The sequence below is a fragment of the Lycorma delicatula genome, chromosome 1 (genome assembly GCF_047948215.1).
Source record: "Lycorma delicatula isolate Av1 chromosome 1, ASM4794821v1, whole genome shotgun sequence".
NCBI lineage: Eukaryota > Metazoa > Arthropoda > Insecta > Hemiptera > Fulgoridae > Lycorma > Lycorma delicatula.
The window spans coordinates 314,417,566-315,570,998 of NC_134455.1; the positions used below are offsets into that span (position 1 = coordinate 314,417,566).

Sequence of the window (1,153,433 nt, forward strand, 5' to 3'; positions counted from 1 at the left end):
ACCATATTTTTATTTCTCATTGACAAATAGGAAGTTAAAATTAATTAATTAAACATAAAAAATAAACATTCAAATATTCAGTGGGTATTAATGAAATTCCGGCCAATATTTTGTTTTTATTTAGTCGTCTGTTTTTTTTTCTCACAAAATTAATTGACGAATCTTTAGACAATGGAATTTTTCTTAGTTGTTTTAAGACTTCCGTTGTTGTTCATTTCCTTAAGAAAGGTACTTCTTTCTTTCTTTTTCCTGTTTAGCCTCCGGTAACTACCGTTTAGATAATTCTTCAGCGGATGAATGAGGATATGTATGAGTGTAAATGAAGTGTAGTCTTGTACATTCTCAGTTCGACCATTCCTGAGATGTGTGGTTAATTGAAAGGTTAATTGTGTGGTTAAGAAAGGTACTACAGTTATTTTTAAAATTTTAGACAAACGTCAGTTGTTGTCCATATTTTGTAAAGAATTTAAACAAATTATAAAAATATAAATTTTAACATTTCTTGAAAATAAAAACGTATTGAAAGATTTTGGAAAATATTTTCTACTGATTTTACCATTTCCCGTTAAAAAAAAAATAAATATGGTAGCAAACAAATATAAAACATTTTTGATTTTTGTCATCCCAGTAAAGTATTCGAACTAGTTCCACATTTCTCAATATAATTAAAAAAATTAGTAGGTATGGTATCAGAGAAGCCACTTATTATTGATTAAAATCATACCGTACCAGGCAAGTGTCTTCGTTCCATTGTTTTTCTTTTTGTTTATTAATATTTGTCTAAAATCTTGAGCCATTCATTGTTACCCTCTTAGCAAACGATACAACTACATGTTACCAAATATAACTATTTGAAAGGACTTGAAAAGTTTAGGTTATTAACAGTTCAAACAAATATTAACTGGACGAATTGTAACGCTCTAACCTTAAATACGGATAAAACCGTTGCATTGTGCTTTTGGGATAGATGTAGAATTGCTAATTCCCATTGCGAATTCTCATTGATTGATTCTAATGATTTCTCATTATTTCTCATTCATTGATTTTCTCTGTTGCTTATAAAATGAAATTTCTAGGCATTTTATTAAATCACAAATTTTTTTGTGATGATCAAATTAATTTCGCTTGCAATAAAATCAAATCGTACTGTTTTGGTTTGAATCTCTTTAATAAACCGCCTTCTCCTAAGGTTCCGTGAAAAAGTCACATCGAATTTTCAAGGTACAAAAATGGGCAGTCAGATCAATGTCTGGCAACCATTTAATATGAATTTTGCAGGTCGATTTCATTAATTAAAAATGTTACCTTACTTATACGTTCATATTTATGATTGTTCAGTCAAAAAGAATTGTCACTTATTCTTTAAAAAACTACCTCTATCAAATCAAATAATAGAACTGTTCTATAACTCATCACAGTACTTTGATTCACAAGAAAGGGCATTATTATACTTTCATTGCTATTTTTAAGGAATTACCGAACCATTTAAAGAACTTCCAGTTTATTTAAATTATGAATTTGTTATTATAAAAAAAAATTGAAGTTTCTTCCTTATGAACAAAATAAAATGGTTTTCATTAACGCTTTATGAATTCTGATTTGTCATTATTTTATAAAATTAGTATTTTCGCTTGAGTACGTGTCACGAGCCAATTGCATATGACTCCACTACTTTATTGTTGTTCTGTACTCGATATATTCCCAGTGAATCCTTCAATGGCCCGAACAAAAAGAAATCGCAGGATGATAGCTCCAGACTGTACAGGGATATTCTAAGATTTCCCAATAAATTCCGTTTAGCTTATCCCGATTGCTAACGGCTGCGTGAGGGCTGGATTTGTCGTGAAGGAAAATCGTTTCTCTGACTTGCTGGCGGAGCCTTTTATTCCTGGATTTTCATTTCACTTTGTCCAAGAGCTGACAGTAGTATGCAGCATTCACAATGCGACGTTCGTAAAGAAAACTCGGAGATAGAAGTACATGCCTTTCCAGTCCCTAAAGACGGTCGCGAGAACTTTTCCAACTAACGGACGCATTTTCTACTTTACTGGGCGAGCTCTCCACTCTTGCGACACCCCATATTCGCCGACTTCGACTCAGGGTTGTACTGTTGGACCTAATTTACCTCACAAGAGAATATAGTGTAAAATATTATTTCCTTTCGTCGAAATCGATTCAGGAATCTTTGGAAAATTTCCTGTTGAGTTTGTTTCTTTTTTTGGATCAAAAACCTTAGAGCCACCATGCACAGACTTTGCGTAACCAAGGTGCTTTGTGATAATGGTATTGGCATTTCTATGATTGATAGCTACTTCCTTCACAATTTCATCAACTGTAAAACGCCGATCGATTTCAATGAGATCGCAGATCGATTTGAATGTTGTTATGACAATATTCGATCGATCTGTCAAGAACAAGAACCCCTACTGTGAGTCTCATTTTCTACAGCTTCACGCATTTTTTTTTAAATCTCCTGTCCCATTTGAAGACTTAAACATGTAAAAATGTCATATCACAAACTGCGCACCCAGACTAGTTAAAGTTTCAAAGAGTTTTCGCCTTCATTCTTAATAATACGTTGCGCCACTCGATGGACGTTTTGCTCTTTTGATATGATGATACTGATCAGAGAGGCGCCAATGCCAAGGCGGTTGGATCGTTCATCCCCTCCCAACTTCTTTAACACCAATATCACTCCGTGCCATCCCACTTATCTGGTCCACTTTTTTAGAAAGAAGTATGCAACCCGTGTAGATAGATGTCCTGTTTTTATTTGACTGACTCGTTATAAAATAAAAATATATAATATAAATACCCCCTACACACGCACGCGCACAACTAGGATGATTAATTTATTTATAACTTCAGTTAGACAGTGAATAATGAACGCTAAAACTGTGGTACAGAAATGGCTCAGACACTAAGGTAAACAATTCTCTGCTACTAGAATGAGAAAGGTCAGAGAAATATGTGATAAGTGTCAAAGTTTAGTCGGGGATTAGGTCGAAAAGTAGCGTTAGTTTTATTGCCATTGAATAAATAATGATGTTTCAACAGTTATTTGTCTCTTTAGTTATGAAACCACTTCTCGTTCAGTAACTAGATATCGATGAAGCTACTTTTTTTAAGGAATCTAAAGGATACCTAAACGGGCAACACAGCTCAAACTTCAATTTTATAAAGGTTTAGAAACATGACTAACAAGAAACATAACACTTTGAAAAAGAAGGGATCGAACATGTTTTCAATTTTAGATTGAAAGGCATTAACATTTCAACCTCTCGTTCATAATTGTTTTAAGAAAAATAAAGTTTTGGAAAAAAATGATTCAAATATTTAATAGTTCAGTTTTATTTTCTTGACTGTAGCTTTATTTCTGCTATTTATTAGCTATAGTGTGTGCGATGAGAATTAGATCGGTCCAAAATTTCGATGCCGGGTTTTTTTGTGAATGTCCATGTTTCACGACTATCTGAGCCAAAAACACATAAAAACATATGTTGATTAATATCTCCGGACTGGCTCAACACAAATGTTTTGAAAAAAATCAAAAAATGTCTATATGTGCGGGGAGGTGGAATTCAATTTTAGGAAAAATTAAACAAAGGAGGGGGTAGTTTTTGCTTTAACATTTTTGTAAAGTGGTTGTAGAAAATTGAGCTTTAGTACGTTGAAAGTACTTATTAAGTTATCTAAAATTCAAAAATTTTAATTCAATCAAAATTAGAACTGGAGGATATTCAACAATATTCTAAACAGTTTTCACCTCATATCTCGAAAACCCAATGACTAAAAGAGTTGTAATTTGACACAAATATATGGCTTTATATATAGAATGAACATAAATTATTCAGCGTTTATTAAGGGTTAATAAAAAATAAACAATGTAGCACGCGTTGATTTTTTTAACCTTTTCAAATCATTTAGTATTGGAACTGGTTATGTACGGCGTCAGTTTTAAAACGCTGTTACAAAATCATTTTATAAGGCATCTAAGTCAGTTATTTTGTTTTATATTCACAAAGGGATCAGTTTTATTATACAATTTGAACAACGTTTATACGATGTAAAATGTTTTATTTAGACTAGAAAGAATATGACCATTTTTTTCTCAGAAATTTGCTTGTGCGTGTGTGAGTGTGACTTGCTTGCGTATTATAATTGTTATGACGATTATGGATTTATTTATTACTTACAAAAATAGTATATCTTAGTAGCAACATATCGATGTATTGAAACACATAATAAATTATGATATACGGCACACACAAAAAAAAGGAATTTGTGGTCATAAATATGTCACTTTTACTTGAGGTCTACAAATATCTTTTCTGACAAATGATATCGGTAAACACGTAACACATAACGATTCGTAATGAATAACAGTACACAGTAAAAATTGTTTTTTGGCAATCTGAATAGCCTTTTGAGTGGTGGGGATTTTTATAAAACGTAGTTTTCTGAATCTACTTTCACTTATACTAAAATATGTTCCTAAACTGTGATTTATGTCACGGGTTTTTCATCATATTTTGCCCAATTTTCAACCGATTTGCTTGAAAGTATTATTTATAAAATCAGCAAACTATGTTTCATAAACACAAAGCAAAAAAAAAAAATTCGCTAATAAAAAACGCGGTAGAAATGCGCAAAAAAAATTCTGCAATTAAATTATCGTAATTTTTGTAATGTTTCAATTTTGTTGTTGTTACAGGCATAAAAAATATCCAATCGTAACGTTTTTTTTGTCATAATCTGTTAAATTTCTTTAATATAGTGTAATTTTATGAATTTTTTTTCACAAGAGGGTAGCATAAGACTATGAAGGGAGGCAATCAGATACCAACATATTTTCGCGGAGCGCTAATCAAGCGCGGATCATTGTGATGGGAGAACGTTTAAACAAAGTACTAGAGTTACTGATGACCTTGAATGAAGAAGCCGGCGCGATGTACGATAGGGGGAATCGTCATCGTCAGTTGAGTAATGGCTACCGTGTAGGAGAAAGCAGTGTACGTACTATGGTTTCATAAAAGCGGATCTGTTATTACTGTTCGTAGACATTTTTTCGTTTAGAGTGATTCTTTTAATACATTCTCTATTACAAGTTCTCTATTATTCTCTATTACACTATTACTATTCTCTATTACACGACTCTATTAAACGTTGGTATCAGCAGTTAAAAGATACAGGAAGTATAGTACACAAAAAATGTGCTGCCTGACCTCCCGTCTCCGAGGAAGTTACGGATCGAGTAAGAGAAAATTTTCAGAGAAACCCAGGTAAATCGACTCATGTTGCTAGTTTAGAACTGGGAATACCCCAGTCAACAATTGTGAAGGTCCTACACAAGTGCCTAAAACTTCATGCATACAGAATTCAGTTGGTGCATGTAACTGAAGATAACGGTAAACCAATTACAGTTACAGTTACAATTTTGCCGAGGACATTCTCGATAAAGTGAACCAAGATAATGCATTTTTGAAAAATTTATCTTCTCTGAAAAAGCTACCTTCCATGTTTCTGGTCACTTTAACCGCCATAATTATCGTATTTATAGAATTTACAAAGTATGAGACCCTCATACCGTTCGACAAACTCAACATAATAGCCTGAAAATTAACGTTTGGAGTGTGTTGACTGCTTATGAAGTGATCGGACTTCAATAAAAAAATTAAAAAAATAAATAAAAAAAAGTTAAAAAAAAAACAAAAGAAGATGAAAAAGTCTGATTCGAACTGATGTGCCTTCCCTTTAAGATCCAAATATTTCATTAATTAAATATTTAATTTTAATTTCGATTGCCATCAAAAAGGAAGGTGCACAACTAGATGTTGCAACAGTGCTAAATCCAAAATTTCAACATCTTACGGCTAATCGTTTTTGAGTTAAGCGAGATACATACGCACACACATACATACATACGTACGTACGTACAGACGTCGCCGAAACTAGTCAAAATGGATTCAGGAATGATCAAAATGGATATTTCCGTTGAAATACGAAAACCGAAATGTTTCGCTATCCCATTACCTCCTTTATTTCGTACAAGGAAGTAAATAAAAGTTATAAAACGAAAAAAGGAAATGGAATCTGAAGACCGACATTTTTGGGGAACATAATACTTTCTTTACTTCGTACAAGAAAGGAATAATTATGGTATAACATCATGCAAACAAATCAGTAAATCGAAATGGACGAATTGACGATTATGTTTGATTCGGTGCATTTCGATTTGGAATCGATGACATGCAAACCGACTACTTAAGTTCATGAATCGAATAGACGCCGTTTTTAGATGAACATGTATGTATTCGATTAGCATGTATTTGACGATATTTCATCAGATGAAAATGAGACAATGAAATGACCGAAAAGACCTAAATTGGTTTGTTCGACGACATTGTCAAATAGATGAATTGACGAATTTATTTCAACAGGTTCGATGACGAATGGGAAGATGATATAGGAAGTCCAACATCACTACAAAATGTGAAAGTGAAAGTAAACGGGATCACTGTTCAAGAACTAAATTTAGTTTATAATAGAACATATCCCTCAAATCATTTTATAGCATATCATTTAAGTAATGATCTCGGAGGTTGTCAAAAATATCAGTAAAGTTTGTAACTGAGCGTAGCCTTTATTTGAATATATACTTTTATGTTAATAATATATCAAATTCTATGTATTATTGTAACTTTGTTTAATGTTTTAATTTCCTCTTTTTCACCAACGGAACTGGATCAGGTTCAGACTGGACTAGCCACACCGTAAGAGTTCAAGATTAAGGAACCCACCCGGTCCGCTTTCACTGTTAAAATGCTTCTAAAAAAAGATAACTATTATTGGGTATAATGTATACATCTTATATATCAAGCCAAAAGATATCTGTTTGTTTGTATATTCTCGTATCACGCGAGAACCAACCGATTGATTGCATTCAAATTAGCAGATACAGTCGTGTTATCCCAGGGAAGGTTAACCATAGAACGAGGTCCTAACCTCCTTGCAGATGAAGTTGTCAAATAAAGATATTCATTAAACAAGAAAAAAGATTAATAATTAATTTATTAATAATTAAAAATTAAATTATTTCTGTCACCATGGCAACAGAAATAAGTTGTGAAGTTTTCCTCGTCAAAGATCTGTCGAAACCTAATTTCTTTTTCAGGTTTCTATAAAGGCTGAATACTTTAATTGTTATTAATCGGTATTATTTTTTTATAACCATGAGGTTAACGAATACTGCGCGGGTCCTGGCTAGACGGGAATGGCGAGCGAAGCGAGGAGGGTCCAGGGAATATGAAAGGTCCCTCTAACTAGACGGTCGGGCGAGCGAAGTAAGCCCCAACCGGCTATAGCATATATATATATATATATATATATATATATTAGAAATTAATAAAAAAAAATTCGTAATCAGCAACCTTTAAAAACACCAAATAGCTTTTTTTCTTTTTCTGTTTAGCCTTCGGAACCACTGTAAGATATTACTTCAGAGGATGAATGAGGATGATATGTATGAATGTGAATGAAGTGTAATCTTGTACAGTCTCAGTCTCAGGTCGACCGTTCCTGAGAAGTGTGTTTAATTGAAACCCAACCACCAAACGACCGGTTTACACCATCTAGTATTCAAATACGTATAAAGGTACTAGGATTTGAACCTTAGAACTCTCGACTTTGAAATAAGCTGATTTGCGATGACGAGTTAACCACTACACCAGCCCGGTGGGAAAATAACATTTCAAATAGATTTGAATGGAAAAGTAATAATAGATTTATTTTAAATGTAATAGATTTAAATCGATTATTTCAAAAAGTTAATGTACTCTTAAACTAATATATCTGGAATTTCCAAAATTAAATTGTGGCCCTCTGAATCATATAAAATACACATACAAAATTTCAAAATATTTGGTCAAATAGTTTCAGAGGAGTATGTAGGAAACAAAGTTTTTCACAAAAGTTGGTCCAAGAAGGTTACGCCTGATTTTATCAGGCTCCGCCCAATAAGCAATAAATTAATTTTGCTCAATGTTCATATCCGATCCATTTGTAGTAATAAAAAGAAAACTGTTAAAAAAAACGAAAATATTGCCCGTCTTATTGTTGTTCAAAATAAGGTGATATCCTGTAAACAATACACAGGCCAGACTGTTTTGGATATAAATAAAAATTTACTCACTTTTTAATAAGATTAGATGTAAATATAGTAATCGTTTTACTAAATCCTGTTGCATATAACCACAAATCAATATAATAATTTCTATAGAAATATTGTTCAAAAAGGATGTGGTTTTATTTCTTCATTACGATGTTATAAATTATATTGAATAAATAAATATGTTTGCGTACGTGTACGCGTTTTGTTATTTTAATACGCGGCTGAATTTTTAAACAAATCACAATATTCTTTCTATAACATAAACATCGTAAAAATGATATACAGCGTGTATCATAAAGAATGACCGGATTTCAAAACCATATAGAACGGATTTCATATAACCATATATGAATATAAACCATATTCAGCCGTTTATTAATTATTGGTAACTGGACATATGTGTAAATCGTAAAATTACCCCCTCCAAAACGTGAAGAACGCATGCGTTACCACCAAGGACAGAAACTCAGCTACAGAGTCGGTACAGTCATACTCACAATTATTGATAAGGGCTTTTCCAGTTGCATTCCCTATTGGTTTCTTATAGCCTGCAATGTAAAAATTTATACTGCTCCTTTGACTAGATAATAAAAATTCCTTTTTTGTAGATCAAGTAATAAACTACTTATGTAATTACGAAGTAATGAAATTTAATTTCTTACCTTTTACGGCATCAACATTACATTTATATTTTTACACTTAAAAGATTAGAATTACACTTTTAAGTTCACCGTTCATAATTATCAAAATTCATATTATCACGATAATCACCGGTGTTCTGATTTGATCTATGTATTAACGATGCAAAAACGAATATCCCAACCCCCATAGGGGAAGACCCAAGACCCCTGCCATGCGACGATTCCGGTCGCCCCCCCCCCCTCGTTACTTGCACTGACGGGCTTTAACGGGAGTCGTCTTTTGCCCTCTAACATTTTACATCTACCAGTTAAGAGCCAGGCCTCGTTGGGATGCTACCGATGTAAATGCCTCGGTAGACATTTGCATTAGTGAGTTAGTTAGTGACTCAGCCTTCGCCTTCGCTGGAGGCTTCTTTCGGACAGCCAAAAATAAGCTGCCGAACTTTACCTATGCTGACAGGCATGGTCAGTAAATGAAATTTGTTTCATTTGAAAGTGCGTGTCCTAAAGTTTCAAGCAACTGCCGCAAGATTGCAATACTAGCTCTCAAACGTACCCTATCCTCAATCGTCAACAAATGGTGTCTATGAAACAGGTGTTCAATTATTTAGCAAGACGATCCATCATCGGCTAAAACCATTCATCGCTGGTACAAATAATTTTAAAAAAATATTCATTTTCCTTTGTTCTGTAATACTGAAAATTTTGTCTCGTTTATTTCATAATTGAAATTTGCCGCATTTCGACATTCTTTATTTTAATAAACTACGAAATTCTTACGTTTGTATTTAGTTTCTATGGACTTTGTTTATATCATTTTACTCAGAATCAAATTCTCTAAAGTTTTTTTTTAAAACCTTTAGTGTTTATTACCCGTTTAACAAAATTATTTTATAGCAATCATAAAAAAGTGTATTTCCGACCACAATCTTTTGCCTTGTCTTTCACCTCGCATTTCTCGAAAACAATTAAAAGTACAGTTAAGATCTATTTTTTCTTTTTCAGTTTTTAAAATCAGATTTCATATAAAACCTCTAAAGTTACTCCTTAATTAGAGTCCCAAGAATTACAGTTTGGGTTAATTTACCTGTAGGCCAAAAATCAAGGCGAATCTTCGTTAACGAGTGTCGGCTAGCGAAAAATTGTTTCGCCAGCTGACACTCGCTAAGGACGCGTTTGCGAACCTATGTTTATGTGGACTTTCTTCATTATTTTCATCAGTAAAATGTGTCCTGAAAGTTTACCACATTCTTCGTGAATAACCGTGTAGATATAATGCATGCACTAATGACGAATTAACAAATTTAAATACCCGTCTAGTTATAGATTTTATTATGATATTTTTTTTAAATAAACTATGTTTCAGCGTTCTACTTTTATTATATTTAATTTACAGAAAATAAATAAAACAGTTAGGAGTTCGTTAATTCCGTAGAAACTGAACTAAAATAAAAATATACGATATTAGCAAATAATTCAATTAGTCTTCCTTCATAATTTTAATTCCATGGTTAGTTGCGCTAACATTTTATAGAAGGAAATTGTAAAATAAAATTGATTGAAAGAAAAAAATAAGGAAAAGGAAACCGGAAATTGTTACATTATTGGAGGAAAATATCGATTTTATTGATTTAGGAATTTTTTTTTGTCTCAAGGTAAAATTTTCAATCGGTTAAACTATCATAAGTAAATATGATCTCATACAATCACATGTAGAAGGCCTTCTATTCTATCTCCTCAAAAATTGCATATTAATATTCCTATATAAAACATTTAATATAAGTACAACTTAAAATTACATCAGAGAACAGTGCTATTGGAAGTTCAACTCAAAACAAAAAAAGATCATAAGAATTTACAAACAAGAGAAAAATGAAATAAAATTATGATGAATAATGAAAGAATAATAACTAAAACTGAACGAAGTGAAATAATGATATGATGGGTTCTAAGTTGATGAAATTCCATCTCAAATCACATAAAGTCACCTAGATCCAACACATGGAGTCGTTTTAGACTTCTAACTTTTAACTTTTTCTAATTCTTCTTCTAATTGCAGCTAGTCAATGAGTGAACTATTTAGCTATTAAATTTTAATAGCTAAAGTTCACTCATTGACTAGCTGCAATTTATATTTTGTACCAAATCGCTGAATTTCTTCTCGAACATACGGTAAACCCAGATATTCGTGGATCTCACTGTTTCTAACGAACCAGTGCACATCTGTTTTGTTTCTCAGTAATTTGTTTTGGAATCGGTGTATAATCTCCACGTTGTCACTGTTTGCTGTACCCCAAAGCTGGATTCCATAAGACCAATTCGGTTTCTGGATAGTCGTATACAATAATTGTTTTTTAATAGTGAACTTTGTCCTCTTGCTCAGCAACTAGTGCAGTTCCTTAAACTTAATATCAGTTGTTTTCTCTTTTCACTTACACGGACCTTCCACGTCAGACGACGATCAAGATGAAGACCAAGGTACCGTACACTTTCAGCACGTGGCATAAGAACGCCATCGAGTTGGATCCATGGGCAGTCTCCTTTCCTCATTGCAAATGTCACATGACTCGACTTTACTTGATTAACCGTAATTTTTCATCTCGACAGCCATCCGTTGATTTGGTCAAATTCAGATTGTAGTTTACTTGTTGCTAGAGCTGGGTCAATATCGACAGCCAGGATATCCTTGTCACCGGAAAATGAAGCGACAGTGACATATTCCATAGTCAGAAGGTCCGCTGTGAAGATAGAATATAAAACAGTTCCTAAAACCGATTCTGAAGAACACCCACCCTAATTTCCTAGATCAAGGAATGCACAGAAAATTTACAATTTTGTTTGTTAATTTAATACTTCACTTTTTAGAGTTAGTTATTAATTTTTAATTAGATAATTTTTATTTGTTTTTTGGTCGTAGAATTTTAAACAAATTTAGAATATATGGTATATACTAGCACCAATTATACTCGTGCACACGCACATACTGAAACGATCTATCTCAATCTCACGCTGTGTGTGTGTCTCTCTCTCTCTCTCTCTCTCTCTCTCTCTCTCTCTGTGTGTGTGTGTGTGTGTGTGTGTGCGTGAACTTATTTTGAAACTCCTGTAAGCATAAATTCTTGTACGAAACTATCTTTGTGGGACTGTTTGTCTTTGTTAGTGTATGCTCAAGAATTTTCGTTACAAAAATTAAAAGAATATAATTTTTTCAGTTTTTATAATGAAAATAAAACCAACTCTTTAGTAAAAGGTTATACGTAGAACGTTATCCGGTACGTGTATCAAAAGATGATATAATCTAGAGATGAAGTTCATCTCTATCTCTATACTGCCTGAAGGTTATTTATTCCACACCCAGGGGTGAAGTGAATACGTAATTGCTGAATAATTACGTATTCATACTATAATAATTACGTATAATACTGATATAAACTGAATTTGATCATAATTGCTGATCATAAATCAACAAAACTTAGGCATCGTCGATGATCTTATTACATACTAAAAAAAAAAATAATTTTAATTCATTTAGGTAATTAAAAAAAAAGGAACAGAAATTAAACATAAACAACTATTAAACGTTTTACTTATCTATGAATTTGTATAAACTAATTTTATTACAAAAAGAATGGAGAAGCTATTTCCTAGTTCGTATCGCATTATGTTGATAATCAGAATAACTAGATAGGATTGAAAAAAATTCCCAAGATCCCCTGGTTTAGCTACGACGATTCGGGTATAAAAAAGATTTACAGAAGGAGGGTAGAGAATAATAGAGATGATAAATGAAAACTCAGAGAAAAAAATACAGGATTATAGGGTGCGAAAAATAGAAATTTTTTGTAGGCGTATGTTAAAGGCTAAGTTTTGATACCCAGTTACACACTGTTTTCTAATTATTTTTCAGACAAGCTAGTGTAAGTACGCAATGAATTTGTATTCATATTGAAACTTTTAGAAGTGTACGATTAAAAATATAGTTTTAAGAATAAAATAAAATAATAAAATAATTAAAAATATAGTGTTATAAATCTTCTCCTTTAAGGCAGTCCAAAACAAATTTGGATATGAAGCTTAAATTAATTTTTCCTCTCAGATTAGAGACACCCACCCCCTTACAGGAATGTTGATCCATTTCTCCGTATACCATTTTTCCAAAATGATATTAGGATCTACACCCACCTTACCAGGATATTATCCCATCTTATCAGGAAATAACCCAAGAGAGACAGAGTAGTAATATGAACTTTAAACGAGTCGGATAAATATCCCATCCCATTCAACAAAATTTAACGGAGATAACTGTTTAATATTCTTACAATAGAAAACTTTCATAAAATGGTTTATACATTTTAAAAGACTATTGGAAATTGGTTCACCAAAGTTATTCAAAAATGAATTTTTCTCCATAATTTTTACTTATAAAGTCTCCAAATATTTGGTTTGTCTTTTTTTTCTTCTTTTTTTTTAATTTTGGGTGATTGCGGATCATGTGAATCAACATTTTGCATTAATCTTTCTTTTGCGCAATTTTTTCTTAATCTTCCAATAGTTCGTCATTATTTCGCTTATTTTTTGTCTTTTCTCTTCTGACAAGACGTTGTCTGTTTCTTTCTTCACCTTCTCTTGAAAACGCTTAAAATTGTTTACAGTTCTGAACGTCTTTTTATCTTGTACTATTTATTTTAAGCTTTTTGAACCAATGAAATCCATTACTTCTAGCCTTTTCATTACAATTATGGTTGAAGATTCGTTTTGTGAGCCTGTTGTCATTCATTTTTATAAGGTGGCAGAACAAATTGGCTCTTCTTTTTCTGATGGAATCTGACATGGGAGAATTAGTAAGTATAGAAAAGCTTAATCAGAACAATTCAAAGTAGGAAAGAATGGCAGGATCATATCATAAAAGGCGGATTTATTAACACATTGTAGAAGGATCAGTCAAAAAAAAAAAATATAAAATAAAAATTATATAGGCGGTGCAAAAGACGATTAGAATTGTTTAGAATTAAAAGATGAAACAGACTAGAGACGGACATACTGTAAGGTATCTGCCAAAGGAAAGACTATGGAATTAAAATTCGGGATACTAAGATTTAAAAATAAAGTTCATAAAATTATTATTTACTAAAAAAAGAAAAAAACTAATACTGAAATAAGTTTACATGATATTCTACGGAAAATGGGGTGGGGGGGGGGAGGTTACATCAAAACACAGCAAAAGAAGAAGGCACTTTACATTATGTAATAGGATGAAGATAAGTTGAAAAAGCATTCTAGGACTTTTTATAACCTTATGTAGATAATATAAGACCTCGGTTTCAGCAAATTTACTATAAATACTCATTCTAACATATTAATTTATTAATGAAATTCGTTCATGTAATTAATCTACGTTCATGTAGTTAATTTTGAACATTATTTACGTCAATTTAGAATAATTTACCACAGTTGACGAAGAAATCAACTGTTTGATAAGAGTTTTTGTCATTATATTGCCTTGATTTATTAAAAACTATATTCTTCTTTATTTAATGTCTATATTAAGCTTTATTTAACTGTAAATATTTTTATCTTTCTCAATAAAACAAATCAATTAATATGACGGTCGTGTTAAAATTTATTTTTAAAGCTATATACGTTAACAATGTCGCTTGTAGAATTAATTTACGATATACTTAGCAAGTGCTAAGTTGCACTTGCTTAGCAAGTGCGACTTCTTAAAACGTAACCAAATCTTGCATGAAGCCAGGTACTGTTCTTGAGATCACGTTGTAAGTTTACAACTTTCCGAAAAGGAAATCTAGAGGTAATATCATAGACAAGGATTTTTTACAGTTGAATCATTGTAGAAAGATGTTCGGTTGGAAGGCTTGAAATTACAAATGGAGCCAGTTATTCATTTTGCTTTAGAAAATGTATACACTGCGAAAAACGTTTGTTTCGAATAAATTCTGAATGTTTTGGAAGTGGTTCTGGAGTGGTCTGGAAGGTTGTTTCAGTACTCTTTAACAGCTTCGGTTTCTGACATAGAATTTTCATTAAAATATTTGTCTCCCATTTCATCCCCCTTATAAATGTAGTTGTCCAAAATTCTCTCTTAGTTGGTGCCTTAGTTATAAAAGCAATGAACTTTTCAAAATTCACCTACCTAGGTTAAGCGGTGTGAGCTATGCGTTGATGAGTCGGTCAATCAGAACACCTTATTTTAAATATAATGTAGATTTAAACGAAAATGGGAGATATCATAGACTCAAACGATTAGCTTAGAGATGGAGATTGTGCAAACAAACTGCCTTAGAAAATAATATAGAATTTCCTCAGAATGAACTGGTGATGATTGGTTAATAATCGAAATGGGCATCAAATTTTAATTTAAAACTTTGTTAACTGATTTTGTGTATTTTTATTAATTTACATTTTATCATAATAAACAGTTTACTACAACTATTCTTGTTTTAAAAGTGTTGTTAATAAAAATTTAAAAAAATATATATATTCCGAAAGAGAAGAAAAAAAAAATTATAACTATTTATTAGTTAAAAGTAAATTGCTGCTGTATTTCATTATACTTTATATGAAATTTAAACAATATTTATTTATAACATTTTTAGTCAAATATTTTCTATTCACACTTTAGGTACAAAGGTTCTACATAATCTATTTTTTTTTAGATTACAACGCTGCATACAAATTAGTATTTTAATAACTAAATTAATATTACACTAGAATATCAGTATTAAATTTATTCTTGTAACTAAAGAAAAATTTTAACTATTAAATTAACTTTTCTTTAATTAAAATTATGAATGTAAAAGTCACATTAATGAGTAATAAGTATTTTTTAGTATCTTATTCGACATAGGTGTTACTGGAAAAAAAGTATACATATATGTGTATATCCTAATATAAATACATATTTATAAAACTGATAATGTAAATAAATAATAAAATAAATTATACACATGATTCATGAAGAGTGTTACAAATTTCCAGGACATGTTCTACTGGTGAAAATAAAGAAGAAAGTCATACAAATATAGGTCCAGAAACGTTTCAATAGCGAGTATCGGCTGGTGAGAGATTTCGCCGTGATTTCTACGCTTTCGGTAAAATTAAGCCAGACTGTAATTCTTGGGACTCAAATTAAGGGAAAACTATAGTGGTTTTATATGAAACCTGACCTGAAAAACAGAAAAAATGAGTAATATTCCATTCACTTATTTAAATGTTTATTGCGTTCAAGTGCAATACAAAAAACTTTAATTGTTGAAATTAGCTGTTAGTATTAACAACTTACGAAATAAATCATTTCAAACAAATTTTAATGAAATTAATTTTTAATTAGTTAAAGATGTCTAATAAATTGTTTAATTCGATTATTCTTTTTTTTTAATTTTGATTGTTTTTTTTTCTAAAATACTTAATTCTTTTGTTTTTTAATATTGGAAATTTTGTTTCGTTTAATACCTAGTTAAAATCAACAATATTTTGATATGCTTTGTTTTTAATAAACTTCGAAAGTCTTGAGTTTCTATTTAATTTCTACTGAATCTATTAATTTCATTTTACTCAGAATCAAATTCTCTATAAAGAAAAGTTTTGTTTAGAATTTTTATGTATTTATTATTAGTTTAATAATGTATTTTACGCCAAACTAAAATAGTCCGTTTTCAACCCCAATCTTTTGCATTTTACCCCAAATTTCTGGAAAATTACTAAAAATACAGTTCTGGGATCTTTTTTTTTAAAATCTATCAGGCTAGATTTCATTACCCCCTTAAATTTGCCTTAAAAAATTACACTCTCGTATAATTTTACCGAAAGCACAGAAATTAGAACGAAATCTTTCTACAGCCGAAAATCGCTAACGATGCGTTTCCGAACCTATGTTTAAATGAACTTCCTTCTTTACTTTCATCAGTTGAACGTATCCTGAAAATTTATTACATTCTTCTTGAATCACCTTCCTTATACTTGAAAAACTGAATATAAAAAATATGATTGTATTATGAGACGTAAATCAGAGCTACTTAAAATGCGGAATAAGTATTATTATTTTTTTAAATTTATAAAATAGTTTTCGCGGAAAAAATTTTGCATTAAAAAGTAAACAAAAATGAGAAAAATAAAAATAACATTTATTAAATATTTCAAACTTAAAAATCCGGTAAAGGGTTGCATAACTTTCCCGGCTTTGTCCTGAAAGAATTTTATTTCGAACACACTATAGGGTTTGTATATGTTAATGGCTGAATTTCCATTCAGCCATTAACATATAATGGTTAAAAACTAATTGTTTTTAGCCATAATTGCTAAAAACAATTGCGTATAATTGCTAAAAACTTAAAAGCTATTTAATCGGTAGTAATGTTGTAAATTATTAGTTAATATGTGTTAGTTTTTTTTTATTTTTTATTTTTTTTATCGGGCATCGACTACCGAAATCATTAGCTCTTGTCAGTTCCTAAAATAAAACCCAACCAAAAGATAACACACTAGTGACATTTAAAAGCTCCCAGTCAGCACGAAACACAGAAAATAATAAATAAATAACTAAATAAATATTTCCTCCGGACATAGAAATATTCGAAGGGGATGCCGTCCAAAATTAAATTCAAATACTCTAGAAAAGACCCGCTGCAGAAAGAAGAGATAGCAGGGCTCTGACAGCGCATTCATCGTTTCGCAAAACCTTCTTTATTCCCCTCTCTACTTTAAATTTGCGACGCAGACCGCCATACACGACGCAATTTTCCAGTAAGTGTTTGACTGTCAGTGGTTCCTGACACTCCTCACAAACCGGTTGACTTTCACCAGTCAACATATAGCTAGATGTTAAGTTCGTACGTACTATTCGTAGCCTTGTTATAACAACTTGTTCTCTCCATGTCATCGTAGAGGGACTCACCCGCTTGCGAGGAGAGTCCTTCATGGCGTTGAATTTCGTTGTTAATCCTCTCCAAACTGTGTGCCATTCACGTCTGACACAAGCAGACATTTAAAATTTAACATCACCAGGTCTGACAGGAATTTTCTCAGGCTCAGGCACGTCAGCAGTCGTTTAAGCTGCCTCGTCCGCAGCCTCGTTTCCAGCAATGCCGGAATGTCCCGAGATCCACACTAGTGTGCATCGTTGCCCCTTCCTGCTTAGCACTTAGAAAAGTGAAATTATCACTTGCACCCAGGGCTCCATTGACCACTTGGATGTGCTCCATTGAGTACACCAGGGGTCATTGTGCCTAAAGACGCTGCACATCAAAGAAGACGTTACACAATAGTGCTCATAATACCTCAGAGTTTGCCAGATGACATACAACTCAGCAGTACAAACGGACACAACAGCCGGCAAGAACCACGAATGAGTAACACCTATACAATGGAAGGTACTACCAAACCCGTGCGCTGTCTTAGAGCCACCCGTGTATAAAACCAGCTCGTGGTCGTGTTCGCTCACAATCTCTCGAAAACGAAGAATTACCTCCAGAGAATTACATTGCTTAAAAGATGTTAAATCCAATCGACAAAGGGTCGACAGAAGTAGCCACGGTGGTGATTCACACACCATTGATTAAAAATTTCAAAGTACAATGTCGTACTGATTCATCAATTCTCGAGCTCTGATTCCGGCCGCCCTGCTATAGGTCTGACGCCGGTTTTAAGCTGCTTGGAAAGGATTTCTTGAAAACCCCGGTCCATTTACATGATGCGACAGTGACGGCATAGCCCAGTAACCAGGATTGTCTCTCCGAAAACGGAGCGGAGACATGTAACGCTATCGAAGGGCCTGGTGCGATAAACTTCAGTCGCATATCGCATTCCGGCGTTATGTACGACGTCTAAGGCTTTTTCATAGCTCTTTCGAGTGGAGGCATAAACAACGCAGCCATAGTCGATCCGTGATCGTATCAAGGAGGTTTACAGACGTAGAATTTCTCGATCTGATTCCCATTTGATATTCAACAAATATTTGAGTATATTTATTGCCCGTTTGCATTTCGCTACTAATTGACATACAAGAGGACATCATGTAACGCCTCTATCGAAGACCAACCCCACAAACCTCAACTGCTCTTTACACGGAACCTCAACACCCTTTATTGTTAGTCGTGGACTAGTGTGTGCTCCTCTAAAGCGACAGAAATGTACGGCGCATGACTTTTCGGTTGAGAACATGAAGCCTGTCATCCGTATGGACGATATCATTGATTGCTCGTTGCAACTTATACCGGACCATTGTAGTCTTCGTGCTGGCATAGAAGATCGCCAAATCGTTCACATGCATATATTTACCAATGTCGATTGGTATCGTTTGTAGAATCCTACTGACGGCAATTGTAAACAGCGTACCACTGAGGGATGATCCTTGTGGAATTCTATTTTGCAATTTCCTATTTGTCGACAGGTCTTGCCGACGCGTACTTTCATAGTTCTCCCGGTTAAACAGCTGGCTATAATCATGGAGAGATTTCCACGCAGGCCTCATTCATGCATTTGTTTCAAGATCCCATGCCTCCGGGTCATGTCAAATGCTTTTACAATGTCGAAATATACGCCTACGAAGTACTGCATGTAAATAAAAGCATTCTGTTTAGCGTTTTCAAGAATTATCACATTGTCTGTCGAAGAACGACGCTTTCTATAGCCGGTTTGATACGATGAATGAAGTTGCTTCCTTTCCCATAACCACACTAAACGATCATTTAACATTTTATGTAGGATTTTGTCGATACACGATGTCAGAGATACCGGCCTGTATCTTTTAACGCCTAAAGAATCTTTCCCTTGTTTCAAAAGCGGCACGACCACCGCTTCTTTCCACACCTGTGGATATGAGGACGAGGCCTATATCCTATTAAGCAAGTGTAATACCCTCGCTTTATCATCGCCTTAAGATTCCTGACGAATGCATATGGAATATCATTATATCCAGGTTAAGTATCACTGGAGTTTTGCAGAACATAATTAAATTCCACGAATGAAAACGGTACGTTGTAAAAAATATCGTTTTATGTGTAAGAAATGTGTTTTATCTCCAGAGCTAGGCTTCCGTACTTCCATTTCTCTCCCATCAATCTTCATCACATTTTTTAACAACGGCACTGCAGTATCTATTATCGTTGCCCTTTTGTTTATTTTGTTTATCAGGACTATATCTGGGCGGTTGTAATCTATAATTTTGTCCGTTATAATTGGTCTGTCCCAGTATAATACCATATCTCTTTCCTCAAGTATGCGGCAGGGAAAGCCTGCCGCATACTGCATGATATACTTGCAGTATATCAAGGAATATGAATTACTTAAATAGGCCAGCCTTCAAAGCTATTTCTTGATGCATTAATTTAGCTATCTGGTTATGTCTGCTCAAACAGGATATTTTTTCAAGCTGGGAGAACCCAGCTATTACGTGCTTTATGGATTCGCCCAGCAAATTACATTTACGACATAGATCCGTTGTGTCTTGTTTCAAAATGTGTTTCTTGTGTTATTTATATTGTATATTAATGGCATCGGAAAAGGCACTGAGTCAAATATTCTAAACTTTGCCGACGATGTCAAATTGTATTCTAAAATTAAGGGTTATGAGGAGTTATTAGCCCTTCAAAAGGATATTGATAAAATTTCTTTATGGTCCAAACGTAATGAAATGACACTTAATTTGGACAAGACAGTAGTGATCACCTTCTCCAGGAAGACTTTAATGGTGAAGTACCGCTATTTAATTAATGATTCGGTAATTCATCGTGCGGAGAAACTGAGCGTGACCTGGGAGTTATTTTGGATGCCAAGTCGCTCCTGAATAGCTATATGGAGGAGATAACATATAAAGCGAGATAAAATCTTGAACTGCTTCTTTGGATAAGCTGGCACTTTCAGCGAATTGATACATTTTAACGCTTTACCAGACCATGGTAAGACCGGAATTAGAATATTGTTCAGTAGTCTGGAATTATAATAAATCAAATACTATCAAACAAATAGAAAAAGTTCAAAGGAAATTCCTATTCAATATGCGCCTGCATGGTTTATTTAATAGAAGTCAAACATATGAAAAACAACACGAATTCCTTAGTTTAAAGATTCAGATACAGGAGGTGCCAGCATGATGTAATGTTTATTCACAAAGCACTGCATGGACCTATGGATGTCGATGTTTCTGTAGTGGGATTAAGGTGCCTTATGTAAATAAACGGAGACAAGTATTATTTGTAAATGAAAGACGAGATACATTGTTGCCTATACCTTGATGTATAGCGAGTTTAAACAAGGTCAAACAAAGCACAGGCGTAGATGTTTTTGACTAAAGACTAGGCATTTTTAAAAATAAAATTAAAGCCATGAAATTATGTGGCTATTTGGAATTGATTTTAATTATACTGATTGGTTTTTATTTTTTGACGAATTTTTTTCGAAATGATATTTTTAAAATTATATAATTATGACGTAAATCGATTAAAGTGTTTAGAAATAAATGATAGAAAAACTAAATAAAGTTATTATATATAGCACTAGGTGTTGGATTTATTTTAGGATATAATTCAATAACGGTTTAATGAAATGTATTTTAGATTATTCCTCTTCCTGTTTCCGGCTAGATAGGGTGTATTATACTAAAGATCTTTTATTCTGTTCTACTGCACTTTCTTCCAAACATTGGGTAGGACGTCTCGCTTCCCTCAGTTGATCTTTATATCTTCCTGGAGGATTGTGGGAAGGCGAGATGTGGTGGGCATCCTTTAAAAATAAATTTATTATTTTATTATTAGTGTTTTTGCCAATAATTTCAACATTAATTATTAAAGTTTGTTGTTATTCGAAGTAATTCCGAAGGAAATACAAAATAAAAATGTTACTAAGTGGCATTTTACTTCTTTTTATTGCTACAACGATTTTTCCGTTTTTGCAGATTAGATTGCTTATACTTAAAAACAAAGACAATTATTAAACAAAAAAAGGGTTTATTAAGGCACTTATTAACAAAGGCGTTGTTATAAAGACATTTATTAATCAAAGGCATTTATTAAGAAAGTATTTTCGCCATTGTTTTTCTCGTTGAAGTTTACATCAAAATCATGTAACACATGCCCCCATTCCTATTTACGTAAAAGATTTGATTCGATATGGCTGATCCAAGATGGCGAACAAAATTAAAACGCACTATAAAGCAGTAATTTTATAACTACGTAGATTCTCACTTGTTTCTACCTCCTAGTATTCCTCAGTTTTGAATTATGAACCCATTTCCATACTTTTGTATCACCTCGTGCATAGCAAAATTTTTGTACCAATTTTCAGTTATTTGGTCAACGTGTTTTCGAGATATGAGGTGAAAAGTTTTTTTAGAACTTAATAATTACTTCCATCCTATAGAGCTCAGTTTTCTACGACCATTATACAAAAGGTAAAAAATGAAAAATGTAGAAAATTATCCCTCTTTTTAAAATTTTTCCCAAAATGTAATGCCATTAATGCACCATATACTGACATTATTTCAGCCATTTTCGAAGAATTTAAGTTAAGCTAATTGGGAGACATTAATGAAAATTCATGTAAAAACATCTACTTACACCATCCAGAAATTTATGTAACTTTTTATTTATTTTTTTGGACTAAGCGGGTATTAAAATGGTCAACATTTGCAAAACCACTGATATTTAAAATTTTAGCTAAACCTTTTACTTTCCCTTTATAGAAATGACGTTCGCAGCAATACAGCTTAAAGATAAATATAAAATAAAATTTGTAGACTAAAAATAAAAAAAAATTCGGAAATTAGCTTTTAGTAAGTAGAAAATTAGCGCAAATCTGCGATTTCTATTAGGGATGCCAATTTATAAAAGAAAAATATACTGTTAACTGAGAAGTTCTCTTGTTGTTATATTTATCTTATTTTAACCTTTTATTTAAAATTTACATTTTCTCTCCGAAAAACCGTTTGCCGATCTGTTACACTTAATAAAACTCAGTTATCATAATCAAATTCGGAGTCCATCATGATAAAAGACATATGGTAAACCAACATTTGAAGAAAAAAGAAATACTATTGAATATTTATTTCGTCAAATGCAATGCATTCTATTTAGAAACTCCAAATTATCTCTGAATAACAAGGTAATAATTTACAAAGCTGTCCTTAAACCGATCTCGACCTATGACGTTAAGTTATTAGGAACATCAACAAAAATCCAGTTAAGTATATTAAAAGGTTTTCAATCCAAAATTTTACTCAGCGTTAGCCATTCACTTTGTTACGAGTATGTATTAAAGAACCGTTTAATAGTTAAAAATATAAATGGCGACAACTGAAAAAGTATTTAATAGAGTAAACTGAAACTATTTAATAGACAGACTGAAATTCTGTTATTCAAGTGATAAATTTGATAACGAAAATATCTAATCCGTAACCGCATCTAATCCGCCGCTGCATTGTATTTATTTTTTTAACTGATTTCCTTTAGATTAGCTTTGTATAAAAGAATAGGATTACCGAATATTTCTACATTAACTTGTAAACCAGCAGCAGTAGATCATTTGATTTTTTTAACAATGAAGCAAAGAACCATTATTATGTTCTTAACTTTTATAGTATTATTTTATATCAGTAATATTGCGTTGGCTGATGATGGATTATACCAAGATACTGACGAAAATCAACTCTATAGTAAGTTATTTGTTTATCTATAGCTATTTAAATATTAAATAATTTATATAAAATTTTATTAATAATTGTTGCACATAATTTTCTTAAATTAGTCAGTTATATACATTTACTTAAGGCTTACCTTAATAAAAGACTATCATTTATATAATTAAAAAAAAAAAAAGTTTTGATAAATCAAAACTCTTTATAAAATGCAAGGGTCGTCCCATTAGTAAAAACTACTCTTGTTTTAGAACAAATTTATTGTTTCTATTTTAACATTTTATATACGCATATTATACTACATTTTTAAGCTATTTTTCCTCATAATCACCTTTTAAATTCAACGATTTATCAAATATTGGCAGATGCTATCGTCAAAGAAGTCTGCCGCCAGTCCATTAAGCCAATCACGAACAGCAATCTGACGTGATCACTTTCATAACGGTTTCTGCCAAGAAACTTTTTCAATTTTGTAAACAGGTGGAAGTTGCTTGGAGCAAGATCTGGACTGTACGAGGAATGATCAAAAACATCCCGTTCGAAATCTTTGAGAAGTTCACAAGTTTTTTTGCGGCATGTGGACGTGTTCGTTATGAATAGATGTTTTCCTTGTCGTAAATAAACTTCATTTACTTACAATTCCTTCATTCATTACTCACCAAATACAACAGTAATTTTTTGATGAATTTGATGAAGCTCATCAAATCATGTCATTAATATCATATTAATATAATAGTCATGTGATTAATATAATGCAATTTACATTTGGTTTCTTCATGAATGAAACCGATTGTAGATAAAGATTGAGACTAAAAAAAAAAACTTTTTTTAAATCATAAAATTCTGATAAAATGATAAGAGACGAAAATACGTTTTTATTTAATTATTATTTATTATTATTTTTTGTTTTTATTTAACTATTAGTTGTTAAAATATTTGGCCTAAATCTATACAAATATGCAAAATAGTTGTTTTCAACTGTTTTATTTCTTTAATTTAGAGTATCAGGTCTAGACAAGGAGCGGATCCCCCTGAATCCCCACTTTTTTCATTATCCTCATGCTTGGGAGAATAACCCTAATAAATAACAGTTAAAGGCTGTTCAATTCATAAAAACTATCAGTGTATTGTAGTTTCTTCAGACAAATAGTTTGGTCAGCGTAGCAATCGAAATTCTGAATGATTAAAATATCTGGGTTTCAGAATAGTAAGCTTCCATCTTAAAAATATAGTTATAGCCAGTTACTTGTTCTTCATACGAATAAAAATGTATTTCGCAAGGTTCTTAGCGTTACTCGACAAACATTACGAGGAGGTTACCGTGAAACTTCGTTTCTCGTATTTTATGATTTTATTTTTCTATTTTATGTGTTTTAGCCAAGTAACTGGAGTCAGGTGTAGCCAGTCGCATCGCACACATAGTAACAGTAACAGTGGCTGTGTTGATGAGTCGCTGTACACCGTCGCAAATTTAAAGTTATTTTTCCCGATAACTGATTGAAATATGGAAAAAGATAAAAAGACGTTTACCGCAGAAAATTTAATTTAAAATATTGCAAGTGGTCTCTGAATTCGATTTGATCAGTTCTGTGGCCACACTAAAGCTAAACATCGGCATGAAGCATAATCAGATTGTTACCGCAAGCCATTAAAACGGCCACAATATTGAAACGGTGAAACATTTCGTAACTGCAATAGTCCAATTTTCTTCCCAGGTTAAAAAACAATGTTGATGCAAAATTCAGCTAATTTTGCATCAGAATTATCCAAGAATTATGGATAATTAACTTTAACAAATGGCCTTGTGCGTAGGAGTACGGAATAAAACTTAGAGTACGAGAAAAAATGTAAATGGCCATGATTCAAACCAGGGATCTGGTGTATGAAAGGTTAAAACGCTGTCAAGCAACAACTTTAAAGGTGTTTGGGAATTTTCATTGAAGAGTTACATAAATAGGAGTGATTTAAAAATATAAGTGAACATTGAGTTATCATTTAGATGATAATAAAGAAAATATAATAATTTTTAGTGCAGGGTAATATTAAGTCGTATTATAATTTTTATATTATTTAAGTTATGATACAAGCTAATAGCGAGTAATAATTTTAGTTGTTTTTATTTTCAGATAAAAGAGTTCGTAGACATCGATTTGGAGGTATATTTGGTCCTGGTTATGGTGGCGGTGGTCAAATTCCTCCGGAATTCTGACAACTTATACGGGGAAGAATGTAATGCAGTGAACTCGCTTAAGTCAGTATGAACATCATCGCATATAAGGTCCATAAATGTTATCCCATATAGTTCAACAGATCAAAATGAATTTTACTTCAATATTTCTATACAAACAAGTAATACATATAAATATATAAAAATTAATGTAAATTTTTGTTTATTATTTTTTTTTTTCATTATAATTTACTCGTATTAACCTATGGTATATTACTCATCACAATTTAAAAAGCGTAAACAAGCAGAGTGCAGCAACGTATTTAATGCTAGTGATACAGAGGTGCTGATATAGGAGGTCGTAAGTAGCAATAAATCCGTTCAACAATCTACTCCCACCTTGCTCCTCGAGATTTTTAAATTTTGATGAGTAATAAATAAATAATTTTAATCCATTCTATTTCCTGTTTTAGCCTCCAGTAATTACCGTTCAGATAATACTTCAGAGGATGAAAGAGGATGATATATATGAGTGTAAATGAAGTGTAGTCTTATACAGTCTCAGTTCGACCATTCCTGGGATGTATGGTTAATCGAAACCTAACCACCAAAGAACACCGGTATCCACGATTTAGTATTCAAATCCGAATAAAAATAACTGACTTTATTAGGACTTGAACGCTGGAACTCTTGACTTCCAAATCGGCTGATTTGGGAAAACGCGTTCACCATTAGATCAACCCGGGGAGGGTTAAATAATTTTAATCCGTAGATTTCCTTAGACAAGTCCGTATAGACGATACGTCTACACGGACTTATAGATACGTCTATATGATTCTTTAAAATACCGACATTTGTTTATTAGCAGAAAAACCTTTTACTCTTTCCTGATAATGAAATTGACTTATCTAAATTAATGCCATTTATATATGCAACGTTAAAATTGTGGATATCAAGCAACCATAAAATACTAATTTTCCTGACATATACTACTTTTTTCCTAACAAAAAAAATTTCAAACGATTTTTATATAAAACCTGTCATTAAAAAAAATGATTAGAGATATATATAAATAATTAAAATCCCGAACTTCCTGCACACCCGTTCGACGAATATACTAGTATTAAATACGTGCTCAAATAATCATTATCAACGTCTGAATATTGAATTACTATTATTATTATTTTTTATATATACATATAAGATTACAGATTTTAAAGATTTTTACGATTTTTAAAAAGATTTTTTTTTAAAGATTTTTAAGATTACAGATTACAGTTTTTTTTACAGATTTCAACGGAAATATCCATTTTGACCATTACTGAATCCATTTTGACTAGTTTCGGCGTGACGTCTGTACATAGGTACGTATGAATCTCGCATAACTCAAAAACGATTAGCTGTAGAAGATTGAAATTTTGGATTTAGGGCTGTTGTAACATCTAGTTCTGCACCTCCCCTTTTGACAGTAATCGTCTGGTCCAAAAGTCTCCAAAAAAGCCCAAAATCCAAAAAAATTGAATTTTGGACTTTTTCTTAACTGCAGTAAACCCTCATTGAAAGCTTGTCAACGACATATTATAAATGGTACTTATTTTCATTGGTTCCAGAGTTAAAGCCAAATTAAATTTTAATTAATGAAATATTTGTATCTTACAACGGGGAAGGCACATCGGTTGGAATCCGATTTCATGTACATATACTTTATTTTAACTTTTTTTAAAAATTTAAATATATTGATTTATTAATATATTATAAAATATATAATATTTATTAATAGGTTGTAATAATTTACAACCTCTGATTGTAAAAAAAATTACAATAAATAATAATTCCATAATAACAATAAAAAAAAATCAAAAAATCAGAAGTTATTAGTGAAATGAAATTTTATGTACCTTTCATTTTAATTCAATAATTTTTACAGAGGTTAATAATTATTAATAAACAAATACATTAAAAAAAAAAAAAAAAATTAAATAAGTATATGTATATGAAGTCGGATTAGAACCGATGTGTCCATGGTTGCGGATCCGACACGTTCTCACTTTCACCACATAACTACTGCAACGACATGAAACCAAATTAATATATAAACTAATATAAAATGCTGACACGGACACCTCAAAATGTGTGATGTCCACCACAATGCAATTGCATAAGTGCCCACTTTATTTAAGAATTGAAGGATCTGTATCTCACTTTCAAATGAAATAAGTTTAAATGAAGTGCAGCAAAAAATGTGTATATGTAATTTAATAGGCGTACATCGCCACATAAGCTTGAAGCTTGTGCGTGGGATATGGAAATTTACTAATTGATTTAAAGTAAACCCGTTATCAAAACATACAAAACTTTGTAGACATAAACGGCTCTACTGTTTGATTCCTTAGTCCTTAAAACTTCTTTATTGTTTAAAATTCCTACCTATTTATTCCTATCTATATATTTTTTTAAACCTGTTTGAGTATTCTGCAGTCAAATTTATCTGTTATGTTGAAAATCGTATTTCATATACAAAGTTTTCAATGAAGAAATTGTTATGGCAAGTAAATTAATGTAGGAGTATACAGAGTGTTTCTAAAATGATGGCTGACTATACTTTTTCGGATTCTACTTGTAAAACTAAACAAAAAATATTCTTAGGAAAAATGTCAATTTCTCCTTCGTTCCCCCCTGTCCGCCATTTTGTTATTTTTATATAAAAGTTTATATCTAAAGTTCGGATAGACGAATCACATTAATATTTGGTAAGCGTCTTGGTAACAAAGTTTTAAAATTATTAAAAAATCAGGAACTAAATACCTTTACAAATTACAAAATGGCGGCGATGTTTATTTTTTAATCCGTTATATCTCTGTAAATATTAGTTTTATCAAAATTTATGTTTTGCTAAAATATTAAGCCTTTTATTTTGAATAAAATGACATTTTATTTTTTTAAATCGGTTCACAAATAGTCCAGTTATGGCAGAAAATTGATGTAATTTTGTGTCTGTTTTCATGTCCTCCACTTTACGTTCAATTCGATTAAATATTAATTGTTTTTATTTATTGTTAATTCTAGTATTGTGAATTAGTATCAAATTAAGCAATAATTTTCTCACAATAAGATTTAATATTAAATAATAATAAAACAATTGATATTAATTTTTCACTTTTGAATAATTTTACACAGCGATTATTACTCATGATCATTTCAATAATGTAATTACATATAAAAAATTATATTTTAAAAAAGCTTTTATTTAACTAATATTAATATTAACATTAATAAAAAAGGAAACAAATTATAAAAACCCTCTAAAAAGTAAAAAATAAGAATTTGTCAAATTGAGAATTTTAAACAAAAAAATATAATGTATTAACAAATATAAAAATGCACTGAAAAGTAAAAAATAAATTATATAAATATCAATAAATAACCAATAAATAAAAAATAAATGTAATAATTATTAAATTTTAAAATTATAATTAATGAAAATATTTAGTTAAATAAAAGCGTGGCGCAGTTTTTGTAATTTATTTAAAACAATACAAAATTTATTTTTACAACAATTAATCTTCATTTTCATTTTCAATAACGACGCGAGGAGGCGGAAAGGTCTGCTGGAACCTCTCCAGTTAAGACTGACTAGCTACAAGTAACAATCTGTAAAAATGCACCCACTAGCTTTCTTTGTACGTGTTCTCACATAGTTGAAGTTCATCTTCGAATTCTGCTTGTAATCTAAACCAAATTGAACGCACTCTTTTTGCTAAAAGTTTCATTTTAATTAATTATGAATTTTTATTTAATGAGTTCATAATTACGATTACAATTATAATAATTAATAATTTTTCACATTACCATCAAAATGTAATAACTTTGTGCAAGATTTCTAAATTTAATTTTTATTATTAATCTTATTAACCCTTAAAGGTCATCTCGGTGCAAATTTGAACCATCAAAGAATTAAAACGTGAGTTATTTTATTACAGATAAATAAAGTATATACATATACTAAACAACCTCATTAACCAAAAAATATATATTTTTATGTCTATAAATATACTTATTCGAAAACACTGTGTTTTAGGACATACGTCCTAAAATGCTTCGTTTGCGAGTTACGACTTCTGAAAGTTTTCGCTCGGGTTTGAGCTTCCCCGGTGAAATTTGGTCGAACTGAAATTTTTAGGACGTTAAATAAGGAGCAGAATCAGTGATGTCTTATGGTTTTTGACTTGAAAAATCTAATAAAATAGGTTTAAAAAAACCTTATCTGCGATAATTTTTGAGAAATCTGGGGTGAAAACTAATAAATTGGAGTAAAGAACCTTGTTTTTTATGTTTGACTTAGAATAACTTTGTTAAATAGGTAACAGACAATAAAAAAATTAAACAAAAGTTGTAGAGAATTTAATTCTGAAAAAAGATGAAAGATTCGTTGAATAAAATAAAGAAAATTTTGAAAAATTCGAATTTTATTTAGATATTACTACTACATTAGCCAGAAAATTACTTATTTAATATAAAAAAAAACAAATTCTGTTCCGGTGATGTAAAATATCTAAAAAGCAAAATTTACTGTTAAAAAGTTTTGTTAAAAAATTTAAAAAAACTGAATAAAATAAAAACGGTCAGTACAGAAGCCTGCCAAGAAATGTGTTGAAAATGCGTAGCTCATTTTTGAATATTTATTATAAATTGATACGAATAATACACTTTGGTCTAGCGTATTGTTTCTTAATAAAATTTGAGCTTTTCTAAATATTCTTTGTTTTATTCAACTTACCTTACACCATTTTGTTCAGAATCACATTCTCTACAAGTCTTGTTTAAAAGTATTATATATTTATTACCCGTTTAACAAAGTTATTGTACGTCAAACATAAAGAATAGGGTTTTTTACTCCAATTTATTATTTTTACCCCAGATTTCTCAAAATATTACTGCAGATACAGTTCTGAGGCCTATTTTACCCGATTTTCAGGTCAAAATTCATAAGAAATCACTAATTTCCCCCTTAATTAGCATCCTAAAAATATCTGTACGACCTCATTTTACCGGGGTAGCTGAAATCCGAGCGATATCTTTTACTAACCGTAACTCGCAAACGAAGCCTTTTAGTACATATTTGTGTGTGTATGTGCGCGCGCGCGCGCGCGCGTGTGTGTGTGTGTGTGTGTGTGTGTGTGTGTGAATACACACGCACAAAATTTTAAATGAATAGGAAGATTTTTTCCAGTGCTCTCAAATCCAAAAAAAAATATTTTTGTCAGGCGTACGTTTGTGCGTGTATATGTGCATCTATGTACGATTTTCTTATAAAAGTTGAAAAAGTTCTTTTTATCCGAGATCACAAGTCACCAAAAACTATTATTTAATATTCACCTCCATCCCTAATGAGTATTTTAATACATAGTATAATATGTTTTCTTAGTATTATGTATTGTGATTTAACTTTCCTATTTTTCCTGTGTTGTGCGGTTTGATTGTTAATTTTATTTTTCTCTGTTATTTAGTTTATATATCGTTATGCTTAGCGCATGTGTTAAAAATTAGTTTACGTATTACAAAAGCTTATAACGAACCAATCTGGAGCTAATAACGAACCTTCGTTGTCGCCCTAAAAAAACCCTCCATCCTTAAAAATTACTTTATTTTAGCTGCATCTTGCTTCACAATAGAAGATAATGGGAGTTTTTGCATTATATTTTCTAAATGAATAGGTCTTCAAACCACCATAAAAATGTTTTGCCCATCCCACTCAAATGGTAACTTTGGTAACAAAAAATATTTTTTAAAAATGTGAAAAATTTAAATGAATTTAAATCCAAATTGCCAGTTACCTGCTGTATTTAAAATATAAAAATCTTATTTTTTTATAGCCCTTACTTTTAGTATTTCTTGAAAAAGAATTAGCCAAAAGGGTTTTCTAGTAAATAACTTTGTTAATTTATAATTATGACTGTATCTTCGTATTTTTTAAACAACTTTAAAGATTTTTTTATTAGATTTGTTATTGCCACTAAGGGATTAGTCTTTTTAAAATTAATTTTGCTCAAACGCTTTTCCTTGACTGAGAGGGCTTCCAAAATGAAGAAAAGCTTTTTATTGCAATTTCAAATTGTTAAAGAGCAAAACGTATTTTGCTAAAAAAAAAAAAAATACTCATAAATAATTTCATTTAACTTAATTGGTTTAGTTAAACTTATAAGTTATAAGTTAAACTTAACTCGTACAATTTATAAGTTAACTTATAAATAAGTTATTTATCTTTACACCCATCCCCTTATGGGAGAATTCCCAAACTTTAAAAAATATTTAGAAAACTTTTTTTAAATTTAAAATGTTATTTTATTTCAAATCAATTTTATTGAATATTTTAATCATTATAAAAAGCTCCTGAAGTATGAGCACCCAAATTTTCAAAAAAATTGAAAAAATACTCGTACTTTTCGAAATTATGATTATAATATATTAATATTAAAAATGTTGGTTATCGCTTTATTTTGTTGAGCATCTTGGCTTTAAAAATTAAAATTAAGATTTAAATACTCGTATAATCAAACTAGTAATTTTATATATAATAATTTTTTTTCTGTGACGTTGAAAACTATTAAATTAACATACATGTTTATTTTTTTAATATTTCAATGAAGCAATAGCTCAAGCCGGTTAATTGAACATTTTTGGTTTTGTATTCACGGCTGTACTTTTAGTTAGTGTATATATTTGGAAAAGAAAAAGAATACAAAGCAGTAAGTAGTTCCACCGTTCAACTTTCATTAAATCCTCCAAAAGTAAAAAAAATAAACATTTTCTTTTTGTATTTATTTATTTAACTATGTATCACAAAATTAGATATAAATATTTTTACATACAAATATGAAAAAAAATTCATAATATGGTTTATAATAATGGGGAATTATTTTATCATAAATACACATATAGAGGTTAAAATGATTAATTACTACTACTTACCGGTTACTCGTTAATTAATCACCACCATGTTAGAGTCCCACCGCATTATTTAAAACCCAAAAAATTTCCTTTACAGAGATATTAGTCAATAAATTTTTAAATAATACCGATTAATTTTTTTTTCTAAAAAACCCTGAATTTTACGCTTACCATTAAATATATATACGTACATGTGCCTCAGATAATTTTCATTAATGCCTTCTGAATTATGAGTTATTTTGTAGTTAGTTTTTATACAGTGAAGTTTCGATTTTCTGGATTGACCCTTGCAAGTTCGAATCCGGATTATCAGATATACGGGAAGTGGAAAAATACAAAAGATTTATCACACATACTAGATATGTCATTTAATCTATAATGGGTGATGCACTTAATAAAAAGACGAAAACAAAAAACCCCTTTCGGCATGCCGGAAGGCGGAGGTATATTTCACCGGTGCTAAGTAGGAGATAAAAAAAATTCCACCTTAAAGTTAAGAAAAACTTCAAATTTACTCAATACAATGGTTGCATGTGAAAATAATTTTCACATGTTTAGCATACGACAAGCCCCATCTTACAATGCCAGCAACATTTTGGTCATCCATTGCCGAAAGGGTTGGTCATATTAAAAATTGTTTCAAACAAAAGTTTTAGGTAATGTTTAGAGGACTTACGACCACCTTAAACCGATTCGATACTGTGCCTATAAGATAGGTATGGTTTTCTTGTCTTCTAAACCTCCATTTTTTTCCACCCCTTGGGCCAATGGTTGGTGATATCAAAAAACTTTACTTAGATACGTTTTAGGCCCTTATCCAACAAATAAGAACTTAAAACGAATTCGATATTTTATTTAATAAGAAAGTTATAGCGATGTTTTGTTTTTTCAAAAAAGCCATCCCATTTCCAGTCCATGGTCCGATTTTGGCCGTTAACAAACTCGACCGAGATTTTGGGTCGAGTTATTTTTAGAAAACAATTTGAAAGTGATTGGCGCAAAATTACGGCAGTTATCGTGTCCAAAAGAACGTGAAATAAATAAATATATATATATATATATATATAAAGTTTTGAGCTGACGGTGATTTTGTGGTCTGGGGGATGTGAAACACGAAGATTTGTCGAAATTTTCCAGAAGTCGAATCATGGTACCCATTACAATTGTAACTTTCCTATGAAATCTACCTAAAATTGTATTTCAGTAAAACTAAAAATTTACAAAAATTATCTAAAAGAAATTATAATTTCCTACGCTATTATATATTAGAAATATATAGAATTTAGAAATTTTACAAAAAAATATTGAAGAAAAATTAAGTTAACATTATAAAATAAAAATTAGTTTTCAAAAATTACAAAAAAATGGTACAAATTGCAGTAGGTTTAGCAGAATAAAATTTGGTAACAGTCAATAATCAAAAAATATCTTTAAAAACACGCTTTCTTTAAAAATAAATCTGTTATCTGTACTTGCTTTAATATTATTTTTTTGTTTATTAGATGCAAAATCAGGAAATTGATTTGTACAAAAAATCTGTGTAGAGTGAAATTCTTTTTTCACTCCAACCAGCTAGCAATAGGTAAACATTTATGACTTTTATTGTGTGACAGCTTTGGATTCAAGTCATTACATCATTAGATTATAGTTTATGCTCTACTGATTTATGTGTTTCCATCAATCTTTTCAGAAATTAATTTTATAGCTAGTTTAACACAGGCCTAAGTTTACATTGTTTTGTATTATATATGTATTGCAAAAGTCAGTAAAAAAAAATCAGTAAAAAATCAATAAAAGTACATTTCCTGTTGAAGTAAAGCTTTATTAAAATATTATTTTAGATTTTTCTAATAGGGTATTTATTATTTTTTAATTGCCTAATGCAGGTTTAAGCAGTCTGGATAGCTGGACATTTGAAAAATCGGTGTTCAGGTAATTGGCATTCCACTGTACTTATTATTTTTGTGTGTTTAATTTATACACTTATCTCATTTGTTTTATATATTTACATTATATTTATATTTTAAATAATTAATGTGGTCTTTAATCACATTTATTTTTTATCTTTTAATTAATTACACATTCCTGACATGATTTATATAATATTTATGAATATATTAATCAGAATAAAATATTTAATTGTTTATTTAGTTGTAAAATAGAATGGTTTTCTGTATATTTTGCATTTTTATGAAAAAGGGCAAGCTTATTACAGTTCTTATGAGGAACTAACAACTAGAACATTCAGTTTATAAACCCAAGTAGATCAAATTTATTTTATTGTATGTATGAGTTTTGTTTCTAAAAAAAAATTTATTTATGAAACAGTAACAAAATTTGATTCGCTCTGATCACTAAACTTATTGAATGAATTGTTCAAACAAAATCCAAATGTTGAATGCAGCTTTTAAAATGAACAAATAATGCACAAAAGCACTTCTCCCTGTCATTGAATCCACTCTAGTAATTTAGCTAATGAAAACATATAACCAGCATTAATACCAACCACAGCATTAAAATCTTAAATATAAATAATGAAGGATAAAAACTAGAAATTAATTAGTAAACTAGACACACAGGAATCATTAAGGTTTTGTGAAGAGGGTGATTTTGGTTTTAATGAATGAATACAGTTTAAAACATACACACTTCAGGTGCATAATGATTAACAAAGATCCTTCAAGACCCAATTCAAACCCCAGTGCCTCATCCAACCATACAAAACATTCATTGCTAATCTGAAGAAGTTTAATTTAGAGAAAAAAGTATTTTAATTTCGGTTAAAGTTTTCAAAATCCACTCTAAAATAAAAAATATTGTAGTTGATATGTATTATATAATGAATTTTCAACGCTCATAAAAATTTATATTAATTGAAAGTTTTCCATTATATGTTTGACACAGTGTTATGTTATTGACAAAGAAACTGTGTACTGTTAAGTCAACAGTCTACCATTAGTGCTAAATATCTCTGCATTCCAGCCCATTAGAAATTACATATAGCATAGCAAATTTGTATTAGGTGTATTATTTATTTATAATATAGTCTGATAATTTGGAGATGACATCAAATTTGATTCAAATCCAAAACATGATGCATTAAGCCATGTAACAAATATTATCTTTAACATCTCATTGTTTATTCTGATAGATTACAGTATTGTTGTTACAGTATTATTACTCTAAAAGAGATTTCTATTTTACTTAAAAGTTTTAAAAAGCAAGCTAATTAAGATAATAAATTTAAATCAGTATTTGGATGTTTTTAATAGATTAAATCTGCTATTTATATTTTGGTCTCAGAAATTAAGAAATTAAATAATAATGGAGAAATTCTAATTTTAAATTGTTTGTGGCAGAATAAAATATTCAGGGATAAGGAAAAATATACTAACAAAAATGAATGGGTTATCTTTCCTTCATGATGTACTGTCTGTAGGGTGAATGAATATAATATTATACACTTTGTTCAACTATGTCGGGCACATGGTTATTTGGTTGTATCTCAATAGTGGTAATTTTGTTGTAGAGAGTATATTTGTCATTTAATTTAATAATTGTATAAGTAATATAAATGTTTTTTTTTACTTTCTTGTACTATCAAAAAAAGGTAAAGATATTCATAACGTCTTTCTAAAATCTAAATCTTTCTAACCTTGTTTAAGTTAAGTAAATAATTAATCTTATCAACCATGTAGTAGTATTGCATTGAGCTATGCAGTATACACCACTATGGTATTAGATTATTGATGTGTTATATTATAAATTGGTATAACAGTTTGCCTCTGGGGTAATATTTCCTCCCATTCATCTCTTTCAAATTATTGTCATTCACATCAATTATCAGATTTTATACTTAATTCTTTATACCATATTTCTCAGACAAATTTGAGAAAAAATTCTAGAACAACATTGGTTCAGAAATCGAGGTAATTACGTAAAGTATCAATATTTTATAGAGAAAAAGTGATAGAAACATTGGGTTCAAAGGAAGTGGGAATGACTAGCAATTTTAGGAGTAAATTAAGCTTATAATTGTATGAATTTTTACCATCAGATTATTGTAACAGTTACAGAGATGTAGATAGGTACAGCTTGTTCAAGTAAACTAGGAGCCAAGAGAGTAATAATATAATTTTATCTGTCTCAATCTCAATAACCAGACTCAAGTTGAAGAATTAATTGGAGTACTGCCCTACCCTAATAAATGGATCAAATTTAATAAGCTTTAAAAGTAAATGTATCTTTACAAAAAAAATCTAATTCATGATAGTTAATAATACATAGTTAGTGTTTATAAGTACAAAGATTCCCGCAAAATAATGTTATTACTTTACTACAATAACTAAAGTTTAGAGAAAAAGTTTCTTTATATTTTAATGCATACATAAAGCAAGTGCTTTTTATATTTCAAATGTAATCTATTAAACCAAATATGTATTGTTTTGATTTACCCGTTTTGCCATTTTTGAGAAAAAATTATAATCCCATCCTGTACAATTTCTGCGTTATCTGTACAAAACTTGTTATAAGTGTTTTCATAGGTATCTTTTAAAGCTTTCTATAAAGACCAAAACAAATTTTAATCTGACAGTGGAAGGACAGGTCTGTAAGGTGGATGCTTCAAAATTTCCAAATCAAGCTGTCAATTTCCATCACCAAAGATGAGTCTTGTCTGGTAGTGATGGATAATAATACATCTCCTAATAATCAATTCTGGTCTCTTTATTTCAATTGCTTGGCGTAATCTTTCCAGCAGTTGACAATAAGGATTGGAATCAATTGCATGACTGGGCAGCAGAAGCAGCTCATAGAAAAAAATTCCTTTCCAATCCCACCACAAACACACTTACCCTCACTTTTCTTGGTATCAATCCTAGCTTGTCTGGTAGTGATGGATAATAATACATCTCCTAATAATCAATTCTGGTCTCTTTATTTCAATTGCTTGGCGTAATCTTTCCAGCAGTTGACAATAAGAATTGGAATCAATTGCATGACTGGGCAGCAGAAGCAGCTCATAGAAAACAATTCCTTTCCAATCCCACCACAAACACAGTTACCCTCACTTTTCTTGGTATCAATCCTAGCTTTGCCATTATTTGCGAAGTTTCACCTTACCTTGATCACAATATTTTCTGTGTGTTACTGGTAATGAATTATCAAATTTTCATCTCCTGTAATGAGCCATTTCAAAAATGGTTTCATTTCATTTCATTTTACCAATGATTCACAATTGTAAATTGGACCCATAAAATTTTTCATTGTTAAATAATGTTAGTAGCACCCAAATATGAGGGTTTTATGGATCCAGCATTCATCCAACAATTTAAACTGTATATGGTTGATTTTTATTTTGTTACTGATATCATGATCATTAATAAAGTACCGGTTTTGCTCAATTTTTTCTGACACCGTTTTACCTGAAAAAAAAACACAGTAAGGAGACCCTTAACATTCAACTGAACTTGGCGTGAATTTATCAGACGTGGTTTTTTAGGAAGCTTCCATGAAGATGATCAGACCTTCATTTCAATTACATTACCTTAAGCTCCATGAAATTGATGGGGAAATTCAACCACATATTTGTCAGAATTTTTAAATTTTATTAATCAATATATAAAATGGTTATCAATTTTTTTTCATTTTGATTTTAAAAATAAAAACCTATCCCCCATCATATTATTTAAAGGAAAGGCTTCATTTTTAAAATAACAAAAAGATGATTCAATGTTATATTTTCATTTTTAAAATATCTTCAATAATGCAAAAAATTGCTGATGGCTAATTTCGAAAATGCTGATTTTAGACACAATTTATGTCATAACTTTTGCACTTAATTTTTTAAACCATACACCAAACTTCTCTTTAATGTCTACTCATCTTTTTAATGTCCTCTTAAATAGCACAACAAGAAAAAGTCTCATGGTGCCATGTCTGTTGAAAACTGAAGCTGCAGTATCAGTATGGTATTATTTTTAACTACATAATCATCAATCAATAGGGAAGTATGAGCTGAAGCATTACTTCATTACTTTGGTGCAAAATCCAAGAATTTTTTGTCCACATTTCGGTGAGTTTCTTCAGATTCCCTCATATAAATGTCATAAATGTGCCAAGTAAGTGCTGACCAAACATTTCATCACATGTTATGATATTGTAACAAGACCGATATAATGGATTCCTGCCAGTTAAGAAAAAAGTAGTAGAAAATATAATAAAAGAAGAAATCCAGAAAAGGGGCTAAAAGAAACCACTTTAGTAAAGCCAACATGCCCGTTTAACAATTTTCCTTTGTAATACTACCTTCTTACACCCTAAACAGATGTTGTTCCATGAGAAAAGTTACCTGACCAGGTTAGAAATGCATGGAAAACTGAAAGGGCTTGGTCGATCATGTGGTACAACCTCAATGTCGATAAGTACAATCTTCTTTGCTTTTAATAATCGAGACGACTGTAAGTCGTTAACGGTTACAACAAATAATCCCATCGCAGTCTTCCTTTAACCGGTCCTCTAGTTGCTTCAGTGACGCCACGTCACTATCCCTATCAGGAAGGAACTGATCTTAAAAAAAATCACCATCCCTTTTTCTTTATTATTAAATACTTAGGAATATGTCCTTCACTCTCAGGTCGAAGCTTCTTTCGATACTTCTTTTGTAGAACTAAAAACTCTTCCTTATCACTAAACTCAAAACTTTTCCTCCTCTTTGCGATGAAGAAATTGGTTCTCCAGAACGAAGGGTTTTACATGGACTTTCTGCCACGAAAGTTGAAGTAGTTTCCATGGTCCTATGCTTCGTTAGTCAATACGTCGCAAGGTGCGGGCGGAGAGACTGTTAGGCTTGCCTAATCATTGATCCTGACTGGGTTCCCCCCGTCAGCCGCCTCCCACAAATTTAACACAGGCCGGGGAGTCTGGTACTGCCTGATCCACGATACCGACATCCCAGGGCTCGCACGCATTAGTAAGGGCTCCGATACACTTACCCATGCGATAATCCCTGCCAAGGGCGGAAGTGACTGGCTCACGCTGGACGGCGCAAGACTTCAGCAGAGCAAGCTAACAGCAGCCCACCCTCAACCCGACTCCGCAACCGAGAAGAGGAATAGGCACTCCCCGACCGCACTCCGTCTAGCGTCGGCAAACCGATCATGGTCATCCCCTCCATCACCGCTGCAAACAGCGAAACCGAGAAGCACAGCCGCAACCAGTTCGGATAGCTCGGGACCGCCAATTGCAGGTACCGAAGTACCATGTCGTCTCCCGCCCCGGACGTGTGCATAGATGGATGATGTTGCACAGACGTGGGGTTGGATTTATCCGAGGGTATTTTTTTTTTTTAATCATCATCTGTACTTTTGTACGTATGTAAGACTAATATATTATAATAAATAGTCTAACTTAATTAACCTCCAATTATTACTTTCATTTTTATGGATTGTAATTAACATTAACCTGAAAATGTATTATAAAAAAATTGCATTCCAAATTGCATATATTTTTAATTTTGTGTTGTTTAATTTATATGTAAATTCTTAACTTGCAATTATTGTAATGATATTGTAATTATTGTATATGTTTTTATGTACTACTGTGTAATATACAAAGGCTTTATGTAGCTGTCCTATTGCACAAAAAACAAATAAGTAAATAGAATAAAAATTATTATTATTATTATTATTGTGGTTGTGATTATTATTGTCATTTATTATTCTTATTTATTGTCATTGTTACTATTGATTTGTCCTATTTTACTTATGTTTTTAAATGAATAAATTGTAACTATATAAAAATCTTAAAATGTTAATCTCTCAATATCCTGATCGAGCCGCGAACACGCGACAGTATGTTTGAGTAATTTTGAATCATCAGTGATGACATCTAACAATAGTTCTGCACTGTTTTTGCTGTGTGGCTTTTGTTGAACATTCAACAGTTTTGGTGTAAATTTTGCTGTTAGTCATTTCATTTCATATCCAAAATGGCTATCAAACGTTTTTTACATGAACTATAAGAGATTCCTACTTCTTAGAAACTTCTCTAATAGTGGATCAACAATTATTGTTTACAATGCCCTTTTATTTTATCAATATCTTCATCGGTTGTTGATGTGTTAGGATATTCAACCTTTTTGTCATCTGTGCGATCTTCATGAAATTATCAATCATAAACCTTTTGGTGTTGACATAACATCCTCATCAATTCTCCAATATCTTTACCACTTCAATGCACCTTATACCATATTTAATACAAATTCTTTGTTCCATTGTTTTCAAACAGAATAAATTGTCACTCATAATTAAACAAATCTCCTAATTACAAGGTTGATAATCTTGGACTACACTATGCTGAAAATATTGATATATATTATAGACAATGCTGCCATCGCATAAAAAAGTAAAAATCAGTAGAAAAACAAAGTGTGCAAAATTAAAAATTTCTAATTTTTTTATGACACATTGTACATTACATGAACGTTTTATATCTGTAATGGTTTAGTGACGCTTCGCTTAATTTTATCATCATGTCTTATTTATTTATGGTTTATAATTTAGGTAAAAACTGCTTGAAACACTTTATGAAACACATAAATGGGAATTTTTTTCATGTAATAAGTCTGATCCTGTGATTTGAGTTTGTAAATCATTAGAAATATTCTTACATGATTGTGTTACAAAATGATTAACTGAAATAATTAGATGTAGAGATGAAGAAACTTGTAGTAAAAGTCCTTCCCCAAATTCAAGCACTTGTTTTATCATGTCACCAGCTTATGAATCCTTCTTCAAAAACTGGCACCACCAAAATACCTCTCTGTTCATTGATTCCACCCATGAGTCATCATTGCTTTTAAAGATTTAAGTAGCTAGTCAATTCTTCAATTTTGTGAACATATGAAAATCAGATGGTGCCAACTCAGGGCTGTAATAAAAAATGGTAAAAAATCTGCTACTTAGATTTATTTAGTACACCCTTAGTGCTAGTGGTGGTGTGAGGCTGTTCATTGTCATGAAAAAACAATCCTATTTATTAGCATAAGCTTTGTAAATGTTACACAATAAACATCTGTCATTATAAGTTATATCTGTCTTCATAAATTCTGCCAATGAAATTACTTTACAGTCCCAAAACATGCAATAATTTTTTTTGTTCAAATTGGTTTGTTTGAAATTTTTTTGGTTTATTTGACGAGTGTGATTAAGCATTGCTTGGACTGTTCTTTTGTCTTGATACTGATGAACCAAATCTAGTCCCATCCCCATTAATAATACTTTTATGCAGTTCATTTCCTTTATTCCAGTATATGTAAAGAAAAGTCAATGCCACTAATTATTTTTGTTTTGCAGGCATCTGTAAATTTTTTCCATACCCATCTTGCACGGTACTTATTAAAACCCAATCCATCTGCTAAATTTCTGTAAAGAGAGGATCTTGAAATTTGAAAGGCCTCAGTTCCGTAATTTCCCTCAGTTCAGTAATTGAGTACAGTAACAATTATCAGGAATGGAACATTCAATTTTTTCAGCTAGTTCATTTTCACAGTGAAATGTCGCCCTTTCTTTCCTCATCATGCACATTAGTTCACCCTTCCCTAAATTTTCTACAGCATTCTCTCACAGAACTATTACTCATTACATTATTGATGTAAAATTATGTACAAACAGCAGTAGATCTCAGCTGCAGGTGTTCCTTCTGGTTGCAAAAATCAAATGACAGCTAAGCAACTGGCAAGAGCTGCTGCACAGTCACATAAAAAAAATTAAAATTATAAATGTGATAACATTCTAAGAGACCTTGCAGTGTGTTGAAACAGTTACTTTTTAATGTCAAGCATCATTGTAAATGCAGCTTAATTTATCATAAAATATTGCTCCTTAAAATTATTTCTTCACTTTTTATCACTCTGTCTTGGTACCAACTTGTTTACATAGAACTGAACAATTAATCTTGTCGAACTGTGGATCTATTCATGTTTTACTCATAGTTTCCTATACAAGTATAGATTCACGTTATGCCTTTTAACCTTGGCTTTTTAACCTTTCAGTTTTAATTATGATGAATGCTTCAAAAATCAAAAACAGAACTTGAGGATCACCTAAATTTTGGAACCAAAATGAATTTTTCATGCAATGTATCTTTCAAAATAGTCGAACCTTTGAAAGTGTTGTTTAAAACAGGCATATGGTCTACACAAAAAACATTATATCATGATCAGACAGCTAAGCATTGCTGAAAAATTTAGATTGCTGGGATTATTTAATCACGTATGGTGGGATGGAATGTACCCGCAGCAGTGGAAGAAAGCATATATTGTTCCAATTAAAAAAAAATAAAGATTAAGATTAAAAAAATAAAGATAAAAATTTGTTGACCAACCCCCATCAGTTATCATCCTATTTTTTTTATGTGTACTATTGGAAAAATTTTTGAAAAATTGTAAATAACTGACTTGTTAGGATTCTAGAAAGATAAAGTCTTTTGTCCATGCATCAAACAGGATTTCAACAGCAACATTCAACTACTAAAAAATATTAAAAATAGAAAGAAGAGTCTTCAGAAAAATATACAGACCTAAAAATCATCAAAATACTTATAAATTAAAAAGATCAAATAAAAAATTTATCCAAACATCTGTGCACTAGAAACAAATTGTAAAAAAAGATTAGGATTTTTTTTTAGACATATGATGTTGAATTAATGAATCTTGACTGAACAAACAAATCTTTGATAAAATTTGTAAATACAAAACCATCAAGGCTGCATCAAACAAACAAAAACTAAAATGCAAAATTCAATCTAAGTGTATCAGACACAGATGAGTTTAGAAATTTGTAATGCACAAGGGGAACAGAAAAAATCCAGTTGTAGTAAATGGACTGAAGAAAAGGTAAAGATCAAATCAGAACAAATGAATAAATTTTGGAAAGAAAGAAGACTGATGAATGACATTTGCATAAACATTTGATAGTCTATTTACACAAAATACAAAATAACAAATATTTATGCAATATTTTTTTTATATTTATTTATATACCATAACACTTTTTCCCTTCCAAAGTTCATGTTAAGGTAATAATTTTTTTTTTTTTTTAAATCACAGTGTAGTTAAAACATATGTTATATATGTTTCTAGTTCTTTTCTCAGATCATATGTTTGGATGAAATAATTATAATTTTAACAACATATTATGAACCTGTTTCCATAACGATGAGGTTTATTTATAAATGAGTGTTATAAATTATTCTTATTACTTAAGTAAATAGATTATCTGTTGTAAGTAAAAATGCATTTTTTATACCAATAAATAAGTAAATCTTTAATTAATTAAAACAAAAAATAGTTATTAAAAAATGAATCGAGGAATTCAAATTACAGAATCAGATGAAAGTGTATTTGAAGAACATGGATATACATTCATCCACGTACTTGGTGAAGGAACGTATGCGAAAGTATGGTTGGTCAGCTATTGTAAGATTAATGATAATAAAAAGAGAGATTTCTTATTGGCATGCAAAGTAATTGATAATGATCACTCACCAAAGGATTTTATAAAAAAATTTGTTCCAAGGGAAATCGATATTCTATCCAAAATAAAACATCCACATCTGATACACTTGCACAGTATATATCAGCGGAAAATGAAAGTATTTATATTCATGAGGTAAAAGAAAACAGTTTTTTAATGATACTTAACATGCTTTTATTTACAAATACTTTGATAAATTATAAATATAAAACTCAACACTACAAACAAAAAAATGTAAAACTAGATTCACATCTTGATTTTTAAACATACTTAATTAGTAACAGTAAATATTATAATTAAATAAAAATATTAGCAAAAACTTAATATGTGTAACGTGTGCCTAATGTGTCTACAAGCTTTAAACTAATAGCAGAAACTTATAGACATACATTCAATGTACACTCCATTATAGGTATAGGTATAAGTTGTTCAGGCTAACAGGGTTGCAGCTGAAAGATAGGCTCTTGTTATTGATTTTCCATTCATCTGTTGTAGGATTTAAAAGAAGTTTATTTAGTTCAGATGAAATTATGTATTTAAACAAAACTATGGTTGTATAAAAGTATTCCCAATTTTTAAAACTAATAAAACAAAATAAAAATGAATCTTTGTTCTGATCAGTATAAGACAGGCTTTAGCAATAAGACATGAATGTCATTCAACAAGGTTCTCTATTTTGTGGGACCCAGAATAGAGATGCAAAAACAAAATTTGGTTAAAAGTTCGTATACTCATTAACATGAACACAGTTTCAAAAGTTTTAAAATGCTTAGATACATTTAAAAAAACATTTTTCTACTTTTCATATTGTATGAAACAGGTTCAAAACTCAGGCTTAGTGTTTCTCATATGAACCAATGCATCATAAATAGTTATGTAAAAACTGATGTATGAAGTGGTACATGTACAGGAGCCAAACAGCAACAGTAATAATCGAAGAACATAAGAAAGAAGCCGTAATAAGAAAGGGAGTCCGACAAGGATGTTCCCTATCCCCGTTACTTTTTAATCTTTACATGGAACTAGCAGTTATGATGTTAAAGAACAATTTAGATACGGAGTAACAGTACAAGGTGAAAAGATAAAGATGCTACAATTTACTGATGATATAGTAATTCTAGCAGAGAGTAAAAAGGATTTAGAAGAAACAATGAATGGCATAGATGAAGTCCTACGCAAGAACTATCGCATGAAAATAAACAAATACAAAAGTAATGAAATGTATTAGAAATAACAAAGATGGACCAACGAATGTGAAAATAGGAGGAGAAAAGATTATGGAGGTAGAAGAATTTTGTTACTTGGGAAGTAGAATTACTAAAGATGGACGAAGCAGGAGCGATATAAAATGTCGAATAGCACAAGCAAAACGAGCCAAACAAGCCTTCAGTCAGAAATATAATTTAATTAATTTAAATGTCAGGAAAAAATTTTTGAAAGTTTTTTGTTTGGAGTGTCGCTTTATATGGAAGTGAAGCTTGGACAATCGGAGTATCTGAGAAGAAAAGATTAGAAGCTTTTGAAATCTGGTGCTATAGGAGAATGTTAAAAATCAGATGAGTGGATAAAGTGACAAATGAAGAGGTATTGCGGCAAATAGATGAAGAAAGAAGCATTTGGAAAAATATAGTTAAAAGAAGATACAGACTTATAGACCACATACTAAGGCATCCTGGAATAGTCGCTTTAATATTGGAAGGACAGGTTGAAGGAAAAAATTGTGTAGGCAGGCCACGTTTGGAATATGTAAAACAAATTGTTAGGGATGTAGGATGTAGGGGGTATACTGAAATGAAACGACTAGCACTAGATAGGGAATCTTTGAGAGCTGCATCAAACCAGTCAAATGACTGAAGACAAAAAAAAGAAGTGGTTTACAAGATCAATGAGCAGATGCCTAGTTCTTCCCAAATTAATTTCTTACATGATCTTTCCTGGAAAATTTCAACTGCTCTTGAGTATTTCAGCTGTTTGGATTTGATACTATCACTTCATAAAATTTTAAATCTCATCCTTTTTTGTTCTGGCACACATGCTGAATTTAATTTCTTTTGAACTTACTGCACTTGATAAAGCTATAAATAACCCAAATATTTAAATCTGTTTACCTGCTAGAGAAATTTATCTTATTAAAACAATTTTAGAATGTATGTTATTTGGCTTTTAATGCCACAATTTGGGATGTCTTCATCCAGAAGTTATGAATCGCTAAATGTAGTTTACTACTCTCTACAATGCCACCTCGTTACCTTACACAAATACTTTATCTGCACACAAAGAAGTTAGTGTATGCCTAATATTGTTTGTCTGGACCAGTTCCATGGCATAGTCTAAATTTCCTCTCCTCAGTGATAAAAGCTCATGATAAAATATAGTTACTGTGTGTTTAGATCTATCTTTGAATAGATCATCTTTCTAATAACAATTATAAATGTTTCATTTAATTTAGTAAAATTTATCATTTTATTGATAATAAAAAACCTTTATTTTTAAATTAATTTTTCTTTAAATATTTTAGAATAAATCTGTAAGTTATTCTTGTTAAATGATAAATCATAAAACAAGCACAGTATGAATATTGAATTATTACAGAATAAGTTCTGAATACTAAGTTCATAACATAAAAGTAAAATACTGAAGGTTAGTAGTATTAATAAAGGTAAATATTTTACAGATTTTGATTAAAAGTTAACATAGAATCTAATAAAAATCTATTACACTGTAAAAATAGATAAAATTTACTCTTATTATTATTATTACAAAAAAACAATATCAGAAATATCATAAATTCCCCTAATGAAGTAACATAAATAATATTGCGCTGTAATTACATTAGTACACAAGCAAAAGGTTTATTTGAAAATGTTTATCCTCCTCAATGAAACTAATCCTCTTGTACATCTTGTGTATAACCTCTCTTAACTTACTTAAAAATTCCCATTTACAATTGTACTTTTATGACTTAATATTGTAGCCGTACAACATTTTTCAAATAAAATTACTTATTCTAGAATTAGTAATTTTAGAATTACTAACAAAAATTACTCATACATGAAGGATGTTATAAATTTATGAAATTTGATCAATTATACATTGCCATTTTAAATTAATTTAGAAAGCACCTATTAAACAAAAATTGGCTGTTTAAATTGACTGTCAAAATTGACTAAACTGTTTTAGTTTAAATCAGTTATTTCATTGTGTACCTCTCCAATAAGGTAGCCAGTCCATAAGCAAATCAAAACAAAAAAAAGTAATTTTTTATTTTGTTTTTCAAGAGATGAAATTATCAGATGGCTGGTTGTGATTGTTACAAATTACAAACTATCTCCTGGTGTGGTGGATGTGTTTAGCTGAAAATGTTGGTGCTTTAATTAAAGCAAAGTGATTAAAGAGTGAAATTGTGTAATGCCATGGTTCTGATTCACTCAGAGGATGAATTTTATGTTTTATATAATTCATTAGCTGAAGTTACAGTATGTAATTTAAGTTATTGTCCAAAGTAAAAAGTTTTCAAAATGGGGTGTAATTTTCATTATTTAACATGAAAATTTACCACTTTTTCTTAAATAATAAAGTGGTTTCGCTTCAATCTTGTGAGAACATATTTATTCATGAATGTAAGAGCTCATACTGCTCGTTGTAATATTCCATTTCTTGTTCAATAGGTATGCAGAAAAAGGCGATTTGTTGGAATATGTTTTAATGAATGGAGAAATAAAAGAAAACAAAGCAAGACTATGGACACATCAGTTATCACTAGGTTTACAATATTTGCACAACCTTGACATAGTACATCGTGATATTAAATGTGAAAATGTTTTAATAACAAAAAACAATAACGTAAAGTTAGCAGATTTTGGATTTTCTAGGTTTATAATTGATTCTTCAGGAAGGAGAGATTTAAGTAGTACTTATTGTGGTTCAATAGCATATGCTGCACCAGAAGTAATAAAAGGTAAGCCATATGATCCAAAGTGTAGTGATATCTGGTCCTTAGGAGTTGTTTTATATGTCATGGTAAATCAGTGTATGCCATTTAATGATACAGACTTGAAGAAACTATATGAACATCAAATGAATAGCGAGTGGTGTTTTAGAAGTAAAGTTGGTCCAAGATTATCAGAACCTTTAAAAGTTCTTATTCATGGTATGCTACGGCCAGATACAGCTACACGATTTTCAATAAATGATGTTGTGAATAGCAGTTGGCTTTTAGCTGACAAAAGATTTAAAATGCTGTTAGAGAAAGAAAAGGAGGCTTTACAATCTGGATTAAAAAATAAATTAGTGATGTTACCAAAGTCACAAAAATTCTCTATCCTATATACAAAAAAAGGTAAGAAGGATGAGCAAACTATCTGCATGACATCACTACGTTTTGAACAATCAAGTGATCAGTTTAATCTTGAAACATCATCTTCTAAAGATGGTAGCATAATCTCAACAGAAGTTGCAGATAGTAAGACAAAGATTAAAAGCAAACATGATATGGAGGAAGTAAATAAAACAATTATTACCACTGAGAGCCCTGCAGGTGCTTCACCTATTTCTAAACAAACAAAACTAAGTTCTACCAAGTTAGGTGAAACTGAACCAGATGATACATTGAAAAAACACTCAATTTCTGGTATTCGAAAACAGAAAGCAAGTTTGTCTGATGTGGTTATTAAACCATCAAAGTTAAATTTAAGTAGAACAGATAAGTATACATCCGTAATAGAAACAGAGGAGTCAGAAAAGCAATCTACAACGATCAGGAGACAAACTAGTTCGGCTATGTCCAAATCAAGTAACATAGCACTCAATACTGATAAAACTAGTTTGGTTACGCCCACATCAAGTAACATAGCACTCACTACTGATCAGACATCAGTCCAAGAAGAGACTGAAAACGAAATAACTAATCCTAGTCAGCCAGTCAGTGAGACAAAAAATTAGCACAAAGAAATTATACCGATGAAATACAAACTTTTGTATTATAAAGGTTTTGTTTTAAATCTATAAACTCCTTAAAATAATTTTTTTAACTTTATATATATATATATATATATATATATATAAATAACTTTTTTTAATTTTATTATAAAATGTAATCAAAAAAAATGAAAAATTTCTCGAAAGTATAATGTATTTTTTATATATTATAAGTTTCTTTTTTATGTCTTTGATGATCAAAGATATGTGGACCTTTACCACAAAAGCCTTCCCTTTTCACTCTGATGGACAGAAGAGAATGTTAGAACAAGACATGAAATATATATATATATAGTACAACTGAGAAGCCTTTGTGGCTTGCATACAGGACATTATATATATGCCCTGCATTGGCATTCAGTTAATGGGATCTTCTGCTTCCCCAGGGTATAACTTAGCCTAAAAATATATAAATACTCAAAACAGAAGGGTATGGCAAATTAGCAGAGAGTAGAGTAGTAATCACTGTACAAATAGCAATCTGTATTTATTAGTTAGAATTATCTAGTTTGTTCAGAGGGTATAAATTGATATTTGTATATGGCAACTGTAGTAACAATCTGCTCAAAATGGTCCAGCATTTGAAATGAAGCATTACTTGATCATCAACCTAACCCCACACCTCCAACTGACTACAGATGGATTCCCTGGGACCAGAAATACATATATTGTTTTGCCTCATAAATACAAGGAAATTTTAATACCACTGAAATTTTCATATTTAATCATATATACTAATCCAAGCCTATTATGATATTTTCATTTTTTGTAGAACCAAGCTTTGTATAGTCAAGATAGTCAGGCAAAAACCAATCTTTTTTACTTCCTTGTACAAAGTTAAAGAATTATTGTTATTGTGAAAAAATTTCAGCTTTTAGATTTCAATGGAAATATCAATTTTGACCATCCCTGAATCAATTTTGTCCAAAATCCAGAAAAAATTGGATTTTGGACTTTTTCTTAACTGCAGTAATACGCCCTCATTAGAGCTTTTCAATGATATAAGTGGTACTTATTTTCATTGGTTCAGAGTTGTAGCCAAATAAGATTTTAATTAAGGAAATATTTGGATCTTACAAGGGAAGGCACATCGGTTTGAATCAGGAGACATCTCCTCTTTTTTTTAACTTTTTAAATATATTGATTTATTAATAATTAATAACCTGTGATTTGTAAAAAATTTACAATAAATAATTTATTAAATAACAAAAAAATATGAAAAAGTTATTAGTGATAGTTTTTTGTACTTGTGTGTATGTAATTTAATAGGCATTATTACATATGTGTAATATTTAGTTAAACATCTGATTATTTAACATTAATTGAAAAATATAATTTAGAATCTCATTATTTTTGGATCGCCTAGTTTAATTTGATTTAATTCAGGAATTTCAGTTTAATTTGTCTACATTAAGTTAACTACAAAGTGACTTAACAAAACATATATACTGAGGCATACATGCCTGATCTTTAATAAATCGCAAAAAATTCTTTATCTTTTAGTTCATTACTTTTAGTTATTGTCTGACAATATTCTCCTAAAACAGAGTTAGTCATAGTTTCATTTATTTTTTTGTTGCCAATCATTTAAACATTCTTTGGTTCAGTATAATTCTTCTGATCTTAATCTGTGTACACGTTCTCTAGTTTTCACATTTTCTCTTCATATTCATCATCCTCTTTTCAATTCAATCATTTTTTTCTTTCCTTTGTCTTAACGTTTTCTTCCTCTTTATATTCATCATCTTTGCTTAATTTTTTTTCTTTCTTTGATTTTAGCATTATATTTCTATGGTTTTATAATCTTCTTCCTCTTTATAATATATCATCTTGTCTTAATTTTTTTATTCTTCCCTTATTTTTAACATTTTCTTCCTCTTCATATTCATCTTCTGGTTGTTTTTTGAGAAATATTTCATGTTATCTTTCATTTTCCTGTACGGTTTGTTTCTTTTTCATTTTTGATTACACTGATAGACAAAAATGTTTTTTAGAAATTGATACCATTTCTTGAATTGCTTTTTTGCATACATTACAGAACTGTAAATACAATTTTTCTATCACCCATAGTTTCAAATAAATTATGCTTCAAAAAAAAGGGAAAATATTGTTAATCTATAAATTTTATAATTTTGCATGGCCATATGTATGTTAGAATGATTTCACTGATGCTCTTTTATAAATAGCCTCAGGCACATCTTGAATTAATGTCCAACAGTAATCGGCTAGCAAGTTAGTATTCCATTTCCCTTTATAAGTGGCTTTCCATCATCAAAATGTCTTGGTGGAAACTTTCAGTGTTCATCACTTACATCTCTGAGATTGTCCTGGAAAATCTAGATGTGAGTGGAAGAAATGTATTTTCAAAGACAAATTGCATCCCATAGCTCTGTATGAAGTAAGAAGTTGATTGAAAATATTGTGGTAATTGTCTTTAAATTAAGCCCAAGCTGCAGTTTGACCAACTCTCTTATTTGAGGAACAACAAATATTCCTTCTTTAATTTTTACTTCATTTACATTCAGAAGTTTTTCCCTTTAAAGGGACTAACCTTCTTCATTGCTTTTACAAAATTTTTCATTAGCCCTAGCTTGATATGGAAAGGGAGTAAACATAATTTTCTGTGTTCAACTAAGGGCTCATGAATAATATTTTTCCCATTTGGAGTTAAGTTGTGTTGTTTCTTCCACTCTTTGGTAATATAATATTTATCCCTAGCTCAGCTGTCCCATTCGCAAAGAGCACACATGTACTTAGTATAGCCTAACTGCATGCCTACCAAATAGCTATAATTCTGAAATCACCACATATATTCCAGCCATGTTTTTAATTTTTTTAAGAAAGTCTTTAATCACATCGTATGTCTCCTTTAAATTAATACCATAAGCAATTTTTATCAAAGGTTGTTACATAGTGTATAGAACCACTTTTGAACTTGTCCTAAGTGCAACATAAGCTCATCAATATTTGTGCAATAAACCAAATTATTTTCATCAATACAGTACTGAGAAAGTTATTTTTGTCTGCTTTGAAAGCCCAAAATTTTTAATTTTTTTTTCAAGTAAATTCCAACCTTTTGCAGTCTTGATCCTAACAGTTCAGCTTGATTTTCTGATAAATTTAAATCCCCAACCAAGTCATTTAATTTACCTTGTGATTTAAAATGTGACTTATTGGAAGATAATTGTTTTCTTCAGTACTGCCTGATTCTTCATCGCTGATTTTGAAACATACATTTACAGGTGGCTCAGGAAATGGAATAATTTCACTGTTAGGTACTGGCCTGATTGCAGATTGCAATGAAGGATATTTTACAGTATGTTTAGATTTCTTTTTAGAAATTCCAGACACACTTGTTAAATAATTTGTTACATGATCCTTTGGTTTATATCAAACCATAGGTACACCAAATGTTAAAGCCTTCTGTGTACCTTTCAACCATTCCCTTAAGTATACAGAACAATTAGTGCATACTATAGAGGAGCCCATGTCTTACCCTGATCACTAATTTTACACTGAAAGTACAAATGATATGCTTTTTTAATTAAAGGTGTTTTTTCTATTTGATTTTATGATAAACTCACCATATACATAATAAACCACATCATTTACACAATTTCAATGCATTATGACACTGCACTGTTTACAAACTTAAGACAGCAATAAGAATGAACAAAATTCATTCCTAAATCCAGTGCTTATTACAAACAACACAGCTGTGTTTTCACCTACATGATACTAGTACAAGATACAAGTAGCTGCAAGATTGACCTGCATAGACGTGATTAATCTTGTTCATGAAGGCTCACTTTTCACTATTAGATGTCATAATATGTGACTATTATATGAGTTCATTGTCTAGTATTGTTAAAAAAAAGAAAAAGTTAAAAAAAAAGACATGAACTAACAAAATACAATATAGGAGCTTAAAATGCTAACTATACATAGAAAAATGAAAAAAAATCTTTAATTAAAATTTAAAAATTTTTCAAAAATTGTGGGTTACAAAAATATTCAGAGTTCAAGATGTTAAGAAGCAAAAGTTATGTTCATTAGTGTTATTCACCAAATAATCCAATAATAAAAACTAAATATTTTACACCATAAGGTTGAAATTAACATTTGTAACCAGTATGCAGGAGTTTACTAAACTGAATAGTTTTATTATTAATCAGCAACTGATGAAGATACTAATAATACTGATCTGGTAATATGAATAATAAAGGGACTTCACTCTATCCTAATATTTCATGTAAGATTGTTGAATTAATAGTTGTATAAAATTGGAGGATTGTATCTCACTTTTCAAATGAAATAAATTTGAAGGGCAGCAAAAAATGTGTATATCATCTGGTGTCCACATCAGATTTTTTTTAATTATGATATATTGTCAACATACTTTTCTCCTGTTAGTGATTTTCTGTTTAGACACTTCTGCTGTGCATGATTTTTTTCTGTCTCTGCTGTTCCACTTAAAAAAGAGCAGTTGCCCTACAGGATTTGATGTGAATTCCTTACTCTTTATTGATTTAATAAATGATTTTCATATCAATGAGATAAGGCATCCAGCAATCACTTCAATATTAAATATTTAAGGAGTACAGCCTTTCTCTGAGTAATTTGTAAATTGTTACCTCATTCTATTGTAAAAATTTTATTTCATGTAACAATTGCTATAACTTGAGATTTTACATTTCTTCATAAAACAAATATAGAGTACTGCTGTGTCTTTGAAAAATGACCTTTTTTGAATTATGTTCTTGTAAGTAATAGTCATTTTTACGGGGTATTTCTTAAAAAAATAGATATTTGTATTCAAAATAAACCATTAACTTACAAGTATAGATTTATTAAAACAATGCTCAGAATTTAGAAACGAAATTTATATTTTTGATTATAACTTAACAAAGAATTTATAAACCTTAACTTAAAAAAATGTTAACAAACCATAAATATTTTCAATATTGTTGTAAGTAAAATAAAATGTTTAAAAAGACTTAACATTTAATATAAAAGTTAAGTGAGCAACAAAATATTTTGAATTGATTTTATATTTGTAACAAGTACAGCTTTGTAAAAAGTGTACTATCCTAAGTTTTCATTAGGATAGATTGTTAAATAAGCTTATTTGAACAGTAATTTGTGTTAATAAATTTCATTAATCTAAACCATGAATGATTTTTTGAGCAAATTATAATTTTAGTTATTGAAAAATACATACTTGATGATGTAAATACTGGTTTTTTAAATTGCAGCATGTGATCATTGGTAAAAAACAACTTGCTTTACAGCGACTAGAAAAATATTACTTTAGTAATTTTATGAAAATAAATTAATACATATAGAAAGTCAATCTGAAAAAACTTATGTATTTTGTATTTGTAGAGATTGGTATATATGTAAAACAAAATTGAAATTTAATTATTTTTGCTTTGACTTCAATTATTAAATATTATCAAAAATTTTATTTAATTTTTAAATGATTATAATTGTAACTAAAATAGATTAGTTACTAATTAAAATAGATGAATGCAAATGCAAATTATGTAAATTCAATTCTAAGTATACAATGTTTAATATCTTGTGATAACATAGCATACATTTTGCCTTTGATTCATTGTATGTTATTGATACAATAATAAATTATTATATTATGCAGCTGTGACATAAAAGGTGCATTACTACCTGCAGTAGTTGTGGCAGCTTTATGGACTATTAAACTATACTGAAAAATAATCGCCTTTACATTTCACAAAAAAAAATGTAATTTAAATTATTTATGGAAATAGACTGTAATTAATACATAAAGTTCATGAGTAGATGTATGTAAATATTTTCTTTTTTATTATAAGAATTTTAACGATTATAAGTCTTTTTTTTTTCTTTTTATATTAAAAAGTATTACTACATTTTTGATTTAAATTAGCCATGTGGTATAACAATTTTTTATTATGTTTGTGCTCTGCTTTTTCTGGTGAAATGTGTTTTAACAGTTGTATTTGTTTCCTTTTTTCAAATACCTTATGATTTGTCTTTGGACTTTGTATAACAATGTGAAAAAATTACGTTCGTCTTTATTATATCATGTTATGTAAAGATTCATGTTATTTATATTTGTGTATATATGTTATGTTCATAAGCGGTCTTATGTTGGAATGTACAATATACAAAGGCTTAAAGTAGCTGTTCTGATCTACTAAACAAATAAAATAAAAATTAACAAAAATTTTATGCTATCATTTGTATTACATAATAAAACTGTTTTGATAATTCTTTTTTATTCATAAGTAGTGGTTTTTCTTATGTTTTTTTTTATGAATAAAGTAAATTTTATTAATTTTTTTTTGTAAATTAAATACACCTAACATTTTAGTATGTTTTATTACTTAAATTGTTGCCAGATATCAATAATATATATCATGTATTGTTTATAAATATATTTAAAGATTAAATGAAAGTACTTGTGAGTATATATTGTCACTGTCATGCCAAAAGTTAACTGAAAAAATTCAAAAATTCATTATTTTGAGATAATGATTTTTTTCTGAAAAACTACATAAATTATCTACATAAATTAACTGCATATCACCAGAAAATAATTGTATCACAAAGTGACTGTGACTTCTTCCAACTATGATGCCAGCTGATCAATGGTACTACCAACTGCACTGATATGGGTGAAATTCGTCAGTGCAGTTACCCTCTAATCTTTAACCTATGCAGCAAGTCTTCTTGTTAATTGACTGATATTGGCTGTTATGTAGAAGTTATTTTAATTAGTTTTTTTTAAGATTTTTTTTAAGATCCAGAAAACAGCAAGGTAAGTGGCAGTACATTTTTAAATATTTGTGGGCGATTCACAAAGTGTAATGATTCTGAAAAAAACTACATTTGACAATAAAGTATTCAGAAAATGGTTCATCCCTTTGCAAAGGTTTTTTGAAAAAAGTATTTCTAATGGACTAATTCTGAAAACTTAATAAGGGAATGATTTTGGGACCTTTGTAGGCATGGATAAAAGTTGTACAACTGCTCTTGAGTTACACTACAGTGGTATTGCATTATTGCAAGAAGAAATTATTACATTATTAGTAAATTACATTATTCTAGCAGCAGAAAATATTTAATAATGCACATTTCTAATGTTATTGTCATTGTGAACTTAAGTGCTCTTCCAGAGAACTATTATCTTTATTAATATACTCATAATGGGAACCTGTTTTGCAGTTTATTTGGCATCTGAAGTAGTTGCATAGTAATGCATAACCTATTTTGTTTTAGATTAGCCAGGAAAACCTTTGAGGTAAACTGCATTAACATTTCATAAGATTGTATTTGTAAGAAAATGCTTACACTAAGTGAATATTGTCAAAATATTTTGTTAAAAACTTAAATATTAATTTTCTGATAATTTATATTTTGAGGCAGAATCTTGAACTCGTGCGCGCGCGCGCGCGCGCGCTGCAAAGATCATGTTCATGAAGTCCTCATTCCAAACAGCTGCAATTTCTCATTCATTCTTACAATACTTCACTCAGACATATATTAAAAAGTGTGAGGGGGGTTTGCAAGATCTCTGCCACAATTTTTTATTAACATTTGAACAGTAGTATGTTTGAAAAATTTTGATTAAGAAAAATTAAAATTGGATTGATCTAAACTTTCCTTTACAGTGTCCAAATATTTACTAGGACACAGTTATATATTTTAGCTACATCCATGAGTATCGTACAGTTCTTTCTTGAAACTTTTTTTGTGTTATTCCCTACAGCCCTAGCCTATACTGAACTCTTTACAATATACACAACAATATTCCAAAAACACCACACAAATTACTATATATACCCTTATGCTACTATACAATAACATCTTACATTATTACATTTACACTTTGTAGTGTTGTCACACCTTATGAAACGCCACTGTAACCCAAAGTGAAAACTACCATGCTGATGGTGGATAGCTCTATGTAGCGTCTCAAAACTGTCTTCTGGGAACCAGGATGAACAGTTGTATGACATTTTTGTTAGCTGAAGATTTAGATTGTAATAAGGAAATTGGAAATTTATTAAGAAACTTAGAAGTGATGCATTGTTGAAGTATGCAGTTCACAGCAATGTCACAAACCTTTAGCCCTTAAGAATATTGGTAAAGAGTGGTAGTGTAGTCCCAAGAGGTCATAGGATGCTAAATTTCAGGAAGGGAGTGATCTTTTACCGTGACTTTGCTGACATTAACTGAAATATCAGAAGAGCTATTGTCGCAGTCTGTGCAGAGAATTGTGAGAAAGGAGAATAATGTTGTGCCAACATCTTCACATATTCTAACTTTTTCTGCTCAAACTGTTCCTCAGATAATAAGAATTGGCTACCTGTCTGTCCATCTGTGACTGTACATATGTAACTTGAGACACTGCTTTCAATATCAGGGTTCTATGTACAACAAAATTGGTTGCACCAAGGAACAAGTTTGTGTGCTTTACAGCTGTATAGTACATGATGAATCCACCATAAGCACAGAACCTGAAGAGCGTAACTGTAAATGTTCGCATTTGGTGAAATCTTGAGAATGCCCTGTTTATAAGGAGGAATAAACTATATTAAGGATTTGTACTGAACAATGTTCTTTCCTGTGGCTTGGGAATATAAAAAACCCCTCAACATGAGAAAAACTGTGACAGCCATATTTTTAGGATTTTGGTTGATGAACGACTAATGTGTGTAACACAAAGTAGCTGAAGGTAGAATGTCTAAAAATGTTAAGACATGCTTAGAGTTCTAATACTCATTGGGGGGAGGTGAGAGTACAGATGTTGCGCTTCTATTGAGCTCCCACCACCACCAACACCGCCCATTCGGTCGCCCTAAAACATAAGACTGAATGTCTGTGCCACAAACAGCTACTGAGCCTCTGAACATTTTAGCGATCACATAGCTCCTAGAGCTTACCTAACAGCATGAGCAGACTAAGCGTGGTGCTGTACACCATCGGCTTATGTGTCCCAACCTCTCACTTGTCATATATTTGTTAAAGTGGGTAGGCACACCCCGTCAACTAAAAATATATGACATTCATAATAAAATTTATATCCTCTATGCAACAAAAAACCTGCCACGCCAGGTTGCTGAATGCCAGCAAGTACCTGTCCACCATTTTATAGCGTTTTTAGCCATAATAATTGGCTGGTGGGCAGCCATATGCAGGGTTAACTTCCCATGGTAAGTCTTTCCCTTAAGCAAGCTACGGATGGCGGTTGAACAAAGCAACGCATCTAGAAACTCCCATTCGGTCCGACAATACGGTTCTCATCACATTGACTCGCCACTTGTGAGTGGCCAATTTTCCCCTTGACCTCGTAAGTACCAGGGTGGCCCGGTCTCTACCACCCCCCCAGAGCAGTTCAGTCAAACATGAGGTGTTCATTTGACTGGACCTCCCCACATACGAACAGCTCATCAGCTGTTACGGGAACCGAAACTGATATTGGTTCAAGTTAGCGTGGTTGGAGAGCACCCGGGCATCGTTGCCGTTAAAAACGAGCTCGAAGCATACAATCCCCAAAATCCTGTATTAACTTATACAAGGATCTTCCCTTAGTCGTGGTGTCTCATTAAAGCAGCCATGCTTTCATCGCGAGGCTCTACAGGCTTTCCCGCAGGCGGAAGATGGGCAACTGAACAAATTTTTAGATCTCGTGGAGCGCAGGGCACTCCTTAACTAAGTCAGGAATTTATTTAAAGCGCAAGCTGAGTTCACTAAGGAAACGAGGACTAAATTTCGTTGTTGCGATCAACATGTTTGGTGGTATGTTGTGTTATTTTGCCTCGAATTACGAGACATTCACGAAATTGGCTCATAACAACTAGAACTAGGCGCGGAGTTCACGCTTCCACGAGTTCGGTTAGCTAGTTCAGAGGGAGACGATGTAGGACATTTAAAATGTCCAGACGAGGCCTACAGCGAGGGCAATAAGCTGACTTAATAAATCACCGATGCAGATGTCTACGGAGGTATTTACATCGGTGGCATCCCAATGAGGCCAGGCTTATTACTATGAGATGTAAAAAGTCAGAGGGCGAGACGACTCCCGTTAAAGCCCAAAAGGGCAAGGAACGGGGGGGGGGGGGTTGTGGCAACCGGAACGTCACTAGGCAGATGTCTTCCCCTACGGGGTTGGGATGGGCACTCCTTAAATTTTGAACAAGTGCTGTATTCATATCCAACCTATGCGCCCAAACGGACGCCTTGTAAGAGGTCATGCTTTCGAAGACACCTCGGTACACCATGTACATTTGACGGCCCGACAGCCCGTAGTCTTTTCGAGCAATCCTCCTAAGTTTGTGCATCATTGAGACGGCGTCCGCCGCTACTTACCTAATGCAGTCAACAGCAACTTATCAAACAAAACACCCAGGTACTTACGAACTCTAACTCGACTGATTACACAGCCTTGGGGGTTACGGGTGTACGATAATTTGTCTACACCTTTGAGAAGCATAAACTTCGTCTTGGGCACAGAAATCTTCAAATTTTGAATGTCCATCCAGCCCTCTGTGGTTAAGAAGGCTGCCTGCGCCCGGTCTTCTACCTGTGGTCGTGAATTACCACGAACTAAAAGGAGATAGTCATTGACGAAAGCCTGGGCCGTGACCCCTTCTGGAAGTGTCAATTCCAGAAATCCGTCGAATACCGGTTTCCACAGCAGGGGACGAGAACGGAACCCTGCGAGCTTCCTCTGGGAACGGATTTTTGCATGACTAGGTGGGCATCCTTAAACAGAATCGTACTGTTAGACAAATAATCACGTACCACGGCCTGCAGGACTACGGGAACATTGCGGCGTTCCAACTCATAGAGGACAGAACTCCCAACACAAGGAAGGAAATGCTGCCTATGTCTATAAAAATTGCCAAAACATATTTACAGTCGGCGCCAACCCCTTTCGTGAAGCCATACTGGCCTTGATTTAGAAAACAGTTCACCTCAATGTTTTCCCAAAGCCATTTTGCTAGCTGCCAGGGATTGTGCTGCAACTCGTGTATGGAGTCTTGTCATAACTTGAGTCTGGCTTCCTTGATGGTATGAAAACACTCATTACGAGCGCGCCGGTAGATTCGTAGAACCTCAACGCGTATGTCATCAACGATAATCCCCGTTAGGGAGTAACGCTGGTATCTTCTCCTAGCGGACCTAACTCTTGCGCCCAGCACCCTAAGGTCAGAAGACCACCACTTTTTCCCGGGTTTCCGCATGCGTTTAACAGACAGCTCACCGGAAGCAACGGTCATGACGGCTTCAGACACTCCAGACCATCCATAATCCTGCCCAACGGCAGGATCCTATCCTGCCCATACTTCGCAAGCAAGCATCGATACTCAATCCAAGCTAGAAGTATCCCGACACCAGTACGACATCGAGCGTACCCCCTCGTGATTCGCACGACGGTGAATTCCTCATCAGACCAATCTGTCATCTAGAAGACAGCCAACGAATCTGAGTCAACTATGATTGGGGAGAGCGGCCATTCGGAACTCGACTATCTTATCCCCGACCGCGTACGCCTCCGGACTAAGAGGACCTCGAGGACTTCGAGGTTGTACTCCTGAAGGAACCTCATGGCTTCTCTGGTGGCCGCCGGGAATGACGCAGGTTTAACTGCCCCAGACGCAAGCGTTCGACATGGTGCAGTCCGTCCTCAAAGGCTTCTCCCAATTCAGGCATCGCCATAAGCTGTATTCTTTACAGCTCGCCTGAGCAATTCCATACGCCCTACACTGCCTACCACTGACCCGGTGTCCAGCATCGCTGCCTTTCACCGAGGTACATGCGGCGCACTTGGCAGGCGCAGACTTGGCAGGGCAATTGGTTGCCCTGTGCCCCGGAAGAGCTCAGTGACCACACACCTACGACTGCGCTCTGCAGCGAAGAGAGGTGTGACCAAAGCCTTGGCACTTGAAGCATCGGGCGACTTCTATATGGTCGACAACCCTACATGAGGTCCACCCGAAAATCAGACGTCCACCGGCCACTAAGACCTGCCGGATCTTAGGCGAGACCTGCCAGATCTCATTCATTATCCGTTTTTCTACAGGTGCGTTTCATTCTAGCCTCGAAGTGTGTGTCCTAGTGGATAGTGCGGAGCCAGCTCTTTGGTAAAAAAGAAAACAATCTGCTCCTGTATAACTTGCATTAATAGGCAACCAAATCATCCAACCTTTGACGCGGTGTTCTCTAACCAGCATCCTAATTGATGTCAGGAACGGCCAAGATCTACTGCCCTGCTAGGCATCCGAGCTCATCCCCTTTCCTCAGCTCTAAATATTCAATTACATCAAATTCCTTCTGTTATTACGAGTATTACCCTTCTTGGCTGCCTTCTTTCGTAAATTATTGCTTTAGTCTTTGTCGGTATCAAAAAGTACACGAATTCAATTATCTTACAAGAAAACTTACAAGAAAAATTTAATAACATTGTAAATAGCGTGAATCCTGATGCCATTATTTATACAGATGGCTCTAAACACTATAACTCAGTTGGTTGTGTTTTTGTGGTTTGTTATAAGACAATAATACATGTTTGACCTTCCTAGCATCGCCAGTGTTTTCAATATACTTAGACCAACATTCCAAACGTATTTATCTGTTCAGATTCCATAAGTGCCTTGCAAGCGATTATTGACATATACTCCAAACTTCCTGTTGTGTGTGAGATTATTTGTTTATTATTTCTGAAATGACTCAGCATTACCCAAGTGTGAGCTTTTGCTGGATCTCCAGGCCATATTGGAACTGTAAGGCAATGAGCGCGCTGATAGTGCAGCAAAAGTGGCTTATTAGCAACCTCCTGTCAAAAATCGCCTTATTTCAGACAATCTTGTCTGTTTTGTCTTGTCTTGTCATCCTTTTGGATTTTTTCTATTACGCGGCATTGCGTCTGAAATTTAAATTAGGGGCTTACATCCGAAATATTATAGGAATTAATATGACAGTGTTACCGAATGTCATGTCATTACTTAAGTGTTACTTAAGGCTTGTTACTTAATCTTTATTTGAATATTTAATTATTAATGTAATATGTTATTTAGTGTTTTATAATGTGTTTTATGTGTTATAATAAAAAAAATTAACCTTCCTTTGTTGTGTGTTTTGATTGTTACTTTTATTTTTTATATTACTGCATTGCGACCGATCCTAATAACTAATCAATGTTGTACACCCCAAAATTAAAAAAAAAATATTTCTCACCGGAGTTGTTTAACGGAAATGGTTAAACAATCAGCAATTGTAAAAATAGGGCTGCTACAGGCTATTGAAAATTTGTTGGATGAAAAACTTAAGTTACTAGCAACGAGGAAGATTTGGGTCAAATTTCTGTTCCAAGTATGGGTTTAATAGAGGAAAATTGGGCTTGAAAGAGGAGGTGAAGATATTAGCGGGAGAAAATGCTGAAAATGAGATCTGCTAGTTAAATTAGAGGATCGTTCTTTGCGAATAACCTAATTTTTCGACTATAGTACAATAGTAAAGGAAATTTATCAGCCAGTACCAAAGTGTGATTGTTCAGTGGTTGTAAACCTGATTCATTGTCTTAAACAAAAAGGGATAATGTACCCATAATTGCTCACTGACCAATTGGTAAGACATGATTGTAAATAAAAGCATAAGAAAAAATCAAATGGTAATGGATTTATAGTATGTAGGAATTATAGCTACAAAAAGGAAAAGGATAGAAAACCTGTAGGAGTTGAGGAGGGAAATGTGAAAATGATGGATGACAGGAAATCACTGCTTACAGTTGACCAGTTATTAGTAGATGACAAACGGTTTTACTGGACTTGGAATATAATCAAGGTGGGAGAGATAATGTGGAGAAGCTAAAGAAAATATTTGATTATGATTTTAGAGACATTGTTAAAAGTGCAGTGGAGGAAAAGCAGGTTGAGTAATGTGAGGTTGTCTGTCAGGAATTAAATAAAAAGAGTGTAGTGAATATTGTGGTATACAATGTAGCAGGACTACTGGGAAAATTGTTATTCCCTGACTTTCTGTTATTTTTAAGTATGTACAAAGTGTTTAGTTTGTCTAAGACATTTGTAGAAGAAGTAAGTGTGAAAGGTGTGAGAAGTTTTTTTTTTTTTTTTACTCAATTTCTGGGAGGTAAAAAGAGAAGGGATTTTAATGTATATAAATTTTATTTATTGGATAAGTTTTCAATTTTGAGCATGTAGGAAAGAAAAATATGGTGAAGATTATTGTTTCAATAGCAATGAAGAGTGGGAAGAAGATTTTGTAGAATTGAAACCTTAGAAGTAATGAGAAGGAAAGAGAAGTGTTACTATTAAGGGATATAATGGCAGGATAACAATATAACAAGATATTGCCAAATGAGTTAATAAATAGTAAGTGAGATTTAAGTGAAGTAAGGTAGTCAAAGGATATAATTGTCACTGGGAGAGGTCATATAGTTCTAGCATTATGTGAAAAATATAATTTAACAGTACTAATTGTAAGAACTAAGGGTGTTACAGTGGGGTAATGAAATTTTTTTGAGTAATAGATTTTCATTGTTTCCAAAAGTTTGTTAAAAATACTGAAAAAGTTTAAGGTGATTTCAAAATGCTTTCTGGATATTTTTCCAAATGAGTTTGTTCTGGATATAAGGATAATGGGGAAAAAGAAAAGCAGGTATTGAATCTGGTGCTGAAATTAATGATGTCAGTGGTGGATGAAGTTAAATTAAAAGTATTTTAGAGTATAAATTTCAAGAGGCTATACAATCAATGGATATAGATCAGGGATTAAACATAAGTTTGAATATCATTAAACAAGTAGGGAAATGAGCATGGTTCCAGCTAAGCAAAAGTGGTTTGAATAGTCTTGAAGAGTGAGGGAAAAAATGTTGCATATCTTTAGTTATATAGAAAGGTTAATGCAGAACTGATGATGATGAAGTATTTAAAAGCAAAAAAGGAGTAAGGGGTAGTTCTATAATCCCTGATAGAAGCATAGAAAAAATCAGAATTTTTCTGTGGGATAAGGAAAAATGTAATAATTTTAGGATTTGTTGGATTTCTGGAGGCTAATAAATAATTTGAAGGTGAAATGATTTAGATGTAATGTAGAGATGAAAGCAGAGAAGTGGGTGGTTCAGGTTCTTTAGTGAGATACTGTATTTTCTTAGGGCTATGCCTATATTTCATATGAATACATATAAAAGGAATGGTTGTTTGGCTCTCATACAACCAAGGGGGCTGTAACAAACATAGTGTGTGTTCCCACAAAGATTATGGGAAATGTAAATTATTATTATTAGTATACATTGGCCAGTTATTATAATAATTTTTTAAATTCTGAATGTTTCAGTACTTTACGTTAATTTTAAGAATGTTATAATGCGGTCATCGATTTCAATTAGATCTGTATTTAAATTGTTTGTTCTAAGGATTGTGTCCTCACTTATAATTGTTGTGTACAGCAATTATAATTACAATCGGCTCTCCTGCGGAGCCATAAGTAAGTTTTCTGAAAAAAGCACGTGATAAGGAGGTCCTTAAGGAACCCCCAAAATAAGTAATACACAATAAATAATTGCAAGTAAACTTAAAGTCCAATATTAAATTTCAAGCTCAGTCATAAATCACAAACCATTAATTTCAGCACCATATAGTCCACAAAACAAACATTAATAACAAATAAAAAAAGAAAGAGAGTAACAAGAAAGTAGATACGACACCACTGAACCTGATGGTGTTAGATTCCAAACTGTTACGCAGACCCTAAGTCGAGTACATGGGCACGTCTCAACCGTCGGACGTCTCTGCTGTTATGCGAGTAGATTAATTGCAAAGTGGTTTACATGATTCTCAAGCCTCTGCAGGTATTTGACATTGCGCTGTTGTGCAATCTCACAAACCGACGGGAGCTCCAGATAATCCTGAATCTCATCATTCCGCGTGAACAAGTGAATTGCCGCTTCGGCAATTACCCTTGATACTTTGTTCTGGAATCGTTGTATAATTTCCACATTACTAGTACTAGCCGTTCCCCACAATTCTACACCGTACATCCAGATTTGGCGCAGGATAGCTTTATAAATTAAGATCTTGTTGAATAACGTGAGGCCTGAGTTCCTGCGTAGCAGCCAATGAAGTTCCCTCTACTTTGCGTTCAGCTGTTTCCTCTTCATCCTCACGTGACACTTCCAGGTCAAACGCCGACCCAGGTGAAGTCCCAGATACCGCACAGTCTCCATTTGCGGGATCAAAACACCATCGAAATACACACCGGGACAATCACCCCTCCGCATGGCAAATGTGACGTGCCTCGAATTACCTTGATTAACCTTAATCCTCCACTTTTTCTGCCACACGCAGACACGATGTAGCGCCATTTATAGATTCTGCGAGGCTAGGCCAGAGTTTTCGTTAACAACAACCCTGACGATGACGAAGTTCGTCATCGACAAAAGTGGTGACGATGCAATCATCCAAGACCGGAATGTCCGCAGCGAATACGGAATACAACACAGGGCCCAGCACAAAGCCCTGAGGGACATCCGACACAATCTCAAAAAACCTTGAAAACACATCATTACAGTTTACCTGAGCCAAACGTCCCTCAAGATAACTCCGCAAGACTAGGAAGTTGTAGCTTTAACTTGTAAAGCAAGCCAGGTATCCATACCTTATCAAAGGCCTGTTGGATGTCTAAGAACGCCTCCGAGCAGAATTTCTGCTCCTCCAGACACCCACTGATGACTCTATGGGATTGTTCGATTGTGGAATGGGCACACCTGAACTCAAACTGTTGGTCCGGAATTATCCCCTTAATCTCCAACACTGGCCTAAGGCTGTGCAGTAGTAGCTTCTCAAACAATTTAGATAAGACCGATAATAGGCTAATTAGTCTGTAAGAAGAAACTTCCTGTGCAGGCTTCCCTGGTTTCAAAATCATCACCACCTGCGACACCTTCCAATCCGCTGGGAAGTAAGACGCCCGCAGAACAGCGATAAACAGATTCCTGAAGTATTCGAAGCCTTTAAGGGGAAGCATGACAAGCATTTTGTGCATTACTAAGTCAAAGCCTTCCTTTGTCGTCTTCCTTGATTGACTAATTTCAGTATCTCCCTTGCAGAGATCGGTTTAATCGGGAAGCTGATTGGCATCGGGCTCTCAAGATATTTATTTTGTATGCTAAAAATCATCTGTTAAAATGGTAATTTCAAATTCTTCATCTGATTCGTGAAATCATTGTCATCATCATTTATTACAGTAAAATCGTTTCGCGGATTAAAATAACATCTGATCCTTCATTATGGATTAATTCTATTTATTTTTTTCAAAAATAATTTTTCTAAGGTGAAACGATTTTTTTTGTTTTTAATTTTATTTCTTGTTACTAGATTTAATTTTAATAGTTCTCTGTTATTATTAGTGTTTTTTAAATTCTCCTTCTCTACCCGTTTGTCTAGTAATATTATCGTTAAGGTTCTTTTAGATTTTCATTTCTGCTTCTATTACTCGCCAGCTGATATTATTATTACTATTATTTACAAAATTAAATTCATTTGCTTTACTTTGGAAGACATTGCTAGACGTACACAACCCATCTGTTGAAAAGTAGTTTAATAAAATCTGTTTTAAGTTATTCTATTCATTAATAATACCAACTATCATTAATTTTAAATCTGGTACTTTATTTTTTTCTAAAATTTAAAAAATTAGATATTCATTTTGGAAATCATCAGGTTTTTCCTTAACATAAAATTTACCGACTAATTCATCATATAAAGTGATAAATTGGTTCAATTTTTAATGGATCTCCTGTAAAATCACGGACAGTGTCTAAATCCTTTTTTCCTAACATTGGTATTGCCATTTTTTAAATATTATTTATATTATACACACAATTATACATCTCATTAAAATTATCGAAATATTTCTTACATACAACTTAAATGTTTTTTCTTACTTACAGTACTACTTTTAACATGGTAAAGTGGTAACAAGTATAACTCGTACGTGGTAATCGGGTTGCCTTCGATGATTGAGTTAACTTCGTTGATAGGGTTGCCCATGATGAAAGTAACAAGGTGTCGCACACCCAGCGTTGCGCAGTGGCTCGTCCCAAAATCCTTTTCCCGCCATGATGTTTAAATTCGTTTATGCGGTTGGCGCACAAACAGAAGCAAGACATCAATGTGATTAGATGCAGAATTATCAAAAATAAACAAACTTTTGAAACATAAAAGAATAAAATTTATAGACGTATATGAAAATTGGCGTCGAAATGTGGATTTTTACTCTAATATTTATAAATAGGAAGTGCCGTACTCACGTGTGCGTGTACACGCACTTCCAAATAAATATGGAGTGTAGGTTTTTTTGTTTATTTTATATAAAATTTAATTGACTGTATGTTGAGTCCAGAATTATGATCTGAATGATTAATTTCTAATAATTTTTCTTAATAAACAATCTACCTTGAATTGATTATTAATGTACTATTAGATACAGAGCGGTTCAGAAAATAATTAACTTTTAATTCAAAATGAAAATATAATGGAAAAATTTTATATGAAATAGTTTTCATTAACATAAAAACCAAAAACGACCCTTTTGCAAATATAAAGAAAAATAAAAAAATGTTAACACAGGACAAAACCAACTAGAGTTCGAAAGAATTCGAAAGTATCCAAAATAATACAACTACATGTCTTATTACCAATTTTTTTTTTTGCATTAAATATCGATATTTTTTCCTTGACATAAAATTATTCATGAGGTATTATAAGAACATTAAATAGAATTGAAGTACGTTATTTAAAAAATTAGTCAATTAAATGAAATTCTATGATAACACTTCGTATATTTTCATATGTTGTAATACACATAACAAATAAAGTAAAAACTCTTAGAAAAAATTCTTAGGCAAACTTAAATAAATTAATACTTCGACTAAAACCTATATTAAAAATGAAACATCAAAATACGACGAACTACGAATTACAAGATAAAAATAAACTTTCATCGTGTTCTTTAACTTCTCACTTATTAATTATCATATAACTTGTGTTTTTTCACGTTGGTAGTTTTCGAGAGTTTCTTCTCTCGTTTTTTTGCGGTGTTATTCTCCTGAATTTGTTTATTTGCATGTTTCAATCTAATGTAAGTTCGCATTTTTACTAAGCAATGAATTACTTCTTCAGGAAATTAATTTTTTGTCTTATTCATGACAATCTTTGTCAATTTATTGAAAACAAACTCTTCTTTTGAAAATAGCTCTCCGTGAAATCTAGCAAACTCTTCGTCCATGATTTTAATTCTCAGTAATTATTTTTCTATACATTTATTTTCGATATTGTAGATGGAAAAAATTGTTCACAGTAATAGTTGATTTAATACTTGAAAGATTTTTATTGGTGATAAATCGATCTTCTATACCTGTATAGAAAATTGGGTTTAACAAACATTATTTTTGACATGGATTTTAAGATTTTTTTGACACAAAATAAAAAACGTGCACAACCCAAGTAAAAATGTATATATGGCGCATATAAGGATCCATATAAGTTGCATAAATGGACATACATAATTTTTTTTTAATTATCCCCATATATAGCACATATATGGTTCCATATATGGACTATATAAGGACATTTATATGGGACGTAAATGGCCCATATATGCCTCATATATAACAAAAAAATATATATATATATATGACCATATATAAGTCATATATGGTCATATATGACTTATATGCGTCATTATATGACCATATATGTGATCATACATGCTTCATATATGTGCCATATAAGTTACCATATAAGTCTTTTATTTGGCTCATATATGTTGACATATATGATCCGTATATGGAGCCCTATATAAATTTTTACTTGGGAAAGTATCCGCAGTTGAGAGTAATTAATGACGAATTTCTTGAATAAATCAATTAGTAAAGTTAAAGATTATCATATTTCATAATATCCAAGTAACTTATTTTATAATATTCTTAATAATTAATACGGAGTTCCAATGCGCAAAAGTTTCAACTAATAAACAGCCAAATGAGTCGTATTTGTCCCTTTAAACACACACCCATTATTAGATAAATTTTTCATATATATTTCACCAATTTCGTAACTTTATTATTTCAGTACATACATGTGTATACGAAAGGATTTACCAAACATGTATTAGAAAAATCAATCTAACTTTATATTGAAGCCTGAGGGGACAATTCATCTATGCAAACATTTAATTTGTATAAATCATATAATTTTTTAGATTAATTAATTTTAGAACTTAAAATTTAATAATAATTGAAGATGAAGTCAATAAGTTCAGAGAAAATTTCATTCCATTGATCTATTAGCCAGTAATATATTCTCTTCATTTTTCCCATACAGGCATTTGAATTCGAAATTTAATCATGTTTATCTCATCAAAATTTAAATTCAGATAAAAAACACACTTTTGAACTTACCATGTTCAATTTTTATATTATCACGTGATTTTCCACATTTTTGTAGCCACACGCTTTGTAATGCTTCATTCTCCGGGAACGGAAAATATTTCACGTTCTTTTTCACTGGCGAATCAGTTCTGCTCAAACAATTGGGGAAATAACACGACGGCATATTTACATTTGTATCAGAATAAATTTTATAAAAAAACAACACTTTTTAAAAGCGAGTAGTTATAAAATCGAGAAAATTCAGAGACAAACTATCCGTGTAAAAGCTAAAACAGAATTGTGTCTTCAGAGAGAAAATTCTTTTCTGCTTTGTCCAGGTAAAAAAATGAGTCACAATTGTAAAACAAAACGGATTAAGATATCAAACCTGAATGCAGAACAATTGTTCTCTTTATTGCACGCGGTTTAAAATGGTTTACCTAGAAAATCCCTTGCATTTCATTTGACTCATTAGAAAAATATGTTTATTGAATATAAAATTATTTTTCACTAAACAACAACTTTTATTTCAGTATTATAAAGTAATATTCATTTTGGTATCCGTAAAAAAATAAGTAATATCTCATTTTCCCGTGTAAATTAGATTATTAAAAGCAATTTCTTTCAAAAATTTTTTTGTGATAATATTTTTAATTAAACTAAAAAATCATCAATTCCGAAGATTGACCAAAATAAATAATATCAGATCTTTAGTTATAAAATTTTGAAATAAGTTATCTCCCATTTAGTTGATTTTTCATTTTAACAGCATTAAATAGTTTCACATAATAAATGGAAAATAATATTAATAAAAAAAAATATTTTATGAGCATAAAAAAAAAATTATCGGTGATTCGATACCGAACCCCACGAATAGCAAAAGTAGTCGTTACCATAGAGCCACACACGCTACACGAAGACTTTGTGTCAGTTGCACTTCATAATGTGTGTCCCCTGTTTGTTTGTTTAGGTTTTCATTCATTATTTTGAATTTTATCTTAATTAACAATCAATTTCTATACTCTTAAGAATCAATAGACTTGTATAAAATATTTATTTTTATTAAGGATTATTAAAAAAAAAAAAATTTATTATTTTTAATAAATATTACAACTTTATCAGTACCAAATAATACTAATTCATATTGAAAGTGAATAATCATTCATAAATATTCGATTGTTAGCCCGTTTAATCATTATCATGTATTTAAAATTTTGTAAAATTTTTGTACAACTAAAAACTTTTGTCCCAAAATCCCTTACTTATATGTTCAAATAACCCGGTAGAAAATGAGATTTTGGGACGAGCGTATACGCATACGCGCCGAATACTGTGCGCAATGCTACACCTTGTTACTTTCATCATGGAGTTGCCGATGTAGAGTTGCATTCATAGATTGTTGCTCTCGTCGATTGGTCTTGCTTTGGATGAGTGGATAGTCGATCAGGATTATGTTCGCTTAATTCTGCCGACTGGAACAGCTATCTCTAAAAGCTGTAGTTCGAAGATTGAATCGATCAGGTAGCTCCCCTAACTACTGTCGATTGCTGACTTCGATATGAACTCCGACGAATATTGTGCTTTTATTCTCGTCGTCCGTTACATTTCATAAACGATTCGATGATCGAAGAAATTATGTTCATTAATTTCTCGAGATGGTTATTTATTTAATACACCTTATTAATGGTTTGAAAACCAAAGTTCGATTATATTCGCTAACCGTCCTCAAGTGTCCTACCGATTGCGCCAGTTAAGTTTCAAACTCAACGAGTTACGTTTTAAAAAACGAACTTTATTTTTATACAATAAATATTATGACAATTAACTGTTAATATCAATCGTTAACTATTTAATATAGATTTAAATAGTTTTACATCACTCTGCCTACATGCTAATGATGAATTAAATAGACGATGATGTGCGTCTAAGTAGTTAGGGGAGCAACCTGATTCTTTACGCTACTAGAGTCTAATTAGAATTGAATAATTATTCTTTACACTTGACAAGGATGCACCTGCATTGCACTTCATCACACGGTGGATTTCTTAATATTTAGCGATATGAAGCAAATGTGGTCAATGAAATGTAGTACATTCACCGGTTTTTTTTTTGGGTTTTTCCATTAATTTGCTGCCGTACTTTATATAGGTTTATTTGTCACATCAAAATAAACTTAATGAAGTATAAACATTGTTCAAACTAATTGTTTTTTAGCTACAGCTGCAAAGTATTCTTCCATAATTCTGCTGAAAGTTCGGTTAATGGTTTACTATAAGTCTACAAACACATTATTGAGCAAACTTAATGGTTTTATACCCAATTTTACATGAAAACTTGAAAAAAAATTGATCCGAGATTTGTATCTCCGGTAGTTTTCATGAAAATTGTTGTAAAACTCAAAAAATTAAAATCGAAAAGTACAAAAATTGAATTTTTTTTTTAAATCCATTTTTATTAAAAACCAAACACAAAAAAATCTAAAAATGTCAGCGTTTTCAATAGTCTACACCGTATCATTCCTAGTAGACAGTTAATTACAGAGTACTCGTAGAAAACTGAAAGGAAGAGGATCATTCGTTGTAAATTTACAACGGAGTCATTGTGTGATTGCGACCATGTAAAACATAATCTTTAGACAACATGAAATTTCACTGAGTAGTTAATGAACACATTTAGAAGAGAGATTTTTATCTTAAAATAAGAAACTTCAGTATACAACAGTTTAAAAATTTTATTCTCATAGTTGTGTTTTTATAGTTATTCTGTTTATCCAACCGGATGAAAAATGTGTAGAAACTAGCTAGAGAATTTCTGCTCAAAATTTTGGGATGAACTTAGCCTGATTTAAAATGAGTTATAATAATAAAAGACAGAATTCTAGTTTCATAAACCTTGGGTTGATAATTTTTTTGAATAATGCTGTAATTAAGGAACAGAAAGACAGATAAAAGTGTAAACAAAATAAAATCGATAAAAAAAGGGAATTTTGGGAAAAATTTTGTTGGAGTCATAAAACATTTCAGTTTATTATTATCAATATATAAAAAAAAGTATTACAATATCTGTTGAATGTTTAAATTTTCACAATATTGAGAATTTCCTTCTGTTTCATTACGTTTAGCAGTTACTCACTTAAAAATTACGTTTATTAACGATTATTTAGTGTTGTTGATATTAATCCCAACTTACTCTTTTAAACAAATTGGGTACTGGTAATCGTAAAAATTATGCTAAAGATCATTTTTATAAAAAAATTCTTGTATAGTTCTGCGCAAGAAGACCGACTTTAGTTATTTTATTTTGTTTCCTTTTGAAAAGGTATCAACTCACTTAAAAAAACCTTTCATTCATAAAAAATGAAAAAAGTCAAAAACGCAGTACAATAAAAAATAATAATTTCAGTACTTGAAAAAATATGTCATGGTTAACTCAACAATAGATACCGATGATAAAGAAACGTCAACGTTCCAACTTGGAGCATCATAATGAACCACACTTCTAACTTGCTCCGCTCAAATTGTTTCGACCTTAAATTTAGCGTAACTCAAAAACGAGTCAACCAATCTTCATTAGATTTTTACGTGCACAACACAACTTCAGATACACTGCTATACCATATCTAAATTTCAATGAAATTAAGTAGTTTTGAATATTATCGAGCCACATAACTTTACAACACAGATATATATATATTCTGTGTGTGTGTGTGTGTGTGTGTGTGTGTGAACACCTATAAAGCAATTTGTCCTGACCGACTGAATGATGATTCATTTTATGAATACCCAGAAATACCCAGAAAAACTACTGAAAATAAATTGATAAAAATTTTTATAGATGTTCTAAATACGGTGTAAGTGAACACTAAGAAAGTACTTTTTGAAATTCCATGTTAAAAAGAGTTAAAATGAAGCAACAATGAAATTTACTATTTTTTTAAATTTATCAGCAACAAAAATGAAATAAAATCGATTTTGGTATGTGTAATTTTCATGTAAATATTTAAAAACCAATTTCTAGATTTTTCGAAATTCAACCTTGAAAGAGGTGATGAAAGGTAAAAAATTTGAACAATTACTGCAAATTTTCCCCATTTCTGACCATACTAAAAGTGCTATTCACTAGATTGGGGCTTGCAAATACTCTCCAGAAAAATACTAAAAACCATTTTCAGGTTTATTGTGAATTCTACTTTTTTAAGGGGTGCGACGGTGTACGGCGCGGCAGCTCAATCAAGACTGCCGCTGTTACAGTATGTGAGACGCGTCTGGCTGCATCTGCCTCCGGTTACTTGACTAAAAAACATAAAATTAAAATAAAGATTTTTTTTCAAAAAATGAGAAGGAAGTACGGTCACCTCCTAGTGGTGTTTGTCGGGTAACGCTAAGGACAGGAAAAAATATAATTTTCGTACGGGTAACCAGCTAGAACCAATATTTTTAAGATGGAGACCGATTGTTTTGAAACCCGTATTCTTAAATCACTCAAAGTTTTGGGTCCTGTACTGACCAAATTGTTGCTCTTGAGAAATTACAATACACTGATAATTTTTATAAGTTGAACAAGCTTTAATTTTCATTTATCATTATTATTCTCTCAAGCGTGAGTTTAATGAATACAGCGAAGCCAAAGGGGCAGAGCCCTCTGGCTAAACGGGAAGGGTGAGCGGAGCGAGCCATGACCGACTAAATATCCCCTGACCATGACGGAAAACACAAGTAACCATATAGAGCGGGCAAAGCCGCGACGGAGATGCTAAAGCTGTTAAAATACACTAATATATTTTTATAAATTGAACAGGCTTTAAATTTTATTTATCATTGTAATTTTTACAGGATGATTTTAATGAACACAGTGGGTTCTAATGGGCAGAGCTCTGTAGCTAGATGGCTTCCCATCTAGTTAAAGAGCAAAGAGCCTTCGCTCTACTCTTATATCTAGCTGGTGAACTCCCATTTTAAAGCCATACACATCATGCGACTCCGTCAGGAAAAGGAGTAAATTGCACATTCCAAAACTAAGGTTCCATCAGGCTAGACCTGTTGGCGTTCCTGCTAGACCGAAAGGCCTTCAGTGGACGGACGAAGGAGAATCACATCAGGGGAAGAAAGCATATCTTGCTAATGTGCCAAGGAAATAACCCTTCAAAAACCCGATAACCCCGGTAAAATACTTCAAAACCCGATCTACAACGGTCTGGAACGCAATCACTAACTCCGTCCACCTTAAACTAAAAATTTGTAACCACCACTAAAAAATTAAATACCCGCCCAATTAAAAAACCCAGTAGCAAGGACGGAAGTACAGGCTCTGCGATGAATAGGGGGATAAAATATCCCTCGATACCCTTGCGTTCCGTTCCGTCTTAAAGCGTAGTACTTGTGCTGTTAACTTTAATACGTAACGTTTACTTTTTTATCATTTAAATTTTATTATTATAGTTTTAGAGAATTTATTCTCAGTTTCATTTTTTTATCCGGTTAAAGTTTTAGAATGAAACCAGTTTAACATAACGTAATACAAAATTTGTAGGGAAAAACTTCCGGAGTCAATACAAATTTATCCAACAGAAAATTGCGGTAATGTTTAATTTTTTTTTCAATTTTATTGGTTAAGGAAAAAATATATAAATTTATAAAAACTGACAACTCAGTTGTAGGAATTTCCCGTCATGCAGCTTTTTTTCTGATGCACGGCTTACACACACACACACACACACAACTTAATTAAAAATATTTATCATCTTATCTAAATACAATATTTTTTGTTTTCTAACTAAAGCGCACGCGCATACCGTTTTTAATTTGCGCGGGTGTGGGGGTACTAGCGGCTACTTTAAATAAATTTTTACACTTTAAATATTTAATTCTACCCCTCACGTGTGACGTCGCAACATAGCTGACGACAACAGCAGTAGTCCGGCATCTAAGTGGAATGTAACTGGGGCATGTAAGGGGCGGGAGGTGGCTGGGTTAAGACCTCACTTTGATAAGGAATAAATTTGAGGATCCACTGAGATGCAAATAGAAAAAACTGGAACGAAAAAACCCACTGTATTGCTTCTACAAAGTTTCAAAATTATTGAAGTGGGGGTGCAATTTAGCAAAAACTTTTTTTACAAAGGTTGTTTACTTTATTAATATTCACAAAATTATTTAAAAAATATATAACCTTAATTATGCAAAATCTGGAGATGATTTCGTTTTCCGTCTGTATTCCCATCCCCTGACCTTTTGAAGTGAAAATTTAAAACCATCAATACCTCTACAATAAAAATATTATAGCCAAGTTTGATGAAAATCAGTATAGTAGTTGTGGAGATATAAGGCTATTTACACACCAACATTCATATATACATATGCCATTTTTCGGTTTGGTGGGGTCCTTAGGAGTCAATTCGTCAAGATTTGGTGAAAACCGGATATGCCCAATTTGACCGATCACCATACTTTCCCTTCTATATAGCTATAGCTTCGCTACAGCTCCTATATAGACGGGAAAGTAAAAATAACAATTAAACCAGCAAGAAATCATTTTTAAAAATAAAATCTGAGTTTTTTCAAATCTTCAATCATTTGTCTGGTTTGATGCAGCTCTCCAAGATTCCCTATCTAGTGCTAGTTGTTTCATTTCAATATACCCCCTACATCCTACATCTCTAACAATTTGTTTTACATATTCCAAACGTTGCCTGCCTGCACAATTTTTTTCTTCTACCTGTCCCTCCAATATTAAAGTGACTATTCCCGGATGCCTTAATACTCGTATGTGGCCTATAAGTCTGTCTTCTTTTAAGTATATTTTTCCAAATTCTTCTTTCTTCATCGATTTGCCACAACACCTCTTCGTTTGTCTCTTTATTCACCCATCTGATTTTTAACATTCTCCTGTAGCACCACATTTCAAAAGCTTCTAATCTTTTCTTTTCAGGTACCCTGATAGTCCAACTTTCACTTCCATGTAAAGCTACGCTCCAAACATATACTTTCAAAAATCTTTTCCTGATGTTTAAATTAATTTTTGATGTACGCAAATTATATTTCTGACTGAAAGCACGTTTCGCCTGTGCTATTCGACATTTTATATCGCTCCTGCTTCGTCCATCTTTAGTAATTCTACTTCCCAAATAACAAAATTTTCTACCTCCATAATCTTTTCTCTTCGTATTTTTACATTCAGTGGTCCATCTTCGTTATTACTACTACAGTTCATTACTTTGGTTTTGTTCTTGTTTATTTTCATGTGCTAGTTCTTGCGTAGGACTTCATCCATGCCGTTTATTGTTCCTTCTAAATCCTTTTTACTCTCCACTAGAATTTCTATTTCATCAGCAAATCGTAGTATCTTTATCTTTTCATCTTGTACTGTTATTCCGGATCTAAATTATTCTTTAACATCATTAACTGCTAGTTAATGATGTTAAAGAACATCATTTAAAAAGTAAAGATTAAAAAGTAACGGGGATAGGGAACATCCTTGTCGGACTCCCTTTCTTATTACGGCTTCTTTCTTATGTTCTTCAATTATTACTGTTGCTCTTTGGTTCCTGTAAATGTTAGCAATCGTTCTTTTATCTCTGTATTTGAACCCTAATATTTTTTAAATGCTGAACATTTTATTCCAGTCTACGTTATCGAATGCCTTTTCTAGGTCTATAAATGCCAAGTATGTTGGTTTGTTTTTCTTTAACCTTCCTTCTACTATTAATCTGAGCACTGAAAATGCTTCACTTGTCCCTATACTTTTCTTGAAACAAAATTGGTCTTCTTATAATACTTCTTCCACTCTCCTCTCAATTCTTCTGTACAGAATTCTAGTTAAGATTTTTTATGCATGACTAATTAAGCTAATTGTTTTGTATTCTTCACATCTATCTACTCCTGCTTTCTTTGGTATAATGACTACAACACTCTTTTTGAAGTCTGACAGAACTTCCCCTTTTTCATAAATACTATACACTAGTTTGTATAATCTATCAATCGCTTCCTCACCTGCACTGCACAGTAATTCTGCAGGTATTCCTGCAAATCCATTCAAATCTTTTGCCATTCCACTCAAATTTTTTAATGCTCTCTTAAATTCAGATCTCAGTATTGTTTTTCCCCTTTCATCCTCTTCGACTTCCTCTTCTTCATCTATAACAATATTTTCTAATTCATTTCCTTTGTATAACTCTTCAATATATTCCACCCACCTATCGACCTTTCCTTTCCTATTATAAATCGGTTTACCATCTTTGTTTAACACATTATTAGATTTTAATTTATGTACCCCAAAATTTTCCTTAACTTTCCTGTATACTCCATCTATTATACCAATGTTCATTTCTTTTTCCACTTTTGAACAATTTTCTTTAATCCACTCTTCTTTTACTAGTTTGCACTTCCTGTTTATAGTATTTCTTAATTGTCGATGGTTCCTTTAACTTTATTCATCACTAGCATTCTTATATTTCTACATTCATCCATCAGCTGCAATATATCACCTGAAATCCAAGATTTTCTACCAGTTCTGTTTGTTCTGCCTAAGTTCACTTCTGCTCATTTAAGAATTTTCCTTTTAACATTTTCCCATTCTGCTTCAACATTTTCTACTTTATCTTTTTTACTCAGACCATTTGCGATGTCCTCCTCAGAAATCTTCTTTACCTTCTCTTCATCAAGCTTCTCTAAATTCCATCGATTTATCTGACAGGTTATATCACAGGTTATATCACATTTATTTATATGACAGGATTTATCTGACGATTTTTCTTCAGGTTTTTAAACCCCAATCTACATTTCATTATCACTAAATTATGGTTGCTATCAATATCTGCTCCAGGGTAAGTTTTGCAGTCAACGAGTTTATTTTTAAATCTTTCCTTAACCATGATATAATCTATCTGATACCTTGCAGTATCGCCTGGCTTTTTCATGTGTATATTCTTCTATTATGATTCTTAAACTGGGTGTTGGCAATTACTAAATTGTAATTACAATAAAGTGAGTTAATTATTCTAAAATCACCAGGCCAAAAGTCGTTTTCCTCTTTCTACCGAACCTCGCTAATTCCTACTATATCTACATTTATCCTATCCATTTCCCTCCTTAAATTTTAAACCTACCAACCTTTTTTAGACTTCTAACATTCCACGTTCCAACTCGTAGAATGTTATTTTTTAATTTTCTGGTGACCCCTTCCTTAGTAGTACCCAGCCGGAAGTCCGAACGGGAGACTAGTTTACCTCCGGAATATTTTACCAAGGAAGGCACCTCCATCATTGCTATATGAAAATGCAGAGACCTACATTTTCTTGGAAAAAAGCAGCTGTAGTTTTCCATTGCTTTCAGCTGCGCAGTACCCAGAGGATTGAGAGTGATGTTGATATGGCCGTTTAAGTCCTCCTGACCTACGCCCTTAACAACTACTGAAAGAGCTGCTGCCCTCTTTCAGGAATCATTCCTTATTCTGGCTCTCAACAGATACCACTCCAATATGGTTGCACCTTCGGTCCAGCTATTCTGTATCACTGAGCACTCAAGCCCCCTCACCAACGGCAAGGTCTCATGATTCATAGAGGGAGAAATCTTCTTTAGAGATTATATTTAAATTCAGCGATTATTTTTGTTATTTAGTAATTCAAGTTGTTTAGTTATTTCTTTAATTAAATTAAAAAAGTAGCTATCAAATACTTGTTTGTTATTTATTTGGTGGCAACTTAAAAAAAGGATACTGAAATTGTTAAAATAATTTCTTAGTTTCAATTGTTTTTTTTAAAAAAAAAAGCTTATTTTAAGTTTTTAATTAATTACTTCTTCTTAAATATGAGTAGGTTCACTAAAATCCACTGCTGGAATGGAAATTCATTCGCAAAACACGCAAACAAGAAACCTGCGACTATAAAAATAAGATAAGGAATACAGAGACAGTAGTGACGAGATTACTATTGAGCATGAGATAAAGTTTGTTTTTGGAATACGGAATAGCTAAAGAGAGAAAGCTGGAAAAAATCGGCTTAATTCAAGATACAAGTGAATTATCAAATGAACAGCGTTTAAAGAGCACTTATCATTTTCACGAGAGTCCTATCAAATCTCGTTTGTTACACAGAATTGTAGATTACAAAAGGAAGTAAGGATTAATAAGGATCAAATGACTCAGAACAGAGGGTGAAGTACGCATTCAATTCTGCATACTGGATTGGGCAATGTATCCTAAACAGTACGTAAAAAAGGTTATTCTTGTGATAAAAATTAAAAAATATCTTCAAATTATCAATAGGAACCAAGCAATTTTTATTTTAAAAACCGTTTTATTGCTTCCACAATTTACTTGAAAGAAACTTGCTTTGAGATTATTGGAAGCACCATTTCTATAAAATATAATCATCGAAATTTGTACTTTTGGTAAAAGTTAAATTTCTCGACTATGTAGCCAAAAAACGTAGAAATAAAATAAAACACAAGGTGTTCGATTGAGAACCTCTTTTTTTTTAATTTGGTTTAATGAATAAATAGACACACATATTTAGAGACCGATAGCTTTATTTAATTTTTGTAAAAAATTTACGAATCAAATTTTTTTTACTGAATCTTGCTTGACATTGTGTAAATACATTTTTCTGATATTCAGTTTCTTATAATATTATTCTCTTCATTTATGGTCATTACAATGGTCCTTGGAAAATAAATAATTTTTTAATTAGATATTCTGATAATAGATTTATTACAAATATTTTGGAGATGTTTATTCGTGATAAGATTTTAAAACGGCGAATGTTAAAAGATGTTCATTGACCGTATTTATTTTTACTTTCAATTTACATTTTGAAAAAATAACAATTATGTTTCCTCTTCTTCAGCGGCACCAGTCAACATCTGGATCAGAGCTTCGGTGTCAATCATACCTTTGTCGTCAATTACCATGCTCTCAAAGGCATCTTCGACTTCCTTCTGGGAGAATTTGTCTCCCCATGTTATTAAGGCGTGTCTTAATCTGAAATAAACAGAATAAAGGCAAAAATTATAGTTGCATTTTCATATAATTTAATTGGAACTTTAATCGACAGATAAAAAGATTTGTAAAAAGAAGTTAATAATTTAAAAAATTTATAATAAGTAATCTATAAATGCAACTGAATCCAAATATAAGCCATAGTCAAATATATTATTCTGTATTAAAATAGAAAGACGGCAATTAAATTGATTGCGAGATAGACGTTATACTCATATGCCACGAAATTCCATATTCCATTCTCACGTACAAGTTTCTTTGTAAGCTTCTGTATAATTCATCAACCAAGAAATAAATAAAATGAAAATATAGGAAGAAAATATTGTAATGAAAAGTCATCTTTTTGGAGAGTTAACTCCGCAAAACAACATGCTAAAGAAACATCCTTCAGAATTATGCTTAAATAAATTTATTTTTCGAAGACCGCAAAGATATTATATCAATTAAATGATAATATTATAAAATAACGTTAAATTATAATTCATAATTCCTAGATTTAGATCTCTTGTAGAAACCCTAATCAATTTTAGGAAAAATAACTATCATTATAAAACGTATAATACATTTAAAATATTTCTTTAGTAAAAATAATGAACTTTTAAATAGAGAAAATTGTCACACGTTTTGCTAATGGCTGCCACAATACAAGATATCTTTCCTTGCACTTCTTTCCAGTATACTACAGGATCGTTTTTAATTAAATATGAGTTCAAAGTCCATTGAATATATACGCTATAGGACAGATAAATAAGATATTACATTCATGTAAATATTTATTACAAATGCATGAAGCAACAAAGATCATAAAAGAGTAATTATTATTTTTTCTGCCTTTTATTCGTATCATAAACAAAAATTTTATAACTTAAGGTAAGTATTTAGAATAAATAAGTGATTGTGAACGCTACTGGAAAATAGCTTTACTCAGCATAAATCATATTAAAAATTATCTCTGCAGCGGAGTGTTAGCGCCTCGGCCTTTTATCCAAAGGTCTCGGGTTCGAATTTCGGTCAGGCACGGCTTTTTCATACGCTACAAGATTCCATTTCCATATCCCATGTACAAGCTTCAAGCTTATGTGGCAAAATTAAAAAAAATAAAATAAAATAAAATAAAAAAAAAATTAAAATTGGTGAATTTTTTAATTCGACTGAGATGTTGAGATGTCGATAAAATATCCTTTACAGAAAATTTCCACATCATTAGATTATATAGTAAACTGGTTTTTTATCCATTCATTTATCCGTTAACAGGATAAATGAATGGATAAATAGAAACACATACCAATAATTTTAACAGATTTCTTTGTTTAGTAGAATAGTTTACTATTTAAAATATTATTTTAAGTTTAAGTAATTATACACGCTGTAATCGCTGTTTTATTGAATTTAGTAGTTTTAACATTTATTAAACTTTTCTATTTAATATAAATTATCACCTTAATATGTAAAATATAATAAGTAAGTTAATATTTAAAATAAATAACCAATAAGACATTTTACTTTTTTACATTCATAGAGAATTAAAGTTTATCACAAAATTAATTATAATTCATATAATTTTACATTCTGGGCATTGTAATTTTATTGGCGTATCGTCAAATTTTTAAATTTGATTTTTTTTTACGTTAAATTTTATGAAGTTATAAACAGATAAAATACAGGAAATGCCAAATTGGATTTTAAGTGTATCCACCGACTCGATGTAAATTTAGCCGTCGTTGTGTTAAAAAAAGAAAGAGAACGTGAGTTCAAAACCAAGGTTAAACTTATATTTAAAACCACATAAAAGTTTATTCACTTACCGTTCTCCATCAATTACTCCGTCATTGTCGAATGTCTTGAAGGCAGCAATGATGACATCATCTTCATCGGAACCTACATTCACATAAAAAGCAATGTATCAATTATTTAGATCTTATAATTTTTTTAGGATAAGTAATAGGTTAAAAAAAAGTTATATCTACAAAAAATGAATATTATCTAAATTCATGAAGTAAAGGCTTTATAACTGCTATAAGGAAGAATTTCTTAGAGGAAATTCGTAAAGTAGTCGTTACTATTTATAGAATTTGTTTAATATTATTAATTTTTTTTCTTTATTTAATAATTTTTCATTTAATGATCTATTCATACTGAGTTATGAGCAAAAATGAGAAGCAGAGTAAGCTTAATTGATTTTAGGTCTGTAGTTAGCCGGCCTCCGTGGCGCGAGTGGTAGTGTCTCGGCCTTTCACCCGGAGGTCCCGGGTTCGAATCCCGGTCGGTCAGGCATGGCATTTTTCACACACGCTACAAATCATTCATCTCATCCCCAAAACTCAGCCCCGGAGGTTAAAAAAAAAAAAAAAAGTCTGTAGTTAACCACCCTCCGCGTGGGTCTAGTGATCAACTCATCATCGCAAATCAGCTGATTACGAAGTCGAGAGTTCTAAAGTTCAAATCCTAGTAAAGGTAGTTACTTTTATACGGATTTGAATACTAGATCGGTGATACCGGTGTTCTTTGGTGGTTGGGTTTCAATTACCCACACATCTCAGGAATGGTCGACCGGAGAGTGTACAAGACTACACTTCATTTACATTCATACATATCATACTCATTCATCCTTTGAAGTAATACTTTACGGAAGTAAAGGAGGCTAAACAGAAAAAGAGAGAGGTCTTCAAGATACAGCTTGCGAGAAGCTCTGAAGCTTGTATTGCTATGAATAAAATCGTCTTCAGGTGGGCATTTAATGACAATCCTAGGGCAAGGAACTTGGCAGGTAGTACCTGTTGTAGTAACTCAAGCTGTCTTATCTTCTCTAAATGTTGGCTATAGGCATATCGATACAGCATATGATTTTACCCAATAGAAAATAAATACTGTAAATATAAAGAAATGTTTATTTAAAATACTACTCATTTAAATTACATTTAACGATCTTAAATACAATTATAAACATTTTATGGTTTTCTAATATTATTCATTAGTAACATTTTAGTAAAATAGTATTGATGCTGAAATTAGAATAAGGACAAACAAAGCAAAAGGTAAAATCGTGAAGATAAGGAATGTGTTTTGTAGTCTTGACTTAAGAGCTGTTGAGATACTTTATCTTTTCAATAATGACGTACGGAATCCAAATCTAGACATCTTATAAAAATAAGATCAGATTGGAGGTTTTTGGAAAGAGGATTTACAGATATATTTTGAAAACATCATGGATCTAAATAGTAACGAGTGTGAAACTAATGAAAAGAAGGCAAAAGGAAACAGAAATCAAAGTCAGAAAACCTCAAAATATTACGCTCAGAAGTATCAATGTTACGTTCTGTAATCTAAGTAACGGAATGTATGGAACGCTGGCGCAAGTTTTGGTAGCGGAAGATGAACGAAAGATTCAACTTTAGATCGAGCCAAATTTTCAGAGAATTCATTGGAGTATCAAGAGTACTTGGCTCCAAATTTTTCTACGCAAGTATCACAAGATGAAGAGAGGAAAAAACCTTTCACTATGTTTTACTTTAAAACACTTTTATATAATGAATAACATGAACAAAAGATCATTTTCTTGCAATTGCAATTTATAAATAAAAGTTACAACTGTTCTACAATAAATATATATGTTTGTTTTATTTAAATATTTATTTAACCTACCACCAGACATTCTGTTGGCAAACAAAGTCAGAAGTTGGGTGAAGTTGATCGGACCAGAAGCTTCGCTCAACATTTCTTCTAATTCCTTCTCTGTTGCCAATTTACCGATCTGATCGAATGTTGCACGGAGGTCATTCTTTCCAATGATACCATCCTTGTCGTGATCCATCATTGAGAAACCCTAAAAAAAATTACAATATCTTAATTAATTCTTCAGATTTCAGTTTTATTTTTTTTTAATAGTGCATACGTTTTTAGAAAAGCTGCATTTCTTGAACTATTTTAATAGTAAAAGTGTAATTATATTTTGATTTTATGTTTTTTACACTCATTTTTCCAAAAACTTACAGTTTTACTAAAAAGTAAAATTTAATTTATAAAGTTTTAATTAAATTTAAATGTATAAAGAACAGTGTTTAAATACAAAGATTAAAATCCGGCGTATGAATAAAAGAGAAAGGAAATAAAAATAATTTATATCTTATTTTATAGAGAATTTAAATATATCTTTAATGATGTATATATAATTAATACAAAAACTAAGCGATATTAGTATTTAAAAAATATACTATAATATTTTTTATAACTATCGTTACACAATTCCTTTGTACTGACTTTTACATTCCCGGAGAATATAGCTAGAATAGGGGAAAGTATGATGATTACGACAAAAATTGAGTTATCGGTTTTTTTGGCAAATCTTTACGTTTTAGGATTCAACTGGTTCATGTAAATCAAAAACACTTATGCACGTAAATATATGTGCGTACATATGTGCTGCGCTGCTTTTGACCTTATAACTCAGGCTATAAAAATCAAAGTAGCTTTGACACCTATATTTTATTCCAGACCGAAAATGAGAAGCATTTTTTCCATTACGTTCATAAAATTTATAGTTTATTTTTTCGATATTTTTAAACAACTCTGTTATAAATTAGAAAAAGGTTTTTTTTTTAAAAAACAATGTTATTTCATCTTTCTGATGTTAATTATAATAATTAAAATTAATCGATTAAATGATGGCATTTAGAAAAAGATTTCTAAATTTAATACAGTTGTACTTTTCAGATATTTTCCGTGATATGGAATAACTCAGAATATTAGATAAAATATATTCCGACAAGATTATTTAAAATAACTCAAGATTGTTATTCATTAAACTCTGTATTAAAAATGCTTACCTCCTTGAATTCGGCTACTTGTCCTTGTGAGAACATAGAGAACACATTACTGCCAGATCTCTTGGCGGCCTTCTTTGATCCCTTTGAGCTCGGCCTCTTTGCTGGTTCGTCAGCTGGAGCTGGTTCTGGGGCAGGTGCATCAGCTGCGTCTTCCTTTACCTTCTTCTTCTTCTTCTTCTCCTTATCAGCCTGTATTTTATAACAATTGAAACGATAAAAGTTAGATAACTGTATTTACTAAGAATTTATTAACAAAACTTTAAAACCTGTAAGCGTAATCATTTCAATTATTTGAAAAAAGAAAATGTTTAATAATAGTTTCCGATCAAATATTAACGTTACAACTCATGAGGGAAGCTTTTGAAAATAAACTTTTTATTGAAGGTCGTGAAATTAATCTAAAATAATTGCGTTTTGTTATTGGAAAACCTACTGAGAAATATGACCAGCTTAAAATTCATATTATTCGACGTCAAAATAAATTTAAAAGAATTTAAATACATTACGAAAGAAAAATTTAAAGAGCGATCAATAGGTAGAAAATTCTAATAGAATATTACTGTTAAGATCTACTTCACAACGTTTGCAACATTGTCTGTATCAGGCAGACAAGTCTTGTTTCCTCAAAATAAGACTGTATTTGCAAAATAATATTCTATCTTATGATTCTGGAAAAAAGTTTACTTTTAATTTTTTACTTTTAAATTGTTTAATTTAATCATTTTTTAGTTTAAACAGCATAAACAAAAAATCGCAGAAGAAATATAAATGAAAAAATGTATTAAACAAAAGCAAGTGCAATTATAATAAAAAAACTACAGGTGAAAGTGTATATTAATTTTCTATTCTTCAGGAATAGGTTTCGTTCGGTATCATTCATTAAAACCGAGTTATCAAAAAATTTTAATTAGAAAAACTAAAATAATGGTAGTAGATAAAACGACCTAATTAACATTAATATGTTGTTTAAAATCAGAATCGTTAAAAAATTGACGGAATCGAAACAATACGAAAATACGGAAAAAGTTAAAATACGTAAAACATTTTTAAGTAGCTACAGAAAAAAGTAATAAAGTCTGTCTTATTAAAAAAATATTTTTATTTTTTCTTCTTTTTAATCGCGTTTTTAAATGCAAACTTGTAAAACTTACTTAATTAAAATTTAATTTCCTTGTTTAAACCGAAGGATAGCGGTATATCTAAATGTATCTTCCACTTCGAATTTTCGAATTAACTATTAAATCATACTCTTAAAATAGTAGTTACCTTACTTTGGTTTACATTGTTACAATTATCTTAAAAATTTTGTACAATTTCATTTTTGCTTATCGATGATTATCATTAACACGGACCATCATAAAGAAGTTAATAAACTAATAATTTATATTTTTCTCTTAATAAATACTTCTTGGTTCGTTTATATAAACAAATGGATTATAAGCGATTGTGTTTCAGTAAAGCAATCTAAAAATACAACTACTGACGATCATTTAATGGGAACGCGAACGCTAACCAACTTTGTCCATAAGCGGCCTCGTTACTGTTTGTTGCTTCAATGGCTTTGGCTGCGTTCCAGTTCTGAAATAGCCCTTCTCAATGTCCGCAGTGCAATCAACACATTCATAGTTTACCACACCCGATACCATTTATATTCAATTTTAATAATTTCTTTTACAATCCAAAATAGATTATTTTTTAGGAAGTAATCGATAAACCATTTAACAAAATCTCAAAAATATAAGCTAATATAACTGCGTTTAAAATAGTAAGAATATATTGATTATCGATATAAATCTGGACTTTTAATTGCTTTTTCTTTTGTTTAATATTTTAATTATATGTTCTTATAATACATCTTATACACTTCACTAATTGCGATGTAATCTAATCAAACTAAATTTATGGGTTTGATTGATAATATTGCTTCAGCTTATGGTTAAACTATTAAAAACAATGTAATTTTAAAATTTAGTTTATACTAATAAGGAAAATGAACTACTTTCTTCGAGAACAGAAAAATATCCATACTTATTTAACACATTCGCTGAAATAATCTAAACTTTAATGATTCCTTTAGTTCTGGCTGATAATTGATTGATGGTAGCTAAATTATTATACCAATAATTATGATAATCAGACAGTGTGAGTTTCCGAGAGAGGAAATTTACTTGTTGCTTTATAACTGTAAATATATTAAATCTTGCCAATTCTACTTAAGCTTTGCTTTATAAAACGGCTGAAATTATCAACGGTAAAATGGAAACTTTGGTTCAAAAACTAATAATACATAGTGTTTCAGGAGAGAGAGAAAGGAGTTATAAAAGAAAGTACTTATTTAAATCAAAATAAATTTTGTATTAATAATTTATAATGTATAAATGAAAAATGTTACTGTTTTATTGGCGAACAAACGTTTTGCACTTATATTAAAACTCGTGCTTTCAAAATATTTCTATCAATCTGTTTCCTTTATTTGTTATCAGTTATTAACATAGTAAATGGAAATGATATAGGACAAACAGCTGGAATAAACCGGTCCAGAGTTGTCTTCAAATAAAGTAAGTAGAAAAGACTAAAGGAACCAGTTTCACTAAATTTTATGAAATAATCTAAATAACTAAGATTATTAATCTATCTAAAATATCAATAATCTTAATATAGACAATATAAATGATAATCAGTAAGTATTTTAGAAAGTAGGCTACAACAAAATAAATTTTTATTTAAATAATATACAGGTATATCAATCAATAATCAGCAACTACACCTGAAATTAGAGGTGTATCAATTGTTTTACTAATAACGCAATTCTTAAGACAACTTCAGAATTATTTATAATCCTATTATAAGCCTTACATAACATGGGGGATTAAATCGTAGATTTCTATTAAAAATTTCTCGGTCTTTTAAAAAGTTTCTAGAAAATGTTTATTATTGGAAAATAAAATTAAATAAACGCGACATACTTTTTTTTCATAAAATAAATTAGTCAATTTCGGAATAGCGTGTAAGTTATTTTTTGAATGATACGTCTTTTATGAAATTCAATAAATTTGAAATCAAAATTATTTTGCAATTTAAATTAACGTAAAGTTACTGGTATAGATATAATTTATCGACAGGTAAATTAATAGTTTTTTATGGTTAAATTTAATTTAACAAAATTTAGTTTATTTCAGAAAAAAATCTTTTCTTTTCTTGTTTATGGTTGATTAGCTGTGCGATGTGTGTATTTATGCTTCTGACAAGTATGGTTTTACTTAGAATCCCATAATCAGATGGAGCGGCTGGAAGAGATTTTATGCTTTGCCGATTTTTATACTTGAGCCCTGATTCTGCAAGAATCGTTACATAATATACTTCTAGTTTCAGGAACAAAAAGGACTCAGAGCCAGAGGAATTGCTCTGCTGTGAAAAACTACAATATCCGTCAGAAGGTGATTAGTTTTGAGTGCAATAAAACAAATCTATATTCGTGAGTTCATAATCGCTGAACTCTCGCATAATTTTTTACAATATCTTGCCGGTTCTTAAATTAATAAAGTATTTTATTCTGTTATACTAACATGCGTAATAGATTACGTAAGAGAAATAGTTCATTAATAAAAAAATTAGTCGACAAATATACAAACTTCCAGCTAATTCCTGGGATTTGTTAAAAAATCTTTGATAATAAATTCACCACACTATCCGTTCCATAAGACAAATTATCAACAGTGTAATAAATAAATGTTCTTTTTATCGAATGTTAAACAGTAAATTTCTCTGCGATCATCCAACGGACGTTAAGTCAACTCGTATAGGAATCTTACGTAGATTTACAACTTTTCTCACAATCTTTTAAGATATTTGAGAGCATTAACTATTATGTAATATTATATATTTTTATTACAACTGCTACCTCAAACATGCTTCTATGCGTATATTAATTTGTGTGAGATTAATGAATGATAAATAGAAAAATGCCAGACACTTGCCGGGAATCGAACTCGGCAGAGTTATTGAATTAGAACCGTGTAATGTTTTTCGTATTTTACTCATACATCCTTTTAATCATAAAATGTTCACGACATAATGGGGAAACTCAATTTTGATAACTATTAGATTATTTTACAACCCGCACGTGGAAAAAAGTTTTATTTAATCTTCTGATAAAATATCAAAATTTCATTATTGCAAGCACATCACGTGAGGAATGATGAAAAATATGAGGTACGTAATTTATTGTACATATTACCAACCGATAATTAATGACCTGTCCGTTGAGAGCAGGTGTGGTCATTTTTTAGTAAAATTTATACGTCGTGTGAAAACCACGGATCGTTTGATTCCTGCACCAGGTTGTATTTTATTTATGATTTGTATACGATGACGCATCACCAGGTGATCGTTAATTACTTTAATTACATTTATCGTTTAAATCTATAGTACTTACCATGTCTGACGATTTGTTGTTTCGGTGATTACTTAGAGGTAAAGGATTGACTGCCCGTGCAGACACTAAACTGAAAGGCTTCCGACGACCGCCGTTGTTCTATTTTATCATCGCGCAACCTTCCCCAAAAATAGCCACAACCAGAGAACAAAACGTCCCCCTCTTCTAACCCCTCCATCGCATCGTGTCTGTTACCGATTTGGCCCCGACCAGGACCCTCTTTCATCCCCCCTCTGCCTTCGATTTGGGCTTACCCTCTTTGTAAGAGAATTTACCCGAGCAAAAAAAAAAAAAAAAAATATATATATATCTTTTCAACTTAAAGAGGGAAAAATTGGCACACTTATTATGATTCAATTTGTCGCTCTCACCTAGTTTTATTCTACTTTAATGATAAAGGCCGAAGGAGAATCAATCAAATATGAAAACTTCATCATTTAAGTAAATCTTAAAGTGATATAGTAAATGACTTTGGTTCGATGTTTTATATTTTTAGAGTATTTTCTGATGATTAAATTAGTAATGAAACAGTAAAAATAAAGATTTTTTTTTTAATAAAGACAAAAGTTTTGGATTAGTTATCGATAACTTTTCCTCATTCCGTGCATATGAGTAATTATATGTTTCATATCTGATACTAACCGCTAATACGTATCATTACAATCATTTTAATTTATTTTATTATGTTACTTTGTCACCATAAAAAGGTAGTTTATTTTTTTATTTATAATTCATTTAAATCAATCATAAGAGCATATAATTAAAGCTTATAAAATTTTCTTTAATTTGACTTAGCTTTTTATCTTTCTACTATGGATATAAAATTCATTACAACGAAATGAATTTTTATAAAAATTTTAATTTTACCTTAAAAAAATATGATAATTTTAAAAGTTTACATAACTATTTTTCAAGAGGTTTATTTTAATAAATATTTATCACTGGAAACTTTCATATTAGAATGTTTTATCGTATTGCTGCAGCCATAATTAAACTGTAAAGTATTAAAAATAATGCAAATATTTTACTACAAAATTTTGATTATATTTCTGACTGCCTGGTCATAGTCAGTGCTATTAATTCAAATAATAGATGTTTGAAAGACAGAATAGTATTTAACAGATCTAAATAGTAATACATAACGCTTACCCAAAAAAAGCAATATGTAAACACTTTTAAATTAATTAAGGTAAATGTAAAGGCCTTTTACAGAAATTACATTGGCAAAATGGAAATTGTTTAAACTACAGGAAGCAACTGCAATTCTTTAAAAATAAATTATCATATACTTTAAATATATATTAAAAATATACCAAATGAGGAAAAATTGTTTTTTCCTATTTAAAACTTTTTCGACTATTACGAAATAAATTAAATCACAAGTGCACCAACTTATTTCTTGCTTAAAACCTAATAAAAACTTACTGAGTTATTCCCAAATCGTATTTTAAGAAATTTATTGCAAATAATTTGGTCGATTTTGAAGAAACAGTAAAAAAATAATGAAAAATAATTACTGTAAAAAATGTATGCAAGTATATATTTTTTGAGTCTCAGTTATTTAATAAATCGCAGAAGTCTAAGGAACATTCTTTCAGGGAGATGGGAATTTTTGTAATTCTCAAATGATTTTAACCGAATCCGAGATAAAAATCAAGTTTTGTGTTCACGCTCATACACAAATTCATGCATATTGAATTCAATAACAACAGTTTGTCCGTTGAAAATTACCACATTTCTCCTCTGCCTGTGACTATCCTGGTTCTTAATAAGCAAAAAAGATTTGTTTCGATTCGCATTTTTACAAGGTTTAACCTAGAATAACTGATTAAAATTTAACTTTAAAAAGGTAATAACATTTTTTAAATAAAAAGCACTAAAATCACGGAGATCGCCGATCCGTGTGGTGGAAAAGTAGCGTATCTGCATTTCATCTGGAGGTCTCGGGTTCGAATTCCATTCAGGCGTGGCTTTTTTATACGCTACAAATTTCTATCTCATATTCCCTTGCATAATCTTCGAAGCCTACATAATGAATTAGTCATAAAAAAAGATACAGTATTCAGTTCTTTAAATTTCAACTTTTTTTAAGGTCAGCAATAGATTAAGAATAATCAACTATCCTCATATTGTTAAACCACACTTTGATACCGATTTAAAAATTTAAAGAACATGCTAAAAGTTAGGTGCGTATGTTACATGCCATAACTACAACGGTATTAACTTGACTCGACTCACGAATCAATCTCGAAAATAGTATAACCATTCTCAAGAATAAAAATCTTCTGATTTGGTCTTATTAAGGAAATTGAGAAGTGAAATAGTTTTACGTTGAATTCTTCATTAAGCCAAAATGACCACTGCATATTATCATGCCAAGCTCATCAAAATGTCGGTGATATTCAAGCTTACAAATTACACTTTCAAACCTTTTCAATACAGGGATTAGTTGTATATTGAATATCATTAAACACAAAAAAAAACAATCTTGATTTGGTCTACACTATCTTAGATGTCTTATATGCATTATAGCAATAAGGAAGACAGACAAATTGTAAAAAAATAACGAGTTCATGATCTGCCTTCTATTTGAAAGAGTATATTATGTATGACTCGACTCATCAGGAAAAATATTATATACTTATGTAATATTATTATGCATGTAAGCATAAATACATCCATGCATTTGTGTCTGTTACACGCACGTACATAGTCCAATATTAATGAAATATCTATTGAAAAAAATTCGGAGTAAATCAAAAATCCTACATTATGTGCTTGTTTGGAAATATTCATGGTACAATAGTAATAAATCCATCAATTTATCCTGACATGATAACCTGTTAATTAATGCGCAGATTTATATAGATGGTAATATAAATTCAAGTATCTTTAATTGATTAAGTTAAAATTTCTGTACGTAATATTTCTACAATAATATTTTTATTTAATTTAATTAATTTCAGTTTTATTTTGAATGATGTAAAAAAAATATATTCCATTTCTTTTCGACAAAATCCGGCAGCATAGTTTTTAACAGCGTTGGTGGAATTATTTGTTGATACATTGTTGCCAACAGAACCTCAATAACAAAGTAAGTAGGGCAGAAGGAGGTTTTAGCCCGGCTCAAGCTATTAAAAAAAGGCAATAAGCTTCTGGCTTTTGCTTAAATAGCTGTTTCTCAGCCTCTATTTGCCAAGCATGCTTCTTATCGCCGCCCATCAGTCTGAGTAATTATTTATTAATAAATTACTCAGCACTCAACAAATTCCATTCATTTCGTTACTTTTTTAATCGATGTTATCCTATATTATGACAAATTAATTAATATTTTAATAACTACTAACTATGAGAAAATATTAAAATGTTAGAATTAAAAATATTAAAGTACGTATTATAATAGTATATGTACAGTTTTAAAAAATATGTACGATATACATCAAAAAACATTTTTTCAATTTTTTTTATTTGATATTAACTTAACCTACCGAAGGCTGTTTCTTATTTGTGATAACATGATAAAACTACAGATGTATACTTTTGTACCTAATTATTACTTTTTAGTTCACATTTTTATATGGTAAATTCACTAGTCATTAATAATGTGTTTATCTGAGGGAAGAAAAGGACTGGCATGTTATTTCATAATTCTTGGTTTAGTACACCTCAGCAGTACTACATAGCTTTTTGTAGCACTGATATATAAAATTAATATTGTAGTAGAATATACTATTTTTATCAAATATTATTTTTGTTAATTTTCAAATTTAACAAAGAAGTTAAATTACACCCAATTTAATTTCATTTTTCAAAAAATCTTTATTAATATTTTAATATTGCTCTTTTTATTTTGATCATTATGTTCAAAGTATAACAAGCGATCAAAAAAATATTTTATCGATTACTTGGCCATTTTTAAAATAATTTGATTTTTCTTTTATAATTCATTATTCCTTGATACTGGAAGTGCAATTTATCTACTTATTCTTTTATTTTCATTAACAGACAAATACAAATAAAAGAAACAAGAATTATAATCAAATAATTACAAAGTTCGTTTTGAAAATCTACTCCTGTAAGATGGGTCGACTCATCTACTCATCGTACTTAGAGGATGAGTATAATATTCCAATTTAGTATAATAGAAATTTATAATCATGAAAATGTACAAAAATAACGATAATAACTAAACTGATAGTAAAAAAAGATGTACAAAAATAGTAATAACCGTAGTAATTAAGAGTAACTCCAGAAGTAATAATTTTCTGTTGTTTTTTCTATGCTTTTTACAAATCGGAACAATTTTTTGAATTAAATAATTCGCCGAAATTGTAATTTATTTGTTTAGAAAATAAAGGATTACAAGGTTTTTTTATGTTAATTTTAATTTTATACTTTGTAGATGAAGATTTAACAAACAGTTCGAGGTATTCATTAAACTAATTTCAATTTCGATGGTATACGTTTTTTAAGAAAAAATTCATTTTATTAGGCTTACTACGGTTTTTAAATAGTTGAAAAACATTGGTAATTGAACACTAAGCTTTATTTCTGAGACTTACTTCCTCTCTCTAATATGAAAACTCAAGTGTTCAGAAACGTGCAAAAATTTTTAATATAAATTATTTAAAACATTTTTCGACTTATATTTCGATAATTTTATATAAAAATGCTGGCTCATTTTTATGTAATAATAATTTTGACATTATTTTTAAAATTCTGTGTTCAAACAAGAGAGATTTCTTCTCGTAATTTTAGAGCCAATGTGAGTTATTTACAGCTTATCAGATTAAATATGCTAATTATATATACAATTTTATTGTTGTTATACCGCTGGTCAAAATTCACTCAAACGGGGCAAGGACAGTGAGAAAAAGATTAGCTTTTAAACAATTAATCGAACAGATATTCAGAAACCTTTTTGATAATTTTAATTGAGGTTAATGTGAGGTTCTGAAAAGAGCAAAAAGTACATTTTTCTTTTGTAACCTTAAGCTTTTTAAAATATAAATGTCAATAATGACATTAAATTGTCCAGGTCAGCAGTCTCGAAAAAAGTAAGTCTAACCTCAATTTTTCACAGTTATTTAAAGCGAGTTGAGCTATTAAGATACAAATTCCTAAATAAGTATATTACAACGATAAGAAAAAAAAATTCAGTTGACTGTCAGCAAACATTTTTTTTATACTAAAATTTGATTTACTGTAGGGAAGACACATAGTGAAGAGAAAAACGAAAGGAAATGTTTTTATAGAAACAATTTTTTTGCGAACTTCTTGCGAATTTTTTGCGAATTTCTTTTTTTCCTCGTATTTTATCCTTTCTACATTTTTTCTAATTATAAAATAAAATAAAATTCTAACAAAATAAAACGTATGAAAACTAATTTTTATCTGAAGTCAGCGACGTTTGTATGACCTTTACAAGTTCCTAGTGATGAAATACCCGTAAAAATTAGTACGGTGTGCAGTTATTATAGTTTAATTTAGACCAAGGTGAGATTGTTTTTTTTTTATGAGATTTTTTGTTGTTTTTTTTTTTTTTTTTGTATGATTATTTAAATATATATTATATGTTACTAAATAGGAAGAACCTAAATCCTGTATTTAAATACATTTTAATAAAGAAAGGACTGAGTTAAATTTTTGGAAGAGGTTGGTATCGGCAGATGAAGAAAGAAAAGTTACCACCCAATATTGGTCTAACAATAACTATGTGTGTGCGAATGCGTGCGCACATATTCTGTGTTATAAGATGAGGGTTCTATTTCAGTCTTTCTCATACCACATGATGGTAGTCAGTTTCTAGTACTGTGTTTAGCGGCGAATCTTTTGTGCTTGCAGAGTACTTCTTTTTTGTAAGGAATCAACCTTAAATAACTTACTTGCATACTTTTAAGGAGCTATTCCCATTGCACCGACTACTTTCCAAGTTTAATATGCTTAGTATCATCATAACACAGGCTCTTTCTCTGTTTTATTAACTAATAAAATTAATCAATTATACTTATAATCATCATAATTATTGAAATTAATATCCTCTTTAATTATTTGGGTGAATACAATGACTTTCAAAAAACTATTGAAAAAAGAAATTTCACCGTTGAAAAATAAAATTTTCAAGAAGAGTTGTTATCATTTAAATTGTTATTATTTTTTCTTAGAAAATTTCTATTCATGAGTGTTAAAATCTATCTATCAAACAACTTGTCTTTTGCGGAGTCGAATATCTTAGAGTGGAATCAAATTTTAAATTGCTACAAGATGTAGTCGGTTATGAGTCTGACTTCATTAAAACTCTACAGAGCCCGCATTAAATCTGACACAGTTTCTTTTTATCCAAATCAATTGCTACTTTATATAATATATAACCCCGAAGCCATGTGAACACAAAACGTTTATTTTGCAAGGCAGATGTGATTGGAAAACAAAGCGTGTAACTAAAGAAAAAAAAATTAACTTGAAATATAATCTTATGTCAATTAGATTAGTAATCTTTTCTTTATTACGTTAGAAAAAGTGCACTTTTTTGCATTCTTCATTTCTCATTGAAAATATCTTAATATATGAAAGGCTAACTTTTGTTTAAATATGCTTATATTTCTAGGGTTCTACAGGGCTCAATTTTAACGCTTTTAGAGATGTTAAATATTTTTCCTGAACACATTTTTATAAATTATTATTTTTTAAGAGTCGTTTTCACGTACTAAGACCTCAGAAACGTACTAATACCTTATCCGTCGAAGATATTGAAATGGAATCTTTTTTAATCTATTATCCGACCCGTAAAATTATTATTAATTTTTATTTGTGTCAAAATATAAAGCGTAAAGTTCGATGCCACATTTCTGAAAAAAATGTTTTCAATTGGTAATGAACCAACCGTTTCTGTTTTTTCTAATAAAATTAAATGCCCTTCCTAAATTTCATAAATCTACTTTTTCCCATACCAAAAAATTCCAACCATTTCAGTCGAAAAATCATTTGGATGGAATTCATATTCCAGCCAAACTAGTGCTAACTCAAATCAACGACAGCTTGAACGACAGACTTCAGACATTTACTTTCACTTCTGAAATATTTACCGATAACATTGTATGTACAAAGTTGAAATTTTTCAACTTTTACAACTGATTTTTAAATAACTGTATAATACAGATTATATTTGCTAAGAAACAACAAAAACAAACAAATGGCAAACCTTACAAATTATAACACCAAAAAAAATTGAAAAACCATTTCAAAAAAAATCAAGCCATTAACAAAATACAATGTAAAAACACAAGAAAAGGAATCCACGTGAGTGCGGAAGCGGTCACTTAGATTAAAACTTCTAATGAAAGAAATTCCCATCAACAGTTTTCTAGTGCCCGTTGTACGTTTTCGTGTTACGGTCTTTATTGATATTACTAGTAAATAAATAAATTCCAAATAAAATTTCGAGTAAATAAACTAAAGTATTATTATTCAATTTATGTGTTTTCCCTATTTTAACTTTTTCTTATTGTAATCTTTATGTTTTTATTTATTAAGTTGTCCAAATAATTTATGATTATATTAATATAAAGCATTTTGTTACTTTCCGATGAAAATGCAAAAGTTTAAGTCCGAAGTGTTTGCAACGCTACAAAAAAAATTTAATCTGGATAAGATTACATAGGCCTGCTGTACAATTTTTTTATCCTTTTAAATATCCTCAAGGCAACCGGTCCCTGCCGGTTGGACGTAATTCGGTCGCCTCAGGGTGTCGTGGCAGCAGCCTGCTCCCCCTAGCTTGCCCCAATCCAAAGGCCACCCACTCTAAGTCCTTGGATCACAAGGACGCCCCGACTCCCTCTTCTGGGGAGCCAAGACGCAAGACGCCCCTCCTCAGGAAGGCTACCCGTTCCCGTTTCTAACCTACTAGGATATGCATTGCGCATGCCCTTTCCCTTACTCGGTCTATTCACACCGAAAGGGCCCCCCCTGCCATCATCAGAAGCATCCCGACTCCCTCGTTCTTGCATGCGGGCGAGCCAGGATGTCCTAGGCAAGGAGGCTGCCTACCTGCCCCTACACGTCGCCACGTTTCGGAAGACAAACAAAATATATAATACAGCAGATCAACACAAGTAGGTAAATCACGAAGAAGAAATCAAAACACGAGACATAATACAAGAAGGCCTACTGTACTTAAAATACTCCAACCTTGGAACTAAATAGTTTGTTTATTTTCGATTCTTTTAAATAAAATTGGAATAGTTTTTTTGTAGGTAAAATTGCTTTTTAAGTTCAATGGTAAATAGAGGTCAGCCAATTTTATTTAAACTGATTGTCCGATTTTAGAAAAATTGATAAACAATATTTCAATTAATTAGAATCATAACTGTATCAACAGATGTAACATTAGATGGAATTATGAAGAAAATTATCAATTTATATGCGTTTTTAGTTCATAAGACATATTCCAAAAGTGAATAAACAATGTGAAGTTTTAAATGGAAACTCAAATTATTTATACTTGAAGATTGTTTACACAAATCAGAACAAAAATTGTATGAAATTATTATCTGTTGATATTTTTATTTATTTCCAAATGAAGGTACAAATCTCAAAAATTTAATCAGATTAATTTTTTTTATTTCTTTATTTTTTTTATTTTTATTTTTTTGACTACTACAAATAAAATATTCTAATATAAACATATAGTATTGTAATTTTTTTATTTTTTTTACTCATTTATTGTCTAATAATAAAACATGCAAAAAATGTTCTGAACTGATATCTCTCATTTTTTTAATGAATGATCACCAAATAAATAAACATCATTTAGGAACATCACTGAAAGAACTATAACACCAAGTCCTCCATTTAACCATAATTTTCCTAATAATTCTATTATTGGCCAAAAAATCAATATCAGGTAATTACTTTATTATAGTAATTGCTGCTTCAAAACTTTATGTTATTTTTTATGGCAGCACAATAAGAGCACATGAAAACTTATAGGAGAAATTATCCCCAGTTAGCACCTTAGGGTCCAAAATTTATAAAGATTCAAGTATTAAATTACTGTTCAATGTTCATGTATAAAACCAATTATGTCTTTAACAAATAAATTGAGGTCCTTCTAGTTCCCAACTGCTCCATAAATTTTACACAAATTTATACACTGTAAACACACACACATATATATATATATATATATATATATATATATGTGTGTGTGTGTGTGTATGTAAAATGCAACAAAACTAACTAAAATATTATTTTCAAATATAGCATGATGTGCTTGGGATGTTTGCTCCATGCTGAAGATCACTGCTCTCTACATAACTGGATAGGGAATCCCATGTATTGTAATTGGTAAAATTTGAAGCATAAACTAGCGCCGCTAAATGAGTGGTAAAACTGGTAGAACTAAATAAAATGAAATGGTGCATGTGCAGAGGTAAGTGTAAGAGTAGGGATAAAAGACTGCCCTACCATCACTATTATTGTTGCGCAAGCATACAATGGTTTTATTTAGTTTCCAGCATCTCATTCTGCAGCGCTGGAGTATGCTTCAATATTGAACACTTAATTGTATTTTACGCCGTAAGGATCCCTATCCAATTATATAAAGATCAATGCTGAAGATGCACATCTTTACTTTGAAAAATGTTCATAACAGCCCACACAGTCAATGCCTTTTTGATTTAATCTCTTTACGTAAATAGCACTAATAGGAATTTAGAAAATGTATTAAAAAAGATTCCTTTCTATTACCAGGATAGAAAAAATGTGGTGCTTTTATTTTCTTTAGCTCTGATGTAACATTTGGTTTCCTTTTTAAAAAATCAAAATGTGGATTATAAAAATTAATTTGTTTTCTTTCACAAAAAATAAATTATGACAATTTGACTTGTCGAAAAAGTAGAACAAGTTTTATTCTTAATTTTGGTAAAAGTCATGCCCTTTGTGATAACTTTGAAGCTATAATATAAAAGGTATAACAATTTTTGTGCAAGGCCATCTCTGCATTCAATGTAACATCATCTTATGTAAGATTTGTCAGGTTTTTTGCATTTGTATTTGATATTGACAATTTTATCAAGAGATTTGTTAAATTAGATCTCTTTTGTTAAGTAGATTGGCTGAATGAAACATGTTAGATAACATTACAGAGCTTGATAAATTAGGAGGGTTTGATGATGTAGTCAGCTCTTTTGAGTAGTAATCTAAAAATTGGAAAGAATTGTTATTTTCAATAGAACCTGAAACTTAATTGGTTAGTACCAATTGGTTAATCGGTTAGTAGTTGGACTCATGCCAATATTTTTAAATAAAATATCTTTTATAAATAAATCTTTTATTCTGATTAGTACACAATACATGAGAAAAAAGGAACCTTCCTAAAATTTGCCTGGATGAGTCAAGTGAAACTATGGTAAAGCCTCAGTCAGAGTAGAATCACAAAATACCACAATTAATTATAAAATAAAAGAGATGTGATTAATGTCTATATTAATTATTTAAAATATAAATAAATATATGAATTAAAGTTCAGGTAATTACGTAAATATACTAAATAATAAAAAATAATTCACAATTCAAAAGCTATTAATGAAAATTAATTGAGCACATATTATACATGTTCAACAGGATGTAAAAAATTCAGAGATTTTAAATCTTTTTAATTAATATTATTTAAAAATTCATTGATAAATTGATATTTTTTCTGTGAATGAAAATTCTTTAATTGCATTTATTTTTTTTTAAATTGGGGATGATTTTTTTTTAAATGGTTCAATAATTTATTAAAAATGTTAATGTATTAATTGAGTTCTATCCACACAATTAGCAATGTTAACCTACCTGAAATATATAATGCAATGGTTTTATTCACATCTAGAGTTAAAATAACTCTACACTCCACCCTTTGAATAAATTTTGTACTGCTAACATAGCATTTTCTAGTTCTTTTAAATAATTATCTTTGGATAGAGATGTAGTTGTGTCATCTATGAAGCGAGTAAAAATTAATGGTTGCAGATTTCGAGGCAGATCATTGATTAGTAATAAGAAAAGCAAATGACTAATGACATTTTCCTGCATTACTCAGCTTTATACTTCCTGAAGTAAGGTCTAAAGTTTTTCATATGAATTCTTATTAGAAAATGAAATTTCAACTATTTGTTTGTAGTTCGTAATGTATTACTTTAATTAATTGTAAGCAGTTCTTCTGATACCATAACGATCCAATTTTTTCAGCAGTAAATAATTTGGTACTACATCAAATGGTTTACTGGAATCATAAAAAATTGAAAATGGAATCTTTTTGTAATCTACACTATTTAAAATATTTTCTAAAAAATATGCGGAAAGTTGGTAAATACATTAAGTTTTCAAGAAATGTTAAAAGTCTATTTTTCATAACTTTTCAAATACTTTGTAAAATAAGGATAATAATGGTCTATAATTTGTAAATCAATTGCTTTCCTTTCTTAAGGATGGGAATAACAATATTAGTCTTGAGGCAGCTCTATTAAGACACCTCTGTAGTCAGGAATACTCTGTTGAGAGATTCATTAATTAAATTTGTAAGAGGGACAATATTGGTATCTACAACTTCTTTTAAGACTCCGCCTGCGATATTAGTTTTGAGTTTTATTTCACTTTTTTGACTTTTGTTTTAATAAATTTTTACTATATGATTTATATTAATTTTAAACCTTATAAGTTTTATTATTTTAGAGTTATTTTACCTTTTTATTAAATAAAATTCCTGGTGATGATAACGCACAGGCGTTTTTCACCCCCAAACAAGAAAAAAAAAAGAAAACAACTTCTTTTAAAATATTGGAAAGAATTTCATCAACACCTGCTGAATTTTTACTCTTTATACTTAAAATACAAATGTTAACTTCCTGCATATCAACAGGAAATAAAAATGATTCAGCAGTAAAACCATTCAAAGGCTGTCGTTAAAATACTAAAAAAAAATTATTAAATTTCTCTGCTACCTGAGTGATGAATGATGATGGAAGTTGAATATTTTTTTATTTTTGGTGAAGTTATCTAATCTGTTTTAAAATATTATAATATTAATTTATTTTATTATTATAATTTATTCTGAAAATTTACATAATTCCCATAACTTTGCCCCTAATTTATTATAATATTATTATAATTAATATAAAATATTAACAGATATTAATGTAATATAAAATACGGTTGTCATATCTGTAGAACATAATCCACTGCAAAAATATGTATAGACCAATCACAAGGCTTTTTCAACATTTTTGATGTCATTTGAATAGAAAATAAATGCCATAAACTTTAAACTAATTTAAATGCTATGTAAATGCCAATTATAGAAAAGGAATTAACATATTAAACTAGATCAAAGGATACACTAGATTTGAGAGACAAACTAGAAATTTCAAGTGATTTTACAGTTAACCAAAGTAGATATTTTTAAAAACTATTACACCATAGTTATAAACGAAGTATAAATATCTCGTCACAGCTGCGAAACCACATTAGTTTAATAAACATTAAGCTAAGTAATAAAATAAACTTTTTTTAAAAAAGCTTTAAACATGGCCTCTAATAATTAAATAACTTTAATATAACAAATATATATTAACTTAGTAATATGGCAGGAATATCATAGAAAAAAAATTGCTGGAGAAGGGATTGTAAATCAAACTGTGCAAAAGCAGAGAAAACATTATTTACATCTTTGCGACACTAGCCATCACATTTTTCTCAAACATCCAAAACATCTCACACTACATCAATGCTTTGCAGACTGTACGAATTCATATTTTAATGTAAACATACTCTGGGGATTGATACAAGATACAGTGCACCCTCAATTTACGCGTAATTTTTTTTTACGCCATTTCAGTTATACGCATTTGAATAATTTAGGAAAATTATTTCCGAATACGCGATAGGTTTCACTTATACGAGGTCATACGGTCATTATCATATTTTGTAAAATAGACTAAATTATTGTAGTGCAGTACACATTTCGACTACAAGGTTAAATATCCGCACATTTATCAGTGCATTTATTCTGTACTAACATGAAATGCCTATGAGTCATTGTAATGAACCGTGGACTACTTTCACAATCATCATTCATTCGCAGTTTATATTAGCCTTCGTGTGCCTATGTAAAAAAACACTGCGTTAAATACGTCTCGTTGCCGTTAATGAGTTTTAGTGTGTTTTCCAGCTACGTTCGTAAGACTATTTTTTTTTGTACTGTACTACTCCTTTACGTACTGTATCAAAAATGAGTGCTGCGTTAAAACCCAAGAAACAAAAATACCGTTATTAGAAAAAAATAAAATTCTAAATTTTCTAGATAATAAAGATACTGTGACGTCTGTGAAAGTTTAACTTAAATGAATTTTGTGGGTAAAATACGGCTAATAAAGACAAAATACGTCAAAGCATCGCGGACAGTGTACCGGTTTGTACCAAGGTCATTTCGTACACGCGAAATCCGATATTGGAGAAAGTCGAAAAGTTGTTAGTAACATGGATTGAAGAACAAACTCAAAAGCATACGCCATTAAGTTCAGCTTCAATCCGAAGAAAGGCTACGCGGCTTTATCGTAGGGTGTCCAACGAAACAGGTAATGAATCTGAAATTTCTACCAAACAGTTCATCCACTATCAGTTTTAATGCTAGCAAGGATTCGAGAGATTTAAAAAAAGACACAGTTTCCACAGGGTGAAAAAGCTTCTGCAGATTTCAAAGCTGCTGAACAATACTCAGCACAATTTTTAAGCATCATAAAAGAGAAAGGTTACTTACCAAACGGGTTTTCAATGCGGATAAAACAGGTGTATATTGGAAAAAATGTCAAAGCGTACATTCCAATTTAAAGAACAGAAAACCACACCGGGTCATAAAGCAGCAAAGGATCGTTTTACGTTGTTGTTGTTGTGCTCGAATGCGTCTGGAAACTGCTTGATTAAGCCGTTGTTAGTTTATAAATCCTTGAATCCTCGCCCATTAAAATACACAAATAAAAATAAACTTCCATTTTTCTGGCGACCTAATAAACGTGCTTGTGTGACTGCCGATATATGTATGGATTTCTTTATAACTGTTTTAAAGCAGAGGTTATAAGGTACTTAACATCCAAAAATCTTGCATACAAAGTTTTGCTTGTCCTAGACAACTGTACGGCTCACCTAGAAGTGCTGATTATTTATTAATAATTGTGTAATAAAATCTAATAAAAACTGTTAATTTATTAATTACTTGAAGTAAAAAATATTTTTGAGATACTGAATCACTACAGTAATTTGTAAATATTTTTTCAACTGAGTATTCTTTTATTTATTTTATGAACAATTGTATATACTTTTATTTCAATTTTAATTCAAATTAATAATATTTAACCTACCGTATTGGTCTAGTGGTAAACTCGCCGTCGTAAATCAGCTGATTTAAAATCGAAGTTCTCAGGTTCAAATCCTAATAAAGGTAATTACTTTTATTCGGATTTGAAAACTAAATCGTGAATACCGGTGTTCTTAGGTGGTTGGGTATCAAACGCAGGCCGACTACACGTCTCAGGAGTAGTCGACCTGAGTTTGTTCAAGGCTACAAATTTACCGAAACAGTTACATTACACTGATAAGTCGCTAATGACTAATTGTTGATGCGACTACAAATAAAAGTATTAAAAAAATAAAAATAGAAAAATAATATTAAAATTTATATATTCATTTTATTTTCTGCTCATCAGCTACTTAGATAAGATTTATAAGATATTACTTTTTTGAATATCATAAAATGGAATGGATAACTTACGTATATCAGAATTAAATATGTATTTCTATATTGCATGTTATCAAAGAGAAGGAAAAATGTTTGATGAGTCACATGTATGTACGGATGAATTTACCATTTCATAATTAATCTTCATTATATGGAATTAAAATTATCTATTTTATAAAGGAAAATAGAATTTATTAATTTTTTTTTAAACTAATTTAAAATACACATTATTTTTAAAAAAATTGATTAATTTTATAATTCAAACGTATCTTGATAACATTTAAATGGGATTTTAGCCCACCGGACTGGTCTAGTGGTTAACTTGTCATCGCAAATCAGCTGAATTCAAAGTCACGAGTTCTAAGATTCAAATCCTGGTAAAGTCATTACTTTTATACGGATTTGAATACTAGATCGTGGATACCGGTTTTCTTTGGTGGTTCGGTTTCAATTAACCACACATCTCAGAAATGGTCGACCTGAGACTGTACATTACTACACTTCATTTATATTCATACATATTATCCTCATTCATTCTCTGAAGTAATGCCTTACGGTGGTTCCGGAGGCTAAACGGAAAAAAAAGAAGTGGGTTGAATTTTATTCCAATTATGTATATTTCTTTCTGACGATGTATCTTTCAAAGTAGTTTACTATATTTTGGTTTAAAAAGACGTGTAGCAAACTAAAACAATGATGATTCTAATTTAATTTAATTTTGCGCAATCCATCCAAAAAAAAAACACTTCTTTTTACTTTTAACATAATTAAATAAAAATATCTTATAATTTAAAAAAATTGAAAATTGTGATAAAATTATACATTTATTATAAAAATAAAAATTTTAGAAAGTGCATTACCGCTGTATTAAAATTTCATCTAGTAAAACCGAAAAAATATTTGTTACCACAATATTTCTTTAGTACCCGGGGATAAGCTACTCTCTGTTGAACTATTGTCATCGTTTCCCAAATTTATCACAATATCTTCAATAGTATTTTCACACAAATTGTCTGCTCCCTTACCACGCTTATTTTTTCTTTAAATACATGTTGAATGCAATTTTTCTACGCACATGCATCTACTCTATTAACACCTATCAATAAACGTTTTACATCACTTAATGTTCCGTTATTACTCCCAATATAGCCTTTCACTTGTGCCCATATCAATTCTATCGGGTTAAAATTGCAATGGTATGAAGGAAGACGCCTACCGTACAATTTTTTGATTTTGCGAATTCATCTACTAGATACTTTATTTAACTGATTTTACTATTTTTCAAAGTTCAAGTTTTAACATGTATTTGGTATACGCAATTTTAATCATTCGGCAATTTCCGATTTTCGGGTCAAAGCGTTTGGAATTTTTTCAGTTTTCAGGCAATGGTACGGCGCACTATCCGTTACTGTGTCGGATCCTTCAGCAATAATTTCCACACTTTTTTAAACTACTGTATAAAATGGTCACCATTCATTTCATCATGATACTCTTGGAAAGATCTGATATACTCATAAACCACCGTTCAAAAGCCCATTCTCACTTCCAACGTGGGTTACTATTAATCGTTCACCTTTTACAGTCGGGGTTTTCACTCCAGTTGACAAACCTTTCATAAAAGCATCTTTTGCCCTATTTATTTCTTTATCCATCCATACCTTTTCCTGCACATACCCTGCATTAACCTAAGTTTCATCTAAATAATAAATTGACTTATCCTCTTCCCGAAATCGCTTAATTACTGTTAAATATTCTTTACGTCATCAAATAATATTTATGCGTTTAATCAATGAAGAATTATTTTTTCTGAATATGGAACGAAAATAACACTGATTTTAAAACATGATGTAATGTACTTTTAAAAACTTCGTCAGTTCAGAATCGGTATTCACGGCATTTTATTTTTTGTTCCAACATAGATTGAAATATTTTCTTTCACTGAACTGAATAATTTTGTTAAGCATTACAAATGATGTTATCTTATTAAACATCAAAGGCTCTACAAAATTTTTAATTGCTTACAATCGGCAAGTTACGGTGTCAGAAAAGTGATAGCTTACAGTATAATATTAAACGCATAGTGCAATAATTGCAGTTGTACGTGGAGTGACAGAATGATTCAGTCTAAACTACTGAAATATTACTCATACACGCTGAATTCATATTTATATGTGCTGCATCATTCCTAAGACGGACCTTAGTTCATCGGAAGTAGGAATGGATATTCGAAAATATTTTAAGAATTTCAAATCGTCTTCTCTTAATTCATATAAAAGAATTGGAACGTTTCCAAAAGGTACCGCTTTTCAACAAAGGATGAGAGACCGTACAGAGTGTAAAATAACTGTTGTTTATTACTCAGTAAGATGAGAACAGCTGACTGGCATTAAACAGTTGCAAAACGTCATTGAACCAGTTCGCTTAGAAATCAGCTGATCTCATATCCTATGTTTCACGTAAAGAATTGGAAGTAAGTAATAAGAAATAGCTACGTTCGACAGAATAATTTCTGTGAAATTTGGATATATCTACTTAAACACTGCTAATTGCGATTAATTGTTGATGTTAAACAAATCCCTTCTGATAATTACTTTTTCATGTATTTATAGGTTATACTGGTTTTTGAGCAATTGACAGCTGTTTTATCAACCACCTGTTTGTTTTGCACGCTGATTTGAATGGACTGAATCCGGAGATTTTAACGCGTTTGTCAATGCTGGTTCTCATTACTTACAGCTTATGTCGTTTTAGTAAATAATGGAATATTTACTTCGTTTTTGCCACGTTGTGTTATAATTTTAGAAGGATTCAATGCTTATCCCAGGAGGTAACTAAAATAAAATAGACACAAACATTTATTTTATATTCTGAAACTGTACATTTTTATCGAAAATCTGTTTTAAGACTCTTAAGTTACAAACATATGCTTATTTATTTAATAAATAATATTTTATTATAACTTTGATAAACTTTGAAGGTTAGAAATATATGCCATTTATGACAGAAGAAAAATGTTGTTTTCAGTTCTCTAATATCTGCTATACATATGCTGATGTAACAAATTTCTCCTTCTCGTACTCACTATGTGTAAATTTTTTACATTAATAGGTAAAGAGCTAATTTTGTCAATTGCTCAACCTAGACGTGTTTATGGGATTTAATCTCTCAAGAAGAAAGTTTGATGTAATGTAGAATAAATTATTTGTTTTTTCTTATGAGCAAAAAATATACATCATTCTAATATCTATTTCTGTTATTCATAAAAATTATTTTAAGGCAATAATGAGGTTACCAATTCAAAGGAAGAAAACAATTGTTTGGAAATAATCTGCTGCTCTGAATTGTCTAGCCGTTATCTCTATCAATTGAATTGTTACCATTTAAAAATATATTAATCAACAACAGAATTAAAAAATAGTTTATTTGTACTCACTAACTGATACAAATAAACTTTTAATTAGTATGACTGGAACATTATTATATCTTAGTTTATGTAGTTTTTATAAATTAATTTATTTACTATTTTACATCTTATTTGTTTTTTACAGCATTCATTTTGACACTTTGTGTAGCCACTTTTGTTCATAGTCTTCATTTATCAGCTAGATTTTCAGAAAATGGATTGGAAGGTGAAATTATCTTTATTCAAGACAGAGGTAATGAGACTGTCTATATACATACAGATCTTGTCACTTATGCTAGTGCAGATGATACACAGTTATCATGGGGGTGGACAGTTCAGCAATTTCCAGTCGACTATACACAAATAAAGGATAGATGTGACGATAAAAATTTAGGAAAACTGTAAGTACTTTGTTTTATTATATTTTTTTAACTGATATTGTAGTATAAAACTTCTGTTAATGCTTGTTTATTAATTTAAATTCAGTTTACTGATTTTATTCCTGTATTATTAAAATACAGGAAGAATAACATTTTATTTATTAGGTCACTTTGAAACCCCTGTTCTATTTATCCTTTTATTGATAGTACACTATTATCAACTAAATCTGTAGTTTTTAACAAAATGTTTGTAGTTTTAAAAGTAAGTTATTTGGCTTCAGATAAGAAATGAGGTATGCATTATCAATGTTAAATAGATTGATTTGTTATTAAAAGTTGGCAGAAATTAAGTAATTTGAAATATGTATTAACCAAAATAATGTTGATATAGAAAGACCATTCTTACCAAAGTTAGAAATTTATGTTCTTACACATAATATACTTCTTTACAAATTCAATAAAAGTAACTGATTGAATAACACAGAATTATGCCCTTTTCCACTTTTATTTATTTAATAAACTGAGATTGGATTATGATTGATGTTACCTTCTTCATTAAAAGAGGAGGTTATTTTACTTTAAAAATAACTTAAAATATATAAGTAAAATAACTTTTGTGATGATCTAATTGAAAGATTGAAAAATGTTTAAACTAAAAATAGCCATCAATAGTAGCATGATGACAGCTTATCTATCTTAATTTCTGTTAATATATTCCACTTCCATATATTTTCACCACATCATTATTGCATGGTTTATTGTTTTCGAAATGAGACCTGCTGTTCCAAGAAGAAGGTTAATGAAAAATGTTTTTCGTGATATGGCTACATCCTGGAGGAGCTTATGGATGTTGTTTCTATACTTTTGAATAAAATTTAAAGAAATTAAATTCTGAAATTAAAAAAACGTTGTTAAATTTGTACAGTACAATTTCTTTTGTCTTTGTATTGATTGAAAATGATTATCAAGTATGAAGCATTTGCAGGATTGTATTTTAATGTTGACAATCTTATTGTTCAGTCTATCTTTGAGAAATACAATTTTTTTTTTGTTTTTAGAATATGTTTAAAAATTTTTTGTTTTATTTTATTGTTTGTTTCAGTCTTGTGACTCTGGATTCTGTAGTTGGGCCGTTGACTGTAAATACAAGTGCTGATTTATCAGGATCTATTGATGTGATACCTCTAGTTGGTCCCCATGGTTTATGGGGACGTAGTCTTCTCTTAAAGAGTTCTTCGGGTCTTAGAGCTTGTGCTACACTTACGGTAAAGCTAATCCTCTTAGTTACTCTCTAATAGAATAAGTATAAATACTAATCAGTATAAGTTTTGAAGCCTCTTCACATGATTTTACTTTTTAGATAGTTGCTGAACGTAAATTAGAAAAAAATTACTTTAGAGTAGTCTAGTGGAATCTTCTCTCACACCATGATATAAAAAGGAATGTTTTATACTTCAAAAATAATCATTCTTTTTTCTGGTATAATATTTTTGATCAATCAAGAAATAATATGAGGCTATTTATTATATAACACATCTAATGTTAGTAATCTTCACCTTTTTTCATATATTTTACACTGATATTTACACATATATTTTACTACATTATTTTATTGAAGAACAAATTCATCAGAAATGGAGATTTTACAAAAAACTTAATTATGTATTATTTAACAACTTATCAAAACTAATGGGCTATACTTGCACAAAATCTTTTGAAGCGAAAAGAGGTAAAAAAAACTCATGAATTCAATAGAAAGGATTACGTGTTTGTGTTAATGTCTTGATATCTCTGAAAGTATGATAAATTCCCTGTTTAATTATTATTTTCCAGGAAACATCTCATGGAAGGCAGCTCATGTCATTTAATATTTTATTTTTAAATAACTCAATTAAGCTGTTTTTGATGTTACACTTGCTTGAGCCAAGTTCATGGAGAAGCAGTCACACAGTGCTCTATGTGTAGGTTGTAAAGTGACTATTCTGCCATGATAATAGCAGAATTAAGCATGGATATGACAATACTGTATGTATGTAATTGATTTATTTCCGGAGAGTAGTATTTTTATTGGGGTTATTTTATATTTTTATTCTGGTATTTTTATTTGGGGTATCAGTAAAATTAATTCTCATTTTATTAATATGGTATCTTTTTGCATGGTTGTGAAAATTATTCATCATAATTTCACTTGTATTATCATTTTTAGAGTATTCAGTCATATTTTTGGAATTTGCACACTTTCCATGTTGAAAATTCCTTCTTTCTTGAACACCATTTTTTTATCTGTATAGTATGGTATTTGATTAACTACATAATTTACTTAAATTTTATGGTAGTTGGTAAATAAATTTTAAACACTCTTCTCTTGGAGGAAAACGGTTCTGTGTTAACTGATCCTCTCATGCTTGGTTACACCGAGCAAGAATTATCTAGACTAACTCTCAAAATAAATAAAGAATAAAAAATAAAGTGATACAATAAAAAAGTAAAAAACTTTTTAAAAAAACAATAATAATTAATACATACATTATTTTTTGTATTTAGCTTTTAAGTAAAAACTTCCAAGTCCAAAAATAAATCTTAATAGACCTGAAACATCTTAATGGATCTAACCATTTAGAGATGTGCTCAAATAGTTTGTTTCTCTTTCATAGTTGACTTTTTCCTTCTTGGTATATTTATATCTATATTCTTTTTTTACTTACTTTTGTGTTTCTCATAAAATTTCCATTATAACATTTTTCATCACCTAAAATCATGCTTTACAAATACATAAGATGCAAAAACAGAATTAAAAATATTTGACTGTAAGATCTTGATCCTTGATGAAACATAGATTGACAAATTGAACGATCTGTTTTATAGATTTGAAGCAACAGATTTTTCTCCACCTCTCTCTCTCTCTCTCTCTCTCTCTCTCTCTCTCTCTATATATATATATATATATATATATATATATATTATCTGTTCATAAAATATTTGACCATGTCATTACAAAAAGTAGCTTACCTGATGGCTGCCATTTGTGTTGTGTTTATCATTATGTTTTTCTGGCTGTCAAATTGGAACCCTCCCAGCGGAATCTTCAGTGCAGGGAAAAGTCGGAAATCACAAGGAGCATTGGTGACTGGTGAGTAATGAGCTTTGCAAGTCTGAGGAATGCCATGTTTGACCAAGGAATGTTGGATCAGACATGATAAATGGGTGGCTGTATTATTGTGATGCAACTTGCTACTTGTATGTTCCCTACAGAACTGGCCTTTTGCTCCATACTTAGTACAGAAATGACACAGAATCTCCAAACATTATTGATTATTATCAACAATTATATTATTGATTATCTGGCCTTCTAGTATGTATTTGTAATACACAATCCCACAGTTAGTAAAAAAAGAACAACAAAATCCTTTCATTTTGGTTCAATTATCATCCTTTCTTCAGCCTTCAGGATAACATTAATTTCCACTGCAATGACTGAGCTTTGGTTTCTGGATCTTGCCCTTACTCACAAGATTCATTATCAATAATCAAAGTTTTAAGGAGGTTAGGATTACTGTTGATACACTCCAATGTATCATCTGCAACATAAAAATCTCTTTCAGTTCAAGCAGAGGTAGTTTTGGCACAAATTTCCAGCCCCTCTATGCATGTTTACTAAAATCACGAATATGAAATCATCACAATCCCGATATCATTAGTAATTTCTCAGATGTCAGCCAATAAGTTTTCTTTCAAACTGTGTAGGTTGTATGATATTTGGCTTTTTAGCTAGATGTCTAGTATGATGGTCATTCTCAATTGAAGTTTAGATTTTGCCCACTTTGAAAACAGTTATACCACTTTAATTTCTGTAAATCCCGTAGCTTTATTCCCAAAAACTTGCTTAATCTTAAAAATAATTTTGCTTTAATTATCAGCAAAGTTGATATTAGAAATACTGCTCAACATGTTCTATCATTACACTTAAAAAGGAAATGCATCAAGGACCTGTTACACTAATACATATTGACTGTTGGATAATTCACGCACTTTGAGTTGCAAAAATCATGCATGCCCAATAGGTACTAGTGGTATGTGCCACCACGTTTTATTGCACTTTCATTCAAAATCTTTTAAAAAAAGTATGGTTGGATATTTTTTGAAGTGTCATTGTTATTACTCATCAAAGTTTAGAAAACACAAATACATAGTTGCACATTATTTTCTATATGTGTATCCAAAATAGTATTGGTGCTGCTAATAGTGCAGAGGTAGTATACAGCAACTGGACAATGTATATAGCAAGAAGCCAGTCCCTAGTCCAGCAATCCATCCCTATCCTACTTGTCCACTGAATTTTCTAAATTTTTGAGTAATATCCCTGATAATACTCAGCCGTATAATACCTGATGATGAAATGGCACACTAATGTCACTGACATTATGGAGCAGCTTTCATTTATTCTTTGAGAATTTACATTTGACTAGTAAAGAAAGTTTTGCTTATTGATGAAGCCCAAAGGTAGAGATGAGTCTCATCTCTCTTCAAAAGATTGTTTAGAAGGTCTGGATTAACATTTATAATATCCTATAACTGATGATAGAAAGCATCATTTTATGTTTGATTAAGGTTTTATGTTTCACCATTTCTAAAAGGTTTATAAATACATTTGATTTTTATAATTTTTGGATGTGTTGAATTGAGTACAAATAATCTTAAAGTAGATGACGGCCATGGATAAGATGCCATAAACTGGTGTCAGACTGTTGAGACTATTCTCATTAAAATAGTTAATACATCTAAAGAAATGAGCCATTTTTCAACCAAATGAGTGGGATTCTAGCCCTTATTGTGCATATCAGAATATAGAAACATCCAAAATAATGTTCTTCAAATATAAAACAAAAAAAAATCAGTTACATTGGTAAGATAATATTAATTTCTGTTCTCCTTTTATAAAGTGTGAATACATCTTGCAGTACAAATAAATAGGTATTAAAAATTTGAGAAGGGAAAGATTGAAAAAGTGCACCCATATCGAAGATGATGTATTATCAAATCGTTTTTATTTATTCTTAATTACTGTTACTTGGATGGATTTCTTTTTTTACTTTTTCAACTGTTAAATCATTGTTCAAAAATTTACTGATAAATTTTTTCTGTTATAAACAGCCAGCTGGTAGTACAAACCTCAAAGTTGCTGAAGCAAGGTTCAATGGTCCAGTGGCCGGCTCAGTTTATTTTCAGTGGGTTGGCAGTACAAAGATTGAAGGCACTGATGCTCTTATATACACAGATCTTTACCACACTAAGCCAAGGACTCCTACAACACAGCACCACTGGAAAATATTCACCACTGATATACTGGATTCAGAATCAGGTATGAGAGTGTATAATTATCTTTTTTACCATACATCCTATCATTGTGAAAGTACATGCAAATGTATTTCGACTAAATATAGATTTACAAATCACTTGGCTACTGAAAATTTTATATATCAACATTGTCATAATTTCTACTTCTGATAAAAAAAAAAAAAATACTATTATTTTTTCTCCCATTCTGCTTCTACATTTTCTACTTCTTTTTTACTCAGACCTTTTGCGATGCCCTCCTCAAAAATCTTCTTTACCTTCTCTTCATCAAGCTTCTCTAAATTCCACCGATTTATCTGACACCTTTTCTTCAGGTTTTTAAACCCCAGTCTACATTTCATTATCACTAAATTATGGTTGCTATTAATACCTGCTCCAGGGTAAGTTTTGCAGTAGACGTGTTGATTTCTAAATCTTTGCTTAACCATGATATAATCTATCTGATAACTTGCAGTATCGCTTGGCTTCTTCCATGTGTATATTCTTATATTACGATTCTTAAACTGGATGTTGGCAATTACTAAATTGTACTTCGTGCAAAACTCTATAAGTCGGTCCCCTCTTTTATTCCTTTTGCCCAGTCTGTATTCACCCACTATATTTCCTTCTTTGCCTTTTCCAATGCTTGCATTCCAATCTCCAACTAATATTAAATTTTTATCTCCTTTTATGTGTTTAATTACTTCATCAATTTCTTTGTATACACACTCTACCTTATCGTCATCATGGGTGCTTGTAAGCATATAGATGTTAACAATCGTAGTTGGTTTAGGTTTCAATTTTATCCTTATTGCAATGATTCTATCACTATGCATTTTGAAATACTCTACTCTCTTCCCTATCTTCTTGTTCATTATGAAACCTACTCCTGCCTGCCCATTATTTGAAGCTGAGTTAATCACCTAAAAGTCACCTGACCAAAAGTCGTTTTCCTCTTCTCACCAAACCTCGCTAATTCCTACTACATCTACATTTATCATATCCATTTCCCTCTTTAAATTTTCTATCCTACCAACCTTTTTTAGACTTCTAACATTCCATATCCCGACTTATAGAATGTTATTTTTTAATTTTCTGGTGATCCCTTCCTTAGTAGTCCCCACCCGGAGATGCGAACGGGGGACTAGTTTACCTCCAGGTAATATTTTACCAAGGAAGGCACTTCATCATTGCTATATGAAACTGCAGAGACCTACATTTTCTTGGAAAAAAGTAGCTGTAGTTTTCCATTGCTTTCAGCTGCGCAGTACTCAGAGGACTAAGTGATGTTGACATGGCCGTTAAGTCGTCCTGACCTACGCCCTTAACAACTACTGAAAGAGCTGCTGCCCTCTTTCAGGAAACATTCCTTAGTCTGGCTCTCAACAGATACCTTTCCGATATGGTTGCACCTTCGGTCCAGCTACTCTGTATCACTGAGTACTCAAGCTCCCTCACCAACAGCAAGGGCTCATGATTCATAGAGGGAGAAAGGTGGTTTATGTAATAATATTACTATGCATTTGTCAAGTTGAGTTGGAGTTTGTTAGTTAACTTCTGTATCTATAACTGTTGTGAAGAGGCTTTTTATGATTAATTTAGATATGACAAATACAACGGTGCCTTAACACATTGCTTTTCTGAATTGTTGGTTTGAGGATGACTCATAGGATTTTTACCATATACAGTCTCACATCTATTATCAAAAGATAAATTGCTAATAATTAATTGTACTTTGCTTTTGAAGAAACTTTTAATGATTATTGAAATCATGATAAGTGTTAGCCCTAGAAAAGACATTTTCATTAAGATTTTTAGTTCTAAATTTCTACTATTAAACTCTCTCTAGTGAAATGTTAATTAGAGAATATTGATTTTCTGTTTTAATTTTCCTAGATGTGTATCTCGCTTACCATTTCACTCAAATATATATTTTTTTCTTTTGTACTTTTATCTGATTTTAATTTTTCTCCTCATAAATAGCCTAAACTCCCAAGTAACCGAAAATTGTTGAGCAAAGTTGTTGCTATCAAATATCTTAATTAAATCTTTTATTACACAATTTCATGGCAGAAATAATAAATCCAATTTTCTGTCAATTAATCTGTACTATTACATCAGCTTTGAAGTGATTGGGCTGTCATTGAAAGCAGAAAGAGGTGGCAGATTTTTATTTATGTTGAATTTCACCTATTTAATTTTTACATTACAGTGCTTACCTGTTCCTGACAGATTTTCTTCAGACATTATAGTTTCTTCTTTGTTATACTGCACTAGTTGAAACTGATTGAGTTTAGTATTTGCTATTTCTGTATTTAATTACAAATTTGTTTTACAGATATAAATAAAGTTAGACCATTTCTTTAATGCAATTTTTATAGTTTTATATTTGTACAGTTTCTGTGGTCCTTATTCATTATAATATCTGTTTATTATACTTAAAAAGGTGAAAAATGACTATGACTTTTTTTAACCCTTTCACAGATAAATCAAGGAGGGACTGTGATTTTCTTCAAGTGGTTTATTCTCCTAACTCTAAAGGATCAGGAGAATTGTCAGATCGCTTGGGTTCAGTCAGTGTTGGTGCAAAAGAGATGTTTAGAGACCCAGATCTTTTGCTTCCAGATCTGAATAATAAACAACGAAATCTGTACCTAGTAATTTTTGATAACCGCCATCCAGAAGTATACCTGGCATGTTCCAGACTAACGCAGTTGCAACCAGTTTTACTGAGGTAGGCTTTTTACTTCTATGTTTCAGTTGTGTGTGTCCGCACGTGCGCACATGGGTGTAGGTTGACTACAGAAGAGTTTTAAACCATTTGAAGAAGGCTGGACACAAAAAACTCAATGTTTGGGTGCCACATGATTTAACAATGAAAAATTTAATGGATTGAATTTCCATCCACAAATTATTGCTAAAATGGTAAATTGTTACAAACCATTTTTGAAATGGCTCATTACAGGCGATAAAAAATGAATCACGTACAACAGTAATGTAAAGAAAGCATTTTGATCAAAGCAAGGTGAATCTTCACAAATGTTAGAAAAGCCAGAATTGACATTAAAAAAAAAAATTCCGTATGTGTGATGGGAATGGAAAGGAATTGTTCACTATAATCTGCTATTGCCTGGTAACACGATTAATTGTAACATCAGTTGTCAACAGCTGGAAAGATTACGCCAAGCAGTCAAAATTAACTGACCAGAATTCATTAGTAGGAAAGGTGTCATCTTCCATCATGACAATACCAGCCCCACACATTTTTTGTGACCTGCCAAAAATTGAGAGAGCGTGGCTGGGAAGTTTTGATGCATCCTCCATATAGTTATGACTTTGCATGATCAGACTACTATTTGTTTTGGACTCTACAGAACTCTCTTCAACAGTGAAACGTTGACTTCATAAAACCACTGAGAAAATCACTTATCATAGTTTTTCATCCAGTAAACAGAAGCTCCACAGTGCATGGGACTATGATTTTTCCTCAAACGTGGCAAAACGTGGTTAATCAAAGAGTCACATATTTGATTTAATCTACTTTATTTGAAATATAAAAAAAACTTTACTTTTGTATTAAAGTATAAAGAAACTTTTTTCCCAACCCTAAAAGTGGTCTGTTCAAAAAATACGTTTTTTGAAAAAAAAGACTAACGTCATAAAACAAAATATACTTTATTTAGAAGTTACTTGTCTGGGTCCCCTTCAAAGTACTCTCCTCCCAACACACACACTTATCCTAATGGTGTTTCCACTTTTGGAAACAGTTCTGGAACGCTTCTTTTGTGACTTCTTCAGTTCCTTCATCGCATTTGCCTCAATCTCGGTAATCATCTCAAATCTTCTTCCTTTCAAAGGTCTTTTGAGTTTGGGTAAAAAAAAGAAGTCACAAGGAGCGAGGTCAGGTGAGTAGGGTGGGTGGGGAAGAACAGTGATTGAGTGTTTGGCCAAAAACTCACGAGTTCTGAATGGGCTGGAGCGTTGTTGTGATGAAAAAACCAGTCACCACTCTTCCACATTTCTGGCCTTTTCCACTGGATAGCATCCCACAGACTTTTGAGAACTTCAATGTAGTAAGTCTGGTTCACTGTGGAGCCTTGGGGATGTACTCATGGTGGACTATGCCCTGAGCATAAAAAAAAAACTGTTAACATCACCTTCACATTGGAACGAACTTGGCGAGCTTTTTTTTGGTCTGGGAGATGTTTCACCCACCCATTGAAACGATTGAACCTTTGTTTTGATCACCCAAATTCATCACCTGTTATGATCCTTAACAAGAACTTTTCATCTTCTTCTGAACGTTCAAGCAATTCTTGACAAGCCTGGAAGCGATGGGCTTTTTGGTCGTCTGTCATCAGGCGTGGAATAAATTTTGCAGCAACGCGGTGCATCTTCAGTGTTTCGGTCAAAATCTTGTAACATGTTCCAACTGATATCCCATACTCTTCAGCAAGCTCTCTGATGGTCAGACGTCAATTTGGTCGAACCAGGGTGTTGATTTTGTATACGTTTAGTCGTCAGTTGACATGGAAGGACATCAAGGCTCATCATCTTCAATCTACTAACAACCATCTTTAAAACGCCCATGCCACTTAAAACATGTCACGCTTCATAGCAACGTCGCCGTAGGCCGTCTTGAGCATATCAAAAGTTTCACTTGCAGATTTCCCGAGTTTAACACAAAAATTCACAGCAACTCTTTGCTCGTTCAAGTCACTCATTCTAAAATCTGCCAAATTAAAAAACACTTCACAAACAACCACGTAGCTAAGTAACCTATAATGATATTTGCAATCAAAAAACTGTATTGTAATCAGCTGATCTGTACGAACATGGTAACGTCAAGCGGATTTGACTGGAACCAATTGGACTTGAGCAATTCAAACAGTCATACTTATTTCTTAAACAGACCTTGTATTTATATATACTAGGTGATATTTAAGTATGGGAACAAGCTTTATACTGCATATCTGAGATGTATTTGAATGGGGTTCTACATACTTAAAAAAATCTGCTTTATGTTGGGTTTTTAATTTTTATCCGCCATCTTGGATCCACCATATTGAACCAAACTTAATTTTTTTTAAACAGGAAGGTTAAATAATGTCATATGAGACATGATTTTGATTTAAAATTTTACAAAAAAAACAGTGGTGATACCTGTTTTTCTGTTAATGCCTTCTTTATCGAGTCATAAGCATTCAAATTTGCAAGGACAGTAAAATTGTGATAACATTAAAACGAGGTAAAACGAGCTGTATAAACAGTTTTATTGCTTTTTATATTCATAATGCATACAATAACAAAATTTAAACAGTACTATAATTTTGATGATAATAATTAACAACAACTAATATATTACAAGATAACAAATTAAATAGCTGTATCAACTGATATTATTTTCTAAATAAAAATTAACTTCAAGTGTTAATATCAGCTGATATTTCTTACTTATAGTAAATGAAACAAATCAGCTGGAAGTACTTACTTAAAAAATATATTACAAATTTAGTTGAGTATATCAGCTGTTAATTTACTACAATGTAGTTTGTATTATGTTGAAACAATGCAACTTATCTCTTCATTTCATCTTCTTAGTTAACATACTTGTAATGGTAAAATTTGATAGTGCTAGTAAAAATTAAGTTGTAGGCCTAGTGGTTCAAATTTGTTTTTTTGGTGAAAGTTTTATTATTAGTTTCCTTTTTCATTTATTTAAACTTTATTAATTATTAAATCTTCAAATAATAATGCCTTCTTTAAGTGAAACCAAAAGAATAACTCTGTTGATAATGTATGGGTATGTTGACCGAGTTCAGCCTTTACAAGAGGTATGTGATTTATTTAATGATAGATTTCCAAACAGAGAACAAATAAGTAATCAACTGTAATCAAGAGAGTACAGCAATTTGAAGAAACTGGTAGTGTGAAGAATTGGCCTTGCCCTGATAGACCAAGAACTATCACAATTGATGCAAACTCATTAGATGTATTGCAGATCTTTGTTGAGGACCCTCATTCATAGATTCAGAAAGCTGTTTTCCAACATGACGTCAGTTATTTTGCAGTTCAAAAAATTCTTAAAACAAATAGATTTTACCCTTATAAGCTACACCTGGTGAAAGAAATTACAGAAGATGATTTTGACTGCCGAGTTGAATATTGTGATATTATAATGATATTATAGTGATATTATAATATAATTAGACCGATGCAAATTTTTCTATTTCAGTAATAATATTTATTGATGAAGCAACTTTTATGTTAAATGGCAATGTGAATAAGTAAAGCTGTCGATATTGGAGCAGTAATAATCCCGAATGGATGTTAGAAGCTCATACACAGGACCCTCACTTTCTGAGGAAGTGAACATTTGGGCGGTAATCATTGATTATTTTATTGTAGGGCCTTTTATTTTAGATGACAATCTTACAGGAGATGCTTACTACCACTTGTTAGTCAATTAGGATTTTATCAAATATCTGGGAAAATGTTGGACAAGAATTAATATCGTATGGTTTCAGCAAGATGGGGCACCACCTCATTATTATCTAAGGGCATGGAAAATTTTAAATGAACACTTTCCAAATTGCTGGATAGGTCATAGAGCAGCTGTAGAATGGCCTGCCCGGTCTTGTCTCCTCTGGATTACATTTTTGAAACATGATATTTATAAAACAAAACCTACAGACATTTATAAATTGAAAAGAAGAATAATTGACGAATCTGCTTATGTACCACCAGACATGATACAACAAGTTATAAACAGATATTACTTGAGGTTATGAGGGGAAGCATTTTGAACATTTATTGTACAGTGGTATGTGTTCAAAATTTATTTCATTAGTAATTTACGATCGAAAACAACTATTTAAAGCTTTAAATTAAATATTGCAATATTTAAAGTAAATAATATCAGTTGATATAGCCATTTAATTTATTGTATTGTTAATTATTAGTTATTGTTTATTATTATCAATAATATAGCACTGTTTAAAGTTCATTATATGTATTATGAATGTAAAATTGTTCATGCAGCGCATCTCGCCTCGATTTATTTTTTTTTGTTAACACGATTTTTCCATCATTGCAACTTTGAATGCTTGTAACTCAATTATAAAGGCATTAAAAGAAAAAGATTTTTCACCATTATTTTTCTTGTAAAAATTTAAATCAAAATCATGTGTCACATGTCCATCTTCCTATTTAAAAAAAATTAAATTTGATTCAATATGGTGGATCCAAGATGGCAGATAAAAATTAAAATCCCACCACAATGCAGATCTTTTTAATTATGTAGAACCCCATTTCTTTCTGTTTCCAAATATCTCTCAGATATACAGTATAAATCTGTTTCCATACTTAAAGTATATTAAGTGTATATATTATATATATATATATATATATGTAATCTTTTTACTATTTTTGCAAAAATTATAATAATGATAAATGTAAGCATTTAAAGTAATAAAAACTTATTAGTATTGTGCTTTTCTTTGACATTTTGAAACCTTGTCTTTGTCTTAAAATTAATTATATTTATAACCTGAAAATGCAGTAATGTTTATTAAACTCTGTAGGGAGTAGCGGTTAGACATCTTAATTCAAGTTAAAATTTGCTTCACATCATGCACATGTTTAGATGTGATTTTATGTTAATGCCACGTGACATATGTAACTAATGCAGAATTAAAGATTTTAATGCTCAGTTTAAATCGTTCATCTTATTCTTGGTTGTAGAATGATTTTGTAAGTGATTTTTTTTTTAATTATTCGTTTTTACATATTGCATTTAGATTGATGAGAGTCTTAGAAGAGTAGCAGACACCTGATGTTATGCTATTGCGATAATTGAATATTAATATTAACAAAACCTTAGGGGATCTCTTCTAATAAAAAGCTGTTCCTAGACAAGATCTCAGTATTAGTGTCACCTCTGTAAGTTACAGAGAAAAATAATGAAATAAAATAATAATTAAATAATGTAATAAGAAAAATAATGAAATAAAATAATAATTAAATAATGTAATGAGAAAAATAATGAAAAGAGAAAGCTTTGAAGGAGGAGGGAGCAATCAACCTGTAGACGAACTACCTCAGAAGCTCAGTGTAGATTTCTGTATTATTACTGATTATTTATGATAATGGGGGGAAAATTAACTTATTTTATAGGAAAAACGTACTATGTACGTTAATCACTATGTTTGAGAATTTGTGACTGTCTTTAAATACAGATATTATAATAATAATATTTTATATATTACCTTGGAATTTTTTTGTATTTGATGGTGACTTTTATATTGAACTGTAAATAATGGATAAAATAAATAATAATAATAAGGGTATTAAAAGTAGTGTTTAGTAGGAGAATAGAAAGTTGGCTTTGTTATATTCTTCTACTTTCCAGTATCTTAGGCACTGGAAGTCAGTTAATTTAATGCAGTGCAATCTACACTGATTGATTGACATCACAGCTAGACTGTGCAACATCGTTTTGGTTTTTGCGAATGTACCTTAACATACAGATCATGATGATCTGATGTTCTGCCTGGCTGCAGGTGCCTTATACCATTGCTGTCTCCATCCATTTCTGTCACTTGTAGTTTTCAATCTTCACATCATCTATTAATTCATTCTTTCTTCTATTGACCCTTCCAGTGCATTTGTCAAGATTCCACTCCCTTTAACCAGTTTCCTTTGCTTTTTTGTATTTCCTGCATAAGTGATCTTTCTTCTTTAATCCTATTTATTACTTTCGCATTCCTCACTTTTTCTATCCATTTTCTTCATATTCATACCTCAAAATCCTTAATCCAGCCCCTCCCTCTTTTTCGTTATCCATGTTTCACTTCTATACAACAAAACATTCCTTACATAGTATTTGACTAACTTCTCCTTAATTCTAAGTCCAAACTTTTACAACGTAGTAATTTCTTCTTCTTACTGAAAGCTTCCTTTGCTTTTCCTGTCCTTACTTTTATTTCTTTGGACTCTTCCAGTCTTGTTACCATAGTCCCTAAACATCTGTAATTTTTACTTTTTCTTTTCTTCCTTTACTTGTCCTTACCACTAAATACTTTTATTTTTTTAATTGTATTACTTTAGTGTCTCATATATTTATTTTCATTCCATAATCTTTCATTGCTTCTTTCAAGACTGTTAGCAGTGTTTGAAAAGATCATTTGTGACATCAGGTAGAATTACATATCATCAGCAAACCTTATGCATCATATTTTTTCAGCCACCTACAACTATTTCTTCTTTTTCTTCTAATAAATTCATTATCATATCTTCATTGTAAATGTTGAACAGTGTCAGAGAGAGACAGCAGTATCCTTGCCTAAACCTTGATATTCTTAGTTACTGTTTGTCTCATGTATAATTCTTTAATTAATTGTCTGGTTTCCATTCCATATTTTCTCTTTGAGTCCATCATTTTTTCCAACCTTCTTCATTTGACACCACTTCACCATTTGACACCTTCTCTAAATCTATGAAACACAAACTTATTCCTTTCCTCTCTCTCTAAAAAATCTCTCTCAATCATTCTTAGTAGCCCAATACCATCTACTCTTCATTTCCATTTTTTCTGAAGCCAAATTGTTAGTCTCCTGCATTCTCTTCCATTATTCTTACCAGCTTCCAATTTAGAGGCTTGTAAACAATACTTTAGTAGCATGGGCTATTAAACTTACTGGTACTAGTTTTCTTTAGAATTGATATCATTACTGGCTGATGAACTCAATTTAAGTTTCTACGCGGTTCAGTCAATTTTAACTGAAGATTTGAACAAGCATTGAGTGACCACAAAATTCATTCTGAGATTGTTGTCAGACCAGCAGAAACAGCACCAATTTGAAGCATGTGAAGAACTGATTAATTGGGCTGAAACTAACCCAGATTTGTTAAATAGGACAATTGCAGATGACATATCATGGATTTATGGATATGACCCAAAAAACAAGAAACAATCATTGGAGTGGAAGGGTCCAAGTTTGCCATGACTGAAAAAAGCATGACAAAGTTGGTCAAATGTGAAGACAATGTTGGTTGTTTTCTTTGATTGTATGGGTATCGTGCATCATGAATTTTCCCCTGAAGGAGCAGACAGTCAACCAGGAATGCTATAAAAGTCCTTCAGCATTTGTGCAAAAATTTTTGGAAGAAAAGGCCTGCACTCTGGGAGACAAGATTTGTGTCCACGGTAGTGCACTGGCTCATCATGCGTTTTCATTCGAGGAATTTTTGGTTTTGATTCAATTGAAGACATCCAGGCAAATATGAAGAAGGTTCTTAACACTCTTAAGAAAAAATATTTACAGGAATACTTCCAAAAATGGAAACACCAATGGTATTGATATGTTTAGTCAGAATGGGACTACTTTGAAAGAGATCCATCACAATAGCCTATAAGAACTGCCATTTTGAAATTACAGGCCCAGTCTTAAAACTTTCTAATCACACCTTGTATTTACAGACAAACTTTCAATTTCATTTTCTTGGTTAGCAATAAAAACTTTTATATATAGAAACAAGAATGTTTTAATTAACTAGATAATTTACTATATATTAACTACTTAAAAAAAACTCATTCTCTCATAATTTTTTTCACTGGAAGCATAATTATGTTTAAAAGATTCACTCAGATCTTAATGTAATAATCATTTCTGTTGAACAATATGTAAATTTTCATTTATAAAACCATGTAAACTTGTTTTGTAAAAGAAGTATTAAAACTAGAATGCTATTGACAATTAAGATTGGTGGGTAAATATTAATTTGCCATTCTTTGCTAATTGACAGTTAATAATCTACAATTCTGTAAACAGGATCAACATTAACATATGCTGTTGCCAAGATGATTACATTGCTCTGGAGATATTACATAGCGTGGAACACTTTGCCAAGAAGTTAAATTATTGCTTATACAACATCACGTTATTTATTTGTTAACATTGTTGAATTTTTTGTTGTGATGTTCGATTATCATTGAGATTTATTATTTAGTTAACACTGTTATACTTAATGTTCTATTTGATTTAGTTAGGCATTTATTTGTTTTTATTTTCTCTCTTTAGAAAAATAGTGATGGAAGAACACGTAGCTTCTACTACTAATGATATGATTTTAAGATATGTACTGCAGAGACCGTGCTGTATTTGAAAACTGGTTTTGTTTTATGTTAGCTGTCAACTCTGCTCAGCTGTTTTAATTTATACTAATATTTTAATATACTCAACTATTCTAAAATACTACTACTACTACTGTTTTAATAATACTATTCAGAGTGGTACAAAAGTCATGCAACTCAAAAAAATACTGAAATCAATAAATAATGAAATGTGTATTAATTTTAACAGATATTATTTATTTTTTTAGAGTTTTGGCACAGAATTATTAATTGTTGAAAAGTTCACCAGCTATCTCCAGACAATACTCATTATTTATTGATCAATTAATAGTGAAGCTCCTGTAATCTTTTCAGTTACGTTTTTTATTTTGTCTTCAGTTATTCAGTGGGACAATGAATAATTAAAAATGGTAATGTGAGATCAGGAGACTTTTTTTCATTGGTGGAGAGGAAAACTTTTATGGGTAGTATGTGATCTCGAACCCCATGGTTGTGTGAGACTGTCCCTTGTGGGCCCACCTTGCAGTATTATCACAGCATCTCATATGTCTTATATCCATCCACACCCCAATTGCTGGCCCCATACCTCAAACTGATTGGGTCCTGCAGTTGTTCTCTTTTTACCTTGATCAGAGCTGGAGACCTGCCCCAAGGAAGACATGGAAGGAATTAGTTACCCTCTGGACTTCTTCCATCATCTTTGTTCAGATGATCTTAATCAACACTGTGGATATGGCATGCCATAACCATTCGGTCTGAAGGATAGTCCCAATAATGTTCTCTGGACTAAACATGCCAAATTCTTTCCCACATGCGACTCTCTGTTGCAGGAACCAAACACATATGAATACCATGTACACATATGTCTTAAAACACTTTTGACTGATAAGGAACTGGGTCAATTTGTACCTCAGTTCCCCATGTTTTCAGCACAGCCATCTCTAAAGGTCAGAGATCAGTCTGTAGATCCATTTGCCTTTTGTTGAATGATTCCATATCCTGCCACCTGTGGACAACTGATGTCTTCACATCCGCCTTACCCCCTCCCTGTACATTCCTTTCTCTTCAGTCTAGGAGATCGAACCAGATTGGTGCTCCATACAAAACTTAAAAGAGCACCCAGCAAGAATCTCTGTTTCAATAAGTGAGGATCCCTGATGTTGGTTATTATCCGACCAATGACAGCAACCATTTTTTCAGCTTTGATGCCCCCGCAGAAAGCATTCATCATATGCAACATTCTGCAGTTTTAGCCCTATTACCATGCCTGTGGAATACTGAAACTTATCCTGATCCAAATTTCTCCCTTAGCAGAACCCTTTTGCCAAACTTAGAGAGAGATAAGACTGAATAATCCTTCTCAGGTAAGGACTGACTTACTACTCTTCAATGCCTGGAAATTCATATTCCATGGTATACTGTTAAATGTTTTCACATCAAACAAAATAACAGCCAGTATCAAACATGCATGCCTTAAGCCTGATCTAGCCTCCTGGACAGTGGTCATGACTCTAGATTTGGCATTAATAGTAATAGTAATAGTAATAGACCTGCTATTACGGAAGCTGAACTGGAGGTTGCTAAGACCACCTGTTGCTTCCAACTCTTTATTATACCTGTTAACCGAACCCTTTTGAAAAGTTTATTTAAATAATCGACCAAGCAGATTAGCCTAAAGGATGCTAGGTCACAGATCAGGAGACCGGAGTGGTAATAATCCTTTTAAATTAGCTGATCTTGAAAAAATTCATGGTTTCAGCTTTTGTATATGCTATGGCCCTATCTTTTTGTAGGTAACACTACCTATCTTCAGCCTCCAAAAGAGCAACTAAATGTCATTTTAATGCCTTGGTAAAACATGCATATTTACAGTATTGTTTAAAAAAAGTTGGTAATGATTTTAATTTACAAAGAGTGGCATACCAAACACTACTCTTTTCCCTATTGTAACACAGTTTTGAAATAGGTGAGGATGTGTACTGTTTCAAACTCAGTTATGTTGTTATTTTATGTTATCACAGTTATTAGTTTTAACGTAATCGCATAGTGTAACCACACTTTATCACTGAAATAGACATTATCCAATATCATAGCATACTTTTAAACAAGTGAAATCACTTATAGTGATTAATCTGTTTAGCTTTATTTAATTCTTTAAATTCTTGAACTACACCAATATTTTAAGATCATAATATCACGCATCATGTTGCTCTTATAACTGTTATTTTAGGAATCCTGTACTGAAAAGATAGATTTACACAATGATTTTCCAGCAAACTGGAGCAGTTTATTTTTAATGTTGTTACCTTTAATCATGATAACATCCAAGATTAATACTGAAGAACATTCAGAGAGGAAATTATTTCCTACCATACTATTTTTACAAAAGCAATTTAGCAGATATACTCCACTAATTCAGCACACAAGTGTCAGGAAAAATATGCCAAAACAATTAATTTTGTTGACATATAACAGTTTTCACATAATATTCTAAAATAACAACTTATTGCTCATACAAAAATCATTTTAAATCTCAACATAACAAACACTTAAAAAACGTACAGCTGACTGTTTAATTAAAGAAATGCTTGTGACATAAAAAATATTTAGTGTTTGGAGTGGTATAACAATAATTCCTTATATATTCCTGCTTGGCAGTCGGGATTCAAGTTAATTTTCAACAATAACAAAAGTTTTTTATTGCATGACATACGGACTGTTAAGTTGTTAATCTACTGAATTTGAGCATAAGTTACTGTTACTTTAAAGATTAATAAGTAACTAGTAGTTTATTATTAGTACTTAATTATTTTTCTTAATAATATAACCGTAAATTACTATATTGCCTCCCATTGTTATTATGCTGATAATTTGTGAGGAATGGTGTTTGACATTGTATTATATATTTTTGTTTTATTTTCAGAGCTATGATCAATTCACAAGGTTTAAAAGGAAATTTAACTATGGAACAAGCATCACCATTTAGTCCCACAGCAGTTGTCTTTAACTGGACATTAACTGGCTCAACCAGAGAGGTAATTGGTGGTTTTAGAATTCATGAGATGCCAGCTGTACCTCCTGTAGGAAGAACAACGAAGATTACCCATTGTGTTGGTATCGGAAATGTGTACAACCCTACTCAGCAAGCAGTAGGTGCCGAGTCTTTATACCCTGGTAAATAATTTTTGAATTTACATTTAGCATTATTTTAAATGTGGTTAGTTACTTGTAGTTTCAATAGATTTTAAAATTTACTTTTTTAGTTAATAAAACGACTTTATCTTTTCAAAATTTTAAAATATATATAAAATAGTAAAAAATTAAATACAATACCCTTTAATTTGAAGGTAAATTATTTTATTTTCTAGTGATTGAGATTTGCCCTAGAAGCATTACAAAACTTATCAGTCCTGAACTGATGAAATATAAATATTGTGTTAAGCTGTTTAAAATAAAATAACTGTTGTGGATAAAATAAAACCATTCTGAATTAAAATTTTACGTAACTGAGATGGAAATGTACAAGAAAAGTAATTCCTAATATCTCATTCTGAAATTTTAAGGGATAAATTATGTAATGCAGAAAAATACATGAGTTATTCTGGTTATTTAAGTTACAAAATTTGGTTTTCATTTATTAAAAAAATGAGAACCAGACAAGTAAATAAAAGAATTATAAATGCAGTTTCTTGAAAGTTATTTATTATCTCATCTAATTGTTTATTTATTTTGTATTTTTCTCTATTTATAATCCTATGTATTTTCAGCCAGTGCTACTCAGGAGAAATATGCTGTTGGTGATCTTTCAGGAAAGCTTGGTTACAATGGTGAAAAAATGTGGGATGTATTTCTGCCATTAAGACGGGAATATAGTGTGGCTCATCGATCACTAGTCATATACAGGCTTGTATTTCAATATTAGTTAGTATAAAAAAGATGATATCTTGTCTCAACAGAAACACTGATCTCATTTTTAGATCTTCCTATAGCTTTTACTGGAGATGTAAAAAGCCTATGGATTTGTTGTAGCTTTCTGATAAAACTAATCATCATTTTACCATATTCAGAGATTAGTTGTTCAGAAAAATAAAATATGAAAAACCTTTTAAAATATTTTTAAAAAGTTACAATTATATAAATCCTTCATGAGTAGAGTTCAGTGGTACTCTTTACCTTCATTGAAACTATTGGTGACAGTTTATGATATTGACTAGTGGTGACAGTTCATAAACTGTCACAAAATTATTATTGTTATTATTGATATTGTCACAAAATTTATAGTGAGAAGATATTAGGAACCAAACTGTTTATTATGTATTTTGAAAATAAACTATTAACATCTCTTTTAATATAGAGGAATAAAAAAAAATTATGAAAAATGTACTTTTAACTCTCTGAGTAAAACTAGACACTTAGATATGTGCTGAAGTTCTAGAACATTTCAATTAAAATTTAATGTTCTATTTAAATTTAAGAAAATAGTTAAAATTTAAATTAGAATTAGGATTTTTATTTTTAAGTGAATTGATTTGAGTTTTTGTATTACAATTATCTTTTTAAATTTTCTTAAAATAGGAATGGTGATGGTTCAGAAGTTCCTTGGGTTTGTTCTACATTAATTAATTACCAGACAGGAGCAAATATTAATCAGAAAGTCCCAATGAACACAGCTCAAGTTATTTATAGGTTTGTATTTCATAGACTGGATAACAAATTGAATTACAAATCTAAATTGAAGATGTTTGTACTTTGTAAAAATCATTTTGTGTAAGTTATTGTATGTATGAAGTTTGTAAACGTTCAGTTTTGGCTGTGAAGTAATAATATTAGATTTTTAATGAAATTAAATTTTTAGAATTACTAATTTAAAAATATGCCATAGTGTTACAAAAATATAGTTATGATCACCTCGTAATGTATGGCTAAATTGTCTGTTGTTATGCATTGTTATGTTGGTAATATAAAAAAGATAAATAAAATAGAAATAATAATATAAAAATATAAAAATAGAAAAAAATTATAAAAACTTATCTTTAACAGCATTGTATTATTTTGTTAATGTATATAGTTTTAACTGAGTTTAATATTGCAAAGATGTTAAATAAATTTTACAGCCTCTAATTTAATTTTTATTTAGTGACATGCTTAAAAAAAAAAATTAACTTAAAAAATTATTTAATTTGTTTTATTTATACAATATTTTTAATCATATATCTTTAATCCAACATAAATATGTTACGTTACATGCAATACAATAATATTTACATTAATGGGCACAAATATACAATAATACATAAAAGACACTATGTCTTCCTATGTTATTATTATACTGTTATCTTCGATCACTTCAGCTTTCATGATTGCATCTCTATATTAAAATAACTAATTAAATAAGATTATAATCCCTATATTACAACATACTATGTTGTAATACTATATAATAAAACAGTTAGAGGGTGGCGGAGAATGGAAGCATCTAAATTTGTAGAAAATATTCCTATTAGACCCACTGACCTTACTACACAATCCATTAACACTTTTACATCTTAGCAAGCCAGTTTATTCTCAAGTTTTTAACAGTGAACATCATGACTAAGTTGCATGTCCCATTGTCACTTATTGTTAAAGTTACAGTTATTGAAGCTAAAGAGAAAAAATGGCACGATTTAATTGCAGGAAAATGTAAATTAATGATTACTTAAGAGTAATCATTATAATGACCTAATTTAATTGTAATGACCTAATTCAGTTTGCAGTTGAGTCAAGTTCATCCTAAATTCTTGAAGACCAATATTTAGATAAGGACTATATTCAAAAGGATTTGCAAAAAAAAAGTGGAAACAAGTTTCTTGTTAGACCTTTGGAAGAGGGCTTAATAGGCCTATTAAGCCTTAAACCACTGTAGAAAACTGCAATAGTTTTCAAATGTATAAGCCTAAAGATATTCTGTAGAGTAGTTTAATGTAATAATAGGTTAGTGTAGTGGAATGAAATGCAGTATGAAATGTAGTATAAGAGAATAATAATAATTATGTGATTGGTAAATGATCTGGGATTTTACAACATGCATCAGTGTTGTAAAAGAATCTATACTCCTAAATAGTGAGAATCTACACTCCCCAAGCCATATACCCCCCTATAGGTATGTAATTACAGTTAGTGTATTTTATTCAGACTTAGAGTAATCTCTGTATACAATTTTGCATAATGCTGGAAAAAATAGTTTGGTCCCTTGCGATTCCACTTTGAACAAGTTTTAGTGTCTGTATATACATATATTTATTTGTTTTAAGTCAATTCTTTTAAGAATCATACTCATCTGTACTATATACAAATATATTTATTTTAATCAACTAATAAATTTTATTAGATCAACAGAATAAATACAGTAGGATGACTTACCTTATTCCACTATATATGCAGGTGCGTTTTTTCAATTTACTCACATCATCAGCTGCGTTACATATTCATACATTCATCTCAGATTTAACTGAATGAAAGTTTTCTTACAATAAATTCTTACAATAAATGATTAAAGATTTTACATTCTAAATAAAATAAATAAATACATGATAAGTTATTTTATTTTATGAAGTTTGTAATGTAATTTGAGATGAATATATGAAAATGTAATACAGTTGATGATGCGAGTAAACTGCAAAAGCACTCACCATATATAATGGAATAAGGTAAGTCATCCTACTTTATTTATTCTGTACTTTGGTTGATCTAATAAAATAAATATATATATATATATATATATATTTTACTGTTAATGAATTTGTAGCTTAGCATGTAGCAGTATGTAATAATTATTATAAATAATAAAAATATCACTTGCTGATTATTTTGCTTAATGTTTGCACATTGACACTTTTATAATGCACACTTTTTCATCAGATGTATTAAAACTTTTTAAAAAATTTTAAAAAGAAGGATGTTACTCCTTAATCAGATTAAAAAATCCTTCTTTATCAGTCAGTTTCTTACAAAAAAGTGCTATAAGATAGTTTAAAAAAATTTTAAAATGATTCAGTGTGATAATTAAGTTTTTCCATAGTTTTTGATCTAATTAGAAGAAATGTAATTATGTTGATTTAACAACTATTACAGATATCCTCTTGCTGGGAGAATTTTGATGAGACAGGTGGCTGAAGATTGGACTGCTGATACTGCTATACTTATTGAGCAGTTGGTACATGCTGATGGCACTTCTGTTAATAACACCCATGACCACCGATGGGGTATAACTGAAAACCCACCTGGTAAGGATTTCTACAACTGGACAGCAAGGTGTGTTTCTGCAGGGAGTACTTATGATCCATACTTTGTAAGTATTTTTGGCACCATAAGTTAAATGAATCTTATAAACTACATCATTGAAAACAACCCTGCATTCATGACCTTGTTGACTATTGTCTTGTTGGTCATTGTCTCAAATCTCTGGTGTAATTATCATAATTCCACTGGGTGTTTTTTTTTAGGTCATGAATTTAATGGTTAATTGTAGTTAATTATTATTTTGTATCAAAATAATTTAATACTGTTTGCTACAATATTACGATAAAACTTATAAAAGCTGTTATTTGATAAAAATAAAATTTGAGTTCATGAAATATTAACATGTGGCCCCAGATTTTTCCCTTTTAAATAAATAATATATAATAAAAACTTAGAAGTAAAAGTAAACAAAAAGGAAATTAAAAAGGAGTTTGGTACATAATTTACTTGTATGTATCTTTTTGAATGGAGACTGAGTGATTTTATGTAATGTTTCAGACAGGAGTATGTAATCTTTTGCTTTGCACTATTCCATATAATTTCTTATCACTGTGATACATATAAAGCATCTGATGTTCAAATGACACCAATCAGAAATTGCTTTCTGTGAGAAAAATGATGTTCATTACACAGTCAATCCCTGAGGTGAACATTTGAAGATGCCCTCTCTTTTTATTCCAAAGAAGGCATGTGAATTTCCTGTTTTTTTATTAAATAGTTTTCATTTAATAAGGCCATAGATTTAGATTTGTTCATGGTATTTATAATACTAATTTAAAAAAATATACATACAATGTATTATATATTATTATTATTATTAATAATTATATATATTATTATTATTATATTGGTTGTGAAATGAATGACACGATTTTTGCAGTGGACTGTAATTAATTTATTGGTTTAAGATTATATAAAATATGAAAATTATAAAACTGAATAATATGACACATGAACAGCCGAAATCCCATCACACAACACACCCATACTGATCAACACCGACTCCCCCAACTCCCAGCCACCGCTACACACTATCGAACCAGTCATCCCCACCACTCACTCACACAACTTAACACTCAAAATCATACATACAAATAAATACGCACACAATATCATCCATGTCTCCCCACCTTGAAGAAGTTACTTCAAAAATACTACATTAAGATATACACAAATAATAAAAGAACAATGTTAAAACAAGTTAATGTCTAATGTTTCCTTAAAAATAAATTGGTAAAAAACATAATTTTTTAATTGGTCTCAGTATACCATTTGAACTCTTGACAGTGACACCCCAAACTTTGTTATCCTCTGCTGGATGAAGCTCTACAATATAGGCCATTTTCCATTGTAAAGGGGGAAGAGAGTCTTCATTGATGATAACCATGTCATCAATTTTTAAATTAGGTGGACTGGTCCACTTATTTCTCTGCTGTAGGCCATTCAAGTAGTCTCATGGCCACTGTGACCAGAAGTGTTCCAACAACTGTTTTGTTGCTAGTGAGATAGGTTATTTGCTGAAAGATCAGATATGGAAAGTTCAGGATTAGTTGTGAGTACATCACCGATTAAGAATTGAGAAGGAGTTAAAGGAGAAAGATCAGTTGAATTATCTGAAAGGAACTAATGGGCATGAATTTATGCAGGCCTCTACCTCTGTTAATAACGTTACAAACTTAATGTAAGGTAAAACTGATGTTTTCATGATACGTTTTAGGTGTATTTTGACATGTTCAACTGACAACTTCCATAAACCTCCAAAATGTGGAGCCTTGGGTGGTATGAAAGTCCACATTAACCCCTCTTGGGATAGAGAGATTAAGATAGAACTCTTGAATTCCTCGTTCTTCTGTAACTCAGCTACTTCTAGCAGTTCTCACTGAGCACAAACAAAATTAGTACCATTGTCCAAGTACACATCTTTGGATTTCCCCCGTCTTGAGATAAATCTTGAACTGCTGCCAAGAAGACTCTAAGATCTTCTACTAGTTTAAAATGTAAAGCCTTTGTACTAATGCAATATAACATTTTACTGGTGTAGCTCCTCTTCGTTTAGTTAATTTAACATAAAATGGATCACAATAGTCTACACCATGGTATAGAAAGGACGAAATGGTGTTCTATATGGTTTTATTGATGTTGTCCAGCATAGATAGATGGCAAACTGTAGTTATGTGTGACATAGTATTGGTCGTTACCTTGCTGGAAATGATCCAACCAAGCACTGTATTTTAAAGGGTTGCAGATGAATCATGAAGTTTTGTCTTCCGTCACGTAGCAAGTCGAAAAATAACTCTGCTCCAATGAGAAGGTCAATGTCACTCAGTTGACTGAAATGAGGATCTGCTAACTGAACATTAGGTGTAATTTTAATGTCTGATTTCTCATTTGGCACAGTGGGTAAATGTTTGGTAATAGATGTTAGGACTAATCAATAGTGGAGGAAAATGTATTAAATCTTTTTTTAATGACACATTGAACAACTTTAGAAGTTTTGTGGATGTTCCAGTTCCATTCACTTCTACAGACACATTTGCAAATGGCAAGCCTAGTTTTCTGACCATCTTCTCAGCCATAAATTTGATTGTGATCCTGAATCTAATAGTGTACGACAAAGATGAGGAACCCCGCGATGATCAAGAACAGACACTAGGGCAGTAGACAACAGCAGTGAAGAAGGAACAACTTTGCTCAATATATATGTGATGTGGACACAATTGATTGATTTTGACTACTGGATTCCGCTTTGGAAATTGATGTATTTGATTCAGGATGCAAAGATTTATTTTTCTTTTCTGAATAATGCAATAATACAGTGTAATGTTTACCACAAAGTTTGCATGAGCCTGCACCACAATTTTTTAATTTTATGATAAAAAAATAATCCTAACCTCTGCACTTCCTTTTCTCTATCATTAATGGAGTTGTCACATAATGATCATTTCTTTATAGAAGATAAGTAATAGGACATGGATATATTATTTTTTTAGTTTTGTTTGCGTTTTGATTGGGAATTTCCAGTTTGAGATTGTTTTAAGGGTGCTGGTTTAGATTCAACTGCTTCTGTAATTTGACATCTTTTCTCTAGAAATTTTATTGAATCAGATAAAACAGGCACATTGTTAGATTCTATCTCTGATTCCCATTGACAGTGAGTAGTTTTATGTAACTTGCTGATAATCAAGTGAATTATTAGAGTGTCCTAGTGTTCAGTGGGTTGACCTAATGTATGAAGGGTATACACATGTTTTTGTACATCATCAATTATTTTTTTCAAATTAGAGTTATACGCTTTGTCTAATTGATTTAGATTGAAAATGGCTGACGTGTTTGTTGATTAAATACCTCTTGTTTTGAAATGTCCACTAAGAGGTATCAAGCAATTTTATAATTTTCAGATGACCCTTCTAGAGAATGTAAAACACTGGCAGCACTGTCTTTTAAAGTCAATTTGTTATAGTGAAATTTCTGATAATTGGACAGATTTGGATTGTCATGAATTAATGATTTAAAACTGTCATAGAATGATGACCATTCGTTATATTCTCCCAAAAATGTGGGCAGCTTGATAGCTGTTAACAAAAAGCAGGGATGAGCCCAACTTGACTCATTATTTTTGTTAGTTGTATCATGTTTTACACCGATACTGTCAGCTTTACTGAGCTGCTGAATTTTAGTTTGGGCTTGCTTAGTTAATTGATAGAATGTATCTTCAGCCAATCATCATCATGGCTTTCAGAATCGTCTAAAATGTCGATTTCGGTTTGAATTTTTTGGAATTCCAATAACAGTTCTTGAAATTTAACTAACCTAATTTTAAGCTGACTAACATCATCTGATTTATTTAAGAACTATTGAATCTTGAATTTATCTAGAACTATTGAATCTTGTCATTTGTCCATTAACTACTATACCTCGTTTTTTAATTAAAAGCTTTAACCGTTCTGAATCTTCCATTTTTAAATTAATAATAATAAAGGTATGATTCACAAATAATTACATTATACGACAGGAGTACTAACAATATTTAAAACAGCACAAGTATAATGATTGGATAGAGGCATGCAAACATAGAAATATGAATAATTAAAAATAGGCTATTGTTTTAAGATGGAATAATATTTGGAATAAAAGGGAATAATATCGTGGAGTAAACGGTTAAAGTAGATAAAGGGTGATTGATTAAAAGAAAAGACAGAATCAATATTGTGAAAGGATTGTTTACGATTAATTAAGATAACTAGAGTATGACTCAAATGGATTATTCTGGTCACGGGGCGTTGCCTCAGTGATTGCTGGATGATAATGTCAGCATAGGCTGCATGTGTAGCTGGCATAACTGGTGATAAGATAAGAGTCACACAACTGCAAGTCACTAGTAGTCAAGTTAAGGTCAAAGCTATGTTGAACTGACCCCTTTCAAACAAACACAACACAGTACATAAATATGAATAAAGAATGATGCACAACTATATGAATACATAATTAAGTATACACATATGTATTGACTAATGCAGTAACTGATATATGATTACACACACACACAGTATGGTAACACTGTTACAGTACATGTAAAGGTTAACACAAACATGAAAAATTACACTTACGTACATTTTTTATTAAACTGATTAATAATGATGGCTGGTTAATGATACACGACAATCCGGTCGATCGAACCAACATGGTGGTTGTGAAATGAAATGACATGATTTTTTCTGTAATTAATTTATTGGTTTAAGATTATAAAATATCAAAATTATAAAACTGTATAATATGACACATGAACAGCCGAAATCTCATCACACCACACACCCATACCGATAGTGTGTATGCAGTGATCAACCACCACCGCATACACACTATCATGTTTGATAGTGTGTGTGTGTGTGTGTATGTGGTGGCCAACTCCCGGCTACCGCATACACACTATCAAACCAGTCATCTCCACCACTCACACAACCAAACACTCAAAATCCCGCATATGAACATTTACGCATACAATATCATCCATATATTATATACAATATAATATTATGTATATATATATACAGTAATATAATATATAATATATATAAATACAGTATTTACTGACTTACTACTATACTGATCCTGACAAGCATTTTCCAGATTTCTTGTAGCTTGAAATTTACAAGCCAGCCCACCACAGACTTCGTCGGTTGACAGGTTGTATATTACCTTTGTCCAGAAAAAAGACTGGATGATCATTTCTGAAATAATCTTTTTTCTCGTTGGTCTTGCATTACCTAAAATATTTAGAATAACACCAAGACTAATACTTCATTGAGTAGAACATTATACCTTTCATAAGACAGTGAAAGCTTGAGAAACATTTACTAATTACTGACCATCCTGAAATGTTGAGGTGATGAGGTACTAGAAGTTGGGAAAAGGCTTATTAAAACCACAAAATTGAATTCAATCAAAACTTGCAGAAAAAACTGCCAAAGAAGAATAATAATTGAACACTAAAGGCAGCTGTGATAACAGTACCAAATCAATTTATATGTTGGCATAGATTTTATATTAACTGGCAAAGTAGCCATACTGTACTGTTATTAATAATAACATGTAAATAATAAGGATCATGCATAAAGTCCTTCCAGTTATCCCCAAATCCATAAAAACATCATCTTACATTGCAAATTGGTTATGGTTTTATGATAATTATTTAAACTGGCATGAAAAGGATTTCACGTGTCAGTTTCCAAGTAATATTCTTTGTATGGATAATTCAGATACTGAACTTTCAAAATGACAGGGATTGAACACTCTTTGAATGGCATTTTAATGATTAATATTACTAGAAATTTATAAGAATCCACTTCTTATTTTTTTCTTGATGAATTAATTCACCGCAAAAGTTTGCAAGCTTGTATGTGGGAATATAAAAATGGAAATTTTGTAGCATATGAAAAAATGCCATGCCTGACACTGGGATTCAAACCTGAGACCTCTGGATGAAAGGCTAAGACATAACGTATATATTTATATAACTATAAATTACTCGATAAACTATAAATTACTTGGTGTTACCCTTGAGAGATGTCTCTTATGAATGATGGAGAAATACTCTGATAATCTCTATGATAAAATAGTAGTGCTTTAAATATAATTTCTAAACCAAGTGATGGTCAATTAAATATAGCAATGTATCATGGCCTGATTTCATCAAATTTTAGGTACAGAATCATTGTATAGGATACCTATTGTTCCAATTTATTTTTTCATTAGACAATAATACCTTTCTGAGTAATGAATGCAGAATTTAATTTCTGAAATTTTAATTTTCTGAGTTCTAGAACCTGCAGTTATGACAATTAATGAACTGATAAAGGCTTTAAATTTTATTTATTTAGAAGATTATGGTGTTATTTAAGAACAAAATATGCTTCATCTAACTTCATAATTCATAAAACAAAGTTTTACTTGACTTCATGATATTTTTATTTTTTATGCTTAAAAGTATTTTTCGTAATGCTTAAAAGTACTTTTTTCATATAGGTTTACATTGTGAATAAGACCTCAGATTCACAATGTGGTGAGGGCGTCAGAGTTGGTTACTGCAGAGTAGGTGCTCTGTCAGAGAGACTGGGAAAATTATCTATTGCTGGTCGAAAATCTCATAATTTGGTTATTACTCGAAAATTATTTAATGATCCTCATACACCATTGAGTGGTCCTAATTCAGTAATTGGACGCTCTTTTGTAATTTATGCTGACAATGGACCTAAAGCCAGAGGAGACAGGCTTGCTTGCAGCAGGTAATTATTTTTTGAAAGGTTTAATATTAAATATATTTCCTTTTGGTGTTTGATAGATCTTAAATTATTTTATTATTAATACCTTATTTATTATCTAGGTTAACTAGTAGCTTAATTTTTTCTTTATGAAATGTACTTACAAACTAATTATGCAGTTTGATTATTAAACCATTACCAATTTTTTTTTTCTAAAATGAACTCCAGATTAAAAATCCAATAAGGCTGAAGAAACATTTTATTGTAGATTATCCAGTTTGAGAAAAAAAAGAAGAATGAACTTTTTTTAAAGCCATTATAGAAACGTAATCTTTATGGTATACAAACCTTGTAAACCCTCTTTACTTGATGTTGATGATTCATAGTTTATCAAAATATTTATTTCTCACCTTTTGTGTTTGATACAGGTGATACAGATGATGTTTTTCATCCAATTGAAATTGTTTTGTAGGCCTATTCAAATTATATGTAAAATTATAATTAATAAACTGGAGAAAAAAAATTTATATCAACTTCAAAAACTTCATAATTACGTAATTATGAAATTAATTATTGTTAACTAATTTGTTATTTTTAAAAATCTCTTTACAATAAATTATTGAAGCTTAAATTTATATGTTGAATTTGTAGACGTATATATTTGTAAACAGTCATTTAATCTCTTTTGCTAAAAGTATAGCGCATTCGGAAAGTCACTATTATTATTATAAGTCACAGTATGATTTAGAATATGTGGTGCATTCTGTTCTTCTGGCATTAGGTTGGTTGCCCTGTGAGTTCATTGGGCACTACTCAGTAATAAACCAAGACATCAGTTGTTGAGTTGTGATTGAACGTGCTTTGTTTCATTTCGTGTTGCTTTGTTTATCAGAATTAGTAGTTGTGGTAAATGTAATAGTTTTTTCAGTAGAGGAACGGATTTTTCTCACTGAACGCATCTTTCATGAAGGTGACAAGTAAACTGATTTAGTGAAACATCAGTTTTCTGAAAAGTCTCCAAATACACCTGTTCCTCATTGCAACTGAACCTCATGCAGTTCAATCGAAAATCTCAGCAACAGGCTTTGTTGAAGATGCTGATAAAAGTGGAAGACCACGTAAACTAAACGAACAGAACCTGCTTAATATTTCAGATGCTATGGCTGAAAGTCAATGCATAAGTTAGCCCAGCAGCAAGATAGTAGACTTGCTACTGTACGTAAGGCTGTAAGAAAAGAACTAAAACTTTTCCCCTGCAAAGTAATGTGTGTTCAAGAACTGAAACCTAGAGATCATGCCAAAAAACTAAATTATTGTCAATGGTTTAAATATTTTATTGATCAAAATTCCTTAGGTATCCTTGACATTATGTTTTTTACAGATGAAACGTGGTTTCATCTGGGAGGGTATATTAATTCACAAAATACTTGACTGTGGTTGACAATTAACCACCATGAATTACACAAATTGGAATCTGGGTCAGTGGAGTAGAACATGCAATCTTTTTTGGGTCTAATCTTTTTTGAAAATGCCAATCTTTACAAATACAAAATCTTTTTTTGAAATATTGTGCTGTTTTAACAAACTTCATTAGTCAGTTAACAGAAGTGGAAAACAATCATGGTTGGTTCCAAAAAGATGGCACCACAACACATATGCTAACAGGTCAATGAGTTTTTTTTACAAAATGGAAATCAATCCAAGGTGAGGCCGAAGTGAGTGCAGGCTAAGGTGAGGGACAGCGAAACAAGCAGTGTATTGCAACAGACCATGCATGATTGACAAACTAAAAACTACAGTAACAGCATACAAAAGAGACAACCCAATATGTTAGCTGGTTAAAGTGTTCGAAAATAATTTAAAATCTGTCCAGTGTTGTATTGATGTCGGAGAATCATTTTCAACACCTTTTATAAACTATTCCAGTAATTTTAATATCCATTTCTATAAAATAATGAAATAAAAATTCAAAGTAATAATTAAGAAATTTTTATCATTACAGTTCCATAATTCCAGTGCACAGCAACTTTCCAAAAGTGCTGTAATTGATTATATATTAAACACACACCACTGCTTATTTTTAAAATGGTGTTTTTCATTAATTATAGAATTACCAATTAAAATGTGTGTTTGTGCTGAAAACTTTCTCTTTTTGCAGACCGTATTCATTAAAATTAAATCTTTGTTCATTAGATCCTATGATTATAAACTGATTTGATCCTATTAGATTATAATTGAAATTCCAGTGCTTCTGTATTATAACTGTGCAGTGCCACATTGATTTTGCTGTAGAAATGTATATTTCTGACATATTTCATCTGAAATTCAATGATTTCAACAAATTTAATGACAGTAGTCCAGATTAATATTAATAAAAGAGACATGTACAATGACAATATTAGTCAAAGCTCATTTTTCTTGTAACTGATAATTGTTATTATCCTTTATTCCTTTTTATTCCTAAATCTGTTCTACGATCATCTAAGATTTCATATTCTGCTGTAATATGTAACTCCAGCATACCATTTCCTTTTTTATGGTGCGTTTATCATTTTGCAAGAATCTATTTGCCATGAGAATAAGAATTTAAGACCTTCCTGCTAGTGAAAAAGCTGCAACAAATTTTTTGCATGATGTGGGCTTTTTCCTGACAAACATATTTACAAAAATGGCCTTGAGGTGACTTCAAAAGAGTGATGACATTGTAACAAGCACATATGTTAACACTAAAATTGGTTTGCAAATGGCAACTAGTTTGTTAATTCAAGTCATTTTTGTATTCGTAGTCATATGAATTAACAAAGATGTGTGATTGTCATTTAAATACATTGGAGTGCACAGTATTCTAACACTGTCTGCTAATCAACCATGTGTAATCAAAAGAAAACCATGTGTAATCATTTCAGCTGGAATGATTACATGCAGTGTTTATGTAATTGTGTTCATGCACATCTTGTGAATGTAATCAAGTTTCATGATCTCAGGAGAATAATTAAGATCAATAAGAGTATGTTTCCTCAGGAAAAAACCATACCAGATGGGTGTACTACCAGCAGTAGGTTTCTTGGAGAGCCTGTCAGGAATCAGAGGAGTACTTACTCATTAAGGTGCCAGACTGATCTTTCACCTCATTAATGAACATCATCCAAGAAAAAAAATCAAGCAAGGGACAACAATATATTTTGATCCATGGCTTATATGTAACACTGATTATATCAAACAATATCAAAGCATATGAAAGTTAACTGCTTGTACAATTTTTTAGACCTACAAGTTGGTATTGCAATCATGCAAATCGTTGAAAAACTATGGGGATCTGCAAAATAATAAAAAATTGAACTTAAAATATTCTGCTGAAATGGAAGAAATTCAAAATAATTCAAGGTATGTTCAAAAATTATCTGACCATATTTTTTTCTCTAAAAGTATTTGAAAGTGAGCAGTAAAACGTGGTAGATCACAGCACTAATTCCTAGTGTGCATGGATGGTTTTTTTTGACCTCATAGAGTGTGTCAGTTGTAGTTAGTAGCCATTGTATTGTTAGTGTAGCGAGCACTTGTTGCAGTTTTATTTCAGGCAAATAATGGAAAATGCTGAACAGCAATACTGGATAAGTTCTCCCAAAAGCTTGGTGAACCCAAAACAAAACGATTCATAATATTAAGCAGGCTTTCAGGGATGAATCTATAGAAAACGGACAAATTAAAGAGAGATGTAATCATTTTCAAAATGCCCAAATTTCAGTTAAGAGTGAAAACTGGTAGACCATCAGCAAGTCAAAATACAAATGTCATTTTAAACATGTGTAGTTTGGTATTGAAAAGATTATCAGTAACTGCCCAAGAAACTGCAAATAAGATGGAAATCAGCAATAGTTCCAAACATACAATTTTAGTGGACAGTTTGAGCATTCACAGAGTTGGTGCTAAACTCATCACAAAACTACTTTTGTATAAACAGAAACAGATTTTATTTTCTGATAATGCACATAACATACTGGAGTACATCAACAGTGATCTTAATCTACAGAAGACTGTGACAACTGATGATGAATCTTGGGTGTAAAGGTATGGCCCTGAAACTAAAATTCAGTTGTCACTGAAGAAGTCACCATAATCACAAGGCTGAAGAAAGTAAGATAATAAAGAACAAAATCAAAATGATGCCGACTTTGTTGATTTTGCAACTACTGCAGGGATGTGCATCACAAAAGCCAAATTTAAAAATAAACTGTTATCTAGAAGTTCTGCATGTCTATGTGATGTAGTATAGCACAAGACAACAGATTTGTGGGAATCACATAGATGGCATTTGTATCATGCTAACACACCCTCCTATTCATCACATCTAATCCACGATTCCTTGGTCAAGCACGTCATTTTTCAAGTTCACCAGGCTCATTATTCACTAGACAAGAGCTTTGTGATTTCTGGTTATTCCCCCAAACTGAAGATGCCATTGAAAAGGTAACCTCTTGGTGGACAGTACACAACCAGGAGGAAACATACAGGAGTAACCAGGAGGACAGTACACAGTTGGTAGCTATTTCAGAGGAGGTCTAGGAAAATGTCTCCAGCAATGGAAGGATTGCTGGATTAAATAGGTGTCAGAGAGGACTAGTTCAGAGATAACGACTGGAAGCCACAAACTACTTTTTTTATAGCTACTTCAGATTCATTCTTTTTTGGAGATATTTGTATCTGTTCTTCTCATCCTATCAACACTCTCTCACAATGACCATCTACATTCTTTTGTTTCTGCATTTCTGTAAAGCAAGATAACAGGCTTAAAATTAAACTTTGTGCTAAAAATCCTCTTAAACTGTGACTTATTGATGACAGCTCAACATTGCTCAGAATATAGGGAAAGAAGTGACTCCATAATTAAATACATTGAAAGCTCTGTTCATTAATTCGGTTCTTCATGGCAGTTAGGAATTTAGAAACAAAATTTCATTGCTTACTGATAGATCATCTATTATTAATCACAGTTAAAGCTGCAATCATTCAGTTTTCTAAGTGAATTAATTTTACATAAATTTCTTAAAAATGTTTTAACAGATTTAAATTTAAATTTTACAAGGAAATTGAGATCTATTTCAGATTATATATTTTATTAACAATATTTTAAGATGATTTTCTAGTAAAGTTAAAGAAATAAAGCATAGTTAAAATATTAAAAGAGGCTTGCTTTTCTGTTTTAAAAATTAGCTGTACCCTTTATTTATGAGAAAAATTACTAGTGTATTATAAAAACATGCTTTATTTTTTGAGAAATTAGTCTTTACAAAGCATTAATAACGTTCTCAGTAATGTTCTAAAAGCATTTCTGATTTTCAAACTCACTAATCCCTAAAAATATTTTTTTTGTTTCTCATTGACACTGCATAAATTAACAGAATGTTGGTATGCAGAAGTTTAATATGATTAAAAATTTATATATGCCATAAGAAATCATTCTATTATAAATATTTTTTTATATGTTCTATACATGTGTTGACATAATTAATTACTACTAATATTTAACTTTATTACATTTTTAATTGTAGTTTGTTAGGTTTAATTTATTGAAAAAAATATTTCCATGCTTAGATCTCTTTTTTAGTCAGTGTTAGAATCATACTTGTTTAGTGACATGTAAAATATTAGAAATTCCATTTAATTCATCATGAGAATGATGATGAATTCATCATCATTTACTCATCTTTCATCATGAATTTAATCTCCATGAAGAATATTTTTTATAGATTTAATGAAATTTATTTCATTTCAATGTTTCTAGATGTAAATTCAGTCATTTTCTCTTTATTGTGTGTTTTTTAAATATTTTTCACTATCTTAATAGTAAAAAAAAAAATTTATTATTTGTGGTCAGAAGTTGAATATTGCTTTAAGATAGAATTATTAAATTTGTGAAGTTGTTAATGTTTTTTAATATGTCAATTCTATATGGATGGGCATTATCATATGTCCTTGGTCATTTTATTATTTTTTCAGAATAACATCAGTGTTTCGGAGGAAAGCTGTAGTTCATGAATGGTTTGGAAATGGAATAATGTCACCAGTCAGTGGTAAAATGGAGTTTTATCAACAGACAGAGTATGATGTTGTAGACATGGAATTTAACATTGAAAATTTAGACAGTATCTCTTCATATCGCATCCATCAAGTATGTTTTGATTGCATACTTATAAGTATTACATTAATACAGTTTTCTTATTTTGAATAAGTTTTCTCAACTGTTGTGGTATACCAGTTTCTCATTTGACTTCTAAAATAAAAATGACTTCATTTTTATAAATTTTTTTTTTTAATAAAACAGGAAGTTTAACACAAGACCAAAGCAATCTTTTTTAGCAGGTTTTATAAAAACTGGATATAATGTCCATTCATGAAGCGCATGCAAGGAATAATCTAGAGACTGTTTGACTAACAGATTATATGGCTGATAGATGATGACTCCTTCTTACATTAAACTTTTAATTGTCTGCCAAGATCAAATCCATTGATTCTGAAACCGGAGTATGAATTTACTTCTTATGAATATTTTAACACGTAACATATCTTTTAAAATTCTACTTTTTAAGTGAATTTTGTATTACTCAATTGATATATTTCAACAATAGTCCTTCAGTTGCAATTATCTTGGTTTAAACTTTTACTAGAAAAAAAATTTGATGAATATTCAGCTTCCCTCTAAGAACACGATACCCAGATCCTGATGTTGCTAGGTATAGAGGTTGTGAAGTTTATTTAAAAGAAAATGAATAATTGGATTTGGTATTAAAAAATGAAATTTTTAAAAGCAAAATAAACAGAAAATATCTGATGTGGATACCTCATGACCTCCTTGAACACCTATTAAATTACATGTCCATATTTTTTTTTTTTTTTAAATGAAAAGTACATATAATTTTATTTCATTAATAACTTCTAACTTCTTTTTAATTTTATTTTTTATTATTGAATTATTATTTATCATAAAACATGTTTACAATCAGAGGTTAATAATTATTAATAAATCAAAATATATGTAAATTAAAAAAAAAAAGTTAAAAAAAAGGAAATGAAGTTTGATTCGAACCGATGTGCCTTCCCCTTGTAAGATCCAAATATTTCATTAATTTAACTTTTTTTGGCTATAACTCTGAAACTAATGAAAATAAGTACCACTTATTATAATTTAATATCATTGAAAAGCTCTCAATGAGGGCTTATTACTGCAGTTAAGAAAAAGTCCAAAATCCAAATTTTTTGATGCAGTTTTGATTTTTTGATTTTGATGCAGTTGATTCCAATCAAAAAGGAAGGTACACAATTAGATATTACAACAATCCTAAATCCAAAATTTCAACATCCTACAGCCAATCATTTTTGAGTTATGAAAGATACATACATATGTACAGACGTCACACTGAAACTAGTCAAAATGGATTCAGGGATGGTCAAAATGGATATTACCATTGAAATCTGAAAACCAAATTTTTTGCGATCACAATACTTCCTTTACTTCATACAAGGAAGTAAAAACAAATTTAATGAGAAATAAAATATTATAAGTTGTAGGAATAAAATTAAATTAGATATTTATTTATCATAATTTTACTAGATAAAATAAAATTTAATATGTTACAATATGTATTCCATTCCATTTTAAATGGGAGGAATATGGAAATTGATCATTTCCATAAAAAATCACATATTTCAAAATGGAGGACAAAGAAATTAATAATTATAAATTGATTGATCCTATTTCAATAACTGCATAAAAATAGTTTTAAATAAAAATCCAATCTAAAAAACTTAGTGTAAAATTTATTGTAATTAGTAAAAGTTGATTTTAACTTCACTACTTTTTTACAATTTTTTCGCATCTTGCACCTTTGTCAAGCAAAAACAGGCTAAAAAATATTCAGAATAAGGGACTTATTCAGTTTGCTTCCTTTCAGTATGTTTAAGATAAAGTTTAGTTGTGAATTAAATTATGTGAGTTAATAGAAAAATTCTATAGAAAAGATATGTTTATTTTCAGTAACTTCAATAATATTATGAAGTGAGTTAAGGTTCAAACATTTAGCAATAACATAACATGATGTTTGTAGAATGAAGATAAAAAAATATTTATAATTTAAGAAAGGATGTTATTAAAATATTGAATGGCTACTTACCCTAAAGTAAACAACAAGGTACATGTAGTCTGTTTTATGTTGTATACAAGGTGTGGCTATTAAATAATGAAACCAATGTTGCTAAAGAAGAATTGCGCTTGTGCCAAATTCGTACAACTGACAGCTGTGTAGTGCGAAGCCTTCTCTTTCGATTGTTACCACTTCAGTTTCTGTAGACATATTAGTCTGGCCGTGGCCTTCATTTGGATGACATCTGTTTTTTAAGAGCTTTTTTAGAGCAAAGAACTGTTGTGAAATTTCATATGAATCTTGGAAAAACTGCCATTGAAACTAATTTTATATTAAAAAAGTATATGGCAATGAATTTATCACGTGCACAGGTTTTTGAGTGGTTTAAGCGTTTCCAAGTTGGCTGGGAAGACATTGAAGATGATGATGATTGTTTTTTTTGATATTCATGTGTACCTTCACTGGGTTCTTAAAGGTCAAACTATTAATCAACATTACTACCTTGAGGGCCTTGCTCAGCTCCATGAAAAAATAAGAAAAAACGACTTAAATTGTCGAAAAACAAGTCATGGGTTCTTCATCAGGACAACTAACCGGCTCACACTGCGTTATCTGTCAAGACATTTCTAGCCAAATTTAATAGCCCAGTGATAGACCATCCACCTCATTCGCCTGACCTGGCACAATGTGACTTTCATCTATTCCTCATGGTCAAATCTGTATTAAAAGGAACAATATTTCAAACCGTAGAAGCTGTGAAATAAAAAGCGGCATGCGTCATGTGAAAGAGCTCATAGAGAAGACTTCTAGCACTTTTTCAAACAATGTAAAATTCGTATGGAACATTGTAGGGATAGAGAAGGAGTGTATATTGAAGCATTAGTCTTGTTATTTAATAGCCACACCTCGTAGATCTACATCATCTTACATCTGTATAGATCTAACATGGAAATAAGTATTATCAAATTTCAAGAAAAAAAAATTTGCAGGATAACCATTAAAAAGTTGATTTAAAAAATGGAATATATATACTAACAAGATCATCTGCGTGCTGGACAGGATTCTCTCACACATCATATAATATATTAATGTGTTCTGTAAGTTCTTGAGAGACTGGTGTGCTGGATCCAATGTAAAACAAGGGAAATGAATGAGTATCGTCATTTGTATTTAGTTTCTGGTAAGAAACACAAAACAAAAGCAATATAAATTTTAAGCAAGGTGTGGTAACAGTTTTGTGATTTATAACAAAAATGGATTTAATAACTATAATCTACAACAGACCCCAAAAAATACTGTTATTTAATACTATGGTACACATTTTAAAGATCCCACAGTTATAGGAATTATTTCCTCTTCAGGAAAATTGGTTTCTGCAAGTACTAAGATTGTTTTAGAAAAAATGGCACTGAAAAAATTACACTTGGTGAGACAGAGGCGAGGAACCTATTAAGGATATACTAAAAGAAGGAAGTAATTTGGGTCACCTTCCACAGAGGATATTCATGGAGGAAAAAGTGGGACGTAAAAGATGGGGTAGAAGAAGTAAAAAATTGCAAAAATATTAAGAAAGATGTTCCAAACAAAAATGGAGATCTCCAATTGATACCAGCCACTAGACACTCACAAAAAATTTTGATTTGTTTGTTTGATGGTTTGATTTTTTTATCTCTTTTTATTACATTTTTTAAACCTATAAGAAATGCAGTACTTTTACATTAATTATTTGTTTTTATTGTTAACGCATTTGATAATATAAATTTTATATCTTTATTTTTATAAATCTTCTATATAATTGCAAATTAATTGATTGTACTTGTGAATTAACTTGTACTCTTTGTTGTTATATATTAAATCTACTGCTATTCTTTTTATAACAGTATTATTTTCAAAGGAATTTTATCAGTGAATCATACTTTGTCATTTTTTTCACCTATTTTAATGCTAGTATATTATAATTTTTTTTAAATAACTTTTTTACAGCAGTTTTTCTTGATTTATTAACGTTAATTATTAAAAAGGATTAATCAAGTAGCAGGTTATACAAGTTGCACATGCCCGGTATTATTATACAAATTTTATTAAATTCAGAAGAAAATTATGATAGGTTTAGATACAATACTTTTACCTATTTATTAAAAAAAGTTAATAGATAAATTAATTAAAACAAATAAAGAATATTTTTAATTAATAATGTATTATTGAGACAGTTTCAAAACATTTTTGTACAAAAAAAAACCAAAACAATTATTAGAGATTTTTTTTACATCATAACTGATGAAATCCATCTGTTAATGACTATATTCATTAAAAATTCATTGACTGCAAACAATGATGGTGTTCATTTCAGAAGGGTTAAAACTTCATTTTAACTAAGCTGTCTCATGAAAATTTGTTTTTCTTGATAACTGGTATTGTGATGAAGATGGATCAAATTATAGAAATTTGTATAGACTATCATTAAAAGTATCAGACATAATTCAAAAAAGAATAATTCAAGATATGCCCCTGTCACAGTTGTGAAAATATTTTATACTTATAAAAAAGAAATTGTTTGATAAAATTTTATGAAACATTTAACATTTAGTTCTTTTTTCAGACTAACATTGGATGTGTCCTTATCATTAGTTTATGTTGACCTTTTAATACTAATGCAGAAATAATAGCTATACTTTTATGCTAAAATAACTAATAATAAATTCTTTAAATTTAAAATTTTGGCTGTTTTAAAAAATTTTACCTTGAAAAAAATTCCAAATATATTCTTGCATTTGTTAATTTTTTTTTACACTTTTGCACGTACTCTGCTAATAACTCATGTATTTCTGAAATTTATTTGTACATAATCATTTACCCAGCGATCATGCAGATATTGTTTCAGAATTTGTTGTTTGCATTTTTTTATGAAATTATATTGAAAGCACATAAAGTATATTCATTCAAATTAATTTACTATTCACATTATAGATGCCTGTACAGGAACAACTTGAGTTTCCCTGTGAACAGTCTGCTCTGAATAGCGAGTATGATCCATTTGGTATTTTATTAAAAGGAAGTGTACCACCCCCAGGAGTAGGAACATCTGATATGTACCCAATTGGTGATCTCAGTGGAAAGTTTGGATTGCTGGATAACAGGACATCCCTTCAAGAAACAGCTTTCAATGATAGCTCCATGCAGCTATTTGGACAACAGAACATTTTAGGGCGCTCAGTAGTATTGCATAAAAGTGATGGGATAAGGTAAGTTTTTATTCAACTACTTGGTCTTTTGTGTACTTATGATTTAACTTTAGTATCCATTCATATTATGTGATATTATAAGTTTCTTTGGTAAAGAAATTATAAGTGTCTTATAAACAAAAGAAAAAAAATTGTTATGTAAGTGATTACTAAGGAAGTAAATTCACCACAGAAGCAGTGAAATTTATATTTCAAAAATTTTTTTAAAGTTTCATTATTTTGGATTTTAATGACAGTTATTTTGTGTAAAACATTAATATATTGGCTGAGTGGTAGATGATAGTGCTTATTAAACTTTAGTAGTAGTCAGGTGCTGCCTTTGCAGATTATTATACAATGTCGTATGACCTAGGTACTTCTAATCAAAACAAAAAATGAACCAGAAGAATTCCAAAAATTAGCTGAAATAGTCTTTTTGAGGTACTAACTTTGAAACATACAAAAAACTTAAATCAGGATCTGTTGAAAAGGTTAAAATAAGTGAAATAAAAAAGGTTTACAAGAATTAGCAATTCATAAAGTAGAAATCTAAGATATCTGTTGCAATATTTATTGAAAATCATAGACTAAAAAATATAAATTTTAATTTGTAGAAAGAATAAAAAAAAAAAAAATTTAAATCAAATTAGTCATGTTGATAAATATTTGTTAATTAACTTCATTAAAAAAAATTTACTTCAATTAATTAATATATGTAATATTGATTTTCTATAATATTTAGATTTGAATTAATTTATGGAATTTATTTATTTATTCTTTAAGCTAGAGGCTGTAACCTAATTATTGTCTTTTATAAAAAGATCCATTTTATAACCTATTAAAAATGCCAAGCCTGACAGCAGTTATAATCAAGCACTTAAAAAAAATAACAAGGAGCTATTAGAAATTTTTTATTAGTAGTGTTGACCATATTTTTTCATTTACTGGTTCTCCCATTAGTACTCAGAATTTGTGGGTATGTACTTATTCTTCACAGAAATATATCTAAAATTATTAACAATAATTTGATGTGGATACCATATGACATCCTTGTACACCTATTAAATCACATATACACATTTTTTGCTCCACTTCATTTAAACTTATTTCATTTTAAAGTGAGATACGATGCTCCAATTCTTTAATAAAGTGGACAGTTACACAATTGCTGAAATATTAGTTTTTATTAACATCAAATACAATTATTAATTCAACAATCTTATGTGAAATATTAGGATAGAGTAAAAGTCCCTTTATTACTCGCATTACTAAATCTGTATTATTCGTATCTTCATGAATTACTGATTAACAAAAGTTTTAGATTTCTGGTGAGTTGTATAAATAAAAGTTAATAATAATTAAACTATTCTGTTTAGTGAACTCCTGTTTAGTGGTTGCAAATGTTAATTTCAACCTTACGGTGTAAAATATTCAGTTATTATTATTACATTATTTGGTGAATAATCAAAAATGAAAAAGAAACAAGAAAATTTGAAAACTAGAGAACGTGTTAATATCAGAAGAATTATATCAAACCAAAGAGCAATTTAATGATTGGCAAAAAAAAACAAATAAATGAAATGATGAAAAAATTCTGATCTCTTTGTTCACTACTCCTTTGATATTGTCGGACAATATCAAAGGAGTAGTGAACAAAGAGATCAGAATTTTTTGCAGTTTAATAAAGATCGGGCATATGTGCTTCAGTGTATGTGATGTTCTTGTGAGGGTCTATTTTTCAGTCACTCTGTAGTTAACTTTAATGTAGATAAAATTAAACAGAAATTCCAGAATAATTAAATAAAATTAAATGAAAATTAAACTGGAAAATCCAAAAAATAATAAGATACTAAATTATAATTTTCAGTTAATACTAAATAATCAGTTGTTTCACAAATCTTACATATACACATATGTAATAATGCCTATTAAATTACATGTACACATTTTTAAAAGTAAAGCAAATTTTATTTCACTGTAACTTCTGATCTTTTTCATATTTTTTTTTTTATTATAATTGAATAATTATTATTTATTGTAAATTTTTTTTACAATCACAGATTAATAATTATTATTAAATCAATATATTTTTAATTAGAAGAAAAGTTAAGAAAAAAGAAAAAAAAGTATAAGTCTGATTCAAACTGATGTCCCTTCCCTTGTTAGATCCAAATATTTCGGTAATTAAATTTTTATTTGGCTAAAACTCTGGAACCAATGAAAAATAAGTACCACTTATGATATATCATTGAAAAGCTCTCAATGAGGTCTTATTACTGCAGTTCAGAAAAAGTCCAAAATTAAAAAAAAAATTGGATTTTGGGCTTTTTAGGACACTTTTGGTTCAGTTGATTTTAATCAAAAGGGGAGGTGCGCAAGTAGATGTTACAGCAGTCCTAAATCCAAGATTTCAACATCCTATGGCTAATCTTTTTTGAGTTAGGCAAGATACATAGGTACAGACTTCATGCAAGGAAGTAAAAACTGCCTATAAACACAATAAAATAGCAAGCTTAATATAAATTAACAATTTATATAAAACGTTTTTCAAAGCGTTGGATTCATCATCAGTTAGTAGAATACTATATCATGTAATGTACTTATGTATGCTACAAGTAAGCACTTATAACTTTTTATGATCAACAGAAATGAATAATAAATAAATTAACAAAACTTTTCACTCAAACTAAATTAAATTACACCACAAGAAAAATTTAATAGTATTAGCATTTATAGAAATAAATTCAATAGAAAACAAATGCAATTTTCAAAAATTTGATTTTAATTCAAAACAAAGCAGACAAATCTGACAGAAAAATAATACAATTTTTAATAGCTCAAAAAAAAATGTTCATAATTCTAAAAAAATTTCAAATTTAATTTAATTACTGACCTGGAAATAATAAAAAAAACAAAACTAAAAATTACATTAATAACTTTTATCTTAAAATGATATATGAACATAATACTTATTTGTGATACTAAAATCTATTCAAGTGTTTGGTTCAGTGGGGCTGCCATTTTGTTGAATAGAGCATTCAGTTTGTTGAATCCATGCTTCTTCAGCACATCTTATAGTAAGGACTATTCTTTGTAGTTGTTGTTGCAACTTCTATGAAGCTATTTTTTATTTTATTTTTTTTATTATATCAGTACATGTAGGATATCAATAGCTCCATCCAACTCCAAGAAAATAGTCTGATGCTTTCATATCCGGAGAGTGTGTAGCCAATAACTGATCATTTTGAACCAATCTAACAATTACCACACATATCACATATTATCACTTAGTACGAGAGAAGTGAGCTAATGCACAATCATCATCCATAAACCACAACCAGTTTCATCTGCATTGGATCTTGCAAGAGTTCAATCAGACTCATTTACAATTAACATCAGTATTGTACTTATGAAACCCAAATGATGATAAGAAAACAGGATCTAATCCCTTTTTAATTGTTTATAACCACACGCTTGGTTATAAACCATTTAGGAAATTATGATTAAGGCCTGCTCCTAATTGGAGAACATAAATATGTAGCATCAAGTTTTTTTTGTTAATAAACAGCCACTAGTTTTGTTTTCAGCATACCTGTTTCTCTGAGATGTCTTCCTTCAGCTTTAAATGTTTTATGATTTAGTATTCTTCAATCTGTATTTTGTTTGTTATTTTTTTTTTTTTTTTTGTACTTAACTAAATAACAAAGTATAACACCTGATAAAATTATTCACATAAAATATTCAAAATGTAATTGTTGATCAGCTGTTATTACCAACTCATGAAATAACTTCTCAAATAATTTAATTTGTTTTAGAAGTTTTTATTTTTTTTTATTATTTATGAAGGTTTTTGTTCTTTTTAAAATTACAAAGGTTTTTGTATCACATTTTGGTCCGTTTTAATTTGTATTACTGTAAAATTTCTGAAACTTGTACTTGTTTTCTATTGAATTTATTTACATAAATTTTTATCAGAATTAAATTCTTAACAAATATTATTTGAAATTATTTGATTAATGGCAATTCAACAAAGTTAACTTATGGGAAACCTAATAATTTTCGGGATTTATTGTATTTTGCTTTGGAATTACTAGTTCTGAGACTTGCATTATTTAATTTTTAGATCGAAACCATGTAAAAACCACCAAATTGTTTCCTTAATTTGAGTCTCAAGAATTTCAGTAGTGCTTCATGTTATCCTTGATGTATAAATCAAAACAAGATATTTTATTAGTCATACCTTGAAAACAGCATTTCTGCTGTTATAATAGGGTTTCTTTCTTATATTAATTTTACACATCAGCTCCTGCAAGTTTTGGCATGCAATTTTAAGCACTTTTATATATAAATTTTGTTGTTATAAATTAATTGTAATTAACCCATTTTCTACAGGTTAAAAAGAATTAGATGGATGTAACGTATCCCTTATGTATTTTGCCTTTAGATAGCGGATTGTTATTTTCATTGATTTGTCCAGCAATTTAAGGTCTATAATTGTAATGAGGCAGAGGTCAAAAAGTATTATATATTTGTTGTTGAATGCTACTTAAAAAATAATTATTTTACAGTTGCGACAGAACTTGAGTTCAAATGCCATTTACTACTGAAAAAAATGAACATGTCAGATCATTCTTAATTGAGTCAAAAAATTTAGGATAAATTCTTTTCCTTTTCAACAACATACTGTGCCATCTACATTCTGTGTGAACTTGAAATGTGGTAAGATGTTAATTTGGCTGTAAAGCAGAGTTGGCATCATTCAGTTCAACGATATTCTGTAGCGTTAGGCAATCATATAGATATTACAGATCAGTTTTATTGTTCCACCTACTTATAATTCAAAAATGTTCAGGAATTACCCCATGAAGTTTTGATATTGCAGAGAAAATTTTGCATTACATTGTTAGAAGTGACACAAGTGCAATGAGAATTTCTCCCCAGTTTTTCCCTTCAGGTAAGGCCCATTTCTATTTCAGCAATTGTGTATAGAAAGATAACTTCAGATATTGATCATTGGAGAATCCTTGTACAATACTTAAGTCACCCCTATATACCTAAAAGATTACAATGTAGTTTGTGGCAGCTTGTTTTCTTATTAAGGTATTACATATTTTAAGATGTCAACAGTCATGCAGTTATTGTAACATCTATACTAAATAATTTTCTTTTTCAAGAATTTGACCAACGTCACGTTTATAGTCATGTGCTATGATACAAGAGTATACACAGCATGAATGGCAATGCAGATTGTTGGGAGAATGTGTCCAGGAAAGATCATAATGGTGATGTAGCCACGTGCTAATCTGATTTATCTCAATTTGACTATATTTTATTGGGTTATTTACATAACAGGTTTTATGAGAATGTTACATCACTGAGAAAATGAAGGAATCCATCAGCTATACCACTCAATGAATTCCACTGGAATTACTGTGCAAGACAGTGGTAGGACCCCCACAGATATATTGCAGAAATTTGGATGAAGAATAACACTCACTAGATGTTTCATTAGGATTTTTTATTAAAAAAAATAGTTGTGAGGCAAAATGGTTTGTTATGGAGTTAAAAAATATTAAAAATTAAATAGCAAAACTTAAAATAAAATATGAATTTGCAATTTAAAATTATCTCATAATTTCTGCTTCACCTGTAAATATTAGGAAAAATCTTTTCAGAGTTATAATGTTGTTCCTACTTTACTATTGCATAAAGTTACTAAATCTTGCAATTTTTATCTTGGTAAAAAAGTTATTCAAATCAATTTATGATATGGGATTCTTGTTTGCTAGACCACAACTACTTTTAGAATGCCAAATTTTTGTATTGGGGCATGACTGTAATGAGTTGTAGGTTAAGTCAGATTTTTATTTTTTTACAATAGTTTTTCATTAATAAAGTTATTATAGAATTCATGTAACAAAAATCTTCATCCTATTAGGATTCTTAAAATGAACATTTTCAATCCATTTTTTTAACCTCATGTTTTATAACTCAGGTGGACTTGTGGTACAATTGAGCGAGGTTATGCTCCATCAGAGGCAAGAGAGTTGAGGGCAATTGCCTCTTTCCATCATCCTTTTGGTTTTGCTTGGGGATATATAAAAATGGTAATTATTACTTATAGTTTTTATATTCTTAATTACAAAACATAGCTCTTCATAAAACTTTGTTTTTGGATAAAAATTATATTTACATATTTATATGAAGTATATACATCTATAAAATTTTGTAAAGAATATTTAATTTTTTTATAAACCTTTGTCTTATCTATTTTAAGAATTAAATATGATAAATACTATCTTGAGCAGTGAACTGTAAGAATGTTTTCTTTTTTCTTAATTATTTTATTTATTTTAGGAGCAATATGCTTTTGAAGTTTTATTCATTATTTATTTTCTTTTTTAACCAATTATAAAGTGTTTTCTTTTTATTTAGCATGCCCACTTATTGAGCACAATTAATATACACTTAGTATAATAGTAGTATAATATAACAGTAAACACTTTGTCAGATTCATTTTTAACTGTGTTATTTATCCAAATTTGTGTGTAAAGACAGATTATTATATGGTAAAACTAATAAAAATTAAAGTAAAATTAACCCCAATTACTGTTTACTGGTTATATATCTGTAAGAGATATTTGGATATTCTCGACATACTCATATGTTTAACATATCAAAATTCAGAATTATAAATAAATAAAAATAATTTATTGAATTAATACAGATAAGTAAAGATCTATGCATTTAATTTTACTAAGCAACACATGTTAGCTGACCTATGTGGCGATTATAATAGTAGCAATATGTATACTACTGCCATTACATATGGAATGTCTTTAAGATAATCTTGAGTGTAGAATTATTATGTTTTAAGGAATGCAGTTTATTGCACTACCCAGGATCTTTGACCTTTTCATTGTTACAGTCTAGTTACTAAAGCTGATATTTAAAATTGAAATATTGTAAATAAAATCTTATTTATTTATTCAATGCTCAGTCTATTGAAACAATGTGATTAAATTCCTGGCCTTTCAGTAGAATGTTCCATCAGACATGTTTCTATAATCAATCAGTTCTTTACATGCTCTTAAATGTCACAAACTCATAACAGAACTTTTACTTCTACAGATAATACGTGTAGGAGATATAAGAATTTTCATCCTGAAAAGATGTTATGCAAGGCAGTCATGACCCGTAGTCATCCTGAAGTCTGTCACAGATTCTCTTTAAGGTTGTCAGGAATTATATTCTCACCTTTGATTAGAGCTACATATTGTTTAATTTCCATCTGAGTTGTTAGATAATTCAGGAACTTTCATTTAAACCGTCAGTTTATATTATTTTTAATGGAGTTGTAAGACAAGCTACATATTTTAGTCATCATTATTCGGGTTCCTCACTTCGCAGAGTCAACCTTCTCATTTCCTTCAATTTCAATGTGAAATGTTATCCATTGAAAGATAACTGAAATGTTTACTTCATCTAATCTATCAACAGACCACCTAATTTCAGATATTCTTGACTTTATTGGTAGACAAAACAATGACATCTCTTGGAGGGCAGATTTAAAATCACAAAACAATACTACTTTCTTGGTAAAGCGATTTTAATTGCTTCCAGCTCTTCATCAAAATGAGTGTGATGTTGTCCTACAAATAAATAAAAACTGAAAAGAGAACCATAGATACCACTCCAACATAACCTCCATTCTGTGTCAAAGAGCCGTCAATATATATATGGTACCATTCTGGCTCAGGATAGTGATCTTGTATAAACTTTTGCATGATGACTTTCTATAGCATCCCACCAACATCTGATTTCCTCAATGACTCACCTAAGTTCAGCCTAGCTTCAATGCTGAATGTATATAATGGACATTCTGGAAGTTTGAGATTTTCTATGCTGTAAAGAGGAAAAAACTACTACCTTATCTGCTTGACCTTAGTATAAAACCCTTCTGTGTTTTAAATGACTTTTATGTAGGCATATCTATGCCAGTAGTTTTGAAAAGGAATCTAGTTAATTTATCGTACTGAAGAATCTCTAATCATTCTATTTCCATTGCCAATGGCAGCTTATTCATAGCATCTTGCAGTATTCACAGCTTCAGTAATAAGTTGCATGGCCTGGTTCTGCACCCATTCCATCTTAATCAAGTTTGCTGACGCTAGCACCTGGCACCCACACAGTACAGAGGTTTAATATAAATCTTGTATGTTAAGTTAAACATTGATAAAGAGCATCCTCACTGCTTCCCAGCCAATTTTTCAAATATAGTTAGTCTATTCCTTACTTTCTCTGACATCTTTTCAACATGTTTCTTCCACTTCATCTTTGTATCCAGGAACAGAACAAGATACTTGGGATTGCCACACTTCTGGAATTGCTCACCCTCATACACCAAATTATCTTTTGGAGAGAATGCATAAGAGAGAGTACATTGTAAAAGTTCTTCTATGTACTAATCATTGTGCCATTCTCACAGGATCAGTTTGCTAGAATGGCAAGGTCTATAGTTATTTTGGTAGATAGTTTGTGTATTTTCCTTTTCGGTAATGAAAGCCACATAACAAGGTCTTCTGCATAAGTGCTGTCCTGATCCCCCCTATTTTTTGTAGAGCAGTTGGCAAGTCATTGATCATGATGTTGAACATGGCAGGACTCACTACAGTTTCCTGAGGAACACTAACATTTTGTATACTAAAACCCGATAACGTATCATTGACCCTCATACACAGAACTGTTGATTGATAAACAAGTAAAGCTACCTTAACATATTCCCCCTAATGTTATTGTTGCATAGACTTCATTCTCCAGATAGAGTCATGTGCATCTTTGAAATCTGCCAGTCATTTCAGATTTATCCAGAGAGTCCTTAATTTCCTGACAACCATAAAAGTTGTTTGATTGGTCAATCAATATTTCCTGAAACCTGCCTGCTGCTGAAAAATAATATTCCTGTTTTCCAGGAAAAAGGTGAGCCGACCATTCACCAATCTCAATGTAGCTTTAGCCAAAATACTGGTCAGAGAAATTGAGTGGAAACTGGAGAGAGTGTCAGAAGAATATTTGCATTTCAGAACTGGTACAATTAATTATTGCCTTCCTGCAGGATGCTAAGACATCTGATTTCCATATTTGATTAAATAGTGACAACAACATCTGCAACGCAACCAGTCTAAGGTTTTTTGAGGAATTCTACCACTAATCATATCACAACTAAGCACCTTTTTATTCTTCAGGGAGCAGACGACCCCTTCAACCTCCTGCATGGTGAACTCAACATTGAAGGGTCTTGACATTTGTTATTCCAAGCCCTGATCATTTGTTGCTTTATATATTTCTCCTACCCCTAAGTTCTTTTGGCAGCTGCATGTACCTTGTAAAGTATTTGTTAAGTGTTTTTGCTAGTTCCCTCTTCTCAAGGATCTTCTGCCACCAATGAATGACTGCTTAGAAGATTCTCAACTGCCATCAGAGAAAGATATAAATTTGGAGACTTTACTGGACTTATCCTTATAGTTTAGAGTACCCAGAAACTTGAAAAAACAATCCTTTTTTGATTTAATTTCTTGTCTAATTACTGCTGTGTAACACCTCCATTCAACCACATCCCTCGCCAGTACAGTTGTCTCTGCCTTCTTCCTGGCTTCCTCTCTTTCATTCCTTAGTCTTGACAAGGTTTTCCTCCTGAAGGGCTTGTAATTGTAGACTTTAACCTTGAGCACATGCTGTCTTCAGTAGAAAGCAGCATAGTTTTTGGGCATTGTTATTAACAGATATTAAGATGAAAACAAGGTTGTCTGCGACTAGCTTTTCTTCTAGGTCTGTCTTAAATTTTTGCCAGTTTGCGTTCTTGAAATTCGAGCTGCACTTAGTTTCTCTGAGAGGTTCTGTTCCTTTCCTCCCATCAAGCCATCATATGATGACCACAACCCACTCCTCCATTGATTTTTCTTTCTGTTCTGGTGGAGACCAGGGTTAAGTCCAGATTCATTGTTGATCCATTGTACTGCAAGTACATCAGTGTATCAATGGCATTATAATAGGAGCTGTATGCAGTTTGTTGACAGAAAGTCTTGAATTGCCTTGCAGCACTGTTAGTATCTTGGTATCCAGTGCTAGGAAAATGTTCATTGAAGTCACTGTAATTAAAGTTTTATTATCCACATTTATAAGATTTATAAGACTGGTATTCACCACATTGTATGCTGAGTTGTACAATCCGTATATTCGAAATTGCTGTTTCTTTATCCACAAATCCAATTTACTCATCTTATAAAGATTGATACCATCAATACTTTTAATAACCTTAAACTTATTCACCTACCATCAATACTTTTAATAATCTTAAACTTATTCACATATCCTCTTCGTACACCAACTAGGAACCATTGGCAACCTGATGAGATTTTGGGAGAAAGTACATCTGGTAGGTACTGAAGATAAAATATTTTAATGTGTCGTCAGTAATGTTAGCTTCTAGGATTATAAATACAGAAATGTCTTTCTTCTGTAATGTTTTCTGTCTTCTTAAAGTGGGACATTCCACCTCCATTCAACTACAATACCTTAAACATACCAAATCCTATGCTATTCGATCTTAATATAGCCCCCTATCATATATCCAAATGGGGGACTGCTTTACATCTGGATTGATAACCATCAAGTTCTGCTATCATGAGCTAATTAAGTAAGCTGTTTAGCATTATCCATGGTGAACCATGGGAGGCAGCTTATAGTACATCCCCTGCATATATAATACTACTTGAGTGCTTGCCTCTCCCACCTAGTTGAATAAAAGAATTGTAGTGACAATGATGTAAATAGGTATTTTTAAGTAAGTCGCCAACAAATTACCAACTAGTAAGTTGATGATGTCGAGTGTTTATTTTTAATTTAGTTTCAGCTCCTAAACTCAAAATTTACACTTAAAAAGTATTATTTTTTATTTTGTAATTAAAATTTTTTTGTGATGTCATTTATCTTTTAGTTTATTTATTATATATTTTTGAATTCATTCAAACATTTTATTAATTTCATTGTATTTTCTTTTTTAAGGTAGTTGGAGCTCATATTTTTTGTTAGTTTGAAACCAGTTCTGGTAGCTAGTTGTATCTCAATTGTTTCTGAAGTAATGTAATTATAATGTTTTATCCTTAAAAATTTTAGATATAAAATTTTTATGAATACAAGATTATAAATTAAATCTCTTTATTTCGTGTTTTATTATGAAATAAAAGTGTAGTAATATTTATTTTCTGAAATAGATTCCTAAAAATATTTAGTATATTTTTTAAATTCACATCTGTCCATCATCAAATTATTTACATTCATACATTCTGGCATCCGATTGTCATCATTTTGTAGGTTCTATCATACCAAAGCTATAAATGGGCCCTTTCCAATTGGCCCCCTCAATACGGTCCCAGAATTTAAAGTGTTAATGTAAGATTTTCATTTTTGTAAATTAAAGATGACTTGAAATCAGTGGATTTAATCAGTGCATTTTGATTTTTTTTTTTTTTTTGGTTTTTAGACTCAATTAATTCATTCAGATGGCAGTCCTAGTGACACTGTTATCGAAGTGACGCTGAGACATCCAGGCAAAACAGATCGAAATGTGGTAAGTAATACTATCAAATAATGTTTTTTTTTTAAACTTAATACATCTGCCTGTACTGCCAGGTGTGTTATGATTAATGAAAAGATGGTTACTGCATAGAAACTGTACAATATAATTATTGTTAAAGCCCTTCCCTTTTTTCTAACTATTTCTTAAATTGTCCTCATATTTTCAAGATTTTTTCTTCAAACAATTATTTATTAAAAGCATAAATGTTCAATATATATAAACAAAAGGTATATTAAGTCTGTTAACATTGAATACAAAGATACTAACAAATTCTAATTTGTTTTTACTGTTTTGTTTTCTTTCTAAATAGAATTATTTATTCTTTTTCAAGTAACTGCAGGCGTGTACCCAATATAACAAACTTAGTATACTCGGTCCACAATCAGAAGTAATATTTTTTATATAATTCCCAAATTGAGATAATGTGTATAACGTGATGTTTCCCATTAAAGGGGAATACATTACTTTTTGTTTTGCACATCCCTTCAGAACCTTTATTACAACTATGGTTCTTTAAAACATCTTTGTTAATAGTTGGTAGCAGTGGTTTGAGTTTGTTTCTTCTGAATGATATTTTTATCATATAGCCATCACTTAGGTGAACAAGTAAAATATAAGTTGCAGGACGAAATATCATCTACGTTTCACTAGGATTGGCATACTGATATCCAACAGAATATTCAGTGAAGGAAGCAATAGGAAATCATTCTGTATTGCCTTTAACACTTTAGCTTTAAATGTAACTTATATTTATCTAATAATCAACACTGAAAATAATCTAAAATTTGAAAATATCTCTTAGTTGGTAAGTTAAGTTAAATTTATTTATTTTTTGGTTGATGAAATTACACAGAAGCTTTAAAGCTTTTTCAGTGTAATTTGATTGTGTAATATTATTGACACATGTACCCATAAAATATTTTTAAAAAAGGTATAATCCTTAGAATGAGGGGTATATAAATTTTATATTTCTCTGTTTGTTAGCTGTGGATAAGTTGAAGTAGAACCATTTTATTTATTAGTTGTGTTGTTTCAACTATATCATTTTACAAGGATGGGCATTTGTAGAGTTATTTTGCATATAAATCTAATGAATTAGTGAAGTCATATTTAGATAGAAGTTTTCTAACTGTAATTCCTAATAAGCAGTTTCTTGTTAAATACATACTTTTGTGAGATTGGAGTTGTAAAAAATCAGAAGCGCCCAGGCTGACCATCCTGAAGAACTGGAAGTTCTTGAACTGAAACAATTTTTACATGCACACCTAGAAATTTCTCAGAAAGTTATCATGAAAAGTTCTTATGAATTAGAATATCAATTAAGAAATGCAAAACATCAATTTTGTTGAAAATGGGATTGAAGAGCTGAATTATATTTAAGTGATGATTTTTGGTTTCATCCAGATGGCTATGTGAATAGTCAAATCATCTGAATTGGAGGGATGAAAACCCTCACATATTTTCATGAACAGTCGTTAGACATACAAGGGTTGTCTGAAAAGTTTTGAGCCTCAACATGAAGATGGCAGCACTCGTCAACAAAAGTTAGGGAATGTATTTGCACATGCGTTGAAAGGTACTCACTAAAATTTCAGCCATTTTGGATGCTCAGTTGTTGTTTGATAATTGTTTGAGTAAGTCATTGTGAATTTTTTTGTGAAAATGGAAAAAAATTGAATATCATGTCCTGATTAAATACACATTTGAAAGGCAAAACCTACCTAAGGCAAAACCAAGTTGAACGCTGTTTACGGGGACTCTGTCCCATCATTTGCCACTGTGAAAAGATGGGCAGCTGAATTTAAAGTTGGTCGTACCATCTTGGTTGATGATGAGTATTCAGGATAACCAAAAACTTCAACCACCACCGATATCATCAAAAAAGTTCACCAAATGGTGCTGGACAACCAATGAATTAAGGTTAGAGAGATAGTAGAGACTATGGACATGTCAAAAGAACATGTTTGTCATATATTAACTGAAGAATTGGATGTGCGTAAGCTATCTGCATGTTGGGTGCCGTGTTTGCTCACTTTGGACCAAAAACGCATTTGAATGAACATTTCCAAGGCCCTGCTGGAGCAGTTTTAAGCAAAACTAGCCAAATTTTTTGTGTTGATTCATAACTGTAGATGAAACGTGGATCCACCACTCCACTCTTGAGACAAAACAACAGTCAAAACAGCAGACTGCAAAGGGTGAAACTGCTCTGAAAAAGGTGAAGATGGTTCCATCGGCCGGGAAGGTGATGGCGACTGTTTTTTGGGATAGTAACAGAACTTTGTTTATTGATTATCTTCAAAAAGGTAAAACAATAATGGGACAGTATTACGCAACATTATTTGACAAGCTGCAGGCAGAAATTGCAAAAAACAACCACATTTGAAGAAGAAGAAAGTGCTTTTCCATCAGGACAATGCACCTCCGCACACTTCGACAGTGGCCATCGGTAAAATTCACGAATTGCACTCTGAATTGGTTTATTACTTACCGTATTCACCAGATCTGGCCCCAAGCAACTTTTTCTTGTTTCCTAACCTTAAAGTTTTGCTTGGAGGAAAGAGATTTTCATCAGACAAGGAGGTTATTGCATACGTAAATGCCTATTTTGCACAGAAAGATGCAAGCTACTATTTGGAAGGGTTAAAGAGGTTAGAGGTTAGATGTTGGAAAAAGTGCATCATCTTGAAAGGAGATTTTGTTGAAAAATAGAACTATATTTGACAGAAAAATACATCTTTCTATATTAGGCTCAAATCTTTTCAGACAACTATCATGCATAAAATTTCAGTTAGTTATTTTATTAAGTACATAAAGAATCTTACTTAGGATGTACTTTCTTTTTCACCATATAAATTGATCATTTATAAATCAATGAGATCATTTATTAAAATTAATGAAAAATTTTAATGAAGGTAATTAATATTAATTAACTTAATGAAATTAATTGCTAATAATGAAGTTTATTGTGATTTAATTCAATTGTTTATTGTGTCATTGAAAGAAGATAAACAGAATGTTGGTTTCATCAAGATGGTGCTACCTGTTATACTGCTAATGAAATAATAGCTTTGTTCCAAAGAAATGTTTGATCACTTGACTTCAAAGGATTTTGGCCACCAAGTTGTCTATTCTGTCACCAAAGATTTTTGAGGATTTTAAAAAATGTTGTATTTTCCATTATAATCCTCATACAAAAGTGAACACCAAGTATAAAGTGTGATTTTTAAATTTTAAGATATGTGGTTGAAAATGTCTTAAAACGATGAAAAACCTGAATCAAGTTTAGAGAAAATCACCTTCAATAAATATTTTGAAAATTGTATTGCATTCTTTTTTAAATTCCTGTTATGTGTATATGTATGTACAAGGGTTGTTCAATAAGTCTTTAGAAAAAGATAGAAAAACAAATTATTTTGTGTAGTTTTTTTTTATTTTTCAATATAATTTCCTTTTAACCCTAGACACTTTTCCAAGCCATTTTTTCAAGTTTGGAAATAAAAAAAAATTATTGGGGGCCAAATCTGGTGAATACAGTGGATGTAGTAATAATTTGAACTTTAATTCCATAATTTTGGCCATCGAAACTGCGCAGGTGTCCACCTGGGCATTGTCTTGATGGAAGATCTTTTTCTTTTTCAAATGAGGACGTTTTTTCTTGATTTCTTTGCTCAACTGGTGCAAAACGACGCATAATATTCTCCAGTTATTGTTTATCCTTTTTCCAAGTAATCAGCTTAGATGATACCACGTGCATCCCAAAAAATCATGGCCATCACCTTGCCAGGCGATTTCACTTTCTTCGCCTTCTTCGGAATCCATTCACCTTCAAAAACCCACCGTTTTGACTATTCCTTTGTCTCTGGAGTGTAGTAATGTATCTATGTTTCATCTGCAGTTGTGTATTCATGGAGAAATTCATCAGGATTGCAAAGGAAAAAGGCCAAAACAGCTTCAGAGTCAACCACACGATTGCATTTATTCTCCACTGAGAGCAAACACAGCGCCCATCTTGCCAAAATTTTTTTCACACCCAATTTTTCATGCAAAATTATAAACACTATACCTTGCGATATGCATGTGACCTCAACTATTTCACGCACTTTGATTCACTAATCACTCAAAACCACATCATGAATTTTGTCAATCATTTCCGGGGTGGTCACTTCCACTGGACATCCCATATGATGTTCATCTTTTGTGGATGTATGGCCACGTTTAAACTCATTTACCCAATTGTAAACAGTTCCAAACACAGGAGCAGATGTGCCATGAACTTCATTCAACTCAGCTTTGATCTCTTTTGGTATTAATCCTTTTAAATATAAATGTTTAATCACCACTCTTTTTCCATTTTTCTAAATGAACAATAGCGTATTGCCTCAATCAACTATGACAATGAACCCACTTGATGGATACAGCTGAAACTTTAACTGCACTCTAGCGACAAATTATGCTTACTAAAGGAAACCATTTTCGATACTACAAGCGCCATCTCTTGGATTTTCTGAGGACTTATTGAACGACCCTCGTGTGTATATATATATAAATATATATATTACTTACACAAATAAATTCAACAGCTTTTATTGGTCTAGTTTTTTGTTCTTTATTTTACAGACCAGAAATCACAATTGGGCAATATATGTCAATCCAGTTAGTGTGGATGCCACAGTCAAAATTCAAGACACTAGATGTACAGCTGGTGGTTATATCTGGAATCCTTATTTTACCCAGCTAGCTGATCCTCTCAATGTAAGTACCGTGTGCTTTGTCATTTTCATTTAATTTTAAGTATAAATCTATCAGTAGTAGTAATAAAACTGTTAAACATAACTAGTCTGTATTCACAGCTTACATAATAGGACAAGTGTTTATTTACTTTGCTACCAACTTTTCTTTTTTTTTGAGATCATGATCAGTTACAATTTTTTTTTAAATAACAGGCAAGCCTACTGCATAATGTTTGTGTTAATTATTATTTTTAAAAAATCAAAACTGAAGATGATCTGGAGACTGAAATACTTATCAGTCGGAGAGTTCTGTTAATCTAATATTGTTTTAAGTGATTTCAACTTAATTGTAAAGAGACCTTACTGCTATGTATTTATGAAACCTTATGACTGCGCATTTGATGCGTAGTGACTAATTTTGATTTGACAATTGTTATTGTTATTAATAATCAATAAAATAAATATGTTAATTATTATGTTTAATTTTGAGTATTATTATATCTGGTGCACAAAAAAGAATTTTGGAGTTTTGTTATAATATCTGTAGAATGAGGTGTTTGGCATTGACTCAAAGAGCAATAAAGACAGTTTTAGTTTCACACATGGGCATAACACATGGTTTCACACATGGGCTTTACAGTGCCACTAGCAAATATGGCAACTCCTGAACAGAAAGCCTTCTATGTTCTGCAGTTTGCTAAATGTGAATTTGTGGTTACAGTTCAATGTATGTTTCATATAAAATTTAATTATGATTCTTCAGGTGACTATAACAGTCATCATTGCTGTAATCTGTTTGAAATGACCCAACATCTGTGTAAATGAAAAGATGATCAAGGGTGCATGAAGAGAATTTTTAATGTATCAGGGAGTCTTTCCTGTGTAGTCCTAAAAAATCTGTTAAACAGCCAGCCATGAAGTATCAATGCTGGTGAACAAAGTGTATATTTTAAGAAAACACTTACATACGCTTCCATACCATTTACAGCTACTCCAGTCTTTGAAGCCTACCGACTACGCTGCTGTCTTAGCAATCAAAATGTTGCAGCATGAAGATGGTGACTTTCTTAATCATATTATATTTAGTGATAGGTCAACGTTTCATCTTAGTGGAAAATTTAACACACATAATATCCATTTTGTTATATTGCAACAAATAATAAATATTAACAAGATTTTTCTAGTAATCAAATTCTACTTAAATATTGTAAGTAAATTCAATAGAAAACAACATAAGTTTCAGAGATTTCACTTTAATTCATAATATAACATATAGTTTTGAACAGGACAATAAATTTTATTGTAATCTTGAAAAATTCTCAAAACAGATTTAATTACTGATCCAGATAAAACAAAATAAAAGATTAAATTTGAAAAATTTTAAATTACATTAACAACTAACTACCTCAAAATGATTTATTATCAGAATACTTATTTATAATTACAAGTATTAGTATACACTGAAAATAATTGTTTGATATGACAGCCATTTTGTTCAATGCAGCATTCATATAATAAATGAATGCTTCTTGAGCACATCTTATAGCAGTAGGACTCTTCATATTACTTACAAATTCTATAAATTGTATTAAATATTAGAATTTTACAAATTTTGTAGAATTTTCAAAATTACTTATGCAAAATTAATTTTGTCTATAACCACATATACATAAATCACATCTACATTCTTATTTGTAGTTGAAAATCAATATAGAATATCTATTAAAAATAAAAAGTAATAACAAAATTGGTAGACTGCAACAGAATTTACTGTAAGGTTGCTGCAATTGACAGCAGAATTTGTGACTGCATCCATATTACGCATCAGATACAGATTCTGGTTATTTTTGGATTCAACTTATATTCATTGTTCAGTTTGTATGAATGTAATTTGTACAGTATATCTTAAGATTTATTAACTGATTTTTGTAATTTGTTGAGAGTTTTTGTTTTTCCAACAATTTGCAAACAAATTTACTCTAAAAAATCAGACTTGCAGTAGACTACCATCAAAATATTTTTAAAGAAGAGATTGCCAGGATTGTTATCATAGTGAAACTAAAGAATTAGTACTGACCTTATACTATCAGCACATATACTTTTTACTTCAGAGTTTATTACAAACCTAACTGTACCTTAATAGGTTTTATTCTGTTCTCTTATTTTACTTGTCATATTTCATACAAGTGACTATAAGCAAAGTGGAAGGGGAAGGTGGAATTGAAGATTCTTTTAAATGAAATTGTGCTAAGTCACAAATATGCAGTATGGAAGCTCTGGTTTATTAACATGTAAAAGCTGTTGAATTTTAACTTAATCTACTTGTGAACATGTCTATACATTTATACATTCAAATAGATTTTAAAGGTATTTTTAATATAAATTATAACTTAAGTTTTTATTTTTATACTTTATAGGGTGAGCTGTATAGGCAAGAATGTGGACCAGATCATCCTCTAAGGTGTTATGTTGGTGATGTTTCAGGAAGACTTGGTCCAATTGATTTAGGTGGCAAACGAAGTGTATTTTCCGATCCAAATTTTCCTCTAGGTAATATTTTTATAGTTCTTTCATATTATTTGTATTGTGATACTTATAAAAAGATTATACCATTTTACATTTGATCATCTTAGAATTGAATCTATGATAAGAACTCATAGAGAACCACATAAACGTAACAAACTTTGTTTTCTTTTAATATAATCTTATGATTAAAGAATACATTTACAAAAAAAAAACTCCTCACGAAAAGCTATGTGACCTTTGTAAATTTTCCTTTTACGATGATACTCATGTTAATCGTACCTCAAACAACAACCTTTATTGTTATAAATAATTTTAAGCATTTTATCTATAAATTTTTATAACTGTGTGTTTTTTTCTTTTACTTCCACATTTAAAGGAAATGAGAGTATAGTGATACAAACATTTTTTTTAAAAATAAACTAGTTCAGAATTATAATCTGTGGCCTTTAAATGCAAGGAATTGTTTTATGTTATTTATTTATTTCTTTTGAGTATTCCAGAAGTCTCCATATATCCCATGCTGTATTCTTTTACAGGACACAAAGTTCAACAACAATGAGCAGGTGAAAAATGGCTCAGACATGGTGTATTTACTATTTAAATAAAAAAGCTCACAGAAGGATGGGACAAGTAACAAAATGTAGCCAGAGATTATCCTGAAAAATAGCTTCATTGAATAATCATTCTGCTAGTCATTATGTCTGTTTACATATTGAACAAAAAGTAACAAACATGTTTACTTATTATATTGTAATATAATAAATATTATAATTTAAATATTATATTAAAATATTTATATTACATTTGAATATTTTTTGATTTAATGTTATTTTTTAATTAACAGTTAGTACATTTTTCATAACATATCTGTAAAACAAGAGTCAGTTTACATTGTAATTTAATTCTCTTTGTTTATTCTTTAAAAATAGAATAGAAACACAGCTATTTATAGCATTTACTAAGTGTTTTAAGAATTCTTTGTCAAATTTTAAAGCTACATTTCTGTAATCTAAATAATTAAAAAAGTGCTTATAAACATTTTGTTTTCAGGTAATAGCAAACAAAAGATTTCACTCAGATTTGTGCCCTAAAGGTCAAATAATACTAATAGTGGACACAAATAATGAAGCAAAATTAGTAGTTTTATATGCATTTTTACATTGGAAAAAATGGATTCCAGAACTGTATCTCCAATAGGTTCCAAGAAAATTGTAAACTATAAAACTTAAGCATACTTAAAGTATGTCAAAAGCATACTTTTTTTTTGGTTTAGTTTGAAAATCTCTAATAACCAATTAAAATTTTAAGACAAAATTTGTAGAGAACTTAATTCTGAGAAATTGATCTATTTAAAATCAATAAAAACCAAATAAATTTAAAAAATGCAATTTTATTGAAAACAAAACAAAAACTTCTGAAAATCTTGCTTTATAAATGATGAGTTAAAATCATATCAGTGATAGATAGACCTATTTCTCTCAAAACAATTTTTGAAAAGAAACCAAATTATTATTTAAATTATTTATATTTATACCATTTGATTATTAAACTGTAGTGATAATATAAAATAAGTTGCTCAAAATATCCACTCCATTGTCATGCACTTTTCAGCATGACAATTTAAGGAGTTTACTGTCTTTTCCAACGTTCTTGAGCAGCAAAAATGATTCTGTGTGATAATTCAGTGGAAATTAATTTTCATTGTGAATCTCTGAGCATACACAAACAAAGAAATTTAAAGATTTAAATGAGGGAAAAGTTCTGTTGTTTAAGATGCTGAGTTATATAACAATCAAAATGAATTGGCACTTGGAATTGCATGGTTTTTGTTCACAATATCAAAGGGTGGGTCAGCCTAAAAAAGCTAACAAAGCTGATTTTGAAGAAAACTTATACAGGCACCCCTCCTTCCCAATAGACATGATACCCAAAATCAGAACATTTGCTAGTATATTGCAGCAGATGTTTATTGAAAAAATGATTTTTGAATTTGTTTTTTTTTTAAAATTAATTCACCACAGAAGTTTACAGAGAAGCTTGAAGTGGAAATATGGAAGTGGAATTTTTTAGTGTGTGAAAGATGCCATGCCTAACCACGATTTGAACCAGGACCCTTAGATGAAAGGCAGAGATGCTACCACTCTGCCACAGAGATTGGTTACTTTGCATGAGATTTGCCATTTTCCAAATATGATTGTTTCTTATAATGATTATAAAATATGTAAACATCAGAAAGACTCCAAAATTTATTGTGTAAGTTTTAATAACCAAGTTTTTATATCATAAAAACTGCAAAGCTTTACTGCTTAATTTCTCCATAACTTTACATTTATTTATTACTTTAAACAATACAATTACCTAATTTGACTTATGTGTAAATTTTGCTTCATCATTGAATACTATTCGCAAATCAGTACAATGATTTTAAGATTAAAAAAATAATAGTTCTGATAAGTAATATACCAAAATCACTAATAAATTACATACTCTTCACACTTTTATTTTGGATTGAACTTTAATACAATTGTAGTGAGTTCATCACAACAGTGTTCAAAAAGTTAACATATGGTGTGGTTTTAAATCGAATATAGACCAATAATTATGTAGACGAGTGCTCTTACCTATTAAACAATACACCTAAAGATAAATAAAAATTAAATACTTATAATAGGAAAACTTTTCAGGTTTTCACTCTTTTATCATGAAAGGTATTCAAAATTTTTTTATATGCTTATTTTTCAGCAAAAATGGATTTAAAAAATCTTATTCAGTTTTTATTGACTTTAATTACACAAATCTTCTCAGTTTAATTCTTTACAAAGTTTTATTTGCTTATTGGCAATTTAACGAAGTAAATTTTCACCAAATCTAAATAAATGTTTTGCATATTTAATATTTCCACTAGGAATATCATAATTGATTCGAGTGTTTGTCTGCCCTTCCAAGCATTGTCGCTCTTAACAACCGTAGTTGATACGTTCGAAGTATCTCCATTCAAAAAGCTACTTTTAACACCAAGTCTTCCTGTGTTGGAATCATTGAATAAGTAGCGATTTAAAGCTTCTCCCACTTCCCATCCCTACTGTCATGGCCACTTTTCTCTTCTGCTTTGTTCCTCCTGCTTTAACAGTTTTACAGTTTCTTGAAACTAATCCTTCTGTTTCTTTATTATAACAGTTTAAAATTTTTAGATATTACATTGGATTGAATGTTTATTTGTTCATTGAGTATCTCCTGTCCTTTCAACTTTAGCTTGAATATTTTCATATTGAAATATAATACATTAGATATGATCAAGCTAAAGTTAAAAAGACAGGAAATAATTAATGAACAAATAAACACTTGATCTGATGTTATATTTAAAAATTTTAAATTGTTAAAATAAAGAATCAGAAGGATTAGTCTCAAGAAAATGTAAAACCATTAAAGCAAAAGAGGCCATTCCAACACAGGAAAACTTAATGTTAAAAATAGTTTTGAGAATAGAGCTAGTCTGAAACGCACCAGCTACAGACAATAGTGACAGTTTTAGAAAGACACTCAAATCAACTAAAAAAATGTACTTTTCGATTCCAGTTTTTTGGGTTTTGCAGTTCCTTTGAAATTATTGGTGATATAGTTCTAAGACTCAATCTTCATGTAAGATTCTATAAAAAAAAAACACTGACTTAGCTCAGTAATTTGTGTATAAGATTTAGTATCTTTAATTAATTAATTTATTAAAATTTATCTATTTATATAGCATTAATTAATCTTTAAAGCAGAAATCTAGGTGAAATCTTTGACTAACTAATTTGAAAGCAAAGTGTTTCTATGCTTTTTAGGCATTTTTCATTATTTTGATAAGAGGAATGTGCCTATAAAGTATGGAAGAAACTTCCAAAAATACTGTCTGCATCTCTACATATTTAAAACAGAGAAATAAGGTACCTACTTTATTCTCAAAAATCTATATGATTGGTGTGTTACATGGATAGATGTTTGAAATAGATATTACACTTCTATTATGTGGCATGTTAAAAATATTTTTCATTACATATTAACGCTTAAGTAAATGGGTTTACAACAGTGCCAGCTGCAATACAGTGACAAAGAGTTGCATAATTAGCTCTAAAAAGATGGGCTAACCCAAATTGTATATATTTTGAAAGTGAGTTGTTTTATACTTTCTTTAAGAAAATTCAAAATAAAGAGGTTTTAAGATTAATAGGAGAGGAAAGAAATGTGTGACAAAATTATATAAAGAAATGAAGTTGGTTACTTGACCAGGTACTAAAACATCCAGAATTAATTTGGAGATTCAAGGGATATGTACAAACTTCAAAGCAGAAGGGCAAAAAGTAGAAGTTACTGTGTTCCATGAATATGCACTAAATGCTCCAGATAGATCAATAGAATTAATTTTCACTTATCCTACCTACATTACATACATTACTGTTAATGCTAATATATTGTGTTTATGATTTTTTTTAACAGAAGGTGATGTATCTGCATTGGGAAGATCAATTGTTATACTTGATAAAGATTTTGGTAGCAGAAGATTTGCTTGTGCAAATATTGAACCGGATAAAGATATTATAAAATATGTAAACATCAGAAAGACTCCAAAATTTATTGTGTAAGTTTTAATAACCAAGCTTTTATATCATAAAACCTGCACAGCTTTACTGCTTAATTTTTCTATAATTTTACATTTATTTATTACTTTAAACAATACAATTATCTACTTTGACTTTACTTGATATGTTTATATCAAATTAACTTGGAAAAACGGTGTTACTACCTGGCTTAATTCACAGGCAGCAAAGTTTTATGACGAGAGTATTCAAAAACTTGTTTACAGATATGACAAGTACCTTAATTTTTACACCAATTATGTAGAAAAATAGCTAAAGAATGTAGCTATAATCTATATAAAATATTGTTTTTTTAACAATTTGTGTTTTTTAATGAAAATCAGAAGTTACTTTCCGAATAGCCGTTGTATAAATGAATAAACTCACTCATCAAAATAAATTTCTCACTTCTCTGTAGTTAGAATACTGAAATTTGAGATAGTTTTTCTAACAGAAGTGTTCAGGAAAAATAGGGAAAAATTAGTTAAACTAAAAAGAATAAATAAAGTATGGGTTTAAAAGGGATGCCAAATCTGAATGAGTAAACCTGGAACTAGAAGTGATAGTCCCTTTTCTTAGTAAGCTACTGCTATGAAGCAATTTTATTCACCTTCTCCTATGAGAATGAATAGCAGAGCAGTCTAATTTTTCAAAACCAGCATATCTCGTTTTATTGACGGTCAACACTGAAAATCTTCAGGAATCAACTCAGTACCATCAACTCCATCAATACTGAAATGTATTACAGTAATCCTTTAAGTTCTTTTAGTAACTAAAGGTAACTTGATTAACATTTCCTAATGACTTATAGAAAAGATTCCTTAGCTTAAAAATCTGGTATTTGTTCACACAAACAATAAATATTATAGATTAGATTGTTAGTAATAAATGTAATATAATATTAGTTATAAAGGACTACATTTAAAGTGAGTTAGGCTAGTTACAAACTGATTGTTGCATACTGTAGTATATGTGTAGTAAATCAAATCATTGTAGTATAAGCATATGCATGTTTGTTTGTAATGATGATTATTAAACAAGTGCATCTTATCAAAATATTTTTAAACAATTTAAAATCCTTCTATACTTATAAAAGAAATATGTATTTAAAACAAACAATACCTTCTCTTATTAATTAACTCTAGGTTAGTATAACTTAATTTTTGTTAGGGACTATGTTCTTTTAGTTCTTTGTTATTTTAGCTTTTTTTTTTTGCTGTGAAAAATTATTTCTTTCTCTCTATTTAATTAAAATTATAATTTTATAAATCATAATAAGAATAAAAAACAAAGAATTGATGCTTATTATAATAATCGGTGAATAATAAAAGTACATATTTTTTTAATTAATATTTACAATTGATATTTTACACATGAGTATTTTCTGTAATTTTATTAATACTTGTTATATGTTTTCTGAAAGTATAATGTATATTTTTTTTAATTAAACAGAACTTCGTTTATTGAAGAAATACATGAAGTAATGGGAATTCCAGAGTGGTTTCTAACAATAGATAATAGGAAAACAAAGATTCTTAATGGTGGTGTTTGTATACAACTATACCTTCACTTTAAAGGTAATAAATCTTTAATAAATTTCTTTAAAAATAAATGTAACCTTTACCAAATGAATCTACTTCTTTGCTTATTTAAATCTTAAGTTTGTTGATCTTATTCAAAGTTAACCATTATTTTATAAAAGCAAAAATCACACGAGTATATAGAGTTACAATTAACATAATAAAGAAAAACGTATCTAATTTTTTTTTTTTTATATTTATTGCGTATATAACAACATTGTACTACAAAATTCTGTAAAAGTATAAACTATTTTTTGTCAGTATGAAAAATAAACTCAAAACCTACTGTACTTTCGAGCAGTTATAAAAATAAATACTTTAAGTCTGAACTCTAGCAAAGTCAGATCAGACCAATAAATTACAGATGTGAATTAACTTACAAATGCCATCATTTAATTTGAAAAAATAGTAATTCATGTGATTTTATTCATGCATTGTGCATAATAATGGTTATTTACATTTCAATTTGGAATGCATTAGTTTAGTATTAGGAAAGATTAATCCTTACAGTGCTATTAAATGACCCACCGGGTTGGTCTAGTGGTTAACGCATCTTCCCAAATCAGCTGATTTGGAAGTCGAGAGTTACAGCGTTCAAGTCCTAGTAAAGCCAGATATTTTTACACGGATTTGAATACTAGATCGTGGATACCAGTGTTCTTTGGTGGTTGGGTTTCAATTAACCACACATCTCAGGAATGGTCGAACTGAGAATGTACAAGACTACACTTCATTTATACTCATACATATCATCCTCATTCATCCTCTGAAGAATTATCTAAACGGTAGTTACCGGAAGCTAAACAGGAAAAAGGAAGTGCTAATAAATTAATTTTATCAAAGTGCAGCAGCAACAAAAACATTAGAATATTTTTAAAAGTTTTAAATAGTTAGAATACTTTTCTAAATTAATAAATAGATAATATTTGATTAGTTAGAATTAAAATTTTGGTAACCCATTTTTTTGCAATTTTGGGTAAAATTTTGTTAGTAACAAATTATATACACATTAATCTCTATTTTGCCAACTATCTGTGGAAAAAAAGGGCTGTAAGAAATTTCTTCTGGTGACTTGCACATACATGATATTACATTTTTATGAAAATTGGTTAAGTAGTGAGATGGTTCCTGTGTAAACCAGAGAGATTATAACTGTGAATATAAGCTTTTTAATCTGTTTTAATTATTCTTGTCTTTAATATTATATATATTCTTCAAATAAAATAAATCATTGGAATTTCCCACATTTAAGAGATACATTTTTCAACTGGCAATTGGAAAAAATAGTCAGATATTTTTAAGCAGTCAATGAGGTTATTCAGCTCAATAATGTAGGTAAATAAAATCAGTTAATACCAAAGTTAGAGGCTTGTTTTTCTGGTAACCACATTAGTATTCACAAAGCAGATGATTATTTAGGTAAAATCAAATATAATCTCATCACATTTAGTAACTTAGTGTGTTCATGTTGTTTGTAAAGCAGTAAATTATCATAACTTAAATGCTTTAAAAATATTCCTATATCCATTTTAAAATGAGAGGTTTTATTACCATTAAAATAATACTCCTCTTAAAAGTATAAAATTTGACCACTAAAATATTTTGCCTATTTTTCTGTTCATTTCAAATAGTAACCATCCTAATATTCTTTCTTGTTCACAAAAAGCAATTGTTAGTTAAAATTACTTTTTAGTAAGGATTAGTGATTATACAAAAGCATTGTTAATTTTAGGTCCGGCTGCTAATAACCTGGAACAAGACTTCAGCCGGCTTTTATCCACTGGAAAATTGGAGTCACCAAGCATTTACATTCCTGGTTATGTGCCGAGCTCAAAACGGAAATCCAAGATCCAGTACAAACTCTGTGGTGGTGATATTGAAAGTGGTATGGTATTCAAGATAAATTTGTAGTAATAACTTAAATACATGCTTTAAACTTTAATTAACTTTCATCTTTAATACTTTTACTTTTTACTGTACCTTTCAACATACACAAGATATCTATGAGAAAACTATTATAGCCCAGCTCTTACTAGTTCTTGATGAAACTAGTATATATTTTTAATTTAAAATTATATTTAATGTTAATAAATCAATCTTCTATAAGCATTTTAATGATACATCGTGTTTATAGATGCCTATTATACTAATTACAAAGTGCTACTATTGATGCAAATCAGAGTATACCACTAAAATTTTATAACTTTGGTTTCTAACTAGAAATTGGTGCAAACCCCAGTAATCAATGTCTTTACTTTAGTGGATTAAGGTATTTTACCCAATCAAAATCATTTCTTATTGTTTTGATTTCCTGATAAATCTAATGAGGCATACTGTAATCCAAATTATTAACATTTATGTTTGTATTTCTTGAAAATATTAAGTTTCATGTGAACTTTTATATAATTTATTTAGTATTTTTTTTTTTTTTACATATGCCTACTTAACATATAATATTGTATAAAGTAACTATATTATGACATGTTTATACAGATCCCATACACTCAGAACAATTCTGCATTTGGTCCATAATATGAATCATCTAGATTGATATATAGTAAACTAAAACGTTTTAACTTTTCTACTTGTTTATATTAACTATAAATATGCCTCTACTTATAATAAAATAAATAAATAAAATGTTATGTTTCTAAAACAATTAATATCACCTCTATTTAAATCAGACAACATAACTGTTTTTGTGTAATTCAACACATTAAAATTTTTGTTTTTAAGATAATAATAATTATATTTGTGCTAAGAACACTATGATTTTTTTGTTTAGTATTATTTACCTTTCTTAGCTTCAATCTTTTATTATATTTGATGCGTTTCAGAGTAATTCCATATAGGAAAACGTAAAGAAAACAAAATATTTTATAAATAAAACATAATGTACAACAGAAAATAAAAATAAAATGGAAATATATCAGAAAGAAATTATTAAAAAATCTAATTAAAGAAAATGATTACAAGTACATTAACATGAATTAACCAGTATTATGAATCTGAATAAACCATTTATTAGAACATAGGTTAAATTTTGACCTGTGTTCTAATACATCAATTTACCAATAAGATCTATAATAAATTTAACTAATGTACCAGCATATAAATTAGCAAAATATTTAACAAATATATTAAAAGACATGGGAATATTGAAAAACAAATATATTGTAAAAAATTCACTCGAAGTAGTAGAAAAATTAAAAAATGTAAGAATAACAGAAGACTGCAGAATTGTATCATTTGACAGAAAATTTATATCCGCTATACCATTAAAAGAAGCTATAAAGATTTTAGAAAATTTTAGAAACTAAACAAACGAAAAGATACTTATACAGATAACATGATAGCTTATGATTTGAATCGCCCAATTGAGCATAAATTAGCAGTTTTTAGATACTTGATAGATAGGGTACATAAAATATCATTAAAGAAACCAGCATATAAAAAGAGTTAAACAGTATTTTTCATATAGCAGAAAATAATGGGTATAAAAAGAACTGACCAGAAAAATGAATAAAAATAGAACTGAAATTAGAATAACAAACGATAAAGAAATCTTTAAATGGAGTAAATTAACATTTATGGGAAAATAAATTTATCCAATTAAACAATTCTTCAGTAAATATAATATAAAAATGGCTATAAATACAAATAATACATTAAAAAAGATTTTTAATAGTAATATAGAAGAAAAAGATATTTATAACAGTAACGGTGTATGCAAAATAAAATGTAAATGCAATGCAACGTACATTGGACAAACGAGAAGGAAAATAAAATTAAGATATAATGAAGACATGAGATTTTCTAAAAATGAAAAACAAGATTCTAATTATGCAACTTATTTGATAAAAGAATACCCCAATGAAATGGTAAGAATCAATGAAATTAATTCATAATTGTACTAAAGGAAGAAGAATGAATATATTTAAACATTTTAAAATCTTCAAATTAAAAAGTAACAATAAAATGATCATAAATGAACAGATCAACAATCAAGTGAATGTCCTTTGCAAGAACCTCAATTTACTGAAAACAGGAAATAGATAAATAAAATTAAAAGTTAAGTAGTTGACACGTAAATAAGAAGAAGGCCAGATAATGCATGACTCAAATAAAGGGAGGGGTGTTGACTTAACATTATATAATGACTAACAGAAATTTAAAAGTACCAGTACAATAAGTTTTGACATAGGAGTTATTCTGAATCACATCATCATATAATAAAAGTATGAAGATAAGAAAGGTAAACAATACTCGACATAGAAATCAATACATTATCTTGACCTAAAGAGAGATCCTTATTATGTCTGTTATTTTTAATAAATTAACAAACTATTTTAAAAAGTCATTCCACCAGTTTACCTAAATCTCAAAAGGGGGATATTTTTTACAGAAATAATATTAGTGTAGATTAATTTTTAGATAATACTAAATTAAAAATGAAAAAAAATGAATTTTCTGCGTTTCAATATGTATATAAATTTAGACTTGAATCCTTTTTATTAACATCTGAATTGTGATTTATTTTGTAGGTATTTTTTATGTTTGATATACCTTCTTGCATTTTCCAATACATTATTCCATGTTTTGTATTTTAAATAATTAATAAGGATTATAATCACATCTGTTTTTTATTTTATAATTAATTCTGTATTTTATGATGCTGCTCTGATCAGAGATTTATTTGGTTTCCCTTTAGCCATTCAAACAAATTCTTTTTACATTTTCACAACAAAAACTGCGTAAAAAGATAAAATTTCAACATCACCAAACACAAAATAATGTTATGTAAATAAATGCATAAAAAGTATTACTCTACACGTTACAAGTGTTAAGTAAAAAAAAATTTATAAATGTTAAGTTATTTATAAGCTCACAAAAATTGCAGAGTAGACTCCTTTAATCAAATATTATTTTAATAATCCTTCGCCACTAGGTTTTAAATATTCTTATTAATGATTATATATTCAACATTGGATATGAATAATACTGACTACTTACGTAACAATGTTTGCATTGTAATATTATTTTGTGTAAATTTTATTTACAACTCTATTGTTAATTATATTCTATTATACATAAATTAACAATAAGTGTTGTTTATTAAACCCAAAATTACATTTCAACAGTTTTAACTGTATTGTACAATACCTTTTGTTCATTAATATAACATAAAACATACTTGACATATTTTCTATTTTTTTATATTCATTCTGGTTTTATCTGTGTTGTGTTTATTGGTTACTACTTTTTTTTTTTTTAGGAAAAAAGCTATTGAAATCATACTCCTTCTCTGCTGGTTCTGTTCATGGAAGTAATTGGCTCATGATGTTGCTATTTTCTGTAAATATGATGATAATAACTACATGAAATCTTAAAAAAATTTATTCTAACTACAAACTTTCCTGTATATTATAATATATTTTTGTACTGTTTCAGAAAATTAATAACATTTTTTTACTGCAATTATGTTTTACTCCTACCCTCTCTAACTAGGACTATACCTTAACTAGGTTCTATACCTAGAACTATACCTTATACCTTACCTTATCTTAATGTTATAGATTATATATAACATTTTTGCTAAGATTATTGTGTAGATTTATATATCAACTTCCTTGTTCATTATAGCCTATGACAGATAACTTGTGACTATTCAAAAAGGAAAAAAATTGTTGACTACAGCATGCAGAAATATGTGATTTTCAAGTTTAGCTAATGTTTGGTTTGTTAGTCTTGTATCCCAACTACTGGTGTTCTTTGGTGGTTGGGTTTCAATTAACCATACATCTCAGGAGTGGTCATCCTGAGACTGTACAAGACTACATACACTTCATTTATATTCACACATATCATTCTCATTCATCCTCTGAAGGAATACCTTACGGCAGTTCCAGAGGCTAAACAGAAAACGAAAAGAAACTGTAGTATCAAAACTAGGTTATATTATGCAACTTTACAAAAACTTTAATTCATTCAATTTATACCTCTAGGAGGTTTCTCAGTATCTGAAAATATTACACAAATAATTCAGAGTGCAAACTGCCTGGGGGTCACACTTCCCACAGATTTTCTTCCTAAAACTTGTACAAGGAGGCCATGGTGGGCTTAGTTTGTAAATATTTTTTGTCAAGCATAAAGCAAAACTAAAAAACTTAAAATTTAATTCCTCTCAGAAATGTAATTCAAAATAAATGTTGAACTTTTATTGGGAAATAGTACATGCAAATTCTAAAACAAAAATGTTGCAGCAAAAAAAAAATCCCTTTCAGCACACTGGAAGGCAGAGGTAGATTTCACTGGTGCTAAATAGGAGATAAAAAATATTTCCACCTTAAAGTACAGAAAAACTTCAAATTTGTCAATACGACAATGGCTGCATGTGACAAAAAGTTTCACATGTTTCACCTAATTCAAGTAGATATTAGGATTTCTTTAAAAGTGTTGTTCATGAGTCCTTAATGAAAGTGTAGAGTAAATAATGCATAAATATTGCATAATATCAGAAATATTTTCCGATTGGGATCAACAATCCACTAAAATAAATATTACGTAAATATCAGAATATTTTCTGATTAGGATCGATAATCTGCTACAATGAGCATACATATATGTTGTATGTACGTACATGTTTGTGTTGTATGTATGAATGTATGCATGTTGTGTGTGCTTGTACATGTATGTAGCATAATAGCCAGTCTGTAAATAGTTTAAAAGTGTAGAGTAATATCAACGTGATGTATTTACATTGATATGCATCTAGCTTGTAACAATATTATATTAATCAACAGATTAAATCATAACATAAGATTACAATTATAACATGAAATCACAATAATAACAAAATGTAATAAACAATATATATTGAAAATTTCATTATTTAAATTATCTACTTATTTATTTAAATAATAAATTTTATGTTAATCTTTAAAAATTGGTAAAAAAACATAATTTATGTATAGGTCTGTTTAGTGAACCATTAACACTATGTATATCTACAACTCTGACTAAATTGTCAGAATCCGGATAAACCTGGGTTACAACTCTATACTTCCAATGCAGGGTGAAGTATTTTCGTTGGTGATCAGAACTAGATCTCCAACCGAAAGGTTACATGTGGGAAAACACCATTTGTTGCATTGTTGAAGATAGTGCAGATTTGTTTTAAATCTGTCTGACTAAAAGTTGATACACGTTACACAAAATATTTTTAGCAGAATGAAAGTTAGCACCGTTATCAAAAAATATTTTAGCAGGTAAACCTCTGCATGAAATGAATCTCTTTGGAAATAAATGACTGTGAAGTCATTTGATTTGAAAAGATTAAAATCAGAAAATAACTCTAAATGAATAGCCTTAGTGGCTAAACATATAGAAAGTCCTATGTAAGCTTTTCTCAATGTTTTAGATCTCTGCCTGCCATGACTAATTATAATTGGGCTACTATAATCTACTACGCAATAAGAGAATGTTCGAGAAGGAATCACTCTAACAGGTGGTAATTGACCAAGTTGTTAGGATTGAGATTAAACACTTATGAATGATTAACGAAATGATTCTTTTTGCATTTATTATGTAGTATCTCTGTTGCAAAGAATGATGTGTTAATTGTACACCAGAGTGTAAGAGTTTTTAAGTGTTCAGCATTAATAACTAATTTCGTAATGATCACACTAGGGTGTAAAACAATAGGATGTTTAACGTGATTGTAGGAGAGAACACTGAAGTCTGTCTCCTACATGGATTCAACCTAAATCATCCAAGAATGGATCTAGTGAACTAAGCTTACTTTGTTTATCAATAACGTGATTATTTTTAAGATTCTTTATCTCATTATTGAAATACATGGATTGTGACTGACATATAAAAAAAGTAAAGAATATGATCTAATTCCTTAGTGGTTAAAGTATTAAAGTTACGTTCAGACGGTTTTGATTTAATGTTGTGAATGAATCTGAAACAGAGGTTAAACATTCGTAATAAAGCATGTAAAGATGAAAATCTTTTGTGTGTAATCACGTAATACATTAGATATACATAAAATTAATATAGTTTTACACCTTTCTAATAAACTTTAATTTTTTTTAAATTGCCATCATTAAAGTTAATATTATGATCTGTAGGCCTATGGGAAGAAGATTGTAATAGCCAAGGAGGACCATGCCACCACATTGACATATCAAGTGATTTGCTTGGTGAGCAACCTCTAGACAATAACCTCCGACAATAAGTCTGCTGGATTGTCTGAGGATTTGATGTAACACCAATTAGTAATTGAAATGTTTTGTTGAATTTTAGAAACTCTATTACCTATAAATGCTTTTCAACTCTATGAATGTTCATGAATCCAGCAAAGTGCTACTGTGGAATCCATGTGTAAGTATATCTCATCAAAGTGATCTTTAACGCTCTAGATACCTTCATGAATAAACATAAAAGTAGTAAACAACCACAGAGTTCAAGTCTGGGTAAAGTGATTTGTTTTAAGGGGTCTAGTTTTGATTTAGAACATAGTAGATTAGATGTAATTATACAGTTGGCGAATAAGGTACGTATATAAAGACAAAAACTTTAGCCCTTAATAGAGGCATCAGAAAATCCATGTAATTGAATAGAGTGAATTTTACTATTATGGTTGAAATTAATGGATCTACTTATCTTAAATGACTTAATTAAATGTAATTATTAGATAGTGAAAGCCATTGTATTATTAATGGTTTAGGTAATATTTCATTCCAGTCAATTTTGAGTTGTCATAATGATTGCGTAAACTGTTTTTATAAAAATATAATAGGGCCAATGAGTCCTAAAGGATCATAGACACCTGCTAAAATGGAAAGAATATTCCTTTTGGTATAAATTTTAGAATTATTAGAATGATGATTTGGAAATTTAGTGTATCTAACTTGTTCCATAGAACTCCTACAGTACATATGTTGTGTTCTTGTTTAGATGGTATGGATGAATTATGATTAGACATGGAATACTGCAATTGTTAGAATACCATGTGTGAAGTGAAAAACCATATAGTTGTAATAATTTGGAGATATCGTCCTCTAATTGAATAATTTCATTTAGGTTATCTTAACCAGTAATAAGATCATAGACATAGAAATAATTTTTAATACGAGGCATGTTTTTAAAGTACAGTTTTGAAATTAAAAAAAAAACAAGTGCACTATTCTTAACAATTTTATTTTTATGTGAAAGCCTGTACTTTAATCTACTTTTCTACATAATTGCCACCAATATTAAGGCACTTTTCGTATCATGCAACCAGCTTTTGAACACAGTCCTCATAGAAGTCTGCTACCTGACTTAATAACCACTGCAACACAGTTGCTTTGACATCAACATTGTCGATAATTTAAGCGTTCGGTCACAATTTCATAGTCAACACTTCTTGAAACTTGAGGAAATTCTTCAGATAGTGAAGAAATCATAAAGCATCTGTTCTCTCTCAGTTTTTTGCCAACTTTCTGCACCAAATCTTCAGTAATGACAGAAGGTCGTCCATTGCGCATTCCATTCCTCATCATGAACATTCTGACAGCCATCTTTAAAAGCTCTAATCCATTTTCGTACCATTCCATAGCTCATAATGTTTTCCCCATACACTTCACCGATCTGACGATGAAGTTCGCACACCACATATTTCACAGTCTGCGGGATTCTCGATCAGTGGAGGCATTTTAAATACTCACAAACAAATGTAAACACAGTTGAATATTTCTGTAATGGCATCTGTGGCTTGCCAACAGATACGAGTACACAGTGTACATGTATGGAATGCAAACTGCAGAATTTCAAAATGGTACTTAATTTTAGAAATGCCTCGTAGCTTTACAAGCTTGTGGAAAATTATTTTCATTTTCAACTGATAATTGAATGAACTCCCTCAATGAATCATGAGACCTTGCCAGTGGTGAGGGGATCTGTTGAGAGCCAGACTAAGGAATGATTCCTGAAAGAGGACAGCAGCTCTTTCAGTAGTTTTTAAGAGCATAAGGGCTTTTTTACCGCCAGGTCGACAGTTAAGTATTGCCTCAGAGGATGAGATGAATGATTTGTAGCGTGTGTGAAAATACCATGCCTGACTGGGATTCGAATCCAGGACCTCCTGGTGAAAGACCAACACGCTACCATTTGCACCACAGAGGCCAGCCAGGAAGACTTAAATGACCAATCATCGCTTTCAGTTATATTTTTATTACATGTAATTCATAACAGATTTAGATACATTTCATTTACTTTAATATTATATTATTAGCAACTTATTTTTGTGAGGTTAATTACGATGTACTGTACAATATTTATATTTTAAATAGTATTATATGTAAGTATTTTATTTAGATCCACATTTTAAGTTACATTTACAGAAACTGTAAAGCTTAAGTTACTTAACAGAACCGAATTAATCTTTAATATATCTTTTATTGAACTGATTTAACTTTAATTACATCTTTAACAGAATTGATTTAACTTAACATCTTTAATTGAATTGAACTAATTAACAATAATATTAAAGACAAAAATATATATTATAAAACATCTTAGAATTCAACTTAGATTAACATATATTTATATGGCTTACATAAGTAAGAAGAAAAGACTTACATAGTTAATTTATCATTAATAAGGAGGACATGAAACTGAACAAAAGCATCAAACCCACAGAAATTTTAACTCATTTAAACCTACACTTTGGAGATGCTACACTGTCCCAGAACAGAGTGTATATGTGGGCCAGACAATTTAAGGGCGGATGAGAAAGTGTAGAAAATGAAAGTCAAGATCAACACCAAAGAAGTCTCACAGCTGAAAACACCCATGTCGTTTGAGAGCTTATCGAAGCTGATCGCCGGTTCACTGTTGAAGAAATCACGTCAGAAGTGGGTATCAGTTACGGGAGTGCTCAATCCACTATCACTGATCCATCTTGGCTTTAGAAAAATTAGTGCTCGATGGGTTCTAACGTTGATAACTGAAAATCAGGTGGAGATCCGTGAGAGACTACTGAATTGATTTTGGCAAGAAGGGAATGATTTTTTGAGGCAAATTGTCACCTGTGATCAGACATGGATCCATCTTACACTCTGGAGTCAAAAATGGAAAGTAAGGTGTGGTGAAGGAAGAATGAGGGCTGCCCAGTGAAGGCCAAAACCCGTCTGTCAGCTGGAAAAGTTCTTGCAATGATTTTTTTTGGATCAAGGGGAATTTTACTCTGATTTTCTCCACAATCAATGAACAGTGAATGTGGCTTACTACTGCCTGCTGCTACAGTCAACAAAAGCCAAAAGACAAATCCAAATCAAAAGACAGGGTATACCCAGCAGAAATGTCATCCTTCTACATGACAATGCGGCTGCACACAGTGATTTTAATAAGGGATAAATGGGGAAAAAATGCAATGGGAAACCTTCAATCACCCTCCCTAAAGTCTAGATTTGTTCCCCTATGGATATTTTTTGTTTGCAGCCTTCAAAGAATCACTTGGAGGGGAACTATTCAAAAACAACGAAGACATTGAGGAGCACATACGCAATTGGTTGCCGACTCATCCTCAAACTTTTTAACAAGAAATATTCAAGCTTTCAAATTGTTGGCAAAAGTATGTAGATCAAGCAGGAGATTATATAGGCTTGATGAAGTGCTAATTCTAGTACTTAATCAAGCAAAAAGCTACTATGTAGTAAGAATGTGGCTACAAACTAAATTCCCATGGTAACCATCCAGATAAAGAGTTCAAGAATCACGAAAAATGGTGCAAAAAATAATAAAACAGTTTATATATAAAAGTTTAATGTGAAATAGTTGCAGAAATTTACTTTTCTGTGGCTAATATTTTATTTCACAAGGTAAAAACAGTTACGCAAAATAAACATATTTTTTGTACAACTATTATTTTAATTCTATTTTAAACAATAAAATCAATGAATCAAATTCATAAAACTTAAAAATTAATATATACAAATATGCAAACAATTTGAAGTAAATAAGGATTTCACAAGTATTTGCTTTGGCCCTGTGAAAATCTTGTATCAAGCAACTGAGCCTTTTTAAAAATTGACTTCTTTTGTGCTTCATCAAACCTATTAGCTTGAAGATCAATATTTCTATCAAAAGGTCTTCGTTCTGGTTTTTCTCCTCTCTTCTTTTTCTCTTTCTAAGAAAAATAACAAAATACACAATATTATAACAGTAACTTATTATTTATAAAGCAATTAAACAGAAATTTATAAATAACAAATGTAAGTTCCATTTCATTGCATCATCAAGTTATAAGCTACTATGTACATACATGTAACTTTTCTTTTAATAATCATACACTATGATATGAAGAAATATTTTATCACGTGCAGAGGAAATGATGTGTTCTTACCAGAAGCAATGCCTTTTTTAATAGACAATAAAAAAGAAACACAAACAAGAAAATCTAAGAGGAAGAGGGTGATGAAAAGGCAGGATCTGGGTACCTTAAAATGTAAAATTTTTGGTCAATGTATGGGAATCCTAACAAAAGTCTCCTAAGCCTCTAAGATAGGTTGCTTAAAAGGCCAGCTTCTCCTTAAAAAATTGTAATTTTTTAATTAAAAATGTAATTTTAATTTTTTTAAAAATTAAGACGTTATGTAATTACTTACTAACCACCCTTGACTACAAGTGGTAATTGTTTATTTTTAAGTTTCATGTTGATTATAAGGCAAAATTTAAAGAATAAGAAAAGAACTATATTTTATAGCTTCACACCATGTACTTGTACAACCATCAGCTGACTGAGAAGACACTTATACTCACTCCTTAGTATAACTAGACAAAAACATGCAGGCAGTTGTATGAAGCCAACTTTAAGCAACAAAAGCTTCTTTTTGTAACTTATGCTGCAGAATAATTTTTTCTGAGAAATATCTGTACAGGAATATTTTATTTTTTGTATAAATAACTTATAAAATGATTTATTATTTCATAAACAGCAATGTCTATAACCCAATATTGTAAATTAAAGTAGTAAAAGTCATAAACCAAACCCTGTCATTACAACATCAAATTTACTCATAACAGTAAATCCTTCTTACAACTAAATTTGATAACAAATAACTAAATAATAACTTTGTATAAGTAAAATTTATAGCGGCCTCTCTGTCTCTCTTTTAACTGACTTGGATTGGACCAGATCATGATCAGATAACAGAAAACTAAATTAATGAAATGGAAGCTCATCTATGACTGTTGAGAACAAAAAATTGGTCATATTTGTAGTAAACACCCACTTTATATCAATAAATTATATATGTATATAACAAAACTGAATAAATGTATGCTGTGTAAATAAGTAAAATAATTAATAAAAAGTTATGAACCCAGCACATATCAAAATGAGTTTAAGATCTCACATTTACAAAAATTATGATAATGTTCATGAATGACTAATTTTAATTATTATAACAAGAAAGAAAATACAGTGCACTTTTACTTTCCCGCTATAGCGATTATGCAGATTATAGCTGTAACAGGAAAGTATATAGATTGGGAAAAAACTGGTTTTTAAGTTTTCTGCTTTAAGAGACATTTAAAAAAAATAGATTTAAATAAATTGTAAATAATTTGAAAAAAAGATTTTATTCCAGTGCAACTAAGTCCAAATAATTTATTTTTGGCAGGCAGATGTTTGTGCATCTGCCTGCCAAAAAATCTTTGATGGTGATTGTATAATTTTTATTTTGTTCTTTTTATTTATTTTTTTTATGGGTTCAAGGTTCATTTCCTCGTTATTGTTGTAACAAACTGTAGATATGTATTATGTATGCTGGCCTGTATTTGGTCCTATAAATCTTGACTCCGTTGACCAATTTTTTTCAAACTTGCATTAGATTTTTGGAAAAAGGTGTAGGAGTGTTTTGGCCGAAATGGAATTTCAAATCTTTACTGGTGCACTTAAGCAAAACTTTTTTTTTACAAATATTGAAGTTTTTTTTTAAGATCACAAATTACCAAAAAAAATAATTTTATTATTTACCCCTCTCCAAGAATTTTACTTTACACATTTTTCTTTTTCTTTTTTGTTAGCTACAAATGAACAAAAGAATTTCTAATGATTTAATACATTAAACTGTAATATTACACATAGATATTATCCCAGGAACTGAGTGTTACAGTTGTGAAAATTGGTAATTAAACTCTTCTTATAAAAAAAGTGATATATATTTTACCATTTTTCAAACATTCACTTTGGTGAAGCAATACGGTACGGCCAAATTTTATATAAAAATTGAACTTGTTTCTACCACATTTTAAAGGCATATTGACCTCATCAAAGTAATGAAAAACACTTTACATAAATATCGTCTTTGCATAAAGATTTCCACTCCAAAGATCAAACCATACTTTAAAAAAAGTTTACAAACAAAAATTATTGAGCAATGTTTGTGGTTTTATTATTTTCATTATTTTTCAGTGTTTTCATTATTTTGATGAGGAAAATTTAAAATGTGGCAGAAATCTTCCATGAGAAATTGAAAAAAAAATGCATCCTAGAACTGTGCATAATACCAGTTGTTTTCAATAAATTATTGTAAAAACCAAATAACTGGCGTCAAAAGCACACATTCTAAGATCTGCTGTGAATTAATATTAAATTCCAGTAATCAAATAAAGCTTCCAGACAAAATTTGTAGAAAATTTAATTCTGAGAAAATTAATAAACTTTTTCTTCAAAAAAAAAGTGGCAAACAGAAAGAAGAAAATGAATGTGAAATCACAGTTTCCTCACTGAGAGGTTTCTTTGTTCATATTGATACGTAGAATCTGAAACTGAATATTCGACACTTTTTTAGTTATACTCTGAATATCTATGCTATATATAAAATAAAGTGTCCTGACTTACTGACTCATTAACACACTGTTAAATCATTTAAGCAAGATGAATTCTAAACAGTACATTGTTTATATAACATAGGCATCCACTACGGATGGACTTTGGGAAACTCCATCTATAAAGGGGGATAAATTTTTCACGAAAATACTATATCTCAGGAACAGAAGGTGTTACAGTTATAAAAAATGGTATTTACATTCTTTTCTAAAAACAAACTGACCCACGTTTCATGATTTTTCAAAAATCCAATTTGGTAAAAAGGGAAGCAAAGTATCCCAGGAACTTAGTGTTACAATTGTGAAAATTTGTAATTAAACCCTTCTTATAAAAAAAGTGATATATATATTTTACCATTTTTCAAACATCCACTTTGGTGAAGCAATATGGTACGGCCAAATTTTATATAAAAATTGAACTTGTTTCTACCTCCTAGTATCCTTCCGTTTTAAAATATGAAGCCATTTTCATATTAGTCTATATATCTAACACACGTATATCAGCACAAGATTGTATCATTGTTTAGTTATCTAATTACCTTGTGACGAATCTCCTTTATTCACTCTAACTTGCTGGTAAAAATATAGTACAGCTATTTTAATTAATAATGAAAGAAATATTTATATATTTTATTAATTAGGATTCACTATTTAAGAAAAAAGAAATTTAGTTTTTATGAATTCTGTTAAAATTCCTTCTCAATCAATAAATTTTTATATTTCATATCAATATAAATATTTAATATTGAATTTATTACCAGAATTGTATGCCGTGATGTTACTTAATTATACATTTACACCATTCTATTACATAATGTAAATTTATTTAACCATTATAATCATTGGTGTATTTCAATTAACTCCAGTCTAATAAATGTTAAACTTTTAATCTAATTTAGAAAAAATCAAAGTTTAGAATAATTATAATCAGCATAACCTAATTCTTAATTTACAAGTATCATTGCACTTATATTAAAAAGATTAAATAATTTTTTTATTTTATAAAGGTTTTGATAAGGTTTATAAGTTAACCTCAAGATAACAGGAATTCTAGAAAAAAATATTAAATCTATTTATTAAGTTATTATTATTTATAAGTCTATTTATTATTTATACATTCCTGTATGATTATAACAATAATTTATATAATAAATATAAAAATAAATTAATAATTTCATATAAATAAATAAAACTAACTTCAAAAGCAAGCATTGGTATGTAGAATACAACGGAGTACCCGAAAAAAAACGAGAATTATTATTTAAATTTTTTATTAAATAATAATATCTTGAAAACATTACAGTCCTTCAAAACACTGTCCATTAGATGATTAGCACTTGTCCTAATGGTTTTTTCTTTGAAAAATTTTTTATATTTTTCTGAATTGATGCTGTAAAGTGCCCCCAACGATTTTTCCTACATTCTGAAAACGCTTTCACTTTACGTTTTTCTTCATTCATGGGAATAAGAATAAGTTGCAGGAATGGTGAGAAACCATTGTTATAATGACTGTTTTTCAACCAACAAAACTCAAAAACTTGTTGTTTTCATGAAACATTGTTTGTTCTTCAGCACTGTATGGTCAGGCGCATTCTCATGATGAAGCAGCCAGTACCCCAATTGCCACAATTCAGGTCATTTTTTCTTACTGCTTCACGCAATCATTTTAGCACTTGCAGATAGTAATAGTGATTAACTGTGGTACTATAATGACTCCTGTGATGTCAAAAAACAAACAATCATGGACTTCACATTTGATTTTACTTACCAAGCTTTTTTTGTCTCAGCGATGAAGCTGTCTTCCACTAGCTGGACTGATGTTTTGTTTCAGGGTCATAGCCGTAACAATCAAGATTGATCCCATTTTATGACTTTTGACAAATATCTGGGTCTTTTTATGTCTATTGTTTCAATTTCTGGTACACTTTCAGATACTTTTCACTCTAATCATCAGAAAGCAGTTATGGAACAAACTTTCTTGCAATGTGTCTCATGTTCAAATCTTCACTTAGGATCTTTGGCATAAACTCCAGGAAATTCCAGTATTCCCTCCAATTCATTGACTGTTATGCAATGATCAAACATAATGACATCGCGCACTTTTTGAATATCTGTCTGTTCTGGACATTAAGGATGAGCCAAACAAGGTTCATCTTTAAGTACTTGGCCACTTCTGAACCGGGCAAACCACTCGTAAATTCTTACCTGGCTTAGAGCTTCCTTTTCTTAAGCTTTCCAAAGCACTGAAACTACTTCTACCATTGTTTTCTTTAACAGAATACAGAATCTAATATTGGCGCTTTGCTCCTTAAAATTTGCCATCGCAAAATCACCAAGTTCGTTGGGAGAGCTTAATCCCTCTCCCAATGGTCTTAGAATATTTTCTTTAATATTCAAATCATAACTTTATTAATTTTTATAGTATATCAACATATTTTACATCAACATTTACAGGAAATTCTAATTTATCAAAAATAATTAATTTAACTATAAGGTATTTATTTAAAGAATTTTTAAAGTAATTCACTCACAACCCTACATCACATTCAGTGCACTGATAATGGCAGCATTTTCTTATTTTATGGATTGAACACAGTACATATCTTAAACCACTCTTTCTAGTAATGGGGTACAGTATCCAAAATATATTTCTGGATGATTTGCAGAGGATTTTTTTCATTGGAAGGTCTACCTTTCTTTGGCTAATTGTCTGTAATGTGATGTTTTATGATTTCCTCAACTAAGGCTTCTCAAAATTTCAATATTAGTTTATCTCCTTTTTTATGTAAACAGTAAGCATTAAATATACACACATTTATTAAACATTTAAACTGTTAATGTTTTCTTGGTATGGAATCCAAATCATTTAATTTTGTCATTTTCCAATTCAGAATCAAGATTGTCAAACATGTCACTATCAGAATCACTATCACTAGATTCAACAGTAAACACAGATACAATCAGAATTTAACGGCTAAATTGTTTACCGAACTCAAGACCTCACAACTGCTTGACATGGGATACATGATTTTGTTGTGGGAAGCTTCAAATGATGATAAATCGAAATTGAAATGTGTACTATATTAGTACAAGGATTGGTATAGTTGAGTGTACAATCACCTGTAGACTTCATATGAGGTTAAACAATTCAAAACAGGTTCAGAAATGCTGTGTTGGATAGAAACACATTTAATGAATTTCTTGGCTGTCGACAGTCAACAAAAAATCATTAAAGGGTTAAGAAAATAATCACTCTCTCCACTTTGTACCTGAGCAATGAGAAGTGAGACTATCTAGCAAACATTCCTAGCAAGAGAGGGCAGCACCACCAACCCAATTGCCTACAGAAAGTAGTTTTTATTTTTTGGGTATCCCCTTGTATAATAATATTTTAACACGGTATACAGATTTTTATTAAGTATGACAATCCCTAAATAACTGTTAGACAAAGAAGAATGAAATTTAGAAAATGCTCCTACCTCAAAATCATATACTTGTCAGAATAAGACCTCTACTTAGGATATACTAACAGACCTCTTTTGAAAGTAGGTATAGAAAATATTAAATGACCGCCATTGATGTAGCCTAATTGTATATTAGATTTGTTTGTTTTCAATTCCTTTTAAAATAATATATCAAAAGTTTAGAGTTACTCCCTGATGTCTTGTAGGTGTGGTAGCCTCATAGCAAAAAATAGATCGTTTAAAGTAGGGGCATTGTTGAGCAATTATTTGAGAAATAGTATAAGTTACTTTTTTAAAATTTCCTTTGAAAAATATTACATGGCCACCATTTTGCTTTGAGCTTTTTGCTTAAAGATTTTTAACTTAAGATTTTTGGTTTTTAATGCGACTACTTAAGATTTTGTGTTACACCTATTTTTTTAATTTAAAATGTTTGAACTTTCTTTCCTGGGGGCCTCGTAAATAGGTTTATAGCAAAAAATAGGAGTTTTTAAGGTAAAAGCATTTGCTAAATTTAACATCATTTAAGAGTTTAAAAGTTATTTAAGGGAAGGTAAATTAAAAAAAATTAACATTATGTGTGTATGTATATATTTTATATAGGAAAGTTGCTTCAACATTTTTTTAATATACATTTTTTCTGTTGAAATCTAATGCTGAAATGCATCTGATTAGGGAAACCATAAAACAATTTTTGACAGACAGATTTATTCCTCCCTCCAGTTTGAAGTAAAAAATCTAATTTCAATTTATTTATATTCTTTTTTCTTTACTTATATGAATTGCAGTTTTTTTTTTTTAAGAGTCCTTAGCGTGAAATTAGTTAAAGACAATTTTATCAATAATTAGTGCAGTGAAAACTCAGTGTAAAATTTCAAAAAGTTTTCCAAAGAAATTGTTTAAAATTATTGTTATTTAAATCCTTTATGAACTGATACATTTTTGGTCAATAAACATTTTCTAATTTACATGCCATATCATATGCCTTCATATATTTATATTAAAGTTCACAGACAAAATATCTGATACTTCTCTTATAAAGAAATTATCAAAATTACAGGAACTGTTTTTAAAAAATTCATCTCTTAAATTTTTCAAAGTAGTATTCAACAGGAGTACATTTTGTAGTTATATTTTTAGTATGCATTACTAAAAAAATATCATTTTTGTACAATTCTACTATTTTTAATTAATTTTTTCGACATTTTTATAATGTGTATTTATAGAAATGGATTTCAAACAATATTATAATAAACCGTTAATCATATTTTTAACATGAACTCATTCTGGTATATTACAAATGTAACTCATTAAAATTCATATATTATCATTAAAATTCAATATTTTATGTATTGTACTAATTAATATCCAAAATATAAGCAAGAAAATTATACATTTTACTATCTATTTTTTTCCATTACTTTTCTTAATTTTTATAAAATTGCAGGTAAGTATACCTGTGAAAAATCCAGTGAAAAAAAATTATTCAAAGAAGTTTGAAAAATTTTTGTACTTCTTTCGAATAATTCTGTTTTCATTTTTGCTAGCACTTCTTAATGGCATGTTCATATTTTAAATACTTACAACTTAGGAAAAAACAAAAAAAGAATTATTTAAAGTTTAGAAATCTTATGTACTTCTTTTGAATAATCTTGTTTTCTTTTTTCCCAGCGCTTCTTGTTGGAATATACAAATTTTAAAAATAAAAACTGTAAGATCTATGAATAAACAAAAGCAAAAAAACCATCTGAAGATATTTGAAAAATTTTCATACTTCAACAATATAATTTTATTTTCATATATTTTTCTTAAAACCCAGTATTTTTTTAAATATCTACAAAAAAAGTAATTTCCTGCTATTATATCTTTACCATGTTTTACAATCACAACAAATTAACATAAAATATTCAGTTTCACATTGTATATGTACATCAAGCTGGGAATATGTTTTGTCTTTAATTTAATTTTTTCTCTCTTGTATAAATTATTGAATCTAAATTTTAATAAAAAATAAAATTAAAAAGTTAAAAACAAAAGAAATGTTCAGTTCTTCTTTAAGTTAAGATATGCCTTATAAAGCAAGATATGCTTTATTTGATAGATTTATCTTCTTATATGCCCCATATAAAGCCAAGATATGCTTTATTTGATATAGTTTAGTTTGGAGATGAGGCAAGCATCTCGGGTGTCTTAAATCTGAGTCCTTGATTAGGGTATGGCTACCCCAGTAAGAATATCCCTGCTCCTCCAGATAAGAGTTGAACAATGAATTAAACTCCCAATTTCATAAAAATTGACACCCATTGTAAATCCTATAAAACATCTCAGAATCAATAGATAAAATGGAATTAGAAACTGAAAGGACAAAAAGAATTGATAAATTGAAGATAGACCAGTTATTTGGTTCAAGGAAGGTTAGGTCTAACACCCAGATGAAGAAGATGGTAAAAAAAGGAAGGCAAAGAAAGAAGTGGTTGCAGGAGGATCTTTGGAAGATGGTCATTAGAGAGTGAAAAGGGATGGTGAAGAAGAGAAATGGGATGGAGTAATGTGGTGCAGGATGCAAGACTCTTCAAGGGTTGTAGTGCCAGGATAAATAAGTAAAAAAAAAGATATAAGTAAAAAATAAGTAAATTGATAACTCAGTAAAGAATAATTAAAAAGATAACTCAGTAAATTATAAAGGATGTTAGGAATAAAAGTAAATAATTCAGAATAAAAGAAATGAAAAAAAAATTACATCTGGAACCTGCTTTGGATAGCGTAAGTTACAAAGGTTCCATATGGTAAGTTATGGAACTTATAACAAAATTTGGTTATTCGAAAACAAAATTGGTTCGCTTATGAATGAATTTGTTTATAGTTTTGATTACTCTTTATAATTTTTTTTCTTCTGGCGAATATAGCAGAATAGCTATGTTAAAGGGGAAAGATCATGTCAAAAATGGGGTTTGGGTTTTTTGCAAATTTTTACATTTTTGGGTCAGACTAGTTCATCTAGACCAAAAAAATAAATGCGTGTGTGGTTGCATTGATTTTGGCCTTAAATCTAAGGTTTGACCAAATCAATTTTCTTCAAATTTGCCTCAAATATTTCTACATATCGGGTATTAATCATATTATTTTTTTTCAAAATTTGTTAAAGGGAGGGGATATTGCAAAAAAATCAAATATTGAGTTTCTTCAGAGATATTTTTCAGAAAACCTTTTTAAAACAAGTAATTATGTACAATGCATATATAAGCAATCAAAAAACATTTTCAAAAAATCATCTCCCACCTCTTAAAAGTGAAAATATGTTTTTGTTCTTTGTTCTATCTCCCTTCGTTAAATATTTTTCAAAATTTTTGAAACTTTACACTTCATATATAAAGTTATAAAGTTTTCAAAATTTTTTTTATAGTTATAGACCCAAACCTAAAACACAAACATTTTTTGAACATTTCTTTTACTGATTTTTAACCTCTGTGAAGGGGTTTTAGATTTAGATAAAACCTTACTTAGCTTTTATAAGAATTAAAACAAACCTAATTCTCATAACAACAATCATAGTAATTATCAAAAACAAAAAACAGAATCAAATAGAAATGTTACTAATATAACTTTTGACAATAAAGAAAAATTAATAATTACACTTTCAAATTTAATTTTAATGACAGTAATAAGTATAAAATAATTAAGAATATCACTATTGATATTGAATATAATATTGAAAGAATGGATATTTTAGATAAGAGTCAGATAATAAACATAATTATTCATAATATGTATAAAAAGTAATATAAAAAAATTAAATAATAAACAAATGAGTACAAAATATAAGGTTATCAAACTAAAAAATAAACTATAAAAATCAGACAAAACTAATACACCAATTATGAATAAAAATAAATACAAAGAACTTATGGATAACTACAAGGCCTGTTCAGAAAATAACTGAACATTTATAACTATGTGCCAATGGAGATATTTAGCAATGTGCAGTTGGTGGCAGCGTGCTCCATATAATCTCCTCTATAAACTAAAAGAAAACTAAATGAGATATCAGCAATCCTGTTCTTGGATTATTGATATCTCTTTTAGTTTTCATGTTATTGTTATTTGAGTGTAACATGTTTAAGTGTTAGTAACAATTTTTGTAAAGTGTAATTTTCAGGAACAACGATACAATGTAAGATTTTGTGTGAAACTGGGGAAAACTTTCACAAAAACACTTCAACTTTTGAAACAAGCTTATGGAGAAGATACTGTGGGTCATAGGCAATGTTACGAACGGTTTTCACAATTTAAAAATGGTTTTCAGTCAATTGAAAATGACCCTTGACCAGAAGGCCTCCGACTTCAACTGATGATATCCACTTTCACAAAACGATCTGGTGCTTGCAAATTGCCGACTGACTGTCAGAGAAGTTGTGGAAGAGGTTAGCATCTCAGCTGGATCATGCCATGACATTCTGACTGAAAAACTAAACATACATTGAGTTGCAGGAAAGTTTGTTTCTAGTTTGATGACCGAACAGCAGAAAGAACATTAAGTGGATGTTTGTCGGCAACTTCTTGAACAAGGCAAAGACAAACAATGAACATTCATGCAAAGTATCATGAAAGCTATGATATTGTTCAATCATCACAATGGATTGGCAAAGGATTTCCATGTTCCAAGAAAGCAAGTCTGTCTCAATCCAATTTCAAAGTGATGCTCTGTTTTTTTTTATTTTTTATTTTAATGCAAGTGTGCATTTTGAATTCTTGCCTCAAGGTGAAACAGTAAACTGCACGTACTATCAAGGCATTTTACAATGGTTACATGAAAAAAAAATCAGCAAAAAGAGATCAGAGTTGTAGAGAGACAACTCATGGTTCCTTCACCACAACAATGCACCCGCACACTAAGCTTTGTCAATTCGTCAGTTGCATACCAAAAATCTGATGATTGTCCACTCTGTCTCCCTAATCACCAAACCTGGCTCCTTGCGATTTTTTCTTATTTCTGAAATTAAAATTGGTGATGAAAAGATACTGTTTTCAGATGACAAAGAAAATTCATCACGGACCTTAAAGGCCATTTCAAATGAAGCTATTTAGGTCTGCTTTGCGAAGTGGAAACACCACTGTGAAAAGTGTATAAATAGGGGAGGAGAGTACTTTGAAGGGAACAACGACCAATAATCAGAAAAATTAATAATAAAGATTAAAAAAATAAAGTTGTTATTTTCTGAACAGACCTTATATATTGAAAAAAATAATTTAAAATAAATAAAAGACCCAACAAACAAATATTTAAAACTTTATAAGATTTAATAATAAATATATACTAATATTTAATAATGATAAATTATCACTGAAGATTAAACCCATACATACTATAACCCCCAAAACTTAATGGATTACATAAAATAAATATTCCTATAAGACCTTTAATAAGTTTTAAAATAGCACCTGCATATTACATAGCTAAAATACTTAGAATAGATATGAATTTTAACTGTAAACATAATGTAACAAATGGTTGTCATAAATAAACTCTATCAAAGTTAATTCTAACTTTTTCCATTATCTCTGTATTAAGTTATTCTTATGTTTGTCTTCTGCATCCTCCAGCCTTTCAGATTTAAAACAATCAACTGTAGTTAATGTCAGCTGCTGTTCAATTTATTGAAGAGCTATTTCTAAAGCATCCCTTTACGTGAAAAATCTTTTTTCTTGATTGACAGCAGATTCATCCTCACTTTCATTATCCTCTGTATTATTCATTGCTGCCACAACAACTTCATCATCAAACATTTCTTTTTCCACATTTTATCTTCATTTAGCTATTCAATTAGCTCTTGTTGCTTAGCAACTTCACACCCTGTATCACGTCTTACTAATGGTAAGAGTTAATCTTTCACAGGCTAGATGTAATATTATCTATAACAACTTCTTGCCAGATATTTTGCTGTACAGTCCAGTCAGAAATTGCATTCCACTTGAAAGCTATCATGTAAATAATATTCTTGGTGTTAATTTTTTTAAAAAAAGCTTTGTTATATCAAAATTAATGACATCAGTATTATCCAAAATTGTATTCACTAACTTTTTTTTGTACAGTCTTTTCATAACACCCTGAGTCTTTACAATAACACCCTGATCCATCAGTTGTATTAACGATGCAACTTTTGGTGGCAGGAACATGGCTTTAATTTCAATGTAATTGAGGGAATCACTTGATAGAAGACCTGAAGCATTATCTAATAAAAAATGACTTTTTCTGAAAGATTCTTTAATTTGGGAAATGTTTTACACTTTGAGAATGGATTCATTATCAAACCAGTCATGAAATAAATATGAGACCATCCAACAAATTTATGAGCATGATAATAAACTGGTAAAGATGAAAGAATATTTTTAAATCCCTAGATTTTACAAATTTTCATAAAACAAAAAGTGGTAATTTACGTCATCCCAAAGCATTTGAACAAATAGTAATAGTGATTATGTTGTTAGACAACTTATGACCTGGATCATTTAGTTCTACATTTTGTCTGTCATAAAAGACTCTCATTCAAGCCCACTTCATCTGTATTACAAATCTGATTAATCACCATGTTTTATCATGATTTTTTATAAACCAATTAGAAGAATCAGTATTATAAAACATGTACACATTGTCATTTTTTCCATTTGGTTAACCACCACTCACTAGTCAAGAAATTCACATCATCATTAAGTGACTGATTTAAATGTAAAGATTTTTCTTAAATTATTGGGCCATTCAAAGACACACCTTTATCTTCATTGAACAAATCACAACCATAGAATATTATTTTAGTTTCTAAGCTTGATTCTTCAATATACAACTAGATATTAAAAAATAGATGTTTCACTTCATACACTGGAAACTTAAGACTTATGTTCATTGTTTTATTTTACATCCAGTCCTTGATTACAGTTTCCCAAACCCCAAAATCAAGTGTAATTTTTTTAATTAACTCCTCTGTTTCTAAATGTCCCAATGCTTCTAAATTTATTCTCTAAATAAAAGGATAACATATTTTCTTACTATGACACCCATATTTACAGTTTGAACTATAATTTAAATTTCACGCTTTCAAATTTAATATACGCAAGCTTAAAATATTTCAATTTAGCTATAAACTGAAGACACATAAAGGTGTACAATTTCTTTGAAAGCAATGTTAACTACACAATGTCTGTAACAAAACTGTTGTCATTATTGAAAATAAAAACATCGATTGTATAATCCATTATGCAATGATTGCATAAATGGGGGATTGTCACTACCAGGCACATCTAACTGCTGAGCATAAACAACATTTGCTTTGCATTATTTTCAAAACTCCAGCCTTTATAGATGCTTCTATCTGCAGTATCAATTCATCAATTATACATACACTATACTGATTTGTAACAAAGTACAGTACTGTATGTAAAATCTTTTACAGTGCTTAATCACTTACTGCAGTACCATATTTTATTATGTACTTATAAAATACTAAATAATTATAGTTTACCTTAATATTTACTAATAGAAAATTGTTAGTTAAACACTATTTTATTAGATATTAATTTTTCTAAATTCACTTGTAGAAGAGACTTTTAATAAATGGTTGGTTCAGAAACTTCAGTTAAGAGAGAGGCCACTACTTGTATACACTATATATATCATGTACAAGTGTTCAAAAAGTTTATTTAAAAACATTAATTTTATTAATATTTTCTTAGCACTATTTGTCTGCCTAATAAACCAATCTCCCCAATTTTAGGGAGCTGTAGAAGGAGAGAGGTGAAAACACTTCTAAAAATAAAGGTAGGGCATACTTTTTAATGCCTGTATAGACAAAATAAAATTAAATGACCTGGGATTCAATGCTGATCCATTAAAAATATCTAGTGGGTCAAAGTTAGAAGTAATACAATTTACAATAGTTTGTAAAAGGGAGAACTACATAGTTACTGGCAAACTGACTGAGGTTTCTAGCATTGCTTGGGATGTTTTTATAATCTGATGATATTAAGAAAAATCTGAAAACATACTGATAACTAAAATTAGCGCCAATAACTAATGTAAACACCCTAAATAATAAAACAAACAAAAACACTAAAAATTATTTTTTTACCAATACTTTTAAAAAATAAATTATAAAAAAAGTTATAGGACAAATGTGTCTTATTAGTTCTGAGAGTAAATGTTCAAACTGTGCACTATTTTTTGTGACAGTAGGGAATATATTTTTGAAAAGATAACCAGTTCAGGCAGTACTGCTGTCTGGCACCATGTGATGTTAAATATTTGCCTTTCCTTCTTTTCAACATAATCTGTTTGTAATTTATTAAACATGTGTTTTTATTCATAAATTGTTAGTGCATAACACACAACCATATGATACAGCCTAGTCACCAAGATTGTTGGATTCAATCTTATTACATTATCATAAGATGCGTTAAATTATGGCGGGCAGTGTGTTGAGACACAGCTCCTGATGATTCACTCAGCTCCGTATAATTCACTCAGCTCCTGGCAGTTTACTCGGCTCCATCTACGCTAGAATCAGCACTAGAAACACACTAGAATCTGCCAGTCTCATCTCATCTAGTCTAGTCTGGATTTATCATTTGAAAAGTCATATTGTTCAGTCAAAATTTACACATCATACAGTAGACATGTACATACATTAAATTATAAATATTTTTCAACAATCTATTACAAGTTAAATTAAATCATGAACATGTGACTATACAATTTTTAATTCAAGTCAGTATTTATTTTATTTACAGTCCCCTTAACATAACCTAACATGGCAATATCTGCAGTGGTATTTCATATATAGTTAGTTCCCTGTCACAGTTTATCAAGATGAGCAGACTTAAATTTATCAACTTAATTCTTTACAGATTCTCCAAGGAATATCTCCAAAAGTTTCCCTTTCCTAATGTTAAACATTTTATTTTATTCTACCTTATTAAACACTTCTTAAGATTTGCAATTGCCCCATGTAGCGAAATCCATGAGAGCAAAATTAACCACACCTGCATCCATACTCTTCTTAAAGTCAGTCCTTCATCTGACACCCCTTTTACTCATATTCTATTTAACTACTAATACTATAAACTACTAATGAATATTTTTTTATGCACAAGATGTTAAATTAATAGTGCAGTAGGTACTTTTAAAAATCTGTCTAATGCCAGTTTCAGTTTGGTAACAATTTTTTAGAAATTCTGATAGACTTCTCTATCAAAAATTTTGCATACTAATCTGTAATGTTTACATTGTTCTGATACACTTGAACAATAAAACTAATAGTATCCCTACTGGTTTAGTTGTTTAAATGTTTTATTCTTTAGAATAAAACTACAAGCTTGGAAAAAAATTTTTATCTCAAAATAGTTTCTCTGAGGTCATTAGTCATTTATTTTTCTTCTTCCCATGTCTGATAATAATTTTCTATTATAAATTCCTCCTGTAGTTAGGCCTGTCTAATTTCTTCCTTCATAACCCTGATAAATAAATATTTCAGTACTACTTCACAAATATTTTCTTTAATTTTTTAGACACTATCTACCTCTCCACTAATTACTTTCTGCTCTACTTTTCTACATTCCTTCTTTTTCAATATATCTTCATAAGTTGTTTTCATTTTCTATTAATTTAAAGGAAAATGATTTTAATAGATCCTCATTACACATTTTTAAAGGCACTTAAAACAACAACAAACATTTCATTATATCAAAATGTGCCCATTAACCAATCCACTTAATTGTTAAGTGGTTCATACTTTCCCATATCTCCTGGCCTTACCGCTATTATCAATCATATTTTGTAATTTTTAAAAAGATTAGTAATTATAGCCAGATAAAATTCCGAAAGCCTCTTTTCTTTTTTCATTTCTTTGATCTAACCATTCTGCTTTAAAATTTCCTTAAAAATAAAAAAATTTAATTTCCTTTTAAATAAATATATAGAATGTCAAAACCATCAATACAAGTATCCCCTAAAGTGGCGTTTCAGTGTCTCACTGCCACACAGTTAAAAGATGTTGATAAAGTGGAAACAGTATGAAAAAAATTGATCTAATTTCAAGTGTATTAAAGGAGATGAAAATTTGATGACAGTGAGCCATCAAACATTTGTTTTCTTTAACGCACTTGAAATTAAATCTTTTTTTTTAAACCATTTATTTGTTGTTCAATTATTGTTCATTTATTTGCTATTTACTGTTCAAATACAAGAGCTCTCATCAATTACTACCCTTAACAAATACTGAAACAACCACTGTTTTCTTTCAGAAATCATTCCTCTGCAAAGTATCCACCTATGTATCCACTTAAGTATGGTACAACTGGCTGCTTCTCAATGTCATAGACAAGTTCACTGACCAATAACATCTTATGTTTCTAAAGAAAGTAACAAATTTATTTTATAAAAATTCAATATTAAAAATAAACAAACTAAAATTGAATACATAAAATATCCAAGTTTTGCATTAACTAAATAATAAAAACATTAAATTCTGCACCTGTTGTTTTTTTAATTTTTTCTGATGTATTTCTAACAGTGACAATTGCCTCTTTTCATTTTTGCATTTCTCAGCCATTTTTTCCATTTTTTTATCTCTTTCATTAATAATTGCAATCTTCATATCTTCTTCAATAGTTTTTGAGTCACAACTAGCCTAAAAAATAAAATAATAAAAAACACAAAAATTAATATGAAAAATTCATTAAAAACACTAACTTCCATGTAAATAAATTTAGTTATATGTTGAATCAATTTTTATAGTACCCAAAAATGTCCTTTTAATTAAATATATCAAATGTTAAATAATTTATGAAAATTTGGATAAAAATAACATCTTGAAATTAAACAATTTCCTCATAAATTATCTTTTTTATTTTTTTTAATCAATGAAATTAATTTAAACTGCTTTATTAAATTTAAACATTTACCATGCACAAAACCTTTTTGACCACTCTGCTCTATTTTTAATGATCATTATTAAAACTAAATTGGAGACATAAAAATAAATTCAACATGTGTCAAAATCAGTCAAAGATTTTTTATTAAGTACCACATAAAAGGCGGCAGCTGACATCAGTGATTGTAAATCCGTAGATTTTTTGTTGAAATTTAATGATATTTTAATTTCTATTAAGATGTAGCATTCATTTATGTAATTTAAAGACTTATTAAAAAGCTTATATTATTTAACTATATTGTAAATCATTATATTTTATAACAATTAAATTAAACTACTCAATTTTCATTTCAAAATTTTATTTTACAGAATTTGTAATATTAAGAAAAAAATTAAATTAAGTCCATTAATGATTGTAATAGGTGTAATGTTTAGGATTCAAAATTTGTAACTTTTCTCCAAAATAACAACTTTAACAAAAGTTGAATTGAGCATTTACGAGGTGCACCTGGATATATCTGGAACAAATAGGAAAAATTTGTCAGGTGAACTACATCTAAACAAACTACAAAGCTTCATTTATCACCAAATCACACCTCAGTAAATCATACCTAGAGTTGTAACTTGGGACCTAGTCCCACCACAGGTGATCGATCCCTTGATAGTCAATACACAATTCTTTTATGTAATATTCCACCAGATGAACCAAGCAACACCAGAGTTCAGAGAAGACAAAATTTGGATATGGTGGTGGGCTGCTACTTAGAAGATAACAAGTAAACTCACTCATGTAGACTGGTAAACTAAGAATAATAACTGGCCTAATAGACCAACACAAAATTCTCATCATGGGTCTGCAGGAAATAAAAAACACCAACCAGGACACAATGTAATTTCAAGGATACAGGCTCTACAAAGGTATACCTGGGAAAATGGTGATGAAAAATATCCCAAAGTTTGGAAAAGGCTTTATAGTCAGCCTCAAAATAATAAATTCCATACAAGAATTCAAGTCACAATTCCCAAGAATTTCAACACACCCTAAAAGCATCTGATAAAATCTATCCTATAATAAAACCCATGCACCCATTAATAATAAAAATAATTCTCCACAAGACCGTAAAGAAACAGACAAGTTCAGGCTATAAAACATAGTCATAAAAGTCCTGACTATAAATAATATCTCCAAAAACCATGTTAAACAATTAATAAGAAATTTCAATGCTCAACTAGGCAGAGAAAGAAGATACAGTGACATCGGAAAATGGCCTGCCCAAAAGAAAACCAACAAAAATGAACAGAGACTTGTCAATCTCTGCAGAAACCACAACCTAATCTCAAAATCCACATACTTCAAGAGGAAACCTCAAAAACTCAAAACCTGGAAACAACCCAATTACAAAGGAAAATGACAGCTATATCATGTCTTCATGGACAAACACCACCACAAGGAGTTCCACAATGTAAAAGTTCTCCGAGAAGTAGACACAAGCTGAGATCACCATTTAATCAAAATTAAAATTAATTTTATTCTGCAAAGAAAGCAACAAAATCAAGCCCCTAAAACTAAAAGAAAAATGGGCACCAACTAATCAAGAATGAAAATTACCAAAATGCAACCAAAAAAATAACAATCATGGATAAACTCAAAGATCTAGTCAACAACCTTAAACAAATCATATTTCACCAATCCCAAAAATCAAAAACATCCTTCCAAAATCTAGTAAAACAAAGAAAAGAAACCACCCGAGCCCTAAGTAGAATAAAAAGACACCATACAGACACACTGAAGTCAACACAAGAAGAATTCAATAAAATACAGTAAAGAAACTACTATAAAATCTAGGTAAAAAAATAAAAAAATTTAGGTAAACATCAAGGTAAAAATCAGCTCCAAAAATACGAACCCCCAACCCTACTAACAAAGAATGAAAACAGTAAACTGGTCCATCACAATAAAGACAATGCAGAAATCCTAACTAAATAGTTCAAAAAACTCCAAAATTGGGAAGAATAGACAGAACTCCTAAACTTCAACAGTAACACTCCAATAACAAACCACTAGAAAACAACAACCCTCCCATACTGAAAGAAGTCTACCAAGAACTGGGTGAGATGAAGAATTACAAAGCAGCAAGAGAAGATCAGACTTTTGTAGAGATCTGGAAAAATGGAGGAAGATCAGCAAAAATTTCCAATCAACAGGTTATCAACATCTGACTCAAAGAACTACCAGAACAATGGACGACAGCCTTCATTCATCTGCTACAAAGTGACAAAACAGACCCTAACAATCACAAGGGAATCTCAACAAAAGACAGGATCAATTCACAACTTGAAAAAGAACTGGGAGAATACCAGGGAGGTTTCAGATCCTGAAGGAACTGTCCAGACCAGATCAGGAGTTTCAAACCAATAATGGGTTACAGTAGGAAAAGAAAAGACATGGGGATAACACTTATAGATTTCAAGAAAGCAACACACAGTCCACAGATTCTCTGTGGATGCAGTCCACAGAGAATCCCTACTAAAAATTTTAAGACACCTAGGATTACATACCGAATTAATAAACACGAATAAAACTGACCTTCACAAACATTAAGTTGAATGTAAAATTCAGAAATGAGCTCTTGGAACCATTTGAGATCAAAGCAGGGCTGCGCCAAGGCAGCAGACTCTCACCGCTATTATTCAACTGTGCTCTAGAAATGGTAATGAGGGAATGGCTCAAAAAATGAGCACTCACTTACAATAAAAAAATAGACCTTACAACACAGTTGCAAAACTAGAAGCTGATTACGCAACAGAAACACCCTTCTACCTAAACAAACAAACAAAGACAGACAGATTCAAGAAAATCAAACGAAGAATTGGAAGAACCTGTATCAATAAAAAGTATCAGAAAAACAGGCAGTGGTGGATTGTGCCCAACAAAGTTATATACAGAGTTAGAACCCATCACTGATACCATGCACAAGAGACTAGGATTCTTTGGACATATCATGACAATACAAAATTCAAGGCTTCTGAAACAACTACTATAGTACAATCTCGACTCAAAAAACTCCAACACATGATATAGATGGCAGAGAAATAAGAGAAGATCTGAAGGAAATTGGCCTTATCCCAGAAGACAACACAAACAAGATAAAATTAAACAAGAAAATCAAAACAAAAACACTCGCTTCACACACTCACAAGACAAACCTCACAACACTAGAAAGGACACAAAAATCAAAACATATGAAAAAGTACTGGGAGGACCACAGGGCCCAAACAGTCCCATCGAAGAGACTTGGATAATGGGCTGACTAAAGTGATCCTATGCGATCATAAAAGGTAAAAATAATAATGATGATTGTACTAAAAACTTTAATTGGAAGCAAACCACTACAATTACAGTACCTAGTTCACCTATTCTTCATTAAGCTTCAATAAAACAAGTGTAATAAGAAAGAAGTGGTACTGGTGGAGGATGTAAATATAACTGGAGTTAATTTTTTAAAACTGTGATTCTCTCACAAGTAATATGTTAGCAGTTCATTATTACAGATATTTTATGAGGTAAGGGTTAAATATTTCTAATGCAGTTTTTATTTTTCATGAATGGATGTTAGATCTTTAAAGTATTTTTTCTGTTTGTATAAGCATGGTTTACCAATATTAAAGGTTAGAATGTGTTAAAGATATAATGTGTACTTATCCCAAGAGATAAGTAAAGGCACTTCTATGTTCTTTAAAACAGAAGAGAGATGATCCCCATATACAGAATGTATCATGAAGTTCTCCAGGTACTTTCATAACCTATTCTACTCGTGAAAATAATGGAAAAAGTTCATATAAACATATTCAATCATTTAAGTTCAAAATATTGTAATGTATAATTTATTATCACCTGGTTTTGAAGCAGTAGTTTTCGTTCACGATCAGCTGGTGTATCAGTCCAATCTGATCTATCACTCATATCAGGGCCCTCTTTCATGCGAAAAGAACGAGGACCAAGTCCCAAACTTTTTGCTCTTTCTGGAGGAAGTTCCACCATCCAACTCTCTCTTGCAATTTTTTCTTTCACCTCTGATCCCTAAACATAATTACATAAACATGAAATTATTAATCAATAAAATTTTTTAATGGCTAAGGTTTTGGCCGAAACATTTGATTGGCCAGGGGTAGGGGTTTTGGCAATGAGCCTTGGTTAAAAAACAAAAGTACAGAGTTTACATGAAAATTTCAAAAAATTAAGCTGCCATCCTTTCTTGTTGAAATTCTAGGCGTATGGTCACCATACCCCTCAGTAAAGTAGTTACTCTAATAAACAGTAAATTGGGATTCTACACATAAATACTGAACTGCAAAATGCAAACACATAAATGTAAATAAATATACATGTATTTACAATCCAGTTTTAATAAAAGTTTATTCATTTCAAATGCTGTAATTTAACTAGGCCACATTTACATTACTGAATAATAAAAGTTCTTCCATATTTACTACTTATTATTAACGTCACCCTTTATCATATTAACACAGACATCCAATGTTTATCATGTTACAGTCATCTGGTTCTTCTAGCTACCAATGTAACTCATTTTGAAAAAGTTTGAAAAAAGTGTGAACAAAAGAAAAGATCATATATTAAAATGTTAAAATTAAATAAATTAATTAATTAAATAAATCATACTTAAAATTAAACTCAAATTTAAATCAAATACTCTCAAAAAAAATATATATATATCTTGCTAGCAATATGTACACTACAAATTTCCATCTCTCAAATTAAAAAAAAAAAAAAAAACCATAAGTTACAATATATATGGCATAGATATGTTCTGAACAGAACAGAACGCAAGAAATCTTTTATCCCCCTACTTACTGCCGAGCCTGGACATTTTTCCCTTCCTGCTGGGTCTTTCTATTTAACTGGTGGGTTATTTACTTTTACTCAGTTTATATTTTATTTAAATCAGTTTTAAGATGAACAGAGTTTGTGATTGCTTTCCAACCCTTCTTTAGATGAAAATAATGCAAAAACAAATACATATAAACATAGGAATGGAAATGCTTTGTTTTCGAATTATGGCTAGCAAAAGATTTCACCTGGATTTTAGCTCTTCTAATAAAAAGAAGCCCTACTGTAATTTTTGGGACCCAAATTAAGGAGTAAAGTTAGTGGTTTCTTATGTAATTTGAGCTGGGAAATAGGATAAAATAAGTCCCAGAACTGTAACTTCAGTAGTTTATGATGGTTGGGCTCAAAATTTTTTCTTTATGGGTGAACACAAGCATTTCCTTTCCATGCTCTATCTTTTGATTACAGTTAATAATAATGAATCTATGCCTCAACACAGGTTAGACGAATGTGCAGAAAAGCACCTTCCTGCTGATATTGTTGTTTCACCTCTGTGCACATGGAAAGTTTTGTTTTCTTATGGTGATCTGTTCAACTCTCTTGGCCCACCTTCTACTTGTTTATTGTACTTGAGCTTGTTGGTGACAAAGTTACCAGCTATACCAACACTTACTTATATTCTCAACTGTAATTTATTTGTTTTCTTAGATGAAAGAGTCTAAGTGAATCTCAGACACTGTAGTTGTAACTTCAATTGGGTGTCCAGAACAGTGCTCGTCAACAAAGTTCAACCACCTTTAAATTTTTCTTCTCATTTGTAAATATTTCTGCAGTTTATACAACTTTGCCCATATTGTTTGGTCATACAAGAGTAAATGTTAACTGGTTTTTCAGAGAGCAAAAAACGGATCACTGTAAGCTGTGTAACTAATTCGTAAACTTCAAGAGAACTCGCCATTGTAAAATGAGATTTTGAAGTTATACACAAGTCAAATAGCTCATCAAAAGTCATCACAGGGTTATCCAGTTACTGTTTTGAAAGTATCACAACACTAACAAACTGTTTTGCATCTACAGCTATTTGTGTTTTAAATTATTACTTAACCTTGTATTAACATTGTACTAACATAGTTACATTACAACCATTGTGATTGTTATATATTTTATTTAATTCTTAATTTAGATCCTAATAAAAAATGCTGTAATATAAAAAAATGGTCCAAAATAATAAAGCATTTTATGTTGATATATATAAAAAGTGAAATATACTACTGTTTTAAAAGTATAAAAAATATTTTTCTGAAAATGATTTAATTTATCATGCTATAAATTTATATGTTTACTGTCCACTGGAAAAACCACAGTAAAATTTAAACCATAATTTAATTATCTGGATATTTATAAAATAAATAATTATTGTCTTCTATGTGCTACAAAAATACTTTCAGACATTAAGCTTTTCAAAGATCAACCCATTGTTAAAGCTCTATGTGTAAACATTGGTCACCATTACGTCTACAATGGGTTAACAGATATTTAAATTCAGTTTTAAGAAACACACAAACATCAAATTCTTCTCCAAAGACTACAGATTTAACATTTTTTTAAATAATATTCATAATAGTAATGTCCACAGTAGTTTTGTAGTCTGCTGATAATAATCTTTATGCCATCTTTTCATCTAACTTTCTGCTATCAGACATTTATGTCCTAATTTAATAAACAGTTTCATTTGGTTTTCAGTTTTGTTAACATAATTATTGTATTAAATGTCCTAGTTAAGTGAATTGGCAAATTGATAATTTATAAAATTACTGTGATTGTTAAAAAAAAATATTTAATTAAGTGTATGGGTAAGGATGGTGATTTAACACTGGACCAGTTACACATATCCTTTTGTAGGAAAAGCTCATATATATAGAAATAACTTGCAAAAACTTAACATTTGACTGAAATCTATAAGACAAAAAACAAAATGACATAGGACACATGTGTAACAGAACCTTCCCAAATAAATATAGTTGAAAGTCAAACTCATAAAAATATATTAAAATGTAAAATTGAAAATGACAAATGGATATGAATATGTAAAATTCTTGCTGTAAAAACGAACTTCAACAATGGAATTATCTTTTATAAGAGGATGAATATAGAACAGAGCTGTATATTTAACACTAATCTTAGGACGATTTTTGAACTTGTTGGCCCCAAATGAAAAACTAAGATAACTCCCACAATTGCAGCTAAATGCATTGAATATGCTAAGAGCCACTTACACTGGATCAAACTGGGCTGCCAGACAGTTGGAACTTTTGTTTTATAGTTTAACATACTATCTTAACATTTTTTACAATTAAAATACGTTAAAAATTCATTAAAAAATACCAGTATATAATAATTTAACTTTTTTCTACTAAAGCGTTTTAGAGAACTTTATTTGATTTATCAAAAAAAGAATCAATTTTCTTCATATGTAATTAGGAATGTTTAATGTTAAAACATTATAGTGCAAGACAATGGATGTACTGTTAAATCTGTGTATATGCTAGATACTTTATAAAGCTTAGTAATTCTGTGTATACTTCAAGTGCACAGCACATATAATCTTTGGCAGAATGTAGAATTTGGTAACTGAATTTTTGTTTAATCTATTCAAATTTATTAGTAACTATTTTAGGTATTTCCTTTATATACATATATCAGGATTTTTTAAAGAGTATTGTTCAAATAAAAAATCGCTTCAACAGAAATAATTTTTTTAGATGAATTCCTAGACGAAATACATCAGTTATTGAAAGAAAATTTTAAAAAATCGTTGAAAAACAATTTTCTTATTTCAAAAAGGTAATCTTTGATGAAATTATTTTATAATTATACAATAAGCAAGTTGAAAAAGGTAATTTTAAAAAAACGGAGTTATACCTCTTCTGCCATTTTTTGTTTCAAATAACGAGCTCTGATTTCCAACTTACGTTGACTCAATGACATTTCACCTTTATTAACACAATCTGGAAGAGGGCCAATGACATCTTCATTATCATCTTCAGCACTGACGTTTCTTTCAACAAAATTTGAATTATGTTTAAATTCTTGAGAGGATGATATAACAACAGGTGTTTTCTTTAAATGTGGTGGTAATGCAGGTCCATATAAATCACAGTCTGTCGTGTTGTTAAGAAAATTGTTATCGTCATCCTTGGACAAATTACTATCTTCAATTCCTTCAAATTGTTTCTTTAAATGTAGAGGTAAAGCCGGACCTATTATTCTACTTTCTATTTTCTCAGTGGAATCGCATTTCGCAGAAACTGTATCAAGAGTACAACAATCAATTTTATTGTGTTTGTTTGTTAATTCTGAAACTAACTCTTTAGTTTCGGAACATGAATTTAAAACACTACCAGGCACTACGGGCCCTATTATAGAATCACTTTGAGACATCACCCAATTATTAAAACAACAAACACTAATAAATGAAATATAAATACAACATAAGCAAAAAACAACCCGATAAATTGAAAATGTATTTCAATAAAAAATCCATACAAATTCCTTATGAAGTCATTGATTAATCAGAAAAAATTCAATAATAGTTAATGTGGACATAAACAATCAATGAACCGCAGTAGTACGAACAGACCGTAACCTCAAATCTTCCACAACCTCAAATCATTCGTTCAGCCAACTTTTGCGAGACGACCTAGTCAATGCCTGTTATATAGTGCGTTACCTTTAATTAAGATCATAATAACTTACAAAAAAATAATAAAATAAAAATTTTGAAATACTGAAGACAATGGAAGGTGATAAATAATTCTTTTCCAACTGATAAATTTCAACTGTATAAGTTGGCATCAAAGTTAAAACACTTGCCAAACCCTTCATTTGGCGCTGACTTCAGAAAGTAGCAACGACTTCTTTTAATAAAAAAATATTATTTTTCAATGCTTTTTTTCAGGTTATTTTTAATTTCTTAATTTTATTCTATTAAAAATAAGGAAGGTTTTTATGACAAAACTGTGTACATTAAATAAGATGTTCCCTTTTAGAAATGCATAGACAAAAATGCTGTGTCCTAAAAAAAGGAAAAGAATACTGAGAAATATCATAAGAAACTGTTACTAAGCATGAGCTAAGGCTCTCTGAAATGCGATAACTGCATAAATTTTTATTCTATGTTCTCATAACTAAGTTGAAATCCATGGCCCATAGATTAAGTTCAGTTCATAGATAATCTCATATCTCTAAGTTCTGATATAAATTTTTGACGAGTAATAGAAATTCAGAATGAAATCAGTCTGTATTTACATTGTAACCATTCAATACCAAGCAGTAATGACCAACAAAATTACACATATCTTCTATGTAGACAACTTATCGCTTTCTTTAAAAAACATTCATTTAAATTAATGAGGTAAAGTTACAATGTAACAACTAAAGAAAATTAATCACAAACTTTTTAAAAACTTATCAAAATCGATCCATTTGGTGAAGAGTAACTGTCTTGAATATGTGTAAGAAAATATATGACTCAAATTGAGACAATTTGAATACTATTAAAAAACTGAATTACTCATTCTATTATTTCGTCCTGTCTGTTTAATCCAATAAAAATTATATTAAATACTGAAAAACAAAGAAATAAAACATCAAATAATATTTGAGAATTTCATAGAAAATTGATGATATCTGTCCAGTAATTAACCTTTAATATTGTATTTTACTGGTACTGCTGACTAAGTTACAGCCTAAACAACATAAAAAAAAAATTGGCAACATTGTTGTTGACTTTCACAGCAAAATGACCAGAAATATGACTTCTGATATTCCTATATCTCTCCAAATCTTTGAGACCCCGAACTACAAATAGGTAACATTATTAATCTGAGAGCAAGGTATTCTAATCTTGGAATCTCAACACTGAGGAAAGTGGTAGCTCTCTTTTCAACATCACCGATGATTTTGAAATGTTACACTAAGCGGAATTATAGCAGCATATTGAAAGTCAAATTAGTGGGTTACTTCTGGAGGCAAGGGATCCCTGCCTTTGGCACTTTGTGAAATAGCAAACAAAGGCATTTCCTGAGCAAAAATTCCTTTGGAGCTTCTGGCTGAGGATTCTAGTCTTGACAACCAAGGTCTAGGGGTATAGCTAAATTCATGTCAGGTCGTCAGTGGTGATAAAATATCCCAACTTGCTGCTGAGCACTCAATATTGTTTTATCACACCAACATTAGAAATCTCAATGTTGTCAAAGAATGATTTATTATTGCAGTTATATAAACTAAAATTATTCCTCAATCATATAAGAAATTTGTGCTTATATTGTACATAAATATTTTGTTGCAACAAATATATATGCTGGTGTCTCCTAGATACAGATAACTTAATTTCTTGCTCTGTGTTTTACCTTTTAGCTTTAATAAGTTAACCAATCTTAAGAGTAGTGTCAACAAAAAAATATTAAAATATAAATATTTATTTTAGATATAACTTCAAATGTTGTAAAATAGTATTAAGCTTGATGTAAATTATTTTGCAAAAAATAAAAATATTCATTCATTTGTAAATTAATTACCTAAAAAATACAAAAGATTTACAGGTTCCTGTGCTAAAAATATAACTCTTGAACCGAGTTATGGCTTAAGCGATTCAAAAAAAAAATCGGCAATATTGTTTCTGACTTTTGCAGCAAATGACCAGAGATATAACTTCTGATACTTTTTTATCTCTCCAAATCTTTGAGACCACAACTACACACTTGGTAGCATCATTGATCTGAGAGCAAGATATTTTAATCTCGGAATCTCGACACTGAGGAAAGTAAATGAGGAAAGATAAATGTATTAATTATTTGTCTACATAGAGTATCAAATGACGATCACAAACTTTCCGAATCCTTATTGACATTAATGATAAAGGACTCATTGTGTCCTCAATTGATTGATCTCTGAATTGTCTTATGTTGTTCTTTCACTTTTTGGTGCGACTGCATTTTCTTTGCACACCTCTTCTAATTTCAGATACTTTATGCTGGCACAGACATATATTGTCTTTCAGATTAAATATACACTACCCAGTTTTTCAGTCCAGTCCAAATTAATTTAATTGTGTTAAATCCTAGGTGATACTAATCTCTTTCTTCTCAATGGTGCAGCAAACATATTACTGTTCATTCTCTTTTGTTATTAGTTCATACAGTTCAAGCTTTAACTTTTGTCTCTGAAAGGAATGTTTGATTTCTTAACCAGTTTTGTATATATCTACCTCTTTTAAATTCGTAGAATTTGTGGCTTTTTTAAATCTGCAGTATCTGCAGTAATCCACAGTATTTGAGCTTGAGTTCTTCATCTCAAAACAACCTGGATTGAAACCTGTTTTACCTGCTGCAAAACACAGAATTCGTTTCATCCAAAATGTTTAAATAATTTTTTTTTGTCTTCAGTCATTTGACTGGTTTGATGCAGCTCTCCAAGATTCGCTATCTAGTGCTAGTTGTTTCATTTCAAAATACCCCCTAAATCCTACATACCTAACAATTTGTTTTATATATTCCAAACATTGCCTGCCTGTCCCTCCAATATTAAAGCGACTATTCCAGGATGCCTTAATATGTGGGCTATAAGTCTGTCTCTTCTTTTAACTATATTTTTCCAAATGGTTCTTTTTTCATCCATTTGCTGCAACAAAATAAATATTAAAAATAAAATCTATCAGTTTTTCGATTATTTTAAAAATGTTTAATTTCTATGAATTTTTACAATGCCAAATAGTCAGATGGTGGTTATTTAATTTGACGCTATTTTGTGGGGTTTTAATTTTGGCTTCAAAAAGGCGAAATATAAATAATATTTTTGATCTGGCTTTATTGATTTTGTTTATTATTTTAAATTCTATTTTATTTCTATGTACACGTTATATATTTATTAAAGTATGTTTAATTAAAGAAATCGTGATATCAACTTCTGATTGTATTTAAATTAATGCGAAGCTTTCATGTAATTTCAGCATTAACCTTATTATAGATAATTATTTTGTCATTAACGTCTTTTTGCGATTAACACTCTGATCTTATATAACTGGATAAGGAACCAGCGAAAATTGAAAAATTGTTCAATATTGAAGCGTATTTCAGTGCCGTATAATGAGCGGCTGGGAACTAAATAAATCTATTGCGCGACTATGATCGTGATGGTAGTGATGTTTATTTTACTAGACAGACAACCATCAGGGATGACATTTTTCACACACGCTACAAAACACTCATCTCATCCTTTACGGAAAGAATTGCTTGACTGCGGAACCGGAGGTTAAACAAAAGAAAAGTCAGATAACCAGAAAAACGGTCATTTTCGCAACACAACAGAAATTTACTGACAGTTGTAGAAAATTTAAATGGAGATCAGTGTTCCAAATACAAATCCTAACAATTCTACGCATAAGTTTAAAAAGTGGTTTACCCCTACTCGTATCTCTACGCACGCGCCTTTCATTTTATTTAGTTCTACCACTCATTTAGTAGCGCTAGTTTATTCTTCAAATTTTACCAACTCAACTATACGAGTCCTCTACACAGTATATGTGGATTAACATTAAAGATGAGATGAGATGAGATGCATGAGTTGGCATCATTGATCCGTAGAATTGTGTGAGGCGAAGCTTAGGAGTAATTTCCTGACGACTGTTCCTGTACGAGTAAGTGTAGTTATGTTTGATTTCGGTAATAAGTAATGAAGTTTAGTATCTTAACTATATATGAGGATGTTTTTTATTTATTATGCACGTAATTTGAAATTATTTTGGATCTGCAGTATATCACATGCAATTCCACTCGATCGTTTGAAAATTTTACGTAGGCAGTGGACGCTTAGATTCGTTATTGTGTAGGTTAGTCGGGGCAGAAATATTTATACAAATACACAGTTTAGTCGAGTTACGATGCTAGCCATATTTAAACCCCTCCCATTTTCCTCAGTTTTCCTACAAATTGAAAACTTATAAGGTTTAATCTGAATTGAAATTTATGAAACTGTAATTTTTATATTTTAAATATGCCTATACTATTAAAATGAATCCACAAATTTTCATGTTGGGATGTTAAAAATTTTGACTAGGAAAATTATTAAGTTATTAATGAATATTTGCATACAAAATTCTTGTATTTTTGACGGGCTTTAAAATTTTGTATCCAAGGTTTTTTTTTCATAATGCGTTCTATGAGTGAAAAAATAATTTTCATTCTTTTTAATACAGTTAAAATCTTTTTATTTTGTTGCGTAAAACTTTAAAAAATATACAAACATTTTTACGTTATGGCCCTTCGTTTATGATTATAAATTTATTTTTCTAGAAAGCATTCTTATTGAAAATTTTTCACAACAGAAAAATAAAACCTCGATGGAACATTTCAATTTAGAAATGTATTAAAAGTAGCCCAGTTTCATAAACTCCTTAAAGTTTTTTTTTAATTACGTTATTTTTTGCAAATTCTATATTCAATATTTTCAGAAAATCCAATCCGATTATGTAGAAAGTTTATATCAACTCTGCTGTTCAGTCAAATTGTTTGAAATCTGTGTAAAAGGTTTTTTTATGGTTTAAATAATGTGATTATCTAAAATACATTAGTAAAATTAATAATAATCAATTTACCACTACATTAAATTGATTATTATTAATTTTAATATCATTTTTAGAAATCAAACTATTTACTTTAATGTATACTTCAGGCATCCCCTCCATTTGTCCAAATGGATTATACATCAAAGTTGCAGGTTCCTTTGCTTTTTCATCTTTAATGTATATTGAAATAATTCTTTTCTAATGTAAACACCTCTCTCTTCAGCAATACATCTTTGAATTGTATGTTGAAAGTTGTTCCCATCAATTTTTGGTGTAACACTAAACTGTAAATTTCATTGTACTTTGATTGGTGTTTATGATTCACATTTCTCATCTTTGATTGTATTTTTAATCTGTGGTAACTTGATTTCTTTTCTGAGCAAATAAAAAAATGGATCTCTTATCTGCATAATTTATTCGATCTTTAAGCATCTAAGATACTCTTCTAATCAAACATTAAATTTAAAAAGTAGATTTAAAAGTGTCTGTTTCCCTTTTCAACTTTTTTTTTCTCATTACACCAAGTAAACCTATTTGCTAACACTTTATTAATACCTGAATTATTAAGATAATGTTACTCAACACAAACACTGAAGACCAAAAGTAGTAAAATAAAGCTTTAATTGTTATAAGAAAAAACAATTTATCTGATGATTTGAAGTAGTATAACTACTTCATTTCGTTATAATAGTAGTACAGTAATTTGTTTCTTTACGTTATCTATCCCAAACTTTCTTATGGTTGTGAGACAATACTGAGGCATAAGAGCAGTCAAGAGTTGCTACTATGAGTGTAATGATGAATTTCCAGCCAATCCCTTTGGTAAATAGTTTGAAGATATCATTCATACAAGGCACATGTATTCCACTGTGCTTGATTTACTGATATGTATACATATTTTTTTAATAAATAAAAAAAAAGTAAATTATTAGTGAAGAATCTCAACTAAGATATCAGTAATTCTACTGCATAAAATTCACAACAACTTAACTTAAATTCCCATTAAATATTTCTGATTCATTGAAGAAAGCAAAAGAAGATCACTTCATCCTCACTTTCACTTGTAAGCTTGGCAATGGATGTTTGTTGTTCTTATGAATGATTTTGCCATTTTCTGGAGTGACAAATGTAAGATTGCTGATGTCTATTGTTGTTATGTAACTTATGCTAGAAAATAAAACAATTCCTTGCACAAGTGAACACCAGTACAGAACTATTCACCTGGCAATTTTTAGATGTATGATAAATCAGCAAAGAACTTTCAAAAAATGCCATTCATAAATGAGCCAAGCCCAGTTGTCTGTTATTTGCTATGTATGTTGTTTCAGGGTGTTTGACAGCATATTTAACTACTTAGTGATCCTAATTTTTTTTATTTTTAATAATACTACAACTCCTATGTAAATGGATGTTTCTTAAACAAAAATATAATTCTGGAACAAGTTTTTCCATTTCTTGTGCTGATCGGTGCTTATGGATTGTTCTAAGGCGACTTGTTAGTCTTTAAGACAAACAAATCAACTTGCTATTCTGTCAAAACACTTTCATTCTTTGTTAAACCATTCAACACAGTGACTGAAATTTTTCTTTTTTATAAGTTTATTCATTATACTCAAACTTTTCATTTAGTGCATATGGATATCGTGTGATATAAAAAAATGTCCCATAGGATAACTTTTTCAGACTTCTAACAAGAATGACAAACATGTTAAAATAAAACTATTCTTACTCGCAGCAGTTCTTTGATCATTACTGTTATCATACTTTTTCTACAAACAGCAACAAACAAAATAATAAATAAATACCACTTTTATTTTTATTGTATCTCAAAATCATGTGTTATTTCAACTAAAATACATATCAGTGTTTAGGTTTACTAATCTTTTTTTTATAGTTTTATTTCAATGAACAAAAAAATCTTATGTAGATACCACATGACTTTCTTTATGCCTATTAAATTACATATACACATTTTTTTAAAATGAAAAGTACATAAAATTTTATTTCATTAATAACGTCTGATATTTTTTCATTTTTTTTTTATTGAATAATTATTTATTGTAAAACAGGTTAATAATTATTAATAAATCAATATATTTAAATTAAGAAAAAAAGGTTTGGATTTTAGGCTTTTTTGGACACTTTTGGTCCAGTTGATTGCAATCAAAAGGGTAGGTGCACAACTAGATGTGACAACAGTCCAAAATTCAAAATTTCAACATCGTATGGCTAATTGTTTTTGAGTTATGCGAGATACATATGTACCTATGTACAAACGTCATGCTGAAACTAGTCAAAATCTCTATTTCCATTGAAATCTGAAAACCGAAATTTTTCACGATCACAATACTTTATTTATTTCCTTCAAGGAAGTAAAAATGAGTGATATGATTTACTATAAGATTTCTATTCTCTTTTCAAAAATATTTTAAAATTACTTAAAAAGTTATTGGTTTGAATTTCAACAGACTCAGAAAAATTAATTTATAATAAAAAAGATTTGTTGAACTGATGACTTGTTCCAGGTTATTTGTATCCTCTCTAGAGGTTATATTTGAACAACCTCTCTAGATTTATGACTGTTGTGTGTTGACATGTTCTAATGTTTATGTTAATGAATCAAAAATGTGTTAAAATAAAAAACAACCACTTCTTTACCTAGATCAAGAATTTCACAAGACCTCTTGAGAAATATACATTCTAAGATTTGCATGCTACATGCTGAAAATATATATAATTACAGTTAATATTATTTACTGAGAATTAATATGACAGTTACATACTAATTAATACTTATATAGATATTCATTAGTTCTTGAGATTCTATTTTTTGTCATTTTCCAGCTTTATGGGAATTAAGTTGCGTTGTGAATTTTCTGCAGTAGAATTACTGATATCTTAGTCTAGATTCTTCACTAATAATTTACGTTTTTTTATTTATTAAAAAAATATGTATCATATTCTTAAGAGTTTTACAATTGTACTAGTTATGTATCATCAAGTACATTAACAACTTAACATCAACTTTTTTAATGTTTTTGATTGTGATCCTCTTGTATTATATAACTAAATCAGAAAGTTTTTTTATTAAAAGAATTATCTTTTATCAATTATGAGGTTACTACCTTGAACAATGGTTGATTTATTTTTATTTATAATATTTTAGTTTGTTTTATTATTTAAGTTTTTCAGATATTAGTTTGAAGGAAAAGTTTTTAAGCTCAACAAATTATTATCATATTTAATTATTAATAATGAAATGGTAGTTTCCAAACATATATTTGAGTGTGTTTCTTATGAAATAGAAGGAAACAAGAAGGTAAACAATTAATCTAATTAAAGGATCATCTAGACCTAACTTATTTCATTAAGTTCACTTCCTAAATATCAGTATAAGATTTAATTTACATAATTTTTTTTTCAAAAATTTATTCATGGCATGATATTTCTTTATTTTCAATTGTTAAATTTGTCAGAACCAATTATTGATATTGATATTTCCTTTGCATTTAGTTTTGCATAAATAATTTGTTTATCACTAATTATGTTATTTATAAAACTCTATAATATTTGAGATATGAAGGGTAAAGGTGAATCACGTAATCGCTGACTGACTTCTAACAATTTATTAAGTTGACAACACATCTCTCTCTGCACTAAACACTTATAAAAAACTATCATTTATACTCTGTTCTGTATTACTTGAATTCAATATTTGAAATATTACCAGTTGTGAATAACATCATGTATTGTTGCTTTAGTTTTGTCTGTCTACCACTTGGAAAGGAACAAGCACCTTATTTGTTAGTTGTATTTTTGAGTGTATTCTTGTAATTAAAATTTTAAATGTTCAAAATAACATTTAAACTTTTAATATTTAACATTCTTCATCATGAAGAATTGATTTCCTGTATTAAATAAGTTATTATTTTTCAGATGGAGAATTGTGATCTTGAAAATGATGATAAAGCTTACAAAGGGGATGATCATAACAACCAACCTGTTATTACTTGTTTAAGTCAAAAGATAGTAAGATTTATTTTCTAAAAATCATATTAAATATATTCATGAATTTTATTATTATTGCTATTAACTGAATAAGAATTAAAGACAGGATTGTATGTAAGCTAATAAATGTCATGACTCATAGAAAAAAAAATTGTGTGGAGCTCTCAAGAGGTAAAATGGAAGTCCACTTGCCCGATGGTCCTAAGAAGGATTAATTTTCCAGCCAGTATTTATAATTTAAAACAGCATTTAAATTCTGATCGATTTTCCTATATTAATGAGATCTTATTGATGAGGAGTTTAAAATCCTTTAAGTTGTAGGTGTCTTGATTGATACCAGATTAAAGAATGATTTTTGAAAGTAGGAATATTTTGCTAATAGAAGTGTGTTAGTTCCTCCTTATATAGGGTGTTTCATTTTAGTCACCCCAGGCGATTTTCTCATACACTACGCACAATACAAAAAAAATTAATTCGGATTGGAGAGGGACGCTTCATGGTGACCTTGGATTTGAACTTTACCTTGAACTTATTTCAATAACATGATTTTTTCAAATGGAATGACCTATTTTTGACTCCACCAATGAAAAGAGCAGAAAATTTTACGTTGCAATATGTACATTGCACATATGACCTTGAACCTTTTTTGAAGGCCATACGGCTAACTATCAGAGATAGTGTTATGTGAGTTACACGTTTTTGAAGATCATACAATATTCCTGGAATATTTATATTTTAGGCCATTTATCACACAAACTATGGGAAAGAGCATAAAAATGACTACATTATTGTATAACACTATTTGTTATGGTTAGCCGTATGTCCTTAAGAAAAGGTTCAAGGTCATATGTGTGACTACATATTCCAATGTAAATTTTTTGCTCTCTTCATTGGTGGAGTCAAAAATAGGTCATCCAATTTAAAAAAATCATATTAACCTTGAAATAACGGTCAAGTTCAAATCCAGGGTCACCATGAGATGTCCCCCTCCTATCTTAGCAACTTTTGTTTTGGTCATTTTTTGTATTGTGTATTTTACGATAAAATCGGCTGGGGCGACTAAAATACTCTGTGTAAAATACATTCTGTATAACAGGTTTCTGAAAAGTAACTTTAATCTCCCTCTAACTTTTTTTATAATTATTTAGGTAACTGGATGCAGTTTGTGGCATTCTTCCTTTTACTTCCATTTCTTCACTCTTTGATTTTTGGACAGTGGGAGCTGGAGGTAACTCAAAAATTTTAAATGTTATCAAATGATAATTTGATATATCAATTTAAAGAGATCGATGAAATAAGAATTATAATACAATTAAAACTAAATTCTAATCTTACAATCCAAAATGGCAACCAATAATGTGTTTAAGTTAGCTTTGTAGAACTATGGTTATGTGCTCCCGTTTCATTTTTTTGTTATTTGAAGTATCCCAATTTTCTCTTTGGAAATCATCTTCAATAAGTGAGGCTAACTCATTAAGCTCCAAATTAGAGTGTTTTAGAACTCAAAACTTTTAAATGGGACATATGGTCATGTGATTGCTTGTTTTAAAGGTCTTTTTGAGAATACAAAACTATAAAAAATTTCAAAAAATTAAATTCTGACTATTTAAACCAAAATGGCGACCAAAAATGCCATTACAGTAATTAAAAATTGAAAAAATTAATTATAACATTTTTCAGGTAGTTCTTTTAATTAAAATTACAGTTCTGAAGAATTCTATTTAATGTAAGTAAATAATTTGCAATTTCATTACTTTTTCAAGTGTAATTTATTTCTTTATCTGAAAAAGGTTTTATAATCTCATGAATTAAAAATACTGCTTAATAAAAATTAAAAATACATTATGAAAATATTCTGGTAAAATCTTGCTGCATTCTGTCTCAGTGCATTCCTTTAATTCTTTGAGAGAAATTGGTTGTGAGCTATAAACAGTTGATTTTAAATGCCCCCACAGGAAGAAATCAAAGAGATTCAGGTCAGGTGACTTGACTGGTCATTCAATTGTACCATGTCGACCTATCCAACGATTTGGAAACTGCTGGTTCAATACATTTCTCACGTTGCGAACGTAATGAGCACCATCTAACTGGAAAATCCATCTTCTCTCATGAGTGCTGATCATTTGATCTACAAGTTATCAAGTTAATTATTGAGAGCTGTAATTATCTTTTCGTTTAGGAAAGCATAGTACGTATCTATCACTATCTAAGTTAATGTTAATGACAAATAGTCCAAGAAGTCTGTCACCTATTATTCCAACCAATGCATTTAATGATATGGATGCTGGGTATCACTTTGATGATATCAGTGACAGTTTTTTTGAGACCAGTACTTACTATTATGTCTTTTAACAGCTTCATATATAAAGAAAATGAGGTTTTGTCAGTGAACAATATGTTAAAGCATGAAATGAAATAATTCTTACTGTTAATTTCTGTGTCAAAATTTTGCTAAATTCAACCTTGCTACCCAATTCATCTTCAGTAAGTTCTTGTACTAATTGAATCTTGAATTGATGGTATTTATGTTTTTTAATACTTTTTGCACCGATCATCTAGATAAATTATTTCATGCAAAACACTCTTGTCAATTGTTGATTATTAAAAGAAATTTCTGCTGATATTCCTTCTTCAGTAACTTCATCTGTACTGTGTCGGCCAGACTTTTTATCATCTAAAATGCTACCAGTGCATTGAAACTTTTCTATTAAATTTTTGACTGTATCCTGAAAATTTTATGATTGGGATCCGTCTATTAATTACATTAGTTGTTCCATCACTGGTTTTTTTTTGTCCAAATAATACTATTTTTACTTTTTCCTGAACTGAAAAACATTGTTTTTTACTCAAGAATTTTTTCATAGATTATGATTTTTTTACAAAGTTAAAAAAAACAAAACCAGATTTCTAAATCGGGTTAAACTCTTTTAACCTAAATTAATTTTTTTTTTAAATATAATTTCTTTAATCTCTTTACCTTTTATATTTTTAGGCCTTTGTAATAATACTTTTTTAAGCTTACTAAAACACAAAACTTCTAAAATAACATTAATGCAATTATACTTCAACAGCTGTTAACTCTGGGCGATGGTAACGTGTAGGCGTTATCATTGCCCAGATGATAACGATGATTTTTTTTCACCCTGCAAAAAAAGATAGCTACTATCACAAAATCAACAATGAAAAAAATGTAATTTACCCTTAATTTTTGATGAGCTGTTGACATTGTCAACTTATGAAATAAAAGTTTCTTATGAAGTAAAATTTTAATATTAAAAATGAGTAAATTATTATTTATTATTTTTAAATTCAAGACTAAGTTTAATTAGAGAAATATTTGAAAAATTCTTTTTAATTTTTAATTAACGTAATGACATTTGTGGTAGCCATTTTGTTTTAAATAATTAGAATTTAACTTTTTTGATAATTTGTTTTGCTTGTCTTGCAAAGACCTTTAAAACAACATATCATATGACTATGTCTTAGTTTTACAAAGCTAGCTGTCTGAAACTAACACTTTGTTAGCCAAAATTTTGGATTGGGCGATCAGAATTTAGTTTTAATTGCATATTTTTCTCATTTCATCAATCTCTTTAAAGTGGTAAATAAAATTATCATTGGTACTATTTGAAATTTTTGAGTTGTCTCCCACTCCGCCCAAAAATCAAAAAAGAGTGAAATATATTTTATTGAAGCAGCTCTCCTAGGTACCAGGAAGAATGCCATAAATCGCATAAAGTTATCTAAATAATTATAAAAAACATTATATGGGGGTGTAAATTACTTTTCAGCCACCAGGTATGTATTTGTTACCACAAAAAATTAAAACCTGATGATTTCCAGGTTGAAATAACCTTCGTGCATAGAAGTAGACATATGCAGTAAATTAATAATTCATCTTTGTTCCTCAAAAAAAATTTATGCATTGTTCATTTGAATTAATCATCTTTTTTTTTAATTAATGAATTACAGTGCTCTAAAGTGGTATTTTAAAATAAAATAAATGAACAATCAATAAAATATCATGTTATTCAAATGGTATCATCATAAAATATTATATAAATGTTAAATCATCTACAAGAAGTTTAAAAAACTGTGTGCTGGGTCAATTTACATCACAATTGCCCTGTGAAGTATGAAAATTTGCTGAAAAGCTCACTCACACAAGAAGGCATTGACATAAAGTCCTGAAATTTACATGTAGTCCCACATATTCACCACAGAGTTCAACATGTTTGGCATATCATTAACCAAGTTTATTCTTTCAAAAACAATTTCTGAATATGGTTTGAAAGTGTTACTTTGCTGCTCATTTCCCCTAAATTGTTAAAAACCTTTTTTTCTTTCAAACTCTTCTTTAGATTTATAAATTATGTGGAAAGATCTCATTAGTGCACCAAATATTTAAAAATACTAATTGTCATGCCAGGCGATGTATGTTCAGTTACTGTTTTACAGCTTTCCTCATTATTTTTTTATGTCTTCTATATTTGAGAAACAAATTGAGTAGTATTTTACTAAATTAATTGTTTTACCATAACTGAAGATAATAGTAGGAATAATAATGATTTATTCATTCGTCAACATAATGTTAAAATAGAATTTATCATAGTACATAAATATATAATAAAAATAAAACACAATGTATGTAAATTAAAATTACCTAGAGACTTACATAGATAAAATAAGCAAATGTAACAATATCATAAGTCAATACTTTTACCATAATCCAGAAATTTTTTTAATGAGTAAAACGAGTTCTCAACTAACCACTGATGCAGCTTATTTTTAAACGTCTTAAAACACAGCATCTGTGCTATCAAAGGAAGAGGATTGAACAAATACAAACTTCTTGAATCCAACTATCCTCAATCTTCAGTATAAAGGTGGCTACGCACATAACTGCAAACTTGACAAGCGTGCATGATCATTCATTTTGTATAAGTAGGCTTTAGCATCTGTACAATAATATTGCGCAAGCATTTTAATTTTACAAGCTGCTTGATGATGGATTGAATTTGAATCATGAAAGCTTGGACAAGCTGTGCTTGCGCAAGTGAAACAGAACATGTGTACCAAGGACGTGGCGGCTTGTACAAACAAATCAGTCATGATTGAGCTCTGTAAGTGTCATCATGTCTAGCCATCTGAAGAAGGTCAACCAAGAATTACTGGAAGAGTTTATTCATCCAAACCAAAATCAGCTTTGTCTTTAGCAAATTAAATCATCAGAGTATCATGTTAGGACAAAGAAGGTTGCAGCATATGATGTCTTTTAAGTAAATATAGATTAATGGATAACAACACTGATAAGGATACAGTTGTTAAAAAGGTAAATGCCTTCAGGACTAATTATAGAAGAGAAAAGGAAAAAATTGAAGCATCTTGTCACTTTGACATTGGTGCAGATGAAATAAATATATGAGCCTTCACTGTGTTACTACCACTTGTTTGACTTTTTGGGAGATTAAAAGACCCTGAGAAGTTTTTCATCCAACTTGAATGATATAGAGGTAAGTTTTATGCACAGTTTTATAACATATCCTTCATTTGTTTTTATTTTTAATTATTTTCACAAAACATACAAAACTTCAATACACATATTTTTAGTTTTTTAATGAACAAAGCTTTGTTGCCACAGCACTTGTCCTTCATTGGCGAAGTAGTCCATGAATTGTTGTCTTACTTGGTTAGCGTGAAATGGTATATCTGCTGCAATATTATGTGACCTTTGTAAAGGGGACATATTGGAATCCTTTGATGTTAAACCAGGACAGACTACCATTTTCTATGCCCCTCAGAGCCTAGAAAATCAGGCGGAGCATAGGCTTCATGCATCGTTGATATTAAATAATTATACAAAGTACAAGTTGCTATTACTATTTTACCAATATGCTCTAAATTGTTAGCAGTATGAAAAATTCTAAAGCGTGCTGTCAAAATTCCCAAATATGTTCTCAAGAATTTGTTATGCTCTAGATAATCTGTAGTTGAAAATTTTTTTTTGATTGCAGTTTAAATCACTCTGTATGGTTTTAACATTCAAAGGAAAAGCATCATCTGCAACAAAACATATGGCAGTTTACATTAACTATTTGCGACTTCTTTTTCTCTCGGAATGTTGAGTGAATTACCTTGTAGTCTAAAAAATTCTGTATTCTGAGGAACATCTCCATCTGATACTCTGCCATTCATACCTAAATCAAACAAATCTATAATTTGAATCTGCAATGGCAAGTAGCACCATACTGTGTTTATGTTTGTAATTAAAAAAAAAATGAACCACTTCCAGCTGGAGGAATGATCTTGATATGTTTTCCATCCAGGCAGCCAAGACAATGTGAGAAATTCCACCTCTTTTCAAAATCCCTCGCTACAGTGAACCATCTTCTGTTTGTGGGAACTGAAAGAAATATAAATATTAAATCACAAATATTATCTAAGAAACAATTAAAAATTATGATAAAAATTACATATATTACTATTTATAAGAAAACATTTCTTTTTTATTGGTAAATAGTTTTATTTTGACCTCAATTTCCCAAGAAATAGCTGAACATATTATTAAAACTGTAATTAAAAGCTAGCAATAGAATTATAATTAAATATTATTATTTTCAGGAAAAATCCGGAAAACAACCAACTCACTCTACACGAGATTTGGAGGAAACTATTCAGGAAAATGAGTCAACTATTCCAACAGCACAAGACACATGTACTTCACCTGAGGAAATGCCTGTTCAATCAACTCCCAAAAAACCACCTCCTGCTAGACCCCCTAAGCGAAGTAATGATAAATGTGATTCTGTGCTAGAAACAATACAACATTTTTAAAAATCTAAGCCGAAAGCAGTTTTAAGATACAGTTTTCTTAGTAAAAATGTGACTCTAAAAATGAGAGATGTATCAAATAACACTCAAAGATTGCTAGCAGAAAAAAATAATCAATGAAACTTTATTTATGGCTTAAATGGGTCAGTTGACTATATCACATTGTATTTGTGATTCTGTTAACATTGTGCCTACACCTACTACATCTTCTACGGGTTTTCCTACATCTCAGCATTTTAATAATAACTATATTTTTTCTCAACCTCATGGAACAACATATTATCAATTGCGTTCTCCAGTAACCAAGAGTAGTGACAATTCTGATCAGTCACTAGCTTTGTATATTAAAAGTTTTGGCGTTGGCTAATTTAGTTTTTAATATTTTGTGTCAAGTGTTTCACGATTGTTTTTCCTCTCTTGTATCTCTTTTAAAAATTGTAAGTTGTAATAAATTATTTGAAAACAACAAGTGTTTCACTTACCTTTTAATAATTCCTTTTTAGCACCTTGTAAATAGCACAGCAGGTGTCAGGAACTATGTAAGTCAGAGGCTGTGGTGAAATTAAAGTTTAATATTTTACATTTTCATAACTCCATCCAGTCGTGAGAAATCGTAATGTTGCTGTTAAATTTTTTGTGGGGGGGTATAGCTTCTCTCATGATCGTATCCTTCTTTTTAATTAAATGTGTTACGAGTGACAAAAGGTTCATATAAGTTTCTTCATTCATTCTGAGGTAATTATGCCAATCATGCAGATTTATCTTCAATTCACTCAGTAAATTAATATGGGAATAGGTTTTCTTTTCATCAACCGCATATCATATTTCTTCTTTCACATTTTCCTCTTATGGACAAGGCAAAAAGCAGCCAAAGCAAGTGCATCGTCATTCGAGCTCAACATAGTCTAAGTGCAAACTAGCACTTGTTCAAGCATACTTGTATTGCATGGTGTCGAAGGGGAAATTTTCCATGCTTGTTCAAAAGATTGATTATACATGTTTGTCATGTTTGCAGTTATGTGTGTAGCCATCTTAACCAGTGGTGGATTTATAGCTTGTTTATGCCTTATACCTTTGTATAAGGTGTAAACAATGAAATTCAGATCTTTTATTGTAATTATTTAAATTGTTTATCACGTTAAGCAATGTATAATATATGTACAGATATATATTTTATATATATATATAAAATCATAGTCTTGATTTTTAATTTAATAAACAAAGGTTTGCAGTATTTCTCATTACCGTGATTCAACATTACTCTTACAACTCTTTTTGACAAGATATTTTGATTATGAGACTGCCCTCACAGATGATTATTGTAATTAAGCTGACACTGAAACAAGCTAAAATAAGCCATATGTAAACTACTCTTGACAATCTGTTACACAAATGTTTAATCTGAGCCTTCCATGTGTAAATGGGATGTAACTAAGGTCCCAAAAGTTTCACCTCTCTACAAGATTGGTCAACTCTTTCAAACCAAAGGTCATAATCTGGGTCTTGTTATCATTCAGAATCAAGCTGTTACAAAAAAAACCATTTCTTTAACCTGAGAAAGTTAGCTGCTTGCTTTTCTTCTAATTTTTGTACACTTTAATCAACTTACAAAAGAGTTGTATCATCAGCATAGAGCACTGGAGGTGTAGAGAGGTGCAGTGATAGATCATTTAACATAACATTAAACAGAAAAGGCCCAATATAAAACTTTTTGGACCCCAAATTCATTTACCCTAGGCTTGGAGAGTACACCATTAACATTCACCACTTATCTTCTGATTGAAAAAATATGACTGAAACAACCTCAGAAATGCTCCCCAATTCCTCACAGTACAATTTATTTATTACAAGATTATGTGTAACTATTTCATACGCTTTTAACAAGTCACAATGTTAAGGAGATATATCTTTTATTTTTGAATGCATCTGTAGTCTGATTAACATTATCTAGAGCATTGGTTGTAGATCTTCCTGCACAAAAACCAAACTGAGTGAAAGAAATCTGATCATAATGAACAAAGTGATGAACAACCTGTCTGTATATTACAACCTCAATAATTTTTGAGTTCGTTGATACCAGACTTAACTGGCCTGTAATTGTTAGGCTGCTGTTAATCATCCTTTTTAAAAATTGGTACAATTCTAGAAATCTTAAATTTATCAGGAAATACTCCAGAGGAAATTATATAATTTATAAAGTAAGTCGATGGATTCAGAATCGTGGACAATATGCTTTTTATGAGAGTCTGAGAACCCATAAAAATTACTACTTTTTGAATTAGAAAAATTCATTACCACATCAATAACATCTTTTTCAGCAACTAAACAATCAAACTAATTATTTAACTGCCTAGTAAATCTAAAATTACTAACATTCAAAAGAGAACAATTAATTCATCATTGTCTTCATTGAGAATAGCACTTGCCTATTCATAAGACTACTAATAAAGTATTAATTTAAAATATCAGATCAATACTACAACAAATTCACCTCTCTTTTTATTACCTTCATTTTTAATTAACTCCCACACAGCCTTACATTTATTACTTTCCTACTTAACTACTAATTACTGTAATTCTTATTCAGGCTCCTATACCAGTCCTTGAACAGTTCCAGACCAGATGTCTTAGCGAAATAACATAACATCAAAACCCAGTCTTTAACTGTCTTCAAATGACTGTTATAACATTTAACCCTTCAAGCTGGTATTTAAATTTTTAAAGCCCTACCCTACTGCCGGTAATTTAAATGCCCAACCAGCAGCTGTATTACAGTACTAAAAGTAAAAAATTTTAGCTTCAAAACTATCACACCAATTTAAACCAAATTTTCAGCAGAAGAATCATCCACTTTTTCCCACCTCCAATCTATGTCTTTTCTTGTACACTTCACTTGTATATCAATATCGTCATCACTATCGCCACTACTCTGTTCAGAATCTTCTTTATTTTCATTACGATTTTCTGGCACAAAATCTTCATCACTTTCGTCACTATCAAATTCACTACCATTATCAAATATTCTAATGTTACCATCACACGTCTCATCTAAACATTCAATAATTTGTTCCAATATAACATTATGCAACGTGCTTGACCCGGCCATTTTCATTTATTTACAGCTGACGCAACTGACTGAAAGAAGAGCATTCAACTTCGTAGAACAAAATCATATTTCAACACTGATATGCAATCCTACGCAGTTATAAAAACACGGAGGGGAAGAAGGAAGCCTTGTGATAACACAGAGCCAGTTGTTCAAATAAACATTACGAGATGGCAATGTTATGAAGTTTTGAAGCAAGCACTGCGAGACTGGTCACGTCCACCTGCCGATACATACAACTTAACATGTGCGTGACATTCACATGCTGATGATTGATGAATGATTTACTTGTATTATTTACTATCACGGGAAAAGGGACTTTAAATGCCTTGCATAAAAATTTTTTGAAACAGTCAAATCCTGCCAGCTGGCTCACATGAATTAATCAGTCTTAGCAGGTCAAACCTTATATAGGGTTTATTTGATAAACCCTCCATCTGAATTTTTTGGAAAACAGTGTTTCTATAACTTTTTTTTTAAGTTCAAAGTTTCAATAAAAATTAACAAGTAATAATCACATCATTGTCAAAATATTAAGGTCAACCAACTGTTTTGCATCCTATAAGTACCTGTGACAGAACTAGAAATAATGTAATAAAGACAGAAGTCTTCTTGAGTTGCTCAAAATGAGAGATAGGTTATAGGATTTCAGCAATCCCCAATGTTCCTGTCATTCTTTTTTTTAATCTTATTAAAATCTATATTTTAATCAGTACAAAGTACAATACTATGCCTTCCCTTATCCAATTCAGTTAAACTTCGGTCAACATGTTAATGTAACACATCCAAATTCCCTTGTGGTGAGTGGTACAGTGATAACCCTACTAAATTTAAATTTGTAAGCAGCAACATATGTTGAAATCCTTTTCAGTGCCAACATTACTTAAACTCATCTGAAATTTATGATTACTCCTAAGGAATAAACATTAACTCCATTTTTAAAAAGTGAACATGAAAATAAAGAGCCTAGAAAGTATCCAGAAGGTAGAAACAGCTCAATTTCATCAGAATCCAACCAGTATTAAAACTTAAAACACAAGACATCTATCTGGCTTTCATAGCAAAACTGCTCAAAAATCAAATGTTTATTCCTTAAACACTGAATATTTAATTGTTCAATTAAAAAAATACCACCCTTATTCATCTCATTAATTCCTTTCTGGTGTGATAACACGTTTGTTATAAACAGTTTTCTATACAGATGTTTTTTGGAGAACTATTTGCAATTCTACCAGTCTGCAACCATTTATTCAAAGCTGTCAGTTTATTTCTACTTATTACTTTTTGTACACTAGATAATTTTACACATTATAATATTTTTACTGTAATTATGAGAAAGTACATAATTTTTACTCTCTCCCCCACCAAAAGAAATTAAATAGTCATTATTTGCAAGGCTCCCAGCAAGCTGAACAACCTCCTGAGCATCAATACTTATTAGGGCCCCAGAAAAGTCCTTAGATTCCACATAATATATGCCATCCACTTTCTAGGATTGTTACAATTTCCCTACTTTGCTATCCCCCACTATTACCTACTGGCTTATTCTTTGAGGCTTTGCAAGATATGTTACCTCAGAACCCTCACAACCAACTATTTACAATTTTTCTTTAAGGCTATATCATTACCGTTTAATTTACTTGAATTATTACATAATGTTTTTTCATCTTGGTTCTTGCACTCTTCTAACATTAATTCAGTTTTACCACCACTATTATCATCCCTATGACAGAGAAGCCACATTGTTCATCTTTCTGTTTATTTAAATATTTGTAATTACAGTGAACAGATGTCTTATTTACTTAACCTCTGCTCTATGGCCAAAATAATTTCTTCTTTAACTATAATGTGTGTAGAGAGATTAACATTTTGCCTTCTAAGATCATCCAAATCCTGCAACTGCAATTAAATTTGATGATGTCAAGTTGCTGAATGGTAAAGATTACCACCTGAAAAAAAAACATGTAGCATTAATCAGCGCACAACGCTACTGAGATTGCCTGTGCGATTAAAATTATACACTATTAAGAACTGTCTTTAATAGTTTCAGTCCAATAAATATAATCATTTATATTCACTCATCTACAATACTATCTTAAACTCGCACATCAATGAAATCATAAGGTATTATCAAAGCATTAAATATCCTATCAACTGTGTTATACCAGCATCCATTGTAAATAATTAAATTAAATTACTGTATTAATCTAACACAATTCAAATTACAGAAAGTCATTAATTTAGAATCCAAAGTTCAGTAGTTTAAAATAGATTTTATCACAACTAATAATTACATTTCAATAAGAAAAAGAAAAAAAAATTTAACAAAAAATACAAAATAAAGAAGTGCTTTCTGAAATCAAGCCACACCACAAAAGTAATTTTTCCTTTTCTGAACAATCTGATATAAAAAAAACTTCACAAAAACCATCAAAATTCTTTTTTATATTAAAACACTGTTCTCATTATCTCTCGACATCAAAATACCAAGAATATATAACTGATGCCTTACTGACTTTCGACCTTGAATTTCTTTGGCCATGAAAATCTCTAGTACCATCACTTCAAAGACTTTTTTGATTTCTGTATCATAATATAACAAAGTTTTATCAACCATGATAGTCATTTTAAAAAATTATCTTCCAGAATTGTTCAAACTGTTGCAAAATCAGTTTGGAGATCTCCACTTGTTTTTGTTTTTTATCAAGTGTGAATATTTCAGCGGATATTTGTATGATGACTTCAGCATATTCACTTTCCCATGGATTATAAATCTCATCAATTTTTTTTTTTAAGGAATTGTTTTAGTGAAGATTCAACCCAAATTATTTGCCAGAACAGCTTCACATGAAAGCAAAAAATATCAAAATCAATAAATTAGCTATTATAATATATTTAATTCTTTGACTATCTTTGTAAAGTTCTTTATTAACTTTTAACTTGATTTCTAATTGTTCATAGTCAATAATTTTAGAAGTTGGCTTTGAAACCTCTAAAATTTTCATGCTACAGATAAGCATGGAGATTAAATGTCACACTTTACATTTAAATGTGATATGTACTTGTCACTCACACTGATCTATTTTCACTTGTTTTCTTTACTGATCTATTATTATAATTAATATTTTTATGCAAAGGGTATGGCTGAGTACTTTTCAACACACTTCACATAAAGCAGAACAGCTTGCAGAATAGTTAAACATTTTTATGATTAGTAATTTAAAGCTTGGAATGTTTTGGAGATTTAACAATACAATTTAACTTATAAGGTGTTACTGGCTCTCATTTTATTTTTTTCTATACTATTGTTGTCTAAATAATTAAAAAACCCCTGATATTAATATTTTGTATGTTATGTTTATTTCAGGTGGTACAGAATGCAAATATTGTTGGTTTAAACAATAAAACTAATATTGCTATTACAAACAGAAAAGTTACTGGTGTCTGTTCACAAAACGTTAATGATACTAGTAATCTTGAAATTATAAATGATACTGCTGATGATAATTCACAAAAATCTAACACCAAAACTCTTAAAGCAAATGATGGACCTATAAAATTTTATACTAATAAAAATAAAAGAAAAACAAATCGTAAGTGTTTAGGGTGTCCAGAATGTGGTAAAAAATTTATTTATGTAAATAGTTTAAAAAATCACTTGAAATGGCATATCCTTGAAAATTCATTCAAGTGTGTGCATTGCAATAAATTTTCTGTTGTAAATGGTTTAAAAGATCATATACATGATGGTAAAGTTGAAAAATATTTTATTTGTTTAAATTGTAATAAAAATTTCTCACAGTTGGATAATTTGATTAGTTTTAAGCAAAGCCATCGTACTGTTGAAAAACATTTTAAATGTATTGCATGTAAAAAAGCTTTTCAATTTTTAAGCAGTTTAAAGTGTCATATGCGATGCCATACAGGAGAGAAACCTTATACATGCACAGAATGTAATAAAAAATATTCTCGTTCTGAACATTTAAAAGTTCATATGCGAAGCCACTTGATTGAGAAACCTTTTAAATGTGAAATTTGTAATAAAGGTTTTTTTCAATCAATTAAACTGCAGTCTCACATGCAGATTCACACAGGAATAAAAGCATTTAAATGTGAGGAATGCAGTAAAAGCTTTTCACGATTAGGTGAGCTAAAAACTCACCTGCGAAGTCATACTGGGGAAAAACCTTTTCATTGTCCAGAATGTAATAAAACATTTTCACAGTCGGGTACTTTAAATAGACACAAACAAAATCATGCTGGTTTAAAACCTTATAAGTGTTCTGAATGTAACAAAGAATTTTCTGAATTAAGCGGTTTAAAATCTCATATGCGATGCCACACTGGAGAAAAGCCGTTTGAGTGTCCAGTGTGTAATGAAGCATTTGCTTATAATATTCAGTTAAGACGCCACAAGGTATTACATAGAACTTAGTATACTTATCTTCTTAACTGTGACGTATTTTAAAACTTACTACCGCAGTAGAACTTAACTGAACTACAAAAAAATAGAGCGGGCTCTTTTCAGATACAGACAGTAAAAGTAGAACTGTCACTGTAATTTCTTTGTACACTTAAATTTTTTAAGATGGCATTTCATTACTAAAATACTGTATGACTTATAAAGAAACAAACTAAAGGAAAAGAAGAGTTTTAGGTAGAACTATAGGTGAAGGAAAACTGAGGACATACAATTATTTATTAATACTGACAGATTTACTGATAAAGTATATAGATGAAAAAGATGACATATATCTAATTTTAATAGACTGTTAAATACCAAAAGAAAATGTATGACTATGAGAGAATAACAGCTAATTATTGTGTTGTATAAAAACAATTCACTAGATTTTATTGGAAGATTTAGGCAAGAGGAATGACCTGATTTGTGCCACATCCCTTTTCAGATGGTCAAACATATGATGGTGTGCATTGTGCAAGAGGCACCCTTCAAAAAACTCACAGGTAATAAAATATTGTTGAATTTTTTCTAGTGAAGGATGAAATGGTGTTTTCATAGCAATTCTACAACTTAATATCAAAATACTAAATAAGTTATCGATTGGTGAATGAATTGCTGAAAGGGAGGAAAATTTGACAGGTTAAAAATAGGTACAGTACTTGTGTAGGAACCATTTGACCTTGAGAAACTAACTATTGCTAGATATTTTTGTTTGAGTGATCCAGTATGTTTATGGAGGAGATTTCACCATGTACAGCCTGAGTACACAACTGGCAGTTTGTTTCTTCTTTTTTTCATAACTGTGTGCCAGCTTATTGGAAGTAGTTATCCAGGAACTTTTGGGCTGAAGAAAATATGCACTTAGTCATTTATCCTCTTCTTTAGATGTATTTCTTTGTGAATTTTCTATTCAGAATTTTAAGTCCTGAGTCTTAATACCATACTAATAAAAAAAATTAACTGTTGTTGAATCATTGGTAGATTTAACTACTCACTGCTGATGCAGAAAAGGGGTACTTTTAATTAAATACAAATAAATTCAACTATCTTGTTTCAATTTAACTCTATCATGTTTGTTGGCCTAATGAGTTAGGTCATTGTCTGTATAATAGAACAAAATAGTATTGTATCAAAAATATAACACTGAAAAAGGCATATAAGAAAAGACATTACAGAGGACTCACCTGTCTGAATAAAAAACAGACAAATCAATTCTCTACAAGAATAAAAAAAAACTGTATTTCCAGAAGACTAGACTGTATCGTTCATTCATCAGAGATGGAGATTTATGTATACATATATGCTAAAGTGAAACTGAGAAAGGAAATTGCTGATATTTGTTCTATTTTAATATTAAACCTCATGATAAGGTGTGAGCATAATGGCAATTTAGCAGTTGTTTTTTTCTTTCTCCGGCCTTCTATTCCTAAGACAGAGCTTAGACTGATATTATTATGACTAATGCACTGTCAGCAGCATATTTCAACTAGGGTTCTAAAATTTTTTATGTGCCAATCTCAGATTCCTTTGAGATTCACACAATTCAAAATTAAAGTTATTGAAAGATTCAGAAACAACAGGGATACAAAAATTTTCAATTTCCTACTACAAGCCTTTTTAGGTTTCATGGCATCAGCATCAGAGAAAAGGTTTATCACTTAACTGTCCTGATGTAACATATTTTTCATTTCAAAATTGATCAATTTTAAATAAAAGTTGATGTTTTGCAAATCTTATAACTTAATATAATATAAATAGTAACAAGGAAATAAATGCTGCCAGACAGCCTCTTCTAGTCAGTTGAAATTAATTTTAACTGACCAGAAAAGACTGGTTAGTTGATTAATTAACTGTACTCAATGAGCTATTAAAAAGTAAATAAAACCAGTTGTACTAAGATCTAAATGTAGTATTTCACAACATATCTTATACTTGCACTTCACCAAGATACATAAAGACTCAGTTTGACTTAGAAAAGTCTAAATCAAAGAAAATGGGAAAACATACTGGTACTTCAGTGGCAATTATGTTCTTGGTGAAAGATTTGGTTTATTGGAATCACATTGCTCTTATGACATGTTCTTATAATAATTTGCTAATCAGCAGTTTACCATTCTCTTCTTGATTATGAAAAAAAAATAATAGGATGATGATTACCAGAGGTTCATGAAGTCTTTTACAGATTTTGATAAATTGTGATTTTCCCCCTGAATGAAATTGAATTGCTCTGTTAAATATTTTGTACAAGTTTAATAAATGTATTAATGCAGTATATGAAAGATGAGATAGCAAAGAAAAAAGAATACCATCATTTCTTGCTGCAGTTGTTTGTCATATGAGGTTTTAATTGCATACTGCAACCCTTTCAAAGTAAACTGACTGTTGTTCACCATTCTAAGATAACAGGTACAGTAAGTAAATGGCCGACAGATGATCTTATCTCCTCTACACAATGGAAATTAAAGTAGCTCTGCAGAGGGATTCAGTGTATCTTATTCAAGGTTAAACATCTGTAGTCTCAGAATGTTTCAAAAACAGACTGCTTTGCATTAAGGTAAATTCTAAGCACACTATAAAAATCAAAAGAAACGAAGAAGAAATTCTAGAGAACACATAATTTGAATCATGAAGACATTTGACATTAAATAATTTGTTTTATCACAGCAATTGTAGAGTATAATTTGCATAAAGGTTTTAAAATTAGTAAGTTATTATCTATTAGGTGAATAGATTTCATTATCTGTAAATGAAAATATTCTCATTTAAGCCATAAATAAAAATTAAAATGTATATAGAATTCAGTTTATTCACTTCAACAGTGCGCTTCAGTTTTTTACTTCCTTGTACGAAGTAAAGGAAAAAAAAATTTCCTTTACTGTGAAAAATTTTGGTTTTCAGATTTCAATGGAAATATTCATTTTGACTATCCCTGAAGCCATTTTGACTAGTTTCAGTGTGACGTCTGTATGTACGTATGTATCTTGCATAGCTCAAAAACGATTAGCCGTAGGATGTTGAAATTTTGGATTAGGGACTATTGTAACATCTAGTTGTGCAGCTCCTCCGACTGGAATCGACTTGACCAAAAATGTCTGAAAACCCCAAAATCAAAAAAATTTGGACTTTGTCCAACTGCAGTAATAAGCCCTTATTGAGAGCTTCTCAGTGAAATATCATAAGTGGTACTTATTTTCATTGGTTCCAGGGTTATAGCCAAATAAAGTTTTAATTAATGAAATATTTGGATTTTACAAGGGTAAGGCACATCGATTCGAATCAGACTTCATATCCTTTTTTTTTTAATTTAAATATATTGATTTATTAATAATTATTAACCTCTGATTGTAAAAAAAATTACAATAAATAATAATTCAATAATAATAACAATAAAGAAAAAAACATCAGAAGTTAATGAAATAAAATTTTATGTACTTTTCATTTTAAGAAAGTATGTATACATAATGTAATAGGCATACAAGGAAGTCAAGAATGTGGTGTCATCAGATTTTTTTTCATTTAAATTGTATGCATGATCATATTAGCATATAAATAAGTGATATAGTTTTACAATAAGCATTGGCATTATAGTCTATATTCCAATCCCAAACATAATATTATTCTGTTAAATGAACTCAGTTTTATAAATCTTTATTTGAAGATTAATAATAAAAGAATATTTAACATCAACAAATTTGAACAAATTAGAACAGGAGAAAAAAATAAACTTTAAATATTTTTTTTTTGTGGAATCCAATCCTCATTATATAATTTTTTTTATGGGAAATCCAGTTTTTGTTATTATTGTTCAAAGACAAACTACAGGATTTTCTTGTATGCAGCAAAGCAAATGCAGCCAGATTTAAATTTTTGGGCACTCATAAGTATCTTTACGGTATAGTCGAGGATAATTGGTAGGAATCAATGAAAGTGTGAAACTTAAAATTAGAATCTCGGCAGGCACAATTTTTTTGTGATTATTTAAAAATGTTAACACTGATCTTTCAGTACCTTTTAAAATTAGATGAATTGATAAATTCTTTACAATAATAAGGTTTTGCTCTTGTGTGATATATATCAATAATGAAGTAGAATATGAAAATTCTTTACCATAGATTTTACATTTTAGTCCCTTTCCCTTTTGAGTGTTTGCATACAATTTTTCAAGTGACTATTTTATGAAAAATCCTTATTACAAACTTTAGATGTAATTCTTACCAGTATAGATGTTTTTACCAACATGTGAATTCAGATAACTTTTAAATGATCAAGTTGTAAAAAGTTTACATTGCAATTGCACTAGTTTGGTTTTTCACAAGTGAGGATGGGTATATGATGGCATTTTAAATGACCAGAACAAAAATGTCTTTCTTAAAAACAGTACAAGTAAAATATTTTTGCTTAAATATAAATTAATATGAGTCTTTAAAGTATCTAGATCAGAAAGCTGCATTATAAACAAAGTACCCTTGTAACTTTTCACAAACATGAATTTTTTTTATGGCTAATTAATTCAGAGAAATAACAAAATTCTTTGCTGTATTTTTATATTTGCATACATTTGTAAAATAAAATTAATTATTGTTTTATCTGAAAACTTCTTTTTAATTCTTTTGTACCCAAGAACTCAGTGAAATTATTTACTTGTTTTTCTTTTATTAGGTTATCGTATATGAATATTAAAATTTCTTATTTCACAGGATCCATTTTTTAATTTAAACCATTCTGAAATTTAGAATCATTGACAGACACTCAGTAAATTTATCAGGAGTTTCTGAGCCAATAGGTGCACTGATAAAATGCATAACAAAGAAATAATCTATTCATTTGTTACAACACAGATGTCGTGGAGTAGTCCTTCACTGTAAGCCATAATAATTGCACAAAACTATTTATTTTAATGACAAATAAAAAAAAAATAAATTGTTTATAATAACTTTTTAACAAAATATGTGAAAAATTGTCCTCCAGAAAATTTTTCAGATTTAAAAAAAATTTTTAAGTAGAAATAAATCACAATAATATCTTCTTACTGGAAGAAAGTCACGTTTAATATTTTTGGTAGGATGATTTTAAATTCTTATATTCTGTATAAACTCAATACTGATAAACCCATTACATGTTCAGACTTTACGGTTCCTATTGTAGAAGATCTATCAACAGAATGGCTGTAAAATAGACCTCATCCTATAGCAAGTAGGCCTATGCAGGTTCAACAGCTTGCAGCAGGTTGGCAAATAATTTTTTTGAAAAAATACCTGATGGAAGTGAAAAAAATTGCTTTGTTTGCAGTGCAGCAAGCACAAAATCAGGTAGGAAAAAGAAGAATCAACATATATGTGCAGAAAGTTCAAAAGAAGGTTCCATGCTAAATGTTATCCTCAACATCAATGCTAAAAAAATTTTGTTTTCACGTTTTAATTTTTTTATGCTTACATTAAATAAACTTTTTCATTTATTTACAACTTTTCTATTTAGCTTTTTTTTATTGAACAATAAAAATACATATTTTATTCTATGTTATTTGATAACTAGTTCTCATTTATTAGACAGCTATTTTACTCTACTGCTATTACTTACAACAAATATTGTGGTGTGGGAAAAAAGTGAAAATAACTTATCTTTAAAAAATTGTTAATTTTTTTTACTTGCTTTGTTTTAACTCGCAATTTTTTTCATGTTTGTCCTCAAATCTTGCATCCTTAATTTAACATACTTCCTGATATTGCCTATTGATGAAATTTTGCACAGTTACTAAGGTAACTTCCAGACTCTTTACTACATAGTAATTCCATAACTGTCCCTTCTTATTGAAGGCTTCCTTTGCCATCACCATCCTTCCTTTTAATTCCATTGCGCTATTGCAGACCTCTCACTGTAGTAACCAAATATCTGTAATTTTCTACTTTTTCTATGCTTCATTCACTTATTCTTACCTCTAAATACTCTTTATATCTTACATTACTGTAGTCTTTTCTTTATTTTCGTTCCATACTCTTTCATTTTTTGCTACAGGGCTGTTAATCTTTAAAGTGCATGTTTGCCATCAGCTAGAATTACTTATTATCAGCAAATCTTATTTCTCATCCTTCTGTACATACTCCATCTTCCCTTTCTTGTAATATATTTATTATCATATATCTTCAGAGTAAATGCTAAACAATGTTGGTGAGAGGCAGCATCATTATCTAATACCTTGATTTAGACCCACCCTATCAATCATATTCTTATTTACTTTCATTGCTGCTGTTGTCTCATGTACAATTCTTTAATTAACCTTCTTCTGTCTTTCTGTTCTATGTTTTTCTCTTTAAGAACTCCATAATTTTTTCCCATTTGGCCCTGTCAAATGCCTTCTCTAAATCTATGAAATACAGAAGCCTCTCTTTCCAACAATCCTTAGTAGTCTGAAGGATTCTGATTCCTTTCCCTTTCCTGAAACTCAGCTGTTCCTCTCCAATTTCTCTCATTACTCTTACCAACCTCTGGTTTAGATGCTTAACAATATTTTAGTGGCATCAATTATTAAAGTTATTGTTCTGTACATTTTCTTATACCTGTTTTCTTTGAAATTTGTACCATTACTGTTCTCACAAAGTCTTCAGGCCATTTTTTCATACTGTGTATCCTACTACGCAGGTATTTCTTCCACTCCTTCCTTTTTTAAGCACTTAATTCCATGGAAAATTCATTTACTCCAATTGATTTTTTATTTCTTTAATTACTTTATGTACTTCACATTTTAATATATCAATGGTCCTTTTTTGCCTCTTCAGCGACTTCCCATTCTTTCCTAAGTTTTAGTTCCTTAGGTTTCTCTCTTATCATATAGAGGTCCTCCACACAGTCCTTACTTCTTTCTCGTGTTTTATCTTTTTACCATTCTTATCCTCACTTTCTTTCATTTTACCACTCCGTTTGTATTTATCCCATGTATTGTTCTTCACTTTCCTGTACGTCATATCATACTGCCCTTTCTTTTCTAGATCCTATCTTTGTATTTAATATCTACTGTGAGATATTAATGATCTTAATTTATCTAAAACATAATCAAACTTACTACTTCTAGATTATAAGGCTGAAAAATGTTCTTGGCACATATGTGAAACCCTACAGGTGACAGCCATTTTATTCTGACTAAAGCTTGGTTGTACTGTTGTTTCTCATGCAAGTGGGACAGTAGAGATAGGAAAAATCACTACAGTAAAAAATATTAACCTTGGCGATGAGTACAGTAAATGCTTTCACTAGGATATATCAGCAATGGAAACATGCTACTGGGAAAACTGGAGCCTGATTGTGGGTGCTGATTATTGTTGGAGAATGAGTATGGGATAAAACTAAAGAAAAGCAGATATTAGGTTAGATAATATCATACTATAAACTATATAATTCCTTAAAAAGAAAACAGGTTTTCTCTAAAATCATGTTACTAAAAATCCTGTCCTCAATTCATGTTTAGTTTGCAGATTTGAAATCAGCTCAAAAAATACTATAAGATCACCTTATTAAATTCAGGTAACAGAAAAAACTTTTTCTGTAGATCAGTGTAATTATAATTATATGCAATCATAAAAATTAAATTTTATCAGCCATTAATTAAAACTTTGTATTTTAATTTTATAAAATCAACTCAGTCTTAAATTCAACAATTAATTATTAATTGCCCAAAAAGTAGATTAATTTAGTTTCAAACCAAAAGGAAATCATCGAACGAATTTTTGATGTGAATAAGTCATGTGAAAGAGAAATGTAAAAATTAAATGGTTTAAACTAATAATACTATATTTTGAACTACCTTATGAAGGTGCCACAGTCATATTAAAATATAAATAACTTCATTGTGAAACAAACTACCATAACAGAAGTATATTAATAGTTTTTTATTATGTAAATTAATATGAAATAAAATTATGGCACATCAAGTTCCCTTGACTTCATTACAGCAACTGAAAGAAATAGAACATAATGCTGATCAGTGAATTAAAGAAAAATGTGATCTGGGATTCTTAACATTTATTCTGTATTGCATTATCTGCAGAACAATTAAAATGAGTTAATTTTTAGCAAAAATATCTCTTTAAAAATAAATTTGTGAATCTCACTGTTTCATTGGTAACATGATAAAAAATATTGTGATTACCAAATTTTAAAATCAGTTTCAAAGAAAAATTAATGCTATTGGAGCCTGATTTATAAAATATTTGGTTTGAGAACTATGATAGTGAAAGACTTAAAAAGTTTACATTGTATTTTGGAAGTCTCCAAATATTTTGAATAGCTATTCTGAATCAGGCTTACAAACATGTCTAACCCTTATTTGTATATTTTGTTAGATTAGACTTTTAAACAAGTTCATTTGTAATTGATTCTCACACAAGGCATCATCACTTGTATAAAGCAGGCCTATATGAATGATTGTTTTTTTAATCATCACTAACAATTAGAAATGGTGTCTTCTTAAATTCAGATAAAGTAGGGAGCAATGCTAGAAAAAAAAGCATAAGTATTTTATTAAATAACTAATACACTGTGATACCTATAAATAAGTAAACCGCCTAACAGAAATAAATTATTTATTTAATTAATAATTTAAATAAAATTACTTAATCTGTTATAAAAATTTACATTAAAATTTGAAGTTTTATGTACTTAAGTAAATAATGTAAAAGGGGGATTAAATTTATTTTCTTTGATTTCTCGTTCGCTTTAATGTACGATTATGGTCTCGCTTGTATTTCTATATATGTGTTGCCACTGCTAGTACTTGTGTCTTTAGCACTTGTGCTGGTACTAATTGATTCATACGAACTGAAAAACATTTAAAAAAATTGTTTATTAAAATTTGAGACTTAACAGTTTAATTTTTATAGTAATTCTGTAATAAACTTTTATTTTTGTGTTATTTGTTGGTTTACATAATTTAATAATTATTTAATGGTGATCATTTACTTTTACTTTCCAGACCTGCTAATTTTTATTGGTCAGGTTTGTTGTTGAACAGAATGTAATGCTGTATTGGTCTGAGAGCCTGATCCAAACCTTTCATAAAAGTTTTGAAATATCTTAATATTTTATAAAATTCTATTAATAAATGGACAAAGATTACATAGGTATGCAATGGTAAAATTTTCTGGAATCTAAATTTAGGAGACCAAGACATATTTTGAGCTCCTCATAAGTTTTGTTCAGTGTGTGTTAAAGAACTTTGCCAGCGGTCACAATGAATAAAACAGTGTTTCTGCTTTGGAGTGCCTGTGGTTTGGAGAGAACTGACTAGTCATAGCGATGATAGTTACTTTTGATCATGTATAATACAGAGATTCAATTTTAAAACAGAAAGGTTTTTTTACAAAACCCTTCGATCAGCATTACGTCCTGTACCTCATGAACCAGAAATACCTGTTTGTTTACCACCAGATAAATTAGATGATATATGCGATGAAGAAATGGTTTCACAGTCTGTACTAATGAACTGGATAATGATTATGATCCTGGAAGTGATGAACCAAAACAATTCAAATTAAAAATTAAATGATTTGTGAGAGTTAAACCTTTCTAAGGACTCCACTGCACTTCTTAGGCTCAAGGTTAAGGAAAAAATCTGTTAGCTCCTAGCACTAATTTTTACTGGTTTAGGAACAGAGATAAAACTTCGTTCAAGTAATTTGGAACATTCACAAGTTATTTGAAACTTGTTCTTGTTAAAAGGACAAGTTAATTTGAAACAATTTGTTCAAGTTATATGGAACAATTCCACATTGACTACAAGATTTCTGAAAGGAGACTGTTCATTGATTCATCCAAAAGGAATCTTAAGGCAGTTCTTCTGCCCAATGAAAGTAAGTACACTTCTTTACTGGAGGATACAAGAGGAGCATTCTGTTTATTTGTAAGAGTAATGAAAATCTGGAGTTACTTTTAATTAAACTTCTGTATAAGGATCAAGGTTGAACAGTTTGTGGTGAATTAAAGGTACTTTCTTTATTATTTGGACAAAAAAGCAGTTTTACTACATATCCATGTTTTTTGTGTGAGATAGTCATGATAGAAAGCAGCACTAGAATAAAAAGAATAGCCCCCATGACAAGACAACCCTTAATAGTTGGTATGAAAAACATTGAAAAAGAAAGTTTAGTAGAGTCAAGCAAAGTTTTGCTTCTTCTGCTACATATTAAACTAGGGTTAATAAAGCAATTTGTGAAGGGATTAAAAAAATATCTAGAGTGTTTTAAGTATCTTTGTAGTCAGTTTCCAGGTTTAAGGAGAGTGTCTTTGTTGGGATGGATATAAGGAACTTATGAAAGATGAAGTATTTGAATCCAAAATTGAAGAAACAGAAAAACAAGCTTGGAAAGCCTTCAGGGATACTTATAAAGTCTTTCATAAGTCTTACAAAAAAGATGACGTTAATAAAAATATTGCCCAAAATATGTTACAAAAATTTTTAAATTTAGGATGCAAAATGAGCCTGAAAGTGCATTTTTTAGATTCGTACCTCAACTTTCTTTCCTGGAAATCTTGGTGCAGTAAATGAGGAATAGGGGGGAATATTCCACCAAAACAAGAGATTGAGAAGAGATATCAAGGGAAATGGATCGTGGGTATGGAAGCTGACTATTGTTGGATGTTAAAAAGGGACAACCCATGCAAGATCACAGAAGAAAAAGCACCAAAAGGAGCATTGAAACAAAAAGAAAAATATTTTATAACTACTTGTAAGGATATAATATGTTACTGTTTGTTTTAATTAGTTTTAATGATTTTAAAGTAATTTTGTTTTTCATATCACTTGTAAATAAATTCTAAATTAATTAAAAACTTGTTTTTATATTTTTAAGCCTTTTTGTGAAAGATTTTTTCCTTATATGATGGAAAAAATTGATGTTATATTTTGATTCAGCATCCAAATATTCATAATCAGCTATCAAAGTGAAAACAGATTTTCCATTGTTAAAAAATGGAGGCCACATTAACAGTTATGCGCAATTATTAAAATTCAAAGTATTTTTAAAAGAAACACAGCAGTTGGACTTCAGAATATCAAAAAAATTGAATTAGTTACCCAAAATCATGAAGATAAAATGTGTAATTATTGACATAAGAACGATCAAATTAACAAAATAAGCGTAGGCTCAATTAGATAAAAAAATTGAATACAATTTACATCCAAAAAATAATGTTTTCATCTGGGGCAGACTTAACTTACATCTCTTATAGACAAATATCAATAGTTAGATACATGTAACCAAAATTTGAAAGCTCTTGTAGGAGCATGTTAAGTGTATCTTGGTTGTTGCAGCTTTTTTTTAATAGCACTGTCCAATGACTAGTAGTTGCAAGGGTCACTCTTTAAAGGCATGTTTTGCACATACACACAGATTTTTATTTCACAATTTCATTTTATTTATTACTGCTTAAAGTTCTCAAACGTACATGAAGAAATAATAAACTTCAAATTGCTATCTTTGTTCTCGTAGTGTAACAATCAATATAGGCAATAGGTTTTTACCCATCTGCAGAAGGAGTAATATGTTCAACAATTATAAAATCTTTTTGAACAGTAGGTAATATGTCTTGGGTAATAAATACTAGGTGATAAAGTAACAGGTACAATCAATTTTCATGTTTGTAACTATGAAGTTTGTGTTTGAAATATTAGTTCATTTGTTAAGACTGTATTAGGTAACAATCTGAGTCAGTCACATGTTGCAAATACATCCTCTAAATTATAACTAAAACTACAGCTGAAGATCATAAACAAAAAGTAAGCATATGAAATCAAAATTTTTCTCCATTTTGCTATAGGCAGTTGGTAAAAAATGAGAGATCGTAAATACCATTTTCTCCAAATTGAAAATAAGATACTTCTGAAAAGTTTCTTTTGCTTTCTCTAATAAGAATATTTATTCTTTATAATTATGTATTCAAATACTTTATAAAGATTCACAGAGTGAGGGCATTTTCCTTAGGTGAATTATTTAAATAGTTATTAATTTTAGCTGAAATTAACTTTTGAAAAATTAAAATTACTCAATATTGAGGTTAAAAACTGAGTTATTCTGTTAACATTTTTTTTATAACTAAAACAAAAGTTTTACATTAACCATATTTTTCAATCTCTAGATTCACTGAGTGGCTTTTTCTTAATTAGGATTTATTAGACCGAGTTTTTAGAAGTAAATAATCAGTTTGCAATTAATGCTGATTTGCCATTTTTATGTTTCTGAACTCATCACCATAATCAGTATTATATCAAACACATACACACACATGTGTGTGCTTGCACATACTTTCTTTTTATGTTATTACATAAATTTTAGACTTACGTGTCACTAAGTGAAGGCTCTGTTTGTTTTTCTTCTTCTTCTTTAACTTGTCTGTGTTTCAAAACTACAAATATCCAGACCACTAATAAAATGACTAACATGAATAACAGAAACACACTTGTCCACAAAAGTTGTGAAGTTATTGTGTGATGGAATCTGAGTTCTAAAGTTTCATTGTTGTTTTTCATTGCACTTTTTATCTTATTAACATGTTTCAAGATAATGAATGTCTTCGGGTTATTGATTGGAATCCCTTTCAAAACAAACAAGAAACTATAATAATTAGCTTTCTTTGTGAATGTAAACATCTTAATTTCTCAGTCTTTACCACCTAAGGTAGGTTTTTTTTCATAAAACATGATAAAACAAATTCAGTAAGTCTAATATTTATTTTTCTGGACTCCACAACTGTAGACAAAGCACATTTTAAAAATATATTTTAAAAAACACAATAACACTGACATATTTTAGTAATATATTAAATCATCCCTCACACAGCATAAACCTCTGTATATCTGTTGCATGTCTACTAAAGATTCCACTAGTCAGGTGACAACTAGTTTTTGTTAACTGGTGACAAAAACACAACAAAACATTCACATAAAATTGCAATCAAATTCAGAAAAGCTAGGGGTTGCTAAAAATATCAAACAAAATCATGAATAACCAACTAATATAGCATTTAATCAATAAGCACACTCCCTAGGAGTATATAAGTTAAACTGCAGAGCACTGTATTTTTTATCATTAATAGAGGTTTAATCCATATATCTATTGCTTTCTGTTCTGTGTCCATCTCTTAGCCTCAATATACATCTAGAAGTGGATGTCTTATGTAGCTCAAGTATTATCCTCCTTTCTCCAAGAATATGCTTTATATAAAGTTTTGCTTTATATTTTGTTTTATACTTAAGTTTTAGTCTTTTTTTTTGCATTTATTGTTATAACCTTGGACATGACTTTACACATATTAACAAGGTGGATGCAGGAATTGAACACAAGACAAGCTAATCTAGAAGCCAATTTGCTGCCCACTAAACTAATTTGCTTGCTTATGTTTTTCTGACATTTCCTTTAAACCTCTTCATTTCATACTGTAACTATATCTTCCTATATTTCAACATTAACCTGTAACAGCATTTTACAAAAACTACTATTTATTTATTTTTCTGGCTAATTTTGTCCACTGTTTTGCTTTCTTAGTGTTATAATGTATAAAAGCCTTTTAAACCTTTTTAATAACTTGTTAATTCCTAAATCTATGTTTGATTCAAACATAGATTCTGGAGAGCTCTTCTGCAAATTAACTCTCCAGAATTGTTCCAGATTGCTTTGATATATTATTTATTCAGTTAAATAATATATCAATTACTCATGTGTGGATTCCAGCAAAATAATATTATCAAGCGAATTTTAATATTTTTTGTCTTTGAATTTTTTTTATTCAATTTTTCTGTTTGATGTTTATTAATAAGAAAGGGGTTTACCAATTTTCATAAAAATTACCATTCTTCTTCCTTTCTATTTCAGTCCAGTCTTTTTTCTTTTTAAATCTTAATATTCTATTTTACTCTTCAAAATCAATTTTTATTGCAAGATTAACAAATGATGTGACTTCTAAAATTTTAATTCAGTTTGATTTGTCTTCTAAAATTAATCTTAGGAATAAAAAAAACCTTTTGTTTTACACATTGTTCTTTCAAATATTTATAACATATAGTTATAAAATATCCATCTTTCATTCTAATTCCTCTTTAAATTATTAAGTCTACAATTTCAAACAATGTGATGTTAAACTTATGAAGTAGTATCACATTTATCTGTTACTAATTTCCTTTTTTTGGTAAAAGTAATTTATTTTTTAAATATGAGGGATAGCTCCAGTCTCATATATTTTGCATGTGAGTGTTTACTACTGTGCGTAAAATTTTGTGTTCAGTCACTCAGTAATTCAGAGAGTATATCATCAATTTCAACTGATTTATTTTTGTTGTTTTTCAGAGTTTTGTCAGTTCAAATCGTAGAATCGAGTCTCCTGTAAAATATAATTTTTTTCAACCTCTGACATTTCTTTAGACAATTTTTATCCTTTATATGTTTTTCTATGTTTTTTGTTTAACCTCAGAGTCCACAGTTAAGCATTACTTCAGGGGATAAGATGAATGATTTGTAGCGTGTGTGAAAAATGCCATGCCTGACCAGGATTCGAACCCGGGACCCCTAGGTGAAAGGCCGAGACGCTACCACTCGCGCCACAGAGGCCGGCACATATTCCAACCTAGGAGGGCAGGATGATTTTTGTAACCATAATAGGAATTAATTCTCTCCTTAAGCAAAATTCTTTGTGGACTGATCTTGCTGTTTAGTTTATGTACCCATTTAGTTTAATAAAGAATGCAGATACACTAGATTTCAGGATTGCAATAAGCAGCCTTCAATTTATTCTTTAATCTAAAGATTCACAAAAAAGATTACCAAGCAGAATAATATAATATAGTTAGTTGTTTGATTAATTTATTTTCCCATCTGAGTTATGGGAACATCTGAGTTATGGGAATTATGTTTCCATCTGAGTTGTGTCTTCATAAGACCTTTATCTTTATGATCACACACCAAAAATTGAGCAAGATCCATTACAATCACAGAACAAAAATTAAATCCATTATCAGATCAAAATATTTTAAATAAATATTACAATAATATAACTAAAAAACAGGAATACTTGGAACTTTATATTACTGGCCCCAGTCTTTCTTATGACTGTGATACATCTAAGATAATCTGAGAATAAGTGGTAATATTCCAAATTGCTTTCATTGCACAGTAATCCCAGTGATGAACAAAATGGAGTCACTTAAAGGCTGAATAACTTCTGGCTCAGCTCACATACAACAATATATTTGGTTCAATAAAGAAGATGATGGAAAGTCACTTCACTACTTTTCACCATTAAACTGTTTCTTATGACTAAATATTTATGGATCTATGGAAACCCCTGAGGTACAAGCGGCATCAGTTGAAGTTGTTTTCTCTGAGTAATTATGTTTCATTGAATAGTCTTTTTCGCGAGGGAATGGTATCACTTGTGCAATTACATATTGTTTGATATCAAAACTGATGAACAATATTGTTCTTGGCTTTTTGAAGAAAAAAGCATTTCATTACACACACTTCATAGTTACCCTAGCATGGAATTCTTGATAATAACTTTCATTTTTGAGAGTGACTATGATGTCTAATTCAGACCATCTGCAATTGCTTAGTTATGGCACTTACCTAACAAATATATTATCCCCATTATGGGGTTACGTTAATGAGACTAAAACGTTTTTGCCTTTTTGTAAATTCCTCAATTAAAAGGTAGTATGTTCTGTTTTAAGCCAATATAGGAATTTTAATCATAATAATTTAATCTAAACTAACTAATTTATCTTGTAAATGTCTTTAATATCCATTTAGTACAACAGTTTTTTTCAATGGATATATTGTATTTATGCAATTAGTTTATAACCTATAAATTCATTATTTTATCAAATAAATGTTTTTTAATTACCATTTTGTTTAATAGTTGCTAATATCCTTAAAACACTGCTAAATCCTGGATACCATGTTTCATCATGTAGTCTAGGCATAACCTGTTAAGATATTTTTTAATTATAAAAATTGAGTTTTACACGATATCCTTTTTTTAAAAAAAAGTTATCAATACAGAGTACTAGATAGAATATTGTGCTTTATCTCTGGATTGGCTAACAATAGTCATATAGTAGGTAGATAAATATCTCTTAAAACAAATCCAAATAATAAAAATCAGTAATATAAAAAATGCATAAGGATTATTCAAAATTTAATTCCTTTAGTCTGATTATTAGGGTTGTCAAGTGAGAACTTTCCACACACGACATTACAACTATTTAACTGAAATTTCTTACTTCCTATCGTAAAACTGTATTTTATTGGGGTATCCAGAAAAATAGAAACTTTTAAACAGGTAGCACTCAGAATTATAAGTTTAGGAAGTCCTATTATATTTAAGCTATGCTGTTTTCTCACTGTTATATAATAAACTACAGTGTTCAAAAAGTGGTGCAACCTTATGGTAAAATGAGTAAGATACAATAGTTCTTGAAAATAGCCTCCATTATGCGATTCACATAATTGAATATGACGTTACATGCTCAAACACATATTGTAACTTTTGTTGAGGAATTGTAATGACATATTGTTCAATTTCACTCTGCAATTCAGGAATAGTGTAAGGATGAGTTCTGTAAGCAGCGTCCTTAATGTATCCCTAAAAATATCAGGAGGGGATAAATTAGAAGACCAAGGGGGCTACAACCCCTTCGAAATTGCTTGTCCATGAAAACACTGATCTAATAAAGTCATAGTGTTGTTGGTTGTATGAGCCATACTATTGTCCTGCTGAAACCACATGTACTCTAGCCGGTCTGCAGGTATAGTGATTACAAACTGTTGCATCATCTGTATGTAGCAATCACTGTTCATTATGCCAATGAAGAATGCCATGAAAATTTGCCTTCATGATATTGCACACCAAACACCCACTTTTTCTCCTTGCAGGGGAGACTCGTGCAGCTGATGTTGATTTCCCGTACACTAAATTCGTGAATTCTGTGCATTCACGTATCTATCACGGTGGAACCATGCCTCATCAGACCAAAACCAATTATTAAGTTCTTCCCCATCTGGTATTACAGATGTCATGAACACTAACAAAAAGCTACAAGTTTTCCAGTGTCTGCAGGTAACAACTCGTGAAAACATGAATTCTGTATGGATGCATTGCACAACACTTGTGCAATGCCGTGTGAGCACTACAAACGGAGAGACCAGACTGGCTAGATAGGCATGGACAGACTTCTTGCGACTAACAGAATATGCAGCTTGTACGTCGATCAACTGCTCTGATGTAAGCACTTTTGGCTGCATCTGCCACATTCCTTGTCTCTTGGAACTTGTCTTACAGCCACTTGATGGAGGACTTGTTTGGTGCAGTCACACCATACTTTTCTGTGAAGGGATTCTGGGTCTGGGCATAACTGGCCCATCTAATATAATGTAAGACAATCAATATTCTCTCCTGCATTGTGCAATGCATTTTTCATAAAGTCTTCTCAATTAAACCTAAAATTAAGGTTGCGTCACTTTTTGAACACCCTTGGAACAGTGGACTGATAAGTACCATGCTTTCAAAATTAAGGAATTGTATAAAAATAACAATTTCAAGGCTCCTAAACGGCCAATTCATGCACGTTTCAATTTTAGTTGCCTGCATTTATTAGAGTCCAGTGATGAATTAATTTCTATTTTTTTGTATAATACATTACAAACAACATGTATGCTGCAACAACTGGTACATCATTTATCAAAATTTAATGATAAAGAACAAACAATTAACAGAATATGAGTATATATGCAATATAAAATTTGATTAAAGGTTAGAGTAGGCAGAATAAATTACATATTGAAGGAAAAATAATGAGGTAAAAATTGAGAAATTATTTATTAGGTTTGTTAAAAATCATAGAACAGACATGGATTTTTATAAAATCATATGTACTCTTCATCTTCTTATTGGGGGTTCTTAGAAAACAAAGGTTGGTGACCTTCATGGTTATTTGTACATAATTCAAAATAAATAACTGATTTGATCTATAATTAAACTACTTTCTAAGGTTATATAGTCATGATGTTGTATAAATTAACAAAATGTTAACTGCCTGTTAAAGAATCGCACAAAAATTGTACTAGATGATAATTTGTGTAAATGATTATGTTGTACTGATCCTTATAGTTTCAAATAATACAAAGAAAAAAATGAAAGTTTCAATCCAATTCATCACCTTCATTAATAGGCTGCTCTAAATTAATGGTATATAAAAAGTGTTAGCAAATTCTTAAATTTTTTATTATTAATAGTACTTTGACAAGAGGAGATAATTTACTGTACAATTTTATACATGATAAAGCAATGTTATCATTGCTTTATGTGTTCTATCATACAAAACTAGTTTCTGAATTGGATGTAACAAATTATTTCTAATTTCATAACAATGGGAAAATTTTAAACAATTGCTTGCAATAGAGCTTATTCATGATAGTATTATATTTCCTCGATATAATGACTTGATAAATTATCTAAGTTCTTGCATGAAGACTTACAACTGATCTTGTTAAGGTAATCATTATTATATTACAATGTCTGAGTTTAAATATTCTCTCAACACTAGTAGAATTCTCTTCACACTCAAAGCAAAACACAATTAACTTTATTTTTTATAAATGAGCAAGAACAGTATAACCTCATCTGTATTCTTCAACAGTGGTTAAATTTGCCAGAACAGGTAAGGAAAATTAAAATATATTAGCTTTTTCAAAGGTAAGCTGCATGAGATTTCCAATATTTTACATATACTTAGATTATTTTTAAATATTTGTCTACTTTTAGCATTAATTGAATGTCTCTATATGAAGTTCAAACATTTTTTTGTACAACTGTGGATTTGTAAATTGCATATTTGCTTTATTTACTTTAATTAATAAACTATTTTTCAAATCACCCCATCTCACAATTCAAAATGAAAAAACAAATTGTGATGTATTTGCCGTAACTGCACAGATTGTAATCACAAGGCTAAATATAATTTGTGAACAAAATTAAATTTTTTATAACATGTTGTTAACTAACTTATTAACATAAACAAACTGAATAAACCTAGTGTGAATTTATGGGCACCATGAGAAATATCAAACCAAGTTTACCAGTATATTTTAAAAAAGAGTAGGAAATTATTTATTTCCTACTAAGTAAATATTACATATAGATATGGAGTGTTACTGAACAGGTAATATAATTCAGTTTTCATATATTTCATACAAAAGAATGTTAATAAGATGTACAAAATAGTCTGTTGATTATACAATTATTATCTTGAAGATTCCATCCTACATCCTCATAAGGCGATTGGTGGATCAATTTTTTTATACTTTGCTCCAATAAGGAATATGGAGTAGTCTAATGTGGACTGCTGTTTTGGTCAAAGCTGTTTAGAGATATCTCTTTTCACTTTAGAAACTCAATAGAGCATTTGGTTTGTGTCTCCTGACTATGATGTTTAATGTTGTTTCTAGGATCTTATTTTTCTAAAACATTTATGCTTTGCATTAGTGTACAAATATTTATTTTTGGCAAAATACTTGAAAGTTATCTTAAAGTCTGATGTTCTAACATTGGTTTGCAAGCACCATATTATACAGCAGGGAAGTAATGATTATTTCATTGTATATAGCAATCTTCTTTGATAACTAAAACAATATTTGTAAAATGAAAATCTTCCTCATGCTGTTTATGTTTTTGCTGATAATATTACACAATAAAGGGATATATTTTTGACTACTAACAGTAATGAAGCCTAAGTTTAATATTTCTCGCTGAATTAGGACCACAGCTTTAGGTTATTTGAATGTTTCAATCTATTCTTATTAGTGCTACTGACTTGAGATTTTAATTTTTAACATTTTTTTAGTTACAGTGTAGTATATAAAGATTTATTAGACTACTCTATTACACTTTCTCTCCATTATGCCATTTCAAAACTATCTAGGGATTCTTTTTCAGTTATTGCTGCAGATGGCTTAGACACCACTGATTTTTTGTTTAATTTCCTGATTAGTGACATTTTTACTGGCTACTAGAAAGGTACAGATAGCTCTTTCATGGTTCATATCCAATTAAGAAGATATAAAATTTAAGGAGAGAAGGAAGACAGAAAAAAGGTCTTGATCAATACATATGGACTGCCTCTGACAGAGGTAGACCAGGCTAGTTTACTGAGTGACCAAGTATAGCTGGGTCATTTTCATAAGTGCCTTACTACTTATAAATGCTTCAGTTTCATATAGTGCCATAAAGGTAATTTACCTACCATGACTATCAGATATTGAAATGTATGTTGAGAAAAAAGAGAAATTCATGTGCATTGGTTTTAATTTTACATTACTTTTTTATTCTTGAATTCTTCAGTGATAGGGTTTCACTAATATGTTGGCCCCAGTAGGATTTCTTTTACTTCTTCAGTAATACTATTGCAAACTTTTTTGTGTATATATTCTTTTTTAAATAATTAAAACAATGTCCATATTCACTGAAATAATCAATATGATGATTACTAAGTGAACCACCAATACAATAATTAAAAAAACTTACTGAGCAAGAGGCATCTTTCACTTAGATTATTTTCATTCTTTATTTTTATAATTTACATGCATGGTTAATACAGTTATAGTTTCACAAAAGACTGTAGATAATAAACTTTAATAAAAAATTTGAAGATAAAAAAATTATCAGAACAAATCTAACCCAAAAGGTATTTATGTTCATAATATGTAGCCTAATAATAATTATGAAAATATGTTAATGTATTTTTTTCTATGTTTGTCCATATTTGTGATAATAATTTAAAACTTTTGTAGTAACAAACCAAATAACCCATCGGGTTGGTCTAGTGGTTAATGCGTCTTTCCAAATCAGCTGATTTGGAAAGTCGAGAGTTACAGCGTTCAAGTCCTAGTAAAGCCAGTTATTTTTACACAGATTTGAATACTAGATCGTGGATACCAGTGTATTGGTGGTTGGGTTTCAATTAACCACACATCTCAGGAATGGTCGAACTGAGAATGTACAAGACTACACTTCATTTACACTCATACATATCATCCTCATTCATCCTCTGAAGAATTATCTTAACGGTAGTTACCGGAAGTTAAACAGGAAAAAGAGAGTAACAAACCAAATAAACGATCACCAAAGAAAGAATAAACATGCTCACAAATTAAGATACTGGTACTGGTATATTGATGACTGCCATCTGATAATACAAGGGGCATCTGAAATGTAATGCATAATTGAACATAACAGGAGAACAACAAAAGGCAAGTGCTGCCATATTGTAGTTTCATTCCCCTAATACTAACATTCCAAAACTTGTTGAACTCTTGTTCTCTCACTGCCAAAGGCAATGAAAATGAGTGCTTTTGGCCACTGAAAATATTCAAAACAGCCCTTCAAAAAAAATTCTTGATAACATTCTGAGATATTTCAAACACGCATTCGTGTCTGACTACTTGGAACCTGTTTGTCACTGTAAATTCTATGCAATACATAGAAACATTAAAACATATTAGGAAACATGCATGTCATTTTTGGTAATCCATGAAACCAATAATTCAGTAACACAATAATGCTCAGCCACACACATTGTATGCAACTACAGAGGCTCTTATGAAGTGGAAATTTGAACCTATTCTCCATACCCTCCATTCTCACCAGATTTGATGCCCTTTGATTTTCACAATTTAAGGAGAAATCAAAGAGGAATGTTAAGAAGGATGGAGTGAGATCATGGCTCAAGGATAGAAGACTGGTTCACCGTTGGGAGAAATGTGCAGCTGTAAATTTTTACTACGTGGAAAAAATTTTTAAGTTAAATTTTTGTAGTAAATAAAATACGCTTTTATTCCATAGTTGACAATCGCTTTGACAATCTCTTTGCAGTTACCAGATACTGCGTATTACATTTCAACTACCCCTTATAACATCATGTTACTGATACATTGATGATACCATCTTATTGTACTAATGCAGTATAATATAATATGAATTAAAATAATAATTAATGAAAAATTCAACAGAAGTTAAACTTCATAGTTAAATGTAAATGCAATATGATAAAATTTCCTGACATTGCTGTATAGAGCAGTATATTATTTCTGGTGTACTATAAATTTTCAAGTATATAGATGGTTGTTTTTGTTTTATTCTTTGCAGCGGTGACCAGGAAAATCTTTCTTATTGCATTTAGATGTAGCTGTAAAGTTTAAAGACAACAAACAAACACACTTGAAAAAAATAGTATACCAGAAATTATAGACACTCATATTTGTAACACTTCAATAACTCAAACCTCATAACTATCTTCTTTTAGAAGTAAGATCCAGACTACTCTACATACCCCTCTTAACTGAAGACCACATAGAATAACTTGAAACTTATGAAATACTAACATACACAAACATTTATAAAATCACATGCTTCAACGTATTCCTTCACAAAATAAATAAAAATATACAGGTAGATAGAATAAAAAATATGTAAACATATATTCTTTCAACATATGTGAGATCTGTTCAAAAAATAATCTGAATTTTTTTATCTGGTGGATATAAAAATATTTTGACATATGGGGGTTGACATCGCTGCATAGTAGAGTTATTACCCACTACCAGCATTGTTTTTTAGTAGTGGTCATTCAAGGTGTATGATATTTAGTGCCCTTCATCTATTTTTGCAATGAGTGATTTACACAAGCAAAGAATTGCAGTGAAATTTTATGTCAAGCATGACAAAAATTACACTAAAACACACAGCAATTTGAAAGGCTTACAGGGAGGACTCTTTGAGCCGCACACAATATTTGTGAGTGGTTTAGAGATTTTAAAAGTAATTGAGAATCTGTCAAAGATGATGGTCATCCAGGAAGTCAATGATCTTTAATAGAGGAGTTCTACCATAATTGAACAGCTTGAAGTAATGGAGAATCTACTAAAGACGATCCTCATCCAAAAATTGTATCACCCTTAACAGAGGTATCTTCCATATATGAACAGCTTGCTGAGGTCGAATCGACATTTTAACGTTTGCGAGATAGCAGAAGTATTTCAGTTAGGATTTTATATCTTGAAATCATGAATACATCCTGTCGCCCCCAAGTTTGTTCAGGAACCCTTACACAGTAGCAGAGACAATTGTAGCAATCTGTCAGGAACTTTAGAATCTTCTAAATGATGATGAAACCTTCTTGACAACGACAATAACTGGCAATGAGAAATGTATGCATGGTATGATGTGGAAACAAAGTCTGAATAAGCAGTCAGTCGGAAAGTCGCTACCAAGACTGTAAAGGGCATGCAAAAGTTGTTTAGACACAAAGCTGATATTGATAATCTTTTTTACATCAAAGGAGTGTTCACTGCAAATTGATACCTGCAGAGCAGACAGTCAACCGCCACTACTACCTAGAAGTTATCAGACGGTTCCAAAAAATGTGAAGATACCTCAATGCTGGTTTGACAACTTGTGACTTTTCCATGATAATGTGCCAGCCAACGTATCTCTGCTAATTCACAAGTTTTGTAGAAAAAATTCACTCAGTGTTATTTCTCACTGACCTAGTAGCTTGTGTTGATTTTTTATTTTGAAAATGAAAATTTTGGTAAAAGACTGAAATTTGAATAAATAGTCTATAAAAAAAGTGTGTAGAACCCCTAAAATCTATTTTGAAAACTAGATTCTAAAGTTGTTTCTGAAAGTAGAAAGGGCATTGAGAAAAATGCATGCAACAGTAGTACTTTGAAAGACATTAATCATGTAAATATTCAAGAAAGTTTTTTAAGAAAAGCTTAGTTCTTTTTTGAACAAATCACTCTCAAAAAAAAGAAAACTCAAAATACTTATTTCATAAAATCTGAATTCAATGAAATCTTCAGAACAACAATCATTATATAGAGAACATAATAAAAATACTTATGAATTTCAAACTCATTGGTGCAGGGATCTATTATTTGAACTTCTATGTCTTCACAATGTTTTAAATTATATCAAAGATACAATGTTTTATTAAAGGCAATATTTGCCTTTAATAAAAAAAAAAAAATTAATTAAAATCTAAGAGGCATATACAAAACATAATGTGATCACTATGATGATATAGATTTAAGAAATATTTTTTATATATATATATACGAGGTGTGTGAGAAAAGTAATGAGACTGACTTTTTACTTACCAAAGTTTTTATTTTTTTCAAACAACAATATCATCCCCTTCAAAGTAGTTTCCTTGGGCAGCTATAGACTGGCGGAGTTGTTCCCACTCCTGGTAGCAGCGTTGGAAGGCTTCAACTGGTAGGGCTTTTAACTGGTCGGTTACAGTTTTTGAATATTTTCCAGAGTTCCAAAATGACGTCCATTTAAGACATGTTTCAATTTCGGGAAAAGGAGAAAGTCACAAGGACTCAAATCAGGTGAATAGGTGGGTTGAGGAACCGTAGGAATGCGTTTTGAGGTCAAAAATTTGCTGATGGAAATGGCCGTGTGACACGGGGCATGTCATGATGAAGCATCCACGTGTCTGCAATGTCTGGTCTCACGCGAATCACTCTTTTTCCTGGGCCTTTCAAGGGCACCTTTGTAAAACACTTGGTTGTCAGTTCGTCCTGGAGAAACAAATTCTTCATGCACGATACCCCTACTGTCAAAAAAGCAAATTAGCATTGTTTTGATTTGCTCATTGGACATTTTTTCAGTAAAGGAGATGATGGAGTGCGTCACTCTATTCTTGTTCATTGTCAGTCCTCTCAAGAAGATCAACTCACACGTTTCTTCGATTGTCCTTCTGTTCCGTTGTGAGGTTTTTTGGCACCAATTTCGCATGTCCAAATCGTCTGTCAAAATTTGCTGTGTGTTTAAATTTAACTGTTCACTCATCATCCTTATTGTTAAACGACGGTCTGATTTCACAAGAACTCTCACACGCTCAACGTTTTCGTCAGATTTTGAAGTTGAAGGTCTCCCTGAGCGAGGTTGATCTTCAACGTGTTCTCGGCCTTCCAAAAATGATTTGTGCCAGTGGAAAACTTGTGCTCTTGATAAGCAATGTCCCCCATAGGCCTGTTTCAACTTTTCAAAGGTCGCATTTGCGGATTCACCAAGTTTAACACAAAACTTGATTGCACAACGTTGCTCTAAATTCTTACTAAAAATACTTACTAAAATTATAATGAAATAAAACTAGATTAGAATAATTCGAAATATATTATATTTATACATTTAAAATAAAATGATTAACCATGAAATAATTTATGAACTGGACAATTTAAGTTAAACACTATAAGATAAAATTAATCTGTTACTATTGGTTATTCTAATGTTTTATTTTCATTTCACAAAATGTTACATTCTGAAGAACATGATAATTTTAAAGTGGAGTCAATTAAAACAATGAGTATTGTTTTAATATCATTACTGCATTAATAATGTAAATTATAATCACCTCTAGAGATGAAGATCAAAAGGCACCTCTCAGATGGATCTATTTATATTCATTTAAAAGAAGATATTGTAAAAAAAATTAATGGTAGTAAATAATGTGGATAAATACTGTAATTTTAATCATAAATACTTATTTTTACTTACATATTTCATAATCCAATTGAAAAAATAGTAATCAAAATAATTTTCATAGTCTTGTGTTTTATTGCAATTATTTAATTTGATTTTATTTTTAAGATCATATAAACATTCTATACTCATTGTATAATATATTAACAGAACATCATATGCTTCTTTACTCTGTAAGTCATATAAATAACGACCACGTAATGGAACGCCTATAGCTTGTGGAGTTTTCTCATCGTCCAATTGGGGCATTGGTATGATGGACTGGTTAAAACTTATAGGATCATTTATATATGCAGTTCTGCTGACATCTAAAAATAATTTTTAATTTCTCAGAAAATTTTATGATTAGTTTAATCACATTATAAAAAAATAAATTTAATTATGAATTAAACATTATGTGTATGATTATAAAAATTTTAATCCCTTTTTGGAGATTATTGATAACACTGATATTACAATATTTTAAATTTTCATATAGAATTAACTAAAATATCCCATAACAACCTCAATAGAATATCATAAGGAATACAATAATTATAAGGCATTCCAGACAAATATGTCAATGTTCTGTATAAAATTACTGTACTTGCATATTATTTTGTAAACTAACAAGTGCAACTGAATTAGAATAATAATAATAATAACAAGCAAGTCCATTTATAATTTTATTCATCTTATTTACACTGATAAATTGGTTTATGCATACAGTAACATTATTTTATAAATCCACTATTTTTATTATTTTTCTACAAAAATCAGAAACTTGACAAGTCTGAAAAAACATAATTTTAGAATATGTCATTTATATACAGAGTCCGGCATATAAACCTGACGATTTATGAGTGATAATAATTATACTGTGTTTTGTATTATTAAAACATTTAATATAATTAAAGATCAATTTTTGCAATTTATAGTGAATTACATAGGTTTTTTTTTTATTTGAATATTATGTCGTCCAAATGTTTTCCATTACTCCTCTCTCACACACTCACTTAACCTCATTCTAAAATTTGACATTGCTTGCTCAATCATCACTTGTGGAACTGCTTCAATTTCTCGTTGAATGGCCTCCTTGAGTTCGTCAATTGACTGTGGTCGACTACTGAGGACTTTATGTTTGAGATACCTCCACAGAAAAAAATCACAAACAGCCAGATCAGGTGAACGCGCTGGCCAAAGAATGTCGCCAAATCGGGAAATCAAACGTCCAGGAAAGGTTTCTCGCAGAACATCCATTGCGATTCTCGCCGTATGGGCAGTGGCACCATCATGTTGAAACCAAATTTCATGTCCTTGAAACTCATTCAGTTTCGATCGCAGAAATTCATTCAACATGTTTACGTATCGATGAGATGTTACTGTTACTCTGCGATTTAACTCCTCAAAAAAATATGGACCAATCATGCCGAACTTTGAAACCGCACACCACACTGTAACATATTGACTGTGAAGTGGTTTTTTCAAGAATTTGTCGTGGATTATGCGAAGCCCAATAACGGTAATTTTGTTTATTCACAAATCCTGACAGATGAAAATGTGCCTCGTCACTTAAGAGAATAATGGCATCCTGGTGGACATTTTCGAGGATGACCTCGCAAGCTGCTTTGCGAGACGCTCAATCATTTGCATTAAGTTACTGCACTAACATCTTATACGGATGTAATTTCAGGTCGGCATGAAGAATTCGTCGTACACTTCAATCAGAAATGGCTAGCGCAGCAGCATGTCTCGCTGCTGAACGTCGTGGAGATCGCGTAACAGCTAACCTTACAGCGTTAATGTTTTCAGGTGTTCTCACAGTCCGTTTTCGTCCTGTTGGTTTAATTTTTAAAACAGACGATGTGTTCTTAAAATTCTTCACCCACAACAATATCGTATTCCTACTAGGAACAGACGCGTGTCGATTAAAATTGAAATGTCTGCGAAATAAACGCTATGTTACAATAACAGAGTCATTATTTTTAAAATAGGCTTCAATCACAAACGCTCGTTGTTCACCCGATCTCGACATACTGGCTACTGAAATAGCATGAATAGGCCTGTCGATGTACAACACTCCCGCCTTTTCATTGACAGTGGTGCCAACATAATTACTACAAAATCGTCAGATTTATATGCCGGACTCTGTATATGTATTTATATTTTTTGAAATTCAGAGTGTAAAGGGTTTAAATGAAGTAACAATGAATTTAGTATTTTTTTTTTCTAAATTTTTTTGTAACAAATGAAGATATCAACTTGATTTTTGGTGTTCATATCTTCATATGAACTTCTAAAAACCTATTGCAGATTTAAATTTAACCTTGCAAGGAGTGAGGAAAGGTAAAACGATTTTGACAATGAATGCAAATTTCCCCCATTTCCAACTACACTCAAGATACTCACTTGATTTGAGCTTGCAAATACTCTTCAGATAAATAGCTAAAAACCACTTTGGGTTTTTTGAATTTTAATATTTAAAGGGATAAACATTTTTTTTTACATTTTTGCTGTTTTATGATATTGATATTGAATAATTTTTTGTAAGATTTGGTAACTTTGTGATGGTAATTTATGTTTGTAATTCTGATTATGTATTTGAAGAGCGAAGCCATGACGAAAAATCAAAAACTAATTAGTGGCTCCTGTACTGACCAAACTGCTGCTCTAAAAGATTACAATATATTGATAGCACTGATAGACAAAAACAATTTATGTTTCTCTAAGTATGACACCATTTCTTGAATCGCTTTTTTGCGTACATTATAGATATGTAAATACAATTTTTCTATTACCCTTAGTTTTAAATAAATTATGCTTCAAAAACAATTAAGGGATATATAGTTAAAATCTATAAAATTTATAAATTGCATGGCCATGCCTATGTTAGAATGATTTTGCTAATGATTTTCATTTATAAATAGCCTCAGGTACATCCCTAATTAATGTCCAACAGTAATCAGCTAGCATGTTAGTATTCTACTTCCCTTTATAGCGGCTTTCCATCATCGAAATGTTTTGGTGGAAACGTTCACCTTGTTCGTTACTTACGTCTCCGAGGTTGTCCGGCAAAAATCCAGATGCGAGTGGTGTTTTCAAAGACATTACATCCCATAGCTGTGTATGAAGTAAGAAGTTGATAACAATATTTTTTTGGTAACGTTGTTTATCCCTAGCTCAGCTGTCCCATTCGCAAAGAAAACACATGTACTTAGTATAGCCTAACTGCATGCCAAACAATATAGCTATAACTTTCAAATCACCATATGTTACAGCTATGTTTTTTATAATTTATTCTATATATCTCGAGAATGTCATTAATTACATAGTATGTCTCTTTCAAATTAATACCATAAGCTATTGGTATCAAAGGATATTTGTTATTATTGTGTTGTAGAACCCCTTTAAACTAAGCTTGGATGAATTTATGAAAAGGCGTTAGTCTTCAGGTTTATGAACTTGTCCTAGTACAACATGAGCTCATCAACATTTGTGCAATAAACCAAACTATTTTCATCAATAAAGTATTGAGAAAGTTCTTTTTGTCAATTTTGTCTTTTTTTGAAGTAAATTCCAACCTTGCAGTCTTGATCCTAACAGTTCCCTTGATTTTCCGATAAATTTAAATCGCTAACCAAGTCATTTAATTCACCTTGTGATATGATGTGGCTTGTTGGAAGATAATTCAAAATCAAAATCATTGTTTTCTTTAGTACTGCCTGATTCTTCATCGCTGCTTTCAAAACATACATTCACAGGTGGCTCAGGGCCTGGAATAATTTCACTGTGAGGTATAGGCCTGATTGAAGATTGCAATGAAGGATATTTTACAGTATGTTTAGATTTTTTAGAAATCCTAGACACTTGTTAAACAAAAGTAGGAATCGGTTACATTATCCTTTGGTTCACACCAAACCATAGGTACACCATATGGCAAAGTGTTCTTTGTAATATTCAGCCATCCTCTTAGATATACAGAACAATTAGTGCATACTACATGAGGAGCCCACGTTTTAGCCTCATCACTAATTTTACACTGAAAGTACAAATAATATGCTTTTTTAATTAAATGTGAAATGTTTTTTTCTATTTGATTCTATGGTAAACTCACCACATACATAACAAAAGGAATCCACATCATTTACATAATTTCAAGGCATTGTGACACTGCACTGTCAACAAATTTAAGACAGCAATAAGACTGAACAAAATTAATTCATTCCTAAATCCAGTACTTAATACAAACAACACAGCTGTGTTTTTAGCTACATGTTTTGACCTGCACAGACATGATTAATCTTGTCCCTGAAGACTCACTCTTCAGTATTAGATATGATGTCATAATATGTGACTATGATGTATGATTTGATTCTTTGTCTAGTATTGCTTATTTATAGTCTACAGATTATGTTAACAAAGTTAAACAATAAAAAATGAACTAACAAAATACAATATAGGGGCTTAAAATGCTAACTATATGTTGAAAAAAAAAAATCCTTTAATTAAAATTTTAAATTTAAAAAAAATTTAATTAATGTGATAGAAAAGATAGGTGATAGAAAGATTCTGAATTCATATTTGTTTTCAGCACCAAAAACAGACTAAAATCATTTATCGCATGTTAGGAAACAAAAATTATGTTTAGCTGTGTATTTTTTATAAATTGAAGAACAAGCCATAAAAGGACTTCTTTATTTATTAAAAAGGCTTTTTATTTTTTAAAGGGCTTCTTTATTTATCATTATTATTCTCACAAGTATGAGTTTAATGAACATAGGGCATCCAGGAGGTAGAGTCCTTATCATGACATGAAACACCAACTAACCATATATTGTGGACAAAGTTGTGACAGGGATGATAATATGTATATATATATATATATAAATTAATGAATTTATTCTTTCTAGGATGTCCTAAAGCCAATTATCAGCTCTTTCCATGTTGGAATTTCTGATAGTATTTAAAAACTATTTTATACATTTAGAATGGATATTAATTAGATAGAGAAAAGGATGGCTGGAATCAGTATTATGATAAACATATCTTTTCAAATACATATGACTTGTTCATTCCAGCATATCCCTTTTTTCAACATACCCTTATTTTATCTTCTGATAATAACAGATTGAATTATGTTATCATAAGTAACACTTTTCTATTAACTGAAACAACTACAATTTTTTTAGTACCTAACGGTACATTATGTAACTCACACAATAAAATCATGCTACTAATGCATTTCTACAGCAGTTTGTGGTGTAAATGACTCTATAGCAAGGAGTATCTTAATGTTATAAGTGCAGAGTTGATATTCTCTCTTGACCACAAATATAATACTTTAACGGAAGGAAAAAAGTACACCTAGGATCTGCCAGTGTGGGAAATGAAGGTTTCAGTCAATGAATGCATGTAAGTGACAAATTTCATTCACCAACACTACAACAGAACCAATAATAGAAAGAATTTCATTCAAGTTTTAGGAAAGTCAGATGCATAAATTTTAGATTTGTCATCAGTGATAAATTATCTTTATTGATTTCAGCAACTTTTTTGAATATAAGGCAATATATTTGAATATAAGTAAGTATATCTAGCGTTAATAATCCAGATGGAGGTGTTAAAAAGTCTAAGCCAAATTTAAGAAAAACAATAGTGAAAACAATTAAAAATATTCTGAGAACATAATAATTGCTATTCAAAATTTAAACATTTTGTTAATTTTAGCAAAATTATTGCTGAGAGTAATGACAATTCTGTGTGCTAATTTGACATTCCATCACAACATAATATACATGATCAAAAAGAATATGATCATTAGCACCTATCTAGGCAGTCTATTGGAACATCAGCAGATAATATGATATACATTAACCTAATTTACCAAAGTGTAAACAGCAAAGAACAATTAATTCACATAGATTATTATACAATGGATATTCCTGCAGTAAATACGAGGGTTATTTTTTTTCAAGGTCCGATCGGTCGCGAAATAAAAACCCGCGCAAAAATCAGATGAACCTTTGCGCATATGTGTTTCGCAGCGTCTCTAGTATGGCCTTCAATCACGCCGCGTCACTTCGTTTAGTTCTGAACACGCAGCTAGCGCGTAAACATGTCTACAACAATAGCATCTTCCGCCAAGTGTGAAGTGCGTGCGGTAATTAGATTTCTTAAGGCTGAGGGGTGTAATGCAGCTGAAGTTCCCCGACGAAAAAGTAAAGTGTACGGTGAAACTTCAATAAGTGACAGCAAAGTGGTGCAGGAACTTTAAAGCAGGACGTACAGATGTTCATGATGCAGGCGGTCAGGGAAGGAAGCGAGTGTCAACCGATGAACTCGTTGAGCAAGTGGATGAGACAATTCAAGAAAATCGTCGGTTCACAATTTCTGTATTGAGTGATTCGTTTCCAGAAATTTCAAGGTCATCTCTGTACACCATTGTGAGTGAGAGACTTCAGTACCGCAAACTGTGTGTGAGTTGGGTTCCCAAGATTCTGTCCGACCATCACAAAACAATGAGAATGGACGCCTCCCTAACGTTTCTCCAGCGCTACCACAATGAAGGAGAAAACGTTTTGAACAAAATTGTAACAGGGGACAAGACATGGGTCTATTTCGAAACTGAAGAAACAAAAGAACAATCCAAACAGTGAATGCATTCTCATTCTCCCAGTAAACCAAAGAAGTTCAAGCAAACTTTATCCAACAGAAAGTGTATGGCTACTGTGTTCTGGGACCGGAATGGAGTTCTTGTTACAAATAAAAATTTTTTTATTTTCTATGTGGTTTTAATTTCGTGACCGGTTGGACGTTGAAAAAAAAAATAACCCTCGAAAATGTTATGTAATCTGTAACAAAGAATAACAGGGTCACTTCAATCAGAAATTTCTTACGCAACACATTCTACAGATAAAGAGTAACACTCAGACAGAGATAAAGAACAAACATACAAAAAAAAATGATACAGAGTAAGGAATGTGATGGCAACACTGGAATATGATTAATTCTTAATATGTATAATAAAAAAAACATAAATCAAAATAATAAATATATAAATTTCTTTGAACTTAAAAAAGTTAAAATTTAAGTTAAGTTTAAGTTAAAACTTAAAATTTCTTGACATAAAAATCCAAATATGCAGAAAACTATAATGGGCAGTCAAACATTTAAAGTACTCCTCTAATACATATACTTTAATCTTTTAGATAAACAATTCCTAGAGTATCAACATACACCTGTCAATTAAAGATAGCAAAAATGATCTCTAGGTAAAATAAAGGGGATAGCATTAAAAGAATGCAAAGGGATTTTGATTAATTGGTCAAATCCTAAAAGGAAAAGAATAAAAACAGAGCCTAATATTTACAGCAGACTATTAGACATACAAAGATTCAGAAAATAGGACATAGAACACTGGGTACAGTGTAGATGTTTGGAAAAAAAACAATTATGAAGAACATTATTACCATACAAACTTGAAACACTTATATTCTAATCTGTTCCAGCTGCACAAATTTGTCATTTGACAAACAAAATGTAGCTTTTTTATAAAGATATAATGAACATCAAGAGCAGAGCAATATAGAAAAAAAATTGCCAGTCTCCTCAGAGAAACAAATCAATACATTATTATTAACAAATAAGAATTGCTTTTATAAACCCGCAGAAAACATGTTTGGTTCATTAACAGATCCATGCATCTGAAAAATTTTTCTTTATGAATTCCTCAAGTTCTGTGTTTTTTTTTATTTGTTCTATACACAATGGTTTGTTTTGGATTTTGTACTGAAAGCTTCAGAACACCCAGTATTTTTTTTTAAACTTATGAACTGTTTCTTCTTGAATATATTTCTGAAGAAGTTTTATACATAGCTACTATACTACAAAAAATTCAGTTGATCTTTTTTACTGCAGAGCTGATCAAAATGGCACACACATTACAGTTATTCATTTTTTTAATGGGTAATAAAATACACAGTGTATAAAAATACACTAAAAATACACAGTGTATAAAAATACACTAAAAATACATAGTGTAATGTTACTATTAATGTGTTTTTTTTCTTTAAATAAAGATCACATCAAACTGTATTGTTATTAGAGTAGCATTCAAGCAAAAATTAACTGACCATGCCCATAAAAATTTTCATTAATTACTTGTATAACATAAATTTAAAGATTACCTAACCTTTTTTAATATTAACTATTAAATTGTTGTATTAATTATTTTAATAATGTGATATTAAATGATTTATTTCATTTTCACATAGCTTCTCAGTTTGTAAATTGAACTATAATACAAGAAAATCAGATATAAAATGAAGATCACTTTTTTTATACTAACCACTAGTGATCAGCATGCAGTGTCAGTGATCTTCAGGAACAAGTTTATTAAAAATAATTTCAGTTGTTTGTATTTTATCCTTACTAACATCCTTTACTTTCCAAAATGGAATTATGAAAATTCTCTTAATGTGTGTATTACCGTTTTATGTTTCAGGTATAATGAAACCATCAGCGATGCAATTTACCATTTCATCCATGACCCAAAGTTACTGTAACTAATAAAATAAGCTCATATAACAAAAACATGTCTACTGTTTAATTATAATTGATTCAGTGAGATACTAAAAATTTTGAGCATCAATGTTTATTTTTTGGAAACAATTTTATTTATCATCCATACCTGCTATCAGTGATTTTATTTAATTTTAATGAAAAATATTAATTCAATATTCATTTATTTAATATTTAATTTAGTGAATAATAATATTTTAACAGAAAGCAGTGTAAAATGTTTACTTACTGCAATCATATATCGTAATTAGGTCTTTGCACGAATCTCCTTCTAGATTTTTTGGAATTTTTAAAGGAAAAACTTTAGTTATCTTTTGTTTAATCACCATAGGTCTTGACCATCCACCACCATCAGTGGCCAGAATTCTCTTAAAGTTATTTTGTAGGGTAAAGAATTCATTTACAGTGTCGAAATCTAAGTTTCCTTCATAATACATTCTTTTAATTACAGGTAAGCCGTAAGACTGTAAATAACCTCCAATTGTATCAATCATAACAGTTGCAATAATTTTACGAGCATGAAAATTCTTTACTTCTTTTTTTATCATTTTAAGACACATTTTGAAATAATCTAATAGTAGTGGCATGTTTTGAGGAATTTTTCTGGGTAGAATATTTTGTATGATAGCTCTTGACAAAAGTAATGATACTTCATCAGCATTCCAACATTGTTTTGAAATACTAGATCTTTTAAACAATACTGTTCGAACATTTGGTGATTTACAGTTATACTTAGGATAAGGAGTAGGAACATTTGTTGTTGTATAATATGCAGCACATTCATATTTCATCATATAACTGAAATAAAAGCATATGAAGCTGAAATATGATATGTAGTTCATTAATTCATCATAAAATTCATATTTAAACAAACTAAAAATTAAATATCAAACCAAATAACTATCAGTTGTTTAAAAAATACCATAGAAACATCCAATTATTATAAATTGTAACTGACTTGCCAAATTAAATTTGTTTTCAATTTTTATAATGTGCTATATTCATAAAGAAATATGGTAACAAACTTTGCAAAACATATTTAAAAACCTGTCAGTTTGGCTCATGAACAGTTTGTGATGCCAAAGTTATTGGTAACAGTTTAGGTGTGATTTATTGGATTTATTTGTACTGATGATGAGGCTAAAAATGTCATCTGATTTAAACTGAAGAATTTATGAATTTATGTTTTAATGTATTTTTCTTACACAAATAAACTTTAAGAATTGTTTCTTTAATTTTGGATTTATTGAAATACAGTTTCTAGATTGCGACCAAAATATTTTCTCTTCTTCTTATAAATAAACAACTGATTATTACTAATAAAATAAGCAAACTTAATTTTTCTTTATTTCTAACAAAATAGTGTTTTTCTTTTAAATGAAATCAATCTTAAAAGGCTGCCATTTTAAAACAATTTAAGAGATAAAAGAACATTTTTTAAGGGACTCAGGCTCTATTACAAACATAGAATTCCAGGAAGTATATTAACAGTGAAAAAAAAAAAAAAAAATGTTGGGAGGAGTGAATTAACAATGTTGACAGATTATTTGAATGAAATAAGCAAGAAAAACAAGTAAATTACCATAATTATATATATATATATATATACATTATATGTACAATTTTTCAAAATATCACGACTCCAGCGCTACCTACATATCCTTTTTACAAAAATATTTCGTTTCACATAACTAATATATTAAAATATATTTTAATTTTATTGTACATATATTTAATTTTTGGTACAGCATCCTATGATGTATCCTGTGTACTGCCAGGTTTTCTCGTTGTTTAGCTCGGATAAGACCAAGATGATGCTTCTCAAAGTCCGTTTGGTTGTGAGGCGGCTAGCCGGAGTATCGATGTCTCACTAATACCACGCCCAAAAAAAATTGAAACGCCTAGAAAAGAATAGATTTTTTAAATCCTATCTGTATATATTATTGAGTTCTCAACGCCTTATTTTGTTAGTGGTAGCGGGTGCTACCACTAACAAAATCTTTGGGATGTAATCTTTGTGATTGCGGGTGTGAAACTTATAATTTGATTGTGTCTTAGAGGCAACAGGGTTGTTTTGCTAACAAGTTAGGTGAACTTTGGTGAAAGTTCGGGAAATTGAACAACATGGCAATGCTTTGTGGCAAGCCTGGTGAGGTGAGACAAAGTGCAGATGTTACAGGCCTGATCTCTATCCAGACGTTAGTTTGCGGGGCGCCTCTTGGGTACACCCGAACAAGTACGTCATGCAATATATTTCTGAGCATGGGCCGTCAAGGATATACTGCAGATGTTGGGTCTGGTGGATTCTGGAATATGTCCGCAATGCGGGCATCTGGATGTTGCTTACCACAGCTTAAACCATTGTTCTAATTATGAGTTGATGTGCACGGAAACTATTTGTCGGCTCGATATTATTGGGTAGGCAGATAGATCCCCATGTTAATTGGCGAAACCAGGCCGAACGGTTTGTTATGTAAAATTATATAAATTACTTGGCGAAGGAAAGGATTGCTGCAGGAGTTAGGGTGCCGCTTAGGCTTTTTCGCTTTTTGTTGTTGTTTTGATGGTGTTAATTTTATATTTTTTGTTTTTGTTATAGGTTTCAAATCTCTAAATAGGTAGTCACATCTATTCTCCTTGATGAAGAAATGGTAATCCCATTGCACCAATTGTAATCAATAAGTTATCCAACATCAATTGGGGATCAGATAAAGAAATATTATTGAGGCTGATAAAGTATTGGTTTTATCGAAACTCGACTACAGATGTACTGCATATTCATCCGCTAGAAAGTCGCATGTAAGAAAGTTAGACGTAATACTTAACAGCGGAATAAGATATGCGTCAGGCGCATTCCGTACAAGTCCGGCGACTAGTCTGATGTCCGAAGTCTGAATAATGCCACTACATTATAGAAGAGAGATCCTGCTACTAAGATATCCAGCAAATATAAGGGCCATTTCTACCCTTATAAATAATAAAACTTTTAAGAAATCCTTTGGCTGCATTATATGAACATCGTGCTACATTTTCCAGACCTGCCGGAATAAGGTATCACGAATTGACAAGAAAATTTTAAATTACATTAGCAATTTCTACAAACGAAATATTGCCATAGCTTTTACCAACAGTAAAAGCATCCTTTCTTGTAGCATCCTATGCTGTATCCGGTGAACTGCAAGGTTTTTCTCGTTGGAAATGATTTTTTTTTCTGATTTCATGTCAGCTGCACTGCGCAGAAAGGAACATCATTCTACAGTTCACAAACGATCATCACGCTGGGTCCTTGTGAATGATCAGAACTTGCATCTCGATGTTCCAAATTCATATTTTCAATATAGAGATCCTGCTAATGGTAATCTTGAGGTCTGGTTTAAATTCCTACTATTCTCGGGTACCTGTCGATGCACTGTTTGCGCGGATGTGAACGCTAAGTCACTTTTGTGGCGTAGCGGCTTGAATGATGGCAGTGAATTAATTGAGAGCTTTTCGGCACAACATAATTTGCAGATGTATAATGTACCTGGTGAGTTGCCCACCTAAGCAGGTATGGTGATCGGCTTCAGATTTTTGTTTTGGTAGAACGAATGCGCTATCTCCTGACCTTAAATAAAAAACCCATAATTTTACCCCTCCCCAAAAAAAATGTTCGCCAGGTCAAGTCCTTACGTTTTTAGCCGTTTCACGCCATTCTCACTTATCCGACCCTTCAACCATAATACCCCACCCAAAAAAAAAAAATTGAAACGCCTAAAAAAGGAAAGATTTTGCCTGACGCAGATTTTTTAGGGTTGGGGGTAATTTTTGTTTTTTTTTGGATTTGAGGTCAGGAGATAGCGGATTCATGGAATATTATACAGGGTTATCATAAAAGAATGGTGCGGTTTCAGTAATTCATAGGAAGATTGTAGAGAAATCCCTAATGTTATATTGGTATCCCTGAAAGCCTCCAACCCAAAAGTTTGTTTATCAGCAGTTGTAACCACAACGTCAGTTCTTGTATTGTTGATGCGGTGAGTTTAGTGAGTTACTATGTTCTCGGATAAATACAAAGAAAAGTGTGTTTTATTGATGGCTGAATTAAAATCCGTAATTTTGGTTCAACGTGCATTTCGACGTGAATTCGGAAGAGATCCACCACACAAAAATAACATAACACGTTGGTTCAAACAATTCGAAGAAACTGGATCAGTTAAGAAACAGAAATCAATCGGCAGACCAAGTGTACCAGACGAAACGGTTGAACTAATTAGACAATCGGCAATTAGAAGTCCTGGGAAGTCCATCCCCCGTCGAAGCGTCGAATTAGGTATTCCAAAATCAACAGTTCACAAAGTTTTACATAAAAAACTGAAATTACACGCTTATAAAATACAGATACTGCAGGAACTGAAACCCGATGATGGTGTAAAATGTTACAATTTCGCTGTTGAAATGTTGGACAGAATAAGTGAAAACGAATCATTTTTAGATGATATAATTTTTACAGACGAAGCTACATTTCATGTGAATAGATGTGTTAACAGACACAATTCACGAATATGGGGCTCTGAAAACCCACAGGCAATTATTGAGAAACAACGCGATTCGCCTAAAGTTAATGTTTGGTGTGGTGTGATGAAAAATCGTGTAATAGGGCCTTTCTTCTTTGCTGAAAAAACAATTAATGGAGTTGTGTATCTTGACATGTTAACCAATTATTGCTTTCCTCAGCTGGATGAACTCGAAAACATTCATCAACTTCATTTCCAACAAGATGGTGCTACCCCGCACCTCAATGCATTGGTCACGGACGCTTTGAATGAAAAGTTTGGAGATCGATGGATAGGCCGGCAAGGACCCATAGGTTTGGCCTTCAAGGAGTCCAGACCTGACACCTTGCGATTTTTTCTTGTGGGGGTACATCAAAAGTGTTGTTTATACACAAAAAATTCGCGACCTAAACCACTTAAAAAATAGGATTAATGAAGCAATGACAACCATTAACGAAGAAATGTTAACTAATGTTTGGAGAGAAGTTGAGTATCGTTTAGACATTTGTCGAGCGACTAAGGGCGCACATATTGAAATTTATTAATTATGTAAAAAAATGTTTGAGACGACAAATTTGAAAAATAAAAAAAATAAAACGTAAGTAATTCTGTTTTAATTCAAACCATGTTCAAAACCGCACCATTCTTTTATGATAACCCTGTGATACTGGCTGTTTACAATAAGCAAGCAGTAATGCAGTTATGAAAGAAATGTGTTGATAATCAAAAGTTAAATGTTGCATCAAATAAATTAAATGCTTCTGTGTAATTTTTTTGTTGAATCTTTCTTACAATTTTCTGTTCATACTTTTCAAACTCTGCCTTTCCTTTATTTAACAATTTAAAAAATTGTTTTAAAGCTTTGACCAGGTTTTCTGCCACATCGTCCTCACTTCTTGCATAACTATCATCACTAGTTGTAAAGATGTAACCAACACCCAACTATCAACAATAACCAACTATCGATAATATCTTAGGCCCAGACCACTTGTTTTTTTTTTTTTTTTTTTTTTTTTTTGTTTGTGGGCGAAAAACGCCTGGGCGTTATCATCGCCCGGTAGTTATTATTAAAAGGGTAAAATAACTCCAAAATAATAAACCATACAAGGTGTAAACGTAATATTAACCATATAATAAAAATTTACTAAAACAAGCCAAGAAGGCAAAATAAAAGCCAAAACTAATACCACAGACAAAGTTGATAAAATATAAAAGCTAAAATAATAGAATAAAGAAAGTATAAAAACTTACCTAACTCCGATGGGTTGTGCAAAAATCCTCTCCCCGGATAGTAAAATTAAACACATAGAACCAAAAAATCAAATCGAAAACAAAGGTTAAAATTATTAAAAAAACTCTCCTTACAGAAAAACATATATGAGTATATTAAATCCTTTGCAGTAACCCAGTACTATGCAAAAAGAGAAACATCCGTTCCAAAGTCCCGCCATCATTGCACAAGATATCACGAATGCTGCTGGGTATATTAAACTGACGACGCAACGCCGCATAACATATGCAGTCCACGAGAATGTGGTGTAGTCATGCGGTAGTTGCATCGTGTACACAGGGGTGGGTCTTCTCCTGACATTAGATATTCGTGTGTGATCCTCGTATGCCCCAACTGTAACCGGCAGAGGACCACTTCCTCACGACGAGAGTTCCTGCAAGAGGACCCCCACGGCAACACTGAATCTTTAATCCGTCGAAGTTTATTATCGACGGCAGCCGTCCAGCCACTTTGCCACCTTGCTCGCAGTGATTGTTTTATATGATTGATAAAATCAAAGGTAGTAACTCGGGTGGTGAAAGGAGGCTGAATACACGCTTCTTTCGCAGCAGAATCTGCCCTCTCGTTACCTAGAATTCCAACGTGGCTGGGGATCCAGCAAAAACCTACCCCCCTGTTTCGTTTATCTAATTCAGCGATTTTATCATAAATGCCAACGACGACAGGATGTCCGGAATAAAGGTTTTCAAACGCCTGGAGAGCACTGTACGAGTCCCTGCAAATAAGAATGCTCCTATATTTAGGGCTAACGATACTTAGAGCCCTATCCACAGCGAGTAGTTCCGCGGTGAACACACTCGTAACACCGGGTAGGCCAAACATATAAGTCTGTTCATCGAAAACAAAAGCACAACCAACGTTACCGTCATGTTTCGACCCATCAGTGTATACCACCACGTCTGGGTTCGACTTGGTGAGGAGAAACTGAAACATCGCCTGGAAAACAATAGGAGACGTTGATCGTTTATCATACGTTGTAAGATCAAATTTAAAATCCACATGGTTTATTCCCCACGGGGGATTCGAGCACGGACATTATGGAAGCAACGGGGGATTGCCAACATTCATACGCTGCAGCAGACGTTCTGCACGGACACCCGTCCGTGCAGAACGTACTGCGCCTGTGGGTACAGGCGCAGTACAACGTGGACGGTCCTCATACTTCCTCAAATTAGGATTCCTAGGAACTGGGTCAAAAGCTGGGTGATTCGGCTGTCCGCTGAGACAGTCAAAATAAGACAACAAAAGCTGGTCTTGTCTATCCCAAAGTGATGGCTCGCCACTGTCTACAAGTAAGCTTGCGATAGGGCTCGATCTAAACGCACCTGTGGCAAGCCGAAGAGAAAATGATGCACAGCGTCCAGCATCTTAAGTACGGTTTGACGAGCTGAAGAATAGGCAACACAACCATAATCCAAACGGGAACGAACAAGGGAGTAGTAAAAACGTAACATACATGACCGATCGGCCCCCCAATTGGTGTTACTAAGGACCCGTATCATATCCAAAAGTTTGGAACACTTTGTCCTCAATTTCCTTATATGTGCGACCCAGGTAAGACGGCTATCAAAAAGCAAACCCAGAAACCTGACGTAAGTAGAGACAGCAATAAGCTATCTGTTCAGAAAAACCCGCGGATTATAAGGGTTCCGTAGCCGAGAAAAGACTACACATTTCGTCTTGTTGGGTGAAAATGTAAAACCAGTAGTCCCTGACCAAGCCTCAAGGCGAAATATAGTGTTCTGTATCAGTCGCTCCGCAGTGGGTGTAGAGCGGCTCGCAACGTAAATAACAAAATCATCAACGAAAAGACAACAAGAGACAGGAGCCTGTACACAATCGGTAATGCTGTTTATGGCCACAGAAAACAAGGTGGCACTTAATACACTACCTTGAGGTACCCCATTTTCCGAGACGACACTGTCTGAAAGCGAATCGTCTACACGAACACGAAACGTCCGGTGATTCAAGAATCCCCGGATAAAAGCAAGCATATTGCCAGTGATCCCCCACCTCCTAAGGATGTTAAGAATGCCATGCCGCCAGGCCGTGTCGTACGCCTTTTTTTGATAGCAACGAGGCGTTGGCGGTTCAGGAAGGCGTTTTGTATGGCTGTATCCATCGACACCAAATGGTCAATGGAAGATCTCCCCTGTCGGAAACCACACTGTTCCGAAGAAAGAAAGCCATGTTTCTCCAAGTACCATGCAAGCCTGCAGTTCACCATCCTCTCCATTACTTTACACAATACGCTTGTTAAAGAAATAGGGCGGTAGCTTAAGGGATCGGTTTTCTTTTTACCAGGCTTTAGTATTGCTATAATAAATGCTTCTGACCAGCCGGGCGGAAAGACTTTTCCGGAGAATAAACCATTGTAAATACTCAAAAGATGTTGTAGTGCTGAGTCAGGAAGGTGGGAAAGCATACAAAGGCGAACGTTGTCTGGTCCAGGGGAAGTGTCACGTGAGTTCCTAAGTGCGTGCAACAATTCTTTAAGTAAGAATGGAGTGTTCAATTCACCCACCGAAACACCAATATTCAACGCCAATACTTACATCTGTGCTTTGTACCTCTGAAAGTCGTTACTATATGACGAAGTGAGAGACACCGAGCAGAAAGATTTCGCTAAAGCATTTGCTACAGCCGAAGATGATGTAAGGAGTTCTTCCTCATCGACGAGACCGAGAATAGATTGTCCTGGCGACCTGAAAATTGCATGGATTTTTCTCCACACAGTAGACGTGGGAGTAGTACGTGAGAAGGAGTTCACATACTTCGTCCATGAATTCCTCTTAGCGGTCAAGAAGACCCAACGGCACATCGCCCTAGCCCTACGGTACATTCTAGATGTTCAGTTGTAGGTCTATTATTGAATTTGTGTAGTGCTCGCCGTCGATTCCGAATAGCACACTTGCAATCATCATTCCACCACGGAACGGAAGGACGTTTAGGATTACCCGATGTTTGTGGGACATATCTGCTGGCAGTTTCAAGTATTTTGGACGTAAGAGAGGAAAGTTGCTCAAGGATGTCCGCACCGACGTCACACTGCGATTGGAAGGCCGTACGACATCAATCCCAATTCGACTTTTCAACAATCCACCTCCGTGGCCTTCTCCGAATCTCGTGGTCCACATCGAAACGAAGAAAAATTGGTTTATGGTCGCTGCCATGAAAATCATCACAAACAGACCAATCAAAACGAGGGAGTAAAGTCGGCGAGCATATGGAGAGATCGATATTAGACACAGTACCAGATGATAAAGACATGAATGTATGAGATCCATCATTCAGCAAACAAAGGTCCAAGTCCTGTCTCACATTGTGTACTATATTTCCCCGAATGGAGCAGAAAGTCGAGCCCCAAGAAACATGGTGGGCATTGATGTCTCCTACTATTAATGATGGAGATGGTATTTGTGCGAGGAGGTTTGAGATATCCAGAGCACTGAACTCAGTGTTCGGCGAGAGATATAGATTGCAGATATGCAACTTGAAGGGGACAGAGATCTTCACTGCAACAGCAAGATCGAGAGTGGTCAGTCGAATCCTTGTAGCTGATACCTCATCCCTCATGAAAATAGCCACTCCCCACTCTCTCTACCGTCCACTACACAGTCAAATCTCTCACAAAAGTATCCCTTGAGTGCGATTGGGTCATGTCACAGAAGATAAGTCTCCTGGAAACACATGACAATCGGATCATGCAGCTGCGTCAGTACTCCAATTTCTGCAATGCGGGACCGTACACCCCGAACATTCCACTGAATAATGTTCATAAAATTAAAATAAAGTAAAAAATATAAATATATTAATAATAAATAATAAATATACTCAGGAAACCATATAGAATTCAGTTGTACGTGATTCTATTTTTCTTTTTTGTGTTCTTCAACTTAGATAACTCCGAAGCCTTTGGGTCGGGAGGTTCCTCAACCATATTCTCCAGTATATGGGGTGACGGCGGAGGAGATTTATGAGAACGGGATGTCGCTACTGACATCCCAGAGGGGGTGGTCATGCGGGTTAATTTCGTGGGGACCTTGTTAGTTGGCTTACCGCCGTCTGTGGTAGCCTCTGCCCGTACCGGCAGCACGTTGGGAGCAGGAAATTTTGTATGGACCACACCGTTGGATTCAGTTATTGCGACACGGGACTTTTCACTCACCCTTGTCAGCCCGGAAATAGTGGCTGTTGGCAGCACTTTGGGAGCAGGAACTTTTGTACGGACCACACTAGTGGATTCAGTTATTGCGACGCAGGACTTTTCACTCATCCTTGTCAGCCCGGAAATAGTGGCCGTAGGCGAAGTAACCTGATCAGAAAGCATTTGAACGAGTTCCGTGCAGGATCCGCACTGTGGAGTATGAACAGGTGAAGCAGTCTGTTTTGACGCAGCAGTGGCGAAGGACACATCAGTCTGAACGAGGTTCCGTGAGTTAACTATCTTCTTATATTCCCTGCGAGCAGCCGGGAAAGATAGTTTCTGCTCAGTACAGATCTTGAGAATCGCCTTCTCTTCCTTAAAGGTTGGCCAATCTCGGGAGCGAGCCGTATATGAACCATTGCAGTTCGCACATTTTTCTCTTTCCTCGCAGTTAGCGTCACTGTGGCCTTCGGTAGCACATCGAGGACAGATCTCCGACCTCGAGCAAGATGTTGTAGTGTGACCGTACCTTTGGCACCGGAAACACCGCCGTGGGTTGGGAATGAACTGGCGTACCCGAACGGAGAGGTAACCCACTCTAATCCTCTCTGGAGGAACAGGAAGACTGAACGTCAATATAAGGGACGGCGTCGGTTCTGCTGACCCGTTCTGCCGTTTCATCATACGTTTCACCTCTACAACACTTTGAGTACTAAGTTCATCAGCAATTTCCCTCAAATTCATTTCTAGAAGGTCACGACAAAAAAATCATTCCTTGGCTGGTATTTAGGGTCTTGTGGCATGCCGTGCTTACGATTATGCCGCCCATATTGGTCAGACGTAACAAAGACCGACTCTGCTCGTCGTTATATGTCTCCACCAGAATTGTCCCATCACGTAATTTTTTAATGTTCCTCGGAGAACCAATACATCCTGTGATGCATTTACTAATGAAGAAAGGTGAGACCTTTTGAAGGGAGCCACCCTCCTGATTATTCCTAATAACAACAAAGCGAACATTCTTGCACCTAACACCATCTTCATCGGCTGTAGCAAAATTATCCTCGTCAGACGAAGCTGACCGAGGCCTATTCACCAGACTTAAAGTGGTGGTTTTTTCAGATGGATCACCAACCATCATAGAATTGGCTGTAGGAACTGAAATTTTGGTCCCACGAAAACCGGCGATACAATAGACCACTCCAGCAGAGCGCACGCATACTGGAGCTAGAGCTAAATACAACTGGGTTTGCTCTGGTGCCCAGAGGACATCATTCGAGACTCACTACGTAGAGCCATTCACCCATCGGCACGATAGTTTCCACCTTGGGTTACGGTTGTTGCATTTCGTTCGATGTCGCAACACCACCAAGTGTAAGTGAAAGAGAAAACTGTGTTGGATGTTGTTGTGTAGTCGAGTAAAATGTATATGTTGTAATTCATGTAGTGTACCTGGTGTAGTTTACGTGTATAGTGAAAAGTATTCTGCAGCTAAGTGTGTAGTGGGAAGAAAAGCTGCAGAGGCTAGGCCCGTGGGGACGCCAACCACCAAAGTCTTAAAGAATAAGACCTCCCCTTCGGGGAGTCTTAAAACACAAACCACTTGTGTTTGTCCATGTAAATGGACCATTTATTTCAAAGAGTACACATTGATGTAGCACCTGGGCCACCTTGCAAACACACTATAATCGGAGATTTTTCACAAGTTTCTTATTGAAAAAAATCAGAAAACTATAATTTCTTTGTTTAATAGATATTACGTATGTAATAAAATATAATCATCAACAATACAAGAATTTCAATATAGACATGCCTAAATTAATATCTTATAATATTGCATTTAAGATTTAGCTTGTCTGTAAATTACCAGCTGTTCACTAGCTTTTTAATGCTCTTTACAGCTGACTAGAACTAATCTTGTTACTTGAACTGAGTTACTGAAATACAACCATTAAATTAACTACCACGAATTGTAATGAGAACTCAAACAACATTATCTGTCAGTGAATGGAATGAGCAGAACATTTTCTAGTATTTATATATGATTAACACACATAACACGCGCGTGTGCGCACGTGCACAGAGGAGTTATAGCTATCTAATAAATAGTATAAGAAATTATTATGACCTGCATTTTAGTCAATTATTGGTCAAAATACTATTTCCTCTACTATATTTAAATAATTAGGCCTACGCTGAAATTGAATAACTTACGTGTACTTCCTAAATTTAAAAACTAAACTGATAATATAAATTAACTCTGAGACTTATCCATAAATAATAATAATGTTTATATTATCGAATAAAATACAATGCGCTCGGAAAATCGCTGGGCAGTATGGTTTAAAATTATATGGTGCATTCTGTTCTTTCGGCGTTAGATTGGCTTCCTGTGACCGGGTTGGTCTAGTGGTGAACGCGTCTTCCCAAATCAGCGATTTGGAAGCCGAGAGTTCCAGCGTTTAACTCCTAGTAAAGCCAGTTATTTTTACACGGATTTGAATACTAGATCGTGGATACCGGTGTTCTTTGGTAGTTGGGTTTCAATTAACCACACATCTCAGGAATGCTCGAACTGAGAATGTACAAGACTACACTTCATTTACACTTATACATATCATCCTCATTCATCCTCTGAAGAATTATCTAAACGGTAGTTACCGGAGGCTAAACAGGAAAAAGAAAAAGGGTTCGTTGGACTTTGCTCAGCAATAAACCAAGACGTCAGTTGTTGAGTTGTGTTTGAACGTGCTTCGTTTCATTTCGTGTTGATTCGTTTATCGGAATCAATAATTGCGAGAAACGTTATGGTAGAGGAACGCATTTTTCTCGTTGAATACGTCTTTTGTGACAATGACAAATATACTGATTTAGTAAAGCACAAATTTTCTGAAAAGTTTCCAAATACTCCTGATCCTACCGCAATGAGTTCGAAGTCTTATTGAAAAATTTCAGGTAACAGACTCTGCTGAAGACGCTGATCGAAGTGGAAGACCACCTAAACTAAACGAACAGAAGCTTCTTGATATTTCGGGTGCTATGGTCGGAAGTCCATCAAAATCAATGCGTAGTAAGTTAGCACAGCAGCAAAATAATTGCTACTTGCTACCGTACATAAAGCTGTAAGAAAAGTACTGAATTTTTTCACTTACAAAGTAATGAGTCTTCAAGAACTGAAAGCTACAGATCATGCCAGAAGTCTGAATTATTGTCATTGGTTTAAACGTTTTATTGACAAAAATTCTATAGATATCCTCGACATTACGTTCTGACTGTGGTCGACAAGTAACCGCCATGAATTACAAAAATAGTCTTTATACAAAGCTAAAATTGGAGTCTGGGTTGGTGTGAACAGAACGCGCATTATGGGCCCAATCTTTTTTGAAAATCCAGTTAATAGTGATCGTTATTGTGCTGTTTTTTCAAACTTCCATCAGTCAGTTAACAGAAGTGGAAATCAATCCCGGTTGGTTTCAATAAGAGGCGCCACAATGCAAACAGCTAACAGGTCAATAATGTTTTTACAAAATTTCTTTGGTGAACGAATCATTTCAAGGGCCTGCACGGTCGCTCGATCTGACTCCCCCAGATTATTTCTACGGAGGGGGGCAGCGAAATCGCAACAGACCACGCACGATTGATGAACTAAAAACCGCAATAACGGCATACGTACGAGACATTCCAGTACATCAGCAATTGTTTGAAAACATATTGAAACGTTTGCAGTGTTGCACTGAGTTGGAGGAGGTCATTTTCAACACCTTTTATAAACTATTCCATTTACTGTAATATCCATTTCTATAAGATAAGGAAATAAAAATACAAAGTAGTAATTAAGAAAGTTTCGACATTACACTTCTACAACTCCAATGCACAGCAACTTTCTGAACATCTGTAATATGATAAGTCAGCATATAATAAATAAAATATACAATTCACTGAAATTAAAAAGAAATTTAATTTGTTTTTACAAAAATAATGGGGACGCATAAAATCAAAATTATTTTCATACTAAAATTAGAAATAAATGAAAATTAAACTAAATAAAAACTAAATTCAAGGCATAGTTAGTTTTCTGCGAAATAAAAGATCGGGAAAAAATGAATCAAATAGAATAGCTGGAAGCAGGATAATAATCTAATTCTACTCTTTATCACATTCAAGAATATGGTACACGGTCTTTAAGCACAGTGTGCTTAAAAACAGTATTCGGTTTAACCGAATAAATAATAAAATTTCAGTACAGATAACATTTTTTAGTATTATTAAATAACCTAATAAAATGTCCGCTTTAAAACACCATAGTCCATGGTGCTTAATTTAAATTTCTATGTGCACAGAAACAAATACATAATTAGTTTTTACTAATTACCTTCTCCTTTGCCCTTCCAGCGTGTTTTTGGACAGATTTGGCAATCAAAGAGCTCTTGCTTTCCGCCATTTTCTGATCACTACAGAAACCTACAGAAACTAAACCACTTCTATAATCCTTCCACCGACTAAAAAGAAAAGGAAACGAATAAGGAACGTTCCGTACACACGCGGATTAAAAAAAAATTACCTTCCACCAGCACGCCAGGGTCGGCACTGTGGAAGCGACAGTGCTCTCTGTGCCTCGCGTGCAGCTTCCTACGTGTGCGTGCGCACAACAGCTAAACACCACGTCGCTGGAACTGTGGCGCCCACAGTTCCATACGAAGATTTTTGTATATTTTTCATAAACTTGGGGTTTGGCTATTGATATGAAGATTAAGGATTATATACTGTACAAGTATAAAGAAAGAATTAAACAAAAAAGGAATTCATCATGATTCTGCTGAGTCACGTCCCTTGTATCAGTGACGATTCACAACACGGCCATATTTATATACACTATAATCATACCTGTATATAATGTTATGTCTTCTCAGTTCTATTAAAACCCTTCATCTTTTCATTTGATCACTCTTTTGTTTTCGTGTTCAATTTTTATGTTTCTGTTATTTAAATTTAACCTAAGATATTAGTGAACTTCACTACTTGCGGACAATTGACAGCTTCATAACTTAAAAAACTCAAATAAAATGTCCTAATTTTTTTAAATTTATAAAATTTTGTAAAATATAATAGCGTGTGGTTACTTAATATTAAGGTATGTAGTTTCTTTCATATGCGTCAGGATTTGCAGGAAATGCTTATGAATCAGCCGCTTGAACAATCATATGTGCAGTCCATCTACTTGAATTCTATACGCTAACTGAATACGATATAATTTACAAAATAATTAGCTAAAATTTATTTATTCATTAAGTAATAACCAAACAAAGAAGTGAAAATATTATATAATGAGTATCAGTTAATATAATAATAAAAATGAGAAATAATGCATTATAACACAACCTTAACATTACAACTACATCACAACTATAAGTTAAACTGACTATAATCTTAAATATATAAACAATCTGTACTTGAATCACGTAGCTATTGATAAGAATCATACATAAAGAAAATTAGACTCTAAATCTGAAAGAAGTGAGAATATCTTAGATAAAAATTCATTTTGTACGTAAAATATGAAGATTAAAACAAACATAATGATAAAAAGAAGATAATGTGAATTTAAGACAACTGAACATCATATATTAGAAGTTGAAGGAATTTTTTATCTAGAAATTAACATTAATAAAATTTATGAAGTCAGTTTGGGATCAGAAACAAATGTGTACAAACCAGGAGATATTTAAAATTACAAAATATACAAGTCACAATATGGTCTGGATATGACCCTCTTCACCTGAAGTACTGACTGCACTATGAACATCATTACTATCTGAGGTAGCAACTCATTAGTGCTGTTTGTTCCTCAGGTTCTTAGTATGTCACAACAAACATAACAAAGATTGAAATACAGAGTACACTGCAAAAAATTAATTTAATTATTTATTCATTAAATGCCCAAAAAGTTTTAATACAAATACAGAGTACAGTAATATATGAAAGATGCGATGATAATTCAAAGGAAATATACTCATACACAAATATTTTAAGATATATTAAATAAATTATAAATAACATAATTAGTTTGATAATTGTTGCTGACCGGCAGGATAAAACAACCTTTGTTTGTCAATGGGAGTAATCAGTTATTATACTTTTTACTAGATTATTTCAGTAGAATATATGAAATTCTTTTTCAGAATCGCGTCATTTCAGATCCCAAAACAATTAGAGCGACTTTTTGCAATCTTTAGGAAACAGGTTCATTACCTAGTTAGTATTCATACCAGCTAAGGAAATATCTGTCCAACACGACGCTGTTATTGATGAAGTTGTAATCGATCCGTTCAGCGTAGTTCAGGCCTAAATACACGACTGTCTAAACGGATCGGAGTTTCGCATTCAGTGCTTTGGAGGAGGATACTTAAACAAAAAACGTTTTGTCTTTATCACAAACGGCCAGTTCAACATCTACACTCGGATGTTTCGCTTCGCTTGGAGTTCTGTAACTGGTGGAATACAGATCGATAACTCTACAAGTATGTTTTGTTTACCGACGAGGCAAATTTCACTCGAGGTGGTATCAACAACTTACGCAATGAGCATAAATGGGCAGAAGTAAATCCTTACGAAACGGTAAAACACAATTTTCAACACCGATTTAGCGTCAATGTTTGATGCGGCATTCTTCACAATCAGCTGTTTGGACTGTTCATATTACCTGGCCGCTTAAATGTTGTCTACTTGTACTTTCTTCAAGAAGAATTGCCGCAACTGCTGAACATGTTTCTCTAGCGTTGAGTCGCAACGTATTCTTCTAACACGATTGCGCGCCTCCCCACTTCTCTTGTGTCGTTTCCACTGACTTAAATCATCATTTCCCTAAAAAATGTATCGGTTGTAGAGGTCCACATTCCTGCCCCAAAATTCCTGTCTGATTTAACACCTTTAGATTTTTGCTTCTGAGAATGGATGAAAAATATTGTATACAAAACAAATATACATTCTAGTGAAAAATTAATTGTCTGCATTATAGATGCGGCCTAGCAACTTAAGATCTGCCCTGAATAACTAAAAAGAACAACAAAAGCAAGACAGAAGTTTAACCCATCGGGTTGGTTTAGTGGTTAACGCGTCTTCCGAAATCAGCTGATTTGGAAAGTCGAGAGTTACAGCGCTCAAGTCTTAGTAAAGCCAGTTATTTTTACACGGATTTGAATACTAGATCGTGGATACCGGTGTTCTTTGGTGGTTGGATTTCAATTAACCATACATCTCAGGAATGGTCGAACTGAGAATGTACAAGACTACACTTCATTTACACTCATACATATCATCCCCATTCATCCTCTGAAGAATTATCTAAACGGTAGTTACCGGAGGCTAAACAGGAAAAAAGAGAGAGGGTACAGAAGTTCGTCAAGAAATGTGTTGAAAATTGTGGCTCATTTTTGAAAATTTATTATAAGTTGGTACTTATATTACACTTTGGTCTAATGTACTGTTTCTAAATAAAATTCGAATTTTTCTAACTTTTCTTTGTTTATTCATCTTATCTTACACTATTTTGTTTAGAATTAAATTCCCTAATAGTTTTCTTTAAAAGTTTTATTTGTTTATTACCCATTTAACGAATTTTACGTCAAACAAAAAACAGGGTTTTTTTACCACAATTTATTGGTTTTCACCCGAGATTTCTCAAAAATTAATAAAAATACGGTTCTGAGACCTATTTTATTCGATTTTTCATATCAATAAACATAATAAATCACTCATTTTTTCCCGTAATAAACGTTCTAAAAATTTCAGTACGACTTCATTTTATTTCATAAAATTCAGCTACGATTCTAAGTATCTCATTGTATTTAAGTTAATAAATTATTTTATGTTTAAAACTGGAGGAGTTTACATTACACTTGTGTCTTTGTTGTATTTATAGTTCCGGTTATCAATTTGTTTTATTGTACTGTTTATAATAAATATCTCCTATTGTTATCAATTCACTTAATTCATTGTGACACATTTAAGCAGATGGTCTTATTAAATAAAAAAAATAAATATGTATTTATATTTGTGTAGCTGACTATTAATATTCTTTGGAAAAATTTGGATTAAAAAAAATATGTTTCAGAATTGAGAACTAGAATAAAGAACTAAAGTGATTAATCTGTTTATTCAGTTTCTTGTAATTAATATATATATATATATATATATATATATATATATATATATATACTGCATACATAAACTGTATATACTGTATATAAACTGCAGACATAAAGAAAAAATAAATAAAGATCTTCAAAATAAATTTGAATAAAAGATTGATTTGACAAAGTGCTCACATCCTTGTTCTATTTGTATAATGTTATTTGGTTCTGCTTTCATATTTAGGACCTGTTGCATTCCATACATCTGTGAGTTAATCTGCTACTAATTGTCAGATGGAGTAATAGTGCAGTCTCTGCAGTATAAACTAACAACGATTAAAGAATATTTTCAAACTAATTTAATTCTAAATAAATTAGTTATCTATCTAATATAAAATATAGATTAAAAAAAAATTCGGCTTCTGTCCAAACATCCTGGCATAATGTCATCTGTAAAATAAATTCAAATAAATAATTATAATTAGAATGTTTTAATAAGCCTTTACATCATATATTCATAATATGTGAAACAATAATCAGGCATATACAGTTCAAAAAGATATCGTCAAAAATTCTAAACAAAAATACTAAATTGCCCAAAATTTTGCGTCACTCTACTATTAAACTCACAAAACAGCTATTTCCTTTTATTCATTGCGTTTCTAACATATTAAAGCAGTATTGTACAGTTTAGCTCTTAAATTTGTTTTTCCTTTTTTCTACAATTTTATTACTAATAATATTTCACTTTTTCTATCTTTAATATGCTTAATATAATAAATTTAAATGTGAATTAGGTGGGTGAAAGTTTTTTTTTCTTTAATACAGAGCTTGAAGCAGCAGTTAATAGCACTGCCAAAAATAAATTATTTTACTAATTGTATAGCTTGGGTTTAGCTAACAAATTGTTAAATGTATTAATTACATTATTTAGTGATTTGTAGAATCAAATATTTGGATTTGTGATTTACAGAATCAAGTATTATTTTAATAGAATTAATTTACTCTCTACAACTTTTGGCATGAGATAGTGATGTTTTATCCCTTTTCCTGTATATGATATAAATTGGTTGTTAATTTGGGTAAGAAAAAGATTACAGTTTTTAGGCATGGGAGTGTTTTATGTTGAATGAAGAGGTGGCATTTGGGTCTGTGAAAAGTACTCTGTAGCTATGCTTTAGATACCATTTTAGAGAAAACGTTATGACAGTAAAATTTATATAAATAACAAGTGGAAAAGTTTTTTCAAGAGAGAATCAGTACCAGTTGCTGCTGAACAAAAATCTTTCTGGCAGTGTGTAGAACAGCTTTTATGTGAGGTCATCCATCTTTTTGAGGAGAAAGAGTTTTATTTGTGTTAAAATTTTGAAGTGAAGTGTAACTTGTTGATGGATGTATAGAGTATTTAATGGATGTATTTAATTAAAGTGAGAAGGTCATAAATGCTGATGAGGTAAAAGATAGCTTACTGTTTAATAAGTTTTTGAGTAAAAAGTTATCAGGTGTTAATAAAATGAAGTTAAGCCATTCTTCTTTGTCCATCTGAAACTGTACATAAAAATAAATAATTTCTAAAAATAATAAATGAAAATTACTAATATATCGACTTCTGTAAAAGAATCATTATTTTCCATTACTTCATTACTTCACTGCATTACACATTTAATGAATTACATAACTTTCCTGGCTATGTCAAATTATGCAATTCATCTTTTCAATTCAGTCAACACTCACACACAATATTAAATGAAAAAAATTCTTTATGAATATCCAAAAAGATCAAAAATGCAAACTTTTAATAGCCAGGAGAAAAATAAAAGCATTGTATGAATGTATTACAAAACATTACCCAGAGATGTTCAATCAACCAGCTTCAGTTACTTCGTCATATTAAAAAAACATACATCATAAAAAATTTTGTTATTATTGATTTAATTTTTTTTTAAATTAAATATTAACTTATTTGATTAAAATTATATCTTTAATTTTAATTTTCGAAGCCAAGATGTCCAAAAAATTAAGGCAATAACCAACATTTTTAATATTAGTATATTATCATCGCAATTTAAAAAAAAAATTTCAATTTTTTCATAATTTGGGGCTCATGAAACAGAGGCTTTTTTTAATGACTAATATAATCACTAAAATTGATTTTAAATAAATTAAAATCAAAATAAAAAAAATTATTTATTCATTTTTTTTATTCTGGAAGTTCTCCCGTCAGGGGAGGAGTATTAAACTATTTTAGTGGCTTTATAATTTGACAAAATAAGTTTTGAACATTAAAGATTTGAAATTATGAAAAATATTTTTTCTCATTTTGGTGCTCCCATACTCAAGGGAAAGTATTTGGGTAAAATTAATTTTTAATTAAAATAATAAGTGGTGATAACAAATTAAAAAAATCACTTTTAAAATTATTAAAAAAATGCAAAGATGTAATTTTCTAGAAAGAGGATGAAAACATTTTGGCTAATTCTTTTTTCAAAAATAATATTTTTTCATTTAGAGCAGAGTCTACCAAATAAATAAAATTTTTACATTTTAAATGTGATTGAAAATTGTGAAATGGATTTAAATTTTAAATAAATTTTACAAAAACTTTTTTAAAATTAAAAAAATATTTTTTGTTACCACAAATCATTGGAATGGTACGGGCTAAAACTTTCTATAGTGATTTGATGGCCTATTGATGTAAAAAATATTGATAAAAAAACTCCCATTAACCCCTTTTCCGAAGCAATATAGAGGTAAAATAGAAAAATATATGAAGTAATTTTCTGGGGAGAGGGTGAATATTAAATAAAAAGTTCTCATAATTTGTGATCTTGATAAAAAAAATCTTGTTAATTTTTTAAGAAAAACTTTTTCTAAATTGCTCTAGTAAAGATTTGAAATTTCATTTTGGCCAAAATGCCCCCACTCTTTTTTCCAATTTTGCAAAAATTTAATACATTCTTTCCCCCCCAAAGTTGTATCTGTCTGCCAAGTTTGAAGTAAATCGGTTAATACAGTCGAGAGTTATAAGACCAAATATAGGCCAAAATACATCAATAAGAACATACATACATTTGTGTGGATGTTTGTGACATATACATACATACATATGCATACACACATAACGTTTAACACATTCATGTGTCTGACGCACAAACGTCCGTCAGACAAAAATAGATTTTTTTGACTTTGGACAATTGAATAATTAAATTTTATCCAAATTATTTACAATTTATTTAAATCTGTCTTTTTAATATCTACTTCAGTCACAAACTTAAAAAAAGATCATTATTTTTACATAATTTTTACAGATTCATAAACTTTTCTGTTATAGCTGTAGCTGCTATAGCAGCATATAGCCAGAAAATTAAAGGTAAAAAATATATTTTTGGTTCATTATTAATTTTTTAAATAATTGCAAATTACCACTGCAATTAAATCTGATTTAATATCAATTGATTTTAATTTTTTTGTTTGTTTAGGTAAGTGTTCAAATTTAAGAAAGATCCTAAGAGATGACGTTTGTATTTTTACTTTTTTAAGTTCAGAACTTTTATTTTGAATCTATATATTTATGATCATAGTCACTTCAACTTGATAGTTTAGATGTGATTTTATCTTTAGGTTGTGTTTTAATTCACTACTTCCCTTCTTTAATATTATTATATTAATTTATACTGGTTATACAATATTTTTTATTCATATATTGCGTAGTTCAATTATTAACATCAGCATTATAAATGTACAAATAGTTCTTGTTTTAATTCTAAATTTCTATTAACAACAATTCTATTGTAATAGAGTATAATTTAAAAAAAAAAAATTTTCATTATTATTTAAAAAAAAAAACAAAAAAAAATAGTAGGACTTGGCTCAAAATAATGTGTAAAACGGTTCTGGGCCAAGTCACGGTAGAAAGGGAGATGGCTTTAGAAGGTAGCCTGTTGCCAGTAGAACCCAGCATTCTGCATAAATTGCATTTCCACTTACTTCCCCCCAAAAAATTATTATTATTATTATTATAATTAATTATCCACAAGAGTTATATAAATTATTATAATATACAGTTTAGTTTTTAAATTTGGGACGTGACATGTAAGTATTCAATAATGTCATCACAATGCATTTCAAAATAGTGGGGGAAGTAGTGTTTTGACCAATCGTTGACTAAAATACAACTCCCACTATTTACTTATACTACTTATAACAAAACAAATCATGTGTGAGTGTGTGTCTGTGTGTGTCTGCTACTCATTTATAAATAAGAGAAAAAGTTCTGAACATCCATTCACTTGCAGTTAACTACTGTTTGAGTTCTCATTACAATCATAATTGGTAATTCAGCAGTTTTACTCTTCTGTAACTCAGTGCAAGGTTAGTTAGTCAACTGTAAAGAGTGTTAAAAATCTAGTGAAAGTAAAAAAAAAAAAAAAAAATCGTAAATTTCATGCTAAATCTTACTTGTGATATTATATCGTATTAACTTAGCCATGACTATATTGAAATTCTTATATTGTTGTTTATATTTTGCTTTGACAATTTCTCAAGGTTTACAAGAAGAAAATACAAAAACAGATTCATCAGCTGCTACAAATAATGGTCCTGGGTGTCCATTATTTTTAACGCCACTAATTCAAAAGGGAAACATAAAAGAAGCTCAAAAGAAATCTGCTGTTACAAATTTAGGTACAAATGTAACAAGTTATTCTGGTTTTATTACTGTGAAGGATACACCTACCTACAAGTCAAATATGTTTTTCTGGTTTTTTCCATCAGAATCTAGTGAAAAGACACCGATTATACTGTGGTTGCAAGGTGGCCCTGGTGCTACATCAATGTTCGGACTTTTTAATATAAATGGTCCATTTACATACACAAACACAAGTGGTTTGGGCCTAAGATATTATCGTTGGACAAAGACACATTCTGTTTTGTACATTGATAATCCTGTAGGTGTTGGTTACAGCTTTACAACCAGCGATGATGGTTATGCAAGAAGTGAGGATGATGTGGCAGAAAACTTGGTTGAAGCTTTAAAACAATTTTTTCAATTATTTCCAGAGTATAAGGACAATGACTTTTTTGTTGCTGGTGAATCTTATGCAGGTAAATACGTACCGGCACTTGGAGCTGCAATTGCTAAATCTAACAAGAATAAACTTAACAAAAGTGAAGAATTTAATTTTAAAGGGGTTTATATTGGTAATGGCTTTACTGATCCAGAAAATATGATGCATTATAGTGAATATTTGTTTCAATTAGGATTACTTGATGACAAAGGAAAGGCACAATTTGAAATGTATGAACAGGAAATTGTACGTAAGATTCAACAACAAAGTTATACAGAAGCATTTAATTTATTTGACGCAATGATAGATGGTGATAGATTTTTATATCCGACATTGTTCACTAATTTAACTGGTTTTACTGCTTATTTTAATTTAAGATATTATAAAGATCCTAGTGTTTTTGGTGATTTTCCTACATTTATTCAACTTAATAAAACAAGGGAAGCTATTCACGTAGGTAATTCTGTATGGCATACATTAAACCTTGATAAAGTAGAATTTTATTTATTAGATGATGTAATGAGATCACAAAGGCCATCTGTTGAATTACTTCTTGACCAAAATTATAAAGTACTTATTGCTAATGGCCAGTTAGACATAATTGTAGGATATTCATTGACTAGAGAATTTTTGAAAGCTCTTCAGTGGCGTGATAAAGATACATATGATAATGCTAGTAGGCAATTTTTTATTGTAGACCAAAAGCTTGCTGGTTATTATAAAAAGGCCGGTAGTCTCTTAGAAGTAATGGTTAGAGATGCAGGTCATGTTTTACCAAAAGATCAGCCAAAATGGGCATTTGAGTTAATAACTCGTTTTACTCATGATAAAATTTAATGCAAGAGTGTACAGATAATAATTTTGTTTTTTTTCAGTGTCTGATCTTTATTTATTGTTTATTTTACCATATTTTCCATTATTTTTGGCGATGTTATTACTACAAAATTATCTTTATCATAATTGCAAAATTATAACTAGAAATCAGAAATAAGTGATAAATTTATGCATTATTTAATAAACTATTAATTTGTTATAATGTAATTTTTGTGTAATAAGTTAAGTTAAAAAGACATAATCCAATCAATATTTGTATATATATTTAATGTTATTATATTTAATCTAAAAATTTTGCTAATTGTCTGTTATATTAATTGCAAAAATCTTGATCTGTCTGAGACCTGTTATCTTAAGAAACTTTTCTTAACTTAAAATATTAATTACTCTTAAATGTAATTCTTAAACTGTAGATTATAATATTATATTATACAAATTAAACTACATTTTCCAAACACTCCAGTGTTCAATTTTACGTGTACATAATTTTCATTTAAACTTAACATTGTATTATATTCCTTTAGTTTACCATCTTTCCAGAATCTATCATTTTATTACTTTACTTCAAAATAAATGGTAAGATTTGATTTTATTTCAGAATAAAATAATTTGATGTTTCCACAAACATTTATTGGCTAACAAGGCACTCAAAAATATTCAACTATGTAAGACTATCATTTTCTCTAATGGGAATTCTCTACAAACAAATATTTGTAGCAATGATATGTCTGCCTGAGAAAATCATTCCGATGGATTTATTTCTCATTAAAGTTGGGTAGTTATAATTGATCCAAGGAATTACTATTCAAACTGTCAATGCATAATTTTCAATTCCAGTTAATTAATCATTTCTGGATACAGATTTGGTACATCTATCATCTTCAAAGACATTAACATCAATTTGTTTTGTTAGAGATCATTAAAAGTAAGTGCACAAAACTTATTTTTATCATCTACCCCATTGAGAAAGGATTTACATTTTACACATGAGTATACTTATGAAAAAATTAAATTACAACTTGTATTTAATATTCAAAGTATACTTGTATTTCAAATATAGGTATATATTGTAAGCATATGTTTAAGGTGAAGTCAGTAAAGTATTTAGGAATATGGCTAGACCACCGACGAACGTTTACTGTACATGTCAGGGAAACGTCGGAGAAAGCAGGGGCGATGTCAAAGCATTGAATAGGCTTCTAGGTAATGTAGCCGGACCCCGGGCTTCAAATGGCTGTTATATAATCATGTAATCAATTCGTTGTTATTGTATGGAGTCATGGTTTGATCAAGAGCTTTGAAGTGAGATCGAAATCTTCGGATGTTCGAAGGTGTCAGAGGCGTATTGCCCTCCGCATCGTCTCTGCGTACTCTTCTGTTTCGATCGAGGCAGCATTCCTCATTGCCGGTGTCCCTCCATTTCAATAGCTAGTTAGATTAAGGTTCGGAGTTCTTCAGGGAGCGGACAGGAATGAAATGCACAGTCGATTACTCCAGAAATGGAAAGCCCGTTCGGATCAGTCTTCCACGGGACGACGGACACACCGGCTGATCCGACAGGTCAAGCCTTGGATCAACCGTAACTTCGGCGTAATCTCCTACTGGTTGACCCAAGTTTTATCTGGCCACAGCGTGTTCCGGGTTTACTTGTACGCCAGAAAGAGGACAGATCCTTCTGTCTGTACTGTGGGGAGTTAGATACATCGGAGCTCGTCGTTTTCGCCTGCCGGACGTGAGACAGCGTACGTCATGGTTGTGAATTGGGCCCCTTACGGTTGAGACCATCATTGACCGTATGTTGTCCTGAGTAGAGAAGTTCCGGGCGGCAACCAATTTCATCACGCGTATTCTTCAGCAGAAGGGTCGGGACGATGGGGCGGCGAGGGGTGAGGGACATTCTCCTGCAGAGCTGCTGTTCGTCTGTGCTTGCACGGATGGACGGTAGTGATAAGGCACTGGGACTCCCTCGTCTCTTCGCTAAAAAGACCGAGACCCGGTATCGGCCCCCTTAATGAGACGCTCACATTGGAGGCATTGGCGTCAAGACCGAGTCCCGGCCCACTAGGGTGGGGTTCAGAAACGACATAGTCGGGCCTGGATACCTTGCCCTAGGGTTAGAGAGAAGCACTGAAAAGATCGACCGCCAGGACAATCTCCTGGGCTATGCTAAGCTTCACTATGAGTCCAGCCCGGGGGGTTGGGAGGAAAATAACTAAAACTTTTATAAACAAAAAGTAAGTAATGCAAACAGATAATTAAAAACATCCCATATAATTATTTCTGATAAAGAGAATTGTAAGCACGATTGTGTTAATTTGATATATAATTTGACTAAAAATGTCTGCATTATTTTTTATAAGAATAAAATTCTACTAGCTTTTTTTAAACAAAACTTTGATTCATTTAAAACGCAAACACAAAAGGAACAAACATGTTCGTATATACATGTATCTAAAAATTTCTTACAAGTATATTTGCTAAAAAGCACTCGGAAAAATTTTATATAAAAAGCCGAAAGTGAGTCTGTTTGACACATACACACACACGGTGTGTGTGTTTATAGAAAATTAAATCTTTACGTTCTTCCACACTACAGCAGGACTTCATTCTAAAAATAATGCATTGATTTTTTATCATTTAGTAGGTGGTCGGGGCTCGCTTCACTCGCACGACCGTCTAGCCAAGGGGCGGGCTCCCTTCACTGGACACTTGCAGTGTTCGTTACCCTTATAGTTGTGAGAATAATACTGATAAATAACAATTCAAGTATTCCAGCTTAATATAATCCTGAAAAAGAAACTAAATTACAAATGGTAGAATAGTAGTAACTATGCTAACAAAAGTACACAACCGTTGTCGACGAAAAATTCAACTTATTTCTGTTGCCACGGTGACTGAAATATAATGAATAATAAATATAAAAGAATTAATCTTGTTTTTTCTTTAATGAATATTTTTAATTCACAACATCACCCCTAAGAGGGCTAAGGCCTCGGTCTATGGCTTAAAACCTTCCCTGGGTTAACATGATTGTATCCTGCAAATTTGAAAGCAATCGGTCAGTTGTTCTCATGTAATGCAAAATAAACGGACATACTTTACTTTCGGCTTTATATATAAAGTTTTTCTGAGTACTTTTCAGCAAATATACGTTTAAGAAATTTTTGGATATATATGTATATTCGTGAACATGTTTGTTTGTGCACTTGAGCGCGCGCGCGTTTGGGTGTGTGTTACAAATGGATCAAATTTTTATTAAAAAAAAAAAAAAATGCTGATGAGGGCCTCAGATGATTTCCTTGCACGCTTATTAAATTACATTTTTTTTTAAACTGGACTTTTTCTTAACTGCAACTGCAGTAATAAGCCCTCATTAAGAGCTTTTTAACGATATATCATAAGTACTTATTTTCATTGGTTCCAGCCAAATGAAATCTTTGGATCTTAGAAGGGGAAGGCTCGGTCGAATTAGATTTCGTCTCCTTTTTATTAACTTATTTTTTTAATTTAAATTTATTGATTTATTAATAATTATTAAGCTCTGATTTAAAAAAAATTACGATAAATAATAATAATAATAAAATGAAAAAATATCAAAAGTTATTAATGAAATAAAGTTTTATGTACTTTTCATTTAAAAAAAATGAGTATATGTAATTTAATAGTCGTATAAGGAAGTCATCTGAATCTTAATCAGATTTTTAGTCAAATGGCATTACCAAATTAACAAAATCGTGACTAGCACTTTCTTTGACCGAAATAATAATATGGGATGTTTTTTAATTAAATGTCGGCGTGACTTACTTTTTGTTTATAAGTTTTAATAATAAATTAAAACAGAAACGAAAAGTTACCTTCTATCCAAGAGGCCAGTAGCTCACAATATTGGCAAAAATCTTGTCAAATTAGGTCATTTCTTTTGTATCGGAGGTGCTATATAAATTCGCAGATACGAATTTTTCGTAGAACAGTGCGTCTAATACTACAGCTTGGTTAGTGTCTTATTTATTACTAGTAGTTGGTTAATCTCCACGTTTTCTATTGTTTACTTCTCTTTCTCTCTGTGTGTGTATGTGCGGGCGCTCGCTCCCGAGTCTGAAGCGGCAGAGTTATATTTATGTGCAACATAAACTGAGTTGATAGTTTTCCACTCCTCTGATATAATGTTACTGCCTTAAAGAATGTTTTTTTATGATGGATAACAATAGTGCTTCTGTTGCAATTTCTACAGCACACTTTGGCAAAGTGCTCACATTGTGATTTTTACAATGAATAATCAAACTCACTTCAATTTCAACCGTTTTTTCCTTTGCCTATTTCAGTTGGAATCATGAGAAGATATACTACACAAACTTTCTGCTTGTGATCGGATCAGACCTATCAACTGCAGTTGTTCACTTCATGACAGAAGTGAAGTTTGCAAACAACATAGCTGTTGTCAAACTGAACCACTCAAGTAGAACAGTACGTAATCTTGCGCTCTTTGTTTACATTGATGGAAAGAAAACAACAGCCAGATTTGATCTATTTCATTTTACCTCAACAATGGGTTTACATTGTTTACAGACTACAAAAATAGTATTCAGATATTATTTCGAAACTAATACTATAATATGTAGGCAGATAATTTTAAAAATGCAGGTGCGTATGCACACATCATTATAAACTGCAAATAAAATTAAAGAAAAAAAAGATAAATAGGAAAATAAAATTCAGTGATATATCTTGAGTATTTCAGTTTTCATTATAATAAAATTAAAATAATTTTTTGAGAAAACAATCACCTACTTTGTCTTTCAGTAAGTACAGTAGACTTCTTTTTCTTGTTTAGACTCCTGTAACTACCGTTTAGATAATTCTTCAGAGGATGATATGTATGATAGTAGTCTTGTACATTCTCAGTTCGACCATTACTGAGATGTGTGGTTAATTGAAACCCAACCACCAAAGAACACCAGTATCCACAATCTAGTATTTAAATCCGTGTAAAAATAACTGGCTTTACTAGGACTTGAACGCTGGAACTATCGACTTCCAAATCAGCTGATTTGGGAAGACACGTTCACCACTAGACAAACCCAGTAGGTTAAGTACAATAGACTAGTTTGCTTCAACCTGATGCCCCTCGACCTTTACAAGTTTCTTATTTCGATAGTAAAACTACAAAGGATAATTTAGTTTCATATAAGTTGCAGATTTGCATAAGAGTAAATTAGATCTTCTACATCAGTTATCTAAATGTAAAATATGAATTTGAAGGTTAATGTTTTACTTTTTTATAAAACGAACTATTAATAAAGAATTTTGGAATTATGCAGTACAAAATTCGTATAAAACAGCAAAAAAAAAAAATCTTCCTTCATCCTCCAGTTTAATTATTACTATCATGGAAAGGGAGAAAGTTGCAGTTTTTAACTTTATTTTTAAACTGTCCTTTGTTTTCATTTTTGCTCATATGACGTTTTCTCTCACTCCAAAGAAAAATATGAAGAAACAATTTTTTTTTATGGTGGGATGTCGCCACTCTCTACCCTACATTTTGTTTTTCCCTTAATTTTAAAAGTAGCACCTCATTTTTTATATCATTTAGGATAAAAAACCTAAGAACTGAATATATAATCAATAAAAATGCCTTTATATTATCAAATGTGGAGCCGATTGAAGGAATAATAATAAGCAAGATATACAGACTGCCAAATATGGTACAAATAAAAACATGTCAATATGTCATATATTCCAATCTTTTTGGTGTCGTGAATCGTCTGTAGCAACTGTTAATTCTCTGTGATCCCCCATAAAATTAAAAATTATTTTTTAAATATATTTTATGTATCGTAATAATGAAGTGATAAATTACAATTTAATAACATAAATGTGTTATCTATTACAATCTAATGCTATTATAAATGGAGATATAGCATATTCCCTTTCTAAACAAAGAATATAGTTTGATGATTCTGATGCAAATAGGAATCACAGGTTTGCACATACAGTCATGAAAAAAAAAACTTGTACGTATTAGAAAATGTAAGTTATGAGAGAAAAGAGAACTAGTAGTTGGAGCATTCAAGAAAGAAGACGAGTACTGTGACTATTTAGGAAAATAAGTTTTCAAGATGTTTGCATACATGTGTACATTGTTTAATGATTGTGAGAAGGATAGTGCTACTCAATGAAACTGTTAATAATAGGTTAAAAATAAGAGTAACCTAAATTCTATTCAAAGCATTGTTTAATAAAATAAGAAATTGTCATAGGTGTTGCATAAACTTCTAAAATGTGACAGCTTAATCTGATAAATTGGATGTTACAGAAAATAGTAGAATTGTATGTAATTAATATAATTTAGGAAAAATGAAAATAGATTTTATATTAATGAAGAAGAGGAAACTATAGTGCACTTCATTGATGTATGATCAATTTTAGAAGAGTTTTGTGTAAGGTTCTTTAAAAAGTAGTTTTGAACTAAAGAATAGGTAATTATTTATTTTAATGGTTTAGACTGGAACTATATGTGTCCTCCCAGAAAGTTCCACTAAAGTGTAGGGTTAATTTATTAAGGGAATTTAGCTACTCATCTGTTTATTTTATATTATTAAACATTTAAATTGCTACATTTGTTCTTTCTTTTTTCCCTGTTTAGCCTCCGATAATTACTGTTCAGATAATACTTCAGAGGATAATATGTATGAGTGTATGTAGCCTTGTACAGTCTCAGCTTGACCATTCCTGATATGTATGGTTAATTGAAACCCAACCACCAAAGAACACTGATATCCATGATCTAGTACTCAAATCCATATAAAAGTAACTGCCTTTACAAGGACTTGAATGCTGGAACTCTCGACTTCCAAATCAGCTGATTTGGGAAGACGTGTTCACCACCAGACCAACCCGGTGGGTAAATTTGTTCTATATAATAGTTAAAACTCTAACTCTTCTCTTCTAATAGCCAGATGACAATAATTGTATTCTGCATTGGTTAATATATTGTATTCTTTGTATATTTGTATTTTTCTATTTTATGATTATTATTTATTTGTTTTTTCTCTTTTTGGGTTGGTGGTGGGGGGTTCTAATAATAATCTAAATGTTGAATTTCAGTCTGATTATTTTAACTTACATGATGTGCTCCATGATCCACTTTCTACTAATATATCAGTATATGAAGCTGTATTTTGTAAGAATGCAGGTAGTAATTAAACTTCCATAAAAGTGACTATTTGGTCTATATAACTCTGTAAGCGAGACTGACTGTAATAATGTTTATGTATCACTAATGCCTGTGATGCTGTGTTAGTTTTTAATAATAATCTTTTCTCTTATATCAATAAGTACATCCCACAATGTAAGTCTACGCCATAGGTTTATCGTTGTGGTTTTTTTTAGATTATAAAATGTTAAAATAAAAACAATTTTTTCACAAAAGATTTTAGAAGACTGGTTACTGCAAAAAATGGATATTGTGGATATGAATGTTGTTTCCCAACTGAGTTTTGAAACAATATATATGTAGTATTTTCTTTCTTAGCAGAAAGCGGGCACCTAATTTATTGTTTTACGCATTCTTTCTTAGTTTTTCTCATGGCTGTAAAATGTGTGAAGTAAAATTACCTAAAATAAGAAAGACAACACCAGTCACAGTTGCTTTCTCTGAGAGTAATGATGTTCACTGTACCATTATTCTCCATGGTGAAGAATAAGAAGGTAAATCTAGATCTGGAAAAACCCTGTCATGCAAAGTTTGCCCAGATTAGTATTATATTTTAACCCACCGGGTTGGTCTAGTGGTGAACGCGTCTTCCCAAATCAGCTGATTTGGAAGTCGAGAGTTCCAGCGTTCAAGTCCTAGTAAAGCCAGTTTTACACTGATTTAAATACTAGATTGTGGATACTGGTGTTCTCTGGTGGTTGGGTTTCAATTAACCACACATCTCAGGAATGGTCGAACTGAGAATGTACAAGACTACACTTCATTTACACTCATACATATCATCCTCATTCATCCTCTGAAGAATTATCTAAATGGTAGTTACCGGAGGCTAAACAGGAAAAAAAAAGAGAAAAAAGAGAGTATTATATTTTACATAGTTTATAACCGAGAATGTAAAACCATAATTTTTTTTGTACCTCTGTTTATTGTGTAGTTAATAAAGCATTCTTAATCATTTACATTAACACCTTTTGAAATATTTATTTTTGAAATTCTTTTATTTATTTTGTATTCTTAAAAATGTAATTTACTATATGTAAATAAATTCTTCATTTCTTTTATTCACACACTATTTTAAAATGCAATAAAAATAAGTATAATTTCTTAAAAAATACACAAATTTCTTTAAAATTGAACAATTTTCACTATTTTTTTTCTAGTTTTCTAGTTTGGATTAATATTATAAATAGTATGAACACAACTACCACCTAATGAAAGTATATTTTTAAAAGACAGGTTATATATTTAGTTTAAGTATTTGCCTAGTTGATGTGTGTGTGTGTGTGTGTGTGTGGTGCGCGCGTGTGCTTGTTAGCAGCAGTAGTTTTTGTAGAAGTACCATTAATAAATCACAGCATTTCTTATTGATTCATTGACAATTTTTTACTGAAGTTTTATTAAAATGCCTTTAAAAACTGGGAAAATGTATATGTTAAAGAAAAACAAAATGAGAAAAATAAATTAAAAAAGAACATACATTTATTTATAAATTATAAAGTACTATTTTATTCACATACACACACACACACACACACACACTCGCATATATACATTTATGTATATATATATATATTTTTATTTATGATTTCAATCTTCTGGTTTTTCAGGAGGAGGCCCACAAGGCTGAAGCATTTTTTCCATTAAATTAAAACGTACGCGAGCTTTGGCTTCATTCTCTGATATTGCAAAATAGTTTAGCATATCACAGTGCCCCATATAAGAAGAATATGAGTCACGATGTTGGTTCACAAGCCATTCAAATTTAGTTGTATCAGCATGACCTGTACCTATATATTTGGACTGAAGATGTTCTAGCTGGCTGTGAATGTTATACCTTTCACCCATACCTAAAACAGAATGACAGAGAGAATATTTATAAAAATAAAATAATAACCAATGACATAAATGATTTATGTACAAGTAGTTATAACAGAATTATTATTACATGATTAATAAAATTAAACGTACAGTAAAAAGTCTGCAATTTTAAGGTGAACCAATATGATAATTATCAGTTATGAAAAACAAAATTAAAATTTTGAATATCTTTAGGAAAAATGAAAATTGAAGGGTATGAAGTAAAGTAGAAGTCAACTACCAAAATAATATTTAATAAAGTAAGTTTCTAAAAATCAGTAAAGTAAAGCATTGCTGGGGGCAGTTATTTTCCATGTTGCTTATTTATTATTGGCTAACAATCATGGCCTCCTCTATGAATCATGAGACCTTGCCGTTGGTGAGGGGGCTTGAGTGCTCAGGGATACAGAGTAGCTGGACCGAAGGTGCAACCATATCGGAGAGGTATCTGTTGAGAGCCAGACTAAGGAATGATTCCCGAAAGAGGGCAGCAGCTCTTTCAGTAGTTGTTAGGGGCGTGAGTCACAATGACTTAAACGGCCATATCAACATCACTCAGTCCTCTGAGTACTGCGCAGCTGAAAGCAATGAAAAACTACAGCTGTTTTTTTTCCAAGAAAATGTGGCTCTCTGCATTTTCACATAGAAATAATGGAGGCGCCTTCCTTGGTAAAATATTCCGGAGGTAAAATAGTCCCCCTGTTCGGATCTCCGGGTGGGGACTACTAAGGAAGGGGTCACCAGAAAACTAAAAAAATAACATTCTACGAGTCGGAGCGTGGAGTGTTAGAAGCTTTAAATAAGGTTGGTAGACTAGAAAATTTAAAAAGGGAAATGGATAGGGTGAATGTGGATATAGTAGAAATTAGTGAGGTTCGGTGGGAAGAGGAAGGCGACTTTTGGTCAGGTGATTTTAGAGTAATTAACTCAGCGTCAAATAATGAGCAGGCAGGAGTAGGTTTCGTGATGAACAAGAAGATAGGGATGAGAGTGGAGTATTTCAAGATGCATAGCGATAGAATCATTGTAATAAGGATAAAATCAAAACCTAAACCGACAACGATTCTTAACGTATATATGCCTACAAGCGCCCATGATGATGATGAGGTAGAATGTGTATACGAAGAGATTGATGAAGCAATTAAACACGTAAAAGGAGATGAAAATTTAATAATAGTTGGAGATTGGAATGCAAGCATTGGAAAAGGCAAGGAAGGAAATATAGTGGGTGAATACGGGCTGGGCAAAAGGAATGAAAGAGGAGACCGACTTATAGAGTTTTGCACGAAGTATAATTTAGTAATTGCCAACACCCAATTTAAAAATCATATTAGAAGAATATACACTTGGAAAAAGTCAGGCGATACTGCAAGGTATCATATAGATTATATCATGGTTAAGCAAAGATTTAGAAATCAACTCGTTGACTGCAAAACTTACCCTGAAGCAGACATTGATAGCGACCATAATTTGGTGATAATGAAATGTAGATTGGGGTTTAAAAACCTGAAGAAAAGGTGTCAGATGAATCGGTGGAATTTAGAGAAGCTTGAGGAAGAGGAGGTAAAGAAGATTTTTGAGGAGGACATCGCAAGAGGTCTGAGTAAAAAAGATAAGGTAGAAAATGTAGAAGAAGAATGGGAGAATATTAAAAAGGAAATTCTTAAATCAGCAGAAGCAAACTTAGGCGGAATAAAGAGAACTCGTAGAAAACCTTGGGTTTCAGACGATATATTGCCGCTGATGGATGAACGTAGAAAATATAAGAATGCTAGTGATGAAGAAAGTAAAAGGAACTATCGGCAATTAAGAAATGCTATAAACAGGAAGTGCAAACTGGCGAAAGAAGAGTGGATTAAAGAAAAGTGTTCAGAAGTGGAAAGAGAAATGAACATTGGTAAAATAGACGGAGCATACAGGAAAGTTAAGGAAAATTTTGCGGTACATAAATTAAAATCTAATAATGTGTTAAACAAAGATGGTACACCAATATATAATACGAAAGGTAAAGTTGATAGATGGGTGGAATATATTGAAGAGTTATACGGAGGAAATGAATTAGAAAATGGTTTTATAGAGGAAGAAGAGGAAGTTGAGGAGGATGAAATGGGAGAAACAATACTGAGATCTGAATTTAAGAGAGCATTAAAAGATTTAAATGGCAGAAAGGCTCCTGGAATAGATGGAATACCTGTAGAATTACTGCGCAGTGCAGGTGAGGAAGCGATTGATAGATTATACAAACTGGTGTGTAATATTTATGAAAAAGGGGAATTTCCGTCAGACTTCAAAAAAAGTGTTATAGTCATGATACCAAAGAAAGCAGGGGCAGATAAATGTGAAGAATACAGAACAATTAGTTTAACTAGTCATGCATCAAAAATCTTAACAAGAATTCTATACAGAAGAATTGAGAGGAGAGTGGAGGAAGTGTTAGGAGAAGACCAATTTGGTTTCAGGAAAAGTATAGGGACAAGGGAAGCAATTTTAGGCCTCAGATTAATAGTAGAAGGAAGATTAAAGAAAAGCAAACCAACATACTTGGCATTTATAGACCTAGAAAAGGCATTTGATAACGTAGACTGGAATAAAATGTTCAGCATTTTAAAAAAATTAGGGTTCAAATACAGAGATAGAAGAACAATTGCTAACATGTACAGGAACCAAACAGCAACAGTAACAATTGAAGAACATAAGAAAGAAGTCGTAATAAGAAAGGGAGTCCGACAAGGATGTTCCCTATCTCCGTTACTTTTTAATCTTTACATGGAACTAGCAATTAATGATGTTAAAGAACAATTTAGATTCGGAGTAACAGTACAAGGTGAAAAGATAAAGATGCTACGATTTGCTGAAGATATAGTAATTCTAGCCGAGTGTAAAAAGGATTTAGAAGAAAAAATGAACGGCATAGATGAAGTCCTACGCAAGAACTATTGCATGAAAATAAACAAGAACAAAACAAAAGTAATGAAATGTAGTAGAAATAACAAAGATGGACCACTGAATGTGAAAATAGGAGGAGAAAATATTATGGAGGTAGAAGAATTTTGTTATTTGGGAAGTAGAATTACTAAAGATGGACGAAGCAGGAGCGATATAAAATGCCGAATAGCACAAGCTAAACGAGCCTTCAGTAAGAAATATAATTAGTTTACATCAAAAATTAATTTAAATGTCAGGAAAAGATTTTTGAAAGTGTATGTTTGGAGTGTCACTTTATATGGAAGTGAAACTTGGACAATCGGAGTATCTGAGAAGAAAAGGTTAGAAGCTTTTGAAGTGTGGTGCTATAGGAGAATGTTAAAAATCAGATGGGTGGATAAAGTGACAAATGAAGAGGTATTGCGGCAAATAGATGAAGAAAGAAGCATTTGGAAAAATATAGTTAAAAGAAGAGACAGACTTATAGGCCACATACTAAGGCACCTTGGAATAGTCGCTTTAATATTGGAAGGACAGGTAGAAGGGGAAAATTGTGTAGGCAGGCCACGTTTGGAATATGTAAAACAAATTGTTAGGGATGTAGGATGTAGAGGGTATACTGAAATGAAACGACTAGCACTAGATAGGGAATCTTGGAGAGCTGCATCAAACCAGTCAAATGACTGAAGACAAAAAAAAAAAAACAATCATAATGGAACAATTTTAAAAAAAGAACATTTATTTATGATTATGAAGGTCATTTATAAAATTTCATCTTTAATCATACCAGGTATTTTTGCCACAATTGGTCAAGGATTTATAAGCATTGCAATGCTAAGAGTAAAATTTCTTGTTTACAAGCATTCTCGAATTACTAACAGCTTTTTATAAACTGTAATAAATATTAAATGTCTACAATAAAAAAAATTTACACAATGAGCTACAGAAAGGTTACTATTATCATTATTGGGAGAACTATCCGTGCAATTATAATAACACATTTACCTCAGAAGGGCACCACAATAGTTTCGTTCAGACTTAAAATTAGTTAAGTTAGTCACAGTGAAATAAGAGGAGTAACTGGTGACATGAATTTGAAAGATAAAAAAAATTTTTTGTTAATAATTTATAGAATAATTAAAATACATTATATAAATGTATAAGAAAAAAAATTGAAATGCAAGAGAATGAATAAGAACACATAACAAAGAGTAAATTACTACAAGTAACACAGCGTGGGGATTATTTTAATAAGGACAGATTCAAAGCCCAAAATAACAATACAGATTTATATGCCAACCTCTGTAACAGAAGTTGGATAGAAAAGTGTACATATAGAAATTCATGAGCTAATCAAACATGTAGAAAGAGATGATGACAATCTGATAGTAATGGGAGAATGGAACACCACATTAGCAGAAAAATTCAAAGGAAAAGTTTATGTAGTACAGACTACGTAAAAAAAACAAAAGAATCTTTCACTCACTAGGGATTGAAAATAATATTTTTAACATCATAAAAGAGTGTAATACATGTAGTTGAAACCGGAAGATATGGGAGGTATCAGGTAGAAATACACATTAGATAAATTAATAAACATTTATCTAATCAGTGTATAAAAATACATTACATAGATCATGTCAATATAATTAAAATTATATAAATAAAAACAAATTATAGGGTAATAAATAGATGTGTTTTAAATTAAGACCATATTAATTATTTAAATTAAACACATGAAATAATGTTAAGATTATAAATACACTAAATATAAAAAAATTACAACAAAATAATTCATAATTCAGATACTGCTATTGAAATTGTTTTAGGCACATATATATATATGGGATGTAGATAAACATTTTTTTTTTTTTTTTTTAAATAGTATTATTTAAAAATTCATCAACAATATAATGTTTTTCTATAAAAGAAAGTATGAAAGTATTTTAATATATTTTAAATAAATTGGTGGGAAGATTTTCAAATGCAATTTATAAAAAATGGCAATGGTAGCATATCTTAAAAACTTGTTTTATTAAGGTGCTGTATTAGAAAATAAAATCAGTGATCATCCTGCAATAACTTTGGTCTCCTGATTGTCAAAGTTTTGTTGAAACTTGAGCTTTTTTGTAGCTGTCTTTGAATATAGTGGTTGAGTGTGTACTGCCAATAGTGTCGAAAAATTGATTATTTTAGAGTTTTTGCAACATCCACATAATAAAAATTTGCATTTGAACAAAACTCATGACTTGTATCTGGGTCTGATTAGATGTGCACCCCCTCATCAAGTGTTCTTGTCAATATAAGAAAAATTAACAGTGGCTAAGAAGTGCAAAAGACAGAGGATTTATAGGCCTCCGGCTGTCTGTGGCTAGCTACGGATAGTTGTGACATTTGAGGGGAATCGCATTTGAATTAGTAGGTAAGTGTTTTTATTATATCAAGCTTCGTTAGATTTTTATTTCTTCAGGCAGCAATGTCAGAAGGCAATCTAAGAAGCAACCCAAGCCCAAGCAAGTTAGGGCTGCTGAGGTAAGGACTGAAGATTCATCAGCCTTCTTTGATAATGAAGAAAGTCAGGCAGGGGGCTTCCTCCTGGGTAAAAGAAAATACAGTGGCTGATTTTCTAAAATCAAAAGGTAAGCCTGGTAGCTCCGTGCCTTTTTTCTCATCCCACGAGAATTTATCTAATAAAACAACCATGAATTTTGATTTGTGGGCAACAGAAATACTAGGTTTATCATTAATGGGAATTCTATCTATTTTATCAGTAATGTTACATGTATCTGAGAAACATAACACAACAGGCAGAAATTGTGAAACCAAAACGGACTACAAACATATGTAAGAACAATTTGACCACAAAGTACAACACAGGCCTAAAAGTTACAAAGTATTAAATTTAAAATGGATGAATACAGTTAAAAAAAGGAAGTGATTTTAATAAAAAAGAACTTTAGGAAGAAAAGTAACAGTAGAAGGGAAAATATGGATAACAAGAAATAAAATTATTATTAAGATAATAATTGTTATTATACTTTCTACTAAGAACAATATGTATTCTATGTTCAGAACTCAACATAGAAAACAAGAAATAGATCAAAAACGATGGATGCATAATGATAGATTTAAAAATGAAAGTAGAAAGTTGTACACATTTAAATGAAATTAATTAATTTATTAACAAATTAAAGTAGCAACAAATGAAGACTGTTTGAAAGAGAAATGCAATATGACTAATATAAAATATTATTACTGGAAATACACATGAAATGTATATATTAAGTAAAAACTATGGATAAATGAGGCCAAAATGTATTAGTATAAGTGATGCAAATGGAAGACCTTTGTTACAGAATAAAGAGCTGAGGAATGAAATGAGTACATGGGACTGATTAAAGGAAGAAAAAATATCCAATTAAATGTTACAGCAAGAAAATAATTTGATAATTATTTCAAGGAGAACATCTACAATCTAAATTTGATAATTTCTTAAAAATTTAAGCAAGATTAATGCAACAGAAATAGATGGTATGCCATCTCAATTACTATGGTGTTTAGAAGTAGCACTGAAAATGCTTTATAAAATGGATACAATTTTCGAGGTTTGATTATTAATACTTCATTTGGATTGTGGAACGTTTTTTGATTCCTATGTATTTTTTTTGTGTTGAATCCAAAAATAATATTAATTTTTTTCCATCACGTGAGGAGTTTTCATAAATCGCAAATTTAAAAATTTGCAAAAATGTGATACTATAAAATAAAGATAAAATGGTTTTTTTTATAATAAATTAACACAATATATTCATATTTTTGGCGTACACTATGCATTCTTACAGCTAAACAGTTGAGTGGTCTGAATAGGAACATGGGGGGGATTTTGGGTTGAAGATGACGAGACAGTGGGAGAGCTTGGCCGACAGGTTGTAATAAGACTTAATAAGATGTAATATTTTATTGGCAGCTATCCACACTACTCATGCTCCACGCAACTACTATCAGTGCTGTTTCAACCATTAGCATGCGTAAATATTTTTTTCCGTCCTCAGTGATCAATTTGTCAGTGAAAAATATTTTTTCCAAAATGGCTTCAAGAGGCTGCAACAGTTCTGCAGGTTCTTCTTTTTGTTACATTTATGGTGAGTTAATGGTGGTAAGGCAAAAAAGAAATGCGACAGGATTAGCTTGACAAGTGTACAAAATATGTGAAAGTGTACATACAAGTGTATGTAATATGTGAAATACATACAAGTGTACCACCACCTTTCGTTCACTCTGTGAAAGTACACTTTCACATATTTCGGAGTGAAAATAAGAGCCAAAACAAAACTTGGACACCTCACTACATTTGTTGAAGGACACAGATGGTGGTCAAAGGGTGAACAAGAAGCATTCAGATTTGGAGTTCCAATGGTCAGGTCATGGTTAGAGCCATGAAATCACACCAATGACTGTTACTTTTGTTCAACTTCTGTTCATGATTTGAAGGAAAAAAGAATGATCTATCCAAATATGCCATCCGCTTTACACCCAGTTCCGCATAGTCCAGACGTACCAGTGCCAATTCCGCCAGAAAATTTACCTGAAGTAGATGGTTCCACAAATGAAGATAACATAAAAGAAAAAAGGATTTTCTTCCATTTTTTTTTGAAAATGGAGAATTAGTCTTCTGCACTAATGCGTGGACTTTTGACTCGATTCAACATTCTGTACGAAAGTAATGATCGGAGACTGTTCATAGATTCATCCAAAAGAAGCCTCAAGTTTTCCTTCCTTACAGTGGGAATACGTATCCATCAATATCTGTTGGACACTCTGTCCATTTAAAACAGATGATAATTTTGAATTCGTTAGCGATAGAATTAAATACGACAATCATAAGTGGATTATACATGTGGCGATCTCAAAATAATATCGATACTCATAGGAAAGCAAGCAGGATACACAAAGTTCCTTGTTTTTTGTGTGAATGGGATAGCAGAAAGAGAAAATTACTGGATAAGGAAAGATTGGCTAAAAAAAACTTCATTAGAACCTGGAACCAAATATGTGCTCTGAAAAGCTCTCACAGATCCGAATAAAGTTCTCCTTCCCCCTCTGCATATCAAGTTAGGCTTGATGAAGCAATCTGTCAATGCCTTACAAAAAGAAGATAAATGTTTTAACGTGTGTGACAAATTTTCAGTCTTATAAATTACCAAACTAAAAGAGGGTGTGTCTTTACTGGTCCTGACATTAGAAAATTTCTCAAAGATGCTTATTTTGAGAAACAAATGGAAGCTGCAGAAAATGAAGCCCGGGAAGCCTTTAAAGACATAGTAACCAAATTCTGGGCAATAAGGTTCTGAACTTCAAATCAATAGTTGAGAACATGCTGCAGAAATACAAAAATTTAGACTCTTCCATGAGCTTGATGGTTCACTTCCTAAATTCAAATGTGGACTATTTTCCTAAAAATCTGAATGGTGTTAGCAAAGAGATGGGCAAAAGATTTCATCAGGACATAAAAGAAATGGAAAGGAGGTATCAAGGAAAATGGACTACAATGATGGTAGACTACTGCTGGACGTTTCATCAAGAAAACCCTACAAAGAACATAGAAAGAAAAGCGTGAAGCAGAGTATAAGCCTTCAAAAGAAACTTCAACAATAAAATAAAATTTTAAGTACTTCGTCATTAAGTGTGGGTGAAAAGGGGGAGTGGTTTCCAAAGGCATGATGTACCTCAAAAATTAATTAATTTAAAAAAGCACTATAATACAAATTAGACTTATTTTATGGCAATTTTCATTAAAAAATAAGGGGTCAATGACCCCCCGCCCTCGCCATCTTCTTCAGATCATTCATCTGCTCAGCTGTAAGAATGCATAGTATAAGTCAAAAAAGTGATATATTATATCAATTTATTATAAAAAATTTATATCTATTTTATTGAATCACATTTTCACAATTTTTCAACTTTTAAACATTTTGAAATTTGTGATTTATGAAAACTCCTGATGTGATGGGAAAAAATGAAAGTTATTTTCAGATTCAGCCTTAAAGATACATAACAATCAAATATCAAAAACTTAAAAACACAACCATCACAGGTTTGTGTTATTAAAGAAAGAAAATTGTTACCATACTAAAAAACCCAAAAAGAGATACATGTGATAACTACTGCACCATTAATTTCAAACCTCACGCACTGTAATACTTTAATTAGGGCTTAACTGCTCTAATTTTAAACAGAATGTAATAGGAATAGTGGTTTATAAAAGTGCATTTGAGGAAAGGCAGTTTGGTTTCAGAAAGAGCATTGATGAAAATTAAGTCATTCTGGAGCTCAAACATAATTTAGTAAGCAGGATAAAGAAGAATAAAGTCACTACCTGCATTTTTAGATATAGCAAAGGCAAATAATAATGTAAAATTAAATAAAATGTTTAAAATGTTAAAAAGAAAATTGGACTGAATTACAGAGTATCATATAATTTGTATAACAATCAGATAACAGTGATAAGGTAGATGATAAAGAAAAGCAGACTTTAATTCAGAAATAAGTGAGACAATGTTACTTTTTAACTTATTCAGCAATTCAAGTTGAGAATGGAGTAACAATCCAAGGAGGGGAAATAATGACTTTAAATTCACTGATAATACTAGATGTCTTATGAAAATGACATAGCACATATTTTAAATAATCAATAAAAGGTGTTTTACAGTTTCTATTTGATTATATAAGCTTATAAAATTGTACTAACCTAACCAACTTTATATCATTGTTATACAAAATTGGATTTACAGTAGTTTTAAACAACTTATTACCATTATCTATTTTGGGCTCACTAATAGTACTCTACAGAAAATCAAATTAGGAAATCTGTATTACTAAGTAAAGTAAGACAGTCAAAACTATCACTGTCTAAAGGGCATTCAAAGAACTGAATTCAATTTCCAAACTATAAGATTAACAAAGAAGCCAAAAGAGAATCAGATGCAAACTACAATAATCACTGTATTTCTGTATATTGATTTGTAAAAAAATAAAATTCAGTAACAATATAATATATGATTTACAACCATTTCAGCAAGTGTAATTTTTAACATTGGGTCTCATTGTTATATCTTAAAAAAAAACAGCGTATTTTTCGGTTATTATTTAATAATTAATTTACTTACCACATAAGTCACTGATGAATGGAAATATAATATGAAATCTTTAAGTAATGTTTTATAAATGCATAGCTGTTCTTGGTTGAACCATAATTCATAACATAATATTTTCGAATAAACAAGAAATTGCACAAAAATATACAATTCTGCAATAGTTTTTAGAACATGAGTTTTGACTGCATATTTTAGTCAACTTTTTTTTTTAATGTAAAGTGAAATGAAGCTTAGAAAAAATATATTACTCACATTTAATCTCAAATAACCTAAAACTACATAACTGACTTTCTAAAGCCGACCGGAAAGATTTAATACATTTCACCTACAATTTTTCAAGTTAAATAAATAAATAAAACAGAACAAAAACTAACCTCTCAAAAAACGATGCGATGTATCAACTAACAACAAATACAGAAGCAGATTTGTTACGCATTCACCTTGATGCCTGAGACTTAATGCAATTAAACTAGTAATGGGAAGAATCATGAACGAGTCGTTCCTTCGATTCGACTCTTTATACTGAACGTAAGAATCCTGAATCGGTTTGCAGGAGAAACCGATTCTTTTTACGATTCTTAACGATGAAATGGATAGGCGACGGGAAACCAAATCTTTCTCAATTATGATTCGATTCGATTCATAGCAATCTTTCTTATGCATAGCTGACTTGTACCTTAGAATTCTCGACTTCGAAATCAGCTGATTTGCGTAAACGCGTTCACTACTAGACCAAGTAAAAGTATTTATAACTAGAAAATTTAAAATAATATAGCTTGTACCATACCTTATTTTTGAGGGATCCATTGATTCCGTCTTTGTTTTTTTATCACATCGATGTTATTTTATATTTACTTTATGTTTTTACTAATACGCGCACAGTTACTTACACAGACACACAAAAATTTTGTTTTTAAAAATTGCTGGTTCTATTATCACAAAAAAATAATGAAAAAAAAAATTAAGCAATATAAATAATTAGTTAATACCTTTCAAATAAACTTTATAGTATTTTACATATTTACATGTAGAAATATAATTTTTCGAAATTCTTTGATGTAAGTCTATTTCGCCTTTCTGTTATTAACTATCCCGATTTTAAAAAAAAATGGTTCACAGGGAACAGAGGTTGCAGGAATGCAAAGTCTAGTTTGCATTATTTTAAATAATCTTGAATAAATTAACCGCTTTTCTTCTCACCAATAGAGAGGATTTTGTATTCTTGAGATGAGCAGTTCATTTATATATTTATCTAGCTCTAAAATTCTTGCTACTGTTGGGTTTGAATTAGTTAAAATTGGTGTTACTTTTTTATCAAAATCTTCCCACGCAGTTGAAATGGAGGGTTCAATAATCTCTTGTTCGGTTTCAAACCTATCGCCTTGTTCGATCTGAATACTTCGAACTTTATGAGAAAGTTTTGTGTAAGCATATTGAAAAGATTCTTCATCTTTAAAGCCTTGTTTTTTAAAGCGGGGATCTAATAGCATGCTTTCAAGCAAAATATTATTTTCAACATCCTTAAATCTATGTTGTAGTTACATCTTGTTACATACTTTAACGATTTCAGAATTCTGAGTAGAAGATTTAATGTTAAGTACATGTCTTGTCATCGCTCGCGCCAATAAACAGATTTTTGAAATAGTGACAGTTTTTTGAGAACTTATTTCAATAGTTATCTCTTCAAACATTTTCAATAATTTGCACATTTCAGCTATAACTGTCCACTCATCAAATGAAATATTATTTAAAATAGGATTCATCAAAGAGATAGTCGAAATTAGTGGTTCTTTTGTTTCTAATAATCTATTAAACATGTGTAGGAGTGAGTTCCATCGGGTAGGCACTTCCTGTTTTAGTTTTAATTCTTTAAAATCCATTTGCCGCTGCACGTTTTGCAGTTTGGAGGCAGCATGAGAACTTCGTTTAAAAAATTCGACAATTGCCTTCGATTTTACCACAATTGTTTTTACTTCAGACACTGCTACTTGGACAATTAAATTAATTGTATGCGCTAAGCAAAGAATATGGCGTAGCTGACAATTGCGAATAGCAGCTTTTAAATTTGCTGCATTGTCACTAACAACCGCTCCTATTTTGTCAGTAATAGCCCATTCATTGAATTTACCTTGTAATTCAATGGCAATGTTTTCAGCCGTATGTTGACTGCAGATTTCCATACAAGTAATTGGGTTTTTAAATTGCAATCATGGTCAATGAAATGGATAGTTATGGCCATATAATTATTATTTGAAACTGATGTCCAACTGTCAGTGGTTATTGCGCATGCTTCTATATTATATAATGACTTACGAATCTCACAAGAAATTCTATCATAAAATTGTGGAATTAAACTAGTTGTAATTGTTTTCCGACAAGGAAGCGAATACCCAGGGTTTAATATATGAACAAACTTCTTGAATTCTTCATCCTCAACGAGTGAAATAGGTGGATATTCTTTAGTTATTAACCTAATTAATTGAATATCTAACGCTCGGCTTTTACTTTGAGGGACAGGTTTTGTAACAAAGGAAGTAAGGGACATCTGTTGTGTTTTTTTTTGAGGACAAAGATGTTATTGGAAGCACAAAAGAAGAATTAGGCGATTCAACAAGGTATGTTAATTTAAGGGCTAATTGCTACGATTCATTTGGTTCAGTCGCAGTAGACGTAGTAGGATTTAAGTTATAATGCATTTCTGAAACATAATCAGGGCAAGGATATTTTTGTCTTGAAATATCAACTCCTGGGTGTTTAATTTTAATATGACGAGATAGATTACTAGTCGTCCCACCGGCATAGGATACTGAACTACGGCAAAAATTACACAAAGCTTTTCCAGACCTTTCTTCGGAAAAGCAAGTCCAGAGGTGACTTCTTTTTCTGCAGCTCATGTTTATAAATTTAAAAACAAAACATTCTTTTTTTAAAAGTGCTTATAAAATAACTACTTACATAAAAACTAATGATTTAAAAAAATAATACTGATAAACATTTAGAAAAAAAATCGTCTTCTGATTATGTAAAGTAAAAAAATCTTACGATATTGAGTAGGCTCAAATAAAAAAAATATAAACAAACTAAAAACACAACTCTAGATAGAACACGCAAAGATTGTTCACCATGAAAACAGAATCGACTGTCATCTTTTATTCGTCTACTAAGAATAATTGTAAAATATATCTTGAGCATGACAGTATGCGCAAAAGAACGACAGTAATTAATATTGAGCAACATAGCTTCCCGCCCGAATGAAATTAAAAGAAAAAAGAATAATGATGTCATATAGAATATGTGCGTATAACAGTTTAAATTTTTCCTTCTCTGTTTAGTGATGAAGTTTGTTGATATAAGCTTGTTTTCGTAAAGGAATCGAATAAGAGATGAAATGAGGATCATCGTTGGGTAGATGGAAGGGAATAGAGCATGCGTATTAGAAGTGATAGGCTACTAAAAATCGTATTCAACTCAGCTGAATCGAATAGCAGTACGAAGAGTTGAACTGCTAAACTTGGCTAAAGAAGAGAAAGAGAGCATGAGCATTAGAGTTTACAGCTCTGGTAGTGGTGGGAAGGAAAAGAATCATTGAATCGGACGAACGATTCTTTTTTATGAATCCTTTCTGAGAATCGATTCCTGAAAAAGAATCGTTTATCCCACCACTAAATTAAACCAAACCCAACAGCCGACGAAACTGTGCACATAACCTGTTCCTTTTTCATATTAAATTAGCGAACAGCTGGATACATTTGTTCATCAGTTAATTTATCTATATGTTACTTATACGTTAAATATTTAATTCATAATCTCGTATAATTCAAACACTCATTATTTAATCATTATTCTACAAAACTATTCAGCATAAATAAATAAATATACATTTTTGAGTTATTCTATGAGAATTAGTTTTTAACTAATGAAATACATTGTAATAATTTGAAACAAATAGTAATTGTGATGAAAAGTTCATTTAAGACTATTAACAGCAAAACACATTAAGCCAACACAAACTTTTGCCTGATGCTCAGAGCACACAAAACGTTTACTGTTGAATCATTTGTATCGGGCAATTCTGCATTTCATAGAGGTGCAGTAGGCACAAATTTTCCTTTGTTGCGTTGGTTGGTTTTCATCATAAGTAGCTGTAGCCTCTTCTCTAAGGATTTCTTCAATTCTGATTTCATACTCGGTTATTATTTGAAGTCTTGCTTGCAGTTACATCATGAGCTGTTTTCTTACAGCCTTTGTGAATTCTGTTTGTGAAAGGGTTTTTGATTCTTCTTTATTATTGTATGGACATGAATGACATTTGCATTAACTAATGTGCTGTTTACAATGCCATAAAAAACACAGAGAGGCCACCTTTTAGTTCTTCTATACATGTTACTCGACATTTCGTTTAAAGCATCAGGCTCTTTTTGTGGCATTTTAAAATTACACAATCTGGCTTTCTTAAACTTTGCAAAATCTGCCATTTTTACAAGCTGTAGAGAGGAGGTCCACAATTTTGGTCGTTTCTGCCTTTAGACAAAGGCAAAAGACACCAAGATTTGTTCGTTGTCATAAACCAAATATAGCTGTGTAAAATTCTGTGATTTTTTCACTGCAAATTCTAGTGAAGAGATTTCTCTTATCACTGGCCAAGGATACTACTGATGTGAGCCAGTAACCAATAGTCACATTCTATTAATGCCATGTATGATGGTCTTTGTTAAGAGTTTTACAAGATATGCACTTGAAGCTAGTTCAGACATGTTTATACTTTTCCCTAAATAAGGCAATCAAATATTTAGTTTTAACATCACAGAACATAACTATTTTAAAGCTACAAAATTTTGAAGTTAAATTGTCTTTCACTACAGTCATCACTAAGAGACCTAGTAAGGTGAGTCTTATTTCATTTTAATTGGCAAGTTTTAAGTTGCAGATTTATCATTCAAATAGTTTATTTTGTTCTCGGTGATTGCTTTAGTAGTATGGATTACTAGTTGTACAATTGATGGTTTAAAGTACAATTTGAAATCATCTAAGGGAGTTCGGATATCTTTGGTGTTATCAATAGGTTGTTGATGTTAATGAATTATATTTTTTTAATAGTATTTATTTGTAAGTCATGATTTAAGCATTGATGACCATTTATGTCCATTTGTGTCCAGACAATAACTTCCACCATCGGATGGGTAATAGTTTGTATTATCACAAGCAGTGTTGTCAGCATCAATGTCCATGATTGTCTGCTTTTGTAAATTTAACATTTTCATTGATTTCAGCTAGTATCATATTCATTTTGACTTAATTATAAAGATTAGTTGTCATGAAATCATTAATATTAGTTTCATTAGTAGATAGAAAAAATGAAATTTCTATTATATTTTCTAGGTGATATAATAGTTGAGGTTCATTCAAACATACCGAACGTGGATCTTCTTGTTTTGACTCAGAATCTTCACTTGGTGAAATTGATTTAATGTAGTTTTTATAGTCCAATGGGTAAAAATCTCAGTCAGCATCAATGTCAACATAGTCTCAATTGCATAGTTTGACTCGACTTCAACACTGTCCTCTACATCACTAATATTTTCTTCATTTTCAAGAAAATCATCACAATAAGTTTTCGATTGATATTTGTCTAACTCATTTAAAACAGCCTCAATTTCCTTATCTATTTTAGAGAATTTTTCCATTTTGAACATCAATCAATTAATTTTTAAAATAGTCAAGGTTTAATATAAAACTAATTAACAGAAATAAAAAAGTTCAAGTGAATGTTATATAAAATAAAATTAGAAACTGTAAGAAATTTTGCCTGAGAAACATCGTCTGTTAGTAAAAACAAGTAGTCAGAAATACAAATGTCTGATGAGAAATTATATAAAACAAAAGAGCAAACAACAACAAATTCCCCTTATTAAGCACTATTAATGAGTACTAAAACTCATCTATGTACTAGATGATGCAATGAAATCAAGCACACATTAATTATAAATATCATTCTAGAGACAACTACATACAAATAAATCAACGTAATCTGAAAATTAAACATGCTTACATGCAAAACACAGTGGCAACACAAATGTGATAAAGGAATTGATGTCTAGAAAATAAGTGCCCTTTCTACTCACCCACTACATAACCAACCACCAAAACTTAGAAAGACGAATGATTGCGAATTAAGGGTTAAATAATAGTTTTAAAATATTATATCTGTTTTATAAAACTCAGGCTGGTCAGTTATCTTACAGACAGAAAAGAGAAGAAAACCCTTTTTTAAATTGTATTTGATGAAAATCTTTTTAACTAATTGAAGTTAGAATAAAAATAATACCTATAATAAACCAACTATCCAACTACATGTGGAGTTAAAAGTAAATAACTTTGGCCCAGAAATAATAAGACCAAATCAAAGGTTAGAGAAATTCTTAAAAAAGGCAGACCCAAAACAAGCTCCCTAAAGAAAGCTGGTTTCTATTTATTTACTTACCTTTGTAAATATTAATCACCATCTATCTAAAATTAATTCCCCCATCTCAAGCAATAATCTAAATGTAATTCCAGGCATTGAATGCTGTTATAGTGTGGAATATCAACATTGACAAGGTGAACTTGTGGGCATTCCCCCTCTTTGTTATAATGTGATGTTGAATTGTTTTTCTTTTTTTTTTGTTGAACTTAGGTGGGTTAAACTTTACTTTCTGTGAAGACAAATGCTGATGATGTCCCACACCAATTGAAGTTTGTCTGAAGTTAGAGTTGGATCATCGTCAACCACTAGTATTGCAGTATCGTCTGCAAAAGAGGCAATGGTAACTTAGTCAAACTTAGGTAACTTATTTTGGAAAGTTCTGATGTTAACACCAGGTATAGGACCGACACCAAAACCAAAACTTGTGGAACACCCGAATTTGTGTTAAAAAAGCCTGATTACATTAAATTTGCAAAAGAAATCTTTGAAGTAGCTGTGTAGGACCAAATAGCAAGGTTGAGATAACCAGGACACTAGGCAGCTTGTCAAAGGCCTATTGCACGTCCAAGAATGTCACTTAATAATATCTCTTCCTCTTCAGACACTTGGTGATAATACTAATAATTCTGTAAGTCTGTTTGACAGTAGAATGACCACTACAGAGACCAAACTGATGATCGGGAATCACACCATTGTTGTCTAAAACAACCCATAACCTTTGAAAGAATAGTCTTGAATATCTTGGATAAAGTGGTCAATAAACTAATGGGCCTGAAAGAGAATATATCATGAAGAGGTTAGCTAGGTTTCAAGACCACTGTGATTCGAGTAAGTTTCCACTCAGTAAGGAAACACAAAATTTTTAAAAAAATGTCTAATTTACAAAATGGCTTTGGCTGACAACATAAATATCATCCTATGAGTAACAAAGTCAAATGTGGAAACCTTTTTCAAATCCTCTATCCTCTTGAATTAGTTTGGTTTCTCAGCTAAAGAAATGGGCTTTACAGGAAAACTTAAAGCAACAGGGAATTAAGTAATTTTCTTGTTGTCAGCTCCTTCTATGTCATTTGGCCAGAAGACCATGCTTAAGTACGAAGCAAACAGTTACGATTTTGGCTGTTGCTACAAGTCCAACCATTTGACAGCTTTATATGAGGAAATGGGAGTGGGGATTGTTTTAACCTCTTTCCGGCCTTCCACAAGGAATAATCATCCCTTCTATGAAGTGACAAGTTCTCCATATATTCCTTAAACAACTCATTCCTGATTGTAAACAGCAATCTCTTTAGCCTGCTTGCAGCCCTGTTCATGATGCCCTATTTCCTGGCCCTCTAAAGCAATTGTTATCTTCTCTTAATCCTTCTCTTTATCATGATTAGGTGTATCACCTTCCTAGGGAGGTCTGCTTTCCTGTCCCTCAAGAACCTTAGGCATAGAGTGCCATGCAGCCTCTATCCCAAGCATAACTGAGGACAGACGGCATGTTGCAGGATCGATGTCATCTCATTTCAATGACACAATACATGAACATAACTTATCTTCTTTTCAGCTCCAATAGGACTTCCAGTCCATTTTTTTATTGTAAATTATTGGAAGGGTCTCCAATCTTACAATCATCAAGCGGAAAGTTAAAAGAACTATGGAACGGTTAGAAGTGGAATCATAACTTCTCTTCACATTAGTAAAGCAGAGGCAATCCAAAGGAGAAGATCTCCAACCTGACATAAAAATCCAGTAGATCTGGAATCTTTGTAGGATCTGAAAACCAATATGTCGGTAGCAGCTCAGAAATAACACTGAGCTGTAATCTCTCAGTAGCATTCTTTAAAGCCCTTCCACTAATAGTTATAAGCTGGGATCCCCAGAAAATGTGTTTAGCACTCCAATCACCTCCAGCAATGATTCAGGAACCCAGTGTTCTAATGTATTCAGAAAACATCACTCCAGAAATAGCTTGGCAAGGGAACAGTAGATTGCTGACAATCGTAGGGGGACCAAGCCAGTCCAATATTTCAACAGAGGTTGCCTGGATATAGACAGTAATGAACAGAGACAGAGTTGAAAATATCTTAATCAGTTTCTTATCAGGATTGCAGTACCTCCATGCGATAACCCACCAGTTGTATACACTGAATGGTCCCTGATACATTCGCTGCCACATACGTTGGTGCAGGGACTGAAAGCGTATGTATTAGCATTTGCATGCATTGGCCTCTGTTACAAGTAAACTAAAACAAACAATCATTTTCTATGTCTTTTGTGCTATGATAATATATAAAAAACAGGTTTCATAAACTTGCTGTTGCGTATGTAATTGTAGAGTTTTATTTTGAATTATATATTGATGTTGAGATCTAAGTCTACTTCTAGTTGTATAGCAACTAATAATAATAACACTGATAAACATGATTTTTGTTTCCTAACATGCTATACATGACTTTAATATGTTTTTTGATGCTGAAAATGAATATGAACTCAGAATCTTTCTATCAGCCACCATTTTTGAAAAATTAAATTTTAATTAAAGGATTTTTTTATTTTTCTACATATAGTTAGCATTTTAAGTTCCTGTATTGTATTTTGTTAGCAAAACTTTTATTGTTTAACTTTTTCAACATAATTTGTAAGCTATAAATAAACAATACTAGACAAAGAATTAAATCATACCATAATCACATCTTATGACATCATATCTAATGCTGAAGAGTGAACCATCATGGACAAGATTAATCATGTCTGTCCAAGTCAAAACATGTAGCTGAAAACACAGCTGTGTTATTTGTATTAAACACTGGATTTAGGAATGCATTAATTTTGTTCAGTCTTATTGCTGTCTTAAGTTTGTTAACAGTTCAGTGTCACAATGCCTCAAAATTTTGTAAATGATGTGGATTCCTTTTATGTATGTGGTAAGTTTACCATAAAATCAAATAGGAAAAACATTACACCTTTAATTAAAAAAGCATATCATTTGTACTTTCGGTGTAAAATTGGTGATCAGGATAAAACGTGGACTCCTCATATCATATAGTATGCAGTAACTGTTCTGTATATTTAAAAGGATGGCTGAAAGGTAAATGGAAGGCCATTTGGTTTGGTATGAACCAAAGGATCATGTAACCGATTGTTACTTTTGTTTAATAAGTGTGTCTGTAACATACTGTAAAATATCCTTCATTGCAATTTACAATCACGTCTGTACCTCACAGTGAAATTATTCCAGTTCCTGAGCTACCTGTGAATGTATGTTTCAAAAGCAGCAATGAAGAATCAGGCAGTACTGAAGAGACACAATGATTTTGATTTTGAATTATCTTCTAATAAGCCACATCTTATTCACAAGGTGAATTAAATGACTTGGTTAGGGATTTAAATTTATCAAAAAATCAAGCTGAACTGTTAGGATCAACAGTGCAAGGTTAGAATTTACTTCAAAAAATTTCAAAAATTTTTGCCTTTTGAAGCTAACAAAAAGAATTTTCTCAGTACTTTATTGATGAGCTTATGTTGCACTTAGGAAAGTTCATAAATCTGAGGACTGCCGCCTTTTCATAGATTCGTCCAAGTATAGTTTAAAAGTGGTTCAATTACATAACAGTAACAAATATCCTCTGATAACAATCTCTTATGGTATTAACTTGAAAGAGACATGTGATATGATGAAAGATGTTCTTGAAAAAAATAAAATCTAAAAAACATAGCTGGAACATGTGTGGTGATTTGAAAGTTATAGCTATTTTGTCAGGCATGCAGTTAGACTATACTAACTATATGTGCTTTCTTTGCGAATGGGACAGCTGAGTTAGGGATAAACATTATTTTACCATAGAGTGGAAGAAACAAGACAACTTAACTCCAAATGGAAAAAATATTATTCATGAGCCCTTAGTTGAACCCAAGAAAATATTTTTACCTGCTCACCATATCAAGCTAAGACTAATGAAAAATATTGTAAATGCAATGAAGGATAGTCCTGGATTTTTGTAGATCAGGCAGAAATTTCCAAATGTAAGTGAAGGAAAAATTAAAGAAAGAATATTTGTTGGTCCTCAAATAAGAGAGTTGATCAAACATGATGTATTTAACTTAATGTTAATGTAGAAACTGCAGCTTCTGCTTCATTTAAAGACGTTTGCAAATATTTTCTCGTTAGACAAAAATTCAACAATTACCACGATATTGTTAATCATCTTCTTACTTCATACAGAGCTATGGGATGTAATATGTCTTTAATAATACACTTTCTCCACTCACATCTGGATTTTTTCCTGGACAACCTCAAAGACATAAGTGACAAACATGATGAGCATTTCCACCAAGACATTTTGGTGATGGAAAGCCACTACAAAGGGTAATGGAATACTAACATACTAGTCGATTACTGTTGGACATTAATTCAGGATGTTCCTGAGGCTATTTATAAAAGAAAAGCATAAGTGAAATCATTTTAACACAGGTATGACCATGAAAAATTATAAATTTTACAGATTTTAACTATATTTTTCCTTAATTTTTTTGAAGTGTTATTTATCTAAAACTAAGGGTGATAGAAAATTGTATTTACAGACCTGTAATTTACACAAAAAAGCAATTCAAGAAATGGTATCAGACTTAGAGAAACATTAAAAAAAAATTTTTGTCTATTGTGTAATAGAATCATTCATGAATTTACCTGATGTGCTATTTATGAATTGGTGTAAACACAACATGCAATTCTAAGAATTTCATTTATTTATCATTGCGCAGTGAAGAATCATATATCACACCACTTGTAATTATGTTGTATAAGTGGTTATTATAAAAAAAATTTGCGTTGTATACTTTACTTAGTGAAATGAATAACAGTTAGTGATTTATTTTTACTATCTGTTGTGTTGTTTTCATTTCAGGCTTTGTCTCAAATTTAATCATGTAAATTTTTAATATTTCAATACAGTTATTTTCTTTTAAAATGCCCAAGTTAGAAGGAAAAGGTACAGTAGTTCATAGTCAGGTGAGGGAAATCGTATTCAATGTTTACAATTTTTTTTACAAAAAAATGATGAACCGGAATAGTGAGAAAAACCGAAGTGCTGAATATGGTTGTTCAAGCGACAACAGTATCAAAATGAACGGTCCAAAGAACAGCAGAAGGGAAATCAAATAAAACTGACAAGCTATCCATATTCTTTCATCAAGAAAACGTGTAAATTGTCCCAAATTGTGCTATGCACAATTTAGATTCATTTGACACGGATGCTTTGAATCGTTTAATAAATAAATTTTATGTAACTGAAACATGCATTCTTACTCTAAAGAGAATTATACAGAAAGCCTGTGAAAGTGAAATTAATTTCAAAGAGAGTGAAAGATCTTTAAGGAGAATATTACATAAAATGGGATTTAGATGGAAAAACACAAAACAACTGGAAAATACTGATACAGCAGCACATTAAATTGCAAAGAATGAAATTTCGATGAAAAATTTCCTATTTCGCGAAGAAATAAGATCGATTATGTATACAGATGAAACCTACATTCACAGTAGTCATGCAACACCAAAATTGTGGGTAGACACAACAAACCTTCACGAGGGACTAACAGTAAATTAACTGTTCTCCTGCTATGACGAAGACTGAATTACATGATATTATAAAATTACACAGAGAAAATTAAAAGAAATTTCTAATAGATGACATTTTCGAAAATTATGGTCACAGTTATATGGTTATCACCTTATCACCCTGACTTAAATGCCATTGAAATGATTTATAGTCAAGTAAAAGGGCAAGTAACTAAACGAAATACAACTTTTAACTTGGACATTCTTAAGTTAGTTGAAGAGGAATTTCATAAAGTATCTGAAGCTGAGTAGAACAATGTCTGCAAGCATGTTGTCAGCATTGAAAATTGAAGATCAACATTTATATGATGTGCAGATCGACAGTTTTGTGATACATGTGAATTCAGAATCAGACACGAGCTCTTTAGTATCTACTGACAACAGCAACTTCAGAATTTGCGAGCAATAAAGTGAGTAGGGAAAATAATTATTTAAAGTACTTTAAAGTAATAATATTATTTGGAATACTAAACTAGTTTTAATTAAATAGCATTATATGTATTTTTGGTTATAAATATTATCTATATTAAACTGACAATGTTTTCAGTCGGTCTAGTACTGTACCAAATGTTTTCTGAATGCTAGGAGTTTTTTGTGCAACTTAAGTGCTAATAGTTATATTCAGGTAATATAACTACATTGACTTTCCAGTCAATGAAATGAGTTTCTAAGATAAGACTTTATCAATTTCTTAATAATCCTTGCACCCTTTGTAATGACAGTGTGATCCATGTAGTATGATGCACAGGTAGCAGAAGTGGATCTATCAGTTTTTTGGCAGTCTGATGTTTTGTGCCTACCCGTGCATTTCATTCACCATTACAACCACATGCAATTATTTTTGATGTGGCCATATTGCTGACAGCATGTGCACTGCACTATCTCAAGAGACTTTCTTGACATTTCAAATCTAACACAACAGTTGGCAATATATTTTAGTTAAAACACTTCTTTATTGTTGTCGTAGGTTCCAAGTTTACAAAGAAAGTAGATAGAAGTTCCTTCGATACCCAATGATGGGCGGGCGTTCACAATGCTTCAGACTTTTTGACCATGGAGTTTGACATCCTCTTTTATCACATATAATGGTTTAGTATACATATTATACTACACAGTATAGTAGATTTTTTAATAGCACTCAAAATGCTCTTTTATCATGTTTCATGAAGGTATACCCTATGAGCTTATGCTCCCGTATTACCTGACTGACCTGTCAGAGGTGCAGTAAAGCACTACTGGAAGTGGTTTAATGTCTACTGATTGTTTGGTGGGTCCATTGATCTTTTCCAGTGGGAGGTGTTCATACCTCCTGGAAAGTGGTAAGTCATCCCTAGGACCAGCTTTTTTCTTTTCTTTTTCTGTTTAGCCTCTGGGAACACTAAGGTATTACTTCAGAGGATGTATGAGGATGATATATATGAATGTAAATGAAGTGTCTTGAAGAGTCTTGTACAGTCTGATTGACCATTCCTGAGAAGTGTGGTTAATTGAGACCCAACCATCAAAGAACATCGGTATCCAGAATCTAGTATTCAAATCTGTATAAAAGTGACTACCTTTACTAGGATTTGAACCTTAGAACCCTCGTCTTCAAAGTCAGTTGGATTGCGATGATGAGTTCACTACTAGACCAACCTGGTGGATTATCCTTGGGACCAGCTGGAGATATTTTTGATGTTTCCAAGATTGGTATTATCTGCCAGGAAGGAATATCCATAATGTTTTGTAGTCACTCTTGCTTCTGGAGAAGTCACCATTATTATCAATTATATCTCACTTTTCTTGGGTCCCTGACAGGACACTTCAGAGGACCTCACTTTCTATTCCCCTGCAGGATACTGTTTACATCTGACATGTTTGTTTGATGTTTCCTGATGGAACAGCTTGAAGCTAGTCCATAGCAACGCGTCAATAAAGGTTCTGTCACTCACTTAAAATTCAATAGTGGCTGAAAAATTTACCTAAAAATACTATAATATGAATTAATAGAATAAAATATATAGTTAGAGATATGCTTTCATTTAAAAAAGTAAAAAAAAATATATATATATTTTGTAAATTTTCAGAATGCTCTGTATTTGTAATACATTTCCAGCAAACCGTGAGTATAGGTCTAATGATAGCTTTCCAATACTGTGTCAAATACCTTCTTATATCAACTAGAAGCTTAGATAAAATATATATTTCAGAATTTTGGCCAGCCTCTGTATAATCATGTATTCTAATACAAATTGAATGCCCTGAAAAATAATTACACAAATAGTATTATAAATATATGTTTTATTTAATAACACAATCTGTAAATTTCTCTTTTCATTAGAAGATACATCTAAATTCAAAAATACATATTGTAACATTAAAAAATATAAATATAAGACAAATAAACAACATTCACTATTTAAATATTACCTCAATTATTTCTAATTTATGACCAGAAAAAATATACTCTATTTAACAATAATTTAAGATAATCTAGAAAAAAAAGATTATTAGTTTTCATACTTAATTACCGTTTACAGAAATAAAAACTAATGTAGTTTACTAAGATATCCACTAAATTATAGTGAAATAATTTACAAAATTTACAATATTTTAACTTTTATTTTTTTAATTACAAAGTCTTGACACAAAAATGTGCATGTGACGCCAACCATATTTTATTACCATACTATTATTATCATAACAGGAATTAATTTCTCTTTTTTATAAACTGTCACTTCTATAAAACTTTACTACCTGCTGGTTTTATGCAAAGCTGAAATGTTTAACAATTATTAGGAACAAAACCTTGATTCTTGAATTTTGTTAATATTATTGTTAATTCAATTAGGCAGAATTTAATAACAGAAAGTTAGTTTACTTACATCTTATTAAATAAATCTTTGAAAAACTGAAAGTTTCAAAAATCCAAAATCATTAGATCTGTTCGTTTCGAAAGAAAATCAATATATACCTCATTTACATGTTACACATATCTTCTTCTCATTGTTGCTTATAGTTTGCTAATTTAACAGACTGCAAAGTACATATTAAAAAAAATAAATTTTGCAAGTAGAGCTGCTGATTTTTAACAAGGTTAATATTTTATAATATAAAACTTTTATATTTTATTTTAAGGGTTTTCTTTTATATTTTTGTTTATATAAATTGATGAACCACCAAATCAGATTTGAAGATGATGATTTAATTCAAAACATAATAAAATACAATCTAACGGTTGGCATTAGTGGTAATAATACAAAGGAAAATACGTTTTAAATATTACATCTTTACAGTAATGGACAGCAAAATTTGCCTATTCATTCATAATAACTTCAAATTTATTAAACAAAAACATTTTCAATAAATTATTAAAATAAAATATTAGTGTTATTAATATTAATACATTAATTAATATAATAATTATATTATAAAAAAATAATATAATATAAATTAAAATACTTTTTTAAATGCATTTCAGATAATAATATTATTTAACACTATTAAAAGATTAATAGTTTCAAAAATTATAAAAACTGTTTGTAATTATGGAGTTAAATACCAACTGAAGATGCAGGATCCTGTGAAAATCGATTCTTGGAATTAATTTTAACTTATCTATTCACTGTGTTTTAGTGGTTTAAATTTCATTTAATATTAAATTTTGTTAGCAAGGTGGTCAATATGTTATATCAAAATATATGTATATATATACATATAACTTTTCCTGTTAATTAAGAATGTAGATAGTATTATAAATAGTATCATTAAAAACATAGCCCTTTATATGTATTCTTTATTGAAGATAATTTTCCTAAGCATTATATTTTCTCAAAGGTTGATATGATTGAGGTTTTTTATAACATTGTATCACCTAACATTGTACCTTAGTTAAGTTTGAAGATGACTGAATGAATTGTCTCGGGTTTACCTTCTAAATAAAATAATACATTTGTACGTAAATTAATTTTTATATGATGTTTAATCTAGAATATTTTTATCTTATCCTGCCTAAATCATGGTAACTGAATTGTAATATATTTTAACAGTATGCTAACAGTGTGTTCAGATAATTAAAAAACTTCTTTTTATGCAATTTTTTTTTCATATTACCTTTATAATTATTTTTACAGATTTAACTTAATTGTTTTATTTTAAATATATTTCAAATATTAATCATTTGGTTAGTAAAATTATTATGACCAACAGCAGAGTAAGGGCCCTAATTAAATGAAAACTATTTTACAGGAGAGAAAACTTTGTCATATTATTAAAAGAAAATATCTTATTCCTCCTTCTGAAATCTAAATTATTTTAGAACAATTTACAAATGAGCTGAAAATAGCGAAAATTCTATCAGTAGGCAGCATGAAAATGATAGCTTGCAATTTTAAACCTTGTATATGTTGTGTTAAAATGGATTTATAAATATTTTGTGTTTCAATGTCAGCTTTCTTTCCCAGAAACAAAAAATAAAAATGAAGAAAAATTAAGGATTGCTTGGTATGAAAACAAGGCAAAAGGTTTTTTACAAATTTATTTATTATTTTATGAATAATTTTATGTAATTAACTGTTGAGTAGTAAAGAAGCAAAGGTAGCATAATATTGTCTAATGAAGTTTGAGAAAGGTTGGATGTAAACGGTTCTATTGATACCTGTTTATGGATAAATTTACCAATGATAATGTTGATATTGGCAATGATGTAATAATTATACTTTGATTCGGTGTTTTTTGTGAAAGTATCTTTTCACTGGACAGTTGTATTTGTTAAAGACATCTTGACTGTGTAATGTGTTAGTGTGTGCTTTTCCATTCCAAATTTTCTAAATGTTTTTGCTCACTTTGAATTTAACAAAAATTAGTCTTCAGAGATTCATCCAACTCTAAAAATTATTATAGACAGAGAGAGCTGCTATGTAATACAAAAAAATATTTAAAAATTAAATTACTTTGTTTTTAAAAATATTTTTTCTTCATAATCATCCTGAAATTCTGCTACTTAGAAAACTATTTACTTTTCTTAATTAAATCTTTTTTAATGGATTTTGTTCTTAATTACAATTCGATTATTCAATTACAGTTTTGTAAAAAAGTGTATTTTCTATTTTTAAATTTCAGTGATCTACATCAGTAGGTGTATCACATTAAAAAAAAACGAAAAAAATATTTTTGACAAGAAAACTTTTAGAAATTTTGTGCTTTACATCGTCACAAGGAATTTTAAAATAAACAATTTTAAATTTTATATTGCTTTTCATATATTAAGTCATAATTCTTTTTTTCAAGAACATTTATTGTTTATTTACAATATAAACAATATTAACATTTTATGAGTAACTAAAAAGTAAAATAAAATTACACAAAAATTTTGTGCAAACACTAGAATGTATGAATGAACAATTTTTTTCAATGTTTTTTAAAAAAATCAAAAATAAAATTAACATTTTATAACTTCCTAAAGTTACAAAATGTTAATTTGCCCATCCCTAAAGGTAGCTCAGACATGGGTAAAGTTTTCATCACCTTTACCTTAAAATAAGTGTATTGTAACAGATTAAAAAAATCTTCTCAAGTTTAAAAACAAAATAACATCATGGATATAATCAGAATTCAAGTTTTTTCTATTTTGAAAGTTTCCAATTACTGATGTTCTGATTAAGAACTCTTCTCCGTAATTCGACTAGTTTTTCTTGAATTGCAAGTTGTGCAGCCCACAACACTTCACAGGCCCAGTGATTACATAGAAATAGTATAATTACTAATTACAGGTATTTATTGTGTAAAAAATTAGCATAACTTAAATGAAAAAAGAAAATTTTGAGAAAAGGTAGGTAAAACCAGTACTCAAAATTTGAAAAAAAATATTTTAAAGTTTATTCAATTTTATTAATTCTCTTACTTTAATTGACAGTCAAAATCCATTTATTTTATTACAGAACTTATAATTTATTTAACTTGTAGACAATACATAATTTTCTAGAAATTTATCTTAAAAGGAATAGAAACTACATTTTACTAAGAAAACAAAGAACCTCAATGAAAATTCTAATTTAAGATATTACCTTAGATTTTTCATTAAATTAAGATAAATGAAAATACAAGTTTAAAAAAATGTCCATTCAGCTCTTCTAGTATGGTAAAGTAAAACATACTATTAATAAGAAATTTATTTCTATTGTTTAGCATACACATAAAGATTGTGAAGATAGACAGAAATACAAACTAATATATAATATTCATATGAATAAGTTTTCTTCATACTATATCAAATGAAGTTGCAATGATGTGTTTAATTTGAAAATTTTAGTCAAACAATTTGGTTTGAAACTTCTCGTAGAGAACATATTTAAATTTTATTTTCAATATAAAATATAACTAAGTGAAAAAAAGCACAGATTAAATGATAATTATATTTAATATGGTGAAATATTAATGTAAAATTTAAATAAACAGAACAATAAACAGCTTGAATAAAAAGAGAGTTAATAAAATAAATGAATGAAATAGGCTAATATTATATTTTCTCTCTTAATTACTTGCTTAATGTAAGTAACATGTTTACTCCTACAACAGATTAGTAAATACATTACCTTACAGATAAATAAATATGAGTACAGTAGCTGAAACCTACTTATTGTCATTATTTCACAGAGGAATAAACAGATAATAAAAAAAAAAATTAATATAAGGGCGGAAAGAATGGATTAATTAGATAATTGCATCTTCAATAATAAAGCAACAATATTTCCTGTACAATGGGTTCTTAAAGGGAAGACAAGGAGCTCGCTCCTCACAGCAGTAATTACTAAGGAAAAAGGTACAAGTTACTTTGTCTTACCAGCATAGCTGAACCAACTATTGTTTATACTTGTAAAAAATAAACGAATAAATTAAAAGCTTTCTAACTGGTAAATGGCTGTCATAAAATGGTCGTCATGATAGTATTTCATTCCTTTAGATATCCTATACAGATTTAGATGAGATGAGCAGGAAGCCTATCTTATCTAATAGGTACTTGAACCATCAGTTTGGTACTTTCAAAATACCCAAATAAAAAAATAAAAAAAATAATAATAACAAAAATATTTGAAAATTGAAAAAGTAAAACTTCAGTTTATGTCAGATGTTTCATTTTTTCTTGCACTTCTATTTTGTATAATGTTTTAAATCGTACAAAAGATAAGCAGTACATTACCATAAATTTTATGATCATTTTTATACTCATATATTGTATGATATATTTAAAATAAAAATATAATTTTCTACTGTTAAGAGATGAAAATGCTTAAAATTCTTTGACAGTTTGAGAAGTTATAGCTGCCGGTTAGAGGATTAAAATGAATTGATTTTTTTGTATTGTATAATTAAGAATGAATCAAACTAAATAGTAAAATACATAATTTCTTAACTCATCTATGAATGAGTAAACTTTCACTCTCTGAAAAGCATTGAAAATATAATTTACCAAAAAAATTAAAATAATGTTTCATATAACACGGATCAACAATGATTTTGGGTAAGAGTGATTAACTGATTCTTATAGTATTTTTCATGCTGATTTCAAATATGAAATCAGAATTCTTCTATCAGGCTTAGTTTTTTTGTAACTACCATTCTTATTTTTGGGTAGTATCATGCATGAAAACTCCATAAGCGTAGCATTTTTTTGGAAACGTATTTTATTATATTATTTATCAATTAAATAACTTTTGTTTATTTATTACAGTCCCTTAATTATTGTCAGATTGATCTGTTAGACATTAGTTATCATGTTTATTACTTACACCCTAATTAAAATGAACAAGAATGTGACTCCTTCTTATTTTCATCTTACTATAAACACATCATCCACTTATTAATTATTTCTGTCATTTTATATTTACTTATACAAACTGTCATGCAGACTAGAGAAATATTTTTAATTCTCATTCAAGTGTGAGTTCTCGTGTGTGTAACATTCAGTTTTATAGCTGGCTTTCATATTTGTGAGTATATGTTATTCAGTTAAGTGAGTGTATGTTTATTAGTTGTTTATGAAGTGTTTTTTTTAAACAATATTAGCCATTGTAATAACAATCCCTTGCAGTTGCATCATTAATCATCCAAACAATTTCATCTATATTGAGATAACGTTGAAATCTCAGAAAAGAAATATAACTCCATTGTTAAAAAAGTCACATGAACTGTATTTTGGATGTTAGTTAGTGATCAGGACAAATCTTGGGCTTCTCATATTTGTTATGCTTCTTGTGTAACATTGTTGACTGGTTGGCTAAATGGATCTCATCACATACCATTTGCAATTCCAATGGTTTGGAAAGAACAAAGGCTCACACCATAGACTGTACCATAGACTGTTATTTTTGTGTAATAAAGATATCTGGGATAACAGCTAAAACTAGACGTACTGTTAAATTCCCTGATATTCTATCTGCCATGCGGCCAGTGCCACATAGCCAAGATCTTCCAATTCCAGTTTCGCCAGAAAGATGGAACTTAGATGAAGATGAAAATGTTGAATCTTGTGCTCACTTATCAGGCAACAAAGAAAGAGATCCAAATTTTTTAGAAAATAGATATACTGAATATCATTTAATTAATCAGTCGGAATTAAATGATTTGGTTCGTAATCTAAATTTATCAAAGAATCAAGTAGAAACACTAGCATCAAGACTGAAAGGATGGAATCTTTTGCAACCAAACATTAAAATCAGTGCTTTCTGTGACAGATAGTCAGGATTTGAACATTTCTCCTCTCAGTACAAAAACTTAGTAGTATACTGTAATGATGTGGACTCTTTACTGGAAGCTTTGGAACATATGCACCATCCTGACGAATGGAGACTTTTTATTGACTTGTCAAAGCTTAGTTTGAAGGCTGTTCTACTTTACATTGGAAATAAATACCCATCAATACCATTAGCATATGCTGTTCACATGAAGGAGTCTTATGAAAATGTGACACCTGTATTGAGCAGGATCCAGTATCAGAAATATTTATGGCATATTTGTGAAGATGTGAAAGTAATAGTGCTTTAACTTGGACTGCAAATTGAATACACTAGGTTTTGTTGCTTTTTGTGCAAGTGGGACAGTAGGGATTGGAAAAAAAATACATAAAAGAGCAGTGGCCAAAGAGAGAGATACTGACTATAGGAGAGAAGAAATGTTTTGAAGAAGAGTTAGTCAGGCATTAGTAAAAACAGAAAAAGTTTATTTTCTGCCATTACACATTAAGCTAGGTTTATTCAAAAATTTTGTCACAGCAATGGATCGTAATGGTGCAGGGTTTCAGTTTCTAAAAAACAAATTCCCTAGTATAAGCAATGTTAAAATAAAGGAAGGTATATTTGTTGGACCACAAATAAGAAAAGTAATGGGTGATCCAGCGTTTGAAGAATGTTTGAATAACTTTGAGGTTGCTGCATAGAAATCATTTCAAAATGTGGTAAACAACTTCCTTGGCAACCATACAGCAAAAGTAACTACAGAGAACTTGTGAGTGAACTCCTTCAAAACTACAAAGAACTTGAGTGGAACACGTCACTCAAAATCCATTTCTTACATTCACATTTTGATTTTTTCCCTGACAATCTCGCCACTGTCAGTGATTAACATGGAGAATGCTTTCACCAGGAGAAACCTACAATGATAACACAATACCAGGGAGAATGGAACCCAAAAATGTTAGCTGACGATTGTTGGAATCTTAAGAGGAATCTATCTACAGCAAATTACAGCAGAAAATCTAAAAGAAATATATTTTAGGTGAAAATGCATGTAATGTATTGTCACATTACATGCACCATACATTTTCTATTTCAAAAGAAATTTCAATTAAAAACAAACTGAGCCTGATAGAAAAAATATATTAGTATATATGAAATCAACATAAAAAATACTATAAGAATCAGCCAGTCATTTTCATTTAACAAACAAAAAATTTTTTGACCAGTGTAATTTAAATTGTTGTCAATCTTGTCTAGGTTAAGACTGAACAATACGAAGACTAATTGCTAGTTAATACTGATAAATCGTTCTCAAAATTTGTCTGTAATCAATCATTCTTAAAATTGGTGTCTGAAATATATAAAATCAGTGCAGTTATATCTATTCTATCACGTAATAACATAAATGAACATCAGAATACTGAATATACCAATGAGGATATTTATCAATTTATGAGTAAAATGGTAATTTAATTGTCTTTCTTTAAACTTTATAAACAAAACCAAACAAAGAAATTAAAAACAACTTATATTATTATCTTCAGCTGTTATTGAAAAAACTAATTGGTCTATGAGTGTATTTCGATTTCCAAATAAAAACTTAGTAAGATAATACCGTAAATAGTTTTGTAGTATCACTGGGAGATCACAAGATGGAGCTGCTCAGTCTGGTATGATTATGAACTAAGACTAGGAAAGGAACTTAAAAGTATAATATGGACCACATATATTTTCAAAAATCTCTAAAAAAAGAATAAAAATTATATTGCAATTTACTCATAACAAAGTAGAGTAAGGGAGAAAGAGATAGAAGGGGGTTGATTATTGTAGTCTGTATGAAACTAGCATTAACGTCTTGTTTGCTTAATCTAGTAAAAATTGCTACAACACTAAAATGATCAAAATTGAATCATTACGTCTACATTTATAACTGGGTCATAATTATTAATATCTGCATACCAACAGTTGTGTTAATCACATATACAGTATTCCTGTACAAAATTATTTTTAAATTATGTTAAAATATTATTATTGAGCAAAAAAATAGAGAAAAATTTCATCTTTTAACAAAAATAAGAAAAAATTTAACTTTAAAAAAATAATTAAAGTATATGTTTTAACTTATCGCAATTACAGTACAAATTATTTATACCATATTTAAATATTCTAAGAATCAAGTTCTGTTTCAAGTAATATAAACAAACGATGCACTAAGTTTCAAATTATTTTATATCAGTTCACAAAGAGAAATTCTAAAATACTGAAGGTCATTGATTTGAGCTTTGATTTCTCTGTAGTGGCAAATAACAACTAGTTGAACATATTTTTTTATCTGTAAAAAGAAAAACACAATTGATTAACTATATATTTTACTTCCTCCAGAAATAATAAATTAGTTATTTAAAGACTAGTCTCAATCATTAGATGGGTTAACATATACAATAGTAATCCATCACATGTAAGTGGTTTAATAATATGTGAGAATAGTTCAAATTTACACAAGAATTTTGTTTCTTTCCTTAATGCAGTAATCTACATGATACCACATTGGTTCACGCTGTTAGAACATATTTAAACTTTTTCATCATGATGAATTTTAATCACTTGTAATAACCACAAAAACTAGTTCAATTTGTATAAATAGACTGATGTTATGAAACATATAGGCTACCTTGCATTATGTTAGAATAGGAAATTACATCATCCTTATCAATTTAAATTATAAAAAAAAATAGTTTACTACTGAAAACAAATAAATAGATTACTTGTTTAATTACTTAACCACTAGTTTAATAAAAAAAAAGAAAAACAAACTGCTAAATAAATACTTTACTTTGATGGAGCTACACAAGTTGGTATTGCGTTTGACCATTTCCCATTACGTAGACATCTTAGCATTGCAGCACCTTGCATTACAAGTCCTTCATCACAAGTGAATGTTACAGTCTCACCAATTTGGTAATAAAATTTTACTGAAGACATTCTTCCACTGATTGCAGTACCTGGGTAAGAGCAAGCCTGAACACCTATTATAGAATAAAGGAGAATTAACAGTAAAACATGAAAAATGCATTATCCAAATTAATTAAGTTATTTTACTGTAATAATTAAGTATTATTAATAATAAAACTTTACATAATGTTTCCTGATTATTTTCTGATTAAAAAATAGTGTAATAAAAAATAATTTCCAGATAGAAAGGTGCAGTTTGAAGTTTAAGCAGCCAAATTCAGTTTCTTTTTTCAGGTTCAGTCTTTTATTCTTATGTCACAAAAACAGAACTTAAAACTCCAAAAAACAATTCCTATTATTAGTTTAAAACGTATTATTATAAATTCAGGAAAAGTTCTTGATTGAGTACGGAAGGTGTCTGATGCAAAATTGATTAAAGACTAGTACACTAATTTCAAGCAAAGAGAAAGCATTATGATTGTTCATAAAGCAGTAAATCATTGTGGCAGGAGACTATTGTATCACGGCAAATCACATTTATATGAAATTCAAAGCAATCCATCAATGGATGGATAAATAATATACATTTTCTATCTCTGACTGTCTTTCAATATTTTTTTTTTCTTTATTTTCTCTAACTTCAATGTATAAAAATCAAGACCTATATGTTTAGAATCATTTTTTATTCTATTCATTAGGTTACCAACCATATAAATAAATTAATAATATTTTTTAAAATTATATAAAAATTAATAACAAAAAAATTAATTTTCATGTTTATATGATGTTTCTCCTAAAACCCTACTATTTTTCAAATGAAAAGCACATGCATGTGTCTGTGCACGCGCGCGCACACACACACACACACACAAACCCTGGTCTGCCACACAACAAATATATTTGTGGCCAAATGGCAAAAGCAGATTAGTACAAATTTAAAAAAAGTCATATATTTATATTCTCATAATGGTCACAATGAGATCTACAAAATAACAAAAACTGATTTAGCTTTTTCTTGTTGGGAGAAACTGATAGTTTTTGATTTCTTAATGTACATTTTTGGCAATAGTGGAGGAAGTAAAAGTTTTATGTTGACATATTAACTAAATAAAATTTCCTAATCTTTCCCAATGTAAATATTGATCCCATACATTGACCAATGTAAATTCTAAATATTGACTATTTAGAATTTATTATAACACAGTTAATTACTCAAAACTTGAATTTAAATACTTTAAGATACTGGGAAAAAACGTTGGAAAATAATGAATTTCCAAAGTTAGAACAACTCATTTCTTTCTTAGTATGTAAGTGCAAACTACTTGAATCCACTAACACGATTCAATGTAATGAAAAGGTACAGTCGTCCAATGTAGGTTTTAGCGGCAAAAAATATGATTATTCAATACCTAGTTCTAGTAAAAATGTATTTTATGTAAATAATTTTATGTGTACATTATGTAAAACTAGCAAACATCCATTGTATCGATGTGATAAGTTTTTAAGTTATAGTGTTAATGAAAGGAAAAATTACGTCTTAATTGTTTAAGTAAATGCATATTGTGAAAAAGTGTCAAAGCAATCGTAAATGTAAAAAATGCTCATGAAAGCATCATACACTAATTGACTTAGATAAAATGCTGCAAGAGCCAGCAATTAAATCTTCTAAGCCGAATCAAACTCCTTCGGCTAATAGTTCATATTGCACTTTAAAATCAGAATCTAACAAGTCTGTTTTACTTGCAACAGCTCTAGTTATTGTAAAAGATAAAACAGGTAATTTCATGATTTCATCGAAGCGGAACACTAAATATATTTCCATGTTGTCGTCGATTCATACACAATTTAAAAAATAAAAATAATTGTATATTGTCAGATCTTTCACCGGAACAAGTCAATTCCACCTTGGCAATACTTATTCGTCATTGTGAGTGGCATACATCTGATCCTACTCCACTTACTCCTGGAGATTTTTTAATTTTCACTTCATTAACTTCCTTACCTGATCCTGATTTCTCAGGCATTAATGTAAATAAGCTTACTAGGTGGCAGCTTATACAAATAATATTGAAAGACTTTTGGGAAGCATGGTCTATCGATTATTTACATTCCTTGCAGCAGAGGAACAAGTGTAAAATTTCAAATAAAAACATTTGTGTTGGCAGTGTCGTTATAATTAAAGAAAGTAATCATCCTCCATTGATGTGGAAATTAGGAATAATTGTTGAAGTGTATCCAGGTAATGATGGACTAGTTAGATTAGTTGATGTGAAAACTAATAACACGATAGTAAAAAGAAACATTAATAAATTGATTGTTCTTCCAAATTTAGATTCTTCCAATGGCATAAGTCATCCCGAATGTAATCAATGAGATTTATTTAACGTCCTCAATGTATTTGTTTATTTTAATTTATTTTGGTTGCCTGTATCAATATTAGATTTGTTGAGTTAACTTTAATTTTTGTACTTTCTAACTTTACGTAATTATTTTATGTAATACTCTTTGTTTGCATCTTAAGTTTTATTTCATGTAATGTATCACAGAATTATAATTAAAGTAATCATAATTGGTGAACGGTGTGTTCCGTTCCACATCGAGCCATCTGGTGCTGCGATCTAGTGGGTGTTAGCGCTCACCGGAGAGTTCCGCTCGTACTAGCATCAAGTCAATTTATACGTTATGTTACACAATTCAATTCATTAACTGTCAAAATGAAAATTCATTAAACCAGTATTCAACAAGCAACAAGGCGTTGTCTTCATTCATCACCTATGAACATACAGTCCAATCTCGGTCTAAAATCTACCAACCTGTTTCATGTAATGAAATTATACAACATAGAGATTATTATACAATTGCCCAAAAGTGAGTGTAATATATTTAAGTAATACAAAGATATACATGTATGTTTTTTCCACCATAGCAGCTCAATGACTGAACAGATTTAGATGTATGACCCGGCGTTGAATCCTTACACTACCAGGAGTGTCATAGGCTGTACATATATATATGTTTAAATAAATTAAGAAAATTATACTATGTACAAACAATATATACAAAATTGTCACCTGCATACCCGCATGCTCTTTAATTATACTATATTAGTAATGATTCGAATCAATCAAATGAATAATATCACAAAATAATATAATTAAATTTTTGTTAAATAAAATAAAATAATATTAAAGAAATTAAAAAAAATTCTGTTTAATAATTATGGGCTTCCTGTTTAATTGTCTTTCTCAGTATCTTTAAAGTTTCACAATATGATTCTACATTAATCTTAGGGTCAGTCAACATGAGTTCAGCATGTACAACACCTTGTTAATAAAAAAAAAAGGATTAGCATTACCTTTGTGATTGATGCAACCAATTTTACCTGTTTCAGAGATGTGAAATGAATTTTATCTAGTGAGCTCAGTTTTGTTTCAGGTGATAAATGATTGACCTATCATTCATCTCCAATCAAAATTTTGTTCAAAAAGTCATTACCTTCCTTTTTATAACAATCTAAAAATATGAGAAAAAAGAGCTGATTGAATATGTTTCCTTATGTTCTTTAAATAAAAGAGGGCCCACTGAACATCAACTTTTTGATACTTATTATTGATGTTGTACAGACCTCCATACAATATACCCACTTCAGCTGCAATCTCATCTGCTATGACCCATGTTTACGCCGTTTGGAGTAAAGTTTCCGTTATTTTCAATGAATTCCAAGCTAGGGTGGGTCCCATTGTTTTGTTACAGGAATGTTAAATTTTACTTTGTTTCGTATTTTTGGGCTTGTCTTTTATCCCTGTTTTATTATTTGTTCTCGTGTTCGACACTCCCTCCGTCATCCTTAGTGACCGCGTCCATTCTTCTATCGAATTATTTTTGACTACCCTTTTCATACACCCGTTATTCTTTCGTTCCCAAACTACTACATGCACACATCTCTTATCTTTTATACACACTCTCTCCTGTCCACTACCTGGATCTGGTTTCCCCCTTTTTTCTTTCGCCATCTTTTCAGCAGAGTAGATCCAACATTTCACCTGTGCAGTCGCCTATGGTCATACTCTCCTGCAAACTTTGTGATAATATTCTCATTCAAGCAGAATCTCAAAACTCGTCACTACACATCTGAGATTCTACGCATCATTCTACCACTAAACCACATCACACCTCTGTATTCCTGATACATCAGTGCGGACTACGCCCACGATTACTGTATGTATTCATGTATCTGCATTCACGAGTTCGTCTCTGGATATTTTTTGTGTGCTACAGGCAAGTTCAATTTTCATTATTACGTTAAACAGTGATTTTATCATTGAAATTTGTGGAACATTCAGTTCATCATACCTTATGCCTTACGATTTCAAGTTTAGTTAAAAGAAAACCATTTATTCACTTAATTGCATTCATGATAGGTGGCTTAACTATTTTACATGTTTAATTATTACGATTTGTTATTGTAATTAACTCTTAATTTATTTCTGCAACTTGCTGATCGCCGAGATTAGTTCTTTGCTACTTATGCACTGTATTCATCATACTTCTCGCAAATTAACCTAAAGCAAATTACTCCTGATGTGCTGGTATGTTTTAGGACTTTATGATTTTTGTATTCTCAAGAATTCTCATCTATCAAAATAAACTCCATTTGTATTATTACTTATTTTAATGTGATTATATTGTGATTTAACGCCTTCTATACTGAAATTATTGTAATTAATGTTTCCTAACCTAATGAAATCTGTTCCTTGCTAATCTTCATAGCACAGTATATGTTAGTAGTGCAACTGTTTTCCAGTTCCACTTTCTATTGATGTTATGTCTTAAACATCTAATTTAAAATTAAGGTGTTTTATATTCTCTTATTTTCCGGCTCTGTTACATTGTGTATTTAAAAAAGGTTTATTCATGTATTTTTGTATTTAACATCATTATTCATTTGTTGATTCAGCTGATATGTTAAGTATTATTAAGCTATGTTAATTTCATAATTTCCTGTTATGTTTTAAGATTATGATTATAACATTAGTTCATTTGTTACACTTTCAATAAAGTCCAATTTCTTTTGGCAAATACTAGCTGTGTGTTTTTTGTTAACTTTACCCAACAACCCACCTATTTGGAAGCAATAATTTGTGGAATGTATTCACTGTTGTCTTCCTTCACCAAACTTAATGGTCTTCCCTGCCAGCAGTTGTCATTGTATTAATGTGCTCATTTTCTAAAGACTTGCATAATTTTGTCAGCACCTAGCATGAAAATGCTACATTACTGTACACTTCACTCAACTGGCAATGAATTTTAGCAGGATTAGCCTTCCTTAGCAGGATTTTAGCAGAATTTCATTACTCTTCCTTGCCCACAAAGAACAAGTCACTGCACAGATTTCTAGTTTGGATGCTACATGCAAATTATGTGAATGTTTACAGCTAACAGTCTCTGTCATGTGCAAATCATTACTGCAGCTGAAAAAGAGAAGTATTTCTTTTTTGCTGTAAAAGGGTTGCTCTAATTAATTTTTTTACTGCCTCTAGTAAACTACAAAATGAAGTAAGCAGTTAATATACGAACCCATTTTAATAGCAAAAGATATCCAAACAAATTATCTAACATTAACAGCTGAATAGAAGATTAACAAATGGAACTAAAAACATGAAATCTGTTAAAATTGATAAAAATTATTTTAAAAACTTACATCTTGGAACAGATCCCGACCATCTTCCATTTTCTTGGCAAGCAATGATTGGTTGACCTTCCATCATATGTTCTGGATTACAACTGAACTGAACTAAATCACCTGCTTTATAAACACCTTGACCTTGGATAAATCCATTTTCGGGTAAGCCAGGAGGGCCACACTGTACCTCTAAAACAACACCATTACATTTTTAAAATTTTTTGACAGATTTTCATAATTAAGAATTTTATTTATCATTGTGTAATTTACATATATATTGCTTCATCTAAATTAAATACTTTTAACGAATTACTTTAATCCTTCAGAAAATATGTCTTCAATAAATTTATTACATCAATTAATGCATTTACTGTAAATAGTTTATTTATGTATACCAGGTTACAGAGTAACAACACAGTGATGACATGATATCAAAAGTACTCTGCAAAGATGCCAAGGCATCTGTACATAGTCTGGCATGAAATGTACTGGTAAATGTGAAGTCTTTAATGACTCAGGCCGACCACTCCTGAGATGTGTGGTTAATTGAAACCCAACCATGAAAGAACACTGCTATTCACAGTCTAGCCATTCAAATCTACATAAAAGCAACTGCCTTTATAAGTTTTGAAAAACAAAATTTCACATATACTAGGATTTGATTATGCAACCTGTATGTGTTATAACATTTTAATTCTAAAAAGTTTTTTTTGAAACATGCTCTGGAAAAAACAAAGGTTGAGTCTTTAAGATGAAATTCAAGAGGCAGTAGATTAGGAAATCATATAATGAGAGAATACTATAGATAGTTTCATTTGAGAATAAGCAAGAGTATAGACCGAAGAAGGTTGACTTAAAACAAGTAAGTACAGCTTAAGTATCAGACTAGAAGTTTCTGGAAGAGGTCACTTCTTTCAGATTTTGAACAAACAGTTATGCAGGGCACTTTGGAGTTTTATATAAAGGAATGGCATTGTAGATTAAGTTAAGAGTCAGATGAAACTAAATTAGTTTCATAGTTCATTGCTATGCATTTGAAAGAATATGATTAAAATTATAAACAGACTACAGTAAGTTCACAGAAGTTATCAAAATATTGAAGGATACAGATAATGAAAAAATAAATGAAAATTTTGTGAGTCCAAGAAAAATTAATCACTCGGAATCCTTACCCATCTGGTCCTAGACACATTATAATGTAATGGGTCTAGGACCAGATGGTCCAAGAATTTTCAAGGAGGAAAATCACACAACCTAATGATTAATAATTTATTAATCATCTATCCAAACAGTACTGTATATTCCCACACCACCAACAGCAAATTACAGCATTAAAAATCATAATATAAAATTGTCATGTTAAAGTATAAGTATATAAATAGTATGAGGGTAAGACAATTATTATCCGCAATTTATTTATACTTTTATTTATGTTGGTAGTACTGTCGTGTTGCGTAGATGATGCATGCGTGGTTTAATTGTTGTTATGTCTGTGGAGGTTTGATGCTGCTAGGTTAGTTCCATTATCGCTGTCCTGCCGTTAATCATGGCTGCTCTGCTTTCTGTTTGCATCAAACAAGAGCAACGTTCAGTGATCTGTTTTTTGTGGTCGGAAGGTGTATCAGGGGGCAAAATTCATCGAAGACTTTCGGAACAGTGTGTTGCCACAACTAATGGATTGAAAAATTCAAAAATGATTGCACAAGTGTTACGCACAGCGAAGGAGCCGGATGACCGTTTACCACCACAAATGAGGAAAATATTGAATGTGCATGTGATATGGTTTTCTTAGACAGACGAGTAACTATTGATGAAGTGGCACATCGTCTGCAAATTAGTCTCGATTCTGCCTACGAAATCATCCACAACAGACTTGGGTTTCATAGTCTGTGCAAGAGGGTCCCAAAACAACTCACACTGTTGCATAAACAAACACGCTTGGATATCTGCCAAAAACATTTGGATCGATATGGTAACGAACTTCTTCTTAGACAGAATCATCACTGGTAATGAAACATGGATCCATCATTACGAGCCGGAGAGCAAATGTCAGAGTATGAAATGGAAACATCCAAATTCTCCCTGCAAAAAATAGTTCAAGACCCAACCATCAGCAGGAAAATTGATGCTTACGGTTTTTTGGGAGTCACAAGGCCCAGTACTGGAACATTATGAGGAAAGAGGCACGACAATAAACAGTGCGTGTTACAGTGAGATGCTTACTACAAAGCTGAAGCCTGCAATTCGAAGCAAACATCGAGGACTGCTGTCAAAAAGTGTTGTGTTGTTACACGACAATGCCAGTTCACATACTGCTGCCCACACTGCTGAAAAAAAAAAGTTAAGCTCCAGAAACTCAACTTTGAAGTACTGGCTCATCCTCCATATAGTCCTGATCTTGCCCCTTCTGACTACCACTTGTTTGGTCCACTCAATGAGGCATTAAGGGGCCGTCGATTTACCTCGGACGAAACAGTGAAAGAAGCGGTGCATTCCTGGCTCGCAGCTCAACTGGAAACCTTCTTTTATGAGGGCATCAGAAAGCTTGTGGACCAAGTGTGTTGAAATGCAAGGGAACTATGTTGAAAAATGATGTACATGTTAGTTTCCTATTTGTATTGCAATAAAATTTATAACTATATTGCGGATAATGATTGACTTCCCCTTGCAGATTACATTACATTTTTAATTTATATATACACAAGGGATATCTCTAAAGTAAAAACCTGTGGGAAATTTCTCTCTTTATGGTTAGCGAACCTGTGTCGTTCATGGCCATGCTAATAATGTATATACTGCATTGTTGTCTGTAAGTTGTCAGGTTGTATTATCTTTGATTATGTGTGAGTTATTACATTATAAAATGAATAGGAAAATCGATGTTGTCGCCAACTGTAAAATACATGGAGTCATAGGTTTTTTAAACCATAAAAACGTTAAGCTGTTAAAAAATAAAAAAATTCATAGGCTGTTGGCTGCTGTGTACAGTGATAATGTAATGAATGAAACAAACATCTAAAAATGGTGTGAAAGGTTTAGAAATAACAGAATTAATGTACATGATGAAAAACGTTTGGAGAGGCCCTCGATAATCACCGAGGACTTGATGGAATGCGTCGATGATGAAATTAAAAAAGATTGTCACTCAATGATTTCCGACTTGGCTCTTCTTTTTCCTGATGTTTCAAGAGCTGTTATTGGTTGCACTGTTCATGACCATTTTGGCTTCAGAAAGGTTTGTGCACACTGGGTGCCGCATGTCTTGACAGAAAATCACAAAAAATTCAAATGGGATCTGACTTGGAATTTTTGATGAGCTACATAGAAAAAGGTAATGAGTTCCTTAATTCAATTGTTGCCAGCAATGAAACATGAATTTCATATTACACACCACAGAGAAAATGGCAGTCAAGTGAATGGCATCATCCTTAATCACAACCAGACCAACAAAGGTCAAGCCACAGCCATATGGATGCAAACTGATGGCCACAATCTTTTGGGATTGGTTTGGCTTACTGCTGACTGATTTCATGCCTATATCATATGACTATATTCATGGAATGAATATAAATGCAGAAGCCTACTGCGAAACTTTATGTAAGTTACGGTGCGCCATTAAAAATCGGTCACACAGGTGGCTGACCGACAGTGTCTTCCTCCTGCACAATAATGCATGTAACATGTTGTGGGTTCGACATGTGATTTACTGAGAACATTTGGATGAGAGATTTACGATCACCCATCATACAGTCCAGACTTAGCTCTTTCTGATTGCCATTTGTTTTGGAAATTGAAAGAACTTTTGAGTGGTAAGCAATTCACGGGTGATGATGAAATTAAAAATGCTGTTAATCAGTGGCTAAATGGACTGGCGGAGGAAGAATACAAGGAGGGTATATTGAAGTTGGTGCATCCATACGATAAATGTCTTAATTCATGTGCCAATTATATAGAGAAGTAGTGTAAGGTAAATAGTTTAAGAGAAATAAAAAATATTAATAAAATTTTCAGAATAAATTTTTTATAATGAAACAGTCTTTACTTCAGAGATAACCTCTCATGTGTATATATACACTGTTTTATATATAATAATGTGAATAAGATTACCTCTGCAAGTTGGTAATGGAGCAGCCCATTCTCCAGTTGGCTGGCATGTTGAGTGAGAAGGTCCCACAAGACCAAATCCTTGGCTACAAGAAAACATTACTTGACCACCAACTTCACGGCTTAATATTGATGCCCTTAAATTTGGATCTGACAGATTTACAAGATCAGGACATTCCATACCTGAAAAAAAAATTAATATTCATAAGTTTTTAAAGCAATAAAAACAATACATCATCTTGATTTAAATGTTACACTTAAAAAAAAAAATTAATTTTTATTTTAAGATTTATTTTCTTATTTTGTTATGTAATAGCTAACAGTAAGCACAATATTTAATTTTATTTTTACGTTAAAATAAAATTAATTAATTATGCATCGTAACTCATTACAATCATTATAAATGTGAGTTTGTAAGTTTAAAAAATCACATTACATTTACACATATGCTAAAATAATATAAAAAATTATTTTGATAATTGTACGTAAATTTATAAGAATATGTTAAATGTCATAACATAAAGATATTGGATGACTGGAAATGAAATATTGTATAAACCATTCCTGTAATTAGAATAGCCAGTTTTAGGATAACAAGTGTACCGTGCCAATCTTCTAAGGTAAATAAGGAATAAAATGTTCTCCTTCCTTTTTCACTGAGCCAAACATTCAACTCTAAATGAATTGCACTTTAGATAGCCAAGATAACCAAAATGTAGATATGTTCAGCCTTGCAAGCAAGATCTTCATTCTGTTTAAAAAAGAGACTGACTACATGGTGAACATTATTACTTCCAGTGAAAGAAAATTTGGTTATTTTCTCATATAAAACACTCCTAAAAAAAATAATAAGCCATCTACAAGTTGAAAACAATACTATTAAGTCTTAATATTGTATGATCTTAAGTGAAATTACATATATAAATTCAAATAAAATAGTAAGAAAAGATTATTCAAATTTTTATATTTTACAAACTTAATTAATAAATTTATTTTAAGGATTATTTCCTTTTAGTATTTTAATTCTAAAAATGGAATGAAAGTACAAGTAATATGAATCAGCAAGAAAAACATCAAATCAAATGAAACAATGTGGTCAATTTTTTTTTTTGACCACAGAAGCTTACAAAGAAGCTCATAGCAGGAAAAAGGGGGAAAATCACACAACGTAAACTGAGAATGAAATACTACAACTTTAATACAAACAAACATACCTGCAGCTGTAAAGTTATTAGTGCTGTATGACTGGCATAAACTCTACTTTTTATAAAAGTTTCAAAACTACTGTTTTCAAAACTGCTCACAGTATTTTAATAAAATCTTACCAAGTTTTTTAATATATAATTTTTAAACAGAGTTTTAACAGCTGCATATTTTAATTCTCCCAAAAGCACTAAGAATTTTTTTTTGATGAATTTATTCATAACCACAGAAGCTTAAAAAAATAGAAATTTGTTGAATATAAAAAATGCCATGCCCGATTGCAATTTGAACTTGAAACTGCTGGATGAAAGGGTGAGCCACTACCATTCTACCACAGAGATTAGAAATATTAGTCATTGATGTAATGTTAATTTCTTATTACAAAAAACCACAAAAACAGTTATTAAATAATTATAAAAAAACTGTTGATGAGTAGATATTGTATTCAAATATACATGCACGTGTGTAAACCACATACAAACAGAAAGAAAGAGAGAAACTCTTATGCTTATACACAGGAAGAGGGCAAGTAAATTATTAGAATGACGTAGTGTCCATCATGCAGGCAAAAAATTAAGTTTGATCTTAATGATAAATAATATAGTTTTCGGAGCCTTCTTCTTCATTGCTTCTGGTCAGAAAATGTAAAAACTGTTCTATATCACTGTTCTTAGTTCTCCTCAAAATATAGTCAAATCATTTCAATGTTGGTTTCAATTAAATATTTCTGTAAGCAAAAACAACTATATTTTATATAGTAAATGCTAATTTTATATAGCATTTATTCATTATAAAATTGATTCTGATATTTATTAATATATGATTATTTGTATAATATTTATTCCTAAAATAATATAAACTTACTTTCACAAACTGGCATTGGAGCACTCCAATTTCCAGAAGGAAGACATACTATTTCAGGTGCACCTATTAAAGAATTACCATTGGCGCAAGTAAGAATAATTCGGGTATTCATTTTGGTGTTATGAGTACTAAGCTTCAAGCCACGACGTGGTGGTAAATCAGGACAATGGACAGCTGAAAAAAATTTAATCTGTACAAAAATGAATTAAAAATGAAAAATTGGTAATTTTGTCTTGGTAATCAGGTGAATATAAATAACATATCTATTACAAAATTATCAAGATAATTTCTTAATAAAGATATTTTTTAATGTTAAATTAAATTATTCTATCTTAAGAATTAACAACTTCACCTGTGACAATCTCTCCTATGTTTGTTAAACTCTTTGAAATTTGGTGCAGCATTCTATAGTAATTTTACATATGAACCATTTCTTATAATCTTAAAAAATCTTCTAAGTACATTCATTTTTATTTTATATTATTTAAAAAAATAATAAATTGATTTAAGCCAGCTGTAATCAGAAATCAAATTTTCTGACCTAATTTTCTTTTGGTTAAAAAGATGGTTCACTAATCATTCTGAAATTCAAATGAAATTTTCTTGTCTTCTGTTCCTTTTTAATCCTTAATATTTTTATTATTAATATACACATTAATCTTAGATCAGCGATTATATTACATTAAGTATTTTTAATTAGATTAAAAAGAGAATATGTGTAGACTATTATGTTTACAAATTATACCATTAGATATTTTTCTGTTTGTTGGCGGGAATGTTACTAAATATTTCTTGAATTTTAAGAAACAATTTGCCACTAATAAAATATAAAAGTTAGAAAATTGATTACCATTTTATTAGAAGTAATATGGATTTCACAGTCTAAGAAAACATGAAATTATGTTGACATTATCTTTCATTATGCGGCTTCTGCAAGGAGAATGATTCTATAAGCATTGATTCAAGTGGCATGTTTGCTGTTAAGTAGATACTTAACAAAAACCAAAAAAAAATTATTTTGATCATCTATTTATGTAGTTGTGTAGTGTTGGTAAGTAAATATCTTTAAGAATCTACAGTCGGAAGAAGCTATTTAATTATTTAGCATAAAAATATTGCTTTTTCGGGGAGAAAGAAATGAACAAATAAGTAATGAATTAAATTAAATACATTATTAATTAATCAATAGAACTATTGAAAAAATCTCAAGGGTAGAACTCAAAAATCAGGAATAGTAATAAATAAATAAACTAACAACGTGATGTTAACTCAGATGATTCCTTCCTCTCAATGTTTATCAGTAGTAGAATCATCTTCCCAACAGCATCCATTAGTACTGAATGAACATTTTTCAGTTTTAAACGTTTTTTTACTGGGTTTCATAAAACATGACAATGAAACATGGTTATACATTCATCAGTAGAAATGTCAGTACATAATATCTAAATCATTAACATCGTAATAATACAGTGTCTTAACCATACTAATACGAGTATCTTAATATCACTATAAGTTAGTGAGAAAATATAGTTGTGTAGGTCGAAGAGATCATGTCTTTCATTTATGCATGTGACATACAGATGATTGCGAATGTGACTAAGATTTTTCACAAATAAATCATTTGCAATATATTTGGCATGAGTGTTCAATTAAAAAAAGAAAAAAGTAATTTGCTACAATGCACACCTAGCATTAGCATCAAGTACTTCATTCCCATATATGTTATATGAAAAATATGGACCTAATTCCTAAGTGAGGGTGAAACATCTATCTACTTATTAATCTATAACTTTATACAATCAACAACAGAAACACAAAAAACTATGTAATGTATAATTAATTATTATCAAACCTATTAAAATTATCTTCTACTGTTCTCACGAGTTTAAAAAAAATAAATAAAATGACAAATCCTTGCGACTGAAGTGAAAAAGATAAATTAGAATATTACTTTATACATATAATAATTTTAATAATCATTTAATTTCACTTATCAGTATTAATCTATAGTTTAAGTGATGTTAATTCACCAGAAATTTACTTATATACAGCAGAAATATATATAAATGAAACATACCTAAAAAGTAGCTTTTCTTTTGAAGTTCAAAAAAGTTAAAAGAAAATTGGCTAGCTTTCGATGAATTGCAATACCTAGATGGTAAAGATTTGATTGGCAGAAAGGCTACTGGGATAGATAGGATACCTGCAGAATTACTGCGCAGTGGAGGTGACGAAGAAATAGATAGATTATACAAACTGGTGTGTAGTATTTACAAAAAAGGGGAAGGTTCGTCAGACTTTAAAAAGAGTGTTACTGTCATGATACCAAAGCAAGGTGGAGCAGATAAATGTGAAGAATATAGAACAATTAGCTTAACTACTCATGCATCAAAAATCTTAACTAGAATTCTGTACAGAAGAATTGAGAGGAGAGTGGAAGAAGTGTTGGAAGACCAGTTTGGTTTCAGGAAAAGTAAAGGGACAAGAAAAGCAATTTTAGCATTCAGATTAATAGTAGAAGGAAGATTAAAGAAAAACAACATATTTGGCATTTATTGACTTAGAAAAGGCATACACTGAATAACGTACACTGGAATAAAATGTTCAGCATTTTAAAAAAATTAGGGTTCAAGTATAGAGATAGAAGAACAATAGCTAACATTTGCAGGACCAAACTGAAACACTAATCAAAGAACCTAAGAAAGAAGCCGTAATAAAAAAGGAAGTCCGACAAGGATGTTCCCTGTTCCCATTACTTTTTAATCTTCACATAAAATTAGCAGTTAATGGTGTTAAAGAACAATTTAGATCCAAAGTAACAGTGCAAGATGAAAAGATTAAAATGCTATGATTTGCTGATGATATAGTAATTCTTGGTGAGAGTAAAAAAGATTTAAAAGTAATAATGAATGGCATGGATTAAGTCCTATGCAAGAACCACCACATGAAAATAAACAAGAACAAAATGAAAGTAATAAAATGTAGTAGAAATACTGTAGATGCACCGCTAATATAAAAATAGGAAAAGGTAAGATTACGGAGGTAGAAGAATTTTGTATTTAGGAAGTAGAATTACTAAAGATGGACAAAGCCAAAGCAATATAAAATGCTAAATAGCACAGGTAAAACGAGCTTTTAGTCAAAAATATAATTTGCTTACATAAAAAATTGATTTAAATGTTAGGAAAATATTTTTTGAAAGTATATGTTTGGAGTGTAGCTTTATATGGAAGTGAAACTTGAATGATTGAAGTACCTGAAAAGAAAAGATTAGAAGCTTTTGAAGTGTGGTGCTATAGAAGAATGTTAAAAATCAGATGGGTGGAAAAGTGACAAATAAAGAGGTGTGCCAAATTGATGAAGAAAGAAGCATTTGGAAAAAATATAGTTAAAAGAAGAGACTTACTTATAGGCCACATATTAAGGCATCCTGGTATAGTGGCTTTAATATTGGAGGGGCATGTAGATAGGAAAAAATTGTGCAGGCAGGCAACATTTGGAATATGTGAAACAAATTGTTAGGGATGTAGGATGTAGGGGGTATATCGAAATGATACAACTGACACTAGATAGGGAATCTTGGAGAGCTGCACCAAATCAATCAAATGACTGAAGACACAAAAAAAAACACAAGTTCTCAGGTTCTGCCTACGAATTTTATTCATTGCTCTGACCTTGATGTACCTCAGTTTACTGAAGATGTTCTTAGTGTTATGAAGACCCTTAAGCCAAGTTCTGCTCCAGGTCATGATTGTATTCCAGCTTATGTCATTAAGGGTACTGATCATATCATCACTCCTGTTCTTACATTTGTCTGTAACTGGAGTTCTCAAACTGGTGTTTTTCCTCTCAACTCTGGAAGAGGGCAGCAGTCATCTTCATTCTTAAGCCTCGTAATACTACAATCAGCAATTTCTGGCCTACATACATACTTAGTTATTTCTCTAGAATTATATAAAAAAGATTATTTCCATCCACATTTATAATCATGTATATCACCAGATTTCCATTCATCAGCATGGCTTTATGAATGGTCATTTCATCCTTTCCAAACTTAGTCCTTTCCTTCACTCAGCTGGTAATATTGATGAGCGAGGCAAAATAGACATATCTATTTTCAATTTTAAAAGGCATTCGATAAGATACCTTATCATATTCTGTATGAAAAGCTTCAGAAATATGGGATCAGTGAAAGACTAAGAACCTGGACATCTTTGTATTTAAGCAATAGAACTTCTGTTGTCCGATTTGGTGGTGTGACATCCAGGGAAGAATTTTGTAAAGCATGTGGCAGCCATAGAGTTCCAATTTGAGCCTCTAGCTTTTCATTCTATTCATTAATGATATTTCCAATTGTATTTCTATTAACTTTGTACTATGTGCTGACTACTTAGAGATTTTTCACAAAATTCAGTTTCTTGAAGATCATTACACTATCCAAAGCTGCATTGATGCAATTTCTCATAAGTCACAGGTAAATTTATGTTTTTGAATGCTGATAAGGTTCAACTGGTCTTTTTCTCTTGGAAAACTAATGTATCATATCACAAATACTGCATTGGTGGTATTATTATACATCTGCAGAATTCCGTTAAAGATCTGAGTATTTTATTGGATGCTGAACTGTACTTAATTGACCATGTTCAAGTAATTACAAGAAAGGCAAAAAAAAAAAAAAAGTTGGTCTAATTAAATGGCTTACAAAGACATTTCAAGACCCTGTGACTTGTATTGTGCTCTTCAACACTCTGGTGCAAAGCATTCTTGAAGATTGCTCAGTGGTATGGAGCAGGAAACAGAATTGTACAATTGATAAAATAGAATCTGAGCAGAATAATTTTCCATACTGTCTTTGTCATAAGTTCAGACTTTACAATTATAATAATGATGATCTTGGTGACATTTGCATCTGCCATTGCTGTCATCCAGACAAGATTTCTTCATTGTTCAGTTCTACTGGTCGAGATAGATGCCTCATTGTTCCTGTGTACTCTTCTATTTCTCCATTTCCTAGGTCTTCCACTGCTGCTTCTGAGTACTCGAATGATGTATTTTCTCTTGTCTCCTCGAGATCAAATGTGGGCTTAAGTCCATAATTTCTTAATCTTCGACCCTTTTTGTTTGTTTTGTTTTATGAAGTTTCTTATAGGTTTTGAGTCTGGTGTATTTTGTTTGTCAAACCATTTTTGCAATAATAAATTTAAAAAAAAAAAAAATTAAATAAATCATATATATAAACACTTAAATATTTTGTGAAACTTTTTTTTTTATTATCTTTCTTTTAAGTCTCACAATATACTCATGGCTCTTGCTGTTCTACTGTGCTGTTTCCCGTCTATACTTGTCCCCTAGCTGGCTGATATCTTCTGTCCCTTAGGTGAAGTGTTGGTTCACTAAAGTGGTGAAAATCAAAAAGGAAAATTGTACTAAATACCCTAAATAATTTTTATACTTTATTTGTTTAAAAAATATTGATTTAAAAAAGAAATATTAAGGGAGCATTTTTATGATTTTAACAGATATTGATTACTATTCTTAAAAATTTTGTATGTTGTTTCATTTCTTTAAAAAGAAAAGGGTGTGGATAGAATTTATTTTATGTTAAACTTATTATTTTTTTGGTAAAACTACATGCTAAATAGCCATGTATGATATTTCTTAAATCTCCATGCATTCCAAACAGCCAGCACATGTTATGCAATAGTTTCTTTAAATTTTTATGTATTATTTTCTTGTTTTTATCAAGATGTAAGTCTCCGCTATTTGTATCTATTGAGAACGGCTTTTGTTCCTGAATATAGTGGTTTCTCCTACACAATTTTTTTGTGTTTTTTGAAGTGAGGGGACCTTGAATGTCAGCATTTGCAAAAACCCTTATATACAAATTTACAAATTCACTATAATTTGAATTTATAGTTATGCTACAGTAGTAGAAATAAACTACAGCTGGGAAAGTAAAAAGTAGAACATTTTTAATTCATTTAAAATTAAATACAAATATTAATTTTTTTTTTAATACCTTTTACTTCAATCTCAACTGAATGTGTATGCCTAGTAGGTGTGACACAAGTAAAAACACCAGAATCATCTCGACTGGCATGGAAGATACTTAATCTATATTCTAACTGGGAATCTCGACCAGGATCATTACTCCACCCTTCTGGATATTTCCTGAAAATAAAGCACAGTTAATCATTAATAGGGTCTTTAACTGTAAATTACATTAACTATACATATATAAAGAAAGAGATTGTTTCATTTTTATGGTTATTCTCAAGTTATAATGCAATTTAACCTTTTAACTATTAAATTGAGAATTAAGGATCTGTTTTTACTAAATATATTTAAATCATTCCAACTTAATAACCTCATAATTTTTGAAAAGAGGTACACAAAATACAGTACAAAACAGCTAAGTATGTTGTCTGTAAAAAGAGGAGACTCAGTCTTATTCAGTTGATATCTCAGATACTAGTTCAGCTATGTATGGAATCCTAGGGCACTTAGCCCCAACTGAAGCCCTCACAGAATCATCAGCTCAATAAGTTAAATATCTGTCACACTATATAGTTCAAACATGCTAATTAAGATTGGATGATTTATACCTCCTCTTTACAGAGGGGATGACCAACCAACTGCCTCTAGAGATTTACACACCACAGAGTTCTATTAAAAGCAAACTGTAACTATTAAAGATTATTGGGATTGTTTATTATACAGGGCTATCATAAAAGAATGGTGCGGTTTTGAACATGGTTTAAATTAAAACTGAATTACTTACAGTTTATGTTTTTTATTTTTCAAATTTATCATCTCAAACATTTTTTTACATAATTAATAAATTTCAATTTGTGCGCCCTTAGTCGCTCAACAAATGTCCAAACGATACTCAACTTCTCTCCAAACATTAGTTAACATTTTTTCGTTAATGGTTGTCATTGCTTCATTAATCCTGTTTTTAAGTGGTTTAGGTCGCACATTTTTTCACAAAAAATTCGCGACCTAAACCACTTAAAGCTTTTGATGTACCCCCACAAGAAAAAATCTAGAAATTTCCCTACAATCTTCCTATGAATTACTGAAACCGCACCATTCTTTTGTGATAACCCTGTCTGTATACATAGTACTTAATTAAGCTAATTAGGAATAAATATTCAGTCACTACAACCTGTATAAATCAATAAGGTTTGTCAAAAAAATCCAGGCTAATGTTTTTCAAGAAGCAGCTAGAATACAAAAATAAGTTTAACACAAAAAGTTAAGTTTATTTTGCTAGCTTCCATGGGTTTTTCTAGCTTCATCGTTAAAATCAATCATTGCTCTGAATCTGTATAAAATGTTATTAAATGTGTTTTTTATGATTATATGTTGTGTATGATGACAATATTTGAATACAAACAGTTGCGTGATAAGTAAAACTCAATAAGCACAGAGTGTTCAGATTCAGTTGTTTTCTTTGTCTTCTTGCTTAATGTAAACATCTCTTGTCATCTTCTTTCTTCTTGTTATTGAATCAGCTGAACTTAATTATTGTTAGAATTAATTATATGAAGACTTTCTTTTAAGATGTATTAGAAACAACATCACTAAATTTTTATTGTTCTAGCTAGACATATTTAATATATATTTAAAATGTGAACATAAATTATATTATAAGTCACTGCAATGTTTAATTAATGAGTGTAAATTTTGAAAGTAAATAAAGGGAGTGATTATTAATAATTGGTTATCTGGCATTACTTAATGTATACAGTTTATACAACCAATGAATTGCTCCACAGCTGAAATTGATATACATTATTTTTGGTCCTCCAAGCTGGATCATTAAGAAAAAATGAATAAGACCGGATAATTAAATAATTATGCAAAATATCAGCTACATGTGAAATTCTAATATTGTGATATATATATATAAATACCCTGCAGCTTGGTAAATTCAATCTTCCTTGGTGATCTTCAATATTAGTATTAACTTATGAATGAACGAAAATATTATTTTGGAGTTTTCTTCACATTGAATCTGTGTTTTTAATTTACGTTAACACCATTACCTACTTAATATTTGTATAATTTAGTTTACTTTGTTTTTTTGGCCATATTAGTTATTGTAATTATTATGGATACAGAACAATTAAGAAAATGAAAATCATCCATTAAAATTGGTACATTCACAGATAAATTTGATGCATCACAAGATGATAGCTACACTTTGTAAATCAGATTACAAAATCTGCTTGATTTGCACCGCAAATATAATTTCATTCAGATACAATTAGAAATGGACATTAGTGATGATAGTTTGTCTTTAGATCGAGAATAAGTCGAGGAAAATTTATGCAACGTAGAATGTAAATTGCAACATTTATTAAATAGCAAAGAGTAAATAAAGAACATTCTGTAGACATAGCTACTAAACAATACAATTGCAACCTATCAATTTACTATTGTTTAAAGGTGTCATTCTTAAATGGCCTCACTTTTTTAATATATTTAATGATTATTTACATTCTTCACTAAGAGACACCATTATTAAAAATCCTCCATTAACGAATGAAAATTATAAAATTGGATTATATTTACTGATAAAACGATTTGATAACAAATTTATGATTGCATATTTTAATGCAGATTGCATTTTAAAAATAAATTTTTTAAAGAAAATCAATAGATTTTTATAAATTCATTAATGGCATTTCTTCATTTGTAAACTCACTTGAAGCAATACAACTTGCAGTTAACATATTCAAATTCATTGTAATTCAATTTCTAACATGGCTAGATTATAATACTGCCAGATTATGGAAAGAAAATCTTAGAAAGAAAGACACATCATCGAAAATCTTAGTTTAAGTACTACAAACTCACAATTCAGTACTGGAAATGTTAAAGGACAATATTACAACAATGCATTTAAATCTCATCCTACTTTAAACATTAATAAGGATCATAAACAACATAATGTAGTTATTATTCTAGATCTAACTTTAAATATTGTTTATTTTGTAAGCTCAATCAATCATCAGTTACAAAAATGCAAAGAATTTTTTAATTTATCCAATGATGAACAAGAAGAAACTTTTTAGAACATAACTATCTCATATGTTTTCACAGAGGTTATAGTAACGATCAATGATAATCAAATAACTTGAGATTTATGTAAAAAAGACACATACAACACACTTGTTCATACTGATAAAATTAATGATTCTAAATTAAGTAATCATAGATTTAGTAATAATGACTATTGTTCACAATTAAACAAAATTGTAATTTTGTCTACTGCTGTATGTAATGTAGATGACGTTTTTGGTCATTCTCATTTGTGTAGAATCTTGATTGACTCAGACAGTTAATTAAACTTTTGGACATATGTTTGTTCGGAAATTGGGACTTCAACTCAATAAAGAATATTTCAGGCATAAATAATGCATTAGCCAAATCTGATTATATAGTACTTACATTGCACTTGTGATACAAAAACTTTTCATTCAAGGTGCATTGTGCTGTTTTGTCAGACATAACTAACTTTCCATTACATATATTTGAAACTTCATTTCTAAAAGATTTTTTAGAAATTCCAGAAATACTTGTTAAACAAAAGTAGCAATCGGTTACAAGATCTTTTGGTTCATGCCAAACCATAGGTACACCAAATGGCAAAGCCTTCCATATACCTTTCAGCCATCCTCTTAAATATACAAAACAATTAGTGCATACTATATGAGAAGCCCATGTCTTATCCTGATCATCAATTTTACACTGAAAGTACAAATGATATGCTTTTTAATTAAAGGTGTAATGTTTTTTCTATTTGATTTAAGGTAAACTCACCACTTACATAACAAAAGGCATCCACATCATTTACACAATTTCGAGACATTATGACACTGCACTGTTAACAATAACGGCAGCAATAAGACTGAACAAAATTGACTTGTGTGATTTCCACATGTCAACCAATCTTACATCCTTTCTTTTCTTTAACAGCATGCTATCTACAGAAATACCCACTTTACACAAATACTCTAAAAATTCAGTAAGTTAATTAAGCTTCAGAGTGCATCAACGTACAAGTTTATTTTGACAGGATCTTCAATGTTGCTTGCTGAATCATCATTTGGCAGTTCAATGTCATCATTATCTTCCCATGGAATTGCAACTATCTCAGTTGCATTGTTAGCCATCATACTGGTAGCCAAATCAGATGTATGTGTCAGTATCTATATCAAATTTATTAGTACTGCTCAAATCTTTTAAAATTCTCATACTTTCCTCTGCAAGACAAAAGTTGTTGCATCGGAAATTGATAAAAATTTAGCCTTTTTAAACATTTTGTTACGGTTTCCTCTTTTACGTTCTTTACTGCCATATGAATTCTTATGTAATACTATTATTGTCCAGTAGACAAAAAATAGTAAAATTGATATTGTGAGCTCATTACCAATCATCACATAATTTATTTTCGTAATAATTGATTATAAAACTATTCTTCTGTAGAGGATTTTCATGTTGTAAATCACACCCTTATTCGATGCTTGAGTGTTAGGTGGAAACCAGACTAATTTAATTAATTAGACAAATTGATATGAGGATAAGTTGCATTATCAAGGAATAATGGAACATGGCAGTTTTGAATTTTCATTTTAGAATTAATTGTTCAGCCACTCATCCATTATAGAAGACATCCAAGCTCTGATAATTGCCAGTCAACAATCTTGATAATCGCCAAGTCACAGGGAGTTTATTAACATTAATGTGAAAAAAACACTGTGGTCTTGACAACTTAATATGATGAGTGGTTTTAGAAGTTCCCCAGCCATACTTGCACAAAGGACAGTAAGGCGTTCGTTATTCTGACATCTTTACACAGACACATATCTCTTTTATTAATAAAAATATTCCTGTTTCAAGTTAAAAATGTCTTTTTCATCATAGCCAGCCAGAATGATAGCAAGTTTTGTCTGCCGTTCCTTAACTACAGACTTATCAAAATTACTTGCTTCTCCACAAACTTCATTCCAAACAATGTTATGTCTGTTTTTAAAACTTTCAAGCCATCCATTAGAACCTTTAAAATCAGGTTTGTTTAATTTTTTAGCTAACAGTGAAGCTTGGCTTTGTAAAATAGGGCCAGAAATTAGTAAATGTTTAGATTTACTATTAACAAACCATTCCCAGAACTCATCCATAATTTTTCTTATTTTTTAAATAGTAGTAAATCTTAGTTTTTCCACATATAAACTTGCCCATTAACTGATGTACAATCAATTTATCTTTGTTATTTAGTTAAATGATTTTTTCGTTTAGTGTTAAAGTAGTGTTTATGGGAAATTTTGGTGAATTTTAAAACAAAAACACATTGATAAAATAACAAAACAAATAGTAAACTGATACATATACACAATAAGGTACAATGCAGTCCAGTAATAAGATAGACACAATGCACAAGAATACAATAAAGCACTAACACATTATTTGAGGCCCGGTAAAAAACTAACATATGAACGTCAGGTAACTCGACATACACGACAAGTTTACAAGCAAGTATACTCAACTGCAGCGTACCAACAGAAAAGAAGCATAGACAAATTGTCACAGTAAACATGACATTATTTTCATGGATGTATGTAGCACCACTATGTTCTCTGCTTACATGTTTAACCCCCAATTCACATACATCTGTCATAGCTTCCTTTTAGGCTACAGTCAATTTTAATTATCTTCTAAAAGTTCTGATAAAATAGTCAATTTCCCTTTTTCAATATCCATAGTTCATACAGTATATTTTCCTTATTATTCAGGGTGCCTAACTATCCATTTCCATGTTGTGGAGATTCTGTATTATATAGAATGATCTATATTGTTTTTTTTTTTCACTTTAAGAGGAACAATATTTTCCAAAATAGGAAGGCTTCTGTCTTGTTCAGGGTCTGCTTTGAAAAGATTTCATTGTAATACAATAGTATACTATATTAATATTAATATAATAAAAGATAAAAAACTGAAAAAAATACTTAAGGAAATAAAATTCTTCAAAATTGTCAATTTTTACTGTGGAGATGTCAAATACAGTTAAGATATTTTCAGGTATATTCCTGAAATAATTACAAAAATGAAGAAATTAAAAACTAAAAATAGAAGTAATCTACCAGAAGTAAATATATTTTTGATTAATTTAATATGTATTAGAAAAAATTGAAACATTTTATAAAGGCATTAAAAACAGAAAAACCATTAAAAATTAATGAAATTTACAAAAAAAATTGTTACTTTTTTTTTAGACTGACTGCATGATATATATTACACAGCTTTTATAAGAACCTAAAGAAACAAGGAATCCAAAACATACTTAACCTCATCATTCAAACGCAGTACTATAACTGCTTATCTCATTGATCTGATTTTAAAGCACATTAGTCAAGAAAATTAACTTTTTTCAATGTATTTCCTTCTTCCCTTATCAATATTTAGGACTTTCACATTTAGACTACTAGACCCACTTGCAAGGGTCATCTGATGAACATTACATTCAAATAAAATATTCTTCTAAAAGTTCTGTTCACAGAAGGCATTAAACCCATGAATCTGCCACAATCAAATGCAATTAAAAACTGCAGACTGTAGGAATGGATTTGTTAATAAATATTAAAAATTTTAAATGAATAGATTGACAATTTTAAGAAATTCACTCTATTTGTAAAGAAAATAACAGGTTCAAACCAGTATAACAATTTGCATTAGGATACTAAATACAAATAAAGATTAATTTCTAACATGAGAATGTAGAAAAAGTAGATTCCAGGATGATAAATTGTACAGATGATCAATATTAGATAAAAAGCAGAATAAAGTTGTCTTATGAACTCATTTTCTCAAAATTTTGTAGTCTGTATTTTTTTTGGTTAATTGTTCTAGTCATAAAAAATTTCTAACAATTTTTAGAAAAAATTATCCATTCAAAAATTTAATTAATTTCTACGTGATTAACCTATACCCAGATTAATAATTAGAAGCCAACCATGTGTCAGAACACATTATTTTTTATATGCAGTAATGATTTTCCTAAAAGTGGGAAACTCACTTCTGCACTTGGCACCTGATCAATCTACAATGAAAATAAAAGATTCTCCCTTAGATGATATATTTAAATTCTTACTTAGATTTTCTGAACTTTGATTTTATTTCAAAGTTTATCAAGTTTCCACAGGTTACACTATACTACATTTACACATGCACGTGCGCACACACACACACACACACACACACAACATACACACACACACACACACACACACACACACACACACACACACACACATTGTGTCACATTACATAATATTAAGGATTAAAATATTGAAACATACCTGTAATTATGACTTACAACCCATTTAGGAGTACCAAATCTTCGAATCCAAAGACACTCCATGTGTAGAATAGTGCCTGGATAAACAATCAGCTTTCCTTCGTTACTTTGTGCAATTGGACCCAACTGATGACGGAAAAGAATTGTTGGTGGTTTTTCTACTGTAAAAAAAATCTCATGATGAACAATATAACAATATTAATACATAAAAAACATTTTTTTAGTGTAAGAACATTGCTTATTTACAGTAAATAATGTGTTACATTTAAAATTATCTACTTGGATTCAAAACATATATAATTTGGAACTATTTATTGTTTATATAAGTTATTGATAGCAAAAACCTTTAATTGTTACTCGTTAATGTATTTTCATGTGTTCATCTTAATATTTAATATTTTCAAATGAAACATTTTATGTAAGAATGAAAACTACTTTTTCATGCTAGCTTTTTCATTCTAGAAATACTGGTGCTATAACGCAATAAATAACTTAAAATTCTAGCCTAAATTTTAATTTTGAATGAGTATTTTATAAAATTTGATATTTTTTATCAAATATTGAGTATAGAACACTGGCACCTTGTAAATTCCAAAATTAAATATTTACTTTGCAATAAAACTAAGAATTAATAATAATTATTATTGCTATTAATTAATTAATAATTTCAATCACACTAAACAAGAATGCGACTTCAACTTTTTTTTTTTATGAAATAATATTCCTAAAAAAATATGAATTAGACTAGAATTTATTGATTTATTTGTTCAATATCCTGATTTTGTGGTTGATATGAAAATAGTTCAGACTTCTCGAGAATTTTTTTTTTAGTTATTTTGTCTCTGATGGGCTTAATAATATTCCTCCAGGTTATTTATCACTAAACTTCTCCATCTACTTACCCCCACCTTTCTCAAATCCTAATAAACATCATCAAGCCATCTATTTCTGGATCATTTTTTCTTCTGTTGAATGATTTAATCTTCATTTTTACTTTTTCAATCCTTGATCTTCCACCCTTAGAACATACCCCAGTCGGCTTACTCATTCTGCTTAAATAAATTTTACTACAAAGTACTAGGAAAACCCTACCTATAAGTTCCTTCACCTCTTTATTTGTGTAGTCCTCCATTCTCCACTTCTACAGATCCATAAATTCTCCTTAAAACATTTCTTTCAAAAATCCTTAAGACACTTATCAGAAGTTGTCATTGATCAGGTCTCTGAAACATGTATAACCATTGATCTCGCACAAATATTATATATCTTCATTTCTATGAAACCTCATCACCTTGTTTTAAACCACTATTAAACTTGAATTCCTGGTTTAAGCACCCACTGATTCTGACTTCAGCTCTCTTGCATCTCATTGTTATCTCAACAAGTCTAAGTAACCTTTCTGGTAATTGAACCTTTTTTAGAGCCTGATATATTTCCTCCTTTAAGTTTACTCAAAAGCCTGCCTGAAATCTTTGAATAAAATGTGCAAGTTAACAACTTGTTCACAAAACTTTTTAAAAACTTGCTGTACTGAAAAAATTTGGTATGCAATAGCTTCATCTTACATTGAAAATCTCTTAACAAGTTCATAAGTTCATAAGTACATTCAATCTTTCATACAACACATTAGGAAATATATTTTACATAAGACTCAACAAAGTAAGTCCCTATAGGTCTTCCAAACAGCTTTATATCCACATTTTTGCAAATTGGGATGAATAATTCCAACATTCCAATCCTCCAGCACTTCCTCCTTCTCTCAAATAATATTAATCAGCCCATGAAATTTATCCTCCAAAGATTCATCACCATTTGTAATCAGTTCAGCAACAATTGTATCAACTGTTGGGGGCTTCACTATTTTTCTGTTTTTTTTCATGGCATTCTTGAGTTCATTCCTGTTAGGAGTTTCCACTAACTCACCTTAGCATTCATCACATTTACATGGCCATCATTCATTTTCTTGATCGTTACTATTCCATAGTTCTTACGGCGTGACCTGTTTCTTTCTATCACTTTCTTCTTCTTCACTGAATAAAATTTACCTCATTTCCTAATGTTATCTTTTTCAACACAACATGTTTATTTGCTGCTTCTCTCCTCTTCCTTCTGTATAACTTATTAGCTTCTCTTCTAACTGCTTATACTTTTTGAAAACTGCTCTGATCTTTCTCGGAAACATTTTTTTTCTTGGAATGTTCTTTTACTTATGACCTTCTTGCATTCCACATCATACATTATGCTATTCCTCATATATAATTGGACAGAGTTCCATTCTATTTAAATTATCCTTGACCATCTTTCGATAATCTTCTTTTATCTACTTCATATTCAGTTAACCAACATCCCATGTTTTCATTATGTCTGTAGATCCCTGTATCTTGCCAATTCTTTCATATAAAACTACATTCACCAAGAAATATTATTGGAGTTGCAATTACGCCCCTGCAGCTTCTAACATCAATAACAGATGATTCATAATCAAATGCTAATTGTCTGATTCATAATGATGCCAAGAATTTTCCAGGTACCTAGGATTCTTTGAATCATAATTTATCTAAAACTAAGGGTGATAAAAAGTTGTATTATAGATCTGTAATGTATACAAAAAAGCAATTCAAGAAATGGTATCATACTTAGAGAAACATTAAAAAATTTTTTTTGTCTATCAGTGTTATCAAAGTGCAACATTGTATGCTATAGTAAAAATTTAAATCTGATTTGTTATTATGTACAACTTGCTGCATCAGATTAAAACAAGCTATTACTAATGATAATATGATAAAAAAGAAGATATAAATAAACACATTATCGGTAGCACCTATTTTATGTTATTGTCACATACATGGCATTAGTTGTAGCTAATAAAAACCTAGTATACGAATACCCAGCTTATCAATTAACAGGAACAGAAACAAACAATAAATTCATTTTACTATTAACAGCATCTAATTATTATTAGCATTTTAAATATTTAGAAAATATTTTTCTATGATTTTTACAATTTAATATTGTTTATTTATTTTCTCCAGCAACAGGTTGAAATGCAGTTACAATTATTAGAAGGATGAACATTGTATAGAATATGAAAAAATTTCAATTTCCAAATTGGGATCTGAACCAGGATAGTAATATATATATGTTCACCATATTATGAACATATATGTGTAATATATATATATATATATATATATATATATATATATCTATATATATATCACACTAAACATTCAGCTAAACAGAATTGAAGTAAAAATAGTTAACTAACGTGCATAGTCATTTTCTTGATTAAGTCCGAAACAAACTGGTCGCTGTCCATCCCATTCTCCTTGTGAACATCGTCTTCGTGAAGAACCAATCATAGCATACTTTCCAATATCAGCACATCTAAATAACTGAAACATAAAATTATACGCAGGGCTTAAACAAAGTAAAAATATAGTAAAATATATGAATAAATTACTCTAATAAAGTTCGGCAATGCTTTTTTTAAAAAAACCTTTCATTAGTGATCAATCATCACTGACAGAGGAGTTGCTCATATAACATATAGAATCAGATTTTAATCTGTTTAAAAAGTGGATAGTTTTTAAAAAATTGAAGAAAAACCTATAAAATTTTAATTCTCTGCAATTGAATAATTATATTCTTAAGAGATTTTGATATTGTCTTTTTCAATAAGTTATTTAAAACTGTATACTTGTCTTCCTCAAGAATAACTTTTCAGATTGACTTCTGAGTCAATCTGAATTTCCTCCACCAGTCTTTAGACTTTCCTATAGGTAAGTAGATCTCACAACTGTTGAGGAATAGTTAGCAGATAATCATTTAACTGAAATTTGGTAATTAAATGCATTTCTGTGGAATTAAAAAGAGAGAAATTTTCATCTTCCTTTGCTTCAGATGAATTTTCTTGAAATTTGGTTCATATTGGATATCACATTCTTCTACAAGTTTTATAAGCCATTGATGAATGAATGTAAGCCATGACAGATGAATCTCCACACTAAAAGAAGGTCAAATAGAATATTTTATATTTGGAGAAATAATTTGATTCCAGAGAAACAGGTAGACACAAGTAGTACCTATTCACATAGTTATGAGGTTCCTGCAATCCCACATGGATAGTATAAGCGTGTATTTAACCTGCTAGTCAGTAGCTTTTTAACACAAGATGCAACAGTTCTTTAACTCATATTACACAATGGACGAGTATAACAAGTCCAACCATCTTTGTTCAGTTGAATGACAGATGAGTATATGAGGGTTGTCTGAAAAGTTTTGAGCCTAACATAGAAAGACGTATTTTTCTGTCAAATATAATTTTATTTTTCAACAAAGTCTCCTTCAAGTCAATACACTTTTTCCAGCAATGTTGTAACCTCTTTAACCCTTCCAAGTGGTAGCTGGCATCTTTCTCCACAAAATAGGCGTTTACTTATGCAATAACCACCTAGTCCAATGAAAATCTTTTTCCTCAAAGTTTCACTTGGAGGAAAGCTTGGAAAAAAAAAAGTCGTTTGACAACTAAAAGAAAACAAAATTCCTTTACCATTCCAAAAAACAGTCGCCATCATCTTCTCGGCTGATGGAACCGTCTTCGCCTTTTTCAGAGCAGGTTCACCCTTTGCAGTCCATTGTTTTGACTGTTGTTTCGTCTCAGGACATTTTCACAAAAACACTCACAATGACTTAAACAATTATTAAATAACAACTGAGCGTCCAAAGTGACTGAAATTTTAGTGAATACCTTTCAACACATGCGTGAATACATTCCCTAACGTTTGTTGACGATGCTGCGATCTTCGTATTGAGGCTCAAAACTTTTCAGACAACTCTTGTATGTCGTCCTTGTGTTTAAAATTCTATATCTTTCAAATAGATTGAAACAACAAAGCAATACCTGAATCTAGGTATTGTTTCGTTGATTTTAGATGTTCAGTGTTTTTTACTGAATTCATATATAAAGTTTTTACTCTATTGGATAATTTTTAAATTGTGGTTTCAGTGAAATAATATTTGTGAGGCACTGCATAAATATTTGTGAGGCATGTTTGTTTACGTGCCTCACGTGCCAATTCTGATTGTGATAAAGAGATTGAGGTTGTGTCTGTTGAACATGAACAAATTAATGAATTAGTTTGATAATGAATATTTTGATAGTAGTTCTGAAGGGGAACTAGATGATGAGCACAGGGGCTCGAAATATAAAGATTAGGTTATTTGTTATCATGATTTTTATTCATCGGATGATGATTATTATGACCACCAGCATTCAAAATAAAAAAAAGTTGTTTCTGTAACTGAACCTTTGGTTAGTGATATTATTTCTAATATTTCTACTTCTAAGCCTACTATTGCTACTATTACTCCTCTTAGTTTTTCTTCTGAAATTCATATCATTTCTGTTGACAATTCTATTTGTACCGAATTAGATTTATGCCTACTTTCAACTTCATCAGTTTCCTATTATTGGCAATGTTACACTTTCATAACATTGTAACAACTCTTATAATTTTTTGTTATCGTAAAATAATTTCTAAGAATAATAATGTTTCTATCTACACGTAGTTCTCAAGCGTAAGAAACCAAACATGTGTGAAACAATAGTATTCACTGGAAGTAAAACATCAGACAAGCTCTGGTTTTGTGTTGTATTTACTAAGTTTTTCTTTCAAGTGACATAACTTTTTACTCCAGTGTGATATCTAAATGAATTTATAGTACTTTTCAAGAAGTTGCCCACAGCCGAACTGTAAATTAGTCAGTTGTTGTTGTTAGATAGCACCAATGAAAGGAAAACATATGTACTATTTATTTATTAAACGAGAAAATAAATAAATAGTACTTTTTTTCTTTTTAACTGTATGTTTTCTTTTTAACTGTGATGTACTGTAATATCATTAAAATAATACAATGATACTGTAGTAATAAAACAGTAAAATAAAGTACAGTATTTTTTGAATACAGTAATTTACATACATCATTACTGTGTAACTTAACAAGAACCTAACCTGTATATCTACATTAAATGCAGAGTCTTAATTTACGCGAAATCATTATAAGCAGAAATTTTCCAGAACGTAACACCCGTTTAAATTGAAGGTGTACTGTATAATAAATTTATATAATAAATAAATATAATGTAACCAAACTTAACCTACGCTCAAGTTTGGTTAGATTATATTTATAATTATATTTATCTATTATATAAAGTTAGATTATAATTTTAATTTATTTATTTTCTTCTTTCAGTGGCACCATCTAACAACTAAAACAACTGACTTAACTACAGACTTAACTACTCGGTTGCGGGCATCTTGAAAAGCACTGAAAGTGTTTCTGTGTTTTTAAAAATGTTATATGCAATATAAATAACTTAAAATTATACAATAATTTGTAAAACTCTAGAAAGTCACATTTATCTTTCCTTTTTTTAGATAAAACAAATCTCCCATGTCTTTTTTTCCAGGTAATAAAACTAATATAAGGAAATTTTACAATTATGATAAGTAGAAATTTTTTATAAAACCAATCTAAATTCCCCAGTTACCATGGAATAACATGTGCTGAGAAGTCCATGGTTAAAAGTGTTAATGAACACACTTTATCTGATTACCCACAGGTTTCTTAATGCTTTTTTCTAAATAAGAACTTGTTTCAGTGCTATATATTACTTTTAAAATTGTTGCTGGCTAATTGATGCAAATTCAAGTCCAGATATAGTTTAATCAGTTAACGCCTGAATTAATTTTTTAATTATAAATATCCTTTCATTATGTTATTTTCACTACAGAAACAATCTTTATATTATTTATTGAAGCCCTATATAAAAATTAGCATGAAAATTCAGAGGGTGTGGTTTTGCATCGCTAGGCACTAATACTGCCTTGTTGGGCATGAGCCACAATTGCCATATGGCACCGCTAGGCATTCTCATTGTATTTGTTTAGAATATACAACTCATCATGTGGGAATCTTTATTCATCATTATCATATTTCTTCATAAAATTTTCTGCAAACCTCTTTTTCAAAGGATTTTCAAGAGAGCAAAACTTCCACACTTTCAACAAAAGCTTCGTTGTTTACAGGATAATAAAATGATTTATTGACAGAAACCGATCTCTTCTCATTGACTTTGTACACAAGTTCATTTCTCATATCTGAACTCATTTCCCAGTATCGACATTTTCCTGGCAATATATTGTAATCGGATACAATTAGTATACCAAAAAATACTTTTATTTCTTCCTTGGTGATGAAAGGATTTGGGATACTTGTGAAACAGGCGTAACTCATCAAAAAATTATTCAAAAATATTTCACGGAGACATTTCACAATATTTCATATAATTTCTTTAGGGAAAACTATGTTGTGCCCAGATATGTCATTGTCCATGTTCTTGAAACCATTTATTTTTTAATTTTATTTTTATGTGGTGATGCTTTAGGCCTGCTAGGAAGACAGAACGTTGAAATAATATTTCCATCATTATTACGACTTGAACAAGAAGGGCTATTTCAATCATTACTGTTGACTAACAGGTATGATATAAAGTACAAAACCAATAGACTCATCAGCTCCAATTCTCTACAAACCAGAAAAAACTTCAGCTCCAGCAAGTAGCTGACATTTGTTCAAGTTATTTAATAGTTCACCATCATCTTCATCAGCTGAATCTTCAACTGAATGTACCTCAAGATCAAGTGGTTCAATAAATATAGATTCAATTTATCATCTTCTACTACCATCAATATTTTATTCATGTTCAGAGACCTGAAAACCGCCATTGCAAATCTGTTTCACATGAACTATTTTAAAAAAAAATTAATAATAAAAAAGTTATTTTGTGAATAATCTAGGAAAGATTTTCCCAGATATTTTTAAATGGTGATGTTATAGTAGAAATATTCAAAAATTCATTTATAAAGCATATTGCTTAGTATTTTTCTTTTTTTTATTAGACAAATTAGCTATGATAATCATATCTAACTGTCTTTCTTATTCATGACAATCAAAAGACATAAAAGAACATTTGAAATAAATGTCTAAAAATAATTAAAAAAAAGAAGAAAAACACTAAACTAACAAAAATCATCACTGGCTAATTTAGCAGGGTAAGCGCTTAGCAGTACTGCTTGGCATCCACTATGTTTAGTTACAATTTTAGGATTTTTAGGTTCATTAACCAAGGTAATAAGACATTTGGCAGAAAAAAATTACAAGAACTGACAAAGAAATTTCATTACTTATCTTGATGGATTTCCATTATAACCGCAGTACAACATGAAGTCACCAAAATGAAAAATACAGTCACACTGACTGGCGTATTCAAATAGTAACAATTGTACCCTCCGTTAAAAACCTAACAAAGCATTAAAATCATACTTTACTAACAGCACCTCCAAAATTAAGACTTGTAGAGAACAAAGAAATGTGGGTGCCGTTTGGCACCCCAAGCCGGCCTCCATGGTGCGAGTGGTAGCATCTCAGTCATTCATCCAGAGGTCTCAGGTTCAAATCCTGGTCAGGCATGGCATTTTTACACACTCTACAAATCATTCATCTCATCCTCTGAAGCAATACCTAACGACAGTCCCAAACGTTAAATAAAATATAAAAAAAGGCATTAACGGTTTAAGTAATACAGTAAGACAAATGTTGGCAATGAAAATGTCCTAGTACTAAATAAATTACCTTATTTCTTAAGTTACAATTTTTTTTTGGGGCACACAATGAAGATTTGTTATTAGCGCCCAGCAGCAATGCTTCTATAATAAACAAATGGTAAATATCATGGACATATAAACAATTAAAATCAGCTATTACGCAAAGACAGGAGTTACAAATTGAATAGAGTTATAAATTGTACAGTCTTAATCTGTAATGGTTAAAAACAAAGATTATATGCATTAACCTTTAGTGTATACATTTTATAACTTCTGAGGGGGATTAACAGTTACAGTTATTACGCTAATTGCTAACAGCATCAAAAGAGATCTCATTTCCTCTTTTCATTAGGTGAGAAACAAGGGTAAAAATATGGAATGATGTAGGAAGGGTATGAACATGTTTAAAAAATGCATTGGAAAGAATTCTAAGAATGATGGAAGTAGAGGTAACTGGAAAAGAACCAAGAGGTCATCCAAGGTCAACATGAAAAGAGGGAGTTAAGAAAGGCAAGGAGAAAAGGGACTAGCAATAGATAAAGAAGGAAAATGATGGAAGGGAATAAATAAAAAGAAGTTCTGAGTACCCAGATGTAGCAAGTAGTAGTTAAAGCAAATTGTGTTAAAGGAGATCAGGATGCATATATGCAGTAAACACTAAATTATGCAAGCAGTTCAAGGGTTAAGAGCAAGTACAAAATATTTTAACTTAAAAAAAACTTACAAGAACAGCACCAGATGGAAATTCAACAACATCTTCTGTAATTGGTTGATCTCGATAAAATGTTGCAACATTTGGTTCAGTATTATGAAAGACACAAGTTGAATTATCCTTTACAACCACTGCATCCTGAGGATCCTCAACATCTAAAAAATTAGATAAATAAATAAATAAAATTATAACTATATATATATATATATATATTTATTTATATATATATGTATTTCACAATAACAATTATCATTATTATTATTTATTATTTCATATAATTATATTAATAACCAGAAGTGGTTCACGTAGGTGCAACGCACTGCGGCCATGTTAGTCGCTAGGATGTATCAGATTGATTTCAAGCCTGCCATTCTGGTGGTTGCTAGCATTATACTCATTGCTCTTTTGGCAAGGCAAGGAAGCACCAGGACACCTACAGGAGGCCACAGGCCGGTAAAGATCAGGAGACCATCACCAAGTAGGAATAGACTCAAATATTCCTCGCTTGGCAGCAGTGGTATGGGGAGATGGAGTACTACTTAACCTAGTTTTTCAACGTGTCACAGGTACTTCCGCATTTATCTCCATCCCATAGGAAAAACAACCTATCCTTATCCCCTGACTGCCACTATTGCTCCAGTATACAGGATGGCACCTTTTACAAATGAGCTCAGTGGGCGGCAGATCAAAGAATATTAGAGGTGGATCTTGGAGCACTAAGTCCCCCCCCCAAAACATCGTTGCAATGATGCTCCACGACCTGAGCAGCTGGGAGAGTGTGGCCCAATTCATCAGGAGCATTCTCAGCACCAAGAAGGGTGGTCTTCTCAGGCTAGGACAAGAGCATTCTGCCTTAATAATATGTAAAATGGTTCAGAGTTGAGTACTGGTAGAAACAGTAGTAGTTTTAATCAGTAGTTTGCTCATGGTAATTGGATAAGACCACCATTGGGAGCCCGACACTCAATGCATAAATGCATTTCCATCTCCCTCCCCCATCAAAAAAATAAATAAATAAAATTATTATTACTATATTTACAAATACGATGTAAAACAAATATAATAAATGGATAACAATATCTGAAAAAAAAAAAAATTTACCACAACTAAGTGAACGACCAAGCCAGCTACCATCTTCACAAACTATACGCCATGTAGTTTTTTCACCCATTATGCTTGCTATACAATTGAAAGTAACTTCTGTACCATCTGGAAAACTAGAAATAAAAAAATAGTAATAAATTTACTAAAAAAAAAACATACATGATTTTAGATCAATGTAAAACACTTTTATATTAAAATTGAAGTTTTAATTAAAAGTTTAGCTTATACTTAAAATAAGCAATGGATGTAATATTTAAAATCTGACAAAATAATAACTTCAACAAAAGTCAAATTGAGCCTCCATGAGGTTTGCCTGGATACATCTGTAACAAATAGGAAAAATTGTCTGGTAAACTGAATCTAGACAAACTTCACAACATCATTAATCAACTCATACCCCTTCTACCACCTCACTAGATCACATCTAGAATTGTTACTCAGGACCTAGTCCCACCACAGGTGACCCCTTGACAATGTACCATGAAAGGTCTTTTATGGAATACTGCACTGGCTGAACTAAGCAACATCAGAGTTAAGAGAAGGCAGCACATAGATACGGTGGGCTGCCACTTAGAAGATAATATATAATCAGAAGCAATGGAATGCCCTGACACCACGTACATGAACAAGCACAATACAAAATCCAAAGTCAAACCAAAGTAAATCACTTAACATTTATACACATTAAACTCACTCATGCAGACTGGGTAAACTAGAAATAATAACTGACCTTAAGGGCCAACAAAAAATTCTCATTGTGGAACTGCAGGAAATAAGAAACATTGACCAGGATATCATGTAATCTCAAGAATATAGGTTCTGTAAAAGTATACCTGGTAAGAGAATGATGAAAAGTTTAGAATAGGCTTTTTGGTCAGCCTCAAAGTAATAAACTTTGTAAAAGAATTTAAGTCCCAATCCTCAAAGATCTCAACACTCAGGCCTAAAAGCATTATAAAAATCTACCCCCTTAATAAATGTCAACGCCCTCACTAATAATAAAAACAAATCTCCAAAAGACCGTAAAAATCACAAAAGTTCTGGGACCTACTTGACCAGACCATAAATAACATCCCTACAAATTATATTAAACAATAAATCAAAGACGTCTTCAACACAACTAGACAGAGAAAGAAGATATGGTGACAGTACTGGAAAATGGTTCGCCCAAAGCAGAACAAATGAAAACTGACAAAGACTCACTGAAATCCACATACTCGTATTTCAAGAGGAAACCTCAAAAACTCAAAACCTGGAAACACTGTGACCACACTAAAGGAGAATGACAACTAGATCATGTCTTCATGGACAAACACCAACTTACATAAAAGTCCTCTGAGGAACATTTAATCTCTAATGGTTCACAGAGTACACCTCTTAATTTTACCTTTGAGTTAGTGTTTGTGAGGGTCAGTTTTATTGTGTTTATTAATTTAGGATGTAGTCTGAGTTTTTTAATAGGAATTTTTAGTAGGAATTCTCTTTGTGGGTGCAATCGTATGCCTTCTTAAAGTCTGCAATCATTATCACCATGATTCTGCTTCTTTTTCTGTTGTAATCCATAAACAACTGCATTGGGCACAGTTTTTTTTTTGTCCTCTCCGAGGACTTTTACAATGTAAAAGTTCTCTGAGGAGTAGACACAGGCTCAGATCACTATGTAGTCAAAATTAGAATTAAATTCACTCCCCAAAGGAAGCAACAAAACCAAGCCTCTAAAACTAAAAAACAGACCTTACCCAACCAAGCAAGAATAAAAATTACCAAAAAGCAACCGAAAAAATAACTATTTTTTATTTTTTTGTCAAAGACTTCGTCAACAACCTTAAAAAATTCACAGAAGAATTTATCTCAATAAAACCCCATAAAAGGCATCAATAGTGGAACAGCAAATGAAATGAAACAGTGGAGAAGAGACATCAAGCATGGTTATTACATCGATCCTAAAAACAGAAATGTCCTTCCAAAATTAAAAAAAAAAACAAAGTAAAGAAACCATATAAACCCTACGGAAAATAAAAAGACAACACCATAAAGACACACTGAAATCAATAAAAGGAATTTAACTGACAGAATTCCTAAACTTTGAGCACCACTCAATTACAGTATCAGCAGCCCAATAACAATACCACTTGAAAACAACCCTCCCACAGTAGAAGAAGTCTACGAAACACTTGATGAAATGAAGAATTACAGTGTAGCAGGAGAAGATCTTTGTAGAAATCTGGAAACATGCAGGAAGACCAGCAAAAATTGCCCTTCATAACAGCTTGTCAACATCTGGATAAAAAAAACTACCAAAACACTGGATGACAGCCCTTATCCACCTGATACACAAAAAAGTGGACGAAACAGACCCTAACAACTACAGGGGAATCTCACTCCTAGATACAACATAAAAAACTCTTTCAAGAATCTTCCTCAACAGGATCAATTAACAACTCGAGAAAGAACTAGGAGAACATCAGTCTGGTTTCATACCTTGGAGGAGCTGTCCAGACCAGAGTCTCAAGCTAATAATGAATTACAACAGAAAAAGAAGCAGAGATATTAATGATAATGTTTGTAGACTTGAAGGAAGCATACAATTTTAACTACAAAGAGAATACTTCTAAAAATTCTAAGGCGCTTCAAACTACATCCCAAATTAATAAACAAGATAAAACTAACCCTTACAAACACTGTCAAAAGTGAAATTAAGAAGCATAATCTAAGAACCATTTGAGATCAAACCGGGACTGCACTAAGGCGATGTCCCACTGCTACTATTCAATTGCACTCTGGAAATGCTAATAAGGAAACGGCTCAAAACATTCTCCCAAAAATAAAAATAGGCCAAAAAATTAAAACTAACTGCCTTGTTTCACTGACAACTTAGCACTACTAGGAAACAAAATTGATGAAATTAAAACACAGATATTAGAACTTCAAAAAATTGCAAATAAAACTGACCTCAAAATATAATTAAAAAAGACAAATATGCTCCAAAAACCAATACAATTAAAGGAAATAAACGGTAATGAAGTCAAAATAGAAACCTAACTTAAATTGGAGAAATAATAACAAACATCCTAAACAAAAAAAACCTCAATCCTAATAAGAACAAACAAACTAGCCACAACACAAAAATTAACCTAGTACACTTTCAGTAATAAATGTCTATCCATAAAGACAAAAATAAGACATTACAAAATATTTATAAAGCCAGAAGCTACATATGCAGCAGAAACACTTTTGCACCTGAATGAACAATCAGAGCAGACAGACTTCAGAAAATCAAAAGAAGAATTGGAAGAACCTGCATCAACAAAAAGTACCTGAAATACAGGCAGTGGTGGATCATGCCCAACAAAGTTGTGTACAAAGAGTTAGAACCCATCACTGTGCCATGTATAAGAGGAAACAAGGATTCATTGGACACATCATGAGGATGTAATATTTGAGACTTCTGAAACAGCTAGTACAGTTAAAAAAAAAAAAAAAAACAAAAAAGACCAAAAGAGGATGCAGATGAACCAGAGAAATAACAGATGATATAAAATAAATTGGCCTTACAACAAAAGACACCACAGGCAAGACGAAACACTTCATTTGTTATTATTTCTCCAAGGTATTTAAATTGGGTTTTTATTTTGACTTCATCACTGTTTACATTTACTTCTTTTAATTGTGTTGGTTTTTGGGACGTAGTTTCCGTCTTCTTGAATTATATTTTGAGGCCTGTTTTATTTGCAATGTTTTGAAGTTCTAGTATCTGCGTTTTCGCTTCATTAATGTCCTTTGCTAATAGTGCTAAGTCTTGTGTTAAACAAAAAAATCAAGGATAAAAACACTTGCATCAAACTCACAAGACTGAAACACACAATATAAATATTTTCAACACCAAAAAGGACACAGAGATTGAATCATATGAAAAATAATGGGAGGGCCGCAAGGCCTGAACAGTCCCTTCAAAGAGACTTGGATAATGGACTGACTAAAGTGATCCTATGTATCATAAAAAATGAAAAAAAAATTAATATATCCCAGTAACACTGTACATTTTCTTATCCCAAATTCTTCCAATATAAGTGGAATATTCATGCACATCCTAAGAAATTCAAGAAAAATGGATTGTTCCAAACATATTTTTATTCTCTTATATAAATAAGAAATAAATATATATTTTATTCTTAGTGGTACATAAAACAATACATAATTGATGTCAGGAATGTTATGCTATTCAACAGATTAAAAAAAAAGTACTGCCCCAATATTTGTTTGGATGGATAAAGAGTAAAATGAATATTAAACAATGAACTATAGCTGGCGTGTTTATTTTATAAATTTGCACTTTTCAATCAGTTTCAAGGTGAATTGATAAACCTTTTACTCTTACATTAATAAAATTTTAAACACAAGTTTAGTTTTGTTTATTAGTTTAGATGCATGCATTATGATTTAACAAAATGGCAGTAATGTAAAATTCTTGTTTTTGATTCACCTAACATATCAAAATCACTAAAGAGTTTTTTCACATGCATTTTAACCATACCCAACCAACTAATGACTATTTCTGCTAAAAAGTTATTATAAATATACTTTTCTCATTATATATTTCTTGTTCAGCCTTCTTGAGATTATACACAAGAAAACTGCAGCTTGTTAAAAATGCACATAAGTAATTTAAATAATCATCTAGTGATCTTAATAATTAAATATAATTCATATGGCACTTAAGATTATCATCAGAGCTTCACTTATGTAACTCAAAAAACATAGCACAACTTACATTCTTATTTGATAGTGAAGTCTACTTCATGACCCATTGATGTTCAGTGAATTACAGTTTTCATGGCCTGAGCAAGTATTCATACTATGTACTTCTAATTAGTTCCAAAATGATGTTATTAAGATGATCCAGGGATTATAAATTCAGATCGTAAGAACATTCTGTACATAGACTAAAGCTATGTACTTTGGTAGTATCCCTTGGGATACTACCAAGACTGAATTCTTATATGTTAGGGATTTTTCTATATCATGGGACACGTCAGTGCCATATCTCAAGATATCTGCTAGAGCATGGATCAGCAATAATGAGATGTCTTTATGCTGTGTAAATAGTTGCTGGAGAAAAACAGTTTGTTGAAATAATAATGCCAGTCACTGTAAAACTATTTGTCATTAAATTGTGAAGTCATAACCACTTTCAGGTTTCATCCTTTTAAGTACTACTCTTGTGGGGTTGGGGGCAGGATGAATATCTACTATCTTGATAAAAGCTTTACTCTGGGGTGGGGAATTGTATGTTTCATCCAATGGTCCTTCCATAGTCCTTATCTTTAATCATCTATCACCATTTCTTTATCCTTGATTTATTCTTTTACATATTAGGTTCTGTGGGTGTAAATCAAATTCTTCTGGGTCTACATCAAGGATATGGGAACATGTTTTGTTAGTGAATGATCAATTCCTGCTAAATGCACGACAAGCTAATTTTTAAGTTTTTTAGATCAAATAGGTCACAAACTTATTAAAACTCATTATTTGATCAAACTACATTTTAATTCATATAAATGAGGTTTTCTTGTTGTTATCTAATAATAACATCATTACTGGTAGATTAAGGCACATACAACTAACTATAGCACTCAAATGTTTAGTTTGCATATTTTATCATCATACTTCTGCCAAAACACATACAATCTACTCTGTTAGATTTTAGTAAAGGCTTTGTCACCTGAATGCTTCACTCTACTCAATAATTCTATTACCTCAGTTTACATATAGAAAAACTGAAAACAATGTTCATAAATTTAGAAGAAGTTTTATTAATTCTGAAGTTCTGAAATACATGATGATGTAGAAGATAAATAGAATAAAACATATTTTAATTAAGATTTAAAACTAACTTCCTTTCAGCATCACCAAGAGGTTCTCCATTTTTAAAGACAAGTGATCCTTGAACTCTAGCAGGAGGACCACAAGATCCTCTGAGACCAGAAAGGTAATCAACAGAGCCCATTTCTCCAGCCTTTGTAATATCACCACCAGTTATGTACTCTCCACCATCTATATATAAAAAAAAATCTTATAATAGTATTTTTATATGTATAAAGGGGTTTGATCAACAGTTTCATCCTATTTTTTAATTTATTTGAAAAAATATGCCTTTGTTTACTTACATCCAAAAATTGCAGTTTCACCTAGGTGATTGATGGACATGTTTTACTGCCATCTACATATACACACAGTAAATATTAACCTGCAATAAACTAAAAGTTTTATTGATATTTATTCTGCACAAAAGACGTCACTTAGAATATGTTAAACAGAGAAAAGTCTTCTTATAAATACTTCATGTTAAATGATACATACACATACACATAAGTGAGTATATTAAAAGTATATGAGTATAACTCATTGTAGTTTATGATGAAATTCCCATTCAAGTTTTATTAAAACTGGTACCATTACTGTTATACTATGAGAAACAAATTAACTGACAGAAATATAAAAAAAATTGTACATATGACTTTTTTCTGCTTCAATCTGTTTCTAGAAACTAAGACATAAAAAAGACTGTCAAAAACAATATGCACATGAAAGTTTAATTTTATATTAATTGATTTCTATTTTAATAATTTTTTTTAATATTAATCTTATGCTGCTAACAAGGCATTAATTTTTCATAATTGAAGGTAATTTGGCTTAAGGAGATCCTAAACCTCACTGACTCCCACTGATTGTTTTCTTCACAATTTAAATAAAAAGTGTGAAAAAGAATGGGTTGCAAGATCTAAATATTTGTTTTCAAAAAAAAATCTATCCAAATTCAGTTGAAAGCTTTTTCTGGCAAGTAGTCTCAACAACCTCTTTGGTGTGATTGAGATTTTTATATGTTGTTGAAAAATTCTGTTATTTGAAAGTAAGACTGAATATCAAAAAACACTTTTATTTTTATGTTAAGGTTCCTATACGACCCAGTGTGACCTTGGTAAGCAACTGAGTTCAAACTATTTAATTGGCCTAAATAAACAAATAAATTGGAAACAAAAGGATGAAATTAAAAATGAAAAGACTGAATGAAGACTGTTAAAAAAAAAATTCCTTTAAAAAAGTAATGATTCCATGTTTAGGTATCTGCCTAAAGATGATATGAATGCTAATAACTTCTTTGGTAATAATGTATAGATTGACTAGTTATTTCGTAAAATTTACTTCCCAATCTTAAATATATTTAATTTCAAAGACGTAACTAAGAATTATGGCATTCTTACAATTATATTATGGAATTATTTCAAATTTAAACTAGTTTTGAATGATTAACTATTGACGCCAACTATAAATGATCAATTATTTGTTATATTTTGTTATTTACAACTAAACAAATAGGATAAAGGATCATTCAGTAAATGATTCATTATGTGTCAAGATAATTTGAATCTTGGAAGCTAACAATCACTCTCCATGTGAATTTTTACATTACAACTAAATAATTATATTTTTTTACAAAATAAAATGTTTATTTTTATTGTAACTAATTATATTCAGTTAGAATGAAATGAATCTAATTACATAAATCACTTATATCTATAAAGTAATTATTTATTTATAAATTACCTTTTCTGCAAGAAGGAGTTCTAGGTCTCAGTTCACCAAGTACACACTCAACTGGTGCATTTGTACTAGGTTTATAATCTGTATCACATTGGTACGTCACTGATGAACCATTACCAATTGTAAGGCCAGCACGGTAACCTAGTAAATACTGACCATGACTAATATGAGGAAGTTCACATGGAGCTGTAAACCAAATAAATTGTTTTACTGAATTATTTTTAATTAATTAATATGCATAAAGGTTTAACAGTACATAAAAATAAAATAATGGTGGTATACATTTCTTTCCTTATTAATAAATAATGCTGTTAACCTTATTAATAAGGTTAATGTTATAAAGTTTAGAACAGATGTCATATTAAACAGTTGATCAATTATTTTAAATAAATATATAGTAGAACATAACTAATTCAATTCCAGGGCACCTGAAACATGTTTATATTTCAATAAAATGGTATAATATTTCCAAAAATTAAAACAATTATTTACTTCATTAAAAATGTATAAAGTTATCAACTAATCTAATAATAAATTGTCATATTTTACATGCCAGATATTTAAAAAAATATATTTTATAGTGGCAATGATTGCTGCAGGAGAATTACTTTAATAATTATACTTGTTTTCACACCAATAACAGTGAAAAAGCCTTTTACTGGGTTAAGTGGTGAGCAAGATTAAATTAATAATTTCATCTCATTCGATTCTGTTTACCAGAGATTACAATTAATTTAACTGTTTTAGAGTTTTAATTTTAATTTCCTGGCAATGGGCTACTGTAGCATCTATAGCTATAAAGCAAAATATGGTGATCTTGGAAAATTTTGGATATGGTGGTTTATCAAATCATTAAGTTTCATTATCCACCTTCCTGCTGGAATAGGAAGGTGGCGTTTGTGCCCAGTAGCTCCCAGATCAGGCTGGCGAGGTCTGCTGCTCTGAAAATTTTGGCATCTCCCGGAAGGTTCCACCTTGAGCCAGCCAGGGAACTTCTTCCATTTTGTTCTTTTTCTTGATCTGCAAGAGAATGGCTCTCGCTGTACTGGTATATTGCTTATAAAGATGAGCAGAGCGTGGTGGGGGCTGTGATGCTGTGGTGGGATGTTGGTGGTCAGTTGGCTTGGTGGGAAGGTGCTTAAGCAATCACATAGGTGTACTGTAACTCCTGCTGACATCTGAACAGCTAGCATCGCGCTTGCCAATATGAAGCATAGCATGTGCAACTTTCCCCCCTCGTTTAGGCAGGTGCAGGAGCATATGGTTCCCGATCTGTTGGATCTTGGTGTAGTTCATGTGTCAGGGCATGGTGTGCAGGTTTGAGCCTGGAGACATGTATCTTTAGCCAGGTGCCTTTCAAACGATTTCATAAACTTGTCCTGTGTGTTGAAGAAAAGTGTACGGGCCTTCCCACAGAGCCTCTAATCCTGTGTATCAACCATCACGAGCAGGACCAGCATTCTGCCTGAAGAATCCTTGGTCATTTACCTTAAACATTGTTGTTCTCTGTTGCCTACAAACTGGTTTTGGCAGTAGACCTCCTGGTGTGATGCAGCCTTCTCCTTTCTTTCCTCAGTTGGTTAAGCGATTCCTCTGCATTCAGGTGCTTTTTTTTAACCTCTAGGTCCGCAGTTAAGCATTTTTTCCACAGAGGATGAGATGAATGTTTTGTAGCATGTGTGAAAAATTCCATGCCTGACTGGGATTCAAACCCAGGATCTCTGGGTGAAAGGCTGAGACGTTACCGCTTGCACCATGGAGGCCGGCTGCTTTCAAGTGCTGCCAGTCCCGAGGTCTCTCTAGATGTCTCCTAATGAGCAGTTCACCTGGTGCCTTTCTGGTCATGGCGCTGACCCATTTTTTTAATGCGAACAACACTCATAGCACACTCTTATCCCAGATTAGATGTTGAACATCCTGTTCTAGGGCTATCCTCAGGGTATTCTTCACCTCCTCATTATGATGATCCATTTTATTTGCCTGTGGATGATATACAGGTGTAGTTTAGTGTGCAATGTGTCATTGGCGGAACAACTTCTTTCATTTCCAGCTTGTACCATTATCTGTCAGGAGGGCTGCAGGGTAGCCCCAGTGGCAAAACACTTAATCCTTCAAACAGCTGAATATTGTGTCCATGACAGCTCAATGAACATGCCTTGGCCTACCCACTGGGAAAACAGGTCAGTAGCCACCATTAGAAACCTGAATCTGTAATAATATCTAAACCAAACTAGAAAAAGATGAATAATCTTCCAAAATATCTATGCATGATGTAAAAACAAAAAAGTATAACTTTTATAAAAGTAGTGAAAAAAATCACTTCTCATTTTGGGTCCAGAATATAATATAGGTGCCGAAACTACTTTAATTTTAATAGCTTTTTAAGTGATGAAGACAAATAATTTTTTTGTTTTTTTAATAATAAAAACTAGAATAGCCAAAAAAATGACATATTTTTTTTAGAGGTGGGGAATAAATTTCAAGAAGAATTTTACTAAAATATTCATTTAAAATAGATTGCGCTTAAAAAATTTGCTTAAGTAATGTTTTCACTAAATCCTAACATCCCCTTTAATAAAGGCTAGAAGAAGAAATAGAGACTTCTCAAAAAACCTTCTCTTCATTTTAAGTCCAGGATCTATAATTTAAAAAAAAACTGTAGAATTTTTCATAAATCTATATATGAAGTATAAACTTTCAAAGAATTTTTGAAAAATATTTTAACCAAATGGGGATAGAGCAAAAGAACAAAAAACATTTATTTATTTTTAAGAGGTGAATGTTGATTTTTTTGAAGTTTTTAAAAATTATTTATAAGTAACAAATGTACTGTAGGTAACAAATTTGCTTTAATAAATTTTTCTCCAAAATGTTTCAGAAGAAATCAGAATTGGCTTTTCTGTGATATCCCCCACCTCTTTAATGGATTTTGGATAAACTGTTATAATCAACCCCATACACAGAAATTTTTGAGTCAAATTTGAAAACAATCAATTTGGTCAATCCTAAGGTATAAGTCCAAAAGCAATGTGACACACATACATTTTTTTGGTCTAGATTAACTGGTTGGACCCTAAAATGTAAGGATTTGAAAAAACCCAGTACCCCAATTTTGACTTGATATAACACATTAATACCTGGAGTGCAGTCAGGTAATGATGAAACAGCCCACTGGCCATACCAACATTTTAAATTTCCAGGACCTTGTACGTTGTATCCTACTGTACATGAAAACTCAACCACTTGATTATGTTGTATTTCAGTAGTTTCATTTAATACTGTACTTGTTGTTTTACCACCCTCACCAGCTGACGATGTGTATATACCATGATCACTGGGAGGTACAAAACATGGCTCTGAAAACATATATAACAATTTATCTTAATAAGTAATAAAAATAAATTGAAAACTAAAACTCATTGTTGTCAATTTATATCAAACTCCCATCCTTTTCTTCCTAATTTCAGATGTTAAATTAAAGATAACTAAATAAGAGAACTTGCTCATATAATGTGCAAACTAAAATAACTAATTCATTAGAATTTCTTATTAGTTTATAAACTAATTTATTCAGTATCATTCAAAATTTTGATTGGTTAGATACATAAATCTTCTGCTTTGTGCAGAATCAATGTTATTTTGGTTTATTCAGTTCTTGGTTAGGGCGCTACAAACTTTTTCTATTGTTTAATTAGCGATTGTACAGTGCTGCAATTTAATGGAGACACTTACTCTCAGTTGATCTTCAACTTGGCATACATTACACCAGTGACAGAGTTACTAGTGCAAAACATTTCTTTTAATCTCATAAAGTGTTTGCTTTTGCAGGACATTTGGAATTATATTCTGTTACGTGAAGCTTTCTTTTCATTGGTTTCATTTTATATGTAGTAAGTATTTGTTAGTAGCTTATTACTTGTCCTTGTAATTTTCACAACCTGAATGTTTTCAAAATCTAAAAAAATTTTTCATTATTTCATAGTCTAATGATAGTTTTAATGTAATAAATGAGATTTCTTTGAGATTGTAAAATCTGGTTAATTTTTATTCTCTAATCTCCAAGGCAAGTTTGTAGTTGAGAAACATAAGTAACTTAAGCTTATAATAATAACAACAAATCAAAAAATGAATGCACTCTTCAGAATGTTAAAATCTGTTTAATGAGAATTTTCAACTCTATTATATTATTACTAGTAAAATATGTATCATTTGCTTTTTAATATTACAGAATTACAAACATCTCATGAGATTTTTTCCATGAGGGTGACAGACCTTTGTAACTACATTTTTACAGTTACAAAGTATTATCACAAAATAAAGGTTCCTACTTTGAATGGATTCGGGGAAATATTTTTCAATACCTTTCACTGAAAAAGCAGAAGAATAAATAAACTGATTTGTAGTATATTAAATACACCTTTCTTCAGAATACTAAATTTCTTTTCCTCATCTTTCTTTCTACAATTCACATTTCACCTTAACCTTTTTCTCCAGTTTAATTAATGTTTTGTCTGTATTTTCTTCAAAATATATTGTGTTAATTTCTTTGTTAAATTAATTAGCAGATCCCAGTCACAGTATTAAAAATAAAATCTTCCTTAAGTTTGAGTAGTGAAACGTTTCTTTACACAAACTTCAAGAAATTCAAATTTTGTTACTAATAAATATAACATATATAAACAGAACATAATTCAATGAGAATTTTCTGTTCCTAATTATAATTAAAGTTCTGTATTTTTAAAAAATCAACTGAACTGAAACCAAAGAAAAATAATGTATGAATATGTTATACACTATACTGCTAGTAGTATACTCAAATATTATATAGAATTTATTTATTAATTTGTAATTACAGAATAACTTCCTTTCATTCTAATTTTTATGTTGTACATTGTAGTTATTTTGCAGAAAGCGATTTAAAATTAATAACTGCGTAGTTCATATATAACTATATGTCACTGTATAGTGATATATACATAACTATATATCACATTTATTGAAGTTTTGTTATCTCAGGGAATGTTGGGTGCTGGATGGAGGAAGTTTTAATAGTTTAATTAGCATAATCCATTATCATAAGGAGCTAAAAGATAACTGAAACATCAAATAAAAATGGACAGGAGAAACATGACAGATATTTTAATTCTTTTACTAAAATTGAAGAAATGTATAGTCAAGAATATTGTTTAAAAGTAGATCTTAATGAAATGAATCAATATTAGACCACCACCAAAATATAGGAAGAAATTACCATTAAAAAATTTTAATTTAATTATTTACTGTATTATAATCTAATAATCATACTTATCCGGCAAAGTGGTTTGTCTGGTTTCCATCTACCACGGTTACATCTGGCTGTTGTATTATCTCCTATATTAAGTCCATAACCTCTTGAACATGTAATTTTAACAACAGCACCATGTGAATAAGTGACATTTGGATCACGTCCCGGTTTAATAATCTCAATTTCCATAAATGACTCTTTTGATGGTGCATCACAAGGTCCTCCTGTAAAGTAACTACAATATTAGCAGTAATATTAATTTTTATTGCATAATCATCATTAATACTAATTATTAAGTAATTCAAACATAGCTATTAAATCATATGCATAATAGTAGTTATGCTACAGAACTGATAGAAAAATTAAACACAATTTTTGATTAGGAATATTTTTAAAGACATGTAATCATTTTGTTGTCACCAGTAACTATCTACAACAAAACAAAATTTTCCAAAATTAGTGTATTAAAAAAAAAAATGTCCTGTTGACTGGAGACAATGAATATAGTGTATTATTTCCCACAGAAATTTGTATTTATTTTATTTTTTATCTGTTTCTTTGCATCATCTGCTTAAGCTTTCTTAAAATTGTGATGCATTCAAAATATCTAAGATACAAGTGATACTAGTCAGAATTTTTCTCTAAGAGCTATGATACTCACTGTAGGCAGCTCTGTGATGAAAGTACCACATGTAAGGCTGAATATCCTCTGAATTTCAATAGGCTAAGCATACTAATATAACATTATTTTCACTTCAGCAAAAAAAAAAGAAAATTAATAGAAAACTTCTTCTCTCCTCTCAGTTTTCTTTGTAAACCTACCATACTGGTCTACTGGTAAACTCATCATTGCAAATCAGCTGATTTCAAAGTCAAGAGTTCTAAGGTTCAAATCCTAGTAAAGGCAAACTTTTATATAGATTTGAATGCTAGATTGTGGATACAGGTGTTCTTTGATGGTTGGGTTTCATTTAACCACATGTCTCAGAAATGGTCGACATGACTCTGTAGAAGTCTACACTTCATTCATACATACCCTCATTCATACTCTGAAGTAATACCTTGCGATTGTTCCGAAAGTTTTCGTTCTAAGTTGGTATGCTTGTCTTGAGATTGACTAAGCCATTTTCAGGCAATTGGTGTCTTGTTAGGTTGTATGCAATCATTAAAAATTAAGGTACTAATACACACACTTTAACATAAATTTTTGTGTAAGCTGTGTGTATTGATTTCATGGTTAACTTCTTAACCATTTAAAATATTACATTTACATAAAATATTTTATTTATACAGACTTCCCATATTCCATTAAGAAAAACTGATCTGTTTTATTAAATTTACCAATGTTTAATCAGTTTGGAATAGAATACCTGGTTGCCTAATTAGGCACCTCAATTAATAATTAATAATTTTGGCTTTTTGCAGAGTTCCAGATTGGAAATAAAGTCCTTGAATAGTTTTGGAATATAGCTACTACCCACTGAGTCATAATAAAGAAGTGGGTATCCAGTTTATACCACAGATGGTATAAGGGTGATGGTTGAGCTAATTACTATAACTTGTCTAAGGAAGATAAATGAATAAAGAATAAAAGAAGGGAAAGTTAGAAAAAGCGATGATCAACCCACACACTGCCACTGTTCATGTTAGATGGGGCAATTTACTGGCTTGAACAGCCCTGCCACAACACATACAAGTTCAAGGAAACATAATTCATATCCTCTTTTTTTGGCAATAACTTTTTAGTAGTTCTGACTGGTATGGACATTAGTCATTAACAAATGACCACAATATTAATTGAAAACTGCACCTAATGTTGTTTAACACTGGTATTTACAAGAACCAACTTTTTAAACATGGTTTTGTCTGTTAGTGTTTTACTCATTTCACACTTTTCAATTTCCCAGATATTTTTCCCTGTGGCAATCCACATGTATCAAAATCATCAGATTATAAGGGATGTAGTTTACCATGTTACTCAGAATTTATTTTTGTCATAAGTAGCTCAGAAAAAGACTATCTGTGATAAGTGCAACTCATTGTTATACATAATTTTATTTGAAGATTATGACATAAAACAAACATTAAAAAAAAAGACAAAAAAAATCAAAAAACAACTTAATCTCTAAGTATTAATATATACACATATTTTAATAAGGTTCTCAATGTCTTATTTGTTTATATATTTTGATCTCTGTAACCTATTTCAACAATAATTTTTTTACAAAAATATTTTTGGCTAAATTGTTTGGACTTGTTAAGTTTAAAAATGATTGAAAGATAAGCGAACTTAGCAGAAGTTGATTATCAGTACTAAACAATGAATTTATTATTATTATTTTTAATTCAGGTGACTGAAAGAACTTTTAAAATCTGTACTAAAACACTTGCAAAATTTATTGGTTAGTTTTACGACTAGTAATAAAAATATTACAATACTCAAATCATAATAGAACATAATTTTAGTTGATGTAAAATAAAATTTAAATTAATAATTTACCTTTCCCTCTGCCATTCCTTAATTTGTTATTCTCTTTTCTTTCCTTTTTCCCTTTCCCTCTTCTGTTACTTGTTCCAGTTTCACCAACTTCTTCCTCTTCTTTTCCATCGCCATCAACAACTTTTTCACCAGGTTTTGAAGTGGGTGAAGCTTTCCCTCGATCACCAGTTGAAAGTGGTTTTTGACCAGAAGATGAGCTTGGTTTACGCATCACATGTGTACTACTTGATCCAGCTAATGCTCGTTTCATTCTGATCAAGCGACGCATACCAACAGATCGAAATATTTGTCGCATATTAGCAGCACGTTTTGAACGAACAGAACGGCTCCAACGTAAACGAGGATGTTGTCCAGGAACACACCTGAAAATTATTTATTTTGAAAAATTTTGTAAAAGAATATATATATAATAAACAGTCTTGTTATACTTTTACCAAAAAATATTAAATAAAAAATTCCTGAAATAAGCAATTTTTGTTTTAATTAACTCCTTATTGTGAACATTGGGAATTCATAAGATAAAAAAAATTATCTTGCATGATGAGCAGAAGGTGATGAGCAGACTAATATTGGTATGACTGACAATATCAGTACACCAAGCATGAGACAATCAAATGTTACAAACAGCCAAGTTGTATTGTTTAAATAAATAGAGTTTAGTGTTGTTTAGTTAAAAAACAATTGAATAAAGTTGTTGCTTATTTTGCATTAATTTTATTTTTAATTAATTTTTTTTGGATTTATTCAGCTTCTAAAAAAAATAACAAAAATAAATTTCCTAAAGTACTCAAGTAAAAAAAATAAAAATAAATGAAAATAGTAAACCTTGGTAGTTGCTTAGGGCTCCAGTGTCCACCAATGCATGTTGCTCCAGGAGGTCCATCAGCTAAGACATAACCTCGATTGCAGTCATACATAATCTGTTTATTATTTGTCACCTTACGAACATAAGGTCTATAGTCATATAGTCCCATATTACCAACAAGCAAAACTTTTCCATTCTCGACGTATCCAGGGAATGGACAGTAAACTAGAACATATTGGACAATTCATTTATAAGTAATGCATTTAAAAAAAATGGGAAAACTTAAATTAAAGGATCATATAAAAGTAAATAATTTTGGGTTGCAATACACTTAAAACAAATAGTAAATAAAAGGTATTTATTTATTTTATACTTACAATAAAACTTTCTGTATCTTTCCATATAATATACTTAACATAAAATTTTATCAACTCAGAATTTTTATTATTCCATCATTTAAAAATCTGTTGCTTAATTTGTATCAGTCATTCAGTTATTTTGTGGCTATTATCAACATTAAAATAATAAATGTTTTTAGTTTTTTTTTTTTTGTCTTCAGTAATTGACTGGTTTGATGCAGCTCTCCAAGATTCGTATCTAGCGCTAGATGTTTCATTTCAGTATACCCCTACATCCTACATCCCTAACAATTTGTTTTAGGTATTCCAAACGTTGCCTGCCTGCACAATATTTCCCTTCTACCTGTTCCTCCAATATTAGAGCGACTATTCGAGGATGCCTTATGTGGCCTATAAGTCTGTCTTCTTTTACCTATATTTTTCCAAATGCTTCTTTCTTCATCAATTTGCCGCAATACCTCATCATTTGTCACTTTATCCAGCCATCTGATTTTTAACATTCTCCTGTAGCACCACATTTCAAAAGCTTCTAATCTTTTCTTCTCAGGTACTCTGATCGTCCCAAGTTTCACTTCCATACAAAGCTACACTCCAAACATATACTATCAGAAATCTTTTCCTGATGTTTAAATTAATTTTGGATGTAAACAAATTATATTTCTGACTGAAGGATCGTTTCGTCTGTACTATTTGGCATTATCTCTCCTGCTTCATTCATCTTTAGTAATTCTACTTCCCAAATAACAAAATTCTTCTACCTCCAAAATCTTTTCTCTTCCTATTTTTACATTCAGTGGTCCATCTTTGTTATTTCTACTACATTTCATTACTTTCGTTTTGTTCTTGTTTATTTTCATGCGGTAGTTCATCCATGCTCAACATTGTTCCTTCTAAATCGTTTTTACTCTCAGCTAGAATTACTATATCAGCAAATCATATCATCTTTATCTTTTCACCTTGTACTATTACTCCGGATCTAAATTGTTCTTTAACATCATTAACTGCTAATTCTATGTAAAGATTAAAAAGTAACAGGGATAGGGAACATCCTTGTCGGACTCTCTTTCTTATTACACCTTTTTTCTTGTGTTATTCAACTATTACTATTGCTGTTTGGTTCCTGTAAATGTTAGCAATTGTTCTTCTATCTCTGTATTTGAACCTTAATTTTTTTAAACTGTTGAACATTTTATTCCAGTCTACATTATCGAATGTCTTTTCTAGGTTTATAAATGTCAAGTATGTTGGTTTGTTTTTCTTTAACCTTCCTTCTACTATTAATCTTAGCCCTAAAATTGCTTCCCTTGTCCCTATACTTTTCCTGAAACCAAATTGGTCTTCCCGTAACACTTCTTCCACTCTCCTCTCAATTCTTCTGTACAGAATTCTAGTTAAGATTTTTTATGCATGGTTAGTTAAGCTAATTGTTCTGTATTCTTCACATTTATCTGCTTGTGCTTTCTTTGGTATCATGACTATAACACTCTTTTTGAAGTGTGACAAACTTCTCCTATACATGATACAATTGCGCACGAACTCTACTATTTCGTTGTTCTGGAATCAATGTCCTCGTAGTAATCAAGTTCCTCAGTAAATTTCATAAATATTACACACCAGTTTGTATAATCTATCAATCACTTCCTCACCTGCACTGCGCAATAATTCTACAGGTATTGCGTCTATTCCAGGAACCTTTCTGCCATTCAAATCTTTTAATGCTCTCTTAAATTCAGATCTCAATATTGTTTCTCCCCTTTCATCTGCTTCGACTTCTTCTTCTTCCTCTATAACACCATTTTCTAATTCATTTCCTCTGTATAACTCTTCAATATATTCCACCAACCTATCGACTTTGCCTTTTGTATTATAAATCAGTGTACCATATTTGTTTAACATATTATTAGATTTTAATTTATGTACCCTAAAATTTTCCTTAACTTTCCTGTATTTTACCAATGTTCATTTCTCTTTCCACTTCTGAATAATTTTCTTTAATCCATTCTTCTTTCATTAGTTTGCACTTCCTGTTTATAGTATTTCTTAATTGTTGATAATTCCTTTTACTTTCATCACTAGCATTTTTATATTTTCTTCATTCATCCATCAGCTGCAATATATTGTCTGAAATCCAAGGTTTTCTACCAGTTCTCTTTGTTCCGCCAAAGTTCGCTTCTGGTGATTTAAGAATTTCCTTTTTAACATTATCCCATTCTTCTTCTACATTTTCTACCTTATCTTTTTTACTCAGACCTCTTGTGATGTCCTCAAAAATCTTCCTTACCTTCTCTTCCTCAAGCTTCTCTAGATTGTACTGATTTATCTGACACCTTTTCTTCAGGTTTTGAAAGCCCAATCTACATTTCATTATCACTAAATTATGGTCTATATCAATGTCTGTTCCAGGATAAGCTTTGCAGTCAACGAGTTGATTTCTAAATTTTTGCTTAACAATGATATAATCTATCTGATACCTTGCAGTATCACCTGGCTTTTTACATGTAAACCTCGCTAATTCCTACTACATCTACATTTATCCTATCCATTTCCCTCTTTAAATTTTCTAACCTACCAACCTTTTTTAGACTTCTAATATTCCACGCTCCGACTCGTAGAATGTTATTTTTTAATTTTCTGGTGACCCCTTCCTTAGTAGTCCCCACCTGGAGATCCAAACAGGGGACTAGTTTACCTCCGGAATATTTTACCAAGGAAGGTGTCTCCATGTTTGTTATATGAAAATGCAGAAGCTACATTTTCTTGGAAAAAAGCAACTGTAGTTTTCCATTGCTCTCATCTGCGCAGTACTCAGAGGATTGAGTGATGTTGATTAAGTCATCCTGAGCTACGCCCTTAACAACTACTGAAAAAGCTGCTGCCCTCTTTCAGGAATCATTCCTTAGTCTGGCTCTCAACAGTTACCTCTCCAATATGGTTGCACCTTCAGTCCAGCTACTGTGTAGCACTGAGCACTCAAGCCCCCTCACTTTTTTAGTATATGAAACAAAAATTACTGGGGTAAGATTAAGACAGTGAGGTGAATCGTAGCATACTTTCCAAACAAATTTTTGAAGCAGCACTTGAGTTGTTGCAGCTGATTGTGGGTGAGGATTATAGTGAAACTAAACAATTTTGCTTGACAATGAGATATCACTTATTTTATGGTTTGGATGGATCTGTTCATAGTATGGCAATGAATTTATTTTACTTCTGCAAGGTATAAAATCAATAAGACAGTGTTTCCAGTCCCAGACAGTTTTCCATCACATACTTTGTGCTTATAATTTAACTTACATTTCTTAGATTTTGAAAGTCCTTGAATAATACTACTCTTTTTGATTGCTATTTACTGTAAATCGTGTTATATTATAACCATTTTTTTATTATTAGTCATCGCATAAGAAAGAAATTCATTGGTCATCTCACTAATATAATTCTAGATACAAAGGCTACACCTATTTAATTATTCAATTTTTTTTTCAAAAATATAATGTAATTTCAAAAAATATAATATAAAATGTAATCCATCATTTTTTTAAAAATTCAGTTACAAGAGGATGCACTACTTTCTTAAGAGTTGATTTTTTCATAACCTATTCAAAATATACATCTCTTATTTGGCTAAAAATGTCTAAAGGATTCACAATTCAAATTTCACTCTTGGCAGGACTTTTATCACCTTTTACATATTTTAAACACTCAGAAAAAATAGTAAAAATAACAATAACAGAAATGAATATACAATTACAAAACTTGGTTCAGGCTAACTTAATACATTAGTTAAACTGAATTTACATTGTTTCGGGAGTTTCACATCCACAGGAATTACATTCAGACATTTTCTTTCTGGATGTCCTTGTATATTATATAATCATTAAAGTTACTTCTAAGGATAAGGGTATGGTTTCATTTGTTTATTACTACTAAGAGAAAAAAAATTTAAATGATAAAACAACAAATATTTCTAAACTTAGCTTTGTAAATTCATTAACAAAAGTACTGAATTCTATCCTGCCCATTGTAATTATGTTAAACAAGTGATTTATACATTATTAAATACTTGGAATGTTCCTCATTTATATTATAGAATTTTTTTTTGTTTTTAATTTTACTGTAATATAAAAAATAGATGATTTATAGAATTATAGGTAATATGAATGAGATCCTAATATACTTCCACTTGCTGTGAAGATGATATCTGGAGACACATTAGAGCCAATTAAATTACATGAAGGTAATGCATAATGAAATATTTAAACCTTGAACTTATATAAAACTGAATATATATTTCAGCACTGAATAAATCCTTTTATTGAAACACACACCACACACACACACACACACACACACACACACACACACACACACACACACACACACACACACACACACACACACACAATGTTAAACAAAAGTATTTGTATCAAAGCATGGTCATGCTTAGAAAAAATTAGAAATGTTAAAACACTCTCTTTCAGATTAATGAAGTTCAAGATTTTTTAAAAATAATTTGAAAGGTAGTTTTTTTAATATAATTATATACATTTGCAATTATTTACTTATTTACATAATATGCAACTAATCCTACTCATATTCACAAAAAAAAAACTATTTACCTTCTTGACAGTATGGTGGATCACCAGTCCAGTTTCCAAACTGACACTCTGTAGTGCTAGATCCACGAAGCATGTATCCATCTTTGCATTTATACCTAGCTTTCATACCATGCTCTGTTTTTGGAGCAATCACCATTCCATTTCGTGGTGCCTTTGCCATGTATTTACAACGTGCTATTTCATGAGAAAAATATTTTAGCTATTAATTTTCAAGAATATTAAAATAAGAAGTAATAACAATTAATTTTAGTATGGTCTGGCAAAAATAATTTAGTGTAATAAATACAGATTGTAATAATATTTAAACTATAATATACAGGAAAATAATCAGCTAGCATTCAAAGAAATGTGTAGATAAGCTAGGAAGTGTATATAATCAAGACTACCATTTATGGAGGTTAAATCTAACATAAGATTTGCCTCATAATTTTTTAGTGTAGTGGAATGAAAAATCATATACGTAGTGGTTTGCTCAATAAAACAACAAAAATTTAGATTTTCACAGGTGTGAAAAAAATTAGTTTATCTGTCTTTTTCTGTTTTAGTAATGTAAGTTCATATCACTCAAAACAGATTAAAGTATTTTGATAAAAATGTTTGTTGTTATTCACTTTGAGATCCTCTAATAAACAAATAAGCACAATGATTTAAGTTTTATATTTCAAATTAGCAGTTACACTACAATTAATATCTATACCAGTAATTATTAATATCTGTACTTGCTAGTTTAGTAAAATAATATTTTTTTGCATAAATGTTAACCATTTTATTGTGACGATGTATTTCATTTTATTCATTCAACTTCAATTTCATACAGAGTTATGGTGAAAAATAATTCAGTCAGTCAGAAAATACAATTTTGTGTTATATTTAATCTTTTCACTCAAAATTGTTTTAATGAAATTGGAAAGAGCTTAATATTATTGGCTAATATTAGTAATATGAAGTTGCTAATTAATGTTAAAATAATAGTGTTTTCAAAAAGAAGCCTAAATACATTATTCATATCTGCTGGCAACATGCTTAGCAATTATAATCAATTTGATGTCCTCAATCACCTGAATACCCAAAATTAAAAAAATAAAGTTGAACTTTATTTGTAACAGAGAATTAAAACATGTGTAATTATTTTGAAAGAATTTCAAATCACCACTTTACTACAAATTTAAAAAAAATCACAATACTCAACTTGGTGTTGTTGACAGCATGCACTAAATCATCACTGATCCCAGATCACTACCTGTAACGCAGGAAACTGTGCACATTCTCCATTGACCTGTCTGGACCATTTTCCTGCTTTGTTAATATTCCATTCAATCAAAACAATTGTCCAATACTCTTTATTTGAACAATACTGTAAAATTTCATCATTAATTATCTAAATGTAGTGAAATTTTCTACGCACCATGCATTAAAACAATGGATAATAAACTGCATTTCAGTCAATAGGTGTGTTCCCTGGTCAACTTCACCATTCTAAATGCACCCAATGTTAGGAAGGCGGGAGAAAATACAGTACATAGAAAAAATTCCAAGCTTATCAGTTTTATATTCAGTACTTTGAATAAAAAAAATTCATTAATCATTTTCAAACACTACTCAAAATATGTAAAAGTGTCTTAAAAATATTTTGTTGTCCTATAATGGGTTAATGATTTACTAAGGTATAAGAAAAACACATAATATAAACTTTTATTATAATAAATTAATTGTTTACTATATATTTACATATATATGAAATCAATCTTTTTAAAATTCATATTATTCCTCGGTATTGTTAAATTATATTTAAATTCTATTAAAATAAACAACCTAGTCAAAATATTGAGATAAGACATATTTTACCTTAATTTTTCCATGAAAGTATTTTCACAGGATCCCACAATCTGTCAAGAGTGAAATAATTCTGTTATTGCATAACAAAAATTTTAAAATAAAAATACTAAAATACTAATTTTGTTTGTAATATTTCTAAATTCATATTAATATCAGAAATAGACTGTTTATTAGATGATCTGCCATATTAGATTACCCTAATTTATTGTTTTGTAATTTCTATAATGTTCAAGAAATCTAGTTTTAATAGATCTATTTGTTTTTCCTATATAAAAACAATCTCAATCACATTTCATTTTATAAAATTTATACAGATTTTTTTATTTTATTATTATTATTTTTTAGTCTTATAAACTGTTTTAAATATTTCTTTTTTGTAAGTTTCAGTAATGTTTTCAATGATATTATTAGTGTATAAATACTGTAAGTATATACCTTCACCACTCTTTTGTGTTTTATTATGTATTGTTAAAAGGTTATTTTTTTGTTTTTTGTTTTCTATAAATATTATGATAGTTTTTTTTTATAAATATTGTTATTTAAGGTTGTATCACATCCATTTTCAACTGCTATGTGTTATGATATTTATTTAGATTTTATTTGTTATTATGTGTGTATTTGATTACTGTATTAATCATATTTGTATAAGTAATAATTTTATGAGACCAAGGATGATTTGGTTTTTTATGAATTATTATATTATTATATGTAGGTTTTTTATATACTGATGTTTCAATTTGGTTTTCCTTGTTTATTTTGTTACTGATATCTAAAATAATGTAATACTTTGTGATTATCTATTTCAAATGTGAATTTTAATTTTCATTATAAGAAATTAATTTATTTAATATTATCAGATGTTCATTGTTTATTACCTGGTTATAATGAGAATATCATCAACATAATATGTCCATATTAAAACTTCATGTATATGAATGAGGCCATGCACTAATTTTCTCAAAATCTTGTAAATATATTTCTGACATAATTGTTAGTATAATTAGATTTTAAATCTAATTGGCTCCAACAAGCCAATAGTAGTGATTGCATTTATCTATACATACACCCAGACCTAGCAGCAGCTGCAAAAACTTGTTGAAATAAAATATTTTTTATTAAATTCAAAATAGTTTCATTGACATGTATTTCTTATAATAGTAATGATACCTTTAATAAATTTTGGATTTTCTTAATTACTGTTCATTTTTTATTAATTTTATGGTATGGCCTACAGGTATGTTAGAATATATGTTAGTTACGACATAACTAACCATTCTAGTGTCTTTATTTATATTTAAGCTATTTAATTTATTTACTAATTCATAAACCAGCATACAGACCTAATAACCATGTAATAAAATTGTTAAAAACACAAAAATAATAAAATAAACAATTTGTGTAGATTTTATAAAATTAAATGTAATGATTGTGATGATATTTATATATTAAAAAAATAATAAATCCCTAAAACTAATTTCTTGAACATCAAAGAAATTACTAAAATAATAAATTAGATTTATTTAATACGGAAGACTATCTAATAAATAATAAATGTTCTATTTCTTATATTAACTCAAATTTAGAAATATTAGAAATTAATAAAGATGATATCAAATTAAATATTTTAAAAAAACATTTCTTATATAAATACAAACAAAATTTGATAAACCATCAGATGGTGTTTGCGAAGAAAATTTATAAAAACGACAATATATTGCAGCACTTGCTATAAATTAATAAATAACTTTCATTATTTTAGTATTTTTATTATGCAATAATGGAATTATTTCAATCTTGACTGAAAATGCAGGATATTGCAAAAGTACTTTCATGGAAAAATTAAGGTACTTCTTAAATTCTATAATTTAGTATATATATATATATGTTACATATATTTGTAGTTGGATATATATACCAATTCTGTCTAGACAGCAAAATTTGCATTCAGCCATAATAGCTACAGAATTTTAAAACAGAAACATTTTCAAAATTCTCAAATTACAAAAACAATCTATTTTAATGTAATTATGTAATTAAATACCAACTAAAGTTGTGGGATTCCACAACCCTAAATTATTTCTTTATTTCCTTCTGCAGAATGTTTAACCTAAAAATAATGCCAATGTACTTCAAAGCCCTACAAAGAAAGAAGAAAATGTGGGTCTTCCCAAACTCTAAAACAGAATACCAAATTGACCAGAGTGATAATTAGAAATCGAAAGGAAATTCTAAATATCTTAATAAAAAGAGTAATCAACATGGATTCAATCACTATTTTTTTGTAAATAAAAGTTAAATTCAAACCAAATAGACCAAAATGAGAACACCAAGAAAACCCAAAAACGTTACAGAAACATTAGGTATAATCAAGAAAATTATGTGGAATAACTGAGCAAACAAAATTAAGACAAAGATTGGAACAAAATTAAAGAAATCTTTACCAAGCAACAAAAAGAATAGCAGAACTAATAAAGAAACAAAGATACAGATGGTCAACGGAAAATGTGACAAGGCATTGGAGAAAAGAGCAGCAGCGTGGAAACTCTGCCACTCCAACAAAACAGAGGACAGATGCAAAAAATTTAGGAACCAAAGGAAGGAAACAGCAAAAACAATATGATAAACCAAGTGGAAATATGACAAGACACAAGTGGAAAAAATAGAGAAAAACTTCAAGATACATAACACTAGGGACTTGTGTAAGATCTTCAAGGAAACTAAGAGGATACCAGCCAGCAAGTTAATGCTTAAGGAAAGGGGACAGAAAACTGATAATCAACAACAGGAAAAACTGTGAAATAATACTGGATTATTTCCACTCAACTTTAACGAACCTAAGAAATGACTTAAATTCAAAACAAACAAGAACCCCAACGTAGAATCAGAACCACCCACAGATGAACTCCATTCATCATAAAAACATTAAAAAACAACCAAGCACCAGGAGAAGATGCTAAAATATGGAGAAAAACTATTGTGAAGAAAATACACTAGATCTGCAAGGAGATATCAAAGATGAAGATACAAGATGACTAAAAATGTCCACTTAACCTTCCACTGCACAAGAAAGGAAATCAAACAGGCACCAACAACTATACAGGAATATTATTACTTCTCCCTGTAACCTACAAAATCCTATTCAAAGCCCTGTTATACAGAGTCAATGAACAAGCAGATCATCTAATAGGAGAATATCAAGGAGGATTCAGAAAGGACAGATCTTGTGCAGAACAAATTTTCAGCCTCAAAAGCATCTTGACTCCGAGCACTAAGATGCATCAACACCATAGTCAAGTTCATAGATTTCAAAAAAGCGTTGACTCCATTGACAGACAATTGTACTTTAAAATACTAAAAGAGTTTGGCATCAACAAGAAAGCAAGAACTCTAAAACAAACAAACCCTAACCAACACTACCTCCAAACTTAATTCCTCAGAGAAATATTGAAACTATTTGAAATAAAAACAGGAGTGAGACACAGCGATTAGCTATCACCCATTCTATTCAACCTAATTCCAGAAAAATAATAAGATGGAAACAAGAACTGGAAAAAGAAGACATTAAAGGGATGCAATTAGGAAAAAGGAAAGACTATCTGGTAATAGAGTGTTTAGAGTTCCAAAGGATATCGCCTTACTATTATAGAACAAGAAGGAAGCACAAGTAACGATCAAAAAATTGAAAGAAATTGCTAGAAAAACTGGCCTACAAATCTCTTATGAAAAACAGAATACATCAAAACTAAATACCAAAAGAAAAATACTTGAAGAAAGACGCACAAAATTCTATGGACACCTCAAAAGAATGAACGATGACAGACTGACCAAAAGGATCTTCAACTAACTTATACAGATGAAAGCAACAATCAACTGGGTTAAAGAAACGCAAAAGACCTGGAGGAAATGAAGTCACAATACAAGATAAAGATGAATTCAGGAAAATAAACTACAGATTTAAGAACTTCAAAGAAAAGATCACAAATCAAGGATAGTCAAAAAGTGGACTGACAAACAGGAGGAATTATAAAGAAAAAATGAAAAAGGTCTGGGAAGCACAAAAGAACAAACTGAACATCAAGAAACGAGTTCCCCGCAATTAAAAGAAGACCAATAGAAATACAAATGGCTCTCATAAATGTCTACTATTTATTATATATATATATATAATTTTTTTTTTCTTTTGGTGAATAAATTTAATCAAAATAGAACTGTGAAATGTAAAACATATGTATATTAATAAAATATGTTTTTAACTATAAATTAACAGATATGAAGTTGTTTTTATTTTTGAGAACTACTAAAAAAGAAAATAAAGTAAAATTTAAAAATATTATTTGTATCAAATAAGGCTGAATATAGCAAAAGTTCTCAGTTTGTGCTACGTAATAACAAAGTGAATATGACCAAGCTATCTGTCTGATGCTGGGTAAAGAAGTGAGTCTAGTTAGCCCAAATCCAGTTTCAAACGATAGTATGAAACAGTATAGCAAACTACAACAGATTTTGTGTGCGTATGTGCATATGTGTGTAAATGTGTGTGGGTATACACATTACAACCACCCACTGTTAGATGAGTGGGTAAAATACAGTATATAGAAAAAAAATCAACCAATCACTTTTATATTCAGTGCTCTGCATAACAAAACTTCAGTTAATTGTTTTCATGCACTACTCCTGATGTTGTAAGCAATATGTTGAATAAAAACAATACCATTGTTTTAAACATTTTATGATGAATTTTCATGTCAACTGATTCAGTGTGACAAGTCAAATGCATCTGATTATAACACAATAATTTGAAACACACTGAACTGTTAAACATCATTAAATAATGATACTGTTTAATTTAATATTATATTTCTACATTCCCTCTATTGGTAATCAGTGCCAATCCCTTACAATTATCAAACATTTTATATCCTGCATTCTCAATTAAATATCTGTTATAAAAATTTCAATGTACTCATGATTTTATTGATTCAAAGACCAGTTCTCAATAAAAATTAATCTGTAAATTGATAATTGAACCATTTTTATTTCTCTGTGCATATATTTTTATAATTTTTTTAACTTAATAAGTTGGATTTTGGACAGATGCTCCTCTTTAAACCACTAGAAAATGCCCCTTGTTTTCCTAATGGCAGAAAATTTCTTAAATATTTGGCATAACTTGATTTTAGATAAATTCTTTAGCATCAAATAGTTTTTAAATAAATTACTGTAAACAATAATGATACAGAAGGAAGTTCTTTAAAAAAAGTTGTTATTTAGTAGATGTTAATGGTAGTTGTTTTTTCATGAATTAAACTAAAATTTCAGTTTCATATGATCTTCCATCTGAATTTTTTTTTACAAAATTTCACTATTTCTGTCAGTTACACTTTATTTAATACAGCTAAAAATGTTGTTTTCCTTTTTGTTTATCACTGCATATGAAAGAGAAGCACAACATATTTTAATCAAACTGAAAAGATGACTTGAATATAAAAATACCATAGAATATTCAATACTGACCTTTATAATTTTTGACTATAATGTACAAAGACAATAAGGGCTGTACTTAATAACTGGGGTTGTACCCCATTAGAGTCTTTGGAGATCACTTTATGACTCCTTACTTATTCTTTTGTATGTTGATGCTTACATCTTTTTCATAAACTTTTAACTTTTTTTGGGGTTTTTTCTTTTATTTTCAGTAATAGTTAAACTAGTTTTGACGTAACTGTGGTATACCAAGTTTAGTATTTTTGTATTCAGACTATAATGATCTTTCTGAAAGTTTGACCATTAATGTAAAGAAGTAGTTTTCGCCAAAAAAAAATTGGTTGCTGCAAAAATAATATAAACTGGAAAAGATTTTCACTGCGAAGGGCAAAATAAAATATAAGATAATAATTTTAGGTTCATAAGGTGAAAATAATTAAAACAAATCAAATAATCTAAATAAGCATTAATTTAATTATTTTTGAACATTTCATAAACATCAAAATTCATAACTATAAACAATAAAGTGTTGAAATAAGGTGCAGAAGTTAATAACTCTGACAAGAGAGCATGATGGAAACGCTTTGTAAAATGTTATTTTTATTTTATTATAATCTTGATTGAAGCGCACATATGATATTTTATTGCACTTTGGTTTTTTAATTTTTTTTACTTCATTGTTTATCTAGTTTTTTTATTCATTTTTTTTACAACTTATATAGTGGTCTAAAAGATATCATCTTGAAACATAATGATGTTAATGTGATTAAACTTTATTAGTATTGTTAAAAATGTTTTACTAATGTAATTCCAAACGGCCTGTAGAAAAAGATATGAAGGTGCAATTTTATTATAGTTTTCAACATGATACATTTGAAGGATTCAGCTAAGCAGAATCCTAAGAAGCTTGCAATACAGGAAAAAAAAAAGAAGTAAAATGGAAAGTACAAAATGGCAAAATAGAACTGTTTAGTTATTCATCTACGTAAGATATAATAATCAATGCTATATTATGCTTTTAGTAAACCTGAGTTTTTTGTCACTAAAGAACAAAAATTGTGTGTTTTATTCATGACATATAAGGTGTATGTGCCAGAACCACTTTGGCATAGCCCAAAGGTGCTTTGACCTTGTAAATAATTTAATAAAATCAAGTGCTAAAATAAAATGAATAATATTTCACATATGTTAACAATATATTTACTTAAGCCATTTTCTTCTACAAGAAAATCTGAACCAATTACAAAGACTTTTTTATGGTTTTTTCTGTGGAGGTACAAACTCGCAGATTTCAAATTTGTTTTAAATGTACAAGGCACATTCATGGTTGATACAGTCTCCTCTTACTGAAAATGACTGCCAATTGAAGAAATGATGCCACTGATGTTCAGTTCATAATACCAGTATTCACATCCATCAACTCTTAATTACAAGGCCCAGACCATGCAGTACATTGTTCGTCTTGAACTTGAATGATAAACAACTTCTCAATATCAGTTGCACTTTTATTTATGAAATATGGTTGTCTTGAATGTACAACCAGTAAATTGTATATACCCAAATCATTAAAAATCTAAGTTGAGTAAAAAATAATTCAGAATTCTCCATTCAAGAAGTTTGGTTGGTAAGAATGGTAATTGTGGTCTTCAGAATCCTATTGAGTACAAAGTATCAGTGGAGACATTAATGTTAATTCTGAAAAATAATCATAAAAGAGATAATTCTGTAAATAATACTTCTTCTTTACATATAATGATACATAATAAATTAGCATAATATTAACAATCATTAAAACTAACCTAAATGTAATGGTCAGCTTTGCATAGCAATCACAAGAAATTTATAATTACTCATAACATTTTATAAATTTTTATTTACCTTTAAGGAAAAAGACAAAAAAAAGGAAATTTTGTAATTTATTTACAAACAAAAAGATTTATATAAATGGATATGTATTAAAAGAATAAACATTTTGATTGTATAGGCTATAAAATTAATTCCTTTTTAACTGTAAGAAAGATTTCTGTGTTGTTTATAATAAATTATGTTACATAAATATTTATAAAAAGAAAAATTATCTATCACATGTTGGTTTAGAAGACATCTTGGTTCTATTATATATAAACTGAGATCTCATAAAAAACAAGACCCACATGTGAGCACACAAAATGCTATTCCTTAAAACTTACAAAAATAGTATTCAAGGAACTAGACTTAACTAGATCAATTTTTACATTTTTCAAGTTACAGGGTGAAACTACTTTTTTTTAAGAATTATTTTAAAGCAGACTTATGGTTCTTGCAATGATTAAATTTGTATTCCATCCAAAAGTGTAAAATTTTATTTTTAGTATCTAAAAATTATTAATATTTTTAGAAATTAGTGAAAAATTACCTATATATTGTAGTTTATTCATAATCATCATAATGATTTTTTAAAAATTAGAAATTTTCTGAGATTTAATTTAACTGTACAAAATGTTTGAGTGTTTTAAAAATTAAACTTATTTATATAGATGTTATGACTTTTTTAATAATTTTAGAGATAAATTGTTTAAAATAACAAAAAAGTGAAAATTTATACCCTGGTAACATATCAAGATCAAAAGCATATATCAAATGAAGAATACAGTAGTATTTCTGAGTAAACAATTATCTCTAAACTTTAGAAAGCTCAAACAGCATCATATTAATATTTGGCTCTTGAGAAAGAAAATTAACTTCAAAAATGTTAAAATTTAATTTTAAATGTTAACTTTAATATTATTAAAAACCACTAAATAAGTTTCTTTAAATCTAAATATATAGTTATATACAGAACATAATATACTTACCTTTTTCATCTTGAGATTAATATGTCATCGGGAAGCTTTCCCATTTTTCTAAGTCCTGAAAGAATTGGATTTCTGGTATCACGATTACCATGACTCTACTTATATTTTTTTCAGTATTATCTGACATTGCAGTTCTATCAAGTAGTTAAAAAATTTCACACTATAATGCAAAAAGAAGTAATGAGCTGTATGGACTGTGTACAAATTGAATGATAGTGGAAAATAGTCTGTGGGGGATGTGATTTAACTTGGCATACAGTATTAACGCTGAATATGTTCAACTGAAATATTTTTGTTTTATATAATTTTTAAAAAGAAATAAAATATTTCCTCTGTTTTTAATTATGATTGATATTAAATAAATGCCAATCACAACAAAGCAAATTAATGTAAATTTACTGAGAAACAACACTATAAATTTTATTGAGAAAAAAGGGCAAATAAAAAATCATTGAAAAAGTCTAACTCTTTATTAAATTAAAACAATATGCATGATTACACTGAAGTACAACATGAAAAAAGATTCTTTATTCTAGTTTTGTTGATGATATACCTAACATAATTATACTGTTGCCTCCACTCTTAAATAAAATGCCTGAATTACTATTAATTACCTGGTTGGCAGCGTGGAATATGGGACCATGTTCCATTGTTACAAGTTATTGGTGTATTATTAAATGCAGGTTCATATCGATCTTCACATTCCAGTGAGAGATGATCACCATGAGATACCATTACAGAATCACCAGATGATCCTGCAGTAATATTAGGTCGTGTGGCATTTGAAACAATCACTTTTCCTTGAGAAACTTGAGGCACAACACAAGGAGCTAGAAAATTGACAGAAAATTTACTTACTTTTCTGTACTAATCACAAAAATACAACAAATGAGTTAAAAAAAATTAAATTATTAGATGCTACATGCTATTTAAAAATTTATGTGTCATGAAGTACAGTTAAGTTTTATTTTAGAATACAGCCATTTATTTATCCACCATCAGATTATCATAATAAAAATAAATAAATGTTAGAAAAATGTTAAGTTGTACAAAAACCATATTTCATTTTTATTCTGTATCAACCCACACAAACAGTGAGGAATAAAAATTGCTGAAAAAATAAAAATTGTTCTCACCAAGTTTTAAGTACTCTCAGTTCTAAAACGTGAATCTTAGAACTTTCATTTAATGTTATTGTTGATGTATCTTAGTTTAAATATATAAATTTCTTAGGTTAGCTGATTAATTTATAATATGATAATGCTGGTATGAAATATTGCACATTGTAAAATAATGAAAATAGATTCAGTAATTTATCAGATGGGGTAACAACCATAAACGAAGTAACGTTTTCATTTATTTTCTGAAATGTATGGGAGCATAATAATAAATATGGATTACTACTTCATAGAGATTACTGTATTATTAAATTGTTCTGTATAAGCAAATTATTTAAAATAATGGATGTATGATAAGTATAATTTAAAAATTTACATTACTATCAAGAAAATTTTTGGCGCTGAGTGATTTCTGATTAGTATTTCAAGCTACATTTTCAATAGAACAGATTTATCAATTTCAAGTGTTTCAGTAAAATTCAAAATGCAAGTTAAGTTGAGGACTGTAAATGAGTAACTTAACATGCTACAAAAATAATATTACAAATGGTAAATAAGGGATGTATTATTATAATGGTAAATGGTTTCCATTAAAAATTTAGGAAAGTGTAGGTAAGAAATAATGTTGTCTAAGACCCTGAGTCAGTACCCAAAATTCAATAGGTTCAATCAAAGTTATTGAAAAACGATTTATTAAAAAGAGGAGATTGGGGTTATTTTCCATTAGTCTTCCACCACTCTTGTTTTTCAGTGTTATTTCATTATCCTCTCCACACTATTATAACATTGTAAATACAATATCTGAAATGAAATGATAAGGATGACTACTAGTTTGGCAAACAAGAGTCGGTTTGTTTGTTTTTTATTTTATCTGCTGTACTGCACTTTCCTGTCCATTCTTGTCTTTGACTTGCTTTAATATAGAGTTACTTTCTGCAATATTTCAAGCATACAAACTTACAAGAGGAAAAAAAACACAAGTATTGGCTTTTTAAAAAATGCAGGTATTTTACTGAAAAGTAAATTACGTGCAAATAATCACAAAATGAGATTGAATCATTTCAGAAGATAATGAACTCTGGAGATGTAAAAAACATGGTTATTGTGTTGAAGCATCTGCGCCCAAATACATGGCTTCAAGAATCTAAACTAGGTATGAATAAAATAATTTTATTCATATATTCATGGAGTTTTGAAATGACAGCCATATCTTTCTGTGAATGAGAGCTATAAATAAATCATAATACCATTATTGACTGCAACAATTATTTAAGATAAGTGTGTGCCACCAAATTACTGACGGAAAACTGTCTGATTGGCAGTGATGGATTAACAGTGGAAACAGATGATTCACTTTTTGTAAGAAGGATGTCCAATGTAGAAAGGCTAATCAAAGAATAATAGGTTTTTAGAGGAATTTATTGGGGAACACTTGAGTATTTTTTATTTGCTGTGAAAGGCAGAAAAGATGACATACTACTGCCAAAAATTATGGAACATATAGCCCCAGGATCTATAATAATGTCTGATAACTGGGCAGCTTGTAATGGTATACATAACTTAAACAAAAGTTACAATCATTGTACAGTCAATCACTCTCAAAATTTTAGATCCTTTAACAGAGGCAAACATTCAAAAGAATGTAGGAGTTAGTGAGTTAGTGAAAAACAAAATGAAGTGTAAATGTGGTACAGCAAGAAGTTTATTTGATAAATATCTTTGTGAGTTTATGTGGCACAAAAGTTCCAGAAGTTGGTAAAACCCCATTTCAAGCAATACTGGAAGACATTGCTGCTTTTTGGCAAGTGTAATAATCTACAGCTTTATTTACTTTCAGTGTAATATTTTGTTAAGTTTTCAATAGGCCACTATATAAGGTGATAAAAGTATAATTTTTGTTTTCTTTCCATACTTCTGATAATTTTATTTAATTTAACTAAACTTGTTTGCACTGTATCATAAGTCATGTTACAATGTTTGTGTAAGTTGTGTAATAAATCAAAAATATGAGCGACATTGGGGGTAATTAATGGAAAGAGTTTAGAAGGTTGGGGAAAGGATAATGGAAACCATCTGAGATTGGAACTATATGTTTTATTGACTTAAAAAAACATTTAACAAAGGAAAAAATTTTGATACTTCATTAGCCTGAAAATTTTCTGTTCATACTCGTGTAAAGTCCTACGTACTGTTTAGAAGAAGAACAGAAGACTTATAAAATAACTGTACAAAAATTAAATAATATAAAAAATACTGTAAATGTAGAAAATATTAAGAGAGAATGGATTTTGGAAAGTGTGTAATATTAACAAAAATAATGAATGAATGATAAAATGAGAAAGATAGTATGATAGTGAGTGGTGAGAAAAGAGTGTGGATTAATTTTACAGTTCATATAGTTGTAAAAAGTGACTAAAACTTAAAAATGTTAAAATATTACTATTTCTTCTTTAGCAGTAAAGTGCGATCAGTAAAAGAGGAATATTAAATAAGGATAAACAATAAAAAGAGAAAAGTAATAAAAGTAAGCAATAATGAAGAAACAGTAATACAAATAAATGGAAAGAAAATAAAACAAATGAATTTAGTTAACTCGAAAGAAAATGGACTATTGAATGGAAAAGTGAGAATGAATTTAAGAAGAGAAATTACTATGGGCAAATAGGTTGGATGAAAACTTAAAGAAAAGATTTTGTAGTACTATGTTGAGTATGTCGAATATGTTGAATATATGATTCAAAAAAATGGATTCTGAGAGTCAAATCTGGAAGGGAAATTGAAGCTTTTGAAATATAAACATGGAGTAAAACTGAAAATGTAAAATGAGTTTGCAAAACAAATTGCAAAGTTCCACAAATGTGACCGAAGAAAAACAGATGTTACAGATTATTATTAAAAAGAAAACATTGGTTGGTCATGTAATTAGAGAGCATGCTTTAATTAGTGTTGTGGTAGAAGGGCAAGTAAGGGTGAGAGATGAGAAAAACAAAAACTAAATTAGAGGATTATCTAAAGAAGAACAGGCAATAAAAAATAATTAAAAGCTAGAGCAATCACAGAGAGGAGTGGATAAGATGAGATTGATGTACCACGGTATCACTCGTCCTCATTCATCCATTCAGAAAATATTATTACTTTCTGCTTGTAATACTAATCATTATTTCACTTTTTTAATGTATCTTTCAATATTTAGTTGAAGAGGTTAATAAAAGGAATAACACTTTGAAAATATTAAAGACTCACTTTATAAGTAACACTTCTTCCAAAACCTTTTGAAGCTAAATTATAAGAACCTCCTTCAGAAGAATATCTGGTAGCATCGTTATAAGGGTGTCTGCCTTAAAAAGATTAGGAAACTGGTTAAATTTATGGTTTAATAACATAACTGTTTTTGTGTTTGTTAGTTTAATATGTTTTTTCTTTTGTAGATTAGTTTTATTGGGTTTATAAGTTTCAAATATAAAATACTTTTGTTTGTTTACTTAATTATATATCTAAACTTTTTAGGATGGTACTACAAACAGTGTTATCAGACACTCCACTGAAGAAGGTGCTGATAATTAGCTCTGAAAGACATTTGAATGAATGAGATTCATTAATTTGAAAATTAATCATTTAATATTTTATTGTTTTTAAAATAATTTTATAAGAGTTCTTATTCTTAATATAAATAACCCTTTTGTTCCTGGAATGAACATCAGCAAGAAGGTAGATTTTAAATATTGGAAGTCCCTCATGTAAGGATATTAGCTATAAATAAGAAATCAAAAAAATATCTCTGAACCTATGAGACAAGGAATGAAGTGGTGCTCACTGCTAGGAGTGTACTCATTAAAAGTCAATTATCTATTAACAATACTATTTTGTAATGAGTGATAGCTGGCATTAAAAGTCTCATGTAGTAGAGAAGAATATTTAAAGACAGGGTGTGGAAAAACTTCAAATGACAATGACAGAAAATCCAAATGAAAATTTTGGTGATGTAATAATAAATAGAAAGGTAGGCCAGCCACCAAACTTAAACTGGTCAGTGTTTATAAGTCAGTAGATTCATGCAATTGCTTGCAAGATTAAAAAGAATATATCAGATTGGAACTTCAGATAAATTTTTAACTATTAGAGTGTTATAATAATTGAAAACCCTGTATAGATGGAAGACAGATGACTTCCAGGAATTAACAATGTAAGAAGCTAGTTTCAGAAGTAGTACAACCAAGAAAAAGTGGACAGTAATGATAAAATTTAACTTTACACACACTTTAAATTAAAACAGGTCAAAAAGCCTAACACTTGAAGTGATGTGACTTGTTTTTGTTTTAAAGTTCATTCTAAATTAAATCCATATCTAAATGACATTGTATACATGTCTTACAAGGATTTTAATTTTGTAATTATTTTTATTAGACTGACAGTATAAAAAATTTCTGATATATTGTTAAACTAACAAAAATCTAGACTTTGAAAGAATTAATATGGCTCCACGCCCCTTAATTTTTCTACTGCCTTTTTATTTATTTTATTTTATTTTTTTTTATTTTTTGAGTAACACCCATTGATATAAAATGTTTTGTAAGATATAAGAAAAACAGAAATAAAATAAAAAACTGTTTTCTGTTACTGATTTAATTTTTTACACATGTACTGTTAACCATTTTAAAAATGAAGGAAGATATTTTATAGTGAAACTAAATAATATATTATTTATTTTTTATCTTATACAATCATTAATTTAAATTTCTTGATATATCCAAACGCTGAACTAAAAGAATAGAAGAAGATTTTATATTACTCAAATATTAATGCATGATAAACCTAGGTAATGCTATATAAGTTTAACCTAGAGAAAATTCTTTCACTTGGAACTCAATAATTGGTTTGTCTAATGGCAAACTCTGGGACTTATGAATTGCTACTCTAAGCGGTAGGTGCAATAAAAGTTGTTTTTTGGAACAATTCAAAGATCGATTTTCCTATGTTTTCACCACAGAACGTATCAGTAAACAGCCTTTATTTTCATAACTCTCTCCATTGTTATCATCAAGTAATGTCAGAATCATTACAGGAAGTTGATTAGGAGAAGTATGTTTTCTTCATAAATTTCATCTTGTACATATCCAAGAGCATTATTCATTAAAACCATTTTTTTTCAAAGATTAATGCAAAACACAAGTCTACATCCGATTGACAAATGAATTATTGCTTCAAGTCCATTGCCTAAATCTGGTGAAGATTGTTCAGTTTTAGCACAGTTGTGTACATCTATGTAGGTTTTAAGAGTGTTATGTCTTGAGAACTCATAACACTGTTGCTAAAAATAATTTTCTTTGTTTTTTTAATTATTCCAACATAGTTTACTAATGCTACAAGATTTAAAACTAATATTTTGCTGTGCATTCTCAAATGATAAATAAGTTTTTCAAAAAAATCTTCATGATTGGACATTTTTTGTTGATTACTCAGAATCTCCTCATTCCAGTTCTAATTGTTATTTCTTGTGTACTATCTTTCAGCATACAAGTATATTCCCTATTGTTAAAATAAACTGTTTTACTTACTTTTCTTAATAAGCCACTACAAAAATACTAGAAAAATGCATTCACTACATTGATATAATTATTTTATGCCTTTCTCGATTATTATTTTGTAGTTCAAGTAACACAACAATTAAATGAATGTTTGTGTTTATTAAAACAATGACAAACACCGGTTATCTGTTTGGTCAACAATTGAAAGTGTGCCAGTTACCTCCCCATCTGCATTGTATCTTATTCAGTCTTGTGTGTTCATGATAATCAGTAGTATTCATTCAAATTGTTGAGATAACTGTGATTTGACTGTATAACATTCATTTCATTATTGTTTCCCAATAACAGAAATTCATTACCGATTTTGCAGTTACACAAGCATTATATTTTTGTAGATCTACACAATATTTTAAGCCTGCATTCAGTTTCTTATAGTTTTTAATAAAAACAGTCCAAAAAATATAGGTCAAAGGGCATTAAATAAGAACTCACATCACTCATGCAATAAAATGTATATAAAGATATTTTTGGTGAATAAATTAAATAGACCACAAAAATCATGTATCATCATGAGGCTGAAAAAGAAAATAGATACACATTAAACAAGAAAACAAGCTGCAGAAAATTAGAAAACAAGAAAAGAAAATTAGGAAAGAAAATCTCTCTCTAAAAATATACTCATTGATAATATCTTTGATGATAGCAAAATATTATTACAACAATGATTAGTGTATGCTTTTAAACATTACAAATCATACCAAGACAAAGAGGCAGTGGGTAACGCCATCTTCCATCAATTTGGCAGACAGTAGATGTGTTTCCTTCCAGCTTCATTCCTTCATGACAACGGAAAATAATACTTGCACCTAGACCAGTGCCAGCTTCAATATTTTCCAGCCATCCATTGTAGAGAAGACCAGGATGACCACAGTTTATTTCTACCGGATCAGGGTGTGCAGAGAAGATCAGAACGTGCATGTGTGTGAAAGAAAAAAGAAACACATAAAGTGTTAAAGTGAAAAATCTACAGTGAATAATTCAAATAAAACAAAAATAATATCATAAATTTAACAGCCAGAAATCATAAAAGATAAAAAGAAAAGAAACTAAAATTAGATGAAAATGGTGCAGAAGTATTAAAAAACAAAATCTTACCAGAATCAAAAAAATATTTACACAATTCACTGACCAGTAATCAATTATTATGCTAGAAATTAAATAAATACTAATTTCAATCACAGCAAACTGCAATTCCAAATATATTTTGTTTTAAATCTTGTGATAAATAAGATACCTGAGAAGTAAGATGTAATAATTACATTGAGAATAAAACATTAGCACATAAAGGAATGATGAAGAAAAGTATCAAATCAGGCAAATGACTGATAACTCCCAAAAAATGAAATAATCTTAAGGGAAATATTAATTTTTAAGATTTTTCAGTAAGAATGCCAGATTGCCTTATTATTAAATAACATGGTGTTGTTTATTTTGCATAGATGCAAATAATACACAAACTTTGCTTCCATGGTCCATTATGAAACAACATTAACCAATAGCTCCTTAAAGTTTTTTTTATCCATAATCTATGATTTGTAAATTTCCAAAGCTATATACTGAATTTCTTTTTTATTTTAGAAAGTGCCCAGCATCTGGCATAAGTACATAATTAAGACTGTAAGATGTTTAAGTGTTTTTAAAATATATACCAACTTTGGATTTCTACAAGATTTTAATGCCCATGCTTTAAATAACTACTGAAAGTAAATAAATGCAAATTGTTAAGATATATATTAACATACCAGAGTTTTTGCTTTTTCACATTTCATAAAATAAATTGACTCGTGCATTAATAATGTGACTGTGTAATATAAACCACTCTAAATAGTTTTACTATAATGTTGAACTATAATGTTCACCTTTCATCTCTTTTAGTATCTATACTAAATTTCAGCAGGACTCAACTAATAAAAGCTGAGGACTGCAGATTCTTCATTGCAATCAACATGTTAACCTTAAAATGATAATGCTATCTTAAAGTAGTGAATGATTACAAAAATGATTATTATGAAAGTACTTCAACTAACTATTATTTTATTAAAATTATATACTTTAGCTTACTTCTCTACAAAATCAGTACCAAAATTGAAGTATTTATCATAACAATGTGCTTCAAAATATTGCCATCATACTTCTTTGTTACCAATCCATTCAGCCATCTGAATTTATCATTTCTTTCAATTTGTCATCATTCATTATTTATCACCTTGTTTTGTTTAACATGTCAAACATTTAAATGCAGATTCCACTCATATTTGCTTATTGTCTTCCATTAATATGTACAATAGACAATATGTACGACTTAAAACTTGGTGAAAACAGGAAATTGCTCAAGAAATATCTTGAAAACTCTAAATCAAGAGATGGTGGCTTGAGTTTTTTAAATTTCAACTTAAATATTTTTCTTTAAGTTGTTGATAAGAGTCTTTGTGTTCATCATTTTTTCATAAAAAATTCAGATTATTGAACTGTTTGATCATTCATGAATCCTTGAAATTTTGTTTGACCAGAAACAAAAATTCTGCTTTTTAACAATTTGTGAGATCAAATATTGTTGTTCACATATTAAGTAGCAATATACTTTATGGATTAATTTTTTTCCAAAATGTAGGTAGTTTATATTATTACAAATAATAAATTGCTATACAATTTAAATTTGCTGGAGGTAAAAGCAAGATCTACAAGAAGGATATTGGCAGAGACTTTGATTAGATAAATTCAGTGAACTGCAGTTGTTGGGCATATTGGTAGGGCACATTAAACAAAATTAATGTTTTCAGTAGCCCAAGCTTGAACACTTCTTAATAGTCCACTCCAACTTCGGATGAAGAGGTTGGCAGCACAAACTGTTGTTGCTTTATAATCAGCTGATATAATTTTCTATTTCTTTTTTGTAAATATAGTTATTTTTGGTTATCTGTGTTTTTTATTAAGAAGAAATGGTTTTGAACAAAGAAGAAAGTATTTTTATTGTGGAAAATTATTTAATAACTAAATCTTTTGTTTTGTGCTAAGAAGGTTTTCAATTGCAGTTCCAGGGTAAAAATGTACCAAATAAATAATAAATTCATCATTTGATAAAGAAATATAGAGGGGCCGTTTGCAACCAGAGACATAGCCAGAAACATTCAGTACTTAATGACAAAACATTGGAAGGTGTTGTTGGGCATATTGGTAGGGCACATTAAACAAAATTAATGTTTTCAGTAGCCCAAGCTTGAACACTTCTTAATAGTCCACTCCAACTTCGGATGAAGAGGTTGGCAGCACAAACTGTTGTTGCTTTATAATCAGCTGATATAATTTTCTATTTCTTTTTTGTAAATATAGTTATTTTTGGTTATCTGTGTTTTTTATTAAGAAGAAATGGTTTTGAACAAAGAAGAAAGTATTTTTATTGTGGAAAATTATTTAATAACTAAATCTTTTGTTTTGTGCTAAGAAGGTTTTCAATTGCAGTTCCAGGGTAAAAATGTACCAAATAAATAATAAATTCATCATTTGATAAAGAAATATAGAGGGGCCGTTTGCAACCAGAGACATAGCCAGAAACATTCAGTACTTAATGACAAAACATTGGAAGGTGTTAGGGTAAGCTTTATAAACTCATCTAACAAATCATTAGGAAAACTTGTGCAGCAAAAAGGAATATCTCTCTATAGTGCTTTTAAAGCTACCTGGTCACTTAATTTAAAGCTATACCGAATTCATGTGTCACATGTATCACATTACTCCTAGTTGATTATGCTTCTGGGTTCCACTAATCAGTTTGTTCGAGAGATCATTAAAATGTTGGATAATATATTTTTTACAGATGAGGCTTAGTTTCATTTGATTTGTTACATTAATAGTTGGAATGATTGCTAACAGTTGGAGCTGGATTTCCAACAATCCTCACATCTTCCATTCATGACCTGTACACCCACAGAAAAATTGTGTGTGAGTGCAATTTCCAGGCAAAGAAAAATTGGCCCCATATTGTCGAAATAATTTCCTCCTTGGTGTAGTACCTCGGTTAGGTTTAATTATAAAACATTTGATTATTTGCTGGTTCAATTAATAAATAAAAAGTCCTACTGAATTACCATGTAAATTATTTGTTATAATAGTTTGATGATTTAATTCATTTATATGTATATGTATATGAATATATATATATATATATATATATATATTATATATATAAAAATATATAAATATTATATATTATATTATAATATTATAATATATATATATATATTATAATATTAAATATTATATATATAAATATATAATATATATATATATATATATATATATATATATATATTATATATATATACATGAATTAAAGATGTGCTGTAGCAAACAATATGAATCTTCATATTGTTGAAGACAATATGCCCGATTCTAATGTAGAGCTGGCTTATATAGTATAGATGGAACAGAGTGGACCACCAGGAGCTGTGTGTATCATACAGAGCCGAGTGAATCATGTGGTGCCAAATGAACTGTCAGGAGGTTTATCTCAACATACTGCTCGCCAAAATCATATGATTTTTTTAAAAATAATATTAAGATGAAATGTTACAATGTAATATGAAAATAAGGTTTGATTTGTTATCTCAATATGTCATACAACAATATGATTGTAAATGAATGAATTATACAATAAAGTCAATGAATATAATGGAAGATATAAATGTGAATTACAAATAGGTAAATTAAATTATAAATGTTTATACAATGTTTATGAGTATGCTAACAATCATATCATAAGAATATAAATTAAATAAATTACAATAGCAACAGTGTATAAATATCAAATTATGAGATACAAATTAAATGAAATTATAATAACAATAAAGTATGTAAAGTATAAGTAATAATAAATAATATACTCAATCATTAGAGATTGGTAACAGGCATAACTTATGCACAGGTCTTAGACCTCTGCCTGCCATGACAAACTGGACAGATTGAAAAGGATTTGTTTTAGATAGTGGTAGTACATCATTATAACCGGTGTAATTTTGTTCTTCGGAAGTTTTGAATGTGACCTTAAATCTTGATAAGGATTACATTTATTATTATGAAAAATATTATTATCATTTGTATTTTTAATATTGCTTTGATAATCAGGATTCTATTCTTGTGAATAAGGTAATGCAATTAAATTTATATTAATGTTAAGATTTGTTTTTGGTGCACACGATTTCCCTTGTTATAAATTGAAGGTTTTCGTTGGCATCTGTTAGTGTTTTGTAGTCACCTCTTTGTTTTTAGGGGTTATAAAAGAGTCTCCCCTTTTCAAATACCATATATGCTTATGCTTCGAATGAGGAATGTTCTTTTGAGATTACTTACGCGATTTATGTTGATAAATACTGTCACCTCATTGCGACAGCTAGTTATGATTATCATCATTATTTGAATGATCTAGTATTGTGAATATTGTTTATTATTATTGTAAAATTGTTTGATCGATGATATCAATACTTTAGGTTGTGATTTCTCAGTAACAAAATTTCCTTAGACGTTTGACATTTGTTGTCTCATCTGGATTTGTTCATGCCTAGATTTGTTCAATCATGTTTTTTTTAACGTTCCTTCGATTATTTTTTCCTGCATTACATCACTAACACATATGTATGATTGAACTCTACCAATTTTTCTCTGTGACTAATTCTTGTATAAACAATAAGTATCAATTTCAGACTTATTACCTTTTAATTTAGAATCATTAAATTTGTCCATATGGATGAGTGTATTGTGTTTCTTAGCACAACTCTTACATCGATTTTTTGAATAACATTGATCAATGGAGTGGCTTTTCCACAGGCAATTAGAGCAACAATTTTTATTTCCCAAAAAGGCTTTATGATCACCAATGGACACATTTATAAATTTTTTACACTGGTATAAATAATGATTTGAGTTACAGAACAAGAATTGATTAAAGTTAAATTGTGAATAAAAACTGACAATTTCTTTTATATTGTTTGTTATGATTTAAAGTAAAGTGTTTGTTAAAAGATTTGGTTGGATTGTTATAAAACTGTCCTTTGGTTTCGTTTTCTTTTTTCACTTGTATGTTTGAAGTGACTACTTTAATGTTTTCTGCAAGTTGTCTTCTCAAATTAAGAGACTCGATAAAGGTGGGAAACCTTTGATTTGAAAATTTCTCATCCCATAGCCTTAAAGTGTTATAATCCAATTTAGATGTTAGAAATTGAACTACAATAAATTCATATTTATTAAGAAGTTACATTGCTTCAAGTTTTTTTTTCTATAAAAAGATTCTGTAGATATATTGTCTAATTGTATTAACGAAATATTCTCACATTTAAATTCGCTTGAAGCAATACAACTTCCTCTTAATACATATGAATTTATTGTAGTCCAATTTCTAACATCTAAACTGGATTATAACACTTTAAGACTATGAAATGAGAAATTTTCAAATTATACCTTTAATAATTCTAGAGCAATAAAATAATTTTCATTAGTTATTGGCAGATCTTTAATGATAACTAAGGCATGCAAAGCCTTAGCAAAGCATGCAATGTATAGATGGAGTCGAATGAACTGTCAGTAGCTGGGTATATTGTACAGAATCGAGTGAATTGTGCGGAGCTGAGTGAACTGCCAGGAGCTGTATGAATTGTCAGAAACTGTGTCTCAACAATATTCTTTGAAAACAGTCTTAATGCAGATCTCTACCAAGAATTTGTAATGCAATTTATTGCAAATTTGGAATTAAATTAGGAAAATCCATGGTTTCAACAAGATGGGCCTACATGCCACATGTCAAGAACAACAATGAACCTTTTAAGAAATTTCTTTAGTGAAAGAGTAATATCAACTGGCTTATGGCCAGCTAGGTCACCTAATCTTTCTCCTGCACATTTTTCTCTGGGGATATCTAAAAGGTTGTGTATTCAGAAATAATCCACACACCATTGAATAACTGAAAGCCAACATAACTCAAGAATTACGAGAAACTGGAAGAAGTACACTTCGAAAGGCTGTACAGAATATGAAATAGAGATTTAAGGCTTCCATTGATGAAAATGGTGGACACTTTCAATATTTGTTATAAAAAAATTTGATCGCAATATTGTTTTTCACCAATTATTGTAATATTTATAAACGCACATAATCATATTAAATATAGCTCTTTTTTTTTAAATTGGGTTGTGTTTTAAAACAAATCCTGTACATATATATATATATATATATATACATTTATATAAAAATAAAAGATAATTTCAAAAAATAATAACTAATTAAATTTACTAAAAAGAAAACTGATCCTGAAAAGTAAATGAAAATACAAATTCAATTGTTTAAAAATGTTTACTTTTTGAAGTAAATACAATTTGACTCAAAAAGTCAGTCATAGATGTTTAATTACATGCTGGCTTAAAAACTGTAACTTATATTTTGAAATAGCATTACAATGTGAAAACTATTTAGGGTTTCTTTTTAAGTTGGTTTATTATTAAGTTTTAAACAATTATATTATTATTTACTCAGTAATACCTATAATATATACTATCAATGTTGAACTAAGATGATATTCCTTATATATGGTTAAGTGGTTATACATGGTTAAATATCGAAGTAATCTAAGCATCCATTCAAAAGGAAGAGTTTTGGTCTGTTCTTCTGTAATGTGATTTCTAGAAATTTATTTTATATTCACTGATGTATTAAATAGTTTTAATAATGAACAATAATAAACCCACACATCCATCATGTTACATCATTGGGAATAAAAAACACAATTAAAAATATGAGTGATGAATAAAATCTTGAAAAATCTTTAAAACACATCATAAAATCTGTAAATGTGTAAAAAAAATCTGAGGTACAGTTCTTAAGAAAATATCCACAATATATTCCCCAACTGTTAAAAAAAAGAAAAAATAATAAATAAATAAACAAGCAAATAAAATCAAGTTGATTCTATCTTAATAAAAAGATTTTTGAAAACCTAAAATATATCATAATACTGAATTCACAACATGATGACCAAGTTGTGGTTAGGCAGAGTATTTTATTCCTGATAAATTACGTGAGGTGATATTCAAAATATATTTACTAGGGGCTTTATACTAAATCCTTTATGGTAACATAATTAATAGTTAATTCTCCCAATTAATAGTGTTACATGATGTACTACAAAAGGCAAAGTCTGGCTCATCTTTGCTAATTGACAAAAATCTGTTAAAATATCCTTGTTTTGAAAACCTGTTGGGGTTTACTGTAGGCTATATAAAGAAAAGCCATTAGAAACTATGTCAATATTGATAAATTGAAGAATACTCTATTAGTTCAATTTTTCAAATAGTTAATTTTGGAATTATGTAGCATGCCCATCTGAAGTATAATATCATCTCTTTCAGCTCCCTCAAAAAGTCAGAATGAGTTTTCAAAATAGAAAAATGGAATGTCAGATCATTATTGGAGCTTTAAGTATGAATTTTGTAAACCAATATTCAGAAAATTAAAAATATTAACTTATCCATGTGTTTATATTTATTACTGTGCAATCTTTGCTAAAAAGAAGTTATTTACTCTTTAAAAATAATATCCACATATATAAAATAGACAACAGAAATGTCTTTGTATATCTTAACTCAATACTTTGGTTTATGAGAAAAGTCTTATCCATTGCCATTTTTAATAAATTACCATACAGTTTTAAAAAATTTTCTCACCAATTTATTTAAAACAACTAAAAATTTTTTTACAGAAACAATATTACTATGTTGATGAATATTTATATAATACCATTAAAAAATAAAATACCTTTAATTTTTGTATCTCGTTCAACTTGAATATAAATGTGTGCTCAAATGATTTTGTCTTTTTAATTGCAATTTATTTTGTAGTTATTTTTTAAAAGTGTATTTTGTATCTACATGTATTTACCCAAAAAATAATTTTGTGTTTGTTTTAAATATTTAATATAAACTTTAATCACCACTATTCTTTTTTTTTATAATTAATTTTATATTTTGTAATTTTGCTTTGAATATGATTTATCCATGGTTTGTTTCCCTTGATCTGTACAGGAAAATGCTGGGGGAGTTTATTTTTTTATTTATATTATAGATATGAGTAGCATATCTACCCATTCCTACAGTGTGCATAATGTATTATTATGTACCAGTCAGAACAAAAGATTTATTTATTTACATGGCTAATTACTTAGATAAACAATTATTCTAATAAGTAGTAACTTGTATCAGATGTTATTACACAATGATGGCTTGTATGCTCATGAAGTGTGATCACATCTGGATTTACATGTTTAGAGCCCATGGACCTAGGCAAAATTGCCACTCCTACGTTCACCCTACCAATCTGGTCCCTCCCCCTTGACTATCCTCCTCTCAGATCCAATTTTTAACCAACACTATTCCCACTATCCTACTAAAATCAGTCTTTAATTTTTTCAATAGCCATCTTATAGAAGTTAAACAGACCTTTCAATTCTTCCACAAATGCAATCAGAGATTTCTACAGCATCACAGTTGTAGCTTCATTCATATGATGTGATTGTATCTTTTCACTAACAGAGTAAAATTTATTGAGAATGTCACCCCATAAGGCTGCCATAAACAAAGTTTAATTGCAAACAAGTTTTCTTAAAAGCCCTCTTTGGCTTTGTTCTTTGTTTTTCATTTTCATCTTAGCTCTTGTCATACTTTTGAGAGCCTTTGTAATTGTCTCAAAATTTCTGTTGAGGCTTTTGCATGCTTTTTCCTTGGCTAACCATCTTGCTATGCTCAGTGATTTTATGGAGAGGCTCTTATCACCAGTTTTGAAAAATGATTCTAGCATGTTCCATCGATGAGTCAATGAAGAAAGAAAATTGTAGAGGCCCTGTAACAAGCAGCAGTCTGTCGCACTAGATCCCATCAAATTAAGGAAGTTGGCAGGGCATGGCACATAAAATACCAATGGATTTATTTCTTTTAGTATTTGTTTCTGGATTTTGTAATCCAGAGTACAACCTAGACATATTTGAAGCATTATTAAACAATTGTCCGTGGCAATTATGAGTGCATAAGCCATGAGCCTTGAGAAATTCAAAAACTGAATCAACAAAATCTTTTCCTGTATACTCTTGGATTTTAAAAAATTCTATAAAGCATTCTTCAGGATACCAGACTTATTTACACTCCTTAAGGTGAGAGATAACTAACTAACTGGTCATTATGTGTAACATCAGGAGTTGAATCAACGATTACTAAAAAATATTCTGAGGTTTTCACTTCTTTTAAGATACTCTATAACACTTCTACCCATTATCTCAATCAACTCATCACAGTCTGTAGATGAAAGTTAAAATGATTTATCTTGACCAAGATTTCCATGCTTGTGAACTTTTATAAAAGGGTCAAACTCTGCGATTAGCTCCAGGCACATCATTTAGTTTCCACTGTTACTGGAACCAAACAGTTCATCTTCTCCTCTGAAGGTAAGGCCATGTGGTGCTAGTTTCTTAATCATGGCAACCAGTCTTTGAAGCACAGCCCTTCAGTATTTTATTTTTTCTTCAATTTAAGTTTGTAACTGGTTATAAACCTTCCCCATTTCAGCAGTTCTCAATTTATAGTTTAACAGATTATTGAGGTGAGCATGTAAGTTCTCATGTTCTTTAACATGCTGATAACCATGTTTCCAATCACTAAATCCACTGTCACAAATCGATTACAGGGGCCATAAAACAGACACCTGGTTAGGGTAATAAACTAGGTAATCCCTATTCACTAGATCTTCATTAGCAAGTTTTCTGCAAAACAATGCTTTCATCAAGGATATGTTTTTATCAGGATGTACTCTTTTGGATTGATCAAAGTTACCATCTTTATATTGACTGAAACCATATTTAATATAATAGTCTCTCACAGTGTATTTAATTTTTCACAATACTGGAATATTATCTGGCTTCAAGTTACCGGTAATATTAGTAGTAGTAGTATCAAGTTTTAAAAGGACATCTTCGCTTTTTACAGTGTCAGATGCAATGAAAAATCTTCACTTACTCGGTTGACAATGATACAAGACTAGTTTAATCATTAACTTGGGCTTCTTAATCATAACATCTTACCACATAATTAATTAATTATGCAGCAGGCATAACAGGTTCAATAAAAGTCATTTTGACTCCATACATTTCTTCATCAACCCTTGAATTTTGTGAAGGTGTTGAATCAGATCAGGAAGAAGTTTTCCTTTCACTAAGATTAGTTTTAAAAAAAATTATTTAGTTTTACAGTTTTATTTATTATTTCACTCATTTTAATTTTCTTCTTGCCAGCTACTTTTTGGTACTTTGCACTGCTAAGCCTTTTTTGTCTATCCATTTTTTTGGTTAAAATAATTAACCCAAACTTAACTTTAAACCAAAAGTATACTAAATGAACTGAGTACTTATAAAATAAAGGTACCAGAATATTTTAGAAATACAATTTTACTGAAGCAAATTACATTTAAAAAAAAATATTGTAAACATTTTATATACAACAAAACTTTTAACTGAAACAGTAGGAAAATCATCATGGCACAACGGCACAAACGCAGACTGTCAGCTTCAATAGACAACAGACGAGTGCTTGCATCAACTAACAGTAAACATTTTGGTTGGTCGAGGCACTTGGCTCATAGAATGTAAGCATTGAGGCTCAAAGTGCTTATGCCCATGCAGGTGCAAGCACCCACGCACACAGGACAGCATCACCCTCTGAGTACTGCATCGTGCTGCCCACACAGTACATGGCTTGCTGCCACCCTTTCCAACAAATGTATGCATAACCAAACATATACTTACCGACTTCACATGCTTGCTGGCAAAAGACCAGTAGTCCTACAATTGATCTGCCTTAATTATTGTGGTTTAAGACTACTTTGAAAAGGACATGTTTTCCATATTTTATTTTGTCAGTAGTAAATATGTGTAAAATCTATCTTTTGAAAAAATTTCACATTTTTACCCAAATTTTCCATCCTGTGCCCGGGCCCATGTGGCCCATGCCTAAATCCTGCCCTGAATGTGATAGTATAGTAGAAATAATAGGTTTTTGCACACATACTTAATAGTGTGTATATTATTTTAGGTTCACGCCAAGGAAGAGTAACTATATAGGTTTTTTTTAATAGCACCAGTAATATTTTGAATACTCCCTTATATATATTTAATATTAACTGTTTTACTGTGTACTTACTAAATTGTCTTGCTATGGATAAATAGAAAGAGAAAGGGTAAATGAGGTAGAAATTTTTCAGCAAAATTCAATACTTAAAAACTACAGTTTACCTTCATTTAAATTGTACTCTAGTTAATAATTATGTTAACTGTAAATAATTGAACTCTTATAGTTTATTTTTCATAGCTGCCAAGAAAAAATTTAAGTTTCAATAAAATTGAAAAAAAAGTTATACAATTAAAAATCTACTTTATAATTTCTCTGAATGTATGATAATAAATTATCAAGAATGTAAAGAATAAAGATTAAATAAAAAATAATTTGAAAAATGCATTTTCAAGTTTTTATATACATATATATATATATATATATATAAAACCAAGATAATGTGTGATATTTATAGATAGATCAATGAAGTAATAAAGTAATAAAGTTTCAAACATATGAAAAAAATAGGAGATATGAATAGAATAATAAATATTATAAGAAAAATGTTACCATTCCTTGCAAAATAAAAATAATTGCATATCCTTTGCATAACTAGATAAGAATTTAACTTAAAATAACAATGATAATGCAAGCATAAAGCAAAGAGTTTTTAATAACATTTATAAAGAAAAGATTATTAAAAAACAAGTGCTGATAATATTTAAGAAAATGTTTAATATAATAATAGTACAAATCATTATCAAAATTTAACATACCTTGACATTTTGGCATTGAACCAGACCATTTCTTGTCAGCACCACATCGTCGAGTAACATCACCAATAAGAGTATAACCATATTTACATTCATATGATACAACAGAGTTATATGAACATGAAGTATAAATCGCCTTTCCATTAACCGGATCTTCCGGCTGTGGGCACTGAACCGCTGTAACCACATTACAAACCAGGGACAACAGCAACTATCCAACTAATAGTTTCATACTAGATATGATAAATTAAAAATTTTCACATTTATAAAATAGTGTTACTTAACCTCAAAATTTTTTTACATTAAATTTATAAAAAATAGAGTTTTGAGTATCTTAATGTTTTTCAGTAGTAATTGCTTTTAGAAATTTAGAATTTTAATGCTTTTGAGAAAAATAGATTCAATCAACTTCACTGTATAATATAACTTTTAAAATAAAAATGTAAATGCATTATATTATAATGACAGTAATAAAAATGTTACATTTCCACAAGTATTAATATAAGAGGAATTTCACTACTGGTTTTGTTGTATAATAGTAACATTATGAAGTGACTGTAGTTTTCTCACAGACACTCAAGATATTCATTAGTTTTAATAATGTTCTTACCTACAAACAAGAGAGAAAGAAAATTTTTCTATCCTGTTTTTAAATAAATTATGAGATTATGTACGTAATACTATACTATATATGTTCTTACTTAATACAAATGGCTCACCAAAAAAAACTTCTAAATTTTTAGAAAGAGAGAAAAAACAATATAAAAAAAGGCCACCATATTACATCTAATAATATATATATATATATATATATATATTAAATCAAAGATAAAATTCTCTTCTTTAAAGTAATTACATTAATTTTTCATATTATTAATTACTGTAGGTTTTAACATCAAAACTGCTTTAAAAAGAAAAGAAAACAGAATACTTTTCATGAACAATTTTTGATAATCCCATATTTACAGGCAATCTTCAAATAAATCAGAATTTACAATAGTAATACAGAAGAGACCAAGTTTTATTTAATATGGTGTAAAACTCAAATTTTCTATTAAATTGTTTATAAATTTCAAATCATCAAAAATAAGTTTTCATAACATATATCAATTAAAAAAAATTCTTTAAGAAAAATTATAAGGACAGAAGTAATTTTTAACATTTTTTTTTTTTACAAAAGTGTTAATTTCAAGTGTCAAGAAAATGATTGGTCAGATTTTTTTAATTTTGCTTTGTTTATTATGATGAAAATTTGTATTTTATTTATTGCTCGTGTAATATACCATTTATAAATGTGATACATTTTTTCTCATACAGACAAATCACAAATATATTTTTATTATTTCATTCACATCAGCATTAGATTTTCATTAACAAAAATATTTTTTTGTCTCACTTTATTTTATGGAAATGTGCCAGTATAACAGTAATTTATGAATGTAATAAATATTTTCTCAAATGTAACAAAAAAGCAGACTTTTTTGATGATGTCTATTTTATATTAGCACTAAATTTTCATCAACTAATTATCAACTAATTATTATTATTACGTTTTTAATTTCATTAAAAACTTTTATTTGTAGAAAGTAAACTATTTTATTATCACATATAAAAAGGAAATAAAATTTACAAAAAAAAAGGCTCTAGGAAATCACAAACAGTAATATAAAAAAAGATAATTATGGGTTTAAATCAAAATAAGCAGGATCATTATTTGTAAATAGATTGTAATTATAATGGTAAATGATCTTTTCATTTATTGTATGTATTTTCTTTTATAAGAGATTCTATATAAGGTTTTTTGTATATCATTTACAAAATTGATTAACAAAAATCAAATTTTTGCAAATTTGATTTTTCTCACTTCGTAATAACAGTAATCAATAACAGTTAATAATATTGCCACTATTCTGTGTAATGGCTAGCTTATTTTTTTTGTTAAAATGATATAATCATTTATCTTGGTTCATTTGTTATTAGTTATATCAAGCAACAACTGTTGCTTGAAAATCCATTCTTTAGGTTTTCAGAGTTATGTGAGATTATGTTCTTTCATAATACAGTAATTGGTAACTGTTAATGTTGACAAAAATTTATGAAGTGTTTTGCAACAAAATGATATTTCTAAATTTATTTACTTTGTGTAGTGTATACAAAACAATGGATGTGACTTCAAATAAAAGTTCTGCATTTATTCTCTTTCAAAGTACACCAATATTACATAATAATAAACAACTTTTGAGTAGTAAAGCCTGTATAGTAAATGATATTTTAGAAGTAGTGAAACCTGTGCAGTAAATAATATTTTAGAACCATCTGAAACTGGTTTCTCTGACATTGAACAAAAGGGCAAATGTAGCAGCAGAATTATTTTCTAGGTTATTCTAGTACAATAGGAATAATTATTAACTTGATTAAAGTAAAACTGATCCTAGAACTGGTGAACTTAAAACTGATATTCAACAGCAAGTGGAACTAATGTATCTGTGAAAATTGTTTGACATGGGTTGCTTGCAACTGGATGCAAAGTTAGGTTCTTGACAACAATAGCATGAAGAAAAAGGCTCATAAGGTCCAAATTAAATGCAAATTTGAAAAAAAAAACTGGAAAAACATTGTTTTTCAATGAATCACATTTTTATATTAAGGGGGAAAGAGTTGCATTAATTAGAAAGATATCAGTAAAAAAAATATCACTAGCTTACATCCAACAATCAGTTAAAATCTTGAAAAAGAAATGTTCTGTACTTGTTTAATGTTTAAAGGTCCTTTTCATTAGTGACAGCAGATTATATTTTGAGAAGTGATGCATGTTTCTTTAAGAAAACAGAATGTTTCTGAAAGATTTGATCCCATGATATATTGCCAGAAAAACGAAAACAGTTTTAAAAGAATAAAACATTTAAATCATTCAGTAGGCAATTAATATTGTGGAAATAAAGATTTATTTACTTGTTACTTAATATATTTTTTTTTTACTAAAAATATAATTTTATGGGCATTAGAATGAGATAAATTGAACTTTTAAATTTATTTTATATAAATATTAGCTGACTTGGCAATGCTTTCCATTGCTATATTTGAGTGTGTGTATGTGTGTGTGTGTGTATATATATATATATATATATATATATATATACAGAATTGAAAGTTTGATTAAACATTAAAAAACTGATCATTATGGAATTCACAGAATTTAACCTTTCACTTAAAGGGTGAAAATGGAAAAAGGGATCTTTTCCATTTTCACCCTTTTCTCATTTCCCCCTTCTCCATTTTCATATTCTCCTTTTCCCTTGTTTCCCTTTACCCATCCCCCCAGTTCCCTATTTCTCTGTTTTCCCTTTCTCACTTTTTTCTGCATGTAAATAGGTCCAGTAGTTTTTTAATTTATAGCGGACACATATATGAACATTGCCTTTTATATATATAGAAGAAGAAAGTCCGTTGTTATACTTGTTTATTTTGTAAATATCTCGAAACCAGCACCATCTAGTGCTCCAGTTTTCGCAAAAATATTTCTTTTCACCTAATATATATTCTGAATATGAGCCAAATTGGACCATAAATGCAATTTTTCTACATATCTCTACCCCAGTGCCATCTAGCGGATCCATTTTTTCAGAGGTATTTCGTTCCATGTAACACACATTTTGAATACGAACCAAATCGAACTATAAATACAATTTTTCAAAATATCTCAAACCCAGCACCACCTAGAGGGTCCATTTTTTGCAAAAAAATATTTCAATATATATACTGAACATGAGCCAAATCGGACCATTAATACAATTTTTTGAAATATCTCGACCCCCAGCGCTACCTAGTGAGTCCAAACTAATTCAGAAACCTTTGCAGGAATGGATGAATGATAAAGGATGAATGGTAAAGAAGCGCATTTGGAACAAACAAACAATCATTTATATATATATAAGATTAATAAAAACTTGCTAATCAAACAAGATAATTTATTAAATCTTTTCCTGAGTATTTTACAATAAATGTGTAAAAAGCAACCTGAAATTGAAAAAATCTCAGGTATGACAAATGGAGGAACCATGAAGTAAAATAAAAATACTTCAGTACCAGCCAGCATATCATAGTGGTAAATGAAGTGTTAAAATTAAAAATCATAGAAGTGAGTTTTTCTTGGCACTTGAATGGCACAATTACAAAGTGATAAAAAGATGTTGTAGATACTTACGCACGCAGGCAGGTAATTCTTTAGGTGACCATGTACCATCTGCTTGACAAAATCTTTCACTACGTCCAACTAGTTCAAAGCCATCAGCACAATGATAAGAAACACGACAACCGTATGTGTAGCACTCACCTGCATGCCAACCATGAGCAGTGTCTTGAGGCGGACCACACGATCTAGCTAAAATGAAAATTTTAAAATATTTAATCCAGGAAAAGGCATATGCTTCTATTAACACTTACATTATAAGGTGATCTTTATACTAATTACCAATTTCTGTAAAACATTTTCCCTACACTGCTTTAATTTTATATTTTTAGTGAGATTTTTCTCTAAAGAACAGAAAAGCCTTAAAAGGCTTTTGTTCTCTAAAAGGTTTTCTGTTCTCTAAAAGAACAGAAAAGTTTTACATATTTAAATTTTTTTTTGTGTGTGGTACTTTAATTTAATTAAACTCTAATAAAAGAGCAAAATAGTTTTTTTTCTCAAATATATTGCAAAAAATATGTTTATTTGAATGCATATGTTTTTCCAATATCTGATATCAGTGTCACAAGATACTTTTCTAAAGATTTTCAGTAATCAATATTGATGTGTATGGTTGTGAGATTACTTGTTTAAGTATCTTTAAAGTTTTTTAGCATATAATTTTTTCTGTATTCTTTTAATTTAGATTTAACTAATTAAGAAAATGGACACCATTTAAAGAATTTGGATATATTGTGACAGGCACCCTGATTATCATAATTCATTCTTTCAAAACATAGTTACCTTTTCAGTGGAAATTTAAGTTTATTTTTCTAATGGGTGCTACTTTATCAATTTTTTTATTGCATAGTCCAAAAATTAAATATTTCAATCAATTTTGTACCATCTTATCTATCTTTACACCTTAACATGGTACACAAAAGGGTAGCATAATCTTTAAAAAATGTTACAGAATTAAAAGAAACAGCCTAGTGCAAAGCACTGTGGTGCGACCAATCCTGGGGTAACAATGTCAATAAAATAATTTTAATAAATACGAGAGTGGATCACCTGTGTTTGAAGACAGGTGGCGTTACTGAGAAAAGTTGGCACTACTACAGTATACTACCATTTATCAAATGACGCCATACAAAATTTCAGACTGATTCATAGGTTAGTTTTTATTTGACAGCTATTTGTATCAAATATGTTTGGTGTTTTTCGATACAATGGAAAAAGAACGATATTGATCTGTAATTTGCGTTTTATTTCTGGATGAAAAAATGTGCGAAGAAATAAAAGTCAAGTTGGATTATGTCTATAGGGACTCTCCTATGACAACTAGTGATATTGGTTTTACCAAATTAAATGTGGCCATATATCTGTTTTTGATGAGAAGCACCCAGATCACCCAGCAGACATGGTTACTGAGGAAATTGTTGAAAAGGTCCATGATGTGATTCTTGCTGATCATTGAACGAAAGTGTGCAAAGTAGCAGAGGCCATAGGCGTGTCATACAGAATGGCAGTAAACATGATAATTTAAAAATGAGAAAGCTGTCAGCTCGATGGGTATCAAGATTGCTAACTTCAGACAACAAGCGGATATGACTGTTAACTTCGAAGCAGTGTTTGGACATCTTTAAGTGAAATCCTTAGGCGTTTTTACATCAAGTCATTACCGTTGATGAAACCTGGATCGATTACTGTACGCCAGAGACCAAACAACAGTAAAAACAATGGTTTTTTCCAGGCAAATCTACTCCAAAGGAAGCACAATTATGGGAACAGAACTACAGCGAATTATTAGACAAGAAATTGAAACAGACACAACCCCACTTGGCAAAGAAAAAGGTGCTGTTTCATCACAACATACCAGCTCACTGATCTGGAATCGTTACGGCCAAATTTTGTGAATTGCGCTACGAATTGCTGTTGCATCCACTGTACTTGCTCGACCTGGCTCCCTGCCTCTTCTTTCTGCTCCCCAACATGAAAACATGGGTTGCAAAAAAAAAAATTTGGCTCAAACGAAGAGGTCATCTCAAGATAAAAGCTTATTTTGATGAGTTTGACAAATCGTATTGTTTAACGGGTTTAGAAAAATGGCAGGGATGATGGGTAAAGTGTATCCTCCTAAAAGCAGATTATGTTGAAAACTAAAACTTTTTTCTGAAAAACTTGCATTTTAATTTTCAACTCTGGTACTTATTGATCCATCCTCATAAGTACTGTGTAATGTGACCACCCTTGTAAGCATTGTGTAATGTGAATCTATATTTATTAAACAATCTCTTGATGGATTTATATTTCAGTGCAAATTAATAAAATTAAATAATACATGTATTTAAATAATTAATGCATAAATCATTTTTACTATTTCGGTGCTTTACTGAATTTACTATATTCTAAAACTACTAAAAAATTGTTTTATTTATTGCATTCTCACTTGTAGAGTACAGTTCTTGATGTTAGCAGTGAAGCTTGCATGCTCTACTGATTCTGTGTATTACACCAGTGGTAGCTTAGTTACTGGTCACATCTTCCGAGTTGAACATATTGAAAGTTTGGAGACAAACTAAAGTAGTTACAGAAATACTTACTGTTCAGATAAGGGCTTAGAGTAGCATCTGTTCTCTATATTAACAATTGCAGAAATTGTTCTCCATGTTGGCTAACATATACGTGGAAAGCAACATAATACCACTGCCAAATGTTTCTCAAGTTTTAATATGATGACACATTCTTCTCTGTTATATGTTTCAAAGGAAAATTTCTTCCCATCAGATCTCTGGAGTGGCAGCATAAGAAGTTGCTAGGAAGTAGTCAACAAGAGAAAGAAGATATCGATTGGTTTATAAAAAGGACAGACATTTGTGCAAACAGTTGTGGTGGAAAATTAAAGAGAGATGAGAGTAAACAGAATGTATATTATTCATGTCTAAAATGACATGGGAAGGAGAATATGAAATTAACAGCAATGATGTTATAACATATTATTCTGGAAAAAGAAAAGGAAGAAATGGTCAAGAAATCATTCTAAACAAAGAATTAGCAAAACATATACAAAGGTAAATTTTTTCCAATGATAAAAGTGAACCCAAAGGATTAAGTCTGCTTTTGTATGTATATATATATATATATATATATAGCTGCAGAGGTATGCCATAGGCACGCCCATAGGCATCTCGTAATGGGATCATTAGGTGTCCAAAATTATTACCTCTTGGGTAAAAATATTTTTTTTTTTGATTGATGAAAATTGATATAACGAAAGTTAAATTAGAAATCTAACTCTAGAAATTCTTACTAACGAATCGCTATTTTCTGCTGATGATCAGTACATTCCAGTACCCACTTTTTGGTTATAGTTCATTATTTTATGAAGAACAACAATCACATAAAATAAAAATACATTATTAATATATATTTTACATATATATATTGATATATATGTGATATATACATATATAATAATATAACAAGTATACACTTAACCACAAGACATGTATTAACGAATCAGGATTTTCTACTAGTGATCAGTACATCCATTACTAAGCTAAGGGGGACAGACAGACACACACGCGCCCTTTAGTAGGGTAGGATACGCCATCTGGTTAACTCTTTGAAACATGGTGTTTAGTGTTGATAACCACCTTTTATTAGTCCATTCATGATCAGTGATTAGCATAGCTAACCACTTTTAAAAAAATTGTCATATAATTATATCAGCATGGAGTTTATGTGAACAATAATGACTTATAGTTTACTGATGAATCACAAGATAGCACTAGTTCATAGAACTTAATATTAGTCAATGCAACTAATATAAACAATTAATATAAAATAATCTTTGCATGTTCGTGGTATTGTTGAAGTTATTTATGAGTTTATTTTTGTCATATATATTTTAGTAGCTTTGTCAATGTGTTTTTCTGTATTTATATAATTTTTGGAAGATACTGATATTACATTATAATTTTGAATTCAGTTGTGGTTATCATAGGTCATGCACATTTAACCTCAAAACTATACAGCTTAGTCTTGTGTGACAATTTTACTTTTCGTAAGCACATTTTGTTATTATTGTCAAATTTATTATAATGGAACGACATAATGGCTTTCTATAAAAGAACATGATATTTTGAATGGAGTTGAAGAGATACCATCTGGGTCTGATTATGCTTTCGGTGATAATTCTGACTCTGACTCAACATTTTCTTTAGATCATATGCAACTGCAGTCATGCTATATGTCTGCTACATCATCAGTTAACTGATTGTGAAGGAAAAAATGACCCGATGCTTGATTCAGATCTTCAAGGTCAAGAAGAAGAAACAAATCAGCATCATATTCCTACTCAGTCTTCTGTAACTGTAATTATATCCCCACTGCCTACAGAAACCAGTGTACAAAATGACCCAAAGGGTATAAATCTCCTAGCTCTACCATCCCAACCTACATGGGATAATGAAGCGAGAGAAATCACTCCTTTTCCTAATTTCATTGAAAAGAAAAATCCTTCAGATGCGATAAATACATGGAGGATAAGAGTTCGTTAGCAATATTCACCCATTTTTTTGATGATGAACTAATACAGCACATCGTATTTCAAAATAATCTACATGCAACACAGTAAAGTAAACCTTATATACCAACAGATACCAATGAGATCTGGATTTCCCTAGGAATGAATATGTGTATGGGGATGAAAAGGCTTCAAAGCTAATGTGATTATTGATCGTGAAAACCATTTTTTCATGATTATTATATATCACCAATTATGATGGTGAACAGGTTTGATTGACTTTTAAGTCACTTACATTTCAATGAAAACTCTTTTATGCCAAATTGAAATGAAGTAGGTTATGATAGCTTATTTAAGATAAGACCTATAATTAATTACGTTGAAAACGTATGTACTAAAAACTATCATCCTTATCAAAAGCTTGTAGTTGATGAAGCAATGGTGAAATTCAAAGGGAGATCCAGTATAAAACAATACTTAAAAGATAAGCCTACAAAATTAGGATTCAAGGTATGGATGGTTTGAAATTCAAAGGGCTATAATGCATGCTTTGAAGTATACATGGTAAGAAAGATGGTATAAGACAAATTGGTTTGGCACCTCGTGTTGTCCTTGACCTTTGCAGAGATTTTTATGCTAAAAATAATCAACTTTTCATTGACTACTTTTTCAGTGGTTATGAATTGTTGTTGATGCTAAAACAAAACAACAGTTTTGCCTCTGGAACACTCAATCCAATGAGAAAACATTTGCCCAGATTCAAAAATGAAAAGTCTATGGCAAGAGGAGATTACGACTGGAGACAAGACAAATGATGGATTAACTATGACTGCTTGGATGGACAAAAAAAATCTACTTCCTTTCAAATTACCATGATCATGTGATGTCATGTCAAAGAAAAGGAAGCAAAAGAATGGAAATTCAATTATAGTTTCTTGTCCAAAAATTCTGAGCGACTGCAATCTCAACATGAATTTTGTGGACAAATTTGATTGGCTTAAAAAGAACTACCAAATTGATCACAACATCCCAACCCCATAGGGGAAGACATCCCACCTAGTGATGTTTCAGTCACCCCCCCATTATTTGCCTGGGCTTTAACTCAAAATTGTAAATTCATCACAACAGAAAAAAATGTATTTATGTTTATTTTTTCATTTTTTGAATATGTATGTCACCAATTCATTTATCATTCACAAAAAACTCACACCAGCTACTAATCAACAAACAAATAAAAATTTTTGCCGAGCTGTAAATGACAAGCATATAATCATGCCTCCAAAAGTACCAAAATGATCCATTGAAATAAAAGGAAACAAACCTGTTGTTAGTAAATATATCAGATTGGAATCGAATTGTTACCAACCAATTAGATCTGTCTCTAAACATTATGCAAAGTATAGTACAAAGAAAAATCCTCTCCAAACAATCTGGATGTGTACAACATGCAATGTTCCCCTACGTTTACGTAATGATAAAGACTTTTCAACAATTTCATAAATAATGAAGTTGAAATGTGATTAAATGATACAAAAATTCATTATTATATACTTGTATTTCATCTTTTCTGTAATTAATTTTATATTATTCAATAATGGTCAATGTATACAAATGAATAATGGTTAGTGACACTAACCATCATATTTTTAAATTTTTAACCATATTTTCTAAAAAATAACATATGCAGGTAGAATTTTGTGCTATAAAATTGTAAGATAGACAGATAGTCTTGAAAAAAAATTAAATTTTATTTTTTTATCATTACTTTTTCATGTAGGGTTAAAAAGTTGTTCCAGTTGTCATACTTCAAACAGTTAATATAAGTAAGATGAAACTGAATGAATGTGTTGAATAGAGACTAAATATTATAGATGATGAAGGTAAATTGCAGTCAGGAAAAAATGAAAATCTAGATTGCTATGGGGGAGAAAGGATCAGAAGGTAAAGGGGGAGTATGTACTGGAAATAACTAAAGCAGGAGAAAATTAACTGAGTATTATACAGTAAATAAAATGACCATAAAAAGTATTGGTTTAGAAACCATAAAAGAAAACTACATATAAAGAAAATACAAAGAAATTAAAACAGATATCAAATTAACTACATATTTGTGCAAGGAAGAATCACAAACACAATGAAAAATGTATATGAATTGCCAGAAATCAACATTAGTAGTAACCATGCAATTAAAAGCAGAAATAAAAATAGTACTAAGAGAGTCAAAAGAATAAAGTAAGTAATCAAATGATATCTGGGAAAAATAATATTGGAAAAGAGGTAGTAGGAAAGAAGTTAGCTCAATCATTGAAGAAAAAGATAGAGAAGGAAAATACTGCAGATGAATTATGAGTAAGAATGAAAGATGCCATAAAAACGGGGAAATACAAAGCTGGTTTATCAAAGGAAGAAGAAAAAGCCATGGATTACCTGAAGGCTGAATGGAAAAATTGAAGGGAGAAGAAAATATAAGAACACATAGGATGAAGAAGCTAACAGAGAAGAGAGCTTTCAGAGAAGCCCTCTTCTACTGGAATCTCTTCTATAAGAAGAGGAACATAGAAAAACAAATGAGCTTGCAGATGAATGGTCAGATATAGAAATTTTAGAAAGAATAGGAAATTATGAGGTAATGAATGTATGAACTGAAACAGTAAAATATAGTAACATTCAAAAAGTAGAGGAAGAGTATACGTACTACAGAAATTGACTGTAGAAATAGCAAACTCTTAAACAAAAGGAAAGATGTACTGGAAAGATGAAAGGAATATGTGAAGGAACTACACCAATCAAAAAGAAAGCCAAATGATCTTCCTGTAGAAGATCAGAATGAAATAGTAGAGAAGTAAGAAGGGGCAATAAAACTAAAATGATAAATTACACAAGCAATAAAAGATATGAAGAATGACAATGCTGTGAGAATGGATGCTGTCAATAGAAGTGATTAAATGTCTTGATAATGATTATTACATGAGATGGTGAAATTGTGTAATGAGGTTTATGGATCTGTTTTTTAAACATCACAGGACATCTATTAAAACAACCATGATTCTAACTCCCAAAATGTTTGGTGCGGTGAAGAATGAAGATCACAGAATATTTAATTTAATTTCATATTCAGCAGAGATTCTTTTGTTAACTTGAACATAAGACTATGTAAAAAAATAAGTTATTACAAAAGATCAATATGAATGTTTAAAGAAAAGAGACCCAGGGAAGACAGCTGTTCTAATAACTTGAGAAGTAATATAAAAAAGCCAAAGGAATAAGTGAATATTTTATACTCGTGGCTGTTTAAAAGAAACTGATTGAATCAAATAAGTTAAGCTAATGGAAGTATTAAAAAGCAACAGAGAAAACTGGAAAAACTGAAAATCAATTAATGAATTGTAGATGAATCTGAAAATGACTATGAAAATAAAAAATGAGCAAACAGAGATTTAATGTAGGAAGAGGAGTAAGGTAAAGGTGCTCCACATCCTTAACCTTTTGTAATATGTTTATTGAAGATAATATAAAAAAATTCCCAACAGAAGATAATGGGATCAGTGTTACAGAAAGAAAAATAATTTATTTAAGACTTGCAGTAGATTTTTTTTAAGGAGATGAAACATAGGAATCCAAAAGATGATTTTAAATTAAAAATTACTATGATTGAATATATGAAAATAAATGTTAGGAAAACAGAAGTGAATGTAATGAACTGATAAAACAAATAAGGCAATCTATCATAAAATCTACTTTTATAAAAATAGAAGTAATTAGAATTTAACAGAAACAGTACAGATTCCTAAGTAAAATGGAAACAGAAAACTGCAAATTAAAATCCAAAATAAATACAATTAAATAGTTATGTGCTAAGATGGAGTCATGCCTGAAGAGGTGTCTTGTGAAATATTATGTTGGGAGTGCATGGGTATGCAACATCTGCTTTAAAAAAAGGGAAAAGGAAAGGCTGGAGACATTTAGTGTGGGGGAGGTTGGAGAGGATTGACTGGACATATATATTGAAAAATAAAGAAATTATAAAAAGAGTTAAAGAATAAAAACTTAATCAGAATAATTCAATGTAGGAAGGAAACAAAATTTAAGACATTGCTTGTTTTTGTTTGGGATGTTTCATTAAAGGAGAAGGGTTAACCAAAATACTTTAGAATTAATAGCAAAAAAAAGAAGGCAAGAAAAAATAAAAATTATAGACAATTTAAAAGGAAATAGGAGCTATCAGAAATAAACTGTTGGAAACAAACAGCTGGAAATGGAGAGAGACAAGGTCTAAGAGTCCTACTTCATGGTAGTATGATAATAACATCATACTACTTATTGCAACAATTTAATGGTGAATTATTTGAATTCGCCAATAATTTATTGAATTATTATTTATATAAAGAAAAAATAATAGACATAGTGTTAATGAATTGGAATTCACCCAAAAATAAAATAACTGGCAATACAAATGACGAAGGAGCTGCATAATAACTCCAAAGGATTTTTTTGAAAGTGTACATAAAGTACTTAGCAAGCAACAATTAAAACAATGTTTTTGCTACTTTTTTCATGATTTATGAACTTTTTTCTTAAAGAAAAAATCTTATTGAACTCAGACATGTTTGATAAACATTTTTGTTATTTCCCAGGTAAAAATATGATGAGCGCAATGTAGCTTTTGATTGAAAAATATTTCTAAACAGAAATGTTTTCAACTTTCAGACTGGTAATGAACTTTTAGATGATATTTAAGGTATTTTACATTTTCTAGATTTTTAATCAGATCTGATATGCTCTTAATAAAACAGCAATTTTACATGTAATACGATTTTGAGTTTATGATCAAATCATAACAATTATATAGTATAACAGCTATGTAGCAATCATTAAATCATGTATCTATATACTACTAGCAGTATATTCTATATTAAATGTTATTTTACTTTTTGGTTTTATGAATTGCATTAATGACACAATAGAATCTTTTATCCTCTAATTGTAATGACTTTTAATCAAAAATCTTTCATTTTTTACAGTGATTATTTAAAAAAAAAAATAATGCCCCAGATAAATCCAACCCCACGTCTGTAGATCATCTATGCACACGTCTGGGGCGGGTAACAACATGGTAATTCGGTACCTCCACTTCTGTTCGCCAACGGGGAAATGGTCTTGCTCAGGAACTTCTTTTGGAGTATGGGATTGGTGGTCCCGAGCTATCTGAGCTGGTTGCTGTTGTGCTTCTCGTTTCACTGCTTGCAGCGGTGGTGGGAGGCATGATTGTGATCTGTTTGCCGATGCTTGGTGGAGTGAGGACGGGGAGTGCCCACCCATTTTCTCCATTATGGAGCTGGTTTGAGGGTGGGCTGCTGTCAGCATGCTCTGCCGATGTCTTGCGCCGTCCAGCGTGAGTCAGTCACTTCGGCCTTCGGCAAGGATTGTCCCATGGATAAGGGTATTGAAGCCCTTACTGCTATGTGCGAGCCCTGGGATGTCGGTATCGTGGTCAGCTAGTACCTGGCTCGCCAGCCTGGGTAAAATTTGTCGGAGGCGGCTGACTAGGGGAACCCAGGCAGGATCAATGATCCGGGGCATGCCCAACCATCTCTCCAGCCGCACCTTGTGACATCATGACACACAATTTGGGTTTATGGACAAATTACCATCCACACCTCACGTGGCAGAGGGTCCATGTAAAAACCCTTGTTCTGGAGAGTCTTTGTCTTCACAACTGATGCGAAGGAAGAGTGTTGAATACAGCGATAAGGAAGAGATCATGGAATTGGAAGAGAAGAAAAAGAAAACATAAAAATTTAGAACGAAGAAAATTGGTTCAGTACCAAAATATTTGATCATAAAGAGGAAAGACAGGGATTTTTAAAAAAACAAGTCCTTTCGTGGTAGCTCATGGCATCACGGAACCTGCTGGAGGACCAGTAAAGGAGACGTGAAAAACTGCAGTAGGGCTTTTTGTAGAAACAGTTAACGACTATCAATAATTGCGACTACTAATAGCAAAGAAAATCGGAGTCAAGGACATTGAGGTATCTTCTCACAGTACATTGAAGATCATCGAGGACAAAATGAAGAGTCATCCATCAAGAGAAATCAGTCCAAAGCCTGTGCAGGAGAAAGTAGATAGATCTGTTGAAAGTAGCACAATAAAGCTAAAATCTGTTTTTTTTATATTTAAAGCTGTAACTGAAAAGAAAACTGAACCAAATAAAGTAAAGGTATAGGAAGTAAAAACCCCCACCGAGGGATCTTTAAAAATAGAAGTGATGATTTTGGAAAAGGATTTTAAAAACCCATAGTTGAACCTCCAAAAGTACAGAAACCATTAGCGGAAAGGGCGAGACAGTCAATCGGCCCATGAACTTTAGCTGTAAGTGCATCCAGTATGGACTGCGAAGTACTTTTGTCTGTGCCAGCGGAGCCGGTGTCATCCGACGCCAGGTGCACGAGATCCTCCAAGACTTATGGCGGGGGAATTTAAGACTCCATCTTGAAGGACTCAGACACAATGGATGTCAACATCAAGGCCCTTCAGAGGATGGAGAAAAGGACTACAAAAAGATGGCCAAAAGGAAAACCAAGGCGATAAAATTAAAGGAAAATTGATTTTGTATTTCTATGGATAATTTACAGATATGTATTTTTTAAATAATTTTTAGATATGCGTATTTTGATGTGAGATATTAAGTGGCAAGAGCCCTTTACACTCTTGTCATAACTTATATATAATTATATATCAAAGTTTTAACATATTTTGGAATGATGGTTATAATGGAGTTTTTACTAGATGTAAAATTTGAATTGATTGACATTTCGAAAGAAATGGTTTCTTGTTTTTAAGTGGCAAGGACAATTTACACCCTTGCCATTCTGTGTTTTAGCCCTATGAAGAGTAACTGTTTTAGATGATTCTTATAGACAAGACAAGTCTATAAGAAGACTGTCGCTAGTGGTTTATTACTGGGAAAGAATAGTATGTTTTACTTTTTTCTTTTTGTTGTGGAAGGGGCTAATGACCATAGTAGTCAATGCCTTTAAAACTTTAAAAAAAAAATAAATAAATAAAAAAAGTGTATATATAAAATAAGAACACTAAATTACCATAATTATTTATCGCCTTTCTAAAAAGAGTTTTTACATTTTAAAGAATTTTTTAAAGTGATGTCAAAAATCTAAAACTTACGTTCACATGAAATATCTGGGCCATACCAGGAAGCCATATTATCAATAGCCAGACATTTTGCTCTAGGAAAACCATTTGTTACATATCCATGGGTACACTGATACTGAACTTCTGCGTCAAGATCAAAAGTAACTTGTTCAGGTAGTGCATTGTGACGAGCATGTTCTATCTCTGGTGGTGATTTACAATATACTGTAAACAAAAACAGGCAGTTTATATGGTACATACATAAACAAAAATAAATTTTTCATATAAATGTAGATCAAAATCTGCATTTAAAAAATAATACTAATATTTTAAATATAGGCATGTATAGAAAGAAAACTTGAATAACCACTTTTTCATAGAAAATGTAATAATGTTTTTTTCAATGGTAAGCTGTTTATCACAAAGTAAATGTGAAAAAGTAGTTTATTTAAATATACTTTATAAAAATAAGTTGCTAAACTTCATGAATGATTTTTTGTAAAGATATATTAAAAAAAACTACAATGAAATTGTAAACTGTACGGCAAGAGTCTCGCAGATATCATTTCTTCTGCTCAAAAAACAAAAATTTCTGTAATAAAAATAAAACTGTTTTTAACAAAACGACACTGATAACAAAAAAGGTAAGACACTATATTTCTATTTCCAAAATCTGTTATTAATTTTGAATTTTCTTTCATTTAGAAAAAAAAAATACATGTTAAATATATGTAATAGACAATATATATACAATAATAGATAATAAACATGTTTAAGCTTTCCATATAAGAAAAAACAAAATTTGTTACAAAACTTTTACCGGCATGATTTCATTTATTAAACAACGAATAATCATAAGAATTGTATTATTTCTGTAAATGCCATATGCATTACACAAAAATGAATCAGTACCTTTCTTGTATTAGCAAAACTTGTATGATTTCCCCCCCTCAACATGTATGTTGTTATTGTTTGTCAGTAATATGTGAGTAAACTGAAACTGCAAAAAGGTTTTATAAAACATTACTTTAACATTACTAATCTATACTATTATATAGAGGGGTTTTGTTTTATTCGGGATAAACAAAAAAACTACCTGATCGATTGCAATCAAATTTTTACCGATGTTTCTTGGCATAACGGAGAAGGTTTATTGATATACTTCTTCTCAAAAATTTCTAAAAACAATTAAAAACCATGTTAAAAAGATAGTGCCTCACTGCCTCCATAAGTAGTATGTTTACTCTCCACTAGGCGGCGGATATGTTGCGCTAAATTCAGTCTACTTAATCACAAGAGCGTAAGCTGACGGTAATTGTTAATTATTGAATATATCAAATAATTTGAATCTGTTTCTTTTTTGTACTTACAGTAGTTAGGTAAGTGCAGTTGTATTCGATTTCCAAGGTAATATGATATATTGGTTCCATGATAGGCGATAAATATTTGATTATTCAAATTTATAAAATTAAATAAATAAAATTAATAAATAATAATAAGTACATAAAAATACAAATATAAAATATAAGTAAAAATAATCTATGCTTAGAAAATAAATAAAATAATCTGTAAATTAATTGACAACGGACTGCTTCAAGCGGGAGAGAACGTAAAGTAAAGCTTCTTTGCTTTTAGCGTGGTGAGAACCGTGTGCAGCAACCGACACACCACCATTGGTTAGCTCTGCGCTAATAGGAACTAAAATAGAAATGTGAGCACATACGAAAAACAAATAAACCCATGCACTATCATTTTTTTTTAAGAGAATGATTTTGGCGGTATTTGTTAAGTTCTTTTTCTAAAATCATGCCGAAATGGAAGAGACGTAATATTGGTAGAAAATCTACAGATGCAAGACGAATGTCTACATCGCCTTTACATGAGACGAAGAGCTTTTGGATCTGTTTTTCGATGCTTTACAGTACAAACGTGCAGGAAAGCCATTTTAAAGTTAAGATCTGCTTTTGAATATGATCCTCATTTGGATTATATTAATAGTAGATATTTTCAAATTGGTGCAATGATTAAAATACGCGATCATTGTTTCGAAAAAAAATGAAAATATGAAGCAACTGGTATGTTTTTCACTTCCTACACTTAATCAATTGCCAGAACCAATCAAGTGTTTTGCTTTAGGATCTCATCCGCTGTCGAAACATTTTCTTGATAATGTTAAAAAATGCAACACTATTTCAAATGACTTCTTTCAGTGCTAAACAAATTACAGCAGAAGGGAATTTTATGCCTACGTTTAAAATTCAAGGTCAAGTTTAGCATCGCAAGGAAGTTTATTGCTTGCTCCTGCAGGCCGTAGTGTGTGACTATTTGTCAAACCGTACGGCTCTGTTTAAAGATGTGCACCTGTCTGTGGAAACGTCTGTCACCAGGGGAAGCCCGCAGGGTTCTGTTCTCGGTCCCCTGCTGTGGAACCTGGCATTTGACGGATTTCTGGTACTGATATTCCCAGAAGGGGTTACGGCCCAAGCTTTCGCCGATGACTTGTTTCCTGTTAGTTCGTGGTAATTCACGACCGCAGCTAGAAGACCGGGTGCAGGCGGCTTTGTCGACCGCGGAGGGCTGGATGGACATACAAAATTTACAAATTTGTGTGCCCAAGACGAAGTATATGCTTATCAAAGGTGCAGACAAATTATCGTACAGTTGTAACCCCCCATATTAAGTTAAAGACTGTGTAATCAGCGGAGTTAAAGTTCATTAAGTACCTAGGTGTTTTGTTGGATATGAAGTTGCTGTTCAGCAACCACATTAGGCAAATAGCAGTGGACGCCGTCTCTGTGATGAACAAGCTTAGGAGGATAGCTCGAAAGGATTACTGGCTGTCGGGCCGTCATTTGTACATGGTGTACCGAAAGTGGTGTCTTCGAAAGTATGACCTCTTATGCTGGGTCCGTTTGAGTGCGCAGGTTGGATAGAAATAAAGCACTTCTTCAGAATTTAAGGGGTGCCCAGTGCACTCCTTAATTGTATGTACTGGTGTCTTTAAAACAACCTCCTATGAGATTAACACCTCATTGGGAATGGCTCTCCCAATCAATTTCGTGGTGAAAGTTCGGTTGGCCATGTAAAAGTTGCGAAGAGGCAGGGAGGCCAAGGTATTTGGGATGTGGTTTTGAACCGGGCCTATACCGGAGCAGAATGGTGATCACAATACACCGGTTCTAAATTTCGAACAATTGCCCATCTCCCCCCTGCGGAGGAGGCTTTACAGCTTCGCGATGTATGCATGGCAGCAAGAATGGCACACCACGATTAAGGAAAATTCCTCGTATAGATTTATATTGTACTTGGGGGGATGGTATGCCTATCTTTAGTTTTTAAGGACAACGGGTCCCCAGGTGCTCTTCAACCACGTGAACTTGAACCAATATTTGTTTGGGTTCTGCCTAGGAGTTGATGAGCTAAGCGTCTGTGGGGAGGTCCAGCCAAAGAAACACATGATGTTCGACTGCCCAGCTCTTAGGGGGGCCAGAACTCACACAACCCTGGAACTTAGAGTTCAAGGAGTCGGACCGTGTGGGTGTTCCTTGATATCGTTGCTTTGTTCAACCGGCATCAGTAGTTTATTTAAGGAAAAGACAACTAACTGGCTGCTGTGGGAAACTATCCGAGAGTTATGGCTGGCCATCAGCCAATTAAAAGCTCCAAGTGCTTTAGTAGTGCTTTCAGCGACCTGGGGGTGACAGCAAATTGCTATCTTGACGAGATAAATTAATTTATTGAGTGTCATCTATGTTTTAGCAGTTGACGGGTTCATCCTACACATTTTAGAAATATATAACAAATGAGTGGTGGGACACGAAGCAAGTGGTGTGTGGCACCACGCTTAGTTCGCTCACGCAATTAGGTTAGCTCTAGGAGCTGGTTAGGACATTGGTCGCTAAACTGATTCGAGGCTCAGTAGCTGTTCGTGGCACAGACATTCGGTCTTATGTTTTAGGGTGACCTAATGGGGTGGTGGCGGGAGAAAAGCCATGCCAAAAAAAACCACCTGGTGTTGATCCCTTTTTTTTACAAATATACTTCCTTTCTGATCCTGAACAAACTTCTATTCGTACTAATATTATTCCAGACTTGAAGAAGGAACTAATAATAGCCCTCTAGCAAGTTTTGTTGGGACATAATAATTTGATTAGAATGTTTAAATGCAATATTGACAACACACCTTTGGGTAATGCGGAAGTTTTTAAATTAATAATTCATGCTGGTCATGTACCTATTAATCAGCATAGGGGTCTATAATGCTCCAGCTAATAATGTAGCTGCTGTTTTATTGGTCGATGAAAATGAAGGACCTAGGGATATAATCTTCTTTTTTTCCTGTTTAGAACCGGTGTATTACCGTTTAGATAATACTTCAGAGGATGATATGTATGAGTGTGAATGAAGTGTAGTCTTGTACATTCTCAGTTCGACCGTACCTGAGATGTGTGGTTAATTGAAACCCAACCACCAAAGAACACCGGTATCCACGATCTAGTATTCAAGTCCGTGTAAAAATAGCTGGCTTTACTAGGACTTGAACGCTGGAACTCTCGACTTCCAAATCAGCTGATTTGGGAAGACGCGTTCACCACTGGACCAACCCGGTGGGTATAATCTTACGTTGTCATGACGTTCAAATGCAATGTGTGTCTGAACTTCATTGCTCTTACGATCCTTTACAATATCCTCTTATGTTTTTGAAGGGTGAAGTTTGTTATTTACTAACGACTCCACTAAATAAAAAAATGAACAAAATAAAACAGTTTCCTGCACTCAGTTTTATGCTTATCGACTTATTGTCACATGTTGGTATGATTAGTAACTAAAATACGACCTGATGAAATTGATCTTATCATATCTGCTGAACTCCCTGATAAAGATGTTGACCCATTATTATATGACATTGTTTGTAAACATATGTGTCACAGACCATGTGGTGATATAAATAGGTCATCACCATGCATGATAGATGGAAAATGTTCAAAAAAGTATCCTCGAATGTACATCTGCAGCACTCAAAATGCAGATATAAAATAACATGTTGAGTGATCAATGCCCAGCAAAACTACTGAAGATATATTGATGAAAATTTGTATACACTTTCTCCTTCTGGTGTACACACATATTATGAAAATCCACTTTGAAATTCTGAGTTTAATGGGTTAAAATGGAGTTACAATGAAATTGATTTTTTTTTGTTTGATTTCTCGGTAACAGATGTAGATATCAACTTAAATTTTTGGTGTGTGTAGTCTTAATATGAATATCTAAAAACTGTTGATACATTTTTTGAAAATCAGCGATTAAAAGTGTTAAAATGGATTTTGGTTTTTTTTAAACCCTGTAATTTTTTTAATTTCTTGGTAACAAATGAAGAAACAACCAGATTTTTGGTGAGTGTAATCTTCATGTCAATAAACCAATTTCTAGATTTTTGAAATTTGCCTTTGCAAGAGTATGAAGAAAGGTAAAAAATTTTTTTGAATAATGATTGTAAATTTTCCAAACCGGACTATAGTAAACAAGATATTATTCAGTAAATTTCAGCTTGTGAATATTCTTCATATAAATATTTAAAAACCATTTCAGGGTTTTTTTAATTCCAATTTTTTAAGGGGTGTGAAGATATACAGCACTGTGACTCAACCAACACAACCACTACCACCGTAACTGTATGTGTGACTGGCTTACTTGACTAAAGAACATAAAATAATTGACTGCTATGGGAAACATAAGTAACCATACAGCAATGGTAAAGCTGCAATGGGGAGCTAGAGTAAGTATAAAAATACAAAGTGGAAAAATAGTTTTAAAAATGTTAGGCCAATCCAGCAAAATATAAATACTAAATCAGCTGATGAAATATTGCACGATTTTCCTGGCTACTAAAGTCAAATATAATATGATAAAAGGGTAACTTATATAAAAGTAATGAAAAAAATTGCTTCTAATTTTGGATCCGGAAAATAATATAGATGCAAAATCTACTTTAATTTTAATAGCCTTTTAAGTGATGAAAAGAAATAAAAAAAGTTTTAATAATAAAAATTAAAATACCCCCCCAAAAAAAAACAGGATGTGTATTTTTTAGAGGTGGGGAATAGATTTTAAGAAGAATATTTCTAAAAAATTCATATATAGATTAAGCTTAATAAATTTGCTTAATTTTCTCTAAATCTAACATCTCCTTGAATAAAGATTAAAAGAAGAAAAAAAACCCCTCAAAAAAAGACCAAAAGCAGTGCGACACGCATACATACATTTATATATTCTCTGCATATGTTTTTTTTTTTTATCTAGACCAACTAGTTGGACTCTAATACGTAAAGATTTGTGAAAGATCCAAAACCCCATTTTTGACATGGACCGTACTTTCTTCTTTAATGTAGCAAATATACTCATAGCTAAGTAAAAACCAAGTCCTTATAAAAACAAAACTACTGATGGAAGTGTTCGGAAGCCTGATAATTTCATGTCTATTTTACATTATTTCCAGTATAATAGTTGCATATATTCCCCTCCTGTCATAATTTCCATTCGTCAATGGTAAATAAAAATACAGATAAAATCGTCAGAATTTCTAAGTCCATAATTTGAACTATTATGACATTATTTATATTAATAGTAATGATTTGAAAAAGAATTAAATATTCTCAATTTTTACTTTTTTAAATCTATTTTCTCATCACTATTTTATAAACACTGGTGGAACCATAATGGTCAATGAAAATAATATAATTTTAATGAATATTACTTTAAATCAGCCACTCTCTGTGGTGGAGTGGTAGTGTCTTGGCTTTTTATCCAGAGATCCTGGGTTCAAATCCCAGTCAGACATGGCATTTTTCATATGCTACAAAGAAATTTCAATTTCATATTTCCATGCACATGCTTCAAGCTTATATGGGAATTAATCATCCAAAAAAAAGAAGATTTATCAGAAATATAATTTACAATAATTTTCTATTATGAACAACAATAATTAATTATTTATATAACACTTTCTCATTCATCATTTAGAAAATCCATAAATTAGGAACTTCTTTCTGATACCTGCCATGATCACTCATTAGGAATTCTTCCTATGTATTAATTCCTCTGACTTCCCCTATAATTTTTCTAAAAATATTAAATTTTTTGGAGATATTCCCCTGATTTCTTAAAATAAAAAAATACTTCTATAAATTTCCCTTTCCATTAAAAGCACTTCTAAAACCAAACTGGCTTTTAAATGTACAGTATTGCTGGTGAATGAAGATTATTTTTAAAGATTATTAACAACAACAAAAAGTAATAACTAGACAATGTACTTACTTCTGTATTAGCTAGTTTAATTGATTTACAAAGAAATATTAATTAATGCTATTATGTCAATTTCAAAGTAAATGAGAACAATGTAATAATAATAAAAAGTACATGAAGGGTTCTAAGACTGAGCCTCATGCATGCAATAACTGAATATGATATTACAAACTCTGTTTTAACTTCTATTATTACATCAAGCTCAGTTTAATCTAATTACTGGGGGTCTCAAAGGATCGAGTAGGTTATAATATTAAACCAAAGTTGGTACATTAAGTACTTTCTATTTGGTTTCGTATCATACAGCAATTCCCAAACTTTTCATTTTGCATACAACTGTAAATAAAGCTCAGTGTCATCAAACATATTTTATTAAGTTCAAGTTTTTTTAATATTATAAAGGAAAAAAAATGTTTCCTTAATTTAAATATTCAATTAATAACCATAAAACTTAGTTTACTGTTCATTATTTATTTAAAAAGATTGTGTTACTGTTTCAATAATTTGAATTTTTAATTCTTATTCAATTCAACTTAAAGGTTAGTAAGCCTCATAATTTGTTTCTTAACAAAGCAGATATCTTATTTGTTAAGAATTTCTTTCTTTCTTAACTCCATTTAGATAATACCAATTTTCTTTACTTTTATACAACTTCCATATGGGTTTCTAAATATGGAAGTTAAATGCTGGTATTTTTATAATTTTTCTTTGTAAAATTTTTTTTTTTGTTAATTTAGCAATTCATTTTTTATATCATCAAATTTAAACTGTTATTTTTTTGTTTGCATGATAGCTTCCTTCCAAGAATTTTTCTAGTAACATAGTGAACAAACTTGAATAGCAAAACAGATGTCCAGTCATACTGTTTATACAGTTATTGAATATTACTTTAATTTCTCAGTATTTTAATATAATTCTCTCTTTTTACTTTCTTTTGCACGTACCTTGATCTTTTCTTTATTCAACTATAGTACGAGGATTATTTTTTCCAGGTCCGATCGGTCACAAAATAAAAACCCGTGCAAAAATCGGATGAACCTTTGCGCATATATGTTGCGCAGCATCTCTAGTATGGTCTTCAATCACGCCGCATCATGTAAACAGCCAGCTAGCACGTAAACATGTCTACAACAATAGCATCTCCCGCCAAGTGTGAAGTGCATGCGGTAATTTGATTTCTTCAGGATGAGGGGTGGGTGTAATGCAGCTGAAATTCATAGATGAATAAGTAATGTGTACGGTGAAACTTCAATGAGTGACACCAAATGGTGCAGGAACTTTAAAGCAGGACGCGCAGATGTTCATGATTCAGACGGTCAGGGAAGGAAGTGAGTGTCAACCGATGATCTTGTTGAGCGAGTGGATGAGGCAATTCGAGAAAATCGTCGGTTCACAATTTCTGTATTGAGTGATTCGTTTCCTGAAATTTCAAGGTCAGCCCTCTACACCATTGTGAGTGAGAGACTTCAGTACCGCAAACTGTGTGCGAGATGGGTTCCCAAGTTGCTGTCCGACCATCACAAAACAATAAGAATGGACGCCTCCCTAATGTTTCTCCAGCGCTACCACAATGGAGAAGATTTTTTGAACAAAATTGTCACAGGGGACAAGACATGGGTCCATTTCGAAATTGAAGAAACAAAAGAACAATCCAAACAGTGGATGCATTCTCATTCTCCCAGTAAACCCCAGAAGCTTCAAGCGAACCTTCTCAAACAAAAAGTGTATGACTACTGTGTTCTGGGATCGGAATGGAGTTCTCTTGGTGGAATTCATGGAATGTGGCATGACCATCACTGCAGCCTCATACTGCGTGACTCTTCAACGTCTACGAAGAACAATTCAGAATAAGTAGAGAGGAATGTTGTCATCAGGCATTGTCTTTCTCCATGAAAATGCTCGGCCGCACCCTGCAGCTGTAACAAAGAAGCTCCTGCAGCGTTTTTGTTGGGAAGTGTTTGATCACCCACCATACAGCCCGGACTTGGCTCCATTCGATTTTCACCTCTTTGCTCACATGAAACGCTGGCTAGGAGGACAACATTTTGGCACAGACATCGAGCTGCAGACCAGCGTAAAAACATGGCTGAAAACAAAGGCGGCTCCATTCTATGATGAGGGTATTGGAAAGTTGGTACCACGCTACGACAAATGTCTAAATCGGAGTGGCGACTATGTAGAGAAATAGCGTAACTATGTAAATAGTTGTTACAAATAACAATTTTTTATTTTCACTGTCGTTTTAATTTCGTGACCGATTGGATCTTGAAAAAAAATAACCCTCGCATTTTCATCGTTCTCAGCTGGAAAATCTCAAAATCTTCAGTTTTCTTCTTTTCATTTCATATATATGTTCTAAGATATAATTATAGGGTTCACTTAAATCTTTTGATAAATTGCTTTATTATTTTTAAACAGATTTCTTTCTTGCTAACAAGTTAAATATTTTTTAATTTTCCTTGTGACACATAATTATAGTACTTCTTTGATTTTTTGAAAGCAGTAACTCGTTTTTGTTTCTCTCCTTCTTATCGCAACATTTTTTTTCTCTTTTGTATATTCCATAATATTTTGAAATTTTTATTTATTTTCATACCATGTATTTTTTATTTTTTACTAGATTGTTGATTATAACAGAAAAAAGTAGTAACATATTTATAGTATTTTAATAAGATGAATAAATGAGAAATGATAATAATAAATGAATTTGCAGTAAATGATAAACTCCACTTTTTTGTTACTTGTTGATTCTTCAACAACCGGGATACCTGAAAGCATCTTTCTCACGATGTTTTGTTCTAGTTTGTTTTATAAATACCATGAACTCTGAATACATTCTATTTCTTTATTAAAAAGAAAAAAGAACATCAATTTGTTTTTTTATTTAATAAATAAACAAATTTTTTACTACAAATTCATCTGATGTAGCTTAAAAACTGAACTACATAAACATTAATGCATACCATGCAATACATAATACATACATTTTAATCTACTCTTATATTAATATACATGCAAAGAATAGACTTTAGTGATAGTTAATAAAAATATTATTTCTTATTTAAATATTACTAATAGCTATTTATTTATTTTTTTAAATGTTGTCTAACAGCTGCCATAACTTAATGATTGTAGATAACCTCTTATAGATCACAAATCATATCGAAAATGGACATTCTGAAGGAATGAAGAGTGCAATGAGAGGGCAAATATACTATTAGACATCCAGAATACTCAATGTACAAGCAACACCTTTATTCAGTTCATCATAGGGACTGGGAGCCAGTGAACTATGGGACTAACTATGGGAATACAGAGCACAGTGAAAGTTATTACTTTAAATGCTTTACACGTGTTATATCCATAAGAAAAGTTGAAATAAATGATAATGTAAAGCAATGAGTCAATGCATCCTTTTTTATGAAGCATTAATGTATTATTATATACATTATTTCTATTCAATTAGAGAAATGGAAAATTTAAAAAAAAACAAAATTATTAGGTTAAAAGATATCTCAAAAAGTAGTTTTAGTATATATTTTGAAGTTAATATGTACTCAAAAAATTTTATATTTTTTCTAACATCACAACTTTTCTTTTTTATATATTTTCCAAAGTAACTACTGACTGCCATATTTAACAAAAACACTGAAAGCCTGATTTCTACTGGATAAAAGCTGAGATGTAACCATACTGCCATGGGCAGATTAGCAATTAGAAAACAAATGTTAATTTTTGACAACAGATCAGTATTGAAGTGTTAGTATTTAGATACTAACACTGAATATCTGAATATTTCATATTAAAATAATGTGCATAAATAAACAAAATCAAAAATCGCTCTAGTACGTGAAATTATTCTAAATTTCTTTTAAAAGAATGAAAAAGAAATACAAAAAAATTGTGTTACAAATAACAATAAAAGACACAAGTTTTTCTCGTTATCAGAAAAAAAAGGGTTTAGTGGATATTAACAATATGTTGTTCTGGATTTATAACAATATATTGTTCTGGCAAGTTTACCATCTAAGTAATACAAACCATTCTTTTTGCAGACTGGAGCACTGCCAGACCACTGTCCATCTGCTTGGCAAGTTCTCTCCCTCAATCCGACAACATGATTTCCTAATTCACAGGTGTATGTAGCTTTGTCCTTGAAAAGCCGACCAGAAACAACTACAGAACCGTCAACAGGATTTTTCAGCTCTTCACATTCCCTTTCTGTAAAAAAAAAATATTTTGTGATCTCTGTGGTAAATAATTAGTTGTTTAATGCTATTAAATTGATAGAATCAAACATACTTAAAGCTAATTAAAAAAACAAAAAAAATTGCAGAACTTTAACTTCTTTAATTTTAAATATTTTAAACAGCAGTGAATTTTGGTAAATTCAGTTTTACTGATTCTCAAGACAATGGGATTTCTTAAGACTTTTTTAAAATACAAAAATAATTTTATTCAAACAAATATTTTTCAAATTATACATATGAAAACTTTCTTTCTCTCAAGTAAAGATTTTAAGTTTATTTTAGTGCATAAAACAACCATTGAAATTATTTTATTCTACATAATAATATTTAAAATCAAATTACTGCAAACAAATAATGCTTTCATGCAAAAAAAGATATACTTGTATCAGTTAATAGTTTTAAGAAATAGAAAAACATTTTTGTACATAATGATTGAAATGTTTTACAGCAATGAAATATTGAAAATAAGAAACAAAGTAAAGATCGTAAGAAAAGAGAAAATTATTAAGGAAAGATAGAAATTATTAAGTTGGTGTTTTAAAAAAATAGTAAAAATTACATTTGTCAATAAAGGTCATAATCAAAGTGTTTTAATATAAACTAATAAAGTAAGAAGTTAATGTGAGAATATTTTAAATAGAACAGCTACTTAGGTATACACCATCTCTTTAGACAGAAACAATTAGTTTTATATATGAAGGATTATGTAGAGAAAATTTAAGAGATAAAATGAAGGTTAGAATACAGAAGCTGCACATCAATAGCAAAGTTTGTGTTACAACAATATGTCTTATTAATTTACATTCGATAAATATGTTTGATATTTCTAACTAGGGAATCAATTTCTGCCTAGTAAAATCAATACTGCTTTTATAGACCAATTGTAGATACTGTCCAGTATATAATAATTATCTTAAATGCAGACTGTCAATTAAAATTTAAAATTCTAGTTTGTATTATTCAAGGATGCACAAAAACAAGTTTGAAGAATTTTGGATCATTATTTTATAAAAGGTGATTTTCAAAATTTAAAAAGACTTATTGAAATATTTTTAAAAAATATTTTGTATTTACATTTTTAAGTAGATAAATGGTTAAATGTAATTATTTGCCCCTAACAATAACTGATTTCTTGCAGCAGCAATTTAGATCTACTGTAATTGAAAAATTCTAGTAAGGTAGTTTTTATATACAACAAAAGAAAATTAATTACCTATTTATTATGTTTTAATTAAAAATGTTATTTACCTTTTTTAGTTATTTATTCTTCGCATAATTTTCAGGATAGAATTCCACTACTTTTAATAAAATAATTAATTTTAAAATATTGTTCTCTAAAAATACAATGAATTCTAATCATATTAATACATAAACATAGCAGTCAAACGATTGATATTCTTAAAATATCAAACCCCAATTTCTCCTCTTTGAATATTGTTAATTTCACTAAAATTAAGATTTCTCATTTAAGTATTCAATGCCTAAGAAATAAAACTGAAAAAGATAAATATTTCCTTCCAGTGAGTCAGAAATTTTGCTTGTTTTTCAGAACATTAGCTGACCTATATACAAGTAATTTCTGAGTTATATAATTTCAAGCTTGCTGAAGCTTTTTATAGAACTGCACATAAAATCAGCAGAGTATCATTTTTTGTTAAAGGGTATCTTTTTACTAAAATTGAAAGGTATTCTATAGTGGCTGAAGGAATTTATTTTTAATGCTGCGCAAATCATTGCTCAAGTCTAAAATTAATATTGATGGTAATTATTTTTAGATCTCCTGGTTCTTTTAAAACATTTCTATATAAAATATCAGAAACTTAAAATTCCTTTAAAATTAAATTAAATTCATGTTATAGTGTGTGTGGCAATTTTAATGCTACCTTTCTAAACAATTGTAACCTTGTAATGAATGAAAGACTATATATTTCAGGATTCCAGCCAACTGGTACTACAAGGGCCTCTGGCATTGTACAGATAGGATTGTTTAAAGTTAGACCTTACTATACTGTATTCAGTTAGCTTATACAGTATTATTTTAACTTTGCGTTTGTGTGAATGAGTTCGTCATGATTCTGTTGTGTCATTTCCCATGTGTCAGCGCTGATTCACAATGCACCCATATCTATATACAACTCTATAATCATCGTGAACCTCCATATCATTATCAACTCAACCTAGCTGAGTAATCTGGGGACAAATCAAAACGTTAGAAAGTACTAATTTTAAAACATCTGATGTTAAAAATTTATCCTTAAAAGCCATCAATAAAACATGTTAGAAGGAATAGAAAACTGTATAAAACATTTAACGGATACTGTTGAACCAATTTATTGGGAATTGGATAATATATTAAAAAACAAAATTGAGCCTTTCATTGTATCTCTTAATACTGACAGCACTATGCATTTCTTGCAATCAGATGATGAAAACTGAATTGAATGTATTACTTGTTTAATAAATAATTACTTGTTTAATTTAAAAAAATAAAATACTCTACATTATCAGATGTGTTGAACAAAGTAAGAAATATTTACTGATCATTTAACATGTCTTAATTTATTTAAATTTAAATTATATGTATAATTTATAATATAATTTAAATATATGTTTCTTTTATAATATTTCTAATGTTTCTTTTATATGCATCAGGATTTACAGGAGATGCTTGTGAATCGGCCGCCTGAACAGTCATTCACATGGGCTGTTCACTTGAACTCTATAAGCTGTAGAAAAAGATATAGATGCAGAGTGCCAGAGAAAGTGTCCTTTTTCCCTTGTTTTTCTTATTGTTTGTAAATTACTTGCCTTAAAATTTTGTATCATTCATTATTACCATTTTCAAAAATGATGCAACTATATCTATATCTGAAAATAATTATTTAAAAGGATTTGTATGATAGCAGTTCAAAAATTATTCTCTTTCATTGTGCTTCTCAAAGATGTAAGTTGGTGATTACGTGAATGGAATTTATATTAATGATAACAACAATATTTATGTTGCTTATAAAACAGAATTTCTGGGTTTTTAACTAAATGACAACTGTTTTGTGATGATCAAACTGATTAGCTTGCAAAAAAAATAAACCGTGCTGTTTTGCTTTGGACTAATAAAACACTAAGCTTTTCATCATTATTAAGTAAATATTTATTGCACACGTACATTCCCATCTAAAGTATGACATCTCTTAGGACTTTCTCTTAGAACTTTTGAGGAAGTTAGAATGAGTTTTTAAGATATAAAAATGGAATGTCAGATCATTGTTTAGAACCCATGAGTATGAATTGTTTAGACTGATATTTAGAAAATGAAATATAATAATTCTCCTTGTTTTTATTCATATTCAAGCTTTGCTAAAAATAGTCATCTATTTAAAAAAAAAAACCAATATCCACCTTTTTCCAAACCAGACTATAGAATGTTTTTCTATATAAAGCAACACAATGCTTTAGCTTTTGAGAAGGGTTTTTATTATGTTTTTGTTGCCATTTTAAATAAATTACCAAGCCATTTAAAAAAATCTTCCTGCGAATTTATTTAAAATGCAATTAAAAAATTTTGTTTTAAAAAACAATAATTACTCTGCTGGTGAATTTTTAAAAAATCGTAGTTAAAATTAAAGAAAAAACTGAGTTTTTTGCATCCTGTACATCATGTTCATAAATATGTGCTCAAATAATTTTCATTAGTGCAATCTGAATTGTAATTTATTTTTCAGTTTTTTTTTTTTTTATAGGTACTATAGTTTTATATTTATTTAAATATTATTTCATGTTTTTATATTTTAATAATTAATATGGACTTTAATTACATCTATTTTTATCTTATTATTCATTGTATTCACTCTTGCCATGATATATTATGATATCTATGATCTATATAATATATGATCTATTATTATATACCATCAGAAAAAAATATTTATTTATTTATTAGTGATACAGGTGGTTTATTTTATTCTTGCTATACAGAGATTCTACATTATTTAGTAAGAAGTGGTTTGCTTTTGATAGGTCTAATAAATTAAGCTATGGTCTTATGATCAAAGAGTTATTCGCCTATTGAAATGAAGGTCATTCAATGACGTATCATTTCTTTTTAATTGTTGTTTGTATCTATTTATTTTTTTAACTTAAAATCCCAATAATAAACAGTCTATTTCCAAGTAAATATTATTGCAAGTTAAAAACTATTTCCTTAGTATTCATTGACAAATTGCAATTTAATTTAAGAAAAGAATAATGTAGCTACAGAACAAATTTGGATATCTTTCTTTATTTTGTTCTTTCAAAAACAAAAAAAAAAAAACAATAGATCAGGGAGTAGAAAGCTACAACTATTTATTATATCAATAAAATTTATTTTTAAACTATAGAAGTAAGTTCAATAACTTTCGAGTTCCTTAATTATTTATACTAGTCCTACATCTGGTGGGCTTTAGCCTCCTCAGGAATCCTCTACTAAGCCTCAGTATCAGTACCAGTTACTACAATCTCTTTCATTCACTGGCTTTCAATCAGGTGATTTGGGTGACACATTTATCAATTTTTTAGTTGGTTAATGTTTTCTTTTTCGTTCCACAAATTATCTTAACAATCCTTATTCATTCATTCTTTTAGTCTATCTTACAAAATCCTTTTTTTGAGCATTATTCTTTGAATAATAATTTAATAATAGAATTTAATAACAATATATTATAATTTTACAATATTATAATTTAATAACAATAATTTAATAATAGAATTAATAAATAAAGAATATAGAATAAAGAATTTTATTAATAATAAAATTAAACAATCTTTCTTTAGTTTAATTACCTATTTGCAGACAGTCTAAAATAGAGATGCCTTTTCCGTTACATCCAAGTTTCTTTAGTGCTAAATTATTCTAGCTGGTCAGTTATTATGGGGCAGATTTAAATTTATAATCATGAAAATTAAATTTTAATCTAGGATTGAATTATGTAATAGTATCTGACATGGAAGAAAACTTTCTTCTTTAAATAAACAAAACATTTTATGGAAAAATTGACTTTTATACTGTACCAAGCCTTATTTATTCCATTTTATGTTTTGAAATAATTTATCTTAGAAAATCTCCAGGAATTATTAAAAGTTATGAATAAAATATACTCCATTTTTGTTCTATTTTCTTGGTAAAAAAATTATGAAATATTACAACCTCAGGAGTTTATGAAAAAAAAAATTAAGTGTATTTAAAAAAGTGTTTTATCTATCATTAAGTATGACTTATGTTTAAGTATTTTAAACATTTTTATCAAAAGCTTATTTCAAAGTGGTCTCCATTTTTTTTAAAGTTGCTGTTTTACCTGAAAGTGTAATATACTGATGTACAGGAAAAACATAAACATTCAAGATAATAGTTTACAGTTAGTGCGTTATTATAGGTCATCCTTATATAAAGTGATTATATACTACTAGAGACAGTAGAGAGACAACGGTTTAGAAGAAATTCTCCTTTTTCTATCCATATATTATTCTTCTTATTAACCAAGTTTTATAACTTAGTAATATTGTTGAAATATGGTCAACAAAAAAAATTTTCAATCTTTATAGAGCTGAATTACAATTTTTTAAATTTAGCTACCACACATAAATCAATTATCAGAAAAAATGATAGATAAAATTGGTTTTATTATTTAACAGTAATTTTTGATATCAACTTCTATAAAAAGAGGTTGCTTAACCTATATGTTTTTGTACTCAAGCCACTGATTTCAGTCATTTTGATTGTATTTTATATAGGAAGTTTCTAGTAATCCCACTATAACTTTTTTAATGAGTTACTTAACAGAAAGAATTTTAAATGAAAAATAAATTGTCTATATAAATTATTTGTACATTTATTATTATTATTATTATTTTATAATCATCATTGTTTAGAATTGCAATACTAGATTATTGTAACGCAATAATATAAAAGATGGCATTATTCAAAGAATTTTTAAGTATAAATTAAAAAAAATTAATACAAAAAGTTATGATAAAAAATAATACATACTATAACTGTTCATGTTTAGTGACAGTCTCTTTATATTGTTTCTCTGCATTCATTTTCTTATATCTTTCAAATCAAAGGTTTCTCATTTAGCACTCCTTGTAACCTGCTTTAGTTCATATGGGCATAATTTTTTTAGAAGTATACTAAATTTTAAGATATTAATAAATGAAAAGTGTAAAATAAAATAAACTTTTTAATTAAATATAACTGACCTAAAACAAAAACACATATAACCACAACAAAACTTGTACAGTATGAAACTTCGGTAAATTCAGGGGTTGTGTGTTGATTTTTGTTTGACACAGACTAATAATATTCAACATTTTAAATGAATATTAATTTTTAATTTTATTATACAGAGTGGTACATGAAATGATCCAATTTTTGTTTTACTAAAAAATATTTATTTGAATCTTAATACAGAAAAGTAAAATGCAACATGTTTTTTATATACCTGGAGATAATGTTTTGCTTATCACACATTCAATATGACTACCATTACGTCTAGCAACTTCTTCAACATGAACTCCTATGTTGTTAATAACTTGACTACATATATCCTCAGTTATCTGGTCGCACGCCTCAATGATCAGCACTCACAGTTCCATCATTTACGAGGGAAAATATTTTCCTTTAGAAATCCTCAAAGAGAATAATCACACGGATTCAAATCAGGACTATTCAGAGGACACTTCTGTCTACACGCAACATGATTAGGAAATCAGTTTGAAATGATATTTGCGTTAAAAGTTTTATGCTGAAAGTCTAAAACAACATCAGCTATGTGTGGTCTGGCTATATCCTGCATGAACCACTTTTTTTCTAATTGAAACCCTTTTGCAAGAGCTGAGGAACAAAATTATAATGCAGCATGTTTAGGTAACGTTCACTGTTCAGTGTCTGTTCAAAAAAAAAAAAAAGGATCTATTATTACATGATTTGAGATAGCGGCCCATACCGTAATTCTTGGAGTGTGATACACCTTTCATGAAGCACGTATGGATTTTCAGAAGACCAAAAATGCATGTTTTGTTTATTAACAACCCCATCTAGGTGAAAATATGCCTCATCTGAAAACCAAACAGTGTTCAACAATTTGTCTTGGTTCACAGCCCATTCAGCAAATGCCATTCTTTGATGTTTGTTATCAGCTGTTAATTTAGGCAACACTGTTATTTTCTATGAACACAAATGCATATCAGTTTTTAATATATTCTGCACAGATCACCTAGAAATCTGTAGTTGTGCTGTTGGTTTTCTTGCTGATTTGCCCAGGTTCCTCAGCAATGCTGCTCTGACAGCTTCAACATTCTGTGGAGAATGAACATTGGCAGTCTATTCATGCTTACTCTCAGATACTGAACAATCACTATTTTTCGTAAAATCTTTTAAGTATTGTTTTAAATGAGGGTGACCATTGAGTTTGAGATTGTGCATGAAACAGTCTTTGCTTAAGCACCACATTTTTCGTCTCATTAAAAAACAGCACAGTCTTTACGCGCTGTTCAACAGTCAGCCATCTTGGAACGATACACAAACAGCTCACTTGGAAACAGAAGAAACTAATATTCATGAACTGTAGTCACTTCTGCCAACATAAAACACTAACATAAACCCATTAATAATTATTATCCTAAACAATTATTGCCAAAACAAATGTTGGATCATTTTGTGCACCACTCTGTAGTTTTTTAAGTTACCATTTTTTAAATATTTATTTATAAAATCTCTTATTATATTGAAATTATGATATGCTGAAACTGGTCAAGAGGTGAAAAAAGAGTACTTTTAAGGAGACATTTTTCATAATTTTTTCAGTTTTTTTAAAATAAATAAATTAAAAACAAAAATAATATTAAAAGTACACATTTACAATCAAGTGTTTCATAAGATATTATTCAAAGATAACTTATTTTTATCGTACTTACTACAATAAAGGCATTGTTTTAAGATTATTCTTGTTACGTTAGTTTGCAGTGCAAAAGGGAGCTGCTGTTAGCAGCCAGAAGGGTAGAGGTCTTTTTTGTTTAATTCGATTATTATTATTATTATTATTTTCTGATTATTAATTAATAAATTAAACCATTCTAATAACTATTCAAGAAGTAATTATAACAGCTGTCATATTATGAGTATACTGATAAAACCACACATATTAAAATAATGAGAGAACTCCCATACCATTGTCATCCAATTTAGACCATTTCATATATGGAAAACTAAACCTTCATAAACCACAAATAAACCACACATCTCATTAGTACAATTCACGGCAAACTGATCAATTTAAATTCTGTTCATTTAATGAGATCATCAAATTGGAAGTAAAATATAGAATAATAAATTTTCACACTCAAATGACTACTGTGCTTTTAATACGCTGTTTGATTTGATGTTTTCATTACATTTAATATTATACATTTGAAAACAATTCTTCCATAACATTTCAATTATTATTACAATCAATATAAAAATAAATTACATAAAAATATTAAAAAGGCCTATATTATCAATAAATATGAGTACATTTTCTGTAGTTCATTTTACAAGCACTATGCTAGTTTTTTCTGCTTGGAAGTAATCAAACTATTTCTACACTCTCATAATTAAATTGAAGGATAAAATATCCTCTTAAATATAATTTATAAATTACTAACTTAACAAAGTTTTTAAGTTTGTAAATTACTATTTTAGCACTACTACTATCTACAATTCATGATACTACTGTTATCTGATACTACATGATAGTTGCACTACTATCACATAATACAATAAAAATTGTATTTAAATTTGCATAGAATCTGCAATTATTTCTGAGTAATACCCATAAAGTAATTTCAGTTTATTATGCTTAACTTATTTATTTCTGCCAGAGAGGAATTTTTTTTGGAATGCCAACCTCAAATAAAAAACCAATACAGATGAACAGTTTTTTTTATTTTTTGTTCTTTAATCACATAAGTCTTCAGCTTTATAATTGAGTTTGGTTGTTATTTTTTGTACTCTTATGATTTATGTTATTATCTGTTAAATTATACTTATAATGTATATATACTTATATACTTATATACTATAATGTATATATACTTATATGTATATATTATACTTATAGTGTATAAGGTTTTTTAATTAAGAACTCAAAAGGTTCAACATCATAATTAACAATTTTTTTTATTCTTATGATCTATTTTCTAAATAAAACTCTACTATCTCTAGTAGGCTACTTAGGTTAACCAAGCAAACCTATACTTGCTCTCTTTGGAAGTTGTTATGGATCAGCTGTCAGCTGATTCTACTAATGACAATGATACATAGTTAAATTCAAGTATGAGTGTTAAAAAAAACAGAAAAAGAGGACCTTTGATATGTTCCACCAGGGATCCTAGAATATCTTCGCGATGTAAGCTTATAAAAGATAACACTGTAGATAATATTAGTGACATTATCAACGACATGAATGAAACCTCTGGAAGTGAGGAGAAAAGTTAATGAATCTTACTGTCAATGAGAAAAGATTTCAGAGATGTTCATTTTACTGTAGGCCTAAAGGAAGGACAGCTATGAACAATTGTGCTTGTGAGTTTAAAAAATGGTTAAAGACTATCAAGAACGAGACAGTCAAACACTTCGTGGAAAGTCTTTCCCCTTTGAGTAGAGATTACCATTTGTTGCGCCAAGTCACAAGGAGACTTCGTCAGATTCTGATATCATTTCCACCTGACTGGATGGGCTCATAGGGATGGTCACAGTCAGAAGACAGAACTGTTTACTGAAAACCTAATCAAGATCTTTTGGCCAAACTATGTTGACGGAGCAGATTAAGATATTTATGACTTCTTGATTTGCTCGATTCCTCTATGTCTAAACTATATGGTGTTTTACATATGCTGAAGTGTCACAAGTGATTGGCAGAGTAGGTTGCTTAAACAAGGTTACTGGGTGTGATTTAATAATTCAAAGATGTTGTTTATGTTGCCATTTAGGGCCATCAAATACATAACAGGTCTCTTCAATGGTATCCTTCAAACGACTCACTTCCCATTGGAATGGAAGGTATCACAAATAATGATGGTCCCAAAACTGGGCAAACCTGTAGAAGATGGACTTTCATATACACCAATCACTCTTTTTGAAAGATCTTTGAGAGATTTTTCCTGGAACGAATTAGGCATATTTTAACAGAAGGGATCGTTATTACTGACCACCAAGTTGGTTTACGGAGTGGGCACTTCAGCATTAAACAAGCTCATACATAGAATTGTTGATGTCATCAGTGGTTGTTTAGAAAAAAGGAATATTGATAGGCGGTTTTTTCTTTCAGGTTTATGAATAGACTGCAATGCCTTGAGCTTTGCCGTCTTTTGTTGGTTAAGCTCAAAGCTACTTAACCTTAACAAGCATGAAAACCATCTGGCTGTTAAGCTATTGGATAACAATGAGGATGTGAGACAACTGAAAAGGTTGCTTGTGATTGTTGTGCAGTAAATATTGTACTTTTCTTTGTTTTATTGTTGTGTTGCCCGTTTATCCTTTTTCTCTGTCTCATTACTTATTGATGAATGTATATTTGTTACGAAATTTGTGTGCATTGTTATTTATATTTTATTTATTATATTTTTGATTGTATATGCTTTTATTCAGACTTTTATTGTATCGTCTTTTACGTCATTATTGCTTTATATAATTATAGTTTCGTTATTTGGAAGATTGATTGTAAATAAAACAGTGTAATAAGAAAAAAATACAAATGTTTTTGTTAAATTTTTATTCAAACAATATGGTTGAAGCATAGATTGTTTTAAATAAAATCGTCTAATTTTGGTCTAAAATTAACATGGAATATAAATTTTTTTTGTAAATAATATTTTATCCATTATTATTCCAGTTTTTAGTAGCACTGTTTCAATTAAGATACTCTAAATTTTAAGATCAACGGTCTTCTAAAAATATTGTAAAACTGAAATTAAAATGTCGCATTTATTGTACAATTGAGAACATCTGCTCTATTATTAAAGTCGCGATGAAAACGCAACCATATTATAGGCATTTATTGAGTATTACAGTAACAAGTGGATATGTTCCATACAAATAAGATTTATTAGTAATATTTTAAATAGAAAATAATACATTTTTCTCGTTTTTGTTTGTGAACATACAAATATTATTTGTGAACATACAAGTAATTTTTAATATAACTACAAACAATAATATTTCGTATTATAACAAATTTTAATTATAATTTTTTATTATAACAATGTACCTATTGGAAAATTTTAATGTTCTGTAACAAAAATATGAAATCCACTTATGTTTGATTTGAGGGAGAATTTATGTAATTTGAAAGAATAGTAGTACTTAATTTTTTTTTTTATTATGAAAGAGATATGTCCATTAGCCCGAAGGAAATTGGTAGTGTATGAAAAGATGTCATTCCTGACCGAGATTCGAACCTGGGACCTCAGTAAGAAATGCCGAGACGCTACCTACTCAGCCATGGAGGCCGGGGCTGGCTGAATAGTAGGTTTAAATTTGGTCATGCGTTTTTGATTTGCTGTTATTAAAAGATGTTATTATTTTCAATCAGCTGGGGTAGTTAAACAAAAAACTATCCTAAATTTAACCAGTATATTTCGTTTTGAAAAAAAATGTTATTACTTACTGTAATGTTATTTGTCTGAGGAATTACAATGTTATGCTTTTATCTACTAAAATTTATACTAGTCGCTTTATGTGTTTGACTATATGAAATTTAAATACTTATTTATTTAAAGAAAAATGGTAAAAAACACTTTTAATGTATTAGTTTACATTTCCATCATTTTTTGATGACTAATAAAATTTCATTTCATCAAAGAAAGTTGTCTTTAAAAAAAAAAATCTGAAAGAAAACTAAAGAAAAGTCCTTATTTAACTGCTTTTTAAATCTCAATTAACCTTTTAAATGCCCTCTCTTTTTTTAACTCTTTATAAGTTATTCTCTCTCATGTTCAATGCAAAAGAGAAGTTATTAAGTTTATTAAGAATTAGGTAGTACTGAAGAAGACAACAATGATTTTGATTTTGAATTATCTTCCAATAAGCCACATATTATATCTCAAGGTGAATTAAATGACTTTGTTAAGGATTTAAATTTATCAAAAAATCAAGGGAACTGCTAGGATAAAGACTGCAAGGTTGGAATTTACTTCAAAAAAATACAAAACTTTCGGGATTTTGAAGCCGACAAAAAGAACTTTGTCAGTACTTTGTTGATGAAAATAATTTGGTTTATTGCAAAAATGATGAGCTTATGTTGCACTTAGGACAACTTCATAAACCAGAAAACTGGAGCCTTTTCATAGATTCGTCCAAGTTTAGTTTAAAAATGGTTCTATTACACAGTGGTAACAAATATCCTTCAATACCAATCGCTTATGGTATTAATTTGATAGAAACATACGTTGTGATGAAAGACGTTCTTGAAAAAATAAATTATAAAAAAACATAGCTGAAAGATATGTGGTGATTTGAAAGTTATAGTTATTTTGTTAGGCATGCAGTTAGGCTATACTAAGTACATGTGTTTTCTTTGCGAATGGGGCAGCCGAGCTAGGGATAAATATTATGTTACCAAAGAGTGGATGAAACGAGACAACTTAATCCAAATGGGAAAAATATTATTCACGAGCCCTTAGTTGAACCTAAAAGAATATTTTTACTCCCTCACCATATCAAGCTTCATTGGCTAATGAAAAATTTTGTAAAAGCAATGAAGAAGGAGAGTCCTGGATTTTTGTATATCAGGCAGAAATTTCCGAATTTAAGTGAAGGAAAAATTAAAGAAGAAATATTTGTTGGTCCTCAAATAAGAGATTGTCAAAGATGATGTACTAGCAAAATGTTTCTCGGAAAAGAAATATCCGACCATTAAGATATTGTTAATCAACTTCTTACTTCATACAGAACTACGGGATGTAATCAGTCTTTGAAAATACATTTCCTTCACTCACGTCTGGATTTTTTCCGGACAACCTTGGAGACGTAAGTAATACCAAAATGTCTTGGTGGAAACGTATTGGAAAGCCCCTGTAAAGGGAAGTGGAATTCTAATATGCTGGCCGATTACTGTTGGACATTGATTCAGGATGTGGCTGAGGCTACTTATAAAAGAAAAGCATCAGCGAAATCATTCTAACACATGTATGACTACACAAAATTATAAGTTTTACAGATTTTAACCATATTTTCCCTTAATTTTTTTTTAAGCATAATTTATTTAAAACTAAGGGTGATAAAAATAGTGTATTTACACATCTTTAATGTACGCAAAAAAGCAATCAAGAAATGGTATCACACTCAGTGAAACATTAAAAAAATTTTGTTTTGTCTATCAATGATTATTAAACAATCAGTGGATATTGAGGAATATTATCATTAACACCTGTTAAAAATAAAATATTAATGAGAGTAACTAAATAAAAAATAAACTTGTATGAAATAGTTTTTGTCACAGAACTTAAAAAGTTATCTCTTCGCTTAAATATTTTGTAATGGAGGTGATATTCTTCAACTGGTTGAAAGTTAATGCTACTTCTGACTTTCTTGAGATAAATATTTCACTCATTCCGACTATATTTATAAGGGGAAGATATTAAGTGGGGTATCTAAGTTGCAAAATGAATGGTTTGGAGAGTTTTTAAAATAATTTTTTCTGGTTTTAATTGTGGTTTTAATATCTGGAAGTGATAACAGCACAGCTTGTAGTCAACCGTTACTTTTATTTAATAAATACATATAGACTGATCTACTTGATTTGGGACAATATTATTGATCTAATACAGCACGTGTTAGAATTTTCATAAAACATTGGTTTTACTGCAATATCTACCACTCGGGTTGAGAGTTGCGTTTGTGTTGTTAGGGGTGGACATGTTCTGGTGTCGTTGAATATTTACTTATAATCAGGAGGTAACATGTTTAAAAGGGTTTTTAATAGATCAATAATTTTTTTTTACATTAAAAATACTAGTTTTATGGAAATCGTATTCAAAAGTGTTTCCATTTTCTTTTTCTTAACTATCGGTGGTATTGAGGTAAATTCAGGGCCATGTAGAGGTAAAACCACGATGTATGGGAATAGCTACTATTATTTAGATATTTCAATCAGTAGATATTTCAATCTACTGCTAATGAACGTCGTCGATCCTTGGAAGTAACTAAAATGTTGGAACATAAAATGAGAGAAAATCGAAATATATTAAATATTAAGTAGAATATATTAATTATATATATATATTTATATAATAAATGTAATATATTTATTAACTGCAACATATTAAATATTATGAAAGCGGCAACTAGGCATTCGGATTCTGGGGAGTCTGGACCTATACGAGAAAGCAAGTTGGAGTGCTCTGGAAAACGTCCTCGCAGAACACACACGTACTTGGGAACATTCAATATACAAATATTAGTGCAGGCAAGCAAGTTACACAATCTAACCAACGAATTAAACGAATTAACAAAAACAAAAAAATCCAGACCCTCGGAGTTCAGGAAACCCGATTTCTACTCACAGACAATGGACTACAACGGTTACAGAATTTTTAAAAGTGGAACAAACAGGAAAGTCTGCAAAGGGGCGAATATACTGGGAATGGCCTTCCTAGTAAGTAAGAAACTTTTGGATTCTATACAAGAAGTAAAAGCAATCATTAACAGGCTTATGACAATGAGAGTCCAACACACAAACAAAAAATATACATTTATCAACGTACATGATCTGACCAATGAACAAAATAGGAAAGACCCGGAAATGACGGACAAATTCTGGGAAGAACTCGAAACTGAGATGTCCAAAATCCCGAAGAACGATGTAAAAGTTCTACTTTGAGACTTTAATGCTCAAATTGGCAGAGAGCGGAAATATAGAAAGACAGTCGGCAAGTACCCCGCACACAAGTCCACGAACAAAAACGGAACCCGCTTAATCGAACTCTGTCAACTGTCAAAAAATAATTAAAAAATCATGTCTACCTCCCTCAGGAAAAACCCAAAGAAACAAAAAACTTGGCGATCCCGCGTCACCATTTGGGAGAATATCAGATTGCAATAACCTATGACCTTCAAAAGGAAATACACGACCTTCAGGTACGAAAAGGAGCAAACATTGACTCGGATCACAATCTGAAAAGAATCAAGATTAAATTTACCCCTGGCTGTAAACATACCATGAAACCATTGATAATCCCAAAATTTAATGTCAAAAGATTAAAGGATCATAACTCACGGAGAAATGGGAGAAACAACCTGCAGAAAATTGGCAGGAATTTCGATTTAAAATTATTTAAACAACCAGAGAGCAGATTACCCTTCTAAGAACACCTAAACATCCGTGGTGGAATCAAGAATGTGAAATAGCCCTAGAAAACAGAAAGAAAGCGTTTAAAGACTACCATGCAAATACAACAGAGGAAATTGTAGAGAAATTCCTAAAAATCCGAAGGCAAACAAACAAAATTATATGACAAATCAAAAGAAAATACGTCAATGACCAGTTAAATGCGATAGAAGCAAATTTTAGAAATTACAACATACACGACTTTTTAAGTCATTTGCTTCACGAATCAAAGAATACACCCACAGAATCTCTGCTTCAAGAGAGAAAACGGTAAACTGGCTCTTACGATACATGATCTGCACATTTGTAGATTTCAAAAAAGCCTACGACTCCGTAGACAGACAATCTCTTTTCCAAATTCTAGAAGAGAGAGGACTAGATCAGAAAACTCGAAGATTAATCGAACAAACATCAACTGGAACTAAAGCTAAAATAAAATTTATGGGCGAAATCTCGAAACCTTTTGAAATTAAGACGGGAGTCAGACAAGGGGATGGACTCTCTCCCTGCTATTTAATATCACATTGGACAAAGAGATGAAAGAATGGGAAGATACACTCAAACAACAAAAATACTGGAAACCGATTTCATTGGGATTCGTGAAATTAAATTTACGTATCCCTACATGGGATTTGCACACGATTTGGCAATCCTTGCGGAAGACGAGCAGGCTGCGATGAAAAAAATAGAAACACTCAAGGAATGTGCAGAAAAAGTGGGACTACAAATTTCGTTTGAGAAAATAGTATTCATCTGCTCAAGAATAGAAATCCCAAATTTAAACAAAAAATATGGAGTAATAAATCAAGTCCCACACTTTAAATACCTTGAAGAATTTATTACGTCGAACAGCTCTGAGAAACCAAGTCAATTGGACCGTCTGCAGAGGGTCAGAAAAGTTCTAGGTTTAGTGCAAAATCTCTACAACAAGAAATCTTTCTCACGCCAAACGAAAATCCGGCATTACAACATAGTTATTAAACCCACAACATTACATGTCAGTGAAACATTGACCTTAAATAGGAAAACCGAGATAGAAGAAATAAAGAAACAGAAAAGGAAGATAATAAGGAAAAAATTGGGACCAAGACAAACTGAAGAAGGATACAGATTACAACCGAACGAAACTGTTGAAACATACTCTAACATCGAAAATGACATAAGGAAAAGACGAATGAAATTCTTCGGACACCTTTGCAGGCTGCCGGAAAATCGACTGACCAAAAGAATAATCGCGTACTTAACATCATTAAAAGTTGCAACCCCCCTCGCTCGCAGAAACACGAAAAGATTTAGAACACGCCGGAATTACGCTGGAGGGGATCATAGACAGAAACAAAATAGACAGATGGAAAGTTAAACCAGAAGCGCCGAAGCCTGAACGACATCGTCCGAAATGGTCTGAAGAACGGAAGAACGCCTTTTCCGAAATAATGAAAGAATTTTGGAGGGAAAAGAAGAATGCTAAGCGAAAGAAATATGAATCATGAATGCTTAACGTCTTCCATTGGGAAGTTCTCGACTTATAATAATAATATTAAATATTATTAAGTATGGTATTATTCACACTTTAAGTGAGATACGATTTGTTGTAATCATACATACAAAATTAATTTTTTTAGTAATAAATTACTATTGCTTGGCTCAGTAAAGAGAAATTTCAGTTGCAAAAATTACACGTATGGATTTTATAGTATACTTCAATTCATCAATTTTGTCACACAAAATTACAAACTAACTTAAATATAAGAATTCAAAAAAAAAAAAAAAACTTTTATGCCGAAACAATTAATTATTTAGTAAAACGATTTGTATTATTAAATTCAGCATAGAATTTTTTTTTGTGTGTGCGAGAGAGCGCGAATGTGTGTGGACGTGGAAGTGTGTATATGAGAGCGCGCGTTCATGTGAATGTTTGAATAATAGCTTGTGTATTTGAAGTAAATGTTGACGTAACGCATTTCCATTTTCCGTTTGAACTTTTACCCATAACTCAAAGTAACAACTTAAAATTGAGTTCAATTTCTCCTTGAATCTTTTTATCAGGAAAAGGTATAACTTTTGATGGATGGGGTACGCTCATGTCAACTATTAAATTGTCTGAAATATTTAAGTTATCTCACTTACTACAAAACATGAATTTTTCGTAATTTTTACTTATTTTTCACAACTGTAAATACAAAAATTATTGTATTTTTTAACTTCTTGATTTTTATTTTTTTCTTAGTAATCAAACATCAAATATAATACAGGTAATGATATGTATAATTGTCAGTTCTTATATCAGCAATCTGGCAGCCAAAGAGAAGTCCTGGACTTAGAAAAAGGTGAATCTTTGCGTAAAAATGGCCTTGTTCGTAATTATAATAACGAAAACAAAATTTATGGTATTTTTAAATTTGTAAACGATTATCAAAAATGCTTCTGTTGTGGGTTTTAAAAAAATTTAACTTTATTGAAATTAAATTATTTCATGTTCCAAAATGTGTAAATTCTATTTATAAAATATTTTTAATTAAATAAGTAGCTACATTTGGTTAAAGTATAAAAAAAATGTACATGATGGAATTCAAAAAAGAGGATTTTTGAAAAATCTCTTAAAAATAGAGTCGATTAATAAAATTTCCTAAATACTAAAAAGTATAATCAGTATGTTTTTGACTTCAGTTTACATTTCGTTCTTTTATATCAGCATCAAATTAAAAATATTAAGGAACACTTAATCCCTAATTTGAAGTCGATTTTCAAAAGATAAAAATTGAAAAATTATGAGTATACTAGCATCTCGTAGTGGCTTTCTCCGCTCTATATGTTGCCTGCATTTTCCGTCGCGGTCAATTTTTTTATTTTGTTTTTATCAACTAACCGCAGCTAGGTGCAGCCAGTCGCGTCGCACATGCAATAACAATGGTAGTGACTGTGTTTGTAGACCTCTTAAAAAATCGAGATTTAAAAAACCAAAAAATTGTTTTTACATATTTATCTTAAGTATTTGTAAGAGCCCAAATCTACTGTTTTAGTATAGTCGAACATGGGAAAAATTTGCACTCATTATTCAAAACCTTTTACCTTTCTTCACCCCTTTTAAGATAAAATTTCAGAAAATCTTGAAATTGATTTTTAGATATTCACATGAAGATTACACATTCCTAAATCAAGTTTATAATTTCTCGGTAACAAATGTAGACACATTTGTTACCGAGAAATTAAAAAAAAAAGTAGTAAATTTCACTGTTACTTTAAACTTCTTACTTTAAACTGTTACTTTAACTCTTTAAACTTCCAATTAAAAAAAAAAAATCATTTCTTAGCATGAAATTACACATGAGAGTTACATGTAATAAGAACGTGTATAATACAAATTTTCTTTAGTAATTTTTGCTAGGTGTTGATTATGAATGACTCACGACATATTATATTTATTGTCGCCGAGTGGCTTCGACGACACGTGGCACTAACACCTCATGGTGGCCTTGAAAAGGGCCGTTTTTGTCGTCGAATGGCTCCGACGGTTCGTATTTCATAAATTTGTGGTGCCGTTTTTTGTGTTAGCTATGAGAAGAGCTGTTGGGCCCGGAAGCTGGTCTCCGGCGAGGTCGGGGAATTGCGGCTCATCCATTGAAGTCCGACCGGGATTTCTCTCAACGGCAGTTGGGTCCCCACTACAGCGTGGCAGTGTCGGGTCGGCGTCGGTCGTCCTTCGCCGGCGAGGCCGACGCGGTTCTCCCCGAGCGATTCCACGCTGGGCCGGCTCATGCGGCTGAGTCCGCCGGCCGGCGAGCTGGAGCTGAAGCGGGAAGGTAGCGTCTGCATCCAGCGACTCCCTCGGCTGGCCGGCCAGGCCTGCTGCTCCGGCGGGGATGTTAGCATCCGCCGGGAGGTCCCACATTAAGCCGGCCAGGGAACTTCTTCTGTTTTCTTCCATCTTCTTCTTCTTGGTCTTCTCCAGGTGGTGGTCGATGACGAATTGCCAATTAACTCTCGTGCACGCTCTTTTATTAGAGACTGAGAGTGGTGTGGCTGCAGCGCCGCTATGATGGAAGAACTGCGCGGTGATCTGCGCGGTGGGAGTGATGCTTGTATCCACACGTCCGTATACTGTGAGCTCTCACATCGTTGCTACCGTTATCACCCGCCGATGTTAAATTATACATATATGTGGTAACAATGTAATATAATATTTGATATTATAATATTATTATTATATTATATTATAATATTATATTATTATATTAATATTATTATTATATTATTATTATAATATTATTATTATTATTTGATATTTGTAATATAATATTTAATAATTATTTTTAAATTCTGTTTTCTGTAACATTTAGTATATTTTATAATCTTAACTTTACTTAAGCTACAAAAAAAATGCCACTCATACAATGCCAACAAAAAACGCTACCCGGATGAAATAAAGCCGATAGGAAAAAGTGGCAATATAAGAAATTTGAATCTTGATGAAAATAAGAAAAATGATTTAGAAAAACAATGAAAAAGGCCTCTTTTTACAAGTTTGAGAAGGTTTTTGGGAATGTGTGAATACGTGCTATTATTAAGAGTATTAAAGATAATTTTTCAACAAAACGTCTTAAATTTTCATGGAAAAATACATTAACTATAACAGTAATATCGCTACGTATCATTACATTACAAAAAATTTATACAAACGAAGATAATAAAACAAATGAAATATAATACAAAGTTTCCATGTAGACAAGTAATTTTGAAGTTAATAATTATAGCACTCATATTTGGGAGAACTTACAACATAGGACCACGTAAGAAACGTTCCGTATCAGTAAAATTTAACAATTTAAGTTATCGACAAAGAAAAACCCATGTTAAATTGCAAACCTCTTTCTGTTTTAAAAAAGGAAATTACTTATCACTTTTTTCTAATTATGTTATCGTTGGAAAGATTAACATAAAAAATATTTATTTTCTTCATTTGCTTTTCATTATTTTTCCTATAATTTTTCATCAGGGAAATAATATTTTTGAAGATCGGCGATTTAAGATGATTTTTCTTCCTACCGTCTTCGTTTATCTTATCGTGATTATTTTATTCGTCAGGCTGCTGTTGTCAACAAACAGCTCTAAATTGTGAATTTATAATTGTTTTATTTTTTACATACCTTCATACTCTTCATACAAATAACTGACCTATAATTTCAAACAATTTTTTTTTAATGAAAAGACATGAATATTACTTTTAAAAGTTGTAAATACGTTAAAAAATTTAATGTCGTTTTTATTTCCATATAAAGTGTAAGATATTGCCTTAATTACAAAAATAATAATAATAAAATAGATAATCTAAAGTAATTTGCAATGATATTTTGTAATAGCTTGTTAATTATTTGGATAGATGCTCAGAGTTTTGTAAAATCTCACTTTATTTAACCATTATTATACCACTATAATAACAGTATATGTAAATGTTTAAAAAGTAAGTTAAAAAAAAATACACTAAGTTGTGATTTCAGATCTTAATCGATTAGACTGTATTCTTATTTTTTTCGATATAATTTCAATAAAAGTATAAATTTCAATAAATATTATACATATATATAATAAGTATATATATTTACTGTATATACCTATTTAAAATAGGCTTTTACTGAATAAATCTAATACTATTAAAGAAATGACCTGCAACGCAATAAGTGATGGACGCCGGTTATTCATCATCAGTACGATTGGTGCAGAGGATTTATCCTGAAGCCGATTAAACACTATATTGAAGGACAAGAGAATTTATTTGAATTAGCAAAATTAAATACTCTCCAAAAATAAATAACGCAGATTTCATTAAAGAAAGATTTGAGAACAAAATTGTTCAGCTCTCAATATCTTTTTGTAATAGCTTCAATTATTTTGACAATTAGGAATATTTTATAGTACTTTGAGGAAATTGAAAGAAGTTTAAAGGGTATTTCGTAATTTAAAAAAAAAACTTACAACCAAATTTCGTTCTGTAACATCATTCACATTTTTCTCATCGTATGTAATTTGCCTATTTTATAGAATTATTTATTTTATAATTATGTTTTAATTTTCTATATTTTTATAAAATATTTTACTTCACCGCACCTTTTTAGAGCAGACTTACTCATATTTTCTTTAAGTAGAGAATAAATAAATGAAGAAAATTTTTCGTTTAGATACAGAGTAACTAAATTCTTTGTTTATTCATTTACACAAATTTTGTAATTCTAAGGTATTACATTTTATGCCTCTGTTTTTAAACTAAATAGATTTTTCGTTGCAAAATTTATTTTAATTTTTTTCTGGTAAATTATGAAGTACTAATGTTATGTAAACACTAACCACAAAAGTATAGTAAAGCATATATTATTATTCTGAAGCTGTATGTCAGTATAATCTAGCTTGTAGCTGCATGTTAACTGCGTTATTAGCTACTTCTTAGCTATTTATATTTATGTTACTATCGTACATAAATATTAAGTTAAACATTTAAAAAGAAAAATTATTTACTTATTAATTCATAAGAAGCAACAATAGAGCGATACTGAATAATAGATATATTATCGAAAACAATATTATAGTTAAGCACAATAAAGAGAGGACTCAACAACAATAATTTGACATGGACGTTGAAAATAATTTGAATGAGAGGATCAGGATTACAGTCACTCGAAGTGCGTAGAGCTGTTTTTGGTGTTCAGAAAAATTGTTTGAGTGGTATTTTTGATTAAGTTTTGTGTTTAAATACCCAACCTACCAGGATTGGAGCTGTATCCGGCCTTAAGCGTAATAGACTTAGGTATTACATTAAGGTTCTTAGTAATTAGTACATGCTGAATTGTAATTGTTCAAGTTATTGTGTTGTTTTATATTTGATGTATTTGTCAGTGATTACCCGTGATATGGGTAGACTTGTAATATTATGTAAAATACTCATACGGGATGAACTGTAATCTTAGTAATAATTTATTTGCTTCAGTCCTATGAATCTGAGAAATTTATGCCGGCTAAACTATTATGTACCTGTAAATAACTTCTTGGAATAGTGTAATTTACGCCTTATTCTGAATTAAATTGGCGATGACAATGGGCACTAGTGTGGGTCGTGCTGAACAGGTGGTCATCACTGATTTCTAACCTGTAAATATTGTATATAAATGTAAGTTATATTGTGTAATATTAATAACTGACTGGTTGTGCCAGTTGGCGCGAATGTCTCGTTGCACTTAGCTGGTCGTCATGGCCGAATTGAGATATGTTACGTATCAAATTTATTGTGTAATATATTTTGTAAACTGTATTTTGTAATAACCTGTGTATTGTTATAATATAAGGTAATTTTTTTTGTGCTCGCGGGTACCATTGACTACGGCGCTAAGCTTGTGATCATAGCCGTTCTGGGCTATGCTGATAATCATGTGTTTGTAAATAATGTAATTAGATTAGTGATTTGATTGTTTACTTTTGTATTCGATGTTCCATATTTTTTTGTATAAGTAATGTTGGCACTAGTAGCTTCTGCATCCTCAACAGCTTGAAGGTGATCAATCAAGCGCTGAACACAGCACCAGGAAGGAGGTATCCAAGGAGAGCGGAGAACATTAGAATAAAAAAAAAATATATATATACATAGGAAGAGACTTAAAAAAATAAGGAAATCGGGACGAAACGTGGTGACATCTAGGGCCTGGCAGACAGGCTCTTTGCCTAGGACACCTTGGCTCGCCCGCACGCAAAAGAAAAGCGGGGAAGTCGGAGTGTTTCCGATGATGGTACGGAGGCCCCTGATGGTATGGGAGGGCGCCTTTAAGGGAAGGACATGCAGAATGCATGCCTGGAACCTAGTAGGTTAGGGCCGGGAAGGACAACTCCCCTGGTGAAAGGCATCTCGGCTATCCAGAAGCGGAAGTCGGGATGTTCCTATGAACCAGGGGAGACCCCGATGGGGCCTCAGGGGGCGGGCCAAGTCAGGGTTGGGCAATCTGTTGCCACGGCACTCTGGAGCGATCGAGGTAATGCTTTAAGGCTGTACCGGTCGCTCTGGGAGTGTTAAAAGAAACAAAAATTGAAAGTGTTAATAATCTTTTAGATTTTTTAAAAGAAAGGACAAGTGCCTTAAAAAATTTTTACATCCACTCTCATTAAATTTAAAAGACTTATGTATGTTATTGAATTATTGACTCTTCCCAGTCCTTGAAGGTACAGTTACCGTAAAATCTCCAGAGGTAAATGTTATTAAAGAAACTGGAGTATAAAAAAACCGAAAGCAAGATTAATTTGAAACCTAAAAAGAGAGAAGGCTTCGCTTCTTAATAAAACATTGTTCCAAAAATCCCAAATAATATTTTTGTTAGTATATCTTGAAGGATTAATACAGAAACAATTGAAAGATATCCAAATAAGAGAAGAAGAAACAACAGGGTGGATTATATTTTAAGAGTATTAGCAAAATCGTCAGAGTTTCGTGAAATATTTTTAATGGAATGATAAAGATAAATATTTCAGGAAGTGAAAGCTCATCACGGGTTATAATTTCAACAAAAAAGAAGGAAACGGCAAGGAAAAAAGTAGTGATAACTCAGAAGTGAACATAAAATCATTGGCTCAAGTATTATAAATAATTATACATTTTAATTATTTATTTATTTATAAAACGTAAATCGATGATATTATGAATTATGAGTTTTACGACAACATTATCCCCTTCTTTACAGTGCAGAAATAAACCAAAGAAAAAAATTTAAAAGCTGAAGAAAGTACTCGATCTTTGCATGGGCAAATGCTAAGTTGTTCCCTATTCCGTTTTTCTTAACATATGAGCTCAAGAAATCATCTTGTACTTTTGAATTGCTATCATTTTGAATAGCCAGATTAATCTGAAATTTCATCTGTGAAATAAATGCTTGAATTTTTTATTGATAATAAAGATTAATAGGATAAAAAAATCCAATGTTAGATTTTATAGAAAAGCATCTTTGGCGAACTTTTATTTTCTGTTGAACGATTTAGAATTACCATGGGATTTAAGGAATTCATGTCAGTCCTTTTCAGTATTAATTATGCTTTGAATGATTACGCACAGACACATCAAATTACTACTTCTTTTCTCTATCGCGTACTGTAATATATGCTTTCCTTCTACCAGGCATTCGGTTCTTTATGGTTGTTAGTTTAGGACATTTAGAAGAAATGTGTGTTATCCACTTCTTTTACAACGACTTTATATGTTCTTTGTTCAAATGCGGTGAGTATTATCATAATACGTGTATTTTCTATAGTTGCAGCCAATAATTTAATTGCGAGTAGATTTTTACTTGCGCTACGTAATATATCTGAAATTCATTAATAATTTCTTAAGTACTTTAAACTTTAGTTTGTTTTGCAACTCCATTTCACATAATTAGAAGAATCTCAACCGTCTTCCATTGTTTCTACGAGAAAATGGTACCGTACAATCGTGTAAGATAGAAACATCTAGACTTTTATGTAAACATTGAAGTTTTATTATTTTCCGGGTTCAACCATAGAAATATTCTACAATAATTCAAGTTCTTAAAGTCGCAACTAATATTTAAAAAAATATTAATTAATTAAAAATTTAGTTTTCTTAAACAAAGACTAAAAGAGTGCTAAGAAGGGGATTCATTTTTTTTAAAATTATTGTTATAATTTCTTTCTAAGCCAAATTCTATTTTTATCAAATTTGATTGCAAATTTTTTAGAATATCGGTATTTTTAGTAGTTTTAAGAAATGTACTATTACTTGTAATGTTTTGTAAAATAAGGTTTAAATTGTTTTATTGCGGTAGGCTTAGGCCTAGGTAGGCACATGGTTGTCAACGTAGTCGGGATCCCAGGACAATAGGGGTATCATAAAATTAATAAGGAAAAGGAAATATGCAGTAGGTATATTATTTGAGAATATTGAGAAAAGGTAGTCTTGCTTTGGAACCCAGATCGAACAGACGTCCTGGTGGTCGCGAATTCGTTATTTCCCTGAGCCTCGGTCTATCGCAAGTTGTTTTAATATTATTTGAATTCTAAATTGAATTAATCTTATATTGTAATTCGTGTGCTACTGAGTTATTGATAAGTGATAATTATCATTTGTAATTATTTCATTGTACGAGTTATCTACTCATTTTTATTAATTGAACTTTATTGTAATCTTATATATTCTCCACTTGTAATGGTGGGAATGAGTGAAGCACAAAACGTTGAATCCCTGACAAATCTCTTCGCCTCTCCGACATATATATATATACATACGGGAATTATCAAATCATCCTTAATCAACAAGATTCAACTTTTTAAAGGGTAAATTAAAGCGAAACAACAGGTATGCTATAAAGAATAACGGTATAATCTACACTAACGAGTAATTTAAACTTCTTACCATAACAAATACAGAAGAAAACGGAAATAAGGAAATACATCTTTAAACTTATTTCCTTCACTGGTGGAAATTTTTTAACTCACAGTAAATATTATTCTGTGTTCTGTTGGAGTAAACATTCGTGTCAAATCTCAATGTAAGATAGGTTGTGTAATAAGATACGCTGGTTTTTAAAATTTGTTTTACACTCCTTTTCATCCCTTTAGAGGTGAGTAAGGAAATATCTCTTAGCTTAGTAGCTTAGTATCTAAGGGGAATATCCATCTCACGTTTAAGTTTCCAGCTCTTCTGATCTCTACACCTTCTTTCAACCCCTATTTAATTTAACCTCTTAGGGGATTTTAGGCAAAATAAGAACTTTTTTATTTTTCTAAAACCACTTTAGAAATAACTATACCTAGTTGAACGATTAGTATTAAATATGTTAGTGAAGACTTTTCTGTTTGCATACATATATGTGTTTATAAATTTCCCTTATTAAATAAAGATAATGCGTATTATTCATTATTAATCTACTGAAAAGGTAAATCTATCCTAGTATCGTTATCTGTTCTAGTATTACGTATAGTTCTAATGCATATAAAGCAACTTAGGTATAAAAATCACAACTAGCTGCTTTCTCTGTAAGTAATTATGATACTAAAATTCAATTCCTAAAATGAACAGGGTGAAGATATTACTAGTAGAGCTAAACATTAACTACATTTTGTTGGACTTAGCACACCAGTGAATGGCATTTAGGTTAGTTAAGACAATAAATGAAAAACGACTTTATTCTGCACTTTCTTCATTATTCTCTAGTGGGGAATGCTTGTTACCTTAATTATCAGGCCCGTTTCGAGAGAGAGTTGTATCTAATGTCAGGTTGCCTAAATCATTTCTGTTATAACATTAACATGCATAAAAAATACATACACAAGCACTAAAACGCGCGCGCGCACACACACACACACAAACAATCAATTATTTATCATACATTTGTAGTAAAGACATGATATTATCAGTCCCGGAGTTGAGAACTAATTAAACAAAAATTATCTACAGCATCATCACTTGATTACGTAGTACAAAAAATAGTTTTCTGCGATTTTTTCGTTTTTAAAGAAGGAATAATGCTTAATCTCCATACAATATTTAAGCAATCTCTAAATATATTAGTCGATATTTCAATTTTGCTCCCGCTTTTCAATATCATATGACTAGGATATATTGCTACTAAACTACATGTCATCACATAAATGTCACTAACACACTAGGTACTTCCATCGTTCTACCACTACTAGGCGTCCATTCGTTGGTACTAAATTTTCATTAATGTTGAAGTAATTTTGTAATTTTTATTACAAGTGATATATTGCAGTTATTTCTATTACATACATACACTTCCTTCATATTTATTTACTTTTTATGACATTTTAGACATTATTTTATATAGCGAATCTAAATTTTACAATGTTTCCGCAATAGCTTAAACAGGTATGGAACTTTACGTAGTATCAACCTACTATCTACATACCATATATAAAAATGAAATTTTATCTGACTAGCTTCGATAAATTTCTTTGTATCTAGTATTCACATTATTATTATACGTGAATGGTAAACCCGGTTTTGATAAAAATTTCCATATGAGGTTACTATTTTAAAATTTGGCTAAATTATAACATTTTTCGGATAAATATCCCCCCCTTTAGGAGGACGAAACGTGACCCGGACGACGCCGGTTATAGGTTTAGTAAAAGTATAAGAATACTCACCTAATTTTATAGGTTTAAATCATTTGTATTTATACTGGGGCAAGTCACAATACGCGTGAGAACTTTACACATATTCCTCCACACAAATACGCGTGCGCGAAAATAGCATGCATGTAAACGCAAATATAAATAACCAAATTTTTCAGCATTAAATATTGTATACACAGATATATATCTCTATAAACATAAACAAGAAAGTAGAGGTGTTTTTTACAGTAGTAATATACGTAAAAGAGTTGTTTTGCCTTCATAAAAGAAATTTTTCCTTATGTTGATCGCTTGATGATTAGGGGTATGGGACGGTTCTTTTTCTTCTTCTTAAGAAAGGGTTCAAAAAAGGAAGGAATAAAGTACAAGGAAAAGAGCGACGGTGTTGAAGGGGAGAAGTTTCTTTGGTCCTTCTTATACTCACCCTACCTCCCTCGAACACACTTTCTCTCTTACTCCGCTACTGTCAGCATTTTATTCTTCTTCTTCTACTATCCCTTCTTCCTTCACTTTGAATAACTCATTTTCTTTTTCCCTCTCCTTTTCCATCTTTCTCACAATTCATGTACTTTTATGTTGTTGAGTGTTGTGTGTTAGTATGCCAGTCAGTATATGTACGTGGGTGATCTTGTCATATAAGTGTATGTATTTTAGACCCGTATGTTTTTATGTGTACTTTTTATTATTTGAATATAAAATACGTATCAGATAGCACTTTAAATGAAATGAATATGCAATTTATAACCTGTGTTTATATTGTATGAAATATTAATAAAATAAATTAGGTCATTTTTTAATTTTAATTATAGCTATAATAAAAACGAAATTAAAGAAGAAAAACACAACCTAGTAAATGAACGAGTTACTAGCAAATACTAGTGAATGAACAAACAGTTTTTTAGTAAATATGAAAAAAAACATCATTTGATACCACAACCTGTTACTATTTTTAGGTAACTGGTTTCTTTAAACGAAGACGATTTTGAACAGTTAACATTGTTATTCTCTGCTTGTGATCTATTACGTTGCTGCTAATTATGAGAGATGGAGATGAACAGCGTAAAGTATGTAAAGACCCATTTATTTGTAAAAATTACTAAAAACTGTTTCCGGTAAATTTTATTATATCAACTAACTTAATTTAAAGAGTTCCAAGAGCTGTGTAATAAAGTAAAAAATATAATATGTAAATTAAAGATCAGAATATAAAAATGAAAGTAATAATAATAATAATAATATAACATTTAGTAACGAAAAAGCAGTTTTATAATAATTGGTTTAGAAGATTAATGATCATTTCACTGAGAGGTTTCCTAAGCCTAATATTATGCGGTGTGGAATGATTGTTATCACGCGAGTTAGTACCGTTTTTATCCCTTTAATTATTTTAGCAGTCATCATTTCAACTGAGAGAAAGTAGTCCTACTATTAAAAAATGATCCCACCTCAGACTTTTTGACTTTCTCGTCATATTGTGATAGCTAAACACAAAAATTCTAAAATTTAAGTTAAAAAGATTATTTACATACATTCAAGGCATCTCAGGAACTGTAAGGCAAACTTAAGGGACTAATTCAGGACATGAAAAAAATAAACAAAAAAATTCGTATAGACAAACGTCCCACTATGCTCATTTTCTTTCTGTCCGCCATTTTGCGATTTTTAAACAAAAATTTATACCTTAAGATCACCGATGAAATTTGGTATGCATGTACTCAAAATCATCTTCTATAAAATAAATAGATTTTTTTATCTCTAAAATTTCCAAAACGGCGGCAATTAAAATTTTGTAATCATTAAACTTCCGTAATTATAAGCTTTATCAAATTATGTCTTATAAAATAAAATTTTAATTTTATGTTGCGAACAAAATACATCTCATTTATTCAAATCGATCGATTGTGATATGGCTAAAATTGTTAAAGTGGATGGCAAAAAATATGCAGTCTGACAATTTTATGTCTGTTTTTACTTCCTTCATTAATTAGTAACACTGATAAACATAATTTTTGTTTCCTAATGTGCGATACATGATTATAATCTGTTATTTGATGCTGAAAACGAATAAGAACTCAGAATCTATCTATGACGCACTACTTTTGAAAAATGTTTAAATTTTAATTAAAGGATTTTTCATTTTTCTACGAATAGTTAGAATTTTAAGCTCCTGTATCGTTCTTTGTTAGCTCATTTTTTATTGTTTAACTTTGTTAACATAATTTGTAAGCTATGTATAAATAATACTAGACAAATAATTAAATCATACCATAGTCACATATTACGAAATCACATCTAATACTGAATAGTGAGTCTTCATGAACAAGACTGTTGTTTAGTCTTATTGCTGTCTTAAGTTTGTTAACAGTGAAGTGTCATAATGCCCCAAAATTGTAATGTTATGGCGTAATGCCTTTTGTTGTTGTAATGCCTTTTGTTATGGTGAGTTTACCGTAAAATTAAATAGAAAAAACATTACACCTTTAATTAAAAAAAGCATATCATTTGCACTTTCAGTGAAAAATTGGTGATCAGGATAAGACGTGGGCTCCTCATATAGTATGCACTAATTATTCTGTATATTTAAGATGCCTGAAATGTACACGGAAGGCTTTACAATTTGTTGTACCTATGGTTTGGCGTGAACCAAGGTTTGCACCAAGACATTCCAATACCGAAAGCCGCTATAAAGGGGAATGGAATACTAATATGCTGGCCGTTTACTGTTAAACATTAATTCGGAATATGCCTGAGGCTATTTATAAAAAAAAAGCATCAGCGAAATCATTCTAACACTGGTGTGGCCATGCAAAATTATAAATTTTAACTATATTTTCCCTTATTTTTTTTTTTAAGCGTAATTTATTTAAAACTAAGGGTGCTAGAAAAATTGTATTTACAGATCTGTAATGTACGTAAAAATGCAATTCAAGAAATGGTATCATACTAGAGAAACATTAAAAATCTTTTTTTGTCTATCAGTGTAATCATTAATTAATAAATAATTAATTAATTTATGTAATAATCGAAGATAAACCAAAACATCCCGAAGCATTCTTCTGAACAAAAAAGATTATTAATAAAAAATTCATGTTATGATTTTTTTTTGTACAATACCTACTCATGAGCGCTTTTGCAGTGATGCCTACTTCATCAGATGAGTATAGAAAAATTTCAAAATAATAAATCGTCTAAGCAATAAATTATTACAACTTTAGAATGTAGGAAAAATCATCATTCGTTTACAAAAATTGCATATAATCTGCTAAAAATTGATTAAAAAAAGATGATTTTGCATAATGTTAAAAAAGTGTAACGTTCTTCGTTTCAATACTTCTCTTAGATCCGAGGTATTTAAAAATATTTTTAATTATTTGAGATAACCGAGCAGAGAATCTTATATCCATTTTAATGCAGTTTTTAATAATTTCTTTAGATACTCCTTTCCCTAAACTGTGATGATTCTCTTTCTTGTTCTCTTTTTTCATTATTTTCGGTTCAATATACTTTGCTAAACAATACTAGCGAGTCCTACAAAAAATAACATAACAAAATTGTATCGTAATACTAATCAAAAAAGGAATAAAAATAATATTAAGAAACCTGTAAAATTTGAAGTTATTAAAAGGAAAAAGCTTTAAGCCCTGATATGAGAAAGTAGAAAAATGTAAAAAATAAACTTTACTTTTTTAAAATACCAGTTTTTTAGAAAAACAATAAATATTTTCATAAGTTTTCGTACAATGAATGTGAGATATAAAGTAAGTTGAATTGATTTTAACTTATAAGTTCAAGTTTATTTTAACTAAAATAAATACTATTTGCGATTAACAGAATTAACTGCGTGCTATCTGTGAACAGGTGATTTGAATCATAATTAAATTGTAAGCTACATTTTCGATTTTAGTTTCATATAATAAAGACGTGTAAATATGACATCACAAATTACCTTCTGTATAGAAATAAGAATGACTTATATTAAAAGGACTGCACTCGTATTCTTTTTTTTTAAATTTTATCACTAAATTCTAAATTTGAACTGTTATTGAAACAGAAATTGTATAATTCACCATCATTTAGTACATCCCAAAATAAATTGAAAGTTTTCATAAATAACGTGTAATTTTCCTTTCAGCTTTGCTTGTAAAATCCAACATCCCTTATTCCAACTGCCTTATATATTGAAGAACGTTTTTAGGTATCCTCTCGTTAGTTATCTACTTATTTTAGACATTACGTATCTTATCCGTTCTTGCAAAATTCGTAACCCGTTGAACTATTAGTATACCATCAATGAATAAAAAAAAAAAAAAAACATGAAAGGTTTTATACGTTTAATTATAAAATAATTAACTTTGTGTTACTTATAATTTAATGTTTCAATTTATAACTTGATTTTACTGAATTCTGGTTTAAGGAAAATCCACATTTTTAAATACATCTATGGAAAGTTTTTTCCTACTAAAACTACTATAAGGTTCAAAGTCTATAGGTTCATTACGTTTAGAGAGAACAAAGGACTAACTACTTTGTATACATACTGTACTATGGACTGCGTAATAAATTTAATTACAGTCTCCTGCTAAAGAAATTATGTCACAAGGTAATAGGAAATTCAATTTAGCAACGTAGAATAATTTATCGTTACCTAATTAATTAAAATTAACTGATTAATAATGACGTAAAATGTATTACATTACTTAAATTAAATATATAAAAATTATTAAATTATAAATTTCAGTTTATTAAGTGCGACTATTTAATTATAACTCAATTCAATAGCACGGTTTAATTTTTTTTTTAAACTAGAGAATTACATAAAAAAAATTAATAATTTACACATTAAGAATATATTTGAATTATATTTCATAGATTTAATATTGTCAGTATCTGTATATAGCCAATTAAATACTACCGAAGCTTTCACGGACAATTGTAAAATACTACACGATTTTACTCCGTTAAAAAATTATGAGTCACTTGGAATACGGCTGGTTGATGTGAGGAGTTTAGATTGTATGTGTTACATTATGCCCAAAATTTTAATTTCTACTTAGACTGCTCGTAACAAAGGTTTATTTTTTTTCTGTGCTTTAAAAACACGCTTACACTTTGTATAAGATAAATTTTTTTATAAATTTATTTAAATAAATTTCACTTTTGGGACCATCTTTTTAATTCTTTAGGTAAAATTAACTGCCATAAAAATTAGCTTAATTAAATATTAACTTGGAAGTATGATTTTTTCTTCAAACACGTGTATTTGGTGTTAGCGATAAACGTAGACAGATTTCTTGTACTAATTAATATATTGAAAGGAATGTTCACATTAAAAGTAATACTGTAGATAAATTTATTATGTAAAATTAATTTTTGCTCGCTATTATTACTTTATAAAGTTTCATAAACTAATAACAAGTATTAAATTGTACTTTTAGCGGACGTTCACTGTTTATAAATGTATTAAAACAGAAGTCAATATTTGGAAGGTGCAATAACAAAACCAATTTATGTGAAACTGTATGTGAGAACTTAACTGCGGTGTTTGTGTGTTGATGTCAAGCGGTTTGAAATGCAGGAGGTTGAGGAGCAATAACCAGATGTACATTTTAATTAATAGATGTAAGAGATACGAGTACGCTACACATTGCAGTGTGGCATCTAGTGGAACGCAAGAGGAGAGGTTGCTACGGATGACAGCGTTATGAGTGGATGAGTTTGGCGGACGAAGGCAAACTAAATGGTATTCCTCTACGACACAAAGAGCCGGAGAGAGTAGAGTAAGTGAGCAGGTGAAAGAGAGAGAGAGAAATAGTGACGTATTGGGGAGGGTGAGATCGTCAAAAAAGGGGGAAATGACAGAGTAACTTAGGAAGAGAGGTGAAAAAGAGAACAGAAGATACAGTGAGAGAGCTTGTGGTAGGAGTGGTAGGAAGAGTTTGACAAAGAGATACAACTATGTATAACGTAGGTCGTTGTTAATATCAAAACTGTAAAACTGTACCATATATATATAAATACACGAATTCTCCATATTAGTAGTTAACCTTACAATGTTCAAATGTAAAAAAATAAATAACTTTATTATTTAATAATAATAATAAATTACCTATTTTTTAAATAGGAATTTCTTTGAACAGATTGAACCGCATCGTATATTATTTTCATGTGGAGGGTATCCTTATCGAAGTGCTCTTTGAACCACAATTATGGTTCAAGCTACAAAACCACACTGTGCTTTTTCTTGAACAGAAAATCAGTAAGTAAATAAACACACCTCGCCAACAATTCAGAGAGTGATGCATGGTCTAAGGTGGCTTTACACAAACTTTGGGAAGAGGCTTACAGAGCTACTGATATAATTTGCTCAAAAACTTCGTAATGATTGATTTGAGCAACTAAAATCCTACCCTGTTTAATGAATTACATAGGGTTTCAACGTTATTGTTAGAGTAGACGGAATAAGTTTCACAGAATACTGTTTCCTATGCTTTTGTTGTGCTTACATCTAGCAAGTTGAGATATTCTGAATCATATTATATTATAGTGTGAGAAAGGCAGAAGAGAGAACGGTTAAGGCAAGGCCACGCAAAGCTCAGTCGGTTGAGTAAATATATTTCTGTATTGTGTGAATTTGTAAAATCTCTCTACTAAAATATTATTCTTCAATGCGGTTTTATTTGGTTCTACCAAAACTCAAATTATTAATGAAATACTTTATCATTTTTTATGAAGACATGACATCTCACAACTGCAACTCTTTAACTGTAACTGTAGCTCCTTATGGGGCTGTCTTCGTCACGAATTCAAAATTATAAATGGTAATATTAAAGTGGCGCTTCGATGTTGAGATTATAATATTTATTATCATGCAGTGGAAGAAACGGAAAATGATAAAAACATTACCTGTTTCTTTCAGGCAACCATCTACAACAAAATTTTGTACCACAATTTTTTAACCTATTACAGTAACTAACCTTACCTATGACACAAATATTTACTATTTTATTTAAAAAAAAAATTAAATTGCTAATTACAGAGACAAACAATGTTCAGCACATTTTCACTACTAGTGTTTACTTCCTTGTACGGAGTAAAAGAAGTATTGTGATCGCGAAACATTTAGGTTTTCATACTTCATCGGAAATATCCATTTTAACCATCCTTGAATCCATTTTGACTAGTTTCGGCGTGATGTCTGTATGAACGTACGTATGTACGCATCTCGCATAACTCAAAAACGATTAGCCGTAGAATATTGAAATTTTGGATTTAGCACTTTTGTAACCTCTAGTTGTGCACCTTCCTTTTTGATTGCAATCGAAATCAAAATTAAAATTTTAATTAATGAAATATTTGCATCTTAAAGTGAAGGCACATCGGTTCAAATAAGACTTCAACTACTTTTGTTTTTTTAACTTTCTTTTTATTTATTTTTTAACTTTTCTTTTTTAAATTTAAATATATTGATTTAATATAATATAATTATTAACCCGTAATTGCAAAAAAATAATGAAAAAAAATTATTAGTGAAATAAAATTTTATATACTTATAAAAATGTAATTTAATAGGCATTACATATGTGTATATGCAATAAATTTGGTGAAACATCTGATTATTTAATATTAATTGAAAATTATAATTTAGAATCGTATTATTTTTGGATTTTCTTAGCAAATTCTTACAAAGATTTTTTATTTATTTAAAAAAAACTGTTTATTTAATTATTTGACAGAAAAATAAATACATTTTTAACTGTATTCAATTTAAAATGATTTTTGAAATTTTTTCACTAGTGTGTAGTATGCACAAGATTTCTGGCGTATAAATAAAAATTAATAATAATTAAACTATTTCGTTTAGTGAACTCCGGGATACTGGTTACAAATATTAATTTTGACCTAAAAAATATTAATTTACGGTGTAGAATAATCAGTTTTTATTATTGAATTATTTGGTAAATAATTTATTTAAAGAGTAATCAAGAGACTTTTACGCTAACCTAAAATTTCAGGTAGATTGTTGAATTAATAATTGTGTAAATACGATGTTAATAAAGATTAATATTTTAGCAATTGTGTAACTGTCCACTTTTATTAAAGAATTGGATAATCGTATTCCACTTTCAAATGAAATAAGTTTAAATGAAGTGCAGCAAAAATGTGTATATGTAATTTAATAGACGTACAAGGAAGTGATGTGGTGTCCACAACAGATTTTTTCACATAATAGGAAAAATCTGCTGAAAATTACATCACTTTTTCAGAATAATAAAGTAGTAATTTTCCAAATTTTCGGGTGTATTGTACATCACAAATTGCTCTTTTTTTTTTATTAAACGTTCAATTTACACTGTCTAACCTGGTTCAAAATTTCCAATCAATTTTTCATCCACTTTCCATTACCCAATTGACTTGAAAGTTTTCGGTAGGTTAATTCTCCCGCTGTTTAAGATGAAGAAATATAAAGCAATCGTTGGGAGCAAAGTCAGTGTAGGGTGGCCGATTGAATTTTTTTCAATCGTCTCACTGTCTGATTTGCATTGTACAGCCCGACATTTTTATATAAAAAAAAAAAAATAATAATAATTCGCTAAATAACATCCCACGTCGTTTTTTTGTTTCAGTTCTTATGAGATTTTTAACGATTGGCAAAACACATCGGCATTCACGGTAGTTCGGCGGTTACTAAATACGACAAGCAATGCACCCTTTTTGTCGTAAAAATTAGTAATCATATGCTTCTTTACCAACTCTTCTTGTTTGATCTAGGAGATGATGAATTTTGCTATCGCATCTACTGCTGCTTTGTCTAGACGTACGAATAAGAAATCCAGGTTTAATCTCCGGTGACATAGCGACAAACAATTCATCATCTTCATTTTTGAACGCCAAAAAATTTCATCTTCCGCAGTATGATCTTCTTTCTCGTGTGTGCCGGTTAACATCTTCGGTACCCGTCCGGCACACAATTTTTTTAGAACAATTTTTCAGACAAAATCTTACAAATCAAAGATCATGAAATGTAAGGAGACATCAAAGACCATTTTGACACGGTGAAGCATCGATTTTCTCGGATTTTTTCATCAAGTTTTTCAACCGTTTCATTGACGGCCGGCCGCTACGTTCTTCATCGTGAAAGTTCGTTCGCCCTTCTCGAAATAAATGACTCCATTATATTAATTTAGTCACTCGTAATATGTAGTACGTAAACGACACAAATTTGCCCGTGAATTTCAGCCATAAAATTGTTTTTTGCCATAAAAAATCAGTCAGTGATGCAGAAAATCCGCTATTGAACAACGATATGAGACCACTACAAAAAATAACCTTTCTGAATTTTTTATTTATTATCTTTACGTGAAAGTTTTTATTCAAAACTTGTACCCTTCTTTTAAATTTTATTCACGGGTGGAGATACCTATTTAACTAGATAAAAGCCAATGCTATCTTAATCTTTATTAGATAAATTTCTAAGTTATACTATCTAATTAAGCTGTTTAGTAGTAATAGGTAGTCTCAGCTAGAAATTTCAATGATTTAAACATTTTTAAGTCACATTAACATTTTTCGTTAGACTTGCCAAATATTTATTATTATATATCGTTTTTTTTTAATTTATTTATTTTTTTTACTTACATATACTTTATTTCAATGTTTACTGAGCAAACAACTGATACCATCATCTGATAAAGATGGTTGTTTAACAATCTAAATGATTATTTAGGTTTTTCAAATATGTCTAAGCGGTTTTGAAGCGAAATCTCTTTTTTAGGGTCATCAATCATGCTTATCCTCGTGTAATTAACACCACATTCATGGGAGAAAGGCAAACATTTACCTAGACAGCCCCAATCAGCACAGAACTAATTTTGTTTCTGAACAGGAAGCTACGTATATCTATGAAGAAAGTTTAAGAGTCTGCTACTTCTCCTTTCAGTCGCCTGTTATGATAGGCAATAGAAACCTGGGGAGAATTCTGTCAACTGCTCACTAAAATATGAATATGTAATTTTTTTTTTTAATCTATATTACCAATTGTTTGCATTTAGCACTGATTAGTCAGTAACAAAGCAACTGTTACATAATTTAAATTCACTTCTGTTAGAATTATTAATAGAAGTACACGCATCCAAATATTAATCCCCGAGGCCTATTTAAAAAGGAGATTAAAGGAAATAGAAACAAGGGACAACAAGAAAACCTCAGAAATTTGAAAAAAATAAACTTTATATAAAACGTATTATATAAAAAGGTATTTATTTAAAAGTATTTATACAGAGTGATCCAGTAGGAAAGGAAATAATTTGTGAACTGATTCTAGAGTTTGAAATAAAGGAAAAATTTCACACAATCATATGTTCGAAAACGCTTTGTTATCAAGTTAAAGCTAGCGAAACAGTTCACCTGGATTTCAGTTAATCCGGTAAAATTAGGTCATACTGAAAAATATTTAAAGGGTAGATTTGATGATTTCTTATGTTTGACGACCTGAAATATGGAATAAACAGGTCCCAGAAATTTCTCTCCTTTATTTTTCATAACAGAAATTTCGGTGACGAAAATCGGTTTTTTGTTAGGTTTGGAGAACAATAATTTTGTTAAATTACTAATAAACGCTTAAATTTTATTATTAAAACTTGTAGAGAAAAGGTTTTTAAAGAAATTCATCTTCTATTATTAATAATTAATATAATTACCACTTAATCCGTTCTTACTGTTTTCAGACGAAGCATTAACAGCACATGGCATTAACAGCACATGGCATTAACAGCACATGGATTTCACATTGGTGGTCTGAAGAAAATTCATACGCGGTAGTTGAATCAAATTTCCTTTAATGATTTTCGGTGAATGTTTTGTGTGGCGTGATTGATAAGCAATTGACACCCTTTCATACTAGAACAACATTTCACGGGGAGAAGAAATTACCTGAAAATTTTTAAATAATGGATTTCTTACAGTGCTTGAAAATGCTTGAAAATTTCTCACTGACGAAACGAATTGAAATTTGGTATCAACTTGATGGAACACAAACACATTTTACGAATGAAGTAAGACAATCCTTAGATGAAATATTTACTGGTAAATTGATTGGACGTGCAGGGAGGGTAACTTGGCCAGCTAGATCAGCAAACCTTACAATATGATAACTGTTTATGGGATGGATGAAATGGGAGGTAAACAAGCAAAACGTAGACACACGTGATGAGTTGATCGCTCGCATTCTTAGTACACTGCTCTCATCAAGGAATGCGAAGAAATCATTCGGTTGGCGACAGAACATGTAAATAAACTAGTTGAAAAGTGCATCGATTTCAGTGGTGGACTTTTCGAACATTTATTGTAAATTAATACAGTAGAAACTGCAGTGAGAATTTGTTTAAAACAGGTTAAAAATATTTTAATTACTCAAAGGTCTAAATTTATTGTACAATAAACAGCTGTTTTTAATTTAAAAAATTCATAATATTTTTCTGTTTTTGTTCATTTTTGTTTTTAATAGTAAAAGTCGATTTTTTTAAAATTTTATTACATCAATCTTCTTAAAATTAAATTTTCTTTGATGATAAAATTTAGATCTTTATAAGCCATTTAACAAAATTATTTTATTTCAAACCTAAAAACAACATGTTTTTTATCACTGAATTTTCTATTTTATGTTGAATGTTATGAAAACTAAGGAAGACACAATTCTGGGAGCTGTTTTATTCAATATTTCACGCAAATCAAAAAAAGAAACCGTCAAGTTTAACCCTTAAACATTTTTTAGTATGACCTCACTTCACAATGCGAACTGAAATCGGGGTGCAGTTTTTCGCTAACTGTAACTCGCAAAGCGTTTTCGGACATATGTTTGTATGGAGTTTTTTCCTCATTTTAAGCTCTAGAATCAGCTCCCAAATATTTCCCTTTCCTCCTGAATAACTCTCTATAAAATATAGTTAACGGAAAAATAAAAATCAATCATAAAGATGTTGAGCCATAACATAACGGTGGGGTGTAATAAGTAAGATGGGGAGGTGGGTCCTCATCTCAAATTACTTTTTCCTTCTGGATATAAAAACTTAAATCATTGTAAAAGATATTTCTTTAACTTTTAAATACATAGAAGAAATAATTCTTCTGGGTATAATTTACTGATTTATTTACGTGCTAAAAAGATGATGGATAAAACAAATTCCTTTATGAAAACTGTAATTAATTATTAAATAACAATGAATTAATGTAAATGCGTGATATTGATATCTATTATGAGTTATAATTTTAAATACATCTTGTGATTAAAATTACATCCAAAAAATAATAATTCCAAATTTGATGAAATTGATTGATGTATAATAGGCTACAATAAATTATGTAACAAAAATTGTGTTGCCTGTGGAAAAAAGATTACGTCATCTTGTCTTTCAAAATTTATCAATACAATGTAAAAATATATGGATGCCACCTTACTGCTACTAGTGCTACTACTGCAGCATGTTGAAATGCGTCAACTAATATTTTATGCTTAGAAGAACATAGTATCTGGACAAACATTTTTTTAAACAAGATAAATGATTAAGTAAATTCTTATTCAAAGCGTATAAAATTAAAAAAAAATTCTTGTGCAGTTCTGCGCAAGAAGACCGACTTTTCGATATTCTATTTTACTTCCTTTTGAAAAATCATAACTTATTTTAATCTAAAATTAAAAAAAAACCTTTGATTCGTAACGAGTTAGTCGTCCAAAAAGCACAATAAAAATAAAATTACAAACAGGTTTCAACTCAATTCACCACTGTGACTCACTGCATAAGCGCGTATGAAAAATTCACTACTCCACAGTCAACATAACTAAAATTTTTTTTTAAGGTGAAGGATATTTTTTATTCCATTGCATTTTATCTAGCTTTTATTGCAAATTGTTTAAAAAAAATTTAAATGCTCTTAATAAATTTTTGTAAATCTAAATTAATTATTTTGCTTTAATTATTTTAAATAAAATTAAATTTAAAAACCATAAAAAAATTAAATAATAAAAATTAAAATCGTCTGTAATTATTACTCTCAAAAGTTGGGGTCAAAATAAAAATAATTGTCAACTTTTGATATTAAAAAATAACTGACATTTACTCACATAATATTTCATAATTTCTGCAGCATTCTATCATGTGCAATAGTACTTCATAAATAAATATATCAAACTATTTTTTCGATAATTAAATTCCATTTGCAGTAACACTCAGTAAAAGTTTGCCTTAATTCATGTTGATTTTCATTTTTAGGAAAATAATTAAGTTTTGTTTTAATTAGTAAGCGTTTGGTGATACAAAAATTTTGGTTTCATGTTGTCAAGATATTGAAGTACTTATCTGGCATATCATAATTATGTAAATTGGTTGTAATCTTCTATAATTTACAAGAACTTTCTTTCAGTAACTTTGATGAAAATTCAAAGTCAACTAACTCTCTATGGATCCCCATTCACAGGCCCCAAGGGGCCTAGCTACTATAATTCAAGAAATATTTTTGGTCTATGATACGACAACCCACAAATTTATATGCGAAGCGCTGGAAAAACTTTATACTGATCTTACTCTATTAGCAGGTAAAGTGCAGTACAAAATCGGTAATTGAGTTTATTATTAGTGATACATTATTTCATAATATATTTTTGGCTAATTATCAATGAAATATGGCATAATTTCATTTGACGAGATCTAGATGAGTCGGGACGCTATTTCCTCAAACACAGTACCAGTACATATCCTGACCCCCGTGGGGGAAGACACCGCCTTGTGACGATTACGGTCGCCACACCACCCCCTCTGTTCCTTGCCATCACAAGAAAGGTTCATTATAAGTACAATCACCAAATGCATCGATCTAGCGAGATGTACTGTGTGCAAGCTTGTGGTTAATAAAGGAGCAGCTTCGATCCGGTCCGTTTGTCCTCGTAAGATAGTTCAGAACTCTGATGCAGAAAGGAAGCGTGTTCTGCCGTAAACGAAGTACCTGTGAAACTAGTGAATAACTGAACAACCGTATATGCGTTTTTCAAAATAATAGCGGAGAAAGGTCCGATAATAGTGTTACTATTTATTTTTCTTTTGTAAAAAATACCTTTGTTTTTTTCGTTGATTATGTCTTGAATGATTTAACAGTTAGTTATTACTGACATTAATTAATCGATAATTAGCAAAATTATAATTAAATAAACATACAGGGGAAAAACAACATTTACTACACTGAAAGTACAATGCGTGATAGTTGCATGTAATTTTATATTTATACTAGTATAAATTTTTTAGAAAAAAAACCAGATAAAAAGGGATTTAAACAAGAACTCGTTCATTTAAAATGCGCTACAAAGTAATTTTTTTGTTTATCCATTAAAATAATGACTATGTTACATGATAAAATATAAAAGGGTGGAGCACTCATTATTCAAACGGACTTAATGGTTAAAAAAATATCATAATGAAACATATTTGAATTTTATCATATTTGAATAAAATTAGAATTAAGATTAAAACATTATATGTGAATCAAAGCCCTTCTTACGCCTGCTATGATGATTCTTTTGCTACGATAAACACCTCCTGCTTCTACTTTTAATCACGAAAGTTCAAAATTGTTTTACAACTGAAGCAAATTATTTTCTTACAATCTCAAACATTTTAAATAAACGTATTCTTTAAAAAAAAGAAATTGTAGATTTATTTTCTGTTGACATTATCCGGCTCCTTAACAGGATTTCAATTTTGTAAATTTGTCTGTAGTGACTTAGAATGACCACTCTGTTAGCTGATTGCCAGTGATCAAACTACATCCGTAAACTAGTCATTCAAACATACTCGTAAATGAATCTAAAGTTTGATTAACCAAAGAAAACAACTGAGTTTGATGTACTGTGTTTAGTATGACATTTTGAAATGATTAAATATTACTTCGGTTAGTAATATTTAATAATTTTATATTATTCTATTAAAGTAAAACAAAAAAAATACCTTAGTAGTATTTTTACGAAAAAGTGCAGAAAAATTAATCTTACTGTACTGTTCTGGTAAGGGTACTGTGTTGGTATACGCATTGTTTTGAGTTTAAAAGTAGTTTTTTTAATTACAAAAAAATGTTTTGTTATAATATGTAAACAAATTCTCTCTTATGTTAATTAGCTGTTGATCTATTATGAGGTTACTGTATTCGATGCGAAAAAATAATGAAAACAGATTCATAAAATGATCATCCACTTTTAGCAGTTCTATTATTAGCACCTTTCAAAAAAAATAACAATTTAATAAATAAATTAGTTTAAACTTTTTTTTTTCAACCTGTCAAGTAAAAAAGTGTCTGTCTGAAGCGTGAAGTTGGCTCGTAGAAAGTGTATTTTAAAAAGTATGAAAGAATGTTAAACTTGTCATAATGCCTTTGTTTCCTTCACCTAAGCCAAAGCTTCTCTATAAATAAACATTAAGTGTTTGTTACAAACTTGTCTGATTTACATCACTTAATAATTGTTTGTTTCTATTATTATTAGTTTCAGTATAGAAATTTAATGTACAAAAATCCCAAAGAATATTGGTTAGAAAACTGGTCGTAAAAAAGTTTTACTGCCCGGCTAACTGGATTGTTAATGTGAAAACATGAAAAAATATCTTCGATAAAATCTTTATTAAAATTGGTTCTAATAGTTAAACAAACCCCATATCAAATTCAGCAACATCGATTTTGAATTTAAATTCTGAATATTCGCTACCCCATACTGTAAACTCTTGTAAGTCGATATTCCCTGAAGAGTTTGCATCAACCATCTTAACTAGTTAAGACCGTTCCCAGAAATTATTTATTGTGTTTAAAAAAAAACTGATTCGTTCAGAAATTATCTTATCTTTTTCACACACACACACACACACACTCTCTCGCCCAAACAACATTTTTACGAATTAGATTCATAACACTATTTCTTCTACGAAAAGTTAAAAATTAGAAAGTTATGTTAACGAGACATACTTAACAAAAAAATTTATTATAATATATTATATTATAATCTAATATAATATTTAAAAAAACACGCAATAAAAACAGTCAATTGAATATAAATAATGTGTGTGTACCGAGGTTTTTTTTTGAAATATAATTTTTCGACAATCTTAAAGGTTATTGAGTAACCTCAATAAAAGCAACCAGCGCTACACTAAATGATAAAAACAATTATTTGGCTTTCTACAAAAGCCGAAAGAAACAATAAATAATGTTACACATTTTTATGAAAGAGGATACAGTGACAGGAAAAAACAATATCTAGATAAAAAGATATCAAACTAACATGGGTGCAAAATTTCCAACATCTAGAAATTTACGTTCCGAGTAAAAAAAAGGTGTAAAACTCATTGTTTCTCGACAGAAAGGAGTACATTAATGGTTTTTCTCCTGCTTTTCAGTATTTCGTATGACTACGCTGCTTATAAATTACCTGAAGAGCAAGCGGGAAGAGTTAGGGTTGCTTATATAAATATATTTATATATAAATAAATATCTGGTAAGGGTAACATTTTTAATTATTAGTTAGTCTATTATTAATCTGCCAAACTAATGTAGATGTATGTGTTTTGTGTGTGCGCGCGCGCTTACGCTTGATTTAACTTAACATGCAATAATTTGGATTTTCTTTTTCTTTTACAATTGTAATGTAATTTTTCGGGGAAAATTAAATTTTGATTCTGATTTATCTGAAAGTACATGCCATTTTTATTAGTAAGATCATCTTTCATCTTTTATTTAACGAATTGTTTTTTGTAAAATTTAAATCAAACATTGTTTTAATTTTAATTTTCCTTCTAATCTTTTGTTCTATCTGTAATTCTCTTTTGTTGAGCTATTTATTTATTTTTTGTAAGTTATATAAAATTGTCAATTAGGCAAGTTGAATAAAAACATATATTTAATATAAAACAAACATTGCTTAATGCGATAAAAAATAATTGAAATAAATAATTAAAATAACTGTTACAACAAGGAAATGCATTTTTCAATATGTTACCAGCAAAGAAGTAAGTTTTTTTCAGCAAAGTTATTGGCTTTTCGTATGTTTTACTGATGTTATAATGCTGTGTTTATCGGAACGTTTTTATAATGCTGAAGAAATCTAAAACGCAATTTTTTTAAGAACAGACCATTTCAGACTTAATGCTTTGGGTCAGTAACACACTGCATCCCAACATAACCTAAAAAATCTATGAAAACCAAATTTCTAATCATAACTTCAATATCAGTGAACCAATTTTTATTTTATTTTTACCAAATTACTTGTCATTCAAAGGGCCTTCCCCATGGGTGTCACAAGCTATATCGTCTCATTAAAAATAAATAAATTTACAACTCTTGAAAATTTAGAAACAATTTAAAAGTCAAATTTTGTGTTGATAATTTAAAAAATAATTTTCGCAGTTTTAATCCGCAGATCATGATTATTTAAAATAAATTAAGAAGTGATATCGCGTAATTTTATACTTATTTTTGTTGGACTGAAATTTAAATGAGTACTACCCCAAATGTTTTTCGTACCTATTGTGCGAAGGGGCGGGCGGATTTTAAATTTATTTTCACCAAAATTCATTTTTTTCGGGTTGTCAATTATTGGAATTAAATATTACCATTGCCTTTTAAGACTTCTGAGTTGCGGTTGGTGTAGCGAAGAACAAAAGGAGTGGGTTCCACTCCTTTGAGAATAGTTTTAAAACCGTTTCCCCCGAGAATGGTATACATGCCTGCAAACAGAAATAAGATGAAACTGATAGCTATTAAATAATGAATGTGATAATTTTTCAAACGATCACCCCGTATATAATCTTGCACTTAAAAACGTTTGTTTCCTTGGAATATGTATCTTCTATAATATTTGTTTAATAAGAAAATAAAGTGTTATCTACAGAGGATTTTTAATTTCTTTTCTTCACATAAGATTATTCCTTATGGATTAAATTGCTGAAATCTCTTTCCATCATAGGAGGCGTAGACTCCATTCAAAATTCATTTAGTTGATTCATGCCTGTGTACCTTATATATTTTATTGATGGATGACAAAAAAAAAAGTAATATGATCAATTACATCTAAACGACTCGTTTCAATTTAACATACCTGGATTCCTTTTGTTAGTTTAATATATGATTGTGAATCTTACATCTAATAATAATATTAAATTTCACATTTATTCATTATTTTAATGTAAATAGTATAAGTTTTATAAAATGTATACAGAATGAAATGAATTAATACAAAAAGGCGTATTGTTAGAATCCCAGTAAACAATTCTAAAAACATTTAAAGGCCTGATTAAAATAATACCTAACTGATTTTAAAATAAAAATTAAATCTTAAAACGCTTAGAAAAAACATTTTTTACGTATTTTATTAACAAAAAACATATTAAACAATATACCGATTGAATCGTAATACAACCTTTTCATTGTAAAATTTTTTTATTATCTCTTAAAGAATGAAAATTTTGTAATTTTACAGAGAAATAGAATAAATTATATGGAAGAATAAACTTTTAGATATTTAATAATCAGAGTTTATTTATTTCCTGTGTCGTCCTAGTCATTAATTGCCTATTAGCAGTTGAAAAATTAATTTAATCTTTTTGACAGAATGATGAAAAAACAATTTAATCTTCTTTTTCTACCAATATTTGCGTTGGGTACTGTTGCAGTTTTCCATTAGTTTTATTTTTCACGAGTTACTTCATCTTCATAAAATAAACGCATTTTACGATTTCATTTCTCCCTAGAAAGTCTTTTCTAGTCCTTTTATTTTAATTTTCCCGTCTATAATCGTTTATAAAATTTTCTCTTATCACATCTTAAGCTTTATCTAATATTTCTGATGACTATGTTGTTTTGCATAGGCTATCTTCCATTCTATATTGTACAGAGTGTTTTATCCTTCCAGTAAATAAATAAAGAACATTAATTAATGTTCTTTATTTATCACCATATAAAATTTTCCTTGGGTCTATGTTCTGTTTTTCCTAGTCTAAACCGGTTTTTATACAAAGCATTATAAAAATAGTTTTTATTTTTCTACAAGCAGGGTTTTCATAGAATTAATTTATTTTTTAAATTAGTAACCGTTTCCTTACTTTAATACCGCTTTTATCTGGTTCGGCCCGATAACCGCATTATTATTATTGTTTTCACCTGCTTTTCGTTTGCTGCATGATATGTAAGTTTCTAACATTATTAATATTAAATTTGTTTTTTTTTTTTTTTTTTCATTTATAACGAATAAAGAATTGTATTTAGTAAGATGGCATCAAGAAAAAGGCATTTGGTTATAAAAAAAATTCCAGATATCAACAACCCACTAAAACTTCGGGTAAAAGTCAAAAAATTATAAAATTAAATTTTAATACTTAATAATAAAAAAAATAATAATAAAATAAAAATTAGTATAAAAACCGCTGTATTATTAATACAGCTTACAAAAATAATAATAAAGAATAAATATTAAATATTCCATAATGAAGGCTAGTTATAAACTACTTTAAATATCATAAAATAAGCCATAATAATTTTATTTAGTGACATTAAATAAAGTGTATTAAGAAAATAACATATTTTATAAGAATAAAGAAATGTAAATAATTTCTTTTATCTTCTTTAGAAAGTGACAGAAGTATGAAGAATAGGAAGATGATAATGGAAGAAAAGAAGAAAGTAACATTTTTAATAAAACAGCTCTTAATAAATTAAAAGTTGTAAAAATAGGAAGAAGGGTAATAACTACAATAATAATAAAACCAACTCTTATATACAACTCCACGTTTAACATAAATCCATCCCAAGAGATACGAAAGCGGATTTCTAAGCTAGCTCAAATGGTGCTAAGATGTATTAAGAAGAGATTATAATCCTGAATCGGTATCTTGGTGCATATTACAGTAATATTTCCTTGATTACCCTTATACTACATATCAAGGGAACTGGAGTAAATCCATGAAAATTATGATTAAATAGTCATGGAATAACTTTAATGTTAGCTCTTAAGGTGAAATCGCATATAAAATTAAATACTCATTAAGTGTAAGGATTAAAGACTAGAATTTCACAATTAATTAAAATATCTTTCTTAAATAATAATAAACCAGAAACTGTTAAATGTTCAAACATTTAAATTTTTAATGATAAAAACACCCGACGGGATTAATAGCTTTTAACCAGTTTTATTTTAAATATTTTAGTAGGCTTTTTTTTCAGGAATGATTTTATTTTTTAACATCAAAATAGGCTAAATAAATATATGTAATACAAATGATTGTACATATATTACATTTCGGAAAACGTCTAGTTAAGTAAAATATTTTGACAAGGATCGCCTTAACTTTTTATTTTTGGTATAATTATGGATAAAATATTAAATAAGTAATTAATGAAATACAAAATAACATTAAAAACACAGTGTAGTCTACCGTTAATATTCTTCATAATAAGAATTGGTTAAAGTCTAAATAGACGTGTAATACCAAACATGACTTAAAATTGTGTATTTTCCAGTTTTATAAAATATACAGCGATTGCACTCTTTTTAATACTTATGGGTAAAATAAAATAATGGCCTTTAATGAGGAACGACCAGTACAATGAAAATAGTTCATCTTCATGATATAAAAATTGTCAACTTTTACATAACTGGGTTTCACTGTACTGCATATGTAAATAAGTAAATAAATAAATATATATATATATATATACATATGAAGTTAGCATGTAAATACTATCAAAGCATTTACACCAAAATGCTTGTCGTGACTGATCCATCACGCCAAGCAAAAACTGCTGAAGATAAACTGATGAAAATTTATGTACATGTTTTTCTTACGGGGTAAGTGCACACTAAGAAAGGATTATTTGAAATTTCGAGTTGGAAACGTTAAATTGGAGTAAGAATGAAATTTACTATTTTCTTTTTTTTTAATTTCATGATAAAAGTGAAAAAGATACCAACTTGACTTTTGGTGTGTTAAAATTACATGTGAGCATCTAAAAACTTATTTCTATATTCTTTTAAATTCCAAGTTTAAAAGGTTAAAATGGTTTTTGAAATTTTTTATACCCGACTATTTTTTTTTGTTAATTATTAGATAACAACTGAAGATATATACTTGATTTTTGGTTGTTTATTTTTATGTAAATATCTAAAAACCAATTTCTAGATTTTTCAAAATTCTACCACGAAAGGGGTGAAAAAAGGTATTTTCCTTATTTTCGACTATACTAAACGAGATACTGGGTTTAAAGAACACCAATTTAATGAAATTCTTTTCAGATAAATATTAAAAAACCCATTTAGGGTTTTTTAAATCTCGATTTTTTAAGGGGTGAGACGGGGTACTGCGCGGAGCCTCAACAAACCCAGCCACTTCCACTGTTACTGTATGTGTGACGCGAGTGGCTGAACCTGCCTAAGGTTACTTAACTAAAATCCATAAAATAAAACAAGTAATTAAAATTAACAAAAAAAAAAATGAGAAACAAAATATGGTTACCTCCTAATGGTGTTTGCCGGATAACGCTAAGAACCGGGAAAAATACATTTTTACCTTTACAAAAATACGGGTAACCAGTTATAACTAATGTTTTTTTAAGATAGAGGCTATTATAAAAACCGCATTCTTAGGTCCCCATTGTTTTCGGTCCTTGTACAGACCAAATTGTTGCTTTGAAGAAATTCCAATACACTGATATTTTTTATAAGTTGAACAGAGTTTAATTTTTATTTAACATTATTATTTTCACAAGCATGGTTAATCAACGCAGCGGTGTCCAAGGGGCAGAGTCCTCTGACTAAACAGAAAGAATGAGCGAAACGAGTCATGAACGGTTAAATATCTCCTGATTGCGATGGGAAATGTAAGTAACCATATAGCACGGGCGAAGCCGCATCGAGGATACTAGTGTGTGTGTGTGTGTGTGTGTGTGTGTGTCTGTGTGTGTGTGTGTATATATATATATATATATACATACACATATATACATTTACAGTTTGGCAGTTAGATATGAATAAATATAGTTTGGCAAGAAGATTTTAGTCAGTATGGTAAATTACGCCGTATTTTGAACGAAAGAATACATAAATATACAGAAAAAACCTTCATAAGGCAATGGCTGATCGCTACAAATGTGTAAAAATGCAGAACGAGACGTATAAGGAAGACTGAAAGACTTAAATCAGAGAAAATATTAGTATTTCTTTGGAAACATCAAGGTAGGTAAAAGGCTGGAGGTGCTTAAATAAATATTCAGGTGGAAATGGAAATTAGGGATTTCAACAAATGAGTACGAGATTACAAGAAAAGGGGAAGGGAACACGGAACACTAGAACGGTTGCCATTAGGAAAAAACTAACTAAAGGAATATTGAAAGGTCAAAGTCCGTTTTATTATTCTGATAAAAGTGTATCGGCTAAACATTGTTTTTAGAAAAAGGAGGAAATTAGTGTAGCGTGCCAATTGATTGTCTTCTAAGTTTTGCGCCATCTTAAATTGTTCAACCCATCAGCATTCAGATTTTCTTCCATTCTTTTTATTCCTCAGTCAATCATAATTCTGTATTTTTTGATATTGTCGAAATTACTAAAAGCTACATTCCATTTTATAATGTAGGATATAACACGTAAGGGAGCGGAACGTAAGGATGTCGGAGCTTGTTTTATTCCCCCGTTTATTGCAGAGCCTAGACATCAATCCCTTGCTATTGTGTCCTTCTATTTATAACAGGTAAATATCAATAATAGTATCTGTAAGTCGAATATTTTATTGATCATGACAATTCAGAGTGTAAAATTACACCAAAATTAATTAACATTTTAAAAAAAGTAACGAGCTATGTTTTAAACGCAACAGGTTATTTTAAATACTTTTAGATACAGTAAATTTTTGTATATTACAAAAACTAATACATAAATTTATACAAACTAATTAATGATTATTACTAATTTAAAAATTATTCAATTTTACGATTCAGAAAATCTTTCTGTTTTTAAACCTTTAAAAAAAAAATTGTATAAATTACACAATTAAAAATTTAATACATGCGAATCCAGGTATTATTTTCCGGGTGATCAAAATACAAAAGCAGAAAAAAAATGTAGACAGTTCTAAAAATATTTTTAATCATGAAGTGGTGATTTTTGGAATTTGACTTTTTTTAATGGTTTGCCTTCACGTTACACTGAAAGCAGCAAAAACAAATTCGAGCGTGTTGAGGTATAACTAATATTTTTAAAGTTTTCTTCTATCCGTTAATTAAGCATAGTGAGATAATATTTGCAAAATCATATATCTATATATATAAAAATATTAAGTTCGTTTGTGTACGGCTTCAAAAACTCAAAATGTTCTACACCGATTGAGCTCAAATTTTAGCACGATATATAACCCGCATCAAAGATTGTTTTCATCTATTTTTAATAAATCTATCTATCTATTTTTAATTTGTACAGTTTTAATAAATAAGAGGCTAATAAATCAGATGGAAATGTAAACAAAGGAAAACCAATCAGATAAATGCAAGATGGCCGCTGTCAAACACAACGACCAATCACAAAGAACCCGTATGGCCGTTGCCAATGTAAACAAAATCACAACTGATTAAGTAACAAATTTCTTTGAATTATATTTAACAGCTAAAACATCTGTATTTATTTTTTAAAAAACAAAAAAACACCAAAACAAAAAGAAAAGCCACCAAGAAGGACAACCGCACTTGGTGATGATATGAATGATTTATAGCGTATAAAAATGCCATGCCTGACCGGGTTCCAACTCGGAACCACCGGATTAAAGTCAGAGACGTTACCACTCGCGCCACGGAGGCCGGCAAACATATTCGTTAGGAGCCGAATATAAACACGACTTACCAATATGGCGTTGTATGTCAAACCAATTTTATATGGACTATAATTACTTTTAATACGCGAAACCCTTTGCAATAATTGAACATTAACTTAAACCTCTTCAACAATTATTCCTTTTGAACTAAGCCACATTTTGATATCATTGTTTTTCTATGACACGGCTGGAATTCTTTTCGTTTAATGATAAGAAGCGTTGTCGAAGACAATAACCGAATTCTCTACCAAAGGACATAATACACCGCTAAACTATTTCTAAATAATTCAAATTCGTGTAATTTTTTTACGGATCGCGTTTTTATCAAAATCTCAAGTTTTTCTCAATTGACCTGCGGGGTTTTGTTTTCTTTGGAGACCGTAATTCATTAGTAGATTCATTCTCGAGAATCACGTTGTACACTGAAGCAGCACAACTTCTACTTACGTTAGCAGTTTATTAACATCTGAAATCAACGCCGTTTGATTATTCTGTCATTTGTAAGCATTACTCTGCTTTTGTAAGAAATTAAAATGATGTGTTTTTTCGCACGACTTAAGGGGTTTTTTCGTAGCCCACAAATCTTTAAATATAAAAATGTTAAGTTCGTTTGTGTACGCTTCAAAAACTCAAAATGTTCTGCACCGATTGAGCTCAAAGTTTAGCACGATTTATAACCCGCATCAAAGATTGTTTTTATCTATTTTTCGCATCAATCACATACCCGCGACCGCGAGAAAACAGTTTTTTTTAACGGTCAGTTGTGTACCAGTGACCGCGCCATCTGCCGGAAGCGAGGGGAACACTTGCCATACTAGCTAACGACAACCGCAGTCACATGTGAAACAATACCTGTTCCCAATTACATTTTTTATTAACAAAAAAAAAAAAAAACGTATTCTCACTTGCATCTGATTCAGATTATTATACAATCTGAATTAAATATTCACTTTAATCGAGGTACTTTTGTGTGATCGTGTCGTGATTGAGCTGCGCCTTTCACCAAGCTCTGAATTTATTAGAAAACGATCAACAGTGGGATATATGTATTAATGACGCTGCACATCCAAACATTAAACACTGCACATTAAACAACGCTGCACATTAAACACTGCACATCCAAACCAAATTCGTGCATTATTCGCAATTATATTGACCGCTTGCTTCCCTTCATCCCCACAGAATTACGGGAATGATATCGATCGCATATGGCTGAGGATATTTTGCATAGAGTACGCCTACAAAATACCAATATGACCATGGAATTTACAGAAGGCATTTACAACGAAGCGTTGATAAATATTAAAGACAAGTGCTTAGCTATTGCAAATAAAGTTCTTAGTCAATTGGGAATACCAGCACCCACCCGAGTTGCGATTGCTTCATTTGATGTGGATTTACGCCATGAACAGAGTTACAATATTGGTGTTCTTCAGTCATATGTCCAATCAAACATTCCCAAATTAACGCGTGAACAGAAAGGCATTTATGATCGCATAATGCAAATGATAAATGACGGAGTTGGGGGACCTTCTTCTTGGATGCGCCAGGAGGAACTGGGAAAACATTCCTCATTAGATTGATTCTAGCAACGGTTCGATCAAAAAATGACAATTATCCTGTTGCGGAATATTAATCAGCCAAAACTCTGCAACGGCACGCGACTTGCAGTTAAGAAATTGATGAATAACGTAGTGGAAGCAACGATTTTAACGGGGCCTTTCAAATGTGAAGATGTCCTCATTCCTCGAATACCCACAATCCCGACCGATACACCATTTTAACTTAAAAGATTGCAATTCCCAATTCGATTGGCATTTGCAATTACAATCAATCAAGCTCAAGGTCAATCTTTAGAACGGTGTGGTTTAGATTTAGATGCGGATTGCTTCTCACATGGGCAACTGTATGTTGCGTGTTCCCGAGTCGGCAAACCAGATAGCCTTTATATCTACGCAGACAGTGGAAAAACAAAAAAATATTGTATATCCACAAGTATTGCAAAATTAAACTTCTATGAAACGTATGCTTTGTTTTGTTTCTCATTTATCATCTATGCAACCACAATGTGCCACAGCGAAGCGTGGCGGGAAGAGCTAGTATATATATATTTAAAGTCCATGTCTAAGAATTTTGACTATGCAATAAAATGTCCTGTAAAATTAAAAATGCTTACAGCAATTTTTTTTCAGATAATACAATAGTCCCACTCTTGTAAAATTAGTTATTTAATCATTTTTTTTTATTAGCGCCATTGAGTTTTATTCAAATCTCTTAAAATTTATTTTAAACAAATCAGCAAAGAAAATAAAATTAAGCAATTTTCTTTTGCTGCCTTTAAATTTAGTTCACCCGGAAAATAATACCTGGATTCGCATATATTATATTTTTAATTAGATAAGTACTTACACTATGATCTTTTTTTAAAAAGGTTTAAAAGCAGGAAAATTTTGTGAATCGTAAAATGTGTGCAATTATTTTATATGTTGGTCTTAACAATACCACAAGACATTATTATTTTCTTTAAAATAACACCGCAATTAATCTGCAAGTAAAAATAAGAAAAAAACTAAAATCATCAAACAGTCATTCATAAAAAAAGTAATAGGAATTACCACAGATAGGCTAAAACATACGTAAAAACTACTGCTGTTACTTTATTTGGACGATTAATAAGCTTAGAAGCTTGATATCTCGTTAACAATAAAAAATTTAAATGCATTTTCCCCAAATAAGTTTTTTCGATTTTGTGAAAATTGTATACAATAAGTTCATTTTAATAAGTACGAAAATCTTAAGTGTGCAGAAAATTTACAATAACTTTTCATTAATTATTAATTTTTTTGGCTAAGAAACTAAGTGGATTGTTTATAAATACTAGTCAGATATACTTCGCATAGTAGAAAGTTTCTGTAACAATTTTTTATTAAAAAATTATCAGAATTGGTAAACAGTAGCTGGAATATAATTGGCTACTTATCTTGAAACGGACATTTGTACACAGAGTGTTCGAATAGCACCCAAGGGAGTTCCGCAAAAATCTATTTTTATTACTTGTCGTTTAAAAAACTTAACTTCTAGTATCTCCACAGTTAATATTATACAACTCTTATCAATAGCTAGTGGTAATGCAAAATACTTCGTTTTTCTTCTACCATTTATTTGAGCGCATCCACGAATTTTTTGTAAGTGCTGTATATCAGATTAACAATGTTTGTATAAGTATTCTATTTGATAAGTATATAGCATCTAAAGTTAAAGCGGCCGTCATCCGTGGCGCGAGTGGTAGCATCTCGGCCTTTCATCCGGAGGTCCCGGATTCGAATCCCGGTCAGACATGGTATTTTCACACACGCTACAGGTCACTCATCTCATCCTCTGAAGCAATACCCTTACGGTGGTCCCGGAGATTAAACATTAAAAAAGTAAATAAACTATTAAGCAATATCAATACCCCAATACTTTCTGGGGTAGAAAGAATTAAAACGATATAAAATATCAGATTACAAAAATTGTACTTTTATTTATTAGATGGCAATATTAATGTATCGTTATAGTTTCATGTAAGTGTCAATGCCATACAGCAAAATTCCGTACAGTTTAATTATGTGATAGGCCTAACCAACAATACTTAGAAGTCTTACAGAGAATATTGTTAGTTTTTTATTGTTTTTTTTTTTTAATTTGCATTACTTTCATGTAGTTTAAATATGGATAATAGTCATTACCCATATAAGGAGAATAATGGGTATTTTATTATTCTACAAATCTGAATGACACAACAAGGTAAACTATCTTTCATATTTATGTATGGAATTGTCGCTGGGTGCAGTTATCGCATAATATGATATTACGGATCTGCGTATTGGTAAATATTTATTACTACGTGGATTAAACTCTTAATACTACGGTAGTTTTAGTGGACAATAAAAAATTAAAAGGGAAGTTAAGATTAAAAAAAAAAATCATTTTCAAATTACACAATTTGTAAAAGTTACATTACGAAGATTTTATAAGAAGCTTTAAGTCACAATTCACCACACAATATGAAGCACAGAAAAATAAACAATCTGCTTAAATGATTTTGGAATTTTTAATAAGAACTAAAAGGAATTATATAAATCTTCTAAAAGAAATGAAAAATGTGACACAGTATACCACTAAATTTTGATGGATTAGATGTTTGAAAATAACAACAAAATTGTAAACTAAGTAGATTCTGCAGAAATATCAGTAAAATTTAAATTATATTTAAAAGAATCTATAATAAAAATTCCTTATTTGATGGAACGCCAACACGAAACGGTTGACAAGATTAACTTTCCTGTGAGGCTCGATGGTTGTGATTTCCGTTCAATCCAAACGATTTCAGAAAAAAAATGCAATGAAAAAATTTGATAAAACCATATAAATTCAGTACTTTTATTTTCAATCCTTTTTTCAAAGCGTAATGAATGTTTTAAATAATTATCTTTTACATCAACAAAAATTAATGTAAACAAAAAATTTCTAATTAATGTAATAATAAAAACTGTTTCAGCTACAGTATACATATTAGAAAAATAAATAAAATTTCTTAAACTAAGAAAAAAAATGATTCCATTACTAGGTTAATAAAATTTAATAGCATTATTTTCTTTAAATATAATTAATCTGTTATAAGAAGAAAATTATTCACTTCATACTATTAATACAATAAACATATAGAGTGAATCACAAAGAATGTGACAATCTTTTAGAATATGTTCTACTGATGAAAATTCTTGTAAACAATGGTTTGGAAACGCTTCGTTAGAGAATGATATATATTAAAAACAAAACATCAAAATGACACATTTTATGCAGGTATTAAACAAAACATAATTTTTAATATTATTAAACAAAATAATTAAATATTTTAGAAAAATAAATAACCCATAAAAACACAAACAATAAAACCAACTTGCAAACAATTAAACTACTGAAAATGTCCTTCACCATTGTGGATGCATCACTTTGCCCAACGAACAATGTTTTAATGGGTTTTTACGTATATGATCAGGGTTTTCAATTTTTAAGGTCTTCATATAAAACCACTAAATTTATCTCTTAATTTGAGTCCCACGAATTACAACTTTCCTAATTTTATCGAAGGAGCAGAAATAAGGGCAAAATCTTTCGCCAGTCGACATTAACAAACGAACCGTTGCCAAACCTACTTTTGTATGAATTTTCTTGTTTATTTTCACCAGTAGAAAATTCCGGAAAGTTACATTCTTCCTGAATAACTCTCTATAAAATTTGAATAAGTAATTGTCATTATTATAAATTCAATTTTTGAAAACTGAGAAGCAAAAAAATCTGATGTAGACACCAATAACTTCCTTGTACGCATATTAAATTACATGTACACATTCTTTTAAAATGAAAAGTGCAAAATATTTTATTTCATTAATAACATAATATATATATATTTTTTTATTGTTATTGAATTATTATGTATTGTAAAACTTTTTTTACAATCAGAGGTTAATAATCATTAATTAATCGATATATTTAAATTAAAAAAAAAAAAAGAAGATGTCTGATTCGAACCGATGTGCCTTCCCTTGTAAGATCCAAATATTTTATTAATAAAAATTTTATTTAGCTATGACTCTGAAACCAATACAAATAAGTACCACTTATGATACATCCCTGAAAAACTCTCAAGGAGGGCTTATTATTGCGGTTAAAAAAAGTCCAAAACCTAAATTGTCAGATTTTGGGCTTTTTTGGACACTTTTCGTCCTGTCGATTACAATCCAAAGGGGAAATGCACAACTAGATGTTACAGCAGTCCTAAATCCAAAATTTCAACATCCTACGGTTAATCGTTTTTGAGTTATATAAGATAAAGACATCACGCCAAAACTAGTTAAATGGTTTCAGGGATGGTCATAATGGATATTTCCGTTGAAATCTGAAAACCGAAATTTTTCGGGATCAAAATACTTCCTTTATGTCGTACAAGGAAGAAAAAAGGAAGATCCAAAGAAAAGATATATGTTAGAACAATAGAAAATATAGTTATCAAGCTGTAAATAGGGCATGGTTTTTTAGATTTTTTGCGTTTTACACAAGCTAAGAATGTAAAAGATCTTAAATATTAGAAAAGGTGATTTATTTTTTTAACGTTCTTAAAAAAAGATTTGTAATAATGGATTAAAATCGCATAACATAATTAGTTTGCATTCTAACATAATAGAAAAGTGTTTTGGGAATAACAAAAAAAACACTCGATTTTTTCCCGTTATTATGAAATATTATTAACCTTGAAACTCATCGGCAAAATAAATGACTGGAATAATATGAATTACAAAAATACTTTTTAGACATTCTTGATAAATAACATAACACTATTAAATACATTAAACATAAACGTAAATTAAATATTTAAAACTAATAGTTGACTGCGTTAAATAATGAATCACATAATTCTAAAATTACTCTAACATACAAATAAAACCTTTTTAAAGTTTCTTTAAGGTCACAATATTTTTGGATATATTACAGCCATCCTTTTACTAGGTTTTTCTTTTATTGGTGTAATTGTTGTTTGCGTTGTTTAGTTGTTGCATCTCGTTGGCATTGCGTGTTGGGCTCGCTCTACCTTTGGGCGAGTTTTGCGCGGATCAGCTCAATGGGTAAGGTTTTATAAGACTTGTGTTAACAGTAGAATCTGAATACGCGTCTTACACCGATGGGAATGTCGTGTGTGACATTCGCGTCGATGGCGTTCTGACTGAGGCAAGATGGAATACGTCTTGAGGCTATGTTCGGAGGGGGTGGTGTGGCATTTAAATCACACCTTCGGGGTCATGCAGGCCAATATGAAATCTTGGTCTTAGTCTAATTTAGAAGTAACTTGTCGCTTACTACAGTTAAAATACTAAAACTTTATAATTATTTTTATTTCTGAAAATAACGTGTGCTAACCTAATTAGGTAAATAAGATAGATATCCGATAAACCGATATTGATAATCCGATATTGGAAGGACAGGTAGAAGGGAAAAATTGTATAGGCAGGCCACGTTTGGAGTATGTAAAACAAATTGTTGGGGATGTAGGATGTAGAGGGTATACTGAAATGAAACGACTAGCACTAGATAGGGAATCTTGGAGAGCTGCATCAAACCAGTCAAATGACTGAAGACAAAAAAAAAAAAAAAAAAAAAAATCCGATAAACAAAAAAATAAATCAAAGTTTATCCAATATCATTCAGTCAATTTTTGATCCTTCAGAATTTTCCTTCAGAAGTATTTCAATTTTACGTTTTAATAAGTAGTTTAATTTTAAAAGTATTTTATAATTGTATAATTCTTTTAAGAGAAACCAACCACAAAAGAAAAATTATTACAAAGCATATCTTTTTGCTTATTTTTAAGCACATTAATTATCACCATTGTAATATAAAGAAATTTTGATCAGGACTTGATTTCTACTACTTCAGGTATTACTGGTAGACTAATTATCATCAGTAACCTGTTTTATGCAAAATCATTAAGAACAGAAATTTCAAAAATTAGTAATTTTTATTCTACCTGCACTGTAGGTATATTTTTCATAAATATAAACAGTACTAAAACAATAAACCGGCACTAACGTCCGTTAGTTTACTAGACCTTTTTGACAAAACAAACTTCTAGATCAGCCTCTGGCGTCTCAAAGTTGCAAAAATAGCTGTAAAAGCTCTGTAATTTACATAAAGTTAATCATTCCATTATCAAATTTCTCAGTTATTAGATTCTAACATTTGTTATAAGTTAACGCTAAATAATCGGTAAAGGACTGAAAATTGTTCAGTTTACATGAGGCAAATAATTATGTTTGTATAATTTACTAAACTGTGAGGGTAGAAGTTATTTTTTTATAAATAGCCAATAAATTCAAAGTTTTCATATTTTAAATGAAATAAGTCATGAGTTGTAACTAATATACGTAGATTGACAGACGAGGTGGATGAACGATTTTGTATTCGTCCAGGTAAGACACTTAAACATAACTTTATTCAATTTACAGCGGTATATGAACTAAGGTAACATCAAATAGGAGTTTTATAAGTGTTTATTTTTTAATTTTCAAATAAATGGCTTCAAAATTGATTGTTACCTATTATTAAGACATTTTTCTTCTTATATTTGTTTAATACTTGAACAGGATTTCAGCTTTAATAATTATAAAGAATTCAGATACCGTGACGGAGTGGCAGCGCTCTTCCATTTCATCTGAATGGTTCTGGGTTCGAATACTGGTCAGACTTGGCATATTTAAACATTATAAAGTTAATTTCATATCATAATGAAGGAGAAGCGTAGCTGTAATTGGGCGAAAACCTGTAATTGCCGGAGAAGAGATAAACAAATAAATAAAACTTAAAAAATCGTAAAAAAATTATTAGGATCGAAATAAATAAAAATACATTATTATAAAAATAATCAAAATACGTTTTAATAGGGAAAAAATTGTGGTGGGTGAAGCATTATTTAATTATATTTCTACTAATTTTAATCATATAAATTGGCTAATTTTATATATCATATAATTGAAAGAAAAAGAGATAAGAAGAATTTATTCTTTTTAGTAAAACGTGTAAGAAAATAATAAAATTATTCAACAGATGATGAAATGAGATAAAATAAGAGTGGAAGAACGATGCCGAGAGACAAGTAAATCTGCACTTCCATTCTCACATCTTTAACTTTCTAACTATTAGTATTCTACTAAGTATGCTAGAACCGTAACTAATGTTACTCTATTATTTTCTTAATCAAACTTCCTCCGTAGGAATTCTTCAAAATTTAACAAATCTCTGTGAAATATTCCATTTTCCTATAAAACTATAATCAGGGTTTCAAAAAACTATCTTACAAAAATGTTATAATTCAAAAATCTACTTTCGTTTTTAATTCTATATGACACGAAAATTCGATTTTAGATTATTTCTAGATTTCTCAAGGAGATGAAAGGATGTTATATTTCTTTGCACTTATTGAAATTCCAGAACGGCTATTTTTTATTCATGATTTTCAAACGATTTGTCTTTGTACGAACAAACGAAAATATATAACTATTAAAATAAGGTCGGGTAGAAGACGTCATTTTCAAAAAAAAAAAAAAAAATATTAAACCACCTTGAAATTGAATAACTGTCATACCAAGTAAGAAGCGAATTTCAAACATTTTGAAAATAAATTTAAATGCCACGGAAAGAAAACTACAGATTGTACTTTAAAAAAGAAAATTATTTGAAATCTTTTCTTAATATATATGTATATTAATTTATTTTCAGTACATACATATAAAATGTTTTTCGTATCATAAATATTAATAGTTTTAGTTTACCTACACCGATTCGAAAAATTATTGTCCAAAAACAAAAATAGTACAATGACAATTAAAATTTTTTTTTATTAAACTTTAAATTATAGTTTAGAATGTATGGAGAATCTAAGAGTCCTTTCGGGTAAGTTCAATCAGTGTTTTTATTAATTATGTCAACACTCTAAAAACCTATGTAAAACTTAGTTAACAAAAAAAAAAAAATAATTTCTGATCACAAATTCGGATTCAAAGACAGTATTTCTACTACAGAAAAGTATAAAGAACGACAGACATTTCATAAATTGGGTGTTTTATTAAATAGATTCAACGATGTTCCTGGATGTTAATCAGGCTTTTCTAAAACGTTAACTCCAAGTATACGTTTAAAATTAAATTGAAAAAACAAAAATTAAAATTTAACTTGAAATATTTTAAAATTTTGAGTAAAATATTTAAAAGTCCTTCTTCGACATTCCTTATTTTAGGAACAAAACTTTACATTGCGATCTTAGTACTTATCATCATGTGGTATTCTGCCTGTTGGCAGATCCCAGGCACCATTGTTGACTCCATCTGTTTCTGTCTCACGGTTTTCTTTTTGTCACATAACCTTCACTACCCTTTACGTCATTTATTAACTACAGCTTCTTCCTTCCTTTTTAACCTTCAACGAAGCCTTCAAGAACTGTATTTATTACTTTTCCCCTAAGTATATTCCCGATCCAGTTTCCTTTCCTCCTTCTGGTAGTCGCCAATACTCTTCTTAATATTTTTATGTAACTTATTCTTTTCCTCATTTTATGTTCTCCACCATCCTACACACCCACAACTAAAAAGCCTCGATCCTATATTACTTCCTTTTTCCTCAGAGTCCATGTTTCATTACCTTACAAAAATATACTCCAAACACAGCATTTTAGCAATCTCTTCCTCAGCTTCAGATCCTTGTTGTTGCAGAGTAGGTTTTTCTTTTTAAAAAAGACTTTTTTTTCATTTCAATTCTCGTCTTAATCTCTTCTTTACTCCTCCAGTCTTCAGCTAGTACTGTCCCTAGATATCTTTATCTTTCTAATTGATGAATTTTTCCTTCTGCAGTTATAACCCTCCAATCACCTTCATAACTTCTGTTTTCCGTGCATTTATTTTCATAAAATATTCCTCGGATAGAAATACATTCCTTTTCTCATTGCTTTGTAATGTTAGAGTGTCTTTGGTTACAATCAGCAGATCGTAAGTAAATCTGATACAATTTATATTTTTACCACCTATGCTTACTTCTTTTTGACCATCCAAATATTTCTTTCAACATTTCCTTAAAATAAACGCTGAACTGAGTTGGTGATAAACAACAGCCTTGCCTCAATCCTAACGATTTTGTGACATTGTGATTTATTTACACAGCTGCTTTTTGCTTCATATACAGTTTTTTGATCAGTCTCCTATCCTTCCATTCAGCTCTCTTTTCTTTCAAAATTTCAAATAACTTTCTCCCACTGTATTCTGTCAAATGCATTTTCTGCAAAATTCTTGTCAAATTCACTTGTCTGATTATTGGCTTTTTTGTTCCTTTTCCTTTTCTGAATCCAAACTGTTCTTCCTCAGCATTCTCTTCTATTTTTGTAATCAACCTTCTTTTCATGGCTTTCAGCATTATTTTTGCAGCATGTGATATTAAGCTGATAGTTGTAAGTTATTCACGTGTTTTGGTTCCAACCTTTTTAGATATCGGTATCATTATTGTTTTAAAAAATCTTCTGGCCATAGTCCAGTATCATAAATTGTACTGCACACTGATAGTATTTCATCAATTTCTTCATCTTCTACAAATTTAAAGAGTTCTGTTGGAAAATCATCTACTCCTGTTGCTTTATTGTTCTTCTTGTCTTTATTAGCTTATAAAATTTCAGATCTCAAAATTGGCGGGCCTTTCTTCTCTTCCATAATTTCTTCCACCTTAGCTTCATCTCAGCAAAGGTGCTTCCCGAAGCACCTTTGTTTCCCGGGAAACAAACTGGAACCTAATATGGTTCCTGTTTCCTTCTCCTTACATGTATACTCTTCACATCGTTTCTTTATCTTATCTTGTTAATACACGCTTTACCATCTTTCTTCTTAATTTCTTCTTGCCCTCTAGTCCCTCTATAATCCATTTCTTCACCTTCTTTGCAGTTTAGATTCTTTTTAATCTCATTTTCATTTCCCGTATTAATAGAATGTGATCACTTCCTATGTCGGCTCCTGGAAACCGATTTACTTTCTTAACACCAACAATCTTGTTAATTTATACTAACTCATCAATGTTATTGTACATCTTCTCAGTATCTTCTTCCTAATACTCCGACGTTGGAACGTACATTTGAGGTGTTACTAGATTTTTTTGGCAGCATTTCAATCTTTAAAGCTATTACTTTGTTACCCAGACAAATAATTTTTTATACTCTTCTTGCTAAATTATTTTTGTAGCTATTCCAACTTCGTTTTTCCTCCTTCAATTACTGAGCAATATAAGATAATTTCATCACTTCTTAGCTTTCCTCTTCCCTCTCACCTTTTTTTTTGCATTGGAGGAGGGAAAATCTTCTGCTAGACGCCCAGCGGCCCGTACCGCTGGGGGTGTGGGGTATCCCATGTAAGATCTTCCTCTTCTTCACTATCGACTAATCTCGCTTATCCCTATTATATCTATTTTATTTATTTTTATCTCTCTCTTCAAATTTTCCAATTTATCTGACGACAATAATGTTCTCACGTTCCATGTACCAACACTCACTGCTTCGTCTTTTCTGTTACACATCTTCTACTACTTTCCCTGAGATCAGAATGGGAAGTCTTTTTTTTTCCGGAATATTTAAAAAAATAAGACATCATCATGGCACCTGAAATTTCCTAGTCAGGCGCCATGATGTCTAGGAGTAGTGGTATTCTGTTATCTTCTGTACCTTAATGCCATTGACTTCCTATAGAAGTTTTTTCTGCCTTTGGGGTCTTATTTATACCAGGGACTTACATTCAGTTATCTATTAGCCTTTTAGATATCAGAAAATACATTAAGCTGGCCAGTTTTTTTATTCGTAAAAATAAAATCGATTTTTCGTACAGGTTTAATTAAAAAACTAACCACATATTATCAATTTAAAATCGTAAGTTGTATTTAATTATAAAACGATTTAAAAAATTACGTATGTGTATTTTTATGTTTATTTTAGGTATTATCATCAATTTTAAATATCATTTTTTTTTAAATATACAAAAATTAAAGTTTGATAAATTACAACTAACTTAAAAATTTACTAAAAATTGACTGTAACGTAGAGTTTATTGTGATAATCTTTTATTTAATTTTTTAATATCTTTATTTTTTCTTATCATATATTTCCAATACAAAACCGAGAGAGCCTTCGCTTGACTTACGTATTATTATTAATCCCGTATTTCACGAGTAGCTAGAAAGCTGAAGAACCCTAGTTATTTTCAAGGGGAAAGATATGAAAAAAATAAAAATTTATTTTAGTTTACATCCTCAGGAGAATAAATATCTACTGACCTCAATATAACCTCAGGAGATTAAATTGATAGGTCTTATTTGTATAAGTTTGGGCTCGATCTATCTGAAAATTGTCCAGAGTACAAGGTGGAAGAGACCCACCCCCCTAACAATTATTCTTTTTGTTCCCGTGATTCGCCAAAGCGTAAAGAGATGCTCGGCAACCTGAGACGTAAGCACATGTTCCCCCCTGAAGACACCCTACGAATCCTATTACAAGATGAGGCATAGTGGAAGACTGTGGAATAATTCATCAGGGCGGTCATGAGGAAGTTGCAATTATATGAAGAGTCCCGCAAAATAGAATGGCGCCGGAAGGCGCGGGAGCGGACAGATTCTCGGCTGAGTGCCTAGGGGGTTCCCCGTCTCCCCGTACGTATGGTGGTCGCCTGGGTGCGATAAGGCCGGGAACACTCTGCTCGTGCGTCTGATGGTGGCCACAGTACGTGGCCACCACAGACGCAAGTGGTAGACGTAAGTGGTAGTCACAGTAAGTGGTGTTACTATTTGAGATTTCTGTCTTGACTGCTGTGTGGGTGTGCAATGCGTAGGTGTTGTGCATGTTAGAAGCTTTGTCCTGTTTTCTGCAAGGTCCTTGTGTGATGTTGTTGTCGGTGTTTGTATTTGACGTGCTTATGTGTTGCTTCCAGTGATGTTGTTTGTGTGGTGTGACATTTATTGGTCTGTTATGACTGTGTGTGTGTGTGGGTGATTTCCCCTTCTTCTAATGAAATGTTTTTACAAGCAGTCCCAGGAAGGGGGAAGCCAGGGGTGGAGGTTTAGTCGGTAGTGTGCAGGAATACATACGCCCTTGGTTATAATTAACGGAACCTGTTAGGGAGCTCGACACTATTTAGGCGCCCGTAAGTGGGGTTCCTCCACCTCTTTATATAAAAAAAAAATATTGAAACCTGGGAACATTATTTCACTTAACTAGTAAGCTACGACCAAGAAGGGATTTTTCCTAACTTATCCCTAAAGTATGAGAAAAAATGCACGTGATCAATTGGAAAGATAGATAAGATGAAAACTTAAAATTTACCACAGATTTCTAAAACACATCTGTGGTTTTTCCTCTGAAACAATCCTTAAAGGATGAATCTGATTAAGGACGAAGTCCTTATATTAGTTCGCATCAATTGTAGTGGGTATGTTACAATTCGTTTTTGAAAGTAACTGCAACAACATTTGTTAAAAGTTTTGGCCTTTCTTTATAATAATCACTGAAAGAATTTGTTAATTCATCTTAAAGGAGACCTAAACCTTATCATAGCAGTAAAATTTATTGAATTTAGAAAACCACTCTATTTTTTAAACAATTGACTCTAAGTTCAGTAGTGATATAATTTTCCAGATTCAGGTAGAATTAAAATTTTATATTTTTGCTTTTTGGTATTTAGCGAATTATAGAACTCTAAAGCAGAAAACAGAAGACGGGTGAATCTCTTGAAATGGAATCGGGTAATAAACTTAAATCCAGATAACTTGATCACGATTGAAAGAATTCTATATTGTAATTTTTAAAAAAGGAACAGAAGAATATAGTGAAAATGTGAGAAAAACATAAATTAAAAACAAGTGGTAAGTCTACAGTTTATTCGACAACAATGACCGAATTGAATATGGAACATACACGTTTCTAGTAAAATTACCATTTCACATACATGAAGTTGACTTCAAAGCATTTTGAACAGGTACATAGTAGAGGAAATCTTGATTGTCCGCTATTATAGAAAAGTCTCACAAATGTGATCGTAATATACATCCTGTTCACAGATTGATTTTTAAATTGATTTGATTGCCAAAATTCTATTTGATTTGAAGGCACGAAATGTTTTTTTGATTTGAAAAACACAAGAAATACAAAAATGGGAAGCTTAAAATTTTAGTATTTATAGAAAAAAAAAAATGGGTAGAGAATTAAAAAAAAATTAATTTCTACTTTATTTAAAAAAGGGATATGTTTAATCACACTATGTTTGTATTCTCTACAAGTTTAAATTGACTTTTAAATAAGTTTTAATTTCTATTTATATGATGCTTAATCAAAAATGCCAGTTGTGCGATTGCACCTAATATTTTATATAGTTTCAGATCCACCGTAGTTTGAAGAGAAACATTTTTTTTTCATTCGTTCATATTTCACCACATTATGAACACTAAGGAAAATATAAATATACTTACTAGAGAAATTACTTTATTCTCTATTATATAATTTCATATATTGGGCTTTCAGTGCTACCGAGCCAAAATTTAAACTAGAAAATTATATTTAAAATTAAAAAAAAATCATAGTATAAGGGTAATAGCTCATTGAAATAAGATAAAATATTGTAGATTTTTATAATTTTATTCTACTCAAGTTGAGAATAAATTATAAACTTTTTTAAGTTAATTTTAGCAAAGTTTTATCTTGATACAATGTAGAGTTTGTATACATTTTTTTAGTATGATAATTTATACATTTAAAGTTTAAAATATAATTTTTCAACGAAATAAAGTTTCACAAGAAATTAATAGTTTTAGGAATCTAAATTTTATCCTTAACCACATTTTAACTTCGTCTTATTTTTTGATACTTAACTGTAGGTTTTAAATATTTTAATTCTGTACGAATTTCGAGTAATTATTCTTATTTTTAAAAAGTACATAATCAAACTTTTTTTATTTAGTTTTATACTTTCACTTTCTACTATCTTCGAAATAAAATAGACGTATAATTAAAATAATAAAACGAATACACGATGAATGTGGTTAATAAGGGTTAATGGTTTTTATCCTTATGGTCTGGCTGAATGGTTTACAATTCGATATTTCCATAAATCAGACAATTTTGAGGACGGATGAAGCACGTTAATTTCTGAAGTAGGGATTTTTATCCGCACCTATCTACTAAGTATATTTCATCTATCATATATTATTCCAGTCTTTCGTAAAATGGTCCTCTTCCCGAAGGGTTAGGTAGATTGAATCGCCCGAAAAGGGCTTTAAACTAACTTCTGGGTAAAGTTGCTTGTCTCTTGATGCTATCCTTCCGTTGATAGATCGTCCGATCTATCATCTATTTCTTTAATCGCTTGTTTCCTAATTTGGATTTTGTAAAAGTAGTAGTTTTATGACGATAATCTGAACTATAAAGTTAATCTATTGTTTTTATTATCAGGTGGATGATAACGACATGTCCGTAAACCTGTTCAGGGACAGAATAAACTTGATATCAGATGCTTAAAAGGAAAAATTGAGTTTCTTATTTACTCTTAAAATACATATCAATTGAATACCAATGTCGTTTAAAAAATGTTTCTTTTAAATAAAATAATAGAATATCTTGTTGGGAACTAATTCCATAAATACAATTGACATACTCATAGCTTGTGAAAGCAGGTTGCATCACTTGGGATCTTATTTAAACATTTTTACATTATAAAACCTGTTTAAATTGAAAATTTTATTGTGAATAAAAAGATTGATTTTTCACCTTATTACGTATACAATGGTATTAAAAATTTATTTTAATTCTTGTTTATAATTAAGTCATTTTCATTAAAAAACACAGAAAAAACAAAACACGTGCAGTACTCCTAATATTCTAAACACTGAAAAATTTATATTTTCCCTAAAATTTTAGGAGTTTATCAGAAATATAAGAGAAAAATAAAAGATTACTTAATTTGTATAAAATCTCCAGTTACAAAAAAAGCTGGAAAAAGTATTGCATGAGTTATCCGGGTACTCCGATCAAAGTCATGAATACCAAAATAAGACTTGACTATCACAATTCAGAAATTTTGAATGGAAAGAGGTTTGATTTTAGGAACTCCTTTCTCTGTTGGGAAACTTTAGGAAAAATGTATTTTTATAAACAAGTGTTCATTCCTAAAAAAAAATAAAAGAAAACTTTTAAAATATTGAAAAAATAATGTGTAACATCTATGAAAGTAATTAAAAAATTGCGTCCTATTTTGGGTTCGGAGTATAATATAGGTACCAAGACTCTTTTAATTTCAACAGCCCTTTAAGAGATGAAGAAAAATACCTAACAAATTTATTTAATAATAAAAAGAGTTATCTCCAAAAGAAACAGAATATTTATTTCTTAAAGGTGGGGAAATAATGTTTAAGAAAATCTTTTTTTAAATATATTTATATAAAAGTTATTCTTAAAAAGTTTAGTTTAAATAAAGTTTTTTTTTTAAATCTAATATTCCTTCAATAGAGGGTAAAATAAACACAATTTTTAAAAAACCTTTGTACATTCTAAGTCCGGTGTCTATAATTTTAAAAAAAGTTTTTGAAAATATTTAAACCGAAGAGAGGTAGAACAATAACATGTATTACAATTTTAGGAGTAGGAGTTTGATTTTTAAAATCTCTTTTTTTATATTATTTATATATGCATTGCACGTAACAAATTTTCTTTAATAGTTTTCTCTAAAATGCCTCTGAAGAAAATCAAACTTGGTTTTTCGCGATATCTGAGTTTGCCCCCATCAACGAATTTAAAAACAAAACTAATATGATCCATGCCTTATAGATATATTTGAGGTAAATCGGTTTGATCAATCCTGAGATATAAGGATAAAAACAGTTCGACACATATACATATGTAAATATGGACGTGTTTTGGTTGTTCTTTTTTTCTTTTTTTTTTTGTTTAGATGAACTAGTTTGACTCTAAAAAGTTAAGATTTGCAACAAAAATCCGATTCCCCATTTTTAACATTATAACTATACTTTATCCTTTAACGCTAATACATTATTATAGCTGAATTCGCTGGATAAGTAAAATTATGACAAAAAATTAAATTTTAACTAGAAAAAACATACGAGTTTATTGATGAAAATAGACGATCCACATTACTTCAAAACAAAAGTTCAACAAATTATTTTTTTTTTACTGAAAAATACCAGTACACTGAGGAATAGATATGCAAATTATATTTTTTCTTAATTATTTTTTTTTTAACTTCTATTAAAATGTATTGATAACATTTCAGAAAATAAATTATTTATTATATTTATTCGTTTAGTCTCTCAGTTATTAGACATATCCAAACAAAGATGATTAACATTTGATCCATCTAGTAAATAATTAATACTTTAGAGAGGATAAAGTTAGCTATTTTACGACTTTTTTAAATATATATTTTTGTGTATAAATTTGTTTTTTATGGTTAAAAACTTTCCAATTTCCATACCAAACTGAAGTGTAATTATTTGTTCACTTCGTTCGCTTCAATTAAATGTTTATCAGTTAAAATTACATTATAAATATTATTAAGAAAATTTTACAGATGAGTTGTACATATCAAGTTCGTTATTTCTATTTTATAGTTACAAACAAGACTAATTTTTTAAATAATCTGAAATCTGTGATTTCATTGAGAAGATATTTAAAATTTGATACATCAGTAATAGTTTAAATAAACTTAAAATATTTGACCCAAATAATGAGTACGCAGTAAAACTGCACAAAATAGGAAGACGGAAATATTATCAATGACACCAAATAAGGGGAGAATTAAAGATGATAGTTTTTTTAAGAAAAGGCAAACTGTATTAGTTGAAAGCAAGGTAAGGGTTGGAAGATGGTTAAAGAAAAAACAAATGTGGTAGGCAAGAGTGAACCGTGTTAAGAAGTAAGGGTGGGTGAAGGTGCAGCGTAGTAGAGGTGAGCTCTTCTAATACAAACCAACCGACTCGCTGAGGAGGACCCTAGGGGCCCATAAATACCGAATAACGTGTTACAACCTCCTCTTCATTATAGCCCAGCCTCAACCGTAACCCATCTCTATCTTTCTAACAAACACATACATACACTGAAACCACTTTTTTTTCATATTCACTATCTTTATTCGTTATTTCTTTGTCCTCATTCACATAATACTTTTTTGTACCACGTCTTATCCAATTCCGTTTCTTGTTCGTTATAGAAAAAGTTAACTATATAATTCATCAATTTTTATACCTCTTGGAAAGAAATTTTCAATAATAAAAACGAAAAATAAAAATCCTGTCGGAGCACTTGAAACTGTTTTTTTTTAACGATAAAGATGAAAAAAAGTTCATTAAATGATTTCTTATTGAATTTTGTCTAGTTAATATAGATTGATCAAAAACTCTTAACTATGAAATAAAAAATAATTATAAAATAAAGGTACGATAACTAGATAATGAGGATAGGGAACAAATAAGTTCAATGAATATCTGCTAAACAAGAAGAAAGAACTGAATTAGTAAAACAGTACCGATATTTAGTATCATACTAATAGAAGATTAAAAAAAGGCGACAACAAAGTTGTATTACTTTCCTGGCATTTATTCTTTTACAGTGCAAAAATAATTATATACATGAAAAAAGTTTCATAAGTTTTCTTTTGTGGGTAGGAGTTGAATTATGATAAAATTTTATTGTAATATTACTAAAAGTTTATTATTTAAACTTTTAGTAAGATTAAAAGTTTAAATAAACCAAAAAAGTTTTTAAAAATTCAAAAAATCGATACTTTAAACTTTGAACGGCTCTCCCACCCCCCAATAATTCTCCCAAAGTTATTTTTGTTGCTTGCACTATTACTATGCCTAGGAAGACAAAAAATAATCGGCAAAAAATATGCAATAAATAACCTCGAGAAATGCAAAAAATACATATCCCATTTCTTGACTGATTACCATAATCTCCTTCTAGCAGCACAGCTGTAGAGGTATAATGACAGAAAAAGTAAAAATAGAAAACGAAGAAAATAACATTAGCAATAGCTAAAAATGCTGTCATCGGAAAAAAAACAATGTAATAAAATGGAGGTAAAAACATCTTCTTGTGAAATGTTACGTTTGGAGTTTACTTCTATATGGATTAAACGAAGTTACCAAGAAAAAAAGGAAAAATAAGGGTTGGAAGCATTTGAAATGTGACAACGGAGAATCGGTGAAAGATTAAATGAAAGTACAAAATAAAATAAAAAATTAAGAAATAATCGAAGAATTATCAAGAAGATTAATTAAAATAATCTAGAATAATAAAGCTAACTGCCTGGGGCATATCATGAGAGGAAAAGATTGATGGAAACAGTCTTAAAACGGTTAGTAGAAGGTTAAAAAAGAGATTTCGAAAGCAGGTAAAAATTATAGACGATCTAAAGGAAATGGGAGCTATACAGTCTTATAATATTAGATGGGAATAGAGAAGAATGGAGATAGATATGGTGCAAGGAACCAGTCTTACAGCAGATATTTATATGATGGTAATAATGAATAATATATACAAAATTACATCAACAAATAAATAATTGTTTTCTGAAATAGTAGGGTAAAGAATGTAACTTTTACTTTTGGAGGAGTGATTTTGAAACCGGAAATGACTGTAGAGGCTTCAAAAATATTATAAATTACAAATTTGCATTTATCCAGCCAGGGTCATTAACTGATAGATTATAAAAAAAAATTATAACACGTTAATAATAAATCTAAAAATGTTTTAAAAAATTTATGAATTGGTATTCAAAAAATTTTACTTTATTAATTATGTGTACAATAGAAATAAAAGCTCCTTGCACGAAGCAGAAAGTCACTTTAAGGAAAATATTTTACTCTTTTTTCGGAACATTAGGATCAATCAGAAACCGAGTATTCTGCAGTATAGTGTGTAAACTATTTTTATAAATAGCAAAAATTATCAACATATTTAATTTATTATAATTTTGTTTAATTTCAGATAATCATTTCTGTAAAAATATTTAGCGTATTTATAAATATTCCTTACTATATACAATAAAAAAACGGAAGTCTATACTAGTATTAATACATTACACTGATAAGATGAAAAGAGATATTTTAATGTTTCTCAGCGTGTTACCATTTCTTGAATTGCTTTTTTGCGTACAATACAGATCTGTAAATATAATTTTTCTATCACCTTTAGTTTTAAATAAATTACGCTTAAAAAAAAAGGGAAAATATGGTTAAAATCTGTAAAATTTATAATTTTGCATGGCCACACCTGTGTTAGAATGATTTCGCTGATGCTTTTCTTTTATAAATAGCCTCAGGTACATCCATGAATTAATGTCCAACAGTAATCGGCTAGCACGTTAGTATTCCATTTCCCTTTATAGCGGCTTTCCATCACCGAAATGTCTTGGTGAAAATGTTCACCGGGTTCGTCACTTACGTCTACGAAATCCACATGTGAGCGGAGGAAATGTATTTTCAAAGACATATTACATCCCACAACTCTGTATGAAGTAAGAAGTTGATTAACAATATCGTGGTAATTTTCGTAGTTTTGTTTGGCGAGAAAATGTTTGCAAACTTCTTTAAATGAAACCCAAGCTGCACTTTCTACATTATTTAACATTGAGTTAAAAACATCATCTTTGACCAACTCTCTTATTTGAGGACCAAAAAATATTTCTTCTTTAATATTTCCTTCACTTACATTCGGGAATTTCTGCCTGATGTACAAAAATCCGGGACTATCCTTCTTCGTTGCATTAACAAAATTTTTCATTAGTCCTAGCTTGATATGGAGAGGGGGTAAAAACATTCATTTGGGTTCTACTAAGGGCTCATAAATAATATTTTTCCAATTTGGAGTTAAGTTGTCTCGTTTCTTCTACACTTTGGTAACATAATATTTATCCCTAGCTCGGCTGTCGCATTCGCAAAGAAAACGCATGTACTTAGTATAGCCTGACGGCATGCCTAACAAAATATCAGTATAACTTTCAAATCACCACATATGTTCTAGCTATGTTTTTTATAATTTATTCTATTTATCTCGAGAACGTCATTAATTACATCGTATGTCTCTTTCAAATTAATACCATAAGCGATTGGTATCGAAGGCTATTTGTTACCGTTGTGTAGTAGAAACACTTTTAAACTACACTTGGATGGATCTATGAAAAGGCGCCAGTCCTTATGTTTATGAACATGTCCTAAGTGTAACAGAAGCTCATTAATATTTGTTCAATAAACCAAATTATTTTCATCAATAAAGTACTGAGAAAGTTCTTTTTGTCGCCTTGAAAGCCCAAAACTTTTGTATTTTTTTAAAGTAAATTCCAACCTTGCAGTCTTGATCCTAACAGTTCAGCTTGATTTTTTGATAAATTTAAATCCCTAACCGAGTCATTTAATTCACCTTGTGATATAAGATGTGGCTTATTGGAAGATATTTCAAAATCAAAATCATTGTTGTCTTCTTCAGTAATGCCTGATTCTTCATCGCTACTTTCGAAACATACATTCACAGCTGGCTCAGGTACTGGAATAATTCCACTGAGGTACAGGCCTGATTGCAGATTGCACTGAAGGATATTTTACAGTATGTTTAGATTTTTAGAAATTCCAGATAAACTTGTTGTTACACAAAAGTAACAATTGGTTACATGATACTTTGGTTCACGACAAACCATATGTACACCAATGGCAAAGCCTTCCGTGTACCTTTCAGCCATCCTTTTAAATATACAGAATAATTAGTGCATACTATATGAAGAGCCCACGTCTTATCCTCATAACCAATTTTACACTGAAAATATAAATGATATGCTTTTTTAATTAAAGGTATAATGTTTTTCCTATTTGATTTTACGGTAATCTCACCACATACATAACAGAAGGGATCCATATCATTTACACAATTTCGAGGCATTATGGCATTGCACTGTTAACAAACTTAAGACAGCAATAAGACTGAACAAAATTAATTCATTCCTAAATCCAGTGCTTAATACAAACAACACAGCTCTGTTTTCAGCTATTTGTTTTGACCTGCACAGACATGATTAATCTTGTCCATGAAGGCTCACTCTTCAGTATTCAGTATGATGTCATAATAAGTGACTATGATATGATTTAATTCTTTGTGTAATATTGTTTATTTATAGCTTACAAATTATGTTAACAAAGTTAATAAAAAATGAACTAACAAAATACAATATAGGAGCCTATAATGCTAACTATACGTTGAAAGATGAAAAAAAAATAATCCTTTAATTAAAAATTAAAACTTTTTCAAAACTGGTAAATGATGAAAAGATTCTGAGTTTACATTCGTTTTCAGCATCAAAAACCAGATTAAAATCATATATCGCATGTTAGGAAACAAAAATTATGTTTATCAGTGTTATTATTAGATTCCGTCCATCAAGTGAGCCATAAAATGAGACTACTTAATACGAATGAAGGTTATCAAAATATTCCATTTGAGTAATATTTACAAGCACTTGTAATGGATATTAGTGTTGTTGATAATGTTTATAGTAATAAACATCATCATTTCATCATTAAATAATAGGCTTACACCTTACAAATTATAATAATTTATTAATAAATAGGTTAGTAATTTCTTAGCTATTCATAGAATAGTCAAGTCTTTTTTTTCGCATTGTTGACTAATATTCAATACTAATAGTAAGTTTTCATTTTCAATAAACTGATTTTGTTCAATTCTCGGTGTGTCCCGGTAGGAATGGAATAGTTGTTTCCTTCTGAAATGTGTGGCGTGTTAGTTAATGTTTTGAGGGTATTAATGAATTTTTATGTTTTTTATAAGAGAATCTTTTATTGCAATGGTAGAATTCAAATTTATACTTAAGAATAAAAACTTCTGTAGTCAAGCTCGCGAAATTGTTAATAATGATACGATTTTATAAATAAAGAAGCTATAGTTAAGAAAATAAGATGACAAACATTTAATACGCATTAAAAAACGTGAAGAAAGATCCGCTCCAGCTTGTGGGATTTCGAGATTATAAGTTCAAAAACTGCGAAAAGAAAAGCAGGATCTTCTTAAATCTACATCGTAGTCGTGCATATTCAGAATACAACGTTCAAAATTAGTCAGTGGATTAGACGGTTTTGATCATGGCGTTTTCAACAGCTAATAAGTTTCAGGCAAAACATAATGAACTGCCCAGAATTAAATAAATTACGTGAAGAACTTCAAAAGAGTATTAAATTTGAAGGTTCTAGAATACACTACCATCTACTCGAAAGAATTAGGGTTTAAGTGGTCTAGAACTGATAATAATAGGGAACATTTTATTGAGAAAGAAGATATCCGATGGAAGAGGATAAAATATTTAAGAAATATTACCGACAGCAGAAAATAAAATTCTTTGATTTTTTTATTCGGGTGAATCGTATATTTCAAGTCCTACTCGATAACAAAATTACGGTAGGATGAAAGCGGTGCCTGAGTAAAATTTCCTATTAATAAACGTGATTGGTTAATCATAATCCACGCTGGAGGAGAAATGGGATTAATTCCGAATGCGATGTTAACTTGGAAAACGAATTCAAAAAGCGGTGACTATAACGACAGCGTCAACAAACACAATTTCATGAAATGGGCGTCTGAGAAATTAATTCCTAGTCTTGCCCCCGCTCAGTGGTTGTTATTGATAATGAATCATACCACAATTTACTTTTAAAGAAGCTCCGAATTCAAATGACAGAAAAAGTGGCATGATTAATGGGATGGTAAAGAACAATATTCTGTATAATGAAACAATATTAAAACCACAATTGTATTGATATAATTAAAAATAATTGAAAATAATAATAATTGTACATCTAATTTAGTATAATAACGGATATAATATACATTCAAACACTAGATAAGATTTTTTTAGTTTAAAAATACACCTAAATTAAAATTATTGTTTTTGCAATCTTTCTTTATTTAATTATTAATAATAATTACGTAATAATGAATTAAAACTAATAAAACAACAAAACGGTTATTACACGATTATTGTTGTTCTCCTGTTACATGGATGTAAATGTTTTCAGGTTTGGTAGTAATACAGTCTCGACCAACAACACCTTTTATTTTCATTGTACGCTCTGAACATTTATAATAAAAATTTATATTTTTGTCTTATTCATTAAAATGTTAAATTAATTCTCTAAAATTTACTAGTGATTCAATTTAAATACATCTGCTGAGTGGGTGGACTGCTTCCTCTATTCCTTGCTAGATATATTATTTCTCTGATAATCTTAACACAGCTTTCTCCTTGATAGAAATTAATTTTTGTAGCGCGTGAAAATACAGCTAAGATTCACTAGGAATTCGATATAGAAATAAGACCGAAGTCAGAAAATAATTGTTAAAAAATATGATGTATAAATAAATATAATGCCATAAAATGGTTTTAAAAATACAATATTAAACGAGGTTTTATAAAGAAAGGAAGAGACTAGAAAAAATTTTACTTCCAGATGTGAACTGTATTTAAACCGGTAATTTATTATCTTTTGATTACAAAAGAACACTTTTTTTACTTTATTTACAGGTAAATAAATGTGGTATTATTTTAAATGCACAATTATATATCTGCATAATTCTTTAAAAAAATATATATTAACTGTAAAACCCCTTTTAATCTTCGAATAAAACAAAACAAAAACAGTGACAAAAAATTAATTAATAAATAATTCTACGAGCAAAAATATTAAAAAGTACATATCGACGAGTAATATTTTGACAATAAACTATAATTTTTTCAATATAATGATAAGTAATCTTACAAGAAATTAAATTATTATAAACAATAAAATACTATTGTAATATAATTTAACTGATCAAACAATTTAAAGAAATTAAAATTAAAGAAATATTTATTCACAAATTTTTGTACAATGAAATATTATTATAATCACAGATAATTTTTTCTTATATTAAAAAAAAATTTCGAACAATTTTTTCTTATTATACTTGTAGTTTAACGACCCATTCGACATAGTTCAGTTAATTCAAGTATTCAGAGTGGCGCAGAACGTTAAGATTAGCCTTCTAGTGAGCAAACTGATTGTAAGAGGCCTAGTCGAACCAATTTTGCAGTGATTAACGAAGAATATAACAAAATAATTAATAATAACAGAAATATAAAAAAGAATATAACAAAGCATGTTCTACTGGTGAAAATAAAGAAAAAGCTTCATATAAACATAGGTTTGAAAACGCTTCGTTTGCGAGTGATGACTGGCAAAAGATTTCATACTGATTTCTGTGCCTTCGGTAAAATTAAGTCAAGCTGTAATTCTTAGTACTTTAATAAGAGTATTAACAGCTAAATAGGAGTAAATTTGACGGTTTTATATGAAATCTGACCTGAAAAATTAAAAAAAAGAGTTAAGAAAAAAAAGGAGATGAAGTCTGATTCGAACCGATGTGCTTTTCCAGTATAAGTCCAAATATTTCATTAATTAAAATTTCATTTGGCTGTAACTCTGGAACCAATAAAAATAAATACCACTTATATATATCGTTGAAAAGCTCTCAATGAGGGCATATTACTGCAGTTAATAGAAAGCCCAAAATCGATTTTTTTTTTTTGGATTTTGGCCTTTTTTGGTTCAGTGGAATGCAATCAAAAGGAGAGATGCACAACTTATGTTACAACAGTCCCAAATCTAAAATTTCAACATCCTACGGCTAATCTTTTTGAGTATGCGAGATACATACGTAGGTACAGACGTTACGCCGAAACTAATTAAAATGAATTGAGGGATAGTCAAAATGCATATTCCCGTTGAAATCTGAAAACTGAGATTTTTCGCGATCACAATACTTCCTTTACTTCTTACAAGGAAGTAAGTATAATAGGTTCCAGAATTGTATTTTTAGTAGTTATTCAGAAACTTGAGGTAAAAGAAAACAGATGGGTGTCAAAAAACACACTATTTATGTTTGGCGTCAAAAAGCTGGTCAATAAACATAAAAGTTTTAAACAAGACTTATAGAAAATTTTATTTTTTAGTAAAATGGTATGAGTAAAGTTTACAGAAACTAAATAAATTTTGAAGTTTATTAAAAACAAAAGATATCAAAATGTAGCAGATTTTAATTAAGTATTTAAGGAAGCAAAACTACTATTAAACTGTTCTTTACACTCTTGTCGGTCACCATTCTGTTCGGGATACTAATTCGTTACTTAACTTCAACCCAGTGATCAATGGCTCTTACAAGTTATACTTACAGTAATTTTATGACTAAGGGTCGTAGATGTGTAAGGACCCCGAGTAAAATAAACTAAACTAGATATCTGGAGTTAACGGAAAATATGATCTATAAGTAGAATTTGATTCAAATCATTCCTAGTATTCCACAAACATTAGGTAGGTTCTGGGCTGATTAAAACAATTGGTTTTCAGTATTTATTAATGTTGGGTAAATCAAAATGGCAATTTTTTTCTGTTCGCCCACTAGGTTACAAAATCTATTAAGTAAGCTGATAGTTTAACTAGAACCCTTAATGTCTTTACAAATATTAATACATTTTTTTTAATCTGATGCAGTATTCCTTTGAATAAAAAATAGATCAAAAAGGGGGTTGAAATAAATACCCTACATGGCCAAAGTATGTTAATAATATAATAATTAATTATATCACTCGTAACAATACTTTTAAAAAGGAACTAACATTACCATACTATTTTGAAAACTTCTGGGTTATTTAACTGTAATTCTCTCTAACTCTCTAACACATACACAATTATACAGTGTGGAAATAATCCAAAACATGCTAAAATATATCTATTTTTGCCATAAAATAGGCATTTCAAAGTACTGAAAAGTTAAATAATGATGAAAAATTCAGAATGTGATGAGAAACTGTGATATTTTTATTTAGAGGGCAGTCTATTACTTTTTTGTAATGAAATATACTGTTATGTTTTATTAATTACTTTAGAAAATTCGGTTCTAATCTTGGCTTTTCTACGGTTTCCTGGAAGCATTTTTATTCTACTTTACTGTAAAGAAGTATATGTGTATATATCCCTGAACTGATCTTGGTAAATAATAATTATGTGCTTATCTGTACAAAGTATTTGTATAACTAGTTGGTAGAAAAAAGAGAGAAAAGAAGAAAATCTCTCCGCAGGAAATAGTTATAGATGTTCTTATTTACTAAATTTCATTTTGAAAGTTCATGCAAATACATTAATTACTTTTTCAAATTAAATAATAGGCAATTGTTTCTCACATAACTTGGATGGAAAAATTAATAAACTTACTTAAAATCCAGAAATTCTATTAAGAAGAACAATATACTCTACCTTATATTTATATATCATTTATACAAAAATATTTCAAATTACGTTTTTCCTAATTAATAATTCTTATTTATTTGAATTTTAATATCCATGACGAACCGTATTAAAAACAAAATGGATACATAAAATATTTTTTATATCTACTGCAGTAGTTTTTATTTTAAGTGAAAGTAATAAAAATTTTACGCTAAACTAGCTTACCCTAAATTAAGCTTGCTCAGAGAAAATCACATGAAGACGCTTGATTTTGAACAAAATAATTTTCGTTTATTCGAATTTAAAAACTGATTTACATGTAAATACATAACAAATGGTTAAATCTAAATCCATTATATGAATCTTTAGAAAAAAAAATTATTAAGCTTAAGGCTTCATTGACAATTTTATTGAAAAGAGATGAAATTGCCACGAGAAAATATTTTAATTGCATTTAGATTTTCTTGATATTTGACCTCTTTTGCTTATATTTTTTATAATATTAAACGATTTGTAAAGTGTAATACTCCAGATGGAGGAAATCTTAACTGTCAAGGTAATACAGAAAATAATTAAGAAATTTAGATGTATGAAGTAAAAGAGAGTATATAAAATTCCTTATATTCGTAAAACTGAAACTTATGAAAGTAATGGCATGGGAAAATATGAAGAGGGATACATAAAAAAAAAATAAGAAAGGAGAGAGTTGGAGGAGAACAAGAAAGAGAAAGAAATAGAAAATGTAAGGGATAATTAATATCATTAGAGGAAAGTTTCACTCGACTTATGTATTACGTGCAATTGCTCTTTCCACATTATTAACACCATATGTGTATTAAATTTAAATTTATTTATCAGATTACTCAGTTAAAATAGAGTCTGAAACTTATTAATATGCAATACACAGTAGAAAATAAACTGAACCGACTTATATTGATTTGTACTCTGTTTTGCATCTATTCATAGAACACTTAATCAACTATAAATGGAATCGTACAGATAAATAAATTCTGTTATGTATAATCTACAATTGCCAAGATATTTAATGTAGATAAAATTAGAAACATCTGCACGTAAAATATATTATTTATATGATAATATTTACTTATGTAGGGAGCAGGTACTTCGAAGTATTTATACTACGTAATTTAAAAGGAATTAAGAAGTCTACCATTATCAAAACGGAGCTTCATGTATTATTCTGCACATTGGACAAAAAGTTGTTTTCAGATCGATTCACAGGCCTTCAATAAGACTTCACCGAAGGATACAATAACTACCGGCATTATCGATATGGATCTAGAAGGGTCTAATCAATATTTACACCAATGAAAATGAGGGAGAATGGATTAAAGATAACGAAAAAGTGTAGGTGTCATCTGCTGTTGGAGTAACTAAAAGAGATGGTAACTTCAAGCAATCAACCAATCCGGTAGCAATTGTTCATCTCATCCACAACTTAAAAAAAATCAGGATAATATTGGTAAAATTATTCACTGATCAACTTACATATGTAAAAAAAGCTTATGTATATATATATATATATATATATATATATATATATATATATAATTTGATACTTTTATTAATAAAAAAAAAAAACCAGATACAGAATAATTAGGAAACAATTTCCCCAATCTCCGGTTTTGTGTGGCATTTGAGTGAATCAGACTTAACTAAAATTCATCCAGTAAGATCTCCTTTAGATTAGAGTTTGAATTAGATAAACCAATCTTTCAGGAATGAGGTAAGGAACCAGAAAGAAATTCTTAAAAATTTATTTTTACGTAGTATTGTATTTTACGATAATGAAATATGAACTGTAGGAAAGCAATATTGATTAGAAGCGACTGAAATCTGTTGTTATAAAACAATATTGAACTGTAAATAGATTAATTCAGTATGAAATAAAGAGAGTTTGACAAAAAATAAAAGAGAGGTTTTAGAAAAAAAAAATTAAAAAGAAAACAGTTGGTTGTTCACATATGAAGCCAACTGATAGTCATCATCTATAACGTTAATAACGTCACAGAAGAAAGTTTGGTGGAAAAAGGTTTACACGAAAGTGCATCAAATGACTGTTGACAATGACAAAAATATATAAAACCTAACTGAAAATAAATATGAATGAGTGCTAAACTCGTAATGGAGATCAAACCTAGAAATTTTGATATGCTTACGAACCGTTAACTCTATCCAATTAGTTATACAGACTGACATTTTTTATTTATAAGTTCTAACATCTATTATGAAAAAAAATTAATACAAATTATAACATAAAACTTGCAAGAGATATCTGCGTAACTTATCTTACAAGAGATACAAAAGCAATAGGAGCAATAAGTGTGTAGAAAAATTCATTTCGTTAGTAAACAAAATTAAATTTTCATAATTCTACTTCAAGATAAGTCCCAAGACAGTTAACGGCGAAGAGAAAAATCGTACCTAACAATCATAAAGAAATAAAGCAGTGCTGTTTCATTGAAGGCGATGAACATTTTGAAAAGAATAGGGAATACAATGACACATTGATCTCTTCTAACTAGCTGAAATGTTAGGAGATACATCCCATAATTATAGTAATAATTATACGAATTTTTTTTTTAAAACCGAGGCAGGATTGCATAATCATAATTTCGCGGGTTTGTGTCCTTGAACGAATTTTATTTCAAGTACGCCATACGGTTTTTAAATGTCTTAATTAAACAATTTTAGAGGGCAACTGCGAATAAGATCAACACCTAAGTAAAACATTTTGGTTCATATTTAACTTTTTCTCAAGATACCTCATGCAACATTTATAATTACAGCCACAACTTGAAAAACAGATGACACTATATCTTTGGATATGCTGATGACCTTGCACTGGTTGTGGAGGCGACATGCGGCGTGACGCCTCTGACAAACTAAGAACATCTTATGAAAGGATAAGTGAGTGGATTGCTAAGGCTGGACTACCCCTGGTCCCAGAAGAGACGGAGCTGGTTGCTATTTCCGCTACTAGAAGGAGGCCAACACTGAGAGTGACTCAAGTTGGCAAGAACATAGTCTCCCAGACTGCAATTAAATACCTAGGTGTATGGGTAGACACTAGACTCCGTTTTGAGACCTGTCATGCGAATATTACATGCTTATGAAGAGACCCGAAACAGATCACGGCGCCGGAGGACTCGTGTAAGGAAAGGCTCTCGGCTGAGTGCTTAGGGGGACCCGCGTGCATGTGGGGATTATCTGAGTGCAAGAGACTGACGGTACTCCTTTCATGTAACTGATGGTGACCGTAAAAATTCCTGCCTCGTAGAGAATGTGGGATATTTTCGTTGAGACGGTAATTTTTCATCTTATTTACACTTTAATGTCTTTTGTATGTAGATGTATTCTTTTCATAGTTACCACATTTCATTATGATCTTGCTGTGCTTTGTTTTGTGACCTTGAGATGTCTTCTGCATAATTTTGCTGTCTGCTGTATATATGATTGATCAGAGTGACATGACCCTTTGATGTATTATGTTGATTTACTATGATGTTGATGTATTATGCTAGTGTATGTGTTATTTTGATGTATTATATTATCTAGTTTACTTTGTTCCGGAACCTTGTTGTGATATGTGTGGATAATCGTGGGACTTTGTACGTACCTCTGAAAGGGGCTGATTTGATAAGTTTCGATGTACTGTCTGCAATTATGTTCTTCGCTCATGTGGTGTTTGATGTGGACCAGTCCGAGTTTTTCTTTGCTGGATTTGTTATGTATACTTATATATGTTTCATTTTGATTTTATTCTGTTTGATCATGATTTGTACTGTCTGTCGTTGGATGCGTTTTCTTGGCATAATGTTTTTGTTAGGTATTGTTTGGACAATATATAGGATATATAGTATTGTGTGAGTGGGCGCATCATCTCCCCTTCCTGAAGTAATGCTTCTTTAAGCAATTCCAGGAAGGGCGGGTAGTAAAGAGTGTAGGTTTAGTCAATAGTGCGCAGGTACAGATACGCATTTAACATCTTGCAGAACCTGTTGCGACCCCGACACTGCCATATGGCGTCTTTTTCTTTTCCCTGTTTAGCCTACGGTAATTACCTTTCAGATAACACTTCAGAGGATGAATGAGGATGATATGTATGACTGTAAATGAAGTGTAATCTTGTACAGTCTCAGTTCTACCATTCCTGTGTGTGGTTAATTGAAACCCAACCAACAAAAAACACCGCTATCCACGATCTAGTATTCAAATCCGTGTAAAAATAACTAGCTTTACTAGGACTTGAACGCTGGAACTCTCGACTTCCAAATGAGTTGATATGGGAAGATGCGTTCACCACTTGACCAACCCGGTGGATGCCATTTGGCGTCTGTAAAATGGATTCCCCACCTCTACAAAAAAAAAACTTGGAAAACAGATAAGTATCAAAAAATATAAAATTAAAAAATTTTCTAAATGTCAGATCCTTTTTATTTTAAATAAAAAGTTTCCATATCGTCTACATTAATACTTGATACAGCTGGATTTTCAATATTGAAACAATAAAGCCAAAAAAATAATTGATAATTTAAATATGACAATCACTTCTTTCTTTTTTAAAAGCTTAAAAGTTTAATAGTTGCAGTAATTATTTACGTCAATATGCTGGCCCTATCTGTTGCGGTGTTATTTAACAAAACTAAACAAATTCTAGCATTAAAAAAAAATGTATGGGTATGATGTGATGATCCTTTGTCCGTGGCGTAAGAAAATCAGGCCAAAACTAGACATATATATATATATATATATATATATATATATAGAGAGAGAGAGAGAGAGAGAGAGAGACAGAGCGAGAGTGAGTGACAGGGGCTTACAGGCTTACACATTCATTAAGCACAGTCAAAATACAAAAAAACCTGTACTTGAAAAAACTTTTAGATTCTTAGAAAAAATTGTGTATTTGCTGTAAATGAATTATAAGGAAGATTTGCACATAATTTTTTCTGTAAAAAAAAATAAATGATTAAAATTAAAAACTGTTTCCCGAGTTAGAAGGAAAGTAATGCAGGTTAATATGAAAATACCCATTTTTTACTAGTATGGTATTTTCAGAAAAATTTATAAGCGTTTTTGATTTGTGGTATGATTATTATATCGGGCTTTTCTGGTACGATTATGATAATTATAGGATCCGTATGTTGCTCGTTTTCACGTGAGGCAATATTGCCTACTCATAATACAATTACTTTACATGAATATAGAATATTGGATAATTCTCATACCTGTCCAAATTTTACCAAAAACTCCTTTCTTTAAACCATTATTTAGTCATTCTTTAAAAACATTAATCATGTTTAAAACGTACATAATGTTTCTTTAAAACATTATTACTGTTTGCCAACAGAGGGGAGAGAATATTACTTGTTATAACTGAAATTATTCTTTGCTTCGAAATATCTATTTTCCTTTGTTAATTGAGACTGATAATGTTTTAAGTAATTAATCCGTAATAGCGTAATTAAAACATCATTTTCAGAGAAAAACGTTTCCTACTTGTATGGACGGAAAGCAATTATTGAAAAATAGCTGTCATATTCTAACTGGCTTGCATAATTTTATGTTAAAAAGATGACAGACAAAATACTTCAGTGGGGGTCCAAAATAATGTACTCGCTTCTTGTAATTAAATAATATCTAAACAAAAAGACATACACTCATTAATATAATGTGTAACGTAGTGTAAGGTATTACATTTGTCGTGGTAAGCAGGAACTATATTTTTTCTTCAAATAAGTTATTAAAGCATAAATTTCCAAAAAACTTGTTAAAAAAATTGACAAAAGGAACTATGAAACTTATTTCAGTATTAAATTATAATGACAAAATTTGTTTCAAAACAAATATTAAAAAGAAAAAAAAATTTCCCAGATTCTCGGATTGACTATTCCAATTTATTATAGAGGAAAATAAATTTTATGTAAATTTATATATGCTGACTCTTTGAAGACAAAATAAAAAACTTTAATTAAAATGTTAATCACAAAAACATACAACTACTGTAAAAAAGATTTAACACTATTAAAAAGTATGTAAAATACTAACATTTCGGAGAAATGAAAACACCCGGTTAAAAACTTCTTTATTATTTCCCAGGATTTGACGAAAATTGCTGGACAATTTAAATTTACGACACAAAGTTGCATAACATGCAATCCACGAGGTAGTGGCACACAGTCAAGTGGCACTTGCATCCTACGCTTATCGGTACATTTTCTACTGACATCAGGTACCCGTGAGTAGCTCTCGTGTGTCCTACCCACAATCGGCAGAGGACCACTTCCTCTCGGCGAATTTTCCTGTGGGAGGAATCCTATGGCAACATAGTATCTTTGAAATGTCGAAGTTTGTTATCTACTTTGGCAATCCAATCATCTTGCCACCTCGCGCGAAGTGTGAGTGTCACACAGTTAATAAAGTCGGGTGCAGTAACACGAAGAGTGAAGAATGGTTGATTTCACGCGTCTTTAGCAGCGGAATCTGCACGTTCATTACCAGGAATCCCCACATTACAACGGATCCAGCAGAAACTCACTTGGGTGTTACGATGGTTCAACTCGGCGATTGCATTTTAGATTTCGGTGACGATAGGATGTCTGGAATAAAAATCTTCTAAGGTTTGGAGAGCACTACACGAGTCGCTACAAATAAGAATATGACGGTTAATGATATGAGGGTTAATTCAAAGCCTTATTTATAGCATATAGTTCAGCAGTAAAGACACTCGTAATACCAGGTAGAAAAAACATATAGGTTCGGTCATTAACAATAAATGCGCATCCGACGGTATCGTGTTGTTTCGATCCATCTGCGTATACTACTGCGTCTGTATTTGTCTTGGAGAGAATATGACGAAACATTTGCTTGAAGAAAGTAGGTGGTGTTGATTCTTTTTTGTATATCACGAGGTCAAACCTAAAATCACAAAGTGGTAGATACAAATACATAAGGTGTAATGAGAAAGAAATCAATTTTTATCGATTCACGGAGACTTAAAACGAGAAAATCGATTAGAATCTTAAATTGAATTTGTTTTTAAAAAGAAATTAAGAAAGCCTCTGAGTTCTTTGTACACGAGAAAATAAAATTTTGCAAGCGTAAAATAATTAAATCCCTTTGTAACGCTTAATACGATGAGGTAAGTGTGCGTGTACGCTTGAACGTAAATGGACACATTTAGAGTACGGCGTTAAGTATTCATTTAAAAAAATTACTATCAGTTTAATTTCGTTCCGTCTTTTTTATCTGGAATTTTCCAAATTTATTCACTAAGATTTAATTTGGGTCCATTAAATTTTAATTACATTATTTCCATAATCTCTTCGCAGACAAATGAATAGGTCATTTGTTTTTAATATTAAAGAATTTATATCCGACTTCATTAGTCTATCTTTTTGCCCATTTTAATTACTTATTTTGTATCATGTGGGGTTGGTTTTATTTAACTTCGTATACTTCTTAATATATATAACTTTTTAAATTACTGTTAGACAAAAAAGAAAAATTAATGTTATTGAAGAATAAATATATTATTTACAACTTTTGATTTGTACAAAAGGATTAAAAACTATGAAAAAACGGATTCATTAGCTAATAAATCGTAATAAAACCGGACTAAGTTACGGATATGATAAAAACTATAAATGCAAGAGTTAATAAATAAACAAAAAAAAAAATGGCGAAACAAACACTAATGGCCAATTTCATATAAATTGCGTTAAATATTTAATAGAAAGAAAGAAAATAATAAATATTCGTAAAATGTATATATATATATATATATATACACACACGCACATAGATGGAGTTTATTGAAACGGCTTACTTATTTAACAAAACTTTTTAATTACTCCTCCGACACCCAGTTCGAAAACTTTATAGTATAATTTTTTTAATTATTTTACACACTATTATTTAATAATTAGTAAGCATATTTTTTAAACCTATTTGATAATAGAGTAAAAAAATGATAAAACTCTGCTTCTTTTTTTGTTTTGTTTATTGCTTTCATATATTAAATGAATAAATAAAACTGTAAAAATGTTTTTATGTCATGCATGTTTCTAAATATATTTAAGTACAGTATATTTAAGTATACTTAAACTGCAAATACTAAGTAAAAAAGGGTAAATTATTATGTACATTTGGGCTAAATAATAAAAAAAAATTGATTTAGCTTAAATATCCTGCCAAAATAGCTTGTTTCCTCCTGCCCTGTAAGAAAAGTTGAAGACTATTGTCATCCTACTTAAGTATCATTTAGAAAAATAATAATGAAGTCCTGAGGTAGATAATCCCCGTTCAGAACGTACCATCTACGTTTCATCCCAGGGGGGTAACAGCTGTACATAAGTACAATACATAGAGCTACAGGGCTCCGAGTGTTTTCCTTGGAAAGATCAACTTTCATTCGACCTGATTTCCATCAGCAGGTCACTGCTGTACGAACTGGACTTTTCGATAAAGTTTCTGATCATTCACAACAGAAAAAGGATTTTTGGTACGAACCATCTTTAGAGGTGTCAATGTGGCGGCCAAAGCCGATGGTGATTACAGATGTAACACAGACCTTCTCGTTGTCCACATGACCCTGCGATGGCAAGCATGTAGTAAAGTGCCTCTATATATTCGGTGCATGAGAGCCCTGAAAGCTTCGGTGAGTAGGGACCTGGAATTAGTGCAGAGACTGGCCATCCGCTCTCTGACAGTCCATATGCCGGTTCCACAGGAGTCCCGGACCAGACCTCTAGGGTTGGCAGCTCTGGAGAGGAGTGTAACCCGGAGGTTAGCCTTTCTTTAGAAGGAATTAACTGATCATGCTATTTGAACAATACATCATAGCAAAGGGTTCATTTAAACACCCTATTTATAATCTGTTGCCGGATGCAAAAGGTAGACGAGTGCTGAATCAGGAAGAATTTAAACATGAGACGAGGAACCTGTAGAGAACTCCCTTCAAGAAGAGTTTACCCAAACCTCAGTACCGTGTGATTACGAAGGAAGATGGTAATTTCACAAGGAGAAGCCTTTTTCTTATTGCTCGTGAAATAAATAATTGCGTTGGAGGCCCACTAAAGGAATTACGAAAAATTTTTAACGGTATTTACGTCGAGACGACTAACAAAATCCGGGCGCTGAAGATTCTTGAATTTAACAAAATAGGCGAGTTTGTTGTGCACGTCAATCCTCACAGCACTCTCTGTATCTCAAAGGGTACAGAGATCCGCACACCCTCAAAGGGTGGTGATTTGTTGAGATCCACTCAATTGACCTGAGCAGGAAATTTTGGACGAGTTGTCACCACAGGGAGCAGAGTGCTGAACATGAGAAGGAATGGCGAAGTTCTATCTTCTGCTTCTCATGTCCTAAAACAGACAGATCCTGCCGGAGAAATTGCGCGCTGGGATACCCTGTCTGGATGTGCTGCAACTCATGTAATGCTTCAGATGCCAGCGCGGCTCGATGTAAGAGACGGCAAATATGCGTGTGTGGTAAAGAGATTCGTGAAGGGAAGCCATGAAATGATCCTCCAGTCTGTCAACTGCAAAAACAACATTCACATCGATCTAGAAACTGTCGTGTTTACAAAGATGAAGTAACTGTTCCACAAGTTAAAACCTTACAGCTTTCTTTTAGGAAAAAAGATTGCAAACAGCCGTATTGAAACTAAAAAGTTACCTAGAGTATGCTCAGACTGCCGCATGCGTCATCCGCCTAGAGTATGCATGCAGCCGCATGCTCAGACAGCGGCTGCTGTTTATACAGCAAGTGTTGAAGCAGATCAGCTCCTCGCTCCATCGGTAGCTACAATGATGGAGAAAATAACTGACAATAAAATGCAACCTCTCAAAAGGAAACTATGAGACCGCCAAGTTATAGCACCAAAACAAAAGAAAATGTACTAAAACCAGAGTTCATATAACTCAAACCAGAGTTCATATAACCAAAAAAGGTGGGGCCTGCTTCCTCCTTTTCGAGGTAGTGGCTTGTGTGACTCCTGTAGTGGATGTTACTTCTGTTCTTGTCTCCTAATCGGCACCTGTATAGAACGCCGAGCCATAACCAATTTCGTCCACCGCTTTCTAAGTCTCCGATTCGTAGGCTGGGAGCCGCATGGGCGATGACATACTTCTAGAACACGAAGCAGTTTGGGATTGAAAAGAAGAGAAAAAAGGGTTGGCCAAAGGGCAAACTTTGAAATTAAACGAAGCCGCCTAATATAGATTAGTAGATTCTTTAATGGAATAACAATAGATGTTTGTCAAACATCCTTGAGCTCCACCGTTTGGTACATAATGTGGACCCAATTTTTATATGTCTATAAGAAACTCATTCCCTCCAAGATGTAAACTTAAACTTAAGAAAATATAATATTTATCGGTGAGATCAACCTCCAATTATAAAAATTAGAGTTGAAGTAGCCTATTAGCGTCGACTAGGGCTACCATCAAAGTGGCTGATATAAAAAAAAATTCTGCAAGCGATCACAATTAGAATGAAGTGTCCACTGCAGGTCACCATCTGTAGCATATACTTGCCTAATTTTTATTGGAAGGAGAAACGGAAGTAACCATTTTCCGGTGCAAATTTCAATTGCTGTCTCGAGGAAAATATATCCCAATTGCCAAAAGATGATCGTTTGATAAGGCAGGGTGGTTGGACGAGCTTTACTGTTGACACGAAAATCCTCGAGGCAAATGGAGTTATCAAAAATGATGTCGACCATAAACTATGTTACATTTGACTTGAAATCAAGATGCATTCCTAGAAAATCCGGGAGGCTCAAGAAGCAATCTTTCCGTGGCGGAATAATGAAATTAGTGAAGCGATAAAAAGAAAAAAGCATGTACGCTTTCAAAAGACGTACAACATCGGAAAATTTAATTTCCTTTAAAAACATGGGGCGTATGCAAATAAACGTATGACAGATTAAAAAAAAACCCGTCAACAATACGTGTAAATTTTTACTTCCAATCTTTATCTGTTATTGATGTGTAAAAAATTAATTTATTTTCTATGCATAAACCAACAACTATATTACAACTATTCTACGTATACATAAACCAACAACTTTATATCTTGTTACATTTTATACTACTGAATAATAATAATAATAAAATTGATGATAACTTAATGATACTATGTTGATATTACTTTTAATTTTATATAATCATTCAAGTGCTGACTTAATGGCATTGAAAATATCACAAACCAGAAAAAAGTTGTTTGCTAGCTCCACCATAACATATTTTTAAGTAAAAAGTAAATCTGAAATATTGTGGTAAGATTTATTTATTTATTATTTTATTGTTTAATTGCTACCTTTATTTATTTTTTTCATTTTATTATCTTTCAATAAATTATATTCACAATTAAGTTTCGTTAATTCGTCTTATTTGATTTAAAAATATTATTTAATAGAAAATTCCACCAAATAAATAGCAGTATTTAATTAATTCGATGTACACAATCGCGTAACCAGTTTAAAATGACTATAACTTTAGATAGATTCGCGATCTCGACCTGTACAAACCGAGCATAGTTGAGTGTACTTGATTTTAATAACCAGTCAGTCAATAAATGTTTTTAAATAATAATAATAATTTAGACCTGAAACAACTGAGCATATAATATTCAGACGTAAACTTCTTACAGGTACAGAAGATACAGGAAATCATAAATTTAAGAAAAATGGTACATATTCAATTACTAGAATTGTTACACATATTTTTCACGGAAACAGAAATCCCAAATAAAAGGTACATCATGATAGCGTTAGACTGAAACTGACAGCTGTAAAAGACGTGACAACAGCTGAAAAAAAATCGGACATTATACTATTATATGGACAAAAATACAAGAAATATAAATCGAAGTATAAATAGTTCTAATGAATAAATAAAATTATACAATAATATAAAAACGAAATACGATATCAAAATAAAATAATTAGAAGAAAAGAAAAATGATGATTTTTTCTTCCTGTAAAAAAGATGGAAAAATATAGTATCTAGCATTAGGAAAAGAAATAAAAAAGATCTGGCATAAGGATAAGTGGAAATCATGCCATTAATCTTGTCAACTGCTGGAATCATCCCAAAATCTCTATAAAAATATTTATAAGATCTTTCGTTACATTATATGTTATGTATATATATATAAAACCTTCCATAAAATTTAAAAACAACTATCTCGAAAAATCCTCAAAAGAAAATCCCTTAACATTGGATTCCTAGTAATATATAACTATTTCGTTATACATTAGTAGTTAATAGTGAGAAAAAAATTATTCAATTTACTAGATTAGATGCAGTCGGATAGAAATAATAATGGGCGTTGACATCTACAGCTAAAGATCTGAGACTCGTTTCGCAGTGAGGAACTGTGATTTTACATTTTTCATAAAGTTATTACGTATTAAGTTTTCCACTTTTTATTCCATTCTTCTTTTTCATTAATACAATTTTTTGAAATCATGTAAAAGTTATACCAAAAAATGTATGTAAACATAATAATAATGTTGTTTTCATTAACAGAAAATTTTACGAATCATTCTTAAAACCTCAATAAACATGTAGTACACGACATGGCACAAAGATCACCTTCCTACCAAAAAAAATTTGCTTATACAGCTATTTAATAACTTTCGATTACGATAAAGGTACTAAGATAGACCTACAACATAGCTGTTACCACAATTATCATGGTTAGTATACTCCTAGATTACCTGATTTCCGGGTCAGTTTCCGACAAGGATTTATATATATATATATTTTAGAATTTTGAGAAATGATACTACTGAGCCTATTAGGCTTAAGTAGTAGAAATCATACTACTGGATTTATTATTTAATAATCCAATGTCGTCTTTAACCTCCAATATAAAATTGAGAGAGGAAACATTGGTTTTGATAAATATTGTTTTTGCCAGCTAACATATGCAAGGAAAAGCTGTTTATATAGGTTAGATAAACTAAAACATTTTTTTTTCATACATGTATACTTATATGTACTTATACATATATATAAGACTTTTCTGTTAGGGAACTGTTCTTGAACGGTTTATCAGTTCTAATGAAATTCAAATTGAGGTAAAATAAATACTCTTGCTGGTTGTGATTCAAAATTTGGCTGCAAAGGATTTAAAACATATACCAGGAAGACACTTATTACTGATCGGAAACTATCGGTTTTTGTCATTTTTTTTCGTAAAAATAAAAAAAAAATTACACATAACTTAACTTTTGTAAAAAAATTTTGTTAAAAAATTCATAAACTAAATTTTATTTGAGTATTTGCTAATAAATATATTTTCTGAGAACGGGCATTCATCAACATTTTTGCCAGAGATTTTTTTTTTTGGTTGGGAAAATTGTCGGTTTGATTACTACTTATTTTTATCATTTTTCACACCTAAACTACAATATTCATTTCTCACCACCAAAGGTAATTTTAATCTTAAATTTGAATGAATGAAAAAATATATTTTGCTTACGGTGAATAACAGCAGTTGTCATCCCAGTTATACGAATTACTCGTAATTATGTTGATTTAGTTACATGAACACAAAATTTTATCATGTTCAGTGTCTGACAAGGGTCTTTTTCCTTATCATTTGATTCATGTAATCTTCTTCAATAAAGTGTGTAATGCGTCCGAGGTCGTAACAACGGAAAAAACGCGCATACAGAAAAATTTAGACTTAATATACAGTGAAATAGCAGAAAGTAGAATACTGGATTATTTCTGATGTAATGAGTAAAAGATCTTTTGATTATGACGTTTACATACCGATCATTGAAGAGTCATCGTATTCCATTTACGGTTGGTTTTAAAGATTGTTCGTTTCATGTAAGTAAGTAAAATTCAAAATAAACAACGTGTAATTTATTAATAAAGAAAGACTTGCCCGAAATTTATTGTATTTTTCATTTGAGAATATGAAACTTATACAGGAATCTGAACATGGAAGTATCAAGATCATTACTAATTTTTTTTCTTCAGAAATTTCAGCAGTAATTCGATGAAAAAGGCATCTCATTTTCTATATGAGAAGATATGACCCTCGTGAAACCTAGAATATAGCTAGTAAATTAAAAAAAAGTACATAATAAATACATTCAATATTTCGTCAATGGAGTAATAAAAATTCATTACGAAGAAAAACAATATCAACTAACCATCTGTGGGTTTTTGGTCACACAAAGTTGATATTTCGATGTATTTCCTCTCAACCGAATTCAAATATTCTACGAATCTTTCTATTTCTGCCTTTGATTTAAAAGATATCTTAAGATAAAGCAGTCACACTCAAGTTTTAAAGGAGAATGATTACTATTTACAAAATATGTACCTTAAAATTATGAATTTTTTGAGATGTATGGGCGTAGACTTCATTAATCCCCATGACATCGTTTAAAAAAATAAATAAAATCACCAGATGTCAGACGATTGTCAAATCAAGAGATCGTAAGATATAAGGGTGTTTAGAGGCCTTAAATTCAGATAAAACACAGAAATAAGCGTAGTATTAAAAAATTTAAATAATACGCAAATAAAACACAAACAGGGTGTAAAAGACCTTGAAATTTATATAAAGCATAATTAAACGTAGCGTTAAATACATTTAAATAAAATACACAAATTTATAGACAGTACCACATTAACTGGGAAACCATATTTTCAGGTGAAAAGGGCCTTCACATAGAGGATTCTCAGTCAAACAAAAGACAAAAACTTACTTTCGTCGAATGCTTACTATATATACAGGTTAATAATCCACTTGCATGAAGGTAAGCAACTATGTTTCTTCTTTCCAACTTTGCAAATTATGACAAATTAATTTTTATTTAAATCTAAAAATTTAAATCAAACCAAATCCATAATGAATTCTCCTAATAAATACCAAAACGAGAGATTTATATAACTGAACTCATAAATAAAATATATAATATTATTTCAGTTAACGCTGTTAATAATCTGATCTATACAAATAATAATGGAATAAAACCGTTCTTGGGATAGAAGTGAATCACATTGGAATTCTATAACCAGTAAGTGAATGCAAAGGAGGTTATACAATTTATTTTACGTTAAATTCTACCTGTATAGCTACGTATACAATTGTATATGTATACATACATTGCGCTGGACATGTACAACGACGCAGGAACGCACACGATTACATATATTTTACGTGCGCGCACACACACACACACACACACACACACACACACACTCACACACATTAAATAATAACCAATAAAAACAACATAAAAATGTCTATTTAGTAGCATTTCATCTCTTAATAAAAAGTTTCATCTTATTTAGATAAAACTCCATTAAAAACTTTCTTTTGAAAAAAATATTAGTGAAGAAATTTATAAAATGGAAAAAGCAGAAGTTTGAAAGATAATGAATAATGGCAGATACTTCACTTTGAGTGCTTTGTGGTTCAAATTTAATAATCTTCCAATAACCAACCAACTTCATCATAAAACAACTGGAGCAAAGATATTTGAAAAATGTACTTTTAGAATAGACAGAGTATTCCTGGAGGTTTTTCATAAATTAATTTATATATGATTTAAAATTTTTGAAATCTAAATGCTATCTTAAATCATTATAAATAACATAATTTAATTATGTAATACATACATAATGTAATGCAATGTAATGTAATGTAATGCAATACATTACATTATGTAATGCATGTAAATTAATGTATATATAGTAATATAAATGAAATAAGTGGTTGTAATGGAAAAATATTTTTTGAAAAATGACATCATTGAGAAAAAATTATAAGATAAATTATTTATTAATCTCATTTTATACAACTGATATGAATAAACAAGTTATATTATTAGTAAAGTATATGTAAAATAAAAATAAAAAATTTCCACTACTTTTGTAAATTAAAATAAATAAAAAAAAAATATATATATATGTGCTAAGACCTCACGGCCGAAGGGAAAACTTGTATGAGATCGCAATCGTTTCGAATTAACATATATTACAAGTAGAATATAATGTTTACATTTAATAGCCACTTTAACCTTGAAAAATTTGATGCACAATTTGAATGTATGTTTTCCACGAATATTCCCTGTTTATAGTTAAATTTTCACGCTGAAAGAGTGGATTTAGTGCAAAATACGTAATAAAACACGGGTTTGAGATGACCCCAAAGTTACAACAAAGAACCAACAAAGAAATTGGCTATTGAACTTTTCACGGGTTTATTCGAATATATTAAAGAACGACTACTTTCAATGTTTTAACTGCAAACAGCATGATTAATTTTAAATTTATGATGACGATGTAGGTCATCATTACTTTAGCAATATGTGTGTATATCATTGATCATTATTTAATATATGCAATGATCATTATTTACGATTCAAACTTTAAAATTATTATTGGTTATTATAATCTAAAAAGCTATTCAGTTAACACTGTACATTTATAATGATGTTCTGCATCAATCAGTCATCATTACTGTCAGCGAAAGCGGGTATTGTGGATTTTTAATTTTTTCTTAGTTGTGATAGCTAATTATTGACAGCTGATGTTATTTTATTTATATTTCACATAAGAAACGGGATTTCTCAGACATATCTTTTGTTAAAAAAAAAAGAGCGTATCTCGAAAACGCTGCGTCCTAGAACATTTTAAACGCAATTTTGAAAGGCTTAACAGAAAGGGTACTCTGCGATCACCCGGAACGACAGGTCCTAGTCCCATGTGTCTAGCGGCCACCGTTCTCGAGATACAGTTGCCAGCGAAATTCGCCCCTACAGAATTGCAGGACCAAAATAAAATATTTATTTTTAGCAGTAATAATTTACTTTAATTAAATAAATACCTACTTAAAAATTTTTAACTTTATTGAAACAATCTTAAATCAATCAACGTCGTCTCTTGCATTTTAAGAGAACCAACCAAGATCAGTACTGTGTATATTGTACATTCTAAAATTCTGAATACATGCAATACAGTTCAACATTTTAAAAAGAATGCAATAAATTATACTTCTATGATATATATATATGTGTGTGTGTGTGTGTGTGTGTGTGTGTGTGTGTAGTACACGCAATGCGGTAGATAAAGGATATATTTTATACGCCATTCGGGATATTCAAAAGAATAAAAATTAATTTTTTCCATTTACAATTCCTAATAATTTACTTATAATTAAATTCATTAAATTTTATTATATATTTTTATTAGGATAATTGAATTATGCATGATAATGAAGATAGTAGTTAGAGTTCAATTAACAATCAGAAAAGAATACAGATGAAGAAAGCGATGATGATACTTATAAAATGAATAAAAAAGATGAACGTTCAAAAGAATTACGAAGGTTACGTAATCAGCGATATAGGGAAAGTCAAATGGGAAAATTTTAAGGAACAGACATGTCCGATGAAAAAAACAGATAAAAAGAATTATCGAAATTGCGTTCCAAAAGATACAGAGATAACAAAATAAATTACTCTTGATCAAAAACAAAATATTAACCGAAAAGAATCATTAGAAAAAATTCTCAAAGATTTCAAGATAAAACCAGAAATGAAAAATTACAAACAATTCATTCAAAATTGAAAATGAAAATTACATTCAAGGATGCAGTGAAAGTAATTTGGCTATTTTGCGTTTTATTCCAAACTCCTTGGTGTTGGTCTGAAAGGAAAAGAGACCTTTTTGCTATGATCAGACAGCTAGGAAAGCCCACAGTTTTTTTCACATTAAGTGCTAATGAAATAGGATGGCCAAATTTACTTCAATTTTTGTATAAACTAAAAAATAAAGAAGAAATATCTCCTGAAGCTGTTACAAATTTACACTACACGGTAAAAAGTACGTTAATGAGGATGTAGTTACATGTACAGTTTATTTTAATAAATTAGTAAATGTAATTCTCAAAATAATGCAATCAAAACGGTCGAGTCCTTTCAAAAAATACAGACAGAGTAATTCACAATTTAAAAGAATTGAATTCCAACATAGAAGAAGCCCTCATTCTCACATTTTAGCATGCCTTGATAACGCTCCTAAAGATGCAATTAGAGAAGACTACAACAAGACTATAGAACTTATAGATTGTCTAATATCCATTTCAGAATGAGAATCATCTGATTATATTAAATTGCAAACACATAAACATATTTTCACGTGTTATAAAAAAGTTACTTTGTTTGTACAAGGAGAAGGCACATTGACTTTTTTTTTAAATGACTGAAGTGAAAACTTCTTTAGGCGCGTTAGATCAGAATTTTTTGTATATACAAATTGCATGGGAACGTGGGAAAAAAGTCGTTGATTCGTAATCAAAATCTGTAACGTAACGCAAGACGCTAAGCACACACACACGTATATATATTGTATATATATATATATATATATATATATATGAAAGGCATAGACCGAGAATATATATACGCATGTACGAGTGTTTTCACTTCAAAAAATATACTACAAAAATAAAATGCTACATACAAAAATGTTATATAACAGTACTTTGTTGATGCTTAGGTACATATATTATCACAAAGTATAAATGCCTTAGTGAACTCAAGATGAGGTATAATCTTGAGACGCTCTCTTTTCTATGCTCTTGAGATCCCATTTTACACGTAAGAAACTCTTTTAGCCGCCTAGCGGTCGGTTAAGGAACTAACTTTACTTATCGTTATGTTTAATTTGTGTTGGTGGCACAAACTTCAAAAATAGTTATTTGTTGTATGTACTCTAACTTTAATCAATAAATAAAAATTAAAATATTTGTAATATTTTGGTACTACTATTTTTTGAAGTCGGTGTTTATTTATATATTTTTTAAATTATTCTATTTAACAAGTTTTAGCAGTAACTAGTACCTCTATATATATATATATATATATATATATACCTCCAATATGGCTGATGTGCATGATTAGGATCTTTGTCAGAATAATCCGACGTCAACGTTTTGTTTTAATTAGTTCTCTGTCATAACATTCCGTCGTTTTACGTATTTTTTTTTTTTTTTTTTTTTTTTTTTTAGTAGTACTCTGCAATGATAGATAACGCAGGTAGTTACTTTTAATACAGTATAAAGTGAGGGATTTTCATGTGTATTTGATTGTAACCAGGCGGTATAGATATTAATAGTTGTTTAATTCGGCAAAAATAGTTATTTGTTGTAAATACTTTTACTTTAGTTAATAAATAAAAAGATTATTATGTAACTTTTTAATACTACTATTTTTTGAAGTCGATTTTTGTTTTTATTTTTTATAAATTATTTATAAAACCTCCTTCTTTTGTACTGTGCGAGCGGTCAGCGGCTAAGGGTGTCCAGACGTTCGATTTTTTTGGGTATCTTTCTTAAGATTATAAGATTATCATCGGATTTGGTTAACATTTATAGAGAACCATTGCGAATGTATACTCTTTCGATTAAAAAAAAAAAATCAAAATCGGTTTATTAACGATGGAGATATTGCGTACCACACATTACAAAAATAGGTTATTTTGTATTTTTCCTAAGGTTATCGAATTTGGTTAAAATTTATACAGCCCACCGGGCTGGTCTAGTGGTTAACTCGTCATTGTAAATCAGCTGATTTCGAAGTTGAGAGTTCTAAGATTAAAATCCTAGCAAAGCCAGTTATACTTTTATACGGATTTGAATACTAGATCATGGTTACCAGTGTTCTTGGGTGGTTGGGTTTTAATTAACCACATCTCAGAAATGTCGACCTGAAACTATACAAAACTAGACTTCATTTACATTCATACATATCATCCTCTGAAGTAATATATTATATATTACTATATTATATATTATTATATATTACGGAGGTTCCGGAGGCGAAAGAGAGAGAAAGAGAGGAAGAGAAAGAGATAGAGAGAGGTTAAAATTTATATGGAACCATTCCGAAAGTATACTTACGGTTTCAAAAAGAAATTATTAAAATCGGTTTACAACATGCAGATATTGCACAACACACATTTAAAAAAAAATTGTGGAATTGTTAACCTCTTTTTTTTAAATTTGTTAAAAAGGACACAACTCCTTGTGTGACGTGTTTGTTGTGTATCTTTGAGTGACCTATTTTCTTTGTATTAATTGTATTGTGAATTTGGTGAGAGACATTATTTGTGACTAATCCGGTCTTGGAGCTGGTGAGAAGTAAATAATATTTAAAATAACTTGGTAGGGCGTAAATAACGAACAGTATTGGGGGTAACACAATTAGCTAACCCTAATATAACCTAGTAAGGACTGCTACTTCTAAACTCGGTCCACCTGATCGTCGTAAAGAAACACTCCATCTCTACCACTTCCTCTGAGTACAAGGGAATAGTTATGAGTATGAACGACCAAGTTACAGTGTATGAAAATGCTTCTGAGAAGACGACCGAGGGTGACAGATTACAAGCAACCTTGAATAATCATGATAAAGTGTCGACTGAAGCCCACCGTTTCGGAAATGAAGATCGTCTTACTAAACAGATGAAGAAATTAGGGTACTCCACCATACCCAGAAAGTAACTTCTCCAATAAAAATCAAGCCATATTACTACACCTTAGGGAATATTCCGATCAGTACCTTCATCGTGGCCATGGGCAGAGTAGTCACTTCCAAGAATGTCTTATACGCATCGAAGATCTCCATGAACCGAGTGTGTATCTACCTGGCGAATAGTGATCTTGTCAAATCGATCATCGACAAAAGCAGTAAAGTAAATGTTGGTATCCATCTCCTGGAGATTTGCCCCTTGTTGATTAAATTCAGACGCGTAGTCCTTTCTAATGTGTGTACAGTTATTGCAAATAAGATATTAGAGGAGGAACTAAAACACTTTGACACCCACCTAGGACTGGCTCTAACTTTCCTGCGTATCGTTGACTCAGAGCCGGGCTACGAACTGTCCTAAATTTTTTTAGTTGTCAGGTGGAGAATTTTAAATTTTCATTTAAAATTCCACTCTCTCTTTTTCCTGTGCAGTCTCCGGGAATTACCGTTCAGGTATTACTTCAGAGGATGAATGAGTGTAAATGAAGTGCAGTCTTGTACAGTCTCAGTTCGACTATTCCTGAGATGTGTGGTTAATTGAAACCCAACCACCAAAGAACACCGGTATCCACGATCTAGTATTCACTAGGACTTGAAACGTCTTCAGGAACTACAGATCATCGGGATTCAGAGACCATTTTTTTTAGTCTCTACCAACCTTCGGATGCACCGAGTAAGGCGCAGAAAAGGACGTTGTCCACCAACTCTCTAGAAAGAATAAAAAAATCAAGAGAAGATGATAAATATAAAGAGGAAGAAAAGGTTAAGACGAAGGAAAGAACAAAAAGATTAAGAAAGAATAATGAATATAGGGAGAAAATTTGAAAACTAGAGAACGTGAACACAAATTACGACCAGAAGAATTATATCAAACCAAAGAGCGATTAAATGATTGGTAACAAAAAACAAATAAACGAAATGATGAACTCCGACTTAGGGAGAATATTGTCCGACAATATCAGGGGAGTAATGAACTAAAACATAAGATTTTTTTTGCAATTTATTAAAGATCAGGCATGTGTGCCTCAGTATAAATATTGTCCTTGTGGTGATCTATTTTTCAGTCATGTAATTAACTTTAATGTAGATAAAATTAAACAGAAATTGAACTAGAAAATCCAAAAATAATGCGATTCTCAATTATTATTAAATAATCAGATGTTTCACCAAATCTATTGCATATACACATATGTAATAATTCCTATTAAATTACATATACACATTTTTAAAAGTAAATATTTTATTTCACTAATAACTTCTGTTTCTTTTCGTACTTTTTTCTAATTATTGTTATTATTACTATTGGATAATTATTTATTGTAAACTTTTTTTACAATCACGGGTTAATAATAATTAATAAATCAATATATTTAAATTAAAAAAAAGTTAAAAAAATAATTAAAAACAGGAAATGAAAACTGATAAGAACTGATGTGCCTTCTCTTGTAAGATCCAAATATTTCGTTAATTAAATTTTTTTTTGGCTATAAGTCTGGAACCAACGAAAAAATTATAACTTAAGATATATCGTTGAAAAGCTCTCAAAGAGGGCTTATTACTGCAGTAAAGAAAAAGTTCAAGATCCAAATTTTTGGGTTTTTTGGGCTTTTTTGGACACTTTTGGTTCAGCGATTGCAATCAATAGGAGAGTTGCACAAATAGATGCTAACACAGTCCTAAATCCAAAATTTCAACATCCTACAGCTAATCTTTTTTGAGTTATGCGAGATATATTCCTACGTACAGACGTTTCGCCGAAACTAGTCAAAATGGATTCAGGTATGGTCAAAATGGATATATCCGTTGAAATCTGAAAACCAACATTTTTCGCGATCACAATACTACCTTTACTTCGTACAAGGAAGTAAAAATGATAACTGAAAATGAATTTTGGCATGAAATAAAAAACATTTTCTTTTCGGAATAACTAAAGAATCATTGAAATATTTGACGTCAAGGATTAAACATCTAACAGTAATAATTACGGATCGATTTAGCAACCACTTCTTATCATGAAAAAAATTAAAAAATGCAAAAGTGCAAAATGATTTGCACTATAAAATCTGAAAGTAATAATAATACATTATGAATTTGACTAAATTATGAATGAACATAGAGACAAAATTTATGTATCTCAGATTTCTATGATTTGGAGTTTAGAGTGCTGTATAAAAATAAATTATGTTAATAATCATTTTTGAATTTCATTGTAAAAGAAATTGTTGCATATTCAGAATGCAAATAGTAGTGTCTTATAAAGATAAAACAGATAATTTTTCATAAAGATCAGGATAAAATTTACGAGGAAAATTTTTGCAAACAAGATTATTTTCTTTGCAACTCTCTATAATTTTTAAACATTTTAAGTTTTGTTAAATTAAATATATGGAGTGCATTAGTTAATAACAGAAATAGTTTTTTGTGCAAAATATTACCGTAATATATGCAAGTTTTAAGCATAACATGTATAATTCTATTATAGGTATCAGATGGTTAAGGAAAAAGGTTATATCGGTGGGGGAAGGAAAAGAGGTGATAGGGTCTACTATAGGAATGGAGAGGGAGATGTTGGCTTAGCGTTCTGTAATTGCCAACATCGGGACGATAAATTTCCACATCCTTTCGTTGTTTTCTCTGGAAACGGCTCCCTTAGGAAGAGGAGCTGTTTTGTATTCCATGAGCTAACTTTCCAACTTTATAAAAGGGCCGAGTTCTCAACTTTCAAGCTATAAACAATGCCTGTTAAAGATGTTCTCTCTCACTCTTTATAGCACATATATATACCTTCTCTCTTCATTTCCTAACCTCTCCTACTTATCTCTTCTTAACCTATACAGACAATGGTAGTACGTAATCAGGGTTACATATTCTTATTAAAAATTTGCATGTAAGTATAATTCGAAACCTCATTCATATTTATAAATATTTTTTTAAATATTTAAATAATATATATTTTAATGAATTTATGTTTCATTACTTCTTTAATGAATATTAAAGAAAATTATTGTATTATGACAAAACGTTAAATTTTATGAAAATATAAACACAGTTTATCACTTTAATTACTTCCTTATTTTTAAAACGTAAACATTACTTACATACTTTATTTCCAATAAAAAGTCTGCAGATGTTTTTTTAATATAATTTAAGAATCCTTACATATAAATAAAACTCAATCCAAATTTTTCTTGTGGAATCCGTAAATGACTTTTACGAATGAATTCCTGTAATATACTTTACTGGGTGTGACTATCTACAAGTGTACTTAAAATGATTTTTTTAATATCGTTTTTTTTAAGATGCAAGCAATCAGAAAGTAAACCCACCTGTAGAAAAAGCGAATCCTTTTATTCTTGTCTAAGACCATTTTACTTTTAATCCTAAGAAAATAATTGTTATGCCTTGATAAAATCGTCACTTCCTTTAATTTTCAGGAATCCTAACAATAAGACAAGAACATATTTTGTTTCTTAATATACTTGTTTTTACTATTTAAAAAAACAATTTTAGTTTTTGGAAAGTTATATTAATAGAGCTTATTTTCTAATACTTCAAAGGTTCCATCTGAAAATGATCCTTAATTACAGTTATGCAGCGAGTTTTTTCTTATACTTAAGATATCTGTAAATAATTAAAGATTCTTATTTAGTTCAATTAGGAAACTAGCTGAAAAAAATTTGGATTTGAACAAATCTCGTACAGATACAAAATTACTATTTTCGCACAATAAAAGTTTATTTTGAAATTCACTGATCGTCAGGTAAAGTGCAGGTAAATCCTCAAATAATCTTACTTTCATATAAAATTTTCTACATATCTTACATCCGATAACTTGATAAAAATTCAATAAAAATTTGAAATTTTACTACTTATATAAAATTATAAGAATCAGATTTTAGAAATAATAATAACAATAGTAATAACCGATTGATTTTGATGATGATGGTGATAATAAATTAATAAAAATTACGCTGTTATAACTTACAAAATGTAGATATAATAAAGTTCTTAAAACTTGCGCGTATTCATATAATTGGTACCCTTTTTAACGTCAGAATGCATTCTTAAAAATCTATGATTCTAAAATAGTAATAAATAATAAATAATTTTTGTTTAAATAAATTTCAGAATATTTTTTTAATTTCTTCCATTGTCTGATTATAGGTTTATAATATTACCTTAAAAAATATTTCATTACATACATTAAAAAAGATTTTTGTAATAAAATGTAAGTACTTGTATTTTTTAGATAAATGAATTTAAGTTTACGTAATACGTTTTCATAATATATTGTAGTTCGAAGTAAATGAAATGGTTCTTAACAATTTTCCATTTAAACCCTTTTTTTAACAGACTTCAAAGTAAGAGTAGTTTTTCAGTTGATACACGTATTATTTTACTTAAGCCCAAATGGGGAGATTTCGTGAATTATTTTGTTAAGGGTTTTCCTCTGGTAATCTCGTGGTAAGTTTTGTCCAGATAATTGAGGAGAAAATTTTTTAACAAAACATTACGTTATCTTCATTGATGAGTAAATATTTATTTGTGGAAATCATTATTTTTTTAGACTGATAACTCATTTTGTGTTACACAATAAGTTTAATATTACCATTCAATGAAATAATATGAACCTCCATTAATAATATTCTACATTTTATTTATATTCTTCAAATTGTATAGTTAAAATTGTAAAATTTTTATATGGCAATAATAAGTAGATTAACTATATTTATAATTAAAAAAGAATCCTTCTATCTATCTATTTTTTACAAGTCTTATCCATACAAATTTTCTGTTTTGGTTGCATCCTGAAAACCAGCTGACTGAATTTAAAAGAAATAAGTAAAATTTATTGCTTTTAGAAAAAAATTCCGTTTACCATACAGATCTTCTTGCCACTTGAGTGTAGACTAATTGCGGTATGAAATCACGTGGATATTAGGATTTGTTAACATCTTTGTTTTTTCATCAGTTATTTGAGAGGTTTGATGACAAGTCAATTCCTTTTTATCCTGAGCCAACCAATTAGAATCAATCTGTATACTGTACTATTAGAATGTCTGTTTCATACAGTGTGATACAGTACATACTAACCCTGGATACTACCATATATAACCTGATCGACTTGGTCAATTTTTTTTTACAAGATTCTACCACAGTTTTCTCTATTTTTCAATTAGTCTTACAATCTATTCAATTAATAATTTTATAATAATAATCAATTAATGTAACTTAACTTTTAAAGTTCTTCTATTATATTACATTTCAAAAGACATTTCTTTTCGTCTTTTCTATACTCCGTCTTTTGCTAGTGTGAAATGCAATAATTCACGTGCATATTTTTATAAAAATTCCTTTCGAATTCCTAAATTTTTGTGTAATAATATTACATTTCTTTACAGCAAATCTGCTGCTTTTGATATCTTTTATACTTCGTATATCCTTTGTAATTTCTTAAGTAAATAATGAAATTCTGTAATACATTCTTCTCTCTCTTGCATTTCAATATCTTTGATTTACTTCTTTTACTTTCTTATTGAATTTTCTCCTAGCTGTACTGTACTTATTTATTATTCTTTCCAATTCAATTTTTTGTTGTAGTTAAATTAACAACTTTATTCAATTTATTGTTGTTTGTGAACTGTTAGTTCACCTCAAATTTTCCTTTTAGTAACTTCATTGATCCTTCTAAACATTATAATGTAAGGTAACTTATATTCATCTCTCATTGCTTTCTGTACTGCAGTTTACCTTTTCTCGTGTACTTTACTATTATAGCGACGACCTGATTCTCATACACATTTAAATAACTTTTCTTTCTTTTTCATAAATATTCTACTCCATTCTACATTATCAAAGTCATTTTTAAAGTCTACAAATGCCATATGAGAAGCTTTGTATTCCTTTAACCTACCAATAAAAGTAATAAACTAAAGTTTAATGGGCTAAAATTACTTTTTTTAATCCTACCTTTCTTGAAAACAAAGTTGTTTGTTTCACTACGCTTTCTACCACTGTATACAGATTATTCAGGTCTATATATCTTTGTGCTGACTATAGTTCTACGATGTAGAATAATTTACGTGACATAATGCTCTTCTTTTGAAATGCTTATGTTGAACCTGTGTATAATAGATGTCTTTTTAATAATAAAAATAGGCCATTCGGCCTGCTATAATTTCCCCCTAACCGAGTTAAATAAGGTTCCATTATTACCGAGGTAATAAACTTAACTTTTAATTAATTTTTTTTTGTGAAAAAAAAACAGATTAGGGTTTACAGATATAGAGTTTGTAAAAAATATAATAAAATTACAGATTTGTAATGTGCAAAATGGTTAAGTGTATGAAATCAGTCTAGATACTGTTGGTAAAAAATATTTCTTAATTTTGATTACTGATAATGTGCATAACAGTTGATCAATATATTGAAAACCGTAATGATGGCAACCAATTTTTATGAAAATTTAGCAATTCTCGTATCGATGCACACTTTAAAAGACATCCAAAACATTTAAATAATTTTAGTGAATTTAAAAAAGAATTCTACTGTCTAGCGTCAATAAACATGAGTACTTTGTCCTTCAAAAATTATTTTGAAGTTACTAATCTAAGAAAACTGGTCAAGAAAGTTATAAGAAGTATAGAAAAGATTTTGAAATGATAATACAAGGAAAATATTTTCTCATTTCTTATTATAACTTCTATCAAATTAAAAATATTCAGGGAAATTTTTTATATAATTCTGGAAGAGAAAGATTAAATAACTAGTTAATTCCAACTGTCGTATTTAATGAATACAGGTATGCAAGATAAAAGGGTTTGTTTGTAGAAACTCATAAGTATATTAAAGAAATTACTAATTAATGAAAAAAACTTATTTTACCAAAAAAGAAAAAACCTTTTACAAAAATTCTGTACATAAGAGAAGAGAAATTAAATACATAATGTAAAAACACTAAATTTTTTATCATGACATGATAAAATGAAAACTATACGAAAATAAATTATTAATCAATTGTAGTTTGTATACTTTTAAATTACAAAGTACCTATTTAGATGTACAAAGTAAATCTAAAATAAATTATATCGTAATAATTTATTTAATAAAGAAAAATTACTTAATCTCAGACAGCTGATACTAAGGTAATGTATGTCTCAGCTGAGTCCAAAAATATGAGAATATTCATTAACGGACAAGCACTGAAACAAGTTTTCAGCTCTAAATATCTGAAAGGAAATATTAATCAGGATGGACTGAGGGTGGCAGAAGTTGAGAATAGAACTACTGCTGATGGCAGGCTCAATTACTTGCTGTCCAGGAGCTTCTTGAATGTGAGGGAGGTTAGTGTGACGACTAATACAGATATTTTAATTTCACATACTTCCTACTTTACAGTATTCCAGTGAGACTACTTCAGAGAGGAGCAGAAGTAAAGGGCAGGCTCAGGAAATGAGAATCTAAATAGAGTGTTGGGTAAGGCGAAATCGCATTAGAAACAGTAACAAAAAAGCTATTGTAAATACAAAGCTCATTATTCATAAGGCAAAAGGTCAATTAAAATGTTTACGACATGTCTTGAGAATGAGCGATGAGAAGCTGCCCAGAAGGGTATGAAAATTCAAGACAGACGGAAGAGATCAGGTTAGGAAACAGTGGGAGAGTGAGGCTGGGGACGGTTTTGTGAGATCGGGAGTAGATGAGTCAAATGAGGCAAATGGATGGAGACCGGAAAGCATGGAGTTTTCTCATAACCTCCATACCTGCCGGAAGAAGAGGACACGAATAATAATAAGTAGAAAATTATTAAATACATTACAGTAATAAAATAACGATGGTTGAATTAAGACAACTATTATGAACAAGAAAGTAAGAATTGATGAAAAACATTCTTACATTTCCTTCATATGAAAGCCGTTATATATGAAACAGATCAGAAAATACTTCCCTTTCCGTTTTAAACATTAGCACCCTAGCGAACATACATCCGCTATAAAGTGGAATGGAATTTGCTACTTTTTCACTCACTCTAACCATTAATTTAAAATTTCATTAGTTTATAAATTATCGTAGGAGTTTACTAAATTATTATTTAGTTAAGCTTTCTCGTTATATGTAAATGAAGAACTAAATATTGCAGTGTATAATAATTTAATTCATTACATTTATAGTCAATATAAAATAATTAAATTAATGAATATTGATTGATTCTTTGAAGATCATAGCTCGTATAATTGAATTACTAAAATTTACTTAAAGCAGCATGCATTTATAATCTATAGCATATGATGATATTTTTTCTAGCATAATAATAATAATTTAAAATTGCACATAACGTTCAAAAAATTATCATTAAAAAATTGATGTGTACATCAGTTTTTCTAATTCTAATAAATTAATTTTTGTTTACCTCTAAGAATTTGTAATTATTCCTAAAGTTCATTTCTTAAAAAAGACAAATTATATTACAAAGCAAATTAAAACAATTTATTTTAAAATCGTTTAGTATATTTTCGGCAAATTTCTTTATTTATTTTTTCTTTTACTTTACATTAATGATGGAATTCAATTCTGCTTAATAAAATAGTAATAATAATAATAATTCCCCGGATAAACCCAAACCCACGTCCGTGAAATACCATCTACGCACACATTTGAGGCGGGCAACGACATAGTACTTCGGTACTTTCACTTAAGCCGGTCAACGGGACAATGGTTTTGCTCAGGAGCTCCCTGTGGAGTACGAAATTGGCGGTCACGAGATATCTGAGCTGGTTGCGGTTGTGCTTCTCGGTTTTGCTGTTTATGGCGGGGATGGAAGGCATGACCGCGATCTGTTTTTGTCGATGGTGAGCGGAGTGAGGATGAGGAATGCTCACCCCTCTTCACGGTTGTGGAGCCGGGTTAAGGGTGGGCTACTCTAAGCTTACTCTGATGAAGTCTTGCGCCGCCCACTGTGAGTCAGTCACTTTGGCCCTTGGCAGGGATTGTCCCATGGGTAAGGGTATCGGACCTGTTCTGGTACGTGCAAGCCCTGGGATGTGGTATTGTGAGTCGGGCGGGATCTGACTCCCAGGCCCGGGTTAAATCTGTAGGAAGTGGCTAACTGGGGAAATCCAGGCAAGATCAATTATCCGGGGCCCGCCCAACTGTCCCTCCACCCGCACCCTGTGACAGATTAACTGGCGAAACTATAGAGTAAGGAACATTCTACTTCCACAACTTCCGTAAAAGAAGGTCCACATAAAAACCTTTGTCCTGGAAAGACTTTGTCTTCGCAAGCAAAGAGGAGAAAAAGCGTGGAATTTAGTGATGTAGAGAGGAAATACCAAACTAACTTACTAAAATGTAATGAAGCGATGGCAAAATATACGGTGATTAAGAAAACTGAAAGGGATTTTTTCCAAGACTAGTCGTTTTGTCATCGCTTGAGGGATCACAGAAGCAGTAGGAGGACCCGTTAAGCAAACAAGGAAGACTGCGATGGGATTGTTTGTTGGAACCGACAATGATGGTATATCATTCTCGGTACCGAGACGACGGTATGTCGTCTCGGTTACTCAAAGCAAAGAAGCGACATCGCGAAATTGAGGTTGAACCACATGGTACACTAAATACATTCAAAGGAGCAGTTGTGTGCAGGGATATGTTTACTGCACACAAGATGAAATTGTAGTATTATTCTATATTGCAGTATGTCGACGACTGACTACAGAAGAAATTGAGTACTCTCCCCGTCACATGTCTTGACGTTTAACAAATCTAAGTGAAAAAAAAGGCTGAATTTCATAGATTAGATGTTCGACCGTTCATCCCGACACCATTCCGGTGTTTTGGACAATAAATTCGTACATACATCAGTGAGATGAACGAGAAAACAAATTTGTACTTGTGGCGATCCGTTGCACTGATGATCCGTGCAGAGATCCACCGATTGGTTTAATTATAATGGACATCACAGTACACGATCACGAAACTGTCCGAAATATAACGAAGACGTAACGATGCAAGAGTTGAAGACCACTAAACGGTCAGCTACTTTGAAGCGAGAAAAAATCGTGCATAGAAGAACGTCAAAGATCATGTCTTATGCATAGGTTGTTTTACTCCTGCAGCCTCCTTCAAATCAAAGGACATGATAATAGATGTGGTGTCAGCTTTAGAAAATTTAGTAGAACTGATCATTTATGAAAAGTTGAAGAATAATAACTAAGAACAGCAGCCCATAGCCGTCAAGGATAAAAACAGACATGATTAAACAAAAGAGTTCTTCTCTACCAAGAAATGAGCCGTCAAACAGTTTCAAGGCGAAGGAAAATGAAGACAAAGTTGAAAAGAAGCCTGAAACAAAAGTTAAAACTGAAAAAATTCCCATCAGGGAAATGAGGAAAAAATTAAAACGTTAGAAAATGAGGATGTAGGATGACATACAATGGAGTCTCCGAAAGCTCGAAGGCCTGTAAGTTAGAGGGGGTGCATTTCAGCCGCCAGACAAGCTGTAGCAGTAAGTGCATCGAGACTCGACTCCGATGCATTGTGGACCGCATCATCTGAACCGATATCATCTTAAGGCACCCTCCAATATTTATTGCAGAGGATCAGAAGGATCCATCTCCGAGGCCTCACAATCCTTTAAATTCGATATTCAGAACTTTAGGAACATGGAAATAAGAGCAAAAAATAATGGCCTAAGGGTAAACCTAGGCAATAGAACTTAATACGAAGTAGTTCTGTGTTTTTGATAAATAAAATAAACACGGATCATTTATTTAGCTGTATGTAGATACATACAGTTAAATAAAATATTCACAGCTATATAGGTATGTATTCGTACATGTATAATTATTATTTTTTACATAATGTGTATGTACAGTACTGTCATTATAACAATGAAAGAAAATTACCTAACATATTCTTGACATATTACGATTTTCAGATCGTTAAAGAATGAGAACTCGGTACCCCCGAGGAATACCTATATGGGAATAAATCCCAAACAGAGAATTCATAACCATTAAATAACTGAATTGTTTACGTTAATTGGGTGCTTTGGAAAAATATGCAATTTTTCCAAAGATAGAAAAACGTAGAAATAATAACGGTATAAAATGATTCGTGGTATGGAATATGATGATTTGAAAATTTGAGTATATATTTAATTACTTTTTAATGAATTCCAATTTTTTATACCTCTTTTATTTAAACTTAATTAATTATGTTATTTATATTCATAATATATCTTATTTATACTTATAATACATATTCGATAAATTATTTTATTTTTAAAAAGAAACTTTCGATATAATCCTGTTAGAGTAGCCATTTTTTTAATGCCTATCTATAATTTGGGCGGTTTGATGATGATGTTGGCATGTTGTGAGCAGTGCGAATGAACGTTTGTTGTTGGCCATTTGTTAAATAAAGTATTACTAGTCTTGCGGAAGTACAAGTATCGAAATGGTGATATGTTCCATTCCCTAAAAACGAATAAGGACTTAAATGTTCGAGTTTTTTGGAAACAGTTCTTATATATATTTGTCCTATTACAAGAAGTTTTAATACAGAATAATATAGGCTCCTCCCCCATATTGAAGTCTACTTTCAATTAAAGCTTAATATATTGATTTTATAATGCACTCTGGGGAGATATTACGAATAAAATAAAAGTTTTTTACATTCATAACTTAGTTATTTCTTTAATTTCACTGTGTGTTCTGTCCAAGAAAACTTGGAATCAGCCACTATGCCTAAATATATCGCACTATCTGCTCCTAGTACCCTCTTGCAGACACAATTAATTAGTTTTGCATTTTATGGTGTGCATTTGAAACAATAGTGGCTAAATTGAAATAGTTCTTAAATACAATTATTTTAATTTTATTTATATTTATATTTGCGTTACGTCGAAAATATAGGTTGAGGTTTCGGAGAACGCAATTAATTATTTCAATTAATCATTCCTCACTGACAGCGTAATAGCTCAATACTGTATCATCGTAAATGTTGTGATGGATCCGTTTAGTTTTCCTTCACTTAGGTAATTAGCCATGACGGCCACCACATTTTACCGAACTATTTGAATTTGAATTATTACCTACTTTGACTTGCTGGGTTCTGTTTAAGAGGCAACTCCAAAATCAGTCTTTCCGCACCAATCTGACTCCTGCATTATGGAGTTTATAATAGAATTTCGTAATCAACAGTATCAAAGACTTTTCTGCGATCGAGAAAAAGACATATGATGTAATGACACTTTATATAAGACATATATGTTTAGTCCTCAAAATAATCCAAATTGGTTTTTTCTATAAAATCATTTTTGATTAAAAATTTAGTCAGCCTGTTTTTAATTAGCGTTTCCAGGATTTTTGCAAATACAAATAACAGGGCTTGTCATACAGAGGTTGTAAAAAATGCTAAAATATATAGGTAGAATAGATTACCACCTTGATGGTGTCAACATTAATACCATCAGTTTAATTAACTGAGGGTAATTTAAAAAAAATTTGGTAATTTTTAAAAAAAATGTTGTAACTTTAACAACATTAATTTAATTAAGTTTAAGTATTTCAATTTTTATTATTGGTGTGAATATCATTGAAAAATTAGAATTTTCTTAAGAGAACAGCGTGCTGAAGCGATACATCCTGATCTCCGCAGAGAAAGACACGCGCCTTGTGACGATCCCGAGCGTCACAAGGCGCTCAGGACTAGTGACTAGGAACTCTTCGTTCCTAGCCCTAATGGGCTTCAGCGAAGGTCGACTTTTAAACCCTCTAAACCTGGTAATACATCATAGTCATCACTTTGGTCACTGTCAGATGCAAAATGCCTCATCAATATTTTAATCGATGTATTTACACAAATTACTGTCGGCTTCGTATGGTTTCTTCCAACCACGTCCATCTACTATAACTTATAAACCTCAACTATCAAATTAACCGATTCGCGGAAGCGCGGTCCCCGCAACCTTCCTTTTATACAGAAGGTTTCACACAAAAACTCTTCCCATATCTAACTTATTAAAACCAAAAAACACATTTTGGTTATTATATATTTGGTGAGATTGTACCATTAAAGATGTTTCATAGTGTAACCTTCCATAAATCACAGTTTAGTATTGTAATTAGCTATTTATTTTATGCCTTTGTTTAATGAAATTTATCAACTTATAACAATTCCATTGGGAAGGTAAGATCATTGATATTAACCAAATTTTTTAAACACAATATGCAAAAAAATCTTAAATGACAGAAAAAAGGAGACAGCTTGAATAGTGACAATAATTAATCCATAAAACATTAACTACAGAAAATCACTGAAATCAAAAGATAAATATAAATAATCATGTATATATGTAAGCGCTTGTTTACACACACACGAGCGCGCGCACAAGAGAGCACGAAAATAACAATGATAAACAAAGAAAAAAGTAGACAATATACAGAAACTTACAAAAGTACATGCACTCGTTTATGCACACAATGGCGGGAATAAAAAACCTAACAGGAAATTTCAAACACCATTCCAATTTCGACCAACTGCTCAAAAACTTCTGGAATCCAATCTGCTTCACCATATTTATAACAAGGCCAGGCAAAAGTTCCGATAAATACAAGCTGTATCCAGGAAAACTTATCATAAATAGAGATCCGATAACGGAACCTCCAGTGTTCAAGAACCTCCTCGAATCTTCCTCCTACTAGTATTCGAGATAAACTGTAACTTATCAGCACGATAACAGAAAATACCATCGGCCATACCTACGAGGTAAAAACCTGAGAGATTATAACATCTCAAATTCTCTACTGGAAAGAATCGTTCAGAATGTTGATACACGCTCATCCCAGTGAAGTTCAAAATATACCTGAACAATAAGTTTGAGTGTTCTGAAATCTGATGTGGATTGCGGTCAATAGAACAATGTAACTTAAGTATAGGAAAGTTATGTTAGGAATTGGAGATTTTTCTTCCATTTAAAGATAGCAATCTTTCTATTTCAGGGTGTGAATGCCAGCAAATGTGGTTCAGTTTAGGACAAATTTTCATGAATAATTACAACAAAAAAATTGTACCTCAACACAGAACGTCAATGGATGTACATTTTTCAAGATTTTTCGGTTATTACATCGATATATTAGTATTACCAATAAATAATGATTGTCTGTGTTTTTGTTTTCGGGAAAAACTTTATTGTTTTTTCCCATTACCAACCTGAGCATCTCTATTAAGATTATTAATCGCCTGGATTTGATTACAAGTAGCTGAATGATACCTGGTGGAATTCGGAAGAAATAAACTGCACATTTGCCAACTGCCCCCTTTCTAGATAATGAATAAAGGAATATGTTTTTTGAAGTAATACAGCTATCCAATTAGTTTCGGATCAATTAATTGGACTAAATATATTGTGTAAAACGTGTGTACCAGCTTTGCAGTTGTGTTATCAAGATGAAGCGGAGGAACGATTGAAGAAATTCAATGACCATACACTTCATAAGTATATGCATATACCTTAATCGAATATCGCATAAAAATCATGACATCATAAGGTCATACACTCTTCTAAGATTGTAGAGCTGACCATTACTTACATAAGTATGTCGTAATTGAGTTCATCTTTTACAGTACATGTTATTCATATAATTCTATATTCTGCCGAAAAAGAAACAGCTTATAGTTTTATCTATCCGTACCAAACTAATAAATTACATTTTGAAGTTTACTCAGCCTCGTATCGGACATGATTTCTTTAGATGTGTTTACTTCCGAATTTTTCGTCGCTTCCGTTAAAGTTTCGTTTCAAGTGAATCGGATCACATATTATTTTAAAACTTCAATTTTTTTCATAATTTTTAATTTATTTTATGATATGAAACTGTAATTTATTTAGTACAACATGTAATTTAGTATTATATCTAATCTAATTTGGTGGATAACTTTTCATAAGAAAGCACAAATTTTTTTTTCTCTCTTTACAGTTCAGCTTGGTGTTAAAAAAAACGTTACTCTGAATGATAAATATTAAAATTTCATTTTAATTATCACTTCATATACGGCTTCAAGTAGTTTAAATGAGAAAGATCTTCTGCCTTTTGAAGGCAGAAAAGAAATCTAACCAAATTAAAATTAAAATGCTTGGGAAAAAGTATTGAAATTATCATATATAAACTTCACCTTTAATACTTTTTGTCGTAATATACCTAGATGTAATGCGACATAAGCTAAAAATTATTTTAAAAACCTACACTGTATAAGATTTTATATTAATAAGGGGATTTAAACCGAATATCATCCAACCAAATATTATTTTCCATAAATATATTATGAAATATACAGAATTTGAAAAATAAAAGTTAAAAAATTTCTTCATATCAACTCAAAAAAAAAAAAAGAATTTCTGTAAGCAGATGAGACAAAACAAAACTATCCTTCTTTTTAAAGTGCATAATTTTTCAAAATATTATTTCGATATGACAAAAAGAATATTTTACTATGTTTCATGTTGTTTTCTTCTTTTTTTTTTGATCGGCACGATAGTGCAGCTTAAAAAATAGATTCATTTATTTAATAATTTTATTAAGTTCTTCTCTGGCAACAATTCACAATTTTTTTGGAAAAATTTAAGATAATAAGAAACTTTTAATCAAAATTCGAATACGAATAATAGTTTTTTTTTTCTGGAAAAACGTGGGAAAATTTTTAATTTGTTTTACATTAGTACATTTTCTTAAACGTCTGATGTGTTTAACATGTTTCTAATTATTTGATTAAGCACAAGATTATTAATCAGATTAAAAATATTTAAAATAAATTCGGAATAGATTACTTATTTACAAGAAAAATTAACTAATTAATAAAATTAAAATTTTGTTCTATTTTATTGAATATATATTTTGGATTAGTAACAAATTTCAATATTGTAATAAATGTTTTATTAATTTATTACTGGCTAAGTACAAACGCCAAAAATATGAAACTATAATGAAAGAGAATAACGTATCATAGAATAAATAAAAAAATAATTAACGTGTGATAATCCACTCGTTCAAAATGAAATCCTAAAAACCATGAATTGATTTAATGCAGAAGCGATGTAAATAATTCATTCCATTAATATTTTATGATTCGTTCATATATTAATAAAATAATATTCATAAAAAAAATCTTAGTGAAGTCGCATGATTTAATTGAGACAGCCTTCCTTTACACTGACAAATGCTGATTTTTATATTTAGGGATTCCTATCCAATCTCTTACGTATTTAAGTGATATAATTTAACCAATGTATACTCAAAACCTCTTAATAGATAATAATACAAAATTTATGTATGGTTACGTAACTTTTCTTTTAACTTATACAGGTACACAATATTCTGTAATTCTAAGCTGGTTAAAGCAGCTGTTTTTAAATATGATGAAAAAAATAGTAGTAAAATTTAAGAAAACCTTAAATCGTCTTGCGACGTCTTAGCACAAAAACTTATTTTAAATTTAAAAAAAAAATATATATATATATATTGCTTGAAAATATGCTTAAAAATTAACGAGTTTTCAACGCGCGTGGATTTTAAAAAAAAACACAATAACCTAATAAATACTAATAACTAATAAATATAAAAATGCATGTATAAATAAAACCTCTTGGCTATAAGTCAGTAAAATGAACAAATTTTATTAAAAATCATACTGTACGTTTAAAAAGTAAAATAAGGACTTTCCCATTACTGTGATATATTATAAGATAATTGACTTGTTTATCACAATTACTGGTTAAATCAAACTGTTTTAATTAATTTATTATCAATTTATATTTATACATTTGCGCGCGCGAATACACACACAATATGTACAATATATAGGATATTTTGATAAGAATAAACAATTTTACACACCGTTAAACCTAGAAATGCTTTTAAGATAATTTCATAAAATTATGGTCAGTACTACTCCAAGAATTACTGGAGTAAATTTTCCAGATACATTTTAGTCCTGCATTTGGCTGGAGCAAGAAATGCTCGCTCACTTAAGAAAAAAGAAAGAAGAATCTATCAACCTCACGCTAAGTATGAAGTTTCTAGCTTTTCTGTTGCTGACATCAATTTTTAAACCCATTTTTAATTTAATTCCTTAAGAATTGTAAATGGAAATTATTTTTAGTTATTTTTTAAAGAGCCTTATTAATAATAACTAAAGAAAATTGAAGTCTTATCCAAAATTACAATAAAACTACAAATTTATCATTAAATAGTATTAGAGACGATGAATCCTCCATATAAATTATAACGATTATATCGATTCATAAAACCTTACTGACACATTCTTTTTTTTTTCGTGAACACGTTTTTGAAGATACTTATGTCATTAGTCCAATTGGTTTTTTATATTTCTGGAATAGAACTGTGATCACTGTAATAATTGTATATGTAAGATAAGGTTACAATGAAATATGACAATTTTAAACAATAAATAATAAATTATTACTTTCCTGGCATCATTGCTCTTCTGCAAGAAAGAAATGGTAATCAGTCAAAAAATGATATACGGGTTTTTTTTAACGATTTCTCGAAATTTCATTACCCAAAGATCCCAAAAAACAAAAACCGTTGGTGTAATATTCGTTCGTACGTACGTACGAATATATATATATATATATATATATATATATATATATGTGTGTGTGTGTGTGTGTGTGTGTGTGTGTGTGTGTGTGTGTGTGTGTGTGTGTGTGTGTGTGTGTGTACGTGTGTTGGCGGGTTTGAAGCTCAATAACGTTTGACTGGATAAACCGATTTTGATGAAATCTGGTAGAGACTAGTGTATATGAGGCAATTTGCTGGTAAAGGTTTGAGGTCAATATCTCAGGGGTTGAGGATGATAGTTTCTTTGGATTCATTTTTCTCAAAATTTTGCAAATATAATAACTTCACTTTATTATTTTTTTTTTGTCGGAATAGGGGAAACCTTTTATAGGCACCAAGTGGATTCACAACCCATAGTAGTGTGGGACTCTCCCTTCCGGGCCAACCCACTAAAACTCTTCCTCCTCTACAACATGGGATGCTGGGCACACCTTACGGTATTATCACAGTACCCCATGTATCTTGTCTCCATCCGCGCCTCCATTGTTGGCCCCAAGCCTCGAACTTGTCGGGATCCTGTGTTTTTGTTTTCTTTTTTTTAAATTTATTTTCTTATTAATATATATAAATATATATTTTAACTTCGACCTGTTGCGGCAGGGAACGTGCCCCAAGTAAGACTCAGAGAAAGTTGTTCATCCCTGGACATATTCCATCAACTTAGTGCAGATGATCTTAACCAGCAACGTGGACACTGCGTGCCACGAACGTTCGATCTGAAGCATATTGTTTTCTAGGATAAGCGCCAAATTCTTCACAGCATGCTTCCCTATGGTGCAGGAACCGATCGCACACGAAACGCGTGCGTTCCGCGGTGTCTTCCTTCCGCAGTAATCGCAATCCGCGGAGAGTTTCAGAGTCCGCGCGCAAAAGTATGCCTTGAAACATCCGTGACCAGTAAGGAACCGGGTCAACTCATATCCCAGCTCTCCGTGTTTTCGGCATAGGCATCTCTGGAGGTTCGGGATCAATCTTAGATCCATCTGCTTTTCGTCAATTGATCCCATCTCTCCTGTCACTGTGGACAAGGTGCGCCTCCACATTTGCCTTACCCATTTCCCTGTAGATCTCCTGTAGTTAAATCTATCAACCACACAACGCCTGTTCAGTTGCCTAAGCAAACTCTTCGAGAGTCTGTTGGCGAAGCGTCTCCGAGATGAAGTAGAACGGAATGGAGGCATTATTGAATGTCAATATGGATTGAGGAGAGGGCGGACAACGGAGGATGCCATAGTTAGGTTGATGAGGATTGTTGATGAGGGCGAAGCGAATTCTTGGAGGATGAGGTGCATCCCGGCGGTGGTGATGTTGGATGTCAAGAATGCATTCAACTCACTGCCGTTCGGGTACATCATGAATGAGTTGATTCGGAGATATCAGCCCGTATCTTGTGCGAGTCCTTCAGGACTCTTTTGTTGGCAGGAGGATAGTTGGTCATGCAGAGGGTAAGGAAATTACGACCAGTATGGAGCACGGTGTTCCGCAGGATTCGGTAATTGGACCGATCCTGTGGAACCTAGCATATGATGGCGTCCTCAGGTTGCGGTATCCTGAGAGAGTTCCGGTTCCGGTTTTCCCGATGACGTCTCCATGATATTAGTCGCCAGAACAGAAGAGAAGATAATCAGGAAAAGTGAACGGGCCATTCTATTTTTCGACAGATGGTTGGCAGGCCACGGTCTTAGCCTCCTCGCAGACAAAACGAAGCTGCTGGTGATGGCTGGGAGAAGGCGACTCTCCCCCATCAGGTTACCGGTAAGTGGTAAGTGGGGGCGTTATCGAGCCGGTCAGTAGAGCCAAATACCTGGGGGATTGGCTCGACAGCCGGAGAGCCTTTCCAGATAATGTCAGGGAGGAAGTCGACAAGGTAGGTAGAACAGTGTCGGCTGTCTCAAGGCTCATGAGCAAGGTTGCCGGGCCGAGCTCATCAAAGAGGAGGATGCTGGCGGCAGTGGCTTGGTCCGTTGCCCTGTATGCCATGCCAGTGTGGAAGAGAGCATTGAGCACGTTCAGAGGCTTGTGGGGCTGCAGCGCCGACTGGCAATCGGCGTTGCTAGGGCTTACCGAACGGTCTCTTCAGAGTCAATTCTGGTAATTGCCTCGCTCCCCCCTATGGAATCGCTCTTGGCGGAAAAACGGGTGCGAGGAAGAGAAGAGATAGCAAAGAGCATGGCCAGGAAGAAGACGACAGAGCTCTGGCAGGAGAGCTAGACTGGATCAAAGAAGACCCTGGAAGAAGTGGAAGATGGGTGAGGAGTATTAGCGTTAGTGCTGGGAGGACGGTCCCGTTCAGGAAGGGTGGGATGCTCCGGCGTCCCACCTTCAATGAGTGAACGGGGACCCTGGGGTCCTTAGGTGGGAAAAAGAAAGACCAAGACCGGGTCTGGGGCCCCGGTAGGGAACCCCGGCAGGCGCTTATTAAAACAGCCACTGAGGGCTGCTGTCAGGAATGACATAGCTGGGTTTGGCATGGCCTCCCAAGGGAGTAGAGGCAATTGGAACTCTCAAGGCTGTGTTATACGAGATCGTGGTTCGGACCTGGAGGGGAAAAAAAGAAAAAAAGTTACCTACAAACGTTAATGTTATGGAACAATACTACTACCTAATGATACGGTGTACGTATACTTGAGGTAGATAATTAATCCAACATTGTTTATTACTGGAAACGTTAGAAAATGTTTTATGTTATTTGTAAATAGTTCTAAACGTTTAAAAATTCGTAAAATACATTTTTAAAAAAATCACACCAAATAGAGAATGAGTTCTTTCCTTATATAAAATTATTCAACGGTATAACAGTAACATTTATTTTACGTTTTTAATATAACTTCATACGAGACTCATTGTTAAAAGACAGTATATATTTTAAAAGTAACAAAGAACGCTTTTATTCATTCATAAAAAAACAACGTATTTATAAAGTCTCTATAAAGTTGATATTACAATATGGAAGAATAATATAGTGCATTGGAATAAGGATTATTTTCTTCATAGTGTGGTACATTAAATACTTGCTGGGTACCATTATCATTCACAGAAATAAAGATATGAGAACTTTTTTCAAGCCGCTAGAGTATTATTAAAAGAATTAATGTATAGAATTTTTCATTTTTTATTAAATTTTGTTATTATTAATTAATCTTTACGAGGATTAGAATATACACCAATAACACCGTATATACCCCTTTAAAATATCTTAAATGTAATTTTAAATTAAAAAAAAAAATCATGGAATCTGATGGCTTAAATAAATGATTTATAGGACCTAAGTAATAGGCGCAGAGTAAAGAAAACTACGTCGGTGTTTGCTATATTCCTTTTTTCTGTAACACTATATTACTGATTTTCATGATTCGTTAAATAATTATTTATTTTATTTAAACAAATTTAGTTTTCATTTAACCCAAAATTACAAAAATAGATAAATTACATTAAGTTCTTGTAATGTTAAATAAAAGCTGTTTTGTAATCTTGTAAGAGCCATAACAGAGTCTGTAGTATATTATTTTTCAGCAGTAAAGGATTTATTAATTTGTGCTTCAAGCTCAGTCCTCCTAATATGTAAATGTATGTAAAACACTTGAGGAAGAAAGGTTAATAATCCTCGAATGCTTTCTTTGAAAGTAACGATGTTCAATACTATTGCCAGAATTCTTTTAGCTGTTATCTATATGTAAGCTTGCTACTACGACTTAACAATATTTGGTCTACCCTAAAAAAGGAAACGGTAATCTATTTCACGCTTTATTTTTTTAGCAATTCTTCCATGGGAACCTTGGTCTTCTTAAGTACGCTTCGCAACTTTCATGGTTGCGAAGACCTGTGTTTCATATCAGGTTGCTTATAACGATTTCATTTGTGATATCTGTAAAACAAATTTTTATTTTGTAAAAATTATTTCTGTAGAGGATCAGAGATTACTTATAATGATATTGTAAACTTTACTTCCAGGATTATGGTATACTAGATAATAGCTGCGTTAGTGTCCTACTAAGTAACTGAAGCTCTAATGGTTAGGTTATTGGAGGTCATAGAAATGTAAAATATATTAAGAGTTCTCCTTTTTATGTAGTTAACTTATCTGGTGTAATTAAAAATAAAGTGTACATAATGAAATCAGACACATTGAAAGAAAAGTGAGCGATTATCAGTTGGGTTTTTAAAATAAAATTGGTTTGTACTATGGTATAGTTTGTTTCATAATTCCTGAAACGATACGTAAATACAGTAAAAAGGAAGTTTACACTTAAAAATCAAAATATTTTTATTAGATTAAAGTTTAATCGCATTCATTAGGTTATCTTTTGAGCCATATTACACACTGGGTTTTTTGATTTTTTTTACTTCTTACCACACGATATCTACAATCATTAAATTTAATGCAATAGGACTATTAACTTTATTAACTATTTGAAAAAAAGGAAGTGTGGGGAGATATTGAGGGTTTGCCTCAATATTTAAAAGGAGGTGGTATATAAAGAAATGTTTTTACACACGAATGATTTTCAGTTTATCAAATACTTATACCATTGAAATTACTGTAGCTAACTGAGTATAAAATAAGTGTAACTAATATTGACTTCATTTAATTTCTGGTTTCTTTCAGAATAATTTAATTTCTACTCGATATTTTGATAAACTTTTTCTGTAAGTGAAACATAATCAGGATTCCAGCAATTCCCAGATCTTGCCGAAAGGATATAGATAATATTTTAATACTTAATAAATAAGATATAAATATTTTTAAAATTAATTTTTGTTTATTTACCCAGAAAACAGGCAATTCAATGATTAGCTTGATTTTATGGTAAGGTAACTTCAGCGAGATCTTTTATAAGTTAGATTAATAAATTAATCTAGGTATTTTTTTTAGTTACCTTTTTATAGATAAGTTAAAGTAAGATAATAAATACATTAAAAAAGTGTATATAATCGTAAGGTAAAAATAACTCTTTAACTAAAATAATTATTATGAAAGGTGTTCAATTTTTAAACCGTATTCAAATGATGATAAATATCAGTTGAATGCTTGGCAGCTTTTTTTTCATATAAGTATATGAATAAATTTTTAATTATAAAAATGAGTATTTAGTACATTAACAGCAGGAAGACCATTAAAATGAACTTGAAGAAAGGTTGAATTTTAATTAAGAAACGTACACGTTTGAACTACCTTGTTACACACTGGTACAATTTGACTAAAGGTTTTAAATGACGGCTACCAATAATGATAGGTCTACAACTAAACATGACTGAGAAACGTAATTAATTGGGCTTATTGTCTACTGTCAGACTGTGTAATCTGAAACTAAGAAATATTTATGCGTAAGAAGAAAACAGATAACATGAAAATACATGAATGAAAACAAAAAAAAAAATGTATAAATTTGTTCAACGATATTTCTGAAATTTTTTAATTTAGCTATTTTTTTAATAGGACAGTAGAATAAACTTATAAACACCAAAAATTTCACATAATAAAATTAAGATTGATTAATGGTTTTACGATTATTATTATTATTATTACTCTTCTTGAACTTATAATTTAGACCTAATACAAAGAGGAAAAAATTGATTTATTTTTTTATGAAAAGCCTATTTCTGTAAACTACACAGAACCATGGTATAAATCATAACAGTGGGAAGGTAATAATTAACAAGCATATTTTGAAAAAAAATGGTAATTTTTAAAAATAAATATATATTTTTTTAAAAATAAATTTAATAGGTTCATATATTTATAGCTAAAAACTTTGTAAACGAAACACTGAACTACATTCATTCCTTCACTTATCCTGATGTCAACTAATGTTATTGCTAGAGAAAACATATAAAATTATTATAGCGGACGATAATCGACAAACAAAACCTATCACTTTTTAATATACAAACTGCTCCGATTACAGTATCCTACACTGGTCAAATTGGATACGGATTTAAATGAAAATAGACTAAAGGTAGAAGCAATTCATAACAATATAGAATCAATCAATTAAATATATTATTTATTCATATCATAAATTCACAAGCCTTTATAAAACGAAGACATTCTAAAAATTCATACAAAAAGCTTCTTAACAGACTACATGAAACTATACCTGTTCAGGCAGGACTACTGTCTGGCACCAAGTGTTGTTAAATATTAGTTTTTCCTTCTTTTCAAGATAATTTGTTTGTATTTTATTAAACATGTGTTTATATTCATTAATTGTTTGTGCGTAACACGCAACCATATAATACGGCCGAGTCGCCAAGCTTGTTGGATTCAGTGTTACTACACTGTATTATTCTAACATGCACAAAATTATGGGGAGACAGTATGTAAAAAACACAGCTCCTAACGATTCACACAGCTCCTGGCGATTTACTCGGCCCATTTACACTACATAAGCCGGCTCAGCTCCAGAATCTGCCAGTCTTTCTCGTCTAGTCTAAGAATAGACTAGAAGATCTATCATTTGATAACGCATGTTGTTCAGTCAAAATTTACCCGTCATAACGTAGACATTTATATATATTAAATTATATATATATTTATCATCAATGTAATAGAAATTGAATTAAATCATGAACATGTTAATATACAAATGTTAATTCAAATCAGTGTTTGTTTTATTTACAGTCCACTCAACATAAACGAAACAATACTAAATGAAAAGTCCTAATTTATATCGATATAATTTTTTATCTCGTTTTCCAAATACGTGTTTGCCTAAATGAAAATAACTTCCAGCAATAACATTGCCTAACACATGACCAAATCTAACAACAATAACATCATCATACCAATGTTACCATCAATCACTGAGCTTGATTAAAGGGTAACCGAAAACATATATTTAAAAAAGATTACAGTTATATTAAATTACAGTTTAAAAACAAAGTAAATCTTAAGAAAAAAGTTTTTAGTATTCATAGAGCACTAACTTATGCATTATTTTCTTTGATAATGAGATTTATTTGACTTTTATTACGACCATTTGAATACAGATTTATATTTGACCTCCCATATTAAAGGTACAGTTCAGTTTTTGGAATTCAATTTATCGCAGAGCATAAATTTAACTCGGACCAACCACACTGTGGTGAACAGGAGAGTAAAATATTTCAATTGCAAATGCATATTAAAGGTACCCACTTCGTTCTCGACTTGAGTCGGTTGTACACTTTATTACCCATGTTAATACATACACACAGAATTACAGAGATTCATTAGAAAAAGGTGATAATTTCAGTTATAAAACTCTTTTTAAAAAGTGAATTCTGGTTTGTTTTTTTTAATATTATACTTAAAGAGATATACAAATTTACAAAACGTATAGTTAACAAATAATATGTTGTATGTACGTTGAGGTAGACTTACTGCTAAAATGACCTCAAGTTATGAAGATGAGGTGTGCTAGTTTTCTCCACTAATTTATTAAATTAGTGAAAAAAACAGCACAGAGTTGTTCATATACAGAGTTATATTAAAGTATGGAATCGGCTTCGTATTTCAAAACTGAGGCGTACTAGGAAGTAGAAACAAGCTCCTTCATAAGATAAAAACAAACTATCTACATTGCAAAATTGTTACACTGTGGTGTGTTTGAAAGTTCTGTCTGCTATCTTGGATCCACCACATTGAATCAAGATTTTTTTTAAAAATAGTTTGGTGGACGTGTAATACAAGATTATTTTTACCGTAAACATTTATGAGAAAAACGATGGCGAAAACAGTTACTCGATAAATGTCTTTGTTTTCAAGTTATAAGCTATCAAAAGTTTCAAAAACGCAAAACTCACTGTAGTAATAAAACCAGGTAAAAGCCTCGTATTAACTTTTTTTATTTCATATTACCTTCAGAATTACAACCAATAATCAATTTTAAACAGTTAATGTTGGAATTAATGATTAAAAATTGTAACAACAATGTACACAGTATTAATAATACTAATAAAGGTAATAATAATACACAGTAACTAATCAACTATAACGCTACTCTCTCTTTTCCTGTTTAGCCTCCGGTAACTACCGTTAAGATAATTCTTCAGAGAATGAATGAGGATGATACGTTGGAATTATTAATTATTATGTATTATTACTATTTATTAATGTGAAAGCTGTTACTATTAGTGTTTGAGCCATTAATTCCAATATTAACTGTTTAAGGTCTGTTACGGATTTAATTCTGAAGGTAATACGTAATAAAAAATATTACGTTTATCTGAACGTATTAAATTATTAAAAAGGGTGTTTTATTATTGTCTGTTTTTGCAGGTTTGATGGCTTATAACTCGAAAACAAAAGTATTTATCGAGAAAACGTTTTTTCCATCGTTTTTTACGTAATATGTAACATTGAATCATTAAATGTTTACCTTCCTATTTAAAAAAAAAAGTTTGATTATATGTGGTGGATCGAAGATAACGGATAAATTTTCAAACACACCATAAAATTGTAATTTTGTTAGTACGTACGAGTATATCCGGAATTGTATCTACCTCCTAATAACATTCAATTTTGAAATATGAAGTTGCTACCATGATTTAATATTACCTTTTATACTAAGAAGATAAAATAATAATGAACTAATAATGGTATGATAGGATAAATAAAAAAAGCTCATTTGGCGAAAATATTGACATTCCAGAAAATAAATAAATAAAAATAAGTAATATAGAAAAGTATCTTTATCTTGGAGCGGAGATTCTGTGTATGTAACTATACATGTACGCTTTCAATCGAATAGGAAGTCGTAACCATTTTTTTATTACAATTGAATTAAGCTAAACAGCGTTCTTTTTTATTCAATGAAATTATAAAAATTTCTTTCCGAAGCTTTCTTTCTTTTTCCTGTTTAGCCTCCGGTAACTACCGTTTAGATAATTCTTCAGAGGATGAATGAGGATGATACGTAATGAGTGTAAATGAAGTGTAGTCTTGTACATTCTCAGTTCGACCATTCCTGAGATGTGTGGTTAAATTGAAACCCAACCACCAAAGAACACCGGTATCCACGATCTAGTATTCAAATCCGTGTAAAAATATCTGGCTTTACTAGGACTTGAACGCTGGAACTCTCGACTTTCAAATCAGCTGATTTGGGAAGACGCGTTCACCACTAGGCTAACCCGGTGGGTAACTGTAACGCTACTACGTCAACTGACATTACTTACCTTAATTATCACAATATTTAATTTTAAAATTTAGTAAATTGTCTTCTTAAATTAATATTTCTTCTACGCCTTCAACAGAATATTTGAATTTATTTTATGAAGTTGGCACCAAATTTTTAATGAGTAACCAATATACGAGATACGGATTAGGTAATCTTTTTGAATTTGGCGCCGATTTCAAAAAGTAAGTATCAAATACTGTAATGACACGATACTGGAACAAATTATTTTCCTTTTCTGAGGAATTTATTTTTTTAATTTACATTTTTCTTTTTCTTTTTCCTTTTTCCTGAGTCCGTTCAATTTAAAAAAAAGTTTTTATTTACGATTAAATTCTCACATTAGTTCAAAGTTTGTACGTGAGAAAATGAAATGGACATTTTGTAGCGTATGAAAAATTCCGTCTGATCGAAAATCGAACCTGGGACCTTCCAGATGAAAGAATGATTAAAATTATTCATATCATTTAAAAAGATCATTTCAATGCATAATTGGATGTAATCCAAGGTAATATTTTTATATACGAGCCAAGAAGAGTTGAGTATTAAATTTGTTTATTTTTAACTCTTTTTTTTTTTTGTCTTCAGTCATTTGACTGGTTTGATGCAGCTCTCCAAGATTCCCTATCTAGTGCTAGTCGTTTTATTTCAGTATATCCCCACTACATCCCACATCCCTAACAATTTGTTTTACATATTCCAAACGTGGCCTGCCTACACAATTTTTCCCTTCTACCTGTCCTTCCAATATTAAAGCGACTAGTCCAGGATGCCTTAGTATGTAGCCTTTTTTTAACTATTAGAAGTAGTAAAATATTTTTTAATCTATATAATTAATCTAAAGCAGAAAAAAAATAATAGAAAATTTCATAATATATTTAATTTTTTAAATTCCTTGTAATGCAATAACTTGGAGAAACTGTCTTTCACAGACCAGCTCAATACTGTAGACGGTTCTCCTTTACGTTTCATTCCAGTTGTTGTACGTGTATTGGACGATGTTTTTGTTTGCTCATTATGGGTGGTTTCATATTTCTGGATACATTAAAATCCAAAACATTAGAATATGGATGGAGTTCTGAGTGTCCTCACTTTTTAATAAAAGGTATTCTCAAAACGTTGGTGTTCTATGCACGATTCCATCCTACGACCAAACGGTCTTAAGTTATAATCCCGGTCAGACATGCCATTTTTTATGCATTAAAAAAATTCCATTCCATATTATTAAGTACAATCTATAAATATTGGTAAATGTATTAGGGAAAATCTATAGATCAAGCTTACCAGGAAAGAATCATGTTACCGGTAAATAGTTACGTGAATAGGCATAATTGTCGATACTGGAACAATAATAATACCAGAAGTATATTTCAGTCATAGACAGTACCCTTAGAAAATAAACGTTTTAGCAAAAATCGTTGGTAATCGTATTGTAGTTTCTTTTATTTTAAATAGATCTTACATAAGATGCTTCATGCAACTTATTAGCCAGTAAGATATTACCAATATCCAGGAAAATTTTGAACAGCAATTAAATAACTTATGGTTTTCACCAAGATGTGACGCTGTCTCACTATTATCTACATTTACGACAAAGTTTGATTAAAACATTTAAAAATCATTAAATATGTCATAAAGGAGCCATAGAATAGCCTGCCAGGTCTCCAGATTTGTCTTCTCTAGAGTGTTATTATGTACACATAATGTATACAAAATAAAACCTGTAAATATTGACGACTTGAAAAGGCGTACAATTAACGAATCTGCACTTATATTACCAGACACGATGCAAGTTATAAACGCATAGTATTTAAGGTTAGCGGACTGTTTAGCCAAGCTATAGTTGGGAAGCATTTAGATCATTTCTTGTAGAATGGTATGCTCCCAAAATTTATTGTATTGAGTAATTTAAGATCTAAAACTTTAATTAAATGTTGTGATAAATAAAGTAAATAATACCAGTTAACCTAGCCATTTAATTTGTAGTAGTGTTGCAAATTATTAGTTATTTTGCATTATTATTATTAGTATTATTTATTATTGTGACGGCTGTTATTATTAATGTTTGGGCCCTTAATTCTAACATTATTTACAATTTGTAACTGGGTGTAATTCGGAGGGTAATAAGATATAAAAAATTTACTAAGGGGCGTTTTATTACTACCGCGATTTTTCCTATTTTACAAATTTGATTGCTTATAACTAAGTGCCACAGCTTTTTGTAAAATTTTACATTTAAATCTTATACACACGTCCACCTTCCTAACTAAAATAACTGTTATTCTATATAACGGACGAAAATTTCAAACACACCATAGAGTTGTAATTTTGTAACTTTGTAGATCTTCTGCAGTTGTTTCTATATCCTGATATTCCTCATTTTTGAAATATGAAACCGTTTGCATGCTTTAATATCATTCTGTATGACTTTCAGAACTCTGTTCTAAAAATTCCACGTCAGAAAACCTTTAAATCTTTTAACATACCTTGATTTGATTTTCCACGTAGCATTACTTACGCTTCCTAATATTTGAAGAATGATTATGAATGCTAAAAAGAAACAAATAAAAAGACGATCCTCACTCTTTGTACGACCATAAATTTTTCCTTGACGATTTCGTTCTAGTAAACGTTTCCTGTCAAGATCTCGTGCTTTTCAAGCTCTCAGGTAGAAAATCATATGGAAAATAGTGATGAGGGACTCGCAGATTGATCTAAAGTGAGAGTTAGCTACCGGAATTATTTTGGCTCACACCGTGTGGAAAACATGGAGCAATGAGAGCTGAAATTTTGAAATGCAAGAAAAACTGCAGAAGTGAAGTCTACTGCTTGAAAGTTAGTGCATAACATATACTTATATTGTATGTGGTGACTTGCAAAAACCCGAGTAATTCCTTACTTGCAACCAAAGGAAGAAGATTTTCATGTAACACGATCTACATTTGGAAAATTAAAAAAAAAAATTTCTGCTTTGACCCAAATAGCAAGTAAGTAAATAATTAAAACTGTATTTTGGCAGTTTTCCAATGCATTTATAATTTTTAATTTTTAATTATTTATTGTTGAACGAACACATTATTACAAAGATGTACAATAAGTTTAAACAAATTTTACATAAATGTTTCCCCTAACGTTCACTATAATTAAATTATATTATATATTAAATAAGTTTAAAGTAAAATATAATAAGTACAAAAAAATGGTTAATTGATTAATAGCTTTTAAATATATATATATTTTTTTAAAAGTTTTATTGACATTTCAGTGGTAAATAGAAAGTTTACTTTTAGAATGTCATAGAAAAACATTTTTAGAAATAGACATAATGTTTTCGATAAAAGTGAAAGTTAGAGGTTAAAGGTTAAATTAGGAAATAAAAGCAACAGAAAGAAATAACCCACGGGATTTTCAAAATTTTACTTAAGGGAATTAATGAAAACAAACTTCAACGTTAAATTTCAAATCAGTACTGTATAGCGGAATGTAGTGAGACGAAACGTTGCGTAGAGATGCGTCTCTTGAGGATTATCAGCAATCTACTTAGCCACTTAGAATTTACAATTCCTTGTTTTTAGGGGAAAAAACAAAAACTAACGCGATTGACTTTATGTTTTAATTTTGTTATAACGATATATCATGCGACTTAAACGCCCAATGGGATGTGAATTATGTTCAATAACAATCAAATTATACTTTAAAAATATTGATAATGATTCAGGATAATTGGTATGACACCGTATATTTATATACAAACACACATTTCAAAAATATTAATTCGTGGTTTCAATCAACATACCACAAGCATAAACGTACGGCTTACGGAAATAAATTTATTATAATTGAATAAGCCTGTAATGCACTTTCTATCAGTCTGTTAAATTCGATAACTATTTAATTTACATGCTATTGTCAAAAATACGTACAAAATAATGTAGTAGGTAAATTAAATTTTACAACAAATTATCACTTTTTTCACTTTATCAAGTAAATACACAGTAAGTTTATAAATATTATTATCAAATTATAGTTTTAATTTTGCAGTAAATAATCATAATTATTAATTAAAATTTGTATTTCAATACATAGGTATAATTTCTAGAAAAAAAAAGAAAATTTTATTTGAAAATGAGTTTATCATATGTACTACTTAATATCTTGTATAATAAAAATAATGTGAAAATAGTATATATTTCACCAGTTTCCATTCTGAAATAAAACGTAAAAATGTACGTTGTATTGAAACTATTCATAGTTAGAAATCAAGAAGCAACTATAATGAAATTTAAATTAATATTTCGTTATAACAGTTTTGTTGGTATCTATTTAAATAACGAAATAAAAACTGAATTAATACACAATAAATATATCCTGAAGGTTTCGGCCATAATTCTTAGGCATATTTTATTGATCAGCATAGCAGAAATTTGATGTACAAAGATGAATCCGAAAAAGTTTAGTATAAATCTTATTTTTATTTAAAACCTTGATAGGCCTACAAAAAAAACCGTACAAAAGACCTGTTTGAAAAAGAGCAAAAGTTTAAAAATCTACATCTTGTTAAGAACAAAAAACAATTTCAGAGAAATGACGTCAAGTGTAACTAATGAGTGTGGAGCTAGTACTGTTTTTAATATGATTATATTACTTTATTTATAATATTATATATACTTGCCAGTCAGAGCCTGCTTCCCTTCCCCTTCCCGGTTAGTCAGAGGGCTCCGTCCCGTGGACCTCCGTTGTGTTCGTTAACCTCATGGTTGTGAGAATAACATTGATAAATAATTAAAGCCTGAAAAGCTCTCTTTCCTCCAACGTTTCCCTTGTTCTTGAAATAGAAACTATGAAAGCTCCTGCTGTATCCCTTTTGGTTCCCCTTTCAATTTCCGAGCATGACACAATACGAATATATTTCTGTCATGACGCCAGTATATCTATGACCGGCATACTTTATCTTACATTATAGCTAAAGCCACTTCTATGTTATGTGGCCATGGCGCATAAAATTACATCAGAATGAACTCGTGAGGATTTCATTGAAAGAGAAAACTGCAATTCGCGTTACAAATTTATTATAGCTAGGGTCTGGGCTTAGCGCTCTCAGTCAGCAGAATCAAGAATCCTACACCGTTTCAGAGGATCGAGATACTCTCATTTTTTTAACAGATTTTGAATAATAAGAAGGGTTACTTCTCTTTCTTGAAGTCTTATTTTTTAATTCTTGACAATCCAATACAGACAGCCAAAATAAACAGTCAAAACCCATAAAGGTTCGCTGAATTTGCTAATTTAAGCTGTATACAACAATAATAATGTAATAAAATATTTAAAAGCATATAGATGAACTCTGGAATCTTTTCTTTTACCATGGTAACAGAAATGTAATAAAGTAAAAGGTTTTTTTTCTTTGTACTTTAATCACCAGGAATATCGTGATAATTCTAATTGTAGATAATGAACGACCAAGCCTCTTAAAGAATAAAAAAAGTTGGAGAATGTTGGAGAATAACATATATAATTTGTATATTTAATGTTAATTAGACGATGATAGCGAACGAAGCGAGAATTTGGCTTAAATTTAAACTTTTTTTACAAGGGTTTCTCGTAATCTATTTACGTTAGAGGATTAGGTGATTCGTTTTTAATTTCTACTATTGTTTCAACCCCCACCAGAGCTTATCTGTGTTTGTCAACATATACCGGTGAAGTTCCGAATAAACAGATATTTCGGTCTTTCACCGACGTATTTGATATGTGTCGGCATTCACTGAATAATATCGATTTCCCGGATATTGGTCTTTCACGGTAACATAAATATATTATCAAGGTATAAGGTTAAATTTTTGGAAGAACTGCCTCATATATTCATGCGTTTGTGTGTGGCTAAAATACTGTTCCTCAGGCAACAATAATCCGTCGAAATGTTAATTATGATATTAGAAAATGAAATTTCAGATTTTACTTTTGTGAACAGATCTTCAACTTAAATGGTGTCAGAACATAAAGCTATAGAATCTTTCAACATCTCTTCCACCAAAGAAAAAATCTGAGAACGAAGTCTTAGTACTTTCCTGCCATTAGTTATTTATTCTTATACGTATAGTGGAAAGATAATGATTAATGAAAATAAACCCCAAAAAAATGTTTAATTAAAAAAATCGATATCATTAAATTTTGGTTGGCTTCCCCACCACCACTCTCTGTTTAGCTTCCGGAACCACCGTAAGGTATCACTTCAGAGGATGAATGAGAATGATATGTATGAATGGAAATGAAGTGTACACTCTCCGGTCGACCATTCCTGAGATGTGTGGTTATTTGAAACTCAACCAACAAAAAACACCGCTATCCACGATCTAGTATTCAAATCCGTATAAAAGTAACCGCCCTTACCAGGATTTGAATCTTAGTACTCTCGACTTCGAAATCATTAATTGAATCCCATCTTCATGTTAGTTTAAAAGAAACTATCTAACCCCCCCCCCCCCAATGGGGATATTGACACCAAAATTTGCCAACTGCCATATATACACAAGTCTCTGTGCCAAATTTTATTAAAATCGGTTAATCCAATCAAAGGTTATTAAGCTTCAAACACGACAAAACACGTAAGTTTGTACGTAAGAATATTAATCCCCTCATGATTTTTTTGGGGCTCCTGAGTCATAAAACGTCGAGTAATGAAAACTAAACCCCATACTCCAATTTTTGACTGATACCATACTTTCCTTCTTGCAGCATTGTTCTAGAGAAATGAATGGTGTTTCTTTGTTGGTTACCCGTATGATATTGTTTGTTAGTTTTTCGTTTAAAAATCTACAGTGAAAACTTCTTTCCGGAAAATATTTAGAAATCTTATGATTGACGCACGGTATATGTTAATATTATGTATTTTCTGTAATCAGTTAAGTTTTTGAGTTTGTTCAATGTTTTGTGTAATGCTTTCTCGGAGTGCAGCTTATTATCTAAAAACACATCTTAGATATTTTACTATATTGAATCCAATGTAGTTCCATACAACGAAACCACACTGATGAAGTAATTATAACAGTAGCTCCAAAAAGATATAATTTTCGAGTAAAACTTTCATGGAAATTTAAAATTAATAATTTTTTATACTGAAGAAAAATTTTTCCACGTTTAACAGTTGTTGAATAAAATATAAAAATTAATTTATTTTTCATTCTAACATTAAAGAAGTTTGTAATTATTTTTTTGAATAGGGTAAAAAGGTTTTCAAATATATTACAAACATAGTTTAATAAAATTATAATATTTTTATGCTTCTAAACGGAAATTAAAATTAATTTTTGTTTACATTAGTTTTCCTGCACTTTAAGACTGTAGCATTCTCTTAAAATTGTAATTATATTATTTATTGATAAATTAATATGAAGAGGACCTTGAATTTTATTTCTTGTTTGTAAACTGTCAATCACTTAAAAATAAATAATTAACATTTAGATACACGTCTTCTAAAGAAAATGCAGGTACAATTAATTTATTGATATCAAAATTGTTTTTAAAGTACAATGTACGTAAAATGTAATCATCACGTTCGGATACAATTTATAAACGAAGTTAATATTAAACGATTTTAACTAATGGACTATAAAGAATTAACTGAACTGAAAATTTTAATTATAGGTCGTTGTTGTCATTATTAATTTTCATTCTCAATCCTTTCGTTTAGTATTTTCATGAACTCACCGTTGACACAAGGCAAAACGCTAGTGTGCAATTTATTTAACACCTTTACATCACAGCTCAAGTGCATTATCAAAATTAATTTTAAATTTAAAAAAATAATTTTACATTACATTTATGCTGTTAACGAAAAGATAAATTTTATCAGTTTTTTGACGAATGATATGAACAGTTGTCATGAATGCATATTTATAGTGGTTTTTACCTTGAAACACCTAGATTCGAATTCAGTTAAAGAAATTTAGTTTTTGTACCATACGGATTAAATAAGCGTGCTCCAAATATCTACTTTGATAACGTGATTCAGTTTATAACTATTTTAACAATTATTAGCTTAAAATGGATTAAGTGAAATTGGTTGTATATACCTTCTGAGATAAAACATAACATCGAATAAATAGGAAAATCTATCTTAGTTTCAATCAGTTTTTCTTCTTAATACCTTTTTCTTTAATAAAACAATTTAGTGATATATAAAAGCGCTAAAAATTTTAAGCTTATTATATTGCAAGTCCTGAGAATGTGTCTAAAAAACAGTACAAAAAATAGTGGATAAGATAAAAAAAAACTTTTACCAGCGTACTTTTTCTACTTTGTACGTTTTCTCACCAGTGTACTTTTTTTGACTTAAGGAATCTAAAGTAAGTCATATATAAAACAAAAAAAGTAAGTCATATATAAAACGAAAAATTATATCTGATGGTAGGATTAAAAGAAGAAACCAAACAAAGCTTACACTAAAAAATAAGCCGTTAAGTAAACAGCTTTAATAGATACGGAGCATGAACTTTTACTGAAGATCACTCCATTTGTATTTGGAACAGGTGTATACAAACATATTACTTGATTATTTACGATCGATGTCCTAGAGTTTACTGAAAATACATAGTGTTATACATCCGAATATTATATAATTTTCTTTCATTTTAACAGAATTGGCCTTACAATTTAAAAAATATTAAACTGTTTAGTTATAACTTGGTTATTTTTACTTATCACTGCTGACTCCTAACATTATAGGTAGATACACGATACGTTAAAGCCTTGCTAAGTAATAATTTGTTTACAACAGTTTCAAACATACTGAATAGATTATAAAGCGAAATATTGTAACAAAAGAGTATTTAATTTTTATATAACTTTTATTGCAAAGTTTGAAAATGAAAAGAATTTAGTATTGAAGAGATTTTAAAAGGATCAAACAATCATGATCCCAAAATTAAGTAAGTTACGTGAATACGAGGAGAAAAAGCTGGATGGGTTTCGTAGTTAGCAAGATAATTTGCTGGATAATGTCTTGCAGTGTTCGATGGAGGAAAAAATTGTCGAGATAAGCCTAGGATGATGTTACACGTAGCAAAACAAATGAAGGAGCTTATTGGCAGTCATACGTGGAGATGAAGAGATTAACATGATACTGCATCTTGAAATTCTGCCAATCTGACAATTGGAAACTGATGAAGAAAAAATTAATAATAATAATTTAATTCAGCTACAACACAAGTTATTAATAAAAACTTGCAGGTAAAAAAAAAAAAAAAAATCGTGGAGACATCTGAATAAATAGTAATTAAAGTAAACGTTCATAAAGTAAGACCGTAAGTTCATAAGAAAGAAACCGTTTAGGTCAAGTTTATGTAACCCGTGAGCTTGGTTTAAAAATTTATAGTTACGATGGATGCTACTACCATTCACAAAGTTCTTAGCATGAGCAAGACTTATCCTTTAGAAACTCTGCATGTGTTCTCGGTTGTTTTTTTAATTTCTAAAAAGTAGCAAATGTTTTCTTCCAGAATATATTTAATTTGTTCATCAAAAAAAAAAAAATCACTGATCAATAACGACGAGCAGCCCTAATCCTGGAGCAAAACGGTGAATACTTTACAGGGTTTGTGCAGTAGGAAAAGCGTGTACTTAGGAGTGTATAAAGTGTACTCAATGAGGAGCTTTTGTCTAGCAATGCGGTTTATCTGTAGACAGGTTGTTTTTTTTTTTTCACTGACCACTAGTTTATCATTGAATCCTTTTTGCCTGTTTCTGGTTCTACGCTAGTAAAGCGTCAGAGCCAAATTGAGATACCATAATTTGTAAAGCAAGTCGATCCTTGTGAGTTTTGGCTACTTGTTGAATAAATTCAGGGACTTCTGTTCGGTAGCTGCGCAGTAAGCCTAAATACTCAAATATCTATCAGATAATATAGAGAAATCTTATCATTACTGTAAAGCAAAAAAACCTAGATAAAATGTATGATTAAAGCCTGTCAAGCTCTTCTAAACTTCACATAATGTTTAGGATTTTTAAGTCGGATTTATGCATTTTTCTAATAGATAATGACATAAATAATTTATATACTGCTAAAATGTGGCAGTTTTTAGTATAAATACAAGAGATTTATAATGAATAAAGCAGTAAAAAACGCGATGGTGCAGATGCGAAGAAATTTAAGGTAAAAAATCTATTAAAAAATTTTAATTTTTTATGGATATCATGAAAAAAAATACATATGTACAAATGTATATAAAATACGTTATACGTTATTACTGAAATCAAATAATACATTATTCAGTGTAATAATATATTATTACATCTATGTAACGCCTTAAATTTATAGAAACGCAACTTAAATTTTAGTAAAAAAAAAATACTTTTTTGCAGGTAGAATTCCAAAAAGATAGATTGTAGATATAATTCTACTTAAGATGATAATAAAGATTTTTTTCGTACGGACGATTATATCTATAACTTTTTTTTATTAACTTATTTTGTTTTTTACCTGTTCGTTTCACAATACTACTGCAACAACTAAAATTTAATCATTATTTATTAAACATAAGGCGAAATTTAAAAAAAAATTCTAAAAATAATTTTATTTAATGTTTAGTATATAAAACTTTTCATTTAAATGTTTTCTAAAGTTCATTCTAAACCTTCAAAAAATATTTTTCACAACAGAGAGCACAGTTTATGTTTGAAATAAACAAAAAATCAATTTGCGTTGATATTTTCAATTTTATATCCTTTAATAAAAATCTTTTCATATTCTAAGTTCACATCTAAAGGGGATCAGAGACCCAGTAAACGTTTACAAAAAAATATTTCCTACCAAAATCGTTAAAAATTTGTTCTGTTCTTAGACTGCATAAGTAGCAGCAGGGGTTAGAGTATAGCTAATTGAACAGTGCATCAATTAAAAAAAAAAAATAATAATAAAAAAAAAAAAAATACGCATGCTCAATGTTTAGATTCACTAGAGCTGTTATGGAATAATACTATTATTATAATTGTTTAATTTTTATGCACTGTAATCTGTAATTTATGCTTCCACTACGTTCTCAAACTAAGATTTCAGATAACCTAAGATTTCGGGTAAGAGTGATTCATCCGGAAAATTTTATTTAAATTGTTTAGTTAGTTTTTTAGGTGATGCCCAGACTGAAGAACGAAAAGTCAGGCATAAACTGAGATAACTGGTATTTTATTTTGTTTCACTTCTTTATGAAACGCAAAAAAAGGAAAATAGTGGAAATAAATAAAGTACGATTATATTCTGGGATTTCCTATACGTAATTTTAATACTAGTATAGTTAAAAGATTAATAACATACTTTTTAAGGATGATTATTTGCAATTCATAAAAAAATTTATCTTTTAATAATTATTATTAAACAGTCAATTCTTTAAGTATTAAAACATATTAACAAGTTTAAGTAACTATATTTAAAAAAATAGAGCGAAATGAAGAAAATATTTACGTCTTACTTATAGAATTTGTATTATTAATACTTTGCTTTTGATTTGTTCAACGGAAAATCTATATTTATTCAATTTATCATGCAATCACAACGCATAAAAATGATACAGCTAGCTATCAAAGACATGTAAAAAAATACTTTGTATTTATTTTATGTATAGTACCTCAAGTTTTATTTTTTCAATTATAAAACATAGAAAATATTGACTGGGCTAAGAAAATTATCTCTTCCTTGATTTTTGAATTTTTCAATTTTAAAAAATGTCTCAATTTTTTAAGTCTTTTCTTGTGAGACCAAAAATACTATAATCTCGCTTACAAAATTTTGTTTTGTGAATCAATTTCGTATGTAAATATTTGCTTTTATTTATCAAGAAAAAGTTCTTGAAATTATGAAATTTTAATTGTCTTTGCTTGTATATTAGTAGAACTGGACCAAGTAAATTTATGAAAAAAACCTGATTGAAAACCTTTCCCAGAGTTGCCTCTTATATTGAAAGAAATTTTAAAATTGAGATAATACAATAAAATAAAATTATTAAATAAAACCTATCTAACTTTAAATAAAAATTGTAAATATTATTAGTATTGGTTATTATCAATGGAAAAAATTCCATATGAATGGAAATATTTCCCTATCAGTGGAATGGAAAATCAAAGTTAATTATTTTATTAAATAAAATTAATGAAAATAAGAATTTTAAAATTGCCAATATTTTAAAATATTTGCCAATATTTTAAAATATATTTTAATTATGGTTATTTTTTTGTTAGTATTTGTTTATTTGGTTGTTTTTTTGTTAGAATATTTTGTATAATTCAAAGATTTAAAAGTTCTTGTTGCTTATTCTTCTGTTTGTCATATAAGCCTGATTATTTGTGGATTGTTTACTATAACTGGTCTGGGATTTATTGGTTCATTGTCTTTTATGGTTGCTCATGTTTTTGTCTCTTCTGGCCTTTTTTTTTTGATTGGTATTATTTATGATCGATTGGGAAGACGAAGATTCTTTCTTGTTGAGGGATTACTTAATTATTTACCTTCACTTAGTTTTTTAATTTTTATTTTGTGTTATAAATATGTCTTGTCCTCCTAGATTGAATTTGTTTTCTGAGATTTGTTTAATTATTTCTATTTTAAGATGAAGATTTTTTTTATATTTATTTTTTTTTCTGCTTGTTATAGAGTAATAATTTTTTCTTTAACTCAGCATGGTTTGTATTCGGGTGATTTAATTTTAATTAATTCTTGTGTTCGTGAATTTTATGTTTTGCTTCTTCATTGTTTTCCTATTTATTATATAATGTTTGATTTATTTTTTTTTTTATTTTGCTTATTTATTTTAATTAAAAATTTTGATTTGTGATGTCAATGATCTTTTTGAGGATAGGCTATGTTTTTCTGTTATAACCTCTTTTTTTTTCTTTTTTTGTATTTATTTATTTGAATATGATTTTGTTTTTTTTTTATGAGTGATTATTTTTTTTTTAATTCCTTTTCTGTGAGTTTAATTTTTTTTTATTGAATTTCTTGTTTTTTTATGTCTTTTGTATTTTTAATTAGAGGTTGTGTTTTATTTTATAGTCTTGGTTATATAAGAGGTGCCTTAAATTTAGTTCGGTTTTATTATTTGGTTTTTTATTTATTTTAAGTATGGTTTTTTTATTTTAATACCTGATTTTATTTGTTTATTATTAGGTTGAGATGGTCTTGGGTTGGTTTCTTATTGTTTAGTTATTTATTATCAAAATAGAGTTTCTTTATATTCTAATAATTATATAATTCTTATTTTCATTAAAAGTTTAAAGGTACTGTGTGTAATAATAATCCTGATATTGTTGAACTGAAGATAAGCGTAAAAAATTAAATTAAACAGAATAACGGAGAAGCAAAACGAAAGATACCCACAAATTTTTAAGAGTGAAAGCTTGTCTATAGATTGGATCAGATAATTTTCATTAATTACTATAGAATCCTGCATAAACGTTCAAAAATTGATTTTAAAATTAAATAAAATCTGTTCAATTTAATATGAATTAATTTTTAATTACTGCTGATTAAATATAATTTTGGTTGAATGTCTTTTGGACTATTTTAAAATAATTTAATATTGTAATATATTAAAATACATTTAAAATACAGGGAAAGGTTAATTTTTTTCATGTAGAATTTTGACTACTTATACATTTTAATTAAAATGAAAAGAAACTGATTAAAATAATTTTGATTTAGAGTACATACAAATTAAATTAAAACAACGCACAATAGAGTTGTAAACTCATTCTAAATAACTAATTACTTTTCTCACAGATGTGATGTATTACCTATGAGAAAATTATATATTAAAAATCTAATTGTTTATATTAATTTATTGGTTATACATTTTTAAATATTATTAACACATTAATTCTTATAGTCTAAGAGCATTTTCATGTAGCGTACTTACCAAATATTTGTTGGGAGTGAAAATTAAAATTTAGTTAAAAATATTTTAATGATATGGAAGTAGCTTTCGGCTATAATAACCATGATTCCAAATATTAATTTTTTTTAAGTCTGCAATACTTGTAAAATTTGTTATACTGCTAAAAATTATATTACAAATTATTAACTTATACGTAGTTTTCTGTAGGCAAGACCAAACCAGCAGGACAGACCTTGTTTAAGCCTATAGATATTTAATGTGTCTTGTATTTTTATAAATTTTAAAATGCTTAAAGATAAGAGAAATAATTTTGTTTATCGTAAAGATTTTTTATGAAAAGATTTATTCTCTGTAAAATTATTATACAATAAAACAATAATAACAAAAAATATCATAATACATAGTTTTAGTGTGAACCAGTGTACGTGTACACTCGTTCACACTAACATAACAATAGGTAAGAAAGTAAATACATTAAGTAAAAGTCAAATTTTCTCCAAAATTTTTCGTAACATATATTTCTCATATTATTTTCATGTTCCATAAAATATTACAGAAAATTATAGTTAATGTATTTGGTTTCTTGAACATGAAGGGCAGTACCATGTTTAACGAAATTTTCAGGATGAATTTTGTCTTAACCCTAAGTGTAACTTTGAAAAAAATGTTGAAAATTATTAACTAGAGCCAGATTTTTTTAAATTCTTCCTTCTGATGAGACATAAGGGTATACATTTTTAAGTTTTTATTTTGTTACTATTAAATTGCTACCTAAACTGGTATTTTTACTTTTGCTAATTTTTCTTCTGCTATTTTAAATTATACTATAGACGACAATTAGAGAAAAATTTGTTACTTTCGTGTAAGTCACTGTTGAGGCTTCGAAGAAGACAGAACGTATTTTTTAGTTGCTATTTTTTTTTTTTTTTTTTTAGTAATAATAACATCGTACTTTTACTTTAAACAAGATTAATTTGTTCGAGTTAAAATATACGTATATCAATTAAATCGGATTTAAATTTTTGAAGTCCGTATTGAGTATTTTTGTATGAAGTTAATTTATCATAGTTAGACATAACCAAATTTATTTAATGATTTTTTTATTTGTTCTAATAATTTATTTAACATGTGATTACGCCTGGCCGGAAAGAAGAGGTATCCTGGACATCGCCTATTAGTAAACAAAAAAACTGCAAAGTTCAAAAGGAAATGTTACTGAAAACGAATTTTATCATTCTGATAATTATCCAGAATAAGAAATTGCTAATAATTATTGTTAATCTTATGATTATGAAATATTGAAAATTCTTCATTATCTCATAACCACAAGGAGACTCCTAAACGACTAACTCGTTAATCTAATGGTATATGGGACCGAACTTGCATTATCTTCTGGTTAATTGAGAAATCCTTTTCTGAATGAAATCTTTGCTGAACAAAAAAAGATTTAAAAAGTTTGGAAATAATATTTAAAATAAACTTAATAGGTCTATAATATCAAAAGAATTTGTAACACTTTCCGAAACATTTGAAATATAAGTTGTAAAAGGTGCTGAAACGGATAGCAGTTCTAATAAGTTCTAATAAAATGTATGGGGCATTATTATTAATAATGATATCATCATTAATACTATCATATCATTATTAATAGTGCCCCGGACAAATCTAACCCCACGTCCGTGCAATAAAATCTACACAAACGTCCGGGGCGGGCTAGACAGCGTAATTCGGACTTCTCCTTGCATCGGCCAACGGGACAATAGTTTTGCTCAGGAGTTCCCTGTGGAGTACGAGATAGGTGGTCCCGAGCTGTCCGAGCTGGTTGTGGTTGTGCTTCTCGGTTTTGCTGTTTGCAGCGGGGGCGGGAAGTATGACCCTGATCTGAATTACCGATGCTGGGCGGAGTGCAAACGGGGAGTGCTGATTCCTTTTCCCGGTTATGGAGACGGGTTCAGAGTGGACTGCTATGAGCATGCTATGCCGAAGTCTTGCGCGACCCAGTGTGAGTCAGTCACTTTGGCCCTTGGCAGGAATTGCCCCATAAGTAAGGGTACCGCAGCCCTTACTGCTACGTACGAGCCCTGGGATGTCGGTATCGCAGGTCAGGAAGTACTTAACTCCCCGGCCCAGGTTAAGTTTTTGGGAGGCGGCTGACTGGCAGAACCTAGGCAAATCAATGATCCCGGACACGCCCGAACGTCTCTATGCCAGCACCTTGTGACATTTACTGGGGAAAAAATAGGATATAGATAATTCAACAACCAAAACATCCGTGTTGTTCCTACATTTTGATGTTCTTCCTACACTGAAGAAAAAATCGTTGAGGAGCTTCTTACACAAAGTTTCATTTCGACGATTGAACACACGACGTAACGGAGAAGTCTTACCCTCCGCGTCTCATGTTCTGACGTTTAATAGACCTCAAGAGCCCGTGAAGAATAAAGGCTGGATTTGACAGGTTGTTTGTTCGTCCTTTTATCCCTATTTCACTGCGGTGTTTTGGATATCACAGGTTCGGACATGCAGCAGCGCGATGCATGAGGAAAAAAGTCTGTACTTGCGGAGACATATTACACCCGGATGACCCGTGTAGGGATTCACCAGTTTGTGTCAACTGTAATGGACATCACTCGGCTAGATCAATAAATTGAGCGAAATTTTAGGAAGAATTGGCAAGAGGTAAAGACAATTCAAAAGGTCATTTACTTCGTGGAAAGAAAAATCGTTCTCAGCAAATCGCTAAAGCGCGGCCAAACTGTGCATAGGTCGACAAGGAAACCTATGCACAGGTTACTGCCGACCCTTCTTCCACCTTTAAACCAAAGAACATGGTAACTGAATTGACACCAGTTTTAGCCAGTTCAGTGGAACAAATTATTAACCAGAAGACCAAGAGTCGAACAAATACAAAAGAAACCCAAAATCATCAAAGACGAAAGTAGTCGTTGGACAAAAGGGTTCTTCTCTACCAAGGAATGAGCCTTCGGCAAATTCCAAGGCGAAGGACAGTGAACGGAAAATGGAAAAAAGACTGTAACTAAAGTTTTTTACTTTATATAATTTCAGGCACAATGTTAGTAAAGAACCAACCATTTGACGTGATTTTTTCATAAATATAAAAAACAATAAATTATAAAAAAAACAAAAATATTATTTAAAAAAAAACAAATATATATTAAACATTCAATATTTTATTAAATGTCAACATTTTATTTGAAATGCCTAATAAAACAAAGAAATAATAGTAAAAAAGAACACAGTTATTCAATATCAGAGGTGCCAATAGTAGATGATCTAATACATATTGTAGGAACCCTTTTCGATGGGTTAAATGCTCGGAAATGCATCCGACAAAGGAATGTTCTAAACGTGACATGACTACACCAGCAAAATCTGTATTATGGAAAGGGAATATTCAGCTAACGAAAAAACGTGCCAAATGTACAAAGATATATTTCAATCTAATCAACTTACATATAAAACATCAACGACGATGATATATTTTTGTAATACTGTTATATTTAAAAAAAAGACTAATTGTAATCTAATGATAATAGTAAGTTTAAAATAATTTCCTTTGAATTATTATTAAAATAACTAGATGTATAAGAATGATAATTAATATATTTATCTCTTTAAGCTATTATAATTTTTAAATAATTATGTTTTTATATGGTAAAGATATTTTGAAAGATTAGGGGTAATAAAAAATTATGTGCAACTGCATAGATTAACATTACGTTAATGAATAAATGAACATGCGATACAACGAAATTCAGATATAGACGAATTTAAAGAAACGTTTTAATATAAGTTTACTGGTAGAAAATAAAAAATAAAACAAACATAAACAGTTTTTATATGTATAGGAGAGATAAACGCTTACTGGATCGAGGTATACGTTTCTGTAATGACAGTTCTAAATTAAACCAGCATGTAAATCTTTCACATTCTTTAGTTGCCAGAATTATTGATTTCCACTTAATAATAATACAATTAATTAATTTCCGATTAATTAGGAAAGATAGGAACTGAATTTAATCATACATTTCTGAAAATTCAGTGAAAATTTTTTTACTCGTTAGTTTTTTAAATTAAGAAATTCATTAAATTGTGCAAGTCATTCTGCAATTTCATAGAAGTAGCATCTTGTGATGTTCACATTTTATACACTAGTCCAGTAATCACTGTCTTCTACTGAAGAAAACAAGACCATAAAGGAAAAGACAGTAAACAATAATTTCAGTATTAATTTTAAATTGACTCCTAAATGAGAAATCAAATTTTCCCTATCTATTAGCATTTATAATCGGTGCCTCATAGGGGACCATAAGTAAATTTGATTCATGATAATCACAAGAAGAAAGATCCCCAACGAAACCCTTCATTAAAGCATACAAAGGTACACTTCGTATATAGAAAAATTACTTGTTTGTGTATGTAAGTGGTCCAAGTAAAGTTCACTACTTAACATAGAACAAGAAGTAAATTACAGGTAGAAAAGAATAAAGATAAAAGTAAAAACAACGGCATCAATACCAATACATGAAAACAACACTATAAATAAAACAAATATTCTTAGGTAATATTGTAATTTGTAGACTATCAAACTAACGATCGGTGCACCGACAGACTCATCTTGTGTTCCCTCTCTTAGGTTCCTTCTCACGGTCACTCCTCTGGTTACATCTCCCAGGTCCAACACATGGAAAAGTTTAAATCGCTTCATGTTATCACTGTTCTCCAATAAATTTACTGCCGCATAATTTACATGTTTTTCTAACATCTGTTTGTACTGCAAGCAAAATATTTGGATCTGTTCGTAAACGGAAGGTAATCCTAGATAATCATGAATTTCTTTACTCCTAACCACGGCGCTTCTGTTATGATCCTCACCAATTTATTTTGAAATCTTTGAATTATTTCAATATTGGTGCTGTTACTCGTTGAACCCCACACTGGATCCTATAATCCCATACGTCCAAATAGGTTTAAGGATAACTCTGTAGATCAACAGTTTATTAGATAACGATAACTGTGAGTTTCTGCCCAAAAACCAGTTTAGTTTTCTATATTTGATATTAAGCTGTTTCCTCTTTTCTATCACAAGACCCTTCCACGTCAGGCGACGATTCAAGTGTACGCCAAGGTATGAGGGATGTAAACGCCAATCAGGTGAACCCGTGAACAATCACCCCTTGTCATGGTAAAAGTCACATGACTCGATTTGGTCTGATTTACCCTCATTTTTCATTTCATCAGCCATGCGCCGATCATCTAACTCTGATTTTAGTTTGGCATAGGATTGATTCGGATCTTTAATCTTCATCATCAGCTAGAATTGCCGTGTCGTCTGCAAACGATGCGGCAGTGACGTAATCCGGAGCAGGAAGGTCTGATGTGAAAATCGAATAGATAACAGGGTTCTGTAATTACCCTTAAATAATCCTTACCTTCCCTTCCTTCATAATTCTCTTCTAATATCGAGCGCCAGGTCCTTTCTTACATTACTGAGATTAAATATGTACTTAAACTTTAATTAACACAACAGCATAGGTAGAACTAATCCCTCCTCGACCCAGTTATGATATAAGCCCCAATCAGTCCTGTTGTTGTGTAGGACCGAAGACGATTTCTTCTTTGTCACTGTAGTGCTGATTAAGTATGACAGGTAAGTGGTTCGATAACGAGTTAAGTTGTCTCTAACCAAAGTGTAGAACGATGACACATCCGAGGTCACATAAAAATCAAGTACAACAACTTACTTGGGTCTGATGCCTAGTAGGTGAGTTGCAACCCAGAGATTACTCTGAGATGCAGTTCGACAACGCAGCTCTTTGATGTTCTTCCACGAGTAGTTGTAAGTCTCTAACCCCAATGAACATGTTTCATATTCCAGTTGTCCCCCCCGCTACGAAACTAGAACCTAACGTTTTAAAGAACTCTTTTAATAATCATTTCATAATAACATGCAGGGGGACAATAAGTCGCTGTGTAAAAAAGACAGGGCCCCAACTACTCCAGACGTTTAATTGATGTGCTTGAATTTTTTCTCTACGAATTCTGATAGTTACTAATGTCTTAGTGAATTTTTAACTAACACAGCATTTCCTCCGTGAGCCCTACCGTCTGGATGGTTGGTTGTATATTGGTTGTATACGAGAATAGTCACTAAGCCGAAAGTAGTTACGATCACTGAAATGGGTTTCAGAATCAGAATCATGTATAACCATTTAGTAAGGATCAGAGCTAATTCCACCCTTCGACCAGCATGATCATTGATGTTCCATACGGCAATACTTGAGATTTTAATATATTTTAAATATACTGCAATTTAAAAAAAATTATATTTAACAAAATCCTTTTCAAAATAACTACCTTGTTCACAAGTAAATTGAAATCTACACAATAATTATAAAAATACAATAATTTGAATAGGTTTTTTTTTTAAATAAAAAGTATTAAAAAATAGAAGATATAAATATCTGTAAATGAATTTCATTACTTTTAGTAACATATAAAATATTCCCCAAATATTTTTAAATATTCCTTTCATTTATAGATTTTCACAAAGCATAAGACTTTGTAGATAGGGAAACATTGGTTGTACGTTTAGAAAAAAATGGAGTGATCTTTTAAAACATACTGTGACTGATACAATCTCCAAGTCAAAATTCTGGGAGAAAATCAGCAAACCATTCCAAATCAAAATAGGATTAAGACAGGGAGATGGTACATCACCCATACTCTTCCATAATGTATGAGATAAAATTATGAAAACATTTTGAATGAAGCATAACAAACGTATAAGATTGGGCACCAAAAAAATGGGGGATAATAGTTAAATGTTTAGTAGTTCTTGATGATTTAGCTTTACTAGCGGGATCAGAAGAAAATGCAATTGCCCAAATTGAGGACCTAAAATTTTAGCTTAACAGACTGCTTTATAAATTTCTTTTAACAAATTAAAGCCAAATAAAAACAAATTAAAGGCTAAAATTAAGCCAAATATTAAAAATCATAACATGAAAATAATCCATACCATATTTTGAAATGTACGAGTAAAGACAACTAAAACGTTTAAATATTTAGGAGAAATAATTCACAATAAACAACAGGCATAAGTTTCTTACAAAGTAAATTGGCAGCATTAGAAAAGCTAGCATTTTTAACTAAAAATTTTTATAACAGAAGAAAATTTATCTATCATCGCCGAAATTAGATATTAAAATAAAGTAATTAAACAATTAATTTCAATATAGTAAGTAATTAACCCGTCATTCTTTGATAAAGAAACAGTTTACTTTAACAATATAGAAAAAGATATTAAAAATAAAAATGAGTTTTCAGAAAAATATACGGATATAAAAAAGACCAAAATACTTATAAATTAAGATTAAATAAAGAAATTTATCAATACACTAGAAACAGATTATTGAAAAAGAAAATAAAATTCCTTGGACACATGATGAGAATGAAAGAATCAAGAAACCCTTTTTATGGGTAACAAAAATAATAAATAAAGTTATTAAACTACATATTAATATGTAGAAATAAATAGTAAAGAAATACTTAATTTAAATAGAAAATAAACAATACCCATCACAATTTAGAAAAAAAACATGATAATATAGTAGGCGTTAAAGAAAACACGTTAATCAAGGAAGGAACAGAAAATTAAAATTAATTATTTTTTCTCTAATTTAACCAATCAAATGGATAGAACTGATAATTTAAAATAAAATATTTTAGTTTAATTTAAAAAAAAAAAAAAATTGAAAGATATTTTGAATGGATCAACAATTTTTAAAAATAATAACAAAATAGTTGTAAAACTAACAAACCTACTAGTAAGTAGGAGTAAATTTTAACAAAATACTAATAATTTTAGTAATAAGCGTAAATAAGAAGGTTTGTGCTGCATAAAATTAGTATTGTCTGAATTAACAGAAGCGGGTTTTTTTTCTTACTATATCATCTGCATTCACAGAAATATACATTCATCAAAATAAAGATATAAGGATTTATAGTTCGATCTTTGGAGGTTAATTAAATAACAATATGTTAGTGTCCGCTGGCCTCAGTATAGTCTAAACTATGTAATTGAGAAAATAAAATCCTGAATAAAATCAAAACATTTAACATAAAACAAAATAGATAAAATTTAATAAATTTCTGTAAATATTTATTGTTTCAATATTTATAAACCTGATGTAAAATCGTAATACGAAATAATTATAAACCACCCTTTAACTAAGCACGTGAAACACTAATTTTATTCGTTAACAGTCACAAGATTCATTTTATAAAATTCAGAAAAATTATAATAATAAAAAACCTCAAAGAACCTCATGAAATATGTACTCCTTTTTAAATACAGAAACTAGGGAAATGCAGAGGAAATTAGCATTCATTTCTTTTTTCTTTCTTTACTATATATATATATATATATATTACTCTTATTTCTTTGTAAAATATTTGTGTTTACGATATACGGACAAATTCCTTTCGTATTTTTATTTTCATCTTTCGCTATTCTCCATCTAAAACAAAACGTACTGCCGAGGAAATATGAAAATATACTGTAATGCTTCAATGAATAAAAAATAAAAAACCATAGAAAAAGAAACATGAAAATGACTTTGACAGCCTTTCACCAAAACGAAACGAATACAGTTTGTGTTACTCTACTGTTCTCCGTGAAGCATAAACAAAGTATTTCAGGGAAAATAGTACTGTAATAAAAGATACGTCACTTTATTAACGTTTTATTTTTTAAAAATAAGAATTTATATAAATCACAGAGATTTCTAAAATCTAACCAATATTATTCTTCATCTATTTTTTTAACATAACTATTAAAATAGAATTATGTTAGTTTTATACCTAGTACTATTGAATCACCAATCATAACTTTCATTTTTTTTAAAAATGATTTTATCTTTTTTTATTATTTTATTTAGAATCTCATGCATGAGACGCTACATATGATATTACTCGGCTTGAAAAATGAAATATAAAGATGCCAAAGCATAGTAAGCCGGACGTACTGCCGGTAGGTGGAGATGCTCATTAGAGTCGCAAGGACATACTCACTATTAGTGAGTAATACTTGAAAAAAAACACATCGATGCCTTCCTTATTGAGCTAAACATACTGATGCATATCAAGAAGAGAGACCCACAAAAAGTAGCAGATATCCAACATTGTAATACCTTCACTTTTCTACTAAAAGGACTAGTAGTATAGCAAACATCATTACTTTTAGAGAAAATAAGCCTTAGGAGTGGTGATGTATTTTGTACTTTGCATGCATCATAGCCATAAAAGAAGACTACGATAAGAAAGTTTAAAGCTAGGAGTTTTATAGTTTTACGTATCCCGATCGAGTACAAAAACACATACCAAGGTTATTCGGAAATTTCTCGGCTTGAGAGTTGGTGCAAGTACGACCATGATTGCTATTTGCTATTTATCGAATATGAACCATTAGATGGCGTGCTGTTTTGTTTCAGACGGGTGCGTTAAGTTGCTTGTTTTAGGCGATCGAGTAAATAATTCTTGACTTTTTTTGAAAAATATAAAAATTGAAGTTCGAGCAGTTACAAAGTACTTTGTTTTAAAAGGTTTAACTCCCAACGAATATATATAAAGCGTTAAATTCGACTTTAACTCTTTCTTCCTCGAGTTCGATGGTGAAAAAGTGGGCTGATGAATTTCAACGTGGTCGTACACCCATTCAAAATGATGAACGCTCGGACGTCCAGAAACCGCTACCACCGGTGAAATTGTCATAAGAATCCATAGTGCCGTGTGAAATGATCGTTGACTGAATTTAAGCGACTAACATCACACAAACTACATCTCGATAGACCGTGTCATTTTACACGACGTTTTTGGTATCAAAAAGCTTTCCGCTCGATAGGTGTGCGTTTGTTAACTGTCATTCAAAAACGTATTCGGCTGAATACTTCTCAAGGACATTTATACTTATTTAAACGCAATTCAGTGGAGTTTTTTGACTTTTATAACAGAAGATAAAACATGGATTCACCATTAAATGCTAGAGACCAAACAGCAGTCCAAACATTGGGCGAGAGCTGGTGAAAGTGCGCCAAAGGAAGCGAAAATGGTTCCACCGGAGAAGGTTATAGATTCTTGTTGTGACTATTATAAACTACCTGGAAAAAGGCAGGACCATCACAGGGGAGTATAACGCCTTGCTAGTGGTCTGACTGAAGGATGCTAATCTGGCTAAACATCCGCATCTAGCCAAAAATAAAGTGCTCATTCACCACGATAATGCGCCTCCATACGTTTCGAGTTGTTGCTGCAAAACTCATCAAAGTTATTGCTGAATCTACGCTTCAAGGTGCTTTCCCATGAGCTAAATTCGCCGGGTTTGACTCCCAGTGATTACTTCCTCTTCCTAAATCTGAAGAAGTGGCTCGCCGAACGAAGATTCACTTAAAATGAACAAATCAATGCTGAGATAATCACTTATTTTGCAGAGTTTGACATATCACACTAAGGGTATTAAAAAGTTGGAATATCGTTGGTCTAACTACATCTTATTACAAAATGTTGAAAATTAAAAAAAAATTCTGAAAAATCTTGTGTTATCTTTGTCAGCCCAGAACTCTCCGATTAGCGCTCGCATTAAATATATTGCTTTAACGTAGAAATAGACAATAAAAATCAATACCAACAACTAAAATGTTCCTTGAAGTTAGGTAACTTTAATTTTCACTTTACTGAATATTCAGAACTTCGATTGTGTTGAAAATAATTTATAATCACTAAACGTTTTTCCCCGTAGGGCCAAATTTAACAATTCCATAAAAGTTATGTAAGATCTAATTTTAAAAAATTTGAAAAACGTCTAAAAATTTGTGCCGTTTTAGGCTTATTACTTTTTCTGTGTTACGTAACGAAAATATACGTAAGGATTTTTCAATATCGCAATAATTTATTTTTTTTAATTTAAAAGATAAAAATAGCAATACCATTCTATAATTGATTTTTCAACAAGATATAAAAGAGAATAAAAATTCTATTCCTGGGGAAAAACTTGGCTGCTTCGCCACCCTGAATGAACCTGAATTAAAGAAAAAATAATAAATTTAACAACAAAAATCCTAATCTTAAAGCTGGGAATTGTGTTATTCTCTAATAGTAGCGAAGAGGTAAAATATTCTCCACTGTTATAATCTCTCACTCAGTGAAATATGTAAGTCCAAATCGATTAGTTAAAAATTAGAATATTTAAAAGTATTTAAGATTATTAAAATGTTATATTCGTTCCAATACTATTATTTGTGGTAATACACATATGTTTAATTGAAATGCTAAAATTCACATATGAGTAAAGTTTTAATGTACGAGTATTTTCCTCTTCGAGTAATAGTATCACATTGATACCATACTGTATCTCCTCGTCCAGTTACAGGGTTTTCTAAGCAAGATTTAAATAATTTTAACAAGTAAAACTTAAATTTTATTAAATATAAAATTTTGAGCGTTTTTTTTCAACAATTGAAATACTATTAATTTTATATATAGCATAACAGAATCAAAACGGCGGAAAATAAATAAATAATTTAATTTTTATAAAGAAAATTAAACTTATCAGCCTCTTTTCTACAATAAATTTTATTAGATTTTTGGACAAAATAAAATTAATATGTATTACTTATTTACTTCAAAACTACTTATTTAACATTTTAATTAATTATAACTTATAATATTTGATCTCTGGAACTACCAAAACAAGGATGTTACAGCTACTCTAATAATCATAAGGCCACACACTACTTTCCTACATCATAAATAATCCAGTAAATTATATACACTTCTACCTAACCACAAAGAGAACACACTAATTTTGTTCCTTTATGGTTTTCAGACTTAAATTTACAATAAAAAATGAATTAAACCACGTTAAAATGTGGTTTTTATATATATATAAAAGACAAAGAATATTTTTCTTGCTTTTAATTTTGCAAGACAGTAAAGTATCGATAACAGATTAAAAAAAGCAAACATAAAAAAAAATCTAGCATTAATTTTTAACTTTCCTGTCCATACCGATCAGGAATGAAATTAAATTTGAATTTTAACTTTTGGAACGACATTCACGAATAATGTTTTTAATAAATTTTTTCTAAAGTTGCTTGAAAACGCTTTCAATCGTCTTTTATAAAATAAATATTTTAACATACTTAAATATGATGAAATATTTTTTGATACACAAACATAACCAAAAGTATAATAAATGAACAGATGAAATTCAAATCAAACATACTTTTTTAATCACGCAATTGCCTTATAAAAAAACTGCCAGCTGCTACATCAAATGAGAAAAGTGTAAAAATAGAAACATCAGTAACCAGGATGGTTACAAAGACGACTAAAAAGTCTTTTTAAAGTTTTATTGTAAAATTTGATCTGAATATGTCTTCGAAACAAATTTAAAAATTTTTATCTTCAAAGTAAAGAATGTAATCTTACATCCGGTGACTCCAAATACAAACTCCGGAAGTACATGGAAGTTATAACAAATTAAAAACAATTTCTACAATAAGTTAACGTAAGGAAACGCTTTTTTATGTAAAAAAGAATTATTTAAAACCCAACCATTCAAAGCCCTTAAAAGAAAAAAAAAAAAAAAACTAGGAAAAACTTTCCTTCTTTAATATTATAATATAAATGAATTAACTACGTATCAGCTGATATTTAAAACAATGAACTTAACTACAAAACTAGTTTAATTTTTTTTTTATACTAACTTGAACGGTATATTCCTTTTACAATTGTTAAAGTGTGCATAGTAAAAAAAGAATAAATGCACATGACCGAAGTCAACTATTTAACAAAATAATTGTTACATGCAATAACTATGAGTAAACTTAAAACAATACCTGGTTTAATACAAGACATTCCACAGGCTCCATCACAAAGGCATTTTTTCTTCTTACTTTTGCAATCTTCATCTGTAGAACATTTTCGTAAACATTTCTGGCCCTAAAAATAAAAAAAAGATACTTAACTCAATATTATATTTTATTTTAAAGAAAAACATAGGTTTTTAATCAATGAATAATAAAATAAAAATGTCACACAGTAGGATTTAATATAAATTGTAATTTACTTGGAATGTACCGATATCAAAGTTGAATACATTTTACTTCCTTGTTCGAAATAAAGGAAGTATTGTGATCGCGAAAAATTTCGCTTTTCAGATTTCAACGAAAATATCCATTTTGACCATCCCTGAATCCATTTTGACTAGTTTCGGTGTGACGTCTGTACGTACGTACATACGAGTATATGCGTATGTATCTCGCATAAACTATTAGCCGTAGGATATTGAAATTTTGGGTTTAGGACTGTTGTAACATCTAGTTGTGCACCTCCCCTTTTAATTGCAATCGACTGGATCAAAAGTTTCCAAAAAAGCCCAAAATCCAAAAAAATTGGGAATTTGGATTTCTTCTTAACTGCAGGAATAAGTCCTCACTGAGAGTTTTTCAACGATATATCATAAACGGTACTTATTTTCATTTGTTCCAGAGTTATGGCCAAATACAGTTTTAATTAATGAAATATTTGGATCTTACAATAGAAAGAACACATCGGTTCAAATCAGTATTCATTTCCTTTTCTTTTTAATTTAAATATATTGATTTGTTAATAATTATTAACCTCTGATTGTAAAAAAAATTACAATAAATAATAATTCAATAACAATAAAAATTAAAAAAATAAAAAAAATATTAGAAGTTATTAATGAAATAAAATTTTATGTACTTTTCATTTTAAGAAACTTAAAAAAAATATAATGTATGTAATGTAATAAGCGTAAAAGGAAGTCACGTGGTGTCCACATCAGTTTTTATTTATTAATCACACTATAAAACAATCTGTCAACCGATATTTATTTAGGTGCCAGTTCTTATACACTATTGTTAAGAAAACCTGACAAAATCCAAAGATTAGTCAGTACTAAAATTGTACATAATTTTATTTTTTTTAATCCTTGTTTACTGAAATCTTATCTCCAGGGAGAAAAGTAAAATACAAGAAAAATTCATTCAAGATGATAGAGAAAACAACCGTTTAAATTTCAAAAAAGATGTTCACAGAAGTACTTTCAAATTTTATTTGCTTTAATTTTCATTTTATTTGCAGTTTCACTAAAAAGTAAAAATTTAATACTCCAGTGATTTTACGGCTAAATTGAAATAAATTTATTCTACAACTTCAACGTTGTGAACTAACCATTTTACGATACTTTCCTGGGTGTAGGGTAACATGAAAATAATTAAAATTCTGGTAATCATTTTTTCTTCTGTTTTGTGTTAAAGGTAAAAAATATAAAATTAATTTTAATACACAGATAACTAGAATAAAAAAAATAAAATTTTAATAAGATATTTTTTATTAGATCACTGATTTACTCCAAAAGAGTTTGTTTGATTTTAATAAATGAAATAATGATAAAATTCATTCTAATTTCTAGATAGCATTTCCAGGAACTTTGTATTTGAAAGAATATACCAAACAATTTTGGAACGTAATTTAGTTAGCGACTAAAAGTATGTCTATAAAAAAAATCATTGATTTTTTATGAAACGTACCAAAGCAGCACAAAAAATCAGAAAAACCTGCGATTATAAAGCCATCAACTGACGTAAAAATTAAAAATCTTGATTTATCTGGCAAAGAGAAACAGATCACTCCGTCGTCTAGTACAAGGGTAAGGAAATTGTGACAAGAAAATCTGAGTCTACCGAAATGGAGGTGCAAGTCGTTATTGAAAAAGCACCAGACACAGACGATAGTCAAACTGCAACAATGGAGCCTCCAAAAGCTCAAAGAACAGCTTCAGCGAGAGCATCTATTTCAGCTGGACCCAGCACTTCATTAGAGATCGAATCCAGCTCATCAGCCGCCGAAAGTGCATCGCTTGCTAGTTTAGACTCCATAGCAACGATGCTTACAGCACCAACGAAGATTTCATCACCTGATGTAAGCCGACGAACGTCATTGGCATCAGAAAGAGAAGAGGATCCCATGTCCGAGGCCTCAGATACACTCTCATCAGAAGTTGAGGCCGTTCGCAGAATGGAAAAACGGTGCAAGAAAGGATGGCCGAAAGGAAAGCCTAGACGGTGAATATTGGATTTGAACGCGTATTAGAATATGAAATATTGTACCTTTTTTTAATTTTTTTTTGAAGTGGGATAGGGCTAATGACCAAAGTAGTCAGTCGATGCCCCTAAAAACCTCAAAAAAAAAAAATAATAATTTATGTTTCTTTATGTTGTTATTAATTACTTATTAGCATTATTTGAATAATAATCTCTTAAAAGAAATTTACTTCTTTTTTAAATTAACACACTGCCTTTTTTTATTTAATGATGTAAATTAACGAATTAAAAATAAATAATATAAAACGAAAATGCAATATAAGATTTTATTGGTGTTTAAGCTATTTATTTCCGTCCTAAAAACCTAACAATCTGTTTATAATTACTACTTCAGATATTTTAGTTATTACAAAAAAAATAATAAATAATAAAGTGGAAATAAAAAAAAATAATATAAAAATAATAAAAACAGAAAAATACATGAGGGTATTAATACTGTTCGACAGATTCACATACATACGTACAACGTTTTATCGACCATCCCAACCCGCTGCATACGTCTGTATAATATATGTCAACAATCGAAGACTCAAATATGTCATAAGCTCGAATTCTATCCACGTAAGCTTAATAAATTATATTATATTATACATTGGTGATGTGCGACACGAACCTGTCATATTAAAAAATCTATCAATACACTCAACACCTTTGACACTACATCGTTCAGTGTAAACCAAAATTAATAAATGTTTCTAATGTATGTGATAATAAATGATCTAAATGTTATGATTTATTACAAAGAAACGGTTTGAAATACATCTATAGTATTATACAAACTAGGTACGGTTAGTTCATGCGGAAAATGAAAGATATATGAAACTTGTAACCATTCTAATAATTCTTAATTTTTGTACAAGATTTTCAATCTTTAAAGACATAAGCTATTTTTTTTTATTGATAGGATAATAAGGAGATCTCTTTTTTGTTTAGTCGTCAGCCCCTTTTCAGTAATAATAATATTTTATTCATATTTCACCTCTTCTACCCGTACACTGAACCCTTACCATACTGAACTGACTGAAGATGCCAAGAAGCAAGAGAAACAAGGAAAATTGGGATGAACACAGAAGTTTAAGTAAACCTCTGTATGCTTCTTCTTCTTTTTCCTGTTTAGCCTCCGGTAACTACCGTTTAGATAATTCTTCAGAGGATGAATGAGGATGATATGTATGAGTGTAAATGAAGTGTTAGTCTTGTACATTCTCAGTTCGACCATTCCTGAGATGTGTGGTTAATTGAAACCCAACCACCAAAGAACACCGGTATCCACGATCTAGTGTTCAAATCCGTGCAAAAATATCTGGCTTTACTAGGACTTGAACGCTGTAACTTTCGACTTCCAAATCAGCTGATTTGGAAAGACGCGTTAACCACTAGACCAACCCGGTGGGTTAAACCTCTGTATGCTATGTGTGCGAAACATTACACAGAGTGAGCAACAAAAAACCGAACCCATAATGAAACCGCTACCCAACACTATTTATGGAAAACTCTCAAACAACTAGCGCGACTAGTGGATGTATGTATTACTACCGTTTGTTGCTACCGTTTTACAGGTGGTTACGTGTCATGTATGTAGTGTCATGTAGTGCAGTGTATGTTTTGTTGCAGTGGGGTATTATGAGTGCAGTTGTGTTCGTGTAAAATGCCTTTTCAATCCAAGAAAGGATAATTATACTTGAGGCCTATATTCGTTCTGGATCGTTTGAAGAATCGCGTCAAAAGTTTGTAGAAAAATTTTCGAATGCCTGCATCCAGGCAGCATACATGTATCCTGTATCCTGCGAAGAGCAGCATACATGATTTACACAAAAACTGGCGTACAACAGGTTCGGTTTCAAATGCAAAACGAAATAAACAACCTTCCGTTAGGACTCCATAGGCCATTGCCGATACTGAAAGGAGAATTACTGCCGGTCCAAAAAATATCATTACGCAAGATATCCAAACAATCTGGTGTTAAATACACAGCTTGTCGTAAAATTCTTCATTAATCAAAATTGAAACCATACCGCGTTACAACTGTGCCATTACTGAAGAAGACAGACATACCGAAACGACTTGATCATTGCAACTGGCTTCTCGAAAAAAATTGTTGGTGGACAGATAGAGTTGTCTATTTGCGATTTTTTCCTTTAGGGCTACTTAAAGGAGAGAGTTTATTCATCTAATCCCCACAATATTGATGAACTGAAGGTGAACATTTAACGAGAAATTAACGAAATTGACAACAACGTTTTGCGTTAGACGACTCTCAATACGATCAGTCGAGCACAAAAGTGTATTGATGTCCAGGTTGGTCATTTTGAACATCTTTTATAACAATCTGAAACTCTTTAATTACGTTTTATGTGTTTCTTATTTCATTTATCCTGTATCATTTACAAAATTTTATTTCAACATAACTTGCAGATTCTGCAGCGGTTATGTTATGGGTTCGGTTTTATGCTACTCACTCTGTATAATGATATACAAAGTTGAGATTAAATTTAAATTAATGATCGAAAATAAAGCTTTAAAAAATACATTATAGTGTAACTTTTATTTTTGTTTCAGGGACACAAAAAGAAGAATATAGGTGTGTAATAATAATAATATTAAAAAATGAAACATTAGAATTAATATTCACTTCCGACGATGAGTAATAATTTATTTCCCTCAGTTCGTTGGTTCCACTTCAAATAATGAAAATATCATCTCACAATAATTAAAATCAATGCATATAAACCATAAGGTAATCAATCACTTGTGCAGCTAAGAGTAGACTTTAGTTGTAAGATTTTTGCAAACAATAATTACAACACTTCACTGAATATGACTTGCATTTTAATTATTTGGCAGTTTACTCTGCAGAATATTGGACTCGATGAAGGAAACAACAAGAAATATCACATAACTTTTATTATAGTATGCCTAGGTGAAACGTTTTGCTGCTTTTGAGAAGCTACGCCGTTAATGAAAATTCACACTTTAACGCTCGTAAATAATGTGGTAAATGCACTTAATAAACATAATACGTTAAAATTATTGAAAATTAAGATATTCAATTAATAATATACTAAAAATATGGTTAAACAGAAGATAAATCCCATATAAAAAAAAATATATATATATGCATATATATATATATATATATATATATATATATATATATAAACAAACTGTCAAAAATATAAATTTTAATCTCGATAAATATGCTTATTAAGATCAAGTAGTATTCTTATGGGGGTGGAGTTTCCGTGAACATCATAACAGTCTGGTAAAATATGGGGGTGATATGCAATTGCAATAACTCAACAAGAGACTTTTCTGAGCCTCTGTCACCTCAAATGGCCAACTTATTTATTTACTCGCAATGCTCTTGTTAAGCTGAGCAATTCAGTGGAAGGTTGGGTACCTAGCTCTAGCGGGAAATTAATTCCATAAGTAGACAGGATTTGGAGGTCAGTGGAAAGCTACGGGAAACGACCACTGATAATTTTCCCTTGACAACCCTATGGATTGGGTCACGATGCTCAGTAATGTATAAAACGACTATTAAGAAGGTATTCGTATGTATGATTGTAAGATCACTATAATGGTAATTTATTAAATTTATATTCATTTCGTTTGTTTTTATAAAGAGTATTATAAAAGGATGAGGTGATGAAAGGCTAGAAAAAGGAGGGGGATAAATTTAGAGAAATACCTAATCATTTTGAAAATGATACTAAGTTTTTGTAACGTTTTGATATTGATAAAATGACATGTTTTAGAAGGTAGATGAAATGGCTGTTGAGATGGTAGTAAGTTAAGGAAAGTAAGGGTTTGTGAAGAATATGGAGTAAATTAAATACTACATCTTTCTTGCTTTTTGTGATCTTGTTTGCGTAATTTTTTTATTACAGTTGTTAATCTTTTTGAAGTATTTTATTTTATCAAATATTTTGGTTGATATCACTTTAATATAAAAAAAAATAAAAGGTAATAAAAAACATTAAATTTATATCATCTGTAATTTATTTAATCAAGTGCAGCACTTTTAATAGTAACAGAGAAAAAATATGTTCATCCCTTACAGAAAGATCGACCCAGATTTTTATATGTATACTTACACAGGTTTAAAAGAAGGGAGCTCCCAAATTGTGTGTACTGTGGTCAAGAGGACACTCCCTGCCATACTTGGTTGAATTTGCACATTTATAAAAGTCAGATATAACATAAAGAAATTACCCCGGAAACTACAACAAAGTATATGTTGAGAGGTAAAGAGAAAATGCTGACAATAGAGAGATTCGTGCCTGAGGTTATACGAGCAAAGGAAATGGATTATTACAAGAAATGGGAGAAGTTACGTTAGGGAAAAAAAGACCGAGACCCGGCTGCTGGGGCAGGGCCCGGGAACGACATATCCGGGCTCAGTGTCTCTGGCCTCAGCAGTTAGAGGTAAAGGCAAGATCAGAATAAGAGAATAAGGAAAAGATCCGGAACCGGTGAGCCGACCTGCCATGTCGGACGTACTGCCGGTAAGTCGGGAGGGTCATTAGAGTCGCAAGGACACTACCCTGGGCTGAGTAATACTTGATTGTTGAGCCGTCTCAGGGGAGCAGGAGAACAAACACAAAAAAAAGAAGAAAAAATATTTTTATGTTCCATAATTTTAGGGGTCTTAGGGTCCAAAAACAATAATAGTACGAGTAAATAGAAATAACTATATCGTGAGTTAAATTTAGATGTTTTCCTATACTTGATTTTATTCTCAGATCTCAGTTCAATCTTCAATTATGACATTTCATTTGAGAGTTTGTTTACATAAAAAAATGATTCTATTAAACTTTGATATAATAGGATCTGGAAGAAGAATTTATTCTTTCTCTCCTTCTCTCTCGCTTTCTTCTCCCTCTCATTCAATCTCTCTCGCTAGCTCTCTAGTAAAACTGTATTTAAACAGATTTCAACAAAAAACCCACCTTCTTTCTCAGTAATTTCCTTGTTTTTTTTCGTTCTTAATGCTTGTAAGTACAACAATCCTACTTTTCATTTACCACTCTTTCCATCAATTTTAGGGAAAACGTTTTAGGCTGGTAGAAAATCCTTCATTGAAAAAATTTCTACACCGACTATGACCCAAACAAAGCCTTCCTCTTCTTAATAATTTTCATCAAATTCTGCTTGTCTCCTATCCTTCCATATATAATTCTCATTTATAATTTTGTCCTCCCTTTGTACGTTGTTCATATTTCTTCACAACCACATTTCAAAGCAATTTAAATAATGTCATTTCTTTCTTCAAACCGTTGATAGTTCATATCCACATGGAAATTTATTATATGAGGGTTCTGTATCTGTAACGAGATTGAATTTTAAAATTACTCGTAGTTTTCTGACTTTCCACAAATATAACGCTATGAAAAATGCACACGGTAACATTTTTATTAAAAAGTAATTAGGTTTTTTTAATAAAATACGTTTCCATAACCGTACCACTTGTAGGAGACCTGACATAAATCATAAAATTTACTCATGAAAACGACCCATTATTTTTTTGATGGCTTATGAAAATGAGCTATGTTGAAGAATCTTTTATCAGGCTTACGGAGGGATGTGACGAATGAAGTGGTTTCCCGCTTCCTTTGTCAGTAAGCCGAATATATGGTTGAATGTCAATATATCAAGCCACCGAATGAAGCTTATATTCAACTTTGCAAAGTAGCAAGCTGTGCTTGTTCACTATAGCTAACGGCTACATATAGAGAATCATTATATGAGAAAACAATTTTGCCTAATGCCCCTTGAACCTCAGATGATTTACACACGCCATATCTTAATGAAAGATTGAGATAGAGAGCGTTAGGTAAAATATTAATGTCCTCTACTATTATGACAAAATACGTTGTATATACTACATCACTCAGCAGAAGGAAAAATAAAAATAAAAATTAATAATAACTAGTACGACACATACCCAATTATTTTGTTTTATTCATTTATTTTTCTGAAGGAGAATATGAATGTTTTAAAAAAAATACCTTTTTCATTTTTTTTTGTCGTTAGTAGCCAAAAGTATTGTCATTTTAGTAGTTTTTAACGAACTACTGCGTTAATATTAACTTTTAACAGGATTAACATTTTATTTTATTTATTTATTTTTTTGTTTGTGGGCAAAAAACGCCTGGGCGTTATCATCGCCCGGAATTTTATTAATAAAAGGGTAAAATAACTCCTAATAATAAAGCTTATAAGGTGTAAAAGTAATATTAATCATATAATAAAAATTTATTAAAACAAGTCAAGAAGGCAAAATAAAACTCAAAACTAATACCACAGACGAAGTCGTTAAAATATACAAGTTAAAATAATCGAAAAAAGAAACTATATAAAACTTACCTAATTCCGATGGGTTGTGCAAAAGGTTCCCTCCCCGTATAGTAAAATTAAATACATAGAACCAAAAAAATCAAAATTGAAAGTAAAGATTAAAAATTATTAAAAACCTCTTCTAGCATAAAAATATATCTGATAATATTACATTTTTTGCAGTAACCTGGTACTATGAAAAAAGAGAAACATCCGGTTCATAATTTCGTTATTGTTGCACAATTTATGAATTTTAATAACTTTTCACTGATTTAACTTACCAGTTTATAATTTTTTTTAAATTATATTTTTTAAGTAGAAAACTAATTTTTTTAAATGTTGCAAAAATATAAAATAGAATTTTTTGAGAAAGAAATGTTGAATTTTAAGTTTATCCAATACGGCAAAAATGTTACTTTACCGATATGTTTCTATGTCTTTTAAGTACCTTGTTTACTGGTATGGTTAGGATCAATATGAAAAATACTTAATATGTTAACATTAAGCAAAACTTTCGTATTTAATTTCTAAATTCTAAGTCATTTGAACACGTCATAAAAATAAAACTACCTGATTTTTTTTTTACAGTTTGAAAGGTAAGGTCATTTTATAGAAAATTTTTTTTATTCAAAAACCTAAGTCGCTAAGTTATTAAAATAATTTGCGGAAAATATTTTCAGATATATTTTTTTACGTTTAAAAGATTCCAAATAATATTTAATCGTAAATATAGAATTTAAAAATATAACACTTATAGTAATAACGTATAAAGAATTTTTTAAATTGTATACTGTAAAAATGTATTTTAGAAAACTAATACTCCCGAAATATAACAGAAAAAATATAATACTGAATAACAGGAATTGTAATAAATGTGAAGAAGGTTGAAATGAAATTAAAAACAAAAAACTATAAAGAAAAAAAACAGTAGTCAAAAGTAACCAAAACAAAGTCTAAAATGAAAGAGTTGGATAAAGTTTCATAAGCGAAAAGTACAATAATAAACTATACAAAGTTGGAAAGAATCATGTTATAAAACATTAAAAAGAAAACTTGATCCCCTAATATCTGACGGAACATTATTAAATATACTATGCGAGAGTATATTTGTGTTCATGTAAACCTAGGAACGTGTGCGTGTGTACTTATTATAAAAGATGATTTTCAAGAATAAAACAGAATAAAAATATAGATACAAAATTAACCCGCTGTAAAACTAAAACAAAATAAAGAACACACGCCCAGCATAACACGCGCGCACACAAACACACACAACTGAACCCAAAGATATATAATGCAATAATAATAACTGGCATGGATTCAACAATAAAGCCACCACCAATTTAATTTACAGCAAATTACTTTTCATAAAACTATTAAAAGATCATAAATACTTTCACTGTTATCATGGTTTATATTTACATCATTTTTAATCTTTTATTATAATTTTTTTTGTTAAAACATTAATGTAGGTATAAACAGCTTGTTGGCTTGTAAATCAGTTGGTCTTGGATTTTATTGCTACGTGTCATGACTCGGGGTTAGTCTTATTCGCAAAAAAAGTTTCACCTTGAAGTGAAAAATTTCAGATTTTTTTATTAGACTCGGCTAATTATTTAAACTGTTGGCTAAATTGGTTCGTCTTTCTCTAAGAAATGTTTTCACCGAAAAGAAATTTGTATTTATTATTTAAATTAAAATATAAGCCAATCCTGACAAAAAAAAAAAATTAATTAGATATTATTCTCTTCGATGGATAAGATTACATACGGTATTATTACATACTCGTATATAAAATTACAAGGTTAGGGTCACAAACATAGAAGATCGTTACTTCTTACATAACAAGTAGGAAGGAAAAATTAATAAGACAATATTTTATCAATCATGATGGAAAAAAGGGAACAGTATTACTGACTCAATAGATGAAAAGCCGGATAGTCTGATGGTTGAAGCTCACAAAGCGAACAAATTATATAAACTAGACCTAAGATATATGTTATTTCCGTAAAAATATGATAATTTAAAAAGATTAATACAGCTGTAGAAAATTTATGAAGACTATTTTTATTAAAATGAATAACTGATGATTGATTGAAAATTGTGTTTATTTTTCCTTGCAAAGTTTATTCACGATGGCTATGTTTATTTCCAGTTAATCAAACAACGAGTAGTTAAGTGATGTTACATGGTACGACAAAATAGAATAGAATGTTTTCTTTTACTTCCCATCGGTGGAAACTGATGACTGGGAGATGTAATCAGGTTTGAGAGTCTGGAAGAAACTAGGTGGTGTTAGACTAGAAACGGAGGTGTTGGGGTGGCGACAGGAAACGTTACAAGGCGGATGTGTTCCCCTACCGGGTCAGGATAGTTATAAAAAATTTAATTTTGTAATAAAAACGTTTTAAAGTCCTATTTAAAAAATAAAGAGAAAAAGGAATGTGGTAAAAATTATGATCACAAAATAAAACATAAATAAAATAAAAATTATTTTTTTTAAAGCTTGCTATTTTATGATCAAAATTTCGTAATCGGTATCAATCATAATCTTACCAAGCAAATGGAAATACTTTTTATTGAACTTTTGGTTGTAGGATGAACAGTTTGCAGAAAATGTATATATGATTATGTGCAAATACTTGAAGATCAATTATTTCCAAATAAATATTCAGGACTTTTATTACTATCACCCATAAACACAATTTTTCGGCACACGAAAATTTTATTGTGTTCCTATTATAACGTTTTATGCTGAAATCAAAATTCTAATCAGAATTTTTCCATCACCCATAGTTTTTGTGCGATAACATTTCTGATGTATTGTTTTTAAGGAATTCTACGTATTTTTTTGATAATGAATTATGTATATACAAAAAAATTAAATGATTTCTAACAGAGGGTACGAACATTATGACGCCAATAACTGTATATGCATGATGATTCATTTACTGACGAGTCAGCACAGAGTAGTGATATGAGTCATACAACTAATTATAACACACACCAGTACTTAATAAACAATCGCTGTATATGCACGTACTGCGGTTTCAATCCGTTTATTGATTTACACTTACTGCGTAAATTGTGTTAGTGATTAAATATGCCACGGAATCGCGTAAACTATCCGGACAACTTCTATTATGTGTTTGAGAATTTTACGTTTAAAGAAAAACGTCGAAGTTTGAGTGCATTAACCAAAAAATATTATGAACTTAATTTTGACTGTAAAGATGCGGATCAAGATAGGGACTGGGTACTTCACATCAGTTTTTTGACTTGTGCGAAACGTCTAACAAACTAGGCTGTTGTAATCGGCACATGAGTTTTTCCATAGATATAATGATGCGTGAACGACAAAACTACGTGTCGGATTGTTATTTCTGAATTACAAAGATAAAATAAATTAGTAGTAAATTCAAACAGTGCAGCACCCGAACTTAAAATTAGCTAGAAGGGCAGTTCCTCATGATTAGGACGTATCTGTAGCTCCAATAAATCAAATTTTAGAAGATGAAGTGGAATATAAGGAAGTCATTGAAATTCGGCAGGAGGAACAAGATGATCCTACTTTGGAAGCAGAATCCTCTTCTTGTGAACCTCATTTGATAACTCAAGGTGAGTTATAAGAACTTGTACAGGATTTGAACTTTTCAAGAAATAAGCCGAGGTTTTGGGATCTAGGTTGAGAGGCTGGAATCTTCCGAAAGAGTTTCAATAATTGTATTATAAGAAAATAGTTTGGTATATTGTAACAATATTTGTGCTATCATGAACTATAAAATCGAAACTGTTCATTGACTCTTCCGAAAACTAACATAAAGGCGGCTGTCCTTTTTGACAATAGTAACAGATTTTCTTCTATAACGCGTTAGCTTATGCAATTAACATGTAAAAAACGTACCTATGAAAATCTTATTAGCAAAAATTCAGTACAAGTACCGTTTGACTATAAGTTACAATTTAAAAGTTATTGCGTGATTAATGGGTTTGCAGCACGGCTACGCTAAATTCTGTGGCTTTTTGTGCGAGTGGCACAGCAGGGACAAGACAAATCATTTTATCAGGAAGGCATGGACAAAGAATGAAGCACTTACACCTGGACGGGAAATTTTGTACATCCCCCATTCATCGGAAAATGATTCTTCACTTCCCAATCCATATAAAATAAGGGCTTTTCAAGACATTTTTTAGGGATGTATAAAAATGGTGTTACATTTCATCATCTGAAAGAAAGATTTACTCTTGATATTTTGTTAAACTCAAGGAAGGAGTTATTGTGGATTCCCACATATGTGGGGAACACATAAATTCGACAATTCGAAGAATTATTGTGCCAAGTTGAGAAGTCAGCGTGGAAAATTCAATTAAAAGTGTTGTGTAAAATATTTTAGGAAACCATAAATCCTCCAATGAGTCGGGGGAAGTTTCGTTCCAATGGTCACCGAAGATGTTCGGAAATATGTGCGCCTGCAGCCAAAATAATTTTTTTCTAGAGGAATATGAAAAATTGCGGCTCCAAGAAAGGAGATTATATTAAAAAATTACATTGTTTGAATAATTAATAAAATATAGTATCAGTTTGAACGTTGCGTATATTTAAATTTTATTTATTTTTTTTAATATCCCTCTCTTGTAGTTGTGACGCATATAAAGCATCTGAGGTACAAGTGGCACCAATTAGAGTAGCTTTCTATTAGAATAATGATAATTACTTAACAGCCAAATTAATGATATTTACCACAAGAGCGAAGATTTGTCACTTCTTTCCACATATCACCTGGATTTCAGCTCGGGCATGTTGATATGTAAATGTAACATGTATTCGTTTTAATATAGAAGAAAATAGGAAGCCACTTCGCCTTTATTTTCCTTATTAAACTCGGCATGGAATGCTTGTTATTCCATAGAACAGTTATATATTTTAGTGACTTGCGACTCTAGTCAGGTACTTAACTTTTACAATCATGACACTAATATGTACAGAGTGTTTCACGAGGAGTCTGTAATACTTTACAGGCGTATTTCTCTTATCAAATCGATGAAAAAAGTTCATATAAACATAGGTCTGGAAACGTTTCGTTAGCGAGTTACGGCTAGTGAAAGATTTCGCCTGGATTTCAACTCTCCCAGTGAAATGAGGTCGTACTGAAATTTTTTGGACGTTGGGAGGCGAAATTAATGGTTTTCTACAGTTTCTGACCGGAGTTATTCAATAAAATAGGTTCCGTAACTGTATCTCCTTCCAATTTTAAGATATCTAAGTTAAACCCAAAATTAGGTTATCCAGAAAACAACATTTTAATGTTTAGCTTAAAATAACTTTCTTAAATAAGTAATAAATGCATAAAAGTTTTCAACAAAATTAGTAGAAAATTTAATTCTTAAAATATCCGATGTGAACACCATATAACTTCCTTCAAAAAAGAAACGTTAAAAAAAATAATAAAAAAACAAAAGGAGATGATTCATCTCCTTTTCAGACCGGATTCGAACCGATGTGCCTTCCCTTTAAGATCCAAATATTTCATTAATTAAAATTTTAATTTCGATTGCAATCAAAAAGGGAGGTGCACAACTAAATGTTACAAAAGCGCTAAATCCAAAATTTTAACATTCCACGGCTAATCGTTTTTGAGTTATGCGTGATACATACGCACATAGATATATACAGCAACGTCTTGTCATACGCACGAATGTATATATGTATCTCGTCTGACTCAAAAACGATTAGCCGTAGGATGTTGGAATTTTTGAATTAGGTCTTTTGTAACATCTAGTTGTTAACTTCCCCCTTTTGTTTGAAATTACCTGAACCAAAAATGTCCAAATAAGACCAAAATCAAAAAAAAAATGGATTTTGGACTTTTTCTTAACTGCAGTAATAAGCTCTCATTAAGAGTTTTTCAACGATGTCATAAATACACTTATTTTCATTGGTTCTAGAGTTATAGCCCAATAAAATTTTAGTTAACGAAATATTTGGATCTTAGGGGAAGGCACATCTGTTCGAATCAGACTTCATGTCTTTTTATTCTTAACTTTTTTTTAAATTTAAATATATTGATTTATTAATAATTAATTATTAACCTCTCATTGTAAACAAATTTTCACGATGAATAATAATTCAATAACAAAAAAAAAATATAAAAAATTAGTTTTTAATGGAATAAAATTTTATGAACTTTTCAGTTAAAAAAAAAAAAATGTATAAACGTCATCTAATAGACGTACAAGGAAGTCATGTATTGTCCACATCAGAATTTTTATATACAAATATCTACCTACATGGTGACTAACTATTTTTATATTTAGTATTATTTCATCTACATAATATGTTGTAGGTCATTTGTATAATATGTTATATACAAATATCTATGTACACGGTGACAACATTAACTACTTTTATACTGAGTATTATTTCTTCTATATGTTCAAAGATTAAAATTAATATGATATTAGAATTAAATTTCTGAATTCAATATCAACTAATCAATAGGTTATGTGTTTAATTATTAAAATTAGTTCGTCCTCCGTACGGACGTAGGAACAATTCAGAAGTTCTATTGTAAGCTATTATATCTAAATATAAAATACTTTGAATGTTAAAGGAGACATAATAGAAATCATATACGAATAACAAAGTAAGCAAATGACATCGACATGCAAATAGCGTGCTGAAAATTGCCTTTGAGATATATTATGAATTATTTTATATGAAGGCAAATCAAATTCTTTCCTGCTATTACATTTTTAATTTATTTTGCATTTTGTTTATAACATAAAATTAATCGTATGTAAATATATAATCGTATATATTAATCATTTTTTTTTTTTCAATAAGTAATAATCTTTTACACAATTGAATTATTTAATAAAGACAAATCTAAGTAATAATGTACAAAGATATTAATTTTTTCTTAGTGTTTTGAAAGTATATAGGGAAAAATACTACAAAGAAATGTAATGGTCAAAATTTAGTGAAGCCAGTTTATTTATTTTCTCTACTTTTGACCTTTCAACAATCAAAAAACTCAAAAAAGGGAAAGCAAAATCAAAATTCTGTACTATGGATATGTATGTGTATAGGTAAGAATGCGTACTTGTGAGAGTGCTACACATGATGACAACTACTTAATACTCTTGTTTCTATAAAGTGAATATATAACATGAGATTTTATACAAGGACTCGTGAATGTATCTGGATGTTAGATCTAGGCAATATGGTAAGTTTCTATGAAAAATTGAACGGAAATTTTCCTTTAAATTTTGTTTTCTAAATGCAAACAATAGCTTTAAAAACGGATTAATAAAAGCTTTTTTGAATTGATATTTTATATGAAAATACGTATTAAGGTAAAACATGCAGGTAAATTATTGCACGACTTTCTCGGCTATTTATAAAGAAATTAAAAGAAATGGGCAAAAAACTAAAAAAAGTGAATATATATTTTTTAGAGACGGGGAATAAATTTTAAGGAACCTTTCTAAATATATTCATATGCAGGTTAAGCTTAATCATTTTTTTTAACTTTTTTAAATCTAACAGCTCTTCAAGGGGCTAAAATAAAGAAAAAGAAAGCTTTCAAAAAACCTTTCAGCTTTTTAGTAGAACATAATTTTAAAAAGTTATTCTAAAAGTTTAATTTTACTTTGTAAGTCTGCAGCAATTTATAAACAAACAATTAACTTCAATTTTTTTTTAATTTGATGATTCAAACTGTCAAAATTCAAACAAGAATTACAAAATTATTACTTTCCCACTGAATAGCTGTATTAAAGGGAAAAGTATGGTGATCATGTTAAAAAATTGTGGTTCAGGTTTCTTTGAAAATCTTCACATTTTACGGTCCATCTAGAAAAAAAAAAAAAAATACCTTTGTTTCTTGATAGCTCTATATACGAGTATAAACTTCCAAAAATTGTTCAAAAATATTTAAAACGAAGGTAAATAGAGCAAAAGAACATAAATAAAAAAAAACATATATTTCAATTTTAAGAGTTAGAGTTTGTTTTTTCTCAAAAAGAAACGGTTTGGTTTATTTAATATGCATAGTAGGTAATAAATTTGCTTTAATAAAGTTTCCTCTAACCGCCTCTGCAAAAGATCGAAACTGGTTTTATCACGATTTCTCTCCATTTCTTTAATGAATTTTGAAAAAAATATATATATAGAAATTTAGAAAGCCGCATATATAGAAATATTTGAGCCACATTTGAGGAAATTCGGTTTGGTCAATTCTAAGATATAAGGCTAAAAGCATTGATACACGACGAACATACGTATGCATATATATTACAACATCCATATTGTTTTTTTGGTCTGGATGAACTAGCTGGATCCAAAAAAGTAAAAAATTGATTTTTTACATCTGAAAACTGCAAAATCTTTTGTAAAGTGATCATGTCAAAAACGCGGTAAAGGAATATTGGCAAATGTGTAAGTTTTACTTTCCAACTAGTTCATCTTGACAAAAAAAAAACAATATATGTATATATGTATCGAAGTGTGTACATATGTATGTGTCGCATTGCTTTTGGCCTTATATCTCAGGATTGATCAAACCGATTTTCTCCAAATTTGGTTCAAGTATTTCTACAATAGCGCGCAAATGTTAATCCGCACAAATGTTATTTAATAAATACCAGCTTTAGAAAAAAAATCATATCTGTACAATTTGTGAATATCAAGTAATTAATACGTCCTCCTTTATTTTTAGTCACTTCACATACACCATTTGGCATCGATTCAACAAGTTTACTACACATTCTTTTGAATCTTCATCATGAAACCATACTGATATTATCGCTTTAATGAGGTCAATTTTTGCGGTACAATTTAGTTTTGAGAGCTTTTTGTTTCTATTGCCCAAAAAATTTTCAATTAGGTTTAAATCTGGGGAGTTGCCTGGTCACGGGAGAACTTTAATGTTTCTTTTTTCAAAATAATTTTTCCACTATCTTGGCACTATGAAATGGCGTTAAATCTTATCGGAACACTGTTGCCTTGTGGGAATTTGTTTTGCAGTTGTACACAATCCTTTCCATCGTAATTTTGATAATCCTTCACTTTTCAACACACCACCTACTGGAAGTAATGAACAAGGGTCTTCAAATGTAAAAACCCAAAACAATTTTTTTGAAGATACTTAACCGATTGTTGGGTATGTGCCGGTGATCTATCTTTATCTGATTCTTTTCTAACGTATGGAACCCTTTACTCCTGAACACAAAAATTTGGCTGGTCGGAAAACATAACATTTTTCCAGCCATTTTGGTCCATTTAGCATGTTCTTTGGTCCACAAGAGCCTTTTTTTGCAGATTTTTGGTGTTAAAAGCTGGTTTTTAGCTAGCCGACGAGCTTTCTGTCCAGCTGAAAAAAGTCGGCGTCTAAGAGTTGTCACGTGTAAATCTGTTCCACTGGCTGCTAATTCTCGATTTAAGTGCACAACAGATAATCTTGGATCAAGTTTACTTTTTCCACTAATAACCGAATTTCTATTGGAGAATGTTATCTTTTACGGCTACATCTGAAAAGGAACTAGTATCTTTAAATTAATTTAGAAAAGTATTCATCGTCCCTAATCCAACACTAAACTAACAAACTATTTTTCGATGTGTCAGACTGGTGAAAGGGAAATAAGAGAAACATTTTTTGAACTCTTTCTTGGAGTTGTGTCCATTATTATATATTCAAGACATAACAAAAGACACGAAAATAAGATTTTGCAATAAAAAATTAATTAACTCTCACAAAACACTATTTATAACATGAAAACTGTTAAGTAACGAAAGAAAAATAACCTCACATTACACAGACAAATTAAAGAATGGGTGTGGTCAAGCAGCGTAGCCACAAGAACACAATATAGAAATAAATAAAAAAAATTCCTGTATTCGGATTAATTTGCACGTTGCTGTATATATAGGGCATTGATTACAATAACGTTTATTTCAAAATTCATTAAGGAAGTGAGGGATATCGCGAAAAAACAATTTCGAATTTTTTTAGAAGCATTTTTGAGAAAACTTTATAAAAGCAAATTTGTTACCTACAAAATAAATAACAGAAAAAGTTTTAAAAAAATCAACATCCCACCATTTACAACTGAAATATATTGTTCTGTTTTTTTGCTCCACCTCCCTTCGGTTTAAATATTTTTCAAAAATTTTTTGAAACTTCATACTTTGCGTATAAAGCTATCAAGTAATATCTACAATTTTTTTAAATTATAAATCCCGGACCTAAGATGCAGAAAAGCTTTTTGAAAATTTTCTTATTTTAGCCTCTATTGTTAGATGTAGAGAAAATTTAACTTAAGTAGATTTGTTAAGCTTTACTAATATATGAATATTTTTAGACACGTTGTTCTTATAATTTATTCTCCACCTTTAACGAATATACATTCTGTCTTTTATGTTTTTGATTTTTAACTGTAACGCTTTTAGTTTTTATTATTAAAAGATTTTTTTGTATCTTTCTCCTTCATTTAAAGGGTTATTAAAATTATGTAGCTTTGGTTCCCATATTATATTCTCGACCCAAATGAGAAGCATTTTTTTTTATTACTTTAATAAAAGTTTTACTTTATTTTATAAAATTTATACTTTAATCAAGTTGTACTTGACTGGCGTAGCCGGGGAAGTCATGCAATAATTTTTCAGCTTTTTTTTTTTATTAATGATTTAAAAATAGCCATAACATTCTTCGATGACAAATCTTTTAAGTGTAATGGGTTTGTTAAGAAAGTAGATTTTCAAAAAAATCGATCGTTTGATTTTATTCAAAATGTAATTTCAACACAGAACAGGAGTACTAAATTTAAGAACATCAAATACAACAGTAAAATTATCTTATGTTGCAATAAATTTAAATTTACAGTTTACCTAATACAAGGCTGTTCGTTTAAATATATTAATTAGGAGTTCGGTTCAATTGTAAAAACGCGTCATTTATAATTTAATAAATTCTGGAAATATTGTTTTTACGCCGGTTTTTTGAAACTGTACAACTTCTGAAAAAATAAAAAAATTCAAATGTTTAATTACAGGTTAAAACATGGGATTCTGTCTAATATATCCTTTCATAACGTTTCAATTCGTTTCAAGGAATAGTAGTAACAGTTTAGAATATATATTATAGTCTTTAGTTAACCGAATTCCTACTATTTTTAACAGTAGTAAAGAGTTTTAAAATAAAATTATAAAACTTGCATATAATTTTTTACAAAAACTATTAGCCAAAATAATCATCGAATCAACCAAACATTTGGGAGAGTAAAAGTAATTTTAATATATGTCAAAGACATTTTCAGAAAATTGTTTTGTATAGTTTACAAGTCGGAAAATACATATACCAAATAAAGAATCTTACATAATGTGTTTTCCGCATTTTTAGTAAACGTAATCGATATATTTCTTTCTGTTTAAATGAGTTCTTGTTAAAATAATTAAAGCAGAACAACCTAAGGTACATAAATATACCGTAAATTTTGTATATATATATATATATATATATATATATATATATATATATATATATATATACACACTATTTTCTTAGGTTGTTTTTTTATATTTTAGTTGGAAATAATAAAATTATAATAGTTCCATATCTGGTGGTGGTTTCTATCGTTTTTCAGACCGTGAATTTTGTAAACAACTGAAATTTAAAACAAAAAAAAATATATTTAAAAAAGCTAGTAATTTAGGAAAATTGAAATAAGAAAATTTGTTTCTTAAAAGAGCAGTATTTTTTTTATAAGATACATAAAGAGTGTGATTAAACCAAACAATAAATCTTATGAACACACTAGAAATGTGAATTGCAAATTTGAAATTGTTTAGATAAAAAAAATATATTTATTATACTTTAATTAAAAATTAATAATATTTCAGAAAATTATTTTAGTGACAGAATTTGTTATATTTTAACAAGTTTATGGTTTTTATATTATTTTAATTAAAAATACAACATTTATAAATAGGTCATATAACACCTTTTTTGTAAACACACATCAGCTATGACTACTGTAAATATTGTGTAGATATTTTAAATATAAGAAATACGTTTTACATGATCGTCCAACTATTATTCGTCTAATTTATTCCGATTTGCTAATTTTTTTTTTTTTTAATTTTTAATAATTTATAACATACGACATTAAATATTACTGCTAAGATCATGAAACTTCAAAATAAAATCATTCATTGATATCACATAATAACAAATTCTGGTCTGGAATCTTTTTAAGAAATCATCACTATTTTGTGTTGTGCTACCTTAGCAGGTTTCAGCACATGGTCAGACTCTAAACTATCCGACTTCTAGTCTTTTCGCCTGTTCGTGCTTCCCCTAAAGTAATTGGTATTTTCTGTAGTAACTCTGATTCAGTATACTTCATCATTTAATTTCGATACTGGTACAAGTTATTTTCTTTGTTAGTTATCGAATTAATTTCTACATTTTAAATCTTTGTTAGTATATTTCTACTTTTTAAAAGCATCACTTCGAAAGATACAATAGAAAGAGATCAAATCATGGCGGGAAAACTACTTACCAGCCATTTTTTAATGTTTTATATATAATAGTAGTAATACCACGACTAACAACTACAGTGTTTTACAGATTACAAATTTCGATTAACTATAATATTAATTATTTAATAAGTACAAAAAATGTAAACCACTTAAAGTGTATTGAACTCTCAACATAATTTTAAATAGTTTTGTTGAACAAATTATTATTAATTTTATTAATTAAGTATAATTGCAAAACAAGAATACGTCACAAGAGTTTATAATTGTAAATGTATGAGTTCCGAAGCAGTTGAAAATTTAAATTATATAGTCTGTTTTTCTGTTTTCTGTTTTTAAAATTGTAAGGAATTTTAAATCCAAATTGAAAAAAAGTTCAGCCTAAAGCTTATTTTAATTGTCTAAATTATTAAAATAATGTAAGAATTGAAAAATGTAAAAAAAGAAGGATTTTAAAATTTGTGAAACAAGCGATGGAAAATAAAATAGATTTTTTTTAATAAACTAAAAATCGATTCAAAGACTTTTCCTTAAAGGATTTTAAAAGATTCATTTAGTTTTAAATCAGATTTTAAGAAGTTGCGTTTAAAGCATTTAAAAAAACCATCTACAACCTATTAACCTTTAATTATTTGTCGCTTACTCCAAAATGAGAATATTTAAGAAAGAACTAGAATAAAGAACTTATTTATTTTACTTTAACCTTTTAATTAAATATTCTTTTACGCCTAAAAATACCGCAGCCTGTGGGAAGAATGCCGCTTGCAAGAAACGTTAAGATGGGAAAACTATATCATGATGAAAATAAGAGGACGAACGCAGCAAAAAGACGTTAACAGATTGCTACCGAACATGAGCTAAGGCTGTTCAGAATGTTATATCTTTTTACTATCTTTTTCTGAAAACAAGAAATTGAATAAGAGACTTGGTGTCAGAGATCACCAACACATACTCTTTTGTTTCTTGTAAATAAAAGAATATTTATTATATCTTTATCTTAATTTTCTTCAATTTAAAAAAAGTTAATGCCAGAACTCGATATTATTAAGTTGTAATCGTTCAATGCTCAGCTTTAATGATGACAATAGAAGCGAAAAATATTTTCAAATCGTCTACGTAGCCAATTTAATTTTAATTTTATGCCGCTTGCAAGAAACGTTAAGATGGGAAAACTATATCATGATGAAAATAAGAGGACGAACGCAGCAAAAAGACGTTAACAGATTGCTACCGAACATGAGCTAAGGCTGTTCAGAATGTTATATCTTTTTACTATCTTTTTCTGAAAACAAGAAATTGAATAAGAGACTTGGTGTCAGAGATCACCAACACATACTCTTTTGTTTCTTGTAAATAAAAGAATATTTATTATATCTTTATCTTAATTTTCTTCAATTTAAAAAAAGTTAATGCCAGAACTCGATATTATTAAGTTGTAATCGTTCAATGCTCAGCTTTAATGATGACAATAGAAGCGAAAAATATTTTCAAATCGTCTACGTAGCCAATTTAATTTTACGTTTAAAAACTTATTAAGTTATGTGAAAAAGCAAACAGCAGAACGATCACAGAAGTTTACTTTAAAAAATAAACAAAGAACAACGAAAATCGAAGTATTTGATAATGACGTATGACTAACGTAAATTTAAAAAAAATAACACAATACAGACAGGTTACATTAAAAACTTTATATTTTTATGAAGTCTGTTAAAAACCTAAATACGAGTAACAGCCGATATATATATATATATATATATATATATATATATATATATATATATATATGCACTTTAATATAGATATATTTATTACTGAGTACACAAATATCTATTATGAAAATCATATACGAAGAACTGTAAAATATTCCTAATTGCGGATTTCTCTAGAAATGACTTGGAGGATAAAAAAAAAACCATTTTAAAGTTTAACATTTTTTCTGATCCAGTAGTATCCACTGCTATAAGATACAAAAATATCGATAATACAGTATTTTATAGAAAAGAATATACAATTTATTTTTTATTAAAAAAATATAAAAACATGCTTAAAAATAGTAAGTATATACCTTTTATTTTTTAACATATTGTCTTATTTTTTTTTTTTGTAAATACTTAATGATATTGCTCATGTAGAAAAAATAGGGTATGGATTATTTTTGTACTTCTCGACGTTTCATGCGCAGGGATCTCAAAAAACAAAAAAAAAATCTAAGAGTAATGTTCGTAAATGTATATGTACGTGTTGGCGTCGTTAAATTAAAGTTTTGACTAGATAAACAGATTTCGATTTTGATGAAATTTTGTACTGAGACTCTTGCATACCGGGCAATTTGTTGGCAAAATTTTTCAGTCAATATCTTCAGGGGGTGGGGAGGTAGTTCATTTGGATTCATTTTTTTTTTTTTAATTTTACAAACATAAATCTAATATACATTAAACTCAGTATATGCGTGCATGCTCATCTTAACATTTTTTCCCCAAAACTCCCGCTTCCTCCAAAAAAATACTACCCTTTATTTATGCATATTTTTAATCGATTTTTTTTATGTATCCCTAGACATAGTAATAGTGCAAGTGATCCCCCAGAAATAAAAATAAAAAGTTTAGAGCAATATTGGAGGTGGAGATGCCGATCAAAGTTTAAAAATATCGATCTTTTAAATCTTTTAAAACGTTTTCGTTTATTTTCATCTATCATTATTTTTCAAGTACATAAGATTAAATAACCAATGCCAGTAAAGTATTACAACTTTGTTATCAGCTTTTAAATTTGCCGGAGTTTTTATTTTTAAACTACTCATAAAAGTTGCTAAACTATTATTTAAAAACGAAAAAAAACAATTGGTAATAAATAACTTTTTTAAATTTATAATGCATTTTGGTTCTGAAAGGTTTAAGACGAGATATTTAGATTTTTCATTATATTATAAAGGGTGCTATATATCTTGTGCAGTAACTCACATTACCTGCCCAACAGAAAACCATATAACATCATCTAACGTGACGTGAGGTGAATATAGAATATTAGGATTTCCACTGTTCACCTATCCGCCGGACGACGAAAAACGTTTTTTGACTCTAACAATTTTCAGACCGACTTTTTGTGTCCAAAAAATGTTTTTCACATCACGGTACCATCGCGAAAAGCAGCTGCATCAATTGCAACAAGATTTCTTTCAATCGCATTAATAAGAAAAAAGGTTATGAGCAAACAAACATAAAAAAAATATACGGATCGAATATATAACCTTCTTTTTTTGAAGTCAGTTAAAAAAACAACTGATAACAAGCATTTTTGTATTAAATTACAGAAAATTATGACCCTACTGGTAACAGCTCTAAGCATTCAATCTAATCATACGATCTAATTGAGTTACATTTTTGAAAACAGTACATTTTATGAAGTCTATGATGCATTCTTTCTTTTCAGTAAAATGACTTTATTTTATAGTTGTCAAAATATTATGAATAACGTCATGTAGATGCCCAGTTCTGTTGAAGTTGTGAATTATTGTATTTCTTTAATAATAATGATTTATTTTTATATAATTTGTATATTTATTTTAAAATAACCCTGCAAATTATTGTGATGTTATTAATTTAAAAATTATAATTTTATAGTAAAATAATTTGATAGGGAACGGAACTCAAGAATGGCGGGAATTTCAATATTTCTCCCTACAGATCGCAGAGCCTGGACAATGTCCCTTGCTGCTGTATATTTCTATTATCGGGCAGATTTCATCGGTTATTTAGTGACAGTTATAAATTTTAAGTTTTCTTTAGGGACGAATTTGGTAATTTGCGTTCCTGTCCATATGGACCATTATGAAATTTATTTACTGGTTTTGACCGTGAGAGACTAAGCTTTTGAGCCTAGTAATCCTGGCTGGCGAGATTCCCTTTCAGTCCATTCGCTGAAGTCCTTTCGGCACAGCACCTATGGGCTAGCAGGAGTGCGCCTACAGGAGCCCTAGTTATTTGGAGGGAGAAATGCGCCCCATTCTCCGGAGAGAGTCGCATATGCTGACTAAATGAGATTGTGGTCTCTTCGTGGGACGATGTGGGGTGTTGTCTAGCTTTTTATAGTTTTAGCAAAATTTAATTGCGAAAACGGTCACTTTCGCGGCCGGAATTTTCGCGCGGTTTCCATTTATAGGTTACGCGATATAGAGGCTCCTAAGCCTGGTTTGTCATTTTTTGATCTCGTACCGCTTCTTCACAGTGGTTTGTTTAATACGGCATGAGGCCGTTTTCTTATACCCGTTGGAATACGGTCCTCTCGGCAGATGTCCTGGAGATGGCCGTGTTCGGACACGGCCGCTCTTCCGAAAAGTCTGCGTGCCTGCGCCACCCCACCTCGGATACGGTGCGTAGTCCTGCATCGTAGCGAAGAGTAACGTTTCTGACGAACCACGGTGCTTCAAATATCGTCCGCAACGCTATGTTTTGGACGGCTTCTAACTTCTTTTGAAGCGTGGAGTTCAACAAAGCTCCCCATGCCGGGTAAGCATATGTTAGAATCGGCAGGACGTATAGCCGAAAAATGAGCAATTTGGTCGCCAGTGGATATGGGCTGGCACTGTTCAGTACTGGGTATAGTGAGGCCCTGACGGCCTTTGCTCTTGGGTCACATATGTAACATGTTTTTAAGGTAAGCCGTTTGTCCAGGACTACTCCCAGGTACTTGATTGTTTTCCCAAAGGGGATTTTCCCTCCTGAGATTTCCAGCTGCTTGGCTGGAGCACGTGTCTTGTATGTGAACATCACTGCCATCGATTTTTCACTGTTGACCTTGGCTCTCCACATATCGAGCCACGGCTCTGCTAGATCTAATTGCCGTTGGAGTCTCTCGATTGCGTAATCTACACTTCCGGATTCATAATTATATGCCGTATCGTCTGCATATAGAGCTGTTTTGACTCCTTCCGACAGCAGCATATCATTGACGTAGGCCGTGTACAAGAATGGCGAAAACACTGCCTTGGGGGGCTCCAGCGGCTACGTCTCTGGTGGAGGAGATTGTTCCCCCTTAGGGCGTATAACAAATTGTCGGTCTCGTAAATAAGACCGTATCAATCTGACATAGCGATAGGGAATCGTCGTAATTTGATACCTATAGCGGTAATAAAAGTTTTAGTTTTTGGAAAATTACTTGATCTACTTATAAAATGATAAGATGATTGGCCCAAGTAAACCAGATGACTCATCTTAATAATTTACCCAATTTTAAAACCATAATTCGTTTGAAATTGTGTTAAACATCGCGTTCTAATAGATAAAAAATAAATAATAAACTAAATTTTTATCTTATGCTACCTCGCATTTTATATTAACTTTAAACTGTGGAGCCTGTTTTCTGAAAACTTAAAAATTGCCACATAGCCTAAGTTTTTTTCTGTGAGTCCTCAAAATAAATATTTTAAATAATACCAATAGAAAAAGTAAATTTTTAGTTAAAAAAATTTCAAACCATGTAATTCTTCAGTCTAGAGTACTTTCAAAAATCCCCGACACAGTGAGCACGGCTCTTTTATTGGTTGGGCAGATAAAAGTTATCTCAAGAAAGATTGAGGCAGAATGAAAATTAATTTTTGATAAAATTATAAAACCATATCAAGTATGGGTAACAATTTAATGTCCTTATAAAAGAAAATTTTCCAAAAAGCATTTTTAACAAATATAAATTCAAATAGACTTTTGGATATTTGTCATTATTGTTGTTCAATATCAAAGTTTCTGCTTCATTATTGGTAAAATAATTTTTTCCATTTAACCAATTTCTGTTTGTTACTTATATATTTTAAGATCATTGTTTCTGATTAACTAATTCTGTAACTAGTTTCCAAGCAATGTTCGATTACAGCTGATTTCTTTATCTTCTGCGTTGACAATAAGCCAAGTTCTACTTTATTCTAGTCTCGGTATTTTTTTCCAGTTTTCCTTCGAATTCTAAATTGAATTTATTATCTTTAAATATAAATTTATAAACTACTGTTTTTTTCGACTAATTTTGTTTAACAGAGCATTTCCGAGGATAGAGGTAAATTTCCTAAACGTAAATTCTAGTAAATAAAACGTAAATTTTCAAAACGTAATTCCAGTATCAATAAATGTATGACTTTTTAAAAATATTTTTGACCTTGAAACGACTTTCAATATAAATTTTTTCCGTTGAAAGTTTTACTGTTAATTTGTCAATATTTTTATTATTAACTTTTATTTCCTAGCATCAAAGCTCTACAGCTATGCTGCAAAAAGGAAAGTATGGTAAACTGTCAAAATTGGGGTATGGGTCTTTTGCATTTCCCGACGTTTCATGACCCAGGCATCCCAAAGAACAAAAAAATCGAGTAGTTATATTTGTGTGTTGGCGTGTTTGAAGTTAATAACTTTTGACTGGATATATCGATTTTTATGGAATTTCGTACAGTTACTCTGTATGTGGGGCGATTTGTCGGTAAAATTTTGGAGTCAATAATTTCATGAGGGTAGATTGTTTTTTGGAGTCAATTTTTCAATAGTTTTCAAAAACCCCACTTTATATTAAGATGTACAATAAAGTACATTCTTATCTTACCATTTAAAAAAAATTGCCCCAAAATTCCCCCTTTCCCTAATCGACTTTTTATTTATAGCATATTTTTCAAACGAATTTTTTTATGTCTTCCTAAGCATAATGGCAGAACAGGTGAAAAAAAATTTACTTTGGGGAAATATTGAAGGTGGGGGCGCCGATCGAAGTTTAAAAATATGGATTTTTAAAATTTGTTTGGATTATTTTCATGTATCATTCATTATTATTCCACTTTATAAGAATAAATAACTAACGACAGGAAAGTATTAAAACTCAGTCAGTATAGTTTTTTTTATTTTTATAATTACTTACTTCATATGTATAATTATTCTGGAGTGTCTACGATTGATGATTGTTCAACAATCGAAGTCAGCAGTTTTAGATTGCATGTACGTTTTGTTTTTTTTATGGTAACTTGAGGAAAAATCTAATTCAAATTGATATACGATTAAGTTTCATTCAAATCAAGGCCAGATATATTTTGCTTTAAAGACTTCTTCGATTTAAATAGATTAAAATCCAGTATCCCAAGAGAGGAATTATAGTACTGATTTTTTCTATAAATTATTTCAACCGAGTACGCTAATAAAAATAAAATTTAATTTACAAAGTATATCTTTCTAACATTCATTATTTTGATATTCCCAGTACAAAATTTGAATACTAACACGTTACAGCTAACATCTAGAACAGGTAGTTCTAGAACGTAAATTTGTAAGCCCCTTCTATCAACGTAAACAGAATGTAATTAATAAAAGTTATACCGACATAAATACAACATTCATAAGAAAGTATGATTCAATTTGTTTCTGATAAATTTTAGTACAAGTGAAAAAACTGTGAAATGATTCATTTATTTACTTTAATGTTTATAAATAATTTTACGTTAAATTTAAAAATTACAGTTTTTATTAAAAGCATCTTCTAGTAATTAACCTTAACTTTGTTACTCATATCTTTTCAAATCCCAGTATTGGGATTACATTACAAACGACGATTTATATTAAAGCTGAAATCAATATCAAGGAAAATCTATAATAATTTAATGAAAACTTTAAAATCAATCTTTTTAAAGTATAATTAAAATACAAGTATATAAAATAGTATTCATTAAAATCATATACATTATAGTAATGTTTAATAACAAAAAAAAATAATATAAAAGTCATCTGAAGAAGAAATAGCTTCAGAAAATCTTGACTATTAATTTAATCTAAATGGAATACTGGTTATTCTATGAAAAAAGCAATTTTGTAATAAATAAAAAAGTGAATTTAGTTTAACTACAAATCCATTTTTTCGATATGAGAAGTTAAAGAGATTTTCCCATCAAAATGATATAAGATTATTTAGAATTCAAATTATTACTTTTTTTAATTAAATAATATTCTAACTTTCTTTCCAAGCCAAAGATCAATATATAATAAATGCATAAGTATAGTATTATATATATATATATTGAAATTTGAGATAAATTGTTCATCACGTGGGTTTTTTGAAATATTTGCATTACATTTCCAACTGCATTAAGTTAGCTTACTTTTCTGATCTGTCTACTCTTTTTGACATCATACGCGAACGACTAAATTGAATTTAATTAAACTTGAAAGATAAGCTGCTTTAAAAAGTATAAAGAAATGATAAATATTTCTTATCTTTTTCCCCACTGAATAGAGGAAATACGTAATGCATTATATCTCGATAGAAATCTTATTACATCATTAGACTATTACATTAATTAATTAATTGAAGTACATAAACTACTTCAGAGGTTATCATGTCTGTGTTGTATGTAAAGATATCATACATAAGTGGAATCAATCAGGTTTTATTTTCTGTATGAATAATGATATTCACTAGTCAGCCAGTTGTCATAGTGAATATAGCTTAGGTGATCATTTTAGAACTGAAAATTTCCTGTATTTTAACCGAGAACAAGAAATCACTTCATTCCTTTTTTTATGGTAGTGTGTGTGTGTGTGTGTGTGTGTGTGTGATGCACTATGATTATTCTTCGCAAATACCACGCTAATTACCGGCTCCACTTGTGTTTAGTCTCAGATTATCTACAGTTTTTTTGATAATTTGTTGATGCTTTTCCTTAATAAATAGAAAACCTACGCTCAAGTTACAATATTCTAAAGTCTTTTTTTTATAACGGAAAATAGTTTTTAGCTTGCAAAAAAATGCCAGACCCGATTAGGATTCAAACCCTCCCCGGATGAAAGTAAGAGACACTAGGATTTTACTACAGAGGTCGGCGGAGTGATGCTTGAGAAGTATATATATCTCACCTTAACATATTATTTTATAATATAAGTACGATACAGCAGGGTTTATGTTTTGAGAATATTAATTTTTAGTGTATTTCCAAGCTAAGAACTCTCATTGTAAAAATATAAACGTGACAAAAGTTAACAAAAGATATAAAAGTACAAACAATTACGTGAAAATTTATTCAAATTTTGTCTGAGTCCACGTATTTCTACATTCCGGTAAGACTACGCGTCCGTGGAAATTTTCCTTTTTCTAAAACCCCTTTAGCTTTTTCAAGTTTTGGACGCATCGAACTTTCAAAAAAATCTAACTTTTTTCAAGCTTGCTTTGACAGAATAGATATTTTGTGACATTATCTTCTGTTATAAATTTTACTTAAAGTTTCAAGAAATATAAATTAATGAAAATATAATTTAAAAAATTAAACATATTTTCAGGAATTTTTTTTTGAAATTTCATAATAATTTTGAACAGTTTCCTCTAGATAAATTTTTAATATGTTTATTATAATTACAGTTTATAGAGTTATATATATATATAAATATATATATATATATATGTAATTTATGACGTAATAATGTATTTTGAAATGTATTTCAGAGGGTAAGAACTTACAACCTGAAATACTGTGTGTAAATATAGTTTGTTTTTTTTTTATAATTATATGCGTCAATCTATACGCAAACAAAATCTATAGAGTATAAAATTTCATTTTGCATAAATAAATGTAGTTAAAACTTTTCATGGGGGATGTTTTATCCCCCCCTATTTATTGCAGAGGTTAAACATCAGTTCCTTGCTGTTGAGTATTATTATTATCTGGTGGTTATTTAATCTTTAATGACGATTAATTTATAATAATGACGACCTATTTATTTTTTGTTTGTTTTTATACAGATGGACGGAGTTTGAGATTGCGTTCCGATCCTTTGTTGATCGTGTTCGTGAAAAATATTTTTATTTGGTTAATTGCTTGGGATATTAGAAAAGTATTTGCTTTCTCAACGCGTTCCTCTTCAGCCCGTCCATTTGAAAGCCTTTCGGTCTAGTAGCAATGTGCCTGAGGGGACCTATTGTTATGGATGGTCCAATGCAATCCCTTTGCGGAGGGGGTCGCATATGGTGGCTGTAGGCGGTTGCCTGATTAATTATTATTAGGAGATGAAGGAAGGATAGAGAATCTGGGTCATTAACCTTAACTTCAATTTTTTTTTAAATAACGACACTCATATTATAAATTATTAAAAAACAATACTATCATTCATCATCAATTTATTTGGTAGTAGAAAAATAAGTATACACCTAATCTTTAAACGCAAATTTAAATCTTTATTTGAATCTCGTTACCAAATTGTCACAATCAGTTTACAAAACTGTCGTGTATAACCTGCATATGACTTTAACAAATTCTAATCATGTTGCAATCTAATTTAATGCTTCACAAGCGTTTTCATTTGTTCATGTCTCTCCTTCATTTTATTTAGCTTAAAGCAAATTTGGCTTAAAGTCAAAGGATCTGAGGTTCAAATCCTAGTAAACTAAGTTACTTTTATACGAATATTAATACTAGTAGACAGTGGATAACAGTGCACTTAGTTTTTTCTTTTTTTTATCCTCCGGGATTACCACTAGGTATTAATTAAGAGGATGACATGAATAACAATTTTGTACCGTTTCAAAATGCCGGAATTCGAACCCGGGACCTCCGGATGAAAGGCCAAGCGCTACCACTCGCGCCACGGAGGTCTTCGCACTTTGTAGTTGTGCTCAATTAACAATATACTTCAAGAATTGTCGGCCTGAGTCTGTACAAGCCTACACCTAATTAACATATCTTAAATATCATCCTCATCTCGTTGGGCAATAGGGTAGCTTATTGCTCACAAGTTGAACAGATTGCAATGTAGACATTAGGGATAGAAAATTAAAAGAAACTATCAGATAATTTACTTTCATAGTAGTTTTTACAAATAGAAATAAACTGATCTCAAAGACGAAACCATTACAATTTAAAATCCATCACAACGAAACTTTTTTTCTTATCGCCTTCTTTAGGCGATAAGAAAAACACGCCAGAAGAAAAGAATAATTGCATGTAATTTATTACAATTAAGTTATGAAATAAACAATTCAAGAACAGATTAAATTAAGTTGCTGAAGTATGTAAATAGTAAACATTTTAAAAAAATAAACAGTATTTATAACAAACCGTAGCTTGTGAGAAATACTTTCTTTTTTTAATTAGACACAATAGAAAATATAATAACTACAAAAGATGTCCAAAATTGATAATGTGGTCAGTTATTATGACAAATACAATTATATTATTGCATATTTTTATCTTTCTCGCGTCTTTTACTCGACTTTAATGGGAAATTTGTTTTGAACAATTTCTAAATATTTGTGTGAGAAGGAATACAATAAATATACATATATAACTGTAAGTTTTAAAAAAAAATAACACAAAGATATTTATCTGAATAAAATAACGAAAAGACTTCAAACAAGGATGAATTCAGAAAAGCTTATTTTCGGGTTAATGCTACCGAAAAATTTGACTTGGAAATTTCCTGCTCTAACGTGTAAAATTAGACTTTAACTGAAATTTTAGAGGAAAATAATATGGGACAAAGTTATATGTATCTGACCCAAAACATAAAAATTATTCCAGAATTCAATCTCAGTTAATTTTTGAGAAAATCTTTAATCCAAAAAATACAACTAAAAAAAGGTATCGAAAACGAACATTTTTAGTACAGCATAAATTTACTCTGTTAAACTGCCAGTAAACAAATAAAACTTAAAAAAAATTAAAAGAATTAATTCAGAGAAAATCAACTTTAATTCTAAGTAAACTCATTTGAAAACAGATAAAAATTTAAGAAATTAATCTTTTATTTAAAAGAAAATATAATTTTAAACAAAAGAAACTTTTTTTTGTATGGCAAAAAAATGTAACCAAACTAACTGATAAAAATAGAACAATACAAAATAAAAGGCATTACAAACTTACAGATCCATATCTGAACTACTTAACTCTCCATACGATCTAAATTACTTAGGGGGCTTTCTGTATTATACAGGAGATTGTTTCGTATAAATTCAGGAACGTTGTAAATCTCTTGTCACTAAATTTTTTTGTATTGGGAAATTTGTCTTGATATTTATGATATGACGGTACCGCTCTTCAATTAAGAAATTCGTACACAAAAATTTTAAACACGTATTTCTTGTTAGAAAATCGAAAAGCATTAATAGAATAGGAGCATGATACGCGCCTTCTTCTGAAAGCTTACAAAATTATTCAAATGTAATACATACGAATTAATGGAATTAAGTAACAAAGAGAATTTAGAGGTAAGGACAAGTAAAAGAAAAAAATTGTGGTAAGGAAAAATAGAAAAAAAATTACAAATAGTTAAGTAATACAGTGACAGAGAACTGGAAGAGCGGCAATGGAAATAAAATGAAGGATAGCGATGGCAACAGAACCCTTCAGTAAGAAGAGGGAATTACCGTGTTGTAAGAGCTCGACGAACTAAACAAAAGGTTAGCCAAATACAACGTATGGAGTGTTTTGTTGTATGGGATTGAAACATGAGTTATGAGGAAAAGCGAGATACACGATTGTGAAAAAGCTTCAATCCAATCGGAATGAGGCTTTTAAGATGTGATACGGAGAAGGGATGAAGTAAATAAGGTGGATGGAATAAGTGAAGAATAAGAAAGTAATGAACAGGATTAAAAAACAAAGAAAACTTTTCCGCACGTACACAAACGAGAAGAAAGCTGGTGAGGACGTGCTTAAAAGAAGTGGAATCTTAATAGCATTGGAAGGATCAGTAGAAGGTAAATGAAAGTGAGAAAGAAGAAAGATTAAGTAATATTCCTGAGGTAAAGATTGAAAACTACAAGATGACGCAGAAGAAGGCGCGAGACAGTGGTGGCATGAGGGACCTTCCGCCTAGCAAACACCAGTTGAAGATGATGACTGCATACGAATTATTTGGTAATCAGATGTTAATATTGCCAATTTATCAAGCAAAATTTTTACAAATAATTATTTTTTTATATTCTGTGTAACTTAATTACAATTAATTACTGCTATTTTACCAGTCTCCGTGGCGCCACTGGTAGCGTCTCGGCCATTCATCCGGAGGTCCCAGGTTCGAATCCCGGTCAGGAATGGCATTTTCATACACGCTACATATTGATTATATTATGCAAAGGAATGCTGTGCAATGTTTTCAGTTTTACAATAATAACGTTCATTAGTTCATACAGCTGTATTAGTAGGTTATTATAACTGACTGTACGAGATACTTCACTATCAAAACGGGGTTAGAATATGCTGCAACATATATTACTGCATCTGTTAAAAAAGTATTTTCACAGTTCATTTTATTCTCGTATTGAATATAATTAATTCAACTGCATCTTTATTAAAGATTTTCTTCAATTTCTGTACTTCTATGTTCATTAATAGTAATAATCGAAAATATTATTAATTTTCTTACGTAAGTTTTCAAATTACCCTAACTTTTACTTCCTTGTACGAATCATGTGATGTGGAAGTACTGTGATTGCGAAAAATGTCGTTTTCAGATTTCAATGAAAATATCAATATTGACTAGTTTTGGCGTGACGATACGTATGTAACTCACAACTCAAAAACACTTAGCCGTAAGATGTTGAAATTTTGGATTTAGTCCTGTTGTAACATCTATTTGTGCACCTCCCCTTTTGATTGCAATCGACTGGACCAAAAGTGTCCAAAATCCAAAAAAATTGGGAATTTGAACTTTTTCTTAACTGCAGTAATAAGCCGTCATTGAGAGTTTTCAACGATAAATCATAAGTGGTACTTCTCATTTGTTCCAGAGTTATAGCCAAATAGAATTTTAATTAATGAAATATTTGGATCTTACACACGGAAAGCACTTCGGTTCGAATCCGACTTCATCTCCTTTATTTTAACTTTATTTTTTTAATTTAAATATACGGATTTATTAGTAATTATTACCCTCTGATTGTAGAAAAAAAATTACGATAAATAATTCAATAATAACAATAAAAAAAAGAAATATGAAAAAATATCAGAAGTTATTAATGAAATAAAATTTTATGTACTTTCAGTTTGAAAAAATTGTGTTTGTAATTTAATAGGCGTACAAGGAAGTCATGTGGTGTCTACATCAGATTTTTATTCTATAGAGTTCCTTATCCCTAGATATTCATCCTTATATATCTACAACATGTCGCGCTAAAATATTTTCCTTATATACTAGCATTATTACTTGTGAAATATACAATCTTGTGTGAGTTACGGTGAGTTTCCAAGTACACATGTTTCACATGTAACATGTACCTCCCGTGGTTCATCATTTATCTAAATATAAAAGTTCATTTATGAGTATGAAAAACCAACATTAAAAAGAATAAAGATTAATGATTGGTTTCTATTTCAATGTATTTTTTACACCTTTATGATAGACAGAAACTTAGTAAAATTAATTCTAAAAATATTTGAGATCATATCCCTTTGAATATTCTTTAACAAGAATCACAGTCTAATAATTCAGCACTGAAAGAAATTCCAATAATAATACGAAAAAAAAAGAAAAGAAATGGTGCTGCCATAAACAACCTCTAAATGCGTAAAACAGGGTTAAGCTTAGATTCTGTAATTTCTGTGAATATTTGTAACAGGTTGAATAAAAAAAAAGAAAATCAACACTAATACCAACCACGTAATTCTAGAAAAATATATTTTTAAATCTTCCTTAAAATATCATTAAGTGGATAAATCCAGACGAGGAAGTTTCATATTTTTAGTTATATTTCAAAGTGTCGGAAACATCTAACGCACAGGTGAATAAATAAATTTTTAAATATAAATAAGTAAGCTAGCAGTAAGTAAAATGTTCTCACTTCCTGGACAGCCAAAGAATTGAAATTTTACTTCATTACAACTCAAGCAGTCCTTAGGAAAATAAAAAAAAACATATATTTATTAACAATCGATAAGGATTTAAACCGGTTTAACTTGCCAAAGGATTTAATTTTCCTCATTCATTTTTATTTTCTCGGGTGAAAAATATATAGTTCATCAAATATAAAATTTGTTTGTTGATAAAAGCGTGTAAAGTGGCTTTAAACTACTGGGTTTTAGACAAGCCTGATCCAGATAAAAGGTTACGAAGTCTAAATTTAAAGTTTAATTATATTTTTATTTGTAAATATTTATTCTCTCACTTAGGAAATATTATTATTTTTAAAATCACTATTTAAAAAACAATGCAAGTAATATGAAACGAGAAGTTATTTTTATTTCACAAACTATTGTTAAATTAATTTATCGAGTACTCATCATAAATTGAATAATATGGAATGTGTCGACTCATAAAGTGAAGTGAAGTGAAGGGAAGTAAAGCAAAATAACATGGTTTTGGCTTGCGTTACGAAGTTTCAATGTAGATAAAAGCTTCTGTATCTTTTATGTTTTCAAAGTTAAAGAGTATTGGCAAAGTTCCCTTATATTTAATAATTTTCAACAGACTGTACTTTGAGAAGTGTTATAGTTTATTGTTAACGGTAGTTAGAAAATATCTCTAAATATATTTGTCTTATTACACGTAGAATTTAGAATATTTAAAAAACAAATAAATAAGCGATCATAAAATATCAGCTTATATCAAAAATAATTTTTATCATACTTTCTATACGGTTCCACGTTCTTATGCTAGAATTTTATTAAAAAACTTTCTATTTTTTTATAAAATCACAGAAGTTAAGTAACATCTGTCACAAACAGTCACTTAAAGATAACTGTCTGTTTACAGTATTACTACTGGAATTGTCGATCATAAAAAAAATAATGAAGCTGATAAATTGAATTTAATAAAATGATGTAATTAAACTGTATACATGCATTCATACTGATTTATTTTACGACACGAATTTTTGTAATAAGCTTTAAATATAAAACTTATTGCTTACAATTAATTAAAAATTGACTTACACAGTGGGATTTCCGTATTAAGTAAAAGTACTATTTTACATCAGGGTTGTTCAACTTGAAGATGGATCATTTATATGTAGACTTTTATCTTCATAGTTCGCGTAGATCATGAGTGGAACGTGCGGGGAAATGTTGATGGTGGTAATGTAGGAAAGGGATTAATGCTTCAGCCGCTTCAACATTTGCGTCTCTCTGATCAGTAGAGACATGTCAGAGCAAGAATTTCCTTTGTCAGTTGCATAACATTATCGTGAAATTTCTCACGAATGAGGGAGTCAAACCCTCAGAAATTTCGACTGAGCTGCATGCGCAGTTTCAGGACATGACATTGTTACATACCCAAGTCTACGAGTAGGAAAACAAATTTAAAGGTGTGCGTGAAACTGTAAAATGTGAGACGATAGGCGCTCAACGACAAGTGTGGTAGATGACAACATTCATTCAATTCGTGATCTCGTTGAAGACAATCGGCAACTATCGACTGATGAAACTGCTTTAGAAGTGGAAATCAGTCATAGCAGTGCAGATTTCATTATCAAAAAACAAATTGGTTCGATAAAGTCTGTGCGTGGTAGCGGGTAGCGTCACAGCCTTTCATCCGGAGGTCACGGTTCTAATTTCGGTCAGGCATGGCATTTTCACATGTCAAAAAATGCCATTTCATTTCATCCTCTGAAGTAATACCTAACGGTGATCCCGGAAGCTAAAACAATGTCTGTGCGAGATGGATTCCAAGAATTTTGACCATAGAATTGAACATAGAAAGAGAAACTGGGAGGATATCGATTCCAGAGAGACAACGAAGTAGAGGATTTTGTTCGCAATTGACTCGTGATATGTCCTCAAATTTTTTATGAAGAAAAGATCCCCACCTCTAGGTAAAAATTAAAAAAATTTCTGGAAGGCTACGAGAAAAGCAACAAATACGTTTTGTAGTTTTATTCTGTACTAATGAATGTTAAAAACAAATATCCGATTTATATTTGGCTGACCTAGTAGCCGAGAACTTCATTTAATATTTATGGTAACAGTTTGCTTGTTCTCTTTACTGTCATATTTTATAACTGTTATTCTTTCTTTTCTTATTTTTGTTGAAATTCTACTTCTATTTAAAGAAAAAAATTATTACCAAATTTTAACTACTTTATTTTCAAGCCCTAAACAATATATAATTGATAGGCAATACATTTAGTAAAACTTAAAACTCCAACCATACAATAACGTAACACAAAATATTATAATAGATTTTTAACCGGATTCAGAAAATGAAAAGATTTTAATACGACCCATATGCATTTACATTTTTTTTTGTATTTATATTCAAATTCCCATAGCAAGGTACAATTAGCATGCATAGCAACATACACAGAAAAATTTTAGCTAAAAAGGTTTGGTCAAAATTCATGATTTTAAGATATTTATTATGTTTTTATATTGTTATTGCTCATAATTGAATTATTACTACTATTAATAAGTGGTGTAATGCCATTCTGATCGGTACTGTAACTCCAAAATTTTGAAAATTTTATTGGAAAGTTTTTGTTAACTTGGCTGCCTTAAATGATAAAGTTTGATTTAAAAACTAATTGAATTACGTAACATTTTATGTAAATGAAAAACAGTTAAAAATAATACATATCTTCTCGCTTAAGAGAGCTCATTATCAATAGTAGTTTCTAAACATTCCGTATCTTATTTTTATCACTACGCCGGTTCCTCATCATTTGCAGTCCTACCAAACATTTCTTATACTCACACCGATTTTTGTCGGCCAATCGATGATTTATAGATAATAATGAAAAAAAATCCAGCAAAAATTTGCAAAACTACTGCTGCTGTCCCTTACAAGCAAAATTTTTTTAAATTAAAATAATAGTGTAAAACTAAGTTAATATTTAATAAGGAAAATAATATTTTTATTGGTTTGAGTGATCGGGTTTAGGAACCAGACTTGACCCACTATTGCGTAAAATATGTATTCAGTAAAAAAAAAAATTGGGTCCGATTTGATCCCATTGATCAATTACCGTTTTAATAATCCTAAAGTATGTTGTATTTACGGTATAATTGCTAAATAAATAAAAATGTTTAGTAAAATAACTAGGGATCCACCAGACCTAACATTTTTAATAACAGTCCCATCTTGAGAAACAGATAAAATATCAGAAATTATTTAAAAGTAAAATTCTTAATTCCATGCAGCCCCTTTTTTAAAGTTTTCAAGTTGTCTACATCACCACTAGATATGTTGAATTTTTAGTATTGAAAATAAAAATTTTATATAATTATATTTTAAGATCCTATTCAGCTTTCTTGTTAAAATGGGCTTAAATAAGTTGGTCCGATTTGATGCAGTGTAATTCAACAACGCTAAAAAACTTACAGTTTATTAAAAAGTAATCTGGGTACACTTACGTTCCTTCTCTGATGGGATCGGAAGTCAAATCAAAGCTGAATATATAAATACCACATATTTCTGCTAAATTTCATCATCTTGGTCAATGTGGTTTCAAGATATTAGGAAAAATCTGCTTAGAAATAATGCTGAATATCCTCCTGAATCTGATCGACTTAAAACTTTGGAATTTTAAATAATTTAATAAGTATCAAAGCTCAATTTTCTTCAAGTACTGTACAAAAACTAAAAATATCCTCTCCCTTTTGAACTTCTTCAAAGTTCTTTGAAAAAATATTTTAAAAATATATCTGTAAATAGATTATTTTTACAAGACAAAATGGTAGAAGAAAGGACCTATGATTTCTGATGTAAGAATATTTTAACTTAAAACTGTTTCAAGGATTTGGCTTAAATTTTTAAAATTCAATCTTTTTTTAAAACAAGTATACGCGCTAATGACTCTAAGCACTATCAAAATGTTCTCTATTTGCCAGTGAAATAGTCTTCCGTGATTGAAAAGAAATATTTTAATACCTTATGAATATGTTTATAGTTATTCTGAAATAAAGGAGAAAAAATCGGACGAAAGAACATATATCTAAAACACATATCACTCCAATCACCATAGTTAAATCGGGTATAATGCAATAATAGAAAATAGCAAAGGATACAACCCAAAGATTACCCCCACTGGAACTGAAACAGGAAATTAGAAGATAAGGAAATATATAATAAAAATTTACAAGTAACAGCCATAAATTGAAAAATTAGTAACCATTGTGCTAATAAACTGTATACAGAACGATATTACAATAAGTACATTACAACAAACAGCTTCATATTTTAAACTTGAGGGATATTAGAAGAGATATAAGCGCGGATCTAAGTAGTTACCAAATGACTACTTCATATTATATATAAATTTTTGTCGGCCATCTTGAATTTGCAACATTGAATCAAGCTTTCTTTTTTGAAATAGATGGACATGTAATAAATGATTTTAGTGTAATATTTTACGATAAAAACGATAGCCAAACGGTTTATACATTCTTCAGAATAATAAACAACACTAATAAATTTTTATAATTATTTTAAATGTTTACATAAACTTTTAATATAAAATTTCTTTTGAACAGACCCATTTATGTCAAATTTTAATCTATTTCGATTTTACCCTTCTGTGAAACATGCAAAAAACATTCTAAAAAAATACCCTACTATGTGAATACTAAAGGAACCTTATCTAATTATTTTCGTCTGATTGGAGGGTTAGTAGACAAATAGTTTTCAACTAGTCAATAATTATTTCAACAAAATAGATGTTTATAGGAATGGTTAATTTCAAAAATAAAATAGTACGTTCATTTTCATGAGTTAAATATAAAAATCTGTCGAATTAGAATTAATCATTTAATACGAAGGCAAAAAATTACAATTTAATTAAGTTTTTATTCTAATTTTTGCTACAGAAAGTAATATGCTGTAAAAATCATATTATAACATAGTTTATGTTTATTGTTGTGCGATGTTGGTAGTACTTTGATGCGCTGATGCGATAATTTTCTTGCGAGTGAATATTACTGAAAATCACTGGAATAATTTAATCCCACTTTTATTTAAAAATTTCTAAATGTGGTTACAATGGTAGTTTTCATTCAATTCCATATTTTCTAATAAAATTTATTTAAAAGAACATGTCAGAATTTTATTTTGTTACAGTTATCATTCATGACTGAAATACCTATTAAAAAAAATGGCGTAAAGGAAAAAATTGAGAAACAAACAAGAAAACTTAACGCATTTATTCTGGCATATTTTTTAAATATTTATCATGCGAACGTGAAGTTGATAAAAGTTAGTAATTGGTGACTAACCCACCGGGTTGGTATAGTGGTTAACGCGTCTTCCCAAATAAGCTGATTTGGAAGTCGAGAGTTACAGCGTTCAAGTCCTAGTAAAGCCAGTTATTTTTAAACGGATTTGAATACTAGATCGTGGATACCGGTGTTCTTTGGTGGTTGGGTTTCAATTAACCACACATCTCAGGAATGGTCGAACTGAGAATATACAAGACTACACTTCATTTACACTCATACATATCATCATCATTCATCCTCTGAAGAATTATCTAAACGGTAGTTACCGGAGGCTAAACAGGAAAAAGAAAGAAAGTGATTGGTGACTAATAAGTCATTAAATTAATCACTATAACAGTGATAGATGATATAGACTACTCTTTGCAGTATTATAAACTGTTTTATTAAGCTTAAACTTACGGTTAAGATACACCACGCAAAGCGTAATTCATAAAGTTATGTTTTTATAATAAATTGTATAAAGCAATAAGCTGATAACAAAAGAAAGAAAACAAAAAAATAGGGGCTCAATAGGATTGGAGAATGGATTAATTGAAACAAAGAGCAAGCTGATTACAGAACAATGTGGGAAAAGCGCAGTATGGTTGAGATTATTCTGCTAAAGGAAAGTCGATTAAAACCTAATTTTTGGCAGATCTGTTATTAACATATTTTAAAATAAAATGAATTATACTTTTTTTCTGATTCACACGCTTCAAGAAGCAAGGGTGACGAATTAAAAAATTGAAAATCAATTGATAAACGTTTGAAAAGTTTCAGGTTAAAAGAGTTGTTTTTTCTATGGTAGCCTCAAAATAATTTTAACACTTGCTGTCTCTTGTTTACTGGAATTATCTTTAGCTCAGTTAATTTAGTCACTCATTTTCAAAATTAAGACTAACATATTTTACACTAAGTCCTCTAGGGTACAGAAAATTATATTGTTCGTATATTAAATTTACCACACCTCTGGTTCCTAAGTTCCTTTGGAATATTCCTTTAGTTCGATGGAATTTTCGTGTAGGTGGTTTACTTTTCCTAGGATTTCATTTACCTAAAGTCCTTTTCTTTCGACTACTATAATTCTTTGGTAATTTTAATCCTTTTTTGTTATCCTTTCTTCCTTTTGACTGCTATTCATAATCGATAATTTACTGTGATAATTACTGACTAGTAAAAAAAGGAGAAACCAAGGTTTTGTTTTTTTTTACTTCTAGGTTGACAATTACGGTACTAAAGCTAACTTAACGCCAAAAATCTAATGAAATGAAATGCTGGTTAATAATAATAGGAACGGAATTGAGATTTTCCTGATGGTTACAGAAATTACATCTTTATTACCATTCTTAATATCAATTAAGATGACTTTGATATTATCAAACAGAAACTAATTTTCCTAAAATTATATCGTATGTCTTCTATATGATTGTAGAAAACATACTGAAGTATAAAAAAATCCGGCAGTGAATTGTATCCCGGCTACACCGATCAATTTATACAATTCATTTTTGAAAAAAAATGTTCGGGTTAAAGCCAAAAAATTCAATATTTTAAGCTATATTTGTTGTCTATAAGATAAAATGATCCCTTTTTAGTAAAATATAATAACCAAAATTATAAATTCTTTTTACAAGGTACGACGATTGTGTTACAAAATATTAACAAAAAATATTCAATTAACCAGCTTCAGTTATTTCTTCATCGAAATATTTAAAACATAATAAATTTTAATTTTATTGATTAAAATAATTTTTTTAAAAATTAAATATAAAATTACTTGTTTGATTATATTTAAATATTTTAATTAACATGCTCAAGAAAGTAAATCAATAACCAAAATTTTTAATATTAGTGTATTAGCATTACAATTTTGAAAAAAATATTAAACCTCATTATCATCATTCTAACGGATTTTATCTATCTTGTTTTAATTTTATTCATTTTCAAAAGGATTGGTGAGGAGAATAAATGATCAAATATTGGTTGATTTTAGCTGAATATTTTCTACATAAATAAAAATCTGATATGGACACCGCACGACTACCTTGTACGCCTATTAATTGCATATACACATTTTTTGCTGCACTTCATTTAAACTTATTTCATTTGAAAGTGAGATACGATCCTACAATTCTTTAATAAAGTGGACATTTACGCAGTTGCTGAAACTAGAAAACGTGTACACAAATTAAGATCAGAAGAATTATATCAAACCAAAGAGCGATTAAACGATTGGCAACAAAAACCAAATAAACAAAATGATGATCACCTCCGACTTAGGGAGAACATTGTTCGACAATACCAGGGAACTAAAAGATTAGAATTTTTTGCAATTTATTAAAGATCGGGCATGTATGCCTCAGTGTATATGTTGATCTTGTGAGGGTCTATTTTTCAGTCACTCTGTAGTTAACTTTAACGTAGATAAAATTAAATAGAAATTCCAGAACAATTAAATAAAATTAAACAGAAATTAAACTAGAAAATCCTAAAATAGTACGATTCTAAATGATAATTTTCAATTAATATCAAATAATCAGATGTTTCACCAAATCTGTTATATATACAAATATGCAATAATACCTATTAAATTACATATACAGGTTTATAAAAGTACATAAAATTTTATTTCACTAATAATATCTGAATTTTTTAATTTTTTTTAATTGTTATTACTGAATTATTGATTATTGTAAAGCCATTTTTACAATCACGGGTTAATAATTATCAATAAATAAATATATTTAAATTAAAAAAAAGTTAAAAAAAGGAGAAGTCTGATTCGGACCGATGTGCCTTCCCATGTAAGATTCAAATATTTCATTAATTAAAATTTTATTTACCGTAACTCTGGAACCAATGAAAATAAGTACCACTTATGATATATCGTTTAAAAGCTCCCAATGAGAGCTTATTACCGCAGTTGAGAAAAAAATCCAAATTCCCAATTTTTTTCAGATTTTGGGCTTTTTGACACTTTAGGTTCAGTTGATTGCAATTAAAATGGGAGGTGCACAACTAGATGTTACAACAATCCTAAATCCAAAATTTCAACATCCTATGGCTAATCGTTTTTGAGTTATGCGAGATACGTACGTACAAACGTCACGCCGAAACTAGTCAAAATGGATTCAAGGATGGTCAAAATGGATATTTCCGTTGAAATCAGACAACCGAAATTTTTCGCGATCATAATACCTCCTTTACCTCGTACAAAGAAGTAAAAATGTATTTTTGAATCAGAAAATATCTATAATTATTTTTATTAATCATTTAGCTTCTTTTCAGTTTACACATTTCCAGAACAGTACTGAAAGATTGGATATACAACAAATCTTTAAGAAATTTACATAGATTTATACTTGGTATAATAAATACTCCTCTACAGGGTTCTTTTCTTTATAAAAATACCAACATTTTTATTATTAAGTGATCCAAAGAGCTTTATAAATTCTTTTTTACTATTATATGTGACTGCTTTAAATCTTATGAACATTAGTAAGAAATAAAAATGAAACATTTTAGTTAGTATAACTTACAATTTGTCTTCTACATCTTATGTACAACTGCACTATCTTATGCATCTATCTCTTCTGTAAGAGATAGATGCATAATTCTATATTAATATTTATAAAAAATTGATTTTTATATCAATAATTAATTTATTAAAAAAAATCAAGTGTTTATTTTCGAGATATCAGGAATTTAATAAAAAGTACCATGATTTTCGGAAGGTTAAGTAACCAAATTTTTATAGAAAGCATAATGTACGTCTATAATTTTACAAAGATGCATTCTATTTTCATGTAATCTTTTCGCTCTACAAAAAAAAATAATAACTTAAATAAAAGAGCTTTGTCTCAACTTTTTGTTTATTTCAACTTGTGTCCATTATTTCTTTGTGTATTTTAGTATATAATTACGCAAAAATACGTAACTTTTTCTAATCACACTTAAAGAATGACTTCTCGACTGTTTATCACTATTTTAACCAGATACGGCAATTTATACCGCCGTAAATAATATCTGCTATTTCTTCATTTAATATATTTATCAATGAGCCGTCCCCTTTGAACGAAAAATAAATCTTTGTATTTAACCTCGCTCTAAATATACTTTGACAAAAAAAGTGATAATTCGGTCCATAATTAATCATTTTCGCCTTCTGGTAAAATATGTTTTTTTTATTTTTCCCGCTCCGAATGTGTTTTAATAGAACACTTCTAGGGACGAAAATAAATAAAGTAGAATTGTGAGGATGGAACACAAAGTTCTGTCAAAGTTGATAGAAGTTTTTTTTTAAATTTCGAAGCGGGATTTCTCCTTTCCTCATATTGTGCGAATAGTGTTTTTTTAAATTTATTTATAAGCTATGGATAAATTTTTGTAAAAACTTTCAGAAGACGAGAACTGAAGAAAAAATACAGTAAACAATTTTAGTACAAAGCTTATTTTTCAAATTTTAAATGATTTTAGCCTTCATTTAAATTCTGGAAAATAAGATTTCGGATAGCATAAGCTTCTGGAAAAATAAACTTTCCGTATAAGAAATAATTTACACCTAGAGGAACATACACACGCTACAAATCATTCATCTCATCCTCTGTACAGTAATGCTTAACTGCGGCCCCGGAGGTTAAACAGAAAAAAAAACCTAGAGGAACACAGGTTAGTTTTCTTGCATAATATTCAATGTAAGAGAAACAATATTTGATTGTGTTGCCATGTATTTTTATAAGCTAGAAATAAATAGGTTTAATCAGTTAATCGCTCCGTCCGGTTTTCGCTCGACAAATTACATTTTTATAATTCATAGAAAATTAAAATTTGTTATTACTCTTATAACAAAGAGATATAAAAAAAAGTAAAAAAGGTTTATAATTCCTCTTGGCTGACTATAGAACATGAAATCTACAATGCGAGAATTATTTAAAATTAATCTTTTTTCATTTGCAACTTTTTTGTTTATTTCATTCTAACATTATTAAAAAATCTGTTTACAAAAAATATATTCGAAATATTTTAAAGAACACGAAAAGAAGAGAAAATCTCATGAAAAATAAACGAAAAAAATATTTTATTAATTAGGTGTTATATAAACAATCCAGTTGCTTAGTAACTGAAGAAACTGTGTTATTCAAGAAATATAACTAGTATAGGATAAATTAATAAAAAATCCTGCTGCGATAAGTTGTCACTATTTAGGTTATGTTATAGCCTGATATCTTTACTATATATTCATACTTTTTATTATGCCGTATATGGATGTATGGATTCAAACTGCATCAATGAAGAATTTAAATATATAATAAGAATGATTGTTTTAATGTTAAAAAATATTTTAAAATACTTATTTCCGATATCCGTGCAGAGTGGTAGGCGTCTCGGCCTTTCATCCGGAGGTCCCGGGTTCGAATCCCGGTTAGGCATGGCATTTTTCATACGCTACAAATTTCCACTTGGGCTAATGACCACGTAGTTGAGCCCATAATCTCATAAAAAAGTTTAAAAAAATATTTTTATTCACTTAAGAAAATTCTTCTTATAGTACCGTAAGATTTTCTTCAGACAATTTGTGTAGAAAATTTGTTACAAAACTTGTTTTTCTGCTTACACAATATATTGACATTTAACTTTTTTTTTTAATAAACTAATAAATAGACTAAACTAATAAATAAACTAATATATAGAAAATCAGTGTATTTCCAGTCGAAAATTTAGGAAATTGATGATAACCTGAAAGAAGAATTAATGTATGTTTCTCATCCCAGAACAGAAAACGTTAACTCACGTTCAGTATTAGTCACTATTTGTAATTTCTGTACATTATATTCTTTTTTCGTGAACGACTATTACTTTCTTTATGATCATTTTTACATATTCGTCAATGTTTAAGTTGTAAAGAATACTACAAAATGTAAACTTAAATATATATATTTAAAAAGAAAACCAGCTTTTAAGAAATATAATTAATATTTTTCTACTTAAAACAGTATTATCAAAAAATTTCATTTCAGGAAAGTTAATCGTTTCATTTCCTTTTTTTAATCTTCATATAGACAGTGTCATTTTATCAAATAAAAATATGAATATCATTCAACCACATTTTAGGCAATAAATTATTTCACTTAAATGAATTTTAAAACAATATTACGTTCACAATATGATCTTAACTGTGGTTTATATTTTTCTTTTCATTTGAAAGTAGCATTTTTTTTTTTGTTAAGAGTTAATTTTTAAATTTATAAAGTTATTGTAAAGTACCGTTGTTCGTTTTACCTATCTATTACTTTTGGTTTTCTTTTATTCGCTATTAACTGGATTTAAGCTTTGAAAGCAATACTCTAACATTATTAACGGTTACAATAAATAACTATAACTGCCATGTACAATCACCGTACGTGATACTGATGTAAGAACATTAAGCGTGAACTTAGATTAATTGTCATCAGCGATGCAAATTAATTCTTTGAAAAATATAGAACAAGATTATAGGCAAGTAAAGTATAAATAGTTAAACACCTTCATAGGTTAACGTTAATTCTGTATGTATATAATATGAAACTGCAAAATTACAATATAATTATATTGCTTTGTAATTAATTATTCAGTTACAATTTACTTGTATTGATTGACTTGTGTACGAATGATATAACAGGTATTACAATATTATAAAATTACAATATTTTTCATAAATACATCCCTAGTGAATATCGACAGCGTACAGGGAAAACGCTATAAATCTGAATATCGGATACGGTTTGCGAGTAACTCAATTTTATACGGTAACGAAATTGAGCAGCCCATCCGCATTTATACTCTCAAATCTGTGGCTTGAAAAATTATTTATAAATGTTTATGAAATGGAGTACTACGAGAATACTATTAACTCGTAACCGGTTTAAAAACAAATCACATGAATGCGATTTAGTTTCCTTATAATCTAATAAAAATAGATGATATAACAAAATAATCAATTCGTAACAAGATTAAATTTCTATTTAAAAACAAAATATGTTTCATACTATTAAAAAGGTTGTCACAAAATAACATTTAATGTATACATTTCGGATGCGAAAGAAAACTAGGTCGACATTATTCTGAAAAATCAGGCTTATTTCATTTATATACTCGTACAAGAGAATAGCACAATATATTGTACGAATATTAACGGCATTATAAATACAAAATCTATGTAATTAAATTATTCATACGCCTAATATTTCTCTGTTGAGAGGAAACTACGTGTATAATGCACTTTTTCACGATATAAAATAATCTATTTGTTGTATTACAGTATCTTCCTCACCACATTATAACTGTAACGAACGTAAAGTATCTGAAGCACATCCTGTCAAAATACTTTCACGCGAATATAGATGTTTCTTTAGTGAACAGAATGAAAGACTTAATTAAAAACCTAAATATCTATAATCGGTTCAATAGAGAAGCTAACAGATACCACTTAACTTCTCATTTTTTTTTAGTAAGTCTGACATAACATATAGTTAGTTATTCTTGATAATAAATGTGTTATTTTTCTGAGTAATTTGAAAATCTCGTCACAGAACATCTACAACGGTTACAATTAACAGCCCTTTTGATAAATACAAACTTTAAATATTTTGTTTGTATTTTCAAATGAATGAAATACAACTACTTTACATTAAGCAGGGTTTTTTATGGAAACGCTTTTTCAAAACAAAATTAAATATAAGATAAACATTTTAAAAAAAACTATGTATAAAATAAACGTATTAGGTTTCCGCCACAAATACAAGTATGATCGGGTGGATTTAAGAAAAAACTCTATACACATGAATATTTTCCGGGATACTACTCAATTATGCACGAGTTCGCTAGAACTGGGATTTAAACATCGTCAATTTTTCCCAGTTTACAATTAGTATAAATTAATTAAAGCAAAGGTTATAGAAAAAACTTTCACTAAGTTTCAAAAAATAGGTGAAGTTCATACGTGAAGTTCAAAAAAGATAAATACAGACACAGACTTACTGACAGCAAATAAGATAAATTCATTGGTACTATATTAAGTAAGTGTAGATACTCATTAGAGGCTGTATAAATGGCTTCCCATTGTCATATTCCGATAGCTTATTAAGATTATATTTTTTGTTTTATTACGGAAGTACAGTTACTTATTTTAATACCAGGGTTATTTTTTTTCAAGGTCCGATCGGTCACGAAATTAAACCCACAGTGAAAATAAATTTTTTTTAATTTGTTACAATTACTTATATAGTTACGCTATTTCTCTACATAATCGCCACTTCAATATAGACATTTTTCGTAGCGTGGTACCAACTTTCCAATACCCTCGTCATAGCACGGAGCCGCCTGTGTTTTCAGCCATGTTTTCTACGCTAGCCTGCAGCTCGATGTCTATGCCAAAATGTTGTCCTCCTAGCCAGCGTTTCATGTGAGCAAAGAGGTGAAAATCGGATGGAGCCAAGTCCGGGCTGTATGGTGGGTGATCAAACACTTCCCAACGAAAACGCTGCAGGAGCTTCTTTGTTACAGCTGCAGTGTGAGGCCGAGCATTTTCATGGAGAAAGACAATGCCTGATGACAACATTCCTCTCTGCTTATTCTGAATTGTCCTTCGTAGACGTTGAAGAGTCACGCAGTATGAGGCTGCAGTGATGGTCATGCCACGCTCCATGAATTCCACCAAGAGAACTCCATTCCGGTCCCAGAACACAGTAGCCATACACTTTTTGTTGAAGAAGGTTCGCTTGAACTTCTTTGGTTTACTGGAAGAATGAGAATGCATCCACTGTTTGGATTGTTCTTTTGTTTCTTCAGTTTCGAAATGGACCCATATCTCGTCCCCTGTGACAATTTTGTTCAAAAAATCTTCTCCATTGTGGTAGCGCTGGAGAAACATTAGGGAGGCGTCCATTCTTATTGTTTTGTGATGGTCGGACAGCAACTTGGGAACCCATCTCGCACACAGTTTGCGGTACTGAAGTCTCTCACTCACAATGGTGTAGAGAGCTGACCTTGAAATTTCAGGAAACGAATCACTAAATATAGAAATTGTGAACCGACGATTTTCTCGAATTGCCTCATCCACTCGCTCAACGAGATCATCGGTTGACACTCGCTTCCTTTCCTGACCGCTTGCATCATGAACATCTGTACGTCCTGCTTTAAAGTTCATGCATCATTGTCCCACTTTGCTGCCACTCATTGAAGTTTCACCGTACACATTACTTATTCGTCAATGAATTTCAGCTGCATTACACCCCTCAGCCTGAAGAAATCGAATTACGCACGAATTTCACACTAGGCGGGAGATGCTATTGTTGTAGACATGTTTATGTGCTAGCTGCGTGTTCAGAACTAAACGAAGTGACACGGCGTGATTGAAGGCCATACTAGAGGCGCTGCGCCTCTAGTATGGCGCAGTGTATGATACCCAGACGCCTCTGTGTATGAACACATATGCGCAAGGTTCATCCGATTTTTACGTGGGTTTTTATTTCGCAACCGATCGGACCTTGAAAAAAAATAACCCTCGTATTACATGTTTACACGCATTAATGTAACTGTAATTATAAAACGGCTAAAAGGAACTTTCATTAAATAGTTTTTTCCAAACTTTATTAAACACCCACAAGGAAACCGGTCTCCGCTGTTTAGACATAATGCGGTCACCTCAGAGTGTCGTGGCAGCAGTGTCTGCCCTCTCCCTGTCTTACCCCCACTCGGGAGTCATTAAATAGTTTACAAACTAATCGCTGAACGGATCAACAACAGCTGGACGTTCGGCGAGTTAAAAAAATTTTCAAATTGCAAATTCAGATCTTTAACGAGAATTGTGGATGGCAATTATTGAAAGTTTTGTCGGTATATTAAATAATCGGATCGTACAAGCACTATTTCTAGGACCATTGTATCACTAATTTATTACTGTAGAAGAAGTACTTACACTACATCCCATGATATTTTTTTAACTTCGTTACATTAAATTCTGCAACCGCTGCGCTCAGCAAAGTATCCATACATATTTATATTTGTGGCAATTCCCCGTAATTCAGGTTGTGCGTACAAAGATATGAGGGATTTCTGATGTTGGCTTATCATTCAAAAAATATTTGTAAGTAACATAATATATTATTATATTCATCTTCTTACTTATTAACACTACAATAACAGCCAGACGCCCAATAACAGTTACTGATGGCTGATAATCAATTTTGTAGCGTGTATAAAATGTCACGCTGATCGGTATTCGAACCCAGAACTACGATGAAATGCAGAGATGCTACCACTCTTCACGGAGATCGGCATATTACATATAGTATATAAAAATAAATTGCATACAAAACACCTACACTTATGCCACAGAACATTTGCGAAGTGTTCTTAATTGATAATGAACGTAATTTTCACGATATGAATAAATGTACAACAATTTTAATTAACGGGCGAAGCTAGTTCTTGTTTTAACTCGATGGTTTTGCCATCTAATCTGTTAGTACTTTTCTCTTTTTATACAAACGTATTTTTCAATTTTATGAAATACGCCAAGGTTTCATACTATTAGGCGGAACGACGTAGATGTAAATATTTTTCATGAAATTATCTGTTTCAATTAGATAATCAGTGTAGGTGTTGGAAAGCGCGCAGGATAAAAGCCTTCCCTTTATGAGATAACCGCATACCAGGTGCTCTTTGTACAAGACTACACTTCATTCACACTCATACATATCATTCTCATTCATCCTCTGAAGTATTATCTAAAACGGTAGTTACCGGAGGCTAAACAGGAAAAAGAAAGAAATAAAGCGCTCTTTGTTCAAATTACTTACATAGTATTTGCATCAGACGGTTACTCAAAGAATAAGGGCTGTAGTGAACGTTCAACGCAACAGCTGTATTGGACCCCATTTTCAACGAGAGAATTTTATAAAAAATTGTTACCCGTAGTCATCTCATCTGGGTACTTTGCTCACAATTCCATAACAAGAAAAAAATGCGTTTAGTTGCAACCGATTCATTAACCCACCAACAAATAGAATTTCAATAAGTCAAGTTAACGCAGGATCTCTCTCATTCAGCAAATATGTTAGTTTAAATAAAAAACCAATAGAGAACATCAACAAACTAGTCAAATAATTCATTAGATAAATTAGTATCGATGTCATGTTTAGCTTCAAAAACATTGAAGGGATAACCTCCTTTCAGAAACTCAATGTATAATTATGAATTATGCCAAATATTTTTATTGACATACTAAAGCATATTTGCTAATATAAAAGTGATAATCCTTAATGTTTTATTTCATGGCGTGTCAACGTACCGGCATATTCCACTTATATTTGATGAAGAAATTTTATTTAATTTTTAAATACAATTTTTATAGTAAATAAAGATATGCCACTTTTACTTATGCTTTATTTAAACATACTTCACAAAAAAAGTTTAATGGTTTGTGTTTAATTTTAAATATTTTTATATCCGGTAATTTTTTATCAGAAGAAGCTTTGATCATGTAATCCATTTATAAAAGGTCAAGAGTCATTTAAAATGCTGAGCAATTAGAAGATGAAAATATAATACCGTACAAGTATTTGAAATTAAAACTGATATTTTGATATATTAAAATTACTGCAAACTGTAGAATTCGACAAAAAAAAAAATGTATAGTATTTTATAGTTAATTATCTTTAAATCATTAAAATATTAATTTTTGTTAAGAGTAGGATTATAATTAATGAAAATTTTCGTAAAAATTTTACTTTTAAATTTCAATGTCATATTATTTTCTTATATAAAAGTTACATAATACTTTATATATATATATATATAAATAATAACAATTGTTAAAATAAGATTATTAATAATAAATTAGTCATAACTTACAAGAAAAAGCGCATGTTCTTCATCTCTTGGACAATCGGCGCTAGGGGAATTTCTAGGATTTTTATATATTCTTCCATCATCATCAAGGCCATCTTCTGGATCATCAAGGTCATCCTCATCAAGGTCATCGTCATCAGAGGTTGACTCCAGGGATCGAGCTTCTGCAATAAATCAAAATTACAGCACATGAATAATTTTGCTCTGTACGTAATATAAAGCCATGTGCTTAATCTACTCGGCCACTTACTGACGGAGATTTTAACCTACAAGAAAACCTTGGAATGCAAAAATGTAAAAACCATTCTTGTACTCCCCCATTCCAAACTTAAAAGAATAATCACATAATAATAACAATAAAAGGGTTATATATAAGAACTATATTTTAATTAAGAAAAAAATACTTTTTTTTTGTCAACATTTTATATTTTTCTTGTATTTAAGTACAATGTAGGAGGTTAAATATGGAATGTCAGCTAAATGAACCCAACGGCTCCGTTGGCAGGTGCCCATTTTTTTAATAAAATTTTCACGTACATATTCATATTTCGGTAAGTCAATCACTTTAATACAGCGGCTAATTTTGTTCCACTCTAAAAGTGTACGTGAGTTACTAGCATACACGTTACTCTTCAAACAACCCCCCAAAAAGTAAATACAAGGTTTTAAATCGTAAGAACTTGCTGACCTCTTATGATCTACAAAACGAGAAATTATACGACCTAGAAATTTACAGTAACTGGATGCGTTCATAGTACGAGAAACCATCCAATTATTGCTCGTCATAACATCCTGTTGAAACCATATATCTTCCAATTATGACAAAAAGATTCTCGAGCATCCCTCGATAAGGTATAGCATTCATCGTAACAGTAACACCAGCATTGTCTTAGAAGAAATAGGATCCAATCTTTCCTTCAGCCCAAATTGTACACCATACCATCACTTTTTGGGATTGCGTGTGAACTATTCTTAGGTTTATACTTTCCAAAATTTGACAATTTTGTTTATTCATGAAGCCGTTAATATGAAAATGAGCCTCGTCAATTAAGATTATATTCCGTTGAAACTCATCCTTCTCTTCCATATGTTACAACGCCCAATTGGGGAAGTCTCTTCACTGTTGATAGTCACTAGGAAGCAGATCTTGCGTCAATTTAATTTTTCTCAATTGAGAAAGTCTTTTGTCGAAATTAGTTTTAGTGCAGCTTGTGAAATGTTTAGTTGTTTTGCTTGATGGAATATTAATGTTTAAGGATTAATTGTTAAATTCTCACTCACTGTAGCGATGTTTCATACAGACAGACAGGAATTTTGATACACACACGTGGTGTATCATCTATTATGGAATACGTATGCTCAATTTTTTTAATTAACTTTTCAACAGTTCCCCGAGATGGGGCATTGTGTCTAATGAAATAAGTGTGTTATTTTTCCGCCAAACACTTCCGATTTTTATAATAGTTTTTTTTACAATAAAAAAAGTTGCTTTAACGTGTAACGTGACATTCCTATCTAATAAATCTGTAAATCGCATTAAGACAGATATCAAATATGGCGGCTTAGAGTTTTGTAGTTCAAGAATGGTACGTAATTTGAAATACCGGTTCTTACTGAGATACCTTATATATTACGAGAGGCACCAATTTTTTTTTACGTCTTTTTATAAATAGTGACCTATATTATTTACAAGTGGTAAAATATGTGTTTAGCAAATATAAAAAAAATTCCGAGATCTTATTTTTGTACATGTCTAAGTGGCCAACGATTTCGGGTAACATCCCTTCCTAGAAAAATTATTTTCCTGGAAAAATTGACTTTTCTCTAAAAATTAAATAACACACAAAGAAATTAACGAAAGAAATTTATATTATCATTTCTACATCCGTACTCAAACCAAAGATAATATCATAAAGTAATGGTTACAACCACAAGGTGAAACATTCATAACTTTAATTTAGAAAGAAAAGAGTAAATTAATATTATAAAACTACAAATGATGTGTTATTTCACGTAAAAAAATATGTAGATTTATGGAATTTGAAGAATGTGAATGATTACGTTTACTTACAAACATTAAATTAAAATTTTTACCTTTATCAATTAACATGATTGTGATTTTTACCGGAAAATAGTACATTATAAATAATAAAGAAATTTATTTCAAACGTATATTAAAGTACAGTACTACGACTATCTCAACTAAATTCATTGAAGCTTTACCGGTTGAAGAGTATGTTATAAGTGCTGTTATAATAGCGTCTATAATGGCAGGTATTTTTTCATTGCTAATTGTCCACTCTTACATTGCTAGGCTAATAACGCCCACTATCAGAGCCACAATCGTTGTTTGTTCGTTCTGTCAACAATCTACATCTAATACATCCACTCTCTTAAAACTATATGTTTTCTTTCATTCAGGCAAGAGAAAATAACATCAGAACTCAATATTATTTAAAAATTCGTAATTAATTATGATAAATTCTCTTATAATTTATTGGTTTTCCTATTAAATTTCATTTGATACCAAAAAGTACTAATTTCGTAGCCCACGTTACAAAGTTTTAAACTATCATACAATAAAAAAGAGCACTTAAATATTAAATGAAAATAATTTGCAGAAATGAATACAAAAGGTCATTTTAATTATAATATTTCTCAATGGTGACTATCTCAGTCAAATAAAGTAGAATCTTATTTAAAGCCTTTATTTAGAGCCATTTAAGTCTAAGACTTTTAAAGGTCTTTTTGTTTAAATAATCATAATAATAGTATTATTTTTTTTTTTTAATTTGATCTATTTGAGATGAAAATAAGTATCTAATAAAAGTAACTTTAAACTATTAGTTATCACTTATTTTGCTACGACCAGGTACAATTTGGTTTTACGAAACTTTTAACATTATATAAATAAATGAAACATACGTCATATTTTTTTAAACATTTTAACTGAAACTCAACAAAGTGAAATTAGGCATAATTTAATTTCACACAGATCATCATAACTGGCTGATTAATTAGTGTATTGATTAGCAAACTGCAAACTGAATTCTAAATTAGTTTATCTCTGATCTGATTCCCGGCAAGGTGTAAAATTTTGTTTACATATCATTTATCATCGTCCTTATTAAAATATACTATCTTCGAAGTATAATAAAGTAAAATAAAAGCAATCTATAAATAACTCATGAACAAACCACGGCCTTTTGTTAACCGGGCCAGAACAACTTTAATATGATCTACTTTAACAAATTTTTTGTTGTACTAATTAAAATAGATGATACACGCTTCAACTAGTTTTATTGAAAATTAGATAAATTATAATTAAACAATTACAAATATATTATCATAATTTATGAAAAATATAATTTACCAATAAATGTCGCTTAACATGTGCTTTCGGTTTACTTGAAAATTGTCTGGAGTTTCAAAACTAGTTCTTTCATTTGTGAATTAAGAAACAAATATATATATTATGTAAATTGTTTAATAAAGCTAAGTAAAATATACGAATATACCTTCTACTGTAAGCGATAAACTTGTTGATCGAATTGTACCTGCTGTTCGCTATATACGCTTTTCACAATTACTGATCTTAGTGAAAAGTTTCCTCACATTTCAAGGTCAACTCTTTATGTAGTTGTTACAGATGGAATAGATTTTTGTAAGTACTGTGTATTATGAGTACCGAAACGACTTACAGATACCCATAAAATAGAAATAATGGGAGCGATATGACTTACCTTCAACAATACTAAATTAAAGGAAGTAAACTTCTTGGGAGTGTTGTTAATGGGGATGAAAGTGAAGTAAAATGGAGAAAATGCAGTAAATCAGTACTGAGATAAAAGAACAGACCAAAGATCGGATTGACACACACTCGCAGAACAAGCCCAAAAGATTCAAACAAATCAATTCGAACAAAAAAAGATAGCTACCGTTTTTTGGGACCGTAAAGCAACATTTTGGCAGAATTTATGAAGCCGTGTACGATAATAACTGCAGATGTTTTTTCTAAAATGTTGACAAATTTTACGAGAGTAATACAAAATGAAAGACAAACGATAATATGAGAAGAGGATTGTTTTTTTTGAATGACAATACACGGCATCATACCGCTGCTGGCACTAAGGATGTACAAAAGAAATCTAATAAGAAATCTTTGACAATTCCCTGTTACAGCCCTGATTTAGCCTGTCTTATTTTCATTTTTCACAGAATTGAAGAAATGGTTGATTATTCATCACTTAAAAAGTAATGATAACCTTATGAATGAAGTCAACGAATGGTTGGGTACTTTGGCGAAACAGTTATCAAAATAATATCGGGTATGTTGAGTACGCTCTATATATTACCTAGCGAATTAAAAATGTTGAGATATTTATAATAATACTTTAAAAATGAATAAAATGTTATAAACATACATTAATAATAAGCTAAAACAACATAACATCTTTTTAGAGTATCTAATATAAAAATTATTTTCATATCCATATTATTAAATCGCGCTAGGTTTTTTTTTAATGGGTTTTAAGAAAATCTTGATAACGCTATGTGCTTTTATACCTGCTGAAATAAAGGTAACCATAATATATTAACAAAATCGACTTTCATTGTTGAATTTCGAATTTTTTAAACTGGCAGTGCCAAATTAAAAGCATCAATTAATAAATTACCATACTTCAGTTTGAAGTTAACTTTATAAAGTTCTTAATTGGAAGGATTTATAAGTTCTTTTTATAATTCAGTACATAATTTATAGTTGAACATAAATCTAGTAAAGTTGACCATTCCAAAATGTAAAAAATCCTACATATTGATTATAACCGTAGTAAATAGACGAAAAAAAAATTATTTTAAAGTGAAATCAATCTCTGCAGTATGAAAATACGTAACAGAATTCAATTCTGTCTTTGAAGTAAATTTTCTTAAAAAATTCACATTTACTAATGACATAGAGTTAATATATCATAATGTAACATAATAACTACTAATTTAACAAACAAATAATATTATCGATAACAGTTAAAAAAAAAAAAATGAAAAAAATAATGTTCTCTAATACTTCGTTACGATTATACTTTTATTTCTAAATAGTTTACTTATTATTCATAAATTCGTTTATTTATTTTTACGATAGTGTCCATCATCATGGGTCATTAGCCCAGTGACAATTGGTAGCGTATGAAAAGATACCATGCCTGACCAAGATTCGTACCCTTGATCTCCACACGAAAAGCCGAGACGCTACTACCTACTCAGCCTCGGAGGTCGGCAATGAATTATTATTGAGAGAACCTTTTCTATACAATAAAAACAATCTGACAACAAAGTCGTAATATTTTTTGAAACTGGTTTTAATCTTATATAGATGACAAATAATAATGCATGAAAAAAACTACCATTTCTAACTAACATTTCTTTTTTGGCATTATGATAAATTTATGTAAATTATGAAAGTTTTATTTTAAAATTAATATTATATATTAAAATAAACCAAAAACCGTTTTAAAGATTCAAAAACTCGACATTTTAAACTTTGATCGGCACACCCCTTGCTAATATTGCCCCCAAAGTTTTTTTTTTGGTCACCTGCACTACTACTATATGGCTAGGAAGACAAAAAAGAAATCGGTTAAAAAATATATAATAAATAAAAAGATAGCCTTTTCTGATTTTGGGGGAACGGGGGAATATTAGAGTAATTTTTTTTATTAATTTTAATAACAGCATGCACGAAGTACTGAGCTTAATATAAAATGAGGAAATATTTTTAAAACTTTGTAAAAATTGACCTCAAAAAACTATCTACCTCACCCCTCCGAGATACTTCGATCAAAAATCTCTCAAACAAATTGCTCCATATACACGAGTCTTTGCGCAAGATTTCATCAAAGTCGGTATATCCAGTCAAAGGTAGTAAAATTCAAACACGCCTACATAGGTGCATACATACGTACATTACTCCCCACTTTTTTTTGGGTCCCTGGGTCATGAAATCATGAAACGTCGAGAAATGCAAAAATCCTGTACCCTATTTTTAACTGACTATCATACTTTCCTTGTAGTATATCTCTAGAGATTTCCTGGCATCATAGTTCGAACTATGATGCCAGGAAAGTAAAAATCGTAACGTTTTCATTTTTTAACTGAGTAAAGCTAGATTACAAATAAAAACACTTAGCGGTCGTATATTAACCACCTTCTTTTGCAATATTCCATAAAAAAATTAAATTTTGTAATTAACAATGCATTGTTATATTGTTATGAATAGTTTTTCAATGCTGTAAATAGTAAATATAATGAACTGTACTGAACTGTTTGTAGTTATTAATAAAATGTATAATTATTGTTATTAATAACAATAATAAAAATATATCAGTAAGATCTACAAATCTTCAAGATAGTTTTAATTTTTTTTTTTACAATAACGCTTCTTCAAAATCTTTAAGGTTTTCTTAAGAAAATTGTTATACAGCAAATAAAGCGAAAATGCAAATAATATTTAATGCAAATTTGATGGTTATAAATCGTGCATTTTAAATAGACTATTAGCGATTTTCATAATTTAAATATTACATAATGCTGTTACCATATGTGGTGATGTAGGTGACTGTATATAATTAAGTTATGTAAATAAATGATGAAAGGTTAAGATTTAACTTAAAAGTCAGCCGCCCAGTCACTTGCAGTCGTGATCTCCATAGCACTTCGAGACTTTGTAGTAGCGATAGGGCTATATATCACAATTTCATTTGATATATAGTGGTTAATGGATGTATATTGGTCACGTCGTTATAATTACTTACAAAAATGACAAATTACTACAGGCCTACATCATTGTTACTAGATTTTATCAAGTTTTAGGTATTTTTTGACGATTACAAACCTTTCCATCTTTCATTAATTTGATATTTTCCTTTCATGCATGTTAGTTCATTATTATTATTCTCATCGATAATCCTTGCTTTGTTTTCTATTACATTCTATTTTTAGAGAATGGTTTATTTTCTGGTTTATTTTCAACATAAATTGTTTTATATATTAGCATAGTCAGCAGTTTTCCTTTGTGTTTAAATTGAACGATTTTATTTGGAGAAATATTTAATATTTTCATTTAAATATATTTTTGGAATAATTTTCCTTAATTTATTTTATTTTTCAAGCACTCTATGAGTAATGATATATTTACGAAATTTTGTACTAAGTAGAACTTCTGCTTTCCTAACAGTGTTATTTCATTATTGTTCTTGGTTTATTGTTGTATTAGTTATAATATGTTTGACGAAATATTTATGAAACCTTCTTTTCGTTTTCTATCAGAATTGCTAATGTTATCAGTAAAACGTAGGATTATCTGAACTTCCTTCATGTAATATTGATGTATCAGAGATTTCATCTTTTAAAATTTATATTCTTCTCTTTGTGTTTGTTAACTATTAAAATAATGGAATGTAAGAGACGATATCGTTTTATATACTTCTTGAATCTATCCGTACACAATTATTTTAGTTTATACAATAATATATAAATTGTAATTTCTTTATCGTATCAGTGGGTTTAAGTTAAAAAAGTAATATAAAAATAAAACCCCAAAAAAATCATATAATTATTCTAAATATGAAATAAAATAGATCTCAATCTGACTAAAGTTGTTTTCATAACGTACAAATTACCAGGCTAGGTAAGATTATGCGTACATTATAAAATGGCTGAAAAATTTTTGTACATTTTTAATTAATAAAATCTGAAAAAATTCGTTATCACCATTAAAAAAAGGAATAAGATATGTATAAATAATTAACAGAAACGTTTCTGTTTCTGTTAATTTCTGTTTCCGTTTCTTGTCTCGCTATAAATTCATTTTCTGTAGACAAATTTTTTTTAAATATGTCATTTATAGAAATTTCACACTATTGATTAAACTCACATTGACCCAAAATTACAGCACAGTTTTACTACACTTTTCAGCTGTGCTACAATTACAGCAGTTGTAGCTACCCAAATCATACGAGTTAAAAGTAATTTGGTAAAATATTAACATATATTAACTATTTTGAACTACAAACTTTTATAAATATTAAGCGTTTGGAAATATTGAAAAAAGAAATTTTCTCTATATAAAATTATTTACGTCATTTCTAACATAATTTATTCAATTTTTTTTAAAATTAACAATTTTGTTTTATTAATAACTAAAGAAAAGGTGTAAAAAATATTGTTCTATGTGTGTGTGTGTGTGTGTGTGTGTGTGTGTGTGTGTGTATATATATGCATTGTTTTTTTTATAAATTCTCAATATATATATATTTATGAATATTAGATTAATTCACCAAGTTATTATTAAAAAAAAAAAAATTGAAATCATTACATTAATCCATATTTTATTTATATTTCGGTTAATTTTGAAGATGCAGTAACGAAAGAAAACGATAGGTTTAGCGAAATTGTCTTTTTTTGCATCTTCTAGAAATCCTTCTAGCATTGTTTTTAATCAATCGTTCTACTTTCGTGATATGTCTCAGCCAGCCAATTAGCTTCTCTATTTTGAATTGTTCTGATTGAGCCTCTATTCCTATTAACTCTTTTCTTTACTTCATTTTTCACTTTTCCCGTAATCTTCTATAATCTCTTCCATGCCAAAATTTCTAATGCCTCCAACCTTTCTTATGTCCTTTTCTTAGCACCCATGTTTTATATCTACATACCAAATTTAATACTTAAAGTGAAGCTTCTTCAACTCCTTCTTACTATACAATAATAATTTTTTTCTATTAAACCTTTCCTTAGTCGTTGTTATTCTAATTTTTATTTCATTTTCACTTTTCCAATCTTCAGTTAACATGATACCTAAGTACCTATACTTTTTTTATTTGTTAAATTCTTCCTTTTGACAATATATTAATTGGCTTACTGTCTCGTATCCTCGAACCTTTTATTTCCTTAATACTCATTTTCATTTTATAATCTGTTTTAATGTTTTCTAATTTAAAAACTAGGTGTTGAATATTCTTTGTTACACCTCCTGAAAATTATTCGTATGATTTGCTTCTTCATTTGCGAATCATACAATTCATTCTCATTCCTAGTCTGCTGATCCCTACATAAAGCCTTTTTTTATTACACATTTAAAATGCATATACGTTTTTTATACACAATCACACCATCAGCTCTTAGTTACCCATCTACATTCCTTGCCTCATCCTTAATTCTGAATCAACATTTTCTGTAAATATATGCTCCATTCGACTAGTTTTTTGTTAAGAATTTTTAGAAAAATCACTGCAGAATGCAAAATTAAACTGTTTTTTGTATGTTCTTGGCATTTTACCGCGTTTTGATTTATTGAAATTAAAATTGCGATTATCTTCTGGTCATATAAACTATTGCAGGTAATATTACAAACTTTTAACAACTTCTACAGACCTTAATTAAAACACTTCATCATTTCTATTATTAACTCATCTAAGTTTTTTTTTCAATATGTATATTTATCGGATTTATCCATTTTTTATCCATAAAACATTAGTACGTGTAAGTTAAATAAGTAAATATAAAAAAATTAGAAATAAAGGTTTTCAGTAGATGTAAAATAAGTCTATAAACACCAACAACTTGGCGTTTATAGACCTAGAAAAGGCATTCGATAACATAGACTGGAATAAAATGCTCAGCATTTAAAAAAAATTAGGGTTCAAATACAGAGATAGAAGAACAATTGCTAACATGTACAGGAACCAAACAGCAACAGTAACAATTGAAGAACATAAGAAAGAAGCTGTAATAAGAAAGGGAGTCCGACAAGGATGTTCCCTATCTCCGTTACTTTTTAATCTTTACATGGAACTAGCAGTTAATGATGTTAAAGAACAATTTAGATTCGGAGTAACAGTACAAGGTGAAAAGATAAAGATGCTACGATTTGCTGATGATATAGTAATTCTAGCCGAGAGTAAAAAGGAATTAGAAGAAACAATGAATGGGATAGACGAAGTCCTACGCAAGAACTATCGCATGAAAATAAACAAGATCAAAACAAAAGTAATGAAATGTAGTAGAAATAACAAAGATGGACCACTGAATGTGAAAATAGGAGGAGAAAAGATTATGGAGGTAGAAGAAATTTGTTATTTATGAGGTAGAATTACTAAAGATGGACGAAGCAGGAGCGATATAAAATGCCAAATGGCACAAGCGAAACGAGCCTTCAGTAAGAAATATAATTTGTTTACATCAAAAATTGATTTAAATGTCAGGAAAAGATTTTTGAAAGTGTATGTTTGGAGTGTCGCTTTATATGGAAGTGAAACGGACGATCGGAGTATCTGAGAAGAAAAGATTAGAAGCTTTTGAGATGTCGTGCTATAAGAGAATGTTAAAAATCAGATGGGTGGATAAAGTGACAAATGAAGAGGTATTAAGGCAAATAGATGAAGAAAGAAGCATTTGGAAAAATATAGTTAAAAGAAGAGACAGACTTATAGGCCACATACTAAGGCATCCTGGAATAGTCGCTTTAATATTGGAAGGACAGGTAGAAGGAAAAAATTGGGTAGGCAGGCCACGTTTGGAATATGTAAAACAAATTGTTAGGGATGTAGGATGTAGAGGGTATACTGAAATGAAACGACTAGCACTAGATAGGGAATCTTGGAGGGCTGCATGAAACCAGTCAAATGACTGAAGACAAAAAAAAGTAAAATAAGTTTTAACCCGTACCATTACCACTTAATAAATCATGTTAAGATTGCTTATTATGTAGTAAAGGACTGTTACAATTGTTATGCATTTAAAATCAATAGACACTAATCATTTATACGGAAGTATGTGAAAAACTCATACAGATAGATTTGTACTCTGCCTAGACTAAAATAATCTTTGTTCATATTAAATAACACAAAAGGAAATGCATTTTACTTATTTATTTAAGTTTTAGTCAACTGATCCACTCATATATTTAAATATTAGACACAGAATTTCGTAATTTGAAACAAACAACGAATAATACAAATAGAGCATAGTATGTCGCAAATGGGATTTATGTTTACTATCTTTTTAAAGTCTTTCGTTAGAAGAATCAATAAGAATAAACCGACATATATATATGTGAATAATTACGTAATTTAAATCGTATTTGTATTTTAAATTCGTATTTGTGTTTAAACATTTTCAATTTTAACCAGAAAAAATAAAATTAATTAATTAATTAATGATGTTTTTGTATATACAACATAGCTTTGTTGATTATCATTGTAGGGACTGATAAAATTGGTTTCTTTATGCAGTAGACATATTATAAAAAAATACATAGTACTATTATTGAAAGTAGACGCATGATTTTTGCTATTAATTTTACAGTGATCATACTTCAAAGTTGCTTCATTAATACTAAAAAATTAAATGGAATTAAAAAAATATATATAGGGCGTAAAATTATTTGCCTTTTTGGGAAGGCATAAAAAAATATGGTCTCTTACAGATAGAAATAAATAAAATTTATTTCCTTTATATATAAATTAAAATAGAGTAAGGTAGCATATAAATAGGCAAATGATCGGATTATGTAAATACTATATGAATTATAGCAACCCGTGCAAGCCTGATTATTGAGCGTAGATATTGGGACATCTGATTTGATAAAAAAATAAATAAAAATAAAACCTACTAAAAAATCAGTGAAGTTAAGTTTTTTTCAGTAAGATTCATCGACCTTATAAGTAGTTTATTATGAAGAGATTTTATATGATTTAACAAATCAACATGCGTTTTATATTCGAGCTAGTTCGTCAAATGATTTAACACACAGTAACAGAAAGTGAAATATTCTGTGAAAATATTATCAGTGACTAAATATTTTTAAAATTTCAGAAAAAGTCAACACAAGAGTGATGTTTTCTCTGACCCTATCGTTGCACATAATTTGAATTATTTATCGGTTTCGAAAAAAACTATGATATATTCGAGGAATGGGCGACAGTTTGTGGCATATTCATTACTTATTCAAAAAAGATTCTTCAGTGGAAAGAAAATTAGAGGAAAGATTGCTTTAATTTTACGTAAACAACTTATCGAATAAAAAGATTTTATGTATCGATTACCCTTCTTGCCATCAAAAAAATCAGATTAAATGTTTGATTAAATTGGATATTACTAAAAATGTAATTACAAAAAATTATTAAAAAATTTGTATTAAAACACTGTTTTTTTTTTTTGGCGAACAGGAGGAAGTAAACTATCTCCATGGACGTGTAGTTTTTATTACATCTTCAAACAAAGATATCTCTACATTTACCTTGTACTGGCAACAAAATCATGAATATTATTTACATTCCACAACCTTATATTTATTTTTAATGTAGAAAGAAACTGTGGGAAATTGTTAAATCTTGTGGAAAGTGACGGAAACATCAATGGATAAACCCTAGTTTTTTGGTTTTTTTTAACAGTACATTATAAATTCCCGTTTAACAAAGTTCAAGAGTTTATTATTATTATTATTATTATTAATGCTGTTACGCTAGTCTCTGCTTTCTGCAAATCAAATTACTTTAGTTTTTTGTCAGAAATCTAAATCAAATTTGGCATAAATATCGTTCTTGATCAAAACTGTACAATGAGAAAAAGATTTTAAATGTTTATCAGTCGGGATCAACAATTTTCAGTTTTACAATATTCTAATTTTTATTTTAAACTTATTTTTACTTTTTACAACTTATTTCTTGTTCCAGAAATTAAAAATGAAGTCTTTCTTGTATTTTTCAATTGATTATAAAATTAAATTTTTATTTGTAAAAAGTTAAATTATGTAAATTAAATACTGTAAAAAGATTAAAAACTTTTTAACTAAAACTATCTTAAGATAACCATTAACCGGGCACTCCTTCTAGTTCAATTCTGTGCATTCTTCTTTAGCTAACCATAATTGCTTCCTCTCATAATGTCTGACAACATACTAGTTCTTTTCATTCCACTTTCTCTTGTTTCCTTCTGCAATGTATTTTCCATTCTATGATTATTTCCAGAAACCAGCCCCTTCTCATTGGAACTGAAAGATCCATGACTTCTTTTTTCTGTTACACTTTCAACAAAGATCTTCCTTCGACAATTAGAATGTCTCCAACAAAAATGAGGAGTTGCAAAGGAAAGTTCTTTATCGTCTTCATTTCTTATTTCATTTTTTTTTCTCTATTTTTTACCACATCCACATTTCAGAACTTTCAAGATATTTCTCTTCCTTCCGCATGTACTCTTTAGTAAATTCTGCTTCTTATCTCTTCAGTTTGAACACCTTCCATTCGAAATAATTATGTTTCTTAATTTTGATTTCCATTTCCAATTTGCATCCTGCTACTGCAGTTCATCCATCATACTTTGCACTTCTTATGGTCTGTAATTACCGCCTGATCATCCACATATTTTATTGTCTGTAATCTTTTACCTCCAGTTTTCACATTTTCTGTTCTTTCCAATGCTTTTTTTATCAGCTTTTCTTATATACCTATTAATGTATGCTGATAATATACAAATCTTTTTCGTAACCCTACACACCTCTACTGTTTCAACATCTTTCATTCTCTCAACTACTATGTCTTCAGTCTTTACGGTCAATTTTCATACGTTTTAACGTCTTCTGCAAATTCGTCGCGATCATATAACATTAATATTATTATAACTTATAATCATATAACTTATAATATTATTTATAAGTTATTCGGTCGAATAACTTATAAATAAATTTTGTTTTTTAATTTATAAAATACATATGAAAGTATCCATTAACTCTTCAACCATTTTTTTCCCAGAATCAATCTTAAATATTCATTGCATCTCTGGTTCGTTTTCCTTTTCTAAACAAAAATTAGTCTTCTCCGATATACTCTTCTATCCTCCTTTCTATTCCTTTTTTCATGACTAATTCTGTTACAGCGTATAATCTCTCGAGAATAAATCGTTCGGTAATCTTTACACTTTGAAATTGCTCTTTCTTTGGTAACAGTGCTAACATAGTTTACATAGAATCATCTGGCTAAATACCAATATTGTAAAGATAAGGTAAGCCAATCTTTTTTTTTTATACATTTCCTACATTTTAAACGTAATTTTAAATTACATTTTATCGCTATAAATTCAATTTTCGGTTAGAATAGTTTTTAAATAAGAGAATAAATACCGATTGATTTAAAATGAAATAAGTAATTTTTCAACGGATTTTTAGAAATCATTTTAGCTCCTCGAAATAAAAAAAATAAGTATTGTTTAATGAATACACGAGTCTAATATTCATAAAATACGTTTTTATTATTAAATTTAACCTCATCATGAAATTTAATGAAGTTTGATACATTATCTTATTTTTTAAATTACCAGTGGCCTTTGAATTCGCAAATACGATTATTCATGGCTTTAATAGCTTTATTCAACATATTTTTTTTTACTTTATTATTTAGAGTAAAACATCATCAATAATTGGTTATTCTACATATTCTCTTCATGAAGTTATTAAAATAGATATTCTAGTTTGTTTTCTATTTTTAATAAAAAACCTGACGGATTTTTTGTTTAATTTTTTTATTCCAATATTACCTTTAAGCATGCCATAATTTAAATAAAGAAGACATGAAAGATGAACCCTGAAATTTTCAAACGGTGAACCCTGAGAACTAGTGAGTGATCAGAAGTTAACCTAAATGTATATTTCTTAAGTAGAAAAATTATACAAAATAATTGTACAAAAAATGTTATACAAAATAAAATAACAGATTTTTGAGAATACCTGTACAAATAAGCTTATCATACTCTCAAACTGCTGAACCACGAAGTATTTGAAGAAACCCTGTCTAACCTTTTTTTTTCCCCCTACTTCCCCGGGCCGGTTATCCAATTAAGTATACGCAGCCCGAGGGAGTGTCCTTTTACTCTAAGGGGGCTTCCCCACCCACCGGCTGTATGTCCGGCACGGCAGTTTGGACCCCCACTCGGATCTTTTCTTTTATTATTGTCTCCCTCAAATTCCCAGGACCAGGACCGACTTTGCCTGCCTCTAACCCCGCTGAACACCGGCATGGCCCGACTATGCCATTCCAACCGCGCCCGGCAGGACCGGGACTCGGTCTTGAATTTTATTACCCCATTATTAATGTTAAAATCCTCTCCTTCTTCCCTCATCATCCTTTATCCTTATTACTTGGGTCACGAAAGATTCAAATTTGTGCCAGTTGTTCTTATTGGCAGTCAGGAACGATAGCATGTCTAAAGCAGTCAAAACCTGTATCCCGTAGCGCCATCTCAAGGGTAACCATCTGGGGCATGTGAATAAGGTATGTTCCGCTGTGTCCTCCTTAACACAAAACATGCATGTTGAGGAGTCTCGACGTCCGAATCGATGTAGGTAATGTTCGAAGTTTCCATGTCCTGTCATGGCCTGTGTGGTATAAAAGCTCATTTCACCATGTTTTCTTTTAATCCATCTACGGATGTTAGGAACCATTCTTCTTGTCCAAGAGGCAGTCACGCATCTGTCCCATCTCTCCTGCCACTTATCATATATAATTTCGTTGGCCTCTCTCTTGTCCATGCCGTGAAAACGTAGCCATCGCTCAAGGACCAAGAGTTCTATAGGTGGGACCGATGCCAACACGCATGCTGCCTCATATGAGATGGTGCGGTATGGGCTTATAACCCCAATCAACATCCTCCTGTGTACACTCTGAATGCGTCTGACATTTTTATTGATAGCTCTATGCCAAATCGGGGCGGCGTATAACAAGGTGGAAGTCAATGCAGAAGCAATAATCTTTCGTTTGGAAGCTTTCGGCGCAGCTGTTCTTGACATAAGGCCCAGCAAAGATTTCAGAAACCCCTCAGATTCCCCACATTTATTGGCTATGTGGTAGCTGAAGGTCAGCGACTTGTCGATTACTCCTAGATATTTAGTGTGTTGTACTCTCCGTATATTATATCCGCCTATTTTGAGGTCTAGGTTGCGTATGTTTCTTCTGCCTGCTAATATGTTATACTCACATTTTTCGGAACAATGCCGAAATATATCATATCCTTTTAATTTAAAATTTTCATTTCGGCTGCAAAATGCAAAATGTGTTTCTTGCAGACATATACAAATCGGGTCTACATCATGTACCAAGCGTTGGAGCTCATGGATGTTTGAGAAACATCCATTGATGTTCCATTGTAGGATCGACTCGCTGATTTTAAATTAAATTATGGCCTTGGTTTTCCTTTCAGCCAGCCTTTTTTTCCTTTTCTTTTCCATGCCGCGAACAGCCTCGTGTTCGCGGAGAACGTCGTCGCCCGTATAGCTTCCGGTCTCCAAATCGGAGACCACCGAAGCCGCCGTCGATGACGGGCCTGGATCGGCGCCGGTTTCAGGCGCCGATTGAGAGGCGGCAACCTGGCCGACCCCGGACACGGGGATCGCACCAGTCACCGCCTGTGGAAAGGGGGACACTCGCCCCCCCCCCCCCACGTGTGGATTTTTGTGGCCTCTGTGGTTTAGAGGCCACCTCAGTTGCAGGAGGCTTGGCAGCCTCAATAACACACTCCGTGCCAGTCACTTTCTTCTTATCATGAAGAATCTCGCTGAGACAGACTTGGCATTCTGGTTTGGCGTCCGTTTTCTTCTCTACAGGAGCAACTTTCATTTTTACAGATTTATCTTCAGGCGGCTGTAATACTATCTTTGGCTTAGCAGCTTCTTTACTGCTGAAAGATTCATCTTGTTTTCGATGATCCTTTCAATCATGTTAGCCAAAGTAGGCGCAAGTTTGCTGATGAGCTGACTTTCATCGACAGCAACCGGAGCAGGAGCAGGAACAGCAGCCGCAGCCTGAGCATAAGTTGTTGTTGCTCTAGGTTTGCGGGCGTTTACTATCTTTTTAGCTTCGTGGTAGCTGACTTTCTGCAGGGTTTTAACTTTCTGCACAGCTACCTCGTCTTTGTAGACAGGACAATTCCTGGATCTACATGAATGCTGTCCCTTACAATTGATGCATGTAGGGGGCTCTTTACACGGCTGTCCCTCATGCATCTCATCGCCGCACACGCATATTTGCGTTCTCTCACATCTGACAACGGTGTGGCCAAAGCGTTGGAACTTCAAGCATCTCATTGGCTGCGGGACAAATGCCCGCACATCCAATCGATGTATTCCCGCTGTTACTTTCTCCGGCAAAGTAGGCTGGTTAAATGTGAGAATATGAGAGGCTGAAGGAAGGACCTCGCCATTCCTTCTCATGTTCAAACGGCGACAATCTATTACTTCTTGTGCGGCTAGTTCTTCAAAAATGTCTTGCTCTGAACAGTTTAATAGATCCCGACAGATTACAACACCCCTTGACGTGCCATGGGGATCAACACGTACAGCCAATTCTCCTATTTTTTTCAGCCCTAGGATCTTCTGCGACTGAGTATCATTTACAGTCTCCACATGAAATCCCGTGAAGGTTTTCCTTAACAGGGCCTTCAGCATATTTATTATTTATTTATTTCCCGAGCGATAAGAAAGGGACTCACCTTCGCGAAATTACCGTCTTTATGAGTGATCACTCAGAAAGAGTGATCATTTAGGTTTCGGTACGTTGCTCTTGAAAAAAGCTTTTTGCAAGCTCTTTCTTGCCTCAACTTCAATACGCTGATTCAGCACTCTTTCTCCGTTTAGCCTCAGGCGAAGCGGCTGGTTCCAAACGAGGGTGTTTTCGTGAACCCTCTGCCACGTTTTGTTGTTGTTCAAGATTATTCATTTATTTTAATCCCTTCTATAGCAAGGCTAGCCGCCGGGGTACACCCCCACCCCAGGGCTACTAACCTTGGAGGTCCGATCCGGTACTCCGGTGGAACCGGCATATGTCCTGGCAGAGGGCGGATGCGCAGTCTCTGCACTGACTCCAGGGTCCTACTCACCGAAGCTTTCAGAGCTCCCATGCACCGACGTACATGGGCACCATTGCTACATGCTTGCCATCGCAGGGGGTATGTGGACAACGGAAGGGTCTCCGTTACACCTGCAATAACATTGACCCTGGCCGCCACATCACCAGCTCTAAATATGGTATGAGTCCAATTCCAAATCATTAGTAGTTCATATCCTGCAGGTGGCCGAAAAATCCAATCTATGTGAAGGACTTGAAGGTGGAAACAGGTCAAAAAAAAAATTTATTCCCTTAAATATTTTAAAACGTGGTTTGTATGTTTTCGTATATTTATCTTTATCGTAAACATCAATAATTTTATTTTTCTATTACCTTATTCATATATGCATATTGTATGTTATAGTAAGTTCTTTATTACTATTATTCATCTGTAATGTTATATAATTATTTTGATGTTTGGTTGTTCATTTATATATATATATATATATTCTTTCGATAATTCTATTTCAAAACTATTTATTTTATCGAATTTATTTCATTTTTGAGTTTATATGGGTTTTTTTTTGTATATTGCAACGCTCTAAAAATTTAAATTTTTATACGTGCCAGTTTTTTGTGACCATGGATGATTCTTTGTATATAGTGGTGTGATTTATGATTGGTTTCCTATAAACGGCAGTTTCTAAAATGTTGTTTCCGTTTATTTCAATCTCAGTGTCCAAAAATTACATTTTCTTGTTAATTTCCATTTCAAACGTGAATTTTCGGTCAAATATTTGTTAAGTATATTTAAAATAATCACATGTTCGTCGTTTGTATATATGAACAATATCGTCCACATACCTAATCCACAATACTATTTGATGCTTGTTCAAAATATCATTAATTACGACGTTTTCAAAATGTTGTAAGAAAATTTCGGACATGATTGCAGATATAGATGAACCAATGGGTAATCCTTTCATCTATAGATAACAGTTGTCCTCATATTCATAAAAAACTTACACAAAATTTAAAATTTCACTTTATCTTCTTTTTCATTTACAAACATTTAAACAAGTAGAATAATTTAAATTTATGTAGGAAGTTTTGAATGTTGAAATATTCGAAACTTCTTCTATTGTTGTGCAATTCTGACGGTACCAAGGTTTATTGGCATAGGTTGGATGTTAATTCTTATTGTAAATAATAAGTATGAGTTATTTCATTTACTTTTGTCACAGGCAGCACATTGCCTTTATGTTACATTAAATTTTTTTAAATTCATTTACTGCAATCAAAATAATGTGATGGTAACGTTCTTTTCGCGGGAGTAAAGACTTTATGGGAGTTACAATCGAGGAACAATTTACCATAACAATTACCTTATTTCTCTTCACCTTTAGAAGAAACTGTAACAACAAATTGTGCCAGAACTATATATATTAGAAACTTTAATAATGTTACTATTTTTTAAGTACTATTAACACATAAGTTGATATAAGAATTTTTTTTTTGTATCATAAATATAATGTAACTATGAAATTATGTAAAAAAAAGAGGAAGAAAAATAATGAATAAATAAATTAAAATATGCACGTATGCTAATCGATTGATGTAATGAATTTAATAATTAAAAGATTTTCGTAATGTAATGAATTTAATAACTAGTATATGTAAAATCTGAATAACATTTTAACAAAAATCCCAAGAAATTTTAAGATAAAGTATACTTTATACTTTAAAGTATTACTAAAGTATATACTTTTACCAGTTTCTAGGTATAAACTATATTCTAATGAAGTTGTTAAATTATCTCTTAACATTTTTTTTAAACATAAAAATAATAGTTTAAAAAAATGATTTCGTACCGAATTTAATAATGATCTTATAATTTAAATTATTTTACTTTCCGATTATTATTGTTACGTATTTTAGTTACAAAATAGCTTAATTAAACTCCTAAAACAAGTTGAATATTTTAATTATTAAACAATGTTCATTAGTAAACACTTGAAAATTAGAATAATTCACAATTAGAAATAATAAACTTTGAAATTTGTACTTTGTATCTAGATTTTGTGAACTTCATTCACATAATTTTACTCACAATCAAATCTCTACAAGTTTTGTTAAAACTTTTACGTGTTAATTACCCATTTAACAAAGTTATTTTACGCAAAACATAGTACGTTTTTTAACCCCAATTTTTTTGTATTTTATCCCACATTTCTCAAAAAATACTAAAAATACAGGTCTGGGACGTGTTGTTTACAATTTTTTGGCCATAATTTATATAAAACCAATAAATATACTCCTTAATTTGGGTCTCAAGAATTAGAGTCTATCTTAATTTTACCGTACCCGCAGAAATAAGTACAAAATCTTTCACTAGCCGATACTCGTTAACGAAGTTGTATGAACCTAGTTTATATACATTTTTTCTTTTTTAATATTTACCAGTTGAACAGTTCCATTCTGTTGTTACATTCGTCGTGAACCACACTATTTAAAATTTATATATTTTAAAAATTAAAATGTGAAGTAAAATTCATAAACTGTAATTTTATAAAATGAAAACTAATTTCAGTATTCATTTATGACCAAAGATAAAATTGAATTCTACGTTATAGTTTAAAAAATAATTTGTAAATATTACAAGTTTTCATCTTTTATTAACGCGAAAAAAGTAGAAAAAAATCAGTTTTAGAACTTCTACCATTTAAACACATAATTATGTAGGATAAGTTTTAAGGGATTTTTATTTTTCTAACAATTTATTTCCTTCTATATCTTATTTTGAAACGTTTTAATATGTTTATTAAATTTTGTCTGATAGTAGTAATCAAATTAGCCAGGATTTCAAATTCATTCAGCCATAATTAAATATATTTTAAACGGATTAAAGACTGTATTTTTTTGTAAACCTCATGAATTAAATAAATCCATGACCTCTCAATTCGTCGACTATTATGTTATTTTTTCCCTTCACCATACCTTATAGTTAGATTATTATTTCATAATTATATTAAGGTAATCTAAATAAGAATATTTTCAAGCAACTATTCGTGAAAACTAATTTTAAAACCTACAAAACACATTGATCAATGTGATCACATATATAAAAATATTACACGGATGACCGTAGAAATTTACTCAGGAAAATTAAAATAAATTTCGGTTTAATGAATGATACGATAATACCGTTTAAGTAGAAAATTTATTTTGACTTATTATCCTACACAGTGGACTGTGTAGGATAATGCTATGGCTGGAACAATCCTTTGGATCGGTATGAGAATAAAGATACTTGATAGATAAAATAAACGATATTTAATTTATAATAAGATCCACTAAACCGCAAGCCATACTAAATGCACATAATGATACACTCGCTGATGGAGTAGAACCGTGTTGCATACGACAAATGCTAATCACGACTGACTTGCGGAGCCGAGGATGTTGCTTCGGACAAGTGTTAAACACGACTGTTCGCTATTAGACGAAGATGATGTTGCTACCGACAAATGCTACGTACGACTGATTAATAATTGGTTACAACCAAACCTTATTGTAAACTCTTCCACCTCTTCTCAATGTCCAACATATATAATAAAAATATATTATGTAATAAAATCAGAGGCAAAAGTTATAATATTGATGTATAAATATTTATTATTTTAAACGAAGTTATTTTATATAATTTCGTTTTATGGTACAAAAAGCCTTGACAAAGAATCGAACTAAAACTAATTTATAATTAATTTAACAAATAATTACAGAAAGTTTTCTTTTTCTGTTGATAAGAAAATAAGTCATGTTTTAGGAAATACCTTCTCGTTTTCACGAGAAACAAGATTAAACTTTTAATTCTATACAAATATCTACGCTAAATGAGAGTTTAGCTACCTTATCTCTAATTAAAAAAATTGAAAAAAGAAGGCTGATTTATTTTGCAAAAGAAATCAGAATTTATTTGTCAAGAAAAATTTTGTATGGAAGGAATTTAATATTAAAGTAGATTTATCTTTTTTTCTTTATTTGAAGTCCACTATCTTTCTTTATCACGTTATTTCTGTAACCCTAGAAGTAGGAACAGACGACCGACCTATTTAATAGCGGAGTTACCCTCACAAACAGACAAGTCTTAAATTATATCTCGATTTATTACTACTATTCCTACAAAGCTGGACAATCCAAAATGCAAGTTGAAGTAATCAGTAATATAACTAATAAAGAGAAATAAATACTCTATATAAATTAATAACAATATGAATTAAAAATTAAAGAAAATGTTTTTATTTTATGTCACTGTATGTCATTTTACTGTAGAAAATGTAAAACTACAAAAACATAATTTAAAATTAAAGTCTAAACTAATTAAACTTCCTACAATTACTCAAAACAACATTTTATAAACCAAACCTAATGAAGGTAACTGATGTCCATTATGTTACATAAAATTAATTTACGAAACCGCTATCCTGAAGTGTTACGAAACTATATTTCAAGATTGTGATTATCAGAAATGTTAGTTTAAAGATACGCTTAAAAATGGTCTAATAATGAAAAATTTACCTTTTTCATTGCCGAAAGAATATACAAATAATAATCTTTAAGTTTAAATTGATTTTGAAATACTACAAAAATTTCAGTTTTCTTAAACAAGAAACTTAGGAAAAATAACAGTTACAGACCTGGAAAGTGAGATGATTTAATCGGGAAAAAATAATTAAGATTAAAAACGTTGTCAAAGATATTTCTATAGTCTGCATCTCTTTCGTAAAAAAAAATTGATTATTTTTAATGCTTACCAACCATTATTGGTAGTAAAAATTGATTTACATTGTATTTTTTTTTTTTTTTTTAAGATAAAATGATATTTTATTTGTTATTATTGAATTGCAGTTGTTATTTGTATATGTAGGAACTATGGAAAATTTGAAATGTGTTTTATTTTTAGTATGTTTCCAGTTGTGAAATTTTTAAATTTAAAACTTCGCTTAGAGGTGATATAAATATTAGTATGTAAATATATTTAAAACAGAGATTTCTGTCGTTTCTGGGTAGTCAGTTTCAATGTGGCATTATAAGGAAAAAAAACCAAAAAAAAACAATATTTTGGATTGCAATAAAGGTAGGATTATTTAAAAAATAAATCTAATGTTCTTTCAACTCTATTATCCTACGTAAATAGTTTTATAATTAGATTAGCAGTGGGTTGGAAAATTAAGTTATATTGCAAAAAAGGTCTATTAAAACAAATAGGAATTTTTAATGCCTATTAAAGAGTAAAGGCGCATTCCGTTAACGTAAATACGTTACAATGTGTTCTACAAATCTGTATAACTGTTTCCATATGAAGTAATTTGTGAAGCGAATGAATTTTTTTGTCTAAAAGGGTGATGGCTTCAGATTCCGCAACTTTTTTTATAAAAATTCTTACAAGCTTCATAACTTTTCTATCGGTTTTTTTTTATTAACTTAAATAATATTGATATAAAAACGTTACGTAAAAATAAAAGTTAAATTTCTTATCTTTTTTAAGAGTCAAATTACCAATCTTCTTATCATATTGATGAAACCAACTATAAGAAATTTTATTTTTAAATACTTAAACGACTTTTTCCCTGTTTTCTAGCATTTATGAAAAGAATGTCACCGATAAAAATATCTTTGACACCAGCACATTGTGTGTGTGTGTACCAGCACATGCGTGTTTACGTACGGTAATTCATCACTTTGGGTTAGAGCTTTATAATATATTAACGTTTTTTTGTAGACCGTGAAAAGAAATTATCAGTATTTGAACTCAGAATCTTTAATTAACGAAACAAAAGATTTTAACACAGCCAAATTGCATTTATTTCATTATTTATTACTTTTTATCTTCATTCGACTTTTTGAGTATTTTGTTGCTTTTTACTAATCACCTAACGGTTAAATTTATAAAAGATACAATGGTATAGTCAGATAAAAAAATTTCTCATTTCGAGAAAATACAAAATTTCCAAAAAAAATTAATAAATAAAATAAAATAGTAATTATGTCAGACTACGGAGATTGTGTATACGTAACTGTAGATACATGTCTGCATTCAATAGAGTAGAACGTTTTTTAAACCAATTTTTTTTCTTTTTGAAGTTGATTTTTTGATAGAAATCTACATTGTATGAATAAAATCTATTCATCAATTTTTACATCACAATTCTTGTAAAATGTTGTGATTTAAATTAAAAAAAAAGCGTTTTTTTCTTCCATAAAATTATAAAAGTTTCTTTCAGATGCTAGTATATCCTCCTCAATAAACATAACCGCATTTTAGAATAAATCATGTGAACAAGGTTATTAGATTGAAAATTATAAATCTTAATAAAACTCTGTTCTTTAATATAATTAAATATAATTTTCTTTGTTATTAATTCCTACATAACAAAGTTTTAGGAAGTTTAATATACTCTCCAAGAAAACAGACAGTAAACTGGGTGCTTGTTATTCGTAATTCATTATTCTATGGTAACGAAGAAAACTGTTAGTTTTATATTGTATAAAATTAAATTTTTTTCGGTCGTAAAATAACTCTTGCTTTACAAGGCGTTTCTTTTGTGATATGTATTATAGTAGTTAAAAAACCTTTTAGTGTTTAATTAATAGGTAAACGAATTAAGTGCTTAAATTAAAATAATGATAATTAGAAAGTATGTTAAAAATACAGCAAGAGGATTAATTATTAAAAAAATGATTCAGAAAGTTATAAAAAATAAGATAAGCAATTTACTAAAACAAAGGTTTTGAATTAATAAAATTAAATAAAATCTTAGGTAATGCTTCTATGGTTTTCTGTGCATCACTTAATTAATTTGCAACTAACAGTAAAACAAGTTATGAGAAATTAAAAAAAAAAAATGGTAGGAGACGTTTAAAAATTAAAGAAAAGAATGAAAAAATAATGAAGGATTAATATACGACGAAAAGAAAATGAAGAAATTGAAAGTAGAAACAATACTAATAAAATCCATCACGGAAAAGTAATTGGACTGCTTAAGCCAATACAAAAGCAATTAGTCTATTAATTTAGTTTTATAAAAATATCTTGAAAAAATTTCAAACATTAATTACACAGAAAAAATTTCTATGATTTTTATAAAATTTTAATAGGTTTATTTTTATGGAAAATAGTATATAGACCTACATTTTTAGTAGCTACTAGCAATTTTCATTAGATTATTGAAAAGTGATAATTACTCGAACTAATAAAAATTTATCACATTCAAAACTGAATTTTGTGTAACCTTGTTCACAAGTTTTTTTTTATTTTTTTAATTTAATCATGTTTATAGTTAAAAAAGGTTAAATTAGCATCGGAAAGAAATTTTTACAATTTCATTGAATAAAAAAGAACGCTGTTTAGTTTAATTCAGTTGTAATAAAAAAATGGTTACGACTTCCTATTCGATTGAAAGCGTACATACACAGAATCTCCGCTCCAAGATAAAAATACTTTTCTATATTACTTATTTTTATTTATTTATTTTCTGGAATGTCAATATTTTCGCCAAATGAGCTTTTTTTATTTATCCTATCATACCATTATTAGTTCATTATTATTTCATCTTCTTAGTATAAAAGGTAATATTAAATCATGGTAGCAACTTCATATTTCAAAATTGAATGTTATTAGGAGGTAGATACATTTCCGGATATACTCGTACGTACTAACAAAATTACAATTTTATGGTGATCTTCGATCCACCACATATAATCAAACTTTTTTTTTTAAATAGGAAGGTAAACATTTGATGATTCAATGTTACATATTACGTAAAAAACGATGGAAAAAACGTTTTCTCGATAAATACCTTTGTTTTCGAGTTATAAGCCATCAAACCTGCAAAAACAGACAATAATAAAACACCCTTTTTAATAATTTAATACGTTCAGATAAACGTAATTTTTTTTATTACGTATTACCTTCAGAATTAAATCCGTAACAGACCTTAAACAGTTAATATTGGAATTAATGGCTCAAACACTAATAGTAACAGCTTTCACGTTAATAAATAATTATAATACATAATAATTAATAATTCCAACGCTACTAAAAATTAAATAACACGCAGAGAGACTCGTGTGCATGTAGACACACACAAAATGTTGGTGTCAAAGATCTTTCTACTGATGTCATTATTTTCATAAATAGTAGAAAAAAGAAACGCATAAAAACATTAAACAAAGAATTATGAAATAAATGTTTGTAAGTATAGGAAAAACATTCATTCATTATAAATAACAACGAGAAAAATCTAAAACAAACTGGCAAAAAACGTAATAATAATAATAATAAAAATAATAGATCAAATCAGTTTTGATGTAATAAATTTATTACACAGAAATTACGTGATATGAAAAATAGATGAGAATTATTTTAACCAGACAAATGAATTTATCTGTAAAAGAAAATCTTTTTGTGTAGTATTCAAATAAGTAGAAATCAAATTATACGTACAATTATTTTTGTCACGTTAAAGCAATTAACTTCTCTACTACTTTTATAATATCATAATACAATTTTAAAATTTTCAGTTCACCCCTAACGCTGAATGAAATTATTGTCGTTGGCATAAGAACCAGGAAATCTCGGTAACAAAACGTGTCATGATAATATAACACAGTGTTTCTCATTTTTTGTCCTCTATTTACTGTATATAATATTTGCATTTTACTACGGATAAAAGGTCAATGTTCTCGTTTTCAAAAAATAAAAAATGTTTGTTGGATAAAAAGTTATAACAAAATGCAATTATAAAAACTGTTTTGTTCATTTATTTTAACTGATGTATATACGATCCAGGTTACATTTGGTAATAAAAATAAAAATCATCCGTCAAATTTTTTAGAATTAATTTGGTTAAGTTTTAACCAGTGTCATAGTTTTATTTATCAGTTTTTAACAGAAGTGGATATATCATTCACAATTTGTGTGAAAAAGAGATAATATTAAAGGGGAAACAAGAGACCAGTTAGATAATCATTTATTTTTAAAGAATTATAATAATGCATATACTCGTACTATGATTAAAAGCGCATTTCTAATTTTTTAGTTATCTTATCATTAGCAGTAGTTAAAAGATAACCATTAAAAGTAGTTTGACACTTACCATTAATAAAAAAATAATCATTTTGCATAAAATAAAAAATAAAATGTGAAAATATCAGAAAAATAACATCTGTATAAGCAAGCCTGAAAGAATGAAAATGAATATTAGAAAAACAAAGTTTTAAGCATTCGTGATAGTGCACCAACAAATGTTTTATGAAACAAGTAAAACCTGAACAGTACAGATATGAGGCACCATGCTAACAGACAGTAAAAAAATAAATAAATAAAAACAAGAATAGCATGAGCACGGAAGCATTTAACAGAAACACTCATTATCTTTAAGAAAATGTTGAATTCCTTGGAGTGCACTTCCATACGGTTATGAAACACTACACTAAGAAAAGTGGCAAAAGAAAGTAAATAGATATTGGCATGGAAGAGATTATGGAAGATTAAATGTACAAAGCGATAAATGAAGAAGAAATGAGAAGAGTTAATGAGTATAGAAGCTCAGTAAGAATATTTGAGAGTAGAAAAGCTAACCAGGTGACTTCTTAGTCACCATGAGAAAGAAGGATTGATTAAAACAATGCTACATAGATCAGCAGAAGACGCAAAAAAAGAGAAGCGGAGAATAGTGAAAAATTATAGATTATGAAAAAGGAAAAGGGAATGTAAGGAATTCAGTCTCAAAAGTTTATCTGGGAATAGAGGAGAACAGAAACGGTGATGTTAGAAGGGCAGATAACCATATGGGGATATCATAGAGTTCAAATGAAACAAAGTTTAAATCGTTTTTAAAGTTGTACTACTCAAAACCTCCAATGAGCATCAGGTTGAATAGGAGTAGATACTCCTAAAAACGAAAAAAAAACACAGAAAAAGATGAGATTAATACTCATAAACCTAACCATGATCTCGAGTAATTCTAATTTTCAAAGGAAAAACAATTTTAGGCCGGTCAAGATAAAACCGTTGATCCGTGACCATTTGTATAAAAATATACAGATTTTTCGAAAGATAATGAGTAGAATTGAAGTATATTGCCTATAAAGTCCCCTAAGCTTTCCTCTGAGTGGAACATTTTGCCTTATATTGTTTTTCCTCCGAGGTTAGATCGTTTTTCTCATGAACCATCCTATTTTTTCTTTTTCCTTATACTTAATCCTTTTTTTTCTGTGGAGTGGTCAGTTTTTCGTGTATGCTTACTGGGGATGTCGGAACCTATAGATTTAGTCTCTTTGCGTGTTCTGAATGGAAGGATTTCCTGTTGATTGACCCCGGGAAGCTCTGTTTCCAATTGACTGGCTACACAATGAATGTAACAGTTGAAATATTTTCTGAGGTAAAGCTGAGCGCTAAATCTTTTTAAAATATAAATTCATGTACAATAATACTGAAATATTCCGTAACTGGATTTATCAAGATAATAATTTTTAAATAGATATCCGGTAATGTTTAATCACTACTTTTGAATTTTGAAATTTTTCTCACAATTACTTACTGACAGTACACTGCTTACAAGCTAAGCACGTATAAAAATATTTTTATAATCCAAAGATTCTTTTAAAAGCTAAATTAACTGCTTAATACTTTGGAAACTGTGTATACTAGTTTGTTTACAAATATTATTTTTTCACACAGATTTTGGTGTGTTTTTAATGTTATAATCCCCAACTTTCTTTACCTACTTTAATCATTGCTCTGCTGTGACTGCCGCCGTAATTCAGTAATAATTGTCTAAATATAAATTCCTTTATTACTACACATGAAAAGTGAACAAATTTGTTTATGAATTTAAAAGAAATAAATTCAGTAGATTTTTTTTTATGAGTAGCGGATGCATTCTTTGTTTTACTTTCTGGCATCATACACAGTATCTCTAAAAGTTTTTCGAACTAAATGTCTATAGTCGATACAAGTAGCGCCATCTCTCGGACAACCAAGGAACTATGTAGCACGATGTCTGACGAGTGTGTGTACAAAATTTCATCACGTTTCGTCATTCCAGTCTCTAGTTATATTCGGCCGCGTACATTGTATTCATGTGACCATGTACGAGCTCGCGGTAAAATTACTTTTGTGTTCGACTTCAAAAATCTTTCTTTGAAACTATTCTACGATACAGTAAGCATTCGGTGATGAAGCCGCATCTCGTACTACAAAATTTACGTGTTGGAAGCGGTTTAAAGACGGTAGAGAATCGTTGGATGACGACGAACGAAGCGGGTAGCCAACAGCTATTCATGACAAAAATGTTGCGAAAGTGCGCGCGCAACTGATCATACTATCCCAACTGGTCAAACAGTGAATTCTAAATTATATTAGGAAGTAACGAAACTCCTGATGCGTCGCATTCTTGGAATTCGGTCCGACTACCGGGATTCGTGCAGTTGGATTCTGTTGCACAATACCTCAGCACACATGGCAACTGTTTACACACACGCCGCAAATCAAATCACCGTCTTATCTCATTCGTTCTATTCACCCGACTTGGTTCTAGCAGACTATGTTTTTGTTTCCGAAACTCAAGTTGAAGATGAAAGGCCGCTTTTTCGACGACATCCAAAGGGCTTACACCGAGGAGTTGAAGGCGATCCCATAAAGTGATTTCGCCAGAGCGTTTGAGGCGCTCTACCGGCGCTGCAACGACTGTATAACTAGAGAAGGGTTCTATGTAGAGGGCTGATGTGAGTAAATTCGTTTATATTTAAATCTGTGTTTGTATTTAATTTAGTTCGAGAAACTATTAGACATACTGTATAGCTCTAGAGTTATGCTGCAACAAAGAAACTAATCAGTCAATAAATGGGGTATAGGTTTTTTGCATCTCTGAAAGTTTCATGACCCAGTGACCCAAAAAGAGTGGGGTGATATTCGTACGCATGTACGTGTGTTGGCCTGTTTGAAGTTTAGTAACTTCTGACTGGATAAACTGATTTTGATGAAATTTGCCACAGAGACTCAGGTATGTGGGTCAATTCATTGGTAAATGTTTGGGGACAATATCTCCAGCTGGTGGTGTAGATTGTTTCTTTGAGGTCAATTTTGTCAAAGTTTTACATACATATTCAAATTTTATATTAACCTCAGTACATGAGTAACTTGCTTATCTTATCATTAAAAAAAACAAATTGCTCCCAAATTCTTCTCCTTTCCCAAAAATAGAAATAAGTTATCTTTTTATTTATTGCATATAATTTAACTGAATTTTTTACATGTCTTTCAGCATACTAGTTGTGCAAGTGGCCAAAAAAATTCTTTGGGGATAATATTTAAAAGCATAACATCTTTGTTGTCAGCTTTTTTTACAAAATGTTTTTTTAAATATAAACGTTATAAATTACAATTTATCTAGAAGTAAAAAAATTTTTTTTTCCTAGAATTACCATATATTCATAAATATTTGATCGTAATGTATTGAATTGTACCGTTATATTCGGATAATTCATAAATCCTGTGTAATGCGTGTCACGAACTGATTTAAATTCCATATTCATTCGTCTTTACAATAGAACCTGATTATGTATCTTTTTACTACTACTACTACTACTACTACTACTACTACTACTACTACTGTATCATTATCATTATCGTTATCGTTAGCGTTATCATTATTATTATTATTATTATGTAATATTTTTATTTTTTGTTTTATAACAAATATAACCTTAGTATTACGTTGTTGGTATTTTCAGATAAAAATTAAGATTTATTTATATAAAGATATTTTCTCAGTCGTATAAATAAAAACTGCTAACACAATTGAATTTCGATAGTATAAAATACACTCTCCGCTTTATTGCAAGAAAATAAACAGTGAATCAAAAGACTTTCTAGCGTTCAAATATTGATCACATCACATGTACTTGACAGGCTATTATTTTAACTTGTTATATGCCAGCCACGCGTAAATGTGTCCAGTCTAAGCCTAAACATTTGATTTATTTACTAATAGTTGTATGTATTATTTTATTTTTAACTAATAAAATAAAGTTAAATATTGTTTCTTATATATCTACCTTTATTTATGTTTGAATTTAATTAAAGAACTATATTATTTAATCGTGTTATTAAAATAATTGCAATAATGCATTTTCAGTTAATCATTTCATATACATTATAACATAATATGCGTCAATCTTAATTTACATTTACGTTAGGATACAAAAGCACAGTACAATGCGTATAATACATAATGCATATGAATTACTGATTCGCTAAAGCATATATAAATATGAAAATGTATATTATATGTTAAAGTTAATATTTATTTCAAACTTTTAAGTTAAAACCTTATCGTTATTAAACAATCTAAACTGTTCATGTATCATGAATTGACAAAATATAATTTAACCCGTTGTTGCTGGCTAGAGAGCGTTGTGCTCACCCTACATGCTTTTTTGTTATAGTTTTTTCTTACATTTCTTAGAAATACGACTGACTATGTAAATGTATCTAAATTCTCAAAATCAACCAGAAAAAAAAAACATTTACGAATGTAAATAATAGTTAATATTAAATCGCGCGTAACAGAAAATTAATTTTGTATCATTAATTAGTAATAATGAACAATAAAAAATACTTATTTGCGTAAAAATGACATATCGAATTACGGAAAAGAAATAATAGAACGGTGAGCGGAGGGCTCACCAGCCAGTAACGGTGTAACATATGGCCTAGCCAGCAATGCCGAATTAAGAATATTTTTTATATTACTGCTTCCTGTAATATATATTTTTTAAAGTTATATTTATGATTTTTTGAAATAAGTCAGTACACAAATAAGTATTTGCTAACATACTAATATTGTTATACATTTCACAAAAGAGTCTGAAATTTAGTTTGCTGCAAACAAAGACTGTAAACTAGAAAGTTTTAAAAGTTCTTGCGCAGCAAAAGACTGACTTTTCGTTATTTTATGTTTAGTTCCACAACCAGTACATTTACAATCGGCCCTTTATGTGGAACCATATCTAAATAGTTTGATAATTTGCACATTATCGGAGGTTCTTAAGGAACCCTCCCAAAATAAGTCAATCCATAATAATAGTTATCAGTAATCTTAAAGTTCATTAAAAAAGAAAAAATATTTCTGTCGACACTTCATTGTCAATAAAAACAAACAATTAACAAATAAAAAACCAATAAACAAATAAATAATCAATAAAAGAAATAGATAATCAAGTGATAGCTAGCCGGACAAAGAACAAAACACTTGTAGATTATAAACAAAAAAATAAATAAAGTAAACCAAAATGATATCGGTAGATTTGGCGATAGTAACTGCAGTCCGTCATTCAGTAGCTCCTAAATCAAGCAGATGGAGACGTTTCAACCTTCGGACGTCCCTACTCTTTATCAAGCAGATTGATCGCTAAGTGGTTGACGTGTTTTTCTAAACGTTGTTGGTATTTAACACGTGCTGTTTCACAATCTCACGAACCGTGGGAAGCTCCAGATATTCATGAATCTCATCACTCCTTGTGAACCATGGCGCATCTGTAATTGTTCTCGTTCCCTATTTTTGGAAGCGTTGTAAGATACCTATGTTACTATTACTTGCTCTCTCCTAAAACTCTACGCTATAAGTCGTAGAATAAATTTGTAAATGAGAACTTTATTGGACAACGGAAGGTATAACCTTCCTCGTAGCAGCCAATGTAATTCCCTATACTTCGCGTTCAGTTGTTTTATTTTCATTCTCACGTGACACTTCCAGGTCAAACGCCGATGAAGGTGAAGTCCTCGGTATCGAAACTCTCTATTTGTGGGATCAAGACACCATCCATGTTCACACTGGGACAGTCACCCCTTCTCATGGTGAATGTGACGTGCTTTGAGTGCTTTAGCACCGAGGTACACCTTCCATGTTTTAGATGATTTGCATGGAAGTGATCATTTCCCGGTGCAAATTGTAACTGATGTTACAAGAGAAATTTACCCCATATAAAAAAGATGGTTGTTTGATAAGGCAGATTGGACGAGCTTCACGGTTAAGACGATACTCCCCGAAACAACTGGAGTTATCGCGGACGATGTCGACGCCATAACAAATGCGATACTTGAGTCGGAATCGAGATTCATTCCCAAAACATCTGGGAAACTTACGAAGAAACCCGTTCCATGGTGGAACGATGAAATAAGTGAAGCTATAAAAAGAAAGAAAAGGGCGTATAACGCCTTTAAGACACGTCCTACCACAGAAATCTTATTGCCTTTAAGAAATACAGGGCGTATTCCAAACGTCTCATGATAGATTCTAAGAAACGATCCTGGCAGCAATACGTGTCATCCATCGACAGAACTACTACCGCATCAGATGTTTGGAGGAAAGTGAAGGCGATTTGTGGGAGTAAAAACTTTGCTCCCATAACTAGCCTTTAAGATGAAGATGAAATTAAGGACACTCCAAACGAAATCGCCGAGTTATTATACAATCACTTCGAGAAGGCCAGCAAAACGTTAACTACGAAGATGATTTACGGACGAAAAAAGAAGAACTTGAAGGTCTACTAAATCTCAGAACTGAGTATAATTACTCATATAATGTACCATTTAAAATGGAAGAATTCGTGAAAGTGTTGGAGAAAGCAGGCAACACAGCTGCTGGTCCGGATGAAATCCATAATAATATGATCAGGCAGCTGAATATCACTGCAAAACGCAGATTATTAGAATTGTATAATCAAATATGGCTGGATGGAATGTACCCGCAGCAGTGGAAAAAAGCACATGTTGTTCCAGTACCGAATAAAAATAAAAATTTAACAGATCACAATAGCTATCGTCCTATTTCCTTGACGTGCTCTATAGGAAAAATACTGGAAAAAATGATTAATAATCGACTCGTTTGGGTTTTAGAAAAAGAAAACCTGATATCACCATATCAAGCAGGTTTTCAGCAATACCATTCTACCACAGATCAAATTATCAACTTAGAGAATATTATATACAACAGCTTTATCACAAGGAAGCATTGTGTCGGAGTATTCTTCGATCTACAGAAGGCTTTCGATATGACCTGGCGACATGGAGTAATGCTCCAGATACATGAATAGGGCATTCGTAGCAATCTGCCAGTTTTACTCAGCAACTACATGAATGACCGTACTTTCCAAGTAGGCGTTAACAATGAATATTCATCTGTAAGAATCTTGGGAAATGGCATAGCACAAGATTCGCCGTTGAGCGATACCTTGTTTATGATCGCCATTAATAAATTGATATTAGTCATTCCAGTAGAAATCAGCAAAAGCGTCTATGTTGATGATTTGGCAATTGTGTATGCCAGCAACAAGACTGCTATGGTGAAACACAAATTGCAACGGGCGATTAACGCTCTAAATGAAGTTGCAAGGAATAATGGATCCAATTTTCACCAGAAAAAACGTGCTGTGAACACTTCTGTAGGAAGAGAATTCCTCACCAAAGTCCTACGTCGAGAATTGGGAATAACAATATACAGACAATGTGAGATTTTTAGAACTTGTATTGGATAAATCTCTTAGGTAGGGATTACATATACAGGACTTGAGTGATAGATGCAAAAAAGCCCTAAACATTATAAAATGTTTATGGAACATTAATTGGGGCTCAGATAAAGAGATATTATTGAGATTATATAAAGCATTGGTTCAATCGAAACTAGACTACGGATGTATTGTAAATGTATCCGCTAGGAAGGCACATTTAAGAAAGTTAGACGTAATTCATAATAGCGGAATAAGATATACGACAATTGCTTTCCGCAAAAGTCCGGCGACTAGTCTAATATCCGAAGCCGGAATAATGCCACTACATTATAGAAGAGAGATCCTTTTGTTAAGATATGCAGAAAACGTATGGGCATTTCCTGCTTATATAAATAACAAACTTTTTAAAAAGCATTTTATGGCTGCATTATACGAGCATGGTGGTACTTATTTCAGACCAGCCGGTCTCGAAGCGTGGAATGTATAGTGACGGGAGGTAGCCCTCTTGCCTAGGCCACCCTGGCTCGTCTGCATTCAAGAGCAGTGAGTCGGGGTGCGTCCAATGATGGCATGGGGAACTTTCAAGGGTGGACTGAAAGCGTGAGGCTATGGGTGGGCGCGGTGCATGCCTGCAGCCTGTTTATAGGGGGGAGTCAACTGCCACGGCATCCTGGTGCGACTGATATACTGCTTAACGGCGGTTCTGGTCGCCCCGAGGGTGCTAAATTAACAAATAATCGAGATAGGTAGAAGAAGATAATGGTATTGTATAGACTTGTATTTTTTTAATTCCTTGTTCTTTGAGAATTTTATCTCAAATTTTAAGATCGGGGCCCTTTACACCCCATAAGTGTTGTATTTGTCTTTGTTGTTTGTGTCTTAATGTTTTTGTGTAGTTTGTGCTTTTAAATAAAATGTAAGGGTCCTTTACACCCTTGCATATGACGACCCCGATGGTGATAGTAACCTCTTTTAAAGAATGTGACGAGGGCTAATGACTCTAGCAGTCGATACCCGTAAAAAAATAAATAAATAAAAATAAATAAATAATAATAATAGAGAGAAAATTTAAATGGAGTGAATAAGATTAAATGTAATGATTGTAGTGGTATACGTCGGTAAAGACAATAGATCTTTGAAAAATAAATGTTCGCAAAGCATTATAATGAATATAAGAAGAAGAGAGGCGTGTCTAATATAGCTGACTATCTCCTACAATCTATCTCCTACAACATAAACATACTACATGCAAAAACAATAAAAAAAATAAACTTAGAAAAATACTACATTTATAAATTCAAACAAACACATAAAATGATCAACCAACATGAAACTTTTGATGACACGATATTTTGATTGAAGATTATAATTTATTTTAATTGTTTTTATTCTTTAACATTATTTTCTAGAGAAAACACGTTATAAGTATATAAAAATCCTTTTTTTAAGTTAATAAAATTCTGTTAAATTATAATTTTTGCAAATGGTTTGTCGAACAAACCAACATATAATAAACTATCATTGTATTTAAGATAAATGTTTGGCGGTAAGGATCAGATATATTTATGTATTTCAAGGAGGATGATTTAAAGGCAAACTCATTTTTATTATTTTTAAGAAGAACTGAACTACATACTGAAGTACCAAGGTTTTACAAAAGGTCTTACAACGAAGGATGAAATAAATAGAAAAGCGCTCAAATTTATTTATTTTTTGTTGCGTTCATAATCGTAACGCTATTAGATGACCTAGCACGAATCGTTAATAATCAGTCTCAAAACGACATAATTACATTAAAGATTACCAGGCATATTAGTTAACAAATATATTCAAGAGGAAAGCAGTTTCTGGTAATTTCTTCGGAGCTAAATATATTGTTGTATATCAATATGCCAACCTAAAAATACAAATAAAATTCAGTCTTATAAATGATTTCTTCTTAAGAAATCATATACTATATAGTGAATGCTATAACTCTCAGAAAAAACAACTCCTCTGACTGGTGCCTCATTTTTCCCAATTTTACTTGCATCACAGTCATAAAAACAACCTTGGTAGATAATATAAAGTAATATTAATTAGTTTTTTTACACTTTATGCTACTTGTCTTCCTGCTGCAACGAATTTTTGCTATTAGGCTAACTATGTATCACGTAAATATAATTTATTCTGGTTTCTATTTCTTTTCTCCCAATATTTTTTTCATTCTTTCCGTGTGTTTGGGCTTTCTCTCTTCCGACTACTTCACTTTGGCGGGATTCTTTTTCTTTTTCACCGTTTCAAGCTCAACTTCATGTATTTTTGTCAGAATAGCTCTTTTTTCTTATTTCCTGTTCTGTAATCTTTATTTATAGCATATTCCCATGGTTTTATTTTGTTCCCAGATTTTAGTGAATAAGTATTTATTTAGTCTCTGTTCGTCCATTCTATACACATGGGACGTGAATCTCAGTCTTCTCCATCTTATCGCTTTTTTACATCCTCTATCTTCATACTGCTCTTGATTGGATTTCAGTCTATATCCTTCTGCTGTTTTCTTGGGGACGAAGATTGTTTTCAGTGTTCAGGAGTCTTCTCTTTAATTTCTTTTACCGTTCCAGGAAAGTAAGGTGTAAAGTTTCACTTCCGTATAATACCACTGGTCTCACCACTGTGGCGCAATATCTGAGAGATTCTTTTTATTGTAGTTATCTCTGAATAGGAAACGCAATTTATCTCATTTTTTCCTTCTCTCTGCTACTGCCGCTCTTTTATTGTTTACCCTAGAAATTTGGAAATGAATAAATAAATGAAGTATAGCTACTCATTACTAGCTTTTTTGCTTCATTTAAGGTAGTTCCTGCAAAGAAAATAAAATAGTGAAGCGTTATTTAAATTCAGGGATCTATGAGAAGTCTTTTTTTGAGTGTTAATTGGTATTAGATATTTGTTACACCTCTTATTTTGAAAGACGCTATTCCTGAAATGTTATGCTTCTTGAGAGTTCATCAGTTTTAAAGTAAATGAAATTTCCTTTTATTTTTAAGTGAACATAATTTTACTTTTATGATTGTATTTTTTCTCCACTTCACTATTAAATCTAAATTCATCAATATATGTCGTTTACATATCCAATAAAAATCTATCGAAAGAATTTCAAAAATTTCTATTGATTTAATATAGCAATTATAATAAATATTGGAAGCGTTTAAATTTTCAATGATCACTACAAAAAGCTTAAAATTCGATCAATAAGTATTGCTAAGTATTGCTTCATTCTTAAAGAAACGAGTCTGTACACTACGTGCGATAACCAAAACGATAGTAAATTACCTGACTAATGATACAAAATTTACGAGTCATACTTCCAAAAATGACAGTCATTTTCAAGAATAATAGTATCCCATGCCAGGCTTTTTAAGAACATGCAGAATATAATGGTGATTAAACGTCTTCTTCACCAAGCCAAATATGTATTTTCATCTTTATTATAAGACATTTCCACCGAATTTAAAGAGGTATTCAGTCTTATACCTTCGACTCTTGACATATGTTAATCACTATGTTGGTGAATTATACGGTTTTACAGTATTTTTTCAATCAGAGGAAATAAATTTAAAAATTATTTTTAAATACAATAATACTGTATTTTTTTTAATCCTTTGCATTCTTCTCCTTACTTTTATAGCTTATACTTTAAATAATTCACTCGCTGACACATTAAAAATATCGTCGAACTATCATCTTTTAAGATCCAGCCATACGCAAGATTTATTCAACTTACAGTCGATTTGTACATTAATTAATATTTTCTTGAATAAATTAGAGGAATACTTCTGATATACATTTAGTTAGAAGAGTTATATAAATTTAATTTAACTTCTCAGTGTAACCGTGGGTGGAATGTAGGGGAAATTCTCATACAAATTTTAACCAAAAACTGTCACATACAGGAATCTAGCTGCTGGAAAAGCTATTAATTTATTATTTTTGATTACATTCGTGGGTAAATTAAAAGGAATAATAAACGAATAAACGTTTTCATAAATCACAAACGCGCTATCACAATTGTCCACTTGGTAAGGTTAAATGAGTACATGAAATCTGCATGAAATAGAAGCGCAACACAAATGTCACGGGCTGAAATTCCCACCGGAGGTAATAATCATAGTTAATTATTATAATGCAGCATTGTAGAGGTTTGCCATTCAAAAACGATAAAATTAATTAAGGATGCGAAAATTATGCGTAGCTATTGAAAAATATTTTTCATACAACAAACATGAACTTTTGATATGCTAATCAGCTAACGTTGAAATTCTAGGACAAATATTAGTTTCAATATAGGTAAGGCGTACTTTAGAACTGTAGTATTCTAATTAGTTTTTTAATTTGTTTCGAGTAATAAATGTAATTTTTCCATCAACATTATTTCATATTTATTGTTTTACTGTTTAATAGTGAAAGCAGCGGTTTTCTAAATGTGATACAGAAAACAAACACAAAAATATAACTTTTGTAATACAATACCAAGTTATTAATACAGTAGATATTATTATTAATAGAGTGGATCAACAGTTCTAAAATATTTTTTGATACAACAAAAAAGAATTTTATTGTACATTTCCTTTACCGTTAATTTGAGAAAATTATTTGTGTATCACATTAAGCATATCAGATATTCGGCTAGCAATAACGAACCCGCAATGTCGACTGGTTCTCATATGCCACAACAAACATAGAGCTGACTTGTCTGTCTCATGCATCTATCGTGTCGTGCATGTATGAAGAAGTTTCTTAATCGCCATTATAAAAGGATTGCCGTACTTTCTTCCACCAGTTAAGCGAGTCGGTCGTGATTATCCTATAGACAGACGGATACAGTAGCTTCTGTTGTCCTATACGCCCGTTGTCCTATGTAATAATCTAATTCGACAAAATTGAAGTATTAGTGTTGGGAGCTCGAAAGGGATTTTTTTTATACACATACTTATCTAATAGTTATCTTTAATTAATCTTTTTAACTTAGTTGATATTAAACACAAATCAACGAGGATGACTTGCTTAATAGAAAGAGCAACGACAGATAAAATATTGTTAACTTAAAACCTTGTACCAACGAACTCTCCTTGAAAATCAGAATTTGAAGCGAGTCAGTCGAGTTTAAGATCTTTTGTCAACTAAAATACGAAAAGTTGTACGAAAATATAACACTGAGTACAATAATGTTTGATTTACTGTAACGGATGTAAACAATTAATGTGTTGAAAACTGCTTCAAATCAAAAAATGAAACTCACTTTATTGAAACGCTATCTTAGTACTAAGAATTTAACGTTTGAAAATAAACCTAACGATTGTTTTGTTCGAAAATAGTCAGAAATAAAATGCAAAAAGAAAATTATGTCGCCTTTTATAGGCAATACTCAAAGTGCAGTTGAGTCATCTTTTTTAGTGAGCTTAAGAATAGCAAACTCTGGAAGAGTTCTTACAATCGGTGAAGAGCTGTTGTTACCTGCTGTGAAAGATATGGTTATTTGTGTTTTGGGTGAATCGTCAGTAGAACTGTCAAATGATACTGTGCACTGCAGAATTGAAAGTATGGTATTAAACGTTAAAGTGAACTTAAAAGCTCGTCAAAAATATTATTTTTTTCGACATGCAACTTGTTGAGAGCACAGATGTAAGAATCTATATTCAACTTATAGTTTACATACGGTATTTATCTCAAAGTACAATTGAAGAGGATTATTTATTTATTTTATGATGAGCTATCAATACGATCTACCGCCGATTAAATATTAAAAAATCTGGATGAATTCTTTGCAGAAAAATAGACCGAACTGGAAGCTGTGGGTTGGCTTCTGTTCTGATGGTGGTCGAACTACTACAGGAAAATATGGAGGTGTTACCACCAAATAAAGTCGGTTACAGGAAATTGTACCCTCATTCATTACAGCATCCTTAGAGAAGCTTTAGCAATAAAATGGATGCCTAAGCAATTTAAATATGTTCCCCAGAAACCGTCAAGGCGATACATTTTATTAAATCTCGGGCTTTAAACTCTCGTTTATTTTCAAAACTATATTCTGAAAAGGCCAGTGATTCCATACACACCACGGTGAGATGGCTTTCTAAAGGAAAAATGCTAAGCATGTTATTTAAGCTATTCAGAGGTGCACCTTTTCCTAATGGATACCGATTTTGATTTAGATGAGCGATTGACAGACAAGCTGTAGATTACAACACTAGCCTACGTACCAAATATTTTCATCACCTCAAAGAGTTAAATTTAAGTTTGCAAGGTGAAACAACAAATAAATGTTCATTATTTGACAAATAAAGATATTTTATCAAAAAAAAGTGAAACGTTGAAAAATATTCTTTTAAACAAAAATCTGCAGTCAAATTTATAAAGTTCTTTGACAGAAAAAATTAAAATGAAAGATAATCTCACCAATAATATAAAAGTTACAGCGAGACTTTTGAAAAATATTTTTAAGAAGAATATTCTGAATTCTTATGAATTCGAAACCCTTTCATCACAACGAAACGAGATCTTTGACGAACTATCTTGCGATGGAAGTTTGAAAATGGAATTTACTAAATTAGGGTAATGTGAATTTTGGCAAAAAATAAAAAATGAATATCCATCGCCGTCCAGAAAATAATTTTTATTTTTAATCTATTTCTACCACATATTTGTGAAACTGGATTTTCTGAAATAATGACAATAAAAAAAAAAATTCGGAGTAAACTGAACCTTGACCAAAGTTTTCCCTTTAAATTAAGTTCAACTAAAACAGACAACTCATCATTTGTTTCAAGCATTCAGCATCATTCTTCTTACTGAATTTTTAATTTTTGAGAATACTGTAATCCGTAATGTAAGTAAACGTACAAAGTAGTAACACTTCTTTGTAAAGTAAATAATTTTTTTGTTGAAAATTATTAAAATTTTCTAATGAAAAAGTTGTAATATATGACCAACACCTCAAAAAAGCACTTGTATTACGAAAGTTTTGCTGAATACCCTCTTCCAAAAAATCTCACGCTTCCCAAAAATTTATCGCCTTTCAAAAAACATATCAAAATGTGCCTGACAAAAAAAAAACCGATATTGAAAAAGAAAGCGGTGAATTTCATTCTCATCCTTATAATAGGAATGTCGGATATGAACAACGTCCTAAGAAAAAAATTGACTTGCTAGACGCATACGGTAGAAAAGAAAAAAAAACCACATACCTTTTCTCGGATCGGATTAAGAAGGTCTTGTTCAATTGCAAGCGAGCGAAAAATTTATTTAAAATTACAAGATTCACTCGCAATGGAGAATCCCGTATATATCTTCCTAAGACATGCATATTATACACTTCTGAACACGGATTCGTTTCTAAAGGTGCTCGTAACTTTTAATTTAATTAGCAACGTTTTTCAACGATATAGGATTTCTGTGTCATTTGACAGAAAATAGTGTAATGAGTAGTTTCAATAAAAGTAGGTAAGAGAATAAAATTTGTCAAAAATAGTAAAAAAGGTGACAAAGCAGAAGAGAATTTATACAGAAAATATATATATCTTCATCAAACAGGGTTAGAAATATACAAATGTTTCATAATTATTTGTATATAATATAGTACTTTTTGACAACGATACAGCTAATAGAAGAGTAAAAATAAACAAATAGTTTTTGAAGTTAGAAGCCAATAGAAAATTAGGTAGGTTAATGAACATGAAATAAAGAAGATTTAGAATCGATTTAAACTGGAGAAAAGAGAACTGTGTGACAGAATTTTGTGAAAAGTATGACAATATTTGCTATGACAAATAACATAACTAGCTAATATAAATGATCAATCCCTAAAAAAACACTTACAGTGTGAAATTGTTTGTGAATCCCTAAATATCCCTCTCGTAATAAATCAGGATCGGTTTTGTAAAGAAGGAAATTACTCGATAAAACAATAAAAATACGAAGATTAGAAAATATATGAAACAGATTAAATTATAATAGATAACAGAAAGGAATGGAGAAAGAAGTATATGAAACCTATCAAATGACTAACTACAAAAAGAGTATCCCCCGTTTCTTAGTTTCTTAGTTTGTTGAAAATTAGTGTCAACATCTTTAAAATTAGGTAATTTTTGTAAACTAAAGTGAAAATTAAAGAATTAGTAAAGAAGAGTGTAAATATCCAAATTAAATTTCAAGCAAGCAAAAATTTGTAAAACTTACTAATTTAGAAAAAATATTTGTCATCTTTATCCAAGTGTGGAGATTTGGTAATAAGCCATAGAAGAATTAGGTTTACCAATTCTCAAAATGTATAAAAATCAAATTTTTAATTCGTGTTCCTTTACTATGTAAATTAATATATTTAATAAAAAAAGTATCATAAATTTTATAATTACTACCACAATCAAGGTCTATAAAGTAGCTTCAAATATTGTAAGGACAATTCAAAACCCTTTTATAATGAAAGAGTACACAAAGACAAATGGACTTGAATTAATTGTTTTTCTTATAATAAATAAGAAACTAATATTTTTTTTACTCTTTTTTTTATTTTGCCAACTTTGTTAATCCTGCAATTCAGGTTTGATATGTTACTGAAGGTAAAACCAAATTCTCGTTAGATACAGTAAAATATTTTTGATTTTCATACATAATCAATCGAAATTAGTCCTTTACTCCACAGTTTATCAGTTACTTTATTTTTTTATATATTCTTATAAAATACAAGAACAACCAGACAGTTTTTTTTTATGAAACTTCATTTAAGTCGTAGATAACTCATATTCAATATTTTCGGAAAACTCGCTGTTTACCCTTAAATACACACAAACTGATTTTGTAATTAAGTAAAATAAACGATGCCATTTGATTCTATACTCTTCAATTATTTCGCATTATAAAGAATAATGTACATAAACTCCGTCTCCGTAAAATTTTACACCAAAAATTAAATAAACATAACTGAAATAATGCGTAAGAGACGATTGACTTCACATTTTACAGATAAATAATTATAAAATTTACCAAAAAAGCTTAGACCTTTATCTAGAAAGAAAAATTAATAAAATATATTGTGATAAATTTAATAAAACTTAAACAAAACGGAATAAGAATTACGGATTAACAAAATCTGGAATTAATAAAGAAAAAAATCTCAGAAAGGAAGTTTTTTTTGGAAAAGAAGCTCCAAAAGAAAAATAGTACTAATAGAAGAATCCAAAAAAATACCGATTAGTGATTAAAATGTCCGGGCAGAAAAGGAAGACGACTAAAAAGAAAAGTTTTAAACGGGTATAATGAAAAAAATTATGCCACCTAATTAACAGTTAATAGTGACGGCTATATTTCTGATCAACGACAAACCTTTACGAGAAATAATATATTTATCTTCTAATGCTTAACATCATATTATTTTCAATTTTTTTTTATTCTTAGTCTGTTTTCAAGTTATTAAAAAACATCTGATATTTTAGCTATAATTTTTCACAACTGGTGAAATACCGTGGAAGTCCCTAAAAAACACTTCCAGTGTGAAATCGTTTGTGAATACCTACATAAAAGGTTCATGTTTTTAATAGTAAAAATTTTTGCAGCGAGTTCAAATTATGTATATGCATTGTGTCATAACGTGAAGGGATATTAATTGGGATTTTTTTTTTACACAATCTGACCAGTATTTCTTATGCTTGACAAGCAGATAAAGCAACTACAGTATAAGAAAATCTAGGAATTCTTTTCTCTGAAAGAAATGATATTCGTCATACAATTAAATTGTATTGTAGACACAGTGAAGATGTCACTAGTAGGGATGAATATCATGTAAATTTTGATCAGCTTGGATTTTTTACGTGTCACAGTACATTTAGTAAAGAAGGCAACAAGAAATCACTTTCCCAAGTAAATATGCCATCAAAGAACAATTTTTTTTAAAAATAATTGTGGAATTGTAATTACTAGGTTAATAAAATGTCTCCAATTGTTACTGATTTAACATCTATATGTATTTATGTTTTTAAATATCGTATGTGCTAATGAATAATTTAAAATTATGAAATATTTTGATATGTAAAAAAACATAATATAATATTCATATTAATAAAAAAAATTAATATATAACGTTCATATAAGTATATAAGAGAAGTTATTTAATTCAATTCTTGGACTGCATCAGTAAAGGGTAATATATAACTTTTTTTTTAACCAAACTGCGAGAATCTGAAATTGTTTGAAAACACAGTAAAAAAAAGAATACAAAGTTTAAATTGCCGCCACATTAAACACAAAATAAAGAAGAATAATACAGTAAACAAATAAATTATTGTAAGTAAATATATATATATGTACATACAAGTATGCTCGTAGCATTTACTCTATCGTGTCTACGGTCGTATAATGTGTTCGTGAATAAAATCAGAAGACAAACAGTGCAATTTTCTCTGTTTCAGCAATTTATATAAAGTTATAAATCTCAACTGAACGGCCACTGTCCTGAAATAGAGTATTTACTTCCTCTTCTAATGGCCTGAAACCTATCACCAAATGCATTCCCATACTACTAACCTCTCCATGTTGTCCACCCACTCACATGTACAAAGCCACTAAAATAGTTCACAAAGTTTACTCGTGTTATTGTGCGACCGCAATTTAATAGTTATTTCTGAATTCACTTCAAAATTAAATTAATTTTTAAGTCATTTATGAACTTTAATGTTAATGGTTGTCAAAGGCTGCATTATTATAATAATAATAATATAACCTAGTTCCTTGTACTAATTTTAGAATATATCGAATAAAATAATAGATATTTTTTAAATGTAAACGTCAATTAAACAAAAAGTTCATAAAAACTACGTCATCTGAGTAAATTATTAATATTATGTATATGAATTTTATTATAATTAGTCGTATGTAAAATAATAAAAAAACCACAATTGTTACAATTTTCTGAAATTAAGTTTTATAAAAAATTTCATTCCTGAATTATTCTGAAAAACATTAGTAAAGTGGATTCTTAATAGAAAATATAAGAACAAATAACAATCCTACACAAACGTCTGGAAATGTTTTATTTGCCATCTGTAAGTAATTTAGTGTATTTTTAATTGATATTTATATTTCAATAACATATTGAGGTAGTTTTTATAACGTTTGTTTATTATAGGAATAAATTTACTATAAATGTTGTAGTAATTACATTCTTACGCATATAAACAAATTTACACAATCCTTTGTGCAGATACAGAATTTTAATCCTAAATAATTATTATTACAATAATTAAAATTTAATTAACGGTAGACTAGCATGACACCAAAATAAAGTTAAGTTCTTACAGTAAATGATTATACAATTCCAATATTGATAAACAGAAGCAAATTGCATTGTAGCAGCAGAATTTAATTATTTATAAAATTCATTTTCCTCTTACTGCTTTGAATTTTCCTCAACATTTTGTAAATCAACATAAAACCTGATAAAACGAAGATCTCTGCGAAAATATTTAACATTGAAGTAAAGAAAATAGTGAGTGGAAAAACTAACTGTAAATAATTACAACACCAAAATTCTAATTGTATTATTATAAATGTAATTATCTTACCATAATAATAATTAGGAAATTAAAATATACAGGTCTGTCATCTAGTAAAACTTTACATCTATATCTATATACATATATATATTATTCGTCAGATAAATATCTAAAAGGAATTTTTCGGGTTTTTAGAATTTTAATATTTTAAGAAGAAAAAAAACATAATTGTTTTTTTTTCGTGTTGTGCTACCGCTATTAAATCAATTTTTGAGATTTTGCAAAATTGTGATGATAATTTATGTTTGAAAATGTGATTATGTATTTCACGAGTGAAGTGACATGAAATCTAAAAACAAATTAGCAGGTCCTATGTTGGTTGACCAAACTGTTGCGCTGAAGAAATTACGATACACTGATAGTTTGTATAAATTGAACAAGCTTTAATTTATATTTATCATTATTGATCTTACATGTATGAGTTTAACGAGCAGAAGGGTTGCAAGGGATAGAGCCTCCTGGCCTGGCGGAAAGGAGGAGCGAAGCCAGCCCTGACCGGCTAAACATCCCCTGACCGCGACGGAAATGCAAGTAACCATATACCACGGATGAAACCGGGACGAAGATGTTAGTATGTGTGTGTGTATAGATATATATATCAAGTTATTTTGTAAATTTATACATATTTATAACCTAATATCCACTTCTGTTACTCGGTTTGTTTTATTTGGCACCGACCAATTCGTTCTACGCCAGGATTTTCTTCCTATGGACTACCTATTTATTCGATCGTAGATTGTATACTTTTTCTTTTATTATTAAAAGACATTGCTAACTAGGGCCGTTAGCCCGTCTCATTTATTCTCCGAAACATATTCCTGATTTCGATTAAATGTATAGAACATACACACACATACTTTCTCTCTCTCTCTCTAACATTCCACGCACATGCAACACTAATTCACGTACTTGATAAAACATTAATTCTAAATTTTGCACAAGATGTAAAGAACCTAAGCAATGACATTCAATACACAATACACAGATAGATATCACAGAAAAAAAAAACAAAATCTAAAATTAGAAACTAATATCGAGTTACGTTTTAATATTTTAGGAAATAGGGCGAACGAATTGATGTCAAAAAAAACTCACGAAAGTAAAATTTATATCAATTTATTTTATTGCTTACTGCTACTTATTCATTTAGTACAAATGATTACTAGCGAATTTGCGTTTTCAACTGACATACATTTAAAAAAAAAAAAAAAAATAGATTCAAATAAGGTAATTAAATAAAATTAAGAAAAACAGGTAGTTATAAAATAAAAAATTCTATTGAAACAAATATTCCAACATTGTAATGATCTGATATAAATTATTTTTATGACATTTCCTTAATATTGACGGAGAAAACAAGAGAATCTGTTATGTTTTAAAGTCGATAATGTTGATTGTCTCTGAAATAGAACTGACTGCTCTAAAATTGCAAATGTAAAATAAGAAAATTATTTGCTTAATTCAAGATTCTGTATGAGGAGTTTGTGCTGATAAAGGTGGATAAACTGTTTAATCTGACCGTCGTCCTGATTCTAAAATTGATCCTGAGATTAACAAAGTAATGGTAGTAAAAGTAAAAATTTATTTATTTGTTCGTGGAAATAGCAAGCGCTATTTGCGTCAGGCTGGCAAGCGTGTAGCAGTAATTGCATTTATCTACATACACACACACACACACACACACACACACACACACACACACACACACACACACACACATCACCAGACCTGGCACTAGCTGGAAAACTGGTTGGAGAAAACCAGCTATTCTATTCGAATTAATATTTAGCTTATATTTCCTAGTATCCTTGATCACAAAATATTGGTAGTCACTTGAGAACACTAAATTTTTACGGGCTTAATTATAGAGACAGCTAATATAATGTGTTTGCTTGCAGTTGATTTAAGATTTAAACTTTTCACTAGTCTTTATATTCGATAATTTGATGCAACTGATAATTTTAAATCAGAAAATATTGGTAAATTTTACGTGTTATAATAAAATAACTGCTCTTAATTCTATATTAGTACATTTAGTATCGTAGGATAACAAAATATCTCTTAAGTAACATTCAAGTGTATGCAGCAATAATTTACCAGTAATGGATAATTATTAAAGATTAGTAGTAGTCCACAATATCAATGACAAACTAGAAAATATAACAATGACAAATAATAAATAATATTTCTAAATGCATAAATAATATCAAACATCCTGTTGTCAAAGGTGGAGGCCGTCAGAAAGAAACAAAAAAATTGCCCTAAGGGAAAACCGAGGCGATACATGTATATGATACGTTTAATGTCAAGAGGACTGTTTTTTAATTTCAAGGACTGTTTTTTAATTTATTGTTTTTTGTTTTCTAGACTACAGACGAATTTATTTTAAAAAGTCGTTTTAAAAGTTGCGAGCCCTTTGTACTTGTTTTTATAGTTTTGAAAACATTTCTTTGGAAATGGATTGTATGTTTTTAAGTCGCAAGGACCCTATACACTCTTGTAAGCTCGTGTTATTTTGGGGTTCTAATGTTCTATCGCAAGTCTATTTTCCAAGATGATCGATCTGCTTGAAAAGACTGGTATTTTTTACTTGGTCGCTATTTTTGATCAGGGTGGGAAAGGTTTTATTTTTGGCCTGGGACAAGAGCTAATGACAATATCAGACCATACCCGCTGTCACCCCCCCCCCACACAAAAAAAAAAACGGATGTGATCAGTAAATATTCGGCAATTATTAATTGTTTATTGTCAATATTTCGTGGACGTGTATTTTATTACTTTGATATCAAGAATGTCTTCACTTATAAAACTCTTATCCACAAATCGTGGAGTTCCTGAATATTATAACCCTGAAATTGTAACATATACTATATTACCTCGGTTTTAAATAAAAAAATAATACAGGGATTTTTTCCTTGGATGTTTTCTTTTATCTGAAAGGAATTTTCCTTTCAGATACAACAACAGATAAAAATAGAAAAATGTTATTTGGATAACCAGAATAAAGAATTAAATTGCATTTCTTTTTAAAATTATTATTTTTTAACTGAATCCTTTGATTTTTATATCAAACGTGAGGCCCGCAAGTTTTTAACAAATTATTAAAGTGAGCGACTGCATCAAATAGTTTTGACACCCGGTTATAAAAATATTATCTCTTCAGCCTCATTGACCAAAACGTTTTTCTTTAAATCACACGTAAAGAAAAAATGAATTTATATTATTGTGCGTTAATTCTGTACGTTAAAAATAACGGTTTATGTGTAAATTTTGGAGGCAAAACTATAATACTGTGAATAGATCAGTTCAATAATGTCCATATTAGTATTGTGATTTCGTGTTACAGAATATTTATCAGTAATATAAAATAAATTCAAACAATTGCGTACAACGAACTTTAACGTTCATTGTATTTTATAAGAAGGAGAAGAAGAAATACCTGAAAACAACTATTTTCATATACTCGACATTCAATATTTTTACTCAAAGTAAAAAGTATTTCATCAAAAAAATTTACATATATCAAATAAAATATGAATAATAATTAAAGATGTTATCTGTTGAGTTCTTATGATAGTTATAATAGATTGTAGTACAACCAGTCTTCTAACCGACTCTCATGTTATGAGCGTTTTGGGATGGAATGCAAGTAGGAGAGGAAGTAAATATAGTAATAAAAGCTATCATTTCAAGAATAAACGGATATAAATAATTATATCAATTAATTATTTTCGTTATAAGATTACATATCTTCATTGATTAATTTTACAAACTTTATTGTAAACCATAAAAGATGAGAGAAAAAAAGAAGGAAAATAAAAATATACGTAAACGAAAAATCACGAAGCAAAACGTAATACAAAGTTAATAATCATATCTATTCTTAAAACCAAGACGGAGGAATCACTCAAAGGCACATTTTCCACATGAAATAAAAATAAAATGGTAGAAATCTCAGCAGAGAGAAAGGTTACATACTAAAATCAAGTTACTTTATTTTACTCTTACAACCCGCATTCACAAGTATATAACTCTCTTGAGTGGGATGTAGGGCATAAAAAGGCCGTTAAACATAATTAAGTACAGGAAAACACTTTGAAGATTTGTGAAAGACAGAAACATAATTTTATTTTATTCCTAACAACTGCAAAATGTTTAGGGGGAGTAAATTAAATATTAAACATTACTCTGAAATGAAATTATAGAGCTTAAATTATTTTGATTATTTTTCGAGTAAACTTATCACAAAAATTCATTCGATTTGAAATTTAAACTTCATAAATTTTTTTATAAAAATCAGATTGTTAGTTAATTTATCGCTTATACAGATACTTGCTTAAAATTCAGAAATCTCTGGATTAATCTAAAGTATACTATACTACTGTATTTACTAAAATTGAGTTTTAGAGGTAAATTTATCGAGTTAATTCTGTTTATAGAGCAGTTAACACTTAAACTGAGAGCATAATCCATTTCTTAGCGTCATTCCTGTAATAAAATTTAGTATCGCTGAGTAGACACCATTCAAACAGAACTCTACGGTTCTCGGAAATAATGTTTCGAATATCGCAAAACTATGTTTTGGTATTTTATTTACCAAAATCGGATAAATTTTTCACGAAATATCAACGTTTCTGGGGGAGATATATTTTGATATATTTCTTATTTTTTATTTATTGGTTATTTATTAGATATTTATATAATTTATGTTTTACTTTTCAGTACATTTTTATATTTGTTAATATATTATATTTTTTTGATAAAAATTTTCAATTTGATTTAATTCTTATTTTTTACTTTTTAGATATTTTTTTTCAATTTGTTCCCTTTTTTTATTAATGTTAATATCAATATTAGTTAAATAAAAGCTTTTTTAAAAAAATAATTTTTATATGTAATCAAATATATTTTTGTAATTTTTTTGGATTTTTTTTATATTTTACTTTTTAGTCTTAATGGACAATAAACTTTTTACATCCAAAAAAACTATTCTTAATAATATTTATATCTGAATATTATTGTTTGTTCAAGTTTGTTTGTTTGTTTATTGAGACTAAAAAGTAAAAATATTTATTTTTACGCATCGAAGTTACAGACGTGTACCGAATTTCAATCATTTTCGTACAATAGTTCATGAGAAATGAAAATTTTTAACTAAATGCATGAATTTAGCGTAGGGGTAGTGCGTGGGGATGGGTCATATCAAATTCCTACATCGTAGTGCTGTATTGTCATCGAAGTTACATACGTGTACCAAATTTCATTGATTTTCATACGATAGATCAAAAGATATAGCAGTTGCAAGATTTGATTATTCCTAAAGCGAGTTAAATAAAAGCTTTGTTTGTTTATTAAGACTAAAAAAAAGTAAAAATATTTATTTTTACACATCGAAGATACATACGTGTATCAAATTTCATTGATTTCATAGGATAGATCAAAAGAAATAGCAGTTCCAAGATTTGATTATAACTAAAGCAAGTTAAACAAAAGCTTATAAAAATTCGACTATCTCTTCAGCTACCGATTCAAGCCGTTTCCAATATTCATTTTTTTATTTTCTGGTTTTCTCCAACAAAATTCACCATTCCTGGAGCACAAATAACTAATTTAATAAGTAAAAAACTAGTTACCTAATAGTTCTTTGATTATTCCAAATATTTCAACTTCATCTGTGCTGCGTTTTAAGATATATTTTGTTTTCAATCAGTTAATCTACTAGAATTCGTTCACATAAAACTACAACAGAAACTGGTATTTCTGTTTCTAGAACAAAATTAAACATTTAATCGCTGCATTTTATTTTAATTTTGCTGACATAATAACAATTATCGACATTATTAAAAATTACTCTGATCAGTTGAGAACAGTTCTTTAGGGTTGTAAAGTCTGTTAACAATTAAAAAATGTATACTAATGTATTCTTAAATAGTACGGAATTTCAATTATTTATAAACAACTGAAAGAAGGCCCTATTGTTTCATCACTATCCAATTTAATTGTTATCTAATCAATAATTTCCTTTTATCATTGAAAAATATGAACTAAATAACAAAATAATTAGAAGCCATTGACGTTTGTATATGATAGGCTTAGTTTTTCCTAATCTTCAGTCAAGGTTCTACAGAGTCTTATCGAAAATAGATTAGTCTACAAACGGTTAGGATCGGTGAGATAGAAGGGTGAGGGGGAAAAATGAGAATTGCAAATTAGCTAGAATAATTATGAAAAACCAACAAAAAATTAAAGAAATTAATTAAATTAAACGAACAAAATTAAAAAATAAACAATTTTTTTTCTTTTCTTACAAGCATTTTTTCAGGATACAGTAAGTTAGTCTACGATGTGAAATTTTATATTATTTCTACATGTTATACTGTATTCGGATGTCTGTAAACCTTAAGTAATTTGGTAGAGGCCATTTAAGTCACCGTCTCATATAGCTTATACAGGCACCCGACTACGACATAATATGTAGAAGTAATATTAAATTTCATATTGCAGACTAACTTACTGTATTCTGAAAAAAAAAACACGTGTAAGAAGAGAAAGAAAACTTGTTTAACCATTTTTTGTTCGTTTTTATCTACAAATATGTGTACAATTAGAAGTCTTTTTAAATGAAAATTTGAATGATAATGTTTATGCGTGTAACGCATTTATGTACTAGTGGCGATGTATTCCTGCTTCCTATTCCCCATTAAAAAATGTATAATTGTACATTTGTTATAGGGAAATAAATATAAAACCTTGACAAAGTTTCCCAGCTGTAACCAAACCGATTTCACAAAATGTGTTTTTTTTTTAAATAAAAGCTTATGACCCCTAGATATGTTATTAATAGTCTCCTGCCCCTTTATGCCTCTATTTTTGAGATATATCGAATAAATAAACCTGAATAAAGCATCATATATATTTTTTGCTTGCCAGAACCAGTCTTCAGTCACGGACAACGGTACGTGGCTCCCACGAGCAAGGTTTTTTTAAAAATATACAGTTAAAATCAAAATGAGAGTATAGTGAAAATGTGGTTTAGAGAGAAATACCAAAATAATAAATTATACAAAAAATTAACCTACTTTAAAGAGATTCTCCCGCCTCCGACCAGCCATCAACCCAATCAGTTCCTATCGCCAACTAACATCCCATGAACAAAATAGGCGATGAAAAATCTCGTGAAGTGAGAGTTAGCGCACTGCTAGTTACAATTGCAAAACGTTCAGTGTATAATTACAAATATACATATATGATATTATAGTTATTTAAATTGTCAGTCTACGATTTAAATTATTAGGAAGATGAATAGATTTTTTTGAGATATTTGTAAATAAACCTTATTTCACCTCTTCCTACCTTTGTGAATAACAGTGAATAGACCAACCTATTCACTAAAATTAACAATCTTATTAAATGAATAAAACTAAATATGCCAAACAAAAAAGTTAATGGTCCATAATAAATACTATTTTTGGTCTATTTTTACTGTAAAATCGTAATATTAATTAAGATTAAATTAATATTTTTATTTACTAAGCTCCTCGTAGCTTGAAGGTGAAATTCTGCAATAACTATTTTTAAGTAAGTTTAAAATATAACGGGTACGGTTAAAAAAATAAAACTGCTTTAGCACGGTCTGTAGTTTAAATCTCCTTTTCAAGCGATATTAAATAAGTTTACAACAAATTAATAATGGAAATATAAGGATCTATTTTATTACTAAGAACAACTTTATCAAAACATATAATAAGCATTAAACTTCCTTTTTATTTCAACAATTTACATAGGGATTTAAATAAAATTTTGCATTACTTGAGTGATATTGGTAAAAAACTATTTTTATCAAGACGATCTTATTCATTAGTCATTTGTGTTACAAAGTACATTTTCGTTTAATGTAAAGAACAACCAAAAACTGTTGGTAAAGTTCGTAAATATTTCTTCAAGCCTTCTAAGTACTCAGTACTGTATATTGAATACCGTATAACGGTCCAAATTATCTCGTATATTTAAAGTATTTCAAATATTTTGGACTATTTTCTCGACTTGGCTAATTAAAAAAAAAAAAAAAAAAAAAAAAGAAAATAATTCATACATTTTATTATATATATATATATAAAAGAATGTTTAGGTTTTTTAAATTGATTCTAATTAGCCATTAACCACTGTGATAAAGGGTTTAGAACCGTTTTAGAAAAAAAATTGTACTTACTAATTCTGTTATAAAAAATGACATTTAAAAAAAAATTGAAATGCGGATTTACTTCTAGATTTGTATTTTTTTTAAACTGTAAGTACTATCTTAATTTACTTTATTCTAATTACCGTTTATTACGTTTAAAATGTATTTAAAAACTACACACTTAAGATAAGAGATCATAACCGGACGGTTTGATCTAGCGAGAGATAAATCAAGTTTTATGCTTAGGAATAAATTATATATATAAATTACAATTATTCATACGGTACAATTAAGGTCTACAAGCTACAAATCTTTGACTAAGAATTTTTTTTGGGTGAAGAGTTTTTCCATATCAAAAGGCTATAGTGCCAACTATAATGTGTTGGTAACATCCACAATTTTCAGGCAGAATACTTAACCTATAAGTTATACGGTTAAAAATAAAACGTTATAATTTCTTTTTTTAAATACATATTACTTTATTTAGATATTTTACTGTATACGTTCAATTTAGGCAAAATGTCATTCATAGTTTTCAATTTAGATACGATTCGCGGGATTAAGAGAAAGGTTTAATACCTTATTCATGAAAATTGATTTAGTTGGTTTCGAGTTACAATGCCGCGTAAATATTAATGATTGTCAAACACATTATCCTTCCTTCTATGGCTGGATAAAATTATAGAATTATATAAATCGTGTTTCAACTGTTCTATAGATAAAGGTTATGTGCCTGCTAAATGTAGCTAAATAATTTGTACGTGATTTCAAACCAACATACTAAGAACAAGTATTGCTTTATTAATATATCGCTACTAAAAATATAACAAACGAGTTTTGATTTTTTTTTTTTTTGATTACCTCAGCTATATAACGGAGTAGATAGTCTATATCTTAAGAATTATAGCCTGATTTTATGGACTGTAAGAAATGTATACTGATACTGAATAAAGAGAAAAACCAATAAATCTTCACTGAAAGTGAAACATTTTATAAATATATATATATATACTATTATATTTAACGTAGATTGTTGAATCGATAAAAATCTAGCAGATGCACATCTCTAAAGAAGGAGATGAGAATTATTATTAATATACGATTAAAATTTCTTATACTTTTCTTATATTTAAGAAGTATTTTACTGAAACAATTTTTTCTTCTCCTCTAACAATCTGATGGTTTTATTAACCCAACTGTTACATCCTTAGGGAGTTGATAAGTAACACTGATTTTATATTGAATGAAATCAAAAGTGTTACTTATTAAATAAGCAAACTTAGTGTTGGCATTCAATATAAAATCTTGGATATATTATTTTTAATTATCCTTCTTACTCAGGACATTGACAGATTAGCCTATAGCATTAATTTGAAAACATAAGATAATACGGATAAAATACATCAATTGATGTATCATCATATTTTGACTACGGCAGTGAGAATAATTTATTATATGTTAAAATATTATATATAAATATTTATAATAAATTTTAATTAAAAAATTAATACAAACATGAATGGAAAATATAAACACCAATAGTGCACATGGTGATATCACTATTCTTCGGGCCGTCATCTATAGAAATGTAGTATTACTTAGAATGTGCTGTTTTCCTCAACTATCAACTTAGTTAAGATAGACTATAAAAAGAACGTTTTTTTGTCAGCCTGCCTATATTCTTTACTTTATATCCACACGCGCACGTGCGCGTGCGCGCGCACACACAAACACACACACACACACACACATTTATCAACTTAAAGAAATTTTCAGTGTTTGAAACCTAGATTATCTGAAGTAGAAAGTATAGATTGTACAACATTTTAAAAATGAATGGAATAGTGTTTTCCCTATTAATAAAAAATAAATTTCTGCATTTGATTGCTTTTTTCATATTATCAAAACTTATCAAAAAAAGGAAATTAAAGCACATAGATATAAAACAACTTCAGTTTAATTTTTTTAAATCTTTCTTGTATTTCATCTCTTCGTTGTATTCTATTAGAAAGTTTATAATTAGAACAAAATAAACAAAGAGTTCCATCAAACCGATTTTTACTGATAGTATCAGTTTTGTTTCATCCTCTCTCCCATTATTAGAGCGCGTCTATTTTATTCCTTTATTTGTTTATAATTATTTATTATATTTTAAAATTATTTTTACCTACATATGTTTATACATACATTGTAACACAATGTATGTAATACATTGTATTTATATATAATGAAGTTTTGTTTTAAATGAAAAAAAAAAATATTTATACTGCTTGTGAAAACATGAATGAAACCGCCTTTAATTATTGGATTTCTCTGTATCATTTCAGACAAATGAATGAGTATTTATAAGGAAAGAATTTTTCAGGAAACATAAAAGTGTGGCATTTGTAACCATAAAAAGTGCTCCCTAACTTCTTATTTTCATTATTTTAATTCAGTTCAAGGAAATAAATTTATATTTTCTATATAATATATCGTTAAGTTTTAAGTGGAACGATTATTAAATAGTCGTGTGTAGCGCCGTAAAAGCAAATGTAATCCTAATATGTAATGGAAAAGAGTAGGATGTAGATTTTCAAGTCGTAATCTGTAAACACTTATATCTTCTCCCTTTAAGGTTATTCTTCTACGATATTATAGGCCGAAATCTTCTTTATCTACTTTTGAAAACGGTAAACTGAAGTAATACTTCAAAAAATGTATTTTCTCTTTTTTTTGTATTACTCTTGAAAAAAAGTTCTTGAAATTGTTTCACCAGTTCTGTTCGACTTAAAATAGCACAAATAAGTTTTTAGCAGATTTCCAAAAATTTAGCATTCGCTACTGCGCCTGGTTATGTTTACATAGGTAAGTATATATGTATAAGAATATTTAACCGGAGTCCGGACCGCTCTACCGGAGGCTAATCTTAACCGATTTTGAGAAACTTGGTGGGGTAATGTAAACCTTTTAGGAAAACAGACTCATTGATTTTCAAGCGAATCGATTCAAAGGAACCAGACTTAGAGCCTAAAAAGAAGTTTTTGGATATATTTTGAGATTTTTTCGTTCTACCGAAAGCAATTTTTAACCGATTTCGATGAAATTTGATAGAATAATATAATTTTAGTAGAAACAGAATCCTATTGATTTTCAACCGAATCAGTTCGCAGGAAACGAAATTAAGAGGAAAAAGACTGGGTTTTGTTACGTTTTCAAGGTTAACTAGGTTCGCCCTTCTGATGTAGTTACTGATATAAACTATGAAACCTGAATAACGGATCTTTTTTCGTTTATTTCTATTTTTTTATCTTGAAGAAAAATGCTCTCAAAAGATCCTTGGGTATTATGAAAAGTGAAAATTTTGGTGAAATGTTTCAGACAGATTTTAAATATTCCATCCGTTTAAATTGAAATGTTAAATAGTTCTTAGACCCAAAAAAATACCACGATTCGAGTTTTACTATCAATGACCCGTAAAAAAATCTCATGACATTATCTCATTCTTTATGATAGATTGGATAATAACTTAAATATATTTTTTTTTGGAAATTAATAATCATTATCACATTATTATTGTAATCAAATTAAAAGTAAAGCAATGAAACAACAGTAGATGAAAAATCTAATAACTTTAATAACCAAATGAGTACTTGATACTCATTTGGTTCTTCTAAATGTTATCTTCTAAATGTAAGGCCAGGAAAAAAATAATGAATCATTATTTGATGTATTATAACAAATGAGTCATAATTTTTTGAACGATTAAAAATGTCTTTCTTTCTTTGTTTTAAAAAATCCTTTTCTTTCCTTTAATCTACCGTTAAACGCTTAACCCTTCAAAACATTGAAAATTTAAATAATATTTATTTTACTTCCGGCATATTATTTAAAGTCAAAGAAAAATATGTTAAATATTTTATCTGTTTTATAAAGATAATATATCTAAAAATTACCATTTCTAGAAAGAAAGAAGATACGGATACAGATATATTTTACTTTTTTTTATACAAATATGTTAAATATTTAATATATGTATAATATATTGACATAAAAAAGTTATATATAAATATATCTTTATACTAATAAAATATATAAATGTATAAGATATATTTACACATTATATAAATATTTATATAATTTACATATTTTTAATATAATATATTTATAATACACACACACACACACACACACACACTCACAAACACACACATACACACAAGCTCCCCGTCACAGCTTCGTCTCCGGACTATATGATTACTTGCGTTTCCCGTAGCGGTCAATCTTTTTATTTTCTGTTTTTTAGTCAAGTAACCGGAGGAGATGCAGCCAGTGACACATACAGTAACGGTGGCAGTGCTTTTGTTGATCGAGTCATAGGACCGTATACCTTCGCACCCCTTTAAAAAAAAAATGGAATTCAAGAAACCTGATAATGGCTTTTAAATATTTATTTGAGCGTATTTACACGCCCAAATCTACTGAATATCTCGTTTACTGTAGTCGGGATTGGGAAAATCTACAATCATCGTTCAAAATTTTTTTACCTTTCTTCACCCCCTTTCAAGATCGAATTTCAAAAATGTAGAAATTGGTTTATTCACATGAAGATTACACTCACCAAAAATCAGGTTGAATTCTTCATTTGTTAACGAACAATTAATAAATAGTAGGGTTTCAAAGAAAATTCAAAAATCCATTTTAACTCTTCAAACTCAGAATTTTATAAAATCTAGAAATTGTTTTTTTTTTGTATTCACATGAAGATTTCAGACAAAAAATCAAGCTGATATCTTCATTTATTATCGAGCAATTAAAAAAAAAATAGTAAACTTAATTGTTATTCCATTTTACCCATTTAAACTCGGAATTTCAAAAAATCTTTTCTTAGTGTGCAGTTACACCGTAAGAACATGTATACAAATTTTTATAAATTTATCTTCAGTAGTTTTTGCTTGGCGTTGATTATAAATCACTCACGATATGTCGTCTTCAGTCTCAATAAGACCTCTATTGAAAATATCTCTACTGAAAAATACGAGTATCTTGGGAGCGGCTCGCTGTAAGAAAAGAGCATGGGAATTTAGTGGTCCTATGAGATGACCTAGCGGCCCGAATGAGAAGCAGCACCGTAACGGATTATTTATTATTTTCAGAATTTAGTAAAGAATTTTTCATTTAAATAACTTTTAATATTTAGATAACATTTCCGAACAACCGTGATCTGTTATATCGAGAGTGTACCTGATGCATGCAAAAGTTGGCCTTCAACCTACTAATAAATACGGAGTATTTGTTGAATTTTGAAAATCGGACGATTATTTGTAGAGATATTATAAGAGCACCTCATTGAACCTCCCAAAACAGCACCTCAGGGGCACCCCGTTCGTTATCAGTTGATGGTGACAATTTGTTTAACCTCCCACGAGATGCTTGCATACCACACCACTCTAGCATCACACGCAGATCCCACGGGAAACCCGTTATTGTTATAAAAAAAAAAATATATATATTGTTCAAACAGTAATAGAGACTCATAGTTCAATAATTCATTAAGTTTGAGCTTCAACCGACAAATCTCCACTACTAGATACATGCATATATATACTCGCATATATATATATATATATATATATATATATATATATATTTTAGAAATTAAATAAATCTAAAAACCTTCCATTTATTCCAAGAAACATGTAAAAATTTGTGTGCGATTGATCGAGAAGTTTTTTTGTTTATCTCGAACAAACAAAAATCCTCTTCCTATATAATAGTGTAGATAAATACAAATTTATTAATTTTTATATACTACAAATTCAAAGATTTACAACAGATTCTCTGTAGAAGGCGAAAACGAGACTAGATTAGTAATTTGTTTTTTACACAGATTTAAAAAAAGAAAATGTTAGAACACTTCTTCTATGCCTCAACTTATTTTATCCACAAACTTTGAATAATCTTTGTTAAATTCTAATCCATTGTTTCGTGAGTAGATATATTTGTTGCCAGTAAGTTAATACCTTTTAACTAAAAAATATAATTCTTTTTATTATTTTCATTTCAATTCCATCGGTTTGGGTTCAGGTATGGCCATTCCACAATCGAACAATCCCATAGAGTCATCAGTGGATGTCTGGAGGAGCAGAAATTTTGCTCGGCGGCGTTCTTAGACATCCAACAGGCCTTTGATAAGGTACGAATACCTGGCTTACTCTACAAGTTAAAGCTACAACTTCCTCAACCCTACTTCTTAGTCATGCGGAATTATCTTGAGGGGCGTTTTGCTCAGGTGAAATGTAATGACGAGTTTTCAAGGTTCTTTGAGATTGGATCGGGTGTCCCTCAGGACTCTGTGCTGGGCCCTGTGTTGTATTCCGTATTCGCTGCGGACATTCCGGTCCTGGGTGCATCGTCGCCACGTTCGCTGATGACACTGCTATCCTGGCCGTTAACGAAAACCCTGGCCTAGCCTCGCAGACCCTACAAATGGCGCTGGATCGTATATTCGTGTGGCAGAAAAAGTGGAGGATTAAGGTTAATCAAGGTAAGTCGAGGCACGTCACATTTGCCATGCGGAGAGGTGACTGACCCGGTGTTTACTTCGATGGTGTTTTGATCCCGCAAACGAAGACTGTGCGGTATCTGGGACTTCACCTGGATCAGCGTTTGATCTGGAAGTGTCACGTGAACATGAAGAGGAAACAGCTAACCGCAAGGTACAGGGAACTTCATTGGCTGCTACGGAGGAATTCAAGCCTCACGTTATCAAACAAGATCTTAATTTACAATACAATCTGGACGTACGGTGTGGAATTGTGAGGAACGGCTAGTACTAGTAATGTGGAAATTATACAACGATTTCAGAACAAAGTAGCGAGGGTGGTTCACGCGGAATGATGAGATTCAGGATTATCTGGAGCTCCCATCGGTTTATGAGATTGCACAACAGCGCAATGTCAAATACCTGCAAAGGCTTGAGAATCATGTAAACCACTTTGAAATTAATCTACTCGATAACAGCAGAGACGTCCGACGGTTGAAACGAACCCATGTACTCGACTTAGGGTCTGCGTAACACTTTGGAATCTAACACCGTCAAGTTTATTGGTGTCGTATCTAATTTCTTGTCACTTCTCTTTCTTTTTGTTTTATCTGTTATTAATGTTTGTTTTGTGGACTATATGGTGCTGAAATTGTTGGTTTGTAATTTATGACTGAGCTTGAAATTTCATATTTGACTTTAAGTTTGCTTGCAACTGTTTATTGTGTTTTATTTATTTTGGGGGTTTGTTAAGGACCTTCTTATCACGTGCTTTTGTCAGTAAACTTAGTTATGGCTCAGCAGGAGAGCCGATTGTAACAAAATTGTTATTGAGAGAAAAAAAAATTTCAATTTTAATGTTACTGACATGAAAGGTTCTGTTGATACTACCATTATATCAGTAACGGTTGTCATGGATTAAATGAAACGAAAATGTTAAAAAATAAATGCTGACAAAATTTCGAAATTAAAATTCAAAAAATAATTGAGGCAGAGTTTCTAATAATAATAAATTTTTATGAATTTCCAGATACTTTCCATCTGTGTGTCATTTTATACTTATACCTAGGAAATTAATTTTGAAAAAGTAAAAAAATTACAAAACATTACGGCTCCCAATAAATTTCTCTTAAAACCAGCAAGAAAAGAGTCGACAATTTTTCGATTAACAATCAAATCTGGTAAATTTCTGGTGAATCAAATACAACCTGTCTCTGCAAAATATTTTCCCTGTTATGAACCCGCTAATGATACAGTAAAGAACTTCTAATTTCAGTTCAAAATTGCATAATTTCTCATAAACCAAACAAACAAGTAATATAAAAAAGATTCAAACATTGAGTGTTTTTTCTTGGAGCCATATCGATCTCTGAATAAAATAAATAAGTAACTTATATCAATGGGTCTTCATGAATTTTATTTTCTGAGAAGCGTTCTTGTCTGAAAGGAAATATTAATAGGTTATTAACAAAATTTAATTCGTGCTAGTTTAATGAATCACGTATATAAGTTTTAAGTTAGGTTGCGCCACGGAAAGCAATCCATCTCAAAACATATAAACATACAAATAATACGAGACGGTAAGGACATATTTGTTTTATCAAATTGTATTAATATTATAAATAACAACATAATTCATTAACATTAAAAAAAAAACAAGTGAATTAAAAATTACGTAGTCTCAAGATTACAGAAAGCTGCAGTTTAAGAGTATTACATTCCGGATGTTCCCATAATTCCATATCAGATAGTTAAAAAAAAAAAAAAAGAGTAGGGTGAAGTAAAGAGGAATGAGGAATCGGATGGTGACAGCTCTTCTCGATACATCTGCCTTCTGGATAAATGCCAAACAGACAAAAAAAAGAACAAGAAAAAAACCGCCAGACAAAAACAACGACCACCCGATGTCAGCTATTTTTGTTTTTAACTTTTCTTGACCGACCTTGACATAGCCCTGGACTGCACTTTTTTTAAATTCGTGCACACTCATTAATACGTAATGAAAAAATATTACGTAATTTATCTTTTCTTGTTCGTTTGAAAATAATTTGTTGTTAAACTTCAGTTAACATGTATTGATTTCTTCGCAGGAAAAGAAAAATAATTTTACGCTTATCAGAACTAATCCAATCTCTTTAGAAGCAGAAAGATACTGAGTTATACTAGTTCAATATATATATAAAATAGATAAAATGAAGTCATACATTAATCAATGAAAGTCCTGGTCAGGTCAGATTAAAGAAGGCCTAACCGTCTTAAAATTACTTCTTTCAATAATTTTAACGAAACACTAATCATCCAGTGTTAAAAATTATTATTTCTTATCTGAAGTCAATTGAAACCAGAACCGTTAATCTTTTATTTAGTTGTTATTTTTATTTTATTTTAGTTCTTAATTTTGTGAATGTCATAATTTTCTAATTGGGTAATTTTTCATGCAGTATAATAATAAACTTTTTAACATGGGTTACATTTCCATTTTCTAAATTAATGATACAGAAAATTTTTATGTTTTCGTTTTTATAATAAATCATCAACTGCTAATTATTATATATGAAACATTTATGCGATAACCTCCTTCACCTACTGACCAAAAAAAAAAAAAAAATGTTGTCATTTAGAAATATTATATTACATTATATTTATATTTAGGTTATCCGGTTAAATTCGTTTGTAAAAAAATACAAACAAATAAAAAATATTAAAAAACCAGATTTGTATATTTAAAAAAATCTGAGTTACTGCAACACGAAAAAAGAATAACTATCAAAGAAACACTTTTTTGCCTCCGAGACCACTGTTAAAGTATTGCTTCAGAGGATGATATGAATTGGCGATTTTTTGAGTGTGAAAATGCCATGCCTAACCGGGATTCGAAGCCGGGACCTCCGGTTGAAAGGCTGAGAGCTACCGCTGTCGCCACATTTAATAACTATTAATAGGTATAAGAAAATTATTAATAATTACTTAATATTATTAATTTGATATTATGTTGGTTATTTATTATCCTGCATTGTTTATAACGAGCAATTTTACATGATTTTTCTTTCCTTCTAAGTAAATTGAAAAAAAATTAATTTCGTATTCTAATTTACTTAGCAAAATACTTGTTTTGAATAATTACCGTTCAAATAGATTTTTTTATTAACAAAATATAAACCACTGGTAAATCTTTTACTTAATGTTTTAAAAAACTGGTTGCAGCACTTTACGCGGTTATTGGATATAGTAAATAAATAAATATACTATATATATATATATATATATATATTATTTACAGGCAAAACTTCAATATTTATAATTTTAACTAAAAAATGTAGTGTTTATAAAAAAAATTTTAATAAAGAACAATGAATAAAATTTTTTAATAATTCAAAATATTTGTATTAAATTATTTACTCTAATCTACATGGTATATACATTCTTACTGAAATCATGTTCAAAATAAACAAAGTATTCATAGTAAAAGTATAAAAAGTTAAGTTCTCGCAGCTGCTGGTGTGACAAACATGTTCCAATAATAAATAAGATTCTTAAATAAAGTAGATTATCAAAATATAACTTGGTCTATAAATTCACGCCTGATCTAATTAATTAAATAATGGTATAAAATTTATTTCATTCCTGTGGTAATAAAATGAATACTTCTCGATTAAATGAACACATGATAGTTTAAAAATACTAATTACCCTATTTTCCATTAGTCTACGTACAATTACTATTCGCAACTTTTATTATTACTGCAGAAGCAGCCATGAATCATTGATTTGCAAAATTAATTAACGGATCGTATTTTACATGTTCAAATTTTAAGTTTTAGTTAGCTAATTAATTAAAAATGTTATTTAATTTATACTGTTGTACTAAAATACGTTTAAATGTATTTATATGACTTCTTTTTATAAAGGTTAACTTTACTCTCAAGTTATCGGTTGGGTAATATTTGTGGTAAATTAAATAAAAAACATTAAATTTACGAAACAAACTTTGTTTTACATTAGTTTTTAAAAATATAGTTTAATTTTTCCGTATCCTTTTAAAGCCTTCAGTGTGCAAGAATATTGACTAAACTTATTTCTTATTATTAATACAGGGTAAGTCATTTCACTCCAGAGTTGGTACGTAAGACCAAATACTATTCTAAATGGATTAGAAAGCATATAATTAGTTTATTTCACAACGTGTTGTTAGAAGATAATCAGGCTTTCGATAAGTTTTGACATCCGAATCCCCACTATATGATAAAGTCTGGTAATATACATATAAAATGGTTTCTTTCAAATTAATTTGATAATGAATAATTTTTTTATGGAATTTAATATATACGGTAACTACTACAGTAATTATTATATATAGTATAACATTAATTATTTAGTAAATAATCTAATAATTTTTTTTAAGTATAAATTCTGGTGTACATAAATATTCTAGATGGTTGACTTCTCGGAACATGAATTACTAATGACTTTAGCAGATGATAAGGCTATAACAAGCAATAATGCTTCACCGACTGGAGCTTTCAACATCCAGTAAATTCATCTTAGATCCAAGCTATATATATATGTGGAAAGTTAAGACAATTATGCGAATGTTATCTTACTTCAAATCCTTATTTAAAACTAAACAATAAAAATAAATCCCAGATAGATTAAATGAAATACTTGTAAGTTGAAAAAATTATAGCTCGCTTTAGAAAACAAGATTCTAATAAATAAAATAATGTTAAATCGGGTCTGAATTTATGGGATTTAGTTTTGCGGAATGGTTGAAATACTTGAACGTTTTCAGTCACAATGTTTGAAAATCTTACATTGTGATATACAAACATCAACAGATCTAAATGTTTAAGTACATCAGACGAAATAATCGGTGCTGTATTTAAAAAAAAGATCATAATAATTACCTAGAATTAACAAAAATATTTTTTAATCCTTCTGTAAACATAGCGAGTTTTAAAGAATACAACGAATATGTTATGGTCCAAATAATAAATAATGATTTGTTTATTTGCTACCTTGTTTAATACTACTGAAGTTATGATGTAGTTTACAGTTGCCGATTATCAACAATAAAGATATAGGGTTGCCAGTTTGTCTAGATAGCTTCTATTGTTACTTTAATATTCATTAAACTAAATATTTCTTTTAAAAAAGTAAATTAACACTATTCCTTAAAAATAAGTAATTAAATTTCATCAACTTTTTCCATTGCCTTATAATTAATGTTTATTAGTTTTTCACTAACTCCACTTTTCCCTTAACTTAACATTTAACAGTATATGTTTTCAATTTCGAACTCGCTTGGTTTAATATATTTTATTCCATATTACCGCAATCTATTATTATTCCTCTTATATTGAAAATACAGATTTCACTTATCAAACGTATAGATAGATATCTAACTTTGCACAACGATCTTAATTTCGCAAAACACAATAAATCAATCTGTGCATCATATTGGTTATTTTAATCAATATAATAAAAACCAACTGCAACATAACACTGCCCACATCTGAATCCAGCTTAAACATTTAAATCATACAATAAACTAATATTTATAATTAATATTTTAATTAAATATTTGTTTAATTAATTTTTTTCAATACTCTAATCTTTTCAATAAATATAGTACCTTTAAAATGATTTTAGCGCCCTATCAAATTTTCTCTTTTGTAAAATTTTAGACTATTTAAACATAAAGAAGATTTATTATTGAACAATCTAATACAATGAATTCTTTTCTTTTTTTTAATTTATCCATACCCTATTAAAATCTAAAATCCCTTATCAAAAACAATTGTTTGTTTTTCTTTCAGAGAGTTGCAATATAAGTATTTAATGCAAAAGGTTTATCTCAAATATCATTTAAAAGAAAATACTAGGTTTTAATAAGAATTAATTAGTTTAAACCTTTTCTCACTTAATATCGCTTGAACACAAAAATGACATTTTACAAGCCATTACCAGAAAAGTCCACGATGAACGATCACAAGTTTCTGTCTCTTCCGTTTATTGCCCACCAGGGTATGATGTGAAGGCGGATCATTTTACATCAATCTTTACATCCTTTGGTCCGGGATTCATATGTGGTGGAGATTGGAATTCTAAGCACCTACACTGGGGATCGCGACTAACATCACCAAAAGGAAGCCAACTTTTAAGATCAATTACTGATAATAATTTGGAGTGTTTTTCTTCTGGAAAACCGGCCTAATGGCCTACAGATAAAATTCCAGATCTCCTGGATCTTTTCATTTTCAAATGTATTTCTGAAAACTATTTACATATTGAACCACATTTTTACTTGTCGTCAGATCATACACCTGTTGTGCTTACGATATCTTTTGACGTTACGCTAACTGGTTGATCTCCCACTATTTTTAATAAATTGACCAGTAAACGACGTTTTCAAGACTTTTTGGAGAAAAATACAAGGTTGGACGTGCCTTTAAAATCACCAGCCAATGTGGATAATGCAGTACACGAATTGACCAAATTGATTCAGTCAAGCGGCGTGGGCCTCCACTCCCAATTTGGATTCTGCTCTCCCAGGTCAAAATACACATCCGGTCTTCATCAGAGAAAAGATAGAAGAATGACGGAGACTACGACGCGTATGGCAGAGAATTTGTTATCTTGTTGATAAGGGAAGATTTAACAGGGCTTTAAAAAGATTAATTCAAACTTTAAAAACATTTCGTTTCACTCTTACATCGAAGATATCTCTGATAGGCAGTCTGCTGAGTATACTTTATGGAAATCTACAAAGTCGTTCAAGGGACTCCCAACTCCTCTTCTCCGTAAAAATAACAGAACATGGGGGAGAAGTTTTCAAGAGAAAGCGAACTTATTTGCTGAGAACCTTTCTTACGTATTCCAGCCCAATAATATCGAAACGGATCCAAATGAAATTAGAAAAAATTCTGAATATCTGATTTCTCCTTTTCAAATGTCCTTACCAATTAAACGCTTTACAATCCGAGAGGTTTCTTCAGAGATTAATATCGAAGTACATCCAACAAAGACGCCGGGATATGTTTTAATCACCAGCCAGGTTCTTCAAGCATTAACTCGACAAGCGATAAGTTTAGTCACTCTAATTTTTATTACTGTTACTCGAATTGGTCATTCTCCTAGTCCGTGGAAAATTTCAAAAATAATTGTTATACCGAAACCGGGTAAAAAGTCAACAGATGTTAAATCTTATAGACCTATCAGCCTGCTTCCAGTGCTGTCTGATGTGTTTGTTGAAAAGCTCTTTTAAACAAAATGAAGCAGTTCGTAAATAATCAAATTCCATATCACTAATTTGGGTTTAGGGAGAAATATGCTACTGTAAAGCAAGCAAATAGAATTGTTAACGTTATAAATCATGCTCTAAACAACAAAAAAATACTGTTCGGCGGTTTACCTCAATGACAGTCAAGCTATTAATAAAGGTTTGGCACGTAAGATTGTTCTATAAATTAAAAAAGGTGTTACCGCATGCTTACTATGTAGTGGTAAAATCTTACCTAAAACATAGATTTTTTCAAGTTAAACATAAAGAAGTTTTAACGGATTTGTTCCTAATAAAATCAGGGGTACCTCAAGGAAGCGTTCTCAGACCCATCTTACGTGTTATGTTTACTGCCGACTTTCCATTTACGGCAGATATAACCGTTGCAACGTTTGCTAATGATACTCTAATTCTTGCTGTTCATGAAAATCTAGCTACGCATCTCATATTCAAGATTATCTCACTCTTCTCGAATCCTAGCTTACAAGTTAGAAAATAAAGATAAATGAAACAAAGTCGAAGCACGTCACATTCACACTTCGAAAGGAAAATCCAACTTTTTTTATCTTTAATATTCCAATTTCAAGTTCTGAAAAATTTAAATATTTAGGTTTTCATCTTGCCAGGTAAAACATATCAAACTAAGCGAATGCAGTTAGACCTAAATTTTAAAAACAATGTACTAGCTAATAGGACACAGATCTCGGCTCCAGTAAAAAATAAATTATCGATTTATAAATCCATCTTGAAACCTATTTGGACTCATGGACTTGAATTGTGGGGTACAACAAACAATTCCAATACTGACATACTTGAAAGTTATCAGACAAAAACACTGCGAAAAATATTAAACATATCTTGGTATATAAGCAATAATCTCATATATAATTATTTTAAATTACGAACCGTTAGGCAAGAAATATCTCTGATCAGTCAACGATATCAAAATCGTCTGGATCGGCATCCAAATTATACGGCAGCCAATTTATTAGATCACACTATCAGCGATCTTTCCAGATTAATGAGAAACAATATTCTTGATTTGATATATAGATTCAATTAAGTGGTTTTATAAACCAGCTTTACGAAGTTCGCTTCAATTTCATTTCTTTTTGTTGTTAACGTTTAAATTACAAACCATTGGATCTGTAGCTTCTTAATGTTTATCCCAAACTTAGCTTGTTTAATTATTGTTCAATTTTAACTCTGAACAGATTGTAAAGTTAGTGTAACGTTATAATAAAAAAAAAATTACCTTTTATTATTGTTCATAAAATTACTACTGAAATTCTGTTGTTTATTTAAAGTTCTTCTCTACGTTTGATTAATTTCAACATATTTTCATAAGACAGCTTATTTATTAACTGCGATAAGTTAAAAATTAAATTATTTTATTTTTCAGTCTAAAACTTATTTGTTTCACATAAATTCAGCAACTTCTACAAAATCGTAATTACTGCAGTAATCTGAATGCAAACAGCATCAAAGATTTGAATTAGGATTATTCCTCTTTGTGTTACTTGCAGAATTGAGAAAGAATACAATTTTAAGTGTACCCGTCATAATTAAAACGTTTTTACATACACGTATCACGTACGTATAGAAAATGTCACCAGTGCACAATATTAATTTACTTAACGTAAAAAATTGGTTCCCATAAGTTATTCTACAGATTACAATTGTTACAATGAACACTGATGATTTGTTACAAATTATGAATTTTTAATCTAACAATTTTAATTTATTAAAAAAAAAAATTATAATATAAACAGTTTTACAACAACAAATACCACCACTATTTATTTTAAATATATGCTAATAGAAATTAAACAACGGAAATGTAAAAGGCGGAATCACCGTCGACGCTTCGGACATTATATTTTGGTGTTGTAAAAATAGCCTCATCCAGGCAAACAAAGCGCTAAGAACAAAAACGTATGCAAAAAAAAAATCTGGATCCAGATGGAATTTCTTGGCTTACATTGTATTTCTTTCTTCGCTCATTTAAAATCATATATATATATTTATTTCTGAATAATATCAAGATTTTATATACTTCAAAAAAGATTTTAATTTAACTACTGTAATTTTAATTACACTTTGTACACGACAATTTGTACAACGTAAAAATATAATGTCCGAAGCGTCGACGGTGATTTCGTCTTTTACATTTCCGTTGTTTAATTTCTATTAGCATATATTTACAATAAATAGTGGTGGTATTAGTTGTTGTAAAACTGTTTATATTATACTTTTTTTTTTATGACACTAAAATTGTTAAGACTTACCTACTGTATATTTTAATCAAGTCGGGATGAAGCCTGCAACGAAGGCAAAAGCGGTGTTTATAAATCATTGATGTAAATATCTACCGAGGCATTTACATCAGTGGCATCCTAAGGAGTCCTGGCTTGTTACTATGAGATGTAAAATGTTAGAGGGCGAAAGAAGACTCCCGTTAAAGCCCATCAGGGCCTGGAACGGTGGGAGTGTGGGAACCAGCAGCGTCACAAGGCGGGTGTCTTCCCCTACGGGGTTGGGATGTACATTTTAATACAAGAACATTACTTGTGGCTTGAGAGCTACTTTTTGTTATAAATCAAGCTTTTTCAGATTGCATTAGGAATAGCTACAAGTTTACGTTCCGTTGATTGTACACTTGTATTTTAATTAGGTTTTGAAGGATCGTTGATGTCGGTAATGTTTTCGAAAAGTGTACGTGATGTTGTTTTTATGTACTTATTCATTTCGAGTTGTTCAAGTGTATCTACTACTTTTGGTCGTTTAATAATTTAGTTTAAAATGTTCATATTTTTGTTAATGTTTATAACAAGTGTGTTCTTGGAATACTAATGTTTAGAAATATGGGTTAAGAGGTGAAATTTGTATATCTGGTAAAACAATCCCATCAATTTCATTAGCTCATGCAGCTCATATGGAGTCACATGAAAATATGAAACTTGCATTGGATATGATTCAGTATGAAAAACATTTTTAGCATATCTGTGGAGACCAAAAAGTGAGAGCATTGTTATTACAATTAAGTTATTAATTACTTGTTATTACAACTTGCCCAGTTTGTGTTTTAGATATCTTATTATAATAAGTCTTATACCTTATTATAATTTACTCAAATTTGTAGAATCTAAATCAGTAATCATTTTTACGATTTTTGAGTTTTTGTCTAGCAATACGATTTTATTTTATTAATAATTCTGTAAGCAATACTGATTACTGGTTTTTTTTTTTGGTTTTTTTTCATTGCGTTTATATATTTTTCGGTTGATAAGTTAAATAACAATGACGTGATTAATATAAACTATATTTTTTAATTTATTATTTTTGTAATTTGTCTTGAATTTTCCTATTATTCATAGCTTTTATGTTATACCAAGGTCCTTCAGTTAAATTAACTGACGGACCTAATATATTATATTGTCCGATTCATGTTTCTAGTACCTTTATGAAAATGGAATGTTTTTTAGTCTGTTAAGTTTGATTCTGAATGGAATAATTAGAAGAGTTCTTATAAGTATGACAGTTGAGGTAGAATTTTTTTTTTATAGATTTTTGAATGTATGTCTATAGTCACGTTTTGTGACATCTAAGACACTTATGTTTCTGTCATTCAGAACGATTATATATGTATGAAATTTACTGGTGTGGAAAAAGAATCTTTTACATTGTTTAGTGTTCCCATTAAAAACCATGATTAAATCCCCTACGTATATATTTAGGAATATGTATGTACATATTTATCCCAATATCTAAGCACAAAATGCGAAATAAATGTGAGTGAATTAAAAAGTATATCCTACTGTGAGATAGGATTTTTTTTTTTATAAATGATATAATTGTCATTTACCAAAGCAAATCATAATGAAATGTAAATTATAATGGCCAAAATGTGTTGGAAACGATGGATAATAATTTTCGAGTTGCAAAAATATTAACTATTCCTCAACATTACTCAACAGACCCAACGAACAAAGGAACAGCTTAAGGGTTAATCCATCTGAAATGACCGTAGGGTGGTTGCTTAACTAATTCAAAAAACAACTGAAACTTACCCACTTGTTTCCTAACTGTTTCAGGACCTTAAAACTACTTTTTTGAATTTTTTTAAGCAGTTTATCTGTGGCGGCCGTTTTTGTTACGGTGCACAAACCTATTTTTGTGATAATAAGGGTTTCTAAAAAAAATCACAACTAAAAACCAATTGGTTCTGGAAGGATGAAATAAAAAGCATTTTAATCATATTTTCTCAAGCTAAATCCATGTTTTACTTACTGATCCATGTTTTATTTACCAATCTTTCTTTTTTCTATAAGAAAACTACCAATAAAGTTGAACATGAGAATCGATAAAAACTTGATAACCTTTTTCAAGATTACCATAATTTTGATCAAGATAGTTTTACCATACATAATAATAATGGTGAAAAACTTACTCCTAAACACTTATGAATTTTGAAAACTAATTTTTTTTTTAAAATCCAAATTTTGGCTTCAAACAACTTTGATGGGGCTGGTATAAAAACTCAAATTTTTCAAAAATTGCAGTGTTTTATAAATTTTTATGGAAACTAAAAAATGTTTCTTGTATATTGTACTAATAAAAAAGCTATAACCTCTCAAAAATCATGAAAAACCTGTTAAAAGCAATACCTTTTTGACTCTCCTAATAAGTGCTCCAAGGAGGTTTCTTGTCTTCTTTGCACTTTATATTTTTTATATTTAGTACCTATGTTGTTTAATTTGACGTTTTCAATATTTTTCAAATGATTTCTAACATTATTAATAGGTCGTAATATAATGATAACTAAACCAATATCAGCAATCTAATACAATTTTGATTCAAAAATACCTGTAAAACTTACGCAAACTAAGATTTCAAACAGTAGACTACATCTTTTTCAAGAATTGTGTTTTATTCTTAAATTGGTTTATTTTTGTAATCACTACAAAAATAAAAATAAATTGTAGCAAAATTTTAATTATTCTTCAATGAAATAACTGTTTTTGAAGCAATGAAAGATTATTATTTAGTGTGATTAATAGATGCGATATCTCTTCTGGTAATTATCTTGAAATTGAGTAAGGGTGACCCGTCACTGTTTTGTTGGAGGTGATACACCCAAAATGCTACAAGCAGCATCCAGTTGTTCAATATTGTGATGTGGGGAAATGTATTGCTTTTAGTCTTTGCATTCATATAGTTCTTTGTTCTGCTGAGAAAAAATTCTTTTGAAACAGTTAACACAAAGAGACTTTCAAGGAACCAAATTCAAATTTGGAAAAATGTGTTCTCTCAGATCTTGCTGTAATGTTATTTGTCTTAAGCTTTTCTTAACTGTATTTTTATGAGTTCTTAAAGGGTCACAACAGAACTGCACATTCAGATGACTGAATTTTGACAAAAACTTTATCATGATATTTACAAATCCCTCTATGAATCATCTCACGCTATGAATCATGAGACCTTGCCATTGGTGAGGGAGCTTGAGTGCTCAGTGATACAGAATAGCTGAACCAAAGGAGCAATCATATCGGAGAGGTATATGTTGAGAGCCAGACTAGACATGATTCCTGAGAGAGGGCAGCACAGCTCTTTCAGTAGTTGTTAAGGGCATAGGTCAGAGGACTTAAAATGACCATATCAAAATCACTCAATTTTCTGAGTACTATGTAGCTGAAAGCAATGGAAAACAACAGCTGCTTTTTTTGCAAGAAAATGTAACTCTCTGTTGGAACAAAGATGGAGAGGCCTTCCTTGGTAAAATATTCCCAAGGTAAACTAGTCCCTCGATTGCATCTCCGGGTGGGGACTACTAAGGAAGGGGTCACCAGAAAATAAAATAATAACATTTTATGAGTCAGAATGTGGAATGTTAGAAGTGTAAAAAAGGTTGGTAGCTTAAAAATTTTAAAGAGAGAAATGACTAGATTAAATATAAATGTAGTAGGAATTACTGAGGTTTGGTGGGATGAGAAAAATACTTTTGTTTTATAAATAATAAAAAATAATTCTAAAATTCTAAAAATTGTAAAATTATAATTCTCAAATATTAATTCTAAAATAATACTAATTATTTTAGAATAATTAACACAGCTTCAAATAAAGGGCAAGCAGGAGTAGGTTTCACAATCAACAAAAAGATAGGGAAGAGTACAGTATTTCAAAATGGATAGCAACAAAATCATTGTAATAAAGATAAAATCAAAACCTATGCTGACAACGATTGCTAATGTTTTTATGACGGGATGAAAATTCAATAATGGAGATTGGAAGGCAAGCATTGCAAAAGGCAAGCAAAAGAGATATTGTGGGTGAATATGGACTGGGCAAACGGAATGAAAGAGGGGACCGACTTATAGAGTTTTGCACGAAGTATAATATAGTAAATGTCCAACATCCAGTTTAAAAATCATAACAGCAGGACATACACGTGGAAAAAGCCAGGTGATACTGATAATATCATGGTTAAGCAAAGATTTAGAAATCAACTCGTCAACTGCAAAGCTTACTCTGGAGCAGACATTGATAGCAACCATAATTTAGTGATAATAAAAATGTAGACTGGGGTTTAAAAACCTGAAGAAAAGGTGTCAGATTAATCGGTGGAATTTAGAGAAGCTTAAAGAAGAGGAGGTAAAGAAGATTTTTGAGGGGGACATTGCAAGAGGTCTGAGTAAAAAAGATATGGTAGAAAATGTAGAAGAAGAATGGGAGAATGTTAAAAAGGAAATTCTTAAATCAGCAGAAGCGAACTTAGGCGGAACAAAAAGAACTGGTAGAAAACCTTGGATATTAGAGGATACATAACAGGTGATGGATGAACATAGAAGATATAAGAATGCTAGTGATGAAGAAAGTAAATGGAACTGTCGACAATTAAGAAATACTATAAACAGGAAGTTCAAACTACCGAAATAAGTGTGGATTAAAGAAAAATGTTCAGAAGTGGAAAGAGAAATTATCATTGGTAAAATAGATGGAGCATACACGAAAGTAAAGGGAAATTTTGTGGTACATAAATTAAAATCTAATAATGTGTTAAACAAAGATGGTACATCAATTTATAATATGAAAGGAAATGTTGATAGGTGGGTGGAATATACTGAAGAGTTATATGGTGGAAATGAATTAGAAAATGGTGTTATAGAGGAAGTCGAAGGGAATGAAAGGGGAAACAGGCTCCTGGAATAGACGGAATACCTGCAGAATTACTTAGCAGTGCCAGTGAGGAAGTGATAGATAGATTATACAAACTGGTATGTAATATTTACAAAAAAAGTGGAAGTTCCATCAGACTTCAAAAAGAGTGTTAAAGTGATGATACCAAAGAAAGCACGAGTAGATAAATGTGAAGAATACAGAACAGTTAGCTTAACTAGTCATGCATCAAAAATCTTAACTAGAATCCGGTACAGGAGAATTGAGAGGAGAGTGGAATACATGTTAGAAGAAAACCAATTTGGTTTCAGTAAAAGTATAGGGACAAGGGAAGCAATTTTAGTGCTCAGATTAATAGAGGAAGGAAGATTAAAGAAAAACAAACCGACATACTTGGCATTTATAGACCTAGAAAAAACATTCTATAATGTAGACTGGAATAAATTGTTCAGCATTTAAAAAAGATTAGGGTTCAAATACAGAGGTAGAAGAACAATTGGTAACATTTACAGGAACCAAACAGTAACATTAATAATTTAAAAACATAAGAAAGAAGCCGTAATAAAAAAGGGAGTCTGGCAAGGATGTTCCCTACCTCCGTTACTTTTTAATCTTTACATGGAACTAGCAGTTAATGATGTTAAAGAACAATTTAGATTCCGAGTAACAGTACAAGATGAAAAGATAAAGATGCTACGATTTGCTGATGATATAGTAATTCTAGCCGAGAGTAAAAAGGATTTAGAAGAAACAATGAACGGCAAAGATGAAGTCCTATGCAAGAACTATCGCATGAAAATAAACAAGAACAAAACAAAAGTAATGAAATGTAATAGAAATAACAAAGATGGACCACTGAATGTGAAAATAGGAGGAGAAAAGATTATGGAGGTAGAAGAATTTTGTTATTTGGGAAGTAGAATTACTAAAGATGGACGAAGCAGGAGCGATATAAAATGCCGAATAGCACAAGCGAAACGAGCCTTCAGTAAGAAATATAATTTGTTTTCATTAAAAATTAATTTAAATGTCAGGAAAAGATTTTTGAAAGTGTATGTTTGGAGTGTCCTTTATATGGAAGTGAAACTTGGACAATCGGAGTATCTGAGAAGAAAAGATTAGAAGCTTTTGAAATGTGGTGCTATAGGAGAATGTTAAAAAATCAGATGGGTGGATAAAGTGACAAATGAAGAGGTATTGCGGCAAATAGATGAAGAAAGAAGCATTTGGAAAAATGTAGTTAAAAGAAGAGACAGACTTATAGGCCACATACTAAGGCATCTTGGTATAGTCGCTTTAATATTGGAAGGACAGGTAGAAGGAAAAAATTGTGTAGGCAGGCCATGTTTGGAATATGTAAAACAAATTGTTAGGGATGTAGGATGTAGAGGGTATACTAAAATGAAACAACTAGCACTAGATAGGGAATCTTGGAGAGCTGCATCAAACCAGTCAAATGACTGAAGACAAAAAAAATTACAAACACTAATGTCATCTAAATTAACACGTAAAGTAAATGAAAAAAATAAGTAGTTTTCATCACTAAATTCACAAATTAAATGAGTTCTTTTGACACTGTACTATACACTGTTTTATGTCACTCTTCATTCACATAAATTCATATGGAACATTGTTCTTCCATTGATTTATGTGAAATTACTTGAAAATAATATAAAAATTTAACAGATTTTAAAATTTACAAATATTATTAAGTAAAACTTATTTATTTAATAAACACTTCCAAACACAGGATGAGATTTGAGACACTTTGTAAAAATATGAACAGGTCACTACTGATTAACGTCAGACTAACCAGTATGTAACTAGAAAACTAAATGATGCAATAAGCATAAATGAGCATGTTGCAACATGAATTTTTCTGAGGACTGGAAAAGGACTGGAAAAGCGCCTGTTATAACATGAACTCTACAGTTTAATCGTTCAAACAAGTCTATTTCAACTATAGTAATAAGCATAAATATGTTAACGTGCCAAGAAGACAAGAAACCCCCTTGGAGCATTAGGCGAGTCAAAATGGTATAGCTTTTAACTGGTTTTGCATGATTTTTGAGAAGTTATAACATTTTTATTAGTACAATATACAAGAAACATTTTTATTTTCATTAAAAATCTACAAAAACACTGCAAGTTGTGCAAATTTGAGATTTTTATACCAGCCCATCAGAGTTATTTGAAGCCAAAATTAAATTTTTTTTTTAAAAATTAGTTTTCAAAAATTCATAAAAGTTTAAGGGTAAATATATCACCATTAATATTATTTATGGTAAAACTATTAACAAATGCCTACATATAAAAATATAATTCAAACTGTGCATGCTATCCCTGCCTCTTGAAAAAAATAACTGAAAGTGAATTTTCACGGTTTCTCATGTTTATAATTATCTTATAGATAAATTGATCATTTTCTTATAGAAAAAAGAGAAATAAGTAAATAAACCATGAATCAATATTTTACCTTGAGAAAACATGATTAAAGTGCTTTTTATTTCATCCTTTCAGGACTAATAGTTTTTTAGTTACGATTTTTTCCGTAAATCCTTATAATGATAAAAATATGTGTGCACACCGTAACAAAAATGACCGCCGCAGAAAAACTGCTTAAACAAACAATAAAAAAAAAAAAATAGTTTTAAGATCCTAAAACATGTAGGAAACAAGTGGGTAAGTTCAATTTTTTTTGAATTGGTCAAGCAACCAGCTTGTTTTTTTGAGACACTTCAAATGAATTGACTCTTAAGCAAAACACTTAAATAAAATTGTTTGAAAGTTTTCAAAATGCTAACATATTCAATCCTGAATTAATTATATTTTTTACGTTAATGAGTAAATTTGGGTATCATTTGAATCCATTAAAAACTAATTAAGAAAAAATATATTTTTCGTTCACTTGATATATCGATTTCAATAAGTAGTTATTCGATAGTTTATTAATTTACCATTTTATTTGTAGGAAAAAGATTATACTTACATATTTCTAAAACAGGCCTCAAAAAAAGAACATTTTAACAAATTTTATATAAATATTAAACAAAAATTAAATCACGTAATTTATTTTTAAGCTTACTTTTAAGTAGAACATAATTAAGAAGTACATGCCTGTACACCGGATTGGTCTAGCGGTGAGCGCTAGACCAAGCTGATTTCGAAGGAAGTCGAGAGTTCCAACGTTCAAATCCTAGTATAGGCAGTTACTTTTATACGGATTTTAATACTAGATCGCGGATACCGGTGTTCTTTGGTGATTGGGTTTCAATTAATCACACATCTCAGAAATGGTCGACGTGAGACCGTACAAGACTCCGCTTTACACATACATATCCTCATTCATTCTCTGAAGTAATACATGACGGTGATTCCGTAAGGCTAAACAGGAAAAAAAGAAAAGAAAAAAAGAAGTACTTGCCTACAATGCAGTTGTTACGTACGACTGAAATATAGTATATAATCATTTAAATCATAAATTTGTTCGACATATTCCTAAAAACAATATATTTATGATAAAATAAATACATTCTAAAGGTATGCATATTGGATCAATATTAAAAATTCCATTTACCTTTACTTATATATTATTAAAACCGGATGAAACTATAAGTTTAGATAAAGTATGAGTATATGTAGGTCAGAAACCTCTAAGTGTGCCTCTCATGTACGTCAGCGTTTCTTGATTCTAATAATCTTTGAAAATGTATGTCATATAGAAATCTACTTTTTTCTTATCGACAAATAAGACTGCATTTTTATTATAGAACCTTGTTTCAAATTACAGTATATGCAGTTTGAAGAAGAAAAAATGTTTATTTTTAATAAAAAAAAAAGTAAATGTATTCTGATAAATCGTAAATTTATTCACACTTTCTTTTAAAATAAACCCTTAAATTTTGTTGAAAAATATAGGATTCGCTTTTATTAAAAATAACAAAAACTATTTATCGAAAATCGTGATTTAGTTTTAAAACAAATCTAACCGAAAAATGTCTGCAGTTGTATCAATCATATTAAACTACTTCTTGAAAATATTTTCGACTACATCATTGACAGATTAACTAATTTACTAACGTTTAAAAAATTGCATCACGAAGGAAAATATAATTATTCATAAAATTTACTTTTTGTATTAGTTAATTTTTTCCTGTATGGTTCGTACTTTTTATTAACACAATAGTTTTCGTAAAAGAAATATTTCTATAAAACTAAACTAATCGTGAAGAAAAAATTAATTGTTTTTTCAAATTGGCTTCATACCTCTTAAATCAAAACTGTTTGTTTTTTTAATGATTTACTTAATCATTAAATTCAATTTACGGAAATCATTCAAAGGAAAAAACAAAGAAAATCCAATTTCTTTTTTTTTTACCCCTAAAAAGAATATGTCAAGAAAAAAGTAAATAAAAATTGAAACAACTTTCAAAAAATTTTAGGAATTTTTCCACGGATTCACTGTGGGATGTTAATACAAAAGCAGACTGTACTTGATTCTCTCCTAACTATGCACAAGCCTTGGAAAATAATCCAAAATTGTTAAAATACCTTTTCAGTTTGCTTGTTATAGATATTATAATAATTTTATTTTAACACTACATATTTTACTACATTTTTAAAAATTTCTTTTATAAAATTTGTTGTTATTTATTGTTAAGTTGTATTTACCGTATTACTGTCAATACGATAACCGAGCTGAAGATTTTCATATATTTAAAAGCCCAGTAAAGCCGAAGTAATCTTCAAAAAGATATGAAATTTGACGAAAATAAAGAAAAATTTCAAAATTTTTAAATATTTTTACAACTAATTTTACAGGACTATTTTGTTAATTTATAGAGCTTGGAAATTTTGATATTTAGAAATAATACTGGGTATGAAATGCAATCTGAAGGGCTTCATTTGTTTGTTTGCAAACGAATCAAACGAGAACCAACCGACAATTGCTTTCAAATTTTCAGGATACTTTTGAGTAATCCCATGGAAGATTTTAAGCCATAGAACAAGGCTTTAGACCGGTTGATTAAAACAAACAAAAATATTCATTAAGAAACAAAAATTTACTTCATTACATTTCTGTCACCATGGCAGCAGATATAATGAAGTAAAATGACTAATTCTATTTCCTTTATGAATATTTAATATTCTTACAACCATGAGCATAACTAACGTGTTGGAGGTCCAGGAAGCGGAGTCCCCTGACCGGCTAGTAAATAAAATTAAAGACTTAATTTTAGAGAAGACTTGCACTCATTTTTAAAGATCCTATTACTTAATTTTTAACAAAAATCCTTTTAATTCTTAACGATCTGTAAATAAAATTTAGAAAATTGTATTTTAAAAATATCAATTTAAACAAATTTTATTGAAAGCAATTTTTTTTTCGTTTTAACTTATGTGAAATTTTTTTTACTACTGAAAGGAATTAATAAAATAAACAATTTTAACGACGAGATTACTTCTATTTGGAAATTAATCCCCGTTTTTACCACAACCAATGTTTTCTTTACCTCTTCACTACGATCCTTATTAATAATGATTTATACTATATTACCCAACGGGCTCCAAAAATTATTACAATAAAATGTTTTAAACAGTATCTCTGATTTTCTGCAAAATGATATTTACTTCTCATGAAATCGATTTTAAATGTAAATAAAACCGTCAGTTAAAATTTAAGTCTTGTAGTTTTTGAGTAACAAAATAAATACTAATTTCTTTTTAAACCGTAAACATTTATTTAAAAAGACTTTTCCCGTACTTTTCACTAATATTCACTTATTGTATATTATTTTAACTGGTTTTAAGTTGGATTCGTTATCTTAAAAATTACTGTGCTATTAGGAACATCACTATGGTGAATACATACATATTATTTTTGGCCCGTTTGTAAATACTCTAAAACAAGAAAGAAACTAGTAAAGACTAGTATATGATTTGGCAATCTGTGTCTAATTTCAATTTGCAGCTCTATCAGTAAATATTTATATATGTTTAAATGACCTATCGTTTTGGTACTACTATTTTCTAAATCAAAAACTCTTTTGCGTATATGGTCTGTTCAGAAAATATATGCTTTTCAGATACATCTTTACAGGTACATATATATCAAAATTAATTTTTTCAATGATTTAAGGGATTCCGTTAAGTTTTATATTAATTTATTATCCATTCTTGAATAGATTTTTTCTTTGTAGTAAACATAATAATTTCTGTATGGTAAAGAATCACGTTAAGCGTCACTGAACATTTCCAATAGTATTTGCTTTATCATCTGGGCGACAAAAAATAAAATATACTAGTAAGAAAAAATACAGGATACCCTTTTTTTCAGGAAAATTATTTTAAATACAGAGTATATAAGGAATCTATGAATCAACCCTCATCACAGTCCTAAATATATTTTATAAATATTGTAAAAACGAATAATTTTATAATATAAAATAAAAGCATGACATTGTTTTAAAGTTTGAAAAATCTCATTAATTTTTACTTTCTTGGCGTCATATCTCAAGAGCTGTACTAGGAAAGTAGAAAATGGGATTAAAAAAATTTCTGAGTTTCTTGATTTTAATTTCAATTAGGGTTCAGTTCTCAACGTTTCATGTTCCAGGGATCCCAAAATATAAAAAAAGGTGGGAGGTAATTTTCGTATATACGTACATATTTATGTATGTACGAGTGTTGTAGTGTTTGAAGCATAATAACTTTTGACTGGATAAACCGATTTTGGTGAAATTTGGCCGACTTTTGTACATTGGGCAATTTACCGGTAAAATTTTTGGGTAAATATCTCCAATGGATGAGGGTAGATAGTTTCTTTCAGGTCAATTTTATGAAAATAATAGAACTTTCGAAGATTTATTGAAAATGTTTGTTATTTATAGCTCTTTTTAGTAAAATAAATTTAGACCTTTAAAAAACTAGAATACTTTTAATATACTTCAATAAATAATACTCACAGTATTATATAATATCTGTTATTATATAACAGTATTAATTTATAATAACTGTTCGAAAATTCCAACATTGACAACTATACACTTTTCAACTCATTTCCACATATTATCTACCCCCAAACTAATATCTTTGCATTCCTTGATAAAGGCAGCAACATTGAGAAGCGATCAGTTCAACTCGTGTGACTAATTTTTGCACAAACACGTGAAACGAGTTGGTGCTCTACCAAGTTGACTGTACATTTTAATTCGTTTCGTCAATGAGAAATTTTTATGAACTGTAAGGAATTTATTGTTTAAAACTTCCAGATAATTTTTCCCCGTGACACGTTCTTCTAGTATATCAGGGCCTATTAATTACAAATTTTTTTAAGTTTTACAAATTCATAACATTTTTCTGTTATGTTTTGTTCTATTTTGTTTTTAATAAAAAAGTTGATTTTTTTTGAGGACCTTAATACAATAATTTTCTCAAAATTAAATTTTCTACAAGTTTCTATTAATAAATTTATGCATTATTAGCCATTTAAGAAAGTTATTATAATTCAAACCTAAAAAAATGAGGTTTTCGTCACATACGAGGTTTTCTGTAATACGCTGGATAACACAAAAATTTCGTAAGATACTTTATCTTACGTAATACTGGAACCAGTTTTATATTCGATTTTTCAGGTAAAAATGCATAAGAAACCAAAAAGTTTATCTCATACATAACGCCTTAAAAATTTCATTACGATTTATAACACTCTGGTAACTAAAATCCAAGCGAAATATTTCGGTAGCCGTCTCTACCGACTCTGTAAATGTTTCAAACAATTTCTGTAGCAATTTCGGACGTATGATTGTATGAACTTTTTCTCTATTTCAAGCTCTAGAATCAGTTCCTAATTTGTTTTCCTTTCCTCCTGAATTATTCTGTACATGTGTATATATATATATAAAATTAAAGTAATATTTTTAATTTAATTTATCTTTGATTTAAACACACATATACATTTTCTCAAATCAAAAATAATAATATTTTTTTCAAAACAATCCAATTTACTTGTCTTTCAATTATCATCTCAGAAATTACAGAAAATTTAGATTATTCAGTATGGTTATTTTGTTTTATTTTAACCTCCGCGACCATCATTAGATATTGCTTCAGAGAATGAGATGAATAATTTGTAGCGTATGTAAAAATGCAATGCCTGACCGATATTCGAACCCGGGACCTCCGGATGAAAGTCCGAGACGCTACTACTCGTGCCACGGAAACCGGCGTATGGTTATACCCATTTTTGTTTTATGATTTAACTTTTATGTAGAAGTTACCAATTTTTTAATTAAATGTAAAAACTCGCGTCAAAGTTTAAAACATAAAATACAAAAAAAGTAATTATAAGAAATATTTATAAATATTCTATTTCGTATAAACCAGAACTAAAACCAAATTAAAGGTAACTTTCATAAATGTAAAAAGTGACTCTTTAAAGGCGTAAAACCTTGTTACCTTTAAAGAGTTTGATAAAACCTTTGACAGAACAAAAGAAAAAATGTTTTCTCGTAACCCGATTTGCTCATTTTTATCAACATGGCCAAGACCGACTATCGATTCACTGTATACTGTGCGAATGAGACAATTTTTCTTTTCAAGAAAGCTAACCAGTCAAACTTTTTCTATTTTAATATTATACTTTCCTTTTTTTTTATTTCCTGTGCAAAAGTTTTTTAAAAATTGACTATATTTACGAAAATAGATTTATAAATTTAACCTAAAATATTTTGTACAAATTAAGGTAATAGTTTTTAAACAACCTTAACAAAAATTAATGTTTCAACAATACGAAGCATTTTTCTTTATTAACAATTCATTACTTGAAGACGAACAATTTTACAGATATAACGACACATGTATTTTATTAAACATAACAATGTGTTTTCAAATTTCTCTTGCAGGTAAAAGGTCAGCATATATAATAAAAAAAAAAACCAATATAAAGCTTAAATATTTGAATTTATATTGACACTACAGTTACAATACATTGGATAAAACAGATTTATTAAAATGAATTAAGATTGGCGGCGACTGTCTTACAGTAAAAATGTTGCATTTATTGGCGTTATTTACGAAGAGTCTGTTCTTCAAAAAGATTTAGAAATTTTTTTTTTGCACAATCGATTAATTTATTCTTAATTAGTTTAAAAATAAAGACCTGAATCTAATATAATGAAACTTTCAAGATTCTGTTATGTTTGCTTATAATTGGATCTATCTAATATTTAAATCTTCTATAGAGATTCCACTTCACTCACGATGAAACTTCTTAAGGCTATACCGAGTATATTAAGAAAAGTCGTCAAATATTTCAGTTGTGTGTTCTCACATCAATGTAAATAAAAATATCATAAAACCGTACCTCTGCAAACGCTTGCTTTCTTTTTTCTTTTACATTTTTTAAAAAACGTTTAATAAAATTTCAGATGATATTCATTAAATAATAAATATAGAAAGCATCAGAATGTCAACAATTAATTTATTTTTATTTCCTTCATTATCTATAAGAAATAATAATTAACTTAGAATTATATTGAGAGAAAATAAAACTCATCTCTTCCGATAAATTTCAAATAAAGGAATTATGAAAGAGTTTAATAGTCATAAATCACTTTTTCTCAACAACTGATTTTCTAAGTCGAAGGTTCTGAGATTTAAATCCTATTAAAAGTTAGTTACTTTTATACGAATTTGAATACAAGACAGCGGATTTCGGTGTGTTTTGGTGTTGGGGTTCAATTAACCACACATCAATAATGGTCGGCCTAAGTTTGTACAAGACTACACCTCATTTATATGTCATGCATATAATCCTTATCTCATTAGGATATAACGGGGTTGCTGTTCAATCTGTTCACTAGTTGAACAGATTGCAACAACATTAGGAATAAAAAACTTTTATGTTTTTTTTTTATTTTAATAAGTATTTATTACAAAATAAATTGACAACTATTAAACTATTACGGCTGTAATTTTCAATAGTATTTCAATCATTTATTGCGTAAATTTAAAGTATGTATGTATGTATGTATATACAATTGTATGTATGAAAGATAAACATAAAAAACATTTCTTTAAGTTTTATAAAACTATATTCTTTACTATTACGTTATCCTTCACTAGCAATCTGGGTGAACTGCTTACATAGTTCAGTAATAGTTACCTATATTGCCAATAGTTACAAATTTTAGTATTTAAATTGATAATTTTCCTTAAGAAAGCCTAGGTTTATCCATCCATTCTCTATATCCGTTATCATTTCTTCACCTCTAATTTTGGGTGTTTTTTTGCTAGACAATAGCGAATCCATATCAAGGAAATAGGGACACTTATTTACGTTACTACAATCTTGAAATTTGTAGTTTTGCATGTAGACCTAGCCACATGTTCTGTTTCGTGTCCTTCCGGTGTACCAAAAGCCTAACCAGAAGCTGAACTTAAAAACGGTTAAAACCGAATCGCTCAATCCTTTATAAACTGGCTTACCATACGTCCGGGATTAGCCCGGACAGTCCTGGTTTTAGTGCTGTCCGGGATTGCAAAAATGTTCGGGATTAGAACATTTTCTGACTGGCGGGGATTTTTAAAAATTTTAGAACTATATGTTTGACATCACGTGTTTAAACATTATCTTACGGCCGTGTTTATCTCAGTCAACCTTGGAGCAAGCGCTGACGTCAATTTTAATGGTGGCTACCGGTCCGCCAAAACCTTTTACGTAGTCATTTGGCAACACAATAGGAGCAATGTATTTATGATGTTTTCGTGTGTGAAGTGACTCGTTTACACGGTTTTAATCATTTCATCTCTATTCATTTATTTTCTCATCGTTTAGCAGCGGGCAAAAGAAAATATGTGTTTAACCTTAATAATGTTACCTGCAACAGGAGCACAAATTTTTGAAATTGTGTAATGACAATAACAATGAACTTGTTTATTGCACACTATGTACTGGAGAATTTTCTGTTGTACATAAAGGAAAGGGTGATATTGGAGACCATGTGAAAATCAACTAACATAGGAGTGTCATTAATGCTACTGCTTCAGCAAACATAAGAAATTTTGTTAAAGCCAAAGATGGGGGAATAAAAATAACAGTGATCTGGAGTGTGCTGCTAAAGAAGCTACATTTTCATACCATACTGCTAGACATAACTCAGTTTCAATACATCAGACTTCACATCTAAACCGGTTAAAAAGTTATACGACTCAAAATTTTTATCTGCTACAACCAAAACCGAGGCAATTATTGTTAACATTATTTCGCGATTTGGAAAACATTAATTATGTAACAGAAACGATGGACAGTTCAAACTGAAGTGAAGTAAAACTTGTTCCGATTGTTGTAAGTTATTTCAGTTTGGAAGAGAGAATTCTTGTTAAACTTTTAAATTTCGATGAAGTCTTAGGTGAAACTACTCAAATTTTGAGTCGGTATCTTTTGCAGTGCGTGAAAAAATAGAAACTTGAAGAAAAGTTGGTTTGGTGGTGAACAACCAACAGTAATTTTGGTGGTGTTAAGAGAAAGGGTGAATGAAAATGTATTCAGAAAAGTTCAAAGCGATTTAGATAGACCTATTTTAGGAATTGGTTGTTGAGCCTACATTGTATACAATTCAGTACAAACAGCAAGTGATTCTACATTGTATACAATTCAGTACAAACAGCAAGTGATTGGATTCTTTAATAAATTACGCATTTTCTATAACATATTGCAATTTTTTTGTGCATTATATACGTTTTAAACTGAAATATTAGAAACAAAATATATATGTGGTTCGCCAAAAAATTTTAAATTCTTAATTGGCTTAGGCTCAGATAAAGGTTGGGTACTACTGGATTAGTGGAATATATTGGAAAAGAGGAATATAGAAATTTATAGAATATAGATAATGTAAGTTAAATTATTTATTTTACAAAGTAATAAAATACTATTATTATTCACTTTTTAGTGCATTTTTATAACAGGTTTTCATTTTTTTTTTTAGTTTACATTTTTTATCTTTATTTTCATTTAAAATAAGGATAGGTAGTTTAATTGGAGAAATCAGCCAAATGGGAGAAGAAAAATGTGCCGTGATAAAAAATAGAAAAGGTTTGAAAAGACTTTAAGTAATTTCTAATGAGTTTCAGCTAATATTACTTATAATTCTGGGAAAAAATAGCTATATTTTCACCTCAAGCTTTCTAACAAATATTACTATTTTTAAAATATTGAAGTGATCGTTAGTTTTTTGTTTAAATATCTTCCACAGAAAATTATCGAAAAAACCTACTAACAGAAGAACTTTCTCTAAAAAATAGTAAATATTATTAACTTATGATTAAGGCTGGAATGACACTTTTAAAAAGTATATATACATATAAAATTGAATTAAGAACACAGTCAATTAAAAATGATCGAATACGTATCTATGCTTTTCAACTGAAGCTGACGAACTAGAAAAAAACAACAAAAATCAACAGAAAATAAAACTCTAAAAATGAGATGAGAAAACTATGTCTAATTACTAAATACCAATCTAATCTTTCAAACTATTTCTGTAAAATTTTGTTCATCGACTGTTACCATAGTGTAATTTTAAATCGTATTACGTTATTAGAGTTATTTTATAAATTGTTAATTTATACTGTAACTGCATTTTGTATGTTTTACTAATCTTTTAAAATTTAAATTAGATAAACAGATATCATTCCTATTGTCACAAATGTTATAAAACTAAACATCCCTACATTGCAACTCTGATACTCAATTTAATATTATGTCAGATAATACCGCTATGAGAGAAATAATATAACATCAATTCCAATACGCTAACTTTACTATTTTAAATTCCAATTTTAGCAAATTTTCCATTTAACTTCCATTATATTTATTATTATTAAAGTTATTTACTTTTTTCAGATTAAATTTCATATGTATCTAAATTTTAATTCACTACTCATCCTATCACTACCAGTGTTTCTGACATGGATTTTTATATTGCTGATAGTACTTTTTAATAAAATATTTTAATTTTTCAAATATCAATATTCTTCCAAAAATGTTTTTTACAACTTAAAACTTTTTTCTTAATCATAGTACAACAAATTTTAAAATCGTTCACATAATTTTTTTGTTAGTCTTTTATGTACCGAGTGATACACGAAGATTGTAACAAATTTTTGAAACATCTTCTATTGGTGAAAATAAAAAAGAATGTACATATAAGCATAGGTTCGGACGCTTCGTTAGCGAATATAGCAAACGATATCGCCCTGCTTTTTTGCGCTTTCGGTAAAATTATGGCAGACTGTAATTTTTGAAACTTAAATTGAAAATTAGTGGTTTTATATGAAATCTGACACTAAAAAATAAAAACCAAGAATAGTATTATTAGTAGTGATCAATTTCAGTCGAATAGTTAACGCGGCCGACTTCCGTCTGAAAGTCCTCTTCTTTCGGACATCAAATGTCTAGTCGTAGGTTCCTTGAATTCCGGTAATGTGACACGGTAATCAACCTCGTGTTCGACTCCAGAGGGTTGAGGTTCAGCAATACGTCTTCTCCATAATCTCTGAACCAACCCAAGTAACTCTATTCTCGAAAGCCTGCAGATCAACGTCAAAGGAATAAGTTACTTTCCTTCCAGCGATAAACTTTACTTTCCGAATTCCATAATGATATTCGATGACGTGATAAGCAAAAAATAAAAGAATAAAACGCTTTGGGCTCCCACAACATAGACGTCATCTACACAAGTCAGACATACTTAAAAATCGCCAAACAGTTGGTCAGTGATAACGTCAATTTCCAAATGGTCTTCGTCAGAATGAGAGAAAAAACACACGTATCACGAACACGTGACGTCGGGTGTGACGTTAGAAAAATTTGAAGAGATACGCAACGAGGCCTGGAACAGGACGAAAACTGTTTCTTAGTGGTCGACAAAGAAAGCGATGTTGAAAAGGACCTTATAGATTCAATTTTGATACTTTTGTCAAGAAACTAAGCTTGGATCAGGGTTTCTGTTGGCGAGCAGGCTATTGCAGGCTCTTGTAGCTTCGGCAGGCTAGCGCGTAGGTCTTTCAAAAAGCCTGCACGCTCCGGCGGGAATTTATACAAAACCATCAGAAAACGCATTATCAGCCGACAACAAACGAGTAAACGAGTATGATACAGTATCGACCTTCAATCTTCTATCTCGACTTGAAAAAACCTCATACCTCTCTCCCTAACAAAGGTAAATTACGTCATCCTGCTCACAATGGACTTAACGCCGTCGTGCTACGTGAAATAGTTACCGTGAGAATGATTTTAATTTTTTTAAATTTACTTGAACTTTGTCCTTGACATCACGGACCCAAAGTCCAACGTTGCTCTTGAACCGACATTTCTATACAACTCTGGATTTGTACACTAAAATTATACACATACTGTTGTAATGTTGATATTATTAAAAATTTTCATTAATAAAAAATTTCCGATTGGAATCATTTGAAAAATAAAGCGCTTTTGATTTATTATCTTATAAAAATGGCTGTGTTTAAAGTTAAATTAAAAAATAATACACATTCGGAGATATTTTTTTTGAGTTCATACCCCCTGGAGCTGGACCCGCAACCAAGCAGAAACACAGATTCAAGGGGTTCCATTGCCACAAACTGCCTAGTCGAGAACTGACGTTCCCTCTAGGCGCCGGAATTTGGTCTTTAATTAATCGCTATGCCTCGAATGAGGAACCCCAAACGGGTCTCTCACCGGGAAAATAGTCTTACTTTGCTCCCCTCATCGAAGTCCGATCGGAACAATAAGGGAGTCCCTGTTCAATCACTAAAAGCGGGACACTGAAACGGCCCACCCCTCCTGGACAGGACTGTCCCAACCCAGCTCTTCCCTAAACAGAGAAAAAGCAGCTCATTATTTGGTCTTGATCATGCAGCCTCGTCCCAAGTGAATTACAAAGGGTACATTTGCCTCCGTTTGGCAATCCTTACATAGATGCTCCGCAATCTCACAGTTAAAACAATGTCCTCGCCTATCGGAACCACCGCAGGACTCCTCAGCCCGGTGCCCTATCCTCCAACATTTATAGCAACGCTCCTCAGCTGCCTTGAAACCTGGAAAGACAATACGGATGCGGCCGTCCTTCACAAATTTACTTCACCCACGAAAGGCCATCAGTTCTACTGATGTTCTCCAGTACCACAGTGAACATAAATACCTCCTTGGGCCATCTCTGGAGGATCAGCTGGGAAAATTCGCTTGTCAACTACCCCAAACTCCAGTGCCTACAGCACATCTATCACAGGAGTACCTGCATTCGTCGTTTGAGTGACCACATCAGAAATAATGAAATAAGTCGTAGTATCATCCATTAGGTCCAACTGAGTCCACCGTACCCTCTTTGGATCCTCAGATGTATCCTCCAACGCGTCTCGGAACAGTTCCACCGACCGAGCAATACCATCCATATTATGGAAACACTTCCTGATCGCTGCATTCGTATGTACATGTTGTCTAACTAGAGAACAAAGCTGCCTAACGTAACGGAGAGGAATATCCGTATTATTAGCTGGACAACACCTCCACTTGCCAGGATCATAAATCACACCACTCGTCACCCGCTCCTCCTTGAGCTCTCCCTCTTCAATCGGGGAGGCATAATCCCGATTCAGATCCTTGGTCTCCTCCAATGAGGAGAAGAAAGTCCTACTGCCCGCCTTTGATTTCTTTTTCTCCTCCGCAACTGGGAGAAAAAGACTCAGTCGTCGTTTTCCGGTCGGCTTCAAAAATTTCAGTTCAACACCCACAACAGCACGAGAGGCCACTCCAGGGTGCTGAACATCCCCCTCAAGCAGCTTTGCACCAACATCGTCTCGAGACTGAAACCCGCACACCCGCAGCCCTCTGCTGCCTCCGGATCAATGCCTTTCCTTTATTTCTCGATATTTACTCAGTAGCCTCTCCGCAAGCCTGATCTTCCCGACCACCACTTCCAAAATACTGCACTTTCACAACTCTCTGACTCAACCTGACGGACGATATCCCGGAAGGGATTCCCCTACCGAATATCTCCTCCCCCCAACAGAGGTGAAAACCCCACCCAGAGAAGGAGACACATCCCCGGGCTAATTTTGTTCAGTCACAGTCCAAAAAATACAAAAATATAAATAAATGAAATCAGTTAATTTATTTAAATCAGTCAATGACTTAAATTAATTCAATCAACCATTGATACAATCTCCTTTATTAAATTAATACTGCATAACCAGGCAACAGTCCTTGGTTACAGTAGGTAAATACTAGTAAACAACAAAACGAACGGAAAAAACAACAATAAAGAATAAAAAAAAAAATCGGAAAACCACCAAATAACAACACAAAACCCTAGTAAAAACTTCAAAACACGGAGCGCGAGAAAACACGTGTGAACGCATCCACAGCTGATCTGCCTCTGTTGTACGAGGTTACAATTATAACGATTAGGTTATAAATATTCCCGGATCTTGGTGAAAATTATCTCACCCTTGTAGAAGACTTAGTAGTTTCCCTGAATCATTTAATTAAGGAAATTATTTTTAGTTAACATCTTTTACATAAATATATATTTCTTAAAACATATTAATAATATTCCCAAAAAAAATTTATTCATACATATTTATATAATTTTTATTGTAAAACTATAAATTTCTCGATTAAGAGAGAATTTTAATTAAAAGAATGACAACATAACTTGCTTACCATCTGACAAACCCATGTGTTCCATAAAAAATTATTGTACCATTTCTTCTAGAACTGATATCAAGCGATGAAATATTTTTATATAAGGCAGAAAAATTAAAAATTATAAGCACGTCACGTATATAGATAGTTCTTTCTCATAGAGTCGTGACATTGTTTATTTTTAAGTTCGTAGGTATTGATATGTTTTGTGACATAAAAATTCTAGATTATGCTTGACCATCAGGCTAAATTTATTTAATAGATTTTATCGCCCCCTCCATAAAAAAGCACATCAAACAAGGAAACGATGTTATTGTGCATTATAACACCAATAAATCCCCAAAAAATGATGAGATTTAAAAAATATACATTAATTTTTGAGAAATTATTTTCTTCTTTTTTTTAAAAAACACTTAAAAAGAAAATCTATTTATCTTCTTTTTTTGTAATATCAAAATGTACCTTTCTTCACTTTTTTACGACTTTCTTTATACAGACGCTGTTTTTTGTAGGCCTTCTAACATTTTAAATTAAAAGCACAATAAAAATGAAATACAATTTAAAAAGTTAAAAATAACTTTTAAAAACGCATTAAAATTGTTTTTTTTTTTTGAAAACTGTTTTCAATAAATTTTAAATATTTAAAAATTCTGACTGAATATATTTGGCGCCAGATTGTTACTTGGTTTTGGTTGTTACTTTTTTGATTTTTAACTCGCATCAATTTCAAAAATAAAATCATAATTTAAATTATAGCTTTAAACGATTTGTCTGTTTTGTTCTGAAATTAAAATATTATATCTTTTTTAAAAGTCTTTTCACGAAATTGAAAAATTACTTTTTAAATTATAATTCAAGTTGTACTTTATGATTGTTGTTAATAATCATTCTGGACGTCTTACCTTAGTACATTTCATTAAAAACATATTACAATTATTGTTTTTAAAAATCGTAATTACGAGTAGAAGGTAAGTAATATTACTCAATATTAATAGAAAATAATCAATTTTTTTCTATAATGATGTAATTTAAAAAAAAAAAATAATAACAATAAATTACATTTCTTCTTAAACAGTAATTATATTTATTTAGTAAACTGTTTGACCAAACTTAAACCGTAGATATTTGTTTCCTTTTATCGAAATTAATGGACAGACAAAATAATAAGCCTCTTTTAAATCTAATTACGAAATAGTTTAATCTGTTTGAATCATACCAATTTACTTTAATTGGTAAAGTTAAAATTAATAGAATACAAGTTAGAAAATTAAAACAGTAGAGTATAAATTAAACTTAAATTTAATGGACCATAATCAATAGATACTAAAGCTTAAATGTACATGCTTATTAGGTACTTGATCCAAACTGTAAACTGAGATAAATAAAGATAAGATTTACAGAAATTAATCTCTTGGAAATGAAATTTGAGTCAATCAGGAAAAGACAGACTAAGATAAAAAATAGAAAGTGTTATATTATTTTCAAAGATCTATTTTGACTTTAAGCTCTTAAATTTTATGAAAATTGATTTGGTTTTCTTATATTTTTCAATGTTAAAATTATAGATATGAATTTTTAACATTCAGATATTTATACATTAACACATTAAAACAATTAATTTAAAAGGGAAAAATCGTAAACTTTTTCATATGCTACACATCATCCATTTAAAATGAATCTTAAAATATTTCGCAGAGTGGTTAGGAAATCTGATTTTTACAAAATAAGACGCCTAATTTGATTTTTTTATTTTTTATTTTTTTTGTCTTCAGTCATTTGACTGGTTTGATGCAGCTCTCCAAGATTCCCTATCCAGTGCTAGTCGTTTCATTTCAGTATACCCTCTACATCCTACATCCCCAACAATTTGTTTTACATACTCCAAACGTGGCCTGCCTACACAATTTTTCCCTTCTACCTGTCCTTCCAATATTAAAGCGACTATTCCAGGATGCCTTAGTATGTGGCCTATAAGTCTGTCTCTTCTTTTAACTATATTTTTCCAAATGCTTCTTTCTTCATCTATTTGCCGCAATACCTCTTCATTTGTCACTTTATCCACCCATCTGATTTTTAACATTCTCCTATAGCACCACGTTTCAAAAGCTTCTAATCTTTTCTTCTCAGATACTCCGATTGTCCAAGTTTCACTTCCATATAAAGCGACACTCCAAACATACACTTTCAAAAATCTTTTCCTGACATTTAAATTAATTTTTGATGTAAACAAATTATATTTCTTACTGAAGGCTCGTTTAGCTTGTGCTATTCGGCATTTTATATCGCTCCTGCTTCGTCCATCTTTAGTAATTTTACTTCCCAAATAACAAAATTCTTCTACCTCCATAATCTTTTCTCCTCCTATTTTCACATTCAGCGGTCCATCTTTGTTATTTCTACTACATTTCATTACTTTTGTTTTGTTCTTGTTTATTTTCATGCGATAGTTCTTGCGTAGGACTTCATCTATGCCGTTCATTGTTTCTTCTAAATCCTTTTTACTCTCGGCTAGAATTACTATATCATCAGCAAATCGTAGCATCTTTATCTTTTCACCTTGTACTGTTACTACGAATCTAAATTGTTCTTTAACATCATTAACTGCTAGTTCCATGTAAAGATTAAAAAGTAACGGAGATAGGGAACATCCTTGTCGGACTCCCTTTCTTATTAGGGCTTCTTTCTTATGTTCTTCAATTGTTATTGTTGCTGTTTGGTTCCTGTACATGTTAGCAATTGTTCTTCTATCTCTGTATTTGAACCCTAATTTTTTTAAAATGCTGAACATTTTATTCCAGTCTACGTTATCGAAAGCCTTTTCTAGGTCTATAAACGCCAAGTATGTTGGTTTGTTTTTCTTTAATCTTCCTTCTACTATTAATCTGAGACCTAAAATTGCTTCCCTTGTCCCTATACTTTTCCTGAAACCAAATTGGTCTTCTCCTAACACTTCTTCCACTCTCCTCTCAATTCTTCTGTATAAAATTCTAGTTAAGATTTTTGATGCATGACTAGTTAAACTAATTGTTCTGTATTCCCTAATTTTATATAATCATAAAATATACTGAAGTATTTTTAAAACAACTTAGTGATTAAATTAATCATAATCTAATAATTTCAGATTTAATATTAGTTTAGAGGGAGAAAGGTGAAAAATATTTCACAAAAATAGATTTAGCTTTCTTTATTTACGATTATTATTCTAGATCCTTCTAAAAATAAATGGAAGTAATTTGTTTTAACATCTGAATGCACTTTCTGATACCAATATAACTGAGGAAAAAAATTACATATTTATTTTGCACAAGAAACAAAATACGTTACCCTAATAGAATTTTTCAAGCAGAATCAATTTGTGAATAGCTTGCCTCCATCATTGACGATTTTTTTTGTGATAGTTAGGTAAACTTTGAAAGAAATTTAAGAGTTTACATGCATGCAAGCCACTATTCAACTTATCTAAAATGAGATAATTGTTTTCCTTTTGTGTTTAACATCTGGAACATCCCGTTTTAGCGTCCAACAATAAAACTGATCAACAATGATTTTGTTGCATGGTCAATATTTGGTGAATGTTGTATATTTTTGAGCTCTAATTCCGAATATGAAATCAAAATTTTTCTATCGATCAGACATTTTATATTTTTTTTTATACCGCCAGACCCACAAATCCGTATAATACGGCCTTGAGGATGTCAGTTGCCTCTACTCTCCTGGGAGGCCACGTCAGACCCGGATAAGCCGTTCCTGACACACCCCACTGAGGAAGGCATTACTCGCGGCACAAATCTTCGAAACAATATTTGAGTCGGATCTTAATATTCAGAGGATGTATCGTGCCTTTATGAAAGCCTATCCCGAATCAACATTAACCAGTGTGATTTCATCGAAGTGTTTTTAGAAAATCATTTCCAAAAATTTCCTTCCATTGCCTTACACTTAGTTCAACGTATGATCTAATGAAAAATAAAATAAACATAACAGTGGAACCAGAAAAACTGAATTTATTTTTAAAAACATATTAAATCTCAGGAAAACTGAGAAAGCAATACAACATTTGCATAGTGAAAATGCTTCTTCACGCACTCCCTCATGTATGAGATGCACCATCAACATGGACCAGGTGGTATTTACTCCCACGCTCACACACACCAATACGTTTTATTCCCGTCAGCTGTCCAACATTAACCTTTGTAATAACGTCGAGGATATTAACAAAAGTATAGTGAGGGGTTTGCTGGTCACGGAGGGAATGAAGTGGTCTCTTGTCTTCTAAAGGCGATCACATCTTCTAATATAAATACAAAGAGAACATTGACTGTGTGATGTAACAACTGCGCAAGTAGAAAAAAAACCGGGTGGTTTTCATGGTTTTAATCTACGCTACTGTAAAACATTTTTTTCGAGAATATCGATTTGAAATATTCAGCGTTGACGTATTCAAGTGCGTAATGCGATAGAGATTTCAATATTATCGAAAAGAGAAAAAAGTCTTTAAACCCATTATTTCCAAAAAATAGTTCACATGATTAGAAAGGCAAAGAATGTGCAACCATTCAATGCTGTAATGAAGAAAGAAGATTTCTCCTTGTTATGTGATTACTTATTAAATACATCACCAATAAAGATCGGCTCTGCTTCTCGGATTAGTATTTCGAGGGATTATCTGCTGTCATAAAAATAAGTACATATTTCGATAAAATGAAATCGCGGAAGGACCACAACATTTTGAAAAAGGGAAAATCCGTCAAAGGCATTTCTGAAATTCACTCTCTCCCAACACTTCGAAGGAGATCAATTATTAGCGATCATAAAAAAAAGATCTCTTGTCTAGGTTAGAATTCATGGATCCAAAATACGATGAATTTTATCTTAAGCTTTGAACATAATACTCTTTCTTTATAAAATGTAATTTTCTTTGTACTCATTTTTGTAATTAATAATTTTCATATTTTCTATGATTAATGATTTTTTTCGTGCAATTTTCTTTATAAAAATGTCATAAAATAAATTTTTTTAAATGTAATACAATACTTTAACAAATTTTTTGAAATTAATGTGAATGTTCTGCGACTATTTTGTAAATCTAAATTTTTGAGTAGCGTCAAAACTGTTTTTTCATTCCCCTGTAAAATTGCTTATTAGGATTTACTACCTTTCCCATTTCAGCGCTTCAATTCACGAAGACTGTAACAAATTTCAGAATATGTTCTACTCATGAAAATAAAGAAGAAAGTTCATAGAAACATGAGTTCGGAAACGCTTAGCAGTATCGGCTGGCGACAGATTTCACTGTGATTTCTCCACCCCCCGTAAAATTAAAGTAAACTGTAACTCTTGAGACCCAAGTTAAGGCGTTAATTTTGATTTTTATATGAAATCTGACCGGATAAATTGAACAAAAAAATAGGATCCAGAACTGTATTTTTAGTGGTTTTCGAGAAATCCGGAATAAAACAAAAAAAGGTTTGGGCCGAAAACAATGTTTTATGTTTGGCGTAAAATAATATTGTTAATGAGTAATAAATACTTAAAATTTATAAACAAAATTTGTAGAGAATTAGATTTTGAGTAAAACGTAAGAATAAAGTCCACAAAAATTAAATGCAAATCTAAAAATTTTGAAGTTTATTAAAACTAAGCATATCAAACTATATCAGGTTAGGCATAAACGAAACAAAATTTTCAATATTACAAAGCAAAAGAATTAAATATTTTAGAAAAATAACAAATAGAAACCCGAAGAACGACTTAAAAACAATTAAATAATGCACTGAAAATGCCCACCGTCACAACGGGTGATTAATGTTTTTGGGGCTTTCCGTATTTTAACAGGGTTTGTTTTGTATTTTACTGCATTGATAATCCTAATTACAAACTTCTCTTTATTACACATTTGTTCATACTAATGATTTCAAGTGGTTCCATAGGTAGTAATCCAGAAGAAACATTTAACAAAGTTATTTTACACTAAAAATAAAATAGCGTGTTTCTCGACTTTAATCTTTTGTCTTTTATCCCACATTTCTCGAAAACTATTAAAAATATCGTTCTGGAGAAAGGTCGATATTATTTCTATTTAATAGCTCAGATTTTATAAAAAAACTACTAAATTTTCCAATTAATTTATACCCTTCTTCTTTATTTTCACCAATAGAACATGTCCTTAAAGTTTGTTACGTTCTTCATAAATCACTATATATATCGAACCGCCCAAGTCCGATAAATTATCACAATAAACTCATGCTCAACACGAGAATTCGACATTTTGTTCGAAATTCTTACGTTCTTATTCAATTACGTTAATAGTAGTTGTATACAAGTTGTAAACTAATTAATTAAATGTTTTTTTTTCAGACCACCAACATTTTTTGTCATATCTTAACAAATAAGTACAGCAACAATTCTGCAAAACAGTATTTTCCCACGTAATAATTATGTGTGGAATCCGTCTAAGGCCTAGCTAGTGTTTTTTACCTTGGTTTTAGAAAATTTATAGGGTTTGTATGTTAGTTTCTATAACAGCGTTTTATCTTTAATTTATATTACTTTGTGCTGCATCATTATATAATATTACGTTTTGAAAGTATGCTCTTAATGAGGTTAAAACTAAAAATCTTCTTTTGTAACACCATGCTCATACCGATTTTGTGCAGAAATATAATAAATATCAACATGTCGGAGTTTTTACTGTTCAAAATTGTCGTATGTGATACGATCGGGATATTTACCGAAACTATAGTGAACAGAATTTCATGACTTCATTACAGTTACTTAGCTTATTTTTAAACAATTAGCTTACATAATTTTGACTTCATAAGAAAGAGAACTCTTTATATAAGTTAATTTTACTACTCTTGACTGATAAACACTAAATTAATGAAAAGTTATAGAAACTTTGAATAGTGTCTAGGATTGAACTGATATCTATTCGTTAATATTTTAACCAATAAACTTTGGTAAATAAAATGCACACCAAATTAAAATAAAGATTTGCCGAACGAAGAAGTTAAAAAAAAATTATTTGCCTAATGTGAATTCACTGTAAAAATGTTTAATATAAAATTTAAACCTATATGGCTATTTTAATTGTTAAACAATAATCATCAGTAGAGAAAAATATAAATAAAAAGAAAATATTAATAAAAAAAAAAATTAATTGATAAATCAGAGATCCCGTGTTAACTCATCCGGATTTGAATTTCGATTAGATATGGTATTTTTCACATGCTAAAAAATTCCATTTTCACTTTTTTTGTAAATCACAATTATATTAATTATATTGTGGTGAATTAATTCACCATAGTTATTAATAAACAAAAAAATAAGTAGTATTTAAAATAAAACGTTTTTAAAAATCATTTTAAAAAAATCCTAATAATAAGCAAGCGTATACTTATTTTAAAAAGATTTAAACCGCTTTAACCTCAAATTAAGACTGTTTAAAATGGTTAATATATTTTTAAACTAAATTTACTCATTCTATTGGGATTACAAAAATGATAAAGAGGTTTGTATTACAAGTGTCATTTTATAGGTTTTTAAGTACGCTGCTTATTTGTGAGTCAATATTATTCTTATCTTTTCTTTTTTAATTAATTTATTACACTTTCTCTCATTTTATCTGACGAAGATGTTAGCTTAACAATCGAAATGACCGTGTATACTTAGATTTAAAGTAAACTACTTTTTAAACTGTTTTTTAACGTAATCTTATTTTCCAATTTATTTCAATAAACTTTCAGCATAGATCTTCATCTGTAACAGCAAATCAATTTAATAATTACTCAACAACAAAAAAATTAGCGTTCAGCCAACAGCATATATAAATTACTGTTAATTATAATTTATATTCTTAAACATTCAAACAGTAATATTACACAAACTTGGTTCTTTAAACCTCAATAATTTCCAATTAATTACTGTAACAATGATAGTTTAATTGTATTAAAGTTTGTTTGTAACTTGAAAACGTGAATCGGACTTTACATAGGCTAAATTTGTAATATATGAAAGTGTTCCACATAAATTTCAACCGATGAGAAAATCTATATTCTATTCTTATTGAATTAATATCAGCAGATATAACATTTTTATCACATTTTGATTATTACTATAAAAGTTTCACGCAGCTTATCAAGGAATAACTGAAACTAATCGAACCAGCTCCCATAAAACCCTAAAAATAATTTACATATCATGACTGCATCAATTTATCCTTAAATCCAGGTTATAAAAATAAAATTTTGATGTACATTTATAAGAAAAAAAAAAGCTAACAAGAAATTGTATTTTTATTATTTTCCTGGCATTAGTTATTTATTCTTATAGAGTGAAAAATAATGATAGATTAAAAAGGTTTAAAAATTCCAAAAACCGCTCTTTTCCAACTTTAATCGGCTTTCCCACTCCCAATATTGCTCCCAAATATACATATGTATAAATCGGTTAAATAATATGCAATAAAAAAACTTCTTTTTTTCAATTTTGAGGGTAGCGGAAGAATTTGAGGCAATTTTTCTTTAAACAGTAAAATAAGGTAATTAATGGTTAAATGTTAAGCTCTGTACGCATGTACAGATCTTAATATTAAGTGGGATTATGTTTACAAAATTTTGAGAAAATGACCCGAAAAAATTATCAGCCCCAACCGCTGGAAATATTGACCCCGTTTACCAACACACGTAAAAATTGGGCCATAGATTGTCCCATGTACACGAATATCTGTGCCACATTTTTTTTAAATCGGTTTAACCAATCGAAAGTTATTTTTAACTTCAAACACGCCAACACGCGTACGTTTTGTTGGTGAAAAATGTTTTAACGTTATCATCATCCGGAAAAAAACATATAACTAAACAAAAACTAAAACTAGATCAGAGTGCCCGGATATGATATGTGTATAGTAAGCATATTTAAAAGATATTAATTCTTTCTTCTTTAAAAGAATTTGAAAGTATATGTTTGGAGTGTTGATTTATATGGAAGTGAAACTTGGACAATCGGAGTATCTGAGAAGAAAAGATTAGAAGCTTTTGAAATATGGTGCTATAGGAGAATGTTAAAAATCAGATGGGTGGATAAAGTGACAAATGAAGAGGTATTGCGACAAATAGATGAAGAAAGAAGCATTTGGAAAAATGTAGTTAAAAGAAGAGACAGACTTATAGGCCACATACTAAGGCATCCTGGAATAGTCGCTTTAATATTGGAAGGACAGGTAGAAGGGAAAAATTCTGTAGGCAGGCCACGTTTGGAATATGTAAAACAAATTTTTAGGGATGTAGGATGTAGAGGGTATACTGAAATGAAACGACTAGCACTAGATAGGGAATCTTGGAGAGCTGCATCAAACCAGTCAAATGACTGAAGACAAAAAAAATTTAAAAGAAACAATGAAAAACTAAACAAAGAGTCATGATGTATGTTAAAAGCGAAATAAAACCACAATGGATACAACGTTAAAACAGTGACTTAGAATAACAAATTAACATCCCGCATCCCGCCAAATGGTACACAGGCGATAAGGACTGTGTGACTAATCAAATTTTTGAATCAAGATGCACGGCCTTTATAAATCGAAAGAAATTCGATATCATTGCATTGATTCCCAAATACGTAGGATAATTAATTCCATTTATTTTATATTTTGGGGATCCCTGGGTTGTGAAACGTCGAGAAACCCCAAAAACCCCATATCCCACTTTTTGAATGATTACTATACTTTCCTTCTTGCAGCATACCTCTAGAATTATGATGCTAGAGAAGTAAAAAATTCGATTAATCAACCTACCTTTTAATACAACACGTAGCTAATAGGGTAAGTTGATAAATGCTACCATCTTACCAAAAATCTTAGCTTTCTCACAAAAAATAATAATCTTTTCGGTAATATTTTATAGATGATAAACTATATTGTTTTTTTTTTTCTATTAATAACAGATTTTCTCGTATACACGTATTAACTTTAAAGTACATCTGTAAACAGATTTTTAAAATATATTGTTGAGTTTAAATATTAAGTATTGTAAATTAAGATTATTTGTTTATGAAAGTCGCGTTTTATCTTTAAATCCCTATAAATTTTCATTTCTGCTAACATATGCAATTTCATTACAAGAAAATAAATAAAAGCAGGGAATACTTTCAAAATTAAAATTTAATCTTATGTGTTACCAAAAAGAAATTCTAGAATTAAATATCCTATTAACTACTTAATAACTAATCTTTTATTTAACGTCTTGGAAATTTGAACTTTTTAATCGAATCGTTTTCCTTTTATCAGTTTTTTGGTAAATAATAACTACTTCAATTATGAATGGTTATTCTGAAAAATAAGAAACACTATTATTTAATTTTAGGAACGAGCAAAACTATATATATATATATATATATATATAAATACAATAAAAAAAAACATAAACTACATTATTATAACTTAACGATTAATTATTCCGCGCCAGTGCAGCCAATGTGTAGTAAAACATCTGCATAAAAATAATTAGCGATAACGTTGTTTTAAGAAAGGAATGTGATATTCTATGTTATTATAGTGAATGTAAATCATTTTTTGAAGTTAATTTAGTAATTTTTTAAACATTTTTTTTATAAATACCCTACCATCTCAGTAGTGTGTCCAATAACTGAACATAAAAAATCTGATGTAGACGACTTCTTGCCTATTAAATTACATAAATCCTTTTTATTTAATATGAAAAGTACATAAAGTTTTATTTCATTAATAACTTCTAATATTCTTTCATATTTTTCTTTTTTTATTGTTACTATTGAATTATTATTTATCATAAAAGTTTTTTTTACAATCAGAGGTTAATAATTATTAATAAATAATATATTTAAATTAAAAAAAAAGGAGATGAAGTCTGATTCAAACCGATATGCCTTCCCCTTGTAAGATCCAACTATTTCATTAATTAAAATTTTATCTGGCTATAACTCTGGAACCAATTAAAATAAGTACTATTTGTCGTTAAAAGGCTCTCAACGAGGGGTAATTATTGCAGTTAAGAAAAAGTCCACAATCCAAATATTTCAAAATCGAAACCCCGTCTTAGAGTTCGACTGTATACACATATTTCGCCAGTCGATTGCAATCAAAAGGGGAGGTGCACAACTAGATGTTACAACAGTCGTAAATCCAAAATCTCAACATCCTACAGCTAATCGTTTTTGAGTTATGCGAGTACGTACGTATGTACAAACGTCACGACGAAACTTGTCAAAATGGATTCAGAGATGGTCAAAATGGATATTTCCGTTGAAATGTGAAAACCGAAATTTTTTGCAATCGTAATACTTCCTTTCCTTCGTACAAGGAAGAAAAAAGGGTGATCCAAAGAAAAGATATATGTTAGAACAATAGAAAATATAGTTATCAAGCAGTAAATAGGGCATGGTTTTTTTAGATTTTTTTGCGTTTTACACAAGCTAAGAATGTAAAAGATCTTAAATATTAGAAAAGGTTATATTTTTTTAACGTTCTTAAAAAAAGATATGTAATAATGGATTAAAATCGCATAACATAATTAGTTTGCATTCTAACATAATAGACAAGTGGTTTGGGAATAACAAAAAAAAAAACACTCGATTTTTTCCCGTTATTATGAAATATTATTAACCTTGAAACTCATCGGCAAAATAAATGACTCGAATAATATGAATTACAAAAATACTTTTTAGACATTCTTGATAAATAACATAACACTATTAAATACATTAAACATAAACGTAAATTAAATATTTAAAACTAATAGTTGACTGCGTTAAATAAAGAATCACATAATTCTAAAATTACTCTAACATACAAATAAAACCTTTTTAAAGTTTCTTTAAGGTCACAATATTTTTGGATATATTACAGCCATCCTTTTAACCTTCCTTATTTTTCCTGTTTAGACTCCGGTAATTACCGTTCAGATAATAGTTCAGAGGATGAATGAGGATGATATGTATGAGTGTAAATGAAGTGTAGCCTTGTACAGTCTCGGTTCGACCATTCCAGAGATGTGTGGTTAATTGAAACCCAACCACCAAAGAACACCGGTACCCAAAATCTAGTATTTAAATCCGTGTAAAAATAACTCACTTTACTAGGACCTGAACGCTGGAACTCTCGACTTCCAAATCAGATGATTTGGGAAGACGCGTTCACCACTAGACCAACCCGATGAGACATCCCTTTTAAACTGACCGTACAGTTACTATACATTATATGAGGAACCCAAGTCTTACTCTGATCAACGATTTTACAAAGTAGAGTTACAGTATAAGCTTTTTTAAATTAAAGAAGTAATATTCTTACTTTATATTATAGTGAATTCACCACACAAGTAACAAACACTGTCCGAATCTTTTATACACTTACGAGAGATTATGAGTCATCATTGTTCAATCACTTAATACAGTTATCACACTATTGAAGAGATTTTACTGCTAAAAGCAGTAATATAACAAAGCCAACAAGCTTTGTGTCGTTTTGAATTTTACAAACAAGAAGAATTTTTTTCATACAAGCTTCAATGGAGAGGTATGATGTCATACCATGACATCATACCATCATACCATCATACCAACTAGATGTTGGAACAGTCCTAAATATAAAATTTCAATATTCTATGCTAATCGTTTTTGAGAATAGTTAAAAAGTAAAACAAGATAGGATTTGGGAATAAGATTATTCTAATATTCTAAGATGTTTAGATATACCTAATGTTTAAAGAAAAATTTTTTTTTCGTAAGCAAATTATTTCTAATTGTGAAAGAAAAGAACTATAGTGATTTTTTTCTATAAAATGTTAAGTCAGTATAGTATACTTAAAATCCAAATTACAAGGGTAATGCACGGGCTTCGGGACAACGATTTGAACCATACTGCGTGTGTGAATAGTACACTGTTTACGTTTCTTCATCACAAAATACTAACACGCAATATTCAATTATACTCAAGAAAATGGCCCTAAAAATTTCCTTAGCATTTGATATTGGTTTACATAACTTTTGTCATGTCGCTGAAGTAGATATGTGGTGTAAGTGACAACGTGTCTGATCTGTAACTATGCATACATCGGTTCGAATCCGACTTCACATACGTATTTTTTTTGTAACTTTTTTTTAATTTAAATATTTGCTTTATTAATAATTTTTAACGTCTGATTATAAATTTTTTGAATTAAAATGAAAACAAGATAAAATTTTATTTCACTAATAACTTCTGATTTTTTTTTTCATATTTGTTTTTAATATTATTATTATTTATTGTTAAAAATCGTTTTATAATCACAAATTAATAATTATTAATAAATCATTATATTTAAATTAAATATATATATATATATGTTTATGAAGTCGGATTCGAAACTATATGCTTTCCCCTTCTAAGATCTACAATTATAGCCAAATAAAAATTTTATTTGACTACAATTCTGCAACCAATGAAAATAAGTATCACTTATCGTTGAAAAACTCTCAACAAGGGCTTTTATTGTAGTTATGAAAAAGTTAAAAATCCAAATGTTTCAAAATCGAAACTCCGTTTTATTTACAGGTCTGACTGTATACATATTTTTGGCCAGTCGATTGCAATCAAAAGGTGAGGTTCATAACTAGATGGTACAACAGTCCTAAATACAAAATTTCAACATTCTACGGAAAACCGCTTTTGAGTTATGCTAGATAATACGTACATAAGTACAGACATGAAGGTACAGACATCACGCCGAAAATTGTCAAAATGGATTCAGGAATGATCAAAATGGATATTTCTCCATCTCCTCGCACCGAATAAGATACTCCGCTTGGAGGACAGATTTATAAAATTTATAATCGTATTACATCGCTAAGATGTTTAGTTCATTCACTTTTGCTAGTTCTTTTGCTAGGTTCAGCTAGCTGAACCTAGCAAAAGAACTTTAAAATTTTTTAAGAAGGTAGCATGGTAAAACTAAATTTACTTTCCAAACGTTCCTTCAATGTATCGATGCGAGGAATAAAGCAAGATACTCGGTACTATTCTTCTGATGTAGTATTGTATTTTCTCTACGTCCTTGTTTATTGTTAATTCGCGGAGTTTTTATTTCAGCTTCAAAAATCTTAAGCGACAATTTTTCGGCAGTTACAAAAATATTTTTGAAAATATTCTCTGCGTCATCTCTAATTCCTCGCAATAATGATAGTGTTGATTTGACAAGTTGAATAGCGTTCTTCAAGTCAATAGTCTTTTTTGAAATAGTATTGACAATGGTCTGTAAACATTAAGAAGTTTTTCACAAACTAGTAATGAAACAATAAATTCACTTATTTATATTGCTGCGAGAAAAGCAGAAGCTTTAGGCGATGCGATTGCTTTTGATTCTTGTAAGATTTCTTCTAGACTCACGCAAATATATTAAAATAATTGACGAACACATCAATATTCGTATGACGCTCAATAAATCTAGTTTCACGCAAGCCTATAAGTCGTTTTTACTTCCTTGTAAGAAGTAAAGGAAGTATTGTGATGGCGAAAAATGTCTGTTTTTAGATTTTAACGGAAATATCCATTTTGATCATTCCTGAATCTATTTTGACTAGTTAAGGCGTGACGTCTGTACGTACGTAAGAACGAATGTATCTCGCATAACTCAAAAATGATTAGTCGTAGGAGGATGTTGAAATTTTGAATTTACAACTGTTGTGCACCTTTCCTTTTAACTGCAATCGACTGGACCAAAAAAGGGTACAAAAAATCACAAAATCTAAAAAAATGTGGAATTTTGACTTTTTCTTAACTGTAGTAATAAGCACTTATCGAGAGCTTTTCAACGTATCACAAGAGGTACTTATTTTCATTGGTTCCAGAGTTATAACGAATAAACTTTATTGAAGTATTTGGATCTTGTAAGGGGAAGGCACATCGGTTCGAATCCAACTTATCCTTTTTTTTACTTTTTTTTTTAAATTTAAATATATTGTATTATTAATATTATTAAACGCTCATTATAAAAAAATGTTTACATCTATATATATAAAAATATTAAGTTCGTTTGTGTACGGCTTCAAAAACTCAAAATGTTCTGCACCGATTGAGCTCAAATTTTAGCACGATATATAAACCGCATCAAAGTTTGTTTTAATCTATTTTTAATAAATCTATCTACCTATTTTTAACTTTTACATTTTTAATTTGGAAATGTAAACAAAGGGAAACCAATCAGATCAATACAAGATGGCCCCTGTCAAACACAGCGGCCATCAAATTTCTTTGAATTATATTTAACAGCTAAAACATCTGTATTTTATTAAAAAAAAACACGATAAAAAAATGTTAGCACTATATATAACCCGCATCAAATATTGTTGTCATCTATCTTTAATAAATCTATCTATCTATTTTTAATTTGTACAGTTTTTTAATAAATAAGAGGCTAATAAATCAGATGGAATTGTAAACAAAGGAAAACCAATCAGATCAATGCAAGATGGAACCTGTCAAACACAAAGACCAATCACAAAAAGGGCCCGTATGGCCGTTGCCAATGTAAACAAAATCACAACTGATTAAGTAACAAATTTCTTTGAATTATATTTAACAGCTAACACATGTGTATTTTATTTAAAAAAAAAAAAAAACACCAAAAAAAAAGAAAAGCCACCAAGAAGGATGACTTACAGTAAATAAATTAAAACACCCAACTTTCTTATAGCCCAGATAGACTTAAGACTATGCAAACAAAAAAAGTCGAAATAACCAAATACAAAGAAAATAATATCCCTACATAATGATCAAAAAATCCTTTGTTAAGTTATTTTTTTACATATATATGACTTTCAAAATGCCAATATGACTATGGAATTTACAGAAGGCATTTACAACGAAGCATTGATAAATATTGAAGACAAGTGCTTAGCTATTGCAAATAAAGTTCTTAGTCAATTGGGAATGCCAGGACCCACCCGAGCTGCGATTGCTTCATTTGATGTGGATTTACGCCGTGAACAGAGTTACAACATTGGTGATCTTCAGTCATATGTCCAATCAAACAATTCCAAATTAACGCGTGAACAGAAAGGCATTTATGATCGCATAATGCAAATGATAAATGATGGAGTTGGGGGGACCTTCTTCTTGGATGCGCCAGAAGGACTGGAAAAACATTCCTCATTAGATTGATTCTAGCAACGGTTCGATCAAAAAATGACAATTATCCTGTTGCGGAATATTAATCAGCCAAAACTCTGCAACGGCACGCGACTTGCAGTTAAGAAATTGATGAATAACGTAGTGGAAGCAACGATTTTAACGGGGCCTTTCAAAGGTGAAGATGTCCTCATTCCGCGAATACCCATAATCCCGACCGATACACCATTTTAATTTAAAAGATTACAATTCCCAATTCGATTGGCATTTGCAATCACAATCAATAAAGCTCAAGGTCAATCTTTAGAATTGTGTGGTTTAGATTTAGATGCGGATTGCTTCTCACATGGGCAACTGTATGTTGCGTGTTCCCGAGTCGCTAAACTAGATAGCCTTTATATCTACGCAGACAGTGGAAAAACAAAAAATATCGTATATCCACAAGTATTGCAAAATTAAACTTCTATGAAACGTATGCTTTGTTTTGTTTCTCGTTTCTCATCCATGCAACCACAATGTGCCACAGCGAAGCGTGGCGGGTAGAGCCATAATAATAATTCAATAATAACAACACAAAAAAAAAGAGAAAAAGTTATTAACGACATAAAATTTTATATACTTTTCATCTTAAAAAATGTGTATATGTATAGGCGTACAAGAAAGTCATGTGGTGTCCACATCAGATTTTTTTTATTTCTCCTCTGGTTCATAAATACTCACTGCTTCTTTAACGCATATATTGCATATGAGTTTCTGTGAAAAAAATTTTTTATTTCTTCAACAAGTATCATACTCTTTTTAATTGCAATAATTCTCATAATATACATGCAGCCCCCAATGGGAGGGGGCTATAGTCCCCTTATCCCCCAGCTCGCTACATGCGTGAGTGTGTACTAAAAGCTCTTATTTGTATATTATAATGGCTTAATAATATTCCACATTGTATGCAGAATTATTAACACGCGTCAATCAAATATGTCACTCACTTTTTGTAATATCAGCTTTAACACCTTGTCGATCGAACTCATTTTTTTCTTTTTTACAGTCAGCTGTCCTATTACCAAACTAATGTATTCCAATATTAGACACCGTATTATTAAAGATATTTATATATCTGACTCTTTTTAAAAAGTACATTCTTAATAAACGTGGGGTTTCATAGTTTCATCTTCAGCATTATATTATCCTCTTCATCTGTAGAATTTTCTAGGGGTCCTCAAAGAACATTATATTTTTAAAAATTAAATCTTTTAACTCATGAATTTTCTACAAACAATTATATGAAAACATTGTTGCTGTAATTTACGATTATTGATATAATAATAAAAACTACAACATTAATTAATGATTACACAACAGATAATTAATCTATTAATAGCAGAATAAAAACTAAAATAATTAAAATAAGCAGTTAACCTAAAGACAGCATAAGATTAAAGAAAAAAAAATTATGATTTATTTGTTTTTATTCCATTTATTTTCCACATTTTACATTATTTCAGGTAAGTGTATAATTAACAATATGTTATATTAAGAAAGAAAATAATATTAAAAAAAATTTCTTTGACAATATAGGTGTTGCCAGAAAAGTAAAGCTTGACTGCCAAACGAGAATAGTTCAAGCAGCGAGAATAGTTCAAGTAAAAAAAAAAAAAATAGTTCAATAAAAACAAAACAAAAAGCAAATACCTACTTTACAACAAAAAGTCACTACTACTGATTCGATTACCGTTTAGATGAAGTACAATGAAAAGAGGTGGTTTATTCATTTTTATAAAGTAAATCTTGTAAATGTATGATGGCATAAATAAAAATATTATATCAATAATATTAATATAAATGCTACATTAGCACAAGTGCATAAAATTGTTGTTATCTCTGCGAATACATACAGCTTGCAAGGGGGTAATTAATATAGTGTTGACAAAATATTATTACATTTAACCCATTCTACAAATCGTTTGCAAAGAGAATTAGTAAATTTTTTAAATGAATTGCTCCGGAAAAAGATTTATTTAATTTTTACAAATCTAATATAATTGCCTTTTGCACACAGTTAAATCAGTACGAGGGAAAACATTGTTACATAACGATCATAAATTATATCTGGTATTATATTGTTTTCATTTATATACATCATTTACTATTTTTTTTTAATAGAGTTGTTTGATGATCATAACATTTAACTCATTAGAAAGATTGCTGGTATAAAATTTAGATCCACGTGATTAATTACTCAAACAAGATTATGGAAAGTTAACTCTATAGGACTGGTAAAAATTTCAAATACTTTGAAGGCAAGAAGCAAATATCAGTGTACTTGCATACCAGAATTGAAAGTTTAATGGTTCTTATGTATTACTTTAGTTACATTTATAACCAAGAAATGGTTAAAAAGACTTATATCTTAACAATTACTAATAATAACAACAGTCTGACAAAAATACCCAATTAATAACGAGAATTGCAAAAAATATTCTGATTATGGGAAATTTTATTTTCTGGTTCATCTTTCCCTTTTTAGAGGGACTATACGATTTGGACTATACGACTATTCAGTTTCATGGACTTTCTTAAGAAAGCTTGAGCCTGTTTTCAATCAGCACTTCAGTACCTGGAAGTAAAGCAATTTATTACAACAAACATGTATTTAAGCTGGTGAATACAAGATTTTTGATCAGTAATATTTATTATTATCCTGGGTAAATATATCCGATTTTTTAAGGCATTAGTAGTGGGGTAAAACCCACTGAAATGATGCATCTAGTACAAAAATAGATGTCTCTAGGGATTCTAAGTAGAAATTCTCTCCCTTTGAGAGGGGTTGTTCGTCTTGTTTCGCCGTCCATCTGTGGGTTGATAGTCTCCTACATTATCAACTTTTACCTCTTGTTTTCTACCCTTTTCTCGTCAATAATTTTTTTCTAAGGATTTTAGCCAGAAATCTACTTGATTTCTCCTAAGAAATTTGTGACCCTTACAATTAATTCATCCACAATTGGATATTTGGAGCCAGGTAGTGAAAATAGTTATACAGATTTGAATGCATGATCGTGGATACCGGTTTCTTTGGTGGTTGGGTTTCAATTAACCACACATCTAAAGAATGGTCGAACTGAGACTGTACAAGACTACACTTCATTTACACTCATACATATCATCCTGTATTATCTGATAATACAGATGATACTTATCATGATAAGTATTATCTGAAAGATAATTACCGGATGCTAAACAGGAAAAAGAAAAAAGGTAATGAAAATAGGGGTTCGGGTTGCTGGATACACACCCCAAAATAAAGAAAATATATAAGTAAGAATTTATTTTTGAAAATTACCGTTCTGAAAAAAGAAAAAACAATATGAAAATGAAATCCAGTTCCGAAATAATTCGAACTGTACAGTGCATACCCGGTAGCATATTTTTATTTTTCTACATTTTCTTTCATCCCCGAACACTCTCATATTTTTGTTTGTTTGTTTGTTTAACCTCCGGTACCACCGTTAGGTATTGCTTCAGAGGATGAGATGGATGACAATGTAGCGTGTGAAAATACAATACCTGACCGGGATTCAAACCCGGGACCTCCAGATGAAAGGCCGAGACGCTACCAAACGCGCGCCACGGAGGACATTTGGTAATATTTTAATTGTGTTACAGTATTGGCACAACACAATTGGCATTGTTTATTTTCGTTCATCACTTTTTTAGCAGAAGTTACGATAGGGTCAGCATCATCCACGTCACGTTTGCGATGAGGTGTGACTGCCCGCGAGTTCAATTTAATGGCGTTTTCATCCCGCATGCTAACATACGATACGTAGAACTGCATCTGGATCACCGTCTGGCGAGGAGGATTTATGTTAGGGAGAAAACGACGCAGCTTAACATTATGTTCAAAGAGATGTACTGGTTGTTAGTCAGGGGTTCGAAACTATCATTAACTAACAAGCAATTGCTGTACTCAGCGATTTTGAAATCGTTTTGGACCGACGGAATCCAACTGCAGGGCAAGAAAAGTGAGAGTAACATTGAAGTCGTACAGCTAGCCCAGTACAAACTAATAAGAGATATAACTGAAGCGCCGTGGTTTACAAAAACATTGAAATACGATTATTTCCGTTTTTTTTCCTTTTTGTTCGAGAGGTGGTTAGGCGATTCGGTACAAGATACAAAATGAGACTGAACAGACATGTGAACTGGCTCGCGGTTAACCTCGTAGATAACAGTGAGAACGTTAGGTGCCTAAAGCGACTACATATATTATATCTGTAAGTTCTCCGAGATTTGAGGTGAATCAGCTACCCTAGTGTGTTGTGTAGTCAAACTTCTTCAATTCGTTTCGCTACTTACTTTTTCTGGTTGTTTGATTTGTTTCACTGTTTCTTTGTTTAATTAGTTATTCATTGTGTGATGATTAAACCACTTTTTAATGTTTTCTTTGTTTTTATGTTCTAAAACTCTATCAATGTTCCTTAGACTCAGCTTTGTACGTACTTATTTATATATGTTTATTATTTATATATTTATGAATACTATAAAAGAAACACACATACACACACACACATATATATATATATATATATATATATATACATACACAATTCTTTGAGGGATTTGAACGGAAACTCAACTCTACATGTCATTTTTTATATTCAAATCTACTTATGGTAACGGTAAATTGGAACTGAATGTAAATTAAACACTGCGGCAAAAATAAAATCACTTTCAAATAACGCGTTTAACCTATAACGTAGATATAACAGTTGTTTCCGGGTGACTACGTTACAGTGGGGTCATATATACCAAATATACATACAATATATATATAAATTTAAAAAACATTTTTTTAAGACAAAGTTAATATTTTCAAAGTATTATGAGTAGATTAAATACAAAGAACACCCACGCGTTGTAGTAACTTAAAAAGTGAAGGAAATATTCGGCGATTCTCTCAGTAGCTGTACTTAGTAGAAGTAATTTTGAAACGTAAACTTTTTATGAAAATTGATAAATAAGCGCTTTCCAATTAATAGCAAGAAACCTTACTGTAAAATTTCGAAAAATAAGAAAACTCGTTTGCCCATAACGCTCTTTGTTCGGTCATAAATTTACGAATACGATATTCGACAATTAATAAAACAGCAGGACCTAACTATTTATCCAACCTATTTTATTAGTAAACACGTACTTCATAATATTCCAGAGTAAAAGGAGCTAAATTTTTTACCTTTATTGAGGGGAATTCCATTATTTGAGATACTGACTCCCAGTCGAAACGATGAAAATAAAATTGGAAGCTATGAAGAAGTGCCTTTCAATCATTTTATGAACTGTTGAAAATTTGTGTGCCCTCAATAAAATAAAATTTTGCTCTTCTTTTTTTTGTTATCGAATGACTTAGAAAAAAAAACACAACAATGATTAATATTTACTAGAAAATCACCACATACTGTTCTCTCAATTTTGACTGTGAAAAGGAATCCTAAAAAAAATGTATAATTTCTTTGAAAGTCGTTTAAAATTGTTAAATTTCAATACATATTGATTTCTTGAATAATTGTGTAGAAATCCACAGATAGTGAAATCGTAAAAAATGGTTTTGCCAAAAAAGGATTGAATCCCAGAAATATAAAGTAGAATTTTCATTGGAAATATACAAGAAATAATAGTTCCAAAATAATGTTTTCTTATCATGTTTTATCTGTTAAAATATTGTGTTATAGTAAATGATAATCGAGAATGTTAGAAAGTTCACCAAACGAGGTTACCTTTTGTCCTATTGTTTTTTTTTAAGTCTTCCCTAAATGAATAATATGAAAAAGTATCTTTCTTGTCTACAGATTAAGGCCCAAGCAAATAATTCAAGTAAAGACATAGCAGTAATATTTAAGGTTTGATTGTTTAAGGTTACATTCTTGTAAACTGTTTCGTCTAAAAAGTTAAAAACAACTTTATTCCACTTCTCATTCTTAAGATGTTTCAGTGCCTTCGTATGCAGCTCCATGTATTTACATTAGTCATTAAAAACCCTCAGATATCATATTTAAAGTTTTAATTACGCATTTCAAATTTACGAACAAAGCATGAACATAAATATTTTTACATAATTTACAAGACATCGCTTATGAAAATATTTCATAAATAATAACAATTGTTTAGAACAATTCAAAAAAGAGTTAACATCGGCTTGCTTAATAAATTTATCCGCTTGCATTGTGAATTTTTCCACATATTTGAATTGCCTAAATGTTTGCATGCTATCATGAGAAATACGAATACCTACTTATTACATAAATATTCTATACAGATTAGCAGAGGTTGAAAACAGAAGGTTGTTAAATATCACACGACTCTGACCTATGTAAATCACTCTGTATAATCATTTTTCTGCTAAGAGTAATCTAAAAGTATTCTGCTTTACTTAGAGTGAACTCCCTTGTTAAAAACACATTGTACTAAGTGTCGAACTGTTATTTCAATTTTTTCGTTGGAACCATCTTAAGATATTTTGATTATTTTTATATTTTGGATGTAAAATCATTCTTAAAATTTTCCTTTTTTAGAATCTTTTTTCCATTCAAGATTATTTGATTGTCATCTTCGTTTCTGTGGTTTAATGATTGTTTTATAGTATTAAAATTTGTTTTAAAAGAAAGGGATTTCGTTTTTGTTAGTTGATAGGGTATTTTATTTGCTATCATTTCTGAGCTGGGTCTTCCAAAGCGTTATACTGAATTATTTCTCCGAGATTATTTAAATTTGCCAACAACTTTAATTTTATAAAAGTTATAGTTTTAGAAAACAATTCATTTTTAACATTCGCCATACATTCTACGATTTAAAACATTAGTGTATGAAAAATATAGTATGAAATACTACACATTCTCGGTTTAAGACCTACTCTTCATCCGATCGTAGAATTATCCGGATAAATTTAACCCTAAAACCATTTTAAAATGTAAATAAAGTGGTGGTAAAATAATGGTTCAAATAGGTTAAATGAGTGTTCTAGTTTGTAATGAATATATCGGTATAAATATACATACGGTCTGTTTGATTTATACTTGTAAAAATAAAAATTGATCACTAAACATTTGTTATGTGGTACACGCTTTTTTTGCATAACAATTTATCTCACACCGATCTCGAAAATAAAATAGATATTATATACTTTTTTATTAATGTTTATATGGTCGACTCGCAACCAAGCAAAATTAGGTTTTCATAATATAAAGAGCGAAATAGAAGACAGTGCCTTCGTATGCAGCTCCATGAATTTAAATTAGTCATTAAAAACCCTCAGATATCATATTTAAAGTTTTAATTACGCATTTAAAATTTACGAAGAAAGCATAACATAAATAGTTTTACATAATTTACAAGACATCGTTGATCAAAATATTTCATAAAAAATAACATAATGGCTTAAAAATGTTAACATCGACTTGCTTAATACATTCATCCGCTTGCGTTGTGAATTTTTCCACATATTTGAATTGCATGAATGTCTACATACTATCATGAGAAATACGAATACCTTCTTATTAGATCAAATACTCTACACAGATTAGCAGAGGTAGAAAACACAAGCAAGTTTACTGTGATCTTAAGAAAAAAAATTAAATTAATATATTTGCATTTACGTGCACATATTCTATAATAAATGCAAAAAAATAAAATATAGTTATGAAATAATTTGTTAAAAGCTTCTTTAGATAATTTCAATATTTTCTTAGCGGCTGGGTAATACTCATTAATCGGTTCAAAGTGCCGGGTAATATATTACCTCCTTAAGGTAATATAGTCGGGTGTTGTATAATTGATTGTTCCTGCATGATATATATATATAATATCAATCAAAGCCTATCTGTTTCTAAAAGCTTTATATAGCGGCGCACAAGTTGACTACGTATTACTGGAACTTTAATTTTAATCATTTTTAACGAAAAATCAACGTGATCAACCATAAAAATTAAGTATAGTTACTATTTCAAGTCTACGGCAGCAAGCTCGAACACACATATTGTTACTTCCGAACGGTATATTGTCATCATTAAAACCCAGTTCTGTAATACAGTACTGATGCTATTAAATTTAACTTTTATTGTTTAATATTGAGAATTTCAAATTAAACAAAATGCAATTCTTAATTTGAAATTAAAAAAGAATGTTTTAAAACGGATGGTAATTCTTTAAAAAAAAATAATAACATCAACCTTTACAAAATCAGACAACGAAACGTTTTCGAATACCTCAACACATTAATTCGGATTATGAGAAAGGCCCTATTATACTACCATTTCCAGTTTTTATAAATTGCCAAACCATTCGAAAAATTATCTCAACAATTTATTTAAAATTCGATTAAAACATTTCCTTTTACGGAAACAATATTATTCTGTTGTTATATCTGTATATATAAAACATCATGTCATAACAAATTCAGAACCAACGCCCTGCAAAAACTACTGAAAATAAATTGAAAAAAAAATCGTATACATGTTCTTCTTACAGTATGTGTACACGAATAAACGGATTTTTTTTTAAATTCCGAACTTAAAGGGTTAAAAATGGGATAACATTAAATTTTACTATTTTTTTAAATCATTGGTTAACAAATGGAGATATCAACTTGATTTTTTGTGAGTGTAATCTTCACGTGAAATCTAGAAAACCAAATGAAAGTAAAAATATTTTGAAGAATGATTCCAAATTTTCCCCATTTCTGACTGTACTAAACGAGATTTTCACTCGATTTAGGCTTTTAAATACTCTTAAACAAATATCTAAAAACAACCTTTGGATTTTTTTAATTTTAATATTTTAAGGAGTAAAAAATATATGCTTTTAACATTTCAGCCGTTTTATGTTACATTTATTAAAAAACTATGAGATTTGGTAACACTGTGGTGGTAATTTATGTTTGTATTTCTTATTATGTATTTTGCGAGTGAAGCCGCGATGGAAAATCTAAAAACCAATTATCGGGTTCTGTACTGACTAAACTGTTGCTCGGAAAAAATTACAATACACTGATCGTTTTTATAAATTTAACAGGTTTTAATTTTAATTTTTATTATTATTCTCATAGGTATGAGTTTAACGAAAACATAGGGTCCTAGGTAGATGGGAAGGCGAGGGAAGCGAACTCTGACCAACCAAACAACCGCTGACCACGACGGAAAATGCAAGTAAACATATAGTGCGGGCGAAGCCACGATGGAGGTGCTGGTTTAATGTATTTACCGTAACATTATTTCCTGTGTTTACATTTAAATAATTAATATGGACTTTAAAAACATGTATTTTTTATCTTGTAATTTATAATTTTATCTTTTTTTTGACGTGATCCATGTATTGTATTTTTATGTACCGATAAAAAAACGATTTATTTATTTTTTATTTAAAATATTTATATATAATACTGAATCAAATAATAGGTTAATAAAATAAAACAAAATCTTTATTGGTAAAAAAATGAAGACAATGTTAAAAAACTTTCTCGTTCAAAATTCACCATGCTATCAGGCACAACGTGGTGGGATGAATTAGAGAAAATCATATAGTAAAATGGGTATGGGTGCATTCATTAAAATAGACTGAGCAGCTACATTATTAAAAATTCTGCAATTCAACTGTATAAACTGAAATGAGTGAAATATAATCTTCAATCCACAAAATAATTTATTAAAAAAAAAATCATTCAGAAAAAAGATTATAAAAATAAATTATAATTATTTAAAAATATTTCTATTTTTAATAAAATATCTGTTTTTGAGAAGTTTGTAAACTATGGTATTAATATTTCAACTTAATATTCAGGATTGTGGCAAATCATGTAAATTTCGTTTACTGAAAACTGTTTATTTATTTATATTTTTTAATTTTATACTTCTTATCCAAGAACTAACTTACATCATTAATTCTTTCTCAGGTATACATTTGTTTAATTTGAAATTTAAACATAGAATATATATTTTTAAATATATTGGTGCACGTAAATATATCTTATTTAAAAACATGTATGGTTAGTATTAATAACTGTTACACAAATCATTTTTATAAATTTTGGTATTTTACATATAAAAAAACTGCATTCAAAAATAATATCTTTTTCGTAATTTTCCTTTGACTAATTTTGAATAGAGCTCTACAATTTACAACGGGGATTTATTAAGCCAGTGAGGACGTAAAGTAGATTAGATTGAAAATAGATTTGTATTATTGTAGTAAAATTAACAATGTAATGTCATATTTACAATTTTGTAATTTTTCCCCTAAAACATTTGCGTTGTTTCACGTATCACGAAGCTGAGCTGATGTTAACGAAAGTTGATAATGAACCTAATCCCTGATTTAAATATGGACAACTCCTCAGGTTATAGAATTATAATGAAATGGGTTTGTGTATTCTTTCCTTATATATAAAGAAGAACAATAAAAATAAATATATGTTATCAACTTCTGTGTCCGTGTACGATTATTTATCGACGTAAACAATTTGATTTTTTTTAATTATCTACAATAAACGATAGTTATTTATTGATATTTAGTAAAGTCACTTTTTACAATAAACGTTTCCTTTAGATAAAAATGATCTAAAATACTGTAAATTATTAAAAAATTGATTTATACGAAAAGAATGTGACATTATGTCACATTAGGTAGAGAACGTATTGCAGAAAAAGATTACTTGACGACAAAAATGTTGTTCAATGACATGCTTTTTAACAAAAGCTAAATATAAGTTGATAATTGAACAAATAATTACTTATTTAAAATAAAATATTAGAAATATGCACTGTTTATAACAAAATTCATAAACATTAATTTTTTATTATGTCTTATGAGTACAATTTTAACAAATAGTTTAAACGATGAAAACATGCGTTAATTTGTGTGTGAATAATTTAGGTTATGGTAAGATTAACATGTCAAGAATAGTATGAAACTTGATGTTTTTATCATTAGTGTTTTGGATTACATAATATTTTAAAATCATCGAATGTGGAGATGCTAAAAAAGTTAGTAGAATATATTTTAATAGTTCATTGAAATATTACTCATTCAACTTCTGCAATTTATCATATATATTTCAAATTGCTCCGAATATAATAAAATTTAGCATGCTTATTATTAATCCATTGTTTCTCCAAATCAAAAACAAAATTTGCTATTACAATATGTTTTTTAACTTTTGCTGTTTCAACTATCGACTTATCAATGTAAAAGTAGTTTAATTATTTCTAATCATAAAAGTAAATGTTTAAAAAAACTTTTTACTGTTACCCTATCGATTTAAATAATCTATTTTAAATTATTTAACAATGAAGACAAATATTTAAGAAGTTATCTAAGTGAACACTATTTTAAACCTTTAACACAAAGGTGTAGCATTAATTTTGAAGGTGTAAATTTGTTTTCAATAACCTCAATATTTTACTGATACTTGAAATGTTTTTAACCAATTTTAATGATATATTTAAAGAGAGTAACTTAACAAATAACTGAGTTTATGTTGTTAATTTTACTATAAATTTAACAAAAACAAAAAAAGGAATATAATTTTTTTTTCTTTTAATATTAAAACAAATAATTAAAATAATAAAAGTACCTACTAATCAAATAGTTTTTAATTTTATCACTGCGGAAGAAGAAATTAAAGGTCGATAGAATTTCTCGTTAAATTCAGTAATATCTTTGTCAGAAATTTTTCCTTACTTATACGTAGACAGAAGGTTAACTAAAGAATAATACATGAGATAAGCAGAAGCGATGAAAGTAAATATAAAAAATGACCGTGGGTCTAAAAAGGTCCGTTGGGTCTAGATCGAGGCGTTAGGCAAGGATTCTTGCTTTTCATCGACACTGTTCAACATTTACACTGAAGATATGATAAGAAATAAATTCGAGAAGAAAAAGAAGGAATAAATATAGAAGGATGAAAATAAAATGCATAAGATTTGCTGATGTAATTCTAGCTGATTACATACACGTACTTCAAAGATTGTTAGCAGCTCTAGAGGAAGGAATGAAAATAAATATAGAAAAATCTAAAGCAATGGAAGTAAACAAAAAAGAGCATTTAGTCATCAGGACAAGTGAAGGAAAAATATAAAAAGTAAAAATTACAGATGCTTGGGGACTATTGTAACAGAGGACTGGAAGAGCGTCAAGGAAATAAAAGGAAGGATAGCGATGGCAAAGAAAACTTTTACTAAGAAGAGGGGATTATTATGTAGTAAAAGACTGGTCTTAGAGTAAGGTAGAGGTTAGCCAAATGCTATGTACAGAGTGTGTTGTATGAAAGTGATGCGATGAGGAAGAAGGAGAGGAACTGGATTGAGGCTTTTGAGGTGTGGATATAGAGAAGGAAGGAAAAAGTAAGATGGACAGATAAAGTGATGAATGAAGTAATGAACAAGATTAAAGAGGAAAGAGCAATGCAGAAAGTACACAAAAGAAAAGAAAACGGGTTAGAACATGTGATTAGTGGAAGTTGAATCTTGACAACTGCATTGGAAGGGTCAGTAGAAGGAGAAAGGAAGCAAGGAAAAAGAAGAAAGTTAATAGTTGAGATAAGATTGGAAACTACATGGAACAGAAGTGGAGTGACACAGCGGTGACGTAAAGAACATCCCGCAAAGCAGAACTCCCACCAGATGATGATGATAATGATGTTAATATTTTAAACAAATATATTTAATAATGTATATTTTTAGATAAAAAAAGATATCCCAACTATTGAAGATTGGACAGTTATTAATGATGTATCCTTTTATGAATAATTTGGTTATTATAAACCAATAATAATGTATAATACATTATTTTAAATTTAATTTTTATATTTACAATTTAATAATTGTAAATATTTAATAATTACAATAATTATTACAGTTAAAAGAATAATAAATATAGTTAAAAAGTAGAGACAAACTTATAGGCCACATATTAAGGCATCATTAAGGCATATTGCCTTAAGGCATATGCATTAAGGCATATTAAGGAATAGTCGCTTTAATATTAGAGGGTCAGGCAGAAAGAAAAAATTGTGCAGGTAGGCAACGTTTGGAATATGTAAAACAAATTGTTAGGGATGTAGAATGTAGGAGGTATACCGAAATCAAACGACTAGCACCAGATAGGGAATATTGCAGAGCTGCATCAAACCAGTCAAATGCTGAAGACAAAAAAAAATTATAATTTAATTATTATTAATTTCTCAGACACTAATAATAACAGACTTCAAAATAATAAATAGCACCAATAATAATAATAAGCACAATAACTAATAATTTGCTACACTACTGCAAATTAAACGGCTAGAACAAATGATATTAACTTTAATTATCACAATATTTAATTTTAAAATTTAGTTAAATGTTTTCTGTCCTAAATTATTTTATACAATAGATTTTGAAGAAAAAATGAATTACAAATTTAGAGTTTTAAATCAGCTGTTACTTCACAAAATGCAATTTTTCATTTATTTAATCTTATTTTACTTTCATTTCGTCAGTAACTAGTAACTACTGTTCTTTAGTGTTACGGAAATACTGCAATTTCTTATGCCCCAATATTTTTCTTATTTTAAGCTATCCCTGCCAAAAAAGCATATTATTTAGTTTGTCATAATTATTTTGTTCGCCGAGTAATAATCCGAGATATAGTATTGGGAATTAGTATTTAGAATGAATTTTGTTATAACTTCATTGATTTCTAGCAGATTGTGTAACGCGTATATATATATAAAATGCTATACTAACATCGGTTTAGATTTTTCAACATCTTGAGACGACACTTATTATTTTCTGAGTACACAGGGGAGTTCTTGAACTACAGCAAAAAAAATTGTTTAAGATCACCATATCTTGATCATTTATGAACGGAAGCAGATGTCAGTCATTTAAAAGGAAACAGTTTATATTTTATATGACACTGAAAGTGTGTTTCTTCGTTCTAGCACCAGATGTGTTACTGAAAAACATAACCGATTCAATAAGGTTATTTTTATGGTCTAACGAAATTTCTTTTTATTAGAAATTTTACAATCAGTACAATTTTCTTTACTGTACAATATTAGCTACAGTAAAATATATATTAAAACTGTTAGTTTGGAGTTTGTGTAAGTGCAATAGGTAAAAAAGCTTTAGTTATTATTAAACCAATTAATGGTTCTTTTAACCATATACAGCAGGTTTAAACGCTCGCTGTGATAACAAAAAAACATAGATAAATTGAAAATTAACAAAGAAAAAACATAAATACACACAAAAGCCAAAACTGTTTTAAATAAAATAGCTGTACAGTATAAAATTTTTTTTTTAAAGAAGAATATTATTTAAAATATTTATTCTTAAATATTTTTAATAATAATTAAAAATATTATTTAGATATTTTAAATTAAAATATAATTTTAATATAAAAGCAAAATATAATTTTTACAAATCGGAATTCTAAACCAACCAGATTACGCATGAGATAAGCTTTATAAGTGATATTTTCACTGTGAAACTGGGACTAGATGTACAATGACTGCCATTCAATCAGAGAAAACCACTCTGATTAGTGTTTGTTGCATCTCAAATCGTGGTTGTGACATTCGTCACAGCAATAAAAAAATACTGAAGAAAAATAGATTCCACAATTGCCTTTTTAATGAAATACAACTCGAAACTTTTAAATATTAAGAATTTTACTAAAATAAATATATTTTGGGACCTTTTTGAAGCTACAACTATTTATTCATTATTTTCACAGTTTAACTGTGATAACTCAAAATAAGTAATATATTTGAACTGGAAAAAGACGTGTTAAAAAAACGCACAATTATGATCAGACTTGGTTCTATCCAGATTATCAAGGAAACAATTATTACTTTTAAAATCTTAATTAAAGCTCCCAAAGAGGAAGAGTAAAAAAAGAGACAAACAATTTATATATACTAGCACCTCCCATGGCGGCTTTGCTCGCGCTATATGATCACTTGCATTTCCCGTCGCGGTCAAGGGAATTTGTCGAAGATATGAGAATTCAAAACCAAATAAATTCCAGCTTACTTTTTTTTAACAAAAAAGCAAGCTAATTTGTTCAAATCCTTTTGCAACATTTAAATTTTTTTCTTAAAAATAAGCGAAAATATAAATGTTTTAAAATCTAAATTGTACAGAGATTTTTAATTTCAATAGATTTTTATGCCATAATATAAATTATAATTAATGCAATGCATTCCCAGTAATTTTTTTTCAACTTTAATAAGATTATTCTGGGTGATTAATGAAACAGTATTATGGGTTTTCATACCGTAGTAAAAGATACCAATGATTTTAATTTGAACATAGTGCACTATAGAACGAATGAAATTTAAATGGTTGAAGTGCCCTTTATAAAATTAATTGCGTATTATTAATTTAAACGCAGTTTCATTCTCACTAATGAATCCCTAAATTCGTTGATCAAATTACGGTAATTCATTTTAACTACAGCCAGACGTAATTTTAATTCACCATGAAATAGACATAACATTTATAAAATATATAAAAAAATATACTTACTATTCCTCTTTATTACGAATTCCGAAGAATCATGGATTTTACTTATATCGATGGTCATATTAAATCGATTTCCAGTCAAAACGAGTCATTAACGGCAATTTATTAAATGTATTTTTTAACATTTTATTATTTAGTTACTAACTGTTATTATATTCATCTTGATTTAAGTTATTAAATAAATTCATTTAAATAAATGATTTGGTCGATTTTAAAAAAGCTGACAAAAAGGTTATACTTTGCTGCCATTGGTTTATTCTTATATTGTGGAAAAATAATGATACACGAAAAAAGTAATTTAAAAATCGATATTTTTAACTTTGATCGGCTCCCCCACCCCAAATATTGCCCCGAAAATATCTTTTGGGGTCCACTTGCACTGTTACTATGCTTAGGAAGACATTAAAAAATCGGTTATAAATATACACTAAATAAAAAGGCCTTTGCTATTTTTGGGGAAGAATTTGTGGGTAAATTTTTTTCAGAATGGTAGGAATTTTCAGAATGGTAAGCTCAGTACGTGCGTACCCAAGCGGGTACGCATGTACTCAGCTTAATATAAAGCTGAGTACGTGCGTACCCAAGCGGGTACGCATGTACTCAGCTTAATATAAAGCGGGATTATGTCTGCGAAATTTTGAGAAAATTAAACCCAAATAAACAATCTACAATAACCCCTGGAGATACTGATCCCAAACATTTACCAACAAATTGGTCCATAAACATGAGTCTCTGTGCCAAATTTACTCAAAATCCGTTTATCTAGTCAGAAGTTATTAAGCTTCAAACACGCCAACAAATGTAAATACGTACCTAAGAACATTATCCCAAACTTTTTGGGGTCGCTGGGTCAGTAAACGTCAAGAAATGAAAAAAAGAAAACATATTCCATTTTTTGACTGATTATCATATTTTCCTTCTTGCAACATAGCTCTGGAACTAGCTATGATGAAAAAATAGCTAAACCCTATCCAGTAATTATCCAAATATCAACTGCTTCAAAAACCGATACGATGACCATCCATATGCTACAAGACTGAAAAGCCAATTTTTTTCCTACCCAATAAAAATCAAGGAACACTGCATCAATATGATTGATAGTTAAGTATGTAGTATTTAGTGTGTAATATAATTCTTTACGCTACCAACAAATGAAGTTATTATAGTAAACTTTTTTATTTTAACTCGGTTAAAACCACTTAAAGATAATATACGTACTATAAAATATGTCAAAAAATACGTAGCAGTAGTTCAAACGAAAACGTTATAAATAAAATACACGGAACAAACTTTTTACTTTTGAACTCCTTTTTTTTGTAATGTAAATGTAAGTTCAATCAAATGACTCCTACTAAGTCTATAACCAATCACTTATCTTCTGGAACTGACATTTGAGCTCAAACTTTCTTCCTTCTTTATAAATAAATGACTGCAAACGCTGGAAATATTACGATAATTTTTTTAACATACTCTTACGACCAAGAGTTATTTCTTCTAAAGCCTGATGCAGTACTTCTTTTAGATCTACTAATGTTGTTAATTTCACTAAGTGTGCGCTATCTCTCACAATATTTCAAAAGATAAAGCCCCATGACGCGATGGTAAGAATCTCATAGTCCGAGAACTTTGTCTTTAAAGATTTACCCACTGTTGTAAATGTACTGTCGAGGTGTGCCATCATCTTCTAATTTAAAACTTCCTAAATTATGGAAATTCATCTGAAATTATAGTTTCAAGTAATTATCTCCTTTCATGTCCCTCCCAAAAAAACTATAACTCCAGTACTCAATAGCAGGTTATTTTATTCCAACTTTTCAAGCTGAAACAAAAGGGAAGTTTCTCCATGCATCAATTCGGATTCAGCGAAGGGTGGATGCCGTACGGATGGTCTCTGCATCGTGGATGATGCTGCCAGTGGTACCAGGTACATAAAAGAAATACCAATAATAAATAGTACTCCTGGATACCAGGAACGCCTTTGGGAGCGTTTCCTGGGAAGCCCTCTTGAAAAATTGGTGAGCAGAGGAATAAAATTTGAGCAGAGGAATGTACAATTCGTACCTTGTACGAATTGTACAAGAATGGCTAAAGGATAGAACCATCAGGGCCTCCTCTGGGGGAGAGGATGTTGTCCGGCTTATGAGTCTCGGAGTCCCGCAGGGATCCGTGCTGATCCACTACTTTGGAACATTGTCTACGCTGTAGACCACGGATTGGATTTTCCCGTCGGTGTGGTGGCTGTAGGCTACGGGGACAATCTAGCCCTCGTAGTTTCCGCCAGAAATGTGAACACAGTGAGGGAAAGAGCCAACGTGGCGATTGCTCAAATAAGCGATTGGCTCATGAACAGAGGTTCACCTTGGCTGCTAATAAAACAACCATTATTAACATCTTAATAAAAAAACTCGTCAATTCGCATACGGCCTATCATCATAGGCCGTATGCGAATTGACGAGTTTTTGGTGGAGGTGAATGGCAGAGGTACGGCTACTGACAAGAGGGAAATACCTTGGCGTATAGCTGGACAAGAATAGGAAATTGTTTAGTCGGTGGAAGGAATATGAAAATGATTTAGTTGTTTTTTTCAGCAGTGATCAGAAAATGGCGGAATGCAAGGGTTTTTTTATTGCCAAATCTGTTCAAAAAAACGCTGGAAGGGCGAAAGAGAACGTAATAACTAAAAACTAATTATGTATTTGTTTCTGTGTACATAGAAATTTAAATTAAGCACTACTGGACTATAGTGTTTTTAAGCGGACATTTTATTAAATTTTTGTATAATAATATTAAAAAATATTATCTGTATTGACATTTTATTATTTATTGGGTTAAACCGAATACGGTTTTCAACCACAATGTGATTAAAAACCGTGTACCATATTCTTGAATTTGATAAAGTGTAGAATTAGATTATTATCCTGCTTCTAGCTATTCTATTTGATTCATTTTTTCGGTTCTTTTATTTTACAGAAAACTTTACCCATGGCCTTGAAAAGAACCAGAAAAAAATCGGAGTAACAATCCTATTAATTTTAGTCACGAGCCACCACTCCTTTGGAACCACTGGCAGGAGATATGGGACCAATCCTATACGTAGATGAACTCACAGGATGATTCGGGATGTCCAGGTGTGAGTAGTGAGGAGGCATGGGGAGGTACATTACTGGACAACCCAATGGCTTACGGGATATGGGTCGTTCGGAAATTTCCTCTATGCCATTCAGAAGAGACCTTTCCCGGAATGCATCTACTACGGTCAAGTGAACACAATTGAACATACCTTTTTAGAGTATCCGTGGTGGTATGGCGTTTAGATCGGAAGGAGTAACTTTCGAGACTCCGCAGGAAGTCATGCATGCTATGCTGCATGACCGGAACCAGTGGAGACGATGTGGAATATGGTTTCGGTCGGTCCTGGAGCTAAAAGCCTTGAAAGGATGAATGAGAATACGCGAGAGGAAGCGGAAGGGACAGCCTACATATAGAGGTATTTGAGGTCCTTGGGTCGCTACTACTGATGATATGTAGGGACTCCTAGAACCATTCTCTCAGTTAGATGTCAAAATTTCTGCTGCCAAGGAATGGGGGTTGACGTTGTTTGCCCAGCGGCGCCAACGGATTCGGAGAGGCCACCTGTAATGTCTCTCCACTAGTAGTACTTCAGGTTGTACCACGGACCCCCATGGCTGAAGGCAATAGAAAAGAAACAGAGCTAAGGAGGAGATGTTATGGAGGTTCCGACGGTTGCAGTTTTGCCGGAACGCACGGGAAAGGAAGGATAGTCTGCACATGGAGGTAGTTTGGGCCCTAGGATTGCTGCTACTGTTGTGTGAGATTCCTGAAACCGTCCTGTGTAACCCGTAGGAACCCAGTTTGCCCCGAGTAGTAATGCCTTTACGGCGGGTATCGGGGCAGTTGTCATAGGGGGAGGTTTAGTGAGTCCACGCCTTCTGTGGGAAACCTCATACACCCAGTAGTGCGGGGTGTCAGTGTGCAAATTTTTCCTCCTTCAGCGTAAAAAAAAAATTAAAAACTTATCAAGTAGGTTTAACTGATTGTCGAAATAAAAATTGCATTTTTCTGAATACAAGATTGTAAACTTCTGTCTATTTACCGTATCAGCCAACGAAAAAATTGCTTAATCAATCAAAGTACTCTTCGAAGATGTCGTTTTTTTACTTCATTAATCATTAATTCTGAAAATCCTAAAATCGGGATCTACGTCTTAGGTATTAAATATGAGTACTAACCGTGCAACACTTAGTACTCAGGAGTTATTTCTTGCAACAGGAAATATTTCCTGAAGCAAATTTTTACGAAACTTAATAGATTTTTTTTAAACTTAATATACGGATGTTAGGTAACATAAACGTAATGACTCTAATTGATCTGATATGAGACACTATTCATGCCTAAATATACCGTAGGTATTCCTAAGAATAATACACGTTACATACCACGTTTACTAGGGAATGAGAAGATTGAAGTAATTTCCCGTTGCCGTCTTCACATCTTTAAACGTTAATCTTGAGTTCAATTTACTATTGCATATCAACTTGCAAATCCGACTTAAATTCTGCTAATATAAAGATCTACAAGTGATACGTTTATTTACTACAGAATCAAGCTAGAAAACTCTGAGCATTAATACTAAGTAATAATAAGTAACATTATATGTAGTTATTATAGTAAGTAGTTATTATAAGTATCATTAATTCTGATTAATGCTAGTTATACTGAATTTTCATTACATGCATGAATTTTCTTCAAGTGGGAATCAATGGGTGATATGTATAAGACGTATCTTCTTCAATTGGTATATTTTAATCAGCAACAGTACTTTTTCTTACTAAGAATATCTGATTACAAGTAGTCTCGTTGTTTACTGGTATCAGTAGGATGTGTAATGTGTATCAACCCTTTACGTAGCTCTTAACCCTTTTGAAATGTTTATTTAGTGCAGCAGTAAAAAAAAAAACCCTGAACGACTGACTCCATGCAACAGTTTTTAGTAATCTTTACTTAGAGTTCAGCTTTTTTTAATTATCTTTCATATAAGGTAAAATAAAAGATAATCGCTTAGATAAATAAATAATTCGCAGGTAAGAAATTACAGTGAATTATTTTTTCTTAGATAATTTGCTTTGTTATTTACTTCAGATCAAACATTAGAACATTGTCTATGTCTGTAATTACAATACTTGGATGAATCCAGAACTAGTAGAATAAAATTAAATATTTAAAATAGAAAAAGTTAAAATGCTTCAATACTAATTTCCTGAGAATGAATAGTAGTTGCAGTATTCAAATTTAGTTTAATTTGAGCAACCGCAGAGGAATTTGTCTACTCGTACAGCAGGATAAGATTGTCTTTACTCAATATTCTGGAGAAGTAAACACTTTAGTTCTCGTAATGAACTGAAAAATGTATCAATACTAATGATTTTTTTCTCTTATAAATCTGCTTTACGGTACTCATCTTACTGAATAAGATATATTTCTTTCAGAACCGATTATTTTTCATCATTTGTTTGTAATTTTCACTTTTTTACCAGCATTAGCATTGAAAACTTTCTTCTTCCTTTTTTCTTCATGATTCACTACTGTAGATAATTCATATGACGTATATAATATGATTTTTTCCTCTTCTGTATTGTACTCGTCTCCCAGCCGTACTGCAACTGTTCATCACACATTCTCTGTTCGTTTTACTTTTTCCATTTTTCTCTATAAGCCAGTCTCAAGGTTTTTCAAACAGTACTTTTTCCTAATCTCCTTTTTGTAACTATATTTTTATATAATTCCCGTTCTAGTAAATCTCCGAGTTAATTACAGTTTATGTTTATAAACTTATTATTTAATTCATTATAATGTATTACTAAGGCGATTTTTAGTTTTGTTTCTCCTAATATTAAGAACATTATTTTTAACTTTATTAAACATTGTGTTTGTGTGAGTATAATAAGTAAAAAAATTAAATTTTGAGTAATATTAAATTTTCTTACATTTTAGTTATAAATAACTTAATTTTCTTTCCTCTTTGCGGAAAGTTAAGAATTAATCCTCAGTTTCAATATTCTATAAAAGAATATAAGGAAACTATCAAACGGTTATTATCTTCCCTCACTAAACACCATCAATATCAAGTTAAAAAAAAATTCCAGTATAATTTCAGATCAAAAAGAAGATTGTCAAAAATTAATTGAAAGTTAGGCAACACCAACAATTTATGCAAAGCTTCTTATTTTAAGACACTTTCTCCTTTAAAAGATCAAAATTTTCATACATAATTTACCATAAAATGTACTTTCTTTTGAAAGAAATTTAAATGAAAAACGTTAAAATATGAACATGTTTTATAAACTAGTTACGTATATTTATGTAGTTCTAAATTTATATTATGTATTATTTTGTTTATTTAATCGGCATCCCTGTATTATTTTGCAATTAATTACTAAATAAGACTTTTAAATTCAATTCTTAAATTTAATCTTTTTTTTAAATAAAAAACTGTTTGAAACATAAATATTCTTCCTTTTAATATCACTTAATTATGATTTATAGCACAACTATTTCTAAACTAGACTTTCTGAGAACATAAACCTTAATGTGTTATACAAGAATTAAGTTAAACATAATTAAAATTTAGTTAATCCAAAAAATCTACTGATCGACTAATACAAAGAAAACCTGTGGGTTGCGAACAAAGAAAAACATCCATTCTTTCTCTCCACTTGTACTTTCCAAAGCTTTTTTTTTTTAATTTAAGCAGAAGATACCCTATTTTTAAACATTTATGAACCTATTTATTTTTTTATAAAACAGATTACAAAGTTTCCATTTTTACAGCTTGAACTCTGCGCTTTTGTCCCTGAATACAGAACTAATCTTTATAAAACTAGCTGACTTAACCATAAAAACGCAACAGAATTAATAAACTACAAAAACATGTTCAATAACAATTGAAACAATATAAAAATGAAAGTAATAGGCAGAGATTCGCAGATAAATAGAAATAAAGCCTGTTACGTTTACAAGAGCCACACAACTAATGAATTTAAACTTATCTTCATGTAAACTTGTTTTCTTTAAATAATTTTATTTCTTTTAAGATATGAGATTATCGATAAGAATCTTATTAAAAGAAAATAAATAAATAAGTAAACGAACCATATAAAAATCTTACATTGTAGGCATTCGTTAAAAAAAAATGTCTGTAATACATCTACTGAAAGCATAAAAAAATAATTTTTATTACGAAAAGAAAAAAGAAGAAATCATAAGGAAAACTACTGATGGTACAATTATCTAAACTGATAACAGGTATCGGTTTTCACGAACAATTAATTTTTCCACAATTAAATATCTGTAATCTGTTCCCCGGAACAATGATTACATATGTTGAATGTCGATAATTAATTTGAAGAGAGAGCCCAACCGCAATTCACTGTTCTACATTACACTATAACATCCAACGATGAATGATAATAAAAATAAATTTTTTAGCACATGAAAAATTTCTTGGCTGACCGGGACCCAATCCCAGAACCTCCAGATTGAAGGCAAATATATTACCACTACGCCAAGATTCTTCAACCTACGACTACAAAAAAAGCTTTAATTATTTTTTACAAATTGATATGTTTCTTGTTCAGATAAAGGATAAGTAAAGAATTTAATACTGAGCATTATATATGAAACTCTAATTCCAGTATATAATTTGTTTAATTATATATATATATATATATATATATATATACGTATCCATGTATACGTATTGTTATATATTCAGTATATACGTATATATATTTTTTTAAATCAATAATCAAATTTTACTAAACGTATCATTTATAGCATTGGTATTTATTTCTTGATGTTTTTAGAAAAAATTCTTTCGATTGAAAAATTTTAATTTTTTTTTTGGAAAGACTTTTTTGTAATTATATGTTTATTTATATACGTATTGTTGTTTACATAAATAATATTTTGGCTTATCAAAGACCGTGATAAGTTAAAATAACTATTATTGAGTATCGATTTGGTTCATAAAAAATACAAATACGTTAATTTTTAAATACACCGAAGATAAAAGACGACATCAGGAGGTTTTGTCTTGGTTATGAACTGAATTCAGATTAAAACATCTTAGCAACTAATCTTTTAGACAAAGCCCAAAACACCCGGTTTCAGAGCGATATCAAATATTAGACTTCAGTGATAAGCAATAAAAAAATATATATATATAAGAATAATAATAATATGTGAATTCAAAAAAATGTAATCAGGTACATTAATAATTTTGATTTAAAAATTGTGATTTCTATATAAATCTAATAGTAGTATATAGGTAAGAATTGGTAGGTAGGTTTGACAAATTGGTAATTTGTTTATATATAGTACAATTTTTAATTTCAATTTATAAGTAGCTTAAGTTTTAGATTTAGTTTTTAGCTTAGAATTATTTATTTTTATCCATTAAGTTAGGTCTATTAAGTATTGTATATTAGAAAAAGGAAAGCTGGTTGACGTTTTCTGTCATGTCATTTAAATTATTCATATTATTTACGTATATTAAAATGGTTAATTATAAATAAATAGGAAAAAGTATTAAATAAAACCATTATTTTGAACTTTTGTTAAGCTTCAAGAGTTTTGTGCAAGTCCGTATAATCTTTTCAATTGATCGATCTATGTCAGATGTAATAATTAAGTGATTGAAGGTGACCCAATATGAAACACCATTTACTGCTGAAAATTGCATAGCTGTTTCAAGAAACAAGCAACCCTTTTCACGTTTATTAGGGAAAGCGAAGTTGCATATTGCTTCATTTATCGCGCCTAAAATATTGTTGATTATCACTTAAATACTGTTTATACTTAGCTCTATACTAGTGATAAATTAACCAGCTTTCCCCAGGACTGCCATTAGAAATAGAGGGACAAATATTGTATAGTAACAAATGAATATAGACCTTTCTTTGGAAAACATGCGTTTAAAAACTCTTTCCTTTTCAAAGGCGAAATCTATGGAATATTATTAACTCACAGCTTAACCGTTTTATGCGAGTTCAAAATATATAAAGAAAATCGGTTGAATCTTCAATAACCAACATCTGACTGTTTTTTGTCTACAGTGTTTGATTTTCACTGTTTTTTGACTCGCCTAACTCATGTTTTACGTGAATTAAGCCTGATAGCTTAATTCACGTAAATCCTTGTATTAGTTAACATTATATTGAACCTATTTCTGAAATTAACTTCTTGAATATCTAATATAAATCACCTTTACATGATACTTCAATCGGTAATTTTCAGTCAATTTTTGTTTTCATTTTAAAAAAAATTACATACACCATCTAATTTTTTTTTTCTATTAGTTGCCGTGTAGTCATGAACCTTTTGCGTAGAATCGTTTGATAACTTTTTCGTAAAAATCGGTTCAACCATTCCGAAACACAGGAGCCATAATATGCAGACATCCTTTTGAAATACAGAGTCATTCACGGGAACCGGATGTTTTTGAAGTGGGTTGTACTTGGGCGTTCGTGGTGGGAGGGGCACGTGGCTGGTGTCTGAAGTTTCCTTTGTTCATAGCATTTACATTTTAGTCATTAAGATGGAGCCGTGGACGCTTGACCGACGCCTGTTCGCGTATGACAGTTTTGTGCGAAATGACGAATCCGTAACTGCTGTTCAGCGAGATTTCCACCGTCAGTTTAATATACAGCGTAATGCAAGTATCCCTTCTTAACACAATATTGCGATGAGTAAACAACTTTCGAACAAGCGGTTCAATATTGAAGAAAAAACCACCGGGTCCCCGACGAACTGCTAGAACTCCGGAGAACATCAAACGAGTAAGGGTAGCCATTGTCAGAAGCCCACGCCGCTCTATTCAGAGGCATTAAACAGCGCTTCAAATGAGCACAAGTATTGTAAGACGAATTCTGCATACAGACCTGCATTTCCATCCTTACAAGATAGCCATCATGCAGCAGTTAAACGAGCAATATTTCACGCAGCGATTACAATTTTGTCGACGAATGCTTACCGGTTTTGAAGAAAATGAAAATTTAATATTGTTAATGAGTGACGAAGCCCATTTTCATCTGAATGGCTTCGTCAACAAACAGAATTGCCGGTATTGGGCAGAAAGAAACCCACTTCAGCTTCACTAGAGACCAGTTCATAGCCCAAACGTGACTGTCTGGTGTGCAATAGGAAAGGTCGGTGTTATTGGACCATATTTTTTTGAAGAAATTGACGCTGCCGTAACTGTAACAGCTGATCGTTACATTGCGATGTTGAATACGTTTTTCATCCCTGAGTTACGAAACCGATTTTCAAAATGTGTTATTCCAGCAGGATGGAGCTACTGCGCACACAGCGAGGGCAACGATGGCTGTTCTCCATAACTTGTTTCCGGGACGGATCATTCCAGATTCGGCGACATTCCTTGACTCCCTCGGTCCCCCGACTTGAGTAGTTGTGATTTTTTTCTGTGGGGGTTTCTGAAATCGCGTGTGTACGGCAATAAACCGCGTACATTGGAGGACCTAAAGATCGCAATTCGTCATCACGTCACCCAGATTGATGTAGACATGCTGCAAAGAATTGAGGCCAGTTACCGTGAAAGGCTACAACAATGTATTGCCCAAAATGGATATCACTTGCCAGATATAATTTTTCGTTCATAAGTAAGTAACAAATGCTTTGATTTAAAAAGTGTTTCAGTACCGATAAAACTTTTTTAAAGTAAACATTTAATTTTTTATGATTATTTTAAAAACATCCGGTTCCCGTGAATGATCCTGTATATTCCCACCTTATGACAGAAAAGTTACATACAGGAGTAAAAAATAAAAAATAAAATAATTTTACAACAGCAGTAATTAATTAAAATACTTACATGTCTATTATAAATTTACATTACGTAAATATTTAACTTTAAAATGTCATAAAAATAAACAAACAAACAAAATTAAGTATCAATATTGGATTTTTGCAATACAACGCAACAGATGTAACTCACAAACGAGAAGTATCATTTTAATTGTTGGACCAATCTGGTGCAGACATCATGTCAGATGAAATACGATAACTTGTCAACCATTACCTTACAGTAGTATTATAGCTTTGTAACAAAGAAGAAATTTATGAAAGTTTAAAAATTAATAAATATTTTTTTTTTTAAATCACAAACCGCTTCGTTTTTGTTATATTATTATTTTAAGAACAGCTAGCATAATAAATTTTCTTGTAGCTTATTCATTGTTAAATCATATTTTCACGATATTTTCTGGTTTTTTTCTTTTTTTTACGTTAAATTAATAAAAAAACACATTTAATTAAAAACAGAGTTCTTAGTCATTATACGGGCATCTGTTTGAATCTTTTTTCCACTTAGAAATAATGAACCAATTTACGCATATATTCAAATTTACGCAACCTTGAATTATTATACTTTTAAACTGAATATTCAGCAAGAGATTCTTTAGAATTTCTTGTCAGATCAATTGACGCCTACGCAAAAGTACTAATCAGTCTTTTCGTTTTGTCAATTACTATACTTTACACGTCAATAAAATACATTAAATTAATAAAACTGTGATCACTCAGATGAAATATTTTTTTAATACTGTAAAAAGTCACACTTTCTGTTTTTTTTCCTTTCTTTGTCGCAAAAAAGTGCAGTGTGTTAGGATGTCACATGTGTATGTTTATGTCTTTATAACTCTAGATCAGCTACACCAATTTTCAAAAAGTAGGTATAACATTTTTTAGCTCAATGATTTAACCTACCCGGTTGGTCTAGTGGCGAACGCGTCTTCCGAAATCAGCTGATTTGGAAATCGAGAGTTCAATCGTTCAAGTCCTAGTAAAATAAATTATTTTTATACGGATTTGAATACTAGATCGTGGATAACAAGTGTTCTTTGGTGGTTGGGTTTTTCAATTAACCACACATCTCAGTTATGGTCGAACTGAGACTGTACAAGACTACACTGCCACTGCATTTACACTCACACATATCATCCTCTGAAGTATTATCTGAACAGTAATTACCGGAGGTTAAACATGAAAAAGAAAGAAAGCTCAATCATTTGCATAATAAGTCTATTTAACTAAATATTTTATAAAAATAAATGGCGATGGCATCATCTCAGATGAAACGCGATAACTTGTCAACCACTATCTTAAAGTATTATAAAGATGATATAATTTTAGATGTATGAAGATACAATTCTATCCGATTCAAAATGCATAAATTCTTTGAAACATACCAAGTAAGAAATCAAATAAAAGTCATTGAAAGGCAAATTAATGAAACGTAGAGGATATAATATTTAATAGAAAAAAGGCGTAAAGATTTTACGTGGTTTATGTTTCATCGCACATGATTCTGTTAAATATTTTTGCCAGTTATATCTAAATAAAATTCATCAACTTAGCGTTCATGATTTTTTAACACAGCTCTAACCTCAATGTTTTCCTTTTTTAAATATAATTTTAGATAAATGGTTCGTATCAAAGATAAATCGTTCATGCGCTTAATTCAAAATAAAAATGTGAGCATGTACAGCAAAAAAAAACCAACGCACCGTGCTTTTTTATAATAAATTTGAAAATCATTTAACAAAGCAATAAGAAAAGGTAATTAAGATGTAATTAATAATTTAATTACGGTTCCGATCAGAAGTTTTGAAAGTAGCCAAGAATGTCTGATGATACATTGCAAACGATTCACTACGCAGAGATGTACATCTAAAGTAGAAAAGAATTCGATTTTCCTGCGTGAAATAGCAAAACGAAGCTTACCTTCTTAGGTAAGCTCTCATGAGAAAACAATCTTTAGCGTTCACTCTTGGCAACGTTGAAAACTGGTCTAATTTAAAAGGCATTAATTTACTTGACCTTCCGTTCAAATTTAATGAATAATTCATATAGTTCACTTCATTCATTTAAATTATTGCCTCAAAGGTAATTAATATTCCAGTGTTTTTATCATTTTTTTAACTTTATCGTACGTAATTACAATCTATGATTATTAATTTTCTTCATTTAATAAGACATTCTTCGAACAATAGATTTCGCTTATTTTTACAAATACCTTACTGAATTAAATTTAACAAATTGAGCTCTTGGGTGAAATTTAATTAATACGTCAAAATTCAGTATAACAAAAAAAATTCAAAATAAAGTTGTCAATCTCAAACGAGTGCGGAAGATTTAGCCTGTGCTAAAAATATTCTTGCTGCATCAGTAACGTCGTAAACACTACTATTTTCATTGTCACCAAACATCACAGAAATCACTGTCCAAGACGTCATAATACCTTCACAATATATATTTTTTTCATTTTCTACTCATATATTTTTAATTTTAAATGTAACTAAAATCTATACAAATCATTTAAAATAGTATAAACTAAAAGAACAGACCTGACAGGATACCTGTCAATGATTGAGAACTTATTTGTAATTCATCCAACAGCTGTACTGGGCTCCATTTGGAAACAAAAGATTTTTTGTAAAACTAGCTGTGCACTCACATGGCTTCGCTCGTGTAGATTTTAGATTTGTATGTAGTTTAAATTTAAAAAAAAAAAAAACATGAAATTTTTGTTATTACTATAACTTTACGGTTGGTATTTTATTGGGCAGATTGGCAAACTGGTTTATTTAACTGGCGAGGATTTTGATCTTGTCAAATTGTTTCTAGTGATTGACTTTATCTTGCGAATATTTGTACTCTGAAGACATTGTTGAATAGCGATGTTTAGCGTTCGCAGACGATGTGCTATTTTAGACGAGTAGAAAACACTATGAAAAATATTTTTATGCACTTCTTTGTAAACTTCATTACTTCAGATGAGAAAAGACTAGAATGTTAGATGCGTTCACTCTGCAACAGGCCAAGCAAAACTGTTCATGAGAGAAGGAATCTTCACATAGGTCAATTCCCATCATTACCTTCCGAGTCTGTTCTTGGAACTTGTTAATAGTTTTTGGGGAAACAAGCCTACAGGGGAAACTGAAGTCTATATTCTTTTTCCTACATCGTTACAAAATAACTATATTTGGGACTAAATTTAATGATAAAACGAAGGAAAAAAGAAACGGATTCGTCCCCTAGAACACAAAAATTATTATTATATACTGATGAAATTTGGAATTTCTTACAAAATTTTGGTTCACCAACTTCTTCCCAAAACTGGACTTTCAAAAAATGGTGGAACATGTTTTCAAAGAAACGTCTACATACTAATTTTCAACACCTTCGGTTCGTGAGCTGTAGAATTTCCATTAAAACATTTATAAGTGATGAAAAGGGGTCCTTTCATCACTTATAAATAGATTTTTCCAAAATCCCTTCTTAATGAGTGCTTACATTATAAAACTAAATGTATCCTCCAAAATTCACCTACCTACGTTAAGCAGATTGAATTGATCGTTGATTAGTCAATCAGTCCAAACACTTAATTATATATATATATATATAAGTAGAATGTTAACATATACATTGTTCCGCCTAATATGAATGTAATACATGAAAATCATAAAATCATTTATGTAATACATAAATGCATAAAAATTGAAAAAAGGCGGAGTTAGAGCAGGACCTTGTTTCAATCGGTTAATTGTTATCCATGTTTTTCATTTTTATTCATTCACGTTTTTAATGACGTAAATTTAAAAAACCAACTGTATAATTTGTAAGCAATGTTGCTGGGGATTGTGATATTCAACTTACTTTTGTTTCTCGTTGTTTGTTTATAGTTTTATATTAAATCGATTTTAAATAAAATTAGTTAATATTTAAAAAAAAAAAAAACATTGATACATTATTTACAAATTATTTAAAATTTTATGCAATAAAAAATTGAAAAACGTAATGAATTAAATAAATAAATATGGTTTTAATATTTGATACATTTTTTAGTAAATTACAAATTTCATAAATAAATAATAAATTCTTTGGTTATATTATTTTAATTAAATGGGTACACATAAATAAAGGATAATTTTAACTTCAAAAATACAAAATATACTTTTATGAAAGTTAATTCTTATTTTTATGGGCATTTATTAAAAAAACGGTTTCTTACTTTTGGTTTCTTCTTCCTCACATTTCAAGACAAAATTATTTATTCACTTTTTACTTGCTTGTACAAAGAAAAGGTAATATCGTCATCGCAAAAAATTTCGGTTTTCAGATTTCAACGGAAATATCCATTTTGATTATGTATGATCAATTTTGACTAGTTTCGGTGTGAAATCTGAATATGCGTGAATCTCGTATAACTCAAAAACGATTAGCCGTAGGACGTTGAAATTTTGGATTTAGACTGTTGTAACAAGTAGTTTTGCACCTCCCCTTTTGATTTCAATCGACTGAAACAAAAGTGTCCAATAAAGCCCAAAGTCCAAAAACATTTGGATTTTTCTTAACTGCAGTAATAAGCCCTCATCGAGAGAATTTCAACGATATATCATAAGTGGTAGATATTTTCATTGGTTCCAGAGCCAAATGAAATTCTAATTAATGAAATATTTGGATCTTATAACGGGAAGGCACATCGGTTCGAATCAACCTTATCTCCTTTTCTTTAATTATTTTTTTAATATATTTATTGATATTAATAATTATTAACCTCCGATAGTAAAAAAATGTTTACGATAAATATAAATTCATTAATAACAATAAAAAAAGAATTATGAAAAAATACCAGAAGTAATAATGTAATAAAATTTTATGCATTTTCATTTAAAAAAAATTTGTATATGTAATTTAATAGTCGGTCAAGAAAGTCATATGGTGTCCACATCAGATTTTTTCTACATATTAAACATCGTTTATAAAATATTGACTATAATTTCTTTGTTTTTCGTAGTTTCTTTTTCTTTAAATAATTATCCTTAAAAAATTTATATATCACTCAATCTTAACTTCAGCAGACTAATTCAAATGTAAATTTATGCTTAATGATAATTAACAATTAAAAAAAAAAATTATTAAAACTTCCAAATAAACAAAGTTACTTGACCTAAATTCACTCCACGAACTTCTATCAGTTCAAACATTCAAATAATATTTGAAGAGAATGCCAGTTTTATTTATAAAAAACTAGTATTATAATTTAACCTAAGGAGTCAGAACTCTTAAATTATACAGAAATACAGGTAATAATTAGAAATGGTGACTTGTGAAATTTTCTATTATTATTTGTCAAAGAAATAAAGTGACAGTAAAACATAAAATACAATTTCTCAAATACTTAATCTTGAACTCAAGATAATACAATTTAAATATTTTTCATTAATATGTAAACTAAAATTAACTGAATGTAATCCATATTTAACAAAAGATATGCTAGTATATGAATAAATTCAGAACGACATATTTGTTTGCTGATTAATATTATTATTTTTTACTTATTAAAAAAAAAAATCATAAAAAGGATATAAATCATAAAAAAATCTCATTCGATAGAAACAATTTTTTTTTTAAAAACGTTTCATAATTTTTTATTAAAAAGTTCTTATAAACTCGCTAGAGAAATTTCTTTCTTAGTGATGGCAGTATATAGCCCGCTACCCAGTAAGAGCTTTTGACACTATCCACTAAGCTTTTGACTACCAAAGAATAGGAATAAACATTTTATGCGCGTATTAGCAGTTCTTTAACCCTCAAAGAGTAATATATATACGTAAAGAAGGAAGTAAATTTATGTTTTATGAAACATTAAATGAGAATGTTATATAATAGTTACTATTATAAAAGAATATTATTTTAAAAGGACAATATAATATTTTTTTATACAACGTTTATCACATTTATTCACTGTACTCGTACAATACTAAAACCCATTTACCTCTCAGAAAATTCTTTTTTTGGAACGTTTGGATTTTATAAGAGTTAGTCCTAAAATACATGTACTTAAAGTAGTTAGAATAATTAATTACCTTCATAATAAATACAAACAAAACTGTAATTTTAAAATTAACAAAAACCTGACAACAGTTAAGATCCCCGTGATAGGTTATATTATCTACATTAATAACAATAACAATAAAATACTCGTAACAATATCTAATATTGTGAACTACCCAAATATCAACTCTAGCATCTAAAATAAATATAACCGAAATATCAAAACAGAACTCTCTACTACAAAACCGGTAGAGAGAATAATACAGAAGAGAAGGTAGTGGATAGAAATAATGAACAGATAAGTTGAATTTAATCCAAGAACCAACAAAAGAAATATTTACAAATAGAATCACAAAAAATCCTCCAACTTCAAAAGTTTAATTAAACCAATAAACATATACGCATTGCCGATGGTTATTACCTATTACTCACTCAGTTTCATTTGATGGTTTGAAACAGAAATAGACCTATTTTACAAGAAAACTCATTATTAAATATCATAAAATTTAATAAAATTATTAATGTTGTAGGAATAATACTATTATTACCGTACAACAAGAATTTTTATTCTCGTTCTTTTTATCAAAGTAAATGAAATATCTAAGAGATCTGCAACAATAACGTTTGAGTAAATTTTACTCCTCTACTGATTAAAAATAGTCTCGAATCCGACCACTATTCAAGTGGTACAAAGGCATAGACATGTTGAGATAAACAGTAATAAAAAGAAAATTAGAAATAGAGAAATAAACTATTACACAGACTGCTATTTAAATAAAAGTAATCTTATAAAGGCATGAGAACCGTACACTTTATGATAAAAAAAATTTACTAAAAACTAGAAGAATTTTGTACTGGGATGCAATAACTAAAGCCTACAGGAAATCTTGAAGTTTTATATATATGCGGTACCATAAGTTGATTATTTTTTCTGTTCTTAAAGAAAGTTTTCTGAAAAACACTTTCAAACTCAAGAGCTCGTGTTCAGCGAATCCAAATCAGAAACATAATACAGGACTGTGTATATAAAAAAGAATGACCAGATTTCAAAGATATATTTTATAATAAAAATGTGTTACACAGTTGCATGACAAATTACATAATATTCAAAAATATTTAAAATTTCACTTACAAAGCTATAAATGTTCTATATGTTCTCGATCTGCTGTACGGATAACATTATTAAATAAAATTTACTTTATTTTTATAAAATTATTATAAATTTTACTGCGCAGCTGAGATTCTGGTTTTCAGCTCTTTTAGATCAGCAGGTAATGGTGGAATATAAACATTTTATTTCACTCAACCCACGTACACGAAAGACTCACAGGGTATAATGTCAAGGAATCTTGGGAACCAAGAGTGTTGTGCCAAATCTCGGCGTACAGGAGCCCTTAAGCGTACTTGGTACTTGGTACTTGGAAGGGCGTACGGGAGCGAAGGGCTCCCGTATGCCCTATTCCTGCGGACTGGTAATTTTTCATTTAGAAACCGACGAGCTTGGTTTTGCCGATGTGGCGGAGTCCATCTTTCTGAAAAATGGATTCTCCAAAGTTTTCGTTTAGTTGCGGAAAAAGCCAGATCTACTGCATCTCAAGATTTGAATTCTTAGTACATTTCCTCTGAACCATGAGCTCTTCACCTTAGCTAAACACACCAATTCTTTAAATTGTTTATACCAACGACGAGTGTTTTTAGCCGATGTTGGCTCAATCTTGAGACGCTGTCGCAACATATGCTGAACCGTTATTACTGGCTATAATTTGCTAAACTGTAGAACACAAAACTCCTTTCACTGCATAGACGCCATGTTAAGGTTAAAGGACGTTTAAGCGTAGTATTGCAATCTGGTGGTCGGTATTTGAAACTCTATGACGCGCACTTTCAAATGGTACAAATTTTATTCACTGACCATGCTTGATTTTGCAGGTGTATGCTTTTGAAATCGGACCAAGCTTTTTGATACACCTGTATAGCAATAAATTTAAATGAATAATTTTAACTTTTGAACCTCACAGTAAAGGGGAATTTTCTGCATATTCGTTTTACACGTTTTTATGGCTAAAATAATTTTTAACATTTTATTATTACTAGAAGACCCGACTAGAATCCTTCGCTATTTCTAGATTTGAGTATTAAACAGATCAAATGAACGCAGTTGAAAGTTTGATAAAACATTAACAAAATGATTATGAACTTCACAAAATTTAACCATTCCCCTTTCTCCCTTTTCCCCATTTTACCCTTTCCTATTTATATTTTATCATATCCCTTTCCCCCATTTTCCCTTTTACCTTCCATTTTCCTCTCGTTCCCCCATTTCGCTTTCCCCATCCTCTTTTCTCTTTTCGTTTTATCCTTTCCCTTTTCCATTTCCTTTTCTCCGTTTTCCCATTTTTTCTTTTTTCCATTTCCCCCTTCTTTCCTTTTACTTTTTTCGATTTTTCCCTACTTCCTTTCTCCCTTTCCCCGCATGTAAATCGATCCAGTAGTTTTTTAGTCTATAGCGGACACATATATCGAAAACACTGAAATGGAATCGTAAAATATTTAGTATAGCGTGTGTTGCTTTTACGTCCAGCAGATAGCGCTGTTTTTAAAAAAAAAAGCCTGTGACACGTATGACATCTAAGGTATATAAAAACACGTGCATATTCGAATGTAATGTTGTGTCAAAATTTCAAAATAATTGTTAAAGAACTATCGGAGTTTTAAGATTTGGAACAAACAAACATTTACATATTTATTTATATACATTTTATCAATAAGCTCAAATAATTTTCAATTAACGCCTTCAAACATTGTAATTATCCCATACAGATTTTACTTTTTATCTTCTTATAGCTGCATTACTTTCATTCTGAATATTATTTTTATTAAATTAATTTTAACCATTACTATTATTTATTTATTAATTTTGTACTTTCTTATGATATTTTAATGTCAAGATTTTCTAATGGTTATTAAAAACATTTTTCAGATAAATGTAGAACAGAACAAAATTTTTTAACCGTGTTACAGCTTTCCTATCAATTTTTTATGCGGTACATAATACTATATTACGGAATAATGTGAGTAAAATAGTTTTTATTTATTCACTTTTGTCTTCTCTAATAGTACAGGCAATTAGTCATCAAAATAGGCTGTATTTGAAAATCCTTACCTACCGATTGATCTTTTGTCCATGCCTTACGGGTGATGAGGGAAGCTTAACTCCAGATTTTTAACAGTCCCCTCCCATAGATTTTTGAAAAACTCGAAATACTCAAAAAGTTTTTGAAATGCGTTTTTCTCTGAATCTACGCATTTTAGAGAAAGGTTTTACAAACAAAAAATGTAGAGGACATTCTCCTGTACAACTTTTGAAGTTATGCCGTATAATTTGAAATTGGAATACTAGGTGGGGCTGAAGTTGTAAAAAACGTTGCAAACGAAGTTTTAAACGACTAGACCGGTTTCGAACACGTGCCCAATTCACAACATTTTCACACTTTCACAAGCTACAGCTCCAAAACAGTAAGTCGTAAAAGAAAATTGTTTAAATAAAAGTTGTCTATTTTTTCAAGATTAAACACTTTTCCAAATACAATAAAGATGAAAACAATTTTTTCCGGTGAAAAAACCGAAAAAACACGTTTTTTACAACTTCAGCGCCACCTAGTATTTCAATTTCAAATTATACTGCATAACTTCAAATACATTAATTGTAGAGGAGAATGTCCTCTACATTTTTTGTTTGAAAAACTTTTCTCTAAAATGTATTGATTCAGAGAAAAACGCATTTCAAAAACGTTTTGAGTTTTTCAAAAATCTATTGAAGGGGTGATGTTAAAAATCTGGAGTTAAGCTTCCCTCATCACTCCTAACATATGGAAAAAACATCAATCGGTAGGTAAGGATTTTCAAATAAAAATACAAATTGACTGTACTATAACGGTTATGCCTTGTTTCTATAACCAACACAAACTATGCTGGATATATTAATAAGCTGTTAAATTTATTTACTTGATTCTACTGAATATATATATCTTCCTACACTTCTACCTATGAGCTTTAAACTTCGATTATTTTTTTTTAATCTATCGACCCCCATCCTCTTACAATAATTTCTAAATGCTCTCAATTTTTTTCCTTCAATAATTATCATATTTCACTTTTATAAAACACTATTTTCAAAATATTTAAGAAAAAATTTCTTTCTAACATGATTTCTAAATATTTAAATTAAAATTTTAATTGTAATGTAATATAATATAACGTAATATTTAAATGTACTAAATAAACTAACAGAGGTGATCGAAAGGAACTATTCTTGAGCCAAACTAGACGCCGAAAAAATAATACTTACGAACTTTGAGAATGTATGAAAAATTTTATAGAAGAAAAAATATTCACTTAAGATATTAAGGTTAATCCTGACAAACTCAATCAATTTTTCTTCAACATGGGTAAACTACATGCGAAAACGATCTCTTCTTTATCATGTAATAACCTAATTTCAAACGACAGTAAACAAAATTTCAGAACGAGCCACTGATTTTTTCTCAGCAAAAATGAATGAAGTTGAAAAAAATCTCTAGGCTATAAAATAACTCGAGTCCTGATGGAATTAGCAATGGCACAATTAAATAGAAACTGAAACTAATTTTTTCACTCTCTTAATCGTAAACAAATATTTTGAAAGCGGTCGTTTTCCTGGAAATTTCAAAACAATAGTTGAACAATTATTCAAAAAGGGCGATTTAAAAACCTGAAAATTTTAGGCCGATTAATTTGATTAGTATTCCTTCGAAAATAATGGAAAAATTAATTAAATTTGGAGTATATGAATTTATTAAAACATCAACTTATAGATCCAAATCAGTTCGATTTTTAAAACAATAAAAGCACGGAAGATGCCTTACTCTTGTTTTCTAGAAAAAATTCTGATAATTAAAATAACAACAAAAAAGGTTTGGCAGTCTTTTTAAAATCGGAAAAAACATTTTGACACCTTTTCCTACAAAGTTTAATTATTCAAATTGGAGAAGTCCGGATTTCTTTTCGGCAGCTATCTAATGCGGCGCTCAGAAACGTCTCTTGCGAAAATTCTCTCATTACCAGAATTCATTTTTGAATCTTCAGAAATTTTGAATCTTCATCAGAATAATCAATTTTAAATCTTAATGTTTATTTGTTTATCACAGGGCACTGTATTACCTCCTATTATTTTTCTTTTATATGTAAATGATTTGCTTAAACTGTCGATTGAAAAGAGTAATATTATCTGATTTGCAGTCGAGACCCTTTTAATCTTTGAAAATGATTGCTGTGATCGGCTTATATAATTGTCAAAAAGAAATTACTGGTGATTCAGAAGTGACTAATCTTAATCACCCTTAGCCTAAATATAAAGAAAATAAATAAACTGATAGCTTTTTCTCATTCCTTAAGAGGACAACCACAAAAAGAATTAGATCTAAAAATGCTAATGAATTGTAGCAGTAAATGTAAATGCCCAGTGATTGATAAAGTTAAATGTTAGGAATATCTTTGCATAGTTTATTTTTATTAAAACATTTTAACTAATTTACCTTTTGGTTTTTCGTAAAACTATCTAATCTTTTACTGTAATTTCTGATGTTAACTGCTATAATTTTGTTATGCTCTTAAATCAAGGATATAATTTTAACGTTTTTATATTTATTGTATAGACTTACAAGTCTGATTTACTACTATACTTAAAATTAATGCTCTCATTAGCGAACAAGATCTTTTACGTTTTACCGGCGAAGCCAAAATAACTTATTATTTGTTAAATAAATTTGTAAAATAATATTATTTTTTTTTTAACTTAAGTCAATTCAACAAAATTGTATTTCTTTTAATAAATGTATAATGTTTGTATTGCATCGAATTTTATATTTTAACGTATCTTTTAATTACCAATAAATAAAATATTAGCAATTTTATTTGAATAATAAACTTTTTGGGGTTTTTTCTAGTACTTTTTTATGTTTTCCTTTCAATTAGTTTGTCTACTATAAAAAAAATCTGCTATTTTTAACAATATTGTTATGTATTACATTAAAATATCATTCCTCATAATTTAATTTAATACACTTTACTTTTGTATTAATTCATCACCCATTGAATTCATATTGTTCATTAATTCTTTCTAATCAATCTTAGTATAAGTATGACATTAGAATATTTGTCAAACGTTCTTAAATGTTGGTTTTAAAATCCTTTAAATTTCGATCAAATAAAAAAAATATTATCTTCATACTCTTTAACGTAACTGTTACTTTTTTTTTTTACTTGTACTTTTACCTTTATTTTTATTTTTACCATTATTTATAATTATTCTACTTATAAAAAAAAAAATTAACGATTAGCTTTTATTTAAGAATTAATTTTAGATTAAATAGTAAAAGTGGACTCTACTTCATTCAAAAATCTGCAGTGAGGTGTTTAAAGTATTATTTTTAGCGAGGGAGACATTAAACAAGTCAGCCATTAAAAAGAAAGAAAACAAAACCTGACAACGGAAAAACAAATAAAACAACTGAATCTAAGGAAAACAATTGGTTGACCCTCTTTTCTTCTTATGGTGCAACAATGTAACGCCTTACTTTTAATAGCTTATTTGATATTTTTACACTTTCTTGCACTGAACAGGACGACATCTTTTCCGTTTAGAAAACTCGTTCGTGGTAAAATAATGGTGTAGATTTAAAGAATGTATTTAATTAATTTTATTAACAGATAATTTGAAAATCTTTGTAAAAATTAAACATTTTTATAAAATGAAAATAAAATAATTATTTAATATGTTGTTTGTACCATTGAACTCAGAGACAAAGTTTTCTAATCTAAACATAGAATAAATAATAATTTACAAAATTAAAACGGTAATTCTTCTGAAGTGTAACATGAGAAATGAGGATAAACACAGAAACATTTCCTACAACTTCAGTTCATTTTATGAATAAAAAAATAATAACAATAAATAAAACAAAACAAACATAAATTTTAATCTGTCACAGTTAGTTAGCCCGGCGCCGCTACGTCCGTTTCTTATCGAAAGCAATTCATTTTAATATTATGCAATTGAGTATAAGTTCAACTGGTACCGCGAAATTATTGTGCAAATGAATATGGTTATTTTATTTATTTTTGTGAGTTAAAAGTTGTTGAATTCTCTGAAAATAAAATTTAAAGGCTTCTTTCATTAAACTTCACCATAAAAAAATCAACGGAAATCATAACGAGTAATTGGACAAAATGTAAATGGATTCCTAAAAAACTTGCTCTAAATTTCAAGTTCGAATAATAAAATTACTTTCGACAAACTTTCATACAGATACAAATCTATCAATTTTTATAGAAAGAATTACATTAAATTCTATTGTTTCATAAAGGTATTGATGATGTTGCCGACAGAAAAAATGTTCAACTGTATATTCAAAATAAACGATCTTTCGTTTAAAAATAAAATTAACATTTAAAAAATAAAACCACTAAAAATAAAATTAATAATTATACTTTCTCAACCTATTTAATGTCAAATTTCACAAGCCATTTCCAAACTAAATATAAACTAGTACACTGCTTACTTTGACGATGGCTTCAAAACATTTTCATTGAAGGAATAAAAAAAAGTGTTCATTTTACTTCTATGGGATTTTTTTTTTAATTCGGTTATATCATTTTTTAATTTTAACATAAATTAAAAAATTTTTACTTTAAATAAAAGTAGAACAATATAAAACCGTTAACCTTTTTACGTAAAAACACTTTGTAAAAAATTATAACGTTGAGAAACATGTTTTTTGATAAAAATATACCAAACAGAGCAAAGACTGACGACACTACTACTGAACATGAAGTAAAGTTTCTCAAGTAGAGAAGTAGAACAAATTATACATAATTTTTTAAATTCAAATTTGTAATTATTCATTAACAACTAGTTTCAAATGGCTTTAAATTTTTTTACATTTAGGGTAAGTTAATACAAATTTTCTTACACGTTCATTTTATTTTTCTTAAAGTTTATCGTAAAATTACTTGGAATATTGTTATGGTATTTCAGTAAACATCTTGAAGCATTAACCGTATAATACTTAATAATGAGCAATAAGAAATAAAATTTTAAATAGTTTTTGGAATATTAAAATTCGCCCACCCCTTCGCTCGGTAGGTTTGAAAAACCATTTGGGGGGTAATACTTTTTTTAAATTTCTGTCCAACAAAAATACCTAAAAAATTACGTGATATTACTTCTTATACCATTTTAAATAATCATAATCTGTGGATTAACTGAGAAAATTATTTGTTAAATTACCAACACAAAGTTTCGCTTTTAACTGTTTTTCTTTAAATTTTCAAGAGTTTAAAGCTTAGTTTCTTTAAATAAGACGACAAATAAAATTAAAATTGGTTCACTGGTATTGAAGTTATGATTAAAAATGTGGTTTTTTATGTTATGTTGGGATATAATGTTGCTGACCCAAAGGATTAGGTCTGAAATAATACGTTCTTGTTAAAAATGTGGATTTTAGGTTCCTCCAGCATTAAAAAAACGTACCAGTAAACACAGCGTTATAACATCAGTTAAACACACAAAAAAAAACCAATAATAAGGTAACTATTTCTTTCTTGCAATATGATGAATGCCTTGTTATAAAAGGTTATAATTTTCTGCCAATTACTGAGATCTTAGTTTCTATGGTAAATTTTTGCAAATTGTTTTCTTTCATATTGTATGTAATTAGTGGTAAAAAGTATTTATTGTATTTATTTCATCATGTTTTATGTAAATTGTGTTCTTTAGTTAAAATTGGCATTTGGTTTGTGTTATTGTTCTACCATTTGGCCTTTCATTTTTTGTCTTTAGTAAATTTGTCTTGCTAAAATGACTTACAATCTGGAAAAGGACTGCACTAATTTTTAAATATATAGAACAAAATAAATGTGCTGGAAGACTGCCCAAGCGTTTAATGAACGACATCCAAATAAAAATGTTTTACACTTACATTGTAAAACTTGTAAAAAAAATTCCAAGAAACGGACCTGTCATGAATAAGAACGTACAAGGCAAAAGGTTTTAGACGAATTCAATTTGGTTAAAATCCTGGGAAATGTAGTTCCAAATCCTCAGATCTCAATTCGTAAAATATCCCATGTAACTGGAGTTTCTTATGGTTCTGATTTCATTACATTAAAATCGAATAATTTTTTCCGTATAAAATTCAACTGTATCAAGAACTGAATGAGGATGATGCAGTCAGAAGGATTGATTTCTGTGAGGAAATGATTCAATTAATAGATACCAATCCAATGTTTACGAAAAATATTTGTTTTTCTGACGAATTCACCTTATTTTTAAATGGCTACCAGTAATGAAGCTATGTAAATACTCATATTTTCAGTGTTGGAAACACACAGCATCCTGAAAAAATAAGTGTTTGGGCCGGGATTTACGGTGATAACATAATCGATCCAATATTTATCGATGGAAACTGAAAGGTGAAAAGTATTAACAGTTGCTGGATGAAGTAATCCACCCACTAATAGCTTATGCGTTAGGAAATCAATTAGATGACAATTAAAACATGTTAGTTACGGAAGAAATGCTTTAAGGAAGAAATGTTTCCTGGGCATTGGATAGGTAGAAGAAGAACAGTTGAGTGGCCGGCAAGATCTGCTGATCTTACACCAATGGACGATATTTTTGTGCGGTCATTTAAAATCAATAATGTATAAAGAAATTCGTGCTAACATACAAGAGTTGAAAAATAAAATTGTAAGGGCATGTAGAGAGGTAACTAAAGAAACTTTAATAAAAGTAAGACGTGAATTTCAACAAAGACTTTATTATTGTTTACAGGAGAATGGGAACATTTTGAACAAATGATTTGAAAATTTATGCCTTTATTTTATTGAAATAAAAAAAATGTTTCATTTATTATTATTTCTTAAGGACTCTTATTGGTAAAAATTTCATAACAAAATTAACTAATGAATGAATAAAGCTTTATTTTTTTATTAACAACTCTGAATTACTTTTTATTTAATTATTTAATCAAGTTTATCCGGTAATAAATTTTTCAACATGGTACAAACAAAGAAGTAGGTACATTATTATTGTTTTTTTCGAATGTTTAACTGATGTTATAACGCTATGTTTACTGGTACGTTTTTTTCCAATATTGGAGGATCCTATAACCCATATTTTTAACAACAACGAACGATTTCAGATCTAATTCTTTGGGTCAGTAACTCTTTATCGCAAAATAACCTAAAAAAAAATCACATTTTTAATCATAACTTCAATACCAGTGAACCAATTTTTATTTCATTTGTAAAAAATTACTTGTCATTCAAAGGGCCTCCCAATAAGGTGTCACAAGCTACATCGTCTCATTTAAACAAATAAGCTTACAACCCAAACAAATGTAGAAAACATCTAAGGGCGAAATTTGTGTTGGTAATTTAAAAAATAATTTTCACAGTTTTAATCCAGATTATGATTTTTTCAATCGGTTTAAGAAGCAATATCACGTAATTTTTAGCTATTTTTGTTGAACTGAAATTTAAAAAAGTATAACCCAAATGGTTTATCGCCGAGCGATGGGGTGGGCGAATTTTAATTTTCTTTTTACCAAAATTCATTAATATTTTCGGGTTGTCAATTAATGTAATTAAATGTTACCATTGCCATTTAAGGTTTTTGAGTTGTGATAGGTGTAGCGAAGAGGGTGGGTTCCACCCTTTTGAAAATAATTTTAGTAAGGTTCCCCCTAGAATGGTACAAATGCCTGCAAAAAGAAATACGAAGAGACTGTTGAATAATAAATGTGATATCTTTTCAAATGATCACCGGATATATACATTTAATATATATTTACTATGTTAAATCAAAGAGTTAATAAATAGATTTTTTTTCTTCAACTGCTACCCTAATCAAAATATTTCATTAAAAAACTACATTTTCAATTCGTGCTATTTTGTAATATGCAACTTAGAAAAAGTAGGATGAATGGATTTCTGTAAATTTAATATTTTGTTGCAATGATAAAAATTTATTACGTATTTATAAACGGAAGTATTTTAGTCCAAAAAAGCGGAAACTAGGTTTCTATTTAAATAATTTTAACGGCCACTTTATCGTTAAAAATTTAATTTTAATTCCTCAAAAATGTTTTTTAATTATTAAATAAAATTTTAATTAAATAAGTATTATAAAATATCATATTTTTAGTACTGGTAAATAAATTTTCATAAAATTGCTGAAAAAATTATTTCTTTAAACATCTTAAAAATATTAAATTAAAAAAAAAAAACTTTTTGTATTTATACAATTTGTTTATTAACGAGTAGAAATTTTTTTTCATATTTTACGTATCTTCGTAAAATTATTTTTAAAAAATACGTTGTATATTGTATCGTTGAAACATTTCAAAGAATCGGCTACCATATGATTCAAATATGTAAAAATAGAATTCTGAAGGAATTTCATAAAAAATTTATTTGTTTTTATTTTAATTTTATGTTAAATAATAATTTTCAATTTTAATTATCGCAAGATTATAAGGCAAAACACCTAACTGCACCCAAATATTAATTAATGACTTACAGATAAATGGTAAATTATTAGCATACAATTTACACTATTGACTCTAATAATGGTAGAAGTTATAACAAAGTGAACACAATGTGAGAAATAATATTATATAATTTACACTACTGACAATAAGAGACAGTCGTGACATTGTGATTAGGACATGAAAAACATTTTCTAACACAACAAGACGTTTATTCATTTTTACAATATAATCAATAAAGTAATTAGACCTTCAGTGTTTAAAAGCATAACACATTTTCACTTCTATAACGATTAGATCTCATTTTAAACATTACATTAATCTTTTGCCCGATATTTTAACAATATTTTTCTTTACTCTATTTTATTTAGCTACTATTTTTACTTTCCTGGCATTAGATATGCTGAAAGAAGGAAAGTACGGTAATCTATGGTCAAAAAGAAAGAATGGTAAGTATTGTCGAAAATGGAATTTTTTTTTGTGCATTTCCTCTGTTTTCCAAAAATCGAAAAAACTATATTTTTATTTATTGTATATTTTTAACCGAATTTTTTTACGTCTTTCTAGGAATAATATTAATGCAAGTGACCCAAAAAATTATTTGAAGGCAATATTGGGGGTTGAGCAGCTGATCAAGGTTAAAAAAATATCGTCTTTTTCTTCAGTTCTTCAAAACTTATTTTGGTTTATTTAAATTTTTAATAAACTTATAGTAGTTGGAGTAAACGAAAATTTCACATAGTTTACAACCCCAATCATAAAAAAAGTAATATTGGGTAGATTTTTTAGTTAAATCTTCTTTTACTTTCTTCCATTTAACATAGTAAACATAGAAAAAGCAAAAAAAAAAAAAAAGGTGATATTGAAGGAGGGGAGCGAAAAAGATTAAAAAATTATTTTTTAAATTCTTAAAACTTTTTTTTTTACTTTATTTAAACACATAATGATAATTTTACTTCATCATAAAATTTACTTGATCAAAAATCTTCATCATAAATTACCCCCACCCAAAAAAATAAATTTTAGGTAACTTTTTTATTATCATTATTTTTCTGCTACATAAGAACAAATAACCAATTCCAGGAATGTATTACAACTTGTTTTCCAGCTTTTTTTGCGGAGGTCTATAAAACACATCAAAATGATTTATTTTTTCCATGTTTTTTACCTTTATAATTTTATAAACGGTGAATCAGAATTGTAGTAAAGCTAACAAATGAAAAAGCTATGTTTTTTCAAGGTTTATACATCCAACTTGATTTTTAACGGTAAAATTCCGTAAATTTTAGTAAAACACATTATGTAAATTTATGTAAATTAGTAAATTTTGGTAAAACAAATAAAAAATAAGTTTATGGAAAACCAACACAAAATTACGTATTTAATAATCAAGAGAGAAATACAAGATGCAATACAGTAGAAAGATTTGTAACTGAATATAACATTAATTGAACTATTTAATTTATTATTTTTGAATTAAGATTAAAAATAGATGCATCAGGAATGAAAGGAAAATAAAGTAATTCTCGCTCGGGGATGAAACATTCTGCACCACTGAACATCACTATCACCACTATCTAAGACGTATAGCAACTATTGTTTTGAAAAATGATAACATTGCTGCAAATATGTCATTCCGCCAAATAGTAAAACAGTAAAACTTTATTACAATTGAAAATCCCGATTGGACGTACTCGTTTCGCTCATTCAAATACAAAGAATATTAAGTTCAAATCACCTGTATTTGATGCTAATTGTAAATATACTCTCTACATAATAGAGACATTATAAAAAAAAACACCAATATTAAGAAAAATGAGATAATAGATAATATATACATACAAAAATAAGAAAATACATATTTCAATTGAAATAATTTGCAAGTTGTATACAAAATAATGTTAGATGGAGATATTATTGCAATAAAATTAATTATTCTAGATCTTTGACTGTAATTTCGAAAAAGAAGTATACATTTTGATAACAGATCAAAATGATTCAATTTTAATTAATTATATTAAGAAGCTGCAAAATTAAGACACATAAAATATCCTTTCAAAAATTTACAACAGATTTCACTTCAGTCGCAGAAAAAATAATAATTTTGTGTTATAAAAGATAAAATAAATTTAAGACCCTCCAGGCAAGAGCTGGTTAGAGCATCTTTTTTAACAATTCACTGATCTGAATATAACACTATATTAAATTTAAAAAAAAACATTATTTCTTTAAATTTAATTTTTTTTCCCAAAATTTACCTAACAAAAATATGACATGACATAAATATTACCTAACTATAACATGAATTTATAAAATCAATCATATAAGTAATAATTTACTTCTAAAATCACCAGTCGGAATTATACTCTCCACTATCGTTTAGTTGGGCTGATACCTCAAAGAAGGCTTAAAAATGATACGAAAAAATCCGAACGCCAAAAATTAGGGATATATGGAAAAATATAACGAAAGAAAAGAAAAAAATTATTACGATGATTTTATATCTATTCAAAATACATTTTATAATAAAATTCATTTTATAATAGTTTCATAAAAATCCTCGATGTGATTTGTATATATTCCCATCAGCCTGATAAGCAAAAAGTATAATACAGCATAGCTGCTCACCCTAGAAATTTTAAAATTAGTATTTGAGTCCAAGTCCTGAGTTGTACTTTAGATTTCTACGTTGAAAAAAACAATTATTATGAAAGTGTAAATAAACATCTTCTAATAGATGTAAGATTCTTGGAGTGAATTTTAAAACAGTAAAAATATGATTTTTCATTTAAAAATTATAATTGGTATAATATAGTACGTTTCCTAAGAGATTACGCCTTTTTCATATATTTAACACATATTCTACGTAAAATAAAAACCTGGAAATAATTCTTGCGAATTTTCATAGAAAGAAAAGTTTGTATATACACTTAAGACTTAATTCTGTTTCTATAATCATTATTATTTATATATTATATTTAAAATATTAATATTTTTGTTTCTACGAGTATAATCACTTATTTCCTTAACAGTAAGTATATTGGATACCATAATTATAACGAATATTTATAATCAGATAAATCAAAGTCACTCCAGGAAAAAGCACGGCTATTCTTAAGAATGAAAAGAATAATATTCCAGGCTTCCTAGAGAAAGTGGAATTCGATTTACATTCTTCGTTGAACCGAATATACTCTCTCACATCATTATTCTCTTACAGTAAAAATCCGCCAAGCGAGACTAAATCCTTTACTATAATAACTGAATGTATGGACAACATTACTATTAAAGAAAACATTCAGACCCCTGAAGAGTTTTACATGTATCACAGTATGAAATAAACTGGGATATAGGTATTGCAATGTATATAATTAATGTATCCCTTTTTATCGAAAAAACAATAAATTAAACCGGGTGTGCAAAAAAGAATATAGGGGTTTATTTTGTTATAATATCCCTTGGATGAATTGTACAGTGTTGATTTAAGGCTACAAGCAAAAAGCAAAGAGCAAAAAAGACAGTTTTAGTTGCGTGCAGAGCCGTAAGTTGATTCACTACCTTCCCACTTGGCAGCGCCAATAGTAGAGCTTCTCCTGAACAGAAAGCCTTCCGTGTTTTAAAGTTTACTAAATATTTATCTGTAGTTATAGTTCAACCTGCATTCTGTCGAAAGTTTAATTGCGATCCACTAAGAACAAACATTCGTCGATGACGTCAGTTAATTTTCAGTTTGAAACGAATGGACGTCTGTGCAAAAGGAAGAGTTCAGAACGATCGAGGGTATCTAAAGAAAATGTTGAACGTGTAGGGGAGTAAAATTTCCTGCGTAGTATTAGAAAATCTGTGCTACGAAAGGCAGGTCAAAAAGTAGCGATGGCGGTGATGGCACTGTGGAATGTTTTAAGGAAATTCTTACATATACACTCATACCGAATACAGTTGTAACAGAGTTTGAAGCCTAGCGAGTACGCTGTGCTTGCCGACTTCACAATCGAAATGTTGAACTGGTAAGATGATGACTTTCCCCATCGTATTTTGTTTAGTGATGAGACAATATTTCGTATTAGTTGAAAGGTTAACACACATTAATGTACATATCGGGGGGGGGGGGATTAGAAAATAACCATGAACGCTTACAATGTGAAAGGGACTCCTCGAAATTAAATATTTTCAAATCAAAATCTCGTCACCAAATTTACGAGCCATTATTTTTATCTGATGTAAGTGTAACAGAAATCGCTTATACATACAATGGAACAAAAGTAGCTTCTATGATGCGAATACGGTTCTTTTCTCAACTGTAAGGTGGAGCGGAGAATTTTATTTGCCAACAAGATTGTTGAGAATTTTATTGGCAACAAGACTCCTCACCGGTATAATTCTGTACCACATTGTTTGAGTGACGTTTTCCCCAACTGCTGAACCGGTCGAGATGGACATGGACCCGAACAAAGCTTATTTGCAGTTTCCTTTAAGGTCACCTGATTTGAGCCCGTGGTATTTTTTTCCTTTGGCATTTCCCTTTTGCGTTAGGGATCTAGTGTATGTGTCTCCTCTACCAAATGATCTTCCTGATTTGAGGATTCATAGGATTGCAACAATCTCACTTCCCTTACTCCAGACAAGCTAATTAAGTATGGAACGAATACTCTTATCGGTTAGATGTTTGCCGAATTACGAAAAGTATTCATATTAGACACTTTTATGGGAAACTGTAAGAGTTACACTCTTTCATTTTATTTATGGTTCATCACTGTAACTTAATGTTAAAAAATATTAAATAGCTTGAAAACCCAGATTTTCTTTTTTGTTCACTTGTATCTGTATAGAGTATTACAGCTGGAATTAAATAGAATTTCAATGTGTAACGAAATACTATAAAAATTATCTTGATTAATTTTATTTTCTGACTGCTATAGAATACTGCAAAGCAGAACGTTGTGTCAAAAACGTTCCATCAAGCAATACAAATTTTCTGATTCAGAAAACAATGAAATATCAAATTCCAACAAAAACTACTTAAAGAATTTGCATGTATTATATCTGTGTGGCTGTGTATAAGAGCGGATCCCTACGAATGTATAATTGTGTATTCTACTTTATTTTGCTTAATTTTTCAGGAACAGATTGACGTAGAAACTTAAAATTTGACAGGATGAGTTAAAAATCACCAATTTTTTCTGTTAAATTATTTTTTTAAAACCCGCCACGGGAAAAAGTGTAATTAAAAGATTGAGATGTGGTAAGTTGATGAGATTGTCAAACGAACAAATTTTTCCTTTCTTATTTATTGCCACTTGGATATTACTACTATTTACGAAAAACGGTATCATAAGACTACGTTTTTCTCAAATATTTCAAAAACATAAGCTTGTTTTCACTAATGTTACTGCTAGTTTAGTAGCTGATTAATAATGTAGAATATGATTTTACGGATGCTAGTTTTAATTTTATGAATATTCCAAAGACGTTTAAAGAGACGATAAGCTTACGTTATTGTTCATATCTCCGAATTTCGTTCACATAAAAACCTTTTCCTTTCTTTTTCCTGTTTAGCCTCCTCCGGTAACTACCGTTTAGATAATACTTCAGAGGATGAATGAGGATGATATATGTATGAGTGTGAATGAAGTGTAGTCTTGTACATTCTCAGTTCGACCACACCTGAGATGTGTGGTTAATTGAAACCCAATCTCACCAAAGAACACCGGTATCCACGATCTAGTATTCAAGTCCGTGTAAAAATATCTGGCTTTACTAGGACTTGAACGCTGGAACTCTCGACTTCCAAATCAGCTGATTTGGGAAGACGCGTTCACCACTAGACCAACCCGGTGGGTTCACATAAAAACCTGAAATTTAGTAATCAAACTTCTGTATATGAGATATTAATGCCAATAAATTTGTTACTTAGAAATTATTTTTTGATGGGGTGAAGAGATCCTCCAACAAAGTTGGGAAAGTTAAGCAGGTTGTTGCAGCTTTATTAAACAAAATACATTTTGTAAAAATGCGAAAAGATTTTTTGCGAATTTTAACGGGTGATAAAATATAATTAAATTACTTAAAATGAAACTATCTTTTACCAATTGACTAAAACTGTTTAAAAAAATATATTTACTCCAGCTGTATGATCAGCGACCAGTGATAAGCCATATTTAGAAAAAAAAAAAACTGTAAAAAGATGTTTTAATTTTAGTCAATGGTAAAGTTAAAAATCAATGTTTATAGGACAAATGAAGAATTTAAAAATATTAAAAATTATTTTCGAAGATCGAAAACTGTAATATTATTTTTATATGATCTTATTAAGAGAAAACTATTACCTATAAAACATCGAATCAGTTGGTCAAAACAATAAAACGTTCTGTAATTATTTTATATGTATAAATGTAATTTTTAGAAAATGCTTCTCAAAAATCTCAAATTACGTTTAAAATATCATAAAATACGTTACAATAAAATACGTTTTAAACATCATCCTACTTTAACATCCAATTAGAAAAAACTAACAGAATCAAATGTTTTTTAACACCATTTAACAGATCATATTTCATGATGACAGATTAGACCATTCTTCAGGTATAAGGAGAAACATACGCCAGTATACACTCAAAACGTTTCAACCGAGATTTTAGTATTTTTGAAACCAAGAGATTTTAAAATAGCAAGAAACAAAAAAGACTCCGGGAAGTAATTTTTTTGCCGACAACTTTCCTCTCTTGTGTGAATAATGACTGCCTATAAAATGATAAACGAATAAAATTAGCATTAGGTAAAACTTTGTTACGCAACAGTCAAATAGAAATCTATTTCAAGCAACGTAAATAAACACAGTTACTGTAAACTCTTCATTACATATAAGTGCGTTTACATCAATAATTGTAAAGTTACTACACAGCTCAGAAGCAATTAAAACAAACTGCGTTTAATGCCTACAATCAATTAAAAGTAAACAGGCGTAATTTAAACGTTTATAAACAAAATATTTTGATATTTAGTTATGAATGCTAAATATTTACAAGCAGAATATGGAAAATATTTATTTCTAAAGAGCTGTTTCAGAATATTTCATAAAACGCGTTATTTGTCGAATACAAGCAAAATATATAATTTTTCAAGAAAATAATAAAAATCTTAATGTGTTACAATATTATGAAAATCTTTAAAATAGTACAAACTACTTGTTTGACTAATCAGTCAAATGATAAATTAAAAAATTCATATAAATTTGCTTTACATTAAAATTACAGTGAAATCGCAAAGATATACTTAATATATGTTTACAAAAAATAAAACTTTAAAAATACATTGTATTCAGTTAGCTTGAAGAGCATTGATTCTCAGACTTTTCGCCTACCGCCCTAATTGAGAATCAAAGATTTTCTAGCGCCTCCCAAAATTTATAAACATACCATCTGTTAAAAATAATAATTGCAATTGCTATTTTTAAGATGCGCTCTTAAAAACGCAATTCAAATTTTTAAATATGGCACATCCTTCTTCTGAGTTGAAACTTACATTTTAAAAGAGAGCTATTAAAACGCATATTTAATCATATTTGGAAATATTTTTATTAAAATGGCTTTCAAAAGAATGACAATTGTATCTGCATATTCATATAACAGCAATAGTGATAGTATATTCAATACATCAGAAAAACATAATCTTTACCTTTTTTTTTTTTATTAATTAATCATCGCCTTCCTAGACCGCCTGAACGCCCCCAATTTTCTGTGGGCATTCTACCGCCCCCCTTAAGGCCCCCAGCGCTCACAAGGGGGCGTTATCGTCCACTTTGAACGAATTTTTTATAGGGAAGAATAAATGTTGTGTGTTTTTCGTTTATGTTAGCGAGTTCGTCATAATTCTGGTGAGTGACGTCCCCTGTATCAGTGGCGATTCACAACGCGGCCACAACTATATACAGGACTATAATCATTACTCATATATTCCGTATACATCACCGTATAATTAATTTGTCATATATTCGTCATTAAATCAAAACTTTATATACTTTTATTTCTTCTCAGTTCTATTACAACCCTTTATCTTTTCATATAATCACGTCTATTAAGAGTATTTGATTGCGTATAAAATTGATGAATCAGCAAGATTCAGTGGCAAAACCTTGCTTTGATTACCTCCCTATTATTGTGTACTCAAACCAACTGAGTTAATTTGGAGACAAATCGAAATTTACATAGCGTCAGAAAATACTGCTTTTAAAATATATGACGTCAAAAATTTATGCTTAAAAGCCATCGATAAAACAGGCTAAAGGAATGGAAAAACTATGCAAAACAATTAACCGATACTATTGAACCAAATTATTGGGAATTGGATAGTAATAGAAAACAAAATTGAACCTCCCATTGTATCTCAATACTGACAGCACTACGGATTTTACGCAATCGGATGACGAACACTGAATTGAATTTATTATTTGTTTATTATCATAGAAATTTAATCTATTAGTGAACTTTTACTGTTTGTGGACAACTAACAATTTCATAACTCTGAAAATCTCAAATAAGATGTCTTTAAATTTCTTTAAATTTAAAATAAATATATATAATTTTTTTTTTTTTTAATTATAATAGCGCGTAGTTATGGAATATTAACGTCGCGTAGTTTTTTTTAGCATCAGGATTTACAAGAGATGCTTGTGAATCGGCCGCCAGTACACTCCTACGCAAAGTCTGTTTACATGAACTCTAAAGCTAACTGAGTAAGATATAGATACGCAATTCAATCGATAAAAAATTATCATCAGTAATATTACTATAATATATATTTTCAGTAAAGAAAAGAAAAATATTCTTGCGCAGTTCTGCACAAGAAGCCAAACTTTTCGTTATTTTATTTTGTATAATTTTTAAATACACAAAACATAAATTAAATGAGAAAACTAAAACAGGTATAATTTTTTTGTTATAATAATTTAATCTTCTTATAAAAACAGAAAATATATTTTGATATTAAACAAAAAAATTATACCTCTTTTAGTTTTCTCATTTAATTTATGTTTTGTGTATTTAAAAATTATACAAAATAAAATAACGAAAAGTTGGTCTATATCAAAATATATTTTCTGTTTTTATAAGAAGCTTAAATTATTATAACCACCGTAATTAGATGAAATAACTAGAAATAAAAAGTAGACCCTATACGCAATAATCAAGTAAAAACTGACCACTGTACCCACTGTATAAGCGCTTATAAAAAAATACACCAAAACAAAGTCAACTAACCTCAAATAGAGATTATATTGTCTGCTGTCGATATTAACTTGAGTGTAACTGAAGAACGACTCAACTAACCTAAATCAAATTTTCCCATGCATAGTTTCAGATGCACTACAACAAATTTAATATATACATATATATATATATATATAAATATTTAATATTTATAAATAAATTTCAATTAAACTGATTAGTAGTACTGGAGGTTTTTTAATCACAAAATGTTACACATGGATGTTATTTTTGAGATTTTCGAACCACGAAATTTTATACGCGAATGGTATTTACGTAATCTTCATATCTCAAAAAGCAAAGGAAAATGATTTTCACCACCCAATCCATCATCCATGAGACCAAAAAAACACCTAATATTGAGTAATTCTCTGTTGTCGACCTTAAATTGAGCGTAATTCAAGAATGCCTCAATCAATCTTCATAAAATTTTCACATGAACAATTTCAGATGAATTACACAGCATATGTCACCTCAATGAAATTGATAAAGTAGTTTTGGGGATTTACGAGTAATAGATTTTATATATATAAGGAAATTATTATATTTTAAATGAATGGTATTTTCATACACCCCATACCTCAAAACATAAAGAAAATTAAATTTCACCCCGCAATACCACCATGCGACCTAAAATAATACCGTACTTTTACAAAAAATGGTAAAAAAATATTTAAAAAAAACAGGAACTTAAAGCAAATGAATAAATAAGAAATATTAACCATACAATATTAATTAATTACCAAGTAAAACCTATGGTAGAAGTAGTCTATACATTGTTTTTCTATAATAATCGTTCATCTATATATACGAGATATATATATCTATATATATATTCATTACTGAAATTTAATTGCCGATAATAAGTTTTATATTTAATTTATATTTAACTTTTTATTCTTGTATTTAGGTTTATATATTTCTTTTCATATATATTGATATTTTTCAGTAATCGAAATGCGCTTGTGATTTTTTCATTTTTATTTTTTTGTAGAAGATTAATTAAATTTATTAGTAATCTATAAAACCAATTTACTTAATAAATATTTCAGCAAATTATATCAGAGTAGCAACAGAATACAATTATTTTCTTAAAATCAATTTTTAACTCTTTTCTACAGTAATTTTAGTTATCCCAATTTAGCGCTATCGCAGAATAATTTTTTCTTCAGAACAATGTTTTTTATTTTAAAAAAAAGTAAAAATATTAAAATTGTATAAATAAGTGGTTTAATTATTTCATTTTCTGAAAAAAAAAAAATTATAAAAAATGTTCTTATGATTAAGCATAATTTTTTTTAAAAACACTAAATCGTAAAACAACAAATTAACATTTCCTAATGCAACACACACACACTCACATATATATATATATATGGGTCGGCTCCGGGGTTCGTCTGGGCCCCCGGTGGTCCAGGGGATGGATCCCCTGGCTAAATGTTCAGACGAGCGAAATTCGCCTAACCGGTTAGTATACACAAACAATACACATATATATATATATATGTGTGTATATATATATATATATATATATATATATACACACACGCACACCCATATGAATGTAATAATAGTTGGTTGATTAATTTGATATTTACAGAGTGATTCACGAAGAATGTAACAAACTTTCAGAACATATTCTACTGGTGAAAATAAAGAAAGAAGTTCATATAAACATAAGTTCGGAAACATTATTTTATTAGGAATATTTATGTGGAGTGTAACACTTTAAGGTAGGGAAACGAGAACGACACAAAAACAAATAAAAATAGGGCCCGTCAAAATTGGGTTACAGAAGTACATTAAAATTTCACATAAAAAAAAATGAATTGTCTCTAAAACTTACTTTTCTTAAAACATTAAAAGAGAGAGAAGTTTTTGGCATAATCATACAAAAAGATGAGCTAGTTCAAGACAATAAATTTAATAATTTGGTGATATAAGGATGTATAGAATATAAACATTTCATAGAAAGAAAAAATTGGAAATATATAGAACAGATAAAGTAGGCTGTAGGATGTAATAATTAGTTAGAAGATTAGCATTAGATAGAAAGGAATGGAGAACATTATACCAAACAAATGAATGATACAAAAAGAAGAAATTTCCCGGTATTTATTATAGCTGTGGTGCATACAAAACGCCTAAACGTGAAACAAGCGCAAATCAGAGTTACTTTCTCTGAAATTGGTGATGATCGATCAATACACAAATAAATCCTACGGTGAACAGAATGAAGGAGTCACTTTCACGGTTGAATATCGCCAATATTTTGTAAGGTGTGGCATGCCACTTTACAACAGGAAGTTCCGCTCATGCTGTAAGAAAGAGGGAGAGCATTTCACTCTTAAATGTCCGCAGAAGCCATGCATTGGATGCTTGTTATTTTTGAAAATTATTATTCGTCCTGGAAACTGAAACTAAGCCTAATGTCTTAGTCTTACATAATATGATTTTATTATATGAAATGAATTTACACCCAATACTAGTTTCTTTTAACAAACAGTATCATTTAATTTCAATCTATATATTCTCTCTATATTTAACATAATTTTCCAAATGTAATATTTTTTTTAATTATTAAGATGCAATTATCTAATTATCTTGGAAAGTATTTTATTTACATAGGGTGTAAAATTTATAGGATCAAAAATTCTGACCAGGAGTCGAAACTGGGACCTACAGGATAAAACAGAGATGTTACCACGTAACATCGCGTAAAAATCATCAATTTAAACAAGTTTTAAGCTTACATTTACAAAAAAAAAAAACTACTACTCTAAATTTTTGGATTTATTATCCTGCAAGGGATGTTTCGGCTTAAGTTATACAATAAAATTAATTAACTTATTTATATGCATATTTGCTGCAGGATATTATGTTATCGTTAAACTGGAACGTGGGCTGTTCACTAATAACCCATATGTAAAGGTATGGGACTGAATAAGTGTTTAAGTTAATCCTAGATAATACGTAAACATTTTTTTTTTTTTAAGACGTAATAAATCATTAAACCGAAATCAATAGAATACCAATCGGGAAATCAATGGAATCATATCATGGAATGTTGATTTCAAATAACGAAAAATGTAATAAATATCAGTAAATAACTTTTTAGTGAAATAAATGTTTTCTTCAGTAAATTACGTAAAATTCTACTAAGCGAAACCTCACTTTATTTTCTTTATTTTTTGTAGGGAAATACCAAGTTACCATAGAAATATATAAATAATATATATAAACGCCCCCTTCATCCCTCAATCAATTTTGCTAACATTTTTAACAAACGTAATTTTCAATACAAACTGAAAAAATTTGTTAAACATACTTTTACCCCTTTCCTGAAGTTAGTTCTTCAGTATCTTGTATCGCTCACTCGGGAAAAATCTTCCCTACTGGGTTAAAGAAAAAATATTTTAGAATTTTAATAAGCCCTGAAACAATATTAGATCATTAATATCAACAAATTGACCTTCTACCTTAGCTTAGAAATAGTTTATTAATGCTTCAAATACATAAAAAGAAAAACAAATACAAGTTTTAGAAAAAAAAAGACTCATAATTTTTCCTTATTTAAATTATTTTACTTATAAATAAGGAGTTTGAAAACCGAACTTCCTGACTCCTAGGAGGAGGACATCTAGGAGTCAGATACTGAACTCCACCTATGGATCAGATATCTTCACTCCTTTGTTCTACTTTGTAATCCTCACAACTATTAACCGTATCCAAGGAAGCGAGAACCCCGCGCTTCACTCTACGTTATCGAAGAAGACTACTTTAATAAATGTTAATGCCAGTTGGACTGATAAAACAAAACTTAATGAATTATTGAATCTTGATTTTCACAAAAACACCAGACGGTATCAATCTGATACCCACAAACACTATTAAACGAAACAGCGGAGAATTCTGACCTACATCCCCTCATAGGGGAAGACACCCGGCTTGCAAGTAACGATCCCTGTATTGCAAGTCTTCCTATTCACTCACGAATCAAGAAAAGAATCAACTTTCTCAAGTTCTCTAACAATTCTGATACGCTTAGTTTCGTAACTAGGATAGACATACAGGATATGGTCTACAGTATCTTCAACACTACAGTCCGGAAAAAGGCACGATGAAAGAAACCTGGTCAATTTATCGCTATAACTACCATGTCCAGACAACAATTTTGTACTATATTGGTTGGGAGGAACTCATCAAGCAACTCAAAAACCTGTAATATCCGGGAAAGTGCTATTCGTACCATACAGTAAGAAGTTGTATTTTACTTAACTTGCCAAAATTCAAATCTTGCTCTTTAATTTCAACTCACCCTGAGGTGAGTTGGCGTGTTTTCATGGCGATATAGCACAAGTTGCGCTAAGATGTAAGGATATAAATAGATTTCACGTCGGCAAAAACAGAGACTGTACCTCGGAAAACAATTCTGTAACAACCGATGACAGAAACAGAAGTCGCTGGGCTCGTAACAAATATCTCTACAATTACACTGTATTTTGATGAGCCCAGACTGGCGCAGCGTACAGCATTATATTCTCATAGACATCTGGAGATTACACCCGTGGTTCTAAAATTCAACCGGAGTTCGGGATGGAAGTCCCTACGAACGCGAAGAAAGCATTAAACACCTTCTTCGCAACGTACTGAAAGTGCTCCTTAAATCGAAAATTCAAGAATAACACCCAGATATTTCTGAAGTGAGACTTACATAATAAGTAGGCCCGCCAGTGACTCCTAATTCTGCCGTTGGCTAACTAATATTTTAGCAACATTATGGTGTTTTTTCCAAACTAAAGACTACCTTGTGCTGAAGACTCCACAACCTTAAAGCCTTACATTCCTGGTTAACTCTGAACTCAATTTTACTCCTCGAGTTTACTTCAACCACCAGAAGCCCATCCATAAGCTGTATAAGCAACGCTGCGACAACCACTGAGTAATTTCAACCGCATCAGAGAATCGAATTCGGCAATCTATACAAAGGAATTTCACCTCTCTGCGGACAACTTTCAGACAGGGATTTTGCTACTACAGTATCATTGTCACAAAGAACGACGACTTTGTTGCTGAAGTTACTTGAGAATACTGTGTACAACCATATCTCTGTATTTGAAATAAGGCAGAAGGCAAATTGTTGAAAATCCTAGATATATCTAAGAAAATAAGATAAAACCACCAAAAATTGTTTTAGCTATAAAGAGGCATTAAATTATGTAAAAAATATTTTAAAGAAACTTAAGTTTCTTTGGCCGATTTTGACCAAATTTAAATGGCACCAAAGCCCTATATATACAAATATCGAACCAAAAATTTTCCAAATCGGTTCACCCAGTCCGGAAATAACACGAAAATAACAGATAAACACACAAGCATCCGTCCATAATTGTCCAGTGCTAAAATTGCTTTTATTTGAGAAAATAATGAAACGTAATTATCTGCAAAAACTCCGAAATACAAAATTTTACAAATAAAATTTAATTAAAATTTCTGATATAGTATACTATACTGGCCGAGAAATTAATAAATAAATGAAGTTAGTAAGCCTGAACCACAACGCGGAGGTTTTGATAATAAAGGGTAAGACATATAAGGGAAAACTAATGTGAACAAGAAAATCGAGAACCTACTATATATATTATGATATTAGAAGATTATCACGAATAGAAGGTAAAGAGCAGTAGCATCATGTCAGTTAAATAACTCATGACAAAAACGTTTTTTCTGTTTCTTTATTATAATTATTATTACTTAATCTAAATTTTAATCATAATTATATTAATAAATCAATCGAATTTTAACCAAGCTAAGAATACAGAAGTTTCACAATTATCTTTTTTTGAAATTTCATGAATTTACTATAAATTTAAAGGAATCATATTTCAATTACAGGAGAGGATAAATCATCGTAAGAGAACTGGATTTCTAATTAAAGGATTACAGTTTAACCCCTTTTAGGACTTTAATCTAAGAGATGGTTTCGCATAGTATTCTACTGTTTCAATGTTCTCCTCCGCTGGTAAGAGATTTAAAGGACCTAAATCTAATAAAAACAACTTTCTATCTATAACTTTACATTTTGTACTGCTGGCCAAAATTATGAAATATTGATATATTCGGTAAATTATTTATATTTTAATTTATACCGTTAATTATTCACTAAATGATTAATGATTTAGCTGCGGTCAACAATATTTTAAATGATTTATAAATGGCCGCTTCTTTACGCTAACATTGAAACTCAAACAAAATTTTGTCAACTCTCAGACTTATAACTCTCATTAGATGGAATTACGATAAGTTAGTATAAAACTACAAATTATTCTCGTTGGTAAGAGCTACCTTTAGGGTTTTTTCTTTCTAATTCATATAATATCTTTACTTTAACAGTACCGTACTTAAGGACTGAATTCTATCTTTTGAGTAAGATAAATATTGTATTTTTTCATCCTTAAATAACCTTTTGTCTTTATTTAAACAAATCTAGTACAGAGAAATTTTACAACAAGCAAATATATTGGTACTGAGATGAAAAAATTGGAGTAATGAACGGTGAACACTTCCCAACCATAGAAATATAGCCTATGTATATATATTTTTTTAAATCTTATAGCTATGAATAATCCTACATATTATTATTCCTTCTTAGAAAATATCTATTTCAACACTGTTTTTAGCCGTCTTAATGGACAAGATGAATTAGAATAAACGAGTTATTTGTGGAATTCACGTAAGTTTAATTATTTTACGTATAGAAATTTACTATTTTATAAATTAGCGATAGAATATTTCGACACAATTTAATATTTTTAGAATGAAATGTTATTTTTTAAATATACTCTAGCAATATATTGTATATAAAGGAAAAAATGTTAGCAATATTTTTTTATAACATCTAACAAATTTAAAAAAATTCGGTTCACTGTTTGTTGGACTTTAAAAGCCGACTATAATTTTATCCAACATAAATAAAGCATAAAGAAAATATTCTAATAAAACGTAAATTAATTACTATTAACTAAAATCTGATAAAATAACAATTTATAAACATTACTTTTAGTATAAGAGAATTTGGATACAATATTTCTCAACGTTATAAAGAGATTTAAATGAAGCACAGTTTTGATTACGGGTCGTTAGTAAAAACTACAAATCGATGTTAACTGTAAAAAGAAAACTATTTTATATGCGCATATACTTTATATTTAACCATTCTGAAAGAATGCTGCTCATCTTATAAAACGATTATGAAATTTCGTGTTAAAATATTTCACGACTGCTGGATGAACCTTTTAGGTATAAATGATTGGACGCATTATATACCAGATGCAAGTATATATATAAACCGAACACCCTTCAACTTGTGTAGTGTTCTTACCATTTTTAAGATCAAAAAAATTAGATATGAAATAATTTTACCATTTTAGATACATTTAGACAAGAAAGATGTAGGAAGATATGATCTTGAAAGAGCATTTGAGGAAAAGCGAGTTCTTTGGAGGAACAGGCAAGAAAGCTTGACTCAGGATATCCTGGATAAGGAAAGCAGCTAAAGAAGGAGAAGCTTTAAATAAATTCTCAAGTTAACTGTTTTAAAGCTGATAAATATGCCGATTATAAACGTTGATTTTTGTTTGAAAAAATATGTTTGTAAAATCGTATCCACAAGTAGTATACTTATTCTACTGAAATAGTAATATATTTATTTCACTATTTTAACTGATCTTGAAGAGCCAATGAGAGAAGAGGGCTGAATACTTTAAGGAAATAGTGAATAAGTACCAGGAAAGAACAGAAAATGAGGAACATTTACACAATGGAGTGGATCATGTGAACAACCTTAAAATAGTAAAACTCCTCGGCAAGTTCAACTTATATCGATGTCAATAGAGAACGGTGAAGAGATAACAAATATCAACTCAAATAGTCGTTAACTTTTGGAGTTAGTACTTCGAATGCGGGATAATGAGATTAAGTCATCTGGATTACTGACTTAGTTTATCTTACCTACAAAAAAGGAGACAAGACAATATGTAATAATTATTGAGGAATTTTCTAGTGTATACAAGATTTTCGCCTAGTTTTTCTTAAAAAGAATTAACGGAATAAATTTTGTACGAGTACCAAGCGGGTTTTAAAAGTGATCAGACACTTGTAATGAAATGTACAACAGATAAATGTTTCGAATGTGATAATGACTTACGTACCCTCTTTGTTGATTCCCTGTAAGCTATTGATAGCTTAAAGAGAAAGAGAGTATTAAATGTACTACTGGGTTTAGATATTCCAATAAAACGTTGGCTTCATTAGCATGAAATTAAGAATTGTAAAGGAAGAGTAGTAATAAAAATAAGAAACTTTTAAAATTGAGTCTGGTATGAAATAAGGAGATTCTCAGTCAGCCGCTGTTTTTAACTTTGCCTTGCAGTACGCAATGAATAAATTATTTCTTTGAGGAAAAATTTTCTTAAAGAGCCCCTTTATTTAAGAATAGACACCATCCGCCTATACAGATGGTGTTATTGTTACAAGGATTAAGAATTCTACCTTTATGGCTTTCATTGAATTAGAAAAGTAGATGAAAGTCGTTCGGCTCGTTGTAAATGTTAGTAAAACAAACGTACATGAAAACTTCAACAGCAGAATATACAAAGGTTGTTGATAATCTGCTGATTGGAGAACGTTTTAAAGGAGAGAAAGAATCTACTTATTTGAGGATGAATTACAATAATCACAAAAGATAACTAATGAGGTGTAGGGAAGGAATCTTCTGGTACAGTCTATTTTGTGCATAAAACCTTTAAAATCACGAATTATATAAAAAAAGAATACATAATTTAAAGCTTTAAAAGACTCTTTATCAGACCTTAGTAACTTACTTCTGAAGCTTGGATCTTAACGCAATTATTAATTTTTTTAAGAATTTTTGAAAGAAAACGTTTACGTAAATATGTGGTCCAGCCAAGGAGGAATATATTTATAAATGGAGAAATAATAAGAGTGCTCGAAAAATTAATCATGAAAGAAGATATACTGAAGCAAGCGAAGCATAAAGATGAATTGATCGGATCAATTGAACAGAATGGAAAAGGACAGCATGGAAAAGGACATATTATTCTTGATGAAAAGATCTGTGGTTCAAAAAGATTGATAAGTTCACGGAAAAATTAGCTGAAATATGTACTACATGAACTTACAAAAATTGTTATCAGCAGTTTTCATTGCAATATCGAGAAAAACTGAGAAAGAGAGAGAGAAAGAACGAGATGTTGGCAAATCATGATGGAACCAAAATCCATCAAGGTAGTGCTAAGAAAGAAGAATTCGTTTCACTTCTGTAACTTCAGCTTATTCTCAATCACATTTCACTATTCACTTTTTTATAATGAAGAATGAATTATTTAGCGAATAAAAAATGCCAAGCCTAACCGGGAAGAAACCCACAACTTTTCGGATGAAAGGTAGAGATGACACTACTCCGCCTTAGAGGTGAGCAAAATTATAATATGAAATATAAAAGCATATAATTTTTTTTTAGATATATTTTTAGCAAATCGCTACTTCACTGATTAGGGCAGGGAATTATAGATCTGTAATTCGAATTATAGATTAGTCAGGGAGTTCTAAGTAGAACAAACGATTAAATAATTTACAGGTTAGGCTATTCTATTCTGATTAGGTTAATACTCTGATTAGCAAGTCCAAGTTATTTGAGCTAACATTTTACTTTTGAACTAGGCTAACCATACTGTATCATTTCTTGGCATTTTAAAACCAATTTGAAGTTTTTTTCTAATTTTCTATGTATCTAATGATGATGTATGTATCTATACAGCAAATCTATAAAGCAAAATATGCTTTCAAATTTTTATATTTTTTTATATCGTAATGTTAAAATATGAAAAGAACATTTTAAAACATTGTGGAGTGTAATGGTTTCTATTTACTTTTTTTTTCTAAGTAAACCATGATATTTATTTTATATTTAATAACAATATATAATAATTAATGTAAAACTTAATTATACTAAATAAAACAAAATATAATACTTTAAATAAATAAATGTGAAAATTTATATTGATTTAAAACTTTTCAGATTAAAAAAAAAATAATTTAAAATTTTTATTAAACGTGAAAAAAAAATAAAAAAGGCAATGAATTATGACTCATAAATATAAAAGTTAGTAAATTACTGTGGTTTGAAAGAATATTGATTTTAAAATGTAAAATATTTTAAATTTTCATGAGCAAAAGGATATCAGTCTGTCGGTTCAGTCCTGCGAGTGACAAAAGTGAATGCCGATTTGAAAAATAAAATGAGAACTAGTTCAAAAATATTATTATTATTTATAGAACCCTTTCAGTCATTTCAAATTCAGAAATTCCATCATTATAAATAATATGACATCCTCTTCCTTTTTTTCATAAAAAATGAATACTTTTTGTAGATATGTTGAAGTGATTCAGTTAATATGAACTAAAGTTAATATGAAAATAAAATCAGTTTATTTTAACCACTTGTCCAGTTCATAAATAAAAAAAATTCAGCAAAAAGCCGAAATATTAGGATACCTTGACGTTTTCAAATCCTATGTAATCGCTTTTAGTTAATTTCTAACAACTTTAATTTTGTGTGTCTAACATTTAAATTGACACTATCATAACATGATGATGAAATCATGTTGAAAGGAAATGGATTTCTTATCATGTTAATACAAGTTTTGGATCATGTTTACTTATTTGTATGTATAAAACAAAGTGATCCTGAAAGACTGATTCTTCAACGAACAGCTCAAACTATTTAACCTCAGTAAGTGAATTTTGGCGGGTATATTGTATCTATCACACCCGCTAAGGAAGGATTTTGGAAAACTCAGACTATAAGGGGTGAAAAAGGGGAAATCTCTTTTAATGAAAATTCTATATTTCAGGAACTAAGGGGATTCGGTATTTATTCCGTGAATATCTCTTTCGCAATTGGAATTTATTTTTGAGTTTAAAAGACTCAGTCTCCCGTAAAGCTATGTTTCCTCATGATTATCTTCAAGTCCCAAGTGCAGACTGACAGGATCAGGAACTGGCCTGCGAAAACATTGCTTCTGTTTTTGGCAATTTTACTTGGAATGTTTCAGTGAGCTTACCTAACTCTCTGGTTATTCTCGCACCTGAAGGTAAAATAGCTAATATAATTCACAAGTAACTACTCAAATATTTTTTTTTTTTTAGTTTTACTATTCGCCTAAAAGAAAACATTGTCCACGAACGCTAAAAATCGCTAGTAAGCAAAGTCTGCTGCGTACGAATATTTCCAGGATAAAGCCAGCTATTAGAAATATATTGACAAGATCAAAATCCTCGCCAAATTAAATAGACCCGTTTACCAATATTACTAAGACATCAAAATTTAAATTACGATAGAATTTTAACAAAAACCTAATATTATGTTCTGAAAATTTATGCTACGTACAAATTCAAAATTCACACGAGCAAAGTCACGCGTTATACCTTCGACATGTATAATTACAAACTATACATGTCGAAGGTATACTTACAAAGTATACATGTTTTTCGACTTTACGAAGTCGAAAAACACTTCGTTTAAATTCTTAAAAGAAAAATCACATTTTTTTAAGTATACAATGTGATATTGATATACTATTAAGTATATATTTAATTTGATATTTTCAACAAAATAAATAAATTTCGGGTTTTTAAATTTATTAATTTTTTCTAATTGTTTTAAATTTTTAACAGGGGTTATTTCAGTTACTAAATCGTTAATATTTTGACAACTATTATTTCAATCACATATTTTTTTAGGTAATACTTCAGGCTCTTAATTCTTAACAAAGTAACACCTAGCTCATTCAATTAATATTTAAACAAGAACAAATCAGACTTAAGTCGAAATCGTTATCGCCTAATATCATTCCGTAGTAAATCTTTAAATTAATTTTAGATATTTATCTAGCTTTAAATTACTGAAGATGATATTGCTGTTATATATTAGTTACCCAAAGTGGCGACTATTAATAAACGAGTCAGATTCCCAACCAGCCTTTATTAATGTATACAATGTGCATATCTTAGTTAAATATTTTTATTTTTCACAAATAAATGAATTATGACGTTACGGAAACTATCATAATTTGTAAAATTTGATGAGTCAGTAATTTAAACCTTCCTGTAATAACTTAAATAAAATAAGTTACGGTACAGGAGTATCAGTACGTCGCAAAGTAATATTTGTTTTAGGAAATAAATTTTAAAAACTCAACCATACGTTTTATTCTTCTAGAAGATCTTTTCGTAGTTATCATGCTTATCAAAAAGAGTTGGATAATAGCTATAAAAATATATTCTGGAAGCGATTCCGTTTTTCGTTTGGTACTTTTTAAACCTATTCTATAAAAAAATTTTTATAAGCAAGGAAATTTAATTACATATTTAATAAACCTAAATTATTTTAAGACCGGCTAAAATAATTTATTTCATCTAATTAGAAGGTAAATAATAAAGAAATAAACTTCAGCATTTTTAATGAAAAGACTAAAAAAAATTATATTTTGCCGACAAAGTTTAATGCTGCCGCTACTGTACATTATACAGCACCTTTTTCTGATTATGTAAAATAAGAACCGTTATTATACTTTGAAACAAATTTACGTAACTTTAAGAGCAGTAAAGAATTTCAAAACACAAAGTTAATTATCTAACTTTTCATTTCATCTTTGATAGCTAACAGTTTTCGTTTTAATCTTGCAACGTTTCATGAAAAATTATTCGATGAGTGTATTTTATATTTTACCCATAAACAATTAATAATAATAATTACAATAAACATATATAAATATCAAAAGAAAAAATTTCCTAAATATTCGAATACAAACAAATTATATAATTTATTTTATTTCAACTTAAAACCTTTTATAAAAAAAAGTCGTACCTTAAAATTATAACATGTAACTTCAAAAAAGAAAAAAAAATCAATAACAAAAATAAAGTTAACCGAGTAGCAAAGTAAATAAAACTAGCTCCTGTCCTCGAAAAAATGCTAACGATAAATCTAAACTTGACTAAAGAGACAGTATTAATAAGTTAATTTAGGATACGTAGGGTAAAGTAAAACATGTTAAAATATTTGTGACACTGTTCATTCCATTATCCATCATGAACTTAATTAGTGCAAATGCGTTAGAAATGGGCTCCGAGACAGTCGACTCAAAATCACGAAGACAATCGAATGCACATTTTTACGGAATCTATAAAAGGCTTTTAACGGAAGGTACTATCTTTTTTAGATCGCATAATAATTTGTGATGAAACTTGCATTCATCATTTTGAGACTGAATGCAAACGAAATAGTATAGAATGGGAACATTCGAATTTTCTCGCTAGGAAAAAATTTAAAACCTACGCAACAGCCGGTGATGCTAACGGTGTTTTTGGACTATAAAAGCCCAGTTTATTGTGTTTATTTTAAAGAAAACCCTGAAATCAACACCAAGAATTATTGTGACATACTCTTAACAGGTGTAATTCTTTTGCATGATAACGCCCACTCGTACTTCTTAAAAAACACGGGAAGCTATTCAGAAGTTGGGTCGCGAGGTATTGTCATACCAGCTTCCAGTCCCATCATCAGATTTTTTCTGTTTGGTCCACTCAAGGAGTTTTTACGTGGTACAGAGTTCACCAACAACGAGCAGATCAAGAATGCGGTTTAATGTGGTTCAGACACTAAGGTGAACAATTAATATGAATTAGTTAATTAGAATTAACAGGATAGTGTAGAGAAAGATGGAACAAGTGCCTAAATATAGCCGGAGATGATGTTGAAAAGTAATGTTAATTTCATTGTGATTCAATAAATTATTATCTTCCTACATCCATTTGTTTGTTTAATTATTGAACGACCATCGTATAATCAAGATAAAGAACATGCCTTAAATTAAAATAAAAAAAGAAAAGAATTTAAAATAATTTTTCAGTTTCTTGCCGTCGAATAGTCATAATTACAAAGAACAGTAGTAAAGTCAGTTATTGCCTAAATTTTGATCTTGAAATTACAGTTTTAGTTACTAGTAGCTAAGTACTCTACTGGGTGAAAAAGTTTTACATTTGCTCTATTAAAAAATAAAAATAGAATATTAAGTATTCATTTCACTTTAAGGTTAATTATATAATAAATGACATATTTTAAATATTAGAATTACGTGGTCCCTTTTGTTTTTGTTTGTTTTTTTTTTAATTGTATTATAGTCGTTCTTATAAATGACAAGAATTCCGTACCAAGCTAAAAGGGAATAACTGGCTGTAAAAAAAACACTTCTACACAAACTGGTTCACTTATATCTCAGATTATTTACTTGAGTCATTGCCGTAAGGGAATGAGTTACAAATAATCTAAAACATAATACTGAAAGGAAAGTACCCATTTTTGTTCGAGAGAAAATGATTTACTTATACTCCATCAAATTGCAGAGGTAACTAACAATAATTACAAAATGATGGTGTTTTTATTTTTTAATTTAGTCATTCAAGAATGATCAGCTGGAAATTGTATAAGATAAACTACCTCACCGTAATTAAGTTTTTAAGGTTAATATAGGATATCATAATTTTAAAAATGTATTTTAATTCAAAATAATAAAAATTAAAATAAAAAAGAAAACATATACATTATAACAGTGATTCTCAATCAGTGGGGCGCCCCCCACAGATTATAACACTAAATAGGGGGTGCGAGCGTATCGAAAAGAAAATATTATTAAAAATGTTTATTAATTTACTGAAAGGAAAGCAAAATAAAATACATTCTGACATAATAATATTGCACAATGTATTTAATAATTAACTATCTATAGTAAATTAAAAACCAGTTTAATGATTATTAGCGACTCCCTTGGGTCTGTCTTGCGGAATAAAGTTATTCGAAGGAAAGTTTAATATTAGAAATAGACACTCTGAGTTCTTTTTCTATATTTAGCTGAGATCTGTATTTTGTTTTAAAAGCAGCCACTGCAGAAAATCAGGTTTCGCAAAGGTAGGATGTTGAAACTGATAGTATACGAAATGCTCTTGTTTTCAGTGCAGAAGACAACCCTGCCCAAAATTCAAAGTGATTTATTACTAAATTGTCTTTTGATATCGCCATGCCGTGAAGTGTATGAAGATTTCTTCTTCGGCAGTTGAGAGCCCTTCGGGAGAATTTTGAAATGGATTTCTAACCCACTCGTAACATGCTACCAAGTTGTCAGCAAGAAAATACTTTTTAAAATTACTGGCCAACATGGCTAAATGATTTTCAATGGTTACAAAACAACTTTTACATGTTGTTCAACAGCCTTGTTAGTTTTTAACACATTCTGCAAACATTTGCAAACATTGCTACGTTGTTTTTTTTTTTTTGCTTTAACTGCTCCACAATTCCAATTTTCTACAAAAAAACATTAACTTTATCACTCGTATCTAACAAATGTGATTTGCTCTTTGGGAGCTAAAGATTCAAGGCATTTAATTTCTCGAATATGTCGACCCAGTTGCTCAATTCCATCACAAATAAACCATCTCGAAATTTCTCGGCCTCCGGTTGGTTTTCCTCTTTTAGAAAAATGGCGATTTCATCTCTGAATTCAGAAACATGTTGCAGAAATGTCCCGCGTGTATAATAATCTGATAATAAAGCTTTTCATATGATTTTAGTTTTAATTTGAAAAATTCTCGAGGTTCATTAACGTTCTCACTATGAAGTGTTTCCAAATGTCGTTTAAGTTTATTAGGTCTCATGCTGTCTTCTGCCAAAAGTTTTGAGCAAATGACACACAGGGGCCTTTCTTCACTTACTTCAGTACTGTAAACCCAAAATTTAAGAATTCCTGAGAATACTTTCTCGATTTTATTTTCGATATCACGTTCGTTTGTGCACTGTTTGATGTTCAACTGTAGTCTAATATTCGCTTACGCCCACGTAAAACTTTATCCATGATTCTGTATAAATCTACTGCCGAAAATATTTAATAACATGAACTGCAATTAACATGCAGATTACAACATATACATTCACGATAGATTCGATAGCGATAGAAGGATCAACTCGACTGAGACTGGCTGGAATTGAAGGAGGGGCAGCATTTAAATACACGTTTCGCAGACGGTCGCGCAGATGTTCCACAATGTTAGAGACAAATCGGAACTTCTCGCGGCTTCGCGAGAATGTCCGATTGGTGGACGTAAGACAGAGAGCAATAGAGGGGCATCGATTCTAGTTTTGTCAATACAGCGGATTGAAGTTGCCAAATGTCAATAAATTTACTTATTCTTGGTAATTTGTAAAGTTTGTAATTAAGGTCGTTGTGTAGCTTTAGTGTTAAAAAACATTATTATTGTATATACTTTTATTGTATAAGGGGTGGGGGTGCAATGAAACTTATGATAGAAAATTGGATTGCAAATACTGAAAGGTTGAGAATCGCTGCATGGTAGTATTCATTATTTTGTCATTTATTTTTATTTAATCGAAAGAAGGCATTTAAGATTTTTTTTTTTAAATTATCAATTAATAATGAGAATTTACATGCAAAAGTTAACGAAGAATTAGTTTTAGAAGAATGTAATAAACTTTCAGGAGATGTTCTACTGGGGAAAATAAAAAAGATAGTTCATATAAAAATATAGGTTCGGAAACGCTTCGTTTAAGAATGTCAGCTGACGAAAGATTTCGCCCTGATTTCTGCGACTTCCGTAAAATTAAGTCAAACTGTAATTCTTGGAACCCAAATTAAATTTACCCCTTAATCTGGAAATGGGAATGTTGAAAATTTTGTTTCGTTTAATACCATATTAAAATCTGCCACACTTTGATTTGTATTATTTTTAATTCTTACGTTTTTATTTAGTTTCTATGGACTTTATTCACATCATTTTACTGAAAATCAAATTTTCTATAGGTTTTGTTTACAACTATTACGCGTTTATTACCTATTTAACAAATTTATTTTACGCCAAACATAAAATAGTATGTTTTCCTATACGAAACTATTGTCTTTTATCCCGAATTTCTCGTAAACTACTAAAAAATACCTACTTTTTTCAGTTTTTTTAGGTAAGATCACTAAATCACAAGATCACTAAATTTATTACTTAATTTGGATCGTAAGGATTACAGTCTGGGTTAATTTTACCGAAGACGCAGAAATCAGAGCGAAATTTTAGCTAGCCGATACTCGCTAACGAAGCGTTTGCAAACCTATATATTTATATGAACTTCCTTCTTTATTTTTTCTAGTAAAGCATGTCCTGAAAGTTTGTTCTTGGTGAATCACTCTATCTAATTTTATAATTCAAAGTACTCCACAGCTTTTTGTCCGTAAACAAATAGAAAAAGTGATAGTTTTGTCCAAGAAGGTTTGGGACAAATTTATTCGTAATCCTTATAACGTTTATTTTTTAAATCTACACCATAACGCTTCCACTCACCAGTCGCTCTTGTGATCATTTCGAGTTACCGATTATGGCTAAATAAAAGCGATCGATTAAGAAGTGTGAAAATAATTAGTAAACTTAGCAAAAAATAAATATTCAGTAACATTAAGATAAATTTCGTTCAATTTATCAATAAAAATTAATTAGTTTTACGATATGGAATATATTCGAAATAGATATATTCTAGATATAAATAGATATATACTAGATGAGAGATTCATTGGATCATTTTAGTTTTATTTATTTGTCAGAACGAACGAGGCCTACATAAAATTGTTATCTACGTAAAGTGGATTAAATTTTTTTTTAAATTCAGGTGGTTTACATAAAACAAACTAGAACAATGAAAATGACAAATATAATAAATGTGTAAAACAAAATTTTTTTTGTTAACTGACGGATATTTTTTTTAAAAGAATGTTTAGTTTTTAACGCCAGTGTCGAAGGTAATATTAAACACAAATAATTTCAAAAATTGGATAAAGATGTTTAAGAAGAAATTATCGCACACCAGACGTACTAATAAAAGTAAAAAAATTAAGCGATGCTTCCTTCACCAAGTCAAATGTTCATTAATATACTGTGCAAACTAAAATACATTTGACAATCACCTCTAATACAAGTGCCATCAATCACTTCAGTACCATTTTCGACAGTATACTGAACATCATTACTTTTAATAAAAACAACTATCAGTGTTTCAAATTTTTAAGGAGCACCACTGCCGTTATAAAGAACTGCACTGTATACAAACATAATAACAATTTCGTACTCTGTATAGAAAATCGCAACAAATGCTTTGATCTAATGGATTGATCATATTTATAGAACTTGATTAGAAAGAAGACATAAATAAACTAATGTTTCTAGCTGGACTAAGGACTCATTATCTATTATAAATTCGCTGAAGGAAAATCTGTTACAATACAATTCACGTACATAATTTTAAAACAGTTAGGCTTAATTTCATTATGGCAAATACGAAGCGTTAAGTAGCTTCACTTAACGCTTCGTATTTTTCAGGATCAAATTAAGTAAAAAATAAACGTTTTCTGAATTAAAATTGAACAGATAGACTAATAAAAAAGAGCATTGCATCATTATACTAATGAAGAAGAATTAAATATGGTAAATAGAAAAGCAACACATTGCACTATATAGTTTAATTAGGCTACACGATTGGTTGTATTGCTCAATGCTAAAATAATAAGTCGTGAAAGTATTACGCTTTGTTATAAATTTGATTTTAATTTTAAAGAAAATTAATTTAAAATAGCAAAATTGTTTAATTAATTTGCTATAATCATTAACTGATAAATTTAAATTGTATAACTTTAAACAAAGTTACTAATATATTCAAATGTAAACGAGAAATGATTCTCTAAATGTTATTTCCTATAAAATAACCTAAAATATAAATTAATGTTATCTTTTATCTCGTTATTTGTTTTAGACGATATAACTATTTCCACAATTAAAATACTTAATTTGTGAATTAAAATATAATTTCTAAACTTTTCCCTTAGTTTATTTTGAGGAAAAATATATAAATGTTTTGTTTAACATAAACATGATAGTTTTATTTAAAATAATTCTTAAATTACAAAAAAAAAGAAAGATAAAACTGAATAATTTTTAAAATAAATATTTCATTTACCATAAACCTGGAGTTGTTGTGCGATAAGGAAGTAGAAAATGAGCAAAGTTAGACTATTCATTTCTGAAGTCTACTGAAGGGCTAACTTTGTCAAGTGTCGCATGTTTATCGTGTCGCTCTCTAACTCAACCAGAGATGGATAACGAACAAAAGACGTACTTCGCTATCGACAAAAGCCAGACACACTGTTAGCGCGCTACAAACATCAACCCCCCACTATCATCGTTGACAGAGTACATGAGCGTTACGATATGCGCACAGGCAGAACACATCTACAATTAAGATTAGTAGTGCTACCTTGTGACTAAAATAAATAACTAAAAGTTTATTGGCGTTTCAGATTTTACTAAATATAGTATAATATCAAACTTTTTCCGATATTCGAATAGAACAAATTTCTCCCTGCGTTGAATTCACGAAATTAAATAATCATTTATTACAACAGAAAATAATAATTATAATTTAATTCGTACAAAATGTAATTCAACAATTATCTCCCTATATCAATATTTGCAGGTTATAATATACATAATTATATCGTCTCTAATGAACAACTGTAATGATTATGTTATTATTAAAAATAGATTCTAGATGTTCAGTAAAAAAAAAATGAAAAAATGACCTATTGTATTATTGTAATAAAATACTTTAAATAATCACAGTTGTAATTAACTTAAATTTCTCGGAAAGAAATTTTTGTTCTTTTCAGTTTAAAATTATTTTTTATATAAAACATACCCTAACGAACAATTCTCCAGTTCTACTGTTTGTGTGTTAATTATAAGTACACAACTAGTATGTGCTGATCGTGCTGAGCGTAAGCCCAAACAGACGCCATCGACAGCTTGACCTGTTTTTATATTTGTAAAAAATATCCTCTCCTTGAAAATTGTAGAACCACGTTGAATAAAAATATTACAAAATATTATTCAACAACCATCTGTAACAATTTAACTTTTTTAAATACTACGTTACCGCAGTATTGTATACGTTACTCTAGTACGTAAACTTAGTAGTAACTTACTATTACGTAGTATTAAGTAAGTAATTAAATAGTCTGTAAGTTAGTAAGTTATAAACGCAGTAGTAACTTACCATTATTACGTTTATAAAAAAAAAAAAAACATATTTTCTCATCTTTTTTCATTTTTTATCTGCTGTTGACATTTTTCTGAATGCTAAAAAGAAATTCTATACTTTCATAATCAATGAAAGCTTAAAAGTTATTACGGATTCTGTAACTGGGAAGGATCAGATGAGTTTCAGAAAAAAGAGATTTTCTACAGATGCAGTTTTCGTTCTAAAGTAGTTAATTGAGAGAATTTGAGAACGTTTTCAGGAAATTCACCTTCAATGGCAGCTCGTAACTGAAATTAGCGGGGGGTGCTGCTCCAAAGAATTCTTTTCTGGGCCTTTTCAAAACCACGGTAAAATTTTTTCTGTAAAATAAAAGAAGCGGAAAAAAATGAATCAAATAGTATAGCTGGAAGCAGGATAATAATCTAATTCTACACTTTAACACATTCAAGAATATAGTAGACGGTTTTTAAGCACATTGTGGTTGAAAACCGTATTCGGTTTAACCGAATAGAAAATAAAATGTCAATACAGATATTATTTTTAGTATTATTAAATAATAACTTAATAAAATGTCCGCTTAAAAACACTAAAATCCAATGGTGCTTTATTTAAATTTCTATGTACACAGAAAAAAATACATAATTAGTTTTTACTAATTACTTTCTCTTTCGCCCTTCCAGTTTGTTTTCGGATAGATTTGGCAATCAAAGAGCCCTTGCTTTTTGCCATCTTCTCATCACTACTGAAAAAACAACTAAACCAATTTCGTATTCCTTCCACCGACTAAACTAGAAAAGATAACGAACAAGGAACGATCCATACAGACGCGGAGTAAAAAAAAACTACCTTCCACTAGCATTCCAGGGTCGGCACTGCGGGAGCAACAGTGCTATCTCCCTCGCAGCCTCGCGTGCAGCTTCCTATGTGCGCATGAGCACAAAAGCGAAACACCACGTTGATGATGAAGAGTATGTATAATGAATCCATGGTTTTCGTTCGGGTGAGTAACCGGTTGACAGAAGGTATCTTTATCAATAAAGGCATGGATGTAGGATGTCTTCAACTCTTTTAATATTTAGATTGACAGGATTCTGGAAGAACGGAAAAGGAATTTGGATGTTGGAGTGAAGGTGGCTACAGGTCGAATTTCCTGTTGTATCGGAGATGACAAAGTAGTAATTGAAAAAACCAAAATGACCTCCAGAGAGCAATTTTTACGTTTACTATAATTTTAAGATGAAAATATCAATTTTGAAATCGAAAATGATGGTCATTATGGGAAAGTATTTGATCGGGACAAAAATCGTCATATGTAACACTACTAAGAAAGATGTTTCGCATTTTAATTACCTAGAATGGGGAGTGTTGTCTTTCAAAACAAGCTCAACAAGTTTAAAGCCATACGAGGAGCTGTTCATAGAACTTTAAACAACAAAATACGGGTAAAATTCTACAAAACACATCTCACATCTATACTGTTATATAATAGTGAGACCTGGGTCACAACAAAGAGAGAGATTTTATTAATACAGTGAGCATAAATGAGGTTCATGAGAGAAACAGTTGGATACACTAGGTTGGATAGATGAATGAATTAACGATATATATCTAACTAGAGGTATATTTGTTAGAGACCATTAAGTGGTTAAATCTAACTAGTGTGCTCACATCCATAGAATATCAAAAGTACCGCAACCAGAAAAATTGTGAAATATAAATCAGCTGGAAGAAGAGATAAAAGAATATCTCTGTAAAGATGGGTGCTGGAACAGGCTATATAAATGGGGAAAAAAAGAAGTTGCTGTTTTTTGTTCACTTTTGTGCTATTAGACTAGCGTTATTTAAGATGATCCTTCGTGATCAAAAAAAGCAAAAATTAAAATAAACAGATAAAAAAGGTTATAAAAGAGGGATTTTATTGTGATCTTTTTTAACATATTTCAATATACATCATGTATTAAAAAGAATGACTCGATTTCAAAATCATACACCTCAGAAACCACGCTAGGTCAGTGAAGGCAATTTACACAATTTGAAAGTGCGCGTCCTAACCGTGCGTTTCAAATACTGTCCGCCATATTGTAATAGTACACGTATTAATTTTAAAATAACGGTATTAGATTGCTCTTATACGCTAAACTCATTCATAAATAACTTATGCAACAATTTATTCAACAGAAGACGTTTTATGATCTACAATTTAGCAAGACAGAGCCTTTAGTAACGGTTCAGCGTATGTTTTGACAACGTTTCAGGATTTATCCACGATCGGCTAAGGCTATTCGTCGTTGGTATAAACAATTTGAATAATCGGGGTGTTTATGTAAGCGGAAGTGTTTAGTATGACCACGCACTTCAGAGGAAAATATATAAGGAATTCAAGAGGCTTTTCAGCGAAGTTCGTAAAAATTTCACGTCACATTGCTCTCAAATGGGGACTTCAGAATCCGCAGGAGATTGTACAGCAGGAGCAAGATTCACCAAAGGTTAATGTTTTTGTGTGGTTTCGTTCACAAAATCTATGGTCCTTTCTTTTTTGAAGGTAACACATTAACAGGATGCACAGATAACAGTAACAGATGCACATCTTATCTTGAGGTGCTGCAGGGCTGATTTTTCCCACAACTAAACGAAGACTAGAAAATTCATTTTTCTGCAAGATGGCATCCCTCCATATTGGCACAACCGATTTCGCCGCCGGTTTCTAAATAAAATATTCCCTCAATCCTGGATAGGACGCACGGGAGCCAAAGATTTATACTCTTCGTCCCAAAATTCCCTGTTATTATTACACCTTGTTACTTTTTCTATGGCAATATGTGAAACAGTGTGTTATTCCACAGTACTTGATGATTTGGATGAGCTGAAAACCAGGATCACACCTGCAGTAACATCAATAACTATTTACCATAAACCAGGAGTTATTGTGTATTACGAAAGTAAAAAATGATCAAAGTTAAACTATTAATTTCTAAAGTTTACTAAAGAATTAATTAGTGACAGTAAAATCTTGCATTAATATTACGTAAAATGTAATCGTTTTAAATTGCAACCCCCATTTGTTTATGACATTTTTGAGTAAAAAATATGGTTCTAAGATGTCTTTACTCGATATGTTTTTTTCTAAAAATAACTCTTAAAGCGCTACTCTTAATTAAAAAGTATATTGTTGTCACCTGTTTAAAAGAAAATAAATTAACTCTTCTACTTTTTGTTTCATTTTTAGATAAAACACATAATTTTAGGTTTTTTATAATCTACGGCTATAATCGACTGTAGCATCTGTTAAGTTGGATTTAGAAAAATATATTTAATAGTAATTAATCCCAAAATTATATATTATACACAAATTCCAACAAAACAACTTAGGATTAACATTAATTTTTTTTTTAAAACTGAAAACTATTACTACTATAAAACTAAAAAAAAATTTATAGCGTTTTAAGGGTAGATTTAGAAATAATACAAGAATAAAAACGTCTTAAAATGTTAATCTTTACTTAAAATGGTATAAAAAAAGGAGTTACTCATAACAAAATTATGACTGCCGCCATAATGAAAAAAAAAAAAAAAAACGGCTAGCACATAAATCATGATATCATATTTTTAATATCTAAGAAAAAAGAAGTTTTGCGTTAAATTTTTTCCTAGATCATAAGGCTTCCGAGATGTAGGTTGTTGCTTTCTTAAAATGAATTTAAAAACTAATTTATTTTATTCCCAAGATATTTTTTTTAAAACGAGCGCTTGAAATCATTACTATTGAAGTTAAAATGGTAAACATTAAGAAATAGTTAAAAACGGTAACATACTTAAAGAATATACATTCTTCGTTCTGATATAAAACAAAAATACGTATCTACCTACACTACTACTTCTGAAATTAATCTGTTTTCTCTCCTTTTTTCGTTGCTTGTCGTTAATATATTATCATAGAAATTTTCTATCGATCCTTTACCAACGTTTTATGATCTCATATACTATCTGCAAGACAACCAAATTAATAAAATTACTTCTGTAGTATAAGTTGACGATTCATGTTTCGTATTAACAAAATACATCGAACAAGATTACGTTTTATGCAGCAACTATTAAACAGTGATGTCAATCCTGTAAACAGAAAATATCATACGTAACTTGAATTGAAATAATAATGAGTTTTTTCTACTTAAACCAGTTCTGGGGGAATTCTAGTTGTATATATATATATACACACAGACACACAAAACATTAAAGTTATATTATATATAGAATACTTTTTCATGAAATATTTTTGCGCTTTAAGAGATAAACCGAAGAAAAAATTTACTAATTCTTTTCTTAAAAAAAAAAAAAAATCTAGATAATAAGTGTATTATCTCGATTTTTTCTACCTATCCCCTCATCATACTACAATGAATAAACTAATTTTAATAAATTTATCAGAAAAAAGTCTTGCTTTAAATCTTATATTCTGTTGAGTTAAAATATTTTTAAGAAGTTACGCACTTCACTTAATAATCAAAATGGTCTTGCAGCATAAACTTATGATTGAGAATTATAATGAAGGTCCTGCTTACAGTTTACTCTAAAATTCGTAATGCGGATTTAATAGAGGATTTTCGCGGTAATTTTTTGTTGAGATTTGTTATTAATATTATTCTGTCTAAAACCGCGTATTTTTAAACAGTTTTGTATTTTAATATGATTAGCATATACCTAAAAAAGGTCTGCTGAAGCACTGTAGTTTAATTAATAACATTGCTATCTTGACATTTTTATCTAATAAATTTTCCTGATGAATTAAGCTAGCTGCTTGATATCTAAACTATAAATTCCATTCTGTTCAAATCTATTTAGTACTGTAGATCTTTCTTAAGAAGATAGATAGAGTAGAGTGCAGTATAATAATAATAATTTCATTTTTAAATTATCATATACGTCAGTAACTAAAGAGGAATTGTGCAATTATTTGAAAAATTCAAATACGATATGACAAATTAAATTACAGGAAACCTTAAACCAAACCAAAAATAGGAGAATTAAATATGGCTTCCAAAATTGGTAAACAGAATAAAAATTGATGAATTATCTAAATTGTATAATTAATTTCATAAAAAGCTCTTTCAGTCCAGGCAAGGAAACTGAAGCACGTAGGAGGGGAAAATATTTGATATTTTATTGGTTGGAAAAGTGGAATTAGCAGGATGGAGAAGGAATTTATAATAAAGTTATTGACATATGTGTCACGTAATTATTGTTACAGATTGGAGATATGAATTTTGTTGGAATTTTGAGGATTTAAACCAACCATATTAAGCGATATTTGAGTCTAATAAAAAAATAAATACCCTCAGAATATTGAAAATTTAAGGATACTAAAATTCATAAATCAGATATTTATGAACTGGAAATAAGAGAAACATGTAATACGTTAATTTAGATAAGAATGCCCTTATGAAATTCAGGAAAGTATCCAGATTAGGTAACATTTATCTAGTTATTGAAGATATATAATGAAATTACGACGATGTAGTAAACTATTTACAGGACAGTTGTTAAAGCTGTAACTAAGAACTAAGAAAATGAGTTGGGGTAGTAGTGCAAAAGAAATCAATCAGAAATTGATCGGTTTTTCGTCCCCGTAGATCAACCGCCCCAAATAAGTCGGCTAGGCGTAAATAAGAACAGATAAAAAATTTGTATCAAATATTTCTGTTAGTCTAAGATTTAGAGTTTAACTAGTCGTAGCAAATTAGTTAACAGACAATTTTTGAAGTCGAAGATTCTAAGATTCAAATCCTAGCCTAAGTTAACTGCTTTTATACGGATTTGAATACTATACAGAAGATGCCAATGTACTTTGATGGTTGGGGTTGATTTAACCTCACACACGTCCCAGGAACGGTAGGCCTGTACAAGATTACACCTCATTTACAATACACATATCATCCTTATCTCATTGGGCCGTGGGGGTGGAATTGTTTATTGTTCACTAATTGAACAGATTGTAACGTAGGAAAAAATATATATTTCTGTAACTATATTAACATATAATATTAATAATATAAAAAAATTAGTTATTTCATCTATATTTTAGGAGCTTCTTGTGCAAATATTAAGTATTTTTACTGGTTGAGACTTTCTTTGAGATCAGAAATAATTTTAATAGTGTTAAAAAGATTTTCAGAAATTATAATTTTATGTAGGAACCGGTAATCAAAGAGTTACACTATGGAAGGACCAACGGTACTAGTATTTTGGGGTTTAGAAAGGAAGAGAGATGGATTAAAATTTTCAGTTTTAGTATATTAGTAAATTGCGATGGATGATGATTCAAAAATCGTGTTCGTTGTTCCGATGTACTAAAATTTCTGCCACTGGAAACAGGGATATACAAACCTATATAAAATGTTACAGTGTAATAATAACAATTCTAAAATTTTGCTGGTAGGTGGTTTTAATTCCCAAACCGGTTCTGAACTGATTATTCTAAACAATTTCATGTCTGGGGCAGATTGCTTGTTTAAATTTAATTTAAATGGTAGAGCTACGATGGATTAATTTGAAAACTTTAAACACAATTCTTAATAATACGGTTATCTTAAAAGGTCATATAAGAAATCATGTGAAGAATAATTCACATTTTCGAGATCATGGGATCAGTAATCGATTATTCCGCTGCTGTAACTTAAATATTCTCTATAATTGAATCCAATGAGGTATGCGATATTCCGTTTTTATAAATGGGACCTCATATATATGTGTATGTATAAGTGTATTTGGTAACAATTACAGTTTCTACCAAACCACTCATTCAAGGCACTTCTCAAGATGAAGGTAACAAAATTTAACTTTATTACTGAAGCTTATAGATGTATATGGATAAAAATATATATTAAGAAAAATTTGTGAATTATTGGGAGACAAGGTGATGTCCATAACAATCTAGAGGATTTTTTGACCATTCTTTATACCAATGACCCATAATAACATATTGCATTTAACCGAAAATTAATATACAAGTAAAAACTTTATGATATGCAACGGTTTAAGACTCGTTCTGAAGTTTTCAAATTATTGAATAAATTTAAAAAAAACTAATTCAACAACCATTAAAGTCAATTACATTTATCGTAAACTTTACTAAAATAAACTTTGTAAGAAGAATAAAAGAATTTATTCGAACAATTTGTAGATTATTTGAATAAGACAAATGATTTCGGTTACCTTTGGAAAGCAATACGTAATTTGAAGAAAAAGTTACCATTTGAGTAGTAATTGGATGATGTCCGGTCAAACCATTTCTGTTACTATATTAAATCAGATAATATCGATCAGATAAAATAAATTATTCAGAAATGCTCACGATAAATAACTCATTGGGCACTAACTTTAAGTAAAATACAGCACTTAAATCTTGTAAGTAAATCTTACCAAATCTAAGATTATGATTTTTAGAAATGTAGGAATTTTGCAAAAACTGAGAACTGACGACGGGAAATAATTGAAATAATATCCAAATATAAATATTAAGATAGGCTTTTAACTCCAACACAGTCGTTCAAAGAACATTTTAAATAAAAAGTATTACAAACCCTAAGGCGGTAATAAATTATTTTAACAATATTATAACAAATAAAATATTTCCTTTAATACAAAAGTATTATTTGATATTTATTGCGATATCAAGCGTAATTCTGTTGTGGTGCACATGAATAGGGCTATAAATGCGTAGTGAAGTGAAAAATTATTCTTTTTTTACACAAAGAAAATCTTTAGCTTCCCTCTAAACGCGCCTGATTATAACCTCCTTTTGTCCTCTGGTTAGGGGAGTAATCCCATTTACGGACAAAGTGTCGGGCTCGCTAACAGGTTCCGCAGATGTTACGGTGTATATAGCCTGCGCCCTACCGACTAAACCTTACCAACCCCTCTCCCGCGGCCAGAAACCGCATTAAAACCTCTATATTGCAACAATGTTTCTCCTTTAGATTGCATTTGAAGAATATTTTAAGATAATATGGCTTGCCAACAAATAGATACCCGAAAGTAGTTTTAGATGAAATGGTAAATAAAGATTTATATCGAGTTAAAAATTAGAAAATCTAAAGTAGAGAATTTAATGTATCTGGAACACATTTTTCATTTGAAAAATTTTAATTAGAAAAGGTTCTGAGTGAGTTGAAATTAGAAAGTATGTATACTTGCTAGTGGCGTTTGGAAGTTAATTTTGGCGAAATAGAATATACGATTCTTGGATTCTCAGCCCTTGATGTCGCCCTGACAAACGACATAATAGGTTGTAGAAATGATTTCAATTTTTCGGAAGTGATCCTTTCATCAGACGGTAGAGCTAGGAAGGAGACATTGTCAAAGAAAGGAAAGGGCTGAACTATTGTTGGAGAGTTAATCCAGTTCTGTAGGATAAAACATAAAAAAATAAAATAAAAAGTTTCTCAACGTAAGCTGCATAACAAGGCGCAGAGACTTAGGTTGCTGTCCAGCGATTTAAAACATCATTTACAAGCCTTAGAAATGAATTACTTGAAAAGGAGCTGGTGTTAGTAGAGTGCAGTGTATTAAAAGTGAGGAAATAGCATCGTGAATGGATGTAGAACAATTCATAGTCGACTCCATTTTCAGTAAGTAATTGTTTGGTATGGATACGGCCAACGTTTGCATGAGTGCAGAGACCGTAAAAGTGGCAACCAGCTGATTGTAGATGGCCGAGGAAGAGATGGTAGGAACAAGTACATTTAACTATACCATCTAAACAAGTGGGACTGACAAGACTATGGAATGTGGAAGGCAGGTTGCGAGAAACGACTGAATTAGCTATACATCCTTGCAGAAAAGTAAAAAGTAAGTATAAATTTATAAAAGAAGGTCACATACGGTTATTATATTAAGATATTAATTTAATAGTGATTATATTTATAAAAAAGAACTGTATGGGTAATCAAAGTTAAAAGTTGAATTACTATTTTTAAATAATTAGGATTTTATACAAAATTGAAGAATGTATTCGTTATATAATACCGGGGATATGGTACATTTCACCTTGGGTTTCCCGATTTTTATAGAAATCGGATAACATTTTTTTAAATATTTTTTAACCACAGATGAACTAACTGAAAACTGATACATACGCACTAATGTCCGTCTTGACAAAATTTTTTTTTTTGGCTTGGAAGCATTGGAATAAAAAAAATTTCCACATTATTTTTTATAATTTATTTAAATCAATTCTTTTTTGTTAAAAATATTTTTTTAATGTCCCCTTATTTCGGGTGCTTTTATTAATGATTAAAATATTTTCTTAAACTACTTTAAATAAATTAAAACTGAAATTTAAAAAAGGTCTCGATTTTTATTTATTTACGAGCTCTTCTAAGGGAAGGATATTAAGTTATTTTAGTGAATTAGTTTAATAAAGTTATTTTTGACTTAAAAATTTGAAATTGCGTATTTTTTTTCATTTTGGCTCCCATACTCCCATAGCTCCCATACTCAAGGAAAAGCATTTTGGTAAAATTAATTTTTAAGAAAATAATTCCTAATTGGTCACAGAAAATTTAAAAGAAGTTTTTTAAAATTGTTTAAAAATACAAATATACAGTCGTAATTCTAAATAAACATAGTCGTAATTTTCTAGAAAGGGAATGGAAATTTTTGGCTAATCTTTTTCAAAAATACTTTAATATAAAAAAAATTCAAATTTTTCATTTTAAATGCAACGGGTAACTTGCGAAATAGATTTAAATTATTTTCTTTTTAAATTAAAAAATTATTTTCTGTTACCCCCAGATCGTTAGTAGGATGGACAAATAATTTTCGTTATGGCTTGAAAGCCTATTGATGTAGAATATATAGATGCAAAAAACTCCAATCGGCTCCTTTTCTTTTCAATTTGCAAGCAAATTGCTTCAAAGAAAATTCTTTGAAAATATTTTCAAAGAAAAATATACGTAGTCATTTTTTGGGGAGGGCTAAATATGAAGATTTTTGGTAATTTGTGATCTTGATAAAAATCACCTCAACTTTTATAAGAAACGCTTTTCCTAAAGTACCCCAGTAAAGATTTAAATTTTTATTTGGGTTAAAACTCCCTTCCTTTTCCAGTTTTTTGTAAAAAATTCATGCTTTCTTTCTCTCCTGATAGTCCTTGTCTACCAAGTTTGAAGAAAATCAGCCAAGGCCTAGAGTTATAAGACCAAATGTAGGCCATCATAGATACGTACGTACATACGCACTAATGTCCGTCTGACAAAAATACTTTTTCGACATGAAAACATTGGAATAAAGAAAAAATTCCACATTATTTACAGCTTACTTCAATTTTTTTTTTGTTAAAACATTTTTTTTTAAATTTCCCCTTACGGTACAAATCTTAAAAAAACAACGTTTTTTTAGATTCTTTTTTACCGATCTGTATACTTTCCCTGTAATAGCCATAGGTGATACTGCAGAATATATTGCTATAGTCGGGAAAGTAAGATACTCTTGTTTTGTTGTGAATGGGAGAACCGAATTAGGGATCAGATTGATGCATTATTACAGTGAAAGAAACGAGAAACTTAACTCCTGGTGAAAAAAAGTATTATTTATTAACTTCTAATTAAACCAGAAAAAATATTTTTTCCGCCCCCTCATGTTAAACTGGGATTAATAAAAAATTCCTAAAAGCTATGACGACGACAGTCAAGGATTTTTGTATATAAAGCAGAAATTCCTAAAAGCAAGTGAAGCAAAAATTAAAGAAGGGATTTTTGTTGGCCGAGAATAAGGGACTGGTCAGAGATGAAATGTTTAACTCTATGTTGACTGATATCGAACTCACAGTTTGGGCAGGTTTAAAAACACTGGTGAAAATTTTCTGCGTGTCCGTAAATCGCAAAATTACCAGAATATTATAATTAAACTGATAAATTCATACAGACCTATCGGATGTAATATGTCACTATACATCCGACTATTTCCTGCATTCACATTTGGATTTCTTCCGCCTAAACCTTTGGCAGTAAATGAGGAACACGGTGAACGTTTCCACCAAGATTTTTCAGTGGTATACTAATGTGCTAGCTGATTACTGTTTGATTTTAATTCGAGATGTACCTGAGGTTACCTACAAAAGAAGAGCATTTGCAAATAAGATGAACTTTTAATGTAAAAAAATGACATCTCATAACATTAGTTATACAAACTTTTAATGTTCCATTTTTATTAAACAGAAGGTGATAGAAAAATTCTGTTTACAGATCTGCAATCTACGCAAAAAAAAAACAATGCAGGAAAAATTATTACACTTAGAGGAAGATTAAAAAAGTTTTATTTTGTTCATTTATGTCTGATTTTATTGTATTACTCGTAGTTTCTTTTAATAACAGATATTTCACTAATTGGTATTATTTTTAAGAATCATTTTTAAAAAAATGTTCATTTTGTGTTTAATTTTTATTATTCATATTGTTAATTTTATTTCATTTCTATTACTTCTTTTCATTCATAATTCCTGTACTTATCTTTTTATATTATCTTTATTATTATTATTATTATTATTATTATTATTATTATTATTACAAATGTCAAGTTTAGGGTAAGGTGAAAACATCATTTGACAAAGGGGATCAAATTGAATTCAAATCTTTTTTTTAGATATTTATATCTTTTTTGCTACTGTATTCTAAAAATTGCGTAATGAAGTTATCAATATTTAAAAATACTATGATATATTTAAAATAAAATTTGTCAAGATTAAAGCCAAATAAGTTATGTAACCCATTGCAGACTTTTTTATTCAACAAATATTTGACTCTTCAGTTATATTCTTTATTCAATTTTCATCTGTATATTGAAAAAAAATAAAAGATTTTTGTAGAAATGAAAAAGGTTGATGTCTATTAGTTTTGAAACTGTATCAGTAAGGTTTTTTTTCTTTAAAAATTGGTGAATAGTTTTCAAGAAACATGCACGAATAGATTTTAGAGGGAAAATTAAAGGTCATTTTGGCAACGGATTAAAACATTTTTTTTTTTTTTAATTTTTCGTACAATGAATCTAAAATGAAAAGTTATTTCAGATAAAATTTGTACATTTTGTATTTCTAGTTCATGTTATATTTCTGTTGTTGCTTACATAAACACAAAAGTTATAGAGCGATAAGACACAAAATCAACATTCGTACTGGTAAATGATTAGTTATAGCAAGTGAGACTGGTTTAAACATTCGTTATTCATGATTCTCAGTTTATAGTTTAACCAAAGTAAAACTGGTAAAAATAAAAAAGTTTCATCTTATTTCTAATTTACACATTCCATGTAGTTTCATTAACATTTACTGTTTAACTGTATAAACTTTTATTTGAAAAACAATACTACTAAACAAACTGTATCACTATTATACTGAAATAATGTTAAATCTATATTTCTAGTGATTCAAAACTTAACAACATATGTACTTTGGAAATGAGTGTATTTTAAAACCTATACAAAAACTTAGTTATCTTAATGAGTTAGTTGGATTGCGCTGCTGACTTTGTATTACGCTGCCTGCAAATTACATTCATTAGCAGTTATTTTATCATTTTAACTGAAAGTTTATAATGACTTATTATAACTAAATTCATTTAATTTATCTGAACTATAATGATTTTATAAGATATTTAATATTTTTTTAAATATTATTGATTTAATTAATTGTAGGACTGATTAAAGATATTCAGTAATGGTTTTGAAAAAATAGTTATTTAAAAATGTAAATTATGAATTTAAACAAAAATTTAGTAATAAATTATAACTAAAATATAAAAATTAAATTCTACTTAGACTTGATATCTCAAGAACCGCTACCGCTATTTTTAAGTAATTTCTAAGTAGATTTCTCTTAGGTCCTAGACGCTTGCCAAAAAATAAAAACAACATTCAACTCCTAAGAAGTTTAAAAGCATTTTTAGTCTGAAATGTTTCACTTTTCAAAAAGAAATTCATTTTAAAACATTAATAATAGTCTTTAATTTACTGGTTAAATTATTGCAATACCCATCACAACAGAAATGTTGTCTGTGTAATTAAGCACCACGTTAATGTAAAAGCTGTATTAAAACGTGTTTTTCTACTTTATTGTTTCAATTTATAATTTTATAAATATAGAACTGCAGGAATTACAGAAAATTACACGTAAAACGTATTCCAATTTTCGCCCGATTAAGGAATCCATAATAGAAGTGGAAAAAGAAATTGTAAACAGAACGGAGCACTTACATTAGTAACAATTTATAATACATTTTTATATATTTACATATCATAAACTTAAAAACATTTACTTTAAATTAATTGTTACTCGTGAGAAAAACTAGTAAAAGTCTAAATAATTTTGAAATAAAAGGGAAGTTGCCATAAATGTAGCGTTTAAAATTAAAATAATAAAACTGAAGATAATATCGTAAAATAGAAATACAAATAATATCTGTCTTTATATTCATTCAACGAAAATCAGAAAGTACTATTAGAATTTTAAGATTGCTAGAGGGAGGGTCATTTAAATTTTTTTATGATCTAATTTTTTTAATCTTTTCAGTATTATACTTCCCTTGCTGATTTCTTATTGTTGATAGTTTTCTTTATTTGTATAAAATATATATTATAATTCAAGAATTAATCTATAGTGATTTTTTTGACCATGTTTTAAGTAGTGTTTGTAATAATAATAATCGTTCAAAGAAAAGTTATTACAACCCAGTTTTGCTATTATGTTTATTTATAATGATACTTAAATTTCTTGGACTGTGATATACTCTGAGGTAATCTATTGTCCATTCTGTATAAATATACATCACTTATTTTTATACATGATATTAAGGAGTTTGTAAGATTACTAAATCTTAAAAAAAATAGTTTCAATTGATACCATCTAAATTAGTCTTCAGACTAACCGGAAAATAAGTTTGTGATTTACCCGTTCAACGAACGATGGCTATCATTTTAGCGATCATAATTTATTCATCACCGTCCTGATTTACTCGACATCCCAAACTATTGTCTCAAATTGTTTAACCATGATGTCCTCCGTATGCCTGAATTATGATTTCCTACTATATTTTCCCGGATAACTAGTATAACAGGGAGTATTAATCTAGATGTTTGATGATGTGCCCAAAATAGGATAATTTCCGGATTTTGACTGTTCGCACAATCTCTGGTTCGCTTTTTATCCAGCTTAAAAGCGTTTTATGTGTTACCCAATCTGTCCAACGTACTTTTAGAAAACCCCATTTTGAAGGCTTCAGGTTTTTAAATAAATGCTTCAGTGAGTGTCTAGGAATCAACCCCATACAAGACAGAAAATACGTAGCTCTGATTATTCTTGTACCTAAGCACAATGAAAGATGTGATGACACAAGCAAGATCTGAAGTTGGAAGAAGGCTGGTTTGGCCTTCTTAGCTCTGCACTTTAATACCAGAAAGTGATCCATATGTATTTTACCTGATAACTTGTGAGTCTGTCTGTATTTTACCATTCGTACACGCTCCTAATATTCCGAATACAGTCATTCTTGAAATTCCTCTCCTGAACCTGATGCTACCTACTTATGGATATTCTTTGCTTTTATCGTATCTTTTTATCTCTTTCTTTTTCTCTCTCTCTCTCTCCTTCTACAAAAATAAATCCGTTCAAGGCACCTTGCTGCCGGAGATCCGATTAGGGAAATAGAAACTTCGGATAATTTTGCATTGAATGTCGCCGCCATGATTGCCTGGGAATTTTTAACACAATGGTTTTCCGTGGCTTCTGCATCCCAATGCCATTGATCACCTCTTTTGGAGAGGATCCTCCGCCTTTTGGAGCAATTTCTCACCCTGAGAACAATAGGTTGTACTTACCTTTCTCTCATCTATTCTCAAAGGAATTCGTCGGCATTTAGTAAGGGGGTACTCGTTATCCCGAGAGTCGCTCAGCCAGGCTTTCTGCAGTCTCTAATCACCCAATCCCTACGCCACCAGCAGATTTTGGGATTTACTCAAATCTGCGCTCCATGAGGAATAAAATCCTCATGAAATTATTATTATAAACCTGTTTGGTGTCGAGAAATAATATCCAAAACCTTTTAACACATCTCTGTAGCAATTAGTATTATATCTCTCTAGGATTAGTTTTGCTACCGGTTGCTACATAAGACCGATTTTATTCATGGTCGATATTTTATTGTTTGACATGTTATGGTTTTATCCTTTGCTACTGTAAGGAGGGTTCCAAACCTTTCCTTTTGGGTTCATCTTGACAGTTAAGCAGATTCTTTATTCACAATGATAGATAACATAGAAAATATTGTATCCCGCTGCCTTTTTCCTAGACCTCCCGGTACTGCCTTTTTCGAATTCAGGACGCCAAGATCAAAATAATATTTAGATACTTCTTTTTCTACTGTAACTTGTAAAGACGAGTAGAGGTCATCTATACGACATATATACTCTATATATATATAACTTGTTAATAATCAAACATGAAGGCTAAAAAGATCGAACGTAATATACCATGTATTTTTCGCGTAGGCTTAATACTCAACTCTAGCCGTTGCATTTGCTGGTCATTCGGTAGAAAGGCATTCGGTTATAGAAAGGGTAAATATTTAATAATGAGGTTATTAATATTTAAGAAATATTTGATAGTACATTTATGAGAACCTAACAGCCATATAAAACGCATAATAGAAATATGATAATTAAAACATAATTACATATTACAAAATAGTAAAGCCAAATAAAAATTGGCTAAGTTTAAACGAGGTTTCGCTTAAAATCTTTGGTTTTTCAAGCAAAAATATGTTAAAACGCGCGCATGCGCACACATATTGGTCTGCACATGCATATATTGTGTGGCAGACCAGAACTGAATGGTCTGCACCACGATATATGTAACAAATATCTGGACTACTACCTATGGAGTCGCTTGAATTCATTAGTATATGAACAAACGTGTAATATTTTTTGTATTACAAAAAATATTACACGTAAAAATATTAATATTTTTTGAATTTTAATTATTAACGCTTTTGCGTTAATAATTAAAATTCTTAGTGCGTTACAACTAATACAAAACAACCCTGTTCAAGTACGGAAAGCCGTGAAAAACATTGTCGGTCAGAGTGCTGTATCCACTGAGACAGAGGATATTTTCATCAGTTTATTTAATATTTTATAAGTTAATCTTGTTCTTTGTATTTTTATTCGTTATTTTTCGAATCTACTTAATTCTACGGTATGATAATATAGAAAATTATGTTCGCTTATTACCTAGTTAAAATCTGCTACTTTTTTTTTTTTTTAATAAACTATTAATAAACGTAAAATATTTACTTTCTATTTTGCCTCTGTAAAGTTAATTTAAACCATTTTATTCAGAATCAAATTTTCTACAAGTTTTGTTTAAAACATTTATATGTTTATTAACTATTTAACAATGTTATTTTATGCCAAACATAAATAGTGTGTTTTTCGTTCTCAATCTTTTGTCTTTTACTTTAGATTTCTCAAAAACTATTAAAAATACAGCTGTGATACCTAATTTTTAAAACTTTTTCTTGTTAGATTTCATAAAAAATCACTAAATGAACTCCTTAATTTGGATCCCATGAATTACAGTCTGGCTTAATTTTACCGAAGGCGTATAAATAAAGGCGAAATCTTTCGTTCGTTAGCCGATAGTCTCTAACGAGGTGTTTCCGAATCTATGTTCGTATGACCTTTCGTCGTTATTTTCACCAGTAGAACATGTCCTGAAATTTTATTACATTCTTTGTGAATCACTCAGTATAATAAGTAATACCCACTCCAGCAAAACTATAACGCTTATTCCAGAAATACAGTTGTCTACGAAAGTAAAATCCAAAAATAACATAATTTTAAAAATAATATACTACTAATAAGCAAGAAAAAGGGAACTTTATTTAACTTCAATGTATTACGTACCGGGATTATATGAAAATATTTCAAGAAATTACATTATCTATAAAAATTAAATAGTTTCTCACCAAATCTACAATAACTTAAAATTTAATGTCATGTTGAATGGTTTTTGAATAATCCCTTTGCAATATTATTAAAAAAAGCGGAAAAAAGTAAGAATTTGATAAAAATTGTGTAAGGTATTAATTTATAAATAAATTCGTGTAAAAAGTACGACAGTAAATTAAATAAGATATTTTTTTTTTTAAATTAAAAAAACAAAAACAAAACAAGACAGAAAACTTTTCTGTCAAATTAATTGATTTTATTACTGGTTGGTAAGACATTATTTTGACGTATATACAGTAGTTAAGTAATATTTGTGGTCCATTTTCTGTAATATCGCCCATTGAAATATTACTTACATTCCTTACTAGTGATTAATAAGACGTAATTTTTTTTAATATGCTTTACAAAAGATTTTTTTTTTTAACTTTTAAATTATGTTACTTATCACAAGTTTTAACATGGTTTTATATTAAACTTTAAAAAACAAAACTTAAAAACTACACTCATTAAAAATTAACACACTTTCAATTTTTTTTTTAAACTTCGACTTTTAGCAGAAGTCATTGCCAAATTAAAAATGCTTACTTTAACCCGTTAATCTGTATAGCGTTTAACTTACACTTAACTTATTAAAGAAATTTTAACTTTAGCCCAAATTAAAAAGATCTTCCAAAGGATCGTAAAGAAAAGTAACGTCTTGCTAAAAATATGAAAATAATGTAGAGAAATGAATGAATGTAAGCTAGGCTCTTGGAATGGCATATATGTATTATTATTTTACCCTAGTAAACGAGAAGAAATACTTTATACGTAGTATCCATTATCATGTTGTCTTTAAATTATTACGCAGTGAAAATCCAATTCTAAGCAATGATAAAGATTAAACAAACAAGAAAACAAAATGAAAAAAAAAATTTCTAATTATCTATGAAGACAATGTAATTTTTTATTAAAAATAATTTTTCACTAAGTTACTGGAAAAATTCGACCAGTGTAGGAATTTAAAAAATAAAAAAAGAATCTTTGAAAGCATTCCATTTATTTATTAAAAAAAATATATGGTTCTTTAAAACCCTCTCCTTTTTGTTGACGTCTAGAAAAAAGGAAAATTAAAGACAAATTTAAATTTAAATTTAGTAAAGGTACCGAAAGTACTTTTTTATAATCCTATGTTTTATTGATTGACTTAACTAAAATTATTTTAACCTAATAACTTAAAATACTATTTTTAAATATAAATTTTACCTTACCTCTTTCTATTTTTCCAGTAACCTGTAAAATACAGAGCATTATTATTATTTATTTATTTTGCTGTATAATACTAATAAATTAATAAAATTTATACTTTACTATCTATCACTAATATTATCTATAAAATATTTTTTTGTAATATATAACTAATAAAACTTTTAATCTCTTTAACTGGAATTAAGAAATTTCAAAAGTTTATGCAAAAATGGATTTATAAGACGCAAAAATGAATTAACAAGAGTTTGTCAAACGAATTCTACTTCGTATAAATAATAAGAAAAGTTAGCCTATAGATATTACACAAAAACTGTACAATGAGATTATAGAACTATTCTCAAATACATTTCTAAAAGGAAAATTTAACATAAGCTTACAACCGTTCTATTGTATTGATTGTCCTAAGTTCTTAAATCTTAAGATTATATGGACTTCTTTAAAATTTTAAGGAATAAAGTTTGAATTATACAAAGAAAAGTTATTTATAATCTGTACAAGAATCTGGTAGATACGTTTAAATTAAGAAAAGCAAATACAGAGATTAGTGAGAGAAGGAATTATTGTACTCCTTTGCTTTTCAACTTATACAGCGAAGACGCAAAGAAAGATTTAAAAGAAAAGTTTAAAAAGCGGACTAATTACCCAAGGAGAAAAATTAATTAAGATGGGCTAATGAATAAATCGTTTAATTGAAGTTTGAAATAACTTACAAGAAATACTGATTGAGACGGATTCATTGATATTAAAAAAATTTAGTTTTAAGTAAATAAGAGTGAAATAAAGGTAATGAAATAAAAATTAAAAAAAATTTAAGAAAACAGTAAAAAATGGTGTAATTAATATTAAAATAGTTGTCTATGTTTACCAAAAGGAGTAGATTTGTTATATTCAAGCAGTAATTTACAAGGAAAGGACATTGTAAAGAAGATGTGAAAAAACCTGACAACAAAGTTGTAATACTTTCCTGGCATTGGTTATTTATTGGAATATAGTGGAAAAATAACTATACATGAAAATCTCACTTAACACATTTTTTGGGATGGGGTAATTTATATAAAGTTTTATTGTAAAATTATCATTACATGTGTAATTAAACAAAAAAAAAAATTTTTTAATATAAAAAATATTCTCCAGTATCACCTTCGAACATTTTTTAAAAATTTTTCTACGTTTGGTATGTTAAATGGAAAAAACTAAAAAAAAATTACACTAAAAAATGTACAACCAGTAAAAACGTTACCTAAATTCCGTTTTTGTGGGTGGGTGATGAAATTTTATTCTAATATTACTAAAATTTAAATACTCCAAAATAGTTATTAAAAATTCAAAAAATCGTTTAATCTTAATTGGCTCCGCCCTTCAATATTACCGCAAAAAAACTTTTTGGATCACTTGCACAACATTCCTAGGAAGACATAAAAAAATTCTATTAAACAATATACAATAAATAAAAAGATAACTTTTTTCGATTTTTGGGGAACAAGGGAATTTTGGGGCAAATTCTTTTAAAAAATGGTAAGATAAGCAAGCATACACTCATGTACTGAGCTTAATGTAAAGTGGGGTTATGTTTGCAAAATTATAAGAAAATTGACCCCAAACGAACTACCTACCCCACCCGCTAGAGATATTACCCCTAAATTTTTATCAATAAATTGTCCCACATACATGAGATTCTGTGTAAAATTTCATCAAAATCGTTTTATCCAGTCAAAAGTTATTACGCTTTAAACACGCTAAAACACGTATATACGTAGAAACATTATCCCCCACTTTTTTTAGGGGTCTCTGGGTCATGAAACCTCAAGAAATGAAAAAAACCAATACCCCATTTTTTGACCGATTACTATGTCTTCCTTCTTTCAGCATATCTCTAGAGCTATGACGTCAGGAAAGTAAAAATATTAGCTAAATAAAGTGGAGTAATGAAAAATATTGTTGAAAATATCTGGCAGAGGGTAAATATAATATGTTTAAAACAAGATCTGATTGTTACAGAATGTAAAAGTATGTTATGCTTTTAAACACTGAAGAACTAATTATTTACGAAAATTTAATGAAAGAAAATTACTTTAAAATGTACGTAAAATATTTAGTATACAATCATGAAACATCTCGTTTTATTATAAAAACTTTTCTAATAAGAAAATGTGATAATATGAACTTTTCTAATAAGTATAGAATATCAAATTCTACACTACTAAATTTCTATTATTCCGCTCAAAACTCTGTGAAAGGCATTTACATAACGTATTATTGTATTTTTTTTCATTTCCTGATCATAATGTCATAACCGCCTGTTAGTATCAGTAGTGTAAATTGTGTAAATCTTGCGATAATTAAAATTTAAAATTATATTTTAACATACAATTAAATAAAAATAAATAATTTTTTATGAAATAGAAACTTTTTTAGGTACCTAATTTGTTTAACGTACATGTTTATATGAATGTATCTATCCCTTATTTAGCATTCTTTCAGAACTGTATTTTTATACATCAATATGAACCTTTTGAATCACAATTACTTTTTAATATGCAGCCGACACTTAGAAATGGTTCAAATAAAGAATGATTGTTTCTTAAATAATTTTGTAAAGATATGTAAGAAATGAAAAAAAAATCTTCTACTCAACAGTAAACATAATATTTAAATTGATAAATTCAATAGCTTTTTTTTAAATTAAAAATTTTAGAAAGCTTTTGAATCTTATCCTGTTCTGTTCTGTTAATGAGATGATGAAGGGAGTGGGGGAGTATGTTTCAATACAATAATAAAAAAAACTAATAAAACCACGAATTGTTTATTTTAAAAGCAAATTAAATTTACATAACTAACAAAAGTATTAAAACGCAAGAATATTTTTTGAACGTTCACTGTAATTAAAAAAAATTATTACATTTTTATCTTCTGACTCCGATTATTTTTTTATCTTCTGAGTACATATATACCACAACTTCGCCTGTGGAGTTGCCGCGGGTAGAATGGTCGGTGCTGCTAGTACTAGGTAACTAACTTTTGGTAGCATTGGCGGCTCCATCTGTGGTAGCTCCGCAGCCTGTCCCAAGCCAGGATAAAGGAAGAGGGTTGGGAAGGCGATGGCAGACGACCAGTAAAACCTGCCAGAAAAATTCCAATGGAAAAACATCAAAACGAAAGTTCAGACATGCTGTCCATTGTTGGGACTCTGGGTTAGCGGGCATCCGAGGTCCTCTAGTACCTCAAACTGCGACTAGGGATGAGCAATGGCCGGACAGCCAGTAGATGTGGACATTATGACGTGGCTGGCGCAATTCCAGTTGCTTATGCATCTAGAAGTGAAAGACCTAGCCTGCGCTCCATAGACAATCACAAAATAGCAACATGGAACTTCGAGATATGAACATCGGAAAAACTGAAATGGAATGACTACTCTCTTTTTTCTCTGTTTAACCTCCGGAACCATCGTAAGGTATTACTACAGAGGATGAATGAGGATGATGTGTATGAACGTAAACAAAGTTTATTCTTGTACAGTTTCAGTTCAACCATTCCTGAGATGTGTGATTAATTGAAACCCAACCACCAAAGAACAGCGATATCCACGGTCTAGTATTCAAATCTATAAAAGTAACTGCCTTTACTAGGATTTGGACCTTAGAACGCTCGACTTAGAAATCAACTGATTTACAATTGCGAGTTCACCACTAGACCAGCTTGGTGGGTTAATGAAAAGAATAGATATTGATATTCTCGGAATTACAGAACTTCATTGGACTGGTAGCGGATATTTTCAATCGGACAATTTTACCATTTATTACTCCGGCCATCATACCATTCGAAGAAACAGGGTAGCTTTCGTAGCTATACAATACTTCGTAGTAATAACACCTTTGGAGGAGTAGAAAGATTTAGAATATTGAACGAACGCATCGTGCCCGTCCAATAAGCGAAAGACTGCTGAATGTTACTGTCATCGTGGCCTAAGCCGCGACAACAGATGCCTTAGAAGGTGTTCTAGGGGAATTTTACGCTGACCTGCAAAATTCCATTGCAAATCAAAACGGTCATTGCAATGCAAAACAAATGCCATTGCAATGCAAAACGGGATATTCTCTACATCATTGGAGTTTTCAGTGCCAAGGTGGCCAGTCAACGGAAATCAAGTGTTGTCGAGCCGTTTGAACTAGGTGAAAGGAATGAGCCAGGTGATCGCCTGGTTCAGTTCTGCTTGGAAAACAGCATGATAATTATAAACACTTGGTTCAGACAGCACATACGGCCGCTTTATACTTGGACAGCGCTACTGGAAAACATCGGAATCAAATCGACTACATTTTATGCACTCAACGCTAAAAACATTCCGTGACAGCAGCGAAAATGTATCCTGGTGCAGATTGCGGTTCAAATCATGAGCTCCTAATAACCAAAATAAAAACCAGGTTCGCAAAAATCAAAAAGCACTTTCCGGCAAAACAATTTGATGTATCAAAAATACCAGCAGCGTATTCGATTGAGATAAAACATCGTTTTGAATTATTTAATAAGGATGAAAGTCAATCAAAGGAATTATGGAATGACATCAGCTCAATAATCATAGATAGAACAAAAAAGCATGTCCCATTAAAACAACCGCAGAAAAGGAAAAAATGGCTATCGGAAAACATCATCAAAACTGCAGATCAACGAAGACTAGCCAAAGCAAATGGTAATGGTGATGAAGTAAGGCGTCTAAATGCGAAATTTCAACGAGCCTCTAGAAAGGATAAAGGCATATTGGAAAAATCTATGCAAAAATCTCGAACATGAATTTGGTAAGGGGTACACCACACATCTCTTTACACACGTTAAGAAAATAAGAATGCCTTTTACTGCTCGCCGAGACACATTGAGAGATGGTAACGGGAAAGATTTGACGGATCAGAAAGCAATAAGGAACAGATGGAAGCAATATACCGAGAAACTATACACATGCGAAGATGATCTCAACACTCCCCAAGACGGCTCTTTTGAACAAGAAATAACAATTCTGGAATCTGGGGTTACTTGGGCGCTGAAACAGCTTACTAAAAATAAATCTCCTGCCATCCATAACATCTCAGTTAAGCTTCTAAATCCAGCACCACTAGCTGCTCTAATGAAATAATGTCACAAAACCTGGGAATCCGGCACATAGCCCCGTGATTGGAAGAGATCAATGTTCATCCCATTACCGTAAAAAGGAGATGTTAGAGAATGCTCAAATTATCGAACAACAGCTTTAATTTTACATGCCGCAAAATACGTTTGAAAATAATGCAAAAACGAATGAGACTATTTGTCGAAGCAGAATTGCCTGATGTTCAGGCAGGATTCAGGCGTAGCCGTGGCACTTGCGATCACATTGCAATCACTCAGGATTACGGAAAAGTTTCATGAACATCAGAAGGAGCTGTAAATCTGCTTTACAGGTTATAGCAAAGCATTCGGCTGCGTCCAATATGCAAAATATGCATTCATATGCGTCCACTATGTGGGTGGCCCTAACGAAATTAGGCATGCCACCTACTTTCATTCCCACAATCAAATCGCTTTACATTGATCAAGAAGCCATTGTAAGAAAATCATGGAGAAGCAAAGGGTGCATCCTTTTCCCTTTCCTTTTTATTTTGTATGCGGAAATATTTATGGGAAATGCACAATTGGAGTCAGATGTTGGGCTAAAATTAGGCGGAAGGGACATCAATAATTTATGGTATCTAGATGGCAGAAATTTATTAGCCGAGACAAAATCCGCTCTAGAAAAATTAATTCAGAGAATCAAAGACGAAAGCGAAAAATTGGCCCAGTATCAATATCAATATCAAGAAGACAAAAATAATGACAACTGCAGGTGATGGCAATGTCAAGATAAAAATCAATAGCGACGAAATTGAATGCGTCCAAGATTTCATTTTGCTTGGTTCCAAGATCAACCGCGATGCAAATCGGCATCTGAAATTAAACGCCGTATAGTACTTGGACCAACCGCAGTGCTTAATGCAGAAGCTTTGGAAAAGTAGAGGAGATATCGGATTGGACATAAAATGCAGACTCGTGCAGGCGATAGTCTTTCCATTTACCATGTACGGTTATGAGAGCTGGACTTTCAGAAAATCAATGCATTTGCGTTGTAGTGATGGCGAAGACTGTTGGGTATCCCATGGGCAGCCAGAATTGCAAACAAATAAGTCCTCGAACAAGTAAAACTGGAAATTTCACTCTAAGCTAAAATCACAAGATTTAAACTAACATAATTTGACCAAATCATCGCGCAAATTGCTTAGAAGCTTCGATTATGCTCGGTGGAAAAAGAAAAATAGGACGACACGAACACGCTGGCTTGAAACCATCAAAAGTGACACCAGCAGGGTAATTACGCAGATTAAAGAAGCCGTACATGATCGACAATCGTGGAGAACATTCGCCTATGGAATCCCCAAGGGTCGAACACGACTGAATGGTTAGCAAAGAGTGAGTGAGTGAGAAGAGAAGAGCAAAGAGTGTAGTTGCTCTTTCCCGCATGACAAGGCAGCTCGGTTTAAAAGTGATTGCATCGGCTGGGTATCTAATATCGGTTTGAGAGCTTTGGCCACTTTCATAGGCGTTAAAATTTGGTTTGTCCCATTTCACATCTTGCTCGACAGCTGCAATTTTAAATAACAGTTACAACTAGGAAAAGAGATAATACATTTATTAATTTAGGATCTGTAGGACCCAAATTTTTGAAAAGGCTTCCTGTTGTCTACATTAAAACCAGAAAGTTGGATTTTCGATCTTGAAAATTAAAGATTAAAAGATTTATATTTTAAGTTGGATCCCAGTCAGTTCATTATTTTTGGGGTTTAAAAGTTTACTTATTGGAATAATTGTTTACTTCAGTAACGGTCCAATTTAGACTGAAGATATTCAACAAGATTAAAAATAATCACAGTTTTAATCATTTTCCGATTTGGTCTAAAATCAGGCCAAAGTTGCGATATATAAACTACATGTAAACGAATTTGCAATTGAGCATAATAATAGTACGAGTATAATAATAAATTATTATCAATAATCTTATTTAAGGATTTATATGTTATTGCGAAAATAACTCAGTCGGCATTCATAGGTTGGCGAGTGGGCATCGTTTCTGTACACACGTACAAGTTGCAAGCACTTTCATAGGCGTCTATTGTGCGTCATTCTTAGAACATCAGATGAGATGAGTATGTTTAATAATAATGATCGATTAGTTGTTTATGACCAGTGTCAATTACTTCTTAGAACACTGGATGTGGAAAATATATTCGATTAATTCGACCAGTTGTGTGTGGCTGTTTTGTGGGAATTGCTGAAAGCGCACGCGTGGTCGTCAGCTCTAATATAAATATTCGTTCGTAATCGTAGGTTTGATGCAAACGACCAGTGCGAAGCACGGATAGTTTACACATAGTATTAATCTACGGCTGATAATCATTACCAATCCGTTTGAATTTTAAATCGGTCACACCGTTCCGGAGATATAAATAAATTTCCGAATAACCGTAATCTGGTTGATCGAGAGTGTACCTGATGCATGCAACCTTCTTGCAAAATTTGAATTTTGAAAATCGGACGATTGGTTGCGAAGTTATAACATTTCCGGATAATTGTGATCTGGTCAGTCGAGAATTTACCTGATGGATGCATCATTTAGCCTTAACGTGCTAACAAACGCCCCATTTAAATTTTTAAAACCGGACGATTGATTGCGAAGATATTATAAGAGCACCCCACTGCACCATATATATATAACTATGGGTATCCCGATGGTCCCAATCAAGCTGATAATGAGATCACATCACCCCTCTACCGAAAGGAAATCGAAGATTTTTTTCAAACCGCTAGGACCTATCGTTTTCGAGGTACTTCAGATTTTGTATCCAAAAATTCGGATCCGATTTCCAAATTTGACACGCTGTGTCCCACAAATTTCATAAGTTTGAATTTTTACTGTTAACGGTACGAATAACCGACATGTACCCATCCCCCTCGTTTGAAAGATGCGATCCTTTTTGAAATTAACTGCGATTATACTTACGTTTTATCCACCTCCAATGTTTGTAGGCTTTCTACATTTTCTTTTATCATGAATAAACTGTAACACGTACGCACGTACTCGCGCTACCGATGACTGGATGGTATAGCCTCGCTGGGGGTATTCGCCTAACCTCACACATACCTCCCGCACGAGTCCACCACGCATTAGGACCATCGGGCAGTTGAATGACCTTGAATTTCTGCTAATGCTTACTTTTACACTACTTACACCCGTTAATATTGACAGCTGTTTAAAATCTAAAAACAAAAAAAAAAACGTTTTACACTTTATTTGGTCAGCTGATTAAGTGTGTAACATAGTTCCTAAAATTTGCATATTGATTTAAATATTCATGTATTATTCAAAAGTAATTAGACTGGTAGTTCCATCCATAACAATTAACCTCTTTATTATCGTAGTAATACACGACTATTTCATTATTTAATACGGTTTTTATTGTACAATTCTTCCTCTTACATTTCATTTCCTCTGATAAATTAACAATATTATCTTTAGATTATTTTTGTGTTTCAGGTTCCTTTTTCTTTTTCCTGTTTAGCCTCCGGTAACTACCGTTTAGATAATACTTCAGAGGATGATATGTAGGAGTGTGAATAAAGTGTAGTCTTGTACATTCTCAGTTCGACCGTACCTGAGATGTGTGGTTAATTGAAACCCAACCACCAAAGAACACCGGTATCCACGATCTAGTATTCAAGTCCGTGTAAAAATAACTGGCTTTACCAGGACTCGAACGCTGGAACTCTCGACTTCCATATCAGCTGATTCGGGAAGACGCGTTTACCACTAGACCAAACCGGTGTTTCAGGTTCCTGAGTTTCGGTATCTGTAACACGTGTATTTTATGTTAACTGTGTAAATTAATTCGTTTATCAACGTCACGTGAATAGCTATTACGTTTTCCTTAAGTTTCATTATTTTAGAGTTTGTAAAGTAAGTCTGTACAGGAAAATGTTCACTTAAAATTTACATTAAATATATTAATCACATTCGGGCAGAATAACCATTTACTATCATCAGAGATAATGAAACAGTTTGCTCATATAAATTTTTATTTTGGAATAATTTTTTTTATTCTAAATGTTTAGAATAAAATAAACAGTTTGCTCATAAAAGTATAAAATACTTGTTTAACTTTTATATATAAATACATAAAAGCTGAAAAGTTTGATGACTTTTCAGCTAAACTTTTTTTTAATAAGAATTGAGTTCAGAGATCAAAAAAATATATATTTTGAGGTAAGGAGTAAGCTTTAATAAACATTTTTCTAAGAATATTCATATATAAGTTAAGCTTAAGAAACGTTTTCAATGAATATAACACCCCCTTCTGTACAGGCGAAATAACCATTTTAAAAAGCTTTTCTGCATTTTTGGTTTGCAGAGTATAACTTGAAAATATTGCAGACATTTTTTGATATCTCTCATTATATGTGAAGTATAAATTTTCAAACCATTTTTAAAAAAAAAGGAAGTTAGTACATTGCTTGCTAAAAAAAAGATTTAAATTTATATAAATTAAATACTTATCTAAATTCAGTATAAATCAAAATATGAAAAGTACAAGTGGTTATCTCTGACACAAATTGATTTTTTAATGTTTCAGAAGATTATTAAATGAGAAATGACATTATAAAATATTTGCCCTCAGTTAAAGACCTTTTTAACAATTAATCAATGCATAAATCTGAATAACTTAACAACATATATTCAGAAAATTTTAATTTTCTGAATATTAATTTTAATTTCCTTTTTTTGGTAAAAGAATTATCTGATCAGTGCAACAATTATCTATTGTTGCAACTCTGCAACAATAGATTAGAAATAATAAATAACATTATAAATATTTTCCGTTCTGTAGGAAAAAACTTCATGTGGAATATCAAATAAATTATTTGGCATTTTCTGGTATTAACTATAAAGTATTTAAGGTAAATTTAAACAATATACTGTCACAGCTGACTTTTAGTATCACAGACAAATTTATCTTTACACATTTTTTGCAGTCCCAAGTGTCAGCTTTTTACAGAACAATAATACTTTTATTAAGATTATTAATGGTTACAGGAAATTTCATAGCTTGGACTCATTCCTTTTTAAATGTTCGAACAGGTTCCTTACTGTATATTACTTTATTTTTCAGACACATTCATATACACCAGAAATTAACATATGTAAAACCATGTTTGTATACCTAAAATGACTGTGCATAAGAAATTTCTTTTCTTTTTTCCTGCTTAGCCTCCAGTAATTACTGTTCAGGTATTACTTCAGAGGATGATATGAATGATAATAAATGAAGTGTAGGCTTATACAATCTCAGTTCAACCATTCCTGAGATATGTGGTTAATTGAAACCCAATCAACAAAGAACACTGGTATCCATGATCTAGTGTTCAAATTTGTATAAAAGTAACTGCCTATACTAGGACTTAAACGCTGGAACTCTTGACGTCCAAATCAGCTGATTTGGAAAGATGCATTCAGCACTAGACCAACCCGGTGGGTTATAAGAAATTTCCAAGAATAAATAAAAAGTTAGGGTGTTAAAATTCACTATTTTTAAAATTATGCAAATTTCTCATGAAGCACACTTACATTTTTTCTTTGTAGCAACAAATTAATGAGCATAAACAAAATGAAATATCCTTCCAAAGTAAATATTTATAATCCTCACACACCAAAGTTGATAAACCTTAACTCACCAAAAATTGAACCGTAACACCACCAATTTTTTGCGCCATTTAGTTTTTGTATTGTACAAAGATATAAACTTTTTTAAAAAATAATAAAAAATTGTATAAAAAAAGTGCTGTCATATTACGTTTGAATGGTACACTATATTTAGTGGTTTGCTGTATGTCATCATCGAATATCTTATGATGATCTTTTATCTTATTATTTAAATTTACTAATTCACTTCTCTTGATTAATTCTTCAAACTGATGAGTTTTAAAAAAGTAAGTATAAATTTTATTTTTGATTTAGAGATTACTGTTTCAATAGCTGGATCTGTTTTGGTAGAAAATAGATAAAGAAAATTTAACTATTACCTAAAGAATAAATCATAAACAAAATCAAAATAAAATTTAAAAAAACAACAAGATAAAAAGACCAGCTTAATCTAAATCAGGATCAGTAACTTTTAAAGTAGCAGGATTTGACTTCTTTCTCCCTCAGCCGTAACTGAAAAAATTGTATTTGAATGTAATACATTCTCAATGATTTTTCGATTGCTAGTCATAATAGAAGAATATACACATGGAAAAAGCCAGGTGATACTGCAAGGTATCAGATAGACTATATCATGATTAAACAAAGATTGAGAAATCAACTTTCAACTTGTAAACTGCAAAGCATGTCCACGAGCAAACATTGACAGTAACCATAATTTAGTAATAATGAAATGTAGATTGGGGTTTAAAACCTAAGAATAGGTGTCAGATGAACTGGTGCAATTTAGAGAAGCTTGAGGAAGAGGAGGTCATCGCAAGAGGTCTGAGTACAAAAGATAAGGTAGAAAATATAGATGAAGAATGGGAGAATGTTAAAAAGGAAATTCTTAAATCAGCAGAAGTGAACTTAGGCGGAACAAAGAGAACTGGTAGAAAATCTTGGATATCAGAGGATATATTGCAGTTGATGGATGAATGTAAAAAGTATAAGAATGCTAGAAATGAAGACTGTAAAAGGAACTATTGATAATTAAGAAACGCTATAAACAGGAAGCAGAAATTAGCTTAATTGGAAATTATTAGAAAGATGAGTGGATTAAAGAAAAGTGTTCAGAAGTGGAAAGAGAAACGATTTTGTAATACAAACATTAAAATGTAATAATGTGTTAAATAAAAATGGTACACCGGGGTTTATAATACAAAAGAAAAGGTCGGTAGATGGGTAGAATATATTGAAGAGTTATATGGAGGAAATGAATTAAAAATTGGTGTTATAGAGCAAAAAGAGTCAAGTCAAAGAGGATGAAAAAGGAAACAATAGTGAGATTTGAAGTTAATAGAGCATTAAAAGATTTGAATGACAAAAAGGCTCCTGGGATACCTGCAGAATTACTGTACAGTGCACGTGAGGAAGCGATAGATAAATGATAAAAATTGGTGTGTAATATTTATGAAAAGGGGATGTTCCATCAGCCTTCAAAAATAGTGTTTCTGTCATGATACCAAAGAAAGCAGGAGTAGTAAAAATGTGAAGAATACAGAACAATTAGCTTAACTATTAATGCATCAAACATCTTAAATAGAATTCTGTACATAAGAATTGAGAGAAGAAGTGTTAGAAGACTACTTTGTAAAAGTAAAGGAAAAGTATAGGGACAAGGGAAACAAGTTCTGCACTCAGATTAAAGAAAAACAAACCAACATACATGGCATTTATAGATTTAGAAAAGGCATTTGATAACGTAGACTGGAATAAAATGTTCAGCATTTTTAAAAATTTAGGGTTCAAATATAGAGATAGAAGAACAGTTGCTAACATTTACAGCAGCCAAACTGCAACAGTAATAATCGCAGAATATAAAAAAGAAGCCGTAATAAAAAAGGAAGTCCGACAAGGATGTTCCCTATCCGTTACTTTTTAATCTTTACATAGAACTAGCAGTTAATGATGTTAAAGAACAACGTAGATCTGGAGTAACAGTGCAAGGTGAAAAGCTAAAGATGCTACGATTTGCTGATGATGTAGTAATTCCAGCCGAGAGTGAAAAAGATTCAGAAGAAACAATGAATGTCACGGATGAAGTCCTACGCAAGAACTACTGCATAACAAAATGAAAGTAATGAAATGTAGTAGAAATAATGTAGATAGACCACCAAATATAAAAATAGGAAGAGAAAAGATTATGAAGGTACTCTGTGTTCATTCTAAGAAGGAAATATAACATTAAGCACACTGCAGATGATAGAGTGCTGTGCAAGTGTGCCTAAAAAATATCGCATACTAAACTTACAATTTTTGGTAAATCCTCACAAAATGTTATACTCACTTTACACTTTATTTAATTATAATTCTAATTATTATTATAATCTATTTAATTATGTATTTAACTATAATCATTTAATTTATATTTACTTTTAAACTTATAACTTTTTAATTCCTCACAAAATTTTTAATACAAAACCTATGAAAACAATAATATGCCAAACAATAACTACCATATTATCAAAAATAATTTAATAGGTAAAATACATAACTTGAACTTAACCTTACCACTTCGAAACATTAAGAAAATTGCTTACTATATTCTCACTCAGAGTCTGAGAAACAATGGATTCTCTCTATTATATCAAATTCTTCATCACTTTCAGAAGCTGGCGTTGATGATGAATCACCTCTAACATTAATTATTAGTTTGTTGACCACAACATTAAGAAAATTATCTACGTCCCACATTTTCTTTTCTTCTTCTGTAACATACTTCAAGTACTAATTCCACTTATCAGTTGATAGCTCATTCACACCTTTTTCAAGCATGATTTTAACATCTTTTATTTTATATGTATTATTATTTCGGCATCATAACTTTTTACTTAGCTCCACAATAACTCAATTGAATTAAGGTTAAAGTGATAACAGGGAACCTGTAACACCGTATGACCTTTCGTTTCAGCCAAATCGATTAAAAATTAATTAAATTTGTCATGATTGTGTTTTACATGTTCAAGAAGTTCTGCTTTTAAACTGTTTTCTCCGAAGTGGGGTTTTTTGATCGCAGCCATAAAGCAATTTCTTGTTTCCTCTATGAACTGTTTGGAATATTTTCCAGTTTACACTATGGTATTGGGTATTGTACATTACAGCAATATTATTTTCGGGTAATAATGACAATACTTTTTCAAACCACTTCCTAAAATATCTCTGTTAATATCAGCGTGGTAGTCTCCAGATTTTTGGGATTCAAAAACAAGTAATCCCCCTCTAAAAATCCATTTTAATTGCCAATATATACCACAATTAATTGTTTTCCTTTATTTTTTGGAGGCAGGCCCCTGCTTATAATCCTGACAGGAAAATCCTGTTTTTACCAAATCAAATTCTTAAAAGTGCTGTGGCCTTCATTTACCCATGTCTGATCCAAATAAAAAATATTTCTACCCATTTTTCTATAATTTGCTATTTTTTAAAAATAATTATGCCACCAAATTATGATTTCCACTCGATCAATAATTACACTTTTAATAAATTAAAAATTCATTGACAACAATAATTTGTAATAAACTAGTGCGTCCAATCTTTTGTAAACACTTCTTGTCACAGTTTATCACAGCCAGCAATTTTTTTAAGGTTATTATTTCATTTTAAAAAAGAAATCATGTATTCTTATTATATTTTTGTCAAATTTATCTCATTTTCCTAGCACAGGTTTTTCATGTTTTTTACTTTTAATAGGAGTTTCTACCTTTCCTTTCCTATTTCTTTCAATCCGTAATCTGCTAATACCATTAACCAACACACCAGTTAATTCAGAAGTAAGTTTCACTATTTTTTCTTTTTAACCAATGTAAGATTTTTTTCCCGCAGTTGTTTGAAATTTTTTTTTCATCATTTTGCAAGTCTTTCACTTTCCTGTGCTTATTATAAGAAGTTCCTGAATTATCAGCCATATTGATGAACTATTTGAATACACACACATACAGGCTGGCTAATCACACTATCAAATCTCACAATTATCAGTAATAATCGCACAGTAAATAACTGAATATACATTCACACTCACGGATATCAAAAAATGAAACACAAAACTACAGTTAAAAAAAAAAAATTAAAAATATCCAGTATGGAATAAGAGAATTTATTCTGCAATTTTGAAGCTGGTGATAAACAACGATGTTTGTTTATAAACAACCGGTAGTTACAACAGTTCGACGCGTACATTATGCGTATGTGTACATGTGCATATACACACGCTACTACACTCGCAATTTATTTTATATCTCCTTCTTAGATTGAACAGAGAATAGAAGAATTTTATTATTTGGGAAGTAGAATTACTAAAAGATGGACGAAGCAGGAGCAATGTAAAATACCGAATAGCACAAGCAACATGAGCTTTCAGTCAGAAATATGATCATCTGCTTACATCAGAAATTAATTTAAACATCAGAAAAACATTTTTGAATGTATATGTTTGGAGTGTAGGTTTAAATGCAAGTGAAACTTGGAAGATCACAGTACCAGAGAAGAAAAGATTAGAAGCTTTTGAAATGTGGTGCTACAGGCAAATTGATGAAGAAAGAAGCATTTGGAAAAGTATAATTAAAATAAGAGGTTGACTTGTAGGTCACATTAAGGAATCCTGGAATTAGTGGCTTTGATATTAGGAGGACAGGTAGAGGGGGAAACTGACAGGAAGGCAACGTATGGAATATGTAAAACAAATTTTTAGGTGTGTTGGATGTAGGGGTAAACCAAAATGAAACTACTGGCACTAGACAGGGAATCTTGGAGAGCTGCATCAAACCACTCAAATGACTGAAGACAAAAAAAAGTCATCATATCACATATTTGTAAAAAAAAGTATTTCCTGTACTCACCAATAATATTTAGTGACCTGTAGTAATATTTGTTATATTTGCATTTTTTTTTTAAGCAACAAAAATAAAGAATATTTTTTACTGAAAACAAAATAAACTATTACAACATTTTAAAAAGTTTGACATATTATGTAAATTTTTTATGTGTAATAGATAAAAATAAATCTTCATGTAATATTCTGCCAATCTCCATGGCAGACCTTTCATTCAGAGGTCCCAGGTTGAAATCCCATTTTTCATATCCTACAAATTTACATTTCCTTGTATAAGCTTCTTTTTAACCTTCTGTGGTAAATTTATTCATCAATAAAAAATAAATAAAATTGTACCGACTGGAAATATTTTTCCCAATTTGAAAATAATTCAAAGTGGGCTCTTTTTAATATATTACTTAGAATAAGTTAAGTATTCTTTTAAAAATTATTCAACGGTATTCTAATTCAGATATTAAAATAAGAAAATACATGTAACAAAGCTGTAAAAAATCACCTTTGAAGGAACTCTGTTTTTAAGAGAACACATTTTTACTCCAAATCAACATTACAAAATTATACAAACAATTCTGACACCTTGCCAGAGTAGTTAAAGTAATGTGAAAGATTGCTTTCTAAAAATTGAGATCAGAGAAAGTTCTTTTGTAGTTATCAACTATGTTATGATGGCGACACACATGAGCCATACTTACCGTACAACAGCAGTGAGAATGTTAACCAATTACAATACACATTTTTCCTAAAATGTTGCAGAATTTCATCACCTCAACATGGAATTCTTTTGAATACCAAATACAAAAGTAAGCAACTCAACTTTATAAACTGTAATAATAACATTTATACTGCATTAGATCCTTCATTAAGTGATTTACTGTGAACACAATAATAATAACAAAAAAGATAGTACAAAATTTCAAACGTTACACATCTAATAAAAAATAACATTAAATTATTGATATAAAAAACAGTTCTGAAATTGTAGATTTAAGTAAAGGAATTGATAAATAGGAAAAATAATATATTAATAAATATGAAATAAATAAAAACGTATAATTAACAGATTGAATATAAGTATATAAATTTGGTGGACCTGACCTAACAATTAAATGATTTGATTATACTACTATCGTACCATGTTGGATGTAGGATGTTTTTAAATATGACAACAATATATGCATGCTGTCAATATTAATATTCTTAATTATATAAAAATTTAAAAGTAATATTTTCAATTTTCATATTTTAATTACATGTACTTTATAAAATTAGTCTGCTCATGATGGAGCTGATCCTCTAAAAGTACTCAAGACAAACTGTTACTAGTGGTATTATAGTTGTAATGTTTGATAAAAAAAAAATATATATATATATATATATATATATAAACATTTTTTTTTTTAATAAAAGAAGTTTAAAACTATATTTAAAACAAAATTCGTAGTCATCTCATTCATTAAAATTCTCTTTTAGCAAGATGAAAGAAGAATTAAAAGAACTTTCATAATGAACATAGGTATTAAAGGAAGAGAAATTTAGGTTTTTCACTCTAATTCTGGAAGACAGAAAAAAGGAAAACTTGATTTTACAAAATAAGTAAAGTAAGCTGTAACTTGGAAAAACATGTTATCTATGCATAACAATCTATTTGTACTACAGTAATCCAACTTAAAAGAGGCACCCACCATTCAATAGTTTGTACTAAATGCATACACTGCTGTGAGATGGCTAAAATAATGAGAAAGATGTTGGTATGACTGGAGCTGGAGTGGGGAGGACTGTTTATTGCCTGCATATTTGAATGTATCGAGCATTGGCTTTTGAACAAGGTTGCACAATTGTGTTGTTGTTTGTAAAAGTCCGGTTAACTGTTGAAGAACATTTACTAATGATGTAAATTTATTTAAGGGATGAAAACTAATGTTGTTTCTCAGTGAAAGTTCAGGAATAAATTTGAAAAGGAAGCACCACTGGAAAGTGTTATTCATAAGTTAGTAAGAAAATCTATGAAACAAGTTTGCTATCGGACAGGAAGGTGCCTGACACTGGTCAGTTTTAACGTAACAGGTTAAAAAATAAATGTTTGCAGACTAAACTGGGAAAAGAACATTTCACTAAATTCAGCCCACACTACAGTGAGAAGAATGATAAAATGAAATTTGTATTGAACACTAGGTTTTCCATGAACTGGAATTGATGATTATGCAAAAAGAGCTCACAAGCATGGTTTTACCTTGGTGGATATATTAATGGTCACAACTACCAGACCTAAGGTACTGAAACCTGCACTTTTTCTTTGCATCTCCCGTACACCCACGAAAAGTATGCGTATGGTTTCAATGCAATGAATAATAGGAACCCTTGTTTTTTGAAAAAATCTGTGGATGCTCCCATCTACCAACAAATTATGTAACCATTCATAGCTTTACTACAAGAAGATGAGCATGACTGCTGGTTGCAATGGACAGCGCCACTTACCATACAGCTTACTCTATGGAAATGCAACACGATTTTTTCAGTCAAAGAATCTAATGAATTGTGGCCAACAAGATTCCCTGGTCTAACTAGGACAGACTTTCTTTTGTGAGGTTACTCACAGAACTGAAATTGTTTATAGGAGCAATCCACCTACCCTACAGGAATTGAAGACAAACATTGCCTATTCCATTCAGGAAATAAGGTACAGCTAACAAGAGTAGCCTGGAACATGGTTAAATGTGCTGTCATGTGCATAGAAGTGGAAGGACATAATTTCTAACACCTGTAAATTATTACGTAAGTGTTTGCCAATAAACTATTATTTATAGACTAAACTTGAAATTATAAACTATTAAAGATGAGGCTTCTTTTAAGTTAACACTCTGTTTACACTCATTAGCCAGTATGTAATTGAAAGACTTAAAATTATATGGTATATTAATAAAAATACATTGTGCAATTTTTTTTATTACATTCACAACATTTATACCTATTTTTCTTCATTTGAATTTCTTATTCTTTTTTTACTCTAACAAGACTAGCAATTTTTTTAAATAGATATATTTTCTAATATTTATGTTACGTTAAAATTAATACTACTGGATTTTCTTGCCCAACCGATCGGAAAACATTTGCCTAGAATTTGTTTGACAGGATGAGTGATTGTAGTGTGATCTTGGCTTACAAGCATTCTTTAGTAAGCTGTTTAGTCTGAAATGTATCATTACTTTTAGGGATTGAAATAATTCATACACGTCTTTGTTTATAGAAAATTAAATCAAGAAATAAAACAAAATTGATTTATTTTTATGATTATTTAAACATAATTAAGATTTATTGAAAATCAGTATATATTATTATGACACATGCACTTCAAAAATTTATTGTGCATGTAAATTATAATACAATAGTACAAGGGGAGCTGAAATGTAATGCACAGTCATACCCTTTGCAACAAATTTTATGGTACATCAGTAATGTAATAATGTATCCTACTGTTCTTTCAATGTGGCTGTCAGGGTGATGATGTGTTGTATTTGGATGTGTTATATTTGAATGACTAGTTGAAACCATTCCTCCACAAATTACATGTTCTGTGAATTCAAGTCCGAACTAATCAATAATATATAATCTGTTCTTTGTATAATTCTGAAGTAATGGTTGCAGTTTAAAAACGATAGAATGTGGCTGAAATTATTGGGAAGCAACACACCATGACACTGCATGGTTTATCTTATGCTTTGGTTTGTATTTCCAATTTCTTTAAGGTTTGAAATTATTAATATCAGATGGTGGTAATTTGTGTCTTATATTGCATATTCATTGTTCTTTGTTAAACTCTCATTTTCTCCCTATCAACTTCCTATACGATCAACATATAACTTCAATTATTTGTCAATGAATTTACTGTTTTTACATTTCCTCCATTTAACAAAAAACAAAATATACAAAACAAACCGTAAAAAAATCTGCTTCTTGCACAATGACATCAGTAGTAAGATGTGTAAAGCTCAATACGCATATGTGCAGAGATGACTGAAGTAATTTAAAGGCCATACTTGAAAGTGATTCTTACTTTTCTAATGTTTATCATAAGCACTGAAGGCTCATTGTTGGATGATGAACATCCATCAGTACTTATATGCAGATGGTACACTAAGGTCTATCAGTACCATTGTAATTTTTTTTTCTGTTTATTAAAGATAAAGCTTTAATCACAAATTTGTGCAATGCAAACTTACAGAAATGACTAGATGGTATGGAAAAAAGCTATTCAAAAACATTCAGATCATGATATCAAGTAATGTAAAAATAATTACATTTATTGTTCAAAGTAAAATGCGTTACATAAAATGAAAATACAAATATACAATAATAAATACATAAACATAATAAATTCATGCTGTTATACAATTCTATAATACAAATCAATAATATACTCTCGTTTTACCTCAAACATAACTATTCATATATATTCTTCAAATAAAAATTTATTTTATTTAAGATTACACATAATATTTACTATAGTTATACTTTGTTTACTGATCAGGTCAATATTCTTTTTTTTTTATATGTATTTTTAAAATATAACAAACGCTTATATAATTATCTGTCCTTGACCAACTTTACATTACACCTCCACTTCAAAATGCAGGACACTCATTTATATCGCAGATTAAAAATATATATTCATCAGTGTTATACAAAACCAGACACTAGTAATCGATTTCAGAATGCCATTGAAATCAATCCAGATCATATTTGAGCAACCTGTACCGTACAGTGCGGGTTCATCCTGCTGCTAACTGAAAAAAACTGCAATATTACTTAAAACAAAATTATTTATATTTTTTAAAATAATAAATAATTACACTGCCCAACAAATTTTTTTTTAAACGTTTCCTTCACTCCATGAGTCAAATCTTACTAATTTTGGGTTGAGAAAAACGAATATGACAAGAAATATTTTTATTAGTTCTAGTTTCGGTGATATACAATAGGTGGAAGTATTTTATTTTAACAGATTAAGAGAAAACAATACATTTTAATTACATATATCAACAACATACAAAATCCATTTGACATTTTTTTAATGATAGTTACATTCTAAGAGTTTTTAGTTGATGGAAGAATACCTGGCAGTTGGTTGGGTCTGAAGAGAATCATGTTGTGGCTTCATGAGATCGTTGTATTTTGGCTTTCCTCTTGTGAGTTCCAGAGTGCATCCCTACACACAGACCAAGAATAATCTGCAAGCATTGTTTCATTCCAGCGGCCCTGATATCTTTGTTCAATTACAGAAATATCCTGATGGAATCTTTCTCCGTGTTCATTACTTACAACTCCATAACTAGGAAAGAAAGAGTCCAGGTGTGAGTGAAGAAAATAGGTTTTAAGGGACATGTTGCACCTAAGTTGATGGTGTTTTTGCAGAAATACTGCCAGCAACTAGTCAGTTGCTGGCAAAAGAGATGAAAACTAGTCAGTTTTCATCTCTTTTGTTGCCTAAAAATCCATGATTGACTCTCAAGCTTCCCAAGCTTCCTTCCTTTCCTTTCCAAAATTTAGTCAAACGCAGGATCCTTTACAAGGTATCAAATTTGTGGCCCAACAAAAATACCTTCCTTAACCTTTGCATCACTTAATGAAGGAAATTTGTCTCTTAAGTACTTAAAGGCTTGTCTTCTTGGTTTTGATAAAACCAAAAAGACAAGCCAGCTTTAATCTGGTGAAACCCAGCTTTATATGAAGGGACGGAAGAACATCTTTTAGGTCCACGAGAGGCTCGGCAATGCTAGAGTTAAGTTTTTCTCGTTAGAGTTAAGAGATTTCTTGCAGGCCAGTCTGCTTGAATATAATGTGATTTCCTATCCCTACTGTCCCACATACATAAAAAACAGGAGTGTTGCATTCCTAAGAGTAAAGAGATGACTTTTAGATTCCCGCAGATTTTCTACTCATGTTATTGAGTCTAGGAGGATTGCCATGCTTGCATAAGTCTCCTTCATGTGAACTCAATTCTCCCCTGAGAGGGAGAAAACCCTCCATGTAGTGTTTCTGGTCGCTACACCAACCCCTCTGTTCTGAGTCATTAGTGACTTTAGCAGAGGTCTTCTTTTGTCCTCAAACTGACTACATTCCACATTCATCAGTCTCGTCTCATGAGATGCCACTGATGCCCCGAGGGACATCTCCATCGGTTAATTCTGTCTTCAAAGAAGACATCAGACACCTAATTCTATCATCTACCACGCAGCCCTCAGAAACTAAGCTAAAAGCCTACATGCAGAAAATCAAAGACCCCATGACTATCACTACAAAATCTATCACCACCCATAACCGTTAAAGTACCCAACTTTACAAATAATTGCAACAAGTTATGCCTCAACAGCATATCAATCCAGCCAGAATATATTGCCACAACAGCATACCGTTTAAGTTAGTGATTGGAGTGCTACCAGCATGAAAATGAGTCCTAGAGGACCTCAGGTCTGGTTTGTTCAGGAGCTAAGTATAACCTCTAGTCTTCCACTTCAGCTTCAACTTTGAGGACGACTTGAATTTGCAGCTAGGTTGATCGCAACAAACATTAAAAAATTATTAGCCCCAGAAATAAGTGTGCACTCAAATTCAACAAACTGCCACGCTAAGTCAGTAAAATCACACTCCTGGGCACAACCCCCATTGAAACGAACTACTCTAATCAAGGCATGGGGCCAAGCATGCCTACCTCTGGCCAATCCAACTGCCTCTGGGTGGAACCTTATCCACCCAGGATACTAACCATAACACAGTAACTACAGATGCCAGTGCAGGTTAAAGGAGAAGCTAGTCAAAATATGTAGAAGAAACACAGTGGTAGAAACAGCAGGGAAATTAGAAAATCTACCAGGTCTCACAACTATTAACTACACTAGTCAAAGACTAAGACTAACACAAATAAACAACAGATCCATTTGAGTTCATTAAGAAGGCGACCCCGTACAACCAGAGTCACGACCCGTAAGAAATGCCCATAGTCACCACCTAACTGTCGCCAAAGAAGTGATTTAACATTGCACAAACCAAAAACCTACAGCTCTCTGCATCAAAGAGCAAATGGATCACAATGATATAGAAAAATGAAGAACCCACATGACCTGGTAGATCACCCAGATTTTGATGGGCACTGTGAAAAGCAACTCAGAGACTCACAACACCAATTCACTTAACACTATGTACAAAACATCAAGCTTCAAAGAAGGATACTAATTTTGCAAGGAATTGAAATACAATTCTACCACACGTAACAGCCACATGCCTTACTGTTGACCGAATGTTTGCACTCTTTGCGCAACCTTTTATAGTTGATGCAGGATGGACCTAAGCTTTCTGCAGACAGTCGTCACGCTTGTGACCTTCTCGCATCCTTACAGAATTTGGCTCTGTGGCTAAAACGACAGCACTTGAAGCACCATTGTACATCCACATACTCCTTAACCCTACAAGACGTTAAATCGACATACAACCTACCTTCAGACACGAACTTCTTAAAGAGACCAGCGTCATGATTCCGGGGGCATCATGCTTGCCAGTCTTGAAGAGAAGCCTACATTCGGCTTCATCCAATTCGGTGTTCTGCTCTCTGATGACAGAACCTTCTCATTGGATAGCCATAGGTCAATGTCATAGACAATGACTCGCGGGACCTATGTTTTCACTTCGGGTTGATCTTATTTTGAGCTTCTTTACCTCAGGAGACTCTGAGATGACCCGGACTGTCTCCTTGTCATTTGCAACCACTACCACACCCTCGCTGGTCTCTTTAATTTCCCTAATCCTGAGTTTTTTACGGTCACTGCGAAGAGCGACCTGAAAATCCTCCTTAAGTTGCCTACTAGTTTTAGTAGACCCTTCAGGCTTATTTATGAACAACACCTCAGGCTGTTTTGAGACTTGACTAGCTTGGCGCTTGCCGCTAACAACATCAGTGTAACAGTTCGGCTGTTTTGGAGCAGATGCCCGAACCGAAACTACTTTGACCTCCTTGGGCTTGGAGGCCGACTTTTTAAAGCCATCTGCCAAAGCAGATAGAACACCCCTAATATGCCATACATGTGGCAATATCCTACTCCTGGTCTCTGTGCTAATGCTGTGGGGACCTTCAACAAAATGAAGAAAATTGTCTAAACGCTGCTGCACCGCAGCCAACATCGTGATAAAACTACCAGGTCTGCCCTGTGCCGTCTTCAACTCTTCGACCAACAGATCACCTCTAACTTACTGGGTGGAAGTCCCTATATCCATCTCCAAGACTTCACTCTCTGAACCTGAAGAGTACGGGGAGAAATTTCTGCCCAGGCCTGATTAACAACTGGTCCTCTCGCTTGGCCAGAGTTACCCTAACCTCACTACCTTGGGATTTAGACGTACTCGCTGTCTTCCAATAAACTCTGGGCAAGCCCATGAATATGATGACTGTCTGCAGTGAGCCACGGACAGCTTCTATATGCACCTCTTGGCCGCTACTGGATTGGCAACAAGTAACCACAGATTACGGCCCTCCTTCTAAAAAGAATACAAGCAGGACTAGGGAGTATTCCCTTGCTTGTTACAGGGTCTTATGACCAGGAGTCATTGCCACCTTTCAGCCGCGATGAGGCGGATGCGCGTCGATAAATCAGCACCTTAATACTTCCGCTAAAATCAGAAATGACAAGTCTAAACAAATGCGCTAACTGTGATGACAGCCTAAGTCCATGAAAGCCCAATACTGCTGGAGGGTACACACTCAACCAGACAGCCTGAAAATCAATGAAAATAGACTAAACTCACAGCCCTCTGGACACACTCAAGGAGTAGTTATTCATGTGAACTGCATGACCAACAGGAATAGAAGGAAGACAGTTGCCATTGAGAAGTAATACAGCTTTCAAACTAAACTTGGAGGTGTCTCTCAATAGCCTCCAATCAGTTGGATCATGGTCCAAATTCAAATATTTCATCAAGCCATTAATGTCACTGCAAACAACAAATTTTTTTCTTCTAAAAAAAAAAAAAAAAAAAGAAAGCAGATCCCTATGACGACGTCTGTTCTGAGAGACCCTGACATCAAGTTGGAGAAGACTGCTATAGTCTTGATCCTAGAAGTTCTACCTTCTCCTTAAACAAATCAAGATTTCGAATCAGATCACTCAATTCCGCTTGACTCAGTCTGTGTGGTTTATCATCTTTTTCATCAAAATCAGTCATGGGATGTGAAAGGCTAGTTGGATTCTTCTTCTACTGTCTTCATTTGCTACTTCAATCTCATAATTTTGGGGTGGAATAGGAACTGGCCTTTATTTTCTATTTCAAGCTCATAATTTTAGGGTGGAGTAGGAACTGGTTAACTATCTGAATGTGGAATAGGTCGAATAGCAGATGGAAGATTAGGGTATTTCACTGTTCCTCTTTTCTTCATTGACAATCTTGCCTTTTTAGGTGGAGTCAAGCAGAAATACCAGTTATCTGTACCATTGGCACAACAAAAGCCATAGATTGTTTTTATTTTTCAAGAACCAGAGTTGCAACGTATATATGGAGCCCGTGACTTATCATGGTCCCCTACCTTTATACCAAAATAATGCTGATAGGCAATCTTCACAAGAAGCATCAGATTGTAATTCTGTGACGAAAATGTTATTTCACCACAAATGTAAGAAAAGTTATTCACCGAATTTAGACATTTTCATCGCATTTTGATTTAACAAATTTTTCACCTCAAAAGCACTCAAAAACTAGAAATTCTGCACTAATTACTACACAAACTATATAAAACACAAGTCACAACAACAGTAATAATCATGTTTACATCATACAAACAGCGGAGAACATTGTGTTTTCTCATTTAACAGGTGTGACAACTCCAAAAACAAAATTATCCCCAAACTAAAAATGTAAAAAATGACATCATATCTCCAAAGCAAGAGGTAATTTTCATCTTTTTGTCGTGATTTTTAAATTCAGCAGATGGAAATACATAAGAATAAGCTATTTTTGAGTCCAAAACATTTTTGTTGTTGGGCAGTGTTATAAAAACTTAAATGGAAGAAGGTTATTATTAAATCTTATTTGTAAACTTTGTGATATAATAAATATTTAAATAAATGAAATATCGCTTCTCTATATTAATCTGCACTTTGTACAGAGGTGGTAAACTTTAACACTTCATTCTGTTATTCTGTAATATCAAACATACCGCAACAACACTGCAAATGGAGTTAACTACTGTAAAGAATTTATGTGATCTGTTCCTTACACAACAGTAACACAAAATGAGGAATATTTTTACTGGTCATTCATTAAATTTCCAAAGTCATTGTTTTCAGCCAAAATGAATAGTGTAGATTCTAGCATGCATGCTGTAGATGCTTTAGTCCTCTGCGCAATTGTTAACAATAAGTGATATTAAAAAAAAAAAATTATGATTGTAGTTTTAAAAAATAAATTCATATTACATTTCATTATATCACATACTTTTCCTCCTAGCTTCATAAAATTCAGTAATGTCAACTACTGTTCAAATAGTTTATTATGACTCAAAATAACAAAAACATTTATACACTGTCAACATACTTAGGCCTTAGTATCTTGTTCAGTACTTCGGCCTCGCCCCCTTGGTGGCTGCTCAGGTGGAGGCATAATTGGAATAGCTAATTTTACACGTCGTGGAGGTGTCTGCCTTGGCAAAGCTGCTTGAGTTTGTGTACTGTAATATGTTATACCATTCTGCCCTTGAAATAATTCTGCCTGCTGAACAGCCTGAAAAAAAATTAGAAGAGCAATATAATTTTTTTTTTTGAAGGGGCGAAAAATGCTTTCGCTATCATCACCCAGAATAAAAATATAAGAAAAGTTAACAACTAAACTACAATAAAAACTAAAAAAATAAACAAAAACTTACAATTAATATCACTTAAAACTATTATCACAATTGTAAACAATAAAATACATTTATTTTAAATGAACATAAAAAAAACATAATTAAAATAAATTAAAATTCAGTTCAAAATGAACACTAAAAACAGAAAACAAAAACTTTTTGCATGAATAATAACATTATTAGTTACATATTTAACTGTAACAATTTAATAATGATGAAACATTATGGCTTCTATAACAAAACTAATTTGTAAAGTAGGTGGAAAGCATAACTCATTGGTCTACAATACTATAAGAATCAAACTCATTAAATTGCTGTAAAAAATCTTTGATCTAATCCAACTGATTACTTTGAACATATTTATATCCTCTTATTTATGGAATTTTCATTCACTCATCCAACGCTCAGCCTAATTATTACAGTTAGACAAAGAATTTTGAGGGCAAGTTTGTTTTATATAATAGTGGTGTGCTAAGAAAGGATTTTGTGAAATTTGATTTCAAAATAAAATGATACTTCTCAGCATATAAAAGAGATATCAACTTGAACTCTGTTTTAAAATATTCCTTATATAAATATCTGAAAACCAATTTGAGTTTTTAAATACCTTGCATCTGAGGGGGTGAAATGTGATGGAGTAGAAAGTTTAATCACCAATATTTTCCAAAATTAATGATCTATTTAGTCAGTTTTAACTCATAAATATTTCAGGGATGAATATTTCAAAACCAATTTCTGGAATTACAAAATTTGACTTCTAAAAGAGTGAAATAGGGTAAAACTGAATTTAACAGAATAAACTGAAACATAAGTTTCATTTCTGTTAAAATATGTTTTTCATATAAATATCTAAAAACTAATTTCTGGATTTTTTGATAGCATGCATCTGAGGGGAGTGAAATGTGATCAAGGAGAAATTTTATAAGGTCATTAATACCTACTAAAATTAATGCTTTATTCAGTCAGTTTTATGGCATAAATATTCCTTATATAATATTTTTCTTCATTCTCTCTAATGTTTATCTGGGGTCATAAATTACAATACAATTTTTACCACTAAAAATCAACTGTTGTCCATTTAAGAGGTAATATTTCTGCTGACCAGTTTTCTCAGTTACTTTTATAAGTAGGAGCCTTACCCTGAATCTGAAGGAAAGATTACTATAGATGACAGTTTGGGTAAGGTAGTATGTTCTTTAAAAGATGTCACAGCCAAAATTTATCCTGACATTGCCAATGTCACGGTCAAGTATATGGAATGGTTATGCAAAAGAGCAATTATAACACCAAAAAATGACATAGCTGCTGAGTGAGATTAATGACATTTTTTAAATTCTTTGGAAGGAGAAAGCATGGAGTATAGATCTGTCAATTCCGTATGGTAAGTAGAAAAATGCAGTGCAATTCCAATAGAGTTTGGGAATACATTCAATCCTCATGGTTTACTGGCATAAAGACTTCTTCTAAAAGTTGAGACATTATTTATGTTGCTGCGATAACTTTATTCTCCTAAATTGTATGACAGTACATGATTATGTGTAAAAATGTAGTCTCGAAGCTACAATTATAACTGGCTGCACCTGAGGAGTCATCCTTGGATACAGCTGTTACCTTCTGACAATCCAATTGAGTTGAAGAGGATGTAATTCCAATTAGTCTCCTTTGCAATGACTATTAATAAGTCACAAGGCCAGTCACTGAAAGTTGCAGGACTCTATTTAAGGAAAGACTCTCTTACCCATAGCCAATTCTATGTGGCCTGCTCCAGAGTAAGTTCTCAATCAAGTTTAATGATTTTAGCACCTAATGGAAGGACTACTAAGTAGTACACCAAAAGATTCTGACATAATTTTTTGTATTGTACTACTACTACTATGATATAGTCACAATCATATGTATTTTTTTTTAAATATTTCTTCATATTGCAATGGATAACAATAACTTTGTGCATTATGTGAATACTGAATTGCCTTCTTTGTTTTTTTTAACAAACCTGAAAAATAAATTTTAGTATTCATGAGTTAATTAGTTATTCAATTCAATCACAATTTATAAAATTCCTCATACAATTCCAATCTATGCAATTTAAATTTTCATGGATGAAGCTGCAACAGGTAAATATTAGTACACAAATATGACTCAAACAAGGAGGGTTTATTATTTTTCTAAAGAAAGCAGAAAGAATAGCATTTCTTTCATTAAATAAGGAAAAACATAGCTTAAACAAAGTTGGATTAAAATAATTAAAACATATAGAATTAAAAGTAGCTATAGAATAATCAACCAATTTTAAATATTGTAGTGAAAAAGTAACAAAAATTGTAAGTAAAAAGAATTTATAACTTAAAAAATACACTGCAAGACATCGAGATTAAATTTTTTATGACAATTATACACAACTTTCTTGAGAAAAAAAATGTGGCAAGTCAGAATCATTGGACTAGATGATTACCCTTTTATCAGTTCTTTTCTAGTTTACTTATGATTTACCAATTTGCTCATGAATTTTCTTATATACAGTGAACCTAGTTACAGGTATATAATACTGTAACAAAGATGCTTTCAGAAAGGAGAGAAAATGAAGAAAGATAAATCTAGAAGAAATAACAAAAGAATTCTTTCTAGAAAAGGATATACAGAAAAGTGTAGAAGGTGCAGCAGATAATGGAAATTATTATTATGCTTGATCAATCAAAAGGGCAGTTCGGGTACTTGAACTGCAGGTCAGGCCCTATGCCTGGAGATATAAATACTGCCAGGGATCAGAAATGACAGTTTTCAATACAGTGTGCAATAAACACAAGTATGGCTTGTGATAAATGTGATCAAGTGCACAAGAGCATTCAGAGTGAGTATCTGGCAACAAACGAGTGAAAAGTGTGTCACAAGTATTCAATTTTGGGCAGTGGTTAAAAAGGAGAAGCTGTTCTGTTTGGTCAGTTCTTTGTGAACAAGAGCGAGTTCATTTATAAAGTATAAGGTTCAGTAGTGAACAAATTAATCCGAACAAAGGGAATTTTTGTTCTGTAGTGGGGAGTTTTCATTCTGTGGCAGACTGCTTGCTGTTTGGTGTTTCAGGTTATGCTGTTAGTTCATATACAAACAGAATTAGTGGTTTTTGTGCTTTTATAATTCATTGTCAATTAGGTTTTTGTGAACTTGTGAGTTTCTGTTATAATTTTATTATTTGTTTCTAGTTAATAAAATAGATATAACTCCACAAAAGCGGTCAAAAATTGTTGCTCTGTCCCAACACATACAAATGAATCAAAGACAGAGATTGCCAGCAAGTGTAGTGTGAGGTTAGGTACTGTAAATGAAATCATGAAAAGGTTTAGAGAAACAGGTTCCATCTCTCCAAAGAGAAAAGGAAAATTTGGAGGGAAAAAGAAAGCCACACCAACACAGGATCAATTACTAATAAGAAAAAGCAAAATTAATCCAAGATAATAATATTCATATTTATTTTACAAGAAACACTAATATTTAAATGAATCACAATTTAAAGAAATAATCAACCATCATCAATCAAATGATTTTCAATTGACTTGAGTCAATGGGACTAATGTATCTGATATGACAATTCATAGAAGATTGTTGGCAGTGGGAAGCATTGCTTGGAAACCTAAAAAGAAGCAGTTATTGACACGAGTTAAGAAGACTTCAATGGACAAAGGCACAAAGAATGGACTATTGAGGTATGGAAAAAAGTTATTTTTTCAGACGAGACTCATTTCTTTGTCCAAGGGAGAGAGTAGCCTACATTTCAAGTCAGCGGTTGAGAAGACTACTATGTCAGCACACCTACAACAAGCTCCCAAACACCCCCAACCAAATAGATATTTTGGGAATCTTTTACATATCACTAATGCCTGTGGATGGGATGATGTAATTGGACCAATACATTAACATGTGCCAAAGAAAAATATCCCCACTTATGCAGAACTCAGAACTCATTTTTAAACAGGACCTTGCAATGTCACACATCAAAGAAAGCAAGAGTTCAAAAACAAACCCAACCTAATCCCATTGAAAATTTATAGGCCATACTAAAAAGAAGACTTGGGAAAATGAATTGTAGCACAAAAACTCACCTTATTAGTTCAGTGATGTAGGTTTGGTTTCGAGATGAAGAAATGAAATATCATTGTTCTACTTTAGTGGAATCAATGCCAAAGAGGATTAATGAGATAATCAAAAACAAAGGAGACCATATAAACTATTAAATTTTAGTAAGTTTGACTATTAAACATTCTTTCTTTTGAAAATAAAATTTTCTGTGTTTCAATTAATTTGTTCACCACTGTAATTCTTTTCATTAACATTAAAAGTGAGTAATTTTTGCTTTAAGTGAATTGATTGTTATCTAAATGTTAATTCAGTATTAGTTTCTATTAAAGTTCATAGTAAATTGGAATTGTATTTTTGTATTTATAATTTATTTGCAATTAAATTAATTTGTATTTAATTTAACTGATATTTTGTACATTATAAATTATTTAAGGGTAATAAATTGTAACTACAACAAAAATTTACATGTGCATCCCTCAATATCTTTGTTGAACCGCAAACATCAATACTGATTGATTTTTTCTTAATTAAAAATGTTTCTAAAGTAAATCAAGATGACTGTTACAATAATATATTTAGAAAAAAAATCTTCATATTTCAAATAATGCCTAGAATTCATTAAAGTTAAATCAATAGTATAAACTCAATAAAAAAAGTAGTGTAAAAATTAGGGAATACAAGTATTTATTTCACAATATACTTAACGAAAGTAAGATTTACTGGTATTTTTAAATGAAATGTAAATGAGCCCGTTTTTATAAATTTTTGTTCAAAATTGTCATAACCCGACTTATGTGTCAAAATAATTGAACGTGTTAAACTATTTGTTCTGTATATTCAACAGTTTTTGGCATGACTTTCTCTGAGGATGGTTGTTTTTAATTGTTTTAACATTTGCTAATCATACTAACTGGTTAATGAGGTTTGTAAAGTAGAAAAATATTTTAAAGATGCTTAACACTTTTTTGTTGATTCATTAATATACTTATTAAAAAATTCTCAAATTAGAATGATTAAAATAAAAACATGATATATTTAAATATTTTCTCCACTGATAAACAAACATGCACGAATGTAATTTTTCACAATTTATTAATTGGAGTTATAAAAATAAAGTAACTCTCAAACTACACCATTAAACTATGAGCCAGCATGAGAAAAAAAACAGAGTGAAGTACTTACAAAGTGAAACAGTTTCTAAGTGAAAATAAGTAAAAATTATAGTATACATACAATTGCAAATGAACAGTTACATGTTAACAACTCTTCTAAACATGACACTTCAATGCAATTGCAAATAGATGACCGTGTTGAACTAACTTAACATGTACCACACTTTCACATCAAAGTTAAAATTTGTGAACGTCCATTCTCTTACTACCCTAGCAATGGTTAGAATGTCTCAGGGCCCAGTATCTTGGAATTTGAAAAGTGCAAAGTAAAGATAATATAATGATCTAAGCCAGTTTTAATAATATCTAATTTTTTATACATCATCAAAATTAAATAACATTAAATGCAGGTTTTTTTTTTTTAGTAAAGTAATAACCACAGCATATTTATTCAGTGTAAATAGCAATTTTATAAAATTCAAGGTGATCGATTCGTTTAATCATTCTTTGATAATTACACAGACCTATTTCCAGTTATAGCTACTCTACTCCTATTTTTGTTTTTATAATAAAAATTTATTTTCTAGTGGGTGAGTAACATCAAGCCAATCTAGAATTTAAAATGAAACAACCTTTCCGATGAAAGACAAAGATGATATCCACTCTACCATGGAGATCAGTTTCATATATAATTACTCAAATTTACCTGTGAAAATAAAGCCATTAGTAATGAAACCTAAACTCAATGAATTTGGTTGGTGAAAATTTGAACCCTTTCATTAGGCATCCAGTACCTCAGGTCCAATGTTCTACATGCTTTATATTAGTAAAAATTATATCTGATAAGCGAGTACACATTTAAAAAATAGTAAAAACATCCAAAATGAATTTATAATTATAATACTCAACAATTACGAGGGTGAATCAAATTTAAATGTTATTTTTTTTATTCTACACAGCAAGCAGTTCCAAGCTGGATGGCTCATTATCATTTTTTGGGCTTAATGTTCAGTGTGTTAAGAGAAAGGGAACCAGGATGGTTAGCTCCTCTGCTGTCAGTACAGCCATGAGTATGCAAGAAGTTCCGTCGTCTGTTGCACAACATATAATCATAAAGTTTTTACCTAATGAAAGCATTAAAACCGTGGAAATTTTAACTTGTTGAAAAGTACAATTTGGGGATGCTACACTGTCCCAGAACCAAGTGTTCTAAATTGGCCAGACAGTTTAAGAGCAGGCAAGAAAGTGTAGAAAATGAAAACCAAGATCAACACCCAAGGCCGTCTCAGCTGACAACATTTGTGCCATTCAGGAGCATATCCTTATCAAAAATTAAGTTCAGGTATCTAGAAATTGCAAGCTCACCAAGACACTATAAATTTATGTTAAGTGCTAGCACACAATATAGAACTACCAGCAGTGTGTAAATTCCCACCAGAAGTGACAGTAGAGATGGCATATATAACCAAATGTCTGATCATGGTGAATACCAAAACTTATGTAGGTGACATGCACTATACTTACATAGATAACTTTATGATTCTGACATGCACTTATGTGAGCTCAGCAGCAAGTGTTATGGTATTAAAATAAAAATGATAGGTTTTTCATAGAATCAATAAGAGATTGAAAATAACATACTGAATTGAGATTATACATTCTTCTCTATTCAGTACATTTTTTGCATATATGCATGAGTTTAGTGATGCATAAAATGGCTATAAATATATCATGATTTGTAATTACCGGAGGTGGCTGCAAAGGAATAGGGTGATATGGGGCAGGCGTTGGCACATAATTTATGATGGGCGGAGGAGGAAAAGGTGGTGCAGCTCCAGGAGGCGGTGGAGGCCCTGGTGGTATGAAAGCAACCATCTGAGGAGGTGGAACAGCCTCATTGAACACAGGAGGTGGCGGAAAATCCGGAACTGGTACTGTAAACAAACATCATAAAAAAAAATTAAAAATCATATTTCAGATAATCTGGTATGATAATAGAATTATATCTTCAAGCCAAACTTCTTTTTTCCATTTACTAACAAGAATCTGAACTGATTTTTAATTTAAAAAAAAACCTAATTCTTCCTATATGTTAATCAAATCAAGAGTGATTTAATACAACAGGAACTTCAACAACTTTTTAAAATAATATAAATTTCAGTTATGAGAAATCAAAGATTCTTGTTTATTAGACTGCAATGGGTTTTCTTATGAAAAAAAAATTGACTAATCCTTAGTTTAGTAGTGTATATTTTAATGAACTATTTTAATAAACAGGCTGTAACATAAAAAATTAACTAAGAATAAAATTTATCAAAAAGAAACTTTGCTGCACAGTTTTTTAAATAGCCTATTTATCGGAACTAAATGTACTTGCTCAGACAAAACAACTTATAACAGAAAATGTTAATAAGTTATCCTAAGTTATGATTGTCAACTTTATAATTCGTGGCTCTGAACATGCAGAATGTTTTAGGGAATGTGTGAACATACAGAATGTACATGTCAGTGGTAAATGCAACACAAAATAAACTGGTACCCACAGTTAATCCATTTCTTCCCAACGTTGTATAAACGCAACAGTACAAAATTAAGTACATAATTTTTTTTTCCATGATATGTCACTTTTATTTTGATTTGTGTTATTAATTCTTAAGTATATGGACATTTTATTGATTTTTTTTTTTTTACATATTTTTATACATATTTCCTTTCTTATGTACACTTCAATAATAATAAAACCAACGCATTTAGAATCTGCTTTTTTATTGTTAACAAATTAGTATGCACATTCTTAGAACCAAATTTTTTGTTTTTGTCAGTTATTCTTATTATGTTTAGTTTATTGCAAAAGTCATTTCTGTTATAACTGAGCTTTGGGTTTCTTTGCTTTTAATGGAATGTGCAAGTGTTGCGTTGGCGCAAAATTGGGAATTACTGCTAGCTGAGATACAGCTGCCATATGTAATGTCTCTATCAAAACAAATTGTTGCTGTCATTAACATAGCTATGTTATATACATCTTTCAGTTTTATACAGTATTTCCATTTTAGTGTGTGATAAACAGCTTTTTTATTTCATAGTATAAATTTAGTTTTTCTAGTGTGTACCACTGAACAGTTAAGACGTAATTATCAGCATACCAATATTGACATATTACTTTGATCAGTATATTCTGCTGAGTTTTCAACAAGAATATAGCAGAATAGCTGCTTGTAGTTCGATGAGATCGAGGAAGAGAAAGCAGCATGCAGTGTCGATGCAATAATTATACCACCTGATGTCAATGAAAATACAGAAGAAAACATTGATGATAACCAAATTGTTATCAACGATGGGGGTTTATCTCATTACTTCAGACATACCTGGTTCTTCTGAACTGGAAAAAAATAATACATTTTTTTCCAGTTTAGCCTCTGGGAATCACCGTCAGGTATTACTTCAGAGGATGAATGAGGACGATATGTATGAGTGTAAGTCAAATGTAGTCTTTGATGTGAGGTTAATTGAAACCCAACCACCAAAGAACAACGGTATCTGCAATCTAGTATTCAAATCTGTATAAGAGTCTTTACTAGGATTTGAATGTTGGAACTCTTGACTTTGAAATCAACTAATTTGCGAAGACGTGTTCACTACTAGACCAACCCAGTGGGTTGAAGTCCATAGTATTAAACCAACTAAACGTAAAACGGCAAAACAAAAAGTCAAGGAACCTAAACAGTGGGTAAAATTCTTTACAAACTACATAAAACATTTGAAATGATAGTGAAAATAAATAAATTTGTGGTAGAAATAAAAAACCAATACAATGGTCTAATAGTTTCTGAAACGTTCAATTTAATTTTTTATGTATTTCAGATAGAATTTACATTTGCCAGAGAGAATTTACATCGCAGTTAGTTTTGACATAACTTTGATTAGAGAAAATGCTAGAAAATCAGCTAGTAATCCTTAGACTATTTATAAACTGCCCTTTATATAATAATTTAAAAGAAATAAAATGAATTTTATTCTATATAATGCCATTATAGCTATTGGCTGCACAGTGAAACCTCTAATTTGGAATATACAGAGGGGGGGGGGGAAGCCTAGTCTGAATTCAAGAAAATTTTGAGTTATAGAAATATTTACTATAAATTTTACTTAAAACTATGTACACAAGCATAATAAAAAAATATATTTTTACTGTAAAACTTACTTGGATAATTGATGCATAACAAACTGCTATTTTTTACTACCATGTTTCACATTTTAATTTGCACAAAAAAAATTTAACAGACATATTTTTAACACATTATCATAAACAAAAATACTACACTAATGGATTTCTTTATGTTAAAAATAAGAAGAAGAAATTTAAGTACACTGGAAAAAACACATAGTAAAAAAAAAAACAGTCTGCCTTCAGGTTTTTTCAGTTCACTGCATAAAAATCTTTAATAGCAATTACTATTACTGTATTTTGAACTAGTATAATGTCTTCCTTGATGCACCTCTTAATAACTTTTATTTAATAACTTCCTTGATGCACCTCTTTGATAATTAGATAGTAGTTTAATTAGATAGTAGTAATTCGGGGTAAGAATCAATAAAGTTAATGACTTCATGATTTTCTAAACCTTGGAAAGCATAATCTACAGAACATTGTCTTCATTTTTTTTTCACAGTGCCTTTTATATTTATTGATTTAACATCATTCTACATTGAGCAGCCCAATAAAGATTACTTATCATAGTGTATGATAATGTTTTCTCTTCTTATGGCAGTCATCTGACTTCAGTCCGATGACACATTATCATCTTTACCAATGCTCTCCTTCACTTTTTCTTTCTCATTTTGTATGTCACTGACAATCTTGTTTTCAGTCAAGTGTTATGGTAACCAATATCACCATCAAACCCCAATCATTCTCTTAAATCTTTATTGTTAGTAGCTCCAAAAACATTTTTATAATCTTAATCTTCTAAATCTTGCAGTTCAATCTCTGGCTTTATTATATAAAATCTTATTCAATGTATTGCATAATACAGATAATTTTATCACATTCCAACTGTTTGCCCTGTTATATACGTCACTTTTTATTTTTTAAGTCAGTGTCAACTCTATTGTCCAATTCTTCATCATTATTAAAAAATATCAAGCATTTGTCTAGTGTATGCTTGTAAAGAAACACAGCTGAGGATCACTCCCTGATTCACTGGTTGAATGAGGGTAGTTGTATTGGAAGGCATAAACAGTGTTTTGATTTTTCCATTTTTACTAGTCAGAAAACTGTTGGTGGGATAAACTGGAGCACTGTCTTATCTTATAATTAAAGCAGGTATTAAAGGATAGCAATCCTTTAATACCGTTAATTTACAAGACTTCTAATTGAAATTTTCTGACTTTTGGAACAATGTATTAAAAAACCAATCAAAGAAAATGTTCTGAGTAAACTAAGCAGTTTGTTTTCTTGGTAAATAACTGGAAGATTATCCATAATATTGTTCATTGCTCTTGGCTTAATAAATTTGAGACAGTGAGTTTTTTCAAATTTTTTTCTGAAGTTCTGATTTTTACAAAATTTATTACATCCATATTAATAATAATAATGATTAAAAAATTACTGAAAACATGTCAGCATTGAAGATTTAATCAAGAGAAGATCCCAAATTTTTATCACATTTTAGACATGTGTGTGTTTGTGTTTCAACATCAGTCATTAATGTGATTATGAATGTTTACAAATTTTTTTTAATTTTAAACTGAGCCAATGATCCATCACTAAAATAAATCTTAAAATAAAATAAAATAAATCTTTTTCACTCATAGGGGTGCAATCCTTCAACCCAATCTTTAAGATTTCATGATTATTACATGACTGAAAGTTTGTGCAAGGACAATTCACAGCTGATGTTAAAATAAATTATACTGGTCACATCAAAGAGTGTCTTATATTCACTTTTTATAATATAAATTTAGTATGTACCATTAAATATGTGTCAAGATTATTTTGAGTTTGTATTTACCAAACACCTCAGAATCGGTTAACTACTTGGGCCCTAAATTTTTTTTTAACTATAACTAATATTGAAATCACCTAACCAATCAATTAGTCTATTTCCTCTAATGTTTCCAACTATTCAGCCATCTTCAGGGGGATAATTCTTCATATAAATTAATATTAAAATATAAAGTATAAATAAAATTTTTATAAGTAAAGTTAATCAACAAAATCATAACAACTGATCATCAATAAAGTAAAAAGAAGTCTGTTTTGTAAGTATATCACTGTTGTTACGATTATTGTGAAGTAGGGAAGGTAGTCAAGTTAGCCAACCTAACAACTGTTGGTCATCACTTGCTTATATAAAATGTCCTTGAATTGAATCAATTAATTAATTAATTATTACATGTGAGATTTCTCAAGATTACTTACTGGTGTTATAAAAATTATTGGAGTAGTCTTACATCCATAAATTTATCGGAATCATACCTATGGTTAGTTTCCAAATATGTCTTGCAAAATTTGAACGATCTTTATACCCTTTTATTATACAATTGATGTGTTGTTTGGCTCTGATAGAGAATGAATGATTAGTCATACCGATTATAATACACCCATATGACAATCCTCATATTTTATTAAACTGTAATACCTTGTTTATCTAAATTATCTTTGTTGTTGGAATTAAAAATTTTTGTTGGATCCTTATCATTTATAAAATTTATTATGGTAGTATATGTTGTTTTTAAATTAAATAGTAAGAATTGAAATTTATAAATTTTATATATAATTTAGTCTTTATTCTAAAATATAATTTGTCTATTAAACCATTATTGTATGCATTTAATGTTGCGATATACTCAATTATATAATTCTATCTTGTTGGGCTGGTTTTCTGTAGATGTTGACGTCCAACTTATTATTAGTAAAATTCTTATTAATTATTATGACCTAATAATTAATACTATTGTTGATTTTGTAATTCATGGCAAATTTAATGTTTTCATCCAGTAGGTATTAATTTGTTGGTTAGAAATTATTATAATATCCACATTATCTTTTTAAATAAAATGAAATGGTGTTTATTAATTATTGCAAGCAATAACAGTGTTTTCAAAATTATTCATGAAAATATCTGCCATGAAGGCAGAAAAAGGCGCTCTCATAGCAATTCCTTTTTTTTGTTGGCAGAATTTATTATATTTTAAATAATTACAATCAAGGCATAGTTTAATAAAATCAATTAATTCATATATCAATTAATTTTAATAAATCAATTATTTCATATATCAAATTAGTTTGTAAATTTAATTTAGATAGTGTAGTCTTGATTATATTTATGGTTTTATTTATATCAATATTTGAGTACATATCTTTAAAGACTAAATTCACAACTAGATTTTAAAATAAAGTAATAAAATTGTGATAAATAGTACTGACTCGGCTGAGCCTGAGGCTGAAAATACTGAATTGGAGGCTGCTGTTGATGTTGCAGCTGGTTGTGTGGCTGTTGCTGAGGAGGTGTTGCAGGAGGTGGAGGACTGTAAGTTGTTTCAGGCAGTGATCGTTGCCGTTGAGCTGAGTATCTTTTTGATCTTCCAACATTCGTCGAAGATGTTTCTTGCATTCGTGGAGGAACATCTGGTATCCTTCTTTCATTTGCACCTGAAACTAGACATTTATTATAAAGTTATAGATTTGGATGAAATAGATTATTTTTCAATTAATACATTACTTAGGAAGTCAGAATTTACAATGTTACACCTACAAGACACCTTAGTGTACAAATACACCTTAGTGTATTTCTGAACTGATGTTTAATAAAAACAAACCGGCCAAGTAATTTAACTTTCAGCAATGTAGGTTTAAGTGGGTTCAAACATGTATTATGTCTGCATAATTTTACTTTTATTTTTTTTTTTACTTCATCTAGACTTCACACTTTTTTCTTATTTTGAATATGATCTAAATATAATAAAGGCTCAAGTACATTCCTATGGATTTTGAAATTTAATGAAATTAAACAGTAATTACAAATAAGTGAAACATCTTTTTTGAAAACCCATAACATTTTGCAAATGTACTTCTGCAGAAAAATGAAATTGACATTTTGTAGAGACCTTTAAAAATATTTAGTTCATATAAGTTTTGATTAGATGATCGACTAAATTCAGTCAGTAGAAGTTAAAACCATGGAAGAACCAAGATGACAGATATGGTAATTGGGTTCTTGTTAGGCTTAAAAAAGTGTAATTAATTAATTTGAATGGTTATTTATCATTTAATTAAAGTTAGAATGCATACTAATTATATTACATGCATAAAGAGTGGATTATCATTAAATTCTCATGCACTAATTACTTTGCTGATAAATGTTGCCATAAATAACTCTTTAACAACTAACTTCTAAAACTAACAAACATTAGTCACAAATAAACAAAAAAACCTCAAATGTTGGCTAAAAAGAATTAGTTGAATCCAGTGATTAAAAGGTTAATTTATGATAATAAAGATTACTGAAAAAGTAATAAATTCAAAGTTGCAATTAAAAGTTAATATTAACTCAAATGCAAATCGATATCTAATGTTGGACCTTGACAATATAACCAAGTTGGATGTCTCAATCAAAGAACTTTTGCAATATAAATATCATTTAACTGAGGGGAACCAGTAGACTAGGGCAAAATTCCAGTTGGCTCATGTCATGATATTCTAACAGGAAAATTGGGATGCATTGAATTACAACCAAGTTTGTGCCTTGTATTCTAATTGATATCATAAAACCAGAAAGATAATCTTATTGCAGCTGTGACACAGCTGTTAAAATCATCTTCAGGATGATTTTAATGAAAAATCATCTTCAGGATGAAGATGATGAAACATTTTTAAGTACCATTATTAAGTGATAATTGTTTTATATCAACTATGTTAAAACTAAAGTTTATTCCTAAAGTAGGTAGGAAAAGCTTTACAAAGGCCAAAAGAAATTTGATAAAAATGTGAAGGTCAGATAATATTAACAGTTTTTGGGCAATAAAAGTTCATTTCCTATGAATTTTTGCCTGAAGGACATACTGCAATTACTTTGATGTTACAAAAGAATACAAAAATACAAAAGATAAAGGAAGATTGTTAACTGAAAAAAAATCTGTTAAAAATATAGAAATTATACAAACAACATCCCATTATTTTTATAACGGTCATAAGAACGACCGTTCAAGAACCTTTAAGAAAATAAAGAAATCTGCTATTTTAAGTACTTTTTAATTTTTAATGATGGCCATTTTTAATAAAACTCCATTTACTCTTGGTTAAAACGAGAAATTTTTTTAGACAACTGTAAACTTTCACTATTAAGGTAATATCTAGTTTCATAATTTGAAAAGACAATCTATACGACTAAGAAGGAAAGAAGGGTTTCAATTGAAACAGGGTGATTATCTCATCCATCTAATAGAAAAGAATACAAATAATTCTCATGATACAAATAATTCACACAAAACAACAAAAGCAAGTTGCTTTGTTGGTACACAGTTTTTAATTTAACATAAAAAAGTAAAGCAACTATTTCCTAAGAAATGATGATTTCCTATGATTGCAATTCATACTAAATACCTATTTTCTTCATAATCCTTTTCCCATTCTATTAAAAAATAGAATATTCTATTAATTACAACAGTATGCACATAAGAGTACTGTTAAATAGCTTATCCCAAAATTAAACTTGATAATAACCTGATCACTGAGGAAAAAAGTTCAAATGAAACTAAATTCTGTAATATACTTTAACATTAAGTATGTATATACAACTCAATAACAAAGCTATGAAACAAAGAAAATTGTATACTATGAAAAGAGGGTAATTTTGTACATTTATGCATGATTTGCCAAAATCCTATTAGTTTCCAATTAACTTGAAACTTTAAAATTTAAAAATAAAATTAATACTGCATGAAAATTGACTTTTGCCAGAAGTGGTTCCTAAAACAATTCTTTTAAGGCAAAATTTTTTTTTTGATAAAAAATATATTTATTGGTTTAACATAAAAATTCACAACAAAATTGATAAAATTATCCCTACCAATTGATACATCCTTAACAATAGTCCTAGAATTATCTTCTGAGGAGGTTGGAGTAAATGAGCAAGAGGAAATATCAAGATTATTAAACTTCTGCACCACTGTTGATAAAGTTGAATTCAGTCTCGCATTAACTGTTGTATCAGATGAGGAGATAGGCATGATTGATGAAGGCTTTCCTAAAAAGAAAAAATGAAACATATTTTAAAAATAATTATTAATTTATTCTTTATGAACTCTCTTAACACAGCAAAAGTGATGTATATATTTAGAGCTTTTATTTTATAAACTTACCTATTATTTTGATATATAATCATTGATAAATAAATCAGTGGATATTTATCCAAAAACCCCATTCTTCCCTAAGAAAATGCAATAAAAGGTTTCAGAGTGATTATGGGGGGAGTGGGTAGGGAAGTCCAGATCGGTAAAGATCCAGAGGGGACAAGTAGGATTGGGATAGGAAAGGAATAAAAAGGATATGAAAAATTACCCTTATAAAAAAATTTTGAAACTCGCAAGCAGTGATCCTATATGAGGCTATCCAGCTTCCAGCTGTCATTGTTTAAAAACTAGCACACAAGGGGTCCCCCCTATCCATCATCAAGAACAGCCTACCTTGGTGAACTGTCCTCTCTGGATTGAGGCTGCCCTCCCCCTAACTAAACATACACACACACACAGTTATACATGATCAAGGTCCCAACCATTAAGGGATTTTGTCTTCAGTATTCTAGAAGCTAGCTTCTCCACATTTCCCCAGGCCTGCCTACTGGAAAGCATATAACCCATAATCCTCTCAGGAGTAAGCCAGGTCAAACTCAGCTCCTGTTAAACACTATCCCATTTACAACCGTGGTATATGGTGTGCTCCGGTGTGCCCTGTGATTCGCAGTATCTACAAACATGAGGTTTACCAAACAGGCACAGGTACCTCTCAAACTCACCATGCCCATTTAGTGGCTGAGAAAGGTAGAATCCCACCTCCCCAAAGCAGCACTGAACCCACAGATCAATGCTATGTATAATGCGTCTTGTCCATTCTCCTGAAGGAGAAGCATTCCAGACTTCGTGCCAATATCTCAAAAGGATTTGGCTAGCCTCAACCTTAGGCATTCCATTATACTCCCTGTACAGCATTTGAGCCCTCAGCAGAACAGGAGGCATGCCCAAAACCACTTCAGCAGCATTATGGGAAACAGTCCAGTATGACACAATAATTTTAACAGCAATTTGCTGCTGAATAGACCACAGCCTATCAATGTTCCTTTTACTGGTAAATGCATCCATCCAGGTGGGGGCACATGGAAAATTATGGATAAAGCCTCCTGCAGGATAAGTTGCCTCACGAACATCAGTTGATGAGAATCAAGTGTGTGTCGAGAACTGATTCTTCTCAATCCACACTCTGAGGTATTTAGCGCACCCTGATGTGTTAACTTCAACATCTCCAATAGTTACTCTCATCTCTCATATTCGCCTCCTCCCAGTGAGTGCGACGACTGTGGACTTATGGGGGGCCAAACTAAGACCTCTCAAATACAGCCACTCACTGACTTCTTTCACAGTGGAGCATTCATCATATCCTCAATCTCTGCTTCAGTATAGCTGGCGACCAGGAGGATCAGGTCATCGGCATAGGCAAACAATTCGACGTCTCCAAATTCAAGACGCAACAGCCCGTTGAAGGCAAGGTTCACAAGAGTGGGCCCACGATCAATCCCTGCGAAACCCAACCAAACATATCAAAGGAGATCTTTCCATCCTCAGTCAGAGTCATCGCCTTCCCCTTGTGCAGATAGCAATTGACAATACTCAATATATACCCACTGACTCTGTGTGCATGCAACAAAGCCATGACCACTGGCCACAGAATGCTTTCAAAGGCATTCCTGACATCTAGGAGGACCAGTAATATAGTATCTTCTGTCGACGCCAGGTACCTGCTGCCTGATCTTTTGCCCAATCGAGGACATGCCTAATAGCATCCACAGTCAACCTCCCCAAACAAAACCTTACTGATTAGGGGAGAGGCTGCCCGATTCCTCTACCTCCTTCCAAAGCCTGTAGACTATTAGCCACTCCATTAGCTTGCCAATTGTGTTTTAACAGTGAAATAGAACGATAGGCAATGCTACAATCTTCCGTTACTGCTTTCTTAGGGATTAAGATACTGCTATCTTAAAAAATATATCGTAAAAAATACTGCTATCTGTGAAAAGACAACAAATTTCTTTTTACAAAAAAGATCCAAAAGACCAAACTAAGCCAAAAGGATAAATAAATAATGTTTAAGTATATGTACATTAAATGTCCATTTTTGTTAACATATTTCACTGTAAATAGTAAATTATGACTGTAAATAGTAAATTATGGTCTAAAAGTTTTTCCACAAACTCTCAGCTATTTCTCATTTATTTTATTATGCTGCGTGTGTTCCTCCTCTTTTTGTTTCATTAATGCATTTGTTTTTCTAAATCACTTTAAAAAATTAAAAACAAGATGAAAAACCTCTTGCTTTTTAAAAACAGAAACTTGCAGTTAATTTTCTTTTAGATTATTTTTGTACATGAAAGCTATTTTTTAGAAGTGAATGTTGCAAATAAAAATGAAAAATGTAAAATATTATAACTATATTACATTAGATACAATTCTAATTTGCAATGTTTGTTTAAAATTTATTACCCATAGAAAACAACAATACCAACCTTGAGATGTAAAAGCAGGAGGAAGCGTCCGTCCTCTTCCTCGAGACATAGTAAATTCCATTGGATACTTATTGGTTCCTCCAGTATCACCAGCACCAGCTCCTCCTCCTCCTCTTGTACGACCTCTTCCTCTACTATCCCTTATAAATCCACCCTTATTATCAACCCTTGATATCCTAAAAAAAATAAATAAATACAGACTGAAAATGAATAAAATTTATTTATATTAAACTTTTTGGTCTATTCTCAAGCATCGACCAATAACACATTCAATCATCCATCAACTATTAGGTATATCTTTTGTCATAACTCTTGTGCTTCTAGCAGGACAATTTGTAATTACTTTCCTGCATACAATACAACAGCAAAATGTTACAATTATACAGGTTTACATATGCAAATATAGCTTATATCTTTAGTTTGGTAATTATCAAATGAAATGACAACACAACCAGGTAGTTCACATTTATATTTCAAGAAATAAAAACAAACTTTGGATTAGTTTTTTATTATTATGATACATTCTACAATGGAGTTGACGAACAACAGAATTTCTAAGAAAAAATTAACATAATATCATTTCCAAACATCTTGAATAATACAGACTATTAGAATATTACAAACTCCAAAAATCTATCTTTTCTTTGAATAATATTTTTCAATTTTGTTTTAGCATATAAACTTATTACTGGTTCTGAAGACATAAACAGGCATGCAAAAATAAAAATTGAAATGAAATCAGCATGGAATTGTTGGAAAGATGTAGCACAGAATAAAAGCCGCTATTATTATTAGATTTCATATTAAATAAGGACCTAAATAATAAAACTGATTTGAAACTTAATTTTTCTAGTTCTTGGCTCCACAAACATTCCTTTTTTTATAGATATTTGCAAATTTCCCTTCACAGTTATTGAAAAGTTTTTGGGATTTGTATAACAATGCTCATGACATCAATAGAAATAAATTCATAAAACATTAAAATTTAAGTAACATAATATAGTAAAACAATGAGAAAAAAAACAATTATTTGAAAATGAAAAATATAAAAGACAAACAAAACTTTCAAGCTAATAAACATAACATTACAAAAAAGTAAAAATAAAATTGTGTATAGAAGACCTTTACAAATATCCTTGGTATTAGTAGATTGATGATGATGAAGATGTGTTGGTTAATACAAAATGTGTCATTTACAACTACAATGCTGAAATCAGAACTATACAGTTTATTAAACTGCATATGTTAGTATTACACTATTTAAAATTGATTCAGTTTTAGCCGAGACAGGTGCTATTCTTCAGAATTAAATCAGATTAAAAAAATTTGGGTGGTTTTAAAAAAAGAATGTCACAACAGAAAAATGTTAATATTAAATTACATGCCATTGTAATAATTGAACGATCAGATTCAATTACGACTGGCAAATGGAAATCAAGCTTATGTACCTTATTCATCTCTGGAACCTTTAACTGATAATGCCATTGAGGATGTTATTAACATGAATGGTGATAGTGATTAGTGATGTAAGTGATGACTAATTTAATATTAGTAGTGACAACATAAACAATGAAGAGTTATCAGGAATTGAAACATTATAATTTGATTCGATCTGTTGAAGTAGCAGTTCAGATCGTTCATATGTAATACAGTACTTTCCATTCCACTTCTCCTTTGTTCTTTCTTCCTTATCCTATGTTAATGACTTACCCTTCAAACTTATTATGGTTTGCAACAAGGTTTTTAATTTGGTGAAATTCTTGCTTAAAGGCTCAATAATAATGTCTGTTGTTTATAGTATAACCATGAAAAAACTAAAACCAAAAGAAAACAAAAGATATGATTTTTGCTCCATGATAATGCTGTCATACTGGCTGAGCATTAACTTGCTGCAGTTACATTACCATTAGTTATTATTGGATTAACTTGTGTAATTATAACGCAAAATCTCAACACATTAATTCGATGGTAATGTCTAGGATCAACCACCCATATAAGAGATTTTCATCTCTTCTTATACGTTAAATAGTTCATCAGCAGCCAAGCATTTAGATGAAGAATATGATGAACAACAAACTGATTTCTCCACAAAGTAAACAAAAGCTGCTCTACTCTAACAATTGTTAAAAAATAGTTAATCTGATAAAAAACATAAATTTTAAAGAAGTATTTTTTGTCTTTATATAGTCTATAGAAATGTACTTTCTAGAAAATTCTCATACATGTATGTTGATGCAATTTGCTTTACACCTATTATAAAATCATGAAATTGGAGTGATCCCATTAATTTCAATAATTTAAAACAAAAATTATCTGTTAAAATATCAAAATGTGGTATAATTAATTTTATTTGTACTTAAACATTTTATTTGTACATAACAAATTCAATTACCGCAAATCTGTACAAAATGTTTATCAATTACAGAGTACAATTCTACAGAATATTCTAAAATTATATGTAAAAAAAATGGATTTTATGGACTAAATTGGTCATATTAAAAAAAATGTGTAAAGTAAAACATGAAATTACAATACAATCATTCTCTTCATAATAATAAAAAACTGAAATGTAACAGATGTTATATTATACTAATTTATTGTAGCTCAAAATGAATAGTAAAGCTCCCATGTAATTCACAAAAAAAAAAACATAAGTATTATTATTAATTCACCCATTAATCCAAATTTTTTTTTAGATTTACTGCATCCAGATGAACCAAAAATTATATGATTACACATGTCAACAAAATTATGGTATTTTAAAGTCGTTTATAATCGGATAACTGATTTTTATGTTATTTTGTGCACAGATTTCAAACATGGCCATCGTTTTTTTACACATAAGAATTTTTCACAATACTAAAAATAGAAAATGAAAAATGGTTTATTGTATGAGTACATGTATTCCTTTTTTTTTTTGTCTTCAGTCATTTGACTGGTTTGATGCAGCTCTTCAAGATTCCCTATCTAGTGCTAGTCGTTTCATTTCAGTATACCCTCTACATCCTACATCCCTAACAATTTGTTTTACATATTCCAAACGTGGCCTGCCTACACAATTTTTCCCTTCTACCTGTCCTTCCAATATTAAAGTGACTATTCCAGGATGCCTTAGTATATGGCCTATAAGTCTGTCTCTTCTTTTAACTATATTTTTCCAAATGCTTCTTTCTTCATCTATTTGCCTTAATACCTCTTCATTTGTCACTTTATCCACCCATCTGATTTTTAACATTCTCCTATAGCACCACATTTCAAAAGCTTCTAATCATTTCTTCTCAGATACTCTGATTGTCCAAGTTTCACTTCCATACAAAGCGACACTCCAAACATACACTTTCAAAAAGCTTTTCCTGACATTTAAATTAATTTTTGATGTAAACAAATTATATTTCTTACTGAAGGCTCGTTTAGCTTGTGCTATTCGGCATTTTATATCGCTCCTGCTTCATCCATCTTTAGTAATTCTACTTCCCAAATAACAAAATTCTTCTACCTCCATAATCTTTTCTCCTCCTATTTTCACATTCAGTGGTCCATCTTTATTATTTCTACTACATTTCATTACTTTTGTTTTGTTCTTGTTTATTTTCATGCGATAGTGCTTGCGTAGTACTTCATCTATGCCGTTCATTTTTTCTTCTAAATCCTTTTTACTCTCGGCTAGAATTACTATATCATCAGCAAATCGTAGCATCTTTATCTTTTCACCTTTTACTGTTACTCCGAATCTAAATTGTTCTTTAACATCATTAACTGCTAGTTCCATGTAAAGATTAAAAAGTAACGGAGATAAGGAACACCCTTGTCGGACTCCCTTTCTTATTACGGCTTCTTTCTTATGTTCTTCAATTGTTACTGTTACTGTTTGGTTCCTGTACATGTTAGCAATTGTTCTTCTATCTCTGTACTTTAACCCTAATTTTTTTAAAATGCTGAACATTTTATTCCAGTCTACGTTATCGAATACCTTTTCTAGGTCTATAAACGCTAAGTATGTTGGTTTGTTTTTCTTTAATCTTCCTTCTACTATTACTCTGAGGCCTAAAATTGCTTCCCTTGTCCCTATACTTTTCCTGCAACCAAATTGGTCTTCTCCTAACACTTCCTTCACTCTCCTCTCAATTCTTCTGTATAGAATTCTAGTTAAGATTTTTGATGCATGACTAGTTAAACTAATATTCTTAGTTCTGTATTCTTCGCATTTATCTGCCCCTGCTTTCTTTGGTATCATTACTATAACACTTTTTTTGAAGTCTGACGCAAATTCCCCTTTTTCATAAATATTACACACCAGTTTGTATAATCTATCAATCGCTTCCTCACCTGCACTGCGCAGTAATTCTACAGGTATTCCGTCTATTCCAGGTGCCTTTCTGCCATTTAAATCTTTTAATGCTCTCTTAAATTCAGATCTCAGTATTGTTTCTCCCATTTCATCCTCCTCAACTTCCTCTTCTTCCTCTATAACACCATTTTCTAATTCATTTCCTCCGTATAACTCTTCAATATATTCCACCCATCTATCGACTTTACCTTTCGTATTATATATTGGTGTACCATCTTTGTTTAACACATTATTAGATTTTAATTTATGTACCCCAAACTTCTCCTTAACTTTACTGTATGCTCTGTCTATTTTACCAATGTTCATTTCTCTTTCCACTTCTGAACACTTTTCTTTAATCCACGCTTCTTTCACTCATTTGCACATCCTGTTTATAGTATTTCTTAATTGTCGATAGTTCCTTATACTTTCTTCATCACTAGCAATTCTTATATTTTCCTTCTGAGTTGTCCTTCTCAAAAATCTTCTTTACCTCCTCTTCCTTAAGCTTCTCCAAATTCCACTGATTCATCTGACACCTTTTCTTCAGGATTTAAATTCCCAATCTTATTTCATTAACACCAAATTATGGTCGCTATCAATGTCTGCGCCAGGGTAAGTTTTGCAGTCAACGAGTTGATTTCTAAATCTTTGCTTAACCATGATATAATCTATCTGATACCTTGCAGTATCGCCTGGCTTTTTCCAAGAGTATATTCTTCCATTATGATTTTTAAATTGGGTGTTGGCAATTACTAAATTATACTTCGTGCAAAACTCTATAAGTCGGTCCCCTCTTTCATTCCTTTTGCCCAGCCCGTATTCACCCACTATATTTCCTTCCTTGCCTTTTCCAATGCTTGCATTCCAATCTCAAACTATTATTAAATTTTCATCTCCTTTTACGTGTTTAATTGCTTCATCAATCTCTTCGTATACACACTCTACCTCATCATCATCATGGGCGCTTGTAGGCATATAGACGTTAACAATCGTTGTCGGTTTAGGTTTTGATTTTATCCTTATTACAATGATTCTTTCGCTATGCGTCTTGAAATACTCCACTCTCCTCCCTATCTTCTTGCTCATCACGAAACCTACTCCTGCCTGCCCATTATTTGACGCCGAGTTAATTACTCTAAAATTACCTGTCCAAAGGTCGACTTCCTCTTCCCTCATAGAAAACCTTTATTTATAAAAAAGTAATAAAGGATTTTTGTCCAATTTCTTACCTCTACGAAGGCTTGTACTTGCTATTTTTTTTTTCAGTGCTTTCCAGGCCACATTTTCTGTAGTAGTCAGCTTGCGAATCGTCTATGGATGCATCAACAGTAGTCTCCAATCATTTTCACATTCCAGCTTCCCTGATACAAGCATTCCATTTTCTTTATATCTTGACGAAATCTTTTACCCTGTTCTTCACTAACAGCACCAAGATTTTCAGAAAAGTAAACAATATGAGAATGCAGAAAATGTACCTTCAAGCTCATCGAACAAACCAAATCTTGAATTTTCATTAGCATGTTTTCCACTGTACACTTAAAATTTGGGTTGTTCCCAAGAAATGTCTTTACGACTTCTTTAAATGCTTTCCATCCTTCTTTTTCAATGTCTTCTATTTTGGTTTAAAAGACTTCATCTTTAAAAAGTTTACAAATATCGAGACCAGTGAAAATGCCTTCTTTCACTTTGGATTCTGACAGTTGTGAAAACTATCTTTAGATAGAACCTTTACAAATTGTTTCATTAATCCCAGTTTGATGTGAAGTGGAGGTAAAAGGACTTTACGTGAATCAACCAAACTTTTCCGTATTACATTTTTGCTCCCAAGTTATAACAATACCTTACATGGCCATTATTTTATGGTCCCAGCTGTCCTATTCACACAAGAAGCAAGGCTATTTGGGTTACCTCCCTGCTGCCAAAGAAGAACAGTAATTACTTTTAGATCACCACATAGACAGAACTAATTCTAAATTCTAGTAGTATTCTTTCAGACACATGTGTCCTACCGGCACTGAAGCATATTTGTTGCCATTATGAAGAATAACAGCTTTGAGGCTTCTTTTGGATGAACCCCCGTTCATTCACATCATACTTTACGCTCCATTAGACCAGAAACATTGTTACAATAAATTAATCTTCCATCTTAAAAAAGTACAGGGTAGAAATGTTTTCTCTGTTTCTGTACCATAATAAAGAAGTGCCAGGGACCAATAAGTTTATTCTTTTAATTTTGATTCTAAAAGTTCAGGTGAATATTTAGGAAGACTTAAGTCTCTGACCAAGTCATTCAGTTCATGCTATGAAAAAAGTTGTGGTTCGGAACTACCAGAAATAAAATCATCATTATTGTCATCATCATCATCATCATCGTGTGACTCTGATTCGAAGTTGTTCAGTACATCTCCTAATTCTTCGGGAACTGAAATTACAGGTACACCAGGGCCATGAGGTATAAAAATGGGCACAGATAATTTCTTTCTTACTTTTTAGATTGAACCCTTGTACATTACACAAGAACAAAAGTAGCAATAATCACTGTGATTTTGTGGTTCTCTCTAGATTATTGGTACTCTAAACAAAAAGACTTTTTTTTTACCTTTTGTCAATTTGCAAAAGGACAAAAGGTTCTACTTCCTCTTCTAAACAAGAAGAACAAACTGTATAAGGAGCCCACATTTTATTTTGGTCACAAAGTTTTACCCCAAAATAAGTATAGTACATTTTTTATAAAATCTAATATTTCTTTGCTTTCTTCACCACAAACTCACCCGCAAGTGTAACAGAAGTTATTAGGTGAATTAACACAACCCCTTGAAGCAATTTTGAAATATAAAAACAGAAGGACAGCATTAATAAAATGTAAAAAAAATGAAAGAAAACTAAAACACTATACAAGGTTTAGAAAACTACTTAACACTAGAAACATTTTTCAACACAATCTTCCAATTGCAACTGATTTATTTTTATTTCAGAAGGGGAGAAGGAACGAATGAGTCATCACCTTAGCTAATAGCTTGACAAAAATGACTCATGAAGCCACTCTAATTAATCATATTACATCATCTTATTAGTCACTAATCTTACTGTATCAAATCAAAATTATGATCATTACTTGTATTCATTCCATAAAACTAATAATAACTAATAATAAAATATCCAAAAAATTAACAAAAGCATAATTTTTTATTCAACATTTTATAAATAAAATATATTATCAATTTTGAGAATATTAAAAAAAATGATTAGTGAAAAAAATGTTACATGATTGAATTGTTTAGCTATTTTTCTTGAAACCAGCACACACAAATTTAAAAGATCAGTTATTAGTTTTCAAACATTTCCATTGTTAACCTGTGTTATTTTATCTGAATAAAGTAATTCCATATTTCAATTAGCATTCATTCAAATAAAATCTCTTAGTTTTCTCCAGTGCTCCTGCTACTCCCTTACAACAATGGTAACTTTAAGTGTAAAATGAAATTATAAAATAAAATCATTATATAAATTAAGTATAAAATTAAATAAAAACAACGAAACATCGAATTTATGGTAGAATTAAAAAATTCAGAAAGCACGATGAGTCTTCATTATCCATCAACTTTAGTGTACTTTTTACTCATAATACTACTTTAAACAGTACCCCCAGATATTCACTAATCTTCAGCAGTAGTATAAGAACTGATTAAATACTCAATAAAGATACTATCCAAGTAATCCATTTAATTTCAAAAAGAAAAAGCTAAAAAATGTTTTTTATAAAAATAAAATTGAAATAAGATAATAACTAAGATGATAATTATGCGTACAACTGATATCAGAAATACTTACAATATGCTGCTATCTTTATGGCTGACATCAGCTGGAGAAGAAACAGGAACACTATTAATAACACCACCATCAGATATGCGTTTTGATATGTAGTTCTGATTTCTGTCATTTGATTTTGGCCTTGTTATAAAATGTTTAGGAATTTTTTTCACAGTAACACTAGGGGCAGCTACAACACTAGTACCACTTCCTGAACTTCTAGGTTTTGAAATTGATCGACGTGGGCGTCGTTCACCCAACACAGGGAATTCTTCTTGATTGGAAACAGGAGTGGCACTAACATTTGTTCCTCTATACACCCTACCTCCCCTTCCTCTTCCCCTAGTCCCACCTCGTCCGCGACCTCTTCCTCTAGCTGCTGTTGATAAAGTAGCTGATCTATATGCTGCTTCATCCTCCCAATTACGTGTGTATTTATTTGGGCCTCTCCTATAACATTAAAAAATATCAGTTAAATTTTTTTACGTAGCAAGAAATTACCTTAATATATTGATTTCATAATATATCATATTACATTGATATTTTCAGTGCTCGTTGATGAAATTGTTTGTCAAACTGCTGTCTCAGCATATAAGTTGAGATTACAGAAGCAAAAAAAAATTTAAATAATAGGGATCAATTTATATACTGATGCTGAAATTAAAATAAACTAAAATGATTAAACTCAATGTTTGTTAAAACCCTGAGTGCAATGTAAATTAATTCCTGCTAAGAGAAAGGTAAAAAAATATTTACAAAATATACCAATTAGTATTATTATTTGTTATTAAGTAAAACTTTTCTTTATCAATGTTTTGCTATATGTTTATATAACTTTGGTAAAAACAATCTATCATATTGCAAAACACTGTAAGAACTAGGCACTTAGCTTCTTTTTCTTTAATATATTTTTTCGTCTACTACCAAAGAAGTTTGTTTTATTAATATTGTAGTTTAAATTTTGGCAAACTGTAAAAATTTACTTTAAATGAACAAATGTACTTCATTAAATTTTACAATATTTTTAACACTGAGTATTAATGAAATATTGAAGCATTATATTGAACTGTGCCAAGGTACTCATTCTACACTGACACGCCCAAAGTCTGATATCTTATATTGCTGTTTTTGGGCTCAAGGCACATAAACTGGGTTAGTTTATTTTATGCAGTCCCTCGGAACTGTTCTGTGAGTGTACTGAGAAAGTAAACTGTATCTCTAATCTTAAGTTATTTTTTTGAAGAGCTCATTTTGGCCTCACAGTTTCAGTATTTCTTGTGAGTATTTATAGTTTTACGCCGTTCTTTTTTTATAAAAAATACTATTTTAGTGTGTTCTTTATTAAAATAAAAAGTTAAGTACAGTATTTTTTTGTGATATATCTTTATCAGTGAAATTTCGTAATAAAATTAAGTAATATTATTAATTTTTAGTAAATGTTACTACTGTATGAGGTTTTATAATTCTTTATTTGCATTGTAAGTTTAATGTGTATATTCTTTTGTCTATTACACTCTTTTACTATGAGCATACCACTTAAGTAAAAAAAAACTTCCCACTTTAACTGTTCAACGAAAAAAAAAAAATAAGTTAATCAAGAACAGCTAAGTCTTTTTCTAAAGTTGGTTAGAAATGTTCAGATTTTTAAGAAATGTCTTGAAGTGGATGTAAATACTGTACTTCGAAGCTATTTTGATTAATTTTTTTAATTAAAATGAAAAAGATAGAAAAACCACAATCTTAAAACAACGTAAGTAAAAGACACGAGGAAATCTTTTTACTATTTTCTTTTCATCTAGATAAAAAGTTTAATCATGAATACTTAAGCTTCAAAAGGGAATACCAGAAGTGCAGGGCATAAGCATCAACCATGAGCATACAATTAAATACTTGACATCATTCACTGAAAAGCATTTTCAGTGTCAAATTCAAATAATTTGGACCTATATATAATATGTTCTAATCATCACTTATATCATATTAAATCTTGATCAAAATCTGTTTGTAACATTTTTTTTTTATTACAAGTATACATATTTATTTTATTGTTTGGGAAGTCAAGACAATTTCTTAGAATATTTGATTTTTATTAGTCCATGCTCACTTAACATCTCTTCAGCTCTTAACATCTCTCACGATAAACACGTTCAATATAAACAAAAGAAAATTATTATGGTAAATGTAAGCATTCAGACATCAACGGTGGATGACTTCAGCCTATAAAGTTGAAATGCATGTTATTAATTAGATATTCCAGAATATTTAGTATGCAGTTCTTCATGAAAATTTTACTCATGTCTTCTTCAGATATTGGTTAAGTTATTGTAAACATTAACAAATTCAATTTATCAAAATGTAACTTATCAGAATGTAACTGATAACTTGGATTGCTCAATTTTGATAAGAATTCCTTTCTGAAATAGCCAAAAAATGAAAAATGACAGCTATCATGAAAAACTATGGTCAAAATTTGGTGAGGATAATGAGAAAAATTAATGCAAAATACCTAATGTAATATAAAAATTACCTTTGCAAAATTTGTTCATTTTACATATCATAAAATTAAGCAAGCTATAAAAATTTTTAAAAAACATAATTGAATTATGTTATAAATTATATTATAAATTCTAATCATTTCTAATGCCTGGTTGAATGCGGTCAGTTCGATAGTTTTTTGAATAATTTAATATTATTTTGTATACCATATTATTGTGCATAAATAGCTTCTTGTTTATAAAAAGTATATGTCCATTTTTTTAATATTATAAATATACAATTTTTTTAACTGTATGTTGAGATTTCTTTCTTTTACTGTGAATTGTAACCATTCTAAATTTTGTTGGTTACGAACAATATATATTATGTCATAAAGAAAAAAGTTTCAATATTTTAAAGTAGTTAATATTCATTTGGGTTAGTTGATATTAAAAACAGAAAATAGGCAAGATAGTATTATATTATTTTAATAGTTATATAAACGTAATTAGTTTGATAAGAAATTGTATTACATAACTTTGTTTTTTGATGTCTGACATGGTCTGGATAGCCAGACGGTGATGTCATCGTGGGCTGGTGAGAGCATATAGTCTCAGAAAAAAGTGTGTACGTGCATAAATACGAACGGGCGTCTGATGGGGGAAGCCAGACTGACATTCTTTGTTTTGGGGCTAGTGTGAATTTAGCAGTCATGGAGTGGAGACGTTTTTTGAGTTGATGCGCACGAAAGTGGTGGTGTTCTTTGTTCAATATGACAGGACAGTGAGACTCGGTAAATAGGTGTATTCGATGCGAGGTCATCATTATTTTTATACGTGGAAAATGTATCCTTATATATATAAATATATGAAGAAAAAAATTAATAAGATAGATTTTTTTTTTTTTAATATGACAGACGAGTAGTGTGGAAATGTGTTTTCTATGATTCCATATAATTTTGATATGCTTAATATGTTCAATTAATGTTAAAAAAATTATTTTTTGTATTGTTAATGTTAATTATTTTTTTAATTTTAATAATAATATACATGTGATCAGACTACATAGCCCTAGTACATTTTTTCGTTGTTCCCCCCTTAATTTGAATTGTTTTGTGATTGAGCTTTTATTTTATATTGATTCACTTGAGCTTTTCAAATTTAATTTTTTTTTTTTTTAATTTGGAAGTAAGCTCGCAGAATTTGGACCTTATAGTAATATCTTGTTCAAGAAAACAATATTCCCAATGTATTAATGTAATTTGTGATCTTACAAATGTTTTCTAACAGACAAATCGAGATACTTTTTTTTTATAAAAGTAGTAAATACATTGAAGAGTAGAATTAGATATATTTAATTTCAATATTTGTACAAAAGCTAGAAATATATTATGAATATATACCTTATTTTTATAAAATTAATACTAATGGCAAAAATTAAAATTTAAGTAAACTCAAAACAAGTTGTGTTCAGAAATAAATAAGAAACTACAATTTAATTCTTAAAATGCCTGAAATAATACATCCCTTCACTACCTCATATATAAAGGATTGAATTTAGATGCATCTACTGCAGAATATTAGCGTTAATCTTGCAGTTTTGGCTTTGTATTCATTCAATCATGATTATCACACATTGGTCAATTTTTTTTTTGTTAATCTAATATGGACACACCTGTACACTGAAGACTGCAAAATTATTCATTTCACTAAAATTATAAAATTTTGCATCTTAGTTTAGGTGGGAAACCCTATTTTTCAAAAGCGATGTTACTTTTTAAACAGCTACATTTGTTAACTAAAACTGAACAGACTGACAGGAAAGATATGGAAACCATCTGTTACTCATCAGTTATATTATAACTCTTGAAATAAAATGGATCATTGTTGTCAGTTGATAATCAAGCAACAAGTCATCGTAAACAACAAAATATGTGTAATTCAGATAAAGTGCAGATGCATCTTAACATGATTATTTTTTTTTTAAAACCAAGAGAAAAATGTATACAAAGTGTTTTCTTTAATTTATTGCTTGGTAAAAATTATCTGTAGTTTTCCAAAATTTCAATAAATTTCTTGAACAGTTTTTATTACTTTCTTGATTTTAGTTCTCATTAATTATCAGTACAATCAAGTTACATTTAAGCTGTATTTGTATGAAGACAATTTTTATTACATATCAATGAATAAAAATAGAGAGAAATTTATATATTTCATGAAAATCAGATTTTCACCTACCAGTACCAATATCTGAGCACTAATAGGTGCTGCCCTGTTTAATACAATAATTATTCACTTATTAATCCACAGTATTGGCAGTTTATGATGTGATACACTCATTTAGATAACTAATGATAACATATGCATGAAAATGGTTATAATATTAATAACCATTCAAAAAATTGTAAAGTAAAATGAAATTAAAAAATTACCCATATCGTCTTCGCCTTCTAGCTTTAGGAGGAGCTTCCTCATTACGAATATCATAACCATACGTATCAATCAGTTCTTGAGTTGATTTTGGTCTTTGTTCATCTTCATTGTATAGATCATGTTGCCATTTTTCAGCTGATTTATCAATCCAAACTTTCCCTCCAGCTTTTGTCCCAACTGTTCCTGAGACCTTTTTCTGTTTTACTTCTTGTTCAACTTCACTTTTTCCAACAGTACTGTCATCTCCACTAGGGCCAATTTCTTTACTATCTTCCTCTTCTTCTCTGAAAAAATCAGTATTCTCTGCAGTTCAGTCAGATAAACAAGTTACAATAAAAAATAAATTACACCTTCCTAAAAATCATAATTTTTTTAAAACTTATCCCAATAACATAATTACAGAGTTTGTCAGTTTACAATAAACAACTATGTTTTTATTCTTGTCCGTCTGTAATTAACTCTTTTATTAAAACTTAACAAGGGATTTGTCTAACAATAATTAAATTATTTTCTAAAACATACATATAAAACATAATTATGCAAAAACATGTGTTATAATTTTTTATAGATAGTAAAAATTAAGAGCATTTAATACCCCCAGACACAAGCTTTATAACATAAGTGGCCATAATTACTTTATATAAATGCATAGTGAAGTAACAATAATAAATAATTGGTTTGAGTGTTATTATCCCCAATATAAATAAACTCTTGTAAATGACCTAACCTTAACTACATTTTATCAATTTTACACACTTACATTCATCATCAATGCTATATTAACATTAATATCATTGTCGATTTCAACTAATATTTCCCTAATATGCAACATGCATATCTTTCCATGGTAATAAAAGTATTAAGATTCACCTTTTAATATTATGATACTAAAACAAACATGGATAATTATCAAACTGAAGTTACATAAATTAATATGGAAAAACAGAGAATTTTCTCAAAATTCAAAACTAAAAACAACTAAGCCTTGGCCAATGATGAGCATTCATTCAATTAAGACAGAAAATTTAGGCTTTATTTCAATTAAAAAAAAAAAAAATAATTTATGTGTAATAATATTATACACGAAATAAGATTAAGAATACTAAGTTGATTTCAATAATTTTTTATAACAAAAACCAAACACTGGATTGATTGCTTCCAATTAGAAAACTTTTATGTTTGTTTTAAAAGTTCATTCGGGTAAAATGAAAATGGAATTACCAAAAGCTAACTAATGTTACCACCTGTTATTACAAATGTTTTAATTACTAATGTTACTACTATTTAAGTCATTAATAAAAAACATAAAACATCTACCTAACAATTATAAACTTACGCATCTAATAGAGTTCTGTCATCATGTTCATAAAATGTCCCTTTCTTTGGAATGTACTGAGGATTTCTCCTATCCTCATCATCATCTAGCTTGCGATCCTTTGGAGCCTCACTCTCCTAAAATCCAAAGTAAATTATTTTATTTTAAACGATATGATGAAAGAAATTTGATAAAAAATTTAAATAAATGAGAGCATATACCAATAAGTTCTTGCACACCACTGAAAATGATCCCAATTTGACAACAATGCTTCTGAGTAAATTATTCAATAAAAATTCCTTATGCATTATTTTATTCTACCTACTACTACAACTACTACTACTTTTTCAACGATATAAAGCAAGTTGTTAATAATAGTCCTCTAACATGGATAGGTTCCAAGACTTCTGTAAATATGAGAAACAAAGGACAATGGCTATGTATATAAATTTTTTTTTTTTTTTTTTTTTTTTTTTTAATAAACACAACTATGAAAATTTATAACTGATCAATTTATCACATTTTTTAATGTTTCCTTAATAAAATAAGTTGCACAATAACTGGAAATTAATTTCCAATTATAAACTTCACAATTGTGATGTAAATGAGGTAAATGAAAATATTTTAGGAAAGAACATCTTACAGATAATGAACAAATAATTTTTTTTGAGGGGGGTGTGTTAAACAGCCAATTAGAAGCTAACGTTCAATCATTTTTTCTAATTATTATTAATCTTTGTTTATAAATTTAAAAAAATACTTTCCATATAAAATTCACAATGACTTTAGCCTAAAAAACTCACTTAGCTTGTCTATACATTAATTCATAACTTCAATTAAGTTACCATGAGATTCATCTTTCAACATCAGTAGTTAATTGAGGCGGTCAATATAAAGCAAGTACATAGGCCTAAGAGCCCTTTTTACACAGAACAGCTATTCTTGTCCACCATATTTTTCTCTACATTTTGGTTGTAGTTTCATAAGGATATCTTGAAAAATAAGGTTGGTAGCTATGACTGAAGTTAAGTGTACATTTGGTCACATTTTGCTATCATTGTTGGATGTTGAGGTTATGCTGTTTATGTTAATGAATAATTGTTGTTTTCAACAAAATGAGTAATCAAACTGAAGATATTAGTGTTTTAGAAGTTAATGAAACTAAGAAGAAAAGAAAAAGAAAACTCATAAATAAGCAGGGGAATAAAAAATATTAGATAATTAAAGAAAATAAATTCTAAGCAAGCCATACATTTCTTCACCAGGAAAACAAATTGATTCTAAGAAACATAATTTGATGTCAGAATGTTTTAAGTCTAAATATTGCAAAAAATGGTCAGCTGAAGTCTAAAGCCTTCAAAAAGTAGTATGTTATCTAATTGATAGAACTGGCCGCAAAACAAGAAAACAGATAAACTCTTAATCCAAAAAAAACCAAGAGAACACATTTGGACTTACAATTATCTTTAAATGGTAAAAAAACTATACTGTTGATCCTTAACTTTTTTCAAATTTCTATCAAATGTCTTTATGTGTTATAGTAAAACATTTTGCTTCATGAATCTTTTGAAGAAAAAGGAGGTAAACATGAAAATAGACCCAGAAATTTTTCAGATGATGTTATTGAATTAATGAGAGCTCACCTTGAAAGTACTACCATCAGTTCCAGTAACGGACAGTGATATTCTTCATGAATCGGATTCATTTTTATTCATATTTTTAAAAAAATACCTTATCCAGAGACAAAGTTCCATTCAAGATCAAAGTACAAAAGCGATCTTTTGTACTTTAACAACACTCCTTAATATAAAAAAACTACAAAGTTGTTAAAAATGTTTTACAAAGAAAAAAAGTAAAAAAATCCCTAAAAATGTGATTATTTATTTCAAAACAAAATTTTCCTTTGATGTAAGTAAACCTAAAAGAGACATATGTAACTTTTGCAAAGAGTGTAAGAATAAACTTAAAAAGTAAACCTAATGACCCATGTAAGCCTCTATTTGAGGTTTATAAAAGGAAAGTAAAGAAAAGGAAAGATGTGCTTGACCACTATATTAAAAAATGCAAGTAAGACCCTTTGACTACTCACAAAACTTTCTGATTCCTAAGTTAAATGTTAATTCTCAATTTTAAAAAAGAATGTTTTGGCTTTCTGTTTTTAACACTCACATATTTAATGATAAGTCCAGTTACTGCTACACATTTACAGAAAGTGATGGGAAGAAAAATTCAAATTCTGTTGTCTCTTTTCTATATGGCTGTTTTAAAAAACCTAAGTTTCCTGAAATTCAAACTATAGTTTTCTTATATAATGCAACGGGAGGGCGAAAATAGAAACCCCACAGTCACAAGTTTCTCTTTGTGGTTTGCTAAGTGTTCATCTTAGATATTTTACAAGTAATTCTTGTTGGAGGCCACAGCTTCTCTCAATGTGATAGAAATTTTAGTTTGATGAATAAATGCATCAAAAAAGCTGATGTAATAAGAAATCCAAAACCATATCAACTACTACCATCTTCTTCAAGAATGGGATTCATCTTAAGATCCATATTTTTCAAAAAAACCTTATCCAGAGAAAAAGTTATTTTCAAGATAATGAAATATGTGATAATTAAGTACCTATGTAATGGTGCTATTATGTGTTCATGTACTTATACTGAAATCTATGAGCTATATAGAATATGAAAACAGGGAGTCCAGGGATTTGAGAATGTTAATACTGTTAAAACTTCTTGTCCTAAAATAAACCAAAAGATAAATGATGTTAATATTCTTTACCACTGATGATGATGTCTGATGAGGATACTGATTACCTAAATGAAGTTATAACAGTTGCTTATTTCTTTTTTAATGTTTATTATTCATAAATAAAAGTTTATTTTCAATGTATTAAGACTCTTATTCAATACTTAGATACGTAAACCTTCTTAGGCTTATTTAGAAGAAAGAAGGTTTACCTATTTAAGTAAAGGTTACTTACAACATTATTCTATTCATACAAAGAAAGCAAGTTGTAAGAGAGTAATATTAAAAATATTTAATATTGCTACATTTATATTTATTGAGAAATATTAACATTCAAAATAATAAGGTAATTTACCCCAAATTAATTTAATTACATAAACAAAAATAAATTACTGTTCTTTGTAAAAAGAGCTCAAAACACGCGGTGTATTTTTCATTGAATTTGACTTTATACAATCTTTCTTACAACTTTATAACTGAAATAAACTTTCTAATTGAATTGATTTTGATACTAATTCAGTGTTCAGCCTTATTTTTTGATATCTTACACGTTTTCTAATAAACTTCAAACCTATTTTTCACAAAACCATGAGAATCACCTTTCCACTTCGAAATTAATTAACTGGCTGAAACAGTAGTTAAATTTATAAATTACTATCATTTTCTTGCCTGACCTTAACTATATTTTACATGTAAAATTTACCTCACCAGAACTACCATTTTCTTAAGAAAAATATTTTCGTCAACGCAATATTTAATTTAAAAAAAAAAAATTTATATCAATCAAAATTAACTGTACAACATACTATTATCCTTTCAATCCTCTCACCATTATTACTTACAGTTATCAGATGATGTAACTGAAAACAGAACGATTGAAAAAAATACTTTTATATTCAATAACATTGGGCCACAACAAACCATAGAAGTCAGTGAATTTGTAGAAATGGAACAACCATCTTCTGTATAAGAAAATTAATTAAGGGATGACACCTAGACAACTAGTATCCAATAAAATCCAATTTTTTAAATAGTCCAATTTTTTGTTTTTCAGACAATGCTATTTCAACATTTAATAACTTCATTACAAGAAAACATGAAAAATTAGTACAAGTAAATTTTACTTGCATTAGTTTTTCATTTGAATCTTTCTCAGAAGATGCAGATCAAACCTCTTCTCTATCGCTATCTACCCTATCATCGTCTATGATAACACTGTCACTTCAGTTCTTCATCTTCTTCTACGAGAACAAAGACTTCCTTTCATTTTAAAAGATACAACTATAAAAAAGGTAAACTACAGCACAATAAAAAATACTGCAGCCTAGCATTTTGGTCTTTTAATATCAATATAACAATATAATCCAATAGTGAAGCAATGTTAAACAAAAAAGAAAAAAAAACTTTTCAAAATATTAATATAGACAATGTAATTTTTCATTAAAAAAACTGTCCAATAAGTTATAAGGAAAACCTTACAAAGAGATCAGCAAGGAACTTCCTCCAGAATATAAATAAAGCATAATCAAATTCAGTCTATTTGTTAAGAGTAAGAAAAGTAAAAAATATAAAAAAAACTAAGGTAAGAATCTCTCTCTTCATTGAAACTGACCAAAATAAATAATGTTTTAATTATTATTTAAATATATCTTAACCCAGTGTTTCTCAACCTGTGGGGTACTCCTCCCTCCCAGGGGAGTGTGATAACACTAAATGGGGGGCACAAGCATATCGAAAAGAAAATATTAAAAACATTTCTTAAAAAGAAAGTAAAACAAAATAAATTCCGACATAATAAATAATAAAATACACATTTACGTATATATAATACACTTAAGGATTGTATCAATACTGCTCAATGTGTTTAATAGTAATACCTTATCAATACTAAATTAAAAACAAGTTAATAACGTGACTCTCTTGGACCTGTCTTACAGAACAATGTTTTTTGAACGAAGGTTTAATATTACAAATAGACACTCAGAGTTCTTTTTCTATATTTAGCAGAGATCTATATTTTGTCTTAAAAGCAGCTACTGCAGAAAATCTGGTTTCACAATGGTAGGATGTTGAAAATTATAATAGTATACAAAATGCTCTTGTTTTCAGTGCAGAAAACTCATCATCCACCCCTGCCCAAAATTTAAAGAGTGATTTATTACTAAATTGTCTTTTGATTTCACCACTTTCTGTTTAGTCTATGAAGATTTCTTCTTCAGCAGTTGAGAGCCCTTCGGGAGTATTTTAAAACAGATTCCTGGCCAATTGCCCACTTGCTACCACACTGTCATTAGCAAGACTTTTTAAAATTATTTGTCAATTTGGCTAAATGATTTTCAATGTTTACAAAAACAATGATGTTCTTCAGCCTTGTTAGTTTTTAACACATAATACATATTTGCAAATACTTCTAGGTTTTTTTGCTTTAAATTTCTGTTCCACAATTTCAATTTTCTACAAAAAGCATTAACTTTTTCACTCATATCCAACAAATGCATATTTGCTCATTGGAATTTTGGATTTAGTGCATTTAAATTTCTGGAATACGTCAACCTAGTAGCTCAATTCCATCACAAATAAACCATCTCAAAATTTCTCGGCTTCCAGTCGGTTTTCCTCTTCTACAAAAATGGCGATTTCATCTTTTAATTCATAAACACATAACAAAAATTTCCCAAGTGATAACAATCTTGCTTCGCAATAAAATGGTAAAACACTGAATGTACTGCACCCATGTTTTTACAAAGTGCAGAAAAGATTCTTGGATTTTAGCAGTCTTATTTTGATATAATTTACTATAGTTACAACCATCGTTAGCACAATATTCAGACCAGGAGTCATTTATTTGGAAGCCAGAGATGTGGATCATGCAATGTGTCCAGACACTCTGTGGAGATTTTTGTTTCACAAGTGCTTGTATATTTGGAATTTTCCAGACATTGAACGAACATCATTGGTACATATTCCGATGTAATTTTTCCACTCTATATTTGCTTCATTTATAAAATCATTTAAGACAGCAAATAATCTGAGTGCTGTTGCTTTGAGTTCTCTTGGTTTGCAGCAAAGTAGTTCTTCCACTGCTGACGTACAATCTCACAAGCTGAAAACAATTTGTCACGCAACTTCCCAAAAAGCTGATGCTGTAGATCTTCAGCTACATCACCAATTTGATGGGCAGCAGTATCATTTGATGATAGAGGTACGGACTGCAATTGTTTGATAAAATTATCTCCAATCATAATTTCTACAATCTCAATTGCAGGTGGCAAAATAAGCTCTTTACCAATGGTGTGAGACTTTACATCTGGCTATTTTAAATGAAACTTAGTAAGAAGTAAAGTTTTTTCATTAACAAAGATTTTTAAAAATGATGTTTGCTTTTCATATGATTTTAATTTTAATTCAAAAAATTTGTGGGGTTTTTTAATGAACTCATTATGTCATTAATGTTTCCAAATGTCTAAGTTTATTAGGTCTCATGCTATCTGCCAGCAAACGTTTTGAGCAAGTGAGACATAGGAGTCTTCTTTTTCAATTACTTCAGAGCTGTTAAACCTAAAATTTAAGTATTCTTGAGAATATTTTCTTGATTTTATTTTTGAAACCACCCTTGTTGATGCTTCACTATCATCTAATGCTAGCTTGCGCCCACTTAAAAATTTATCCATGATTCTGTATAAATCTCCTGTCATGAATATGTAACACTGACTTGAAATTACCATATGGATTACAACGTACACATTCATGATAAATTCAACAGTGATAGAAGGATTCACTCAAATGAGACTGGATGGAATTGAATGAGATAAAGCATTTATGTATGTTTGCGCAGATGTTCCAGAATGTTCAAAACAAATTGGAACTTCTTGCAAAGCCGTGAGAATATCTGATATGTGGATGTAAGATAGAACTTCTTGCAAAGTCGTGAGAATATCTGATATGTGGATGTAAGACAGAGCAACAGAGAGGCATTGATTCTGGTTTTGTCAATGCAGCAGATCAGTGTTGCCAAACATCAATAAATTTACTTATTCTTGGTAATTTGTAAGGTGTGTAATTAAGGTTATAGTGTAGCTTTAGTGTCAAAATACATTATTATTGTATATATCGTCATTGTATGGAGGGGGTGCGATGAAAATTATGATTGAAAATTGGGTCGCAAATACTGAAAGGTTGATAAACGCTGCCTTAATGCAAGAATACTAATGTATGTAAGATTTACATGCACAGTAAACTTTCCCTCTGGCTGTGGACATTTTTTTTTTTTTGGTGGCAAATAACATCTACACATTATCATCGCCCGGATTTTTTTTTTATGAAAAAAAAATTAAAATTAATCTAAAAGATAAATAATAAAACTTAAAACTAATATCACAGGTAAAATAGAAAATAAAATCAAAAGTAAATACCATTTAACAAGGTCCGAGATGGGGGTAAAGGGCCCATTCTCGGATAACAAAAGGACTAAAAAAAAGGCTAAAAAACACAAAAACACTAACATAAAACTTAAAACTAGGTTAAAAACTAAAATTAAACTTAAAAGTAATACAAACTATATAATAAAAAATTAAAACTAAGTTAAAAACAAAAATTAAAAAAGTGAAATAAAACTTAAAACTATTATATATTTACAACTAATATCACAGACAAAGTTTTTAAAACATAAAGGCAAAAATAATAAAAAAAACTATAAAATTTAACAAATTCCGATAGGAAGTGTAAAAGGCTTCCTACTCTGATAACAAAATCAAAACACAGAACCACAAAAATAAAAACTCTTCCAGCACAAAAAATATACGCCACAATATTACATTTTTTGTATTAACCCTACGCAAAAACAGAAATATCTGGTTTAAAACTTTATTATCATTGCACAAGACACCACCGATGTTTCTGGGTAGTTTAAATTTACGACACAACGCTGCATAACATATGCAATCCATGAGTATGTGGCGCACAGTCATGCAGCAGTTGCATCATTTGCATAGGGGTGCGTGTCCTCCTGACATTAGGTACTTGTGTATGTCCTAACCACCATCGACAGAGGAGTACTTCCTCACGCCGAGTTTTTCTACATGAGGAGTCCCATGGCAACACACAATCTTTAATCTGCCGGAGCTTATTATCTACATTAGCCATCCAGTCACCTTGCCACTTTGATCTTAGAGATTGTTTTACATAATTAGTTAAATCAGAAGTAGCAACTCGGGTGGTGAAAGGAGGTTGATTACATGCGTATTTGGCAGCGGAATCTGCATGTATTCATTACCTGGAATCCCTATGTGGCTAGGGACCCAGCAAAAACTTACTTCTGTATTGTAATTATTCAACTCAGCGATTGCATTGTAAATTTCAATGACTATACAATATTTGGAATAAAAGTGGACATGCCCTTTCCCATGCCTTCTTCAGTTTTCTGCTATGCTTTAATCAATCATTGCGAGTTACATTACCTTAGAGAGTACATGTGTAAACATGTGCGTTTCTCTTTTAGAAGGACTGATTCTTGTCAACTGCAGTAAGTGCCTATGTTTACTTTACGTATCATTACTATTTACAGAAAATAATTCATGTCAGTTATATATGAAGTTAGTAATAAGCAATATTTAGAGGATAATTCTGTTAATTCTTGGTTAAAATGTATAATAAAATGTTACTTTTTACATATATTGATTACAATGCCTAAAATAGGCTGTATTCTTTTTACAGAATATGGAAAACATGTATGTAAATCCCACACAAATTCTTGCAGAACGATGAGAGTAGCAAAGAAGGCTGTTTAGAAGATGACTGTCTGTGGGATGAGAGCAAAATAGACTCAATGTTTATTCCATCTGAGGATGAAGATTATTCCAATACCAGTAGCAGGACTGCCTTAAAAAATCAATCTACTGAAAAGCCCATCGATACCATTTAAAGGAAGACGTGACAAAAAAAGATTCTTCAGTAGTTTCAGTTAAACAACAAAAATATATTCAAAGATAATAGTAAAGTAATCTTTCCTGACTAAGAAGATTTGTTTGGAAAAAATGGTCACCATTGGAATGTTCGAAAAAATTGAAGGTAAAACCACTTTACACATCAGACAAAGTCCAACGAAAAACATTCAGGCAAAATCTGTAATTATTTTTTTTTTTTACAGATAAAATATTGAGTGAAATTTTCTTACAATCTAATGAGGAAATTCAGAGGCAGAGAGGAAATTTTAACTTAGAATGTACAACACAATGTTGAAGATATGAGTTTGGATGAACTAAATGCTTGGTTTGTTTATTTTATCTGGTGCAATGTAAGATAATCATTTGTTCTCAGATTTTTTATTTGACAGTTCATACAGTGGGAACAGATACTGAGAAATTTAATAAAATGTTTACAATTTCATGAGAAAAATACAAGAGAGGCTTGAAAATCTGAAAACAAACTTGCTCCAATAAAATGGATATGGGATTCATTCGTAAAAACTGTAAATTTTGAAATAAAAATTACTACGAAGTAAGACTCCATTTTTTGGAGTCTTACTTCGCAGACTCCAAAAAATGTACGTTTGAGACGTTTAATTGTCATAATTATTCTGAATTTTTTTAAATCCATGTAATTTATAAAAATAACCATAAAATAAAAATATCCATGTAATAAACATGTATAGAACTATAAGGCAACTTATAACTTCTTACTGCACTATCAACGAGCAACATGTTGGATTTAGGGGTTGCTGTTCTTTCAGGATGTATATGAAAAACAAGCCAAACAAATATGGAATTAAAATACAAAGCTCGGTGACAATGCTACAAATTACATCCTAAATGCATTGCCATATTTAAGAAAGGGAATTTCATCAGCAGGAGTCTCTGTTGTCGATTATTACAGTGAAAAATTAATTTTGCCGATAAAAGGTTTTAATAGAAACATTACAATGGATAATGTTTCCAATGGTTTGATACAGTTCCATTAGTTGAAATATTGCTCAATAATTATAAGTTAAAAGTAGTTGGAACAGTAAGACGAGACAAACGAGAATTGTAAACTGAATTTGTTGACACCAACAGGGGTGTAGAAAGATCTCTTTTTATTTACAGTGGTGAAAGTACAGCAGTTTCATTTAAACCAAAATAAAATAAGTAATCTGTGTGCTTTCAACCATTCATCAATGCAGTACAAAAAGCATCAGTGCTATGTCAAAAAAGCCTGAAATTATTCAAACATATAATGAAAAAAAGGACCAGTAGTCACTTTAGACCAAACGTGCATGAATATGAACTGTGTAAGTCCATAACCATCCACGCTTCCATCCTCATCCTCAATGATAACATTATCACTATAATTTAGTTCTCCATCTTCTAATTTTCTTCGATGAGAACAAAGACTTCCATCTTCATAGTATTCTTAAAATAAGAAGTTGGCCGCTTTGCTATTATTTCAATATATTAAACATAGCTGGAATAAATTTATTTGTCATTTATAACCATCAGTTCTTCTGACAGAAAAACTGTGTTTGACAGCCATTGAATAGATAATTCATGTTAGATTTACATTAAAGACTTACTTGGCCAAGGCAACTGCAAAGAATTAGTATTTTTCAGCTTAGTCAAGACTTAAAATTAGTAATCCATGATGTAACTAACCAAAAAATTCCACAACCACAATATCAAGAAAACAAAAAGGTCCATAAAAGTACTGCCATCTTTATGACTACAAACTGAAAAGGATGACAACTTACTGTATAAAATGTCAACAATCCACATGTGGAGAATATCAAACAAAAATAGATTCTAATTGTTAAAATTAATATATAAATATAATTTATTTTGTTTATAATTAATCTACTTTTAAATAAATTTTATCTTACTTCGCAGACTCCAAAAAATGTACGTTTGAGACATTTAATTGTCATAATTATTCTTAATTTTTTTTAAATCCATGTAATTTATAAAAATAACCATAAAATAAAAATATGTAATAAATAAAAAAAACTCAAATATGATAAAATTTAACAACTAAACATACACATATCAAATTTACATATACATAATTAACACATTAGGAAATAACATGAATATTTTACGGTTAACAAGCTTCTTCCAGCCTTCATATTTCCACATCATCTGACAACTAATTTGAGTTATCTCTTGTCATTAGGAAATTACAGTCAAGACTTTTTTTTTATAAAAGAAAGTTTTTCCTTAAATTTATAATTAACTACTTTAATAAGGGGTATAAATGAATAAATTTAGAATCGTTACATAAAATATTTAAATATTATTTTTCATACAATAAATATTAAATGAAATAATAAGATTTACAAAACCCAACAGACTTTACTTTGTAACAGTCCATCAAACACAGGTTTGAAAATTTACTTTTCAAACTGAATAAAGGATTTCACTTTTTAAGCTTTTAAAAGATAACTGAGAGAATTACTAGTATTTATGTATCCATATATGGTAGCTGAATATTTACAGTAACATTAGGTGCTATCTATTATATATTTGTGGTACGTAGGTAATACCCGGGTAGTCACAATTATGAAATATTAATTACACATTTTAATTATTATTTGAATGTATGACAAGCCACGTACATACACACTGTAAATCAGTAGTATTTAATGTAACTTATGTGATTACAACTTTTAATAATAATAAACTGGGAAGATGCAAATCAAACCTCTTCTCCATCGCCATCCACCCTTTCATCCTCAATGATAACACTATCACTATCACTTAGTTCTCCATCTTCTAATCTTCTTCTACGAGAACCAAGGCTTCCATCTTCATCTTCTTCTAACGTTTCATATTCTGAATCTTCAAGTGAAGATTCAGAATATGCTACTTTTGAGGGATGTGCAATATTAACTTCCTGAAAAAAATTAAATTCATGACTTATTATTCTAAATCAAAAAATAAAAATGTTTATTTACAGAACAAAAAAAAAATCTCAAAGAAAATAATTGTTGTATTAACAGTGTTTCAGTAAAGAATTATTTCAGAATAAACATTCTTTTTTAAGCAAAAAGATTTGAAAGCTTTTTAGCTACCTTGGAGGTGACAGAAAAACACTTTGTGGTGATACAGGTAACATGTCAAGTGTCAAAATTCTGATATCATAATCTTTTTTGTACCTCTTTTAATTACAAGAACTTTTTATCAGAACCCTACCATTCTGAGAAACTACATCAAATTTCAACTTATTACTAGTACTAACTATTCTTAAGTAAAATGTACTCATATCAAATTGTGACTCCTAGTTTACCATTCAACCGGGTCTTGGCACCCTTTTTTTTCCTAACTCGTATGAAATATCAATGATGACTAATTTATTTTTGTAAATATTCAGGGAAATAGAAGAACTTCTGTTGAGAGAACCTTGAAGATTTTCCAACTAATACAGATTGATAGATTTCTAAATAACATAAATATTATGTTTTACAACAATGTTAACAATATTAGACAAAATGGAAAAAGAACAGAATGGACCTGAATAGTTCTGGTAAATAAAAAAAGTCATTCTATGTTTATTAGGCACATATACTGTACCAAACAATACTCTTGATATAACACAATAAAATTTACAATGAATAAACTTTTATTTTACATTATGAAGCTTAGGTGTCATATTAATCTTGTGCTAAACACTCCCAACTATTCATTTACAATTCAGATAACTACAAAACTGAAGTGCAATGAAAAAAAAAATTGATAAAATCGATTAATCAAAATCTAATCAGAAAACCTGAATTACATACAGATGGCTTTTCTTATAACTTCTGATTTAACTGAGTTAGCAGTTTTACAAACACTCTCAGCAATGATGTAAATAAAATCAGGAAAAACATTTTTACATGTTTTAGTAGCTTACTTAAAAATGTAGTTTATGAATGTATTTTTTTTTTTACTAACTTAATGAGCTTGATAACAAATATTGCTTTATATTATGTTTAATGCATTATGTATACATTATATATAATATATATTATGAGCTTTCATCATTCATATGGACTTTCCATCATAATCTTGAAAATTATAATCATACCATTATGTAATTTTCTATATTTACTTTTACTCTTGATTTTCTTTCAGTCATGTTATCAGTCTCTAAGAAGAAACACAGATGTTATCAAAATCTTACATTCTTTTAGTAAATGTTGTATCATTTATTATTATTCATTATTTGTGAATTTTTTAATGTACACTGAATCAGTAAAATTAAATGAAGGTGTATTAATGAAGAAAATTGCAATGAATTTTGGAGTTTGCAAAATAGAGATTAAAGATTGTAAATACAAACTATCCTATACCATCAAGTATTTTCAGAAATTGATTACATTGAAGTTGTATGCTAAAGAAATCAAATTTGTAAATTGCATAAGATGCATTTCAGCTGTCAGTTTCCCATTAGAACTGATAATAAAACAGAAAGCATTATTTTTTTAATTACATACAGTCAATGGAGATAAAAGTTTGCAGTTGAAAAGTTGATCACAACAATCTGAAGTAAATTCATTGTTAAATATTTTTTAATTAGCAACATTTTAATTAATTACCGACCAAGAATTTAAAAGTCAAAACAAGAATATGGCAGTTTAATAGGCTTTTTCTGTTTTTTAACATCCTATGTGTCATAATTAAACAGTTTAACAGTAAAAAGAAAGTTCTCCAGTATAAGCAATAATTTAAACCTCAATTTAACTTTCAATGTAGTACTTTTTGATAGCAGGGAGAAACAGCTGATCTTTTTTAATATATTTCTGATAGGCAGCTTGAAAGTAACAAAACAATAAACCCCTAGTGACCAAAAATATATATTATACAGACTCATCAAGTGAAAAAGATAAAAATGTCATAAATAATAAGTAGATTCATAAACAGAAATGGATAATGTTTAATAAACCATTTAATCACTTTTTGAATTAATTTTACTCATTGTTGTGACAGATATTACATATAATGCATTACTCAACTTAAACAGTTTTTTTTCCTGACGACTGAAATTAGGTCGTAAACATACAGGTTTATGCACAGTATTTACACTAAATTTATTCCAGTTGAATCACATTTGTTTATAAGATTTGTTAATAAGTGTTACTGTCTATATCACTGAGATCTGTAAAGGTGTCATCATAGAATTTGATGCTTGCTGTACGATAGCTCTTACAGTTTTATCAATTATACTAAAGACATTTCCTCCGACCACTTTTCACAATGAATGAGTGTGTGTGACACATGACGTTATGTATTATGTCTTAGCATCACTAATTCATATACTTTAGAAAATGCAGATAATAGCAAATTTGACCTATAATTTTTCTAAATCAAGTACAAACTCTTTCTTATTTAGAAAATAATGGAAATCTTAAAGCAAATAAAAAACAGTCCTGGTGAAAGATTGTTAAATTACATTTGTAATAGATAGTATAACAACTATAAGTTTTAACATGATCATGTTAAACTTACCAGGAATTTATTTACATCACCTGAATGTTTACTACCATAACCTCTATATATAAGGAAATAAAAAATATTAAATCATCAACAAAATTATAATTAAATGGAAAATAGTTTGTTTTAAATTTATGATTATTGTCGGAAATACTAGAAAAGTCATTTAATTCACCTGCAAAAAAAAGAGTTCTTTTAATTTTTAGTGGAGTAGTTTGTACACTTTTACTTTCAAATGAAATCTCACTTTTAATCAGCAAGTAGTTAAAACTTTAATTAAATAATTCTATTTTTATGATTTAACTAAAAATATCTACTGAAAATTATTTTGAATCAAACAACTTATTTCCTTATTTGTTTCAGACAATAAGATTTTTAAATTTTGAACTTTTACTCATAAACAGAAATAAAAGAAACCTTAACCAATTTGCATACTTTCTTCAGTAATTAATGATGTTTCAACAATCTGGTGGTTGTGGCCTACTGAAAGAGCATAACTGTAGAAAAATTATAAAGAAGTACATTTATAAAAATAATGCCATTACAGATGTCAAGGGTAGTTAGCTGGAAGGTAAGAATATTTGTTGTTGCTAACTAAACTGAATTAATATCATTCATTAAAAACCCTGAACTAGATAGAAAACTATAATAAAAATTTCCACCAATTTTAACACAAAATTTATGAGAAATTTTAAAGTTTCTGATAAATTATGTAAAAAGTATTTAACAGATATAGGAGACCTAAAGATTACCATTAAAAATCAACTTTAGAACAAGCACTTAATTGTACAGCATTAAATATTAATTCCATTTTCAATTAAAGGTAACTTTCAACTTTACCATAACAAGAATCAACTAAAAAAATTAAGACCACTGTTTTTGTGCAGTTCTATAAAGTTTCATCAAGGGTGAAATTTCTTGGATCCGAGATGGTCTTTGTATTGTCAGCTAATGTATACATTTGAAGGGTGAACACATTAAGAAGATCAAACTATGATATTATATTTATACTTTCAGAATTTCTTTTAAATTAATTAAATATTATTTACTACTAAGGGACAGAATTATTAATATGATTTATCAAAAATAAATAAAAAAAGGAGTAGTTTCTGGGTTAAAAAAGCATCACTGTCATTTATATTAAAAATAAATAAATGTATATTAAAAATTATCAATAATAAGCCTTCACCACTTTGCCACACGAATTTAAATCAATTACATGTTAGGTGAATGTATAGTACATGAGAGTCAGATTTGAATCCATCAAGGAACATAATATTCCTACTATTGCAAATATTAACTTTCTTTCAAGTTGTTTCAAAGAATGAATCTGAGCTGGTTTCAATTACTGTTTAGGGGTTTCAACTACTGTTCAAGGAGGTGTCGTCATAACACCCTTGTATGAAGCAAATTTCTGATATCTGGTATTACGAGAAGCTGGGCTATCAGTATCAACATTCATACAAATAATGACTATGTGGTCATCAGTAGTAAAATTCTGAGTTTCCGCTTCATGAAGTATAACAGTAGAGAACCTGCTGATCTTATCACAGACATTACCCTGTAATTCAACCCCCATACAGTACAACATAAGATCAACCAAAAAAAAAAAGCTTTACGGGGCTTAGCAGTCATTTGACAAAAATGAGTCTTCCGTGTCAAATCAACAAGCCTCACAACTTGATCATTAACAATTTCAACAAAATTCACAGGATTGATCATATCTATAAAGTGATGAAACAATTTTTTTTTTCAGATTTTTCAGTCGCTCAGTTTTTTGTATAGAAGACCCTGAATAAAAAGGTGAAAAAAAGTGCATAAACAAAGGTTCAGGTAATTAATGAAAATTAATTTTCTCAGCTCCTACAGGAGCTACAGAGCTCAATTTGGTTTCATTTTAAAGCTCTTGGAATGGGCTTTCATGTGATACATCACTTGGCAAGATTCTGTAACATTAATAGTTCAAGGTACCAAAATATTTATTTGACCTTGAATATATCCAAGTTTATTTTTTAAAATTTGAAAAAAAAATTTTTTACTTCCTAATGTGTTGAACATGTGGTAAACATTTCATAATGGAATTGCAATGTGATCATGGTGAAATAAAATAATGAACTTGTAAATGTTCACCACTTAACTGCAATTCGTATAGCTTCCAAAAGTATTTACAGAAAAATTACATAGTGTACATATTTCTTTTTTCAACATCCGGTTAGCATTAGTAGTCCACTTCGAGAAGTTATAAACTCTCCCTGTTGGATTTAATCTGCGATCTACTTTTGTAATAACATCACTCCTATGTACATTAAGAACATCCTCAAAGTCTGGATGGTGGAAGGAAGGTGAAGGTCCATGTGGATGTAAGAACTTCATCTTCACTGTTTGATTTTTCTCATTTGAGTCTAGAATACACCCCAACCACCAGTATCCATCATATCTGCAGATCAAGAACCCACCATTTCTGTGAATTTAAGATCAACCCCCTCAATATTTGTTGTGCTTGCTACTGTTGAGTTGTTAGAAAATAAAAACATCCTCACTTGCAACTGATTCGTGTTCAATGGAACAAAAGAGTGGAGTTTCTGAGTACCTGGTATAGTTCTTGCCATCATTGTCCACCTCTTCAAAGCCTCTTCTTCTTTATGCTGTTCAATTGTACTGTAATGAAACTGTATCGGCTCAATGTGTCCAATTGGCAGTCATATAACACTGTTATGGAGTCATGATCTGGTCAATGTAGATCATTTGAAAACTTGCTCTAGCTGCAAGTCTTTTTAACAGTTCCTCCCACACAATTACATGCACTTTTGCATGTAAAAAAATGCCACTCTGCTTTGATCCCAAAGTCTGATTCATGGTAAAAAAGGTTGAGAAAATTGAATCTTCATTTGTACTGAGAGGCAGCACCATCACTGTAATAATAGATCAGGCTTGGTTTTGTGGTAAAATAAGATTGCATGAAAACAATTAATATTTCTGAAAAAGGTGCACTGCTATTGTGTTGTGTGAGAGAATCAGAAATTATGACACGAGATGTATGCATCAATGATTTTGTTGTTGGATGTTGGAAATAGATTGTGAATAGGTGAACTGCTGCCTGTGCATTGTTCTAGCAGAATTTTCAGAAGTTTTTTATAAAAAGTATAGTGATGAATTTTTCAGGTTTGACTAATATCTTGAGATGTTCTTTTTTCAACTTGTAATGACTGTTTGTAGGTGATGTTTTCAATGTATTTGAGCTCGAAAGCTTCCTCAATCCTTCCCTTGACTTCAAACCCAAGATAATTTTTGCAATTTCCTAAGTAACAAGCTTCAGTTGGATTAGCACACACTACATATGTCATAACATCTTTGTAACTTAATTGTTCTATCACCTGCTATCAGTTCTTTCATTCTACAATGCAAAACCATAAGTTTTGCATTTTGGTACATTGTATACACACAAATACTGTGGGTTCCACTTGCACCTGCAAGAACAAAGGACTAAGGCCTGAGTTCACAAAACTTTGAAAATCCTTTTACAGCAATGGATATCTCTGTTTAAACAATGCAAAAGCTTCACAAGATTACACAACTTAATTTTTTCATGCTTTCATGTTCCATTTATCTGAAGAGAAATAAAATCTTTCTTCACTCAAACAGATCAGTTACCTTTTCTGCTGTTTCAAAATCTAAAGTTCTACCACATTTAAGATCAGGACATGATGTGACACCTTTTTCTTTAACCAGGCTTTTAGCTATTCTTGCAGTGTGGTCTGATAATCAAAATTCATCTTTAACATCTTTTAAAGTCCAGATTTTAGGGAGCATTGCCAATATTTGCATCCTGATGCTCTTATCAACTGTAGTATTAAATTTTTCCTTCAATTGGTTGATAATTTCACGTAAGAGGAGAGAGAAATAGTATCGTGTTCAGAATCTGAATCCACATTCAATATTTTGCTTTTGAACCAATACTGCTGTTTTGTTAGCCTTTTTCTGAGGGTATTTTCTCTCACATAGTCGTTTTTCTGAATAGGTGGTGATTCATTTAAATTAATCAAGCTTTTTTGTTCAGAGCACTTACAGCTTCATCTTAATTATTGAAATTCTTCAGCATTATTTTTGGCAGATGTTTCTAACTGTTTGTGGCAAGTTATCACAAATTTTGTAACCTTGTTTAAGAAAAGTAAATGTTTGCACCAAGTTTTTGTTTACACTTTTCAGGTTTTTCTTACAGGAATTTTGACTTTCTTTTCAAATGGATTGCAACAGTATATTTTACTTGAAGCTGTGGAAGTTGATTGTTCCATACTGGTCACTGTAATCTGGCCCAAGGCTGTGATGAATTAGTCATAAAACTCCAAACCTGTAGAGAAAGGCAAGCTCAGTTAACAAGGGCTGACAAAAATATGAAAAAAATTTTTTTTGCATCACTATATAGATATGATCAATCCTCTTGAACACCACTGAACCTTCTGTTCCAAACTGAATATTATTTTACTTGTCTCAACAGGTTGAAATATGTAGATTCTTTTGCTGGCATAAGCATGTTTTGCTTATTACATAAGCAAACATGCACATGAAGCATAAGAGTAGCATGACATGCTACTCTTATGTCTCATCAAGTGACCCAGTTTGGAAGACTGGAAAGGGAGATTTTCACTAATTGAATCTCAATTAGCAATTGCCACTTAAGGGGAACAATTGGAATATTCTGATGTACCTAATTATTACAGAATTATTTTTTAACATGATCCATTGCAATCCCATTATGAAATGTTACAACCACATGTAAAACACATTAGGAAGCAAAAAATTTTTTCAAATTTAAAAATACACTTTTGGATATATTCAAGGTCAAATAATGTTTTGGTGATCTTGAACTATTAATATCACAAGACCTTGCAAAGTGACAAATATGAAAGCCCATTCAAAGAGCTTTAAAATAACATTTATTCTTTTGTAATTATCCAAACCTAGCGTTTTACTTCTTTTTTTTACTTTTTTACAGGGTCCCACACAAAAAACTAAGCGACTGAAAAACCTGAAATAAATACTTTTTCCAACATTTCACTTCATGGGTAGAGTCAAACCTGTAAATTTTATTTGAATTACTAGACATGAATCTGAGAACTGCATTTATTTTTGTTGATTTGATGTGGAATGTCCCATATATTCATTTTCTCACAAAAACAACGTGTCTGTCAATTTCTTTTCCCAAATCAAAATTGTCATGATTTAATCACAACCATGTCATTATGCAGTTAAAAGACATCTTTAGAACACGTTTGAGGTGTCATAGAAAGAAAAAGCCTACTTTCCTTCCAAACATCAAGAGGCCAAGTTAGAACATCTAACCCTCAGGCCAGAAATCTTCAGGTTAAGTACTTTAATGCATTCAAAAAATTACAAATATATTTAAGATTAGGTAAAATAATTGTATTTATTACTGAAATAAAAATGACTAAAGCAACAAAAACACTAAACAACATTTAAAAATAAAGTAAAAATAAAAAAATGGATATTAGATTTGAATCAAAATTTTTAACTATTGCAGATATATACTCCAAAAATATATGAATGTGGTTAATAAAAACCAATCCTCTAGTAGATACATCTTCATCATAATTAAATTTTACTCATTATGACAGTTTTTAAATTATGGCGTAAACTTAGTATAATATATTAGATAAAGGACTGATCATTAAGTAGCAGGTTTTCATACAAAAGGCTTATATTATTGAGTCAAACAATATATAAAACTGAGCATAACTAAACCAATTTTTATCCGTTTTTCATATGAATGGTTAACATTCTTACAAACCGCTGTCAAACATTATATGAGATGCTGTTTAAAACATATTTATAACCGATTTAAATGCCTATGTAATAAGCACATTATACATCATTTAAGTTTTTTAATTAAATTTAATTTATTTTATTACAAATTATCAGAATGAGATTAAACAAGACTTACACTGATTAAGACCAATACATCAAAAAGTAAATAAATACCTTCTTGAATAATTTCCTAAGACATATACTAAGGAATATTATACTATACTTGAATACTTAGTTTAGTCACACTTCACAGTTATATATAATTATTACTACAGTAACTTTATTACTCAATATATTCATAATAATATTTATATACATTATCGATTGAATAATTATTAAAAATAAATTGTAAATGAGATAAATTATTTAATATGAAAATACATACTACTTATAATTAAATAGGTTAAACAGTTTTAGTGTTAAGGTCATACTTTCATTTTGTACCAAACAGGTGAGTCATACTTAAAGTAGCATAATTACAGGAGAAAAAGAATCTGAAAGAAATAGAGATAAATAACAATAAAATTCATAAAACAAAAATTACATATAGGTTCTATGAAAGCGCATTAAGAATGTTGATAAAACTGGCAATACATAACTTTCGGTGTAACCGGTCAAGTTACCAAATTTATTTTTTCAACCAGAAAAGTTTTTTTTCAATTCAATGAATCAAATATACATTTAAATCCATTTTGATTACATTTAAATCTTTTCATTTTTTAACATATTATGCTCAACAAAATAAAATAGTAACCAAAATTTTTAATATTAGTATATAAGCATCACAATTTCAAAACATATGTTTTCGACTTTTTGAAAATTTGGGGACTTGTGCATCAGAGCATTTTAATGATAAAATATACACTAAAATTAATTTTAAATAAATTAAAATCAGAAATAAAAAATTGATTTTTTTTTTAAATTTGTAGGTTTCCATTCAACAGATGGGGGTAGTATTAAGTTATTTTTTAATGTTTAACAGAAAATACATTTTGAACATTAAAAATCTTAAACTGAAAAAAATATTTTTTTCATTTGGGAACTTTCATACTCAAAGGGAAACATATGGGTAAAATTAATTTTTAAGAAAATAATCCTTAAGTGGTAATAATAAATTTAAAAAATAGAGCTTTTTAGAATTGTTTAAAAAAATACAAAGATACAGCCATAATTCTAAATGAACAAAGTTCTAATCTTTTAGAAAGGGATGAAAATTTTTGGGTACTTTTTTCAAGAAATATTGAAGATAAGGGCTATCAAAAAATTACGAGTTTTACATTTTAAATACAATGGGTAACTTGCAAGATGGATTTAAATTTAAAATAAAATTTAAAACATTTAAAAAAATATTTGTTACCACAAACTATTGAGGGGAATGGGCAAAAAATTTTATAATGGTTTGGATGCCATTATAAATGCAAAAAACTCCCCCATTAACTCCTTTTTTGAAGCACGGCATAACTAAAAAAAGAAAAATAACAAAGTCATTTTTTGGGGATAGGATCAATATCAAAAACCATTAAATAATTTGTGATCTTGACAAAAAACCTCTACACTTATGTAAGAAAACATTTTTGGTAAAATGCCCAGTAAAGATTGGAAACTTTATTTCGGCCAAAACAACACTGCACTTTTTTCCAACTTTTGAAAAAGATTAATACATTCTTTCCCCTTGAAGGTAGTACTTTCAAGCACAATGTCCAACTGACAAGAATAGACTTTTTGGGCTTTCAAGCACTGGAAAAAAAACTTTTTTCCACAGATTTGCAATTAATTTAAATCTAGTTTCTTATTAATTTTTTTTAATGTCTTCTTAAAGCACAAAATTTTAAAATAAGACTAATTTTTTTTTTAGTTTTTTACCGATCTATATACTTTCCTGTTGTAACTGCAGCAGTGTGTATCACTATAGCCAGGAAAGTAAAAATGAAAATTTTTATCATTTTTAGGAGAGTAATACTGGTTGTTAAACACAAATAAATGTTTATTTGGAAAAAAATACTAAAAATACCCCTTTGAAATAAGATTATTTGAAGAATAAATAAACAATCAAGATGGATAAAGACCTAAAATAATGCATATAATCTACGATCAACATAATCCCATGTCCTTTAATTGATAATATATAATTAGAGAATTTCGAAGTAGATATTAAAAGCTAATGATGTGATATTCTAACATGCCTAGTATATCACATTTTTTTGTAAAATTTAATAACTTGCAAGGTAATAAATAACATGTCAATTCTTTCCCAAATAAATATGTATTTACTTAATTGGTAAATATTTTTCAATTAAGTATGAAATGTATAAAGTTTTTAATGCAAAAACTTAAAAATTATTACAACAAAAAGAACTACATAAAAAATTAATAATATCTAATTAAAAGTAACCATTTTGTACCACTTATTACTAAAAGAACTAAGTGTAAAATTTGTTTGGACTGATCAAGCTACAATCAAATAAATTAAAACTCAAATTCTAACCAATGGGAGTCATCTTCATTATTTACTCTTGTTTCATACTAGCGTAATCCCCTCCCTCCCTCAGTTGGTGATATATATGTAACAATGACAATGTATTATAAGATTATTTGAAGAATAAATTAACAATAAAGATGGACAAAGACCTAAAATAATGCATATAATTTACTATCAACATAATCCCATGTGATTTAATTGATAACAGATAATTAGAGAACCTATAATTTTTTTTTTCCGTTACAAATGAATATTTAAACACATTGAAAAGTACAGATATCTGAGGAGCGTCTTAAACAGCTGGAAGAATTAAGTGTAGATCAGAAGTGACAACAATGGCAAGGGAGGCTTTAACAACAAACAATTATAGTAGTATGGATTTAGAACTGAATAAAAGAATGATGTATTGCTTTATGTGAAATATTTTAAGAGGCAGGACAAGAAAGAAGCTTTCGAGATGCAGGTACAGAAAAAATAAATTGGATGAACTGAACATAACAGTCCCATCCACCAAATGAGTGGACTGCTAATAATAAAAAAAAAAAATTAGTATTTGTGCTTTAAGAAGACATTAAAAAACTTTTAAGGGTAGGAGGAACTTAGCAGGACTGCTGCAATCCTACATTTAGAACAGAGGAAAGGTAAACTGGACTGGACACATTTCTGAAAAAGAAAGGATTATTAAGAGGAGTTCTTGGGATAATAACTTCATAGTGAAAATGAGGAGAGAAACACACCAAACCTACAAGATAAACGTAAGAATGGATGGTATAAGAAAACAAGAAATAGGTACAACTAAGTACAATTGTACAAGAGGGCTGTTAATAGACAGGTTTTACATGATGGTATATATGTTAGGTTATTGTAAAAGTAAATATGTTAATTAACTGGTAATACATTGGTAAATATTGCAAACTGATAAATTAATTGGTCTAAGTTACAGAAGTGTGCACAATAATTTAAAATTAGTTACTATTTTAAAAAAAAAACTACCTGACGACAATCGCCTGTTTTAAAGATCAAAAAGAGCTAAAACATTACAAAGGTTCTACTTAAATTACAAAAAGGAAAGCATTTTTTATCAGGGACACAAGGAGAAGGCTTTCCATATATGGCAAATTTTAGGTACAACTTTATTTCTAGAACTTAACAGGGATGATATTCTAGATATCTGTGAAAACTAAAATCAGATTGCTGGTACTGTGGATTTTTTAAATAATTTACGACAATCTATCCAATCCAAAAAATACATTCAATATACTGATGCTTAGCATCTACACACCATGCCATACTCATTTTAATTCATAAGAACTGGATAAACTGCACTGGATAACCCTGGGTCATTTCTCTCTACAGACCTGACTTTTCACCACATTGTTATGGTAAATATCATGTTTGGATTCCAAAGTTTAAGAAAAACTAATACAGGAACTGCATTGAGTTTACAGATCTCATTTAGTACACTGCACCTCCCATACACAAACTACCACAGTAGTTTGTAACAACATATGGGCAAAACCAATGTCAAGACACCATCAACACTTGAAAATAGCACATCATGAGCAACACAAAACAACTATCACCAAATAAATTATATACACTTCCACCTAACTCTATGCAATTATCCTATACAAACATAACTAAAGAAGGAACTATCAACAAAATCCAGAAACACAAAACCAAAATCAGCCTACAATGATAGAAGGGTATTTTATTTACATTAGTTAACAACTTAACCAGGCCTTTCAACTTTGGAAATATTTCCCAAGTGAAATATTTCTACAACTGATTAACACTCTCTTATTATATAATGGCAATTATATAATGTCAACAAAAGACAATGCCATATATTACTCACATTCATTAACAAATATCCCAATTTATAGTTCCATATAAAAAGCACTTCATTTCTTGACACTAATATATCCAAAATAGATAACTAACTCACTTTTCAAGCAAACAGAATAAAATTGGCACACTTTATTGTTAACACATGTAAACATACCATTTAGTACATTACATTGTCAAAGCACACAGTTGAAAACACAGAAAAATCCATATTGGAAAACAACAAAATGTCTTGTATACTTGAATACAATTTAAAAATATTAATAAAACCCACACATCCACAGACACATATACAAAGTGACTGAAATGCAAAAATTTGTCAACCAACTTTAAAATTGCCACAATTTTTAGTGAAGTTAGTATGTCAGTATGAAGTATGAAAGTTAATTGACAGTTAGTATGATTAATGACAGTTAGTAATCAGTTAGTATGATTTTTATTGTAATTTTAAGAGTAAACTACAATAAAAAATATAATAGCGGCTAAAAAATATATACACTAGCAAACACAGTAACCCAGCAATATTTAAATTAAATGATTCCAGTCTTTATGATGTTATGCAGTCACTAACAGCATTACAGTAGACAGTTTTGATATACATTCACCCTTTGTCAGAAAGAATACATCCAAGCAAAATACAAAACTAAATCAAATTTGTTTACTATATTATAGACAGGGCATTCATAAGATGTCAATCATAACATGCATATTTTACACAACACATAAAAATCAAGAACTCAACACTCTTGAATAACATAATTTTCAACAGTACATTTGGAAATAATAAGTACAACATAGAGTACATATATATTTGTATAAGTACTAAAAATTTTCCAACTCTTTCATCGATACCTTATTACCTAAAGTAAACAATCCTGGTAAATTTAAATTTCTAGCTCATCCAGTATTGTACCCACTTTTAATTTTACCCCTCTTAGGGATGGACGAAGAGTGCCAGTTAACTCCACTAATGGAGTTGAGAATAATTAACAACAAATAACATTTCTGGAAAAACACTTTTCCTGTGATTTTAAAATAAGTGAATGATTTTTAAAGGTTTTTGGAATTAACATTTGCATGTTATGTTTTTGCTTGTTAAAGATGGTTATACTTATGTAATTGACCATATGTTTTGGTTTCTTTATGTAAGGTTACTATGCAGGTTTCTATTAAAACAGCAAATAAAAAAAATAGCACTAAGCAAGTTTGTATATTTATATTCTGTATCTACATCTTCACAGTATTCCTTTGCATAAAGAACTCTTCAAAAAATGTCATTATCTTTGGCTACATACTATAGACCAGGTTGTAGTAGTTCATTATCATTTTCACTACAGCCACCACTAGAATAAAATTTACACAAGTCCTGACTGAAATACAAAACTTACCTCATAGCAGCACCAATCAATAATTGTTTATTTATCATGTATTGAAAAAGATTTAAAGAATAAGATGTATTGAAAAAGATGTATTATAAGAATAAGATGATAGTTTATACAAATAACATGAACAGCCAACCAGGTAAAAGTAGGCTTAATTAAAACACTGAGCATAGCATTCCTCTCAAGTTTGTGAACAAGATAAGCAATACCATAGATAATACCAAGATAAAATATTCTACAACTCTATATTATGCAATATGATTTTTCAATTACTAAAAGTGGACCATTTGTCTTATCAGGCTGTTACGAATAAAAACAAAACTCTAATAGCAGCAAGGGAAATAAAAGGGTAAACTTCTACTTTTATTATATTTTTTTTTTAAAGCTCAATACATCTTACCATGCGAAAATAAACCAAATAGAATATCCAGGAACAAAAACCAATAGTACAATTACAATGTAAAAAAGCCATTGTGCCCTCGTTAGTAATTTATTTAATTAACTTCACAAAAAATGAATTTTGTAATACTGTAACTTACATAAAATATACCATATCTTCAATATTATATTTAATTTAACTTTTAAGAAAACTTAATTCAGGGAGATAGCTCTAAGAACGTATTCCGTGAAACGCATAACATAAGTTTTCTTAAACAATGTAATGAAATAAAAGAATACCTAATACACAACATAAGATAATTCATACCTCTGCAGATAAACTATCAAAACTGAACATGACAGTCATCAAACATTAAACGCACAATCCACGTGAACAAACAAAACGTTTGATACAAAGGTTAATGTTGCAAACCTAAAATGGTCGCACGGCCTAGCCTTCTGCTACATCACAATGAAGTTAATAAAAAAGCAATACATAAAACCATTAAACAAATTCAAACTTGTTTACTATAAAGCTTACAACTCACAGTAACAGACGCAGATTTATCCTTTAATGTCACTTGATTATCCTCAATTACATGAACTTTCTTATCCTCTTTAACTGACACTACACTTTCTACATCTGCCATTTTACTTGAAAACAGACGAAAAAGAATGTCTTCCAACGATGACTAAATATCGTTGTTGTAGAAATTTGTTCTGTTAGAAAGCGTCCTTGCGAACAGAAATTTTGATTCATTTTTGTTTAATATAAGTGAATATTTCATATTTTGTAAAATTTATACTTGTAATATATACTTTTCTAAGCGAAAATGAATGAGTTACTTGCTAACTTCATTTTTTTTTTCATACTTTAAACAAAAACTACTATCTTACATGACTGAGATCAGGTCAGAGTTAATTTACATACAGTTACGACATGAGTTACTCTGCGGTTTACATGAAACAATATTTGTATTTTATAACTTTATTAAATAATAGATGGCTCTTATACTCCACTAAAGTATTTCCAAATGCTAATAGATTATCGGTTACCATGACGACGCTCGAAGCAGATGTACCATGAAATGGTAAAATGTTTATGAATTTCGTTAAGATGAATTAATTTATGCTACAAGGAAGTATATCTTAAAAATGACAAAAAAATTATTTTTATCAACGTTTTAAGTTAAGTAATTTTAATAAAATATTAAATCACCGGGGTCAAAAATAAATTTCATTAGAGAAAACGAAATAATTTGAACATGTCTAGAACATATGAGAAGACTAACATTATGGTAAACGTAGGTGGAAAGAGGAAACTGTCAAACTCGAAGATTTTCCGTAGAGATAAGTATCACTCCACTTGTCTCCCAGAGAATGATGAATATGCTGAAAACATTAAACATATAGTTTCAAAGAAAATGCATTACCAAAAACAAAAATATATTCCTGGTTGTGGTAAGAGGGAAGTAACAAAACTAATTACTCATGATATGATTAGAGAAATTGTGATTCCTAAAGAAGATAATATGCAATCTATAGTGTTAAATGGATCAAAATTTTCAGAACTGAAAAATAAATCTCATGTAAGTTTTTTTATATATATTTTTAACAACATAAAAAAGGTGCAGCTAACCCAAAATAATTACTTTCCTGATATATTCAGTTTTAAACACAATCTAAAATATAAAAGGATAATAAAATTAAAAAAAAAAAAAAATGATTAAAAACCACCAAGTAAAACAAACTGAAAAGAAAAAATCAAACATTATCATTAAAAAACATAATACAGAAAAGTGTTAGTATATTACTCTTAATATGAAAATATTTTAAATTTTAATTAGGAAAGGAATTATTCTGATAAACATAAATTGGTAAAGTAAAGTGTAATTAATTGAATTTCATGATAAAAGGTTATAAAACTAAAATTATTAAAAATTGTAAACAATAAATTACATAAAAGTTGTTGCTTTTGCCATAATTTAAGCTGCTATTCAGGAATTTATCGCATCTCATTAAAATAAATTTAAAAAATGAATATTTGAATTTTCTGCCAAACAAAAATGAAATGCCAGTGATATTAAGATATTAGCAGAATAACTGGAAATAGGTTGTCTGAAATAACAAAACAATGTTGCATTATACAAATTTTATATGTAAATATTATTTATTTGTAATTATTTTAAGTTAATCATTATTTCGTGTGTAATGCTGTTTAACTAGAATAAAGTGGGTTATGTGCTTCTGGGTAAATGGGAATTCTGAGTAATCAGGAATTTTGAAATAAATTAAATAAGGAATCTATTAATATATGATTAATTGAGCAGGAAAATTTACATAAGTTTTATGTTAATCTTTTTGCAGCAGTACCCCCTAGCATTTCATTAGTGGGACACATCAATTACCTCTTTACTTCCCTTTATAAATTTCCCTTTAAGAAATGTTGATACGTAATAATATATTTGGCTCGGTGAAGAAGACATTGGAGAAACCATCTGACGTCATACTTTTCTTAGTAAGCCTGATAAGATGACTCTTGTTCCTGAGAGTGGCTGTGTTATTTTCAGGAGTGACCGTTGTTCCGTAACAGTTTGCCTACATCTAATATTATGTCACCTACCATACATAACAGGCCCTATTTATTATTAGTTCATTAACATGTAAACCATGGTTTCTTTCTCTATAGTAACAGAGTACCATCTACATACAAATCGGGAGCACTTTTTACATACTTTGAATAAATGACAGTTCTTAACCTCAGTGTCAGAAGTTGGTGTTTTAACTTGTGAAGGGGAATTTTTTTCAAGTATTAAATGAAAATGGAGGTTAGATAATTATTTCCTACTCTTCAACTATAATAATAAAGGTATGTAATGGAAAAAGTTATCACATTTATTTCCTGAAAATAATGTTCATGTACACTGTATAAAGAAATGCTTTTGTACAATAAAGCACAAGATGAAGATATTTTTTCACAGCGGTTCTTTAACTAATAATGCACAGACCTATTGATTTTGTGATATAATTTTTATTTTGTGATGCATTTTTTATTATATCTTAACTCAACCAGCTATGATTACATTTCATCTTTTCTTTTTAATTTTACAAGAAAGTAACTAAAGTTTTAAAAATTGTCATACATTTGAAGTTTAAAAACTATTAATTGCCATTAAAAATTCATAATACTAATATTTGTAATATAATTTCAGGTACTTTCATTCATGTTGCTATTATTTTTATTTTTTTAACTAATGTTTTTAGAGGTATCAATAATAAAAAAACTGTTATTTGTTTGTAATGTGGTTTTATCTTATATTTTTGTTACTATATATATGTATAAATATATTTTTGTATAAATTTCTGTTTAAATTACTTATTACGTTTTATTTACGCCTAAATGTTATAATATTAACATAATATTCATGTATTTTTATGTATTTGTTTACATTGCTTATTACATACGATTAATATTTTTTAATCATTTAAAAAATGTTAAAAAAAGTTCTGTCATTTCAAAGATGTCTAACTCAGTTTATATCTTAATTAATCATATTATATATTGATAATAAGTTTTTGATGAATTTATTGCAGATTAGGAAAAATGAATAAAAAATTTGTAAATCTTCAAAAATGGTTCTTATTTCTTGGTGTCAAAAATGGCCGATCATAATGAATGCTTTAAAAAAAAAATAGTGTTTAAGTAACCTCTACAGTACATTGTCAACTCACTTTAAGAATATCACTTTAAGAATCATAGAATACCTACTTGACTTATGATACAAGTACCAACTGGAATGGCAGTCCTGATTCTATACTTCAAGGATAAGAATTATTGTAATTTAATTCAAATAATGATTGCTCCACTGGTGTAGCCAGACAGCATCTTGTAATGCCAGAAGGAAGAGCTGCAATTGTGAAATTCATGAAAATTCAGATACTTTGGCCCAGTGGCGATAACTGCAGTTTACTTGTTTATGTTTTCTAAAATAGAATGTAATAAAAATATCAATTTTTTATTACTTTCTCAGCAGTTTTCAGCTACACTAAACTGATCATCTTAGTGACAAAAAAATAGTTACAATTTTTCCATTCTTCAACATTGATATTTTTAAATGATAATGCTCAATTAACTAACAAAAAAAAATGTTTTTCTCAACAAATTATTGTATACATATAATTTTTTATATTCAGAACAAACTATTTCTCAAACCATTGCTTAAATAACTGCTGACAACTAGCCATTTATTTTTTACGATTGTAACAGAAATGGAGAGTATTATGTAAGATATCTTTAATTGTACTTGGATTTTTTTATTTTCTTTTTAGTATTAAAGAAATAGAGTATTAAATTTAGAGCTTTAGAAACTACTTCTTTCCTTACTTTGCTTAAATCTGAGAGCAGATAATTCTTATTCAACAACTAATACTTTTAAATTTTTAAATTTAATACTTTTAAATTTTTGATAATGCAAGTAATATTTTTAAACTAAGCCCTGTTATGAAGTTAAATGGATTAATCCTTCTGAATACCTTGTTTATCTCCTTTTGAATCTGCATTCAAGAGGATTTGCTGCTGCAATATCTGAAGAGAGTCAAGTGGAAAATTTTCTTACTGTATTTTCCATCTACCAAAATAATTAAAACTTTCAGTTTTTGGTACTGAAGTTGATGTTCCTCCTTTATGTCTTTCTTTTCAAAAAACTAAAAGAGAAGTGTCATTTAATTCATATTAATACAATACCATTGATTTCTATATAATTTTTAATTAATTGCAAAGGTTTTGATTTAATAAACAGTTTAGTTTTCAATTTTATTCATTCAGAAAATAGAGAAGTCTCATTGTCTAAATTAGCTGCATTACTGTTAAAAGCTTTCCAATATCCATCTATCTAACAACTTAAATATTTTCTGCAAGAGAAAAAATTGTTGATGCAAAATTTCAGCAGTAACTTAAGCTGAAACCATATTGCAAAACCCTAGTCTCTAAGGAAGATCACAAAACCAATTGAAAGCACTTGATATAACAAAAAAATAAGCCAAGCATACATTTGTTTATTTAAAAAAAATAACAAAACTAAATGAACAAAACAAGGCGTAATAAAAAGAAAAAAATTTCTGTTTTCAAGAAAATTACTATTAAAAAAAATCTGGCTTTAATTATATGAGAGCTTTTCTTTGTAGTCATGCATGAATAGAAAATTTTTTTTAAAAGCAATTTTCTTCAAATAATTTTTTTTTTACATTTTAGAATTGTTTTGTTTATTTTTGTTAATTATTTTTTTCTGAAGAAAAACATGATTTTAAACTTTTTTTATTTTTCACTCTTTTTGTCATAATTAAATGGAATTACAGTATCAATTTTATATTTTATATACATATAAAATACAAAAGGCTTATATTCATCATAATCTATGGATTACCATACATGATAAAATAAAATCGTGCTTGATAACATCGAAATTGCTGAGTCAGTAAATAGCCGTTCTCTGTGGGGTATCCGTTAATAAGTGTTATGTTTTTTTATCTTTTATATGGTTTACCTTTTGTTTTATTTCTTTAGCAAACAAATTATATTTATATGCAGTTTTATTCTATATTATAATTTGGATAATTAGCTTTCATTATTATAAATGATACCAGTTAAAACTAAACCAGATGATTAGCAAACATAAATTCTAGCAGGAAAATTTATACTAGTTAAATTAAAATCCACTTTAACAGCCACCTTATATACTCATATTGAATTGACAGTTAAAATAAATCAGATTGATAGCTACAACATATCGATTCAACTCCCTTCCTCTAGATGTTTCCCTTGTATTATATGTAGATTTTTCACATGTATATAAAATATAGAAATGGAATGTATACAATGGAATGTTGTATTATCACCCTAATTACATCACTGTGTAAAATTTCACCATTGTATGATGTCAGGAAATAAGTTTAATTAAGGTAGCAAGATTTGAACATGGTTGAACCATTGTAAGTTAAAGAAAAGCATGTAAAAATTATTTTATTTATCTCGTTTTAGAATTACACACACTGGCTTTCAACATGCCAGTTGAAGCCTGTCTAGCTCTTTAACAGCAGCCTATCTTGGCTGCCCTCACTCCCTCAACCAACTTAACTCAAATTCATTTAAGCATTTATTCTTAAAACATTCCCGAACAAAAATCTAAAGCAGCTACTCAAACCAAAATCTAAATAAAGTCAAACTTAATAACCTTTTCTTGACATTAAAAAATTAAGAACATAAAAAATTATGTTCTTATGATCAAAAACAACTTTGCCCTGAATATCTTCATACTTAACTATTGTTAAAAAAATCAAATCAAATACTGACTACATTTATGAGAACTCTACCCTCACAACAAACTCAGCTATAGTGTGGATTTGGTTGAATATATCTTTAGTAGTGGACAAACAATCCTATAACAAATTATCAGCACTCTAAAGTAATATATCACCATTAATTGCTGTGTAATTGAAAAAAATGTGTAATTTGAAAATGTGAGATAATTAATCTGATTTCAGCTTTTCATATTTACTAAACCAAGTTTCGGAAGTACTTGATGGGTCAAAAGTTAAGAGTGAGGAGGAACAGTTCCATTTCATCTCAAAACCAAACATACATAGTATGATTGATAAAAATATGTACAACAGATTTTTTAACCTTTGGGAGTCAGCTGTAGTTCCCACACTGATTATGTATTCTGGTCCTGGTATACTTGTATCTAATTATTATTAATTTCCTTTTGTTTTTAAATAAAGCTTCAAAAATCTGTGTAAAACAAATTTTCTTTTTAAAATATGTAAGGTTCAGTAGCATAAAACAAATTAACCATTTAGTTTTGACAAAATATATACTCTAACCTGCTTTTACATTTAATGCAGATGTCAACAAACTTTACACGTTTTTTTCTATTTTTCTTCTTAAAATTAGGAATGGCATATTTTTAACAATTTAAGAAGCTCTATCCGTTTAAAATACAGAGTGACTCAAATAAATAAATGTGTACAATTTGAATGATTATAGATACAAAATAAACAGGGATAGAAATGACAAAATCATAGCTGATAATTCAAAACATCTGTTTTTCATTATTGACTACTAGATTGCATATTATTTATTCCATTATAAACATGGCTAAAATTCAGTAGTCTTTTTATCAATAAAACCTTTTGAAGACTTTTGAATTGTTATTGAAAAACTGAAAATATTAAAAGAGGTTCTTGGATATTGGACAATGGAATTTGGAACACCACCACCACCGATAAGACTAAAAATTACAGGAATTCATGATAAGTTTGAAAAAAAATGGTAGAGTGGAAAATATAAACAAGTGGTGATTTACATTAAGAAAACTTATCAGTAATGAAATTCGCTGTAATAATGCAAACTTTTACATGATCCCAATGAAATCCCAGACATTATTTTTGTGAGATAAGTATTGAATAAAAAGAATAGTGTTCATAGAATTTTAGAAGCTAATAAGTAGAGACCATATATCCCAAGACTTTTAAATGCATTAAATAAAGATGATCCAGAACAGGAAGTTCAATTTTGTGAATAGTACCAGGACAAGTGTGAAATGAATGAAGGGTTGATAATTGAATTATTTGGCCAAATGAAGCCACTTTTACATTTAATGGAACAGTTAATAGGCATAACAATGTTTATTGGAGTTGAATACAAAGTTGTAGATTTCCCAGGCCTAATATTGTGATGTGGTTTATCTTCTAGAGGAATTGTCGGGCCATTCTTCTTTGAGAGGGCTTCCACCAGGCCTTCCACTTGATTTCTAACCTAAGATTAAACAATTGTTAATAGTTTAGTTAAGCAATTATAGTTTAGACAAGCATAATGTTTTCTGCCTGGCTTAGCAAAAAATTAACTTATGTATACAAACAGAATTTTATAGGGCAAATGTTTGAGAATTTTATTATTGTATAGATGTTTACTGCTGTACTGGCAAGTTTATTAGAATCTTATAGCCAAAAAAATTACATAAAACTGAACAATACATTAATACATTATTTTACAACTAATTATTAAATTATATTCGTAGTAAACAGAACAGATTATTATTTATTATAATTATAAAATAAGATTTTTTTCTAATCAATTATAAATAGAATCGTAATGAGATTTCTGTGAAAAATCTGAGTTTTTCAAATAGGTATTATAAATGTGTATGAATAATTTGGTAATTTAAAAAAAAAGAAAAATAATCAGAAAATTTATCTGATATACTGTCTTAAATTAATTAAGTTTAATTAAACAACAATTCAACTACAGCAATGGTTTAATACACAGCATCAGCATCACACTAACTGTGTTGTAGGTAAAGGTATTATGTTAACTGGATTTTTGATTTGCTTTGTCACCTGTTGCAATGTCCTTAATTTTGTAGCATATCCAGTGTCTTTTAAAACACTCCAAAGGTAGAACTCATAAATGTTAAGTCTGGAGATCAAGCCAGGCACTTTAAAGCACTTCCTCTTTGTTCCACCCATTGCTCAGGAAAAGTGTTGTTAGGAAATTTCACTGCATCAGTAGTGTGCAAATTAATCTGAACACAGATGTTATTTAATAAAAAGTAACTTTATTTAGAAAAAGAAAATCATACCTGTACAGTTTGTTAATATCTAGTAATTAATATGACCTCCTTTATTTTTAATCACTTCACGTACAGAATTAGACATCGATTCAACAAGTGTAATACACATTTTTTTATACTTCTTCTTCAAAAAGCTATAGTAAGATTACCTTAATGAGGTCAGTTTTTGTGATACATTTCATTTTTAAGAGTTGTTTTTGACTACTACCCAAAGATTTTCAATTAGATTTAATTAAGTCTGAAGAGTTGCCTGACCACAGGAGCACTTTAATATTTTTTGTTCTTCGAGAAATTTTTTTCACTTTTTGATAGTATGACAAATCGCCAATTCTTGTTGGAACATTCTATTGCCCTGTGGGAATTTGTTTTAAAGTTGTGTCATAACCTTCTCCTTCAGAATCTTGATGTATCCATCGCTTTTCAACATAACCATCTACTGGAAGTGATGAACAAGAGCCTTCAAATGTGAAACAACCCCAAAACATTTTTCTCTGGGATGGTGATTTATTTTCATCTGATGCTTTTCTAATGTATGGAACGCTTTGCTCCTGAACATAAAAATGTGATTTGTAAGAAAACATACATTTTTCCAGTCTTCTTTGGTCCAGTTAGTAAGTGCTTTGGCCCACAATAGCTCTTTTTATACTTACTGGTGTTAAAACCTGTTTTTTAGCTGGCTGACAACATTTCCGTCCAAGTGCAAGAAGTCTGTGTTTAATTGTAGTCACATATAAATCTGTTTTGTTGACTACTAATTCTTGATTTAAGTCCACAGTAGTTAATTTTGGATAAAGTTTATTTTTTGTCCCTAGTAACCGATCCTGTGTTGGAGTAGTTTTTCTTTTACTGCTACATTTGCCTTTCCTTTGAAGTGAAAAGTAACGACTTACTTTAAATTATTTTAAAATATCATTTACTGTCCCTAGTCCAGTATCACATGCATAAGATATTTTTCGAGTGTTTTCGAGAAACAATTTTTGAATGCTTTCTTGGAGTTATGCTATTATATATTCAAGATAGAATAAAAAGTATAAACATATGATTTTGTAATAGAAAATGAAATAAGCTTACAGATTCAATTTGTTTCAAAAGTCTGATAGATTTCACAGCAATGTTAGAAAAACCTTATATAAACCATTTATTTATTCTGAGAAAAAAAATTGTTTAGATTTTTATTGTTTTGGTTTAGTCATACTTACTTTTTATTCTTTAATAGGATCTTACAAACTAAATATTCCATTTTTATTTTTCTTAGAGGTTGGTAACAATTTGTTACAGTGTAATGGCTATCAGTATTTTTTTAAATTTATTATCAGCTATAATGGCATTTTTCTATGATACTACTGGGCCCTAGTTCAATTCCAGTGGTTGCTATTTCACGGAAGTATACTTTTACATCTATGCATATTTTTTGTTGTAATAATCTAATTCTCTGGTTATTATGGTTCAAATAATAGCAATATATCTGTATTGATCAATCTGTGACTCAACAGAATACTATGGTAAAATTCAATTGGATTTGTAACCATATGTGAGGCAATATCATCTCAAAATATTAAAAAAAAAGGAAAAAATGGGGAGAATTCATTCCATTATTTTTTCTTAATAATAAAATTGTGAACATTTTTTAATTAACTTATTCTGTTTTTACAGTATATAACTGAAAAAGATAAACAAGAATTAATTAATAAAGCAAAAGAGAAGAAAGTAAGAGATGCTGCTGAAAGTGCTATGAGAAAAAAAGAATTACAGAGTAGTGATTCAATACGTGAACATGGTACTCATTTAACTGAAGTAAGTAAGTAGTTCAACAAGTATATTTGGTTAATACATTATTTGAAAATGATCTTAACAAAATCTTTTAATTAACTTCCATAAAGTGTGTTTAATGATTGTATATTTCTTCACTATTCTGTTCTCACAAAATTTGCCTTTGTTAATCCAGGTAATAGCTTTTCAAGATTTTTATAAGACTTTAGCATGCTTGAATTGTAGTCCATATTCACTGTCCAATTTGTGTTTGTAAATCACACTGTGCAATGGTATCGAGTTCATAACTGCTTTATATTGTCTAATACTTTATTGTTCTACTTAATATGTAATATGTTATGGTTATGTGTGTCTGAGAAGATTCACAAATATACACACAATTGTCAAAAGCAATACACTGGATGAACAAAATATAACTAAATCAAATGTTCTTTGCTTCACACTAAACACATTTTTTGAGTTAGTTGCTTTAACTTTAAAGGCATCCAAATTGACATGGGAAACAAATCATTCCTGAAATTGACAGAGCTATTATGAAGAAGACAGAAAAATATGCCAGTTTTAAGGCTTAAAAATAAAAATAATGTTTGAGATGGTTTTGTGTAAACTTTGTCATTATGTCAACTTTATTATTCTTTATTAGCATACCAAGTGGTTCCAAAATGCGGATAATATTAAATTCTAAAAGTGACACCAATATAGGAACTAGCAATTTAGTGAACATCATCAGTGTTCTCAGAAAAACAGCTCTGAATGGTGCTTCTTGTACTTCAGGGGCTTTACAAATTTTACACCATGATAAAAGACAGGGCTATAAAGAATAAGGCGACAAATTAATTTACTTCTATCTACTGTGAAAGAATGGGCAGGCAGGAGTAGGTTTCCTGATGAACAAGAAGATAGGGAGGAGGGTGGAGTATTTCAAGACGCATAGCGATAGAATCATTGTTATAAGGATAAAATCAAAACCTAAACCGACAACGAATGTTAACGTCTATATGCCTACAAGCGCCCATGATGATGATGAGGTAGAATGTGTATACGAAGAGATTGATGAAGCAATTAAACACGTAAAAAGAGATGAAAATTTAATAATAGTTGGAGATTGGAATGCAAGCATTGGAAAAGGCAAGGAAGGAAACATAGTGGGTGAATACGGGCTGGGCAAAAGGAATGAAAGAGGGGACCGACTTATAGACTTTTGCACGAAGTATAATTTAGTAATTGCCAACACCCAATTTAAAAATCATAATAGAAAAATATACTCTTGGAAAAAGCCAGGCGATGCTGCAAGGTATCAGATAGATTATATCATGGTTAAGCAAAGATTTAGAAATCAACTCGTTGACTGCAAAACTTACCCCGGAGCAGACATTGATAGCGACCATAATTTGGTGATAATGAAAAGTAGATTGGGGCTTAAAAACCTGAAGAAAAGGTGTCAGATGAATCTGACACCTTTTCTTCAGGAATTTAGAGAAGCTTGAGGAAGAGGAGGTAAAGAAGATTTTTGAGGAGGACATCGCAAGAGGTCTGAGTAAAAAAGATAAGTTAGAAAATGTAGAAGAAGAATGGGAGAATGTTAAAAAGGAAATTCTTAAATCAGCAGAAGCAAACTTAGGCGGAATAAAGAGAACTGGTAGAAAACCTTGGATTTCAGACGATATATTGCAGCTGATGGATGAACGTAGAAAATTTAAGAATGCTAGAGATGAAGAAAGTAAAAGGAACTATTGGCAATTAAGAAATGCTATAAACAGGAAGTGCAAACTGGCGAAAGAAGAGTGGATTAAAGAAAAGTGTTCAGAAGTGGAAAGAGAAATGAACATTGGTAAAATAGACGGAGCATACAGGAAAGTTAAGGAAAATTTTGTCGTACATAAATTAAAATCTAATAATGTGTTAAACAAAGATGGTACACCAATATATAATACGAAAGGTAAAGTTGATAGATGGGTAGAATATATTGAAGAATTATACGGAGGAAATGAATTAGAAAATGGTATTATAGAGGATGAAGAGGAAGTCGAGGAGGATGAAATGGGAGAAACAATACTGAGATCTGAATTTAAGAGAGCATTAATAGATTTAAATGGCAGAAAGGCTCCTGGAATAGACGGAATACCTGTAGAATTACTGCGCAGTGCAGGTGAGGAAGTGATTGATAGATTATATAAACTGGTGTGTAATATTTATGAAAAAGGGGAATTTCCGTCAGACTTCAAAAAAAGTGTTATAGTCATGATACCAAAGAAAGCAGGGGCAGATAAATGTGAAGAATACAGAACAATTAGTCTAACTAGTCATGCATCAAAAATATTAACTAGAATTCTATACAGAAGAACTGAGAGGAGAGTGGAAGAAGTGTTAGGAGAAGACCAATTTGGTTTCAGGAGAAGTATAGGGACAAAGGAAGCAATTTTAGGCCTCACTTTAATAGTAGAAGGAAGATTAAAGAAAAACAAACCAACATACTTGGCATTTATAGACCTAGAAAAGGCTTTCGATAACGTAGACTGGAATAAAATGTTCAGCATTTAAAAAAAATTAGGGTTATTGACAAATGAAATTTTAATTAATGAAATATTTGGATCTTACAAAGGGAAGGCACAACGGTTCAAATCAGATGTCTCTTTTTTATTTTTTTAACATTTTTAAAAAAAAATTAAGTATATTGATTTATTAATAATTATTAACCCGTGATTGTAAAACAAATTTTTCAATAAATGATTACTCAATAACAATAAAAAAAATTTGAAAAAAAAATCAGATGTAATTAGTGAAATAAAATTTTATGTACTTTTAAAAATGTGTATATGTAATTTAATAGGCATTAATATTACATAACAGATTTGGTGAAACATCCGATTATATAACATTAATTGAAAATTATAATTTAAAAGCGTATTATTTTTGGATTTTCTAGTTTAATTTTATTTAATTATTCTGGAATTTCAGTTTAATTTTATCTATATTAAGTTAACTACAGAATGATTGAACAACATATACACTGAGGCATACATGCCTGATCTTTAATAAATTGCAAAAATTTTTTTTTAGTTTATTACTTCTCTGATATTGTCAGACAATATTCTCCCTAAGCTGGAGTTGATCATCAATTTATTTATTTGTTTTTTGTTGCCAATCATTTAATCGCTGTTTGGTTTGAATATAACTTTCCTAATCTTAATTTTTATACACATTTTCTAGTTTTCCAATGTTCTCTCTCTTATATTCATCATCCTCTTTTAATCTTTTATTCTTTCCTTGGTCTTAATGTTTTCTTCCTCCTTTATATTTATCATCTTCTCTTAATCTTTTTATTCTTTCTTTGGTTTTAACATTTAAATTACAGTAAGACTTCTACTTTTTAAATTAATGTAGTTTAGTTACTGTTAATAAATTATTATTACTTAAATTTAATTACAGTATGTTAATTACTTTTTAAATAACTGTAATATTATTATTTTACTTTATAAGTTAATACGTATAATTCTAATTTAAAAAAGCAAATAAAATACTAATTCTTGTAATTTGGATTTTCTTAACTGCATTAATAATACTTCATGGAGAGCTTTTTAACGATATCATAAGTGGTACTTATTATCATTGGTTCCATTGTTATAGCCAAATAAAATTTTAATTAATTAAATATTTGACTCTTACAAAGTGCACCGGATTGAATCAGACTTCATCGCCTTTATTTTTTAACTTTTTTTTTTAAATTTAAACGTATTAATTTATTAATTAACCTCTGTAAAAAACATGTTTTGGTAAATAATAATTCAAAAACAAAAAAAAAAAAAAAAATATCAGAAGTTATTAATGAAATAAAATTTTATGTACTTTTCATTTGAAAAAATCCGTATATATAATTTAATAGGCGTACGAGGAAGTCAAGTAGTGTCCACATCAGATTTTTTAAATTTAGCATCAAGTAATCAAATTTATTACAAGCTATCTGTTAAACCCACTGAAATCTTTTTCTTTTTTCGGAAACTTAACAAGAAATCTTACTTCAGTCTACTTTTGTGGATTCCATGAAAATGTTCCATTTCCATGTCGTAAAACAGACTCATTGCTCGAACTGTTACAATCCTATTTGAGTCATGCTTTGTACAAAATTTGACACAATTTCCTACATTTTACAATACATCCTAATATGCTTTAAAGTAAGGGGTCCTTGTGTCTTTTCTCCTTCTCCTGGGACAACATCTGCTCTATAACCTCTGGTTGTCGCTTGTAATGCAAATCCATTAGTTCATAGACAGTCAGCGCCTGGCCATATTTAAATTTAATAAGTATTTTTTCAACATTATATTAAAAATAGATTGTGTGACAAAATATTTATGAACCTAATATAATTTTATCATTTTATAAAGGCTGGTGAAAAATGTTATGTTAACATAAAACAGAAACTGTAGGTAAAATATACTTTTTTTCTTAAATTGAACAAAAAATTCAACTGTACTTAATAAAAATCATAATTTTTTAATTATATTTTATGCAACTTTAGAAAATAAACTATATTTATAAATGAAAATTCTTGATGGCTCTCAGCTAACCAGAAAAGGTTGTTAAAGCAATGTTAGCATGGCTGTGGTTGATTCATACATCAACCGTGTCATTTTTGAAGTAATTATCACTTTCTTACCTTTCCCTTTCCATAAATTAGGTAAAGTTTTAATTTTGTTTGAAAGGCAAATAAAGTATTGCAAATATAAGTTCTTTTTTATATACACTGTACTAAATAATTTTTTTTTTAATTTCATCAGTGACTGTGAAGCAAATTATCCTTTTGTAGGTTATTGGAAGCTGAATGTACATGAGACAACTTATGAATTGTTAATCTCTGGAAAAAATTAAAATTTTATTTTTTCAACTGCAGTATGCCTTTGATACTCTAATGATGAGAATTGTACAATGAAATAAACTCTCAATAAAATATAAACCTATTTTAAAATAAAAATGTAATTAAATAATTTGAGATTAACATAATAAGTTTAATCGTTAGAATTTATTTATAAATAATACAGGTAAATTTAAAATAAATAATTCAGTAAATTATTGAATACTAAAATAAATTTGTTTGCCTAAAAACCAGTTACTGCACCAGCAATCAACAACAAACTGTATAACATTTTTAAATCTATTTTTTCAGAATTTTGGTTGAAAAAATATACTATATACTAGTATAACTATTTAAACAATTAATATAAAAAATAAGTTTAAACATAAAGTATGTAGCTATGTACATTGTAAATGAAAATTCCATGGGACATCAACACCAATATTATTATTAAAACAGATATCACCAACAACAATGTTATATACAATACTAAATATGAATAAGCAAAGAAAAGATATAAAACCATACCCCAGGTATAGAAATAGTGATTAAACTTTCATTTGTTTATGTCATAATTCATGATATTAATTTATGAATTTGATATATCAGTAATGCATGATTGGTTGAACTGATTTTTTTTTATATACGCTTTACATGTATGCAACTGAGAAACGTCAATATGAGTGCATTTTAATCAGCTAAATATTTCTCTAAGATATATTGTTAATTAAATGTTTGTTAAAAAAAAAATAAAAAATAAATATATACTTTATTTTTGTAACTTTTTGAGTAAAGAAGTACTTTGTGTTCATTACAGCTTGAAGAGGAGGCAAATAGACGAGCTAATCACCTTCTGCAAAGAGCTTTTGAGTTACGTCAAGAACAAGAAGATGAAATTAAGAAATGCAATGCTTTAATACTTGGCACTAAGTGTCATGCAATCCGTGACGCTCAGATTGCTGAGAAAATGTTGATACAGTAAGATTTATTTAAAATTTACAGTAATATTAATTTTCTTTGTAAATTTAATCTCTTTAATAAGAACAAATATTATTAAAAAAAAATATATTTTGTTTCAATAAAGATGATTAAAAAAAAATACTGGATTTTATCCAGTATGAAATAAAATCAGTAATGTCTTAGTCATTAATCATGTTTATGCTTTTCTCCAGTCTCATTCTGTCACTGATTACCACTTTAATTTAAATTCATTGATTACATCCTACTTCTTCAAATATTTGTTTATGTATTCTAGCATTTGCCTCAACAAAAATTTTAATTTTCATTAACAAACTAATGAATCCACCAACCTAGATGTTCTTCCATTAAAAATTTTCACAGGCTTCTTTTTCTTCATTTTAGCTTAATATTTTATTATTGTTTTGGCATAATCTGTTTCTTTGAAACTTAACGTTCCAGAATTCTAATTCTTCTGAAAAATCATTGTTAGGAAATTTGAGAGAATACATTCCTTTCTGGATCTTCGTATTAACTGGATGATCCGTGAAGAGTTGTCTACAGTGGTTGGTTTTCTTCATGACCTTGCAGTATGTAAGTCTGCAGAGGGAGTTTAATCGAGGTATTTGATCATGGTAGGATCCGGGGTGGCTAGGGTTCCAGCCTAGGCATTGGATTGGTTGGAGGTAGGCACATTGGTATCGTGCCATGGTTATACTGGTATCGTTTGTGATTTGATTTGGAGCTCCCACTGGCGAGGGTGGGCGCGCTGCCGGGGTATGGTAACCCGTACGACCGGGTTAACCCAACGGCGGGAGGAAGCCCGCCGTTGGAGGTTCCTGATTGTTACTTGGTAATGCTGCGCTAGACTCCATGATAGGACCGGGTGGGAGTGCGAGGTCTGTCACCGGCTGCTGCGCGGACCGGAATGAGGTTACGTTCCCCTTGTTAGGTGACCTAATTTGGTCAACTTTTATTGGGTGTAGGTCTGAATTTCTATATTGCGTAAAACGTAATTTTGATTGGTATGAGTGTAGCACTGATTTGACTTACAACTCGTTCGTTTTGTGAGGCTTGACAATCACGAAAGGTGTTCTCAAATTTAGACAGACGCGGGGTCCGCGCTTTCGCGGTCTCGGTTAGAGTATGAAGGAATCATGTAGGTTGGATGTGAAGATATCCGTTTGAGGCCTACGTGAAAGCAAAATTTGATTTGTATTTTACTGTTGTAAATGTCTGCCGACGCATTTACATCGGTGGCACCCCGACCGAGGCCTGGCTGATGTCTGTGAGATGTAATCAGTTAGAGGGTCTGAAGATGTCCTCCGGTAAAGCCCCTCAGGGCTCGGAACGGATGGGTGGTGTGGCGACCGGTAACGTCACAAGGTAGATGTCTTCCCCTACGGGGTTGGGATATTGTGGAATATCACTAAGTATGTCTTAGAGAGTAGCATTCTTTTTTTTTGCTTTTGTTCTCGATGAGTTGAAGAAATACCATTTATGTACCCCCCATAAATGGGAGAATGTCGGACTCGCACGGGTTCGAATAGATGTTATTAAGAGCCTGTGTTCCCGCACCCTACCGACTAAAATTCCTTTCTCATCGTGTCCCCCACCTGGAGCCGGATCAGTATTTAAGCACTTACTCAGCTCCAAGGTTGCACTTATACTCAGGCTCACCCAGGAGGAGCCGCACCAGGTCCGGCCAAGCTGTTCTCAGCAGAACGGAAAAGACAGAGACTCGGCCACTGGCCGAGTCTCTGTCTTCTCCGCTCAATGGGTTGGGAATCCCACCGCTTCATCAGCGCCGCCCATCCAGCAGCATCCCGAAAATTGTAAGATGTGAAATAAAGTAAAGACCTAAGCCATGTTTAATAAACCTGTTAAACAACATTGGGTGTAATTTGTGTGTGACTGTGGTATTCATTTAGAAAAAAACCAACTTCAGTTTAGTAACCTACTTAATTTTCACAGTTTTTCTCCTACATTTAAAAAACCTCTTTCACGACCTCTCTTGTATTCTTATTGTTTATATTGTAAGAAGACCAATATAGTGGACCTGAGTAAAAGATTCCTCCCAGTTAAGAAGAAAGTAGTAGAAAATATAACAATGGAAGGAATCCAGAAAGGAACTAAAAGGAACCCTTTTAATAAAGGTAACTGCCTGACACTCCCTGAAAGGTAACTGCCTGGGTATTTGAAATACTGCCTACTGACATACTAAAAACATGTCGTTCCGTGAGAAGAGTTACCGGACCAGAGTTTGGAATTTCATGAGAAAATGAGAGGGCGGTCGATCGTTTTCACGCTCAGAGTTAGGTCCGGTACGGCAGGTAAAGAAGATAGTAGTATAAATACTATAGGGAAGACCAGTTCAAAAATCAGTTCCGCGCGACGAGTCTGAGATGTCAGTCTGCGAAATGAGTATTCTGCGAGGAGGGGTCAGTGAAAGAGCGAATTTCGAGTGCAGGTTCGATGCAACTAAAATGACATTACAAGTAATCTCGGTACATGAAAACAAGAAATGGTTCGGTGAGTTGCTGTAAGACTATAAGTGAAAGAGATAACGTACTAAATTTCATTCATAAACTGTTAGGGTTCTATTTGTGAACAGCAAAAGTATTTGAGTGAAAGAATTTTATACTTTTCTTATCTAGTGTTGTTAATACAAGACTAGTGGTTAAACGTGTTTAAACTAGCGGTCATGCTGATGTCTTTAGTCAATGGGACTGAATTCTGCTTTTCCATTCTATTTGTCTACCTGTGAATAAATCCTAATTCTGTTTTGTGTGTTACCTGTGTTTATTACACTGTTTATTATTATTATTGAAATTTATGATTATTTGTTTGTTATTGACATTTAATATTATTATTGTTTACTGTGGCCATTTTTATTGTCATTCTAAATATTATTGTGATATGTTTTTTTATTGTCTGTTATTATTATTATTGTGGTTGTGATTACTATACTTTTTTTATTTGTTTTATGATTATCGTTTACAATTATTATCACTATTGCCATTGTTATTGAGGCATTATTATTATTACTATAATTATTATTGTCTTATTTTACTTATGTTTTTAAACCAATAAGTTATAATTATATAAACGTTTTCAGCTGTCAACCTCGCAATGTCCTGATCCAGCCGCGAACACGCGACAATATTTTGCTTCCATATATCACTACACTACGTACAAATATTTTTAAAAATCTTGTTGATCAAAACAACGTTTGATGAAAATTTATGAAATAGTTATTTTTTAAAAGCTAAAAAATATTGACTTGTTTACAAACTATGCAGAGTTTTTGTAGAATTACAGAGCCTGAATTAAAAGGAACTTCAGGCAAAATAGGGTAGACTTCATGTAGCAGTTAAATCGTTATTGTTTACCACAAATATATATTTTTTGTTACAGAAGGGAGTTAGATGAGGAAGAAAAAAGATTAGAGATGATGATGGAAGAAGAAAGATTAAGAGCAGTTCGTGAACAGGAAAAGAAAAAAGAAACAGAAGCTATGAAAAAGAAAATGTTTACCAAGGCACTCTTAGAACAAATTAAAGATAATGAAATACAAAAAGAAATGCATGCAGAGACCATTGAAGAAGTGTGTATACTTTGAGAAAATATCTGATGTGGACACCACATAACTTTCTTGTACGCCTATTAAATTACATATACACATTTGTTGCTGTTCTTAATTTAAATATATTTCATTTGAAGTGAGATACGATCCTCCAGTTCTTTAATAAAGTGGACAGTTAGTTACACAATTGCATTGTGGTGGATACCACATTGCATCAAATAATTTTGTGGTGTCTGCATCAGCTTCTTATATTAGTTTATATATTAATATTGTTTCACGTCACTAAACTAGTTATGTGGTGTAATTGAGAACGCGTCGGATCCGCAACCATGCACACATGAGTTCGCATCAGACTTCTAATAAACATATTTTTTTTTTTACCTTTTTTTATTAATTTAAATATATTGATTTATTAGTAATGATTAAGCTCTGTAAAAAATTTTGAACTAAAATGAAAAGTACGTAAAATGTTATTTCACTAATAACTTGGTGATTTTTTCCATATAGGTAGATTTCATAAGAAAGCTGCCTATTGTAATGGGTGCCATGATTCGACTTCCAGAAAATTTCGACATATCTTGTGTTTCACATCTCCCAGGCCCCAAAATCACAATCAGCTCAACAGTTTTTGTATATATATATATATATATATATATATATATATATATATATATAAACTTTATTGTGGACACGATAACTGCCGTAATTTTGCGCCAATCACTTTCAAATTGTTCCTTAAAAATAGCTCGTCCCAAACTCTCGATAGAGTTCGTTAACGCCCAAAATCGGACCATGGGGTTGGAAATGGGAAGGGGCTTTTTCGAAAAAACAAATATCGCTAAACTTTCGTACTAAGTAAAATATCGATTTCGATTAATGTTCTTACTATTTTTTGTATTCAGTCATTTGAATGGTTTGATGCAGCTCTCCAAGATTTTCTATCTAGTGCTAGTCGTTTCATTTCGGTATACCCCTTACATCCTACATCCCTAACAATTTGTTTTACATATTGCAAACGTTGCCTGCCTACACAATTTTTTCCTTCTACCTGCCCCTCCAATATTCCTATTGCAGGATGCCTTAATATGTGGCCTATAAGTCTCTCTTCTGCTAGCTTCTTTCTTCATCTATTTGCCGCAACACCTCTTCATTTGTCACTTTATCCACTCATTTGATTTTTAACATTCTCCTATAGCACCACATTTCCAATCTTTTCTTCTTAGATACTCCAATGGTCCAAGTTTCACTTCCATATAAAGCGACACTCCAAACGTATACTTTCAAAAATCTTTTCCTGACATTTGAATTAATTTTTTATGTAAACAAATTATATTTCTGACTGAAGGCTCGTTTTGCCTGTGATATTCGGCACGTTATGTCGCTCCTGCTTCATCCATCTTTAGTAATTCTACTTCCCAAATAACAAAATTCTTCTACCTCCATAATCTTTTCTCCTCCTATTTTCACATTCAGTGGTCCATCTTTGTTATTTCTACTACATTTCATTACTTTTGTTTTGTTCTTGTTTATTTTCATGCGGTAGTTCTTGCGTGGGACTTCATCCATGCCATTCATTGTTTCTTCTAAATCATCTTTACTCTCAGTTAGAATTTTATGTCATCAGCAAATTGTAACATCTTTATCTTTTCAATTTTATTGTTACTCCAGATCTAAATTGTTCATAAATGCATCAATAAATACGAGTTCTGTGAAAAGGTTAAAAAGAAACGGGGATAGGGAACATCCTTGTCGGACTCATTTTTTTATTACGGCATCTTTCTTATGTTCTTCAATTATTACTGTTGCTGTTTGGTTCCTGTAAATGTTAGCAATTGTTCTTCTATCTCTGTACTTGAACCCTAATTTTTTAAAAATGTTGAACATTTTATTTCAGTCTATGTTATGAAATGCCTTTTTCAAAATCATAACTTCCCTTTTTCATAAATATTACACAACAGTTTGTATAATCTATCTGTTGCTTCCTCACCTGCACTGTACAGTAATTCTGCAGGTATTCCATCTATTCCAGGAGCCTTTCTGCCATTCAAATCTTTTAAAGCTCTCTTAAATTTAGATCTCAGTATTGCTACTCCCATTTCATCCTCTTCAACTTCCTCTTATTCCTCTATAACACCATTTTCTAATTCATTTCCTCTGTATAACTCTTCAATATATTCCACCCACCTATCGACTTTACCTTTCGTATTATAAATCGGTGTACCATCTTTGTTTCACACATTATTAGAATTTAATTTATGTACCCCAAACTTCTCCTTAACTTTACTGTATGCTGTGTCTATTTTACCAATGTTCATTTCTCTTTCCACTTCTGAACACTTTTCTTTAATCCACGCTTCTTTCACTCGTTTGCACATCCTGTTTATAGTATTTCTTAATTGTCGATAGTTCCTTTTACTTTCTTCATCACTAGCATTCTTATATTTTCCTTCTGAGTTGTCCTTCTCAAAAATCTTCTTTACCTGCTCTTCCTTAAGCTTCTCCAAATTCCAGTGATTAATCTGACACCTTTTCTTCAGGCTTTTAAATCCCAATCTAATTTCATTAACACTAAATTATGGTCGCTATCAATGTTTGCTTCAGGCTAAGTTTTGCAGTCAAGGAGTTTATTTCTAAATCTTTGCTTAACCATGATATTATCTATCTGATACTTTGCAGTAACGCCTGGCTTTTTCCATGTATATATTCTTCTATTATGATTTTTAAACTGGGTGTTGGCAATTACTAAATTATACTTCGTGCAAAACTCTATTAGTCGGTCCCCTCTTTCATTCCTTTTGCCCAGCCTGTATTCACCCACTATATTTCCTTCCTTTCCTTTTCCGATGCTTGCATTCCAATCTCCAACTATTATTAAATTTTCATCTCCTTTTATGTGTTTAATTGCTTCGTCAATTTCTTCGTATACACACGCTACCTCATCATCATCATGGGCGATTGTAGGCAAATAGACGTTAACAATTGTCAGTTTAGGTTTTGATTTTATCCTTATTACAATGATTCTGTCGCTATGCATTTTGAAATACTCTACTCTCTTCCCTATCTTCTTGTTCATTAGAAACCTACTCCTGTCTGTCCATTATTTGAAGCTGAGTTAATTATTGTAAAATCTCCTGACCAAAAGTCGTTTTCCTCTTCCCACCGAACCTCACTAATTCCTACTACATCTACATTTATCCTATCCATTTCCCTCTTTAAATTTTCTAACCTACCAACCTTTTTCAAACTTCTAACATTCAACGCTCCGACTCATAGAATGTTATTTTTTAATTTTCTGGTGACCCCTTCCTTAGCAGTATATGAAAATGCAGAGCGTTAGATTTTCTTGAAAAAAAAGCAGCTGTAGTTTTACATTGCTTTCAGCTGTGCAGTACTCAGAAGATTGAATAATGTTGATATGTCCGTTGAAGTCGTTCTGTTCTATGCCCTTAACAACTACTGAAAGAGCTGCTGCCCTCTTTCAGGAATCATTCCTTAGTCTGGCTCTCAATATACCTCTCCGATATGGTTGCACCTTCGGTCCAGCTATTCTGTATCACTAAGCATTCAAGCCCCCCTCACCAACGGCAAGGTCTCATGATTCATAGAGGGAGTTTTTGATTATTTTTTTGATAAGGGCCTAATACTTACTAAATTTTTTGTATCGTCAACTATTGGCCCAGGGGTTTGAAAAAATAAGGTTTCGAAGACAAAAAAGAATCATACCTCCCTTAATAGGCACAGTATTGGACCGGTTTAAAGTGTTTGTTAGTCCTATAAACATTACCCAAAACTTTTGTCTGGAACAATTTTTGATATGACCAACCCTTAAGGCAAGGGATGACCAAAATATTGTTGGAATTGTAAGAAGACTAGGCTTGTCGTATGCTAAACATGTGACAATTTTTTTCACATGCAACCATTAATGTATTGAATAAATCTGAAATTTTTCTTAACCTTAAGTTGCAAATATTTTTTATCTCCTACTTAGCACCGGTGAAATCTACCTCCGCCTTCCAGCATGGCGGGATTTCTTTTCTTTTATTTATTATTATTATTATTGAATTATTTACTGTAATTTTTTTTTTACAATCAGAGGTTAATATTATTAACAAATAAATATGTTTAAATTAAAAAAAAAAGTTAAAAAAAAAGGTGATGAAGTCTGATTCTAACCGATGTGCCTTCCTCTTATAGATCCAAATATTTCATTAATTAAAATTTTACTTAGCTGTAACTCTGGAACGAATGAAAATAAGTACCACTTATGATATATCGTTGAGAAGCTCTCAATGAGGGCTTTATTAGTGCAGTTAAGAAAAAGTCCAAGATCCAAAAAAATTGGATTTTGGGCTTTTTTAGAGATATTTTTGGTCCAGTCAGTTGCAATCAAAAGGGAAGGTGCAGAGACCTAAATCCAAAATTTCAATATCCTACGGTTAATCGTTTTTGAGGTATGCTAGATACATACGTACATACATACATAGACATACGTACATAGAGACATCACCCCGAAACTAATCAAAATGGGTTCAGGGATGGTCAAAATGAATATTTCTGTTGAAATCTGAAAACCAAAATTTTTCGTGATCACAATATTTCCTTTATTTCGTACAAGGAAGTAAAAAACAATAGAAATATAATTAATTGAAATTTCATTATTTTTATTTAAAATATATTTTACCTTAATTCCTGTAAAACCGGTTTGTTACTTAACTTAACAAAATTTATAAATGAACAAATAGTATTGTTCATAGAAAAACCTTATTCCAGTTTTCACTCTTGCCTTATTAAGTTAAAAAATTGTTTTTAAATGTCTACTATTAGGGGACTTTTCAATAGTATTGGTTCCACTGGAATTTGGTTTGCATTAGAAGAAAGGTTCATCAGCGTCTCCATCAAGGTTTAGTCCTATATCAAAGTATGCCTGCAAATGGTTTTTTCTCAAAAGCAACTTTTATTATTTTTATTAATCTTTTACCAAATATTGAAATAACAATAGTTCTTTATAACGCATTGTATTTATTTGTATTATTGGAGAAATAGAAGGTCTGGTGGCTTTTTCTATCACCTCAATCATTATTAGTTAGGCTTTTTTTTCTAACCCCTTTTAGTAAGTGTATTTGTAGTTACTATTGTACTAAGTTACAACTATAAAGCAGTGGTCCCATTGTCTGCTACCTTCTTAACTAGACAAAGTCAGTGAAGCTTTTGATTCAATTTCCACATACATATGTTGGGGAAAAAAATGAAGGTTAAGAAAAAAAGCTACATTGGAGGAAGGCTATGATCAGCCTACTGAGAAAATAAAGCCTTGCAAATGACTGGAATAGTTTTTTTTTCTCCAAAAAGACATCATGCAGTTAAAGATCATCCAGAATGCACCTGGAAAAATGTATAGAGTTTCATCTTGCAGATGTGTTTTTTTAACTTAACTCTTAATATGCAGTTTATAAAGAATTTTATTTACATTAGTAAAATGATTTTTTAAGGACTTTGTTTTATTTTTGTAAGATTCTATTTCATTAGATTACTTTAAGGAATTTTTTTAGACAAATAGTTTTATTAATTTTTATTAACCACCAGATTTAGACAAATGCAGTAGAAAGGCTTGTAATTTTTTTTTAAAAGAGCTCTATTATAAACTTGTTACAATTGAGCTTAGACCCATATTTTACTAATAATAATATTTAACAATGTTTACATTACCATGCAAATTAATTTGAACACAGGGAACATTTTTTTCTATGTTGTGGCTATACTGATTGATCACATCCATTCTTTAAGTTGTCCGTGTTATGCAAATTTGTTGTTTTTGGTTATTTAGCAATTTTCATGTTATTAATAGTGTTTTGTGGAAGTTTATTTCATTTTTTATTACAAAATCATATTTTTGTATTTTTTGTTCTGTCTTGAATGCATTATAACAGCGGACATAACTCCAAGAAAGCATTAAAAAATTGTTTCTCTTTCTGAGCATACCAGTATGACACTCGACATATAGTTTCTGAGTGTGGTATTAGACTAGGATAGTGATTGCTATTTTAAATTAATTTAAAGAAATTTGTTACTTTTCACCTCAAAGGAAAGGCAAATGTGGCAGTAAAAGAAAAACTAATCTAACACATTATCAGTGGTTATTAGTGATAAAAAATAAATTTGATTCAAAATTATCTGCTGTGGACTTATAAAGACTTTCAGCAGAACAGATATACACATGACCACTGTTAGACACTAACTTCTTGCAGTTGGACGGAAAGGCCTTCAGCCAGTTCAAAATCAGCTTTTAACACCAATAATGTACAAAAAGGCCTCTTATGAGCCAAAGCACTTACTAGACTAAAGAAGACTGGAAAAATGTTATGTTTTCAGACAAATCATATTTTTATGTTCAGGAGCAAAGGCTTCCATACATTAAAATAAAACCTCACCACCAACAAAACATCCCAGAAAAAAATGTTTTGAGGGGTTTTTCACATTTGAAGGTCCTTGTTCATCCCTTCAGTTAGGTGGTTATGTTGAAAAGGGATGGATATATCAAGATTTTGAAGGAGAGGGTTATGACACAACTTTGAAAAAAATTCCCACAAGGCAATGGAGTGTTCCAACAAGATTTGGCAATCTGTGTCATACTGCCAGAAAGTAAAAAAAATTATCAAAGAACAAAACATTATTAAAGTGCTCCTAACCGTATAGTTTCATGATGAAGAAATAAAAAAATCTGTAGTCCACTTTATTACAAGAGGAAAATTTGATCATCATAGAAATAACATAAATATGTATGCCTGTGTGTGTTTGTGTGTGTGTGTGTGTGTGTGTGTGTGTGTGTGTGTGTGTGTGTGTGTGTGTGTGTGCGTGTGTGTGTGTGTGTGTGCATGCTCGCATGTTATAGTATTGTTTTACTTTGATATTTATTCATTTTTGAGTCTTTTTTTTAACAATGGCCTAAAGATTTTCAATTGGATTTAAGTCTGAGGAATTGCCTGGCTACAGGAGCACTTTAATATTTTCATTCTTTGAAAATGTTTTCCAATTTTTTGGCAGTGTGGTGTACCGCCAAATCTAATTGGAACCCTCAGTTGCCTTGTGGAAATTTGTTTTCAAACGTAAGTATACATATATATAATTTATCATTTTTATGATAATCAGATTTTCTTTTGTATTTGTTTGGCATTATTGAAACAGTTCTGCCAACTTAATTAAACAACTATCTTCATATTGAGCTTGAATATTCATCATGCACCCTTGAGTAAATTAATTGAAACAAGTACAGTATTTTTTGTATATTGTGTTGGCCAACCTGTTTTTTGTTAACTCCAAATATGAACTAAGTAAAAGTTTTGAGGGGTTAGTCTGTAGTTCAGAAAATGCTCAGTTTTTTTTTCTAATTATTTTTATCATATTGTTGGTCCGTTTTTATGTGTTTTTTGTATATGTTGCACAAGTAACATTAAAAATGTTCATTTTTAATAATGAATGTCACACTTAGGAAGATAGCTATTTTTTTCAACAAAATATATTGGTCGATGTAAAGTGAGTTTAACTACAGTTAACAGAAGCATTAAACTGAAAAATGAAACATTGATTTAGTGTTATCTAAACAAAAGGAGACATTATGAGAAAAGGATTATAATTTCCCAATATGATGCATTTTTGATAAGAAAAATAGGATAAATCTTAAAACCTTTGAAATTCAAAAAGATTCAGACCACTCAAAGATTAGTGAAAAAACAACTTTTAATATCTGCAATGATGAAAAAACAATTTGAATAGCCTAGGAAATGTAATGACTGGACTCAGGAAAACTAGAGAAAGGTATTATTTTCTGGGAAATCCCAGTTTTATGTTCAGGGAATTATAGTTCTGCCTGAAAGGAAAGGTTACTTAAAAAATTCACTCAACCATGAAGCATGATCTAAAAAAGCATGGGTTTTTTTCATTTAATGGGATGGAATTGCTTATGCCCTCTGAAGGTATGAATAGTGAAAAATATTTATTATTACTGCAGCAAATTGTTATCAGAGTTAATAAAACTACTGCTGACTAATCTATTGTGTTTTGCTTGATGCCATGATTCAAAAAATGTATCAAAATTTTTTAATACAAAAGACATCATTAAGTACTTGAATGGACTGAGAATTCACCATGTGAATCCTGTTGAAAATCTGTGGTCACAAGCTCAGGAAAATGGATTGTAAAATAAAAGAGAAGATGATTTTGGCACTTCTGTGGGGGTGATTTCATGATCTAGAAATTTGTAAAAGGTATATAATTGGTTAAATTGATGCCTAATGATTTTAAATGGAGTATATACATTTAATAAAACTGCTTTGTTTTTGTCGCTATAAAGAAATTAACTTATTTATATTACAAAAATAATCAAAATTAATTTGCACTAAATGTAGTTTTTTAATTTAAAATTGTGTAGTTTTAATTTTTTCAAAATTAAATTTTTATTAATAATAGCAAAGAAATATTTATTTAATAAATATTGTACATAATAGAGTTATTTTTTGAATTATAGTTAATTTGAAAAAAATTGTTTTTCATAAACCTTTTGTTCACTATTAACTGAACAATTTGTATAAAACATATTTTGTTCAGATAAAAAATGATTGGATCATTTCATTTTTATTTTTTTTTATAAAGTAGATGAACTGTACAATTTAGGGATCTTATTTTTTTTTTGAATTTGTTATATTTTCATATACACCAAACAAAAATCATTATTGTAGTATGTAACTTCCTGCCCTCCTGTCTTGCAAATTGCATTGTAAATGTTAAAAAGTTAATTGTATATTTTACTGGTTTCGCTGAGCATTTGTGTTTGTAATATGCTGTGATTACTGATATTTAGAATAAAATAAATTTGAATAATTTCTTGAACAGATTTATTTTTTTAAATGTAGAGATTTTCTGTATGAAGATAACTAGTAAACTTCACAAATATAGGTGTGTCTTTTCCTATAGTGACTGAAATAAAACAAGTTAAATAAAAAACATACTACAGGACAAAAAAATTGAAATACAGTCTAAAGTACTGATCAAATTATCTGAATTGAATCATCTAGGAAAACAATGAAATTGTTATAGGAAAAAAATATGTAAATAAAACCTGTGTATTAATTGAAATATTGATAACATAACACTTAGGAAAGGAGTACATAAGAAGAGCATTAATTTGCTGTTTTACACCATTCTTTACATTTTTGTGTAATGCTGTGATTCATATTTAGCACCTGAGATATTCAGATTTATGATGTTCACTATAGTATCAGCTCATGCAGTGAATAGAATAAAGACATTACTTGTAGGGCTGAATATCAGATGAATTTTGGTAGGGTTTGACATGGCAATATGCAACTGTCTATTTAAATTTTTGAAGAACAAAAAATACTTCACTTCTTGTTTTACCTAATAAGCTTGGTATGGGATGACTGTTATTTCTGAAAACTGCTATTATTTTTGAGGAGAAAATGCATTATTTTTTAACTTCAGATTAATAATATCGACAATCACTTAACATATTTGCAGTATTCAAGAGTAATCAGTTGTCAAGCTGAATCCTATTAATATTTCTCAATCCTTTCTATAAAATCAGTTTGAGAAGTATTTTTTCATACAAAATTTTTTTTTAGAATAGTTAATTTGTAAATGCTATCCTTGCTTATTAATTAACTTATCTGTCATTTTTAATAGGAAGCAAGGCTTGCTAATGAAGCTGCAATGCAAATTCAACTAGACGAATTAAATGCTTTTAAAGAGAAACAAAAAGAACAAGCTAGGTTACGTCATGAAATGAATCTAATTAATGAACAATTGCGTCAGATTGCTGCCACTGAGAGGGAAGAAAACAGACTTGCAGATTTGAAAGTAAGTAGATTTTGAATATTTAGTATGATTGTAGAGTTAATACAAGATAGTTACAAGTAACAATGTATGTCTTTTAATTACCTTTCTCTTTTACAGTGTTTAAATTGTGATTTATTCTAATCATATTATAACTTCTCATTTTAAACGTAACTACCAATGCACTAATATTTTTGATTGCCAATGATACAGGATGATGATTTAGATTGATGTTTAATTCTGATAGCTTGTTAGTGGTAATGAGCAAATAGTCACAGTTAAACTTAATGTGCACATATTTCCAGATATTCTGTTTAAGTAATATCTGATTAGAATTTTTGCGCTTATACAGATTTTAAATGTTATCAGTTTATAATTTTAGTATCAGAATTGTTTCAACTACTTTAAATGTTATTCAGAAATTTAACGCTCATAAGAGGAAGTGTTAAGTAAACCCTCTTACTGTTATGTTATAATATCCATTAGGTATGAAACTAAAATGTGGTTAAAGTTTTTCTGCTCAATTTTTCATCTTTTATCTTGAAGTACCTTCATTTTATTTTACTCTAAATAACATCAAACTAACTGCTGTGTAGTTTCTCGTGTGTCTTTATTGAAAGATCTGGTTTTGAATCATGGCAAGGCTTTGGATTTTCTATGTTATGTACTATGAAATTCATTTCTCATTCTTATATAAAAAACGTGTGATGGTTATAATTAGCTCAGCTTGTAGTTACTTTACTTCTGATTTGTGATAATTATACCTTTATTTGGTTAAAAATTTTTATGCTTCATGAAAATCAGTTTTATTTTTATTAGGGTAATAAAACGATATACTGTGTAAAATTATTGATAAATTACTGACAGTACAAGAAAGTACTCATTGTTAAGGAGTACTAATAAAATATTTGTAATCAGAAAAGAAATTCTGTTAAGTTGCAATTTCATTGTGCCTTTTTAATATACATTAAATATAAGCTAGCAGATTGGTCTAATTGAAAATCCAAAAAACCTCAGATGAGTTGAGTAAACTTTTTGCCAGATTCCATGTCAGTTTATTACCACTATTGCTAGTATTTTAAATAATTTTATATATATATTATATTAATTTGTCTTTATTTATTAGGTACAGGAGTTTATGAGAAATAAAGCTGAACTAGAAAAACAACGAGAAGAAGAAGCAAATCAACTAAGGATAGCTAAGGAAAAAGAGTTAGCACGTTTACGTTCTATGCAAGAAAGAGCTGCTGATGTACAGGCACAAAAAGATGAAATTACTGCACAGAGGATTCAAGATGATGTACAGTACAGATAATTTTTAATTTTAATATGAATTATAAGTAGCCTATAGATTACTTTTTTAAAGTTTTAATGGATAATTTTAATTTAATTTTAAGTGTATGAGGGTCAGATAAATATAAACTAAACTTTTGTCTTCACAGCTCGGATACAAATATAAATGGGCTGGCGCAGTATTGATTGTGGATATGCGAGGAGAAAATGGATGGTGTAGCTGCTAAAGCATTCACATCTGTTTGGTTAGTAACATCATGTCAGAGCATCATCAGTTGCAAAATGTATTATTGTGCAGTTTCTCATTAATGAGAGTGTCAAATACTCCAAAAAGTTTAATTAGACTGCATGTGTAGTTCGGAGATGTCATATTGTCATTTCCTAAGTCTATGACTGATTCAGCAAATTTAAATGTTGTCGTGAAGTTGTAGAAAATGATTTACAATAGATTTTCAAATAAAAGTGTGACAATAACACAACAGTCAATCTATCATCCATGACCTCATTGAAGATGAGTGGCACCTTACAGTTGATGAGATTGTTTCAAAAGTGGGTATCAGTCATGGATGCGTCTGTTCCATTATCTCAAAGCAAGTTGGTTCACAAAGTCTGTGTGAGGTGATTTCTATCCCATAATCAGACTTCTAACATAAGTCTGTGTGGTGGGTTTAGATTCCAGAGTGACAACTTAGCAGAGGAATTAAGGTGCAATTGGCTCATGACACGTCCACATATTTTTTTATGAAGAAGGGATCCACAAGCACCCCACATCGAGAAAAAATATACAGAACTTCAGGAACACAACAGGAAAAGCAATAAATATGTTTTGTTCTGTTATTCTGCACTAATAAATGTTAAAAAAAGTCTGGTTTATATTTTACTGACTGAGTATATTAACTTAATATTCATAATTCATAACATTCATAATTATGTTAATCTATTAATAGAAAATGGTGTGTTGTTAAAGACGATAAATTTTAAATAAAATAATATTTGATGACATTATAATAATTTAAAACTAGTCAGAACCTTTTGAGGAAGCATTCACTAAGCATGGAAATAACGAAGGAGAAAATAGAAGAAGCTATGTTTTTTGATGTGGAACAGTTTATGTAAATTTCTACTTTAGAAAAGGTTAAGAGCTATAAATAACCTTAAAAATAATGTTTGAGGTAAAAAGCAAATAACATTAGCGGTAATGAAAAATGGAGGAAGTGTGACAATCATTTCCTTAGTTCTTCTTAATTCAGCAGGTATCAGAACAACTGGTCCTGAAACTATTGAACTGACATGTCTTCTTCATGGGCTTATGGTCCACTAAGAAAACTAGAAACTGGTAAGGTGTTGGTAAATGAATAGTTGCCTCAAGAGAAGATAAAAAACGAATTATCTATACAACTTTAATTATTACTGTTTTACCTCTTTATTTTAAATAAATAAAATAAAATTTATTTTAAATAAATAAATTTCAAAGGCATTAGTTTGTATACCAATATTTAACAAATTTTCCCTAAAATTATGTTAAAATGAGTTGTATCTAATTGAAAAAGTTATTTAAGAAACATCAATGTAGTTTCAGAAAAAAATTGTTAAATATACAGACAACAGAAGTACACAAGAAACAAATAGAAGTAATATACAAGTAAATAAAAATTTCTTTCATTTCATCCTCTAAAGCTATACCTAACGGTAGTATTTAAAAAAAAAAAGTAGAAGTAGTGCATAGTGGATCAGATTTTTATGATGTGGCAGATGCCAGAAAAATGCTTGGAATATAATATACTGTTTGCTATTTTATATTCTTAAATTTTAAGTTGGTATTTGATTACATCAGCTGAAAGAAATCTCCAAATATGATGCTACAACTTGCAATTAAAATGCTGTTTATTTCCTTATAAAATCCCTAGTTGTGTAGTTTATGGAACACAGAAAGAGCCTGCATGACAAGGAGAAAAGATCCAAATCAAATGAGTGGCATCAAATGACGAAGAATACATGGACCGAACCTGTAATGGAGGTTAAAGCTAATCATGGCTTAAATGTCATAGGGATATCGCTATATAAAATCTTAAAACTGAACACCATGTCTTATACATAAAGCACACAAAAAAAGATTTCTACCTATGAAATGGAATAGTTATTGAAACAAACTAGAGTGTGAGTTTGTACAAATAAGTTGTGAACTTATAATAAAGTAGTACTTAGAGGTTATGAGTTGAAACATTTAAAGTAGTTCTTTAAACATAATAAAGTTATGCAGTTCTAGCAGAAATAGACGGGGACGTAGGTAACGATAGCGATAACGATGAAGACATCAACCCGCCAAATCTTCCAGAAGTTTTAGCGGCAATGAGAACCGTTTGCCGGTTTCTCACAGAAACTGCTAATGAAGAAACAAAGAGTGTTTGTTTTGATTTAGAAAAGAACCTTCAAAAACTGTATTACAACACAAAATGTTCGAAACAAAGCAAAATAACCGATTTTTTGTAGAAAAAATCATTTTTACAGTTTTTCTCTATCTTCTTTTACTTTACCATATTTGTATTTATTATTGCATATTTTTGTTTTTTTATATTATTTTATTACAGGAATAAATTATTATTATTATTTTACTGTATTACAACGGTTATATATATATATATATATATATATATATATATATATACACACACACATACAGTAAATATCGTTTATAATGATCTCCAAGGAACCGACGATTTTAGGTCATTATAACCGTTGTAATACAGTAAAATAATAATAATAATAATAATAATAATAATAATAATATATATATATACGAGGTGTGATCAAAAAATACGGTGAATAATTTTTTATTAAAAAAAGTAATAAGGTTACATAGAATTCGATTTAATCTCCTTCAAAGTATTGTCCTTTGCTAGCAGTGCACTTATCCCAACGCTGACTCCATGACTGGAGGCATTTCTGGAAGGCGTCTTTCGGAAGGGCTTTCAGCTGCTCGGTCGTGGCCCTCTCAATGTCAGCAATGGTGTCAAAACGTTTTTCTTTAAGCACAGTTTTATTTTTTGGGAAGAGCCAAAAGTCGCATGGTGCTAAATCCGGTCAGTATGGCGGATGTGGACAGACAGGAACACTTTTTTCAGCCAAAAACTCGCGGATGAGAAGCGAGGTGTGACACGGCGCATTGTCGTGGTGAAGAAGGAAGCCATTGGTCCATTTTTCTGGTCGCTTTCTTCGTACGTCGTTTCGCAAACGTTGCAGTACACCCTTATAAAATTCAGAGTTTACTGTTGTTCCCCTTGGAACGAACTCTGATCGCACTATGCCCTCACTATCGAAAAAAACAACGAGCATGATCTTGATGTTGGATTTTGACTGACGTGCGTTTTTAGGGCGAGGAGATTAACTGGTTTTCCATTGGGAACTCTGCATTTTGGTCTCAGGGTCATAGCCATAGACCCAAATTTCATCTCCAGTTACAATTTTGGCCATGAAGTCCGGATCTGCATGAAGACGACCCTTCAACTCCGTGCAAATTGACACACGATTTTCCTTCTGTTCATCACTCAAAAGTCTGGGAACAAATTTTGCACTCACTCGTCTCATTTGCAATTCATTCGTTAAAATGCTTTGAACGGATCCGTACGAGATGTTAAGGTCTTCCGATAGCTCTCGAATAGTCATTCGCCTGTTTGAACGAACCATTGTTTCCACTTTTTGCACATTTTCAACTGTTTTTGAGGTTACTGGACGTCCCGCATGCTGCTCGTCTTCAACAGACTCATTTCCATTTTTAAATTGGTCATACCACTTGTACACAGTCTTCAAAGTTACCACATTATCGCCGTACACCGATCCTAACATTTCGTGAGCTTCTTTGACACTCTTTTGCAACTTAAAACAAAACTTAGTGTTAACGCATTGTTCAAAATCCATGTTGCGCGACAGACACAACCTCACTCTAGCGGCTCTGGCAGCTGACTGGCAAGCTCGAACGTGCTACAACTTGTCCTTGCCTGTCTCAGTTGATCACGCTATTGGACAAATTAGAGCATATGGATGTAGCGTCGGCAGTTGCCGCTATAAAAATTCATTCACCGTATTTTTTGATCACACCTTATACGAGTTGACAACACAGTTGCAGGACTACCCGTCACGTGGCTAAAGCCGCTTCCCGGGAAAGTCGTACAACTGTGGGTTGTTTCTGATGCGCACACACGCGGATATGGCGGTAGTAGCGGCAACGGTCAGTCTTAACTAAACTAATGTAATTTTACAACCGACATAGAACAAATTTCGCTTGTGCGGTCGCAGCAAGTGTAGCCGCAAGGCTTAATGCTCCAGGTACCGAGTCAACCGGGCGATCGAATTCGAGACCTAGCCAGACAAGTTACTCTTTTATTCGTTAAATATTATTCATTTATTTAATTCTAAAGTTCAGCTGTGGCGTCTCATTATAGCAGAGAACTACAATATCTGCGCGTCAGTGCTACACTAGCATTCCTTCCTGTGGTGATAAAGGTATACTATTAACGCAGTATGCGCACTTAGCCACTAGTTTAGATAGTTAGGATGGTGGTGTGATTTTGCAAAAATTTTATTTGTAAATATTCTTATTTTTTGTTAACAAATTTGCCTAAGAAAAATGCGACCTTAATTAAGCGAAATTTCTAGATATTGAGGGTGACCTTGTTCTACATCCTCACTCCCTTGTCCTTTAAGTTCGAAAATTATTGGCATCATTGCCCCATATAATAAGAAGTAATTTGACCAAGTTTGGTCAACATCAGTCCAGGAGTTCTGGAGATATAAGTTGAGACACCAAACACACATGTGTACATACAAACATACAGAAAATTTCCATCCGGTTTTTGATTTCCTTAGGTGTCAAAACATCAAGCTCTGGTGAAACCGCATATGCCCAAATTGGACCAATTACAGTATTTTTCCTTCTAGAGCTGTAGCTCTGCTATAGGGCTAGATGGGAAAGATGTGATGAGATTATATATATGAAGATATTTAAAAACTCTTTACATTTTATTGCTGTTTAATAATATATATTATTATATAAATACACAAAATTCTATAGAATTAATTTAAACTTCACAAAATTGAAAAATTTCTTCGTAAATTTGTACCTTATGATAACAGTACAAATTACTAGTTAAGTGCATATTTGATGTTTCAAAGAGCGCATACTGTTACAGAGAGAATTAAAAAAAATCTGTATCTGTATTAAGTTGACAGTTTTTCTAGAGAAATTCCAGTGTTTGAGGTAACATGTTACCTCTTAACATGAGGGCAGCACTATGTTAAGAGTTAGGAAACGAATGTATTTTAAATTTGTCATTCGATTATTTTTCAACACAGTCTTTTAGGGGACTGATTCTGAATTAGTTATATGAATTGATGTTATTTAAAATAAATATTTGATCCGGGTAAGCGATTAATGAAAAAAAGTAAAAATAATTAATTTTTTCTGTGCATTATAAATTACGATTTTTTCACTTGTATATTAATAGTTTTTCTTCACAAATTTTTTAAAAAAAGGTGGAAAGAAGATGGCGTCACAAAGAGAGAGAGGATGCATTGAGGCGTGTTAAAGAGAATGAGGAATTAAAGAAGGCTCGTCAGCAACAGGTAGAAGATAGAAGACGTTGTCAAGCTGTTGAAATACAGCGTGAAAAAGAGGAAACTGAGAAAATAGCTAGAGTCAATTTGGAAGCTATAAAGAGAGAACAGGAGGAACGAATGCGTAGATTATGTGTTAGTATAAATATTTTAATTGAAATTGATTTAATTTTTTGTAAATAAGTTTCATTAGTTCATTTTAATACTGATTAATCATTTGACAGGATAATGAAACTTTCACAGTTTCAGTTCCTTTGTTTTTCAGGATTCAAAAGTTTTCAAATTATGTTAACAATGATATTCAAATAAATTTCTCAAAAAAATTAAAGAAATCCAATTTTCTATAAAAATAAAGAAGACAACAAAAAGGCATCTCAACATCCATGTTGATGTTATTCAAGGCATAACAACATGGATGTTCCTTGTCTGTAGTTACCTGGAGACATCTTGATATCATCAATATGTCAATGTTTCTAATTAATAAAAAAATGTTTTTATTTTATATATTTACCATCTTTACTTTTTAAAAAAAAATTATAATTAGGACTTCGATTGGATTACTGGTACATATCTTCTTCCACATCCTAACAAATACATATCTTAATAGACGCCGGATCTTAACCGTTACAGATCTTTTCTTTTGATTTCCAATAAATCTATAGAAGTTCTATAAGATATGAATTCACTGTTAGTTAGAGAACTTATATTTTTCATTCGCTAAATGACTGTCATATTTTTAGTTGAAATGTGTGGTGTATACTGTATCATGGCATACAAATAACAGCTATGTAAACAGCCAAATAAGAGTATGAGAAACAAATATTGAACAGCAAATGAAATGGAATTTTCAAGGTATCTCTTGGCTTATGTTGGCATAAATGCTGTAATTATATTTATGTTAATTTGTATTTAAATGCATTAGTAAGTTAATATAGAGCATTTTATAATGTTAGTCATTAAGAAGTTGATTTATAATATGTTCATGTATCTAAGTCAAATCCAGTAAGCATTATAATTTATGAACAGTAGATAAAAATCATTTAGGCCTACCGTAAAAATATGGTTTTATTTTTAATGGTGGTTTAAAAAATATATAACATATATAAAACACTAAAATAAAAATAAAAAACATTTTTAACAGTAAAGCTAATTTTACAGATTTCTTTAAACAGTTTCTGTCATTTTATGATTAAATAATAATGTTCCTTAACAAAAATCCTACTAATGTAATAAAACAAAATTCTCCAATTGAGAGGTGTTTACTCCTTAGATTTTTATTCATTTTATAGATTCTTATTCTGGTTTTTTGTAGATTGTTATTCTGTTTTTTAATTAAAACGTTAAAATAATGTCACTTATAATTCAGAATTAAAACTGAAATTATTTATTTATTAGTCATAAATGAGCTGATTTGTTCCCATTTATTTACCTATGTACTCTAAATAATTTTGTGCAACATTTTATGAGCGTTACTGCTTTATGTTCTATAACATCCAAATTAACAAATTCATTTAAGTAATTAAATTACATCATCTTAATGTTCATCATTACTTTTATTGTTCATCAATATTGTTTTCAACAATATCTGGGTCATACTGAACTTAAAATGCCCTCTTATGAAAATTACTCCGTAAACGTTTTTAAAGTACTGTTTAGTGAAAACATTTCTTAAATCTTTTTTGGTAAATGACTTCAAAACTTCTATTTTATTCTGCTTTACTGACCTTAATCTTTTACTCTTGTTAAACCATATTTCTAAGCAAATGCTAGAGCATTATCTCCTTTTGTTATCTGTAGTGTACCCCTAACTATTCCTTATGTAATCTACATAACAAAAATTTGTATACTGACCTGGATAATGTATTTATTTTGTTTTCTTTACAATGGTGATCTTCATACATCTGCATAGGGCTGTAAGTGTACATCGGTGTAAGCCATGTTAATATATTAGAAATATTCCAGAAATTAGGGAAGATTTGGTACTCTATTGAATTTATTGGTGATAATAGAGGTGATATTTCAGTTGATTATCACTAAGTCCACATAATATCAACAAATAGTAAAGTAGTAATAAAATATAAATGTATTGAGTTCTGAACATCCATCAAATATCTTTACCAAAAGAACTGATAATTTTTTTATGTAATACTTATTGTACTTAGAGAACTAGTTCTGACATCTTCATGGTAAATTCTGTTATATATAGCATTAATTTAACTATGATTTCTTCTTAACAACAACAAAGCTAAAAAAATTTCAGGCACTAGTGACTTCACAATCGATAAAAAATATATCCCTGAAATATTCATTTTGGGTAACTATGACCAGTCTTGTTTTTCACAGATCAGATGAAGCTTACTGTGCAAACAATTATTTATTAATGGTTAAAAAGTTTTGTGTAAAATTAAAAAAAAATGTAAGGCTTTTAAATTTAAAAGAGCAAAAATTAGGCCAAATGTATAGTGGTTTTAAGGACAAAAATTGTTATTGTAAAAGCAAAATGTTGTTTATCTATAACAAATACAAGGTGTAAAAGCATTACTTTAAATTAATTAAAGAAATTAAAAAAGGAATTAAGAAATAAGTGGCTTTTTAGATTGCAAACATAAAATTCTAATGAAGTTATAGGATTTTAGATCCTAAAAGGTCAAAGGAAAATGATGCAGCAAATCGTAACATCTTTATCTTTTCACCTTGTATTGTTACTCCAGATCTAAATTGTTCTTAAATGCATCAATAAATGCTAGTTCTGTGTAAGATTAAAAAGAAATGGGGATTGGGAATATCCTTGTTGGACTCCCTTTTTTATTATGGCTTCTTTCTTATGTTCTTCAATTATTACTGTTGCTGTAAATGTTAGCAGTTGTTCTTCTATCTCTGTATTTGAACCTTAATTTTTTTTAAATGTTGAACATTTTATTCCAGTCTGACTTATGAAATGCCTTTTTTAGGTCTATAAATGCCAAGTATGTTGGTTTGTTTTTCTTTAATCTTCCTTCTACTATTAATCTGAGCACTAAAATTGCTTCCCTTGTCCCTATACTTTCCCTGAAACCAAACTGGTCTTCTACTAACATTTCTTCCACTTTCCACTCAATTCTTCTGTACAGAATTCTAGTTAAGATTTTTGATACATGGCTAGTTAAGCTAATTGTTCTGTATTCTTCACATTTATCTGCCCGTGCTTCCTTTGGTATCATGACTGTAACACTCTTTTTGAAGTCTGATGGAACTTCCTCTTATTCATAAATATTACACAACAGTTTGTATAATCTATTTATTGCTTTCTCACCTGCACTCTGCAGTAATTCTGTAGGTATTCCTTCTATTCCAGGAGCCTTTCTGCCATTCAAATCTTTTAATGCCTCTTAAATTCAGATCTTACTATTGTTTCTCTCCCTTCATCCTCTTTGACTTCCTCTTCTTCCTCTATAACACCAATTTCTAATTCATTTTCTCCGTATAACTCTTCAATATATTCCACCCACCTATCGACCTTTCCTTTTGTTTTATAAATCAGTGTACCATCTTTGTTTAAAACATTATTAGATTTTAATTTACATGCCACAAAATTTTCCTGAAAAAAATTAAACTTTCCTGTATGCTTCATCTATTTTAGCAATGTTCATTTCTGTTTCTACTTCTGAACCCTTTTGTTTAATCCACTCCTCTTTCATTAGTTTGCACTTCCTGGTTATAGTATTATAGCAGTTATAATTGTCGATAGTTCCTTTTACTTTCTTCATCACTAGCATTCTTATATTTTCCTTCTGAGTTGTCCTTCTCAAAAATCTTCTTTACCTCCTCTTCCTTAAGCTTCTTTAAATTCCACCGATTCATCTGACCCCTTTTCTTTAGGTTTTTAAACTCCAGTCTACATTTCATTATCACTAAATTATGGTCGCTATCATCAATGTGTCTGCTCCAGGGTAAGCTTTGCAGTCAACGAGTTGATTTCTAAATCTTTGCTTAACCATGATATAATCTGATACCTTGCAGTATCCCCTATCTTTTTCCATGTGTATATTCTTCTATTATAATTTTTAAACTGGGTGTTGGCAATTACTAAATAATACTTCGTGCAAAACTCTATAAGTTGGTCCCGTCTTTCATGCCTTTTGCCCAGCCCATATTCACCCACAATATTTCCTTCCTTGCTTTTTCCAATGCTTGCATTCCAATCTCCAACTATTATTTAGTTTTCATCCCCCTTTTATGTGGTTAATTGCTTTGTCAATTTCTTCGTATACACACTTTTACCTCATCATCAATCATGATGGATACTTGTAGGCATATAGACAGTAACAATTGTTGTTGGCTTAGGTTTTGATTTAATCCTTATTACAATGATTCTGTTGCTAAGTATTTTGAAATATTGTACTCTCTTCCCTATCTTCTTGTTCATTACGAATCCTACTCCTGCCTGCCCTTTATTTGAAGCTGTTTTAGTTGTTCTAAAATCACCTGATCAAAAGTGGTTTTCCTCTTCCCACCGAACCTTGCTTTGTCAATTTCTTCGTATACACACTTTTACCTCATCATCAATCATGATGGATACTTGTAGGCATATAGACAGTAACAATTGTTGTTGGCTTAGGTTTTGATTTAATCCTTATTACAATGATTCTGTTGCTAAGTATTTTGAAATATTGTACTCTCTTCCCTATCTTCTTGTTCATTACGAATCCTACTCCTGCCTGCCCTTTATTTGAAGCTGTTTTAGTTGTTCTAAAATCACCTGATCAAAAGTGGTTTTCCTCTTCCCACCGAACCTCACTAATTCCTACTACATCTACATTTAATCTACCCATTTCCTTCTTTCAGTTTTCTAATCTCTTTCCTTTTTTAGACTTCTAACATTCCATACTCCCACTCGTAGAATGTTATTTTCTAATTTTCTGATTATCCCTTCCTTAGTAGTCCCCACCTGGAGATCCGAACGGGGGACTAGTTTACCTCCGTAAATATTTTATCCAGGAAGGCGCCTCCATCTTTGTTATATGAAAATGCAGAGCGTTAAGTTTTCTTGGAAAAAAGCAGCTGTAGTTTTACATTGCTTTCAGCTGCGCAGTACTCAGAAGATTGAATGATGTTGATATGGTCGTTTAAGTCCTTCTGAACCTTTAACAAATACTGAAAGAGCTATTGTCCTCTTACTGGAATCATTCCTCAATCTGGCTCTCAACAGATATCTCTCTGATATGGTTGCACCTTTGGTCCAGCTACTCTGTATGACTGAGCACTCAAGCCCCCTCACTATCGACAAGGTCTCAAAATTCATAGAGGGAGGTTAATTATTTATGCAGTATATTACATGACAATGCAGAAATATAGTTATATTCTTGATATCATGAAATAGTGAGAAATATAATTAACAATTTACATATATTTTGTATTTATAAATGTTACAGGCAACTGATGAACACAGAATGACACTTCTGAAGCAAATAAATGAAAAAGAGAAAGAAAGAATAAAACAAAGACAGCAACAATTTCAAGAAGGTGTTGCAATTAAACTAGAGGAGAAAAAGAGAAATGAAATGTTGCATGACACTATGATAAAGAAAATGGCTCAGATAAGGTATTGCACAAAATCATTACTGTTGCTTTAAAAATATTTTTACTTATTTATATTTTAAAATTAAAATTTAACATCTCTCTCTCTTTCTCTCTCTATCCTTCTGGGATGTGTTAAAACATAAATATTTATTAATTTTTGTTTAAAAGAATCTTGTATTTAGCAAGTTTCATTTTTAGGCTTAAAATAAATAAAAGAATTGGAAGCAGCATATCAAATTTTTATTTACCTGTCCTTTTTTCCAAGCAAAGAGGGGAGCACCAGCCAAGTAATTATGTATAAAATGTTAAATTTTCTATAAGGTTTGGGTTTAATATGTGGCTATTATGGGTCTGTGGTATACATGTAACCTCTATAGGGGAATTACTCTCACATACATTCTATGTTGTATGACATAAGTCATGAATTACTGCATAAGTTGATGTGACATGAGTTATTTGTTCCATTTTTCTTAAAACGTCAAAACCAGTTTTTTAAATATTTACCAGATAAATGTGTAACATAAAAGTAACTAAAAATTATGATTGTATTTTATATCTAATTTACAAAACATTCATTTCTGAAGAAAAGAAAATTAAAGATAGATTGGATTTTCTGAAAAAATAATATTTTTAGTTAAATTCACAACATTAAGAATTTTTTTTTTATTTTAGCAAATAAAAATTTATAAATAAAATTGTTTTCACATGTTATGGATCAAGTATCAACAAATAATACAAGGCATTTTTTTGTAAAAATACTAAAACCAGTTAACCTTCTATTTGGGAAACAATCTACTAAAATCAAACTAGAAGCAACTCTAAAAATTATGAAATAATGTAGCCCAGAATAAATTCACATGATATGAAGTACAATATATTGTAGGTTGTTTAAATTACTTCTATAGATTAGATTAAAAACAATCAGATTTGTAAAGAGGATATCCCATGATATTACCCAGCATATATGTAAATGGTACTTTATATGACTCACTTTTTTAATGGGTAGCTGAATATCTGAGGACCTTTTTTGTGTTAGCAAATGTATTTATAATTTTTCTGGTAAAGAATTCTGAATTTTCAGAAAGTTATTGGAGATGTGGAATAAGTGTGGGTCTGTCCCATACTAAACTGCAATTTGATAAATTTTTTTTTAAGGAACTATACCTATAAAAAAAGTAAAAAAAAATAGTTTTTTATTGTGTATCGCTTTTCTTACTAGCTCCATCAGATGAAGCTATTACATATCTCACCTACATACAGTTTGAAAGTGTAATAATTCAAAATTGTCCCCACTTTTTGAACGTAATAAACAATACATGTACTATGAATTTGAAACAATCTGTAAGATTACATTTTATGTTTAAATATGGACCAACTGAGAGGTAACATACCAATTGAGAGATCCATTATTTTTATTTGTTGGGAGAAAGCCTTATAGAATTAGAATTTATGCAGCAAACTTCAAATTTAATGAATGTTAAATAATTAAACATTTCTGCATTATTTATTTATTAATTTTTTTTTTGACAAGAAAATAAAATTCTGCGTGCAATAAAATTTATTAATTTGTAAGAGAATTATAACAAAAACATAAAAATGTTAAATAATAAATTCTGTGGCATGTTATTTAACATGCTATAATTTTACTCCCATCAGACGTAATTGAACTAGTTTACTAATGTGCAAGATTATATGTCAATGGATTGAACCATGATTCTCAAGACATGCTTATGCAGATTTAAAATATTTTAAGTATTAGAAATGTTGTTAATTTTAACTACATCTATAGTAATGTCAAGGGAATAAGAATTCACTCCTTGCCAACAACTTTTTTCCCACAAATACGCTTTATGAAAAATTGAGTTCTTATACAGTATAAACTTCTGATTTTTTAGTTTCAATTCTCATTAGAATTGATACTGATCAATTAGATTAGATTAGATTAGATATCCAAAACAATTCATTACTTGTTTTGGATCAGGATATCTAACTCGTCATATTAAATTTATATTTGATGAAAGATATTATTACATTTTTATATCTAGCTTATTAAATAAGGTAGTTGATTAAGTATTTAAAAACTAGGAGACATTTCTTAGGTGTTCAGAAACTGACAAAATGATCTGATCGTCATTAAAAAAAACTAAAAAAGTACCTGTTTTTGTAATCTTTTTATGCTCTCTCATTTCCACTTTTTCTAGTATTAGTTGGGAAGGATTTTATACTTATACCTGTCCTTCCTGATGCTAATATAATAGAGAGAATAAAATATGGAAATTTACAATGTGAAAAAATGTTGTTTTTATGTTAGAATTGGATTAAACTTTGTAAACTAACATAAGTTGTTAATATGTATATGATATTACTACTAGTTTAATTATACAATGAAATTTAATTGAGTCAAATAAATATTTTGTGTTACAGATCCCATCGTGTTCCTGAAAAATACGTACGTGAAGTTGAAAGACAATTAAAATTAAATGAATAAATTTAAAATTGATAAAAAATAATGATACACTTCTTTATGGGTTGGCTGATTTGATTTTAATATGTAGCTTACTTTGGATAATTTTATATCACCAAAATATAATTAATTACTTCTTTTTTATGTGAATGCATCTTGCGTGAATATTAATAATGTATTTTGAAATGAAATCTTAATTTTTTTTGTAGTAAATGTGTTTTTTTTTTGTTTAAATGGGAGTTTTTAAATGAATAACATCTTTCCATCTCTTACATTATTTTAATTAAATACATTGTTTAAATTCTTCTTCTTCTTCTCCTTCTTCTCCTTCTCCTTCTTCTTCTTTTTCTTCTTCTTTTTCTTCTACTTTTTCTTTTTCTTCCTATTCTTCTTCTTTTAACAAAAATTATTTGTGATAAAAATAGACTGCACATTGAAAAAACTGTTAAACACAATATGCAAGGGTGTAAGGGCTCTTGCCATGTAATATTACACAGAACACTTATAATAGAGTCATCAAGAAATACATATCAACTTTATCATATTAACCAAAAATTAAAAATAATATCATAAAAAAATTACAATATTCATTCATTATATGTCAAGGCATTTAAAATGAACTTGATCTTAATGCCTATCGCTTGGGTTTTCCCTTAGGCCATCCTTTCTTGTTCCTCATCTCCATCTTTCTGAAGGCCTTGATGTCAAATTCTTCAGTATGTGATGCATCTTTCAGTTCCTCTGGTGGAAATCGCAGAGGGTCTCCTACTGCCGGCATCAGACGACACCTGTGGTGCAGGGAGTAGTACAGCACAGTCCAAACTGGATATACTCACCGATAAAACATGTGGGACATCCATAGTCCTCGTCTTCTCTACTAAAGGCTTCTGTGATTTTCGGGGTTCCATTTTTGTTTTTGGTAAATCTTCTTTTTCTAGGATTTTCTAAGATAGAGGTTCTATCTTGTCAATTCCTTGAACGGGGATTTTGGTGCTTTCTACTTTTGGTTCAGACTTCTTCTCTTGTCTGATTTCATAGTTCTTTTTCTTCAAAGGTTCATTTGTCAAAGAAGACAAACTCTTTTGCTTAACAAGTGGTGTTTTCTTCTCCCATTTTAAACTATCTTCTCTGGTTGGATGATTTCTTAATATGTTGTTGATGATACATTCAACCATATTTGCTAATACTGGAGCCAATTTCGAAATCACATTTTTTGCACTGAAGGAAGTTGCAGGAGATGACACAACTTATGCATATGAAATTGTCTTTGGTGATCTATTTTCTACAGTTTTCCTTGCTTCTACATAGCTCATCTTTTAAGTGGTCTTGATCTCATGGATTGCTACCTCTTCTTTATAAGTTGGACAATTTCTACATTACGCTGAATGATTTCCCTGGCAATTGATGCAGACAGCCATTGACCTGCATGGGTCATCAGGATTGAGCACTTCACCACAAACACAGATCTGTTTCCTAGTACAACATGCCGCTTCATGTCCCTACCACTGACATCCAAAGCATTGCAGTGATGTCGAGACGAACGGACAGACCTATAGGCTGTGAAACCCGGCCTTTATCTTACCTGGGCACTTTGGCGTGTTGAAAGTCAAAATGTGCAACGCGGAGGGATGTACTTCTCCACTATGTCGGGTGTTCAATCAACGACAAGCTATAGTTATAGCTTCAATTTATGACAAGCTACAACTTACTGATCACTGAATTTGTAGACGATTTCCCTTCGGTGCAATTCAGCAAGTCCCTGCACACAAGTACACCCTTTAATGTATATAGAGTTCCATGTGGTGAAACTTCAACGTCTAATAGTCCAATCTTCTTCACTTTTAACAACTGTGAGGATTGTAGGTCGTTGACAGTTTCAACGAAGAGTCCTACTACAGTCTTCCTTATATTATTTACCGGTCCACCAGGAGCTTCCGTGATGCCTCGGGCTATCACGAAAGGACTTGTTTTACAAAAATCTTCATCTCTTCTCTTAATTACCAAATATTTCGGTATTTCAGCTTTATCTTTCGGTCGAAACTTGGTTCGAGCCGTCTTCTCGATTTCCGTGTACTCTTCTTTATCGGCAAATTCGACGATTTAACTCTTCTTCGCTTGCAAACACGCAAGCTCTACGGAACGAGGGTCTTTATGTGGACCGTCTGCCACGGATGTAGTGGATGATGTTCCATAGCTTATTTTTCAACCATGTCATGTCACAAGGGGCGAGCGGAGAGACGTTTGGGCGTGCCCCGGATCTTAGATACTGTCTGGGTTCCCCCAAACCGCATTACCACCCACATTAGTCGCCCAAGAATGCCGTGGCAAGTTGCCTACCCCTATAAATTGTCCTGTAGTACTTAACCCATCGGGGTCCCCCTGCGTCATAGGAGCAATTCGACCACCTGTTCAGGCGAGCCAAAGAACCCCTCGGCGGAGAGGCTGCCCTTCCCGGTCATGACCTACCTGGCTCCAGGCATGCCTTGCGCATACCCTTTACCCCGAGGGACCCCCATGTATATCCTTATCCTTTGTCTGTCCACCCTCGAGAGTTCCTCATGCCATCATCGGATACGCCGACTCCCCCACTCATGCATGTTAGCGAGCTCGGGCGTCCTAGGCCAGAGGACCTCCCGGCTCTATACCTGACATGCTTCAAAACTACTCCTTTTTTTAAAAGCTTTTATTTAACTCACTTTAGGAATAATCAAATCTTGCAACTGCTATATCTTTTGATCTATCGCATGAAAAACCAATGAAATTTGGTACACGTATGTAACTTCGATGACAATACTGCACTACGCTGTCGGAATTTGATATGACCCACCCCCTCCCAAATCGCACGCTTCCTCTACGCTAAATTCATGCATTTAGTTGAAAATTTTCATTTCTCATGAACTATCGTATGAAAATGATTGAAATTTGGTACACGTATGTAACTTCAATGTGTAAAAATTAATGTTTTTACTTTTTTTAGTCTTAAAAAAAACACAAAAAAATTACAATAATATATTTGATTACATATAAAAAATTATTTTTTAAAAAAGCTTTTATTTAACTAATATTAGTATTAACATTAATAAAAAAGGGAAACAGATTAGAAAAACCCTCTAAAAAGTAAAAAATAAATTATTTAAATATCTAATAAATAACCAATAAATAAAAAATAAATAAATGTAATAATTAATTATTAAATTTTAAAATTAAAACTAATAGAAATATTTAGTTAAATAAAAACCTTGTGCAGTTTTTATAACAATGTTTTCAAATAAGTATTGTTGTAAAAATAAATGTTGTGTTGTTTTAAATAAATTATAAAAACTGCGGCACGCTTTTATTTAACTAAATATTTTCATTACTTTTAATTTTATTAATAATTACTTTTAATAATTATTACATTTATTTATTGGTTATTTATTAGCTATTTATAAAATTTATTTTTTATTTTTCAGTGCATTTTTATATTTAATATATTATATTTTTTTGTTTAAAATTCTGTTTGATTTAATTTTATTTTTTTAATTTTTAGAGGGTTTTCTAATTTGATTCCTTTTTTTATTAACCTTAATATTAATATTAGTTAAATAAAAGCTTTTCTAAAAAATAATTTTTTATATGGAATCAAATATATTTTTGTAATTTTTTTGTATATTTTTTTTTTCATTGAATTAAACTATTTCGCTTAAAGATTTCTTAACACTACTTGAATTTCCTTATAGACTTGCTAATAGTCCATTGGCGTGCAGATGTGCAACTATTTTTTCTTCATTTCCATTTCCCAAATCGGCAGCAATACTATTTCTTAGACCGAACCTCTTTCTGAGGTCCTCGTATATGGTACACTCTTCCATTAGATTCTTGACTGTAAGAGCTTTATTACAAACACCATACATTGGTCTTACTTCGCCGATTAACAAATATGAATTTGTTAATTCGCGTGTGACCGATACTAAGTCTGGTCACCGCCACTTGTTCTCGGCGAGTTAGCTTCACATCGCTCTTTCATTTATATCGAGTTATTTTGGTATTTAATCTTCTCCAATCATTACTAAACTGGTTTCTTATTGTATTAGTTAGACAATTTTTAACATCGGCCACTCGTACAGGAATTATATTCATGTTATCACAGACTTTCGCCTTTCTGGCAGTTTCGTCTGCACTTTCATTCTCAGCAATACCAGCATGCCCTGGAGTTCATACAAACATACATCGCCGTCCTAATTGATTTAAAACGTACAAAATGGACTGGATGTTTGCAATAAGGACGTCCTTAATGTTCTTGTTCCGAATTGCAGTAAGTGCACTTACAGTGTTGGAACACATTAGCATTCTCTCTTCGCAATTGTGTTCTGAGTTGCGAAGAGCTTGCTGTATGGCAATAAGTTCTGCCGTATAAACACTGGCCATATTTGGCAGTTTCCAAAAACGGGCTTCTCCATTTACATATATGGAGCAAACAACATCATGTTCAGTTTTAGAACCGTCAGTAGAAATTTTTATGTATTTTTCCTAACTACTGACGGTTGATAAAAATTCCTGTCTGATGATTACCGCTGGCTTTTCTTTTATTTTTCCACGAGAGAGTCTTGTGTTTACCGCCGGTAAAAGCTATGGTGGTATTTCTCTTGTAGAAATTGTTAATGTCTCTGGTAAAGCAATTTCATATTTTCTTGTCAATTCGTGATACCTTATTCCAGGCTGGTCTGGAATACGTAGCACGACGTTCATATAATGCAGCCAAAGGATGATTGTTGAAAGTTTTGATATTTATATGAGGAGAAAAGGCCCATATATTTGTCGCATATCGTAGCAATAGGATCTCTCTTCTATAATGTAGTGACATCGTTATATTATTCCAATGTAACATTAGACTAGCTTCCAACATTAGACTAGTCGCCGAACTTGTACGGAATGCGCCTGCGGCTTATCTTATTCCGCTATTATGTATTACGTTTAACTTTCCTAAATACGACTTTCTAGCGGATGAATACGCAATACATCCATAGTCAAGCTTCGATTGAACCAATGCTTTATACAACCTCAGTAGTATTTCATTATCTGAGCCCCAATTCATGTTGGATGAACATTTAATAATGTTTAGGGCTTCTTTGCATCTACCACTCAAGTCCTGTATATGTACGACGGGTGTTGAAAAGTTCCTGGCTTTGATGCCTTGTGGTTGAAATAGAAAAATAACTTGGGCTCATTTGAAAGTTTGAAATCTTAGTATGTAACTGTACAAATATGAGGTGTCCAGGATTAATAAATTTTTTTCTGTTGCCGGTGAAAACCGAAATGGCAGAGCCTCAAGAAGTTTCTCGTCAGTAGAGTAAAGGGTCGTCATAAAGTTTCTGATTCTCCAAGGGAAGTCAGCAAAGGAGATTCACTCTAAGATGTCACAAACACTGGGAAGGAAGTGTGCTTCTTACAGCACTGTGAAAACTAGGATATCTCGTTTCAAGACTGGCCATTTCACTGTTGAAGATGAGACCCCCAGTTGGCGCCCTCAAATCACAACTGACACTGCAACATGCAATGCTGTCCATGAGCTCATTCTTAAGGACCGGCGAATATCCGCCAGTAAGATAGCGCAAATACTGGGCTATCCGAAGATGTCCGTTTGAGACCTACGTGAAGGCAAAATTTTATTTGTATTTTACTGATGAAAATGTCTGCCCGAGGCATTTACATCGGTGGCATCCCGGCCGAGGCCTGGCTGATGACTGTGAGATGTAATCAGTTACAGGGTCTAAGGACCCTTCTGGTCCTTTACCAGAAGTCGTCCCTGAGGGGCTTTACCGCCACTCAGGGTTCCCCTCTGAGCCCCTGTTTCCCTGAGGGCTCCCCTCAGGGAACTGAGAGGGCGGTGTGGTGACCGGTAACATCACAAGGTGGGTGTCTTCGCCCTACGGGGTTGGGATATCAGCCCAGATAGTGGATATCTCCAGGGAGCGTGTTGGTTTCATCATTACCACAATCCTAGACATGCGCAAGCTTTCAGCGAAGTGGGTTTGAACTGTAATCAGCGGAAGTGACGAGTTGAGACATTCAATGCCGTTTTGCACCATTTTGAAGCTCCAGAGGCATTTTTGGCTAGGTTAGTGATAGGATGAAACTTGGCTTCACATTTATGATCCTGAAACCAAGAAACACTCAAAAGAATGGCGCCACAGCGGTTCCCCGTGGCTGAGGAAGTTCCATACCCAGAAATCGGCCAAAAAAGTGATGTGGTCCGTTTTCTGAGACAAAGACAGCATTCTGTTGGTGGACTATTTACCTCAGGGATCTAGTATAACCAGACAATATTATGCTAATCTTCTGGACCAGTTGAAGGAGGCAATTAAGAAGAAATGTCGAGGGAAGTTGGCCAATGGGATCCTTCTGTTGGATGACAGTGCACCTACGCACACGTCCAACGTTATGGCTGCCAAATTGACATCCCTGGGGTTTCAATTAGTCAACCATCCTCCCTACTCACCAGATCTAGCCCCTTCGGACAATTATCTGTTTCCGAACTTGATGAAACACCTGAAGGGTATTCGGTTTTAGGACATTGAAGATGTTACAGAGGCTGCTGAGAGCGGATTTGCAATAACGATGTTCCAAGTGTATCAGTCTCAGGGGAGAATAATATATTGAATAAATGATAATTTCAACTCTGTTTCCATTCATTCTAGGCCAAGTCAGGAACTTTTCAGCACCCCCTCGTAATCTCCATGTAAGGGATTTATCTAGTATGTTTTCTCTGGTAAAAATTTGAAACTGAGTAAAACTGCCAGATTGCTGCGAATGTCCCATTCATGTAATTGAAGCATTAATTCCATGTCGCCAGATCATATCGAATGCCTTCTGAAGATCAAAGAAGACTTCACACAATGTTTTCTTGTAATAAAGCTGTTGTATGTGATGTTCTCTAAGTTAATCCTTTGATCAGTAGTTGAGTGGTATTGTCGAAAATCTGCTTGATGTGAGGATAAAAGATTTCTTTTTTATTAAATCCAAATGAGTCGATTATTTATAATTTTTTCAAAACTTTTTCCCATAGAGTACGTCAAAGAAATAGAACGCTAAATATTGGGATCTGTTAGATTTTTATCTTCCTTTGGAACTGGAACAATATGGTTTTTTTTCCACAGCGAGGATACGTTTCATCCCGCCATATCGGATTATGTAGTTCTAACAATCTACGTTTTGCATTGATATTCAGCTGCCTGATCATGATATGATATCATAATTTCATCCATCTGAACAGCAGCTGTGTTGCCGGCTTTCTCTAACGCTTTCACAAGTTCTTCTATTTTGCATGGTTCATTGTTTGAATAATTCATTTCAGTTGTGAGATTTAGTAAACCCTCAAGTTTTATTTTTTGCGTTCTGAAATATTCATCGTAGTTAACCGTTTTGCTTGCTTCTTCGAAATGATTGGCAAGCAACCCTGCAATTCCGTTTGGAGTTTACTTTATCTTATTTAATTGGAATTTAACTTTATCTTCATATTGAAGATAAGTTTTGGTAGTAAAGTTTGTAAGTCCACAAATAGCCCTCACTTTCTTCCAAACGTCTGACGCAGACGTATTTCTGTAATGGATGACACGTATTGCTACCTGGATCGTTTTTTAGTATCTATAATAAGTCTTTTTGCATATGCCCTATATTTTTTAAAGGCAATTAGGTTTCCTAATGTTGGCCGTTTCTTAAAAGCGTTATACGCCTTTTTTTTTCTTTTAATAACTTCACTTATTTCATCGCTTCACCACGGAACGGGTCGCTTCTTGAGTTTCCCAGATTTTTTGGGAAAATATCTTGATGCTGAGTCAAGTATGGCATTAGTTATAGCGTCGAAATCGGCTTTTATAACTACAGTTGTTTCAAGGAGTATCGTCCTAACTGTGAAGCTCGTCTAATCTGCCTTATCAAACAGCCATCCTTTGGAGATGGGATATATTTTCTTTGTAACGTCAGTTACAATTTGCACTGGAAAATGATAACGCTTCCATGTAGCTCCTTTAAAATATGGAAAATGTACCTCGGTGCTATCGATGCCCTTATAAGTGCTAGATCTAAACAGGACATCGATCTATCTCTGGCACAGAAAAAAGTTCCTGAACCATCATACAAGATAATAAAATCAGAATTCAGCAGGAACTTTTCCAGTTCTCTTCCACGGGGATCTACTCGATCCGACTCCCAAAGAGAATTACGTGCATGAAGTCACCCCACCAGTAATGTGGGGGGGGGGGAAGCTGACCAAGTAATCGTGCTATGTCATCCTCCTTCCAATAAAAATCGGCAAGTATATGCTGCTGATATACATTGTAGCGGGCGCTTCATTCTGATTGTGACCGCTTGCAGATTTGTGTTTATTTCAACCGCTTCGGTGGTAGCTCTAGTCGATGTTAATATAGCTACTCCACCTCTAACTCTTATATTTGGCGGTAGATCTCGACGAAATGTATTGTATTTTCTTAGTTGGAAGTTTTCATCTCGGCAGAAATGTGTTTCTTGCGGGCATAAACAAATTGGATCTACATCATGTATCAAGCGTTGGAGCTCATGGATGTTTGACAAACATGCATTGATGTTCCACTGAAGAATCGACTCGCTAATTTTTAGATTAGTTAATCGCTAGGTTTGTCTTCGGCCATCCAGTTTTCCTTTTCTTTTTCGTTTTTCGAACAGCTTCGTGTTGACAAATTAATCGTCACTCGATCTTCCGTCATGTAGCCCTCCAAATTAATTAACCTCAGTGTGTTTACGTACAGCATGTGACCTTATAGAATGCTAGCACCCAGCTTAAAATAATGGTACATAATTTAAATTCTAAGTTAATTTTGATACAATCTAATATTAAGTTTAACTCAATTAATTATCTCAACCGGGAAAAAGTGTTTATTTACTTCAAGCTGAAAAATATACTTCTAACCATAAAAAAAAACAAATTTTCGGTAGGTAGTCGTAGTTTAAAATTAAAACTTAAATCGTTATATATTACCTCATTAAACCTGAATTCATCATCATCTTTACATACTAATTTAATTTCTTTTACATATACTTTTATTTTAGCTTCTTTTTGCAGTTTTATGCCACTAATTCAGTTTATTATCTATTTTTTCACGTATATTCTGTAATATTTTCATAGCATGGACCCTTGGACTTAAATCTAATTGATACAATATATTTTTTCCCAAAATTTCGTTGATTAATACTAAAGCTGAATCATGAACGCCTACCTTAAATTTTCTCAAACGCACAAAAATATCTTTAAAAATCAAAAGCATATAACACTCCTGAAATTCTTCTTCAGTTGAGGGTAATCTTATATCCACAGCCTGTAATGTTTTTCATTTAGATAAAACTTTGAGTACTGGTTTTATGATTTCCGCTACATTTTTTTTGGCAAAAAAAAATTGGGTATGCATAATGTATTTACACCAATAATCCAAGCGATTAGGGTACAAGGAATAGGAATAGTGTACAAGCAAATAGGATGTCAAGGGGTTTTGTCTGCAGAAGATAAAAATAAAAAAATTAAGTATCACAATACTTCTTAATTTTTTAATTTTTTTTAAACATGCTACATTCCTTTTATTTCAAAAATTTCCAGAGCGTTTTGTAAACAATTATATACGAAATAGGAAATTCTCAGGGTAATCCTTTACAAAAAAAATTAAATTATTACAATAAACAAAAATAGTATTGAAAAAACTAATGAACTTTCCACTTATTTGTATAGAGACCAAATAATTAACCCTTATTTTAACGACTAAGTAGAAAATTATTAATAGCGTTTCTATCTTCTTTTTAAAAAAAAAATCATTTTAATAACTAAGAAAGAATTTTTATTAAACTTATAAAACGTAAAAAATAAGAACCTTCTCAACGTTGTTCTTATCTTAAGGACAAGTAATTTATCCTCTTGTTTCATGTTATACATTATACCACGTAAAGCACCAGCTTCAGTCGCAAACTTATTTTAAGATTTAATAATTTCATACAATTTTGTTTATCTTTGCAAATAACAATATTGTATGAAAAGATTAACTGTAATATTAGGATGGGAGACGTAATTTTTTCCATCGGTTGATTTGCACATAAATTAATTATTATGAAGGTAAATTCTTTTAATCAGCATTTTATATTAAAGTTATTATTATTATTTTTTTTTTTTAACTAACGTTTAAAAAATTGAATTTTAACATTTATATCATCATTTTAATTAATATATTAAAGGCTATTAAATTTTATTGCAGCCAGTGTCTAACTTTAACTATTTTAAGTGCATTATCTGTTTAGCAATATTATAAGCACAAATTACGATTATGAACTTTAATAAAACATTAAATTAAATAATGTTTTCATTAATTTAAGTAAATGACAGATTAGTTTTATTAAGTAGCTATCAGCATTTATATGCGTCATAAAAAGCTGTCTAGTAAAGGTGGTGGTATGGTGCGGTTATGTCGTTCGGCTGCGCTTTGTTTTGGAAGTTAAGTGCGTCGTTAATATTCGGATATTTTCGTTAACATTCGTTTGCAGCATAACCCTGGAGCTGTGTTAGTGGCTGTGCTACACCAGACCTCAGTTCAGTATACTTTCATTGATCGTAGCGGTTACGCGTAAACTTCAAGTTCCCGTTTCCAACAATCAAAGAAAGGTAAATTTCATTTATATATTTTATTTCTTGTATTTATACTATATAAATAATTTTATTTATTATTAAATATAATATAAATTATATTTAAGTATATTTATGTTTATATACTTCGAATAAAAAAGTAAAAACGGTGAAGTAAATTTAAAACAAAAGTTACGGAAAAAACTGAATCTTTTAACGTTTTGATATTACTTTTGCTAATAAGCGTTGTAAATGAATATGCAATTTAATTGGTACGGTTAAAAATTTACAAAATAATTTTTTAACAACATAAAACAAAAATAATTGAACAAAAATTAATATAAACGAAAAAATAGTTGATGAAAACTGAAAAAGTGATGTGTTTTTCTTTAGTATTAATATTTCATCGTTAAAAAGATTTTAGTCATATGAAATTATTATTTCATAATTAATTTTTTTTTATTTAAAAAAAAATCTACAAACTTTTAAGAAAATACATTTAAATGTTTAACTAAATATTATAATTTTTTTGCAAAAACATTTACTGTTGTTGTAGAGTTATTAGTTCTTTTTTGTTAAATAAGTTTCCACTAAAAAAGATTAAAGAAAACGTTTTTTCATGGTAAACGTATTAGATAATTTATTGAAAAGTAGAGCAGAATTAAATACAGTGGTAAATATCTTAATTTTGAAAAATATTGGTCAAAATTTTGTAATTTAGATGTTAAAAAACCATCGACTGATTTAAAAAAAATTAATATTAAGAAGCAAATAAAATCGTTTGTAAAGCTATTTAAAATTGTGACAATTTTCGGAAAATAACTGATTTTTAATGTTATAACTATTTTCTCATTTTTTTTAATGAGGTAACTATGTTGCGCAATGGTGAAACTCAAGAGACGATGTTCGAAAGGTCGTGCGCTCGATTTCAGGGCCCATCATTCAGAAACTTTTTGCATTTTTAATTTTATCATACAAAATTATTAACAGAAGGATAGTAATTTTTTTTAATATAAATTACCGACAAAAAAATTATTTTTCAACTGAAATTAACAATCTTATTTTTTGAACAATTTTTTATAATGCTATTTAGTTAGCGTTTAAAATTTTTTTCCCAGTCTTATAGAATTTTCCTTCTTTCTCTTATTTTCATTTTACTATTAAATTTGTACCAATTGATACGCTAATACCAAATATAAAAATCTAACGCTTTTTAGTAATTTTGCTTTTATATATGTAAATGCGCTTCCGTCAAGTTGAGTTATTAAGCGTAATAAATTGCTAACAATTTATTAAATGTAAGTCAAAACGAATTACAAAAAAATGCTTTAGAAATATTTTAATAAATAAATTATTAATCAATCTATTCAACTATACACATCTTACAAATAACGTAAGAATGGGTAACTATGATATTGCACTGAGCTGCCCAACATTTATCTGGAAGGATCAAGGAAGACCGTTGAGAAACCGTGATAAAATCGATCCATAAACATAATAATTACAACGAACATTTTTGAAGAGAATTAATAAACAATATCATTAATGAATGAAATAACGAACAAGTTTTAAACATTAATTGAAAAGCAGTTTAGCGCAAATAAGTTTACGTTAAATGAGGATACAGGAAAGTCAAGTTTCTTTTAATTTATATTATTATAAAACTCTTCAGTTAAATTCATTTTGTAAAATAAAAATATTTTAATTTAATTTTAATACTCTCTGACAGAAACGCTTTTTAAATGTGTTATTAATTATCAAATATTGCAAAATAAGACCCTTTCTCTTAAGTCGAATTATTCTGCTACGTTACATAAAAATGAACATTTTTACTTTTTTTTTTAAATAAATGCTTATTTTTATTTTTCACATTGATGGGTAAAAATTCGTAGAAAGAAATTTTAATTTGTCACTGTTTTGCGCTTAAGACTGATATCCTTAGACTTTAAAATAAAATTCTAAGATATAATATTCAAAGGAAAGAATGTAGGTAGGCATAATAAATATTTCATAATGATGGATTTTGTTCAATTAAGGCGCATCAAAGTGAAACAGAAGGTTTCTTTTTTTTTATTGAAAAAATCGTTTAAACAGTTTAATCATTTAATATGCGATACGAAATAACAGAAAATAGTAAATTTAAAATAGCTATCATTTATGGAAAATAGTTATCTACTTCTCGAAATACATCTTTTTTAATGTGTATTAGTTTACGTGTGTTAATATAAACATTTCGTAAAGTTGCATTATTTTTAAAATTGTAAAGGCTAATTCAAACTTAGCAATTTCTTAAGTTTTATTACACGGTAAATAAAATACTCAGTTAAGAGTATCTCGATACAAATGGAATATTATAAGAAAGGTTGTAAACAATTAATCAACAACAACTTTGAGAAACCCAAATTAGGTCCAATCTTTATACCACTCCGTCGGTCGCCGTGATGTGAAAGCGTCTCACCGGGTTCGAATCACGATCAAGCATGATATTTTTCACGAGAAAAAAATTGTATATATATCTCTCTTCAACCTTTGAGCTTATGTAGTGAATTGATCGATAAATAAATATATGTCAATGTTTAACGAGAGTTTAAGTAAATTACTTTTATTGTTAAATATGAATCATAAAATTAATAGTAAAGAAAAAAAACGCGCTATTTTTATTGTGGGATTCTAGAAATCCCCTAAAGGGAAATTACTTACCTATATTTAACTATTCACTTTTTAACTATTTATTTTTAAAAAAAATAATAAATAAAATACATTTTTTTTTCGACAACTTATTTAAATTTATGTTAATTTTCATATGACTTTTATAAGATTTTAAAATGTACTTTTTTAATATTTCATAATTATTTAATATATATATATATATTTTTTAACTTTTAAAATTATTTATTTTTTTATGCGAAATATTTTTTTATAATCCTGTAGTATATAAATGTTTTAAGTCCATTTTTAACGCACTTTTACTTGATAACTCATTGAATGAGATTCAAGAAATTTGTTATTTAGCGGAGTGGAAAGAAATGGCATTTGTCATTGTCATTAATTAAAAAGAAAAAAGAAAATCATTTTTGTCTGGTGTAATGGAAATAAATATTTGTGTTTTTTTGGTGGAGGGGGTTGAACAGTTACTGAATACTATAATACATTTTTCTACGACATAATTTTATTTTATTTTTATCAAACCACGAAAATAAAGAAAAATTAATGACAGTGGGATGAATAACAGTCTCCTTATCGGAGTGGTAGAAAGGTTCTGGGTTCGAATTCCGGTCAGTCATTTTTCATTCCCTACAAATATTTTAATTTCATTTTTTCACGCGCAATATTCTATGGTGAAATTAATTCTACTCAAAAAAAGTATTATGACCTTTTAGAAATTATTCTCCATTTTTTGGAAAAAACATTACAACGTTGTTGGAAGAGATTAATACTGTCAACCTATAAGTCTATTACAAAATATTAAATCCTTATAAACGATTATTTCTTTTGTCAAAAGTAATTTTACTCCAGCAAGGTTATATTGTATAAATTTGTTATATATAACATTTTTTTTCAGTTTATACCTAGTACGAAAACAATTTATTATTGTACGGGTGCGCACAAATAAAAATAATAAATGTCTTGCTTAACAAAGCAAACGCCCAGGCGTTTTTCGCTCACAAACAAAAAAAAAGCATACATGACGAGAAATACTTTTAGATTAGATATTGAAGAAAAAATAGAATTTTCTTAAAAATGTGTTTTGTACTACTTCTCTTTTCGTATGCTTACTTACTGGAAAATATTTTTCGTATTTATTAAAATTTGTTTAAAAATTGACTTTTATGTCAACTGAAACTTAAAAATTTTCAGCTACATTGTACTAAACTGAGAATCGTCAATTTTAAAAATATAATTTAGATGTTTTGTTACTACATATTTAAGAATACTTTTAACAGTATTTTTATTTTTGTGGACGTTAAAATAGAAAAAAATTATTTTCGTGGGCAAAATGGAACATCCTCTAGATTTTCGTATTTGAAAGAGACTTTAAAAAACAAGGAGGTTTTCAAACCTTTTATTAAAAAAAATTTAGAAGATAATTTTTTAAAGGAAGTTTTAGTATTTTAATCCTGTTTCTCACGTAGCATAAGTAGATGATTTTTTAAACAAAAAGTACCAAATAGACGATACCTTTCATTCTTTTTTTAAGTACTAATTTTTTCTTAATATTACATTTTTATAATCTTATTATATAATCTGTAGCCTGACATTATTCCCACGGGAATTGAAGACAGTTTGTTGGTAAATTTAAGATGGAATTACCATAGCCTACAGATTTTTAAATTCCATAGAACAGTAGCTTATTCTGTGCAGCAGTTTCTTAACACAGTTTCTCTATACATTTTTCTTAGTTTTATTATGACGCTTTTGCTTCCTGCAAAAGCAGATTTTTCACTTTTACAGTTTCAGAAAACGGTTTTATTTTTATGGGTAGCGTTTTTCGTAATCATATTTTAAATAAAAATAAAATTACTACTGCGAAATAGATCGTTCTAACAATAAAAAATAATACTTTTCCTTTTTCAATTGTTATTTAATTTTTTTACTTTTTAAATCGATCCCAAATAAAAGTTATATTTGTTTTTAATATGACACCGATTTTCAGAGCCAAATATTTTAAAATTAATTTTTCTAAAGAGGTGTTGTAAGACAGAATAATTTTCACTCTTTTATGTAGCATGGTAGGGAGAGATTTAAAATAATTTTTGTTTGATAGAACTACCCAAAATATTGTGAATTGAGATATTCAAATTTAATTTTATGGTAATTTAAAACAAAGATATGTTATTTGAGGGCTAATTTTTATAACATTCTACTTTTGTAAAGAACACCATTGAAAGTATATTCTTATTAAAATAAAGTAAAAGTAATTTTAAATTTAGTTTAGATTTATGATTTAAAATTAAATTGTGGTGATTGAGTAAAAGCAGGTAAATAGGATGGTTTGAGAGTGAGGTGGAGGATTGAATTCGTCCAATTTTAAGCTCCATTCCGGGAAAATTCAGCAACATCATTCACCGAGCCGAATTTTTTGTTATGCATCAGGATGACAAACTCACCAAAATTCAGGTGGTATTCAGCTCTAAAACTGACACTCTTTTAACACCCTTTTAACAGGGATTGGGTAGTAGAGATAGTATCATCACTCTTATAAAAAGCTACTGCGACTGAATTCTCTTGCTTACTATACATCGGTCATAGCCGTAATAATGAAACAGTAGATTAGTCATAATTAAATGCATCCCTTTCAGTTCAAAAGCAATATTAGAAATATTATTATATTTGCTATTACCCAGATTCCAATTTCACCAGTATAACACAAGATATTAATGTATTATGTGGTAGGTAACTACTCTAAGCGCTTTGAATTATTATTAAAAATCAGTTGCATAAAGATTTATCAAATGAATAGTCTATATGCAATCAAACGGAAGAGTATTTACAATTATTTCCTCATTTCATTATTTTATTTTAATGATGGATTTCAAAGTTATGCGGGTATTGGTAAAAAAAAAAACTAAGGAGATTTTTTTAGTTAAAAATATAGTTCATTTATTGCAATGTGAAATAAGCCCTCTTTTGCTTTTAAATAAAAGAATCTAAAACAACTTTAAAAAAAAGGAATTGCATGATTACTGTAAGAAATTATCTTTCATCCGATTACTTCAGGAAGATGTGTGATATTTATACCCTTTAATTACAGAATTCACAAAAAATTTTCATGGAAGAAATTGGTTTTGAACTATTTGTCTCAATTATACAGTTCACGATAGTAATATGAAATTCTAACGGAAACAAGGTGATTAACACTTCATGTAATTCTCTCCCAGTTCAAAAACTAATATTATTTTAAACCTATCAGATCGGTTATTAAAAATGGTACACAAAATTTATTTAAAAAAAATAAATAAAATATATATATATATATATATACACACATATTACATGATATGTATATATATGAATTCTGTTAAAATATATGAGTAATAAGTAGTAATAAAAGTTAAAAAGCTGGCAAAGTATTACATGACTTACCACACTATTTGTAATAAAAAATTAAAAAAGTTAGACAAAACCAAAAAAAGAAACAGAAATACAATTATTTTTTTAGAGTTGAGGAATAAATTTTAAGAAAAAACTTTTCTAAAATTATATATGTATCTGTTAAGCTGAACAAATTGGTTTAAGTAAAGTTCTTTTTAAATGTAACACTCCCTTTAATAAAGGCTAAAATAAGAAAAAGAAAATCTTAAAAAAAATATTTTCGCGTTGCATCTCGAAAATTTAATTTTTTAATTAAAAAAAAAGTAGTTTACATTTCTTGATAGCTGTATGTATGAAATATAGACTTTAAAGAATTGTTTAAAAAATATTTAAACCAAAGGGTGGTAGAGTAAAGAAAAAAAAAACATTTACTTCAATTTTGGTAGGTGAGAGTTGATTTAAAAAAAAAGCATATATATTTTGGATTAATTGTATATGCATTTTAGGTAACAAATTTGCTTTAATGAAGTTTTTCATGAAATGTCATCAAGAAAGTAGAAATTGTTTTTTTCGCGGTATCCCGTTACCTTCTTAACGAATTAAAAAAAATAATAGTATGATCAATGCCTCATACATAGAAAAATTTCTGTCAAATTTGAAGAAAATCGGTTTGATTAGTCCTGAGTTTTAAGGCCAAAAGCAGTTCGACACACATACGTACGCACATATACACATATGTTTTTTCGATCTAGATGAAATGGTTCGACCGTAAAGATTGGAACGTAAGGATTTGGAAAATCCCGATACCCCATTTTTGACATGATCATCATACATTCCCCTTTAATATTGCTACTCTAGCTCCGGAAAAATAAAAATATTACAGTTATATATATAAATATTATATATATAAAATATACATATTATATTAATAAAAATATTACAAAATGATAAATACGAAAAGAAAAAAAAATTGAAATCACTTTTTAATGATAATCTGTGCTTTCTCCACTAGGTTGTAAGTTCAAATCGTAGCCAAGATTGAAATTTTTCATTCTATGAAAAGTTAATTTCGTAATCAATTAATTAATCATATAAGAAGAGAATAGTTGACTTTGAGTAAAAATTTGTAGTTACTAATATGATCAGCTAAAATTTTAATTTTCTGGCATCTTAACTCTTTTTTTCTGTTTAGCCTCCGGAACCACAGTAAGGTATTACTTCAGAGGACGAATGAGGATGATATGTGTGAATGTAAATAAAGTGCACCTTGTATAGTCTCAGGTTGACCATTCCTGAGAATGTGGTTAATTGAAACTTAACCGGCAAAGAACACCGGTATCCACGATCTAGTATTTGAAAAATATTAGATCGTGGTACTCAGTATTCAAAGTATCTAGTATTCATTTGGTCATTTGGCATCATAGCTCGGGAAGAACGGGTTTTCACGACCCAGAATCATCAAAAAAGAAACAAAAGTAGGGAAAAAGTAGAGAAAACTCTAGTTAGTATATATGGCAATTTATCGGTAAACGTTTTCGATCAATATCTTCAAGAGGTGAGGTACGTATTAATCTCAAAAGTCCGTGCATGCTAATCTTACCATTTAAAAAAAATAACGTTGCCCCAAAATTCCTCCTTTCCCAAAAATTGAAAATAGTTATTTTTTTTTATTGCAAATTTTTTAATGGTTTTTTTTTATAATGTTTCTTAGGTATATTAGTAATGGAAGCGACCGCAAAAGAATAATTTGGAGGTAATGCTGGGGGTGGAAGAGCTAATAATAGTTTAAAAAAATACATTTTTTGAATTTTTCAAAACTTTTTTATGTTTATTTAAACTTTTAATATTACAATAAAATTTCATCACAATTCACTCCCACACCGAAAATCTTAAGTAAATTTTTATTAATTTTACATTTTTCAGTGGAATTTTTTTATAGTTTTCAATTTTACATTGTAAACGTAGAAAAATGAAAAAAATACTTTTTGGGTGATTTTTGAGGCGGGTGAGCCGAAAAACTTTATAAAATACCGATTTTTTTATTTTTAAATTTTTGTGGGTTATTTAAACATATAATGATCATTTTACAATAAAACTTCCATCATAAATTACCCTCTACCCCAAAAAATAAATCTTAGGTAACTTTTTCATGTATTGTTATTTTCCACTATAAAAGAATAAATACCCAAAGCAATGAAAGTATTAAAACTTTGTTGTCAGCTTTTAATTTAATAATAACGGATAATTTTAAATAAATTTTGATTGTATTGAACTCACGCAAAAGTCTTTATATGCAGAGGAAAACGAAATAAAACAGATTTTATCAAATACTTTCTTTCTGTTTTCATGGACTGTCGTAAAACGTCATTTTATAACAGGTTATTATTATTATAAACAGTAAAAATTAAATAAACAAATTTACTTCGAGAGAATATTGATTTTAACTTCTAAAAAAATGAGGTGTTCGTGAGTAAGCCCTTTATATGTATCTTGTAAGTAATACTGAGTAATTAAAATATATATATATATTTATATTACCTAAAATTAATAATTTTAGTTTATTTAGTATTTATTACATTTTTGGGTAAATAATTACCACCCCATAATAAATATGATTTTCTTCTTTTTGGATAAAAAACATAAATTGTTTTTTATTAATTAATTCAATTTTTATTATTAGCTCTATTTTTCTCTTGGATTGGGCGGGGCGGGAGGAATTTTTTTTACGGCTAACGCCCTTCTTAACGTAAATACACTACAGCGTAATGTATTTTTAGCGTGTGAAAAATTCTACGTCCGACTGAGATTAGAGCCAAGAATTTTTCAGATGAAGGAGGCACTACCACTTAGTTACAGAATTTAATCAATAAAATTTTTTCTTTAGAAAATTATGTTGATAAAATTTAGTAAAAATCAATTACTGTTTAATGATGTATTCTTAGTTTTTTTTCCAATACGTACACTCTATTTGTTCGATTTTACTCATTGCACATTTATTTGTTTTCATTTGGAAAATATTACATCTACAGGTTTTTGTAATGTAAGGTTAAATGATTATGTAATTTTCAAAAAACGATTTTTTTTCTCATATATGTGTGAAAAACGTAATAAATAATTTGTTAATATGTATTTAAGATTAAGGAAAAAACATATTTACTTTATGAAAAGATTTGTGAAAAGACTGCTTTTCACCACGAGTATACTTATACTGTTTTTATATCATTTATACTGTTTTTATATCATACTGATTATATATTTAATCATTTAATTCGTATGCTTTATGGTTTTATTAATACATTATAAAAAATTGGTTAATCGGTTATTGGTGTTAGGGGAGCCGATAAAATATAGAAAATTAATTATAATGTTCTAATAAATTATTAGAACATAACAAAAACATTTTATGACGGTATTTAATCCTAGTATTTTATATGTTTCAACAAATAAGGGATATTTTAAAATAATAGGATCATGATAAAACACCTGCATTAAAAAGTAAAACCTAATACATTTTTTTAATTTTTTCTTTCCTGTCAACAAACCTTTAGATCTATACTGCAAGAAGAAATTATTGTAATCGTTCAAGAAATGGGTACGGGTTTTTTTTTCATTACTCGACAATTTATAACTCAGGGACTCAAAAAAAACAAAAGGGGAGCTACTATGTTCGACCACACGTATGTGCGTACTATGTACTTTTGTTGGCGTTTAATTTCTATGAAATTTTTACACATTCATGAATATGGGTCAATTTGTTGGTAAAGGTTTTGGTTCAGTATCTCATACTTGTACAAACATAACCCCATTTTATATTAAGCTTAGTCATGCTTGCTTGCTTACTCACCGTTTTTAACAAAAATTATGCCCCAAAATTCCCCCTTCCCCAAAAACCGTAAAAAGCTACCTTTTTTATTATATATTTTTAAGAAATTTTTTTATATGTTCCTAGGCGTAGTACTTGTAAACTTGTAATAGTGTTAGTGACCAAAAAAAAAAATACTTTGGGGCAATATTGGTGTTGGGGAGCCGATCAATATTTAAAAATATGGACTTTTGAAGATTTTTAAAACTTTTTTGGTTTATTATCATGTATCGTTATTTTTCCCCTGTATAATAATTAATTACCAATGCCAGGAAAATATTTAAACTTTTGACGGTTATTTTCAATTTCAACTTTAAAAGCCGAATTAAAATTAAAAAAAATAGTATCTAGACTAAATTTGGCGGGGGCTTCAAAAAGTTAAAATTTAAAGAAAAATACATAATTTTATTTGTTTTTTTTTTAATTTTTGTTTAAAATATGGAAACGCCAACAAAAACGCTCTCGAATGAAAAAAAAACCATTCAAGAGAAAATCAAAGAAGAAATGTCTCGGTTTTGACAAAAATAAGAAAATAAATACAAAGACTAGCTCTTAGGGATCACGATTATAATATTACATTAATTAAAATCTCTCATTTGGCTATAACTCTGGAACCAAGGAAAATAAGTACCACTTATTATATATCGTTGAAAAGCTCTCAATGAGGGCTTACTACTGCAGTTCAAGAAAGAATCAAAAATCCAAATTGTTTTAGATTTTGGGTTTTTTTTGGACACTTTTGATTCAGTTAATTGCAGTCAAAAAGGTAGATGCACAACTAGATGTTACAACAATCCTAAATCCAAAATTTCAACATCCTACGGCTAATCATTTTTGAATTTTGCGAGATAAGTTCGTACGTACGTACACACACATACATACGTGCGTACAGATGTCACGCCGAAACTAGTCAAAATGAATTCATAGGTGGTCAAAATGGATATTTACATTGAAATCTGAAAACCGACATTTTTTGCGGAGACAATACTTCCTTTAATTCGTACAAGGAAGTAAAAATCTAACATCGTGTAGGATGTCATCTTCTCGACTAAGCATCCATCTTCTTCATAGTTTTACTTAAATTTAATTGCTGACGATGAGCTGTAAATTTTCGGCAATCTAGAGAACGATTTATTTTAGTCCATTTTACATTACATATATCTCAATAGGATGTTTTAATTTTAATTTTATTTAAATAAGATTTGAATAAGCTTCCAAAAAATACTTACAGTCTGAGAAACAGCTTTTCGAAAGAAAGGCAAAACCTGCATTTTGAAAAGTGTGCTGAAAAATAAATAGATAGTGAATAATAAGTAACGCTCTCTGAATAAGGTAATATATACTAATTTTTAACTTAATTATCTGGTATTTACCTAATTTTTTAAATAATTTTCTCGAATTTTCGTCTGAAAATAAATTGAATATAAGAATAACTACAATATTAATAAAAGAGAGATGAAAAAAACAAAAAATTACCGAGTAAGAAATAAAAAATTGAGTAGAACACCACCTCCTTTATTAAGGGTAGTAAAAATCAATTCCTATAGATGTATTTCAGAATAAGTTAAACGAAAAAACAAAAAAAGAACTAGCTAAGTATTGCATGTTATTCCCTGCTATTAATAATAAAAACTAAAAAAGTTAAAAAAAAAATTAAATTAATAAATTTTAAGAAAAACTTTTTCTAAAGATATACAAAATTTATCACCGAAGTTCTTCCGGGTTTTTCATAACCAATTCTACTCGTGAAAATAATGGAAAAAGATGATATAAACTATGTCCTAAAATGCTTCATTTGCGAATTACGGCTAATGAAAGATTTCGCTCGGATTTCGGCTACCGTGGGGAAATGAGGTTGTATTGAAAGTTTTAGGACGTTAACTAAGGGCATAATTAGTGATTTAATATGGGTGTTGACCTGAGAAATCGAATAAGTCCCAGAACTGTATCTGGAGTAGTTATTGAAAAATCTGGGGTGAAAACCAATAAATTGGGGTAAAAATCCCTGTTTTTATGTTTGACGCACAATATGGGTAATAAACACGAAAAAATTTTAAATAAAACTTGTAGAAAATCTGATTTTGAACAAAATCGTGTAAAATAAATTGAATAAAACAAAGAAAAGTTACAGAAATTAGAATTTTATTTAGAATCAGTACGTTGCTACATTTATCATAACGTACTTATTTAACGAAAAGAAAAACCAAATTCTTTTTTAGTGATGTGAAAAATTTGTAAAAACAAAGTTTAATGTTAAAAATATAAAAAAAAGGAAATTACATAATTGTAAAATAAAAATTACTTTGATTTTAATTTTTTTATTAATGGCAGAAATAGAGTAAAAAATATGAAAAATTATTGTTACAACATTGGTAATAAAATAATAAGACTGATCAACAATGGGCAATACTGTATTAGTGTTTAAATCATTCTATAATGTAATTAAGTTTATTGGGTACTGTGAAGCGTGCTGTCATTAGGGTAGGTCTTGTGTGAAATTTAGTTTGAACTGATCGATTTGCCATTGAAGTAATGCCGTACTTATTTAAAATAGAAAAATACGCTGATATGGTATTCATTTTGGGTGTGTAATAGTAATGCTACAGCTGCTGCAGTAGAATATGAAATACGTTTTTCGAATCGTAGGACTCCAGATCCCAAAACAATTAGCGCGACTTTTCATAATCTTCGGGAAACAGGTTCACTAGCTAGTATTCGTATCAGCTACGAACAGTCGTCCAGTATGACGCTGTTAATGATGAAATTATTGTCGATACAGTTCAGCGCAGTCCAGGCGTCAATACACGACGTCTTTCAAAGCGGTTCGGAGTTCGCATTTGATGGTTTGGAGGACCCCTAAACAGTACAAGTTTTATGCTTATTAACAGCCAATTCAATACCTACCCCCAGGAGACCTTCCGATTTGCTTGGAGTTTTGCAACTGTGGAATACAAGTCAACAACTTACAAGTATATTTTGTTTACCGACGAGGCAAATTTCACTCGAGGTGGCGCCAACAACTTATACATCCTGACCTCGTAAGGGAAGACACCCTCCGCCATCCTATCCGTTCCGAGCCCTTATGGGCTTTACCGGAGGTCATCTTCGAAACCTCGACTTTTGACATATTCCAGTCCGTCTCGGCCAGGATGCCACCAATGCCAATGCCACGAGTGACATTCCCATCGGTGTGCTACTTATTAATGAACTCAAAACAAAACACATCTCACCGAGTCTTAAGCAAGACTGAAAATACCTAACCAACAAAGGAATTGAACTACCTACCCGTAGAAGGTAAATGCGAGTTCAACCCACAACACGAAACATAAAAATATTACATGGAACAATAACAACACAGTAATATTGAAACAAAACGAAACAAGGACAAGAACAACAAAAACATAATTTATAAAACAAAACATCAACAAAAATAGAATAAAAGAGAAATCCAAGCAGAGCTGTAAATCATCTCTGCAATTCTTTCCTTTGCTAAGTACATTACAAAACTCTCCACTATAGCACATTCGGCCTGGCTCCTTCAGTTTACACGGAGATCCAACGCCGACCCAATAAGATCAAGCCGACAGATGGTCTCCGTACGCACTAATTCGTATTTCGAGCACTCATAAAGAACATGTTAGGTGTCGTTCAATTGTCCACACTGAGGACACACTCCAGAACCTACCAGGCCGAATTTCTGCTGTCTGTCCCTAAAAGTACCATGGCCAAGAACTTATATAATGGACATACATGGGCAAGAATTAAATCCTCGTGAAACGTGGAAGGCAATTTTCAACACCGATTTAGCTTCAGTGTATGGTGCAGCCTTCTTCAAAATCAGCTGTTTGGACCGTTTATATTACCTTTTCATATTTGCAGACAATAAAATAATAACGCCTGATCAACAATGGACAATACTGTATTAGTGTTTAAATCATTCTATAACGTAATTAAGTACATTTGCTACTGTGAAGTGTGCTGACGTTAGGGAAGGTTCATGTTACTTGGCCGCTTAAATGATGAGTCTACTTGCACTTTCTTCAAGGATTGCCGCAGCTGCTTGAAGATGTTCTTCTAGCGCTGAGGCGCAAAGTATACTTCCAGCACTATAGCGCACTCCCCCACTTCTTTTGTGCCGTTTTACTCATTTAAATCATCATTTCTGTGAGAAATGGGTCGGTTGTAGAGTTCCACATTCCTGGCCACCAAGATTGCCTGATCTAACAGCTATAGATTTTTGCGTCTGGAGATGAATGAAAAATATTGCATACAAAACATAAATAAATCCTCGTGAGGAATTAATTGTCTGCATTATGGATGCGGCTGAGGAACTTAAGAACCCTTGAAGAACTAAAAAGACTAAAAACGCAGTACGAAGTATGCCAAGAAATATGTTTAAAATGGCAAGCTCATTTTTAAACATTTATTATAAACTAATATTTATATTGAACTCTGTCCTAGCGTACTGTTTCTAAATAAAATTCGAATTTTTTCTGTTTTATTTGATTTATTTTACACCACTTTGTTCTCTACAAGTTTTATTTAAACTTTTTACGTGTTCATTAACCATTTAACAATGTTATTGAACTTCAAATATAAAAACAGGGGTTTTTTACCCCAATTTATTGGGTTTCCCCCCAGATTTATAAAAATCTATTGCAAATACAGTTCTGGGACTTATTTTATTCGATTTTCTAGGCCAATTTCCATAATAAATCAAAGTATTTTAGGACACGTGTTTATATTAATTTTTTCCATTATTTCAGTTATCAGAATAGGTTATGAAAGTCCTGGAAGAACTTCTTTATACACTCGGTATATATACGAAGGTTAAGCTTAATAAATTTTCTTAAGTAAATTTTCTCTATAATGCCTCTGAAGAAAATAGAAATTGTTTTTTCCCCTTAACGAATTTCGAAAAAAAATGTCTGATCAATCCCTTACATACAGTAACGCTTTAGCCAAATTTGAGATAAATCGGTTCAGTCAATTCTGAAATATAAGGCTAAAAGCAGCAATATGACACATATATTTGCGCATATAAATACAAATGTATGGTTTTTTGGTATAGATGAACTGCAGTATTTAGACCCTAAAACGTAGCGTTGGGAAAAAACTGATATACCCAAAGTAAATAGAATTATAACTTTCTAGTTGTATTCGCCGGAAAAAAACCATTTTTTCTATTTTGTATAATTAAACTTAATCACTAATTAATATAATTTCAATTACCTCGACTTCCACGCTAAAGTATGTTCAAAAATAGGTCCCGGATCGATTTTAGTAAAATAAAAATTTAGCAGAATTTCTGTCTAATCGATTTTTTAATTTAATGAAAATATATTTGAGAATATTTTAAATCCTTAGATGAATTATTAAAAGCAAATCGAGAAGTAATGTCCGTTTTAATTTGTTGAAATATTAAGAGATGAGATTAAAAAATACATGTGTTTTTTTATCTCATTATAAATGAATAATATAATTTTAAAAGAAACAATTAATAGAATTTTTTTTTAATAATGGTTTGAACATTTATAAATACGAGTTTATGGAATTAGTCGAGTTTTTAATTTATTAAAAATCGGCTTACTTGAATCACGTTTATTGAAAACAGTTCAACGAGCCATTTGTATCCTAAAATCGTGTCCTCACTATTTGTAGTAGCCCAACAGATAATATAATATTTTATTTAGGAATATTATAAAACGACTGATTACTTTCCAAACTGAAACAAGTGGTTTGATTTTGTTGGCAGACAATACAAATATCATTTTATTACAATTTGATTTATCATACTAAATAACAATCAACTTTAAACTGGTTGATCAGACGTATAAGTTGATAAAATTTGGTCTCGCATACAAAATCAATTGACTATTCCGCAAATATTTTTCATCTAACATCTAAAAATATTGCACTTCTAACGCATTATTTTTGTCACTGAATTTGCATCTTAATAACTTGGTTTGTAATACTAGTACAAAAAGAGGATGAAATTATAATATTTCCCAACCACTTGTTAATCTAACAATTCTGTATCAACCGAAGCAATTTTATTTAATTTGTTGCATTTTTCTATAAAAAAAAGTTAAGGAAAATTTTAGAAAAAAAAAAAACTAATTTCGTTACTTTTTAAACTAGCTCAGTTATACGCCCATTCACAATTATATGAAACGTGGATAAGATTTTTTTCATATATCCATCCTATTAACTATTAAATAATTTTTTTTTCATTGTCTTCTAACATAATCTTGGACTAACGTTTTTCCAGTTATTAGCTATTTTCCATTTAATAGAAAATTCATTCAAGAATGATTATTTTTAAAAACTATAAAAAAGGAAAAAAATAAATTTTGATAAGCTTAATATTTAATAACTATCTATAGTAATTAAAACCTTACCACTCTTTACGACGAGGAAGCTAAATTTCAAAAAAGGATTTTTATTTAAAATAATTACTACATTAACAGAAATAGGTAAAAAATTACTGTTAACACCACAGGCCTATACATTTGTTTAATAGCTAGTTTTACTCAATAGCTATTTTTACTAAGACTATAGAAGAGGATAATAAAGTAAAAACCTTTATTCACATTTTTATTTATAATTCATCACATCTTCTGTGATTTAATATGTTATGGTTAATTTTAATTACCTTAATAGTAATTTTTAATTATTACAAACACTTTCTTATTTAGATTATAAATATCAAGGTTTTCTTAACCATTGGACCTGGCCGAATAAGTTCATCATCTGGTGTTCTGCCTGGGGGAAGGTCCTTTACGACACTGCTGTCTCCATCCAAGCCTTCTCCTTTGTTGCCTTGTAGTTTCCAATTTTCACTTCATATATTAATTTCTATTTTTTCTTACTTGCTTCGTTTCCCATTCCACTAACCCTTCTAGTGTACTTGTCAAGATTCCATTTCCTGTAACTGCATGTCGTAACTAGTTTCCTTTGGTTTTGTTTACATCCCTCATAAGTGCTCTTTCTTCTTTAATCCGGATGATTATTTCTTTATTCCTCATTTTATCTGTTTATCTTACTTTCCCCATTCTTTTCAAAATCCACATCTCAAAAGCCTCAATTAAGTCTCTCTCCTTCTCCTTGACGCCATCCTGTTTCATTTCTTTACAAGACACTTTATAAGTAACATTTGGCTAACCTCTTCTTACTGAAGTTTTCCTTTGTTATTGTTATCCTTACTTTTATTTAAACTGTACTCTTCTAGTTCTCTTTCAACACAGTTTAAAAATATTTGTTATTTTTTCTGTTTTTCCTTTACTTGTCCGTACTAAATTGTCTTTGTTGTTTACTTCCATTACTTTAATTTTTCCTGTATTTATTTTCATTTCAAACTCTTTCCTTTTGCATCTTATTTTTTCCTCATGTAATTATTCTTTTTTCTTTTGATATTTCCTTTATCATTCAAAATATAATCGGACGACCCTTTAATATAAAAATCGTCTTTATTGGGCACAGTTAGAAAATTGTTACATAGGTAAAAAGAAGTTAGAAATGTTATAAATTAGTAAGAAAACGGTAGTTTTCTTTACTTTGCTTTCCGTTTTGAAGAAATTTGTAAAAATAAAAGGTAAATAAAAACTCGGAAATTAAGAAAAATGACTTGATAATGAATAAGATCACTGTCGATTTTATCTGTTATTAAACAACATAACGAGCTTCACATTAATCGGTAGAAGTATTGAATGACTAGGATAGGTATCATTTATCTGATAAAATTTTAAGGAGAAACAGAAAAATATTATTTTCAATAACAAAAGTAGAATTGTGAAAGCACCATACAAGCAATAAACACTAGACGACCCAACCGGAACGAAAAAAAAAAATGTGAATAGCTACAAAAAATATTTTACATATATTGAACAGGTTTATGTAATCTATAGCCTAAATGCATGTGACAGTCAGTGTTTTATACTATTTGTCAAACTGCAGGAAGTATGAGAGAAAATGCTATTTTATTTGACGTTTTGCAACAGCACAACTTTGTCTTTTGACTTAAATATGATGGTTTGTAGCCTTATGAATTAAAGAATGATTATTCCATCCGAACTATTAGACAATTAATAAAAGTAAATGCAAAGATTAAAAAATGATACTGCTAATGTAGTTTTTATAAAAGAACTCCAGTTAAAAATCCAAATTAATAAATGTAATAATCGATCTTAAAATATTATAATATTTTGTGAATTTAGTAGTTTCAATTTACACTCCTCAGTTAACATTTAACATTAAAAGTTAACATATTTTTACTAAAATTATGTACAATTTCTTTCGATGGTGTTTTACATAATGTTAATACAGTACTTTAATCATTTATTTAAATTTATTAAAATCTTATCAGACGTATTACAAACTTAAATAGTTTTTATAATAATGTCACCAACAAATTCTATCTGCAGATCAAGCGGCTAAATATACGTTTATATTTGTATACATGAAATTTTTTATTATTATTTTCGTGTTCAATATTTATTTTTTCAGTTATTTCTAAATTATTCCCCAAACTAGTTATATTATTCTCCATTACTAGTTAGCCACATTTGAAAATCTATTTTTTTATTTTTCAACGATCTAAAATGTTCATTAAATCTATCCTTAAAAGACCTATTTGTTTTTCCAATATATATTTTTTCACAATTATTGAATTTTATTTTATAAATTCCAGAAAAATCATATTTATTTTATTATTATATTTTAAATATTTTATTACATAGTTATCGGGTTTGTAAGCAGGTTTATATTTTTTTTATCATTTCATGCATTAATCAATATTTCTATTGTTTTATTAGTGTAGGAGTAATTTATATAAATATTTTCCTTACATTTGATGGGTTTTAATGTAGTAATGTTTGTATTATTTTGAATAAATTTTTTATATATATTGTCTATCAATGATGTATCATATCCATTTTTTATAGCAATATTCTTTATACTATTTTTTTCATTATGTTCCTGATTATATATGATTTGTGTATTTTACTGATCTATTTAACATATTTCTATAAATATTTTTTTTTTTAGACCAAGCATGGTTAGAATTTTTGTTTATAATAATTTCGCGTTTGAGGTAGGTTTTTTATACAATTATCTGATTGTTTTTGTTTATTTTAATATTTACGTCTAAAAAAATTATTTTTCTATTATGTTCTATTTCATATGTAAATTTTAATGCTTCATGATAAGAATTTAATTTATTTAAAATTATTTCATATTTGTTATTTATAATCGGTTCATATATAACTAACAGATCATCCACGTACCTCACCTATAATACAATTTTATGTATATGATTTATATCATGAACTACTTTACTCTTAAAATCTTACAGATAAATATATATTTATATGTATATGAAAGAAAAAAAAAATTCTTCACAAAATTACGAGTAATTAATTTGGCGCAAAAATAATTGTCTATTAGATTGGTAACTTTAAATTTGGTGCAGACTTAGTTTTAAATTAAAAAAAATTGGTATTATCTTTTCTTTTCATCATGGTTTTTAAAAACTAATTTTATTATAAAAAAATTTTTGTTTATGAAAAAAAACATTATATTTATAAATTGTATCATTTTACCTGTACACTCAAGTTGAATTCTAATATTTAAATCAAAATATAAATTTCAAGAAAATATTCCTGATAGAAGAGAAACTGACTTAACTAGAAATCAATATTTTATATTTAAATAAACAGTAGGAAAAATATTCATTCACTGTAATAATGTCAAATTTTAAAGAATAAATCCTACAATCAAAATGCCATGCTAAAACAACATTTACTTTTTTTAAAACCGGAGGTAGATTGCGAATGGAATTTTATCTCGTTTTAGCTTTTTGTTGGAATTAGAGTGGTTTCATTTCCTTAGGAATATGAAAATAAGCATGCAATAATATTTTTACATAATTTACAATAATGTTGATCTTAATAACGTTCAATCAATGTAGATAAATTTAAATTATAAATAACGGATACATTTTTTCTTTTTAAACTATTTACTTTCTTTTATATAATGTGATTTAGTACGGTGTAACAGGATAATGGTATAATACTTTTAATGTTGCGTGATTTTTTTGATTAATTTATTTAAATGAACAGGACAGTATTAGCTTTTACGTACTGAACATATTAATAAAATTGTACCTTCTACATTTGGCTTTTTAAAAAGTTTTTTTACATTAGAGTTTTAATATTTTAACTTAAATTGTAACAAGTTAATCAACACGCGCTCGATTCTTGCCAAGAAATTCTATACGTATCGTTTTATTTATAAATTTGTATATTGTGAATTGTATTTCCTTGACCATTATTCTGAAAGTAACAAATTTGCTATACTTTGACTGGATTCTACTTGAATTTATTCTTCTTTTTTTAGAAATGCTTCAAAATTTCCATCTGATGGGACCAAAACCGAAGGGGCGGGGGTGGTTTCAAAATTTAAATATTAATTTATCGTTTAAACTCTTGAACATAATCTTTGTGTACTTAACTGAGATCTATACATAAAAAAACCCAGTAAGGATAGTTCCAAATATTTTTTAAAGTCGTTTGAGATATTTTTCTCCAAGCGATTCAAATTTTATGTTTGTTTATATCGTTTAGTAGAGTCATGATTGGGAAAATTTACAGTCATTGTTCAAATTCTTTTTTACCTTTCTTCACCCTCTTTTAAGATCGAATTTCAAAAATCTAGAAATTCGTTTATTTACATGAAGATTACACTCACCAAAATCAGGTTGATTTCTTCAATTGTTACCGAGAAATTTAAAAAAATAGCGGTTAAGAAAAACTCAAAAATCCATTTTAACCCTTGAAACTCGGAATTTGAAAACTTAGAAATCGGTTTTTAGATATTCACATGAAGATTGCGCGCGCGCGCACACACACACACACACACGCACACACAGAGAGAGAGAGAGAGAGAGAGAGTGAGTGATAGAGAATCAAGCTGGTCACACACACACACACACACACACACACACACACACACACACACACACACACACACACACACAACACACACACACAGAGAGAGAGAGAGAGAGAGAATCAAGCTGGTATCTTCACTTGTTACCAAGAAATTAAAAAAATAGTACATTTCATTGTTACTCGGAGTTTCAAAAAATCATTTATTAGTATGCAGTTACACCGTAAAAAAACGTGTATACAAATTTTCATCAATTTATCTTCAGTAGATTTTACTTGGCATTGATTGTAAAATCACTTACGATATGTTGCCTTCAATTTCAACAAGACCATATTTAAAATATCTCTATTTTTCTTAATATTAATATCAATAAGATAAAATTATTGAAAAATACCTTGGAAGCGGCCGCTGTATGATATTAGCATGAGAATTTAGCGGCTCGCCACCTAGCGGTCCAAATGAGAAGTGCATTACCGTAACGGTTATTTATTATTTACACGTTTTAATAAATAAATTTTCAGTTTTAGATAACATTTTTGAATAACTGTTGATCTGTTAAATCAAGAGTATACCTGAGGCATGCAAAAGTTAGCCTCCAACCTATTAACAAATACCCGGTTTGAATTTTGAAAATCGGACGATTGTTTGCAGCGATATTATAAGAGCATTCCATTGCACCTCCCAAAACAGCGCTTACGGGGCACCTCGTTTGTTGCCAGTTGATGGTGGTGATAACTCTACCGTCCCACGAGATGCTCGCATACCACACCACTCTAACCTCACCCGCAGTCCCCACAGGAAGCCCATTATTGTTAAACGGATTATTTTTAATTTTTTTAATATTATTTTCTTTAACGTAAATTTAGTTCTATTATTTTTATAATATTATTGATTGGGTTGATTCGAATCATTCAGTTCAAATCCAGCTCACACAGTGATAAAGACTCATAGTTCACAGTTCATTAACATAATTCATTAAAGTTTGTGCTTTAACCGGCAAATCTCCACTACTACATACTAAACAAAAAATATCCTTAGGAAAAATGGCAATTTTTTCTTCGTTCTCTCCATGTCCGCCATTTCGTTGTTTTTATACAAAAATTTATATCTCAAGTTCGGATAAAGTAATCACACTCATGTTTGGCAAGCGTCTTGGCAATAAAGTTTTAAAATTAGTAAAAAATCAGGACTTAAATATCTTAGCAAATTACAAAATGGCGGCCATGTTTATGTTACAATCCGTTATATCTCCATAAATATTAGATTTATCAAAATTTATGTGATTTGCTAAAATATCAAGCCATTTATTTTCAACAAAATGACTCTTTCTTTCTTTTTCCTGTTTAGCCTCCGGTAACTACCGTTTAGATAATTCTTCAGAGGATGAATGAGGATGATATGTATGAGTGTAAATGAAGTGTAGTCTTGTACAGTCTCAGCTCGACCATTCCTGAGATGTGTGGTTAATTGAAACCCAACCACCAAAGAACACCGGTATCCACGATCTAGTATTCAAATCCGTGTAAAACAACAAAATGACTCTGTTAACAGATAGCCGAGTTACGGCAGAAAAATGATATTGTAATTTTGTGTCTGTTTTCATGTACTTCATTTTACATTCAATTCGATTAAATATTAATTGTTAATATTATTGTTAATTTTAGTATTGTAAATTAGTATCAGATTATGTAATAATTTTCTCACGATAATAGACCTAATAATTGTGCCACAAAATTACAACATCAATTTTCTGCCATAACTCTGTTAACAGATTTTCAAAAATAAAATGTTATTTTGGTGAAAATAAATGACTTGATATTTTAGCTAACATAAATTTTGATAAACCTAATATTTATGGAGATATAACGGATTGAAAAATAAACATAGCTGTCATTTTGTAATTTGTGTAGGTATTTTATGTTTTAATTTTTGCTAATTTAAAACTTTATTACAAAGACGCTTACCAAATATTAATGTGATTCCTCTATCCAAACTTGATATATAAATTTGTATATTAAAATAACAAATAGGTGGGCAGAGGAAGAACGAAGGAAAAAACTGCTATTTTTCCTAAGGAATTTATTTTTTGTTTAATTTTACAAGTAGAATCCGAAAACGTATAGGCAGCTTACCATTTTAGAAATACTATGTGTATATATATATATATATATATATATACAATTTTTTCGATATTAAATATATCTAAAAACCCTCTCAGTTACGCCAAGAAACATGGGTAAATTAACAATAATTTGATTGCGATTGATCAAGTAGTTTTTTGTTTATCGTAAACAATCAAAAACCCTCTTCCTCTATATAATAACTAGCGGACCCGACTGACGTTGTCCTGACGCGGCATTATTCTGTTATAAATGCACACACATAAATATAAGTAACTTAATTAAGTTAAAATTAGCAGGAATGTGTTCTAAATTTCATTAAAATGACTATTAGTCAGTTAATGATATTATCAGTTTGTGATTGTTGTATTATTGTAATGGGTTTATTGATTAATTATGTGTAGTATGGTTAATATTTATTTTCACTAAATATTGAGATGTCCGATGAAAATTGAATTAAAAAATCGAAACGTCCTAAAATTAATAATTAGTGTAATTAATAAATTTTCATCTACATTACTACTAATTTTCACTTAACATCATTTTAAAAAAGTACCTCCTACATATTTTTTTTTTTTATTTAATAATTTTGATGTTTCATAACCATGAAACAGCTTAATTAATCAATTAATAAAAAATTAAAGCACTGTAAAAAAGCAACGTAGTTAAAATTTTAGTAGCAATTTTTATCATTTTTTGTAATTCTTTATTTTAACATCTATTTTACGAAATTTTAGATAATTGTAAATTAAAAATAATTTTAGAAAACTTTTTATAAAATTAATCAGCTAAAACATTATAAATTCAATTTTTTAAATATACTTTAAACTATATTATAAGTAACTTATATTTTAATTTTATAAATGTTATAATTTATTTTACAAACTTAATTTTTTATTTTCAAAGAGCCGTTCAATACTTCATAAGTTGCATAGAATCAAATGAGGACTGACAATTTAAATTTGTAGGTTAAGTTGATTGTTATTGAATGCACGTGTATACATCATTAAAATTCATGAAAAATCATGTAAAATACTCACTTCAATACTGCACCTTTCAAATTTGCACAATGTACATTTTTTAATTAAACTTTAAAACGTTATTTCAATAAATAATAATATAATATAATATTCTCAATAAGTGCGCAATTCTAGTAGACTCGGCAATGCTTCGCTATTGCTAAATCTGAGTATACATACAGATTAAATGACAATTGAAAGTTTCATAAAACCTTAAAAAACTGAACATTAGCAATTTAACAAAATTTAACCTTTCACTTTACAAAAACCAGAATGTAAATAAAACCAAATGGCAAAACAACAGCACTACCTGTCCAACTCGGTTGGAGAGGTAGTGGACAGGTAGGTGTTGGACCAACTCGGTAATGTATTTAGAAACTGCTTCAAATTTCTTCGCTCCAGAAAGCATGCATAGGATTAAATTCTCCACACTTAGAGGGCCCGTTACGCTTTCACACCTCCTCCTATCTCCATCCATCTCAGGCATGAAAATCTTACATGTTCTGGTGTATCAAGATGTCCACAATAAGGGTAGCATTCATCGTCGGCTCTTCTTCTCGCGTAAAGACACCATGACCGGTCAGGAATTGGGTAAACCAGTAATTAATTTCAGCAAATCTCCTCCAGGCCCACGGTTCAATTTCTTTTATGAAACGATACGTCCAGCATCCTTTCGTTAATTATTCCACCCATTCTGCTAATCTGTCATCATGTCTTTAAAAGCCGCCTCCCTGCTTTCACCCCTACTGACTCTCATCCCCATGTTAGCTAATTGCTGCAGCAGAAAGACCCCCACTACAACGAAGTATGCTTCTGTCGAAACCGACGAATAGGCCGCCGCAACCCTGAGAGACATCCGTCTCTGGACTCCCTCGAGGGCGCGCCTATTTCTGTCAACAGCCATGGCTCTCTCCCAGACCGGTACAATTCTTCGTCTATTATCTTAAGTTTTAATAAAAACATTCAAAAATATTTTGTATCATCAATATTATTTAACAATAAATACAAACGGATTACTTTAAATCACAGTTAATACGTTGAGTAATTGATAAGAATTATTGTAATTCAGCTCTTCTGTATTGTTGAAGAATTTTGATTCAAATATTAACAAGATTTGATTGTTCACGTAACATAATAATTTGGTCTACTTCGCTTCAATATTCAAACTGGGACTGAAAAGAAAACTGCCCTATTGATCTTATGTTTAGAACCGATTAATAGTATAATCACGTAATAAAAAAAATCTACTCGTGTATATATATATATATATATATATATATAAAATCAGGAAAACATTAAACACAAAAATGATATCGTGAGTCTATGACAATAAAATTCGATGAAGAGAACTCTTCACAACTGCTTGCTTTATAAAAACGGATCTAATTTCAAATGTTTAATAATTTTGATGTTTCAGTTATTGGTAATCGTGAGATAATTACTTTTTCAATCCATCCTTACTATCCAACATTTTAACTACCGTATTATAAACCTGCGTAGGTGTAGAAGCAATTTCGTTTGAATTTTAATTATACGATTAATTAATTTTGAAGATTTTTTTAAAAAATAATTATTCAGTTAAGAAATAAATAAAAATACAGACGATAATAGTATACTTAATTTAAAAAAGTAACATTTGAATCAATTTTACAGCAACAATGATAACAATAATAATAATAATATTATTATTATTATTTATGTGCTGCTAAATTCTAAGTATTACAGCAGGTTTCCTTCCGTATTAACATAATTTGAATTAAAGTTATTCATATAGCAGAGCACAAAAAAATACAATGAAAATGTACTATCCTTAGGTAATACTTAAAATATTATCAATTAAAATAATATTTAATTAAGGTAGCGTTAAAAAATTAAGGTAAGACAAAAATAAATAAAAATTAATTAAAGAAAGAGAGATTAATTAAAAAATTAAGTTCTAGGTAACAATAAATTTAAAAATCTGTAATTTTTAATACATACATACATACATGTAAATTATGCTCTTCTTGCAGATTACAGATTAAATTTTATAATTTGCAAACACAAAACAAAATAGTAAATAATACATACGTCATGAAATCATATTTTATAATAAAAGGAAAATAACGATTAAGAAATTTCCGTTAGCAGGTAGTTACAGACTTCTTTATCAAAAATATACTTTTTATCTATTTCTAAAATATGTGAAGGCAATTTATTAAAAACGGTTTGAATTTAAGTTTTTAAAGTTTTCTTACTATACAAATTAAAATAATTTGGTATCGTGTACATTCTCTTGTGTCGTAAATAAAGAGGTACATTGCGTTTTACCAGGTATGGAAACCTAGAAGGTTCAACGCAATGCTTATAAAAATTAAAATTTGGGTCGTTTGAAAAAACGCCTGAAATCACTTTAAGTAATTTTTTGAAGTTTAGTTTAATTCTTAAAAACTAGTTAGCTGTCAAGCTTCCATACTCTCACACTAAACCTTATTAAAAATTCCATTAAAGTTTATACATTAGGAAAAGAATTTTACATGGGAGGACATACTTCAGGTAATAAGATCTCTTCAGACAAGCTCTAATTTTACAAGAAATAGTTTTTTAAGTGACAATATCATTTCAATTTAACTATTACGCCTAAGTATTATTTAATTCCCATTGTTACTGTCAATCTAACTACATGCAACTGCCAATGTGCGTAATCAATATCGGCGAGGATCAGATTTCATCTGACCAGTTTTGAAATGTACGAGTGTAGTTTTATTTTTGTTTATACCGAGTTGAGTACTATGAGACCATATCAAAAATTTGTTAAAATCATTCTGCAATAAAGATTCTGCTACGTAAAAATCTTTGTGTGCAACTAAAAGTACAGTATAAGTACAGCATGTATAAAAGCCAATCATAGTAATAATAATTTATTTAATTTTTTTAAATTTAATAGTTATCTTTTTTATGTAACGAAAATTTAGTGTCGATGTGTCACGTAAAAAACTGGGTTAAAAATGAAATTCAGCAAATAAAAACATATAAATTCTTCGTTTTTTTAACATATATAATCGATAAAGATAATCTAATGGGTAAGAATTATGAATATAATATAAAATTACAACTTGATATTTTCATACATATCTATATAATTATAAATAAATTATATTTATAATTCATACATTATTATATCAGTTAAAAAAAATAGTATCCAAGTATTATTTTACTAGAATTAATTTTTATCACTTAAATACTTTTATCTGTTATCGTCGTTAAGATTTGTTTTTTAGAGCTTAGCTTCCTCAGAACCTTTTTTTAAATATCGCTGTAAAGAATAGTTTAATCAACCGTGTTGATCTAGTGATAAACTCGTCGTTGTAAATCTGCTGATTTCGAAGTTCAGAGTTCTGAAGTTGAAATCCTAATAAGGTAGTTGATTTTATTTGGATTTGAATACTATATCGTGGATAATGGTGTTCATTAATGGTTGGATTTCAATTATCCATACGTCTCAGGAAGGTTTGGCCTGAGTTTGTTCAAGAATCCACATTTTTCAGTACAGTGACATTACACTACTAAGTCGTTCAAGACTTTAATTGTTGATGCGATTCTAAATAAAAAAACAAAGTAATTTAAAACATTATTACTATATAAGTTCATGCTTACTATATCGGTCATTAAAGTCAAACTTTATCTCGATAATAGGAGATATAAAATGGTAAAAAATAAAATAAATCTTTTATTTTAATGACTGAAGTAGTAAACACGTACCTATATAAATTTAATATTTGATTTTTATTTAAAAAAAAATATTAATAAAAAAATCCATAGAAGCAGACTAGAAATCACTGGGAAAGTACTTAATAAAGTAAAGAATGAGAGCAATGAAAGATAAAAAAAAATTGTAATAAAATACGAAAAGTCATACGTAAAGGAAATATATTGTTTTTTAAAATTCTGCTACTGCTAAAGCCAATAATAATTTAAAAAAAGAACGAATGAAAAATCTATATTGATTTCTGACGACTGGATTCTATAGCTAGAAAATGATTGTAGGGATTAAATATTAAATAGTATATTTAAAATTTTACGAGATTGTTTTTTAAAATTTTTGTTTTGAGTACAATTATTTACTTTTCCTAGCTTCGTAATAATTAAATCATATTTTGACGCATTTCGGATACACTCCATTTTCAAAACTCATCGTAATAGCAGTTCACATAATTAGGTCACTCCTGTTATCACACTCAAATCATATACATTATCTGGTTAGTCTTTCTACTTCTTCTTTTATCTATCGGTTAAACTTCGTCAATTTTTTTAATAATTATCCAGCTCCTGTTTTGAGCAAATTAAGGTTCCTGAATAAAACATCCGCTTGATTATTAATCCGTTTATGAACGTTTTTTCACTATTCTTTAATTTAAACATTTCTAAATTTTCTAAAACATTCAGCCTTCTTCCTTTTACAAGATAATTGACTCAATACAAAAATTATGACGATCTTAGCAGGAACAAAAATATATATTTAGTAATTTTATTTTTTTTGTTTAATTAACATATTTTGTACATTTGGTATGACATAGGTAAAGAATTTTTCTTATATATGAAAATTTAAATTAACAAAACATTTTTTTTAATATAAAAAAAATTGTTCCATAATATTAGCTCTCGACAGAAATTTTAGAGATTCAATTTAAATTTATTTTAAATTATATGTTCGTATTTTTATTGATTTATTAAATTTTCTTAATATTTTTGTGAATACAAAAATAATATTGTTTAACTGGACTAAATAGAAACAGACGAATGAGATCGGATAACCAGAAAATATAACGTACTTAGGATTACTACTCGTGTAAGAGTGAAATGTATGATATGAAATCATTTTTAATGTATATATCAATAGTAAATTCAAACTTCATTTACTTGTAACATCAATTTAAAAAAAAAAAAAAACTTAAAATATGAAAGTAAGTCTTAAATACAGTCTGTACGTTAATCACAATTTTTTTGAACGGAGGATGAATTAATTTATTGTGATATTTAAGTACAACAACTCATGTTTAAATATAAATGAAAGTAAACCGACAAGTCTCTATTTTAAAGTATTTAATTCATTTATGAGTAAACATGAAAACTAAATTTTCCGATTTGAAAAAAAAAATTAAAAACTAAATTTATTTTTCTGTGTGTTTTTGTAAAATACTGTTCAAACTTGAAATTACGAATTCGGATCAAAATTAGTTGAGAAGCGGAATTATGAAGTTCTAAAAAGTCAAGTAATGTTATACAGAGTGATTCACGAAGAATGTAACAAACGTTTAGAACATGTTCTACTGGGAAAAATGAGGAAGAAAGTTCATATAAACATAGGTTCGGAAATGCTTCGTCAGCGAATATCGGATGGCGGAAGATTACACCTTGATTTCTGTGCCTTCGGTAAAATTAAGCCAGAATTTAATTTTTGTGACCCAAATTAATAGGCGAGTTGAATTGCTTCATGTGAAATTTGACCTGAAAAATTGGACAAAAGAATAGAGGTTCCAGATCTGATTTTTAGTAATTTTTGAAAAAAATTGTTGTAGAAGACATAAGACATTTTTTATTGTATGATTGGTTTAAAATAGGTAAATTAAAATCTGCCACATTTTCAGCAGTATATTTAATTGTTTGTAATTTGGTTTTAGTTTTTTTGTTTGTATGTGTTATTTTTCTAAAATATTTATTTCTTTTGTTTTGTAATATTGAAAATTTTGTTTCGTTTAATATATAATTAAAAATCTGTCTTATTTTGATATGTTTCGTTTTTAATAAACTTAAAAATTCTTAAGGTTTTATTTATTTTCTGAAAAGTTTATTCGTACCATTTTACTTAAAATTAAATTCTCTACAAGTTGTTTTAAAAACTTTTATGTGTTTATTACATAGTTAACAAAAAGATTTTACGCTAATCATAGAATAGTGTGTTTTTTGACTCTATTCTCTTGCCTTTTAACCCAAATTTCTTAAAAATTACTAAAAATACAGTTATAGGACCATGGTTTTAAATTTTTCACGTTTGATTGTGTATAAAACCATTAGATTTACCCCTTAATTTCGGCCCCTAGAATTAACGAATTTTTCTCCGACACTCACTAACGAAGCGTTTCCGAACCTATTTTAATATGAAATTTCTTTTTTATTTGCATCAGTAGAACATGTCTGAAAGTTTATAACATTTTCATGAATCATTCTATTTATTTAAAATAGTTTTATGCCTAATTCGTTTGGATATTTCGGATGTCTGGTTAGATAGAAGATACGGAGAATGAAATTATAGTATGTTTGTATTATTATTTATAATATATATATTTATACTGTATGTACTGTACATGTATATACAAACTTTATATAGTTTATATATATACTCTAACAGAATTATTTGTAACAAAAAAATTTAATATAATTGTTTTCTGTAATATTACAAACGAATTCTGTTATAGCGTATGACCTTTCAAAAGTACTTTTTTATTTTTTTTACATTATCATCCTTGTTTATCGCTAGTAAAATAACAGTGATGTAGAGATAGACTATAAAAAAACACCTTTAATAGTGACTTGCTTACGTCAAAGGTTAATTTTTGATATTTAATTTCAATGACATGGAAAATTGTAGAAAATCTGTTTTTGTACATAATTTATTATTTTAACTAAGTATTTATATGAGTACATATGATTGTATCGTATAACAGTAAGTTGCTATTAAAAAACGTAGTACGACTTCTACTTTCATTCTGAAGGTTCCTGATTCGTATCTCAGTTAGTTTTAATATTTTTACAGGCAATTAAATTAATAGCCCAGTTCCATTTTTTGATTCCTGAATCTCTTTTGGTGAATTATATTACACAAAGAGATAATAAATTCAAAATTATCGATTAATTTGTTAATTGCAAAAAGATTGGTTAATTACAAAAAAAAATATTTTGTTTAGATATTTTTAATTTTACTCAAAAATTGAATAAATCTTGGAAAAGTTGCTAACCGTTTTGAAAAACCACTGAAAGAAACGCGAAGTCGAAAACTTATTCTTTTCTTTATTACTTTTATTTACAGTCGCATCAACAATTATAGTCATTAGCGACTAAAGTAACACTATCATGTAGTATTATATAAAACAACAAAAATCGTAAACACCAAAAATAAACAATAAAGAAACAGGAACAATAAAAAATAAACATAGACAAGTAACAACAGTAAGTACAAAATGAAATACAATAATCACACAAAAATCACTAAATCGTATTCCTCATTCCACTGTAGGAGAGGAACCGCAACAGGCGTTTTACACCTTCGTTCTGGTTTAATAGAAATTTCATATCCGAACCCAGGTCTAAGTGCTAAGTAGGGTATAAAGAAGTTTTCCACCTTAAAGTTAAGAAAAACTTTAAATTTACTCAATACGACAGTGGTTGCATGTGAAACAAAGTTTCACATGTTTAGCGTACGACAAGCCCCATCTTCTTACCATTCCAGCCATATTTTGATCATCGCTTGCCGTAAGGAGTGGTCATATCAAAATTTATTTCACACAAAAGTTTTAGGTAATGTTTAGAGGACTAACGACCACTTTAAACCGATTCGATACTGTGCCTGTTAAGGGAGATATGATTTTTTTTGTCTTCGAAACCCCATTTTTCCCACCCCCTGGGCCAATGGTTGGTTACATCAAAAACTTTACTTGGATAAGTTTTAGGCCCTTATTCAAAGAATAGTAGGAACTTTAAGAGAATTCGATATTCTACTTAATAAGAAAGTTATAGCGATATTTTTTTTTTTATAAAGCTACCCCATTTCTACTCCCATGGTCCAATTTTGCCCGTTAACGAACTCGACGGAGATTTTGGGTCGATATATTTTGTGAATAAATTTGAAAGCTATTGGCTCAAAATTACGGTAGTTATCGTGTCCACAAGAAAGTGAAATATATATATATAAACTTTTGAACTGACGGTGGTTTTGGGTTCTGGGAGATGTGAAATTCGATGATATGTCGAAATTTTCCGGAGGTCGAATCATGGTACCCATAACAATAGGTAACTTTCTTATGAAATCTACGTAAAATCTATCTACTTTTTGGCATGATATTTCAAGTTACAAAATAAAAAATTTTGTAAAGACTATCGTGTAAATTTTTATCTCCAGGTAAAAAAAGGTTATTCGTTAAGTTTTTTAAAATCATATTTGTGCGTTACCTCTTCCAAAGATTACAACATACATAAATCGAGATGGTGGACAGAAATTGAAGTAAATTATAACACATAGGTGACATAAAATTTAAACGTATCTTAGCATTTATTTACTTGTGTAAATAAATTTTTATTTCGCGTTTTATTCATAAATTAAAGTATTTTACATAAATAATGGTAACTCTGTAAAATTTCGTCCTTCAATTAAAAAAAAATTATTGTAAATATTCAATTAAAAAAATTATACAGAATTATTCGGAAAGAATGTTATACAATTCCAGAGCATGATCTAATGGTGAAAATAAAGAAGAAAGTTTATATTGACATAGGTTTGGAAACACTTCGTTGACGAATGTTGGCTGGTGAAAGATTTTACGCTGATTTTTGTGCCTTCGATAAAATTAAGCCAGATCGTAATTATTAACCCACCGGGTTGGTCTAGTAGTGAACTCGAGATTGCAAATCAGCTGATTTCGAAGTCGAGAGTTCTAAGGTTCAATTCCTAGTAAAGGCAATTATTTTAATATGGATTTGAATATTAGATCGTGGATACCGGTGTTCTTTGGTGATTGGGTTTCAATTAACCAAAGATCTTAGGAATGATCTATCTGAGACTATACAAGACTACACTTCATTTAAATTCATACATATCATCCTCATTCAACCTTTGAAGTATATACCTTACCGTTGTTCTGGAGGCTAAACAGAAAAAGAAGTAGTTTGAATAGTTTTCGAGTAATCTGGCGTAAAAGACAAACGATTGGGTTCGAATATTACAAGATTTTATGTTTGGCGTAAAATAACTTTTTGAAATGGGTGATAGTTTTTTAAAAGCAAAATGTATCAAAATTTGACTTATTTTAAATAAATATTACCCAAACATCTTCAATATTATGAAACAAAAGAAATAAATATTTAAAAAATTAAACAATCATAATTAAAAAAAAAGAAATAATAAAATTAAAAATCAAATAAAACAATTTATTAAACATATTTACAACTAATTAAAAATTAATTAACAGCTAATTCCATTAATTAAGTTTTTTGTATTGCATTTGGATAGCAACAAACATTTAAATAAGTAAATGGAATAGTATGGATATGTCATTATCTAACAATGCCTTATACATTCTCCAATGAAGAATACGAAGACATCATTTTTGTTTGTGTTCTGTAAGGTGCTCAGCGGGAATGTCATCAAAGATATTTGAATAGAAGGAGTTTGTTACATTCTTCGTGAATCATTCTGTATAAGTAGCTGATATTTAGAGAACAGTTTGCTTGTTTTTAATAAACATGATAGCAAAATAAAATTTAGACTTTTTTAAGATTTTAAGTGTTATAACTATTTAAATATCTTCTACAGAACGTGTTTTAGTCTGCGACTTGAAACACTACTAAAAAACAACAAATGAGTTATTTGAATAAATCTATGCCTATATCTATTCTTAAAGTGAAAATAATTAATTGGTAAACGAAATCATTTAGGTCGACTAGACGGTTCTTCAGTTTCAATCTAACATTAATACCAAAAACAAGTATATTATCGTATCTTTCTAATATCATACATACGAGTTGAACGTAATATTGTGTTTATAATAGTAATATTTAATAGTCAAAATGATCACAAAAATAATAAGACTCATTTTAGTTTTAAATTTTTTATCTTTCTACTTAGTATATATTTTACATTTTTTGTCAGAATTTTTAAAATTATTGGTATGTTACACGTTCATATTGTTTTATGAAAGTAATTTAAATGATTTCCTATGAGAATTTTCATTTCATAGTGGGATCCAAAATATATTTATTTTTTAATTTGGTTTTAGGATTAGTGTTTTAGATGCAATTTAGATTTTGGGTTTTAGTAAACGATTTAACCTCTTGTCTGATCAATTTGAGTTTGAAAAAACATTTTATTCAGTTGCACGGGTGACTTCAAATTTTGCATAACAAACCGTGATATTTTAAGAGATCACTTATATTACTAACGCCAAATTAATATTTTTTTTTAATTATTGCTTTTTGTTTCTCATTTTACTCTTAATTCGTATTGTATGCTATTTGCCAGAACACTTTTCGGAACACTTTTATGTCTTGAAAATCATAACTTGATTGGAATTTATTGAAAGACTGCAATTTTTATGAATTTTTTCTGACTGCAGCAAATTTCTGTTAAACTATCTGTTTAAAGATTTTACATTTATATTTTCATAGCTGTTATAGTGTAAGGAAAAATACTGCGATCAGTAAAAAGTTACAATTCCTCAAATTTTTATTATTTTTAATATTTTAACGTTTCCTATTTGAAAATAACTAAAACCCACCTTACAAAATATAATGTGTTTGTATCAGTTATAATAACTGTATTTGGGGTTTTTGGCTTAACATCTCGTGAATTGTTTAAATTTCATGAAATATGGTGCGATAGCATACTTTTAATTTAAAAATATTATATATATATATATATATATATATATATATATATATATATATATATATTTATTGTTATTATGCTTCTACGGCCAACATGGGACCACTTAAGTCGATTTTAATTAGATCTTTTCTGAGAAAAGCGTGTTATTTTACTCTTCCGAGCTGCTCAGTATTTCTTCACCCGTTTAGATCTTGCTTTCTTTTCTTCATCTGTAAACACCCTCTTCGTTGTATTTTATCGTTTGTCTGTCTTTTGTTTAAATCTAATGTCTTTGTTAGCTTTGTAATTTTTCCAATTTTATTCTGTAGGTCGGTCAGGGAAATTCCCAATTCTTTCATATCTTCTCTAATTTCTTTGATCCATCCTACTTCTAGTTTTTGGAATCAGAGCTTTTCAATGATATTTCTTGACAGTCTTGATTCCGGTGTCCTTATGAAATGACCAAAGAAAGAGATTCTTTTTTTCCGCATAGTATCAGTAACAGGCTCTATTTCTCGATACATCACCTCATTTGGCACAATCCATCATTGGCCTTCTTTTTGGTGTTTTTTTATTGATACACGTTCTGACAATTTTCCTCTCTATTTTCAGAATTTTATCAATTCAGATTTTCTGAGTGATTTTGAAAATGGTCTCGCTTCCATAGGTGACTTCTGGCTGAACTACAGTTTTATAATGTTTTAGTTTTTGTTTTAGTCGAAAGGCATTTTTTGTTATATGTTGACCAAGTTAGCTTTTGGGATTTAATCATTTTATTTGTCCTGTTTTGCCATGTCACTTTTTCATTTAAATTATAAGTTATTATTTCCCGTAGATATTTTAGTTGTTTTACTATTTTAATTTTCTGATTGTTTACCGAAATGTGCTCTATTACCAGACGATCTATGGCCATTAGTTCAGTTTTTCGAAAGAGATATGAAGCCCTATCTTTTATGCTAGGTTTTGAAGGCTCATGGTTTTTGTTTTGGCTTCTTGAATATTATTTGCTAAAAGAGCGAGGTCATCTGCAAATCCCAGGCAATTTACTGTGATGGAGTTTTTCTTAGTACCCATTTTTATATTTTTGGGATTTATTTCATACCATATATATATATATATATTTTTTTTTTTTTCATTATATCTCTTCATATATACGGAGAGAGGAAAATGCGTGTGTAGAAAGGAATTACAATTCATGAAATCTTTACTTCGTTTTACTTTTAATCGCTTCAATGTATTTTTTATTATTGTTACTATTATTCATATCATTAAATTATTTTATTATTAACTGAATGTAATTTGTATCAAAAGAATAAAATTTATATTTTTTTAAATGTCCATTCGGATCTTAGAAACGCATGGATTGCGAAACATATATTATAATAGATGATTTTTACGTGAGAATATTTTAGGAGCTATCTCAGGTAATATAGATTTAGAGCGAATGAAGGTTGTATAATATATATTAGAGAAGCCTTAAAAATTGGAGTTTTATATTGAATGAAAACGCATGATTATTGTAAACATTAGTTGTTAAGTTGTTGGTTATTAGGTTTCCATGATTTTCAGCATGTTTCTGTAGCTATTGTCGTTTTAGATAATATTTAGTAATGTTTATAGTGGAATACATTAAATCCGTTGAATCAATTCTATTAATAAAGCTAATAATCTGAATGTTGTTGAAATTTTTTGTAAACACTATTTTTATATGCTCTGAATTTATTGTGTAATATCTAATAAAAATCTGTAAATGCTTTTACTATATAGTGAAATAATAAACTGTAAAAATATGTTCTCTACTGTAATAATGTTTTCATTTTGCACTAAACCGTAGGAAACTAGTTATATTATATTTATTTATTATATTTTTTTTTTTTATGAATTTCAATGCTTAATGCTAATTCAGTAAAGTAGCAATATTATTGTGATTGAAATCCCAACATGTTTGTTATGTACAGTTATACGGAAAAAATTATTATAAAATATTTTTTTAATAATACTTTTCTAAATTTTTCTTTATAATGATAATTAACCTTATCAGCAAATTAGAAGAAATACAAGTTAGAAGCTCCTTCCCTAAAATTAGAAGCTCTGAAACTTTTCCCAACATTTTATAATCTAATGATAGAAAAATGTTTTTCATTATATCATTATAAATAAGGCGCTGAAGAGAATCAAAATATTTTTCAAACCTTATTATATCTGTAGAACATTTTTAAGTGAAAGTTGCTTTGTATAAATAATAACTATTTTGTGTACTGTCATTTGTGGTTATTTTTTATTGTTACTACCATTTGTTTCATGATACCTAAAATATAGATTAATTCTAGTTTAGTTAAGGATTAAGATACGCAATGATTCTGCGACTGATTTCCTATATCCTGTAGGCATTGTTTTTATTATTTTTATTTTTGTAAAAAAGAGAGTAAATGAGATAAAAGAAATAAATTCATAAACATAATAAATAATTTTAAATGTTATATCTAGATTTATTTTAGTAGTGTAAAATATTTATCATTATGCATCTATTTTTGAATATTGGGTTGAATTAAGCGGCTGAATTATTTTTAAAGATATCTGACAGATGGACGAATGATGGCGTGAGAAATGCAGCCGTATAAAATATTTAATATTATGTATATTTAAAAAAAAAAATCAATTATTTATTATATCTTTTTTTTTAATAAGATAATTAAATAATAGCGTGGATAGACATTACCTATCTCAATGTTGAATAAAGTTATTATTAAATAAAAATATATAATAATAATAATAATAATAATAATAATAATAATAATAATGCCCTGAGGTAGATAATCCCCACGTCTGGAACACAACATCTATGTTCCACGTCCAGGGCGGCAACAGCTGTACTTACGTACATTACATATAGCTGGCTAACGGGGCTCCAAGTTAATTCCTCGGTTATGCTTTTTTACGTTTGACCTGTTTCCAACTTCAGGTCACTAAACGGACTGGATTTTTCGTCTACCTGCAGGAAATGGAATAATAAACGATTTTGGAAATGGACTCATACCACTCTTAGAGCTGGCGATGTGGCGGCCAGGGTCAATGTTATTGCAGGTGTAACGGAGACCCTTCCGTTGTCCACATGCCCCCTGCGATGGCAAGCATGTAGCAATGGTGACCATGTATGTCGGTGCATGGGAGCTCTGAAAGCTTCGGTGAGTAGAAGCCTGAGTCAGTGCAGAGACTGCGCATCCGCTCTCTACCAGGACATATGCCGGTTCCACCGGAGTACCGGATCGGACCTCCAAGGTTAGTAGCCCTGGAGTGGGGGTGTACCCCGGCGGCTAGCCTTGCTACAGAAGGGATCAACCGTTCATGAATATTGAACAATCAAACGTGGCAGAGGGTGCACGTAAACACCCTCGTTTAGAATCCTCCGATTCGCCACAAGCGAAGAGGAAAAAGAGCAAAGAGTGTGACAAAATCAAGAAAGATTCTGATAGAATCAGTAAAGACTTACGTAAAAGCTTATTTGGCTATAGTGTACCTAAGCCAAGATTTTTAATTATTACAAAGGAGAATGGAAACTTCCAAAAAGTTAGTCCATTCTTAATCGCAAGAGAAATTACAAATTGTGCTGGTGGTCCCGTTAAAGAAATTCGAAAGACTTTTAATGGATTGCATGTCGAAACTATCAACGACGTGCAAAGCCAGAAAGTCCAGGCGTTGAAGAAGATCGGTGAATTTGCGGTTTCTGTTCAACCGCATAGCACACTGAACTCATCCAGAGGAGTTGTTGTTTGTCGTGATCTTCTTAATTGTACAGAAGAAGAAATTGTACAAGAAATGTCGAGTCAAGGAGTGACTCAGTGTCACAGACTAACCATGCGAAGAAATGGTGAAGTTGTTCCTTCGGCCTCGCATGTTGTAACATTTAATAGGCCGAATCTTCCTGAAAAGGTACGAGCTGGCATCCACCGGCTTGATGTACGAGCATTTATTCCGCAGTCGATGAGATGTTTTAATTGTCAACGATTCGGACACACAGCAGCTAGATGTGAAGCGCAGGAAATATGCATATGTGGAGAGAAAACACATGAGGGGAACCCATGTAAAGACCCTCCAACCTGCGTTAACTGTAAAGGGCATCACAATTGTCGTTCATCACAATTGTCGTAAGAAACTGCCCTACATATAAATTAGAAACAGCGATTCAGGAAGTTAAAACGCTTCAGAAGGTCAGTTATCCTGAAGCGAAGAAGATTGTTAATCAACGTACACCACGACCATCGACTTCTTACGCAGAAGCTGCGGCTGCCCCTTCCACATCTAAAATTAATGTGGAGCAGTTGTTTAACACGATGGCACCAAGTCTTGCGACAATGATTGAAAGAATCATTGATTCAAAGATTGAGTCGACTCATCGGATGGAACAAACTAAACATAAGAAAGCTCACTCTCCGTCTGACGCCGTTGACATGAGAGACGCACCAGCACAGTTTAAATCACCAGCTAAACCTGCGATTACTGAGCCACCAACTGAAGTAAGAATAAAAAATCTTGACTTATCTAGCAAAGAGTAACGGATCACTCCGTCGTCTAGTCACAAGCTTAAAGAAATTGTGACAAGAAAATCTGAATCTACGGAAATGGAGGTGCAAGTTATTATTGAGAAACCACCAGACGTAGAGAATATAAAACCTGTACCAATAGAGCCTCCAAAAGCGCAAAGATCAGCTTCGGTGAGAGTATCTATATCAGTTAGACCCAGTACTGCAATAGAGATAGAGTCCAGCTCATCCGCCGCGGAGAGTGCATCGCTTGTTAGTTTAGATCCCTAGGATGCTAACAGCACCGACGAAACTTTCATCAACTGACGTCAGCCGCAGAACGTCACTGGCATCCGAAAGAGAGGAAGACGATGCCATGTCTGAGGCCTCAGATACGCTGTCATCAGAGGTTGAGGCCGTCAGAAGAATGAAGAAACGGTGCAAGAAAGGATGGCCGAAAGGAAAGTCTAGAAAGTAATATTCTGGATTCGAAGTTAGAAGAACGTAAATTTTTGAACATTTTTTGATTCATAAGAATGTGAATAATTGAACCTTTTTTTTTTTTTGAAGTGGGATGGGGCTAATGACCAAAGTAGTCGATGCCCCTAAAAAACCTCAAAAAAAAAAATAAATAAAAAATAATAATACACTAACCTTATTAATAATGTTATTAAAATTGTGGTGATTGAATTATTTTCCATTTTATCCCTTGGGGAAGGGTTAAATGTTAATCGATATGAAAATACTCGTAAAATTAAAATATTGCCAATTTTTTAAAAGTTAATTTAAAAAAAAAAGTTGTACGTTGAAGCTTATGATTTTGTGTACGTGACAAAGAAAAACAATATTTATATATTCTCGTTTCTTCATGAACTGAATACCTATCGTGGATGCATCATTGTAAACATAAACACGCTGCTTTTCACTTATACAAAAACTGCTGAAATTGATACAAACAGCCGATATTTGTTATGTAATCTTGTTATAAATGGAGGACTTTACCCCAAATTTGATCTCATTTGACGTCGTGGGGATTTTCCTTTTCTCTTTTCCCTCTAGGAATTTCCGTTTTCCTTCTGGGAAATTTCTTTGTTTCCTCTGGGAAATCCTCTTTTTCCCGCAATCTTTTGCAAGCACCATTATCAGGTTAAATTCTTTAATGTATTCGCTTCGGTGTCCAGTGCAGTTGTTGATGACGTCAGGGAATTCCCTGCAGCAGCTGTCAGTCATTCATTCTTTAATTAAAATAAACAAATAATATCTCGTTGTATTGAGTTTCTTAAACGAACTGATAAATCTAAATTAAATGATAATTAGTTGTTTTTATGTGTATTAGTTTACCTGTCTGATTAAAAATTAATTGGTTTTTTCTTGTTTTTATAAAATGACATGAATTAAATTTAAGATACTACATTTGACCTTTGATCTACCAGAAAAAAATAAAATCTCATCAATTATTCTTGTTTTATTACTTTACCAGTTAATGAGCAACCAATGAATAAGCGACTGCATTCTCGTATGTTCATAAGCAATATGCTGTTGTGTTGGACTTCAGATTTTCTTCAGTCTAAATTTTAATTTTTAATTCAACAACGCCTTTTTTTATAGATTCATCTTGTCGCGAACAATTAACCACGTATAATGGATAATTGTTTTTGTAATCTGAAAATGGGTACGGCGAATCGATATTTTTATAATATGACTTTTGAAATTCTGTAAACAATTTATACATCAAACTCTGTCTTCCCCGGAAATCTTCATATGGATACAAGGTTGAATTTATTATCACTTTAATATTTTTCACATTACAAGAATCAAATTTTGACATATCTTTAACTGCGTTATCTTTCCTATCGGTTTGAAAATCTATAATAACATAACCCAGTTTATCTAACTGTGATGATGTTTTAACATTCCATGTCATATAATTTGTTTGAGGAACTGCTGGATATTCGTAATTCATGTATTTTTGTCTCTCAATTTAACGAATTCCAATTGATACTCAGCGATTCTAATTTCTGCACTCGTATCGAATTTATTTACAAATGGATAACGTTCATGGTATTATTTATACGGTAACTGAATATTTATACGGTCTTGACGTTTAAATTTTTCAACACTTAAATAATTCATTATCCAATCTATATGAAAAGATTAATTTTTAATTTCAATAATGCATTCCTTAACTGGTAATAGATTTTAATTTTTCATGTACGATTTCAAGTCCTAGAGATTTTAATTTTTTAATGTTTACTTCATTAAATTTCTAACGTTTTTTTAACAAAAATAACATCATCATCACTATCGGACATTTAGGGCATATTGTATCTATCTGTAATGAATAAAATTTCAATTACAATAGTTTATTTTTACGTAGGTTGAATTACCAACAATATGCTGACTTGTTCGCCGTGTAAATTTAATTAATAGTCGTATTGATCGGTGAATTGTATCTCTAAATTGCTAATTTCATTCACGCCAACAGGTAAAAATATAATATTGAATGGATATTCTTCAATCCTATCACAGGGGTCAGAATTAATTGAAACTCATACAAAAGTATTGTCTTGGTCATCACTTTGAAACTATCCGTAATAATATTGCATTTTACATGTATTACATTTAAAGGGACGATATTTATCGGTTGATCCGGTTTGTGTGTTAGATTCGGTTTGAATAGTCTCGATCCATAACCCATTAGATTACAAATACTTCAATCTTTATGTGAAAAAAACTATCCAAACTGTACTTTTAATTTTGGTCTGTATTATTGTTGATGGAAACGGTTTGTTTAAAGTTTTTCATTTTTTTTTTATATTTTCATTGCTGTCTTCAATCTCATAACTATCCGTCTATATAGTTATGTAATGATTTTAGTTAGCACATACTTATTGTTTTCATTTTTTTTACGTCCTCATCAAACGCGAAACACAATTTATTATTTTTATTTTCTTCTACATTCGGAACACTGTACCCCCTCATTAACCATTACAAACCGGTTTTATACTGTCCTTTTGAAAGATCGATTGGTGGGAAATTTTAATCACCGAAATAGTTCCAGTAATCGATAGAAGCGTCATATCTCTATTAGAAAAAAAATAAAACAAATATTAAAGTACTATTTGCAATAATCCACATAAAAACTGTAAACATATACACGGCAAATTACATCGTCATCGACTTGACATCTTCATTTTTATCGATTTTTTTAAAAAGAAACCCAGTGTGTACCGAGTTCGTTTGAAGAGTATAAATTGACTATATCGCGTTCATTTTTTCTAATTTTTTTCGGTAATACATCTCGCATAAAAACACCTATGAAATGTGTAATTTTCAAGTGTTTTGCATATTCAGCCAATTCGTAATCATATAAAGAGCATTTCGGTATCGAATCTATTATTATTATTATTTTTTTTTTTTTTACTTTTACCATTAACTTTTTTTCTTAGAAACTTTTTTCTTAATAGTACCGCCGCCTTTCTTTAATTTTAATCTACCGCCAAATTTAGATTTAAGTTTCATTGCGTTAGTTACAGCGTAAGCCGCCGTTGTTCCAGTTAAACTACTATATGGCGCGATCACACGTTTCCAAGCTTTTTCAGCTTGTGCTTTATCGGCTTCAGAACTAGTTTTATTGCTTGAATGCTATATCGTGCAATTTACAACCTTCATACAATTTATTGATACATTTATCGCTGGGCTTCAACCTCTTATTTAATTTGTACCCGGGCCGCAATAATAACCTGGGCTGACAATACCCGGGCCGTAACCTGGAATATGCGTCTCAAATGGGAATAAATCTACAGCCTTATTGACTATAGAATTGATAATACCACGTCCTTTTTTCTTATTCTTTTTCTTTTTACCTGTATATATAAAAAAAATTATTTTTATTCAAATACGTTATTGGTATAAAAGTAAGGATATTCTTTAACATATCTAAATTTGGTGGCCCGAATTTTAACTTCAAAATATTTCGTATAAAGCGACAATATACAATAAATTTATGGATGAAACAGATTATTTTGCAGTTTCTAAATGATCAATTTTAAGTATCCCGAATTCGAGTCACCTAAATATTTCATATAAAGTAATTTTTTCATCACATTTTTACAGTAATCAATCTTAAGCAACAACATTCATGGTTATTAATTCTTTAATGTATCACTCATTCCATCAGCTCTTAATGATTTTTTAATACATCAGTTTTGGTCCCTCAGATTCGAGTGACCAAAATAATTTCATATAAAGTAACAAAATACAATAGATTTATTGATGAAAAAGATTATTTTGCAGTTAATTATGTATCCTAACTGGTTGAACGAAAACCATGACAATTACTGTCACATTCTTCAAGTTTTTCACTTTCAATCGAAGATATACGTTCATATTTTGATATTATCATTTGCCCGATTCTCATGCCCTTTTTTACCATAAAATCTTTATTTCCCAAATTAATAAGAATAATTTTAATTTCACCACGATAATCCGCATCAATTGTGTCCGGCTAATTGGCAACTCTAATGTCATTTTTAGCCGCCAAACCTGGTCTGGGTCTTATTTGCTCTTTATATTTTGGTAAAGATGTAGCAATACCAATTGGGTTGATTTTTATTTCACCAACTTTTATAATTGTATCGCTTGCTGATATTAAATCTAAACCCGCGCTTTGTTCGGTAGCATATTTGGGGAAATTAACAAATTTATTCATTTTCTTAATTTTAACTTCCATCTCAGACATTTTTAAATATATATATTTAAAAAGTTAATAATGTAAAATTAATATTTTATTGTTGTTAAAAATTTTTATGAACAAATTATGCATCCGTTCATCAGCCCAACAGCCGTCTTTAACAACATTTTCAGGTTTAATGATTCTTTAATGTATCACTCATTTCATCAGTCCGAAGTCGAGTATCGGCTTTAAACTAGGAAAAAGCCAAAGGGAGAATCTGGACCGAGGATTTTTAAGAGATTAATGACAAAATCATATAAAGTAATTTTTTTATTACATTTTTTACAATAAACAGCAATCTTTAACAAAAAAAAACTTTCAGGGTTACTTATTCTTTAATGTGTCACACATTCCATCAGCTGAAATTCCAGCTGATGAAATAACATGATTTTTATTTAATTTTTTTCGAATTTTCTCAACTATCCAATTACAGTTTTAGAACAAACTGCAATCTTTAATAACATTATTTTCACGGTTAATCACTCTTTAATGTATCTAAATTTGGTAGCCGGAATTTCGACCACCAAAATATTTCATATAAAGCAATTTTTTTCATCACATTTTTATAAGAAACGGCAATTTTTAACAACAGTCTCAGGGTTATTGAATCTTTAATGTGTCGGTTTTGACCCCGAAGATTTGCGGGACAAAAATATTTCACATAAACAATTTACAAATTACAACACAATTTAATCATGAAACAGATTATTTTGCAGTGGCGAAAAAAGCATTTACATTATTTTTGATGATTGATGTTATCTTTTAATTTTGTTATTTCGTTTTCGTTAATCATTTCTGCCATAATTGATTTGCATTTTATTTTCTATATATGTTATGATGGTAGCTTTCATGAGACCGTCTGAAATACGGCTATTTATCTCATCATTTATCTCGTTTTCAACTTTTGTTTTAAACAGTATAATTGCATCTCTCATAAACTTTCTAGTTTCTTCAGCCATCGTCAGTTTTTCAGCCACTATAGCCTTTTTAATGTTTACATTATAGTCAGTTATCGCGTAATTCAATCTTTCCAAACCGACAAACTGTTCACTGCGATTGGTTGTGTATTCGTTAAACATACTTTTAGCCGGTTTAAAATTTACTGCATGACCATCGTCATCGGATCAGATACATTACACAATCTATGATTGTTCATATTATAATTTCCATCATCAGTCACTGAAAAATCGATTCCCGGAGGACCTCTTCTCCTTTTCCCCTTTTTTTTAACGCCTAATTTTAAACATGACATTTTTATATAACAATAATACTCTATTCAAATTCACCATTTTTCAATTCTTTAATTATGGATATAATTTCATTTCAAACATCTGTGTTTTCGGCGTCGTATTCACTCACAAGTGTATGTAATCTATCCACCAATTCGTTTGTATCGTCCCAATATTGATAACTGGATTATAATTTAATTGCACGTGCAGCAGTCACTGCCGCTAAACGATGTCGACGGTGTTTTATACGATGAAACAGCTCTATCGGTTCTTTTTGGAGGAAAAAGCTTTCACTTCATTATATTTAAATGATTTATTTGTTCTTACTGTACCGGCATTCTGTTAAATGCGCCTCAGTATGTTTCAACATTCACCATAAATCTGGATATCTGTTTTGTGAATTTTTTAGGTATGGATTTTAAAAATTAACAACTCTAAAATACCAGGCGTGGCTTAATACACTGAAGTTTTTTCTATGTAAATTAAATCATCTTTAAATTCAATTTTAGTGCAACCCAATATACTTGTATCTGTGTTTTTATCATATTTTACTCTGTATTTAACACGTATTTTTACTCCATATTTAACACGTGATCCAATGATACTTTTGGTGCAGTTTTTAACATTTCACGGTTCACTTGTTTGTTTTTTATGTCTCAGAGACTTGTGTAAATGAGCTATCTATCACAGCATATGTATATCTTGTAAATTTGAGGGGTTCATCTTCATATGTGCAGTTTGAGTCGGTTCAATTAAAGTAGTTTTTCAGATGTTGATATTATTGTTGAATGCCCTACATCTTCCTCTTCTTCATCTGAATAACCTGGTGCCAACAAAGTACAAGTTTATTGACGTCTTTCTAAGTTAGCCAACAATTTATCATTCAATTCGCGACCTACTTTAGCAATAACAATTTCAGTATCATTCGACGGCGGTATTGGCTTCGATTTATCGAGCTTCTCTTTAATTCTTGAATAGATTCGATTATAGGTTTAAAGGGTTTAGCAAATAAAGCATCTTATTCAGCCAAACCCATAATATAAGTCGCATTTTTACGTTTAAAAGCTTTATTGTATTTATCGATTTTGACCTATTTTTCCTTTTCAAAAAATAAAAAAAAATAAATTCAAATGATAAGTTTTATTACTTATCGATTTCGCGTTTTGCAGCGTCCGATGTAGTGTTGTTCATTGTTCAGTGTAGCGTTCAATCAACGGTTAAAAATTTATCGATACTGTTTCTATACCGACCTTTATTTTTATCAGAATCTTTTTCGAGAACTTAAAAAGTGCTCTTGTTTCAAACATGATTGTGTAAAGATTTAAAATCATTAAACGGCATGTCGAAATTTACTTGTTCTTTGTAAGTTTGTTGTAAATTTAATTCGTCTTGTCTGAATAAAATTAAAAGATTACAGTTGTCTTATTTCAGTTGTTTTGGTATTCTAGTATATGATTGATTGCGTTAAATAAAAATAATCGATTTCGTTATGGCGACTCCTAGCAAAATATTCATCGGTACCGCTTTGTTTTTCTTTGATCACATCGTCGAAAACCATTATTGAATGTGTTTCAGCCGCTTCCGGTGGCGGAATTTGGACGTTTTCATTATATTCATAGTAACCGATTTCTGAATTTAACGTCATAATTTCCTATAACTTTCTACATATAGGTTGATATAACGATTTTGAAAAATGTACATATTTTTCAATCGTAATCCTTTTGGTGGAATTGAAAGATTAAACAATATATTTGTTTTTCCGCAGTTTGATGGCCCGCATATAACTTCATCTCTAATAGTGTCTGGTAACAAAGCACCGTGGTTATTACGTTTTCAATTACTGCATCCAAACTTTGAAATTGCATTCATTATAGGGAAATTTGGTTTTTGTTGTATTTCCTTCATTATGTCTATAATTATGAAAATATTTAAACTGTTAAATAATAAGTTGTTAACACAACTTATAACAAGTTGATAAACTTACATCAACTCTACCAGTTGGGTAAAAATAAGAGTGTTTTGACACATTATCATGAAATTGTTTTCTATATATCTTTGTATTATAACATTTATCGATTGCATTGATACAACCCAAATTATTATGAAAATTTATTTTTAAATGTATTCCAAAAAAAAAACCATCTAAATAATCAACAAAAAATATAAACGACTCAATTAAATTTTTAATTTCAGGCTCTACATCTTTTCGAAAATTAAATGGTTTTTCATATGGAAGGAATGAATATTCAAAGTTAAAATTTGAAGGAGAATAACCCAAACAATCATGATGAAAATCTGTATGCTGGTCCACTAATTTTAATTTATTTTCTGCATTTGATAAATACGGAAAGTGTAATATTTATATTTAAGATCCGGTTAATTTTATAAAAAATTAAAAGACTATTGTTTTTTCTATTGTCAATTGTGTGTGGTACCGCAATTGTTTTAAGTATACCTTATTGCTTAAATGACCCTTTTGTATTATATGATTTAAATTTTGTTGTACAAGATGGTTTTTTATTCATCTAGTAATTTTTCATCTCGCAAATTTTCCGCAATATTTTCAAGCTCTTGTATTTTAAATTGCAGCTGTGTATTGTTGTTCAGATATTCCTTAAAATCTTTGATAAAATAATCTTTTATAATTTTAAGACATTTATCATAAAAATCTTTTGATATTCAACTCGCTAAATTAATTATTAATTCTTCCTTTACATAAGTATAAATAATTAATAAATCTAATGGATTTGTTCTTTTTGGATCAATTTTATACGAAATATTTTTTTGTCTGGAATTCCAGCCAACTAATTTATTAACATAATATTCTAGTAATTCTTTAGATCCTTTATTTTTTAACCAATTTCTAAATTGTTTTCAACCATCTTTACACAATTTTGTTACGTTAAAAAAAGTAGTATTTGTATCGATAATAGCTTAAAATCACCGAAAATATCATACGAATATCTTTAATTTTTTCATAACATACATCAATTAAATTCATTGTTATAAATATAAAATGTATGAAACGTTTTTAACAATAATGAAATACTAATTTTACATATAGTTGCTTTTTGATATGAACGTGTAAAATATATCGAAAATTTATGGACTTTGTAATCGCGGAAATGGTATAAATAAATGTAAAAAGATTAGTGAATTACAACTTAATACAGTGTATAAAATTAAAAGATTAAAATTTATAGACACTAAATTTGGTGCTGCGATTATTGCAGTAATTGAAAGCTTTGATAGTATATTTATATCGAAGAGATTTAGCAGTATATTTACACAATCAGATTTGGATGAAATCAGTCAAAATGATGTATATGTTGTGTATAATGGAAGAAAAGAAACGACAGATGATATTAAGTTAGATGATATCAAGTTGTTGAGTGGTTAAGATGCCACTGAAAAAAATAAGTTGTTCTTTTCAATGGACTACGCTACTGAGATCGCTGCTTATCATATTTTGTATACTCTCTTTAGTTCTAACGGAATATTGTAATGTCCTCAAGCTAGTGTATTGACGTAATCTATAGCCACTCTTTGTCGTTGTAATTCAATAATGCCAATTTATTTATAACTATAGTGCTTATCGTGTGTATATTTGATTTAAACAATGTCATAGTCTTGTAAATTTCCAAATCCGATTCGCCGAGACAGAATTTACAATCGCCAAATGTAATACTTTTTTGCTTTATATATATTTTTTTACACCTTTTACTTTTTTTGTAATTTAATCGTTTTTCCGTTTTAAAAATGGACATTTTCGATCCCACTCAGATAAATTCGATTATTTGATTGCCGTTTACTTCGTCTTTAAATTTACCCAATATTTTTTATTTCTTATAGAATGAATCGGGTGATCTTTTGGATAATCTGATGTATGGAAACGTTGAAACAGATCATCGCATCTCATATCAGCGTAAAAATCATCACAGTTTCAATGTCGTAGATGAAGCTATCTGTACCTATGTAACATAAATTGATTTTATATTCGTATTTAGGCTTCATAATATTATAATGAAAATCGCATATTACAGTTTTACTGTGATCCAATATTGTTAATCCTGTATAAATCGGCTTATTTCAATTCACTGGATCTGGACATTTGTACACCGACTAAAGACTCTTTAAATATTATTCTATCTATAAAAAACGTTTTGTCATTAGCTGCCTCAGTTTAAATTCATCAATCAACAGTTTAAAATTCTTGTACTTTCTTATGTTTTCCATACCTTTACCGAGAACAAAATTGTCCACTAGTTTGAAAAAGTGTTTCTCAAAATCGTATGTGGCTTTTTTTTGTTTTCAGTATTCAATTCGATAACACTTTAACTACGCTTTCTGTTCAAATTACAGTATATTGTGCACTTTTTGTACAACCAATCTATTTGCCATAGCTTGTTTTAAAAGTACATAGTGACAAATGTAATCAGTTTTATTGTCTAATGTGGTCAATCATTTTCTACATTTTGAACCAAGTGGCACTTTATTAACTTTATTATTAGTATTTTATTGTTGGTAAAAATAGCAAATCATTAGGATATCTGTGCAAAATAGTCGGATACGTTACATCGATTTCAAATATTTAGCCTTTATCTGCATCATTGGCGTGATTCATTATAGAACCTAAAATTTGATTCAAATGATGTTTATCGATCCATTGGAAGGTTTTATACGGTAAAGGCTGACTCATACTAAATCCGTATAAGTTATTGGCATCCACGTAAGTTGTGTATTTACTGAAGGCGTTGTTATTATAGTTAACATGATGTTTGTTGTTTGCTACAGCGTGTTTTTTGATACACGTTGAAATGCTGTCTCTAATGCCGGATTCAATAAATATATACCTGTCAGCGTCAGTAAACAGTTCCAATTCGATGTTAGTTTTATACAACATGGCATCAAAGGCTAAACCCGGTGCCAATATATAATGCGGCGCATCAACATGATATTCTCGTAAGCATAACGATCTAAAATTTTCATATACATCGACCAGCAACAGCATATCGCATCTTAAATATACATCGCTGTATTCGCCTAATGTTTTACATTTAAAATGCTCCCAGACTATTTTCGCGTGGTTATATTCATTGAAAGTAATATGCAAATCGGTTAACAAACAGTAGAATTTTTCTTTTAACTTTGCTTCGTTTAATTTTAACCACGAATCAGTATATTCGTTAGGTTACACGTACTTTTTTTGTGACAAATGCTAAATCGTCTGTTTTAAATTGTATTTGACATGAGCGAACGTTCCTTTGGTAAATTGGATGCTAATTTTTCCAAACTTGAAGCCATAAATTTGAAAGTGTCTACAAATATTACATTCAAAACATCCAATATCCGTTGTAAACATTGTATATTTTTCGGTAGTTTTAAATATAATGTTTATATTTCTCCTGTCATAATCTAATTGTCGTATGAAATGTGAATCGTAACCGGTAAAATTGTGAATAAATAGTGGTATTGTCTACGTAAATTACATCTACAACATAGTGCGGCTCGATAACGACCAGTAAAATGGCAATGATCTCTAACTTTTTCATATTCTTCACCGAACTATGTATGATACATTTCAAATCGCTTTGTGTTGTCGAATTTTCTTTGTTCATCAGTTTAAAGAATTATCATTTTTTCTACAACTTGATTTGCGAAATCAGACAGAGTTTCTATGAAATGTTCAGCAGCTTTTTCACCTCTATAAAGTTTTGATTTTTGTGGCAAAATGTTTTATTTTATCAAAAACCGATTCATGACAAACGAAATATACACAATAATTCATCGGTTCGTGTATGTGCATTGTATAACTATAAGATTTTGTGTATGTTGGATAATATGGTGTCGTATTCATGCTGCATTCAAAATCAACATATGCTACAACAGACACTGGAAATTGATTTTCGTACTTTTTAAATTTTAATACATTTTCACTCGACTTTGACATTTTTATATGTGGCGATTCATTATATATATACAACGTTTTAAATCAGCTTTCATTCTATCTTCGCTATTTCTATTTTTATAATAGAATGTAAAACAACGTTTCATACATCTATTGCTTCTTTATGTTTCGTCAATTGAGAACTAACTAGTCGTGAAAAATATTTTATATAGCAATCATTTTTAAAAACATCTTTTATCTGGACTGGAAAAGTTAACATGCTAAAGTCATTTGTATTCAGTAATATATTATAATGTTTATCCAATCGCTGTGGATTGTTACTGGTTGCATGTTTCGATAAAGTAGCTCATTTAAAGTAGAAAGCATCATTATTTTTAACATTAATCATAGACTTTCTTTGTTTTATTTTATATGGTAAATTAACATATGAAGAACCGCGTAGTGGCTTAAATTTATTTATACGCAACAATAAACCATCGATACTGATTAAAGATCAACGGCTGCCCTTACCTTGAAATTCAGATTCTTCAACTAATGCTTTTCAGACGCTTCGTCTATTGCTAGATCTACATCATTACAATTATTAACGGGAATATTTTTGCTTTTAAAAGTATTGTCTTGACTATCGATTTAATCGCTTTTTGAGTTTTTCCAAATGTACATTTTAATGCTGGATTAAATTTTACAGCATCTGATGTATGTGATTTTAAAAGGTTGAAAATGCAATTTCTTATATTATTTAAGATTAAATAAATATCTTTATTTTTTATCTACATTTTTATAATAGTAAGTGATTGAATTTTGTTTAAAGGCTTCTTCTAGAATTGTGAATGAATTCGAGTCACAGTTAGCTAATCTGGTTTGTTTTTTAGATTTTTCGTAATTATTTTCTAAACATATACGTTTAAAATTCATAGTATACTATTACAATACTACTATCAATTCATAGTATACTATTAAATATGCCATTGCGCATGCGTAAAAAACTGTAAATTACATTAAATAGAGAAGATAAAAGGTTACGTATAAGAAACTCAATACATCGAGTATTGTTTGTTTTAATTAAAGTATGACTGATTGACAGCTGCTGCCGGGAATTGTCTGACGTCATGAACAAGCCATTTATACCATGGGGAATCTCCTTGTACTGAAGAGAGTCCGTGTAAAGTGCGGGTAGTTTTCTAACTTTTTAAAATCTTGCCTATTTCATTCTTATCCGTGTTGGGATGCTGTAATATATAGCATTATTTTTCAGTCAAAAATGCCCTAGGACGCACCCTTTTCGAGATATTTTCGGAAACCGAAGAAAATACATTAAAGAATCATTTACCAGAAAATAATGCTTGCAAAAGATTGCGGGAAAGGGGAAAAAGGGAATTTACCAGAGGGAAAAAGGAAATTACCATATGTGAAAACGGGAAATTCCCGCGGTGTCAAATGAGGTCAAGCTTGGAGCCAACTCCTCCATTTATAGCTACTGTTGAAACGTATTAAAGAAAATGCCGTTATTTAATAGCCTATTTCTATCTTTCTCGACTGAAGATGTATGTCATACACAATTTTTGTTGGATAGTAACCGCATTATTATATCTGTGCTTTTAGTTTTTATAGTTGTATACATAGTGTATTGAGAGAGGATGTATTGTAACTTTAATGAAACTGACAATATGTCTTTCTTTACAAGATAAAATGTCTCTCTAGAGTTGTCTTGGTTGCGATTTGAGCTGTAAAGATTAATTCTGTCAAGTTAAGTTTTACTAAGTTCTTAGAAGATGAAACCGAAACTTCTACAACATATGTCAACACATGTTTATCTTAACGTACATCTTCAAAATAATCTTTTGTATCCTGGTAGCGTAACACCCCCCCCCTCCTATCTACTGCGATTTCTTGTTAAACGTTCTAAGATTCTAATTCTGTTTAATATTTTTCAATCGCATACTCATGTCCTTGTTTGAATATTTCATAATGGTGTGTTATTAAATATTACTACCAAATACTTTGTCTTAATTATACGTAATATTATAAGAATAAATGTAAACGTCTTTTTTTTATAAATTAAATTAAGGTATTTTTTAATTATTAAAATACATCGCATTTTCAATAATTCAGTATTATTTAAAATTTTAATGATCTTGGCAAACATAATTTTATTTATCATTTGTTTTATGTAGTCCTGTTTCAACACTACGGATAATTTTTAAGCTTACTAAATTGCTTCATAATAAATAAGTAAAACGTGGATGGTTTTAATTTCTCCTCTAATTAATCTTTTTGGTTAAACTGTAAAACCTTATTCACTACTGAAACTTTATTAAGACTGCTTTACTAAATAACCTAACTTTACTTCCGTAAGAAAGGTTGAACAAAAATTTTACATTAACTGCTTAATAAGCTGTATTTTTATCACTGCATTTTTATCATCATTCTCATCTAATTTAAATGGATTTTGACGAATGGTGTTTCAATTATAGGCTATTTTTCAAGTACCAGTTTTTTTTAGTTAAAAATGTTTATTTTTAAAAATTAAATAAAACACACAAACGGATTTGTATGTTCAGTTTTAGAGACTTAGAAGGAAAATGAGTTAATAATGATAATATATTAACTATAATTTTAATGAAATATTTGTTATTATTAAATAAAAACATAATTAGATATTCCTCACCAGTGCGGACGATATAGCTTGGTAAAAAAGCCTTATTGTTCGTATCATAATAAGTCTTGTGATATGAACAAACTAAGTAACAAAGTAAGAAAACTTATAACTTGGAACTTTCTATACATTTTTGACTGATTATCAGCATAGCTCTAGAACTATGCTGATAAACAGTCAAAAAATGGGATATAGTTTTTTACATTTCTCGCCGTTTCATGACCCAGGAAAAGAAGGTGGGAGTAATGTTCGTACGTATGCATATGTTGGCGTGCTTGAAGCTTAATTATTTTTTGACTGCATAAACCGATTTTGATAAAATTTGGCATAGACTCGTGTATACGGTGAAATCTGTTGAGGTTTTGGAATACATATTTTTAGGGAGTGGGATAAATAGTTTTTTTACGGTCAGATTTCTCAAAACTTTGCCAACATAACCCCCACTTTATATACTAAGCATGTATTGAACGACGGACCCTGCTGTGTCGATTCCTCCATATTTCTGCCTTCTAAAGATGTTTTCCACAACCGTTCGAACCAGTCTAGCACAATCTCCTGTGTCTCTAGTCTTGAAAAGGTCGAAGATAAGGGAGTTAACGCTTCCTCTTTTGTGCAGAACTTTAGCAGCCTCGTTGATGGTAAAGATACGCTGGAGGCCAACGAGACTGCAAATAAGTTGCCCCAACAGCGTATAATCGAGGCCACTGTTTTGTATGCTGCGCTGGTTTTCTTCAAGACCTGTTCGTTCGCGAAGGCTTTGGCTGCAGTTGGATAGTTCTCGATCCTGAACGGTGCGGACAGCATCATCAATAATTGTAGACAGTTGATAGTTGTAGACTCGGCTAGTACTTCCTCGGTTGTCTTCCTCTTTTTCTTCTTGGAAGCTAACGGTTCTAGTTTGGCGAGCTCTCCCTCCGTCTGTGCTGTTATGTTTGTCCTCTTCTTCCGTGGAATCTGACTCCATAACGATTTTAGAGTTTTCTGAGCTGGAGTCGGAGGAGGTGTCATCTGTCGTGTAGCTATCGGCTGCGGTGGTGGAGGTACAGGCGATAGGTTCGTCCTCTGTTCTTCTTCTTTTTGAAAACATGTCGATGAATTAGAAATACCGTCTTCGTCGTCAGAGTGTGGTACGTTAAATAGTTCTGTATTAAGATCAATAATATAGTCCTGAGTTGCTGGAGGTAGTTCCGTATCAACGTCAAGATACGCACGTTGAGACATTATGAAATTACTATGTGAAGTGTAAATTGTATGTTAAAATCAACTCTATTTATACTTGCAGTTGAACAATAACACTTATTCATTGATTACTCAATTAGCATTATCTGTTTGTTAAGTAAGCTATTATTACAATTGAACTTTCATTCCTATTGATAATAAGTAGAATAAGAGAACAATAGACAGACTATCTTTGTTTAGAAAAGGACAACAATAGACAGACTATCTTCATTTCATACACAAGTATTTCATATAATAATATATTTATACCTCTACATTACATCCCCACCAGACATACCTATCACTATCATCCTGATTGCTTGGTGCCCAGCTATGCTGGGTGACACAGTCAAATACAGCCAGACCACGCAGTAAACGTAAAAAATATAAATTAATATGTATGTCTGACGTATGTATGTCAAGGTTATGTAAGGATTAATATTTAAGGATTAAAGGATTAAATTTTAAGTTATTTATTATATATTATATTACGTTGTATTATGCACTTCGGATAAGTGGTCTGTCTGACCGTGTACCGTTAACTGCGATCATGCTATGCGTTAGCATATACATGCTAAGTTCAATACATGCTTGCATGCTTATCTTACATTAAGAAAAAGAAAAAATTGTCCCAGAATTCCCTTTTCCCCAAAAATCGATGAAAGCTATAGTTTTGTTAAGTATTTCTCAAAATGAATTTTATTTACATCTTCCTGGGCATAATAGTAGTGCAAGCGATTAAAAAAAAATACTTTGGGGCAATATTAGGGTTAAAAAATAAGATTGTTTGAATTTTTAAAAACTTCTTTCGGTTTACTTAAACTTTTAATGTTATTAAATGTTTAACTTTTAAGAATAATATTTTAATAAAATTTAAAATAATTCACTCGCCACCCCCAAAATAGGTAACTTTTTATTGGTAACTTTTAATTAACTTTAAGGTAACTTTTAAGGTAACTTTAACTTAGGTAACTTTTTATTGGTTGTATATGTTTCAGAGGATTTTTTTTAGTTTCTTCCATTTAAAGAAAATATAGAAGTAAACAGTAAACATAGAAAAAAAAAAATTAAAATACCGATTATTTTAGAATTTTAAACCTCTTTTTTGGTTTAATTAAAATATAATGATAATTTTACAATATAACTTACCATGAACTTCTCCTCACCCCAAAAATTAAATATTAGGTAACATTTTCGTATATAATTATTTTTCCATTATATAAGAATAATAACCAATGCCAAAAAGTATTACAACTTTGTTGTCAGCTTTTTTAAGCGCTCTTTTGTTCTGGTCCTATTAATAACTACTGGTAAATACTCTGCATATATTATTGGCAAGTTATGAAAACCGACATATCAGTATTTTTTTACATTTTTAATAATAATAATAATATTATTAAAAACAAAAAACTGCTAAAATTCGGTGAAGAGAATCAGAAAGGATTATTTTTAAACAGTTTAAAAAAAAATCAGTATAATGTTTTTTCCCTTCTTACATAGATATATTGTTTCGTTACGTTAAAAAGTAGATATAAAGGCTATTTTTTTTTTTTTTTTTTTTAATGTCCTTAGTAAAAGAAAATTGCATAAATTAATAGAAAAATTATTAAGAAATATAAAAAAACCGCTCTTACATTTTTACCGTTATTTAGCATTAAACTCATTGACAAAGACATAAAGAGATTAAAATAGTTATTTTTGAAAACCACATTATCATATTAATTTAAACCAAATAATTTTTGCTCGAAGAATTTGAAATAAAAAATGGTTGTTAATAGCTAAAAAAAGAATTAACGGAACGTTTTTAATAAGTTATGGATTACTATATTTGATGGCTTATGTGTTATTATATACGAGTATATATAAACTGATACAAATATGTATTGGAATTTATTCTGTTATAAGGGGAACAGCTACAAACATTATCATTGTGCGTATATAAGAACGAATTTACGGAGATTACTGAAACAATTTATTGGAATTAGTTTCCTTTGAGAGAAGGTTAATACATTAAAAGGTCTACTCTGTATCATATTATATCTACATATTATAATCCTTAAAAGGACTGCATATTTAAAATATTTCTCTTTATAAAAAAATGTAATTTTTTTAAAGACAGATTATTAAAAAACCTAAATAAAAAATAAATCGATAAAATACAAATTGATGAAGCGTTCACGTTTTTCGTTAAAAATTAATAATTAATTTGTTTATTTTTATTAAGCGTATCATCTTCCATGGTATAATTTAGCTCATAAAACCTATATTCAGAAAAAATTAATTTTACAAACGTCCCCAGGATATAAACGAAATGTGAATGGTAGAAGATATTTTTTGGAAGCCGGTAATTCAAATTAATTAATTAAGTGGAGCATAAGATCAAAGTGATTGAAAAGCAATTCTCTAATATAATCGTACGTATTTCAGCATTGTTAATCAATTTGGACTTAAATTTATAAATCAATAAATATAAAAATAATCAGACTAGGTAAACTAAATTAAATAAAATCAGAAAAATTCTATAAAGGATTCGTTTTAAATGCTATTGCAAAAAAAATGTAAATTCTAAACTTAATTAATAAATACAGTTAAACACTGATTTGACATTCCTTAAAAAAAAAAATGGATTTTCACCAATAAGATATGCGTCTGACGAATTACTCTGAGTAATGACAGTTTAAAAAACAATCTGATGTGGACACCACATAACTTCCTTGTACGCCTATTAAATTACATATACACTGTCTTTTTAAATTTAAGTACGTTAAAATTTCATTTCACTAATAACTTCTGAGTTTTTAATTTTTTTTTATTCTTGTTATTGAATTAATATTTATTGTAATTTTTTTTTACAATCAGAGGTTAATAATTATTAATAAATATTTAAATAAAAAAAATAAAAGGAGTGAAGTCGGTTTCAAACCGATGTGCCTTTGTAAGATCCAAATATTTCATTAATTAAAATTTTATTTGGCTATAACTCTGAAACCAATTAAAATAATTACCACTTATAATATATCGTTGAAAAGCTCTCGATGAGGGCTTATGCTTCGTTAAGTAAAAGTCCAAAATACAATTTTTTGGGGTTTTGGGCTTTTTTGGACACTTTTGGTCCAGTTGATTGCAATCAAATATGGAGGTGCACAACTAGGTGTTGCAACAGTCCTAAATACAAAATTTCAACATCCTACGGCTAATCGTTTTTGAGTTATGCGAGATACATAGGTACGTACAGACTCACGCCGAAACTAGTAAAAATGGATTCAGGAATGGTCAAAATGGATATTTCCGTTGAATTCTGATAAATGAAATTTTTCGTAATTATAATACTTTCTCTGCATCATACAAGGAAGTAAAAATTGCAGTAAAAAATTAAAAATAATAATACTTTTTTATTTTTCTTCAAAGGTTTATTCAAAGTTTATTTACATTTTTACTTTAGAAATTAATTCAAACAAATTAATCCATAAATCCAAATAAAGCGTTCAAGCTTCTCTTTGACACCGACTTCAAAATATCGAATTTCAATGAATATAAAAAAGTTATTTTTTGGTGTGTCTACTTGACGTCAATCTGATTTTTATGAAGTTTATTTTATTTTTGTTCACCTATAAATTATTGGTAAACCAATGAAATACTGACTGTATTAAAACGATCGTTTAAAAGAAATTCAAAAGGTGAAAAATCAAAGTCTTGTTAAAAAAAAATAGAAAGATAACATGAAGAGATTCTAATTAGTGTCATCTAGGACTGTCTTGAATTCAAGAATACACATTACTTTTATCTTTTATTTATATATATACAAACATGTCGTTTGTAACATACATTAATATAAACTATACGGTCATATAAGTTGTTTGTAAATCTACTTTCTAAATCAGTGGCATTTAAAACAAATTTTCCTATCGTTAAATTATATTTAACATGTCATATACGAATACTTTGAATAGAAAATTAAAATCGGATTATATAATATTCACCTAATACTAAGCAAATCAAACAAATAAAGATTATGTTGAAGTAGCCTTTGTAAACTATATACATTTACTCAATTAGTGTGAAGTAAAGCTCTTTGGATCGTAAGAATATATATGTTTTTACAAGTTTTCTAATTAATTTTCTTAAACTTTTCGTTCATTCACACCTTTAATATCAGGGTCTGTGATATTATGCTGTGATAAAATGCTAAAAAATGATTAAGTAGAATGAAAACTTATTTTTAATTTGGCTGTGTAAGCTATTTCTTTTTCATTAATAATGTCACCAAAATATCAATAAAAACCATACTGGAAAAATTAAACAGGGGACAAAAATGTACTGGGGACTAACAGAAGAACTTTGTGCATAAGATAAATGAAGGTTTAGCATGCCTCTCGTTTAAAAATAAAATTTAGTATTTGACAAACTCCTATAAATATTTTTAAGTTTGAATTTACTCAGAAATTACATTTTTACCGTCATCCCCATCTCCCATGTTTCTATTTCTTTACCATCCGCAAATATACAAATTAATATTTATTACAAGCAGGGAGTGAAGTGACACGTAAAAAATGTGACACGAATGACGTGAAATACGAGTATATTACATCCAGTAGCCAATCGACTTAAGTAAATATTTACACATGAGATGTTAAAAAATGAAATGCTGTTTGATGTAGCTATAAAAAGAACTATTTTTTGTGTATCATAATGTTAGGATTGTAAATTTTGAAGTGTGTTACTTTACTGGTTATTATTTTATCGAGGGCACAATATATTCCTGATCCATTGCCGTTTAAAAGGTCTGTAAATAGGAAGATTATTTTTTTTTTAGGTAACAGATGTTAACGATGTATGTTACTAATATTCGATTATAAAAATTACTGTAATTATTTTTGTTCTTTTTCGGTAATGAAAATAATTTACTCTTTAATATAATGGGATTTTACCCTTACCAAAATGGAGATCAGCTGTAGAACAACGAATTTTCGGTAACCAAAGGACCAAAGGTTTTTTATTTTGAGATGGAAGGCATCGAGTACTATGGTCCTTAGCCCTTGTTCCAAGCTAAACTTTTCCTATCCTTATCAAAACTGACCATATCAAAAGACCAGTCTTGTCAAACAGATCTTCCTAAAAAGATGTCATAGAACATTAAAACCCCAAAAGATGACAAAGGTGTATAGGACCTTGTTACTTAAAAACAGAAAATCCATTTCTAAAAAAAAAATTTAAAAACCTATCAAAACGGGAGTAAAGGTTCCGCAATTATTAAAAAGACATTCTTAAGATAAATTTGTTATTAGGTTAGAAAAATACTTTGTTAGATTTATCTTCTAGGCCTTCCATTAGCCCAACCACTTTTATTTCTTTTTTCCACTCTCCTGTGAGCATTAATTTTTGAAGACAAGGTGTCTGAGGTCTTGGAGATGGATCTTCTAGATGGTTTACTTATCACGCGGTTATTTGCTATTTTAAGGTACTTGTTATTATACAACAAGATTCTTGTTAAATTTCCTCAACAGCAAACATTTAACGGATTAATAATTTTCATTTTATACAGTTAGGGAAATTTGAATCATTTTGTAAGAATTATTCACTTTTTAACTTTTAAAAAATTTAAATTTTGCGCCTTTATGATTTTCTCAGATCTTGGCAAATTTGAAAATAGAATGTTAACTTTTTAATCATTATTGTTAGTGAAAATAAATAGCCAATTTTATTCCTAAATTGTATACAATTTAATTTGTGTTTTTGAATAAAATGATATATTTATTATTGCCACTGCTAACGTTTTGTAAACTGAAAGTCTCCTCCCTTTAATTATTTTATTAAAAAAATTAAGTACGCCCATCTTAGAACAAATTAAAAATTTTTTTTTTCTGTATTTCATTCTGTGTTTTAGGAATAAAACTTTTACAAATTGAATTTACAGGAAGAATAAAATTTTCCTGTTTTATACTTACGGTTATGTTTACGTGATTTTGAAAAAAAAAGTATAATATTTAGAAATTAAATATTAAATATTTTTTACTTTTTCCTCTTGATAATTATTTGGAGAGTATCGTTTTTATGAGATACCTTTAAAAAGATTTTCAAATGTTTTGCAAATTTTTTTCACCATACGAAAATGTTAAATAAATTTTATGACAGTTTTTCTGTTGACAATTATGTATTTATTTTAATATTTCCTGGAGTTAATACAGATAATTTAGATCTTATTAATTAAAATTATGTAAAACTTTAAAACCAACACAATAACAATACAAAGACCAATAACACGATTTTTGTTAAATAAAGCAATGATTTTTTTTATTTAGCTTAAATCAGACATATTTTTTACCTCACAAATTACAAAAAATAATGGTTAATAAAAATCATTAAAAGAATAAATTGTAATATGATTTTTATCGATCAGAATGCCCAAACTGAATAAAAAGCAAAGTTACAATCGTGATAGCCACCTAAATGGATAATATAATTACTTGAAAATCTCTATGGGCCGGTTTCTCGTCAAGTGAATTGTACTATTTTATTTACTTTTTAGAAGTTCATTTGATGATCCCATAGGAAACTTTTTGTATATAAATTATGTGAATCGTTTTACAATCGAATAATATTAATATATAAAATGTAATTACATTTTATATATTAATGATTTAGAGATATTTAAAAATATTTTATCGCATCATTATAGACTTTTACCAAAATTATAATAATGATGTTATAATATTAAACGTATTTTCAAGAAAAAAAAAATCGTTATACAGGATATATGTGATTTTAATTACAAAATTTATAAGAATTAGTTAATTCGCGAAGTTTTCATATGTCAAGTAATGTCCAGGCTACTCCAATCAAGTTTTGCAAAGAGTTTATCTCTTATCTGTATCTTTATGATAGAATAATACTTTTCATTGAAAAGCAATAACCAAATTATGATTTATTTTTTTCACATTTTATGAAAAAATATTTATTTCTAATTTTATGAAACATAGTTAATTAATAAATACAAAAAAAAAAGAAGAAAATGATTATTTTATACTTGTGGAGGATCTAATGAAAGTTGAACGGTGGGACAACAGTTTTGTGTTCTTGTTGTTTTCAAAATATATACAATAGCTAAAAGTACAGTAAGTGGATACAGAATGAATTTTGTTGACATATAAATCAGTTGTGCCGTATGCTTATATCAACTCTTACTATAATTTATCTAAGAATTGTCCCAGATTAGGCGTTTCTTCAAAAATATTTTTTTCTTTTCGTTAAGTTTTCCAACGGTACGAACGGTTGCATTTATATTTATTTTCAGTAACGGAGATGGTATTCCCCTTTTTATGTTCATAATAGTTTTCGTATTTGATTCATTTGAAGTTCTGAGGATTGAACATGGCATGGTTCTTGGGGTGAAATAATTTCAGATCCAAATAATTTTAATAAGATTTGATTGATATTTATGATATCACAGATAGGCGTATTTATGAATTTAAATTCTAAAAACGTTTGAGCTGCTATAAAATATATTGTCAATTTTTTGAAAATTTTGGGGCTAATTTATCAGTGGGCTTTTTAAATGATTAAAATATTCATTAAAATTGATTTTAAATAAATTAAAATCGAAATTAAACAATGTTTTTTATTTTTAAAAAACGTGGGAGCTCTCCCAACAGGGGAGGGAAATAAAATTCTTTTAGTGACTTTCTTGTTTAACAAATACGTTTTGGGCATTAAAAAATTGAAATTGAGAATTTTGTTTTTCATTTTGGGGATCACATACTCAAGAGGAAGCATTCGGCTAAAATTAATTTTTAAGGAAATAATTCCTAAGTAATAATAGATGTAAAAAACGGAATTTTTAAAATTGTTTAAAAAATACAAAGATATAGCCGTATTTCTAATTAAACAAAGATCTAATTTTATAGGAATGGGGTTAAAATTTTGGGCTATTTTTTTTAGGAAATACTATAGAGTAAAGGCTATAAAAAAATTAAGAGTTTTACGTTTTAAATGCATCGAGTAACTTGTGAGATTGATTTAAATTTAAAATAAAATTTAAAAAAAAATTGTAAAAATTAAAAAAAATATTTTTTGTTATCACAAATCATTAGAGTTGAATGGGTGAAACATTTTTATTGTTGTTTAGTTTCAAGGCCTACTTATATAGAAAATATAGATACAAAAACTCCCATTAAGTCCTTTCTGAAGAAAGATTAGCTAAAAAAAGAAAAATATGGTCTTTTTTTGGGGGAGGAGATGAATATTAAATAAAAACCTTTTGGTAATTTGTGATCATGATTAAAAAAACTCTAGCTTTTGTACGAAAACTCTTTTGCTAAAATGCCCCAGTAAAGATTTGAAATTCTATTTCGGGGAAAACATTTCCGCCCGTTTTTCCAATTTTTTCACAAATTTAATACATTCTTTCCCTCTGAGGAAGTATCTGTCCACCAAGTTTGAAGAAAATTGGTCAGTGGGGCCCAGAGTTATAAGGTCAACTTCATACGTACACACAAACAACCGTCTAAAAAAAAAATAGATTTTTTGAACTGGGAACAATGGAATAAAAAAAAATGTTCACAGATTATTTACAATTTATTTATTTATATTTGCCAAATGTTTTATGCCTTAACGCAGTAGCGTCCAGTAAAGTCCAGTTTTTTAGTTTTTTTTTTTTTTTGATCGATCTTTATACTTTCCTTTTATATCTATATTTGCTATAGCAGCACAAACCGCTAAATCCGGGAATGTAATAATATACATTTCCAAACTCTAGATAGCATTAGGCTCTGGAGAATATACATATTTTTTTCGAAATTCGTTTTCATATTTTTTTTTTATCTAGACGCAGCTTTTTTGTTTTTTGAGTTTCTCGTGAATTGCTTTTTTCTTTTTTGTGTTTCTCGTGAACTGCTTTTTTCCTTTAGGAGTACAAATTTATAAAACCTGCAGTAAAAAAGTAAAAAAAAAAAAAATAAATAAATAAATAAAATCGAGGTTTTACTTAAATTATATGTATTTGAATATGTTTATTAATTATTATTTTGATTTTGTTTGATATCTTCTTATAAAAAAATATATATATATTCTACTGCATATTTAATTATATTTAACTTTGGTAAAATTTATTTATAAACACACTAACCGTCAGTAATAAAATTTCTCAAAAAGGTAAGCGGGAAACACAACTTAGAAAAGTAAATGTTTAGTATTCTTCACATGTGATAATGAAATTTTTGAAACTAAATTTACTTTTGTTTCTTTTAAAATCAGTAGAGAAAGAAATTGTTAACCTTGAAGAAAAAAGAAAACACTTTTACAAAATTTACACAATCTAATAAAGCGCATTTTATGTATTACGAGCACCTTATTTTCACGTTCCCAAGTTTGGAAAAAATAAAACAAAATACATTGATAGTTTACGTAAATATTTGTTTGTGTTAAGAGAAAATTTAAAGTAAATCTAAACGAATCTACAGATTTTCATTAAAATAACAAACGAGAACGCAGAAAACCGAAATATGATACCTTAAAACTACGATCAGGCTATACAGTTTAACATTAAATCATATAATTTTTTTTTTGTCTTCAGTCATTTGACTGGTTTGATGCAGCTCTCCAAGATTCCCTATCTAGTGCTAGTAGGATCTACATCCTACATCCCTAACAACTTGTTTTACATATTCCAAACGTGGCCTGCCTACAGAACTTTTCCCTTCTACCTGTCCTTCCAATATTAAAGCGACTATTCAAGGATGCCTTAGTATGTGGCCTATAAGTCTGTCTCTTCTTTTAACTATATTTTTCCAAATGCTTCTTTCTTCATCTATTTGCCTTAATACCTCTTCATTTGTCACTTTATCCACCCATCTGATTTTTAACATTCTCCTATAGCACCACATTTCAAAAGCTTCTAAACTTATCTTCTCAGATAATCCGACTGTCCAAGTTTCACTTCCATATAAAGCGACACTCCAAACATACACTTTCAAAAATCTTTTCCTGACATTTAAATTAATTTTTGATGTAAAATTATATTTCTTACTGAAGGCTCGTTTAGCTTGTGCTATTCGGCATTTTATATCGCTCCTGCTTCGTCCATCTTTAATAATTCTACCTCCCAAATAACAAAATTCTTCTACCTCCATAATCTTTTCTCCTCCTGTTTTCACATTCAGTGGTCCATCTTTGTTATTTCTGCCTCATTTCATTACTTTTGTTTTGTTCTTGTTTATTTTCATGCGATAGTTCTTGCGTAGGACTTCATCTATGCCGTTCATTGTTTCTTCTAAATCCTTTTTACTCTCGGCTAGAATTACTATATCATCAGCAAATCGTAGCATCTTTATCTTTTCACCTTGTACTGTTACTCCGAATCTAAATTGTTCTTTAACATCATTAACTGCTAGTTCCATGTAAAGATTAAAAAGTAACGGAGATAGGGAACATCCTTGTTGGACTCCCTTTCTTATTACGGCTTCTTTCTTATGTTCTTCAATTGTTACTGTTGCTGTTTGGTTCCTGTACATGTTAGCAATTGTTCTTCTATCTCTGTTTTTGAAGCCTAATTTTTTAAAAATTCTGAACATTTTATTCCAGTCTACATTATCGAATGCCTTTTCTAGGTCTATAAACGCTAAGTATGTTGGTTTGTTTTTCTTTAATCTTCCTTCTACTATTAATCTGAGGCCTAAAATTGCTTCCCTTGTCCCTATACTTTTCCTGAAACCAAATTGGTCTTCTCCTAACACTTCCTCCACTCCCCTCTCAATTCTTCTGTATAGAATTCTAGTTAAGATTTTTGATGCATGACTAGTTAAACTAATTGTTCTGTATTCTTCACATTTATCTGCCCCTGCTTTCTTTGGTATCATTACTATAACACTTTTTTTGAAGTCTGAGGGAAATTCCCCTTTTTCATAAATATTACACACCAGTTTGTGTAATCTATCAATCGCTTCCTCACCTGCACTGCGCAGTAATTCTACAGGTATTCCGTCTATTCCAGGAGCCTTTCTGCCATTTAAATCTTTTAATGCTCTCTTAAATTCAGATCTCAGTAATGTTTCTCCCATTTCATCCTCCTCAACTTCCTCTTCTTCCTCTATAACACCATTTTTTAATTAATTTCCTCCGTATAACTCTTCAATATATTCCACCAATCTATCGACTTTACCTTTCGTATTATATATTGGTGTCATCTTTGTTTAACACATTATTAAATTTTAATATATGTACCCCAAAATTTTCCTTAACTTTTTTGTATGCTCCGTCTATTTTACCAATGTTCATTTCTCTTTCCACTTCTGAACACTTTTCTTTAATCCACTCTTCTTTCGCCAGTTTGCACTTCCTGTTTATAGCATTTCTTAATTGCCGATAGTTCCTTTTACTTTCTTAATCACTAGCATTCTTATATTTTCTACGTTCATCCATCAGCTGCAATATATCGTCTAAAACCCAAGGTTTTCTACTAGTTCTCTTTATTCCGCCTAAGTTTGCTTCTGCTGATTTAAGAATTTCCTTTTTAACATTCTCCCATTTTTCTTCTACATTTTCTACCTTATCTTTTTTACTCAGACCTCTTGCAATGTCCTCCTCAAAAATCTTCTTTACCTCCTCTTCTTCAAGCTTCTCTAAATTCCACCGATTCATCGGACATCTTTTCTTCAGGTTTTTAAACCCCAATCTACATTTCATTATCACCAAATTATGGTCGCTATCAATTTCTGCTGCAGGGTAAGTTTTGCAGTCAACGAGTTGATTTCTAAATCTTTGCTTAACCATGATATAATCTATGTGATACCTTGCAGTATCGCCTGGATTTTTCCAACTGTATATTCTTCTATTATGATTTTTAAATTGGGTGTTGGCAATTACTAAATTATACTTCGTGCAAAACTCATAAGTCGGTCCCCTCTTTCATTCCTTTTGCCCAGCCCGTATTCACCCACTATATTTCCTTCCTTGCCTTTTCCAATGCTTGCATTCCAATCTCCAACTATTATTAAATTTCCATCTCCTTTTACGTGTTTAATTGCTTCATCAATCTCTTCGTATACACATTCTACCTCATCATCATCATGGGCGCTTGTAGGCATATAGACGTTAACAATCGTTGTCGGTTTAGGTTTTGATTTTATCCTTATTATGGTTCTATCGCTATGCGTCTTGAAATACTCTACTCTCTTCCCTATCTTCTTGTTCATATCATATAATTAGCTATTTAAAAAGAAAAGGTTCATTATTCATGTGATACTTTTTGTGTATTATTACATTCCTGCTACACAATCATTTTACTTCTATATATTTGATACATCCTATTTCTTTAGTTATTTGTTTCATGTACTACAACCTCGGTTTCCATTTTCCATTTTCGATTTTTATCAAGTCTGGCCGCCATGTTCCGAGCCCATGTTAAAACGTGGGAGATCGAATTTACTATGGTTCTGTTACGTATGTACCCAAACTACCTCGGCGACAGACCGCTCTAGCTTCTACCGCTTGCCGGAATCTCCGTGATAAGGTGTTCGTAAAGCTTCCTAATGGTATTTAGCAGGCAAATCGGTCTGAATGTCTCAGTGTCCTTCTTAGGAATTAGAACTAAACGTGCCATCTTCCACTGTTTCGGGAACCGGCAAGCAGTAAGAAAACTATTTAAGGTGTCTACAATCTTTCCGGGGCATCTCGCAAATAGCGCTTACTCGAAGGACCCCAGGACACCGAAGGCCCGGACTTTTATCGGTATTGATCCTGCCACTGCCAGTCTACGTTATTCAGTCGTGAATCGTTCTTCTTGTATGCAGTCAAATTGCGAGATCCCTTCTTCAGTTAAGATGAAGTGTAGTCCCAGACGGCGTCGTATACAAGCGATCCAGGTAACCAAAATTTTTCATTAAAAGTCTGAAAGCAAGCAAGTCTGATAGTCCCATAGGTAACTATTGAGGTCATCCATTAGATTGTTCCAGGTTTGTATTTTAGCCCTATTAATGGCATAGATCAGGTTGTTCCTCGCAGTCTTATAAGCTCTTCAGCTTGTCGCAAATGTGGAGAGTCCCTTCTTCTCAGTCTTTGAAGGAGCCGTCTGGCGTGTGTGACCTCCTTCCTTAAAGTCGCAGTATGGTCAGACCACCAGTGTACCCTTCTTTCTTAGATGCCGCTCTGGATTTGAGTCGGGAGCATTCTTCTTCGATAATTCGGGAGAGGTCTTCAAGTGTCAAAGATTGCCTGGCATCGTGTTGTTATCAACAGCTCTGGCGAAATTGTTTAGTTGGTGAGCCAACGCTTTCCGTCTGTAGAAAATCTCGTGTGTGGGGCAGAGTGCATACAAAACGTTATAGCCTGATGATCAATATAAATAAATGTTTATTAAATATTTAATAGCTTATTAAATATTTAATAATTTTGAAATAGATTTCAAAGGAAGAGCAGTAATGTATAAAACCAAGCCATGGCCCCTGCCCGTGAAAATAAGGCGGCGAGGGGTGTTTGCTATTGCCATGTTGGTCGCCCCCAGCATAGTAACAAAAATGTAGCCTCTTATCTTGGACCTCATTCCCCCCAACTCAACACTCTCTGCGTTCAGGTCGCCAGACAAAAAGATAGGTTTGGCTAAGGATCTAATCAGATTTTCTAGTTCTTCTATCTTGTCTTCAAGAGTTTCTAGGTCGCAGTTAGGGGAACTATAACATCCCGCGAACAGATCAGTTGCTAACTTCAACACGAGAAGACCTTCTCTTCTATCAGCACGAGAAAACATAAATTTACCAGATACTTTGATGATCGCAGCATCATCATCATCGTCCGTCAGCCAGTCCTGGGAAGCAATTACTTTCAGGTTTTGGTTCTACCGAGATTAAGAAATATGTTTCGATCCAACGCCGCCACCCATGCTAAGTCGTGATCGGTGACGCTCCTGTTCAGTAGCATGATGTTCATGATCGAATACACCTATCAGTAATATGGCCCTCCTTTCTATAGTAAGCACGCGGCCTCATTCTTACATTCTGCTCGCCAATGGCCGAGTTTACTACAGTTGTAACAATTTTGCGTTCTATCCACCCCTTTTCAAGTAGAAGTAACATGTGTGGCGGCCCAATATCTAAAACACTTGTCTTCCGGCTCCCTGATGACCGCTCTTTAATGAACCCAACCGACTCTTACTCTTGCTTCTATCAATTTCTTTGCTGCTATTAAAGTTGTAATCACCATAGCGTTCTTGGTTTTAGCAATGGCCGGTCGGACTGTGACACTTTAAACTCGTCTGTGTCCCCAGTTATCTTGAGCACTCCGGCGTGGATCTCTTCTTCGGTAGTCTGTACGTCAATGTCTTTGATATGTACAACAATGCGCCGAATATTTTTGGTTTCCAGGTATACTTGAAGTCCCGCAGTTTCAGAATGCAAGGTCTTCTTTAATTCTTCGGCTTTTTGCGCGCCTTTTACACGTGTATTTAGTTCGTCTCCAGTCCCTTTCTAAGGGACAGGACTTCGCCCGCCTCTCATTGTGTCACTGTGTTCTTAATAGTTCTCAAAAGATCGGCGTATGATTTCCCCTCCGCACGTACCGTAACTACACCGCTGTCTTGCACCGCAGGAGTGGACATCCATTTGTCGGGCTTCTTATCTTCCTTTGGCTTAGATTCCGTAGGTATGACAATAGTTAAAACTGGCTTCGTAATGTCACTAAGAGTATTTGCAAGTAGTTTCCTTGTCAGGGATCCCAGTCTGCCCGCTGCAGTGTGTAGACGGGCGCAGGTGATTCCTTACCTATCTTCCGAATGGCCACGAGAATCTCCAGTAGAGTTTTTTCCTCATTCCCCGAGAAGTCGTATTGCAAAATGTATTTACTCCTCCCAGCCGCGGAGGCCTCTTGAATCGTGATGGTCGATTGCTCTTTAATTACTTCTCCAATCTGAATATCTCCTCCACAACCACTCGGTAACCCTTTGGTACGTTGTTCATCGGATAAGTCGCGAAAATGAACTATCGCACCAACTTCGGCATTCAGTTCCTTTATCTGTCATATTTCTTGTGGCCTCCGGCCTCCGCACGCCATCTCTTTGTCACTAGATTCACAAACTCGATGTCTGGTATTGGTTGTTTTAAAATCACAGTCAGATTTTGGTCCCATTCGTTTGAGTCGTCTATGTGACCGTCGTCAATGGCGGCGACATCTCAGATAATTCTTTCAAGGCAGTATGTATCTTTCTAAGTTCCTCCTCATATATGAACATGTACTTACGAATATTCGCACTAAAATTTTGTTATGTTTTGAATAACGTTTGGTCCGTGACTGATTTTATTTGTTAGATATTTACAACTTCCTTTTCCGGTGTACGTGTTGAATTTATTCCTATTCCAGATAAGAAAGGATTATTATGATAAAAACGTATTTTACTCTGTTTGATATCATATAATGAACCTGATTGTGACAAGATATTTTATTTAATAAGCAAAACAACCGCATAAGTACTCCTTTTGAAATCTCAAATATAGTTATCTTTATTCATAATTATATAGCTTTCTGTTAAATATAATGTATTTCATTTAATATAATAAAGAACACAGTATTTCGAGTGGAGGTGATTTATTTATGATCCGTAATTCAGCGGGTATTATACTATCTTTGTTTACTGTTATTTACTTTAAATTGTCTGAATTGTATTGTTGTAGTAAAATTAGAATCTCTAGTCTGTAGTTTGTAAGAGAAAGTTATAATAATTAATTAATTTTTACTAATCTATACAAATGTAGATAGAAATAACATAATTATATTGACATAGAAGTATGGTATATTTAAATATAAATACATACTTTTACAAATGAATGTATTTATGAAGCATACAATTACAAGCATTTAATTCTCCAATATAGATTGAAAAATTTGATTCCATTCGTTTACTCGATTTATATTGATCTATTGTGACATACTGTACATTTATATTTAAACAGCTTTTACTCTACGGCAAAAGAGTTTAAACTCGATATTTTATTCAGTACAACAGAAAGTACAATTTTAAATTTCGTTATGTTTTGAATAACGTCTGGTCTGTGACTGATTTTATTTGTTAGATAGTTACAACTTCCTTTTCCGGTGTACGTGTTGAATTTATTCTTGTTCGTGATAAGAAAGGATTATTATGATACAAACGTATTTTACTTTGTTTGATATCATATAATGAACCTGATTGTGACAAGATATTTTATTTAATAAGCAAAACAACCGCATAAGTACTCCTTTTGAAATCTCAAATAAAGTTATCTTTATTCATAATTATATAGCTTTCTGTTAAATATAATTTATTTCATTTAATATAAGCGATTTTTTGTAAGATTAACAAGAAATTTTCTTCGCACTCTATTGCCGCATTTAACGTGTATTTTTTAGTATTAATTTATATATACGTGGCTCGGCTGATAAATTTTGCATGTATATGCGTAGCATTGAAATGCAAAAGATATTGGAATGAAATAAAAAATGAATAAAAGTATCTTAATAAATGCAGTATTTATTTTTCAATATAATCCCCGTATAATCTGATACGCTTTTTCCAACGTGTGACAAGTTTTTGCATTCCGTCACTGAAACATTCTGGCGGTCTTTCTCGGATCCAAGTGGGAACATTTTCCTTCACCTCATCATCGGTGGTGTAATGATTACCTTTGAGATCCCTCTTGAGATGAGGGAGAAGTAGAAGTCGGACGGAGCCAAATCCAATGAGTATGACGGATGGAGAATAGGCTCATAGGTTTCGGAGAGCCATCTGAGAGTTTGCGCGGTACCCGTCGTGCACAGATTTTACGGTAACCCAATTGTTCGATAATATGGCTAACATATCGTTAGATATGTCTAACAGAATAGCGATGCGTTGATGGGCGATTCACCGGTTACTTTGAAGCAAATCGTCCACCTCCTTTAGATGTTTCTCGTCAGTCCCAGAACCTGATCGTCCGCTGCGAGGTGAGTCCTCAATTGTTGCTTTACCAGCTTCATATTCGCAAAATTTCAACGCCCACCTATTCACAGTACTTCTGTCAACAATTTAACTACTATAAACCGCTTTTAAACGATGAAAAATATTCGTACGATTCATATTTTCTGCTATTAAAAATTCGATCACTACGCGCTGTTTTAACCTTGTTGATATATTGGCCACACTCTACTCCATTTTAACTGCTATTGAAAACAAACTGGTAAACGAATTTCAATGCATTATCACAGGTTTGTAAAGGGGGATTTTTGTTATCATGTGCTGCCACGTCCCACTCGATAGTATCTTTTGTTTTCGTGTAGCACGCTAGTGTGCAACATGCAAAATTTATCAGCCGAGTTTCGGATATTTGTTTTCTCGTACCAGTTTTCAGCTACTGCCGAATCTAAGTGTGTGTAGGAAAATTCAATTATTACTACCGGTTTGTCAGACCTGACGTACCTGTAGATGTAGTACAATGTAAAGATGTAATCTGGGACAGACTCAGGTCACCTACTCCTAGACTTGTAGTTAATTGAAACTCAACCACCAAAGAACACAGTCGGTGTTCACAGTCGAATTCAAATCCATATTTAAAATAAACTACATTTACTAGGACTCGAACCTTAGGACTTTCGAGTACGAAAATCAGTAGATTTTGCAATGACGAGTTTAACTAGTAGACTAAACCGGTGGGATCAAAGTAAATACAGTATATACATGTAATCACAAAAACTAAATCCATATTTTTACTTAAAATAAAATACGAAATACTATTTCTAAATAGTCTCTGTTCATTTTAAGCACAAACAAGTAAATAAAATTAAAAATGTTTAAAACCCGTTTAAAATTTTTGAAATAATGAAATTAAATTGGATAATTAAAGAGGATAATTAATATTAAAATCCTATTAAAGCCGTTTTGAAGAAACATACCTACTGCAGCGTCCCCTGGCGGCTTATAACCGTAAAACTAATCAAAGGTCTTGCTGTGAAGTGATACCTATGTAATGCAAAAAATCACATCGAAATCGGTCCTATAATTTTTGAGGAAAATGATAACAGTCATACGTGCTCACACACACCTGCACGCACGCAAGCATATACAATCTCCGTTCTGTCGTGGATAACAAAAGAGCACTAAGCGTTTACAAGTAATTATTCAGTTTTTTATGATTTTACGAGTAGTATTTAATTTTGTTTAAATCTTGTTAACTCTTCTTCAAATACAATTTATTTAATTGAAAATTTTATCGTATCGTAATTTTCTTAGGTAGACGAATGGTGTAATATTTGTCACAAGTTCTATCTGTGTACGGTACATGTAGTTAAAGATTAATGTCGATAATTATTTTTTAATAACGGGAATTATTTTCAAGTTGTTTTTGGATTCCATATAAATTTAAAGTCAAAGGTGTTTTGATTCAATGGCTTTGTTTATTTCAACTTTTATATTTTATCTCGATTTTTGTACTCGATTACGAAAGAAACAACATAACTTTGTTGTAACAAAACTTAAAGAAAAACTTATTTTAATTAGAGATAACAATTTATACGATTGAAATCCTACCAATGTCTGCCGTTTTGTTTCTTGAAGTATTTGTCAGTGGGCGGTCTTCTATTGAGTTCACCGTTGTTGAATTTTAAAAAGCTTTTTGATCAACGCGATCACATTAAAAAACGAAGTGAGAATTGCAAAAAGCCTTAAAGTAAAAACGGGTGAAAACTAAAGATCATAAATGAGCTGCAAGTGATAAAATTAAAGCTCATATAAATCTTTCACAGAAAATTCTACCAGCTTCCCTTCTTGCGGCGACAGTTTTTTTTTTATTTTTATTTTATACGATGTAAATGCATTTTTGGTAAAAAATTTCAGGGAATAAATAGAACAACAAAAGAACTTGTTTTTTTTGGTGTTTTGGGGCGCACAACGAAGACTCATTACTAGCGCCCGGACGCAATGCTTTTAAAATAAACAACTAATTCAACGTCACCAACGTAAGTATAACGGAGATTCAAAATAAATAATCGTAATATAAAAAATAAAATTAACAATCAACTTGCACAACACAGAAAACATAGTAAAAAACTAAAACGTATTATAAAACACAAAAAATATTACATTAATGACTAACTAATCGAATAGAGATTCAAGGCATTAAGAAACAAGACATTAGGTAACATCGTTATATCATTTCCTAGAATATGTCGATTGTTAGCCCCTAATTTAAATTTCCGACGCAATGCCGCAAAGCATACACAGTCCACAAGGATGTGGTGTGTTGTTAGCTGTCAGTCGGCAATGGTCTGATTGGTAACGAGCATTGGTCTGATTCCTGAGGCGTCCAGGAGTATATTTAGTGTGCCCTCGCAAACGGTGAAAAATAACATCCTCTCTACTGAAGTCCTGCATGAAGAGCTCCATGGTGACCCAGAGTACTTAACTGTACCAAGTTTATTGTTGATGATAGCATTCCATTCGCTTTGCCACTCATCACGAAGCAAAATACTTTATTTTTAAATCATCATTCGATAATGCTTATTATAATAAGTTAATAATTCTGATAACAAAGTTGTAATATTTTCCTGTTATTGGTTATTTATTCTGATGTAATGATAAAATACTAATACATGAAATTTTTTTTTTTTAGGATGGGAGGAATTTATAATGAAGTTCTATTGTAAAATTATAATTATGAGTTTAAATAAACCAAAAAATATATATATATTTTAAGAATTTAATAGAAATCTATTTTTCTGCTTCCACCTCCAAAATTACCTTCCAAATTTTTTTAAATTATTTTTCTTCGTTTACTTTTTTTAAAAATTCCACTGAAAATTTCAACTAATAAAAAGTTACCTTTGGTTTCTTTTCTGGAGGTGGGGGTGAATTATGATGAAATTTTATTGAAATACTATTATTAAAAGTTTATGTAAACTCTTTCATATATTAAAAGTTTTAAAAATTCAGAAATCGATATTTTTAAAATTTGATCATCTCGCACATCCTAATATTGGCCTCAAAGTATTTATTTTGACTTACTTGCACTACTACTACGTCTACGAAGACATAAAAAAATTCGGTTAAAAATATGCAATAAATAAAACGATAGCTTTTTGTTATTTTTGGGTAAGGGGGAATTTTAAGGCAAAATTAAAAAAATATATATATAAGCACGCACGTATGTACTGAGCTTAATATAAATTGGTATTATATTTTCAAATTTTTGAGAAATTTGACCGCTAAAAACTATCCACCTCACCCTTGAGATATTCATGCCAAAACTTTACTAAATGCCGTATATACGTATTATTGATGCCGTATAGACGAGTCTCTGCCAAATTTCATCAGAATTGGTTTATCCAGTATAAAGGTTTTAAGTTCCAAACACGTCAACAAACACTGACATATGTACTTACGTTCAAATATTACCCATACTTTTATTTTGCTTTTTGTAGCCCTCTGGGATATGAAACGTTGAGAGATGAAAAAACCATATCCCATTTTTTTTAATGATTACCATACTCTCCTTCTTGTCGCTCTAGAGGTATGATACCAGGGAAGTAAAAATTAGATAGCCATCATTTTGAATTTTTAAAAGGTGACATTTTTATTCTGTGAACTATTTTTTTTGGATACATGTACGCCAAATTTCATAAAAATATCCCAATCCCTTCTTAAAGCATAAGTTTTTATGAAAAAATACACAAAATAACAAACAAAGGAAAAACGAAGACAGATAGGGCAATTGTCTACGTAAATTTTTTATTGTTCTGGTGTCATGCATTAATCCCTTAAGTTTGACTAGCACATCCCAGAATAGTCATAAAAAGAAAGAAAAATGTCTATCCCACTCTTTTTCTCCGAGCCAAACACTAATTGATACAGGTCTCATTAGAATCCAATTGTTTATCTCACTTTTTGAATTGTGTCAAGACTTCCCTTAATGAAATGTAATTTTACCTAGCTTATGTTTTAAAAATTCAATTAACTATAAATTTATTTTCCCATTTGCTTCATAATTGAATGAGTTATTTTTATATGTACCATAATGTATAATGAAATTCTTACTATGGTTTGTGTAAGTAATTTTATAAAGTATTTCAATATAGTTTTATTGAATACAGATGAATTTAAAAAAAAACACAGAAAAAATAATAAAGTTTAATAAGTATATAGCATAAGTAGTAAATAATAATAAATAATACAGTTTACAATACACGTATTGGAAACTGTTGTTAATATTAATAAACTATGTTTATTAAATAGAAATTAACATTTGATCGTTATTATGCTTAATATTTATTCCGTAATATATATTGTTTTTAATCTCATACTTCATGTTGCTGAATATAATTATTTTTTTAAGTTTTTGGCGTAACCCATGTTTGATAAAGTAGCAGTAATAGTTTTTTCTCTAGATATATTATTACATAAATTTGTATCTTAAAGAATAATTTCGTCTAATGCTAGTAATCTGCCACTTACAGTTTGAATAGTCTTAATATAAGGTTTTTCTGTGTTGATTCAAAATTAGTGTGTCATCTATTTCACATGCAGGCAGATAAACTTATAAATATATTTTAGAATTTCTTCATCACTGATCGTTTAGTAATTTAAACAATTTCTCTATCACCCTGATAAATTGTATTGCAGCACTACAAATAGAAAAAGATGTAGATTTTTTTGATATTCAAAAATTCCAATGTGTCGGTTACTCTAGTACTTAACATATGTGAAACAACTTTTACTATGTTTATCCAAATTTTTACTGGAAACGTACCTTATAAACACGTAGTTAAAACTTTCACTAATAAAATAAAAACTCGTAACGAATAAGTTTCTACCAATGATTTATCTTTACTTTAAACATACTACCCAATTTTAGAGTTTAAATTTGAAGGTGTGACAGCAAAAATTACACTCAATAATCAATTTATTTTTAATAAATTTGATTATCGGCCCCGGGGGCTCCCCAGGGCCGACCATAGGGCTTCCCAGAGACACGGGGCCTACCCCAAGGTCGCAGAGCTCGCTTCGCTCGCCATTCTCCTACGGCTCGCTGCGATCGCTAATCCTGTTTAGTTAGAGGGCTCTGCCTCCTGGTCCCCCATAGTGCTCCATACCTCATGGTTGTGAGAATAATATTGATAAATATCGGTTAAAGTATTCAAACTTCATAGAAACCTGAAAAAGAAACAAATTACAAAAGACAAAGTAGTAGTAAGTGCGGTAACTAAATTACGCATATCTTTGACGACGAAAAATTCTTAACTTATTTTTCTTGCCAGAAATATGGTGACAGAAATATAATAATGAAGTAAAAGGATTAATATTTTTTTTCTTTAATGAATATCTTTAATTCACTATTTCACCTTCAAGGGTACTAGGGCCTCGGTTTAGGGTTTAAAACCTTCCCAGGGATAACACGACTGTATCCTGCAAACTAGAAAGCAATCGGTTGGTTGGTTCTCGCGTGATACCAGAACAAAGAAACAAACAACCAAACTTTCTCTTTATATATAAAACTCTGTCGCAGCTTCGTCCGCGCTATATGGTTACTTGCGTTTCCCGTAGCGGTCAATATTTTTATTTTATGTTTTTTATTCAAGTAACCGGAGGTAGGTGCAGCCAACCACATATACTGTAATGGTGACAGTGACTGTGTTGGTTGAGCCACAGTGCCGTATACCTCCGTATCCCTTAAAAAACTTGGAATTCAAAAATTCCAAAATGGTTTTTAAATATTTAACTGAAGATTATTTGCCAGCTCATATCTATTGCATATAGTCGAGATTGGAAAAATTTACAATCATTGATCAAAATTTTTTACTTTTCTTCCCGTTTCAAGGTTGAATTTTAAAAATTTAGAAATTGATTTACTAATATGAACTTTATTTTTTTCATAAAAAATCAGGTTGATTTCTTTATTTGTTACCGAGAAATTAAAAAAATAACAGGGTTTCAAAAATAATTCAAAAATCCATTTTACCACTTTAAACTCGGAATTTCAAAAACTCCTTTCTTAAAGTGCAGTTACACCATAAGCAGAACATGTATACAAACTTTCATCAAATTGTCTTCAGTAGTTTTTGTAAGGCATTGATTATGAATCTCTCACAATATATTGCCTTCAATTTCAATAAGATCTATATTGAAATTTCTCTACTGAAAAATATCTTGGGAGCATCTCGCCACCTAGCGGCCCTAGTGAAAAATCCAGCATTGTAAAAATTACTTATTATTTACACGTTTTAAGAAATAATTTTTCATTTTTTGATAACATTTCCGAATTACCGTGATCTGTTAGATCAAGACTGAACCTGATGCATTCAAAAGTTAGCCTTCAAGCGACTAACAAATACCCCGTTTGAATTTTGAAAAACGGACGATTATTTGATATTATAAGAGCACTTCATTGCACTTCCAAAACAGTGCCAGAGGGGCACTCCGTTTGCTATCAGTTGATGGTGATTATCGGTCTAGCCTCTCACGAAGTGCTTGCATCAACTCATCACTCTAGCCTAACACGTAATCTCTGCGGGAAGCCCATTATTGTTAAACAGAAATTCTTTTAATTTATTTAACATTATTTTATTTAACGTAAATTCTGTTTTTCTTTTGTCATATTATTCAATCGATTGATACGAATTATTCAGTTCAAATTTAGCTTACATTGTGATAGACACTCACAGTTCATCAATTCAATCCATTAAAGTTAGTGTTTCAACCGGCAAATCTTCATTATTGCATATACATATATTCGAGATTTTTCGAGATGAAATATATCTAAAAACCTGCTCAGTTGAGCCAAGAAACATGGATAAAAATTTTGTTGCGTTCGATTGAGAAGTTATTTTGTTTATCCTGAACAAACAAAAACTCTCTTCCTATTTATATAACAGTATAGATAAATAGATTTAGAAGTATTGTGATTATTGAAAAAAAAAAAAAAAAAAAAAAAACCAAAAAAAAAACATTTTTTTTATTTTTTTTTTATTTTTTTATTTTTTTTCAACTACTACATCAATGGCATTGAAATTTAGATATGCCATTGTAATGTATCTGAAGCTATGGTTATGAAAATTTTATGAAAATTGATTGAGTCGTTTTTCAGTTACGCTCAATTTAAAGGCGAAAAGATCTGAGCAGGGCCAGTTAAACGCGTGGTTTATGATGTTCCAAGTTGCATCGTTGACATTTATTTATCTGCAGTATCTGTTTTAAAAATATTATAATATTAAAACTAAATGAAATCAAAAGTCGGTATTTTTGCTTAGAACTGCGCATTTTTAAAAATAATTCGTGTGACCATTGTTTATGAACCAATCTCTTTAAAGAAAGATCTCTTTTTATGTTATATGTAATCCATTGTGGTGGTTAGGTACTATTAAGGCAATTTATTTTAGAATTTTAATAATTTAGCTCTTGTAAGGTGTCATACCTATTGACATATAGCTTTCTTTAAGGAAGATTTGTAGAAAAATGTCCGTTGTCTCATGTCGGTTGAGCGAGCTGACCATTTTAAATTCGTTTCTTAAAATTATGAACTTATAAAATGTTGTTTCACATATTCATTTCGTTCTTTGCTGCATGGGCATTGCATCAAAATGCAGGAATCCTGATATGTCATTCCCGTACTTGTCAGAGTAAAAAATCTAAGGCATTCCATGTATTGTTGTTCACAGACTGAGTAACAACTTTATAGTTCTCGAAAATATAAGATTTAACAATTTTTCCAGGCGAAATGTTACACTATATGTTTTTACATGCACATGAAAGTGGAATTTTCTTTCATATAACTGTTGTGGATTTTGTTTCAAAAAACCACCGTTTTGTGTAAGTTTATGAAAAACAGACCACTTAAATGAGAATGTGCTTCCTCAATCATAAGATATTGCAAAATAATTTCATTATTCTGTTTCATTCAAAATGATACGAGAGTAGGCTATTCTAAATCAAATGAAGTATCACTAGAATAAAGTTTCTGAGTCATCCAAATTTTTAATGATATAAATTCCCTTTAAAAATATGAGAAAGTGTGTGACCTTAATGGTAAAACTGAGTAGATCGTCATATGATCAGTGTCTCTTGGTATTTTGTACACCCTTTCTTACTTACCCTATATTTTAGATCGATCGGTCAATATGAGATTTCTCCGAGCGCCAAATTTCTAATAGATAAATTAGTAGATTTCCGAAGTTTTACAATCTAGACATTGAATTTACATTTCTAGTTATAAAATTCGGTAATGGGTATTTTTGACCAAAATAAATGTAGTTTTTCGTCCGAAAGATTTTGAATAAAACTTTCGACTAAAATAGATCGTTTCTTACACGCTGCAAAAAGTAGTTTCTCAATGAAACTTTAGCGTTTACGAATTAATTTTATTAACTAAAATTTAATAAAATTAATTAAAATATAAATAAAATAAAATATGAATAAAATATCATTAAATAAATTGGAATTAATTAAAAAGATTCTAGTATTTGTAAAGCAGCTAAACGATTAAATGTAAAGGTGCTTAAACAATTAAACAAATTTTCGAATCGATTTTCATTTAGTCGATTAAAGATTATACTTTTATCAAAGATAAAAAGTAAAACGTTAAAAGTTCTTTTAACATATGTTACGCAGTTGTTTTTGTATACGTAAAGAAAAGGTTTTGTTTTTTTCTACTTTATCCATTAGTTTTTGATTTTACCAGACTATTCCCGGAAGATAGTAATGTATTAAGTGTTGAGTTTCTTTCTTTTCTTCTAATTCAAAATAGGCTATATTTTTATTATATATTATTATTATATATAATATATTAATATTATTATATATTATTTTATAATATATATAATATATTATATTTATTATTTATATTTATATTATCTATATTTAACCTTTTCAGATCAGGAAGCCAGTAAAGTGGCTCTGTGCGGTGACAGATTTAAAACGCTGTTACAAAAACATTTTATATGGGATCTAAGTCGGTTATATTTTTTTATATTCACAAAGAAATCAGTTTTATTATACAATTTGAACTATAGTTATACGAATTAAAATGTTTTATTTGGACAAGAAAGAATATGACCATTTTTTTCTCAGAAATGTGCTTGTGTGTGTGTGTGTGACTGGTGTATTATAATTGCTATGAGGGTTACGGATTTATTTATTATTTACAAAACTAGCTTATTATATCAGCAACATAACGATGTATTGAAACACATAATAAGTTATGTTATACGGCACACACAAAAAAAAAAGGAATTTGTGGTCATAAATGTGTCACTTTTATTTGAGGCCTAATAAATCTTTTCTGACAAAAGATATCGGCATCAATGAAACACATACCGATTCGTAATGAATAACAGTATACAGTAAAAATAGTTTTTTGTCAATCCGAATAGCCTTTTAAGTGGAGGGGATTTTTATAAAACGTAGTTTTTACTGAATCTCTTTCTTTATACTAACATATGTTACTTTATTGTGTGAGTGAGTACGAGTGAACTGCAGTAAGTAACTTACTATCGCAAACCGGCGTTCCGTTGGTAATATATTATTTCATTATTTTTTCAAAATTACATCGGTTTTTTTTTATTCAGTGCGATTTTTTTCACATATTGGGCGTTTTTTTTAAATTTGTGATTTTTTTTTATTTGCCGTAATTTTTTTTTTATTGAGACAATGAATGACGAACAGATTAGGTTTGCTCTTGACGAAGAACTTTCAGATTATGACGAAAATGACAGTGACGACCTTGAGGGCTTGGATGACATCAAAAATACTGAAATTAGGAGTAACGATTTTTCGGAACCGCATCTCCTGAATTTTAGTAGCGACGATGATGATCCAGGTCATTCGATTAGTGATACTGACACGGAACAGAAAATAAATGTAGCCGGTTCAGTTCTACATCCACATGCTGAAGGAAACGGTAATATATTTCATGAAATCCATTATCGTTCTCCAGTGCAGTTGGATGTTGAAATGCAACCAGCTGTTGAATTTCCTCTCCAAGATGAGGAACTTGACACGGCGGAGTTACAAGAAAATCCAACTGACCGGGCCCAAAATGACGAAACAGTTACAGATGACGAAGGTTACGAGTTGGAAGGTCGTCTGCCGGTTCTTGGAAATCCCTGGTTAGTTTGTACTGATAGGTGTAAATATGACACACTAAACAGTTTGCCTTTTACGGCTCCGGAACCAGGTGCATTTGTAAAGAATCCCGACCTTTTGGCTAAATCCGCTCCTCATAAGAGAGGTCGGCCTAAGAAGCGTCGTAGGAATTTACACAATGTGCCTGAATATATTCCTGATCCCCGTATTCATGGGCAGACGCCGTTTGCCGTATCTATGTTGTTTTTTGGGGCTATCCTTGAAAAAGTAACATCACAAACTAATTTGTATTTTCAAAGCCGTAGACCTGATAGGCCATTACCTAAGGACAGAATTCAAGGTGACGTTAGTCTTGCCCAGATGAAACGTTTCTTTGCAATCATCCTGGAAATGGGTCATACTGTAAGACACACTTTACAAGAATACTGGTCGACTGACGAGGTTTCCCATTTCGCTTGGTTTGGGAATACATTACCGAGAACTGTCTTTCTTCATGTTTTGAAGTATTTACACTTCACTAACCAGGATCCACCGATAGAATCAGAAATGCAAACTGGTAACTATGACCGTCTCTGGAGAGTACGCGAAATATTTTAAATTGCTCGTCAGAAATCTCGTGAACTCTGTAATCCACGACAACAAATTGTAGTTGATGAGGTTTTATGCGCCTACAAGGGTAGAGTCTTGTTTCGGCAGTATATACCTAGTAAACGAAAGCGCTTTGGGATAAAGGTTTACAGACTTTTCGATAATTCTGGGTACACATTCGATATGAATGTATATCTCGGGAGACAACGAGAGGAACAAAATGTAAACGAAAAAATTACTGAACGTACAGTTATCGATCTAATTGCAGGTTATGAAAATTGTGGATATCATTTGTATATGGAAAATTTTTTTTCATCCCTGCAATTATATCGACGACTGAAAGATGTGGGAATTCTAGCTTGTGGAACAGCTCGATCCAATCGTGCTGGAAAGCCAGCTGAATTCACACGAAACAGACGTAAACAATTAGGTTTGACCAGACACCGGTTAGCCTGTCGTACGACACTGGATGGAATATCTTGTATTCTATTCAATGACAAGCGAATGGTAACACTTCTGTCTTCTATTCATGGGCCTGCTGAAGAGGGTAAATACAGTGTAACAATTCACGGTACAGAAAATGTCGTGAGACCTGTAATGATTGTAGATTACAATAATTATATGGGGGCTGTTGATCAATCTTATCTTCTGTCTTCAAGCTATTACTTACATAGGCGCATGACAAAATGGACGAAAAAACATTTTTTACCACATTTTTGACATGCTCTTTTTCCACATTTTTGATATGCTTCTTGTCAATGCTTATACGGCTTACAATAAATAATAAATAATACGGCAATAAGATGGAGAAGAACCAATCCTTCTGATGGTTTCGAAATGAGGTTTTGAAAGGGCTTGTTTCATCATCTCCTACGAGATTTTCTGCACGAGGATCTTATGTAAGAAATCGTGAATTTTTACGTCTTGAAAGTTGTGAAGCAAGACATTTTCCTAAACGTGAGGGAACAAACAGTTTTAGACAATGCGTTGTGTGCTCGGCAAACGGCATTCGCGTAAGATCAGTCTGGAGGTGTGTGGCTTGTGAGGTACCACTCTGTTTAGATGGATGCTTTCTCGTGTATCACACACGCCAAAATATCACCAACTAGGGGTAAGAGCTTTTTATTTATAAATTTATTACTTCATTTTATTTGTTTAGGTTATTTATTATTTTTCATCTATTTCATTCTTTTGTTTTTTTTGGGGAATCTCCCATATTGCGATTTATATGTTGGTGTAAAAACTAGTGCGCGCTCGTAATTTCTTATTTTATATATTATATATATATAATATATATTACGATTTTATATACATAATAACATAAAAAATAACTGTTGTTTGTACCGAATAGCTTGTAATTACTGGGGTAATTATTATGCGTTTCATGAACTCTATTGCCCCCCCCCCCCCGTGGCGTGTAACAGCAATACTCTGTTGTAAAAAAAGTTTTTTTACGTAATAAATGCTCTAAGGAAGTCTTATTAAATTTTACATTATATGTAACGCTAAGAAAAAATAAATAACTATAAAAATTTCTCGAAACTGATATGCTAATTAATCTGTAATTTATGACACGGGTTTTTCATCATATTTTGCCCAACTTTCAACCGATTTGCTTGAAAGTATTTTTTTTTTAATCAGCAAACTATGTTTCATAAACACAAATCAAAAAAAAAAAAATTTCGCTAATAAAAAACGCGGTAGAAATGCGCAAAAAAAATTCTGCAATTAAATTATCGTAATTTTTGTACGGTTTCAATTTTTTTGTTGTTACAGGCATAAAAAATATCCAATCGTAAGGTTTTTTTTTTTGTCAGAATCTGTTAAATCTCGTTAATATACTGTAATTTTTTGAAAATTTTTTCACAAGAGGGTAGCATAAGACTATGAAGAGAGGCAATCAGATACCAACTATTTTTGCGGAGCGCTAAGAAGCGCGGAGCATTGTGATGGGAAAAGGTTAAAGACTAGATTATATTTCATGTAAATGATTTACATGAAACAGGTACTAATCGTGTAGTCTTAACAGAGAAGTAAGATAGTGTGAATTTATGAAATTTTCAGAAAAACATAAGGTCGGTAAATCAAATATTCTGCATTATAAAAAACAAAATTGTTTGAAATTGAAGTAGGGTCGAGTAAAAATGCTCGATGTATAATTTGCATAATCTGTTTAAATAAAGAAGAATATTTGTATATATGTTTGTCTTTTAACACATATCTTCAGTATTCTCAGTTCCAAGCAAGAGGGAAATTATTATCTACATTTTATTATGGAAAAATTTACTCCCATCCTTCTTTATCACTCTCCTAGTGTAACCTCTACCCAGTCTCAAATTTTGTAATTAAGTTTACAAAAATATAGCAAGAAATTAAAATCGTTACTATGGAAATCGACGATTACTGAAAAAAAATAAAATAAAAAATAATACTATGAAAATAATTACGAGGGGAAAAAGGATGTTAGAAAAGTAATAATTTTGAAAATTTTGCATCGTAACTTTTGGCTACATATCCTTCAAACCTATCGAAATGCCACCTAAGAAAAGAAAGAGTATTGCTTAGAAAGCTCCTGAAGCAAAAAAAATTCCTACAACACGGGGAATGTCACAAGAGAAAACGTATTAATCCGTCGCATTCCCCTGACACCGAGTGAATAATTATGCCTTTTGTGTTCAAACGATTAAAGATTTCTATACGTCTTAAATTCTTTATGAGAATCAAGAAAGTGCAGGGGCAATCACTTTGTGTGGTAGGCATTAACTTGGAAAGTTCATGTTTTTCGTACGGCCAGTTATACGAAGTTTGCTCAAGAGTAGACACGCCAAATAATTTATTATTATCAAGTTTGCAGTAAAGGCTTTGAGATAAATAAAAATGTCTGTATGTCACCTACTAAAAAATGTCAGTTGCTGTCCACTAATCTCCTTTATCCTCCTATATACACATAAAAAATAAAAATATTTAAATGAAGTCTCCGTACTGTACTCTGCGCAAAACCCGAGTAACACCTGATTACGGAGCTAGCTATATATGTATATTATAGGAATTTATGACATTATACAAGAAAAATAAGTATAAATTACAAAATTTTTTTTGCTCAATAACAATTGTAATTACAATCAGCTCTCCTGCGGAGCCATAAGTAAGTTTCCTGACAAAAGCAAGTGATAAGAAGTTCCCTAAGGAACCCCCAAAATAAATAATATACAATAAACAGTTGTAGGCAAACGTAAAGTCAAATATGAAATTTCAAGCTCAGTCATAAATCACAAACCAATAATTTCAGCACCATATAGTCCACAAAACAAAGATTAATAACAAATAAAAAAGAAAAAGAGAGAGAAGTAACAAGAAATTACATACGACACCACTAAACTTGACGGTGTTAGATTCCAAACTGTTACACAGACCCTAAGTCGAGTACATGGGTTTATTTCAGCCGCCGGACGTCTCTGCTGTTATGGAGTAGATTAATTGCAAAGTGGTTTACATGACTCTCAAGCCTCTGCAGGCATTTGACATTGCGCTGTCGTGCAATTTCACGAACCGATGGGAGCTCCAGATAATCCTGAATTTCATCATTTCGCGTGAACCACGGAGCTTCGGAAATTACACTTGCTACAAAATATTAATAAAAAAAATTTTAAAAATCGATAATCACAAAACAATTCTATAAATATCAAAATTGTTTTTAATTATTTTAAAATTAATAATAATCGAATAGCAGAAAATGTTTTAAAAAAGAAGTAGTAGTAAGTACTTCAACAAATAAAGAAAAACTACACGTATTTATACATGAAATTAATAAATTTATTTGAATATAATTTTACATAATTATGCTATAAGAACAAATTATATAACACTAAAAGATTAATTATAATAAATACATATATTTTATTTGTAGTGCATTAATCTAAATAATATAATTAAATTGAAATGATAAAAATAATTAAATATATTTATAAATTAAATTTTTAAATAGTTTATCTTACGTAAAAACAATTTAATTTAAAGATTAATATAATGTAAATTTCAGTTAAACATCGCATTCTTTTTAATTTTGTTTATTAAAGAACAGGAATCAACAGCTATGTTCATTAGCCCGGTGAAAATTGGTAGTGTATTAGAAGATGCCTTGCCTGACTGGAATTCAAACCTCGGACCTCCGCACGAAATTCAATTTAATTTTTATTTTTTTTAGAAAAACTTAGAAATTTTTTTGAACCAAAAGTAAAAGAAAACAGACAGGATGTTGTTATAGGAAACAAATCAAGTAAATCAATACGGTATAATAGAATTTTGAATTATTTTTTTATTACAAAAAAAAACTTAATTTATTAATTTTAAATCTAAAACCGTACGTAATAGTATGCAATGACTTTATAATATGTTAAATAATGAAGGATATACAAAAACCTATTCAAAGAAGGAAAGAATTCATTTACTTCTTTGGTTTGAGCGTATGAAATAAGAAGCAAAACTTCTCTTTAAGAAGTTAAAAAATTAAAATCAAAAATAGACATTGATTTTAGAGAAAATAATTAGTGTTGAAGTATAGATTTAACAATAATTGCAGTTGTTTCATTACAAATTTTTCCAAGATGATTTGTTCAGATATACGTTAACCTACTATTTTTCATTTTTTGTAGCGGGGAGAACAGTACTTTACAGAAACTCTAAAAGCGATTCTTTTTCAACACAGCAAAGGTCAAAAGTAAATATACCTCAAAAAAATTTACATTATTTTCTTTAACAATTTAGGTTACATGTCGCTTATAATCTTCTCAATCCGTCTGATAGCCTTTTCTCTATAGCATGAACAGAATGTAAATATACATACGTAACTCGTAGTAGCATAAGTAAGAAATATATAGCAAATAGTTAGGGAATATAAATCTATAAAAACTAACCTTACTCTCTTTAATTTTCTGAAAGTCCTCTACAGCGGTTGAGAATAGTTTGGAATGGAGGAGAATTCAAATTAAGTAATACCGGATGTATGCTGCTACGATTGAATCATATTTCTTCCCCGTTTAGCAATTTATAACAGTTTTATAAAGAAAAAAGATAAGTAATACATTTTTTTTTCACAACGCGTTTTATATTTATCGATTAACATCATTCATAAATTTTAAAATAAATTTTTTATTAGAAAATGCTTTCAGTTTATGTATTAAAAGTGTTACTACGTACAAACTAGTAGAAAAATAAATTAAACAGGAATAAGAAGGTTATTTGAAATTAAAATATAAAAGATTTTTAAATTCACTGAAGCTGATTTTGGGTTAGAGAATCCACTAACAGAAACGTTTTTTGATTTTTAAGGTTTGTTTTTCTTTTATACATAATTTTATTTTAATTTTAATAGATGTACTGAAGTAATTTAGTTAAAATTGACTGCAATGTGGAAGTTTTCTTGTAATTAATGTTTTAATGTTTATTTTTAACCGACTTCAAAAAAAGGAAGTTTTTGAAAAATATTCGACGCGTATATTTTTTTAATGTAAGTTCGAGCATAAGTTTTTACTATTAATCCGATTGAAATAAATCTTGTTGCAATCCGACGCAGCTGCCTTTCAAGGTGATACTAGTACTTGAAAAAATCTTTTAGACACAAAAAATTGATTTAAAAAATGACAAAATTATTTTTCGTCTCCCACCGGATAGGTAGGGACAGCGGGAATTTTGATATTCTATATGCATGCGTTACGTTAAATGATGTTTTGTAGTGCTGTACAGGGCAGGTTATGTGAGTTTCTGCACAAGATATGTTAGCACCGTTTATAAAATCATAAAAAAACGAGACATCTCGTTTTAAATCTTTCAGACACAATATGCGTTATATATAATATACAGCATCGGTAAGGACAGCGGGAATCTTTTAATTCTGTATACGTACATCGCATTATATGATGTTTTGCGATATCTGGTAAGGTCGGACAACTAAATTTCTTCATAATATTCGTAACACTGTTAATATGTCATTAGTAATCGATGTATAGACGCCTTGAGCGAAATGTAGCGCATTATTGATCCAAAGTGCAAAGTTTCTCAACCTTTCCGTCTCAGCAAGTGGGTTTGGTATCCTACGGTTTATTCGGTACATTACATGAATCTAAATCACTCGAAGCTAAACCATCTAAGCTAAAAACTGTTGCCAAATATTTATCTCTGCTTCATACCAAGAAGATTAAGCAGTACACCAATAACCTTTGACTGGAGGCAGCTCCATTATATTATAAAAAGGAGCACATTATCACCGCCGAATAACTTATCGTTATTAATCAGATCCAGAAAATTATGAAATAGTTATTTTAAAAAAAAAATGGAACCGATATTAAAATGCGCCAAAAAGTAAGAAATAATTTTGTCCAGATACTTAATTAATTCCTTACATACTTTTCTGAATCGGCACTAAAACACACGATCATACTTACATTGTACTTGAATGGACTTACAGATGGCGTAGATAAAAGTACGTATTAATCACAAACTGAAAAGCAATCAAAGCAAGTAAATATGAATTCTACTGATGTTATATCGGTATTGGTTTTTATGTAGTATTATAAAAAAAAATTTATATTATATGTAGAGATCAATTTTGTAGAAGCAGGCGCCGCTCAAAAAAGTGTCAAAGGAATTAATTATTTGAACGAAATTATTACTTACTTTTTAGCACATATTGATGTCGGTTCCAGCTTTTTAAGATAATTATTATTTCTTATACAATTATTATTTAACATTTTGAAGTTTTTCAAGTATATTTTTTCCTTTCATTTTTAGGTGTTGTAAAGAACATTTATTTTTATAATATTTTCATTAAATAAGTATTTAAATTATTGCGCAATATGAAAATATTATTATCTTTTCCACTGAAGAAATTCAGTTATTACTTTTATAATCATTAACATAAAACAAGGAATCCGATAAATAGATTTTTTGTTTAATTTGTCTTATGTATAAGTGAACAATAGGAATAGAATCTGTTTCAGTTACGTCTCGGTCATTCAGTTGTAGCTTTGTATGGAAATAGAAACTAATCAATTACCTTGAATGTCAACTCTTTAATGATTACTAACCCCGTAAACACGTTGTAATACGGCTTAATAGAACTTAACACTAGTTTATTTTCTATTTACACATTTTTTTTTATTACCAGATACTGTTTTCAAATCTGTTATTGAAAAACTGTTTTACTTGTCTTCGCAGTAATTTAATTTTAATTTTCAGTCTACGTAATTTTTTATTATTTAATCTATAATAAATGCATAATAGTACAACAGAAATAATACTTGTATACTGTAGAATGTTAATTTGCTTATTAAATTATTTGAAAATGATGTAAACTTAATTTTTATAATTATATTTTATGTCTAGTTTTCAAATAATGTTAGGCTACGGTCAATTTTCCCTGATATTGTATAGTTAGAAGTTAAATGTTTCTTCATTTTACTTTTAGTCTCTTTTTTGTTTTAAATAGTAAAATTTATTTTTTTTTTAGTATTTGTGTATAGTATTTGTTGTATTAGTACAACTTATTTGGGTTTATTCTTAATTTTAATTATCTTACAGATTAATTTATACGATCGGATTTTTTTTTTGCTCTAAAAATCACATTAAAAAGCAGCCGTGTTACGTGGCATACAATGAAAAAGAATCGTTGGTGGTATATCTTATATTTATTATATCATTTTATGTTTTTGTCTTGTAAATATCAAAAACTATTTTATTATCTTAATTTATGGATTAACTATAAACCAAAAGGTAATTTTACTTTTGTATACTTATAAATGGGATTTATTAATTTAAAATTTAAAAAAAAATGTATTGACCTTTCATGAAGCTATACGTAATAAATAAAACATCCCTCACTTATTTAACGTTCTTCCTTACTATAAAAAGGAAAAAATAAAGCTGTATTTTCTTTGACAATAAAACAAAACAGTTTTAACATTTGGATCGTGATTCAATCCTACTAACGAATAGAAATTGTTTTAATTTTTCTTGATTTTTAATTTAGTATGTGTTTTTTTTACGTATACCAGGATAATTCAGAGAAACTAGAATTTAAAAGTTTGTGTAGTTAGCATGAGCAAATTTCAGCACTGAATAATTTATAAATGCCAGCTCACGCTATTTTCCATTTAGCTATCGTGAATACTTGGAGAGACAACGTGGAGATTGCGCGTAAAGAATTTCACCGCCAGTTTAATTTAGAACGGCGTGATCGTGTACCGTCAGCACATGCAATTTACAGATGGATATTTAATTTTAAAAAAGAGTATATTTAATTTTAATTCAGCAAGGGAAAAGAAACCTCCGGGTGGTATGCGGACGGTTCATAGACCAGACAATATCGAGACTGTTCGAGATTCTATCATAAGAAGCCCCACCGACCAATTCGTCGATATGTAGTCTACAATCATAGAGGTCAATTGCTCAAAGAATACTGTTACTTTATCATCTCTAAGAGTTGCAGATTGTCCAGGAACTGAAACCAAACCATAATATGATGCGTCATCAATTATGTGAACGATCGGTTGTAAAGATAAACGAGGACAATGACTTTGTTAACAAACTGTGGATGTCGCACGGAAGCCCGTTTTCACCTTAACAAATTTGTTAATAAACAAAATATTTGTTTTTGGGCACAAGAAAATCCTACATTGCTACACAACAATAAGGTTATTATGTGGTCACAACAGACGCACGACTAAAGTCACATCAGTTCAATACTTCACCATACTAAAAAAATTTGTGGCCCAAAAACTAAAGACATTTCCACAAATTATTGACATCCCTTTGTTTCAGCAAGACGGATGAATGTCGTTGGCTGCTGTACGCCAATTGTTTGAAAACCGTATATGTGTCAAACACATAGATATTAACACATTGCACGGTCTCGCGGGTCTCCTGATTTTTCGGTGGGCGTTTCCTTCTTGTGGGGTTAATTTAAATGCAAAACAGAAAAACGAAAAGTCAAGATCCGAGCAGGTATTGCTGTTGCACGGTTCGACACTACATTGATCTTCAAAAGATAATCTTGTTATATATTATAAATGGCATGTTAATTTAACGATAATTTTTTCATAAGCATAGTTAATTTTGAAAATTTCACGTTTCCCTGAACCTCACTCTCTCACTCATTCTCTCTCTCTCTTCTACGTAGTCGTATATATATATATATACACATATATGTAGAATTTTTAACATTTAAAAATAATCATTTGTTTTATATTCATTGTATTTATATGTTTTATATTTGTTTCATTTATATACATACCGGTTTATAAAACACATTTTTTACATACCTATTTTTAACTTAATATGAGATTTCATTTGTGTTTATTCAATGTAATTTGCTAGGCCACAAGAAAGCAAAGGAATGACTGAAAATCAAATTTCTATTAGAATCTATGAAAACTATAAATTCTGTAAATTCTGTACAATAAATTAATGAAAATAAGAATTTGGATAATGAATTATATAAAAAATATTCATTACATTAAAAGAAAAATAAATTATAGTTTTCTCCATTCCTCTTGATTTTTTCTTGTGTGAGATCTATATATATATATATATATATATATATATATATATATCATAAATCATTATGGTGATTAGCTTTCTGTCCATTATCTAGACCTATGCTATATAATATAGTTGTATATATATGCGGGAATTTCTTTTGTAGATTTTAGAGTGGTTGATTGGAAATTATAAATAAGCAGTATTATGTGATAATTAATAGATAAAAGTTTGTGACTGATTAATATGTATATTAATGTATACATTAATTATTAATGTATATTAATGTGTAGTAAGTATACTGCATCAAACATAGCCTATCTTTAACATAAAACGCGTGAGTTATGTTTAATGCAAAGCTATCCATTTTAGATCTATGCATTACTCTCCACTCGAAAATTTTTAATATTTTTCCTAATATGGAAATGAAGTATTTTTATTTATTAATATATTAATAATTATTTAATTCTTTTGAGTGTATGACAGTATGATAAAGTAGAGCAATTTGCTTTAATAAACAAATTATTACGAGTAATAAAATATTACGAAATAGAGGCTTCATGAAAGCTTATATCCCATGAAATATTTGATATATTACAAGAATTAATTAGGTTATGTACATGATTACTTAAACATAACCTGAATTAAGAGGGTTGTTTCAAAAATAAAAGTTTATAATTTAAAAATAACTCGTTAAAATGAAGTTTATTTAAGAATAATATTGTATAATTATTTATAACAATTCGAGCTTATTTCAAGCAGACATAATTACGGTTTTATTGGTAAATGACAGTTTTCTTAATTCTATGCATGCAATCATTGTTATAACAGTTGTGATCTACCTGACTTATTAGAAAAAAATTTTGATTAAAACTATTTCATTTTTAAAGTTGAGGTTGTAGCTAGAACAACGGCCCAAACATCGTAACCGGCTTTTTGAGAAAATGAAGGGTAAAATTTTTCTCCCAATGTACTAAAAACTAACGGTAACTGAAAACTAATCAGTAACTTAAGGTTTTTTTTTATGCGGTTGCCATTTACTGAATACTAAAATAATAAATGTTTTAAAATTAATTTGAAATATCTCATTAAACGTATTAATTAAGAGGTTCCTCTTACAAGCCCTTCTTTGATAAATCAGTTTATAGGGAGATTAATTACGAACTGAATTTGTTAAAACAATAAGAAATAACAGTTATCAATATCACTTTTATTGAAATTATAAAACATACAATTAAATATTCATAACTTAAAATAACTTATTTTACTTCAACGCATCGTCGGTTTAATTCGTAACTTTATAAAATAAGAAACAATAAATATAATTTTAACAAATTTTGTTGCAGTTAAACTGTAAAGATCTTTTAAAATAATGTTTTTTTATCATTTAAGTAAAAATTATTCTCTCAGCGTTCTTTATTTTAATGGTTCTCAACTGGTCTAAGCATTAGAACATCTTATAGAAGAGATATGTATTAAAATAGAAAGTAACTTCACTATAAGATTTGATTTTCTTAATTTTGTAATATAGTTTTTTGATTAGGGATCTCAAAAAAAAAGAAAAAAGTAGAATAATAATAAAATTTTGTTAACGCTAGTTACACTAGTAACTTTTCGATGTATTATACATTTGGCTTCGAAATTTACAAGAGAATTTGAATGCATGCAAGGTTAAATACAAGGTATGGTGATTGAAATAGCTTCATGAAAATTTTATTTAAATATAACTAATATGATAAAAATATATGAGTAACAAACATAGAAAAAATTTATTTTTCTTACATTTGTTAGTCGTGCATTTTTGTTTGATACCTGACAATGTTATTTCTTTTTTATCATTTCTTCTTACTTATTAATAAAAATCAAACAATCCTCTTTTGCTTCGTATAAACTTAGCATTTGCAACCCTTAATTAATTCACTCTTTTATGTATAAGTAGGTATAATTAAGAAAGTTTCATTAAATTTATAATCTTCCTATTATTTTAGTTTTCTAAGTTATAAACTAACTTAGTCCCTGTTATTGTTTACGTTTTGATCTTTCTTCTCAATCACTTTATAATGAATTGTTCTTGTTCTGAATCTCTTTATGCAGTTATTCTTTACAAAAGTTATAAAAAAGGGATAATACTGAAAATATTATTAATTAAAATTCGCTTTATATTTAACAGACATTTTGAAAAAATACTGTGTAAGTTTTGGTCGCATGGTGGGACTGGGGATGAAAATGAATTTTCTTTACATTTTTAGGTATGAGGAGTACGAAAATACCATTCACTTAAATTGGGGTTTCCTTACATTGTATATATATTTTTATCGACCTGTGTATATAATTTTGTAGCTCAAAAATTTCCAAAACAACTAGATCTATTTCATTGAAATTTAGATAATATGCTCTAATCGTGTATCTGAAGTTGTGCAAGTGAAAATTTGATGAAGGTTGGTTTTCAGTCACGCTCAATTTAAGGTTGAAAAAGATTGAGTGATGTATTTTTCATACGCGCTATGCAGCGAGTCAGTAGTGAGTAAGATGAATTTTTATACTTATGCGAAGGGTCTACCGGTTAATCGAACTTATTGTAGTGCGTTGTACTCCGAAAATCAGTGCATTTCTAACTGCAAAATAGTGATGGCGTCTGAAACAAAAAGTGGGTCTTCTTGCAGAATAGGCAAATTTTTTAATATATTTAATCTAAACTATAATATCTAAAAAATAGAATTTCTAATTTCATGTAAGGTCTTCTTTTTTTTGGTTAATACTAAAAACAAAAACTAAGTCAGGCAAAGTTAAATAATTAATTTACATTAATAAAATTATAATAATTACTTATTATTAATAATTAATACATTTATTAATTTATATTAATAAATTTTAAATTATCATAAAAATATATGGCCCATATTGTGAAAATAATAAAATTGTTTTAACATTAAAAAAGGGAAAACACTGGAATAAGAGAAAAATAAGTTTTAGATAGGGAAATTTTCAAGAAAAATGTGCATGTTTTTAAAAGGCTTAAAGAAGCTCAAGGCAGAAAAGGAAACAACAACAGAAGAAGAAGAAAAACACAGAGAAAGATTGAAAAATTATATCTGAGAGATGGCAGACGATTAAAAACCTCAAAGGAAAAATAAAGTTTTTTCATGTAGTCCAGAGATGACCAAAAAAAATTTATCTAAACTTCAGCAGAATTTAAACATCGTAATGTGCTAGGAAATGACAAGAATGTACTAGACCGGATATTGTTACTTCTAAGTAGAATTAATACAGTTTAAGCCATATATTTAAGCCATCAAAAAGTTTGATACTATTTTTTTATCTACGTTTTATGTATTATCCTAATTGTTACGTTTCTTTTAGTATTTCAGTTTTATTTCTATTATTATCTTAGTTTCCATCATAGTTTTAATCCTATTCTACTAATATTTTAATATCCGAGATGAAGCCTCTCATTATTTTGATCTGGGCGATGATAACGCGAAAGCGTTTTTCACCCCCTCCAACAAAAAAATGAAGCCTTATTCAATTAATTTATTAGTTCCTGTTGAGATGTTTAAATCGTCTGTCAAACTGAAAGAACTTTATAAAAAACCAAAATATATCTGAGGTGTTAATTTTTGAAAGAAAAAAATTTTTAACGTCCGCTATTTTTTTCTAGAAGATTAATCTTCAGATAAAGATTATTAATTAATAGAAGATTTAATTTGATTAGGAAATTAAATGAAAGAATTTTCATTTCAGAAAAAACAAATCAATGTGAAATGTGTGTAAAGTTATTTTTTTAATCTTTGTGGCGTAAAAGAAAGAGGAATATTAAAAAAAAAAAAAAAAAAAAAAAAACCGTACTTAAATTATGAATAATTTGGTAATACATTTATATATATATCGGAGAGGGGAGGAGATTTGTCAGGGATTCAACGTTTTGTGTTTCACTCACTTTTATTATTACAAGTGGAGAATATATAAGACTATAATAAAGCTCAACCAATAAAAATGAGTAGACAACTCGTACAATGAAACAATTACAAATGATAACTATCACCCATCAATAACTCAGCAGTACACGAATCATAATATAAGATAAATTTAATTTAGAACTCAAACAATACTAAAACAACTTGCGATAGACCGAGGCTCAGGGAAATAACGAATTCGCGATCACCAGGACGTCTGTTCGATCTGGGTTCCAAAGCAAGACTACCCTTTCTCCATATTCTCAAATAATATACCTACTGCATATTTCCTTTTCCTTATTAATTTTATGATACCCCTATCGTCCTGGGATCCCGACTACGTTGACAACCATGTGCCTACCTAGGCCTAAGCCTACCGCAATAAAACAATTTAAACCTTATTTTACAAAATATTACTAGTAATAGTACATTTCTTAAAACTACTAAAAATACAGATATTCTAAAGAATATTCTCATCGTTTTGTCGGAAGATACTCCACTGTACTTTATTCTCCGACACGGCCATTCTGACAATCACACGCCCTCGGGTGTATCTAAAACATTGAGTTACAGTGGTATTTTAATTTTTGTTTTCAACTGACCTCGGTCATTATAAAGCATTTTACAATAGTTAAAGTACAAAAGATAGATTCAGAAGTCCTCTCGAGTAACAGAAATCCATTAATTATTCATTATCCTAAATAGTCATCGTACAGTACTCAAGAGATCGAAAAGCCATCAATCATTATTCCTTATCATTTAACTGTCAAATAAGATTTTATTTCCTCCACCAATAGACCTCTGCACTATCTCTAGGCTACCCTGTATGCCACATACAGTATCATACATATTCTGTAGTTGCCACAACTACCTGCCCGACACATCATCAGGTGCCCATCGCGCCCTGATCAAACTAACATAAAGCCACTAATTTAGTTTGCAGTTACGACTACACACTGATGCATGTGCGAAAAATAAAAATGCCAGGTCCACGACCTGCTGCCAGCCATTAGTGCATTGCGTCATTGGTGGTCTCTTTTTAAACCATAGTCCCTGTTTCAGGACCAACATCAACAGTCTCCTCGGCACAACTTTCATTGTCCGAGGAAACATCCAACTCATTAGGAATATAATTCTCAGGCATTTCTCTCAACTTATCATGACTATACTTATAACTTCTACTACTACTTAAAGATTTTAGTGTGTACCTGTCGGTATCAAGTAATTCTGTTACTACGAATGGACCTCTAAATTTCCTATCGAGTTTCGTTTGATTACGTTCTTCGTTCTTAATCAAAACGTGATCTCCTATTTTAAACTTATTAACCTTCGCTTTATTTTTATCAAATCTAATCTTCTCATAATTAGCATTTTCCTCTATACTTTCAATCGCTCGTTGTCTTACATTAGAGATATCAATTTCATTTTCGTTGTCATCAACTAACAACCCGTAAGGTCTTGCCTTCTTACCAATTAATAATTCTAACGCACTAGATTTGGTAATACGATTCGCGGTTGAGTTTAAAGCTAGCTGAACTTCACCAATGGCGTCTTGCCATGGACGATTATTAGACTCAACAGCAGTGAACATATTTTTTAACGTACTCATTACACGCTCTGCTTGACCATTTGCCCTTCTAGTACCTGTAGCTATTAAATGTAAATTAATATTTAAAGATTTACAAAAGTCTTTAAAATCTTTCCCAGTAAAACATCTACCTTGATCGGCAATCACACGAGCGGGAACTCCCAATATAAATATTGAAGCCTTTAAAGCTTTAATAACACTATTACAGTCAATTTTTCTGGTGTGATATAAATAAACATATCTGGTAAAACCATCTATAATAACAATAATGTATTCTTTAGTATTATTTTTACCGCTCAATTTACCTGTAATATCTATATGCACAGTATGCCAAGGTATGCGGGTCAAAGATAATTAAGACGGGTTCGTTGGTCAAAGTATGAATTACTTTTTGTCGGGCGTTTTCATGTGTCTCAGTCCACTCAATATATTTTTTACCTGAGGTAAGAGCATATAATGGTTTCATGATTTGTGAAAACTTAGGGACAAACCGTCGGAAATAAGATGCAAGGCCAATAAACTGTCTAAGCTGAGTAACGGTCCTTGGAGCGGGTAACATTGTTAAAGGGTTTATTTTACGAGGGTTTGGACGAACTTGTCCTTCTTGAATCTCATACCCAAGGTATGAAACAGATGTTTTGAGAAAAGAACATTTTGAAAAATTAAATGAGAATCCCGCATCTATAAGAATTTTTAATACCACTCGAAGTCTTTCAAACGCTTCTTCTATCGTATCTGCAATTATCAAAATTTATAATTTCGAATTTACTACATTCATTTACTACTTCAGATTTACAGATTTAAAAATTATTTTGAGAAATATTTACTTCAAAACCCAAGCTCAAAATTTCTCGACCAATTAAAATATTATAACTCAAATATTCATCTGGGACAACGTGAAAAAGAATCTCTAATGTAAACAAATCCATAATTACAATAGATAAAATTTGCATGCTACAATTTACTACAACATTTCCGATGCCTTTCAAAATTATTAATTCATTAATTCTACGTCCAGAAAACTTAATCGCTATCGATTCCTTTATTAATGAGCATTCCGCTCCTGAATCAAAACAATATGGAAACGACTCACCAAGATGGTTTAGAATACCAGTAGGAGCTGCAACTGTGCAAAGATTCACACGGCGTTCGACGCTACCAGTCTCCTTGTTGTTCCCTGGACCGCTACGGCTGCTACTTGGAGCCGTACAGTTTGGCGCAATATGACCAGCTACCCCACATTTGAAACACGTCACATTGCGCGATGAAGAGGATTTTCTAATAGACACAGTTCTGCTGCAGAGCACCAAGCAACAGAATCCGATCCCGCACTCTCTGGATTAAATCGTGGTAACGCAACACTTTTCTTTGTCGATAATGGCTTTTGCATACAACACTTCATAAACTCAAACAATGTATTCCACTGATCAGGTGATGGACCAGATGGAGACGATCCCACTTCTGATATCGGAGAGGGGAGGAGATTTGTCAGGGATTCAACGTTTTGTGTTTCACTCACTTTTATTATTACAAGTGGAGAATATATAAGACTATAATAAAGCTCAACCAATAAAAATGAGTAGACAACTCGTACAATGAAACAATTACAAATGATAACTATCACCCATCAATAACTCAGCAGTACACGAATCATAATATAAGATTAATTTAATTTAGAACTCAAACAATACTAAAACAACTTGCGATAGACCGAGGCTCAGGGAAATAACGAATTCGCGATCACCAGGACGTCTGTTCGATCTGGGTTCCAAAGCAAGACTACCCTTTCTCCATATTCTCAAATAATATACCTACTGCATATTTCCTTTTCCTTATTAATTTTATGATACCCCTATCGTCCTGGGATCCCGACTACGTTGACAACCATGTGCCTACCTAGGCCTAAGCCTACCGCAATAAAACAATTTAAACCTTATTTTACAAAATATTACTAGTAATAGTACATTTCTTAAAACTACTAAAAATACAGATATTCTAAAGAATATTCTCATCGTTTTGTCGGAAGATACTCCACTGTACTTTATTCTCCGACATATATATATAAAGTAAGATTAATGTTCGAGTAAGATGTATTTTGACGTTTGTTGGGTTCTTGGGAATTAAACGTAGTGAATAAATTATTTCGTAATGGCAATAATTTTATTTACTAAACTGGTTAAAAAAAACGAAACTCAGATTTAATGCTCTACTTATAAAACCCAAACTAAACTACCTACGGGTCTCATTACATTAAATAATTGAATTTTATTCAAATCTAATTTTATATAACGCATGTATTTAACAATTAATTATTCACGATCTAATTATAGATTAATTAAGGTTTAACATTAGACTACTTAGTATTAACGATAAAACTCACAGTCTAACAACAGCAAATAGATTACTAAACAATTGGTACTGCAACAAAACAATACAAATTATTTAAACTATCAATTTAAAGTTACTTAATTCCAAATAAGTACATTTTTACAAATCCTTTATTGTTCAAGATAAGAATATTCAAACTAACTGCTTTATAACAGTTAGCAGTTATATTGATAACTACTTTACAACAGTTTTTACCATATAACATCATTTATTGTTTAATTGCATTATATTAATAAAATTAATTTACGTCTAATAACATTAGTTGTAGTAATGTATCTTTTTATTAAAATTACATCCCATTATTATTTTATTTATTTATTTTTTCGCGACAAATTGGTCGGGGGAGGGGAAATGAGACCGCGAGGTGAACCTATAAGGCGTTGACTGAAGAAGGTGAAGGAAAATATTGATAAGAGATTTGAAGAGGCAAAAAATATGACAGGAAAAAATTCGGCATATTTTAAAATACAGACGGTCAATTTAGAATCCTGACCACAATTCGAGTTCAAGCCCATTTCATTCTGACTTAATTAGTTGAATTCATTCTAGTTGAAGCTTCAATAAGAAGCTCATTGGATATTTAAAGAATTTTTTTTTTTGGTAATATAACATAATTTCATAAAATTATTTCGAGTAAAACGTAATTGAATTTCTTGATTTAATATTGCTGTGGTTCATTTCTATCAAAGTAATAATGTTATAATTTTTTTTTTTTTTTTTTAATTTGACAGTTTTTAATCAAAGGGAGGTTGTGACAGGATTATATACTGGAATGTCTTTTTTATTACCAATCTAGTATAGGATACAGCGATACACATCCTATAAATTATGTCACCTATCCACTTACTATGAACAAGTCCAGTACGTTCACGGTCATGTTTACGAAAGATAAATTGTTAAATACGTTTTTCAAAGTTAGTTTTTACGAATAATAAACTTACTATACTTCTCATTAAAAAAATTATAATTTTTAACATTATTATTATTCTTGGCCTTCGATAAAGACTAGTACTCAAAGAATCGGGCCAGGTTTTTCTATAAGAGTTCCACTATTTTTATTTTTGTTACTATTTCAAAATAAATAAATATTTGCAAAAATTAATAAATATATAGATAAAATTTCGTACAGACAAATTAATATCAGAACCTAAGAGATCACGATCCGTCTCCTTCAACCTGAAAATTATGTGTGACATATTTTCTCACTATGGGACAGGTACTAAGCAGTAAGGCTTTCTGTATTTGAAGGTGTAGATAGAACTTTTGGTACTCCTATTTTTTCCAGCAATTTCCGCATCATATCCTCGTATGAAATCTCTCCTTTGGCATCCAGAATCACCGGGACTATCTATTCCTAGTTCTCCCTGATCTGATCTAATTTTTTTCCTCTACATTTCTCTGATGTTATCCATTAATTTCTTATATTTCGCTATCTTATCGTTATATTTAGTTTTGATTTTGGTAAAAAATGGAATTCTACGTCGACGATGAACGTCGTCTTCTTCTGTTTGTCCTGCAGGGTAATATCTGACCTGTTGTGTACCACAGATCGATCCATCAGGATGTTTTGGTCATTATATTTTTTTGTCATCACCTTAAAACGATGATTTTATACAAAGGAACAAAGATTGTAATGGTAGTAGGAACAGGAGCATCACAGTGACCCCGGGTTAGAAAAATCTTCTAGTGGATGATCCTGCACACGTTTAATGTCAGCAGGTATGTTTCCTCGGAACCATAACCTGACATCAACTTGTTTGTTATGTGTTCGTTGGATTACAGTAGATTATATTATTATTATTTGTATTATAAGTTATAAGATTTTAACAGTACATTATAATATAAATAACTTCAAGATATTTAAAAAATGAACCTACAAAAAAATACATTATAAAACTGTTCTGTAGTATAAACTTCATTTTATGAAATATGTATAAAACATATTTGTAAAAGAAAAGAAGCTAGTACATAAAGGTTAATGTAAATTACAATAAAAATCTCAAAAAGTGAATGAACTCTAAAAAAAAAAATAATTTAAATAAATACTGCGCTGAAAAGGTAATTTTTCTATTACGCCAAGAATTTTATGCAGCACAATATTTTAATTGAATTACGAATACTATTCTATTCGTCATAGATAGATCATCAAATTAATTTTATTACATATAAAATATTAATACAGTATGTTAAAAAGATTACTCTGTAATCTTAGATCATTGAATATCAATTCAATAATGTGATATTACATAATTCAATAGTGCTTCATGCTAATGCAGCGCTTCATGGGAGATATGACAGGGGGAGCGGATGATATTACGGTAGTAATAGAAAAGCGGGAACCAGAGATAGAAGGTTACTGATGTAGTCATGTGACGTGTATTAATCAGGGTAGCGGTATATAACTTTGTTAATTTCGATTTGCTACCCGTCGAGAGAAATGTCCAAACCAATTTCTCAGTCCCTTGCTTCTTTGTTTTTAACCGTACCTTTCCCCATTAAAGTCTCCGAGGATACCAAACGCACTTTCTCTTCCCTCTACGCATTAACTGTTTTAAAATACTCATAACTTTAGCTTGCTGTAATTACAATGTACATTTAAATCATTAAATTCCGTCCGTTCTTCAGTGATGATATTCTTAGCGAAATTGTAATGTCTCTTTCATCCAGAAGGTTCCAGATTTAAATCCAGATTAGTCTGGTTATTATTTTCACATTCAATTAATTTTATGAACTGGAATTAAATAAACAATTCTGGAGATTATTTGTTTAAAAAGAAAAATTCATGCACTCTTTTTTAAATAATTTCACTATTTTATACGGGTCATGGTGCTAAAATATTACATTGTGTTTCAATATTTACATTTAAACAATCAGATTTTTTGTACGATTATAATGTATTTATTTTTACACTAAGGACGACAGAAGAGGAGTAGTTATCTGAGAATAATTTTCATATTTAATTATATGAGATCTAATTCCAAAAGGACTTAACCGATATTCATAAATCACGTACTGAATAAATCTATTCGATCTTGCAAGTGATAAAAGATGTGTCGATTTTGAAAAAATAAACTCGTAAATAATTCTGTTAACAAAGAAAAAACAGAATTTATTAAAAAATTTGACCATTAGAAATTACATCAATTCTCCAGAAAAACCTATAGGCATTCATATTTATTAGCAAATTTCATTTAAAATATTTACACAATCCTGTTACTCTGAGTTTAAGTGTTTTATTTACTTATTCTCAATATCACTATTATTTTTTATAACCAGATATTCACTATTCGATAAAAATATGTACACTTAAATTATTTGGAAGAATAAACAGACTGTAGAATAAATGTATTTATATTATTTATTTAAAGACTGAATATTATATGTAACTTTTGCCTAATTTAAAAACAAAATAAAATTCTACTTTTATAACAAGTCGTTTAAAAAAAAAGAAGAAACACTACTACGAAAAAGAAATAAAATATAAACGAGCAGAGTACAACTGACCATATGAAATAGAGAAAGAACGTGTGTGGGAAAGAGACATAGAGCGATAAAGGATGGTTTTTTTGCGTGATGAGGGTAAAAGAATATCACTAGGCAGTTGAGGAAAATATTGGAAATCTCAGCCATAACCAAACTGAAAGTGGAGGTTCAAAGTAAATCTAAAAGACATGCTATATATTCAATATTTCAATAAAGTAGGCTACGTAATCAAAGTTCTTCCATGGTTTCTCATTTCTAGATACTTCTCCTTTTAATATATATGACATCTGATTATTAAAATCCTTATTGCTTATAATTTTTTTTATATATTTTTTTTAAGATATATATTAAACTTTTATTTAATTTAAATAGTTTTTGCTTAAAAATCTACCTAATAATAGAAAATTAGAATCCATAACTAAAACTAAAATTAAAATTAATAAAAATATATTTTATAGTGATTTTATTTATTTTTATTTTTTCTTGAGAAAAATAAAAATAGATATGCAGTTGTGTTTAAAAATGCGCTTAAAATATTAACCTTATGTATGGTTGTATCAGTTCGACACGACCAGCCGTATTTTATGATACAGACATTAAGCGAATGTATAAAGAAGAAAGAAATCGGAGAGATTTTTTAGTAACTTAAATATTAATTGAAACTTTGTTTAAAAATTATTCAGCCCTAAACAACTTCGTGTTATCTTAAAAGATCTGAACGTCTACAAATGGTAATTGAACTTACATTATTCCCATCAAAGGAGAGCTTGAGGGATACGATGTCGAAGTCCTAAGGCAAGCTGCATTAAAATTAATGCCAGGCATCGGATCACAAAGGAACCCTTGTCGACGTGTTTTGTCAACCTTAAGCCCAAGGATAATAACAAAGTTTTTAATCTGAAATATGTCGCAAATTGTGTACATCGCCAACTTCGAAAACCTAGAATATCTCCTGGTTTAGTCCAGTGCATATGCGGTCAGCAGTACTGCCACACAAAAACCGTCTGCATGCGGCCTTACAGATGCATTAAATGTGTAGAGGGCCACAGGTCTGCAGATTATCCTAAGATAGAAACACTCCGGCCGTTTGTGGCCTTTGCCAGTCAGACTAACCAGCTAACTAAAGGGGATGCCGAGTATATAAGGAAATCATAGAAAGAAACCAGAGGCAGAAGGTATCATCAGCTACAAAGACTACCTCTCCAGTAGGATATCAGGGCAAACGGACTGCTTCCTTTGATTTGAATAATAATAATTTCCTGTCATTGGGTAGGAGAACGACTAAGGATCCGGGCGCTTGTTCCACTGATCGTACGCGGTCTTATGCTGCGGCTGTTGGGCATGGTGCCCGTAATACTGCTGAATACAAAACAGTAAAACTGACTGGATATTGAGTTTCTGGTGGAGCAAGCAGTTAATAATAAGACTTCTTACCAAGATTCTGAATCTATGAATGAATTTACAGATCTCTGAAGGTGTTTACCTGGAATATCAATGGTCTCGAACTTAGTAGATCTTAAGAAGCGAGTAAGTAGCTTTCTAAATGCTTAGTTTCAAAGAGTGTTAACGCCAAAGGGTACAGTAACGAACATCTACAGATTGTTTATATCTTCTGAATTAATTTTTTATTTCTTGGTGATATAGTATCATTATCTCATGAAAATTCATTTCGATTAAAGGTAGTTGAAGTATTTTAAGGTTAGGAGAGACTTCCCAAACTTTGTGACTAACTTTAATATTATTTTACATTTTAATAAAATCTTATTTTTTAATAGCACGGTATCTGTAATTAATTTCCGATTAACCATAACTACTAACACAGTTTCACTTCAATTTGATTGTGCTCCACAAATATATATATATATATATATAAATATGTATATATAGTATACTATTATGTAGGTGTGCCTTATTATTTCCCTTCGTTTAAGAGGAGGGTGTGTTTGCCTAGCATTAAAGTTAGACACCTTTCTTTCCTTAAAGTAAAGATTACATGTGTAATCATAATCTTCATTGAACTTAAATTTACCAAACTTTGATTATTGAGATAAATTAGCAAATTTTCAGAGGCTAAAATCAGTGATAAATCTATATTAACATTGCTTATTCATCGTCATAAATCGCCGTTATTACTTACTCGTATTCTTAAATGTCATCGGCTTATTTTACATACAATTTAAGGTTAATAGGCTGCTTTGAGGAACACCGCAGTTTGTTCTAAAAATTTCATTACAATAATTGATCGATTTTGATAGATAAAACATCATTTCTGTTAATGAATTGTTTTTATGATAATTAAAAGTATAAAAGTTGTTTAAATTCTTCAAATTACGAGGCTTGGTTGATAAATGTGCACACTATCGTTCTACACGGAGACAAAAGGTAAAAGGTACTATTTAGTTGGGCGTGACAGCACATGATAACTAAAGTCCCCCTCTACAAACCTGCGATAATGCGTTGAAATCTGTTTTGTCCATTTTTTTTTTTAATAATAGTTAAAATGGAGTAGAGCACGGCCAATATATCTGTACGGTTAAAACAGCGCGTAGTGATCGAATTTTTTACAGCAAAAAATATGAATCCTACGAATATTTTTCATCGTTTAAAGTGGTTTACAGTAATGAAACTGTTGACAGGAGTACTACGAATAGGTGGGAGTTGAAGTTTCGCGAATATGAAGCTGGTAAACCGACAATTGAGAACTCACCTCGCAGTGGACGATCAGTTTCTGCGACTGACGAGAAACATCGAAAGGAGGTGGACGATTTGCTTCAAAGAGACCGGCGAATCACCCATCAACGCATCGCTATTCAGTTAGGCATATCTAACGAATGAGTTTGCCGTATTATCGAGCAATTGGGTTACCGTAAAATCTGTGCACGATAGGTACCGCGCAAACTCTCTGATGGCTCTCCGCAAGCTGAAGTTTGAGCCTATTTCGCATCCACCATACTAGCCGGATTTGGCTCTGTGCGACTTCTACTTCTCCCTCATCTCAAGAGGGATCTCAAAGGTAATCATTACACCACTGACAATTAGCTGAAAAAACCTGTGGTCACTTGGATCCGAGAAAGACCGCCAGAATATTTCAGTGGCGGAATGAAAAACTTGTCACCCGTTGGGAGATGTGTATCAGTGTAAACGGAGATTATATTAAAAAACAAATAATGCATTTTATGGCTAAGGTATTGTACTTCTATTCATTTTTTATTTCATTCCAATATCTCTTTTCATTCCCATGCTACGCATATTTGTGCAAAATATATCAGCCGACCCTCGTATCTTATAAAAAAAATTTAATTATTGGTAAAATTTTATATTAAACAACTTTAGTTTCACCTTTCCCCTGGTGAGTAACGAAACAGCCTATCATTTTTTTGTAGCCTGTTATGTCTGATTTAACATAACTAAACAATTAGAATGATTAATTCCAACAATTCTATTATTTTATCTAAATTTTATCATTTATATTTTATTAACATTTGACAAAAAACAATAATTTAATGTAAACCTATCAAAACCTGTCGTGTAAAACGACCTAAATTGACAGTTTGACACAACTAAATTGTGTTAGAATATTATATTTCATACGCATTCTTTTTACTTTGAAAATTATATTATAACATAATAAAATGTATTAAAAAAAATATATAAAATTATTTTGTAACTTGATGTATTATTATTATTGAACTTTTTTGTCTTCTTAAACAATTGTGTCAGACATAATAACATTACCTCTTTAACGTTTTTAAACATTTTATTTTTTTTAGGAATTTAATTTCGAAAAAACCTTTATTTTTCTATAAAACAACGTTATTTCTCGAAAACAAGTCAAATAAACGTAGACGGAAGTTATACTTACTGTAATATATATCATCTTGGCTATTGGATTAAAAATTTAATAACATGCTTTATAACAATGGACAAAATTTGAAAGTGGTATTAATTTTATTTCGTCGCGTTTTTTTTTTTTAACCTACACAATTTAATTTTATTACTGGTTTTTTTTCAATAAAGAAGAGAAAATATACTATTTTCTTACTTTTTATCCTGTTTCAAATTTACTTTCCATTATTTAGCTGGGGATAATATTTATAAATAAATTAGGATTGAAGTTTGAAATTGTGGTTGAAGTTTTGGCAAAAATATGGTAGATGTTTAGTAATTTTTCCATGAAAATAAGTAAATGTAGTGTCTTATCATCTGTGACAGCTTTGTCACAATACTTTCCTTTTGGGAACAGTTCTTATTTAAAGAATTTTATTTCAAATACCGCTACGTCCTTGTTGTAATTTTGATTACTTTTTATATTACAAAGTAAATTACATCGTAATAAATTATTATCACGAGGACAAAGTAGTTTGGTTTAACATTTTTGTAATGCTTTTACTTCACTATTATAAGGGGGATAAAATTCTGTAGTTCACTAATTGTTATTATTTTTAAAATTAATTTTAAGTTACTGTTAATTAAGTCTTGATGTAAATATATTTAAAAATTTAATATATTGGTTTGCTAATGATTTATTTATTTATTTTATTCTTTTACTATTTTTTTGAAACGTATTTTGTTGCCAGAATCTTTGGGTTTATTTTAATTTTAATGTATTTTATAAGTACTGAAAACTGGGTTAGTTTCAAGTCTATTTTCTCATTAAAAAAAACTGCACTTTAACAATCTCTACGTACGAAGAAAGGTAGATATCCAGATAGACATTCACCTGATCACAGGTTTTATTTAAAAAAATAATTGCTAATCTGAGTGCTGATGGTTGTTTGATAAAACAAATTTTGCAAAAAAGTGTTTTGATAGGAGTAGAAAAATTGAAACGTACTTTTAGATTTGCGTATTTTGAAACTGTTCCAGAGTTCCCCTTAAGGGAAGTTATTTGATGTTCACTATGTCAATAGGCACTCCAAGAAAACAAATACCACTTATAAAAACCTGTTGTACTTCATGCTATGATTAATAGTGATGAGAGAACGCCTCAGTATTCCAGCTAGACAACTAAAATCTGATTACAATAAACAAAGTGATCACGAATTTTTTCAACTTTCATCCGGACAATTTTTCATGCAATAAGATTTTTAATAAAAAAAGATGTCTATCGGTCAACACAAAACCCTTAAGTTTCAAGGCCATAACAGGTGAGATTTTTTGTTAACTGTTGGTGCGCCAAACTACAGTAAATTATTTTCGTGGGGATCTGACGGTAGCACAGTATCTTGAATGTTTGGAAGATATTTTGTTGAAATCTATTCAGAATGTGCCATTAATTTATAAGGATACAGTAGATATTTCAGTAAAATGAAGCACTGACACATAACAGGAAGGATCAGCATTATAAATAATCACTACCCAGATAGATGGACTATTTGCATAGCCAGGAAGACCCTCATGTTGTAGATGGTGGATACCGTATTTTTTTAGTGGATGTACTCGTAGCATTTTAAGAATTAGGTTTAGAAAAAAATTTAAGAAAAATTATACTTTGTATTCATAATATAATTAAAAATAAAGGAGGTTAAAAATAATTATTTTTACCGCCGTTTTGGAAATATGGACAGGGCACCGACAATATGAATTTATACTCTCAAAAAAAAGTGAAGGCTCCTCATTTAAAGTTTCTCGTAGTTCTTATAATTTTTGACTTTCCAAAAATCGTAGCTTTCTTAAAATGAACGTTTTCTGTATTAAATATCGTGAAATACAACGAATCCGATAAAAGTGAGAGTGGGCTTACTTTTTTACTTTATCAGGCAAGTCAGTTAGAATGTTTAATTAAACCCTTAAAAAAAAAAACTGAAAATTCCTTTTCTGTTTTTTAATATCAGCATATTTTAGCGTGTCAAGTCAATTATGTGAAGTATTAAATATTTTGCAATATTATTTAAATGATTGTTGTATCACGAATCTACATTGAACATGGTGTAATATTTGAGAAGGTTCCTGAAAAATGGTGAAAATAAAGAAAAGCAAGTTAAAAATACTGTTACTATTATTTTATGGTTTAGTAGAGATTCATTACATTTGATTATTAAATTATATACAGAAGAGTAGTTTGTAAAATTATATGTCTGATAACTTGCTTATAAATTAGATAAAATATAATTGAAACACTCGTACTATGAAAATTCATTTTATAAAAAAAAAAAAAAACTGAAATGGATATTTAAATATATAAATAAATAAAACTAACGATAATTATAAAACGTAATGTAAAATAATTTAAAAATTATAATGGAGAATTCTTTGAAAAAAGTTCGAAACTGTTATTGACAGAAAAAAATTTAAGATAAAACAAATGAAAAGTTAGATTCTTTTAAGCTGAAAAATTAATAAATAATTAATATGATATGAGAGAATGTCGCTATAAAAATAAATGTAATGGAATTTTCTTGAGAAAATTTCTGTACGTTTATATCCTATAAACGCAATGATTATAACTTTAAATATTTTTTAGATATTTATGTTTTTGAATCCTTTATGATCTACCTTTAGTTTTACATTGAAAATTCTATTGCTTTCTTCTTTTATAATAACAAAAATTATTTATTTTTTCGATAGGTGTGTGTTTAGTAAAAATTTTATATATTTTTTAATAGTCAGATTTTTTTTTAAATTATAAAAATTAATTAAAATTTTAATATAAAAAGTTCAGTGATTTTAATCATTTAAAAAGTTCATTTTTCTTAAAACAAATTAGGTGTTTTATACTCGGTGAATAAGAGGTAATGGAAAAATACTAAAGATGACAGTGTAAAGCCTATTGGTATGTTAGTTGTGGTTTACAAGAGAAACAAAACTGTCGAAAACAGAAATTGTACGGAGTAAGTTAGATGAATTGAACTTATTACTGTGAAGCACTCGAGTCACGCACATTAATTTAGGAGGTCAGTGGGCTAGTATATTGCATGATACAATTTTGTCCAACGTAATTTACTTGGAAAATCAGAGTAAATATTACTTTAAAAAGTACAGCTTAAGAAACTGATGTTAAAGAAATAAAAAAATAAAAAATAGGGTTCTGTTTAAAACGAAAAAAAGATTAAAATTTAATTAGTTTAAAATTGAAATGTATTAGTAAGCCATTTTTATCGCTGATGTTATATTTATCACGTTTTTCAATATCCTCGTGTCGGTTGACACGAGTACGCTGTAAACTGTTTCGCTTGATTGATGATGGAATAGAAGAATGCTCCCTGTAAAACAACTTCCCAAACGTTAAGCATACATATTTTGTGTTAAAACTTCACTACCATGTACTATTTCCATCTCAGGTACAAATAATCTAAAAGTAATAGCATTGAAAAAATATTTAATACTTTTAAATAAAAAATTAAATTATTTATTTTGTATATATATTTTTTTGCTGTTACTATATATGACAGGAGTACAGTACTATGTCGATAAAAAAATATTTATCTCAATGCTAAAAAGAATATTTTCTGGGCCTTTCGACATTTTAAGGACACATTAATTAAAAAGATCTTTTATATGATTTTTATGTATAAATGTGTTTGTGTTGTGCAATGAAAGTGTTAGAAAGGAAACAATAACGTTGTGAAAGTGTTGATCATTCTGAAATCAACTTTATCCTCTATTTCCTATAATAGTACAAGAAAACTGTTAGATTACGAAAATTGCGATAAAGTTCAGCATTTAACATTTTTAAAAAGAAAAAAGAAAATCAAAACTTGTAAGACGGTTGCTGAAGATCGCGAGAAAACACCCTGATTTTACGTATGTTATGAATGTTTAAAAAAAGAAAAAAATTAGGATTTTTCAATCTCCAAGTTAGGTATTTTGATTATTCTTACATTTATCCCGGTAAATAAACGTTATCTCTAAGATAAACCTGAATAAGTATTTCACTCCTTTTCTCATAAAAAAAACAAAAGATTAAAACTAACTAAACCGTTAAAGTTTTTCTTAGTTCCTTTCAATTTATGAATAAAATCTTTTGATAAGCATACAGTTTTTATTTTTATTTAACTTTAAGATCAATAGATATTGGCAGACTGATCATAGAGGATAATTTACTAAAAGATTTTCCGGATGAATTAAACGCTCTTAAGCATCATCAATACCTTTAGCAATTAACATTGATGGTCCGCATAAGATCTTTTACACTCAAACGTGATATTTTTAAATTATTGGGAACTGAACCTTGGAAAAACTTTTAAAAAATACAAAATGTTAAATATTTCTTTTAACATATGATTAAACGATTCATAAAATTAGTCTTTACAATAAACATACATACGTTAATTCTTGTAAAACGATGTAGCCAGTACAAAACAAAGGAATCTATAATGAAATTACTGTACTGTATGATATGGTTGTTTTAAATGCTAGCGGTCAAGCTATAAGTATATTGTTGCTACATATCAACTAAAAAAATATAAAATTTATTTTACATTAGTTATGCATCTTTATTCCATGTGTTTTATTCTGTTTTAAACTCTACGTTTCTAATTTATATTCTAGCATAAATATAAACTAAAACTATAAAGTTTTGTGCTAGAAATCTAAAAATTCAGTTAAACATTTGAAAAAAAAACGATAAAGTAATAAAATATTAAGGACTGTTTTATCTGTAAATGGGTGATCTAGAAAATCTCCTTTCATTCTTGGAAAAGGGATGAATCTTGAAATTAAAAAAAATATATTTATATGTTACTGCTTTAATTTAATATTACTCATAAATATAGCTTTATTTCGTTTTATAAGGGTTTATTCTTGTCAAATGCAACTGGAGAAAAAGAATCTAATAAATCCAATCATTTAAAAATATGATTTTGTAACTTTTTAATTTCCCGGTGCCTATGGCTAGAATAGCTAGCTATATTAAAGGGAAAATTATGGAGATGATGTTTATCTTTATGTCGTTTTAATCTGTTGACTTGAATTTTCTAAAATTATTATTTTCTAATTGAGTTGTTACAATAATCTATAACCTTTACAATCAGTTAAGAGAATATTATCTTATTTAAAACAGTTGTTATTAGTTTATGATAGATGTATTACTCTTAGTAGAATTTACTTTTAATTTAATTTTGGTGTCAGTTGAGAATCATTATTAATTTTCGGGTACTATATAATAAACAATTTTATCTTCTCTTTTGTGATTAATTTTTTAACATATAGAAAATTTCTTTTACATTAACTGATTTAAACTTGGGCTACATAGTCTATTGCCTAGCCCGTTGCTATGGAAAGGCTTCGGATTGGTCCGGGTAATAACTGTAAAACGATGTGTGTGAATTCTTCTTCATCAATTACAAGGAAACGAGTGTCTTTGGTTATTCCTCAAGAGATCCCACGAAGGTTACCCGATACAAACTGATTAGGGATAAGATCGTTATTAACCAACATGAGTGGAATTTCAGGAAGTGAAAGTGAATCTGAGTCGGAGGTCATGGCCCTTCGTAAAGTGACTCCTGGAGTGGCAAACGATTCTTGTTTTACGTACATCAAAGGTGTTGCGAAATTATTTTAGCGACAAATTACCCCTAATTAATCGTTACGAGCATCTACTGATGGAGAAGTCAACCGCAACTATTGAACAGGCAGAACATTTTAAAGCTCCTCTTATCGTGTTATACAGAATTACTGTCATCGTAATGTTATTTGAATTGCAGGAGTCAGTAGTGGCAAAAGCTGATGTAACGTGCGAGTCAAAAATAGCTAGCTAATGGATGCGGTTTTTCTCTAACGAAATAAAATGCTATAGAAAAATTATTTAGGTAATATAAGAAAATAATCTTGTAAGTCAAAAATTTACGAGGCAAGATGAGAGACCATTCAAAGTGGTCTTGAGAAACAATCATTCTATTCCTTTGACCGTAATAAGAGTACGTCGAGAATGAGGGTCATAAAGTTAATAGTATTGTCAATACCCACTATCGAACTACCAGAGAACCACTACCCAGATTCTTTGTGAACTTAGAACCCAAAGCAATAACAAAGATGTATTTCAAATAAAGTATTTAGCTAATTATTGTGTAAAATTTAAAACTCAAAAGAACTCCTGCAATCGTACAGTTTATACCGTGCCAGCAGTATGGTTGTAATAAAAATTATTGTATGCGACCATATTGGTGCGTTAGATTATGCATATTGGTGCCCAGGTGGTCATAGGACTATCGATTGACAAAAGAAGACAGGAGCACACCAGCTACCTGTGCGCTTTGCCATCGGGATCATACGGCAAATTATAAAGGTTGTTGGGTGTATAAAGAAATTCTCAAGAGAAAGAAAAGACAAAAAATGAGCTATGATTCTAAGATTGTATCTAAAGGATTCCGAGGTTCCCAGATTAAGTCAGTTGCCGTGTCCAGGCCGAAGTGCAAGGACGGAGTACAACCAAGAATCTGAATAGCAATTCGGATACTCAACTCAATACTCACTCCAACATTTGTCCCAGGTTGTTTGGTGAGGCAGTAAACATCCGTGATGGTTCGACTTCTTGTGATAAACTTGAGAAGCCAGCGGCTAACATCTAATTTCTGGTGAAGCAAAAGGAATGTGATGAAACTGCTTACAACAGTCATTTCTAAGATTTGACAATGAGAAACTACTTAAAAATTGCAGCGTAGAATATTTGCACCGACAGTAGAAGCTGGAGAGGTTACTTAACTAGGAGAAACTGGACGTTATCTTTTTCTCAAAAATACCAAAAAAATATTTTTCCCAGTATTCCACTTTACGGATCAAAGATTTTCTGTGCATTCGGGGTTTCAACATGTTTCAACCTGATGGTAGGCGTATAGGGATTCTGCTACTTTGATAAGAGACGTGACAAACAGTCAGCTTCCTCTTTTAGAAACTGATCAGATTCAGGAGACCTCTGTTGAGATATTGGACTGGATTAGATCAGTCAACTTTCCGCAATTTATTGTCCACCCTGTCACGCTATCTCGGAGGACATGTTTTATGAATAACTATGTTTTTATGAATAACTTTAACACGCTAGGTAATTAATTTATTGCAGGTAGTGATTGGATCGCAAAAACCGTACTCTGGGTATCACGCCTAAAATCTTAACATGGAAGAGCATTGAAACTTTTTGCAGAGAGATTGCAGTTTGATGTTATCACCGGACTTGAGCCCAATTACTGGTCTACGGATTTCATAAAGGTCCCCGACTTGTTGGATTTCTTTATCAACTCGGGCATTTCGACGTTTTATATCAATGTGCAGAATGTTTGCGACATCACTTCTGACCACTCTCCTATATTTCTTACCAATGTTTGGATATCAGACTTGCTCTTCAAATTGAAATCTGACAACCTTTAGATTTTATTACTTTATTATGTTTTTATATTTTTTATAAGTTACTTAGAGGATCGATTTTCGCAGGTTAGGTATAATCAAAATCTATCAAGATTTATTAGGTATAATCAATATCTACCTTCTTCGAAAATTCCTCGGGAATGACGTAGGGTCGATATTAGGTCCGGTTTATTGCTAGCGTGTACTGCTTCCTTGCACAGGATCTGTTGCAATTGGATCGTATGCGAATGATACGGCGATCATAGAAGTTGACGATAACTCGATTGTAGCCTCGGAGAAGCTTCATTCGGCATTGGATGAAATCAGTACGTGGCTGCACACGGAACCTAGGAACCTCAACAAAAAAAGGAATGTTAAAAACTTAATATCGTTTTACTGAATAAACCGATTTTTATTAAATCTTGTGACTGTTGTGTATGGGACAGTATGTTGATAAAAGTTTAGAGTCAATCTTCCAGTGAGTGGGGGGGGGGGGGTTAATTGTCTCAGAATTTTGGAACCATAACCTCACTTCGTATTAAGCTCAGTTCATGCTTATCTTATCATATTTTTTAAAATGTTGCCACAAATTTTCCCGTTTGCCAAATATAGACGAAACTATTTTTATATATTGCATATCTTTTAACCGAACCTTGTTTTATGTCTTCCTAAGAATAGTAACAGTGCGAGGGGTCAAAAATAAAATAATTGGGGGTAATATTGCGGGTTGGGCAGCAGATCAAATGTTAAAAAATTTTTCGAATTTTTCAAAACTTATTTTGGTTTAAACTTTTAATATTATTAAAACTTTTAATATTATTCACCTCAACCTCAAAAATGATATCTTAGGTAAGGTTTTATTAGTTGTATTTTTTTTAGTGGAAGTTTATTTAGGTTTTTATATTTAACATAGTAAATGTAGAAATATCAAACATTTTCTTGGAAGGTGAGTTTGGAGGTGTTTGTTCAGAAAAAAAAAAACAAATTTTTTAAATGTTTCTAACGTTTTTGGTTTATTTAAACATATAACAATTTTACAATAAAATCATCATAAACTTCTTTTTTCCCAAAAAAAGAAAGAATAAATATTAGGTAACTTTTTACTTGTACGAAGTAAAGCAAGTATTCCTTTACATAATCGCGAAAAATTTCGGTTTGCAGATCGGAACGGAAATATCCATTTTGACCATCGCTGAATCCATTTGGACTAGTTTCGGCGTGACGTTTGTACGTACGTATATATGTATGTTCAAACGAACACACCTCGCATAACTAAGCAACAATTAGCCGTAGGATGTTGAAATTTTGGATTTAGGACTGTTGTAACATCTAGTTGTGCACCTTTCCTTTTCATTGCAGTCGACTAAACCAAAAATGTCGAAAAAAGCCCAAAATTCCATAAAATTTGGATTTTGGACTTTTTCTTGGATTTTGGATTCTTAACTGCCGTAATAAAACCTTATTTAGAGATTTTCAACAATATATCGTAAATGGTACTTATTTTCATTGGTTACAGAGTTATAGCCAATAAAATTCTAATTACTGAAATAATTGGATTTTATAAGGTAAGGCACACGGGTTTGAATCAGACATTTCATTTCCTTTTTTTTAACTTTTTTTTTAATTTAAATATTGATTTATTAATAATTATTAACCCGTTATTGTAAAAATATTTTTACAACAAATAATAATAATATAAAAGAAATTCAGAAGTTATTAGTGAAATAAAATTTTACGTCTTTTTAAAAATGTGTATATGTAATGTAATAGGCATACAAGGAGGTCATGTGGTGGTATCCGTATCAGATTTTTCATGTATAATTAATTTTCTACTACATAAGAATAAAAAACAAATGCCAAGAAATTATACATTTTTTTTTGGAAGCAAAATTTTACAAAAATCTGGTTTGAATACTAGAATACAGAAATGAAATAATTCGAATTAATTTTTTTTTACACATTTTTTGTTACTTGGAATGCAACGGTAAAAATATTTTTCAATCAATCTGTTGATGAATGGCTAATTTATACGTTATGCGAATGCTGGAGAAGTTCAATAACGCAAACGACGGGTTTTTTTAAATTTATTTATAAAGTATGTACACGTAGTTTTGTTTTTAGTACTTAAATTATTCATTTTTAACCTCACGAATTGTAAATAGCCTATATAAAATAGTGTCAAAAGTCCATATTCCTGCATTAATTATTAAAACATTTTAGTATTCGCGTGACAAACTTTACTATTAATGCATAAATAGTAACTACCTCTAATTCTTTTAAATTAATTAATTTTTGATGATATTTTATACTATTGTAATAATTTGTTAGTTACTGAACTATTTTAATTAGATCTATCCATATGAGGTAGAAAGTTCATGTATTTATGTATTTTTATATTAAAGAAATGTTCTGGGGTGTGAAAGTGAACTAATTTCGTCGATAATATAGATTATCTGCTTTAATAATATATTGTTAATATAAATTTTTATCTGTATTTTATCATATACCGATTCAAAACGTGCTAGAAGAATAATTTGCGTCCAGAAATTAGTTTTTCTTTCGTACTTCTTTTAGTATTAATAATTACTGATTTAGTAACTTTGTTTTCTGATGATAATTTATATAATAATGTGTCAATTGTAAAAATGTAATAATTTATCTTTTAATTATTTTTGTTCTGTTAAAAATAGTACTAACGGATCTAAGCGGTTAATTAATAGAAATTTTAAGAATTAAATATCAATAAGATTATTATTTTTTTTTTAATGCTTATCGGTTTAAAAAATATAATTAATATATAAAAATAATTATTTTTTAATAAAAACTGAGCTAAATAAAGGCAAGTTTGAACCAATTTTTCACTCAGGTCAAAATTTTTTCAACCATTTATATAGGTTCTATTGCTGCTGTTTCAAACTACGCATACTGCTAAAGTAGATCTATATCTATCATTTATGATCTATATGGAAGTGAAATAACTATTTTCTGCCCACAGATTAATTCATTCGCAGATTCATCACAATATCTTCTGACCCCCATATACTAGGAAATTAAAATTCTACAGTTAGTTACTTAGAAACCCATAGGGGTTGGTCTAGTGGTAAACTCGTCGTCGTAAATCAGTTGAATTCGAAGTGGAAGTTCTGAAGTACAAATCTTAAAAAGGTAATTACTTTTTTGGATTTGAATACTGGATGGTGGATACCGCTATTCTTTGGTGTTTGGGTTTCGATTAACCATACGTCTCTGGAGTAGTCGACCTGAGTTTGTTCAAGATTAAACATTTACCGGTGCAGTTACATTAAACTGATAAGTCGCTAATGACATTAATTGTTAATGCAACTATAAATAAAAGTATTAGGTAGTTACTTAGAGCCTAGAAAACCGATAAGAAATCTTTTATAAAATATATATATATATATATATATATTTCTTTAAAGAATAAAGATAGGAATGAACAGATAGACAAAGAAAGTTAATTTTTCAACGTAATTGACAGTAAAGGAAGGAGAAATTGTGTAAGTTGATTAGTTTTACTTTTTTTTTATACTAATAGAAATTAAAGAACCCTTAAGAATTTAAAAAATGTTTAATCCATTAAAATTATGTATTTATCATTTTTTAATTAGTTTTATATAAATTGCAGAGGTTTTAATCAAGATATCTGCAGATAAAACCTTTTTTAAACCCACAAGTGTAAAAGTTAGGGGTGAATTAACTGACTAAACAATGGTAATTCTAAATTTTTTAATAAAAACCAGTAAAAATTGTAATTTTTTAATCGCGATTATATGTTCAGCAAGAACATGCTTCACGAGTTTAACAGAACATCGGTAGTTAGGAAATATAAATAATTTTTTAATTTTATTAATAACAATGAAAAACATTTTGGAAATTGAAACAATTCACCATTATAAGTACCCTCTAGTACATTCAGATCAGCCATTGCCTGAAAATGGCATAACCTTATTTTCCAGTAGAAGATAGCCTGTAATGTAAAGGATAGTAAAGATCAAGGAGATAGTCCTTACCTTATTGAATTTTTACATGAGTTCAATCACCGGTCGTCCATCTTTCACAGTATTCGTCTTAAAAAGGAATAGTCGTCATGCTACTGCGAATCTTGACTCATCATAATTGGGTTATAACAACAGATTAAAGTTCAAGTGACTACACAAAAATACCATAGTATCAACAATTTTCACTGATCAAGGTTAAGAGGACAAAGGTTTTAATACGAGTACCTCACATTTCTTTCAGTCCTTTAAAGACAATCTTTTTTTATCCTCAACACCTTTGTTTGTAGTGGTAATTAATAGGCACATAGACTTTTTTTAGAAATCAGTCGTTTAGGCTCAGTGTTAAAGGAATGAAGGTTTTGAATTGTAGACAATTTTATACACCCAATGTCAGGATCATTCTTAATACTCTGCTCATTCTGAGAATGAAAATAGCAATGAAGATAGTGTTTTACTAGGAAACCTTTTTTGGGATCTTTTAACATAATTACGGGATTAATTTTTTTCAGTGATGTTAACTGAAAGCGCATTTTATGATTAAAGTTTAAGATGAGTGAATTTAAAAAACCATGATGTGGACACCACATGACTTCCTTGTACGCCTATTAAATTACATATACACATTTTTTGATGCGCTTCATTTAAACTTATTTCATCTGAGATACGATCCTCCAACTCTTTAATAAAGTGGACAGTTACACAACTGATGAAATATTAGTTTTTATTAACATCAAATATTTATACAAGTATTAATTCAACAATCTTACAAAAAATATTAGGATAGAGCAAAATTCCTTGTATTACTAGACCAGTATTATTCGAATCTTCGTGAGTTGCTGATTAACAAAAGTTTTAGATTACTAGTGTGTCGTATAACCAAACATAATAATTAAACTATTCCGTTAAGTGAACTTCTGTATACTGGTTACAAATGTTGATTTCGACCTTACGGTGTAAAAAATTCAGTTTTTATTATTGGATTATTTGGTGAATAATCAATAATGCAAATGAAACAATCATACAGGAAAAAGAAACAACTGAAGAAATATATCTCAAAAAAACGACAAGAAGATGAATATGAAGAGGAAGAAAATGTTAAGAACAAGGGAAGAATAAAAAAATTAAGAGAAGATGATAAATGTAAAGAGAAAGAAAATTTTAACACCAAGGAAAGAGTAAAAAGATTAAGAGAGATGGTTAATATAAAGAGGGAGAAAATTTGAAAACTAGAGAACGTGTACACAAATTAAGATTAGAAGAATTATATTAAATCAAAAAGCGATAAAATGATTGGCAACAAAAACAAATAAACGAAATGATGATCAACTCCTACTTAGAGAGAAAATTAACCAACAATATCAGTAGAGTAATGAACTAAAAGATAAGAATTTTTTGCAATTTATTAAAGATCGGGCACGTATGCCTAAGTGTATGTTGTTCTTACGAGGGTCTATTTTTCAGTCACTCCGTAGTTAACTTTAGCATTGATAAAATTTAAAAAAATTCAGAATAATTAAATAAAATTAAACAGAGATTAAACTAGAAAATCCAAAATATAATTCTAAATTATAATTTTCAATTAATCTTAAATAATCGGATGTTTGACTAAATATATTACATATACACATATGTAATAATGCCAAAGATACATATACACATTTTTAAAAGTTCATAAAATTTTATTTCACAAAAAACTTATGATTTTTTCATATTTTTTTATTATTATTGAATAATTATTATTTATTGTTAATTTTGTTTACAAAAACGGGTTAATAATTATTATTAAATCAATATATTTAAATAAAATAAAAGTTGAAAACAATAAATAAAAAAAAGGAGACGAAGTCTGATTCGAACCGATGTGCCTTCCGTTATAGATCCAAGTATTTCATTAATTAAAATTTCATTTGGCTATAACTGGAACTAATGAAAATAATTACCACTAAATATATCGTTGAAAAGCTCTAAATAAGGGTTTATTACTGTAGTTATTAAATTCCAAAATCCAGATTTTTTTTTGATTTTGAGCTTTTTTGGACACGCTTGGTTCAGTCGTTGCAATCAAAAGGGAAGGTGCACAGTTCTAAGTCTACAAGTCCTAAATCCAAAATTTAAACTTAGTACGACCAATTGTTTTTGAGGTATGTGAGATAGTACGTACATACATACATACGTACAGACATCACGCCGGAACTAGTCAAAATGGATTCAAGGATGGTCAAAATACATATTTCCGATGAAATCTGAAAAACTAAATTTTTCGTGATCATATCATTCGCGAGTCGTATAGTGCCCACATCAGATTTTAGCTCTTAATAATAATTTATTATATATTAAAAAAAGTTTTTAGTTTAGTAAGATAAGTTTATAAGTAAAATTTTACGATACGCATATATTGCGCATATATTTTACGTTAATGTAAAAAAATATACATTGACATTTTTGATAATTTATTTATAAAGGTTATATTACTACAAAAATAAAAATTTAAACCATTACTATAAAATACTATAACTTCAATCAATTATAGAAAATACATTTTAGAACATTTTAGAACAAATGATCTAACATTTTAAACTCTACTGGACTAGAAGTGGAAAGCATTTGCATTGTGGAATTACGCAAGACGATTCCTTTGTTTTATAATTGGATTCATTTTTTTCAGGTATTCTTAAAATTTAAATTTATAAATGTTTAATAAGAGAATTCTTTAAAATTTATTTTCTTTAATAAGATTTACAAAATTAGTTTTTTTTTGGTCAAAGAAATAATATTGTTCGTGTTTAATTTATATTTTAAATTAATTATAATCAAGTAGGAATTAACACTACAGAAGTTATAAATAAACTTTAAGATATAGTAAAATTATGATTTATTAATTACACTGATTAACATTGTAAATTAACGTTTTACTTCGCTTATAGTTGAAGATTTGAAAAAAAATTAATTTTCTGAATGCGAGATGTTAATACGTTATTACATTTTTCCAGAGTGATATTACATTTTTTTAACATTCAGCGCCGCTACACATATTAAAATTTATTTACTTTTTTGTCAAAGAGAAAATAAGTAAAGTGGTGATGTTTCAGTCGTTCAGGTGTTCTACAGTGATTCGAGTTGAAGGAGTTCCTAAGTTGAAGTTCAATTTTGATTTATAACTTTCGATTTATTTAAATTAATTTATCTTTAATTTATGTTTCGTTCACATAGTCATCTACTCGGCTGAGCACAGCGGATGAGGCTACACAAACTTATATTATCATCACTGATATGGCATCTCAGACTTCGGGTGGAGCTCTACAACGGACTGCAACTGGTCATCGATTGACGAGCTTCGGCGAGCGATTGATTGTGGAGTTGTAGAGGCAGACATTGAGTAGTTAGGTTTTAGAGGCTGGCTTCAGGAAGTCTTTTATCTTCAACTCTAATGCAGGATACTGCTGAATCGCCAGAGGATGTTGGATCTGCTTGGATTATTGACATAGTGTTGGGAGTCGAATATCTGTAACATGGATCAGTGTTCCGTAAGGCTTCATGGATTCGGGACCTGGCCCGAGCGAGCAAATTGAATACAGGCCAGGTCCTTGTAGAGCAGTCCACTGCACGTGATCTATCCGGAGGGAACAATGAATGTAAAATTCATGTGTGCTTGATCTTTAGTGGTTGATTCAACAGTTGGGGACTGCGAGGTGGCCTTGGTCATTTACAGGTCCGTACCGCAAGTGATGCGAGGTAGACAGGATCAACTAGTCTGCTTTTGTGGGCCCTCGGGCCAGCTTGGGCAGATTCTACGAAGTTCTGTGGAGTACATATGTAGGCGGGTGGAAAAGAAACGTAAGGTTTGTCTTATTATGAGTACCATCGGCGTCGTCGTTAAAGAGCAAGAGACCACTTGTGAGTCTTCCGACAACAATGGTGGTGGTTAGGATAGAAGGTAAGATCTATGCTGATCTCCTTCGATCTGTCAAGGGGGCAGTGTCGCCAGGTGAGGTCATGGTGGGACAGGGAGAGGACCTACATCTCCAGATGCAAGCTGATAGTGATGCGGCTGAACAACTGAGCAAGGACTTCGCCGAAAAGGTAAAGGTTGTCACTTAGGCTCTGACGGGAAGAGGCGGCTGGAGGGTTCACGTTGGTGTTAAGGACGTGGACGTACGTACTCACTAAAAAGGATGAGTTCCTAAGGGAACTTCGTCGGGTTACAGGGGATTCGGTCTCTCTAGATATCATCCATGCAGCCGTTATTTGGGGCGACGCAAGTGGTCACCTAGGGTAGTGCTGCCCATCTTGGCGGACAAGCCAATGGACCGATGGGCGAATTCGAATTGGGTGGGTAACCTGTCGGGTGATGAGATGCACCTTTGATGACTTATGTTTTTGGTGCTGGAAGCCAGGCCACAGGACCAAATTGTGTCTTGGATCAGATTATGATTGTGCCTTGGATCAAGGATGTAAGGCGACTTCACCCACTTCAGGGATTCGCTGGAGTTTGCACAACGAAACTGCGGTGTCTGTAGGAGAAAGCCCTTCCGGGAGGAGTGGGAGGCTCCAGCGTTCCACCACCAATGATCGAGTGGGGAATCCTTTGCAGACGCTATTGGTGGGGGGGAGGGAATGCAAGACCACAGTCCCGGTGGGGTTCCCTCAGGGGGTTCTCCATTAGAGGCAGGGCGTCAAAACCGGTTTTCCGGCGGGGAATCTCTTAGGTTTCCCCCGCTAGAGGCGTTTTATGTAATACAAGACCGAGTGCTGCTGGACGGGGCCTAGTGCGTTATCGAGGTAGTTTTGGCCGAAGGCACCCCTCGGAGCTGAGTTTATGCGTAATTGCGGATCCGGCTCCGGGTGGCGGGTGATTACAGACGGAAAAAAGAAAGTGTTTTACAGTATTATCAAGGAGATCTATAGGTCCGAATTTTCATTGTATTCTTTCACGTGCGGTATTACTGTGTTTAAGTTCTTCATGTATTATTTAGGTATTCAAATCTCTGTGAATTACAACCTTGGGGCTGGATCCGCATGAATTTATACATATTTAAAGTAATTTTTTTAGAACCTTTTTAGTAATAAAATATTGTGTATTTTGTATCTGTAGTTTTAGGCTGTTTGTTCCGACGGGTTTAAAGATTATTCTTTTATAACTAGCTGGTTATAAAAGAATGGCAAACGCCCTTCTGGCCATCAGTACCGCCGCTGTGTTCGTTATCCTTATGGTTAGAACACTCTGCCGATCGTCATGGCGGTGTGGTAGCGTCTCGGCCTTTCATCCGGAGGTACCGGGCTTGAATTAGGCATGACAATTTTCCTGCGCATAAAATTCCATTTCCATATCTCACGCACAAGCTGCAAGCTTATGTGGCAGTATCATTAAGAAAAAAAAATAAAATAACATTGTTAAATAACTGCTAAATTACAGAGACTGTACATATATTTGAAAAAGAAATTAAATTATTAAAGACCGAAGTTACTATAGATAGTGTACTATAGATACTGTACTTCAGTATCTATAGTAACTGAAGTACACAGACTTTTGACGAGGAAAAATTCAAACTTCACCTCCAGAGGCCCTAGGGCCTCGATCCATGACTTTCTTGGAATAACACAAATGTTTCCTGAAAATTTAAAAGCAATCGGTCCGTTGGTTCTGGCGCGTGATGTCGTTGCAAACGGAGAGACAAAACCCGCCATAAACTTTTGCATTTATGTGTTATCAGTGATTCGTATGTTAGTAATTCTAAAGTATAATTAATTAATATAAGTTTTTTTTATTGATAAATGTCTTTATAATTTAATTACTTTGTTACATATATCTATCTGTCTTCTAGATAAACCTTCTGTTTTAGTAAAAGACATTCTCATTTGGAATTTGCGTAGTGCTTATTAATACAGGTTGATACGGTTCATTTTCAAGTTGAAAGCCATGATACAATGTGGGGATCTTTGCTTTGTATTAGCAAAAACTAATAAAAAGATTATTATTTAAACAACACTTTTTCTTGTTAAACATATATTATATATTCTGTGATTAAAAAACTACTTTGCTATAAATATTTCATTCTGTGTTATTATTACGCTTCATTTACATGTTTTGTATGGAAGTGAGGCATGGTCGATGTGCCAAAGGGAGAGGAACTATTTTGAGGCTCTTAAGATGTGGATATAGAAAAGGATGGAGAAAGTAAGACAGTCGGGTAAAGTCAGGAATGAGGAAGTAATGAACATGATTAAAGAAGAAAAAACACTTTTGAGGGAAGTACCCAAACACACACACTAACCATGTGTGCAACCAGGATAAGTGTATAGAGGAAGTAGAATATATGACAACTGGATTAGAAGAGTCAGCAGAAGGAGAAAGGAAGTTGAATAATGGTAGTTAATACATAAGGTAAATACTGGAAACTACAATAGGTGAAAAAGAAAGCTTGGGACAGGAATGGGTGGAGATAGCAGTGGAGTAAGCTACCTGCTTCCAGGCAGAATACCAGATGATTTTAATTACTTATATATATATATATATATATACACACATATACTATATGTAAAAATTTGGGCCATATATTATTATTATTATTATTATTTACTATTAGTTTTATAAGTAATTTAAATATATTTTTAAAAATAATTATTAGTGTAGTGTTGTCCTTCTATAACACACTACCATAAAATTTCTTCTTTTCAAGTTATTCATTTTAAAACATTTTCATAGAGTTTCCATAAATTCTTCTAATTTTCAAAATTCTCATGTTACATCAATTCTCTAAATTTCTATTTTCCGATTTTCTACTCCCTTATTATTTGTTTTTCTCAGTTACAAAACGAAATGAAAATATTTAAAATTCATTCTTAAACATATAATTGTACTCGTGATACTACAGATTTCTTTTTTTTCATAAAAGTACTCCTTGTTTATGTGAATCTGATTTTAATATTGTTATTTTGCCAATCCTTTGTAATTTTACTGTTAGAAAAATTCGACGATTTTTATTTGAAAAAAGGAATTCATTTTTATTTTGATACTTTCTTAATTTTTAATATAACTTAATTCTTTATATAAGAAGTAATAGTTATTTTCGAAGAATAATTGAAAAATTTAAACGTTACTGAATTTTTCTCTTTTTCAATCCGTATTTTTTTTAACTAAATTTAAAAAAAAAATTTTCATATTTTACTAAACTATTTTTTTTTGCTGTTTATTTCTCGGTATTAATCAAATATCGATTTGATCACTGGAAGAGAGAATTAAATTGGTTTAACCCCTTTTTAGTCGTTATTTTTTTAATAACCGTTCAAACAATTTCAGTGAATTCTAGTATTTGTTTTTCCTTTTACTTTTCCTTGATTGTGAAAAATAAATTACCTTATGTGTTTTTAAGCACTACCATTGTTGTGAAGTAGTCAAGAATTAATCAGTAAGTTAGTAATAAGATGAAGATTGAATAATCAGTTACCTCTTTGCCTTTTAAACGCTGTCATGGTAGAGTTGAACGAAACGAAGGTGTTGTAATTTTCAATTTTCGTAATTGCAGAAATTCCTGCTGATAAAGTGGAATGTCATATGAGTACTTTAGAGTAATAAAATTTAAATTATATATTATGTATGATGTTTACTTTTAATATCATAATATGGAAATACGTGCGCAAAATCACGAAAACGTTTCAGTGTGCTTACGTGTACATTATATTAGTCGATCCATTCAAAATTATAATAACAAAAGTTTTGTTTTTAAATAGAATTAAATACATTTGTTTACATATTATATAACAGTTTCAACAAATACTCTTAGTTTATCGATTTTCTCGCGTTACCGATGTAATAACAAAACGTAAACATTTTAGTATTGTATATTTGTTTTTGTTGTGTTTACTGTAATTCTGTAACATAATTCTACACATTAAATATATAAAATAAAATTGTAACAGCAGAATAATCATTATACTCGTACTCTTTCATCCATTAAATACTACTTATTATTACCCAATAATAACTTGAAATTCGAATTATAGTATTTTTTGTATTTTGCTTCAAGGCTATTTGAATTCCAACAGTTCGGTGCACCAATTAAAACAAGTAATCGACTAATCGTTTTCCTAGGAAATCAACAAAACTTCATACATTACAAATTATTGAAACTGTTCTTGGTTGATGAAATAATTTTAAAAAAATAGTATTTAATTAATTCTTTGTTAAATTTGAAAAATTGATATTTTTAATTTTCAAAAGTAAGCAGATTTTTCACGGAGCCAAAATTCCTCTCGTTGTCCGTTATTTTGACTTTTTTGAGATTATAAAAAGGCAGTAAAATACCTATTTTGATTTTACTTAGAGTTTCTCATGAATAAACAAAAACAATTCCAGGATAAATTCTACAAGAAAAAATAAAGAAAAATTATTCATATAAATATGGGTTCGGAAACACTTCGTTTTCGTGTTATAACTTGCCAAATATTTCACCATTTCTGATCAAGGGTTAAAATGAAGTCATACAAAAATTTTAAAAACCCACTAGCCTACCACTAAAATAATGACAGTACACTTAGATATTTCGATTGAAATATTGAAAGTATTCTTTGAGTCGGAGAACCTCTAAATATAAAGAAATACAATAATCCATTTTATTTCTCATATTTTGACCGACTACAAAACGTTCAAAATAACTAGAAAGTGAAAAGATAGATTTTACTGAATAGTCATGCATAAAAGTTATAGTTTTCAACGTAGCAGTTTATATACATATTTTTTTTAATTCCAATAAATTTGATTAAATTTTATTATTTTTGTAATTACTGATATATTTTGTGTACAAAATATTATTTTAAAATACACAAAAATGAGAACGACGTAACATAATTTGTATTTAAGTGTATTCTAATTTTATAACGCAATCTGTGTTTCTTTCAAAGAAATCGTTTTTTGTTTTAAGAAATAAAGGGTTCAGTGTTGAGGGCCTATCCTTTACTCCATGTCTTTACCGCAGACATTCCGGTTGCGGAAGATACTACTACTACATTGTTTACCGATTACACAGCAATCATGGGGGTGAATGATGATCCAACTCAAGCCTCAGCTGGGTTGGACCTTCTTGCCGGGTGACTGAGGAAGTGGGGAGTACAAGTGAATCAAGCGAAGTCGACTCGCATGATATTTGCGATGAGAAGGGGTGACTGCTCAGATATCCATTAAGATTGGGGTTACAACAAGCAAGCTGAAAGTGTGCAGTATTTTGATATTCACCTAAATCGTCGTCTAACATGAAGGTTCATATTAAAGAAAAAAGGAAGTAGCTAGATATCATAATTATGGAACTATACTGAATAATAGGCAGACAATCGCACTTGTCCGTATCTAACAAGTTACTATTGTACAAAGTGATCCTAAAATCTATTAGGACATACAGAATCCAACTTTAGGGTACGGCAAGTACCAGCAGTACAGAGACTATTCGACGCTTCTAGAGTAAATCTGCGAGAAGCATAGCGTAGACGCCATCGTTCGTTCAGAATAAATCCATGAGTACTTAGGGTTACCATGTATTCGGGAAGAAGTCAATCGATTAGCTACGAAGTATAACGTAACAATTAATGAACTATTTGGTTGTTAACCTCTTGAAAAATGGCAAGAAGGTTTGGTGGTTGTAACGGCTACAACTGTTAGACCTAGGAACCAAATAATGATACTCGGGACGAGACTTCTATTCTTGAATTGTCATCATCAAAGTACTTATGTTCGTGTTTATGATTGTTTATGTTTTTGCGGTGATTTTTTCTTATGTTACTTTTTATTTTACCTTGTGGTTTTATTCATATTATTGAAATGTTTAACATTCTAATACCCACGTTTTCTAAACTTTATCATTGAGTATGCTATCTATGAATTATTGAAGTTTTAGAATGTATTTACCGTAATTAAGATTTTCAAGGAAACTTATTTCTACTTGCATATTATGATGAAAGTTACTTATGGTTTCTTCCTACGAAACCGACTGTAAATATAATGGAGAGATACAAAAAATAAAAGAAATTAAATTGTTTATTTTAACAACTATTTAATATAAATTACTGAATTATATAAACAATACCATTGTTGAAATCTAATCTTCTGCTATGCATAATATAATATAATACATAGATATACATTTATATTTCTTTTTGATTTTTTAGCTCAAGACTAAAATTTGTACTTGACAGAGATAACATCCTTTCCAATATCACGGTGTGATTTTGTTTTCACGTTTCCGTAGAAATCCATCTTCAATAACCCGTGACATCTCCTACCTTCAAGTTACATCTTTTCTTACAAAAAAAACCTATTTCCTTTTACTAACGGTACATTAACTATAAATTTTTTTTTTTTCTCTTACATGATAATCTTGTACATTACAACAAAAAAAAAGATGTCTTACTGTAAAATTTTTGTTATTAAAATATAAATTTGAAATATATTGGATTAGTTTTTTTAATTAGGCTTATTTTTATTGACATTATACGCCTTTACAATTAGTAAACACTAAAAATATTTTTTGTTAGATTTTTTTTTTAATATAATGTAATTGCTCGTTTTAACCTAGCAAAACTGAATAAAACATAATTACTTTTCGCGTTTAGAAACAATTTAAAACGTTTTAAATATTAATTGAAACCCTTTTAAGATTAAACATTTAATTAGTTATAGTTTTCGCTTCTCAATATTTTAATAATACTATATTTCATAATAGTTGCTAGAAACTGTATTATTAACAAGTGCAAGTTTAACGGAGTGTAAGCGTTTTTCTTCTCGACTTCTTTATTTTTTCATCCATAAGAGTCTTTGCCTTACAGGTGGTATAAATTATTTCTCTAAATTACATTCTATCCAAACAGCTCTTCTATTTTATTCTTAGATTTTGATTTTATTTTTTCATCTGCTTTACGTATCCTGTTTGACTTTTTAGTTTTCAAAGTTTTTCGGAAATTTGTTTATTTGGTCTTTTTAAATTACGAATCCAAGGAATTTTAATTCCCTTTTTCTATCTGGGGTTTCCAAATTTTCTTCGGCTTTACTAATTTCCTTATTTGATGTTACTCAGTAACGTTCTTTTGTTTTCCTGGGACCTTCCTTGTTAATTTCCTTTTGATTTTGAGGAAAATATTTACACCAGTTTAATTTGACGTTTCCATTCTGTATAAGGTCACTGGTCTGACAAAAGTATTGCAATGCCTCAATTTTGCATTTAAAGAAAGATTATTTTTGTTGCAAATTTCTTTAGTAAAAAATAAATTATTATAATTTATTATTCGTGTTTATTATTGATGTGATATTTTAATCTTTTTAGATGATTAGTCGCATAAGATCAATATTTTTCCGTGAAAATGTGATAACTAGCTTTGTTATTTATTTTTAAATGTTTGTTTTATTTATTTTTGAAGATATTTTGTATTTACTATCCAAAAATTATACGCATAAGTAGTAATTTTCTGTAATCCAGCACGCTTTTTTTCTTTCTGAGTTGATGATATCACCATACAAGCTTGTAGCTTGTGTGGGGGAAATGGAAATGAAATGTTTAAAGCGTATGAAAAATGCCATGCCTCACCGAGATTCGAACCCGAGACCTCCAGATTTTAATTTTTATATTTAAAAAAAAAATACAGTCGAATAAATTCCCCTAATCCACGACTTAACATAAAAGATTTCATTTAAGGTAAACCATTACTAGAAAACTAAGCCAAATAGATACCATCATTGTTATATTCGTAAAGAATTTTGTAACGAAGATTTTAATGTTTTTACCTTACCAGTTCAGGAATAGAGAAATAAAAATCTGAGGGAAGGTAATATTTTTGCTGTTATTTACAATAAATTCTGCTTCAGACTTTATAGTTTCCCATACTATTAGTTTTCCAGTTTTTGAATATTATATACCCAGAAAAATAAAAATACTTAAAGAAATATTTTACTTTTATAATACATAATTAAAAAAAAGATGTATTAGACATTGAGAATAAAAAGTTACAAAATAAAATTAACACATAAAAGATAAAAAAAAATAAAAATAAATAAGTATATAATATCTCTAATATGCAGAGATAGAATTACTTACAAACTTCTAATTATTTTTCATAAAATAATTATGCAATAGTTACGTAAAGATTTGGTTTTACTTTCATTCTTCTTCTAAGATAAAAAGTTTCATCTACAGTTTACTTACAGTACATAAATGTATAAAATATTTATACTTCCCCAGCCAAGGCTCAATAGTAAAATTTATTAACCGACAACAAACGAAGGAACCCTTTTCAGCTACCTAGTGCGTATGCTAAACAATTAATCATTATCTCCATACTCACCACCCAGTCACGTATTATTGACGGAAGTAAGTTAAATAATCGATTTAATTCTTAGTAAAATCTGAGTCTTCTTTTCAGTTTAAAATAATTTTTTTTCATAGGTATCGAACTATAAATGTATACTTTTTATTAGTAATTATGTTGCTTAAAACTGATTCTTTTTGTAAATTTATCAAATCGCAGGACTCAAAAGTGTGTTTAATTTTTTAGTTAAATAATTATGTAATAGCTTTTATAGACTAAATTATAGAAGAGCCTTATCCTTCTTGAAATAAAAATATAAGTTTTTATATTTTTAACAGATTCTTCAATACATAACCTTTTAAACGAGATTGCTAGCAAAAAGTTGTTGAAGTTAATATGATACTAAAATTGAACTTTTAAAAGTCAATTCATAATTATTATTTATTTTTAATGTAAAAAAAAAACAGCTTAATATCTAAAAAAGTAGTTTTATAATTACTTTAGAAGTTAATTGTAGAATGATGATAAAAATTTAAGATAATAATATTTGAAAATATTTGCTATTTTTCAAGATGAAATTTTTTTCTAGTTTAGTTTTCTTGGTGAGATATAAATAAGAATCCTCTCTTTCAAATGTATGTAATTTTGTTGTATATTGTAGCTTTATATCTATTACCTTTCCGCAGCTCTGAGGTACGGAGTATTACAAGTTGGGAGCACATAAATTAAAAAGCTACAAAATTATTTTTTTTTCGTAAAAAAAGTTGGATCTGTAAAAGCAAAATTTTTTAAAGAATTTAAAATAAAAAATAAAAAACTACAATTTTAATAAAAATCTCTCGCTGTAAGAATAAAATAAAGAGATAGACATAGATATTTGAATCGCATCAAACGGTTGATACATGACAGAAAATGTAGGTTTTGTATAAAAGAGAGAAGATCTAGGAAGAGAGAAACAATTTCAATGATTAGTACATACATTATTAAGATATGATTTTGAGGGGAGAGATGTTACAAAGTAATCGAGCATTTTTACAAGTAATTTATTTTTACAAGATTCTTAACGTTTAAATTATGTTTGACATAAAAACCACTGTATCATCCTACGGGTCATGCATTCCAATGATCATCCATACTCTCAAAGGTCAGCGAAGTCCAGTACATGTAGAAACCTCAGTTGTCTTACTTCCTTAAAATTATCAAGTGCATTCATCACGAGATGATTCACACGCTTCTCCAGCTTAGATATATAGTTCCTACTATCCTCCGTATTTCCTCACGAACACGTGGCACCCCAATACACCTTATCGTTCCTAGCAAACGACGGAGCCCCCCATTTTGAACACCTAATTTTGAAACCGCTGGATGATTTCAACGTTACTATTGCAAGTAGTCCCCAATACTCGTGCACTACAACTCCATATTGGTTTCAAGAAAATCTTATACAGCAACACTTTATTAGTCAAGGATAAATGTGACCGTCTATCAAGGAGCCAGTACATTTTTGCAAGTTTAGGATTCAGTATTGTCCTTTTCTTTCTGACATGATCCTTCTAGGAGGATCGATTGACGATCTAGATAAAACCTTTTGATGATGGACATTTTTTATGTGAGTAGATAACACGAAATACCCAGATGCACTGTAATATCCATCTTTTAGTTACTGTAAAATTTGTACTGTGTAATTCAAATATAATTAAAGGTAACAGCTTAAAGTTACAAAACCGATTAGTAGAATTAAGAATTCTTTCGCGACTTTTTATAATAGCGCATATTATTTTTATATGAAAATGAAAAATAAAAACACATCAGCTAGCAATATTTGAAACATTTAAATTTCAATGCAAGCCATATTTTGATAAAAAGTTTGATTTTTTTCAATTGTAACATTAATAATCTTTAACGATTTATTATTTTCTGACCTTTTATTCGTAATCGTTTAAATTGATTCTTGTTTTAATATAAAAAATAAATTAATTTGTTTAATCTTAACACTAACATTATCTCTTTACTACTGGATTAAAATAAATTTGGATTTAGTATGATTTTATTATTAGAATTTCATTTTTTCGGTGATAAAATTAAGTATCAGAACGGCATGATAAAAAAGGTAATTTAAATTTTCTGCAATATATATATAGCTATTAGAATAAAACGTTAAAAAACATTTTACATAAAAAAAGTAGTTAAACAAAAAACATCAGTATTTTAGTATTATTTCTTTGCGTATCATATTTACTCTTATAGTGGTGTGAAAATATTTCTGTCTAGTAGGAGTAGGCAATGCAGTGAACATATTACTTTATAACTAACACCACTTGTGTGTTAGATACTTTACATGCCTTACAGCTATTAGGAGACGAAGTCATATAGCGAAAAGCAACAAGTTAATACGCTTCTTTCTATTTCCATCAGAATTACTAAAATCGTATACACAGAATAACATGTAAAACGATATTTTATTAAAATCACTTTCTACCTTTACTTCACAAAATATGTTACGAAGTAATTTATTCTCTTATTGTGATTAAATATTATTTTAGTAAATTTTAGAGCTTAATTCCTGTAAGAAAACAATGCTAATGGTTCCAGCTGTTATACTACATGCTATATCGTATAAATATTTTCACACTATGGTTTTATATTAAATTATTACTTTTGATTATAATTATAAATTTGTTGTAAACGTGTAAAGAATGAAGTTTAATTAATATTCTATAAATTCGTTGAATATTATCCGATTAAACTGGAGGTGATATCGAGTTTTTAAGTGTAAACATTTTATTAATAGAGCGATAAATTTTCATCTACATACACAATAAACCCGTATAAATTTATATTGATTGTTATTAAAAATGTGTAGCGATTTATTTTGGTAAATCCCAAAATAGAATTTGTTTTAGAGTCTTGATTCCGAAGGCCTTCCTTTGCATAGATGTAATTTGCGAAATGAAGATATAATTATTTCAAATTTTGATGCATTATTTGTCGTACCTTTAGTGTTTCAACAAATACATATGATAAGTATAAACGTTCTGAGCATTATTAATAATAAATTGTATTTAATTACTATACAAATATTGTTGAAATTATTGGGTTGATTATTGGGTTTCTTTCTCTGTCTCTCCTTCCCTCATCTATTTATTTAATTAAATCTTTATAATCTTATCTCTATAAATCTTTGTAAGTTACTCTTTATAATTAAATTTATTTATATATATTTAACTTTACTTACTTAAATTCTAAATGAAATATTTACGATAATGTATTGATTCCTTTCCGGTATATTCGATCGTTTTACATATGATATTCTGGTAAAAAGACAACTTATCCGGAGGACATGATTCTTGGTGTTGACGATGAGTGTACCTAGCTTAAAGATTAATATTTAATTGATGTCGTATATGAAGCTAGAGAATGATACGAAATTCAAAAAAATTTGTTTAATCGGATGTTAAATTCATTCTATTGAAATGCGTCAAATAACTGTTATTAAATAAATTACATACCTAAATTTTTTCATCTATTTTCCTTCATATTTTTACTATTATTAATAAAACATTACTATTATTATTAATAACATTGAAATTATTTTTATTATTCTCTGTACTACCTTGCCTAACATGAAGTTGCACTTAACCTGAATAACTACATTTTGACAATTAATGCACGGAAAGGACGACAGAACGTTATCTACTCTGGTGGTAAATATTCCAGTTTATACTTTAAGAACTGAGTACTCCCACATATCTTCTCTGTCTTTATAAAAAAATGGGCTTAATTTTATCGAAGCACAATCATTCAATCAGCGCATATTTTATTAGTTATTTTTAATAAAAATCATATATCTTTATTACATCAGTCCACACGTGAACTTAGTTTTAGTGCTTCTTAAAATTATTTACACAATGCATTATATATAATTGGCACTGTGTAACGGTACATAATTTTTCAATTCCAACCATTTTCAAGAATATGTTTCATACAAGAACATAGTCCTTTTAAAACTGCAATAGCCCAAAAAATAAATAAAAACGTAGATAACGTTCAAACGTCCTGTCCGTGTGTTAATTGTCAAATAATAATATAAATGTTATTATTTCTTTTATGTACATTTGTTTTTTTTTTAACAAATAAAAAATAACTACTACTTTTTAACAATTAATCAAGTGTATTATTTATCAGTAAATTTTAACAAGTATTATTTATTTTTACTATAGCAAAACGGTTAAGTTCAAAAATCTTCAAACATTTCTCATATTACTAACATCAATATATTCTATTATTATAATAAAATGTACCGTTTACTTATTATTGAGAATTATAACATAATGGAGTTAATATTTACGTGTTACTTGAGGCATTGAAAGTACAAATTTCTTAACAAATACAATTAAAAGTTTTACTTGCATTTCGGTTTAACTGTTCCTTCCAGACAAATTTATTTTAAATTCTTAACTATAGATCCACTTTTTTACAACAATCTTTTGTTTTTTCAAATTGCTTTGCAAATAACCGTTAATTTTTCTTCACTGAATAATTTCTATACGTTTCCAAATTTTCAGAAATGGATAAATTAAAAAATTAATTGTTTCTGTTCTTAGCGCCTAACGGGCGTTTTTTTATATACTTTTCCATTATTTGTGCTTTTTATGAAGACTTGTTATTTCTGCATCTACTACTCATGGTTATTTGGGATAGACTCTGTTAGTTAAATTACCAATTGAGAATTTTAAATTAAACATAATTTTGTATTTATAATTAACAGAGTTTTTATTATAATTCTTTTAAATTTATTACATAATAGACTTGGCTGGGAAAAGAATCAACGTTGCCAACTATTTTTCAGGCAATTGACATATACCTTGAAGGAAAATTTTTACTTTTGTATTTGAAAAGAAACAGTCAACGATTAATACCCTTCCTAGCCCAGTATAATGTGAAATAACAAACAGTAAAACGTTGTATTTAAACATTTGTTCTTGATAATTTCAGTTTAAAATTCAATTATAATTATAGATTCTTAATGAAATCAATTCATTCGGTCAAGCTTTTGATATAAAAGTAACACGTCTTTATAAAATGCATAAATAATGGTAAAATATAAAAAAATAGTATTTTAGGATTTACCAGAGCCGAATACTGGGATAAATATTGAAAGAAGATTTGATTCTGACTCCTTTATAAAAATTAAAAATTGCACAACTATAAATATTTTGAATAATCAAGAAAAATTAAAGAAAGGCGCATGTACCTAATAATCTTCTATACCATAATTTTTTAATTTTAGTTTTACCGTAAATTAGAAAGTTTTATTCACAAAAAGGTATTATAAAATTTACGAGAATATTTTTTTTATGTTCCAGTAAAAATTATAAACATATAACCTTTCATTAAAGTCATGCATGGGTGTTTTCTCTGAATTTCTCTGTAATTGTATATTAAACTATATATTGAACTTGCATATTAAACGTTTCAACTAGCTATATTGGGTAATACAAGCAAATTCTTCCTCCTCTACAAGCTTGTTTATAAGCAGTACTGACTGTATTATATTGCTTTGCCGCAACTGAAATCATTTAAATCACTTAGGAATAATTATATTCCTTTTAAAAATATATATTCTTTATAAGATATATATATATATTATAAGATATTTATATTCTTTATAATATATTCTTTTAAGATCCTAGTGATCTTTTATCATTGATATAACAATTCTAATTCTAGGATTTTGTGGTGAAAAACATTTACCATTTTATTTTCTTCAATGATACGGTTTATGATTTCATGCTCATTTTTATCCACGTCATAATAAGACAAAATTATCTGCGTTTCCTATGTGTATTATTATTTCGTTGTGTATAGAAAAGGATAAATCTACTATGTTTTTTTCATATCACTTTATTTGTTAAGATTACCGTAAAAATAATTCAGTGTTATAAATTAGATATTAAAATTGTTTATTCTTTTTTTCTCACCAAATTTGATTTCATAAGAAAACAATAAGTGCTATGAAAGCAAGAAATGTTGATTTCGTAGATTTTATTATATTAATTTTTTAAATGCTACATTAACATTGCATTTTTTACTATTTCTAATTATTAACTAATATAAATCTTAATTGTTATATGTAAAAATATTTGATCATTATATGTAAAAAATAATTATACATAAGATATTCAGGTTAACATGTCTGTACAAAAATATATTTATATTAATAATTTTAACAAAACTAAATATTAATTGATAAATTTTGTTATTTTAAAAAATGTAATATTTCACAAAAATAAAAAAATAAAAGTTGCTAATGTAACATTATACCACACGGAAACCTTGACTATACAGACTAATTTTTTCTAACTATTTTATGTAATTTTCAATGTGATAACAGTAAACTTAACAGATACAATTTTTCTTTATTTTTTACAAATTACAAATAAAAAAAGACATTTAAACCAATAAAATATGAAAAAAGTAGTTTAAATTTAAAAAATAAAATTCGTACTTGAACTATAACAGTTGCTCTCCATTTAGAAAATAAAATATTCATTCGGTATTAAAATTACCCTGAGATTAATGGTGCAAATTGACTTTTGTATCAAATATAATAGTTTAATAGGCAGTAAAGTAACTGCAAACGGGTTTTTACACGAAAACAGATCAAAAGAAATGACGGTTAAAATGATATATTACTCAGTTCTCTATTGGTGATGTTATTTCAGTTATAATTTTTACGGATAACAAGAAATGTTTACCATTGTATAGGTTATCACAAAAGCGATATATTAAAAGCAATTTTTTGTCTAACTATTCATAAGAGTATAAGTATTTTACTCCGAAAAGCCACGTTCTTACTTAAACAGAGAAAGAGAGTAGAGATAATGGAAAGTTATTACTGTACCTGTTGTATGTGGACACACTTTCTATTAAGAGCTGTTCACAAGAAACCATTATATTAACTTTTCTTTATTATAATGTGTGGTTGTTCATTAAATTTAGGTTTTAGTATTAAAAAAAAAACAAACAAATTTTTAAATAAAAGAACGAAAACAAACGAACAGAAAAAAAACATAATAAATAAATAAAAAGAAAAAGAAAAGCAAAAAGTAGATTTCGTAAACTGTGCACCAGGAAAAAAATATTAACTTGTTTTAGCCTTCAATCCAGCATCCTGATATTATCAAGAAGATTGAGAACTAAGTAATTTAGAAGTTCATAGAGTCGTTCTTGATACATCTTGTTATATTCAGGGATCATGATAATTATACAATGTTTAAGATCTTAGTGTTTGTACTAGTTGTTGACATATAAAGGAACGCACAAAATGTTTTCTGAATGATTTTGATTTGGGATCTCTCAAGAACCGCGATGTTCGAAACAATTGGAATTCCCATAGTTAGGTTTTAAATGTCCAAACAGGCCGGCCTCCGTGGCGCGAGTGGTAGCGTCTCAGCCTTTTATCCGGAGGTCCCGGGTTCGAATCTCTGTTAGGGATGTCAATTTCACACGCTACAAAAATTATCATTTATCTCATCCTCTGAAGCAATACCTAACGGTGATCCTGGAGGTTAAAAAAATAAACGCCTTATAAGAGTTATTTTATTTGTTATTGGCAATTTTTATTTCTGACAAAGTAATCAGTACCTCAGTTGGAATTTAAAATCAATTTTTTACCTTTTGCATAAAATATATTTTCACCATATTAGCCGATGAGGGAGATGGATTCATAAAGAAGGCCACGTAAGACTGTGAAAGTTAGTTAGGAAATACAGGGTATCCATCTAAAAAGAAAATTTCTGATAGAGCTCTCCAGTAAGAAGACTAAATTGATCATGTTGTCGCCGTGAGCCAACGTAGTCCAGATAAATCAACCAAAACAGCATATTTAGAATTAAAAGTTTTACAAATCGATAGTGCGAAAAATGTTATCATTAAATTATTCTAACTACAAAGTTTAAATTATAAAAATAAAATATTTATTAAAGATTTTAGTGTAAATGTGCGGGAACTTGTTAAAAAGAAGCTGATTTATTTCATCGCCTAATTTTTGGTGATGATTAGTAGAAAGGTCAATGAACGCAATGTACGTACATGGGTAACGATAACAACCTTGCGAAATTGTAAAATGTACGCGAATCGCCTAAAGTGAACGTGTTTTGTGTCATTTGCCGCAAAAAATGTAATAACTCTACTTTTTTAACAATACCTAATATGTGAGGGAATTTATCCGGATATGTTAAGTGAATGAATAATGCTTCAAATCAAGGAAGACAATGAGAACATTATCTGCGTGTAATAGGTGAAACCTTGACGGCAGTCGGTAGAAGACTAGACTTTTTTGTAAGGTTTTATAAAAGATAATAATTTTGTCCTTTCCCTTTCTATTCATGTAGATGATTAACATTATTTATTCAATGATAAACACTACAGTTAATATTGTACGGGATGTGCTTTCGCGTATTAAGGATTAATTGGACTGCGGTGTTGAGATCTTTGTGAGACTCGCTGCACATACACGGGAAACGTATAAATGCAGCTTATGGGATTTCCTGAAAAAAAACTTAAATTATAATCTCCATATTTGAAATGTATATTTTTATAAACTATCCATAGTTCTGTTTCATTTGTAATCACTCTGTATAACTATATTCTTTTTAAGACTTAAATTACGTTTCTCATTATTAGGTCGTTCCTAGAAGTTTAGGTTATTCAAGAGAGTGAAAAATTTTCTTCGAGAAGTCTTTTAGATCTAATTATCAACTTCTTCAAGGGAGTATCTAGTACGAAGTAAAAAATCATGATACCTGAAATTTATAATTCAAGTTAGGTGTAATCATGGGGATTTTCTTCAAATTTAGAAAATCGAATATTCAAGAAAACTGAAAAATTCATTTAATACTATCTAAAATTTTCATACCTAATTTTCAATTCCTAAATATGAGTATGTTACTGTTGGCGAAATAACACGGTTAATTATGCTGATATAACAATTACACAAGTTCTGGCTATCTTAGTAAAAAACTGACGATGTGAAAACTGACCAGTTACTACGGCTGAGGAAATACATCTTGATCGAGATAAAGATCTAATTTGGACAACGAAGTGTTCTACCACATTGACAAATTTGTTTAACTTACCAAAGTTTTCCTTTAATTATTGAAGATTTTATTTTTTATGTCATACATTTACAAACATTCTTCAATTTCTATTTTTACTGGATCATTGCATTTTACGAAAATTTGATTTATTAATGCTTAATTTATTAAAAAATAACACAAGCCTGCAGAATTTGGGTTGCGGATTTTTCTTTAACATGTGATAATTAATCCCTATGTATTTTTTAGCGTTGAATCTAAAAAGAAACCTTTATCTTTTTCCATTACATCAAGATTTTTTGCAAATCGAAAGTTTCAAAATCTGAAAAAAATTGGAAAAATTACGAAAATGTGATACTATAAAATGGACATAATTTTTTTTTATAAGTTAATGTATCGCAGTTGATTATCGAATATATTCAATTTTTTCGATTATTCTATGCATGCTTATAGCTAAACAGTTGAATGGACAGATAAGAAGGACGGGAGGGTCATTGATTCCTTAATTTGTAATGAAAATTGCCACAAAATAAACCTAATTTCTATTATAGTACATTTTTAAACTAATTTTTATGAAGTATATCATGCCTTTGGAAACCATTCCACCTCTTCACCAACCCGGAATGATGAAGTATGTAAATTATTTACAATTGTATTCCATGTGTCGAACTTTGTTTGGAGGGCTTATACTCTGCTTTGCGCTTTTCCTTCTATATTCTCTATAGGGTTCATCTCAGTGTAATTTCCAGCAATAGTCTGCTATCATCATAGAAGTCCAGTTTCCTTTTCTTTCATGTCCTGATGAAATCTCTCACCCACCTCTTCGCTAACGGCACCCGGATTTTCAGGAAAAAGTTCACATGTAAATTTAGAAAGTGAACCTTTTATCTGTGGTTCATGGAACAGCCTAAATTTTTGTACTTCTACAGCAATTTCTCAACGATAGGCTTCTTTTTCTGTAACTTCTATTTGGTTCTCAAAATTTCCATCTTTGAGAAGTTTTCTAATGTCAGGCTAGGAAAGATACCCTCTTTTAGTTTGGCGGTTGATAAGACTGGAAATTTGTCAGTGATGTATTTAAAACATGTATCTTCTTTTGATAAAGCTTTGACAAATTACTTCATCAAGCCTAACTTGATATGCGTAGGTGGAAGGAGAACTTTATTCGAATCTATGAGAGCTTTTTGGAGACCATTTTTGGTTCCAGGTTCTAATGAAGCTCTTTTTGGCCAATAATTCCTTTTCCAATGATTTTCTCTTTCTCTGCTATCCCATTCACACAAAAAAACAAAGAGCTTATGTATCCTCCATGCTATCCTAGGAGGACTGGTATTATTTTGAGATCGCCTCACGTAATCCACTTATGATTGTCGTATTTAATTTTATCGAGAACGAATTCCAAATTATTGTATCCCTCTTTTAAATTGACAGAATGTCCGACGGGTATTGACGGATACACATTCTCACTTGAAGATGGGAAAATTTGAGGCTTCTTTTGGACGAACCTATGAACAGTCTCCAATCGGTGCTTTCGTACGGAATGTTAAATCAAGTCAAAATTTCAGGTACATCAGTGTTGAAGACTGAAGACTAATTCTCCTTCTTTAGAAAAATATGGAAGAAAATCCTTTTCTCTATGACCATTAAAAATTCCTTATAATTTTTATTTTTGGTTTTCGTCTTCTAAAGCTTCTGGTAAAAGTTTCGCAAACGTTCCAGTTTTTAAATTTCTATTTAGAGAAGTATAATGAAAAGAATTCAAGTCAGAACTGCAGAAGAATTACAAAATTAATTTTTTTAAGTAAAGTAATTTTATTTTTAAAAAACACTCATTTTTATTTGATTTTAATTAGGGTTATATTATTACTGATGCTATTTTAATGAACTAAAAACCACATATTTTAGTCCTGAAGATTTACTAAAATGAATCAATTGCTCCAAAATACAAAATAATATAAAAAAATTGCATGATTGTAGACTAAGCTGTAACTTACATCTAAAATCAGAGAACTCCATAGCGTTGATTTTACATATTTTTAAACATTAACATTTATTTTTTTAAATGCACAAAAATTCCAATTGCTATTTTATCGATAAAAACCCTTTTCTATGTTATATAAACACAACAGTCATATAATACAGCGATTCAAAATTGCACGAAAATTTTAATGTAAACTATTGTACTTGTCTGTGTTAACTTAGAATATCTATGTGTCTTAGAATATCGATTTCTTCTTACACTTTTGCTTTCGTAAATTTTGCATTTAATCCATATTACAGAAAATAATTTTTATTTTTAAAAAAATGTATCCTTTTTGTAATTTTTCATTTGATTGATCTAGTTACTTTTCAAATCCGTGGTATTTAGTGTTTTCAATAACAAATAGTTTAATACAATTTTAGAAACGGTTCACAATACATTGATGAATTATGTTTAACCTAAAAATTAGCATTTAATCATAAAGATAATGATTCCAATTTTTTGTGTTCCAAAATATCCTCTGAAACAAATATTTTATTATAAAAATACTGTAGTTTTTATATGTCGAAAAATAATAATAAAATGGTTCCAAATAGTTTGAAAGTTTAAATATTTAATAGAAATCTAATATTAAGATTGAAAAAATAGGACCCTCCTTCATTTAACAAATACGAAATATATTTTTAAGTTTTTGTTCTGCGATTTTAATTATTATTTTGTAATGGTACAGAAAAATACTGAGATTTATTCCTTTTTTTCCTATTTTCACAAAGGATTTTGTTCTTTTTTTTGTGGATTGTGAATCTATCTTTAAACCCTCGAATGAATACTGTGATTTATATGGTTTCTTGACGCATACCGTAATAAATCAAAGAGTAGAAATAACTGTAATATGAGTTAAAGAAAAAAAAAATATGTGAATTTAGGAAACATGCAGCAGATTGAGTTACTGTCTAGTTTATTAAGGCTCATGACACACATTGCATTACTGTGGTGATAAGTATATTGCATAATATACGCCGGTAGATAATAATTTTCAACTGAATGCAATAGTAATAATCATATTTTATCAATGACCAATTTATTAATTTTTATATTTTTCCCACTGTCACATTTTTAATTATTTTTATTAACAGAGTTCAATAAAAAGGAGAAAGATAAACAACTACCGGTAAGTAATTTTAATTTTTTTATAGATCTTCGTGCTTTTACTCTTCTCCAATGGATCGATTTCAATGATTATTTATTTTTTCACTGTGAAAAACTAAATTGTCTATAGGGAAAATTTAAAGTAATTTTTATTTTTTATTTTATCGCTATTGTTCCATATTATTGGGTATTTATAGCGTAATGTTATGCTACCTAATATCAATCTAATATTCAAAGTATTTACAAAACGGAAACTGGAGAAGATTAATAGGAAAATTTAATAGAAAAATTGCATTTATTACCGCCTTTTAAGTATATACGACATATATTTTCCGTACATATGATAAATCATCTGGATTGTAGGGCACACGGTAGCACTGCGGTGTTAAAGGCTTCTTGAGGCATCACCAACTACCTGCGTTCAGAACCGTTCAGATTCAGGCGACCTCAGTCGAAGTCATGGACTTGTTGGGGCCAATCAGATATCTGCGATGTACTGATCTCCTCGCCCTGGATAATATGTGAGTTATTTCGCAACCGTAGGTTCCCGGTTTTTTCTAATGAGCGTGAGTCTTGGGCTCACGCTCAATAGCAGTCTCTATGTCGTTTCTATGCATAATTTTCTATTTATCAAGGCTCATACAAAAAAAAATTGTAGATTTCCGGATTCTGAGAGCCTTATCCACCTTCAGTATCTATCTTTTTACATTGTTTCCTTCTCTCTCTCTCTCTCTCTCTCTGCATTTCCATTTTATAGTTATCAAGAAAAAGGTTTCTCCGTTTGGAAATCTTTGTAAGTAATTCTTTTTTCATGCAGAGAGTGTTTTTTGTAAGTCTATTCGAAATTTAAATAAAAATAATATTAAAATATGAGAAAATTAAAAAAATAATACTCATACCAACTCACTCATTTCCTAAACATGTAAAGGGAAATGTTTATTATAATTGATATCAATCTGAATCTTCTGAATTGCTTTGAGAAAGAAAGGAGAATGTTTTGGTAACAGTGAAGCGTACGCCACGGAGTCAGCATATGTCATTATATAGAAAATTAAAAATTCTTCAATTTGGTTGCGGTTATAGGTTTTTAACAAGGAATTTTTTCTTCATTTTTTTTTTCAATTTCATACTTATTGTTAATAATTAACGTTTTATTAATTGCAAGAGTTCATGCCTCTAAAACTGTTCCTTCTATCTTTCTGAATAATCTGAAGTTCAGAAAAAAAATTTCTTGGTCATTTCATCTCGTTATTTTCTTTTCATTTCTATTTAGAGATTATACGTTTTGTTTTTGCAAGAATTGTACGTCAGTACAAGTGCTTCACTAGCACTACTTGTGGTGACAAGGATTACTATAGACGCAGTATGGTCACTTAGCCGCTAGTTTAGATCATTTTTTGGGATAGGGGTGCGATTTTTCAAAATCTTTTTTGCAGATATCGTTATTTTTAATTGTTAACAAATGAGCCTTAAAAAAAATATGACCCTAGTTAGGTGAAATCTCGAGATACTGAAGATGACTTTGCTCTACAGCCTCACCCCCTTGATCTTTGAGTTGAAAATTGAATGGCATCAATCTCCCGTATATAAAAGTAATCTGACTAAGTTTCGTCAAAATCGGTCCAGTAGTTTTAGAGTTATAAGGTGATTCACAGGGCGACTCCAAATACACATGCATACGTACGAACATCTGGATATCCAAAAAATTTACATCCAGTTTTTTGGGTTCCTTAGGGATCAAAACGTCGGTAAATCCGTTGAAAACCGCATATGCCCAAATTTTATATAAATATATATAATTTGGGCATTACAATAATTTTGTATATATTATATACAAAAAGTAAGTTAACAGCTAAACACAATGGTGCATTAGAGTTAAAATCGTTCGAGGTTAAAAATGTTTAATCAAGTTTAATTATATTATTTACTGATTTGTTTAAATTACATTAAAATTTTGGGAAGTTGTAAATAAAAGAGCTCTTAAAAAACATAAGAGGTCACGAATTTGAAATCTCAACTTCTTTACAGGTAATTCAAGGGAATGTATAAGTAAAGTGAAGTATAAGAATCCAAAACTTGACGAAGTGGTTCGATTGTAATTCATCCAATTCCTTCAGTAATTAAATAGAAATTGTGTTAGCAAATCTTGATTAGAATATAAAAAGATAAAAGATAAAAATCAAACCCTAACAAAATTTTTAGTTACGATCCCTAGTGTTTAAAAATGGGTTCGGCCGGAATTGTATATATATATATATACAATTATTATTTTATATATATATATATATATAAAACATAAAACTTTCTCTTCGTAGCATGATGCAAACCGGTTTTTCTTGAAAAGATTTAAATATTGTAACTGGTACAGAAAAGCCATAAAAAATTATTACCAGAATGTGTGGAAAAATTGGACTTTAAATTGTTATGAAGTCTTCCGATAATGTAATCTTCCTCGGCCAGCATATTCTAGTTATACATTAACTAGACATTATATTACATTACGTTATTAGATTTAAAAAGAATTCTTTACTTACTTTTTTACTTTTATTTATTTATTTAAAAACGTACAAATATATTAAATTTATACCGGTACTAAAATGCCAGCTAAAAATCGATAATATTCTACTTTATGAGATATAGAAAATTTTTTAATTTTTATGAGATAGAATTTGAGTAATTAATATTTTTTTTAAAATGATAAACAAACATACACTTGCTGTTTTCACAACTGTGTTGTTCGCACTGCGAATTTTTGTGTCTTGTTAACACCATTTAGTGACGTTTGGGTTAAAGCAGATGAAAGTAATTATATCCTCGTCACACTTTTGAATTCATTGGCTTCTTTCTTTTCTATAGGGAAAACATTTACTGTACTAAAATACAGATACTGTAAAATACAGATGAGTACATAAATAAAACGTATTATTTTTTTATATTATAAACCGGATATATAAAATTTATTTTTAACTTAAAATAAATTTACTAAAAAAAAAATCCTACTTAAATTAAAGTGAGTTAATGTAAAACAATTCTAGATTTTATTTTACTTACAATCATAACAAACGTACTTTGCTGCATGTCTGTTCCAAAATTATGGCAGAGAGTTTCTCGTATTTTATTTTTATTAGCTTTAAGTGGCTTTAAATTTATCTTTAAGGCAGCGTATGGTCTTGTTCTATATATTTATTTTTGTAGCATATATGAATGAAATAAAAAGTAAAATAATACATCAACATTATAAAATGTTGAGCATTAACCTTATTCTTCATTTACTATAAAAATATACCCATAAAATTATACCAGAAAATAGGACATAAGAATAAGAAAACAAGTCTAAAACAACTATAAGTGCCAAGTAGTCGTTTTACTGGACAGACTTAATCTACTAGGATTTAATTTAGTTTTTAAAATAGTAAAGGGAAAAATTATTTTAAAAAAATGTTATAATACGAATTTAAGTTACTTATTTAAAAAAGTCTTCTTTAAAAATTATTATCCGATGTATTACAGAGCTGATATAAGTGTGTTTTTCTTTTCTTTTTTTTTTCGGATGGGAGGGTAAAAGAAGTTTATCATTGTATATATTTCCAAAAAAAAGTAAACAACCCATTATACTTATGAACTGTTTTTTCTTTTTAAATTATCTGACTCCAGTGTAAAAAGAAATTTAGAAGCGGCAAAAGATTATGTTTGACATATTTGATTCGTGTTTTCACAGCTCTCAACCAACGACTTTATTTAATTATTTTTTATAAGCTTGAATGATGTAATGCTATTCTAATATAAAATAAAAACACTTCTTGTGATAAATACTTCTGTCAGAATCAGTTTCATATTTTTACACTTTTATTTAACGCATAAATAAATACACGTTTATTAATAACAAGGAGTTTATCATTAAGTACAAATAATTCATTTATGTATATTAAACTAATAAGAATAACATAACATAACTACATTATAAAGAAAAACCTAAGCCGAGTGAGGAGTCTTTTCTTTGCTTTATATAGGTATCGACTTTCAAGGTCATTTTCCCTCGTCACAATTAAAAGAATAAAATCACCAGCAGGATCATCAGATGTAAGGGTGTACAGGGTTCTTACGTTTTAATAAAAAAAAAAAAAAAAATAGATAAATAAATTTAATATGAAACATTTAAACAAAACTCATACATATATCACTCAGAGGGTGTAAAGCGTCCTGACAATTACGCAAAAAAATAAAAAATTAAATACGCAGTAAAACAAAATACAAAAAAATTGGACAATACCATTAAAATTTGAGATGTCTATGTTTGGGTGTGAAGTGTCTTTACATACAGGATTCTCAGTCATAACACATATTGTCTTCGACGAAGGGTTACTTTAAAAGCGATAGTAATTTGCTGGCGTATAAGTAAGCAACTATTTTTTTCTTTGCCATTTTCTAAATCAGCAGCAATATTATTTCTTTGTTTCTCTTTCTCAGATTTTCATATATCTTTCACTTTTCCAGTAGATGTTTAACAGTAAGTGGTTTATCACATACACTGTACGTTGATCTTACTTCGTCAGTTAACAAGTGTGAATTTGTTATTCACGTGTAATCAATTCTGAATCTGGTCATGGCCACTTGTTCCCGGCGAGTCAGTTTCGCGTCGCTCTTTCACTAATATGGGGTAATTTTAATTGCATTTAGTTTCGTATTTAGTCTTCTCGATTCATTGTTTCACATGATTAGACGATTCATTGTTACACGATTTTTTATGTCTGCTACTAGATTAGGAATCAGTTCGTATTCTCAAAATTTTTGCCATTCTGGCAGCTTTGTCTGTGCATTCATTTCCAGATATCAGCAAGCCCTTAAGTCCATATAAATTTACATCTCTGTCTCATTCGGTTTAATACATATACAATGGATAAAAAGTTTTCGATAAGGAAAACTTCAAAATTCTTGTTCCGAATACCAGTTAGTGCGCTTAAAAAATCGGACATATAAGCACTCTCGCTTCGCAAAATAGTTCTATGTATCGAAGAGCTTGTTGTTAGCAATGAGATCCTCCGCATAAACACTTGCCATATCTGGTGGTTACCAAGTACCAGAACTTAATGAACGCTCCTTAATATGGTTTGATAAGATAAAATTCATCATGTGAAAAATGTAGATAGCATGAGCTGTAATCATCGCCATGATCAAAGTTTTAAGGGAATAACACTTTAATATTACTGTGATAGAAAACGCGTTCTACATCGAACAATGGATCAACAAAACTTTAAAAATCACGCAGATTCATAATTTCAGGAAAAAATGCATGCTATTGAAGTATATTAATGGTACTTATTTAGAACCTGCTTGAAAATCGTACGGGATAGAATACAATCAATGATGTAGAGAAATAGAGAGGTATAGTCAAAATTTTGTGATATAGAATGGTAACAATACAAATTATGGTTTCTTTCCATACAGAAACTGGAAGGAAACTGGTTACTAAAGAAGGTTGGAGAAAAGACAAGAAGGAAAAACACTGCAGATATGTCAATGAAAAAAGAGAAAAATAATCAGATAAAATATGAATAATGAGAAGAAGATAAAAAAGAAAGAATGAAATGTCAAATAAGAAGTCAATCAAATTGGTTAATGTAAAAAAGTATAAAGAAAAGAAAAGGGAGAAGAAGAAGAAAAAGTAATAGAATTATATGAAACAGAAAGCTGGTACAACAAGATCAAAAACAAAAGGAGATAAAATATGAAGAATTAAAAGAGAAATAAGAAAATTAAAATGGAAAATAAATAATTAAAATAGAAATAATTAAATTAAAATAAAGAATTAAAATGGTAATGAAAACAGAGATGAAATTCCAGAAGAAGAAGAATAAGAAAGAAGGAGAAAGAAGAAGAAGACAAGAAAAAAGAAGAAAGTAAGACAAGGAGAAACATAGTGAAGACTAGGAAAATAAAAAAATAATAAGGAAAAAGAAGACAATAATGAAAAAAGATACAAAAATGGAAGGAGAAAAAATGAAGGGCATGAATAATGAAAATGAAGAAGAGATGTCAGAAATAAATGTTGAACAATAAAATCAGTATTATTAAATATTTTTATTTCCCCAGGTTATTAACTAAACTATTTTGTTATCACTAATTCTGGACGAGATAATTTTGCTTTTAAAGATCGTTAAAAGTTGTCACTATATTTTATGTATTTTGTTTTTTCTTACAACAATGTTAATTGCTTTCACCTTTTAAATAATTGCACAACACCTCTTTTATGTCATCATAGATCGATATTAAAGTGGGTACATTCTACTACAAAACTTAGTCGAGTGAAAACTTGGTTTTTGCTTTTAGAGGATGTTTTTTTTACTCGTAGATCCGTGTATAAGTATTGTATGCAATAAAATTTAATATATATCTATATATTAGTTAGCTTGATATTAATTAGTCATTGATAATCTTGATGAATATTAATTTTATTAGAACAGATTTGGATACGGAATATTAGCAATTTTATGGTTTGGTTATTTTAATTACTATCAAATTATTTAAAAAAAAAGTAAAATTGGTAAAAATGGGTTTTAAAAAATGTTTATTTAAGTAAGTGTCATTTTTATACTTTAATACAAAACTAAATATTACTTTTTATCCGAATATTGGTAACAGTAACATTATTACACCATTCAAGAAAACATTTTTATGACTCAAGGAAAATAAAAAATAATCTATTACTCCGTTTTCCTGACAGAACCAAGATACCGGCACAAATAGATTACCGATGTTTAAACTATTTAAGATTTCCTTTTGTATTAATTTTGATAATTTTTGTATGATGGAATTAAACAGCTTACAAACAAATCACCTGATGATACTAAATTATTAGGTGTATAAGAAAATATTAACGGGATTTAAAGTGTTTTTAAATTTATTGATTAAACGCTACATATTTTCATTTTATTTCTATTTTTCTCTTTCTTTTTTCTTAATGTTAAAATTTCTTTAAATCTTGCAATTCAAATTCCTCGTAAAAATTACCGAATGAAAATTAACTAAAAAAGATATAAAAAAAAAAATTCTATCTTACAACAAATTATAATCAATTTTAAACTGGGACAAAAACATCAGCCAAGAGGTAATAAATTATTTTTGTATAAATAATGAAGAGAGAAGAGAGTAGAACAAAGAGAGAAGAAATTTCTGATGATAGGATTATGCATTATCGAGGTGGCTCTAAGAAAATATACATTAGGGGTATTAAAAATAATAAGTTATATTAGTAAATATAAAAGAAACTGCGTATTTAACTAAAAGAATATACAATAGGTACAATCCTCCACACATGAAATTTCAATTTTTTTTTGAAAATGTAAAATTAATTGTCAAACAATAATTCATCTGTATTGATTACTGGGGAGAAAGTCGTTTTGACTATTAGATAACAAAATATTGCTTTATAAAAATAATTTGAAACTGATCAGAAATGATGGGATACAGTTGTGCGGAATAATAAAAATAATACTAATTTAGTAAATTTTACAACAGTTTTAAAAGAAAATTAAAAAAAAAAATCACCGATAATACTTCGTGTTGTGTTTAAGTACAATCCACCAATATCTCCAAGTAACTAAGCTGTTCGAAAAAAAATTATTTTATAATTCATACTAATTAACAAAATTCGACAATTATTTAGTCTTAATCCGTTAGATAACCTGCTAACATCAGCTACTAAAATCAGAAAAAGCTAGCGACTAACTTAAAAAAAAAAAGAAAAAAGTTAGCTACTGAAGTCAGAAGAAAGCAGTAGCATTTTCTTGTTTCAGCAACTACACGTAAAATTTATTAATTACCCTTTAAAAAACCAAAGAATTTGTGTTATTTCCCTTTCATTTATTTATGTAAAGTGTAGATTTATATTGAAAAAGGTTTCGTTAGTGGCCCATCTCATTTAAATGTTATTCTACTTTGTTGAATGTACATATTTGCTGATAGAAAAAAATATTACTTTAAACAAATGATAAAATATTGCTTTAAGTTTTAAAATTGATTTTTTCTTTTATTTTTGCTTTTATAGTAGTTTCGTCCGATTGATTTAGCGAAAGTATGAATTTTATTCACCGAAAATATAAAAATAAATTATTATTAAAGGAAAAGAAAAAGTAAAAGTTGTAGTTTTTGTGTGTATGTTAAGATATTAATGTTAGTATTGTCAAAACTATTTTTAATGAATGATACGCGTATAATTAGTAAATCTTAAAACTATATTTTATTTATAATATTATAAAGGAAGCTATAATATGCACTTAGACTATATTTAATTTGATTTACAAGTTTTTATTTGCTAATGTACTTTATTAACTTCAAATTTTCTTGGTTTGTCTTATTAATAAAAATTGAGCTTATTGATTTAAATTGTGCTTTTGTACTGAAATAAATTGCCACTTAAATACAGAGAAACAGTCATATTTATATTAAAATTGGTATTAACATTATGAAGTAAAAAGGGCGTAAATTCATTATTTTCCTTCAAGTAGAACGAAATGTGTTTCAAATATAATAACATTATATAAAAATTACGCGAAAATAAAATTCTTTAAACTATTTCAGCTTCAAAATAAACTTGAAACCTGAATAATTGTTATTTAGGGCGTTTCCTTGTTATCAACTAAAAGGTCTACTGTTTGTTTATAACAGTGAAACAGTTTTATATAACATAAAGAAATTAAACTAACCCTATGTTTCAAACGATGATTATCTGTTTGTATCATATTCCTATTAACCTTGAGTTTGGTCAAATGTAATTATCTAGGAAATCGATAGTTATAAGTTATTAATTTACAATCATATTAGTCTATTCGTTAATGAAATAATAATAAAAGAGTTCTTAGTTGAAATATAATATAAAAATTAAATGACAGGTGTATAATAAAACTGATTATTAATTCATTTGTTGCTAAAATAGTATTTATTTATCTTGTAAAGTTGATTAATTTATACAAATTTTTAGATAAATAAATATTTTTTCTTATCCGTTTATAATAATACATATAAGAGTAGATTTCATCAGGAATGTTTTTTTTTCAGTCCGGTGATCTATTCAAGTCAGGAATGGGTTTGGATGTTATTATTCCACGGGCAAAAAGTTAAGTGCATCACTTTTTTCCCTGAATGGGTCAAAGGAAACCGCGGTAAAAAATTTGATCATAGCAGGAAAAATTCACAAAAAAAATTACAGCAACCGAATATATATATATATAATTAGTAATTTATAAACCACCAGATAAAATGTTTAAAAAATTAATATATGTATATTATATACATTTCTTGGTAGGAATAGAAGTGAATAAAGGTTATGTTAATACTTTAATAATTTTAATAATAATAAAGCAATTATGAGAAAATATAATAAATAAAATAAATACAAAAATATCTTACATTAGGCGTAAATGGAAATTACGTGTAGAGGTTTTTTCTAATTCTCATTGTAGAAAAACTCATCAATAGATTGAAATTGGTTCTGTAAAAAAACTTAATTGTTTTTTGGTAAATCGGTGAAAGAGTTTGGTAATTTTAAAAATTCCAACATGATAATATTTTTCTCTTGTGTTATTTAAATATTGTTTTACATTACATTACGTAATTCTCTGTTTTTACCACAAAGGTTGATATTATTTCTTTCGTAATAAATTTTTAATTTTTACTAATAAAGGTGGTACTTATATAAATGTAAACAGATAGATAAATTAAAATTTTTAATCAATAAAATATCGGTTTGTATGATTCATATTTGTAAGCGTCAAAAATCATAATAGTGCTTACAAATAATTAATTATAATCAGTTTATTACTGTTCGTTGAACAGGTAGGTAAGTAATTAATTCACAATAAAAGTAAAGCATTGTATTGAGAGTTCAACACAACGTATTGTTGTTAATAATTTGTCTGTGTGTGTATATATAAACTAAATAAGTTAGAAAATTATCCAAATTAATAGAAAACTTTCTAATGCAGTTCATTAGGTCAACAACAAAACAAAAAACAACAAAAATAAAAGCAGAAAACCTCGAAGTTTCCTCCAAGATGTAGGACTTTATCAAGACAGACCACAAAAAAAAATCATTTTTTGTGTTTCGTGAGATTTTTTTTGGTGGTTTGTCTTGATAAAGTCCTACATATTGGACGAAACGTCCAGGTTTTCTGCTTTTGTTTTTGTTGTTTTGTTTGTTTGGTTGTTGACCTAATGAATTGCATTAGAAAGTTTTCTAATAATTTGGATAATTTTCTAACTTATTTAGGTTTTATATTTGCTAACCAAAGAATAGAGTTTAGTTATTATTTTATATAAAAATATATAAAATAATAAATATATACATATAAATAATATATATATGTATATTACTTTGTACGTTACTTAAATTTGTTTCGTATAGTTAAACTTATGTTAATAGATAAAACATCCCATCATATTTTCATAACTAAATATTAATCCGTAAATTGACTAAAATGTCATTAACAGGCACTATACATTTAATATGGTATTTTACTCGTATTTCGTTTTGAGTGCCTGAAAGATAAAGCAACCCGTTGCATAATAACATGTTTTTTTTTTACCTGAATCTTTACGGGCATCGACTGCTAAGGTCATTGCCCTCGTCACATTCTTTAAAAGAAATTATTATCTCCATCAGGATCGTCATATTAAAATTAAAATTAAACTTATCAATACCATATCTTTCTTTCTTTCTTCTACGAAGTCTCATTTATAGTTTGTTTAAGCACTCTCGGGGCGATCAGAACCGCCGTTGAGCAGTATATCAGTCGTGCCAGGGTGCCGTGGCAGTTGAATCCTTATTATATCAGGCCATAGGCATGCATGGCGTACACCCATAGCCTCGCGCCCTCAATCCACCCTTGAGGGTCCCCCATGCCATCATCGGACACACCCCGACTCACTGCTCTTGAATGCAGGTGAGCCAAAATGGCCTAGGCAAGAGGGCTACCTCCCGTCACTATACGTGCCACGCTTCGAGACGCCCTTATATGTATATATAAAACTACCGCTTAGAGTATCTTTTACCACAGCTTTAATCTTCCATTTTATAGACTTTTAAGAAGTCCACTGGCGTGTAAAAATGCAACTATATTTTCTTCATTTCCATTATCCAGATCAGCACTAATATTATTTGAATGACGGAACCTCTTTCTGAGGTCCTCATATATGGTACACTCTTCTATTAGATGCTTTATTGTCAGTGTTTTATTACAAACACCGCACATTGGTCTCACTTCGCCGGTTAACAAATATAAATTTGTTAATCGCGTGTGACCGATTCTAAGTCTGGTCACCGCTACTTGTTCACGGCGAGTCAATTTAAAGTCGCTTTTCCATTTATAAGGAGACGTTTTAACTGAGTTTAATTTTGTATTTAAACTCCTCCATTCAGCGTTCCACTTGTTTCTTACTATGTTAGACGGATTTTAACATCTGCCACTCTTACAGGAAATGCATCCAAATCATCGCAGACTGTTGCCTTTCTGGCAGCTTCGTCTGCGATTTCATTACCTGTAATACCAGCATGCCCCGGAGTCCATACAAATACGCATCGCTGTCCTCGTTGTTTTAGTACGTATAAAATGGACAGGATGTTTGCAATTAGGACATCCTTAATGAACTTGTTCCGAATTGCGACGAGTGCACTAATGAATCGGAACATATTAGCACTCTCTCTTCGCAATAGTGTTCAGCGTAGCGAAGAGCTTGCTGAATTGCAGTGAGTTCTGCCGCGTAGACACTGGCCACATCTGGCAGTCTCCAAAAGTGGGCTACTTCATTTACATATATCGAGCATCCAACACCATGTTCGGTTTTAGAACCGTCAGTATAAACTCTAATATGTTCTTCGTAATTACAGACGGTTGCCAAAAATTCCTGCTGGATGATCACTGCTGGTTTCTTTTTATTTCTCCTTGAGGGAGATCCAAACTTGTATTTACCGCTGGCAAGAGCCATGGCGGTATTTCTCTAGTAGAAATTGCTAGTGTCTCTGGTACAGCAATTTCATA

At 30.2% G+C, this 1,153,433-nt stretch overlaps 9 protein-coding genes and 1 long non-coding RNA gene across 24 annotated transcripts; 4 read left to right on the forward strand and 6 right to left on the reverse strand.

Annotated features, from left to right (window-relative positions):
• Positions 1-80,044: 80,044 nt before the first annotated feature.
• Positions 80,045-89,949, reverse strand: Mlc2 (myosin regulatory light chain 2). The gene is made up of 5 exons (XM_075381822.1): positions 89,790-89,949; positions 85,355-85,543; positions 84,174-84,354; positions 82,337-82,409; positions 80,045-80,513 (listed from the first exon to the last, which is right to left on the reverse strand). The coding sequence occupies exons 1-5, from the start codon at positions 89,790-89,792 to the stop codon at positions 80,360-80,362; spliced, it is 600 nt and encodes a 199-aa protein (XP_075237937.1). The 5' UTR covers positions 89,793-89,949; the 3' UTR covers positions 80,045-80,359.
• Positions 89,950-106,911: 16,962 nt separating this feature from the next.
• Positions 106,912-180,782, forward strand: Rsod (superoxide dismutase family protein Rsod). 2 transcript variants are annotated; one of them, XM_075381846.1, is made up of 21 exons: positions 106,912-107,032; positions 107,172-107,389; positions 108,111-108,366; positions 109,448-109,610; positions 113,497-113,704; positions 116,164-116,413; positions 127,737-127,987; positions 128,581-128,716; positions 129,389-129,499; positions 131,927-132,143; positions 138,617-138,876; positions 144,850-145,021; positions 149,958-150,232; positions 156,207-156,318; positions 161,754-161,840; positions 166,470-166,604; positions 169,000-169,132; positions 173,585-173,726; positions 175,177-175,301; positions 177,037-177,189; positions 180,580-180,782. In XM_075381846.1, the coding sequence occupies exons 2-21, from the start codon at positions 107,374-107,376 to the stop codon at positions 180,684-180,686; spliced, it is 3,309 nt and encodes a 1,102-aa protein (XP_075237961.1). In that variant the 5' UTR covers positions 106,912-107,032; positions 107,172-107,373; the 3' UTR covers positions 180,687-180,782. The 2 variants fall into 2 exon arrangements, with proteins under 2 accessions (XP_075237961.1, XP_075237952.1); XM_075381837.1 differs by lacking the exon at positions 106,912-107,032 and having other exon boundaries at positions 107,045-107,389.
• A 4,802-nt stretch (positions 180,783-185,584) lies between these two features.
• On the reverse strand, positions 185,585-213,112 carry LOC142334124 (GPALPP motifs-containing protein 1). Its single transcript, XM_075381857.1, has 4 exons — positions 212,342-213,112; positions 208,466-208,651; positions 204,172-204,327; positions 185,585-187,482 (listed from the first exon to the last, which is right to left on the reverse strand). The coding sequence occupies exons 1-4, from the start codon at positions 212,858-212,860 to the stop codon at positions 187,321-187,323; spliced, it is 1,023 nt and encodes a 340-aa protein (XP_075237972.1). The 5' UTR covers positions 212,861-213,112; the 3' UTR covers positions 185,585-187,320.
• Positions 213,113-216,968: 3,856 nt separating this feature from the next.
• LOC142334129 (uncharacterized) lies at positions 216,969-247,236 on the forward strand. 3 transcript variants are annotated; one of them, XR_012758776.1, is made up of 4 exons: positions 216,969-217,115; positions 221,979-222,071; positions 235,355-236,952; positions 245,412-247,236. XR_012758776.1 is itself a non-coding variant. In XM_075381872.1 (3 exons), the coding sequence occupies exons 2-3, from the start codon at positions 221,979-221,981 to the stop codon at positions 236,420-236,422; spliced, it is 1,161 nt and encodes a 386-aa protein (XP_075237987.1). In that variant the 5' UTR covers positions 216,969-217,115; the 3' UTR covers positions 236,423-241,014. The 3 variants fall into 3 exon arrangements, 2 of the variants coding, with proteins under 2 accessions (XP_075237987.1, XP_075238001.1); XM_075381872.1 differs by lacking the exon at positions 245,412-247,236 and having other exon boundaries at positions 235,355-241,014; XM_075381886.1 differs by lacking the exons at positions 216,969-217,115; positions 245,412-247,236 and adding an exon at positions 217,124-217,307 and having other exon boundaries at positions 235,355-241,014.
• Positions 247,237-292,998: 45,762 nt separating this feature from the next.
• On the forward strand, positions 292,999-294,641 carry LOC142318346 (venom serine carboxypeptidase-like). Its single transcript, XM_075354937.1, has one exon. It carries the CDS (start codon positions 293,179-293,181, stop codon positions 294,592-294,594), a length of 1,416 nt encoding a protein of 471 aa, XP_075211052.1. The 5' UTR covers positions 292,999-293,178; the 3' UTR covers positions 294,595-294,641.
• An 8,624-nt stretch (positions 294,642-303,265) lies between these two features.
• Sf3b5 (splicing factor 3b subunit 5) lies at positions 303,266-314,260 on the reverse strand. 2 transcript variants are annotated; one of them, XM_075381892.1, is made up of 2 exons: positions 314,115-314,260; positions 303,266-303,651 (listed from the first exon to the last, which is right to left on the reverse strand). In XM_075381892.1, the coding sequence occupies exons 1-2, from the start codon at positions 314,227-314,229 to the stop codon at positions 303,392-303,394; spliced, it is 375 nt and encodes a 124-aa protein (XP_075238007.1). In that variant the 5' UTR covers positions 314,230-314,260; the 3' UTR covers positions 303,266-303,391. The 2 variants fall into 2 exon arrangements, with proteins under 2 accessions (XP_075238007.1, XP_075238016.1); XM_075381901.1 differs by lacking the exon at positions 314,115-314,260 and adding an exon at positions 313,753-314,092.
• A 22,414-nt stretch (positions 314,261-336,674) lies between these two features.
• On the reverse strand, positions 336,675-838,932 carry Hasp (Hig-anchoring scaffold protein). Of its 6 annotated transcripts, none has more exons than XM_075381941.1 (26): positions 838,730-838,932; positions 658,232-658,392; positions 605,043-605,145; positions 451,290-451,469; positions 439,977-440,168; positions 428,302-428,478; positions 424,101-424,274; positions 411,892-412,071; positions 405,105-405,320; positions 394,337-394,510; positions 389,385-389,589; positions 388,560-388,921; positions 386,080-386,283; positions 383,913-384,131; positions 380,779-380,961; positions 379,068-379,227; positions 373,171-373,286; positions 372,082-372,224; positions 365,957-366,083; positions 362,690-362,849; positions 355,345-355,496; positions 349,326-349,499; positions 347,262-347,441; positions 343,173-343,343; positions 337,353-337,545; positions 336,675-336,851 (listed from the first exon to the last, which is right to left on the reverse strand). In XM_075381941.1, exons 1-26 carry the CDS (start codon positions 838,788-838,790, stop codon positions 336,848-336,850), a joined length of 4,371 nt encoding a protein of 1,456 aa, XP_075238056.1. In that variant the 5' UTR covers positions 838,791-838,932; the 3' UTR covers positions 336,675-336,847. The 6 variants fall into 6 exon arrangements, with proteins under 6 accessions (XP_075238056.1, XP_075238047.1, XP_075238028.1 ...); XM_075381932.1 differs by having other exon boundaries at positions 336,680-336,851; positions 362,690-362,846; positions 424,101-424,283; XM_075381913.1 differs by having other exon boundaries at positions 336,681-336,851; positions 424,101-424,283.
• An 18,894-nt stretch (positions 838,933-857,826) lies between these two features.
• On the reverse strand, positions 857,827-866,322 carry LOC142318348 (uncharacterized). Its single transcript, XR_012754877.1, has 3 exons — positions 866,179-866,322; positions 858,052-858,073; positions 857,827-857,894 (listed from the first exon to the last, which is right to left on the reverse strand). It is a non-coding gene; the product is annotated as an uncharacterized LOC142318348 (long non-coding RNA).
• Positions 866,323-877,936: 11,614 nt separating this feature from the next.
• Positions 877,937-943,639, reverse strand: btz (CASC3 exon junction complex subunit). 6 transcript variants are annotated; one of them, XM_075381969.1, is made up of 12 exons: positions 943,514-943,639; positions 937,310-937,372; positions 928,285-928,476; positions 916,894-917,009; positions 915,557-915,841; positions 910,672-911,100; positions 902,511-902,686; positions 899,805-899,981; positions 897,164-897,394; positions 891,481-891,668; positions 884,245-884,430; positions 877,937-878,453 (listed from the first exon to the last, which is right to left on the reverse strand). In XM_075381969.1, the coding sequence occupies exons 2-11, from the start codon at positions 937,313-937,315 to the stop codon at positions 884,245-884,247; spliced, it is 1,986 nt and encodes a 661-aa protein (XP_075238084.1). In that variant the 5' UTR covers positions 937,316-937,372; positions 943,514-943,639; the 3' UTR covers positions 877,937-878,453. The 6 variants fall into 6 exon arrangements, 5 of the variants coding, with proteins under 5 accessions (XP_075238084.1, XP_075238082.1, XP_075238080.1 ...); XR_012758798.1 differs by lacking the exon at positions 937,310-937,372 and having other exon boundaries at positions 884,146-884,430; positions 943,514-943,637; XM_075381967.1 differs by lacking the exon at positions 937,310-937,372 and having other exon boundaries at positions 897,164-897,388; positions 943,514-943,637.
• Positions 943,640-953,323: 9,684 nt separating this feature from the next.
• LOC142317872 (cilia- and flagella-associated protein 45-like) lies at positions 953,324-987,550 on the forward strand. Its single transcript, XM_075354417.1, has 8 exons — positions 953,324-953,386; positions 959,029-959,189; positions 962,586-962,775; positions 972,451-972,624; positions 973,727-973,900; positions 979,423-979,638; positions 984,915-985,084; positions 987,487-987,550. Exons 1-8 carry the CDS (start codon positions 953,324-953,326, stop codon positions 987,548-987,550), a joined length of 1,212 nt encoding a protein of 403 aa, XP_075210532.1.
• Positions 987,551-1,153,433: the final 165,883 nt, after the last annotated feature.

Bases quoted from the DNA above. Each gene is read 5' to 3' on its own strand.
- Mlc2 (XM_075381822.1), bottom strand. The intron at 84,355-85,354 runs GTAAGCATTTTT...AATTTTTTTTAG, and splicing joins AAGTAGCCGAATTCAAGGAG to GGTTTCTCAATGATGGATCA. The intron at 80,514-82,336 runs GTAAGTGAATAA...TGTTTATTTCAG, and splicing joins GGAGTAATTGATGGAGAACG to ATTAAGACACGCCTTAATAA.
- Rsod (XM_075381846.1), top strand. The intron at 127,988-128,580 runs GTAAATAATTTT...ATGTATTTTCAG, and splicing joins TGCCGAGTCTTTATACCCTG to CCAGTGCTACTCAGGAGAAA. The intron at 161,841-166,469 runs GTAAGTAATACT...TTTATTTTACAG, and splicing joins GCAAAACAGATCGAAATGTG to ACCAGAAATCACAATTGGGC.
- LOC142334124 (XM_075381857.1), bottom strand. From the start codon at position 212,860: ATGTCTCAAAGTGATTCTATAATAGGGCCCGTAGTGCCTGGTAGTGTT. The intron at 204,328-208,465 runs GTGATAATAAAT...TTTATTTTTTAG, and splicing joins AACTACTGCTTCAAAACCAG to GCTAGTTGTGACTCAAAAAC. The intron at 187,483-204,171 runs GTGCAGAATTTA...TATTTTTCTTAG, and splicing joins AAAAATTAAAAAAACAACAG to AAAGAGAAAAAGAAGAGAGG.
- LOC142334129 (XM_075381872.1), top strand. From the start codon at position 221,979: ATGGAGAATTGTGATCTTGAAAATGATGATAAAGCTTACAAAGGGGAT. The intron at 222,072-235,354 runs GTAAGATTTATT...TGTTTATTTCAG, and splicing joins CTTGTTTAAGTCAAAAGATA to GTGGTACAGAATGCAAATAT.
- LOC142318346 (XM_075354937.1), top strand. From the start codon at position 293,179: ATGACTATATTGAAATTCTTATATTGTTGTTTATATTTTGCTTTGACA.
- Sf3b5 (XM_075381892.1), bottom strand. From the start codon at position 314,229: ATGATTCTTCCCATTACTAGTTTAATTGCATTAAGTCTCAGGCATCAA. The intron at 303,652-314,114 runs GTTAGTTTTTGT...ATTCTGTTTTAG, and splicing joins ATCGCATCGTTTTTTGAGAG to GTATGGGTGAAAGGTATAAC.
- Hasp (XM_075381913.1), bottom strand. From the start codon at position 838,790: ATGAATAGTCTAACTTTGCTCATTTTCTACTTCCTTATCGCACAACAA. The intron at 424,284-428,301 runs GTAAGTATCTAC...TGGTTTGTAATG, and splicing joins AGAATTACCTGCCTGCGTGC to TGGTTACAGCGGTTCAGTGC. The intron at 380,962-383,912 runs GTATTAATGTGT...TTTGGTTTACAG, and splicing joins ATTACCTGACTGCACTCCAG to CTCCATGTGAACTTCCTCAT.
- btz (XM_075381965.1), bottom strand. From the start codon at position 943,615: ATGGCAGATGTAGAAAGTGTAGTGTCAGTTAAAGAGGATAAGAAAGTT. The intron at 899,982-902,510 runs GTTGGTATTGTT...TTTTCTTTTTAG, and splicing joins TCCTGCTTTTACATCTCAAG to GAAAGCCTTCATCAATCATG. The intron at 884,431-891,480 runs GTAATTACAAAT...ATTTTTTTTCAG, and splicing joins TTCCTTTGCAGCCACCTCCG to GCTGTTCAGCAGGCAGAATT.
- LOC142317872 (XM_075354417.1), top strand. From the start codon at position 953,324: ATGAGAAAAAAAGAATTACAGAGTAGTGATTCAATACGTGAACATGGT. The intron at 953,387-959,028 runs GTAAGTAAGTAG...TGTTCATTACAG, and splicing joins ATGGTACTCATTTAACTGAA to CTTGAAGAGGAGGCAAATAG. The intron at 973,901-979,422 runs GTACAGTACAGA...TTTTAAAAAAAG, and splicing joins CACAGAGGATTCAAGATGAT to GTGGAAAGAAGATGGCGTCA.